The sequence below is a fragment of the Lissotriton helveticus genome, chromosome 4_1 (assembly GCF_964261635.1).
Source record: "Lissotriton helveticus chromosome 4_1, aLisHel1.1, whole genome shotgun sequence".
Lineage (NCBI taxonomy): Eukaryota > Metazoa > Chordata > Amphibia > Caudata > Salamandridae > Lissotriton > Lissotriton helveticus.
In genome coordinates this window covers 1,904,304,726-1,905,458,158 of record NC_136063.1, presented here as the reverse complement: position 1 = coordinate 1,905,458,158, position 1,153,433 = coordinate 1,904,304,726, and the positions used below count along the sequence as shown (strand labels likewise).

The 1,153,433-nt window shown below is 43.9% G+C and overlaps 1 protein-coding gene and 1 pseudogene across 5 annotated transcripts; both read left to right on the top strand.

Moving 5' to 3' along the window:
- The first annotated feature begins 150,186 nt into the window (after window positions 1–150,186).
- On the top strand, window positions 150,187–151,145 carry LOC144827743 (proliferating cell nuclear antigen pseudogene; annotated as a pseudogene).
- A 341,900-nt stretch (window positions 151,146–493,045) lies between these two features.
- On the top strand, window positions 493,046–1,052,825 carry LOC144829423 (muscleblind-like protein 3). Of its 5 annotated transcripts, none has more exons than XM_078688555.1 (9): window positions 493,046–493,252; window positions 694,538–695,443; window positions 837,155–837,319; window positions 905,856–906,056; window positions 926,361–926,591; window positions 983,070–983,220; window positions 1,010,159–1,010,253; window positions 1,012,266–1,012,339; window positions 1,050,763–1,052,825. In XM_078688555.1, exons 2-8 carry the CDS (start codon window positions 695,270–695,272, stop codon window positions 1,012,320–1,012,322), a joined length of 1,074 nt encoding a protein of 357 aa, XP_078544681.1. In that variant the 5' UTR covers window positions 493,046–493,252; window positions 694,538–695,269; the 3' UTR covers window positions 1,012,323–1,012,339; window positions 1,050,763–1,052,825. The 5 variants fall into 5 exon arrangements, 3 of the variants coding, with proteins under 3 accessions (XP_078544681.1, XP_078544683.1, XP_078544682.1); XM_078688557.1 differs by having other exon boundaries at window positions 1,050,766–1,050,900; XM_078688556.1 differs by lacking the exon at window positions 493,046–493,252 and adding an exon at window positions 587,519–587,718.
- Window positions 1,052,826–1,153,433: the final 100,608 nt, after the last annotated feature.

Here is a 1,153,433-nt window from a genome sequence, read left to right as displayed (position 1 = left end):
GCCCCGCTCTGTCCGTCGTTGCCTCCGGTGTCTGAGTCAGGGATGGAGGTGGCAACCAGCAACTATCCCAACCACAATGTCTGGCTCACAGAGGTGGAGCTATCAATAGAGACTCACCCCCAAGTGAAATGCGTCAGTCAGTCCCTCCCTGTGTACGGACAATGCTCATTGAGGCACATGATTTGTTATTCTAATCAGCACTCATCACAGTTTAACACTAGGGAAGTTGCATAGACTTTATTAGCATGTGCATGTCAAACTGGGCAAGACAAGGGGCACAACATGCAGACCAATGCTTCAGACACTAACAGGCAGCATAGGAACATGTTGAGGTGCAAGAAATGGGGAGGCAAAAATGAACAACAATCATTACGGTTGGCAACGGTCTCAGCCCACCTTGCCTTGCTGGACGAGTCATGTGATGTTTGGAGTATGCTCATTGCCCTGTGTCAGGGGACACGAGTCACAGCCCATGGGATCTGTATAGTGCTGTACCACCGGACTGCACTGACTGTCTGCTCTGTTGACAGTGGGCAGGTGAAAGGGTCCAACAAGGTCACAGGTAGTACTACATTGCCGTGTGTGTCCTCTCCCTCAAGCAGTATGTCAGATTTAGGAACGATGCCAAATGACGCTGTGCAGCTCTGCCTCACCTTGCACAGGTGTTTGTCAACACGCGTAGGTGCACACACATGCATTCTGAGTCCAGGCAAATGCAGACATGTCCACTATTGTGGTAGGATATGTGACCATTCACCAAGATGCAACAAGGTGTTGGGACCTGTGCTCTGGGTTACAATCAGTTGTGGCAGCAGGAACATAGTTACTCGTCAATGAATGCGAGCGCAGCTTCCTGGGCAATCAGTTCCAAGAGTATGTCGTACGAACACAAGGGTGAGCCAATCAATTAACTGGTCCGGAAAGATGTGCTCCGTCCACGCCGTTTCACCAATCCGCAACACAGCCCAATAGGGGAGCACCTAGATGTGGTCACTGCACACGAGGACATGTGCAATCTCCCACGTCCAACTGCCGGCACATACGCCAAGTATCAAAGCATCCCATGCACGGGTATCACTGTTACACTCGTTGGTCGTGGGCCAACAGGGGGCGCACACACAAGTCATAATCCAGTTCAGCTAATGTTGTGTTGGATAGGCAGACATCCATGGGCCACTCGGATGTGCATGATCGACAGTGGAGCCAGGGCTGGACGCATGTGATGTACGCAAGACAGAAGCTCAGCCAGTAACTGATGCGCAACACTGGCAGTGCCCCCAACAAATGTAGCATATGTGCATGGTACAGTTCCACGTGACAGGGGTTGTGCATGTGCCCGGGAGGTCCTGTCAATGCGTTGTTGGCACTCGTAGAACCGGCATTCTTCTGCCCTGCGACAGTTATATGGATGATATGCCACAGCTCACAGCAATGATTCGTATGTGTGTGAAATGTTTGAACGTATGGGTTGTTGTGTATGTAAGTGTCAAGGGCATCCCATACAGGGGTACCTCAAGAGGGACTTCTGTGTGTGTGGTGTGGATATGTTGGTCTTTCATTAGCGTTGTGCATGGTGTGGGAGTCGTCATCATCTGCTATGTTATCTCTCTCAGGGCGTGACAGGCGCATTCAAGACCAAGGTGAGAGGTGCAGATGTCCTTCCGCCTTATGTATTGAGACAAAAGAGCGTTCATCCCTAATGTTAGTATGACTACTGTTTGCACTCTGGAAATGGGATGTGGCATTCATGCTGCAGTTGAGGCCAGGCCTTAGGCTTATGGCGCACCAATAGCGATACACACATCACAGTTGGCATGCATGAGCCAAGAGCCCAAGCGGCCTTGCGCTCCTCGTACAATCTCTCTCTTTCTCTCTCTCCCTCTCTCTCCCTCTCTCTCTGTTGTGTAGTTCCTATATTCCCAATAGGCTCTGTGCATTGGAATAATATATCCGGCTCGGAGGCAAGATGGCGATCGGCTCACCGCGTCGCAAGTGAGCTCTGCTGAGCCTACCCCGTTTGTAGTGCAAAATGAGACTGGGAAATGATAATTAATCCCCAAAAGCGATCTCATTCCTCAGACTACTGAAAACACCAAAAATCCATGAGAGGCATGCAGCTGGAAACTACATCAGTGAAAATCCCACCTGTGCTCGTGATCGCTGCAATCTATCCCTCCCTCGAGGATGTGCTCCCGGCTCGGAGCTCCTGGATGAGGGATGACCTGCGCTGACCTTTCCAAGTGCATCTTCACAACGGAAAGCTGCTGAATGTGCTGCCTTCTACTCGTGTGGAACAGAGGAGGCGATTATGAAGTGCCCAATGGATCAGCTACCGAGGCAGAGGAGGCAGCAGTGCGGAAAGCAGGATTAGGTCAGTGATACACGGCTGCATTAATCGCATTCTCCGGCAGGACACACAAGTGAGAATGACTGGTAAAGGGGTGAGAGGAGGCAAGGGCAAGATCGCTCCAATACCCTTACAGCAAAGCGCACCACAGCCTTATACCTCTTTAGCACTTACACGCTTGGCTAAGAAACAGGACAGTACGAACTGTAATACAAGAGGTAGAGGAGGGGGCGAGAAAGGAGAAAGTGGGAGGAAACCCCTGCAAGAGAAAGATTTAACCAGAAATTCCACGGGGGGAGAAAAAAGGAATAATTCTTGCATACCTAAAGCAACCGACAGCTCTCAACCTCTAATTTCCGCTATCTTTGCAGCTGTGGGAGACCTTGGGAATGCTAAACTGGCTGTGTGCAGCGCACTAAAGGATGGCTCTGATAACTCCGCGATAATTGACCCAGCGGCAGAATCCACAGCAGCATCGGTAGAGGGGGCTGCTGCCTCTGTGGGTAATGTGGCAAACAATCACAGTCGCCCATCTGTACAAATGAGTATGACAACCCCGGCTAAAAATACTACCGGGAACACCACCCTCCTTCCTTCAGCACCAAACATGGCGCACTCACTCCTAGACTTGAGCCAGATGACACCAGATAATCAAGACAAGTTTTTCTCGCTAACCGAGGAGTTGGAAATAACTGAGACTAGTATCTCCCTATCGAATTGGGAAGAAGGCAAGAATTGGTACAGCAGCCCCAATACTTGCACCCAGAGATCCAGAGCTGCCACCAAGTCACTACACAAAAAACGAAACAGCAACAGGATGCAAGGAGGGAAAGTCCTTTCGGGGGAAGAGAGCCCCAGTCAGCTGAAGTGGGACTATAATAATACCCCACTCTTGATGGCCTCGGGTGGCTCCCCAATAAATACTCCATGTAGTTTCAAGCCAGCGAATGATGGCAGTGGTATCACTAGTGACAGCAGTAAGGCGGTGGAGCAGGGTGAAGCCACCTTGTCAATAGTTCTGAAGTCCATAAAAAGCTTTCAGGATGAAGTCAAGGCTGACAACCGACAATCCCGCATGGCGGCTAAGAAGTTGCATGGGGCTGTCAGAAAGGTGGGGAAGACCTGTGCCGACATAGCTGAGCGAATGACTATGTTGGAGGGGAGGACCGAGCTGCTGGAAAAAGAGGTATCTACACTCCAGACACATCATGCTGAACAAGAGGGATTAGTAAAAGACCTGATGTGAAAGATGATCCAAGGAAATATATGATCAACCTACTAAAAGGAGTGTTCCCAGAGTTGCAATCTTGGGACCTGGAAAGGGAGGTTCAAAGAGCCCATAGATTTCCCCTGTTCCCTGGGAAGCATGCATCCACATCACAACACCCTCGGGCAATGCTTCTATTCTTTAGGAACTTTATCCTCCGACAAACCTTGTTTGACCTGGCTAGGCCAACAAAGAAGCGATCATTCGAGGGAGTAACTTTTTTTACAAGACCTGACTTCGCTCATGCCACAGGGGAGCGTAGATGGAGGCTCCGACAGCTCTTCGATCCATTCCAGAAACTAGGGGCGGAAGTATATCTGCAGAATCCAGCCAGGCTGAAAATTGTATTTAAGGGGGCCACCCGCAGCTTAGTCTCTGAGATACAAGCACAGAAATTCCTTGAGGAATTATCGGGTCAAAAAAAGTAACATGCCCTAGGTACTCAAGTATATTTCTAAGTTAAGTGAGCTGTCTGCAGCAAGATAATTTCTGAGGCCCTGGACTGGAAGTATTGTCATTGCTAGTGGACTTCTTGCATGGCTTTTTCTAAGGGTGGCGGAGGGGTTATCTAATGTATCTTTTTTTGGGAGACCCCTTTGGTTGTTTTTCTTGCCAGCTTTTCTTTGTCTTTCTTGGCGAGGTAGAGGGGGGGTTCTCTCTTCTCTCTTCGTGGGGTAGTAATCGCTTTTGAGGTGGGGAAAAAACACATTTATCTTATAAGCATTATGTCTCAGGAGACTCTTGAAAAAGATAGATGTTGGGGGAGACCCAGTGGGCTCACGGGACTCTGTATGTCGATGGTCACACCCCTGGCATGGCCAGGTAACCTCCAAAAGTGGTGGGGGGAGGGTGGGGGGAACAGGGGGTCAGGGCAGGCATGAAGTGTGTAGCTAAAAAAGGGAAGGGTAGGAGGTGGAGGAGAATGAAAGCAGGGATGGTAGGTAGTGTTCATAAGCACGGAATGCATTAAAAGAATAAGATGGGTCTTTTAAATATATTATCCATGAATATTTGTGGCCTAAATTATGTTAGGAAGAGGCAAATGGTGTCGGCAGCACTCCAAACATGGGGAACAAATATCGTCTGTTTGCAAGAAATTCATATTGAAGGGCCACAAAGCCATATCCTTAACTCGGTGGGATAAAGGCTGATATGTGCCACATCACAAGGTGCCAGGGTAAGGGGGGTCGCAATTTTAGCTAGGGGTAAGGGGGTCACCTTTAATCATTGCAAAGTTGATAAATTTGGCCATTGGGCAATAACAGAATGCCAGTATGGGAGTGGGCAAAAGCTGACCTTGTGTGCCATATATGGAAGCAATCATGAAGAGGCATCAGTTATTGAAGAGATCTCAAATGAGCTAATGCACTGGCCCTTGCCTTTGAGGGTCTGCGGGGATATTAATATCAATCTGCCCAGTAATTGGTCCCTTAAGGAGGGGTGGCACTACAATGGGCGTAAACCTAAGGTTTTTACGGCTTTGAAACAACTGTGCTTGTGCCATGGTTTAGTTGATGGATGGCAGATGTCAAACCCTGATGACCCGGGATTTACATACTTCTCCAACCCACACCTCACCCATGCGAGACTCAATTACTTTTTTATCTCTAACTCAATTAAAGCAAAATGCCAGGTAACGAAATTACCCCGGATCCTATCGGATCATAATCCTCTTATCTGCTCTCTTGAAGTAGACACTAGAAATAGTGCACTTAACACATGGACCTTCGAGAATGTCTTGCTGCTAGATGAGAACTATTGTAATTATATGAGGGAGTGGATCCCAAATTTCCTGTCTGATAATGAGGCTAGTGCCTCCATTGAAATTATCTGGGACATGGTGAAAGCAGGAATACGGGGAGAGACCTTGCAATATTCGCTTAAAATTAACAAACAAGCCAGAACAACTATGCACGGGTTACAAGAAAATCTTAGAAAGCTTGAGGAAGAACTTATAAGTGGAATGAGCAACATTAACCTAATTAGGAAGGAAGAAACCGCTTAGACTGCAGAATCAAGTGGCAATCGCGAAAGCTCAAATTCTTAATATTGTTTCTGAAAAAGCAATTATAAAATCACTAGCCCAAAAAGAGAGGATGTATGAAGTCAATGAACAAATAGGACATCAGCTAGCCGTACGGATGAGGCAACAGGCCACATCAAACTTAATTCGGGAAATTCAGGGATCTCAGGGGCCCCGTATCAAGGATCCCAAACTTATTAGAGACGCTTTCCGCCGGTTCTATCAAGAATTATACTCGGAAACCGGGGGGGGGCTGATCAAGCAAGAATGGAGGACTACCTGGACAACTCCAGGCTTGTTAAATTTGATTTAGAAGATACAAATTGCTTAGAGGAAACACCCTCGGAGGGCAAAATATTAAGTGTAGTTAAAAATCTTCCTGGAGGGAAAGCTACTGGGCTAGATTGCTTTCCATCGGAATTTTATACTGTATTTTGAAGCCAGGTCAAAAAAATCTTAGTCGATCTTATCACGCATATCTTTAAGGGGGGGCGCCCGCCGAACTCTTGGTCCCGGGCAAAGATAATCATCTTTCTAAAAAAAAAAAAAACACCTGAACAGCTTGGATCATACCGCCCCATTACCCTTACTCTCCTGGCACTTCCTTTGTGCAGCAATGTCCAGGATCGGGATTCAAGGAGGCTTCATTCAGGCTGTTAAAAAATTGTATGTAAGTTCTAAGGCCGTTATAATGGTAAATGGCAGTTTAACAGAAGAAATAGTGGTATCACGGGGGACTCGACAAGGCTGCCCGTTTTCTCCATTGCTATTTGCAATTTATATTGATTCCTTTTTGAGGAATTAGTGGAGGATATCGCAATCAAACCGGTTATTTCTAATAACTTTCCTACTAAAACACTAGCCTATGCGGACGACATTGCTATCGTGACAACTGATCCAAATTTGGCTATGTCCGCAATAGAGAGTGAGGCAAGGCAATTTGGAGAAGTTTCTGGATACGCACTTAACCAGGGGAAAACCCAGATTGTTCTAAATAAAAAATGCGTGATGAGAGATGTACGGGTGGTGGATCAAGCAACCTATCTCGGGGTCTGTATAACATCTGATCTTGATAATCTGGTCAATATCAATCTGAAACAAATGACTGCTTTAATCCAGAAAGACGTTAAACGTCTAGATAATTTACATCTCTCTATCATAGGCAGAGTGAACGCGATCAAAATGGTCTTCTTCCCCAAAATCCTATATTTGTTTAAAACAATCTGTTTAGAATTTTCGGCAACCTGGCTTAAGTCAACCGACAGGCTATTCTCCAGCTCTATCTGGGCATATTCACAACCTCGGCGAGCCCAGAAGCTCCTAACTCTTCAAAAAGAACGTGGTGGGCTAGGCCTCCCAAATTTGCAGGCATACTATTGGGCAACTGTTTTGCTATATAGTAAAGAATTATTGGAGAATAACTGGGCTGAGGGAGAAGGGGTCACCTATACACCTTACACCTTCCAATTGGTGCTAGGAAGGGAGAGTAGTGGATGTTGGTGGAGACATTTGCATGATAGTCACTTCAAAAAAGTCAAATTTAAAACAGTACTTAATGGGCTTAAAGTATGAAAACATATCAGGAAAATGCTTGGGATAGGAAGATTCTCATTTTATACTCCCCTAAATAATAATCCTAATCTCCTAGCCATTTTTAATGATAACTATATGCTTAAATGGCATGAGGCAGGAATTACACAGGTAGGCTCTCTCATCTCCTCTGTAGGGATCTACTCTTTCGAAGAACTGAAAAAGAAATTTGGGCTAGACTGGCGCGACTTTTTTAAGTATCTGCAAATTAGAGATTTTTTGTCACGCAAGACAGGTGGAAGGGAGGGTTTGGTAAAGTAAATTTAGTAGGCACATTACTATCTGGTACAAGGAATAGGATTGGGGGTATTTACTTAGCCATTAATGCTATGTTTCCAGATGATATGGAAAAAACAGCGCAGAAATGGTCAGAGAAAGCAGGAATTTCAGATAATGAGTTTAACTATGCTTATGAAATGTCACAAACAATTTCAATGTCGTCCAAACTTCAGGCACAATTTTTTAAAACATGCTTTTTTCTGTACTACACTCCAGATAGAATCGCTAAATGGAGGACCGGACTGAGCACATGTTGCCCCAGGTGAAAGCTATATTGTGCAGATTGTATTCATATTTTTGCTACCTGCGAAGGACTAAAAGCTGTTAAACGAGAGATAGAGAACTTTCTCTCCACAATTTTGAATACTACAATTGTATTACCTAACGTGGTTATTTTATTGGGGGCCGCAGACCCTGGAGGCTCTAATATAGGCCATGAACTTACCTTTATTGCAATAGCAGTCCTGAGACTCTGCATCGCCTCCACTTGGCGTGATACTGACGCCCCCACGTTTCAACAATGGCTAGCTAGATTTCTCGCTTTGGCTACTTTAGAAATTGCTATTTATAAACGTAAGGGCAGGAAAAGACGGAAGAAGGGGTTAAAAATCTGGTCCCTGCTGATTGCTTGGCGCCAATCTTTAGGCTGCTGAGAGTGAGGTTGACGCTTGTAGTATGAGTTCAAGCATATAAGGGCATGACTGCTAGATTAGTGGTGCGTCCTCACTTCTTGTTTTTTTTGTTTTTGTTTTACGATAGTAAGACAATTGACTCATGTATCCCTGCAGTTCGACATGTATAAGTTACACAGTGTGTACAGCTGCTCTCTTTGTGTTAACCTACACTAACTTCTCTTATTTTTTCTTATCATGACATACCTGCCTGTTCTGGAGGGAGGAGGGTGGGGGGCGAGGGCTAAAATACAGTTGATGTAAAAACTTAATAAAGATATTTTTTTTTTAAAAGGAATAATATATCCTATAGATTTGATGTAGGACTTATGTCTACTAGATCTCTATCAAATATACTAAACTTAATTGTGAGTGCCAGCTAGCTCAGAGGTCACTAGAAACTTTCTCGAATTCACAAGAAGGGATTAGTTTCTGACAACTGCATAAACATGACAACTTTGTTTCCCCAAGAATAAACGTATCTTCAGAGTCGTGGAATCAATAGATAAATATTTTACTCAGTCAATCGTGCATGCTTCGTTTCATCAGAGATGCAGAGAAATAGAGAGACAGGCGTTTTCAATAAAGGATTTTTTGAACAGTCTTCTTTCTCATGCAAGTAAAGTGAACTGCTACAATCGTAATGCAGGCTGCAAAGTATAATGCGTACAGCGAGAATAGAATTATAAAATAATACTGTAAAAGCATTGTATGGTTTCTAGATCATATATAAATACATACATAAATAACAAAGGCTAAAAGTACTCAACTGGTGCTTCTAAAATACGCCTACCCCAATGTACCTAACCTAAGTCTAGTACACGGGAGGGAGTATGTATTGTCTAGCATAGTTTTGGTTTTCTTTGCCAAGAATCTATCCAAGATTTCTATTAGGGTCTGATCAGTTCCATACCTTAGTTTAGAATGAAGGAGGTCTGGTATCTCTGTCTCGGGACTCGATTTTCCAACACCCCGCAAGGGGAGCTTGGAAACACTGGAGCTATATTCTCAGAGACAGAAAGGACAGCTTCTCAATCAGTGCGTCAGCTGGAGGGTTGGCTTCCTTCGGCACTTGCTGTAGCGAGCTGCGTCGGGCAAGTAGATAGTTAAACTGCTCCGAAAAAGCGTGTCTTGCTAGAGCAAGTGAAAGCATATTTATACCTTGAAGGTGCCTAGTTTGACGTAAAGTCAGGAATAATAACGTCAGTAAAGAACCCCAAGGGAATGGTAGTTCTTTGTAAACTCCATGAGTTCTTGGCCAAATCAATATTCAAGCAAGGGGATGTCCCTGACTGCTTAAGCCTATTTTCCAAGAAATCGTTGTGATGTTTTTGCACGGGTGGTAGTAGCCATGCCTGTATTTGGACTGCATGGGCTATGTCTAAATATGGGTATGATTTCTATGCCTATATTAGGGAAATGTGAATTGTACCTATATAAGGGCATGAATCGGGAAATTTCGCTCGGATCCTAAAACGCCATACAACACCCACTCCACTCTATTATGTTTGACATTACTAAATTCTGAGCATATAAAGCATATCTAAAGCATGATGTGTAAAAAAAAAACACCCAAAATACATAAAATGCATTTGATAATCGCTGTACACGAAAATGAGCATTTGTGCTATAAGCATCTAAAAGCAATGTTTTCATTCAAAGCATATAGTATGACATTGGAAATACTATCCGAATGAATCATGAAATTACATTTATGAAATGGCTCTTAAATACAGAAAAAAAATCGAGACCATTCCATGACAGAATATATAAATTGTTTTGGTCGAGGACAAGGTAAAATATTGTCTCTTTGAAGTTTTCACAGAATTCTTGTTCTCTACGAATAGTTCTACTTTAAGCAGATTACTTTGTGCAAAAAAAGTTAACATTTTGAGAAAATTCAATTTGTAGAAGAATAGAGTTCTAAAGTTAGAAGCTTGTTTGGAAAAGTGAAGGTCGAATACAGAGTCCCATAGAACAATGTGTGCTAACTTCAAAAGTCGTTGTTTGGAGAAAACATCAAATCTTCTAAGCTGGTAAAGAATTTGTCTACCACAGTAGGTGAAAGTTGGACCACTTCATTAAGTAGACCGATTGCACAAAAATGCATCGTCGTCAGCGTTAGCCGCATTAGCAATGTTCGAATGAGATGGAGAAGGTACTTGTGTGCCTATCGATCCATGTATCTCACCGTCAGCAGTTTGCGTCTGTGAGACCTCAATGAATGCCGGCATCAGGATTGGTAGCCGCTGGGGACAACACAATGCATGGGCCGTTACCGAACCAAGCAAAGTATCAACATCCGTTGGCAGGACTGATGGGAGTGTCAGATAGATATCTAACACACATTCTTCTCCACATAGCAGGCTTCGTAGAACAGGTAAGATGCAATCTTGCCAGATTGGTCGGAATGATAGAAACCACGTGGTATTCAGATCTCCTAAACAAGCCAAGCCCAGAATCTGTATCATGCGCTCACGACACTTCATTGCCAGGAGAGTGTTCTCTAAGGTAATCTGGGTGTCGTGTGTGACTGGACTTGCCATATCGGAGCAGAGGGAATAAGAATAGTATTCCTGCTACGAGTCCCAAAATGAGAGGCAGGCCGCCGAACACAGAGTGCACAAAGTTTGGAAATATGCTGAGGACTGCTTCAAATGATGCTAACAGTCCAGAAAAAACTGTCTTAAATACATATACAATACCACTGGTATCAGACATGTTTAAGATATGTCCCAACATGTCTGCAAAATGCATAGGGCAGTTTGTCGATAAAAGGGCATGTATCTCCGCAGAGGACCTTGCAACTTGTAGTTCATACGTCTCTTTGGACGAGGTCAGTGGCACCGTTTTTGTAAAAGAATGGCTTTCATTCTGCTTAAAGTATCAATTCATATAGAAGAGATGTTCAGTGAAAGCCATAACGGCGACTCCCCGTCTGTCTTAGTTTTAGGAAACAATACTTGCATACAGCAAGTAACCCTGACTGACACAGTTACGAGATAGGCTATTCCTGGCAACATGCCACAGCAGCTGTGATCATTCAACATAATATAGCTTCCATTCGAAAGCTGCCTAAAATTGGATCTATCACTGCAGCTGGAGAACCTTGCAGGTGGCAGGATAAGTTGGTCGAAGAACCGTCGCAGGCTCCGTGTAACTTAATACCCGACATAAAAGTTTACCTCTTAGTGCGTTTTTGCAGTTTGTACTACTAAGAAATACTTATTTTCCCCCACTCCAACATCTGTGTGTATATAGTAAATCCGAGGTTGACTTGATGTATTCTTTACCCAACCTTTCATACACGCCAGCTGGTATATGTTTCAAACAATACTGAAAATGGAAAATTTTGACAGGCAGAGTGATTTTCCTGAGTATTATCTATTCTGTTGCAGGTTTTTCTGAAACAGTTAATAGTAATCTTTCCAGTTTCTCAATGCTCAGCACCGTATAGTCTGCTCCTCTTTGTGCCAAAGTGATTTGTTTATTTATCTGTAAGGTTAAATACAGAAAAATACAGAAATACAGAAAACAATGACGTGGTGTTGATTAGACACCATGGCACATATCCAGAACTGAGATTTTGTAACGTCCAGCCTAAAAGCATTATAGAACGCAATTGTGACTGTCCTTGCTGTAGCATGAGTGAGTCCTGTTCCATTATGTCTATGGCAGAGGATACTATGCTGTCCAAAGAATACATTTTGGATGCCAGAGTCGTTAACCCATTGTCAACGACAGAGTGTGATTTCTCTAAATTAATACGATCAATTTCTCGTATTCGTTCTGCAGTGTCTGCTTGTGTCGCTTTCCAAGCCTCATTATAAATGGCATATATACCAGCGTATAAAAAAACGTTTATGACACCATTTCGCAGGACCTTGTAGGAAGTCCCTTAAATCAACACCATCTTTAAGTAAAGATAAGTGTTGTTTTACCTCTGTTAGTGTGGATTTTTGTAGCCACTCAAGGCACAGTTTTCCTACACTTTATGTTATAACTATCCCTGGATGTTTTCTCTGAACATATCTTGGATCTGGCCTAGCGAATGTGAACCCTTGTGTCTTATTCAGGAATCTATCTTGACAGTTATTTGTGTCTGTGGGCCAGATTAACCACTTCTTCCAATCAGGATCTGTTCATTGTTTTTACCACGACCCCTCGTTCTGTAGTGTTTTTACTATCAGGTGTAGGTATAGGTATGGAAGGTTTGTTCAAATCTTTTATCTTAGCTAGGCCAAGACAGGATGTCTGTTGGACAGTGTTGTTTAAAAACATTTTTTGTTCAGGGATAATGCAGGCTCGAAATAAAGCTTCTAAACCCTCCACCTGCCAGTCTTTTGTGCCCCAGACAGTTTTTGTCTCTATGTTGTCTCTCCAAAAGTCAAAACCTATTGTGGACAGCTGAGCATAAAAGGCCACAGAATAAATTTGCTTAGTATTAGTCAACATACTTTTCGTTCCTGTCTTATTAACATTATTAAAGTAAAATGTTTCTGGATTTGAGACATTAAAACCTGAGAAGTATGGGCATTTTTCATAGAATGTTTTTGAGCTACCCTTTGGTGGCGTTGGACAATGTTCCCATTGATTAAAAGTATAAACATTTCTAGGGTTGGTTAGCTGATTTGTGCAAATAATGATGACCATAGTGATTATAACAGTACATTTGTTCATAATCTGATGAACCTTCTAAGTATTCATGTTTTGTGAATTTTTCAGGCATCTCTAATCTGATATCATATTATTAACAGTCTCAAAGTCCCGATCGTCAGAAAATGTGCTGGGTGAAACAAAGTCACTCAAGGAAACCTTGAATTGGTGTGGAATCTTCAACAGGTCTGCAGGACCAAAGATGCCATATCAGTTGTGTCCCAAGCTATACCACTAGGTATAGGAATGGCTGGGATGTTCACTGATGTCAAGTCTCTTTGTTCACGATGAGAAGATTTGTGTGGCTTGAGGAGTAAGTTGATGTTCTTACTTGCTGTGTCCATTTTACTATATCTTCCATTTATCAGCATTCCCAAACTTAATGCAAGAGTTAGCCAAAGTAGGAGAAAAAGTATGCCTGGCACAATCCAAAGTTCAACCCATGGTGAAACCAGATACGTTTTTTCAAGTTGATGAAAAAGTTCTGTTGCTTGTTCTTTAAAAGTTCTTTTTGCTGGCGTCGTTTCAGGTTTACTGGGATCCTCGGAAAACGTATCAAAGTTAATGAAATAGCCAGAGGCAGTTCTGTCAATGGTAGGTATTTCATCAGGATTACTTGAAATCGCTGGAGCTACTGAATCCCTTGTCATATTAGTATAGTAAGATGCTATATCATTGTAGACAGGTGTTTCTTGATGAACTGGTATTTGGGTCTCAAGAGGCACAAGGTCCATGGCTTTGTTGCTTAGTCCTTCTTTTCGCACTGCAGATTCTTCAAAGGTGATGAGTCTCTCAGATTGAACCTTTTGGATAGTAGCCATATTTGGTTGTCTGCTACATCTTTGGAGTCCACTTGGCCTACTACTTATGATTGGCCACATGATGTGTTTTTACCAGGTCGATGGATACAAACCTATTCTCCTTTCTTCCAGCAAGGGGTGGCAGTAACACTGTTCTTGATCCATGGATTGCTAGCACAGGTACTGGTTGTCTGTAAGAGGGCCCAAATTCCTTCTTATCCGCTATCTTTTCTCTGACTAGATCCCCAATCTTTGGAATCCAGGCAGGCCTTGCTGGGACGGGTGGTTCCCCTTCAGTGGTCATTGGCTTCTGTAATGTGTTGCTTTGACTTCTTGTTTGATTTAAACGGTCTTTGATATCAAAAGATTTTTGTTCTACCACTGAAGTGTAACGATCAAGGTCCTGGACAATCATTCTAGTACCAAAAAGGATTTCATATGGAGTGATTCCACCCAAAGAACTTCCTGGCCGATCATTTAGATTACGTTGGACACTTATTTGATGTTTGACCCACCCGTCACCCAAGCCTAATACCCTAGCTGTTATAGATTGCTTTATGTCCCGTTTTTTTCTCTCCACTACAGAATTTCCCACAGGATGGAATGGACTAGAATACCGCAATGCAACGCCCAGATTGGCCATGGCCTCCTTGTAAGCTTTGGAGCTAAACGCAGGACCCTGATCAGAATGTAGTGTGCGGACTGCGTATGTGCCGATAAATACTTGCAAATCTTTTATAACAGTTGGAGCGTCAGCCGAGCGCTGAGGACACATCCAAAAGAATCTTGAGCAGGAATCCACTGCGACCATGATATTTTTGTAGTTACCATCCCTCTGTAAGGGACCGCAGTGGTCTAGGTAAATGCATGCTAATGCTAATGGTTTATCTGAAATTAACAGGGGCGTCTGCGCAGGATGTTTCACAGTAGAGACTTTCATATTTTGGCAGATTTCACATTCCAAAACATGGTTTCTGGTTTGTTTCCTTATGCGTGGCCACCAGTATCTCTGTGTTAATAATGATACTGTGGCGGAAACACCTGCGGGTGCAGAGGCGAGTCCTTCATGTGCTGATAAGATTAGTCCTAATCTATGTTCCATGTTTGGAATTACTCTCTCCCCCACTCCAGGGATTCGAGCAAAAGGAACATTATTTGCATCAGTTATATACGAGTATTTGATTGGAAAGCCTTTCGGTAATGTGTTACCGCTGTCTTTGTTGGAAGCGGTGACAGCTTGCATTATTTCGCTGTTTATTTTCGTTTTCGAACGAGTGATTGCAGCTACGGAAGCCGTTTGCACAGCTGACTTTGCGGCTTCGTCAGCCAATGAATTCCCTGCAACGTGAACACCATCACGTTGATGACTCAGTGTATGGATCATGTGAGCCTTGTGCAGTTCTTTCTGTAATTGAACTACTTGATCCCAAAGCAACTTATGCTTGATTGTGCCACCTTTTGCATCTTTGAAACCGTTTTGTATCCAGTTCTGCAAGTATTCATTGTAAGATTGAACTCAGTAATACGAATCACACACTATGAGTGTGGGGAATTCGCGATCGGTATTTTTAAGCGCCATCTTGAATGCTTGTAGTTCAGCTCACTCAGCTGTACAATCTCCGAGAGATTGTGTTTTTGTAACCAGAGATTGGAATTTACCATCGCACAAGCGACCTTTAACAATCGCGCACGCAGCACTATAAGCTTGTTTACCCCCAATTGCGGGCTGTGCTGATCCGTCTGTGTAAATTATACATTCATTCTGTTCAAGAGGCAGAATCTCAGTAGGCAGAGGACATTCTTGTTCGTATTGTAGAAATTCTTGAGTTTTCAAGTAGGGGTAAAAAACGTATTTATCGTCTGTTGCAGCAAGAGAATTAACCCATTGTATCCGAATGTAAAGCCTTTGCATTTGGAATGCTCGCTTTTGTCACTGCTTCTAAAGCAGGTACAGGAGTAACGACCATAATGCGTTTTCCCTGTGCGAGGGCTCTCTCTTTTGCTACAGCAGTTTGAACCGCTGTCAGAATTTTCTCTGTAGAAGTGAATTTCATTTCAGCTTGTGTGTACAAGTGTGATTTATAAGCAATTGGTATTTTCTCCCCTTCATTGAAGGTTAAGTACGTGAACCCGCGTCTTCCTGGGATGATTTGGATTACAAGGTTGCGTACGTTGACACGTGTCTGTAAATGTGTTGTTGCTAACATATCTGTTTTAACTGAACACAAAATTTCAATATGTTTCTGAGTCCAATTAGTTGTTTTGAAATCAGGTTTGATTAATTCGTAGAGAGGTTTAACCCTTTCTGCATAATTTAGAATGTATGTTCTTCCAAAATTTAGGAAACCTAGATTTGACTGTAAGTTTTTCAGCGTTTTTAGAGGTTGGAGCAGCGCACACTTTTCTAAAAAGTTGGCTGCCAGGGTTTTACCTTCACTTGATAACTCGTATCCTAGAAAAAGGACGTTGAGGTGGGCAATTCTTGATTTCTTAAAGTTGAATTTATACCCTTCAGAGGCGAATCCAAGTATAATGGTATTCCCTCAGTTCAAGTGCCTCTCCAAGTCATCGTCTGTTAGATAGATGTCATCGACATAAGATAATGCCTCATCATCATACGTTTGTAGTAACTCTGTTACTCTGGCTGAAAATAACCCTGGACTATTCTTGAATTCCTGGGGGAGACGAAAGAAGTGACGTTGTGTCCCCATAATTGAGAAAGCGGTCAAATACCTGCTTTCAGGTGCAATATTTTGACAGAAGAACCTGTTAGAAATATCTAATGTGGTTTTATATTTTTTACGCACAATGTTATTCATTAGTGCTGCACTGTGTGCATTTTGTACTTCAAATGTTTTGCAACAAGAGTTTAAATGTCTGTAGTTCAAAACTACAGATTGTACATTGATGAGGTACATTGATGAGGTGCATGTTTCAATCACCCCTTGGTATTCAAGTTGATCTAATATCTCCCTAAAGACGCATCGTTTGTGTGGAGCAGTGAAGCAGCGGTGGGGGCAGGCAACTAGGCAGGACTCGCAGCCCCAGGAACCAGCGGGGCCGCGAGCGCACCAGCAGCCCCTCCCTCTGAGCACCGGGAGGCTTAATTACTTCTCGCACCTCCCGCTTCGTGGGAGATGCATCGTTTGTGTGGAGCTGTGAAGCAGCGGTGGGGGCAGGCAACTCGGCAGGACTCGCAGCCCCAGGAACCAGCAGGGCCACGAGCGCACCAGCAGCGCCTCCCCCTTTCCATCTGGACTTAATCACCTGCTGGTTCCCGCATCGCTGGATGTGCGTGGGTGGGAAGGCCGTCTGTGGCCGTCAGGGGCCGGAAGAGGCCGGGCTTGGCCACCCCCTTGACATCTCCAAAGAGGGACTTGGACAAAAAGGTACTGTTGCCAGTCAAATCTATTATCTAGTCTGAAAGACCCCAGGACCTGTTTTTTTTTTGCCACCTATAAGGGCCTATTAAGGACACATCGAACTATCTGTACATTACATTGGTGTGTTTAGTTTACTTTTTATATTATTCAGAAGCCTTAAAGATGGTCAAAAGGGCTTGTGTGGCTAAAAAACAAATCCCAGTTCCGCCCAAATCAAGCGCTAAACCTACATCCATAGATAGGATGTTGGAGAAAGCCCTGGGAGCTGTGACCTCATAAATAGAACAGACTGAGAGGCGTTTATCTATTACACCAAACCTAGAATCTGAATCGCTGATTTCTAGCTCCTCATGTGAAATCAAAGCCCTACCAATAGAGTTATCTAATGACCCTCTGGTAAATATAGATATAACGAGCATGGAGTCACAGAATTGCAGCGCTTTAATCCAGTTAGACAGAAACACCAAAGCTAAAGTAAGATCTAAAGCGAAGCAGCCAGTTAAAAGAAAAAAACCACAGGGCCCTGTAGTAGACATAGATCAGCCCTTGGTGGGTAACATAGCAGTGGACTCTACATGCCGTTCCACTGATCAGCCTGTGTGGGTGACATCGTTGGTGTTAAACCTACAGAGCCAAATGAGAGCCATTGTCAAAGAGGAGCTTAGACCTATATTAGTATGGTTGGAAGGGCTGAATGCAATTTTGAATGAAGGGCTAAAATCAAGGGAGATAGTAAAGGTCAACACCACCTTTGATACCATGACAAGTGAGCAGACCACCAATAGCCGCCCAGTAGATAAACACTGTTCTATTCCGAATGAAAGAGCGCTTTTACCAAACACATATGCAAACCCAGAATGCGTACAACAGGCAAGGAAGCATAACGAAAAAAGTGCAGCAAAGTCTTCCTCAAATCAAACAAATATCCATTAGCATCAAAAAGAATAGGGGAACTCATAATAAACAAGGCCAGGTGATGGAAGAAATGCAACTAATACGTGAGGGCAATGATCAAATATATTGTCCACCCAATGTAAATCTTCCCCCAGCGTCAACTCCCTATGTACTAATTTTGGCAGGTGTACCTGAATTAGGAAAGGGACAGACAGAATCCCAAGCACTAAAGAATAAATGTGTTCACTGGTTAACAAATCATAGCGATTTTGGATATGATAACACCAAAGAGATTTTATTTACAAGAAGGGTGGGCTGGATTGGCGGACGACACAAGGACATCCAAGGAAATTGTATAGTCATTAATTTTAGAAATCCAATGATGACAGAAAGAGTTTTAGCAACAGAGTTTGGGAGGAACATGGGTAATATTCTCTTACTTCCTTTAGGTTTTTTTTATCCTCCCAACATACCTCCGCAGTTTGATTACTGTCAGCAGTTGGGAAGGAGACCTGTCCAAAACAATCCTGCATTTTCAAACATAGGTCAAAACTGGAGAAACCAACCCATTTTTAATATCCCCACTGGGAATAGGTTCAGCCCCCTAGAAGGGATGGACTGACTAGTGGAAGTCCCTGAAATTGCCCAGGGAGAAATATCCTCCGCATCTATTGATTTTGATTTTAAGGGTTATCCTATAGGGCTACATCCCCAAAGAGAGGAAGGTCTGGTCGGAGAGAAGCAGCTCCCAAAGTAGCATCCCTAATAAGGGTGGTTTAGCCCAGAATGAAAGTCCCCATCAGTCTATAGCAGAAGGGATAGTCGAGCTGGCAGACCCAGAAATAGGAGGAGTGATAATGAACATTCAGTCCCTGGAAATTGCCTATAAGAATATATATAATTGTCACGTTGCACGGGTTTTATCTGGGAACGTTGCGGGTATCAATAACAAAATAGATGACCCCAAATGGACATCTTTTATTAGCCCACACGATATATGCATGTTCCAAGAAACCTGGGCAAGAGGAGAGGTAACCAAGTTGGGTTACGCCTCTTTTAGCATCCCGGCAATATCGGGCGGTGTAGGGAGATCATCAGGGGGCTGAATTACATGGGTAGGTGCACACTTGGGTTGCACGGCCGTGCAACTCGATACAGGTTCTAGTGATATATTGCGTGTCCTACTGCAGTTCCCTCTTAAACTACCGATTGTTTTAATCAATGTGTACTCGGGGCCTACCTCTATGGATAAGGAGTCCACTACTGTGGAGGAACTAGATATATTTCTATGTAGCATCACTTCAAAACAAATGGTAATAGTAGGAGGGGACTTCAACTGTCAGTTTGAGCCTCTCGAGCGCATGTTCCTTGACAGTTTACTTGAAGAGGACCTCCTTTTTAACATACCGGAATCGAGATGCCCAAAAGTAAATAATAGGTCCCCCTGGTAATTCAGATGAATTGCCTTGTCCTTAAATATTCTTTAAGAGCATGTAATGGAAGATCAGTGTCTGAAACATCCAATGGGTTTACGTTCTATAGTAAGTACCAAGGGTTCCTATTAGATTATATTCTTATTAATACCAACCTTTGGGATAGGATGGCTGATTTTAAAATTCTTCCACGTGCAGATAGTGACCATGATGTGCTAGTAGTAGATCTCCAAATATTGAACTCTGAGAGTGGTCATTCTGATGATACTCTCAGTAATCCCAAATTAACTGTTTCAAATTGCAGGAGGAGAGTACATTGGGTAAATTTTAATCAATCACAGGAAAACATGAGCAGTCTTTATGATGCTCTATTACCCATATTTCTAGACGTCTTTACCCTATATAACCATAATAGGGACCCTTTGGATAATGAGGCGATTGAGTTAAATCATGATAAATTGAAAGAAATGTTATTAGATGTCTTTTTTCCCAATAAACCTAGTAGACCGGGTAAGTCAGTGCCCCACCATTGGTATAATGGATCTTGCTGTAAGGCTAAAGGTGCACTAGTGGCTTCTATTAAAGCAAAGGATCGCCTCCAAATTAAAATTTTGAGAAGGGTTTATAAACTAGCTGTCCAAGAAGCCAAACATAGGTGGGAAATGGAAAATTGGGATTTACTAAAAACTGCACTATGGGATAGAGATATGAGGACATTCTGGGGAGTTGTAAATTCTGGTTCGACCATACCTAAAAAAGCGGTAGAACCAAATTTGGATGAAGAGGTCTGGCGGGAGTACTTCAAATCTCTTTATAAGGAGGAAACGGAGCCTGAGGAACTCCCAAAGGCTGGAAGTCCCCCAGTAGTGGACCACCCCCTAGATATAAGGGACGTACCCCTAGATTCATGAAACCCATTTACTGCGAATTCTAAATTGCAAGAAATACCGAATCGCAATTTAGAATTCGCATAATGGGATTCATGAAAATCTGCGAAAATAAATAGCGATTCGCATTCGGCCGCAAAAGCCGATTGCAATATTCCCTAAATCGCAGAATAATCGCTAAATCGGACGATTTCCGTGTTGAAATTGCTATCTCGCTATTAGCGAAATCGCAAATTGCGATCTCGCTAATAGCGAGATCGCAAAAAATGGGAAGTCGCATTTCGAGCATAGTGATGACATCACAACCAGGAAGCAGGCAGTTCCCTCCCTCATTCTGAATACTGAGGCTGATTTGGAACCAGCACTGCCCAGAGCTTCACTCTAAACCACCTCCAGCTTTAATTCAGAATACACCCCACTGCAGCAATGTCACAGGAAGCAGCAGGGGCCAGTTCTACTGGGAGGAAGAGAAAAATTAAATTCTCCGAACAGGAGCTTGAACATCTGATTGAGGGAGTCAATCGAGATCATGACAGACTGTTTGGGAAGGACTCCAGGAGGGTGCCAGAGGCAGACAAACGGCGAATATGGTTGCCGTCTGCGCAAAAGTCAATTCAAGAAGAGGTGGTACGACCTCCGAGGTCGTGCCAAGGAGAGGATCGCCGAAAGGCTGGGTGAGCGCATTGCTACAGGAGGGGAGAGCCAACTGTCCCTTCCAACACACCATTGGAGGACCTTGTTGAGGACACCTTGCAACCTGAGGCATGCGTGGGGGTAACCCGTCTGGACTCCTCCCGACCCACCCAAGAAAGCCAAGGTAAGTGCCATGCGACTGCGACCCTGTCCCCTAACAATGGCCATGACCCCAGAGCTACCCACTAGAAACCCCAGTCATGCAGCCCATGCACACCAGAAAATCCCTATTGCATTGTGGGACATGTAGTCTGACCACAATTTACATTCAGCCCCATACAGCCAGATATGTCCTAATAGAGTCAATCCAACAGCCAGTTAGGGAATGCTAGCCTGCATGCATGTAGCAACCTTCCATGTGCAAGATACATGTTATTAATCAACGTCCACTTTACATCACAGGTGGCGCTGAAGATACCAGCAGCGACAGTGAGGGGCTGCAAATTGCCGAGAATCAAGAGGATTCTGAGGGTGACGCACATCCATCCACACAACCTGCTCCATCAGTGCGAGCACCAGCGCCAGCAGCCATACCACCACCTGCAACGCCAGCGACAACAGGCGCATCACAAACGCCAACTGTGAGACCCATGCCAGTTGCATCGGAAACATCAGCAGCCGCCAGGCCACCAACACAACGCACACCTACTGTGCCCACCCAGTACAGCGGACAGGTCAGGGAGCGGCGCCAAACTACACCATGCGCCGGCAGGAGGGGGGTGACTGTGCGTGTGCCGGATCTCTCAATAGAGTGCCGCATGCTGCGCGTCCACCAACAACAGGCACGACACATTGCAGCAATACATCTGCAGCTGCACAAAACAGCCAGGAATGTTGGCCAGCTGTCCGACCGGATGGAGCGCATGACCACAGCAGTGGAGGCAAACACTGAGGCCACGCTGACCCAGCGGGACCTCACCCGGCACCGCTACCGCCAGCTCCTAACACGCCTCTCGGCGTACACGCGCTCCAATTATATAATTGGCAACGCAACATCCCAGATGTCCCGCAGATCATTGGCCATGCAAAGCCAGATGGTCCAATGCTGCCAGGACGTGGCACGGGCACTTGAGCAGGCAACCACTGCAGTTCAGGCTCTGCAGGCAACTGGCCACGGCCAGGCAGGAGGGGATGACGCTAGTGAGGGAACATCTAGCCACAGCAGCCTGTCTTTGCCACCGGTTAGAGTTCCCCGCCGCAGCAGCAGGCCCACTGCGGCCTCACGGGGGAATCCAGTGGAAGATGTGGAGAGGCCAATCGGAGCCTCTGGCCGGAGACGCCATTGATATTTTTGCTCATCATGCAGGGACATGCTGATGAGAAAAGCATGCCCTCTAACAAATCAGGAGATGTATGACGCAATACACCTCAAATGTATCTTGAGAAAATAATGCAATATTATTGTGAAAACAACAATAATATTTATTGAATAACAGTACATCAGACTCATGTCATTATTTCATTTTTCATGCATGAGTGAAGCGTTGGGTGAGGGGAGTGGGTGCACTAGAAACAGTTAATTGTGATTTGGTTGCGGCGTCTGTGTCCTTCAGCTGGATTTTCCCCGCCTGCATGACGCGCATGTGCTGGTGGGCGGTTGTCCCCTTCCGACTCGCTGCCAGATATATCAACAGGTATCCTGCGCTTAGTAGCAATGTTGTGTAGTATTGCACACACGGCAACAATGCGGCAGCAGATCTCAGGCTCGTATTTGAGGGCCCCACCAATCTTATGCAGTATGCGGAAGTGGCTCTTCAAAAGCCCAAATGTCCTCTCAATGCAATTCCTAGTGCGGATGTGTGCTGCATTGTAACGCCGTTGCTATGGTGTTGCAGGTTGAGGTAAGGGGTGAGGAGGTACTCACGGAGACCGTAGGCGCTGTCACCTGAATGAAACGAGCAGAGGGTGAGTGCATGTCCTGCGCAGCTACATGATCACAGTGTACTATATGGGGGCATGTGTACTTACCTAGTAGGTGTCCTTCGCCAAAGTCTCCCCTGGCCAGTCGTGTGTGAATGCCTCTGTGCCGGAAAATGAAGGAGTCATGTGTGCTCCCCGGGTATTGTGCCACTATGTCCGTGATGTAGGTCTTTGCGTTGCACACCATCTGGATATTGAGGGAGTGGTAGGACTTGCGGTTGCGGTACATGTAGTACGTTTGTGCTGGTGGGCAGATGTGGATGTGGGTACAGTCAATGCATCCGATAACATGTGGGAATTGTGCCACGTTGTAGAACTGTAGCTTGGTCTCATTCAAGTCCAGTTGGGTTGTCGGGAATGAGATGTAGTGTTGTAGCCGGGTCAGCATTGCCTCCAGGAAACTCTTTAGACAGCGGGACATGGTGCTCTGGGATATCCCCCCAGCACAGTGACTATCCCCTGGAAGCTTCCGCAGGCCAGGAGGTGCAGGCAGCACAAGACCTGGACATGGGTGGGCACGGCATTGGTCCTGCTTGTTGGGTGCTGCATCAGGGGGTCTAGGTCCCGGATCAGCTTTAAGATCATTGGCCCATTCAGGCGGTACTTGGAGTAAATTTGCTCCGCTGTTTGGCCCAGCAGGGTGACCTGCAGGCGGAATATTCGCTCCTGGATCCTGCGTCTGTTCCGTGCTGCAGCCTGGAGCCTGCGCCGCCTGACAACCATGTAGAGTCCTGGCATTGTGAGAGTCCTCATGCTACTGCTGTGTTTCCTTAAGTGTGTTTGTTTAGGACTGCACCTGTGGCTCGTTAGTAATTTTTTAGTTTTTTTTTCTTAATGGTTACCACCTGCTTTTGGTTCTCCTTAAATTGCGCCTCGCAAATAGCGATTTTAAGCTATTTCGCAAATTGTGATTTTTCATGAATAGCATTTGCGATTATTTCGCGAATTCGCTAAAGATTTTGCAGAATCCATGCATTCTCGTAAATTCAGATTCGCTATAGGGGTTCCTCCTAGATTCTGCGAATTTTTTAGCGAATTCACTAATTTTTTTGCGATTTCGCAAAATCTGTATTTTTGCAATAATGAATTGCTTTTCTGTCAATTGCGATCGCAATAGCTAATTCGCAGCTATTGTGATCGCAATTTTGGTTCATGAATCTGGCTATATGATCCTTATCCTGATGGTAGTTCGGGCCCGAGTATAATCCTACCGGAAATAAAGGGAGCAGTGGCAAAAATAGCCCCAGGTAAAGCCCCAGGTTTGGACAAGAACCCTGGGGATCTTTTTAGGAGTGAACCACTTATTTGGGCCCCGTATCTTTGGGTCCTTTTTAATGCAATAATGATGGGTATGAAGATTCCCGCTAGTTGGGCCGGTGCGGAGATAATTCCGATTTTAAAAAAGGGCTCCCCACTATTACCTAATAACTACAGACCAATTAGTTTACCGACATCCCACAAAAAATATTTGCACGATTCTTGCTCCTCAGGCTCCAATCCTGGATGGAAGATAAGGGGGTGCTTTCCCCCCTCCAGGCAGGGTTCAGGGAAAAAATGACGATCCTGGACCAAGTACTAAGATTCCAACTGTTGTACTGGAAGACGGTCTGCCTGGAGGGGGGTAGCCTCTATTTAATATTTGTAGACCTGAGGTCAGCTTTTGACCTGGTGCCAAGGGAAAAACTGTGGTCATTGTTATATGAGATGGGGGCCCCTGTGTATTTAATTCAACTCATTAGGCGCTTATATGAAAACAATTATGCGCAAATAAGATATGGTAGGGATGGAAATCTTACAGCACCCATACCTATTAAACGTGGCGTTCACCAGAGTTGCGTTGTCGCGCCAACTTTGTTTAGCCTCTATATCAATGGCCTGATAGATGCCCTGTCATCAGAAAGAGATGTAGATGCCCCAAAATTAGCTACACGTAGAATTTCAGCAATGATGTTTGCCGATGACACGCTTTTGATAGCTAAATCGCCCATGGGGATTTCAGTTATTCTGTAGGGAAAGAGGCCTAGAAATAAACCTGTAGAAAACGAAATTTATGGTGTTCAATAATCCAAAGACTACCTGTCCAAACCCTTCACTTAACGGTAAACCCCTTGAAAGAGTTTAATCTTTTATCTGTTTAGGCATCACCATCACTGAATCTATGGATTGGGGGGTGCACATTGTGAAGTTGATACTAAAACTGGCTCAGTTGACAGGGGGCATCAAGAAGGTTTTTAATAAGTCAGGCAAGAGTGCCGTTAGCCCGGCATTAGAAATCTACAGGGCCCAGGCACGAGGGGACGCACTATATGGCGCAGAGCTCTGGGGTCATCTTAGTCCCGAGCCATTATCACAGGTTGAGAACCACTATATTCGACAGCTATTTAGGCTCCCGTGCAGTACTCCTTTAATTCCATTCCCATTAGATGCAGGATTAATGGCAAAAGCAGAGGTGCTGAGTCTTAAACACCTACTGTATTGGCGCAGTCTGTGGTCGACTCCTGAACTTCTCCCCTACAAGGAAGAATTGTCTGAAGTCTTGAAGATGAGGGGTGCTGCTAAATTTCCCTGGTGTGCCCACATCAAACATTTGTTAATAGACATGGGCTTGGGGGATTGTTGGGCTGAACCGGATTTGGCCTGTTCACTAATTTCCAGGAATCAAATGAAGGCTCATTATGAGAACTATAGAATGGCTTCACTTCACACTAGCTCTAAAATAGGCAAACTAACTAAAGCCTTTCTGAAAATAAAAGACAGTGCTAACTTTGAGAAGGTGCTAGATTTTATTAAACCTGTGACTGCAAGAAAGCTTTACCTACAATTTAGATTTGGGGTCTTGCCTCTCCTATGTTTTACATCAAAGTGGGGAACCCAGAATGCAGTCAGGTGTCCCGCTTGTGATCACCTTGAGGAATCAGAGCTACATGTCTTTTTTATTTGCCCAGGCTATAACAAAGCGAGGAAAAGATGGCTGGTGCAGATTTGCAGGAACCTGGGTAGTAGACGCTGCATTGAATTGTTTAGGATACTGAAGTATGACCTCAGTATCCCAGTTGTCTACTCAGTTGCTGGATTCCTGTTTGCCATGTAGCGCACCAGAAGGGTTTTCTTGAAAGCATCTAATGATCTATTGAATAAGCAATAGCAAATGACAAGGTTATTATTGCTATTTGGTATAATCTCCCTCTGTAACATAGTCTCATACTGAAGGGTTCCCCGCTGCTTTTTATCAAAGTTTTTTACCTAAATTATTTATTTATTTATTGCACTATGCACTTTCCACGAATTTGTATGTGTATGTGTAACGACTGCACTTTTCTGCCTTGCCCCTTCTTTTTTAATATGGAATCAATGTAACTTCGAAATCAAGTCCGTAATGTTTTTAACCCTCTTGAAATGTTATGTTTTAAAACTCTTTGATGTATAACCATAAATAAATGTTTTTTACATGCTGCACTTTTTTAGGTCACATTGACCGAAATAAAAGTTTTTTTAACTGAATATCTCCCTCACCTGTTTTTTAGCTTCTTGCTTAACTTGATACTGCCTCTATGCAGTTGGTTGAGTTTTTAACTGGATTTTATGGTGAGGAGAATCCTCATCCCATCCTACATGATTTTTATATAATGCTGGAACCTGGGCTACAGCCCATTTCCTGGTATAGGTGTATTTCAAATGAATTAGAATGTGATTGGAGAAGGTTTGTCATAATGATGTCTTCGCCATGTGGGCACTCCCTGAAAAATTTTGGTGTCCAGTCTTTTTCAGCTAGAAGAATGTCATAACCCTTAGAGAGCTTCTCCCAAAAGAGTGCTCTTATTTTCCTGGTTATGTCCCCCTCCATCCGGAGCGTTACTTCATATAACTTATGGGGTACACTAAACCCTGGTATTAGCAGTTTGAACTTGGATGTACTCATTCAAGTCCACAGTCTCCAGATGATCCTTCAAGATTTTGCGAGCTATGGTGACTTCTGCTGCACTGTCCAGCATTGTCTGGGCCCAGACCCCGTTCTTGAGTTGTGTCCTCAAGATCCTCGGCATGTCTGATTTTTAGACCTGCTACCTTCTTTCTGGTGAATTAGGTGTTCTTATTTTTTGGAACGTGTTGATCGTCTTTGGACTTCACACGTTTTTCCTTGTGTTCTGACCGTCCTCTTCTTTCCGATTTATGTAAGGAAGTCTGAAAGGTACGAGAGGAACGTGTATCAGTATCTTGATATCTATCAGGTTTTTTTCAAATTATCCCTGTTCCTGAGGTTATATCTCTTTTCAGAGGGCTCCTTTTGAGGAGACCTTCCTCGGGATTGAGAACGCTTCTCTTTCGAAGTTTGTTTAGTGTTCTCCCACTACTTTTTAGGAACAGTGAGAGTGTTTTTAATGAAGACCTTTTCAGGACTTTCAGTTAGTTGTGGTTTAACTGGTTTCCTACCCAAACTATCTCTACCTAGTTCTTCATAGGATTTTTCAATTATTCTGGCCAGTTCATATGGTTGCTCAGTTACATCAAATTCTCCTAATTTTTGGCGGATCGCCACAGATGCTGCCTCACCTTTAATATTAGCTAATATTATAGCTGAGACCTGTTTGAAATCTCTCAGTAGTGTCATACCCAGATTTAAAGCAGGCTCTGCCCCGTATTCATTTTGAATCTGTTTAAGGACATCTGGTATTACCGCCATAGATGGAAAAACCATGTGTTTTTGTGTAGCTTGCAGCAAAGACTGTACCCCAAGTGTCACAGTCCTCCAGATGTGATGCAATCCCCATTGGTAAACAGATTGTTACAATCCTGTGTTTCTCATGAGGGGTAGTATCCGGAAATACTGCCTCGATTTGAGTAATTTTTTGAGCTATCTAGAGTGGAATTTGTTCCCTTTTTGCGGGCAATTTACCAATGACTGATTGTATAATCAGTGGTGTGATTTTATTTGTGTTCCCCTGGTAAGAGGTTTGTTGTGGAATCCTTATAGGAGGTTGGACTGTTAGAGTCCGCATGACATATTGGACCAATTGTCCATGGATTTTGATTAGTTGTTTTAGTTGAACTAATAGTTCTGCATCAGTCATTTCTTCAATGTCAGGATGTGATGTATAGCTGGCTAGTACCGGCCATGTTGCTCCTGGTCTACCTAGTGGACTGAGCCTGGTAATCTGATTTTGATGTTGTAGGGCGCCTTTAAACCAGAGCGCATGCTCTTGGTATGTTAGTGGAATTTCAACATCCTCAAAAGGAGTGTATTTCGTTGGATGTTCCTCTACTTTGTAGAAGTGAAACACATGTGATACTGGATTTGCATCAGGGAAGAAAATCCATGAATAGAATACCTTTGTCTGTCAATATTCATGTGCTCTATGACAAAAATTACCTCACCACCCCTTGGTGATAGGCCATTCGTTATAAGCTTTATAGTGATGATTTTCCTTAAGTTTTCCTGGATGATTATAGTGTCTGGGTCGTCTTGTTGGAAACCTGTAACGTCTAAGCCCGGTTGAGTTGCAGTTGCTGCAGTTCCACCGGTGGCATTATTGCTGCCGTTATTCGACATTGTTTAATGAAAGTTTGCAGAGCAAGTTTCAAGGAAACAAAGATAAGGTGCACAATATTTTGGAACACTGTATCCTTCAATGTTGAACAAACCAAAAACTAATTCATAGGATTTTCGTCCTACTCAGTTATGGCGGATATTTTATCCTTTTACCCTCTCCAGACGTCTATTGGAGTATTTTACAGGAAAAAGGGGTCTCTGTGAAAAGCACGACTGAGTTACTTTAGTATCTAGCGTTAAATTAGTGCCTTACCAAACGTTGGCCGCCATGTAGTGTAGTTCCTATATTCCCAATAGGCTCTGCTCATTGGAATGATATATCCTATAGATTTGGCGCAGGACTTATGTCGTCTAGGTCTCTATCAAATATACTAAACTTAATTGTGAGTGCCAACTAGCTGAAGGTCACTAGAAACTTTCTCGAATTCACAAGAAGGGATTCGTTTCTGACAACCGCATATACATGACAACTTTGTTTCCCCAAGAATAAACGTATCTTCAGAGTCATGGAAACAATAGATAAATATTTTACTCAGTCAATCGTGCATGCTTCGTTTCATCAGAGGTGCAGGGAAATAGAGAGTCGGGCGTTTTCAATAAAAGGATTTATTGAACAGTCTTCTTTCTCATGCAAGTAAAGTGAACTGCTACAATTGTAATGCAGGCTGCAAAGTATAATGCGTACAGCGAGAATAGAATTATAAAATAATACTGTAAAAGCATTGTTTGGTTTCTAGGCCATATATAAATACATGCATAAATGACAAAGGCTAAAAGTACTCAACTGGTGCTTCTAAAATACGCCTACCCCAATGTACCTAACCTAAGTCTAGTACGCGGGAGGGAGTAAGTATTGTCTAGCATTGTTTTGGTTTTCTTTGCCAAGAATCTATCGAAGATTTCTCTTAAGGTCTAATCAGCTCCATACCTTAGTTTAGAATGAAGGAGGTCTGGTATCTCTGTCGCGGGACTCGGTTTCTCAACGCCCCGCAAGGGGAGCTTGGAAACACTGGAGCTGGATTCTCAGTGAGAGAAAGAACAGCTTCTTGATCAGTGCGTCAGCTGGAGGGTCGGCTTCCTTCGGCATGTGCTGTAGCAAGCTGCGTCGGGCAAGTAGATAGTTGAACTGCTCCGAACCACCGTGTCTTGCTAGAGCAAGTGAAGGCATATTTATAACTTGAAGGTGCCTAGTTTGACCTAAAGTCGGGCATAATAACGTCAGTAAAGAACCCCAAGGGAATGGTAGTTCTTTGTAAACTCCATGAGTTCTTGGACAAATCAATATTCAAGCAAGGGGATGTCCCTGACTGCTTAAGCTGATTTTCCAAGAAATCGTTGTGACGTTTTTGTACAGGTGGAAGTAGCCATACCTGATTTGAACTGCATGGGCTATGTCTAAATATGGGTATGATTTCTATGCCTTTATTAGGGCAGTGTGAATTGTACCTATATAAGGGCATAAATCGGGAAATTTTGCTCGGATCCTAAAACGCCATACAACATCTCACTCTCTCTCTCTTTCTCTCTCTCCCTCCATCTCTTTCTCTCTCTCCCCTCTCTCTTTCTCTCTTTCCCTCTCTCTCTTTTTCTCTCTCCCTCTCTACCTCTCTCTCTCCTTCTTTCTCCTTCTCTCACCCTCCCTCCCTCTCTCTCTCCCTCTCTCTCTCTTTCCCTCTCTCTCTCCCTCCATCTCTTTCTCGCTCTCTTTCTCTTTCTCTATCTCCCTCTCTCTTTCTCTCTCTCCCTCTCTCCCTCTCTCTCCCTCTCTCTCCTTCTCTCTCCCTCTCTCTTTCTTTCTCTCCCTCTCTCTTTTTCTCTCTCTTTCTCTCTCTCCCTCTTTCTTTTTCTCTCTTTCTCTCTCCCTCTCTCTCCCTCTCTCTCTCTCTTTCTCTCTCTCGCTGCCATTTGATGAGCGCATGACACACCTTTTTCTCTTGAATTTTGTCTTACAGGCTATGACGTACAGATTGTCCAGGGAAGACCCGCCATGACTCTTCCAAATTGTTGTTTTGTGTTAAATTTGAATTAAATATTTTGTTTGGATTTCAATGATGAATGATTCTCCTTTTTCTAACCACACATGAATGTTAATTGTTGTAATTGTGCGACATCAGGCGAATTGTTTTGTTCATGATTTCGTGAAGCTGGCGTGAAATATCTTTGTCTGGGGGGTGCCCGGGGTTGGGCCCGGGGGGTCCTGGGGGTGGTGGCGGCGGATGTTCTGGCCCTCTTGGGTGTCCGAGGTGCATGATCTGTAGCTCCATGGCATCCGTTGTTCTTCAGGTGTCGCTCTGGGCTGGGCTTTCTTTTATGGTGCAGGTTGTCGTCCGACTTTACACCAGGTGAGAGCAGGTGTTAAATCCCTGCTGCTAACGTGCCCTATCGCATATTTTGTGATCTTATCGCCAATCTGGCTGGTCGTTGAGGATTTTGCGAAGTGGTGTTGTTGTGGCTTTTTGCACGGGAATGCCTACTCTGCATATCATTAGCGTTAGTTGTTGGTATCATCTGTGGCAATGTTTTTTGCGGCTGATGTCGCAGGTTAACTGGTGATATCGGCTATTAGCACATGCTTGTGAACAGGGCAATACATTTATCATCACTTTGGCTAAGATAAAGTGCACTAAGTCCTTGAGAATATGCTATTAGGCCTGCTTCATCTCTGACACCCACCACTTCCCATATTATCTTACAATGGTCATCCTTTAAAGACCTATCTCTAGCAGATATCACCAACACACTCAACTCCTTCAAAGCCACTTCTTATAAAGATCCTATCTTACACTCACATTTCATCAAAGCTCTCTTTAGGTATGCTCTCTCTCTCCCTATTATCCAAAGGTGCACACACACAATGAATATATTGTTCCATGTACAAAATGTAATTATATTTAGCAACATGAAGTGATTTTTGCTCAGATCTGTGGTCAGCAATCACATTAGCCTAAAGGTCATAGAATTATAAATACATCATGATTACATTGTCAAGATATGCTAGCAAATATCATTTCATGTCACTAAAAATAATTGCAAATATGATTGCATTTTGCTTATAAAACAATATGGTTCATTAGTAGCTAGTGTTATTCACCTTAAGCTAGTAATAATACTACAATCATTAATAGGTAAAGTCTCAAAAAATGAATCCTTGCTCAACCCTGGGTAGCTTGGCAGATGAGCAGTCAGGATTAATTTAGAAGAGGGGAATGTGTAAAGCATTTCATATCACCAAAAGAGAAAATACGTACAAGATGCAACACAGTAAAAAAATCCAACATCAATTTATAAAAATAGAGAACATTTTTATCTTTAAAACGACACCCAAACAACAAAATTCGAAAGTTGGGACCAAGAGGTATACATTTTTAAAGATTAATTGAAAAGTTGTGCATTTTAGAGTTGAAATTGCCACTTACAGCTATCTGGTCATACTCAACTGGGACAAAGTCAAAGTTTTAGGCCGACCGCAATAGAGTGCAGGTCAGATAGGATAAGTGCTAGGTCCTGGTCAAATGTTTACTGTCTTTTTCTTGGAGCTTTTTTCTCCACAATGGGCTTGATGGCGGGCCTTCTGGTTTGTCGGATCGGAAGTTTGAGTTGACGATGGCGGCGTGCTGTAGCACGAGGTCTCAGTGAAACTCTGGAAGTCTTTATCTTCAACAGCAAGGAGCTCTGAAGCTTTCAGCGGGGCAACCCAGCTTGGAAAGGCCAAGTTGCAAGTCAGCGACAATGGCTTGACTCTTGCCGTCAAGTCGTTCTCCTCCTGGGGCTTTTCAGCAATACTTTGCAGAAAGATTTCAATCTTTCATATCTTGTCCCTTGTAAGTCACTTCGGGGAGAGAAGTGTCCAGCAGCACCAGCCAATGGATCAGAGACTCTGTATTGACTCTAGGGGGCTAGGACTCAATCTCCCACAATGCACCGGCATAGTCCAGGTAAAAAATACAGTTGGACTGGTCAGCTAGGGTGATCCTCTCTTTGGTCTTGCAGGTGACTTCTTTCAATTCTTTTGTACCTGTTGCTGATCAGGGAGTCCACTCCATTTCCTTTGAGTCAGGCACATTCCTTTCTTTGTGGAAACTTGTGAGTGCAGCAGGTGGAGACGTTTTGAGTACAAACCTTCTATGGTGTAGTCCAATGGTCCAGCAAGGCAATTCTTCTTCTTTTGTGTTCCAGGCTCCCACAGATCTCCTATATTTAGCCTTCATTCTGGGCTGGAAAGAGGGGGGCCCAACCAATAGGGGTGAAGTTACTTCCCTTTGCAGTGACCACTTCCTGTAAAGTGTGGCAGATTTTTGACCTAGAGTGCACTGTTTTCCCTTAACTCAAGATGGAGAAAATGTCTCCTAGGTGTGTGTGTCCGTGTAGCCAACCCAAAGATGTAGCTAACAACTCACTACACTCCCCTTCCAGCCCCTCTCCTAATCTAATTAGGGGGACTCCCATCTGGCTGGGGATCACGGAAGTGACAGCTGGCCTGGGTCCTGTGACAACTGTTCTCCTACTTTTTAAGTCCAATTTATCTCCACAGCCACCTTCCTCTACCTGGCTTCTCCAGAAAGCAAATCTCCTCCCGCCAAATGGCTGTATTGTTTCAACCCCAGGCTTCCTCACACCTACTCAGTGAGCAGCTTGGCTCAAGCTGTCAAAGGCTGACAAATCAGAAGATGTTACAAAACAAGGGTTGTACCCAAATAAAGTCCCTGGGACCTCGGTGAATGTAGTACTGAGAAGAGGGGTCCCAGAACACAAACAATTAAAGCGAGTACATACATATAATAATTAGGAACATAAATCTTGAAATAGTGACAACATTGTTGTTTAATCACATTGTGTAAGCATGTTGCGTCACAGGATAATTTGGTAAGTAAAATTTCAACGTATCGTGTGCCCCAGAAAGGGAGGGGGGTGGGGGAGTGATGGTGTAGGAAGGAGTGTAGGGTAGTTTAGAAAAATGCAATTAATGACATATGTGGAAGGAAGCTGAAGATAGGAAGCCTTCTTATCTTCAGCTTCCTTCTACATATGTCATTGATTGCATTTTTCTTTGGAAGCATGATGTACAGATAATATTTTAGAACTGTTGGTCCATGTGTTGCGAATCAAACTATTGTACTGTATATTAAGGTCGTTTGACCGTTGTTTATGTCACTTTTCTAAACTACCCTACACTCCTTCCTACACCATCACTCCCCCTACCCCCCTCCCTTTCTGGGACACACGATACGTTGAAATTTCACTTACCAAATGATCCAGTGACGCAACGTGCTTACACATTGTGATTAAACAACAATGTTGTCACTATTTCAAGATTTATGTTCCTAATTATTATATGTATATACTCTCTTTAATTTTTTGCGTTCTGGGACAAATCAGAAGAGGCTGCTAGAGGGCTGATTTAGGTAACCTGAGTATAGTAAGTTCTAAAACTATTTACCTGTAATAGTTATGATAAATCTGATCTTGGCAAGTTGTTGGATTTATTGTAACCATTATTTTGAAACTTTGAATGACATTGATAGCTAGCTCCTAAGCAAAGATAGACTTTATTAAGTATAATAAAACCTGCCCATGTTAGCCCATGGAGCAGGCAGCATTACAAAGAGGGAAAACAATTTGGGCTGTTTTTCCCTACCAGGGTATATAAAACATATTATATTTCCCTGCTTTTTATAACAATGCAACCTACCCTTGAGGCACATAGGGCAGATTTTAGGGGTGGCTTATCTGTAATAAAAAAAAGTATTTTTGGACTTTGGAAGATCTATGAATTCCAAAGTCGAATTTATTTTAAAACCAGCCTGCAAGGCTGGCCTGGCTTTAAAATTACACCAGACAGCAAAGTTCTGCATACTTCAGTGCATTAAGTCCACTGGGGTCTCTAAACCTACATGACCTACCATATACTACGGTCTTACAGGTAGGTTGTCTTGGCCAATTAAAAATTATACAAATTACCATATACCTTTAGAGGATAGTGTACTGGCCCTGGGTCTGATTAGCAGAGCCCAGGGCACTTTCCAAATCAGTAAACACCAACAAAAAAAGATGACTTTCCTAAAATCATGAATTATGTGAGTAGGGGCCTGGTGTACAAACATTAGGAATATCGATTTCTTAATTGTGATACTTTCTTAATCACAAAATTAGGAAATGAGTATTCCTAATGTATAAAACTCTTCCAAATTTCAGCATTGATTCCTTGTGGGTCGCAGATAGGCCTTCCTCATGCATATCATGCATATGAATAAGGTAGGTTGCAATTTTCGACCACTTGTTAATCGCAGGATCACAGGGATGGTCCTGTGACGCATTGTGCTTACACATTGTGATTAAACAACAATGTTGTCACTATTTCAAGATTTATGTTCCTAATTATTATATGTATATACTCTCTTTAATTTTTTGCGTTCTGGGACAAATCAGTAGAGGCTGCTAGAGGGCTGATTTAGGTAACCTGAGTATAGTAAGTTCTAAAACTATTTACCTGTAATAGTTATGATAAATCTGATCTTGGCAAGTTGTTGGATTTATTGTAACCATTATTTTGAAACTTTGAATGACATTGATAGCTAGCTGCTAAGCAAAGATAGACTTTATTAAGTATAATAAAACCTGCCCATGTTAGCCCATGGAGCAGGCAGCATTTACAAAGAGGGAAAACAACTTGGGCTGTTTTTCCCTACCAGGGTATATAAAACATATTATATTTCCCTGCTTTTTATAACAATGCAACCTACCCTGGAGGCACATAGGGCAGATTTTAGGGGTGGCTTATCTGTAATAAAAAAAAGTATTTTTGGACTTTGGAAGATCTATGGTGGTCAGTGGGCCACCATGTCTGTGGTTGCTTTTTAATGAAGCAATCTTTTTTTTTTAAAGCAGCCCATTTTCCTTAAAGGAAAATGGGATGCAATTAAAAAGAAATAATAACACTTTGCAGTTTCGCTTTTTCAGAATAGGCAGTGGTTGCTGGACCACTGCCTGCTCTTAAAAAAATATTTTTTAACATTCTCAAAGGGAAAGCCCCCCAATGACCCCTTCCCCTTTGTGAATGAGCTACCACCAGTTTTAAACTGGTGGTAAAGTACTACTGTTTTGTGACCGTAATTCGGTAGCAAACCAGAAATACATACAGTACCCATTTGGTATTAGGAAGAGACTCCCCTTCCAAATTCTGCATTTCGGGCCATTTGCGATCTGAGAATTGCTTTGAACATCTGGCCCTATATGATTTAAATGAAAAATGAAGAAATGGAATTGAAATAAAATAAGAAGAAAAGAGACTCAGAGGGTGATTTTAAGTCTGTTAGGGGCACATGCATCAAAATCAGAATCAGCGATTCCTAAATAGCGATTATTAAGGAATCACTATTTAGAAATCGCTAACTGCACTGCATGATCCCCCTAGCAAATATTTACTAACTCAGTTAATATTGCTATCGCAAATAGCGATCTGACAATAGAGACGAGCAAATACCGATAAAGCTGTTTTTCGATCTCGCTATTTGCGAAGTTACATGCATTGGTTTGCGATCATTTGTTTGCGAATTGCTATTTGCTATTGCTATTGAGGTTCTCACAGATGAGGATTTGTTTCATTGGCTTTCGCATTTTTTGCGATTCTTTATTTTTGCGAATTCGTCTATTATTCGGTTTTTGGGTTCCTGCATTGGAAAAGGCTAAATTGTGCTCACAAACAGCAATTCACTATTTTTGCGAGCCCGTTTTAGCTTGATGCATGAGCCTGATTCTGCTGTTTTTCACTCATATTGCACTTACAATGGTAAACTTAAGGTGGCGCTCACCATCAGCAAAGTTCGGTTTTCAAGCCAAAATGCGCTGAGTTCGCATTGTCACCACTTTCTTAACAATCACCAGCAACACCACAGATTAATGTTGTGTTGTTTGTTACAGACTAGCAACTTTATACCATAGTGGTCGGGTTACCCAAGCCTGTTGACACACTCCGTCTCGCCAGAGCTTGGGGTACAAGCTTTCAAAGGATAAATATATGCGTTCACCGTTCACCCAATCAGGTTGGTTAGGGCACTTTGCCATCACTTCCATCTGTACTGGTCACAAAATAGCCGTCCAAGTGACTTCATTAGACACCGTTTTCTCAGCAAGAAGGTACACGTCTCCAGGATGACATTTTCACATAATGACGACTCAATGAAATCCGCTGACCTTAACGGAAATCTTAAAGGAAACCAAAATGTCTGCATATACCTACCACAAGAAAACAGAAGCATGCTTTCTATATTTGTTTGCTTTTTCTAAAGTGAGACAAGGGCCGTAATGACTTGGGGGGGAAATGGAGAAGTGGGCACATGTGGTGAGCAGATGGGAAGAGAGTGAGGAACGCCATGCACTTCCATGGAATGCTAAGAGACAAATGTAAAAATAGTTCCTGGAAGTTATTGGTGGAAGGCTACAATTTATTTAGTCAAAAGGATGGGGCAGAATATATGCTCAGGGACTAGGGGTCAAAAACAAGAAGAAAGTGGAAAGCCATAGAATCAGGTGTCTCGAGTTGAGAAACTTCCAATCATGAGCAAGGACTGACCAACAGCCCACTCTAAGCATCATTGTACTGTAGACAATATGTCTTCTACAACATACAGCTAAGCGAGATCTAAAAACTTCCCCATTTTTACATACTAACAATCCACACAATCCAAGACCTGTAATAACAAAATTGCGAACATAAATGCAGGTATTCACTCAAATTCAGAAAGAGATTGTCAAATGAGGCACAATCTGACATCATGAATCACGTCTGTTGGGTACAATTGAATTGAAAAATCAAACGAAAAGGACCTCATAACACCAAGGGTCTCCAGCACATATACCCAAGGAAGGCAGGAAAATCATGGGGAAGTGTCAACCAGTTGCAGCACATTATCCGGCCTGAGTGGAAATTTACAAACACCGTCTGCATTACTGCGAATACAGTGATTGTAACCGGTACCATTACCTCTGGGGGAAAGATCGTCTGTGCACAGAAGTAGGTAGGTCTGTTTCTGCATCGAGTTGTTGAGTTTACCTTTTGCTCTATATAATGAGGAATAACCCCGAAAAATGTGTTCTCTCACAATATTGCAGCTACCACACGGTTGCGTACATGCAATTTCCTCCAGGATTTTTCACGTGCCATGTTGGTGAGAAAGCAGCACATCCGCCCACCGTGTAAAGGGCCCAAATTTCAAAACTGACGACCAAAAAACGTTTGAGTCCGAGTCGGTGTGCTCCTCTCGGGAGAAAGCCGAAGGGGGACGCTTTAAACCCTGTCATTTTAAAATGTAAACTACCGCTCTCTAACTTGTATTTCACAATCATCTGCAACTTTATAGTCCCCAATTAACAGTTCCTCCAAGCGCAAGCCTCATCGCTGTGCAAAAAGAAGACAAACACTTGTGTGACTCTTCTGTTCAAGCTCTCCCCGTACAACTCCAAGCTGAGCAGCTTCGCAACGTGTTCCCATGTGGCGCCCATCCCCCTGGACAAGAACAGCAATTAGGTACTGTGGTTCAAAGTGTAAACAAGTGTTCCCAAAGGACATGACTTGGCTCATGTAAGGTTTAACCCGGATGGAACTCTCGCCATCTTCTCTTTATGTCAAAAGAATTGCTAGTGCAGTTCAACCGGTACAGCAGGTTCACAGCTGGCAAGTGAACACACGTCCATTACAAAACAAGCACTGACAAAGCCAACAGGACTCGCCTATGCAAGATCTATTGACTTTGTAAATGATTTGTAAGCATGTTGTACAGCAGCTGCTGTGCAGCATGGCTGAAAGTAAAAACATGGTTAAAACGTGATCAACACTGGCTGCGTCAGTGTTGTTGTTTCTTTACTTTCAATCATGCTACACAGTAGCCGTGCTGCTGCACAACATGACAGAAAAACATTGACAAAGCCAATTAGCTGTACCATTTGGCTTTGTCAATATTTTTAAGCATGTTGTAGAGCAGTGCCGCTGCTGTGTGGTTTAGCTGAAAGTAAAAAACAAAAAAGGATATGACGCAGGCAACTTTGACCACGTCATAGCGCCATAGTGCCTCCCCTTCTCAGTCTGACTACCTCACAACCGTGGCTCATAAGCTTTCATTCAATAAAAACAGAGGGCCTCATTTATTAGAAGTGACGTATCGCTGAGTGAAAGCAGCGGTGCATCACTTCTCAGTGCACCCTCCTTGCTACATGATGGATGCGTCATCTTTACTATATGACGCATCATGTCGCAAGGAGTTACAGATACGTCAATATTTCTGACGTATCTACAGGCGCAAAAGTGACACATTTCTGGAGTGTGTCACAAAAGTGATGCAACTCCAGCAACATGCCCTTTCACATGGGGCAAGCCCATGTGAAAGGGCTTGCGTCAGTCAGTTTTTGACGCATTTGCACCCTAGAAGTGATGCAGTGAAATCTCATAGATTTCACTGCATCACTTCTACGGGGCTTACTTACATGGGAACGCCCCCTCCTGCATACATTATACCTGACGCAGGTTTAATGTAGCGCAGGGAATTACAAAGTGATACAACTGCTTAGATGTGTCACTTTGTAAAATAAGGCGCACCAGGTGGCATGTTTTACGCTGCCAATGCCTCACATAAAGTAACGCAACGGAAATGCAAAACTGTCGCAGGCCTCATAAATAAGGCCCAGAGTTTCACACAGATTTCAGATTAAGCAGCTGCGCTACTCACTCTTTCCTTGCATTTTACCCACGCCAGACCTTTTTTGGATCAGCTCCACTGGTTAGCTACACAGAGAGGATGTCCTTTGAGACACTCTGCCTAGCCCACGAGTGTCTATATAGGAGTGTTTCAGAATTTCAAAATGACAAAATCTCGAAGTGCGGCAAGATAGACAGATAACTGGTTTTGGATTCCAACAAGTAGATGGGTATGAGGAGAAAATATCGCTTTACGCGGATGACATCCTGCTATATGTTACCTCTCCAGAGGTCTCGATATCGTGTCTGTTCTCCTACTGAACCGTTATGGGTCACGTTCTGGATATACCATTAATTGGCACAAATCGGTCCTGTACAACCATGGAGAGGGAAGCTTAGGGCCGGCATTACCGGAGGCATTACGGGTGACGACTGAAGAGTTTTTATATTTAGGAATCTACATAACGACTAATAGTCCGTCTCGTACAAAAAAAACATACGAGTTCTTCTGAATTTTAAAGAGGATGCGAGCAGATGGAAGACCCTCCCACTTACAATGTTAGGACGGGCGGCGATGTATAAAATGATCACTCTGCCGAGGTTCTTATATGCACTGCAAAACGAATACTTTCCCCTTTCACGTCAGGCTTTTACAGAGATGAATGAAGGACTTAGAGAATTGCTTTGGCTAGGGAAACAGCCAAGGATAGCAATGGAGACACTACAGAGAAACCAATACAATGGAGGGATTTCCCTCGCGAACATTGAGGCATACTATTGGGCGGAACATCTTGCTCAGATTAATGACTGGATACAAGCCCCGGCAGATCACCCCACGTATAGACTGGAAAGGGAAAAATTGGGCCGTCGTACATGCTTACATTACATATATGGAGGGAAAGGGAAAACAGCACTACTACCAGCGACTAGGGTGACCATAGAGATATGGGATAGGGCGACACGACAGATCGGCTAGCGGCACAAAACGTTGGCACAAACCCCGATTTGGCAGTGCGCATGGTTGAGAGAATTACACAAGCTGAAAGGCTTCAAACGGTGGGACGTTATAGGCATTTCCGGGTTGGGTGACCTTCAGAGACTGGGAGCCCTGAAGTCATTCCAGGACTTGAGGGTAGAATACGGTTTGCACCGCTCTCAATTTTTTTAATATGCGCAACTGCGGTATGTGTGGCAGGCGGAGGGGGCGCTTTCAGAGCTATTACCGTAATATGCTCCGCTAGAGGGCCGCCTACTACAGGAGCAGGTGCAGTCCAAGTTAGTTTCCCTGACCAATAAAACTCTTCTCAACAACATGCCGGACGGCCTAGTGAAACTGAAAACTGTGTGGGATTCGAACCTAGGGGAGATGGACACGCTTGACTAGGAGGCGACACTGATGCCTCCTAGGGAGGTGGCCATAAAATCTCGTCTCCGACTTATTCAACTCAAAAGTTTACACAGAGTCCATTATGACAGACACCATTTACACCGGATGGGGCGGACTGCTGACCCTGGTTTCCTGAGGTGTGGTCATTTCAAGGGCGACTTCTATCACACCATCTGGTAATGTGGGGTCCTCCAAAGTTACTGGGCTAGAATACTGAGAGAACTTGGAGAAATACGCGGAGAGACTATACCTCTGGAGCCTAATCTAATCTTGTTGGGGATAACGAACGAGGTAGACCCGACTCGACCTGATCTAATTTTTTTGAAATTAGCATTAGTGGTGGCCAAGAGGGATGTGGCGAAGGAATGGGGAGCCCCAAATTCACTGAGGGCTGCGGACTGGAGGAAGGGTATGGACATATATATGGCAGCTGAAAGAGTTACTTATAAAGTGAGAGGCTGCCCGAAGAAGTTCCGTAGAGTGTGGGGGAAATGGAGACGCTTCTATGGCCTGGATGGGGGGCTTTGAAGGAGTAGTGTGGGCTCCACGGGATGTTTTATTGTACACAGGAAGGACCCGGGGCAGCAACTTACCGGGATGGAGGGTGGGATTTTCAATATAGATGCATTGCTTTGTTTAGTGGTATGCGGGGGTAGGTGGGAGGAGGGTGGAGGGAGGGTAGGAGGTGATGACTATTCGGATGTGACATGCTCGTTATGTTTTTGTTTTCATTTTGGTTTAGAAATGCAAATATAAAAAAGAAATTAAAAAAAACAAATGACAAAATCTGTACATTCCTACCTATTCTTTTTGCTCTTTTACTTGTGTAACCTTCCTTCAAAAAATCACCCTTCAAAGATATAGCCTTCTCTACTCTGCTCCCTACCACTGGAACAACCTTTGATTATTAAGGAGCGTTTTTCATACCTTCCTTTTAGAAAAAAACTTAAAATACATTCTTTTCTCACAATTGTCCCTTTTGCGTTTGTCGATTTATTTTAGTGGTATCTTTTTTTTTTTGCACCAAGAGACCTTAGTGGTGTATGTTGCAAATTATAAATACCCCTGACAGAAAATAAAAAATAAATCATCCCTTGTCACCGACCTCATAATCAGGGCCTAAATGTGCACCTAGATCTATATGACGCTTAATTTTGTGTATACTGAAAGGCAAGGGAGTAGCCAGAAAATTAAAAAATCCCCCACTTTGAACTAAAGTTCTGATGTCACTAAGCAAACAAAGCAAGTGAGCCCAACACTCCCTGGCAAAGCTCCCTTGGCTCTTCCATCCAAGTATCTATCCATTCACACTTTCACTCTTCCTTCCACCTGCTGATATCCACTATCTCACCTTTATATTCTGTCATTCATTCATGCTTTCATCCAATAGTCAATCTTTCCTCAGCCCATCTATCCATCATCCATCCATCCATTTACCAACTCAGCCATCCACTCACTCTGCTACCCATCAATCCAGCCATCAATCCATCCATTCTGTCATCTATTCATCATCAACCCAGCCATCCATTTATCCACCCATCCACTATGTTATTAATCCGTCTATCATCCAGTTTTCCATCTATCCATCCATCCTGTCATCCATCCACCCTTCCTTCAATCCATCAACTCTGTTATCCATCTACCTATACATCCACTCTGCCTTCCATTCACACATCCATTCACCCTGCGATCCATTTTCATGATCCATCCACTCTGTGATCCATTCATTCATCCTTTCACCTACTCATCCTTCCATCCATTTACTCTGCCATCCTTTCACCTGTCCATCCACCTACCCATTCTCTCACTCATTCATCTATCCCTTTACTCTGCCATCCTTTCACCTATACTTCCTCCTGCCCATCCATCCACTTATTCACACACCCACACACTTATCCATCCTTCTTCCCTTCCTTTCAATATTCCTTCCTTCTTTCCATTTTCAGTGTACCCATCTTTCGTTCCTCCTTTTCCTGCTTGCTCTTCTACTGACACTGTATTCTTTTATAGCTTAATGAGCTTTGGTCTGCACAGTTGCAGACAGAGGAGCCCCACCCACCCTGTAAATGTGGCTACCATTTCCCTACAGCCAATGGGCATCTCTCACTACCTCTTCCAGTCCCCTAACATTTTCCTGGAGTGTGGGTGAATCTGGATGGATTCCTTGGATAGGGTATATTCACAAGGAGTTGCAGTTTACATTATAAGTATATAAAGTCGATATTTTGGTTATCAATAATTTGACAATGAGTTTCATTATACCACAATCTTTTATGTGTCACACAATCCTAACCCGCACATCAGGGCAGTCAAATGCTTGCCATCTTGGAACCATGTTTTCAGTTTCATGTTCATTCTTACAGACTCTATAATGCCCCAAGTTGTTCAAAAAGCTGTTGACTCTGCTTATGGCCATTTTCTGTTGAAGGGGTGTTGACGTCTTCTTGCATTTCACAGCTATTTCTCTTGTACTCACAACCACCTCCATGCAGTGGGTCTACAGTCATACATGGCCATGGTTATATTTTGAACAGCTCTTGCCCTACGGTCTGCTCACCCTACACTTAGAATTTACAAGCCCACTACTCAGAACATTCATTTGAAGAGTTTTCCTTCCTCCTTCTCAAATGTGGCAGTTGCTTACTCATCCTCACTCTTTACTCTCTGCTTGTCTCCTCTGTTTTAGTCTGGCTTTAGCTCCCTAGGAAGCCCCTAATCTGTAAGTACTGGCTCTTAACCAAATTTCAAATCTTCTCTGATGATTCTCTGGAGATTGCTTATGCTCTGCATTATTAACTGACAAAGGTGATCCTCTTTTGAGGAATGTAGCTGCATTACCATTGCTGCTGGTTGTGAGAACCAGCATAAGAGGCTGGGCCATGATATTGGTTACAGAGCCCCTTTATCACAGGGAAAAAAATTGCAGATTCTCCTGAACTGTTTGGAACTGTTGCCCATCTCCCAAGTTTCTGTTGGCAGAGAGGGCTCTCTATTGGGCCACCATTACATTTTCTCTCCCATTCCTTCCTGGGGGTCTTCTGTAAGTTCTTTGACATTTGTAGTCTTTCAGAACTGGTTCAATTGTACAATTATTGAAACAAGGCACCGGTTCCCATGGGTTAGCATGCTCATAAATGAGAAGGAAAAATAACTTTCATTGTAATGAAGATTACCAGTAAGTACTTAGGGGCTTATTTAATAACCCATGCGCCCCTTTTGCTCCACCGCTGCATCACTTTTTGTGACGCAGCGGCGGGGTGAATAATGCGCCATGTTGCTCCATATGTACGAAGTGACGCATGCGTCACTTCGTAAACCCCTGTGCTACATTATACCTGCGTCAGGTATAATGTATGCAGGGTGGGCGTTGCCCCGCAAGAAAGGGTCGTAGGAGTGGTGCAGTGGAATCTATAAGATTTCACTGCGCCACTTCTAGGACTTCAATGCGTCAAAACCTTACCCCTGCCTCATGGGCAGTGTAAGGGTGATGCAGGCCCTTTCACATGGGGCTTACCCCGTGTGAAAGGACACATTGCTGGAGTTGTGTCTGTTTTCAGACACACCACAGCAATGCGCCACTTTTACGCCGACAGATACATCAGTAATACTGACATAGCTCTCATTCCTTGCAACACAGTGCGTCACACAGTAAATATGACGCATCCATCATATCGCAAGGAGGGCGCACTGGGAAGTGTTGCATCTCTGCTTTCACGCAGCGATGCAACACTTCTCATAAATGAGGCCGTTAATACATTACTTGAGCTGTTCTAAAACAACATGGGCCCTCTCACTGGCAGCGCAGCGCTACAGACCACCTAAGGCAGGTAAGAGAGTTAGAGGCGGGAGTTACAACTCATGATTGCACTTTTTTTAGGGACCTTCCATAGCCTGCAAATTACTTCACGCAATGCATGGTAGTTCATCCCGGTTGCGTTTGTACTTTGCATTGTTGTACTCGTAGTCCTCTTTTTGGATAACTAAACAAATGTACATGTACGAGGGCAAGATAAACTACTCCTGCCTAACATTGATCAGATTGCAAGTTCCACCTCTCTTGTTTGTACCTCTCTAAAATCTTGCAAGGTTTACGTTTCTTAGTTGAACCTCTCAAAAATGCATCTGCCTATGGTCTTCTGAAGCAGGAGAGATGTATTTCCTTCCTTGTAAACATCAAGATCTACTTACTATAGTTTTACTTGTTAATGGAATATGGACACATGCAAGCATTTAAACTGCAAAGGTAGAAGGTACTAATTACATATGCTTTCTTAAAAATGCTATATCTGTGAAGCTCCCAATACATGTCTATGCCGACCTGACCTGCACTATCGGCTGTTATCCCAGTAAAGATGTATTGTTCAGTCGGGGCTGTTATTCTTGTTTAAAACAACACAACTTCATTAGCTTTTTAGATATATATCTCTTTATACAGTAAACCTGATAAAAGCAAAATAGCTCAAACAAATAAATCAGCAGAAAATCACAAAGGAAATGTAGTTGCAACACATGGTGCTTATGTTTTAGGCAATATATATTTTTGGCAATCACCAACTGCTTGATGAAATGTGGTCCTGTTAAACAGAAGATCCCGGTCCTCCCACTAAAAATATTTATTTCATACTTTGCTGTTTATGATCAGTAGAGGAACGTGATCACTGCCAAAATTACACTAAACGCATGGGCCCATATTATGTTGTGGGTAGGAGTTGCCTCCGACCGACACCATTTCTGTGTGAGAACCAACCGATTATAGATCGGCTGTTCCGCAGACCTTATTAAGATGCGACCCCACATGGTGCAGACGCAAGCTTTCATTTCTGTATGGGAGTTAATGTAGCGTGTGGAAACTGCCCGCAGCACAAGCTCCCATTGAGAAATGGGAGTTTGTGTAAATTCCTGCACCATATGGCAGCCACTTTATGGAGCCTGCCACATGGTGCAGGGATTTTCAGGTGGCACCATAGGTGCCCCCCACTGCCACAACCCTTGGCCGTGGAGGAAAGGGGGCCCTGCTAGGGACCCCTAAAGTCGCTTTCCGACAGCCTTTCCATGTCGGAAAGGCCGACATGGAAAGGCTGTTGTAGGGGAGCTGTGTCATACACTGGGGGCACTCCGGTAAGCCAATTACAATATATATATAATGATGGACACGCACACCTTGGTCACAGTGTCGAACCGGAAGCCACGAGCGACTTAGGTTCATTTATTTATAGGCTTCTGGCCACGCCTGGCCACAAGATGTTACATTGTGCGATAGTGTTTCCGGGTCTCGGCCGAGACCCGCGAAACACTAGACTGCTACATCCCTTCCCAACTTGGTATTTGTTTTTCTTGTCTTAGTTACAGTTTTCGTAAGTTCACATGCAAAGTCCGCCAGCATCCGATTGGGTCTGGGATTTGGCCGAAGGTTGTGGGTACTTCTCCCCCTGGTGAGCACTGGTTCAGGTTCTCTTCTCTGTGGAGACGAGAAGGTGTTGGTACTGACGTCATTCTCACCGGGCTCCAGACCATTGTCGGATTGGCTAACAGTTTCAGCGACGGGCCCGTCGCCTGCTTCTTGGGTCTCCCTTCTGGGTTCAATGCGTTTAAACCATGACACATTCCTGTGATTTCTTCCACATTCTTTTGCGCCGTCACGGCCGTACCTTTGGTTGTCTTGATTGTCCATGGTTCGACTTCATATGGTGTTCTGAATTTATCTCCAGGCCTGCGTGTTCTCACCAGCACTGCATCTCCCGGTACTAACACTCGGTCTTGTGCCCGTCTCTTGCAGCTTGCCTTCTCGTTCGTTTGTCTTCGTCTTTCTTGGGTGGCAGCTGGTAAATACGGTGCAGGTTTCCAATGTTCCGCCGTTGGCAGTAGGTCACGTCTGGGTCCTGCAAACATCAATGACCAGGGAGACCTCTGAGTGGTGCTGTGAGGGGTGCTCCTGTACTCTCTCAGGAAAAGTTGCAATGCTGTCTCTGGGTCTACTCCTTCTACTAGCGCAATCCTTAGGGTTTTATTGACAGTCCTCATAAATCTTTCCGCCTCCCCATTTGCTTGGGGCCATTGGGGGGTGATTCCCCGGTGTTTTATTCCTAGTCCTTGCATGAATTCCTTGAATTCGTGACCCTGGAATGGGGGCCCGTTGTCTGTTTTCTTCACCTGGGGGATACCAAACATCGCAAATATTTTGCTGAGGATCGGCTGGATATGTGCAAAACTGGTGGACGGTGCAACTTCTACTACTGGGTATTTGGTGTAGCTATCTACTAATACCACCGTTACTCTCCCGTCTGGAAAGCTCCCAAAATCCAGGCTGATCCAGGTCCAGGGTGCTGGCGGTGGCTCTTCCGTGATGATGGAGGCAGGTACCTCTGAAGTGCTGGTCAACTGACATGCTCGGCAGTTCTTTACCCACATGACCACTTTTTCATCCATGTGAGGAAACCACACCTTTTCCCTCATTCTGGCTTTCATTTGTTTCGTGCCTTGGTGTCCCTCATGAGCCAGTGAGGTTGCCCTGTCTTGGAGAGGGAGGGGAATCACCACTCTTGATCCCCTGAGTATAAGTCCATTGTTGGCTCTACTGAGTTCATGGCGTAGTTTCCAAAACTGGGACAAACGAGTCCGGTCGGCTTCATCCCAATCACTCACGTTCCGAAGGAAGTTCTCCCAGGATCCAGTATCTATAGCCATTCTCACTCTCATAATGACCGCTTCGTCCCCGTACTGGGCCACAATGTCTTCTGGTGCAAGGGCTTGGGGGCATGACAGCTGGGACACCATGTCTATAAATTCTTCAGTCCGGTTTTCCTGCTCAGGGGTTCCACTTCCCTCGACCGGGGGATGTCTTGACAGAAAATCCGCCGGGTTTTTTGCTCCTGGCCTGTAGACTAGATCCATTTGATAATGTTGGACCTGGATGGCCCATCTTTCAATCCGTGGCGGTGGGTGCGGGGCCGTACCTTTGAACAGAGGCACTAGAGGCTGATGATCCGTGACCATTATGAAAGGCTGTCCAGTAATGTACAGATGAAAATGGTTACAAGCCCATTTCACGGCCAACGCCTCTCTTTCAATCTGCGAATACCTGGCTTCCGTCGCTGTTAGCGCTTTGCTTGTGAACGCCAATGGCACCCACACTCCTGGTTCCGATTCTTGCGTCAGCAATGCCCCTAGCCCTACAGGACTGGCGTCCCCTAGTATTTCCGTACGCCCTGCCATGTCAAAGTAGGCCATCGTTGTGCTGTCTAGCAGTGCTGCTTTTATTTTGTCAAAAGCTTCCTCTTCTACCTGGGACCACTTCCATGGGTTCTCTTTTTTGGTCAGATTTCTCAGCGGTTCAGCTAACGTGGCAAGCTGCGGGATGAATCTGGCACAGTATTGGGCCATACCCATGAAACTTCGCACCTCTGATGCGGTCGTTGGGGCTGGGGCACTTTTGATGGCGGTTGATTTCCTGGGGTCTACTTTGACTCCCTCTGAGTCAAAGACGTATCCGAAAAACTCTATCGATTGTTTGAAAAACGGACACTTTTCTTTATGTAGCGTGACACCAAACTCTGCCAATCTCCTGAGTGTGGCTTTCAGCCTCCTGTGGTGTTCCTCGCTGGTTTTGGCATGGATGAGGATGTCATCGCTGACATTTAACACCCCATTCAGTCCCGACAGAATTTCTTTGATCGTGTTCTGAAATATTTCAGCCGCCGATGTGATGCCAAAGTTCAGCCGCTTATACCTCCTCAAACCTAAGTGTGTCGAAAACGTCGTGATGTACCTGCTTTCTTCCGCCAACTTGAGTTGATGATAGCCGGCGTTTAAGTCCAATTTGGAGAACCATTGTGCTCCATTCAAATCTGTTAGTATGCCATCCACCGTGGGTGTGAGATGCCTCTCTCTCTTGATTGCTTTTTTAGGGCATCCTCATGTCAATACATATTCGAATCTTGCCAGGTTGTCGAGGCTTCTCAGCAATCACCATCGGTGATACCCACGGTGTCGGTCCTGTCACTTTTTCTATAACCCCTTGCTCTTCCAACTTGAGGAGTTCCTGTTCAACCGCTGACCGCAGATGAAATGGTATCCTCTGATGCCTTAACGCAATGGGTTGTATGGCCTTGTCAATATGTAGCTTGACAGGTGGTCGCTTAATGGTGCCTAACCCTTGAAATAACGACTGGAACAGTTGAAGGATCTCCTCTGTGTGGAATGCTTTGACGGCATTTGCGAATGCAATTAGCTTGAGGTCCTCTGCCGTGTGACTGCCGACTAGCAAGTCTGCTTCTTTATCAATTACGTGGAATGTTGTCATGAGCTCCTGTTCCTCCGCTTTCACCTGCACCGTCATCTTCCCTCTCAGGGGTAAAAGAGTCTTGCTACCATAGGTGAGTATGCGAGCCTTAGACGGTACCAGTTGGGGTCTAGGCCGAAGCGCCTTATAATGCTGAATGCCCATCACATTGATCGTAGCTCCAGTGTCTATTACTCCAGTAACTGTCGACCCATCGATTTGGATCTGACATTTCGGCTGAGTTCTTCTTCGTCTTTTGAGCTCACTCACCAAGGATACGTAATAACACTCTTCTTCGTCGTCTGTCGACGAGTCCTCCAGCCGTTGTGGGTAGCGGGATGATGTTCTGTTCCCTCTTGACGAGTAGACCTCCCTTGTGTCTTCTAGGGCTAACTGTCGAACAGCTCTGGTGGGTGTTCGTCTCCCCGCTGGACCTTGTCCACGTGCGTTCCCTCTCGCACCACCTCTGCAGACGCTCGCAAAATGATTATTCCCTCCACATTTGTCACACGTCTTGCCTCGTGCTGGGCAGCTGTCTCTGTTGTGATCTTCATATCCGCATGAGCCACATTGCGCACGCAGCTGTGTTCTGGTCGGCCACCTTCCTCTGCCTCAGCGATTGCTGCTCCGCACGGCATCTACTCTCTCTGTCTTGACGGCCACTTCAGTGCTTGTTGACGGGTTGATCGCTGACTCCATCGCCGTGGCTCGCGCATCTGACAGTTTGTGTGATCTAGCCAGCATCAGTATTTCGTCCAGCGTTATGCGTGGCTGTCTCAGGATTAGCGTCCTCAGGTGTTTGCTTTTGCATCCCTGAATGAGCTGTGCAGTCACCTCTTTCTCTTGATCGTCATCCGGGCACGTGCTTATCAGCTCCCTTAGTCGTGCATGAAAAGCATCCATTGTCTCTCCCTCCCTTTGCCGGGATTGCCTGAACTTGAATCTTTCATAATGGGGGTTCAATTGAGGGTCAAAGTGGGCATTTAATGCTTGTACTGCAGCATTGTAGTCTGTTGCGGCTCCGGTGTTCGGCAGATGCAGGAACAGTTTGTAAAGTTCATCTCCCCCAAAGTGCAATAGCAGAGACCTTTTTATCTCATTGTCTTTTTCCCTGGTGGCCGTGAAATAGTTATTCAGGCGACTCAACCACACCGCCCAGCGTGGCGCTGCAGTGCCTGGGTCAGCCAGTGCGCTGAATGGAGGAATTGGATTTATTTGGGCGTGTGGCGACTGTTGGATCGCAGCGCCTACCATTTGCTGTCCTGCCTGTCCGGCCCCTGGCGCTGGAACTGCCGCCTGTGGAGCTCCTCCTGCCGATGCCGCATCTTGTACCACTGACATGTTTGCGGAGGTTTGTGCTGGCTTGTCTCCACCCTCTGACAAAATGGCGCCCGGCGTGAGAAGATTTGGATGGCGCAGCAGCTAATCCCTTCCCCGCCACTGCGCGTGTACAGGTGGCTCTGCACACTCACTTATCACCCAGGTAAGTGTCTTTCCACAGCTTGGCCTTGTCAGTGTGCCCTTGCACTAGCCTTTCACTTGATGGCTGAAAACAAGTTTTCCTTGCCAGTCACATGTAATTGAACCCTTTTCCTTTGTCCGTTATTCTCAGTTCAATTTCCTAATTATGTTCCATTTGCCGTTGCAGGTACCAATGATTGATGAGAGCAGCAGCGGCCTTCTCTGCCCACACACTTCCCCACCAGCAACTGGCCCTCAGCACCAGCGTCGTCCGGCGTCTTCCGCTGAGCGCTCCGACCACTAGCTCAGCTCACCTCCCTGTCTGAGGCTTCTTCGCGCGTCACTTGACGCTGTGCAGGCCTCGGACCAACAGTGCATGCGCGCGTCTCCCCAACCAGCGGCCGGGCTCTCACGCCGCTGATCACGACCGCTCTTCGTATCTCCGACGGCACCTCCACACGCCGGTCCCCACGCAGCTCTACACACGCTGCTTACCGGTGTCAGGTCGACGGCCCGAACTCGAGCACACGCATCACCGGTACCTCCACGCCGTACAACACATGGATCGGGGCCACGCCGACACCGTCCCGCTCCGCAGTCAGGGTCCACACCTTCGTTGGACCACCCTCGTCACCAGTGTAGGGGAGCTGTGTCATACACTGGGGGCACTCCGGTAAGCCAATTACAATATATACATAATGATGGACACGCACACCTTGGTCACAGTGTCAAACCGGAAGCCACGAGCGACTTCGGTTCATTTATTTATAGGCTTCTGGCCACACCTGGCCAGAAGATGATACATTGTGCGATAGTGTTTCCGGGTCTCGGCCGAGACCCGCGAAACACTAGACTGCTACAGCTGTCAAAATCCGACATCCTAATCCCAACTGTGGAAACGCCGTTCTGAAGGGATTATGGACGGTTACCGGCTGGCCGATGGGCTTCAGACTCCAACTGACGAATTTCAATGTTCATTGTTTACAATAAGGATTTAAAGAACAGGGAAACTGCTGCGACTCTCAGTTTAAACTTAGAGATTGCTGGTAGGTTGAGTCTTAGATATCTTGAGAACCAAAGGTGATAGAGACATATGGTCAGTAGCTATATCAAGTATTGGCCATGCCAATAGGTCTGGCTTATGAATGAAAGGGCTTTTTGTGTCATCAATAAGTCGTCATATGTCTCCCAATCAACCAGAACTGATAACAATTCACAAAAACAGGTTAAACAGAAAGTAAAACATTGCCCTTTGCTACCGACAATTAACTGCTTAAGATTGAAGGCTCTTCGAATCAAGAGAGGGAGAAATATCTAGCTTTCCTTGAGTCATTGATAACTTGTTGAACAAAATTTACACTTGACTTTGGAAACATGTTTTGACAATTCGTATCAGTTCACTTGTCTTAAATCAATGGTGTATTTCTGACTGTCCTGAAAGGGTGATGTCCTTTTTGGACAAGACATAAAGCATTACTATAAGGCATGGGTACTCACAAACTTTCTCTCGGGGGCCAAATTTACGGCGTGGTTTGTGTCCGAGGGCCGCACCGGTGGGGGCGGGGTCAGTGGGGGAGGGGGCGGGGCTAGAGCAACAAAAAAAACTGTGACCATGAGGTTGAACACAGGTCCCTGCAGCGACGCCTTCGTCCACTGAGCCACCAGACCCGGCATACAGACATCTCTCTCTCTCCCTCTCTCTCCCTCTCTCAATCTCTCTCAACCTCTCTCTCCCTCTCTCCCTCCCTCTCTCCCTCCATCTCTCCCTGTTTCTCCCTCTCTTACTCAGGCTGTCTCACACCCTCTCTCTCCCTCTCTCTCTCCCTGACTCCCTCTGTCTTACTCACTCTGACTGTCTCACTCCCCCTCTCTCTCTCTCTCTGTCTCCCTCTCTCTCTCTCTGTCTTCCTCTCTCTCTGTCTCCCTCTCTCTCTCTCTCTGTCTCCCGCTCTCTCCTTTATCTCCCTCTCTGTCTCCCTCCTCACTCTGTCTCCCTCCTCACTCTGTCTCCCTCCTCCCTCTGTCTCCCTCCTCCCTCTGTTGCCCTCCTCACTCTGTTGCCCTCCTCACTCTGTCACCCTCCTTCCTCCCTCTGTCTGTCACCCTTCTCCCTCCCTCCTCCCTACCTCTGTCGGTCATCCTCCTCCCTCCCTCCCTCCCTCTGTCTGTCACCCTCCTCCCTTCTCTCTCCCTCCTCCCTCCCTCTGTTTGTCACCCTCCTCCCTCCCTCCTCCCTCCCTCCCTCTGTCTGTCACCCTCCTCCCTCCCTCCTCCCTCTTTCTGTCACCCTCCTCCCTTCCTCTGTCTGTCACCCTCTGTCTCCCTCCCTCTCCCTTTCTCTGTCTCCCTCCCTCTTCCTTTCTCTGTCTCCCTCCCTCTCCCTTTCTCTGTCTCCCTCCCACTCCCTCTCTTTTTCTCCCTCCTTCTCCCTTTCTCTGTCTCCCTCCCTCTCCCTCTATTTGTCCCCCTCTGTCTGTCTCCCTCCCTCTCCCTCTCTTTGTCTCCCTCTGTCTGTCTCCCTCTCTTTGTTTCTCTCTTTTTCTCCCTTCCTCTATCTCCCTCTTTCCTCTGTCTCCCTCCTCCCTCTGTCTCCCTCCTCCCTCTGTCTCCCTGCTCCCTCTTCCTCCCTCCTCCCTCTGTCTGTCGCCCTCTCTCTGTCTCCATCTGTCTGTCTCCCTCCCTCTGCTTGTCTCCCTCTGTCTGTCTCCCTCCCTGTTTCCCTCTGTCACCCTCTCCCTCCCTATGTCTGTCTCCATCTGTCTGTCTCCATCTGTCTCCCTCCCTCCCTCTGTCTCCCTCCCTCTGTCTGTCTCCGTCTGTCTCCCTCGCTCTGACTCCCTCCCTCTGTCTCCCTCCCTCTCCCTTTCTCTGTCTGCCTTTCTCTGTCTCCCTCTCTCTGTCTCCCTTTCTCTGTCTTCCGTTCTCTGTCTCCCTCTCTCTGTCTCCCTCGCTCTCCCTCTGTCTGCCTCCCTTTCCCTCCCTCCTTTCCTTTCCTTCCCTCCCTTGCTCTCCCTCTGTCTGCCTCCCTTTCCCTCCCTCCCTCGCTCTCCCTCCCTCTCTCCCTGACTCCCTCTGTCTTACTCTGACTGTCTCACTCCCCCTCTCTCTCTCTGTCTCCCGCTCTCTCCTTTATCTCCCTCTCTGTCTCCCTCCTAACTCTGTCTCCCTCCTCACTCAGTCTCCCTCCTCCCTCTGTCTCCCTCCTCCCACTGTTGCCCTCCTCACTCTGTTGCCCTCCTCACTCTGTCACCCTCCTTCCTCCCTCTGTCTCCCTCCTCCCTACCTCCCTTCCACCCTTCTCCCTCCCTCCTCCCTACCTCTGTCGGTCATCCTCCTCCCTCCCTCCCTCCCTCTGTCTGTCACCCTCCTCCCTTCTCTCTCCCTCCTCCCTCCCTCTGTTTGTCACCCTCCTCCCTCCCTCCCTCTGTCTGTCACCCTCCTCCCTTCCTCTGTCTGTCACCCTCTGTCTCCCTCCCTCTCCCTTTCTCTGTCTCCCTCCCTCTTCCTTTCTCTGTCTCCCTCCCTCTCCCTTTCTCTGTCTCCCTCCCACTCCCTCTCTTTTTCTCCCTCCTTCTCCCTTTCTCTGTCTCCCTCCCTCTCCCTATCTTTCTCCCCCTCTGTCTGTCTCCCTCTGTGTCCCTCCCTCTCCCTCTCTTTGTCTCCCTCTGTCTGTCTCCCTCTCTTTGTTTCTCTCTTTTTCTCCCTTCCTCTATCTCCCTCTTTCCTCTGTCTCCCTCCTCCCTCTGTCTCCCTCCTCCCTCTGTCTCCCTGCTCCCTCTTCCTCCCTCCTCCCTCTGTCTGTCGCCCTCTCTCTGTCTCCATCTGTCTGTCTCCCTCCCTCTGCATGTCTCCCTCTGTCTGTCTCCCTCCCTGTCTCCCTCTGACACCCTCTCCCTCCCTCTGTCTGTCTCCATCTGTCTGTCTCCATCTGTCTCCCTCCCTCCCTCTGTCTCCCTCCCTCTGTCTGTCTCCGTCTATCTCCCTCGCTCTGACTCCCTCCCTCTGTCTCCCTCCCTCTCCCTTTCTCTGTCTCCCTTTCTCTGTCTCCCTCTCTCTGTCTCCCTTTCTCTGTCTTCCGTTCTCTGTCTCCCTTTCTCTGTCTCCCTCGCTCTCCCTCTGTCTGCCTCCCTTTCCCTCCCTCCTTTCCTTTCCTTCCCTCCCTTGCTCTCCCTCTGTCTGCCTCCCTTTCCCTCCCTCCCTCCCTCGCTCTCCCTCCCTCTCCCTCCCTTTCCCTCCCTCGCTCTCCCTCCCCCTCCCTTTTCCTCCCTCGCACTCCCTCACTCTCCCTCCCTTGCTCTCCCTCCATTTCCCTTTCCCTCCCTCCCTGTCTCCCTCCCTCCACCTCCCTCCCTCGCTCTACCTCTGTCTGCCTCCCTTTCCTTCCCTCCTTTCCCTCCCCTTGTCTGCCTCCCTTTCCCTCCCTTGCTCTCCCTCCCTTTCCCTCCCTTCCTCGCTCTCCCTCTGTTTGCCTCCCTTTCCCTCCCTCCCTTGCTCTCCCATCTCTCCCTCCCTTTCCCTCCCTCGCTCTCCCTCCTCCTCCCTTTCCCTCCCTCCCTGTCTCCCTCCCTCCACCTCCCTCCCTCGCTCTCCCTCTGTCTGCCTCCCTTTCCCTCCCTCCTTTCCCTCCCCTCTGTCTGCCTCCCTTTCCCTCCCTCACTCTCCCTCTGTCTGTCTGCCTCCCTTTCCCTCCCTCGCTCTCCCTCTGTCTGCCTCCCTTTCCCTCCCTCCCTCGCTCTCCCTCTGTCTGTGTCTGCCTCCCTTTCCCTCCCTCCCTCGCTTTCCCTCTGTCTGCCTCCCTTTCCCTCCCTCCCTCGCTCTCCCTCCCTTACCCTCCCTCCCTCCCTCGATCTCCCTCCCTCTCCCTCACTTTCCCTCCCTCCCTTGCTCTCCCTCTGTCTGTGTCTGTCTCCCGTTCCCTCCCTCTCTCGCTCTCCCTCTATCTGCCTCTATTTCCCTCCCTCCCTCGCTCTCCCTCCTCTCCCTCCCTTTCCCTCCCTCCATCTCTCTCCCTCTGTCTGTGTCTGCCTCCCGTTCCTTCCCTCCCTCGCTCTCCCTCTGTCTGCCTCCCTTTCCCTTGCTCTCCCTCCCTTTCCCTCCCTCGCTCTGCCCCCCTTTCACTCCCTCCCTTGCTCTCCCTCTGTCTGTCTCCCTTTCCCTCCCTCCCTCGCTCTCCCGGCTCTCCATCCCTTTCCCTCCCTCACTCTCCCTCCCTCTCCCTTTCCCTCCCTCCCTGTCTCCCTCCCTCCACCTCCCTCCCTTGCTCTCCCTCTGTCTGCCTCCCTTTCCCTCCCTCCTTTCCCTCCCCCTCTGTCTGCCTCCCTTTCCCTCCCTCACTCTCCCTCTGTCTGCCTCCCTTTCCCTCCCTCGCTCTCCCTCCGTCTGCCTACCTTTCCCTCCCTCCCTTGCTCTCCCTCTGTCTGCCTCCCTTTCCCTCCCTCCCACGCTCTCCCTCCCTCTCCCTCCCTTTCCCTCCCTCCCTCGCTCTCCCTCTGTCTGTGTCTGCCTCCCTTTCCCTCCCTCCCTCGCTTTCCCTCTGTCTGCCTCCCTTTCCCTCCCTCCCTTGCTCTCCCTCCCTTTCCCTCCCTCCCTCTCTCGATCTCCCTCCCTCTCCCTCCCTTTCCCTCCCTCCCTCGCTCTCCCTCTGTCTGCCTTTCTTTCCCTCCCTCCCTCGCTCTCCTTCTGTCTGCCTCCATTTTCCTCCCTCCCTCCCTTTCCCTCCCTTTCCCTCCCTCCCTTGCTCTCCCTCTGTCTGTGTCTGCCTCCCTTTCCCTCCCTCCCTCGCACTCCCTCTGTCTGCCTCCCTTTCCCTCCCTCTCCCTCGCTCTCCCTCCCTTTCCCTCCCTCGCTCTCCCTCCCTTTTCCTCCCTCGCTCTCCCTCCCTTTCACTCACTCCCTCGCTCTCCCTCTGTCTTCCTCCCTTTCCCTCCCTCCCTCTGTCTCCCTCCCTCTAACTCCCTCTGTCACCCTCTTCATCTCACCCTGCCTGAGTGTGCCCTGGCTGAGACAGCTTCCGGGCACACACACACACACACACACACAGCGGCACCCCAGCACTTCACAGGTCTTTAAAAGACCATTTGTTTATGAGGCTTTTGTATTTCACCTCTTAGCGCCCCTGCAGCCCCACTCTGACTATCACTGGAATGCCCGGGCACCCACAGAGCAGCAGAGTCTTGGTGTGCAGTGTTTGCAGACACTCTTTTATTTTTATTTTTTTAAACACGGGTAAATTGTCTGCAAGGTCCGCGGGCCGCCAAGGAAGGCTTGCCGGACCGCGGGCCGTACTATGAGTACCCGTGCTATAAGGCAAGTTAGATTGACGGGAGGCATCTTCACTGTAAAAGGTTTTTCCTAGTTCTGTCACTATCCCTGTGGACAGTGGTGTGTGTGCATGCGTGTTTCACAAACATAGGAGTCTCCTTCATAGAGGCCAAAGTGTTTACAGCACAAATGTGCTTACTTTCGTATGTGAGGGAGCACACAATACCTTCCATGTGACTGCCGACAGAACACCCGGTGCCGCTCACGAGATAGGAGAGGACCACCTGACCGGATTTTCACCAGCTTTTATCGGAGGGGGGAGAGCTACTCCCGACACAGGTAGGAGGGGGCGCAGGCTCGGTCACCGCCGGCGGCAGTCGGTCTGCACTTGTGCGACTGCCGACCGCGGGTAGTGCTGACTAGCGCTGGCCTCCACTGGGTTGCCGGGAGTTCTGCTTACTCCTACCAATTCACTGGGTGGGAAAAGGCTCAACTAACGCTTGCCCTCCTTTTTCCTCCCACCAATGCAGTGCACCTACTTTTGAGGCGCCTGCATGACCTGTCTGCCCCTGTTGAGGCACCTCTCACCAGCAAGGGGGTGAGTCTCAACACGATATGAGCCACATATAAGATAATGCTTAGGGCCACATTGTTTTTAAATTTTATTTATATATTTATTTATGTTATACATAGAGTTGGTTGATACCAACAACAGTGGTTATAATCTAGAATGATGTATGACTGATAGAGAGTTTTTAAAGTTTTAATTTCACTAATGATCACTTTGTTTGCATCACATGAAGGAGGAGTGGACGACTTGGGAGGCGATTGTATTTGACTTTGAGTCACATTCTAGAGAGCGTTTTTCACAGTTGACAATTGCACTTTCTCTCTACATTCCTTGTCTCCACAGGTACTTTTATAGAGACTACATGACTTCTGACGTGTAGCAACTACTGATTGGTAGCATTTCATTAGAAGCGCCATCCAGTGTAGATTTAACACATCACTTTCACTGTTTTTACACCTCACGGTCCTGTAGAATTGCCACGGTATTTTGTTAACCAATAGGGCAAGAAACATGTTGACCCAGAGAGTAGAGCAGTATAGCAACTGACTATCCCGCCCTAAGGGAACTGCCACTCTAAATTGTTCTTAACAAGGTGGATTACCAGCCGGAATAAATGTATTTACTTGGGATATCCAACCTTTTTTAATATTTTGCATTAAGTAACTGTCATGCAAAAACAACACTCAGAAACATCCTTTATATTAGTTGAATGGGTTCGATGTTTGTCATTGACACCTGTACTCACCATCACCCAGTTGCGGCTGGCACATATCTGGAGTAGGAGGGTGGAGGGGGAGAGAGGGGGTAAATAAATAAAAAATACCTCCTCGCTGCATCTTGCCACGTCTCTCAACTGTGGTCTCTCCCGGAACAGGAACAGAGCACTCAGGAAGCACCCATGCTCCCCTAAGCCAATCACAACCCTGCAATGCAGCGTTGTGATTGGTCTGTGTGCCGTGGTTCGGCACACAGATGCGGGCCTGGGCATGTTCTCCACCAGGCTGTAATTCAGTCTGGGTGGAGAACCAGCCAAACGGCCAGCCAAACATTCATGTGCACTTAAGTTCACACACCACTCCTCCCCCTGCTGGCTGTGACGACAGATGAGCCCCACCTTGCCCCTCAAAGTTGCCACAGCAGGAAAAAATGAAATGATAATGACAATGAGTTATCATTTTATTTTTCCTTTCTTTCAACTGTTGCAAAGCAGTGGGTCGACGTTCCTCCGCCTTAGTGGAGGAGCTGCCACTACCATCGCCTTCAGTGCAGACATAGATTGAAAAAGCTCTCTTTTCCACCAAACTTAGGGGCTGATTACGATGGAGGATTTTCCGCATCCTCCGGGCCGGCGGAAGCCACCGCCGGCCCGGAGGTTGCGGAAAATCCTCTGCGGACCCACCAAAGACCCACCGCCACATTAGGATGGCTGGTGGGTCCTGGTTTCAGTCCGCCACTTTTCCGCTGCGGTTGGCTTACAACCGCGGAGGAAAAGGCCTATTATGGTGGCGGTGTCTCTCAGACACCGCCAGACATATTAGGATGGCTGAGAAAACATGCTTTTCCGCAGCGGCTTCTCAGCCGAGGAAAAGCACGCGGATCTTCGGCTCGGGGGCCCGTAGCAGGCCCCCTGGGTGAAGGGGGGCTGGGGGTGCACATGGGGGGTACCTATGGTACCCCCCTGCATTTATACGCAGAAATCGGCAGGCACCGCGCAGTGCCTGCCGCTTTCTGCATACAAATCCAATGTATGCATTTGTAATATTGCGGCGGGTGTAGGTTGAAGCTGCACCCGCCGCAATGTTACAAATAGAGGATGTTATGTTATGTTATGTTATGTTATGTTATATTTATTTTTATATAGCGCACGGCTACTCAAAAAGAGTGTCCCGGCGCTTTAAGTAAGGAGAACTACAACACAATAACATAACACAGTAACAAAAAGGAGAAGAAAAGAACACAGAAAGAGCAAACAACTGGAGGCCTACTGGGTGAACAGCCAGGTCTTGAGGACTTTCCTAAAAACAAGTAGACTGGTGGCTCCCCGGAGTGTGAGCGGCAATGAGTTCCACATCTGTGGTGCCAGCAATCCGAAGGAGCGGCCTCCCAGGCGGGCTCTCTTCACTCGCGGGACAGCCGCCAGGAATAGAGATTCTGACCTCAGAGAACGAGCAGGGTGGTAAAAGGCAAGTCTCTTTTGGAGGTACTTCGCTCCCACCGCATGGAGAGCCTTATAGGCCAAAGTCAATGCCTTAAAGGCAATCCGTTTGCGGATGGGAGCCAGTGCAACGTCTGCAACAAACCCGACGCACTGGCTCGTCTGTTTAGACCAAAAATGGCCCTCGCGGCAGCGTTCTGCACGACCTGGAGCCGCTGTAGCAGATACTCTGGTAGGCCCAGGTAAAGAACGTTCGAATAATCTAGCCTAGAGCCGATCAAAGCCTGCACAGTCAGCTTCCTATGCTCCTCAGACAAAAGGGGCAAAAACCTCCACAGCATCTTTAGGAGGCCGAAGCACGTACCCGTCACACCAAGGATCTGGGCTTTCAGCGTTAGCCCCTTGTCCATCTTGACCTCCAAGTTCTTAGCAGTTTGGGAAGAACAAGACGGAGGGAACATATTAATGGGCCACCAGGCCTGCCAGTCTGGCTCCGTATCGCACCCAAAGAAGAGTACCTCGGACTTATCGGAATTGCACTTGAGGCTGTTCAGTTGGAACCATTTAAAAACAGCTCCAAGGCAATCCCGGATACTCTCCCCATCAAAGTCCTCTCCTCTCTTACAAGAGAAGAGGAGCTGGGTGTCGTCTGCGTAGGATACGATCTGGGCCCCAAATGACTCCGCCAACGCCGCCAAAGGGGTCATAAAGATGTTGAAAAGGGTCGGGCTCAATATAGAGCCCTGTGGAACCCCGACTCCCAAAGGCGGCATCACGGCGGAATCTGGGGAGGCCCAGACCGTTTGCCGGCGGCCAGCTAGAAAGGAAGAAAACCAGCTGAGCACCGTCCCCCGTAGGCCGATCTCATAGAGTCTTGCGAGAAGGCCATCATGGGGGACGGTGTCGAAAGCCGCCGACAAGTCCAACATCACCAGCGTGGCTTTGCCCCCAGTATCCAGAACCCCTTTAATGGTTTCTGAAACCTCTAGGAGCGCGGTCTCTGTGCTGAGATTTGGACGAAAGCCAGACTGAGTGGCGTGCAGAATCTCGTGTGTCTCTAAAAAATTGGAGAGCACCGTCTGAACGTGCTTCTCCAAAATTTTCGTGAGAGCCGGCAACAGAGAAATAGGCCTATAATTGACTGGGGCCTTCGGATCAAGACCAGGCTTCTTAAGCAGAGGGATGACCATTGCCTGCTTCCAGGCCAGCGGAACCACTCCCTGGCTCAACGAAAGATTCAGGAGAGGGTTCGCCAGCGGATTAATCACTTCCGCGATTTTTGCCAAAAATGTGGCCGGGCACGGGTCCAAAGGCGACCCAAATTTGAGATTGCCCATAAGCGCTAAGGAAGCAGGGGCTGAAATAGGTGGAAACACAGCCAACGTCGCGCCTAGCGCGGCCAGTGGGAACATATCAGCCTCAGGGTTAATCGGCCCCGCAGGTGCTCTCGGTGGAAAAGAGTCCTGTATAAGTTTGATCTTGCTAGTAAAAAAATTAGCAAGATCCGAAGCCCAGGATTCAGAGGGCGTCTCTTCAGATGTAACGGACCGTGGGGCCATGAATTCTCTCACTATGGTGGAAATCTCCTTACAGGAGTTGGAGGCGGCTTCTATCCTCCCTGCAAGGTAGGCTTTTTTTCCAAGGCGAATGTCCCGGTGATAGGCCTTAACCACCGTCTTATAGGTCAGCCTATCCACAGCATCGTATTGTGCCCGCCATGCTCTTTCGGCTACCTTACACTGCTGCCGCATAGCCGACAGTGCTGCGGTAAACCAGGGAGCCGACACCCGTTTTGATGTCAAGCGGGGGGCCAACACCGGGGCAAGATCGTTTAGCCTATCTAAAAGCCATGCTTGCAAGGACTCCAAGTCCTTCTCCAGGTCGCCTGAGAGGGGGCAGGGGTGATCCAGGGCGGCCTGGGCCAGCATCGCAGGGGTCACTCGATGGTAAGCCCTAGATACTCGGCCCTGCTGCTGTGGCACAGAAATAGACAATTTAGCTGTGCCTCTAATCGAGAATTTAGCAAGCCGATGGTCTGACCATAACACCGGGAGAATCTCTTTCACCTCAAGAGGGGATGTCGAGAAGACCTGGTCAAGAGTATGCCCCTTATCATGCGTGGGCCCCTGAAGGTAAGGGATAAGGCCCAGCGGGGCCATGGCCTCTAATACCTTAGTAGCGGCCGGGTCCGATGGATCATCCATCCGGAAGTTGAAATCCCCGGCTAATATACAGTGTTCTGCTTTCAGGGCCAGTCCCAGCAAAACCAAATCGAGGTCTTCAAAAAACGTTCCAGATGGGCCAGGTGGTCGGTATACTAATAATCCTTTCACTGATTGGTGAGGAGCCAGAGTGATCGAAAAAGCGAGGGTCTCGGAGCCGCGGATATCATCCACTGGCAGGATAGCACATGCCGTGCCTTTCTTCACCACCAGTGCCACTCCGCCGCCCCTTCCCTTAGCTCTATCCTTCCTGAAGATATTATAATCAGGCGGAATTGCCATAGTGACGTCCGGATTAGAAGATTCTCCCCACCACGTCTCAGTGAGCATGAGACAGAGTGGCTTCTCCGTATCGAGAAGCTCAAAAATGTCTTGTGCATGTCTGCACGCAGATCTGGTATTTAACAGCATGCAGGGGTACCCAGCACAAATGATGTTACTGTTGGGAGATGATAATGAAGCGCGGTTGGGGCGCCAACCACAGCAAGGGCAGCATGACTTACCTCTGTGGCGGCCGGGAAAGACAGTGCAGCAGCCGCTATCAAGATTGTGGAGAGAGCGAAGCTCCTCAGACGTATATCGCAGCATGGGTAGCCCAGATATACACATGCCTGGTACCAGAGCCCCACCCGCCACCCCGAGAGCCTCCGGGACGCTGACGGGCGCAGACGGGCAGGACTCTGGCTTGACTCAGGCGCGAGTCAGGCGTTACCGCTGCGCGTCTCCGCTGCGCGAAGAGATGTGAGCTTTAAGTACAGCCTCCCCTGGTCTCCAAACGGAGCACTAGAAAGACAGCACCCCCAATATGGCGGCCAGTCTCCTCGAGTAAATACTACCAGCCCGAAGAACTCCGCTCTACAAGCGGTGGGGGGCACAATTATGGTGCAAGTCTGTGGGTGCGGCGACAATATTAAAAGCAGGGGCTAAGAAAATGATTTTAACAAAGATACAAAAAACGGTAAATTTTTAAAATTCAAAAGCGCTGCGCGCCTACTGCAGCATAGGAAATGTAGCACGTTAAAAATGCAGATGTCTCCTTACGTCCTCCTTATGTCACATCCTAATTGGACCGGAGGGAACTCCGCATGCCCGTGCGGAGGTTCCCTCCTCCTCGGTGATCGTGGACGGACTCAAGCCCATCTGCGATCATAATGGGCCCCTAAGTGCCCAATTGTTAGCATTTTACAGCTGCAGCCCAGCACTGCCGTAACATTGTTTCCACTATACTTTCAATTTTTACCCTTCCCTAATGCCGTTGTTTACAAATGAGGTATTCCTTAAGAACAAGGGCCAATAAAATAAACAACATTTTATGAAACTAGTTCTAGCTTAATGTTGGGCGTGGCCCTTTCTGCAGGGTCACGCCCAGACTTTTTACCTTCACCCCTCCTGCTTTTCTGAATTTTGTTTTTGTTGGCATTAGGACTTTGTGCACTTCACTACTGCTAACCAGTGCTAAAGCGTTTGCACTCTTTTCATTAAGCATGGTAAAACTGGCTTATGCCCAATTGCCACATCTAATTTACTTATATGTCCCTAGTAAAGTGGTACTACATGCTCCCAGGACATGTAAATTAAATGCTACAAGTGTGCCAACAGCACTTATTGTGCTACCCAGTTAAGTAGCCATTTAAAATATGTCTCAGGTCTGCCATTGCAGCCTGTGTGCAGTTTTAATCAGCAAAATTCAAATTCCCTGGCCTAAACTTCCCTTTTAAAAACATGTAAGATACCACTATGGTTGACCTTAAACAGTCCACAGGGTATGGTGAATTGCATTAAAAATATTGGACATGTATTTTTAAGTTTTACATGTCATGGTAGTGAAAATCTCCAAATTCGCTTTCACGATTGTGAGGCCTACCTCTCCAGTTGGATAACATTGGAATACCTTATTCCATTTATAAGGTAACTTTTGTTTGGGAACAGGTAGAAATACCATGTTTTGTCTCAAATAAATAATGTAATTTTGCGATGCAGGGCACGGAACGAAATTTGTTTTATTAATTAAATTGTTTACTTATCTGCTATCATCCATATTCCGGTGTTTATCACCCCCCACCCTGCCCCTCCCCTGCCCCGCCTGTCTGCCCCACCACAACTCCCTTCACGGGCCGCGGCTGTCTGCCAGCCCAACTGCGGTCCCATTCAGAATTGATGCAGCACGATGGAACCCTGTGCAGCCATCACAGTTACTCCTCAAAAACGACACAGCGTTATACAACTCGACACAGCCCTTGCAAATGACCCAGTGCAATGCAACTCAATGCAGACCTCCCATCTCAGCTCCTCATCGGAACCGACGCAGGGCAATGTAACTTCACGCAGAACCCCACATTGCTCTTTGGAACCGATGCAGGATCCTGCCTCTCTCTTTGGAACCACTGCCGCGAGGCACAATCATTTACATGTTACAATTCTCAGTAGGGTAAACCTAGTATCTGTATCCAGCCCGCGCTCCATCGCGGGTGGCCTGAACTTCTGACTTTGTCCTGCACGATGTGACCAGATAACCACAGTTTGCGCTCTGTTTTTATTAAGCACTATTTTTACCTAAACCCTTAAAATTGCACATCTCCTACTACTAATTGGAATTTTGTCCTTTGGGGGTCAAATAATGCAAACATATCAGCAGATAACTGTATTTATATACCCCTTTTATGATTAGAATGAGATGTCTAAAATGTATTTAGAAAATGGCTTAGTTTATGGAAAAGATTTAAACAATGTCTTGTATATCTGGTGTCTTTGTGTAACCATGACATTGGGTTTTAATTTGTGTATTAGAGATTATAATGATTTATTAGAGAAGGAATACCTACTGTAATGTGACATTTTTTACATATATATATTTCTTATACAGGATTCCACATGAACCAGTGAGTGTGTATATATATTTCTTGTGAGAGAAAGTTATTTATGTCCTGAAGAAGGTGGTTGTTAATCCATATTTCCACTAACACTCTTTGACGCATTTAGGAACACAATAGGGAACTAATTGATTGTGATCATGTGGCCTTTTTGATTCTGTCAAGTTGGCTTAAATCAATGACATATGTGAATGTATTGTTTGTTCTTTTCTCTCTTTTGTCTATTCTGCTTTGTTACTGTGATGTATTTTTGAGATGTTTGGTAAGTTTGGAGTTGAAATACTTAATGCAACTTACAAAAAGTGTTTTTAATTTGGTTATGTTATTTTGTTTGAAGTTGAAGCTTTTTAATATGCTAACATTTCATTTTTATTTGTTATAATTTAATCTTACAACTTTTTTGTGGCTTGACCTTTTTGAAGTTGTTAGCTGTTGTTTTTTGGCTTTCTTAGTACTTTTGCTTTAGAGATGTCCTTTTTAAATAATAGATATTTATTTGTATATGTATTAAAATATTTAATTTAGTTTTGTGGATAAGTTTAAGTTGTGTTATAATTCATTGCTTATTTTGTAAATGTAACGGCTTTATTTTTAGAGAGTGTTGTAACCTTTTAGTGTGTAGCTACAGTCAGTGGTAGATTATGCTGCAGTATTTATTTGCACACTTTCATTTCTTTTTTATACTATTCTTTATTAGGAAAGTGTTTCTATTTGTAAACTGTTTTAAGTGTAATTTAATTGGTTACTGGGTTGGTGTTTTTTGTATTTATACTTTATAGGGTAAATACTAATTTCTTTTTTTTAATTTTTTATCTTTAATTTGTATATATACATATAGATAGATTATTTTGAAAACTATATATATATTTTAATCTTTGTTAGCAATGTTTTTACTTATAATATTTTTGTTTTTATGGTTTTGGTCATGTTTCTTTTATTTTATTATATTGATGATGTCTGGTATGTTTTATTTTTGTTTTTGAGATTTTGGTTCTTTAGATATTTTTACAGCAATATTTTTGTATCCAATATGTGTGTTTTTGTATTTTGTGTGTATGATAGATATATTTGTGTTCTCAAGATGATTGTAATTATATTTTTGTACATCAGTTTTATTTATCTCAATATTATGCCTTAGAAGCGGTCCACATCACTGAACACCTCAGACTAGGTTGAAGCATCCATGCAGGCATGGTCACAGCAGCATCAGAGCAACTTTTCAGCAGGGCATCAGTTTTAATGCTAGTCTTAAGTGACCAGATATCGCAAAGCTGTACTCTCAGGAATCTCCACAGCAAAGTCAACAAAAGTCTGTTTGGACATTTGTGTGAAAATCATCCTTTTTTGAAAGGGAACTCCATCCTAAAAGTTCATTCTTTTGCAGAAGGACAGCAAATCCCTGCCAATCAGTTTATGTACAATCTCACTATTGAAAACCTGAACCAGCCAGGTTGTGGAAAATGCTCCCTTCTCTTAAAGTATGTTGGGTAGAGAAGGCCTGAGTTTGCTCCCAAAATGTGTTGTGGACGGCTGTTTGACATCAGTCAGGTACAATCTCAACGGTTCGGACCCGGTAAGAAAATGTAATTATCCCTACTAGACAGTGAAGGAAAGAAGAAGTGGAGATTGGCTAACCCTGTTTCACTATTAGCAACAGACATGCTCCAACCTACATTTCAGATCCAGTTAAAAAGCATTCTATTCACAGCAACACTGAAGGGGATTACGGTCAATCTTTCATCCCCACTCATTCCAATGTTTAAGGTTAGTTATTTCAAACGCAAATTAGGTGATGTTTGCAGCATTCACATTATTACAAAAATCAATAAAAAGGAGAAAGCTGTACCTCTCATGCTGTCTACCCCCAATGTGAATAATTTCAGTAGACATCATACGTGGGTACAGATAGTGCACCTCAAAAATACAGAGATGTTGCCAACAAACACGACCTAGGTATAGGTGTTTTCATGGAGTCTTCCCACCTCAAGACTTCTGGGTGGGTAAACCAGTTGAGGGTTATATGTTTTCAGGGGTAAAAGAAGGGTGTCTCAATTGAACACTAGGGGGGTCATTAGGATTACGGGTGGACTTTGTCTGCCCGCCATCCTGTCGGGGATTGGGACCGCCCGCCATAAGGGCGGGGGTCCCATGGGGGGTATTAGGATGTGGCCGCCACAGTGGCGGGCACATCCTGTATTTTTAGCATTGTGGCGGGCGGTGCTCTCTGCACCGCCCACCACAATGCTGAAAATGCATTTCTGCATTTGCATTTACAAAGCGGCAGGCACTGCGCGGTGCCTGCCGCTTTGTAAATGCAAGTGAAGGGGGTACCACAGGTACACCCCTGTGTGCACCCCCACCTCTCCTTCACTCTGGGGGCCCAAAGGGGCCCCCAGAGTGAAAACCGCATGCCTTTCCGTGAAGGCATTGTTAAATGCCCATTGTAATATGGCTGGCGGTGTCTGATAGACACCGCCACCATATTATTCCTTTTGCACCCTGGCCGCAAGGCGACCGGGGTGGAAAAGCGGCGGACGGTCTTTCCGTCCGCCGAGGTCCCGAGTAAAGATGTCGGGCGGATTGCCCCCGCCAGGCTGGCGGTAGCGGGGGCAATCCGCCCTACATCATAATGGGCCCCAAAGTACGCCTTTTGGGAAACTCCTTGGGATTAGAGGCTTTCAAGTTCAGCAAAAATAAAAAAAAATATAACAAACCTCATTGATTTAAGAAAAAATGCCTGGGATGGGACAGCTGTCATTGACCTTCACCCTTACAGTGCACTGTACTTCATTTATCAACACATCCACCAAATTCCCATCAATCAGCAATGTTTTGACTAGCTGTCACAGTGCTCCTCTGAATTTGTTTGAGCCATGCAAGGAATTTTCTAGCAATGGCACATTCTGAGAGTTCATGTAATACATCTTTATTCTGGCCTGCATACATACCGCAATATTACTGCTAAGGCAGCCTTAGAGCTCTAACAGTACACCTCAATTCAGATATGAACAGCCATGCACTACTGGGACAGTCACAGAGCTTGCATAATATATGCCCTTTTGTGACTTGCACAGCCTAATGTTACACCATAATTGAGTACCCCACGGAACTCTCACAATGCACTTCCATCTTGACCTTCATGATACATTTTTGTGCTATTACTGAGAAATCTACAGACCATCCACTAAAGACTTGAATCCTGATTTACAGTATGCCTATATATCCCAGTACTAAACCTTCCACATATTTCTTAAAGTATATTTAAAACCTGATTTTATCTATACCCAATCACCACAGCAGGGACAAATATACATAACGTTTGCAATGCACATCTATCTGAGACTTGCATCATGAATAAATATGCTAGTGCCAAAATATATACAGATGTTTCACAATGTACCTGTTATCAGTAGAGTGCTGTGAACAACTGTCCCGAGTAGTGGCACAGGCACAGAGCTCAAGCAACAGAAACTGCATGTTTTTCAAGATTAATAGAGTTAAGTTGAAGGAAACTTTGGAGGAAAAATATTGATTAAAATATGCAGGATTGAGAGACCATCCCAGATTCCCTTCCATGAAATCACAAATGTACAATAAGGGCATAATTTACAGTTTGACAGATTGGGACAACCAACATAAATTGGTGGATCCACCAAACTCCTGGTTCCCTTGTCAAATTTAGAGCTTGAGGAACCACCGTTTTTCTAGACTAGCCCTTGATCTCTTCTGGCTCCTTCTCTTTCTTCTTTCCCCTTTTCTTCCTGCCTGTCTCTCTTCCTCGATTATTGTTTATTGGGGTTAGGTCCTTGATACTCCTATAGGCGTAATAACCTCACCTTACACTATTATATGTGATATGTTTACCTCACAGATATCTTACGCCAACCCCGGTACAGTATTATTCCCTGTTTGTTTCTTCTTGAAAAACAATAAAATACTTTGAAACAAAAAAAATCACCACACACAGAAAAAAATTCATTCATGGCAGGGCCATTGATTTGTTGATCTTCATTAAGAGCCCCCTGCTTTAAAGTTGTGTTTTGATTCTGCAGAACAAAAAATGCCAAGTGAGCCCGAAAATGGTGCACGCTCATCATCAGTTTTGACGAAAGGACTCTCTCTATGCATCAGATAGAGTATTCCATTCAAACATTTGGAGCTGCGGCGAAGTTTTAGGTCCCAATTACGACCTTGGCAGTGCAGCGTGGGGTCTGCCCTGCCGACGCACCACCAAAGCTGTGGTCGGCTAGGTCACCAGATGAGTTTTCTCCTTTCTGGTGGGCGTTTTTATTGGTGTTCCCATGGCAGTGCCTCTAAAAACGGGTACTGTAATAGGGACACCAAAACCCATGCAGGAACTGGTGTGCATGCATGCAGGTGGGTACATGTCGTGCTCCCTGTGTGCATCTACAGGGCGCAGAGGCAACAGTGGGCCCTTTCCTCTCCACCAGGGTTTTCATGGAGGAGGAACCACCATGAAAACCCTGGAGGAGAGGAAACTCCTAATATGCTTGGTGGGACCGTGCCAGTCCCCTCAAGCATATAGATACCTCTACACCACCACAACAGCACCAGGGACTCTGGTTCCTTGGCGACTGCGGTGAGGCTGTGGCTGTTCATCTGCCTGTCTCATTATAGGGCAGTTGAGAAACCACCACTGCCATGCCCCAAGCGTCTGCTGGTCCTTGGCCTGCCAGATTTATAATCGGACCTCAAGTATGTTGGGCAAGCATTTGCTGGGCAGACAGAAGTGGGTCCCCATCAGCCCACTAACTTTGTGGCCCACCTGATATTCTCAAATAGCCCCCTTTGAATATTTTTTAACTGTCTCTAAATCCACAGAAAAATTTGGGAGGTGTATTTGCATTGCCTTGCTCTACCTTTCCCATTGCAGAACAGCTGTTTTGACAATATGGGTGTGTAACCTTCCAACCAGCTGATAATGACAAATGACGAAACAACACGAATGGTTCTCTGGGTGATAATGCATAAATGGGTTTCTCAATCATGTCGTAACCAGGTATCAATAGGAAGGAAAGCCAAATTGAACACTTCAAAAGTCCATGGTGCATCTCCTAGTAAGCCACCTCTCCAATGGGTGTAGCTGTGTATTTGATATGAAGTATACATATAAGTGATAGATGGAATACTTGAATATACACAGCCATCAGTAATTACTCAGGCAGCATCCCAGTCCATCATTTTTTGTGCACCATACCACCTCAGTTTGGACCCAACCATTTGCAAATCAGTTTTAACCCTGCTTCAATCAGAACAGTCAACCCAAACTGCCAGGCCAGGTCCTTCTTGAACTGAAACACAAGCAACTTAAAGCAGGGTTTGTCCTGATTGGGGCTTTCAATCGTGTATAGCTTAGTTCCAGTGGACAATAAGCATGACAGTCGTGTCTGGGCTTACTTGTCACACACATTGCATCACAATGAAGTTTACGAAAAAATGATGGATAAAATGCTTGAATTCATCTCAGCCACTGGTAATTACTTGGGGACGCATTCCAATCTATTGTTATTTTGCACAGCATGCTACCTCAGTCTGAGACCAGCCTTATGGAAATCATTCTTTTTCCTGCACCAAGTGTAACTGTCCAGCCCAGGCTGCAAGGCAAGGTCCTCCCTGAACCAGTACAAATGCAACCTTTGAACAGTTTCACCTGATTGGGGCCCTCCAATCAGATGTAGCTTGGTTCCAATGACACAGAGAACATTTCCATTTTTCATCAAGACCAAGACACTCTGTTAGGTAACAATGCCAAATGATATGACATCATCCAGTGGGAGATCATAATCAGGGCCGGACTGGGAACCAAAACCGGCCCGGCAAAGTGCTTGGCCGGTCCCCCCTCCCCACTGTGGGTGGGGGGGAATTAGAGGGGCCAATTTATTTCGGCCAATTTTGGTAAAGGCCCGTTTTTGTAGCTATGCTGCAAAATCAGCCCTGTAACAAAAACGGCCCCATGGGGCACAAAACCGTCCCCCACCCGTGCGGCGCACCGGGGGATTGCCCGGTGCCCGCTATGGCCAGTCCGGCCCTGATCATAATAGAAAAAGGGGAGAAGAGTAGCATCTCCTTACCAAATTATGCACATGTTATTTTTTACCACACTGCTGGTATGAAATATCTGTAGGACTACACAGTGCAAATTGAAGCCAGTCCTTGCTGTATGAGGGCCTCTGCCATTAAAGTAACTGAATTCTTAGTCTGCATGCTGTGCTCAGATTGTTCTGGGCTATGATTGAGAAGGGGCATAGTAAAATAATTGTGGCAGCAGGCATGCCCCTCATTAAGGGTGGAGGTTCTCCACCACACCACCTTTTTTCAAAGCATGAAGAGTGTCTGTCAGGCTGAGCAACAGTCGGTCTGACAGACACTTTTCATGTTCAGGTCATGCAGCCAGGTGCTGTGCAGGAATCTGGCTGCCTGGCTGCCTGGGATGAAGGTTGTTGGGCCAAAAATGTCACTGCCTTGATGGCGTGACCTCCACAGCCTGGCACAGCAATGTGAAGTCCTCCCTTCATCAACAGAGGGTAGGTCCTCAATAAACATGGATTTGGGGATTCCCTTTCAGTTTAAAGTCCTGAAGTAACCACGGCCAACTGCCCATCAGTGACACCTCGTCACAGAGTAGGGTGGAGTCAGCAAATCACACTGACCCCAGCCCACTCAATGACGACTAAGGAAAGGTCTTCCTCTCATCGGATGACCCATGACAAGCCAGCCAATGAGAGGAACCAGTGGGATCTTCTGGTATTTTCTTACCCGAACTCTTCAGAAACCAACAAAGCTTCTCTTCTGCCACCTGCTGTCACTGCTGCAACCCGATACGTTTTCTCTTAATGTTGAGTCCCTTTGTGTGTGTATGCATGTATGTGTATTTGTGCACATGTGCTGTGAATGGATGTTTGTGTGTCCTTGTGAATGATGGCTGTATGTACCTATTTGTTAATAGATGGGTGTGAGTGAGTGTACAAATAGATGGGTGAGTGTGAGTATGTGTGTACACACTCGAGTGTGGTCCCCGGGGCCTCTACCAGGCTCAGGGAGGGGGATCATGTGCCCCCTACCTATTATAAAAATATCAACCCCAGGGGATGAAAGTCTCTTTCAAAGAGTGTCCTGTTGAAAAGAAGTTGAATTGAAACAATGCATTCTTCAGGAATGTGATTACAAATTTTCAAGTTAGTGAAATGCATCCACAATTGGAGCAAACTTGAGAAATTTTAAAGCAGATGGGCAAAAAAACAGGAAAAGAATATATTCAGTTAGAAGCGGCTAAAGCAATCAGTGAACCACCACCAGGTCTCCCTGCTGAAGAATAGGCTTTAACTTTCTCTATGAGGTAGATACTAGGTGGAAGGAATGTACATATATAAATGAAGTAGAGGAGATCTTGCAATACTGACAAACACATTTTCTAAGTTGAGGTAAAGTCCCATGCAGTGGTATACACAAGTTGACAGATTTGTGTAGATTTGGAAAGTATTGTGGGCTGACATATACTCTTTTTGATATTGTGATACCCGGTGATTTGTGGTCTTAGCGGAAAATAGTTGGACAATGGCTAAGTTCAGAACCTCCAAGAGGTGCGCATACTCTTGCACCATCTCCTACAGTGATGACCAAGCATGGTGAGGTGATAACTTACTTGAGGGGTAAAGTCTCTTTCAAAGATATTAATTGGTTGAAGATGAATCAAACTTCACAAGAAGCAAAATATTCAATGCATGCTTATTATGAGTGATTGGCCAGGTGTTTAACCAACACAGTGGACAGGAAAATCCTGAGAAAAGTGATATTTTTTCTTTGTGTCATAGTTTGTTCTTGGGTTAAGACCAGACATTATTATGTACATACAGCAGAATGTGATTTGCTGGCAGACAAAACCCTTAGATGAGGTCCTGAGATATGCAAAATATTGCAGTGAAGAACAAGCAATGAAGCATAAAACAATCAAGGAAAAGCTCATGCTTTCCCAGACGAGGTTGGTTCAAAAAAGTATTTAGAATTAGTTGTATGCAGAGACCAGAGTTGGATGCAAGGGATTGGTTCACAAGCTGGAGTTCAAAGTGCTCAAGGAGGAGATGGTGTTTCACAGGGTAGAGGTAAAGTGTCCCAATTGAACCGAATTATGGTGTAGACATTGCAACATTGAAGAGGTTAACCCCTTGTCATTTTTGTAACAAAACTGGGCATTGGAAGAGGGAATGTAGGCTAAATCCACAGAGAGTGAGCAGAGATAGCCACATGCAAGGAGGAAATAAAGTGCAAATGCAGAATGTACCCATTCAGCAAATGCAACTGCCATTGCAGGCACAGGTTCCATTGATGCAGTATTCACAAGCCTGATGGTCCCACAGAATATGGAAATGCCTAGACTTAATGTGATTCAGATGCTATGAGCAAATCTGGTTGCATTTTAAAATCAGAACCAGAACCTATTTAAACAGTACCCAAAGCTAGACAATGGCATTTTCAAATCCAATAATTCCCAATGATGGTGCCTGAGTTGGGGAGGAAGATTGCACACTTGGCACAGCCTTCGTGGCAGACCAGAGTGGACCATTTGTAGAAGGAGATGTTAATGGCCATCAGAGCTTCCTGATCCACTGTTAGAACAGGGGAAGTCCCGCGGCCTACCCCTCTCAGGAAATAAGATCCAAGTTGTAGGAGTTAACAATAAGCAGATAACCAACCTAGGTTCAGAAAAGGTCCCAGTAAAAATCGGTTCATTTGAGGAACACTATCATTCATTGTTTCTGATTCTGGTCTTGTATATCTGTTAGAGAGACTTGTTGTGCAAGTTAAAACGCAATATTTACTGTACACCGGAGGGTATTGAATATCAAATGCCTAATAAAGATGTTGAATCTAAAATGGCCTGACAGGAAGCAGTTGTAGGATTGTATCCAGTGAGGGCAGTAGATGATTTCTCTCTTGATTTAAAAGAGACGGTGAACTCAGAAGTATGTACCTCTAGAGTTCTAGATATCAGACTAATCAAATATGTAGAACAGGTCCAAATCACAGTCAAACCCAATGTTGTGTAGCTGAGAACACCACAATATATTTTAACTCCAGAGACAGTGGCAGGAATAATGCCTGAAACTGAAGATATGCAGGAAAGAGCACACTAAAATAAATAGTTGGAAGCCCTTGGATCTCTCTGACCAAGGGTTTCCAGACACCTAATGGTAAATGCCGGATTGTGAAAGATCTTCGAAAGTTTAACATAATTGCTATTCCATGTTGTCCTGTGATACTGTATTCAGCTACTATATTTTTTCAGATACAGTGCACCGAAGAATGGTGACCATTGTGGATCTCTGCCACAATGGCAGCCAGTTCTTGTTCTCATTTATGTTCAGAGATACAGTTTTGGCATGGTGCTGAGTTCCATCAGGGTATACAGAGAGCCCATCAATTTTCAATCAGATCTTGAAAATTAACCTCTGCAGATGCCTTATAGATCAGTTCTTGTGCAATATATCGCTGACCTGCTTGTGCCATCGGATACACAAGAAGGTTGAAGACAGGATACAATTACATTGATAAATCACCTAACAGAAAATGGACATAAGGTGTCTCTGAGCAAACTGCAATACTGTCACGAAAGGAGTTCAACACTCGGGACATATAATTGAGAAGGGAATAAGAAAGGTGTCACAAGAAAGAATGGAAACTATACTTGAGATGAATACACCAAGAACACAGAGAGCAGTCAGGATGTTTTTGGGAATGGTTGGCTACTGTGGATTACTGAGGCTGACACACACGTATGTGACCGATTCACTTCCCTAAGACGTTGATTGATTGAATGCTTTCCTGAGCTGATAGAAAGTCTCTGTTGAGCTCTGGCACAAAGAATGCTTAGTTACAGTCAGATGTTCACATTGTTTTGCAGTGAGTGGGAGTGAAACGCTCGCTCAGTGCTTACTCAGATGCATGGATATTCCAAAAACCTGTGGCATATTTTCAATTACCATTGACCCTGTAGCTGGAGGACTTCCCAGTTGCCTTGAAGTGATCGCCACAGTAGGTTTCAGCATCGAGAGACATGAAAACATAGTGATGGGACATCCTTTAACTGTTATGGTTCCTCACTTGATTGAGATATTGCTCACCAGAACGAAAACCCAATACATGACAAACAGCAGACATACAAAGGATGAGCAAATATACTTGCGGATGAGAATATCATTCTCAGGTGATGACCCATCCACATTGGTGCCCATAAATAAAAATACCAGTGACTATTAAGTTGAACATGATTGTTTAGATGTCATTGACTTAAGCACCAAGCCAAGGTCAGATATAAAAGATGAACATTTGGAAGAACCTAATTATGTTATTTTTGAGGACGGCTCATGTCTGAGAAACAATAAAGGTACCCTGAGAGCAGACTATGGTGCATGTACTACTCAATAAGCTGTGGAAGCTTAATAGAAGTGAGGTGTTAACTCAGCAGTAGTAGACATAATTGCCCTGACAAGATCTTCTAACCTATCAGCACAACAAAGAGTAACTTTATTTACATAAAGTCAATATTTCTTTGTTGTGATCCATAATTTGGGGCGGTTTTGGTCAGAAAGGAGTTTCATGACCTCATCTGCATCGCCCACAAGTAATGGCAAACATAAAAAGACTTTTTGATGACTTACAAATGCCCACAGAGGTTGAGGTAGTCAAATATGCTGCTCACAGGAGTGGTAATGATTATGTTACAGTAGGAAACATATTTTCTGATGAAATTGCACCATATTGTGCCCTTGTAGCTTGTACATTTAATGGCGCTTAAACAAATGAATCTAAAGCGGACCCATCATTTTTTAATGGTGTTGTCAGTGTATGATACCTGGGAAGAATTTCAAAGTTTGCAGTAAGAAGTTTCACAGAACAGCAAGGTGTATTAGAGTGATGACAGCTTGCTCTCGCTAGATGAATGAGCTGTCTTACCAGACAGTTTACTGTTCCCATGACACAACATTTTCATGGTCCTTCATACATTGGGAGAGATGCAATGGTGAGACTATTCAGGCAGAATTGGTTTAATCCTAGGTTTAGGATGCTTGCAAAGGAATTGTGCCATCAACGTGTGACATGTTCACAGAAACATATAGGGAAAAAAACACCAGTAACCTTAAGTCACACACCCCGCGCTGATACATTCTGATCAGTGTGGGTTCGTACCTGGTAGGAGCACAGCACTCAACATTAGACGGCTGCATCAGGTTATGTTAGGCACACACGGTAAGGGGACTACAGAAGGGTGCATATCTCTTGATCTGAGGCAGGCCTTTGATTCCCTACGATGGGATTATATGTTCTGTACTCTTACACGCTTTGGCATACCTGAGGAATACGTAGCATGGGTACATTTGCTGTATACGAACCCCACGGCACGGGCACGAACTGGACGGCACGTCTCAGGACAATATGTATTGGCCCGTGGGATGAAGCAGGGCTGCCCCTTGTCACCGTTGTTGTTTATCCTGGCGTTGGAGCCACTCCTGCACAGACTTCGTGCTTTTTCAGGCTGTCGGGGTATAGCGCATGCTCGTGCACTCCACACTGTTTCGGCATATGCGGATGATCTTATTCTTCATATCAAGGATATGGGCACTGACCCTCTTCCTATGCCTTCCATTTTTGAGTAATTCCAGGGTCTCTCTGGCCTGGCTATCAATGCTGCCAAGTCGTATGCGTATTTCTTTGATAGCGCTGAGAGGAACAGGTTTTTTCAGTTCGGTCCCTGGATCTTTCACATAGCACCTGACACCTTTAAATATCTCGGCATACAAATTTATCGCACTACATCGGACCTTCTGGATGGCAACCTTGGGCGTGCAATTGCCGCTCTTAAATCCCAGATTCAATTCCGGTATTCACTGCCCCTGTCGGTGGCGGGCAGGGTAGCCATCACAAAAATGGTGCTTTAGCCGAGGCTCCTTTATTTCTTCACCAACCTGCCGATACTTGTCCCCATGAGGTCCTTTAAGGTGCTGAACTCATTGATGACGGAGCTAATATGGGGCACAGGACGTAGACGTATTAGTATGGGAAAGCTGCAATTTCACGCGAAACAGGGAGGTATGGGGGTACCAGATATACGCACGTATTGCTATGCCAGCCAGTTGCAATGGCTGGCATATCGGCTTGCAGGTCACAATTTACACGAGCTAGACATGTCATCGCAAGACAGGGCTAAGGATTATCCATAGGCTCTTTCTTCCACAAGCCCCCCATTGACATTTCTGCCCCACTTACTGAAATTAGCTATCACTTACTGGCGGAGTGCAGTAAGATACACTGGAGGGAGGACACTGTATGCCCCCGCCATTTCGCTGTTGGGCATTCCCACACATTCAGGGGTACTCTCTAGTTGTGCGCTGAAGGCATGGACAGAGGTAGGCATCACTACACTAGGAGATTTCTTTACGGAGGGTGTATTGATGTCGCATGACACATTTGTACGTGTCCATGGTGCCCCGGATGCGTTGTTCCTATTGCACACACATATTTCCAGATACATACACATCACGTGGTCGCCTGAGGACACTGAACCACCTGCGAACACACTGCTTACCATGCAGTACCTAATGGGTAACGGAGCTTGTCTGATTAAATGGCTCACTCATGGGATTCGAGTTGAGAGAGAGACTTTGTTACTGCCCCTATGCGACAAGTGGGAGGGGGACTTGGGCCGCACATTCAGGGTCAAAGAATGGGACACTATATTGGGGTTTCCCAAGAAGGTCTCCCGCAATCCAAAGTTTAAATGTTTTCAGCTGATGTTACTACACAGGGCATATTTAACTCCAAACAGGTTGAGCGCTATGTTTCAGGGGGCGGATGGTGACTGCCCACGATGCCACGCTCCCGACGCGGGATTGACACACATGGTGTGGGCTTGCCCCAGACTGGGACTTTACTGGGTGACAGTGTGCAAGATATTGACGGCAGTGGCCCCAGTGCGCTATAATGACACCTTGGAATGCTGTATACTGGGTCTGTGACTCAGAAGGGCAACCCTGCTTCACATTTTGCAAACCTAGAGCTCCTTTTGGCCAAAAGAGCCATAACCACACGATGGAAAGCCACTAGAGCCCCGTCCTTACTGGAATGGCACACCGAAATGTTGAAGTGGGGTGGAGCAGAAGGGTCTGAATTGAAAAGGGAGGAATTTAGGGGCCTAAGGAGAACACCGATTTCATTAGGCAGGTATGCAATGCTGGAGGAGAACGCTGCAATAGATATTTTGTCCTATTAGGATATGCTGGGACCGTCGCAGAGGGGTCTGTTCTGAGAGTATGGGACACTTGGGCTCCTTGTGTTGTCTGTGTGATGTGATAGGTAACTCAACAGGACTATATAGTTCCATCCGGATGGTCTTTGAAGCCGTAAGATACACACTTCTGTTAGTCTATGATATGCAAACACTATTGTCGGCTGATAAAGGTCAAGCATGCGGGGAGGGAGGGGTGGCGGGATGATTGTTGTATTTGTTTTTGTTAAGATGGTTTTTACTCGTAGTATATCCTGTAGGCTTTAACAATGGCCATTCGCCTTGCCAAACATTCTTGTACACACTGGATTACTGAAAATAACCAGTATCCATGTGCCATTTTGAAAAAACAACCTTATTTATCGGGTATTGGATCCTTGCATGTTGCCATTGGAAGACATTTTTGGATGTTTAACATTGCTACGGAGTAGTATTCTGTGTTGTTGATACCTAGGTCATGCTATATCTCATGTTTGTATGTACTTATACATTGATGTATGATGTCTGACTAATTATTTTGAAAAACCAATAAAAACAAATAAAATAAAAAAACACCTTTAAGTCACACACTGAGATCAGGTGGTCCCTAAACAGAATGCAAATTGACTTTATTGAGATGCCTGTTGATAACGGGTTGAGATTTGCCCTAGTTAAAGTGTGTTTTTTCTCTTGATGGGTGTAAGCCTACCCAACACAGAGAAATTACAGTCTGACTGTAGCTAAATTGCTGCTGCGAGAGTTAATACCCAGGTTTGGATTACTGGTTTCTCTGGAGTCAAATCACAGGACTCATTTCAACAATGAGGTCCTTAGAATGCTTTGTGCATCTCTACAGATGGAACAGAGATTACACTGTGGTTATTGTCCAAAGGCTTCTGGAATTGTTGAACAGTTCAATGGAACCATAAAATCCTAAATGGCAAAAGTATGTGCCTCCACATCACTGAAATTACCTGATGCCTTACCTTGGAATTTATGAGCCCCCGAATTACTCTGGACAGGAAGATAGTGTTATCACCACATGAAATATCACTGGGTGTATCTGTGATTGCATGCCTGAACATCACAGATGACATGATACTCGATTACTGAAAAGGATTGGCTGATGTGGTACATTCTGTCTCTCACTAGGTTGAAGCTGCTACCTCAAATCTGCATAAGGGACATTGTCACAACCTTAGTCCCGGTGAAAGAAGCATATGTGAAAATCCTGCCTGGAACCAAGTTGGAGGGTCCGTTTCAGGTCATCTTAATCATGAACATTGCTGTTAAATACGGTGGAGTACCAAATTGGGTGCATGCGTAACATACACAGAAAGTAATCAAGAAATCATGTTCTACAAGGCTGAACAAAAGGCACCTGTGACAGCACCACTGCAAAGAGCAGAAAGAACTGAAGAATCTCAGACTGTTGCACCAGTCCAAGTTCCTGACATATCACAAACCAGAGTGGAAGCTCCTGAAGAAGAAGAAACTAGAGCTCAATACAAAGAACTAGTTGAGACATCACAGGAACAAATAGATGATCCAGCAGAAGGAACAAGTACTGAATCAAGAGGGCATACACATGATGCTGGATGACCACAGTACTATGCTCAGAAGAAATTGAGATTAAGTGTATCAGATGAGCGCATGCCACCGACTGTTGCTGAGGATACTGAGTCAAGCTGTGTAAGTCACACAGAAGATGATCAACTGACACTAAGAAGGTAAAAAAGAGTGCCTTGTTGGATGTATTCTACACCTTAATCGACCTACTACACAAATCAACTTTTGAGTATATTAGTGCAGGATTAGATTGACCTGAGATCAGCCCCCATGACATCATGCTAAATACAAATTTGGATGAAGTTGCTCGAAAAAGAGTAGTGATAATACACCTAATAGAACATGGAGTAGGGTTAGAGATACCTATACCAACATTATTGCAAATAAGGCTAAACGAACTAACTGCAAAAGAAAATCCAAGAAGAGGCTTTAAAGGAAAAATAAATCAGAAGGCGAACTGTTGATTTATTGCTGCAATATTTTTGTTTATCCATCTGACTACAGACAAACATGTGTTTCCTTACCAATAATAGATGCAAGATCTTTATGGGTGTTACATTTTTAGTAGTAGTGTTAGTAGTCATACATTGTTTATAGGGATTTATTTTACACCAGAACTAAATAAGTCTGTGACTATACCTGAAACTACAACATTTGCAAACAAAATTGATGAGACAAAGTTGAAGTTGTCATTCGTGAACTGCATGAAAGAAGCTTACATAATTAATGTTTATTCTAGGCTAGTTCAATGATACACACAGACACTAGACGCAAAAGATTGTTAAGTCAGCATCAGAGGAGGTTACATAAATCACATCCCTCTGTCATACACAATCACATGGAGTATGTTGCTTAGTTTAGTATACAAAACAACAACAAAACTTGCCTACACCAAACTTATTTTCAAAGAAGTCTTAACACAAGGATCAAACCCAAACTTCTTTAGTTTGACCCGGTATTTTTATTTATAACCATCTACTTTATAATTCTTTCAGGTCTATTTTTTCTACTTCAAGCACAAAAGGAAAAGAAACTGTACATTCAATCCAATTACATTAATATACAATGCTATTTACAAACATATATTACCTTTCCAAAAAATAAATTAAATAAACATCATACATCCCAAAAACAGTATATTATACAAACAAACATCATACATTTATGTTTTTTCTTTATATTGAATTAATCTATATCCAAAAAGTAAAGGACAAAGTGAAACAGGAGAACAATCGCCAAATAATGACTAATTTTTGGACTAGCAGATGCTAGTTTACACTATTAGTGTTATTATTTGCTCTCGCAGGTGTTCCGACGCGCTTCATATCCAGGAAGACCAGTTCCCGGACTCTCATCAGGGCTTTGCCACTTTTCTGTGTAAGATGCAAAAAAACAATAAAGTTTTATTTACAACCTGAAAGCCTCCGGTCTCTGGAGGTTTGTGGAAGATATGGGTGTGGTGGTAATAGCACCGATGAGAAGGAAAAAATGTAGATGGTTTAAATTCGATTAGATTTTTTGAATTGGACAAGTAGATGGTTTTAGAATTATTGGTCAAAACATTGTTTTATTTATACTTTTACCAATTATTTCTCACCCCCCAATGCTTGGGAAGGTTATGGATGGGTTTTCCCAGGTACATAGGCTGATGGTGAACAATATTAGATTGTTAAATAGGCAAGATGTTAATTGATTGGTTTGTAAATCTGCTTGAGAATGGTAGATAGGCAGGCTTCTTGAATTACGAAATTGTACGAAATTGGAATACATTTAAATAGCATAGATAATGATTTTTGTTTATTATGTTTTTTTCTTTTTTCTTACAGCCCTGATGATGTCTCATGAGAGACGAAACACGTAGGCTGTGAAGATTGTTTGTACATATGTGATGGTCCATATTTTGATGTATTTGATTGAAGCAATTCTTGGAAGAAATTTTGATGTATTTGATTGAAGAAATTATTTGAAGAAAAAGAGATATAATAATAAAGAGACTGAACACGGTCGATACACAAAGAAGCTTGCATTTGGACTGGAAAGCAGTTTTTTCTGAGCTCAATAATTGATTGTTTATATTATAGTTACATATGTGCTCCTCTAGCTTAGTTTTGCACTTTCAACAGTAATAGATAAAGGAGCAACCAGTACTTCTGGAGCTTTCCCAGTTGTTAAAACCAAATGCGTGGCTGTTAAATCACTGGTTTTATAAAATCGCTTAGCATTAGACATTTTGCTAGCAGAAAAAGGTAGAGTCTGCAAGATGCTGAAAGCTCAGCATTGCTGCTCAAACATGATGCAAGTAAGAAAATTCTAGAAATCCCAAAGAACTTTTCTCACTTAAAACCTGAATTACAATCATTAGAAACATCTAATGCCTAATTATGATTACGGTGGTCTGACCGTCCTATTACAAGTTATGCGGTTGGACTGCCATTGGACCGCCACAACCGCCAGGGATCCAAGATCCCTGGTGGTGTTGTGGCGGTCTTAAGGCCGCAATATGCTTGGTGGTACTGCTGCGGTACCACCAAGTATAGTACAAGTGTCCTCTCCACCATGGTTTTCATGGCGGTGAGCCCACCATAGAACCTGTAGCACAGAGGCAACAAAGGTAGCCTCAGGGCCATGGGGTGGCTAAAGGGAGGCACATGTTGGGCCCCCTTTGTGCATGCACCCCTGTACCTGCACGGCATAGATGCACCACTGTGGAAAAACTCATAATCTGGCAGGCTTTGGTGGTGTGGGAGCGGGCACTTTATATTTAGTCAAATGGCATGTTTTTTTCAATTTAAAAATAAATCAATTTTAAACAATTTTTTATTCTTATCTATGCACATAGTTTATTTTAAAATGTGTTAAAGGACTTTATTTATTGTGTTTTTTATTTTGGATTTTGCTTTGCAGATTTGCATGGTGTAGTGTCAGTTTTCTCCATTTATCCTCGCACATCTACAGATTGCGTGGCGTTGCACAGGAAAAATCACTCTGGACTATGCAAATCCCCAGTATGCATCCCAGAAATGACACAAACTGCAGGAAAGGACTTGAGCATGTTTGTGCATGCTACTTTCACTTTCACTTTAGTATGCTTAGAGCTAGTTGTGTTCTCAAGATTTTTGGGAGATTGGGATTTGTCTAGTTATCTGATCTTCTTTGTCTCTCTGTTGATTGTGCAGCTGGGGTATAGATTATAGTTTGTTTTGGGGTATTTTAGGGATGTATGTTGTATAACCTGTCCGCTTTGTTTGCGGAACAGTCATACTTTTGCTCTCAGCCAAACTTTACCTGTATGGTTGCCACCTTGTGCCTATTGGTCATACTGCTAGCACGTCATCAGAAATCCTCCCCCTTATTTAGCTTGCGTCACCGCTTGTTATCATTCCAGCCCCAGCTGTTCACTCCTGTCATCACGGCTCCCAGCTTCTTGCGTGCCTTTGTATTCGGTAATAAATCTTACGATAAATTTAATGTGTGAAGTTTCATTTATGTAACACTGACACATCAAATGGCAACGAGGATACGAAGTTGAAGAAAAGGCCCGCTGAAGCAGAATTGTGGTGGTTTATTCGCGGACTTCTTATTATTACTAAAGGCAATTTTCTATTAATTTGTCTAATCTTGGGGTAATTCAGTCGTACTAATTCTTCGTTATTTATTCTTCACGGTGCGACTTTACTGACATCGATACGACGAGAGATCAGTACTTCATTCAAGTTGTAGGAAGTCAAGCTTCAAGAAGAAGTTGTTCAGGCAAGTTACTATTTTTGACTTTTCTATGCCTGTCGGACTTCCTCTAGCTAATTTAATTCCATATTTCTTTCATGCTCGTGTGTCGTTGGAAGTTGGCAGTTGGTAAAGATCAACAACGTGTGAGGAACAGCTGAAAAGGTTGACATTTGTCAGTTACATCTGCAACTGTCAAAAGAGTACGTCACGACCAGCGTCTAGTTACGTGAGCACGTTCATCCCAGCATGACTCCATTTTGTTTTCTGATCGGCGGTACTCGCAGATAGAGTTTCCTCAGTCGAGTGTATAACGTGAGAGAAACGCTTTCTAATCTCGAAAAGAGGTAATGTTAAATTGATTTTAAATTAACAAGGATATTGAACATTAGTTGTTTTCTTTATAGAATTGCTTGATATATTCAATATATCTCTAAAGTTATAATTTTTTATGGTAATCTCATATTGTGAGTAAACTGCCCGATTCTAGTTCAAGTTGTGGGCGGAGAAAAAAGAAGGTTATCTTGTTGTACAAATATATTTACATTTCAGTCAAAATAGCTGTTAATTTTAAAAAAGAAGTGGAGGCGGAAAGTTCTGAAATGTCTACTAACTCTAACATTAATGCACCTGCTGCATTCTTAACTGACCCAGGAAAACCAGTTATGAGATGGAAAAACTGGTTTAGAGCTTTTGAGAACTATTAAGTTGCAATAGACGGAAAAAAATATGATCCGGAAAGGAAGAAAGCCATTTTATTTGGGTTGTTAGGTGCAGCTGGCCAGGTCATTTTTTACAGTTTGCCGGAGTATGAAGTACCTCCTGGTCAGTTTATTCCCATGGATAAGTACGAGGAAGCAATTAATCGTTTAGAAAGACAATTTGGAGAAGAGCCCAACATAATGATAGACAGGCATCACTTAGCAATGCGCAAACAATTAGAAAACGAAACAATCGAAGAGTACATTGCCGCTTTCCGCGTTTTGGCTACAAAGTGTGAATATAATGATATGGTCGATACATATATCAGAGACCAATTTCTTTTTTATTGCTTTGAAAAGAAAATTCAAGAAAGACTATTATCTTGCAAAAACCCTTCTTTACAAGAAACTATCGATATAGCTAAGGGCATTGAAAGGTTACTTGAAACATCAAAAGTACTGTCATCTGATAAGAATTCACGACCTGAAGTATACTATGTACATGATCATAAGAAAAGTGTATCGACCTATGACAAAAAAGGAAGAGATGGTAAAAGTACAGATTCAAATGTTTTTGTTTGTTTTAGATGTGGCTCAAAGAACCATAAAGCGGATTTTCCTGGGTGTCCAGCACAAGGGAGGAAGTGCACTAAATGCATGAAGGTAGGACACTTTGCAAGTGTGTGCAATAACTTAAAACCGCAAAGATTTCAGAACGTTAAGGTTAGTTCCATAAATGATTTTGAGGAAGACATGTGTTCAAATATTGTTTTGACAATACACAATCCATCTGATAACATAAAAGGTCCTCTTGGTATTGCATACATTGGTGAAGTCGAAGTTAAAATTATGGCAGATTCAGGGTCGCCAATAACTATCATTTCTGATGAGAAATATGAGAAGCATTGGCCTAATACAGACTTATTTGCCACAGATATCAATCCTAAAGCTTTCGGAGTATTTGATATAAATATGTTAGGGTATTTTCATGATAACGTTAACATTATAGGAAGGATAATTTCTATGAAAGTATATGTGGCTGAAAAAGGAAGAGATTAGGCATGGGCGTAACATCCGTTCCGCTCGCGGAATTTGCGGATTTTCGGTAAATTCACAATCCGCGAACTCTAGCGAATTTGCCGAAAATCCGTCAATTCGCAAGCGGGGGATTTTTTTGCTTGGTGATACAATATTGCGGCGCGCGGCGTGGCGCACGCCATTCACTTTCCGTCATTCAGCGTTTGCCGAGTTGTTTTTCTCGATATTTTGCGAGTGCTGCGCCATTTGGGATCTTGCTGCGGGATCCCGCGGGAGTTGGCGCCCGCGAATACGTAATCGCGGCTTGCCACCTTACCTTGCACAGCACGCATCGCGAGAGTTCGCAATTGCGAACACGTAGGTGCGGCGGGCAGGAACAATCTCGCACTCGCGAAATAGAGATTTTGCAATTCTGCAAAAGAAATCCACCAGCAAACAGCATAAACCTTCAGAAAATGATGATTTTTATCAGAATCACTCCTCAGGTTGACATTTGCCTGCACTTTTTTTTGCAAGGAGTCCATTTTTGGGGGGGGGGAGGAAGGAAGTGCCCCACAGTCTCCAACTTCCTGTTCCTGTCCAGCAGGCTCCTCCCAGTGCTTTCTTCATGTGCTGGTCACTTTCATTTGGACCTTGACCTGGAAGGATTACTTTTTGTGGGTGCTGGTGGATATTTGGATTTGAGGCCTTTTTGACTTTCTTTGGATCACTTTTGGATTAGAAATCAACTTTCACAAGTCAGTTTGTTTGGGGCATTACAGTTGCTGCAACTACAATTTTGGAACTTTTTCAGAACATTAAATAAAATATATTGTGGGTAGCCACAGTATCCAGTAGGACCAGGGTTGGTTATGGGTGCATGATACAACTGTTTTGATGGATTTAAACACCATTGAGGCCATGGATGGGCTGGGATTGTGCTGAATTTTGTGGTTTTTGTTGATTTTTTTGGGGCTGCTGTTGGGGCCTTTTGCCCAGGGGTAGTGAGTGGTGCATGGACTGAGTCTGCCTGTGGGGTCTCACTCTCTTTAATGTAAACATCCTGGATGGCATTGGATTGTGGTGATTTTTGTGTGTTTTTCGTTTTTTTTGGGGTGCTACTGTTGATTTGGACTGGCCATGTGGGTGGTGGTGGTGGCCATCTTGAGTGCTGGTACAGGCAACATGTGCTTGGGGTGCAAGGGGCCATTTTGAAGAGAGGCAGTGTCTGAGGCCTGCACTTATTTTGCCTAGCTTTCATCCATTATGCCCAGGGGTAGTGAGTGCTGCATGGGCCTAGTCTTTCTGTGGGGTGTCTTCTTCAATTTAAACACCATTGAGGCCATGGATGGGCTGGGATTGTGCTGAATTTTGTGTTTTTTGTCGTTTTTTTGGGGCTGCTGGTGGGGCCTTTTGCCCAAGGGTAGTGAGTGGTGCATGGGCCTAGTCTTTCTGTGGGGTGTCTTCTTGGATTTAAACACCATTGAGGCCATGGATGGGCTGGGATTGTGCTGAATTTTGTGTTTTTTGTTGATTTTTTTGGGGCTGCTGTTGGGGCCTTTTGCCCAGGGGTAGTGAGTGGTGCATGGACTGAGTCTGCCTGTGGGGTCTCACTCTCTTTAATGTAAACATCCTGGATGGCATTGGATTGTGGTGATTTTTGTGTGTTTTTCGTTTTTTTTGGGGTGCTACTGTTCATTTGGACTGGCATGTGGGTGGTGGTGGTGGCCATCTTGAGTGCTGGTACAGGCAACATGTGCTTGGGGTGCAAGGGGCCATTTTGAAGAGAGGCAGTGTCTGAGGCCTGCACTTATTTTGCCTAGCTTTCATCCATTATGCCCAGGGGTAGTGAGTGCTGCATGGGCCTAGTCTTTCTGTGGGGTGTCTTCTTGAATTTAAACACCATTGAGGCCATGGATGGGCTGGGATTGTGCTGAATTTTGTGTTTTTTGTCGGTTTTTTTGGGCTGCTGGTGGTGCCTTTTGCCCAGGGGTAGTGAGTGGTGCATGGGCCTAGTCTTTCTGTGGGTTGTCTTCTTGAATTTAAACACCATTGAGGCCATGGATGGGCTGGGATTGTGCTGATTTTTGTGTGTTTTTTCGACTTTTTGGGGTGTATAACTGATCTCCTCTGTCTTCCCTTGCTTGTAGGTGCACAAGAGAACCACCAGTGCCAGGAAGAAGTCCTGCTGCGGTGTGTGCAGCACAACGTCACATGTGGCCACAGACAACTCTGCAACTTGTACAACTGCGGCCTGCTGTTCAGAGTGACATCTGAAGAAGATGGCCCCAAAAAAAGTTGCCCGTAGCTCCTCTAGCAAGAAAGTTGCCAGTAAGGAGCAGAAGAAGCAAGTGGCACCACTTACCAAGGAGACTGGTGTGATGACGACCGCCACAGTTTTTGGAGAAAAAAAAAAGTACGCCTGCTGCAGCAGCGGGGTCTGCTGGGGACCAAGCTGGGAGCAGCACCTCCGCTCCATTGGGCTCAGTGCCACCACCACCACGCCAACTTAGGTCCAAGCCCTTGAGTGCTGCAGAGGCAGCCAGTATAGTTGTTCAATCACCATCGACCAGTGATGTTGGCTCATCGCAAGAAAGTAGCAGCAATGTCCCTCAAGAATCAACACAGGTTGTTGTAACTCATCTGACGAGTGTTGAACAACCAGAGCCGCAACAACAATCACATGTGCAAGTACAAGCCCAAGTACATGTGGAAGGAGAGGCGGCGCAAGGAGAGGAGCAAGCAGAGGTGCATGGAGGGGCACAACAAGTGGCCACAATAGTTGTTCCTCCAGAAGTAGGGGCACATCTGGAAATCGACAATCAAGCCGCGGTATCATTCGAGGAAGCCACTCCTCCTGATGATCATTCATTGTCGTCCACATCCCGAGCAAGGAAAAGATCAAGGGTGTTGGTGTCTACATCTTCTTCCAGCCCACCTCCTTCTGATGATATGGATCTTACTTGGGAACCAGCACCACTGCCATCTGAGAGTGAGGTTGAGGAGGCACACCATGATCTGACAGAGGTAGCTAAGCGTAAAAGGAAGGTCGTCGAAATTCTCAAAGTAATGGAGTGTGATGACGCTCAACAAGAAGTGGCGTATACTCCTGCTGCTGAAGACTCTCACGACGACGACGCAGTCATCATCACTAACGTCACTGAAGCCCCAGCGGGCATGCAGCAAACAGACATTTTGACCCTAGCCCGACAAGCTGCTGAGCGTGAGGATGAAGTCGACGAGGAGGCAATGGGAACACCAGAATCATTGATGTTAACTAGTACACCACAACGTACCGCTTCCATATTTCTTACTCGCCAGAAGGGACCTCCATCCACCTCGACCTCAATTAGTGGTGGTGAACGTGCACAACATAGTAAAGTTCAGCAATACACATCCTCCACTTCATCTGGCATTAGCAGCACGGCCACCACCAGTATCGCCTCCTCCGGCCCCCACAGACATTTCAAGTCCGCAGTTTGGGACTTCTTTAGTGTTTCCACAAAAAGGGAAAACATAGCCATTTGTAGCATTTGTAAGCTTGCAGTTAGTCGTGGTAAGCTTGGTACCAACTATGGGACTGGAGGCCAGAGAGGTCATCTTGAGAGACAGCACGCTGTCCAATGGTTTGCGCACCTAAAGGAGATCAAGGAAGCCCGAATTGCAAGTCGAGAAAACGTTGATGTTCCATCTGATGATGACGAGGAGGAAGAAGTGTCACACACTTCACTTACACCCAGTACCCCTGGGAGCCACACTAAGAGTGTGGGACAGAGTGAGACACCAATGCGAAAAAGTTCATCAGCGAGCGTAACTGGGTCGAAGAAGTCATCATCATCATCCCGTAAAATGGTCCAGGGCAACATTAAAACAATGTTGTTTTCAGACGCGCCATATGACCGCAACCACCCAATGGTGCGTCTGTATAACACTAAGCTGGCTAAAATGCTAGAGCTGGATCTTCTCCCTTTTTCTTTTGTAGAAGGGGTTGGTTTTCTAGAATTAGTGGCAGCGCTCTGCCCTAAATGGAAGGTTCCTAGCCGGTACTATTTTGCCCGAGTTGCGGTTCCAGCACTACATGAAGATGTGCTGGAGGTGATTGGGGCAGCTTTGCAGAAGAGTGCTGTTCACACTATACATCTCACAACAGACATGTGGACCAGTGGCGCAGGCACTGATTACATGTGCATCACTGCACACTGGGTCTCTTTTTCAGGGGTTAAAGCAAAGCTAAACGCAGGTGCTGACCTGGACCAAGTTTTTAAAGCTGCTCGGAAACATGCAACACTAGCCATGTTTGGCTTGTAGAAACGTCATACAGCACAAAACATTTTAAATGAGTTCAACACAAAGGTCTTTCACTGGCTGTCTCCAAAAAAACGCGGCATTGGTTATGTTTCCACGGATAATGGCGCCAATGTAGTTAAGGCCATGGAACTGGGTGACTATTTCAGAGCGCCGTGTTTGGCGCACTGTATAAACCTGGTTGTTAAAAAATTCTTGGAGAAAGAAAGTCCAGCATGCCAGTTAGTGGTCACCTGCCGAAAAATGTGCAACCATTTCAGCCATTCTTTTAAGGCCCGGAAGCATCTGAGGAGCCTGCTACATGAACGTCGAATGCCAGTGAAAGCACTCATCCAGGAGGTGCCAACACGTTGGAACTCAACCTTCTACATGCTTGAGCGTCTGTATGAGCAGTTTACGGTACTCGATCAGTATTTCTTAACAATGGGTACAGCTGTGAAGGAGGACCTGAGGTTAAATGCGGCGCAATGGGAGCTAGTGAAAAGCCTGACAGACATGCTTCGTCCTTTTGAGTTCTTCACGCGTGCAGTCAGCAGGGAGGACTGTAATTTGGGAAAAGCTATCCCATTGTTGTGCATGCTGGAGCACAAACTGAAGGCGGTGTCTTCAAAGTTTCAAAACGATGAAGAAAAGCAAGAAGCTTTTGTTTTGGCGGAGAAATTATTAGAGCGTCTACGTGGCGATGAACGTCTTCAAAAGATCCACTCAGAACAGCATTCCATTTGTGCTACTATTCTGCATCCACGCTACAAAAAGGCGCTGGCAGGCTCTGCATTATTTCCTTTTAGTGATGAAGATGCTACAAAGTACAAACGTTGGGTAGCCTGGTCAGCCATCAGGTTTGAAAGAGAACGGAATCAAATTGAAGGAAAAGGCAGTACATCAGCATCAGCAGGCCATCCCCAGTCAGAAGACTCCACTTCTGCACCTGTGGCTGTGGCAGAAGTGACCTCTCAGCCGTTAAAGACACCGGCAACCGCATCATCTGCACCAGACACAACAGAAATATCGGGTGATGAAGAGGATTGGCTAGCTGAGATTGGTTATGGTTCTGAAAAGGTCCGAGCGAAAATTCAGCAAAGTGGAGGAAACGTGGAGAACTTAGAGTCGATGGTGCAGGACTATCTGAATGACTCCACAGAGGTCTATGTTAATGCTGACCCATTGGCGTATTGGCATGGGAAAAAAGAATTGTGGCCAGAGATCTCCCGCCTGGCTATACATTACTTGTCTTGCCCACTCGCAAGCGTGTCTTCTGAACGTGTTTTCAGTGCTGCTGGTGGCATTGTAACTTGCAAACGGACCCGCCTCTCGCCCAAAAATGTGGAGATATTGACAATGATCAAGATGAATGAGCACCTCATACCACCAGATTTCAAAGTACCAGGTCGCACGACGGAAGAAGACGAGGAGGACAGCAACTTAGATGAGGGAATTTCTTCTGTGTTAGGTGACACTGACCTACTCCTGCCTGATGATTTCACAGAGTATGAGGACAAACTCTTCTTCCCTGACACCGAGCCCTCAAAATGAGCCAATGAATTCAGACATTTTCTTTTTCGTACTTATTGACTTTTATTCCTGTGTTTCTGTCTTTCTTTGTTTTGCACAAGTTAATATAATTAAAACTTTAATCACCTGTACTTTTGCTTTTTGGCTGTTTGGGGGTCTTCTCTACTTGTTTTTGCCTGGGTTGACGGCTCTGGGGCCATTGCTGGGAAGGTCTAATACCGGATAAAACTGGTTTAAACAACATCCATGAGGAAAAAAGGTTTTGCCTTTTCTGACTTTTCGCTTAATGTAGCGTTTTCAGGGGCCTGTTTGGGGGGCTTCCTGGTGTTTGTGGGTGGGTTTCGGGGTCTGGGAGCACTACTGGGTATGGATAGTTTAGATAGCAAGAGGTTTGAAGGAAATCCATGGAGGCAGAGGGGAGTTAGGGCCTAGCTGCAGAGCGCACGCTGAGTGATTTTGGAAATTTTCAAAAAAGTGACTAAGTCCACATTTTTGTACTTTAGCTTTTTGGCTGTTTGGGGGTCTTCTACTTGTTTTCGCCTGGGTTGACGGCTCTGGGGCCATTGCTGGGAAGGTCTAATACCGGATAAAACTGGTTTAAACAACATCCATGAGGAAAAAAGGTTTTGGCACTTTTTGTAACTTAGGGTTCGTTAGGGTTAGCCCTAGCAGCAGGATTGCCTGTGTTTGGGTGTTCTTGATTTTTGCAACGGAGTTCTGGGGTTTTAGAGCACTCGTGGGAATGTGTAATTTTTGTTGCAAGCGATTTGAAGAAAATCCATGGTGGGAAAGGGGGGATCACTTACTCGGTGAGAGGCACTTACTGTTGAAAACATTTAGCCATTTACACTTAAAGGAAGAAAATGACACAGACTTAAGTTTCAGGAAAACTAACTTACTGTTAAACCACCACCCACCAGACTCAAAACCAGTAGTATGGTGGGAAAGGGGGGATTTGGCATAGTTAAAGAAAGCCTTTGCCACTATTCTTAACTTAGGGCTCGTTAGGGTTAGCAGTATTTCTATTGCATGTGTTTGGGTGGGGGGGCTTTCGAGTCTTGGAGCGATGCTGGCTATTGATACTTTTGCTTGCTTGCAAGTGGTTTGGAAATACAATCCACAGTGGGTAAGGGGGTATTTGGGCCTACTTTTACTTTCAAAGTACGTTTTGTCACCAGTTTTCTGCTAGGCCTCTTTTTTTGAGATCTGATTGGGGGTCTTCTACATTTTTGCGACTGGCTTTAGTAAGGGTCTGGGTGGGAGGCGGGAGCACTGCTGGGAAGGTCTAATTTTGTTCTAAAACACAGTTTACAGTACACCTAGCTTGAGGGGAAAGATCCGCTAAATTAATTTGCCCATACTTATTTATCCTTCAAAAGGTGACACAGACAGAGTACGCACTTTCAAAAATATTGTACTGTCTATTTGGAAAATCAAAGTGTGACTTTTTGCACTACACAGCGTACATACCTTGTATTTATTTATCAGTGGTGTTGTAATAGCACTTCCTATTTTTCGTTCAATAATTACAGGCCGGGTTTCAGTCTGTGCAATGGGGAAAAAAGGATGGAGTCAGGCTTCACATTGGCGAGCCGCAATTCAGCATCCGCCAGGCAAGCAGTGGACAGGGTGTCTTCTGGTCACCAACATTGATGGACGAAGCGTCAGCTGGAATGGAGGAGTGCCGCTAATAAGAGGAATTGTTTGCTGCATGCAACTTACTTACCAAATTCAACAGGACAACTACAACAACATACAGATACAGTATCCATTGTTTTCTTCTATGAGTGTGACTGCATTTCTTGGATCTCTCTCTGCTTCTAAATTGATCCCTACAGCCATTCTATAGGTTTTACTTCGGCTAATTTTTAAACCTAATTTAATGTAAGAATAAGAAGTGTTTCTCTGAGTGCAGAGATAGGCAAGTGAAAACGCTGCAGCCCTGTACTGTCGCATTCTAGTACTACTTACTTTTCAGTAACAATGCATGCAGTCGGGCATGCACTTCCTTTATGTCACTTAAAAAGATTTATGGTTAGCTTTGTACCCAAAGATTTCTTTATCTTGAATTATTGTTTGTCCATGCTGGGCTTTTTTTTTTCTCTCAACAAAACCTACCCAAAAAGAAACCACCATTCCCATCCATTTTCCAAACCCTAGCCCTCTTCCCCCGGGCTGTGTGGTTTTGCTTGATGTGTGACTAAATGACATCAATAATTCCACACACTTGCTGGGGAGGATAAGGTCATAGCAACAGGCTGGTGAAGGAATCGAGGATATATTCTAGACTTACTCAGCTTCAGTACTATTTCTTGTAGTAGTAGCCAATGTCAAAGAAATTCAACGCAAGTACTAGTTATACTTTCAATACTTTACCATTTGTTAGGCTCTGTGTGGCACTGTTCTAGTGTACTGTCACCTGCTATATTCTCTATCGTACCGTTGTAATGCTACAGTAAGGACAAACCAGGTTTCATTTTCTTTTTTTCCATAGGCATGCAACTGCCACTGTGTCACACCACTAGTACCACCGCAATGAGGACATTTCATCCGCCCAGGATTGCCAACCTTAATCGCCATTTCCCGTGGAGCCAGCCCTGGGCCCAGCCCTACTTTCAAACACAAATTACAGGTAAGATAAGCGTTTGGTGGGAGGTAGTATAATGGAGTATTAGGAATAGACGAGAGATTGACGGTAGTACTACTAAAGTCCTAGGACTCTTCAGGAAAACAAACTTACTGTTAAACCCCCACCCACCAGACTCAAAAGCAGTAAAAAACAGGTATGGTCAGATAAAGTTTCAAAAAGTATATTTTTGTAGCCCTGACAAAATAATCTCCCGCAAGACCCTCCCTAACCCCAACGATTGTCCTTCAAAAGTCCCACAACCCAACTCCCAATTACCACCCCCCAAAAGTCTCTAAAAAAGGGGCAAGGGACACTACACTACGGGAGGGTGCTATTGACTTTAGCGGCCAGGGCATCATACTCCTTGCGGAGGGTGGCATGGTCGAAGCGGAGGCCCTCCACCAAGTTCTTACAGGTATGGACCTCCTGCTCCAGGTAGGACACTCTTAGGGATAAGCGGCGCAGGCGTGCCTTGCAACTTCTGTGGGGGGCAGCTGCTGTCTTTGCTGCTCGGCGGTGGCGGTTGGCTTTGGTAGTCCGGCTCCGTACCGCTGGAGCACTGCGCTAGCTGGCAGCCCGTGGGTGCACGGAGGAGGATGCAGCTGTCCCAGTGGATGTTGTTGTTGTACCGGTAGGATGCGTCTCCTCCTCCTCCAGGGCCACCAACCGCCGATATTCGGCGACAGTGGCATCCAGCCTCCGTTGCCGGGCCATTTGAGCCAGCTCCCTCCTTGATGATCTTCTGGTTGATTTGGAAGGAGCAACTATATGAAGAAAGAAAGACATAGTCTGTAACCAATGCTCCTTAAGATTAACACAAAATGATTGAGCAGAAAGTTGTGTCACAGTACAAGTAGCAAATTGAAAGCACAGTACATAACTATTGAGGACAGTATCTATCTAACCTCCCACTTCTTCATCCTTGCTCTAACATTAGTGGGAGTTTAAGGAACAAATTCTACGAGCACTATGGACTTCCATTACAGTCGACTATGATAGTACACCAGTCTTATTCTTCTTCTTCTCTCTTGTTTAGGAAAATTGGTACGTTATCTTATGCAAGCCGGCATAATGCCAGCGCAGTGAACTTGCACCCGAGAAAAACAGACGCACAACATGATGAGTGAGACAGACTTGCGTTACTGTACCGGTCCAGTACATGCAGGTGGTGAAGCTCTTACTTTTCTATTACGGGTGGCACTGAGAATACTCTGTTAAAAGGGCTACTGCTTAATTAATTTTGCTTTCACCCTACAGTGCAAATGAGTACTAGAAAAGGAAAATGAAGAAGCTAAATAATCTGATTATCTATCACTTCACATGGGATGTATTTGATGACATATGGGATGACTTTAGGTGCTTTGCTTATTATTGAGTGAACAGTGTGCCCAAACATGAATGACGTACTACTACTAAACTAAAGTTATTAAGAGAGGTAGGGAGTGTCCACCGTAATAACCGGATATATGCTGTGCTTGCAGTTGCAATACAAACTACTGCTACTATTCATGGTAGTATTTGGACAAAATTACAACTTCTTTTCCTTGCCTTTCCTACACTGGAACGGACGTGCGGGTGCGGTGTTACATGCTCTTCAAAGTAATACTTAGTTCATCCAGTGACCGTCTACTCTCTCTAGATACACATATGCTATCTAAGAGTCAGATAATACCATGATCCAGGCATCCATCCATTCAAAGTATATGCACACATACAGTTTCTGTTTCACCCACCCAGGCTGTTCTCCTTCCACCCATCCTTGCTTCATCATTCACCCAGCCATGCACCATTCCATATTCTTTCCTTCCCAGCCACCTCGGGGACCAAGCAAACACATATCATTCTCCTTTGCCAGTCATCATTAAATTTCTCGTCCTTCCACACTTACTTACACCCTTCTTTCGCTTTTAGTTCATCCCATCCATCAAGTTCATCTCAGATCTTATTGGGATTCTTCTCGCCAAAACCTTCACAGCTAAGTCGAAGTACATTTAGAGGAGGCTACTACCTGGTTGATTTATAATACACCCATGCAGAAAGCACACTATGCAGTCTTCAATCTCAATAAGTAAGGAATATATAGCTTACCTCTGCCCGCCACCACCGTGTGAACCCTCACAGGCACGTCCGGCACTTGCACCGTCTTCTCCCCAGAGTTGTCCCCCTCGTCCAATACCACCACCTCCGCGCTGGCCCCGCCACCAGATGTTCCACCTACAAAGTACATTTAAGAATGTTAGAATACACCACTCACTACTATATAATATTTGGTCTAGGAGGAATAAAGAAATGTGAAAAAAACAGAATACAATGTAATAATTTGTGTCTGTCTACTCTAAAGTAAAAATGTCCCTTTTTCCAGGGAAGGCTGTTGTCTTGCTGCACTTTTTGGCACAACTGATGAATGCTTGCTTTTTATTTTTAACACGCACCACTTTTTCTCCTAACAGACAGAAGCTTGACTTCTAAGAACACGAGCAGGATCAAGTTCAAACCAGGTGAGAGCTCGGCTCGACCACAAGAAATGTGTCCAATTAATCATCAGCACTAAGCACTTTTCCATTTTCAGTTAAACGTTTAGTTTTATGACAAAGTTGATTTTTATAAATGTGTTTACTTTTAATAAAGCTTTTAAACTTAAATAGACTCTGTGGTTTTTGGTCCTCCAGACTAGAGTGGATGAGCTAAAGGTTGTGGAATTTTTGCAAGCATGAGTCCGTGCCTCTGACACTTCTTGACTCTGACTCCGTACTCTTGTCCTGCGTTGGATAATCTAATCATCATTGGGGATCAATCATCGGTGACTTTGGGAGCTAAATGACTCTGCCACACTATCTAGTCAGTAAGGAGATTGGGGGTTCAACTACAAAGTCTGTTATCACTGAGGTATGTGGAAAGTCTAACAGCACCTATTATAATTGATAAGCTAAGCAATGCATTATTTAGTGTCCATAGTTCTGTTTGTGCAGATTTGTCCCTGCAACAGTAGTAGAATGGATTGTCCTACTAGCCAAACCAAAAGTCTACAAGAAGATCAAAGACGATTTAGAAAAAAATCGAATGAGGAACGCTAGGAAAAAATAGGTACTCTATATTAAAATTAAAACTTACTGGGGCCAGCAAAGGAGCCCTCGCCTGCCCGATCCTGGCCTGCATCCTGAACAGCACCCTCCTCCTCCTCCCGTGTCCTCTTGCCCCTGGGGGGAGCTGATGTACAACATGAAAGAAAGAAAGACCAGAAAACATGGATGATATTTGTCAACCAAATCAAACATTTCAAAAGAACAATAACAAAATATTTTGGCGAAATAGCAAATAGACAACTATTCCACGGGATATACTGACCGATCTCATGTGGTCTACTACGTTATTGATTTGCGGACCGTTGACTTGGAAAGTTCCTATGTAACTCACTAAACAAACTACTAAAAAGGTTTGCCTAGGCCTGGCAGGCAGCAGTCCGCAGCACGCGAAGTGACAGACAAAGTCCATCGTGCTTGCAGATCAGTGAATACTCAAACTATCAATCCACCGACCACCACCACTATTTCTTCTTATAGCCATGTGTCTAAAGGAAGGACTGGACTTGAGTCTGTAGGGGCTGATTTAGAAGCCCCTTGCGGCTCTTTTGCTCCATTGTTGTGTGACTTTTGTGACGCAGCGGGAGAACAAAAGAGGCGCCATGGTGCGGCGTATATTAACAAAGTGACCCATATGGGAGATGCATCACGTTGTAAAGCCCTGCGCCATCAGGGGGCGTTCCGGCGCAAGGGAGGGCGTTCCTGCGCAGGAACGAATCCTAAAAGTGGCTGAGGGAAATCTACAAGATGTCAATCAGTCACTTTTAGGACAATGATGCGTGACTCAAACCCTGCGCCTGCTTGAAGCCGACGTACGGCTTGATGCAGCATTGGGGAGATAGGGCACCCCAGAGCATTGCTGGAGCTGCGCCATCATTGGCACGCAACTCCAGCAATGGGCCGCCTTTACGGCACAGATACGTAAGGCTTCTGTGACGTTTTGGGCCCATGGTGCGCCACATTGTAAATACGGAGCACCATGGGTGGTGGTGGCATGGCGCACAATTACTGGCGCATCCCTGCTACTTTGCAGGGATGCGCCGGTAATTGAAAATCTGACCCTTAGTGTCTAGCATTACGCAGTTCTTTACACTACACTCATACATAATTTCTCAGGCCAATGAAATGAATACAAAATAGAAAACAAATAAGCATAGTAGCAAGGCTACTGAGAAGGAGAGCAGTGCACCTGAAATGCATAGAAGATTTTGAAATATAATTTACCTACAATGTAATCGGCAGCATTATTGCTCTTGGTAAAAAACTAAAATTTGCAATATAATAACACACAGAGCGGGATAAAACAGAGTAGTGATGAAATAGATATAAATAGCTACTACTACTCACCAAGCCCGGGGATCTCTACGCCGAGCACGTCCAGCAAGTCGTGTTACCGGTCCATGAGATCCGTCCAGCGGTTGGTGGCCTGGTTATAGGTGCGCCGGACCCCAGAGTGTTCAAACATGGCCCGGCACACCTTCTCCCACCGCTTCCGGCGCTCCCGGATCCCGTAGCCGGTAGCGATCCTGCTGCCTCCCATGATGGTCTTGGGGAGGCGGCGCTGGACGTGAAAGACTAGTGCGGCCACCTCCTCCGCACTAAAAATCTCCCGAGCTACAACTGTCTCCCCCCTCAAACGCCCGCACGGGAGCCGGGCACGGGGTGCAGGACCCTTCCCCTTTGCGGGCTTCTTCCCGGCTCCCTTTGCCATGGTCTGGGCAGAAAGGAAGCAAAATAAGAAAGAAGAAATAGAACAGGGAAGAAGAAAAGAAAAGCATTTAAAAAAGTAGTTTAAAATGAACAAAAAGTAGCAGAAAACACAAAAATATAGAGCTAGAAAAATAGAGGGATAGATAATGAGTAAAATAGATCAAAAAAAACTTCAAACAAGCAAAGGATGGCAGAGATTAAGAAAGGATACAGAGAGCATGCCCAGAACCATAGCAATGAATGAGAAACAAGATGGCCGCGCCCGTTCACGACCGCGTGGGTAAGTTCGCACGAGATTTTCCTCGCGAACATGTACGAGCGAGCCGCACACTTTGCGAGATTACACATAGCGCCCGGAAACGGAATTACGTCACGCAAACAAGATGGCCGCGCCCATGTACGACCGCTAGGGTAACTTCGCAAATGTTGCGCTACAAGCGGCTTGCGAACATGCAAAAAATCACGCGAACAAACACGCAGCAAAAAACAAATCGTGTATTCGCACGAATTCGCGGCTTCCGAAATCGATCTCGCACGGATTCGCGCCCCGCAAATTGCGTGAAATTGCAGAAAAACGATGTTTGCAAAACTGAAAGCAATCAGCAGGTGCAAAAGTTCAATCTTAACATTAGTAACCATTCACTCTAGTGCTTCCTGAGGGGCCCCTCCAGAGTTCAGTTGCCTATTTGCAACTATTCTATGACCCTGCTCTGACCCTCACAGCAGGCTCATAGAATAGCTACAAGTAGGCCATAAAGGTCCTGTGAAAAAAAATTGCACTGCAACAGAAAGCAAATTACAGATAAGGAAGGAAGCAGGTGCCAGCCAGACTGGAAGTTTAAAAATCAGTGACACATTAATCAACCCCAAATTAATTCATGGCAGTTGAAGCAGGGCAGGTGTGCTTGCTTTTTTTCACCCCCATAATCTACAGTGATAAACCAAACAGAGGGTGGCAGTGAGGATGTACCAGAGGGTGGCATGGGTGTACCAGAGGGTGGCAGTGGTGAAACAGAGGGTGCTGTGAACCTGTGATGATGAACCAGACGTAGAAACAACATAGCTGCGGCCGTTGCGAGCCGAAAAGTAAGTTCGCAATTACGAACTGGTAAACAAACCTCGCGAACTGGCAGAAACCCTTGCGAACACAAAAAAACACAAAAATCCGCAAATTCGCGAGAGTTCGCGGATTTTGCGGATTGCGAATCCGTAAATACGCAAGTTCGTGTACGCCAGATTCGCTAAATCCGCCCATGCTTAGAAGAGATATAGTTGGTTGGAAGGATTTGGCAAGGCTAGGCATAATTCTCAAGCCCGGTGCGGATGATTCTATTGACTTGATGAAAAGTTTGTGCAGACAGTAATTACTTCTGAATCATCACCATTTCTAAACGATGTGGATTCTATACTAAACAAATATGAAACGCTTTTTGAAGACAGAATTGGATGTGTTAGAGGATTTGAACATGCTATAAATTTGAAGAAAAACGCGATACCAGTGAAGCACAAGGTAAGATCTATTCCTTTGCCGGTAAAGGCTGATGTACAAAAACTTCTCAACAGATTAGTTGAAGAAGGTGTGATTGAGCAGACTAATTCATCAGAATGGGTTTCTGCTATTGTTTTGATTTAAAAAAAAATGGCGAGGTACGCCTATGCGCCGATTTGAGGTCGGTAAACAAAAATATCTTGGTTGATTGTTTTCCTTTGCCGAAAATTCAGGAAACTTTAGCTACAACCAAGGGTTCAAGATATTTTTCCCTTATAGATCTCAAATCTGCGTACCATCAAGTCCAACTTTCAGAAGAATCTAAAGATTTAACTACATTCATTACTCCTCTTGGTGCGTACAGATTTATAAGGCTCCCTTTTGGCTTGGCATCCTCAGCCAGTGTTTTTCAGAAATTGATGGAGTGCATTTTAAAAGATGTTGTAGGTGTTCAGAAGTTCCAAGATGACATTCTTATTCATGCCAATTCTGTTATAGAACATAATAAGATTTTAGATACGGTACTCAAAAGGTTGAACGAAAGAGGGATGACAGTTGACAAGGACAAATGTAAATTCCTTCAAACTGAAATAGAGTATTTGGGACATATTTTAAGTGGTAACGGTATAAAACCTAAACTAAATTTAGTCAAAGCCATAACAGATGCCCCTAAGCCTAAAGATAAAGATGCCCTTAGATCTTTTTTAGGGCTTAGTGAGTATTACTCACGCTTTGTTGAAAATTACTCAGAAAAGGTGGAACCATTCCGCGTTTTATTACGCAAAGGTGAAAAATTCTTATGGTCTGACGATCAAGATGTAGCATTTACTGTGATTAAGAATGCAATTTTGAAAGCGCCTACATTGAAACCGTATGACCCGGACGGGGTTAATGTCATCACAGTAGATGCACGCTCCGTGGGCATAGTTGCTGTATTCACTCAAAAGATTGCAGGTAATGTGCATACCATAGCCTTCATTTCTAGACGTTTACATGATGCAGAAGTAAACTATAGCACCATAGAAAGAGAAGCGCTCGCTTGTGTGTGTCAGACAACGGGAAACAACTTACTTCAGAAATGATGGTATCATTTTTGAAGAAAAATCAAATTCGCCAAGAGAAACCCCCTTTGTACTCTCCCAAGTCCAATGGTCAGGTGGAAAGGGTTAACCGTTTTCTTAAGGACGGTATTCAGATAGCTCTTTCAGCTAACTTTCCAGTTGTTGAATTTACTCAAGAAAGAGTTGATATGTTTAACAACACAGTCAACAGTGTCACAGGTTATTCACCGTTTTTTCTTTTGAGAGGGGGACATGGTAACACTTCCATCACTCCCAAGTTTTCCATTCACCAAGATCTGGAAAAAGGTGTCACAGTATTGGATGCCTCTCAGCTAAAAGTGAAGGACAGTATTTGTGAGCAACAATTGAATTTAAAACTGTACCACGACAAGACCAATAAAGCCATTGTCAAGGACATCTGCAAAGGTGATTGAGTCATTGTGAAGAAACCTTTTGTTAAGCAAAAGTGTGATTCCAAATACTACGCACCCAGTGAAGTCATAGAAGTCTCCACCGGGATTAGTATTTTTGCCTAATTTGGGATGGAGAAACAAAAGTGATGTCATCAAGCTCAAAAAGGGTCAGAAAGAACTGATGTCCAATGCTCTTGTTAACAATCCTAACTCACAATATGATAGTTTTTGGTTTGATGAACATAACTCTAAAAATGACAATGATGATACTTCAGGTTGCTCAGTCACTGTTGAACCCAATAATGAACGCGCCTCTCCTATTGTTACAGCAAATTTTCCTGTGTGTGAGTAATGAGAGTGAAGAGGAAAGTTGCAGTAAAAGTTTGAATTCATCTAATGTTCAAGAGTCAAGTTCACCTAGTGCTAATGTTCTAAATAGTACTCATCACCATAGTGAGGATGCTTCTTCAGTAAATGTTTTTGAAGCCACCTGCACTAGTTCCGGAACGTTATCTCATTTTCCAAACTAGTTCACAGATTTTATTATGTATTGAATTTCCTGTTTGTTAAAAAGGGGAGATGTTGTATAACCTGTCCGCTTTGTTTGCGGAAATGTCGTACTTTTGCTCTCAGCCAAACTTTACCTGTATGGTTGCCACCTTGTGCCTATTGGTCATACTGCTAGCATCAGAAATCCTCCCCCTTATTTAGCTTGCGTCACTGCTTGTAATCATTCCAGCCCCAGCTGTTCACTCCTGTCATCACGGCTCCCAGCTTCTTGCGGGCCTTTGTATTCGGTAATAAATCTTACGATAAATTTAATGTGTGAAGTTTCATTTATGTAACACTGACACATCAATGTATTTTGTTATTTAGGGTTGAATCTGTATATAGTAAGGGATAGTTTCTGGGAATGTTAGGATAGAGAGATCTGATGAGAGGAATGTAGTGGCTTTAGTTGGCTCATAATGCACTACCCCCCTCATTAGCCGGCTGGTGGTGGATGTCTGAGCTAAGGATATCCACTGCAGGAGACAAATTCATAGAGGTAAAAGATATGTCAGCTTCTCTTTTCTGTGGCAAAAGTGGATAGGACACTACATCAACTGCTACACAGATGGGTAGACTTGGTATCAAGTGAGATGGATCAACTTTCCTGCACCATCTTATACTCGGGGTTTCTGTCCCAATAGGTATATTTAATTTGATATATTGTGAATGTACTTTTTAATTTAACTATTCAATTCAATTTAATTCATCTTAATCGATTCACAAAGTGTATCATGAAAGTGCACATATAACAACAATATATTATAAAATCCAGAAACAGAAGTATAAAAATACAGTCACAAATTAGCATACAGCAGAATATGATTTCTTCTGGTTAAAATAGCAGTGAGAAACCTTGCTAGTACCACACATGTATACAAATTAGGAAGTAATTGCAAATACAAAAAATGCTGGTCTACATTGCTTAAAATTTAAAGATTCCATTATAGGTACAGTAAAAGATCTCCTCAGATCGGAGTAAAATTTGCACACAAAAAAATGTGAATCATTGATTGTTTGGACATATTATCACAGGGACAAAACATTAGTTCCTGTGACCAATTTTTGACACTTGGAAAAGACGTCAGGAGATAAAATATATCTAATCTAAAACGCATTAAACAAATCTATCTTGTGCTTTTAGAACATTAATAAGGTATGGTTGCATTGAGCATGTAGTCAAGACCGATCATCTGTGTTGAAGGAAGGTTTGACCAGTTCCACAGATAGTCTCTATTCCTCCAAGAGATTTAGACACTCTGGAGCCGATTACAATGGTGGGCGGACTTAAGTCCGCCCACCATCGTTGCGGTTACTGGGACCACCTGCCTGTAGGGCACCGGTCCCGCAACATGGATTATGATGTGACCGCCACCATAGCAGTCGCATGCAGGCTGTTTAACTTTGCTGTGGGTGCTGCTGGCTGCAGCACTCGCCGCAATGCTAAACAGCCATGTTGTGCATTTCCTTCACTATGTTGCAGGCACCACGCAGTGCCTGCAACTTGTGGGTACCCCCCCAATCACCACCACTCTTCCAACACAAGGGGGGCCCACAACAGGCCTCCGAATCCAATCCCCGCAAGCCTTTCCATGGCGGTTTTACTGCCATGGAAAGACTGGCTTCAGCCAGCATTGTAAATTGGTGGATACTGCCTGCTAGGCACCACCACCATTTTACACATGCTGACTGCTCTGCCAGGCAATCAGAACTTTACTACTACTAAATGCCTTCTGTGTATACCAAAAGTAGTAAGCTTAACCAAAAGTAGTAAGTTTAACCAAAAGTAGTAAGTGCATTCTATGAATACCAAAAGTAGTAAGTTTAGGATTTTGTCTCAGATTAGCTCTGTGAATCGGGCCCAGAGTCACAACAGTCCTTTACTAATGCATGGTTAAATTCCATGTGATCTGAAGTCCAGATCTTGTGCCAAAGAAGGACTGACTGTATCTGTATCAAATCTGTTAAATAGGTAGCATACATTTCAGAATGGCACACAATATTTGAACTAGATGAAAGCGTCAAAACATTTTTTTAAGAAGGTGTTTTTAACCGCCTGTAGTTGTTCCACAGATAGTTAACATTTCTTTTGGCTGTTTACAGCCTAGTTTCCTTGCGAAATTACACAAGGCTGCAACAGATCGAACAAATTGCAGGTTTCTTAATTTAATGGCACTGTCCCATCTCTCCTCACAGTCAAATAGAATACCCAGATACGAAAAGGTGGAAGTTAGTGGGATTATATATTTCCCTATACAAATGTTGCGTATCATAGTTCAACTTCGGCCTACTTTCATAGCTAAAGTTTTGCTAATATTAATTCTCAGCCCCAAGTTCTCCGTAAAGTGCACAAAACTATCAAGAAGATGCTGCAGGACCAGTGGAGTGCATGCCATGAGTACTGCGTCATCCAAATAAAGCAGGACGGGTATTGGGCGTTGTTTAATCTGTGGAAGATCCAGGCATGAGTTGGCAAGGGTGTCACCTAAGTTATTAATGTACAAATTGAATAAAAAACACAAATTGAATAAAAGGTTTGTGTGTATGTCTATGATTTATCACTACATGTAGACAAAAATATTCAATTAAATGTTGTAGAATTAACATTATTAATAAAAAGTGTAGGGTTTAAACATGATTAGTTAAATGTGTATTGTATTTTAAAAATCATATGATGAGCCTAATTTCTTAACAATTGTTTTATTATTATTTTCTAGAGTGAACATCATCATTTTGAAGAAGCAGAAATTGCCTCATTTATTACTCCTGGTCCTGCCGGTGAGTAATATGTTTACAATTAAATATTGTTAGTAATACTCAAATATACAATTTGATTGTATTCAAAAATCAAATCAGTACTTCATGTAATGTTAGTGTTGTGTGTAAAAGAAGTCCAAAAAATGTAGGCAAGTGGAAGGTTCCAAGAAAGTCGTTTATTGTATCCAGTTACAGTTGAGGACAGATGGTAAGTAAGATGATAGATAGCTCTAACGTAGCCCCACCAGTAGCAGCCTCCCTGCTCCTCAGACTGCATCCACCAACGGGCACTCCACACGTAACCAAGCAACCATGTATTTCGTGACATTGCCACACATTCCAACACTCATCCTGGTTGAGCAGCAGGGAAGATGTAAGTGAAAGAAAGAAGAGGCGAAAATAAAGTCACAACATATCCCCTTTCCTTACACCAACAAAAAGCAAAAGCATGAACAAAGATAAACTTATCCAAGATAAACAATAAAAGCACAGAATATTGCATGTAAAAAATGCAAAATGTAAGTTCAACAAATTGGAAATACAGAAAGATAAAAGAAAGCAACAGTTACTAATATATTAGCATCATCACATAATAGACATCACTTAAAACTGTCCTAAAAAGCAGTAAAACATCAAATGAGTTGATAAAACAATGAATTCTGAAGCATCACTAAATCATGAAAAGAATAACCTTGAACACTCACTCATCCCCTTTCCTCAAAAGAGAAGAGAAAGAAGTACGCCACACACAATATTGTACGTGTGACATGAACTAGCGTATAAAGGCAACATACGTAACAATCTGGTACACCTGACGTCTCTGGCACTAATGCAAACTGTGCAACAGGCATGACTTGGCGTCACCGGCAATGCAACATACGTAACATTCTTGTACACCTGACGACTCAGACACTCATGAAAAACTATGCAACAGGCATGACTTAATGTCACCGGCAACGCACACAGTACACCTTAGATTCTAAAGCAAACAACCCCATAGCGCAACAAAACAATGCTGTACACCTGATAGGACAGAAATGTTTCAGGTAAACCACAATACAATTCCAGGGAAGACAACCCTATAGTGCGTAAAATTCACTGTACACCTGAAAAGAAGAAGAATCTCAGGCAAAATCTCAGAACAGATAGACTACCCAGTAAACTCAATAAAGTATACCCTACATAGTACACCTGAAAGGACCAATATTCTCAGGCAAGACACTTCGGAGAACACAACCTTTCACGCAGCCTAGGAATGTTAACCGTAAAACTTAATATCAAGCACTCATAACTATGTAGTAACATGGAGTAAGACCCAACTCACAAAGACATTAAACACCCACATGCAGCAAAATACAAAAAGGCTAAAAGACCAAAAAAAGATCATTAAATTCACTGTACATAATAAGGCATAGATGCTACCAATAAAGAAGGATAAGAACTAAGACATTTTAAACTGTATCAATTGGTGAAGACATTAATAAATACACAGCAAGAGCTAGGTTCGAAACATGTGATAACTCCAATAGATTGGCATAACAAAACCATGAATCCAGTGAGTGATATCTCTCTCGAAATGGTAGAGAACAACAACTGCTCCAGTCTGATAGAGAAACAAGTACTGAGGTACAGCAAATCCAGCAAAACTGTAGGTCCAAACCAAGATGTGAAGAAGAAGACGAAGATATATTTGGTGTGACCGAGAGAATGCCAAATTGCAGCATCAGTAGGATTCAGTTTCAACACCGAGAGCAGCATGCTGTAAAAAATACAACTGAACCGTAAAGTCTCACCCGAACTCCATATGGCAGAACAAATTAAACGATTTCACAACCAAATTCCACACAGAGTATCTTGAAGAAGAGAAAAGTTCTCCATTGTCGCGATGACATGTGCTGCAATGGCTAAAGTTGGAAGAAATATGAGATACCAGCGCTTCTTTATCAAGTAATGCACATAACGCTGGGACAGGCCGGTATTGCTGTCTTTCGGTCGAAAACCAAAATGGAGACACGTAGGAATGGAGAGCACCGAGTGGTTCACAGCAGTTGCATGCTCCCTCGAAATTGCGGAACAATATCACGTCACAAGAAAGCATGGCAACGTCAAAGGGAGGCAGAGGAGCTTCACACGACACCACACAAAGACAAGGTGTGCGCGCTCTGGCCATGGTCTCGCAAAGTGAAGGCAATTCAAATGCCTCAAAGAGAAACGGCAAACGGCCCTTACCTCACTACAATGCCCAAAAAACACTCACCGCTGTAAACAGTGTGTAGTAAATGCCGCCATTAGCTTCTCCAAAGCGCTTGTCCAAACATCGATTTTGACATTGTTAGCACCACGCAACATTAGATTTGTAATGCTTATTAAGCACACTACCAATCTCAATAGCAGGAGCATGTCGAAGTACATGACCAGCATCTGAAAGCAAAGACAGTTCACAAATGTGCACTTCCCAATTACACATCTAAGTTTGTAGAAACACAAAGGAATCCAATATCACGTTCAGTTAGAAAGAAAATCAAACGCCCCAAAAAGCGCCAAACAAGCTGTCCAGTTGGAAGATAAACTTCAGTTTCCGGAGAGTTTGAGGAAATACAACTGGAAATGTAGCTGTAGTAGATGGAAAAGCTAGTCAGTATACTGATGGAAGGAAAAATAAACACCGCAGACAGGCTGTCAAGTTGGAAAAGACACTAGTGGGGTCAATCAGGGCGTTAAGTTGCCTTCAAACTTGAATTTCTTTTGGTTGCAGTATCTCAGGTAGATTCCTTGGTTCCAGTTTCTATAGAATTCCTTGTATACCTTATATAATGCAGTCCACACTTCGTAGATTCTGAGTTCAAATCGTAGCCAAAATGTCGTAGGTAAAAGAAGTCCAAAAGATTTAGCCAAGTGGTAGGTTCCAAGAAAGTAGTTTCCAGTGATAGATGAGGATAGATGTTAAGTAAGATGATAGATAGCTGAAACGCAGCTCCACCACCAACTGGCACTCCACACATAACCAAGCAACCATGCATTCCGTGACATCACCACACATTCCAACACTCATCCTGGTTGAACAGTAGGAAAGATGTAAGTGAAAGAAAGGGAAGGCGACAATAAAGTCACAACAGTTAGAAAATGTTATCCGTGTTGAAATGGACAATATCCCATACAAGGGAATTCATGGCTAAGCTGGTGTGTGAGGATACTGCAGGAAAGGTTGTTAAATTTGTCAAAAATGATCTTCTTTAATTTTGTGAACAATTTAAGTATAGATGTGGACTGTGTGATGTCAAGTGATAAGTACATCTCGATTCATTACAAATGTGTTAAAAATAATGTTCTCATGGTGTTATTGTGTGTTTGTGTGTAATGTTTACAAGTAGGATTTCTGCATAGGCAAGATGTGTGGGTGTTTGTTTGACGGACTGGCATTTATGTGTTGATCCTCTGCAATGTCTTGCTATGTGAGTTTTTTGTGATAGTTACTTTAGAAATCATGCCTCGTCATTTTTTCTAGAACTGTATTAGTGAAGTTAGGTGTTTGCCAATGCAGTTAACAACTGTCTTAGTATAGTCCAACTTGGTACATAAGACTGTGTCTGAAAGTCTGTTTTATGATGAATGAAAAGTGTTTTAATTTAAAAATTACACATCCTCAAAGTGTATAATATGGATGTCAATATGGTGTAGATTTGTGTGACCTTGTTCAAATAAATGTCACAATAGATTTGAATGTTACTGATGTGGCTGATGACTGAGGGTGTGGGCACAACTCTGCATGGCCCAAAATATTTGATCCATGATAAGGCCCTTTGCATATAATTAACTAATGTAACATCGTCAGCTATAAACCTCTTAATCACATACATATAGGAAATTCAGTCATGCACATGTTGAACTGGTTCCTTATGTTGGGTGTAATGGAGAGTATGAGTTTTGAGTTGTTGGCATCAGAAAGGATGTTGTTGCCTTGTGAGTAGATGGCACTTGGCAGAGTTATATTGTATGTTTAGATCAGGTTTGTGGTTATAATTGTATCCTAAGATACACACTTTATTTAATGTGATATGTCTGATTAATACCTTTTAGAGATGAAAGTTTCTGTGCTCTCTGTTAAGAATAGCCAAATGAAACGGATAGTATTGTAATGTATGTTAATCTTGTACATTCACAATATGACAATGGTGTGTAAATTGTGTATCTTGTTATTGAAGTTAAAGACTTGTTTAGCAGTAAAACTTGTAGTAATTATATTTCTTTTATGAATTAATCATGTCTTCTCAATGTAGTATAAATTCATGTATATTAGTGTATTGTGAAGTAGCTGAATGTCACATGGACCAAAAAGTTCATACAGCTGTCAGAACACCTTTCCAATGGCCATCGGCACAGCAGGAGCTACTGTGCCCAATCAAGGTGGGTGAGTGGTTTACTCCTGTTAGGGAACTAGCATACTATGTACTCTGAGTGAATAGAACAAGTTAACCTCAAGCACTTGATTTTCAGTAGAAGGTCTAAACTAACCATTCCAGGCATCTCTGTGAGGTTGTAGGTATACGGCCAAAACAGGCTTATAACTCAGCATTCATCCTAAAAACACACAGAAATGTTTAGTCTGAATATCAGGCATTTAGTGCAAAATATCATGATTGAAAACTAAAATAAAACTAAGAAAACACACTACTCATAATGCACACATTCCTCTAAGAGCAAGCAGGCTAGCAATACCCAAATTAACATGCAGTTCACTAGTTCGTGTTCAAGCATGATGGTTATTGAACACTGACATGTGATGGTACACAAATTATGCCCTACTACAAGGTTCAAGTATTTTAAGTTAAATAGTTGCCTCTAAAACATTTTAAAAAGTCCCCACAACAGAGCCCCAATATCCGGACAAGTTTAATTATTTCACAATGCCCCTCTACTCAGTAAAAAGCAAAATCCATGGAGTGTGTGGTCTGAGTTTACAGGCCTGCATCTGCAACCTAGCAGTGAGTACCATTCACACAATCTGGCCATAAGTTGATTTCTCTGTCTGGGGAAGGTTCATACTTGGTGACAGACTCAGCAGGTGAAGTGTTGATCATACTACAGTGGTTACAACCTGCTTTACATTTTTGGCTGCTAACTGCTGTATGAAAACGGCCCTCTTGCTTGGTCGCAGTGCCCGCCTAACATATAGGTGGAAATCACGGCCCACACCTAGCCTTATGAACAATCCTTCCCTGGTATTCGTGGAAGACCATCAGCATCAAGCAGGCAATATCAGTATTTGAATCATAGCACTACAAAGTGCAAAGAGCCCTCTCATAGTTCAGCAAATCACCATGAAAGTGCCCCTCACTGTTGGACATAACCCATCATGGTATTGGGGTTCACCTCGATAGACAACACAATTGGCACACAGAAATTGACTTAACAGAGTTTCAAACTCTGCTCACTGGGTCCTCTAGGTAGGGCATACACTGGACTAGGCAACCTCCAGACTGTATAATTCTTTCATTGGGAATGCTGGTCTTGTTTCAGCCATAAACTGCTGCTCTATGGTCCCAGGCAAGTTTACATGATTCTCTATGGTCATTTAGACTATACAACCAGGGGAGACTGACAGTACATTAGTACACAGTCCTGGTCACTACAGGCAGATCTTGTGCTGAACTTAACACACTGTTGTACATAATATTCCTGCCACTTTTTGCAAATGAAGATCCCCTTTTTAAAATTCAATAATAGAAACAATTGTAATTTAGAATGTATGTGTTTAACGATAATGGCTTGTGGGATGCCCAATTGTAAGTACTGACTCAGTTGTGGTTATCATCGTCCTGAGAGCACTATATCCCAGTAGAACAGCCTCCAATCGTCATAGACCTAAAACACAGGCCATAGGATTGTTGATAGGTTAACACTGGGATGTCAGTTTCAATAAAATATTTTTAAAAAGCTTAACAAAAGCCCAGAAACCTATGTTTTTTGATTTACTTATCAGCGCCATAATATTTCTAAGATGCGAACAGACAACTTTGACTGCTGAGCTTCAACTAAATCTAAATAGGGTATGTTGCAATACACATGAGGCTGCCTTTCCCTTTATCTAGGGTGTCCCACTTTGATCTCATGACTCAGCAAATATGTACAATGTATGTTTTTTCTCTCCCGCCACATGCTCCACCAGATGTTTTATTGTTATAAAAAAAGGTTTAACAAAGATTGAAAAAATTATTTAAAACGTTTTGCTTTGTGAAGGAAGCTCAAAATTACTGCCAGTAGTGATATTGAATGGATGTTATGAGTACCAAATTGATGAACAAATGTTACGCTATTGTGATTGTATTATTCAGCCAACATTTAAATGTATTTTCAAATTTCTATAAATATTCAGCATTGTTAACATCTTCAAATTGTATTCCTAATCTCTACGATTAGGAATAATTGAATAATGATAATAATAATAATAATAATAATAATAATAATAATAATAATAATAATAATAATAATAATAATAATAATAATAATAATGGAATAATAATAGGAATTTTAATGCAGAAGAATTGTTTTTGAAACTTACAAGGCCAGATATGAGCACGAAAGAATTTCGAAATATGAGAAGAGATCATGAGGAAAAATAAGGAAATGTTAGCAGCACAAAGAGAATCAAGCAAGGCCCCAATCTCACAGCGACAACCCCAAAAATGGGTTACAACAATACAAGGATAAACAAAAAACAAGCAGCAAAAATGGGGATTACATCAATATCAACTAATAAATCACAAACATGTGCTTTTTAACAACATGAACAGCTACTTATAAAAATAGCAAACATTTTAATGAAAAACAACAAAATATCAAGCAGAGGCCAATATTATGGATTTGGATCAGCGCAGTAGGGACGAAGGGGGTAACCAGGTCTGTCAACAATTGTACTGGCACAACAGAATTATGCCGCACTCCTACTAGATGAGTCCCACCAGGCCAGGCTGGCAACACGCAGTGGGATTTACCAGTGGGGAGATAAGTTGAGCAAGATGCTCCATCAGCTATGTCAAGGGACGTTCCACTCCCAGACTCTCCATCACTGACCCCTCTGAAGTTGCCAAACGTTTCGCTACGTATTACGCGGAGTTGTACGCCCCCAGAGAGTGTCTCCCCACTGCTGAAATTGGCCAGTTTCTCAATGACCTCCTGCCTAGGGCTCTGTCAGATTCGGCGAGTGAGGATTTGGACCTCCCCCTAACAGAGGAGGAATTAGGTGCCACCCTAGGGGACCATAATTTGGGGAAGGCCCCAGGGCCGAAAGGGTTTCCCTGTGAACTTTTTAAGAAATACTTTTTGCAGCTGGGGCCCCACTACCTCAGGGTGGTAGAAGAGGCCCGCGAGCAGGGATGCCTTCCTCGTGATTGAAGACATGCAGAGGTGGTGGTTTTCATAAACCTCGCCGATCCCCTGATCAACACGCTTCCTACCACCCTATTTCCCTTCTGAATATCGAAGGCAACATTTTGGCCAAGGCGCTTGCCAATCGCCTGCAGTCCCATATTACTACTTTAGTACACCCAGATCAGGCAGGGTTTATGCCCCAGAGAGCGACCCGACAAAATATTCTATGGGCGCATGTTGCAGTCACGACTATTCGAGGACTGCGTGAACAGGAGTTGCTATTACTGGTGGATATGGACAGGGCATTTGATTCCCCTAGTTGGGTGTATCTATTTGCATTGCTCAACTATCTGAATTTCGTACCACGTTTCTTGTCCTACCTGACTTACACAGTGCTCACCACGTCCGTGCGCGTTGCCGGCTCTATCTGCTCCACCTTTTCCATTGGACGGGGCACCCAGCAGGGCTGCCCTCTGTCTACATACTTGTTCACATTGGCCATGGAACCCCTGGCAGCTTGGGTGTGCATGGATGCGCAGGTATCTGGATTTAAATGGGCACACAGAACATCGGTTCGTATAGCATTATATGCAGACGACGTTTTGTTTTTCCTTACCAATGTGGATAAGACGGGCCAAGATTACTTCGCATCATGCAGATTTTTGGGTAATCATCAGGTCTCTACATGAATCCACAAGTCCACCTTGTGGGTTCTTGGGGATGCGCCAGGACTCGGCTCCTGGGCCTCGTTGGTTCGGGTGGTCACAGGGAGCATGAATTATTTGGGAGTGTTGTCGGACTTGCCTACCAAGTCTTGGGAAAGGAACCTTGTTTCGGTTTGGAACACGTGCGGGAGTATCTCAAGACCTGGTCCCATATGCCATGTCAATTTATGGTAGACCGGCCATATTCAAGTTGGTCTCACACCCCCATCTATAATATCAACAACAGTTGCTATGGGCGGGAGGAGCGGTGCGAGTTGCCCTACGGACGTGTTTCCTCTCTACATACTGTGGGGGGCTGGCGACTTCCGATATTTTTTCCTACTATATGGCCTCGCATCTCCTCATCCTAAATGAATAGTGGTATGGGGATAGGGACGACCCGGCCTATGCCGTTGAGAGGTGCAGCATGGAGGATCTCTCCCTGCATACAATACTGTACTCTGCACAGTTAAGAAATTCGTTGCCGTCTGCAACAAAGGTCATTTTTAAAATTTGGCATCAGGCCCTACGGGGAATGGGGGTGGTGGAATAAACTAAGGCAGGAGACCCCTCTGTGGAACAACGGGCGCCTGCCACAATTAGCCACTCTGTTGGGGTTCCAGAGCTGGGATAGCATTGGTATTTCTACCCTGGGGGATGTGATACGGAAGCCGCTCCTTAAGCTTTTTAGGATCTACAGAAGGACGTCCACATGCTAAAAATCCAATTCTATAAATACCTACAGTTTCTGCATGCCCTTTCCCCTAGCCTGGAGTGTCTGGAGTCACTGGCGGAGTTTAGCCCGTTAGAAGCGAAGGTGTTCATGGGGGATCACCAGGATCACAAGCTCTCTAAGATTCACCCTTTCCCTAGTTACTCACTGCTCTCCCACAATGCAGAAGCTTAGAGGGGTTTGGGAGGGAGACGTCGGCCCTCCTGATGAGGAAGACTGGATGGAGGTCTTAGCTTCCCCAAGGGGGGCGGCTACAGCAATACGACTGAGCCTTGTCAAGTTTAAATATCTACACCGGGTATATTTTACATGGTCTCCGTTGTGGGAACCGGACTTATAGCCTCCCGGCGTGTCCCAGGTGTGAACGGGAGGAGGGTACCCTGATGCATACAATATGGCACTGTTCTTCCTTGACACGATTCTGGAGGGGAGTGATGGCCCGCCACTCTGAGGTATTGGATTGGGACCTTCCACACTTGCCGAAGCTGGTGTTCTTACATGTTATGGACGGGATTGGGGGCAACATTGCCAAAACAAACCCATGTTGTTTGGGTTTGTTTTGGCAAAGAGAGACATCGCTAGGGCCAGGAAGGCTCCGGTGGCACCTCCATTGTCCACGTGGAAGAATGGTCTAGACTTTTGCATGGGCTTGGAGCTTCCCAATTTCACTGCAAGAGGGTGCCCGCATAAACATTTAAAAATTTGGAAGCAATGGGCGGACTATCGAGACTTGTTGCTCGAGCTGGTGTCTGCAACTGGGCCCCTCAATCCAGTTTAGGTTTCCCTTTGTTGGTGCAAAGGTGCACTATTGTGCTTTCGTGTGCTGAAATTGCTCACTTGAGGAATGCGTTATTGCTGTGCTGCTCCTGGGAGGCTGTTAGTGCAATGGGGGATGTTGGGAGGGGGGTTTTATATTATTTTTTTTCTTTTTTCATCTGTATTGCTCTTCATTTTTCCTTGATCTTCTTATGAAAATGTCAGAGTCATAATACATTCCATTTATTATACAGAAGTCTCTGGGTTACAGAGCTTTGACACAAATGTGTTATTTGATGAATAAAATATGTTTTAAAAAATATATATCTATATATATATATAACATGCATGCCAGTAGGCACTATACTAAATTGTGCAATAAATTGGATTTATTTAGATTTTGTGTTTTATGAATTTTGGTTTAAAAACTGTTGATAATATGATTTTTTGTGTTTTATCATTTATTTATATTTACATTGAAGTTTAATAATTGTAAACAGACATAAGGGCTTATTACGATTTCGGTTGGAGTTGCCTCCGACTGACACCATCTCGGTCTCAGGACTGACCGACCTCAAGTCGGCAGTTCCGCCCGCCAGATTATGATGCGACTGAACACTCTTCGGTCGCATACTCCCTTTTCTCAATGGGAGCTCATGTTTGACCGTACACCGGCCATAATACAAGCTCCTATGGAGAAATGGGGGCGTGTGGCGCCCCATGGGGCCTGCCACAAAGTTCAGGGTTTTACAGAGGGGTACCATAGACTCCCTTGACCACCAACCGTAGGCCACAGAGGCAAGGGGACACCAGCTAGGGGCCCCCAAATTCATCTTTCCGACAGCCTTTCCGTGTTGGAAAGGCCAGCACGGAAGGGCTGTGGGAAACTGACATTGTAATATCGATGGCGGAAACGCCGTCCATAGGGGATTACAGTGCATTTCTGACCTTTCCGGAAGTCTCCGAGAGCCAGGCGCAACCACATCGGAATGACTGGCCGGTTTACATTCCGACCTCTGACATTGTAATCGGGCGGTCGGACCGCAAACCGACCTTGTCAGTCTGAAAGCCTCCAACTGCGGACAGAAAGTTTCCAACGAGCGTTCAGAGGCTTTCCAACCGGCATTGTAATCTGCCGCATAGTTGTAGGACAAAGTTAGCATAGATTGTTAAGCTAGTTAGATAAGTTTTCATTTATTAGTAGTTAGATGAGTGAATGAGAGGGATAATGTGTAAGTAAATGTATTAGCATATATGTATAGTTAAATGTGTAGTAAATTTAAATGTTTAGTACAAGTGATAAGGTTAGTTAAGGGTTGTAGTTATATGGAATTTGGCTGGGAAGTTGGTTTGTGACATATTTGTTGGGGTAAAAAGTGTAGTTCTTTAGTATTAAGTGTATTTGTTTAGACCATGTTTAATTAAGAATACAGTATTATTGTTATAAGCATGATTTGGTAAATTAAATAAAACTTTGGTGTTTCAAAGTATAATAATCGATATACACAAAATAATTTAAATATTTAGGAAGAAGCTAGACAACACAATGATGTAGGCTAAGTTATTTTAACATTATCACATAACCGTTGAAATCAGATAACTTGAGAAATGTTTGTATGTTGTACTGTAGAATACATTGGCGTATTGTAGACAATAGACTGTAACAATTCAAGTATGGCAAATATTTACATGTTTGTAAAAAACACAAGGCTGTTATGTTCACCTAGTATTAGTCAATAATTGTTATTAGACACAATATGTATATGTAGTATTTGGGGAGTACAGTCTGACATGGTAGTTGAGCTTATTCTAAAGATATACATAACAACTTACTTTTTTAGAGAGTGAACAAACTTAGTCTATGCATTAAGCATTGAAAAAGTGTCTAAGTATTCATATGCTAGTTTCTAGCTTGAAATGTGAAAAGTTTGATAAAAGAAAAAACATAGTGAAACATAGTTGAAATTAAAACAAATCAAAATGTTTGACAAATCTGTCAGGTAAGATTTTGAGTGCAGGTTTGGTAGACACATATGCAAAATGTAAAATATTTACAGTACAGTATAGTCATAGATACACCTCAGACTTTGGTCCCAGGGTCACACTCTGCCTGGCAGCTCTGCTGTGATGTGTGCTGCCTGCCAGCACCTCTGTTGCAGGGTTTGAATCCACCCTGTTACTGGTCTTGTCTTTTTTGCTAATTCTGCTGCTTTGTGCCTGATTGTGTTAAATTGTCACTGTTTACCCTGTATTCTTCTTTTCTCTAACTTTTCTCTAACTGCGCTGCTCTGTGCCTGATTGTGTGTAAATTTTTCACTGTTTACCCTGTACTCTGTACTCGTCTTTTCTCCCACTGTACTGCTCTGTGTCTGATTATGTTTTACATTGCCACTGTTTACTCTGTTACTCTTTACTACCACTGTTTCCCTTTTCCCCTTCTTCCTGCCATTTTTGTCCCCGTTCCCGCTGCCAAGTCCACCCGCGACCCCTTCCCCTGACTGCCCCGCTCCCGCCTCCCAGGTATTTGTCCCTCCCCTCTCCCCCCTACCCCTCCCCATCCCCATTCTCCTAAATAATGGCGGCTGCTGCACGGTTGCGCCACTGGCGTGCCGAAGGCGTACTTAAGGCAAACCTGTCCGCACCCGTCCACGACCCGACCACGACTTGTGCCAGGAGCCCTGGTTCTCCAAGGCCTCTCCGCTACGACTCAACCACCCTCCACGCACTCAACCCCGGAAGACACGCCGACTGCACAAGATCCTCGTCAAACACCACCCAAGGGCAGTTCTCGTGCAGACCCTGCAGCAAATCCTTCACCATCGACAGAGCCCCCGCGACCGCCGAAGGAAAGCCCCATGCACACACCACCGGAACCCTGACCTGCATCCTGCTCAATGTGTGCTCCCTGTACCAACACGCCATTGAGATCTGGGACCAGCTCAGCCGCCTCTCACCCGATATCACCTTCTTCACAGGAACCTGGACCAACGGCCCCTCCGGCCCCGACCTCGCCACCGCCATCCCTGACGACTACAAGATCCAGAGAAAGGACCGTCCTCACCGCACAGGAGGAGGACTCGCCATCGCTAACAAGACCCCCCTCCGCCTCTCCACATCCAGCACGAGTGACCTCCACTCCAACACAGAACACCTCCACATTCCAAATCCAGACAAGCCCCACGACCATACTACTCGGCACCCTCATCTACAGACCTCCAGGACCTCGCACTCACCACACAACTACCATCACCGAACTCGCCGCACCTCACGCCATCACCTCCATGGACTACCTTCTACTCAGTGACCTGAACTTCCATCACGACAATGGCAACGACCCCGACTCCACTGCCCTGTTCACCAACCTCGCCAAACTAGGACTGAAGCAGCTTCAACACGCCCATCTGCAGGGCGGGTCACACCCTTGACACCATCTTCATGAACAAACTTCTGCTTCCGCCACACCACCCAGCCCCTCTGGACTGACCACCACTGCGTCCACTTCACCTTCAACATCACCACCGCTCCCAAACCCACCCAACGCCCGCCACGACAGAACTGAAGCAAGGTCACAAAGGAGCACCTCAACACCACCCTCCGCCAATACTCCCCCATCGCCGCGACTGACCCCAACACAGCAGCCAGGGAATTTCACCACTGGGTCTCCCGCTGCGCTGACAAGCTCACACCCCTCCACCCCCGCCAAACAACACCTGCCGAAAGCTGCCTGGTTCACCACAGAGCTGCAAGAAGCCAAACACTCCTGCAGATGCCTAGAGACAACCTGGCAAAACCTGAAAACCACGTAAGCACGGAACAACTACAAGAGCGCCCTGGAGGAATACCACTAGCGCATAAGAGACACCAAACGAACATTCATAAGATACAAAGTCCAGACCAACGCGACCAATGCCAAGTAACTGTTCAGAAAAGGAGGTGGTGATGAACAGAGTGCCTGAATTAAGCAGACCACTCTTACCCAGTCCAAAGATCAGGGCTTGATCCATCACCGTTTTTTAGCTCACTGCACCATCCCAGCTGAGAACTTGGCTATATGCAAATTAGTCTGTTCCTGTCCCAGTGCATGATGGGAACAGGGCAAACCAAACTACCAAGCCAATTCTTGTACTGGGAAGGAAACAAGCTTCCGGGGACCGGTTTCTGCCATTTCAGGCGTCTTCGGCCCGGCTTGCTTGAATCCTGATGGTGCAATGAGCAAGGGACTCACATCTGAGTATACCCTTCCACGCTTATGGTGGACAAAATGATTCAGAAAAGGAGGTGGTGATGAACAGAGTGCCTGAATTAAGCAGACCACTCTTACCCAGTCCAAAGATCAGGGCTTGATCCATCACCGTTTTTTAGCTCACTGCACCATCCCAGCTCAGAACTTGGCTATATGCAAATTAGTCTGTTCCTGTCCCAGTGCATGATGGGAACAGGGCAAACCAAACTACCAAGCCAATTCTTGTACTGGGAAGGAAACAAGCTTCCGGGGACCGGTTTCTGCCATTTCAGGCGTCTTCGGCCCGGCTTGCTTGAATCCTGATGGTGCAATGAGCAAGGGACTCACATCTGAGTATACCCTTCCACGCTTATGGTGGACAAAATGATTCAGAAAAGGAGGTGGTGATGAACAGAGTGCCTGAATTAAGCAGACCACTCTTACCCAGTCCAAAGATCAGGGCTTGATCCATCAGCGTTTTTTAGCTCACTGCACCATCCCAGCTCAGAACTTGGCTATATGCAAATTAGTCTGTTCCTGTCCCAGTGCATGATGGGAACAGGGCAAACCAAACTACCAAGCCAATTCTTGTACTGGGAAGGAAACAAGCTTCCGGGGACCGGTTTCTGCCATTTCAGGCGTCTTCGGCCCGGCTTGCTTGAATCCTGATGGTGCAATGAGCAAGGGACTCACATCTGAGTATACCCTTCCACGCTTATGGTGGACAAAATGATTCAGAAAAGGAGGTGGTGATGAACAGAGTGCCTGAATTAAGCAGACCACTCTTACCCAGTCCAAAGATCAGGGCTTGATCCATCACCGTTTTTTAGCTCACTGCACCATCCCAGCTCAGAACTTGGCTATATGCAAATTAGTCTGTTCCTGTCCCAGTGCATGATGGGAACAGGGCAAACCAAACTACCAAGCCAATTCTTGTACTGGGAAGGAAACAAGCTTCCGGGGACCGGTTTCTGCCATTTCAGGCGTCTTCGGCCCGGCTTGCTTGAATCCTGATGGTGCAATGAGCAAGGGACTCACATCTGAGTATACCCTTCCACGCTTATGGTGGACAAAATGATTCAGAAAAGGAGGTGGTGATGAACAGAGTGCCTGAATTAAGCAGACCACTCTTACCCAGTCCAAAGATCAGGGCTTGATCCATCACCGTTTTTTAGCTCACTGCACCATCCCAGCTCAGAACTTGGCTATATGCAAATTAGTCTGTTCCTGTCCCAGTGCATGATGGGAACAGGGCAAACCAAACTACCAAGCCAATTCTTGTACTGGGAAGGAAACGAGCTTCCGGGGACCGGTTTCTGCCATTTCAGGCGTCTTCGGCCCGGCTTGCTTGAATCCTGATGGTGCAATGAGCAAGGGACTCACATCTGAGTATACCCTTCCACGCTTATGGTGGACAAAATGATTCAGAAAAGGAGGTGGTGATGAACAGAGTGCCTGAATTAAGCAGACCACTCTTACCCAGTCCAAAGATCAGGGCTTGATCCATCACCGTTTTTTAGCTCACTGCACCATGCCAGCTCAGAACTTGGCTATATGCAAATTAGTCTGTTCCTGTCCCAGTGCATGATGGGAACAGGGCAAACCAAACTACCAAGCCAATTCTTGTACTGGGAAGGAAACAAGCTTCCGGGGACCGGTTTCTGCCATTTCAGGCGTCTTCGGCCCGGCTTGCTTGAATCCTGATGGTGCAATGAGCAAGGGACTCACATCTGAGTATACCCTTCCACGCTTATGGTGGACAAAATGATTCAGAAAAGGAGGTGGTGATGAACAGAGTGCCTGAATTAAGCAGACCACTCTTACCCAGTCCAAAGATCAGGGCTTGATCCATCACCGTTTTTTAGCTCACTGCACCATCCCAGCTCAGAACTTGGCTATATGCAAATTAGTCTTTTCCTGTCCCAGTGCATGATGGGAACAGGGCAAACCAAACTACCAAGCCAATTCTTGTACTGGGAAGGAAACAAGCTTCCGGGGACCGGTTTCTGTCATTTCAGGCGTCTTCGGCCCGGCTTGCTTGAATCCTGATGGTGCAATGAGCAAGGGACTCACATCTGAGTATACCCTTCCACGCTTATGGTGGACAAAATGATTCAGAAAAGGAGGTGGTGATGAACAGAGTGCCTGAATTAAGCAGACCACTCTTACCCAGTCCAAAGATCAGGGCTTGATCCATCACCGTTTTTTAGCTCACTGCACCATCCCAGCTCAGAACTTGGCTATATGCAAATTAGTCTGTTCCTGTCCCAGTGCATGATGGGAACAGGGCAAACCAAACTACCAAGCCAATTCTTGTACTGGGAAGGAAACAAGCTTCCGGGGACCGGTTTCTGCCATTTCAGGCGTCTTCGGCCCGGCTTGCTTGAATCCTGATGGTGCAATGAGCAAGGGACTCACATCTGAGTATACCCTTCCACGCTTATGGTGGACAAAATGATTCAGAAAAGGAGGCGGTGATGAACAGAGTGCCTGAATTAAGCAGACCACTCTTACCCAGTCCAAAGATCAGGGCTTGATCCATCACCGTTTTTTAGCTCACTGCACCATCCCAGCTCAGAACTTGGCTATATGTAAATTAGTCTGGTCCTGTCCCAGTGCATGATGGGAACAGGGCAAACCAAACTACCAAGCCAATTCTTGTACTGGGAAGGAAACAAGCTTCCGGGGACCGGTTTCTGCCATTTCAGGCGTCTTCGGCCCGGCTTGCTTGAATCCTGATGGTGCAATGAGCAAGGGACTCACATCTGAGTATACCCTTCCACGCTTATGGTGGACAAAATGATTCAGAAAAGGAGGTGGTGATGAACAGAGTGCCTGAATTAAGCAGACCACTCTTACCTAGTCCAAAGATCAGGGCTTGATCCATCACCGTTTTTTAGCTCACTGCACCATCCCAGCTCAGAACTTGGCTATATGCAAATTAGTCTGTTCCTGTCCCAGTGCATGATGGGAACAGGGCAAACCAAACTACCAAGCCAATTCTTGTACTGGGAAGGAAACAAGCTTCCGGGGACCGGTTTCTGCCATTTCAGGCGTCTTCGGCCCGGCTTGCTTGAATCCTGATGGTGCAATGAGCAAGGGACTCACATCTGAGTATACCCTTCCACGCTTATGGTGGACAAAATGATTCAGAAAAGGAGGTGGGGATGAACAGAGTGCCTGAATTAAGCAGACCACTCTTACCCAGTCCAAAGATCAGGGCTTGATCCATCACCGTTTTTTAGCTCACTGCACCATCCCAGCACAGAACTTGGCTATATGCAAATTAGTCTGTTCCTGTCCCAGTGCATGATGGGAACAGGGCAAACCAAACTACCAAGCCAATTCTTGTACTGGGAAGGAAACAAGCTTCCGGGGACCGGTTTCTGCCATTTCAGGCGTCTTCGGCCCGGCTTGCTTGAATCCTGATGGTGCAATGAGCAAGGGACTCACATCTGAGTATACCCTTCCACGCTTATGGTGGACAAAATGATTCAGAAAAGGAGGTGGTGATGAACAGAGTGCCTGAATTAAGCAGACCACTCTTACCCAGTCCAAAGATCAGGGCTTGATCCATCACCGTTTTTTAGCTCACTGCACCATCCCAGCTCAGAACTTGGCTATATGCAAATTAGTCTGTTCCTGTCCCAGTGCATGATGGGAACAGGGCAAACCAAACTACCAAGCCAATTCTTGTACTGGAAAGGAAACAAGCTTCCGGGGACCGGTTTCTGCCATTTCAGGCGTCTTCGGCCCGGCTTGCTTGAATCCTGATGGTGCAATGAGCAAGGGACTCACATCTGAGTATACCCTTCCACGCTTATGGTGGACAAAATGATTCAGAAAAGGAGGTGGTGATGAACAGAGTGCCTGAATTAAGCAGACCACTCTTACCCAGTCCAAAGATCAGGGCTTGATCCATCACCGTTTTTTAGCTCACTGCACCATCCCAGCTCAGAACTTGGCTATATGCAAATTAGTCTGTTCCTGTCGCAGTGCATGATGGGAACAGGGCAAACCAAACTACCAAGCCAATTCTTGTACTGGGAAGGAAACAAGCTTCCGGGGACCGGTTTCTGCCATTTCAGGCGTCTTCGGCCCGGCTTGCTTGAATCCTGATGGTGCAATGAGCAAGGGACTCACATCTGAGTATACCCTTCCACGCTTATGGTGGACAAAATGATTCAGAAAAGGAGGTGGTGATGAACAGAGTGCCTGAATTAAGCAGACCACTCTTACCCAGTCCAAAGATCAGGGCTTGATCCTTCACCGTTTTTTAGCTCACTGCACCATCCCAGCTCAGAACTTGGCTATATGCAAATTAGTCTGTTCCTGTCCCAGTGCATGATGGGAACAGGGCAAACCAAACTACCAAGCCAATTCTTGTACTGGGAAGGAAACAAGCTTCCGGGGACCGGTTTCTGCCATTTCAGGCGTCTTCGGCCCGGCTTGCTTGAATCCTGATGGTGCAATGAGCAAGGGACTCACATCTGAGTATACCCTTCCACGCTTATGGTGGACAAAATGATTCAGAAAAGGAGGTGGTGATGAACAGAGTGCCTGAATTAAGCAGACCACTCTTACCCAGTCCAAAGATCAGGGCTTGATCCATCAGCGTTTTTTAGCTCACTGCACCATCCCAGCTCAGAACTTGGCTATATGCAAATTAGTCTGTTCCTGTCCCAGTGCATGATGGGAACAGGGCAAACCAAACTACCAAGCCAATTCTTGTACTGGGAAGGAAACAAGCTTCCGGGGACCGGTTTCTGCCATTTCAGGCGTCTTCGGCCCGGCTTGCTTGAATCCTGATGGTGCAATGAGCAAGGGACTCACATCTGAGTATACCCTTCCACGCTTATGGTGGACAAAATGATTCAGAAAAGGAGGTGGTGATGAACAGAGTGCCTGAATTAGGCAGACCACTCTTACCCAGTCCAAAGATCAGGGCTTGATCCATCACCGTTTTTTAGCTCACTGCACCATCCCAGCTCAGAACTTGGCTATATGCAAATTAGTCTGTTCCTGTCCCAGTGCATGATGGGAACAGGGCAAACCAAACTACCAAGCCAATTCTTGTACTGGGAAGGAAACAAGCTTCCGGGGACCGGTTTCTGCCATTTCAGGCGTCTTCGGCCCGGCTTGCTTGAATCCTGATGGTGCAATGAGCAAGGGACTCACATCTGAGTATACCCTTCCACGCTTATGGTGGACAAAATGATTCAGAAAAGGAGGTGGCGATGAACAGAGTGCCTGAATTAAGCAGACCACTCTTACCCAGTCCAAAGATCAGGGCTTGATCCATCACCGTTTTTTAGCTCACTGCACCATCCCAGCTCAGAACTTGGCTATATGCAAATTAGTCTGTTCCTGTCCCAGTGCATGATGGGAACAGGGCAAACCAAACTACCAAGCCAATTCTTGTACTGGGAAGGAAACAAGCTTCCGGGGACCGGTTTCTGCCATTTCAGGCGTCTTCGGCCCGGCTTGCTTGAATCCTGATGGTGCAATGAGCAAGGGACTCACATCTGAGTATACCCTTCCACGCTTATGGTGGACAAAATGATTCAGAAAAGGAGGTGGCGATGAACAGAGTGCCTGAATTAAGCAGACCACTCTTACCCAGTCCAAAGATCAGGGCTTGATCCATCACCGTTTTTTAGCTCACTGCACCATCCCAGCTCAGAACTTGGCTATATGCAAATTAGTCTGTTCCTGTCCCAGTGCATGATGGGAACAGGGCAAACCAAACTACCAAGCCAATTCTTGTACTGGGAAGGAAACAAGCTTCCGGGGACCGGTTTCTGCCATTTCAGGCGTCTTCGGCCCGGCTTGCTTGAATCCTGATGGTGCAATGAGCAAGGGACTCACATCTGAGTATACCCTTCCACGCTTATGGTGGACAAAATGATTCAGAAAATGAGGTGGTGATGAACAGAGTGCCTGAATTAAGCAGACCACTCTTACCCAGTCCAAAGATCAGGGCTTGATCCATCACCGTTTTTTAGCTCACTGCACCATCCCAGCTCAGAACTTGGCTATATGCAAATTAGTCTGTTCCTGTCCCAGTGCATGATGGGAACAGGGCAAACCAAACTACCAAGCCAATTCTTGTACTGGGAAGGAAACAAGCTTCCGGGGACCGGTTTCTGCCATTTCAGGCGTCTTCGGCCCGGCTTGCTTGAATCCTGATGGTGCAATGAGCAAGGGACTCACATCTGAGTATACCCTTCCACGCTTATGGTGGACAAAATGATTCAGAAAAGGAGGTGGTGATGAACAGAGTGCCTGAATTAAGCAGACCACTCTTACCCAGTCCAAAGATCAGGGCTTGATCCATCACCGTTTTTTAGCTCACTGCACCATGCCAGCTCAGAACTTGGCTATATGCAAATTAGTCTGTTCCTGTCCCAGTGCATGATGGGAACAGGGCAAACCAAACTACCAAGCCAATTCTTGTACTGGGAAGGAAACAAGCTTCCGGGGACCGGTTTCTGCCATTTCAGGCGTCTTCGGCCCGGCTTGCTTGAATCCTGATGGTGCAATGAGCAAGGGACTCACATCTGAGTATACCCTTCCACGCTTATGGTGGACAAAATGATTCAGAAAAGGAGGTGGTGATGAACAGAGTGCCTGAATTAAGCAGACCACTCTTACCCAGTCCAAAGATCAGGGCTTGATCCATCACCGTTTTTTAGCTCACTGCACCATCCCAGCTCAGAACTTGGCTATATGCAAATTAGTCTTTTCCTGTCCCAGTGCATGATGGGAACAGGGCAAACCAAACTACCAAGCCAATTCTTGTACTGGGAAGGAAACAAGCTTCCGGGGACCGGTTTCTGTCATTTCAGGCGTCTTCGGCCCGGCTTGCTTGAATCCTGATGGTGCAATGAGCAAGGGACTCACATCTGAGTATACCCTTCCACGCTTATGGTGGACAAAATGATTCAGAAAAGGAGGTGGTGATGAACAGAGTGCCTGAATTAAGCAGACCACTCTTACCCAGTCCAAAGATCAGGGCTTGATCCATCACCGTTTTTTAGCTCACTGCACCATCCCAGCTCAGAACTTGGCTATATGCAAATTAGTCTGTTCCTGTCCCAGTGCATGATGGGAACAGGGCAAACCAAACTACCAAGCCAATTCTTGTACTGGGAAGGAAACAAGCTTCCGGGGACCGGTTTCTGCCATTTCAGGCGTCTTCGGCCCGGCTTGCTTGAATCCTGATGGTGCAATGAGCAAGGGACTCACATCTGAGTATACCCTTCCACGCTTATGGTGGACAAAATGATTCAGAAAAGGAGGCGGTGATGAACAGAGTGCCTGAATTAAGCAGACCACTCTTACCCAGTCCAAAGATCAGGGCTTGATCCATCACCGTTTTTTAGCTCACTGCACCATCCCAGCTCAGAACTTGGCTATATGTAAATTAGTCTGGTCCTGTCCCAGTGCATGATGGGAACAGGGCAAACCAAACTACCAAGCCAATTCTTGTACTGGGAAGGAAACAAGCTTCCGGGGACCGGTTTCTGCCATTTCAGGCGTCTTCGGCCCGGCTTGCTTGAATCCTGATGGTGCAATGAGCAAGGGACTCACATCTGAGTATACCCTTCCACGCTTATGGTGGACAAAATGATTCAGAAAAGGAGGTGGTGATGAACAGAGTGCCTGAATTAAGCAGACCACTCTTACCTAGTCCAAAGATCAGGGCTTGATCCATCACCGTTTTTTAGCTCACTGCACCATCCCAGCTCAGAACTTGGCTATATGCAAATTAGTCTGTTCCTGTCCCAGTGCATGATGGGAACAGGGCAAACCAAACTACCAAGCCAATTCTTGTACTGGGAAGGAAACAAGCTTCCGGGGACCGGTTTCTGCCATTTCAGGCGTCTTCGGCCCGGCTTGCTTGAATCCTGATGGTGCAATGAGCAAGGGACTCACATCTGAGTATACCCTTCCACGCTTATGGTGGACAAAATGATTCAGAAAAGGAGGTGGGGATGAACAGAGTGCCTGAATTAAGCAGACCACTCTTACCCAGTCCAAAGATCAGGGCTTGATCCATCACCGTTTTTTAGCTCACTGCACCATCCCAGCACAGAACTTGGCTATATGCAAATTAGTCTGTTCCTGTCCCAGTGCATGATGGGAACAGGGCAAACCAAACTACCAAGCCAATTCTTGTACTGGGAAGGAAACAAGCTTCCGGGGACCGGTTTCTGCCATTTCAGGCGTCTTCGGCCCGGCTTGCTTGAATCCTGATGGTGCAATGAGCAAGGGACTCACATCTGAGTATACCCTTCCACGCTTATGGTGGACAAAATGATTCAGAAAAGGAGGTGGTGATGAACAGAGTGCCTGAATTAAGCAGACCACTCTTACCCAGTCCAAAGATCAGGGCTTGATCCATCACCGTTTTTTAGCTCACTGCACCATCCCAGCTCAGAACTTGGCTATATGCAAATTAGTCTGTTCCTGTCCCAGTGCATGATGGGAACAGGGCAAACCAAACTACCAAGCCAATTCTTGTACTGGAAAGGAAACAAGCTTCCGGGGACCGGTTTCTGCCATTTCAGGCGTCTTCGGCCCGGCTTGCTTGAATCCTGATGGTGCAATGAGCAAGGGACTCACATCTGAGTATACCCTTCCACGCTTATGGTGGACAAAATGATTCAGAAAAGGAGGTGGTGATGAACAGAGTGCCTGAATTAAGCAGACCACTCTTACCCAGTCCAAAGATCAGGGCTTGATCCATCACCGTTTTTTAGCTCACTGCACCATCCCAGCTCAGAACTTGGCTATATGCAAATTAGTCTGTTCCTGTCGCAGTGCATGATGGGAACAGGGCAAACCAAACTACCAAGCCAATTCTTGTACTGGGAAGGAAACAAGCTTCCGGGGACCGGTTTCTGCCATTTCAGGCGTCTTCGGCCCGGCTTGCTTGAATCCTGATGGTGCAATGAGCAAGGGACTCACATCTGAGTATACCCTTCCACGCTTATGGTGGACAAAATGATTCAGAAAAGGAGGTGGTGATGAACAGAGTGCCTGAATTAAGCAGACCACTCTTACCCAGTCCAAAGATCAGGGCTTGATCCTTCACCGTTTTTTAGCTCACTGCACCATCCCAGCTCAGAACTTGGCTATATGCAAATTAGTCTGTTCCTGTCCCAGTGCATGATGGGAACAGGGCAAACCAAACTACCAAGCCAATTCTTGTACTGGGAAGGAAACAAGCTTCCGGGGACCGGTTTCTGCCATTTCAGGCGTCTTCGGCCCGGCTTGCTTGAATCCTGATGGTGCAATGAGCAAGGGACTCACATCTGAGTATACCCTTCCACGCTTATGGTGGACAAAATGATTCAGAAAAGGAGGTGGTGATGAACAGAGTGCCTGAATTAAGCAGACCACTCTTACCCAGTCCAAAGATCAGGGCTTGATCCATCAGCGTTTTTTAGCTCACTGCACCATCCCAGCTCAGAACTTGGCTATATGCAAATTAGTCTGTTCCTGTCCCAGTGCATGATGGGAACAGGGCAAACCAAACTACCAAGCCAATTCTTGTACTGGGAAGGAAACAAGCTTCCGGGGACCGGTTTCTGCCATTTCAGGCGTCTTCGGCCCGGCTTGCTTGAATCCTGATGGTGCAATGAGCAAGGGACTCACATCTGAGTATACCCTTCCACGCTTATGGTGGACAAAATGATTCAGAAAAGGAGGTGGTGATGAACAGAGTGCCTGAATTAGGCAGACCACTCTTACCCAGTCCAAAGATCAGGGCTTGATCCATCACCGTTTTTTAGCTCACTGCACCATCCCAGCTCAGAACTTGGCTATATGCAAATTAGTCTGTTCCTGTCCCAGTGCATGATGGGAACAGGGCAAACCAAACTACCAAGCCAATTCTTGTACTGGGAAGGAAACAAGCTTCCGGGGACCGGTTTCTGCCATTTCAGGCGTCTTCGGCCCGGCTTGCTTGAATCCTGATGGTGCAATGAGCAAGGGACTCACATCTGAGTATACCCTTCCACGCTTATGGTGGACAAAATGATTCAGAAAAGGAGGTGGCGATGAACAGAGTGCCTGAATTAAGCAGACCACTCTTACCCAGTCCAAAGATCAGGGCTTGATCCATCACCGTTTTTTAGCTCACTGCACCATCCCAGCTCAGAACTTGGCTATATGCAAATTAGTCTGTTCCTGTCCCAGTGCATGATGGGAACAGGGCAAACCAAACTACCAAGCCAATTCTTGTACTGGGAAGGAAACAAGCTTCCGGGGACCGGTTTCTGCCATTTCAGGCGTCTTCGGCCCGGCTTGCTTGAATCCTGATGGTGCAATGAGCAAGGGACTCACATCTGAGTATACCCTTCCACGCTTATGGTGGACAAAATGATTCAGAAAAGGAGGTGGTGATGAACAGAGTGCCTGAATTAAGCAGACCACTCTTACCCAGTCCAAAGATCAGGGCTTGATCCATCACCGTTTTTTAGCTCACTGCACCATCCCAGCTCAGAACTTGGCTATATGCAAATTAGTCTGTTCCTGTCCCAGTGCATGATGGGAACAGGGCAAACCAAACTACCAAGCCAATTCTTGTACTGGGAAGGAAACAAGCTTTCGGGGACCGGTTTCTGCCATTTCAGGCGTCTTCGGCCCGGCTTGCTTGAATCCTGATGGTGCAATGAGCAAGGGACTCACATCTGAGTATACCCTTCCACGCTTATGGTGGACAAAATGATTCAGAAAAGGAGGTGGTGATGAACAGAGTGCCTGAATTAAGCAGACCACTCTTACCCAGTCCAAAGATCAGGGCTTGATCCATCACCGTTTTTTAGCTCACTGCACCATCCCAGCTCAGAACTTGGCTATATGCAAATTAGTCTGTTCCTGTCCCAGTGCATGATGGGAACAGGGCAAACCAAACTACCTTTTCTGAATCGTTTTTGGCCACTATAGGTGTGGCAGGGTATACTCAGACATGAGTCCCTTGCTCACTGCTCCATCAGGATTCAAGCAAGCCGGGCCGACGAGGCTGAAATGCCAGAAACCGGTCCCCGGTAGCTTGTCTCCTTTCTGGTGAAGAATTGGCTTGGTAGTTTGGTCTGCCCTGTTCCCATCATGCACTGGGCCAGGGACAGACTAATTTGCATATAGCCAGGTTCTGAGCTGGGATGGGGCAGTGAGCTAAATAACGGTGATGGATCAAGCCCTGATCTTTGGACTGGGTAAGAGTGGTCTGCTTAATTCAGACACTCTGTTCATCACCACCCCTTTTCTGAATCGTTTTTGGCCACTATAGGTGTGGCAGGGTATACTCAGACATGAGTCCCTTGCTCACTGCTCCATCAGGATTCAAGCAAGCCGGGCCGACGAGGCTGAAATGCCAGAAACCGGTCCCCGGTAGCTTGTCTCCTTTCTGGTGAAGAATTGGCTTGGTAGTTTGGTCTGCCCTGTTCCCATGATGCACTGGGCCAGGGACAGACTAATTTGCATATAGCCAGGTTCTGAGCTGGGATGGGGCAGTGAGCTAAATAACGGTGATGGATCAAGCCCTGATCTTTGGACTGGGTAAGAGTGGTCTGCTTAATTCAGACACTCTGTTCATCACCACCCCTTTTCTGAATCGTTTTTGGCCACTATAGGTGTGGCAGGGTATACTCAGACATGAGTCCCTTGCTCACTGCTCCATCAGGATTCAAGCAAGCCGGGCCGACGAGGCCGAAATGCCAGAAACCGGTCCCCGGTAGCTTGTCTCCTTTCTGGTGAAGAATTGGCTTGGTAGTTTGGTCTGCCCTGTTCCCATGATGCACTGGGCCAGGGACAGACTAATTTGCATATAGCCAGGTTCTGAGCTGGGATGGGGCAGTGAGCTAAATAACGGTGATGGATCAAGCCCTGATCTTTGGACTGGGTAAGAGTGGTCTGCTTAATTCAGACACTCTGTTCATCACCACCCCTTTTCTGAATCGTTTTTGGCCACTATAGGTGTGGCAGGGTATACTCAGACATGAGTCCCTTGCTCACTGCTCCATCAGGATTCAAGCAAGCCGGGCCGACGAGGCTGAAATGCCAGAAACCGGTCCCCGGTAGCTTGTCTCCTTTCTGGTGAAGAATTGGCTTGGTAGTTTGGTCTGCCCTGTTCCCATGATGCACTGGGCCAGGGACAAACTAATTTGCATATAGCCAGGTTCTGAGCTGGGATGGGGCAGTGAGCTAAATAACGGTGATGGATCAAGCCCTGATCTTTGGACTGGGTAAGAGTGGTCTGCTTAATTCAGACACTCTGTTCATCACCACCCCTTTTCTGAAGTAACTGTTCAACGTCATACAGCAGTTCGCAAAACCCACCTGTGAAGCCACGGACGTCACACTCTCCCAGGAACTCTGCGACAATCTCAGCTCCTACTTCCTTCTGAAGATTAAGGCTCTCTACAACAATTTCAGCGAACCAATGACAAGCATCTCCCCCTTCCCACCGCCGCCGATAAGCCGACTATAACGCCCTGGGACCTCGCTACCGTCAAACTCATCACAGCTACCATGAAGAAAACCCACTCAGGAGCCCCAACGTACACCTGCCCACCGCACATCTTCCACAGGGCCTTCATTGCACCCGAACTAGAATGCACCATCAACACTTCCCTCAGATCAGGCATCTGCCCATACGACTGGAAACGGGCAGAGGTAAAACCCCTCCTCAAGAAACCATCGGCCGACGCAACGGACCTGAAGAACTGCTGGCCCATCTCTCTCCTCCCCTTTGTGGCTAAAGTCACAGAGAGACTGGTAAATGTCCAGCTAAGGCAAGCGTCCAGAGCACACAACAAGAGTAAACAGACCTGTTTGTCTGTAAGTAGTAATCGTAGGGATAGACCGGAGAAAGCGTATAGTTTTCAAAAGGTTTTATTCACCCACAGTGTTCCCAACCTGGGAATCACTGTCAAACACAAATCCAGCCGGCACGTGTTTCATCACAGCATGTGGCTGTGACTCTTCAGGGCTGATGTGCAGGATCAAAAACGGGGTCGGGGAACCGGTGATAATTCCAACCCGCTCCTAATCGGGTGGTGTAAAACTTAAATTGGCGGCACCAATCGGGTTGCCGGTGCCGCTCTGTAAATAACAGGACTTGTTGTATCTACAAGTTCCGGGGAACTGTGGCCGTGTTTGGCCAGAGAAGTTACGTCGATCAATCGGTTTCCAAAGTCTGTTTACTCTTGTTGTGTGCTCTGGACGCTTGCCTTATTTACAGAAAAGGAGGTCCCCTGTTCTTCTTTCTCTACAGAGGTTAAGGACCAACCGAATTACTCTTTTTGAGAACTCATTTACTATTACTCTACCGTAACAAGTTGAGCGCCACTGTTTCTGAATACTACAAAAACCGACTCGCAGAACTCTCAGTAAATGTCCAGCTGACTGCCTTCATGGAAGAGAACTCCATCCTGGACGCCTCTCAGTCTGGATACCGCAGCAACCACAGCACCAAGACCGCCCCCCTCGCCGCCACTGGCGACATCCGCATGCTGATCGACCGGGGACACACCGCAGCCCTTATCCTTCTAGACCTCTCCGCAGCCTTCGACAGCATTTCACATCGCACTCTCGCAGCCAGACTACATGACGCGAGAATACAAGGAGCCGCCTGTGACTGGATCCAATCCTTCCCCTCCGGCAGAACCCAGAGGATCCGACTCCCTCCCTTCATCTCTGAATCCACCGAGATCAACTGCGGAGTCCCCTGGGGTACTTCACTCAGCCTCATGCTCTTCAACATCTACATGGCCCCCCTCGCCGCCATCGTAAAACAGCATGGGCTCAGCATCGTGTCCTACGCTGATGACACCCAGCTCATCCTCACGCTCAGGAAGAATCCCAAAGACATCAGACTCTGTTTCTAGGAAGGCATGAACAACGCAGCAGCCTGGATGAAGGACAGCAGCCTGAAGCTAAACTCAGAGAAGACCGAGGTCCTCATTCCTGGTCCCTGCACATAACACCTGGTGGCCCCCTGCCCTCGGGAGCCCACCCACCCTTACAGACCACACTCGGAACCTCAGCATCATCTTTGACTTCTCCCTCTCCATAAACCGCCAGATCAACCCCGTCGCCTCCGCCAGTTTCAACTGCCTGTGCATCCTCCGTAAGACCTTCAAGTGCATTCCCCCGACTGCAGAAGGACCGTCACCCACGCACTCATCACCAGCAGATTGGACTATGGCAATGCCCTCTACGCCGGAATTAACAAAACTCTTCTGCACAGACTCCAGACCATCCAGAACGCAGCAGCCAGACTCGTCCTCAGGATACCGCACCATGATCATATGACCCAACACCTACGAGGCCTCCACTGGCTCCCCGTCGAGAAGAGGGGAGCTTCCAAACTCCTCACTCACGCCAGCAAATCCCTCCACAACATCAGACCCAAATACCTCAACCAGAGAGTATCTTTACATGTACCCAAGAGGAACCTCCGCTCCGCCTACCTCGCCCTGGCAGAGGTTTTCCGCATCCGCAGAGACAGAACCGGCGGGAGAGCTTTCCCCTACATCGCAGCCAAAACCTGGAACGAGCTCCCTGTGAACATCAGATGCTCCCCGACCCTGCACACGGTCAGGAAGGACCTCAAGACCTGGCTATTCAACTGATCCGGAGCTGCCCCCCACTCTACCCCAGTGTCTTGAGACCCTCACGGGTGAGTAGCACGCTATATAACCCCCTGATTGATTAATTGATATTCACAAAGCTATAATTCTCTTTGTAGTGAATGTACAACTTTTTCATTAACTGAAAATAAGTGTGAATTTCTATGAGATCACATTCACTATACGTATGTGTGCAAAGCTTTGTGTGTGAATACTCCACATTCGGTGTGAAACACTTGCCAGTCATAAGTATTTATAGTGGATAATCATACTAATCCTAAATCAGTTGATGTAGTGCATTAAGTGGGTTTGTTTAGTGCTGCTAAAAGTAAGATACCGTGCAGTTTCAGAATCAGGCACATAGGACTACAAGGTGTCACCAACACAGAGTTATTTTACCTCCGCCCACAAGTAGGTGAATGAGGAATTCCTCCTAAAAAAAAAACAGACGTGGCAAGGTAATTTTGAATTTGAGTGAGCCAGCATGAAAAAATATCCCAGAATTGAAGATGAGTGTATTCATGAGGGTAAAACAGAAGTACATCCAGGTGATAATTGGCTGTACTACAGTTGTCCTGTGTACAAGGATAGAAGGGACAGTATTGGACATGACTTGTGACAGAAGACAAGTCCTTAATCTGTAGCATCAACAGATACAACATTGTTCTGTAGAAGGTAATGAGAATATCACACTTGGGATCATTGTCAACCTGTGGTAATGTGAAAAGCAAGAAAAAAACATGACCAGTCTGTTAAATTTAGTAAAAGTTAATGTGAGAACTGTCATCCTTAGGGTGGTCTTTGACCCAACTTTTTGCCTTTTGCCTTCATTTTTGCTGATTCTTTTTGTTGATCTTAGGACTCTGCGCACTTTACCACAGCCAACTAGAGCTAAAGTGCTTGTGCTTTTCCCCTAAACATGATGGCATTAGTATATACCTGATTGGCATATCTGTTGTACTGGTAAGTACCCTGTAAAGTGGTATATCAGATTCCGGGGCCTGTACTTCAAATGCTACTAGTGATCTGCAGCACTGATTGTGCAACCCACAGAAGTAACCTTTCAAGTCTCTGTCACTGCAGTGTCTCTCTGTGCAGTATACTGCCACTCCGACTTGGCATTTAAAACTACAAAATGACATTGTAGGGCAAATGGATCCCCAGACTGCATCAGGCAACAGGTTTATCCTGGTTCTGGTGGATCATGTCACTAGGCACCCAGAAGCAATCCCTCTGAGGACTACTACTGCACCCACAGTGGCAAAGGCTCTGATGGGGATTTATACCTGTTGCAAAGTCATCATGTGATGTATTCTTTGGTGGTATAGGGCACATTTTTCTTTGGTGCTTCAGGTTGGGCACTCACTGTTTACGAGTTGCTGCACTTCAAGCTTTTGGGAAGGTATTTTGGTATAGAGCAATAATATTGAGCATGAAACCCAGATATTGAGGTCTGTTGTCAAGGAGTTGGGTTAGAGCATCTGGCATATGTGATGGCGTTTTAGGGAAGGGTGCTTTGGTGAGGAAGGTACATTAGTGGACATAAGGAGGGTCACCTGCAGAGTGTGTGTGTGCGTGCGTGTGTGTGTGTGTGTGTGTGTGTATATATATATATGGTTTTATTTTAGGAGTATTACTTTAGCATATTGGTTATACAATTTAGGATTGGTTCGTTTATGTTTTTTATGTATTTTTAGTTTGACATTTAGGTAAAGAGGACAGTTTTGAAGTTTATATATGATATTGACAAGGCTGGATGATACATGATTTTCATGTGTATGTTTTTCACTGTAGTTACTACTGAGGAAGGGCAAATGCACCCGAAATGCATTGGGAATACAATCTTTACTTTGAATTACATGGATCACCATCATTATGTTGAATTATATGGACTGTGAACCTTTTGTGTCTATGAGCAAAACCAAAGTTGGCACACATAGAACTTTCGAAAAACGGAATACATGAAAGTTTGCGAAAAGTTTGGATTACTTTTGAAATACAAATGGAATAAAACTGGAAAAAATTTGGAAACATCATCTGACTGAATTGGATGTTTGACGTTTTCTTTGCTATGCATCCTGGGTTGTGTGACCTTATGAGGCCCCAATCATTTTCACGTAACTTAAATGCACATGGATGGAGTGCATTCCAGGGAGGCACGCCCTACATATTGCCTTGGGCATCATGATGTTGAAATACATTATGTATTGGTGTGCATTCTACCATTTTCTTGTAACATATGATGTATTGCCATTAATTTCACATGTGCTCAGATGGCATTGGGCTAAGCTGTTGATAGTTGCAGACTTTGAGAAATCTTCTGTAGTAACTGCAAAATGGGTTCCTTGTTCAATCCCTATAACTGGATCACCCCCTCCTCACTTAGATTAATGAATCTGCACCTTCTGCAAATTATCCACTCCTTCCTCCTTCATTGTAGCTCATATTGACACCGACAACAGCTCTCTCTGATGAACCGACCTCCATGGCTGGACAGTAGCTAAAAGTTATTGGTTGCGGGTAATTACTTATACAGGAATGCCATTGTGTGACTTCTTTCACCTGCAAAGACCATGGGTAACATTCTGAAGCATTTTGAGCTTTACTATACACTTCATACAGCTGCATGATACCGCGTGTATTTGTAAATATAATTGCATAAGGCTTGTGTTACAATTTGCGTGGGTACACCCACCATGCTTACATTAAAAATTGCATTACGCAAGCCAACACAACACAGGACTTGCACCACGCAGCCGGAGCAAAACAAGGCAATTGACACAATTTGTGGCTTAGTATGACTTAAGCCCTTGCTTTGACTTGTGTTAATTTACGCAGTGCATGGCTGATGCAAGTGGTTAGTAAATCGAGGCCTTAATCAGCAAAGTCCCGTGACACGTTTCAGCTCAAAGTACTTTGATCATGGGATGGAGTTCAGTGGATGGCACTGCTATGTACAACAAAAGTGTTAACAAAGTAGATGGTCAAAGTGCTACAAAGTAGCACCATCTTGGAAAGGGTTATAAACATACATGTTAGTATTCATACAGAAACAAATTACTTGTGCCATTCACTTGCGAACATGTTAGTATGCATGAGCATAAACACATAAAATCATCTGAACAAAAAGAAAATAGATTTAATAAACCTGCCTTGAGCTAGTAGCAAGCCCCTCTTAATGTTGCGCAAGTGAGCCAATTAGATGATGGTTATCCAGTTCATAGTGGAATATCAAGTTTATCTAATGAAACATAGCCATATCATCCAGTACAACGCTGAAATGAAAGATCTAAATACACATTTAATACTGCCCATATGGGCCACTGCTTTACGTATGTGTTGTGTCTTATCTCATTATAAGTTCCTCCTTATGTATCAAAACAAAAGTTAAGGAATAAAGAAAACAAAGAAAAACATTTAACCTCATACATCAAACTGAGCATTTAGGGAGAGGGGCTTGCATTTCACATTCCTATAATGCAAATGCACTGGTCTCAAACAACATAATTCCCCTAAAAGCCCAACAAACCACTACTAAATTATAAATTACTAACAAAAGTATGAACAAATACATTAGAATTGAGAGATTAATGAAATACTATAATTATTAAACAAATGAAAAACAAATTCATTATTTAAACATTTAATTTTTTATAACAATTAACATAATAGATACATTAATTAAAACGTATTTAACCTCCCTACATGTTCCCTTATAAACCAACAACCCTCTACAAAAATTACTAAAAGAACATTTAAAAAAAATATATATGTTAATATTAACTAATTACAGTTAAAGAAAAAGATGACAATAAACCAATTTACATAATTAATAATCAATTAAATATTTAATTCACAACAATAACATTAACACACACATTGAATCATTTATAATTTAATTAACTTCCCATCATATTCCCATTCTAACTCCAACAATCTGTGACTATAAAAGAATAAATTATACATTTAAACTTGCGAACTATATTTTAATAATTCAGTAAAAATTATACTAACAAGATTAACAGCTCAAATTAATATACTGACTAATATATATTATTTTAATTAAAACATCTAAACAACAATATTTATTATAGCTATAGTAAAGTTAACAATATTAAATACAACAATAATCCTAAAAACAATATTATATGTCAAAAAAACTATATTTTTGTAGTCACAATATTTTTGACACAATATCCATGTCACACGATATTTAAGTTCTGATATTTGTACCATTCACCCAGGTCACACCCGGGGCACCTACTTGCCCTCTTCATTGGCAGATTTGGAGGGAGTCTCAATGCCCCTGTGGCCCCTACTCACTCATCAGGCACACTCCATCCCTTGTGCAACACAGTGGAGCTGACTCCATTGAGCTTTCTCCTGCCCGTGGCCTGCAAGGCCAGGGAGATGTTGGTAATGTGCTTCCCATTAGTCTGACATATGAGCAAGGGGAGCGAGGATGGCACTACCGCCAGGGGAGGGGTGCACAACAGAGCTCCACTTTGACTTCACTGTCCCAGGGAGATGGGTCACCTGGAACAGGCTTTTTCCATGCCAGGCCCTGAGTCATGGGTTCCCGGGGCCATAGATGATCTTGGTAATGGGCCCCCATGCATCCCCCCTCCCCATAAAATTGTTGGAGAGGTTGCACTGACTTCCTGAGACGTGGACTCTCCAAAGTCAAACAAAAGAATCCTGATGGAGTGCTATGCACTTGTTTTTCAGGGGGACCAGGCTTTACTGCTGGATTTCTCTTGTCCCAATGTTGGTGTTGGTCTGCTCCTGGTTGTGAGCCCTTCCCATCAAGAACATTTTCTTAAATTTTCTTCAGGCCTTCTTACCTCTAAATATTACTTTTGTTGATGAAGCTTGATTTTCTGCTTCAACTGCTGGACCTGTTTTCTGCCTTGCCTCCTGGTGCTCTCTCATCCTTGGAAACGTTTCTGATATCCCCCACACAGCCAACCAGCAGTATACCCTGGCTGGCACACTCCCCGTGCCCCATGAAGGGCAACTATGTGTCAGCAACTGAGTCAATGGCCAGTCCACAGAAGTCTCAAGGGAACCATTTATGGTCCCTCAGCAGATCCATTTCCTCTACTGTTCCTCAGAAGGGCAAAAGGGGGCCAGTGCCACTGACCATGGAGCAACCCATCCTAGTCCTGGGTCCAGCTTAAGATTTAGTGTCCCAAAGTCATTCTTGCAGAGATTCACTGGTCTTCTTCTTTTCAGCTGGACATTAATCCAGCATTGGCGTCACAGGTCTTCCCAAGGGTCTCTCTCTTACTCAGGGATTTTAAAATGGGTCTGGAATGTTCTGGAAGGTAGGCACATCATCATCACTCAAGCTCTGCCCCAACCCTCTTTTACAGCATGTTGTTACATTTAAACATGGGGACTTCAAGAGTGGTCTCTGAAAAGACCTTCCCTAGGAGCTGCAGCCCTGCCCCCAACTGACATAGATGCCTCATTTCTTCCCATGCCTAGATACCGGGCTGGGGTAGATGGTAGTCTCACACACTCAGCCCGCACACATGTGTGCATGTATGTGCGCACATGTTCACATCTAACCAGCACAGAATCTCTTACTGTAGCTGTGCTGCATCAGATCCTCGATTTAAAGATAGATATTGTCAGTTAGCCCTCTCAATGTATTGCCATAGAATTTACTGAGTGAGACTCAGTTGGTAAGACTCACTCAAAATAACTATCAAAACTATCAACTGCTTGTTGATAGTAATCAACAAGAGGAAAATCCAGGGAGAATTAACAGGTAATCAACAAGCAGAAAATCCAGGGAGAATTAATGTGTGGGACTCAATTACTGCAAGCCCCAACAGTTGAAGTCATTTAAGATTAAAACTCTGTCCACTGCCAGGTTAATGATAATAGGACAACAACTTCCTGGTTAGGATGGGTAAAGCTTTGAGTAGGTGGCAAAATAATATATCTGTGACATCAGCCATCTTATCAAGAATGGGATTTAATCCTTTAACAGGGGAGATGTATGTTTAGTTTTATGTGCCATTCCGCATTGTAAATAATGGCAACAATCTCTCTCTCCTATTAGTCTATCTGCTATGATTATAATGAGGCAGTCTAACACTGCATCTGCCCCCTCACAAAGCTATTAAGCAGTGATAAATAATTAGTCCAATTTGTTATCTGTGGTCAGGTCCTTAACATGAATTGTTTAGAGATCATGGAGCTACACTAACATAGGATCCTATCCCTTTTTACTCCTCTCAGGAGGTATTTGCATATTAGGTGAGTTCAATTGCAATGACCTGAAATTAAACTATCACATCTTGAGCACAAAAACTAGAAATTGTTACAGAAAATAACAGACAAAATAATGCTCTATTTATTTATTTATTTGTTTTTTGATTGTTTGTTTGTTTGTTTACGGTGTATAGATATAGTTCATACCTAGCCAGAGGGCTGGACTTGTCAATGGAGCTTTTCACTTAATACTGTAACAGTACAATAGGAGAAAACCTGAAAAGGAAAAAGGAAGAGAATATGTTACACATTATGAAACATTTTGAATGAATGTGTCTATTTTTGTCCAGAAAGAAAGCAAATTGATGTTGACACACAGATTATCCATAAAATGATTAAACAAGATAAACATTAGGATACATTTTGAATAGGTATGTTTTAAGTTTAATCTAACAGTTTATTTGTTTTGATGGACCGTGGCCCCAAAAAACATTTTCGAAAATTCCAAAAGAAATATACAATTATTATAAAAACATAAACAATTTGAATCAACATTTTTATATTACATAAAGGTTTTCCATTTCTTCCAAATGATACATTGCCTGAAAACACGTAAAACCACCATATTTCAGTAATGTTGAATAAAGGTATAATCATCTCAAGCTTAAAAAGTGCATGCAATCAATACTGCAACAGAGAAAATCTACAGTGCAACACGCATAAATAATTTCATACATTTGTTCTAATATGCACTATGAATCCCTCACGCTGCCGTTATGGATGCACTCCAATGCATCACGAAATCCCCTCATTTTAAGATCTATAAAGTGATCTAGGTATTTCATACAGGAGGAATTTAAATAATCTCTGATCTGAGAAAGGCAACATACGTTTTTTTCTTCTTTGTAGACATAATCTTCCTTTATGCTTCTAATGACATTTGTTGCCATAGAGAAACGTGTCAACTATAAACAGCTGCATCTTGAGAGGCTAACAAAGACATTTCTGATCCTTATGATTAAGAATTTAGAAATGTATTCTGGGAGTAACCTTAAAAAATGCTAACATTTCACAGAGAGCCTAGCCCTATTAGAATTAGTTAAGCAAAAGTTGATCAAGTCCCATGAGGAAAACCTGTGTTCTAAACAGAGGCTTAATAATGGCTGACTCTGAGAGAGCCAAATACCTTCTCAAAATGATACCTTCTTCAGAATAAATTTTATTTACCATGTCAACCAAGAGGTCACCATCAAATTAAAATATTATTTTATGTGATTACATTTTTTTGATTTATTTCAATTAAAAAATGATTAATAGTATTATTATTGGTGGGATGTTGTGTTAATTTTTAGTATTTGATTTGTAAATTTTTGTTTAAAAAATGTTATATTTAAAAAATTTAAGATTTAAGATTGGAAAATGAATGAGTACTTCATAATATTCAATTTCTAAATAGGATTATAAATACATGAATAAATATCTGTAAAATTCAAATGAAGGTAAACATTTTAAACACATTTTAATGTATATCTTAATCTTTAACGTATATCTAACATCTCCACTCTGTTTATGTCCAAAGTTGATTACTGAAATAGCCTCCTAATCAATGCACAAGAAATGGTTCTGAGGAAGCTGCAGTGGGTGCAGAATGTGGCTGCTAGGATACTGTTGGGTACTCCATAATTCAAGTCCATCTCTAACGTGGTGCGTCAGCTTCACTGGCTGCCCATAAAAAGCAGAACAAAATTTAAAACTCGCTTTATTGCCTATACGCTCATTCACAATTCAGGGTCGGAATTGTTAAAGAAGTAATTTCAGGTTTACACTCTTGTCATATCCCTTCGCTCAGCAGGTGCCAATCTTCTTGTCGTCCCTAGAACCAAGAGAACCAATTGATCAGAATTATTTTAGTTGCCACTGCTAAACTGTGGAACTCTCTTCCCTCACAGATTAAGGCTAGCCCTACTCTGCTGTCATTCAGGAAACAAATAAAAATATGGCTTTTCAAGTAATAGTCTTTCTTCCATTCTAAGCCATACCTTCTGTAGCGCATAGCGACGAGACACCTATGGGTATTTGCACGCTTTACAAGTTGTTTAAATAAATAAATAAAATGAAATAAAATATATATATATATATTATAATGTTATTATTTTATAAATTGGTTTATGTATTTAAAAAACAATGCATTTTTTCAAAAACATTACATAGCATTTTTAAGTTATTAGTTTGTATTTTTTAGAATATTCATATTGCTAATATATATAAATATATATATATATATAGCCACAGCTTTCTTCTTCCCACGTTAAGTAGAGTAAAGACCACGGCACAGCAACAGATGAGTTTCAGCGTTTATTTACACACCAGTGCAAAGAATAACGTGCATCAAATGGACGGTCTACGCGTTTCGGCTCCTGCCTTCCACTGGACCATATATATATATATATATTTATATATAGCAAAGTTCTCGCCATGCACACAATTCCATTCAAAGAAAAATGACGATGAGTGGACCCATATACTGAAGCAATTTTTCAGTGCTTTATTGTGCATCAAGTCTCGCCCAGCAGTCCGCCATGACGCGTTTCGCCTCCTCCAAGAGGCTTGATTACATGACATGTCATTGACACAAAGGAGGGTATATAAAGTGCAAAAAGTGTGCGAAAGGCTGCTCAATTCATTCCAAGCTTTCAATGGAAACTGAATAAATACTTTTGCATTTCCTGACATTCAATTAGAATAAAAGACATAGGCCCCCATTAGGAAGACAGGCGGACTTTGTCCGCCCGCCATCCCATCGGAAAAAGGGACCACCCGCCATAAGGGCGGGGGTCCCGATGGTGGCATTAGGATGCGCCCGCCACAGTGGAGGGCGCATTCTGTATTTCTACCATTGCGGCGGGTGGTGCTAAAAGCGCCACCCGCCGCAATGGTAAAAATGCACGTCGTGCATTTCAAAGCACAACATGATAGGCACCGCGAGGTGCCTGCCATGTTGCACTTTGAAAGTCGGAGGGTACCATAGGTACCCCCATGTGCAACCCCCACCCACCCGTAGTCCCTGGGGGCCTGCAACGGGCCCCCGCAGGGATTCCCCGCATGCCCTTCCATGGCGGCATTGCCGCCATGGAAAGGCATTCAAATTGGCCCATCATAATATGTCTCATAGACACTGCCACCATATTATACCTTTTCCGCCCCGGTCGCCTTGCGCCATCCTAATGTGGCGGGGGGTTTTCAGAGCAAGTATGGCGGGCGGATCGCCCCCACCAGGCTGGCGGTGGCTACCGCCAGCCTGGCGGGGGCGATCCGCCCGCCATCCTAATGGGCCCCATAGTGTTTAAAATCAATTTAAATGTAATACAAAAATATAACATCTGTAAAAACATTATATAAAAATATATAGAAGGTTACTTACATGGTAATGAATAAATATATAAATATATAAATAATCATTCAGATTTTATGTTTTTTGTTTTTGCGATGTTAAAACACATTTATATTCAAATTCATAAATTTTGTCAGCTAATTTACCACTGATCAAGAAATCTTTCATGTATCCAGGAGATATATATATATATATATATATATATATATATATATATATATATATATATATATATTCACTGAAAAAACCATAGGTTATAGACCATATATAGTTAGGAATTAGCATTTAAAAAACCTTATTTTACTCACACAAAACCATTGAAATTCCATATATAGTTAGTTGCACTAACTATATATCGCGCACCCGCAATCCACTGCTGATGATGTCACATATTACATCATTCATGACATGGTCAGTGACATCACTGATGACATCACTGATGACATCTCAAATGACATCACTGATGACATCACTGATGACATCATCCAGTGACTGTGTGTTTCTGTAAAGTTTAAATATGTTTTACATATTGAAGAATGAGTAGATGTAGAAGTGTCTGGATGAAGGATTTAGTAGGTGCGTGACTGACTGTATGAGTGAGTGATTAAATGTGTCTCACTGAGTGCATGGGTTAGTGACTAAACTGTCTTAATTTGTGCATCATTATGTCTGTTGTTCTGTAAACTGCTGCATGTGTTGATCAGTAGCTATATGAGTAACTATATGGGTTATTGATTGATTGCCCAAGTATTTGTATGGGAGACTGAGTGTGTGTGTGGCTGGCTGGGAGGTGTGTGACTCTGTGCAGATCAATGTGTACTTGTATCAATGATTGTATAAGAGAGTAATTATGTGTTAGTATATGTTTCAAAATGTAAGGTGCTCTATGTTTAACTGTATAGATTACAAAATGGAAGTGTGATTGATTCTTTACAGGACTGACTAGGTGTGTGAGTAACTCCATGGATGAGTGACAGAGTGTGAGAGTCTGTATAGGTGTATGAGTGCATATGATAGTGTTGTAAAGATGAGTGATTGTATGTATGAATGATTGTATGGGTAAATGAGTGAATGTGTGTGTAAACATAGGAATCACTGAGTGCGTATGTAGTAACTAGTATTGGTGTGTCAATGGTTTCAAAAATTATACTCTGTATTTAACACTGGGTGTAACAGAGGTTATATTAAAGTGTGAGGAGATGCATTGTATTGTCACATGAATGATATCATCAGTGATGTGGTCATTGATGTCAAATGAGATGTCATCAGTGATGTCATCAGTGATGTCATTTGAGATGTCATCAGTGATGTCATCAGTGATGTCACTGACCATGTCATGAATGATGTAATATGTGACATCATCAGCAGTGGATTGCGGGTGCGCGATATATAGTTAGTGCAACTAACTATATATGGAATTTCAATGGTTTTGTGTGAGTAAAATAAGGTTTTTTAAATGCTAATTCCTAACTATATATGGTCTATAACCTATGGTTTTTTCAGTGAATTTTCAAGGTTTTGTAAATGCTAATTCCTAACTATATATGGTCTATAACCTATGGTTTTTTCAGTGAATTTTCAAGGTTTTGTAAATGCTAATTCCTAACTATATATGGTCTATAACCTATGGTTTTTTCAGTGAATTTCAATGGTTTTTTAATAGCAAATATCATAAGCTGTCGAATGTCAAGTACGTGGTAAGTAAAAACATTTTCGTGTTTATGCACACTGATCTGCTTTGATTGCTGCCCCCCACCCCTCATTTCTATTAGGAGTACTCTCTCTTTGCAGATAGTGAAGGGTAGTTAACGCAGCCCTTTGCCCCCTTTGTAATCCGTCGTGCCTGCTTCTCTCTCCATTTGATTGATTGTTCTCTTTGGTTCATTCTCTATTTACAAACAAGCACAGAGTCGCAATACTCTGTTTAGTCTTTGCAGATAGCGAAAAATCGTGTAAAAAAACAAAAGGAATCGAGCAAAATCAGTAGGCCACTAATGGGATCTCTTTTGACCTCGCTAAAATAGAAACATTAGGAACAACCTGTTGAAAATAGCAATGCGTATGTATATAAGCGGCGTTCATTTGTGTTCACAGTACCCCTTGTTGATTGTTTCAATCGAGCATTGAATTGTTCGAAGTTAATTCTCTTAAGGATCTTCTCTACCTGCAAACGGGGAAGAATAGGAATATTCTATCTCCCTTTGCAGATAGTGAAGGGTAGGTAACGCAAGCCTTTAACACGTCGTACCTATTTCATTCCTCATTGATTGATTGATTGTCCGAACATTGACTGTTTGGGAATTAGTTCTTTTTGGAGGTATTCCCTGTTTGCAAATAAACGTAGGAAAATCTTTGCAAGTAGTGAAAGGGTACGTAATGCGGACCGTTCTCCCCCGTTGTAATCTGTCATGCCTATCTACTCCCCACTGATTGATGCACCTTTTTCACCCGGACCATTTACTAGAGATACGTCATCTGGCCCGACCAGAGAGCACCCCTAGTGAAAAGGACATATGCAATAATAACGAAGTGATCACTGTATCCTGTTAACAGAAACTTTACCATGAAACAACCTGGAAAGAAAAAAATAGGAAAACGAAAATCAGTAGGCCACTGATGAACATGAACTTTTATTAAACAACGAACAAAGAAACGATAACATAACGTAATGATAAAACCTATTAATGTCCTAGAAACAAGAAAACGTTAAAATATGCCAGTGGTGAGAGACCAGAAAAACAGTAAGAGAAACCAAATCACCCCTCGCTGTCCCACCGCCTGCCACGCCAAAAAAATCGATAGACTAGGGAAAATGCAAGTCAGTAGAACATCCACCCCCACTCTAGAAACTTCCAAGGTGGGGCAGGGTTCCGGCTACGCCCAGCCGGGAGCAGCCCATATAAGGCAGGTCCTGCTGCCACGCCTCGGCCAGGAGATCCTAACGTAGGGTGTAGCCGAAGGAGAGGCCGAGGCCAGCGGGACCCGGCCAGGGGATTGCCTTTACAACGCTGAACAGTTGCAGGGGGGGGGAATGTCTCCTCGACCCTCCCCTCTCTCTCCCAGTCCGGCCGCGGTGGCCCTTGAGAGTTGCAGGTAGTCCCGCCACATGCTCTTCCGGTCCGACCACCAACGGTCGGGGGGCCGAGGCCGACGGGATCCGGCTGCAGCCGATAAACCAAGAAACCCGTTCATGGGGCCAGAGCCAGGGGCGTCCGGCCGACATCCACCGGAAGCCCGGCCCGAAGACGGACGGGACACTTCTTTCTTTTATAATGGCTGCGACAACACTGGGGGGGGATGTCTTGCACATGCCTCCGACCCCCCCCTCGTCCTCATCGCCTGGTCCGGCCATAACAAATCTCAAGCGAGACGCCGTGGGGTGCACTGGGAGGGAGAGACGGTGCGAACAGGCCTCTCCCGCCTCCCCAGGTGGAGACTTCCCAGCTGCACCCTCAGCGCTCCAGGCGCCCGGAAAACGGTTCTTCCACTGTGGCCATGCTGCAACGTCTCGCCCGGCAGGGTGGAGCCCGTCCGCTCATGTGACCCCGCGATCGCCGGTAGCTGCCGAACTCTCAAAATGGCGGTCGACCTGGCAAGAGCGGGCCCAGCATAAAGAAATGGCCCGGTCACTGGTTGACTCCACCACCGTAGTCCTCCACGACCTTGAAGATTCTAGAGGAGCCGCGGGAGTCTCCGACCCCCGATGGGGAATGACTGCCATGATCGCCCGTGGAGTGACGAAACTGTATCCGCGGGACGTCGGCGCTCCCATGCTGGCGCCAGCCTCACTTTGAATTACTAGAATCCTGCAGACCTCACTTCCGGTGAAAGCACAGTGTGACCCGGTAGGAAAAATTATTGCACCCCCTCCCCTTTTTGACTGATAGTTCAAACCACCGATCCTTTCCTTTGCCCTTTTAACGGAACTTTGGACTGCCTCCCCCTCTTTTACATTTTCTAGAGAAAACAAAACATTAACCACTACATTAGCATAGCAGTTGACACCAGAACTGTTTTCAAATTGAAAACCAACAACATCTTCAACAGAATCCTTTTTGTTTCTGCTGTGACCCTGCTACAGCACAGGCATTGTCCCCAGCAGTAATTCTGCAATGCCGGTAAGAATAGCTGTGGTGCCTACTGGACTCACTCACCCCCGCGGCGCCCCACGCCGTTTTTTGCTGGGCGGCAACTTACTAGACATCACTTTCGTGCCATCTAGATTTCAGCGCGTTCTGCTGCCTTGGAACTATTCGCACAACAGACCGCTACTGACAAGAATATTTCATTATTGGTGCTGTCAATTTCAATAAATCTATTGGATAATTAAAAAGAAATTGCCACGGTCTCTTCGTTGTTTAAATGTTTTTACTGTTTTTGTTTTGTTGTATATATTTATATGTTATTAAAGTTTTATATTCCTACTACTTTGTTGGAGTGCTATATATTTTTAATGTGACACATAATTGTAAAAACTTTGATGTACAAAGAGTCATTCCTGGAATCTTCCGCTTCAGGCTCGGTCCCCTCCCCAATCACAATACAGGATGGTTTTCAGATAGTAGGAACACGTGTGGTGTGACGGATCTCATCGAGTGTGGGCCTTGATCTACTATAACTCCTTTGAAGAGGGGTGATTCTTTACAGCTGGGGCCATAAACTACATCTGCATGGCTAGCTGATAGCCTGGACAATCGGACACAGAGAAAGAGGAGTGTCAGAGGGTGCGGTAGTGAATAGGGCGAAAGGGAGGTGTCGGGCGGGCACAGAGTGTGATTCTCAGGGAAGAGCAGCGCAGATGGGGGGAGGTTTATTGCCCATGCATAAGACAGAGAGCGGTGGTGACCAGTGCCTAGGGAAGATGCTTGCGTGGGTGAGGAGCCATGCTACGAATCGACAGCGTGCAGAGAGTGGGTCTGGTCAAGACACCTAAAATGGCTGCCGTGCACGACAAAAGTGTGGCATTTCAAAAAAGGCAAGATGGCGCAGACAATGTTTTTCAACACTTCCTCATTTCCTTCGAATCGAACGTTAACAGACGTTGGGGCATATTACCAAAGTTAAGCGATATTTATCGCTAACGATGCTTACCAACCAATTTTTTACCACTAAGCATCGTCAGAAATTATCGAAGATAAACCTTACTATTATCAAGGTTTATCGCAAATGCGATAATAAACGGCCGCAATGCATGAATATCGCTAAAAACTCAGCGATATTCATGCATTACCGAGCTAATGCTCTTAGCCATGTTATCCACCTCCCATTGGATAACATGGCTAAGAACTGCTCAGGGCAGGTGTTACTTTTTGGAGATATTCGCGCTTAGCGCGAATATCTCCAAAAGTTGGTAATAGGAGATAGATATCTTGCATGTTGTAATGCAAGTTATTGTGGTATATGGAACTCATACCATAATCTCTCAGGAAAGCAGAAACTGATCCTTTTGGGACCGCCTAAAAAGGCCTAGGGGGTGAGGAGTACTCTACTTTGCCCCCTTTTCACGTTCCGAACTATTTTATTTTACTCTCTTCTGTAATTACACAAAATACCAGCGATAAGATGCATCGGAGACACACAGTGAGAGAAAGGAGGCCGGAGATGAAGAAGACATGTCAAATACACATTGGAGATAATATAGTGGCAGAAGGGAAGTAAATATGAGTAAACTTACCATGTAACATAAAAATGTTGCACTCTATACTATAAGTCTCATTTTATACTACAATCACTTCGCTACAACCTCATAAATTAAATTTATTCTTCAGAATTTTCTAAATTTGAAAGAACTAGTAACATGTCCTCATCAGCAATGTCCTCATGAAAAGTCTCCAATGATGATTCTTGTAACTCTATGGTCTCCAAACACTCGATAAATTCGCCATCAAGAGATTGATCAAAAAAATCATTCAAGTCATCTCCTCCTTGTGACAATATTTCATTATTGGTGCTGTCAATTTCAATCAATGTAGTGGAATCATTCAAGTCATCTCCTCGTGACAATATTTCATTATTGGTGCTCTCAATTTCAATCAATGTAGTGGAATCATTCAAGTCATCTCCTCCTTGTGACAATATTTCATTATTGGTGCTGTCCATTTCAATCAATCTAATGGAATCATACAAGCCATCTCCTCCTTGTGACAATATTTCATTATTGGTGCTCTCAATTTCAATCAATGTAGTGGAATCATTCAAGTCATCTCCTTGTGACAATATTTCATTCTTGGTGCTGTCCATTTCAATCAATCTAATGGAATCATACAAGTCATGTCCTCCTTGTGACAATATTTCATTATTGGTGCTCTCAATTTCAATCAATGTGTTGGACAATTCAAAAGAAATTGCCACGGTCTCTTCATTGTGAGCCATTTTATTTTGAAATTGCAGAAAAAAATAATCACTTTCATTTATCGTTTTTAGTAATACATAATATAAAACTAACTTTATCAAGTATTTAGTATAACAGAAGGACTGCAAATAAATAACAGAAAACATTTTTCAAATTATCTTCAAGTGTACAACATAGTTCCCCTTACAAATTAACAACTCACCTTTTTAAAAGTAGCAGAAGTGTTAGTACTGTGTAAATCAAACACCAGAAATTCACCACCAAAAATTCCTCACAAATGTACCTCAGACAGTAGTATCACAAAATGGCTGTGGTTTCCTCTCATTTGACATATATACATAACCAATTAACTTTCATCACACACAAATACAAAACCAAAGTAACATTTTAATTGGTTCTAAATTTCAACACTTTCAAATGTGTTTTCCCCATGCAATTTTCCATAGGACATTTACATACGTCTACAGCCTGAATGGCTGAACGGAATTACACCAAACTTGGCAAAATGGTACATCAAACCTAAGAGGTCAGGAAGGATCTACTATGCCCCCTTATGGTCATTTCCCCCTTCGCTTTGGCCTCCTCTTGTCTCTCAATCCTACCGAGGGACAAGATGGCGGCCGCTACGGACTGTTTGGAATGTTGACAGACGCCGGAGAACCAATCAGCTTCGCAAAGCTCCGTAACGCGAAAAGTACGCGAAGCGGAGCGCTGTTACAGATATATATCTTTTTTTGAACGTTAATTTCTCAAAATCCACTGGAGCACATATATTGAGACCTAGCAAAGGCACATCGGGCTACCAGTCCCTAATATTTTGCCAAGTTTCGTGCAAATCCATTCAGCCGTTCGATTATTATTATTTTGGGTTTTTTTTGCCCCGCGGGGCCCTTTTAAAACCTCCACATCAAACCTAGGGGGTCAGCGAGGATCTACTATGCCCCCTTATAGTTATTTCCCCCTTTGTTTTGACCTCCTCTTGTCTCTCGATCCTACCGAGAGACAAGATGGCGGCCGCTACGGACTGTTTGGAATGTTGACAGACGCCGGAGAACCAATCAGCTTCGCTTCACAAAGCTCCGTTGCGCGAAAAGTCCGCGAACCAGTGCGCTGCCCGGTCCGCTGTTACAGATATATATCTTTTTTTAAACGTTAATTTCTCAAAATCCACTGGAGCACATATATTGAGACCTACAAAAGGCACATCGGGCTACCAGTCCCTACAATTTTGCCAAGTTTCGTGCAAATCCATTCAGCCGTTCGGGCTAAAAGTGAGGCCAACCGCCCTATGGAAAACTCAATGTTAAAAACACGTTTTGGGACCCCCCTTTTTTCTCGGCCCCCCCTTGACGAACCCCCCCCAAATTTTCAAGGGCTGCTCAGAAACAAAATGTGCCATTTTCCTGAAAATTTCAGCCAATTCCGTCCACAAACGCCAAAGTTATTAGACATAGAATTTTCAAAAAACCCATAGAGAAAAAATCCTAACTATATATACCTACTGGCGACCGCCAGTAGGTAATATATATATATATATATATATATATATATATGTATAGATATATATAAACGAAGAATCACTTTTTGGCGCGAGGCAAGTGGGGACTGCTAGGCTTCTTATCCGATTTATCCGCTCTCTGTGCCTCACGCCACTCGTCCTCCTGCAGCACACTCCTTGCTTCCTTGTTTATTTTGCTGTGCGATTCTGCCACCACCATGTTTGAGTCTCGCTTGGTCCAGGGTTTGATCCTGAAGAAGGTGCTGGAGGCGCTGAAGGACCTCATCGATGAGGCGTGTTGGGACATTAGGTCTAGCGGCATCAGCCTGCAAAGTATGGACTCAGCTCATGTGTCACTGGTGCAGCTCACCATGCGCTCGGAAGGCTTCGACAAGTATCGATGCAACCAAAACCAGTCTATGGGGGTCAAGATGAGCAGTATGTCAAAAATCTTGAAGTGTGCAGCTGGTGACGACGTAATAACCCTCAGAGCTGAGGACAAAGCAGACACCCTGACACTGGTTTTCGAAGCTCCAAATTAAGAAAAAGTGTCCGATTACGAGATGAAGTTAATGGACCTGGATGTTGAACAGCTCAGAATTCCTAAACAAGAGTATAGCTGTATCATAAAGATGCCCTCTGGAGAGTTTGCGTGCATTTGCAGAGATCTCAGCCAGGTTGGTGATGCAGTTGTAATCTCCTGCGCTAAAGATGGGGTGAAGTTTTCTGCTAGCGGATCTCTAGGGACTGGGAACATTAAGCTGTCGCAGACCTCCAATGTGGACAAGGAGGAGGAAGCGGTTACTATTGAAATGAATGAACCAGTTCAGCTTACGTTTGCTTTGCGGTATCTGAACTTCTTCACTAAGGCCACAACCCTACATGGTCAGGTGATCCTCAGCATGTCTGCGGATATCCCACTTAATGTGGAGTACAAAATCGCAGACATGGGGCATGTAAAATACTACCTGGCGCCCAAGATAGAAGATGAAGGGGCAGCGTATGGTTCTGCTGACATCGGACAAGGAATCTCGCCAACAAAGCTCTTGTCAACAAGCTCTTGTGTCCGTTTGCAGTAATCTTAAAACAATTGACTATACTAATGGGCACATCTGTAGATATCTCTGTATATATTTCAAGTCTTTTTGCAATAATTCTTTCAAGTCAATAAAATATGTCTTCCTAAAAAAAAAAAATGAAGAATCACTGCCGCTGCACCTCACGTCCTGGGGCTAAACTCCAGTGGCGGTGAGCCGCTATGCACAAATCTACAGTGGCAATTCAATCCAGATCAGCCATAAACAAGAGCACTCACATAAATTGTTAGCAAAGTGCGTTTAGTGTGCAAGCCTCCTGCACTGACAGACGCGTTTCTGCACTACGCCTTTATCTATGTCAGTTTAAATTTCTTCACTGAGCCATTTTAATGAAAAAAATAGTGCATCATGTGTAAATCATATAGAAAGAAGACGCTCCGCAGGTCACAGTTAATTACCCAATTCATGGTGGCCATTTTATAATGTGTTTAAAACAGCAACATGTGTTTAAGAAATTGCAAATAAATTATAAATAATTCAAATGAAAATAAAATGGAACATTGTGTGGATAACTTATAGAACTCAATTTCCTATGAGGGTAACATAAATCGATTTTGTATTAGATGATACATAAAGAGAGTCTCCCATGTCCTTACATAATTGCGCCCTGAATGGGCAATCAGAAGCTAGTCCCGAAGTGTGAGAAATAACGCATGGGTTTATAATTCCATGCTGAACCAGATGTACAATTGTTCGAGAGAGCTTCCCCCTTGCATCTTAATCTCAACTTTGTACAGATTATAACTATAATCCAGATACCAGGTTCAGAAATGCCACCTATGGCCATTATGATGATATACGAAAGGAAACTATTACCACATGAAGTCAAGTGTATGTCACAATCAAGGGTGAATGGCCGTCCCTTGCTATTCTTGGTGTATCCACAGTTCTTCATCATTATTAAGGCCTAATGGAGCTTTAGTTTGAAGGTCTGTAATGTAACTCAACTCTAGTGTACGTAACCTCCTTACTCTATCTTCTCCTCTTTCGTCCATCGGGACTGGGTCTATGCAAAAGAATCTGAGGGGATCACGAATACTTTGATGGGTAGTCTCAAAGTGGCGGGCCACCGGATAGTTAACATTCCTTTTAGTGATGGCTCGCTTGTGTTCCAGGATACGTTTTCTAGTAGGGTGAATAGTACTTCCTATATAGCGCTTGAGACAGGGACATTCTAAACAGTATACTGTAAATTCTGAGTTACAGTTTAGCAGTCGATTGATGCTGATTCATTAGATTGCAATGGGATTTGTTACCTTATCCCTTTACCATCCAACAACTTTCCCAAAATGGTTTTGATTATAGAGGGAATAGTAAATCTTACTCCTTTCTTGCCCAACATCTTCCCCAAATTAGTGTTGAGTGGAGTGGGAATAGTGAATCTTGCCCTTTTGGTTTTCAACACCGTACCAAAAATGGTTTAGATTGGAGTGAGAATAGAAAATCTTAAAACTTCAGTGTCCAATACATTACCCAAAATGGTTCCAATTGAAGTGGGAATAAAAATCTTAAAATTTTTATTGTCCAACATCTTCCGCAAAACAATTTGTAGTTTGTTCTTGTGTATAGTGTGTGTTTTTGAAAAAAGAATAGCTAATGTGTTTACATATTTTTACTTATATATTTTAATAATTTTATTTAACGTACATGTTTATTTTTGATGCATACATGTTACAGTGGTACAACATGTTTATATACTTATTTGGTTTATTACCACATACTATATGTTTCCACATACTTTTAAGACGTATATTTCTAAACATTTATACACAAATCGTACACATTTATGTTTTGTAAATGCATTTTTGTACATAGCACATGTATTTTTATAACACATTTTTAGTATACATTAATTATTACTATTTAATATAGAGTTATGTTTTTATAGTACTATTTAATTTATACTTTACATACACATTTGTATTTGTTCAATTCCATGTTTAATTTTTTTATATATTTTAACACATTTTTACATAAATTTTTATTTCTTTTTTAATAGCTTTTTATAACATTTCTATTGATTTCAATCGGAAAATATATCTTTTTTCTATTCTTTTTCCATTTAACATGCTTTTTCTTGTTTTGACCTACCTGTATTTTGTACTCTACTAGTTTAATTTTCAGTTAGATTCTTTCTGTGTCAGTTGCAGTTGTAAGAAATTTGCTTATGGGTTGAAGAGGTGTAAATTCTATTTAAGCAACAGCCACAATCTTTGTCAGTATGAATCTCAAAACTCAATAAATTAATCTGTGCTTAACCCTCTCATATCTTGGCACAAAAGTAGTCAGATTTAACATAGAGTTACTGTGTTAAGAATTTGTGCAGCACACAAACAGTAATAAAGTGAAAACACAACATAAGAAAAATCACACACCCATTGTGAACAATAGAGAACATTTTAATAAATAAAATGCCACCAAAACGAATTAAATCCAGAACCTGAATTATGATTTTTTTAAGTTTTAATGACATCTAGCACCTAAAAGATCAAAGAACCAACTAGGGGAATCTGATCGCGCAAGCCCAGGGCAAAGTAAAAAGTTAAGGTCTACCCCGATGAAGTGCGCGTCAGATACACAAGGAGGATAGGGCCCGGTCCAAGATTACTGTTGAATTTAGAAGAAATTTCCAAGAAAAGTACAGGAGAAGGTAGAGTTCAGCGAGGCAAGGCAGCAGGCTGTTCCAAGAAGGAGTTGTTGTTGCTGGAAGCACTGGACAAAGTCTCCCACTTTTAGGGATAGGACGCATTCCAGCAGAGGCCAGGCTCAGGGTTCAAGGTCTCTGGATCTTATTATGTCCCTGTTGCTCACACCGGAGGGCAGCCCTTGGCGTCATTCTGGCAGTCTGTGGTTCTGAAAAATCTGGATTCATAAAATAGTACTGGACTCGAGAATAAAAACTTCGTCGAAATAGGACGAATTTGGTATCAAAAGACCGAGAATGACGAGTACATCAAGTACATGTATTTTCGGCGTATTCGAGTGACGATTTCACCTCGAAATCGTCATTTACATTCTAAAACCCTTAGCTGCATGTTGCCCTTTTCATAGGCCTTAATCCAGTTGAATTTGATTCCACAAGGACACATACTCCTTAATCGACTTCTCCCTGACCCCAGTACAAGTTAGAACCATTGCCCCAGGCCGAACTCGTTAGGTCGGTTCCCTCCCAGTGGCCGAGCAAGATAGCATCTAGGCTCAACCAGCCATAAAACCATTTGAGCGCGCACACTTGCCATATCTCGCTCACATCTTTCTCCACTCCTTTTCTTCACTCACTTTATGATGGGGAGGTGACCGTTTTTATTAGGGGTCTAGCGATATCTGATGAAATGTTGGGCCTTGCCGGATGATTTGTTATGGGCAGCACGACGTGAAATACGTACATGTCATCATGACTCTGCTTTTCTTCTGTAATCAGTAACTATAAATGAAATACCAAGAATCCAAGGAATGTTTTGCCCAAGGCTGAAAATTACGTATAAGAAGAGAAGCCTGACTTCGTAAAAGTGTGCAGTCTCCTGAGAATATACCCGTGTTGTAGTTCTAGGACCCTGTTACCTTGGTTGCAGCCAATAAACTAATCTTTGACTTCACCTAGAAGACTCTGAAGTTTCTGTAGGTCTGACTCAGGAGAACCCGAGGTCTCTGGGTGTTGATCCCCTGGCACCGCTGGGTTACCGGTTCTGTGCCGGTTCTTAAAAACCCAGTACCTCAATTGGCGCCCAGCGTTTGGGGCGATTCCAGTGGTACCAATCAGCCTGAAGATCGTGAGGAGCTTCGTGTGGAAATTCCGGAGGAGGGCCCACCACCTCATCGACCCCTGTATGTCGACGTGGTCCGAAGGTCTTTACTGCGAGGTTCCCCGCTTCCCGACGGCTACAAGGACTGCTGCCCTGGCTATCGCCCTGATGTTGGACCCTTGAAGTTTTCGGTAGAGTGAAACGCTGAGACGAGTCTTCTGTTGACGCCATCGATATTTTCAGTTAAGTATAAGTGGAGCGTCTCCCAGTCCTTAGTTGGACTTACTTTGTGGTATCTTGGAGATACAAAAGGTTTTTATTGGTTCTTGCAAGCACCATAACCGAAGGACTCGTGTATTCACGAGAAATATCGTAATCGATAAATCCTTTGAAGTTTGGAACTAGAATAGAGAGCGAGGATGCCTAGTCTTAGACTTGGGAATTGGTTTTGTCTTGGTAGTAATAATAGGGACTCCCGATTGGAGGACTCATGTCCGGTTCCTCCAGTTGGAACTCCGACTTACGAGCTATACGTTAAACATGGGGTAGGCCCCATCATTTACAACGAGGTATGGATTAAATACACTAGGAAAGATAGTGTTTTAAAATGGCCCCAATATGGTAGCTTTGATTCTGAAATCTTAGACAACCTTGAAGTTAAACTCTTCAAAAAGAAAGCCCGGCCGGCGATGTTTGACTCTTTCCGCTTATGGCGCAAAGAAGCCAAACAAAAAGAAATTAAATTAGCTAAGAAAAATAAGAGAGAAGGGGGACTTTCAGTTATGCAAGCTGCCGTGCAGTTTAAAGATAATGAGGAAGAGCAGATAAATGAGCAGTTGCACAGGCAACGTAAAATGGCAATAGATAAGTGTTATCCAGTTTTGCCGTCTCTTCAGCAAGGGACAGCAAAAGAGCGTGAAAAAGACCCATTAATGTCGCAATTATTAACTTCACCACCTCCCTATGCGCAGAATGCCACAGCACCCCCGCAACCTTTAGTTGCACAAGCTGCGCCTCCGGCTCTTCCACAGCACCCACCAGCTGTTCTTCAGCTGGCTCCTACTTCTTCGGTGCAGTTTCCTCCAGGCCCACCAACCACTTCTGTTTCACCTGTGTTTTCTACGATTGTGCCTACTGTACTTTCTACATCTCCTAATGCCCCCTCTATGATTTTGCCTGGTACCACATCTATTATTCCTGATACCTCTTTTGCCATCTCTACACCCGCCTTATCTCACCCCGTTTTTTCATCTGTTTGTCCTTCAGTCTCACCTTCCATTCGGCAGAAAATGGCCAGCACTGTTACTAATCTTCTTTCACCTCTTTTCGGGTCGCCTGCTACGACCCCTAACATAGGAAGAAGACAATTGCGAAGTCAACTGCCTGATTATCAAGAGAGAGATTCCCTGAATAGTTTAGCCCGGAAATGGGTCATGGACACTGCAAAATATGATGTACAGTCTGTCATGGAAGTCTTCCATCAATGGGAAGCAGCGACACAGAGATATGTGTTCGAACAGATGTGTGTCTTTCTTGGTGAGGATTTAGAAGACAACGATCAAGAATGCATCCCGCGAGAGATGTGTCGTGTACGATTTAAGTTTGGAGAGGGTATGATTGTAGGTCCCGATGTGGAAAAGGCAGTTGAAATGCTATTATCATATCGAAGTAAGGGAAGCAGTTCTGGGTCACCATCGGAATCTAGTGCATCTAGTAGGAAAAAGGCACGACAATACCCTATGAGAGAAGTTCCCCCACAGTGGAGAGAGGGTGACACGACAGCTGTCCCACCTGTCCTGCCCCACTTTCACCGCGTATGGGTACATGTCCCATGGAAGCGAGCTGAAGTTTTAGCACTCAAACAAACACTACCAGATCCGCGTAAAAATCCTGCAGGGTACTATAAAGAATTGTCGCAAACTGCTGGGTCATGTATAATGAATTTGGCCGATATCGATATGTTATTCGGGAACGTTATTCCACAGCCTTTATGGGGAAAAATTCGTCATGTAGATCATGACCAGGAATTAGGTGACACATGGGCTAATATTACTGCTGCAGATGCGCGACAAGTCGGTGGTGCCAAGCCTGAGCCTCTGATAGCGGAACTACCTGGTAGAATAGTAGATTACATGAAAACGATAATGCCTGCAATACGCGTAAATTGGGATAAGTTATCTGCATGCAAGCAAAAGAAAGAAGAAACTGTTTCAGATTTCTTCACCAGATTTGAAGAAACATTCATTGACCACAGCGGTCAAGATATGACCACAGAAGGTGGTCAGAGATTATTTGTCGATAAATTTGTGCACAATCTGCTTCCAGATTTGTGTAGGAAATTAAAAGATTCGGAAAGTTCTTGGGCAGTCTCATCTTCAGCCCAGATATTAGCTACCGCACAGTACTACGAGAATAGAGACAAAGATGAGAAAGATAAAGTAGAAAAGAAAACTAGAGAACTCAAAACGAAGGTTTTGCTACAGCAAGCCTATCCGCCACGTGGTGGTGGTAATCAAAATAATAATGGTCGGAATCACTACCAGAACACTTTTCAGCAGCCTCAACAATATCAGAGAAACTTGCAAAGATTCGATTACAATCAAAACCGCGTAGGTCCCAACCAGTGTTTATATTGCAAACAAGAGGGTCATTACAAATATAATTGTCCTGCCCTACCACAACGTGCAAATGGAATTTCTGGCGTAAGAGGTCGTGGTAGTCAGCAAGCGCCTAGAGGTAGAGGGCGTGGAAACGCCCCTCAGGACGCACGTCCCCTTCCACCACAAAACTCTATGAACAGGTTTGACCAGCAAAATAACGTATCTGACAGGACAGCTCAATACTACGTTGATGAGTATTACACAGAAAATGAGTAGTGGGAGAATAATGATTGCTAGGACAGCCTTAGACAAGGAGAGGGAGTTGTTTCAGTTCCAATAGATCAGAGTGGACCTTACGTTGAGGTGATTACATCGGGTGTGTCAGAACCTTTTCTGTTGGATACTGGTGCTAAAAAGAGTTCTATTATGCACTCCAAACTCCCTGGCGCACCTTTGTCTGGCGAAATGAACGTTTCCGTAGGTTTTTCTGGCGCCCCGGTTAGAAATCCGATTTCTGACCCTTTATCTCTTTCTGTTGGTCCTTGTGAATTCGAAGCACCCCTTATTTTGACAACAGGTTGTGGTGAAAATTTGCTAGGATTAGATTTGCTAAAAAGATTGTATGCGACTTTGTACTGTTCTCCCTCAGGAGTACAACTTACTTTAGGTAAGAAAGTGGTTTCTCCCATGTATTTGTCGAGAAATGCACTTCCAGCAGAATTGGCACTTCTCCCAGATATTCTTTGGGCTACTGGTCCGAATGATGTAGGTCTCTTAGAAATCCCACCATATGTTGTAACATTGAAGTCGAATGTCAAAATGCCACGAATTCCCCAATACAGAATATCCAATGAGGGCGAAAAAGCTTTGCTAGCGATTGTTTACGAGTTGATTGAAAAAGACGTGATTGAAGAAACACGAGGCAATGTTTGCAATAGTCCTGTTCTGCCTGTTTTTAAACGAACTGACCCTTCTCAGCCACCTGTGTATAGATTCGTGATTGATCTTAGAGAAGTAAATAAGATAGTGGTGCCACAATTCCCAGTTGTCCCCGACATTACAACATTATTGACTATGATTCCAGCCTCTGCCTCCTGGTTTTCGGTGATTGATCTGAAGAATGCTTTCTTCAGTATCCCGATTGCTGAGGAAAGCAGGGATATTTTTTCCTTTAGTTTAGGAGGTCGCAGCTTCCGCTTTAAACACGCTCCTCAAGGCTACTGTGAAAGCCCCTCAATATACAGTCAAGCTCTGAAAAGTCAGCTTGACACATTGGTTCCGCCCAAAGGTGCCACTCTCGCACAGTACGTGGACGATTTGCTCATCGCTGCAGACACTGAGAAAATCTGTAAAATGGCCACGTTGACATTACTGCGTCATCTATGTGATCTGCATCACAAGGTGTCACTTTCCAAGCTTCAGTATTGCCGACAAGAAGTGACCTACTTAGGTCATCTCTTATCGAAGGAGGGAAGGAAACTGACCCCAGAAAGAATTCAGGCAATAGCAAAATTGAATGTGCCAAGAACGCAGAGAGAAGTACGTGCTTTCTTGGGCATTACATCGTACTGTAGACAGTGGATTCCAAATTTTTCGTTATTTGCCAAACCTTTATTGGCACTAACGTGCAAAAATACACCCAATCCCATTCTTTGGTCTGATGAGTGTCAGAAAAGTTTTCTCGAATTACTCACAGCATTATGTTTGGCCCCTGTGTTAGGCAACCCCAACTACAGTAAGCCTTTCACATTATATGTCCACGAGAAGGAGGGCTGTGCATTGTCTGTGCTGACTCAGTTATACGGAGATAGACAGCGGCCATGCGCCTATTTTTCGTCAACTTTGGATCCGGTACCAAGAGCATTGCCAAGTTGTTTAAGGGCCACAGCAGCAGCAGCTGTTTCTATTCGACAGTCTGCAGGTCTAGTAATGAATAATACACTAATCGTGATGGTCCCGCATTCAGTAGAGACATTGTTAAATAGGACCAAGACACAGCACTTAACTAGTGCTCGACTGTCCAGTTATGAATTGACGCTACTAGCGAGCCACGTGCACATAAAAAGGTGCAGTACCTTGAACATAGCCACATTGTTACCAATTGCAGAGGAATCGGATGCTTCAGAACAGCACGATTGTTTCCTCAGAACAGAGGAAGAGACGAAAGGGAGAGTTAATTTGTTCGACACTCCTCTTGCTGAATGTGATGGTACATTATGGGTGGATGGTTCATGCTTTAAACTCCCAAATGGTAACGTGACTACAGCATATGCTGTCACAACTTTGCACACAATCATTGAAACTGCGCGAATACCGCATGGTTCAGCTCAAGCCGCTGAACTCGTGGCACTGACGAGAGCATGTGTGTTATCTAAAGGAATGAAAGTGACTGTCTATACCGACAGCCAGTATGCTTTTGGAGTGGCTCACAGTTTTGGACGATTGTGGAGAGAACGTGGGTTCCTGACTTCGCATGGAGCTAAGATTCAGCATGGTCAGTTGGTGAATGAGCTTCTTGAATCACTGACGTTGCCCCTGAAAGTAGCGATCGTGAAATGTAGTGCACACAAGAAAGTGATTGATGATGTTGGTCGTGGAAATGCATTTGCTGATGAAACTGCTAAGGAAACTGCAAAGAATATGATGAGCCGAATGTATGTTGCAAACCCAGAAAGATGGACTGGTGATGTTGGAATATGTGAAGACACGATAGAAATTGTGAAGTCCATCCAAGCTGAGGCAACGGAGAAAGAGTTAAGCATGTGGAGAGAAAGTACAGGGAGAATGGATGCAAATTCCTGAACTTCCTGAGGATCAATTATCTGTTAACAGATTGATTTCTTGTTTATACATTGGCCACACACATTAGTACTACCTTAAATCAAAGGGATCCGATATCTGTAACTATCAGACAATACGATATACCCTCTACCTCACTTTGTTTTATTGCCTAGGATCCCGAATACATAGCAACACTTTTTACACCTTAATGCTATTCATTCATATGATATTTGCATTGTTAGGCTATACAACCCTACCTCACTGTGGGGTATATTATCAAGGGGTTTATCTCCGCATTTTTGGCTTTAAAAGCCAAGAAAGCGGAGATAAAATTATCTCCCTATTACCAAGCTGTCGCTAACACCAGTTAGTGACAGCTAATAGGAGATAGCGACCATCTTGGGCCCCGCTTTGCATGTCAGTGATATTTATCACTAATGACATGCAAAGTGGGCGTGCCAAGATGTTAGCGACTGGAAACAGTCGCTAACATCGCTATCTCCTATTACCAACTTTTGGAGATATTCGCGCTAAGCGCGAATATCTCCAAAAGCTAACACCTGCCCTGAGCAGTTCTTCACCATGTTATCCAATGGGAGGTGGATAACATGGCTAAGAGCATTTGCTCGATAATGCATGAATATCGCTGACTTTTCAGCGATATTCATGCATTGCGGCCGTTTTTTATCGCATTTGCGATAAACCTTGCTAATAGCAAGGTTTATCTGCGATAAAAATCGCCGATGTGCGGCGATAATTTTTGTCTCTAAACAAGTTAGAGACAAAAATTATCGCTAGTTGTTGGTAATATACCCCTCACTTCCTAATGTTAATTGGATAGGCTGAAGAACCCTTACTTATAATCCCTCTTACAACATATCTCCTTATAACTTATACTCGTGTATATCTGCTGCTACAATTGCCTACATAATGTCTGTAATTTATCCTATATGTGAAGCGCTCTGATACCCACGGGTCTTGTTCGCGCTATACAAAACTCTATAAATAAATAAATAAATAAATGCAAATGGTTGTTGGATTGAATCGATAAAAGCAACAGAGATGGTTGTTACCCGATGCATATGTGCCTGCAGTGGTTACAATGGCTCATGGGATGGCCCATATCAGCGCGAAAGGGATTTGCGAGTTGTTGGCCCCAGTGTGGAAGAATTCAGGGATTCCCAAGTGTGCAGAGAATGTTGTCAAGAATTGCATGGTATGTCTGAAGCACAATCCTGGTAGGGGAACCCCAACTCCAGCTGGTCATTTTGCACCTCCTACGTATCCGTTCGAGGTTTTGCAGCTAGATTTCATACACATGCAGAGGTGCAACAACTTAAAATACGTGCTCGTGGTTGTTTGTGCTTTCTCAAGATGGGTAGAAGCCTATCCCCTAAGGGACAATACTGCCTTGTCCACAGCGAAAGCCCTTGTGAAAGAGTTCTTCCCCAGGTTCGGAATGCCTAGAATGGTCTGGTCTGACAACGGAAGTGAATTTGTGGGTTGTGTGATGAAAAGAGTGTGTGAAGGGCTAGGCATTAGGCAGAAGTTCCACGCTGCAAATCACCCCCAATCAGCTGGATTAGTGGAATGTTACAATGGCACGCTTAAACTTAAATTGGCCAAAATCCAAGCGAGCACAGGTCTTAAATAGCCTGAAGAAAATACCCTTCCCTCTGCCACATGACCAATGGGTCCGGAAAGGAGGCACTGACTCAGAGCGCACAACTGATGAACGTGTAAAAGAAGCTAATCCTGATTGTGAAAGTGGGAACATTTCTCAAGAAACTGCGCCACCACCAGAACAATTGAACTCTGTGGAACCTGAGCTACTATTTCTGGACCAGACAGTACCCGGGAAAAGACGCTACAATTTACGTCCAAGAAAAACAGACTAAAAGTAAAAGTGATTTATTTTATGATCCGAGAGAAAAACCTGTGGACTAATAAAAAATGTGTGTTTTTTCCAAAATCCTATTTTTGAAAGTGCAGATTCTCCCATCCAGGTAACTTGCTTATTTTTGGGTTTTTTTCTCGAACCGCCATCCGGGTTCCGCTGCTAGGGTCGCGGTTGATTAAAGACTTTTGGGTGCAGCTGACGACGTTAGGTCGCTGGTTCCGGTTGGTCCAAGGGAGCTGCCCTAGACTGACGGAAGCATCCTTTAGCAGAAACAACCTACCACCGCGGGCAGCACCTTAGAGAGGATGGAGTTTCCTGATGTGGAGAGGCCTGCCAAACAAATGAACTTTAAGCAGAGACTTTTTAAAACAATGACGAAGAAAAATTTTATAATAATGTGTATTTTTATGCTATTCAGCGTACTGGTCTTTTTGATAAGCTATGTTTTATTCTCTTTTCATGTGACATTTGCGCCCACTACATCACCCATACCTCCTCCTACTGTTTCCTCTCATTCTTTCCACCCTCTGCCTGACCACGAATCAAATAGGAGATTAGAGTTCTTAAATAACTCCTTCGTTCAGTTATTACACCAACACCAACTTGTAATGAACACAACTAACTGTTGGGTGTGTGGTCTCATGCCCCACACCACGGATAGAGGTATCCCCTATTTGGTCCTGCCATTTAGCCACAATGGGTCAGTATGGGCATATAGGACAATGTTCATATATGCACGAGAAATCCAACCCCTACGTTCTGTAAAAGACAACCTCAGACTAGCGCCCTAGTCAAAGGTATAGTTGATATGATCAAGGAAGTAACTTCTTACGAAGATACCCCGGATGATGAGATACTTGCATATGTAGGTTGGAATGTGACCGGATATGGCACTACATTAAGTGAGACACAGCAAGCCAAAAGATCGTCCCCTATCTGGATCGTACCCCATCAAGGTCACCTGTGTCTGCAAGGTATTGGCAAGAATCCCAGAGCTCAGCTAGGGAAGAGTGTCTGTACAGAAACGTATGTTTTTGGATCTCAGACTTCCCCTGCGTTTTTAGCCGCTAAGGGTACTTATTTCATCTGCCATGATAGAGCCTATACATGGTTGCCCCCTGACTTCTCGGGCTCATGTTTTGTTTCATTCCTGTTACCTCCCACCTACACAGCAGCGGCGGATTACCATCGGACAAGGGTAGTTAGAGGTGTTTTGAGTAAAGAAGACACTGCAGGTCAAGAATTTGGTGACTTTGCAATGGGTTTTCTGCCGTTCTGGGGAGCCATGGCTAACAGCAGGAACATAAGGCAGTTGACAAGGGTAGTTGAATCCACCGTGACTGAAACTGCTGGTGCCCTTAGTAACCTGACTGCTTAGCTCCAGTCGGATCGACTTATGACCCTTCAGAACCGGGTCGCTTTGGATGTAATACTTGCGGACCGAGGTGGAGTATGCAAATTGATCCAGTCTAGTTGTTGCATTTCTATTCCAGAGAATGCTCCAACAGTGTACAGGGCCATCTCCAAACTGCATAAGATTTCCGAATCTATTCATGTGGATAAAGGAGATTGGTCGTTAATGGGATGGTTCTGGGAACTGATATCTGCCTGGGGATGGAAAATTCTGATGGTCATTGGGATGGTCTTAGCCATTCTTTTCCTGTTCTGTCTATGCATACAGTGTGCTCCTGCAATATGTGGCCTCTGTGCTACATTATGTGTAAGGAAGCCTGTGTCAAGACATGAGCTCAGCACTAGAATGATGTTGCAGCAACATCTCAATGACTTTAGGAATATAGATCTGGACTCAGATTAACATGAGGATAGATTAATTGCCTATGTAAGGGCAAAAGGAGGGTCTGTGGTTCTGAAAAATCTGGATTCATATAATAGTACTGGACTCGAGAATAAAAACTTTGTCGAAATAGGATGAATTTGGTATCAAAAGACCGAGAATGACGAGTACATCAAGTACATGTATTTTCGGCGTATTCGAGTGACGATTTCACCTCGAAATCGTCATTTACATTCTAAAACCCTTAGCTGCATGTTGCCCTTTTCATAGGCCTTAATCCAGTTGAATTTGATTCCACAAGGACACATACTCCTTAATCGACTTCTCCCTGACCCCAGTACAAGTTAGAACCATTGCCCCAGGCCGAACTCGTTAGGTCGGTTCCCTCCCAGTGGCCGAGCAAGATAGCATCTAGGCTCAACCAGCCATAAAACCATTTGAGCGAGCACACTTGCCATATCTCGCTCACATCTTTCTCCACTCCTTTTCTTCACTCACTTTATGATGGGGAGGTGACCGTTTTTATTAGGGGTCTAGCGATATCTGATGAAATGTTGGGCCTTGCCGGATGATTTGTTATGGGCAGCACGACGTGAAATATGTACATGTCATCATGACTCTGCTTTTCTTCTGTAATCAGTAACTATAAATGAAATACCACGAATCCAAGGAATGTTTTGCCCAAGGCTGAAAATTACGTATAAGAAGAGAAGCCTGACTTCGTAAAAGTGTGCAGTCTCCTGAGAATATACCCGTGTTGTACTTCTAGGACCCTGTTACCTTGGTTGCAGCCAATAAACTAATCTTTGACTTCACCTAGAAGACTCTGAAGTTTCTGTAGGTCTGACTCAGGAGAACCCGAGGTCTCTAGGTGTTGATCCCCTGGCACCGCTGGGTTACCGGTTCTGTGCCGGTTCTTAAAAACCCAGTACCTCAAGTCTTGAGTTCAAGCAGCAAAGCAGACCTCTAGCAACAAGGCAGTCTTCTGGAGAACAATGGAAGCCTCAAGGACCAGGGCAGTCACCTTGGGGTCTAAGAAGTCATTTTGAAGTTTTCCACAGGTCTAGGAGTATACTGAAGAGCTGTTCTGAGGGTCCAATATTTACACCTGGTGCCAGCCTTTGAGATGGGGGATATCCTGACTACCCTCACATCTGGTTATTGAGAGTTCATCTTTTCCCCCGCCAAGGCTCCATGAAGTCTAAGGTGACAAAAGACTAGTGTTAGGTTCCTTTGTGTGTGTTCTGGAGGCATCCCTTTGAAATGTAAGTGGGACAGGGAATAGTTCTGCCCAAACCTCAAAGGACAACAGCTAAGCTATTCACAGTTATGTGACTCAGGACCCTGGTAGCAGGCACCAAATGGTTAGGACAAAAAAATGGCAGCTTTCTAAAAGTAGCATTTTCAGGATTAGGACTTGATATCTGACTTTGCCATTAAAGAGGATTTTAAATTACTCTTCTAGGTCAAATGTTAGCACATATCAAACATAATAACGTATTTTATTGATATCCAAAATGAGAGATACACCTTACAGTAGTGAACTGCCAGTTACAGCTCCAAATTTCGCCAAACTCAAGCTACAGGCTAACATTGACTATATTGGTGGAATAGCCCCAGGAACACCATCACAAACACAGCCTGCACATGAGGTTCCAATGTTCCAACACCCCTACTCCACATCACTATCCTGCAGCATTCTCTGTTCGCTCTCTCTGATGCTGTTCAGTGGGCTGTCACGAGTGCGATGTTATACGATGTAAAGTGATGGAGGAGGACTTGCACTGAAATAGTTTATTTTATGGTGGAGTTGGGTTTTGTTGTATTTCAGTTGTGAATATATTGATAGGTGGCTTAAAATAGTAGTTAGCCTATTATTCTTAGGTAGTCTACTCCTTTGATATTTACTGGGAGTATGACTTTAAATTGTAGCTTTTTGTACATTTCCCTGGTTTGTTTAATTATGTTAGGTTTGATTTGGTTTACTGACTGTTCTATCCTTAATTGTTAGTAGCTTTGTTGTTTTTGGAGAGCATCTATGAATTTTTTGAATGTTGGCTTGCAGTGTGACTTGCAAGGCATTGTACAATCCTTACACTGCATTGTTGCTTTTGGCTTGTTGAGCCATGGTGCAATTATAGAAATTTCTCAATGAGATTTGGAATTTGGGTTGGCGTCTTTGCTCAGAACAGTGTAGTCTGTCAACCAAAGTGTCTTCGAAGTAGTCCATTAGTGGAATAAAGGCCTGATTTAGAGGCTGGTGGACAGGTCACTCATCACAAACCTGATGGATATGCTGTGTGCCTAATTATTAGTGCCTCAAATCCTAAATCAGGCCTTTCGTTTTTTGTTAATTTCTTTGATAAAATTAGAATTCTCTCACCATGCTGTAGTGGCTAACTACATCTGTTACAGGTGCATATGCCAGGGCTATTAACTTTTAGTGCAGATTTTTGCTGATGCTTTCAAATGCTTTGGTTGAAGTGGTAATAGCAGCCTTATATGGTTGTGTGTGGGTGTAGTTAAGTATTGTTTGGATCATTGCCTGTTCAAAGTCAATTATAATAGTGTGTGTAGAGTAGTTATTGGTTTTCACTTTTATTTGGTAAAATATTCATAATAAGTTGCACTTTGTTAGGCAGCAGTGCATAAACTGGGATTAAGCTAGTGTTATGATATTCACCATGTAATGTGAATATTTGTATGAATGGTAGAGGTCAAATTTTTAAAGTTCCATCCATCCTCCACATTTAGCATTAGTTGTTTTCAGTTGCAAATATGAGTATTTTTTCTGTCATTATTGTAATTGTGGTGTAAAAAGAAGAATTGTTCCTTCTGTGTAGTGGTTAGGTGTTCTGGAATCTGTAAGTCTTGGTAATGTCTAAGAGAAGCAGGGGTTTACCTCGTGGCTGTGCTATTACTTATTTATAGTAAGAATTTCAAGTAGCTGACTTATAATATGATCAGAATATGGGCCTTATCATGACTTTCGTGGTCGTACAGTGGCGCTGCCAACATGCCATCCGGTGTAGGACCGCCAATGCCGTTGTTCACCTGCCTGCCAGATTAGGCGTTCAATCCTGGTCTGGTGGGTGGTGCTGTGACTGTCTGACAGTGGCTGCTGTTAGGCTCATAGAAGAGCATAACAAGCAGACCGCTGCCATCAAAGCACTGACTGCACCTTCTTGCACTGTGTGGCATACATGCGACATCATGCGGGAACTGGGGGTGCTAATCCAGGAGGGTAGTACATGTGTCCGCACCCGCATTCACACCCAGGCCTGGGAGCAGCAGGCGCCCTACTAGGGCCTTCTTTATTTGCCTTTCCACCATCTTGCAGCAGTCCTGTGGTGGTCAGACCGGCACACTTGTAATACTTTGAGCAGGCCCTCAGTTTGGCGGTGGTCGGACAGCCACGGTGAGTACGGCGGATTTGTGGAGCTCCATTCTTGTAATAAGTCACTATGTCTTTTAACATTTTAGTAGTGGGCTTGATGGAACTAGTGCTTGCCTCTTTTATATCTTGACACATGTGCCTTAGTTCTGTTACATTTGAGGGATGCTTGTATTCTCTGATGTTTATTACAATATCGTTTTTCATTGGCGCAAGCATTTGCATGATATTCAGTACATTTCTAATTCACATTCTTGGTGCTTGTGCTTATGCTTTCCTGGCTGTATGTGTATCCTATGTGGGAAAGCATTTGTTTGGCTTTGTGTGATGTGATATTTGAGGCTCCTTAAGGCATTTTATCTGAAACTAGCATAATTTTAAGATGAATCCTCTTGTAAACATTCTTTTTTATTATGTTTGCTAATATCATTTAAACATGCTGTCAAGCGTTTTACAAAATATAGTTACATATGTTCTGTTACACTCGATTTCGTTTTAGGGGTGTTGGGATTTTAGGTTTATGTTTAACATATAGAGGTTCTTTTATTTCTTATAACTGTTTTTTATTCTACTTATTTTCAAATTGCATTTCCAGGTTTGCAAGTGCGGAGTTGGATTTTTGTTCTTCATTTTATTAAAGTTTTCAGTACATCAAGGCCTCGTATCAATGCATAGCCATAAATGCAGAAAACTTTCATGAAAATAGTAATGCATAATCAAACAAAACAAGCACAGACATGACACTTTCCTTCAGAAACGCGTGCATCAGTGACGCACATGCATACATGTATCGTGTATGGAAGAGGAACACTCTCATATATTGTAGGCTCATATGCTTGTACCTCCACCTCCATTAGAGCTTCAGCAGGCCATATACTTGGTATTAGTATGCCTCAATATTCTGCTTACTGCTGCCAAATGCTACCATGTTTCCAGGGGCAGCCCCTTGCCTGGAAGACTGCAAACTCCATCCCATGCACCTAATCATTGCCGTCTTCCACACTCCCACTGAAGGGGGCAACTCTGCCTTCCAGTTCTGGGCTATGTCTCGCTTGGCTATAATAAGTCCCAGAAACAATAAATGCCGCTTACAGTGATTTCCCACAATTGCTTTTGTACTATGAAGGAGAATCAGTTTGGGATGTAGAGGAATTTCCCATGGCAGAACCCGGTCACCCCCTCCCGAAATGCTGCAATGCTTTGTAACTCCAGACTGTGTGGATGAAGGATTCCTCCTCCACGCCACACTGGAGGCACAGGGGGGTCGATATCACATCCATCCATCATAGGTGGTGCCTGGTATAGTCGGCCCTATGTAAATACTTGAATTGGATCACATGTTGGTGGGAGGGAGGCCGCCAAAACCTCCATTCATTAATCAGCGTCAAAGTCCTCTATGTTTCCCCTCCAAGTCATCAGGAGGGCTGTCAGAGTATTGGGGCTATGTGTGTGATAAATTTGTCTGATCCTGTGGGCGCCCATGTCACCCATCAACAGCCTGCCCTCCAGTGGGCTAAACTCAGGCAGTTCCTGTAGGTTCCGTATATGTGAGAGAAGAACATTGCAGAACTGTAGGTATTTGTTAAATTGACTGCAGAGGAGTTGGTATTCGTCTTGTAATTGTTGGAAGAATTTCAGGACAGTTCCTCCCATGTCATCTCCCAAGGAAGAAAGACCGAATATGGCCCAGCCCTGAAACCCTGGCAGTGCAGGCACCTGCCTCAGAAAAATCCCGTGCCACAACGTGGTCCCCGCGGTCAAACTCCCCCGCCAGTCCAAACGTTGAACAGTCTCCCTCCATAACCGTATCACTACTCGGGTCACTGAGGGTAGATGCTCCATCCCCCCATGACTATATAGGAAGTCGAGAAGAGACCGGTCACCCATGTCTGCACAGCATAAGCTGGATCATCCTGGTCGCTGTACCACCAATCATTTTGTGAAGGTGAGAAGCAGCATAATACAATTGTGTATTGGCCACTGCGATCCCCCCCCACAGAAAGTGGACTGAACACAAGTTCGGAGGGCCATGCAAATTGCTCTTCCCACCACACGAAGTGGTTAAGGCCAGCATTTATTTGTTGGAACCAAAATCCCATGACATCGTAGGGGTCATTTTGGAGCCAATACAGCAGTTACAGCAGAGACACCATCTTAAAAATGGCTAACCATCCCAGCAATGACAAGTGCAAAGGGCCTCATACTCTCACCTCCTCTCGATCCTGGGACAGCAAAAGGCAGATATTGTGGAGCTACGAGACAACTGGATCAGGGGATATATAGACTCCCATGTAATAAAAACCATCAATAGCATGTGACAGATCTGTTGCCTACGCTATCGTGTCCTGGGTGCCGCACACCAATGTTTTGACAATGCCCCACATAATCTGAAATATCCGTGGACCAGAAAAGGCAGGGTCTGTAAAAAACAGCAGGTTATCGTCGGCCTATAATCCTATCCAGTTGGATCTTTCTGCGGACAAGTTAAAGCCTGGCACTAGGGGGTCTCGCCTCAACCATGCAGCCAGCGTCGCCACAGAGAGAGCAAACAACAGGGGGGAACAGCAGACATCCCTGTCTGGTACCTCTATGTATAGGAAAGGGGTTGAGATTACACCCGCCACCCTAACAGATGCTGATAGGTCAGTATTTAAGAGGTGAACATACAAGAGGAATAGCGGGCCTGGTTTAAGAGCCTGCAGGAGGGTGAATAAGTAATAATTTTATAAAGGAAGGGGCCCCTGTATCTTGGTTAAATTGCCACGACAGGGAAACACAATTTTTGAAAAGAAACACTTTGGCAGAGTGAATCAAAACAAGTCACAGGCACATCTATATCAAACAATTATTTAAAGAAATTTGATAACATTAATCACTAGTTTTTTTTTTTTAAACATATTTCCTACAGACAGATATCTGTTCTGGTCAATTTTTTGGGTATATAAAACTGGTTGTCTTAGTGTACAATCATTTAATACAAATTATTACTCTCACACTTCATAACAATCTTGTAAATAAAATATCTTTCATATATTCATTTTATCCTACACAAATTCCATTGTTTTCAATACATATTCAATTTCTTCTTTTTAAAGGATGAAACTGGCGGTCTATCAAGAGACTGCGTATAGGCCACTAACACCGCAGCACTGTCTGGAGCTGTCCCAGCATCTGCAACCCCCTCCGTGGCGCTAGCCCCTGTGGTCATATAGAGATCTATGTTACTTTGCTTAGTCAGCAGAGGGGATGATTTGTCCTTGGTCATGCTGATTTATGAGGGGGCCAACAGCCAAGTAGATCCCACCAGCTGTATACAGAGTTCTACCCTGAAGGTCAAAGCAGCCTCAACTATACAGCACCCCTGGGCCAATGTCCACTTAAGAAATACTCCCCTATGTTTTCCGCACCACTGATTGGGCATCACAGACTCAACCGGTCCAGTGCTGCATTCCACACGAGGATTAGCCCGGCTGACTCTGCAACTCCAAGACCAGCCGCATCATGGACCCCCTAACTGGGTCTCACACGCCGGACCACCAACCAGGTATGCTCCCGACCACGGGCAGGAGGGTAGGGACACCCATCCACCAGCACCTCTCCATGGCCGGATCTAGGCGACCCAGAAAGTGGGCCAGCCCCAGCCCCCGGTCACACTCACTGCAGGCCCCTGGCAGGTGAGGGGTCAAGCCAGCCAACCCCCCCTCCATCAATTACTGGAGCACAGGGCTACCCACAGCATGGCCATGCACCACCACTCAACGCAATGTCCGACTGGTACCCCAGAGCTATGCAGAAATGTGCCCAGTCTCTCTGTGGCCGCACACAGCCGCCACCTCCACTACGCGGCCTCCATCTCCGAAATTCTGGCAGCCGACAGCAAAGCATCACTAGAGGCGGGGGTGGGCTCCGCACCTGACTGCGATGCGAGTCTCCCTGGGAGCAGCCTCTCCCACGACTGAGGCCCCGATCCTGCCCCCTTCCGCAGTGTCCCAGCAGCTGGCGTGCAGGCCACATGTGGCTGAGATCAGGCCCCCCAGGGCGTTCGCCGGCACCGCTGGCACCTGCCGCACCGCAACCTAGCGTTGGGACCACGGCGGTGAGTAATTAACCCATGTGGGCAGGATGATGACAGATGATTAGGCTTGACTGCACGCAGCGCGCCTAGTTAGCATCTGCCATGTTGGCTCGCGAGGCCACACCTGTGTGGTGTGCAGTACTATATTTTTGATGAAGTGTTTCTTTAGAATCTAAAAAGTAAGATACATAATAAAAGCGAGAGCTTAATGATTGTTTTCCATATTTGAACTTTAAGATCATGTTTGGTTACCTTGTTAAGTGAGTTTCTATGACTATTTCTATGAGAACTATTGCATCATTGCTGGATGCATGGTAACTCTAGCGCCATACACCCGGACTGCCCTAGTGTCTGTCATTTAGGAGACATCTCTGTGCTGTTCAGATAAATCACTGGGCCTGGCAAGTTTTCAGTTCGAGTCTCTCCTAAAAGTATAAGTGCCTTCAAGCAACACACTAAGCAATGCAAATGTTTGATATCCACAAACCATCAAAGTGTAAAAGAACTCGAGCACTGAAGCTCTTGTACGATGGTAGAGTGTTGATGGTAGAGGCACTTTAATTGAGCCACACAAACCAAAGAAGGCAGTGACAGACAATATACCGCTTTGAATCACAGTCACAGCCCTGAGTAGCACTGAGTGATAAAGTAGGCGCTCTGACACCTGTCTCGGTTCAGTCAATGATACAATGTAGAAGATTAACTCATGTAATATTATACTGCCAATCAACAGACCAGAGTGTGAAATATTTTTAAACTTAAGGTGTGCTCATTACAGTGCACAAGTTATAGTGGGACTGTGTTCCTAGATATCACACTGAAGGAACACAACACACACAAAATATTTTTATCAGAATGGACAGCCCCCAGCATCGGCGCATATGCATCCTTTGTGCTGTAGTGTCAGTAAAATCATTTATTGGCATTCTACCATTATCCAAAAACAAATCTTCTATGCCACTTTTAAACTCATTTGCAATACCAAAGTAATTGTGCTGTGTTGCATTTTCTGCAGTGACCTCAATTTAAACACTGGATTGTCTTACTTCGGTGAAATAAGTGAAATACACTAAATTCCTCTATTACATAACGTGCTTAAACACACAACATCGTGCCATGGGCGTCCGTAGAATTTTTTTCAGGGGGGCAGCATCATTTTAACATCATCCATCCTCTTTTGTCAATGTCAAAGAGCAGGGGCATAGTCATTATTACAAAAAGCACAGGCATGCAAAGGATTGAGAAACCTGATGCAAAAGCTTAATAGAAGGATCAAGCTGCCATTGTCTGATTAGCAATTTCTAATATGCTTTTATGTTAACACTTTTAAATGTATCACATTATATATGAGCAATGTATTTATTTTGAAACTGTATTAACTTAAATATGTGATAATGAATAACATTAAATATATTAGCTTGAATATATGTATATAAATATCAAGTGTTCTCGTCCAAATTGGAAAACAAAACATATAAACAACTTTAACTGACTAACTGATGCAAGTAATGAGGTACTGGGTTTTTAAGAACCGGCACAGACACCGGTAACCCAGCGGTGTCAGGGAATACACACCCAGAGACCTCGGGTTCTTCCTGATCCAGACCACAGAAACTCAGAGTCTTCTAGGTGAATTCAAAGATTAGTTTATTGGCTGCAACCAAGGTAACAAGTGTCCTAGAAGTACAACATATGGAAGTATATTCTCAGGAGACTGCTCGCCTTTACAAAGTCAGGCTTCTGTTCTTATACACAATTTTAGGCTTCAGGCAAAACATTCTTGGTTGTAAAGTAAATCGTTAACATATTTCTAGTACAAAGAAAAAGCAGAGTCATGATGACATGTCCATATTTCACTTTGTGCTGCCTACAACAAATCATTTGGCAAGGCCCAACATTTCATCAGATATCACTGGACCCCTAATAAAAACGGGCACCTCCCCACCATAAAGTAAGTGAAGCAAAAGAGTGGAGATAGATGTGAGCGAGATATAGCAGGTGTGCGCGCTGAAATGGTTTTATGGTTTGTTGAGCCTAGATGCTATCTTGCTCGGCCACTGGAAGGGGAACTGACTTAACGAGTTCGGCCTGGGGCAATGGTTCCAACTTGCACAGGTCATGGAAAAGTCGATTAAGGAGTATGTGTCCTTGTGGAGTTGAATTCAACGGGATTAAGGCCTATGTAAAGGGCAACACATAAATGGAAGCCAAGGGTTTAGAACTCAAATGACGATTTCGGGGTGAAATCGTCACTCGAATGTGCTGAAAATATATGTACATGATGTACTCGTCATTCTCGGTCTTTCGATACCAAACTCGTCATGTTTCGACGACGTTTTAATTCTCGAGTCCAGAATAATTACACAAATCCAGATTTTCAGAACCTCAATCCCTCCTTTTGCCCTTACATAGGCAATTAATCTATCCTCATGTTAGTCTGAGTCCAGGTCTATATTCCTAAAGTCATTGAGATGTTGCTGTAACATCATTCTAGTACTTAGTTCATCTTTTGACACAGGCTTTCTTACACATGTTGTAACACAGAGGCCACATATTGCAGGAGCACACTGTATGCACAGACAGAACAGGAAGAGAATGGCTAAGACCATCCCAATGACCATCAGAATTTTCCATCCCCAGGCAGATATCAGTTCCCAGAACCATCCCATTAACGACCAATCTCCTTTATCCACATGAATAGATTCGGAAATCTTATGTAGTTTGGAGATGGCCCTGTACACTGTTGGAGCATTATCTGGGATGAAAATGCAACAACTAGACTGGATCAATTTGCATACTCCACCTCGGTCTGCAAGGATAACATCCAAAGCGACCCGGTTCTGAAGGGTCATAAGTCGATCCGACTGGAGCTCAGCGGTTAAGTTACTAAGGGCACCAGCAGTTTCAGTCATGGTGGACTCAACTACTCTTGTTAATTGCCTTATGTTTCTGCTGTTAGCCATGGATCCCCAGAACGGCAGAAAACCCTTTGCAAAGTCCCCAAATTCTTGACCTGCAGTGTCTTCTTTACTCAAGACACCTCTAACTACCCTTGTCCGATGGTAATCCGCCGCTGCTGTGTAGGTGGGAGGTAACAGGAATGAAACAAAACATGAGCCTGAGAAGTCAGGGGGCAACCATGTATAGGCTCTATCATGGCAGGTGAAATAAGTACCCTTAGCGGCTAAAAACGCAGGGGAAGTCTGAGATCCAAAAACATACGTTTCTGTACAGATACTCTTCCCTAGCTGAGCTCTGGGATTCTTGCCAACACCTTGCAGACACAGGTGACCCTGATGGGGTACGATCCAGATAGGGGACGATCTTTTGGCTTGCTGTTTCAACTTAAAGTAGTGCCATATCCGGTCACGTTCCAACCTACATATGCAAGTATCTCATCATCCGGAGTATCTTCATAAGAAGTTACTTCCTTGATCATGTCAACTATACCTTTGACTAGGGCGCTAGTCTTGAGGTTGTCTTTTACAGAACGTAGGGGTTGGACTTCTCGTGCATATATGAACATTGTCCTATATGCCCATACTGAACCATTGTGACTAAATGGCAGGACCAAATAGGGGATACCTTTATCCGTTGTGTGAGGCATGAGACCGTTAGTTGTGTTCATTACAAGTTGGTGTTGGTGTAATAACTGAACAAAGGAGTTATTAACGAACTCTAATCTCCTATTTGATTCGTGGTCAGGCAGAGGGTGGAAAGAATGAGAGGAAACAGTAGGAGGAGGTATGGATGATGCAGTGGGCGCAAAGGTTACATGGAAAGAGAATAAAACATAACTTATCAAAAAGATAATTACGCTGGATAGCATAAAAATACACAATATTATAAAACTTTTCTTTGTCATCGTGTTACACAGTCTCTGCTTAAAGTTCATTTGTTTGGCAGGTCTCTCCACATCAGGAAACTCCATCCTCTCTAAAGTGCTGCCCGCGGTGGGAGGTTGCCTCTGCTAAAGGATGCTTCCGTCAGTCTAGGGCAACTCCCTTGGACCAACCAGAACTACCGACCTAACGTCGTCAGCTGCACCCAAAAGACTTTAATCAACCGCGGCCCTAGCAGCGGAACCCGGATGGCGGTTCGAAAAACAAAAATAAGCAAGTTTCCTAAATGGGAGAGCTGTACTTTCAAAAAGAGTACTTGGGAGGAAAAATATATATTTATTTGTCCATAGGTCTTGGTCTCAAATCATAAAAAGGAATCACTTGTGTTAGTTCGTTTTTCTCGGTCGCAAATTGTAGCGTCTTTTTCCTGGTACTGTCTGGTCCTGAAACAGGAGTTCAGGCTCCAAAAAGTTCAATCACTCTGATGGTGGCACAGTCGCTTTCACATTCAGGGTTAGTTTCTTTTACACGGTCATCGCTGACAGGTATGACACGTGGCACACTGAGTCAGTGACACCCTTCTGGACCCACTGGTCATGTGGCGGAGGTGAAGGGATTCTTTTGCAGTGGACCCCGTGGATCCAGTTGGCCTTCCCCTCCACTCGAACGGCTGACCTTGTGGAAAGAAGGACGAGATGTGGCCCGGTCCATCTGGGCTGATCGTTCTTTGTTCTCTGGAAGTTTTTCACGAGGACCCAGGAGCCAGGGACAATGGAATGGCCTGGAGTCTCAGAGACCGGAGGCAGGGTGTTGTGGACCTGTTGATGCAAAACACGCAATTTAGCCGTCAATTCATACAAGTAATCAAGCAAAATAGGGTGTTCTAGCTCGCTGAACTTCGTGGGCCTAGGCACTCCCCATATGTTGGCTGGCCGACCAAAGACAATTTCATAAGGGCTGAGTTTCACTCGCGAATGCACAGTCATTCTGGTGGATACGAGTGCTAAGGGTAGAGCGTCAGGCCATTTAAGACCTGTGCTCGCTTGGATTTTGGCCAATTTAAGTTTTAAAGTGCCATTGTAACATTCTAATAATCCAGCTGATTGGGGGTGATTTGCAGCGTGGAACTTCTGCCTAATGCCTAGCCCTTCACACACTCTTTTCATCACACGACCCACAAATTCACTTCCGTTGTCAGACCAGACCATTCTAGGCATTCCAAACCTGGGGAAGTACTCTTTCACAAGGGATTTTGCTGTGGACAAGGCAGTATTGTGTTTTAGGGGATAGGCTTCTACCCATCTTGAGAAAGCACAAACAACAACGAGCACGTATTTTAAGTTGTTGCACCTCTCCATGTGTATGAAATCTAGCTGCAAAACCTCGAACGGATACGTAGGAGGTGCAAAATGACCAGCTGGAGTTGGGGTTCCCCTACCAGGATTGTGCTTCAGACATACCATGCAATTCTTGACAACATTCTCTGCACACTTGGGAATCCCTGAATTCTTCCATACTGGGGCCAACAACTCGCAAATCCCTTTCACGCTGATATGAGCCATTCCATGAGCCATTGTAACTACTGCAAGCACATATGCATCGGGTAACAACCATCTCTGATGCTCTGTCAATTCAATCCAACAACCATTTGCATCCATTCTACCTGTACTCTCTCTCCACGTGCTCAACTCTTTCTCTGTGGCCTCAGCTTGGATGGACTTCACACTCTCTATCGTGTCCTCACATATTCCAACATCACCATTCCATCTTTCAGGGCCTGCAACATACATTCGGCTCACCACATTCTTTGCCGTTTCTTTAGCGATCTCATCAGCAAATGCATTCCCACGACCAACATCATCAGTCACCTTCTTGTGAGCACTACATTTCACAATCGCCATTTGCAGAGGCAAGGTCAGTGATTCAAGAAGCTCATTCACCAACTGACCATGCTGAATCTTAGCTCCCTGCGAAGTCAGGAACCCAGGTTCTCTCCACAATCGTCCAAAACTGTGAGCCACTCCAAAAGCATACTGGCTGTCGGTGTAGACATTCACTTTCATTCCTTTGGACAATACACATGCTCTCGTGAGTGCAACTAATTCTGCAGCTTGAGCTGAACCATGCGGTACTCGTGCAGTTTCAACAACTGTGTGCAAAGTTGTGACAGCATATGCTGCAGTCACGTTCCCATTTGGGAGCTTAAAGCATGAACCATCCACCCATAACGTACCATCACATTCAGCAAGAGGAGTGTCAAATAAATCCACTCTCCCTTTTGTCTCTTCCTCTGTTGTGAGGAAACAATCGTGCTGTTCTAAAGCATCTGATTCCACTGCAATTGGTAACAACGTGGCTAGATTTAAGGTACTGCACCTTTTTATGTGCACATGGCTCGCTAGCAGCGTCAATTCGTAACTGGACAGTCGAGCACTAGTTAAGTGCTGTGTCTTGGTCCTATTTAACAATGTGTCTACTGCATGCGGGACCATCACGATTAGTGTATTATTCATTACTAGACCAGCAGACTGTCGAATAGAAACAGCTGCTGCTGCTGTGGCCCTTAAACAACTTGGCAATGCTTTAGCTACTAGATCCAAAGTTGACGAAAAATAGGCGCATGGGCGCTGCTTACCTCCAAATAACTGAGTCAACACAGACAATGCACAGCCCTCCTTCTCGTGGACATACAATGTGAAAGGCTTACTGTAGTTGGGGGTACCTAACACAGAAGCCGAACATAATGATGTGCGTAATTCGAGAAAACTTTTCTGACACTCTTCAGACCAAGGAATGGGATTGGGTGTATTTTTACATGTCAATGCCACCAAGGGTTTGGCCAATAACGAAAAATTTGGAATCCACTGTCTACAGTACGATGTAATGCCCAAGAAAGCACGCATTTCTCTCTGTGTTCTTGGCACACTCAATTTCGCTATTGCCTGAATTCTTTCTGGGGTCAGTTTCCTTCCCTCCTTCGATAAGAGGTGACCTAAGTAGGTCACTTCTTGTCGGCAATATTGAAGCTTGGAAAGTGACACCTTGTGATGCAGATCACACAGATGACGCAATAATGTCAACGTGGCCTTTTTACAAATTTTCTTAGTATCTGCAGCAATGAGCAAATCATCCACATATTGTACAAGAGTAGCACCATTAGGTAAAACAATCGTGTCAAGCTGTGTTTTCAGAGCTTGACTGTATATTGATGGGCTTTCACAGTAGCCTTGAGGAGCGCGTTTAAAGCGGAAACTGCGACCTCCTAAACTGAAGGAAAAAATATCCCTGCTCTCCTCAGCAATTGGGATGCTGAAGAAAGCATTCTTTAGGTCAATCACCGAAAACCATGAAGCAGAAGCTGGAATCATAGTCAATAATGTGGTAATGTCGGGGACAACTGGGAATTGTGGCACAACTATCTTATTCACTTCTCGAAGATCAATTACGAATCTGTACACAGGTGGCTGTGAAGGGTCAGTTCGTTTTAAAACAGGCAGAACAGGACTATTGCAAACGTTGCCTCGTGTTTCTTCAATCACATCCTTTTCAATCAATTCGTAAACAATCGCTAGCAAAGCTTTTTCACCCTCATTAGATATTTTGTATTGGGGAATTCGTGGCATTTTGACATTGGACTTCAATGTTACAACATATGGTGGAATTTCTAAAAGACCTACATCATTAGGACCAGTGGCCCAAAGAATATCTGGGAGAAGTGACAATTCTGCTGGAAGTGCATCTCTCGACAAATACATGGGAGAAACTACTTTCTTACCTAAAGTAAGTTGTACTTCTGAGGGAGAACAGTACAAAGTCGCATACAATCTTTTTAACAAATCCAATCCTAGCAAATTTTCACCACAACCTGTTGTCAGAATAAGGGGTGCTTCGAATTCACAAGGACCAACAGAAAGAGATAAAGGGTCAGAAATCGGATTTCTAACTGGGGCGCCAGAAAAACCTACAGAAACGTTCATTTCGCCAGACAAAGGTGCGCCAGGGAGTTTGGAGTGCATAATAGAACTCTTTGTAGCACCAGTATCCAACAGAAAAGGCTCTGACACACCTGATGTAATCACCTCAACGTAAGGTCCACTCTGATCTACTGGAACTGAAACAACTCCCTCTCTTTGTCTATGGCTGTCCTAGAAATCATTACCTTCCCAATGCTCATCTTCTGTGTAATAATCATCAACGTAGTATTGAGCTGTCCTGTCAGATACGTTATTTTGCTGATCAAACCTGTTCATAGAGTTTTGTGGTGGAAGGGGGCGTGTGTTCTGAGGGGCATTTCCACGCCCTCTACCTCTAGGTGCTTGCTGACTGCCACGACCCTTCACACCAGAAACTCCATTTGCACGTTGTAATAGAATAGGACAATTATACTTGAAATGACCCTCTTGTTTGCAATATAAACACTGGTTGGGGCCTACAGGTACACGGGGTTGAGTATACTCGACTCTTTGCGAGTTCCTCTGATACTGTTGAGGCTGCTGAAAGGTATTTTGGTAGTGATTCTGACCATTATTATTTTGATTACCACCACCACGTGGCGGATAGGCTTGCTGTAGCAAAACCTTCGTTTTTAGTTCTCTAGTTTTCTTTTCTACTCTATCTTTCTCATCTTTGTCTCTATTCTCGTAATATTGTGCAGTAGCCAATATCTGGGCTGAAGATGAGACTGCCCAAGAACTTTCTGAATCTTTTAATTTTTTACACAATTCTGGAAGCAGATTGTGCACGAATTTATCGACAAACAATCTCTGACCACCTTCTGTGGTCATATCTTGACCGCTGTGGTCAACGAATGTTTCTTCAAATCTGGTGAAGAAGTCTGAGACTGTTTCTTCTTTCTTCTGCTTGCATGCAGACAACTTATCCCAATTTACGCGTATTGCAGGCATTATCGTTTTCATGTAATGTACTATTTTACCAGGGAGTTCTGCTATCAAAGGCTCAGGCTTGGCACCACCAACTTGTCGGGCATCTGCAGCAGTAATATTAGCCCATGTGTCACCTAATTCTTGGTCATGATCTATATGACGAATTTTACCCCATAAAGGCTGTGGAACGAAATTTCCAAATAACATATCGATGTCGGCTAAATTCATTATACATGACCCAGCAGTTTGCGACAACTCTTTATAGTACCCTGCAGGATTTTTACGTGGATCGGGTAATGTTTGTTTGAGTGCTAAAACTTCAGCTCGCTTCCATGGGACATGTACCCATACACGCTGAAAGTGTGGCAGAATAGGTGGGACAGCAGTCGTGTCACCCTCTCTCCATTGTGGGGGAACTTCTCTCATAGGGTATTGTCGCGCCTTTTTCCTACTGGATGTATAATGCTCAGATTGTGACTCTGAACTGCTCCCCTTACTCCGATATGATAACAACATTTCAACTGCTTTCTCCACATCTGGACCTACAATCATACCCTCTCCGAACTTAAACCGTACACAACACATCTCTTGTGGGATGCATTCCTGATCATTGTCTTCTAAATCCTCGCAAAGGAAAACACACATCTGTTCGAAAACATATCCCTGTGTCGCTGCTTCCCATTGATGGAAGACTTCCATGACAGACTGTACATCATATTTTACAGTGTCCCTGACCCATTTCCGTGCTAAACTATTCAGTGAAACTCTCTCTTGATAATCAGGCAGTCGACTTCGCAACTGTCTTCTTCCTATGTTAGGGGTCGTGGTAGGCGACCCGAAAAGAGGTAAAAGAAGATTAGTAACAGTGCTGGCCATTTTCTGCCGAATGGAAGGTGAAACTGAAGGAAGAACGGATGGAAAAACGGGGTGAGACAAGGCAGGGGCAGAGATAGCAGAAGAGGCATCAGGGGAAATAGAGGGGGCACTAGGCAAAATCGTAGAGGGAGCATTAGGCGACGTGAAAAATACAGTCGGCAGAATCGTAGAAAACACAGGTGAAACAGAGGTGGTCGGTGGGCCTGGAGGAGGCTGCACCGAAGAAGTAGGAGCCAGCTGAAGAACAGCTGGTGGGTGCTGTGGAGGAGCAGGAGGCGTAGTTTGCGCAACTAAAGGTTGCGGGGGTGCTGTGGCATTCTGCGCATAGGGGGGTGGTGAATTTAGTAAATGCGACATTAATGGGTCTTTTTCATGCTCTTTTGCTGCCTCTTGCTGAAGAGACGGCAACACTGGATAACACTTATCTATTGCCATTTTACGTTGCCTGTGCAACTGCTCATTCATCTGCTCTTCTTCATTATCTTTAAACTGCACAGCAGCTTGCATTACTGAAAGTCCCCCTTCTCTCTTATTTTTCTTAGCTAATTTAATTTCTTTTTGTTTGGCTTCTTTACGCCATAAGCGGAAAGAGTCAAACATCGCCGGCCGGGCTTTCTTTTTAAATAGTTTAACTTCGAGGTTGTCTAAGATTTCAGAATCAAAGCTACCATATTGGGGCCATTTTAGAACACCATCTTTCCTGGTGTATTTAATCCATACTTCGTTGTAGGTGATGGGGCCTACCCCATGTTTCACATATAGTTCGTAAGTCGGAGTTCCAACTGGAGGAACCGGACATGAGTCCTCCAACCGGGAGTCCCTATTATTACCACCAAGACAAAACAAATTTCCAAGTCTAAGACTAGGCATCTTCGCTCTCTAGTCTAGTTCCAAACTTCAAAGGATTATCGATTACGATATTTCTTGTGAATACAACAGTCCTTCAGTTTTGGTGCTTGCAAGTACCAACACAAAACTTTGTATCCCAAAGATACCAAAACTAAGACCAACTAAGGACCGGGAGACGCTCCACTTATACTTAACTGAAATATCGATGACGTCACCAGAAGACTCGTCTTAGTGTTTCGCTCTACCAAACTTCAAGGGTCCAAATCAGGGCGATAGCCAGGGCAGCAGTCCTTGTAGCCGTCGGGAAGCGGGGAACCTCACAGCAAAGACCTTCAGACCACGTCGACATGCAGGGGTTGATGAGGTGGTTGGCCGTCCTCCGGAATTTCCACACGAAGCTCCTCACGATCTTCTGGCTGACTGGTACCACTGGAATCGCCCCAAACGTTGGGCGCCAGCTGAGGTACTGGGTTTTTAAGAACCGGCACAGACACCGGTAACCCAGCGGTGTCAGGGAATACACACCCAGAGACCTCGGGTTCTTCCTGATCCAGACCACAGAAACTCAGAGTCTTCTAGGTGAAGTCAAAGATTAGTTTATTGGCTGCAACCAAGGTAACAAGTGTCCTAGAAGTACAACATATGGAAGTATATTCTCAGGAGACTGCTCGCCTTTACAAAGTCAGGCTTCTCTTCTTATACACAATTTTAGGCTTCAGGCAAAACATTCTTGGTTGTAAAGTAAATCGTTAACATATTTCTAGTACAAAGAAAAAGCAGAGTCATGATGACATGTCCATATTTCACTTTGTGCTGCCTACAACAAATCATTTGGCAAGGCCCAACATTTCATCAGATATCACTGGACCCCTAATAAAAACGGGCACCTCCCCACCATAAAGTAAGTGAAGCAAAAGAGTGGAGATAGATGTGAGCGAGATATGGCAGGTGTGCGCGCTGAAATGGTTTTATGGTTTGTTGAGCCTAGATGCTATCTTGCTCGGCCCCTGGGAGGGGAACTGACTTAACGAGTTTGGCCTGGGGCAATGGTTCCAACTTGCACAGGTCATGGAAAAGTCGATTAAGGAGTATGTGTCCTTGTGGAGTTGAATTCAACGGGATTAAGGCCTATGTAAAGGGTAACACATAAATGGAAGCCAAGGGTTTAGAACTCAAATGACGATTTCGGGGTGAAATCGTCACTCGAATGTGCTGAAAATATATGTACATGATGTACTCGTCATTCTCGGTCTTTCGATACCAAACTCGTCATGTTTCGACGAAGTTTTAATTCTCGAGTCCAGAATAATTACACGAATCCAGATTTTCAGAACCTCAGTAAGGAACTGCAAACATCTACACTCTTGCTCAAACTTAACAATCACATTTTTCAAAGAGTAGTTTTATACAGGTTTTGTTCACTTATTAGTAATCTTGAAAGATAAACTGGAAACGTCTGTGGTCTTGTGCACAGCTGTTGTCTGTTTTGATCAAATTTTGCTTGATGTATGCTCATCATGCACAAACCCGATAAGCGATCTTCTGCCACTGTTGACCTCATCCAGGTTTTCACCCTTTTCATTGTACTGAAAGACCTTTACACTGTACAAGTGGTCACTGGTAATGTGAGAGCAATAAGAATTGCTTGCTGGACTGATGGAAATAAATCTGAGTGGTTTAGCAAATCCAGAAATCCAAACTGCTCATCATTCGTTGACCAGATGTCAAACCATGTCACTACATCGGCTTCCAGGTTTTCAATGTCGTAAGTTTCTCTAATTTTTGCAAAATGCCATTTTCATTGCTCAGGTGTAATTTTTGCCATGTGTTTTTAGTAAAGTAAGAACATAGAAATTGTTCTTGCGTTCATTGCCAAACCAGGTTTCTAATGATGCAATGAGAGAGTCCATGTTTGGCACATAGATAGTCTGGCACTTGTATTCTTCCACAGAAGAGAAACCAAAATTAGAACAAAATACTTGCTGGCCACACTGTCTGGTTTGATGTTGAATTTCTCTGCCATTGTTTGAACATTTTGAAAATATTTCTTTAAATTGCTCTACTGCTTTTCTTCTGTGATCATGGAACATAGGAGGTTTTACACATGATTACACACCTTGAGGATATCAAGCTAAACAGATTCCATTCTTGATGAATATTTTGGAAATTATGGTCCAGCAAAAGAAAAAGCTCACTGTGCTTCTGGAACATTGCAATTGATATCTATCCTGACATAATGACCAGTAAGCTTAATTGCTTAAAAATCTCTTCAAAATTTGGGCTAAAAATTCAAATGCTGTTGTATTTTGCTGTCCATCGGGTGACATAAGAGATCTTCTTGTTGGACTCTCACAGAAAACTTGATGATGGCTTTCACTGTGCCAATAGAATTCAGTATATCGAGAACAGCATTCAGGTCATTAACAAACAAATTAAGTTTATGTGCAGCACAGTGTGCAAACGCAGCTTTAGGATATTTGTTCTTTATTATGGCTTGAACGCCAACCAATCAATCAATCAGGGGTTTATGTAGCACGCTACTCACCCGTGAGGGTCTCAAGGCGCAAGTGGGGGGGCTCCGGATCAGTCGAAGAGCCAGGTTTTGAGGTCCATCCAGAATGTGTGCTGGGTCGGGGAGCGTCTGATGTTCACAGGGAGCTCGTTCCAGGTTTTGGCTGCGATGTAGGAGAAAGCTCTCCCGCCGGTTCTGTTTCGGCAGAACCAAGGTTCCTCTTGGGTACGTGGAAGGATACTCTCTCATTGAGGTATTTGGGTCCAATGTTGTGGAGGGATTTGTAGGCATGGGTGAGGAGTTTGAAGGTGACCCTCTTCTCGACAGGGAACCAGTGGAGGCCTCGTAGGTGTTGGGCCAAGTGCTCATGGCGTGTTGTCCTGAGGACGAGTCTGGCTGTGGCGTTCTGGATGGTCTGCAGTCTGTGCAGAAGAGTTTTGTTGATTCCAGCATAGAGGGCATTGCCGTAGTCCAGTCTGCTAGTAAGGAGTGCGTGGGTGACGGTCTTTCTGCAGTCGGGGGGATCCCCTAGAAGGTCTTACAGAGGATGCAAAGGCAGTTGAAATTTGTGGCGGTGACGGAGTTGATCTGGTGGTTCATGGAGAGGGAGGAGTCAAGGATGATGCCGAGGTTCCGAGGGTGGTCTGTAGTTGTGGGTGGGCTCCCGAGGGCGGGGGGCCACCAGGTGTTATCCCAGGCAGAGGTGCAGGGTCCGAGGATGAGGACTACTCTGAGTTTAGCTTCAGGCAGCTGTCTTTCATCCAGACTGCCACGTTCTTCATGCCTTCCTGGATACAGAGTCTGGTGTCTTCGGGATTCTTCTTGAGCGTGAGTAAGAGATGAGTGTTGTCAGCGTAGTATATGATGCTCAGCCCATGCTGTCTGAAGATGGCGGAGAGGGGGGCCATGTAGATATTTTTGCCCACCAGGCTGTAAAAATCTACATTTTATGGCAGGACACGGAGGCTAATATTATACAAGTTTAAAGTGCTCTCAAAACATTATCACTTACATTACACATTGGTTAAAAATAACAACTTCTAAACATGTTTTCATTCGAGCAATCTGCCGCTCTCAAAATGTCTTTCAATCCGCCTCCCAAAGCAAAGGCTTTAGAGGCTGATGCACCGCTAAGTGAGTGCGCTCCAAATTTAGAAACATCCACACCAGCTTCTTTTATCACATCTTTCACCTATCTTGCGAGAGTGGGGGAAAAAACAGCTCTACGAGGTCATTTATGGGACATCAGCAGTTGTGGGACATCATTCCTCACACTTTCAGTTCTTTTTTCATATTCTTTTAGACATTTAACCATGCAAGATCACTGGTGAAACATAGCACCGAGTGTGCACTGTTTATTGAAGAATATAATTAAAAATTGGCATTTACATCGGATAAATAGGCTCCAACTCGTGCAAAATGCGGCAGCCAGATTGCTGACTGGGACACCCAAGTTTGTCTCTGTTAAAAAAGATATAAAATAATTACTTTGGCTCCCAGTCAAGCAACGGATTCAATTCAAAGCCCTCTGCACTTCTTTTTTTTTCATGCCCTCCAAGGAGTTGGCCCGACCATTTGAAACAGTGTTTTCAATGGTACGTTCCCAGAAGGGCCCCCGCTCCATGAGAGCAAAAGGAGTGATCATACCCCATGCTAAAAAAGCAAACTGGGGTGGCAGAAGCTTTATCACAGGTGCCGCAAGGGACTGGAATGAACTTCCATTCCATCTTAGGAACACCACGAGCTCATTTCTTTCAGGACTGAAAACTTGTCTTTTCACCTTATAGGTCACCACACACCTTGTCAATCGATAGGCAGTGATCAGCTCCAGGACACCCTAGGGTAACTGTTGTGCATAAGAAATTAAATTAACATAGCATAACAGTCTAGGGTTTCCCTGGAATTATGGGTAGAATATAGTTGATGATAGGTCTTCGTTCTTCTTTTAATATAGAAACAGACCCCTTCCGGTTGGAATGCTTTACTGGCAATATCTAAGGCCCTTACATCTGAGATGCGTCTAAAGGATATTACACACAGCAGAGTTATCAGTTTGTAGGAAAGTCTTTTAGGGGTAGAGAGGCATTATCACCCCAGTTCTGAAGTACTTGTAAAACCACTTTAACATCCCACAGTGAGGTGAATTTCGCTAAGGGTGGTTTTATAACTCATGCATTGAATTAATTTTCTCTCCTAGGTCTTAACGGTTGAAAATCTCCTCTGCCTTCGATCTCCTCTTGATGACCTGTTATGGGGCCTTTGTCATTGGGGGTAGAAGCCTTGATAGGATCTATAGCCAGATTGTTGGTAACATCTGCTGCCACGTCCCATAAAGGGTCTGGAGGAGGATTGGCCTCGGCCGGGGAACCAACCCCGCATTCTCCCAGCCCTAGCAAAAACTCTATCTTGAAAGACTTTTCTGATTTCTTTTTGGGATTTTTGAATGGAACTAAAAATCCCTACATATTTAGCCATCTCTTTTATTAAGTCATCCTCAAAGAGCTGTCCTTGACTCGAGGGGCCTCCTTCCTTGTTTGCTAATTCCATGAGCTTGACGTCTAGTTTGAACAGGATGCTCTTCCTCCTTTCATTGGAAAGGGCTGTGTTTGCGTTACCTAGGAGGCAAAAGGCTATTTGTGCCCGTTCTCCTAATTCTTTGGGATCAACCTGGGTTTCATTTAGGTAGGCGGTCTCTATCATGTCAAATATTTTAGTCAGGGGTCCCATAATGTCTAGTAGTCAGTCTTGACATGATCTTAGTCCTCTATCTAATCCTTTTCTAAGATCCTTGCCCCTTTTGTTGATAAATGCTAATACTTTGGGATCTAACTCTAGGGTGACAGTTATCTTATCGGGTGGAGATGGTCAAGGGCATTTAGATCTTAAGCAAGATCTTACTTCCTTAGGCATTTCCCTTCTTAACCAGAAGGTGATAAAAGCAGCAACATGTGGTCATGGTGCCTATTCAGGTAACAGGGGATGCTTAATAAGGAGGGGATCAAACATGTTGTCCCCTAGTGGATCCAGAATAGCCATCTTGGAGCCTGAGGCCTTTGATGCCTCTTGTAATGTCCCTCTTTTCTCTGTCGTAGTGCCCTCTTGATTAACCCTAGCAAAGCACTACGTTTCGCTTGCGTAGTTTGCGAAGTTTGCGCCACTACGTACTACGCAAACTGCACTTAGCACAGTGAAAACACGTCTAGCGTAGTGCAGCGGTCATTTTTGCTTGCTCACGGTCCTCAACGTCAAGTTGGCGACCGCGAGCAAGCAAAATGACATCCCGGCGAGACTTTTTCCTCGTCCGCGATCAGCAACATCAAGTTGCTGATCGTGAGCATGGAAAATAAATCTCCCTATGAGATTCTCAACGTGGGGAGGTCAGGTTTCTCATTGCAAGTGGACGCGTATGCTCGCGACCGCTCGCGATGAGAAACTACCAGTCCGCATTGAGAAAGCTGCCGCTCGAGTAAAAATCTACTCGAGCAGCAGAAAACTACAGCTCACACTGTGCAAGATGCTGTTTTCAATGATTGCACAGTGCCGGATGCTTGTCCGCACTGTGCAATCATTGAAAACAGCATCTTGCACAGTGCGAACAGGGTACTATGCAGTTTGCGTAGTGCTACGCGCAGCTCCCGTAGTGCGAAGTGCACTTCACGAAGATACGCGTAGCACTACTTCGCAAACCACGCCCAGCCCTACTCTTGAGCAGGATAGCTCAAGTTCGGGTTTGTAAATCTCGTCATCAGAATAGCTGGAAATTGGGACAATACCCATCAGTAGTGTCACATACACTGATTCTATCACCGGCTTCCTCCGGTATCCGCTCATTAGTCATTTTAGATTTTTTTTGTTCTTTTTTAGGGATGGCACCTGGTAGTCTTTTTCTCTGGGCCTTATTTGCCGATCCAGACCACTGGGGCTGTTCTGTGTCTAGGGTTCTATAATAGTAACAGATTCTAACTTAGTATTGATGGTTTCATTTAGCGATCCCATCAATTTGCCTATTACCCTATTAGCCATTTCTTCTAGATTGCCATCAATACTGGTATTCACCTGGTCCTGAGACATTCTAACTATTCACTGATTAGTGGGGTAAGTTAAAACGTTCAATTTAAGCTATTTAACTATTTTCCTGAAGTATCTAAAGTCCACTAGGGGGCAGTCTCATTTTAGGATTGATAAATCTTCCCAACCGTTGTTTTCAGGGATGTATAATGGTGCCAGACGTGTATGCAATGTTTGCATGGTGTGTGCTGAGGTATTTTCCTCTAAAGCTCTTCGGTACGGCGTTAGAATGATCGCGCCGCACCAACATTAATTGGATGTTTATTTAAGGGAAACTAATTGGATGATATGCTTGATTAGTTTTGTTTTTTTAGGCCGGTGCCTTTCACATGTGCAACCGGGCAACAGCGAGTAGATTTTAGGAGGAGGGCGAGGGAGCCCGGGTCGCAGGCCGCGCAAGTCTTCCAAGACGGGCCGTGCGGCCGTAGCTAGGAGCCTGCGGGTCGCTTAAGGACCACAGCAAGGCATTCCTAAGGAGCTTCTTTGTGTGCGGGGATGCACTGTAGTTTTCAAGAAGCTAGGAGCCTGCGAGTCGCGTAAGGACCAGCGCGAGGCCCACTGAAGGAGCTTGTTTGTGCGCAGGGACTTGCTACATTTTTCAAGAATGGGGCTAACCTACGAGCGAAGTAAGTGTCGTTTTAAGCCTCGATGGGGGAGGAAATAAAGTGCCTCACAGTAAGTGGTGTATTTAAGCAGCAATCAAGAAGTCTAAAATATACAGTAGTAGTAATGGGTCAAAAGACATGTCACATTGTCCACGGTTATTTCCATAACTGTGCATCCGTTTGACTTTAACACATCTAACTCCGTTCCAAGATGGCGCTCACACTAACGCGCCCGAGGTGTGCAGTTCTTCACCGTCTTCCTTGTCAGCTAGGCTTTCCGTCGCTAAGCAACGTGACGGACACACCCTGTCTGTGCGCGCGCTACCTCCCTCTTTTAAACCCGGAAACGTTCTGTTCAACCATGCCGGCTGTCCAGACCTTGGTTTCCTGTGGGAGGGGTAGGTGCAGAGCAGCTTGCCTGCAGCGACGCTAGAGGTAAGGTGTGGGGCGGGTTCGTTACCGGCTGGTTGTTTTGACGGTTTGCCGACCTCTCAGTATATCCGTAGCAACCTTGATCGGTGTTCATATCCTTCCCCACTGGGCACCTGCCCCGTTGTCTTCTTCCTTCGTAGGGCTCCCTCATCTCGCTGCTGGCCCCACTTGGACGGCCCGTGAGGTTTCAAGAAGGAAACATTAGGGGTAAGTGCGCCGATTGGTGCACAGAACAATTATTCCCCACAGAGTGTCAAACTACGTTCGTCTTCGGTTTTCACTGTGTGGCTCTCTCATTTAAGTATAAAGAGTCGAACCTCTCACGGTTGGCTGACCAGTGTCACCCACCACCGCATCTCCTCGAGGGGTTTGATTGCACACGCGCCTGGTCACTAGATACAGGCGGCAGTGTTCATTTGACGACATGGTTCAATGTAAAAGCAGCACGCAAACCACTGTTTAGTGCGAGCACCTTCCACGCACTGATCAGAATCAAGTGGATTCTGTTTCTCTCTCTCTCCCGCACGGTAAATACTTGATGCTTCTAATATCTAGGCAAAGCCATTCACTGGGCACGCATGTTTGGGATAGCATGCACACAAACACAGAAAATAAGTCACCAGTAACTTACAGTAAAGGAGTCATTATCTGTGTTTATACTTTTGTTTCTCTTTTCTTTTTCAGTTCCAGAAGGTCCCCTCAGTGGAACCATTATGATACGACACTACCTCAGGTCGTATACTGGTGTCCTGACAAATTTTTAAAGGAACCAAGTAATTTATGAGCACCCAGGTCCTGATGAATCGCCCTTAGGGCGTGAAACATGTTGACCACTTCTTGCACATAAAGGGTTGAATAAGGGTTGGTTCCATTACTTGCCACCCCTTAGTACCCCTTTTCTTTTTATTGAAGCAGGGAGCCTGACCAATAAAACATTCACCAACAGGACTCCCCTGACTTCTTTTAACTTCACTACCACGCTCACGATTACACTCCCTTAGGCCCCTCACACGCACACACCCGCTGGCCCAGAATTAAAGATCTCCACCAAAAGTGCAGCTTTCACCGCTGCCCGACGGGCATTGCACCGCCAGCCTGCCGAAGGAGCAGGGTACCGATGATGAGGCTGGACAACTATCGACTGGGGCTACAGCTGTGGTCCTGTCGATAGCCTGTGTGAGGTACCTTTTCATTCTGGAATATGGGTCTACACTGCACACTTGAGACCCTTTCTTCACTCCTTGTCTAGATATCACGAGAGAGAATTATAGGTTGAGCCAAATTTCTTGAGCTCTCCCGGGGGAACTCTGTACACCATTTGTTGTTCAAAAGACATGACAGCCAAGGCATATACAAAGGCAAAGAGCAGGTAATCTATTAATCTAACTAGGTTAGAAATGTCTTAATGATGTTAGATATGTAAAAGATTAAAACAAAATATGTATTTAAGGAGAAGTTAGATAGGGTACTTATCTTGTGAGCAGCAGCAACAAAAGAAGGAAGATGGTTGCTGGTTCCTGTACTAAATACTTGATTGTATGTATTACAAAGTTCTAGATTCTTTCCATTGTTGCAGCTGTGAGTAGCCAATAAAAGGAGATTGCATAATATTAGCCTCTGTGTCATGCAATAAAATTGGAAATAACTTTTTCCGATTTTCTTCAACTTGCCTTTTCACAGAGCTGTCTGTTTAGCAAATAATACTTGTTTCCCATTTCTGTCTGATCGCCAAAAAGTGAGTTGCATCCACTGATAGGTTTTTATGCCAAGATGATGAAACATGGTGGCGTGCACTTTCATGGAAGTCTTTATATTTAGTGAAAGGTGTAGTTATGAATGCTGATGATAAACTGCCTGTGGAAAAACTTTGCAATACTTGCAAATCGCATATTTCAGTTGTGGAGAGTAGCTAAGCCATGGTAAATATTGATTAATCCACAATTGACGGAAACAGCGTGCTCCACCTAAATCTTTCTTTAAGTCACACTTTTCTGGTGGTGTATATGTATTTATTGGTTCACTGATATATTAGTGACACTACTAATATCGAGCTACAAAATTATAATCACACTATTATCGGCAACAAAGATATCAACAACATATATTTAATTTAAAAACACAAATATCGATATCAAAATATCGTCATAAAACATCAAAACACCCAATATCAAAAACAAAAATATAGGAAACAAAAATATCATAAACATTAAAAAAACATAGAACATAACAAAAATATTAAAGCTGAAAATATCAACTATAGAAATATTGTACAAACACAAATATAGCCAACTTAATAACATTTTCAAAAATTAACAAATGTAATAATAATACCAGTATAAAAAGTATTCAACACACAAAAATAATTATAATCGCTATATAAACAATATTTATTCTCATATACACCACTCCACATTTAAAAAAAATCTTCATCAGAAAATAAATAACCTACAAAACACAACTTAAAAAAAGACATATTTTATACATATAATAAATTGATTTCTCAATAAAATTAAATCTTATATATTGCTAAATTAACATTTATAACTAAATACACCTTTATTTAAAAATAATTCACGTTTTCCAAATAGGGACATAACTGTCAAAAGAATTAAATCAGATGCTTTATAATCCAATGAAATAAAACTACAAACAACAGCAACCAATAAAATCTACCAACAATTAAATAAACACTATTTAAGACATAAGAATTTAGATATATTCTACCATTATAACTGCAACTACCAGAGCAGGCTGGATCTGCTACAGATTGCTACCAAAATGCCAGACCTTTCATTATACACTTTCAACAACAACTTTTCAAAGTAAGAATATTATCTACTTTATTTCAAAAGTAAACAAAATACATGTAAATGTAATTAGAAATAAATGAAACGACTTATATGTACTTTCTATGCATTATCTCTCCTCCACAGATCTTCTCAACCAAAATCAAACAAACTACAAACAAAACCAAAGCAAAACCACCACTTATCCACTGATAAAAAAAAATTGTGGTATTTTACAAACTAAATAGTATTTTTCTTCGACAAAAAAACCCACCCACAACACCAAAGAAAAACAGAATATTTTTCAAAACTCAAAAATATCAGTGCACCCAAATATGTAAGTGCATTAAGAATTATTTTTTTAGGTTTAACAATTATACATAATTCATATTTCAAATTTTCAACATGTAGATTTAATTACAGTCCAAATAAGAAAATGACAGAGGATACAAAATGTATTACTTCACAGAAAGGAACATTTCTACTATGCTTTATCGGGTATACATATAGCCAAGAAAAACAAACAACTAACCATATTAAATGGAAATGGTCCAAAAAACGATTCCAATGCATGTTATGGGAGGACATCTACAAGGGAAACTACTGTAATAAATGTTAAAGAGCATAACCATCCCCATAATGTAACATAAGTAGAAGTCAGAGATGTTTTGGAAACATTTAAGGAAGCTAGTACCAGCTCTCAAAAACCCACAATAGAAATTCTAAAATATATTCTTCCTCATGTTCCTGAGTATGTAACTTGCCAGTTACCTGTGTGTTAATAACAAGGAGTGTAGAAAGTGGATACAATTCCTAGGACAGGGAAAACATAATGTGTATATCAAACCTAGGCATTTTAGAACAACGTTGAGGGAACCAAGATTGCAATAGAAGAGAACAATTAAGGCAAAATCTATTAAAAAGCTGTATTATCCTTAATTAGGCATACATGTAATAAAAAATACAATTCATATTTGACAATTACAATAATAAACAATTAATTACATAAAATCATATACAACTTATCAGAATAATCAGTTTAAAATCAAACAGTGGCAATCATTAGTGTCGACGCGCGTTTCGGCGTTGGAAAAACGCCTTCTTCAGGAGTAACAGATATTTCTGAAAAAAACATAAATGAATATAACTATTTTTCTTTCTACAAAAAACAATTTTATAAGTTTAAAACCATTCATAAAACTCTTTTTCCAATAACATGTTCTCATCCCATAACACGGCAACCTTTTTCCATAGGTTACATTGACAATTGGTGTAACTAATGATTGCCACTGTTTGATTTTAAACTGATTATTCTGATAAGTTGTATATGATTTTATGTAATTAATTGTTTATTATTGTAATTGTCAAATATGAATTGTATTTTTTATTACATGTATGCCTAATTAAAGATAATACAGCTTTTTAATAGATTTTGCCTTAATTGTTCTCTTCTATTGCAATCTTGGTCAACGTTGTTCTAAAATGCCTAGGTTTGATATACACTTGCCAGTTACCTGCCATCCCAAAAGGATTAATTAGCAGAACAAAGAGAGCTCCACTCTGTAAAGACCGCAGTACACATAATTGGATGTAGAAAAGATATTTATTCCAATATAAAGTGAGCAGCAGAGAAACACCTCTACTCTCTTCCTTCAGCTCTACAACTGCTCCACAATCTAGAACACCGCAACAGTGGAAGCAAGGAGCGAGGAAAGGAGCGAGATACAGCACGAGAAAGAACCACTACATAACACGTCTTCCTCCTTATAAAACAAAAAAACAATAAAAATACAACCTTACAAATCTAACGCATCTCCCTCCTAATAAAACAACAACAGAAAAAAAAATAAGGATACAATTTTAACAAACATAATCAGACATCCACTTAGGTTTTTGACAAATAGGCGTATCACAGCCCTTTTGATTTACATTAACACTGCTATGTTCTACACGAATAGGCAAATTTTGAGTGTCATCAGAAAGTACAGGCAAATTTTGAGTGTCATCAGAAGGTATAATGGCATCATCACTTCTAACAACAACATCATTACTGACAACTAGAGAACTTGCAACATCAGAAACTGCCTCCGTAGGGATATCCCACTCAGAATGAGGATCAAAATGGCAAGCAGTCCCCAAAGATACTGAACTCTCAGACCACTTTGAAGAGGGATGAAATATTGCTACCCTCTTTAGATTCCAAACTTTACCATCTGACAATTTTACAGCATTTTTAAGAATTTTGGTAACTCTCAGCGGTTCAAAGAATTGACTTTCTCCCTTACAAACCTTCCAAGGTTTCTTGACTCTAACCCACGAACCAACTTTGACAACAACAGTTTTGGTATTATGTTTCAAGTTATACTTATCATGGTACTTGTTACATTTGTTAACAATTCTAGACCTGACAACTTCAGTAGGAACAGTACTGGAAGCAGCTTTCAATAGCCACTCTGGATTGCATTTAGTCCTTGCACCACGACCTCTCATTACATCAAAGGGGGAAACTTTCAAAGAATCATGAGGAGTGGTTCTATACGCCCACATGGTCTTGAAAATGTCCACCTCCCAAACTCTCTGATTCTGAACGGCCATCTGATTGGAATTTTTTAACACCCTATTGAATCTTTCGATCATACCGTTACCAGAGGGATTTTGGAGTGAGGTGGTCCTGTGCGTAATACCAACCCTTTTAAAATACTGCTGGATGAAGTTGGACAAAAACTGAACACCATTATCAGAGATAACCTGAACTGGCAACCCTTCTTCAATAAAAGTCCTATCAAGAAACTTCAATACTTCATTTGAAATAATCCTGTCAAAAACCTTGATAACTGGCCATCTCGAAAATATATCTATAAGTGCAATCACATACTTCCTTTCAGGACCAACGGGACCCATAATATCTATAGCAATAGTATGCCACTATTTACTTGGGACAAAAGATTCCCCTAATTTAGGTCTCAAAGTAACTAAAGATTTATCAGAATTGCAGCAAGCTAAACAATCCCGAACAACTCTCTCAATTAAAACATCAATTCCTGGCCACCAAAACCATTGCTTTACTCTTTGTTTAGTTTTAATAATACCACAATGTTCTTCATGGCAGAGTTTAACAACCTTCAATCTTAAAGAGCTTGGAGGTACCACTTTATCACCTCTGAAGATACAATTATTAGTGACAGAAAGTTCTTGTCTAATTTCCCAGAAGGCTTTAAGCGAATCTGGAATTCTACTCTTACAAGGCCAACCTTTGTTTATGAAACTCAACAATTGTTGCAAAGATGCATCCATATTATAACTTGTCAACCATTCATCTTCACTAAAATTGGACAACCCTTCATTGAGCAACAAAGCGACCTGCTCCACATCCAAATCAGAGGGTCACATTCAGAAATATCCCTCGATAACCTCGACAAAAAGTCTGCAATAACATTATACCTGCCAGGCACGTAATCAACCTGGTAATTATAATCCTGTAACCGTAGAGATAATCTTGCAATTCTAGCAGAAGCGTTAAGAATACCTTCCGTTGTTAACAATTTAACAAGAGGTTTGTGATCAGTGCGTAATAAGCAAAATCTATCCCACACAAAGGATCTAAAATAATCCATAGCCCAGGCACAAGCAAGGGTTTCTTTTTCAATGATAGAGAATTTCTCCTCCGAAGGAGACAAAGCACGTGCGGCATAGCCCACAATATTTTCTTTTCCATCAGATCTTATTTGGGACAACACACCACCCAAACCCCTATTGCTCGCATCAACAGTGATAACATTCTCTAAATCTGGATCAAACCCTTTAAGGGCAGGGGCTTTAACAATAGCAAATTTGATAAAATAAAACTCAGCCTGGCATTCCGAACTCCAAAAAAACTTAACTCTATTTTTAAGAAGCTGTCTGATGTTGTACATTTTAGAAGAAAAATTATCAACAAATCCAGAGTAGAACTCCGCAAGTCCTAAAAAGGACCGAACCTCTTTTGTTCTTCGGATTTGGTGCATCACGAATGACCTCTATCAAAGAAGGCCTAGGTGAGATATGCTCTTTGCAAAGAGTATGACCTAAATACGTGATGAATTTTACAGCAAATTTACATTTTGAATGTTCAACAGTTAGACCCTTGGATTCAAGAATAGAAAGTACCCCATTAAGAATTTTGTCATGTTCATTCCTATCAGCACCAAAAACAAGGATGTCATCCTGGAAACACCGTACATTTTTCATCTTACCAAACAGGTGATACATCAATCTTTGAAAGATAGCAGCCGCAGAAGCCAAACCAAAAGGAAGCCTCTTATATTGAAAACAGCCAAAAGGTGTGATGAAGGCTTTCCTCGGCTAATGATATCTGATGGTAGGCAGCAGATAAATCAAATAGATGAAAACCATTCTGCATCTTTCACAAGTGACAACATCTCAGGCATCTTGGGGAGGGGAAATGTGTCTACTACAATGTTATTATTTAAATGCCTACGGTCAATGCATAATCTCAATTTGCCATTACTGCGTCTGGCAACTACAATTGGAGACTCTATAGGCTCTATTATGTCAGCTTTAACAAGTTTATCTAACTCTTTCTCCACATCATCCCCAAGAAGAATTGGAATGTGTCTAACTTTGTGCACCTTAGGACAAACATTGGACTTTAAAACGATTCTGTGTTCAAAATCATTGAGATTACCAATGTTCCCATTAAAAACCTTAGGAAATTTCTTTAAAATCTCTTCACAAATTAAATCATTTTCATTGAGAACCATGACAGGTTCAGGACTATTAGGGTTAAGGGTTATATTCAACTTACCCTGATCCTTCCAACCTAAGACAGCTGGCCCTTTCTTAGCAACATATAATTTGCTAGAAGTCTGTCTGTTCTTAAATTTAAAAACTAAGGGCCTGTATCCAACCATATCGATTTTTTCTCCGGAAAACCCCTCAGGTTGAATATCTGAATCCAAAAGTTTGTTCCCTAATCTAGTAGCAAAAAGAGATTTCCATGTAGCTTCATCAATAATAGTATAAGGGGAACCAGAGTCCGCGTACATTTGTACAGTAATCCCTCCTATGATCAGGGAACATAAGGGTTTTTTACACAACTTACTGTTGTAATCATTTATGTTCCAAATAAAATGGTCTATAGACTCATCATAAGAATCTTTTATGGTAAGTTTCTTGATGCCCTCATCACCATCACCATCACTGGATTCGTAGTCCGGTTCATCTAAACACTTGACTCTTCTACCACCCCCTTATCTTCTACAGGCCTTGGTAAAATGACCAACAATTCCACAATTAGAGCAACGTTGTTTCAAAGCAGGGCACAACTTACTTGAAGCTAAATGTGAAGGACTATCGCATCTAAAACATCTAAAACTAGGGGCACGGCTATACGCTTTTTTTGAATATGACTCAACTTTATGTTTAATAGGAATTAAAGGGTTAGAATTAGATGCCTTTGCTTTAATCTTGTTAACAACTTCAGCCGAAGTTTCAGCAACAGCAGCATCTTGTTTAAGTAACTTAGCACTACGGCTCGACATTTCAGCTTTCCTGACAATACTAAGATTATCTTTAGGTTCACCGTTTATCCACAGCCTGTCTTATACAGTCGGACCCTTAATGTGCATAACTACCTGATCTCTAATAAACTGATCACCCAAATGATCAAACTTACAATCTTCTGCAAGTTTCCTAAGCACTGACACATATTGATCAATAGTTTCATTACTTTCTTGTTTACGCTGGAAAAAACGGAATCTTACAATACCAATGCATACTTTTGGTACAAAATAAGTATCAAAATCATCCACAATAGCATCGAAAACACTGACATCACCACCTCCCAATGCTTTTTTCATTCCTTCATATGCTTTAAGCCCACCAGGACCCAAGGAATGTAGTAAAAGTTTATTTTTCGTTTCAGGTGACATTTTTCCTTCCTCATCCCAATAGTATCAATACAATTACGAAAATAAGCCTTCCAGTCTGACCATTTCATACATGGTTCTGATCCTGCCGGCCAAAACGCTTGAGGAGGTTGTATGGAATAATTTTGACTTGTCATGTCGAAGAATGGATATAATAAAGATAAAAGTAGCAATAAATAAGCAAAATATAAAAGCGAAAATAATCAGTTGTATCTTCAAGTAGTAACGTGCTTCTCAGAGTGTGCACATCACTGATGTTACGTTAGCTATGCACATCAAATGCCCCCAAAATTATAAATTGAAATATGCATAAAGCGCAAAATAATAAAAGAGTGTTCACATCACCGTGTGCTTTGCATTAATAATAATTATGTTAATCAAATAGAAAGTGTGCACATCACCGTAACTGTATGGAGAGCATTCTGCCTGAAGATCTTTAAAACAGCTGGTGCTTCTTGAAATATTCTAGTACGTTTCTTATATTAAATTGCATGTGCGCAGAATAACCAGGTGTGCGCGTCAACGAAGCTGCAATAATGTCCATAAATCTAAGGATTAATTGCACGCAGTCTAAACAGGTGTGCGCGTCACCAAAGCGGCAATAAAATCCACTCCCAAGATGGCGGCACGTAGAGGTCAACAAACGTGACCCGAACGTAATGTGCAACACGTCAATCCTTCTGTCACGAAGAATGCAGTATTGAGGCGAACTCTGCTGAGCAACAGTGGAACTCTCCTGAGCCGAGGTAAGGCGCTCGCGCTCGAGAGTAGGCAATTAAACTTTGAAAGGCAACTTAATGAAGGAAGAGAACAGTACAATAGCAAGAATAAAGTTAACAGGTGTATACGACCTGTGAGCGATCCAAAAAACCAACGTGGGAGACGTAGTAATACATGGCACCCAACCGATGCAGGACACTCATCCAAATCTTTTAAAAAACCAAACTCCAAGTTCGAAGAAACCAGGTCCAGACAAAGTTCAATGAGCGTAGGTTCATAATCCGTAAGTCGCCAAATTGTAAAGACCGCAGTACACCTAATTGGATGTAGAAAAGATATTTATTCCAATATAAAGTGCGCAGCAGAGAAACACCTCTACTCTCTTCCCTCAGCTCTCCAACTGCTCCACAATCTAGAACACCGCAACAGTGGAAGCAAGGAGCGAGGAAAGGAGCGAGATACAGCACGAGAAAGAACCAATACATAACACAATCCATCCCCCACCTACCCCTAAATCTTTCAGTGACATCCAAATACCACCAGAACTATCAATAACTCACACATAAGAACAATTCCTTCTTTATGCCAAACATGTGCTGATTCTGATGCGGGTTGGAAATGCTTCCCGACTGAATCGGGTTGGAAATGGTTTCCAACCCACTCAGATCGGGACAGTCCGACCGACGGAGTGCAATGCATCTGGATGCTTCCCGATACGATTTGATTGGACTCTCATTGACTTCAATGGGAGCATATGTTCCTAACCGCATCATAATTGGGCCCTGGGTCGTTCCCGATCCGATTTGGAAGGAGCAAATGCCATTAGGAGGCCTTCCTAACCGCATCAGAATCAGGCCCTAGGTGGGAAAGCTTTCCAACCCGCATCAGAATCAGACCCTCAATGTCATGAAAAAAGAATTATTGTCTTTGCAACACACACAAACTTCAACAGCGTGAAAAATGGATGATGGTTGGGACATTTAAAATGTCCTAAACCATTCTACCAATTATATACAATCCATGGACAAAAACACAACAATAACAACCCCTTTATGTATGCACTTTTACCTAACAAAAAACAGCTACCTAAGTAGATGTCCTTAACAAAATTAAACAAGTAACTAACAATTACTACCACTGAAAACAATCAATGATACAAAAAAATCTACCCTTAGTATAGCGGCCATTATGAAATGAAAAAAATAATAGCACAAGTCTACGTCCCAGTAACAGAAGTTGCTAATCAGTACAACATTTTAATTGAAAGCCCCTATTATCAAGCCAATTAAAATAAACTAACTCTCCCACTTGTCTATTTTGACCATACCTGGCTGAGAAGACTGCATAGATCTGGGCACAGACGTCAACCAAAATTCTACATTCCATGGTGGATTCTGTACAAAAGTACCCTCATCCAAGAAGCAAAAATCAACAATGCAGTGGAAGGATGGCATAATGCCTTCCAATCTACAATGTGAAGAAGTCAACCGACCCTACATAGATGACTAGAATCTATTCAAAAAGATCACACAAAATGAAAAGGCTGGCAGTGCAGGAACAAAGGTCCTGTGGGGGTATAGACAGGGGACACATGGTATGCCCCCCTGAAAGTATCCCCATGGAGGGAGAGGGCATCGGGGCCTTTGTTCCTTTACTGCCAGCCTTTTCATGGAAAAGGTCCAGGAACTCCTAATTTGCTAAGTGGGACTGCGCCAGTCCCCGCTCAGCATATTGCGTTGTGGCGCTCCTGTGCCACCACCAGGGAAAGACTGTTCCCTGGTGCAGTCGACAGTCCACCACCGCATCGTCTTTAGAAGTCGTAATGCAGCCGACAGTGCACCATCACTGCTGCGCCACCGCAATCCTAGCGGTCGAAAGACCGTCAGACTCATAATCAGGCCCTAAGACTAGAACAATCCGTAACACAACTGTGCCTTAAACTAACAAATCGAACTAAAACATTGTATGAGCATTTACAATTCAGTTAGACTCTATCCAAATAATAAAAGGCCTAGAATACTATGGGCCTCATTTGAATGTCGGGCAACGTCCATGGTTTAAACTCCAATCGCCTTTTTACAAAGAAGGCGGTCGGAGTTTAAACTGGCCGGTCAATCTGACTGGCTTCTGATGGGCTCAAGGAGCCCATTGGCTAGTCGGAAAACGATCATAATCCCTAATGGACAGCGTTTGTGCTGTCAAAATTATGATCTTGGTTTCTGACAAGCTTTCTATGTCGGGCTTTCTGACATGGAAAGCTTGTCCGAAAGGGAGTTTGGGGACCCCTAGCAGGAACCCCGCCATCCACGGCATTCGCAGGGATTTACAGTAACTCCCATCTCTCTACGAAAGCTTGTGCTGCGGCTGGTTTCCGACCGCTGAACAAGCTTCCATTGGGATATGGGAAAACCACACCACATGCAGTCGCATCATAATTGCATGTTCAGACCGCTAACCCGAGGTCACTCGGTTCCGAAAACCGCAGACATGTCGGTCGGAGGCAACTCCGCCCGACATCATAATCAGGCCCTTAGAAACCATAGCAAAATCTATACCCTAAATCTAACTCTTTTCCTACAAAACATTAAATAGAACTAAAACAAAATAGCAACCTAACTCTAAAATGTTTTTTCAATATTTAAAATATCTTTATGTCAAAAAATACAGAGCTAACAAGTAATTATCATTTGCGATAAAAATATTTTTAATCTTAAAAGAAACTATAACTAATTAAATATCCTAAAAAAAATACAATATTACCAAACAAATCTACCACAATCCTCTAAACATAGAAATAAAGCAATTCAAATGAATCTCATTAAAAAACCACAATAAAAAAAAACCAAATCCCACCCCGCTTAAATAATTAAAAGTACTTACAATATCATAGATGTATAGATTCATCCAAACACTGGTTTGGAAATCCTTTTTGTATTGTAAAACATCTAAAAAAAAAAAAATTCAAGTATCCACTGATATAATCCTCCGTAGTGTACAACCATAAAAACCCAAAAAAGAGATTAAAAAAAAGAAACGCTCCAGGAATCTTGAAAAATAAAGGACTTGTAAAAAATAACGCAACCGCCGTCAAACTCCAAATCAAGAACAAATCCACCTGTTAAAAAGTAAAGACAATGCAAATCCCTACCGCACATACATATATTAATAATACTTCACAATTCACTTAAAACAACTACAATAACTCAACATATACTTATCTACACAGAACTAGTATTCTACAACACTACGGGCCCGAATCCGATCTGGGTTGAAAAGCTCTCCGACCAAGCCTGACCGAGCGAGTACGTTGCGGCTGCATGCTGCTGGACTTGGTTCGGTCGTACTCCTATAGAAGTCGATGGGAGCCGGTCGGTTCGCGTCCGGTGCCCTTCCGAGCAAGATCGGAATCGGCCCTTAATATCAACATATGACACCTAAACGGTACTACACATATTATTACCTATGCACTGCACCACATTACAACATCCACAAAAACACAATACAAACCCTATACAATACCTAACTACCTCCCCCACTCTTAAATTACCTTAAAAATATTCTAAATAAACCGATGTGGCGCAGCTTACAACTGTGAGTTTCTCTCTCAAAAAACAGGGATAGACTAAAAAATCCACTTCGACCAAAAAAATGACCACCTAATGAAAATAAAAAAAATACTAATATCCATTGAGATGCCAGCGACATAGTACAGAGATATGAAAATGTGTTTATTTTGTTCTGCGGCATGTGATGCATCCCACAGTACACGCCGCAATACAAAATGTACACATGGTCGCATCCTAATGTCGATAGCGAGACCGCAACAGCTAGTAGGGCCGTTGCGTTCCTGACAGGATGACAGTCAAATAAAAGTCTGACCTCCATCTTCATGAGGCCAAATGTTATTATAAAAATGTATGTTTTTAAGAAATGTATTTCATTGTTAATTTTTCTTTCAATGTTATACAAATGTTTTGAAAAATTATATAATGTATAGTAAGGATTATTATAATATACATAATATTCTTAACTATATATTAAATATTATTTTATTTTATTTACAAATCAATTATACACAAGTGTTTAAAAATCATATGAACATGATTAAAACTATCTCAAACATATAATTTTGTATAAAAAGTGCCTTTCATTTATTAACCCTGTCGTTTATTTTCTACCCATCTATTAAATAATAATATTTTAAAATGTAATATTATTCAATATGAAATAAATTGTTATGTAGAAAAATAAATACATAGTAATGCACTGTACTGTTTGTGAAATATACATATATTAAATAATAATATATACTATATATAAATATTTAATATATATTAAAATAGTGAAAAAAAATCATTTAAAAAATGAACAATGTAATACATTTTTTAAATGAATACTAAGGCCCTGGTTATGGTGTCTGTCGGAGTTGCCTCCGACCGACCTCATTGCGGATTCGGGACTGCAGCAATACAATGCGACCACACATGGGGGGCCGATCACGATGTTGAGTGGAAAGCCTCCTCCCAACAACTGGAGTCTCCTTGACCATGTCAGAACCCTTCCGACTGACTCAGTCGGTTTACAATCCGCCCGACCGATTACAATGTTCGTGGTGGAAGGTAAACTGCGCGGTCATTCTGAATCGGTTTTGACCGGCTCACAGAGGATTACGATGTTGGCGGTCGGAACTTAGACCGGCTGGTCATTTTGACTCTGTTCCAAAGCTCTCTGAGTATTCCTGTCAGTCGGAACCTCATAATATTCCCCTATGGATGGCGTTTCCGCTATTGAGATTATGACGTTGGTTCCCGCCGGCCTTTCCGACATGCAAAGGCTGTCGGAAAGCTACTTTGGGGGCCCCTAGCAGAGCCTCTTTGCCCTGCGGTTGGTGGTCTAGGGGGTACCTATGATACCCCCCTGTAAAACCATGCCCTGTGTGACAGGCACCATTAGGTGCCTGCCACAATGTGCAGGGTTATGTACACACCCCGATCTCCATAAAAACCTGTATTATGGACGATTTACGGCCATAACACAAGAACCATAGAGAACAATGGAATCTGACTGAACAGTGTTTGGTCACATCAAGATCAGGCGGTCAGAACCTCTGACCTCAGGTTAGTCGGTCCCGAGTCTGAGACGATGGCGGTCAGAGGCAACTCCAACCGACATCGTAATAAGCCTCTAAGTCAGGTACCGTGTTGGACACTAAACATATGGAATTTACTATTCACACTACAATCTACCTTAAGTCAGGGAAGTTACTGGGTAGTAAGCATACATAATCTACTATTCACACTCCAAAATAGCTTAAGCAAAATAAAAATACTATACACAAATCATACATAATAAACCATTTACACTCATATATATTTTAAGTCAGTAAAATTACTAAAATATGAACATACAATGAACATACAAATTTTAAACCAAATGAACATTTATTAAACACTTAGGGGGTGATTACAATGGCGGGTGGATCGCCACCGTCGGGCCGGCAGTGGCGATCCGCCTGACATCCCAATCATGGCGGGGTACCGTGGCGGACGGAAAGTCCGTCTGCCGCTCTTCTGCCGGTCGGCAATCATAACGATTGCCGGCCGTGTGGAGCTGTTGCATAATATGGTGGCAGTGCATAGAAGGCACCGCCATCCACATTATGATGCTTGGTTTAAAAGGCCGCTATGGAAAGGCTGGCAGGGATGTGATTTGGGAGCCCATTGTGGGACCCCAGCGTGGGTGGGGGGTACACTTGAGGGTACCTATGGTAACCCCTGCATTCCCATGCATGGGAATGCACTACATGCATTTTCATCATTGCGGCGGGTGCTGCTGTATGAAGCACCCACCGCGATGTTGGAAATGTGGAATGCGAACGCCAGCTTGGCGGTCACATTCTAAAAAGGACCGCCACATGTCTGGCAGCTGGTCCCAGGACTGCTAGGGTGGCTGGTGGGCGGACGAAAGTCCACCCATCATCCTAATAAGCCTCATAATCTTTTTTTTTTTTAATAATTTTCATTTTTCTAAAACCACTACGAAACTTTTTCTAATTAATAACGAAAATGATGATACTTTATTAGAACATTGGAATGTTGGGAGCTCCATTGCAGACAATGGAGTGCTCCCTGCTTCTACGGGCCGGTAAAGGCCCGCAGAGCAACATTCCAATGTTCTACAAAGGCTTCTCGAAGCTCAAGGGGATTTATATCCCCTCGAGCTTCGAGAACCCTTTGTTTAATTTGTTAGAACATTCTGCCCTCTAGTGGCAGAATGTTCTAATATCCTTATAGCCCTTCGTAGCAGGGCTTTACCGGCTATTAAAGTCCCGCTGTTTCGTTAAAGACCCTCGCCTTCGGCTCGGGCCTTTAACGATTCAGCGAGCCTTTAATAGCCGATATAGCCCGCTACGGCGGGCTATAAGGCTATAATATAAAATTTAAATAATGTTTTGTTAGTTTAAATTATCAAATACACTTAACACAACTGTATTAAACAAACACAATAATATTTCCTTTATTATGTTACATATTTTGTTTAAATTACACATTTTTAAAAATGATTTAACATATTATCAATCAATTAATTTAATTTGATTTCTTTATCATTTTTACGTTTACATATTAAAAAATTACATTATAAATAAATGTAAATACATACTAGTTTTACATTTTGTAATAAATAATTGCTTTCCCACCAATTAACTTATTCTAGATTTTATTGAAATGTATTGATCTAAAATATTTTATCTTATTTTTTTAAATATATAATATTTAAATATATACTTACAAATTACATTTAACTTAAAGAAAACATAACATTCTTTTTCTACAATTTTATTTTGTAAATAAAAGAAATTCTTCAAAGACATTCAAATCATAAACAAAATGTGAATGCAACAACAACAAATCCTAATTTTGATATTCTTTACCTGGATATTACATACCACGATGTTTTTGTTACTAGATATTTTAAACACTATATTTATGGCCCACAATATTTCTTATTCACTATGCTGTTCTAAATACTGTATTTATTAGTAGATTGTATTTAAAATCATCTGTTCATTTTTTTAATGAATTCAAATAAAATTCAAAACAATCTACAGGAGCATCAACATGGCCACAATCTGTTGAAGCTGAAACTGGACCTGCAGAATTGCTTGTGCTTGGTTACCCTGCCTCCTTTTGACCATATCAACATTCTTTTCTTGCTTCCTTATCATATTCTATTTCATTTTGAAAAACATTTGATGTGCCATTTCTAATAAGAAATGGGGATCAATAAATACTCATCACCGGGCTGTATTCAAAAAAATTTGAGTTGTGGATGAGCTGCAGGGAGTTGAAAAATCCCCTTAAATTTCTCCTGCAAGGAGAACCAAGCTTTCCTTGCAAAATGCATAGTTAAATTGGTGAGATGAGATTCGTGACCTTTAAATAACTCCCCTACAATGCACTATTTAGTCAATACAGCCCTTTGTGTATGCAGTAATAAAAACTTGAAAAAAGGAAAAGTGTATGTGTGTGATGGGTATATATACACAGACACATGATATATATATAGCCCGAAACGCGTCACTGCTGGAACTTGGCTGAATAAAGAAAAAACATCTTGCCTTATTTGAAGTGGTCCGTCTCCTTCTTCGCCAGCTTGCAAGCTTGGAGGTGGTTTGGAGTGTTATTCTTCGAATATATATATATATATGAAACATAGAGATGCATTTATATATATATATATATATATATATATATATATATATATATATATATATATATATATATATAATATGTATATGTATATATATATATACTTGAGTACCTGATTTCAATTGCTTCAGCACCAGATTGCTTGCCCAGCAGTTGCCACAGCACTAGATTGTAGCCACAGCACCAGATTGCATCCAAACCACTTGCCACAGCACCAGTTATAAACCCACAACACTTTCCTCGGCTCTGGATGGCATCACATAACCATATATAATCCCACATCACCAGGTATAACATCCATGGCACAAGATATAAACCCACTGCTTTCACTTGCTTTTGCTTTGCTTTTTACTTCTTTCTCCTTCCTCTCCCCCCATTTCGGTGGGTGCCCTCTCCCGCTTTTTTACTGCTTTCTCCTTTCTTTCACCTTTTTCTGTGTACTTTCTCCTGCTTTTTGCCTAATTTTTACTCCTTTCTTTTTCCTTTCCGACATTTTTCTGAGTGTATGTAAGTATAATTTATTAATTGTCTGATTAATAAATATACATTAAACATAAGAACACTCTAAGGCTCCCTTGTGTCGGGCAGACACCATTGCAGATTGGGACCGCCCGAGTATAGGTCGGCAGTTCCGACTTCACAATTTGGATGTGATCGCCAACATCCACTTTGCAATAGCAGCTTGCGCAGCGGGCAGAGAAGGCCTGCAGCACAAACTGCCATTGAAAATTTGATGTTTTTGAAAATACCTGCTACGCATGGCAGGCAACATGCAGTGCCTGCCACACTGTGCAGGGATATTTAAGTCCCCATAGTGGAGGGCCAGGGTGATGGGGGCCCTGATAGGGGCACCCAAAGTCACTTTCCATGTCTCAAAGGCTAGCATGGAAAAGCTGCTGGAAATGACATCATAATTAAGATTCCCAGTTTGTACTGATTTTGACAGATAAATGCAGACAGAAAACATATATATTTGTGACTGTATTTATTTTTAAATGCGGCTAAAAACGGAAATTGTGTTGCTTTTTGAGTAATTCTAAAAAATGTCTGCCATTACTAGTAAGTCCATAGCTGTGTGGATTGCTAGGTAAAAAAAGAAAGGGATTTTTTCACAAAACTCAAAATAAATATGGATACATACAGATCAAATGAGCAAAATATAAATATGGATAAATACAGATGGAAAGATCCCAAGAATAAATGCCTTAAAATCATGATCCCTAATCATAATCGGCGCGGTGGAACCGAGGCTGGCTCTGCCATCATTATGGGATTATGTGCATTTCTGATGCTCAGAGATGTTCTTTGAGCCCATTGGAGGCGCAGCGGACGTTCCCTCTTCCTGAAACCTCCCCACGCGGACCTCAATGGCATATGTTGGGCCGACCACAACCGACGGTCGATGAGTTGCGGTCCGTTTGAAATCATAATCGAGCCCTCTGTGGTGTGTTAATTATAGTTCAATTGGGGTTTCAAATCCCCCAAAAACTAAGATAATCATTTATGCAGAAAAGTGGGTATTTAAAATTACTAGGTTGATCCCAATCGATCAACAAGCTCATAGGCATTAATTGCTAACATTGGGCAAGAAGTGCAAAGTATCGCTAAAATGCAACTGTAGTAATATCCGCCTTAAAAAAAACTATCACTATTCCATTGGTACAAGGTAACATTGAAGTGCATCAATTATCACATCACAGCTAAGATCAGTAAGGGCATCGATAGTTCATAAAATACACACAGTACAAACTCTCGCTAAAAATCCTTCAGTAATACTATCCATATTAAAACAGTCACTGTTCCAATAGTGCAAAATATTTCTGAAGTGCTTCAATAATTACATTGTTACTGAACCATTGAACAGTCGAGATCCTTAAAACCATAGGTATCTGGCATTGTTTGAGCAGTACAAGCTGTCCTTATTAAACCTACCATTGTTCAGGTAGTGCCGAATTTAATTAAAGTGCGTCAATGATCACAACACAATTAAAACAGAAATATTGGGTTCGGCCATTCGAATTCTACTCTAAGGGGTTACTAAATCGTTTTCAACATATTTTCCACAAGACATAGGTACTTTGATGAGGGAAAAAGTCAGAGGGATTGATTTTCCAGACAAGCAGAGATAAAGGGCTTGTTGGCATGTTCTCACACTAAGGAAAGTAAACAATGGTTTCCGCAAGGCACGTCCTGCTTACAGTTGATGAGGACAAGCACAAACTAGGTGGTCGATTAGGATGGCGGACGAACTTGCGTCTGTCCGCCATCCCCAAGGTGGTGTGACCGACCGCAGGGGCAGCGGCGGTCCCTCCGTAGCAATTAGGATGTGACTGCCACCCTGGCAGTCACATCACGTATATTTTACATTGCGGCGGGTGCTGCTTTGAGCAGCACCCGCCGCAATGTAAAATATGCATGTTTCACTTTGGCATGCACAACTTGGCAGCCACCGCGTGGTGCTGGCCACCTTGTGCATGCCAAAGCAGGGGGGTACCATAGGTACCCCCCATGTGCACCCCCCATCCCCAACACCCTGGGGGCCCGCAATGGGCCCCCAAACACAAAAGACCACATGCTTTTCCACGGCGGAAAAGCCGCCATGGAGAAGCATGTTTCCGCCTGCAACTTAATATGGCTGGCGGTGTCTTGCAGACACTGCCACCATATTTGCGTGCATACACCGCGGATCAGCGGCGGATGGACTTGCCGTCTGCCGATGATCCCACCGGCATCCTAATGTCACGGTGGGTGTTTACAATGTCCGCGGGGGTAAATCCGCATTCTCCGGGCCGGCGGTGGCTTCCATCGGCCCAGAGGATGCTGCTTCACCGCCAACATAATCGACCCCTATGTGTATAAAAGATTCCTTTGAATAGCCGCATAGCTTGCAACAGATTGTTTGCCATTGTTGCACCCTCCTGGGCGTACCATCCTTGGTTGGGTTGAGAAATGCATCTCTCGTTCAAAATGGTATATGTGATCGTAAATAAGGCTGAAGCTCACGTTTGTCAAATGAATCAATAACAGTCCAGGCATTCCTTTTTTTGCTATTAAGGCCTCTTTGTCTTTTGTAAAAGATAAAACATTTGCTGCTCGAGTTAACATGATCTTAAAGGTGTGTTTAGTAATTGTCGTGTGCCCAAGTGAATGGCAATTAAAGGTGAAAGTTTTTGCTAACACAGATTGGATAAGGAGTCAATCAAAAAAACTGAATATGTAATCTTTTTTAAAAGGCAGACTGTCTTACTAATTTTTGGATTAGTGGGCAAAATTCCATCCGAATTTCAGCGTAATTCATCAGAATCCTGAAGGTGGATTTGTAGGCTGTGGTTTGTAGTTGGTCCAGTAATTTGGTATCAACATATCAGAACATTTCTGATCCATAGGCAAATGCTAGTACTAACTTGGTCTTTATGATTTTTAACAGATTTTTATGGTTAGGGCAGGATAGTTTGTCAAAGGTTTTAAAAGTGCAAATTAGGGAGGCAGTTTTTTGTTCTCACGGTATTAAAGTGGCCTCTGAACGATATTCTGTCATCTAACTATTTGTAGGAACTGACTGTTCTCAATTGCCATTCTGCCAACATTCCATATTCGGGATTTTGGTCTAGAACACCGTATTATTATTATTCTGTTTTTTTCAATTCTCATCTTTAGCTGGTTAGCTGTTATATATTAATAATAGGGCTCAATTAACTGTTGAAGGCCTATTGGAGAGTGGCTAAGACGGATGGTGACGTTGGCATATTGTAAATATTCTATATTATATCCTGCAAGGTTAGATGAGTGTAAATGTACTTTATGTAAATACAGAGGTATGTCAGCCGTGAGTGAAGAGATTAAAAAGATATGGTGCGAGAACGCAGCCTGCTTCAGGCGGCTGAAGGTGTTGAATCGCCGAGTTACGCAGTTGCCATCTTCCATCTTTATCTTGGCCCATGTGTTGGTATTAAAGGAGAATAATCATAACAAGGAGTTTGCGCAGCACACCCCATGCCGCCGATTTGGACTATAGCAACTTGCGAGGAACAGCATCAAAGGCAGCTTTCAGGTCAACAAAGCAAACAAATAATTTGGGTCTTTTATAAACTGTTCTCTCTGCCATTAAAGTAAGAGACAGTAGATTTGTAGATGTTGATTGGCCATTTCGAAAACCCTTTTGATAGATTGGTATTCTATTGGTCCATGCAGTCCATACTTCTAGGTCCTTGAGTAAGCATGATGCGAAAACCCTTGCCTTAACATGGGTTAGAGCAATTAGTCTGTCATTTGCAGGGTTTTCTGAGTGTGCATGCTTATTAAAGGGTTGTAAGATACTCCCTTGTCATGATTCAGGGATAAGGTTTGTAGGCAAGATTTCATCATATAATGGACTCAGTATCTTTGCCCAATGTTCTGGACTGCATTTGAAGAAGGCATTGGGGAGGCCACTGGGACCTAGAGCGCCATTTAATTTAATACTGCAAAAACAGTTGAAAATTGATTCCTCGGATATTTGATTAAGTGGTAAATGATATAGATATACTCTGCGTCCAGGAAACTTGGACCCTAAATGAAGTACACATAGATGGCTTCAAGACATTTCATGTCCCTGCAGTACCCTCCAGTCATGGTAGGCATAAAGGGGGATTGTGCGTCTACGTCTCTAATCGCCTAAATACTTCTATTAGTTCGGGTAGATCAACTTCAGCCCACTTTCAAGTGGTCACTATCCACATAAACAGTAGAGACGTGCTAATAGTGGTAAACTTTTACAATAACATCGAGAGCGCGGTCTTTAGGGACGAATTAGCGAAAATGACAAAAGAAATGAGGGGGGTAAAACCCATGCAAGGGAAGGACTTAATCTGGGTTTGGGTAGGGGATTTTAATGTGAATCCATGTACAATGGAAACATGTGGGTATCACGAAAATGGTAGGGATGAGCGAGCAAGGGGACTGCAGCCACTTCAAACATCATATGAAAGGGGAAATTTTAAACAACATCATGGCCAATTTTGACTTGGGATTTGCAAATAGGCTATGCCGCCCCAAGGTAAAGTTTACCCCCACTTTTTTGGCAAGGGGGCTACAGTCAATCATAGATTTCATTATCCTACCAAATAGATATGGCAGCCGGGTGATGAACTTCGAGACCCTTCCCTCTGGCCTGAGTGACCATTTGCCTATAAGAATTTGCCTTAGTGTAATGGGAATAAATACGCCGTCGCTAGTTGAGACATTGGCCTGGACGCAGAACTTGGCGGTCGCCCGCCAAAACGGTATAGCCTTAAAGTGGGGAATGTTAGATCCTGAAAGAACTTCACAAAAAATCGTGAAAGAGGCATTTCCATCCCTACTTGCATACAAGCATACAGGACAATCCTGGGAAATGTGAGATCCTGGAGGCATTCAGTAATATCACTAAGAGTATACAGGGAGCTCTTACCAGGGCGCGTACCAGTAAGAACATAGCCAACAAGGGATGGTTTGATAACCACTGTAGAAAGACATACAAAGCCCTGAAAAGTGCCTTAAAGGAGGAAGTAAAAGATCACGCCATGATCACAACACTCAGGAAGTCTTATAACGTAGCAAGGACCCAAAGAAAAAAGGCCATAAAGGAAAAAGCATGGATGGACCTGACGAACGCTGCTGAGAAGGGTGATTCTAAATTATTCTGGGAGGTGGTAAACTCTCCATTTGTTAATAACAAAGCGTCCGCTAAAATAGAAATTGCGATTGACGAGAACTCATGGGTTGAGTTCTTCCCAAAAGTATATTGTAATGCCTCGGAGGAGTGCCAAGCACAAAGCAAGTTTACCCCCATACCATTAGAGATTAACTTAGAGGAGGTTATGATGGCCATAAAATCCACACAGAATAACAAAGCACCGGGTCCGGATGGGATCCCAAGTGATCTTTATAAATTAAACATAGAGCTGTGGGCACCGGTATACTTACGGGTAATAGAGGCCTGCTGTGAGAAAGGCTTTGTAAAAACATGGGCAGAGTCGTTAATAATCCCCATACACAAAAAGGGTGACAGGGATAGCCCCTCTAATTATAGGCCAATATCGCTTTTAGACTCACTAGCGAAAATTGCAGGCAGAGTAGTGTTGAGTAAATTGCAGGTTTGGGCGGAGGAACAGAATATCCTTACGCCAGTCCAATATGGGTTCCGCCCAGGGATGGGCACGGTGGAGCAAGTTTTGAACTTCGTCCTCCTCCAGGGGAAATACACCAGAGCTAAAAAGGGCTGTTTTTACGCAGTCTTCGTCGACCTTTCGTCGGCGTTTGACTGTGTGATACATAGCAAACTGTGGGAAACCCTGGAGGAGATGAAGGTAGATCCATCAATTGTGCTCTTCCTGAGACAACTATATATGAAGGCTACAGCTAAAGTAAGGTATGGGCTGACCGGGGAATGTACTAGGTCTTTCCGCATACAGAGGGGAGTTAGGCAAGGATGTGTGCTGGCCCCTTTTCTTTTCTCATTATATACCAACAGTCTGGAGAGGGAATTGGGGGCCAGCGGCATCGATTCCCCGAAGGTGGGGAATAGTCAGATTTGCTCCCTTCTGTATGCGGACGACGCTGTCCTGATGGCAAGAACCAAGGTCGGTGCTCAAAAAGCTCTAAACAAATACGTTGATTATATGGGGGAGAGGGGACTTATCCTTAATGCCAAAAAGTCATTTGTGATGGGATCCGGTAAAGGTGGGACTAGATGTAAGCAACTTAGTGTGGGAGATTTTCATTTACAGGCTACAAAAACATTCCCATATTTAGGTGTCACAATTGAGGGAACGGGGGCATGGACCACTGAGGTGAAAAATAGATCCCTAGCATTTAAACGCTCGGTTGCTGCTGTAAAGCATTTTGCAAGCAAATTAGGGAAAAAACAACCAGATATAATGCTTAGGATTTATGTGGCCAAATGTAGAAGTATTGCCCTGTATGGAGCGGGAGTATGGGGATATCAGGACGTAACAACCCTCCAAATCATCGAAAATGATTTCTTTCGATACCTTTTGTCCCTTCCAAAAAGCTCCCCAGTTTACAATTCCCACGCGGAATTAGGAATGGAGCACCTAACAGATTTGATTAAAATGCAGCCAATCCTACTGTGGAGGAGAATTTGGGTGACACCTGAACTAGCACTGAACCGAGCAGTAATTAATGATGTTATGGCCCTGGACAACGCAAAAAGTATCAAATGGCTCGAGTATGTGAGGAAAGTCTTTGTGGACATTGAAAGGCCCGAATGGTTCTATAAACCTGAGCTAATCGGGAAAATTCCCAAGAAATCTATAAGAAATTTATGCATGGAGCACTTTAACAACTTGAGGTTTGCGATCGAAGTCAGCAAAAAAAGTGTGATTGGTCATCAATTGCTACTGACTTCGTATAACATACAACCATATTTGACCATCACGACTTTGGGGTTTGAACGCTTTGTCCTGTGTAGATTCAGGTTTAACATTTTTCACCACCTGGTCTCTTACCCGGAAAAAAATGATTGGAATAGACCTCTGGCTCCCTGCCCATGTGATAACGTATCTGCCCAGTCTACCTTCCATCTTGTCTTGCTATGTAAAATGTATCAGAAAGAGCGGGCTAGATGGTTGAAACATTATTTAAAAAACAGGGCATGGCGGCAATGTAGGGTAGCTTACCTGAATCTTCAACAATTAGGGAATCCTCTATGTATTAAGATCATGGTAATGTTTTTAAAAAGCGTGTTAAAACAACTGAATCTTTTATGTATCAAGGCCTAATCGATTGTTCATTTGCTCAATTATTTAATACTCTTTTAATCTTTACGTGTACTTTGTAATGTGAAATATGAAATGCTTTTATGATTTTTAATATATGAGAAAATCGAATAAAGCTTTTGAATTTGAATTTGATTAAGTGGTGAGGACATGTCTGTGTGCGGACACCCAGACCCCTCTGTGGATTGTTTTGGCCTGGCAAAGTTAGAGTTTGGGCCCAGGACGCTCGCCGTACAGATCAGCAATGAAAGTTTCCAAACCAGATTCTCAAATATTAGCACTGTTAGCCCTACAGCTGCTGTTTTCCATTTTGTTGATATTTCCTCAAAACGTCTTTATGCTGTTGGTGTTACTGGTGCAATGTACTCTGGCCCAAATCAACTTATGGTGTGCTCTTTTTGCCTTCCAAATCTCTTGTTTATATTCTGATCTCAGGGTTTCTAATGTGATTTTATCTTGTTTGAGGATTTTGGCTTGATTAGTTTGGCGATAGGCTACTCTTCTAACTTTATTTGGAGATGTCTTTAGTTGATGAAGCTTATGGGTATACCATTTATTGTACATTGATAAAAAGGCTGGACCCTTTCATATAGATCTGGCCATGAAATTCTCTATTAGTGATGAGCATATTTCGTGCCAAATCTCTACAATGGATTTTCTTTTTTGGGATTCGTTCTGAGCAGTTCTTATTTGTTCTTCAGTGAAGCTCATTATTTCCGGTTGTTTGGACGATTGGCAAATCAGTTTTTTAAAATTATATGATGTTTGCATTTGATGGAGGTTATTAGGCTTCGGTTGGCGGTGGGCATCTAGCGTCAAGGTTATTACTCATGCTTCTACGACATACCCAAGGATATTGGCTGCCAAATCCTTAAAATGATAGTGTGGTCAACTACGGAGGGGCACTTAGAATTTTTTAAGTTTGGCACGGGGTTATACTGTTCGATGAATTATCACTCAGGAATGTTAGACCTATATTCCACAGGTGGTTATCACAAGACAGAATTATTTCATTGTGTAAACTACTCTTTCCTTTTTTCTTGTTGATATCAGTATTAAAGTCACCCGAGATAAACACTCTTGCATCGCGGTGTTGATAAGAGAGAGTTTGAATATTTACTCGTAGTGTGGCAAATTGGTTTAATTTTGTTGGTCCCTTTACACTCAAGTAGTTGTTCAGTAGAATGATCGGCTTATGGGGGTGTCATTTTACACATTGTAGCCAGTATAGTTGCAGATCAATTCCTTTTACCTTAGGGGGTGATTACAATGGTGGACAGACTTAAGTCCGTCCACCATCGTTGCGGGGATTGGGACTGGTCCTGTTTAAATTGCACATCTTCCAGGGAATCAGTAACAAGATGTGAGAGCGCTGGGATTGATTCAAGCAGTTTTAATATACTGCCACGGTTAAAGATGTTGTGTGGACCTCTTGATTCGTATAATGGAAGGAAGAGGATCTGAGTAGAGTTTGGGAGACTTTTATCCTGTACTATGCTGGTGTTTTCTCTGTTGGAGAATTCTGCCCCAGGTTTTGTACCTTTGATCACAAGCCGTGTGGTGGACTTACTAGTAAAAATGGGCACCTGTATATTATCTGGTTTTTCCCCACTGTCCTTTGGTCTTTTTTATTTCATTTTGTGAAAGTATGATTAGTTGTTGGTTTAGTCTCCTTTGCTGTGTAAAGCTGAAGCACTGTATATATCTTGTGTTGCCTAAACAACTTATTACCCAAGGGGGATGCAGCCAAATTTTTCCCGACATTCATTGCTGAAATCTCCATTCTTGTGCATGAAGAATGATTGATCAAGTCGCCCTTAATAACCTTTGATGATATTTCTCCCATTTCTTGCACAGTGGAAATTATCTGTATAGGGTTGGCTCCTCCTGTATGGATTTGGTCTGTCTGTTATCCTGTGTGGAGTATTTAAAGATTAGATAGCAATCTGTTTGCTTTTTTGTATTAGCTGACTTGGCTAACCGATTAGCTTTGTGTGTGCCTTTCTTAGCCTTTGCCTGGCTCTTTTTGTGAGGCCCTTTGTTTTGGTGGCAGTTGAGGAATCAGAGGTGTTTTTTAAATGGATGATTTCAACGTCATGTCCAGTCCCTGGTGGAGTCCTTCCGTGTCTGATTACCCAGTTGCCAAAATATTGTGTCCTTTGCATGTGATGACTTGCTTACCCATGCTGTTTTTTTCCGTCGAAACTGGGTGTATTAATTGTGATGTTGGCACGACATTGGCTTGACATTTACTTTGTCTGTAGCCTGCTATTGTTGCAGTGACACCGGGCTCAGATTTTTGTTAATGTGGATATGATTTTAACTTCTGCAAAAAGAGCTCCGACTATGGGACCGATTTGGATGTCAGGCGGAAAGCCATCCGATAGTCTGTCGGAGGCTTTATGCCCAACATCCAGAGTTTCCCCCACGGGGGATTCCACTTCTCTACTGACTGGCTCACAGAGCCCGTCAGAAGAGGAGCGGAATTGTAATCCCTTAAATGACGGCAGAGCCAATTTCCAACAGCTTTTCTATGTTGGCCTTTCTGACATGGAAAGGCTGTCAGAAAGTGACTTTGGGGGCTCCTAGCAGGGCCCCCATCCTCCCTGGCCCTCTGCTTTGGACTATAGGCTAAACATCCACTTTTTCAATAGAAGCTTGTGCTGCAGGCCTTTTCCACCCACTGCACAAGCTTCCATTGAAAAATTGATCTTTTATCCGCACTCTTGATTTCACCTCTTCTTTTCACTTTTTCCTCCTAATTGGTCCCCCCCCTTGTTGCTTACTGCTTGTTGCTTTCTGCTTGTTCGCTTTTGTTACTTCTGTAACTTTTTTGTTACTGTTTATCACTGTTTTCAGTTTTTTTCTTCCACATCCTAGCCACGCTTGTGCCACCTTCTTCCCAAAGCTGTCACGGGGAGTTTGCACAAGAACAAGTGGCAGCAGGGGAGGCACGAACACACCAGTGTACCGTCTCCTTATGTATACATAGAGGGGCCAACAGGCACTAGCTGTTTTGCTTGTATGCTGCAAGTACTATGCTTGTAATTGCTTAAGTCAATGAATGCCAGTGAATTATTGTGCCGATGATGTTGTTGTTGCTGTTGGGGCGACGGGCTGTGCTAAGGGCTGGCCACCAACAGCCTCAGCAAGCTGCACCGACCTAATGCCAGCCACTTCCGCTGGAGCAGGGAACAGCCAACACTTTTAGGGACACTCAGCGCATTACCCCTGCCCCTTCTTTGCTTCTGGTCTCTTTCTGGTCTGGTCTGAGCCTCATGGACTGTGACTCCAGTAGAGCACTGATTATACACAAAGAGTTTCCCCTACTTCTGAGGGAAAGTTGAGAGCATTTGGGACCCTCAGCAACAGTTGGGCCCAGCGGTATCCCGGGCCGCACTCCGCATGCCATCCATAGACCCATAGACAGCTGTGTTCCAGAGCCCATTCCCATGCCCAAAGTCTGTGTGTGAGGTACCACAAGCTGTGCTGTTATGGCTGGGGGCAGGCACCGAGAGATCTTGTTTTTTCCTCAACAGCACACTGTATCATTTCTAAACTCCCAAAACTCCTACAAAAAGGTGAAAGTAAAAAAAACTTTCTGTTTTTAAATTGCTCATGGGAGGTAGGGCGGAAGAAAAGGGGAGGCAACCCAGAGTGCCAAGGCTACACGCGGCAAGGCTGGTCGGGGACCCAAGCAGCTCTATGAGCGACAGAGAACCTGAGACCTGTGCAGAGTTATGCTGGCTGCTGCAGCGATTGACACATGCTGCTACTTTTTCTCCTTTCTGTCTATGACTGACTGAGGCGTAAGTCTACGCACTACGATGGGGCAGACGAACTTGTGGAAGTCAAACACAGGTTGATCCGACTCAGGACACGTGAGGCTTCTGCACGGTAGGAGGAACCGGTATGTATCTACTCGCACTGTCATTGGTAGCGCTCAACTACCAATGACAGTGGTAGCTGCATGCTGCCTTCTACACTGTGGCAGGGACCCAACCGGACTGCTTTTGGTGCTGTGCTACTGCACTTTCTAAATCTTCCAGCCAATGACCCCACAGCGAGTGGTGCTATTTCCCGCAAAAATGAGAAAAATGTAGCTCATTTGTGTGGGAAATCTTCCAATCTGAATATCTTAAGTGATAAAGTCCAAGGGGGGCAAACTTGCCCCCCACAGATGCACATGCGTCGTGTCAACGCACTGTTGCCATTTCCCTGCACTACGTGACAGGCACCACGTGGTGCCTGCCACCTGGTGCAGGGAAATGTAGGGGGTACCATAGGTGCACCCCCAGTGCAATGCCAAACTCCACGAGTACAAGGGGGGCCCGCAACGGGCCCCCAAACTACATTCCGCCAGCCTGTGAATGGAGGTTGAACTGCCATACAAAGGCTGGCGGGGATGCAGCATCCTAATCTGGCAGACAGTGCCTGCTAGGCACCGCCACCATTTTGTGGATGCGGGGTGGATCCGAAAGGCAATCGTAACGATTGCCTGTATCGGACCCGTAGCGGACAGACTTCCCATCTGCCAGCAAACAGCCCGCCATCCTCATCAGGCGGGCGGTGAATGGCTGCACAATGGAGGTGAAATCCACCACCAGCAGGCTGCCGGTGGCGGATTCACTGCTATCGTAATGACCCCTTAGTGTTTAATTTAAAGGTAATATATATTGAGAGCTCGCCTTTCGCAAGGCCAAAAGTTGATGAGCGGGTAGCTAGGACTGAAAATTCTTGATACCCTGAGATTGCAGTATTGTTTTCATACCAGGTTTGCTGGAACATCATAATATCAAAAAATCTGTAGAAAGACTGTTGTCCTCCAGCAATCTAGAAAGACCATGTGCATTCCAGGCGCCTCCACTAATAGGTAATTAAGACTTGGCTGAGGCCACTTTCTAAATCTTCCTGCCAATGACCCCGCAGCGAGTGGTGCTTTTTACCCGCACAAATGTATAAAATGTAGCTAATTTGTGTGGGAAATCTTCCAATCTGAATATCCTATGTGATAAAATCCATGGGGGGACAACTTGCCCCACGCAGATGCACATGCGTCGTGTCTTGCTGGAAGCCACCAACTTGCCAGGCAGACATACATGCAGCACTTGCGGACAGCAGTATCGAACTGGCAGCCACAGCAGATCAATCGAAAGAGCTTAAAAATACAACCAGAAACAAAGAAAGAATGTGAAAAAAAAGAGGCAGACCACTTAATTGGAAAATGGGGAATATATTTACCATACAGCTGCCTCTGCCAGGCCAGTGAGGTTAGAGGATGGTGTCACTCTAAAAACAAAACTTGTTTGTTTGCCTGCCGGGGGTGTCTGACTGACCTATTTGCAGCCCCGCATGCAATGCAGTCGGAGGAAGTCTGCTCACAACGGATCAGGGAACATTTGAAAAGGAAGGGGAAATGTGTGCTGATTATGCAGCGGGTGTTCGGTGGAAAGTGGTAGTTGCTGCCAGGCACAAGGTTTTAAAACGAATACTACGGGCACCCAACTGATTCATAGGCGGGCGGTCCCAAATACGACATGATGGCGAACAGACTGAACTCCGTCCGCCATCGTAATGACACCCCTTTGTTAGGACAAAAATAACACCCACGTTTCAGTCCTCATTTATGTTTTTCTACCTTTAGACAATGGTCATCCAAAGTTAGAAACTGATTTTAGACTAACGTTATCTATGGGAGACAGAACAAGTAAAAAAAAAAAAATAATAATACTGTGGACAACCAAAGTTAAGAAACTGATTTTAGGAGGAGGAGCTACGCTAGCAACCAAGATGGCCGCGTAAGCTCCCGGCTCCGCCGACCTCCGCCAGTAGCTCGTAAATCCTGGTATTTATCCTGAATTTGCACCGGACTCCCGGGTGACTGAGGTGTTCCTGAATCTAAAGGTGCAATCCCGAGATTTCCATCTTCTCGAATGATGAAGATATGCCGTGTTTTTATTCTCGGCCTAATCCAGCGTTGAAGCCGGGGCCTCGATTTCTAACCCATCCGGGTTGTAGTTGAACAACATCGGCCACGGGACTTGGGCGGCGTCCGGTCTCCCGAAGTGGAGAATATCCTGACTGACTTGGATGGCGAGACTGTGGTCGGTTGATTCCGAAGATACAGCGGCGTGTCGCGCGGGCCGCTGTGGTCGGTGGTCCGTTGCCCGGAGGCTCTGCTAGGCTCCCGGGATCGACAGGCTTGGATCCTCGCCGGCGGCGAAGGTGTCGATATCGCGAAATTGAGAGCGCCCGCTGTTGCCATCGGCCCCTCCTGTGCCTTATAGCCCGGAGTAGTCGACCTCCGGGGCTCAAGACCTGATCTGTCGCTTTGCGAGAGGGGATGGAGCGGGTGGAATATATGCCGTCGCTGCGGAGCATAATGGCCGCTATTGGGGCGCTCCACTCGCAGGTCATCGCCATCATCCAGAAAATGGTCGTAACAGTTGACAATATCTGCCTGAGACCGGACTATGACCCCTCGATAGGTTTGAAACAAGCTGTGTTACCCGCAGAGCAGGTTAAGCCTGAGACTGAGGGCCCCGTGTGGAAGCCAGATTTGGTGTTTTCTGTCGGCTCCCAAATACCAGCTAGCGAGCCTGGGACCACCATAAGCTCATCATGCGCAAGACCGATACCGCCCAAGATGGACATAGACGATCTTATACTCCATAATAAGTTCCTCAGTGACTATCGGAGTGACTCATTATCCTTTTCCGTCCAGTTGGCTCAATTACGTTCTTGTGTCTTCTCTTTGGTGGACAGTTATCTCTGTCGGACTCGTGGACTTCGAGTACTAATATCCTGGTTTTGATCCTACCGTATTGACTTTCACTTTTTGGAACATTTGGATACTTCTATTGAAATGGCGGTTCGAGCGGAGAGGGCTCGCATGAAAAATCGGAGTGGCCAGGGTTGAATTCGACTGTCTGGGTTTGATAAAATGGCTTCATTTGCTACGGGACTTGTAACCTATAATGATGTGGGAGTCGGGTGGTTTTTACAAACTCCCCCGGTTGGCTTGTAATTGTCGCTTTAAATTGTCTTGATTATATTTAGGGGTGGGTTGCTTCTGGCGGGGGGTAAGGGAGACCGGGGGCCTGTTTGATATCTCCTCCTCCATTCTTCTCCTTCTTTTAGGTTTAGTTCTTGGGCGACAGGCACGCTGCTAGTGGGGTTAGGCCGTAGCCATTGCAGGGGTGCAGGGTGGGGGGATTCAGGGGAGGGGGGGTTATTTTGTCTTTGTTTAGTTCTATGGCCTTTGTTTTTTTCCTTTTTTTCTCCTTTTTACGAGAGGTGGGTTGTCTATCCTGAATCGAATTTTCTCTCTTATCTGGGTGTCTACTCTGGTCTTAAATATCCTGAATCGTGGGTGGGCGGGTCCTGCAGACTGATGCTTACCGAGATTGTTGATTATTCTGTCTCTCCTTTTTTCATATGCTTGTCGACGTTGACGTCTCATACTTCTGTGTATTGATTTCTCTGCATTGGCCTCTTCACCTACATACGGTTGTAATCTATTCTGTTGTATGGCACCTGATATTTGTAATGTTTCCTCTTGTTTCTCTTCAATAAAAAGATTTTTTTTTTAAATAAAAAAAAAATAGATTTTAAACAACTGGTATCTGTGGATGGCAGAACAAGTAAGAATAAAATAAATGATAATTCAAGAGATCAGTCAGATGTCCCAGCCGCCTACGTTTTTTAAACAAAATGAGTCAAACTACGAAGAAAAAGACTGACATTTTAGATGTTGCATTAGGATCAACATAGAAAATGCCCAGCTGATTGAGGTTTTTATTTTAAATAAAAGTTAACCTGTCTGAAGCTGATCTGTACCAGACTTTATCAATCCTGGGATTATAAGTGAATACGTAGAGAATCCTATGGCATACAAGGAAATATGAAAGATACAAAAAAATCTAATCGCATGCCAAGGTTTGACTAGTATGGAAATATTAGAGGTTGTGATTCATGATGTTGATATATCACTATGGGTGAGCGTTTGCTTTACAACAGATGTATTTAACATACCTTTGGAGCTTGCATATATTTTGTTTCACATGATTTGTGAATTTACAAGAATGTAATATCGACGTGGTATTTATGCCAATGTTATGACTAATGGTAGTATTTTGACATATGAAAATCCATGGATTTATATAATTGCTGCTAGCAAAAATGTTAAGAAATTACATTTTGGGATTCAATCTAATTGCTTTACCAGATTTGCACAAGTGTGCTGGGATGTATAGTGCAATTATTCTAAGACTGGTTTTAATTTATTGCATATTTGAAATGAAGTAGGGTCATCACTTTTTCTGGATTAACAAAAGGGAACCATGAGCTGCAGCAACATTGTTTTAATTCAGGCCGAAAGTCAACACAATGACATCCTTGGGAATGGCGGTCTGTACAGAAACACTTGCGTTAAAAAAAAACACACAGTCTAACTTTCCTACTATTAAACATCATTTGCTTTTCTTCATTTTCAGAGGTTTTTGTAACTCAAATCCATCAGGATATGGCCTTTCCCTGCTGTTACATATTTTGAATGGTGTTGGCCAGCATTTCTAATCATATCTTTCATAATACAACTGAGATGCTTACAAATGTTCTATTCATTTTTTCAGTAAAATTCCAGACTACACATGCCCTCTGAGCATCAATTTATTGCAGCCAGATAGATACGGGTTTTTTATTTTCTTAGGCTGAAATGTTTCAATGCAATGTCCAAGCTCCTAATGTAATTAATGTATTGTATTTATTTAACCTGGTTTGCAACATTACATCAGACTACTGAGGAAACTGTATGTTATATGCCCGGATCTTCTAGTGGTAGCTAAAAATGTTTTTACAATTTTGAAAACAAGTAACAAATATGTGTTACCTATTAGAAATGTAAAGTATTGGGAGCGTAGCCAGGGCGGACACCAGATGGGATGAGGCAGACCTGGCGGTAGACATTTGTTGCCAAATCGACAGGGGGACCAAATAAAGTATTAGCAGAGCCCCAGTGCCGAAGCAGATGCATTAGGATTCGGAGGCCTGGCCTACTCTATACTACGCCATTGAATCCATATATGAGTACTTAAGGTGGCCACTGTGGCTGATCACAAAAAAGACAGAAAGAAAGCTCCCGCTGGCGGTCAAGGATAAATACCGCACCTGGGTGCAGTGAAGTGAAGGAAAACGTCTGAGGTAGGTGAAAATCAATACGGAAAAGCCCGAATTTAAATGAAAAAGCCACGCGGAAGGGGGGTGGATGGGTTTTTGGGGGCGTGGGTCCTACTTTAGCAACGAGCATAAAGTACTCCGACCGAAAATGAATACCCCGAATAAACACCCAAAGGGATGCTAAGGTAAGGGAGCAATAAAGAAATCTACCATACCATCACTAAACACTGGTAGTTTGGGCACTGTAGAGAGGATGAGGAACAGAGCTTGGAGAACGTGAAACAGCACATTTGAGACACAAAATACAGAGAACCGTAGCATGCTCCTGCCACCATAATAGAAACAAAGAGGTACAGGGCCGGACTGGCTACCGGGCAGTTGTGTGTGTTGGCATGCTGGGGGCTAATTTCGTTGATGGGGACCTGCGTGTGCAAAACGAAATTCGTTTCGCTTTTTTTATTTCAAATAGCACGCAGGTCCCCATCAACGAAATAAGCCCCCACCACAGAGAAATGAGTCCCTAGCTCGGCAGCACACACAACTGCCCGGTAGCCAGTCCAGCCCTGAAGAGGAACAGAATAAGAAACCCCAAAGACTGATTTATAAAGCAGTGCAGTCAAAGTAAATAAACGAATCAAATGAGAAAGGTGTATGGATATTTCCGCATTAGTGCCACCAGTCATTGTAAGGGAGAAGTGAACACGGGAAGTAACCCACACCAGAGGTCCAAAACAATACTGCAAAAGTACAACAAGAGATGATATAGTTAACCCCTTCCATGCTCATGACGGAACGGTTCCGTCATGAGCTACGGTTGAGCTGTGCTCATGACGGAACCGTTCCGTCATGACCACGCCCGTTTTTATTACGGCCCAGCACCGGAGGGGGAATCGCGGTCGCGCTGAAGAGGTTAATGTGGTGCCTCAGAACAAAAGAACTGAAACAATACATGCAATACCCTTCAGCAATTTACTTAAACACCACCAAATTTGTACATAGCTTCTAATAAACATAAAGTGACCATTACTAAATTACTGACAAAATTGGACCATCATATCCATAGTTTAGAAACAAGAGTCAGCCACCAGACTCTAAAGCTACGGAATGAGCACTAGAACAAGGGGAACTGATGGGCCAGTTGATCACATTGGAACAAAAGAAACAGACACTAACTGCGAAAACTGCTCCAGGCGAAACCACTTAAATCAGAGGTATTAATGCGGATTTTCCAGAACGTGAGTTAGCAAACAAAGTCCAGAAACCTTTCACACATATATTGACACCCCCAGAAGACTTGGGAATTATCTTGGACCACACTCAGAGGGTCTGCTTGGGGTTTTCAAAACAACTACAATCTCACTCCGGACATGTTAACAAGAATTCACTTCTACCTCCCCCACAGAGGAAGTATCTAATGCAGTCAGACAAGTAGACAATCTCACATTTGAAGGCAACAGTAGAACAGTTTTCCAGGATGTTTCTGGCTTTACCCTCAAAAAGAGATCAGAATTTAAAGAAGTCATTGTTGTGTGGCATTTAGAGCTCCGAGTGAATTTTCCCTATTCATGCCCTTAAATAGGTACAATTCACATTGCCCTGATATAGGCATAGAAATCAATCCCTTATTTAGGCATAACCCATGCTCCCCAAATACAGGCATGGCTACTTCCACCCGTACCGAACGTCACAATGATTTCTTGGAAAATCAGCTTAAGAAGTTAGGGAACTTCCCCTTGCTTGAATACTGATTTGTCCAAGAACTCATGTACTTTGCAAAGAACAGCTATTCCCTGACTTTCATATGCCCAACTTTACGTCAAACTATGGCATTCCTAAACACCTTCAAGGTATAAAAATATCTTCATTTGCTCTAGCAAGACACGGTGGTTCGGAGCAGTTCGACTATCTACTTACCCGACGCAGATCACTACAGCAAGTGCCGAAGGAAGCCGACTCTCCAGCTGACGCTCTGATCAAGAGGCTGCCCTTCTCCCGGCGAGAATCCAGCTCCAGTCTTTCCAAGCTTCCCTTGTGGGGTGTTGGGAAATCGAGTCCTGAGACTGAGATACCAGACCTCCTTCATTCTAACTAAGGTATGGAGCTGATTAGAACCTAGGGAAGACTTTGGTAGATTCTTGGCAAAAACAACGAAACCTATGCTACACAATACTTACTACTTCCCGCGTACTAAACTTAGGTTAGGTACATTGGGGTAGGCGTATTTTAGAAGCCCCAGTTGAGTATTTTAGTCAATGTTATGTATGTATTTTTATATGGCTTAGAAACCATACAATGCTTTTACAGTATTATTTTATAATACTATGCTCGCTGTACACATTATACTTTGCAGTCTGCATAACGATTGTAGCAGTTCACTTCTCTTGTATGAGAAAGAAGACTGTTCAATAAACCTTTTTATTGAAAATGCCCGTCTCTCTATTTCTCTACAACTCTGTTGAAATGAAGCATGCACTTGACTGAGTGAAATACTTATCTATTGTTTCCCCGACTCTGAGAGATATATTTCTTATTCTTGGGAAACAAAGTTGTCATGTTTATGCAGTTGTCAGAAATTAATCCCTTCTTGTGAATTCGAGAAAGTTTCTAGTGACCTCTGAGCTAGCTGGCACTCACTATTAAGTTTAGTATATTCGATAGAGACCTAGCCGACCTCAGTCCTATGTCTGATCTATAGGATATACAGTAACTAGACATAATATCGAATCCAAAATATAGAATAGCCATAATATCGAAGTAAAAATATAGAATGGACAAAATATCGAATGGACACAATATAGTGGTGAAAAATATAAAATTGAAGGTAAGTAATATAATATTGATTTTTAAAACATACAAAGTAAAAATATCGAAGTATCTAATATAGGTGCTAAAATATATCGAATTTTTAATAATATCGAATTTTTTAAAGTGTTTTGTATGTTAGTATATGAGTGAAAAGTGTATATTATTTTTGTAATTTATTTTAAGTAATGAATTTTATGTTATTTAATTTTGGCATAATTAAACTCTGTAGCGGGTTGTGGTTATATAGGGGAAAAGGGTGGGAAGTAATTTAATTATATTAAATTATATAATAATTTTGAGAAATTACTAATTATTTTTAATTTGCTTTTGCGCTTTAATTCTGTAGCGGGTTGTGGGTTTATAGGGGATTAGGGTGGGAAGTAATTTAATTGTAATTAATTAAATATTTTTATTTATTTATTGGTATTTATTTTGAATTTATTGTTAATTAATTTTTAATTGGTAATTAATTTTTATGAATTAATTGATAATTATGTTAATTTTATTAATTTATTTTCCGTAGCGGGTTGTGGGTTCATAGGGGAATAGGGTGGGAAGTAATTTAATTGTAATTAATTACATATTAAAAATACTTTTTGTGTATTGATAATTAATTTACTGTTAATTAATTATTAATTGGTATTCATTTTTATTATTAATTAGTTTTTGTCATTGAAAATTAATTAGTTGTTAATTTATTATGAATAGGTAATTAATTTGAATAACTAATATTTATTTGTATTTCTAATTAATTATTTATTACATAATATTAAGTTGGTAATTAATTTTAATACATTTTTTATTGGTATTGATATTTAAATTCTTTTTAATTATATATTAAATCATTACTTTCCCTACTGTTAAACTCACTAAAGTGGGAATAGTAATTTTTACCCCCAGGCTACCCAACGCTTTTCCTACTGTTGCACTCTCTGGAGTGGGAATAGTAATTTTTACCCCTCCGCTATCCAACGCTTTCCCTACCGTTGCACTCTCTGGAGTGGGAATAGTAATTTTTACGCTCCCGCTATCCAACGCTTTCCCTACTGTTGCACTCTCTGAAGTGGGAATAGCATTTTTTACCCCTATGCTATCCAACGCTTTCCATACTGTTGCACTCTCTGGAGTGGGAATAGTAATTTTTACCCCTACGCTACCCAACCCTTTCCCTACTGTTGCACTCTCTGGAGTGGGAACAGTAATTTTTACCCTCCCGCTAATTTTTTAAGGGGTGATTGAAACCTACGCTATCCAACGCTTTCCATACTGTTGCACTCTCTGGAGAGGGAATAGTAATTTTTACCCTCCCGCTATCCAACGCTTTCCCTACTGTTGCTCTCTCTGGAGTGGGAATAGTAATTTTTACCCCTACGCTATCCAACGGTTTCCCTACTGTTGCACTCACTGGAGTGGTAATAGTACATTTTACCCTCCCACTATCGTATGGTAAAAATATTGTATATTTTTATTAATATTACATTAATATATATATATATATATATGTATTAAAAATAAAATTGTATGTTTTTTAATAACTTAAATTAATTATTTAGTCATTTTAATGTTATTTAAGTATTTTAGGTATGTTTTAGTTAATTATATTTATTATTTCATTAATTTTAAATTTCTTTTAAGCCGTTTAAAAAAATCGATATTTTGACTAACTATATTTTTTACAACGATATTTTTGATTCGATATTTTTGTACTTACCTGTTTGTAGATAAGAATTAGATATTTTAGTATTCTATATTTTGTCATCGATATTTTGGTAAGTCTATATTTTTGTATTCGATATTATGTCAGTAATCCAGGATATACTATTCCAATGCGCAGAGCCTATTGGGAATATAGGAACTACACTACATGGCACTAGATACTAAAGTAACTCAGTCATGCTTTTCTTAGAGACCCCTTTTCCCGTAAAATACTCCAATAGACATCTAGAGTGGGTAAAGGGATAAAATATCCGCCATAGCTGAGTAGGACGAAAATCCTATGTATTAGTTTTTGGTTTTTCAACGTTGAAGGATACAGTGTTCCAATATATTGTGCACCTTATCTTTGTTTCCTTGAAAACTTGCTCTGCAACTTTCATTAAACAATGTCAAATAACGGCAACAGCACCGAGGCCGGTGGAGCTACAGATGAAAACGTTGTACGAGCTCTTAATGCATCAGGGCTTAATGAAGCCGACGGCGATGATGCTATAGGCATTCCAGAAAATCTAAGGAGAGCCATCACTATGAAACTTATAGGAAATAGCCTATAAGCAAGAGGTAGTAGGGTCGTTTTTGTCATAGAGGCACATGAATATCATCAGACAGAGGTATTCTATTCATGGATAGTCTTCCCTGAAGCAAATCCAGTAACTAAATTGTTTCACTTCTACAAAGAAGATGAAGCTCCAACGGAATACATTCCTTTCGAGGATGTTGAAATTCCACTAACATACCAAGAGAATGCGCTCTGGTTTGAAGGCGCCCTAAAACATATATATCACGTTACCAGGCTCGGTCAACTAGGTAGACCAGGAGCAACATGGCCGGTATTAGCCAGCTATACACCACATCCTGCCATTGAAGAAATGATAAATGAGGAACTATTAGTTCAACTAAAGGAGCTAATTAAAATCCACAGACAACTGGTCCAATATGTCATGTGGACTCTTACAACCCAACCGGCAATTAGGATTCCGTAACACACCCCTTAAATAAAATTACGCCACAGACTATACAATCGGTCATTGGTAAATTACCCGCAAAACAGGAACAAAATCCATTCTGGATAGCTCAAAAAATTACTCAAATCGAGGCAGTATTTCCTGATACTACCCCTCATGAGAAACACAGAATTTTAACAATCTGTTTACCAATGGGGATCTCACCACATCTGGAGGACTGCAACACTTGGGGTACAGTCTTTGCTGCAATATACACCAAAAAGCATGGTGTTCCGTCAATGGCGGTAATGCCAGACGTCCTGAAACAGATTCAAAATGAATACGGGGCAGAGCCTGCTTTAAATCTAGGTATGAAATTACTGAAGGATTTCAATCAGGTCTCAACAATAATATTAGCTAATATTAAAGGTGAAGCAGCATCCGTGGCGATCCGCCAAACGTTAAGAGAATTTGATGTAACTGAGCAACCTCAGGAACTAGCCAGAATAATTGAAAAATCCTATGAAGAACTAGGTAGAAACATTTTGGGTGGTAAACCAGTGAAACCACAACTGATGGAAAGTCCTGAAAAGGTCTTTATTAAAAACACTCCTACTACTCCTAAAAAGAAGAGGGAGAACACTAAACAAACTTCTAAAGAGAAGCATTCTCAATCCTGAGGTAGGTCTCCTCAAAAGGAGCCCTCTGAAAAGAGGTATAACCTCAGGAACAGGGATAATTTGAGAAAACCTGATAGATATCAAGAAACTGATACACGTTCCTCTCGTACCTTTCAGACTTCATCACAGAAATCCGAAAGAAGAGGATGATCAGAACACAAGGAAGAACGCGTGAAGCCCAAAGACGATCAACACGTTGCAAAAAATAAGAAAACTCAGTTCACCAAAAAGAAGGTAGCAGGTCTAAAAATCAGACATGCCGAGGATCTTGAGGTCACAACTCAAGAACGGGAAAGGGGCTCAAACGATGTTGGACAGCATAGCAGAAGTCACCATAGATCGCAAGAACTTGAAGGATCATCTGGAGACAGTGGACTTGAATGAGTACATCCAAGTTGAAACTGCAGACACCAGGGTTAGTGTCCCACATAAGTTATATGAAGTAACAATCCGGATGGAGGGGGACATAACTAGAAAAATAAGAGCACTGTTTTGGGAGAAGCTCTCTCAGGGTTATGACATCCTTCTAGCTAAACAAGACTGGCCACCTGAATTTGTCAGGGAGTGCCCACATGGCGAAAACATCATTATGCCAGCTTTCTCCAACCATAATCCAATTAATTTTAAATACACTTATGCCAGGAAAGGGGCAGTAGCCCAGGCCCCAGTATTATACAAAAATCATGTAGGATGGGATGAGGATTCTACTCAACATAAAATCCAGTTAAAAAATCAACCAACAGCACAAAAGCAGTATCCAGTTAAGCAAGAAGCTAAAAAACACGTCAGGGAGATATTAGATCAACTTGAATACCAAGGGGTGATTGAAACACCTCGTCCATGAACAATCCGTTGTTTCCTGCCTCCAGACCAGACATACATATCGTCTAGTTTTGGATTACAGACATTTAAACTCTTGTTGCAAATCTTTTGCAGTACAAAATGCACACAGTGCAGCACTAATGAATAACATTGTGCGTAAAAAATATAAAACCACATTAGATATTTCTAACGGTTTCTTCTGTCAAAACATTGCACCTGAAAGTAGGTATTTGACCGCTTTCTCAATTATGGGGACACACAGTCAAATCTGTCGTCTCCCCCAGGGATTCAAGAATAGTTCAGGATTATTTTCAGCCAGAGTAACATAGTTACTACAAACCTATGATGATGAGGCATTATCATATGTCGATGACAGATGTCTAACAGACGATGACTTGGATAGGCACTTGAACAGGGTGAACACCAAAATATTCGCCTCTGAAGGGTACAAATTCAATTTTAAGAAATCAAGAATTCCCCACCTCAATGTCCTTTTCCTAGGATATGAGTTATCAAGTGAAGGCAAAAGTCTGGCAGCCAACTTTTTAGAAAACTGTACGCTGCTCCAACATCCAAAAACGCTGAAAAACTTACAGTCAATTCAAGGTTTCCTATATCTCGGAAGAACTTACATTCTAAATTACGCAGAAAGGGTTTAAACTCTCCACAAACTTATCAAACCTGATTTTAAAACAGTTAATTGGACTCAAAAACACACAGACATTTTGCGTTTAGTCCAAACAGACATGTTAGCAGCAAAACATTTGCAAACACGTGTAAAGATGCAGATTCACGTACTTAACCTTTAATGAAGGAGAAAAAGTACCAATAGCTTACAAATCACACTTGTACACACAAGCAGAAATTAAATTTACTTCAACAGAAAAACATTTGCCAGCTGTTCAAACTGCAGTAGCAAAAGAGAGAGCCCTCGCACAGGGTAGCGCATAATGGTCGTTACACCTGTACCTGCCTTAGAGGCAGTGACAAAAGCGAGCATTCCGAATGCTAAAACTTTATATCTGAGATGGATACAATGGGTTTATTCTCTTGCTGCAACAGACGTTGAATACGTTTTTGACCCATATTTGAAAACACAAGAATTTCTACAATATGAACAAGAATGTTCTCTGCCTACTGAGATTCTGCCCCTAGCAGTATGAATGTATCATTTATACTGACAGATCAGCACAGCCCGCTTTTGGGTGTTAACAAGCTTATAGTGCTGGTGCGCGATTGTTAAAGTTCGCTGGCGCAATGGTAAATTCTGACCTATGGTCACTAAAACACAATCTCTAGGAGATTTTACAGGTCAGTGAGCTGAACTACAAGCATTCAAGATGGCACTCGAAAATACTGATCGCGAATTCCCCACACTTATAGTGTGCGATTCATATTACTGCGTTCAATCTTACAATGAATACTTGTAGAACTGGATTGAAAACAGTTTCAAAGATGCAAAAGGTGGCACAATCATGCATAGGTTGCTTTGGGAACAAGTAGTTCAGTTACGACAAGAACTATAAAAGGCTCACATGATACATACACTGAGTCATCAACGTGATGCCATTCACGTTGCAGGGAATTCATTGGCTGATGAAGGCGCGAAGGCAGCTGTGCAAATGGCTTCCGTAGCTGCAATCACTCGTTCAAAAACGAAAATAGACGGCGAAATAATGCAAGTTGTCAATGCTTCAAGCGAAGACAATGGTAAAACATTACCAAAAGGCTTTCCACTCAAATACTCATTTATAACTGATGCAAATAATGTTCTATTTGCTCGAATCCCTGGAGTGGGGGATATAGTAATTCCAAACATGGAACACAGATTAGGACTCATTTTAGCAACACATGAAGGGCTCCCTTCTGCACACGCAGGTGTTTCTGCTACAGTATCGTTATTAAAACAGAGCTACCGGTGGCCGCGCACGAGGAAGCAAACCAGAAACTATGTTTTGGAATGTGAAATCTGCCAAAAGATGAAAGTGTCTACAGAGAAATGTCCTGCACAGATGCACCTATTGATTTCAGACAAACCATTAGCTTGCATTTACCTGGATCACTGCAGTCCCTTACAGAGGGATGGTAACTATAAATATCAATCAATCACTCATTTGTAAAGCGCACTATATACCCGTGAGGGTCTCAAGGTGCTTTGCGGGGGGCTACTGATCGAACAGCCAGGTCTTGAGTATCCTCCTGAAGGTCAGCAGGTCTTGGGTCTGTCGTAGGCTCAGTGGGAGCGTGTTTCATGCTTGGCGGCGAGGTGGGAGAAGGATCTCCCACCGGTGGTTGTTCTTCGGATAAGCGGGACGGTGGTGAGTGAGAGGTTGGAAGAGCGTAGCTGGCGGTTGGGGATGTAGAAGGAGAGCCATCTGTTGAGGTAGGCTGAGCCAGTCGTGTGGAGTGCCTTGTGTGCGTGGTTGAGGAACTTGAAGGATATCCTCTTGTTGACGGGGAGCCAGTGCAGGTTTCTCAGGTGGGGGTGATGTGGCCGTGGCATGGTGCATTGAGGATCAGTTGTGCCGAGGCGTTTTGGATGCGTTGTAGTCGTTTGATGAGCTTGGTCGGGACTCCCGCGTAGAGGGCGTTTCTGTAGTCGAGTCTGCTGCTGACGAGGGCCAGAGTGACTGTTTTTCTTGTATCTGTTGGGATCCATCTGTAGATCTTGCGGAGCATGCGGAGGGTGTTGAAGCAGGAGGAGGCGACGGCATTGACTTACTTGGTCATTGAGAGCGTTGAGTCGAAGATGATTGCCAGGTTGCGTCCATGGTCGGTGGGTGTCGGGGCTGCCCCAGTGCCGTCGGCCACCAGGAGTCATCCCAGGCTGAAGGGTTGGAGCCGAGGATGAGGACCTCCATCTTGTCCGAGTTCAGGTTCAGATGGCTGGTCTTCATCCAGTCGGCGACGGCCTTCATTCCTTCGTGGAGGTTGGCTTTGGTATTTATGGGGTCCTTGAAGGATCAGCTGAGTGTGGTTGGCGTAGGAGATTATATTGAGGTCGTGCTGTCGGGCTATGTGTACGAGCGGGGCCATGTAAATGTTGAACAGCGTCGGGCTGAGGGAGGATCCCTTGTGTGCGCCGCAGATGATCTCGGAGGCTTTGGAACGGAATGGGGGGAGGCGGACGCTCTGGGTTCTGCCTGAGAGGAAGGAGGTGGTCCAATCCAGAGCCTTGTCTCGGATCCCTGCGGCATGGAGGCGTGCACGTAGTGTGTGGTGGCAGATAGTGTCGAAGGCGGCAGAGAGGTCTAGGAGGATGAGTGCTGCGGTCTCGCCTTTGTTCAGCAAGGTCCTGATGTCGTCGGTGGCGGCAATGAGGGCAGTCTCGGTGCTGTGGTTGCTGTGGAACCCTGGCTGGGAAGGGTCCAGGATCCTGTTTTCTTTGAGGTATCGGGTTAGCTGTCTGTTGATGGTTTTCTCGATGACCTTGGCCGGGAAGGGGATCAGAGAGATGGGCCGGAAGTTCTTGAGGTCTCTTGGGTCTGCCTTAGGTTTTGTCGGTAGGGCGTTGATCTAGGCATGTTACCAGATCTCTGGGAAGGTCACGGTCTCGAAGGAGAAATTGATGATGTTGCACAGGTGGGGTGCGATGGAGCTGCTTGCTCTGTTGAAGACGTGGTGCGGGAAAGGGTCTGACGGAGAGCCGGAGTGGATTGAGCGCATTGTCTTGATGGTGTCATCATTGCTCACGCTGGCCCAGGCTAGCAGGGGGTCATGGTCGATGGTGTACGGAGGGTCTGTTGTGTTGCTGTCTGTTGGGGCTGTCTGGGTGTTGCAGCTGTCATGGATGTCTGCTTTCTTGCGGTGGAAGAAGGTGGCGAGGGAGTCGCACAGGGCTTGCGACGGTGGGATGTCGTTGTTGTTGGAGCTGGGGTTGGAGAGTTCCTTCACAATGTTGAAGAGCTCCTTGTTATTGTGTGCGGTGTTGTCGAGGCGGTCTTCGAAGGAGGTCCTCTTGGCCCCCCTGATGAGATGGTGGTGGTTGCGGATGGCGTCCTTGTGTGCTGCGTGGCTGTCCGGAGTTTGTTCACTGTGCCATTGCTTGGGGTGTGGAATTTTTTAAAAACTGTACTTGTCCAAGGGATAAAGAGATACAATAATCTTCTAGCCCTGTAAAGAAACCCACTTGTCCCACGTACTCTATAAAAGTAAAAGCTATACGTACTAGCAAGGACTGATTACTAGTCCACTATAAAACCTAAACTTGACCACATCCGCCTCTTTGCTCTTGCAAACTCTCTTATTATAAAGTATTACCTTCCACGCTGTTTTCTTTCTGTCAGCAGTAAAACATTTGCCTTTCAACTAACTTTCCATAGGGCCCATACCAATTCCACTTCTTCATCATAGGGTTCATCACCCGTCTGTTCTCTTTGCTCACAACAAGGGCTTCACACACTTACTGTTAAAGTACACCACTCCCTTACTACACATATACCTTCAAGCTAAATACACTGGAGTGAATATTCCTCTCACTAATCATCGTATGACCTCGCCACTCCCTCATCACGGGCTCTGTACCCCTTGAACTATTGACAACAGGTTCTCCTCCCTCCCAGAAGAGGTTTTATTCACCTTCCAGTTTCACCATAGGCTTCATCCCTTCCAACACCTCTCTTATCTACTGCTGCTACCTTGCCTTCGCTCATCACAGGCTGTTCAGCCTTCTTTACCCCCCTCTGCGATCTGTACTCATCTAAGGGCTCTGAGCAACCCCTTTACCTTATCAAGTCCACTTTGCTTCCTGCCTTCCAGCAGCCCTGACAACTGCCACCACAGTAACCCTAGTAGTAAAGACATGTAAAAAGCAGCACAGGTCGAGGCATTGACATTTAGACACGTTTTGTGACCAGTGCATTGATGGTAACGCAGTTATGGCAAAGCAAATGTATCCGTTTTCGAATTGTGCAGTAAGGACAATAGATGGGAGTGGCGAGGAGCACAATGACTGGCCATGGGGGAAGGAGTCAAAATTGGGTAGCCTGGACAGTACAGCTCTGAGTGGATATTGCAATAGCATAATACCTAAATCAATGAAGGTAATGTCATGAAACTCACAGAAGGCACTGAGGCAGACCTCAAGGGGCGAGGCTGGATTGAGGTGGATAAAACAGATACCCGAGCTGTGAATTATTGAAAGAATCACCAGGCAGTATTCAAGAGACGGGGCTGGCCAGGTATTAGGATAGGGTTACCTGGAGAGGCCTGCAGCAAGATCCAAGGATTAAATTGAGGAATAATTGAGACAGAAGGGATCTAGTACTAGGAAAAGGCACACAGGTTCTGGAGAAAACATTAGTGAATTCAAGGGCAGAAGCACCAGAGGATGTTGTAGGGGAAGGAGGCTGGTAAGAGAAATATAAAGGCAGCCAAACCATTTAGTCCAGTAAATAGAAGGTCAGATAATTTCAGGACAGAGGGATAGCAGGTGACGGGATGACAGCACAAAGAAAGCAACCAGAGTTGTTCAAACAGAATCAGCAAATTGGCTAGATAGCTCAGTGGGCTAAGATTTACTCCAGATAACTGCTGTGGTCTGCACACTATGAGTTCAGATTCTGGCAATACAACTTTTGCTTTCCTTCCATTTAAGGCTATCAAATTGAGTACTATTACGTAAATATTTATAGTTCCATCATTTATAGTTCTAAAAACAGAAAAAGTTTATAAATAAATCCAAAATATGGGGAAGGATGGCCTGCAGAAGCAGAGGAATAGGTATAGGAAAAGTCAACAGTGATACAAAATAAAGTGGAAACTTTGTTAAAAGAAGAAGAGCTTTGTCAAGATCAAAGGGAGAAGTATCAGAGGACATAGGTCAGATAAGCACTCGGAAATCACCTCTGGTGATTAACAGCGCTGTGAAAACAAACCCTAAATAAAATAATATTGGCCGGATGAAGAGCAGACATGTAGCCTGGAGGACAAAGAGAGCGACAAGAGTTTTTGCTTGTGATCCAGTGGGGAAAGGTAGTTAATAGAAGAGGCAAAGTCAGAAAAGCAAGATGTCTTTGTGAGCCAAAACTCCCTGCTCTTAACTTGTATGGTCATGAGCAGTTCTGGGATTGGAAAAACTTTACTTTGGGAACCCCTAAATTGGGGGATCAAAGTGGGCAACAAAAAGAGGATGAAGTCACACGGGGCGGAGTCCTGAAAAGGGGTCAACTTGTATGTACCTTTTTTTTTAATGTCTCAAAAAAATTGGCACCAAGGGGAAACATGACAGAAAATCTGTTCTTGCTTGATTGGGTGCAACAACTGCATTTTACAATATTTAATGGGGTCCAAGCATGCGCTGCAGCGAGCTCTGTGTGCCTAGTAAATCTCAGGGAATAATAATAAAACATTAATGAAACTCTGGTGCTTAAAGAACTTGCTGGGGAGATCTGTGTTTTGTTTAGTTACAGTTTTGACACATGAAGTAGCATAGTGTTAATGTGTATTCTGCAAAGCACATCAGGTCACATGCAGATTACAGATTATTATGTTATGTAGACAGGGAAGTGGGCCACTGTTTTATTACTTGCAGTTCATAATTTGCATTTTTTCTAATATAGCATAGTGAGCTATGAACCAGCATCAAGCACCGGCATGTAAACTGCAAGACATGGGTTTAGAATCTTGTTTGTTCTTAATCTGTTATTACAAGGCTGCTAAAGTTTTTTTTAACATAAATAATGGACTATCCCAAGCACTTTTATATTTTAAAACCCAACTTTTTATTTCTACCAGCTATACAATCTTGTCATATAATTCCTACCAGTAAATACTGTTTGTGACTCCTACACCTTAAAACCTTATTTGTCTTATGCATCATGTACATTGATTTACACTACACATTTGTATGATTAATAGTCCGTGTATAATTTGTGTGTGATGTAAAGCGCTCTGACACCCTACAGTGGGATGAGTAGCGTTTTGAAAGTATTGAAAAAAAATAGGAATTGCTATTTAAATTGTTATTCCTGTAAATACTCACACGTACTGACACATGTGACATTTTTACAGTGCATATGTGTTACATATAGAAGTTGCAGAAAATAAAATAAAAAAGACCTGCAAATCGTAGCTTCTTTTAAGTAAGTGATAACAAGCTGTGTACCTTTGTTTCCTCATTACTTTGGTATTTAGGTGTTAGGATCCAGGTGGCGTCCAGCCATGATTATACTCAAACAGAAGGAGGGCTGATGACACTTTACATGTTCTCTTAGTTTTGGGCTCAAGCTGAAAGAGAATTTTAGAAACCCTGGCAGGGCAGTCTCCGCCATCTATCCTTCTAAGGTCACTGAATAGCATCCTATTAAATAGTGGTAAAGTTTGTTTTAATATACCTTGCAAAGAGCACAAGTGAAGTGTGAAGCACAATAATATCAACAAGAAGTACTGGCTAATAGGAGAGGACTTGTGAACTGGTGGGATATAGCTCTGTAGAATGTGGTAAGGTTCAGTGAGTGATGGGAGGAAGAGAGGCTGGGCAAAGGCAACTGAATGATTCAAAGCAGATATGGGGCATTAGAGAACAGCCTGAGACGTGCATTTATGATTATGGTATGGCATTAAGTAAAGGATCTGTTAGATCTGGGGGTCTCTAGTTGGCAGAGGTAGGTACCACTGTCCAAATAGGGACCCTTGCTTCTAGTCAGGGCAAGGAGATAACCCTCTGAGATAACCTCCGCTCACCCTCTAGGTAGCTTGGCGCGAGCAGTCTAGGCTAACCAGAGGCAATGCGTAAAGTATTTGTACCAACACTCACAGTAACACAGTGAAAACACCACAAACTGATTCCACAACAGTTTAGAAAAATAAAGGTATTTATTCTAAAACTACACAAGACCAAAACGATAAAAATCCAACATACACGGTCCAAGAATATGGTTTCAAAGAGTTCTTAAGGTTGCGTTAAAGTTCTTCAAGTTGCGGTAAAAATAAACCACAGTTGCGTGAAAAGTTCACAGTTGCGTCACGTTTACTCACAGTACCCTTAGTTGCAACAAAGTTCCAAAAGCAGAAGCTGGTGCGGTGGAAAACAAGCGATGCGTTGCTCCTGAGACCCTGGGGAGGCGATGCGACAGCCCCGCTGCAGCAGCGGGCGTGTTGCGACGAATCCGGTCTGTATGGGGAGGAAGGCCACTTGTATGGATTCCGGTGCGTAGGTTCCGTAGGAAGTCTGTTCTCGCAAAGGCACAATGCGACGATCTCGTAGGTGCTGCGACGATCTCCGGGGCGACGATGCGCGGTCCAGCGGTGATCCTTTCTCTCGCAGCTCCTCGATGCGATGATTCTGCGACGACACTCGCAGCGACGTGATGCGGTCCGCAAGCAAGCGGTGCGGCGTTCTCACCCAGCGACGACAGGCTCTGCGACGATACTCGCAGCGATGTTCGATTCTCCCGCACCGGTCTGGTGCGTCCCGCAAACGGAGGATGCGACGTCTCTGGCAGCGGCGTCAGGCGCTGCGACGATCTCGACCTCCGTAGCGGCGGGAAACTTCTCGCACTGTCGGGGATGCGCTCCGCAAGCGAGCGATGCGACACTTTTCAATTTCAAAAGTCTCTCAAGCTGTAGTCTCAAGCTTCCCAGCACCGGTCCAACCTCCAGAGGCCCCACAACTGGATCAAGCACTCTAGGAGGGACAGAACTCACTCAGCAGAGTTCAGGGAAGCTGGGGGTGAAGTCCTTTTGTTCCTGGGACTTCAAAACAGGGAGCCAGCTCTTCTCAGGCCCTTGGAGATTCCTTTCAAGACAGGGGACACAGCTCACAGCAAAGTCCTTCCCCTCTCCTTGGCAGCAAAGCAACAGCAGGTCAGTCCAGCAGAGCAACAGCAAGACAATCTTCCTTCTTCAGAGTCAGCTTTCTCCTTGGCAGAGGTTCCTTCTTGATTTCCAGGATGATCTAATTTTCTGTTGTCAGGGGTCCTGTACTTATACCCCTAAAGTCTTTGTTCTCTTGGTGCATGTGGGCCCTGTGCCCGGTCTGAACCAGTTCTGGGTGGATCCTGAGCACTTTGTTTTGGTGGCTGCATCTTTCCTTTCAGAGTGAGGGGCAGGGTCCTCAGCCGCCCAGCAGGGGGGTGGAGCCAGCATTGTGGAAGGCAGGCACAGCCCTATTCAGCCCAGGTGCTAACTCCTCCCACCACTCAAGTCATTCAGCCTAGTGCTGACTCATCCATCCTGCCGGGGAGTTCCCCAGCCCCTGTCACTCACAAACCAGACAGTCAATACACAAACAGGCCCAGGCACACAGAAGGTTCAGACAAGAGAACAGCAACTTTCTAAAAGTGCTGTTCTCAAACACAGGATTTAAAAACAACCTTTCCTAAAAGATGTGTTATTAAATTCTGAGTTCAGGGATACTAGATACTTATGTCCTATCTTGTTCCTATGGGAAGAAATGCTGTTAACCACTGTAGCCAGCATCCCCCATGTTAATCTATGGAGCAAGATAGCCTTACAATAGTGAAAAATGAAAATGGCTGTAATTCACTACCAGAACATGTTACCTGCACCAGTACATGCTCTACCTTTTACATACACTGCACCCTGCCCAGGGGGGTACCTTGGGCCTTCCATAGGGGTGACTGATGTGCACAAAAAGGGAAGGGTTAGGCCTGGTCAGTGGGGACACTGACCAGGAGGACATGGCAGTTCTAAACTGCCCATAGGCACTGCAGTGGCAGGCCTGAGACACCATTTTAGAGCTACTCATGTAGGTGGCACAATCAGTGCTGCAGGCCCACTAGTAGCATTTGTCATCACCAGCCCTGGCACACCCAGTGCACCTTACTAGGGACTTCATGGTGATACAAATATGCCAAACATGTATATTCAATCAGAATAACAATTTACACAGGGAGCACTTACACTCTGGCACTGGTCAGCAGTGGCAGAGTGTCCAAAGCATCTAAACCAGCAAAAACGAAATCCAGCACAGCATCAAAAATACAGGAGGTAGAGGCAAAAAGATAGGGGAAACCACGCCAAAGATGCCAGGTCTAACAGGATCTATTTAGAGAAAAGGTGAAACACAAATTGTAGCAGCTGATCAGTTAGGTTACTTGAACGGGAACAAAATGCAGTGACGTTAGGAAACTGGGGAAGACGGGGAGAAGGAGGAATGGCCAGCTTGGGGGGAAACAATGGGTGCACCTAACAACACCAGTGTGCTCTCAGTGAAGAAAGGAAGGAATTGTACAGTGTCAGTACCACCGCCATTCGGAAATAAATGCCTTTGAGAGAATGTAGTAAAAGAAGCCTTGAGCATTTTGAAACACTCCCCGTTTCCCACACCGTTGCTTGCTGCCTGCATCTTGGTTGGGACTTGGTTCCCACTAGTTGAGTTTTTTGCGCTTTCAGTAAGTGCCTCGTGGCCTAGGAGCTCCTGACGTACAGTAGGCATGTCATGTTTATCAACCATGACATTGTTAATCGCTACCTGCCTGAGTTGGAGGCCCCCATCCTCCCACACATCACTTGGTCCCTGCTGCTCCGTATGAGCCAAGCTGGACGCAACTGGTAACTGTTGGAGCCATGGATAACAACAGACCAGATTCACAGGAGATTCCTGGTTTAAAACAGTTTTATTTTAGCAGTCTGCCACCTGAAAATGCCTCTGCTTCAATGAAGGTCTATGGACAAAATACAGTCCCACGATCTTTTTTTTAATTTGTTTTAAATCACCCTCTTTATACTTTCAGAATATGAGCATGTATGCTTACTATCGGCTCATCGTTGTGCAAGCAGGGCAGGTGAAGTGATGAGGGGTATCTTGTGCTCCTTATTCTAATCTCCTTTTTTTTCTGGCCCAGACTGCGTGCGCCAGGAGTTCTCCTAGTGTTCTCCAACTATCCCACGCAAATAAGTGTCAGTCTTATCTGCAGGTCTGTGACCTGACTGGTGCCTCATCTCTCTTATCTCCGCCATATATTGCGAACAAGCCCGTTATTTTCAGTCTTCAGAGCCTACTACCCAAATGAATAGATCTATTCCCCTGGACAGAAAAGGCTTTTCTTTTGAAAATCACAAACTAAATGTCTAGAAATGGTAGCATGTCATCTTTCTGCAAAGTAAATAGAGGAAAGTCGCAGCAGTTCATTGAATCAGGAACTTTGGAACGCTGTACAAGTGCATCAAATACTTCCTGCATTACTAGTTTTCACTTTTCAGGCTCTCTGGTGTTATTTCACTCGAAGCTGACACCAGGAACCTTTAAGCATCGAGGCATCTGTGTGTGTTTTATCATACAAGTACATCTTACATCCGTGACCTTTTATGGAATTTAGTGCGTCCAGGGTCCTCACATCCTCTTTGTTCAGCTTCCCTTCAGCTCGCAGGGATCCTCTAACATCATACTCTTTCGGTGAATTTGCATACACAGCATTCCTGTCCACACTTAAGGACTCGTAACGCACGACATTCACCTTCCCTGACCCCGTACATGCTTGCCTTTACCACTGCAGGGGTATCCGCTCTGCACCATAAGTGGCGTATCTTTATTATTTCACCAAGAGCATACAGGCAGCAACTTTTAGCACCCGGAAGCATAACTAATATGGGAGCCGGCATCGCTCACTGGCATACTTGCAGTGTGAAGTCTCTGCTTCTCGGATTGACGGTGAGCACAAGCTGTACTAGGCTTAGCTGGGTTACCGTAATTACCTATGAAGAGGCGCATTTACTAAGATTTCAGATAATAACGGTGTTGTGATTATATTAGATGCACAAGGGTTAATGAGAATGTCTACTTGTCCGGAGGACTAAGTAGACAATAAAACTTGTTGTCCGCAAGAAGAATCCTCATGTCCAGGGCGTCGGGCGATACAAATTCCCCACCCCTGTCTCTAGTTTCCAGCAGGCTTGTTTGGAGGCTAGGAGTTCTGGGGTGAACCAGCTGGCCCTCTTGCTGGTGTCTCTGTGGGGGGCTTTCTTCAGCGGGCGAGGGTGTTGGCGCAGTCCTCGATCCAGCGTCTGAGGCTGTGGGCAGCATCGTCGGTGTTGGAGAGTTTGGTGGGTGGACTGAGAGCAAGGTTTGGTGTAGTTGGTCTACGGTGATTTTGGTCCAGTAGCGGCGGGGGATCTGTTGGGTGCGGTGGTGTGTGGTGGGTTTCTGGAAGGCGAAGTGGATGCAGCGGTGGTCGGTCCAGAGGAGTTCGGTGGTGTAGCTGATGGAGACATACAGGCTTGAGGAGAAGACTGGGTCGATCGTGTGGCCGGCGGAGGGGTTGGACGTTGTGACGAGTTGCTTCAATCTGAGGTTGGCGAAGTTATCGATCAGGGTTGTGGAGTTGTTGTTGTTGATGTTCTCAAGGTGAAAGTTCAGGTCTCCAAGGAGGATGTAGTCGGTAGAGGTCAGGGCGTGCGTGCTGATCAAGTCGGCGATGGAGTCGCTGAACTGGGGGCGGGGTCCGGGGGGTCGGTAGACGAGGGTGCCTCCGAGGGTGGAAATAGTGTCTGTGTGGATCGGGAAATGCATGCTTTCGGCGGTGCTGAGCTCGCCGTCGGTGCTAGTCGAGACCCTGATGCTGTTCTTGTGGACGATGGCGATTACTCCTCCGACTCCGTTGGTGCGGTGTCTGCGGGTGATCTTGCTGCTGCCTGGGATGGCTATGGCGATGTCGGGTGCGGAGGAGTCATTAAACCAGGTCTCTGTCAGGAAGGCGACGTCCGGGCATGTTGTGTCCAGCAGGTCCCAGAGCTCGACGGCATGCTTGCATGCGGAGCGGGTGTTCAGTAGTATGCATCAGAGGTGGTTGGGGTCTTTCTTGGCGGGTGGTTCGTCGGCTCTGAGGCTGGTGTAGCTGCAGTGCCAGCAGGTGAAGGGGCCGTGTGTGCGTTTCAGGGCGGCCTTGAAGCAGGTGTGGCTCTGTCCGGAGTTGAGAACATGCAGAGTGCTGGCATCGTAGTGACGGCGGTCGTCGTGGCAGGTGCGGGGGTCAGAGGTTCTGGCGCTGGGCGCGGTCCAGGCGCAGACGGGCTCACCTTAGGCGCGCCTTCAACATCACCAGCTGTGCGGCCACTCAGCGGCTGGCTTATATGGGGAGGTGGGAGGGAGGAGCAGCTGGGAGGTGGGGACAGCGAATGGGCAGCGGGCAGTAAGGGGGCGGGGCCGCAGGGGACAAGAGGGCGGTGAGGGACAACGAAGGTAACAGAAGGAAAAGGGGCACAAAATCGAGGGTAAAATGAGTGGCACTGAAGGCAAAAGGGCACAAAAAATGAGTGGAACAGAATCCAAATGGGGCACAGAAACGAGGGAAAAACGAGTGGCACAGAGGGCAGGATGGCACAAAAAAATGAGTGGAACAGAGGGCAGAAGGGCACAAAAACGAGTAGAACAGAAGGCAAAAGGGGCACAAAAACGAGTGGCGCAGAAGGCAGAAGGGCACAAAAAACGAGTGGAACAGAAGGCAAAAGGGGCACAAAAACGAGGGAAAAATGAGTGGCACAGAGGGCAGAAGGGCACAAAAAAACGAGTGGAACGGAGGCACAAGGGCACAAAAAACGAGTGGAACAGAAGACAAAAGGGGCACAAAAATGAGGGAAAAACGAGTGGCACAGAGGGCAGGAGGGCACAAAAAATGAGTGGAACAGAGGGCAGAAGGGCACAAAAACAAGTAGAACAGAAGGCAAAAGGGGCACAAAAACGAGTGGCACAGAAGGCAGAAGGGCACAAAAAATGAGTGGAACAGAAGGCAAAAGGCGCACAAAAACGAGGGAAAAGTGAGTGGCACAGAGGGCAGAAGGGCACAAAAAAACGAGTGGAACAGAGGGCAGAAGGGCACAAAAAATGAGTGGAACAGAGGCAAAATACAGAAATACAGGGACAGCTAAGAACAGAAGGCAGAACGGGCAGCGAGGCACGAGGGCAGCGAGGGGAACAGAAGGGAAAACCAGGCAGAGACATGAGGGGCAGCGAGGGGTACAGAAGGAAAGACCAGGCAGAGAGAGTACGGGGACAGCGAGGGGAACAGTGGGAAAAAAAGGGGCACAGACCACGTACAGGCAGCGGGGGAAGACAACAGCAGTCACAGACACAACAATGAAAATACAGGCAATACAATAAAAGCAATAAAGCGGAGGATGAACAAATCTACCTACGGCCTACCACTGGCTACCAGGGATGTGGTGCAAGTGTTAACCTGCGGGTGGTGGAAGGCCTCGAACTTCCTCAGCAGCGGCAGCTGGGGCAGGGAGGCACAGGTGGTACTGTGCGGAGGGGGAGCGACCTACCTGGTGGGATCAAGGGTCGCTAACCCCACCAGGTAACTATAAATATATCATGGTCGCAGTGGATTCGTGCACAAGATTAATTTGGATGTGGCCTCAGCGCACTGTTGACGCTCGAACTGTTATAAAAGATTTGCGAGTCTCTATCGGCACATTTGCAGTCTGCATGCTACATTCTGAGCAGGGACATAAGCAATCTATAACAGCTAGTGTATTAGGCTCGGGTGATGGGTGGGTCAAACATCTAATAAGTGTCTAACGTAGTCTTAATAATCTGCCAAGAAGTTCTCTAGGTGGTATCACTCCATATGAAATCCTTTTTGGTACTAGAATGATTGTGCCGGACCTCGATAGTCAATCTTCAGTGGTAGAAGAAAAACCATCCGTCCCAGCAAGACCTGTCTGGATTCCAAAGATTGGGGATCTAGTCAGAGAAAAGATTGCGGACTAGAAGGAATTTGGCCTTCTTACAGACAACCAGTACCTGTCCCAGCCATCAACGGACCAAGAACAATATTACTGCCGCCCCTTGCTGGTAAAAAGGAGAACAGGTTTGTGTCCATCGACCTAGTAAAACCACATCATGTGGCCGATCATAAGCAGTAAGCCAAGTCGACTCAAAAGATGTAGCAGACGCCCGAATCTGGCTACTATCCAAGAGGTTTAAACTGAGACACTCATCACCTTTGAAGAATCTGCAGTGCGAAAAGAAGGACTATGCAACAAAGCCATGGAACTTGTACCTCTTGAGACCCAAATAACAGTTCGTCAAGAAACGCCTGTCTACAATGAAATAGCATTGGACTATGCAAATGTAACAAGTGATTGAGTGGTTCCAGCGATTTCAATTAATCCTGATGCAATCCCTACAATTGACAGAACTGCCGTTGGCTATTTCATGAACTTTGATACGTTTTCCGAGGATCCCAGCGAACCTGAAACAACGCCAACTGAAAAAACTTTTAAAGAACAGGCAACAGAACTTTTTATCTGGTTTCACCATGGATTGAACTTTGGATTGTGTTGGGTGTACTTTTTCTTCTACTTTGGTTGACTCTTGTATGTTCTTTGGGAATGCTGATAAATGGAAGAAATGTGATAAAGGACACAGCAAGTAAGAACATCAACTTACTCACTTACTTACTTACTTACACAAATCATCTCATCGTGAACAAAGAGACTTGTCATCAGTGAACATCACAACCGTTCCAATACCTGGTGGTATAACTTGGGACAGAACTGATTATGACATTTTCGGTCTGGCAGAGGTGTTGAAGATTCCACACCAGTTCAATATTTCCTTTAATGACTTTGTTTCATCTAGTACCTTTTCTGATGATTGAGACTTCAAGACTGTTAATAATATGATGTCAGACTTAGAAATGTCTGCAAAATGTATAAATCATGAATACTTTAAAGGTTCATCAGATTAGGAACAAATGTACTGTTATAATCACTATGTTCATCATTTCTTGCATAAATCTTTAAATACTAGAAATGTATTAACTTATAACCAATGGGAACATTGTCCTATGCCACCAAGTAGCTCAAAAAAAAATTTTTAGGCAACTTTCCATACTTTTCAGGGTATAATGTTTCAAATCCAGAATCATTTTACTTTAAAAATGTTAATAGGACAGGAATGAAAAGTATGTTGACAAATACAAGGCATGTTTATTCTGTGGCCTTTTATGCTCAGCTGTCTACATTAGGTTTTGACTTTTGGAAAGACACCATTGAGACAAAAACTGTCTGGGGCACAAAAACTGGCAGGTGCAGGGATTATAAGCTTCATTTAGAGCCTGCATCATCCCAGAGCAAATAATGTTTTGAATGACACTATCCAACAGACATCTTGTCTTGGGTTAGCCAAGATAAAAGATTTAAACAAACCGTCAATACCTACCCCTACACCTGATAGCAGTAACACTTCAGCGGGGGAGGTCGACGTACATACTATTTTGCTTCACAACAGAACAGATCCTGATTAGAAAAAATGGTTAATCTGGCCCACAGACACAAACATCTGTCAAGATAGATTCCTGAATAAGACACAAGGGTTCACATTCACTAGGCCAGATCCAAGAAATGTTCAGAGACAGCATCCAGGGATAGTAACTAAGCATGGGCGGATTTCACGGATCCACGATCCGCGGATTTTGCGGATTTGCGTATTGTTGATCCGCGAAATCCGCGGATAGGCGGATTTTTTTTGGGGGATTTTTTTTTGCGGATTGCGCTCGTGAAAGTCAAGGATGCAAAGGCCTGAATTTTTGCTTCAACTGTCCATCATAGTGGGTAAATGGCGGGAAGACGGTTCATACCGCAAGTGTGTGGGTGGGGCCAAACAGACGGGCCTTACATGCGAGCACACATGCCTCTGGTGTGTATAAAAGGTCAGAGACCGATCAGAGCAGCAGATGAAGAGAAAGAAGCTCCTGGTCACAGGAACAGCTAGGGGATTGCGCTCGTGAAAGTCAAGGATGCAAAGGCCTCTATCCAGCATCACAGCTGATTTTCGACGGTAGATTTGGGAAGAAAGCATACCTGCCCAGCCTCGACAATGCTCACGATTGTTTTTGGGCTGATGAATGCATCACTGAATTTGAGCTTCAACTGTCCATCATAGTGGGTAAATGGCGGGAAGACGGTTCACACCGCAAGTGTGTGGGCGGGGCCAAACAGACGGGCCTTACATGCGAGCACACATGCCTCTGGTGTGTATAAAAGGTCAGAGACCGTTCAGAGCAGCAGATGAGGAGAAAGAAGCTCCTGGTCACAGGAACAGCCAGGGGATTGCGCTCGTGAAAGTCAAGGATGCAAAGGCCTCTATCTAGCATCACAGCTGATTTTCGACGGTAGATTTGGGAAGAAAGCACACCTGCCCAGCCTCGACAATGCTCACGATTGTTTTTGGGCTGATGAATGCGTCACTGAATTTGAGCTTCAACTACGGCACATGCTTTATTGATATCTGTAAGTGCTTCCTGTTGAGGTTTCATTTTTGTGACAGGACCATCATGCCAGAATGAACCCTGCCCTTCATATCCCTTGAGTGAGCTGTCCATCATCCTGTAACTATTTTAGGATGGCGCCGGCAAGCTGCCAGCGGCATCCTGAAATAGTTACTAAGTTAGCTTCAACAGGAAGCACTAATAGATAAAATAAAGCACGTGCTCGAGCACCAGCTTTATTTTATCTATTTGTGCCTCCTGTTGAAGCTAACTTAGTAACTATTTTAGGATGGCGCTGGCAGTTTGCCGGCGCCATCCTAAAATAGTTACAACAACTTCAAGCTTGAAGGCTTGAACTTTTGCCCCCCGGATCCGCCGCTCGCGGATTTGCGGATTTTTGGTAAATTCGCGGGAGTTCGCGGATCGCGAATTTACCGAAAATCCGCAAAATCCGCCAGCGGAACGGATTTGACGCTCATGCTTAATAGTAACATCATACAGTGTAGGGAAACTGTGCCTTGAGTGGCTACACAAGTCTACACTGAAGGAAGTAAAACAACACTTATCTTTACTTAAAGATGGTGCTGACCTGAGGGACATCTTACAAGAACCTACTAAACCGCGTCATAAAAGTTTTATATACGCCGGTATCTATGCTCTATATAATGAAGCGTGGAAGATTACACAAGCAGAGACTGCAGAATGAATACGGGAAATTGATCGGATTAATTTAGAGAAATCTCTCTCTGTAGTTGACAATGGGTTAATGACTCTGTCAGCCAGGATATATTCTTTGGACAGCATAGTATCCTCTGCCATAGACATAATGGAACAGGACTTCGTCATGTTGCAACATGGTCAGTCGCAATTACTTTCTAGAATGCTATTACGCTGGACGTTACAAAACCTTCGTTCAGGCTATGTGCCTTGGCGTTTAATCAACACAATGTCACTGTTTTCTGAATTTAATCTCACAGATAAACAAATCAAATTGGCACAGAGGGGAGCAGACTATATGGTGCTGAGCATTGAAAAACTGGAAAGATTGCCATTTACAGTCGCTGAAAAACCAGCTATTAAATTGATAATACACAGTACAATTTTTCATTTTCAGTATTGCTTAAAACGTATACCAGCAGGCCTTTATGAAAGGGTGGGTAAAGAATACATCAAGACATCCTGGGAATTACCTTACACACTCAGATGTTGGAGTGGGGGAAAGAAGTGTTTCTTAGTGGTAATAATTGTGAAAACGCACTGAGCGGTTCTCTCCTATGTCAGGGTATAAACTTACACGGCGCTGCAATGGTTCCTCTAACTATTTATCCTGCCACCTGCAAGGTTCACCAGCTGCAGTGATTGATCCAATTTTAGGCAGCTTTCTAATGGAAGTAACATCATGTTGAATGATCGTAGCTGTTGTGGCATGTTGCCAGGTTTAGCCTACCTCGTAACTGTGTCAGCCAGGGTCACTTGCTGTATGCAAGTATTGTTTCCAAAAACCAAGACAGAACGGGAGTCCCCATTATGGCCTTCACTGAACATCTCTTCTATACGAATTGATACTTTAAGCAGAATGAAAGCCATTCTTTTACAAAAATCTGTGCCATTGACCTCAGCCAAAGAAACCTATGATCTGCAAGTCGCAATGACTTCTGCAGAGATACACACCCTATTAACTAGAAACTGCCCCGTACATTTCTCAGAAATGTTAGGTCGTATCTTAAACATGTCTGATAGAAGTGGTATTGTACATGTATTTAAGATGCTTTTTTGGGACTGTTAGCACCCTTTAAAGCAGTCCTAGGAATATTTCCAAACTTCGTGCACTCTGTGTTTGGCGGACTCCCTCTCGTTTTGGTACTTGCAGCAAGGATACTATTTTTGCTCCTTCTGCTCCGATATGGCAAGCCAAATCTCCAGTGATACCCAGTTCACCGTGGAGAACACTCTTCTGGCGATGAAGTGTCGTGAGCGCATAGTTCAAATTTTGGGATTAACTCGTTTGAGGGAATTAAATACCTCATGGTTTATGTCATTCAGACCAATCTGGCAAGATTGCATCTTACCTGTTCTACGATGCCTGCTATGTGGAGAAGAATGCATGTTAGACATCTGTCTCACACTCCCATCAGTCATGCCAACGGATGTTGATACTTTGCTGGACCTGGTAAAGGCCCATGCTCAGTATTGTCCCAAGCGGCTACCAATTCCGGTGACGGCATTCATTGAGATCTCACAGACGCAAAATGCTGATGGTGAGGTACGAGAGGAAAGCAGCACACAGGTACCATCCAAATCGAACATTGCTAATGCGACCAGCGCTGACAGCGATGCTTCACATCTATGTGCAATTAATCTTCTTAACGAGGTAACCCAACTTTCACCTACAATGGTTGACAAATTCTTTTCAGACCTAGAATACTTGATGTTTTCTCCAAACAATAACACTGACTTTTGATTTGTCACGCAGTGTTCCGAAAGACTCTGAATTCGACCTTCATTTTTTCGAAACAAGTTTCTAACTTTGGAACTCTATTTTTTTCTATGATCAATCTTTTGTTTTTCCAAATTTGTATTTTTTTCATTTTTTTGGCACATGTAATCTGCTTAAAATAGAACTATTCATAGAGAACAAGAATTATTTAAAAAAAACTTCCAGGAGACAATATTTGACCTTGTCCACATTCAACAAGTTTATATAATCGGCCATGGAATGGTCTCCACTTTTTCTTCTGTATTTAAGAGCCATTTCATAAATGTATTTTTGTGATTAATTCGGATAGTATTTTCAAATGTCATCTATATGCTTTGAATAAAACATTGCTTTAAATGTGTACAGCACATATGCTTTTTCGTGTACGACCAGTACCAATGCATTTTTATGTTTTTTTGGTGGGTTTTAACACATCATGTTTAGATATGTTTTAATGTGTTTAGAACTTAGTAATGTTGTACATAAGGAAGTGGAGTTGGTGTTGTGTGGCGTTTAGAGCTCCGAGTGAATTTTCCCAATTCATGCCCTTATATAGGTACAATTCACATTGCCCTTATATAGGCTTAGAAATCAATCCCTTATTTAGGCATAACCCATGCTACCAAAATACAGGCATGGCTACCTCCACCCGTACCAAACGTCACAACGATTTCTTGGAAAATCGGCTTAAGCAGTTAGGGACCTTCCCCTTGCTTGAATATTGACTTGTCCAAGAACTCATGGACTTTGCAAAGAACAACTATTCCCTAGGGGTTCTTTCCTGACGTTCATATGCCCGAATTGACGTCAAACTATGCCATTCCTAAACACCTTCAAGGTATAAATATACCTTCACTTGCTCTAGCAAGACACGGTGATTCGGAGCAGTTCGACTATCTACTTGCCCGACGCAGCTCGCTACAGCAAGTGCCGAAGGAAGCCGACTCTCCAGCTGACGCACTGATCAAGAGGCTGCCATTCTCCTGCCGAGAATCCAACTCCAGTGTTTTCAAGCTCCCCTTGCGGGGTATTGGGAATTCGAGTCCCGAGACTGAGATACCAGACCTCCTTCATTCTAATTAAGGTATGGAGCTGATTAGAACCTAGAGAACCCTTTGGTAGATTCTTGGCAAAAACAACTAAACCTATGCTACACAATACTTACTTCTTCCCGCGTACTTGACTTAGGTTAGGTACATTGGAGTAGGCGTATTTTAGAAGCACCAGTTGAGTATTTTAGTCAATGTTATTTATGTATGTATTTTTATATGGATTAGAACCATACAATGCCTTTACAGTATTATTTTATAATACTATTCTCGCTGTACGCATTATACTTTGCAGTCTGCATAACGATTGTAGCAGTTCACTTTTCTTGTATGAGGAAGAAGACTGTTCAATAAACCTTTTTATTGAAAACGCCAGTCTCTCTATTTCTCTATAACTCTTTTGAAATGAAGCATGCACAATTGACTGAGTGAAATACTTATCTATTGTTTCCGCGACTCTGAGAGATATATTTCTTATTCTTGGGAAACAAAGTTGTCATGTTTATGCGGTTATCAGAAACTAATCCCTTCTTGTGAATTCGAGAAAGTTTCTAGTGACCCCTGAGCTAACTGGCACTCACTATTAAGTTTAGTATATTTGATAGAGACCTAGCCGACCTCCGTCCTACGTCTAATTTATAGAATATACTATTCCAATGCGCAGAGCCTATTGGGAATTTTAGGAACTACACTATATTACTACTTATCTAAGAAACCAGAAGATCTTGTATTGCTAGGATATCCATTCCGTCACACATTTTCAAGAAATGGAAAGCAGCCCATGTCCCAATTAGAAGGGACATTTCACCACTAGTAAAAATTGAAATAATTCATAATCCATAATTTCAACAAAAAGGAAACTAATGGTATAGACAATACACCAGGAGAGAGAAAAAACAAGGCACAATGACAACAGAAGCTACTAAATAAAGAGACTCAGAAAGCAACTTCATATGAAGAACAATAGGTAGAGGAAAATAAGTGTTTGTGGTAATTTTGAATGCTCATTGCCCCTAAGGGTGGCAAAGTCTATATAATTTGATTTATAATGACTGTTGATGAGTGTATCATATATCAAATGGAAATGACTACTTGCCCAATTTAAGCCAGGGACTGGTAAAATCCTAACGTTCTCGATAATGTCCTCCTACAGGGAAAGGACGAACTCGCAAAGCACTCTGTAATGGCAATTATGCGCGTTGTGAATGTAAATCAAGTAAACACAAATCTCATCAAATTTGAACTTCAATTAGAAGATTTATTTTTCGGATCATAATCCTCGTTTATCATATGATAATTCTCATATCAAAAATTCATAGTCATTACGCTTTGAACTTGTATAACAGAATGTCAGGTAGCATATGCTCCCTGATGCATTTCGGGTCTAGCCCTTCGTCAGGGGAAATTTCCTATAGAAAACAAAATGAATGAGCTGTAATCCAAGACCTCTTGAATGCAGCACAAATTTGACTTAACCAAATATGTTACATGTATAGTAGTTGTGACCGATAAGTGAAATTGTGAACTGTCCTCATTATAACGTCATGTGCTGTGAGCAGCGGTGAAAAGAGAAAGAAGAAACCAAGGTGTGGATGAGAAGATAAAAAGAAATGTAAATAACACTGTGTACTCGAGGGACTTCGCTTGTACAGGAAGAAAGCAGCCGGTAAATAGTTAGAAGTGCTGAAGTGGAAATTGCCTATTTATTTATTTATTTATGGGCTTATATAGCGCTCTGAATAAACTCCCAAGGGAGTATCTCCGCGCTGTAACTACCGGTACAGAACTGAAAAAAAGCAGATCATTAAAATACAATGCACAGGGGACTATTAAAATGAACCAAACAGAAACGTTTTTAAGTGTTTTCTAAATTGACGGTGGTCATTACATTGCCTTAATGACAACGGCAATGAGTTCCATAGTTTGGGACCCACAACAGATAAGGCTCTACCGCCCAACCTGGTTTTAGTGATCTTGGGAACATTTAGTAACAGTTGGTCACTAGATCTAAGTGCACGGGTGGGAACATAAGGAATAAATTTGTTCGCCAAGTACTCAGGTCCCAATTGGTTGAGGCCCTTATGGATAGTACAACACGTCTTAAACTTCACTCGTTGACGTATTGGCAACCAGTGGAGCCCAAGAAGTAATGGTCTAGAGGGAGATCTAGGGGGTGCATTTAGCACCAGCCTGGCTGCCGTATTTTGCACCACCTGCAACCGGTCCAAGACCTCCTCACTTGCACCTGCCAGGAGCCCGTTACAATAGTCAAGCCGACTGATGATCAGAGCCTGCACAAGGGTTTTCCTATGAGAGTCAGGGAGGAAAGGAAAGATTTTACGAAGCAGGCCAATCACATGAAAGCAAGATCCTACAGTGATGTTAACGTTTTGCTTCATGGTTAGCTCTGGTTCCAATCTGACGCCCAAGTTCTTGACTATTGTTTTTGGCACAGGGACCGGCCCCAAATCAGAGGGCCACCAATCAGGGGACCATTGAATCCTGGCTTCACCAAAGAGCATCACCTCTGTCTTCCCAACATTGCATTGTAAAAAGTTGGAAGACATCCACCTTGCAACTGCCTTCATCCCATCGGAAAAAGATTGTAAAATTTCCGGGGTAAGAGTTTTAAAAGGGAAGAGCAGCTGCGTATCGTCTGCGTAGGACACTGGACAGAAACCAAAAGCTCTAATAACATCTGCCAAGGGGGCCACATAGGTGTTAAATAGCGTTGGGCTCAAACATGAGCCCTGTGGAACCCCCTTGGAAATGTTAACTTCCTCCGATTTAAAGTCACCCATGGTGACAGATTGGGTGCGATTGGAGAGAAAGCTTCTGATCCAGTCCAGTGCCCTTCCGCCGATTCCACTCGCAGACAGTCGTTCGATCAGGATGGTGTGGGAGATCGTATCGAACGCTGCCGATAAATCCAGTAGCACCAAGACAACAGAATAACCTCTGTCTTGGTACAACCGTAGATCGTCCGTTACCGACATTAAAGCTGTTTCAGTGCTAAATTTAGGTCGGAAACCTGACTGCGAGGGATCGAGACTACCAGAGTGTTCAAGGTAGGTAGATAGGTGCTTATTGGTGTGCTTTTCGATGATTTTCCCTAGGAAAGGTAGAAGGGAAATGGGCCTCAAGTTAGACATGTTAGACCAGGGAATAGATGTATTCTTCCTAATGGGTCTAACTAGGGCTTTTTTCCAGGCCAATGGGACCACTCCAGATGCAAGTGATAGGTTCACCAGTCTTTGCACATCGGGACCTAGTAAACTTCCCAGCGGGCCCATGAGTCTGGCTGGTAGTAGGTCTGCCGGACTTCCACTTTTAATATCTGAAAAAAGTTTCTGAACTTCCAGCAGTGTTATTTCAGGGAATTCGTTAAAAGCACAGGTGTTAATAGAAGCTGTCAAGATAGGGGTCCGAGTATCTGAACTAGTTATCTCAGGACCCAGTGCTTTTATTTTATCATAGATGGCATCAATTTTCTCTGAGAAAAAACAGGAGATACTATCACACAGGGCTTGTGAAGCCATGTCAGCACTTTCACAGGCCGTTGGTTTTATGAACGTGTTGACAATTTGATATAAAACCTTAGCATCATTACCAGCAGCATCTAACTGAGCAGTCACATGGTTTTTCCGTGCTAGCCGTAAGGCCGTAAGGCTTTATGGTAGATGTTGAGGTCGTGGTTTAGCTAAAGCGATAAAACTATTTGCAAACTGCAAAATAATTGGCGTGAACAGGCTAGTGCATTTGTGAAAGTGCCAAGACGGACATACCATTGAGCGTGTATTCATGCAGAATAAGAAATAAACTTTGCGCATGCTATTGCGCAAAAGCGAAATGGCTGCGTACTAAAAGGTAAACCCCATATGCGGGTAAGTAACATTTTAGTACCGTGTAACCAAGAGAATCAATACCATCAGATCGCATACCTGCTACGGTGAGCATCCATCATAACAAAGCGTGAAGAATCTCACGGCCCCGTTACCCCAGAAGTGAAATAACGATGAGTTAGGAAGTGGACCAGCTCAAAGCATAGCCACTGAAGAAATACTATACAACTACTTGCGTGCAACGCGTACTCAATACAATGCAAAGGTGCAAAAAAACAATAAAGCGACCGAATAATCAGAAGTGAAGAAACGCAAGATAAAGGATAAAAAAATAAAAATAAAATAAGTAATAAAAGAAGTGAAAAAATAAATAGAAGAAGTGAAACAATTAATGCAGTAACAATAGTGGCAAGTCAAAAACGACCAGTGTACTACAGTGTGGTTCTGCCTTGACATCACATACATGTAAAGCTAGACAAATGGTCACATGCTAAATGCAGTCAAACTAGTTATAAATAGCAACTAAATTCTAAGCATTCATTTAACCCCTTTGGGTGTACAGAATCAAGTTTGTAATCCAGAATAGTACACGTTGTAAAAGAAAGTTTCTATTGTCTCTCACTTCTCTTTCTGTTATTTGTTCCAGCACCATTAATCTCAATTGGCTGATATTATGATATGACTCTAAAAAATGTGCCGCCACTGTAGACTTAGTGTTCTTTGTGCGTATGTTACTTTTATGTTCTGTGAGTCGGATCTTAATTTACGTTCAGTTTTCCCAACGTATGGTAATCCACACGGACATTTCAATAGGTACACCATGTTGCTGTAATCACAAGTGGCAGTAACACGTAATTTAATTGGCGTGACTTTGGAAGGATGCATGATACTAGTGCCCTTAATGATGTTGTTGCAGCTGCCACAATTATAGCAAGGGACAGTACCTCTGTAATTCTGTTCTTGTTACGGGGTGCTCTTGTTGAGTAATTGTTGCAAGTTGTTGGTTCTTTGATAACAAAAATTAGAGGTAGATGGAAGATACCTTTAAAATCCGGTTCTGCTTGTATAAGAGGCCAATATTTCCTAATGATTTTCTTGATTTTAACACTTTGAGAAGAATATTTAGACACGAACACCATTCTTGAGTTTTTGGAGTCCGTTGGAATTTTGGGTTTGAGAAGATCAGTTCTGCTTATCAATTTTGCACAGTCAATAGCCTCTTGTAAAATGGGAACAGGGTATACTCTTTGTTTGAATTTGTTCACCAGTTTGAACCTGTTTTCATGGTACATTTCGTCAGTGGATGAAATCCGTTTAATACGTAGGAGTTGCGAATAGGGCAAATGTTTTTTGAGGGATTTTTGATGAAAACTGGAAAAATGCAGGAAGTTGTTGCGATCAGTTGGTTTGGTAAAAACAGAAGTAATCAATTGGTTGTGTTGCAGTGTAATCTCGACATCCAAAAATGAAATGCGGTTCATGCTAATGTTATGAGTAAATTGTAAATGTTCGTCAATGGTATTCAGTCGTAAAATGTTTGAAAGAAGTTCAGATTTATGCCCCTTCCAAATCAAACAAATGTAATCGATGTGCCTGCAAAAAACAACCAAACTATTTGTCCAATGTTTTTGTGATAAAATGTGATTTTACTCAAATCTGGGCATAAACAAATTAGCTTACACAGGCGCTGCACAATTGCCCATAACTGTACCGGACAGTTGAGTATAGTATTCATTGTTCCAAGAGAAATAACTGTGGTATAAAGTAAAATGCATGAGTTCGAGCAAAAAATTTTGAGGTCCTCGTCCTTGTTACTGTTTATCAAAAACAACTCCAAGGCCTGTAATCCCAAGTCATGAGGAATAGCGATATACAGCGACTTGACGTCAATGGTGCACAGTACTGGATAAATATGTTCATAAATCACTATGGTACTTATCTTAGTAAGAAAATCCAGGGTGTCTCTTAGATAAGTTGTCATGTTTTGAACGATGAATTGTAAGTGTCTGTCTATGTATTTTCCAATTGGTTCGTGTATAGAATTCCAGGTACTCACTATTTGTGCGACCGTCCCACATTCATTTTTCAAAATCCTAACTCTACCAAATCATACGCTAGGGTCTAGGCCCCAGATAATGACTGTAGGATAGGCTCAATCACCTGCCTGCTTTGTGCATGGAATTAGAATAATCATTAAAATACAGAACAAAGCACAGGGCAGGGATAGATGGTGCCTCACAAGATCTTATCCTCTAGCACGCAAGCACCGAAAACTCCCTTAAAAGAAAAACAACTCCTAAAAATGAATTATCTCTAAAGAAGTGGAGACAGCCTACATACAGGAAACACATTTGCTTCTAGAAGACACACACAGATTGAAATCCCTAATATAGCCATTGTAGTTTCACTCATCAGCTTAAACCTTAAGCACTGGAGTGTCACTGTTAATCATAAAAAGAAACGAAATCTAATGAGATGAAGAAGGGTGCATCTTAGTGGTCAAGGGAACAATTGAAGACGGGCAACTGACTTTGGCATGTATATACTCTCTCAGTGATAATAAGGAGGCGTTCTATGCTGACTTATGCCACAGCAAATTAAAATGTGCAAAATTGGAATGGGAGGGAATATTTTATCCCTATGCTTGATCCAATGATAGACTGCTCATAAATAGATGTGAGAACTAATGAATCTTCTTCCCTAATGAAAGGAATGGAATACAATGATCTCACAAAATGCCAGGACTCATCACCATGTGAGCAACATGGATTTATCAGTAAAACTGTATGTCTCTGCCAATTTAGTGGGCTTTTAATACAAAATGTGCTGTTTGTAAATGACAGTGAGCTACCACACAATGCTTTTAGTCACATACAAAAATCACCTGCCTCATGCTCATTAAAGGTAGGTGTGTCACGAATGTTTGTTGTTCTAAAAATTGGGTTGTGACTCTGAAAAGTTTGGGTACCATTGCATTAGAGAAGCCATAAACAAATACTTTCAAGAAAACACGAATAGGGAAATATCCTGGTCAGACCAGGAATGGTGATTAAATAAAGCTAAAAGCAAAATTTATACAATAATGCATCTCACACCTCAAAGCAGAGCACTGACGAACTTGCTTGAGGCATGTTTACAGAGAACTGTATTTTATTGTAAATATTCCCCAAAGTTCCCACAGTTAAAAAAGAAAAGACGCTAGATCAGCTGAAAGAGCTAATCTCCCCAGAGGAAGCTACTGTGGCAATCAAAGCCTGCCTACCCAACAATAAACGACTAGAACCAGATGACTTTAACGCTTATTTGTATGAAGAATTTAGAACTATACTTAGAGCATCCCTGATGAAAAGTTGTTTCACTTCCCGAGAGTGACAAAATTAATTATATCAGAGATAGTACTGCTCCTCCAGCGAGGCAAAGATCAGAAAAAACGTTTGTCCTATCAACCCATAGATCTCCTTAACTCCGACGATAAAATATATGCAAAAATATTAACATCACACAAGGAGAATATTTGGTAGACAATAATTAATCCAACCCATTCAGGTGTCACTAAATACAGACAGTTTGTGGACAACACAGGCATTGCCCTGCATCTAAAAAAAGTAGCAAATCATAATGAAGCCAAGCCGATCATTTTCTCACACGACACAGAGAAGGTTTTCAATAAGGTAAATTGGAGATTTTTATGTAAAATATTGGAAAAAACAAAACTGGATCCCATCATTAGAACATACAATTTTGGCAAACTTTTCCCAACAAGCTGTGAATATTGAAGTCATCAACATCAACGCTCCTACCATCATTCTGTCTAGTAACATGAGACAAACATTTCCCAATACCCAATCCATAACTTTAACAATGGAATAATTAGTTCCAAATATCAATGCCAGCAAGGAGATTAGAATAGAGGTGGACTCAAATGCATATTAAAAGGTATGTGTTATACCTGAATTCCTTGGCATGGTATTTCTCCAAGGTTTTTGCCTTCACCCACACTGAACTCATTTTTGTCAGCATTAGGACCCTACACCTTCTATCCAGAACTAAAGTGATTGTGCTCTTTTCTTAAAACATTGAAAATGTGGTCTGCACCTAATTAGCATATATAATACACTCATAGGTCCTTTGTAAATCGTACTCCAAGTGTCCATGGCCTGTAAATTAAGTGCTACTAGTGGGCAACAGAACTCACTGTGCCGCTCACTACAGCTTTTAATACAGCTTAAAACTGCTATTCGACCTGGCAAAATCAACCTTTTGCAAGGCCCAAACCTTCCTTTTTAAGACTTATAAGTCATCCCTAAGGCAGGCCCTAACCACCCCTCGAATAGGGCGTATGGTATATTAAAAGTTGAACATGTGTGCTTAATTTTACATGTACTGGCACTAAAAAATTCCTAAAGTTACTTTTCACTGTTGTAAGGCCTATCACTCCCATGGACTCACATATGGTCACCTCATTACACTTACTAAGTGCTGACTACAGTTTAGAACCAGATAGAAATATACTGCTTCTACTCAAATTTATTGTAATTCAAATTCCTCTTTAATGTTAAAGTTGGTTTTGAGTTACAATTCTGAAAATGTCATGTTTAGAAAGGTGACATTTTTCTGCTTAAACCAAATGTGAATTTCTAACAATGTCCTGGGTCACATGACTGTGAATAGCTCTGCTGTTGGGGACTGTGTTTTGCTTCCAGTGAGACAAAGAAAGTGTAAGTGTGAGGAGAGAGTGTCTTTCTGACAGGATATTTTGGAAGGAGCTGTACCCTGCCATAAATACACTTCAAATGGCCCAGCCTGCAGGACCCATGAATGGGCTGCCCTGACTTTATCAGTCTAGAGTATGGAGGTAGGACCAGGTAAGGGGGTAGAACTGACCATAACGAGTTTGGGTGGGGAAGTCAGTGAATTCCTCCCCACACAAAGGCTGGCATAGGTGCAAATGTGGCATCTTCAAAACTTCTCAACAGAGCCCTCTCATACCTGTGAAAGATTCAAAAGAAGAACTTCTCTACTGTCTGAGGAAGAGGGACAGCCCTGCTGACTAAAAAAGGATTGGACCTGCTTGCCTGGAACCCAGGCTACTCAGAGTGACTCTAAGGGTAATTTGGCTAACCTCCTGTGTGACCTACAGACACAACAAACTTCCAGAGGCTTCCCTACAACTGCTTGAGCCCAGCTGCAGGTCTCGGCTGAATTGAGTCCTGGTTGGAACCCTTGGTTGGCATCAGTTATAACTTTTCCTGAAGAAAAGATTAAGTTCTAGAAGGTTTGAATTACTCTCGACCACTAAGTGACCTCCTAACACAGAGAATTGGCCACCTGCAATGACCAACAATGGAAACTCCAGCAGGACCTACTCTTCATGCTGATAACTACCATCTGCGACAACCGGCAACTTGAGACCTGCACTTTGTGCTGATAGTGATTGTCCGTTGCGATCAACCAACACAAAGTTCCAGTAATGACCAGCTCTTAGAGCTACAGCAACTACCGTCTGCAATGCTCAACCTGCTCCTCGAACATGCTACCTCCTCCTTGCTGCCCCCTCTAACTAAAACTGAAATCTTTGCATTGACTTTGAGAAGGTAACTCTTCAGCAGGATTAATCTGGTCCCTGCATCTGGCCCGCACTCCATCACGGTCGGGCTGACCTTATGCAGGTCCCCTGGTCTGGCCTGACCATATAACTGCAGTGTTGCTTTGTGCTTCTTGGCACTATCTTCACCTGTTAGAAACTGGGGTTTTGAGTGACTGGGATGTGAGCCCTGGTCAAGCAGCAACCATAGTCCTTGTCAGGGTGAGGCACAAGCCAACCCTAAATTATTTGCACTAACCTGCTGTACTGTCACGCTTACCAGAGGGAAACACTAATACAAGCCTTGAAAAAATCCTATTGGACAAAACGCCTTGGCTACGACCAAAATAAAAAGAAGTTTTAAAAATGAGGAGAACATGAATAAAGGAATTAACTTTTAAAGAAAAAGCTCCATGGAATCAGTGCATTTTTGTGTTCTAGTTGTGATTCAATTCTTTAACCTTGAATGGATATGTAAATCATTAGATACAATAATGACTAGTGAGTGCTGATACGTCCCTCTTGATAAATGTTGATGGAGGTTCTCCTGAGCGGAAGACTAAGAGGACTGGTCTTCCAGACTCGTGCATCACTGTGCTTTGATAAATACCACTACCCACTATAGTGATCAACATGGTACCCTTTTGCCTCTGGTACAAAGTCACAAATTCACGGTGACCATGATGGAGCATGTGCCGACTGTAGGGACCCAGTTAGGACTGCTGAACAAAGTACATTAGGTCGTGGTTGCAGAGCACTGAAAGGTTCCACACCAAGGATGCGTCATGCAGCCAAGGCAATATGACAATTCCAAGGTGTGAAGCAAGGCCCTGCGTCAATATCAAGGATCCCGTTGACAAAGACTTGCGATGTGAAGTCCATCGTCGAGAGTGCGTAGCACAGTTGAGGTGATGCATCAGTTCCAAGGAGCAGTAGGTCTGCGATGCGAGAATGAGACTGCCATCGATGAGAGATGTGAAGGCCTGTGTTAGGAAAGCTCTGCACTTCCAATGCAGGCTATAAGGTCGATATGGAGTCCTATGCATCTGGACAACCCTCACAGCAGAGGTGATGTGTTGGTTCTGCTCGGGATTTGTACTGTGCAGAAGAGGAGATGACAGAGCACCTTTACTTTCACAGGTCCTGGACCAGATTGGCACCACTTGGTTGGGTAGGACTCACAGATGGCAGAGTACAGGTGCTGGTTTCAACATTGTTGGAGCCTTTTGTCCTTGAATCTCTAGTCATGAGGTCAACCAACTAACACATGGCGTCACCTTGGAGTCCTAGGTTCAACAAGTCCAGTCCTTCTCACCCAGGTAAGAGGGCAGCAGGTCAGCAGTCCTTCAAAGCAGCAGTCCAGCAGAGTGGCAGTACTATCAAGAGGACAGCAGTCCTTTTTCCTGGCAGTGTATCCACAGGTCCAGAAGTGTACTGAAGAGGTGGTGTCTGAGGTCCAATATTTATACCGGGGGTACTTCCTCTGGAAGGTGGGAGAGGTTTTTAGAAATTCTCTTTGAAGTGTCCAAGCTTTCTGCCTTGTCTGCGCTTGCCCCAGTCTAAATACAGAGGTTGTGCAGCCCTTTTGTGGAGGCAGGACACACCCTGTTTAAGTGTAAGTAGGGCTGTGCCCAGCTCCACCCTCTCATCCTGACAGTGATGGTCCAACCAGGCCCACCCATACTCTCAACTGTGTGGTTGTCTAAGACGAATACACACGCCCAACTGTCGGCTAAACCCAGTGTCATTGCCCTGACCTCCTTTTGTACTCACTCTTCCTGTACTTTGTGTGGGGGGAGGGGCTTGTGGGATTGGGCACATCGTCCCTGGCTGTTCATGGAACTCATTGCCTCGTAGGCTTGACAACTTTCTTGGCATGGTAAGTATCCCCCGAGGCCCTAGGCAAATGAGTCATGAAACTCCAAAGTACATACAGTAACATCCCCAGGACAGTCAGGCTGACTCATCATGACTATGGTGATATTTGGGCTGAGTCATAGGCACATGACTATGGGGATATTTGGGATAACTTATCAGGATTTGGGAATGGTATTCATACAACACACAAACCATGAGGTACTGCTTGTCTTACCCACTGGTTGAAGAGGACAGAGCCTCTTAGTGATCCCACTCACCTGTACGTCTCCATGACCCAGCTGAACTTCTTCTGCATTGTGGCTCTCCTGCAAATATTTGACCCAGTGGACATCATCTCCTCTGCAAACGAAGTGACACCTCAAATGCCATCCCTGCAACGCTGCACAGCTCTCCTGCGAATCTCCAACTCTGCTGCATCTTCCCCCTCCAAATCCAGCAACACAGCAAACACCATCCCTGCAAGGTTGCACCTAAAATGAGAAAACATAGTAAAGTACCATCCTTAAATACAGCTCACAGCGCATTACATTCCAAACTTATCATGACGACGCTCTCCAGGACTGAGAAGAGGCGTACGTATGACTCCAAGAAGACTGTGGCTGAGCTCGAAGGAATGCAAGTCTCTCTGTTTGTTATTTTGTCCCAACCCCCAATTACCTGCTGGTGCGGCAGTTGATTCACAGTTACAATTTGGTTCCCTGATCAGACGCCACGCTAGGAGAGAAAGGAGGTCCAGAATCATCTCTGCAGACAAGAGACAGGTAAGTGGCATGAAAGAAAGCCAAGCCTCACATGCTCTTCTCCACTTAAACTAAATGGACTCAAGCAATTAGTACAGTGCTCACAACCTAGCTCAGGCTCATATGGAGGAGGCCCCTAGTGCGTTAAAATTGGCTAAAGCATAAGCTGACTTACGCCATTACAAGAAAACCTGCTGCTTAAAAGGAATTGGTAAGGTACCACCCCAACAACCCCCTTAGCTACCTGATACAGGGGCTGTGCCTAAAGGCACACATCTGGTTTTGTAACCCACTCAGTTTGGAGAGTCTTGACACTCAATAACACTCTTTAAATTCCTCAAACCAGGAAGGAAGTCCCCTGATAGTTGTCACTGTCACTACACCAACGCTTATACTGCTAGCTTTGTCGAGCACTTTTTTGCAGATAGTGCCAAGTTCCACACATCCTGGAGTCAGTGTCAGCTGGAGGTTCTGTGCAAAACCACAGCATTTCCAACTGATACAGCTAGAATTGCCTTCATCATTTCTCATCTTGTAAGCACTGCTGCCAATTGGGCCATCCCACTTATTAAAAACGATGACCTTGTTTTGTGCGATTTTGGAAGGTCTAAGGAGGCGATGCATCGTCTCTTTGCTCGACACACCTTTGTTCAAGTGAGCTATAATGAGCTACTGAACCTGCCACAAGGAAGTAAGGATTTCCATTCATACATTATATTACATTTCTTCCTTCAGTAGGTTATTCACTGACCACAGTGGGCAGAGGAGAAGAGAACCTCGATCTTTTATGGAGGCCAAAGGAATGAGCTCAAGGACTTAGCCCACATTGTGGATCCCCCGTCAGATTGCTCTGAATTTATTCATTCAGTCATGCTTCTAGATCACAGGTGATCTGAGCAAAGAGGGGAAAGACCCCGAGGAGAGACTAAGCTATTAATAGTTTGGTCAGAATAAAAGGAATCCAATCTAAACAGTCATGACATTTCCAAGCCATGTAAATTGGGGGACTCCATGGTCCTTAGGCCACTGAGGATAAAGAGTTAACGTCCCACTGCACCTAACAATACTTGTAACCATGATTATCTCTCCAAAACAGTGTAAAATCATACCCATGCTCCTCGACTCCAAGGCAACTTGAAATTTTTTAGACCTCACCCTTGCTAGCTCCTTTAATATTCCTAGGTTTAAAAAGGCAGAGCCTGAACCTGTTTGCTCAGTGGATGGCTCCGAACTCTCTTCATGATTGAATACCAGACAGCACCAATAAGTCTGGTATGTGAGAACGGAGATGCTGAGACTCTGACCTTTGACCTGATTGACACACCTATGTTCGGGGCTATATTAGGAGTACTCTTGCTCCAACTACACAACCCTGCTATTGATTGAGCATTATGCTTGGTAACTCTGGGGGTCACACTATTGTCGAGCACATTGATATGCCACAGCACAGGAACTAGTAACATCATTAACTTGTTCTGCAATTGAGCAAGGAGCTGTAGCCTCCAAATACCAGGATTTTCAGGATGTTTTAGATGAACAAAAGGCAACACAATTTAACCCCTCATCAAGAATTTTACTGTTTTATAGACTTACTCCCAGGCCGGGTACTCTTGTGTAGTCTAGATCCTGAGACTAAGCTTCTAAAGAGTTACCTGTATGAGCTCCTTCAATTAGGATTCATCAGCCATTCCACCTCTCCTGCATCCTCACCAATCTTCTTTGCCCTTGAAAGAACCATGCGTCGCGGGCCTGCACAGGGCACTGAATAAGGTTGCAATTAAAAAAAACGGTACTCGTTGCTCTTATTCCCCGTCTTGATGGACTAGGTTCACGACTCTACAGTTTACTCTAAACTTGATTTACACAGGCATATCACCTCATTAGCGTGAAGGAGAGGGAGAAATGGAAGACAGCTTTTCAAACAAAGGTTGGTTTATTCAAATATATTGTAAATCAGTTCAGCCTGTGTAATGTCCCTGCCACATTTCAATTCTTTATAAATGATATCCTACAAGATCTGCTGGACGTATGCGCCATCGTGTACATTGAAGACATCCTGATTTAGTCCCAAAACATGACTGATCATATCACTCATAAACAAACAGTCTTACAGCATCTCCATGACCATGCACTGCTCACTAAGGCAGAGAAGTGCATTTCACACTCAAAAAGTTGAGTTTCTGGGCTACATCCTGTCACCTGAAGCCATAAGCAAGGACACAAAAAGATCCAGGTAATTCTGGATTGGCCAACTCCAACCTCCATTAAAGAGGTGCAGAGTTTCTTGGGACTTGACAATTTTTATAGGAGGTCCATCACTAACTTCTGCAACATTCTAAGTTTCTTTATGAAATTATTGTGGAAGTAAGTACCCTGATCCCACACAACCGTACTTTGTGGCGGCAGATGTCAAGTGAAAGTAGGGGGAATCTTATCATTACACGACATTTCTACAGGACCCTTGTACACCACTGCCTGTTTTTCCAAGAAGTTGCTGCCTGCTGAGCAGAATTACACAATGGCTGAATGCAAATTGCTCGCCATTAAACTCTGGTTTCCGGAATGGCAGCAGTACTAACTCAAAGCTCAACACAACGTCACCATACACATAGATCATAAAATCCTTCAGTTTTTCAGATGTTTGAAGGCCGTGACCCCACTACAAATCAGGTGGCTCCTATTCTTTAGTGAGTTCAATTTTGTGATTGTGTACAGAACTGGGACCCAAAACACTAAAGCTGATTTACTATCACAATGGAGACATGACGGCCAGGACACGAGTCAGGCACCTCCACAAAACATTGTAGCTGTGGAACACATGATTGGGCTGTGCAACTAAGACCCCTTTCTAGATAAAGTGTGCTAATGCACTAAACAAGCAGGTATAGACAATTGGGTGGACAAAGAGAACAATTACGTGCGTGATGGGTTGCTTTATCACAGCACTTCATTTTATATCCCCACTAATGATCTAAGACAGGAAGCCTTGATCTGGTGCCAAGACACTCCATTAACAGGGCACCTTGGGATACAAAAGCACCTACAAACTGCAAACAGTGATTTGGGTGGCCCACGTTGTCCAGAGACATGCACAATTATGTCCAAAGATGCCCGATATGTACACAGAATAAAGCTTCCCACTCTGCTCCTGCAGGTTTATTGCGTCCATTGCCAGCGCCCCCGCAACCAGGTCATACCATCAGCATAGCCTTCATCACTGATTTCCTGCTTCCAACGGTTATACTACCATGTAGGTAATCGTTGATCTATTTATAAAAAATGTTGCATTTTTTTGCCTTAAAAAAGAATTTCCAAGACCATTTCGCTTGTGTTCATTCAACACAAAATGCATTTGCATGGACTCCCCTCGAGAATTGTATCAGACAGAATCCCACAATTTGATACCCAATTTTAGCGCAACCTGTGCACTTTGTTGGATATTGATGCTTGACTCTCGTCTACCTACCACCCAGAAACTGATGAGCAGAATGAATCAGTAAATTAGTCCCTGGAACAAACCCTGAGGTTTTTATTTACAACTATTCCCACTGCATAGGAGACCTTACTACTGTTGGCAGAATTTGCCTACAATAATTCCAGTCACACCGCTACCAGGGCTATCTACCTTTTACTGTGCAACTGGGCCAAACCCACATATGTTACCTGAGGACTTTGCAAGCCAGACTGGGCCTGTATTCACTGTACAGGAAACAATAAAGCATTTTCCCCTACAGCAACAAGAAGTACTCAAACATCTCCAACAAGCAAAAGCAGACATGATGAAGTGGTCCAATAAACATCATATAAAAGTCCCTAATTGTAAGAAGGGGGATCAGGTGTGGCTCTCCACAAGAAATCTACAGGTCCAGGGACCATGTAACCTTGATATGTGGGTTGCTTCCCTGTGGACAATATAATCAATCCTGCAGCCATATGCCTCCTATTATCCGATGACTTACCTGTCCATCCAGTATTCCATGTGTCCCTCCTCAACACTACTGTGCCCAGACTTGACCAGCACCTCCACCCCCTCCTACAGCTAACGATGGATAGCTGAAATTCTAGGTTCAATTGATCCTTGATGCCAAAGGAGTGAAAGGGCATTTATATCACTTCATTGATTGCAAAGAGTATGGTTCGGAAGATCAGTCATGGGAACCAGCTGCCAATGGGCATGCCCCTGTCTGGTTCACCTCTTTCATGCATGCCATCCAGACAAACCCCACCCTACCCCATAAGCCCTTCTCTGCGGGGGGAACATGTCATGACCCTGACATCCTTGTGTTCTCACTCCTACGGTACCTTGTGTGTGAGTGACTTGCAGGATTGAGCGCACTTCTCAATGCCTCCCTTGTTGTTCATTGGACATTGCCCCGTAGACCTGACACAGTTCTTGGCATGGTTATTACCCTCTAGGGGCCTAGGCCACCGAGTCATGAAATACCAAATTACAAACAGTAACATTGCTCCAGGGCCTTCAGTCTGACTAATCGTGACTTTGGTGATATTTGGGATGACTTCTAGACACATGACTATGGGGATATTTGGGCTGACTCTTAGGAACATGACTATGGGGATATTTATGCTGACTCATATGTACATGACTATGGGGATATTTAGGCTGACTCATCAGGATTAGGGAATGGTATTTATATCGCACTCAAACTACGAGGCACTGCTTGGCTTACCCACTGGTTGAAGAGGATGGATCCTCTCCAGTGATCCCGCTCACCTGAACATATCCATGACTCAGCCGAGCTACTTCTGCATTGCAGCTCACCTGCGAATCTCCAACGCTGTGGACATCATCTCCCCTGCATATCCAGCAAAGCTGCAAACTCCATCCCTGATGTGCAGCATGGCTGTCCTGCGAATCTCCGATGCTGTGGACATCTTTCCCCCTGCAAATCCAGTAACACAGCAGACATCATTCCTGCAATGGTGCACCTAAAAGGAGAAAATATGGTTAAGTACTATCCTTATGTACAGCTCACCTAGCACTACATCACACACATATCATGACGATACTATACAGGTCTGAGAAGAGACATAAGAACGACTCCAAGAAGATGGGTACTTAGCTCGAAGGCACGCAAGTCTCTCTATTTGTTATGTTGGCCCAACCCCCTTCCCTTCTGGAACGGCAGTTGCTTCACGGTTACAATTCCCTGATCCAACGCCACCCTAGGAGAGATAGGAGGTCCAGCATCATCTCTGCAGACAAGAGCTACGTGACCCAGAGGCAGGCGTCAGGTACTAAATGGTTAAGGTAGGAAAAAGCTAACTTTCTAAATAAAGGATTTTTCATTACAATTGTCAAGACACCAAACATGAACTGGGCACCTACTCCTCTTTGGAAATTATCACTTATTAAATGTAATACGGTAACTCCAATGTTAGCCTTGCAGTAGTGAAAAATGAATTTAAGAATTTACTTATGCATATCCAAGACAAACTGCTAAGTTTCACCTGTGGCTATAAGCACCTTAAAAGCAGAAGAAGCTTAGGGTTTCCACATGGCAAACGGTACAGTCAAGAAATGCAGCTGAGACCTCTATTAGATTTAACAAATCCCTGATGCCTAAAATTATGGGTCAAAGTGGAACAAAATCAAGCCAGAAACTTAATCTACATGTTACCATTGTTTATTCTGTGGAAACTTCAGGAAAAAACCTTTCTACATACCACTACCATCACAATGCAACATTGGAACACCGCAGTTAGGTGAGCAATAGATTCCCTTTTGAAAGAACACTGCACTAAAAGAGGCATTTCATTCTCATACAGGCTAACAAGTAATTTGCAGCAAACAACCAAAGTGACATACTTAACTGCATGGGACACATAACTGGGAATACCATATTTTGATTAATCATGCATGACTATAATGCTCCTAGATGTAACAGCATCAATATGCAGCCCACACAAAGAACACAGTGATAAAATCTTGCTGCTTTGGTATTTGACCCTGGGCCATCTGAGCGCAATGTTTGGATCAGGTGGTGTTGCTGGTGGGGATGTGGGGAAAGAGGCATGATGGGACACATGTGGTGGTCATGCAATATTATACAGAAGTTCTGGAAAAGCAGAACACAGCATATTATAAATATACCTGGGATCAAAGTTGTAAAAATAGGGGTCTCTAGTTGGCAGAGGTTCGCAGCCAGTTGAAGTAGAGACCTTTATTCTAATCAGAGTAAAGGTGTCACACAGCTAAGATAACCCCTGATCAACCCCCTCGTAGCTTGACCCGAGCAGTCAGTTTTATCTCAGATGCAATGTGTAAAGCATATGTACCTACACACACAGTAACACAGTAACAACACTACAAAAGGACACCACACCAGTTTAGAAAAAATACCAATATTTATCTGAATAAAACAAGACCAAAATTATACAAATCTTGCATATAAGTAAAGATATAATTTTTCGAAGATTAAGCAAGTTTAGTTCATGCAAAACTATTGATGCATCACTTTTTGGACAAAATACCTGGGATGCGTCAAAATCAAAGATGAAAACAGATGCATGTTACTCCCGGGGGAGGTGATGCTTTGGGTCCTTACTGCCAGGGGAGGTGTTGCATTGCTTCCTTACTGCAGTGCAGGGGTGATATGTCGTTTGCCTTACTATCAGGGGAGGTGATGAGTCGGTTCCTTACTGTCAAGGGAGGTGATGCGTCGATCTCTGAACACTGCTGGGCCACAATAATGAAGACCGTGCAGCACATGTACAATATTTCAAAACTTCAGGCGGACTGGGTCAATACAGCAGAACAGGCGTTGCGTCGAATTCCCAACTGCAAAGCAGGTGATGCATCAATTTCTTCAGCCACAAAGCAGGGCCTGTGCCGGAGTTGGAGAGTGCGACGCGGACATTGGTGATGCAGTGTTCAGGACTCGGCTTGCAGTTGTCTTTCAGCCGCACAGCAGGCACTGCATCAATTCTTTGTCAAGAGAGCAGCGAAAGGTTGATTTGTCAACCACATGGCGGTGCTGCATCGGAAAAACAGGTATTTGAGAGGCAATGCAAGTATTTGTTCTTAGCAGCAAAACCATCTCTGATGGCAAATAACTGGAATTGGCACCACTTGGCAGGTAGGAACTCCCAGCAGAGGAGTTCAGAGGCAGGCTGCTGATGAAGTCTTTGATGTCCCTGAGACTTCTTAACAGGAGGCAAACACACAGAAGCCCTCAGGGAACCTTGGAAAGCAGGATGTAGAAAGCAAAGTCTAATCCTTTCACTCCTAGTACAGAAGCAGCAAGCAGCGGACCAGCACACAAAGCACCAGGCAGAGTGTTTGTCTCCTCCTACAGCAGCTTTTCTTCCCGCAGAATGTCCTCTTATTCCGGAAGTCCTCTGAAGTTATGGTGTCACAGCCCCAGCACACATACCCGTTTCTGCCTTTGAAGTAGGCAAACTTCAAAAGAAAGTCTCTGTAGTGCACAAGTCCCTGCCTTTCCCTGACCTGGCTCCAGATACACTACAGGGGGGCGGAGACAGCTTTGTGTGATGACAGGCAAAGCCCTATTCAGGTGTCAGTGACAACTCCTTCCACCACTCTAGCTCATGAGAGACCATCAGCCAGCCTGATGATGTGCCATCAGGATCTGCAGGGAACACCTCAGATCCCTTTTAGTGTGACTTGCACAAACAGCCTAACTGTCACCCTCCCTCAGAAGTAGATTCCACAGGCCGGCAGAGGCAAGGAATGGTAAAGCAAGAAAATGGCCACTTTCTAAATACAATTTAAAAAAACAACTTCACCAAAAGATGTACTTTTAAAGTGTGAGTTGACAGACCCTAACCTCCAAATCTCGATCAGCTCCCAATGAAAAATTACAATTAAAAGATATTTCAAGGCAATCTCCAGGTCACCCTATGGAAGAGATAGTCCTTGCAATAGTAAAAAACTAAAACAGCACATGTCCTACCTTTTAAATATAGTGCACCCTCCCTGCCCAGAAGGCTGCCTTGGTTCTACCTTAGTGGTGACTTACATGTAGTAAATGGGAAGGGTTGGGCCTGGCAAGTGGGTTCACTTGCCAGGTCAAAATGGCAGTTTACAACTGCACACATAGACACTGCAGTGGCAGGTTTGAGACATGTTTACAGGGCTACTCATGTTAGTGGAACAATCAGTGCTGCAGGCTCACTAGTAGCATTTGGCTTACAGGCCCTGGGCACACCTAGTGCACTTTACTGGGGCCTTACTAGTAAATCAAATATGCCCATCATGGATAAACCAATCCTCAATACATTTTAGACAGAGAGCGTGTGCACTTTAGCACTGGTTTTAGAGGAAGAAAGCAAAAAGGTTGGGTATAACCAGGCAAAAACTAAAACTAAAGCCAGTGTCCTTACTGTGTGGGGAAACCAGAGAAGACCTTGGGTTTCAGCTTAACAATGTGACTGTGGAATTAGTTACACACACACATCTAGCACCAAGGTTCACTTTAGCACATTTCTGGTAACTCCGTAGTGCCCCTCCATTGATTATATGGTCATCTAAGCTATGGTTGGTGTGTGTCAAGGAAAAAAGAGCAGCCAAAGTAAGAGATAGCATGAGGAATCTACATGTACATAAAAACGATATAGAGTGCCACAGAACGGGCACAGGCCATACATCTGGGATCTAGCATCTGTAGACTGAGCTCATCTTCCGAATCAGAAATTTCTATTAATAAGGACAATGTCTAAATGAAAGAGGAGTGCAAATCCTTGCTGGAGGCTGTTGTTATTAATGAGGGCATGGTGAAAGTGAAGATAGGGAAATGTGTAAATTAACAGTGAATGTAATCCTTTATATAAATGTATATATTTACAAGCTATTCGAAAGAATTATGTGCACACACTTGTTTGCCTTTCTCTGTTACAATTTATTTTCGTAGATAAAGCTTGAGAAAAAAAAGAATTTGAAAGCATCTTCACAAATTATTCGATGTATTTATAACGAGTACTATCCAGAAAATACTAGCTGATCAATGTTCAAGTAGTAAGTAACCTTTCAATGTATTGATCATTTTGTCTTTATCCTTTGATATATTTAATTTGCTATTATTATTTTTAATCTTTATAATGATATGTTGCTGGAAGGGTACACCTGTTCTGATAAATGCCCCCATACATTAGTTTTCAGGGGCCGAAACATGGCAACTCCAATCTTTGCACTGTATAGGTTTGCCTTTTGTACAAAACTTTTTTTTTTGTTTAATATGTGTAGTGAAACTTTTCGTCATAACAAACAGGTAGAACCATACACATTGCAATAGCATGTCAGATTGATTTTAGCTCTGTCCCCAGTCGGGGTTGTATAACAAACTTGAGGTTAAACAGGTGAGACTGTAAATAATATGTATCTTTGAGAAATGGCAGCCTCGTAAATCTTAGAGACCGCCATCATTTTAAGTGAAAACTGTTAGGGTTGATATAACCTTTTTGACTTTGCTTGATTTCTTTCCTTAGAAACTAATAAATAGTTGTGAATATCAAAGGAGTGTAATTGTTCTACTGCCTATTTTCCATAAGGTAGTGCCTCTGCAAAACATATTTATAATATACTGCTCCTTTGAAGGTTATGTTCCAGGTTTGTTTCCCATTAATTTGAAGTGGTCACTTGTGTTCCAGATCTTGAATTTTCTATCATCAAAAAAAGGTTCATGAACACTTTACCATAACCTGCCACCAAGATCATATTTTGAGGTAGAGGGTTCCTGATGATATTTGTAATCTATCTGCTATTCTAAAAGTATATTTGTCGCTTGACTACAGACTTACACTTTTCTGTAATAGATTGTTCATAGAAATACAAAAGTGCATGATGTGCATCGTGCTGATCACTCCTTTCCAAAAAGTATTTGTAAAACTTGGTGACGTTTAATCACTTTCGTAGGCGATTCAGGGAATGCAAAATATGAATGGATGCCCAGATTTTGAGTTTTTGATTATTATATACAGGTTGACATTGTTCAACTCAAACCAGTGCATTGCATACTATAGGTGTGTCGTAACAAAATGTGTGTATGAACGTCACATTAAGGTGCATTTTGTGCCATTTTGTGCAACAGTCCATTTAGGACGCTGAACATAATTCTTGTTATTTCTTGCCAATATCAATTTTGGACATGGCCCTATGTTCTATTTAAAAATATATATAATCTGGAATGTACAGTACATTACTGATGATCAACGCACTTAATTTGTAAATTAATGTGTGCCAGTGCCAAAGCTCCACTTGCAAGCCTACGCCTGTGCTAATAAATGTGGGTGCACCAAATACAAAGGCTGCTTCTTTAATGCACTACCAGACACTCTCTGTCCCTTTCTCTCACGCTTGCAGATTCCTGCTTTCTGCCTTTGTGGCAGTTTTTTAAATCTTTTTCTTCCTCCTTCTTTCCCCTTTGTGTGTTTTTCCCTCTCTTGCTCTAGGTAAATGTCTCACCAGGAAAAATAAGTGCATCACTACTTTAGAAGATTAGGGGCCCGATGTAGGTCGGTCGGTAACGGCCGAAAACCGGTATTTTCGGCCGTTACCGACCGGTATTACAGAAATGAGATGTAGGGGCATGTGTAACTGAATCGGTAAAATTACCGATCGGTAAATTTACCGATCGGTATGTCTACCGAATCGGTAAATTTGAGATGTAGGTGGGACTCTTCTGAGTCCCACAAGCCTTACAGAATCGGTATTTTACCATCAAATCAATTTGATGGTAAAATACCGATTCCGGTGTGCATGCACATGTGTGCATGCACACCTATGCCATATGACAGGCAGACCTGCTCTTAGGGCAGGTATGCCTGCCACATGGCACCCGAGCCTCTTTTGGGGGTGCCAGAGGGTGTCAAAGTGACACCCCCTGCACCCTTGTGTAATTCGGTATTTACCGATTCGGTAAATACCGAATCGGTAATGCCCATTCATTCCTATGGGCTTCAAAGCCCATAGGAATGAATGGGCATTACCGGTCGGTATTTACCGAATCGGTAAATACAGATTTTTACCGATTCGGTAAATGAAACATCTGGATGCTCCTAAATGTCCCCCCTTCTTATTTACCGATTCTTAATTACCGAATCGGTAAAATTCGGTAATTAAGAATCGGTAAATAAGTCCTACCTACATCTGGCCCTTGACTAATAGTTTACCCCATCATTATGTATCTACCCTGGTTTCCACAAAAAAATCAGTTTGGTAGGATTTTTAGAAAACATTATTTTGGATGTATTTGCATTTAGCTGGAGATAATTACTTTGTGCATACTGTTGAAGTTCATTGAAACTTCACTGAGGACCTATATGAGTTGAATCAGAGATGATGTCTGCATAGACCATCAGACAAATGAATTCTTCCACAGTACAGGTAGAAACATCCTTGCTAAGGATAAGGAGACAGAGAGATAATTCAAATAAACAAGGGGGCCCAATATACATTCTTGTCTCATGGCATTGTGAGTCTGAATGTTTTTGGAGTTCCCCAAACTATCAATATCTGTGTCCATGTATCCATAGGGAGATGTTAATAGTTTCAACAGGCCTGGAGGGTTCCCCAAATTATTCAATGAACGCCCTTGGTCAACCTTATTAAATGTCGATTAAAAAATCAATACATTTGGTCTACACTGGCATTCTCTTCCTTGCACAAATGCCATGATGCTATATATTTGAGAATAGTGAGACCACCCCTAGACCATGGATGCCCATCTAATGTTATGGATGCTCAATAAAAGGGGTGACCACCAAGTGTTAAGGAGGGACACCTTATGTCACAAGAACCAAAATGTGTTCACCATATAGTGGGTGTTTTGTCTTGAAGAAGGAAGCAAGACCTAATGAGTATAGCAACAGAAGCACTTAAAAAAACTCTACTTATGAGGAAACACTAGGAGCCAGATGTATGACCGGGGCATTTAGCGACTCACAAATTGCGCTCAATTGCAAGTCGCAATTTGCGAGTAGCTAAATGGCATGTACAACAGTGTCAGAGACACTATTTGTGATTTTCAATGGGGTTGAAAAGTGCATGCCTCATGAATTTTCATAAGGCACTCACAATTTGCAACCCCATAGGGAATAGATGGCCCTCCCAGCGACAGTGGTTTGCTGAGCTCAGCAGACCTCCATGTCTTGGACTGCTTTTAAAAAAACAGTTTTTTTAATGCAGCCCGTTCTCCTTAAAGGAAAATGGCATGCATTTAAAAAAAGACAAATGAAACAGTTTTTTTTGTTTTTTAAGGGCAGGCAGTGGCCCCGGAGACCACTGCCTGCTCTTGTAAAATGTTTGCATATGCATTCCCAAAGGGGAAGGGACCCCTTCCCGTTTGCCAGTGCTTTACCACCCTCTTTAAGAGGGTGATAAACTGAGAGTGTTTTGCGACTGGAATTGTGGTCGTAAAAAAATCTTAGCTGACTTGTGGGGTCTCTATTAGGAAGGGAACGCCCCTTCCTAATAGCGAGTCACAAAACACTATTTTGCTAGTCGCAAATTATTTGAGACTCGCAAAATAGTGTTAGTACATGGTCCACAGGATTTTTGCATGCGCAAACGGGTTTCAACCCCGGTTGTGCATGACGTTTTCCATCGTACATCTGGCCCTAGGTGAATAAGTGATTTATATTGCTGTCTGCTTATCTAGGAGAGTTTGTGTAGTATGCAATACCATCCCAAAAGTTGCTTAAGGTGACAACAAGAGAGGCTTTCAACTATGTCCTGAAGTCATTAAAACATTACAATAAGTTCTGAAATGACCCTAGAATACCTGAGGCTGGACAATGTTAGGCTGAAAACCTGAAGATGAGAATCAGAAATTTGTAATAAATAATTCAGGAGCAACAAGGAAACACAGCTGCTAGTCACAGGCCCAGTTCAAAAGGTCCAGTATACAACAAAACAAGTCTAAGCAAGAAGGCAATATAACACAAGATCAGCTTTCAAAATGAAATCTCACACCCCTTTAGACAGCTGCTAAAACACTAACACCTATTCAAAATTTAAGATTAGTGTGGCTATTATCATGCATTGGATTTAGCCAGAGTTAAACACATATAGCAGCCATCTTTGAACATATTGTGGAAGTTGTAAATGACTGTGAGGAACTCTGGGGAAGAGTATTGTTCATTAAGAGATAATAAGGGAGTTGAATCCAGTCTCTCTGAGAAGGTCAGTGACCCCACATGGAATCATAAAAATGAAAAGATACATCAACCAGAGTCATCGGAGTCTGCGGCCAAGCAAAGGGAGATAACATTGGTATCAACCATATGACCGAGATGTCCACCTTACATATGTGCCGATGAATTGATTTCAGGTGGGATCTTCAAATGCCCAACTGGATCTATGAGTGTCCATAAGTGCCAAGTATGTCCATCACACTTTGAAGCAGCCTGTGGGGTTCATGATCACAGCTAATACACCTTTACCATGACATATTTTCTCACAAACCCCTATCACGTGGTGAGGCTTGGAAGTTTCACCTGCCAAGAGAATGAGATGACAGACCAGTGGGCTTCTCCAAGGTTCAGTCCCTCCACATAGTCTCTTCAATCTATATCTCAATTATCTGCATGTGATCCTAAGCTAGTCAGGCATGTCATTTCATCAATATGTGGATAACACTCAACCCTACCTACAAAGTTCCACCTACGTGAACATTTTCCTACTCAAATTACGCTTGAATCTGAAGTTGAATGTCAGTGAACATGCTTGCAATCAACCCAATCAAAATTGGATTGTTACGCAAACTTAACCTAAAGTGCACCCTTCTTAAAACCCTTAAACTAGATAGCTTTGTTTCCATACTTAAACCAAGCATAAAATCTGTTGCGTTTACACTGAATTCTTCACTGACTGTTATTCTTCACACCAACGATGTAGCCAACACTACCAGATATTTCCTCCATAGCCTCAAAAAGAGACAAGGGGCCCAAACTACTAACAGGCAGGTTGCACCAACTTTTCATTGCCTGTCTGCAATTTAATTGTGCAACAAATGTAACAATAGCTCACATCACAAAATTCCTAATTGCAGAGGGTCAGAAAATGATCTGCCTACCGAATTAATTATTAGGGAGGTCTCTATTTGTTAATCCTTATGATTGACTAAAAACACAGAGATGGTGGCCTGCATTGTAATACTGATCTTTTTTTTGAAGCAGCCTGTGATCCTTAAAGGGATTGCTGAGAGTTTTAAAAAATGTTTGTCCAATTTTGTAAGACATTTGGGGGAGAAGATAATCATTTTATGGGCCACTACCTGCTCCCCTGAGACCGCCTGTCATGATTAAAAAACAGAGACGCTGTCCCACATAAATAGCTTCCCTTTTGCATCTCAGTTGCTGCTTCCTTTGAAGAGATGGTACCTTTTCAATAGGTTGTAACTGCAATGGCAACAACAATTTGTTGATACAATTGAAAATGTACATTTAGAAGGGGCACCGTTTTATGGAATGAGTTACAAAACGCCTTCTGTATTTTGGAAAATCTTTTGCAAATCATGAAAGGAGTTTAGTACATAGAAAAATGCAATTGGTTGCAAGCCCTGCAGTTTACTAATAAATCTTTCCTCTCTAATCCTTGTCTCTGACATCTTAAGAAATCTCTGCAGCAGGAATGACCTAGGAACTGAAGATTCCAAATTCAAAATGCCTTTTTACCATAACTGATTCTTCTCAGTCTAGTAATCTCAGCCTGGAACTCCCTACCAATAAGTGCCCAACCCCAGTAGCGGCTGCCCCTAAGGGTGTCGGGGCATTGACCCTCTTTCACTGCTGCTTGGCATAGTACAACAAAAGCAAAAGGTACAAATAATAGACGGAATGCTAAACAATGCAAACATTGGGAAACAACCTTTACAACGCAACTTTTACAATGCACTACCATTACAACAAAACTTTTACAACGCAACATCCATTACATCGCATGCCATTACAACGCATGTCATTACAACGCAGTCATTACAACGCATACCATTACAACGCATAACATTACCATCCAACATTTACCCTACTGTTGCACCAACTGGAGTTAGAATAGTAATTTTTACCCCTACACTATCCAACACTTACCGTACTGTTGCACCCCCTGGAGTTAGAATAGTAATTTTTACCCCTACACTATCCAATACTTACCATACATGCAATGTAATGTTATGTGTTGTAATGGTATGCGTTGTAAAGGTAGTATACGTTGTAATGGAATGCGTTGTAAAGGTAGTTTTTAAAAATTCGTTGTAATGTCATGCGTTGTAATGGAATGCGTTGTAATGGATGTTGCGTTGTAAAAAATGTGTTGTAAAGGTATGCGTTATTAAAGTATGTGTTGTAACGTCATTCATCCCAAACATTCATCCCCAGTCACAAAGATCTGAGTTTAATTCATTGTTCTTTTGATGACCACGCCACCCCAGTTGGGACCCAGCCATATGCAAACTAGTCTGGTTCCTATAACTCATGGGAACAGTCCAGCCCGAACTGCCAAGCCAGGTCTTCCCTGGACCGGAAAAAAGCATCCTGGGACCAGTTTCAGGGCATCAGCCAGGCTATCTTGAATCTAGTGGTGCAGTGAGCTCTGGACCCATGTCTGGGTATACCCTTCCACTTAGGGCGACAAAAGCTAAAGGAACAAATTATGGAGGGAATGCTGAACAATGCAATCATTCACCCCCAGTCACAATAATCTGGGTTTAATCTAATGTTCTTTTGCTCATCACGAGACCACAGTTTGGACCCAGCCATAGGCAAATTAGTATTGTCCCTGTTCCTCATGACAGTCCAGCTCGTACTATAACTATCGAAATACAGAATGAGAGCAGCAGCTGGATTGGCTGGAGCAGGCTGCCTCGATGCTCCAGCAGGCACAGGGGGTCTAAGACAGCTGGGTGGAGAGGTTCACACTGCACATGTCAAGCTAGCTGTCACAAGACAGATGGCCAAAGAGACATATGCAGTGCAAACTGGTGGAGTGAGCACCACTCCCCTGCTGCCAGTCAGCAGCAGCCTCGCCCCCAAACACTGCTCGGACTGGGAGCAGGGAAAAGTAAAATGGTAATTCATTTTAATACTATTTCATTTTTCACTTTTGGTGCACTGGCAGCAGGAGGGCGCTGCTCTTCTGCCCTAATGGGGGTGGGGGGGGCACGGTGTGTGTGTTTATGTGCTCGCTTGCATATAAGCACTCACACAATATTGCTGTGCTTGCCTCTGTCTTTCCACTTTTGTATCGCTGGTCAGTATCATCTTCACAGTCCAGGAGAGGTGCCGGCATTTTCAGGAGCATTAGCCACAGGCGTAAGATTGTAAATGGCCACTTATAGGAATGGGGGAAACTAGGAAAAGCTTGGGAGCATTGAGAAGTTGCACTATTCCCTGGCCTTATCACCCAAGCCCACACACAGGGGTCGATTAGGATGGCAGACGGAAACGGGTACTGTCCGCCATGTTCGGGGAATTTCTACTCCCGGCAGTGCCGCGGAGAATCCACGGTTGCAATTAGGATATTCATGTCAAGAAACTCCGACCGCGGCGGACGGATCACATCAAACACCGTCCGCGGTGGACGGAACACATCTAACACCGTCCGCGGCGGACAGACCCAATTGAACACCCACCGCCGCGGACGGACATGACCGCGGACACAGCCACATTTACCGCCATACCTGTGAAAACTCCGTGTCCGCAATTAGGATAACGCCGCCTGTACCACGGTACGCACAGCCAACCACGTCCGCGGCGTAAAGAATGCAAAGAGAAACAGTGCATCACTGCGGAAGGCCAACACGAACAACATCCCTATCGTCAAACCAATGTCTAAAAGTGTGCCGCCAGTAAATAGCAAACACACGAAAAAGGACAACCCCCCCACCTGAAACACCAACACCAATCACAAGCCACTATGACACCCCCCAAGTACCCAATAATGCACACTAGTCAACACACCCACCTACCACCTGACTGCCAACAACCATTGAGACACGACTATAAAATGACACCCACCCACTACCACAATCCTTTGCATCACAGCATTGCTGCTAGCAAGAGGCCCTATACGATCTACAGCATCTACAGCATACTCAAATTTAAGGCACACAACCACCACCCTACCACACCCACCACACAAACACCCACCACACCATTCTTACACACCACACACCACACACCTGCATCCCCCAACTCACTCAACCCACACACTGAGCACCACACACCATGGCACCCAAAAAAAAACCTAAATTCACGGAGACCGAGTTGAAGGTGATGGTCGATGAAATTATCCGTGTTGAGCCCCACATATTCGGGGCACAAGTCCAGCAGACCACCGTGGCGCAAAAGAATCACATGTGGGACAGATTCGTCAGTCGGGTGAATGCGTCAGGGACCGTGCCAAGGACAAAGCACGAAATACAGAGGCGTTGGCATGACCTGAAAACCAGGGTGAAAGGCATCCGCGCCAAAAACCATGCGAGAGCCAATCACACTGGCGGCGGAACAGCCCCGAAGCCCATACCCTACACCGATTGGGATGAGAAGGTGCTGGTTATACTTCACCCAGAGAGCCTAGACGGACTTGAGGAAGGAGAAGAGGCTGGTAAGTACTAACCAAGCACCACGATCAGTACGACATGGTCAGCCTCACACAACTGAGAAGACACATCTCCCAGGCCCCAACCCATTCACGTCGGACACATACTCACCAAAATGTAAATGGCTACCAACATGCCCCCATGTCCACAGGGAGGGTGGTGGAGGGTAGGGTGGGTGAGGTGTGTGAGAGGTCACAACTACAACTCCCAACAGGCCCCCATGTCCACAGGGAGGGCGGTGGTGGTGGGTGGGGTGTGTGAGAGGTCACAACTACAACTCCCAACAGGCCCCCATGTCCACAGGGAGGGCGGTGGTGGTGGGTGGGGTGTGTGAGAGGTCACAACTACAACTCCCAACAGGCCCCCATGTCCACAGGGAGGGCGGTGGTGGTGGGTGGTGTGTGTGAGAGGTCACAACTACAACTCCCAACAGGCCCCCATGTCCACAGGGAGGGCGGTGGTGGTGTGTGGGATGTGTGAGAGGTCACAACTACAACTCCCAACAGGCCCCCATGTCCACAGGGAGGGCGGTGGTGGTGGGTGGTGTGTGTGAGAGGTCACAACTACAACTCCCAACAGGCCCCCATGTCCACAGGGAGAGCGGTGGTGGTGTGTGGGGTGTGTGAGAGGTCACAACTACAACTCCCAACAGGCCCCCATGTCCACAGGGAGGGAGGTGGTGGTGTGTGGGGTGTGTGAGAGGTCACAACTACAACTCCCAACAGGCCCCCATGTCCACAGGGAGGGCGGTGTTGGTGTGTGGGGTGTGTGAGAGGTCACAACTACAACTCCCAACAGGCCCCCATGTCCACAGGGAGGGCGGTGGTGGTGTGTGGGGTGTGTGAGAGGTCACAACTACAACTCCCAACAGGCCCCCATGTCCACAGGGAGGGTGGTGGAGGGTGGTGGAGGGCGGTGGAGGGTTTGGTGGGTGCGGTGTTTGCGACAGGACACTGAAATGTATACAAATTGATATGAACATGTAATGTCCACATTACTGACCTGCACAATCTTGTCCCTCAGGTGATCATAATCTGACTGGGGAAACCAGCACCCGGCCGCCAGACTCGCCTCACATCCATACCGGACTCTCTGGGGACGATGACACAGGCAGCTCCGGTGCGGAGGATGGTGCGGGCCCAAGCAGACAGCCAGGGCCATCTGGCTCACAGGGAATCCCGGCCCCGACAACCGTCGCATGTGTAACTCCAGCGACACAGACCTCAGTGATCTGCAGAGTCACCACCACCACCACCACCAGTACCACCACTCCTGCCTGTGCCAACCTGCCTAACCCACCGCACGACGCAGGTCCATCGGCCTCCCACCCAAGCAGGGTGAGTGGGCCACAAAGGAGAGAGGTGAGGCCACAGCAGGCAATCAGGAGACCCACACTCCGCCGCACAGAGGAAGGACACCCACCCCATCCTGTGGCAGAGTCCCTTGAAGCCCTAGCCAGGTGCCAGGCTTCATACGACCGTGGCCAGGAACAGGCAGATCGTGCCCACCAGGACTCGGTGGACAACACGAACATGTTGTGTGAAATTTTGGGCTACCTTGGCCAGATAGTGGACATCATGGGCCAGCAGACAACAATGTCCGCCACCACCACCACCACCTGTGCCCCTGCCGACAGATGTGGCCCCTGAACAACCTGCCCCCAGCTGACTCTGCTCCACCTCAAAGACAGAGGGGCCGTCCGAGGCTGGAAGTGGGTGAGAGCAGTGTGGGTGCTCCATCCACACGGTCCAAGAGGGGCCGCCAATGACTTTGACACTGCCTGAGCCAGCCATTCATCCTGCCAAGTATCCTGTCCCACATAGCCAATCATTGTCACAGGTCTGCTGGACTAGCCTGACACCACCCAATGTGGTGTCAGCACGGACATTTCATCGGCCATTACCTTCAACTCCCACTCCCCCACCCCACACTTATTTGTAAATATTCACCTGCACAAATGCACAACCTGTAAATAAATGCCACTTACACACTCAATGATGTGTTGCCTCCATGTTTAATCACATGATTGCCTCAGAAACAGACATAACCAGGTGCAGGGATCCAAGTCGTACATAATCATGCCGCTGTGGGAGTGACCTAGGGAAATTCAGAGACAGCAAACACACGTCAGGAAACAGATTCACACACATCACAACACACTGCACAGCAACATTACACAAACTACACTCATCACAAAAGCATTGGATGAGAGGACACACATCATGGAGACTTGCATGTCCAAATAAATGAACACACACATATGCAACCATCACATACCAGAACACACAGCTGATGCACCCCACATCCACACAACACCAGCAAACATACATAAGGCATTGTCAACCGGCACAAGAGGTAGTTACTCACATTCAAGGGAAGTAGCGATCAATGAGCTGGCGCCTCTGGTCCACACCTTCCTCCTCACCACTATCCTCATCAGTCGACATGGGTGGGATGGGAGGCCGAGGAACTTCTTCGTCTTCAGGGTCCAAGAGCAGTTCAATGTCATTGCGCACGGCCAGGTTGTGGAGCATGCAGCAGGCAATCACGATCCTGCATACTTTGCCTGGTGAGTAAGGCAGGGCCCCTCCGGTCTTATCCAGGCACGAAACCTAGACTTTAGCAGTCCAAAGGTACGTTCAACCACTCTACGTGTCCTTCCATGTGCATCATTGTAGCGCATTTCACCCGCAGTTGTAGGATTACGTATGGGACTCAGGAGCCAGGGCCAGTTTGGGTACGCCGAGTCGCCTATGTAGGGGGATGACAGACACAAATATCACAACCATATTTGCTGGGTACCCCATGCCACACAGAGATCACAAATGTCCCCACGCCAGACTCACCAACAAGCCACGCATGACCGGGACGCAGATTTGCCATCAGTTGGAGGACAATGCTGCTCCGCATGATGTGGCGTCATGTGCGGAGCCTGGAAATCTTGCGCACACATGGGAGATGATGTTGTTGTCCAGGCACACCACCTGCACGTTCAGCGAATGGAAGTGCTTCCGATTCCTAAAAACCTGCTCACGTGCCCGTGGTGGAATGATAGCGATATGTGTGCCATCAATGGAACCCACTACGTGTGGTATCTGGCCCAGTGCATAGAAGTCTGCTTTGACTGCTGGCAACTCTTCCGGCCGTGGGAAATGGATATAGTCATCCTTGTACAGCATCATAGCTCTTAAAACATCCCGAAGTACCATGCTGAACATGGACTGTGACATCCCCCCGGCATGTCCAACTGTGTACTGAAAGGTTCCAGTAGCAAAAAAGTGTAGGGCCGCCATCACCTTTGCTGTGGGTGTAATGGAACCAGGATAAGTCCTTCGTGGCTGCAGATGAGGAGACAATTGGGCAACAAGCTCCATCAACCGACGTCGATCAAGCCGGAATTTCCTAATCACCTCCTCGTCAACCATATCCTCCAGCACAGTGTATGGCCGATGCACATTTGGAGCCCTCCTGTGTGGGAGAGAGATGTAACTTGAGTCAACTTGCAAACGACGCATAAGTGTGCAACTACATCACATGTAAGCCAAAATTAGCAAGAAGAAAAATGTTTCGGAGAATGGTCATATGTGTGACATCTCTGATAGTTACTACAATACGGAGTGGCCCTTTAACAATGTGCAGCCACTTGCAACTGGAAGTGTGTCAACACGTACAACGCTACTTAGTCACATGTCAACATTACTGACAATACGTGTGTCATGGCCCTAATGTGTAGAAGCCACATCACAGACACACATGCAAGTGCATGCACACAAACGATAATGATACACACACACCATGTCATCATGCACCAATGCCAACACCAACAATGGTGAGCATACAGTCATTACATGCATGGTGACACAACAGCCAACACACATACACTGAATGCATGTGTACCGCCACCATTGTAGTCACCTCGCCTGAAGCACACACTGACAACAGATTCTGAATGTGGCCATACAGCCGTGATGTCATGTGTAGATGTGAAGATGTAATAACGTCTGTAGGGTCACATCCGACGTCAACACGTCGACATGCACATCTGTTGCACATTGTGTGCCCACCGATGGGCATAGTATGGACACACATGGAATAGTGCATGACATATGAAGTTTCCCTATCACGCTCACAACCCTCATGATGCAACTACAGACAACACATCACGGTGCAGCGTCTGACAATATAAAATCCTTGGCGCCGCCATGGCGGTGCACTGCTTCCGCTATCCTCCAATGGCCATACGCGGCCGGCACGCCGGTTGTGGACATGGCCGGCACGCCGGTCCTAGGCCGGGCTGGTCCGGCCGGTGGACGGTGGATGATACAATGTGACTGTAAGAGGGGACATGAACTGCCATGTCCATTGCCTACATCTAAAGGGTGTGTAGGCCTGCATCTCCCCCGCAGAGTACGTGCACCGCCATGGTGGCGCCAGTGATAGAACAGTGTTGCAACTGAAGCATCCGTGCCGGAAGCTTGCACGTGCGGTTGCCGATGTGTGACCGTGACGGTCCGTGCACATGCAGCCAATGGGAAGAGGGAACGCTGGCCGCGTATGGCCAATCGGAAGTAGCGGAAGCAGTGCACCGCAACACCAGGGCCAGTCATTGGCCCTTTTACAAACACGCTTCCAGGGCTGACCAATTTCTGGCGACGTATGCCACTGACACGTGCTGAGGGCCCTATATATGTGTGATGTCCAAAAGCACACATCCTACCATGGGAACCAGTGCTGCCTGTTCACCTCGACCTGCTGCTGCTGAGCTGACCACCGACTGCTGCCTGTGACCATCACCTCGACCTGCTGCTGCTGAGCTGACCACCGACTGCTGCCTGTGACCATCACCTCGACCTGCTGCTGCTGAGCTGACCACCGGCTGCTGCCTGTGACCATCACCTCGACCTGCTGCTGCTGAGCTGACCACCGACTGCTGCCTGTGACCATCACCTCGACCTGCTGCTGCTGAGCTGACCACCGACTGCTGCCTGCGACCATCACCTCGACCTGCTGCTGCTGAGCTGACCACCGACTGCTGCCTGTGACCATCACTTCGACCTGCTGCTGCTGAGCTGACCACCGTCTGCTGCCTGTGACCATCACCTCGACCTGCTGCTGCTGAGCTGACCACCGACTGCTGCCTGTGACCATCACCTCGACCTGCTGCTGCTGAGCTGACCACCGACTGCTGCCTGTGACCATCACCTCGACCTGCTGCTGCTGAGCTGACCACCGACTACTGCTCCAGTGCCATACTCCGTGATCTTGCCATGTCGAGAGCAAAAGAGATCCGGTCTCGTCCCTTCACCGCCGCGGAACTTGATGTCCTCGTGGACGGTGTGCTCCGCAACTTTGGACGGCTCTACGGCGCACCCGGACAGGTGGTAAGTGCAGTGTGGGACATGTTGGTGTGCATGAGGTGGCCAATGACTCCTGGCTTCTGCAATCTTAGCTGTGTACTGTGGCCTCGACATATTTTTCTGATTGTGCATGGCGGATGACACATACGTGTTGCCCCTATCTGTGTGACAGGCCAACTGTCCACTGACTTGCACCCTTTTGTCTCCCTTCATGGTAGGTCAAGCTGCACCTTCGCAAGGACGTGTGGAGGAGTATTGCACGTGATGTACGGGCATTGGGGGTGTGCAACAGACGACATACACACTGCCACAAACGCTGGGACGACATTTCCAGGCTGAGCAAGAATGTAGCGGAAGTGACACTGGGGATGATTCCAAGGACGCCACGTCTGCCCCGACGCTCCATGACCCCTCTCATGCACCGTATCATTGCTGTGACGCATCCTGACCTGTCCGAACGGCTGAGTGTGGATCAACAGCAAACTAGCGGTGAGCATACTGTCTGTGTAGGATACTTGGAAGTGCAATGCATGTATTGGTGCCCAGACACAGTATTGAGTTCCGTTGTGCGTATGTATCTCTGCGATGCCATGTTGGTGCCATTGTGTGTGTGTAATTTGACATCCAGGTCCGGCTTGTTGACACGCCACTTGCTTAGTAGTTGAGTGTTTAAGCACATGCCGTAGTGGTCCGTGGACCCATGGCAACACATGTGTGCAGATGTACGAGCTCCTGCCCTGTCCGCATGCTGTACATGTGTCACGGCCACCAACGCTTATGTAATGTGAGGATGACTGTTAGAGGTGGGCCTGTGCAGGATGGGGCTAGAAGAACTTTGTCAGCTATGGAATTAGGGATTCCTTGGCCTTCTGTACGTGAGTGTGCCCATGACTTACACCTCTTTTCTGTGCATTTCAGCTTTGACAGAGGGCACTCAGCCACAGACGGCGGAGATGAGTGGAGGCAATGAATCCGGATCAGACTTTGCGCACACGCAGACTGACACAGAGGAGGGCAGCGCCGGAGAGGGGGACAAGACTGTCCCTGAGGACTCGCATGTGGAGACACCATCGTCCTCATCTTCTGAAAATCTTGGTGAGCCAGCACTGTTGTCACAGACTGGGAGTGGGCAATCCACACCTTCTGTCGGGACACAGCCCACAGGGCCCACACTTCCGCCAACTGCACCATGTACTGTTCGTGCACGCAGGAGTAGGGGGAGCAGAGTGGCGTTCGGTGCAGGCAGCGCTGCCCCTGCCACGGTGAGCCAAAATGCACTGTGTGCTGAGGCTGTTGATCTGCTGCGACAGCTGTGTGTGGGGCAGACCAATATGACAAATGCTTTCCAAGACCATGATAGGAAGTTGGGGCAGGTGGTGGCATTCATGGAAGGGATGCATGGCGATCTTGCTGGTCTACACAGGACAGTTCAGTCATTGGCAAGCAGTGTGTTGTCTGCCATAGTACAGTCGCATGGACAGGGTGCTACATCTGTTTCCCCATCTACACCACTGGATGTCTCAGGGGGTAGTGAATATTCTGACCAGGACTCTAATACAGGTCATTGCACTAGAAGCAGCGTCAGACAGCACATCAGGGCACGGAGGGCACAGACACCATCCCCTAGGTCATCAAAATCTGTTCACAAAGACAACGTCAGATACACTGGAGTACACACACAGGATCCACAAGTGGTGTTGGGGGACATGCCTTCACATGCTACACAGGCATTCAACACAAAAGGTACTCCCAAGGCAAGGGATACTCCCAAGTCCATGGACAGTCCCTTGGACAAGGACAGTCAAAAGACAAAGGCACCTCAAAAGAGCAGGGAGAGTCCCAAGGGCAGGCCCACAACAGAGGAAGGGGCCACTCCCAAGGACATGGACAGTCAAAAGACAAAGGCAGCTCCTAAGATCAGGGAGAGTCCCAAGGGCAGGCCCACAACAGAGGAAAGGGCCACTCCCAAGGACATGGACAGTCAAAAGACAAAGGCAGCTCCTAAGAGCAGGGAGGGTCCCAAGGGCAGGCCCACAACAGAGGAAGGGGCCACTCCCAAGGACAGGGACAGTCAAAAGACAAAGGCACCTCAAAAGAGCAGGGAGAGTCCCAAGGGCAGGCCCACAACAGAGGAAAGGGCCACTCCCAAGGACAAGGACAGTCAAAAGACAAAGGCAGCTCCTAAGAGCAGGGAGAGTCCCAAGGGCAGGCCCACAACAGAGGAAAGGGCCACTCCCAAGGACAAGGACAGTCATAAGACAAAGGCACCTCCTAAGAGCAGGAAGTGTCCCAAGGGCAGGCACACAACAGAGCAAGGGCCATCTCCCAAGGGCAGGGACACACACAGTGAGCAGGTGTCTTCTGGAGACAGGTACACCACAGACGACAAGTCTGTTGGCAGGAACAGGGCACCGTCCAGGGCACAGGCAAAGTCCAGAGACAACACTCCACCTACGGATAAGGCACATCCTAGGGACAATGATTCTCCCATGGACAATGGCGCAGTCAAGGACAGGCATAGGTCACCCCTGGCTGCACTGCGGCTGATGTTTTCGAATGAACGGCAAACAGATGCCTCCGCGGCGGAGTGCCCCCATACCTCCACTCCCATCCAGGCCTGTCAGAAGCACAGGAGGGAGTCCCCTGTTGTTGCATCCCCCATTACACATGATTCTGAGTCCAGGCAGCAGGCACACAGCAAACGACAAGCAGGCTCCAGCACGTCCCCAGAAAGCCGATCCCCGGCAGCAGATGCTCCACCTATGGTGGGTGATATTTGTTTTGAGTCACCACCACTTGCCAGTCCTGTCCTGTCCAGGGTGCACTCACATATCCCTAAGAAACGCAGACACACACCATTGACACCTGCCCACCCGATGTCGCTCAAGTACAGCTATCCCCAGCTCCCAGTGCCACCCTGCCTCCTGGCCCATACAGCCCTGTGGCTCATCATTTAAGTGGTCCAAGTGGCGCAGGTGCAGTTGACTCTCATGTATCAGATAGTGGCACTGTGTCTGTTGTTTGCTGTCATGCATCATGTAGTGGCACAGTCTCAGTTGTGCCCTCTCCTGTTTCAGGAGCTGGCAGTGTATCTGGGTCTATGGCTCATGTGTCAGTGAGTAGATCTGTGGCTGTGTCTCACACTCCTGTTTCTGGTGCTGGCAGTGTATCTGGGTCTATGGCTCATGTGTCAGTGAGTAGATCTGTGGCTGTGTCTCACACTCCTGTTTCTGGTGCTGGCAGTGTGTCTGGGTCTGTGGCCCATGTGTGTGTCACTCGGGCTGTGGCTGTGTCTCACACTCCTGTTTCTGGTGCTGGCAGTGTGTCTGGGTCTGTGGCCCATGTGTGTGTCACTCGGGCTGTGGCTGTGTCTCACACTCCTGTTTCTGGTGCTGGCAGTGTGTCTGGGTCTGTGGCCCATGTGTGTGTCACTCGGGCTGTGGCTGTGTCTCACATTCCTGTTTCTGGTGCTGGCAGTGTGTCTGGGTCTGTGGCCCATGTGTGTGTCACTCGGGCTGTGGCTGTGTCTCACACTCCTGTTTCTGGTGCTGGCAGTGTGTCCGAGTGTGGTAAATAAATAAATAATACCTCTCTTTTTGACTAGACATATATCATAACAGATAGCTCAATAAATAAGAGTCAAGATTCGAGGTAGTAGGAGTTTTTGCAGGTTTAATACAGCATAAGGACAGGAACAGGACAACCTGCGAAGGAATAGGATGACAGGGCCCAGCAGCTGCTGGGGCTGGATCTGGGATGAGCGCGCTGACTTTTAATAACAATACATGAGCATATATACATAACGCAAACACATAGCATTACATTGCAGTAGGCGTAGCAGTGGGTGGAGCAGAAGGCGTGACGCGTAGCAGTCGCGAAAGATAAGGGCGAAAAAGAGGTGTAACGGGGCGTATACATAGACATGTGATGCAAACGTAACAGAATATGTCATGAATGGGGCGGAAACATTGGAGGGGGCTACCTAAGGAGCCGGGACCTCTAACCTGATGGTGCGCGCAAACTAGCAATGACGTATCACTAGGAGAAGCTGGGGGCTACGAACTCTGTGCTAGGAGCAGAGACTGAAGTCTGGAGAGTCAGGGCGACATGTACCTAAACAGTATCTAGTATCTGATGTTTAGAGAACATGTTGATATAAACTAGAAGTCAGGAGGGGAAAGGCTAACTTGATTCTAAGACTGGACCATGCATTATTCTACATGTAGTGCGTGATGAAGAATATTAAATGACCATTAAATGCAGTATTTCTCTAACGTGGAGACGTGAAGGCTAGACAATGACGGAAACTATCGATGCGATTCAGTAGCTTAGGAATGCAGAGAAGGAGGACTGAACTGATAACTGGAATCATAACATATTCTTGGCAGACTCAGAGACTGAGCCGGGCACTGCGAGGCAGGAAGTAAGTGAAGGGTCGAGGATACAGGTGGGGGCTGTATCGCTCCTCAGCGAGGCTTCAGGAGACAGGAGCTGAATCTGGTGTCCAGGCCCTTTTGAGGCCTAGAAACGGAGACTTTATAATAGAATAACGTGCACACTGAGAAACGTGGCAACGTAGCTTTACATAGGCCTGATATTCGTAGTTTTCACGAGGACTGGAAACTGGCATACTAGAGGTGGACACAACTGTAATTGCGTCATTAATCGGACATGGGGAATGCATATGCATATTTAATCATGCACACATAACATATGATGGATGACACGTAGGGACACAGAACATGGCAAAATTTACTTTTCCACATTCCCTCCTTGTCACTACGTTTCCATCAGGAAACATCAATTTTCATGATACCATCTATCATTTCATACAGTATCATTTGCTCGTCTCGAATTATCCTGGAACGGGATTTAGAACGGGGCTTGGGACTAGGAATACAAGAGGTAGCACAAATGCCGCAAATCGCAGGGCCACATTGTATACAGAGGCAGCAGCTAAATATGATCGCTACTGCAATACCTAGAAAGGACAATATTTTCCATCCCCATGCGGAAATTATATTCCAGAACCAACCGGACCATGTCCAGGTGCCTGGATCTTGGTGTAACAGATGGGCAATTTTATGGAGTCTGGTTATAGCTGAATAAACAGACGGCGCGTTATTTGGAATGAAAATACAGCAACTAGATCCGATGACTCTACAGGCCCCGCCCCTATCGGCCAGTATGACGTCAAGGACGAGACGATTCTGCAAAACGACAAATCTCATAGCAGATTGCTCTTCGGTTAAGTTACCTAGAGCAGAGGCAGTCTCATTTACTACAGCTTCAAGGGTTCTGGTTAATCTACGGATTAACTTACTATTCTGGACAGGGCCTATAAAGAAGAAGAAACCTTTATTGAAATCGGTATATTGTTCTAGAGTAGTTTCAGTAGAATCGACAATTGGGGACTCCCTTCTATGTCTAACGTGTACTAGATGTGTGTTTCTATGATAATCAGGTGGGGCTAGGAAAACAGGTGGCAGTAGGAAGGCAATGTAACAGGTTCCCTCCCAATCGAGGGGCAGACGAACATATGCAGTTTGACCACAAATAAAATAAGAATGACGTGAAGCTTTGAAGATAGATTTCCCACTGTCACTATACTTGACAATAGTAGTACAATCACTATGTCCTACATGTACAGAACCATAATTACGGACACATAATTCGCCTTTGACTGGTAGTACTGAAATAACAGGTAAGTCTGGAGTAGTATCAGACTGAACATTCAAGACCATGAAATTCGAAGAATAATTACCTAAATTATACACTTCATTTTCTAGATCTAAGCCTGTTCTGTGGGGGAGACCTTGCTTGTCTGGGAAACATGTACTGTTAAGAAAAGACATATCTGTTGAGGATGACGTTAACGTGGACCATGCTCCACACGAACCATTATGTGAAAAAGGATAAGGAAAGAGTGGCAGAACTCCCTTCGGTGTCTGGAAAGGGGGGAGTCGACCACACACCCAACAATTAGTGGCATTGCTGGTCTGGTGTGAGTAATGTAACATACGGATAAATGAGTTATTTCGCATGGCGAGGCGGTAAGAGAGTTCATGAGGAGGCAGATCACTAAACGTGTGCTCTACTGTAGCATTAGCAGACTTATTTACATGAAGAACTGGGAAATACAAGAAAAATGCATAACTGGTGCAGGAAATCATAATGCTGAGAAATAATATGAAACATAGAAAAACGATACATCGGATTGAGTTTTGACTAACTCTCTCACTATGGGGGTCTATTTTATACATGTCAGAAACAGTCTAACCGTTTCACCTAGGGGAGGACTTAGACAATCAAACTGACTGACTTATTTTACTAGACCGGAGTTTGAGTTTATACTCCTGTCGTGGAGTTTTCTCTAACAGGGGAGGGGTTGTAGCAATGTCTTTTGCGGGACAGTCCTTGAGAACAATATTTTGGCAATCCTTCAAAGCCTGGGAAATGTTCTTTAAGACGGGTTTCAGTCCATTAAAAAGTTTGACATGAGAAAGGTGTACCCAGCCTTTGCGTCCTTCCAACTTCACGGCTGTACGGGTGGTGAGGAGGACCTGTCGGGGCTCTTTCCAACGAGGCTCCAGCGGACTTGATCTGTCAAAGTTGCGGACCATCACCATGGATCCTGGAACGATTTCATGCGGTGCCACCTCGGTATTGTCTGGAAATGCGGCAGCAACCTGTGAACGACATGAGTTGAGGGCAGACATCAAGGAAGCTAGGTAATCTGTCAGCATATTACTTGAAACATCGGTAATACTTCGGGGTCTAGGAGTACCCCACATGTTAGGGGGGCGGCCGAAAACGACCTCATACGGGGACAGACCTGATCTGGAATGTGCGACCATGCACATATAAAATAAAGCAACTGGCAGAGCTACTAGCCAGTCCACACCTTTTTCTTTACACACTTTGGCGATTCGGATTTTCAGGGTCTGATTATGTCTCTCTACGAGACCGGCTGCTTCAGGATGGCGTACACAATGAAACTTCCACTGGTACCCTAACAACAGGGAAACATGCTTCATGAGTTCAGATGAGAATGGCTGGCCGTTGTCAGAATATACGACTCTAGGGAGTCCATAACGGGGGAAAAACTCACGAACCAACTGCTTGGCAGTGGTCGCGGCTGTGTAATCTGGAACTGGATATGCTTCTGTCCACCTGGACAAAGCGCATACAACTACAAGGACATACTTGAAACCTCGACATCGCTCCATCTGAATATAATCCATCTGGAGGACTTCGAAAGGGTGGTCAGGGGGCTGGAATCCACCTTGTTCCACCGGGACACTTTTACCTGGATTAAACTGACAACATATCATACAGGTACGGACTTTCTGCTTGGCTGCAGCTCGTAAATGCTTGTTGAACCAAATGTTCTGGATACTGTCTAACATAGCTTTTTCTCCTAAATGTGCTGGACTATGTGCGGTATTAATGATGACTTGAACCATAGAGTCGGGGAGAAACCATGTGGCTCTACCCTTCGTTAACCATCCTTGATCTGTCTGGACCCCTCCTTGTTCGGACCATTTCTTGATTTCTTCAGGAGTAGCATGTAACTGGATATCTATGACATCTTGTGTAGGGTCCTTAACTGTCATACATGTAGTCGGATCTGGAGTATGTGTCTGTGTCGGATTAACTTGAATGTCTGGAGTCTGTGCTGTAAGCTTGGCTGTGCGATCTGCTAGATCATTACCTTGGGAAATAATGTCAGTAACTTTCGTATGTGCTTTGCACTTCATGATAGCGATAGATGTCGGCAAGTGTATGGCATCTAACAGAGCTTGAATGAGGAGACCATGCTGAATCTTGGTTCCATGAGAAGTCATGAAACCTCTCTCCTGCCAGAGCACTCCGAAGTCGTGTACAACTCCAAATGCGTAACGTGAATCTGTGTAAACATTAACTTTCAAGTTCTTGGCGTGTATGCAGGCTTGTGTCAGAGCAACTAGCTCTGCTGCTTGAGCGGACAGGGTATCAATACGGTGTGTTTCAATAACTTCGGTGTCAGTAGTCACTGCATACGCGGCGACTAGTTCTCCTGTACTTGTTCTCATACATGAACCATCCACATAAAGTGTCAGGTCGGGGTCTGGTAACGGAATATCTGTCAGATCTTGTCTTGGCTTTGTCGTAATGTTAACTACTTCCACACAGTCATGTGGGTCAGGATTCGAAGTAACTGATGGTAACAGTGTAGCAGGATTTAAAATGTTGCAGCGTCTGATTTCTATGTGTGGCTGGAACAGTGTCAATTCATAACCTGTTAAACGTGCAATTGTCAAGTGCTGAGTTTGTGTTCGGTTTAAAAGAACTTCCACGGAATGCGGAACTTGTACTGTCAAGGTATGTCCTAAGACTATGGAATCACTTTGTCTGATAGCTAGTGCTGTGGCTGCAACTGACTTGAGGCACGCAGGCAGAGCCTGGGCTACAGGATCTAATGTGCTCGAAAAATAAGCACAAGGCTTGTATTGTCCTGCTTGATCTTGTGTGAGAACAGATAATGCTGTACCTTCACGTTCAGTAACGAAAAGTGTAAAAGGCTTACTGTAGTTCGGTGTCGCTAGGACTGGAGCTTGGCATAGGGCTTTCTTTAACTCATTGAAACTAAGTGTATGTTCAGATGTCCAAGGGAGGACAGTCGATACGGCTGCCTCCTGTGTCGTTAACTGTATCAGTGGTTTGGCTAGAAATGCATACTGAGGAATCCATTGTCTACAATAAGAAGTAAGGCCGATAAAAGCACGTACCTCCTTCTGGGTCTTGGGCTGAGGAAGACTCGCTATTAACTGGATACGGTCTGGTGTCAACTGCCTACCCCTCTTGGACAGTAAGTGTCCTAAGTAGACCACTTGCTGGGCACAGAATTGAAGCTTAGAAGGGGACACCTTGTGCCCCATCTCGGCTAGGAAATACAGAACTGTCAGTGATGCTTGCTCGCAAGCACGTTCAGAACGGGCTGTGATCAGTAGATCATCGACATACTGGAGCAGGGCAGTGTCAGTTGGCATGTGAATGTTGTCAAGTTGTCTCTTAAGTGCTTGACTGTAAATACTAGGACTTTCTGTGAAACCTTGAGGAGCTCGTGTAAACATATAGCTCCTTCCATTTAAACAAAATCCGAAAAGGAACTGGCTGTCTGGATGAATAGGAACACTGAAAAATGCGTTATTGAGGTCTATGACAGTGAAGAACGTGGCTTCGGAATCAATGACTGTCAATAGGGAAGAGATGTCTGGGACAACTGGGTACTGCGGAATAATACATTTATTAAGCTCTCGTAGGTCAATCACTAATCGATATACTGGGGGTGCATTTGGATCAGTACGTTTCATGACTGGAATGATCGGAGAATTACATACATTGGAGTCAGTTTCTACAACCACTCCTTGAGCAATAAGCTCGTCAATAATTTTGGATAAGGCTGCTACAGCCTCAGGTGGCAATCTGTACTGTCTGATTCGTGGTAACACTACACCTGGCTTGAGAGTCACACGATAGGGTGTGATTTGCATGTAACCTACATCAGTTGGACCTTGCGCCCATAGAGGCTGCGGAACTTTAGACAGTCTTGAATCAAAATCTCGTAATACATAGTGACCCTTAAAGTCACGTAGGAACAATCGTATTCCCTCTGGGGAACAGCATATAACTGCACCCAACTCTTTCAGTGTCTTAATGCCTAATAGGTTTTCTGGACATGACTTAGTAAGTAACAGATCAGTAGTGCGGGACAATGGACCTACTTCTAGAGAAACTGGTTTTGAAATCTCATTTACGATAGGTTTTCCTGAAAATCCAAGGGAAACATTTCTTGAGCCTGAGAGCGGAGCCCCTGGAACTTCGGCGTGACTAATTGTGGTCCTACTTGCCCCTGTATCAATCAAAAACTTTCTGTCTTTCCCTAATACTTGACTGTGAACATAGGGACCTTCTTGATCTACAGGTATCTCGATGAGAGGCAAGCCTACCTCCCTCTCTAGGCTGTTTCATGAATACTGCTGGTACTCTGGATACTCAGACTGTGCATACTGGTACATCTGCTGTGTAACTTGCTGTGTTGCAGCAATAGGCTGCGGTGCTGTAACTGTCTGTGGTGCATTCTGTGGCTGAGGAATCTGTGAAACTTGTTCCTGTCTAGGCGGACGTGGTCTTTCTTTAGTCTTACCAGTAGCTATGTTGTGTTTCAGAACTGCACACTCATTTATAAAATGACCTGGCTGTTTACAATAATTGCAGTTCCCTTTAACGGGAGCTGCAGGATGACTGGCTTGATTCGGACCCCTCTTCTGACTGTCTTGAGGGACAGATTGTGCAACTAGTACTTTCATTTTCGTGTCTTTCATACGTTTTCTCTCGTGTTCTTGCTCTTCCCTGATTCTATTCTGGTGGTATTGAAGCATCTGCAACATCTGGGACGGGGTATTAGCTTGCCAGGTACTTTCGACTTTCAGAACTCGATTTTTAATTTGTGGGCTTGAATTCTCGACTAATTTAGTAACAAAAAGGTGAGGGTATGACTCACTACTTGTCTTGAGGCCACTGTTGATGCTGAAACATTTTTCAAATCTAGAATAAAAATCACTAATATCTTCGTCTTGTTTCTGTTTACAGGCTGAGATTGCATCCCAGTCTTCTTTTCTAGTTGTCAATAATCTGGGTAAAACTTGAATCAATAATTCTGGTAATTCTTTACATTTATCTCCAAGACCGGTACCTGGTACTCGTGCCTTGTCTTCAGCTTCTAGAACTGCCCAATCGATCTTTTTCTCTCCCACCTCCCATTCTTTTTCCTTTAGCTTCTCATACACCCCTGCGGGCAACAGGACCTTTAACATTTTAATGATATCTGGGTAAGTGTATTCTCCCATACGGAGCATGTCTTTTAATTCTCTATGGAACCCTGCTGGATCTTTATCATGACAGGGAATTAATTTCTTCATCTCGAGGAGTTCCATCTTTGTAATTGGAGTGTAAACAAACACTCGTTCTAGTTCGCCACCCGTTCCTCTGACTGGGTGGACTTCTCGTAACGGATTCTGTCTCTCCATGTAAAATGGTTTACTTTCTGGAGGTGAGACATGAACAAAATGCGGGTTCAGAAACGTTCTATATTTGTGACGCTGTTCTAGAATGACACTAATTAAATCGGTACCTAGACCTTTCCATCTATACTGGAGTAACTCGTTCAGGACATCATGTAACGGACCTGGATCAGAGTGTTGACCCTCATACAGAGTAATGAGGTGCTGAATCATATACATACCCACCAGTCGTTGTTCGGCTGGGGACATTTTCAGAAACATTTGTGCCACTATTTCGTCTGGAAAAGTGGTAGAATCAGTAATCCATCGGATTGCTGATCGGGCTAGTTCTTGTTCATGCATGGTACTTAACTCACTGTAACCGATTCGTGATTTCAGAATGTGATCGGTAGCTTGGAATACTTGTTCTAGTGAACCTTGTTCTGGTGCTGGAGAATGAAAAATAGACTTGTGTTCTAGGCGTAAATGGCGATCTGGAAATCTAGATTTTCCTACATACGCTATTCTGGCGGAATTCTCGTCCTCTATCTCTTCAGTATCAGAATTACTTTCTTTCTCGCTTACTTGTGCTGCTTTACGTTGTTCGTGTATCTTTATTATTTCTCTACGGATTTTCTTGTACATACTCTCCATAGCACCGACGGTCTTGTGCTTACCCTCGGCTATATTATCACTCCACCTTGTCAGGGTTTTCATTTCAGCCGGATCTTTAGACGGGTAATCTTGTTCTCTTATTAGACAATTGATCAGAAACTTTAATATCATGAGCTGGATCTCGGCTTTCCTTTGAGACATGGCCTCGCTAATACTTTCTGGATCATCCCCTGTACGGATGAAACGATATATTCTGTCTAGATCTTCTTTCATATTCGGTAAGGTGACTAGATACTCGGCCACCTTTCTTACGCGGAATGAATATAAAACCATATTATCCTCGCCTGGGACTGGATCATAACAGCATTCGGCAAGGGATTTTCTTATTTCTGCTACAGTCTGATGTCTGGGCGTACGCTGTGACGCTTGTGCATGTAATTCGGCTGTCGTTAAACGCTTGTGTGGCGGCGGGGTTTGAGGAGTACCTCCCCCTGCGGCCCCTAAACTAGAGTCGTCTACTGAGGCTCTTCGTCCTGGCAGAGTGGGAAATGGAAATGTAGGCTGGACTTGTATGGCGGGCTGGACCGGGGGTACCGTAACAGGTACTCCGGTGTCTGGAGGAGCGGGAAGTTATGTTATGTTATGTTAGTTGCATTTTAATGCGCACAGCTGCTCCAGCGAAGGAGCGTCCTGGCGCAGGGAAAGGTAAACACAACACAACACTAGGTCCGGTAACAAAAAGCAAACAGTAAAAGCTAGAAACAATTAAAACAGGAAGGTTTTCAGGGCCCTACGGAAAGACATTAGGTCATTCGAAAGGCGGATTTCCAAGGGGAGCGCATTCCAGAGGGTTGCGGCTTTCACGCGGAAGGAGCGACCCCCCATCCGACTAAGTCTGAAGCGGGGGACGACCACCAAGGACTGTCCAAGGGATCGTAGTGAGCGGGTAGGAACATAGGGAGAGATCAGTGTATTCAGTATTCCGGGTGCCAACTCTCTCAGAATTTTAAAAACCAGGCAGAGAGCCTTGAATTGGATACGCTTGCATATCGGGAGCCAGTGCAAGGACCGCAGGGTGTTAGAGGTGGGGCAGGTTCGAGGCAGACCAACCACCGCCCTAGCCGCCGCGTTCTGGACTCGTTGTAAACGGAGTGCCTGATTTACAGGGACTGGTGGAGCGCGAACAGGATTTGCATATTCTGGGACTGTGTCGTCCAAATAGGACGAAATAAAAATATCAGCTGCGGTCTGTTTGTGACGTAGCTTGGTCGGAACTAACGGTGGCGGGAAATTACTGGATGCCTCTGGGGTCGCTTTTGGCAAGCCCTCGGCAAGGAGAGGATACATACCCCTAATAAGGGCATGCCTCTGTCTGTCTGACTGTTCGGCTTTGACTTGTTCACCTATCTCGATTAGTTCTTTTTCTTGGGCTCGTTCCAAGGATTCTCTACTTAATTCTGACTTTCTGATTTCTTTTTCGGTTCTTTTATGAGCTTCTTTGCGCCATAACTCGATGGCATCTTTCTGTGACTGTCTGGCTTTCTTTTTCCATAATGCTTCTTCTACTCGCATGATGCACTCGGCATCCCATGTACCCGATACGGGCCATCTATACTTTTCTTCTAACTGTTTGGTATACTCTACCCATAAATCTAGATACAATATGGCGCTTATGCCATGCTTCTGATACATAAAGTGACCTGGACTGTCCCTCGGCGGAACAGGAACTGCTTCTTCTAACAAACCTTTTCTAGTTTTTAGCTGACGTAATCTCGAAAAGAGAGACATTGTAAACTTGAATCGGAACACAATACAATACACGAAGAACAATAACAACTGGGAAAACAATTCAGGCATACCACGACATTGGAAATACATTGAACAACATCATAACATAACAGTTCGGACAGAATATTACCTGGAATACTGAGAACAGAAACACAAGAATTTCTCGAGAACGGAACAGACTAGAGTTACTGGATGCACTGCTGAAACAGTACGGAACATACCGGTCCCATAAAGGGACGCATCAAGACCCGTATCCACCTAGGTGAACACTTCGTTTGTGAGTCTGTGTACCACCAACCCACGGACCAGAGTCAATTTAGATTGACCCTGTCTAGATACTACCCCAGTAATGGTACTCACCGGGCAGCAAGAACGGAAGGCCTCGGACTGGACTGGACTGCTACGACGACGGACGACGAACTTCGGACTTCAGTTACGGGTGGACCTCCGGATACCTCGGACCTTGGACTCTTGGCTTGGGCTCTGGTCGGGACTCGCCGCGTTCCTCCACCGTCTCGTTTGGATGCTGGACCCCCTCCTCCGTCTCCTCCGTGGGCCTGAGGGATACTTGAAGCAGAAATATCTGCCGGTGCACAGAAGAGTTCCGTCACGACTGCAGAGGGTCAGGGGGTCGGCGTGGCTTCACCGACGCGTGGGGAAAGGGCAAGTCCCTGTTCGGGCGCCATTATGTGGTAAATAAATAAATAATACCTCTCTTTTTGACTAGACATATATCATAACAGATAGCTCAATAAATAAGAGTCAAGATTCGAGGTAGTAGGAGTTTTTGCAGGTTTAATACAGCATAAGGACAGGAACAGGACAACCTGCGTAGGAATAGGATGACAGGGCCCAGCAGCTGCTGGGGCTGGATCTGGGATGAGCGCGCTGACTTTTAATAACAATACATGAGCATATATACATAACGCAAACACATAGCATTACATTGCAGTAGGCGTAGCAGTGGGTGGAGCAGAAGGCGTGACGCGTAGCAGTCGCGAAAGATAAGGGCGAAAAAGAGGTGTAACGGGGCGTATACATAGACATGTGATGCAAACGTAACAGAATATGTCATGAATGGGGCGGAAACATTGGAGGGGGCTACCTAAGGAGCCGGGACCTCTAACCTGATGGTGCGCGCAAACTAGCAATGACGTATCACTAGGAGAAGCTGGGGGCTACGAACTCTGTGCTAGGAGCAGAGACTGAAGTCTGGAGAGTCAGGGCGACATGTACCTAAACAGTATCTAGTATCTGATGTTTAGAGAACATGTTGATATAAACTAGAAGTCAGGAGGGGAAAGGCTAACTTGATTCTAAGACTGGACCATGCATTATTCTACATCTAGTGCGTGATGAAGAATATTAAATGACCATTAAATGCAGTATTTCTCTAACGTGGAGACGTGAAGGCTAGACAATGACGGAAACTATCGATGCGATTCAGTAGCTTAGGAATGCAGAGAAGGAGGACTGAACTGATAACTGGAATCATAACATATTCTTGGCAGACTCAGAGACTGAGCCGGGCACTGCGAGGCAGGAAGTAAGTGAAGGGTCGAGGATACAGGTGGGGGCTGTATCGCTCCTCAGCGAGGCTTCAGGAGACAGGAGCTGAATCTGGTGTCCAGGCCCTTTTGAGGCCTAGAAACGGAGACTTTATAATAGAATAACGTGCACACTGAGAAACGTGGCAACGTAGCTTTACATAGGCCTGATATTCGTAGTTTTCACGAGGACTGGAAACTGGCATACTAGAGGTGGACACAACTGTAATTGCGTCATTAATCGGACATGGGGAATGCATATGCATATTTAATCATGCACACATAACATATGATGGATGACACGTAGGGACACAGAACATGGCAAAATTTACTTTTCCACACGAGGCAGGTAGTTCACGCAGTCCACCTGATTCAGTGATGTGAGGTGGTGTTCACTTGACTCACATGTTATTTCACATGGTGTGTGCATTGTCCATTGAGAACAACATTGCACTGTTGTGGTCCCTGGGACGGGTTGGTTGGAACACGTACTTGTGCTGCCTCTGATGTACCTGCTCTGTTGGGCACAATGCCCTGTTGATGCTGTGATACTGCATTCTGCCCTCTCACGTGCTGCCTCTGATGGACATGTTCAGTGCTATGGACTGTTGATGCACTTAGCCCCTCTCACGTGCTGCCTCTGATGGACATGTTCAGTGCTATGGACTGTTGATGCACTTAGCCCCTCTCACGTGCTGCCTCTGATGGACATGTTCAGTGCTATGGACTGTTGATGCACTTTGCCCCTCTCACGTGCTGCCTCTGATGGACATGGTCAGTGCTATGGACTGTTGATGCACTTAGCCCCTCTCACGTGCTGCCTCTGATGGACATGTTCAGTGCTATGGACTGTTGATGCACTTTGCCCCTCTCACGTGCTGCCTCTGATGGACATGTTCAGTGCTATGGACTGTTGATGCACTTTGCCCCTCTCACGTGCTGCCTCTGATGTACCTGCTCTGTTGGGCACAATGCCATGTTGATGCTGTGATACTGCATTCTGCCCTCTCACGTGCTGCCTCTGATGTACCTGCTCTGTTGTCCACATTGCCCTGTTGATGCTGTGATACTGCATTCCGCCCTCTCACGTGCTGCCTCTGATGTTCATGCTCTGGTGCACACTTTGCCCATGCTCACGCATACACTGTGATTATACCCCTATTATGTGTAATAAAGGTAGTGAATCATGTCTCGTGATTTGTCGTTGTCATTCCTGCTTGCGTACTACAAATGTGTATTTCTATTTGCTTCTGATCAGTGGTTTCGGTAACATGACACTCCCCCTCCCTACGTCACGACCCTTGCACGTATTCCCCTCCAGACAGCCAATGGTTTGTGCCTTACCTGCGTCGGCGTCGATGGTGGGCCAAGACTAGGACGTGGTGGATCGCGAAGAGCATCGGGAAAGCGTGTAGCGCTGGGTCCATGGTGGCGAGCAGCTTGTGGTGGGTATCTCTGCTATGTATCTTATCTTCGCTGTGGGGAATCTGCCGTGTTCAGGCAGGTTGTTTTTCCGCTGCGGTTTTATGTGTATTTTCCGCCATCTTGATTTGGGGGACGGTCTTAGACGTCAGTATGTACGGCGGAGTCTCAGGATTCGTTCCGTCCGCCGCGTTGTCGGGTGTAGTTGGGCGGCGGTGCGTGATTTTCCGTCGCGGGCGGAATTTTTACACTATTTCCTATCCTGATATGGCGGACGGAGTGTCCGCGGCTGGCGGACACGGAAAAGGCTTTTTCCGCTTACTCCAGGGCTGCGGTCGCTCTTCCGTCCGCCATCCTAATGAGCCCCACAGTATGTAGAAACTCTGAGACTGAAGGGACAGAAACATACTCTAACAATAAACGAGAGACTCAGGTTGAAACAATTTGAAACCCTGAATAATAAACCCACCTATCACAGTGGTGTTAGAAGAGAGAACGGCCTGCCAAAATGACAGCACCATTATTTTGGAGACATAATACATCAACTGGATGAGGGTCCGTGATAATTACAGCTGGAAATAGTACAGAAAATAATGTAGATCTATTGAAATAGAAAGGAAAGTATTCCAGGTCATCCTATCGAATGAAGCCATTATCTTGAATAAGTAGCAGGCACAGGACACAGCATTATTAAGCTTAACTGATTTAATACCCCAACAAAGATACATCCAAACATGCCCCTGTCATTGCTTCAAAAGTAAAAGCTTGGAGAAGATATGGATTTCTTTTTTACAAACTTCAAGAGGGTTGCTGCCAGTGCAGCTTAAGGCTCAAAAGAGTTGGAGCCCGTATGCTGCCCCGATCCTCTCTGGAGATTTATAGGCTGCAAATTAAGCCGTTTAGCCCTCAGGTACTACAGCTTATCCAGAAGTAAGGAAAGCCATATTTGAGAAACTGGTGATTGCAGCTGAATCTTAGAGATTATGATTCAGAGAGCAAAAATGGATACCAGGAGAAGAGTGTTATATTTTTTCATTAAAGATCAAGAAGTTAAGTCGTTGACTCCAGCCAATTCAATAATGGAAACTATCAGAGACAGTATTTATCTAAAAGAATTTCGGGAAGAATTGCCAAGGATTACTCAGCTATGCATTGAAATGGATCAGGCAGCACTTTAACTTCACACTCCAAGAAGCTATTGATTTAGCTGGTGTTTTTTCACAGAGTTCCACGTTGAGCTTCAGTAAAATCTCCCAAACTGCCCCACTGTACTTAGACTAGTAAATGTTAGTTTAGATCAGCAAAAAGCTAGAAATCCACCAATCAGTAACTCCATGGCATCCTTTCCTATTTCTTTTTTTTTTTTTATGTATTTATTGTATTTTTCACACAAAAAAGACAGAACAAACATACGGAAATGAATCAAGAAAGTAAAGCAGTCACAGTATACAAACACACAGATCAAGTGGTCTAACAAATATCAGGGTACAGATCCACAGGGTTGTACATGAAAGGGAGCAACATTTACGTCGTGCAAATCCTTATACAGCCATGTCTTGGGTATCATAGCTTCCAGTTGACAGGTTATCTCACAAAAACAGTACAGAAACAATACTCCTAAAAACAGCTTGCAAACTTGTTTTGCATCATTGGAACCTGGTATAGAAGCCAAGGGGAATGTCGACAATTCCATAGCTTCGCACGCAGCATACCCCTCCAAGTGAGAAAGGAACGGGTATCCGGATACTTTTTTACTCTTTACCGGCCAGGTAACTCTGACATAGGCTCCAGAAATTTTTGGGACAACTCTGGCGGGGAAGCAAATCGCTATATAGTTCAGATTGCGTGTTGCAATATAACATGTCTTTTGACCATTGTATCATAGTAGGAGGTGGCCCTCTAGCCCAGCGCATGGCAACTCCACGTTTGCTATCAGCAGTCCCATATCTACTAGGCGTTGTATCTCTTTTGGTACCCGCTTAGTATAACCTAGCAGGGCTAGCAAGGGGTCCGGCATCAGAGGCTCTCCCGTGATGTCACCCAATTTTTGGAATATTGCTATCCAGTATTTGGCTATGTCAGAACACAGCCAGACCAAATGCATGAATCCTGCTGGTTCTGCACCACATCTCTCACATCTCGCTGTGTCACGGAGACCATATTGGTGCAATTGGTGTCTAGTATAATATATTCTATTAATAAATTTAAAATGAATGAGTCGGTGTCGGCCATTTAAGGAAACATATTGCGTGGCTTCACAACAATAGCACCATATATCATCATCTAATGTAACCCCCAGATCAGTTTGCACCTCCAGCCTAGCTTTGATTAAATAATTATTACAGTAGTCTTGCACCGTACGGTAAATATTGGAGACCAACTTTCCAACGGACTCTACACACAGCATTAGGGAGAAAGGAGCAACTTCCGGTGGTTCCAACATTTCTTCTCCAAGCATGTCGGGGAGTGCATGCCTAACCCTGTAAAACGTGGAACAACGTCAGTGGAGTGATATCTTGCCTTTCCGAGATAATCTCTTTCCATCCTCGTCCCCTTCCTTTTCTATGTCTCAAGGTCCACAATGTTACAACATTGGGGAGGATGTGCGATGTTAATATTATGCCAAAAATATAATCAATATAAATATTGTGAAAAAGAATTATGATGATAAGAATATCATAAGACATAGGGGCCCATTACGATGTCGGGCGGATTGCCTCCGCCAGGCTGGCGGTAGCCACCGCCGGCCTGGCGGAGGCAATCCACCCGACATCCATTCCCAAATTCCCCCCCGCCATATTAGCATGGCGGGGGGGGACCGCGGCGGACGGACGGAAAGACCGTCCGCCGCTTTTCGGCCCTGGTCGCCTTTCCGGCCGGGGCGGAGTATGTTTAATATGGTGGTGGTGTCTCATAGACACCGCCAGCCATATTAGTATGGGCTGTCAGTCATGCCTTTCCCGCCACGGAAATGCATGCGGTCTTCACTCTGGGGGGCCCCTGCGGGCGCCCAGAGTGAAGAAGGTGTGGGGGCTGCACACGGGGGTACCTGTGGTACCCCCCCACATTTGCATAAACAAAGCGGCAGGCACTGGCGCGGTGCCTGCCGCTTTCTTTATGCAAATGCTAAAATGCATTTCTAGCATTGTGGCGGGCGGTGCTGAGAGCACCGCGCACAATGCTAGAAATGCAGGATGTGCCCCGCACTGTGGCGGGCACATCCTAATGGACCCCATAATATTGAAGGAAAGACTATTGCGTTTTTAAGTATTTCCTATAATTGTTTACATGTAATCATATATACGGTTGATTTTTTATTTTGTAATGCTTTGTTGTTTTGTATTTTTAAGTTATTAATATATCTCTGATAGTTGTCTGTAGATTTTAGCAGTTTCTTTACTGTTTTGGTAATGCTATTAACTTTGTTGTTTTTGAGTTTATTTCAAATGTTTATTATGTCTGGTCTTTGGGTTTGTAGGGGAATAGGAATGGAAATTATATTACAATTTATTTTAATATGTCTACTCTATTACACTTTTTAAAATTCAGTTGGTTAATTATATTATTATTACTTATGTCAACAAGTTAATTGCTACATTATTTCATTATTCTTATAAATTAATATTTATTTTTTATTTCAATTGGTTAACAAGATTATTAGTTATGTAAATTATGTAATGTCATTGTCACGCTAATTAATATTTTTTTGTAAATTGTTAAATCTTTAGTATTGTGGTTGGGTAATTATATTATTAGTTATGTAAATTATTTGATTGTTTTGAATTTCTCAATCTGCTTTATGTTAATGTATCCTATGTTTGTTTTTTCAGGACTTTATTGTAATTCATATTTGTTGTGATTTATGTGTGTTTTTTATTGTATCAATTTTTATTTGCAGGTTATGGGAATTGTAGGGATTTAGGGAAGGCAGTGGTTTAACTATAAAGAATGTTAGTGTTTTGTAACATTACATGTATATTTGTAAACTGCACATTCACCCATGGGGATTTTGGTGCTGAATAACAGATGTTTATTGTTACCTAACTCAATGGTACTTTTTAATTGGTAAATAATACAGAAATTGGTAATTTTGTTTTTTAAATAAATCATTTTTTTAAATATATTGTAGCTACTTTTTCAGAATACTTAGCTGTTGTTAAACACTGGTGATCTTTTATTATTTTTTAAATGTAATTATATTTGTATTAATGTTTATGCTGCTTATCGTTTAAAAAATATTTTATATTATTTATGATATATATTTTTCAAAACTTTCCCTGCTGTTGCTTGGCGGGGATTGGGAATAGCATATCTAGCCCCTCCATGGTCCAATCATTTTCCTGTAGTTGTTTAGGGTGCTGTGGAAACAGCGTATCTGAACACTCAAAAGTCTACCACTTTCACCAATGTTGCTTAAATTGGAGTGGAAATAGTAAACTAACCCCTCCTAATACATTTTTTTCTCTAGTGTTGCTTAAGGTAATGTGGGAATGATACATTTCATAATATCACATGACAAAATGTTCCCTTTTATTACTGGGTTTGGATTTAGAATACTACATTTTATCCATTCACACTTTTTTAATGTTTTTTGGGTGAAATTGGAATGTTAATTTTGTTTTCATTATGTTTTCCTTTTTGGATATTTATTTCAGTATATTAGTTTTGATGTATAATTGTGAATATCTATATTAACAAAAGTAAGGAGTACCACCAGAAAAAATGCTCAGAGAGCGATTTCTGCGGGATGGTTCACTATCAAAAAGAGAAGAAAGTCCTTCTTTGTTTCTTAGTAACCCCTCACTCACCGACCTAGTCGGTGACATGCTTCATCATCGGGGCCACCTTGATGGCCGAGTGCCATCAAGGTGTGCTTCAACACCTGAAGTACAGTGGAGCTGGTATGTGAGTGATGAATGTGAAAAAGAAGTAAGTGAGTTAAAAATTGTCCTGGTATGACTTGTATGAAAAAACTTTATTCTTAAGACTACTGGACAATAGTAAAATATAAATGTCGATACAATTAAAGGTTTAGTTATGACCAAGTGTATCTGGAGAATATGTGGTGGGTCTACATGTTTCAAACCGTAATAGGAATTTCCGGTTTTTCTTCAGGACCAGATCAAGGAAAAGGGTGGTCAGGGTACACTAACACCCTGCCGTGCCTGCATTTCCTTGTGCCTTGACATCAAAATTCCTGGTGCCAGGCTAAAGAACAAAAAGAGGTATAACCCGGTGGTGGTTTACCTGAAAAAGACTCCTAATGAAGGGTCATAGGGCAGCACGGGATGAGGGAGGGGAGGCCTGGGTTAAAAACATATTAGTTTTGCAGGTCAAAGGAAACAGTGTACCTATGTGTTCCCTCCATGCGCCCGTCAATATCACTTCCCTTTTTGTTAAAGTTGTATCTATTTTCTTTACAATTTGTAGAATTTTTTTATATTAGTGTTTTAATTTTGATTATGTATTTTCGTTTTCGTTGTTTTGTTATTTTTTTAATATAATGTTGTCATTTTATGTTACAGTCTATTTTTATTGTGCCATTTGAATTTAATTAATGGCTTTTTAAACATTAGTTTTAATGTTAATGATTGTAAAGTATTTTTAGTTTTTGTTATTTTTAATATTGTTTTAAATAATGTTATGTATATCTTTGTTATTTTATATTTATTGTTTGTTCAAATTTTTTCAACATTGTATTTTTAAAAATATATTTTACCTTCACTTGTATATAGTCATAGTATATACAAATTTTATTTTTAAGATTCTTTTAAGTTAAATCAATTTTAAGTTATTATTATGTTAAATATGTATCTACACATATATTTACATACCTATGCAATCTAGATATTTAGCACCATTGTATTTTTTAGATAGTATTCCTTTAGTTTACATTGTAAGCAGGCACACTCAAAATTTAGGAACACAATGTTTTTGCTACAATATTTTTGCAACACAATATTTTTGGCATTCATATTATGTCATACAAGTCATCCCAGGGATAGGAGATATAATGATTGATCTATTTAATCATTGAAACCAAATATTTTCTCAAAGAAAATTCTTGCCAACCATGTAGTCATTTTTATTGCCAAATTGAAGTTACAAATCTTTCAACACTTGGGCATGAAATAAATGTAGATGTCTGTAATGCACCCCTAGACAGATGTACTTGAAGAATACCATAACCTTCTTAGGAAAGTTATACAAGTTAATGGGAATAACTGGGCTATAAAATTGCCAGTGGTACTGTATGCTTCCATGTGATATACCCATGAGTCCACAATATATTCCTTCTTTGAGGTTTCTTCAGACAGACACCCTGTACACTTTTGGACATGTCAATAGAAATGGAAAGAGCGGGTAGAGTCAGGTAGATGAAGGACAACCAGAGCTGAAGAATTCTCTTCATTTGAAGAAAGGGCTTAATGCTCTATGTTCTCTATTGAATGACCATCTTACCTTATTCCAATCACAACAACAGGGATTCTATGATTCTGACACAAAATTACAAGATTTTCAAACTGGTAGCAAGACCTTAGTTCCTTTACCTTGGTCTGGTAACAAAATTCTAACCCAGTGGAAGGGACAAAACAAGATCAGAGAAAAGATTATATTGGCCACTTGTCAAATTGATTTGTCACAAGGTAAAAAATAGAGCACATCTTCTATGTAAATTCACTAATGAAATGGGTAGAAAGCAATGTCATTTCCAGCTCTCTAGAAGTTCAGACACTTGGGGGTCTACTATAATGTCGGGTGGATTGCCACCGCCCGCATGGCAGTAGCGATCCGCCCAACATTATCTCCCACCCGCCTCTCATTTCCCCCGCCATATTATGAAGGGGGTGGGAGGTGCACAGGGGGGGTACCTATGGTACCTCCCTGCATTTGCATGCACAATGTGGCAGGCACCGCGCGGTGCCTGCCACATTGTGCATGCAAATGCACATGGTGCATCCACAGCATTGTGGCCGGGGGCCTGTGAGCACCTCTCGCCACAATGTTGTGGATGGGGGATGCCACCACCACTGTGGCAGTGGCATCCTAATTGCCAGTGCATGACCGCCACACCACTGGCGGCCGGTCCCAGCACTGATAGGCTTTTGTCTGCCCACCATCCTAATAGACCCCATGATCTTAATATGGATAAGACTACTAGGACTATAATGCAAGATTTAAATTAAAACAAAAAAAGATTTACACAAAATCTTGCATACTTTCCATAAGTCAACATCCTTTCATCAAATAACCTAGGAGACCACTTTACATTTGAACGCAACCGTGCTCAATGCCGCACGGGCACTATTGTGGGCTTCCATCTATCCGTTCCTCCCCACTGTCATCATCCTCTTCACTTGCCAATTCAGGAGGTCATCACAGTGATCTCTCCAGTCTCCCAGATCCTCCACTAACTTATCTTCACATCGGTGTAATTGTATTTGAATTTCTTCTGCTAGTGACCACTCCATTATGTCCCTGTGTCAGTGTGTTATCTCAGGTGCATGGTGACCCATCCATGTAATGACGACCCTTCGCTGCTCAATACTAATAACAATTATAAGAATTTATTTGCAGTTTTCTTTTCCTTGGTCGTTTGACATTACATAACAGACAACACTGGGGGGAAGGGACTGCAAATGGGTAGTCCTGACAATATCAGCTACGACCTGGTGCCAAAATGTCCGCACCGAGGAGCAACACCAAGCTAAATGCAAAAAGTCTGCATCGTTCGCACCAAATCTGGGACCTTCATTGGGATGTGTCAGGAATAAACAGGGCAAACCCCTGGGTGTGAGGTAAGTCCTGTGGAAGAAGTAGTAATATACCAAATGAAAATGTGCATTACCCGAAACAGTATGTGTTAGATTGTTAACCTGTATCCAATCCCTATCCCTATCAGAGAGAGGTGTATTGAGGTCCATCTCCCATGCGAGACACGCCAGGGGAAGAGCGCCTGCGGCCTCTGCCTGCATGGTTCTGTATAGTAAGGATATTAAGTGTTGTGCTGTGCCATAATTCAGTAAAATCTCAAGTGTTTGTGTGGGAATGGGGGCCATAGGATATGAGGGTCAGATAGTCCTGGCTACACCAGCCAAGCTGGCATGTTGCAAAAAGTAGCCAGGGTCGAGTGTAAAGTCTTGGTGTGCCTCTTCAAAAGTAATGAAGGTTTCTCTAATGTACAAATCTCCCAAAAGCATTCATCTGCTCTCCTGCCAAGCCTGAGATGACATATTTGCCAATAACTGCCTAATAGGTTTCAATATCCATATGTCAAGTTCCCTGTGGAATGCAGCCCACCATAGGACAGTCTGCAAAAAATGCTGACAGATTTCCACCATTGATCTTACAAGGATACTGGCAAATTCACCTGGATCCTACTATTGGAGCATAAATTGCTTTTTCTTCTCCTTTGGTCTTTTCCTCTATACAGTTTTACCTTTTGGACCACATGATGTTCCTGTATGTTTCTGGGCCTACTGGACAGTATTATAAACCAACAAAAGATATCTGCTGTAACATATCGTGATGATATAATATACAGTACAGATTAAGAATTCCACTTAGATCATCTGATAAACAGTTCTATATGCTAAACCAAATAAAAGGTTTGTTAGCTGCAAATCAAGTCCAGTATCTACTATATATCATTGATGATGGGAGAATACTACTTCAGGTCAACAGACTTAGAAATAAAATTCCCTAAACCAAAGAGGAAGTAAGGGTTTGTTTTTAGGACTCTGGTTTACTATCAGAGATACACTTCACACTTCTCTATCTTTGCTTGATCCCTTGATGACTCACTAAGAGTGAGTCATCACTCTTAGTGATGACTCACTCTAAAATCAAATGAATCCTGCATGCAAGCTTTTCATAAACTGAAAGACTGTCTATGTAACAATGTAATCTCAAAATGTGTTAATTTTCAGAAATCTTTTTCTATACACTGCTGCTTTGAGCAGACGACTGGTAGCACTATTGTTCAAACCTGGGAAAATGGAGAGGATCATCTAATTCTATACATAAGTAGAAAAGGATTTCTCAAAGAGCTCTTGGATTACCACAATATTATTTGTTGGGATAATACTGTGTATTAAATATTGATCTTACCCCCTTTTCACTTAGCTGACCTGAGCTAAAGACATGAACCCACATTTTGTTCCCGCCTTACAATCTGTCCGACCGGTGCAGGAATACACCCTTCCACAGTAATCTTCTGACTTTACATTGTTGTAGCCCTGCCTAGGCAGATGAAAGACGCATCCTTTGGTGGGCTAAGAGTGGTCAGTTCTGATTGGAGTGGAGGCAGATACACCCCTGATCAGACCTACATCGATCCTGACATTTGTACCCCCAATGCGGGTCTAAAAGGATTATGGCAGTTGTAGTTGCCATTTGAGCCTATGGGGATCATGGAAGTTGTAGAAACCATTCAGTCCTAATGTGATCACTGCAGTTGAAGCCAACAGCAATTACACAGTAGCAGGTTTCTGCACCTTGCCATGGTCAACCCAACTGCAGGAGTAATAAGGGGCAGACAACAGCATAGGCTTCACCTAGAATCTTCTTCACATCTGACAACAGAGACTGCAGTCCCACCCCTCACCCCTACCATCCACCAAATGGCATTGCTCCGGAAGACTAATCAGCATCTCCTTGCTAATAAAAGGTTTCATGGAATTTCTAAACTAGGCACTGTCTCCATCCACCTCTCTTCAGGGCCTGGATCTCCTCCCTCCTGCTACAGGAACAACCTTCTTACTTTCCTTTACACTGCATTACTCCTAGTCCTACTCATCCCAATCATTGCTAATGAGATTAACCCACCCCCACGAGACAGGAAATAATAGGAAATGCTGAAAGTGAAAGTTTGCTTACCTAACTGGGTGCTGTAAGTAGACTTAAATTTTCCGTATTACCGTGACCTTCCAATCACAGAGGAAGGCCATCATGTCAATGGATGAAGACAGACACTAACGACTGTGGCAACTATGAGAAATGCAGATTATTGTTAAGTATTTGGGTCATTACCTCTATGTCCGTCATACTCGCCTGTTATTACTAATGAGGAATACCAAATTTCAAATGACCGAAAGTAATAAAGTCTTACTAGATTTCAGTGTACACACAGTGATTTCTTGAAACGCCCCTGAATTAAAACATTACAGAGCTTAACACACTGGTCCTGAAATTTGTGTAGATCTTGAGCAATCCAGGAAGTCTATAGTGGTGGATATAGGGATGAGGAGTTTCTGGGTAGCATCCGTACAAATCTCAAAGAGAGGCGCACCACTGAATTTGCCCAAGAAGCTGCCAAACACCTAACCGACCCCTCAAAGCCCTCTGGTATAAGAATATCAGCCACTGAATAATCCAAGGCAATTATTAATCTGATCAGCCGATTAATTGTCAAAGAAAAAGCTTTCTTCCTTTCTTCAGCTTTACGTAAATTCAGAGTCTTTTCCAAGAATATAGTAAATGCTCTAACCGCATCAAGAAAATGTAGGTTTCTTTCCTTGTGAGAAGAACAATGTTCAAAAAACATTTACAGTACTACCTCCTAATTTATGTGGAAAGAGAATATACCTTCATTAAAATAAGGATCAGGACACAGAAGTGCCACATTATCTGAAAAGGAAAGAAATGGTGGCTTAGATAGAAGAGCTTCCAATTTCTCACACTTCTGGCTGAAGTAATTGGCACCAAACGTGTCCCTAGAAGGTGTTCCATTGGCCCAAAAGACTTAAAACTCACACCCCTCAAACCACGGTGATTGATGCAGGAGAATGCAACCATATTGTCTGATCTTATTATTACATGCTGACCTTTGGTGCAAGCCCTCAAAGGTTTGAGAACCCTGAAAACGGCCATCAATTGTTTCCAGTTGGAAATCTGGTGACTTTCTAGAGGCTACCAAGGACCCTGCACTAATTTGTCCTCTAATATCAATCCCAGATGAATGGCATCCATAGTTACCATATTCAGGGGGTTTTAATGAAGAGGAAACCTCGTAGTAAGGTTCTATTGTATAGGTCACCACTTCAGTGAGTCTTTGACTGTCTGAGATACTGGAATCAAAGTATTGTAGTTTTGGGTCCTAGTTTCCAATGTTAATTCATGTGGTTCATCATAAGAGGCAATAGAACTCAAGGCACCTTCAAAATGCAAGAAGTCGTGTTCCCCTCAATTTTCGACCAGAACATTGCTGGTGATTGAGATATTCAAAACAGCATCTTCAACAAGTGCTAAATCTTGACTGTTGATCTAGTAAAAAGACTAAATTCAAGTCCATTATGAACTTTGCCCTGACATTCTGTCTTGTTTAGTAGAAACCCATATATCTTTAGAACGTTGCAACCAACATTCGTGCCTACCTCCCTCTTTGATTCTGTTGGAGCATGGAGGAGCCAGTCATCAAAATATGGAAAAAGAGTCTTGTAGATGCACCTACACCACAAGGAACCTATCACTTTTGTGAAACCCTGCCTTCTTTTATCTCCTCAAGCTTCTCATCTTCCCTCATGTTTCAAGATTGAGTCCTACATCATTGATATTCTCCCTACTAAACGTCCAACAATAGAATCCAATAACACAGTGTCAGAAAGTTAAGCTTCCATTTCCTTCAGCATATACAGGCAACTGCATAAATCTGAGGAGGAAAATGGTAAAGGAGACCACCTACTCCTGTAGATCACGATTGCATAGGGATGAATAGGAAGCCTCAACTGAGGGGGCACACAAATTGCCTGAATACAGTCTCTGTGGAAGAAACAGTTTCCTCAAGAGTAGGCAACTCCATATTCTCTTTTTAACCGAAAAACAATAACACGTGACATAATTATTCCTTTAATCTTCTGGGGTACTCCCCTCTGCCACACCTTCAAAAGCAGAAGAATGAGAATAGAAAATTAGAGTAGTCATTTTACATGAGTCAATAACAGAATCTTCCTTCATCTCAATTTCAGTCATAGTTTTCATAAACAGTCTCTTTATCATGACCTTCTCTGAACCTTTAGGAGATTACCTACTTTTCTTGGCTAGAGGAGTGGCAGTTCTGGAAACAGAAAAGCCTGCTGTAGAAGGAGACATGTCTCCTCTTCCTGTCATGCTTCCCATCACTGAAACAGCAAGGGACTACTACCAATAGAAAAATGTTTCATCAAATGCTTCCAAATAGAAAATCCTACCTTTCTCTCTCTGGTGCTAATAAGGAAGCGTCCCACATTCCCTTCTTCCTGAGTGTGGAAAATGAAACCTTATGCATGCACCTTCGTTTCTCTCCACCTCACGCATGCATCACTTACTCCCGACGTCTTTTCCACAAATACTGTAGAAAGGACAGTGCAAACAAAAATAAGACACTGGTCTTCATATATCACATGGGGGTAATCGAACTGTCCAGGATTCAGTAATGACTAGTCAAACACAATAGAAACATTTAAAAAAACTAAAGATCAGAAAAACTCATCAAACCATGTTTGGCTAGAAAAAGCAAAGTTTTTCACTTTTAGTACACAAGGTCCAAGCCCAGCAGGGACCTATCTACTAGCTTCTTGAAGTGCTCAAGTGTGAGACAGGAAAAAACAGGTGGATCCCGGGAAGCAAGCCTACTTATAGCACCTAGTTGGGTAGGTAGACTTTCAATTTTAGCATTTCCTTTCGTTTCCTGGCTCAGAGATGGGATTGCCTCATTAGAGGGACTTTGAAGTAATGAAGGAATTACAAGTCCACTGTTTAGGAGCACAGTCCCCACCCTTCAGCTTGTGCTATTCCAGACCAAAGGCATTGAAAATGGACCCCGCTGGCCTTCATTACTCAGTCTCATACAAATATGTAAGTGATCATCACACATGACTTACACACACTACTTACGTACACACACTAGAACAATGTATGGGATGTCAGTGCAAAGTTATGAGCATGCAAAAAATAGCAGAACTTCCCACAAATGTCGTACTAGGCCTCACTCTCAATAACACAGATTAAAACGTCTTGTCACACTACTGATCTCTCTAGGTTTTCTCTGAAAACACAGAGGGGGGGCCGAGAAACAATGACTGCAATGTTTTATAGGTTAAGTGACTCTGGAATGCATGTAAACATGTGCTCAGTATAATCATGATGCTCCTGGAGAGCTAATTACATTACCTGTTTTCTTGTTGTTTCTCATCCCCATGTGTAAAAACAAAACATGGTGGCAAGACATTGATCTTGTGGGACATGTAATGATCCTAAGTGGGTAAAGAAGAACCAGAGAGCCAAGAATGTGGCCTCTCAAATGAACTGAACATAGTGATAAAGATTTTTCTGATTTATAAATAATGTCATCATGAATACTTTGCATTAAAAATGAAAACCAGTGCACTTAGCAAACCTGTATTTTCCTTTGCTTGTCTAGACTAGGCCCAATCTAGTTCTCACTTCATCTTGAATCTCAATGCAGCCATGTGTGTGTTGTTCTTTTCCTCTCATCAGCACATAGCAAAGTAGGCTCTATGAAATCTTCAACTTTGACACCCTGTTCTTGATTAACTCTGGAGTGGAAGTTGTCCTTTCTTTGTAACAGTTCAAGGTTCTTCCTGTCGGTGTCACTATAAGGTTGTTCCTAAAATACGGCTGTCATTGTTTTGAATGTAACTACATTTGTAGTGTCATATCCGATGACACTAAGCCAAAAGAGGTTGTATTAATATTAATTTAGAGGATGGTTTTAGAGGGTGTTTGATGAAGTTGTCTTACAATCTGCATTCTGTTTTGTCAACCTGTGTAAGAGTTTGATCACCTTTTGCCTACACTGCGATTTTCACTGTGAAATGTTTTTATTAAAATGATTCATTTGGGAAGTGAGCCAAGTCTGTTTTGCTCTGTCTTTCGAGAGCAGACCCTTATCAGTTTGTTTCTTGCTTTGGCCTCTTGCTTTGGACTTTGTATTATTTTAATTCTGAGACTTGACGTCATGCCATTCGCTTTGCTGCATTTGATTGAACCTCATGATAATTTCCTATGTTGATTTGCTATGCATTTTGACTAACCATTTTTTTTGCTTTCTATATTGCACTTTAATTATTTAATAGACCTTAGTTGTTTCTAACTTTTATTGATCTAGAGCCTAATGGAAACGTGAGCTAATCAATTGACTATGCTGCTTCACTTGCTGCTTATCTAATCTTTGTAGGCACATATTGCCTCCTATGTTCATGAGGACCACACTATCCCTAATTCTTCACAGGTTCTTTATTTAAGAATATCTGATAAGATAGCAGCAACAATAGTAAAGCTCTCACTTATAGTGGGCTTTCCTGCACATAGTCTTGGGTCCTTGAAAAGAAGTGTGGGCAAAATGATGGGTAAAACAACCTTTTATTTGAGTCCGGTAAGTACATCAAGACCTGGAGAGAGTCTCCATCAACTGCCTTAACTCTTTGCTTGAGATTCTATTCTAGGATGGAATCACAAGCAGCCTCAAGACACAACACACCACTCTTCCTTAAACAAAAAAATACGCTTTTTTGACTTACACTTAAAACTTAAGGTACATGACCATGACAATGTGTTCGTAAATGAGTCACATGTGTGGCTTAAACAAGTACTGGGTCCACATTTGTATGTCACTGGGAACTAAACACCCCATTGTAGCACTCGACTCTCACAAAGTAGCAAAGCATAGCAGTCCAAGGCCTACCCAGGGGATGTGGTGGTGTGTATTTCCAGGTACAGAATAATGACACACTCAATAAAGGATTAAAGAGTCTGCGCTTTTTCTTTTGAAAAAGGAAAAGAAAGTGCACTTATTACACACATACTACTCAATACTACGAAGTAATTTACAAATATACATAAGCTGGTGGAAATACATCTTGATGACATTGTGTAATCACGTTTGACCCTCCCAAAGGAGGTCTAGTTCTACAAATCATATGTCAAAACATTCACTTGGATTTAAATGCAATAACTGAAGATACCTTTGAATGAACTGCACTTAATACTGCCAACAAACAGAAATACTGGATGTCAGCTTCCTTCTGTCAGTAATGCATTTATAAGAAAAATGGATATGCAGGTCCGGATGATTTGTATATTCTGAATAACTTTTAGCATGAAAAACGCAATTGAAAAATGATTTGTATATTCATAATAACTTTTAGCATGTAAAACGCAATTGAAACATAGCTCCTAAAGGGCCTCACATTTAAAACTACACTGCGGTGCGATTATAGCCATTCACCCCTAGAGGGTGTTACAGTTTGCACTCCTAACAAGGTTTAGAAGGAAGTACACACTTTAAACATAGCCCCTAACGCCATTACCTTTGCAATCACAACCTTGAGTAATTACAGTCTTTCTCCCTTTAAGGGCTCAACTCAAAAGCTCACATTAGGCGTTTTAAGGCTACAGACTGCGATCATTCACATTGATCCTACGGGGATGCTGCTCTCCCAGCTGAAGAGAAACATCTCCAACCTTGGAAGTGCTTGAAATCTAAAGGAATTTCTGGGGGGTTATGCTTTTGTAGTCCCACCCAAGTTAGGGTGGAGACTCCTAAACTCCTTTTGGGGGAGGCTGCAGCTCACCCCCACACTTGTGGATCCTTTCAGTGGTGACCCCATCGTCCTGGGGCCACCACAAGCCGAAAACAGGTGACTTTCCTCCAAGAATGCGGCAAGCCCCACAGGGCATTATGGGGCACTCCGCAGCAAGCATATTGAATCAGTGACTCTCCCACTGTGGTGGAGAGAGTTGTGATGCCGTTTTCCTTGGATGCTTTTGTTTTCTCCTGCACCGCACTGTTAGCCCTGACACTGTGGGGGTCACGTCGCCTGCTTGTATACATTGTCCCGCCGGAACAGCCTTTGAGGGTCCTACTAGCTCGCTGAGGCGGAATGCCCCAAAGGATGCGGTGGAGAATGCTGCCTTAAGCAGTAGGAGCTCAAATTCGTCCTCTATCAAGCCCCTCATTGCTCTGAGCAGTAAACGAAGCCTCGTAAAGTCTATGGGGTGCCTTCCTTGGGCCCCCTTTCTGCCTCCACCCCTTCACCGCTGCCTTGATGTAGTGTGAAGCCACTGGGTCCTGCCCTGTCTCTTGTTTCGTGAAATGTGCCACTCCGTATAAGTGAGCCTGTGCCCATGACCTGGATTTTTTAGATTTGAATGCTGATTGTATGAACTGCACTCTGTGGCTCTGAGTGTAGCGCCTGCATCGCCCAGTGATGGTATCCCGCCTACCCTCATTACCGTCTCCATGTACTTTTTATATCTCTTGGCTGCTTCTGGTGCGAGTGCCTGGCGTACCAGCTCCGATAGGTCTATGCCGACAGATCCCACAGCTGACCCGGAAATAGAGTCATAGTCTGTTCCGCCCTGGGTGCCAACCTCCTGAACCTGTCTGTCTGGTCCCTGGACAGGGCGTCTGCCACCTCGTTCTCCACCCCTGGGACGTGGCGCACTTGCAGGTCTAAGTTGCCTTCCAGCTGCAATGTAACCAGTCTGCGCATTAGGCGCAGCGTGTCAGGGTATCTGGCTGATCCCCTGTTAATGGCCTGTACCACCTCCTTGTTGTCTGACCATAGTGTTAGCTTCATGTTCTGCAGTTGGTTTCCCCATATCGTTAGTGCCACTATGATGGGAAACAGCTCTAGGAAGGTGATATTGTTGGTTATGCCTTGCCTATGCCACTTGCCGGGCGACTGCCCTGTGCACCATCTATCTCCCAGGATTGCCCCGAAGCCTGTGCTCCCTGATGCGTCTGTGTACAGCTCGATCTGTTTGTTAGTCACCCAACCTTCCCTCCAGATTAATGAGCCATTGAAATCTGTCAAAAAGGAATCCCACATTGTCAAAACCTTCTTGACTTCTGGGCCTGTGAAGATTAGGTCTTCCAGGTAATGGAGCACCCCCTCCCCCCCCCCCCGCCGGGTGTCTGTCATGCAAAGCCCACTTTATGAGTGTGATAAAAACTTTGAAGTATGCACACGATGCTGAGCATCCCATCGGCATTGCCTTATCTATGTAGAGTCTCCCTTGTCACTGGAACCCTAACCGATGGAAGCTAGCTGGATGTACTGGAAGTAGGCGGAAAGCGGACTCTATGTCCGCTTTTGCCGTGAGGGTCCCCCGTCCTGTTGCCCTAACCAGATCTATGGCATCATCAATTGTGGCATAGCTTACTGAACATATTTCTGAGCTAATCCCATCGTTAACTGACGTCCCTTCCGGTAATGATAAGTGGTGGATTAGCCGGTATTGCCCCTGTTCTTTCTTGGGGACCACCCCTAGTGGCAAGATCACCAGCCCTTCGCTCATCCGAGGGGGGAGGGGGCCCTACATTCTCCCCAGTTTCCTTTCCTTCTCAATTTTCTTTGCAACCACCTGTGGGTGTTTCAGGGTGGATTTTAAGTTTGTTTACCTGTCTGGGGGGAGGGGGCCCGAGAATGGGATGGGGAAACCCTCCCTGAAACCGTGTACTAGCGTGTCTGCGTCTGTCTTGTTATGGTACCTGTTGGCCAGCCTGTTTAATGCCTGTGTATTAATAGGGGACCATGCTAGCCTGAAACCTTGGTGCCCCGTGGCGCCCCCGTTGTCCCCTTTGACTGCCCCCTCCCTTCTTCCTCTCCTTAGCCTTGTCTCCTTTGTGTTCCAAATCGCTACAAATCGCGTGGCTCCGGGAGTTCAGAGGAGTTTTCACGGGTTCGTTTGTGCGGGGGTGGCAGCGGCGTCTCGCTCCCTACCGCTGCTCAGCTCCTCCGTTTTCTTCGTTGTCCTTGGTTGCCAGGTGGACTCTGATCTGTGTGGTGTGGCGAGGCAGAGACATCGGTGGTTCCAGCTCTACCGCTGCATCGCCCCAAGGGCCGATTGTCCCTCGCTGGCGGTCGCCGTCCTCCGCTAGCAGGATCCTGCCTGGTGCTACTGGGGGTCCAGCGCTTGCCTCCCACCTTGCTTTCTTTTTGGGGAAACCGCACCATCCTCACTTCAGACAGAGCTTTGCCTTCCTTTGCCGCGATGCTTCTCCAGGTACGATAAAAAGATTCCTGCATAGGTGCTGCTCCCCTGCTCCGTCTGTGAATTAAGAGCCTACCTGGGGGAGCAGATCTTATATCCCCCCATGCCACCTTTTCTGTGTATGCCTCTGCCTATTGGGGAGTTTGTATGTCGCCTGCGCCCTATTGGCCGGGGGGTCGGCGCCTCTTTGGTGGCCCCTTTGGGGTGGGGGTGAGGCATGGTGTTCTCTTCGTGCCCGGTTCTTCTGCGTGCCAAAAACTGACCGCAAGCTGGATTGACCAGGGAGGGGTATGGTGATCGTTATGGTGCCGGCTCTCTAGCCCCCTACCTGTGCAGCCTCTGCAAGTCCCACCTGGGCACACTGCATTCATGTTCCCTCGCTGAGGGACAAGGGACAGCTCGGAGAGCCCATCCCAGACTTCTCCCGCCAGCTCACTGAGTGGTCAATAATCTGGCATTCAGCTGCGGGAGCCAGCAGCAGTTTTCTGGCTTGCTTACTCCTGCAGGCAGGTGCGTTGTTGGTGGCTAGCCTTTCCACTCCCCCAGACATGGGCATGGGGGGTGGTGTTCCGGCCACCGGGGGGGTGGTTGGCAGCACTCCCCCTTCATCTTTCCTGACACAGGGGTCCTCGGCCCCTTTCCGTGATTGTGAGGCAGCGTGACAGTGCTCCCTCGCTGAAATCTCTTCTTGGGTCCAAGGAATAGGGTCCTGGGCCCCTTCTTCCCTTAATGTGGTGGAATGCATGATGGCACTCCCTCGCGCTGTCTTCTCTCTGGGCTCTGGGCCCCTGCTGCTCCCGCGGGTTAAGTGCGATGGCATTTCCGTGCCAATTCTTCATTCATGGAAGTGGCACCCATGTTCTTGCCCATCCCAAGGGCTGAAATCGACTGAGCAGCGGAGCCCCATGCACTCCGAATTCGTGCTGTGGGTCAAAGGTCACAATCCTCCTTATGAATGTATCGCAGACCCTGTAGGCTAATTTTTCTTGCTTTTGGCCTCATTATGCTTCTGGAGGTGAGCCCTGGCCACCTGGAGCGCTTTCTTCTGGCCTCCTGGCCTTAAAAGAGATACACCTTGGAGGGAACTGCTTTCACGGGCTCTCTAGCCAGCCTTTCTCTACACTCTTCCCCTGGGCTTCTCTCTTTCCTGGAGCAGAAGTCAAGTCTTTCCCCATCAAATCCTCAGAGGGTGTCAGGGGACCAGCTTCCATGATCCTGGCGAGAGCACCCTCTGGTCCTGGCATCAAGTGAAGTCAGGGGCCTTAGTCCAGATAGCAGTCAGGGTCTTTTTCTTTCCAGTTGCCCATGGCGTCATCCTCCAGTCCCAGTGTCCAGCAGAAAAGCCCAACCAAAAGAAATCTTACCCTGTGCAGGACCTTTTAAGTGGGGGAGGGGGTTCCAGCAGGGATGCTCCTTTGGTCTTTCTTGAGGTGCCACATCACCTCTCCACCCCTCACCCAACCACCCTACACAGCTTGCTGGGATACTTCAAGATGGCGCCACCTAGGAGTGACTTGCCATCTGGACTCAGGGGTGCTCCAGTTCTCGCTGACCTCATTGCCAGGGCCTTCCCCAACAGAACTTCAAAGTAGCCCCTTCGCTGGTTTGGCTCCCGAGGTCTGGACTCCCTCCTTCATTTAGTGGTCTTGGGCAGGCCCTCTTACTGGCACAGGGTAACACCTGGCTGACTGATGCAGAACAGTCCACCCCACCTCTTCCTCCTCAGGAGCTGACTTATGCAATGTGAATTGTTCACTTTCTTGGGGGGAGGGCTTTGTACCTGCGGCTGGAGAAAAAAAGTAACTAACTCATCCTAGCAGGGTGACAAGAGGCCTGGGATTTGACCCTGTGCTGAGCCAGAGAAACATGAATTTACTGGATGACCCATAAGCCGGACAAATATGTCTTTGGGCTTTGCAGAATTGATCTTTTCATACAGGCTACACTGTAAATCGGTATGACTCTTGTGTCTGTAGACCAAGGGGAAGTGGAGCTACACTATAAGTCAGCCTTCACAATAAGTATATAATGTAGTGTCAGGGCCTATCCCTAGTCCATACCCAGCCCTGCAGAGGTCGTTCTGTGCCAGCCTACCTGCGCGCAGTTCCTGGCCTACGCACAATAGGAGTCTACCACATGAAGCCCTCACACATGTGCATAGGTGTTCACGTGTAACCAGCCAAGTGCCCCTTACCCTTGCTATGGCACAGCAGCTTTATCTTAAAAAGAGTTCACTGGTGCTAAGCATGTGTAGTCCATTTCACCATGAGTTTACTGTGGATGAGTCACAGGTTATGAGGCTCCCCCACAGTGAAAGGTCAAAAACCAGGTGATCAAAAAGCAAAAGATCCAGGTGTTTTAGATGGGCAGAACCATCTTCTCACACAATGGTATTGAGGAAATACTTGTATAATTAACAGAAAATAAAGTTTATAAACTTAAACCTATAGCATTTATCTTACGTGAGTTTAATATGACATATAATCATTACATTTTTCAGGCAATTTAATTTCCCTTTGGTCGCGAATCACTAAACGTTGCTTCTCCTCACCATGAAGATCACTTTGTACTCCATCACTCCACAACCCTTCAAACAATCAGAGATTCTCACAATTTTCCTCCTATTTCAAACATTTCCATCACTAAGCAAGGAGGTATACTTATTTACTTTCTTCACAACTAATGGCCTGGAAACTTAGACTCACACGTGTTCACTGGCCGACTTTTCAGCACCATGAACCCATTCTTCTACCTTGTTTCCACACCATCAGTACTTCCTTCCTGAACACTGATCTTCCGCTCCACTTCCTTGGACAACAAAGCCCTGGGTTTGAGACCATTAATCATCCCAAATGGAGATTTACCTGTCACCTCATGAGGGGTGGAGCGATAGGCCCACAAAATACTATGCACTGCCTTTCTACACTCTGTATCACTACCAAGGACCAGCTGTATCCCCTCTTTGAGAGTTCAAGTGCCCCCTTAGCACCTGGACAGGCGGGAAAATTAGCTAGTCAGGTAGGCGTGCCACCTCCAGGCTAGTACTACTCCTAAAGTGGGCTACTGCGAGGAGGACATTTTCAGAAGTAGCCATTTTTTTGATGGCATACTTAGGATTTCTGTGACAGGGTTATGCCCACTTCCCACAGGAAGTGGTCATATAGGGGACATGTAGACCCCAAGGGTCAGTAGCCCATTTGCTACTACCCTACACTCCCCTAACGCCCCTAAATTCAGTATTTAGGAGAGTTCCTGGCACCAGAGAAGCAGATCTTGATGACCTAAGAAGAGAGAGGACACCAAATAGGCGCAAAAGCAGAGAGGAGAGATGAAGCAGCTGACCTGATACTAACCCTCCCTTGTCGAAAACTGCACAAAAGTCAACTCATCTTGCATCTGTTGACTCCAGAAACCGGGGAGGACTGTCTGCCTTTGAAAAGGAATCTAGACCTCCTGTGAACAGTGGACCTGTTCTGAAGAAACTCCAAAAGAGAAGATTCAGAGGCCTCCGGAACTACCAAAACCCGACACCCAAATAACCATTGCACCTGTTGCCTCCGGCCTGAGTTGAAGTGGGCCACTGATATAAACAAGGTCCCCTAGCCCTTCCGGAGCTTGAATCCATTGTGGTTTCTCCCATTCTGGAATCCTCAACGTTGGCTGCAGCATCTGCACACAGGCCCCCTAAACCCCAACTGCTCAGGTAAGAAAATGACGCCTAAGGACACCCCTTCAACCGTCGCCCCTGGGCCTAGGAGAAGAGGACCAAAGGTGTCCTCCCTTCTAAGAGCATCGAAAGGCCTGAGTCCTCTTGCTGGTTCAGCCCGACTGGCCTTCTCGCCAGAGCCTGCAGCCTCTTTCCGCAGTGACCGAACTCCATTAAAATACACTGGGCTACTGGCACTGTTTTCCACCCGAATGCACCGTGCTGCTGGTGGTGTACTGCTGGTGCTGCCGTAGACTCTGCCCACAACTCACCTTAACTCCAGGAGATTGGTCTTGTAAATTGCTGTACTATACCTCTTTGCAGAACGTGTTCTTCTTTCCATAGGATAACATTGCTGAACTCAGAAATTGCACTTTATCAACTTTTTAAAGAGAAAGGAATTTCTATTTATAAACTTACTTACTTGAATGATTTTTCTCTGATGCCTAAACTTATTTGAAGACACTTGCTATGTTTATAAATTGTCTGGGTCTTTCTTGAGTAGTGCACGTCATGTATTAATCATTATGCGTATTCGCATATCTCTTGCACTCCTCTGTGTTAAGCCTAAGGCTGCTCAACCACAGTACCCCCTAATAGAGCACTTTGGGAATGCATAGCAAGCTCCTGTCTACTCATAAGGGAACCTGTGGACTCTTTACATGGTATATCACATAAAGATTAAATGTGTGGTCAGCGCACTCCTATTTCGAAAAAGATAAAAACTCTTTCTGAATTTAAAACAGAGTTGCGTGCTATCCAGTGAGAGGCAGCCAGCCTCGTGATACTAGCAAACCTGCTGGTGAATGTTCAACAGCACTGTTCACCAGTGTGCTGGATGCACAGCGTAAACAATGGAATCAACCCTTGACAATTTTATTGGACAAAAGAAAAACCAATCAATCCATGAATTATACACAAAACGATGTGTAATAACCATGAAGACTTGAAATCAGAGCAATGTAAATGTATGGTTACTAAAAGTGAAAAACACTTAAATGAAAATTCAACAATAATGTACACAAACTCAGTACATTGTTGGTTCAGTATAACATAACTGATGCATGTTTCAAACAAATTGCCCAGCCCAATGCATTTCGGGATTGTATTCATCCCTTCTATAGGGGCCACTGCGAGGAAAACAAACACGTAATCAATGTCTGAATACATACAATATTTACAATGCATAAAAGTATTAACCGGTACAAAAGGGGGTGGTTATGGACGGAGCATCTGAACCAATCAAACACTCACACCCAGTCAACAGATCTGGGTTTAATCCATCACCGTTCTTTAGCCCACACTGCCACCCCAGTTCAGACATGGCCATATGCAAATCAGTCAGATCCTGTGCCTCATGGGAACAGTCCAGCCCGAACTGCCAAGCCATGCCTTCCCTGGACCGGATTCAAGCTTCCTAGGACCGTTTCTGGCATTACAGCAGTCTTCAGCCAGGCTTGCTTGAATCCAGTGGCAAAGTGAGCAAGGGACTCACGTCTGAGCATACCCTGCCAAATTATGGCGAACAAAGCGGTACAAAAGGGGGTGGTGGGGGTCCTAGGATGCTTGATTCTGTAGTAGGGGATCTCTGTGTATAGTCATAATCTAGTGAATAGTCCCGCCCATGTGCGTGGACCCCGGAGCAATCAAAAATAATCTCTTACAGTGTCAAAAAATGCAGAAATGCATAGACACTTAAGAGAGAATTTAAAGACAGATAATGCAGCCAAAAAAGGCTACGCTGTCCAGTACTTCAACTAGAAATTCCACCACAAAATCCACAAAACAGCAAAGCCTGTACAGATTTCCCTTGCTTAACAGCAAAATCCCTCAGGAATGATAGAGAGAAGAACCTGGACAGACAAGCCCCATAGGCTGCCATTATGTGGCTTAAATAGGATACTGTGCCTTTAAGGAACCTTCCAGAACCTTCTCCCAGTATCCCAGAATGCATAGCAGGTCCAACTTAGTTTCAGTTCTTTTTTCCGGCTCCTGCAAGCAGGACCCTGGAGCATTGAGCTCTCCCTTTTCAAGGGTTTTGTTGGTGTTTTTACACTAAATTCGATTTTTGGTGCTTTTAAAGTACTTTAGTGACTTTCTTCTTGGGTTCCTGCACTTCTTTATTGTCCATAATGCCAGCATTATTTGACAAATGCCCGGAGTGCTCCAGGAAGAAGGCCAAGTCAGACCCCCATGAGGTCTGTATCCTCTGCCTTCCCTCTTCCCACATCCCTGAGGACTGTGTGATCTGTAGAGGCTTCTCTGGAAGGACCCTGAAGGACAGGAGAAAAATCAGACTTCAGGGACTTGAAGAAAGAAGATTGAAGGCACGAGGTGGGTCAGGAGGGGCTCCTTCTGCCCATGCTGAGGCCTCTGGGGGGCTCCCCAGGGGCAGGAAGTCCAGCCCGCGCCCAAGATCTCCGTCTGGGTCAGTTGCGATGACCACGACGTCGAGAGGGAGGTCCACGGCCAGTTCCCGGTCTCCCCAGGGCTCTGGGTTGAGAAAACGTCGCCCGTCGACGTCGAGGGACGTGTTCCGGCCGCCGTCGAAGCCGGTGTCGATCTCCTCGTCGTCGCCGTCGGCGTCGAGTGGTCGACATCGGAGGACCCGGCGTCGGCGCTCGCCGTCGAGGCGACACCGCCGTTCGCCGTCAAGGACATCGTCGTCGAGGGGATCCTCGTCATCGAGACCGCCGTCGAGACGGGAGAAGTCTCCGGCGCCGAAGACGTCGACGTCGAGACACTCAACGTCTAGACGTTCCAAGAGGTCGACGTCGAGACGATCCAAGAGGTCGACGCCGAGACGTACGAAGAGGTCGAGGTCGCCGTCGAGGCACCATCGCCCATCGTCGAGATTCCGTGGCTCGTCCATCTGGTCGGGGTCGACGTCGAGACGTCGACACCGTTCGACGTCGAGGAGTGAGAAACGGTCGACGCAGAAGGGCCGCTCGACGTCTAGGGACCCAGGCTCGCCGTCTGGGCACCGATCTTCGGCGTCTGGAGGTCGAAAAGACAGGCCTAGGACTGTGGGGGGCTCCCCACAATCCGGACAGGATGATGGCTCGCCGGGAACGGCGTATTCCGAGGTATATACCCCGAAGAAGCCTTCAGCGCCTCCTTCTCGGCCTCTTTTACCAAGGGGTCCGCCTCCGAAGGCTCCGACCCCCCCTCCATTGCCTGCTCGACCGGCTCCGCAGGCCCCGCTTCCAGTGACTCCCCCACCCCCGGTTCCACCACGGGCGGTGTCGATGCCCAAGTTTCCGACGCCGCCGAAGAAGACTCCTATATCGAAGCCGAAGCCTAGGACTCCGGAACCGGGGAGGCCGGCGGACCGTCCCAGGCCCAAGAGATCGAGGTCTCGCTCGGGGAAACGGGACAAGTCTAGGAGTGGACGCGGATCTTCATCGAGATCCAGGCATTGCCATAGGAGGCGTCGGTCCAGGTCTCGCTCATCTGGGACCCGTTCTTACTCGCCCACGCTGTCTGATTCCCCAGAGACTAGGGTGTCCCCGATAGACGATATCGGCACATTCCAAGAGGTTCTCCTGCGCGGAGCGGCGAAGTTGGGGATCAAAGTTGAAGCGCCTACACCTTCGACTTCTGTCATCTTTGAGACGTTACACAAGAAACATATGTCTCGCCCCCTACTGCCTTTGGTGCCGGGGCTCCTCGAGCCGGCTGAACAGCTTTTCCTGACGCCGGCGGTTGTGAAGTCTGCGCCTTCCAGGCTCCTCAAGAAATACAGAGCTCCGGACTCGGACCCAGCCTTCTTGAGAAAGGACCCGGCGCCGGATTCGGTCATTGTGACGGCGGCCCGGAAGCTTCATGCCACCTCCCCTGCATCCACGGTGCCTCCGGACAAGGAGAGCCGCTGGATCGACTCTGCTGGGCGAAAAGCATGTGGTACATCCTCCTCGTCAATGAAGGCTGCCAATGACTCGGCGTTGTTGGGACGATACGACCGTGCACTGTGGGACTCAATGGAGCAGTTTGCGGACCTCATTCCTCGAGACCGCAAAGAGGACTTCATGGAGATCGTCCAGGAGGGGATGTTGGTCTCTAACCAGGCCATTAGCGCCGCGGCGGATATCTCCTTGCTGTCTGCGCACGGATACTGCCACGGGATTAACCAGAGGCGCCATGCTTGGCTCTGGTTGACGTCTCTTAAGCCAGAAGCACAACAGCGTGTAGCAAATCTCCCGTTTTCCGGAGATACACTCTTCGGAAAACACGCGGATGACGAGATGGCCAGGATGAAGGCCGAGGCAGAGACCCTGACGGCGGTGGGCTTGGAGAAGCCCAAAGAGAAGAAACCCTACCGCCAGTTCCAACGGCGGTTCGGGTCGCAGGGTCGTGGAAGGGGGCAGTCTGCCGGACAACATCAGCAGCGGCCACAGCAGCAGCAGTACAGGAGGCCCTTCCAGAAACGCCAGGGGGGTAGAGGTAGACAGCAGTCCTCTACCGCTTCCAAGGGCCCGGCCGAGTCTTGACCCTGAGCAGTTACTTCCCCCTCGTCCGTTACCCGCTCCGGTGGGGGGAAGCGTTCAATTTTTTCTGGTAGAGTGGAGAAAAATTACTCAGGACAAGTGGGTGCTGAATATTGTTTGCAATGGATACAGTCTGCGTTTCACCAGCCCTCCCCCATCGATTCCTCCCGTCAGCTCGCAGACATTCTGCTAAGGAAAAGGGCGATAGAAGACGTACCTCTGTCTCAAAGGGGAAGAGGTCTTTACTCTCGGTTCTTTCTTGTCCGCAAAAAGGACAAGAACGAGTTCAGGCCCATTCTGGATTTGCGACAGGCAAACAAGTGGATTCGCAGAGAGAAGTTTCGCATGCTGTCGTTGCATCAGATCTACCCTCAGTTGCATCAAGGAGATTGGATGTGTGCCATAGATCTACAGGACGCATACTTCCACGTGCCAATTGCATGCAAACACAGGACGTTTCTGCGCTTTCAAGTCGGCACCAATCACTATCAGTACACGGTGCTGCCCTTCGGGCTGAAGTCTGCACCCAGGACATTCTCGAAATGTATGGCAGTGGTAGCGGCACACCTGCGGAAGAACAAGGTGTTTGTCTACCCGTACCTGGACGATTGGTTGATCAAGGCCTCCTCCTTCTCGGAAGCTCAAGCACACTTCCAGAAGACGTGCGTTCTCTTGAACAAGCTGGGGTTGCACATCAACATGTCCAAGTCGGTCCCGATTCCGGTCCAGCGCATCCAGTACTTGGGAGCCTCCATCAATACGCTGTCAGCAAGCGTGTCTCCTTCGGAAGAGCGACGTTTATCACTCCTTCGGAAGGCTCAGGCTCTCATGTCTACTCCATCCACGACAGTGAGGACGGTGTCTTCTCTGCTGGGATCGATGGCCTCGTGTATCTTCCTGACGCCACATGCGCGGCTGCACATGAGACCGCTGCAGGAGTGCTTGGAGGATCAATGGGACCAGAGGAGAGGATCTTGGGACGACAAGATACGACTGTCTCTGCATGCTCTTCAGTCTCTGAAGTGGTGGTGCTCGAAGGAGAATCTCCTCAGAGGGGTTCCCTTCCACAAGGACATTCCCACACAGACTATCGTGACGGATGCTTCTCTCCAGGGCTGGGGAGCGCACTCCGGAGACCTACAAATTCAAGGGACGTGGTCCCAGATGGAGTCCACGTACCACATCAATTTCCTGGAACTCAGGGCTGTGCACCTGGCACTGAAGGCTTTTCACCCGTCCTTTCAGACCAACTCTCTGCTTGTTCAGACAGACAACACGACAACGATGTATTACCTCAACAAGCAGGGGGGCTCGAGATCGCGTACTCTGTCGCAGGAGGCGCAGACGATCTGGCACTGACTTCTGGCTCGAGGACTGTCGATAACGGCCACCCATCTGCCAGGTGTGCAGAATGTTCAGGCAGAAGAACTGAGCAGACTCATTCAGGAAAACCACGAATGGGTCATAAACGACGAAGTACTAGGAGAAGTCTTCGCAAGGTGGGGTACTCCAGACGTGGATCTGTTCGCCACCGCCGAAAACACCAAATGCCGAGGCTTCGCCTCCAGGTACTTCCAGCCGGGGACGCTGGGGAACGCGTTATGGATCAACTGGTCGAACAGCTTTCTGTACGCTTTTCCACCAATTCCCCTGATTCCGGCGGTTCTCATCAAGCTGTCCCAATCCAGGGCGAGAATGATTCTGATTGCCCCGGAATGGCCCAGACAGTGGTGGTTCACGGACCTACTTCACCGCTCTCTCCTTCCTCACATGAAGCTGCCGTGCAGGCCGGACCTTCTCACGAAGTTCGGGGGGCGGATGGTTCACCCCAACCTCTCGTCTTTGAGTTTGGCGGCATGGCTCCTGAAATAGTGCAATATGGCCATCTGAATCTCCCAGAGGATTGTATGGACATACTGAAGGAGGCTAAGCGTCCTTCCACTAGGACTTCTTATGCTTATAAGTGGAAGAGGTTTTGCATCTGGTGCAAGTCTAAGAACTATGACCCTACGACATGCAAGGAAGATGTCATCCTTCCATATCTGCTACATCTGGCGCAGTCGGGCCTTAATGTCCATTCCATTAAGGTTCATCTGGCTGCTTTGACTGCCTACAGGAAAGGCCCTTCACAGACCTCCTTCTTCCAGATCCCTGTGATCAAGGATTTTTTGGAAGGCTTGAAGAAAGTGTTCCCTCCTGTCAGGCTTCCTTCGCCTTCGTGGGACTTGAATGTGGTGCTGTCCAGATTGATGAAGGAGCCTTTTGAACCCATTCATAAGGCTTCGTTACAGCACCTGTCCTGGAAGGCGGCGTTCCTCGTGGCCATTACATCGGCCCGCAGGGTGCGTGAGATTCAGGCGTTGTGTTGCCAAGTACCTTATACTGTATTTCATGCTGCTAAGGTTGTTATGCGTACTCACCCTAAATTTCTTCCCAAGGTTGTTTCTGATTTTCATATCAATCAGACTATCACTTTGCCTACGTTCTTTCAGAATCCGTCATCTCCAGCGGAAAGGTCTTTACATTCCCTGGATGTGAGGAGGGTGCTGAAGTTTTATCTTGATAAGACTAAAGATATTCGTAGGTCAGACCAATTGTTCGTTAATTATGGCTCAGTCAGGACAGGTCTTGCTACCTCTAAACAGTCCATCTCGAGGTGGATTGTGTCCTGCATACAATTGTGTTACTGCAAAGCTAATAAGACCTTAGGGGGTAAACCTAAGGCTCATTCCACCAGAGGCAAAGCTGCCACGACAGCTATGCTTCGTAATGTTCCCTTTGCAGAGATCTGCAAGGCGGCCACTTGGAAGTCGGTCCATACCTTTGCTAAGCATTACTGCCTGGACACTGATGCCAGGGCAGACGCTCAGGTTGGGCAGGCTTCGCTGCGGAATTTGTTCGCACAATAGTGGCGTAATTTCATATTCTCCACCGCCGCTTGATGTGGGGATGGGCTTGCCATTCTATTCACTAGATTATGACTATACACAGAGATCCCCTACTACAGAAGGAGTAGTTTCTGTCCTGTAACTCCAGTTCTGTAGTAGGGGTATCTCTGTTATAGTCATAAGCGCCCTCCCTCCTCCCCGGTGGAGATGGGTTCAGGTACATAATGCTACAGGTCTGGCGTTTTTTACGCCTTCAAAAAGAACTGAAACTAAGTTGGACCTGCTATGCATTCTGGGATACTGGGAGAAGGTTCTGGAAGGTTCCTTAAAGGCACAGTATCCTATTTAAGCCACATAATGGCAGCCTATGGGGCTTGTCTTTCCAGGTTCTTCTCTCTATCATTCCTGAGGGATTTTGCTGTTAAGCAAGGGAAATCTGTACAGGCTTTGCTGTTTTGTGGATTTTGTGGTGGAATTTCTAGTTGAAGTACTGGACAGCGTAGCCTTTTTTGGCTGCATTATCTGTCTTTAAATTCTCTCTTAAGTGTCTATGCATTTCTGCATTTTTTGACACTGTAAGAGATTATTTTTGATTGCTCCGGGGTCCACGCACATGGGCGGGACTATTCACTAGATTATGACTATAACAGAGATACCCCTACTACAGAACTGGAGTTAGAGGACAGAAACTACTCCTTCCGGTCCAGGGAAGACATGGCTTGGCAGTTCGGGCTGGACTGTTCCCATGAGGCACAGGGTCAAGGCTGATTTGCATATGGCCATGTCTGAACTGGAGTGGTGTGGAGTGCAAAAGAACGATGGATATAGGCCCAGATCTCTGTACTGGGGTGAATGTATGACATTGTTCTGCATTCTGTCCATCGACTGTTGCTTTTGCATTTGTCACCCCGAGTGGGATGGGTATGCTCAGACGTGAGTCCCGTGCTCTCCACACCACTGGAGTCAAGCTATCCTGGCTGATGACGGCTGATAGCCAGAAACCAGTCCTAGGATGCTTGATTCCGGTCCAGGGAAGACATGGCTTGACAGTTCGGGCTGGACTGTTCCCATGTGGCACAGGGTCAAGGCTGATTTGCATATGGCCATGTCTGAACTGGGGTGGTGTGGAGTGCAATAAAACGATGGATTTAGGCCCAGATCTCTGTACTGGGGTGAATATATGACATTGTTCTGCCTTCTGTCCATCGACTGTTGTTTTTGTAAAAGTATTAACCAACACATTTAGTGCCCAGTAGAGGCAATGCGAAGAAATAACCCTGAATATGGTTATGTGCGGCAATGCACAGAAGTGACAAATAGAACAGTGCTGTGCTGAAGATGTGCAAGAAAAAATTGTGATCGAAAGAAGTGAAGCTGAGCAAGAACTGATAGTGACTTTATGGTAAAATAATGATGTAGTCAGACATATAAGAAGTGAACAGTGATAAAATAAAATAACATTGTAGTCAGACATGTAAGAAGGGATGTATGACGTTACAACGCATACTTTTACAACGCCTACCTTTACAACGCATTTTTTACAACGCAAAATCTTTTACAACGCATTCCATTACAACGCATGCATTTACAACGAACTTTTAAAAACTACCTTTACAACGCATTCCCTTACATCGCATACTACATTTACAACGCATACCATTACAACGCATAATTTTACTTTGCAAGTAAGGTAAGTATTGGATAGTGTAGGGGTAAAAATTACTATTCTAACTCCAGGGGGTGCAACAGTAGGGTAAGTGTTGGATAGTGTAGGGGTAAAAATTACTATTCTAACTCCAGGGGGTGCAACAGTAGGGTAAGTGTTGGATAGTGTAGGGGTACTATGTGTTGTAATGCTATGCATTGTAATGGTATGCGTTGTAAAGACTGCGTTGTAATGACATGCGTTATAGTGGTGTGTGTTGTAGTGTTATGCGTTGTAATTGTTGAGTTGTAAATGCATGCGTTGTAATGGATGTTGCGTTGTAAAAGTTTTGTTGTAATGGTAGTGTGTTGTAAAAGTTGCGTTGTAAAGGTTGTATACCTGTAAGAAGTGAACAATAAACTAGCAGTGTCCACCGAGCCTTAAGATCAATAGTGAAAACCGTAACCCTGATTATAGCTCCACTGCTAGGTGAAAAGTGCCCATGCTGTTATTATGCTGGTGAAGAAACTGTCAATATGCTAACAAGAAACATACCCGCAACTGTGGTAACTGTATAGCCACTCTCTGCAGAACTTTAATGCTATTTGGACGATGTGAGAACTGTAAAGAACACACCAAATACCCACTATCACAAACCTGAATACGAACACGAGGGAACCAAGTGTGATTCCGTTCAAGCTGCACAGCCATTACAATCGAATGAATCCAATAAATCAAGTCCATGTAAAACTCTTCCATTAATCCAATTATTTTCCACTTTTCCACCCTTAGTATTTTTCAATTCATTTTATTAGTTCTTTTCTTTTTCATGATTTTCCTCAAGAACACAGGAGAATCACGTTTCCACATGTCACGATTTATTTAAAAAAAAGCCCCCAATGCATTTCAGGACAACCCTTTGTCAGGGGTATCAGCAACAGCTCTCTCCGAGCACTTTGATTGTGGCTCAAGTCCTCCTTCACAGCCCAGCCACCATGTCTAGAAAGCAGGACTCCTTAGCTCACTCCTGCTATTGGAAAAGGTATTTTCAATGCCGGCACAGCATGTGTAAGCTGTGTAAGACATGGAAACTTGCCATGGTTCCTACACCCACAAAAGCTCATCTTCAATACTTGCTGGCAGAAAATGACAAGGCCTTGGCAAGTAAAAATTCCCCACCGGGGAAAATGAAGACCAAGAGGTAGATGATGTTGACTTTGACTCTACCCTTGCCCCTTTAGAAAGCAATCCACTGGGAGCACTCCTAGCAGTGTCCCAGAAGAAGTAGACACTGAAGATGCAGATTGCCAGAAACTAGCCAGGACAATAGCATTACAGGCTAAACTGGTTATAAAAAATGAAAGAATTGAGATAGTCCTAGGCCCTATCTCTAGTGGCAGCAATATTATAAATAGGAAAGAATGTTTTGACCCTAAAATCCACAAAGGGATTGTCTCAAAATATTTAGAGGGTGAAAATATCACCAAATGGTTTGCAGCTGGTGAGAGGGCCTGTAAAAAGAGACAACTGAACAAGAAGTATTAGGGCTCTCTTCTTCTGAAATTCTTTGCAGGAAAGTGTAGTGATAGGTTCCTGGCAAGGAATGAGGCAGATACTGAATATTATGACCTCATGAAAGACACCCTGATTGAGGGCTTTGGACTCACCATTGACGAATAAAGGATCCGGTTCAGGGAGACTCGAAAAACCCAGTCAGACCTGGGCAGATTGTGTGGACTTTTCAGTAAAAACATTAGCTGGTAGATTGAAAGGTAGAAATATGTATGATCATCATGGACTTTACAATTTAGTGATGAAAGAGCATCTATTAAGTAATTGTTATAAAGAGAAACTACATCAATACCTTGTTGATCTAGGTTCACTTTCTTCTCAAGAACTAGGTAAGAAGGCAAGGGTAGCCAAAATTACCAGTGGTGGGGGTGACCAAAGGAAAGGGGTTGCTAAACCCTCCCATTCCCCCAGGGAAAGATGGTGATCCAGTAAAAGGTAAAAACGGAGTCTTATAAAGCCCCCAAAGACCTACTCAGGAGTGTGAGCCCAGAATCTCTACACTGTCTGAGGGTGGGTACCAGGGGAAGAATTGAGATACCAAGAAGGCTTGGTGTCAAGATTGTAATACTTTTGGACACCAAATTGGAGACCTTTCCTGTCCCAACAAAAAGAATGCCTGCAGTAAATACAGTGGTTTATCCCCAAATGTGATCATAGGTGAGTCCTTACCATGTCAGAGAGCTCACTGAGGCAACTCTAGTCGCAGAGGGTGGGGTGGATGTAGCTGACCAGCGTAGTAAGCTTTAGAGATACAGACAAAAGCCACATATTAATGGGTTTAGAGTTGAAGCACTGAGTGACACTGGTGTAGTATCACCATGTTGGCTGAACAACTGGTGTCCTCATAACAATACTTGACTGGTGAGACCTATACAGTCCTCAACTCTGATAATCAGGCTAGGGTACATCCCATGGCATTGCTATCCTTAGAAGGGGAGGGATTACTGGCCAGAAGAGGATGGAGATACTCTCCGCTATTCCTGTACAACATCTGCTAGGCAATAAAATGGAGTTCTCACCATGGGCTAAAGTCGAAAGAAAGACCCATGCACCTGTAATGTAATGTAATGTGAAACATACTTATAAAGCGCACTATCTCCCCACAGGTATCCTGGCGCTGAGATTACCTTAAGTTCCACTACGCACATGAAGAATCATACCCAACAGAATTATTCAGAGTGCTGGCTAGGCTCCATTGTGCCCTAGTGAAAAGCCAAGTTTAGAGCTTTTTTCTGAAATGCAGAAGATCCTCTGTTTGTCTGAGGTCGACCGGGAGTTCATTTCCCAGCCGTGCAGCTGCGGAGCTAAATGCTCTGCCTCCAATCCTGGTTTTTCTAAATCTAGATATGCTCACCAGCTTGGCTGTTGATGAGCAGAGATTTCTGGGTGAGTATACCAAGTAAATTTGCTCTGCAGTGGTCTAGGTCCCATTCCATGTGCTGCCTTGAAGACAATGCAGAGTGATTTAAACGGTCTTGTTCTTTGGACAATATGCAACCAATGGAGATATTTAAGGGACACATAAACAGATGACCTAAGCTGTCTCTATATTTATTTGTTAATATTTATTTATTTGTTTATATAGCGCAACATTCATCCCATCGGGATATCACGGCGCAGAGGTAGCGGGCAGTGGTGAGTAGAACTGGTACTGATTCCATAAGTGACATCAGTCTTTAGGGAATAGGTGGGTTTTGAGTTTCTTCCTGAACGCAGTATAATCCTTGATCAGCCGTAGTTCCAGTGGAAGCCCATTCCAGTGCAGTGCCGAAAGGTATGAGAAGGTACGTCCCCCTGCCCTGGTCTTTCTGATCCTTTTAGTCTTGGCTAGCGCCTGCTGGTGTGACCGTAAGCATCTGAGGGGAATGTAAAATTGGATTTTATTCTTAAAAAATCCTAGGGCCAGTATGATTGAGTGCCTTGTGTGTATCCCCTAAGAGCTTAAATCGTGCTCTTTGACGCATTGACAGCCAGTGAAGTTGACTCAGGCAATCAGTTGCTGAGCTGTATCTGCCCTTGTTGCACACCAGTTTGGCCGATGCGTTTTGTACTACCTGCAAGCGTTTGAGAAGGTAGTCTGGCATGCCAACAAAAGGAGCATTTCCATAATCCAGCCAGCTAACTAGCAAGGCCTGTGTGACTGTCCTCCTGCTTTCCAGTGTGATCCAGGGAAAGAGTATTTTTAAAAGCTTCAACATGGCAAAGCTTTTTCCACATACAGTCTTCACATGATTTTGCATAGATCGTGTGTTATCAATGAGAACACCCATATTTTTGCACACTGCTTGGGTGCTGGGGCGTTTCCCAGTGGGTGGGGCCCCCATGATGCATCCAAGATGTGATTGGCTCCACCGAAGAGCAGGATTTGGGATTTCTCGGCGTTTAGCTTTAAACAGTGGTCCGACATCCAGGTTGCCATTTCAGTGAGACAATTATTGAGTTTGGTCCTGGTGTCCTCGTGCCTGTCTCCGATGGCTATTGTCAGTTGCATGTCGTCTGCATACGAGCAAATGCCGAAGCCCCACTTCGTACCAATTTTTGCCAAGGGTGAGGCGTAGGTATTAAATAGAGTGGGGCTAAGGGGTGCTTCCTGCGGGACACGACAGCTTAGGATTTTGGGACTTGATGAGAAGGCACCCAGTTGCACAGTTTGAGCTCTGCTGCTCAAGAACGAGCTAAGCCATTGAAGGGCTTATTCGTGTATCCCTTTGTCGTACAGGTTTTCCAGTAGGAACTGGTGGGAGACTGTATCGAACGCCGCCGACAGGTCTAACAGGATCAGGGCAACTGCCTTTCCCTGGTCCAGTAATGCTCTTACATTATCCAGGACAGCCAAGAGAGTTGCTTCCATACTGTTGGTAGCCCTAAAGCCCGTTTGGGAGGGGTCCAGCAGGTCATTAGTTTGTAGATAATTAGACAACTGTCTATTGACCAACTTCCACATTACTGTGGAGCGATAGGGGAGTTGAGAAATCGGCCTGTAGTTAACCGGATTGGTCACATCTGTGCCTGACTTTTTCAGCAAGGGGGTCACTATGGCCTGTTTCCAAATCTCTGGGAAAACTGCTGTCTCCAGATATTTGTTAAATAGCTGCTTGATAAATGGGCTAAGGGTGGGTATGATCTGCGCAAAGATAAAATGTGGCCAGGGGTCAAGGGGGGATCCCGATTTGACTTCCCCCATAGCCTTGGCGACTTCCTCTTCTGTAAAAGGGGCGAAACTGCCCAGCTGTACAGGGGCATCGGAATGAGGGTCCATGCTTTCCCAATTAATGGGATCTTCTGGGACGTTGATATTAAATGAAGAGTAATTTGTGATTATTTTGTCTGTGAAGAAATTACTGATCATTTCACAGCATTCCTCTGATGAATGTAGGGTTTGGGACATGCAAGTCGGTTTGCATAATTCTCTTACTATTTTATATAGCTCTTTTACTGAGTTGTATTTTCGTTTATTCTTTGCGCAAAATATGTCCTTTTAGCTTTTTTGATAGTATAATTATAGTTCCTAAGTTTAGCTTTATATGCTAACTTGTCAGTGTCTGATCTGGACATTCTCCGGTTATGTTCCAATATTTTGCACTTCTTTTTTCAGTGCCTTAAGTTCTGATGTGTACCACTTTTCAGATATACTTCTTTTTGTGGATTTAGGCTTAAGTTTAGGTGCACATTGATCCAGTGTGTTGGTGATCTCTTTTTCGAGATTCACTGCACCCCTGTTGGTGAGAAGGGTTCCTAGAGCCTTAAGATTGTTGGGGAGAAAATGGAGCTGGAATGAGTCAGGGGTGACTAATTTCCAGGCTCTGTATTCTCCGCGCCTGAGTATAGGAGCTTTTGTTGATATCGCAGGTTGGGTAAATGAGAAGGTGATTAATGAGTGATCAGTCCATGTGACAAGTTTGATCTCCTCAACAATGATGGATTCAATATTAGTAAATAATAAGTCCAGTGTGTGTCCTGCATTATGTGTGGGCCCCTTGATCCATTGTTTGAGTTGAAGGATCTGCATATCGTTATCCAGGTGTGTAGCCACCGTGTTGTTGGATTTTTCAAAGTGCACATTTAAGTCTCCAACCACCATAAAATGTTTGGTATTTTAGGCAAGCGTGAAATAGCTGTGTGAGTAGCTTGGCGCTAAATTCTGGTTGGTATCCAGGGGGATTATAGATCACAGCCCAACCCAGTAAGATGTGGTTCCCTTTAGACACTTGAAATTGTAGTAATTCATGCTCTCCTAACTGGGCTACTATGATAGGGAGACAGTTAAGACCTGTCAGGCCCAGAGGGAACTGAGCCCCAAGAGCTTAGGCCTTACATACAGCAGAGCCCTTGGGCCCAGGGACTCTCTGGGGAATATCTGTGCTGGGGCAGAGGACCTGTTCCTCTCCTGAAAGCCTGAGAAAGCATGCTGCTGATCAAGAAAAGGGAGATGGCAATTGCTCCCACAGGGCCTACTGCGAGGAAGGACTCCTTTACTCTGGCCATAGACCCCAAACCTTGTTCCACTAAGAGAGTGGTAGTGCCTCAGCAGTTTATAGAGTTTCTTCTCACATTTGCCCATGACGTCCCCCTAGCTGGGCATCTTGGGCAGACAAATCTTAGAGTAGGTTGATGAACCACTTCTACAGGCCAGGGATGTCCCAGAAGGTGAAGGAGTTGTGTAACTCCTGTGTCACCTGTTAAGCCAATGGCAAGACAGATAGCCACCCTAAGCCCCCTTAATTCCACTTCCAGTGTTTGTGTATGGTACCAGGGGAAGAATTGGGATACAGAGAAGGCTTGTTGGCATGATTGTAAAGCTCTGGGACATCAAATTGGAGACCTTTGCTGTCCCAACAAAAGGAATGCCTCTACTGTACCTGCAGTAAATACAGCGCTAAGGGGCTCATTAGGATGGCGGACGGAAGAGCCACCGTGGCCCTGGAGTAGGCGGAAAAAGCCTTTTCCGTGTCCGCCTGCCGCGGATACTCCGTCCGCCATATCAGGATAGGAAAACGTGTCAAATTTCCGTCCGTGACGGAAAAGCACGCACCGCCGCCGAACTACACACGACCACGTGGCGGACGGAACACATCCGGAGGCCCCGCCGTACGTACTGACGTCTAAGACCGTCCCCCAAATCAAGATGGCGGAAAATACACATAAAACCGCAGCGGAAAAACAACCTGTCTGAACACGGCGGAATCCCCACAGCGAACATAGGTGACATAGCAGAGATACCCACCGCAAGCTGACCACCACCATGGACCCAGCGTTACACGCTTTCCCGATGCTCTTCGCGATCCACCACGTCCTAGTCATGGCCCACTATGGACGACGACGCAGGTAAGGCACAAACCATTGGCTGCCTGGAGGGGAATACCAGCAAGGGACGTGACGTAGGGAGGGGGAGTGTCATGTTACCGAAACCACTGATGAGAAGCAAATACGAATACACATTTGTAGTACGCAAGCAGGAATGACAACGACAGACCACGAGACTTGATAGACTACCTTTATTGTACAAAATAGGGGTATAATCACAGTGTATGCGTGAGCATGGGCAAAGTGGGCACCAGAGCAGCTACATCATTGGCAGTTAACGAGAGGGCAGAATGCAGTATCAGAGCATCAACAGGGCATTGTGGAGTACAGAGCAGGTACATCATAGGCAGTAAATGAGAGGGCAGAATGCAGTATCAGAGCATCAACAGGGCATTGTGGAGTACAGAGCAGGTACATCATTGGCAGTTAACGAAAGGCAGAATGCAGTATCAGAGCATCAACAGGGCATTGTGCAGTACAGAGCAGGTACATCATTGGCAGTAAACGAGAGGGCAGAATGCAGTATCAGAGCATCAACAGGGCATTGTGGAGTACAGAGCAGGTACATCATTGGCAGTTAACGAGAGGGCAGAATGCAGTATCAGAGCATCAACAGGGCATTGTGCAGTACAGAGCAGGTACATCATTGGCAGTAAACGAGAGGGCAGAATGCAGTATCAGAGCATCAACAGGGCATTGTGGAGTACAGAGCAGGTACATCATTGGCAGTTAAAGAGAGGGCAGAATGCAGTATCAGAGCATCAACAGGGCATTGTGGAGTACAGAGCGGGTCCATCAGAGGCAGCACGTGAGAGGGGCAAAGTGCATCAACAGTCCATTGCACAGAACATGTCCATCAGAGGCAGCACGTGAGAGGGGCAAAGTGCAACTACAGTCCATTGCACAGAACATGTCCATCAGAAGCAGCACGTGAGAGGGGCTAAGTGCATCAACAGTCCATTGCACAGAACATGTCCATCAGAGGCAGCACGTGAGAGGGGCTAAGTGCACCAACAGTCCATGGCAAGGCACAGGTCCATCATAGGCAGCACATGAGAGGGCATACAGCAGCATGTGAACAGCAACAGGGCAGTGTGGACACCAGAGCAGGTACATCAGAGGCAGTACATCACAGGGCATAGATCAGCATGAGAACAGCAACAGGGCAGTGTGGACACCAGAGCAGGTACATCAGAGGCAGTACATCACAGGGCATAGATCAGCATGAGAACAGCAACAGGGCAGTGTGGACACCAGAGCAGGTACATCAGAGGCAGTACATCACAGGGCATAGATCAGCATGAGAACAGCAACAGGGCAGTGTGGACACCAGAGCAGGTACATCAGAGGCAGTACATCACAGGGCATAGATCAGCATGAGAACAGCAACAGGGCAGTGTGGACACCAGAGCAGGTACATCAGAGGCAGTACATCACAGGGCATACAGCAGTATCTGAGGCACCACAAGTACGAATCACCAACAACCAGTAACAAGGTCCACAGCAGTGGAAGACTGTGTACAATGGACAATTCACACACCATGTCCAATTACATGTGAGTGAAGACAACAGCACCTTACATCACACTATCAGGTGGATTGTGTGAAGTTCCCGCATCGGACAGACTGCCAGCACCTGAAACAGGAGTGTGAGACACAGCCACAGCCCGAGTGACCGACACATGGGCCACAGACCCAGACAGACTACCAGCACCTGAAACAGGAGTGTGAGACACAGCCACAGCCCGAGTGACCGACACATGGGCCACAGACCCAGACAGACTGCCAGCACCTGAAACAGGAGTGTGAGACACAGCCACAGCCCGAGTGACCGACACATGGGCCACAGACCCAGACAGACTGCCAGCACCTGAAACAGGAGTGTGAGACACAGCCACAGCCCGAGTGACCGACACATGGGCCACAGACCCAGACAGACTGCCAGCACCTGAAACAGGAGTGTGAGACACAGCCACAGCCCGAGTGACCGACACATGGGCCACAGACCCAGACAGACTGCCAGCACCTAAAACAGGAGTGTGAGACACAGCCACAGCCCGAGTGACCGACACATGGGCCACAGACCCAGACAGACTGCCAGCACCTGAAACAGGATGAGGCACAACTGATACAGTGCCACTACATGATGCATGACAGCAAACAACAGACACAGTGCCACTACCTGACACATGCGAGTCAACTGCAGCGGCGCCACTGGGACCACTGAAATGATGAGCCACAGGGCTGTATGGGCCAGGAGGCAGGGTGGCTCTGGGAGCGGGGGATAGTTGCAATTGGCCGACATCGGGTTGGGCATGTGTCAATGGTGTGTGTTTCCGTTTCTTGGTGACATGTGACTGCACCCTGGACAGGACAGGACTGGCAAGTGGGCCTGACTGGGTAGAAATATCACCCACCATGGGAGGTGCATCTGCTGGCGGGGGAATGCTCTCTGGGGACGTGCTTGAGCCAGCTTGTCGTTTGCTGTGTGGCTGCCTTCTGGCCTCTGCAACATGTGGCATGGGGGATGCTACTACAGGGTCAACCTCCATCCGCTCGTGACGGGCCCTGATGGGAGTGGAGGTAAGGGGTGACTCCACTGCGGAGACATCTGTATTCCGTTTCCCAGAAAACAGCAACCGCAGTGCATCAAGGGGTGATGTATGCCTGTCCTTGACAGCACCACTGTCCATGGGAGATGCCTTTGCCCTTGGATGTCCAATTTCCGTAGGAGGAATGATGTCGGTGGATCTTCCCTGTTCCCTGGATGGTGCCCTGTCCCAGGCAGCAGACTTGTCTTTGGTGTACACATCCCCAGGACACACCTTCTCCCTGTGTGTGTCCCTGCCCCTGGGAGTGTCCGTGCTCTTCTTAGGTGCGTATGTCTTGTGACTGTCCTTGTCCAGGCCCTTGGGAGTGTCTCCTTCCTTCCTAGTCTCCCTGCCCTTGGGAGTGTCTCCTTCCTTCCTAGTCTCCCTGCCCTTGGGAGTGTCTCCTTCCTTCCTAGTCTCCCTGCCCTTGGGAGTGTCTCCTTCCTTCCTAGTCTCCCTGCCCTTGGGAGTGGCTCCTTCCTTCCTAGTCTCCCTGCCCTTGGGAGTGGCTCCTTCCTTCCTAGTCTCCCTGCCCTTGGGAGTGGCTCCTTCCTTCCTAGTCTCCCTGCCCTTGGGAGTGGCTCCTTCCTTCCTAGTCTCCCTGCCCCTGGGAGTGTCCCTGCTCTCATGAGGTGCCTTCCTCTTCTCACTGTCCATGTCCAAGGTAGTGTCAATGGAACTGGGAGTAAGGTTTGCCTTGGGAGTACCTTGTGTGTGGGATGCCTGTGCAGCATGTGTTGCCATTGAACCCAAACCCTCTATTGGATCACGTGTCTGTACTCCACTGTCTCTGACGGTGTCTCTGTGATCAGATTTAGCTGACCTAGGGGATGGTGTCTGAGCCCTCCGAGACTTGACGTGCTGGCTGACGCTGCTTCTAGTGCAATGACCTGTGTTCGAGTCCTGGTCAGACAATTGACTCCCCCCTGAGACATCCAGTGTTGTAGATGGTGGAACAGAAGTTGCTCCCAGTCCCTGCGACTGTACAATGGCAGACGACACACTGTTCCCCAATGACTTCACTGTCCTGTGTAGAGCAGCCAGATCGCCATGCATACCTTCCATGAAAGCTACCACCTGCCCCAACTTCCTATCGTGGTCTTGGAAAGCATTAATCATATTGGTCTGCCCCACACACAGCTGTCGCAGCAGATCAACAGCCTCAGCACAAAGAGCATTTTGGCTCACGGAGGCCGGGGCAGCGGTTCCGGCACCGAACGCTACTCTGCTCCCCCTACTCCTGCGTGCACGAACAGTACATGGTGCAGTTGGCGTCAGGGTGGGCCCTGTGTGCTGTGTCCCGACCAAAGGTGTTGATTGCCCACTCCCAGTCTGTGACAACAGTGCTGACTCACCAACACTGTCGGAAGATGTTGACAATGTTGTCTCCACATGCGAGTCCTCCGGGACGGTCCTGTCCCCCTCTCCGGCGCTGCCCCCTTCTGTGTCAGTCTGCGTGTGCCCGACGTCTGATCCGGATGCATTGGCTTCAAACATCTCCTCGGTCTGTGGCTGAGTGTCCACTGCCAAAGCTGAAATTCACAGAAAAGAGGTGTAAGTCACGGCCACACTCACGTACAGTACTGGTACGGAAACCCTATTGCCATTGCTGACGATGTACTTCGATCCCCCAACCTACACACGGGCCACCCCTACCAGTCATCCTCACACGAAATAAGTGGCGTTGTCCGTGCGACATGTACAGCATGCGGACAGGGCATGAGCAACTACATCTGCACACCAGTCTTGCCATGGGGTGACGGAGCACTACAGCATGTGCACCAACACTCAACTGCTTAGCGAGTGCCGTCTCAATATGCCGCACCGGAAAGTGACTTTTAACTGCGCCAATGTCACCAACATGGCATTGCAACGAGACGCACGATTCACGGAAGTCACTAATGTGTCTGGCCAACATAACATGCATTGCACTCACAAGCAACATTCACTGACAGTATGCTTACCGCCACGTTGCTGGTCATCCACACGCAACCGCTCGGACAGGGCAGGATGCGTCACAGCTATGATACGGTGCATGAGAGGGGTCATTGAGCGTCGGGCCAGTCGTGCCGTTCTTGGAATCATCCCTAGTGTCACTTCCGCTACGTTCCTGCTCAGCCTGGAAATGTCGTCCCAGCGTTTGTGGCAGTGTGTATGTCGTCTATTGGACACCCCCACTGCTCGTACATCACGTGCAATGCTCCTCCACACGTTCTTGCGAAGGTGCAGCTTGACCTACCATGATGGGAGACAAAAGGGTGCAAGTTAGTGGACAGTTGGCCAGTCACACAGATTGGGGCAACACGTTACTCTCAAGCAGCCATGCACATTGCGGTTCATGCGTTGGTCCCACATCACACCGCCAAGATCCCAGAGCCCAGGTGTCATGGTACACATCATGCACACCAACTTGTCCCCCACTGCACTTACCACCTGTCCGGGTGCGCCGTACAGGCGTCCGTAGTTGCGGAGCACACCGTCCACGAGGACATCCAGCTCCGCGGCGGTGAAGGGACGAGACCGGATCTCTTTGCCTCTCGACATGGCAAGGTCACGGAGTAGGGCACTAGAGCGGCAGTCGGTGGTCAGCTCCGCAGCAGCAGTTGGAGGTGATGGTCACAGGCAGCAGTCGGTGGTCAGCTCCGCAGCAGCAGTTGGAGGTGATGGTCACAGGCAGCAGTCGGTGGTCAGCTCCGCAGCAGCAGTTGGAGGTGATGGTCACAGGCAGCAGTAAGCGGTCAGCTCCGCAGCAGCAGTTGGAGGTGATGGTCACAGGCAGCAGTCGGTGGTGATCGTGGAATGTGTGGTATTGCACATGACACATTTATAGGGCCCTGTGGCCATGTTAGTGGCATACGGCGACAGCCATTGGGCAGCCCTAGAAGCGTGTTTGGAAATGGGCCAATGACTGGCCCTGGTGTTGCGCTGCACAGCATACGGTACATTCTATTGGGCACACGCCGCCCTTGTTCGCACCTCACATTGTCTGCACGTGCACAGACCGTCACGCTCACACACCGGCAAGTGCATGTGCAAGGTTCCGGGACGGATGGTCGATTTGCAACAATGTTGTATCACTGGCGCCAACATGGCGGGGCACGTGTTCGGCGGGGGACGTGCAGGCCAACACATCCATTAGCTGATGTCAATGCACATGGCAGGTCATGCCCCCCCTTACAGTGCCATTGCATCATCCAGCCTTCACCGGCCGGCCGGCCGGCCGGCCCTGCCCTGCCCAGGACCGCCGTGCCGGCCATGGCAACCATCGCCATTGCACGGCCCTTCCACTACCGGCGTTCCCTGGCGGTCCGTGCAACGGCGGTGGTTGCCATGGCCGGCAGGGCGGTCCTGGACAGGGCCTGGCACGGCGGGAGTGGAAGGGCCGTGCAACGGCCGTGGTTGCCATGGCCGGCACGGCGGTCCTGGGCAGGGCAGGGCCGGCCGGCCGGCCGGCCGGTGAAGGCTGGATGATGCAATGGCACTGTAAGGGGGGGCATGACCTGCCATGTGCATTGACATCAGCTAATGGATGTGTTGGCCTGCACGTCCCCTGCCGAACACGTGCCCCGCCATGTTGGCGCCAGTGATACAACATTGTTGCAAATCGACCATCCGTCCCGGAACCTTGCACATGCACTTGCCGGTGTGTGAGCGTGACGGTCTGTGCACGTGCAGACAATGTGAATGTCGAAGGCGGGCCGCGTATGCCCAGACGTAAACAGCGGATGCAGTGCACCGCCATGGCGTGGTCAATGTTTGCATCTTAGCTGATGATGCACCTTGTACCATTGTCTGCAGCTGCCTGCTCACGGTTGTGTGCGTGATTGCGTGGCTACACATGTCATGCTCCATCCCATGTGTGTCCATACCATGTCCATCGGTGAGCCACAAGTGTCCATCACGTGTGCATGTCCACATCGGGTAGTACCCTACACAAGTTTGTCATACCTCACATGTACACAGTAGATCCCGTATGTATGGGCACCTGTGAATCAGTTGTCAGTGAGTGGTATGTGTCAGATGATGACTATGGTGGGGGTTCTGTTGTGTACTGTACATGTGTGTTGCCTATTGTGTCCCCATGCATGTGATGTCCGTATGCCCACCATTACTGGTGTTGCCATTGGTGCATCATGAAATGGGGGGGTGGGGGGGTGTTTAATTTAGTATGTGTGCATGTACTTGCATGTGTGCATGTGATGTTGGGCCTACACATGTGGGTCATGTCACATGTCTGGTTGGCAGTAATGTTGAGGTGAGACACTGTGCATTGCACATGTTGCTAAACATCATGTTGCTAGTGGATGCACATTGTTGCTACGTCAATCCATGTTGTCCTGACAATCAAAGGAGTCACACATATGACATTCATACACTGGATACTACATGTTGGTAGAGGGCGTTGACATGTGATTGAGTTGCACACACATGCGTTGTATGTGAATTGACTTCCATTCCATCTACTCCCACACAGGAGGGCTCCAAATGTCCATCGCACATACACTGTGCTGGAGGATATGGTGGACGAGGAGGTGATCCGGAAATTCAGGCTGGATCGCCGTCGATTGTTGGAACTTGTGACCCTATTGTCTCCTCACCTGCAGCCGCGAAGAACCTATCCAGGTTCCATGACACCCACGCAAAAGGTGATGGCGGCACTCCATTTCTTTGCAACAGGCACATTCCAGTACACAGTTGGAGATGCCGGGGGAATGTCACAGGCCATGTTCAGCACGGTACTCCGGGATGTACTGACAGCCATGATGCTGTACAAGCATGACTATATACATTTCCCTCAGGCGGCGGAGTTGGCAGCGGTGAAAGCTGACTTCTATGCCCTGGGTCGTATACCACACGTTGTGGGTTCCATTGATGGCACGCATATCGCTATCATTGCACCACGGGCACGTGAGCAGGTGTATAGGAATCGGAAACACTTCCATTCCCTCAACGTGCAGGTGGTGTGCCAGGCCGACAACATCATCTCACATGTGTGTGCAAGATTCCCTGGCTCTGCACATGACGCCCACATCATGCGGAGCAGCATGGTCCCCCAACTGATGGCTAATCTGCGTCCGGCACAAGCGTGGCTTGTTGGTGAGTATGCTGTGGTGACAGGAGTGATATCTGTGTGGCATGGTGTGCCCCACAATGCAGGTTGTGATGTTTCTCTCTCTCTCCCACCAACACAGGCGACTCGGCTTACCCAAACAGGCCTTGGCTGCTCAGTCCCATACGCAATCCCACTACAGCTGGAGAAATGAGATACAATGATGCCCATGGTAGGACACGTCGAGTGGTAGAACGAACATTTGGCCTGCTCAAGTCTAGGTTTCGGTGCCTGGATAAGACTGGAGGGGCCCTGCCTTACTCACCAGGCAAAGTATGCAAGATCGTGATAGCGTGCTGCATGCTCCACAACCTGGCTGTGCGCTATAACATTGAACTGCTCTTGGACCCTGATGAACTGCAAGTTCCTCGCCCTCCCGACCCACCCATGTCAACTGATGAGGATAGTGGTGAGGAGGAAGGTGTGGACCAGAGGCGCCAGATCATTGATCGCTACTTCCCTTGATTGTGAGTGTGCTCCTCTTGTGCTGCTTGGGTATGCCCTGTGAATGTGTGCTGGTGTTGTGGCATTGTGGTATGCTTCATCTCTGTGTTCTGCTATGTGATGCATGCATGTGTGTGTGTGTTAATTTTTGGCCAATGCACGTCTCCATGATGTGTGTCGTCTCATCCATTACTGTTGTGATGCGTGTGGGTTGTTCAATGTTGCACTGCAGTGTGTTCTGATGAGTGTGATCATGTTTCCTGACGTGTCTTTGCGGTTTCTATTTTTCCTAGGTCACTCCCGCAGCGCCATGATTCTGTACCAGTTGGATACCTGTACCTAGTAACATCTGTTTCTGATGCATTCATGTGAATAAACATGGAGGCAACACATGATTGAGTGAGTAAGTGGCATTTATTTACAAATTGTGCATGGGTGTAGGTGCATATTTACAAATGAGTGAAGGGGTGGGGGAGTGAGAGTAGAAGGTTATGGCAGATGAAATGTCCGTGCTGACACCACATAGGGTGGTGTCTGCCTAGTACAGCAGGCCTGTGGCAGGTGAGACCGGATAGTTGGCAGGGTGAATGGCATGCTCAGGTACTGTTATAGTCATTTTCGGTTCCTCTTGGAGCGTGTGCCAGCTGCTTCCACACTGCTCTCGCCCACTTCCAGCCTCGGACGGCCCCTCCATCTTTGTGACGGTACGGAGTCAGCTGGTTGCGCTGGGGCATCAGGTACCACATCCGCCGCAGGTGGCGGTGGCGGTGGCGGTGGCGTTGTTTGTGGGGTTGTGGGGAGGGTGGTGTTGGCTGATGTACATGGCATCCGCATGTTGGTTGTCATGGTAAAAATGTCCACTAGTTGGCCAAGCCGCCTCTCAATGGCCCCCAACATAGCAGTGTTGTCAACAAAGTCCTGGTGGGCCCAGTCTGCCTGTGCCTGACCACGTTGATAGCTTACCTCCACCCTGCCCAGTGCTTCCAATGACTGTTGCACAGGATTGTGTGTGTTGGTATCCTCATGTCGTCTTTGGCGTATGCTCCTGCCTGCCAGATCTGGCCTTGCATCTCTGCCTTGCCTCACACTCTCCCTGCGTGGCTGGGATGGCGCTGGCACGGCGTTGGCCGGTGGGTTGGGCAGGGTGGCAGGGGCAGAAGTGGTGGTAGTAGTGGTGGTGGTGGAGGTGGTGCTGGTGGTGGCTGTGCAGGTCACAGTGGCCGGTGTTGTGACAATGGCAGAGGCCGTAGTCGTTGGTGCAGGTGTGACCTGGGAGCCAGATGGCCCTGGCTGCCTGCTTGTGCCGGGATCTTCCTCTGCCCCGGAGGTGGCTGCCCAATCGTCCCCTGAGACTTCTGTGAGTGGCGAGTCTGGAGGGCGGGTGTTGCTTCCAGCTGTCAGATTAGGATGACCTGCAAAACGAAAATGTGAGGATGAGTAATGTGGACTTGACAGGTTGTTTTCATTTTGTTGCCGATTCTGTCTGCACTGGTACTCACCCCACCCACCACCACCACCGCCATCCCTACGGACATGGGGGCCTGTTGGGAGTTGTAGTTCCGTCCCCTCACACCCACCACCACCCACCACCACCACCGCCATCCCTATGGACATGGGGGCCTGTTGGGAGTTGTAGTTCCGTCCCCTCACACCCACCACCACCCACCACCACCACCGCCATCCCTATGGACATGGGGGCCTGTTGGGAGTTGTAGTTCCGTCCCCTCACACCCACCACCACCCACCACCACCACCGCCATCCCTATGGACATGGGGGCCTGTTGGAGTGATTTCGACGTTGGTGAGTATGTGGACTGCATGCATGGGTTGGGGTCTGGGAGATGTGTCTTCACAGTTGTGTGAGGCACACCATGTAGTTGTGCTCGTGGTGCTTGGTTTGTACTTACCAGCCTCTTCTCCCTCAGCAAGTCCATCAAGGCTCTCAGGGTGGATGATGGTCATCACCTTGTCCTCCCACTCGGTGTAGGGTAAGGGCTCCGGGGGGGTTCCACCGCCTGTGTGATTTGCCCGGAGATAGTTCTTGGCTCGAATGGATTTCACTCGGGTCTTGAGATCATGCCACCGCCTCTGTATATCCTGCTTCGTCCTCGGGACGCTCCCGGAGGCATTCACCCTGGTGACTATCCGGTCCCACATGCTGTTTCTCCTGGCTATGCTGGTCTGCTGCACTAGGGCCCCGAATAAGTGGGGTTCGACACGGATTATCTCATCTACCATAACCTTTAACTCGGTGTCAGTGAATTGTGGTTTTTTTTTTGGTGCCATGGTGTGTGGTGCTCGGGGTGTGGGTTTGCGTGAATGGGGAGGTGCAGGTGTGTGGTGTGTAGGAATGGTGTGGTGGGTCTTTGTGTGGTGGGTGTGTTTGGGTGTGGGTTGTGTGAATGATATATGTCTTTGCTGTCAGTTCAGTAGTGTATCCTGCTAGCAGCTATGCAGTGATGCAGAGGATTTGTGGAGTGGGTGGGAGTTATTTTATGGTGTGTGTCTTGGCCGTGTCTGAATGGTTATTGGCAGTCAGGTGCTAGGTGGGAGTGTTGCCAGGTGTGCATTGTGTGGTGCTTGGTGGTGGATCATTGTGTGTTGTGATTGGTTTGGATGTTTTCGGTGGGTGGTCGTTCTTTTTCGTGTGTTTGGTGATAACTTCCGTCGCAATGTATGGCATTGGTTTGACAGTAGGAATGTTGTTTGTGTTGTCGTTCCGCTGTGGAGCATGGATTCTCAGTGCATTGGTACCGCTGCGGACATGGATGGCGGTGACTACCGGGGTACTTGCGGAGTTATCCTAATTGCGGACACGGACATTGCGCAGGTATCGCGGGGGTAGTGGATGTATTCGCGGTCATGTGCGTACGCGGCGGTTGGTGTTCTTTCTGTTCCGTCCGCCTGCCGCGGACTCAGGTGTACTCCGACCGCCGCGGACGGGGATTGGTGTGCTCCGTACGCCGCGGTCGGCGTTTTTTGCATGTTTTATCCTAATTGCTGTTGCGGATTTTACGCGGACAGGTCCGGAGTATCTTGCCACCTTCCGCGGCGGACGGTACACGTTTCCGTCCGCGATCCTAATCGACCCCTAAGTCTCCAAATGAGATCAAAGGTGAACCCTTATCATGTCAGAGAGCTCACTGAGGCAACTCTAGTCTCAACGGGGGGTGGATGTAGCTGCCCAGCCCAGTAACCTGGAGAGATACAGACAAAAGCCACATATCAATGGGATTGGAGTTGATGCACTGAGTGACACTGGTGTTAGTATCACCATGGTGGCTGAACAACTGGTGTCCTAAGTACAATACTTGACTGGTGAGACATATACAGTCTTTAACTCTGATAATCGGGCTAAGGTACAACTCATGGCATTGCTAACCTTAGAATGGGGAGGGTAATAATGTCCAAAGGAGGATGGGGGTATCCTCCACTATTCCTGTACAATGTCTTCCAGGCAATGATATGGAGTCCTCAGCATGGGCTGAGGTCGAAAAAAAGACCCATGCACCTATGCTGGGTATACCTGAATGGGTGTGCATGAAAACCATAGCATAGTGTAGAGCTCAGGGTGAAAAAGAAGAGTTGGAACCTGGGAAAAAGGCTCAACCTCCCAAGAGGCAAGGTAAGAAGACTGGGAAACCAGCTTCTGTACAGATACCAGACCAGGTCTCCTCTCCTCTGGGAGAAGACTTGTCAGTCCCAGAGGGAACTGAGCTACAGGAGCTTTGGCCTTACACAGCAGAGCTCCTGGACCTAGGGTCCCGCTAGGGAATATCTGTGCCGGACTAAGGGCCTGTCCCTCTCCTGACAGCCTGAGACAGCACGCTGCTGATCAAGAAAAGGGAGATGTCAATGGCTCCCGCAGGGCCTTTTGGGAGGAGGGACTCCTTTATTCTGCTGCCATAGACCCCAAACCTCGTGCCACTAAGAAAGTGGTAGTGCTTGCGCAGTTTATAGAGTTTCTCCTCACATTTGCCCATGATGTCCCCCTAGCTGGGCATCTTGACCAGACCAAATCTTGGAGTAGGTTGATGAACCACTTCTACTGGTCAGGGATATCACAGAAGGTGAAGGAGTTGTGTAACTCTTGTGTCACCTGTTAAGCCAGTGGCAAGACAGGTAGCCACCCAAAAACCCCCTTAATTCCACTTACAGTGTTTGGGTAGCGATTGACATTTCGGTATCCTTGCACCTTCAATAACATCAGGAAACAGATTTTTATTAGCAGTAGTCATGGAGCAATTCCCCTGAGGACTACTACTGCTCCTGCAGTAGCTAGGGCCCTCATTGGTATCTTTACCAGAGTGGGATTTCCAAAAGAGGTGGTGTCAGACAGAGGTACAAACATTGTGTTTGGTTGCCTGAAAAACTTGTAGCCAGAATGAGGAATGACTTACAAATTCACTACCCCATACCACCCACAAACAAATGGCCTTTTTCGAGAGATTCAACAAGACCATGAAAGGTATGATTGGAGGACTCCCTGAAAATCTTAGAAAGTGATGGGATGTCCTACTACCATGTCTGATTTTCGGCATAGATGGGAGTAGGGGCCACAGAAGGGAGTCCGGTTTTTCCCATTTGATCTTCTGTATGGTCATCCTCTAAGGGGATAATTGTGTCTGAAAGAGCCCAAACATTGTGAGTTATGTGCTTGGTCTTTGTTCCAGAATGGCTGAGTACTTGAAAAAAGCAACAAAAAACCTTAAGGGTAGCCCTCCTCATATGCCATTGCATTCTCTGGCACAGGGCTCCCTCCTATCTAGAAGACCTGGTTATCAGGTATGTGCCAGGTAGAGCACTGAGATCAGTAGGAACAGGACAGTTAGTAATCCCCAGGTTTCGGAAAGTCAGGATGGGCGGCCGCTCTTTCAGATTCCTAGCCGCACAAAGCTGGAATAAACTCCCAACATGCCTCAGGCTGGAAAGATCTGAGTCCAAGTTTAGGAGTCTTCTCAAAACTCATTTATTCACTATTTAGGGATGAGCAGGAACTGGGGGTGGGTCCCTGACTTCTTGCAGGTTTTCTCTCCACAGCGCGGGGACACGCCGGGAAGGCGTTACCAGGCACTCTATAAGCTCCTTTATTATTATTATAAGAGATCCAAAAGCTCTAGTATGACCAAAAGACTGCACTGGTGGAGTTCCATCCAGGGCAGGCAGTGTGGGTGTTGGAGCCTGTGGCTCCTAGGGTCCTGCAGGACAAATGGCCTGGACCCTAACCTATCCTAGAGAGAAAGAGGGAGGTTACCAATCTGTTGGACCATGTCAATTGCAGGAACCCAGAGGTTCATCATGTTAACCACCTTAAACTCTATCATGATAGTGTGGTACTGAAAATTCAGGACCCGCGTCATAGACATCGTCGTATCATGACGATTTTGGTGTCAGCAGACCGAGAATGACGAGTATACTACATACAAGCATTTTCGTCGTATTCGAGCGGCGACATCACCCTGAAATCAGGGATTCCGTCCTGAACCCCCGGGTTCCATTTTGTGCATGGCAGCCATTTTGTGGTTGCCCTCACATAGGCCGATGACTAAGGCCGAAATAAGTCTTTTGGGACACGTACACCTTTAGCTGACTTTTGCGTGACCTGGGCAAGCTGACTCCACTGCCCGAAGCCAAACCTGTTCGGCCAGTTCCCTTCCCAGTGGCCGACCAAGATTAGGATCAAGGCACAGCATACCATAAAACCTTCTTTGCACACAACTATGCCTAATCTCACACACACCTGTCTCTGTTTCTTGCTTTATGGCCTGCTTTACGATGAGGAGGTGCCCGATTTTATTAGGGGTCCGTCCGATATCTGATGGAAAGTGTTGGGCCTTGCCGGGAAATTGATTATGGGCTGGGCAAACTTAAAAATGTGCTTGTCATCATTATTCTGCCTTTCTTTGTTAGGAAAATATGTGAATGGTCAACTGTAAAATAAGGAATGTTTGCCTAAAGCATAATATTTTGTATAAAAAGAGATGGCTGGCTTTGTAAGTTGAGCAGTCTCCTGAGAATATACACTGTGTTGTACGTCTAGGATACCTGTTACTGGCTGCAGCCAATAAACAAGATCTTTGAAGTCACCAAGAAGACTCTGTGTTTCTGTAGTCTGGGACAGGAAGGACTCGAAGTCTTAGGGTGTGTTCCCTGGCACCGCTGGGTTCTTAAAAACCCAGTATTTCAATAGGGTTTTCCAAGTTCTTCCACTTAGAAGATGAGACTCTCATGACAAAAGTTATTTCATCCTCTTTCATTTGGGGAGGGGCGTTATGTAGGTAAGTCCCCCTTTTTGACATGGTCACCCCCACTTTTTGCCTGGTAAATGGTGGGATTTGAACTGAAAGTGCACTAGATTTCCTGCCAACCAGGCCCCCAAGCGCCAGAGCTGTACAATTGATCCCCCAATAGGTAAAACCTTTAGCCCCCTATGTAGGTCACTAGTAAGTGGAACACCTGGTACCAAGGGTCTGAGGTATTAAAGAGGGTCCCTAAGGGCTGCAGCGCTAATTGTGCCACCCTAAGGGACCCCTCCACAAGTACATGCAGGGCTGCGATCCCAGGCTGCATGTCATGGTACAGACAAAAGTGAAAACACAACATGTCACGTCCCTGTATGCCATTTCCCTTACCCCAGCATGTAATATTTCTATGTCCCCCCTATTGCAGGCCTAACAGCCCTAGGGCAGGGTGATGAAAATTACATGTGAGAGTATACTTGCATGAACAGATATGCCCCTCTTCTAGTCAGTTCTGTTGTTGCCAGTGCAAGTGGACAGGAAAGCCATGTTAAATCTTGTGCTGGTCACTGGTGAAAATGAGTTTCCCAGCTACACGATGGCTTAACTGAAAATAGAGATGTGTGGTATCAAACATATCATATTGATAAACCCACACAGATGCCAGTGTTGGATTTCCCAGTATATGCACTAATAGGTCACCTTAGAGATGCCCCCTGAAAACCTACCAGCCCCTCGATTCCTTGCTAACTGGTTTGTGCCAGCCTGCCACCCAAGACACTGTTCTGACCTCCTAGGGGGAGAGCCTTTTGCTCTCAGGAGATACAGAACAAAATCCTGTCCGGGAATAGGGTGTACCACCCCCTCTCACAGGATGACCTGCTGATTAGCCTTCCTTGGGTGGCAAGCCTCAAAGGGCTGTCGCCTTTGAAATACGAATCTAGCTCCCCGCTCAGGAGAAGAAGCCGAACCATTTGTCCAGGGCCCCCTTGGCACCTGGACAGGCAGGAAGATTAGCTAGTCAGGTAGGCGTACCACCTCCAGGCTTGGAGCACCCCTAAAGTGGGCTACTGTGAGATGGACACGATTTTTGAGAAGTAGTCATCTTTGTGATGGCATACTTAGGAATTCTGGGACAGGGTTATGCTCACCTCCCACAGGAAGTGGCTATATAGGGGGCGTAGTGACCCCCAGGGTCCGAAGCCCATTGGCTACTAGCCTACACTTGACTAATGCCCCTAAATTCAGTATTTAGGTGAGCCCCTGGCATCAGAGAAGGAGATCCTTATGACCTACGAAGAGAGAAGACACAAAAGAGCTGCAAAAGCGGAGAGGCGAGAAGAAGCAGCTGGCCTGGTACTAACCCTGCCGGCTTGTCTACATCCCTTATCGAAAACTACACCAAGTCGGCTCATCCTGCAGCTGTTAACGCCAGAAATCTGGGAGGAATAGCTGCCTTCAAAAAGACTCAAGACCTTCCATGAACAGCAGACCTGTTCTGAGGAAACTCCAAAAGAGAAGACTCTGAGGCCTCCGGAACCGCCAAAACCCAACACCCAAAGTCACCACTGCACCTATTACCTTCAGCCTCAGCTGAAGTGGGCTCCTGTGTCAAGAAGGTCCCCTAGTCCTCCAGAGTTTGGGTTCATTGTGGTTTCACCCCTACTGGACTTCACGATGTTGCATGCAGCCTCTGCACACAGGCCCCCTGAACCGCCACTGCTCCGGTAAGGATAAACTTGATGCCTAAGGACACTCCTGCACCTGTTACCCCAGGGCATTGGAGAAGAGGACCAAAGGTGTTAGCCTGAGCATCTGAGCATTCTTGCTGGTTGAGCCCGAATGGCCTCCTGGCCAGAGCCTGCAGCTTCTTTCCGCAGTGACCAATCTTCGTTGAAATACATTGGGCTTCTGATGCTGTTTTGCATCATGCACCCGGCTGCCCCATGCTGCTTGTGGTGTACTGCTGGTCTGCGTTGGTCCTTGTTCACCACTCACCTTAAATCCTGGAGATTGGTCTAGTAAATCGCTGTACAATACCTGTTTGCAGAACCTGTTTTTCTGTTGCAGAGATTCTGCTCTGGAACAGAACTATGCTTGGAACCATAGAACACCATTATGTAGGTACTGAGTCACCATATCAGTCTGAGTCCGACTATCTATAGTGTCTTCACTTGCCCTCCTGACCTTACCAGAGAAACAGGTGAATTGGCACCCCAGAACACAACACTCTCGACCTTCTCAGTGATCGTGGTAACAGGACACACCATCTCACTCTCTCAGTAGTACTTGACCACAGTGAAATAACCAAGAGACACAAAAGGAAGTTTAGAATGTTTCATTAAACTATTGTGCTCTGAAATGCACACCAACACCCTTCCTTTGGTCAACCCAATAGCACTTTGGAAGACACTAGATATGATCAATGTAATTTGAAAGTAAACATGCTCAAAGCCATGTTTCAGAAATGTGACTGACTAAAAATTAAAACACAGAAGAAAAAGTCAATTTAGAAAAATCATCAAATGAAGGTGCCTCAGAGGAATACATATTGTTACTCACCATTTCATAGGCCAAATACTCCATACAGGAATTCGACTCCACACATAATGATTGGTCGACAGCCCGTGTCACGAGTTCCAAAGAACAAACATGCTCTCCTGTTACAGCCGATGCTGAGGCAGTTAACAGACAACCCTCATCCGTGTTAACAGAGCCTGTATCTTGTGCTCCATGCGCTATTGCACACATTTCCTCATAGGCCAAAGGCTCAAACCTCACATTGTGTAAAAGTCACAAGCCAAAGGACAGTTCTGAAAATGGGTCACTAAGGAACTCATTAGCAGTCCTAAATCCAAGGCTGTGGGGGTCTGCAAGGCCAGGCATATGTCCAGTGCCCATTCGAAGGGACATCAGATGCAGTGAAACACAGGTTAGGCGCAGGTAAACCAGGCAGGCCGAAATGTCAAAGTCCAACCAAGAACCAGTTCTTGTAGTAGAAGCATTCCAAAGATATGATTCATACGGCCACTGTAGTGTTGGAGCGATACCTGTTCCAGAGCGCGCACAAAAGGAGCGTCCATTGTGGAGACGCAGGACCAGGATGAGAATGCTGCAAATGAGGAATAACCACTCTTGAAATTCTTCGAATACACTAGTCAAAATGGAGTGGATAAAAGCCAGAATCACTCAAAAGACGGGCTGAAAAGAACTAACGAGGCAGGAGCCTACAACCTTAAAAAAGTGGGCAAGGCAGGCCATACTAGAGGCATTTAAGAATTAAAGCACTAATTCGACCAAATGCAGGGGAAGGTTACTGTTTAACAATGACTGTATTTCACTAGAAGTTCTAGCCACATGCAATTCGGGTAAGAGCTACTTCTTGCTGAAACAATATTGCTTTGAGTCTGCTTAGTTTGTTGAAGTCTCGCTTCAACGTTGAAATGAAAGGCCATAGTCAGCTATCTACAATCCCATGTGGAGGGGAGAACAAGACGGTGTTGCAACAAGTGACTGACTAGGAAACTGACAAAATGTACTGGCCTCTACCCCGCATACCACAACAGTCTTAATCATTAAGTATGAAATAACTCCAGTTAGAGAGTACCATAATGAAAAGGAGAATTGCCGGATTGGAAATTCCTTTTACATAACAAGCCAAATTGGGTGGTGAAGTGTTGCATGGGCCGTGCATTTGAATGTGTTTACAAACAAGTGAATGTCCGAAAGTAGAATTGCATTCTTCACCAGTGATAAAAACATCCTTGCTGCTACGTTCACAGTGATAGGCAAAGGGTAATAATCATACTTCATGCATGTAACTGATACCTACAGGTCTGTATCTACCGATAGGCAAATGTTTTATGCGAGCTGTGAATTGAAATGTCCAAATAGGTAATGAAATAACTCTCAGTATTAACCACACTCCCAAAGGCCTTTCAGCTATAGTGAATGGGAGTTGTACTAATTTTTCTAAATGCAGCATTGTATAGGTCACATCTTTCATGGCCATCAATTGTTGTTTACGTGTTAAATTAAAAGGTGAAAAAAAATCAGTACAACTCAAGTAATGCCATGAAACGCCCATTTTTAACTGTTTGAAGTGTCCATCTAAACTGCATAATAGATCTAGCCTGACTTTACCCATTATAAAGGGTTGACATGTCACTCTGCAAAATTTCAATAAGAGACGCTACAATGTTGTTCAAGTTGTAAATGCAAGTTGACAGCGTATTACTACTATCATCAAGGACAGCTAGCACTTTGTCCAAATTATCTTGGTCTATTTGTCTCAAGCAGGCAGCATCTTCTATTTTGGATAATTTCCAAATTTCATTATAAGTAGAATATATAAATCTTTTGGAGTGTAGGGATTTTTGACCCAAAAGAAAATCTGATAATTTCATGTCCTCGGCCAGGAGAGGAATGTGTTGTTTTACTGCAGACAGTGTGGAATCTTTCGACCATTTTTAACATAACTTTCCTACTGATTGTTATTAATAATACCAGAGTATGGTGACTGTGAGTATCGGGGATCCGATCTACTTGATTTAAACCCAGGTGTGGAATAAGAAAAGGAGCACGACAACCATTTATGTTCACTGGCCACAATTATCACCCATCAGGACTCAAAAATGAAGAATTAAATGTACTGTTCTGCACCATGATATTTAATTGTTCTTCTGTGTGATTTGTCAAACTTTGCCAATTATCAAAGCGGGCAACTGAGGGAATGGTCGGGGCATTCATTTCTTTAATTTTTGCCAATCCCAAACAAGTAATGGCTGGATTGTTTAATTCAGGAAAATAATTTGTTTGGCATTAAACAGGCTCAAAATAAGGTTTCTGTGGCCTGAACCTGCCAGGACTATGTATCCCAAGTCAATTTCAAACTTTTAAGGGCCAACTGATTGGCAAACATAGTAGTATATATAAGCTTAGTCTGAGTCAGCATATATTTTCTTTGGTGGTGTTGAAGTTAATTTAAAATAATATGACCTAGGATCTGAAGCGTCATAGCCCACCAAATATGTATATTTAACTTTTAGCTTTTTGGAACTTTCTTGACGTGGAGTTGGACAATGCTCACATTGTGCATAATTAAGATAGGGACGCTGTCTGCCTGTTCTATGTAGAAAATTGTGTCCAAAATGATGGTTGCAAAAAATCCCAGCATAATTGGCAGAGCTAAGGTACAAATCCTCTGGTTCAAAAACAGTGTAATGTTTTAATTCAGAAAACTTAGAATTTACAATATCAACATCCCAATCATCCGAATGCAAACCCAGTACTATTCCATCGCCCTACAGACTGAAATAAAGATTTATGATATTGAGAAAAAGAAAATCACCCGTAGAAACTTTGAACACATATGCTGCTGCAGGATCTACGTTGGACTGAATGTGTCAAAAGGAACTTTATCCCAAACAATTACATCAACCACTCAATGACTGCTAACGAGAGATAGGTCTCTTTTCATTTTATGCAATGAAGAATGGGGGGCCAACAACCCATCGACCCATTCTATAGCAGAACATTGCGGGTGGTAATGGCCATTGATTAGTAGGAAATAAACTGTCACAAATCCAATACACAAGAACAAGAAAACCAAGAAGAATATGTTCCAAACATATATCCAAGGAGGCACTAATTAAGTGTGTTTTTTAACCATGAAATAAAAACATAAATCCGGGCTGGAGGCATGTACAAAACAGAAGAACTGTCAGAAGAAAAATTATCTTGATCCATATAGTGCCAGGAGGTACTCAGCTGAAAACCAGACCCAGCAATAGCACTTGAGAAAGCCAACTCGGATGGACTCGCCAACAGTGTATTATTATAAACGATATCTGTTGTAGAAGACATGATATTAGCAGCAGATATTGGTTCTGAGGACTCAGCCGCTCTTCCCTTAGCTGGAGAGGATCAACATTGGTGGTGCTCACAGGCTGCAAAGAAAAGTCATGCTGGAAAGTATTGCTATTCCATGGCATCCTATGAAGAATCCACCACTTGGTCAAGTTTGGCATGTTCAATATTGACTAATCAGTTGTCTTATTATCCAGGAAGAGGCAGCAAAATCACAGTTTGTGTATCTTGAAGGCCAAGGACCGGAACAGGAGCACAGTTAATCGGGCCAAATTCCTTTTTAATAGCCACCTTTTCTCAAACTAAATCGATGATTTTTGGAAACCAGCCGGAAACTGGAATTTGATCCACAGCATTGGAAGAGTGAGACTCAGGCAAGTGTTTGCTAGATTAACGGTCACTGAATTTTTGTAGGTCTTGTGAGACAGCACAATGGTTATCTCCGTCAAAGGTTGAGGCAGCCATCACAATGTCTGGAACATACATCTTGATTCGAAAAAGAACTTTGTACGGGGTTCTCTCACCTAGAGAACTTTTAGGAAGGTTATTTAGAGCTAGTAACGTATACTCCTGCTGCTAAACAATGTTTTAAGTCATGGTTCATTCTCTCCACAACAGAATTACTCATGGGTCTATAAGGAAGAAGAACAATGCTCTTGCCTTAGAAGCAAATGCCGGACCTTGTTCCAAGTGGAATGTGCAACAGACATATGTCCCAACAAAGACTTGCAAGTCTTTGTTAACAGTTCGAGCGTCTGCCGAGCACTGTGGCCAAATCCAAAGGAATCTAGGGCAAGAATCAACTGCATCCAACATATATTTAAGTGCAATATTTGAGAGCAGTGGACCACAGTGATCCAAGTAAATGCAGCCAGAAGGCTGGTTGGATATAAATAGAGATGCAGTGGAATTATGGATCTGCTGATATATGTCACAACACAAAACATATTTTCTAATTTGTTGTTATAAACCTTGCCACCAATATCTTTGTTGTATGAGTAAAATGGTGGCAGCCACCTCCAGCATACCCAAAAGCTGTACCTTTATGTGCGGCTACAAATAAATCATGTCTGCGGTCTGGGTTGGGAATCATACGATCACCAACACCAGGACCAGTTACATAAAGAACATTCTGGTCATTTAATTGATAAGAATATTTATAGTGAAACCTTCGGTAAAGGGGTGCCATTTTTAAAAGCACTCACGGCAGCCAAGATATCAATGTCAACATGAATTTTAGAGCAGGTTACCACTGCAATTATAGCTGTGGCTACTGCAAATTTGGCTGTGTCATCAGTCAGAGAATTCCCTATGGCATGTACTCCCACACATTGGTGACTCATGAGTTTGTGGCAATCTGTCTTTAAAGTCTGCCACTTTAACCCAAAGCAACTTGTGCTTGATTGTGCTACCTTTAGAATCTTTGAAGTCATTCTGTTTCCAAAAATGTAATTGTCATTAAAAGATTGTACGCAGTAATATGAATCACACACTATAAGTGTGTGTAATCTAGAATCTGTATCTTTAAGTGCAAGAAGTAAAGCCTTCAATTCAGCCAACTGCCCAGCGCAGTCTCCAAGAGACTGCACGCGAGTAGTCTAAGAGTGAAAGACACCATTGGAGATAGTGCCTAAAACGATGGCACATGCAGCAGAATATTGCTTCTTGGAACATATAGCCGGTTGTGCAGATCTATCAGTATAAATGACGAATTTATATTGGTCAAGATGCAGAATTGAAGAAGGCAAAGGATAGACATATTCATATTGCAAACATTCTTGTGTTTGGAAAGAAGGGTCAAAGACAAAGTCTACATCCACATCTGTTAAGGACATAGCACATTGTATCTAACAAGGGAGCAGGGCTTTTGCATTAGAAACGCTGGCTTTTGTGACAGCCACTAAGGCAGGCACAGGAGAAATGACAATAATGTATTTACCTTGAGCAAATGTGATTTATATGCAATGGGTACTGTTTCACCTTGATTTAGGTGACATAAGTAAATCCAAGCACACCCGGTAATACCTGGATGAATAACTTCGTAGTAGTGACACTTGCATGCAAATGGCGTGTTTCAAGCAAATCAGACAGTAAAGACCTGAGTGTTTCAGTATATTCTGATGTCCAGCAGGAAGCAGAAAAATCAGGGTGTATTAATGCATAAAGAAGTTTAGGGCCAGATGTAGGTAATTCTATTTTACCACTTCTTAAATACCGAATCATACCGATTCGGTATTTAAGAAGTGGTAAAATAGAGGGGGGGGATGTAGGTAATACAGACTCGGTAAATACCGAATCGTTAAGATTCGGTATTTACCGATTCTGTAAATACCGATTGGTTAATGCCCATTGATTCCTATAGGCAATGAAGCCCATAGGAATCAATAGGCATTACCGAATCAGTATTTACAGAATCGGTAAATACCTATTTCAGCAAGGGTGCAGGGGGTGTCACTTTGACACCCTCTAGCACCCCAAATACAGGCATGTGTGCCATGTGGCACACAGACAAGCCCTAAGGGCATGTCTGTCTGTCACATGGCATAGGTGTGCATGCACACATGTGCATGCACACCTGGATTCAGTATTTTACCACTCAATTGGATTGGGTGGTAAAATACCGATTCTGAAAGGCCTTTGGGACTCAGAAGAGTCCCACCTACATCTGGAAATTACCGAATCGGTAAAAATACTGAATCGGTATTTAACAGATTCGGTAAATTTACGATTCGGTAAATTTACGATTCGGTAAATTTACCGAATCTGTAAAATGATGCCCCTACATCTCAATCACCAAATACGGGTCGGTAACGGCTGAATTCGGCTGTTACCGACCGGTATTTGGGCTCCTACATCTGGCCCTTAGTACTTTGGACATAATCAGGTATGTATGTGTTGCCAAAATGCAAAAATCCCAGAAGATACAGCAATTTATTTAAGAGTAATTGGAGATTGCAAATGAGCACACTTTTCTAGAAAGGGAGGGGCAAGATTGTGTCCCTCATTGGTTAGTTCATATCCTAAGAAAAGGACACTGAGCAAGGCAATGTACGATTTTTTTAAGTTACATTCGTAACCAAGGTCCATGATCCGAGATATTACACGGTCAACTCTAGCTAAATAAGGGTTCAATTTGTCGTCCTTTAAATAAATATCATCCACGTAGGGCAGAGTGTCAGGGTCAAATTTATGAAGAATTGACATAATTCATGCCGCAAAGACTCCTGGGCTGTTCTTGTAGACCCTAGGAAGTTGGGTGTAGTGCCTCTGAAAAAAACATTGGAAATGTCCAAGGTAATTTTATATTTTTTTGCGGACCACATTATTAATGAGTGTGTATTCTGTACTGCAAAGGTGTGTGTATGACTCTTCAAATGTCTGTAATCTAAGACAATACGATAAGAATGATCTGTTTTCAAAACAGGAAAAAAAGAGAATTGTTCATTTGAGATACACAGGGTTCAATTACTTCCGGTATTCCAGCTTGTAAAGAATTTCCTTAACGGGTGCTTTAGCATTCTGTTTAATAGGATACTGTGATAATCAGTCTTTATCCTGAGCAAGTAATGAAAATAATGTACAGGAGTTCGAAAAGTATAATAGTCCAAATCCTTCTTCTTCATTTTCAAGAAGATGCCTCAGTGGAAAGAACCCAGAGATTATAAATTGTTTTCCAGGGTTAAAGAGAACCGAGTTTAAAGAAGTTGGCGGGGAAATAAAAGTTAGGGAGAGAAACATCTTTGATTCATGCCAGGAGACCCCGATATGTCAAGTTAAAAAAGCGTTTTCAGACAGATCCTTACCGAAGAGCAAAGAAGCAAGTGTGTATGGAAAAGGAAAAGGAATTCAGTTATCCCTAGTGCTTCATGAACATAGGGACACATATTTTAACTTGACTACTGTAATATTACTTGCCATTGGAGGCTGGCACTTAATTTTAAATACATTTCAAAATATTTTTATTAATTTTGGATAACACTCTACCCCTAATATGACTCTACTGTAACCTGAATACTATTTCTAGGCCTTGCCAGATACGTACTATGTTATTCTATATCACCATTATTAGATGGTGGCCATCAACCATGCCAGTTTTGATAACCCGCCGAGTTAGGACTGGCCTTTTTGCTGACTTACTGTTTAAGCAAGCTCACCTTTTGAGACACTACCGAGAAGCCGGACACCTAACATGGAGCACTCTCCTTTTGTGAAAGGTAACATGATGATATTGACGCTGACGATTGTATTTATGTGTTGTTAAACGCTATCTTATCATACCGATGCTAAGTCTTACTGGCTACACGGTTTACAGGCGTCTTTATTTAGAATACTCCCCTACCAAAATTACGAGATGTTTGTTGATCATGCTAAGCACTCAGATGTTTACGAGTATGTGCTCAATCTCTACAATCCTTTAGGTGACTAGCCTTAGATATATTTCAGATGCATGTCCAAACTAGTTAATATGACAGCACTGTTAGTCCACTGTTCAGTTGAATGGTTAACGGATGCTTTTTTGACTAAATTAGATTGCCATTGTTCCTATTGCTTTACTCACAATCATTGAATTCTGTTAAGACTTTTTATATATGTTGCCGCAAATCTTGATATTTTCGTTCTTTTGTGATTTCAGACATACTTAATCATGTACCCGACGAAGAAACAATAGTGGATGTAGATATGCCCTTACGTTTGTTTTGCCATATTAGTTCTTTTGCGTCTAAATACTCTAGATGGAATATACTTATGACATTATCTATTCCTTGATTAGGTTAGATAAATAGAACTTGGAATTACTCAATCTTGAAAGTACTAACTGATATTATAGACAATTTGGTGAGTCTATGACTTTTATGGAACCACCATGGTGCATGGAACCACTATGGTGGTGGTTTATGGTGTGTTCATTAAGCACTAAGGAAAATTGAATTCCTTTTCCTTTTTCATACACACTTACTTCTTTGCACTTCGGTGAGGGTCTTTCTGAAAACGCTTCACCTTTAACATTAGAAAGAATCATATCGGAGATGACAGGAAAATTTTCTTCAAGTTATATCCCCAAATCGAGAGCAGGACCTGCCCCATGCTCATTCTGAATCTGTTTGAGGACATTCTGTAGAATATCCATTGAGGGAATGCCATGACAAAGAGTGTCGACTGTGACACAAATTGTCCCCGAGGTATTGCAGCTGACTAGAAGGGGTACCAGGGAATTAGGTAAACACATAGTCAAAATGATGTGCTTGTCTTGTGGTCCCATCAGGGGAAACACAGCTTTGAGTCGATCTATTTTTTGGGCAATCCAGAAGGGTATTTCTTCACCATTTGTGGGCTGTTTGCCCATAACTGAGTAAACAATGATAGTGCTGATAACATGGCCTGAAAGTACCGGAGGTTGTCCCTGCAGGGCAACCCTAGCTGGTCCAGCCAGCAAAGCATGTGCAACAATTTGGTTCATGCGTCCATATAAGACAACAAGAACATTGTATAGAGCTCAAGTATGTGCTAAATTAATATTACCTAATTCCGGAAACAGGTATAGCCCACTAGTGCTGGTCAGGTGGCCACTTCAAAACTTAAGGGGCCCATTCAGACAGTGCTGAGCACATGGGGAAGGGCGCAATTAAACCAAGTCTGGTATTCCCAGACGGTAAGAGGAATTTCGGTAAGAGATTATGGGTGATATGCAGCAAGAACTGGTGGTATTGTATATTCATGGAAATATTATCATTAGCATCGACAGCCGGGAAAGTTAGCCATGATAAAGACTTCAAAGTGGAATGCTGAGTCTGGTTTTTTTTTTACAAAACTTTTACAGCAGTCCCTCATTAGGAACTTAGTGCTGCAGTAAATGTTGAGTTACTGCCAAGCGACAATTAACAGCAATAGCCGCAGGTTGAGCCATAGCTAACTGAAAAAGGATTCAAAGCGTAGCACAATCAGGGTGTATAAACATTTTAGTAGGTAACAACCGGCTTAAGATATCTCAGTCAATCATCAAGACTGAATGTCTGAGCGAGGGGATGCCAGTCCCAGATGATGAAATCTCACAATTTGTGAATGATGGGTACTGACAAGAGACTTTCTCCTCTCTAACTGAGGTGGCTGATACCTTTACCTGTTGACATATTTTCATTCTTTCCACCTCTCACGTTCCACCTAGTTGTCTAGACCCAAGGTGTTTTGTGTTACTTATATGTCTGATAGGGGATATACACCTTGCGGGTCTTTAAATAATTCCCTTAGACCTCCCATAATGCTTTGTATCTTTAAACATTTTAGTATTCAAGCTTAAAAAACCCGCAGATCTAGGTGATGCCTAATAGATGTGAAGGAGAAATCCCTAGTACTATGGACGTCTCCAGTGGAAGGTGCTGGGGTATTGTGGTCAAGCACAAGCACTATTCAGGGTTTCTGCAAATAAGTACCAGACTAAACGTAGGTGGTGCCCGTTGCATGGATTGTGCTTTGAAACAGAACTATGCTTGGAACCATATAGCATCAGTATGTAGGGACTGACTCACCATACCACCTCAGTATCTATGAGTCAGAGTCTAACTAGCTATAGTATCTCAATTGCCCTCCTAACCTTACCAGAGAAACAAGTGAATTGACACCCTAGAACACAACACTCTCGTACCTCTCAGGGATCGTAGTAACAGGACACCACATCCTTTCACTCTTTCACCTGCACTTGACCACAATAAGATAACCAAGGGACACGAAGGAAGTTTAGAATATTTATTTAAACATTGTACTCTGAAATGCAGTATACGTGCCACAATTGCATGATAAAAACACTGTTATCATGGTTAATAATCTATATACAATGAAAAGCCCTGTCATTTTAAAGGACCAAGGGCCAGATGTAGGTAGGCTTTTACCGGGTGGTAACGGCCGAATTCGGCCGTTACCACCCGGTAAAAGCAATTTGACATGTAGGTCCCTGTAATTTACAGACTCGGTAAATTTACCGAGTATGTAAAATACCGAGTCGGTATCATTACTGATTCCGGACAATTGGTATGTAGGTGGGACTCTTCTGAGTCCCACAAGCAGTACCACATCGGTATTTTACCATCAAATACTACTTGATGGTAAAATACCGTTTCTGGTGTGCATGCACATGTGTGCATGCACACCTATGCCATATGACAGGCAGACCTGCCCTTAGGGCAGGTATGCCTGCCACATGGCACCCGAGCCTCTTTTGGGGGTGCCAGAGGGTGTCAAAGTGACACCCCCTGCACCCTTGTGACAGTCGGTATTTTCCGATGTGGTAAATACCGACCGGTATATGCCCAATCAATCCTATGGGCTTCAAAGCCCATAGGAATGCATGGGCATTAACTGGTCGGTATTTACCACATCGGAAATTACCGACTGTTTCCGATTCGGTAATTGCACATCTGCAATTACCTACATCTCGGTATTTTTATTTTCCGACCTCTTAAATACCGAGTCGGTATGACTCGGTATTTAAGAGGTCGGTAAATAAAAATTACCTACATCTGGCCCCAAGTGACATAAGCTCCATCCCCTGCTACTAAAGCTAAATGATTATGTATGAAAGATCTCTGGGATTACGAGATCCCATACAGAGATGGACACCCTACATCTCAGCAGACGCAGTGCTCTTGTCTCAGAATTTTCTTTCCATGTGTGTGTTCCTGGCTCATGTGCTCATTTATATCATAGAACATGTGTGCATATGAACAACAGCTGCATTCTTGTGTTATGTGTAGGTGCTAGTGCCTGGCTGGAAAGAATAACAAGGGCCATTGTTGTTTGACCTTGTCGGTGGTGTTCAGACTATATCCGGGGTAAGGAACAGAACGCGAAAACATATCCATGTTCCATGTGAAAATACAACATGGCACTAAAGCATGCATATATATCTAGTAACATGTGCAAAGAAAAAATGAGGCCCTCAATGTGCACAGTTGTCTAATATAGGGAAAACTACCTGGGGCATACAGTTAACACACAACACTTCCTTCAGTAGGATAGCATTTCAGAACTCCGGAGGCTCCAAAAACAATCCCCTGTAGTCAGCCCACCCTTTCCAACTTTTGTAGTGTTTATGTGGGCATCCCCTTGCTTCAAAGAATGGGAGTTCCTGGCCCATACTAAGGTTTAGACCCCTTTTCCACACCCCAAACGACGGGGGAGACTCGTCTTTCCAGACTCTGGTGATATCTCGCTTTGCCAGCGTGAGACCCAGAAATAGGAGGTGGCGCTTGTATCTATTCCCCCCAATGTCCTCCGTAATATGTACCATGGCTAACCGCGGTGAGGATGCAATGCCCACCCCAGAACCTCAGACAGGCACAAGAACACCTCCTCCAAAATTTTGACAGTGTTGGACAGCACCAGACAGTATGTAGTGTGATGTATTCCTATAGGTTCTGTATCGATCCCCCTATTCCTGACCCTATTCTGGTTAACAAGTTAACTAGCAGCCATCCCATGATGCAGAAACCGTTATCTGATTACGCCAGACCACGGCACAGGAGCGCGTTATCTGATTAGGTCATAACGCTTGCCATCTAATTAGGCAAAGCAATATTCCTCCAGCCCCTGATAAGGCATACGGAGTTCTCAAAACAAATCAAACCTATGACAACCTGGGAAAAACCCTGCGGCCATTGTTTTGATTTCACCGAGAACTTCAGTAAAAGAATGTGCTAACGACCAGCTCGTATGACATCCTTATTGACGTATCTATGTCCATCCTTACGTCAATCTCGGCACCTTACAGGTATAAATATTACCGATATTGCCTTAAGCAAACACACGCGGTGGTGACGAGATCGGAGCAGCGAGACTTGCCGAAGCCTAGCAGAGAGCGAAGCCCACTGGCACTGCCCCGCCTTCCTGACGCGCTGAGAACGAGACGCTGCCTTTCTCCTGCCGAGAAATCCAGCTCCGGCGCTTCCGAGCAGCCCTCGCAGGCAGCTTGGAATATCGAGACCTCAGACAAGAGATACTATCCCTCAACCATCCTAGATCTCAGGTACGGAGCTGAATAACCCCTCGCAGAGAATTCTTGAAGTCAGTCACTTGGCAAAACAAACTTAACTTAAACTGCTACTTTCTATCCCCGCCCACGTATTAGGCTTAGGTCAGGTACACTGGGGTAGGCATAGTTAGAAGCACCAGTTGAGTACTATTAGTCAAATGTATATGTGTATGTATATATTCTGTCCATTTTAAATAACGTATGGCTTAGAAACCATATCAATGCTTTTACAGTATTATTTCATAATTCTGCTTTTATTGTATGCACTTTACTTAACCATAAGTATTGCGATAATATCGATCCATTTCTCTTGTACGAGAAAAGAGACTGATCAATAAATAACATCTTTTATTGAACACGCCGTCTCTTCCTTTTCTCTACAATCTGGTGAAACTAAGAATGCACGTACTGACTGAGTAAAATAAGTTGTCTTTTGTTTTCACACGACTCTAGAGATACACTCTTGATTAGGGGAGAGCAAAGTTGTCATGTTCTATGGTTGTCAGAAACGAAATCCCTTCTTGTCTATCCAGGGAGGTTCAACTCCTCCTTGCCTATTCGAGAAAGTTTCTAGTGAACTCTGAGCTAGCTGGCAAACCCAAAACTTTAAGTCTAATATCGACAGTAGAAGACCTAGTTAACGTCTGGTCTAGGTCTATACTATTGGAGGTATTATTCCAATGCGCAGAGCCTATTGGGATAATAGGAACTACACTACATGGCGCCCAACGTGTTTGGATAGGCGATAAAACTAACGCAAGACTTTAGAGTAACTCAGTCGTGCTCTTTCACTCAGACCCCTTTTTCCCATAATACTCCAAAGACGTCTGGAGTGGGTGAGAGGTAAAATCCGCCAAACCTCGCAGGAGGGAACTCCTATGTATGGTTCTTGGTTCAATCAACGTTGAAGGATACACTGCTCCAAAATATTGTGCATCTAATCTTTGTTTCCATACGAAACCTGATCTGCAAACAAACAGAATAACCTTCCTGACAGTAAAATGCCAGAAAGTGATGATGAAAGAGAGAGAGCTAGATTAGCAGCTGAACTAATAGAAGCTGATAATACTATGCAAGAAGCAGACCCGGATATAAAACTCATCCCGGTCAACATAAGAAGATCTATAACGTTAAAACTTATGGACAATGGACTGACACCAAGAGGTGGTACAGTCATATTCGTAATTGAGGCACACGAATATCGGCAGACAGAGGTATTCTATTCATGGATAAACTTTCCAGCAGCAAATGCTGTAACAAAGGAGTTCCACTATTATAAAATAGAGGAACCTCCTAATGAGTACACTCCTTTCGAGGAAGTAGAAGTACCACTTAAATTCCAAGAGCACCTGCTCTTGTTTAATGGCGCCCTAAAACATAATAATCACATCACCAGGCTCGGTCCACTAGGTAGACCAGGAGCAACGTGGCCGGTCCTAGCCGGATACACACCACATCCAGACATCGAAAGAATGTCTGCAGCAGATGTTTTAGTACAACTAAAACAATTAATTAAAATATATAGACAACTAGTCCAATATGTAATGCGGACTTCAACCATCCAACCTGTAGTTAAAATTCCACAGCTGACCCCACATCAGGGGAACACAAATAAAATTACACCACAGAACATACAGTCCTGCCTAGGTAAAGTACCAGCTAAACGGGAACAAATACCATTCTGGTTAGCACAAAAAATCACCCAAATAGAGGCGGTGTTTCCAGACACCACCCCTGTGGATAAACACAGGATTCTGACTATCTGTCTTCCAATGGGAATCGCACCACACGTGGAGGACTGTGACACTTGGGGTACAGTCTTTGCTTCCATTTACACAAAAACACATGGTGTACCATCCATGTCGGTAATACCAGATGTGCTAAAACAAATTCAAGACGAATACGGTCCAGAACCCGCTTTAACTCTTGGTATGAAATTACTAAAAGACTTCAAGCAGGTCTCGGCAATATTACTAGCCAACATAAAAGGAGAAGCAGCGAATGTGGCGATCCGCCAGAGGTTAAAAGAGACAGATATAGCTGACCAACCAGCTGAAATTGCCAGAATTATAGAAAAATCCTATGAAGAACTAGGTAGAGATAGTTTGGGTGGAATACCAGTAAAGCCCCAACTAATTGAAAGTCCTGAAAAAATATTTATTAAAAATAATCTAAACAGTCAAAAGAAGAACTGGGATGGAAACAAACAATCCAATCCAAAAGAAAAGAGATTCCAGTCCAGAGGAAGGTCTCCTCGGCGGAGAGAAAGATCTCCGGACCAAGGACCCAAGTCTCCCCAAAGGGAGCCCTCTGTGAAAAAATACAACCTTAGAAATAGGGATAACATAAAGAAACCGGATAGATATCAAGATTTTGATACACGTCCCTCTCAATCTTTTCAGACTTCCTCGCAGAAATCGGAAAGAAGAGGACGATCGGAACCCAGGGAAGGGCACGTCAAGTCCAAAGACAAGGAACCTGCTCATCCAAATAAAAAATTACAGTTTCCCAAGAAGAAGGTAGCCAGTATTAAAGTATTCAACAATGCCGAGAATACTGAGGACACAGCTGAAAAACGGAGAGTGGGCTCAGACAATGGTAGACAGCGCAGCAGAAGTGAGCATAGCACGCAAAGTCCTTATGAATCATCTGGAGACAGTGGACACGAATGAATACATTCAGGTGGAAACTGCAGACACCAGAGTTAGCAAACCTCACAAAATATATGAAATAACTTTACGTATAGAAGGGGATAAGACTAGGAAAATAAGGGGCCTTTTTTGGGATAATCTCTCCAAGGGCTATGACATCCTTCTAGCTGAAAAAGATTGGCCACCAGAGTTCGTCAGGGAGTGCCCACATGGCGAAGAAATAATTATGCCTGCCTTCTCAAATCATATTCCAATTCATAAAAAATATATACACTTGCAAGAAAGTGGGCAGTAGCTCAAGCTCCTGCTTTATATAAAAATCATGTAGGATGGGATGAGGACTCTCCTCCTCACAAAATCCAGTTAAAATCACAACCTACTGCACAAAGGCAGTATCCAATCAAGCAAGAAGCTAAAAAACAGGTAAAAGAAATTCTAGATCAACTAGAATACCAGAGGGTGATTGAAACTTGCACCTCACAAATGAACAACCCTTTATTTCCTGTCTCCAAACCAGACAATTCATATCGTCTAGTTTTGGATTACAGACACCTTAACTCATGTTGCAAAACTTTTGCAGTACAAAACTCGCATAGTGCTGCACTAATGAATAACATAGTGCGCAAAAAATATAAAACAACATTAGACATCTCTAATGGATTCTTTTGTCAAAATACAGCACCAGAGAGCAGATACTTATCAGCGTTCTCAATAAATGGCGCTCAAAAAGAATTCTGTCGGTTACCCCAGGGGTACAAGAACAGCCCAGGATTATTCTCAGCGAGAGTAACAGAGTTACTACAAACATATGATGACGAAGCATTATCGTATGTCGACGACATATACCTAACAGACGATGACTTGGATACTCACTTGAAGAGAGTGAACACCATAATACTTGGGTTCGCGGCAGAGGGTTACAAATTCAACTTTAAAAAATCTAGAATTGCCCATCTAACAGTCCTGTTCTTAGGATATGAATTATCAAGTGAAGGCAAAAGCCTGGCTGACAATTTCCTAGAGAAATGTGCCGCACTCCAAGCACCTAGAACACTAAAAAACCTACAGTCAATTCTAGGCTTCCTAAATTTCGGAAGAACATACATTGCAAATTACGCAGAAAGGATCAAACCCCTTTATGATCTAATAAAACCAGATTTAAAAAAAACCCAATTGGACTCAAAAACACACAGATATTCTGAGATCCTTACAAACAGATATGTTAATTAAAACAAAATTAGAAACACGTGATAACACACGCAACCTTGTGATTCGAGTCATCCCAGGAAGATGCGGATTCACATACCTGACCTCTAATGAGGGAGAAAAGGTACCAATTGCATTCAAATCACACTTGTACACGAAAGCTGAAATGAAATTTAGCCCAACGGAAAAAATTCTTACTGCAACACAGACAGCTATAGCAAAAGAACGAGCCCTTTCACAAGGTAAACGAATAATAATCGTTACACCGATACCAGCCCTAGAGGCTGCAACAAAAGCAAGCATACCGAATGCTAAAGCGCTCCATCCGAGATGGATACAATGGGCTAATTCTCTTGCTGCAACAGACGTGGCATACGAATTTGATCCTAACTTAAAAACACAAGAGTTTCTCCAATACGAATTCGAATGTCCGCCGCCGACCGAAATTCTGCCTCTAGAACGTTACGGCTGTATAATATATACAGACGGATCAGCACAACCCGCAGTAGGAGGTAAACAAGCTTACAGTGCTGCGTGTGCGATTGTAAAAGGTCGCTGGCACGATGGGAAATTCAAACCAGCGGTCACTAAAACACAATCTCTAGGAGATTGTACAGCTCAGCGAGCAGAACTACTTGCATTCAAGATGGCGCTTGAAAATACCGATCGAGAATTCCCCACACTCATAGTGTGTGATTCGTATTATTGCGTTCAGTCTTACAATGAATACTTACAGATCTGGCTTCAGAATGGTTTTAAGGATGCAAAAGGAGGCACAATCAAGCATAAAATGCTTTGGGAACAAGTAGTTCTTTTACAAAAGGAACTACCAAAGACTCACGTGATACATACACTGAGTCATCAACGTGATGGCGTTCACGTTGCAGGGAATTCATTGGCTGATGAGGCCGCGACGGCAGCTGTGCAAACGGCTTCCGTAGCTGCCATCACTCGGTCAAAAACAAAAATAGACAGCGATATATTACAAGCTGTCAGCGCTACAGTAAAAGATGCGATAGAAACACTCCCGAAAGGCTTTCCAGTAAAGTACTCATACATAACTGATGCAAATAATGTTCCATTTGCTCGAATCCCTGGAGTGGGGGATAGAGTAATTCCAAACATGGAACATAGGTCAGGACTCATCATAGCGGCACACGAAGGACTTGCTTCTGTACATGCTGGCGTCTCAGCCACAGTATCGTTATTAAAACAGAGATACTGGTGGCCACAAATGAGAAGACAAACCAGGAACTATGTTCTAGAATGTGACATATGTCAAAAAATGAAAGTATCAACAGTAAGACGACCAGCACAGACGCCCCTTCTAATCTCGGATAAACCATTAGCCTGTGTTTACCTGGACCACTGTGGTCCCTTACAAAGGAATGGTAACTATAAATATATCTTGGTCGCAGTGGATTCATGCACGAGATTCATATGGATGTGGCCCCAGCGAACGGCTGACGCCAGAACTGTTATAAAAGATTTGCGAGTCTTCATCGGCACATACGCAATTGGCGTGCTGCATTCTGACCAGGGTCCTGCTTTTAGCTCTAGAGCTTATAAGGAGGCCATGGCCAGCATGGGCATTGCATTGCGGTATTCTTGTCCATTTCATCCCGAGGGAAACGGAATTGTTGAAAGAAAAAAACGTGACATAAAGCAATCTATAACAGCAAAGGTATTAGGTTCGGGAGCTGGGTGGGTCAAACATCTAATAAGTGTCCAACGTAGTCTAAACAACTTGCCAAGAAATTCTCTGAGGGGATTCAGTCTGTACGAATTACTGTTTGGGACTAGGATGCTAGTCTTAGATCTTGACAGTCAGACTTCAGTGGTGAAAGAAAAAAGCTTTGATATCAAAGATCGTTTGGCTATTTTACAGGACTTAAGCGAAACAAGAAAAGACCTGAGCAACATAAAGTTGAAACAGCAGCCAACAACCACTGAAGAACCACCACCTGTCCCAGCAAGACCTGTCTGGATTCCAAAAATCGGGGATCTAGTCAGAGAAAAGATCGCGGTAAAGAAGGAATTTGGGCCTTCTTACAGAAAAGCAGTTCCTGTCTTGTCCATCCACGGGACAAGATCAGTTGTACTACCGCCCCTTGCTGGTAAAAAGGAGAACCGAGTTGTATCCATCGACCTGGTAAAACCACAATCATGTGGCCGATAACAAACAGTAGGCCAAGTGGACTCCCGATAAGTAGTAGAACACCGAGGTTTGCTACAAAGTCAAAGTCAAATGATCTTTATTCGGATTATCAATACATCCATAAAAGTACATACAGGTAAAAAATGCATTTAAGACAGTTTAAAAACATATATAAATAAGCTAATTTATCAAAATAGCATTTAAGCAGCATATATCATAAAGTGCGGAGAGCATAGTATACAGTACAAAAAAGATAGTAAAGGGAGAAACATTATTCTATTAGCAACTTAGACATAAGATTCAGGTTATGTACTCCCAAAATAATCATTTATATCAGAATAGATATACAACTAAATCGATGGACAATTAGGATAAAATAATTAAATACAAAAAGTGCAATAATGCCATAGTGCTGTTAGCAATTATCCAAACTCCATGCATGACCTTGATTTCACACATCTTTTTATAAAGCAGCTTACAGTATATATAACTTCATCGGTATGCAGCATTTGGAGAAATTTTAAAGCAAAACTAAAATCTCTGAGGTTATATTTACAAAGGGTCGGCCTTAGATATTGACAGGTATACAATTTATAGAAGCCACAGAAGAAGAAATAGTGCAATAGACTTTGTTTCCCGCCCTGAGAACAGGGACAGTCCAATTCTTCCAATTTTTTATTGTAGCCAAGGGGGAAGCTGAGCAAATTTACTATGCTTCCATCCCGAAACCTGAACAAAAGGCTCCGATCCCACTTTCCTATGGGTATTGACAAGTATCTATAAAAATTATTCAGATTAATCAAATTATCACAACTTAGGTCAATAATGAGCTGATATCTAATAACACCAGGTTTAATAGACTCTGATCTCAATCGATCCTCTTTATATAAGTCAAGTAAAGCCCGTTTAATACTATGCTTATGGGCGGGTACAATAGAATTCGGGGAACTAAACAAGGGACCCTGACCCACGCTCTGCAGGCTATCCTTGACTGCATTCAACCAAGGTATGTGGTGAAAACTATCACTTAACAAACAGTCAGATATTATACTGCGCGTTAAGGACGCTGCTGGATTTAACCATACCTTGATCCAAAAGAGAGCAGGCCTAGACCTAATAAAGTCAACAATATAAGACAATTTCAGTTCGTTATGACAAATGAGTGTAGAGGCGCAGGGGACTCCCCCCAGCACCCTCCTTCAGAATCTATTTTCCTCTGATTGAAGACCCGTGCTTTTGCAGTATCCCCACACTTCTGCTCCATATGTCCCAGTTGGTCGACATTGAGTGCGGTGTATGTTAAGTAGGGGTGTTACCACATCTGCCAGTTTCGGTTGTCGGAGGGATAAGATTGAATTAATTGACTTGCCAATTTTATTTCTCGCATAAGCGGCATGCGGCTGCCAAGAACCTGAGTTGGAGAAGAGTAACCCTAAATAGGGAAAAGTGCTAGTGCATTTTAAAATATTGTTACCAGATTTAATTGATGTAATATTGTACTTTTTTGGTCCGCAGTTCATGATAAAGGATTTTTTAAAATTGGTATTTAAACCAAGATCGGACATAAACGCAACAAACCCCGAAATTAAAAAGCGTAAAGCATTCGGGGTTCGCCCCATTAGTACAGCGTCATCCGCATAAAGTAGGGTAGTAATGGGGACGCCATTTATGATTGGAACGTCCTTAATAATTTTACTCAAAGTGCTGCTCAACCCATTGATATATAAAATAAAAAGCAGGGGGGCGAGTACGCAGCCCTGTCTGACTCCTCTGCTGATAAGAACATCATTGGACAGATCGCCGTCATTATTTATCCGTACTCTTGCTTTTAAGTCCCTATGTAACTCAGACAAAAAATACACCAGAGAGTCATCCAAACCTACAAGTACAGAGGTGCTAACTAAAAGGCTAATCACATTCGAAACGCATACAGAACAACAACAAGGACTATGCAACAATGCAATGCAATGGAACTCACACCTCTGAAAACCCAAATAAAAACATTTAGTAGAGACACACCAACCTACAATGAAGTAACAAATGAATATGCTGAAGCTGCAAGAAACAGTAATCCTGAAGCAATTGGAACAATAGACAGAACGGCATCCGGCTACTTCATCAACTTTGATGATTCTTCTTAAGATCTAAGTGAATGAAAGACACAGCCATCAACAAAAACTTTTAAAGATAAAGCTAAGGAACTTTTGAAACAGCTGAAAGAAACCTATCTGATTTCTCCATGGATTGAATTTTGGGTGTCCTTTGGTGTATTTATCCTGATACTTTGGCTCATCATGATACTATGTTTGGGACGCTTCATTGAGGGAAAATATGCTAAAATGGACACAGCAAGCCAGAAAATCAACTTGATCCTCAAGCCGCACACGTCTTCACACGTCAAGAAAAGAGAACTTTCTTCAGTCAATTTCACAGCCAATCCTATACCGGGTGGGGTAGCATGGGACAATACTGACTATGAAATTTATGGTCCGGTTGAAATCCTCAAATATCCACACCAAATCAAGATCTCGTTGAGTGACTTTGTAAAACCAAACTCATTTGCTGATGATTGGGACTTTGAAAGTATTAATGACATAATGTCTGACCTAGTGATGTCTGCTAAATTTACCAAACATGATTATTTGCAGGGTTCATCTAATTATGATAGTATGTACTGCTACAACCACTATGGTAACCATTTTTTACATAAATCAGCACAACCTAGAAATGTTTTACATTATAATCAATGGGAACATTGTGCAACCCCTCCAAAAGGAAGCTCAAGAACCTTTTATGACAAATATTCATACTTTTCAGGGTTCAACACAAGTAATGCTGAAACATTTTATTTCAAATTGTCAAATAAGACAGGAACAAAAACCATGCTTACAAACACGAAATTGATATATTCGGACTCATTTTTTGAACAAATGAATACATTTGGTTTTGATTATTGGGAAAAAAATGTTGAAGTAAAAAGTGTTTGGGGTACAAAAGAATGGCAAGTACAAGGTATAGAATCATTGTTTAGAGCCTGCATGATCCCAGAACAAATTATATTCTTGAATGAAACTATTCAACAAACTACCTGTCTTGGATAAGCCAAAATCAAAGACTTAAATAAACCGTCTATTCCAAAACCAACAATGAACAGCAATAACTCTGCGGATGAAGAGATAGACGTAAACTATGTATTAAACCAAAACAGAACAAATCCTGATTGGAAACAATGGTTAATCTGGCCCACAGATACTAATAACTGTCAAGACAGATTCCTGAACAAAACACAGGGGTTCACATTGACCAGGCCAGACCCTAGATATTCCCAAAGACAACACCCAGGGATAATCACCACCTACAGTGTGGGCAAACTCTGCCTTCAATGGCTAAAAACTTCCACACTGACAGAAATTAAGCAACACCTAACTTTACTTACTGATGGTGCTGACTTGCGTGATTTCATTATGGGACCACGCAAACAGCGTCAAAAACGCTTCATAGCAGCCTCTATATATGCAGCTTACAACGAGGCCTGGAAGATAACTCAAATTGAGACAGCAGAAAGTATACGGGAAATTGACCGTATTAATTTGGAAAAATCGCTTTCTGTAGTGGACAATGGGTTAATGACTCTGTCCTCCAGAATCTTTTCATTGGACAGCATTGTGTCTTCAGCAATCGACATAATATCGCAAGACTTACTGTTGTTACAACACGGTCAGTCTCAATTGCGTTCTATTGTACAGCTTGGCTGGACGTTACAAAACCTGCGTTCAGGCTATGTGCCTTGGCGTTTAATCAACACAACGTCACTATTCAATATCTTTAACCTTACTGATAAACAAATCAGTATGGCACAGAAGGGTGCTGATTATACAATCCTGAGCATTGAGAAACTCGAGAGATTACCATTGACAATGTCAGAAAGACCTGTCATTGAATGGATAATACATGGGATAATTAATATTCCGATATCTACTTTCAGGTTTCAATACTGCCAAAAATATATACAGGCTGGCATGTACGAAAAATTGGGAAAAGGGTACATTAAGACAACATGGAACTTGCCCTATTCACATGCATGTGTCAGTAATAAAGGACAGAAAGTGTTTCTTAGTGGCAATAATTGTGCGATGTCACTAAGCGGTACACTTCTGTGTAATGGAATTAGTTTGCATGGAGCCTGTGAAGGGAACTCAAATAACCTTGTATGTCACCAGCTAGGCACACCTGCAACAGAGATAGAACCATTCTTTAAAAGACTCTATAACGGGAGTTACATTCTAATTGTGGATCGCAGATGTTGTAGTCTACTGCCCGGGGTTCCTTATCTCGTTAGTACGACTGCGAAGGTCATGTGCTGTGGACGCTTATTGTTCCCCAGCTCCTTTCCCGACAGGGAGGCAAGGGCATGGCCTAACTTGAAAATTACTTCTATTCGAGTTGATACTTTAAGCAGAATGAAAACAGTGCTTCTTCAGACACCGACCAGGCTCACGTCATCAAAAGAAACGTATGATCTCCTAGTCGCAAGGACGACTGCAGAGATTCACTCATTGTTATCAACTAATTCCCCCATACATTTCGCAGAAATCCTGAATGAAATCTTAAATATTTCTGATACCAGTGGAGTCTCAAATGTATTTAAGACAGTATTTTCGATGGCATTAACACCATTCAAAGCCATACTGGGTATTTTGCCAGACTTCGTCCATTCGATTTTTGGAGGAGTTCCCCTCATTTTGGGACTAATTGCAGGAATCCTATTCTTAGTCCTTATATTTCGTTATGGCAAACCATGTCACAGACAAAACACCTGCGACAAGGGAAGAAACAATCCGAGCCATTGGATACTGGGACCGGATATCAAAAATCCTGGGACTAACCCGGCTTAGAGACCTGAACATGACTTGGTTTCTTTCATTTCGGCCGATATGGCAAAGATGTGTTTTACCTGTATTAAGGTGCATGCTGTGCGGAGAAGAATGCGTGTTGGACACCTGTCTGACGCTACAATCGGATGCGCCAATGGATGCAGAAACATTGTTGGGTCCGGTAAAGGCTCATGCATTGTGCTGCCCTCAACGGCTGCCAATCCTGATGACGGCATTCGTGGAAACTTCACCACTACGATTAAGGGGTAGTGAAGATCAAGATGAAAGCAGCATCGATCAGGTACAACCTTCTGTCAGCAATACTACTCAAAACGTCAATGGAGACAATCATGCACATGAATGCATGGTTACATCTTTTTCCGAGTTAGTGGAACTCTCACAGGAAGCTGTTGACAGCTTTTTCAGCAGTCTCAATGATATGATGTTCTCACCAGAGCAGAAATAATGACTCTTGAACAAGCTAGCACACGGCGTTCCCGACACCTTGAATTTGGCCTTCAACTTTAATAATAAAGTAGCAAGATCAACATTTCCTCCAGTCCACGGACAGCAATTTTTTTAGCAGCCCCAAAATATTTTTTATAATTTTACGGGACACTTTTCTACTGCTTAAAGTAGGAACTATTCTTAGAGAACTAATTTCTGTTTTTAGAAACTTCATAGACATTAGCTGCCCGCTGGTATGCTCATAAATATTTTTGAACTGTGATGAAGTGGTCTCGAACTTTTCTTCTGTATTAAGAGCCATTTCATGTGTAATTCTCATATTCGATTACTAATAATGTATACATGCGTGATTAATTTAGCATTAGTCTACTGCTTAAATGCATATAGTACATATGGCTATTTTATTTTTCCCGTACATTACATAATTTCGAAATGCATTATATGTATTTTGGGGTGGTAAGGTATACACGATACTCTACAGTATGTTTTGCTATGCCTAGATTCGTAAATATGGCCATAGTTAGCGTGGAGTGGGTGTGATGTATTCCTATAGGTTCTGTATCGATCCCCCTATTCCTGACCCTATTCTGGTTAACAAGTTAACTAGCAGCTATCCCATGATGCAGAAACCGTTATCTGATTACGCCAGACCACGGCACAGGAGCGCGTTATCTGATTAGGTCATAACGCTTGCCATCTAATTAGGCAAAGCAATATTCCTCCAGCCCCTGATAAGGCATACGGAGTTCTCAAAACAAATCAAACCTATGACAACCTGGGAAAAACCCTGCGGCCATTGTTTTGATTTCACCGAGAACTTCAGTAAAAGAATGTGCTAACGACTAGCTCGTATGACATCCTTATTGACGTATCTATGTCCATCCTTACGTCAATCTCGGCACCTTACAGGTATAAATATTACCGATATTGCCTTAAGCAAACACACGCGGTGGTGACGAGATCGGAGCAGCGAGACTTGCCGAAGCCTAGCAGAGAGCGAAGCCCACTGGCGCTGCCCCGCCTTTCTGACGCGCTGAGAACGAGACGCTGCCTTTTTCCTGCCGAGAAATCCAGCTCCGGCGCTTCCGAGCAGCCCTCGCAGGCAGCTTGGAATATCGAGACCTCAGACAAGAGATACTATCCCTCAACCATCCTAGATCTCAGGTACGGAGCTGAATAACCCCTTGCAGAGAATTCTTGAAGTCAGTCACTTGGCAAAACAAACTTAACTTAAACTGCTACTTTCTATCCCCGCCCACGTATTAGGCTTAGGTCAGGTACACTGGGGTAGGCGTAGTTAGAAGCACCAGTTGAGTACTATTAGTCAAATGTATATGTGTATGTATATATTCTGTCCATTTAAAATAACGTATGGCTTAGAAACCATATCAATGCTTTTACAGTATTATTTCATAATTCTGCTTTTATTGTATGCACTTTACTTAACCATAAGTATTGCGATAATATCGATCCATTTCTCTTGTACGAGAAAAGAGACTGATCAATAAATAACATCTTTTATTGAACACGCCGGTCTCTTCCTTTTCTCTACAATCTGGTGAAACTAAGAATGCACGTACTGACTGAGTAAAATAAGTTGTCTTTTGTTTTCACACGACTCTAGAGATACACTCTTGATTAGGGGAGAGCAAAGTTGTCATGTTCTATGGTTGTCAGAAACTAAATCCCTTCTTGTCTATCCAGGGAGGTTCAACTCCTCCTTGCCTATTCGAGAAAGTTTCTAGTGAACTCTGAGCTAGCTGGCAAACCCAAAACTTTAAGTCTAATATCGACAGTAGAAGACCTAGTTAACGTCTGGTCTAGGTCTATACTATTGGAGGTATTATTCCAATGCGCAGAGCCTATTGGGATAATAGGAACTACACTACAGTAGGAAGGTACCCTCCATGGATTTACAGTGTAAGCAATGTGGGGACACAATGAGCCCAGCACGCCACAACCTGTGTCTTGTAAAATAAGCTCTGTGTGAATATTTAAACTGAATAAGACGTGGACGAGTCACGATTGCTGCGCTTCGCGGGGATCCTAGAGCCTCCACCCAGTCATCTTCCTCCAATGGCACGAGGTCCTGTTTCCATGTCTCTCTAGTTTTGTGCAGGGTAGTAGGGGTATTGCTGATAAGTGTGCTATATATTTTCGTTATTTTATGGTCTCCTAAGTCACCCATAAAAACCTTAGCCTCAATGGGGTTGAATTCAGGAATCTCTGTCAGGTGAGATATGTATGGGGTAAAGGTTTGCCAAGACTGGAGATAGAGGTAGAATTCTGTGCAGGGCATGACGAATTCCATTTGTAGATCAAGAAAGGACTTGAGAGTGCATCCGAGTACAACAGCGCCAACCGTCTCTATCCCAATGGCCTCCCACCCCCGAAAGGCAGACAATTATGTCAGCTGTGGTAATTGTCCGTTGCTCCACCGTGGAGTTTCCCTAGTGAGTCTCCCCCACCATCTGACAAAGCGCTGACTTCCAAATCCTAAAGACCGTGTCTGTGGCAGGGACTGGGAGTTATTTGATGCTGAACGATCAAGGCTGCTGTGGATTGAAACCCGGATTTGCCTATCTGGCAAAGTTTTCCGCAGTTGTGGCTTGTTGCCCAAAAGTACTATTCCCACCTGTCTGCACAGTTAGAGAGGCAATACTCGATAAAGCTTTCAATGCTCTGAGCAGACTGAAAGCCTTACTGTTCCAGAAGGATGTGGCTTTAACATCTGCAAAGGAGACGTTTGATCTTTAAGTTGCAAGGTCTTCCTCTGACATACTATCGCTACTTCACACTAATTTTCTGTTACATTTTTAGGAGCTGGTGCACCACATTTTTAACATGTCCAGTGCCACGGGAATAGCACACTTTTTAAAGAAAATAGGCTCTGGCTTACAGACAGTCTTCATTCTATTATTTATACACTCCATGCTAGGAAGCGTTTTTGTAGGTATTCCGCTGGTCCGGTTCCTAATTGTTGGGACTTTGCTCTTAATTTTTCTTCTCCGCAATGGATGTCCGATTGAGAGGTCAAATGGAACTAGCTTGTCCACTTGTGACCCTGTGTCATGAACGCATGATGCAGTGCTTTGGCACACCGTTGCTTTGAGAACTAAACAAACACTGGTTCTTGTCCTTTCGGCCTGTGTGGCTAAACTGTGTGCAGTCCTTATTCCACTATGCACTTTCAAGTGTGCACTGGATTTATGCCTTGGAAAGCAACTGGTTCAATCTTTGGGCATTAGCTTATACTGTTGTCCTTTGCACTTGGCATTGCTTCTAAATTCATCCTATGACCCTTCCTGGGATGCTTTTGCTCCAAGTGATCTGGATCTACGCTCAGCTTCTGCAGCTCTCGTACTAACTACCCATCCTTGGCGGCTGCTGAAGTGAATGGATGGGAACATGTTTGCTCCATGGATCTGATTCGATGGTTGCCTCTGGGATCATTGTCTGCGGTTGGTGGGAACAGTAATTTTTCATCTACCTCTCTGGACACATATACAATCTAGCAGCTTCGAGTCCTGGGACCATTTTTTATTTGGCTCCTTATTTTTAAATGCAAAATTGCTTTTTGAAATGCTTTATGTTTGCTTTTATTATTTTAATGATTTTAATGGCTTTCAGTATACTTTTTGTTTTTATAGAAGCATGATGTTTTTAAAAATCTTAATATGGTTCCTTTAGATTGATTAACCCTTATATTTTAACATTCGTCTAGGGATAGCTTTCTCGACTTCCGTCCAAGGAGTGGGTGTCATGTGGTCAGGATAGGCATAACAGAAAAAGCACCATTTAAATGCTCATGTTTCTTAAGTTGCCTTCTCTTTTACACACGATGACCTTTGACATACATTTGCATACGTGTCAATGCAGGATAACGTTCTCTTAATCTGCATTGCTTACATTTTCAACTTCATGGGCACTCTATCACGATACCTTGAAAATTCAGTTCAAGGGATAAAATTCACTGCTGTTGGACTTGTCCCTTTTTGCAGGGTCATCCCTGAACTTTTTGCCTTCCTCCTAGCCTTTTTTCTGACATAGTGGTTCCAGGACTCTGGGCCCTTTAGCACTGCTGTCCGGTGTAAAGTATGTGTGCTCTCATGGTAAGATTGGTCTACACCTGTTTGGCATATTAAATGTACCTGTCAGTCCCTAGTAAAGTGGTATCTCATGTACCCGGGGCTGGTAAATTAAATGCTACTGGTGGGCTTGCAGCGCTGATTGTGCCACCCACCAAAGTAGCCTTTCAAACCTGTCTCAGGCCTCTGCCATTGCAGGGCCTCTGCACGCAGTGTTACTGCCACTGTGACGTGGCACCTAAAGTGTGTGCCATGTCTATGACCTCCCTTTTACTACATGTCAGTCACCCCTAAGGTAGGACCTAGCTAGCCCTATGGGCAGGGTGCATTGTAGGTAAAAGGTAGGACATGTACCTTAAGTGTGTCACATGTCCTGGTAGTGACAAACAGCCATTTTGGTTTCTCACTACTGGGAGGCTGCCCTCCCATAGGAATGCATTGGGGATACCCTGATGAGTGTTTCAGTGGTAATTCCTGATATCAGAGGAGCAGCGTGGTCAAGTTTAGTAAATTTGGAACAGTGATAATTAATGCCACACAAGGGTGTGCGCAGATTTATTATACCTATTTTAGAAATGCCACTTTTAGAAGTTGGCATTTGCAATTGGAGTAGTCCCCTGTCCCTGAATAGGTCTGTGCCTGCCTAGGTGACTGCTGGCTCCGCCCCCCTGTGGTGTGTCTGAAAACAAGCCCCCACCTGACAAAGGGGAAGAGGAGCCTTGTCAACAAAGTGCTCCAAAAAAAACAGAACCAGTTTAGGCTGGTTCCCCCAAGCCCTGTGCCAGGGCTAACAAAACAAATGTTGGTATAAATATTGGGGCTGTGACCCTATGAAATGTTGTGCTTTTGTGCTTCCCTGGGATCTGTTGCTGTTGGGAACTGCCACGAGGGACTGCCTCCCTGCTGGAGAGCCCTGTGTGCTGGCCTGCCTGGGCCCAGCTTTGTGCCTGGAACTCTGGAGCCCTAGCGCCTCGTGAATGCTATATTTTAGTTGCCAGGGGAAGGAAGGAGCCGGTGTCTGCAGTGTGAGGCTGTGAGGGAACCCCAGCGTGTGGATTCCCCCTGTGCTGCTTAATGGAGCTGGAGCCCACTCTGCATGCTGGTGCCTTTGTTGGTCTAGCTGTAGCCCACCCCGCTTGCGAGTGCCGTTAATTATGGAGCGGGTGCCCACCCCGCATTTGTGTGGTTAATAGTGGAAGCACACCCCGTATTTGTGCATCTTGAGCAGGAGCCCACCCCGCATTGGTATTATTTTATGAAGCGGGTGCTCACCCTGCATTTGTGCTTGTAAAGCGGGAACCCACCCCGCATTGGCCAGGAATCACCGCTGCTGCCCGAGACGAAGGAGAAGAGAGCCGCTGCCACCACAAGCAACCCTGAAGCCAGGCTTAGGTGTGCCTGAGTGTGGGCGGGGCCAGGAAGTGGAAGCGGTGCACTGTGGAAGAGCGAGGTTCCCGTGAGCAAGAGAGAGCCCCACGTGTGGCTGAAGTCTGGCGGCTGCCGAGGGGAGAGACCAAGGCACATTGCCGATGCCTACCCCTGCAGCGCACGAAGCCCCGGTGAGTGGGGCTGATGTTGTTTTAGTGCTGTTGGTGCTGATCGAGGGCACCAAGAGTAGTCCCAGAGTGGGAGCTCCCAAGTGGCACGGTGGTGCCAGTGCCATTTCCCTTGGGGCAATTTTGTGAGTAGAGTGCCCAAGTGGGGCTCCCCCAGGCACAGTGGTGCCCGCGCCCATTTCCAGCTGCACCCGAGAGAGAGTGGGCAGCGGCAAAGCAAGGGCATTTTCTTGTTGGCATTTAGGATTCCTGGAGTGGGGCTCCGAGGGCACAGTGGTGCCCGGGCAAATTTCATCACAGCTGCACCGAGAGAGAGAGTGGACAGCTGCAACAACGGGAGCATATCCTTTTTAGTGCCAGGTAGGGGTGAGTTGCACCCCACGCCCCCAGTGCATTTGCGCACCAGTGATTTCGCTGCATTGACATACAGAGGGCCATTGGGAAGGTCCTACATTTACGCCCTGACTTTCTGGACATAGGGCATTTTGAGCCCAGTGAAAGGCCAGTTGGCCTGGGGTCATTTCTGATGGTGAGGCCTAATATGATTGTGGCATACTGTGTTTTATGCAAAGGTTAAGCTTAGGATGTGTTCTGCATAATGAGATTTATGCCTAATGTTGTGCTATGATGTTTTAGGATGACGACTATTGCGTAATGTGTTTAGGCTTATGAGGTTTATGCATAATGTGCTTAGGCCTAAAGTGATCAGACATACTGTGTTTATGTTGCAGGTGATAGGATGCTAAGTGCAGTATTTTACCAGTAGTCACTGGTTGTGTTATATATGTGCGACTAGTGCTTTCTAAAGGTTCTGAAAGTGGCCCAATTGGCCCTGTCATGTGTATATGATCCCATGTAAATTATTACCTGGTGCCAGGAGGCACATTGTATATTGTGTGATTACGATTCTAATGTGTTTATGATAATACAAAATTGCAAAAAACACAGTTGATGGACAGAATGTAGAACAATGTCATACATTCACCCTAGTTCAGAGATCTGGGCCTAAATCCATCGTTTTTTTGCACTCCACACCACCCTGGGTTAGACACTGGCTATATGCAAATTAGCTCTGACCCTGTGCCTCATGGGAACAGTCCAGTCCGAACTACCAAGCCATGTCTTTCCCAGACCGGAATCAAGCATCCAAGGACCGGTTTCTGGCTATCAGCCTTCATCAGCCTGGATAGCTTGACTCCAGTGGTGTGGAGAGCCTGGGACTCACGTCTGAGCATACCCAGCCCACTCGGGGTGAAAATTGCAAAAAACACAGTTGATGGACAGAATGTAGAACAATGTCATATATTCACCCCAGTACAGAGATCTGGGCCTAAATCCATCGGTTTTTTGCACTCCACACCACCCTGGGTTAGACACTGGCTATATGCAAATCAGCTCTGACCCTGTGCCTCATGGGAACAGTCCAGTCCGAACTACCAAGCCATGTCTTTCCCAGACCGGAATCAAGCATCCAAGGACCGGTTTCTGGCTATCAGCCTTCATCAGCCTGGATAGCTTGACTCCAGTGGTGTGGAGAGCCTGGGACTCACGTCTGAGCATACCCAGCCCACTCGGGGTGAAAATTGCAAAAAACACAGTTGATGGACAGAATGTAGAACAATGTCATACATTCACCCCAGTACAGAGATCTGAGCCTAAATCCATCGTTTTTTTGCACTCCACACCACCCTGGGTTAGACACTGGCTATATGCAAATCAGCTCTGACCCTGTGCCTCATGGGAACAGTCCAGTCCGAACTACCAAGCCATGTCTTTCCCAGACCGGAATCAAGCATCCAAGGACCGGTTTCTGGCTATCAGCCTTCATCAGCCTGGATAGCTTGACTCCAGTGGTGTGGAGAGCCTGGGACTCACGTCTGAGCATACCCAGCCCACTCGGGGTGAAAATTGCAAAAAACACAGTTGATGGACAGAATGTAGAACAATGTCATACATTCACCCCAGTACAGAGATCTGGGCCTAAATCCATCGTTTTTTTGCACTCCACACCACTGGAGTCAAGCTATCCAGGCTGATGAAGGCTGATAGCCAGAAACCGGTCCTTGGATGCTTGATTCCGGTCTGGGAAAGACATGGCTTGGTAGTTCGGACTGGACTGTTCCCATGAGGCACAGGGTCAGAGCTGATTTGCATATAGCCAGTGTCTAACCCGGGGTGGTGTGGAGTGCAGAAAAATGATGGATTTAGGCCCAGATCCTTGTACTGGGGTGAATGTATGACATTGTTCTACATTCTGTCCATCAACTGTGTTTTTTGCAATTTTCACCCCGAGTGGGCTGGGTATGCTCAGACGTGAGTCCCAGGCTCTCCACACCACTGGAGTCAAGCTATCCAGGCTGATGAAGGCTGATAGCCAGAAACCGGTCCTTGGATGCTTGATTCCGGTCTGGGAAAGACATGGTTTGTTAGTTCGGACTGGACTGTTCCCATGAGGCACAGGGTCAGAGCTGATTTGCATATAGCCAGTGTCTAACCCGGGGTGGTGTGGAGTGCAAAAAAACGATGGATTTAGGCCCAGATCCTTGTACTGGGGTGAATGTATGACATTGTTCTACATTCTGTCCATCAACTGTGTTTTTTGCAATTTTCACCCCGAGTGGGCTGGGTATGCTCAGACGTGAGTCCCAGGCTCTCCACACCACTGGAGTCAAGCTATCCAGGCTGATGAAGGCTGATAGCCAGAAACCGGTCCTTGGATGCTTGATTCCGGTCTGGGAAAGACATGGTTTGGTAGTTCGGACTGGACTGTTCCCATGAGGCACAGGGTCAGAGCTGATTTGCATATAGCCAGTGTCTAACCCGGGGTGGTGTGGAGTGCAAAAAAACGATGGATTTAGGCCCAGATCCTTGTACTGGGGTGAATGTATGACATTGTTCTACATTCTGTCCATCAACTGTGTTTTTTGCTATGATAATACAAAGGCTATTTTTATATAACCTTGTGTGGAGCTTCTTTTGTGGTGTGCCTAGTGTGTTGCTGCTGTGTGTGTGTATGTTGCCCAAACGCTTTAAACATTTGGCCTGATTTACAGAAATTACTTAAGACAAATTATAAACTTACTACTTTTGGTATTCACAGAAGGCATTTAGTAGTAGTAAAGTTAGGATTTTGTCTTAAGTTTGACTTAAGACAGACTTAAGACAGGCTTAAGACAGACTTAAGACACACTTAAGACACACTTAAGACAGACTTAAAACAGACCTAAGTTAGGATTTTGTATTAAGCTTGTCTTAAGTCTGTCTTAAGTCAAACTTAAGTCAAACTTAAGACAAAATCCTAACTTTACTACTACTAAATGCCTTCTGTGAATACCAAAAGTAGTAAGTTTAGGATTTTGTCTTAAGTTAGTTCTGTGAATCGGCCCCATTGCCTCTGGGATAAGCCTGACTGCTCCTGCCAAGGTACCAAGGGGTGAGCAGGGGTTATCTTTAGCGTGTATACATTGCCCTACTAATTCTATACATTACTTTGTCCAAGTTAACTTATAGCAACCAGACTCCTGCTACCAAGAAGAACTGTTCCAGCGCTGCTCCAAACCAAACCTCCAAACCATCACTATATTTCCTAGGAGCTATCACACTTTACTCGTCGGTGGGGCCCATGGCACCACGAGTCATTCATACACACAAATCACCCTGCTTCCAAGATCAGTGAAGACTAGAGGAAGAGATGCTGGATTTTAACGGAATGTCTTATTTCATCCTATTTAGTCTCAAACTTTATACACTATAGACAACTGCAGTTTATCAGATTTACCATGGTTTTACCTTTAAGAAACATTAAAACACCCCACCATTTGGTCAATGGATCAGCTAGTAAAAGTTAACTAATGGACAACAAGACCAGCTTAATTCTCCATTTATTTAATCTTTATTTAGAGATTTAATCTCCTAGCATGACCTTTTTTTATTTAGCCTTAATTCAATAATCATTAGACATTTAATTAACCTGAAGAAAAGAAAGTTAAAATTCAAACATATTACATTTATCAGCAGAATAATTCAGAAAATAAGTTAAAACCATATTACCAAGATTTCAGTAAATGGACATCAGAGTTAACGCAGGAAAGTCCTCAAAAACCGCCTCTCTATTCTTTCTTGATGCTGACCTCCCATCCGGACTCCGCACCCATCAAAAGTTAAAGTCAAGAAAAATGTCAAAGTCTTTGAACCATGGAAAATTATTCAGTCTGACAACATGTCATGGTGCGAAAATAAATTCAAAAGTAAGCTCTCTCTTCACTTTCAAACGTCCACTTTTATACCCTTTTTCCGCTATCTATCTAAAATTTGAAATGTTTAGGGTCCCTCACTCAATTTCATTGGTCCATTTAAGGGGTGGATGAGCATCACCTCATCTACTCATTGTCCATATTTCCACCAAGTCATCGTTATAATCAAAATAAGGTTCCGATTGTTCTTTAATACATTTTTTCACGTGTGTCCTTTAACTTGTCACTTGGAGCAATATTCTCAGGCTCACGACACAGTCATACAAATCTTGGCACCCTTTTGCACTCCAGGCCACGCTGACCTTGACCCACGCTGCACAGGCACAGACTGCCTGCACATCTCTTGAGCATAGTTGCGCATGCGTAGATCACCACAGTTTTGGAGTTTCGCAAACCTTCCATTTTGGATTAGGCCATATGGCCCATAAAGGGAACTATTTTAGAAACAAACACAATTAAACATTAGTTTTCGAAGTATAGCCCTTCTGTTTACCTCCCCCCATTCTAAGGGAACCCTGTTAGTCATTACCTAGCATTTTAGCAACAATTAAGCATTGTTTTCTGACCATTCTCCATCATTTCTGCTACAATAACACATATAAGAAGCTTGCATGCATGGGTTTTCGTTAGATTATGACATTTGCGTACTATGTTAGTATGATGATTTCACTTAATTAGTATATTATGATTTGCAACACAAGCAAATTAGTATCCCACGTGTATTTGGTATGTGCTTTCTATTCTATGTTGGTTAATTTCAAAACCACACGATTAATACATATTACAGCTATGGGAAAGAGATTTTACGAGGGGTATACAAAAAATTTCGTTTTCACCCTTGCTCCATCAACTCCCCCTTTGGTGATTTACCACCAAATAACATCCAAGATTTCGTAAATTTTTCATAGAACATGTTTCAAATTCGTTTAATTAGTATGAGTTATACTGTAGTTTCTTCCAGCTTCTTTCTATCTTGATAAAGTTTCTCTTTAAACTCTTCCTTTTTAATGTCCTCCTATTCACGTTCTCTTTCTTGTCTTTCTTCAAATTCCTTTTTAATAGATTTTTTAAGGTTTCTTCTTTTTGTATCTAACCTATCTTAAAACTAAACATATTACTAATATTAGTGTTACTGGAATTAATGCTTTCCCTATTATGGATCTACCTTTTTCAATAAACCATTTCTTAACTGCTGAAAAACTACTACCAAGTTTCTCAAGAACACAGTCAACCTCCAGTGGTATAATTTCTTTATGCAACTCTGTAAGATTCGTAATATATCTTTCAATGTTTTGACTTTTATCAGGTATGTATGTACAACAATGTTGTACCTTCAAAATTCCACAGACTTCTCCTTCTTTTACAAAACATATATCAAGAGCAAGTCGATTTTGCATCACCATATCTCTCATAGCCACCATTTCTGTATTTACCATTAACAATTGGCTCTTCGAGTCAAGTCTGGGTCGCCGGTTGACCCGCTCAAGCCACCAATGTTCAGAGACCAGACTTTTGCTCGCCTGGTCTGCGACTTAATCAACATGTCGCTATCATCTGGCCAGGTGCCTTTGAAATGGAAGCATGCGGTAGTTATGCCCATTTTGAAAAAACCATCTCTCGACCCCTTAAAATCGGAGAACTACCGCCCGATTTCGCTTCTCCCGTGGCCAGCCAAACTCGCGGAGGTGCATGTTAACACCGCCCTCACTGATCATCTGTCGCGTGCCAACATTCTGGATGACACCCAGAATGGTTTTCGGGCCGGCCACAGTACGGAGACAGCATTGTTATTTATGGTCGAGCACCTGCGGGCAGTTCTGGATGCAGGTCAAACGGCGGCGCTTGTTTTGTTAGACCTAAGCGCCGCCTTTGACACGGTCTCCCATGAAATTCTCCTGCAGCGTCTTGAGGAGATAGGGGTGACCGGCACTGCACACCAGTGGTTTCGTTCGTTTCTCAGGGATCGTTCCTTCTGTGTGGCGTCCCCGCCCTATCAGTCCAAATGTCATCCTCTGTCTCTTGGGGTTCCGCAGGGTTCCTCGCTGAGTCCCACGTTGTTTAACATCTACGTGAGGCCGCTGGCTGAGGTGGTGAAGCTCTGTGGTATGACCATGGTGTCATACGCAGATGATACCCAGCTAGCGGTCACGATCAGCGGGGACTCTGGGGTGGATGCCCCAAGATTCAGAGAAGGACTTAGGGCGGTGGCTGGTTGGATGACGTCCAACTGTCTCCAACTTAACGCCAAAAAAACGGAGGTGATGGTCTTTGGGAAGCGGACGGACCTATGGGGAGATACCTGGTGGCCTCCTGAGCTGGGTCCCACCCCCACTCCGGTTGCGGAGATCAAAAATCTTGGTGTCTGGCTGGACCCTTCCCTCAACTTTGTTGGTCACACCAAAAGGACGGCGGCGTGCTGCTTTGGCATCTTGCGCAATCTGCGACCTGCCCTTAAATATTTTGATGCCGCAACCCGTCAACTTGTGGTACAAGCAACGGTTTTGGCTCGGCTGGACTATGCCAGCTCCCTTTTTATAGGGTTAAACCAGGCCGAGCTAACCCGACTTCAAAGAGTGCAGAACGCAGCGGCCAGAGCAATCGTAGGTCTTCCTAGGTTTTGCTCGGCCGGTCCCACCTTGCGAGCCTTGCATTGGTTACCCGTTAGGCAGCGGATCCACTTTAAAGTACTGTGCATATCTTTCAAGATTCTGAAGGGCCTACCGCCTCCCTTACTGTGCCAACTTTTGTGTCCTTACATCCCGGGCCGCACTCTGCGTTCGTTGGACCAAGAACTAGCGGCAGCCCCTCGGTTCAAACTCAGTCGGGCGGGGGGTCGCTCTTTTAGGGTGCGGGCAGCCGCGCTTTGGAACGCTCTCCCCTTAAAACTCCGGACCCTTGGCGACTTGCTTTCCTTCCGCAAGGCCGCTAAAACCCTTCTGTTCTCTGAGTTATGTTAAAATCCATACCCCCATTTTTAAATAATATTTTCTGTTTTCTGTTGTGTTGTGTTCGCCACCTTGTCGGTGCGCCGGGACGCTCCTTCGCTGGAGCAGCCGTGCGCAATACAAATAGCCCTAACATAACATAACATAACATAACAATCCCCCTGCAGTATCTGTTGAAAAACGATCTGCTATCGTTGACAATTTCCGAATTCTGTTTGCATTAAAGGATATACGCACTGCTTGCATCAATGCTCCAAAAACATCACCTATTATTTCTATTACACTTTCCCTTCTTCTACGACATAAAGTTTTACCTATCTCATGAATTCCATTAGTTCCCCTATCTACATGAACATGAAAGACCAGGCCTACATAACAGGACCCATACCAGTGATTAGGCAATCTATAATAAGCTTTATTCCCGCACAGAAAATAAATCATTCACTTGCTCCCACAGATAATTATCATACATAGTGTTATCCCTTTGAATACATAATTTCCCTAATAATGGTGTATCCATATTTATAGCCACATTAACATTATGTCCTTCTATATTATCATCCTCAAATGTCCACATTGTAGATTTAGATTGCTTTGCTTTTTCTTTCCTTTTGTATAGATTCCTCCTTTCTTCTACCATATCAAAAAGGCTTTCTCCTCAATTCTTATTTTACAAGTCAAATTATGTTTGAATGCATAGTCATGGGTCAGTTCTTGTGTTTCCCAAAAATATTCTCCAAAAACTTTTGCAGGTTTGATTTGATTCAATTCAGCTACAATTATCAATTTCACAAAACCATCATCAGAATTAGAATAATAATGCTCTAAGGGGCACATGCATCAATATAGCTTTTTGCAATTCCTTAATTGCGAAAAATAAGGAATCGCAATTAAGGAATTGCAAACTGCAATGCATCAAGAAATCGCTAAAAAAATAGCGATTTCTTAAAATTCCTTAATTAAACAATACCTCCCCATTCATTCCTATGGATAGGAATGAATGGAAAGACATTCTCAATTTGCGATTCTCCATTAGAGAATCGCAAATTGAGAATGCAATTTCAAGGGTGCAGGGGTGTCCAAAGGACAAACTGTTGCACCCCTGAAATCTGCCTATAAGTACATCTTGCACATACACATGCCTCAAGGGCATGTGTGTGTGTAAAATGGAACTTTGAAAAATGCACTTTAGTGCATTTTTCAAAGTTTTCGCAAATTACCATGAAGGTCAACTTCATGGTAATTTGCTCCCCTTATTAGCGAAATCGCTAATTTTTTAAGTTTGATGCATGGCATTTAAGGAATCTCAATTTGAGATTCCTTAAAGGCATTCGCAATTTAAGAAATCGCAATTTTGCGATTTCTTAAATTGCGAAAAGTACAAAAATGATGATGCATCCCAAAAGTTGAAATTGCATTCGCAAACGGCCGAATTTTGTGATTCGCACATTGTCTCTTAAAAGTGTCCTTACCACCAATAATTTCAACAATCTTGTCGCTTCACCTTTTCCTTTCTTTGGTTTCTCAGTTTAGATACTTCTTTAACTCTCTTTTGTGTTTCAGCTCACTCACTTTCCTTTTCTTCAATCTGACAACTCAAATTTTCTTGACTGCTATTTACTTCATTTATTGGAGGCAAAGCCATATATGACCATTCAGGTGACTTGTATTTTTGATTTGTTCTTCCTACTCTTTTTGGCCTTTGCACAATTCCTATCTTTTTACCTAACAACTCCTTTTGACTGGTTATTTCATTTACTTGATCCTCTTGGACTTTTTCTTTATTAACCAGTTTGAATCTCAGACCATCATCTTCTTTAGGCCAATTATCTCCTTTTAGTGGTTTCTTGGTTTCAGGTCTGACAGTGTTACGTTCCACTCTCCAAGCACTTTTTCTTGAGCTTCTCTTCAATTGAGTTTCATCCTCACTGTCATCAGACTCAGTTTCAGATTTCTCCTTAGTTTCATTTATGGTGAACTTTATAATGTCTATTTCCTTCACTGAATTTGTTTTCTCTTTGGTCAGTTCTTTCACTCTGTTAGAAACTTCTCCGTAGCTGGTACTTGGAAGCTCATCCTTATCGTGAGTTATCTCCTTTTCACCAGTTTCGAGATTTCGGTTCCTGCTTTCAGAGTTTTTTTACTGTCCTTCAGTAGTTATCTAACTACCAGTTTTATCTGTACTTTGTTCAGTGTTCGCACTGGTATCAGTTCTTACCAAATCTCGACTTTCAGGTCGATCTTCAGAATTTGGTACTTCAATGACTTCACTTTCTCCTTCAGACGCAGAGCTTGCATCTGATACTTCCAGATGTCGACGAACAGGTCGAGCTTCAGTATCTGGATTTGTATCTGATTCACCTTCAGAATCTGAGTCAGTTGTGCTTTCTGCTACGTACTGTGGATTTTCAGGTTCAGGCACACCAATGGCGTGGCTTGCGTGCACCCATCTCTTTACACCAGCACATTTAACTGCAGTCGTGCTAACCAGAATGACTTGTCTGGGCTTCTGCCAACGAGGAACTAAGCAGTTTCTTCTCCAGTGTACCTTTATCCAAACCCAATCTCCAGAGACTAGATCATGAGCTGGATGTTTTTCTTTTGAGTTTGCCTCAGTTCCCACCTGATGGAACACAGAAGTTACCACGTCAAACAGGTTTTTGCAGTAATCCAGTATGATATCATCATTAATAGTCAATAGTTTATCAACTGGCAATTTAGGATTATACCATGTCTGTCTGAAGATCCTAATCATGGCATCCCTCCCAATATGGGCTTGACCATGGTACATTAGGGCCATATTAGAAATCATGTTAACAGGCATTACTGGTCTTTCATCTTTGTAAACCCAAATTTCATCCTCTTCTCTTTGTCTACATCCTGATTTTACATTACTTGTAATGGGGTAACCCAGTAACCCTCAGAACCTGGGTAATCAATATTATATAAAATTTGGTTCTGTCGGATAATAAGCAATTTCTTTGTTACACAACGTATACTCCTATAACATTTCTTGCTTTGTTATACATGGAAATATTTGTATAAGAAATTCACACACCACACATTTTTTATATCAAAGAAGCAAGGTTGTTATTCATCAATCCCTTTGCAAAAGTTATTTTTTAACCATTAAAAGTTCGGTTGTCCACACAATAGAATATTGAAACAAGGTGCACAAGTGAATAAGTGTGATCAGGTGATTCAAGTGTATAATACAGTGAAACAATATGTTAAAGCTAAATTTAAAAAAAACACAGGTCCAACAATAGTTACAATTTCCTCAGACAGTGCAATTATTTCTATTTTTCTGCTGGGATATAACAAGGACCAATTAGTGAAATAACGTCGACGTTTCGACCCTGGGGTACGGTGCTGTCTTATTAGCGACCAGTTCGGGTCTTCATCAGGACGAGGGGAAGGAAGGACAACCTGAAAGTTCTTTTTTGGGGGGGCGTCCTATTTGTTGCCTCTAAGGAGGATGTTTACTTTTCCTGTGTTCTAGCGTTGATTCTTTATGTTAAGGATTTGTCACCGTCCGGTGAACAAATCGGATCTGGAAGGTTGCAGATCGAAGTCGTGGACGGTCTATTAATATCTTTACGTAGATTTACCCACGGGAGAGAAACAGACGGTTGCTGTTTTGCTCTTCAAGTGATCGCGGCTGCGGCACTTCAGATCCGAAACTTTCACCGGATGGTGACGTTTCATACAAAAGATTCAACGTTTGGACACAAATCTACGTAAAGATATTAATAGACCGTCCACGACTTCGATCTGCAACCTTCCAGATCCGATTTGTTCACCGGACGGTGACAAATCCTTAACATAAAGAATCGACGCTAGAACACAGGAAAAGTAAACATCCTCCGAGGCAACAAATAGGACGCCCCCCCAAAAAAGAACTTTCAGGTTGTCCTTCCTTCCCCTCGTCCTGATGAAGACCCGAACTGGTCGCTAATAAGACAGCACCGTACCCCAGGGTCGAAACGTCGACGTTATTTCACTAATTGGTCCTTGTTATATCCCAGCAGAAAAATAGAAATAATTGCACTGTCTGAGGAAATTGTAACTATTGTTGGACCTGTGTTTTTTTAAAATTTAGCTTTAACATATTGTTTCACTGTATTATACACTTGAATCACCTGATCACACTTATTCACTTGTGCACCTTGTTTCAATATTCTATTGTGTGGACAACCGAACTTTTAATGGTTAAAAAATAACTTTTGCAAAGGGATTGATGAATAACAACCTTGCTTCTTTGATATAAAAAATGTGTGGTGTGTGAATTTCTTATACAAATATTTCCATGTATAACAAAGCAAGAAATGTTATAGGAGTATACGTTGTGTAACAAAGAAATTGCTTATTATCCGACAGAACCAAATTTTATATAATACATCCTGATTTTAAGCAGAAGTCCTTCTCTTCCTCACTTGCTTCTTCCTGCATCTGTCTTACTTCCTGCCAAGTCTCAACTATTGTGGTTAGAATTAAAGGACTTGAAACATGTTCAGCTTTTCTGTCTCGATTTATAGATGCAAGATTTTTGGCACAGTACTTAGCAATAGAGTCAACAAAGCGGTTGCTTCTGGTGACATAATCATCTCCTTTCTTGTGAGCTGCACATTTTACAACAGCAATTTTCTCTGGTAACTGGATTGCATCAATCAGCATTCTCACAAACTCAGCATTTCCGATGAGGGATCCTGCAGGCAGAGGTTAAATAACCTCTCTGGGACCACAGTTGACCATAATCATGGACAACACCAAAACTATATTGACTGTCAGTCACTATGGTGACTCATTTCTTTTCCCAGTTCACATGCTCGAATCAAAGCAATCAATTGAGCAAAACAAATTCCTTTCAGACAAGATGCTTCCAGAACATCTGCCACTGTACATGCAGCATATGCAGCACTTAGAGCACCCTCATCCGTTCTCAAACATGAACCATCTACAAACATGCCATAATCAGATTCAGGCAATGGCTCGTCCTTAATGCAGGTCTTGGTTTGGTACAATATTCAAGAACATCCAAACACTTATGATTAACTTCATTTCTCACCTCAACATCCATGACATCAGGTAGCAACGTAGATGGATTTACATTCACACACCGGCAATTGTCACATTATCTGCACCTAAAATTACCTTTTCATATTTTGTCATACTGGTATTGGTAAGGAACTGAGTTTTTGTTCTAGTGAGGAGAATTTCAACTGAATGAGGTACATATACCTTCAAAGGATATCTCATCACTATAACTTCACTTTGTTCCAAACTCACACTTGTAGCAGCTACTGCTTTCAAGCATCCTGGCAATGCTTTAGCAACTGGATCCAAAACAGCTGAGAAATATGAGATTAGCTTTCTCAGTTTTCCATGCCTTTGAATTAGAAGTGATAATGCACCTCCTTCTCGTTCACTGCAATACAGTTCAAACTCTTTCTCATAATCAGGCATTCGTAATGCCGGTGCTTCACACAGACTGGTTTTTAGTCGTTCAAACGCCTCCATTTCTGTGTTATTCAGCCCTATGGGATCTTTTACAACTGCTCTTGTCAGCCTCTGCAATCGTTTTGCTATCAGTGAAAACCCTCTGATCCATTGTCAACTGTAGCCTACCATTCCTAGGACCATTCTCACTTGTCTCTGAGTCTTAGGAGGTTGCATTCCCTGTATCATTCTGATTCTTTCTATGGTAACTTGTCTGATTCCTTGGGCAATCTTGTGACCTAAATATTGTACTTCTTTCTGACTGAACTGTAACTTTGATGGTGTCACCTTATGTCCTCCGTCTGCCTAATGGTTCAGTAATGCAATGGTATCTGAAACACATGCATCCGTGGTTCTTGATGCCTCTAACAGGTCATCAATAAATTGAACCAATACTGAGTTTCCAGGCATGTTCAAACTCTCCAATGATTTCTTTAACAGCTGATTAAAGATAGAGGGACTCTCAGTATACCCCTGAGGAATTCGGCACCATGCCAAAATACGGTCTCCAAACCGGAAAGCAAATATTGTCTGGCTATCGGGGTGTAATGGAACTGTAAAGAACGCATTACATAGATCAATGACTGTATACCATTCTGCATCATGTGGGATTTGGTACAGGATTACTGCTGGGTTTGGTACAACTGGACAGCATGGGACAACAATTGTATTAATTCTTCGTAAATCCTGCACTATCCTTTATGTTCCATTAGGCTTCTTCAATCCCATTATAGGTGAATTACATGGACTGCTTATTATTTCTCTCAAAATTCTTTGTTCAATCATTTAGTTTATCACTGGAGTTATTCCTTTAATTATTTCTGCTGTCATTTTATATTGGGAAAACTTATATGTGTGGAACTTTCACAGGATCCACAACTATCATAAGTCCAATATCCTCTCCTGTGAAATCCCACACGTTTTCTTTGACTGTCTCTTTTAATTCACTAGGTATCTTTTCTTGGTCAAATACAGGAAACATACTATTTCGTTCTGAGTCTATCAGTGACATTGTCATTTTATACAATCTATCTTCATCTGTGTTTTGCAGCCATCTGGTGAACAGTAAATGGCACAGTTCATTTTACACAGTATGTCCTTACCAAGAAGGTTGGCGGTAGGTATGAGAGGTACACCTTAACAAGAGTCAAGGGAATTGGGGTTAGCTAACCAGTAAAACAGGATGTTCCAGTAACCACCCCAAAGCACAAAGGGACAATGTCCCCTTTGGTGAATTCCTAAGACTGAGACGAAATTGCTCTTACTTAGACGACTTCTACAGACATTCTGAGAATATGACAAGAAAACTCAAGGAGAGAGGCTACCCCCACAAATTAATCAAAAATTCTCTGAAGCGGGCAAGATTCTACGACCGAGAGAGTCTGCTCGACCAAAACAAACTCCGTAACAAACAGAACCTGGACAAAATAGTGTTTGTAACGCAGTTCTCACACCTAAGCAATCAAATCAAAAACATCGTGAACAGGAATTGGTGTATTCTTAACTATAACAATGACACCAAACTCAATAAACCACTGTTTTCATTTCGTAGAAATAAAACCCTACGCAACAGCTTGGTTCACACATACAAGCCACCTATGGAAATCCAACGAACCCTGACAGGCTCAATAGCTTCAGGTAACCACAAATGTGGTACCTGTTCGGTCTGTTCACACTGCATTACAGGCACTAGTTTGAAATTCAATGGAAACATTTTGACTCCAAAAACATTCAATAATTGCAGAAGCCAAAACATTATTTACCTTCTGATCTGCCCCTGTAACTTAGGTTACGTGGGGGAAAATAGTAGCGAACTAAGACTAGGAGTTCTGGAACATAAATCAGCCATACGCACAAACAAATGCAATGCCCCCCTAACAGAACACTTCAAACAGGAGAACCACACTTGTGACGATCTACGTTGGTTCATTTTGGAGAATGTAAGAACCACCAGACGTGGAGGTGACACCGAGAAATTGAAAAAAACCAGAGAACAATGGTACTTTTGTTTTTTCAATACCATTCTCAAAGGTCTAAACACTAGGGAGGACTGGACGAAATGCATTTAGCCCTACAGGCCACAGTCCATTATTGCAATATAGACCTCAGCAACCCAGATGATAACAACAAACCCCTTATGAGTCATACAATAACAACAGACACTTCTTCTGTAACACATATAACTGATATATCATCCCAACACTGGCAGTTTAAGGTTCAGCTGATACTCCAGATTGGCACGAGAACTCGACGCATTCTTTAATTTAAAAAACTAGACACCAGTCGCAGAATAGTTTAGTATCACCAAAAAGACATCACCTTCGGGCAGTCCCCTTATGATAGATTTAGTTAATAGTCATTTCTCTTGCCCATATTGGCATACTGGGACTATGTTAATTACTCGCTTAACATCCTCTTGAATTTTAATTACACTTGAAGATTTGAAAAAATGTCTACAAATAATAACGTGGCGACGTTGACCCAAACATTCCCCTTTTGTGAATTATACATTGCTATTCAGCACCATTGCCGATAATACAAAGACACGTTTACTTCCCTTGAGTTCTAGATACAGATAGAGCGATGCCGCTAACCCATTGGATTACCCCAACACAGAACTAGCCAATCAGGACAAAGCAAGGTAAGCCCGGATATGCAAATTTCGTGGCTCCCAATAGAATGGACCTGATTGGTTTAATTTTTGACCAACCACATGCGAGCTTAGTATTTAAACACGCCGCTTCTTTCTCTCTGGCATTTCTCGTGGAACCAGAGAAGCAGGCAGTCCTACGTGATACACCAGGTAAGCGCTACTAGACAAATAGGAATCCAGAGGGATACTTTATCAAATAAGACAAAGTTAGATCCAACCGCTGAGCTCTCCTCTTACTTTTTTACTAGGAAAAGAATCACTAAACAGGAGGACATGAAGTGTATGCCTCTGGTTCTGCTACCTTAAGGCTATATATAAACAGAGAAGCGAGCAGTCCTTTGCAAATAAATAGGTAAGCCAAGTCAACACTTGGGCAGTATGTAACACCATGAGGTTAAAAGCAATGCCCTTATCTGCCATATCTGCATCTACCCTTTTTCTTTCATCTACTGTCTAGCGAAACTAACGCTAACACTGCTAGGACAAGACTTCGGCGCCCGTGGGTTTTAAAATTAGAAAGAAAAGAAGCAAAACAACATGGAGCATAACAATTCTGGATAGCCCATACTCCATGTGCAAAAGTTTATATTAGCAGGTAGGTCCAGTTGTCACGAATCAGGCCTAGCTAACCGCCTGGCATATTACATCTTCTTAATTAAAAAAGCATTAGAGCACAGTTCTCCCCCCCCTTATGATTATCCTATATCTTTTTTCGATCCACAGGAGCACTCTATAGGCAGCTTCAACTTGTTTTGCGGTTTTAACAATTTCTACACAAATACCGAATAACATAGAATCTGAAAATATCTTCCTAACACGGACTCCCAGGTAAACTTATCTTTCACTTCATATAAACACTTTAAAATAGACTAAATTGTCCGGCTTTCTTAATCTGGTATACGGTCTCATATGGATATCTACTATAAAAAACCAGTCGCATTTCTTAAAAGCATTGTCTTTCTCCCTCATAAAATCTGGTAACCTATACCCTTAAGATAATAGTTTATCTTCAAAGAAAGAGGCAGGAAATATTTTACAGATAGTTAGACATGGTATCAACTTTGTATATTTTAAAAGCCTTTCAGCTTTTCACCCTTTTGGATGATGCACAGTATTTGTTAATTTCCACTCAAATAAGTACAGGTTTTCCTCAAAGAGAGTGATATAAAGAAACTAATAAATGGTTAACGAATTGAATTTTCTATCTCTGTGAAAGGAGGGTAAATAATTGATCCTGTATAAAGACATGTATTATAACTGTTAATTCCCTTGGTATAAATTTGTAAGAAGAACCATAATCTGTTCAACAGTGACTGTATACCTACGTGTATGATGTATTGAAAAAAACATCAGTTACAATACCACCATGATATTTTAGAGTGGGTTTATATAAATGTATTGCCATGTTGTATGTTTTACAGGCTAAAGAGATAACACCGTTAAAAATAACGATCATAAATTACTTGATATGCATCGGAATTTATTGTATGTTTATTTTTCTAGGGCAATTATATCGACCCCTGAACCCTGACAGAAATCAAAACATTGTCTTGATAAAGGTGGATAGAACTTTGAAATACCACCGAAACGCGTCGACGCTACACCAAGTATAATTCATGATCTCGACATCTTTTGCTGATAGACAAAATTATGGTGTACATAGCTTAGGTGTTTACAAACGGGTCCGAATATACAATCAGTATTGCATTATTCTATGTCTTACAGTCCTTTCTGTCTTTTGTGTTTCAATCTTGCTGGCCAATATTGAATGTAAAAACTTTTTTATGGTTTTAGTTGTGTGGAGTGGGATCCTTCTGGTCCACTCTTCGTTTAAAAAAAAAACTTTTTGTATTCTCAATAAATTGTAAGAATTCTTGACTTAATTTGTAATTTGTAATTATTTTCTCTTGACCCTTTGGCTCACTTCATCTATCCACACCCAAGGGAACATCCTGTTTTACTGGTTAGCTAACCCCAATTCCCTTGACTCTTGTTAAGGGGTACCTCTCATACCTACCGCCATACTTGCACAACCTTTTGGTTGGAGAGGATCTTGATCTTCTTGACCCTTCTTTAAGGGCACCTCAGATCAAATCTACTATATAACTACTATATAACTTGAGACCCATTATGGATAAATTAAAAACATTTGGGTTCTCGGATGATAAGTATACCAGATTAATGAATCTGGGCCCCAAAATTGGGGGTTCTAAAGGACTTCATAATACAAGTCACGAACAATTGATAAAAATTCTTAATCTGAAAAAGAAACTTATCAGGACAGAGTTACATGCCGAATTCCTGATTAATTATCTAAAGGAGGGGGTTATCCCCATAGGGTTGCAGGTTTGAAATGAACCTGGGTTATTTGTTGAACATCCTAAGTTTATAGATACTTGGACGCTGATCGCCAACCGGTGTAGCCGTGACTGGCTTATATTAATTATCGAAACAGCCCAAGAATTAATAGAACTGGAGAAAGTAGAGATAGATAAACTTGAAATAACATTTAAACAGTCTTCGGCCCTAGAAGATGCAAAAAAGAAGCTTGATGAAATTAACTTTGAGGTAGACGGATACAGGGACTACCTGTCTAACAAAAAACTTAGGAAATTCAAAAAGGATGTCGAAAAATACTCCACAGAGGGGGTTTACCCGTACACACACAAGGACTATTATTCTAACAAAAATGAACCTCGGTGGGAAAGACCAAACCCACAAAAACAACTTTATTCTAGAAATAGCAACAAAAGAATAACTTTCTCCGAGTCCTCAGGCTCTAGCGGAGAAGAAGAACCAGACAGACCTGATGAACACAGGACAGCCTCCAACTACGAACAAGAGCCTTTTTTAGACAGGCGCCCTTTTCGCGGCTACAGGAACCCCAGGGGTTACAACCGCTCACAAAACCAGAGGAGGCAACAACCTCAAAACAACTCCAGGGAATACATAGCCACCAGGAGCACTCAGTATTGGAGGTAGGTGAGTTTCCTATAATAAACCTCTCCAAAAGGACCCTAAACAGAGTAGAACAATCAGTATTACAGAAGGGCTTTAGTTTTGCTCCCACAAATGCACCTTCCCTTTCTAATCTAGAGAGTGACCTCAAATCATTCTTTAGAAAAATCCGTCTCAACCGTTCTTTGAAAACCGGGAATACAATCCCCCCCTAGCGTCACCGGGCTTAAACCCAAATCTACTTTCTTCCCAAGTAACCAACAAGTAGATAAAAATATAGAGGTGTTTGAAAGAGTAGTGGAGGTAGAAGTCAAGAACCTACTCTCTAAAAAGACTCAAGGTAACAACAATTTCTCTAAAACACAGAGAGATGCCCTTACCAACATGCAAAACAGTGAGGAATTGACAATCAAACCCGCGGACAAAGGCGGTGGGATTGTCGTGTTCGACACCGAGAAATACGACAGGAAAATGAGAGACCTCCTTAGTGTCAAAGAACACTACCAAAAATCTAAATTCCAAGAACTCAGCAATTTAAAGTGCGAAGTAGCCGCACTATTAAGTGAAGGTAAGAATAGGGGTGCCATCAGTGAAAATGAATATAAATTCCTTCTTAACCAAAACCCAATTACCCCTGCGATGTATGGACTCCCAAAGATCCACAAGAATCTCATGGATCCACCGATGAGACCCATAATCAGTAGCATAGGGTCCATTCTCGAGCCTTTGAGTAGGTATGTGGACTTTTTCTTACAACCTATTGTAAAGAAACAGAAGTCCTACCTGAAAGATACTTCTCATGCCATTTCAGTATTTGAAGGTATAGGCTTTAATAGGGTGACCCAATTTATGGTCACCCTAGATATAGAAGCCTTATATACAAACATCCCCCAAAACAACACCTTACAAGTGATAGCATCTATACTAGAAACAGAGGACCTTAAAGGTGGAGACGACACATTTATTATGTCGTGCATCTATTTAGTTCTGAAGAGAAACTTTTTCCTCTTCAAAGATGATCTATTCCTACAGACTAAGGGGACCAGCATGGGGGCCACCTGTGCCCCGAGCCTGGCCTGTTTGTATGTGAGTGATTTCGAACTCAAGCATATATTCAATGAGGCTGCCCCCTTTTTTGAGAACATCTCCTGCTGGCACCGCTACATAGACGATATCATCTTTATTTGGAGCGGTGCCAGCGAGGACCTAGCCAGTTTTTTAGAATGGCTCAACCTGGGTGATCCCAACCTTAGATTCACGGGACATCATAGTAACTCCAGGGTAGAATTTACAGACATAGTTATCAAAGAAGAGGAGGGTTTTTTGAAAGTTGAACTTTTCACCAAACCAACGGACAAAAATACACTCCTGCACTATTCCAGTAACCACCCCAAAGCACAAAGGGACAATGTGCCCTTTGGTGAATTCCTAAGACTGAGACGAAATTGCTCTAACTTAGACGACTTCTACAGACATTCTGAGAATATCACAAGAAAACTCAAGGAGAGAGGCTACCCCCACAAATTAATCAAAAATTCTCTGAAGCGGGCAAGATTCTACGACCGAGAGAGTCTGCTCGACCAAAACAAACTCCGTAACAAACAGAACCTGGACAAAATAGTGTTTGTAACGCAGTTCTCACACCTAAGCAATCAAATCAAAAACATCGTGAACAGGAATTGGTGTATTCTTAACTATAACAATGACACCAAACTCAATAAACCACTGTTTTCATTTCGTAGAAATAAAACCCTACGCAACAGCTTGGTTCACACATACAAGCTACCTATGGAAATCCAACGAACCCTGACAGGCTCAATAGCTTCAGGTAACCACAAATGTGGTACCTGTTCGGTCTGTTCACACTGCATTACAGGCACTAGTTTGAAATTCAATGGAAAAATTTTGATTCCAAAAACATTCAATAATTGCAGAAGCCAAAACATTATTTACCTTCTGATCTGCCCCTGTAACTTAGGTTACGTGGGGGAAACCAGTAGGGAACTAAGACTAAGAGTTCTCGAACATAAATCAGCCATACGCACAAACAAATGCAATGCCCCCCTAACAGAACACTTCAAAAAGGAGAACCACACTTGTGACGATCTACGTTGGTTCATTTTGGAGAAGGTAAGAACCACCAGACGTGGAGGTGACACCGACAAATTGAGAAAAACCAGAGAACAATGGTACTTTTGTTTTCTCAATACCATTCTCAAAGGTCTAAACACTAGGGAGGACTGGACGAAATGCATTTAGCCCTACAGGCCACAGTCCATTATTGCAATATAGACCTCAGCAACCCAGATGATAACAACAAACCCCTTATGAGTCATACAATAACAACAGACACTTCTTCCTTAACACATATAACTAATATATCATCCCAACACTGGCAGTTTAAGGTTCAGCTGATCCTCCAGATTGGCACGAGAACTCGACGCATTCTTTAATTTAAAAAACTAGACACCAGTCGCAGAATAGTTTAGTATCACCAAAAAGACATCACCATCGGGCAGTCCCCTTACGATAGATTTAGTTAATAGTCATTTCTCTTGCCCATATTGGCATACTGGGACTATGTTAATTACTCGCTTAACATCCTCTTGAATTTTAATTACACTTGAAGATTTGAAAAAATGTCTACAAATAATAACGTGGCGACGTTGACCCAAACATTCCCCTTTTGTGAATTATACATTGCTATTCAGCACTATTGCCGATAATACAAAGCCACGTTTACTTCCCTTGAGTTCTAGATACAGATAGAGCGATGCCGCTAACCCATTGGATTACACCAACACAGAACTAGCCAATCAGGACAAAGCAAGGTAAGCCCGGATATGCAAATTTCGTGGCTCCCAATAGAATGGATCTGATTGGTTTAATTTTTGACCAACCACATGCGAGCTTAGTATTTAAACACGCCGCTTCTTTCTCTCTGGCATTTCTCGTGGAACCAGAGAAGCAGGCAGTCCTACGTGATACACCAGGTAAGCGCTACTAGACAAATAGGAATCCAGAGGGATACTTTATCAAATAAGACAAAGTTAGATCCAACCGCTGAGCTCTCCTCTTACTTTTTTACTAGGAAAAGAATCACTAAACAGGAGGACATGAAGTGTATGCCTCTGGTTCTGCTACCTTAAGGCTATATATAAACAGAGAAGCGAGCAGTCCTTTGCAGATAAATAGGTAAGCCAAGTCAACACTTGGGCAGTATGTAACACCATGAGGTTAAAAGCAATGCCCTTATCTGCCATATCTGCATCTACCCTTTTTCTTTCATCTACTGTCTAGCGAAACTAACGCTAACACTGCTAGGACAAGACTTCGGCGCCTCTGGGTTTTAAAATTAGAAAGAAAAGAAGCAAAACAACATGGAGCATAACAATTCTGGATAGCCCATACTCCATGTGCAAAAGCTTATATTAGCAGGTAGGTCCAGTTGTCACGAATCAGGCCTAGCTAACCGCCTGGGATATTACATCTTCTTAATTAAAAAAGCGTTAGAGCACAGTTCTCCCCCCCCCTTATGATTATCCTATATCTTTTTTCGATCCACAGGAGCACTCTATAGGCAGCTTCAACTTGTTTTGCGGTTTTAACAATTTCTACACAAATACCGAATAACATAGAATCTGAAAATATCTTCCTAACACGGACTCCCAGGTAAACTTATCTTTCACTTTATATAAACACTTTAAAATAGACTAAATTGTCCGGCTTTCTTAATCTGGTATACGGTCTCATATGGATATCTACTATAAAAAACCAGTCGCATTTCTTAAAAGCATTGTCTTTCTCCCTCATAAAATCTGGTAACCTATACCCTTAAGATAATAGTTTATCTTCGAAGAAAGAGGCAGGAAATATTTTACAGATAGTTAGACATGGTATCAACTTTGTATATTTTAAAAGCCTTTCAGCTTTTCACCCTTTTGGATGATGCACAGTATTTGTTAATTTCCACTCAAATAAGAACAGGTTTTCCTCAAAGAGAGTGATATAAAGAAACTAATAAATGGTTAACAAACTGGATTTTCTATCTCTGTGAAAGGAGGGTAAATAATTGATCCTGCATAAAGACATGTATTATAACTGTTAATTCCCTTGGTATAAATTTGTAAGAAGAACCATAATCTGTTCAACAGTGACTGTATATCTACGTGTATGATGTATTGAAAAAAACATCAGTTACAATACCACCATGATATTTTAGAGTGGGTTTATATAAATGTATTGCCATGTTGTATGTTTTACAGGCTAAAGAGATAACACCGTTAAAAATAACGATCATAAATTACTTGATATGCATCGGAATTTATTGTATGTTTATTTTTCTAGGGCAATTATATCGACCCCTAAACCCTGACAGAAATCAAAACATTGTCTTGATAAAGGTGGATAGAACTTTGAAATACCACCGAAACGCGTCGACGCTACACCAAGTATAATTCATGATCTCGACATCTTTTGCTGATAGACAAAATTATGGTGTACATAGCTTAGGTGTTTACAAACGGGTCCGAATATACAATCAGTATTGCATTATTCTATGTCTTACAGTCCTTTCTGTCTTTTGTGTTTCAATCTTGCTGGCCAATATTAAATATAAAAACTTTTTTATGGTTTTAGTTGTGTGGAGTGGGATCCTTCTGGTCCACTCTTCGTTTTTAAAAACAACTTTTTGTATTCTCAATCAATTGTAAGAATTCTTGACTTAATTTGTAATTTGTAATTATTTTCTCTTGACCCTTTGGCTCACTTCATCTATCCACACCCAAGGGAACATCCTGTTTTACTGCTTACCAAGAAGGTTAACGGACTACTGTCACACACTACAAATCGATGCATATCTTTGACATTTCCAATTTCCACATCAACTGGTTCTGTCAGGGATGTTTTAATCTGTCTATTGGCTACACCTACTACTTGGATACTGTCTTTAGAGAGAGGAAGATTTTGAACTTCTACTGATCTAACAGTAGAACGGGTAGCACCTGTGTCCACTAGGAAAATCACATCTACATCATTCACCTTTCCATTCACAAAAGGACCAGATTGATCTACCTCTAGAGTTGCGCCAAGTACGCACTCTTCTCCCTCTCTTAGGCACAGTCAGAAGCTATCATCAGACTCACTACCATCTTCCTTCAGCCAATACTGTGAACTCACATTCACTCTAGGTGATCTTGTTACCTGGTCTCCTCCGAAGAATCCTGTCTCTGCACTGTATTTCTGTAGATTTACACAGTGTGGATGTGGTGGTTGTGGCACCTGACTATGTAGGGTAACGACCTACTGCTGTGGCGATGGCTGTTGAATTACTTCATTCTGCACCTGCGGATTCAATTATGTATTTTCAGGATTAACTCTTGGCGGCAACTTACACTCTTTCTTCCAATGCCCTAACCTGCCGCAATTGTGACATGGAAACATTTTCTTTGCCTCTTCCAGATTACCCATTCCTTTTCATTTATTTAAATTTCCTTTCATTCTTACCTGACCTCCTTCTGGACTTTTATTCTCCAATTGAACTTGATGTTCGGCCACTTTTATCTGTGCCCACATGGCTTTTTCTTTAAGTTTTCTTTGCTTAACCTCAATCTCATCACTGCAATATTTTGCATGTCTCAACACCTCATAAACGGAACATGATTGCCATCCCATCAAGTTGTGCTTGATCTTTTCACTTAACTCCTCATATCCAGTATATTGTTTAAACACTAGCAACAATCTTTCACAGAATGAATGTACTGATGCTTTAGGTTCTTGCAATGTCCTGTCAATCTTTACCCAATCTGTTTCTTTTGGAGGGATTTTATTCTTCAAGAATACTGTTACCTGTTCATACGTCCGCATTACCTCAGGTCCATAAGCACCTGTTCTAAGATCCCGTGGATATTCAGTTTTTAGCCAATCCACAGTTATCTTGCTCTCAGACCATCGGTCTGCTGGTAACACTATGTCAAATAATCCATCGAAAACTTCCCATAATACTTTTGAGACTTTTACAAATCGATCCACTTGTCAGTACCATTCCACTGGTTTCTCTCGCAAACTGGGGAAATCATTTGTGAATGACAATATATCCTGTCTAGTCCAAGGAACTTGCACATACCCTCCTCCCGGTATTTCTCTAATCGGAAATTCATTTGATACAGGCTCCTTTTCTCTGACTGGAAATGCTAATGATGTTTTATCATTGCTCTCTTCCCTTTTCTTTGTCCATTTATTCTTCCACCGTTCTACATTTCCCCATTTTCTCAGCAACACAATAATTCTTTTATCTGGGTTAATCTTCCAGTAGCATTCATATTTTCAATATCCTTTTCAGTAAAATCTACTCTGTAAAGCTTTTGTAATAATTTGTTCTTTGCAAAATCTATATTGAGTTCATTTGCCAACCCTTCTAGTCGATCATGCAGTGTTTTTGCTCTCCATGTAATGCTTTTACACATGAACATTAATTCATCATCTTGGTATGCTTTTAACCTATCTGTTCCAATTGTTCCAATTACCAATTCTTCCACGTCAATTTTCAATCTGACCACATCTAATACTTTAGGCTCTTGATCTTTTACTTTTAATGTTTTAAGCCAATCACCTAATTCCTGTTCTGTTGGTCCTACAGGAGTTTGTGACAAATCGATTTTCTCTATACTTCTTTCAGGTGTTGCAGAATCTGATTCCGCACCCATTAGAAACTTATATGGGAGACTTTGATTAAAAGTTAAGTTGGGCGGTGTCATCTGACTAGTACACCTAACCTCGGACAAATCTGGATAAACCTTTTCTCTTACTTTTTGTAAACTTTGGTTCAAAGGAATAGTTAACAATGGTTCTTTTATTTTCTGGTTTTCAAATACTGGAATCTCAGAACCTATTTTTACTGGGACAGTCACAGCTTCTATATTTTTAGTGAGTTCCTGTATATTTTCAGTCAATTCATTAGTAGACCACACATATTCAGACATACTCGGGTTTTCTTCAAATCTCCTGTCTGCTCTAGCCACACTACTTCTAATTGTATGATTTTGTCTGGGAGTACCAGTAAGTCTGGTTTCCATTAATGGGGCATAAGAATCATATCTCACTTAATCTCTCTCAGTACTGTCTTTAATTTCAGAAAATCGTCTTGGGGTACCAGTAAATCTGGTCTCCATTGGCGGAGCAGTTGGAGTCACTGTTACAGAACTCGGTTGATATGGAGGGGGTCTTCTATTTAATATCTCCTCCAGTACCTCACCCTCTGTCTCACAATCCCCATAACGCTTTCTTTCGGGTTCCACATTATTTCTCTTTTCCGCACACTTCCGTCCTACTATTTCTTCTACATTCTCCATCTCCGCATCCTACTCCCATAAACCTCGCAATCTGAACTCTTCAAGCCTTTTCTCTCTCCAATTCATGCATCTCATTGAGTTGGTCTAGGTCTTGGTTCAAGCTTAGTCATCTTTTCACTCAAATTCCGTAACACAGCAGTACTCAAAGAACCTATTTCTGGAAATGCTAATACACCATCATTCTTAGTATATCTAGCACAATTTTCTAACCATATACATGTGTGGTAGCCATATTTTGTCATCATGTACGATGCAGGCGTTGTAGGCGGAGGAAGCAATTTTCCCTCTCTCGTCACTATTTCCTTATCCTTTTTTAACACATTCTTTAATTTCTTAAACCATGTTGGTTTTTCTTTTTCTTTTCCATAATAAAACTCAATTTTTCTGACAGTTTCCTGACTTTCAAACAATTGCGCACTCTTCCGAAAACTGCTTCGCTGCACCAACCAGTCACAGCGCGGTTCACACTAATGCGCCAATCAGAACGAGATACGTTCCAATCTCTCTCAACCAATGCTTGCACAGCCTTTGCTAGCGCACCAATCAGCGCTCACTCCGTTCTAGTCACGCGGACCAATCCCAGCGCGACCATTCTTACGTCAGTCCTGCTCCGATTTCTGCAGCTTTGACTGACCCCTCCTTTACAAAAATTATCGGCACACTGTATTTACACCTTTACACAACTAAATTGGGTTAGTAACCACATAAAACATCTCCATTCATCTGTTTCGCTAAAACCAAAGTGATTGTTTCCTCAAACTCACAAGTATTCTGTATTTCCAGTAGACAGCGCTTACCTCTTCTCTTCCACATAATTTTAGTTTCGCCGATAAAGTAGCACATCCCTCTACCTTACCCTTCTCTCAAGCTCCGGTATCAACTCTGTTACTCTCTTAGGGCTAAGTTTTATGCAGAGTACATCTGACTCCTGTGCTTAAAGCGAAGATCTTACAGGTGTCCTTCGCTATACATTCACCGCTTTTACACATAAATGTCCCTAACTTGTAACATACGACGATGTTACCACTTTGAAACAGACTATGTGATGTGTGACTTACATGCCACAAGTTCCTCTTCCTAGACAGAGTAACCAGCTTCCTACTTCCCAGAAGCCTCAAATTTCCGGACTACACATAACATAATACAGACTCAACATAGAGTGTTAGTCATAATCCCTGTACATCCAAATTCTATATACATTGCCCTACTAATTCTATACATTACTTTGTCCAAGTTAACCTATAGCAACCAGTCTCTTTTGTTTTCTCAATACCATTCTCAAAGGTCTAAACACTAGGGAGGACTGGACGAAATGCATTTAGCCCTACAGGCCACAGTCCATTATTGCAATATAGACCTCAGCAACCCAGATGATAACAACAAACCCCTTATGAGTCATACAATAACAACAGACACTTCTTCCTTAACACATATAACTAATATATCATCCCAACACTGGCAGTTTAAGGTTCAGCTGATCCTCCAGATTGGCACGAGAACTCGACGCATTCTTTAATTTAAAAAACTAGACACCAGTCGCAGAATAGTTTAGTATCACCAAAAAGACATCACCATCGGGCAGTCCCCTTACGATAGATTTAGTTAATAGTCATTTCTCTTGCCCATATTGGCATACTGGGACTATGTTAATTACTCGCTTAACATCCTCTTGAATTTTAATTACACTTGAAGATTTGAAAAAATGTCTACAAATAATAACGTGGCGACGTTGACCCAAACATTCCCCTTTTGTGAATTATACATTGCTATTCAGCACTATTGCCGATAATACAAAGCCACGTTTACTTCCCTTGAGTTCTAGATACAGATAGAGCGATGCCGCTAACCCATTGGATTACACCAACACAGAACTAGCCAATCAGGACAAAGCAAGGTAAGCCCGGATATGCAAATTTCGTGGTGCTAACGCGGGATTACTGGTTACTAATTATCTTGCCAAATCCCTTCTTCCTGTCGACTGAATCGTTGGTACCTGTCTTGAGTAAAAGGTAATCTCGAGGTAAACAATCAATTTAAGAACTTACACCACTCTAAATGACCACTGACCAAAATTAAGTTTTAAAGATTTAATATAAAGTCAAAGATAACTGAAGATACAAACTTCTCAAAATGAGATTCAAAAGGTATATCGGAATCACTATGAACATGAACTTCTTGAATAGTCTGAGTCTGAAGAACAAAATAATAAGTACAAGTTCGAATACCATCAGGGTTGCTAAAATGGATACAAGTTGCAACCTCAAAGTCATTACAGAAAAGAAAATTAAAGTTAGTCTGTCCCTACACTATACTAAATGACATCCCTACTTAACAAGATCTTAACCCTCTAGGTGTCAGCCGTGGTGACTTCCTAAGAAGATCACGCACTTCTCTTTTCTCTTCTCTGATAATGGGTCTCTCCTGATCAGCCTATCTGCCTACCCATCCGCTTCCTTAGGCTCCCAAAATCATCTGCTCTGCTCTCCTCCCGGGTCACTTTCCCTAATACCAAATCACATTTCCAATAGAAACGCCCCTTGGGACGCCCCTCACGTGGTACATCTTTCCGCGGCAAACTCCATGATGGTACTCTTGAAGACCCTCGTTAAAGTTGACCTTGGTTCCCAGGCAGCTTCTTCAGTGCGCTGATACCCCCTGAAATTCCTGGAAACTCCTACAGGCCTGCGCAAGGCGCCACTGAACAAAGTCCCTTTCATTCGAGCTGATTAGGACCCTCGCACCTGCATACAGCTCTTCCTGCAGTGGGCCTCAAATTCCAGACTTCACCATATCTTAGGCCATAAAACACTCTCAGAGCTTCATACTGGACACCTCACGACCTCTCCTCTAACGAGCACATGACGATTGGAACTACATGACATTATCGGCTCTGGCCTACTTGATTTACATGCAGCAGGTTCCTGCACTCTTAAAACGTTAACTTGATTTAAACAGCAAACATTCTTAACTAGCATACGTTTCTAAAATAACACATCTATAAAGCATATACTTTTAACCCTAAGTTCAATAGTACATTTTGAAAGAACCATGTCAACCTTGTCTCACATTATTTTAGCAGCACGTTTAGATTTGCTTGTGAATTGCCATGAGGCCTACACAAAATACTGGGTTTTTGTTACATTCAACTCTTACATTATTCCTTTAACATGAGAACATGAGGTTTTCATATTCATCCCAAACATTTCTACATTAGTCTCACACAGTTATGATTATCGTTACTCTACTTTAAACATTCTATGCATTTCACCACTGAATATAAGACACTCGGTGTATTTCACTTCTAAATATAAACACTCTGGTGCAAAGTACATGTTAACTAACTACGTGCTTGTAAATATGGCGTACTTATACATTTTTTCCAAACTTGTGCTCTCTCAGTCCCCCCTTTGATGACCTTCAGGGGTCATCATCACCATGACACTAAAAATGTAGAACCTTTAAAGTGAAGTCAGGACAGTACCACTTCTTTTCATACTCTCTAATGCTTTCAGACTCTTATATTGAGTGTCCTGCATCGCTGTCAACTCTTCTTCCTGTTTCTTCATAGCTCTCTGTAACCTATTTGCTCTATACCATTGATACAAACGCACCAATCCCCACAAAGTGATTACACAAATCACTACTATGATGATGGGCTTCAATATGTACCAAACGATACCCTTTCCTAAGTTGGCAAACCAACTTCCAACTTTACCCATTCCATGGCCTACTTTTTCCCACACATTTACCTTTGCCAGGTCCTCAATTTCGTAGTGTATGGCAGTGATGTTTTGTATATACTTCTCTAGAGGCTTTGAATTGTCTGGAATGTAAGTACAACATTCCTGGACCTTCAAGGCCCTACAGACTCCTCCCTCTTTTGCTAACAGAACATCTAAAGCAAGTCGGTTCTGAAGAACCATTGCCCTAATCGATTGCATCTCTCCCTCTATCAGCATCAAGGATCTTGCAGTACTGGCAGACAGTCTATCTACGACTGTAGCTAACCTCCTGATCTTAATGTCATTCATTATCAATCCTAAGAAAGGGAATGCAGCACCTATTACATCTCCAACTACTTCTGCTGCACCCAGCCCTCGCTTCCATCTAGTTGATATTTCTTTCTTAGGCGTGTCTAAATTCTCAACATGATATATTTTAGGGAAGACAACAGCCAGATAGCATGATCCGTACCAATTATCTGGTAACTTCACATAGGCATATCTTCCACATACAAAATATACATTTGGTATTGCTTGCATCCCTTTCATGAAGTTCTTAGAGTAGTACTCCAATTGAAAAGCATGTTCGCAATTGACTTGTCCTACATAAACGTTTTCATAGTAGGAGTAACTCCTGTGAATGCACAGTTTCCCCCGTTTCTCCTTATCCAAAGCAATTGGACCAATACTACCTTTTCGTTGTTGTGCCCTTTCTTCCTTGGTCCAATCTGTTTCTCCTTGTCCTGATGCCTTCAATGCCTTCTGCTTTCTGTATCTAGTATCTACCTGAGCTATAAACTTTTTCTCAACTTCTGATATTTGACAAGTCAGATTGTTGTTTCGAGCATGTGAAGTATCTAACGTTCTCCATGGAATAAACCATTTGTGTAACCTGTCTTCGCTTTTGTAGTAGTCCCATTTGTTCAAATGCTTGAAATTCGGAACCTCTGGCAATGTCGAGTCGAAATTCGAGAAGTAATACTCAAATCCGTCTCGTCCATAAAACATACTTAACAATAAACTGCACGTTATTCCATATGTCAACGGGAGATGATGGTATTTGATACCCTCCTCCACCGAAATTGGTAACTGCATACATACATAGCAGTCCTTTACCTCCATGGCATCAACATATTCATAAAGCAACTTAGCATAAGCATTTGACTTGTAATTCCCCTGTGATTCATCCATGTGTAACCTTTTTACTTCTGCATCTAACAACGCTTTGTCTTTCTCATTGATGTTTCCCTTCTCCTTAACTGTGGTAGTTCTCGGTGTTGACACTCCCCTATCCTCCTTAACTGTGGTTCCATCCCCTTCGTGTCCCGCTAGGAATGAAACAGTTACCACTAAAATTATAAGAGAAACCACTACTCCTAAAAATGTAACAGCTATACATTTTGCCCTGCGGTTCGGGTTGCCAGCCTCCATGTTCTCAAACAGTGTAGTTTTCTTTCTTCTAGCATTCACTTCCTCTTCTTTTCAAACAAAGTCTTTCTCTCTTGCAATGTCTTTCTTGGAACGCTTGGAAGCTTGACAATTGGTTTCCGCAAAACAGTTCAAAGTCCAGTAGAAAATAGACAACCCTAGCCCTTCTCCATCCACTAAAATGAAACCCCTATCACTTTTCTTCTTCCACTCGGCGCTAGGTTATCTTGCAACAAGTTTACAATTTCTTTTCAAAAGTCTTATTTTCGTCTGAAGTTATGTATGACTCAAGGAGTAACACTACTTCTTCATAAATGTCCATCCGAAGTATCATTCCCTCAGGTTCTGGACAATTCGTACCACACCATGGAAAGTCAACCTTTTCTAGGATTATTCTCCTTATTTCGCTCAAGACAAGTGGACGGACGAAATTGAGAGTTAGCGTTTTTTCAATTTCTAATCCTGGTACTATCAGTTCTATATCCACAATTACAAAGGGGTCTGTTCTAATCAAGATCACTTTCTTCACTTTTCCAGATCTGCACCCCTTTGAAGACATTCGTAGTATGGTTTTAGTCCACAACAATAAGCACTCCTAACAATTCTACTACTCGTTCAAGCATTTCCAAACGAAGAAGAGTTCCCTCCAATATTGGATATCGTGAACAGCAAACTGGAAACTCAACTGTCTCTAAAAGCAATTTTCTTATTCCACTCAGGAGAGCAGGATGAACGATGTTGAGTGTCAGCAACCTTTCGGTCTCCGCTCCTGGCAGTAGAAACTTTATTTGCACTGTGATGATCGGGTCAGTTCTGATCAGTTCCACTTCCCTGATCCTCCCTGTTCTGTGTCTCCCAGACATCTGCAACAAGGTAGGTCCAGTCGGGAGTAGAGTATCTTCTGCTAGGCACTCGCACTCTACTTGATCTTCTAAGACCCTCCTCGGCTTGATCCTGAATATCTTCTTCTGGATCTGAGTCTTCGGATATAGGAGTAAGCGTTTCTTCTTGGGCCGACCTCAAACTTAGCCTTCTTCTTCTTGTTGGCCAAGTGGCAGCTCCAAGCCTTATTCTCCTATTCCTTGTCCTCCCACTTGGTTCTTGATCGCTCCGATACGGATCTGAGTCTGAGTCGTATTCACTTCTGCTCTCTCCTTCAGTTGCGTCTTCTGTCTCACTGCCGTCCTGCCTTCGCTCTTCTTCTGAATCCGATGCGTTCCCAACTTCTTCCGACACCTCCTCAGCTGCCTCAATCCCTTCTTGCGACTCTTCTTCCACTTCCGGGCTTTCGTCTGGGATGGGAGCTGTTCCTTCTAGAGGTGCTGGAACTCTGCGAGTATGGGAAGCATGGATCCAATTTGGCAGCCCCCCGCACTTCACCGCGGTGTTCGTGATCAGGATTACCTGAAAGGGCCCACGCCAGCGAACATCTAGGCAGTTCTTCCGGACGTGTTTTTTAACCAGGACCCAGTCCCCTGGGTTCAGGTCATGACACAGGTTCCTCGCTGTTGGAACTTCAGCCGCATGCACCTGAAGGGACACAGAATGGATGGCGTCAGACAGTCCTTTACAATAATCCAAGATCAGATCATCTGTAATATTCAATAGAGCAGTAGTTGGAACTGTAGGAAGTCTCATGGCCCTCCCCATCAGGATCTCGTGGGGAGAAAGACCTGTCCTCCTATCAGGCGTGCTGCGCATGCTCATGAGCACCAATGGAAGAGCATCTGGCCAACTCAAAGATGTGGATGCCACTACTTTAGCCAATCTATTCTTCAAAGTGCCATTCACTTGTTCCACAATTCCTGAAGCCTCTGGTCGATAACTACAATGCAGCTTTTGATCGATATTCAGCGTGGAGCACAACATCTTCACTATTTCGCTGTTAAAATGTTTTCCTCTGTCCGATTCCAAAGAGGCAGGCACCCCGAAGCGCGGTATCAACTCCCTGAGCAACAATTTAGCCACTGTGAGTGTATCGCACCTACGTGTAGGGTATGCCTCAACCCATCTGGAAAATACGCATACAATCACCAACACATACCGAAGGCGATTGACTCTTGGCATTTCGATGAAGTCTAGTTGCATTCTATTGAAAGGCCCCCCTGACCTCCCAATGTGACTCAGTGTGACTGGTGTTCGTTTGCCTACGTTCAGTTGTTGGCAGGTAACACATCGCTTACATACTGATTCTGCTGCTATTCTGAATTTCGGGCAATACCAAGTCTGCCTAAAAACTCTCATCATAGCATCCCTTCCTAGATGTACTGGACCATGTATTTCTCTCGCCATGGGATTAGCTAATTCTTCAGGTAACACAGCTCTCCCATCTGCTGAAACCCAAAAATCCATTTCACTTCGCACACAGCCTGCTATTTCCCATGCCTTTTTCTCTTTTTCAGGTGCGTTCTCCTGCATTATTCTTAAATCCTCCCAAGTGTCTACAGTTTCTAACATCATACTTAATTCAGTCTTTTCTTCTGCACCTTCTATTTCCACCTTTGAGAAAGAATAACTTTGTTCCGCACAATAGCGTGCGACTTCATCAGCATATCTATTACCTTGTGACACAAAATCTGTATTCTTAGTATGAGCTACACACTTCACCACTGCAATATCAACAGGACCTTGTAATGCTTCTATCAGCAATCTCACAAATTCTCCATTTCGAATGGGCGAACCAGAGGAGGTCATGTAACCCCTCTGAGACCACAACTGCCCGAAATCATGAACCACACCGAAACCATATTGGCTGTCCGTGTAGATGGTGACTCTCTTTCCATTTCCTGCTATGCAGGCACGAGTTAGGGCAATAATCTCTGCTACCTGTGCGGAATGTACTCCTTCCAGGCAAGCGGCTTCCACAACTCCAGTAATGGTACAAACAGCATAAGCTGCTCTTAACCGACCAGTATCGTCTCTTAAACATGAGCCATCGACAAAGTAAATTTCATCGGGGTCAGACAATGGCTCATCCACTATATCTGGTCTGGGTTTCGTGCATAGTTCAGTCACATCAAGGCAATCGTGGTCTTCACATCCTTCGCCTTCTATTACAGTAGGTAATGGCATCAAAGTAGCAGGATTCAAGACAGAGCATCTCCTGAGAGTCACGTTTTCTGCGGCAAGTATAACTTGCTCATAACGCGTGAGCCTACTATTGGTCAGATGCTGCGTCTTCGTCCTGGTCATTAACAATTCAACTGAATGCGGTACATACACTACTACTGGATGTCCCATTACAATACTTTCGCTCCTTTCAATGCTGACACCCGTTGCAGCAACGGATTTGAGACATCCGGGCAACGCTGCGGCTACTGGATCTAATGTAGCCGAAAAATATGCAACTGGTCTACGGGCATTACCGTGGGTCTGTGCCAAGACTGACAAAGCACATCCCTCTCTCTCACAGCAATAGAGTGAAAACGACTTTTCATAATCTGGCATTCCCAGAGCCGGAGCACGACATAAATCGTCCCTCAGCTGTAAAAACGCCACCAGACATTCTTCATCCCATGGTACCGGATCACTCACCTCCTTGTGCGTCAGTTTCTGTAAGGGCTTTGCTTTCAGTGAAAAGTTAACTATCCACTGTCGGCAGTAACCCACCATTCCTAGGAACATTCTAACCTCTCTCTGAGTTGTAGGCGCATTCATTTTCATTATCGCCTCAATCCTCTCTGGGGACACCTTACGTTTCCCTTTTTCTAACCTGTGCCCTAGATACTGTACTTCTGTCAGACAATACTGTAACTTGCTCGGAGATACCTTATGTCCATTTTCAGCTAAATGATTCAGTAAGGCAATTGAATCTACTTTACAAGCTTCCTCTGTTTCTGACGCAACAAGTAGGTCATCTATGTACTGTACCAGAACCGAGTTCTGTGGCAGTACTAGATTCTCAAGATTCTTTTTCAACAACTGATTAAAGATGGATGGACTGTCTGTGAATCCTTGTGGAATTCGACACCATGTTAAAACGCGATCTTCCATTTTAAACGCAAAAAGGTACCTGCTCTCTTCATCCAATGGGATTGAAAAGAAAGCCTGGCAAAGATCTATCACTGTGAACCATTCTGCTTGACATGGTATTTGAAACAATATCACTGATGGATTCGGTACCACGGGACAACATGAAACGACTATGTTGTTAATCTTTCGTAAATCCTGAACTATCCTAAACTTCCCACTAGGTTTCTGCAAACCCATAATCGGGGAGTTACAAGGACTGCCCACGATTTCCTTCAGTATTCCCTGCTGTATCATTGACTCGATCACAGGCTTTATTCCTGCAATCGTTTCCTGGGACAATTTGTATTGAGGCGTTCTTGGAAACTCAACATTTGGTTTTACCAGAATTTTTACCGGTTCTACCCCTTTAATCAATCCTATATCTTCTCCTGTGAAATCCCACACCTCTGACGCCACTACATCTCTTAAGTCTTGTGGAAGATCTTCTACAGTCAGAGTAGGATATAGTTCTACACAGAATTTTGAATTGGCCACCTTAAAGGTAGCATCATCGTCGGTAGTCTGTACCTCCACTCCTTGTGGGGTGCAGTATATGGTGCAATTCAATTTGCATAACAAATCCCTACCTAACAGACATACCGGACTCGAGTCACAAACCACAAACTGATGTTCGTTCATGTGGTTTCCAATTTTCACAGACACTGGTTCTGTCAAGGGACTAGTCATTCTTTTATTTGCGACTCCTACCACCTGAATTGTTTCCCCTGACATCGGCAAGTCTGGAACCACCGCTGATCTCAGAGTCGAACGAGTAGCCCCAGTGTCCACTAAGAACGTAGTGGGACACCCTGCCACTTCTGCCTCAACAAATGGCCCTCTCTGATCCACTTCTAGAACTGCCCCGAGGGTACAGTCTTCTTCACTGCTCACCCGTTGTCCTGTCAATGGATCAATGTAATAACATTTTTCTTCCTCGATAAACAGAGGCATTTGTTTAAAGACCTTTCCTCCAGCTGCTATCTTCGGTGGCTGTGGGAATTGGGCCCGTGGAGCCGAAGTCCCCCCTTTGGCCACCTTACTGCTAGGGACTGTCACTTTTTGCACTGTGTCTTCTTGGACCTGCTCTTCTACTTCTTGCTCTCCGTTTTCAGGGTTAAAGGGACACTCGCGTCGCCAATGCCCCACCTGGTGACACAGATGACACTTGGTCGTTTTCTTTAAAGTGGCAAAGTCTATCCTAGGTCTCTGCCCTTCTTCATTATCTTTGTTCTGACCATTTGGTTTTCGTCCCATCCCCTGCTTCTGCTGGCCCCCCTTCCCAGCGGACTGCATTTGCACCACCATCAATTTCTCCTTTAGATTCTTGGCTTTAGAATCTATCTCGTCACTGCAGTACCTCGCATATCGTAAAATCTCATCTAGTGGTTTGTTCTGCCAACAGATTAAATGTTGCTGTATCATCAAACAAATATCAGGTCTCAACCCCAATACAAACTTTGACACGAACTGCCCTATGTCTTTGGGATCCATTACATCTAGTCCACTGTATTGCTTGAATGTTTTCAATAATCTTTCATAAAACTCGTGAACTGTCTCCTTGGGTTCCTGCCTTGTTCGGTCTATTTTTACCCAATCTATATCCTGTGGTGGTACCTTATCTTTCAGCCATGCTATTACCCTTTCATACTTTCGCATGACTATCTCAGATGGTCCATTTGTTCGAACATCTCTCAATGGTTCAGCATTTGGCCATTCGACACTAGTCTTACAAGGGGTCCACAGATCAGATGGGACCACGATGTCAAACAACGTGTTCAAATCTATCCACAATACTTTCGAAATTTTAACAAACCTCTCTACCTGCTTATACCACTCGACTGGGTTGTCCCGCAACTTCGGGAATGAGTTGGTAAATGCGGCTAAGTCTCCTCTACTCCAGGGCACATGTACATAATTTCCATTTGATATTTCTCGCAAAGGGAATGCCTCCATCTGCATTACCCTTCCCTCAGGGGTCATCACATTTGTACTTCGCCTAACTGTGCCCTTTTTCGACCACCTTTCTTCCCATTTATCCAGTTCTCTCCACACTCTTATCCCTGTTACCAGCTCTCTTATGTGTGTTTTTAATCCAGCAGTTCTCTTCTCATCTAGATCTTGGTCTGCGTACTGTAATCTGTGGTTACTCTGTAATGCCCTTGTCCTAGACAAATCCACGGCATACTTGTCTGCCAAATCGGTCAGTTTTTCATGAACCGCTCTAGCTTTCCTAGTAATATCCTTTGCCATGAACAATAACTCATCCTGTTCATACAATTCTATCCTCTCCAAAGGCAATGTTCCATCTATTATCTCATCTACATCTGACTTTAAACTGGTAACATCAAGCCTTTTTGCCTTTATTTCAGCTTTCAAGACACTCAATTTAGCTCCTCCATCCGCATCTCTCCCATCCCAGCTCCGAGATCTACGTTTAGGTATTGGTGAATTATAGGGAGTCCTCCCCTGTTCCCATCTCTCTAAGTCCCATGCCTTTCCGTCTTCTCGGGGTGGGTGGTGAAACACTCCTTCATGCCTCCCAGCCTCTCTCTCTCCATCCTGGCTAGTTTCACGGGATTGAGGATAAGAGGTTCTCTTACTCCCTCTTTCTTCCCTACTTCCCTGTGCTTCCTGAGTATTCGAGGCGTGGCGGGACCTATCGCTGTTCTCCTTTCTCCAATGTTGAACGTCTTCCCCAAGCGTATGATGAAGGCACCTAAACCTATTCTGAAAATTCCGTACCGCCTCATCTCCTCCGTTCCCCCAAAGACGGGACATTTCCTCACATTCTACAATCCTAGTATTTTGTTCCGACTGTTCTCTCTGATTTGTAGGACCTGCATCCCCTCTATTCTCTTGACTTTGGCCTTCCCGGCCCTGACTGCTTTCGCTGGCCCCACAATGAGATACAGTCCCGTTACCCCTGCTTTCCCACTCTGGTTCCGTTCTTGTCCTGTTACTCGGAGATACTATGGACCCGTCCCATTCCCTCAAATCAGCTCTTAACTCTGAAAAAGATCTTGGCCGCGGTCCCCTTAGATCCATTGGTCCTCTCGGACCTCCCTGTTCTGAATTGGGACCGACAGTTGTGTCTAATGGGGTGTTCCACGTTACCGAACCTGGTAATTGTTTCCATGCATTCGTCACATTATTCCTCCTTTCCATCTCAATCCTTTCCCTGTCCAATTGCCTTTGTTGTTCCCCTCTATCTCTCTCAGAATTATAGATCGAAACTATGGGTCCTATGGTAACAGGCACTTGAAGAGCGTCTGGCAATCCCACAGACTCAACCCTTTCTGTGGTTGGCGTTTTCTGCACCACAAACCTTCCCACTACACTCTGTACAGTGTTGTTTGGAGGTGTTTCTCCGCCTTTGCTAGGTGTCCATTCCGATATAGGGAGTGGTGTATACCCCTCTATCTCATTCCCATCTTCCCTTGCGAGCCCTCTATCTTCTATCAATCCCACTCTCGGAGGTGGTCTATCCATTAACAATCTGTTTATCAGATTGTCCTCCGACTCGCTTTCCTCGTCTTCTTCCATGAGGTTTCCTCCTCCTGACACCTCCCTCATCGGATACATTTTCTCCACCTCAATAGCCTGTACCCTCCAACGCTTTTCCTCCTCATCCCATTTGGAATCTCGCACTGCCCTTACCGATCGCGTCAGCCTTTGTTGACGCCTGTTCAAATTTCGGTCGTGTGCAGCCTTAATCCATGCATTAAGAGCCTCAAACTGTGTTGGTCTAGGTGAAGGTTTCAATGAGGACATGGTTGCTTTTAGCCGATGTAACACCTCTAACTTAAACGTTCCGTACTTTGGGAACTGCATTTCCTCATTTCCTTCCGTAAGCTTATTCCAAGCCCCAATCCATAATATCGTATGCAGCCCCACATTCGTTGCCATATAATGAGCTGGCGTACCCTCTGGGGGAGCCTCTTCCCCGTAATAATGTTCACTTCGTTTACGTTTAAAAATCCCTTTCAAACACTTAAAACACTTCATGATTTCTCTTTTCTCCGCGTTTGTTTACTTCCTGATGATATTCCACCAATCTCGGCGCCGTTCTCACTAACTGGCCTATCCGTACGCGGCTTTCCTCCGACGTCACTCTAGCCGCCCAACCAGAGCGCGGCTCTAGCTAACGTCACACCAACCGCTCAATCACAGCGCGGCTCTAGCCGACGTCACCCGTCCCCCTTCGCAGCAGTTCCCCTCCTTTCTCAGCTCGTCTCCTCGGTCATGCACGCATCCCATTCATACACTGAAAAATGATTACTTCCGTCCAAGCGATCACCTTTCTTTGACTGTACGCCCACAGTCTTTCTGTAGTTGTCACCCTAACTTGGCGAGATGTCTTTCCGTTTACTTCCAGACAATCGCCTTCTCCGATAGGTTACTCACACGCAGTAACTTTCGACCAGCGTCCGTTACTCATACACTCACTCTTACACTCCCCCTATCTTGGATCCACGGCGGTCAATGGTACCTCGTGACCTCCGTACTATGGTCGACAACTACCCTGGATGTTCGATACACCCAAAACCACTTAAGCTCTGGCCTGAACTTAAGATTTCACCAGTACACCCGTTTACCAGGTTACCAGTTTACCAGGTTGCGCGCGCTCACAACCTTCTCTCATTCACACTACAGGCATTCAACTCCGCAAGACATTACAATACAAATACAACACAAAACACCGCAATCTGTTCACGCATGACCCTTTTTATACTCACTCTCCGATACTGCTGCTTTTCTCGCACCGTCTGCACCTTTCGGCACACGATTCTTCCGCTGCTCGTCTCTCGACGTCTCGGGCCTTGGGGTAAACTAACCTCTCTAGATTACCTTCCTCAAGAAGATAACCATCCTCACTCTGCTACCAACTGCTAACGCGGGATTACTGGTTACTAATTATCTTGCCAAATCCCTTCTTCCTGTCGACTGAATCGTTGGTACCTGTCTTGAGTAAAAGGTAATCTCGAGGTAAACAATCAATTTAAGAACTTACACCACTCTAAATGACCACTGACCAAAATTAAGTTTTAAAGATTTAATATAAAGTCAAAGATAACTGAAGATACAAACTTCTCAAAATGAGATTCAAAAGGTATATCGGAATCACTATGAACATGAACTTCTTGAATAGTCTGAGTCTGAAGAACAAAATAATAAGTACAAGTTCGAATACCATCAGGGTTGCTAAAATGGATACAAGTTGCAACCTCAAAGTCATTACAGAAAAGAAAATTAAAGTTAGTCTGTCCCTACACTATACTAAATGACATCCCTACTTAACAAGATCTTAACCCTCTAGGTGTCAGCCGTGGTGACTTCCTAAGAAGATCACGCACTTCTCTTTTCTCTTCTCTGATAATGGGTCTCTCCTGATCAGCCTATCTGCCTACCCATCCGCTTCCTTAGGCTCCCAAAATCATCTGCTCTGCTCTCCTCCCGGGTCACTTTCCCTAATACCAAATCACATTTCCAATAGAAACGCCCCTTGGGACGCCCCTCACGTGGTACATCTTTCCGCGGCAAACTCCATGATGGTACTCTTGAAGACCCTCGTTAAAGTTGACCTTGGTTCCCAGGCAGCTTCTTCAGTGCGCTGATACCCCCTGAAATTCCTGGAAACTCCTACAGGCCTGCGCAAGGCGCCACTGAACAAAGTCCCTTTCATTCGAGCTGATTAGGACCCTCGCACCTGCATACAGCTCTTCCTGCAGTGGGCCTCAAATTCCAGACTTCACCATATCTTAGGCCATAAAACACTCTCAGAGCTTCATACTGGACACCTCACGACCTCTCCTCTAACGAGCACATGACGATTGGAACTACATGACATTATCGGCTCTGGCCTACTTGATTTACATGCAGCAGGTTCCTGCACTCTTAAAACGTTAACTTGATTTAAACAGCAAACATTCTTAACTAGCATACGTTTCTAAAATAACACATCTATAAAGCATATACTTTTAACCCTAAGTTCAATAGTACATTTTGAAAGAACCATGTCAACCTTGTCTCACATTATTTTAGCAGCACGTTTAGATTTGCTTGTGAATTGCCATGAGGCCTACACAAAATACTGGGTTTTTGTTACATTCAACTCTTACATTATTCCTTTAACATGAGAACATGAGGTTTTCATATTCATCCCAAACATTTCTACATTAGTCTCACACAGTTATGATTATCGTTACTCTACTTTAAACATTCTATGCATTTCACCACTGAATATAAGACACTCGGTGTATTTCACTTCTAAATATAAACACTCTGGTGCAAAGTACATGTTAACTAACTACGTGCTTGTAAATATGGCGTACTTATACATTTTTTCCAAACTTGTGCTCTCTCAGTGGCTCCCAATAGAATGGATCTGATTGGTTTAATTTTTGACCAACCACATGCGAGCTTAGTATTTAAACACGCCGCTTCTTTCTCTCTGGCATTTCTCGTGGAACCAGAGAAGCAGGCAGTCCTACGTGATACACCAGGTAAGCGCTACTAGACAAATAGGAATCCAGAGGGATACTTTATCAAATAAGACAAAGTTAGATCCAACCGCTGAGCTCTCCTCTTACTTTTTTACTAGGAAAAGAATCACTAAACAGGAGGACATGAAGTGTATGCCTCTGGTTCTGCTACCTTAAGGCTATATATAAACAGAGAAGCGAGCAGTCCTTTGCAGATAAATAGGTAAGCCAAGTCAACACTTGGGCAGTATGTAACACCATGAGGTTAAAAGCAATGCCCTTATCTGCCATATCTGCATCTACCCTTTTTCTTTCATCTACTGTCTAGCGAAACTAACGCTAACACTGCTAGGACAAGACTTCGGCGCCTCTGGGTTTTAAAATTAGAAAGAAAAGAAGCAAAACAACATGGAGCATAACAATTCTGGATAGCCCATACTCCATGTGCAAAAGCTTATATTAGCAGGTAGGTCCAGTTGTCACGAATCAGGCCTAGCTAACCGCCTGGGATATTACATCTTCTTAATTAAAAAAGCGTTAGAGCACAGTTCTCCCCCCCCCTTATGATTATCCTATATCTTTTTTCGATCCACAGGAGCACTCTATAGGCAGCTTCAACTTGTTTTGCGGTTTTAACAATTTCTACACAAATACCGAATAACATAGAATCTGAAAATATCTTCCTAACACGGACTCCCAGGTAAACTTATCTTTCACTTTATATAAACACTTTAAAATAGACTAAATTGTCCGGCTTTCTTAATCTGGTATACGGTCTCATATGGATATCTACTAAAAAAAACAGTCGCATTTCTTAAAAGCATTGTCTTTCTCCCTCATAAAATCTGGTAACCTATACCCTTAAGATAATAGTTTATCTTCGAAGAAAGAGGCAGGAAATATTTTACAGATAGTTAGACATGGTATCAACTTTGTATATTTTAAAAGCCTTTCAGCTTTTCACCCTTTTGGATGATGCACAGTATTTGTTAATTTCCACTCAAATAAGAACAGGTTTTCCTCAAAGAGAGTGATATAAAGAAACTAATAAATGGTTAACAAACTGGATTTTCTATCTCTGTGAAAGGAGGGTAAATAATTGATCCTGCATAAAGACATGTATTATAACTGTTAATTCCCTTGGTATAAATTTGTAAGAAGAACCATAATCTGTTCAACAGTGACTGTATATCTACGTGTATGATGTATTGAAAAAAACATCAGTTACAATACCACCATGATATTTTAGAGTGGGTTTATATAAATGTATTGCCATGTTGTATGTTTTACAGGCTAAAGAGATAACACCGTTAAAAATAACGATCATAAATTACTTGATATGCATCGGAATTTATTGTATGTTTATTTTTCTAGGGCAATTATATCGACCCCTAAACCCTGACAGAAATCAAAACATTGTCTTGATAAAGGTGGATAGAACTTTGAAATACCACCGAAACGCGTCGACGCTACACCAAGTATAATTCATGATCTCGACATCTTTTGCTGATAGACAAAATTATGGTGTACATAGCTTAGGTGTTTACAAACGGGTCCGAATATACAATCAGTATTGCATTATTCTATGTCTTACAGTCCTTTCTGTCTTTTGTGTTTCAATCTTGCTGGCCAATATTAAATATAAAAACTTTTTTATGGTTTTAGTTGTGTGGAGTGGGATCCTTCTGGTCCACTCTTCGTTTTTAAAAACAACTTTTTGTATTCTCAATCAATTGTAAGAATTCTTGACTTAATTTGTAATTTGTAATTATTTTCTCTTGACCCTTTGGCTCACTTCATCTATCCACACCCAAGGGAACATCCTGTTTTACTGCTTACCAAGAAGGTTAACGGACTACTGTCACACACTACAAATCGATGCATATCTTTGACATTTCCAATTTCCACATCAACTGGTTCTGTCAGGGATGTTTTAATCTGTCTATTGGCTACACCTACTACTTGGATACTGTCTTTAGAGAGAGGAAGATTTTGAACTTCTACTGATCTAACAGTAGAACGGGTAGCACCTGTGTCCACTAGGAAAATCACATCTACATCATTCACCTTTCCATTCACAAAAGGACCAGATTGATCTACCTCTAGAGTTGCGCCAAGTACGCACTCTTCTCCCTCTCTTAGGCACAGTCAGAAGCTATCATCAGACTCACTACCATCTTCCTTCAGCCAATACTGTGAACTCACATTCACTCTAGGTGATCTTGTTACCTGGTCTCCTCCGAAGAATCCTGTCTCTGCACTGTATTTCTGTAGATTTACACAGTGTGGATGTGGTGGTTGTGGCACCTGACTATGTAGGGTAACGACCTACTGCTGTGGCGATGGCTGTTGAATTACCTCATTCTGCACCTGCGGATTCAATTATGTATTTTCAGGATTAACTCTTGGCGGCAACTTACACTCTTTCTTCCAATGCCCTAACCTGCCGCAATTGTGACATGGAAACATTTTCTTTGCCTCTTCCAGATTACCCATTCCTTTTCATTTATTTAAATTTCCTTTCATTCTTACCTGACCTCCTTCTGGACTTTTATTCTCCAATTGAACTTGATGTTCGGCCACTTTTATCTGTGCCCACATGGCTTTTTCTTTAAGTTTTCTTTGCTTAACCTCAATCTCATCACTGCAATATTTTGCATGTCTCAACACCTCATAAACGGAACATGATTGCCATCCCATCAAGTTGTGCTTGATCTTTTCACTTAACTCCTCATATCCAGTATATTGTTTAAACACTAGCAACAATCTTTCATAGAATGAATGTACTGATGCTTTAGGTTCTTGCAATGTCCTGTCAATCTTTACCCAATCTGTTTCTTTTGGAGGGATTTTATTCTTCAAGAATACTGTTACCTGTTCATACGTCCGCATTACCTCAGGTCCATAAGCACCTGTTCTAAGATCCCGTGGATATTCAGTTTTTAGCCAATCCACAGTTATCTTGCTCTCAGACCATCGGTCTGCTGGTAACACTATGTCAAATAATCCATCGAAAACTTCCCATAATACTTTTGAGACTTTTACAAATCGATCCACTTGTCAGTACCATTCCACTGGTTTCTCTCGCAAACTGGGGAAATCATTTGTGAATGACAATATATCCTGTCTAGTCCAAGGAACTTGCACATACCCTCCTCCCGGTATTTCTCTAATCGGAAATTCATTTGATACAGGCTCCTTTTCTCTGACTGGAAATGCTAATGATGTTTTATCATTGCTCTCTTCCCTTTTCTTTGTCCATTTATTCTTCCACCGTTCTACATTTCCCCATTTTCTCAGCAACACAATAATTCTTTTATCTGGGTTAATCTTCCAGTAGCATTCATATTTTCAATATCCTTTTCAGTAAAATCTACTCTGTAAAGCTTTTGTAATAATTTGTTCTTTGCAAAATCTATATTGAGTTCATTTGCCAACCCTTCTAGTCGATCATGCAGTGTTTTTGCTCTCCATGTAATGCTTTTACACATGAACATTAATTCATCATCTTGGTATGCTTTTAACCTATCTGTTCCAATTGTTCCAATTACCAATTCTTCCACGTCAATTTTCAATCTGACCACATCTAATACTTTAGGCTCTTGATCTTTTACTTTTAATGTTTTAAGCCAATCACCTAATTCCTGTTCTGTTGGTCCTACAGGAGTTTGTGACAAATCGATTTTCTCTATACTTCTTTCAGGTGTTGCAGAATCTGATTCCGCACCCATTAGAAACTTATATGGGAGACTTTGATTAAAAGTTAAGTTGGGCGGTGTCATCTGACTAGTACACCTAACCTCGGACAAATCTGGATAAACCTTTTCTCTTACTTTTTGTAAACTTTGGTTCAAAGGAATAGTTAACAATGGTTCTTTTATTTTCTGGTTTTCAAATACTGGAATCTCAGAACCTATTTTTACTGGGACAGTCACAGCTTCTATATTTTTAGTGAGTTCCTGTATATTTTCAGTCAATTCATTAGTAGACCACACATATTCAGACATACTCGGGTTTTCTTCAAATCTCCTGTCTGCTCTAGCCACACTACTTCTAATTGTATGATTTTGTCTGGGAGTACCAGTAAGTCTGGTTTCCATTAATGGGGCATAAGAATCATATCTCACTTAATCTCTCTCAGTACTGTCTTTAATTTCAGAAAATCGTCTTGGGGTACCAGTAAATCTGGTCTCCATTGGCGGAGCAGTTGGAGTCACTGTTACAGAACTCGGTTGATATGGAGGGGGTCTTCTATTTAATATCTCCTCCAGTACCTCACCCTCTGTCTCACAATCCCCATAACGCTTTCTTTCGGGTTCCACATTATTTCTCTTTTCCGCACACTTCCGTCCTACTATTTCTTCTACATTCTCCATCTCCGCATCCTACTCCCATAAACCTCGCAATCTGAACTCTTCAAGCCTTTTCTCTCTCCAATTCATGCATCTCATTGAGTTGGTCTAGGTCTTGGTTCAAGCTTAGTCATCTTTTCACTCAAATTCCGTAACACAGCAGTACTCAAAGAACCTATTTCTGGAAATGCTAATACACCATCATTCTTAGTATATCTAGCACAATTTTCTAACCATATACATGTGTGGTAGCCATATTTTGTCATCATGTACGATGCAGGCGTTGTAGGCGGAGGAAGCAATTTTCCCTCTCTCGTCACTATTTCCTTATCCTTTTTTAACACATTCTTTAATTTCTTAAACCATGTTGGTTTTTCTTTTTCTTTTCCATAATAAAACTCAATTTTTCTGACAGTTTCCTGACTTTCAAACAATTGCGCACTCTTCCGAAAACTGCTTCGCTGCACCAACCAGTCACAGCACGGTTCACACTAATGCGCCAATCAGAACGAGATACGTTCCAATCTCTCTCAACCAATGCTTGCACAGCCTTTGCTAGCGCACCAATCAGCGCTCACTCCGTTCTAGTCACGCGGACCAATCCCAGCGCGACCATTCTTACGTCAGTCCTGCTCCGATTTCTGCAGCTTTGACTGACCCCTCCTTTACAAAAATTATCGGCACACTGTATTTACACCTTTACACAACTAAATTGGGTTAGTAACCACATAAAACATCTCCATTCATCTGTTTCGCTAAAACCAAAGTGATTGTTTCCTCAAACTCACAAGTATTCTGTATTTCCAGTAGACAGCGCTTACCTCTTCTCTTCCACATAATTTTAGTTTCGCCGATAAAGTAGCACATCCCTCTACCTTACCCTTCTCTCAAGCTCCGGTATCAACTCTGTTACTCTCTTAGGGCTAAGTTTTATGCAGAGTACATCTGACTCCTGTGCTTAAAGCGAAGATCTTATAGGTGTCCTTCGCTATACATTCACCGCTTTTACACATAAATGTCCCTAACTTGTAACATACGACGATGTTACCACTTTGAAACAGACTATGTGATGTGTGACTTACATGCCACAAGTTCCTCTTCCTAGACAGAGTAACCAGCTTCCTACTTCCCAGAAGCCTCAAATTTCCGGACTACACATAACATAATACAGACTCAACATAGAGTGTTAGTCATAATCCCTGTACATCCAAATTCTATATACATTGCCCTACTAATTCTATACATTACTTTGTCCAAGTTAACCTATAGCAACCAGTCTCCTGCTACCAAGAAAAACTGTTCCAGCGCTGCTCCAAACCAAACCTCCAAACCATCACTATATTTCCTAGGAGCTATCACACTTTACTCGTCGGTGGGGCCCATGACACCACGAGTCATTCATACACATAAATCACCCTCCTCCCAGGATCAGTGAAGACTAGAGAAAGAGCTGCTGGATTTTAGAGGAGTGTCTTATTCATCCTATTTAGTCTAAAACTTTATACACTATATACATCTGCAGTTTATCAGATTTACCATGGTTTTACCTTTAAGAAACATTAAAACACCCTCGGGGGGTGCTAAAGGGCGCACACACGAAATGGCCGCCAAACTGTGTGGCTCCCGTTCCCGGGTGCACTTATCCTTGCATTATCCTACCTTTCTGGAGAATAAACTTCCTTTAAAGCAGCTTCATCGGCGCGAGGTGTGCTCGTCCACGATCGGACCAACTGGCAGTCTGCTGGAGGCAACCGGCTTCGAGAAAACGGTCCAACAAGCTGTGCCGGCAGGGCCTCTGGAGCTGGTGAAACGGAGGGTACGGCTGCCGGCGAGCACGCGAGACAGGTGCTTGCCGTGTGGAGGTAGGCCCCGAGCGCAGGCGAGAACTGCGGGAACCGTTGTGCCCCCGGATATTGATCTAGCCTACGGCTCCTCACCATTCCTGCTGGCATTTCCTTGCAGTCCTACTGTTCGGGGGTTCTTGTGTGCTGGGCTGCTTCGCCCCCTCGTTGATGTGGACGCCTGCCTGCCGTTGTAGGCAGACCGGAGCTGACCGGCAGGAGCGATATCAAACCCCGCGAGGTCGGGCGCACACAGCGGCACTGCCGCTTTGCCCACACCGAACTCTGTGAGTGCGGGAGACTCAGCGGGGAACAGCGGACCCATCCTGCAACTCGGCGGAGGAGAGCCGCATTGAGCCAAGTTCTACTGGTGACCGTGGGGGAGGACCCTATCGGACAGTGCTCCCTGGGACTGCCGTGCATTACGGACGGCGGGAAACCGCCTGCTCTCTCCCCTGCCGCGGTAGGCATTGCGTGAGACCCTCACGCCCCCCTGGAGCAGGTTGGGGACTAGTGACTTGTGGCTAGTGCGTTTGCTGTGTGGTCGGCGTGGGGGATCACTGGTCTCCGCGGCGCTTACAGTGTTGTACTGCCCCATTTACCTGCTGTTTACTCCAATAGAGCAGCCTGCTATAGTCCGGGGGGCACATAGTTTCCAGCGTTTGTTATCCTATGTGCTTCATCCACACAAACCACGCTATCGACTCTACATGACGCACCGGCTCATCTGTTAGACTGTACGAGCTCACACCTGTTACGAGTGGCTCCTGGCCGCAATCAGCGGTGACCCGTAGACGGTTCCTCCTAAACCCGATTTCCTTCTGCTTGCTATCTGGCTTGTCCGCTCGCTGTACTCCCCTCTTATCCTGTGAGGCCTCAATAGCGCAGGGGGACGCAGAGCGCAGCGATACGAGGGCACCCTGCTTGGAGGCGCATTGGTTGGCATCACGGTACCCGGCTGGTGCTAGAGACCCCCACCATTACGTCAGCGGATCCACGGATGGTGCAAAAGCACGATGGTGCGCCCCGAAAACCGCCAGGCGAAAATTAGCTTTGAGGGAGCGAAGAAAGGATCGAAGACACTTCCCGTGGAACAGGGCCCTAGTGGTGCGGACACCCCCGCTACTACCTCTCCCTCCAAAGAGTTTGACATGCACCGCCTGCTGCAGGAGATGCGGCAGGGCTTCGCCACCGTGGTGGAGAAAGTGGACAGGATGTCCTCCAGGATGGACGCCCTAGTACATAAAGTCGACCAACATGAGGAGAGGATCACGACAGCTGAGCAGCGGATCTCCGACAATGACGATGTCACCGCCTCCCACACGACTCAGCTTGCCCGTATGGATAATTTACTACGAGTTATAGCAGCCAAGAACGAGGACTCGGAAGCCCGTAGCAGACGCAACAACATCCCATTGTGGGAAGGGCGCATAGGTCACTGGCTCCGGTCCCTAAGCCTGGTCTGCCGCCCAGGCCAATCATCGCTCGCCTGTTGAATTATCGCGATCGAGATGTCGCATTGAGAGTGGCTCAAACCAAGCAGAACCTACACTACAATGGACTCACATTTTCTATCTACCCTGATTTTACTCCTCTTGTGCAGGAAGAAAGGCGCAAATTCTTGCCTGTCAAAAAGAAACTACGTGAGGCCCAGTTGGATTATGCGCTGCTCTACCCAGCAAAGCTAAGAATAACACACCGAGGGAAGCAAAGGTTTTTCACGAATCCACAAAAAGCGGAGGACTACTTGAAAGCAATCCACAGAGCACGGCGCGAGGGTCAGAACGGCGAAGCAGACCTCGAGGATGACCCACCAGTAGTAGCTGAGGATAATTGACATGCTGCGTCCTCTATGGGATGGCCTGCTCTAGTTCTGGTCTGATGGGCCTGGTCCTTCGATCGTTGTCTCGGGGGGCTCGGTCGCCCTCCTACAGTTTGGGACTACATTACTTCTCCAGTGGTAAAATATCCCAGGGACCACTATCCCTGCCCTGGCCTCCAATGAGGGCGGTACAGAACGGGAGGCTATCGGAGGGAGAAGTGGCTGTGCGCCCTTGATGTTGTTTCCCCTATGGGTATATCCCAAATCTGGGAACGAGTTGTGGGAGTTACGGGGGGAAGGGGTGAGGGGAAGGGGGGGAGTAAATGGCTGCTGGCATGATTGGGATGTAGTGGTGGGAGGGGGGCTGTTTTTTTTATGGGGGAGGTCTTAGTTAACGGGGGAAGGGCGATTGGTAGACATCTGTAGTATTTGTTCTTATCTGAGAAGTGATGATCCTATTGATTCTACTATGGCATGCTTTATTCATACGTTGTGCTTTATTTTATGGAAGGTTCGGGGTCTGATGCACAATTGAACTGTATATCGTGGAATATAAGGGGTCTTAACAATGCTAAAAAGTGCCGAAATGTGATTGCATACTTAAATCGCCATCATGTTCACATTGCAATGTTGCAAGAAACACACCTATCACCTCAGTACCTTTGCCACTAAGTGGGCTAGTGCCCGTGTTTTCTCTTCCTATTCTACCTACGCAAGAGGTGTAGCTATCCTGATAAGACTCAATGTGCCATTCCAGGCGCATGGCAAGCTACTAGATGCGGAGGGTCGCTTCACCCTGATATGGGGACGGCTGGGCCGTGACACGATCACTCTAGTAAGTTGTTATGCCCCTAACACGGACACGCCATCATTTTTTCACGCGCTCTGGGGCAAAATCCTGGACGTAGGGTCCCGACATGTTATATGGGGAGGAGACTTTAATTTGGCGTTGATCCCTCACCTGGATAGGGCAGACAGAGTGGCGCATTACAAACCAAGGTCCCGGGAGGCTTTGGAGGGCGGGCTTTTGGAGGGTGACTTGGTAGACACATGGCGCTATTTCCATCCTCTTCAGAAGGAAGGCACACACTTCACGTCACTGGCAGGTACATGGGCAAGACTGGACTATTTTTTCATGAGTAGAGAGATTTGTGCGGGTGTGACTGGGGTGGCGCACCTCTCAAGGACATATTCGGAGTCCTGCGAGACATTCAGTGCACAATCCGCGACCTCGATAGTAAACTGAAAGCCCTGGAGGCTCGGATGGCCGAGGGGGACGGTGGAGACGCCCATGCGGAGTTTAGAGATACACTTACAAGTTACGAGGCAGAGGCCAACAGGGAAGCAAAGTTTAAAGGAAAACACTGGCAGGCTAGAAAATACTGTGAGGGAGACAGACCGGGCAAGGCCTTAGCAGTAATGACGCGTGCCTCACATACCCATAACACGATTCTGGAGGTCGTAGACGACCAAGGGCACACGGTCAGAAACGCAGATGACCTACTCTCTGCTTTTGTTTCTCATTATCATGCACTTTACACCTCCGCCACGACCACTGATGTTCCATATGATGATTTCCTAAGCGACGTAGCACTCTGCTGGCTCAGTGATGGCGACAGGGCCTTCCTGGCTGCCCCATTCGAATTAGATGAAATCCGGGATGCTATCATGTCATTTCAGAATGGGAAGGCTCCCGGCCTAGACGGACTCCCGGTGGAGTTTTATAAAGCCTAATTCGCCATCATGGCCCCTGTTCTCTGGGAGGTCTTCGAGGAGTCGCTAGCGGACGGCATCCTACCTTGTTCAATGCGCGAGGTCGTCATCACCTCTATATTAAAACCTGGAAAAATCCCTAGCGCTTGTGATTCTTATCGTCCGCTTTCGCTCTTGAATTGCGATGTTAAAATACTAGCGAAGGTACTGGCTACCAGATTGTCTCTTCTCATGACCCGGATTGTCTTACCGGACCAGTCTGGGTTTGTCTCGGGTCGATCCACCTCTCATAACCTACGCACTCTATTCTCTCTGCTCCGCACAGTGCACCCCGACCTACCAGTCGCAGCGGTCTTTTTAGATGCCACTAAGGCCTTCGACTCGGTCGAGTGACCATACCTGCTCACCGTTCTAGCACGAATGGGATTCCCTAAATTATTTATCTCCTGGGTTTAGCTGCTCTATACGCAACCAACAGCGAGAGTTCTGATTAACGGCCGCCTTTCACCTTCTATCGACATTTCTAGGGACACTCGTCAGGAGTGCCCGCTTTCCCCGCTTTTGTTTGCGATAGCAGTCGAACCACTTGCTTGTAGACTCCGCCAATTACATCGCAACAGCGCGTTTCGCTGTTTCCAGCGCCAGATAGATGTGCCGTTATATGCTGACGACATGACACTTTTTGTCAAGGATCCAGTATCGACCCTAAATTCCTTACTCAGGGAATTTGAGGTATTTGGTAGAATGTCTGGTGTGCATATTAACAGGGCTAAGTCGCAATTTTACCTGCTCACTGACGCGGTTTCTGATTTCCCCCTCGACTATCCCCTAGAATGGGGTTGATCGTGCTTACGATATCTGGGGATTCAGATCTCCCGTGATAAAGATGAAACCATGCGTTCAAACTATGGAGTGGCAATTACAAAACGTACCGCATCGGTGGATCGCTGGATCACCCTTCCACTTTCCATGGCTGGAAGGGCTACACTTATCAAAATGATAGTATTACCCCGTTTTCTTTATCTCTTTCTCAACATCCCCTATTACCCGGGAGCTTTCTTCTTTCGGACATTGAAGTCGGAGCTATGTCGCTTATTTTGGGGAGGCAAGGGCCCACAGCTGAAATGGTCTATGCTGATTCAGCCATACGATAAAGGGGGTTTTGATGTACGCGACTTTGAGGCCTACTATCTATGTGCTCAAGGGCATTATGCCTATCATTGGATGAACCCCACTCCCTTCATGCCACAACTAGCGGAGGAGGACTGGATTGCACATCCTCTTCCCCTTAATGGACTCCTCCATTGTCCGGCCTCATCCATAACAACACCATTTACCTCTGTCACGTGCACCATAGATGCTTGGCGCCGCATAGCCAAAAGGATGATGTGCAGCTTGCTATACTCTCCTCGGTTGCCGCTGTCGTATCACCCTAAGCTTGCCCTCCTACAGGAATGTGGCTTCCGACTGCTTTGTGAGCGCTTACGAATCACCAGCTGGGGCGACCTCTTCACTGCCGGCCATTTTAAAACTGCGGATCTGTTTTTTACCTCTCACACCTATACTCCGCTTGAAATGTTTTACTATTTGAGGTTGCGCCAGAGAATGAGGGACATCCTCCCTGAATTTCCCAATGAACCAGAGGTCCTGCCTCCACTACACTTCATGCTGTGCTCACAGGATGGCTCACACTTAGTGTTGGGCATGTATCGACACATCAGGGCGCATACCCCGGGTCCGGACGTTGGGGCTCGAATGCACTGGTCCTCTGAGCTAGCGGCTGAGATTACTGACGACCAGTGGCTATATTGCTGTAACCTCACAGCTGTAATATCATCTAGTAGCAGGCTCAAGATAATCCATTATAAATTCTTACAACGCCTTTACTACTTAAAAAAATATAGATTCCGCCTATCCGACAACGATAGATGCGAACGTTGTCGTGCGGAACATGCAGATTTCCTACACCTTGCATGGGAATGCCCTTCTGTCTGCCACTACTGGCAGCAGGTGCATACAGCCCTCGAATCAATGACTGAACAATCCATGAATCCTGATCCGTTGCTAATGCTCCTAGGACACACACCACATATCCCTAAATCCTGTAGGAAATTCTTAGATACTGCACTGCTCCTAGCGAAACGACGGGTTGCATGTAGATGGGGACGAGGTAGGGACCCTAAATTTAAGGACTGGCTCGCAGATATAACTTACTGTCAGGAGCAATACGCACCTTTTACTGACTTACTCCCGCTTTCTAGTAGACCTACTGACATATGGGGTCCCCTGGTGAGTTACCTACTGGCCCAGGTAGATCGAGATACGGGCCCAGATGGGGAGACCCCCCAGGCCAGCGCTGATCCCCGGGTCTGACGGGCTTCGCCTTAAACCTGCAGTAACCACTAGGTGGTCTTGGATCCGACTCTATTGCCCCAGGCATACTCTCATATCCTACCGAATGTCATGATACAACATTAATTACTGTTGCTATACACAATGCCATTAGATGCCTGCCCCTTACACTCCCGTGTCATGTTTTGTTCTGGGCCCCAATCATCTGCAGATCAATGTCCCGGCGATACCCCTAACTTTTTCCCACAGTATTCACCCTGATGATTGCCAATGCTATTATTTGTAATGTTAACTTGCCATGTACCATCAATGTTTTTCTCTGCCACAAGTATTGTCTTACTGAACGTGAACCCAAACCCCTGTATTGTTTTGTGTTGGAAAATCAATAAACAGAGTTTTAAAAAAAAAGAAACATTAAAACACCCCCAATGGATCAGCTAGTAAAAGCTAACTAATGGACAACAAGACCAGCTTAATTCTCCATTTATTTAATCTTTATTTAGAGACTTAATCTCCTAGCATGACCTTATTTTATTTAGCCTTAATTCAATAATCATTAGACATTTAATTAACCTGAAGAAAAGAAAGTTAATATTCAAACAGATTACATTTATTAGCAGAATAGTTCAGAAAATAAGTCAAAACCATATTACCAAGATTTCAGTAAATGGACATCAGAGTTAGCTCAGGAAAGTTCCCAAAAACTGCCTCTCTATTCTTTTTTGATGTTGACCTCCCATCCGGACTCCGCACCCATCAAAAGTTAAAGTCAAGAAAAATGTCAAAGTCTTTGCACCATGGAAAATTATTCAGTCCGACAGCATGTCGTGGTGCGAAAATAAATTAGAAGTAAGCTCTCTCTACACTTTCAAATGTCCTCTTTTATGCCCTTTTCCCCTATCTATCGAAAATTTGATACTTTTAGGATCCTCGCTCATATTTCCGCCAAGTCATCGTTATAATCAAAATAAGGTTCTGATTGTTCTTTAATACATTTTTTCACTTGTGTCCTTTAACTTGTCACTTGGAGCAATATTCTCAGGCTCACAACACGGTCATACAAATTTTGGCACCCTTTTGCACTCCAGGCCACGCTGACCTTGACCCACGCTGCACAGGCACAGACTGCCTGCACATCTCTCGAGCATAGTTGCGCATGCGTAGATCACCACAGTTTCGGAGTCTCGCAAACCTTCCATTTTGGATTAGGCCGCATGGGCCATAAAGGGAACTATTATAGAAGCAAACACAATTAAACATTAGATTTCGAAGTATAGCCCTTCTGTTTACCTCCCCCCATTTTAAGGTAATCCTGTTAGTTATTACCTAGCATTTTAGAAACAATTAAGCATTGTTTTCTTTCCATTCTCCATCATTTCTGCTACAATAATACATATATGAAGCTTGCATGCACAGGTTTTTGTTAGATTATGACATTTGTGTACTATGGGGCCAATTATGACCGTGGTTTTCCCGCATCCTCCGGGCCGGCGGAAGCCACCGCCAGCCTGGAGGATGCGGGAAAACCGCCTCGGAGCCTCCAAAGACCCACCGCCATATTAGGATGGCTGGTGGGTCTTGAATTCCGTCCGCAGCTCTTCCGCCGCGGTCGCCTTCCGACCGCGGCGGAAAAGCTCTAACATGGCTGGCGGTGTCTATCAGACACCGCCAGCCATATTAGGATGGTGCAAAAGTCATGCTTTTCCGCGGCGGCTTCTCCGCCGTGGAAAAGCATACGGACTTTGACTTCGGGGGCCCGTTGCGGGCCCCCTGGGTGAAGGGGAGGTGGGAGGTGCACATGGGGGGTACCTATGGTACCCCCCTGCATTTGCATGCACAAAGCAGCAGGCACCGCGCGGTGCCTGCCGATTTGTGCATGCAAATGCGTTTGCATGCATTTTTAACCTTGCGGCGGGTGCAGCTTGAAGCTGCACCCGCCGCAATGTTAAAGATAGAGGATGTGACCGCCACCCTGGCGGTCACATCCTAATCTGCTCGGAGGGAACGCCGCAGCCCATGCGGACGTTCCCTCCTCCTCAGGGGTCGTGGACGGACTCAAGTCCGTCCGCGATCCTAATGGGCCCCTATGTTAGTATGACAATTTCACTTAATTAGTATATTATGATTTGCAGCACAAGCAAATTAGTATCCCACGTGTATTTGTGTATGTGCTTTCTATGTTGGTTCATTTCAAAACCACACGATTAATACATATTACAGCTATGGGAAAGAGATTTTACGAGGGGTATACAGAAATTTTTGTTTTCACCCTCGCTCCATCAGGGGTGAGCAGAGGTTATCTTCAGCGTGTAACTCCCTTGCCCTGACTAGAGTTGTGGTTTCTGCCTGGCTTTGGCAAATGCCCTAGCCAACCAGAAATCCCATTTCTAACATCTGCACAAATATCATTTTTGATATTTGTCCAGATGGTAACACCACTATCCAACTAGAATAAACAACTGCAGCCGAAACAGGGGCTGTGATATGGCCACATGGATTCTATTGTTAGGAATACACAGCGACTTCCTTGTTTAGACAGAGGAGCACTCAGCTGACACTGCAGGGTTACCACATGTCAGAATTCCAACTCCGCTGCTTCCTGTGTACAGTGCTTAATTTGTAAAATATGAAGTCCAGGTACTCAAATGTTTGTCGGAGGCCTCATCCACTTTGCCCGGCTCCATCCACTCCCTCCACTGGCTTCACCCACTTACTCAATTGGCTCCACCCACATCTTCAACTAGCACTGCTGAAAATTAGATGCAATACCCAATCTGAATTTCAGCAAGAGAGCCTTCCAAATCTGAAACAAATAAGTGTATTACAACTGCGTCTAGCCAATTCACTTCATATAGTGTTACATGACTGGTTTAAATATTAAACAATAAAACGTGATAACTTGTGTTTATAGTGCTTGCTAACTGTGGGCTTTGTCACTGCATGGTCTGAAATCTGGAGGAAGTAACTTATAACAAGAGAGATGCCGTCTGCCACACACACAGATACTTCTCACAAGATAGACAAGGAGTTAAACAACAGACTTTATTGAGACCTCTTTTCCTGGAGAGGTTCAGATGAAATATATGAAAAGCAGCCAGCTGTGTTGTGACAGCTAACAAGTGGAGGACCTATCAGTTGCATTACAATGCTGCAAAGATCACCAGTGCAAGTATGACAAATGGGCCTCTATCAGTTGCCCCTTCACCCCGTTCCAGGTGCCACTGCAGCCTGGAGTGTGTTTCTGCCACTGGCACTCTCTCAGAGTAAGTAATGATCAGGTGCATATCAAAACCCAAAATGATTCATGAACTCAATGCAGATACACCACAGATACGTACCTTTTAAATGTGTGCTTGTTGCAGGTATTGGGGCATTCCAAACCTCTAAAGTGAATGTGGCATGCACACCTTGTGAAGAGAAGAGGCAACCTTGAGCAAACTTTAAAGGCTTGTTTTAAATGTTTATTGCAAGCCTCTCTGCTTTGTATTTCACATGCTGTAGAAAATGAGCATTTGTCAGAGAGACAGACAGACAGCCAAGATAAGAATTCTAGAGATTGTGTACATATATTCATAATTTTCACAGCAAAACACACACCACTTCAATTGAATTGATTTAAAGAAAAAGCACAACATGGAATATTCAAAAGACAACCAGCATGAGTTTGCAAGCTAACGGTGCTTATCTGTTAAATATGCTCAACAGTCCCAAAGGAATTTCACAGTATTTGGAGCTCATCGGTTTAGAGGTGTTCTAACCAAATGTACCATCAATAATTTTAAAAAGGTATGCTTGGTTTGCTGCTGCAAACTTTTTATTTTACAGTTCCTATGCCGAAGAATAAAACAAAACCACTCCCCCACACTCCGATAAGCACACCATGTAAGGGAGCCTGCAACCCCTGTGACTACTGCCTGTGTAGTCTATGTAGCTAGCCTCATTATGGTACGGCTAGGTTGATGAGCTGTCCTGAAAAGTGGCCAAATGGCCCCTTAATGTATGCTACCTTTAGCCACTACACACAGAACTAGCATAGCACACTGCATTGTGGGACTTCTAGTTTCACTTTATAACATTGCAAGAATGTGTGTTGATTGCAGAAAAACAAGACTACCTGAACGTGTCACTCAATGCAAAATACATCTTTTTTAAAGATAAAAAGCAGCAGAAGTTGAGGAAAAACTGCAGCCATGGGCCCCACACTATAAAATGTTATTTAGCATAATGAGCCGTTTCAATGATTTGTAGACAAATAAAACACAGCTTGATCAGGGGTATTTGCAAAACAGAACTTTTTTAATTTCAAAAGTCTCACAAATTTACACAAATCAACTTTAGTTGAATGCCAATCACATTCTGTCACTGGGCAAAATCCCAAGCCCCTCTTAAAGACTGAAATCATATCTGTTGTTAGTACAAAATCAGACAAATTAAACACATGAATTTGTTTAGAGATCTGCATGGATCCAAAGTCTACTGTTTTTTCCATGAACGTGTCCTCATGCCCCTTCTTTCGTGTAAGTGATCAGGGTACGTAATGTACATGTTTCCTTTAATTGGATATTACTTTCTGAATTGTAGGTCATGGACTCATGATCTCCTCTTCCTCATTCTCACTTCATCCCCCAACGGGTTACCCCAATATACTACCTTATACCCCATCTGGAATCATGCTTTGTACTGCTTATTATACACTAAAGGTGAGTTTTCTTGTTGTGGAAGTGGGATATTGCACACAATTATATAGGATTAATGGTTCTCTATATAAGCTCCCATTTTAAGATTAGTTCTTTTGGTTGGTTGGTTTTCTCTTTTCCCTGATTAGAGCATTGGGAAGAATTGCATCGGTGTATTAATCTTAGGACTACCGTGAACTCAATATTTACCTGATAGGCTTGGGGGAACGAGCCGCAAGGTAAACTTAATCATATAGTTATTATTGGATGAATTTGTATGCCTTAGAATTGAGGACTAGATAATGGGTTGAATTTGCAATTACAGGATCTTGTTTTACTATTATGGCATATTACCCGGATTGAATTGTGAATTGAGCTGGCAACGGAATCAGGTGATGAACTTGTGATCACTAAGGGTTCTGAGATTTTGTGACCTATCCTACTACCCTTTTTGAATTATTGGTTTCACTTATACATTAGGTGTTGCTTTTCTATTCAATATTCATGACAACCCTAAGTGTGTGACTGTTTCCAAGACCTTATTCAACTCTTTTCTATTTTTGATAATATTGATGGTTCTGCTGGAACGGAGTGGACTCATTTTTTTATGCTTACTTTTGATGGTAACTTTGTAGGCATGACACACGGGTGTTTGGGCATATTTTGCCTATGTAAGAACAGTGATAGTAACTGTTTGTACTTTGGGTTTTACAGCCCTGAAGAAGACATAAGTGCGCCACAACACATGATGAAACATGTGTTGGCTGTAATTGTCTGACTGTACCACTACATCAAGCTGTGTTTTGTAACCACTAAACTGCTGAGTATCCGACACTGGATACCCACATAAAGAACTGGAAATAAGAAATCATAAAAGACTTTTGCATTTCTGTTGGACAAAACATTACTCATTTGGAGTGCTCATGGGTGAATCAACATATTGCTGTATTACTTTTGTTGTGGGGACCAACTGTGGTTGAATTGGTAGCCGACCACTCTCCCCTTAGAGCACCAACATATACTAGTGCTGAGATGCTACATTGCCCTATATAATTGTTGAGCGCCCAGTCCTTCTTTCCTCTGCCTGGTTACCAATTTGTCCTTATCATCTCCAGAAGGGGAAACAGGGCATCATATTCGCACCATCTTCACAGCCAACTCCTTACGACCTTCATCTGTGTTTTCAGTTCTTTTTATAAACTTCACCGCCTTGAGCAAGGATAAATCATCTGTATTTAACAATTTCTCCTGTACTCTCTTGTTTTTGACCTTTGACACAAGTTGATCCTTCAGCATTTCCTCCAAGAAGTTATTATAATTGCATGTGGCTGCCAGAGATCTTAACAGTTGCTGCCAGTGCAGGTAGGTGCTTTGTGGCGGTAGAGCGGGTGGGGGAGGGAGTCAACAGATGACGGAATAGGTTTTATTTATTTATTTAATTTGACCTATTCCGTTGTCTATCAATTTCCCCCACACCCCACCCCACTGGATAACCAAATAAAGAACTGGAAATAAGAAATCATAAAAGACTTTTGCATTTCTGTTGGACAGAACATTACTCATTTGGAGTGCTCAGGGGTGAATCAATATATTGTATTAATTCTGTTGTGGGGATCAACTGTGATTGAATTGGTAGCCGACCATTCTCCCCTTGGAGCACCAACATATACTAGTGCTGAGCTGCTACATTGCCCTATATAATTGCTGAGCGCCTGGTCCTTCTTTCCTTTGCCTGGTTACCAATTTGTCCTTATCATCTCCTGAAGGGGAAACAGGGCATCATATTCGCACCATCCTCACAGCCAACTCCTTCTGACCTTCATCTGTGTTTTCAGTTCTGATTATAATTTTTACCGCCTTGAGAAAATATACATCTTCTGTAATTAAGAATTTCTCCTGTACTCTCTTGTTGTTGACCTTTGACACAAGTTTATCCCTCAGCAATTTCTCCAAGAAGTTATTATAATTGCATGTGGCTGCCAGAGATCTTAACAGTTGCTGCCAGTGCAGGTAGGCGCGGTGTGGCGGTGGAGTGGATGGGCGGGGAGTCGACAGATGATGGAATAGGTTTTATTTATTTATTTCATTTGACCTATTCCGTTGTCTATCAACTTCCCCCACACCCCACCCCACAGTGATTATCTGCGCAGGCCGCCACTGGATCTTAAACTAGCCACATAGCTCTCCACTGACTCACCGGCCTTTTGACCCTTTTTGACAAATGTAACCCTCTTCACACTTTGTTTTTTTCGTACCAAACTTCACAATCAACTGTTTCAAAGCAACATCATTGTCATCAATTTCTTCATCACCATCTTTCTCCTCTTCAGGGATAGCTGGTAGGTATTTTAATACTCTCCTTCTTTCAATGCCCAAGCAAAGCTTCAGTAAAGCTAACTTCCTTGCAGTGATAAAAAAAGTCACACCCAATTGCTTGCACATAAACTTCGAAACCCTCCATCCAGTCTTCCATAGGTGCCACTGGTTCACCAGGTGTATGTAAAAACATGGTAGGTGCTGACAAACTCTCAATTGTGTTATTGAAATTGTTATTATTATTTTGTATTTTTTTCTTTTTTTTATAATTTGGGTCAATAAGCAATAGAAAATTCAATAACCCCTTACCGTGGAGTTGGCAACCAGCCAGGGACTGAAGAGGGTTGACTCCCCCATTGCAGCTGTTGCTGAAATGGTAATTAAGTTATACCTTTGACGCAAGGTTCATTCGGCCAACAGGAAATTTTTCTCCGATCCCTCCCACGTGCTCCTGCTGCACATGCCCTCATGCTGTAGTGCACTCGTTGTGCACGTGCCTGCTGCCTCATGAGTCTTCTCCCCCCTGCAGAACACTTGCTCTTTTGCTCAGCAGAAAATAATATCCTCAAGCACGCCCATGTGCTCCTGCTGAACATTTTCTCCCTCACGTTTCCTTGCTCTGTAGAGTTTGTCTGCTCATTGAGCACATCTTGTTTGTTGCCTCGTGCATTCTTTCACGCTCACAAGAGCCTTTTCATGCTTTCTTGAACTTGCACACCAAAAATGGAGAATAAAAAATGTATCTAAGAAATGTTAAAAGACCTCCATGTAGAAAAGTAGGATCTGCTTCTTATGGTTACCCCCCACTTTTCGCTTCATGTTACTCTGTTATTGACTAGTCTGACTGGGATCCTGCTAATAAGGACACCAGTCTATCTGCTTTCTCCCTAAACTGTAATGTTATGTACTTTGGTACACTCCAGATTGGATACTGGGGTACCCTTGTCAGTCCCTAGTATATGGTACCCATGTACCCAGGGCATAGGTACCCCAGAGGCATCCCATGCGCTGAAGCTTGTATTATGCCACCCATGAAAGCCACTCAAAATGGATCTACAGGTCTGACATTGCAGCCTGTGTAAGTTGGTGCATGAACCAATTACTTAAGAAATAGGTTTACTATATCTAAGGGTCACTACACTTAAAACCTATAAGTCACCCCTATAGCAGGCCTTGACAATCCTTAAGGCAGGGTGCTTGGTTCTAAGTGAGAGGGTGCCACTGCATAAGCAGGACACCCCTGCAGCCTACGGAGTCCATTCTCCCGGGTTGTTGTATAAAGTGGTATTATGCGACTGCGTGATGACCAACTCTAAAACGGCTGAAAGTAACCCTATTGTGTTTGGTGTCAAACATTCTGGAATTATACCTGCACACCAGTAATGGATGTGGGAGGTATGATCCCACCCCTCAAAAAAGAGCTTCCCTGGTGTTCCCGGTACCAGCCTTCTAGTTTCAGACAGCCCAAAATGGTTGCTGCCGACTAGAGACAAATTTCTGCCCTCCTGCTGATGAGCCAAGCTTGAGCAGGGGAAGGAAGAACAGGAGGCATCCTGTCACAGGGAGGTGTGACCACCTCCCAGACAGCATTTAGTGCATTAAGCCTGGGTTGGTGTGCTTGCCAGCGACCGAAAGTCTGCATGAGGGTCACATTTGGTGTCCCTGCACATAGTCAGGGTTAAACCAGTCCTGGGAGCCGTTGGCACTTGCTCTGGCGCGGAATTGGACAAAGGACATGGGAGTAACCTCCCCACTGTCCTGAGTCTACCCTGAGAGGGTCCTGAGTCTACCCTGAGAGGGTCCCCTGAATCTGTCCAACCCTCTCCCGTGGGTACAAAACTGCTTATCTGGCTGAAGGACCCTAGATTCAATGTGGACAAGATTCTGATCAAGAAACCACTGTACTTCGACCATCTGGAGACTCTGGACTTTGTTTGGGCCCGACTTTGTCTCATTCTCAGACTGAAGCATCGTCTGTGTCCGTGCACCATACAGGCTCCAAGCATAAATGACAACGACCAAAGATATCCTCTTTGGAGTGAAGGAGTCACTCCCCTGTATTCGCAGGCACCGTAATGCATCTGATCAGTCTGCTGATCCTGAGCTCCTGAGGACTCTGAAAGCTCCAGCAACAAAGGAGGTGGGTTCCACGTCCCTTGAGGTCCGAGCTGCCCTCTCACCAAGTTTGAGGTCAGAATCCCTTGTGGTAACTGCAATACATGTACCCTGTGCACCACGTCTCTTTGCAAATGCATATGCTTGTTGGTGTTTCCAAAACAAGTGCACTGGGCTCCGAGAAGCCCAACATCTGGCACCATTTCCACCAAGGAACTTTGGCCTCCTCGCACTAGGTGCTCCGTGGGCTGTTGCTTTGTGACACTGCTCGAGGTCCCCTCGCGACTCCTGAGCCTCGGGCCTGTGGGTCCTCTTGAGGGTCATCTTTGCTTTTCTTGAGCTCCCCTGGTTGTTCCAGGCTTGCCCCAACTCCCCTGTGTGTGGTGCCTCCTCTGTACCTTGCTGGTCCGAACCGTAACCTTTCTTGACCATCTTTGTGAGTTGCTGCTGCCAAGACTTGTTGGTGCTCCAGCCGGACTCCGACCCCTCACCACTAGACATATACTTTGTGGGACAGCTTGCATCCGGCTCCTGGTCATCCGCGACGACTCCTGGTCCCGGTGGCTGCAGAGTCAAGAACCCCCTATTTGTACCTGAAGCACCCAACATTGGTGGGCATTTGTCTACCGAGCCTCTGGTCACTCCTGAGTGAGCCAGACTTTGTCCCCTCTGCTTTCAGGTACTTTTCACCAAGAATCTACCTTTGGATTACAACTGACACTATACTTCTTTCCCGCAGTAGCATTTCCTTGAGATCGACGGAGGCTTCTGACACCACTTCAGCCCTATGCCCCCGGCTTCCCTGGGATAAGTAACTCGGGTACTACTGTTAAAGATTAGACTGAAAATGTCAACGTTATCGGCACCATCTTGCTCTCCTTGGGCCCATTCGTGCGCGTAAGCGGCAGCCATTTTGTGCACCATGGCCTCCCTGCCCCTCGCCGATAGCCAGCGTCTCTCTCTCATTCCCGACCTCGCTGACAACCCCCCCTCCGCTCTCACATGTCTTGGGTCATAAACCCCTCTTCAGCGCGGCTCTGCCTCGGTACCCCATCCTGTTCCCAGCGCGACACTTCCCTTCATTCCTTTCATGGTCCCAGGCCCTTTGATGCAAACCCCCTTTTCCTGTGTGCCCGTTTATCTTCCTCGTTCCCAGGCCACCACCTAAGCTCTGCGGATACTGTTTATTGCCCCCCCCGTACAGTAGGAAGCTTCCCTCATTAAAGGACCCTCGAGTTGATCAAAGCCCCCACCCTATGAGATCCGATCAAACCCCCCACATTCCGTGAATCGGCGGAATGTCCAGCTGCGCGATAATCATCACCTGTTGTGACCGGGGTGGGGACTTCTGCTGTATTTGTGTGTGGGAACGGGCTTGGAGCGGGGGTTCCGAGAATGTCTTTCCGTATATCAAAGCCTTGCCAAGAATGTGTTGTATGTAATAAAGCAATAAACCTGTGTATAAGAGGCCAGGCCTCAGAGATGCGGTTAGAGCACCTCGTGACGATACTTGCTGTCCGAACTGATGTGTTCTCCTCCGGAGAGAATAAAAACCCTTGTTTCCTGCCTTCCAGTCTCCAGCGCCTGCCTCTTCATTGGTTAATAACTTATGGGTTTAAGAGGCGACACCGCCGGGCAATACTTAAGGTTCTTTTAATTCGGTTGGTAGCCTGACCTTTAACAATTGGCGTCCCAAACGTGGGGCCCATCAGTGACTCGTGGATCCAGTGGGAGAGGTCCTGACGACAGAGTGAACGACTGCAACGATCGGGAGCGCGCCTGTCCGATAGACCCTCGTCTGACAGCCGATCATCCGAACTTCACTGGTTCCGAACAGACCTCTCTCGAGTGATCTACGGTCCTGACTGGGAACCATCAGGAGTGCCGCGAGGAATACGAGGAAAAGAGGACGATCGGGCGCTGGATTCGGAAGACGAGAAACTGTCCATGCGGTCCGGGTAAGGTCGTGTAAACACGACGAATTACGAAATGGTCATTTGAATTGTCTAGAAAATACTAGTATTACTCTTTGTTAATTTATTTGGAGATCCTCTGTCTGCAAACGGAGAAACAACAGGCTCTCCCTTTGCAAACGGTGGAGGATAGGTAATACAACTGTCGTGTCTATGTATGTGTGTAAATGTAGTTGAGCTTATATAGCGCACAGCTACCCGCAGTGGGTTTCCCGGCGCTTGCTTAGGGAACCCGTCCTGGTATTCCCCTGTGAGATATCAGGGTATCCACAAGGTGAAAGTCAGGCATCCCGCCGCGAGGGGCCGTTGTGGAGATTAAGCAAGCTATTGCCCAGAGTCGCAGAGTGTGAACCCGTGAGTCGAGGAGGCACCGGGGCGAGAATTATCTAGTCCGTGGAATTTTTAGCCCAAGACCCACCGAGCCGGGGAATTGAACCCTGGTCCAGGACCGATCTCAGCTTCCGGGTCTGCTGCCTCTAACCCCTGAGCCACACTTCTCCACTATCTTCTCCCCCACTGATTAATTACTTGAAACTGAACTATTGTTCACAGACTGTTTTTCTGGAGATTCTCTGTCTGCAAACAGGAAAGAGCCCCTCTCCCCACCCTTTTTACAGATAGTGAAAGGGTAGGTAACGCAGACCTTTGCGAGCCTACTTATTCTCCCCACTGAATTGTTTTTTTATTTTATATTGGTTCATGAGGTATTCACTGCTTGCAAACAACGAAGAATAGAAATATTCTGTCTAGTCTTTGCACACAGTGATAAGATAGGCAGTGCTGACTTTTTGTCCCTCGTTGCGAGCCGTCATGTCTGTCTTCTCCCCACTGATCGGTAGCCTGTTTAGCCCGGACCGCTTATTAGAGATTAAGCATGGGCGTAAAATCCGCTCCGCTCGCGGATTTTTCGGATTTTCGGCAAATTCGCAATCCGCGAACTCTCGCGAATTTGTCGAAAATCCGTGAATCCGCTCGCGGCGGATTTTTTGCTTGGTTGCGGCGCGCGGCGTGGTGCACGGCGTTCACTTTCCGTCATTTAGCGTTTGCCGAGTTGTTTTTCTTTGCGAGTGACGCGCCATTTTAGATCTTGCTGCGTGTTCCCGCTGGAGTTTGGCGCCCGCGAATACGTACTCGCGGCTTGCCACCTTGCACAGCACACCTCGCGAGAGTTCGCAATTGCGAACACGTAGTTGCGGCGGAAAGGAACAATCTCGCACTTGCGAAATAGAGATTTTGCAATTTCGCACAAGAAAATCACCAGCAAACAGGATAAACCTTCAGAAAATTATGATTTTTATCAGAATCACTCCTCAGGTTGACATTTGCATGGCCTTTTTTTTTGCAAGGAGTCCATTTTGGGGGGGGGGAGGAAGGAAGTGCCCCACAGTCTCCAACTTCCTGTTCCTGTCCAGCAGGCTCCTCCCAGTGCTTTGTCCATCTCCTGGTCACTTTCATTTGGATCTGGAGCTGGAAGGATTACTTTTTGTGGGTGCTGCTGGATATTTGGATTTGAGGCCTTTTTGACTGTCTTTGGATCACTTTTGGATTAGAAATCAACTTTCACAAGTAAGTTTGTTTGGGGCATTACAGTTGCTGCAAGTAAAATTTTGGAACTTTTTCAGAACATTAAATAAATTATATTGTGGGTAGCCACAGTATCCAGTAGGACCAGGGTTGGTTAGGGGTGCATGATACAACTGTTTTGTTGAATTTAAACACCATTGAGGACATGGATGGGCTGGGATTGTGCTGATTTTTGTCCTTTTTTTGGGCCTGCTGATGTGGCCCTTTGCCCAGGGGTGGTGAGTGTTGCATGGGCCTAGTCTTTCTGTGGGGTGTCTTCTTGAATTTAAACATAATTGAGGCCATGGATGGGCTGGGATTGTGCTTATTTTATTGTTTTTTGTCGTTTTTGGGGGGGTGCTGGTGTGGCCTTTTGCCCAGGGGTGGTGGTGCATGGACTGAGTGTGCCTGTGGTGTGGTCTCACTCTCTTTAATGTAAACATCATGGATGGCATTGGATTGTGGTGATTTCTGGCTGTTTTTCTGTTTTTTGGGGGTGTACTGTTGATGTGGACTGGCCATGTGGGTGGTGGTGGTGGCCATCTTGAGTGCTGGCTGGTACAGGCAACATGTGCTTGGGGTGTAAGGGGCCATTTTGAGGAGAGGCAGTGTCTGAGGCCTGCACTTATTTTGCCTACTTTTCATCCAATTATGCCCAGGGGTAGTGAGTGTTGCATGGGCCTAGTGTTTCTGAGGGGTGTCTTCTTGAATTTAAACACCATTGAGGCCATGGATGGGCTGGGATTGTGCTGATTTTATTGTTTTTTGTCGTTTTTTTGGGCCTGCTGGTGGGGCCCTTTGGCCAGGGGTGGTGAGTGTTGCATGGGCCTAGTCTTTCTGTGGGGTGTCTTCTTGAATTTAAACATAATTGAAGGCCATGGATGGGCTGGGATTGTGCTGATTTTATTGTTTTTTGTCGTTTTTGGGGGGCTGCTGGTGTGGCCTTTTGCCCAGGGGTGGTGGTGCATGGACTGAGTGTGCCTGTGGTGTGGTCTCACTCTCTTTAATGTAAACATCATGGATGGCATTGGATTGTGGTGATTTCTGGCTGTTTTTCTGTTTTTTGGGGGTGTACTGTTGATGTGGACTGGCCATGTGGGTGGTGGTGGTGGCCATCTTGAGTGCTGGCTGGTACAGGCAACATGTGCTTGGGGTGTAAGGGGCCATTTTGAGGAGAGGCAGTGTCTGAGGCCTGCACTTATTTTGCCTACTTTTCATCCATTATGCCCAGGGGTAGTGAGTGTTGCATGGGCCTAGTGTTTCTGAGGGGTGTCTTCTTGAATTTAAACACCATTGAGGCCATGGATGGGCTGGGATTGTGCTGATTTTATTGTTTTTTGTCGTTTTTTTGGGCCTGCTGGTGGGGCCCTTTGGCCAGGGGTGGGTGGTGAGTGTTGCATGGGCCTAGTCTTTCTGTGGGGTGTCTTCTTGAATTTAAACATAATTGAAGGCCATGGATGGACTGGGATTGTGCTGATTTTATTGTTTTTTGTCGTTTTTGGGGGGCTGCTGGTGTGGCCTTTTGCCCAGGGGTGGTGGTGTATATGTGTGTGGGAACGGGCTTGGAGCGGGGGTTCCGAGAATGTCTTTCCGTATATCAAAGCCTTGCCAAGAATGTGTTGTATGTAATAAAGCAATAAACCTGTGTATAAGAGGCCAGGCCTCAGAGATGCGGTTAGAGCACCTCGTGACGATACTTGCTGTCCGAACTGATGTGTTCTCCTCCGGAGAGAATAAAAACCCTTGTTTCCTGCCTTCCAGTCTCCAGCGCCTGCCTCTTCATTGGTTAATAACTTATGGGTTTAAGAGGCGACACCGCCGGGCAATACTTAAGGTTCTTTTAATTCGGTTGGTAGCCTGACCTTTAACAATTGGCGTCCCAAACGTGGGGCCCATCAGTGACTCGTGGATCCAGTGGGAGAGGTCCAGACGACAGAGTGAAGGACTGCAACGATCGGGAGCGCGCCTGTCCGATAGACCCTCGTCTGACAGCCGATCATCCGAACTTCACTGGTTCCGAACAGACCTCTCTCGAGTGATCTACGGTCCTGACTGGGAACCATCAGGAGTGCCGCGAGGAATACGAGGAAAAGAGGACGATCGGGCGCTGGATTCGGAAGACGAGAAACTGTCCATGCGGTCCGGGTAAGGTCGTGTAAACACGACGAATTACGAAATGGTCATTTGAATTGTCTAGAAAATACTAGTATTACTCTTTGTTAATTTATTTGGAGATCCTCTGTCTGCAAACGGAGAAACAACAGGCTCTCCCTTTGCAAACGGTGGAGGATAGGTAATACAACTGTCGTGTCTATGTATGTGTGTAAATGTAGTTGAGCTTATATAGTGCACAGCTACCCGCAGTGGGTTTCCCGGCGCTTGCTTAGGGAACCCGTCCTGGTATTCCCCTGTGAGATATCAGGGTATCCACAAGGTGAAAGTCAGGCATCCCGCCGCGAGGGGCCGTTGTGGAGATTAAGCAAGCTATTGCCCAGAGTCGCAGAGTGTGAACCCGTGAGTCGAGGAGGCACCGGGGCGAGAATTATCGAGTCCGTGGAATTTTTAGCCCAAGACCCACCGAGCCGGGGAATTGAACCCTGGTCCAGGACCGATCTCAGCTTCCGGGTCTGCTGCCTCTAACCCCTGAGCCACACTTCTCCACTATCTTCTCCCCCACTGATTAATTACTTGAAACTGAACTATTGTTCACAGACTGTTTTTCTGGAGATTCTCTGTCTGCAAACAGGAAAGAGCCCCTCTCCCCACCCTTTTTACAGATAGTGAAAGGGTAGGTAACGCAGACCTTTGCGAGCCTACTTATTCTCCCCACTGAATTGTTTTTTTATTTTATATTGGTTCATGAGGTATTCACTGCTTGCAAACAACGTAGAATAGAAATATTCTGTCTAGTCTTTGCACACAGTGATAAGATAGGCAGTGCTGACTTTTTGTCCCTCGTTGCGAGCCGTCATGTCTGTCTTCTCCCCACTGATCGGTAGCCTGTTTAGCCCGGACCGCTTATTAGAGATTAAGCATGGGCGTAAAATCCGCTCCGCTCGCGGATTTTTCGGATTTTCGGCAAATTCGCAATCCGCGAACTCTCGCGAATTTGTCGAAAATCCGTGAATCCGCTCGCGGCGGATTTTTTGCTTGGTTGCGGCGCGCGGCGTGGTGCACGGCGTTCACTTTCCGTCATTTAGCGTTTGCCGAGTTGTTTTTCTTTGCGAGTGACGCGCCATTTTAGATCTTGCTGCGTGTTCCCGCGGGAGTTTGGCGCCCGCGAATACGTACTCGCGGCTTGCCACCTTGCACAGCACACCTCGCGAGAGTTCGCAATTGCGAACACGTAGTTGCGGCGGAAAGGAACAATCTCGCACTTGCGAAATAGAGATTTTGCAATTTCGCACAAGAAAATCACCAGCAAACAGGATAAACCTTCAGAAAATTATGATTTTTATCAGAATCACTCCTCAGGTTGACATTTGCATGGCCTTTTTTTTTGCAAGGAGTCCATTTTGGGGGGGGGGGGGAAGGAAGTGCCCCACAGTCTCCAACTTCCTGTTCCTGTCCAGCAGGCTCCTCCCAGTGCTTTGTCCATCTCCTGGTCACTTTCATTTGGATCTGGAGCTGGAAGGATTACTTTTTGTGGGTGCTGCTGGATATTTGGATTTGAGGCCTTTTTGACTGTCTTTGGATCACTTTTGGATTAGAAATCAACTTTCACAAGTAAGTTTGTTTGGGGCATTACAGTTGCTGCAAGTAAAATTTTGGAACTTTTTCAGAACATTAAATAAATTATATTGTGGGTAGCCACAGTATCCAGTAGGACCAGGGTTGGTTAGGGGTGCATGATACAACTGTTTTGTTGAATTTAAACACCATTGAGGACATGGATGGGCTGGGATTGTGCTGATTTTTGTCCTTTTTTTGGGCCTGCTGATGTGGCCCTTTGCCCAGGGGTGGTGAGTGTTGCATGGGCCTAGTCTTTCTGTGGGGTGTCTTCTTGAATTTAAACATAATTGAGGCCATGGATGGGCTGGGATTGTGCTTATTTTATTGTTTTTTGTCGTTTTTGGGGGGGTGCTGGTGTGGCCTTTTGCCCAGGGGTGGTGGTGCATGGACTGAGTGTGCCTGTGGTGTGGTCTCACTCTCTTTAATGTAAACATCATGGATGGCATTGGATTGTGGTGATTTCTGGCTGTTTTTCTGTTTTTTGGGGGTGTACTGTTGATGTGGACTGGCCATGTGGGTGGTGGTGGTGGCCATCTTGAGTGCTGGCTGGTACAGGCAACATGTGCTTGGGGTGTAAGGGGCCATTTTGAGGAGAGGCAGTGTCTGAGGCCTGCACTTATTTTGCCTACTTTTCATCCATTATGCCCAGGGGTAGTGAGTGTTGCATGGGCCTAGTGTTTCTGAGGGGTGTCTTCTTGAATTTAAACACCATTGAGGCCATGGATGGGCTGGGATTGTGCTGATTTTATTGTTTTTTGTCGTTTTTTTGGGCCTGCTGGTGGGGCCCTTTGGCCAGGGGTGGTGAGTGTTGCATGGGCCTAGTCTTTCTGTGGGGTGTCTTCTTGAATTTAAACATAATTGAAGGCCATGGATGGGCTGGGATTGTGCTGATTTTATTGTTTTTTGTCGTTTTTGGGGGGCTGCTGGTGTGGCCTTTTGCCCAGGGGTGGTGGTGCATGGACTGAGTGTGCCTGTGGTGTGGTCTCACTCTCTTTAATGTAAACATCATGGATGGCATTGGATTGTGGTGATTTCTGGCTGTTTTTCTGTTTTTTGGGGGTGTACTGTTGATGTGGACTGGCCATGTGGGTGGTGGTGGTGGCCATCTTGAGTGCTGGCTGGTACAGGCAACATGTGCTTGGGGTGTAAGGGGCCATTTTGAGGAGAGGCAGTGTCTGAGGCCTGCACTTATTTTGCCTACTTTTCATCCATTATGCCCAGGGGTAGTGAGTGTTGCATGGGCCTAGTGTTTCTGAGGGGTGTCTTCTTGAATTTAAACACCATTGAGGCCATAAATGGGCTGGGATTGTGCTGATTTTATTGTTTTTTGTCGTTTTTTTGGGCCTGCTGGTGGGGCCCTTTGGCCAGGGGTGGGTGGTGAGTGTTGCATGGGCCTAGTCTTTCTGTGGGGTGTCTTCTTGAATTTAAACATAATTGAAGGCCATGGATGGGCTGGGATTGTGCTGATTTTATTGTTTTTTGTCGTTTTTGGGGGGCTGCTGGTGTGGCCTTTTGCCCAGGGGTGGTGGTGCATGGACTGAGTGTGCCTGTGGTGTGGTCTCACTCTCTTTAATGTAAACATCATGGATGGCATTGGATTGTGGTGATTTCTGGCTGTTTTTCTGTTTTTTGGGGGTGTACTGTTGATGTGGACTGGCCATGTGGGTGGTGGTGGTGGCCATCTTGAGTGCTGGCTGGTACAGGCAACATGTGCTTGGGGTGTAAGGGGCCATTTTGAGGAGAGGCAGTGTCTGAGGCCTGCACTTATTTTGCCTACTTTTCATCCATTATGCCCAGGGGTAGTGAGTGTTGCATGGGCCTAGTGTTTCTGAGGGGTGTCTTCTTGAATTTAAACACCATTGAGGCCATGGATGGGCTGGGATTGTGCTGATTTTATTGTTTTTTGTCGTTTTTTTGGGCCTGCTGGTGGGGCCCTTTGGCCAGGGGTGGGTGGTGAGTGTTGCATGGGCCTGGTCTTTCTGTGGGGTGTCTTCTTGAATTTAAACATAATTGAAGGCCATGGATGGGCTGGGATTGTGCAGATTTTATTGTTTTTTGTCGTTTTTGGGGGGCTGCTGGTGTGGCCTTTTGCCCAGGGGTGGTGGTGCATGGACTGAGTGTGCCTGTGGTGTGGTCTCACTCTCTTTAATGTAAACATCATGGATGGCATTGGATTGTGGTGATTTCTGGCTGTTTTTCTGTTTTTTGGGGGTGTACTGTTGATGTGGACTGGCCATGCGGGTGGTGGTGGTGGCCATCTTGAGTGCTGGCTGGTACAGGCAACATGTGCTTGGGGTGTAAGGGGCCATTTTGAGGAGAGGCAGTGTCTGAGGCCTGCACTTATTTTGCCTACTTTTTATCCATTATGCACAGGGGTAGTGACTGAGTGTTGCATACTTGCATGTCCCACTCCCTAGTCTTTCTGTGGGGTGTCTTCAATGTAAACATCATGGATGGCATGGGATTGTGCTCATTTTTCTGTGCTTTGTCGATTTTTTGGGGTGTATAACTGAACTGATGTTCCTCTGTCTTCCATTGCTTTTAGGTGCACAAAAAGACTCAAGAGAACCACCAGCGCCAGGAAGACGTCCTGCAGCGGTGTGTGTGTGTGTGCAGCATAACGTCACGCGACGTCACGTCTGGACACAGAACCCTCTGCAACTCGTGCAACTGCTGCCGTGCTGACCTGCTCTGAAGAAGATGGCCCCAAAAAAAGTAACCTGTAGCTCCTCTAGCAAGAAAGGTGCCAGTAAGGAGCAGAAGAAGCAAGTTACCAAGGACACTGGTGTGCTGCCCGCCCCTTTTTTTGGGAGTAAAAAAAAAAGTATGCCTGCAGCAGCGGGATCTGCTGGGGACCAAGCTGGCAGCAGCACCCCCGCTCCATTGGGCTCAGTGCCACCACCACCACCACGCCAACTTAAGTCCAAGCCCTTGAGTGCTGCAGAGGCAGCCAGTATAGATCTTCAATCACCATCGACCAGTGATGTTGGCTCATCGCAAGAAAGCAGCAGCAATGTCCCTCAATCAACACAGGTTGTTGTAGCTCATCTGACGAGTGTTGCACAACCACAGCCGCAACAACAATCACATGTGCAAGTACAAGCCCAAGTACATGTGGAAGGAGAGGCAGCGCAAGGAGATGCGCAAGCAGAGGTGCATGGAGGGTCACAAGTGCCCCCAATAGTTGTTCCTCCCGAAGTAGGGGCACATCAGGAAATCGACAATCAAGGCGAGGTATCATTTGAGGAAGCCACTCCTCCTGATGATCCTTCATTGTCTTCCACACCCCTAGCAAGGAAGAGATCAAGGGTGGTGTCTACATCTTCTTCAAGCACACCTCCTTCTGATGATACGGATCAAACTTGGGAACCAGCACCACAGCCGTCTGAGAGTGAGGCACACCATGATCCGACAAAGGTAGTTAAGCGTAAAAGGAAGCTCGTCCAAAGTCTCAGAGTTATGGAGTGTGATGAGTCTCAACAAGAAGTGGCGGATACTGCTGCTGATGAAGACTCTGCCAACGACGACCCAGTCATCATAAAGGTCACTGCAGCCCCAGCGGGCATGCAGCAAACAGACATTTTGACCCTAGCCCGAAGAGCTGCTGAGTGTGATGATGATGATGATGTTGTCGATGAGGAGGCAGTGGAAACACCACAATCATTGGAGTTAAGTAGTACACCAACTCGTCCCGCTTCCATATTTCTTTCTGGCAAGAAGAGACCTCCGTCAACCTCGACCTTAATTAGTGGCGGTGAAAGTGCAAAACGTACAAAAGTTGGGCAATCCAGATCCTCCACTTCATCTGGCATTAGCTTCATGACCACCACCACCAGTATCGCCGCCTCCTCCATGTCCCACAGACACTTCAAGTCCCCAGTTTGGGACTTCTTTACTGTTTGTCCAAAAAATCCAAAGTTTGCCATTTGTACCATTTGTAAGCAAGCAGTTAGTCGTGGTAAGCCAGGTACCAACTATGGTACCGGAGGCCAGAGAGGTCATCTTAGGAGACAGCACACTGTCAAATGGTTTGCGCACCTAGATGCGATCAAGAAAGGCCAAATTCAAGGAAACGTTGATGTTTTATCTGATGATGACGAGCAGGAAGAAGACGTGTCAAACACTTCCCTTACACCCAGTACCCCTGTCAGCAGCACACCCAATGTGAGGCACACTAAGAGTGTTGGAGCGAGTGAGACACCAACGCACAAAAGTTCACCAGCGAGCAAAATTGGGTCAACGAAGTCATTATCAGCCCGTAAATGCTTGGTCCAGGGCAACATTAGAACAATGCTTACTTCAGACGTGCCATATGAACGCAACCACCCACTGACGCGTCTGTATAACACTAAGCTGGCTAAAATGCTAGCTGTGGACCTTCTACCTTTTTCTTTTGTAGAAGCAGTAGGTTTTCTTGAATTAGTGGCAACGCTCTGCCCTAAATGGAAGGTTCCGAGCCGGTTCTATTTTGCCAGAGTTGCGGTTCCAGCACTACATGAAGATGTGCTGGAGGCGATTGGGGCAGGTTTGCAGAAGAGTGCTGTTCACACAATACATCTGACAACAGACATGTGGACCAGTGGCGCAGGCGCTGATTACATGTGCATCACTGCACACTGGGTCTCTTTTTCAGGTGTTAAAGCAAAGCTAAACGCAGGTGTTGACCCGGACAAAGTTTTCAAAGCTGCTCGGAAACATGCAACACTAGCCATGTTTGGCTTGGAGAAAAGTCACACAGCAGAAAACCTTTTGGAAGAGTTTGACAAAAAGGTCTTGAAAATGCTATCCCCCCTAAAACGCAAGATTGGTTATGTTTCCACGGATAATGGCGCCAATGTAGTTAAGGCCATGTTGTTGGGTGACCATGTTAGAGTGCCGTGTTTGGCGCACTGTATCAACCTGGTAGTTCAAAAATTCTTGATTGATAAACAGAGTCCAGCGTTCGAGGTAATGGCCACCTGCCGCAAAATGTGCAACCATTTCAGCCATTCTTTTAAGGCCCGGAAGCATCTGCGGAGACTGCTACTTCAACGTGGAATGCCAGTGAAAGCACTCATCCAGGAGGTGGCAACATGTAGAAGGAACTCAACCTTCTACATGCTTGAGCGTCTGTATGAGCAGTATACGGTACTCGATCACTATTTCTTCACAGAGGGTACATCTCAGAAGGAGGACCTGCGGATGAGTGCGGCGCAATGGGACATAGTTAAAAGCCTGACAGACATGCTTCGTCCTTTTGAGTTCTTCACGCGTGCAGTCATCCAGGAGGACTGTAATTTGGGAAAAGCTATCCCATTGTTGTGCATGCTGGAGCACCAACTGATGGCGGTGTCTTCTGAGTTTGAAAAAGATGTTCCAAAAAAAGACCATTTTATTTTGTCTGAGAAATTATTAGAGCGCCTACGTGGTGATGAACGTCTTCAAAAGATCAAGTCAGATCAGCATTACATTTGTGCTACTATTCTGGATCCACGCTACAAAAAGGCGCTGGCAGGCGAAGCATTCTTTCCTGATGCAGATGTTCAAAAGTACAAACATTGGTTAGCCTGGTCAGCCAAGAGGTTTGAAAAAGAACGGCAGGTTATTGAAGGAGAAGCCAGTACATCAGCATCAGCATCAGCAGGCCATCCCCAGTCACAAGAATCCACTTCTGCACCTGTGGCTGGGGCACAAGTGACCTCTCAGCCGTTAAAGACACCGGCAACTGGATCATCTGCACCACACACAACAAAAACAGTGGCTGTTGTAGAGGATTGGCTAAGTTTGCTTGGGTATGGTTCTCGAAAAAATTTCACAGCCACAGCAAAAAGTAAGCAAAGTGGAGGAACCGTTGATGACCTTGAGTCGATGGTGCAGGACTATCTGAATGACTCAACAGAGGTCTTTCTTAATGATGAGCCATTGCAGTATTGGCATGGCAAAAAACAATTGTGGCCACAGCTCTTCAACCTGGCTATAAACTATTTGTCTTGCCCACTCGCAAGTGTGTCTTCTGAACGTGTTTTCAGTGCTGCTGGTGGCATTGTAACTCCCAAACGGAGCCGCCTCTCGCCCAAAAATGTGGAGCGGCTGACAATGATCAAGATGAATCAGCACCTCATACCACCAGATTACAAAGTACGAGAAAGCACGCCGCATGAAGACGAGGAGGACGGCAACGTAGATGAGGGGATTTGTTCTCTGTTCGGTGGCACTGACCTCATCCAGCCTGAATTCGCAGAGTATGATGACGAAATCTTGTTCTTATTCCCTGACACCGAGCCCTGAAAATGAGACAATCAATCAAGAACTTTATTTTTCGTCCTTATTCACTTTTATTCCTGTGTGCTTTGTGTCTCTCTTTCTTTGTTTTGCACAGTTAATTTAATTCAAACTTTAATCACCTAATCCCAAAAACAAGACCATCATCAGAACTGTCTTCACTTGTTTGCTTATTGATTTGAAGGTGCCGCAGTCTACATTCCTCAGGTTCACAAGTTCGGAAGAACATGCTCCTCTATCCTCCTCCTCCAGACTGCGATTTCCCTCAAAGCAGAGTGCTGGATTACGCCCAATGAAGAAAGACTCAGCACTTGTGGGGGTGTTGTACTTCTTTGCGGGTGAGTTGACGGATTTGGGCCCATTGCTGTGAAGCTCTAATAATGGACAAAAGTGTTTTGGACCAAATATGAGGTGGAAATTTCTTGCCATTTTTGCTGACTTGCTTGCCTTTGAGGTGCTCTTTGGCGGGGTTCCGGGTGTTTGTGGGTAATTTTTGGTGTCTGGGAGCACTGTTGCGGCAGTCTAATCTTGATTGCATTTGCTTTTCAGGAAATCCGTGGTGGAAAACAGGAGTTATGATGATTGATGATGATGATGACCTAGCTGCACAGCGCCGCGTTTGGACCGAAGGCCGAGAGATATTGTAAGTATGAGATTTAGCTTTTTCGCTGTTTGGGGGTGTTGTCGGGTGGTTTTTTCCGGGTGGGTTGGCGGGTCTTGCCTGGGGCATTCCTGGGAAGGTCTAATACCGGATAGAAGTGTTTTGGACAAAATCCTGAAGGAACAGCCTTTTTTTTGCTATTTCTTCTGTCATCTTGCTCAATGTAGCGTTTTGGGGGGCTTCCTGCTGTTCGTGGGTGGGTTGCGGCCGGGGTCTCTGTCGAAGCACTGCTGCGACAATCTAATCTTGATTGCATTTGCTTTTCAGGAAATCCGTGGTGGAAAACAGGAGTTATGATGATTGATGATGATGATGACCTAGCTGCACAGCGCCGCGTTTGGACCGAAGGCCGAGAGATATTGTAAGTATGAGATTTAGCTTTTTCGCTGTTTGGGGGTGTTGTCGGGTGGTTTTTTCCGGGTGGGTTGGCGGGTCTTGCCTGGGGCATTCCTGGGAAGGTCCAATACCGGATAGAAGTGTTTTGGACAAAATCCTGAAGGAAACACCAGTTTTGGCACTTTTTGTAAGTTAGGGTTCGTTAGGGTTAGCCCTACCAGCACGATTGCATGTGTTTCGGGGGGTTCTATTGCAACGCAGTTCTGGTGTTGTAGAGCACTGTTGGAGCGATGCTGGCTATGGATACTTTTGCTTGCTTGCAAGTGGTTGGAATACAATCCACGGTCTGTATTTGGGCCTACTGTTACTTTCAAAGTACGTTTTGTAACCATTTTTCTGCTAGGCATCGTTTTTGGAGATCTGATTGGGGTTCTTCTACATTTTTGCGACTGGCTTTAGTAAGAGTCTTGGTGGGAGCATTGCTGGGAAGGTCAAATTTTGTTCTAAAACACAGTTTATAGTACACCTTAATTGAGGGGAAAGATCCGCTATAATATTTTGGCCATACTTATTTATCTTTAAAAAGGTGAGTCCGACAGAGCACGCAATTTCAAAAATATTGTACTGTCTATTAGGGAAATCAAAGTGTCACATTTTGAACCACACAGCGTACATACCTTTTATTTATTTATCAGTGGTATTGTAATAGCACTTCCTGTTTTCCGTTCAATAATTACAGGCCGGGTTTCAGTCAACATCCGCCAGGCAGGCAGTGGACAGGGTGTCTTCTGTCAGTGGTCACCAACATTGATGGACGAAGCGTCAGCTGGAATGGGGGAGTGCCGCCAATAAGAGGAATTGTTTGCTGCATGCAACTTACTTACCAAATTCAAGGACAACACCAAAAACATACGCAATACAGATACAGTATCCATTGTATTATTCTATGAGTGTGACTGCATGTGCTTAGCTTTACTTTGTAACCAAAGATTGTCTTTATCTTCAATTATTGTTTGTCCATGCTCTGCTTTTTTTTTCTTCTCTCAACAAAACCTACCCAAAAAGAAACCCCCATTCCCATCCATTTTACAAACCCTAACCCTCTTCCCCCGGGCTGTGTTGTTTTGCTTGATGTCTGACTAAAATGACATCAATAATTCCACACACTTGCTGGGGAGGATAAGGTCATAGCAACAGGCTGGTGAAGGAATACGAGGATATCTTCTAGACTTACTCAGCTTCAGTACTATATCTTCTAGTAGTAGTAGCCAATGTCAAATAAATTCAACGCAAGTACTAGTTATACTTGCAAGCAAATACTTTACCATTTGTTAGGCTACATTATGGCACTGTTCTGTCTGTCACCTGCTATATTCTCGATCGTACCGTAACCGTTGTAATGCTACAGTAAGGACAAACAAGGTTTCGTTTTCTTTTTTTCCATAGGCATGCAACTGCCACTGTGTCACACCACTAGTACCACCGCAATGAGGAAATGTCACCCGCCCAGGATTGACAACGTTAATCCCCATTTCACGTGGAGCCAGCCCTGGGCCTAGCCCTAATTTCTAACACAAATTACAGGTAAGATAAGCGTTTGGTGGGAGGTAGTATAATGGAGTATTATTTCGGAGTAGACAAGAGATTGACGGTTGTACTACTAAAGTCCTACGACTGTTCAGGAAAACAAAGTTACTGTTACACCCCCGCCCCCCACCCACCAGACTGAAAAGCAGTAAAAAACAGGTATGGTCAGATAAAGTTTAAAAATATATTTATGTAGCCCTAACAAAATAATCTCCCTCACCCACCCTAACCCCAACGATTGTCTTTGAAACGTCCCAAAACGATCCCAACTCCCAAATCCCACCCCCCAAAAGTCTATAAAAAAAGGGCAAGGGACACTCCACTACTGGAGGGTGCTGGTGCTGGGGCATTTTGCGGCATGGGCATCATACTCCTTGCGGAGGGTGGCAAGCTCGGAGCGGAGGCCCTTAACCAAGTTCTTATACTTCAGGACCTCCTGCTCCAGGTTGGACATTCGGACTCGTAGGCGGCGTTGGCGTTCCTTGCAGCTCCTGTGGGGGGCAGCTGGTATTTCTGTTGCTTGGCGGTGGCGGTTGTCTTTCTTAGCCCGGCTCGGTCCCGCTGGCTTAGTCACGGAGGAGGATGCAGTGGTCACAGTCGAGGATGTTGTTGTTGCCCCGCTCGACTGCGTGTCCTCCTCCTCCTCCAGGGCCACCAGCCGCCGATATTCGGCGACAGTGGCCTCCAGCCTCCGTTGCCGGGCCAGTCTAGCCTGCTCCCTCCGTGTTGTTGATTTGGAAGGAGCAACTGTATGAAGAAAGAAAGACATAGTCTGTAACCAATGCTCCTTAGCATTAATAACACAAAGTGATTGAGCCGAAAGTTGGGTCACAGTACAAGTAGCAAATTGAAAGCACAGTACATAACTATTGAGGACAGTATCTATGTAACCTCCCACTTCTGCATCCTTGCTCTAACATTAGTGGTAGTTTAATGAACAAATTCTACGACCACTATGGACTTCCATTACAGTCGACTATGACAGTACACCAGTCTTATTCTTCTTCTTCTCTCTTGCTTAGGGAAATTGGTACGTTATCTTATGCAAGCCGGCAGAATGACATGGACAGCACAGTGAACTTGCACCCGAGAAAAAAAGTTGCACACCATGATGAGTGAGACAGACTTGCGTTACTGTACCGGTCCAGTACATGCAGGTGGTGAAGCTATTACTTTTCTATTACGGGTGGCACTGAGAATACTCTGTTACAAGGGCTACTGCTTAATTAATTTACCTTTCACCCTACAGTGCAAATGAGTACTAGAAAAGGAAAATGAAGAAGCTAACTAATTTGATTATCTATCACTTCACATGGGACGTATTTGATGACATATGGGATGACTTTAGGTGCTTTGCTTAATATTGAGTGAACAGTGATACACCCACACATGAATGACGTACTACAAGTAAACTAAAGTTATTAAGAGAGGTACGGAGTGTCCACCGTAATAACCAGATATATGCTGTGATTGCAGACGCAATACAAAGTACTGCTACTATTCATGGTAGTATTGGACACATTTACAATTTCTTTTCCTTGCCTTCCCTGCACTGGAACGGACGTGCGGGTGCGGTGGTACATGCTCTTCAAGGTAACACTTACTTCATCTGGCGACCATCTACTCTCTCTAGATACACATGTGCTATCTAAGAGTCAGAGAATACCATGCTCCAGGCATCCATTCAGTCAAAGTATACGCACACATACAGTTTCTGTTTCACCCACCCAGGCTGCTGTCCTTCCACCCATCCTTGCTTCATCATTGACCCAGCCATGCACCATACCATATTCTTTCCTTCCCAGCCACCTCGGGGGCCAAGCAAACACATATCGTTCTTCTTTGGCAGCCATCATACAAGTTCGCGTCCCACTTACTTACACCCTTCTTTCGCTTTTCGTTCATCCCATCCATCACGTTCGTCTAAGAACTTATTGGGATTCTTCTCACCAAAAACTTCACAGCTAAGTCGAAGTACATTTCGAGGAGGCTACTACCTGGTTGATTTGTAATACACCCGTGCAGAAAGCACACTATGCAGTCTTCAATCTCAATAAGTAAGGAATATATAGCTTACCTGTTTCCGCCACCACCGTTTGAACCCCCACAGGACCGTCCGCCGGCTCTTGCACCGCCTCCTCCCCAGAGTCCGCCGAGTCCTCGCCCAACACAGCCACCTCCGCGCTGGCCCCGTCACCAGATGTTACACCTACAAAGTACATTTAAGAATGTTAGAACACACCACTCACTACTATATAATATTTGGTCTAGGAGAAATGTTAAAAAAACGGAATACAATGTAATAATTTGTGACTGTCTACTCCAAAGTAAAAATGTCCCATTTTCCAGGGAAGGCTGTTGTCTTGCTGCACTTTTATTCACAACTGATGAATGCTTGCTTTTGATTTTTAACACGCACCACTTTTTCTCCTAACAGACAGAAGCTTGACTCCTAAGAACACGACCAGGATCAAGTTCAAACCAGGTGAGAGCTCGGCTCGACCACAAGAAATGTGTCCAATTAATCGTCAGCACTAACCACTTTTCCGTTTTCAGTTAAATAGTTTTATGACAAAGTAAATTTTAATAAATGTGTTTAGTTTTAATAAAGCTTTTAATTTAAATAGACTCTGTGGTTTTTGTTCCTCCAGACTAGAGTGGATGAGCTAAAGGTTTTGGAATTTTTGCAAGCATGAGTGCCTCTGACACTTCTTGACTGTGCTGTGACTCCGTACTCTCTTGTCCTGCGTACGATAATCTAGAGATCATTGGGGATCAATAATCGGTGACTTCGGGAGCTGAATGACTCTGCCACACTATCTAGTCAGTAAGGAGACAGTGCATAGAGCTATTGCTGAATAGAATGGAAGTCCAATGGAATTGCCAAATGTCCAATCTTAGTGAGCTACACAGACAGACTAATAAGAATAGTCTAGTAATACCACAGGGAGTCATATTCGAGGCAGGATAAGAATTTATATCCAGTCTACAAGAAGATCAAAGACGATTTAGAAAAAATCGAATGAGGAACGCTAGGAAAAAATAGGTACTCTTTATTAAAATGTAAACTTACTGGGGCCAGCAAAGGAGCCCTCGCCTGCCCGATCCTGGCCTGCATCCTCAGCACCCTCCTCCTGTGTCCTCTTGCCCTTGGGGGGAGCTGATGTACAACATGAAAGAAAGAAAAACCAGAAAACATGGATGAGATTTTTCAACCAAATCAAACATTTCAAAAGAACAATAACAAAATATTTTGGAGAAATAGCAAATAGATAGACAACTATTCCACGGGATCTATCTCATGTGGTATACTACGTTATTCGTATTGCCTGATTTGCGGAACGTTGACTTAGAAAGTTCCTATGTAACTCAATAAACAGACTACTAAAGAGGTTTGCCTAGGCCTGGCACTGCAGGCAGCAGTCCGCAGCACGCGAAGTGACATGACAGACAAAGTCCATCCTGCTTGCAGATCAGTGAATACTCAAACTATCAATCCACCCACCACCGCCACTATTTCTTCTTATAGCCATGTGTCTAAAGGAAGGACTGGACTTCAGTCTGTTGGGGCTGATTTAGAAGTCCCTTGCGGCTCATTTTCCTCCATTGTTGCGTGCCTTTTGTGACGCAGCGGCAGAACAAAAGACTCGCCATGGTGTTGGTGCGGCGTATATATTAAAAAAAAAACACATATGGACATATGGGCGATGCATCACGTTGTAAAGCCCTGCGCCATCAGGGGGCGTTCCGGCGCAAGGGAGGGCGTACCTGCGCAGGAACGAATCCTAAAAGTGGCTGAGGGAAATCTACAAGATGTCAATCAGTCACTTTTAGGACAATGATGCATGACTCAAACCCTGCGCGCTTGAAGCCGACGTACGGCTTGATGCAGCATTGGGGAGATAGGGTACCCCAGAGCATTGCTGAAGCTGCGCCATCGTTGGCACGCAACTCCAGCAATGCGCTGCCTTTACGGCACAGATGCGTAAGGCTTCTGTGACGTTTTGGGCCAATGGGTGGTGGTGGCATGGCACACAATTACTGCCGCATCCCTGCTACTTTGCAGGGATGCGCCGGTAATTGAAAATATGACCCTTAGTGTCTAGCATTACGCAGTTCTTATCTTTACACTACACTCATACATAATTTCTCAGGCCAATGAAATGCTTCTGAACACAACATACAAAACAAAGAAGCATAGTAGCAAGCAAGGCTACTGAGAAGGAGAGCAGTGCACCTGAAATGCATAGAAGATTTTGAAATATAATTTACCTCAATGTAATCGGCAGCATTATTGCTCTTGGTAAAGAACAAAGATTTGCAAATAACAGAGCCGGATAAAACAGAGTAGTAAATGAATAGCTACTACTACTCACCAAGCCCGGGGACCTCTACGCCGAGCGCGTCCAGCAAGTCCCGCTCCCGGTCCATGACATCGGTCCAGCGGTGGGTGGCCTGGTTATATGTGCGCCGGACCCAAGAGAGCTTATACATGGCCCGGCACACCTTCTCCCACCGCTGGCGGCGCTCCCGGATGCCATAGCCAGTCGCGATCTTGCCGCCTCCCAGGATCGTCTTGGGGAGGCGGCGCTGGACGTGGAAGATGAGTGCCGCCACTTCCTCCGCGCTGAAGATCTCCCGCGGGACCACTTGCTCCCCCCTCAAACGCCCGCACGGGAGCCGGGCACGGGGTGCGGGACCCTTCCCCTTCTCAGGGTGCTTCCCGGCTCCCTTTACCATGGTCTGGGCAGAAATACAGTTAAATGATAAACAAGAAATAGAATAGTGAAGAAGAAAAGAAAAGAGTTTAAAAAAGTAGTTTAAAAGTAACTAAAAGCAGCAGAAAACACAAAAATATAGAGCTAGAAAAATAGAGGGATAGATAATAAGTAAAATTAGATCAAATAAACTTCAAACAAGCAAAGGATGGCAGAGATTGAGAGAGGATAGAGAAGCATGCCCAGAACCATAGCAATGAATGAGAAACAAGATGGCCGCGCCCGTTCACGACCGCGTGGGTAAGTTCGCGCAAGATTTTCCTTGAGAGTACGCGCGAAATTGTACTAGCGAGCAGCACACTTTGCGAGATTACACATAGCGGCCGGAAACGGAATTACGTCACGCAAACAAGATGGCCGCGCCCGTGTACGACCGATAGGGTAACTTGGCAAACGTATAGCTAGAAGCGCCTCGCGAACACGCGCAAGATCACGCGAACATACACGTCGCACAAAAAACAATTTTGTATTCGCACGTATTCGCGGCTTCCGAAATCGATCTCGCACGGATTCGAGCCCCAAAAAACGCGCGAAATTGCAGAAAAAATGATTTTAGCTAAACTGAAAGCAATGAGCAGGTGCAAAAGTTCAAACTTAACATTAGTAACATTCAAGGTAGTGCTTCCTGAGGGGCCCCTCCAGAGTTTGCAACTATTCTATGACCTTGCTATGACCCAAACAGCAGGCTCATAGAATAGATACAAGTAGACCATAAAGGTTCTGTGAAAAAAAATTTCACTGCAACAAAAAGCAAATTACAGATAAGGAAGGAAGCAGGTGCCAGCCAGACTGGAAGTTTAAAAATTACTGACACATTAATGACCCACAAATTAATTGATGGCAGTTGAAGAAGGGCAGGTGTGCTTGCTTTTTTCAACCACCATAATCTACAGTGATAAATAAACCTAATGGGTGGCAGTGAGGATGTACCAGAGGGTGGCATGGGTGTCCCAGAGGGTGGCAGTGGTGAAACAGAGGGTGCTGTGAACCTGTGATGATAAACCAGACGTAGAAACAACATAGTCGCGGCCGTTGCGAGCCGAAAAGTAAGTTCGCAATTGCGAACTTGTCCCAAAATCGGCGCGAACGCGCGCCAACACAAAAAACGGGAAAATCCGCAAATCCGCTAGAGTTCGCGTATCTTCGCGGATTGCGAATCCGTAAATCCGCAATTTTGCGTACGCGAGATCCGCTAGATCCGCCCATGCTTATTAGAGATGAACCATCCGGCTCCACCAGAAGGCACCCCTAATAAGGACATGTTCATGAAGCATGGATTGATCGCTATAGCCTATTACAAACTGTGGCATAAATATACGAAAAAGAATGGAGAAAGTCAGTGGCCACTGATAGGATCCTTCGATGATGACAAAATAAACGCGCTAGAAACAGCCTTAGGTAAAAATAAAACAACGCCCGCTATGCTTGATAGTTTCGGCATGTGGCGCAAAGAAACTGAACAACGTAAAAGGAAAATTGAGAGTAGGTTGGAAAAAGAGCTGCGAAAAGCAGCCCACCTAGCTGCTCAGAAACTAGAAGGAGAGATAAAGGAAAGAGAGAAAGCCAAACAGAAACTAGAAATGGAAACATCAAGCCAGTGCCCGGTTAGAACGCCCTCCATGCTCTACCCTGATTTATCCTCGAGACAAAAACGAGCGAGCGATGATCTGCTGTTAGGCCCTCCGACCATCTACATGCCCCCTCCATATGCCCCTTCCCAACCCTTAGCACAACACCCACCACCCCCAGGTGCAAATGAGGGTAGTGCCACAGCTTCGGCCCCCATGGTCTCTGCGTCGGCCGAACCTCTTGTACCAAATACTCCGCAAACGGCAACGTTGGGCGACCCTGAGACCCGAGGGACCGGTTCCGCAAGAATAAACAGACTAAGCAAAGATGAGCGAACAGGGATCGACAAGATAGTAAGAACACTGGTAGAAAGGAAGGAAGGTGAAGAATACATCACGGATATGTTTAAATCATATACAGGCAGTCACAGACGACACTTTACTGTACGACTGTGTTACCATGTCTTGAACGCATACGAGGACCGATATCGAGACCAAGGTCCCGAGAGCCTAGCGACTCTGTACCGGAAGGTCGATATCGGGGATGAGGGCGAGTGTGATGTGACGGACCTCCTTACGCGTACGCTTGAGGTTTTCCGCCACCTCATTGAACGAGAATCGGGAACTAAACCCACGACATCCGTGGCGACCGAACCACAAACTGAGCAACCTAGCGCCATGATGCCAATACGAGAGGCTGCCCCTTACTGGGTTCCTCCACGAGGTGCAGGGACTCACGATGATGCAAACCACCAAGATGCAAAAGGAAGAGTAGTGTACAACTGGGTCTACCAGCCATGGGACCGACAAGAGATTCTGACATTCCGGAAATCTCTACCCGACCTACGTAAAAACCCCACTGCCTTCTATACTGAATTGGGTACAGCCCTAGGTTCAACGATTATGACCCTGGCTGACATCGACTTGTTTTTCGGGTTATGTCTACCAGCTGATGTGTGGAAGCAAATCCGGAAAGTCGACCACCATGAGCTGCTCGGACATACCTGGACACAATTCGAGGAAATTGATAAACAACGAGGACCGGGACAAAAGCCTTTGAAATCCATTTTAGACCTCCCAGATAAAATCGTGCAGAAATTAAAAACCCTGATTCCAGAAAAGAAAGTGGACTGGTCAATAGTAACGGCCTGTCGCCAGAAACCCCAGGAGGATGTATCGGAATACTTCTCTCGGTTCGAAACAGTGTTCTCCGATTACAGCGGCCAGGACATGACCACTGCAACCGGACACCATCTGTTTGTCCAGAATTATGTTAAGGGTCTGTCATCCGAGGTCTCCCAGAAACTGCAGGCTAGCGAGAGTAGTTGGGCAGCCTCCAAACCTACGGCTATCCTCCAGATGGCCCAATATTATGAACATCAGAAAAATGAAAACGATAGGGCAACAGAGAGAAAGAAGAAGGACTTGAAAGAGAGGGTGATGATAGCCCAGCTGCAAGGGGTGACTATAGGACGAGACCAATACCGGGGAAACTATCAGACGAACGCCCCTAAGCCCCAGGACCGTACTTCGACTCCCCACAGTGGACGTACAGACATTAGAGAGGACCAGTGTGCTTTCTGTAAAGGGACTGGCCATTGGAAATCCCAGTGCCCAGTTCTTCTGGACATGATCAGAAACAAAGACCCCAAGGACATAGCAAATGGGCCGAGAAATAAGGGACAACAGCGAGGGCCCCCAAATGACACGACTAACGACAGATCAGGCAGACCAAATACATTTGATCGACCCAGGCAGAACCAATACCAGCAAGCTGACTATGATGACACCCACAACTTTGCATAGGACTGCCAAGGGCAAGGGAGGGATCCAGTCGAGCTCTATGTTGACCAGCAAGGCCCTTACATCACTGCTAAGGTCCTGGGTACCAAGTCTCCATTTCTGGTAGACACTGGCGCAACACGTAGTGCGTTATCTAAACGACTGATTCCGGGGGCACCCTTGTCTGGCTCACTTATAATATCGACAGGTTTAGATGGAACGCCCTCCACTAACCCTTTGTCCGCCCCGATCCTCTTTGACGTAGAAAACAACACCACTGACACCACGTTTTTGCTTTCCTCCAATAGCCCTGCCGCCATTATGGGACTTGACCTATTGAAACACTTCCGAGCGACGATCAGATGTTCTCAAGACGGAGTTCGAGTTTTTCTTTACGACAACCCTGTCCTGCTTAGACATTGCCCTCCCCGACGCATGTTTTCCATCACAGACACTGACACATCCCTGCTTGACACTCTGCCTCCATATCTATGGGCCAAGACGGATTCGGACGTAGGGCGCATGTTGATCGACCCAGTGCACATTACTGTCCGACCAGACGCAACTCTCCCAAAACTTCCACAATATCGGATATCGCCCGAGGGCGTGAAGGCATTGGTGAAGATTATTCAGTCGCTAGTCGACGCAGCAGTGGTAGAGGAAGTAGTTAGCAACGTTTGCAACAGCCCTATCTTGCCCATCATCAAGAAACAGGGAGAGGGAGATGAGAAAGCATACCGTTTTATCATTGACCTTCGAGAGATCAACAAAGTGGTGGTACCCCAGTACCCTGTGGTCTCGGACATCACCACCATCCTGACTTTGATTCCTTCTACTGCCACCACCTTCACTGTCATTGACCTCAAAAACGCATTCTTTTCCATCCCTATCCACCCAGACAGCCGATACCTCTTCGGCTTCACCCTAAAAAAACGCTCATATAGGTTCTGCCGAGCACCCCAGGGCTACACAGAAAGCCCTAGCATCTACAGCCAGGCCCTCAAGAGACAACTAGATCAAGTCCAGTTACCCGACGGAGTGGTGTTAGTGCAATATGTCGATGACATCCTCTTAGCAGCCGACACCACTCCATTAGCAGTCACAGCCACCATTCAACTCCTGCACTTCCTTGCGGAAAATGGCCACAAAGTCTCCAAGAAGAAGTTGCAATTCTGCCAACCCCAGGTCACTTACCTAGGCCACCTTTTGTCCAAAGAAGGAAGAAAACTCACTCCTGATCGAATCCAAACCATTCTAGATACTCCTGTCCCTAAGACCCAGAAGCAGGTCCGCTCCCTATTAGGCCTCACCTCCTTCTGCCGACAGTGGTTACCAAACTTTAGCCTCGTTGTGAAACCGCTGCTTTCTCTGCTAGGTAAAGACGTCCCTTTCCCACTCCCTTGGACCCCTGAGTGTCAAACCTCCTTCACGGAACTACGAGATGCCCTCTGTTCAGCCCCCGTCCTAGGTACCCCTGATTACAAAAAGCCCTTCTCCCTTTACACTCACGAAAGGGAGGGGTGCGCTTTATCTGTCCTGACTCAGGCCATTGGCCCTAAGCAACGACCGTGCGCTTACTTCTCTGCCACTCTTGACCCTGTAGCCAGAGCCCTGCCTGCCTGCCTTTGAGCCGTAGCTGCTGCTGCGATCTCTATCCGACAGAGTGAGGGGATCGTGCTTTCGAATTCCCTCACGGTACTGGTACCCCATGCGGTCGACACCCTCCTGAACCAAACCAAGACGCAACACCTGACGAGTGCACGACTGACTGGATACGAACTGACCTTGCTTGCACCCCATATCGCCCTGAAAAGATGCACCACACTGAACCCGGCAACTCTGTTACCCTTGCCAGAGAACGATCCCAACGTGCACCCTGTACATGACTGTGTGACTCTTACGGACGAACAGACTAGAAGTAGGGTTGACCTCAGAGACACGGCTTTCCATGACCCTGACGGAGAGCTGTGGGTGGACGGTTCTTGTATCAAACTCCCCGATGGCACCACTTCCGCTGCCTATGCAGTCACCACGGCCCGAACTGTAGTTGAGACAGCCCGTATCACGCAACGATCTGCCCAGGCAGCGGAACTGATTGCCCTGACCCAAGCCTGCATCCTGGCAACAGGAACTACAGCGAACATTTACACTGACAGCCAGTATGCCTTTGGGGTGGTTCACCATTTTGGGCTCCTTTGGAGGGAAAGGGGATTCTTGACCTCACACGGCACCCCCATTTTGCACGGGGATCTAGTCTCCGCCTTGATCGAGGCCGTCCTTCTCCCCAACAAGCTTGCAGTCGTCAAATGCCAGGCACACAAAAAGGTGACAGACATCATTGGGCAGGGAAATGCGCTAGCCGACATCACTGCCCGAACGACAGCTGAAAATAGGACGACAACACATATGTACGTGACCAGGTCACAAGCAGAAAAATGGACTGACGCTAGAGACACTATTAGAGACATTCAAACGGCTAGCACACAACACGAGTTGACTGAATGGACACGGGTGGGATTAAAAGACGATGAAGGCTGCTGGCGGACAAGAGACACAAACAAGTGGTTGCTACCTGATTCATACTTGATTCCCATACTGGCTATGGCACACTCCCCTGCCCACATAGGATCAGCCCCCATGATTGAACTTGTCTCCATGGTTTGGCACAATGATAAAATCACAGATTCCGCCAAACGTCTGGTCCAACAATGCTTGATATGCCTGCAACACAACCCCGGGAAAGGAACTGTAGTGCCCCGGGGAGGATTTGGGGTCCCAAACCACCCATTTGAGGTCCTGCAAATGGACTACATCCAGCTAGATAGGTGCCAAGGCCTGAAATATGTACTTGTCGTGGTGTGCGCCTTTAGCAAATGGGTGGAAGAATACCCAACCCGTGACAACACTGCTATGGCCACCGCAAAGGTACTGTTAAAGGAGTTTTTCCCCCGTTACGGCCTTTGTCGTATTTTATGGAGCGATAATGGCCCCCACTTCATAGCCGAAGTCATCCAGTTCATCTTAAAGGGGTTGGGCATCAAGCAGAAATTTCACGCAGTCTTTCACCCCCAGTCCGCTGGACTTGTTGAGCGACACAATGCCACACTAAAACTTAAACTGGCCAAGATAGTAGCTACCACGGGTCTGAAATGGCCAGACGCCCTCCCACTAGCATTGCTATCGATGCGTTCCACCCCCACCAGACATCACTTAACCCCTTATGAAGTTGTTTTCGGCCGACCCATGAGTATCTGGTCTGCACCAAAGCCAACTTCCATTCATGACGTCCCGGACGTCCTAATGTCTGATTATCTGTATAAATTGACTGAAACTCTGTCTGTCATTCATCAGCAGGTGCAGCAGGCCATCCCCGATGCTTCCAGGGGTCCGGGTCACGCCATCCAACCCGGGGATTTCGTGCTGATCCGAAACTTTCAGCGGACGAAAAGTTTGGAACCCCGGTGGACGGGCCCCTGGCAAGTGTTAATCACCACCCGGACGGCTCTTCGTGTGGAGGGGAAAAGGCATTGGCTGCACGCGCACCACTGTAAGAAGGTCTCCCCGACCCTGGCCACGACAGAAAACATCGGCGACCAAGAAGAGCTCCTGAACAAGGACCGACCGTCACTAACCTGCTATCCTGATACCGAAGCACTTGAACTTTCAAGATTCTCTGATCCCACTGTGCCATCCAGAGAAGGGTATTTCCTGCGTCGAAAGGAGGGAGCTTCGGCTAAGTAGACCACAAACTAAGTTGAATCTCAAAACGGTGACCCAAAGCAATCAAGGGCTGCCTGGAGAGAAGCTAAACTAAGTCTGTGGTTCTGCCCACTACCGAGCACCTTGAAGATGAAGATGATGGAAGCGCCAGATAAGAAGATGATGGAAGCGCCAAATAAGAAGATGATGGAGACAACAGGAAATACCCACTACAGAAACCCAAGAACAGACAGACTCCACAGCTCAAAGACAATTGCACTCTTCATCGCAATCCTTTTTTGCTTTCTCCTCATGACCACACTCTGGATTGTGGAAGAAAATGCACCTGCTCATGAAACATTCCTGACCACTGCTCAGCCTATCACCACGAAGGAACATTATCTGATTTCGCTCTCTCCCCAACTCAGAGAGAGGCGAAAGGAGTTTTGGAATAACTCTTTCGTACAGCTCCTTCACCAGCACAATCTCGCCACCAATGCCACCAACTGTTGGATCTGTGGGTTGCTACCCCACGCCACTGGACACTCGATACCATTCATCCCCTCACCCTTCTCGGTTCATGGCTCCTGCCTTGCTTGGCTGATCCTCCTGCAAGAAAGCTATAAGGACAATACCACCTCCAGCAAAACCGTAACGCCTTTCTCCCACGGGGTCCGGCGAAACAAAACAAAGACACACTTCTGCCCACAGACCTCCAACGACTCCATCCACATGGACATCCCTGCTAAAGAACGAATTGAAATGCAGGTGTTCAACAATCCAACCAGACCCACCTTCTCCTACCTGCGAAAACGAACGGCTGCCACTCTGACTGTGGTCCTATCAGTCATCAACGTCACAGGCCACATGTGCATAGAAGGACATGGGACACAGCTGGTGGGCCGCAGCGCGTGCCGGTTTACCAGAACTTTGGACACCACGGATCCACCTTCCTTTGTGTCGTCCCCAAACATGTATTTCGTCTGCGGCACAAAGGCCTACACCTGGCTCCCCAAAGGCTGGGGGGGCACTTGTTTCATCTCCTTCGTCCTTCCTCCGACTTATGTGGCCCCAGCGAATCATCATAGGCAAAAACGAGTCAAGGACATTGAGCAAGCCGACTCAACAGGAGCGCAGTTCCTCGATGCTATGAAGGGACTTGTTCCTCTTTGGGGCCCGATGGCAAACAGCCGGGCCATCCGATATTTGACTCAGGCAGTTGAGACAACAATGAACATCACAGCTGGTATCTTTGCCAACAACACCGCCGAACTCCAAGCGGTCCGCTTGGTGGCCCTACAGAACCGCCTTGTCCTAGATATGGTTCTTGCGGACCGTGGTGGAGCATGCCGCATTATTGGGTCCAGCTGCTGTACATACATACCGGACAACTCGCCCTCAGTGTACAAAGCCATCGAACATCTTCACAGACTCTCTTCAGAAGTCCACCAGGATCAGGAAGAATGGTCGCTTGGTGGTTGGTTTTGGAACATCGTTAAGAACTGGGGCTGGAGACTGTTCACCATTATCCTAATTCCTGTAGTAGTAATATGTGGCCTATGCTTAGGAATTCAATGTCTGCCACCCCTGTGTTCATTATGTGCAAACTGTATTTGCCCTAAGGCCGTGGACTTTGGAAACGAACGCATGGGAGCATTATATGATGCCGAGGTTGGGGATTTGATGAAGATTGACATTGAGTAGGCAAGTTGGCTAGATATGTTGAAAAGGGAGGACTGTTAAAGATTAGACTGAAAATGTCAACGTTATCGGCACCATCTTGCTCTCCTTGGGCCCATTCGTGCGCGTAAGCGGCAGCCATTTTGTGCACCATGGCCTCCCTGCCCCTCGCCGATAGCCAGCGTCTCTCTCTCTCTCTCCCGACCTCGCTGACAACCCCCCCTCCGCTCTCACATGTCTTGGGTCATAAACCCCTCTTCAGCGCGGCTCTGCCTCGGAACCCCATCCTGTTCCCAGCGCGACACTTCCCTTCATTCCTTTCATGGTCCCAGGCCCTTTGATGCAAACCCCCTTTTCCTGTGTGCCCGTTTATCTTCCTCATTCCCAGGCCACCACCTAAGCTCTGCGGATACTGTTTATTGCCCCCCCCGTACAGTAGGAAGCTTCCCTCATTAAAGGACCCTCGAGTTGATCAAAGCCCCCACCCTATGAGATCCGATCAAACCCCCCACATTCCGTGAATCGGCGGAATGTCCAGCTGCGCGATAATCATCACCTGTTGTGACCGGGGTGGGGACTTCTGCTGTATATGTGTGTGGGAACGGGCTTGGAGCGGGGGTTCCGAGAATGTCTTTCCGTATATCAAAGCCTTGCCAAGAATGTGTTGTATGTAATAAAGCAATAAACCTGTGTATAAGAGGCCAGGCCTCAGAGATGCGGTTAGAGCACCTTGTGACGATACTTGCTGTCCGAACTGATGTGTTCTCCTCCGGAGAGAATAAAAACCCTTGTTTCCTGCCTTCCAGTCTCCAGCGCCTGCCTCTTCATTGGTTAATAACTTATGGGTTTAAGAGGCGACACCGCCGGGCAATACTTAAGGTTCTTTTAATTCGGTTGGTAGCCTGACCTTTAACACTACAGTATCCACGGGTGGGGTGGCTTTCCAACCTCCTATGAACCAAAGGGCTTCCTCGTAATCGACTGGGAAGGGTCCGTAAAGTTTAAAACTGCAACCGTGACTCTCCCATAGAATTGTACGGCGCCTGCTGTCGAGTTCCCACACTGCACCCGTTCTCCGTGGGGTCCTTACGTACTCGACTTGGGTGGTTCCTTGGGGTCCCTTTGATTCTACATCCTCTAGAAACTGTCTTGACTCGAGTCATGGTTCTTGTACCACTATTTTAGTATGTGGTTTGGTCTCCCCTTGGAGCCCACTGTGTAAAAGTGCTACTTACGGTTGTTTCTGTGTTACAGTATTATGTGCTTTGTGTTTATTTACATGTAGCAGATACTGTGAGGTATTTAGAGTGTACTATAATAATAAATACATATTTGTATTACTACTGTGTGGGTCTCCCTTCATCTAACCAATACAATAAGGTTGTATTCTGGTAAAACAAGCTGCTTAACATTCCTTCAAGACTAAGCCTGAAGCCTGCTCTCCACATCTACCACTGGGATAGCTTTCTACGGTTATCTTTGAGCTCTTAAATAACCATAAGGCTTGTTTAGACTGGTACAGGGTGCTGTTAGATCTGGGGGTCTCTAGTTGGCAATGGTATTCACCTTTGTCCAAATAGGGACCCTTACTTCTAAGTCAGGATAAGGGGATTACACTCCTTAATAACCCCTGCTCACCCCCTTGGTAGCTTGGCACGACCGGACAGGCTTATCTCAGAGGCAGTGTGTTAAGCATTTGTGAATATACACAGTAATAGAGTGATAACACTACAGATGGACACAACACAAGTTTTATAAAAAATAAGTATTCTTTATATAGACTTAACACAAGACCACAAACAACAAAAATCCACAATACTACACTTAAGATTACTTAAAAGATGATTAAAGTCTCTAGATCAAGTTGCTGTTAAATGTGACAAAGTTCTCAACAAAGTACCTGGATGCATAACGCAAAGTGAACAAAAGGCTCGCAAAAGGGGAGATGCGTCGGTTCCGTGATCCGGGGGAACAGTTGCGTCCTGCCTCAATACTTGCGTCGTGAGCCTTACCAGCGGGGGTGATGCGTAGATTCTCGGCTTGCGGGCCCGTTGCGGTGCGCAAGATGGCGCCTTGATGCGATGCGATGATCCGTTTGCGATGCGAGAAGATGGCGCCCTTGATGCGGCGATGCGATGACGCCCTGGCAGCCTTGCGACGACTCTGTACTTTGGAGCCGTGACAGGCCCTGCGACGCGCTTCTCCGTCGATGTGATAGTGACTCTCTCGATGGCGTCACGCTTCTCCGGTGATGCGACAGCAGGCAGATTCGATAAACACATGCTTCCAGGGAGATGCGGCGAAGGCTCGCTTTCTCCAGCGTTGTGACGATTTCAGCTGCGGCAGCGACAAGCTTCTTCTCGATGCGTCCTCTTCCAGCTCCCAGCGGCACGCAAGTGACTGGAGTCAGAATTCCCAGCAAGGAAATTCAGGAGTGAGCTGGAGGTGAAGTCTTTTGTCCCTGAGACTTCAGCAGGAGGCAAGCACAGTTCAAGCCCTTGGAGAAAATTCTGTAGATGAAAGTCCTTACAAAGTTCCTTCTCCTTCCTCTTGGCAATGAAGCAACCACTGCAGGCCAACCTAGCAAACAGCACACTGGCAGAGGCGCAGTCCAAACTCCTGTAGCTTCCTTGGTTCTTCTCCTTGGCAGAAAGGTTTCTTGTTCCAGAAGTGATCTAATCTCTTGGGATCAGGGTCCCAATATTTATAACCCAAAAGCCTTTGTTCTCTGAAGGCAGAGAGGCCTCTGCCTAGTCCAAACCAGTTCCTGAGGACTTTGTGTACATGACTCTCCTCTTTCTTTCACTGTGCAGGGCAGAGACATCAGCCGCCCCACAGGGGGTGGAGCCAGCACAGGGGAGGGAAGATCCAGCTCTGGAGCACTCTGTTGACATGATTTCTCCTCTCCTTTCACAGTGCAGGGCAGAGACATCAGACAAGCCACGGGGGGTGGAGCCAGCATTGTAGAGGGAAGGCCCAGCCCTATTCAGGTCCCAGGTGCACTCTTCCCTCCCATCTGGATGTAAATCTCTCTATTCACCACTGGGCTGTCCCAGCCTGTCTCCTGGGATTCCCCAGCCCTGTCACTCACAAACCCAGACAAGGAATACACAACTCAGCAGAGGCAGGCTCAAATGGTTAGGCAAGCAAATACCTGCTTTCCAAAAGTGGTATTTGCAAACACAGAATATTAAAATAAACTTTACTAAAAGATGTATTTTATTATTCTGAGTTCAGGCATACTAAATTCGAATTTCTACCATGTTCCCTGAGACAGTTAGGATTATAAGAATGTAATAATCGAACTGCCCATTCTAACCTAAGAGAACAGGTAGCCTTCAATAGTAAAAAACGAAAATGGCTGTAATTCACTATTAGAACATGCTACACACATCAGAGCATGTCCTACCTTATACTTACAATGCACACTGCCCTTGGGCCTACCATAGGGGTGTCTAATATGAAGCAAAGGGAAGGTTTAAGGACTGTCAAGTGGGTGCTCTTGGCCAAATCGACATGGCAGTGCTAGACTGCACACAGGCCTTGCAATGGCAGGCCTGAGACACATTTTACAAGCTGCTTCTGTGGGTGGCACAAGCCCACCAGCAGCGGTTGACTTGCAAGCCCTGGGCACACATGGTGCACTGTACTATGGGCTGACAGATAAATCAAGTAACCCAATCATGGAATCCAATCAGTATATCAATTTAACATTAGCAGTGGCACAGTGCCCAAAGCATAAATCCAGAAAAAACATATCAAAACAGAGGAGGAAATCCGTCAAAAATGGAAGGGAGACTCACGCCAATGATGCCAGGTCTAACAGGTGCTCACTTTAATTAGTGGACAGGATATACCAGGCCAACTTCGCTCACTCCCCAACACAATACTCTGTTGCCCTTAGTCCTCGGTAGCCTCCAGACTCTGACTCACAGCAACTCACCTCTCATGCGATGGTGGGCTGCTCAAGTCATCGTGAGTGAAAAGAACTGTGGGCAAAACGATGTGTACATCAATCTTTTATTTCTAAGACAGTAAGTAACAGAGCATACCATCGGCCGCGGCCCATGAAGGTAGGTGCAGTGGGGCAGGGCAAGGGTGGAGGGGTGGAAGTGACAAACCATGGAATAGGGAGAATAAATAAATAAAACCACTTACCGTGCGCTCGCTGCATCATTGAGTCGGAAATGCGGCAGGTGTTTTATTTATTTATTTATTTATTTTATTTTCTCTATTCCCTTGTTTGTCACTTCCACCCCTCTTACCCCCGTCCCGCACCCACCCCACCGATTTTACCTGCACGTGCCACCAGTGCATACTTTGTCTATTTGTAAAGCGCACGTTCAGCCAGAAGGTATTTTGGCACTGAATAACTGGTGTTCATTGTTACCCAACTCAGTATCGACTTCAGAAGGAAGTACATCATGCCTGGGACGGAGTCACCAGCAACTGCCTTAATGCTTTGCTTCAGATTCTATTCCAGAATGGAATGACAAGCGGCCTCATAGTAATTTCTGCAAACATATTATTTTAGTGATTATGTGTATTTTATGGATCTGTCACTCTGACATTTTTTGTGTGTAAGTGCTATACAGTTGATGTATTACAATATAGTACAATACTACAATACAATCACCGACGCTACTTTCAAAATTTCAGTTCCAAACATCTGGCTGTAGACTGCTTTTTTTGTTGCAATTTTTTTATTACGTAAGGTTATGTTTCTCCTTTTCATATCTGGTTGAAAGTTTAGCGGTGGAAGCTCACATTAAGTTCTGGTGCCTCTCATATCTACCGCTCTCTAACCAATAACACTCCAAACACACTAGACCGGCTATGAAACTTATGGGAGCACTGAGTGGGACCTCTTGAAAACAAAGACTAGAGAGACGCTTTAATGGCACCCAAGGCAGTCACCACCTCCGCCAGGCTCTGTCTGGTCCAACTATATTATTGACATGCTACCTACCCTGTTAGACCTAGCATATCTTGGCGTGAATACCCCTGACTGGATCAGAAACAGCCGACTGAAGCTGAACACGGACAAGACGGAGGTCCTCATCCTCAGATCCACCCCCTCGGCCTGGGACGACTCCTGGTGGCCGACTGCACTAGGAGCACCCCTACACCCACCGACCATTCACGCAACCTAGGGGTCATCCTCGACTCCACCCTTTCCATGACGAAGCAGGTCAACGCAGTCTCATCCTCCTGCTTCAACACCCTCTGCATGCTTCACAGGATCTTCAAGTGGATCCCCACCAAAACAAGAAGGACAGTCACCCAGGCCCTCGTGAGCAGTAGACTGGACTACGGAAAAGCACTCTACGCAGGAGCCCCAGCCAAACTCCTGAAACTGCTCCAATGCATCCAGAACGCCTCTGCACGCCTGATCCTCGGCATCCCTCGCAGCAGCCACATCACACCCCACCTGAGAGACCTGCACTGGCTCCCTATCAACAAGAGGATAACCTTCAAACTCCTCACCCATGCACACAAGGCACTCCACAACACTGTCCCCCGCATCCGAAGAGTGACCGCCAGGGGCAGATCATTCTCCCACCTCGCCACCAAGACATGGAACACCCTCCCCATCATCCTGCGGCAGAACAGAGACCTTCTAACCTTCAGGAGACTTCTCAAGACCTGGCTCTTCGAACAGTAGCAGCTTCCCTCCCCCCCCCCCCTAGCGCCATGAGATCCTCACGGGTATGTAGTGCACTTTATAAATGCTATGATTGATTGATTTTTGCCTCTACCTCCTTTGCTTTTAGATGCTTTGGGTACTTTGCCACTGCTGATCAGTGTAAAAGTACAAGTGTTCCCTGTGTAAAGTGTAATGGTGATTCGTAGGCCAGGATTGGAATGTTTGACTTACTAGTAAAGTCCCTAGTGATGTACACTGTGTGTGCCAGGGCTAGTAATGCAAAGATGCGCGGAGAAGGGAACTCAGGCCTGCAGTGTAGGGCCTGCGTGCAGTTTGCTAAGTTAGCATGTTGTCCTGACAAGTGCAACCACTTGTCAGGCGTTACTTTCCCTTTTGCGTACACAGTGGGCACCTTTGTGGTAGGTCCCGGGTAACCCCTGGGCAGGGTGCAGTGTAAGTAAAAGGCAGGACATATACTATGGTGTGTGTTATGTCCTGACAGTGAAAAACACTCCATTTCGTTTTTCACTGTTGAAAGACCATCCTGCCCATTGGACAGAATGGGGGCGGCTGGGTGTTGTGTTTGTTAGCCTAGTTTCCTATAAGTTTAAAATGGAGAGGTGAAGTTTAGCATGCATGAACTCACAGTGTCATAACACATCTTTCTAAGAAATTGGTTTTGTCACTGTGTGTTCAGAAACCATTCTTTGAGAAAGTGGCTGAGTTTTGTGCTTTATGCATTTCTGTGTGTCTCTGCTGAATGTGGATTGACTGTCTGGAACTGAGAGGTGAGAGGAGCTGGGAGAGGTCTTGACCCAGAGAGGGGTTGAGATGGCACAAGGCTGCCCTGCATCTGGAGAGTAGGGGGAGGAGAAGACCGGAAGGTGAAAAGGCGAGCTGGCTCCCTGTTTAGAAACACAGGAACATAAAAGTTTCTGGGGGAGTTTCAAATGACGCGGTGGGCGCGTGTTGTGGCAGCTTGAGACGCTCAGAAGCGTTGCCCTGTGATATTGGACACACGGAGGAGAAGTGAGACTCGGATGTGTTAGGAGAGTGTCGTGGTGCACAGGAGACGTTGGTGAAGAGCACCTGGTTAACGTGTGCATCGAAGGTGAAGCGAGTCTCAGACGCGCTGAGAGCGTGTCGTGGTGCACCGCAGGCTTTGTTGAGGAGCTGCAGGAAGGAGGGCCTGGTGAACGTGTACTCGGAGTCGACGTGAAGTCCCATCTGCGTTGTTTGTGTGGCTTCGTGCCAAAGGAGACCCAGAGGGTGCTGTGGTGAACGTGCACCCGGAGTAACGTAATCTCAAGGGTGTGGGGTGCATGTGCCCTGCGGCTGCCTGAGACCTTCCTAACAGTCACAGCCCGGATTGGCAGCCTAGGAGGAGCTAAGCTGCCAGGCCGAGCCTCTGAGGCCCATTGAGAAAGTTCTACACGGAAGGCCCAATTCACTGAAGGAGGAGAGGAGAGTGGGGCCGCGCCCCCAGGTAACGTGGATCACTACCTGGGTGGGGTGCGGGCTCGGAGGGACACTCTCTCTGCCTCTCAGTCCTTCTGGCGACGAGAGCCTTTGCCTCGCCTCAGATTGGGGCCCGTACTGGCCAATGGAGTAGCAGTACTGGGGCCAGAGTGAGAAGCTGCACTTTATATCATCGTGGATACATGTGGGGGCAATTGTTATTAAAGAGGCTGATTGTCGTAATACACTTTGCCAATATTGCTGCTAACGAACTGCCGGACTGTCTTAGGACGCCTGACATTATTTCTGCATAACGAAGTACACGATCGATTGTAGCGCTACACATTGCATTATTTCTCCATTGCAAAGTACAGGAATTGCAGCGGCCAGCATTGCATTATTTCTTCATTGCAAAGCACATGATTGTAGCTATGCATTGCATTATTCCTTAAATTGCAAAGTACATGATTGTAGCGGTGCAAACTGCATTATTTCTTAATCGCAAAATACGTGATTGGGGTTTGACGCATTGCAATATTCCTTCATTGCGCAGTACATAATTGTAGCGGAACGCATTGGATTATTTCTCCCATTGAACGGTACCGGGTGTATCATTACGCATTGTATTATTTCTCCTTTGCCCAGCACAGGATTGTATTGTTACGCAGTGCATTATTGCTTGTCCATTGCAATGTGTGTGATTCTAGCAATGCGACCAGCATAGTATTTTGAAAGTGGTGGTTGGGATTTGAACTCACCAACCAGCCGAAACAAATATTACCCTTTCTTATATGTTGACTTCTGTATCGTGTGGTCTGATTGTATATGTTTTTATATATATACCTTTTTTTATAAAGTTTATACTCCTTTAATCAAATTTGTGTGGAGTCCATTTGTGTTGTCACCAGTGGGTTGCTGTGGGCGTGGTTGCACATACTGTACACTCGTGCCTTGGAGATAGGCCTGGCTGCTCGTGCCAAGCTACTATGGGGGTGAGCGGGGCTATCTCAAACGGTGTCCTTACTTGGCCTAACGTTGAGTGGGGAGTCCTGGGTCTCGCAGTTGGTGACAGAGGTGCGGGATGGAGACTGGGGCCTGCCCCGTCATTGCACGATATTGGGACTCCATAGAAAAAGAACTCACAGAGGTCCTAGCCTGGAAGGTCCCGCACAACCCCTTAAATATACTCCTGGGAATTACGGATGGACTAGATGGCTACCGAGCTGACAAACAATGTAGATTTTCCTAGTTGTTATGACGGAAAGTCTTAATTTTATTAAAGACACCGAGGCGAGTATTATGCCTTCTTATCTTGCATTTTTTATAACAGCAGCCAAGATAAGTGTAAAACTACAGTTCCCAGGGGCCCAGGGAAAACAACCTGGCCAATGGGAATGAAAGAAAAACGATATCACATAACCAAGGGTAACACAGTAACTAATGAAACGTCACATCTGGCTGCATAGCTTCCTCTTTTCGCTGACGAACAGCTCAGATAAAGTCATAAAGCAAAGGAACAATTGCTAAGGTGATGGAAGAAGCCAAAGTCCAGGAGCAAACTTCTTGAGCCACATCTATCCAGGAAAAACAAACAGCAGGATGCATCGAAGAAGACTCCAAGCTGGGTGACGATGAGAGCTGACGGGAAGGAGACCATATCCGAAGATGAGCAGGACCCTTACGACGATGCAGGTGGTAAGGCCGGATTCGCTGAAGGGAGGGAGAACACAGGTTAGTAGTGTAGCGGTGGGATAATACTCGCCTCAGTGTCTTTAATAAAATTAAGACTTTCCGTCATAACAACTAGGAAAATCTACATTTTATGGCAAGACCGGAGGCTCCTATTATGCTTGTTCAAAGCATGTCAATCTCTAAAGAAGCCACATTATCAACAGGTTTGCAGTAAAACATACGAAAAACACTGTCATTAGTTCAGTCTGCTGATCTCAGAATGTCCTTGAGATGGGAGACGGCCGAAAAGGCTTTAGAAGCCATGGCTCCCCTGGCGGAATGAGCTCCGAAAACGGAGACGTCAATGCCTGCAAGGGACATAACCCAACGCACCCAACGAGCAAGGGTAGCGAAAGAGACAGGGAGGTGAGGTTTACGGAAGGAAATAAGAAGCTGAGAGTCAGAAGGCGTTCTGAGATTAGCAGTCTTTTGTTAATACACTTTTAAACATTGGCCGACACATAATTTAGGGTGAGAGGGGAAATAAGGGTAAAACACTGAATTCAAATTAGTTTTAGTTCTTCTATGAATTTGAAACACAACTCCAGGTAGGGGAAAACTCACGAGATGAAATATCCAAAGCTTTCACATCGAAAACACGTTTGATGGAAACAAGGCACAAAAGCATGGTGAGTTTAGCAGATAACGTTTTCAAAGAGAGTGCAGCATTGTCTAGCCAGTCAGAAAACAGTTTAGGTACCACATAAACATCCCATAACTTGGTATACTTAGCCAACGGAGGTTCGGAACAGCGCACTCCTTTCAGAAGATGACAGATCAAAGGATGAGCACCTACAGGCTTGCCGTCGATAGGGGAATGGTTAAGGGAAATGGCAGACCTATACAAATTGCCTGTTCTGTTCTGTTCTACGCTAGCTTCGGCAGCCAGGAAATTGACCACAAAATTCAGAGGGGCTGAAAGGGGATCGATATGCCTTTCCAGACACCAACTTGCCCAAAGAGACCAGGCGGACTTGTTGACTTTTGAGGTTCCTGGGGCCCAGGCTTTGCTGATAAAGAGAGAAGCTTCTTGCGAAATGAGGATGTCAGAAGGGAGAGGCCGGAAACTTTCCAGGCAGACAGGACCAGAGAATTGTCCAGAATGAGATTGTGTTGTAACCCCAGAGGATTCAGAAGCAAGTCCTTGCGGGCCAGGAGAAGAACTAGAAAATCTAAAGTCATCTCCAACAGAGATGGAAACCAGATTTGAGATTCCCAAAACGGGACTACCGGAACCAGAGAGGTCGACTGACGACGAACCTGGGAAAGAACTCTGCTGATCATGAGGAAAGGAGGGAGAGCATAGTTGAGGTGGAGGGACCAATCCTGAAGGAACGCATCCGTAGCTAGGGCTGAAGGATCCGGACGCCAACTGAAGAAGCGGGGTAACTGAGTGTTTAGACCGGAAGCAAAGAGAGCTATGAAAAAAGGACCCCATTTTTGAGACAGGGATCGGAAGACGGATGGAAGCAGCCTCCAGTCGCTGGAATCTCGCAGATATCAAGAATGGCAATCTGCCACAGCATTGAGATCTCCTGGAAGATATTCTGCTGTCAAGGAAAGTCGATTTGAAAGGCAGTATTCCCAAAGGCTCTTTGTCAAGTCCGCTAGCGGTTTTAATTTGGTGCCAACTAGATGGTTGATGTAGCGGACCGCAGAAACATTGTCCATAAGTAGGACGATGGAACAGCGCACTCTGTTCTTTGAAAGGCTTTGTATTGCAACGGAGCCTGCAAGCATCTCTAAACAATTGATGTGCAATTTAGACTCTTCACAAGACCATGTACCACCAGTCAAAACTGGACCACAGCGGGCGCCCCAACCCGACAGGCTGGCATCTGATTCTAACACAAGATCTGGGGCCGAGGCGAAGATAGTTCGCCCGCTCCACGCATCTAAATGGTCGATCCACCAATGCAGTTCTACACAAGATTCCTGGTCCAGTTCGATAATATCGGCATAGGCCAAACCTTGATGAAGATGCCTGATTTTTAGGCGCTGAAGGGTTTGATAATGAAGAGGGCCTGGAAAGATAGCCTGAATGGACGCGGAGAGAAGGCCAACGATCCTTGCTAATGATCTCATTGAAATGAGAGACGTCCGAAGAACTTGGGAAATTTCCGCTTTTATCGTAGAGACCTTTGACTGGGGAAGAAGAAGAGAGGCAGCGACGGAATCTACTAAGAAGCCTAGGAACTCAATGTTCTGAGAAGAAAGAAGCATTGATTTTTCGACATTGAGAAGGAATCCCAGATCTAAGAGAAGGGATTGAGTGGTGCGAAGCTCTGACAGAAGGAGTTGTTTGTCTGAATTCATGATCAGAATGTCATCCAGATAAATGATAAGTCTGATTCCGAGGGATCTCAGAAAGCACCAGGGTGCTGAGGAAAGACCGAAAGGGAGTGAGGTGAAGCAGTAGGTCACGCCCGACCATTGGAACTGGAGAAACTTGGAGTGAGAAGGATGAATGGGGACAGTGAGCAGTGAGATAAGCGTCAATCAAGTCCAGCCGTACCATCCAGTCGTTTGGACGCAGGGTATCCTGCAAGTGAAGGATAGTCTCCATCTTGAAATGGCGGTAAACCACAAACTGGTTTATCCACTTCAAATTGATCACTGGCCGCAGCTTTTTGTTCTTTTTCTGAACCAGAAAGATGGAACTTAGGAAACCGGAAGGATCGAACTGACTCCCAGGGGGGTGTATTAAACAAGAAGAGTCTGCGGAGCTGAGAGAGCCAGGCGGGTCAGAGATATCAGCCGCGCCGAGACTCGAGTGGCCAGAAAGGATAAACAAATGGTGAACAAAAGTCCCTGCTCGGCGCTGTTGTGGAAAAGGAAAGGTGAGCGCGAGCGTGAGGGAACACAGCGCAGTGAAGTGAGCAACGGACAGAACCACCAGAGGCACGCTCATGGGGGCGAGGGGGGTTAGGCGGAGCGAGTCTGTGTTGAAAGCTGAGCGTTTGAGGGAGCGCAAAGCAATTTAAATAGCGCAGCAATAACAGTAGACAACAATTTTATCAATAGATAATAAAGCGCAAGCAAATACACTTAAGGAAACTAAACTGTTTTAGAGAGCAAAAGAGAAGTCACTTATCTGACTGTGAGCAGCAAGAAAAGAGGAAGCTACGCAGTCATATGTGACGTTTTATTAGTAACTGTGTTACCATTGGTTATGTGATATCGTTTTTCTTTCATTCCCATTGGCCAGGTTGTTTTACCTGGGCCCCTGGGAACTGTAGTTTTGCACTTATCTTGGCTGCTGTTATAATAAATGCAAGATAAGAAGGCATAATAGGAGCCTGCTGTCTTGCCATAAAATGTCTTTCTACTACCACAATGGTGGTCAAGCGAGACATTGCTGCTCGATGGATAAATTCGGTATCCCCTGGCATAACGAAATGGTGCAGAGGTGTGGACTGGTGTGCAGCACAAGAGAAACCGTTGTTCGAGGCTAGAGGGTGTCAAGCTAAATACCGTAAAGTCTGGGACAAATGGCTGGGGCAGATAGAATAAACCTATCCCCTTCTGAAACTATGTGCACTGTGTTGGGGTCTGTAGGACTGTGTACTGCAAACCCATCTCCCCCGTATATGTAAAGGGAAATGTCAGACAAATGCTGTGGTATACTGTATTTGACTACTGCTGGTATTTTTTGTTTAAAAATCAATACATTTGTGTATTTAAATAAAATGTTTACGTCATCGAATCATATCTCAGAAGATCAGTGCCAGACATTGAGTCACAACACGGCTAGACTCAAAATCAAGAAATGAAAAACAAAAGAAACAAGAAGCAGACCACCTCAATTTATAAGCCCAGAATCTGAAACATCATGCCCCCACATATCAACCAATCCACATCAGTCGTGCAGTTGATAAAGAAAAAAGCACCCAGTCACTGATGAAGACCTGCCTTAATACTCGAGCCTTTACACCCAATGACAAAATAGTTCTTCCTCCCGCCTTGACATCTTCCACGATCCATGACCTCTCCTGCACACAAGGGCTTTAAGTGGGCCGGGACCTGCCGGTGCTCACCACAGGCAGTTCTACAAAAACAGATGTCCAGACGGGGCCCTATCGGGCTCCCCATTTTTTTTTTACTCTGCAGCAGTACCACTCTTCACAACCTTTGATGTAAGGTCATAGAGACTCGTTATAGTTTCACCGTCTCATAATTTCACAACTGAAGCATTTTCAATATTATATAAAAGGAAGCCATAGTTGTTTCCTATTTAGCATATGAAACTAACAGTCATTGACAAAGTCAATAGTCCTGGTTTATTGGAGGTGCCTGTTGTATTATATATCTGGGTGCACTGGCAGAAGCAGCAAAATAACATTTGGGCGACACAATATGCCAAGCACAGATTTTTAGCTCAAGTATTTTTAAGCCAAGCCCTTGATTACATCAGCCACGCCCCTAAGAGAGGCCCCTCCATTTGTTCATCCCTTTTAAAGCCCTGCTGCACAACAATCAGAATATATTTCCTCCCCGCTGTCGCATACTGCATTCCATTGCCTTCTAACTTGATATGCACTCTACAGGTTAACACTATATATGACAGTCTAAAGTAGCGTTGCAAAGGGTGGCACCTATAAATCTAAAATATAGATAGCTTCTAGAGATGGTACTTTAAAAATTGGTCAATTTTACTGATTGATTGATTGATTGATTGATACAAAACAGAAATCGGATTTTCTTCTTGATTCGCATTATTATTATGCATTTCTTGTTATGTGTAGCAGAAACATTCATACTAGTGGATGCTTCAAAAATCTTGTTTGAGGCACTGTACAGACACAGGCATGCTAAAAAAAGAGTTCAGAGAACAGAAACAAGTCACATCCGTAAATATATAAATATTTATGCTGCATATATATTCAAAGTTATAAGATCCCTGCCTATTCTAAGAGCACAGTACTGATATGATTTTTTTTAAGGAAATTCTTTTAATTTATACCCTGCTTTCAGTAATCTCTTCTTTATTTTTGTTGGCATTTAAGCTTAAACGTGATATTATTTTAATAGTTATGTTTATATTTTAATATTTCATCAGCTGGCACTTGTGTGAAATATGAAAGTGAAATGAAGATTGCATGAGAATGTTCTAATAAACTTACGGTTTTGTGTATTAAAGCTCATACTAAGAAAACAAAGGTGTTTTAAGCAGGGACTAGTTTTGTCCGAGTGGACTAGCTAGTAGTTATCCCCATGCACTGGTGCATTTGTTTGTGTTAATTGCTTTGTTGACTCATCTTAGTGTATTGATAGATTCATTTAGCTAGTCTACTAAGGTTTTAGCTATGTTGCTATGGTAGCAGCCAGACTGAGCTGCAGCATACGACATAGATCTTGAAGGCCATTAGGTGTTCTCTGCGTGGAATGTACCACATGAGTCGAGCAGGGGGGAGGCGCCGGAGGAATAATGCTTAATCATGCTAAACCCAAAAGAGCAAATAGAGGGTAAATCGCGAGCACGACGCGCCCACGAGTCCGATGGAATAGAGGACACCGCTCAAAAACACACACATGTAAAAAAACAGGCACGTTTGATTTTCGCTGTGGTCTGGGAATCACTTTTCTATGACTGCTTGACATGCCATACCCCAGCGCTGCATAGTTTGAGCCTGGCTGCACGTCCCAGCAATGAAGTTATGTACACGGGGGCGTGCTTTAATTTGGTTATATCTAATCATCGCAGCAGCCTGGGCTTAAGATGGCGGCATTCATTATACACCCATGTTAAAACCGCACCAGCACTTTGTCCAGTTTGCTTAGTGCTGCTTCTGCTTCTGCAGCTAACACATGGCATGCTGCTGCAGCTGAGAGTTCGGCCCCTTAGCTGCTGCTTTCTGCTACCAGCAAGACTCTCACAAGGTAAGCTTTTTCGGGGTACTTCACATTTTCCAGCGCAGCGTCTGCTTTTATGGCGAAGGATTTTTTTTCTCTCGATTTGCTGCAGTTATTTCAGTTACAAGATACGGATTTCACACAGAGCAGTACGTCTGGCATTCAGCTTTGTCATCTCCGTGCGCTCCGCAATTAAATACATGTTTCGCAGCGCATCCCACGGGTGCCACGTTTCTCCCTATACCTTTTCTCGCCTCTTGCCGAAAGAAGTGAGCCATGTGCATTTTCCTATGAAATGCACAACCGCGGTAAATGCCCGAGTTTCCTTCAGTATCGCGCATTTTTTGAAGCTTGGTGGTGAAAAACTGTAAAGCGACGACCTTGGGGGGGAAAGAACGTTTTTCTTTTGCTGTACCTCAAAATAATAAAAAGTTTTCTATTGTATTACATGGGTGTATGCCAGCGCTCTGAAACACACGGGTGTTCTATTTTGCACAGAAAAGAGAAGACTTGCATAGAATAAGAGTGAATGAGATATTTGAATTCAATAAGTAAGGCTGTGGTTAAAAAATATAATATCAAGAGTAGGCGGCTCCCTCCCAAGCAGCATGAACTGCCAGACAGGGGAGTTGTAAAGTTGTGAGTGTGCTTCTTTTGTAATCTATTGTTGAATCGATATACTTTCAGCATTGAATTAACACGGTAATGTTTTATTTCACTTGTTAGTATTTGCAGCTTGTATTCATATAACTGTTTGCTTGTTGTGCATAACTGCCCTCGTGTTTTAATTCGCAATCAATCCATTGCTTTCAGAGGATATTGTTGAAAAAGTGCGAAAATAGTTTATCGCTTGCAAATACACACTGTACTATGTTGAATAAAACCATAGATCCCGGGAGTCCTGATATACCTTGAATGGGATAGTTTAATTTCTCTCAACTATAATTGGTTTCTATTTTAATTATTTATGTTATTTCGCCCCTAAACACTTTTGCAGCTTATTTCAAAACTACTCTACCCCTGATCTCAGTTTGCCCCATTTCTAGAGGTGTAATGCAGAATTAGAGCTTTCTGGTGCTTAGTCAGCATTTGATACTCAACTTTAAATCCCTTGAAGAGGGGCAGCGCCTAGACTCCCTAAAAGTCCAAACCTAGGCCTCTTTTGTGAAATCCAGTGGACAATATTTGAATGGTTTTGTACTCGGTAGTTTACTGCCCAGAGCATTTTAGAAAAAAAAATGCAGACAAAACTACATCGGCGGCTCTGCGAATATTACTGTAAGTCGAGTGAAGGAGAGGTTGGATTGCCCTCGCGGGTGGAGCATGCGCAGTCGGCGCGCCTCTGCCACTGCACTGTAGTCTGCCTGGAGACAAAGAACCCCAGCCCAGGAAAGGTAATGTTTACTAAGTAGCATTCTTCAAACGTTTGCTCAGGCTGCCGTGCACCGAGCGAGCGGTGTGTGTTTAATGTCTACAGCAGAGAGCACAGCTCTCCGAGCCCTGCTACACAGCACAGACACCGCCCTGGCACGAGGCAGCGTGTCTCGCGCCCCCCGCCGCCCCCGTCTTCGGCGGGGTCCCTTTCGGTTTGTTTCCAGACGCCCCTTTCATTGCTGTTATTGCACCCCCTGCTGCTCGGACCAGTTGACATAACTGACATTTATAGAAGTGCATGTCTCAGGATAATTTACGTCAATCAGAAACTAATTAGGAGCAGGAAGGAAAAGTGTAGCAAATGACCTAATTATCTCTGCGTCTAATCTCTCCAAGGATTATACATGATATTTGACAGATTACTGTTGGAATCTGAGAAGACACTAGATTTTAGTAGTACATTATTTACCGTTAATTTTATTCATGGTTACCAGGTTATGTATGGGTGCGCAACAGCCTCAAGTTTACACGCCACTCTCAGATTTCCTTTATTTGACTCACCATTTTTTTCTAAAGGTTTATTCTTAGACTAGGTGTTGACTACAGTGTTGTGGTGCTTGTGCACTTTTCAGGGTCTAGGTTGAGAGTAATAGCATCAGATGTTTATTCAAAGTGGGAAAAAACGTTTTTAAAGTTAACATTTATTTGTTTACTAAAATCACAATATAATATTTGGGATAAAATACCCCCTGCGGTAAATTACAATGAGTTCTGTGACTGAATAGAGAGGAACCAGACCAAAGGCTAAATTCTTACTCTAAGGTCACTTGCAATATCCTGTAATGTACAGCAACAGGTATTTCATTTCCTATAATAAATGGTCACACCGCCATTCTTACCACAAACATATTTCATCCTTGGGGTTCTTGCTCCTTCATATGAAAGAGATAGTATGATTGCAGACAGGACAAATAAATGAGTACAACTTAACATGCACCAAAAAGCAGTTAGTAATGTGTTGCAAAAACATATTAGAACCTGTTTCATGTAGCTTAGAATGAGGAGTAACATGCACAGAGTTTATTTCCTACATGTAATGAGCTATGTGTAAAATATAAACAACACTTATATACAAGCCCAGGGCTTGTAGAAATATGATCACATCCCTCTTATCCTTATAGAACTCAATTGGCACCCCTTGTCAGCCCGCACCTTCTTGAAATCCAGCCGCAATATTTACACAGCCATCACAACCCCACATCTCTGGTGGTTCTCAGCACCATCAGACTGCAGACAGTAAAAAGCAGAAAATGTTGCAGGCATTTCCCATATAGGCATCCAGGAAGTGAAGCAACATCTCTGTCTCTATCAGGGCAAATATTGCTCCAATTTAGGAAAGACCTCTTTAAAGAACACTACATCACAGTGCATGGCTATCCACAAACCAGCTACCGCTCCTATCACTTGTTTACTTTATGCTTGTATTTGACCCCCAATAGCATCACACTGCCTTTGGCTAGATTTACACAACATACATACATACATGTTACCATTAATGTCTAATTTGTGCTGATCGCTGTTCAATTTAGAAAAACAGGTCATAAAAATGGAATGCCAGTTTTCATTTACATTGCTTAAAATTGGGGCTGAAATGGTGCTCCATGATCTGCTATTTACCTTGGCTGCTGGCTCTGGCAGCAGGCATTATGATGCCACGATGTAACTGTATTACATTATTACGTTGAGCAGTTAGGATGTTTTTGTATTAGAGGTGACTGGAGATTTTACAACTTGACTGAATTAAGGAAGTTAGAGACAGGGTTTCGTACTGGAATTTCAAACTTACACATATTATATGTGCTATAAATAACATTAATAATGTCAACATCAGATAAAGGAATACTTTTGCTTCGAACTAAAGCCTTTGAACCACTGAAATTTACCATTTGTGGTGGTGCACTACCAGTCCCCATTATACTGCTCACAAACACACACAAGTCATCACACATGACATCACAAATGAGACCCTTCATTTTATCATCAGAGATATAGACACCGGTGAGTTCATAATTGCAAACATCAATTTTTTTCTTCAAATCTGTTGCCTAAGAAAAGAGACAGAGCATTTTGAACAACATGTATGCTACTACAGTAGATGGTCACAGTGGTACTTCAGTTTTACAAATTCATTTAATGTGTTTAATGATACTGATTGCCAGTTGTTAATTTGAGCCGCTGGAGGCTACAGCACTTCTTTATGAGGACTGACAAAAACCAAAAAAACATCAATAAGGGAGAAAGCAGGGATGTGTAAGAGTCAGGTACAGGTGCATAGAGTGTCTGGTAGTGGATTAAACAGTCTGACATTTAGTTGCACTCAGCTGCGGCCGGTAGTGGGAGTACCGGCCGGGCGGTGACGTGGGGAGGGGGAGGGGCAGGGTGGGGGTAGTAATGTATGGATTATGGACTTTAAAAGGTAAGTAAACATAAAAATAAATAAAACAAATTTCGTTGCAGTCACCCTGCCCCTCCCCCTCCCCACGTCACCGCCCGGCCGGTACTCCCACTACCGGCCGCGGCTGGTTGCATTGTCCACCAACTTCTGAGCTGGAGAATTGGGCACTGAGACTCTCATTTACAAATTAAGCATTCTGGTTGCTTGTGAGTGTAAAAGCAGCAACAATTATTAACATAATATCTGTTATGTGTGCTAACAGTGGTATTGCAGCCATATACCTGTATTTAATGTATATGAGTACACTTATTACCAGTGTGTGTAAATGAAACAGATTTTTTTCTACACATAATATCTATGAGGACAACAAGATGTTGACAGCTGTCCTACAGCTTTCTTAGTTTATTGTCTATGTGGATATCTATTACTGTAGTCTTGCCTCTCTTATCATCTGAGTAACGGCAGGCTTACATAATAACATAGCATAAGATGTGTATTTGTAAAGCAGGTGTTCACCCAGAAGGGTATCTTGGCGCTTAATAACAAATGTTTATTGTCACCCAACTCAATGGTACTCATTTTATCAACCTCAGAAGGATGAAATGCTGAGTGGACTTTTATCCTGTGGCCATGAGGTCAAACACAGGCCCCTACAATGGACGCGTTATTCCACTATGCCACCAGATCCGCCATCTGCATTTGTTGCCTGTGAGGCCATCCTTTAGTTATGGTGAGACTGCAGCAGACTATTAATTGGACAACAGAGAGATGTTCTCTTTATATAAAATTGTGCTATTATGTCTAGTTGCTGACAGTGGTACTGCGTCCTTTAATCTCAATGCAGTGTGTTGTGGAGAAATATTTTTTGGATGGTGGCCTTTCCTCTCTATTTAATTTCTTAGAGGGCATTTCATTGCTGACTTCAGCGGTTGTTATCAGTGATGTCACAGAAGGTCATCGATGTTGCTTGAGTTGGAATGTGCAAGGTCAGCTGTGAGATTATGAGCAGTGCTTTAGGGTAACAAAGTTGGATACACAATTATAACTGATGACGTATCTACCAATGTATCTATTACCTACTGGCGGTTGCTAGTAGGTAGATATAGTGTTATAGTGAGGTCCCTGTTTCCAAAGGAAAAGCACTTTTTGACATGGCTATCTGTTTGCCGCAGATTGACGAATCTTACCAAAATTGCCCCAAAAAAGTGACTTCAGTGATGTCATCAGTGATGTCACTGACCGTGTTGAAGAGCGGGAGCGTGGAAAATAAACATCCCGGCGAGATTTCTCAATGTGGGGTGGTTAGGTTTGTCATTGCGAGTGCCTGGGTCCTCACTTATGCTCGAAATCCTATGCACATGTACAGCCAACATTCTATAGCGAGAAGCACGGAATGCATACATGTGTGTGCCCTGCATTACAATTGTATTTCACCAAACTCTGGGGCCAACAGTAATATACACAGGGCAGAGCAGAGACCCATGCCTCTGCTGGGCATGATTTCAAGCCGCGCCACGGGGTACAGGGTACAGAACCTGTCTGAAAGCCATTTGCTTTCCCTGATGTCTGTTGGGCACTGGGGCAGGCTATGCTCTGGGGTGCAGGGTTCAGGTGTGATTGGTAATGCATGTTCCCTATGCCCAGTAAACACTATGGTAAGTGCCCACTGTGCATGCCAGCAAGCCATGCACAGTGGTTAATGGGGAGCCAGATACTGAGAACAGAGTGTGCCTAAAGGTTTTACCCTGTGCTCAGTACTGACTGCATGCATAGCTGCAGGGCACAAGCCAAGCGTAAAAAAGCACAGCATGATGACAATGGGTCCATAGTGTGCTTGTTCTAATGGGCATGGCCAGCCGATGTGACAGGGGGTCAAGGATTACACCTCTGTTCACTGCTCGCTTGGCACAACACAGGTCTTTTCCACATTGTATTAAAAACTGAGGTACTGCACGCATAGCTGGTGGCTGTGCCGTGTGTCCACTAGGCGTGATCACATTCTGTGCCCTTGGGGCAGTGTGGGGAGGGGGTTTCTACCCTGTATCCATTGGGCACCACCAGAAGCCATGTGCATCAAGTATGAGTCGCAAGACAGGGGCAGAAACAGGCCTGGTCCAGGGCCCCATTCTGGCCCATGCTTGCACACCACACTTGGCATGTACAGGGGATTAGGTTACTGGGCCAAAGGCATGAGCAAAGGCCACACCGTATGCTCAGTATCAAGTAGGCACACAGGTGCTGAACACAATGCATTTTTGCAGTGACATGCCCCATTACCAGTACCTTGCTTTACTTAGTACTTAGTACCACATATAGGGTTTGGCCGTCGTCCTACTCATAGGTAGACAAAGTACTGGACATGGCATAGACCTATATATATATATATATATATAAAAAACATAGGTTACAGGGACGTTAGTTAAGCTCACATTTCAGTCACATAAATCCAGTGATATTCAGCAGTTATAGTCAGCTGTGCCGACTATAACTCCCCCCCTCCCTCCCCCCCCCCCTACTGCTTGCAACCAGGGTTTAAAGTGGGGCAGGGTCCCTGAGCACCGGCAAATCTTAAAAGAAGGTGCTGAGTCAGGTCACTATCGGACTCCCCATTTTTACCCTCACCTTTATGGTGCAAAAAAAATCTTACCTCAGCAGCAGTGCCACCCATTGCTTCCTTAGATGTAACTTCAAAGAGACTGGTTATAGTTCTTTCCTAGTCTCATCGTGTCAGAAATTAAGCATTTTCAGTATGCTTTAACACGAAGCAATGGTTTTTGCTGATTTATGTTATGCAACTAACAACCATTGACAAAGCATTGGCTTGTTGTAAGTGTAATGTTACTTGTTGAATTATGTATCTGGATGCAAAGACAGAAGCAGCAAAATGCCAGTCGGGCGGCACACTATGCTGAGCACAGATTTTGAGCATAAGTGTTTTTAATCCACGCCCGTATTTACATCGGCCACGCCTTTTTGATAGGTCCCAGTTTTTTCATCCCACTTAAAGCCCTGCTGCCAAACCTATACTCGTAACCGCCCATTTTCCCCTAGAACATTACGTTTATGTCTGTGAACTCGATACATTCTGGGGGTGATACAAAATGGAGGCAGAAGAAAATGATCTCTTCACAGCTTGTCAGATTTCGAGGTCTTAGGACTTCCGGGGCTCCACTGTCTAGCTGCATATACATTGCATTACTTCTGGACATTGTTTACACTAAATGGCAAAACGCGCAAAGAAGGCGCGGGCCTCTGTCTTCACCCCAAGTGCAGCGCTGATGTGTCAAGCGGTTTCGATGCCTAATTTGTACATAAATAAGTGCCAGGCCCAAAACATTTGACCAGCAGCCACGGCCGCATCTATAGAAAGTCGGGAGTGCAGAATACAAAGCCTGCGTAGTTGTGACTTAATTTCATGCCTCTTTCACATCCCACCAGCCACTCCCTGACACTGTATTTCATTCTTTCAGGTTCTTTCTCATCCATGCGTTCTCTTATTGTTAGTATTTCCTGTGTTTCACTTGCCCTTCTTTCCCCCTTGTGTGTTTTCTCTCGCTTGCTGTGGGTCAAAGTCTGATGCGAGAGTGCCAGTGCCCTAGAAGTGAGTGCCGGTGAGCCCCACCTGTAACTCAGATGAATTACTGATCGGTTTGTTCTGTCCCGACTTTGGTATTCAAAATGGCAAGAATACATTTTGGGATCTCGCTCTATACATTTTCCTCTCACTTTGGCCAATCTGCGTGACGCGTTCCAGGATTGACCAAAAGTGAATCAGACTATCCAGGGGCAATGCATCTGATGCAGAATTACATCTGCAACATACTGGTTTACACTTCAGCGGGGCTGTTTCAGGCTTTCATCCTGCAAATGTTGATTAAATAAGTACCAAGCACTGCAATAATCGTAGCAAGTGTTTCACGACAAAAAATGTTTTCCTTATTATATAAAATATTTCATATAAAAACAAAAATCCCACTTTAGCGACTAGGATACGTCATGAGAGATCCCCCAGCGTGAAGGGCCGGTTGTGCACGCAAACAGAAGATAAACTTAGTTTAGGACCATGAAGCTGTTTTTTGAAGCAGAAGTAGTGATGCAGTGAAGGCCGGACGCCGGAAGGTGCGAGATGCGAACGCTCACATTGTAGAGTCAACTAGTCAAGCTATCCTGTTAGAAGGGTTGGGCTTTGAAAAGTGATGAAAAGTGTTAAGAAGCATTTACAATGCAACGGTTTCGCCTTTGGAAAAGTTAGAGCTATTGGCATTGTAAATGACAATATATAAATATAAAATGTCATTTACAAAACCAATAGCTCCAACTTTCCAAATGCGAAACCTATTGGCAACGCCAGTGCTTGTCTTGGTTTGGGAGGAGGGTGGCTTGGGGGCGGGGTGGGGTTCAAAAGTGCTTGTAGGTACTTCTCGGCAAGAGACCCCCGCCCGTCTTCACACGGTGAGCTAGTCTTTAAAGTTGGCAGATATGATATCGAGTGAGGTGCAGCTTTCTCCGATTACAGCCTCGAAATCTGTAACGCCATGTACAATCACCAGCCGGACGATCAAGAACAAACCTAAATAACACACAAGAATGCAAAGGGAAAGAATTCCATGGCAGACCAATCGCTGTGGCCGGATATAAGCCACGCATTCTGCATTCTTCACATGACAAGACGCAGAAAATAAGTATCAACAAAGAACAAAAGCAGGGTCACACATAGCTGCCAAGGTTTCAGATTGCTATGTGTGACATTTTCATAATTTAAGTGTAATTATGAGTGACATTTCAACAACTATGAGTGACACTTTCTTGCGAGCAAAATCAAGCAACGAAGAGGATAGAAACATATACATATCATAAATTACACCCATTTAAACAAAGTGACTGTGCCAGGAAAGGCACATTTTCACAGCATAGGAAGTTAGTGCACTGGTAGGAGATCATGACTTACACCATTACCTCCAAGTTTTCAGATTGGTTGTGTATGACATTGCCATTGTTTCAATGCACTTCTGAGTGGCAATGAAATGCAAATGAGTGAAACTGACAGTGATATTGAAAAAGCTACAATACAAGAATCTTCAAACTATTGAGAAGTGAGAAGGTTTAAAAATTACTTGAAACTAATGCAAAACTCCTGAAAACCGCTTTCTGAGTTGATTATATAAAACAGTTGAGGCACCATTGTTCATCTTAAGTAAGTAACTCTAATGTATCAGCCAGTATAAACAGAGCTGAAGGAGACGTGTTTTGCATATGTTGCACTCTCCGTCCATTTAAGCTTGCTCCCATAATTATTTTTTATCCGAACAAAAATCATGAGTTTATCCCAGCACACCCATGCACGCACGACAGGCCCACAAATAGACTAAAATAAACACACCATATATTTACTGACCTGCTGTCTCGAGACTGGCGGCGAAACAGCAACGGAAGGGAAAGCTGCAACCTGTAGCATGATCCTGTCTCAGGGGTAAAATCACCATGATCTCAGCTGTCTGTTGTACCCAGTGGGCGCTAACAATACCAAGTGACACAAGGACAGTAGTTTCGGCTTCATTGAAGCTCTGGACCGGCCCGCCCATCCAGCGCCCATTTATCCACTGACACTGACTCACTCACTGACGGACACTACCGCTACCCCCCCCTCCCCTTTCCTTCCCCCCCCCCCCCCCCCGGCTTCATCTCTACTGTGCAGTTCTGCGGTCAAAAGGGATGAGCAGCAGCCTAATATCATAAACATATGCCAAGTCAAATCACAGCTGATCATGGCGTCTACTCTAACGCCCGCGCTTTCACTCTGCTATTTATGCATGAAAAGTCTTGTTAACAGTTTAGGCCTAGGAGATCAGATTACTTTACTGAAATGAGCCCGAGCCGACAGCAATTGGGGGATGCAAGCTGTACTAAAGTGGCACCGGCGTGGACTTTCACTTACTTATAGAGTGACGACCCGACTGCTGGTCACTTACTACACTGCTGCCCAGCCACGATGTGCACTCTGCCTGTCTTCATGATCCAGGCAGCTGCTGGCCAATGAAATGAAAGGGGACCACCAGGACGGGTACAATTAATCGCGGACAGACACCCTTGTTCTGTCGGGGTCGGGTCAGGTCAGGTCGATTTGGCAGAATTAGGTGGCACTGTCGGGCAGCTAATGAGGTGGAGCATATTGTGAAGTAAAATAGTTCACGCGAAAGTTCTTCTTTTAGGGTTTATGCAGCCATCGTCGCCATTATTGTGAAGTGAAATAGTTCACTTAGGATTTATTTAAATCCTTTTATTAATAGCATAAACCCTAGTGACAGCAAGAAAGTGCGGACGCAGCCGCCTGTCGCTCTTCTCCCAGGACTCACTGGTCCCAACCTCCACAGTTCCATATAGAATGTACAAAGGAACACACAAGTACATTCAGTACCTAACACTCATCTGATAATGCCTGCACGTGTTGCGCTCGAGTCAGGCAGGGCCCGGCTCAAGACACAACAGAGCAGTCATACACTATCTGCACCGCATCTGGCCTCAGGAGGCCTGTCCTATCACCACAGACCCACAAACCGGGAGGGGGGAGGGGGGACAGGCTCACGGAGAGCGGGAGGGGGGAGGGGGGACGGGCACACGGAGAGCGGGAGGGGGGAGGGGGGACAGGCTCACGGAGAGCGGGAGGGGGGAGGGGGGACGGGCACACGAAGAGCGGGAGGGGGAGGGGGGACAGGCTCACGGAGAGCGGGAGGGAGCGGGAGCGGGAGGGGGGAGGGGGGACGGGCACACGGAGAGCGGGAGGGGGGACGGCGGGAGGGGGGACACGGAGGAAGGCAGGACCACACGGAGAACGGGAGGGGGAGAGCGGGAGGGGGGACGGCGGGAGGAGGGACACGGAGGAAGGCAGGACAGCAGCAAGCACTCACCAGAGGTCGGGGCAAATGATAAAATGAAAGGCGGCCAAAAAAAAAACCACACAACACGCCCCCAGCCGCATGACGTGTCCAAAGGGGCTGGATGAGAAAAACATCCAAGGAACGCCCACGAGTCGCCTCGCCGGATGACGGACGCCTCTGTTTGCCAATGGCTAGCATCCATTTATGGAGCTAGCCAATGGGAAACAGAGGCGGTCCGAACAGCCATACTGTTGACAAAAGTTTTCGATCTGGGATGGGCACTGCGTGCCCTCGCCAGGTGGAAACCTAAAAAGTAGAAGAAGCTTGACAGATATGCATTCTCTTGTAAGTTATCACGCCCTACGTAAAGCTTATTTAACTTATTTATTCACAGGTAACTTTCACCCGCTTATGTAAAGCACGTAATTGCTTCCGGCAATGTTCACGCTATATAAAATTGCATTAACTAAAATATATATTAAAAAGAAGCGGGATGGATAAAAGGAGAGATGCAAAGTAACCGAACTGCGGCCTCTTACATAAGAGGCCGCAGATCCGTTTTTTTTTTTTTACAAGCGACAGGATTTTTATAATTCAGGAGTAGGTTAGCCATATTTATCACTGAACAGTAGACGTTATTGGTGGTAGTATGAGCTAACTGCTGTGGCTTCTCCATAGCCCACCAGGTGACCTGTAACTAGTTAGTATAACCCACACTTGGGTGAATAGCAGTAACATTCTGACTGCCTGCTAGTGAAATGTAACACACAAAGGATTGTCATAGTGGGAGAAACAGTGGTGATAACACACCCAGCTGAATGTTTACCTTGGAGCCTCAGCTCCAAAAGTCACTCACCTCACTTAAAGGCAAAACAGATGCTTAAACCGTAGTGGTGTTTTATTTATTTGAGAGAATTCTATAGATCTCTGTCACGGGTGAGTATATGTGGGCGTTGTACATATCAAACAAAAATAACATATAACATCAGCAAAACAAGGTTTTCCAGTAGTCTCAAGACCTGGAAATTAAAAAAAGGAAAATGCAAAAAAAAATAAAAAATATGAAAAATACAAGTTCTAGTGAGAGAGTGGTGCATTGTCTAGCGCCTATATCTTCAGGTGGATGTCACCAGCCATTAGCTCACATCCATGGTCAGTGACTTGACACCATGTCTTTAAACAGTTGTGTGATCTCCTCATGCCTCCGTTCTTAGTGCACGCATGGGTAAGACGTGTGTGTGAACCCAATCAACTGAATATTTCCTGGTAAGTGGCAGTGCCTGGAGGTATAACTCGTGCAGTGTGTTTGAGATCAAAGGTAGCGCTCCACGTGTTCCTCAGGGCAGCATTTACTGTCATAGAAATGTTGCCATTCCTAGGAGTACAACTCATTACTATTGAAATGAAGGCATCAACCTTGAAGGCAGGACATTTGTCACAAATATTACTAGTTTGTGCTCGTACCTCAGAGGGAGGGTCTTTGCTACCATTCTTTGATCCCAGGCTTGAGGCTTGGTTCCCTCCGACTGGAGACAGCTACTTGGGAGATATTAACCCATGATTCTTCTGTAAGTGCAAAGAATATCCTTTTAAGAACATTTAGTCTTATGCCATTAAAAGTGTATGTTATGGTATGTTGGAGATTTGTATTGTGCTTCACACCACTGTAAGGTGTCTTTATAGTGCTGTGGGTGAGGCAAGAAATGAAAAGGAGGGGCGAGGTAAGGTGAGGAAGGGGGACACAAAGTAGGCAGCGGGGAAGCATCCTTATGTATCCGGTGCCTTCCCCTAAACGATAATATCTCAGTGTGTAAAGTGATAGTTAATTATCAGGAGCAGGCCGTAGGCAGGTATGAAAGAAGTGAGCCACATACTCTGAGGCTATGGATTTTTGCTCTGACAAGATCGGATAACAAGGTGATTTCTTTCAAAGAAAACACATGCTCAAGGGTGGACAAGAGTTGTGAGGAAACATTAGTATAGCCAACAAAGAGCTTTAACCCTTGCTTAACAGGCCCACTCAAAATGCGAACTATTATGTTACAGAAGGAGTGTCAGAAATGGGTCTGGTGTTTTAGATTCAGAGTGTATGTCGGAAATATGTGTTTGGGAAAAGAAAGAGCATGGGAGGAAGTCAAGAGCAATGGCAATGGATAGGTGGAAGAAAATCTTGACAAATTTGTGAAGCATGGAATCAAAATCCTATTAAACATGTTTGAGGAGACTGTGCTCAGAGTTTCACATAAAAAATATAAGATTGATTGTATTATGAGTACCTTGCTTACATTGACATTTATTTCAATGTTTTACGCTGTATGATTGGAAATGAATATGCCTGTTCTTCACGTGATAGATATGTGTTGAAGATTAGAAGCGATAATCCACTTCCAATATTGTGAATTAACTACCTAATCATGTTTTTACATTTCATGTGTTTGGAACTCAGATACATTGGCACATTACAATATGAATAATCCTAGATTTAGAAGAGGGTGATAAAGAAAAAAGCTTTGAAGGAAAAAAAATCCTGTTTTTACCTTCAGCAGTAGAGCATTCTTGGTCAGAGTGCCTTTCGTGGTGAAAATCTGTCCGAAAAAGCTCTATGAATCACCTACTGTGTTTGCGAAGAAGTGGAGGTACTTCAATAAAAATGTAGCGGACGCAGTCACTTCTTGTGGAGCGACTGATCCAGCACTTTGCCTTGCAGAGGTGTCTCATGAAAACCCATTAGACTGCATAGCACCATTTCACCAAAAGATGAACATAGTGTTCCCACCTTCTTGGAGACATCCCTCAGCGTTGGTATGCGTGCACATTGATGGTGCACGTCCATTTTGGGGGTACATTTCCAGCTAGCACATTTGGTGGTGGAAATGTCATCATCCGAGATGTGATTTGGCAAAATGTCAACTGGAATATTCCCCATAAAGTGACTCCATGCAGGCCAGTGGCTGCCACATCGACGGAGACACTTCCCCTGCTCTAGCACAGAATTTGTAAAGCCCTCAGTTTTCCACTGCCAATGTTTTGGACAAGAAACATCTGCTGCAGGGGCGCATGGAAAATCTGACAGCAAAACTCTAAATCAGGCTTTTAACTTGCATGACAATGCATTTTTTCAAAGCATACTTTTACTAAAATTAAATTGAAGCTCTCATTACAAAATAGCCTATACATACCAATTCACTCTAGCCATTTCATTAACACTATCACGCATTCACCTAAAAATGTTCAATGTAATGCAATACAAGTGAATGAATGAATGAATGAATGAAAGTGGATTTATAACAGCGCGATTGCTGCCCTGAGGCGTCCAAGCGCTAAAGTGCACAAGTGCATCGCAACATAGGTTATGTTTAAAAATGTAATGATCTTTAAATCTGTTGCAGTCAGTACATTCTTTTTCCAACTTCAAGTATGCATAAACATCTTCAAACATGCAATTAATGACCCCCTGCAGGAGAGAATGAATCATGTCACCTACATCTATGTATATTCCCCAGAAACCGCAAATTGCAAATTGCACCAGTGCTTTAGACTAATGTTCAGTGAGATATCACTTATTCCGAAGTCTTCATCGGGATGTACACCGGAGGGACACTCATTTGTCTTGCCTTGACTTCCCCTAGCATAACCATGCAGATTTTACACTCAAATGTCTCTGAAATCATTAGACTTTACATTCCTTTAAGTGATTGCTTTCATGTCCCTATCACTGAGTTGAAGCCGACTGACCTGGAGGTGTTAGTCTCTTCCTGCCTCATGACTGTGCAACAGAACCATATTTGCCTGTCTCAAGTCCTCTTGGACCCTTCCAGCCTCTTAGAAGTGACTGCACGGTGTATTATCAGTGGATGCACCATTTTCCTCAAACTCTTTCAGAAGCTTAGAGTCTCTCTCTTCTTCTCATCTTGTCTTATTCTCTGTAACATTTGCAAACTCCAGATATCTATCTTTTCCAAATAAACTTAACTCCTGTCTACCCAAACCTATATCGCTTACGTGCTGCCTCTTGTTGTTCCCTCCTGTGGTGAATGCTTTTTAAGATAGTGCTGTATTTATTTTATCGCAGATATTTGGTATTTGTTATTTCAGAGTGCTCTCCCAAGAGTTGCAGATGAGAGGTTAGTGAGTCCTGCTTGGGGCTGAAAGTTGGGATTCAGACCCTACACCTGCTGCAAAAGGATAATTTACAGACCTTTTGGACTTATCTACGGCTAGATTCGACACAGAGAGACATTCAAAGGTAATTTCGTAAAGAGAGGCCTTGAAATTTAGTATTCTGACCGGAACACTCTGTCAATCCTATGTCTGTCGATTCTATGCGCTGACACTGGTGCTACCTGCTATAATCTTGGACCCCTCCTGAGGCTTGAGCCGGGAGGTAGAATTTTACTGCTGTGCCCATTGTATGACTTTTGCTGTGTATTACCACACGAGCTGCATTTTTAGACGCCGATATTTTTAAAAAATCACAAATTGTGTCAATCACTTTGGATTTACTCTAGCACTTACCCCACCCCTGCTAATTACTCCCCGCGCACTTGCCGCCAGTAATAGCCGATTTTAGGGCTGTTTTACCGAGCAGAAGGGCAGTAGCGCTCCCTCACGGCAGACATCTTAGTGGGAGGCGGAGCTGGTTGAGCGCTCTAGCCTTTACTACAAAAGGAGGTCAGGGACTTCAGTCGCGAGATTCTATGCGCTGACACTGGTGCTACCTGCTATAATCTTGGACCCCTCCTGAGGCTTGAGCCGGGAGGTAGAATTTTACTGCTGTGCCCATTGTATGACTTTCGCTGTGTATTACCACACGAGCTGCATTTTTAGACGCCGATATTTTTAAAAAATCACAAATTGTGTCAATCACTTTGGATTTACTCTAGCACTTACCCCACCCCTGCTAATTACTCCCCGCGCACTTGCCGCCAGTAATAGCCGATTTTAGGGCTGTTTTACCGAGCAGAAGGGCAGTAGCGCTCCCTCACGGCAGACATCTTAGTGGGAGGCGGAGCTGGTTGAGCGCTCTAGCCTTTACTACAAAAGGAGGTCAGGGACTTCAGTCGCGAGATTCTATGCGCTGACACTGGTGCTACCTGCTATAATCTTGGACCCCTCCTGAGGCTTGAGCCGGGAGGTAGAATTTTACTGCTGTGCCCATTGTATGACTTTCGCTGTGTATTACCACACGAGCTGCATTTTTAGACGCCGATATTTTTAAAAAATCACAAATTGTGTCAATCACTTTGGATTTACTCTAGCACTTACCCCACCCCTGCTAATTACTCCCCGCGCACTTGCCGCCAGTAATAGCCGATTTTAGGGCTGTTTTACCGAGCAGAAGGGCAGTAGCGCTCCCTCACGGCAGACATCTTAGTGGGAGGCGGAGCTGGTTGAGCGCTCTAGCCTTTACTACAAAAGGATACGGATATCCTCCGCGTTAGCGGACGCGTGCAGTGGACGCGCCTCGCCAGCGCCGGAGTCGCGCCAGAGTCAGCCCGTCTGCGCCCGTCCGCGCCTCGGACGCGCCACGCACCATGGCACCTCTCCCTTCAGGTATCAAGTATTTTGTTACGTGCCCCCCTATAACTGAGGCACAAAGTGACACGACCAGCCACTTACGTCTAAATTATTCTTCGGAATGTTTATTAGCCCTTCGACCCTCTCGACATCCTGCTTGCAAGACAATAGATCCTTATCTACAGGAAACTACATGCCAATGCTGTCATTTATCCACCAACCATTTACAAATTAAAGCCTTACAGGTTAGAAACTCTATAAACAATAACAAGATGCCTTCAGAACAGTTTCTATTTCTTAGCATTAACTGTCGCTCACTACCTAAGCATAGAACTGAAGTCTTCAATTTACTCTTGGACGAGGTTCCAGATGCTGTCTTTCTAACTGAAACATGGCTTCAAGACAGCTCTGGACCTGACTTAGCTATGGCACTCCCTGAAACTTATGCAATTGTTAGACTTGATCGAGAAAAACCACCAGGAGGAGGAATAGCAATTATTTTTAAGAAACGCTATAACTGCGAATGTAATAAACTCCCATGTGAGGGCTGTGAAGGTGCAATTTATAAACTTTCACTCACACCGAACTTTACTTTCTCGGGAGCACTCATTTATAGGCCACCGGGATCTGCCTCGAAATGGATATCTCATCTTATAGAACTTCTAGGACCCCTAATTATGAAAATGGCTAACTTCACTATTCTAGGAGACATGAATCTACACTTAGAGAAAGATGATTGCCCAATAGTGAATGATTTCAAAACGGATCTTGCATCCCTCAACCTGACCTTAAAGAACTCTGGCCCTACACATAGAGCCGGTCATTTGTTGGATCCTATCCTCTCCAACCTAAACGACTTATCGAAACCCACGGCCATTCCTGTGCCTTGGTCTGACCACTTCCTGATTAAATTTTCCCTTCTTGTAAAAAATTCTAATGGGATGAGAACACCAACTCCTATACAATTAATCAGGACATGGAAAAAACTCGATCTAGAAAAACTTAACTCCTTTCTCGAGGGCCATCTCCCTTGTACAAAATCAACAGTACAAGAGTTCTCTATATCAATCCAAACTTGGCTCCTAGAAGCCATCGACTCCATTTTGCCTAAAACTATATTAAAACAAAATTCCCACCGCCCCCCTGCTCCATGGTTCACTGAGACCTTGAAACAAGAAAAAAGTATATGCAAAACTGCAGAACGTCATTGGAGGAAATCCTATTGCCCTGAATCCAAATTGGCCTATAAACATAAACTCTCAAATTATCAGAGGCTCTGTGCCAAAACCAAAGCTGAACATGCCTGCACGAAAATCACGGAAGCCCTATGTCAGTCCAAAACACTTTTTAAAACTGTAAGAGAACTAGCTGGTTCCCTTACATTACAATCTCCCCCTGATTTAAACAAATTACAATGTGATGCCCTTGCAACTTTTTTTGTAGAAAAAGTCGACAAAATCTATCAGGGTATAGAACAAACCACAAAGGAAATTGCCGAGTCCAGAGCAATCCCACCTTCTATTAATAGTGGCCCTGAAATCAACACTTCAGTCCCCATCACTCCCATGAAAACAGAGTTGTCCTCCTATATATCCCCACTTGATGTAACACCCCCAGCCATTTTAGATAAATGGCCGTTGCTTGACTTAGACTTGGTTCGAAAACTTTTGAATTCCATCAAGTCCGGTTCACCAAACGATCCATTACCGTGTTCTATCCTGAAAAAATTAAATGATAAAACCCTAGGGACAATTACCAATCTTCTCAATAAATCGCTACAGGAAGAAATCGTACCAAAGGAATGGAAACATGCAATGGTCCACCCTTTACTGAAAAAAGCTGGAACTGACCCCAATGTGCCATCCAACTTTAGGCCTATCTCTTTGCTACCTATCTTTGCAAAGATATTGGAAAAACATGTTCACAGAGTCCTCACTGATTTTATTACCACCCATGATCTATTACCTCTCCATCAGTCAGGATTTCGCACAGGTTTCTCTACCGAAACGACTCTGTTGGGCGTAACTGAGAATATCCGCCTACTGTTGGACCGCGGAGAAACGGTTGCCTTGCTGTTACTGGATCTCAGTGCAGCATTCGATACTGTGTCACATGCTGTACTTGAGCAAACCCTCCACGCCACCGGTATCAGGGGCGCCGCCTGCAACTGGATTAAATCTCTGCTAGAACAACGCACCTTCCAAGTTCTCTCCCAATCAGCATGCTCTGACACTATGATCCTTAAACATGGAGTGCCGCAGGGCTCTATATTGAGCCCACTGCTTTTCAATGTTTACATGAGTCCATTGGCCAAAATGATAGAAGAGTCTGGCCTACTCATGTTCTCGTATGCCGATGATTCCCAGCTTATTTTCTCTTTGTCATCTTCGGACCCAAATAACATCTCGTCGTTGAAAATCGGCCTCACTAACATCGCAGACTGGATGAGAAAAATTTTTCTCAAACTTAATGGCGAGAAAACAGAGTTACTTGTTTTGGGCAAAAACAAAGAACTCTGGGGACCCCAGCACTGGCCTGATGTGATGGGCACACCTCCGGTCCCAGTCAAATCAGCACGCAATCTCGGAGTCATCATTTATGAATCATTAAGTCTTAATCAGCAAGCCACTAAGACATCATCCACTTGCTTTGCGGTTCTAAAGTGGCTGAAGAAAATCTGTTGGATGTTGCCCAATAACACCCAAAAATCGGTCATCAATGCTTTGATAACCTCCAGGCTTGATTACGCCAACGTGCTTTATCTAGGGGCCAACAAGGCCATAATCCGACGACTACAGACAGTGCAAAACGCCGCCGCAAGACTGCTGTGGAAAATTCCCATCTCCACACCTACCACCAAGTATATCCGCGAATTGCACTGGCTGAAAATCGAGAATCGGGTAAAATTTAAATCCCTATGTCTTATGCACAAGATCTCAACCAACAAGGCACCCAAATATCTTCAAAACCTTATTCAGCCCTACCGTCCATCCCGCACCCTTCGATCAGCTACAGCCAACCAATTTGTGATCCCTAAAATCAGGCTGGCGAGAATGGGCGGCAAATCTTTTTCATATCGGGACCTTCCCTTTGGAATACTCTTCCATTGATTCTTAGGCAGGAAATGAATCACCTGAAATTCAGGAAAGCCCTAAAAACCTGGCTGTTTAACATCTAAAAATCCTGATTTTCTCAATGCACGGAATCATCAGCGCCGGGAAACCCTTTGTTGGGTAGCTGTAGCGCTTTAAAAATGAAATAAATAAATAAATAAAATCCCATTGGGTGGATGGCCAGTCTGTTTTGGGTAGCTGGCTGTAGTTCCAGGATAGCTTGCAAGAAACAGCAATTTGATGACGCAGTGAGTCTATGGACCAAGCAGGGCCTTTTAGAGGGGCGGCTTGGCCTCTACCCTTTGCATGAATGAACCCCAGCACAGGCCATGGACACTGAGCTCAGTAGTTTGGATCCTGATATGAAAATATTGAGATCAACGACATGAGACAATAAAAGTTACATCTAGAGTTTATTTACTTGTCAGTACTTCCTGGTGCTTAGGGTTTTAATGTTGAGAAGTTAGCTTTTTCCTGGATAATTAAGCAAAGAATTCCATCTAATCGATGGATGTAACCAACATCAGTAAAGTATTTAACCTTGTTCGACATAAAACTCTTTAAACTAACTGAGCAGATTTGGGACGCCAGTCAGGTAGGTAAGCGGTGCTAGGAATTGGCTACCTGAGGTCCAGTCAACTGGTAACGAGACGAAGATGATTTGCCATGACGGCTCGCGTCTCGTCTTGGATCTGGTACTTTCGATGACACTGGGCCAACTAATCAAGTAGTGAAAGTTAAGACCATTTTCTGAATTCTAGCAGATGTGAGAGGCAGATAATAAACGGTGTATATGCTTTCATGTAGCTTTATCATTCCAACATGGTTGCTCTTATACTTTGAGAGTTTCTTCAACACAAATGTGGATTAGTACAAAGTGAGTACAGGGTTTTTGAATCATAAGGATTTACTGGAATGACTAGCAGTTCAAAGACTTTGACACAGTTCTGTGCAAACACAGAACATCTATTTTCTTCCCTAGTTTCCCTCCATCCACTTGCTTGATGGCGAGGGAAGACAAACTTCAGGAAGTGACACCTCTTTTCATCCAATCCATCTGCACCTCCCTCTTGAATGTGTTAAACAGTCTGTCCATGCCTACCCTCTGGGAGATCGCCAACCCTTATAATGACTCTCATAAGATGATCTTATCAAAGGGAATAATTGTATAACCACTTTTTTAGTTTCACTCTCTGCACTGGAAACACCCAGTTCAGAGGAGTGGAGGACTTCATTCAGGTTTCTTCAGTCATATTTGCAAGCTGTCTGTTAATATTTATTCAAAGCAGTCGCGGCCGGTTCAGGTGAGGCGGTGGGGAAGTCGACAGACAACGGAATAGGGAAAATGAAAGAAAAACACTTACTTTGCGCTTGCTGCATCGTTGACTCGGCGATGCAGCGAGCGCATGGTAAGTGTTTTTATTTGTTTTTTTACATTTTATTTTCCCTATTCTGTTGTCGTTTGACTTCCCCCATGCCCTGCCCTGCCCACACCCCACCGCTTCATCAGTCATACCTGCACTGACTGCGCCTGATTGAAACATCTTTTCCAATGAAGCGGAAAAGTATGGCGAGAAAAGAGTATAATTCTTGGTGATAAAAATTCGAATTTTCTTACAATGTTGTCAGAAGCCTGCGGCTTACTTGACACTGCTTGTGATAACTTTGCAAATTAAAAAAACATATATATTTATAGTAGCCTTCACTGGAATATCTGTCCTGCCACACAACCACCATTGCTTTATTGGCTCTCAGTAGACCTGTCTAACTGACATATAATGCTCTCTTCCCTTTGTTGGACTGGATCTCAGGAAACTGTTTTCCTGGGTCGCACATGACTTGTTTGATTTGGATAAACAACAGTCTACCTACAGATTCTAATTTTATTCTTCATGTTTACAATCCTCCTATATCTTTCATATCAAAGAACACAAAACCGTGTGTTTAAGCATTTTCTTTAAGAATGAAGGTGTGGCCATGTAGTATATGGAATAAAGTACCTCCAGCTGTATATTATAAGGATATTGCATGTTATCTTGGAGTTCCATGACCATGTTCCTCTTTATGGTCACAGAACTCCTTGGTGGCTTGCAATATCCTTACAATGTAAAACAGGAAGGACTTTATCCCACATATAACACAGATCTTCCTTTTATTGCCAAACTGTAACTTTAAGAAGCGCATTGACCTTTCAGCTTTCGCTTGACCTCTTTCCTCAGTGCACCCCTTTCAGAGGCTATTATTCACAGTGAGCTTAACAAAGCCTGATTTGTGGTGTGGATTTTATTCACTCAAATTCTTTCAGTAATATACATTTCAAAAGCAATTATTTCCATTTTGACAGGTCCTAGTCAAGCTTCTAGGCACAATTAAGCAACCCAGTACCGCACAGCAGTGGCAAAACCACAAAAGGACCGCAGATGAACAGGAGAATGAGCCGTTTAGTCTCCCCTTCGTTGTCTCTGGTTTATCAAATCTCCTGGTCCGGCACAGCAGTCTGAAGCAGGCAATGCCAAAGTGGAATTGTTTTAAAAAATATGAGTTATAAAAGAGATTTTGAGGCAGTGAGCACATAATGTCCTTAAGAGATAGCAGTTGAAATTCTCAGTTTCCCTTACATGAAAGGCAAAACAAGCTAAAACAAATAGCTACTCACCAGATCTAATGTGAGTGCACTTTCCCCAGGACTTACTAACACTCCTCTCAAATGAAATGTAGTAGAAGGAGTAATAAACTAATAGAATTTAGCACAAACTATAATGCTCTAAAATTCTGACATGAAAATAAATATGAAATACCAGCATTTGTAAAGCGCACAGCTACCTCCGGAGAGGTGTCCCAGCGCTGGGGGCCGTCAAGACGATTAACTGAGCTATTGCCTAGAGTCAAATGGTGCTGGGCTAACCTGCTGCTGGCACCGGGGATCAAACCGTAACGCCTGTGGTCAGAGTCATCTGGCTACCTAAATGAGATTGAGTTCCCCCTAGCTCTTGCCTCACTGTCTCTGTCCCCAGAAGATGATGAAGAAGAGGTTGGGTGGTCCTGCAGACCTGTTGTGTGGATCTAGGGGTAGATGCTGTGGAACTGATCGTCTCGTTAGCCCATTCCGCCCTCAACATGTCCCGCCAAAGCACATTCTCCAACCACACTAACTTTCATTACTAGCACTGTGTTCTCATAAATATGGTTAGGCATCCACTCAGTGATATTAAATATTTCCACATCATCTTCGTGGCTCAGGGATGTCCATTGTATTGTTGTTGTTTTTTTACTTTTCCTAAAGTTATGATGTTTGTATTAACAATGTATGACCGTTTCTTTACTACTGTCATACTATTCCCCATTATACTTTTCAATCCAACTAACAGACTCACATGTCCACCGCTCAAATTAACTCAAATGCCACTATACTAATCCACCACTAATCCTTGTTGGGGTCCACAGGTCTGGAAAGTGTATGTATCTAGCACTTCTTGTTCATGTAGAATTGGAAGGAATGCGAAGACTTCAAAAATCAGTGCACCCTTCGAATTGGGTGAGATGCGCAATTGTGTGTAATTTTGGAGGCATTTCTCATACTGAATTTATGGATATTTCTTACATTCTCAGTCACAACACACACCTGGAAAGTGAGGGCAAAAATGGACCCATAGCAATGCGCTTAATTTCTTTCGCATATGTAAAATATTTGTCCGTTTTTGTCACTTGAAAAAAAGATGCAGATCTTTGGCGCAGGACCATTCAGGTCCAGAGAAAATTAGTTTGCAGGGAGGGCAGGTACTCTCGCTCTGTCATCATTGTAATCCCAGCAGCTCTTCTCAAAGTGCATCACCAGCAGAAAACCAAAACAGTAATCTCTGGTGCGCGCGCCCTCACGCGCCAACAAGCTCACGTGTCCCACGTGTTGTCTTACAGCTGTGATATCACCGGTTCAGGACACATGCGGCCGGGCTGCATTGCCAGACGACGTCTGATCTGCACCCCGGGTGTGGAATGGAAACCAGGCCTTTGATCTGCGGCGTCTCACGCGTTGAATGTGATAGGTTCGAGCCTGCTGTTCGGAACAGGAGAGTACTGCACGTGTAACTAAACATTGCCCAGTACACCCGTTCCAATGCAGCGATAAACAGTGGGATGTGAAGAAGTGTTTAGTTTTTATTAAGTAGTGACTGTCAACAAAACACTTCATTTAGAATTAAAACAATCTACTGTTTTTTTCGGAAGGAGGCTCTGGGAGTACGTTTTCGTCTTCTTGTGCTGTTGAGAGCCTGTTGTCCTTGTAAATCGCCATAGACCCCGCATTCATTGTGTAATAATGTGCATATGAATACTAACGTAATATTCAGCATGTGCTGTTTCTCAGTGCTTTAAATTACATATGCTACTATTTCTAAATGTATGGTACCTAATTTACTTACCTCAGAAGGATTTGAGGCTGTCGGCCTTGCTGGAATTGAAACTCACCAACCTGAATATCACCTCTTTTTCAAAGGCTACCATTGAACTCACTGAGCCAATCGACTATTTTATCCATTTACGTCTTTTTAAATGCTACTTTAAAAAGATTTGTGGATTGTGGGATAACGTATTTCGGGATCTGCTGGTGACATCACAAACACGTGAGTTGTATGTAGAGTAGTATAATTGTTGTCTACAGAAGGGCGCATTCTTTGGAGTCGAGGATCGTGCACTGTGTTTCCTCTTTGGCATGAACTGAATGACCCGTGAAGGTCACCCTTGAACTGAAGGCCTTGGCCAGGCCGGGAGATGGTGCACTGCTCTGCATGCGGCACAGGCTGGAGCTAACAATGGCCCCTTCACTGACTCTGCAACAGTAATCTGTTTTGAATGGTCTAATCTAGGAAATATGTTAGCTGCTAGCTGCAATGCACTTGCCCTTCTAGCAGAGCAGACTCGTAAGCTGCATCTAGATTCTGCAGTCTAGTGAGAATAGCCATGCATTTGCAGCGATGACACAGACTCTCACAGTGGTCGAAGTGGGGAAAAGAAGCAGGGGCACTGTGGGAGGAGAATCCGAGGGCGGGAATAACCTGAGGATTGGGTCAGTGGCGGAGTCAGAGGTGTGGCCAGAAAGAGCAAAACATCCCAATTTTTAATATTTGTTGGGCATTCCCCAGCCCAGTTACAGCTTATTACGTTACTAAATTCCATTGGTCTAAAAACAGGCAGCACATTTTAAAAGTGCTTGTGCATGGAGCAGAGACCGTGAGATTTGCAAACTTAGTTTAGTGTGTGTGCAAATCCTGCATTGCCGATCATTGGTGAGCTGCACTACTACTGCTGAAATAAGGCCAATGGAGGTACCAGTGGGTGAGGTGGACTGGCCTCAAGGGTCCTGTAACCTCAGCGACAGAGTCACTGTCGTTCTAGGGTGTGCTGCTTCGTAGGCCTGCCCGCAAGACTGGGGGTATACTTCACTATGGATTGTGGTGGACAGGCCTTCAAGGTTAACCCAAACTTGCCACCAGTAGGGTTCACCTGCTGATACTAAGACACCAGTGCTTCCAAGGACTAGCGGGGCCTTCTAAGGTCTAACATGGGAATGTGCTCACTTAGGCGAGTGGTCTGGTGGCGTGGTCATGAAGGTTGGACCTGGTTCCTCAGTTCCAAATTCAGCAGCTCTGGCCATAGTGCCACATCCTATCCCCCACTGAACACCATACTGCCCTACTGAGAGAATCTCCACTGCCTTCAGCTACAACCCAATTTCGCCCTCTATAAACACGGGGCTGCAACTTAATTCAAATTATGCACTAGACAGGGTAATATGCTGCCTGGAAGAAAAAAAAAGTAATAAGATCCTGCAAAAAGCAAACATTCATAGGGAATGCAAGATTAAGTAAAGCATGTGAAATGTAAGCAGCAACAACATGGTTACCTTAACGCTTTTCCACTCATTATTCAGAAATCAATCATTGCTTTTGCCCCAAAATTTAAGGACATGACTACAGGATCCGGGAGGGACATGTTTCAATGTTTATTGCTTATATTCTTACAAAACTTAAGCAATATGGTTTAAAAAGATCACGTCCCTGAACACAGGCCTGCGGTACATATTTGATAAACTAAAATAAAGAAAACAGTTGATAAGGATCACATTAAACGTTTCCACTCCACGCATCAACCAGGTATTGCAGTACCTCTATAAACAGTGGATTTCCATACCCGTGAAAACAATGTTGTTAAAAGAAAGATAAGAAAAGGAAAGTAGCGCTTCACTGGCAAACTCTGTAAATTGGCTATAATCTGTTCGAATGTGAGCAAAACCAATCCGGCCAATTTGTGACCACTCTGCCTTGCCTTATTTAGTGATTTTTCATATTTTCAGCCTTTTTTCTCTCTGTCCCTAGCCAGAAAAAAGCGACATTTCCAACAAAAGTGTTTCTTCTTTTTTGGACCAATCTCACAGGGGATCGACTGAAGGAAAGGAGAGGAATGAGAGAGTAAGAGCTGTTACTTGAAGTCAAGGTTTTCAGAAGGAGAGGGAATAAGAGCAAAAGGAAGAAAGAAAGGGAGGGTGGGGGAGCAGCCAGCGGAAGAGCAGGAGAAGTGGACACTGTTGTTGTCTTCTCTGGGCAAGAAGGAAGAGACAGAGTCATTATCCTTCTCTACTCACCTCGCCTGTCCCAGACGACTGAGCCTTATCTATAGGCCATGGCTATTTCTGCTGTCCTGGGACACATTTTTTAAATTAAAAAGTTGGGGAACGGATTCTATTAAATTGAAAAAGTAGGTGAACGCCCTGCCCTGCTGATCCCGCCCACTTCGACCACTGGAACCTTACAACTCTGGAACTTTGGTGACCCTATGGGTTCATATCCGGACAATAGCTGCAATGCAAGAGCAGGCATTTCATAGATGGTGTTGTGGCTGTTTCCTCAAACATGTTTATGAAAGCTAGAACCTGAAATGGTAAAACAGTGGAAGAACTTACAGTTTTAAGCTGTCTGAATGCTTCTGGTCCCATTGCTTTAAAAGTCGGGCAGTGGTTAGATTTCTTCAGTGCAAATGACGTGCAACTAGTTGGAGCCTGAGAGTTAGGAAGGATTGCGGGCCCTTGTGACGCAGGATGGCCATTGGCACCATATTTGGCTATTAAGAGGCCGAGTAACTGAAGTGGCATTGGTGATATCATTCCGTTGTCATTGCTGCCTGGCGGAAAGTTATCCTGCAGTTTGTAGGAATCCAAGAAGCTCTGTGTACACTTTTCAGAGAAGGTCCTGTCTTTTTTGTATTACACCTTTGCCTAAGAATAACCAGCCTTTTAAAAGACCCTCAAAGGACCAGCTACCATTGTTGAAAGAAGTTAAATATTACAAACGTTTAAATACTTTTACTTCCCTACTGTGCTTTAAGAACCCCAGTTACTTTTGAGGTGACTAATAGAATTTCAAAAGGTGCTTCTAACAAGGCCGTAGGTACTTAATGCATTGCTTTTTTGGCACCCTCGCTATAGCATGTTCTGTATATTAATAGCACACTCTACATTCTATAAATGATAAATACTGGTAACAATAACCAATGACACTATCCAACATTAAATTCAGACACTTTGTAGTATTAAGAAAGTCCAGCCATATGCTATTACCCTAGCGGAACTTCCAGTTTGTGTCTAAAGTGTATGAATTACATCATAAGTAAAATGTCATACGATTCGATTCATCCTACTATTCAAATTCCTCTTTAGTGTATTCCAGGCCGCCTCTCAGATTGCCTGCGCATTTGGTTTCAGATTTTGCAAGAAGTAAGAGTCCTTGGGTGGTTTTGTCTGCTGGGTGCTGCTGATGGATGCAGCTTCTGCTCCTAGACCTCACCTGCCTCTGTATCTTGACCCCAATGCACAGCAGTGAGCTATTATTCCAGCTAGATTCGCCCACTGTTTCTCACCCCACTTCACTCCTCTGTTTCTAAAAAGATTACCTCTCCTTTGATCTCCTTTTTAAGCAATGCTTCAGCAAACCTGTTGCATTGTCAGTGCTTGTTGAATGAAAGAACTACATTTGTAGTGCTCTGACTCATCATCCGTCATAAAACTCTCCAAATAAGTGCTGTTAATCTTCCTTACCTATACGTCCCTCGATCTTGTCTTATTCATTTATTAATGAGATGATCCACAACTCGAGACAGAAAACTCAAAACTGTGCTGAAAATACAAGCTCATCCACTGAGCACCACACCAGGGCTAGCATCCGGAGCATCACTCTTGCTCTTTCTTCACTGAAACGAGGATGAGTAGGTCTAAGAGCGTTGATCATTATTTGTAAATAATGTGGACATTAAACATGTTTTCCCCTTCTCCGTCACAATTATGAAGTTGACAAGTTAGGGAAAAGGCAACTTTGTTAGTTCATATATGTAATAATTTATTTTGTCAAATCAAAAAAAGGGGCTATAATTGTTTGCCATAGCTCTAGACCCAACACATGTCAAACATACAAACTTGGTAACATCATATTCACCAGCTTGGTGACCATGAAGAAGACTCAACCAATGCCGAATCACAGAGCAACTTCTGTCCTTCTCATGGACAAGGCCTGAAATAATGTGACATCTACTGAATACTCAGGAAAAAGTGCATCTCTTTAATCACATCACTGTCAGAAAAACCAGCACCAACTAGCTAACAGCCAGGGAACATACAAGCAGCCTAACTTCCTAAAACCATGTTCATAAAAGGGGATGTTAGAAATTGGGTTTCTGGTTGGCAAAGGTATGTGTACCTTGTCCAAGCAGAAGCCACCATTCTAGTCAGGGTAAGCTAAATACACACTAAAAGATAACCTGTGCTCACCCTCTGGTAACTTGGTATAGAATGATAAGACCTATCTAAAAAGGAAATGTGTAAACTATTTGTGCAACACGCACACACACAGTCAAACAACAAATATACCACAGAAAGACTCCACACAGGTTTATAAAAATATATTATATTCTGAACAAAACAAGTCCAAAACAAAAAATGCAATGCATAGAAGTTGAGATATTGAATTTTAAAAGAATAAATGCAGTAAAGCGCTTAGAAGCAAGTAGTGCTAAAAAGATTACTTTAGGTTGTGCTGTACCAAGGCAAAGTCAAAGTTCGGGCCGACATCATGGAAGCGCAGACCAGCTACAGAACCCAAGGAGGGTATGGTAAACTAATTACCTTTCCTGGTTGCAAATAGCGAGATCCGTTGATCTTCTCCACACAGTGAAGGTGGCACGTCAGTTCCGAAGATGAGTGCCGGAGTCAAGAAGCGTTGAGTGATGTGCCGGATTCTGCCATGGAGTTGAGGGGATGCGTTGATCTCACCAAGTTGCAGCGGCAGAGATATGCTGTCCAGTGCGTCTATCTCTGGAAGCAAAGCGCTGGTTCTGATGCCATTCTTTCTACTCGTGCAACTGGGTAAATGCACCAGTTCTGTTACAGACAGACAGGAGATGCGTTGAAATCCGTGTTGCAAGTGTCTGGGCCACGTCCAGTGAGCCATGCAGAGGAGCAAGGTTGAGACTTTGATTTCCCTGAGTCTAAAGTAACAATAAGCAAGCCAACAAGCCCTTGGAGATCACTTGGAGTGAAGGCAGAGCCTAGCTCTCCTTCAGCAGAGTCAGAGAGCAGCATGCAGCGTGGCAATACAAGAGAAAAGCAGGTCTTCTAAGTCTGCAGTCCAAAGATGAGTCCTTCAAGCGGCACGGCAGTCCTTCTGATAGAGGTTCAGTTCAAGATCCAGATGTGTCTGATTTTAGCGTGCCAGAGACACAGTACTTATATCCAGAAGTGCCTTTGATGTAGGGTGGGGGGAGGGTAGCTTCAAAGCAGCTCTCTGAAGTGCAGAAAGTATGTCTTTCAACCCAGTCCTGTCTGCCATGCTGTCTGTGGGGGATAATCAGTCCTTGGTGTGGGTACAGGACACTGCCCATTCAAGTAAAGTGTTAACCTCTTCCCTCCATCCTGCCCAGGCAAGGCCATCAGAGTGCAGATGTGCGTAGATGGGTACTCGGACACACCTATCCTTCCTGTGTTGTGGCTGTCTGGAGGAAATGCACAAAGTGTAGCTGTCACCCACCCCAGATGTGTATTGTAGACAGGCTGTCAGGCACACAGAGCAGTAAGTGCAGAAAAATTTCCACTTTCTAAAAGTGGCATTTCTAAACTAGTAATGTTAAATACAACTTCACCAGTAAGCAGAATTTATCAATACCATTCCAAACATATGACATGAAAAAGCTACTCTTCTCTGATCGGAAATAATAGCTTAAAAATGTATGAAGGAATTCCCAATGCTGACCTATGAGAGAAGTAGGTCTCACAGAAGTGAAAAATATAATAAGCTGTTGGTCACTACAAGAACATGCAAAACATACCAGTATATGTCTTACTTTTCCTTTTTACAGCACCGTGCCTTAAGAGCTACCTAGGTCCTACCTTAGGGGTGATTTAAAAGGGGAGTGTCAGGCTTGGAAAGTAGTTTCAAATGCCAAGTCGAAGTGCCAGTAAACTGCACACACGGGTCCTGCAGAGGCAGGCCTAAACCAGGTTTTAATTGCTACTTCTTTGTGCGGCATAATCAGAGCTGTTGGCCCCCTAGTAGCATTTAATTTTCAGGCCCTGAGTATATGGTATACCACTTTACAATGGACTTGCAAGTAAATCAAATATTCCAAACTTTTGTAAACAAATAATACCATGTTTAAAGGGGAGAGCACATCTACTTTAGCACTGGTCAGCAGGGGTTAAGTGCCCAGAGTCATAAAGCCAACAAAAAAGGTCAGAAAAAAGAAGAGAATGAAGACAAAAAGTTTGGAGTGACCTATCAGATAGAGCCATTTTCCAGTAGAAGAGTTGGGGGGGAGAGAGAGGAGAAGGGCACTAAAATTCTACCGTCAAGGCTTCTATAGCTGATTCTGATGCTTCACCTGTAACATCACAGACCAAGCACTTTAGATAAACACTGGTGAAAGAAACGGGATTCAGTACTCTGATGCTACACCTGTAACATCACAGGCCGACACTTATGATAAACACTTGTGAAAGAAACAATATGCAGTGTGCTCCATTTTTTACAGTCCATCAGTATAACCTGACAGTAATTAGAGTATAGTTGATATTGCATGACCTACAGGGAGCAATATATAGTTCTGCTCCATAAGGTTAAGATCTCCACAAACTGAAAAGCTACTGCAAACTAATTTATCATCGAGAGCATGTTGTAATATTCTCCTGTAGTCCTGATATTGAACCAAAAAGAAAAGAAAAGCACAAAAACAGTACTATGCTATATATCCAGAAAGTAAAGCATGAGTACTTATTTCCTAAACCCAATAACAGCAAAGTGCACAGGATTACATCTTTCTTAGCAGGCATAAATAGCTCAGCCATCCAAATAGGACATATTACTTCCAAAAGTCTTGTAGAGGCTGACAAGCAAAAGATGAGCTGTAATAATGCTACTACAGCCACAACGAGATGCCTCAAATCACTAGGGTCCTAAACGTGAAGAGAGATAAGAGAGGCCTCACAAAATGATGGACCGTTTAAGCTTTTTCATTGATTTCTTTTTATTAAAGACTAAAAAGAATGAAAACCACACTGTCTTGGATCCAAAGGACCTGAGCATCTACAATACAGGAAGTTACCATATGGTTGTCACACTGCTAAAAAGAGTCACACCAATAGTGCATATCAACCCTCATTTAGTCTGAGTGGAATGTTTGAAATGTTGAGCAGCCGAAGTCATTTTTGGGCACTATAACTCATTTGTGTCTCTAAAAACTTTTTTTAAATTACTAAACAAACTAGTCATTCCTCCTTTAAGTATAACCACACCTGCTTTATTTACATTATAGCAATAAAACATCCATCTGGCATACGAGCGCTCACGAGTAATCCTGAATAGTAAAGTTATTCAATTAACATCCTGGAGAGGGGCCTATGCACATAACGTGACATGTAACGCCATAATCATCTCTTTCAATATAATCCTGAGGACGAAAAATGGCTTAGCTGGAGTAGTAATTCTTGCAGGTCCCAAGTGACACCGAAGCCTCTTCAGGTCTGCTCAAGAACGCGGAGGGGGTTACGATTCATTGAAGGATCTGCCCTGTTTTGGAAGATAAAATCAAAACAGCATCCAAGGAAGACCATGACCTAGAGCTTATGCTAAAATCTGAAAGGTAATTGTCTCAGCAGGGCTCCGGTATAATTCTCTGAGACAGATGAGGAGAAACCTCACTGAGGGGCACAGATGACCAGGTCAATGAGAGGTAGCTTATCAGTAGTCAACAAAGCAAACTGCAGGCTTGATATATAGGATGATAAGTGTTCCAGAGAAGAGAATATCAATGCTTCCACTTGTGTCTGCGTTACGATGCTAGTACTAAGTTGTAAAAGGCTTGACCTGCTTGTCTGGGCTTTAACTACTCACAACAATAGTTTTCCACTAGTCCATGGATTAACTGTTTTTAGTTTAAGCTGCATACTCTATGCCATGGTGTATTGATGGTTCTGCCTTTTCAAGACTTGGACCATAATGTGAAGATGAATGTCATAACTGTAGTAAAGGATGATGTACAGTCCACGGTGTATGTAAGATCCTTTATTGTAAGTTCCTTCCAAGATAATAAGTATAGAAGTAAGACCCCACCAGGAGCCAGCTGTTAGCAGCTCAGCCTGAGTTAACCAACTGCCACAGTCAGGTAGAGAGAGACACTGTGAGCCAGAGAGTCACCCAGGCATTCTATGATGTCACAGATGACATAGTACAGTCTATCTAGTGAAGAATAGTAGAGAGGACATTTACTACACATCCTCTTCCCTTTTAGAATAGAAACAGAACAGAGAACACAATAGGCAAAATACCTCAAATACAACATCAGCAGAAAAGTACAAGAATGAACTAATGAGCTGTTTAGAGATAACATTAGCACGAGGTATTATTAGCAGAGATGTGAACAAAGAGAACTAAATATAATACTATATGCCTCATCCCCTTCCCTTAATGAATCAAAACAGCTAAGCAAAGTGGTCACACTCATTACCTCCCCACACACATGGGTACATCACATGGTGAACACCCTAGAACAAAAGTGAGTGTAAACGGAGACGCTAGAGAGAGACACAATAGGGGTACAAATTTACTCAAGACAAAAGAGAGCAAACCCCTTTCACAAAAGTTCACCAAACAAAACAATCTTTTCAAAGAACTAGAGCTTCCCCTGATAAAGACGTGTTGACACTAAAGATATAATAAATTTACAGCTCAAAGTCTTACCAACATGAAACCCTGGCCACGAGTTACACGAAGATAGACTTAGACCAGAACATAGTGTACAAACAATCTCCACCAAAAGCAAGGGACAGCGCAAAGTAGAAACTCTGAGATTAAAAAGAAATACAACCTCCCCTAAATAGGGTACACCACAGGATAGTAAACCTGGGAACAAAATTAAGACAAGGACTACCCACAAACACCACTACAAGAGGCATGGACTACCCGTAAACACCACTACATGGGGCATTGACTACCCGCAAACATACAACTTATCCTATGTAGAGTAAGCCACAGGACAATACCAGGGAACCAAAAATGGGGCATGAACTACCCACAAGCACACAACTTCCCCTGTGTAGGGTACACCGCAGGACAATGCCTGGGAACTAAAAATGGGGCATGGACTACCCACAAGCTCACAACCTCCCCTGTGTAGGTTACACCGCAGGACAATACCTGGAAATCAAAAATGGGGCATGGACTACCCACAAGCATACAATTTCCCCTGTGTAGGGTACACCGCAGGACAATGCCTGGGAACTAAAAATGGGGCATGGACTACCCACAAGCTCACAACCTCCCCTGTGTAGGGTGCACCACAGGACAATACCTGGAAATCAAAAATGGGGCATGGACTACCCTCAATCACCACTACCACAGAAAACTAAAAGAAATGGGTATTGACTACCCATACACACACACAACCTCCCTTATGTAGGGTACACCGCAGGACCATATTCTTGGGAACTAAATTTGGGGCATGGACTACCACTTAGTATATGATGCAAACTCAAAGAACCCAAAAGGGGCATTGACTACCCTCACACACACAACCTAGGGTACATTTCTGGAAAGCAACCTTAAGAATGTGGATGAGAATTGACTATCAAGCAACACCCAACCAGGACATGACCTGACACAGAATACAGAGCTTAAATAAGATCAGGCACCAGTTCGGAAGACTCTAACTACAACAATAATAGATAAACAACATATGCACCAGTGAGCGATCTCTCACCCAGGGTCTTCGATACTCGCGGTCACTGGTGAAATATGTCAGGAAAATAAAGTCACCAACCAGACTATTTGGAAAGTTTCTTCCTGTTGCAAAGTTTCTTCCTGTTCCACCGCACTTTCTCTAACCGATACATGTTCTCACCACAGGCTCTGCAGTCCCTTCAATAATTTTGTTTTAACGTGCTCACACCAGTGTCTCCGCTCCTTGTAGTGACCGCTGAAAACTGCAAGGACAGTAGTCGTTTCAGTAAAACCCTTCCATACCAAACACTGAAGTAAGCTGGGAGACGAATATCCTTGACTGCTTGTCTGAAGGGACATGTTCAATGACGCGATGTTTTGAGATAGCGCCAACCAGGGAGAAATACAAAATGGCGGCACGTATATTTGACGCTGTACGGGAAGGCTCGCAGAAGGAGCGTGCGCCAAAGCGTCAAGAACAGCAAACTACTTGCATAGGAGACAGACGTCACAAGGGAAGGCGTGCAGACATCGCGAAGCTGGTAAGACTGTGTGTGCCGAGTGCCTGCACGCGATGTGATGTCAAGGGCAGTTTTAAATTCAGGTCTTAAACTACCACGGAGACGGAATAACATGTCGAAGCCCAAAATCCTTGAGATTAAGTTACTCACACGGTGGTTCGGACTCAGCTTCTCCACACAAGCGTGTGAGTACCGCTACTGTGAACACTTTTGAGTCTCTTCGAAATTCGTGAAAACACACAGGATGCACCGACAGCGCAGCTTCTGTGAATACTTCTAAAACCTTTTCCAGACCCTTTTCCTATTCTCTCACAGGAAATTAATACACTCAGCAGGGCTAATTAAAAAATGTAGCTGGAGAGGGTGACAGCAGACATCCAGGTGAAGACACACGCCCGGGGTGTAGGCTGTCCAATTGGAAAAGGACACTGGTGGGGTCGGCTGGGAATTACCTTGAGTCAGAGAGTCACCCAGGCATTCTATGATGTCACAGATGACATAGTACAGTCTATCTAGTGAAGAATAGTAGAGAGGACATTTACTACAATAACCATACACAATAGATGTGAGGCAGCTGAACATGTGCATGCCCGCTTAATATGGTGATATCTGTAAACCACCTAATGCCAGCTCTTTGCATCCTAACTCCAATGTGAATATAAGTGGCATTAATATTGCTCCAGACAAGCAGCCTTCATGCAATCAGCCATTAAGCTTGAAGCCATGACCTGAGCCCATGACTTGCAGGACACACACAAAAATCAGAAGCAGGTGGTCAACCACCTGTTACAGCAAGACCGGATTTCACAGAGATCACAGAAAATAGTGCATTGAGAAAAGCACCTAACTCAGAAGAACTGCATTTATCTGTCTTAATTGGCCTCCAAGGCCAAGGAGAAGTTATCAGAGCCAGTAGTCGCACACTCTCACAGCAAGGGAGCTCACAGATCTGTATTTGGAATTGTAATATGATACAGATAAAACCTCACTTTTCTGAATTTAGAAAGCACTTTCATACTTAAGGTGAACACAGCAGTAGATGGACAAATAACACTGGACGCGACCACTCCTTGTTCTGAACTCCACACATTTTCAGAAAGCCCTTACCTAGCTAAGGGCTCTGCACACAGCGCAGAGGCTGAATCAGGCATGCCCTCGTGGCAAGGAGAAAGGACTATTTTTAGGCGTCGAAAGACTTCTTATGTCCATCCTAAAAACATACAGTGAGTTTTAGCCAGCTGTTTGGCTTTCTTGCCACCTGCATTTGCTTCTTATTTGATGGCTGCCTTTTTGCTCCTTGTGTTTGTTGCTCCCCTGCAGCTTAGCTTTGTAATCATAATTTTAATGGAAGACTTGAATGCTTTATTGCTCACATTCAGGGAATTGTTTCTTTCTTTTACTTTAAGCATTCCATGAGAGTGCGCGAGTTTGTTGTTGTCTCCCTTGTGTGCTGCTTCTCCTTCCAAATAGCTGACCCCCCTCGCACTGTCTTGTGCTGCTGGGTTCCAGAATAATTGAACAAAATAAACTAAAAATTACTGTTTTATTTACTGCTCCAAGTGGTGTCCCCCATCATGGAATGATAAATAAGAAAAATAAATAAAACTGCACCTGTGTTATTCCGCGGGCCCGCGTACTTGGCAATGTTTGCCTTCCAATACGTCACCATAAATGTGCATACATCATAAAGTCAGCGGACGCATACAGAATGAATGTCACAATTACCTAGGTTGACTTGTTCCTGTGCACATCATCTCACCTTAAGTTTACTTTCCTATCTTTCCTGGTGCTGCAGAGGATCGGCAAAAAGCATTTATATTTGTAGATGCTGCCCACTAGCTGCAAAAAGCATTGGCAAAGCCAAAGGGTAAAAAAGGGATACTTGTTGTCTTTGCCAGTGCTCGTTTAGAATCAAATTTGAAGGGCTCAATGATTTCCTGTTTACAGCACATTACAAGCCTTCGTAAAGAGGAAGGAAGATGGACAAGATGATAATGTCAGCTGGAGACTTTGTCAATAACCCCATTGGTTCTCCGGAGAGGAGATTACAATGTTTATCTAGTCACAGTATTATTCATATATTCAGACGTTCTAGCTGTTGTCCCCACACTGTCTCCTAAGCTCCCCACCTCCTTGATCGCTTTCTCTCTGAAGCAGGATATCCATCGGGCAGAGCCACCGGGAGTTGGCAGGGGCCGCGCCAGTAAATTACAGCTCTTGTTGAACATGTGATCCGATCCTGTAATTAGAGTGAGGTAATAGTGCATGCCATGCTCGCGCACTATCAGATGTCTTGTCGAGTACACACTGTACTGCACAGCGTGTCGAGGCTGCCTCTGCAGCGGCCCCACGGACCTGGGACAAGGTGCCCCGTTGCAGAGGCGGAGTTCGCCTGGGTGAGCGTCGGGCAGGCCAGGCGGTGCACACCTCCAGGAAGCGGCGATTAAAGCCACTCTGCAGTGATGCAAGCACCCTGATGCTGGCAGATCAAACAAAACCTGTTTGATGTTCACTGGCGGAAAGTGACCTTCAGCGGCGGCCTCATTTCCCAAATCAGACCTTAAAAAGACAGCAGTAGAAAGAGGGACCATAAATAGCTGCAGTTGCACGGCAGTCTCAGGCTAGATCTGTCAAATCACGATTTAAAACGACTTAGTTTGTGCAAAAAATCCATCTGAACCTTTTAAATTCTTCAGTTCTCGCTGCTCTTGTTTTATGGTGAGGTATACCAATGTACTAGACGCGCCTTCTAAACTGCCTTTCGAATGTGCGGGCCCTCGCAAAGTTTGAGGGTCAAGGAGGTCAGAGCCTACGACAATTGTACATCATATTTTAGCACTATTGAACATGCGATCGTCCACACAACGCAAAGCCTGGACTATCTCAAAAGTGCCTGCATCCAGAACCTCCACCTTTGAATATCATCAGGAACCCATTGACACAACAGCTGTGCTTCCAAATGGTGGAAATACCCATCAATGGCCAAGAAGAATAGCTTGTTTTTCATAGCACTTTGACGCCACTTCAGGGGTAGTAAGCGCTATATAAATGCAATTACAATTACAATATAACGCTTCATCCCACATTTCAGATGATTCTAAGCACTATAAATAACAGATGTAGCTGTTATCCAGTTTATGGTACTCTATTTACTGACCGCTGAAGGATGGGACGGTGTGATTCTGCTTGGCTTGGGTTTGAAATCATGACTTCCAGACCACAGCATTTTGACAGTGGTGAGCTTTGTACCCACTGAGCCTTTCTGCCAGACATTAGTGTGTACCAAATAATTTAGGATACATGTACACTTGAAATGTGCACAGAGAGACGATAGTCATGTTTTAGCAATATCGATTGACTAAAACACACGGAGAATTGTTTGGCATCACAGAAAATTGATGTTCGTAAAGATGCATTGGCAAGTGCAGTTCGCACATGGCAAACAGTTTCTCCATTGGCCTAGTCCATATCGGTCCACAATCTATGTACAGCTACCAAAGGCACACCCCTCAATAATTTTGTCACTTCCATACTTTGAGCATTTACACTAACTGAACACAAGACTCTACACAGGTCACACACTGGAACTGATGATACAACCATCCAACATTTCATTAGTGGTATTACTGAAAAATGAATCCACCAGTAATTAAACACGTGACATCCAAACAGACTGTAAAACCACACACCACGTAAAAACCACAGAACAAAATAAAACATAACCACAAAAAGAGTAGGAATGCATTGTCACCATAAAATAGCCACACACAAACAAAGGAAAGTTTTTCCTCATCCGTTGATTTCTCTCTTGGAGACCAGTGATAATGCCAGCCTCTTTTTGGGGTCCACAATCCATACGGAACTGTGTCGCTAAGAATCACCTGTGTAGGTATGATATTTGAAACAGTGGCTCTATCGCAGTAGTACGAGGGCAAAATAAGCACATACATTGCAGTCTGGATAAAGAAACGAGACTCTTCAGATTAAAGCGGTGTCAGGTAAAAAACAGGACAAAGGAAACCACCAGGCAATATACTCATAATGCATACATTTTCGTTTTTGTTTGAAGGATGCTATAGAGCAGACATTGACGCTCTTGACGGTAGAATGCGTTAGATACATGTAGAACATACATGCAAGGTCTCACATTTCAACTAGGAACTACCTAGTGAATACGTAAATGATATGGGTCATGGAATTAAAAACGGTGCAAAAAAGCAACCTCCCTCTCTTGAACCAAACAGCGGTTTGGTTCGACTGGAGGAGGTTGCTTCTTTACGCCGTTTTTATTGCCACTACTCATATCATCTCGTATTCACCAGGTAACACAATTATGCCATTACAAAATATTAAGGTTGAGAGTTGCATCTAGCCCCATACGTGTTACTCACTGTGCATTTAGTGTCAGTTACAAGTAGAACCCTAAAGCCTAACCAGATTTGTGTTCTAATGAGCAATTTGAGTATTGTCATTTAATTGATAATATGAAGAGTGAGGTCCCACTGTGTGGTTTTATTTTAGTTGTATAGCTTTGTGTGGAGGGTGTTGTCAATTCCCTGATGTCATGTGAGTTTGGCAGGGGAAAGCTTCTACTTGGTGTTGTGTGGTATTTAAAAAATAGAATTTTTAAAACAAACTTGGTTATGCTAATCACTTTTGTATTAAACTCGAGACCTGTCCTTCGTGGCATCCCCATGCAATTATATTAACATGTCCTTGGATTGAGCATATTCCTCTCCCCGTTGATAACTCTATTTTTCATATTGCAACATTTTGCTCTTAATTCCTACCCATTATTTTTCATCTTTCACTCAGTGCGCAACATCCCGATCCCTGGGTGCTTTCCGCGTCAATGAAGTGTGTCTCCTGGCCAGAAACAAAGCTAATTCAACCAATTTGCTTCTATATTTCCATTACTTTGATCTCAGCATTAGGCCCAGCAACCTCAACTCTGGTTTTATCTCACTGCCTTATCTATACCCTTTGATGCCATTTTGGTTACTTTACTCCAGTACCCTACTATGCCTTGGCACTCCTGTATGAAATCTGTATCTGGTTCTTGACATCTTGTACATTTGGACGTTGCTGTGGGATACAATTTCTGTAGTTGTTTCTGGGAGAGGTTTCAGTTATTTAAATAATTACATTTGCAATCACTTGGACCTCGCATTTGGGAATACTTTAGGCGTATAGCTTAGTATGCTCTCACAGTAGTCTGCGATCGATTCTTGATATGGACCAGTATACCATGATATGATCTATCCCTTGATTGTTTACAAGACTTTGTAATGTTTTGCCCACGGAGGGCAGTGCAGTTAATGGAGGGACATTATTGTGTTGTTTTGTATCTGCAGAGGGTTTCTTTAGCTGAGGTTTCACCTGACCGCTTTTCAGACAGTCTGAGAAAATTCTTGTCTTGAGGGAGCTGATAATGATGTGTTGCCATTGTGGTTAGGTGTACGTTGCTATGGATTTAATTATAGAGGCGGGTATAGCGTCTTCATCCTGTCAGGAAGGTCTTAGATTTCTCAATGTTTTTCTTTAGGGTGCACATAGATATGAGGGTAAAGGGATCCTATTTGTTTGAGTTTGTCCCTTTTACCTCTTTCGTACTTGGGCCACCCTGTTTAGATTGAATGTCTTCCCTAATTTTGTATTTTGACATAAAAGAATGTAGGAAATATTTCATATTTCTTATTAGAAACCTTTGTAAGTGTGGGGTAATAGATTCAGCTGTATTATCTATATTTTTTAAAACTTTATTTGGCCCATTTATCGCTTTGCTATGCTCGTTTTAAAAGAAGGGAGCTTTCACCTTTAGGGTATTTCTTGTCTAATGTTCTAGCTCTTTTTAGAATGTAAATATTTAAGAGCCATTGTGTTTTTGGCAATTCCTTTTGTAGACCACTAACCGATTTAATGTAATTATTGAAGTCTTTGGATAACCAGAGTGTTGATTTATTTTCTCCGTTATCTTTACTATCGAAGCTACTTCATTTAAGGCAGAAGCTGCAGCTATATAGTAATTAGATGTTAGTTTATTTACCTCACTGTTGGAGAGGCTGACAGGGAGTTCAGTTTACCTGTTAGGTGTTTCTCTAGAGACTTCTCATCAATATTGTTGTTCGCTAATTATCTTCTACTCATGTTTGCATCTGGAAAGTTAATTAGGCCTAGTGTACTTACTACCGTTAGCTTGATCATAACCTTCAAGCACTCAAAAACTACCACAGCCAACACAGATGAAAGACGACATGAATATTCCTGAGATACAAATGTACATTTGCTTCAGTCACACAATCTTTTACTGAAGCTGTTGTTTCTAGGGGATGATTTTATAATGAAGCAGTGGCTAACACAAATGTAAGAGTACCTCAAATCCATTCCCTAGTGGGTCCCAGTCCCAAAGTTGTGTTGCACTGACAGGACTTCTATTATTTGAGAGTATCGACAATCAACCATGTAAGATGTTAAACAGTGCATTTACCAATAATGGCTTATACCCTTGAGCGCATGTTCAACACTACTTTTGAGGGTATGGATTGGTAAATCATAACAGCAGGTTACAAATACACGCTCAGTGATTGTTTAAATACAGCAAACGAAGAACAAAGTTTAAAATGTAAAATTACGTAACGCTTTACTGTTGTCTGGGGAAAACAGGACTAAATGTTATATAATGGTAAGAATATGACAGTGGCCCGAATATGGGGACCATAGAACACCTTCCGTGGCAATATATGTGAACCCCCCCAAGAGGACACCCTATCTGATGTTAGTGACTAGCGGAGATTATAATGGAAAGAGTGCGTATTGGGAGGCAACCCCACATAACTGTATATTTTATAGATAACTTAACAAGTAGCACAATAATGTATAAGAAGAATTCAAAATGTATACCTATGTTGAATGATTATAAATGCTATGAATACTGTCAATTATTGGTGAAAGTGTACCGATTGTAATTTGTTGTAAAATAAAAAAATAAAAATATGACAGTCAAATAGGTGGTTGCAGCCTGACTGTCAGTAAGATTTGCTCACAAAGGAGCTGCAGTCAGTGGGGCTGATTATAAAAGGATTTAAGAGTGTGGGAAGTTATAGTACTAGAATGAATTGGCCACAAGATGTCCAAATGCCTATTATAAAAATTGCAAAGAGGGCATAGTGTTGTCTGTTCGTACTAAAGGGGTTTTGAGGCCAATTCACAAAGACATGTAAGAGTACATAAAAGAGAGTTTACGAAGTTGTGTCTCATATTAGCTAAAGACACATCACTGTTGACTGGTTGAGCCCACGGCCACCATTGCAACAGGATTGGAGGAGGGATCTACTGTAGCGGGCAGGTGCGGAGGAGGCACACATAGAGATGAGAGGGTGGCGGATGACTTGCTGTATTAGGGAGTGATGATAGATGCCTTCACAGAACCCCTGACAAGGGATCCCCATGACGAAGCACTAGACCCAGCCAGCAGACACCAATGTTAGGACGCTGTAAGGTCTATGAGAAGGGAGGTCCGGGAGCCCAGGAGAAATAGGAGACGCTAGCTATATATAACCTGTAGCTGGGCCCTGACAGTATTCTGAAGTAGGTATGACCCAGATGGTTGATTAGAAGCACGGGAAATGGAACAGGCAGGGGGAGTTTAAGTTTAGTTACTTGCTTTTGCAATTGTTTACTCATATATTGCTGGTATGCACTGTGTGCTATTATGCCAAGTAGTTTGTTGTATTTGCAGTACTGCATTTGATATGTTTGGAACGAAAAGATGCCGGACGCGCGCGTCGGTATGGTATGCTCCAGTATACTCTACATGCTAAAATGTTTGACGAAATGCCAATAAAAATGCTTTGTAAAAAAAAGAGCGCTGCAGTTGTACTACCTCACATACTCCAAAATGCATTTGTGAATAGGCCTCTAACCCCCAGATTCATCATTGTCCCGTTTTGCGAGTCCTTAATAGCGATTATTAAGGAATCGCTATTAAAGACTCGCAAAACGGAATTCATGTAGAAATCGCAATTTTATTTGCAATTCCTACAGCTTCCTTATTTGCGATTAGCAAATTGCTAAATTTGCTAATCGCAAATAAGGATGCGATTTCAAGGGTGCCAGGGGTGTGTGTCCAAAGGACACCCTGTAGCACCCCTGAAATGTAAATGTAGACTGATGTTGCGCACACACATGTCCAAAGGACATGTGTGTGTGTAACACACAACTTAGAAAAATGCACTAAATTGCATTTTTCTAAGTTTTTGCTATTTACCACGAAGTCAGACTTCGCGATAAATAGCGGCCAAAAATAGTGATTTCGCAATTTTTAAAAGGTTCATGAATAGCATTTAAGGAATCTCAAATTGAGATTCCTTAAATGCGATCGCAATTTGATAAATCGCAATTATTTGCGATTTTTCAAATTGCGAGTTCATGAACCATTGATGAATCTCAATTGCTATTTTTGCGGGCGCAAACGGCCGAATTTTGCGATTCGCACCGTTTGCGCTCGCAAAAATGCTTGATAAATCTACCTGTATGTGCTGCATTTTAAATAGCGAATCTCAAAAATGTGGCTCCCCAAATGACCTCCTGTAATATATTCAGACGGCACACATAAAATAGATAGAAGTGAGGTATTTCTAGTCTAATTTAGCAGTCAGAATTAAAATCAAGGAACTTGGTACACATGAGCTGGAAGAAACCAATTTTGATTAGTTAATGCTGTGAGTACTGCGTCAATCTGTCTTTCCCTGGATTACTGACAACAATCCACGGGCATACCACTCCCACACCTAAGAGTTAATAGAATCGAAAGAAAAAAACAGAAATGAAAATTTCACTGAGGACAATGATGAAAAAATGGAGAGAGGACTAGTGTTCTCAACAGTGTCAGAGTGCAGCTGCTGGTTAGACCCATTCAGCCTTGCGCTCAAAGTGCGCTTTTTAAATCCTTACCCATCCGACCAGGCCCTGTCAGTTTAGCAGAGGGAGGGCTGCCGTTTCTTCCTTCTGCTTGTTTTGAGGCCTGATATGGAATGATTCTACGCAGGGGTTCTATTGTGTGCAGCATTTCTGCTCTGCACCAGAGCCCATTGTATGTGGTAGAGAGAATGAGAGTTCCCCTTATGTTCCCTGTATCGGCTATTTATGTGTTTGATTACCCCTCTTGGGTCTCACTACAGGCAGCTTTGGCTGTCTGGCAGACCCATTGTTTCCAATATATATAGTGTGGGCTTTGGGTAAGCCCACTCTGTTGTTTTTAAAAAAAATATTGCCTCCCAACCCTCCTTTGCTGCCCTGCCTCTCTCCACTTGTCAGCCCCCTCTTCCCACCCCTTTCCCACTTCCTTTTTTGTGTGGCTTTTTGGCACTTGCTGGCGTATTGGATACTAAAACTATGAAAGTTCACATTTTAAAACCCTACCTCTGACATTCCCGTTTTGTAAAATGAGCATGCTTTTCTCAAAGTGACTTTAACCGGAGCTGTCAACTTTAATACATTTTATTTTTGATTATCTGTTTTCAAAGTATGCATAACTATCTACCTCTCTTATTCTTAACACTTTTGAATATATTATATACTAGTGAGTCATACGATGTTTAGTTAAGAACTTGTGAATAAACACTCATATACATTTTAATTTCTTATGATAATATCTGATTGTTTTGTAGCATGTATTTTTATTTGTATTTTCACATGAGGTAGAGTTGCTCTCTGTCACTCAGAATATATTAATTCTGACTGTGCCTTGTAGTTGCTGTCTGTTTACGTGATCTGGGTTCATACACACTGGTCATTTTAATGAAAAAAAAGGTTTACGGCTTTAAGGGACACCATGCAGAACCCGGGACCCTGAATAGTTCACGCTCGTCTACAGATCTTCTTAAGTGGACATATGACAAGGAAGCAATGGAAATTTACCAGTTGTTTCACATGGATTTGACTTAATCGCACAGCTCTGTCATGTGGCATTTCCCTAAAAATTTAACTGAAAAGGACAAGCCTTTTCATATGGGGTATGTGCTACAAGATGAAATAGGGACCTAGTGTTTCGATTAAGATAGGAACAAAATTATTATAAATCTAGTCTCACTATTACTTCTTTCGCTAACTACCTACCTATACTTTTATGCCAAATTTGACAGCATTTTTAACCTGAGTTCTCATGAGACCAAGTCATCCACAGTGAATGCACCGGCAAGAAGCTATCAGTACTCAGAATCAAGGCTCTGGAATTATTTCCACCCATCCCAGTGCAACGTGTGGCTTTCACTCACGTGTGTGTCACTTTGTGACATGAAACACATATTCCAAAATAACAGTGTACATCTTTGTAATATAATTTTTAAAATGGCATGTCTTGATTGGATGTGCAGCAAATGAATACAGACATTCAGTAGATTTCTTCTAAATGACATGCCATTGGACAAGTTTTGGCATTTTCTCCAAGGTTGCTTGGGTTGTCTTAAAATTGCTCTTTTGGTGAGAAGTATTTGGAGAGAAGTTTGCTCATGTTCAGTCCCACACCATGAGTACAAATCTCTTAAAAGCTATTTGACTTTCTTTGGCAATTGTACAGTGAAAGGTGCCACCTCTGTTATTGGTGGGAAAGGTGTTTCTGCCCTGCAGGAATGCTGCTAGTCTTTACTGCAGTGTTGGCATTGTCTTCCCAGCGGGTGTTGAATTCTCCAAAAACAAAACTGTATTCTAGATACTGATGGAGCGAGATAGAAAACAAAATTTTGTTTAAACTCGTGAAGTCACATTTCCATAACATGAATAATAATATTAATGATTTGTGATATGTCGTGCTAATACAACTTAGATTAAACTTTACACATGGGGGGACTAACATGTGTGCTCATAAACGTGCATAATTGTTGCATCTTTTTGTTCGTGCAAAATAATAAAATAATTTATTGTTTTCGTTTTTGTCATTACTAACTGCTGCAAACTTAAAAGAAGCATGTGCTTGTTTTGCTTTTCCTTGTCTGTGTGATGTTATTTCTACTATTCTAGGTGCACATAAGTCTCATGGATTAATGAAGACCGGTAGATATAAATGCTGCTTTATTTGTTTGCATTTGCTAGGTAACATTTGATTAATCGGGTGGGTTAATTAATTAGTAAATCCTGGGGTGGATACAGAATCTACATTATTTCTTACATTAATACTTTTCTTGTGTTTGTTTTATACTAGAAAGCATAAGTTGCCTGCTTTTGGGCCTAGTTTACTCGAGCTACAAAAAGCTGAATTCTACTTCTGCAAAAGTCATGAGACGCCCATTCTGAAATAAAATGTTCGTCAAAAGCTGCGTTCACAAAGCAAAAACTGACGTGCTATCATCATTCTGTCGGACACGGCCAAGGTCGAAAAAGAACATTTTGTCAGTCTTTAACTTGGCATCCGCGGAAGTCAATGGTTGCTAAGAGTAACCAAGGTAATATGTTGGTTGCTAAGGGTTACTAAAGTGTTATGGTATGGAAATAGGATAGATGTTTTAACACATGTCGAGTTCGTTTTTCGTGCTATCTGTAAGCTATACCGGTATAGATTGTGTGGCGAGAAATTAGTCACGCAAGCCATCTGTTCTGTTTGTAGTGATATCGCCGAGTATCACAAGAGGTATCGCCGTGTACCATAGTGTTGTCGCCGAGCAGCACAGTTTTAGGGCTAGGTGTGAATCTTGAATAGTGAGGGTTTTCTAAGAAATTAAAGCAGCATGAGAATAGGGACAAAGCGCCTTCCATAAAACTCACTGTGATAAGAGTATTAGTTATATCCGAGCTTGAGTGAAGGGTAAAGTAGCGTCGGTGCATGATTATCTATAAACAGGTTAGAGTCCTGTACGGGTACATGTTTCATATCTATAAACAGGTGAGAGCCCTGTACGGATAACGTCGTTATTTTGCTAACGATGCATGATCTCTATAAACAGGTGAGAGTCCTGTATGGATTTCATGTGTGTTTGAAATTAGGGAATTTTCAGTGTGAAAGTGCGAGTTTGATTTGTATTTTATGTTCAAGTGGAACTCTTAGAACTGTCACTTCGCGGTGCGTTCAGAGCAAAGCGAGTTCATAATTATACGTGTTAGAAGGGTGGAGTAAGGGTTACTCTACTGACAATTGGATATTATCCTTAGTGTGAATAGCGCCGTCTATTCCGAAGTGTGGATACTTGAACGTATGTAAACTATCCTAAATAGTGAAACGAACAGATGATGTCCTTATAGTCATTGTTAAGAATTAATTTACACTGAAAAGTGTTCTTAAAATGGCGCTGTGAAAAGATTTTGTGAAGGAGGGGTAAGCACCAGGAGTGAGAAACGAGAAACCGCAGCTGCTGTGTACGTCACAGAGCCGCGCTGGGATTGGGTGACCTACGTCACAAACTATATTCTGATTGGCTCTTGAGTCTCTGACGACCTGTAAGCTGATTGGTCCTTCAGAAAAACTCCATTTTTATTGGTTGAGCAGAAAAGTGACGTAGCTCAACTGTCATTGGCTTGTTAGTGTGTTTCGCGCACGGATTGGTTATTTTGCGGAACATCCCGGAAATATTTTACGAACGATTTTGTGAATTAGATTTAACTCTTAAAAATGAGTTATCATTTTAAACATGTTGAGAAAAAGCCAACATTATTTCAGAAGTTTAAGAATTTATTTTCGCCTGACAAGAAAATCGAAACGCGAGGTGGTAAATTACTTCATAAGTATAAAACACCTGCAGCGTACATGGAAGGTGAATATGGATATCATACTGTCTTATGGTTTGATAGTTGGAAACGATATACTAAGAACGACGGTGTTTTAACTTGGCCTGATGATGGTTCATTTAATGTAAAAGTCTTGAGAAATTTACGAGAGAAAATGAATGCTCTTGTTCCAAAACCGAGACCAACTCAATTTGAAGCTTTAGTTGAGTGGGAAGACGAGATGTATCAGATACAAAGAGAAGCTAGTGGAATTAAAAGACCTTCTAAAAATCCACCTTGGAGAAGAGAAACTCATGAAGATAGATTGCGAATGTGGAGACAGGGAAACATGAGTGAAGGATTGTATTTAATACAAGAAATGGTAATGGGTACTCCTACAGGGAAATCTATGGAGAGTGAATCTGAGGATGCAGTTATGGAAGAAATATATACAACAGCTAGAAAGAATCAGCCTTTGAGACCTCCTAGATCATGGTCTACTCCGGTGGTTTCTACTGAAACTTCACCGAGTGCACCTCCAATTAATGAAGCTCCTAAACTTTATCCAAATAATTGTGAAATCATTGAAACTCCTAGAAGACCAGAATTTGATAATGTTCGAAATGAAGGTAGACATTTTACAATGGCTCCAAGGGCAAGAGAAGCTCCAAAAGATTATGCAAGAGAGGCAAGAAATGTTGAAGATGTTGATTATAATGAATATTTAAGATCTAAAGAAGAATTAATAAAAAGAATGACAAAAGGCATGGAAGCTGTGACAGTTCCAGTAACGATTGGTCCCGTTCAGCCTGTATTTGACCAAAAGGAAACAAACAAAACAGGATTAACTATTCCTTTAAATACAGAAATTCAAAAAGTTACTGAAAAATTTTATTCAGACTTATCTGAAATAAACTCTTCTAAATCGAGAATGCCTGATTTAACCTTTAATGAGGATTTATCTCCAAAAACACCAATGGGTGCTATATCAGATATAGGGAGTCCTGAAGTCAGGGTAACCACACCAAAACTTGATGTGGCCAAATTAAAAGCGAATATCGAAGAATTAATAATCGGAACAATCGGTCCAGATAGTTTAAATTACTATCGAGATGATGAACTACTGTTCATTTGCAAAAGCATTCAATGGAAAACAAAAAATAAATATGATCAACTAGAGGATCTAGCAGCAGAACTTGAAATCGATGTGAGTAAACAAAAGAATTTTGCGAAACATTACAGATTAGACTTTTCAGAAAGTGACATTGAGAGTTTGAACTCAATGGGAAGAATAGTACATATAAAAGATTTGATTGTTTATATCAAAAAGCTAGGAGAACTGAATAGGTGGAGAGTAAAATGGACGAAAAAGAAGGAAGATGAAAGATTGGAAAAATTGTCAAAACAATTTCCAATGAGAGAAATTGCAGGAGGAGGATATGTTCATGTCCCTTGGTCGAGACAGGACATTCTGTTGTTTACAAATGACTTTCCAAAATTGAGGGGAAAACCAGTTGAGTGGTACAGACAAGTAGATAGATTTATCAAAGTGTCAAAAGTTCTGTGGATTGATTTAGATGGATTTTTTGACATTGTCGTTCCATCAGATCTTTGGACAGAATGTAAAATATCGATTAGTTGGCCAAAAACAGAACCTGAGCGAATCAAAGAAACAGGTGCTCCAAATCCACTTGTAATGGATTTTTATGAAAAAGTGATTGTTTGGATGAAAAACAAAATTCCACCCAAAGAAGTCGATTGGGTTAAAATAGAAAGAACAGGAAACAAAAGAATCAGTTCATTCTTTTTATGAAAGACTACTGCTAATCTTTAAACAATACAGTGGTTATGAAAAACTAGATGAAAAGGACATGAGCCATTTTGTCTATAGATTTGTTTATGGACTAAAACCTGAAATTGGAGAAATGATCAGAAATAGCATTGTAGGATGGCAATCACTATCTGTAGATGATATTCTAAGAAAGGCTAAGTATTGTAGTGATGAAATAGAAGTAAAACAGAAGAAGCTCAAGGAGAAAGCCATGTGGGCTCAGGTAAAAGTGGCTGAGCAACAAATTGCCAGCATGGGTAATAAGAACACTAATTTTGTTCAAACTGGAAATACAAACCAGATACAAGGAAAGTTTAAAAGTAATAATTTCCCAAAGAAATTTAGCCCAAAGATTGAGGAGTTGAAACAAAGATTACCTTGTTTTAATTGTGGCGAAATTGGACATTGGAGAGACGAGTGTCCTCATCCTCCTAAAAACTTAAAGAATCCCTTATTGAATCCACAGATGCAGAATGGTGTTGACCTGCAGCGACAGCTACAGATGCAACAGGGGTTAAACGAATTAAATATTCAGCGACAGTTGCAGCAACAGCAACAGCAACAGGTGAATAATCGTCAAGACCAATTGCCACAACCACCTTTTCCGAATTGTGGGGGAATTCAAAAATATAATCCAAACGTGGGATTTCAGGGAAGTGAACAGGTAATAAAACCACAAAAACAGCAAAAGCAGCAAAGAGTTCAAATGCAAAATGCTTCACAACAGTTTTTATTAACAGAAAGTCAAGACAGCGATTCTGATGATTATTATTGACGGTGCCCGAGAGAGGAGGAAGAGTGTGTTGTTGGAGCCACTCTTGAGGTTGACCAGTCTGGTCCTTTTGTAAACGGGAAAGTTAATGATGTAGACATCACTTTTCTAGTGGACACTGGTGCTACCCGTTCTACTGTTAGATCAGTGGAAATTGAAAACCTACCTCTCTCTGGGGATACCATCCAAGTTGTCGGAGTAAGTAATCAGCAAATTAAAACTGACTTAACTGATCCAGTACCAGTTGAAATTGGAAATTATAGAGACAAACACAGATTTGTGGTTTGTAATAGTAGTCCAGTGAATCTATTGGGCAGAGACATCCTATGTAAAATGAATTGCAGAATATATTGTTCTCCTGATGGAGTTGAGTTACAAACAATGGAGGAAGATGGTTTATACAGAATGACAATGATGATGATGGAAGCAGAAGAAACAAAATTGTTTCCTGCATTTGAAGAAAAGGATTTACCTGAAGAGCTCAAGGAAACAGTGAAATCTGATATATGGGATTTTACTGGAAATGAGATGGGTCTGATGAAAAACGTAGATCCAGTAAAAATTACATTAAAACAGGGAATAGAATTTCCAAACATTCCACAGTATAAAATGAAAACAGAAACAATTGAAGGTATTACACCAATAATTGAAAAATTAATCAAGCAAGGTGTATTAAAAGAAATGGAGAGTAGTCCTTGTAATTCACCAATTATGGGAGTTAAAAAGTCAAATGGAACGTTTAGAATCGTACAAGATTTGAGAAAGGTTAATCAAATTGTCGTTCCATGTTGTCCTGTGGTTCCAAATCCAGCAGTAATTCTATTCCAGATTCCACATGATGCCGAATGGTATACAGTCATTGATCTTTGCAATGCATTCTTTACTGTTCCCTTACATCCAGACAGTTATGAAATCTTTGCTTTCAGATTCCAAGGTAAGACCCTCGGATGGTCAAGAATCCCTCAGGGCTATACAGAAAGTCCTTCAATCTTTAATGAACTATTAAAAAGATCATTGGAAGACCTAGACTTACCTGGTAGGTCAACGTTAGTGCAGTATATTGATGATCTGTTAATAGCTGCAAAGACAAGAGAAAATTGTGTGACAGACACAATAATTCTGTTAAATCGCCTTGCAGAAGAAGGACATAAAGTGTCCCCAGCAAAACTACAGTTTTGCAAACAAGAAGTAAAATATCTTGGTCACAGAATTGCAAAGGGAAAAAGACAAGTAACAATAGAGAGAATAAAAATGATTCAAGCAATGTTACCACCAAGAACACAAAGACAGGTCAGAATGTTCTTGGGAATGGTTGGTTACTGTCGACAATGGATAAGTGGATTTTCAGTAATTGCAAAACCACTACAAAGATTGACAAAGTCAGATGTAAAAGATCCAATTATTCTCAATGATGCTGAGATGGATTCTTTTGAGAACCTGAAAAAGAGCTTATGCCAAGCTCCTGCTTTAGGTATGCCAAATTATGAGAAAGATTTTGAACTGTATTGCAGTGAGAGAGAAGGATATGCATTATCTGTGTTGATTCAGAGACACGGAAATTTAAAGAAACCTATTGCATACTTCTCTGCAGTTCTTGATCCAATTGCAAAAGCATTACCAGGTTGCTTAAAAGCAGTTGCAGCTACAAGTATTAGTCTCGAACAAAGTGAGGGGATCATTATGGGATTTCCTGTGAAAGTTTTTGTGCCTCATTCAGTGGAAATATTACTGACAAGAGGTAAGACTCAGCATTTAACAAGTAGCAGATTGACAAAGTATGAGAAAATCATACTAGGAGCAGATAACGTTTCGATTTCAAGATGTTTAAATCTGAATCCTTCTACATTACTGCCTGATTCTGAAATCGTTGATGACATTGAAACAGAACATGAATGTTTAGATGTCATGGAATTCTGCACTAAACCAAGAAAAGACATCAAAGACAGACCTTTGTCTGAATCGGATTTTGTCTACTTTGTAGATGGCTCATGCTTAAGATCCGAAGGAGGTGTCTTAAAAGCTTCATATTCAGTTTGTACAGTCAAAGATGTCGAAGAAGCATCATGTCTTGAAGGAGTTCGTTCAGCACAAGTGGCTGAATTAATTGCTTTGATTCGTGCATGTGAAATATCAAAGGATATAAGAGTTACCATCATTACTGATAGTCAGTATGGGTATGGAGTTGTGCATGATTATGGACAACTCTGGTCACAGAGAGGATACATGACATCAGCAGGATCACCAATTAAAAATGCAGTTTTCATTAGGAGATTAATTGAAGCAATACAATTGCCAAAAGAAATCGCCATTGTTAAGTGTGCAGCGCACACTAGAGGAATTGATTATATCTCCAAGGGCAATGCCTTTGCAGATGAAACGGCTAAATTCTGTGCAAGAAAAGGTTATGCATACAATCGGGAAAGGAGTAAAGAAACTGATTCAAATTCATTAATGCTAACAACAGTTGTAGAAACATGGCATGAGATTAGAGATTTACAAAATGAAGCAGATGATGAAGAAAAAGACTTGTGGTTAAGATCAGATTGTAGACCACGTGAAGAAGATGGAGTGTGGGTTTACAAAGATGGTAGAGTAGTCTTACCAAATTGCTTGATTGCTGACATGGCCAGATTATATCATGGTCCAGCACATCTAGGAAGAGATTCTATGGTTAGACTTTTCAGAGAAACATGGTTCAATACTAAATTTAGGACTATTGCAGAATCTTTTTGTCAAAGGTGTTTGTCATGCCAACAAATGAATCCAAACAGAAAATCAGTGGTGGGGACAGGAATAATTGGTCGAGAGGGTGGTCCCTTTACCAGATTACAAATGGATTTCATTGAAATGCCCTTACACAATTGTTTGAAATATGTGCTTGTAATTGTTTGCTTGTTTTCAAGATGGGTAGAGGCTTTCCCTACACGACATTGTGATTCAATTACAGTAGCAAAACTAATGCTCAGAGAAATCATCCCAAGGTACGGTTTTCCAGTCACTATTGAGAGTGATGGAGGAAGCCATTTTGATAACAAACTGATGAAGTTAATTTGCGAAGCTTTGAGCATTGAGCAGAAAATACACTGTGCATACAGACCAGAGGCATCAGGAGTGGTTGAACAAATTAATGGAACAATTAAAAACAGAATTGGAAAAATGTGTCTTGAAACAGGTGTAAAGTGGACTGATGCTCTTCCACTTGTTTTGATGTCATTAAGAAGTACACCAGATAAAAAGACAAGTTTGAGTCCTCATGAAATTTTAATGGGAAGAGTTATGAGGCAAGCTTTTGTACCTGTAGGTAAACTGTTGAGCATAAATGACAGTGCTATTTTGGATTACTGTAAAAGGTTATCTGATATGGTAACTTCTGTGTCTAATCAGGTGGGAACTGAAGCACAATCAAATGAAAAGGTTTTGACACATGATCTGAGACCCGGCGATTGGGTCAGAACGAAAGTACATCGGAGAAGGAATTGTCTAGCTCCTAGATGGCAGAAGCCTAGGCAGATAATTTTGATCACTACTAATGCTGTAAAGTGCAGAGGATTGAAACGCTGGATTCATCCTAGTCATACTATTCCAGTACCAACTCCTGAGAGTTCTGATATTGAAAGTGATACCACAGATGATTCTGATTCTGAAGCAGAAGGTGAAACAGAAGGTGAAATAAATCCAGATTCTGAAGATCGACAAGAAAGTCGACATCTGGAAACTGTGCCAGTGAATGGAAATTTGACAAGAAAAGACTTGGAAATAATTGAAATAGATTCTGAAGGTGAAGAGAATCTGTTAAAAGGAAAGATAACTGAGGATTCGGTTGTCTCTATCGAAGACAAAGAAGCAGAACAAAAAGAAGTTACAGACCAGGAGAGTATCGAAAGGCAGAGAGCAAACTCTGAAGTAAGGAACAGAAATCCGAAATCTGGGAAGTTGAAGGTAATTGAAGAAGAGGAGGAAGACGAATTACCAAGTACCAGTGATGGAAAACAAAGTGAAGTTCCTGAAGGAGTGAAATTGCCGAATAGAGAAGTTCCTGAGTCAATTGAAATTTCAGACTACGAAACTGAAGAAAGTGACGTGGATGGTGAAAGTGAAAACAGAAAGAAAAGGACTTGGAAGTCAGAATCAAATAATTCTGAACCAAAAAAGAAGTACGTGAGAAAAGCAGACTACTGGCCTGGTGGAAGATTGAGAGTCAGATTGATCAAGAAACCAAAAGAACAAGTTGAAGAAATCACTAGTCAAAAGAGTCCTGGAAAAGAAGTTGGAGTTGGAAGGAAAATTGAAGTGATATCGAGAAAAGGAAAAAGAATAGTAAGACCAAACCAAAAATACAAGTCTCCTGAGTGGACTTACTTAGTAATTCCACCTGTTATTGACATATATGATAGTAGTGAAGAAGAAAACGAAATCCAAGAAATTAGTGACAATGATTGAAATACAGAAATATTAAATTGGCAAAAGGCTGAAGAAAATTTGTTAGTTGACACAAGGTCGAAGAAAAACTGTTTAGTTGAAGAAAACTTATGTATGACATAAGGTCGAAGAAATCTTGTTTAGGGTTTTAAAAAAAAAAAATAATATTTTAAAAGGGGGGTGTAAATATAAATTTAGAATTTTAAAATTTATTTTTATTATTTTTAGGCTAAACTAACCAAAAATGCCTTATGTTAAGGAGAGCACTTCAAAGTGTTCTGTTTTTAAGAGATGCTGTAAGATGACTCTGGTGTGTCTGCTCATTTTAATTCTGCTCTGGTTGGTTTTAGCTGTGATTATCCCTTTGGAGATGAATAGAGAATTACACAAAGTTAACATAACAAACAAAGCTCTGGTTAGCCAAACTAAACATAGTGCGTCTGCAAAAGTTATTGATCATCAGCCTAACATTCATCAAGATAAATCAATTAGTGATTTTTCAAGTAATACATTCACAAAGCTATTGAGTGAATATGTTAAGGTAATGGATGCAAAAGACTGCTATGTCTGCGTTAAGTTACCTGCTTCTGTTTCTGAGGGAGTAACATATAATATGCTTCCTCTCACTTATGCTGTAACATGTAGTGTGTTAACTAGTTTATTTTATCAAACAGGACGTTTAGAATATTACTATTCAAATTATGATGAAATTTTTGCAAATATTAAAATTGAAAATGCTTTAAATAAGCATAAGAAAGCAAAGCAAATGAGAGAATTTTTCCTTGTTACTAACGAACTTACTTATGAGTATGCTTATAAAAATAATCTAACTTGCAAATTAAGTGCTGAAGGAAAGAAATTTTTGAATATGGTTGAGGAGAGAAGAGCAATTTATAAGAGGAATGAATTAGTCAAGCAGACTAAGTCAAGTTTCTGGCAGAAAGAGGATGAGAAGTTAAATGGCAAAATGCTTGAAAATATTGCAATTCACATAGACAAACCAGTTAGTGGAAAGCTTTGCATTAGAAGAGATAACACACTTTTTGATAATTACTTTGTAGGTGCAAGTAACTGTGAAGGGAGGTTGGGGATTCAAAGGTGGAAAGGATCCAATTTTTCCTGGGATTTATTTTGTTTGTGGTGACAAAGCCTACTACAACCTTCCAGACCACTGGTATGGAACTTGTTATGTGGGAATTGTTTTTCCTAAAGTGTTTCATGTTGACAGAGATTCAGAAGGATTGTTTAAAATTCATAATTATGTAAATAGAGTTAAAAGAGAAACTTTTACTGAAGTTCTAGGAGATATTTTTCAAGCAGTAATACCTTTTGTTGGTATAACCTTAAATGCAGGGAGAATTAGAAAATTGTCCACAATAGTTGATAGATTATCAACTGACACAGCTGATGGGTTTCAATTAGTAAATGTTGAAGTTATTGCAATTAGATCCATGGTAATTCAAGATCGCCTTGCTTTAGACATACTCCTAGCAAAAGAGGGAGGAGTCTGTGGCATTTTACATGTACAACATTGTTGCACATATATACCTGACGAAAGTAAGAATATTGAAATGTATATCAAGAATATTACACAAATGCATTCAGAGATAATTCCTTTAGAAGAAGAAGATTTTACAGGGAAACTTTCAAAGAGGTTTCAAGCAATTAAAAACTGGTTTCATGATATCGGAAGTTCAATTCTTGGCAAGATTTTGGCACCTTTGATTGTAATAGTATTCATTTTTATTTTAACCAAAATAGGTTGTTTGTTACATAAAAGAAAGAAACAGTTGAAAGAGAAGAAAAGAATCTATAAACTTAGAAAAGAAGAAGAAAGAGAAATCGAATTACAGGAGTTACATAGAGAGCGTTATGCTAATTCCAAAGATTATGCAGAAACAGACTTTTAGGATTACTGATACAAATGAATTTGAATCGATTTCTCAGAAATTTAAATTACCAAAATTTTGAGTGCTGGTGTGGTGATTTGTTAATCACCAGATGAGGGAGTTGATGGAGCGAGATAGAAAACAAAATTTTGTTTAAACTCGTGAAGTCACATTTCCATAACATGAATAATAATATTAATGATTTGTGATATGTCGTGCTAATACAACTTAGATTAAACTTTACACATGGGGGGACTAACATGTGTGCTCATAAACGTGCATAATTGTTGCATCTTTTTGTTCGTGCAAAATAATAAAATAATTTATTGTTTTCGTTTTTGTCATTACTAACTGCTGCAAACTTAAAAGAAGCATGTGCTTGTTTTGCTTTTCCTTGTCTGTGTGATGTTATTTCTACTATTCTAGGTGCACATAAGTCTCATGGATTAATGAAGACCGGTAGATATAAATGCTGCTTTATTTGTTTGCATTTGCTAGGTAACATTTGATTAATCGGGTGGGTTAATTAATTAGTAAATCCTGGGGTGGATACAGAATCTACATTATTTCTTACATTAATACTTTTCTTGTGTTTGTTTTATACTAGAAAGCATAAGTTGCCTGCTTTTGGGCCTAGTTTACTCGAGCTACAAAAAGCAGAATTCTACTTCTGCAAAAGTCATGAGACGCCCATTCTGAAATAAAATGTTTGTCAAAAGCTGCGTTCACAAAGCAAAAACTGACGTGCTATCATCATTCTGTCGGACATGGCCAAGGTCGAAAAAGAACATTTTGTCAGTCTTTAACTTGGCATCCGCGGAAGTCAATTGGAAGCTATGAGAATATTAATATACATTTGTTGCAAACCTAGGAAGCTCCTGGTTGCATTCAGAAAAGACAATGGTCCTTAAGAAAAGTGACCTAATGGAACTTTTGAAATGTGGGTGACATGTCACTTGTCACTCTCAGCCAATGGGACGTCGAAGATTTCTGAAAACTTTCCTTTGCGTAGTTTAGTTAGCGTAGAAAGGTATAAAAAGTCATGCCCCTAGGGATGGGCTGGCTGCTGCTTTCTGACTTTCCGATGAGGGTGAAGTGCTGTCGGACATTGCGTGGAGCACGTAAGAATCCTCAAAGAACTTTTCTTTAATTTCTATCTATTTAGCTCAGTTAGGGACTTAGGTTTTAGAAATGCTAAACTTTAAATATTCACTTTGATTTTGATTCACTTGCTTAAATTGTATTTTTCTCATATTTCTTTACAATCATGTTTGCTTCAATGCTAATAAATAACTTTTATAAAATTATCAATTAAAATACCATAATTTAGTAAATAAAATCTTACTTTTGACAAACAAGCTGGTCTTGGTTATTCAGAAGTGTAGGTTACTATTAGCTAGATCACGTCGCCAATGGTGGTCGTTTAAATGGTTAGAATTTATTCTAATGACAATATTCTTTCCGCAGATGTATAAAATTGTATATAGTTTGTAGATAATGTGTATATAGATTTAATCTGACCACCTGATTCAGTAGGCCCAAAATATGTCAGGTTTATAAATGGGTCCATAATTTAGTATATAATTTTGTTTATAGGTTATGAAATTGGGTAGCGTTGTTTATGATATATTTTCTATAGGCCGCTGGATCAATACGATCAATGCCATGTAGGAAATGGCAATCCAAACTAGGACTGCGGTAAATCACATTACAGATGAAGAAGGGAATCTTGGTGTATGGACTCAGCGGTGACTCCTACGCAATGGCGGAGGAGTGTTGCCCCACTGGCTCAGAGCCAGCAGCTGAAAAATAAATCAATATTTTGCTATTGTTTTATTTTTTGGCTGCTGGCTGAGCCAGCGTGTGCAGGAAGGGACGGGGCAAGGGAGGAGGAGTCGTCGGTGCACTTTAATGTGCGCATGTCAGTTTGGCTGGCCATCTCAGGCCAGCCAAACTGACATGCGCACTTAGGTTTCTCGAATCGAACTGTATTCCACAGTCAGGTTGGAAAAACAGCACAGACTCCCTGTGCCTGAGCAAGCGTTAATCCAGCCTGCTCAGGCCAATCCCCACGCTGCTTTCATGCTTGAGAGCATTGCAGGGATTGGATGGGTAGTACGTGATGCTGTCCCAGGGACTGCTGGGACCAGAAACCGAGGTGCATGAGGGAGCTGGCAGCACCAGGTAAGTCTTGTCCTTTAAAAAAAAAGTAATTTTAAACCCTCCTTCACCCACCCCACCACTGCTTATCTGCGTTGGTCGCCACTGTGTGGACTGTTGTCCGTGATCAGGCATTTAGGTGAGTCTCTGTGAATAACTTATACACCCCGTCTGTTCTTTTCTCTCTGTCCTTCCAAAGGACTGGTGGAAGCATAGATCAATTGAAGATTGAGAATGGCTGTTAAGCTAGGTCAGGTGCATGCGGCAAACAAGGTTTTAGTGGTGGGAGGTGTGGCAGGCGTTTGAGGGGCTGGATCATAGGGAAGAAGAAGGTTGGGTAAGAGTAGCAGAAAACGTCTTAAACCATCTGTAAACAAAAAAGTAGAAGGGTTTTTCTTTGTTTAATTGTTTGGCAAGTGCTTTAGATTTCAATGACAATTTGTCTGCATTGCGTTCACCATCGAATGCGTAATAAATTCTGGGAGCAACTGATCTGGACAAAGTTACATTACTTTGGTGGTGAGACATAATTTTAGGTTATCTTCTAATAGTTCTCAGTGTTTTACAAATATTTACTACAATACACTTTGAGATTAGCATATTGTTTTAATTAGGTCGTGCGGAATGGACTGTTTGTGTTGAAGTGAAGGCCTTATTATAGACCTGGATAAGCCCTAGAAAGGGGTTGCTGACGCGCCTCCACGCTATATGGTTAGATCATGACTCTGAGTTTGTGTCTCATTAACCGCATGCGCGCTAGCGGGTTTTCCCGCTGCGCGCTGAGATTTTGAAAATCGCGCGTTACGTGACAAAGCCAGCTCGTCATGCGCGTAGCGTAGGTAACGCCCATGACGAGCTGGCTTTGTCATGCGCGTCGAAGGGGTTAAGGCAGCCTTCTTCAGGTTTACTCTGTACAATGCTGATACATAGTAAAGATAAATAGCAATGACTTCCTATTTATGCCGCTTCATCACATGTACTGACTTCTTCAAACTCTTTGTAAATATGTTGTCTCAAGTGTGGTATAATGGTAACATTTTTAGAGCAGATGTTTAAACAGCCTTGGGATCCTTTCAGGTATCAGGTGCTTACACTAAGCAACTATACATTGAAACGGGTCCGGCTAGTGCCTCTTGTATTAATTGTATTAGCTTGTGGTTGTTAATAGGTATTACTGTTTCTTGAGTAACGTTCTGTAGGACAGACCAGGAATCACTAGAGGGAATGTATTGAAATTATATCATAGTAATGAAATATCTGTGGAAAAAAATTCAGTGAAGTTTCTAGGATGTTTTCCAAAACCATGCAAAAGCGAGGGATGAAGGTAGGGGTACTGAGGGGGTTTTGCACACTGGGAATATTCCCCTCATGCACTGGTGGCAGCCAACTCCAGAGAAAACCAGGAACCGCAACTAACAGGTCAGGAGTGACAGCACTTTCCAGTGGACTTTGAAGAGAGAGAGCAAGGGAGAGAGAGAGAGCACAGTACACCGGAAGGAACAAGCAGTGCATTGAGATGAATGGTAGTAGCACCAAGTAGCTATTGTGATGGATAAACGAAGGGCTCTTAAGATCTGGAATGACTTGCCAAGCTTCCATGTATTGAGTCTGTTTGGTGGTTTTGTGCTAAGCAAATAAGTTAAAGTCTACATGCCCCCCCAGTAGCTTGTGCAGGATCAATGTAAAATTTCTGATACTCCGTTCCCCCGATTTGTTGGAATTAGGATCTGATTCACCATCCATCAGATCTGTTGGAATGCAGGACACTAAAACATTCAGAAAGTGTAGCCCTGCTACACACCACCCAAGGCATTCAGTTCAGCGAACTCACTCTAGCTCCTTAGGCTAAAACTCAAGGAATTAAGAAAGTGGCGAGCATCTGGACGGATCTTTACTAGTTTATGGTGTGAACCTCAGGAACAGTGTCCTCTGCATAGTCCAGCAAGACGTTTTCCAATCGCCTCAAAAATAAAATCACAGAAGCGTTCAGCATAGCCTGTATTGAGAAGGCAATTCCATTCCAGGCCTTATTGCATAGATTGAACCCCCCAACACAACTGCATGTGAAACACCAGCTGCTCTAGCAGTCTTCAGAACCAGGAGCCATAGTTCAAATAAAAGCAATGGAAATATCAATCACTCCAATACCAGGTTTGCTTAGACAATTAACAAACCATAAGTCAATCACACAGTATACAGCATCTGACAAAGACCAGTCTGAGACTTCTACTGAGATATGGTTCAGATTCCAAATGCTTGTGACCATATTGGTGACCAACTATACCTTGCATTCCACGCGGCACTTACCTACTCCTAAACATTTCTGGTGCTTTGTCTGTAATGCAGTACTGGGAATGTGCCTATATCTAGGAAGTTCTGGTACCAAAACTTGAGCTGTCAGAATGAGTAACTCTGATCCACTCATTGTATAACTGTTAGGACACACAACGGCAAGTCCTCGACACATAGAGGAGCGATCCGGTCACGGAACTACAACTCCCGGAACCGACACGCCGAGGACTACAATTCCCAGGGGGGCACCGCGCGGAGCATGCACAGGACGCGCCATCATAAAACAAACCCCAGTAGCAGGACACGGCGTCGGATATTGCGTGTTTGTATCGGCAGAACACTTAGCCTGGACTTCGCTGAAGGTGAGACCCTTCCTGTACTTTGCCTCAGTCCCCGCTCGAGGGTTGTCGAGCGCGAGGGACGTTGAGACCCTTCCTGTACTTTGCCTCAGTGCCCGCTCGAGGGTTATCGAGCGCGAGGGACGTTGAGATACTTCCTGTACTTTGCCTCAGTCCCCGTTCGAGGGTTATCGAGCGCGAGGGACGCTGAGACCCTTCCTGTACTTTGCCTCAGTCCCCGCTCAAGGGTTATCGAGCGCATTCGGACGCCTCACCCAAATACATGGGTTCCTAAAGCTGCAGCCCAAAGGTTACCCCAAACAGCCGTACACCGCGTGCATTGCCCTCCGTTGGAGTGTGTCGGGACCGACACAAATGCGGAGGATGAACTGAGGAATACCACCACACCCAGTCCGTTGATCGAGTGGCATTGTTGGCCACTGCTTAGCACGGTGCCCTCTGTTGGTAAATGCCCGGACCGGCATTCGTGCAGAGGACGGTTTGACCTGAATCGTTGATACTCCACGGGGTGGTTGTTTCGCTATACACCTCATTGTGCTTATATTCCATCTGGCAATACAGTGTGAAATAAAACCGGTTAAAGTAACCCTACAAGTCTGTTCTCTGTTGTGGTACGATTGATAGCGTCGGGGTGGTGTACGTAGGTACCTGATCCTGAGGGACTAGGCGATTACAATAACATGTGGAGATTTACAACTCCTAATGAAAGCCAGAAGTTATTGAAAGCTGATATGTTAGTGCAGAAAAAGATTCCTCTACAATAAAATGAGAATAAACTAATTTTTGCACCCTATCATACTTTGTGTGATTTAAGATACATCATTTCTGGCCCTCTGTGCCTACAAGGAAGTCACTATCTTCTAAAGATACTCAGAGTCTCAGACATTGCATATTTCCTTGCTGCATTTCCTGTAGAAGTACGTTTTGTGTAGTTAAAGTGTGGCTGAGGAGCCACAATGCCACTGGACTGGTGAAGGTCCTGCCTCTGCCTGACCTATGTCATCCCACCTGCTGTACTTATAGGTTTCTGCTGCTGTGGTGGGGATTTTCCTTACTTGAGCACTCCTGCCAAATTGCCAATAGTACCTTTGTCATAAAGATCATGCGGGGCAGGCAACTATGTAATTACAGCCTGCTCTGCATTTTGCAATGCAGAAACAAACATCTAAAATGAACGCTTCTCTCTGCATATTGAGATTCAGTTGCCTTGATGTGCTTGGAGTTTCCTCCTTGAATATGGGTGCCACTGATGATTTTACCAACTCAAAATGGGTCCACCAAACTCTGAATGACGCCTTTTATCTTTTAGGCCAGTCTTCAGTGTCAAACTTTAGAGAATGCAGAGTGATAACACAGACACACAGATATGTAGAATCACAAGGAATATATTCATCTTGATATTGCAACCTTGAATCCATCCACATTCTTTTTTTGTCAGTAGTCTGAGAGCAATGACGTTGATCACTAGGATGAACAAACTGAGCTCTCCAAGTTCTTACTTGTTTCTGCTGAGGTTGAGTAGGTTGAGTTGTTGATCCTTACCTGAGTGTGTGTTTTTGTTGTAAATAGTTTAGGTAGGTAGCAAGACACGTCTTCAGGTTATTCAGATATATTTATTAAGATAGTATAAGATAAGACAGCAGAGCAGTAAACCTCACAGCTGACCAGACCATCAACTGCCAAGGCTGGAATCTTCACATCACAGATAGAACACTCTTAGGTAGCATAGGAGACTGGTAAGATAAGAATACTAAGAAAGGACTACAGACACCAAGTAGCCACATTGAAGAAAGTATAAATATACAACAGTTTTCTTTTCTTGCGATGACATTTTTAGTACAGAAGTGAAAGTAATATTTGTACTGAAGCTGATCCACTAGAGTTTATTTGAGGAACTGAGAGTGAGAAGGCAGCTAGCTGTATGCAAAACAGTAACATAAAAACCTATGTAAATGTTCAAGCTGTTTTGTCCTGGAGAAGTACTTATAAAGGGCTAATTTACATAACCTCGTGGACAAATATAACTCTAGTTGATTTAAAAATATGTGTAGGATATAAAAAAAAATTAAAATGTGAAATTTCCCGTTTGATTGACAGCTCATTCTAGGCAAAGTAAGGATACATTGTGCTGCAGTGAATGTCACACGTAAGTCTAATTTTTCTTCGGGTTGATAGAACCGGCACACTTTGTGTAGCTGCCATTTATGTTCCACCTTCAATTGTCAAATCATGCACACACTTGCCTACTTGTGAAATTTTCAACATTCAGTTATCACCTATCTGACTTATTCATGCAACATAAGAGCGTTTATGCAGAAAATACTCCTGGTGTTTTAGGTTGTTGGAAATCTCTTCACGGTGTAGTGCACGATGGACACAAGATTGGTAAGTCCCAAAGAGCTCTGATTCTTGTGCCAAATTCCCTAATATTGTCCTCTGACTTATTCTGTAGTACTTGTGTCTTACTCCTGGAATTCAGGAGTTAGGGAGTAGTACTATAAGTGTAAGTCACACCTACTCCTAGCAGAATCAATGTGTCGGGTCTGTCGAGTTCAATGTTTTGTTCAGAAGTTGGATTTCGCAAGATAAAAGAAAACGCAGCATTAGAACAGCATTTAATACTGACAGCAGTATAATTTTGTTCTGAAAACATGGAGCACTCCAGTGTACCCAAAATCTTTTTAAAAAAAAAAAGACTGGGGGCTTGATTCACGAAGATTTTGCTGTGACATATTCTTGTAGTACCACCGATTTAGGTTTAGGCGTGCTCCTGGACTACACCTGGATGTCAGTAAGTCCAGTGTGCTACAACAGCAGTCAACCTACGTAGAGCACAGTCTTTGGGACTAGGGTCCACAGGTTAAAGAATTGCATAAACTGGTTGCCCTTGCCTAAGACTTCCCCTTTGGATAGGCCTGTGTTTGTTTGCACTGTGGGCCTGGATCACAAAGAGTAACCAAAAGCAGGTCGCACCTACTGATAGAGCAATCTTAGTGAATTGAGGTTTGTGTAGACCGTGGTGCTAAATGGCAGTTTCACCGTTTTACTTCCTCTAACTTCCATGTTAAGGTGTGTGGTAAAGTACAGGAATGTGTTGCCTTCAGGCTAAATAGTTTCTGAAATTTGAATCTCAGTGTGAAAAATAAGAACTATTTTCCTGGACCCAGGTGCTTTGAGTTGCTGCCTGGTTTTGCATAAGGGCACACTTCTGTTACTTTAGCTTCCGCCACTCAATCTAAGTGTTTCATTCAGAATCGCACTTGTGGTATTTTCGTGCACTTTGTGTTGTCTAGTTTCGTGAGTGGACAGGAGTGATGACCGCGAGCGCAGCGGTGTCTGTACCCTTCGTGGCCATCCTTTGAAAAGAGAAGAGCCTTGAATACGTTTACAGAACTGTGGGCCTATGTTCATAAACTATCTCTTGGTTTTTATTGAGTAATCAATAATGTGAATATTATCCATTAAAACTTAGATTAGAAAAATGCTAGCAGGGTGCTATTGCCTGGTCTTCTCACCCCCACGTTGTGGGCCTTCAAACAAGTCTTTTGCTTTTTTGTATGGTTGTTAAAAGTTTAAATCACGTGCTTGGTATCTTTTAAGAAACTATTATTAAAAAGTAAGTGATAAAATCATATATTTTTCGGCCTAACAAAATAACCAACTAAAAAATGTACATTTCGTCATCAAATTGTCAAATTTGACACTACATGTAAGAATAGTAAACAATTACTTGATTTGGCAGAAAACTTCTCAACGTGTGAAACTAACATGTCAGTGTCTGCCTTTCCAGCCTGACTCCCTGGAAAGTGCGCTCTTTCTATTATGTGTAGTGCAGTGCAGTATTTCCTGGCAATATTTTACATTTTCCGCGGTCTCTGGTCATGGATTTACCAGGTCTGTAAATCTGTGATCCGCTAATTCTGGGTTCTGGGGGCTGCGAGCATCTGCTGCACCCACCCTCGTCCACCTGCCCGCTTACTGTAGCATGGAGGAGCAGCAGGCACTCTAGACAGATATAACATAACCTACCATATTCTATCTCTCCCCTCACGCCCCTTCTCCAAGACCCTAAAATTAGCTTCTGCACACATTTTGCACCTTTTTTTCTCCAAATTTGGGCTTGTAGTCTCCCCTTGAAAGTGGAAAAACACACAGATTTGGAACCGATTTTCACAGGTTCAGTGCCTGGATAACCTTGGGGTGAAAAGTGTGCTAAACAAATCCTCATAACATAACAGGTTCACGTTTTATTACCCTTTATGGGGGAAATTACTTGTAATCCCCACATTTCGCTGCAGGAGGAGTAATCCCAGAATCTCCATTATCCTTGCACCTAAATCTGGGGACTTCATAACGAAGCCCTTTGTCAGCATTGTGAACGTATTTATTTTTTATTTGTTTCTTTGTATAGCAAGGATTACACCGAGTTGGTTATAAGAACACAGTACATAGGTGGTTGTGAAAACGCCAGGCAGAAGTCAACCATGTGTTAAGTGGAGCCAAATATTTTGTACAATCCAGCAAGTGTTAAACGTATACATAACATAGGAATTTCATTGGGTAATGGGTCACGAGGTTAGTGAAATGCGGTGTGTATGCAATAACGTATGCCTAGCGATAGATTCTGGCTCTGACCAGGCAGTCATGTCAGGGATGCTGTGGGCACCCATCCATTAGCCGCAGTCTCTATCAGTCATCAATGCTAGACTGTCTGGTTGGGCCTCGATGCATAAGTAGCTCTTAGTGTCAGCCGGAAGTTAATGCTAAATCAGTATTTTTTTCCTAGTAGTGTATAAGGGTGACTTGACTAGCCTTTCCTAGGACTGCTGCCAAGTAGTACATACAAATTACCCTAAAAAAAGGGAAACTCTTTGCATTAGCTGAGGTGTTTCAGTCTGAGTGTTGGAAAGGCAGACATGTTTGAGCAGAGAACATTGAATTTTTATGGCCTCTCTCTACCTGTACACTACTGAATCCAAGGGATTAACAAACAATAGGAGACGTAGAACCAAGCTTAGTCTTTCAAATTGACTATAAACGAAGGTGAGCAAGTATTGTGTCCAACTACCATAAAACCAGCAATTCACTCCCTCCAACGATGACAAAAAGCCAGTCTAAACCAACAGAAAGTTCGAACTTGACGAAATATCAATTTGATAGCTACCTCAAACCTTCTGCTTGGATCTCCTCCAGAACTAAAACAAAAACACTTTTAGTAGTCGCTTAGTCTTAAATCCCGGCCCCCTTCAAAGAGAACTTGATGAAGTGCATAAAGTGGTTACATTGGTTCACCACTGAAAATAATAGTGGAGGGATAGGACCACTGCCAAAATAATTATCATTAAAGATGTGTAAAATGTAGTCAGAGGAGGAAGCAAGAGAATGTAAGCTTCATTTCCTCTATGTCTAAACTTTACTTGCAAGATCCCGATAACATAGCGAAGCAGATATGGGTTAAATATAATGTACCTGTGTGGGAACAACCCCATAATTGGTCACACCTGTTCAAGTGTGGAATTTTCTATTTCATATCCAAAAGGTATTTCATTAGTATGTCCATGATGGCCCCTAGGGGCAAAAAACCTCCTTCAACTGTTACCTTGGGGCTGTACTGCCTTCTAGCTCTCTGCCCTCTTTTGTTTCAGCTCTTGGATGTTCAGGTTGAGTTTGGTAAATTGGTGATAGATTTGATTTGTAGAAATGTGTCAAGTTTTCCTATTTACTAATGGCTGGTGCTGGGTAATGTGAAAGTAAAATGAATTTGATCTGGCTAAAAAAACATTATGTAGTGTGTTATGTGTGTGAGTAGGATTAGGGAAGGGCTTTGCTGTTGTTTGTCGACGGTTGTGCTTTGCCTTGCCGCTGCAGATTGTTTTCTAGACCGCATCGTTAACTAGGTCTAATACACAATGTACAATAGTATGCAGCCTCAAAGCAAGCTTTGCTGAAGGCTGCCTTATCCCCAGTCAGTAAGAGCGCACAGCTGAAAGGCCTGTGTAATCATAATGTTACTGTTTCTGACTCGTGAATTTTGTCCGACAGAGCTGCATGAGTGGATACAGTGTGACCAGAGCTTCGCCTGCCCGCACTGCACAGTCCATGAAGATAGCGCTTAATGTCATTTTCTTCTACGGCAATGAAACAGGCCTGTACACCCCTCTCCCCCGCAGCTCTCACAATACAATGATGAATGTAAACCTTGTAACTGAACTTTGTGTGTCAAAGCCATTCAGCTGTGCAGAGTGCCGCATTCACCCGGAAGGGCATTGTGGAATAGGAGGCCAATGGCCTTTGGAGGAGGGAAGGAACATTTATTTTACATGCTGCGAGTATCAGTCATATGTCCCTTTACTAACTGCAGTATTTGAAAACCGGCGAGTTCATAATAATAACAAAATAACACCTTTATGAAAGTACAAATGAACAATGAAAATACAGTTCTAGCTCTCCTTCTGCCACAGCCTTGACTATGGGCTTTGTGTACATTCCTGCCCACTAGTCTGTGGTTTCTTGCCTGGGGTGTGTTGTAAAATGCTTGATGAACGCAGGTCAGCTTGCTTGGGGAAGGGTTAAACCGCAGACAAGCCAAACATTGTATTTTAGATGTTAAAAATGACAAAAATGTCCTCACATAAATATTGATGCATTACTGTGCTGTAAGTAAAAACCATTTGCTCTGAAAAAACACAAATTGGAAAGGCAGTGGCAAAAGGGAAGTGGAGTCAGGAAGGTTCAAGCCAGGGGGGCACAAATCTGACATTCTGCGTATAGTCTGCCAGTAGATATGTGTTATTTATAAAGACTATGTTCTCCAGTAAATATTTAAGGACAAATGTGATAATACTGACAATAGTGCTCTCTGCCACTCTTCTGATGTTTCTAAGTGCTTGAAAGAACAGAATTACTTTTACACATCCTAATGACACCCAACAGCAGCACATTGTATTGAATTGTAACTTTTATATAGCACCTCATACCACTAATATGGGGCACTAAAGTGCATTTTCAGACAAGTAGCACACCACACCGTTGGCAGATGGTTGTATTCTCTGTGATTCTATGTGGGAATCATTTCGGTGTCATGCATGAGTGACCAGAGTGGTGGTCTCAGCAGCGGCTGCTACCAGACAGGGTTGTGGGGCCAGGAGGTGGGCGGGTGTTAAGACAAAAAAAACCACTTACCCTGCGTCCTCTTCCTTCTTCCTTTCTGCAGTCCGGCTGGCCGCAGGAAGCACCCGGCACACAGGCTTCCCTAAGCAGCGTTGTGATTGGTCTGAGCACCATGGATCGGCGCTCAGACTGTTGTACGGCGTTTTAGAATCCGAGTACAATTTCCTAATTCATGCCCATATATAGATACAATTCCCATTGCCCTAATATGGGCATAGAAATCATTCCCTTATTTAGACATAGCCCATGCAGACCATATACAGGCATGGCTACTTCCACCCGTATCAAAATGTCACAACGGTTTCTTGGAAAATTGGCTTAAGCAGTCAGGGACCTTCCCTTGCCTGAATATTGATTTGTCCAAGAACTGATATACTTTATAAAGAACTACTATTCCCTTGGGGTTCTTTCCTGGCGTTATTATGTCTGACTTTACGTCAAACTAGACACTTTCAAGGTATAAATATGCCTTCACTTGCTCTAGCAAGACACGGTGTTTCGGAGCAGTTTGACTATCTACTTGCCCGACGCAACTCGCTACAGCAAGTGCCTAAGGAAGTCGACCCTCCAGCTGATGCACTGGTCGAGAGGATGCATTTCTCTCGGCGAGAATCCAGCACAGTGTTTCCAAGCTCTCCTTGCGGGGTGTTGGGAAATTGAGTCCCAAGAATGAGATACCAGACCTTCTTCATTCTAAGCTAAAGGTATGGAGTTGATTAGAACCTAGAGAAACCTTGGATAGATTCTTGGCAAAGAAAACTAAACCTAGGCTACACCACACTGACTCCTTGCCGCGTACTAGGCTTAGGTTAGGTACATTTGTGTAGGCGTATTTTAGAAGCATGTGAAAGTGAGAGGTACCCCTTAAGGAACTCAAGGGAAATTAGGTTTATCTAACCAGTCAAAACGAAGGGATTCCCTTGGACAAATAACAAGATAAAGCTAAAACATAGCCTAAATATTCACAATGAAATTAATTGTATTACAACCACAAAAATATAAAGTACAAATCATTTATTATACATCAAGAGTTAAAAACAATTTGTTACGCTACTGAACATGTATGCATTCCTATATAAATGGTTAAAAAAGCAAAACACTTTCACGATCAATTATGACCTGCACAATTGAAGAGACAGACATGAAATGTAAAACATAAAAATTGTAAAATACAATGTGTACATTCGTAGCTCACAAGTACTATCACCTATGTTTTATCATTACACATTTTTATATATAAACATTGGTGTTGGAGACATAAATTGTACTGAAGAGTGGGCGTCGACGCGTTTCGGTGGTTTGAGCAGATTAATTCCACCTTTTTCAAGACCTTTCTTTTCGTCTGTCGTAACTGGGGGTCTGATAAATTACCCTACGATAAACATACATAAGAATTACAAATTAACACAACAACTTTCTCTTACATCATATATACATAAGCCTGTCCCCTATTATCTGGGTGTAATTAAAGGTACTGGGCATTTGGCATTCAAGGTTTAAAAGCTCTAGACTACACATTGAGATATCTAATATACATGCATTGAGCGTTATGAAACAACATCATAGTTAGAAGGATATTTCAATGATCTTCTCAGTCCTATGTAACAGACACTTCATTATTACTTGAGTAGTTTTAGTGATTACCATACAGTCTACGGACATATGGAGATATTGTGCCTATTCTCTAATGTGCCTGTTAGGCCTGCACTATGTGTCTTACCCTGATTATGATCTGACGGTTAAGAGTTCTCACTGTTCCTTAATCCTATTCTGTGTTAGTCCCGGAAATTTAATATGTATGTTGGTTGGATAATCTTGGGACTGAAAGAGAGAATATATATATGTGGAATCAGCTTATTGCTATACCATCATAAACAACAGCACTCATAGGTTTTCTTAAAACCATCAGAAAGATGTACATTTACCTGTTTATGCTAGGTAGTGCAAAAGGGGATGCAGTGCTGTGTTGCACGTCCAGTCATAAATTACGTGCTACACACAGGTTTCGACATAAAGGAATTTTTACCCTAATTAAGGAAAAGGTGAGCACATTATAGTTGGAAAATTTACTAGTGTGCAGGTTGAGCTTCTCAATTTATCTATCTAATCGGCATACCTGCAGTGACAGAAGCTTGAGGAATTTGTCCAAACTGCACTGTTAATAGGCCGAGATGAAGCAATCCTATCAGTGGACTAGTGGCCTGATAGAAGGAAATAATAAGTTGACAAAGTATTAGTAGTATTGGGGCTCCAAAAACCAGGGCATGTTATATGGTAAGTGAGTCCCTATGTCGCGTACAGCAAGCATTCCTGGAGTACGAGAGGCTCCAATGTATTATTCCAATTGGCGCTGTCTATATGCAGCTGAAGTGCCGTACTCGCTTCCAACTCCCTATGTCTAATAGATCAAAAAAGATGAAATACCATGGCGTGGTATTAGTATGGGAGACAGAGGGATCGGCGTACTTCTTATGTCTCTGCTCCTATCTAATTCTTACCTCCTGGTCGAGTGCTATCCCGCCTCTGCTGGGGTTCTGTTACGAATGTGCGGCTCACCTGTTCGTGCCGCGTTTTAAGAACCAGCCTATCACACGTGATTGGATGGGGGAAGACTCTCCCAGCCAATCGCGTGGTGTAGGTATTGTGAAAAATAATTAGCATAATGCTCTTACTAGGGAGTGGGCGCTATTGGTCTACAAGTATTTGCGCTATGCTCCTCCTCCTGTATGTGGTTCCCACTCTGGTACACCACAGAATTCCCTGGTGCTACCGATTCTTTGTGATGTTTAGAATAGGGAAGTACTTCCTATTGGTAGATGAATATGTGACGGGAAAGACACACGGAAGTGTTGTCTACAGAACTATTGGCGAGAATGACAGGTTGTTTAAACATAACTTTCTGTGTGTGTGTATCTAACGTGTTTAAAGATACGGGCTGCTGTCAGGTTCTCTATCCGTACGACGAATTGCTGAAAGAGGGAGACTTCCTCTTATATTGCCTGGCTTAACACCTAAATGAAGAGAGTGACAAAAGTCCGTCAGAATTCAACTATCTTAAATGCCATCGGAGATCTATATTATACATAAAAATAAAGAAGAATTTGTTACGGCTTAACTGTAGTTTTGTTGTTACTATTTATGCTGGGTTCTGATCTTAACGTCTACCCTACGTGATACTATAGGGAGATACATGTAGCTTCTTCACAGTACGTGATACTTCAGGAAAAAATGGGCAAATGATGTAATTCATAGGCATCTGGCCCAATCTTCCCTTGTATTAAGGCCTTGCAGAACGGTATTCAGGTGACAGAAGTACCATTGTTCCCTCCCTTTTCTCATTTTATCAGTATCTCCACCTCTTCTGTTAATCCTAACTTTTTCTAATATAAACCATCTGATGTCCTCACAGGAGTGGTTCAATGTACTAAAATGTTCTGTCAAAGGCGCGTTGCATTTGTTAGTGCGGATGGCCGATTTATGTTCAAGTACCCGTATTCATAGCTCTCTACTGGTCTCTCCCACGTAGCCCAAGTTACAGGGGCACAGGAGTAAATAAACTACATTTTGGCTGCGGCAATTGTTGAGAGTTGAGGGAGTTATTTTATTGCCATTGTATTCAATACTTTTACTCACTATGCAATGGGGACATACTGACCATGTTCCACATTTGTAATTCCCTGAAGCCAGACTTCCCGTCGGGGTCCGTTGGCTTTCGGTCGAGGGCTTGTAGGTATGGACCAAGCTGTTTCTGATTGTTTTGTTCCTACAGAAGGAAAACAGTGGTTTGTTCAATTGGGTTTCGCTGTTGTAATTCAGGATTTTCCAGTGTCTATTAACAATATTTTTAATTTGGTTACTCACGTGTGAGTACTGTGTCACAAACACAATTCTATCCAGAGGCCTATTCTTCTTATTACTATTCCTACTTTGGTGTAGTAAACTGTCTCTTATCGTAGAAACGTGCACGCTTAAGTGCATGTTTAATCAGTTTGTTTGGGTAACCCCTGTTTTTCAGTTTGATTTTTGTGTTCTCCGCATGTCTGTAAAAGTCTTCTAGATTGGTGCAATTCCTTCTCAATCTGAGAAATTCACCGAATGGCATGTTATCTTTTTGAGCTTTAGGGTGATTACTCGAATAAAGAAGTAAGGAATTCTTATCTGTCGGTTTTGTAAATAATTCAACTTTGAGGGTACCCTCATCGTCCTTAATTAATATGTCGAGGAATTCCACTTTTTGATTACTGTGGTGTCCCGTGAATTTTAAATTGGGATCACCAAGATTGAGCCACTTTAGAAAATTCTCTAATTCCTCGCTGGCACCGCTCCAGATAAAGATGATGTCATCTATATAGCGGTGCCAGCAGGAAATATTCTCAAAGAAAGGGGCAACCTCGTTGAAGATATGTTTATCCTCGAAGCTGCTGACATACAAGCAGGCCAGACTATTTTAGAAGCACCAGTTGAGTACTTTTAGCCCTTGTTATTTATGTATGTATTCATATATGGTTTAGAAACCATACAATGCTCTGACAGTATTATTTTATAATATTGTTCTTGCTGTACGCATTATACTGTGCAGTCTGCATTACGATTGTAGCAGTTCACTTTACTTGCATGACAAAGAAGACTGTTCAATACAACCTTTTATTGAAAACGCCTGTCTCTCTATTTCTCTGCACCTCTGTAGAAACGAAGCATGCACGAGTGACTGAGTGAAATACTTATCTATTGTTTCTGCGACTCTAGAGATACTTTTCTTATTCTTGAGAAACAAAGTTGTCATGTTTATGCGGTTGTCAGAAACTAATCTCTTCTTGTGAATTTGAGAAAGTTTCTAGTGACCTCTGAGCTAGCTGGCATTCACTATTAAGTTTAATATACTCGAGAGAGACCTAGTTGACCTCAGACCTACGTCTAATCTATAGGATATATTATTCCAATGCGCAGAGCCTATTGGGAATATAGGAACTACACTACAGGACTGGAACAGGGAGCATGTGCATGTCCTTCACAAGGCTGTGTAATGTTAGTGGGGAACATGCAAAGTGCACATGAACTGTTTAGTGGGCTCAAGAGTGCATGCCAAACAGTTCATGCTCACTTTGGGAGTGCAAACCACTCCTCCCCTGCTCTGGCCAGCGCCACCCCACCCCGCCCCACACAGCCCACAGGCCACTGACCTCATGAAATAAGAAAAATAAAATGATAATAACAATACGGTATTGTCAAGACAAAGCTCCTCTGCCATAGCAGAGGAGCACCCATATATTTTTTGGTCGACGTGGGTTTGATTCTGTTAAGGCTCACAGTGGAGGGATCAACATTCTAAAAACAGAAAAGAAAGACACCCCAATTCCCATAAGTCAATCTTTAATTAATATAACACAGAAGGAATCAAAACATTGTGCATACATATGTTACTTTGTGTTATTTGTAAACATGAATAAACATAAATGCATAACATACATTTATAAGACACAAAATTAATTACACAAAAATCAAAGTCAGTGCAAACACATGATCGTGGTGCCCCATTAGTTTGCATAGAGAGCTATTCACTCCCTATTAGTGTTTTCTTCTTTTCAATAGATTAAGTTCCAGGCGTGGAGTGTTTGCACGCTGATGGACGCCAAGAAAGTTCATGTAAATTATGTGCCTTCACTTTAAATATTGAGGAAATTGATCATACTGTCCTCTAATCTCCATATATGCTGCTGTTGCGTTTTAACCTCCTTCGCATTGGACATGATCATTTTAATGAGGTCATCCTCAGGGTGTTACCCTTTGCAAATGTGGGCACCAGCATAGTCAAATGAGTTGAGGACACATCAGCTAATTGCTTTAATTAAATCGTGTGACACTGCATGGTTCTCCGTGTGCCACCATGTAACATTTAAATAGGTTTCTCCTTACAGCAGCAGCAATGAACATTTTGGCATAAGTCTAAGCAAGCTTTCCTTCTGTTCTTTAAAGTGCGTCGTGGTGCAGTCTGGGCATTTCACAAACTCTCTATGCTAACTAATGGCACACTGTGATCTTATGTTTGTACTGACTTTGATGTTTGTCTGATTCATTTTATGTCTTATTTTTGGATGTCATATATTTATTGCAAGACATTGGGTTATTGATTGAGGGGGTGAAGACCCTTCTAAAGCAACAACCACAGTCCTTTGTTACGGTGAACCACAAAAGTCACTAAATTAACCTCTGCTTTAAACTCTGGGAGCTTCTAACTAAAGTTGTCAGGCTTAACTTAGAGACACTGTGTAAATATTTTTACAGCACACAAAAAGTAATAACGTGAACACAACACATGAAAAATCTAATAAATAACATGAGACCAAAATGACAAATATCAAATGAGTAGAACAAGAGCTTTTCAATTTTAAAAGTTTAAGAAAAAACAGTGCCACGAAGCAGAGAGCGCTAACTGGGTGTTTCTGGTCATGCCAGACTGGGAAAAAGTCAGGAGTTCAGGCCGACTGCTATGAGTGCAAGCCGGATACATGGACCAGGTTAGTCCCGCTGAAAAAGTTCCCTCTAAAATTCCAGTGCGTAGAGTTAAAAACTTTGGGATTTCACAGGAGGAACTCAACTGATGCCAGCCAAGAGTCCTGGACCTGGGGAGACACCTCTTGGGGATTAGGAACTCACTCAGGCAGAGGCCAGCAGGGCTTAGGTAGGTCCAATTACAGGTCCAATTGCAGATCTAGGCAGGGCCAGTTGAAGCAGGTCAGATGGGCAGTTGCCTGGAGGCGTCCGGAGCATGTTGTGTCCCTGTAGGTCAAACAGGATGTCAACCAACTGACCCTTAGAGTTACTCTGGTAGCCCTGAGGTCAAGCAGTAATGAAGGCCTCAAGCAGCAGGGCAGTCCTTTGAGGTTACAAGGCAAGCTTCAAGAAGCATGGCAATGCTATGATATCAGCAGGACAGTCCTCTGAAATAGAAGGCAGACCTTCTAGGGGTTCTTATAATATTGTAATCCTCAGGCAACTATATTCTTTGCTATCCACACATTATATTTCAAAGTACAAAGAGCTTATGCACACAAAATTATGGAACAATGTGAAAACATTTTTATTCTCAATGATAGAATCCACAATACAAAGTATATGTATACTCAAAAATAGAAAATGTTTTTAAAATGTGCTATCATCTCATTCATACCACTCATAACCCATACTCATCCACAGTTTACTCCTAATTGAGACAGTATAACAGTTGCGTTTTAAATCTTGTTCCTGCTCCGTATCTTGCTGATACACAGTTTCTTCCAGACATAGAACATGATTTGTGAAGATACAGAATATTTTATCAATAATAATTTATGGTTAATCTAAAGGCACAATATTAAACAGATTAAGTGATCCAATAACATGTAAGTATACTTTAGCTCGAATGTATGCTACACTACAATACGCTCTACACACGTTTCGGCACTAGGCCTTCCTCAGGAGAGTCATATTTATTTAGGGTGGAAGATGCCTATATATATAAAATATCAAATGATATGAGAGCTGTGTAATTCAAACATGATAAATGATACAACGCGTGTAGCCAAACACCACAAACCTAATTTCTACCCAATAAAAGAAATGAAAGACAGAGCCATGTTAGCCTCTCATCTCACTTGGCATGCATCATTCAAGTGTGTCATCTGTTCCCAGGAACTAATACAGCAATCCTTCTATGATTTCCCTGATCAGTGACAGGACAGTTCCCAAAGAAAAGTATTTGTGAAAATAATTGGAAATTGTGCATAACCCCAAAAAATATATACACCAAGCATGCCTTTGCGATAAACCTCTTTGTGAGCCAACACCACCAGAGATCTTACTCACATGGCATTTAATACCGGATGATCGATGCAGCCTGTCCGGTGGCAATGTACAAACTGTTTATCCTAGAAAATGAATATATAGATATGTGTAGTATACTTGTAAATGTAGTATACTTGTAAAGCGCACAGCTGCCCCAGCAACGGGGCGTCCCGGCGCTGTATAACACTGGGGAACCCGTCCTGGCTTTCCCTGTGGGATGGTCCCTTGCTGGGAGTCCCCAAGGTGGAGCCAGGCATCCCCGGAATTGGTGGGGCCGTTGTGGAGATTAGGCAAGCTAATGCCCAGAGTTGCCGAGTGGAACCCCTGATTAGAGTAAGCACCAAAGCGAGAATTATCGAGTCCGCTGACCAAGGTCCACGACCCTGCCGCATCAGGAATTGAACCCTGGTCCCAGGCTGACTTCTGCTCTCGGGTCTGCCGCCTCTAACCAGTGAGCCACACTACTCCACTACTATATCTTATGTGAAGTGTAAAGAGCATGAAACTCTGAACTCAAACCAGCGGTTGGCCACAGAGGAATACTGCACACATACCTCAATATATATTAATTTGGTGTATTTTCGACTCATGTCAACCATGCTCAGTTTGTAACAGAGAGTTGACGTATTATCGTACCACATTAGGGGTTCTCTACAGGTCCAGGAGTACACTGATGAGTGGCTCATGTGATCTAATATATACACTTAGTGCCACCCTTTAAAGTGGGGAAAACTTCAAGTCCACCTTCACATCTGGTTCTGTATAGATCCTTTCTTCCCCTGCCCAAGCACCAAGACATCTAGGGTGACAAAAGGCTGGTGTCAAGTTCCTTTGTGAGTGTGCTGAAGGTAGCCCTTTGAATTATATGTGGTACAGGGAACAGCTCCGCCCCTCCCATCCCAGCAGAATAGCCCTCTCCCCACTATAGCCAGGTCCTATTGTTTTCTGCCTGTGCCCAATACACATTCCTGATGTGGGAGCATTTAACATACAGCTGGACTCTCCTAGAAAGCCTCAGAAAGTTTAGGGTATGAAAATGCCTACTTTCTAAAAGTGGCATTTTCAAAATTGTAATCTAATATCCGACTTTACCACTAAAGAACATTTTATATTACAATTAATTTGAGTCCAAATATAACATTTCTACCTTTTCCCAATCAATGGTTAGCACATATTGAATGTAATATGGTAACCCAGTGTTATCCTTTGGGAGAGTTAGGCCTCACGGAAGTGAAAAACAAATTCAGGAGTTTTTCATTAATCAGGACGTGTAAAACCTAAAACCATGTATCCTACCCTTTAAATACAAAGCACCTATGGACTTTTAAGAACCTACCATAGGGGTGATGTATATGTATATTAAGGCCTGGCAAACAATTTATTATACCATTTCAAACTGGAAGTTTAAAACTGCACACAGGCTGTAATGGCAGGCATTAAATGTTTTAAAGGCCTACTTAAGTGGGTGTCACAATACTTACTGCAAGCCCACCAGTAGCATTCAATATACAGGCCCTGGTTAAATACAGTACGACTTTTCTAGGAACTTCTAAGTAAGTTTAATGTGCCATATGGGTGTAAGCCATTTTAACTATGCCCAATCTTCTCACTGCCTCTCTAAGCTCAGGTCACGTTCCTCTAAACTGGAAACACGCTCTTGAGCTTCCTTTACTGAAGAAGACCGGTCTTGGCCCGCTTTGTTGGTCAAACTATCGCCCTATATCCCTCCTTTCTGTTTTCTCTAAGGTTTTGGAGAGACATATCAACTCCCATCTCTCCCCCCACGTGGCAATTCACAACCTATTTCATCCGTCTCAGTCTGGCTGGTTACAGCACCGAATCAGCTCTGCTTGGTGTCACTGAATATCTCAGGCAGCAGCTTGATTGTAGTGGCACAGCAGTTCTCATCTTACTAGTCTTGAGTGCGGCATTCGACATAGTCGCACACTCTATCTTAGCTGATCGTCTGGAAGCCACAGGAATTGAGGGCTTTGAGGTGGTTGAACTCTTTCTTAAATGATCGCTCGTTTCAAGTCTTTTCCCATACCACTAAATCAAATCCAGTATCTTTATCATCAGGAGTGCTCGATTTTAAGCCCTCTACTTTTTAACCTCTATGCTCCCCACTGGCGGACATTGCGGGGAAGTCAGGACTGACTATTTTTTTCCTATGCAGATGATACACAGATCATCTTTTCTCTCTCTGCCGCTCAGCATCAGGACCCTTGCCTGCTCCAGTTTGGACTGAGTAATATCTCTTTGTGGATGTCCAGAAATGCCTTGAAGCTGAACGGTAATAAAACAGAGGTTCTAATTCTTTGGAACAATCCCGAACTCTAGGGTAATAACCATTGGCCTGATACTTTTGGACCTCCACCTGCTCCAGTCCCTAAAGTCAAGAAATTGGGTTTTACTACTGACAACAAACTTTCCCTCAATGCCCAAGTGTTTGGGGTCACTGAGACCTGCATTGCGGTCCTTAAATGGCAAAAAAGAATCCTCTGGCTAATTCCACCTGCTGCCCAAAGAACGGTTATGCAGCCATTGGTGACCTCCAGACTTGACTACGGCAATGCGTTGTACCTGGGCGCTGATAAAGCCTCTGTATACCGTTCACAGCTCATACAAAATGCGGCTGCACGCCTCCTCTTCCGATTGCCTCGACATGCCTCAGTCTCCTCTATACTTCAACTCCATTGGCTCAGGGTGAATAAATGCATTGAGTTTTAGGCCTTATGTTATATGTTTCGCGCCAAACATGGCTTAGCGCCTCCCTACATACAAAGTCTGGTCAAAACTTACGTGCCCACTCAATGGTTGAGAGCAGCTAGCCTTTTTCTGTTTTTGGTGCCCAGATTCCATCTTGCTTTCATGAGTGGCCGTTCTTTCTCTTGCCCAGGCCCCAAACTGTGGGACTACCTTCCTCTGGAACTCAGGATGTGTCAATCGCTCTTGACCTTCCGTAAGAAACTAAAGACCTTCCTGTACAACCAAGCATAATCTTCCATGCTATCATTTGCATTGTGTGGCTTCTGTATTGCCCTGCTTTCAGCGCCAGCAAACCCTGTTGGGTAGCTGCACGCTCTATACATCTATAAATAAATAAATATGTTTAAAAGAGAGAGCGGAAGTACTTTAGCAATGGGTAGCAGTGGTACAGCGCACAGAGGCCTGAAAGCCAACAAAATCAGATTCATCAAAATAAGGGAGTAAAGGCAAAATGTTTGGGGGTGACCCTGCCGAGAGGGCCAAGTGTAACATTTATGTATATTCGTATTTACCGTTTTTGGAGTGATTAATAACTATTTTTTTAATAACACAAAGTAACTTATGAATCACATTATTTCGATTCTTTGTGTATTATATGAATTAATGTTTGATTAATGACAATTGGGGTGTCTTTCTCTTATGTCTTATCTTTTCTTGGAGCGCAGTACCTAGCAGTGTGATAGAAGTGTGAGAGATAGGTGCACAATTTATAACTATAGGTAGAACTTCCACATGTAGCCATCCATACAGCACCATCATACCCAGAGGAACAGTGGAGTACTTTTTGCATGTACACCAAAAAAAGAAGGTTAATCAGTGAGTAATCAATATAGCAAGCTGCGCATGGAAGAGATGCTGCTGAAGGAGTACAATTATGCAAAATGAACTGAAATGGAAATTTGTGACATGAACAGTAGCCATGCCCCCTTTTAAAGGCAGTGATACTGCTTTGCTGAGTGGTACTCAATTTACCACACTCGGAATGGTGGAAAGCATCCTCTGGCATGATGAGATGGAGAATCATGACCTCTGATCAAAACATTTGTCAGCAGCAAGCACCCAAACCTTTCTGCATGGGAAAACCTTTATGATTTACTAGATTGGTCACAAACAGACCACATGTTTTTAATCTACTGTTAGCATAGAAACAGCTTACAGTGTTAGTTTGCCTGCTGAAAAGCACTACATGTGACATGCAGTTTATAGGTGTTACTGTTATACTCATGTGTGGTCCACAACTGTAATACCTTACCGAAAGGGCAGCAGGTACACTTCTGACCCTGTGACCTGACAACAAGCAATAGGAGCAAAAAGAACAATTGATGGACAGAATACAGAACAATGTCTTCCATTCACCCCAGTACAGAGATCTGGGCCTAAATCCATCGTTTGTTTGCTCACCATGCCATTCCAGTTTGGATCCAGCCATATGCAAATCAGTCTTGGCCCTGCGCCCAATGGGAACTGTCCAGCCCGAACTGCCAGGCCAGGTCCTCCCTGGACTGGAAACAAACATCCTAGGACCAGTTTTGGGCGTTAGGCACTTATAAGCCAGGATAGCTTGACTCCAGTGGCATGGAGAGCACGAGACCCACGTCTGAGCATAACCGTCCCACTCGGGGTGACAAATGCAAAAAGAACAATTGATTGACAGAATGCAGAACAATGTCATACATTCACCCCAGTACAGAGATCTGGGCCTAAACCATCGTTTTTTTGCTCACCATACCATTCCAGTTTGGACCCAGCCATATACAAATCAATCTTGGCCCTGCGCCCAATGGGAACAGTCCAGCCCGAACTGCCAGGCCAGGTCCTCCCTGGACTGGAAATAAGCATCCTACGACCGGTTTAACAAGCAATAGGAACCAGGAGAAACCCCAGGGTGCTGTTTGCCACTGAGTGAAACACCTAATAGCAGCCTATGTAAATAAGAAAACTATTTCTAAAAATAAATATGTAATTCTGTGAAATATTGGAATTGATTGGAAAGAGGTAGACATTCTACTGCCCATGTAAACAGGAAGGCCGAATTTACATGTAAGCAATTAATTTATTGAAAAGCTGGAATTGGTTCAAAGACTGTAAACTTCAATAAATACAACTGCGAAGCCTAACGAAAATTATTGTTTTCTACCAGTGCTACTGAATACAGTATGGGAAATTAAGCCATAAAATAATCTCTGTGCCATCAGCTACCTATATATATATACCAGTGATTTACTGGATATGCAGGGTTAAATCCGCAGAAGAAGAACACCAGAAACTATAACTTAAGAATAATTCTAGAGTATTTCAGTAACACTTCCACCACTATCTTCACGCATTACTTACTCATGAAAAATCTTGAAGGAGATACTCTTTAGATATCAAGAAGTGGGTATAAATGGAACAGGCCTCGTATTAGAATATCAGAGTACTTCACCCTGCCTAAGAGTTTTAGTCAGATAACTGAATCACCAGCCATGTAGGCCGGTTAGGCCCAAAAAATTGTAGAAATGCAAGGGAGATTGAGAATTGAACTTCTAAACAGTTGTGGTTGATGGCAGCTCATGACACTTACATACCGCTCAATTAGATAGCCACTTCATTTGGAAATCATCAGTCCACCTGGCTTATAGGAGCAATATAGAAAGAATCAACTTATCCTTTATAATTAATTGGCTTAAATTAGAACAATGACTTATAAGGAGGCAGATGGAACTAGGAAAAAGAACACAATAATTACTTGTTTTTAGGGCTCGTGCCCTGCGTTGCAGTGCGCAGCAGTGCGCAGCAGTGCGCAGCACTGCTCGCGCAGGATAGAGTCCTTTTGTTGGGGATTAGAAATGGACCCTGGAATCGCACACACTCGTGCGTGAGCTTTTCCTTTTGGCATCTGCGATTGGCCTTTGAGTGCGTGTTTTTTTTAAACAGAGCACGCAATAAACCAAAGGCGGACGCACGCATTGCTCCGCCCATGACCTATTGATGTCTGTTACGCGCACCAAAGCCCATGTGGTTTCAATTATCGTGCCCAGACACAGGCGCGATAATTGAAAACATATCGGTCGCTGTGAACCACTCGCAGGCGTGTATTTCTCATTTTTTTTAGACATTAGACAACGGACGGCACCATCCTTAGGAGGGGGCGATGTACCCCAGACACACATGACCACTGAAACCACTGCAAAAGGTTGGTACTCACCGGTGGCACAGCCGCAGTGTTTAAGGTCCATATTTTGCAGCAGAGCAGGCGTCAGGCACGGATTATCAGCCCAGGACACAATGAGGTAAAGTGATGTGAATACGATCTAATTGGCGTCCTGCGCTCCTTCTATTTAACCTTGATGGTATGAGGCCGTGTGTAAAGTCAAGTGCTTCTTATGAGCTCCACCTCTTCCACGTCCATAGCTGCGGACGTCACGGCCCCTAGCCGCTTTCAGAGAACCTTGCACACGCTTGTGCTCACCAGCTGCACTCTGTCTACAAAGCGCTGCTGTCTCGAGGGGGCGGTGAGAAATACATTTCTATGGCCATTTCAGAAGGAACAGGTTTCCTCGCAATGGGCTCTGTGTTCCACAATAATGTAATATTCTCCTTATGACTTATTACATCTCAATATTGTTTTTGCAAAATATTTTATTTTCCTAACATTTTAAGTTTCCTTGCAGCATGTATTGCTTGTGATAGTGTTATTCCTTAGATACGATAGCCGGTGTGCAAAAAAGAAACAGAGGAAGGACTACATCTCTGACACAATGTTAATGAAGCTCAAAAATGTCCTTCTAATGCAGCGCATCAAAGGTAAACGGCGACTACTCTACATAAATATTTTTATGCCTTTTGAGTAGTGTAGATTTCACATTTTAAAAAAAATGCCGAATAAAACAGGTACGTGTTGTTAACGGCACACGTGTACTGGTTATCGTGTATCACATATTCAGCACCTAATTACAAATGGAAATTAATTTAGTACGTTCAAGGTTCCTAACACGCAGCCCACATGTTCAACCATAAAGAAAAGACCCGTTTGGCAGAGCTCCCACTCTGACGAACTCCAGTTTCCTCCACCCAGTTTAGGGGGACACCTGAGTACCCATCACTGGAGCCTCAGCAGCAAAAATCCATGACCCAGCAGCCCATTCACCACAAGGCCACAGTGACAGTAGCTGCCACATTTAGGCCCGCATTCTGATGTCGGTCGGACCAAAACCCTCAGCTTGATTAATGGGTACACGGTGCAGGATTTAATACAATCGTAGGACGTGTTGGGAGATATGTCTCAGTCACCCTTCTGACCAACATGTTTCATGTTACTGCTGAATGCCCATTTTGTCTTCAATATTTTACATTTTACTCTTATGTCATATGAGGTGGATTCAACCAAATAATCTTTCTCAATAGGGGATTTATGAACTAGAAGTTCACTGAAAGAAATGGGGCTATGCAGAGAACCACATTCCCACTCCGCGGCACATCCTGGGCACTCCAGCACATCTCTCATTTGCAACAGTCACACGGCTTGTAGCTAGCTTGGGAAAAAGTAGCAGGCAACACACGACTAGAAGGGATTTGCCTACTGAATGTATAAACATGCCCACATTCAATGAAGTACTTCACACTAACCGATTAGGCTGCTTCTAAGCACTCCAACTATAAGCAGATAAAGGAAAAGGGGCATAGCCTATATCCAGCTGACCAGACGATAAACCACCAAACCTACTGCCCTTGAGGGACTGTAAACCACCAACTAAAGAACACTAAGCCTCCTGAGAAGTCACACCTGCAGCTCATCAGTCGCCTGATAGACTAGCACACTGAAGTGGCCAGAAAGCAATATTGATCGAGGCGCTCTACAACTACTAGGCATTGTTATTTACAAGGCCAATAGCTTTTTTTTGGTAGGCACGGAGAAGGAGATTAAGATGTGCTCTCCCTTGTGTGCTTCCTCCCCACTTCCCTCCGTCATGTGCTCACCCTGTGTGCTTCTTCTCAATTCCCTGTCATGTGCTCACCCTGTGTGCTTCCTCCCCACTTCCCTTCGTGATGTGCTCACCCATGTGTGCTTCCTCCCCACTTCTCTCGGTGATGTGCTCACCCATGTGTGCTTCCTCCCACTTCACTCCATGATGTGCTCACCCTGTGTGCCTTCTCCCCACTTCCCTCCGTGATGTGCTCACCCATGTGTGCTTCCTCCCCAATTCCCTCTGTGATGTGCTCACCCTTGTGTGCTTCCTCCCACTTCCCTCTGCGATGTGCTCACCCATGTGCTTCCTCCCCACTTCTCTCCGTGATGTGCTCACCCTTGTGAGCTTCCTCCCCACTGTCCCTCCTCGCCCTTCATCCTGCACCTCCAAGTCCAACCCCCCTCTCTAGCTTCTCCTCTCCTGTACCAGGGCACAGTTGTACACCTCACATCCTCACCTCTCTTCCCATTAGCTTCATTTCCCACAAAAATTGATTTGCTTCAATTAAATAAAAGGCATTGTCATTTACAATGCCAATTCCTCAAACTCTAGTAAATGCGAAACCTATTCCATTGCAAATGCTTGTTCTTATTGTGCTTAGTGCCAGAGTTTTGCCATTGCAGTACACTATTGATATCACAGTTATACAACTCTTATATTATTGCCCTCATCAACCGTAGATGGATATAAAGCTAAGTCAGCCCTGGCAGGATACTAACTCGTAACTTTAAGGTCAGACCATGTATATACCTTTAGCAAGCGTAGCCAAGTGAGCCATTTTGCAGGCATAGTAAACCCAGGACACATTGAGCCTTATAATTAAAAATACCTCCTTCTGAAATAGGCTGCTATGCCACTGTCAACTCCAAGCAAGTGAATTGTGTAAAAAATATATTATCTATATATTCTATGGTAAATTTCCTGCTAATGAAAGGGGAGCCTAAGAATATACAAGTACAAAACTATGACATACCATGTTGTTGTGTGCAACTCCAACAGTCGTTTGACTTATTGAACAAACTGTATCTTTTCCCAAATCCTCTGTGGAACATGTAAGTTAATATAATGACCCTTCTTTCATCTTCACTTCTTTTAATTAATAGTGTGCGCTGGCTAAAATATGTGGATCTTTTCTGATAGGTCTACAATAGAATTATGTTCTTTTAAATGTGTCCTAAAAAATGATGCTCCTATGAATGTGTGTCCTCTAACTGTATGTGCAGAGGTTTATACTGCTCTTGATTTCCTAAATGTTAAAAATATTCCATTATTTTCCAACAGCGTGATGTGGTTTCATGGTTTGCTTATATCGTTGCTGCCACTGTGTTTTTTATTTTGAACTTCCTATTTTAAAATAATCAAATAAACAACCGAACTGTGTAGGTCTGTCAAAAGTATTCTGTAATCTTGCTTTTTGTGCATACACTAAAGGTAAACCTCATCTGTACGAAACACATCCTGCTGGCTCTATGACCTGGGTTAGAATATATTCAATTTAAACACTGCTCCTGGGTCTGGGGTACGTTATATTCACAGAGGATACGCCTCTCGAGCTATAGTTACACATCTTGTAGACTCCACAACCTGGTTTGGAATGTATGCTTTAAGGATACAACCCCTGGTTGTTCATCCCGGGTTATATTATACACATAGATGCTATACCTAATGATCGAGGGTTCACCTAGCTTGAGGATTCCATGGCCTGGCGTTTAATGTATGTATTGAAACTGAAACTCCTTATCCATTAAGACACAGCTTGGAGTTCTCTCCTCTGACGATGAACCTCCTGACAGGTTCAATGGTCTGGAAGATGTGGAAGAGCATTTTTAGCACTGGCTGCAAAGCCTGAAAGACTCCTCCTCATGTTTACCTGCTGATCATCTCGGATTAAGAAATACTTAGAAAACACAGCTCTTCTCAACAAGTCAGTCTTGTTAAGTTGTCACAACTGCGCCCTAGTAAAATTTTTGCCTGATGCTAAGAAAACTTTAGGGGCGATTGAGCTCTCTATAAAACATACGTACGATACCATTACTCCTGATTTACCTTGCATGCATCCTGCAGGTGCGTGCCAGGAGTTATGTTGCACAGTGAGATTAAATCTTCTGATTCTTTGCCATATGTGGTTAGTTCTGTGGTGTAGATTATGAAAGGTGTACACTGACCAGAATTCCTTGATCTGTTTTAGCCCACATCCTGCAGGCGCTGTGAGATAATTAATAATGTATAGTTTGAGGATACAACCTGCCTACTTATCATGTGCACCGCTCGCAGAGTTTATGGTCGAGATTATGTGTATAAAATCATTCTGCGGACCTTTGGACAGGGGCCTTTTAGGCAAAATAATTTTCCTCACTCATCAACTCTGTCCAAATCCTGGGCTTAGGAATTGATGCTGCCAGGAACCTAAGCTTCCAATCCAAGTCAGCAACACTGGTTTGCGCTGTCCAGGTAGGATCACATGCAGAATCATCTCTGTCCTACCAAGAGAAGGTAGTATACCATTTTCGCTTTGGCGTGATCTTACTTAAATCATCATTTACATGGGCCACCCAGTGCATTCCATGTGTGGTTTGCAGCTTGTGTAGATTGCAGGGACTAGGGCAATAGAGGGAGTTCAAAAACATGATTTCATATCCCACTGGATACTAGTTTTAGAGAACGTGGCTTTTCAGTTCCCCAGCATGGCCCATGAGTTTCTAAAGGTCAGTCTGTGAAGGTGCAGTCCCCCATGAACCTGCTCTCTAATCAAAACTGCACAATCATTGTATCTAAAGGCAGTGAAAGGGGATATTATTTTAATCCATGATTTACTTTATGTGGAACTCACTGTGATCATTGTGTCTTCAGGCAAATTATGTTCATTTAGGAAGATACTCTAAAACTTTAATTTTCTGAAATAGTTCTCAGGGTCAACTTTGCCTTGTGACTTTTCATTGGGTCTTTTAAATTCATCTGTAAACAAATCCAACCATGTTTGTGTGTTCATCAGGAGAGTAGATTTACTAATATTTGCATTGAGGTTGCATCTATTTTGTGGCGTAGTCAAGACGCAAAATAATCTTTTGTTATTTTCAAAGCCAAGCGAAGCCACTTTGTGTGGTTTAGTAAATACAATGTAACGCAAAGCAACACAAACAGCAGCGGCTGCTCCATTAGGGCGGAGGAGCGCCACCCACCCTGCCACCACCAGTACATAAAACGATAATAAAACAGATTTTAAACCCTATTTTATTATAGTTTTATTTTAATCCCCTGAACCTGCCCCCAGGACTCTGATGTCTCTTGGGGGCGGATCCAGGGCATGACACTGCTGGTGGGGGAGTGGTGGGCACTCCAATCATTACACGTGAGGTATTTGGCCGGCAGTCTCAGGCCGGTCAAACCCCTCATGTGCTGTGAAGCACTCTCCATTCTCAGCTATGTTGCTGGGGCTGGAGAGAGCAGGTACAGGCTCCCAGTCTGCCTGGGAGCGCAAGTTGCCAATGCTCAGGCCAATCCTGAAGCTGCCTCTGTTGACGTTTGCTGCATTCTGCCTTCCTGCACAAAAACAATCCTGCCTGTAACACAGGCACGCTTTCACCCCAGTTCAAGGATGACTGCCTTGGCGTTAGGCAGCACACAGTGCGCCAAACCTAGCAGGCAGTAGACATGCTCTATATCTTAGTTATCTTGCTCAGTTGCTTTGCGTGAAATGAAAGTAAATCTGCCCCCATATAACTAGGTAGGTAGGTGTACAGATAGCTAAATATACAAACAGATATATACATGTAAAGATAGATTTATTGATGGATAGATGCACAGAAAGATAGATGTATATACGGATAGATAGAAATACTTATAGATTTACAGGAAGATAGATGTACAGATAGACAAAAGTACATACAGATAATGTACAGAGATGCATGTACGTACAGATACATGCACAGATAGATAGCTGTTTAGGTGGACAGATACATGTACAGATAGACAAACAGCTGGATCAATAGATTTACTGATGGACAGATATACAGTTAAACAGATGTGCAGATAGGCAGATACATACAGCTATAGACAGATGTATAGCTAGATAGACATCCATTTAGATAGATGTGCTGGTACATGTATGTACAGCTAGGCATGCCAATAGACAGATGTACAGGTTGTTGAATAGGTGTACAAACAGATGTACAGAGATAGGTATACAGGTGGCTGGATAGATGTACTGATGGATTTAGAGATGGATATACACAAGCCGTCAGGTAGACGTACTGATGGACAGAGATAAAGATAGATAGCTGTACATGTAAGTAGATTCTTTCTCTGACCTTGAGTTTATTGACGCCCTTACAACTCTTTAGAAGAGGGCTATTTGGTTCCATACTTTGTTGTTATTGTACCGTCCGGGCTATCATTAACTGTTGCGCTTTTCCATGACACAAACAAGGGAACCCCTTAGTAAGTACCACAGCCACACCTCTCCCTAGCTGAAAAAAAAGGATGGGCTGTTGGTCTGATCAACAATTTTGTGGGGCTAGCTGAGTCCATAGAGAAGTCCTGGGTGCCCACTAAAATAACTTCAAATTACATATGAAGCCAAAAATGTGCAAGGGAAATGGTTTTATCGCGTACAGTATCACATAATACAAAGACAGCTCTGTAACCAATGCCAGAAAAAACATGAAATAAGCAGAACTCAACTCACCAAGCATCGTTGTTCCCTTCTGTTTGCAAAAATCTTTATTTGTGTATGTTCAGGCAAAATTAAATGTACAAAAAAGCGCGTGCTCATTTCCCAGCTCATACATGTGCCTCTGAAATGCACAGGCACAAGTGTGTGACTGTTGTATATGTGCTCATGTACTCATGGGGTGTACCTCTTAATTGTACAGCCATGAGTGTGCGACTGTGGCAACATGCACATTGCTTGGAAAGGGGTGTTTCCTTCGGAGGTGGATAGTTTCTCATACTTGATTCCTCATGGGAGGCTCTGCCTTTGTACACCACTATGGGCATACCAAGGGGGCACCTAAAGATGTGCAGTGATCACAGCCTCCTGGCTGCTGTTCTCCATTCACCCTTCGTCTCTAGAGGCTGTAGAAGTAGCACTGAAAACGCCTGCTGCCATCTTACTATAATGACTAAAGCCTTTACATCCTGCTCTATGGATGTTCCACCTCTATACCTCTGTACCTTCATGTAACTGTGACGCCTCCTTCTCTAGCTCTCATTTGAAGTGCTGCCAATGCATAAGGCTGCGTCTGGTATCCCCTTGGCAGCAGCAGGTGTGACTGTGTATGTAGCTATGTGGGGAAACAGCCTTTACCACACAGCCGGAACCATGTAGTGCCTTTACAACGTGGGCAATGCAACAAACTTGTCATTACCATGCGTTCCTTTACCATGCAAGTCTTTACAGCGACTTGCTCTAGGGAACGCTTTACTGGACAGGCTTTAGATTTTAAGTCCAGCACTTTCCCTACTGTTGCGCAGACTGGAGTTAGAACAGTAAATTATACTGTTCCACAGTCCAGCACCTCCCTAAGCCTAGTCGTTTTAACCACTTTGTGGTGAAGGAATGCCTGGTAATGATGCGTCCGTTGTGTTGGCTGCTTTGTAAAAGCATGAATAGTAAGCGCTTGCGTGGTTCCGTCATACAACAATCTATGTGGTATTTCCCTAGATGAAAGGCAGTCTGCCTCCTGGCCCTGCTTTGTCTCATTGCAAACTGCCCTACTCATCTTTGGGATTAGGTGACATGAAGGAGCACGCTGTTGGTTAAAGGAGTGACTTGGTACATTTTACACAATGACTGACCGCTAATTAAAGGTTTCCGCTACCAGAACAGAAGACTAGGAAGAGTGACACAAATACTACAGTATATGCACCTTGGGATACCACAGAGGTCCAGCACTCTCTGAAACATCATCCAGCACAACGAGAAGTAAAAGGCCAAAAAGCAAAGAAAAACACAAAACCAAGAATATAACTCAGCGGCGGTGAGGAGCAAAGGGTGAAATAGGAGGCACAGTAAGATGAAGAGGATCACGGATATTCCCCCATTAAAATACCAGTAAAATAGCAAATTTACACTCGCAGGCGTTTATCATAGATGATTTCCTCACTATGAAATTGCCAGATGCAAATTGTCAAAAAGAGATTGTCATCGCCGCATTGGTCGTTCTAGGGTGCCGACCACTTTATTTCTGTGGGACATGGTTGTGAGTGCTGGATTCTTGTCCTTTGCTTCTTGAAGCTCCACTGCTAGCTCTGTTCTGATCTGATGGTCGATGACTCAGAACAACCTCCTGTTCTGATAATTTTTCAGCCATGTGAGAACACAAGAGACATTTAACTGGAATGTTCCTTTAGAGGGCTTGGGATATCTGCTACAGTTGTATCTAGCTGCGAGAGCGTTGACCCTGCCTGTCCGTTGTGAAAAATAATCAAATTGCGCACCTCTTCAGGGAGGGCACAGCTGTATACATATGGTTGGAGGAATATGTGACAGAGGTATTTAGAACCAGAAAAAGAGGAATAGAATTATTAGTATTACTTGATGGAAAGGGCTCTACAAAATGCTGTGGTTGGTGGAGGCCAAAGATATACTGTAGTCTGATTTGTGCAAGAACAGAATATCTGAATAGAATACTAAAATCCAGTAGTGGGGTGACAATGAATGGAGGGATCCTAAGTGATTAAGATATGAAATAAGTTTACATTTGAGGGAGACTTGATACCCTGAAATATTTTCAACTGCTTCCTTCTCTGAATTATCAAAGAAGCCTGTGATATAGTGCAATTTGTTTTGGGTTTGGTTACCTGTGGAATAGTCAGTGTCTGTGAGATTTAGAGATTTCACCCTGCCCTTTGTCAGACCCCAACCTGTATCATGTGTTCTCTCACACACACACACACACACACACTGTTCAAGCCACTTTTCAGAGTGAGAGACTGGGTGTAGTAAATATAACCAGTGGCCGCTAGCACAGGTAACGCTGTGGGGCGGGCGGGGGCAGGGCTGGGTGGGGGGTAGTGCAGTGTGACAGAAGAGGAAATAAATAAAAGAGCGCAAAGTAAGTGCTTTTATTTATATATTTCCTTACTCTCAACGTTCCCGTCGTATGTCACACTCCACTACCCCCCCACTCAGCACCGCCCGCCTCACCGCGTTACCTGTGCGAGACGCCACTGAATATAACAAAAGAGGATCCAGATGGGGACCTCTAGAGCGCATGTCCTTAAAGTCTGTAGCCCTCATTCTTTACTAATACATGCTGTGCATGTCTGCTTCAAAGCCCTCTTATTTGCCTAGAATGTGTTAGATTCTGCGAGGTACAGCACTGATGCTAAATGCTGGATCAGCATTAGGTGCCACTTATTTGGTAGTCCCGAGAATCAAGCACTCCATCCAGGGTTGTGCCATCCTATCTATTGGCCTGATGTGGTGGAATTATCACTGAGTTGAGTGCTCTCTGTATGGAAAATGGGACAGTGCTTCTCTTCCACCCTTCTCTTATACAGTATAGCTCCTTCGTTTCCCCGTCTGTGCCCCACATGCCTCCTGTCCAGCTCACTCGTGCACTGTGCAGTGGACCATGGTCTTCCTCTTCTTGCCTGCCAGACAGCAGTGGTCCACCCACAAGTATGACGCAGACAATCTTCTCTTGCACAGGAGCACTTCATGCAAGTGTTGGCATCTGTAGTGTTGTCTAAAGTGAGACTCGAGGTACCCTGTGCCTGAACACAAACCCAGTCTAGAAGACGGATACTTCACTGTTCTAATCCTTAAAGAGGGAATAGGTCAGAGGCTGAGGCCACACCCCTGACCCTTCCCCCCACTCCCACCGTCACAGGTTGGTGCTGGGTCAGTAAAGCACACTGCCTCCACACCAAGAGCTGGCAAGGTGGAAAAGGTTGGTGTCAGAGCAGGTCACGTATCCGCCATGGACATCTGCACGTTAGTTCAGCAGATTGGATGGAGGGGCCTGTTCCTGTGGCCAGCCGCCATGTTCTGTATGTGGTAGATTGAAGCTGATGTCCTCCCAGCCTGAATCACACACACGCAGAACGGCGCACAACTGCTGGTCTGATGGTGTCCCAGGTCTGCCACGAAGGGAATGCTCTCTCGCCAGGAGCAGGCATGAGTATCTTAGCATCCGCTCCTTCTTGCTAGCTCGTGGATGTATCTCCATCACCGCAATGGAGAACCAACCACGACTTGATACCCCTTAAAAGGTTTTAAAAGTAGGCCGATTCATATACCTCGGGACCAGTGTAGGGTCAGAGGAGAAGAATTATATTAAATGATACCAAATGGGAGCGGGAGAGCTTGGATTAAACCCATCTGTCATGGGAAGATAAAAAGGACTAATGGAGGTTCAAAAGAAGAGGTATTGCAAAAATGGTAATTGCATTGCAGACACTGATGTGTAATTAATGCTGAGGCCAGGTCTGGAGTAGTGTGTCCAGTTCTAGAGGGTTCATTTTCTTAACTTTAGACATGGGTGGGTCAGCAGCATTGCATGTTTGTTTTTATACGACAGCTGCTGTTACCGACAGCTGCTGTTACCGAAAGCTCAAGACTTTCAAAATGGACACTCAAGGAAGAGAGAAATTAGAAGGTATAGCCATGTGGTCTGTAGGTGAACGTGTGCGCTAATTAAATGAAGAACATAGCATGCTTGAATGTGTGAGGCCGACATTCATTAGAAGCCTGCCGCTTGAACGCAGGGATTGGCCTCTTACAAAAAGATGCAAGGAAGGAGCTGCGAGAATCCTCCAAGTAACAGGGGTGCCGACAAACCCAGAACGTGCTTTCGAAAGAGCATTAATGACCACTGAGAGAGCAAACTTTATCAGGATGCGGCGGGGGGGGTCTGTGTGTCCAGATATGCCAGGCAAGTGAGCAGGCGGGAAGGGCTTGGCTGTCATTATCTACTTACAAAGGCGGTCTCTATTGTGGACCAATACCCTCCTTCCTCCATGCCTCTAGTGCTCTGTGAACGGGGTATAAAACACCAGAGAACTTACACATGCAAAGAAATAGACAGCCACACACAACGTTTGCATTCTACATTTTTCTAAAACATTTGAGCTAGAATAGTAGTATTTTACAAGAAAGACTTTTTACAACACATTGAACCTGAAATGTTTCTATTGCACAGCTTTGTAAATTAAAATGTAGATGCACTGCATTTCTACCGTGAGATATTATGGGCAACATTTTATCCTGGGTTGATTGTTAAGCATTTCGGCTTCACAGTGAAACACTGTAATTTTTACTGCATTTCTGCTTTACAGCGATACACTGTAATATTTACTGCATTTCGGCTTCACAGTGATACACTGTAATATTTACTGCATTTCTGCTTTATAGCGATACACTGTAATATTTACTGCATTTCTGCTTTATAGCGATACACTGTAATATTTACTGCATTTCGGTTTCACAGTGAAACACTGTAATATGTTCTGCATTTCTATTTCACATTGATACACAAATATTTACTGTCTTTCTGCTTCTCAGTGATACACCGAAATATTTACTGCGTTTCTGCTTCACATTGATACACTGATATTTACTGCATTTCTACTTCACATTGATACACAAATATTTACTGCATTTCTGCTTCATATTAATACACATATTTTCTGCATGTCTGCTTCACATTGCATCCTGATATTCACTTTCTTCTTGAGATAATTTCAGACTCTCCATTCTTAGGCAAGAGTTCTGAAAGCTCATGGAAGTCTGATTGGATGAGATTATTTTCCTACAGTCATGAACACGTTAATAGCGAAAAATAGTGCATGCTCTTGGGCACATAGTTAAGGGGGGTAAGGTGAAATGTGTACTTCTAGAACATTTTTCAGGTTTAAAAAGGTAATGACCTATTAAGAAAGTCATTTTTTCGGCACCCCGCTGACACCTCCCTTGATCCTGCTCAAGCGACTTCAAAACTGAACGGTATACAATTTAGAAAACTGTACAGTTGCATGCCTTGTGTATCACAAAGCAAATGCTTCCTGTGTGTTGCATTAGGTTCTTTCAAGTGCTTGATTGAAACATCGTTTAACGGATGTTTTCAATCTAAATGAGACAAACACAGCAAGCATAATAGAAAGAAATGTATTAAGTAGCCCAAGTGTTTAAACATATTTCAGGTGGACTGTAAGGAGCCCAAGCACACACTCAAACAAGGAGCTGTACCTAATGTATTTGGCTGCAACTACCCACCTCCACAGGTTTTCATTGTGGTCGCACGGGAAGTACTTATCTGTTCGGTGAAAAGTTTCTGTCTAGTCATGTAGATTTGTTGGTGACAGTGAACCTGGCTGAATTTTTAGTTTAAGAATTTGCAGCGGAATAGGAGTTAACAGGCTGCTTGAGCCTACCCACTGGAGTGATCCCGAGTAATCATTTGGCCTCAGAAGCATTGTGAATGTGAACCAACTATAGAGAATCTGGAGCTATTGCAAAACAGGCCTACGTGATCCCGCAAGATCAGGACTATTTTTTCTAATCGCTAATTTTGGAGAGTGGTGAACTCCGGATGATTACTTCTCAATGTGTTAAACTTATGCAATTTATCTGATTGTTAGCTAATTATTTGGAGTCAGGCTGAGTGTTAGCCAATCACATGAGCCCCTCTTGGATCAGAAATAGTTGCTTGCCCAAGTCGCAGTCTCTGGCCTGTCCAGATGGATTGCCAGTCTTAGCAGAGACCACTCTTGCTTTCCAATCCTAATAGTGCTCTGTGAATGCAACACAGGAGCCATTACCTGGGGGAGCCACACAAGTTCCCTATTTTATAGCCTTTTGAAATAGATCTGGGGGTGCAGACGTTGATTGGGGAGGGACATTTCAATTGCCACATAAATGCTGTTTATTTTTGTCTGCAAACGCCCGGCTGCACAATTTCAGCGAGAGTGACCCTGCGTAATCTGATCTGTGCCTCGGAGTCGTGCAGAGAGAGAGAGCGGCATGCTGCAGACATGAGCTGAGTCAATAAAGGAACTGTATTCAGCCCGAGGAAGCGGCCTCGTGATGCGGGTTTGATTGGTAGACCCGCAAGGGTGAGACTTTCGCAAAAAACCGCTCAGCTTCTGGCGGCACTCGGCATTGGCAGCAAGCTTTATGTCTCTTTCGCAATGAACCCAGTTCCTTCTGGAATGTTGTGCACGCTGGATTGGTGCACAGCGCGGCGGAAGTGGAGTGTGCAAGGGGGCCATGCGTTGTGAGTACTTCTGCTACGAGAAGGCGCCTCGAAACAGAGCTGTGAGGTAGGATTCCTGTGTGAACAGCTGGTGTCATTGAAAACTGCCCTCCTCGGTGCCTCCGGGGCAAGGACGCGGGATTGCATAGGAGCGCTCTGCTTTTGGGCGCTCCCTACCCAGGGCGTGTTTGTTGGGATGCGCCGTGCGCGCAGGGGCGAAGGCTGTGCGTCTCCAGTCAGACAGGACGCCAGGCTGCGCGTCATGTGCCCGGAAGCGCCGGCGCTTCTGCTTTCATGTAACCGCACCGAGGCTGCATCTGGAGCGCGCGCTTCCTCGCTTCCTGTTCCAGGGCTGCTCCGAAGCAGCAGCATTTTTCCACATGAAAAATGTGCGCCTTTGATGCTGGCAGGACGGTACAAGTTCACTGCTATTTCGTGCATAAACCAGTCATAAGAGATTGTTTGGGTGTTTGTGACAGATTATTTTTGTTGTTTTTTTGTCTTTAACACGATGGCTAGAATACATTTTTTTCCAGATGCTTGTGACTGCCATTTTTCATTGTTCACAAAAGCCATTTTGTAATGTGAGGTGCATACCCCTGTGTCATCTTGGAGCTGGACACCAGGAGCAGTTGGGTGTGAATGCTAGTACTGTGCGCTTGTGGCTTAAGGGTGTTAAAGCTAGTGCTGTGTGCTGAACACAGGTGGGGAGGTTAGGTGGTGTGAATTGTAAGCAGTGGAGGACATACTGTGAGAGCTGGCAGATATAGACCATCAGTCAAGGAGTGAATGCCAGCATTGTACAAGATCACAGGCTGTGGTACGGCGAGCAATCTGTGTGTGATTTAGTGAGGCGCACATAGGATACTGGCGTGTGGTGTGTAAATGGCGTTACAATGTGAGCTAGAACACTTAAACTTGTAACTAAGGGTTGTAAACTAGTGCTGTACTAGCCAACTCCCACAAAGCAGTAGGAAAAAAATGTGAATCTTAGTAGTGAACATACTGGTACACTTTTGCAACAGCTGAGAGCTGTGCATGCTTGTACAGTGAAAAATAATTGGTGTGGCGTGCAAAAAAAAAAAACAGATGGATTTAACCCAGATCTGTCACTAGGGGTGAATGTTTGCAAATGTTTTGAGAATATCTACAAACTCGTGAGATGCCTGTTAAAAAGCATTTTAAAGTATTGTCCACCCTAGAAAACCCGAAACTTATGCTAGAAATGATAATTTGTTTTTGTGTAGCACTTGCTCTTGGTATCTTCAAGTGTTGTAAGTAGCAAAACTTCTAGCGAGAGTCCTTTACTATATGTGCCCTTGCTTCCACATTAGGCCTTGTATTTTTCCAATATTTCACAATTTGTACAAGCATTTATGTTGTAATTTTCATAGCAGTTCAAACCTGTCTGTAGTAAAGCAAATACATTAGTCACAGAAAGTGTGATTTTCCAGAGTACATGTGCAAACAACTCTCAAAGTATATTCAGCAGGAATACAAGCCCTTCGTAGCTCTTGGTTGTAATACCATTATTTGAGGCAGAACTTTGGGCATTTTAGGACTACTCAAGACCTACAAAAAACAATGCTCTTGTGAGAGACAAACTTTTATTTTCACCATTCTGTTGTGCATAAAGAGGAAGTAATTCCTTTAAGGTTCAAACAATTATTTACAAAGCGAATTTAGGGTAATTTCAAATGAGTTGGAAATAACTGTCCTCTTTATACCAAGCACATATAGAAACTATTTGAAAGATCGTAGTTGCACCACTTCTAAAAACTGTTCTGGCTAGGGAACTTCCTGTAGCCCAGCTGGGTGCTTGGACTCACCCACAACATGCAGCTGTTTGCACGCTTGTCGATAATGTCCTATACATATGTGCAGCTAGGGTATCAGTGACCTCCAAGCCCTTCTGAACCCAGGCTACAGTCACCAGGACTGAAGTGACAGTTCTGACTGACATCACATCAGTGTTGCTGGCACATCCACAAAGCATGCATGAGTGCTAGAAACTTCTTCCATAAAAGTGGTAGTCAAGTGCCTGACATAATTTTCCCATCTACGCGATCTATTGAAGGACATCACAGATCCCACCAAAACATGTATAAAAATGCCTGGGCCAGCCATAATTAGGTATGTGCTAATTGTGACATAATTTTAATAACCAATGATCATATGTCTATGTCTGCTCAGTGTGAATAACTCAGTGTTGAGTTTCCTAATGCATAAATTCAATGACTGGTCCAGTGACCCGATAAAAAAATTTCCAGGCCACCATTTTCTTCTATTTCTTCTGAAGAATTGTTCATCATGTAAGAAGAGTGATTTGGGGCAGATCTCATTGCCACTGATTCTGTTTACTGCAAAAAGGAGTAAAAACGTACTGAGCTTCACTCATGGCTGAATTTGTCAGATAGTGGGAGGGAGACTGTTGCTATGGAGAGATTTAGTATTTGAAAACAACATGACATGGCTGAATGTTTTTCTGTTCCATAATTTAATAAAATTACTATTAAGGGTTGTGGTAATTCCCATCCATACACCACCAAACATGCCTTTTCAGCCTAGATGTCACCCCTGAACTCAGGCATAAGTAGAACCCATGGGTAGCATCTACATCGTATCATGAAGATTTATATTGTGTATCTTAGCGAAGGTATATTCATTTATTGAACATAGCAGTAAATGTTTTTTGCTTTCTTTACTTGTATATTGGGGATACAGGTGGCTAAATCCATGTTGTGGAAATCAAGCAACTCCTTTATGAATTTTACCACTAACAATTCCACGCCTGCCAATATCCCTAGAGTCACTTTCTGCATTGGCTTGCCTTTTGAACCCTTCTTTATTTGTTGTGATTTGTACTTTACATCACTGGCAGACTATTTATTTTATTTTATTTAGAAGTTTTCTATAGCGCTAACAAGACCCGAAGGTATCAGAGCGCTTCACAGTAGTGGGCATGAAAAAGAGAACAACATGAAACAAACCCAATAAAAGCAATCGGCGACAGACAATTTGGAAAGAAGAAAAGTTCGGACAGCAGGGCTTCTCAGTACTGGATTCAACAATAACGCATGGATTCTGGGACGTTTGCAGCTCCAAGTTATCCATAACCAAGGGAGCGGATCAGGTACAAGGATTTAAGTTGGCTCTTGAATTCTGCATAGGACGGTAGAGTTCTGATGTGCGGGGGGATGGCGTTCCATATTTTGGGGGCATTTCCTGAGAAAGAGCAATCCGCAGTTCTTTTCCTTCTGGTTTTTGGTAGGATGAGCAGCAGGGAATTAGAGCTTCTCAAGTTTCTGGCTTGGCCTGCTTTTTTTGAGCTTGTTAGCCAGGTATTCCGGTTTGCCGGTGTGGAGGGCCTTGTGGGTTAGGCAGGCCGTTCTGAAGGTACTTCGCATTTCCACAGGGAGCCATTCGAGTTCTTTGAGAGCCGGGGAGATGTGATCATATTTTTTGCAGCCTGTGATCATTCTTGCTGCCGCGTGAAGTGTTGTTTTTAGTGGAGCCAGGTGGGATTTGGGGATGCCTGTTAGGATTGAGTTCCCATAGTCCAGTCTTGATAGAACTAGAGATTGCGTGGCTAGTTTGAGGTCCTTGTTGGGAATGTAAGGTTTAATTTTGTTCAAAAGTCTGAGGTTGAAGAAAGCGCTTTTCGCCGAGTTCTTAATGTGATTTGACAGGGTTAGTTTAGGGTCTAAGGTGAAGCCCAGGGATTTAACGGAGTCGGCTAGCGTGAGGTTACCCTTGAGAGCATCGATCGACTTTAGCCACTCGATGATTTGAGGGTTATCTTCTTTGTTTGAGATGAGGAGTGTTTCTGTCTTATCGGGGTTGAGTTTCAGGTGATTCTTTGTCAGCCAGTCTTGAACTTCATTTAGGACATCGTTGAGTCTCTGGATGTCTTTAAGAGAGGAAATTTCCAGGTAAATCTGCGTGTCGTCCGCGTAGAGGTGGAAGTTGATGTTGGCGTTCCTGAGTAACTTAGCGAGTGGTTCCATGTAGATGTTAAAGAGCTGGGGGGAGAGCACCGATCCTTGAGGGACACCCTTGTTGACTTGCTGGGTATCGGAGGTGAAGTTCTTGATTTTTATTAGTTGCGAGCGGTTGTGTAAAAAAGAGGAAAACCACTTGAGAACTACCTCGCCAAGGCCGGCTCTTTCTTGAAGAGTCATGATGAGGAGCTTGTGGTCCACCGTGTCGAACGCTGCTGAGAGATCAAGGAGTATGAGGAGGCAGCACTTGTCAGCGTCAAGAGATCCGTGAATGTCGTCTATGATGTTCAACATCGCAGTTTCAGTGCTGCGGCCTTGTCTGAAGCCAGATTGGAGGGGGTCCAGGAGATTGATGTTGTCCAGGTGTTGCGTCAGTTGCAGGAGTACACAGCGTTCAAGTGTTTTCGAGAGTAAAGGGAGGTTAGATATTGGTCTGAAATTGTTCAAGTCAGTTGAGTCGAGACCGGGTTTTTTCAGGAGAGGAGTGACTTGTCCCATTTTTAGACAATCGGGGACCACACCGCTTTGTAAGGAGCTGTTTATGATTCTTCCCCAGATGGGCGCTAAGGTTAGCTTCATTTGTTTGATTAAAGATGGGGGGATGGGGTCTGAGAAGTGTGCTGAAGGTTTGGCGGTCGAGATCAGCGCGATTATCTCAGTTTCCTGGACGGGGCGAAAGCTTAGCCAGGGGGAGGGAAAGGAGTCGGATGGGAGTGCCACTGGGGAGGTCGAGTAGCTCTTCTGGAGGTGTGGGTTGTTGATGTCTAGAGATAGTTCGATTTTTTGGACTTTATCGATGAAAAAGTTGGCAAAGTTGTCACAGAGTTCTTTGGAAGCCAGTAGGGTTGAGGGCAGGGGCTTTGTTGTTTGTTGTCTGATTATGTTGTAGAGTTCTTTGGGTCTGTTTTTGGATTTGACCAATGCCTCGCGGAAGAAGCTGGATTTCTTGTTTTTGATATGGTTGTTGTACTTCCTACGGGCTGATTTTAGTTGAAGGCGGAGAATCGCGGTTGGGTTGTTTCTCCACTTTCTTTCTTTGGTTCTTAGGTTTCTTCTTTCTGCGTTGAGGTCCGCAGTGAACCAGGTTCTGGATGGAGTGGTTCGGTTTCTTTTGAGCTTTAGAGGAGCTAGATTGTCAAGTATGGCGACTACCCCCGAGTTGTAGTGGTCGACGAGGTCGTTGGTCGAGAGGTGCATAGTGTTATTTGAAAGAAGAGCGCTTAGTTGACCTTCCAAGATGTCTTGGGGTACTTGGGAGAGGTTTCTCGACCATTTAGGCGGGACTTGCGGAGGTTTAAGCGAGATGATGGGGTGATTGATGTGGAATAAGATCATGTGATGATCTGACCAGTCAACTGGTAGTATGTGGTTGACCGTGATAGAGTTCTTTTGGGCAATGATGGCGTCCAGTGTGGCTCCTTTGTAATGAGTCTCCTCAGTACAATGTTGGGTGAGGTTGTTCTCGTCAAGGAGGCTAGATAGCGATTTGATTAGAGGGTTGTGGGTCTCATTCCACCGGATGTTCAGGTCGCCAAGAATTAAGTTTTTGGAGTCGCCCAGTGAGTCTTGTGCAATCAGGTTTGATAGTTGGTGTCCGAACTCGTTATTTCTGCCCGGGGGGTGATAGAGTAGGTGGCACAGTATAGAGTCATTGTCTTTTGTCTTGATGACAGTGGATAGGCATTCAAAGGAGTCATATTCGAAGGAGGCGGTTTCTGTGATGCTCCAGCTGTCCTTGTGGATGATAGCGACCCCACCTCCTCGTTGTTCAATCCTATCTTTGGAGATGAGGGAGAAGCCAGGAGGAACCAGCATGTCTAGGCAGGGAGGGGATGTCTTATTAAGCCAAGTCTCCGTGAGGAACGCAACGTCAATGTCATGTGTGAGGATGGCTTCGGCTAGGTCCGTTGCGTGTAGAGAAGCCGATCTGCAGTTGATTAGGAGGCAATTGGTGAATTTCTCCTGATTACTGGTGGTTCCCTCTTTGGTCTCTCTAGGTATAGCGGTGAGGACTGGTAATCTCTGTGTATTGACGATGGGTCGGTCTTTCCGGTGACCTGTGATGTCTTGAATTTTAGATTTGGGTGACTCCGCAGGGGAGGAGTCATAAGTGGCGGCAAGTAAGGCTGCTTCCCTGTCTGACATAGGAGTTTTTGATCTAAGGGGCCTGGCGGTCGGGTGATTTGAGCCCACTGGAGTGGGAGAGGAAATGGAGGACGTTTTGACGTGGGGGGAGGTCCGGGGGGAGAGTTTGTGGGGATTACAGACTATTCCAAGGTTAGAGATGATTTCTGAAAGACCATGGGTGATAGTGTTGACCTGGTTTTCCAGGGCTGCGAGCCGTTTTGATATGGCCTCAAGGAAGGGGATGTAGGCATCCGCGGTGGGTCCGAGAGTGCTAGGGTTCGAGAGGGTCGGTTGGGGGATAGGGGTCAGGGTGAAGGACGGGGGGGTGTTCTGAGTGGGTTGGGAGATAGGGGTCAGGGTGAAGGAGGGGGGGGTGTTCAGGGTGGGTTGGGAGATAGGGTGAAGGACGGGGGAGGTGTTCAGGGGAGGGTCCGGCGGGGGTTTAGACAGGGGGGAGGAAGGGAGGAGGACAGGGGGGTGCTTGGACAGGGGTGGATTGAGGGATGTAGGGAGACTTGAGGGGAAGTGGCTCGTTGTCTGAAGGCTGCCTGCTGGCGTGGGGGTGATTGCTGTAGGAGGCTGTCGTAGCTTGGTGTTAAGGAAGGTGAGGAGGTTGGAGGAGGGGGAGGAGGAGGGGGATTGAGTGTCCTGCGGATGTTGGGTGGCTGAGCATGGAGGGTGAGGTATTACTGGGGGAGGGGGAGCCTGACGGACTGGGTAGGGGTTGCGGAAGGGAGTATCGCGGACTTCACTGTGAGTTGTGGTCGTGGTCGGAGGCGGCGTAGAGGCGGGGATGGGGAGGGTGGAAGGGGCTGACCTAAGTGTGGGAAATATGGAGTCGAAGGCTTCCAGGTTCTCATTGTTAGCTTGGATGAGGACCGTGCCATTGGTAAAGATGGTCACGGTTATGTAGCCTCTGCCAGCTGATCTGAACGGAAGAGTCGTGGTTAGTTTGCAGCTGTGGAGAGTGGAAGTTGTTTTGGCGATGAACATCCGCGATCTAATCGTGGAGACCCAGTATTCTGGTCGTTCAGTGACTATCATATTTCAGTGTCTTGTATTGTACTTTCTTTCTGCACACTTTAACACTTCCTCATGTCTCTCCCTCCAACCTGTACCTGAGGCCTACAGGTGGAGGGCAGGAATACATTCCTCTACTTTACGTCAAACATTGATTATTTATTGATTTTCTATAGTGATAGTATATGACAACTTGCAACCCAGTAGCACTAAAGATAACAGAAGACATTTTTTTGTAGTGCATCCCTTTCTGGCAAGTATTGGCTAAAAGACAATCTGGAGATGTGGTATACCAGACATTTAGTCTCTGGGTTGTTATGACTTTAGAGTGGGATCCTGTCCATCATCATGGGAGGGGGCTCATGCTGTTAACCTGGAATGGATCAGAATATGTCCATGCAGGAACTCGCTTTCAGGGTTTTTGGAGGCTGTTAAGTTTGCTGGGTTCCTCTGAACTGGGCAAACTGAATCCCAGATTTGCATGCCCTTGACGTTCATGATTCTTACTCATTGAGGCTCCCATTTAGACCTGGTAGTGCAGTTTCACTTTCCATGCTCAAATGAAGGTTCCAGATGGAGATGTAATGTGATATTTCTTTTCGTAGGTAATTTGGGCTGATGCCATGGTGCATTCTGACTACTGAGCACAAGAGTGTGCCCTCAAGTCTGGATTGATGTGTGATGATTTATTCCTCTTCAGTCAAGTCTTATAGTTTAATTCTGCAATCCTTGCAACTTTTCAGTTTCTAATTTGGGTACTCCTGTGTAGGTCATATTGCAGTAGTCAAGTTTGACAACACCGAAGCTCCAGTAGGTTTACTAAGTACTTTCACTGGAGCTGTGTAACATCCTTCTCAGCATCATGAATTCATGGTTGGAGTTTTGAACCGTACACAGCATTTTTACAGAGGTATTTGGGGATCTAGCTTCTTCATGCCTTAGTAATGACATGTTGTCACCTAGGGTGCTCCAGGTCTAAATATTAATATGTTATCAGTTGTTCAGGTTGAGGTAATTTTATTTCAACCAGCAGTAGATGTGCTTAGGCATCTTGTGGTGTTCTTAGTTTGTTTGAGTTCTTGTCAGTTTGGATGTGGAGCTGTATGACATTTGTATGTTTTTAGAATTGAGTGTTGTAGGGGGAGATACCCTGGGCCAGGCGTCTCATTTATATGATAAATAGTAGAGGGGATAGGGTGAGCTCTGTGTTGAGTCCCACCGTTGATGGGTACACATACACACACACACACAATCATGCCAATATTAATTTTTTGGCTTTGGTTACGGAGGAACGATGAACACCATTGTAGAGCTGTTCCTTTAACACCAGCCTAATTTTACAGACATTTCGACTGTATCATAGGCTGCCAATAAACAAAGTCGAATACGGATTTCTATATGACCGAATTTCAGGAAGTAAGTGATCCCTCAATAATATTAGGGTAATGGCTTCAGTTCCTCTCACTGGTTTGAACACAGATTTTCTGTTATGGAGAATGTTGTTCTTCTCCACAAAGTCATGCATTGGCCATGACTTCTCATTCCATGATATTGCTAGTAAAGTGTTGCCTTAAAATAACATAACTGTTTACAACGCTTGCAATGCCTGCGCTGAGTGAATTTTAATGATCTGTGAGGCCACAAGACACAGCTCAGGTGGTAGATTTGAAGTTTTTTGTTTTTCCAAATCTTGATGCTGACATTGAGTTTCTATAGATGTTAAAAATGTATTTTGTTCGGAGCTTTAGTTCACACAAAGTTTATAGTAATTTCTTGGCCTTTTGCACTACCTTGTGGTAAGTTCTCATTTGGGATCTGCATAGTACCCATTCCATGGATAGGTATTGACTGTATCTTTTAGGATGTCTAGATTCATATCAAACAACTTGTGAGATACTATTTCTGCTGGTTTTAGTTTTTATCTGCCAGAATAGGGCTACCAAGTGTAGGGTTTCGGTCATCTTGATGTGTGGAAATTCATGGAGGCCATTTGGGTCTGTGGAAGAGACCAAAAGTTGGTTGGGGCTTTATGGAGCATCTTTTAACAGATCTTTCTTGGGATATGGAATATTAAAAAGATGGGGTTACAGTGGTGTTTAAGACATTGCTGCTGGAGGTGAAGACCAAGACCAGTGTATGACATATTAGAGTTTTTTGTGTTGCAGAGTGCTGGACAGTACATTGAAAAAACGGTGTCTTTAATTGAGGATGGAAGGAGAATATTACTGCACCTATTAGTAAGCAGCTGTAATACATTTAGAATGAAATTAATAATGAGCAAATATGGGTTTCTAGGTATTAGCCGTTTACTAGTCTGTCTGTATATAGGGAGTGGCTTTGAAAGAGTTCAAACACCTTTAAAAACTGATGTTATAAAAATTTTATCTTTATTTAGTGCAAGATTTTCCATAGCAGATATTTTTTTTAAATATACATAGTGACCGTATTTGGTGTCCGAGATCAAGCAGATTTTAAGTAGGACTGCATACAATTTCAGTGAACACCTTGACTGCGACCGCAGTAACTACACCAGTGTGTGGGTCACAGTTGGACTTCAGCAAAATAATGGCTTTTTACCTAAGGGTTAAAATATGTTTCTACGTCTTTACAAAACGTCATTTTTGGAGGGGGCAGGGTTGATGACCATACTACATTACTTACTGACATGTATTGGACAGAGCTGCAAACAGGAAGAAATAGGTTTGTCCAATCCATGCTGGGCTTTGGCAGTGCTTTTGCTTGTGAGTGGTGGTGTGTCACTGAAGTTGGTGGCATGTGCTGGTCGTATTAACTGTCCTAAGAAAAGGGGGGGACAGCACATGACCCAGTAACCAACCAGTGTGGGTTTACATAGGTTACTACAGCACACCCCAGTCAAAACTCATAACTCACAACTCATGAACAAGTTTAATTATAACTAGATCAGATCTTTTAGCCTCCACAAGAGTTGTGTTGGATGGAACACAAGTGACACCAACAAAGGGTTAACGGCCTCTCACACATTTGGAAGCTTGACTGATGTTTATATTGCCCAATATTATGGTCATATTTTTAAAAGGAATAGCACATGATTGATCTGCATATGCAAGTAAAAAATTGATTTATGCTAGACCAATAAAGCCTGCATTCCAATTCAATGTAGAACAAAACATAAACCAAAGTATTTCTTGGGGCTTACATAATGGATGATATTAAGACCAACTCAAGGGCATTTGTTTGTCAACCTCAAAAGAAGAAGCTGAGTCGGTTCTGTAGAAATTCAATCAGTGACCTGCAGGTTCCAAATACATCTCAGCAAAAGACAGCTGACTGCTCGGAGCATTTTTTTTGTTTGCCTTGCCTTTTTCAAAAACTGACTGGCAGGCATTTAAAAGCGGATGCATCACAGTCGGCTCTCTCTTAAAGTCTTCAAGATCTAGGTAATAATACTAGTATTGGGGGACCTTTCTTTCTTTCCAAGTGGTCTTTTTTCATTTGCCTAACATCTGTTTAAAACATTTGCAAAACCGATGGTGTTCCTGATCCCAAAATGTAAATCCTTCCACAGGATAACAATGCAAAAGAAACACATTCTGCTATCTATACTATGACGCTGCATTACACAATGCATCAGCAGTCTTCTTCAGTCAATGCTCCGAGATTGGGGGTGGGGTGGAGAATAACCCCTTCATAGAGGTAATGATACTTTGTAGTGATAATTGTAGATGGGAGATGTAAGGATCGTTTTAAAAAGGATCTTATTTAATGATTGAAATGGTTTAGCTAATAATAATTTTAAACCTACCTCGCTTACAAAGTTTTCTTCATTCATTAAAAAATACAAGACTTATGTGTAGAATTCTATAAACCCTATTTTCAGTGGCCTCCATCCCTCAGCGTGGCAGAAATATTCAATAAATTCGATGCATTAAATGCAGTAAGGTAAGTAAAATTAAGACTGGGCTGAAATCATTGGCTACTTGCGTCCTTACCTGAGTCATACTTTTTTACAGCAACTATTTAGACTGTTTTAAAAAAAAAGGGTGTGTGGAACTGTGTAGGACATCAACAGATGAATAAATACTTATTCTTATGTTTCGAATGCCATCACCTATCAATCTTTGGAGACATGGTTAACGTGATGGTCTAACTAAAGACATTCTGTAAAAAGAACATTCAGAAAACGTTTCCTGGAATCCAAAGACTTAGTTTGTCATATGTATTTTTCAGAGTCAATTCATACGTTTTACAGTGCAAACCTTGCTCTCTCTGGAATGGAGACATTTCAATGTAATACGAAGCTGTGCATAGAGATATATGAATTGTTCTTGCCAGTGCAGAACCAAATACACTTCGACTGGATTTTGTGTGGTTAATATTTGACAATTTGTGGCTTGATTCAATTAAATACACTTTCGTAGGAGATCATTAGCATGCCTGAATAAACCATCATCAGTTACCACAGCTGCAGTAATATCCCACAGATCGGTGCCAGTGTATACCACCTTGGTGCCAGAGCACACCCTCTCCCTTGCTCTCACGGAATATTTAGAAAAATTGCTGAGGGACATTCAATCATTGGCACATGGATGTAAAGCAAAAGGAGACAATTAGCGCACACATGTACTGTTAAAAAATAACTGAGACAGCCTTCAGATTGTGTGTCGTGCCCAGAGGACAAATGGCCCATGTCAATTCTTTGAGTATGTTCCAAGTCCAAGCAAGTGGCAATGCTTTTATAAATGATTTGGTTCTAAGGGAGAGGTCTGTGCTATAGTATGATGTTCTTTCAAGAGGGAACACCTTGGTTTTCATTAGACTGCCCAAAGTGTGATTTTATTTTATTTTTCCAGTAATTACATTTATTTCACTTCTTTCAGTTAATCCTTGATGCTATACTTTTTTGTATATTTTACGCTTGCTTTAATGTGTCTTTTCCTACCCTCTCATATCCATGCATTTTTTGAGATCCCTTTGTATAAACGTCTTTACAACAAGCTTTTTTGATTTTTTACATTTCCTATTTTCATGCTTCTCTTCGATTGGTCCTAGCTTCCATTTTCTGCTAAATTTCAGTATAACGTTTCAAGATTTATTCAAGCTAATTTGCAATGGATTCCACAGCAGGTTGCGAACATGCTGACCCACCTTACCAATACCACGCACTCCAAATATTCATATATCTTCTGATCCACGAGGAAATAAAAATGTATTTGCTTGCCCTCAATTGCATTCCAACTTTTATTTCAACAATAATAACAACATTAATAATAATATTTGGGGAGAGGATTTGACCTTATGGCTAGGGCGGTCGACCTCGAATCTGGGGAACTGGGTTTGAGTCTCGGCAATGACACTGAACATGCTGTGATTCTGGGCAAATCACTTAATCTCCCCGTGCCTAACAAAAATTAATGTGTCCTCATGTAATGCAACTGGTGCTATGAAAAGCGCTCTGACACTCGATTCGGGTCAAGTTTGCGCTATATAAAAACTCTGTAAAAAAAGTATTGATATTAATATTAATAAAAAATGAAGTATGTCAATCTATCTCCACTGGTCATCATTTAGTAGCTGATAGGGGCACCTCAGTGAGGATGGGCATGGAGGCTGCAGCTAGAACCACACTGTGTTTCGAGGAGGAAAGAGACAGACAAGTTCATGCAGTGTGTTGATGTGTTCTCCCATCTGTTCTCTCCAGCGGTGATGGTGGACCCTGCAGGTATATATGGATGTGGAAGTGTGGCACACATAGTCACAGCATGCATATGTAAATCTGTGCTGCCATGAAAAACAGCCATAAGAGGAGGAGGCAACATTGAACAGGAGCATCCCATCTACAAAACTAGACAGCTGACTTGGAGAACATGCACACCTCACCTTATAAGATCTTGCAGGAGCTCATAATGCAAAATGATACTCGACGGCACCTGAGACCATGTATAGGAAGCCGAAATGATTTCATTCAGGTGATGGTTAGCTCAGCATGATAGCATTGCTGACTATGGACTCAATATTGCTTTAAAATATCTGTACATCCGCATTGGATGTTGAGACAGGTATACACATATTTATGTAGAATGGTGATTTCTCAAGCAAGTTGTGCTCTGCTAAAAAAAACTTTTATTATCAGAAGCAATGACGGCCCCAGAATGGGATCAGACGTTGTGCTTCACAGTGGTCCCTTCACTAGACACCCGCTTGTACACATGCAGGCAGACATACACAGACTCACAGATAAACATAAGTCTGAGTGGTGCACTTCAAATACATGCCTACACTAGGGGCCCTTCTGTGTACAAGCAGACAGGCATCGAAAGTCTCTCCGGATAAACGTCTGCGGGTCAGGCTTTATTTACACAGATCCCTGCAGTAGTACGCTCCAGTGCACGTCTGAGGGTCCTGCTTTACACAGATCCCTGCAGTAGTACACTCCTGTGCACGTCTGAGGGTCCTGCTTTACACAGATCCTTCCAGTAGTACGCTCCTGTGCACGTCTGAGGGTCCTGCTTTACACAGATCCTTCCAGTAGTACGCTCCTGTGCACGTCTGAGGGTCGTGCTTTACACAGATCCTTGCAGTAGTACACTCCTGTGCACCTACACCCAGCCTTTGACAGACCTGTGGATCAAAACCTGAGGAGCACCCATAGCACAGATCCCTGCGCTAAGGGCTCCTATGCACACCTTTGACAGACTTGTGGATATACATCTGAGGGGAGTGATTCTCATGTATTCCTGGAGTAGGCACCCTCCTTTACACATGTAAGCTGACATTGACAGAATAACCAACAAAGTGTGAGGGGTGCGCTTCACAGCAGTGCCTGCATGCAGGAACAGTGAAATGTGGGTAACAGTCTGAGGAGTGTGCCTCACAGGGAACCCTGCTCTAGAACCCTCCCTAAACTGGAATGGCATGGGGAGCAACACAAACAGTGGATTTAGGCCCAGATAGCTGTACTGGGGTGAATGCATGACAATGTTAAGCATTCTGTCCATCAATTGTTCTTTTTGCATTTGTCCCCCGAGTGGTAAGGGTTGCCCAGACGTGGGTCCCGCCCTCTCCGTGTGACTGGAGTCAAACTATCCTGGCTGATGAGGGGTGATGCCCAGGAACTGGTCCTAGAATGCTTGTTTCTAGACCAGGGAGAACCTGACCTGGCAGTTCGGGCTGGACTGTTCCCTTTGGGCGCAGGGTCAAGACTGATTTGTATGTGGCTGGGTCTAAACTGGAATGGCATGGGGAGAAAAAAACCACAATGGATTTAGGCCCAGATCTCTGAACTGGGGTGAATGTATGACATTGTTCTACATTCTGTCCATCAGTCGTTCTTTTTGCATTTGCCACCCGAGTGGGACGGGTATGCCCAGACGTGGGTCTCGTGCTCCCTCCATGCCATACAAAGGCCTGCACTAAGAGCCCTCTTGCGCACACGCAGGCAGAGGGATCGAGAGACTCACGGATGATGTGTGAGCGTGTGTGATTCATACACAGGACTGTTCTAGGCACTGTCTTGCGCACAAGCAGGCAGAGATCGAGAGACTCCCGGATGAAGTGTGAGGGTGTGCGCTTCACACACAGGACTGTTGTAGGCACTGTCTTGCGCACAAGCAGGCAGAGATCGAGCGACTCGTAGATAAAAGCCTGAGGGGTGACTGAGCTTCACGCGGATCCGTGAAATAGGAAACCCTACTGTCCCTCTGAGGTGCACGTGTTTACATCGCCTCGGTTTGCAAGCTATTGTTAACAGGTCCCTGCACGTGGCCCAGACAATGAGTGATGGCAGTGATGCTCCTCGTGCGCGAGAGAGGAATGCGCAGAATGCCACGCCTCATTAACCGCGCGCCTGCCCGCGGGTCCTCCTCACGCCCCTGTCTGAGCCCCAGACCGCCAGCTCGTGCCACAGCAGACCTTAAGGGAAAACGTGCTTTGTATAGATACAGCATATCACAGGTGCCAATGTACGGGTGCTTTCGTTTTTTACAGGTACTGTACATTTATGTTGGTAAAACAAGCCACCCTTCTAACCAACTTCAATAAGCCCCCATTGTCAAAAGGAAACATCAGTGCTTGTCGCTCCAGGCAAAAGGGCGCAGGCAAGCCTGAGCCGGGAATCCCCGCGTACCGGCCGTGCCCTTGGGGCACAGGATTAGGTGTGCAGTCAAAGAAGAGGGTCAGGGTCAGGCCCAGTCCAAGAGGCAGATTATTGGGCGCGCGCCGGACTTGTGAGGGAGAGCTTTTGTACCAGCATCCGGGGCCTGACCGGTCTGTCGAGTCAGCTGGAAGTGGGCTGACATCTCTAGGTCAGGCCTGATTACCCGTCCTCCTCTCTGTGCCTGCCGAGTGAAGGGAAAGCGGCTTTAAAGCTCACCACGCTGCTGAGAGCGCTACTACTCCTCGGTGCGGGAGGGGGGTGCAGGCCAGGCACCCACCATGGGGGAGCACTGAATGAGTGCTAGATCCGTCTAGCTCCTTGATGCAGGGCGTTGACTTCAGAATGAGTGCTGGATCCGTCTAGCTCCTTGATGCAGGGCGTTGGCTTCATTTCAAACCTTTAACACGTGTTTTGCGCTGTTTTTTCAATATCATATTTAACAGGCACGTCTTTTATGTTGGCGAAAAGCGTATAGTAGTGTACAACGTGATGCCCCACGCAGCACAGTAGGCACAGCCTTTGATTAATTCTCCAGAGGCCTGCTGAGTCATCTCAGTGCTGCGCCGTCACCTTGAATTCTGCACTACAGCTTCTGATGACATTTGATTTTACACAGAGTTTGGACTAAATGTGAAAAACGTGGTGGCATATTTTACAAGTATCTATAGAGAAACACAAATACAAATACGTGTGTTAAAATGCCATTGAGTACTTCTTCCACGCCACTGCTTTTCGGGGTGACAACCGTCCACCTTGTTTATGTTCAGATGTTTCAGACTCACAAGAATGCAACTTTTTGATCTATAGGTGCAATTTAAGTATAGTAGAAAGCAGAAAGACAATGAATGCACTTTGTTGTGGTTTGTCAACCTAACTTTGCTTTAATACATGCGCCACACATGCAGATCTCACCTTGCTTGGGGCCCCTGTGCCGTAGGTGTCCTTCAGCCATGACATCATCAGGCGAGCCAGCCGCAGCATACTTTTCTCCAAGAAAAAGATACATATTGACAATTGTCCCTATCCTTTAATTTAGGGGTTGCATTTTTGCAGCATATTTTGAGCTAGAGCTCTTGGAGTGTCTGATCCAAATAAATGTACTCATCAAGAGAAGCCAACATTGAGGTACCATAGCATTATTTTTTTCTGTCTCTTTCTAGCTCATCAACAAAGCAAAAACATCAAGGAGCATATTGTTTTTATTAGTAATCGCTGTTGTTTTTTGTATTTTAAATATATGATACGTAAACAGGATTTAATGTAGGAAGAAATCCCCTTTCAGTCATTAGCCAGGAGTACATTTTCACCTTCATCAGATTTTGCATAAATTATAAGTGGCTTCCTCTGCAGCTCCCTCACTTTCAACACAAATATTTTAGATATTTAACACTACACAGAGGCCACATTGTTTCCAATCCGAACACAGCGAATATATTTTTAATAATAAAAATGCATCGTCAACTGTTTGCGAAAATGTGGAATGTAACATAAAAACATATACACATTTTCTTGAAGTGCATTTATATTCACTGCCATATACAGATAGGCTGTTCTTGACACCATATGATCAGTTGACAAAAAAAATATGTCTAACTAAGCTGGTTTACAGCCACATTTACATTAGATTTATATTTTTTAATCAATCAATCAATATAAGATTTATTTTGACAGCTCCTGTCATAAAAGCTAGAAAAACACGCAACTTAAGATACAGTTTAAAGACATAAAAATAAACGGTTCATACAGCACATGACACAGTGAGCGTGCAGATTCTTTCTTGCACTAAAACATGCTGACTGTAAGGTGATACGATAATCAAGTCCAGCGTGCTCTAACTACTTGAGGTGCCCAGTACTACTACCGACGTCAGCTGGGAATGAATACAGTCCAATATTTGAACCATAAAAAAACTACCATGCCCATCCCGCGTGAAGCAATTAAAAACAATTCATCATACAAGCTCATTCTTACAATAAAAATTAAATTTATTACGTTTAAAATAACACCAATAAAAAAGTGGGATAATTCAAAGGGGAATAATAAAAAGGACCATCAAGATATTTCGGTGATTAAAATATACTAAAGCAATCTGCGTACCCCACAATCATGTTCTTAGCATTTTAAACTTTCTCATTTTAAAACTGGTGGGATAATTTTTTTCAATAAAATGCTTGTGGCGTACATTTTGGGAATTAGAGATTTTCATAAATGGGGATGCTAGAAACCCTAGAACAACTGGGTCTAATGGCCAGCCTACTGCTTACTGTAAACTTCTCGCTGGAGCCTTCCTCCTAATTCCCCACATGTGGCTTAAAAACTTGGCCACTGCACAAGCAACAAGCATTAGAAATGCAATAGGTCTCGGATTTATTTGAGTTGGAGGAAATGGCATTGTAAATGGCAATGGCTGTTGGTGTGCACTAATGGTTGGTGGTGTGTGTGTGCGCCTGGTGAAAGCGTGCAGTGACGGCTGGTGGTGTGTGTGAGCTTGGTGAAAAGCTGATTACCCTGCACACCCACGCACTGCTCAGCCTGCACACCCACGCACGACCAGTGTTTCTACACTCACTCTGCACTCACTCTGCGCCACTTTCTGTAATCCTACCCCAGGTATTTTATACATAATATGGCAGTGCTAGAGTGCGGGCTAAAATCAGCCCTGGGAAATGTTTAGCGTCAGTCCCTTACTACAGCACGTGAGCCCAACACAAGAGTAAAACCCTCTACAGGATGTCTGGAGCAAATCTGGAGCTGAATTACTTGACAGCACAGTTTGCCAAAAATATTCACTGGATGCAAACCCATGTGTCGAATTAAAAAAGAAGAACATGTCAGAAAGCCGCGCTCACAGGTTTCCGGCCTCTCTTGGGTGCTGTACCCCTTGGTCAGCTCACCCTGCCGCCCAGTGCTGTGTTAGTTGGAAATGTGAGCAGATCATGGGGACAGAGTTATTGGTTCTGTGGAGCATATCATTGGGACAGAGTGGTTGGATCTGTGGCGCATGTTACTTGGACAGTGATTTGATTGGTTGTGTGTAGCATGTCATTGGGACAGAGTGATTGGTTGTTTGGAGCATGTCATTGGGACAGAGTGATTGGTTGTTTGGAGCATGTCATTGGGACAGAGTGATTAGTTCTGCGGAGCATGTCTTTGGGACAGAGTGATTGGGTCTGTAGGGCAGTTCCGGGAGACAGCGTGGGACTGTGCAGCAGATTCCCTCTTCATACGCTGTGATGGTAGGTGTATAGTCGTGGTGTAATGTGCTTTAATATTACATACATTACTCGTGTAATAAATAATCGTGGTCCGCCCGCACCTCTGTAATATAAATAAACGTGAGCTGTCTTGCAGCCTGAAATGATCGGGCTGTGGAGGTGTGAGGGTTAATGTGCCCTGCGAATGAGCGCCCGCCCTCCCGCGGGCACTTCTGGAGCTGCAGCAGTAAATCAGTCGCCTGTCCCATGAAATAATTCAGAAGGCACGGGCTTTGCCTAACCTAATTGAGGATGTACATTAAGGCTTCATTAAGAACCAGCCCATCGACCATTACTCAAGCAGTCACTGCGTCAAGGGGTGCCCAGGCGCTGCTCCCAGAGGAGGAGAAATTCTATCTTTCCACAGACCGGATACAAGTGATCCCTGAGCATGGCGAGCAGGGAGAACAATGGGAGTCACTGGAAAAGAACTGGGCTCGCTCCTTGACTGGCTACCGAACACACCAACATTTAACATAATATGTGCACTTTCCCCCAGGGTTTTCTGCAGGAGGTCGTGCTCGGCCTGCAGCTTGGTGATCAGTCTCCGCCCTTCCACGAATGTAGCATGTTTAGAGATTCTAACGTCTGCCTCAGAATAATAACAAGCTTTGGCAGGGAGCCAGCATGCGCGCACACACAGCTGAAAAAAAAAGTAACTGGAAAGTGGTGAATGCGCGCCGAGCATCTGGTTTCAATTACCGCGGCCCCTGACAGCTGGTAATTGATGAATTATGGCCTTCTGCTGCTCGTGTCCGCACGGAATATGCAGGAAGCGGAGCAACTCTATAGCCTATGGCCTATTGCGTGCTGCCTTTTAAAAACACAGACATGCGAGGCCCAATTGCCATGCAGCTGCCATAAATAACTACCAAAAATCACGCGCTTTTCTGGAATTCGTAGGTTAGATTTCCGAAGTCCTCAGAAAAGGACTCTTAAGCCACACCCACTTTGTGGGATGTAGGCCGAGCCCTAAAAATGGGTCTAGTATCCGATTTAAGGTCTTCCCGATGGCTCAGTATGCCCAATTGCTGGCAAATCGGTTTTAACCATCTGGACTTGGGCTGCGCATAGGCAGGACAAGCGTACAGCGCATGGGCAACTGACTCCACTGGTGCCTTGCATCCTGGGCAATTACTTGGGCTTGGGTCATTGGTATGCCACTTAGCTGTTACCTCACCAACCGAGAGGCTGCCAAACCTGATTTGAATGTATAACATTAGATCTAGGTAGGGTTCCAATAATCTAACTTGTTTATGCAAATTAAATTCTGTTGTGAGTTTTCCCTAGTCAGGCTTAGTGGACTCTTGTTGCACAACCCAGTCCCAGTAATGTTGCTTTACTACATCTTTTTGGACTGAGGCGTAGTCTGATTTTTCACATGGGATTGGAGCCCTACATCAAACACCAGCTTTCTGACGTTTCTAATCCATCGCACCTTGTTGCACTAGATTTATATTTTTTAACATTCACAAAGGTTTTCAAGTGTTCTCCTGTGGAGCTGTGACTGTGTTACTACTAAAACAGAGTCTTTCTGGTCTTTTGGGTGTACTGTTAACAACCACTCCTTATTTTCCTGGTTGGTAACACATAGAAACATAAATAAAACTAGCAAAATCCCATATTCCTTAAGGCCTTCAAAGTGCCACTCTGAGTAAATCGCTGATCCATCTGGTCCATCTACAGTTTAATCAACATTGTTCATTGCCCCCCTGAAGGAAGGATTCCTCACTTCTAGTACATTCACGTAAAATGTCAGGCCTTTATTCTGAGTGGTGTCTGGGAACCGCAGACTTCTAATCTTTCCAGCATATTTCAGACTAATTCTCTGTCCCGCAAGCTCTAACATTTCTTGTGTTTTGTCCTGCTTGCAGAAGACCACGCTGACATTTCAGGCAACAAACTACAAACAAGGAGTCCCACGGTGCTCAGTTCCTTAAAGGTATTTCCCCAGTACCACGCAGTCAATCTCATCATACCCCTTCAATAAAATTGTTACAGTGATGAAAGATCAAGCGTGGCCATTTTTGCATCTGTTGTAATATACTCTGTTTGTCAGTCTCACCAAAAATGATCTTAGGCTTTGTTAAGTACAACTACAGCGATCCCATCACCAAAGACATTTTGTCTGTTTTTTTCAATCTTGGTAAAGTAAGTAGTATGAAGAACAATTCTGTCAGAGGGTTTTCTAACTCAAATCAAGCAGGGGTTGATTTTCACTACTCCTAGTACATCTTAGTACTCAATCTGGCGTGACACCTTGTTGTCTGAATATTCACAAATTCTCTAGACTTCGACCAAAAGAAGTTCTCGGTCAGGCAGCATGCTTTCAGAAGTATAAGAGTTGAATGAAGATTAAAAAGCAGTGCGTATAGGGTAAAAATGCAACGGCAAAGGGAGATTATTTTAATCTTTTGTCTTAAACTGGAGCTACTGGCAACATTACCTTTTTCTTACGGTATTACTTTTACATCAAGGAAAATAACCACATAATTACTTATCTCTATGATGCACTTAATGTGATGATGCTAAACTGTAAAAAAACATTTTAAAAAACCAACATATTGTAGCCCGACTTTAATAGAAGGGTACGAACTTGCACTATTTTTCAATAGAGTTAATAAAACTTTAACATAGGATGCAGCAATTATGTTCAACAGCATGACTGTATCCCCTGACTGGAGAAATGAGTGGTCTTCAAGTTGAAAATACACTTGAAGAAAGTGCTACCTGTAACAACATAATCACTTAACCAATTTACTTCCGGGTTCAATAGCATCCATTCCATAGCATCTGTACCGCCATGTCTCTAAAGCCCTTATTACAAGTTGCACGGCAGTACTGGTGGGGTGCAAACTTTGTGTGGTAACACCCCAGCAGTACCACGCGGTTATTAGTTAATCCACATGGAATTGGGAACGACTGTGCACATCTGGTTTTACCAGATGGGGTAGGTTAAGGGGAAATTATGCACGTTTTTCCCTGTTCTGGAGGGAGATTACTGTTATTGACCTAATTTACCTCCTCCTAGTAGGTGGGAAATGTGGGTTTTTGGGCCAGGTGCTTGACAGGGATGGGGGAGTTGGGTGGGGAAGGTATCAGAGGCAAGGGGTAAAAGGTTCCCTGGTAAGAAAGAACACTTTATGCTGGGCAGTGTTGAAGAGGCGGTGTGAAGGTAGGGGGAAAATATGCCATGACAGATCACTTTATGCTCACCCTTCCCCAAAAACATATGCGTCAACAAGGACATGGACAAAAGCTTGGCTGCTATTTTCTGTCTGGCCCTGTCTGGTATCAGATCCAGTGATCTATTTCAAAGACAGTAATTTGAAATGGAAAGCCACTGGTGAAACGTGGCATTCTCAAATCGAAATTTCTGTAATGTTCAGTTTGTCTGATCAGTTTCCCACTGTTATGGCTGATTCTCCCTGAATTGAGCAATGTAGGGGAGGAGAAATTCCTTTTGATCACGCTCCCACCGGTGAATGTCAATTAAAAATGCACAATAGAGCTGTTTGTGCTGATACAGTCAGACACCAGGCATTTCTTCGTGCTGGCTTAATGATGGCCCCTGCATTCCTGTCAGCAACGCGCTTATGCATTGTTCGGCTCTGAGAATATATTCATTGAGTTTGTGCATTAGGAGGGGCCAATAGGAGGGTGAAGGCCCTTGAATTAGAATTGCTTATGCCTACTTTTGTGTTTGTGCCCGTAACCATGTTCTATTTCTAATTTACTGACTTCTAGAAGAGAGGCACACATATGGCTGGAAATGTTTTTTTTTATTATACTCAATATAAAATACAATATCTAAATTGAAATATGCACACTATATAGCCCTGCTGAAGCACAGGGGATTTTACTCTATTTTCACTGCATTGGCAGATGCAGAAGGTCTCCTGATGTTTGTGGGGTAAACCCACATTTATGCTTCATGTAAAGGAAGAGGTGTGGCGCAGCGGCCAGGGCGGCTGACTCCGTAACACAGAGGCTCACGGTTCGATTTCATGACAAATGGGTAAGCTAGTCCATTAGCGCATTTGATAACACTTGAATAAATAGATATAGCCCCAATTTACTCACACACGCACTACGGTGAGTCAGATTTCATCAGGGTGGGCTATTTTTAGGGGCTACTCACCTGCTTTGGCGAGCTGACAAATAACAGCTGTTCCGTTCTCTAACAAAGTAAATGAGCAATAAAGATGCCCTTAAATCTTGTTTTTATCTTGTCACATTTGATCTGCATTCAGAGACAGAAGTCAAAAGGCAGTTTGTCTTCCTATATTTACTTTTCTTCCTCTGACTGTGACGTTAGAGGATTTTGTAAAATGAACTGTGACAATGGCATGTGAATTGAAAGACTGTTAAACATCAGACTTTTTTTCTAACACAACATTGAAATAGCTAAATAGTGAACTGTTACCAACATTTCAAAATATAATTCAGTAGTTCTGAAGGTAAATTTTAGTATTTCTGTGTGGTGAAAAAAATGATTTTTATAGGATGAAAACAAATCGAAAAACTTTACTTTCTGATGTGCAAATGATAACTATTTTTGCTGAAACCCAATTTCCAAACTTTGTAAGTTATATAGTTTTATCAGTAAAAGTGCAAGGTAGTGGGAACGTTTGTGTCCATTTAAATGGAAAATATGCTCTCTGTAAAAGACAATGCCCTACTACATCATGCGTTAGTAATATATATTTATTAAAATTGAGTTTTTAAACATGAACTGAGAAATATTCCTGCTCCCGCCCTAATGACAATGCTATTTGTGAATTAAGAGACAATTCAGGGGCCATGTGTATCCTATATGTGGGCCAGCTTAGTATTATACATGGAGGAAACGTTTGGTCCAATAAATAAAAAAGATTTTTTTTTGTACAACAGAAATAGTGAACTCTTATATTTTGAAGGTGCTCTTATATCTGATAATGAAGACAAGTGCAGCTCCATAAAATAAAATATTTGCTTAGGATATCACATTTTGAGGCCATTTTACAGCTCAAGTACATTACTGTTCTGTCGAGTAGATTATTCAAGTCACTAGACCTGCATGTCTAGTAATATTTTTATGATTTTGCGAAGCCTGGAGTTAGTATTGCAGACATAATATAACATTTTTCTTCTTTCCCCCATCTGAAAAATACGTTTGCCGTTTGAAAAACACCTTTCCATGTAAAGGAAATAAATATGGAATTTATAAAATTATTTTCCTGCTTTTAAGAGTACACACTTGTGCTTTTCCACAGGGAGAAAGGCTAAGCAAAATATTTCCGAATGCCAGCAAGGTTCTATCTTTGTAGGTTTTAGAAGCATTTGGCATGCCTCACACCACAACTCTCTGATCTTCCTTTTCTGCATCTTTGTTTGCGTCCCTTTTCTCAAAATTTAAAAAAGTGGAAAATCTATTATATATGTGGATCTTCTATATTTCTAAGTTGAACTTGAAAGTCGAAAGATCTACAACTCGTGAGTTAGGCCTTGAAATTTTGCCTTTTGAAATTTACATTTTCATGTGTACAAATGTAACGCAAACCTGGCTATAGGTCATTACTCAAATATGAATAAATGATAATATTTATTAGGTGCACACTTACCTTTTGTAAATGTAAATGTGCATTTTAGAGCGCATTAAAGTGGCATGAAAGTGCTGCAAACAGTGAGAGAGTACAGGGGAGAGCCAAGAACTGCTGTAATTGGGAAAAAGCCATGTTTTCACGGTCTTGCGAAATACAGCGTATGAGGCAATAACAGCATTATGTACCGGGAGAGTATTCCATTACCCTACAGCGGCCACAGAGCATGCCCGCTCACCCCATCTCGCTTTCCTTATGTGGGGGATGGTAACTTTGGTGATTGTAACTCTCTACTAGGACAATACCAATTGAACATGGTTCTCAAATTGTCAGTGTCCTGATGATTCAGGGCCATAAAGACCAAACATAGGGCTTTGAACAACAGTCTCTTCCTCATGGGAGTCAATGAAGAGGTCTCAGCCCCGCCCTCACTGATTGATGTTTGGGAACTCCCAAAACCAGTTGCACCGCCGCATTCTGAATAACCTGAAGTTTATTCAGAGAATACTGGTTGGTGTTCAAATACAGACCATTACAGTAGTCAAGGAGAGATGTTAAAAGCGCAATTACCACTGATACTCTTGGCTCCTCGGGAGGAAGGGCAAAATCTTTTTCACGTACTTAATAATCTAAAAGCAAGAGCTCACCATCCTCTTGACCTGGTATTCAAATGTCAATGTGTTGTCAAACAGCACCCCCAGGTATTTAGCATGGTTTAGGAGTAGGTAGTGAGCTACAGGTCTCCGGCCACCAGCGATCAGACCAGACTGAGTTCTCTACCCTGAAAATCACCATCTCGGTCTTCTTGGCATTTAGCTTTTAGCTTGATCCAATTTTCTTGCATCCAGGTGCTGACTCGCTCCATGCACAATCTGAACGTATCGGTTATACCTTCCCAGTCACTTGATATCGAGACAGTAATCTGTGTACTGACCGCGTAGGACAATAACTGAAAGCCGAAAGAACGGGCCAATCTACCAGAGGGGGAACATAAAGGTTAAACAGTGTGGGGCTGAGGGGTGACCCCCTGCAGGAACCCGTGTGAAGGCTGAAACTCCATGGCTCTAAAGTCACTGCAGCTCAATGTTTGGGTCCTATTTGTCATAAAGGATTCTAGTAGTTTAAGAGGTGAACCCTTTAGTCCACCCTGGTGCAGGCTTTGCAACAGTCGCATAGGAGAGATGGTATCAAAGGCTGAGGATACATTTAGCATAACTAGGATCGCAGCGCTTTTCTGATCTACTTATGGGCTATAGAGTCTGCAGCTGCAATAAGCGCAGATTCTGCATTGTGGTTCCTCCTAAAGCCATTCTATGAGGAATCTCAGCAGCTCAGCGTCTATAAAAAAAACTGTGCTAGTTCCTGATTAATATGCCTCTCCAGAATTTTGGCATTTACTGGTAATAAGGAGATCGGACGCAAATGTTTCAGTTCTCCTGTATCCCCAATTTATTTTTTATTTTTTTCTAGAGATATTACAATTGCTTCTTTCCACCATAGGAGATACACTCCAGAGTCCAACACCTGGGCATACACCTTCTCCAGAAAAGTGGCTATTGGATTCTGTGTGAGTTGCATCACCATAGGTGGACAAGTCATCAGGAGAGCCTAATGTAATTTTTCCTAAGATGGTTTTAATTTTAGCTGCTGACAGACAAGAGAAGGAAGATACATTGCCCATGATAGTGGACCGTCCTAACAGGTCTTCATCTAATAACAAGGGCAATGGTCCAACCTCCACCACCTGAAATTCTAACAGAAGTTTCAAGACCTTGTCCTCAAAAAACGAGGGTCTCTTTTCCGTGATTAACTAGGCAAGTAATCGAGTTGGTGATTCATTATCTCAGTAAGTGAGTAAGTAATAAGTTACTGAGTCAATACGGAAGTGAGTAGAGTGGTATGAGGTTGGATAATAAAACGTTTTGTGGACAAAATTAAACGTACTTTCATCAAAAGTTGCATCCGCTCCTGCATTTTACAGACCCGAGTCAAGGAATCTAAATCTGTGGACTTTGGTTGACGCATGAGGCATTTATTTAGTCGATAAAGTTGACATTTTTTCACTCCTGAGTCTGAGTTGACCTTTACTTAAACAGGAGTAATAACAGTAGCATTTTAACTAACAAGCAGGCAAAGTTTGTTTCATTGCAGAGAAGTTGCGTGTGTTGGATTCATGACCTTACCCTACATACTGCAAGCCAGTCCAGGAGTGAATCAAACGACAGGAAATAGAAAGCAGACGGTTCATCTCTGATAAGTCACATACAGTCAGTGTTGGCTTCTACAAGTCTGGCATGCAACAACTTCTCAGAATGCATCATTGTTTAAGTCACCAGAAACTTGTCATTCCATTGTTTTCAGTGGGATTAGTCATGTTGTTAGTAACAACATTTGCTACGCTACCACAGCATACTTCTACTGTAAGTTGAATGAGCTCAGAATTAAAAAAACATTTTGAATGATTAACAGTGTGCCACATTTCACGATAAGCCCGCTTCTTGAGTTTTGCAGCCATACAGGGACAGAACCAATGTTCCCCAGAAATCAGGTTGTATTTATACAGTTTTTTAAATTGTTTTGTTACAAATGGTGCGCTTTCATAAACCATTGTTACATGGCGTTGATTTAGACACAAAAACAAGCATTGATAAAGGTGTGAGTATTTCTTTGTGCAGTTAACATTTGTCTATTGAAGAGCATGGTAATGAGAATTTGACAAGAAGTGCCTTGACGTTAAAGGATAAACAGCTGGAACCCTGTTGACACAGACACTGAATAATGCGTCTACTCTGTCCATTTAGCTATTAATACAGACCGGAGTGAATGGAACTCAGATTGTGTTTATGAGTTTCCTGTAGGGAAGACCCATCATCATAAGCACACTCCCATTATTATAACTCAGATGATCATGCTGATTTGTGCTTGATGGGTTTAACTCTTCATTGTGCTACAAGTTCAAAAACTACAAAATTGTTTTAGTGGGTATATTTTCCACTCGGCTGCAGAAGACCAAGGTATCTCCAAGAATAAGTTTAACCATGTCCAAAAATAAGTAAATTGTGCCAAAAACAATGTCCAAATGTGCCAAAGAGGTCAATGTTTGTAGAAGAGAATATTCACCAACATGTCAATCAATAATCTGATTTACCTTTACACTAGACAAAACATCCACGATTGTGCTGTACATCATAGTTGTTGGATCTGGAAATATAGTAGTTCCTGCTGAGGATTATGCACATCACATTATGTAAAGTGGCCACTGTGTCATACACCTTTACCATCATTCTGAAAAAAAACTCTGTGTGCATTGTAAATTCTTTCTGTAGGTGGCATGGGTCAGAGGTTTAACGCTGTAAAAAAGAAAGTGGTATCTAACCACATTGTTGTATTACAGACTACTCAAATAAGGTCAAAGGTATACCAGTAATTTTATTAAAACCAGCCGCCATCTTGGCCTTTCAGCACTCAAAGTCCTTCTTATAGATACATAACTCCAATACACACCCTCTTAGCTTAAATATCTTGAGTCAATTCTATGCAGAAGACTCAGAATGGAATAAGTTTAATAATTCTGCTAAAAGAAAATTTACAAACAAGTATAACTATTTACCATAAAGTAGTCCTTTCAGCTAATTGTGCTTCCTAATTGACATACCTTTCTGCCAATTATAACTTATACATGTATTTTTCCACAGTCCAGTCTTACAAAACATGATATAGCTTTAGGGGGAATTGCCCCTACTCAACCTCTCTGTTGCTTTCTTTCTAAACTGCTGAAAAAACAACACACAATTTCAACAACTTTTGTGACCCTGACCGCTCTGATTTCTACCCCCCTTGCTCTCCTTTACTTTCACATAAACAATGAAATAAATATACTTCTCAAATAGGTAGATTTAAATTATCACATATTTGATTTTTGAAATATAAAGAAAATTCAGTCTGCATGCTGTATGAAGTTTTGGGGCCTTTTGGCTAAGGATTCTTGAAAAAACTATGCATCTACTCTGATGCTGCACAAACTGTATGATAAGGCCCATTTGGTGTAAATAAGTGTGCATGGTAGTATTTGAGTAGAATACTTAGATCCTTGTTATGTGCTTTGAAAAACCTTGCCTTGTCAGGATGCCAGACCATAGTATAGAGTAAACAGACTCATAATATAGATGGATACTTGAACAGAAGTACCAATTAACTACACAAGGTTTGATGATTGTTTAGGGTTGGATATTTCTTAATCATTCATCTTAACATTCCCAGAGTTATGTGTGTGCGTGTGTGTGTGTGTGTGTGTGTGTAAACCCAACTCATCACATCAGAAGTGAAGTCGATGCTTGCCTGTATTCGGACCCCTACAGCTGCCATCAAGAATTCTGTATTACACCTATCTTATCCTAAAAAAATAGCTTCTTACATACTTATAGAATGCCATCATCTGTCCCTACAGAGAACTTCTACTTGTGACTGAACTGCTCAAGGACAGCTTCCTCTATGTGGCCAGTGTTCTTCCACTGGCTGCAAGCTCCTGCTGAAACTTTTGTGTTACTTTTTAACTTGCACTGTAATTGAGAGCATATCTCTGCAGTCCCTCTCCTTTGCTCCCCCCTCGATTGCCCTTCCCCCACACCCTCCCCCATCTATTGTTTTTTAACTTTTCACCACCCTCCTCCTGCTTGCCTTTGTTTGTCACCCGCCTCCCACCAGTGCTTAATTTGTAAAATATTAAGTCCAGGTGCTCACATTTTTGCAGGAGGCCACACCCACTGCCCCCGGCTCCACACACTTCCTCCACTGACTCCACCCACTTCCTCCATTGGCATTGCTGAGAGCCAGAAGTAATACCAATCTGAATTTCAGCAAGGGAGCCTTCCTCAAGTAAGGTTGTGATATGAGGTTTCCCCCCACCCCGTGAACCTTTTTGAAAAAGATTAAATCAACAGTGCATTTAAAGCACAATTTAGGAATTACAGCGCATACAATGGAGGTCTGCAAATTTCACATACCCGAGTCAGAAACGTCCACCTATGAAGACTTCTGTTTGGTTAACTTACTACATATGTCATGCTGTGAAAGCATCTGGCATATGCACATCATAGGGCATCTGATATTTGCCCTGTGTTAAACCTTTGGCAAATGCATCATTTTGTTGACAATGAGTGTCCACTAGTGCAGGCTTCAGGCAAATGCACATCATGCGACCAAGGCACACTTATCCAGATTCTAAATGTGTTTACTAATCTAATATTTAGAAATAGTGACCTGTGTTTTCAATACTGTAACACAGCAGCATGCACTAATATTGCTGCAAATAGTCTTTGTGACACCCTCCCATTTCTTATTTGCACTGTGCTGTTTTGATCTAAAAGAAACTTTATCGGTGTTACATAAATCATAAATGCGCAACATGTCTCTGCAAAATGTCCATAATAGACTCTCAGATATCACCCACATTAAAAAGGAAAACACTAATTAAAAAAACTGTTTAAGAATTAGTTAAGGTAATCAGGGCTAGACTCTTTGAAGAACATAGCTGCCTTTATAAGGACCCCCTGAAAGGCTTGAGACGTGGGCCAGAGGCTGAGCACACTTTCCCCATGCCTTAAATCGTCTGTGCTGCTGGGTAGGCCAGTGGTTTCTGTAGGTGTAGTGCTGCTGAAAGATTATCAACAGCATGGGTACCAGAAATGGTATCTGAAAGTACAACTAATGTAAGAGGATACACAGATGTGTGCTGCAAACACAGAGCAAAACGTGAACCCAAATGGAGGGAGGGAAATTGAATTAAAGGGAGTCAGAAAGGATGGAATGAAAAAAAGTAGACCGAATGAGTAGAAGCGAATGAGGTGAAAGCATACAATGCGAATAGAGATGGAGAACCAGAGGTAAGACAGCCTGAAAGAGAGACACAGACATGAAGAAAGAGAAAGAAATCGAGGTAATGAAATGGATGAAGAGAAAGCGAGTGCTATGAAGGGTGCAAGCAAAAGAGAGGGATAGAGACACATGGGAGAAAGAGGAGGAGAATCTAAAAAGAGGGAAATGGATTACATCAGTTGAACAAAAAAATGGAAGCTGGGAAAAGTTGAGTAGGCAAAGAAAGACATTAAATAAGAGTGCATCGACAGGCAAAGTAAAGAAGATGCTGATACACAGGAATGGAGGCCGAAAAATATTTATTGTTTTGCCAATGAAAACATATTTGTGAAGAATGTTGATGGCCTCTTTGCTCCGGTAGAATGCTGGTTAAAAGTAAACAATGATGCTTTTGACATAGTGCACTCTGGTTTTGCATGGAGTAAAAGTTGATTGCTAGTGATCAATTGATGGTTTGCCTTAATCACAGGGGACAAAAAAACACCCCCACGTCACCCATGGAAACCAAAGTACTTTACTGGTGTTGCTAAAAATCCATCTGAAGGAATGCACTTGTGTATTTACTTGATGGCTCTACATCAGTAGGGAAAGGCTAATCCAGTCATGTGCTTTCGTTTTAGTAAACTGCAATCTCAGTTTACTGCAAAGGGTACAATTAAAGGCAACCAAGACTACAGATCCCAGAATGCACTGGAACGGTTTTTTTTTTAAACCTTTATTTCAATTGCAGTATTACATTTGCGAGCCTACAACCACAGGGGCCGGCTGTCGCTAAAACAAAAAAGAGCAGTTGGTAGTGCCGATTTACACAGCTTTCAGCTGACAGCCCGGAGGCCTAGCAGCAACTCAACGTGTCGTTTCGATCGGGGGAAGGATAGTGGTCTAGGAAGTAGCGAAGGTCTTACTATTTTAATCGTTTATGAAGACAAGAAGAAACAACAATAACACACGAAACAAGAGGCAATGCGGCAAAATGCTTCTCATGGGGGAGAGACATATCAAACAAACATGTAAAAATAAGGATGAAGTGAAAAGTGGGAGGGGGGCCTCCGGGCAATCGGGCATGTAATACGAAAATCTAAATGTCGGTAGGAATGTCAGGTCACGGGGACTGTGGCAGTGCCGGGGCCTCCGCGAACGGGGGGGGGGGGGGACAAATCTCCCCACGATACGAATTCCACTGGTTCCAGACCCTACCCCACTTCTTGGGTCTACCACGTGCGACATATACCGTTTTTTCCCTGAACATGCACCAGTCCCTATTTTCTTCCCACGAAGAAGTCGTAGGTGCCCTCTGGGACCCCCATAGCTGTGCTATGTCTCTTTTAGCCACCATGTTGCCAAGCGTAGCCCATTGCGTTTGTGCCACAGTGTAGTCATTCGGCTCCCATATATTCAGCAAACAACGGCGGGCCTCAGGCAGCAGAGAAACTCCCGTGACCTCTTCCATAATCACATGCACACGGTTCCAGAACAGAGCCACAGCTGGGCATTCTCATATAATATGTAGAAAGATACCCAGCGCACCACAGCCACGCCTACACACTCCATCCACAGCGAGACCCATACGAACCAGACGGGGACCAGTTACATAGATACGGTGTAAGATCTTTAGTTGCACCAGCCGGAGCCGAGCCGGGATCGTGACTTCTTTCGGGGAGGATATCGCCGCCTGCCAATCTTCATCGTCCAACTCCAGTCCATCACCGGTCCATGCCTCTGGGAGCTGCAGTAGCAGATCCGTTCGGTCGTTAATCAGTTTTTTATATATGAGAGATATGGTGCTATCGGGAATATAGCCATCAAGCACCCTATCCTCAAGGGGGGAGGATTCCGGAATGACAGCTCCGGTCGGGAAGACCGAATGTAGCGCATGTCGGATCTGTATATAGCGAAAATGCTCCCTATCGCTAAGAGCATAATCCGACTGCAGCTCCTCAAAGGTCTTGATCCTATCCTTGACCCACAGATCCCCAATCGTACTGATACCGATAAGATCCCACTTCTCGAAGCCCTTCGTCTTCCACAGGCTACCCAGTCTCTCCGCCGCATAAAGTGGGGTCGCCCTGGTCAATTTGTCAGACCATCCCATGGCTGCGTTCGCACTTCTCCACACCCTCACGGCCACTGCGGTGGGCCCTGACAGTACTTTGCAATTCGATTTAGAATATAGTTCCCTGTTATAATTCCCTCCCGGCAACTGCCATTTGTCCATTTCAAACGCAGGGTTCGGCGTTGGGCCGTACATGGCATGGTTAATTGCACTCAATTGAGATGCCCAATAGTAGCGCCTGATGTCCGGCAGTGCAATGCCCCCGTCGTACCAAGGCAGTGTCAATTTTGCAAGAGCGATACGAGAACGCCCGCCCCAAACTAATTGCCTCTGCAGACCCTCTACCTCGCGGAAGTATCGTGCTGGTACGAGATCAAGTGTATTCTGAAGGGCATATAAAAACCGGGGCAGGGACATCATCTTAAAAAGGGCAGCCCGTCCGAGCGGGGACAACGGCAGGCTACTCCAGGCCGCTACATCAGATTTAAGCCGGAGCAGTGGGGAGAGCAGGTTGCGCTCATAACGGATCGCGGGGTCTAATGATATAAAGATCCCTAAATATTTGAATCCAATCTGCGTTATCTGTATCGGGCATTTGCACGGTAGCGGGGGCACATCACCAGTGAGTGCATAGACGCAGGATTTAGCCCAATTAATCACCAGGCCGGAATTCTTGCAGAATGAGCTGAGGACATCAAACAGTACTCCCAGTGATTTCCGTGGGGAGGTGAGGTATAGCAGGATATCATCCGCGTATGACGATAGGCGGTCCTCAAAGTCAGGGGTCCATCTGATTCCCTTAAGTGACGGTTCCCATCGCAGCCAAGCAGCTAGGGGTTCCATGGCGAGCACAAACAGCAAAGGAGATAGCGGGCATCCCTGTCGTGTACCCCTCCCAAGCGCAAAGGACTTCGAGACCCTACCATTCACCACAACCGGGGCAAGCGGCTCTGCATACAGGAGTTTAACCCAACTGATAAACCCAGGGCCGAACCCAAACTTCGCGAGGGCAGCCCACAAATACGGCCATGCTACGGTATCAAAGGCCATTGTGGCATCCAAGGACACCAAGATGGCCGGCTCACGTAAGGACCCCGCCCTCGCCAGGACGCCATGAAGACGACGCAAGTTGAGCGCTGTGTTGCGGTGCGGGATGAATCCGGACTGATCCGGGTGTATCAAGTCGCCAATCACCTTTATGTGGCGATTAGCCAACAGTTTCGCCAAGACTTTGGGTTCGGCATTTAAAAGTGATATCGGTCTATATGAGGCACATAAATCCCGGGGTTTACCCTCTTTGTGAATCACAACGATGGATGCAAGTCGCTGGTCCCGTGGGAGTGACCCAATCTCACGCGACTCCAGGAACATCTCGCGGAGATAAGGCGCCATTTTATCCGGACGTAACTTATACAGCTCGATGGGGATACCTTTCGGGCCCAAGGCCTTCCCCGAGCGGATGGAGCGGATAGCGAGCGCCACTTCATCATTGGAGAATTCCGACTCCATGAGCTCCTTGTCCGAATCAGACAGACAGGGCAAGGCGATATCCCTAAGCAACAGATGCGAGTCGTCATCCGGTCTGTCTGAGACTGGTGCATACACCTTCTGGAAATAACACGCAAAACTCTCCACTATATCAACTGGGTCAACCACTCGCACTCCATCAGCACGTTCTACCACAGGCACAACACGACTCGCCCTCTCTTTCTTATCCAACCAGGCAATCAACTTTCCCGCTTTATCCCCCACATCATACAATCGTCCCCGCTGCTCCCGGCTCATAGCCTTGGCAGCGTCTGTCACTAGGGCACGATAATCCAACTGTTTGAGGTGGAGCGCATGCCGTTTTTCTTGTGTCACACCAGACTCCAACTCTCTCTCCAAGCTACAGAGGTCAGCCTCCAATCTTTCTACCTCCTCATTCTTCCTTTTCTTAGCATCGGCGATCAGAGAGAGGGCTTGACCACGGATCACAGTCTTAAAAGCCTCCCACAAGGAAACAGAAGAGGACACCAACCCCACATTCTTAGCAAAGTATTGATCGATGGACTTGACCATACCCGCCCTGGTTTTGGGATTACGAAAGTGCCAGGGATTGATCGGGGCCACTCTACCCTCCGCCCCAAACTGAGCATCAATGGAGAGCCACACAGGGGAGTGATCGGATATACCCCGGGCCAGGTGTCTGACCTCCCTAATCGAGACGGCCTGCGCCGCCGGCACAAGTATGTAATCAAGTCGGGAGAGGCTCCCGTGCGCTCCAGAGTGAAAGGTGTACTGTGCCTGTCCAGGGTGCATCAACCTCCAGCAATCCACTAGACCCAGCGTCTCCAAGAAGTTACTCAACCAAGACTGCGATTTCGTACGGTCTCTTGTGGGGCTACGATCCTCTGTGCCACAGACCACCGAGTTAAAGTCTCCGCCCACAATTAAAATACCCTCTGGGAGTCCCAGTATTACTTCCCCCAAGTCTGCAAAGGTCGTAGCTTGTAAGCCAGGCGGGACATAAACAGAAAGTATGGAAATCGCCCTCCCCTCCCATCTGCCGGAAACAACACCGTATCTACCTCTATCATCTAGAGTGGTCACATCAATTGCAAGGGGGAGGGAGCTTCTGACTAGAATCCCCGCCCCTCTCGACCCAGTGGTGAATCCGGAGTGGGCGGCCAGACGATACCCTCGGCGGTTCATTGCACGACATGTGTTCCCAATCAAATGCGTTTCTTGTAACAAAACCACATCGGGGAGAAACGTTTCAGGAATTGCGACACTATACCCCGTTTGATGCCATCTCCCAGGCCATTGACGTTCCAACCGATGACCCTCAGCCCCCTACCCCCCATCCCAACAGTAAGGATCGACTCCCCCTCCCAGTGAAGCAGACATCAAAATCAAAATAAATCGTGAAACATTGCCTCTAAACCAAACAAAGCCTAACAAAGATCCCCAGCCCACCCCCAAGAAAACTCCTAGAACATATCCCCCCACCCTGCACCCCTGCGCTAGTCCAAAGAACCACCCCAACTTGCAGTGTGCCTGTCGCCCTTCCCAGAAACTAGTCTACAAAAAGAAAGAAACCCCAGGAGGAGGAAGAGTTCCGTACCCCCTCGCCACCCCCGGGCTCAGCAAACAAGTGTGTTCACATAAGAAGTCATCAAACCACTGCTGCAAAGTCCATTCACTTGGCGTGCCGTAGTCACCCCTCACTCCTGTTCCTGCAGGCCACCTTCTGCGCCCTCAGAGAGATCTCGACACGCCGGTAAAGTGTCTAGCCAGTCACTGACGACCTCAGGCCGATCAAAGAGAAGCGTTCGCTCGTTGTGTTCAACTCGAAGCCGGGCAGGAAAGAGCATAGAGTACTTCACTCCCATGTCCCGCATCCTCCGCTTGACCCCCATAAATTCCATTCTCTTCTTCTGAACTGCTTGGGTAAAGTCCGGGTAAAAGCTGATGGCTGCACTTTCGAATTTCGTGGGACCTCCGGTTCGCGATGCCTGTAGAATAGCGTCCCTGTCCCTGAAGTTGAAAATTCTAGCTATTATGGGTCGCGGCGGAGCGCCTGGCTTATGAGCTCCACCCGGAACACGGTGGGCGCGCTCAACTGCGAAAAAGTTACTGAGGCCTTTGGGGGCCAGATGATTCAGGATCAGGACCTCAACGAGGAGATCTGTAGTCATCTCAGAGGACTTCTCCGGAACCCCAATAATGCGGACATTGTTGCGCCTTGCACGACTCTCGGAGTCTTCCAACCGGCGGGCGAACAAGTCGTTAACGGAGCGTAGGTTTCGGACCTCAGTTTGAAGATCAGACACGTCGGTTGTAAGACTGGTGGTCTTGATGTCCAGAGACTTGACCTTTTCATTGGTTTTCGCCAGATCTGTCCTGATCAAGTTAATGTCGATCGCCACCGTGTCTAACTTCAAGGCCAGCGTCTCATACTGCTGGCCCACGGAAGTCTTAATCTCCGCAATGGCACCCATGACGTCCCGCAAGGTCAGCTCCGCCGTCGACGCAGAACCATCTCTGCTCTCGTCCGGTGTGTTGCACGCACCACTGGGGGAACCTTTAGGACGGGAGTAGCGATCCATGTTGTTCGATTGAGAGGCACCCCCTCAGTGCGTGTTCTTGGTCGTCCACTTATCGCCTTCAGGCTCGCCCGCCATAGTGTGCAACGTGCCCCGGAGGGCCCTCTGAGACCTGGTATGAATGGCTCCTCTTCAGGTCAATCTCCGAAAAGTCTAAAGCACGGAGAGTGGCGGGCCAGCGCACAAGCCAAGCGCGGACCTCGGGAGACTGGAGTAAGATGGAAGCTGGGTTCAGCCCAGAGAGTCTGAAAACGAAACCGAAAGTACCACGGGGGCACAAGACAACCTCCACTGGCCGTTGTTGTTCAATTATCACCCGGGTACTTCGGGGACCCGAGTCCCAGGCTGCTCCCCGTTGTAGGCCGCCAACTTGCAAACGGAGTAAGTCCGGTTCCCGGCATCCAAATCAAATTCGGAAAAGAGCATTCAGATCAGCAGGGTTAAATCTTCAATAACCCGTCATCTGTGGCAGGATTAGTGGCAGGATATATGCGGGAGGCGGCGAGGGTCTCGGGAGCCCTGTGCTCACGCGACCATCTTGGATGCGCGCCAAGCTCCTCCTCCATGCACTGGAATGTGAAAGAAAATCCAATGTGAGAGTCCTGTCTCAAGTTACATCCCCTAAACATGGACCACGTATGGAACTGTGTGAATGCCTCAGCCGTCTGAGCACCGTGGGAGGTAGGCATCGTGTAAGAAGTCACCCGTCCTCAGGGTCGGGGTGAACTTCACACCTGCTTCAAATGAGAAGTTTGCTGTCGATTCTTGTAAGTTTATCGAATACAGTGGAAGCACACGGTGTGAAAAGCAAGGCGAAAAAGCAGCTGTGCAGGGACACTGTGTCTAGTTATTGGTTGATGAAAAAGTCGATATAAACAGGGATCCTGGTGAAGAAAATTAGGCTTGTCCTCTTTCTTCATGAATCATGTATTCTGCCTTCTCCTTGGTTCTATATTTGTTTCTAGGGTGCCTCAGGATGTGGCTGCTGTCACCCCAGAGACCTTTTGCTGTCTCACACGCGTCCATGTAGCTCCACAGCAGCGCCTCGAGGCAGATGGTGAAATGGAAGGGTAGTCGGGGCACAATGCCTTGGAGTTGAGTTGGCCAGCATGTGCCCAGCGCCTCTGAGCTCCTCTAGTCTGGGGAGAGTTGACGGTGGTGGGTGCTCTGGCGCAAGTTGGGCTGAATGAAATTATCGCAGGGCCATTTCTTGAAGCTCTCTGCATCTGGGCGAGGATTGGAATATGCACCGACCAGCAGGAGACAAGAATGCAGGCTCATTCAATCAGATTTTTGTGATCAACCCAGCTGCCCACCTTTCCAAAATTCAGAACTGGGGAATGAGCTACGAGAATAGTTAGGGGAACATTTTAATGTGGTTACCTCAGCTGGGGAAACCACTTCTTTGGTAACTACAATACGCTACTTTTGAGGTTGCAATTTTCAGGTATGTGACATACCGCCAACATTAAACAGTAAGCATACTTGCTTCAAACTAGCGCATGCATTACTACCAAAATGAAATCATTTACTTACGGCCTCAGTGCCTTTCGGTTTTTTACAGGCCTGCTGCTGCGCTGCATGCTGCTTGATCGAGAGTTGATTGGCTAGCACAGCACTGCACTGCAGCTGCGCAGAATGCCGGGGCGGGCAAAAGTGGGGACACTCATGCATTGGTCCGACTCACTTGGAAGGAAAGGAAACACTTGACGATACAACGCCAAGGAGGGAGGGGGCGGGCTATTTTCAAGCAGTTATTCATATTGCTACTCTGATCCCTGTTAGTCATGTGGCAGGAACCTCACCCAGGCCATTACTGGCGGTGTGTGCGTGCAGTCTGTGTGCCTCATGATAAGGCAGGCTGTTGCAGGGTACAACTTTAAATATTTCACGCACAATCCAGCCCAATCGGGCAAAACTGAACCCAGGGAGGCATGGCTTTACCGTGCAATATCAGCTTTTTACCTGGGAGACCATGTGAACTTAGTGAGCTGATATTGCATCTGTAGACCCCGCCCTGAAGAATAACTGCCAGTGCTAAGCACCGGAAAGCACCGGCACAAATTAAGCACTGCCTCCCACCCTATTCCCACTCGCAGTTCTTTCTCAGCCACCCCCAACCTCCTCCTGGTTGCCATTATTTCTCAGCCACTCCATCCTCCCACTCACTGCAGTTTTAAATCCACTTTTCCACCCTCCCCTCTACTGTTGTTTTAGCTGCTGTGCAACATGTAGAGAAACATTTACAAAGCCAATAGATTCTACCTAGTTGAAACCTATTGGCTTTACCAATGCTTGTTATTATTATCTTCCTTTGGCCTTTATTTTCCTGAAACTACCATTTTTTTTTTCAGAACAAATATTTTACTGAAACTACCATTTTGACAGTAATTATCATCCATGCCAGAGCAGCTCAAGCTTCCTCAGGAGTTTATTCAAGCCTGCCAGTGGCACCAAAATAAAATGTAGTAGCTTCTGCAGGAGGCACAGAAGCAGCTGTGCTTATTCTTTGTCTAACCATGTTTTATGCAGTCACAATGCCTCACCAGAACTCAAGTATAAATGATGATCCTGCGCTCAGGTTAGGCTGGCAGCTAACACTATCTACTTCCAGATCATCTGCTGAATGCCGTTCTAGTTTTCATTTGTACCAGACTATTTTCCTGTTAGTCATAGGTGATGTATTAAAACGTAAATCTTGTCTACGTGAAATATAGGTACCTATCTCACAAAGACATCCAGCAGAATGTGTGACTTGACTTGCTTTGAGTTACAGGGAAAGTAGGTCAACCTTGCTAATGGGCAATTCGTTCAATAATCACATGCCATAATGTAGGGCAAAAGGCCATTTTATCAGTACTGGTAATTTATCCGTTACACAAAATTTAACATAACGTCAAAAACATCTTTAATACATTATTCCATCCTTCACCAAACACATCACTTCTCACCAAACTTTCACCCCAATGCCCTATACCTTGTTTCATTCTTTCCCCTTTCACTCACCGACCTCCTTCCATTCCCCAATCTCTCTTTCACTTCCCTTACCTAACATCCTCAGATGAAAGCTCTTTGTCCCACAGTCTCCCATTGCCTGTGCTCCCTCCTTCCCCACCGAAGGGTGGATATGCCCACATGTGATTCTCCACTCACCAAAATACCGCATACACCTCAGCAACCTGTCCTATTCTGGCATTTGCTGTGTAAAGTAATACACTCACCACTCTCAAACTTGTGTAGAGGGGATGGGTGGTCCTGTCTTAAATTCCCCTACCCTCTAGTCGTGCTTAGGAGTCAGGAAGAGGCTGGATCCACCTCTCCGGACTTCTCTATACTTAACCGAACACTGCCCCTTCCCCTAAAAACAACCTATGCCATGTCTAGCATCGTTCCTGCACAAATGTCCTGGGCAGAAGACTAGTCTGCGACTGTCATTTCCCCCGGGTCCCTTCATTACAGACATTAGGAGACCACTAGAATAAACTTTTAAAATCAAGGCCTAATTAACAAAAGTAAACATAGACTTTGTGTAAGTTTACTATTTTTTTAGTATTCACAAACTACAAGTTTAATTTTACTAATAGTAATTTTATGACTGCGGAAACTCCACACAAATCACAGAAAGGCCCCTCCTATCTTTTTGTGCCGAGTTCTCCACCCGAACTGTGGAGTCTCTGGAGTCGTAAAATTACTATTAGCAAAAGGAAACTCTTAGTTTATGAATACACAAAATATTTGTAAACTTATGCAAAACTGTAAGTTTCCCTTTGTGACTACTTCACAAAACACTGCATCAAAGAGTGCCCGAGGTCATGCCTCAGTGCTCTCAAAATCGTTTTGGGATAAATTGCTTCTCGTTCCGCCGATCTGAAATAAAACTCTGGTTAAGAGGTTCTTTTTGTGGATGTCACATTCTCTTCCAGAACATGACCGCAAGTACCATTATGAACTAACCTGTACTTTTCATCATTTGCTTGAAGGTCATTTGCTACCTAGTCACAAACAATGGCTAGATCCATGGTGCGTTCTGTAGACAATAGTTAACCCCTTCACTCACTCAGTCTGTGCCAGTAGAACCAGAGCATCTAAAATAATGATTTCTTCAGCTATGGTTAGGATGCATTGTTTGACTGCAACATATGTAGGAAATCAAACGATTATGCAACACGTAGTAGTACTTTATCATAACAGAAATTGCTGTTTGAGTTCCATACGCTCAAGTCATAAACATATCCATGAGGGATAAGAGAGAACTAGCGGTTTTTCATCCCCATTTAAGTATGGAAACTGCATGCAAAAATAATAGGGGGAATGTTAATATATGGTATGCAAAATGTATTATAGCCTATACCGGCTATTAAAGGCCAATTGCAGCGTTAAAGGCCCAAGCCGAAGGCGAGGGACTTTAACAAGGCAGCGGGACTTTAAAAGCCGGTATAGCCCTGCTACGAATGGCTATAAGGCTATTAGAACATTCTGCCACTAGAGGGCAGAAAGTTCTAAGAAATAAAATAAAGCCTTCAGGGAGTGCGAGGGGATTGAAATCCCCTCAGGCTCCCTGAAGCCTTTGTTCACAGCCAGGGCATATAAACACACAGGGGTCTATTAGGATGGCGGGAGGATGGCCGCCGCCAGTTCGGCGGTGGCCACTGCCAGACCGGCGGTGGCCATCCGCCCATGATTGCAGCCTGGAAAACCGCCGGTCCGATTAGCATCGCGGTTGTGGCGGTGTGACTTTCCGCCCACCACTTTTCTGCCGGTTGCACTCCGCCCACTTGCCTGGCGGTCGGAGCCGGACCGCTACATTTGTGGCGGATCAGGGCCAAGCGCTGCCGGCAGGATTATGATGCCAGCGGTATCTAGCCTTTCCGTTGCGATGGAACCGCCATGGAAAGGCATGCAAAGAATGTCTCAGGGGGCCCATTGCGGGCCCCCAATGTGTTGGGGGGGTGTGGGTGCACTGGGACCCCCTTACATGTCCCTGTACCAGGTGGCAGGAACTGTGCCGTGCCTGTTACGCAGTGCAGGGAGATGCAGGACATGCTCCTTTTAACATTGCGGCTGTGCTGCTGGCCGCAGCAACCGCCGCAAAGTTAATCGGCAGAATCCGACCGCCGCGGTCGGATTTCAACTGTGGAGCATCCTAATTGGACTGGCAGCTATGCTGCGGTCCTTGTGGGCGTCTTTTTTCGCTACCATGGCGGTGGGGTAGGTTTTCCGACCGCCATCCTAATAGACCCCATAGACTCTAACATGATGTACGGTGTAAATCAGATTTAGAGAACTAGTTTTTCTATGTTGCTAGATTTTTTTTCTGCACTATTTGTTTATTGGCGGTGAGTCTGAACGGGTTTTTTAAGGCTAATTTACAAAGATATGGAACCTAGTAATGCGTTTAATTGTAAATAGTCAGGTTCCTTTATTTCACAATTGGGTTTGCATGTGAGGTATAGCCTTAATATTCTGCATTTATGAAGGTGCCAGTGATAAAAGATTAATTAAGTTTTAGTTTTTACATGCAGTTTCTATAATTTTAATTTTTAGTGATTAAATAAAGATATGCATCAAGTTAAGCTGCCATTTTCACTTCTATATGTTTACACTCAGTGGAAGAGCTACATGTGTGGGTTTGAAAATAGCATGAAGTAACTGGCAAAACCATATCTCCTCTTTCTTTTTAGGGCTGACCTTAGCCAAGATATTTTGATTTTACTATAATTACATCTATAATGTACTGATGGGTGCTTTCAGCCAGCCCTTTTCATCCAATGGTCTGTTATTGTGTCATTCACACTTTTCTTCCATCCACTACAGCATATACCATGTGGCAGTGGGTCAGCCTACTTCAGACATATGCTGATTTCATTCTGAGTGACCTCTTTCTTCCCTTTTACAAGGATCAGAAGTATTTACCTTAAGTGTCAGGAAAAACAATAGCAATGTGTGCTTTCTGAAGCTTACAGCTTCCACAACATTAAACCTTTGTCAATGCTTGCTTTGTTTGTTGAGGTTTTTGCAAAGCCAAAATGCTGGTGACCAACATCAGGCCTCCTGGTTTTCCCAATGCTTGTTTACAACATTCCTACATACTATCGATGTTTTCGAAATGTAAGTGGATGAATAAGGAGCAAGTAAAGTTGTTGCAATAGATGGGTATGCCTTTAGGAATAAAATAATGGCACTAGCTAAATATCAAGGGTATTTTGAGATTGTGTGAGTTATTTTATTTACATTCTCACCATGCTTCATATCTAAGGATAGATGCAGTATGCGACTGGTATTGAAAACATACAGATTATATGAAGTAGTTTTCTTCTCCCACATGCCCACACCCACATCGTGTTGCAGTTAAAAAAATTACTTTTCAAGGATCTAATATAATAGGCTGTCCAACGTGGAGAATGGCTTTTTTACTCATGGGTCCAGCACTTCTTAGTGAATACACCCATGACATTTATAGTAACAGGGGTGAGATTAACAATCTGGAGATGATGAGACCAAAACCACCCTTTACATTTTTGTTCTGCTCTTCTTTCTTACTAAGAGGAGGTAACACGTCAGTCAGGAACAGAGAGTCTCTTCAAATTATGAGAAGAGCCCAGACTCCACTCATGCATCAAAACAAGATTTCTGACCTATGCTTCACTTGCGGATTTTTTCTTGGCTACTAGCGGCAGGTTTTCTGTTTCTAGTTGGAGAACATTTTGCCACTCTGCCACACATGCCATTTTTTAAGCGAAGCAAAATAAGGGTGTAAAGTGCTGCCCAAGATCAGTGTTGAAAAGCATTAGAGGACATACTTGCTTCTCCTTAGCTGTTTTTGATATTCTTCTTCCCTGGGACATCCATTGGCCAAACCCCCATGCCCTGTGCCAACTCAAGACCTGATGGTTCCTCACCACAATTCTTTACATGGAAGATCATCACTACTTTTGATCCCGTTAACAGGTGAAAAAGTGTGCCTTTTATCCCACTGTTGCCTGCACACAGAGTATTATACTAAGAGTGAACCTTGATTGGTGGAGAGATACACTTATGACAGCAATGTGGTATTGTGAGTTAAATAGTTAATTTCTAGCTGCTAGCCTTTTTGTGAAATCTGCAGGTTGCAGGTTCCAATCATGAAATGAAATGAAATGAAAATGCGTTTTATAAAGCGCGAATAGCTGCCTGGAGGCGTCCAAGCGCTATGACTGAAAAGTGTTCATAACAGCAAGGTGGGTGACACATAGGGGGGAGAGAACCTATTTATTCAATAAAAAAGTTTTCAAATGCTTCCTGAAGGAAGTCCGATCTGAATTGGACCTTAAGTTGAGGGGTAGGCTGTTCCACAGCCTAGCAGCATTCAAGGCAAAAGAGCAGCCTCCCGATCTAGTCCGTTTGACCTTAGGCACGACAGCAAGAAACGCGTTGGCGGAACGTAGCTGTCTGCTAGGGAGGTAAGGGGTGATTAAGGGACGATTGATCGCTGGACCCGTTTGCCAAAATGACTGATGGGCTATACAGAGGGACTTGAAACTAATCCTGTCCCTAACAGGGAGCCAGTGCAATCTTGTTAATCCAGGTTTAGCAGAGAGCCTACGGGGAATTTGAAGTAGGGTCCGGGCCGCACAATTTTGAATCACCTGCAATTTCCGTAATGTGAAATCAGGGGCTCCTAGATAAAGTGCGTTTCCGAAGTCCAGCCTAGAATGGATCAATCCCTGTACAACAATTTGTTTAGCTGTGAATGGTAGCAGGGGAAGAATCTTCCTCAACATTCTAATAATGCCAAAACACGTGGCAGATAGCTTGACTGCCTGGTGGTCTAACGTTAGGGATCTATCCAGCCAGATGCCCAAGCTCTTAATGGCATCCTTGGGGACTGGGGGGGGACCCAGGCAGGCTGGCCAAATCGAGCCCACCGAGGACGGAGCCGAGCGTCCCAGTAGCATAACCTCTGTCTTGTCCCCATTAAGTTTGAGACAAGACAGGGTCATCCAGCTGTTCACTTCACTTAGGCAGCCCGCCAGATCCACCATAACCGCAGGGCCCTCAGCCCGCGTCAGAGAGACCACCAGTTGGGTATCGTCCGCATAGGTAACGATCTTAATACCATATGGACGGACAATCTCAGCCAGCGGCCTCATATAGATGTTAAACAACGTCGGGCTAAGCGAGGAGCCCTGCGGAACTCCGCAGCCCAAAGGTCTACTAGTGGAGATGGTATTTCCCTCAAAAACCTGAAAAGTTCTATCAGTCAGGAATGACCTGAGCCATTTCAACGCGCCTCCTTGAATCCCGATGTCGCGGAGACGCTGCAATAAGATTTTATTATTCACGGTGTCAAAAGAGGCACTCAGATCGAGGAGGATGACTGCCACCGATCCTCCTCGATCCAAGATACCTCTTGTTTCCTCCAGTACTGCCAGCAAGGCAGATTCTGTCCCATGTTTGGGGCGGAAACCAGTTTGTGAAGGGTCAAGCAGTTGATTATTTTCTAGAAAGTTAGTCAGAAGACTGTTGATATATTTTTCCAGTATCTTGCTGACCCAAGGGAGCAGGGAAATGGGACGGTAGTTACTGAAGTTGTTAACGTCCATGTTAGATTTCTTCACAAGTGCCCTCACCCTAGCCTCTTTCCATGCTGGTGGAACCGTGTTAGTGGAGATTGAGGCATTAAGTACCTCCAACATAACAGGAAGGATGGTGTGGCTAACAGCCTTTAAGGAGCTCGGGGGGGCAGGGTCGCTGGGAGAGCCAGACTTAACCTGCACCATTAAAGTGGCCAGTAGGTTCGGGTGTAGCAGAGGAAACTCCTCCAACACAGGTGACAAATTGTCTGTTATATCCTGCTTGGAGTGCTCCAGGATGTCTGCCGAAGTGTTTGAAAGGATGGTAGAGAAGGATGAGCAAATAAGATCTACTTTATTATAAAAGAAGTCAGCTAAATCATTACATCGGGTTTGTAGGTCATCACTATTTACAGGGGGCTGGGGGAGTTTAGTGAGGCTTTTTACAATCCGATAAATCTCCTTGGAATTGGAGCTGGCTTCAGAGATTTTTTGTGTATAGTACCGGGCTTGTACTTTCTTTATTTCCATCTTATAATCCCTGATGGATTTTCTATACAAAATTTTATCTGGGTCAGTATAGCCCAGACGCCATTTCCTCTCTAGCCTTTTGCACTTGCGTTTAATATCCCTGAGCTCCTCAGAATACCAGGGGGCCGAGGTCCTAGACCTCTTTGCCCGGGTTGTCTTAACTGGGAGTATGATGTTCAGTGCTCTGGTTACCCAGTTGTTAAATTCATCATTAGCTACCAAGGGATCTGCGTTGATAGATGGTATTGTGGCTTGAAGCTCATCAGCCCACTTGTCCAATGAAAGTTTGGACCAGTTTCGTGCGTCCCGTAATCCTGGCATCAGAACAGGGGGTTTCTGAGTGTGCCAAGTTAAAGGGACTAACCAGTGGTCCGTCCACGGGAGCGCAATAGGGTGCTCTACCTCCAGATCGTGTCAGTTACTAAATACAGGATCCAGCAAATGCCCTTTCATATGTGTCGGTGATAGGACAAGCTGAGATAGCTGTAATGCCGACAAATCGGCGATAAGCTCCTGGGCCGTATAGTCCCCAATATCCTCAAAGTGCAAGTTTAAATCGCCCAACAGTGTATAATTAGCAGAGGTGGAAGCAAGGTCTGCGACTACTGAGGGCAAAGAATATACGAACTGTCCAACCAAGCCTGGGGGGCGGTAAATGACGGCATTGTCGTTGACTTTTATTGCTCGATCAATTGAGGACAATTAAATTATGGATTTTATACACCTTCCAGTTCCATTTACTAATTCACAAAAACTATGGTAGAAAGTGCCTTTAAAATGCATTGTTAGTGTGCCCCCAAAGGAAGTGCATAACTAAGTTTTAACAAAGACATACCATTATACGAAAGAGATCAAAATGTGTGTCAGCTCTAAGCTAAGTGGGACCCATTAAAAATATGTTGAGCAGTCTCTTCATACTTAAACATAACAAGACATGAGATGCATTTGCAGAGCACAGGCTCACCTGAAGGTGTGTCTTGGTTCTGTGGCGACATTAGTAGATGATAATACCATGGACCTCGTGAGGATGAAAGGATGAGAAGACCCCTCTGACCATGGGGGTCTAACCCAGATCGCTTCAGAGAATGTCCACAAAACCATCAGACCCAGCTAATCATCAAATTCAAGTTGATGATTTTAAGGATAACATTATTGACAACATTCTTTTTAGTTACACTTCTCGAGAAGGCAAGTTTTCAAATTTGAGACCAAGAATTTGCTTGGTCTTTGTTATATATCCTCAGTCAGGTCCAGCAGTGCAAGTTCTGGGGTGGGCTCCGTATTAACTTCCAGCATATCAGTCAATGTTTCAAATACCCCTTTCCAAACGCACTTATCAAGTGTGCTAAGTGTTATGGCATAACGGAAAGCTCTGCCGATTCTTGACACTGAAAAGCATGTTTAAAATACAATAAACTTAGAAAGTTCTAAATACTCTAGAAACAGGCCCTGATGACACCAGACGTGCTAATGCTCATGATCCGGAAATCCATTTATAGTTTGATACTGACGAATTTAACCTGCTGGCAAAGACGGAAGCATGGCTTTTCCGACTTTGCACTCCAGGCTGTCAAGGGAGATCAACACATGATATCTACTATATATGTTTAATCAAGGAGGTCAAAATTGAAAGACTTAAAAAGTCAAGACCCTTTACTCTTCATGCTCCTAAATAATGTAAGGCCTTATGATTAAATAATGAGCCACAGGGTACAGCAGATTTTATCGTATTGGTTAATTTACAGGATATGGTAGGAATTATAATTTATCACTGAGTTGTGTGGACTTTGCACAGCTTCACCAACAGGCAGAGTCCGTGCCAAAACACTTTAGCTGGGGAAAGGTCCTTCTGCTGTTTTACTCTTAAGTGTTCTTTCTCTAAAAAGTAGGGTTTCTCTGGTTTTCTTATATGAAATTTCACTTTTTTGGATCTTCAGTGCTTTTAGAGCTTTTTCAACTTTAGAAACTTCATTAGTTTGGCAAAATTTGAAACTTAAGTTGGTTAACATAAGGCCCTCCTAGTTACTCCCAATCTTCCCAAGTCCAAGACTGCTCTTGAAAATTAATTTACTAAGATGTTTTCCATACTTAATAAAGACTGTCTTACTCCAGGGGAGAGGGCATGATTTACGAAGGGTTTAGAAAGAGTACTGTCTTTTCTGCTTCAAGACACGTTTGTGGGTTTTCTTTTCTTTTAATATTTCTTTTGATACATCCCTGGTGATATTTTAATGTCCAGGATATGTAGATACACAATTGTGGTGTATATGTTTAGTATTACAATGGAAGAACACACAAAGAGAATCTTATACAATCCTGCCCCTGAGGGTAACCTGGAGTTGCAAGGTAGCTAGTTACAAACTTATCAACACTAGATTCCTAACATATAATAACAAAAGGGTCCTGCAAGGTCTAAATGGTTGCTGAATGTAGTCTGATATGGAAGAGATACAAAACACAATTTCTGCAAAACTGGTATCACTCCCTTTTGTGAGAAGGCTTGATTGTTTGTGGTCTTCAGTGTAGGAATGTCCCCAGATCTTGTTGAATAATTGCCTTTGATCATTTAGTCCACGGATCAACTGTTCATGCGCCGCCATTTGTAGTCTTGGCATCCATCCAGTCTTTGAGAGTCCTCCAACGTTTTAGAAGAGTTTTGCTACTGCTAGAGCGGTGTCCATCCATCTCTTTTTGTGGCTATTCAGCCCTGACACTTTTCATGCGTCATGTAGGATGGCTAATGCCACCGAGGGAGGGAAAGTAAAATCACTAGTTTCGCTAATAATTCGCCAACTTTGAGTCCAATAAGATTGGGCCTTAGGGAAGGAAGGACCAAAGGATATCTAAGATATTCCCTCCAGGTTGTTTACATGGGCAACAGTCAGAGGATGCCAATTCACCACCTTTTCAAGACATCCCTAGCACAGAACACCTACACCATGCTCCATTAGGAGATTTGCTAACAAGCCACATTACAACATACTGGTGTCATTTTACTTGAGAGCAAATTAGTTTCTGAGTGTAAATTCACATTTCGTGAACACCAAATGTGAACTCGTGCTGGAAGATCAAGCAATTTGTGCTTTCAACTTGCCTGTGCAGAAAGTCTAAAGGGGGATGCGATAAAGGTGTTTTAAACCTAGTGCTCCACATCACTAGTTAGCATACATGGTCGACAACAGTTTGTGAACTTTTTATTTCTGTCCCTCTTGTGAAGTGATACTGATAATCTTTTTTGTGTGTAATATCTACAGTAGCTGGAGAAACAACATGATGCACATACGCAGACACATTTCAAGGAACTCTGCTTGTAAAGCTTGTACCATCCCATGTGTGCGAACAGACATGGAAACCACGATGGGAGTTCACATCGGGCCAGCCTAATACACTGTGAATACGCGCAACACTGTAATATCTTAATAAATGTGTTCACATGTCTTCCTCTACTCCACCAGTGGAACTCTGTAAATATGATGTCATTTAGAATGTTATGACCTGATTCATCACAGTTGGTCTTGGGCTGAGCATCTAGCCAGACGCTCCTGGTGGGGTTTTTGTATATGTATAACTTGTCCTAATAAATCTACTTAAAAGCTACCTTCAGTCTGGATCCAAGTTACTACATTTATTTGGCGACGATTTCAAGAAAGAACCTACAATTTCCACCTCAAAAAGGAAAAGAAGATGTGTCTGGGAACCTCAAGTTATCTACACTGCTGTAACCAACTACCAAGAAATCAACCCCACCAGTGACCTCTACACCGGTCGCCCTCATCAGCCTTCAAGTTGGTTCCCGTGCTGTGCTCCCAGTGAGAGCAAGCAAGACACTCCACAACCCATGTCTTCAGCGATGATTTCATGAGGGTATGAAGCCACTCCTCAACTATATTTGCGTGCTAAATCTACAAAACAGGGTGAGCAGACAATTACTTTTATTTGATCTACACTACTTCCAGACACACTCTGCCCTGCTTTGGTCTTCCTTCAATATTGAGACCCTTGGCTGCTGTACTTTGCATGTTGTAAACTGAGTTTGACATTTTGTTTATAACTGGACTTCAACAAAGTCCTACAAGCTGTTCCAACAGCGCATCAAGAACTCAGTCCCTACTGCCCTTACAGCAATTCATTTTAACCACAGCTAAAGAGTACTGTTCAATGTCCAAACAAATTAATATTACATGCGTGTAAGAAACTGCACAGAGACACTCTCAGTACAAATAGCCAGTTCGTTTGTTTAACTCGCATTTCCCAAAGTAATTGACTTTTGACCATCTGGCTTCAAACGGACATACATAAAGAATCTGCTTGATTTATGTCTATTTCCCTAATCTCATCTGTTGTGATACTAGGAAGAACAAAACCAGGTCACGAGATGGATTTGGGGTCACGCAACTACGACAGAACAAACCTTACTGTCTTAAATTGGTCGTCTTAAACTGTCGTTAATTTTTATGCCAAGTTTTGAATACAATTGTGATGATTCTATTATTTTCAATATTTAATAAGCTTGAAGAAATATCGTGCAACTTAATCCAACGTCATATCAACTGCTCAACTGCCTTTCCACGTTTAAAACAACAAAAAAAAAAAATGCAGCGCGCGCCATTTGCTTTGCGCACTCACCTGCTTTCTGTTACGGAGCTCCTATGACGCACTGCCTTCCCTGCCAGATTCTCCAATGCTTTAATGTGGAGAAACACCGTGAGCCATCCGACTTTACGCCACTGTACGTGCCGCCATCTTTTATTTTGTTACACTAGTATGTCCTGTCACCACCGGAATTAATTCCCGTCGTTCTACATTTCACAAACCACTGCGATGGGAGTTTTGGAAGTGAACTTCTACAGTTTGATCTTGAAGGACATCCTACGAGAAGGTATTATGGATCTACTATTTCTTTTAATGACAGTTTGTTCCTCATTTCAATGAGGATACATTCACGGAGGCTAAGATCGAGCTATGGCATGCAAAAATTATTGTCAAAACACATATGAAAACTTGAGCCCCAATGCTGGACTGCTTCATATTAACAATCCATAAGAGTGTTCTGCATTCGTCAAATTTATCTGTAAGATTCCTATATTTCCACAGAATTCATTTTACTATACCATACTGCCATCTTCTGAGTCGAGTTAGTATTACATAATTCATTTTATGTTCAAGTTGACAAATCTATTTCTGCAGAGCTCAAAAATACCTCGTTTTTTTTAGGCACACTATTGTCATGCTTTCAACTTTATTTTACGCATTATTAGCGTACAGTAATGCCGTTATTATTTCAAGCACAGTACAGTTTATAAAATTATAATAATACAGCAGTTATTTGTGCACAATTAAGTTTAGTCTTATACAGTGTATATTCGTTTTGTCTCACAGTGCACAAATTTTAAGCTTCAGTCGGTTCAAGGTTTGTAGTTGTATAGCTGTTTCTCTTTCTTAAGAGTTGGCAAAAAAATGATTCTCATTTTCTTTTGGATTCTTACCCAAATAATACGTACCTCATGTTATTTCAGTATACAATGTCTACAGGAAATTTGTTTTTTTTTGCAGTGCACGATTTTCTGTACTTCTTTTTTACGATGCACAATCGGTACCACGAGTCGTGGTGTCTCACAGGGTTATGGTCCTGTCTGTTAATACACATTGTTTTGTTTACTCCGCAAAGGGTATCACGAAAACATATTTAGTCCTGTCATTCCAGTGCACAAAGTAGACCTCTTCAAGGGGTGTTCTGTTTACTATGCATACATTTTAACCTTTCCTAAGGTTTGTTTGTTGGGTCTTCCCATTATTATATGCATTTTAGTTTACTTGTATAAACCCTCACTATTGTGCACATCTTATATTCCTTCTAATGTTTAGTGTGGGTTTAGTTTAGTTTGCTACTGTGCAAATTATTTTCCTCCATTCGAGGATACCCATGCTTAAGTAAATATTACCCTTTATGGGTGCTTGGTCTCTGTCACCTTGACACATGGGTTAAGTTACTCTGGGCGTTTTTGTTCATCATACTTGTTTTGTGTTTTCCACTTTTGCCCAGTTTGAATTTTTCTTATAATTAATTTTCTTCTTATATGATAGTGAGGGTTAAGAGATGTTATTCTTTTCCTTCACTGTTTATTCGTTTTCTCCTGATCTGTGTTGTCCTTTTCTAACTTACCTGGCCAGTAGGTGTGAATTGAACTGCCATTGATGGTTTTCCTACCTCTTCTTTATCTTTTCTTCCTTTTCTGTGTTTAGAGAAGAGGATGAGTATTATATCTTTTATGGAATTCAATAACGAATCTCTATTTGTATTTAATTTACTTCCTCATCTCTCTTATATTGTCTTTACTTTTATTGCTGGATCTTCAATTCTCTTTACTTCTCTTTTTAACGTCTTTTATTCATTCTGCTCACTCTTATGCTTTTCTGTGATGTATTATTTTCTTATCTAAGTTTCTTTCTTTGTGTTCTTTTGAGAAAGGAGGATATGTAATATCTTAATAAATGTGTTCACATGTCTTCCTCTACTCCACCAGTGGAACTCTGTAAATATGATGTCATTTAGAATGTTATGACCTGATTCATCACAGTTGGTCTTGGGCTGAGCATCTAGCCAGACGCTCCTGGTGGGGTTTTTGTATATGTATAACTTGTCCTAATAAATCTACTTAAAAGCTACCTTCAGTCTGGATCCAAGTTACTACATACACCCATTGGGCTCACCGAGCTTCAGCCCGACCCTCACCCCCCCCATCTCCCCGAAGTGTGTTTCAGCCCGGCCTGAGACAGCTTCGCGGGCTGGCGACCATCTAATTGTAGCTGCACCTGAGTATTTCACAGGTCTTTAAAAGACTATTTACTTGTTAATGAGGCTTCTTAGAGCTACTCTGCCTATGGCTGGAAGAATTAGCCCCCCAGAAATCTTTTTCAGACCCCCCCCCACCCCCCGCCCCCCTACCCCCCTGTCCCACCATTCCCCCCCGAGAATTTGGCTCTAGTTGCCCGCCTGGCTGTGGCACTTATTTTCTGTATGGCACAGCAGAAAAGCAGTCAACAGTTAACATCTAGCATATCTAACTCCATAACGAATAAATACATCATGACTACTACATTAAAACAGGTTAATGCCATATATGTGCAATAAACTAATAAATGCTCACATTGGCTGCTTGAAAACCAAAGGTGCCATTCGTTCTGACAAAGCATGGAAGCTTTAAAACCGTATGTAAGCGAGCCCATGCTGCTACACAAAGACCAGCCGTCTTTATCTTTCGTTCAGAGAGATGGTAATGCTTCCCTGTGACAGGCCTGTTTCTTCCTGAACCCAATCCTAATGGTTTATCAGCTGCTCTTATGACACGATCAATATTCGCCTTCCCATAGATTTCTCTTTGTGCTGCAGTTTCTGTCCTCCGCAATGCACACTTTTTAGCTTATTTTTGATAAAACTTAAGTGTCCGTGTGTTTGTGTGTGTTCCTTGGTCCAGGCACATAGCATCTGTTTCTTTTAGCATTATTTCAGTGAGCCGCGCATCCTTGCCTGCGGAATACACCACTGCAGGGGAGATGCTCTTCCTATCGAGATGACCTCTCGGCCCTGCCTCGTTTGTCATGCCGGTTATTTGTTATCTGACTGGTGATGCTGTCGTGTGCATGTGTCAGCAAGTGCTGCTACATGCTCCAGCTGCCTTGTGAGGCAGGAGCCGCAGGCCAAGCGCCCTCTGCACCTAAGAAAATGGGTATTTTTTGAGCTCACGATTGTCGTTTATCAGCAGGCTTACAAAGTGGTTTACAAGGGTGAAGGAAAACGAGGAGAGAGCGACACATAGGAAAAATGGCACCAAAAACTATTATCCTAAAAAAGTACAATTGCACAAATACGGCACTATTGTTTTGCAGCTCGTTTTTGTGCAAACCTGGAGTTTGGACATTAGAGCTCTTTACAACAGTCAGACTACGTTACAATTTTTTTTTTAGTCACAGAGAGATTAAGTGATTTACTCGTAATCATAGGATGCTGAGGGAGGGCTGGGATGCAAACCTGGGGGCAAATTTACTAACTGTTTTATACAGCAACAAGCATTGGCAATGCCATTAGGTCTAGCTTCATAAGAGTGCTGTTTGGTAATGTGAAGCATTATAAGTAAATGGCATAGGAAAAAATATATATTTGTGTAGAAGCACTGAACTGTAGAATAAAATTGGTGTAGATCAAAACATCAGGTGACAGTTGCACTATCAAGCCAGATCTATAAATCCATGTAGGTAAATGACTGCCCTCCTCCCATCTGAGCTGCTGCCAGAGAAAAACCACTTACGTTATCCAGTTATCTAAGACACTTTAATAGCATTACAATGTGTGGGCCCCTGAGAGTTGAATCTCATGCAATGTATAAATAAACCAAATGATCACAGCTGTGTGGAGGGCAATAATTTTTTTGCGGAAGCACCCAACTTCAGCCGAATCAAAAGATGTACTTCTGGCTCCTAACATTACCTCCTCATCCGTCTTCCTTTCACTGTTGTCAAGGCGGAGTTTACTCCGTTCATGCAGTATCTAACCACCAAACTTGACTTCCAGTTCCATTCCAAGATGGCCCCCATACTTCCTGAGTACAAGTGCCTCACATCCTGGGAAGGCCTTACTGTTTTTTTCCAATCTGTGACCAGTTGCCATTCCTTTTTTCTTCTTTTTAGGTTTCGCCTGCGATGGCTGCGCATGCGCAGTTTCGCTGGCGAGATCTTATGATCTTGAGGATGTTTGACTAGCGGGCTTTAAACCCCACCCCTCTTTCCCATTGGCCGGCATCACCGTTTAGGCTAAATGGTGGCCGGCCATTGGGAAAGAGCTCTGTGTGACTTAATCTTTTCTCTTTTTCTGCCGTCCCACTTGGACGGACTGCCCTGACTTACTGCTGGCGTAAAAGGTTTGTTATCTTTATGGTGGCAAAACACATGGCCCCATAAAGATAACAAACCTGGCCAGGCCGTCCAAGTGGGCCGACTCAAAACGATAAAAGACTGTGTCATGGCGAGCGCTTGTTTTCCTCCTTGGTTCTGGGTGAGTCTGATGATGAAAAGTAAAAGCAGGCCCCCAATCGTTTCCGTTGCCCACCACATGCACACATAAAGCATTGGCTAATGCAGCCGCTCTTCAGACCCCCACCATATGAGGGGGGGGGGGGGCTTTGTTTCTGATAAAGCTTAGAGATCCCAGTCAGCAGCTAAAGGGTTGGCTCTGAACTCAACTGTCACTGCGGACACTCCCCTGTCCCTGACGCACGATACACAAGCAAGGATGAGAGGAAGGGGGCGTGCAGGTACGTGCACACACAACCATTACACATCCACAGAGAGGCGCCTGGAGGCCGTGTGAAATGGCAATCGTTCCACTAAATAGAAAGATATATTTTATTGTAGCTTGCATGCCATATTTACCGTAAGCGGGTACATGGATTATATGAGTTCGCTGTTCAATGATCTTGTAGTTAAATAAAATAAATATGTGATAACTGAATTGAATTGGAAAATGAAATCTAAAATACATTTGGTTATTTGAAAGACCTTATACTATCTGCCTAAAATGAACCACAGTCCAGTGCATCTCACAAGCTGGCAAAGCCAATCACGTGCCGGGCCGAATGCGCCCGAAAGGTCAGTTGGACTGGGTCCTGACAGCGCCAGTAGACTTCTTCCTGGCAGTGCTTCTCGAAAGTGTATTATGCGACGTAACCGAATAATGTGAAATGCATGCAACGCTGCCCCCTGCCGTTTTGTATCGGGTGACGTCGGCACAGAGGCAAGCCAGCAAAATCCGAAGCTGTGGCGATGCAGTCTGAGTCTGCGTGAAACCCCATCTTTACCTTCAAAGCAGAAGCTCCTAAATGTATACTGATCTGACCTACTGTCAGTGCTTGAAATGGAAAAAGAAGTGCAGGTACTTTGTACCAGAGACCCTGCTTGCTTCTGAGAAGTGCCAGTACTCTCCAATTAAAAGTATTGCATTTCTCTTGGGAAGTAAGTGCTGGTACTCTCCCTCTCAAAATAGTAAACTGCAGGTACTCAGTACCGCCCCATTTAAAGCACAGCTACAGCCATCTTAAATATATGTTTGTCAGTCTAAGATGGACATCTCTCAAGGAGGTCTAACAATAATAGGCGTTGTATTCACATTGCAGTGTGACCGGATGAAATGCTCGGAGACAAACCAAACTCAACAAATGGTGAATGTCAAACTGCCCAGTGACAGTGAGTGACAACCTTTGTGCAAAAGAAAAACATTTCACACGAACTTCCACACTCTGCACCGAGACTCCAACTTGGTCCCCCAGCTCCGAAGTCGGTATTATGCCACATCCTCCCCATAACCCTCATGGTAGTAGTTGGTTCTGTTTTAGGTGGTGCTAACAGGAGAAACAGGCTGGTGCAAGCTGGCTCCTGAGGAGAGCCCCCGCCCGCAATTATTTTTATTTACAAATTAACCACTAGTAGTAAGCGCTATTTAAATACAATTTACAAGTTCAATTACAATGCACTGAGAAACTCAGAGGTTTCTACGGTCTGTGCTCGAGTGGGAGAAGGGAGTAAGGGGTTGGGGTGGTACTTGCTCTAGCCTTGTATCCTAATTGTTACTCTGCCAACAGACTGAAAGGGGACCGGAGAAGAGAGGCGCCTCTGTCATATGAATTTTCTTGTTGGTGATGGGGTGGGGATCAGCGTGGATTTGATGGTTGATTTTGTTTTCGTTGCAAGCTGCAGTCTCTTCTGTTAATAACAAACACGCGGCTGGGTGTGGACACGACATACTGGCCCCACCCCTCGCGCACAGCGGTGTGTAATCCCAGATTCAGCCAGTATGTCTTTTCTCTGCTCATGTACGGCGAGAAGATGTGGCCTCGAGCCTAACTGTGTCACTTCTGATCCAGGATGCCCAGGACCCAATCCGGATTCACTTGGACACTTGACAGCAAATCGCGGGATTCTGTGCAAATCAGTCCATGTCAAGCCTGACTTTGTCCTACATCGTAAACACTCATAGTGTACAGAGGTTTGCCCAGTATATTATCTGCTGCTTGGATTTGGAATTAATCAGCTACAAGGGGGTGTTGGTGTCTGAAGATGCTTTGCCTCCGGTTCTGTTGGGCTGAAAAGTGGAAGGGGCGGTGAAGCAAGCCTATGCGGCTTCGAACTTTGCCAGTAGAACCAATGCTTACTCTACTTACACCATTCAGTCCCTCCTTAAGGACTTCCATTCTTTGGCCAAAAATGTAAAGGAGAGTGCACATTTTCCTGCATTTTGGGCTGTGAGGGAGCAGCAGGTGGCTTTTACGGGTTCTAAGGTGTTTGGCAGTGACTTAGAGGACATGATAAAGAAATCTGTGGAGAATGGGAAGTTGGTCCTTCCGGTTCATCCTGTTTGCAGAGGTATTGGGTTCCAGAGGGCATTTTACGCTGGGGGTAAGGCCTCGTAATTCCAGCCCTTTTGAGGTCAGGGTCGCAGCCAGGGCACCCCTCATGCCGACAAGTCCCAGTACTCCACTGCCACCTCCTCTCCCGCCCCTCTCAAGGCATGACCGTTCCAGGTTCCATCCGGGTGGGGCGGGGGGATTGGCGTCTGCAGTATTTTCAGGAGGATTCCGAGGCCTGGGCCATCCAAGTGATCACCAACAGTTGCAAAAGAAATTTCAGCTATGCTCCTCCTCCTTATTTCTTCTAGACTACTGCTCCTCATTTCCCAGTGAGGTTGTCTGCTCTCCTTCAGCGGATTCTGTTGCTACTTCAGAAGGTGGCCATTGTTTCTGTACCTCCTGGGGTGCAGTTCCCGGGGAAGTATACCCTGCTTTTCCTTGTCCAGAAGGTTTCTGGATACCTGCGCTTGCTCTCAAAGGAGTTATTCACTATATTCCCCATGTCTCTTTCAAGATGGTTTGCCTGCAGTATATTCTGCCACTGTTGCACCAGGGTGAGTTCCTGACCTCCATCGATCTCCTGGATGTTTATTTGTATGTTCCTGTGCATCCCTCCCAGCAACAGTATGTCCAATTTGGGGTCCAGGGCAACCACTTCCAGTTCCAGGTCCTGTCATTCGGGCTGGCCTCTACCCCAAGGGTGTTCACCAAGCTGGTTCTTCTGGTGGGTATTTTGCATTATGAGGGTATCCGATGTTTTATTATCTGGATGACTGTATGATTGCTTCTTGGTTTTTTTCCTAGGCCCAGTTAGAGGTTCGCAGAGTGAACACATTGCTGTAGTACTTCAGCTTCCTTATCAACTGGAAGAATTCCCAAGTCGAACCTTCCAGAATCTCCTATTCATAGGGCCACACTAGCTGACCGACCTGGGAAAGGTAGTGTTATCCGACGAACACTGTGTTCATCTCTAATCCCATCTTTCCTCTCTCCTTCTTTGTGTCTTGGCCTTGGCCCTGACTTGGCTTTGCAGTCAGGGAGAGATGTTCTCTGCTTTGGCTCTGGTTTCTTGGTTGAGATTGCAACTATATCCCTTTGTTCACCATCTGCTGGTGCATTGAGATCCACTGTCCCAGTTGTACGAGGCTTTGATTCCTGTGACCCCTCGGATATGTCTGATTTCCTGTGGTGGGGGACCATACTCATCTGGGCAGCCGATTCCTTCTTCTGCCTATCCTGGGTCTCACAACCGATGCCAGTGGGAAGGGTTGGGGTGCCACTCTGGGGGAGAGCTCGGTTCGTGGCCTGTGGGATCTGTTGGAGGCGCATCAGTCTTCCTGTTGGAGGGAATTGTAGGCTGTCCTGCAAGTTTTTTTTTCTCCCTTGCTGATGGGTACTTGATGGGTACTTGAACCACCAGGGGGGCATGTGTCCTCTCTTTCTATTGGCTCAGCAGATTTTCCTTTGGGCGGAGTCCCATCTCCTGTCTCTGTCCTCAGTGTATCTTCTGGGGTGGAAGAATGGCCCTTCTAATGCTTTGTGTTGGAGGTTTCTCTCTATGGTGATGATGTGTCTGACTCTGGAGGATTTTCGCTCTATATAGTCCCGGTTCGGTCACCCATGGCTGGATCTGCTCAGAAGGGGCATTTGCATTCGCTTGATGACCTTTGGGCTTTTTCGATGTACTTGCATTGCTCTACAGACTTCCGCAAGTCGGATACCTTGTTTGTCTCCCATAGCCTGCTCAGTGGGGTTGTAAGCCCTGCCTTTCCACCTTGTCCTGTCGGATTAAGTTGACCATTTCGCTTGTCTATTCTCTGGGTGGTGAGCCTCTCCCTGAGTCTTTCCCGGGTAGGTCTACAAGGGGTATTTCAGCCTCCTGGGTGTCCTTAAAGGATGCCTCTATTCGGGACATTTGTTTTGCTGCCACTTAGGAACATGCCCACAACTTCATGACCCACTACCATTTGCACATGGGTGGGGAAGTCTTTCTTGATTTCGTTATTGCTGTTTTGAATTCTGCTGTTTCTTCTGCAGTATGATTTGTGTAATTAAATCTTCCTCTCTTTTGCACTTTGTTGTGTGTGGTTTTATTCTGCAATCATTAGTTGGCTTGGATACATACTCCGATGTGAGAACTGTGAGAGGAAGACGGACACGGAGGTAATGCCCTGTTACTTATATTCATCACTCCGAGTCCTTGTTTTCCTCGTCGCAGTCCTGAGTTCCCCGTCTGCTTCTTCCCTGTCCACTGACTGTGGTCTTGCTTGGTTATTTTAGGAAGTCCTTCCCAGGTTGTGAGGTACTTGTACTCAGGGAGTATGGGGGCCATCTTAGAATGGGGAGAGAAGTCAAGTTGGGTGGTTAGGTTCTGCAAGAATGAAGTAAACTCTGACGTGAAGACTGTGACGAGGAAGACAAAGACTCAGAATAATGAATATTACTGGTAAGTAACCGGGCAACCACTAGCCATATAGCTCGTGAAAAAAGGACGTATAGGGAGCAGGTACGAGAGAATGCACTATATTTCGGTGCGCTAAGAAAGACGCAGCATGAGCAAGGAATAACATAGTGGCACAAAATACATACAGTTTTCTTGTATTTTCAAGGCTAGTAGTCATGAAGATACAGTGATTGGGCGTAGATATTCCAGTAGGGCTGAGACTTTAGGTTAAAGGACGTTGGAAAAGCAATGCCTTAAGACCCCACCCCCTCTTAAAAGCTACGATAGATGAGGGTTGACTGAGTCCTGCAAGAAAGTGTGAGGGGAAACTGCTGCATCCCAAAGATGACTGTAGACCTATTTTCAACGCTAGGAGTAAGTCTGCTGCGATTTTTTATATTTATTTCTGACATGAATTTTGAGTCAGGTTGAAATCCACTTTATAAGTTAGAATTGAGAGGGAAAAGGGAGGGCCAGCCAAGAAAGGGAGGCAAGTTTAGCTGCACATGGAAAAGACAAGGAGAGATAAATGCAGAAATAAAACGCAGACAACAGTAACTATGAGGCAACCATTACGGGGTGAGGTGATAGGAACAAGGCACAATGTTGCCCTTGCTAAGATCTGCAAACAATTCAGCGCATGATCTGCAAGTTGCTAACCACACATTTGCATCAGACGGTAAAGGAGGACAGCTGAATCCTACACCGTGTATTGGCTGGGAAGACTTATATGGAGCAAATCCAGAGCTGTTTTAGAGGTTGTACATGAAGAGAGTGTACTGTGTGATCTGGCAGGTGAAATACTGTAATACAAAGTGAAAAAATCAACGAACGTGAATATAAGTGAACACACTGTAATTTATCCATGTACTGTGCATAGGCATATATTTTCAAGAAGCAAAAATACCCTCCCTCCTTGCAATGTCCTGCACACTTCTTACAAGCAAAACCTAATTAGGTTTTTCAGGGCTTTAAGTTGCCTCCCGGTCTCTGATAGTAATTAAGATTGAGCAGGGTCCCTATTGGGCCCTGTATTCGTGTCCCTTTACTGTAATACAAAAGGGGGTGGTGATGGACGGGTCAGACTGATTTGCATATGGCCATGTCTGAACTGGGGTGGCAGAGTGGGCTAAAGAACGGTGATGGATTAAACCCAGATCAGTTGACTGGGGGTGAGTGCTTGTATTGTCAACGCTCCGTCCATCACCACCTTTGGTTTTCCTTTACTGTAATGGCAAAAAACTCTGATTGATTTTTTGAACAATGAATGTAAAATGTTTAGGTAATCCATGTCAGCGATTTGGTTTCTAATTATATGTCATGTTTTACTTAATATTGCATTCACTGATAGTATTAACTATTTCTTGGATACTGTGTTTCTGGTTTTTAGGTCAAGCCTGGGCAGCGCATGCGCTGCTCTGAGAGGCATGCTGTGTTCAGGTATGAACTTGAAGCTCTGCCCACTCTACGCTGATATTTTCCATTAGCTTGTGTCATTGTCCTTTGTAAACTGTGGCTTTTAATTGGACAATAGGCTTAGTAGTCCCTCCTTAGTACCGGCTTGTCTCATTTTGTAACCTACTATGAGGACACCTCCTTTTACATGTGTTGGTACTCTGTAGGCTTTAATTACACCCTCCAAGCAGTATAGCGAGCTGTTGCAGGCAGTACACGCTCTCCCACAACACTGTTTATTATTATTTTTGCATCACACAGCACGCCACGCTGATACAATGGCGGCTGCGCCTTTGTTTATTTTCTATTTCTTCACTTTTATTTTTGTTTCCAAGAGCCCCAAGCCGTGCTTTTTCATTAATGGCAGTCGCTCCCATTTCTTTAGACGAGCCACGTCTAAAGAAAGGTGCGTTGCCACTAATAAAGTGAAACCACTGCATGGGGTGCTGTTACAAAAATAAGCATTTGTTTGTAACCTTGGCAAACAGATGCTTTTTCTGTAAATGCGCCCTATGCCGCGATTTCACTTTAATGGCAGCCACGCCCCTTTCTTTAGAAGAGGCGCTTCTAAAGAAAGAGGCATGGCCGCCATTAAAGAGAATGCTGCCTTTTACAAAAAAAAAATTGCAATGCAATCGGTCTTGCATTTGCTAGAGTTTAAGCTATTGGCATTGTAAATGACATTGCCTTTTATTTATTTGTTTTAAAAACAACACATAAATAAAAGGCATTGTCAGTTACAATGGCCAATAGCTCAAACAGTCCTAAATGTTAGACAGTTGCATTGGAAATGCTTGTTTTTTTTCACTTTTGCATATTATGCTTGGATAATGCATACTTTCACCTGAGTCGCCTCCATCTGTTTTGTAGCAAGTCGCAACTGAGTGCTCTGGATTGAGGCTAAAGGCAGCACAATTTTCTCACAGTGCCTGTCAGTGGGTCAAAAAGGTGTTCAGAATACATGGTCATCCAATTCTTGGCCTTTCTGCAGAGCACACAGAGCAATGGTCACGTATTTCAGATGCAATTGTGATTCTGTGCAAATATGTATGAAGGAATTATAAAGTTGTCAAAATATTATCAAGCCAAAAGAAAAAGAAAATGCTGGGCTTATATTTGAGTAGGTGTGTTGTGTGTTTGGGGTGGTGAAGTGATGGAGATGCATGGAAGTGCATTCAGGAGACAATCAAAAGAGGGTGATGAAGAGGAAAGAGTTACTGTATGATATGCAGATGGATGAGACGTGGAGAAAAAAAGTATGTATATGTGTATATGTCAAACATAGAGTGAGCACAACAGGAGTGGTTGAAACACATTGTAGACCACTACCACTTGCACAGGCCTCATTAATGCTTCATTCATAGTCTCACAATTTCCGAATTGAAACACTTTCAATATTAATTATTTACAACAAAATCATTGTTATCAGTCAATTATCTTCAACAGCTCAATAACAAAGCCAATAGTCCTGGCTGAATTTAGGTGCATGTCAGTTGTTGCAATATATATCTGGATGGAATAACTGAAGGCACAGCGAGGAACTAAAATACTGGTTGGATGGCAAACTCTGGAAATCACAGAAATGTAGTTTACGTGTTTAAGCCACGCCCTTAATGATACAGGCAATGCCCCTTTTCGAGCCCCCACCTTTTTCACCCCATTTAATGTCCTTATGTTTACGCATTTAAAATTTCTTAAAGCTATTAAATATTACAGTAAATATATGGAATGCAAATCCCCCTACCGTATACCTTCTGCCTACCGGCTGCTCTTAGTGTGCCATAGGGCACAGTCAGATATTTGCTCAATTCAGTGGCACAACACAGGCACCTGCAACCCCCTCGGTGCGGGAGGGCTCACAAGCTCCAGGGGTGGCCTTCAGCACAGTACTCTGGCCAAGAGCTCCCTATTGAGTCAGGAGGGTGCCCCTCCACGTACCTTGCAGGGGGGCCCCTCAATGTTGGTTACACTAGTGTCCCTGCAAACGGGGGGTGCACTCATATATCTATACACCTCTAACTGCTTCAGCATTCCCCATTCTGCTCCCAAACACCTTGAAGATCACAAAACATGGTTGATTTCATCTGTACTTCTCAACATTGAATGGAAAGAAGAACTCTTAAGCATTACAGCTCCATTACAAAGTTACTTTAGTTTTTAGGTCCGGCTTGACAGCATAGGTGTTGCAGTCCTGATTTGCCCAACCTAAACAAGAGCTTTCAGGAGGACTACAGAGAGGTGCTTTGGCTCCGGGCATATGTTGGTGGACAGGAGTACATGTTTTGATTGGACGGTAGTTGTGTGCTTCAACAGAAACAAGTGTTTCCCCTACATGCTGCTTTGATTATTTTGTTTGTACATGCAGCTGCCTGAGCCAGCAGCAGCATGGCTGCCTAGAGAAGTCTCACTAGCATGCATAAAGTGTCAAGCTTACAGTGGGATAGAACTCAATCTTTCTGGGATACACACATGGCACTGTAATGCGGTGAAAGTATCTTAAATAAGTAGATAACTTACAGTGTGTTTCTCTCATCATAGGTGGAAGAGGGCAGTCATGAGGAATGTACTGCTTTGTTCTAGTCCCAGCACACTCCACTTCTATCATTAACTTTAGACTTCAGAATGCAGTTGTGTGTTTGAGAGCTTCATCAATCTTTATGGAATTTTTGGTTTGACTAGACAAGCGTGGCTCTCACCTGACCGTATATGATAAATAAAGAAGAGCTTTCAAAGTATTACTCAGAGAAGAGCTTAGACTCCATTCTCATGTCAGTTCCCATGAATACAGGATTTGATCATGCTGAATTTGTAAGCTTCCACTAAAAAACTGCTATAATTGCACTGTTTTGCTTGTGGTAAAGATTATATTCACTACAGCAGGACTCAGTTGGTTATGATGGCAAGCCAGTGATCATGACTATAGGACTGATCTGTCTGTCATTAATACAATATTATTATAAAAGCACTATGTCTGACGTACTTATTGTGAAAAGGGTATGGTAAAGTCTATTGGTAAGAGTGGGCTGTTATTTACCTATATAAAAGCATACACATGGGCATCTGGTTACATGGATTCTCACAGATTACTACAGTAGACAAGAGTTTTTGTGTTGGTCACCCCTTGTGACAAATCATAGATGTATAAGATTTGATCTATGAGAATCCTTGTTGGCCTTCTTAAGAGAGATAGTATTTTTTTTAGTGAGGTGTAATTTTTCACACCTTTCTAATTTTATGATGGCATGCCTGATGGAAGCCTTCTGGAAATGCTTACCAATTTAGGCCCAAGTTTGTTATAGTGACAAGCTGTAGGCTTGATTGGTGCACTCTGAAACGTTTTGTTCAGGCCTGCAGGTCGGGTCTTATTATGAAATGTTACGACAAAGGCAGTTGATCTAGAAGCATATTTATTGTGAAAAGCATTTGTTAAAGCCAGCCAGCCTTTAACAATGGTTGTTTTCACATTGTGCTACAGGCTAGTGGCATGTATTTTGTTACATGCAATCTCACAGATTACCATAGTATGCAAGGGTTTTGACATTGGTCACCCACTTCGACAAACCCTGGGCATTTTGGCTGTGGTGATTCTTTTTAGGCCTTAGTGAGACGGGTAGTATATTCTTTTGCAAACTGTATTTTTCTGCATATTTGTAATTTTATAGCTGTATACATGATGAGTGCCAGTTTATGTGCATATGATGGCTCAGCGTGTTGTTGGCTCTAATCCTTCCTAGAAGGGAGAACACAGGAAATCGTGTTAGCCTTCCACTCTTTGATGCAGTAGAGGCTTGCTTTTGAAATCCCACAGGGCCCTACCATGTTTAATATCTACATGGCCCCACTAACTACTTCCATTGAATCCTTTGGAGTAGCAACAATATCATATGCTGATGATACCCAACTGCTTCTCACCTTTGATCATTTGTCTTCCCATAAAATGTCTTCTTTTGTTGCCTGCTTGAATGATGTCCTGCATTGGATGCAGAAGAGCTATCTCCAAGGCAATGTTGACAAAACCGAGAGCTTCTTTCTCAGCAAAGCTAGAGATCTTTGAACCACAGGACATTTCTTCTCTCCCTTCACTGAAAGTTACGGCTCTGTATCTGGGAGTAAAAAAAGATGAAAAGCTATCCATAGACAACAAGATTATGACAATGGCTGGGACTTCTTTTGTTTTGCTGTGCTCAATCAAGAAATTCTTGGACTTCTTATCAGTTGAGGCATGCAGGACAGTAGTGCATGCTTTGATTTCATCGAGGCTGAACTACTCAGATGTCCTCTATAGCGGTGTGCTCTATTTTAAGATCAGGAAACTGCAGATAAACCAAAAGGCAGCAGCCCAGCTTAATTTGGGTTTATCTAGGAGAGATTCAGTTTCCTCCCATTTGAAGGAACTCACTTGGCTACCCATTAAGAAAGGATTCTATTTAAAGCTTTAACCACTATTCACCATGGCATCTACAATCGGGCCCCTGCTTCCTGATCTGGAGAATCCGCCACTAAATTCCCTCGAAAACTCTTCGCTCTGCCACTGCTTTGCTTGTTAAAATCCATAAGTTTCATATGGTCAAATCTGGAGATCATTCTTTCTCTGTGTTGGCAGGCAAGACATGAAACAAGGTTCTGTCCTGTTTGCTTTTAATCCAGAGTGAGCACCCTTTCAGGAGAGAAATGTATCTATTCTTGTTGAACTGACTTTGAGTGGCTCTTTCTGATCAAGGTAGGCTAGTGGTGGGACACTCCATTGGAGTAGCTTCACTCCAATATGTGGGTTAAAGTGTAAAGCCGAATAAATAGCAAAGGGTATAGGACTTATAGATTCATTGGTAAAAGTCATACCAGATGCCATATCTTTGGTCTGTTTATTATGAAATATCATGACAAAGCCAGTAGGCCTGCCCAAGTATTGGTTAAAGTGTGTTAAAGGCTAAAGGCTATTAAGAATTGATTGTTATTACACTGCTAACGCCTGCAGGCAGGTAGTTTGTTACACGGAATCTCACAGATTACAGTAGTAGGCAAGGAGTTTGGTGTTGGTGACTCAACCAAACAAACCATGCGGATAGAAAATATGAATTACAATAATCCTTATTAGGCTTTCTTGGAAGAGACAATATTTTTCTTCCCCAACTTTAGTTTTATGTACATTTGTAATTTAAGAATGGATGCCTGATGGTTGCCTTGTTTGAAAGCTTGCACTCAGTACAGTAGGCCTGAGTAAGTTATTGGTAAGTGGATTACAACTATTGACCAGATCGGGTCATTAGGAAAAGCTATTTCAGTTGTCATAGGACAGAGCTCTTTAATATGAAAAGTTACAGTAAAGGCAGTAGGCCTGACATACTGATTTTGAGAAGCATATATTAAAGTCAATAGACATTTTTCTGTGAATTGTTATTTCTCTATTTTAAAGCCTACTGATAGTTATGTTGTTACATGAATTGGCACAGATGACCTTTGCAGGGAAGGATTTTGGTGTTGGTTACTGTCTCTGGAAAACTTTAGGGGTAGAAGATTTGTACTATAATAATTCTTGCTGGAGTACTCTTTTGTTGTGTGCCACAATCTTGTTATAAAAAAATATTAAATAATACAGTCATCCATATATTTGTGTCAGCTCTGTTCAGTTATTGGTCTGTCTGAGTGTCATTTGCACTCTGCTTCCACCCATGACCGCCTTCTGCATGGAGTAATGGTTCCCTCAGCATCCAGCCATTTGAAAATTACCACGGTTCCATGCTGGTCGGCCTATATTTAGGCCTTAAACTCTTTAGTTTTTAATTTTCTCCCTTTATAGTTTCTCGACCATTTCTTTGCTTCTCCTCTTTTTATTAAAACATTTCTTAAGAGGAGACAACAGCTTTTCAGGCAGTGAGAATGGGTCACTTGCTTGCCACTCATTTCATCTGCAGTGTGCTGCATATCATATAGCCACTTCCTCTCACCATTATAGAATGTGATTGCCAATGGTGTATCATTCTTTAACCATTTTCAGGATGGCAAACACATTAGTTCTAAATGTGGCAGGCATGTTGGAACTAGACAACAATAATAAACTATGTACAGTAAGACTGTAAAATGTATACCCACTGCAATGTTTAGCTTTGTTATTTCAAGCATTTTCCCACTATGTTTAGATTGCAGCATGTTTTTTCTACTTGTATTCTTCTAATTTATCTTGCATATGTTGTGGAGTCTGTGTGTCTTTTATTGCAGCTGTGTCAAAGGAGGACTATAAAGAGGGAGTCAGTGGATGGATTAATAGATTCAGTGAGTGACTGGATGATGTATGATGAGCTTTTTTGTGCTTAAATCCATCAAGGAAACAAAAGGGGCACTTTAATTCATTGGCCGGACCTATTGGCATAACTAGTGCTTGTTATTTTCTTATTTGCGGGGGTGGCTATTAGGCATTGTATAACGTTTTAATGCAGAATGTAGTTAAAATATACCTTACACAACACAACAAAAAAAGTCAGTGGTGCAAAGCTTTGAGAAAGGCAGTATAGGACAACAAACAAATTTAGGAGGGGCACACAAGCATGTTCCCATGCACTATTATCCACTGTTACCACACCTAGTATTTAGGTATGAAGATTTCCACATATTTTACCAGGGACAAATCTACATGGTCCTACCTATAGGACTTTGTCCAATTTAAACTGCTGAGAATTAAGGAATCCTCCCTCAGCCCGACGTTGTTCAACATTTACATGGCCCGCTCGCACACGTAGCCCGACAGCACGACCTCAACATAATCTCCTATGCCGACGACACTCAGCGGATCCTCTCCCTCACCAAGGACCCAATCACAGCCAAAGCCAACCTCCACGAAGGAATGAAGGCCGTTGCTGACTGGATGAAGATCAGTTGTCTGAAACTGAACTTGGACAAGACGGAGGTCCTCATCCTCGGCTCCAACCCTTCAGCCTGGGACGACTCCTGGTGGACGACGGCACTGGAGGCAGCCCCGACACCCACCGACCACGCACGAAACCTGGGAATCATCCTTGACGCTCTCAATGACCAAGCAAGTCACCGCCGTCTCCTCCTCCCGCTTCAACACCCTCCGCATGCTCCGCAAGATCTACAGATGGATCCCGACAGATACAAGAAAGTCAGTCACCCAGGCCCTCGTCAGCAGCAGACTCGACTACCGAAACGCCCTCTACGCGGGAGCCCTGACCAAGCTCTGACTGCACTGACTCCCCGTCAACAAGAGGATATCCTTCAAGCTCCTCACCCACGCACACAAGGCACTCCACAAGACTAGCCCAGCCTACCTCAACAGACGGCTCTCCTTCTACATCCCCAACCTCCTGCTACGCTCCGCTGACCTCTCACTCGCCACCGTCCCGCGCATCCGAAGAACAACCACCGGTGGGAAATCCTTCTCCCACCTCGCCACCTCGCCACCAAGACATGGAACACCCTCCCACTGAGCCTACGACAGACCCAAGACCTGCTGACCTTTGATCCAGCGCTCTCACCAAAATATTGCACAAATGACACTATCTACTACCACTAAACTTACACTACAACACTAGGCCCATATCAACAATTGAGCGCCTGAATCATGAGGCGATAAGATCTAAATATAGTTGTTTAAACCATCTGCAATAATCAAGACCAGCTTGTCATTTTAGAAAGTTTATTTTAACACATCTAGAAAAACTTAGGTTTTGGTATTTTATTAAACAAGCATTAGAAAATGTCATAAAGAAAGATTTATTCAGTATTAATAAAAAGAGCATAAATCAAGAATTATTATTCATTAGCAGGAATAAGTAAAATTAAGCATTTTCCAAAATCCTAACTATATCTCTGTCTCTACCCTCATCACCTAGTAATAAAGTAATTAATAAAAACTCCTGTCCTCACGTGTAAAGTCCATCAGCATAACATCGTCCTCCAGAATTTCTCGAGCGTAAGCCAACTATGTGTTCTCTGAACCTATTCTTATACCCTAAATTAAGCTGAGCTAACTATTTTTCACATTCCAGCAGATGATTCTAGTTCTCCATTGGCTGAGCCACCTCGTACCACAGTAAACTGTGACACCTCCTTCTTACATGCCCGGGCAAATTCACTAGTTCATTGTTCATGTAGAAGTCTTGGCAGTTCTTCCTTAGGTTGCTACATTTTGTAGCGAAAGCTTCCTTTTAACCTTGAGCCAGTCAGCTCTGAACTCCCGTGGCACGTTAGCAAACGTTAGCAAATTTCTCCAAAGAGTCATCTTTTTAGCAGTTCATTCCAAAACCTTTCAAAATAAAAGCTCAGAGGCTTTTTCCATCCTTCTCAGAATTATTTTCACTTGAGCCATTTTCATCATTAGGCCTCTTTTCAAAGAGCGTCAATTTTCTGCGCCACCTCTCCTGCGCCACTTTTAAAAGTGTACTATTTTTCTGCAGCCATCTCTAAACTTCACTTGTAAAACTATTATATAAACAAACACAAAGAATAATTAATGAAAGAAATACAGTTTGTTCTGTTGCCTCCCATCATTGCTAATAATTAACCCATTAGTCTAAATTACCTAGCAGTAAAGCACAAATAAAGCAGCATTTTATATCTACCAGTCTTCATGAATCCATAAAACCTTATGTGCACCTAGAATAGTAGAAATGACATCACATAGACAAGGAAAGCAAAATAAGCACATGCCATTATATAAAAACAGCTGCTATTAGTTATGACATGACAATAGACAAAATTAATTTATTATTTTCTACATACATGAGAATGCAACATAATGCACATTTATGAGCACACATGTTAGTTTCCCACGTGTCTTTTGTGAAAATGCAACTTTAAACTAGGTTGAATTAGCATACACATTGCACAAATTGTTAGCATTATTAATTTATTTATGGAAGTGTGACTTCACGGGTTTAAACAGATTTCTGTTTTCTATCCCGCTCCATCAACTCCCTCATCTGGTGATTAACAAATCACCAAACCACCACCCAAAAATTTAGCAAAAATTTTATCTAAGATGAACATGATTCAATTTCACCTGTGTTAGTAGTTCAAAAGACTTATCTCATCAGTTTATCTACAATTCTCATATTGAGTTTTAAGAAACCCCTCTAGTTCTATTTCTTTCTCTTGTGTAACATACAACTAAACTTCAATAAAAGTGTTGCAAAAACTATAACTAATAAAATGTCAGTATTATACTATGTTTGTCTTGACTAGCTGAAACTTTGCTTGTCCTATTGACTTTAAACTTCTCTGTTGTTAATTTCTAAAGGAAAAGTAACCACCTAAATCAACCAAAGCTGAATTATTAGGAGCATATATATCAGAGACATCTTGCAACATCCCTTAAAGATTGAGCATCTTGAACTTGTTGAATGTATTTTCATTAAGCTTGCAAAGAAAAAATAAAACAAAAATTTTAAAAATGTTACCTAAATTTTCTAAAAATTTCTAACACCCCCCTTTTTCAAAATTTTTTTTTTTTTTTTTTTTTTTTTTATATACTCTTTAAACCTTCTAACAGTTTTTCTTCGACCTAATGTCACAAATTAATTTTTCAGCTGACATAATTTCTTCGACCTTGTGTCATCTAACAAGATTTCTTCAGCCTTATGCCAAAAACAGAAACCTAAAATTTAACAGGTATGTACTTCAATCATTGTCACTATTCTTTTCAATCACTTTTTGACTCTCATCATTTACCTCCACTACAGGTATCACTTCTATTTTCTTTCCTGCCTCACTTTTCTTTACAGAATCTTTTTGACTTAATTTTTCATCAATCTGTTTCTTTGATCTGTATCTCAATTTGAATTTTAGGCCTTCATTTTCTTCTGACCAGTTATCACTTTTTCTTAGTAATTTCTTCTTTTGCTTGGTCACATTACATTCTGTTCTCCAAGCTCCTTTTCTGAATTTTCTTATTTGAGAATCTTCATCATTCTCATCAGTTTCAGTGTCAGAAATTTTCATTCTGGACTCAGGTACTTCTTTACTCGGCAGCTTTACTCCGTTAGGAACATCATCTTTGTAGCTGGTACTTGGCAATTCATTTTCTTCTTCAATTACCTTCAACTTCTCAGTTTCAGAATTCCTGTTCCTGCTTTCAGAGCTACTCTTCTGCTTTTCAATACTCTCCTGGTCTTGAATCACAATCTGATCACATTCTTCTTCTGCTTCTTTTTCTGGCAGATTTCCATCATTTTCTGAGTCTTCAGTCACAACTTTCAAGTCTTCTTCAATCAAGGCTTGTTCTTTTTCAGTCAAACTCTCCAGATGTCGACCAACCTGTCTATCTTCAAGATCTGGATTCTCTTCAGGCTCTTCTTCAGAATCTGAATCAGCAGTTGTGACACTATCCTCATCAGGATTTTCAGGTGTAGTTACACGAAAAGTATGGCCAGTGTCAATCCACCTCTTCAGTCTTTTGCACTTCTCTGCATTTGTCGTGACAAGACTGACTGGCCTCCTTTTCTGCCACCTTGGCACTAGAGAATTTCTTTTTAGACGAACCTTTTTCCTCATTCTTTTTCCTGGTAACAAATTAAGTGCTTGCTCTTTTTCTCTTGTTTGCACTTCAGTTTCATCTTCATCAAACACAGAAATCATTTCATCTGATAAATTCCTGCAGTTCTCCAAATTGATGCTATCATTGATAATCATCATTCTCTTCTCTGGTATGAATGTCTGTCTCATGACCTTGTCCATAATAATATCACGTGGACTTAAATCTGTCTTTTTATCAGTAGTACTTCTCAGAAACATCAAAACAAGTGGAAGGATATCTGTCCACTTTGTACCTGCAGCTAGGCACATTTTTGCATCTCTGACTTTTATAGTAACATTCTCATGCTCCTCAACACCTGAAATTTCTATTCTATTTGTACAATGGAGCAATCTATTTTCAATATGTTTTCTGTTATCTGATAACTTTGCAACAGTAATTTCATCATCATGTCGCATCTGAAATGTTTCAAACCATTTTGTAATCAAACAGTAAATCACAAAAATGTAGCACAGTTTGTCATGCAGTGACATCTCACAAAAATCCATTTGTAATCCAGTGAATAAATCACTCTCCTGTAATTCTGTTTCCATTCTCACAATTGTTCTCTTAATTGTGTTCACTTGCTGATATGTCAGACACCTCTGGTAAAGAAATTCTGCAATTTTATGGCACATTCTGTTCATGTCAGTAATCATGCTATTTAGCAAAACTACTCTGTCATCTCTGTGTATCCAAATCTCATCCTCATCTCGCTGTCTAAAATCTGCACTCAACCATGTGTTTTTCTCCTCATGAGTTGCTTCATCTTGTAAGTCTTTGACTACCTGCCATGTTTCAACTGCTGTTAGTATTAGTGAACTCAAAGCATGTTCATCATTCATTTTGTATGCTGCACATATCACGACAGCAAACCTTTCTGCCAATTGAATGTTATCAATCAATCTTTTAATTAAATTTGCATTTCTGAAAAGTGAACCTGCAGAAGTCAATGTTTCAATCTGCTGATCAATTGTATCCTTTACTTTGATGTCTTCACTCAAAAGAACATTATTTTTATTCCAACATTCTGGAAGTGCATCTATTCTTTTTGGACTGTTTTCTTGTTCTTTAATTAATCCTGTATCTGTTTTCTCTGTCTGTTCATTAACAAAAATTTGCAATGGCAATGAAGCCATGTCATTCTGCTGAACCATTACCTGTCGCTGTATTTGTAGCTGTTCATTCAACTCATTTATCTCAATCTCCTTTTTCTTTGACCATAATGTTGACTCATCAGGCTGTGTTAATTCAATTAGGTCAATGTCAGACTTCTCACTTACCAGAACTGAAGTCATCTCTGTTTCTTGCTGAGTTGCAATCCCTACTAATTCAATTTCAAGTACAATAGAATAAACTTTTTCAGTAAAAGGGACCTTTAAAACTGCGGAGCTAATTTCATCCTTTCCCAGCACAGGGACTATCTCTGTTTCCATAATTTTCATGGACCGTATCAAATCATTTGATGAATTTACATAATCAGGAATATTAATTCCAGAAGTACTAGGCATTTCATCATGTTTTTCAATTGCATTAATTTTATAAGAAGTTTGAGCTGGCACTTTATCAATCTGATCTGACACTTTTGGCGTTGCATTAATTTGCTCTAGGGGTCTTCGTGAATTTCTGTTCTGATCCATATTTACAACATCAATTGTACACTGATCAACATTTTCTACTCTGACACCTTTATTATTTATTTTCGCTAATTTTGGAATCTTTAATTTGCTCTCACATTTAGCAACAACCTTTTTCATTTTCTTATACAAGGAAGACATTTTCTTTAAATATTTTGGTAAAAGAACTCTCTAAATTTGCCTTGCAGCGTTTGCTGATCAATTAATTAATTAATTTAACACTATCAGGTGTAGAATAATCTTATAATTTGGTCAATCTAATATATCTCCTAATTTACCTGTATCACTAATTATAATTAACCTAGGAAAAAATATTAATTTACAAAAAAACAATAGCAACGCAAAATATTTATTTATATCAATAATACCAACATATAATCACATGTGTTTTAAATGTACTTATTTTTCACTTACACACCTTCTGCAACGTATACCTGTGGAAAAAGAAAACCTGACTTGTTTTGCCTTAAATTTACATATAATGTCTTGCTTGTAAATAACCTTTTACCCCTTAAACATTAATTATATATTATTATCACATTTCGTTTTGTGACACAATGTTTTACTGTTTCTGCTATAACCTGTATTTAATTTTAATAAACTTAAAAAATATGTATTTGCAAAACAACAATATAAAATATTTATTCAACACTTTAAATGTGACTGGGCATAATTTTAATAAACACTTGGTATTAATTAAACAATGTGCATCAGCACAACGAGTGTTTCAGCCAATCAACATGCATTTACCACATTACTCAGCCAACCACAATGTTCATCAAGCCTCGACCAATTATAGCACAGCGCTCCAGCCAATTAGAACGCTGCTTTCACAAACTCAGCCAATCACAGTACAGCTGCAGCTACAACGTTATTGCTACTGTTGCAGTCTCTCTCCTCTCGCGCTCAGCCCCTCCTCTAACAAATACAATCTCAACACAGCGCGCAATCTTTCGCCCAGCCCATATCAGCTGTAACTCTAAAACAATAGCGTGACCAGGAAGGAAATCTAAGCAGGAATATTTACTTTTTATAATATACTTGGCATTTATATTTGAAGCAACAGCGCGCCTCAGCCAATTAAAAGCGCTGTTTTCTATACTTTTAAACAATCAAAGCGCTTCTTTGTTCTCAGCGAATCAGAGCGCCACTTTACTGTGACATCACGAGTGTCTTAGTCAATCAGATCGCAGCTCTCACGACACTCAACCAATCAGGATGCCTCTATTAATATTTCAGTCAATTACAGCGAAGTTATAATAATATTGTGCACTGTTGTATACTTTTCTCTCACCTCATGTCACAATTAGCTTTTCCTTACAAATATTGTGACTAATATAAAAACAGAACGGGGACACTTAAATATATGTCTGGTGACTATGTCCTAATTAATCACAGCGCTGCCTCGCTGTCATTCGCCAGGCCTCTCAGCAAATCAGAGCCTGTCCTTGCTCAAATGCTTTAAACTTTTTAGTAAATTTCAGCGCGGCTCTACAATGACGCGCGCTAGACATTGGAATCAATTAGAGCGCGGCCGCCCACACAGCCATTACGGCTCTTAGCTCCTCGCGCCTTGCCTCCCCCTTCACATAGCCCTTCGTTAAAAAAAAATGAAATTTTTCATCTAGCGCAGATACTTTTATTTTTGTGTGCACTCACTCGTCTGTATCAGCTATTGTATGTTTTTCCCTTTAAACATTAAGGGGCTAAAGCGGTGATCTAATTCTAAATTCAACTATAAAATACTTTCTCGGTAGGCAGCAGTCACAAAGCCCACACTCGAGCCTCAACCAATCAGGTCGCGGCTCCCTTATGACGCTGCGCGTCACCAGCCAATGGGTGTACAACTCCTCAAAGACGCGCTGAAACAAGGGTCATCTCTCTCTCTATGAAGCGCACTCTTCACAGCCACAGACAGTTTCCCTCCACACGCGCTACTATATAGAATACCCAGGGCCAATATACATTCAAACCACCCGCCAGAAGCAATAACAAATATTTATTACTCGTACATCCATCCACGAAGCCTCATCCAATTAGAGCACAGCTCACGGAGCCTCGCCCAATCACAGCGCGGGTCTGCCTATGACGCGACGGCGTTCTAGCCAATGGCAGCGCGGCGGCTGACGTAGTCAGCCGCTGCAGCTGGCAGCTCTCCCCAGGCAGCAGCCCCTCCTTCACAATATGCTCGGGACACACATTAACTTAGTTTAAAGCATTAGCGCGCATCTACCAATACGGGGATTTTCACAATTACAATTGAATGAGCCCACAACACTACCCTTCGCTTCTAAAAAGTGCAACGCTCGCCAGTATACATCAGCTGTGATGTGACATGAAATAAAGCCAGTATTTTTCTTAAATTAGCGCGATCTGCAAAAGGAGGACAGAAATCAGAACAGGAATACTTATAAAGCAAAATATTACTTCGAGCATTAATCGCGCCTCAGCCAATAAAATGCTATATTGCTCTGACACTCCGGGAAACCTGAACCAATCAGAGCACTACTCAATGATGACGCTCCAGACAGTTCTACCAACCAGAGCGCGGCAGGGCGATGACGTATGCAGCAGCTGCAGCTGCAGTCTCTCCCCACACGCTCTCACTCACAAAACCAGCCCCTCCCTTACAATTTTCGATCGGGGCACATTTTAATCGTTTTAAACTACGGAGAACAATTTATTATTATAATTAAAGTGTGGAATGTTTATAAAATGAATACTAATCGCTTTTTACTTACTTAAAATTGTTTAACAACGTGGAATACCTTAATTATAGCCTAATTAACACCGAACATTCTAAAATGCTCCTGAATGTTTTAAAATAGCACAGTTCACCTTTTTATACTTTTCAACTATGCTGAACACTTTTGAATTGAATTTTATTAGCGTGCAGAGCTTTTAAATGTATTTAAACACTGCACATCATCATAAAAGTCTTAGAATGGTACAGACTTTACCTAGAACATTCCTAAGTACCTTAGAATTACTTTAGGTACATTTTAGTGAATACATAAAACGAACTCATCTGTTTGTTTCACTATTTAGGATAGTTTTACATGCATTCAAGTATTCTCATTCTCGGAATATAAGGCGCTATTCCCATAGAATATTTTTCATTTGCCAGTAGAGTAACTCTTACCCTACCCTTCTAACACGTAAAATATGAACTCATTTTCCTCTGAACGCACCGCGAAGTGACAGTTCTAAGAGTTCCACTTGAACATACCTTACAAAACAATCACGCACTTTCACACTGAAAATTCCCTAACTTCAGTCACACATGAAATCCGTACAGGACTCTCACCTGTTTATAGAAATCATGCACCGTTAGCAAAATAACACCGTTATCCGTACAGGGCTCTCACCTGTTTATAGATATAAAACATGTACCCGTACAGGACTCTAACCTGTTTATAGATAATCATGCACCGACATTACCCTGCCCTTCACTCAAGCTCGAATATAACTAATACTCTTATCACAGTGAGTTTTATGGAAGGCGCTTTGTCCCTATTCTCATGCTGCTCTAATTTCTTAGAAAACCCTCACTATACAAGATTCACACCTAGCCCTAAAACTGTGTTGCACGGAGACAACACTGTGGTACACGGCGATACCACTTGTGATACACGGCGATATCACTGCAAACAGAACAGATGTCTTGTGTGACTGCCTTCTCATCACACAAACAGTACCGGTACAACTCACATATACCACAAAACAAACAAACTCAACATGTGTTAAAATTTAATCCTATGAATTTACCTACATATATGTATCATGCATGTAACATGTATGTCAAAAACAACATATATAAACCGTCCGATGGCTACCAGAAATTGATCCAGCGCTCTCACCAAAATATTGCACAAATGACACTATCTACTACCACAAAACTTACACTACAACACTAGGCCCATATCAACAATTGAGCGCCTGAATCATGAGGCGATAAGATCTAAATATAGTTGTTTAAACCATCTGCAATAATCAAGACCAGCTTGTCATTTTAGAAAGTTTATTTTAACACATCTAGAAAAACTTAGGTTTTGGTATTTTATTAAACAAGCATTAGAAAATGTCATAAAGAAAGATTTATTCAGTATTAATAAAAAGAGCATAAATCAAGAATTATTATTCATTAGCAGGAATAAGTAAAATTAAGCATTTTCCAAAATCCTAACTATATCTCTGTCTCTACCCTCATCACCTAGTAATAAAGTAATTAATAAAAACTCCTGTCCTCACGTGTAAAGTCCATCAGCATAACATCGTCCTCCAGAATTTCTCGAGCGTAAGCCAACTATGTGTTCTCTGAACCTATTCTTATACCCTAAATTAAGCTGAGCTAACTATTTTTCACATTCCAGCAGATGATTCTAGTTCTCCATTGGCTGAGCCACCTCGTACCACAGTAAACTGTGACACCTCCTTCTTACATGCCCGGGCAAATTCACTAGTTCATTGTTCATGTAGAAGTCTTGGCAGTTCTTCCTTAGGTTGCTACATTTTGTAGCGAAAGTTTCCTTTTAACCTTGAGCCAGTCAGCTCTGAACTCCCGTGGCACGTTAGCAAACGTTAGCAAATTTCTCCAAAGAGTCATCTTTTTAGCAGTTCATTCCAAAACCTTTCAAAATAAAAGCTCAGAGGCTTTTTCCATCCTTCTCAGAATTATTTTCACTTGAGCCATTTTCATCATTAGGCCTCTTTTCAAAGAGCGTCAATTTTCTGCGCCACCTCTCCTGCGCCACTTTTAAAAGTGTACTATTTTTCTGCAGCCATCTCTAAACTTCACTTGTAAAACTATTATATAAACAAACACAAAGAATAATTAATGAAAGAAATACAGTTTGTTCTGTTGCCTCCCATCATTGCTAATAATTAACCCATTAGTCTAAATTACCTAGCAGTAAAGCACAAATAAAGCAGCATTTTATATCTACCAGTCTTCATGAATCCATAAAACCTTATGTGCACCTAGAATAGTAGAAATGACATCACATAGACAAGGAAAGCAAAATAAGCACATGCCATTATATAAAAACAGCTGCTATTAGTTATGACATGACAATAGACAAAATTAATTTATTATTTTCTACATACATGAGAATGCAACATAATGCACATTTATGAGCACACATGTTAGTTTCCCACGTGTCTTTTGTGAAAATGCAACTTTAAACTAGGTTGAATTAGCATACACATAGCACAAATTGTTAGCATTATTAATTTATTTATGGAAGTGTGACTTCACGGGTTTAAACAGATTTCTGTTTTCTATCCCGCTCCATCACCTTCAGGAGGATACTCAAGACCTGACTGTTCGATCAATAGTGGCCTTCCCCCCAGCGCCTTGAGACCCTCGCGGGTATGTAGTGCGCTTTACAAATGATTGATTGATTGATTGAAGGGTTCGCAAATGTGGATTGGGTGTGAAAACACCAATTCTTGCATGTTAGTCCGCATTCAATGCTGGACAATAGGGAAGCAACTTGTGATCCCACAGTAATGCAGAAGCCCTCGCACAACCCTTCTACTTTTTTTAGATGAAATATTGTGGTTGGCGGATCATGAATCAAGAAAGCCATATCCTATCTAGAATGTTTTTTAAACATCTTATACCAATCTGCTTTTGGCATTTTGGCATCACACGTAGAAGAGGATGTCTGTAAAGCAGCCTCCAGATTATGCACGAATTTTGGCTCAGCAGGTATTGTGTCCAAGAAGATGGATGTCCTCCTCAGATCTAATTCAGATGATCACTCATAATTGTCATTCTTTACCTATGTGAACAGATTCTACTCCTTGAGAGGTTGCTAAAAAGTGGATTATAAGTACCTGCATTTTTGCCTATTGGTCGTCCCATCCCATACATAATCATTATCTTCTCTTTATCTTTGCAATCTCTGACAAATTAGTGCATTGAGTAAACTGTCTGCCGTCTTTACCTTATTATTGTGTTATGTGGGCAGTGCTAGATACAAGCAGAAGTGCAGTTTCTTCTACATGTACCCAACTGATGGTTTATGGTTGAGTCACTGGGCATGGTTCACCAGCAGAAAGCCCCCATGTATTAGTACCAGTAAACAGAAAAAGGTCTGAAGTGAAGCAATGAAACAGAATAGGATGAAGGTTTGTTCAGGAAAGCCATCCTGAAAATAGACAAGAAGAACTGCCTGTAATTTTGAATCAGGTCAACCTATCCTCACTCTGCCTCACTAGCTCTTTCTTGAACTGAGGGTCTCTTTTTATGGACAGATGCGGTTGTGTTATTCATAGCAAGTGGTCTATTAACTTGAATGTAGATTGCACCTCAAAACTTTCTGAAATAAGGAACTTGCAAGTAAAGGACTGTGATATCCACTTTTCTGGCCTGGTTCCCCAAACGTTAATAGGGATGGATGAAGAAATGCATGGATGAACTTGATTTCTGCATTGGTTTCCAGAATTTGTATCAGCAACCCTTAGATTAGAACCATAGTTCCCTGTATGGAGGAGGGAATGTGTTCTCTTTACTCCAGATCCGGAGAAAGATCATGGAGTTCCTTTGGGGTCTATCTGTTATTAGACAACATTGTAGGCTCCCACTCCTGCCTTCTCCTCCATGGTTTTCTCACCCTCTCTCTTAGGCCCGAGGCAGCAGGGTGTTGCCATATTTACGCATGATAATAAAATCTAAAGTGACATTATAGTTAGGTATAGTAATAATATCTTACTTCACAAAATAAAAAAATAACCTTAGAAATGGACTGAAAAAAACAAAGTGGTGTTATAGTCAGGTGAAAATGTAATTTAAAACCGAACATTTTAAACTAAAAAAAACACTGAAATTAACAATTTCTAGTTAACTGAAGAAACTATAACTCACATCCTCTGCGTGCACTGTTTATGACCTGAAATTTTACATCACTGAGGAAATGTTCTATGACATCATTGATAACATCACTGGTGACATCTGAAAGACACCATTGATGACAGCTTTGTGTATGTTGGGAGTGCGAGTTATAGTTTCTTCAGTTAATTATCTCTGTTGAATTTCAGGTGTTTTTAAAGTTTTAACTGACATTGTCACCTGACTTTAACGCCACTTTAACCCTTATGTTTTTTCAGTGAATAACCTTATAAATGCCCATGCTGCTAGTCCTAGTGTTGTTTTGGTTTTTGTGGATGCGCCACAATGAAACCTTTCGTACTGGTCTCAGGTTTCCCTTCAAACGTGTAGAGCTAAATGAAAATCCTCTCCACTACTTGTCTTATTATCATGTTCTGTTACTGTACGTTCCATCATAAACATGAAATGCAACTGAAAATTCCAAGTTACCGTTTGTAATTAAAGAGGAGTTAAATGTGGATTAGAATGAAACATCTTTTATGATTATTTAATCCTCAACAATAAGACATAGGTTTTATGAGCTTTCTTTATCATAATATCTTTCAAAATGTAAAAACAAACCTATAGTCTGAAGGTATTTTAAAATCTGGTTACATCAGCTGGCAGGTTTGCGGTAACAGGTTCAGCTTGTACTAATTCGTGCGAAATTCACTGTATGAATCTCACTCTGTTGTTTAATAGTTTATAAAATATGCATAACTGTAAGTGTAATTTTTCACATCTACAAATGAAATGTTTGCCGTTTTGCAAACAGTACTATACCGTTGATCTGATAGAGACATCTAGCCACAGATTCCTTAACTTAGAAGATCCCCAGGCGTCAGACCGGATCCGGAAAACCTTTTTCCCCAGCAGTACCTCTGCACGATGGGGGGCAGCGTCGCCTGGCTCTGTCCTGACGTAGTCCACAGATGTGACGTCAATGGAGCCATATAAGACCCCCTCGGCGTGCTGAAGTCAGTTTTCTTCTTTTCCGCTTTCCAAAGAGGATCCAGAGTTAAGCGGTTCCTCTGGTCTGTTTTCAGGCCTTCGAGGTGCCTTTTGCGTCGGGAACAGTGTGCCGATGCCTGCGGGCTTCAAATCGTGTGCGTCCTGTTCACGGCAGGTGTTTGCGACGGCTCCACATGAGATCTGTATGTGGGCGAGCACCACGATTCCGGCGAATGCGATGCCTGTCTGCAGCTGAAGCCAAAGTTCCTCATGGAATGACAGATGAAACTGTTGTCTTCCCGAATGTCCCGGTCAGAGTCCTTGCGTCGCTGGCTTCCGTTCCCAGTGGAGGGCTCAAAGAGGCTCAGTTCTTCCTCCCATACCAAGGTCTCTGCTCGGGACAGATACCGGTGTCGTTCCCTTGGACATCGGTCACCTGCCTCAGGTAAGCACCGGAAGAAGTCACGGAGGTCGTCGACCTTACACAAGCATGACGCGGGAGGCTGCCATTCCCGGTCTTCACCAGACCCGAGCCCTCAGGAGTCGACCCTGGCCTATCCACCATTTCCTGGTGCTGGGGCGACTCGGACCCAGATGGAAGCCTACTCCATGGCTCTGCAGACCATCTTTGGGTCACCACCTCTCCCTGGTGCGCTTTCGGGCCCCCCACGGGGGTAGGGACTCAGGTCAGGGGTTCGCTGCGGGTTCGCCCTCCGCGCCGACTGAGTGCCTCGACTCTGATCCTGGAGTCGCTGAGATGTCGACATCAGGACACAGCCCGGATGGGCATCCCACTCTGACATCTAGCCCTCCTGACGCATCTTCGCACAGTCCTGCGGGGCTTTCTGCGTCGTCGCTGGATGTGGCAGCAACGTGGAGTTCGACGAGTCGGCTTCGTTCCTCCCCGCAGGCTTTGGCCTTGGTGGAGGTTGAACCGATGCTGGCCCGACACCGGGTGGACAAGACTTCTATGGAGGCCATCGGCGCCTATCCGACGCTGTCTCAACGGTGGTCGGCATCGGTTCAGTCCCCGGTTGTTCCTCTGTTGGAGGACGTGACCCCAGTGGGCTCCCCGCCCACACCGGTGTTCCAATGCGCCATGGAGCAAAATCCAATGGGGCATTGGCGGCTCATTCGCTGCAGGGCCTCTGTCGTTGGGGGGACGGATTAGCCTGCAACCCTCCCCAAAGGATGACTTGCTGTCTCCCCCTCGGATGGCCACGGAGGCTAGCGTTGACTTTGCGAGGGCAGTTAGTAGGGCTGCACATGTCTTACAAATGCAGCCGCCCTCTGTCTCCCTGCCTTTGGTTCCTTTGCTGGATCTTCTTCATCGGGGCTTGGTGGATGTGGAGCCTCTTTTGCCCTTTGGCATGTCATTATATGATGTCCTTCTGGGGACTTGGGCCACACTCTTGTCTGGTGACCCCATGGCTCGTGCTGTGGCACACCGCCACCGACCGGCTCCAAATGACCCTGCCTGTTTGTACCTTCATCCTAGGGCTCATGAACTGGTAGTCCAGTCTGCACTTCTATCCTCTCCTCCACCGTTGCTTCCACCCACTGGGGAGTCTAGGTGGTTGGAGTTGTGTGGTCGCAATGTTTTTGTGTACACCAGTTCCGCCTACGATCCATTAACACGATCTGCGTGTTTGCTCGGGCTACTTCTTCAATTTGGGTCTCCGTTAAGCTACTCCTTCCTTCTTTGCCGGAAGGCCCTCGTGCTGACCTGCTCCAGCCTGTTCAGGATAGCCGCGACTTGGCGCAGTTTACCATCTGGTCAGCCATGGACACCACTGACTCCGTGGGTCGAGCTATGGCCATCTCGGTTGCCCTGTGTCGCCATGCTTGGGCACGCGATGGCAGTTTCCCCGAAAATCTTCAGGAGCGACTCAGAGATTTGCCCTTTGATGGGGCGCATTTGTTTGACGACCATGCCGAATCTGCAGTTCAGCGTCTCTTTTCAGGATGTCATTTTAGTCCCCTATGGTGGATCTGTGTTTTCGTATGACGGTGTTGTCACTGTTTTTCTGTTTATGTCACTGGGTCCAAGAGGTTCGTCCCAGAAAAATTATATGGCTGTTTAGCCAGAGGTTTTTTCCCTTACTTAACTGCAGCTGGGCCAGCTGTTTCTGTGTTTCTTTTGACCTCTGCCTATGAGCTTGTCTCAAGAGGTGTCCCTTGCTTTTATAGGGATGTGACGTACCTTATGTGGGGTATTCGTTTGCTATTGTGTAGCTGCTCTCCCTTGCCAGGAAGGTTTGGAGGCTCGTGTGGAGCTCTCTTGCTATTTTCAACCACCCTGGGAATTTTCCCAAGGGTTCTGCTGCACCTCTTCCTGTTCCATGCTTCCTGTTGTGGTGGTACATACTCTCAGTAGGGTCCCACGGACTGACATGGCCCTCTCCTGCTGTTTCTGTATCGCTGCCATCGGTTGTTCCGTGCCACTCTCAAGCTTCTGTGGACGCAGTTGATTTTGGTGTATTGTTGGGGCTCTGCCATTCCCGACTCGCCCGGAGGGGGTTTTACGTCCCCCCTGCCATGCTTAGGCTCCTCTTTTTGCCTTCCTTCTGCCCTAAGTGCCGTTAGCGATCTGGGACGTGGGCACTTGTCCCTGGGGGCCCCCGGTCCACTCCGGATCGGTTCTTTCTGTCGCCACTTGTGCTCTGTACCTCCGTACTGTGTTTATGTGTTATCGTAGGGGACCCATTGGGTTCCTTTGAGCTAGTGTCTTGTATGTGCACTTTTGCTGAGGCCTTCTTTCCTGGTGTTAAGACAGGCTTGGGGCCTATGAGTGGTGCACTTTTTACCAGAGCGATCCTCTGATCCGTTTTGCGTTGTGTCCTTGGCCTCTCTCGTAGGGGCCCTGGCCTGGGTTCAGATTACTATGGTCCTTGTCGCATACCGCCCAGGTGTTCGTCTCCTGGATCCGCGACCGATTTCACCGCATTCTCCTGATGATCTCTGGATTCATCCTATATACATATGTCGCTTTTTGAGACTTTTTATCTCTGCATGTGACTGACTTCTTCTTCTGTGATAGTCAGTATTACCGCCTGTGTCACGGGGATTGGTTTTTCTTCCTGATTGGAAGGTTGGGCCGCCCTCTTTGTGGCTGGACTTTTGTTCCACTCCGGTTCACAGCCGGCGATTCCGTTTGTACCTTTCGGACGCCTGTCTATTCTCTAAGGGCGATCTTCTGGTTTACCTCTGGTTGTAATTTCCTGACTTTTGCAGCATTTCTGTGTGCTATGTTTGCACACGAAGGGATAGATGTGCAGGCTCTCTGCCCTGGATCCTGGGTATTGTTCCAGGTTCCCCATTTGTTTCTTTTCTCCACTCTCTCCCTCAGTGGAGCTAGTCTTGGGCATGCTTGGCTTGTCGGTGGCCTTTGGTCCTTGTTCCCAGGGGTATGATTGCCTTGTTGGGTACCTGGTGCTGTGCGGTCTTCTCGGTTGGTCCGCACATGTTGTTGCTACTCCGCTTCCTTGAGTTCCCCTTGTGTGGTTTAGTTCTCAAGGTACACACTACTTGTTTCCATGTAATCTTGCCCTTCACATCTACGAGCCTCTTAGTAGTCAGGGTTGTGTGTTTCGGCATGATGCCTCTGCCCGGCCATGCCATTGGTTGGCATCCCTTCGCTGGACCTTTGTCTCTTTCAGACCCTGGGGTCCTCTCCTCAGTTTCCATCTTTTCGTGGGACTCTGTGGTATTCTGTCGTTGTGCACTGATTTTCGTTTCATCCCTGTCTGGCCGACAGTGGATTTGTGTTGTCCTCTGATGACTTGTGGTACCTTGCTTCCCTTGCTCATACTTCGCCCAGACCTTCAGGGTTTGTGTCAGTTGCTCCGCCCTCACCTTCAGGGTTTGGTGTCAGTTATTCTGGCAATACTGAGCCTTATGGGTCTGGTGTCAGCTGCACTGGCATTGTGGACCCACCTTGTTTCTGTCAACGTTCTTGATGGTCTGCTCCCTTCAGGGACATGGTGGGGTTTGGTCACAGACCCTTCTCCCGTGGGGTATGGCTATGGTATTTATTCTAAGTTAAGGAATCTGCAGCTAGATGTCTCTATCAGATGAATGAGTTACTTAGCTTCGGTAACAATGTATCTGGGAGAGACACAGTGTAGCCGCAGATTCCTTAACGCCCACCCATCCTCCCCATTCTACGACGACTTTTCCGGATAGGGTTCTACCACCTTGCCTCCTTTCAGGTGGCCATGGTCTTCCTAAAGGGTGTTCTAGTTCACCCACCTCAAGGGCCGGGTGTGCTATTCTACTTTAGGCATGTTCGTTTTCCGCCCATTCTTGTTTTGGGTGCCTGGGTTATGTGCTTTTCGCTACTACTCCATCCGGCATGGAGTTTATCAAATCTTCTCCTCTCTCTCCACCCTCGTCTGTCTCCCATGTCTTTGGGGTCTCCTTGTCTCTGCTGCAGGCGCTTGGGTTGCATTTCTATTGGACTATGCTCTGTGCATAGGTCATTGTGGGGCTGTGGTACCACTTCTATGCGGTTGTTTTCTTCTGGTCACAGGCCATAAGTCATGGCTTTCAGCCCTGTTTCCCCTCCCCATTTCGGTTGCATACTTGCTCACAGACTGTTGTATAACATTTTAGGACCCTACTGTAATTTTCCTGATTCATGCCCTTATATAGGTATAAATCACCATATCCTTATATAGGCATAGAAATCATAACCATATTTAGACATAGCTCAAGCAGTCCAAATACGGCAGGGCTACTTCCACTAGTTCCGAAAATCCACAACGATTTCTTGGAAAACTCGGCTTCAGCAGTTAGGGACTTGCTTGAATACTGACTTGTCCAAGAACTCATGGAGTTTTCAAAGAACTGAGACTCTTTGATGACGTTATTATGTCCACCTTTACGTCAAACTCTGCACCTTCAAGGTATAAATATTCCCACTCTTGCCTTAGCAAACACACGGTGGTTTGGAGCAGTTCGACTATCTACTTGCCTGACGCATCCTGCTGCAGCAAGTGCCGAAGGAAGCCGACCCTCCAGCAGACAAACTGACAGAGACGCTGGCTTTTCTCTTGCAGAGAAATCCAGCTCCAGTGTTTCCAAGCTACCCTTGCGGGTTGTTGGGAAATCAAGTCCTTAGCTTGACCTTCTTCATTCTAAACCAAGGTACGGAACTGATTAGACCCTTAGAGAAATCTTGGATAGATTCTTGGGAAAGAATTCTACATTTATGCTACACCTCACTTACTCCTTCCCTCGTACTAAGCTTAGGTTAGGTACATCGGGGTAAGCGTATTTTAGACGCACCAGTTGAGTACTTTTTTAGCCTCTGTTATTTATGTATGTATTTATCTATGGTCTAGGAACCATACAATGCTCTTATAGTATTATTTTATCCTACTCTTTTTACTGTACGCATTATACTTTGCAACCAGTATTACGATTGTAGCAGTTCATTTCTTCTGCATGAGAAAGAAGACTGTCCAATAAATACTTTTATTGAAAATGCCTGTCTCTCTATTTCTCTGCGCCTCTGGTGAAACGAAGCATGCACGATTGACTGAGTAAAATATCTATCTATTGTTTCCACGACTCTGAAGATACGTTTTATCTTGGGGAAACAAAGTTGTCATGTTTATGCGATTGTCAGAAACTAAATCCCTTCTTGTAAACTCGAGAAAGTTTCTAGTGGCCTCTGAGCTAGCTGGCACTCACAATTAAGTCTAATATATTTCGATAGAGACCTAGTAGACATAAGTCCTACGTCACATCTATAGGATAAATTATTCCAATGCGCAGAGCCTATTTGGAATATAGGAACTACACTACAAGACTGTCTGTCGTACAGTTCCATCCTGTGGTTGCGTTCTGTCTTTTGATTGTTATGTAATTCATTTTCTATGCTGTTGCCTCTTTAGGGGGGCATGGTTCTTCACTTGGTGGAATTTTATTGGGGCGGCTGCTTGTTCGCTTCCTTCGGTCCCTCCAAGTGTTGAGTACTTTTCAACATAGGATGGTTTCTTACAATTGTTTTTACAAAGGTATTTTTTTTTAAATTTTTTTTTTGCACACTGTTCCTATACTCTCACAGCTTTTGTAGTGGCTCCGCATTGTGGCGCGTAAACGTTTAACTGCAGAAAACTTACGTCAGCACGCCTAGGGGGTCTTATATGGCTCCATTGACGTCACTTCCGTGGACGACGGCAGGACGCAGCCAGGCGATGCCGCACCCCGGCGTGCAGAGGTAATGCTAGGGAAAAAGGTTTTCCGGATCCAGTCTGACGCCTGGGGATATTCTAAGTTAAGGAATTTGCGGCTAGACTGTGTCTCTACCAGATTATTCGTTACCGAAGATAAGTAACTCATTCATTCTGCACAGTGCTTAGAATACTTAAAATAGATGCCAAACAAAGCTCAGGGTGAAAGTGGCAGATAGGTGATTGTGTAAATGTAATCGAGGGCGGGGGTGGCAGCAGTAATCATGTGCCATAGTGAGTGGGATAGGTGATAGTAGAGTTCACTGTGTGTGATTTCTATTCAGTCCAATGACAGATAGTGGGCAGCGATGTATCCAGGTCACAAATAGCACAAGGTGTACTGTTTAGACGATAACAGACAAATAGACATGCTAACCGCTACTAGTAGTAAAAGGTTCTAGGATTTCAATGGGTGAAGTTCGTAATTCATGGCAATTATTACACAATGTGAGCCGAAGCCCACGTGGTGTATTAATGTCACACAACATTACAATATAGTATTATATGGTTGTACTTGACATAAATCTAATATATTTCTTTACGTTATTTAGTTTACTAGCAAAATGGCCATTAAAAACAGGAGCATCGATATTTTATTATACAGATTTGTTATTTGCAGAAAATAGAATACAGAAGAAATAGTGTAATTATGTTAGTAGTTGTGATTTTAGTGAGGACTGCGTTTCATTTTTAAACTGCTATTTCAGTTTTATGTTTTGTCATCGGGAGTTGTGTTTGGATGAGTGTTCTTTGCAATGCTCACATAAAAATGTTGTGCCTACTTTGCACCTCATTAATCGAATCCTGAGTAAACAGAGGAATTATTGAATTCTGATTAGGCAAAAAGAGTTCCATGTTTAGCTAGTAATGACTTATTGATTGGTGAGACGAAAGTAATATAGATAACTCAATCTATGTCCTGTCCAGGATTGAAATCCTTAATTCATGTGAAAAATGTAACTCCCACAAAATATTAAAATCATTCACAGGCCCAGTATCATTTCCTTGATGTAGAAAATTTGAAACAAATTCTGGTTGAGGAAATATAGTGGCCATGCGAGCAATATGTTGCCATACTGCCTGTCGTGCTGAAAGGGATAAATCGGACACATACCTTTCATTGGTTGTTTGCCTTCGGATAACTGGTTGGCTTGAACTGGCATGGGGAAAGAAAAACTGCTGTCTCTGGTCCCCAGAACGGCAATTAAGAAGCTGTACTCTAGTCAATGTAGTACTCACAATGTGGTTAACCATTATTCGAATAAGTGGAGTCCTTGCAGGGTAGAACTTGTTGCCCGCGGTTGGGTTCAAGAATATTTGCTAGTGAGAATTTGTTTTCCTAGCTCTGGGCAAGGAGAAAAGTAACATCTCAAACTCGTATATGCTAATCTTTGGCGCGTCTGCAAAACTGGATCTGGGGAAAAAACGAACTTGACCATTGATCAAGATGTAAACTAGGATGATGCAGCTGAAGTTGTATTTTACCACCAAAATGAATAGGGCCATGTCTGGTAATGGGAGTGCGGGAACAGCCAACACGAGTTCTTGGGCATAGGGATTTACAATTCAATGGTGCCACGGGCAGAGATGGGCCTTGCGGAAGAATCTGAACCTTAGATGTGGTACAATGTTGGCTCTAATAGGCAACTTGAAGCTCTATTTAATGAAAGTGTGGCTGTCCCAGACAAACGTTGCCCCCTTCTTGTTGAGTTCCACAACTCTCCAATGAATGTGCTGTGCTTAGTGACATATTGCAGGATGCTTTTCAACAGGGAAAGTGACAGTTTGCTAGAGGTAGTCTTTAATTTGATGTCATCTTTGATAGCCCTTCAAAATTAAATTCATTCCTTGATAGAGGCTCTAGGATTCAAAGGATTAAGAGCTATACCAAATTCCCCTGGGTAAAAGTACTTTCCAAAAATGTTAAGGATTATTCAGGGTGTTCCAGCAAAAGAGGGCACCCTTTTAAAAGATGGATACAAATTAGGCATTACCACCTACACCAGTAAAGCACTTTTTTACAAGTTCCCCGCATTTTGCTGCAGAGATAGCAAAGGGCTGGAATCTCAGATTCAAGACAGTATCCCACGCCTAAATCCAGGGATTACAAGTTTTTTCCACCAGAATGGGGAATAATACATATGCCCTCCGAATAGTGCATCCACATCTGCATGTTTTAGCCATTCTACGGGAAAAATATCAGTAAAGATTTGCCAGCTGCTTGGAGCTGGTCGTAAATGTGAGTGGGAACTATTTTTAGGGCCGTGGTGCAGGGATTGCTGGAAGTGGGAGGCCGTGGGTGAGATGAGTGTGATAAGTTACTGCTGGTGGGAGCATTTGCTGCTGCCTCCATGCTGCACATAAGGCTTTGGGTCTGGTATTCCTGAGCCCGGGGTATTAAGTTTCTTTTTTTAATATGTCTGGTAATCCTGGCCAGGAAGCAAAGGGCTTCTCAGAATAATCTGAGCACTATCCCCCCTCAATACAATTTAAGGCTACTCATAGCGAAGGCACAATAAGGCACTACATCAAGAAGACGGCACCTTTGTGAATAAACTAAATGTAGGACATGCTGGGTCTTTCGTGTGTGAATTATCCTGGAAGCTGCATAGTAAAAACCTGGTGCTGCAGAAATATGGCATCTGTGAATAACAATGTCAAGGACTGGACTGGCTAAAGGGCATTCAACACTGTCACTCGGTAATCCTGAATAGGTAGTGAAAGAGTTATCAGGTTTTGCTACCTGGAGATCTAAAGAGTGATTTGTTGGCAAACAGACTAGTTACTCCTGGTTCAGGTCTCTTCCTACATATGGTACACCTTCTCCGATACAGTAGTTTTACCTCGTGAATCTTTTCTGGATTGACATGCTGTGCAACATGCTACCGTTTAGTGGTTGGGTCAGGAAATCACAGGAATCCCCTGTGCATGGTCCCCATCTTCCGGTTCTTTTTTCCGCCACTGGGTGTGGAAACAAGGTGGAGGCGCTCTAATAATCAAGAAAGTGCCCCAACGATTGTCAAGAAAATACATGGGAAAAGAAGAAAATGGTATTGAACACCTAAGAATACTGAAGACACAGGGGGAACATAAAGTTGGAGTTACCATCCACAGTGCCGGAGCAGGTCAAAGTATTCCTGGGCACAAAACGTAATTCAGAGCAAGCTAAAGCATTCCCACAACGCAGAAGAGCCCAGGCACTGAAAGAAACACTAATCTTTATTAGAGGGAGCTGTCTTTAGCAGTAAGAACTGTAATGAAGCTAAGGGGCATCATAGAGTCCTGTAAACCACTCGTCCTAAATACTAGGTTACACATGCACCTCGCCCAAGAGTGGATACTGGGCAAATGATCACAGGCCTTATAGAGTTGGGAAAACCTAGTGGCTGTCACACAGACAGTTCAGAAGGAGTTACGGGGTGAAACATGAAAAACTTTACTGAAGGAAAACTATTCAAGCTTGCAACTCCCACAGTGACCATTACTACCGATGCATCTTAAACAAGGTTGTGGGCACACAAGGGAAACATGAGCATCAGAGGGACGTGGAACCCTACAGGATCAGTAAGGCACATAAAAGTGTTGGAACTCAAAACAGTGATCCTAGTGCTAAAGGCCTTTCACGCTCCGATAAAGGGGAAACCAGTTCAAATTCAGACAGACAACCTAACTACCATGTTTTACCTCAACAAGCCGGGAGGGAACAAGATCATTTATACTTTTCAAACTGTTGCGGGACTTCTAGAAATGAGACATTCAAAGGCAAATAGGCCTGTGGCAGTACACCTGCCAGGAATAAAAGGCATATAGTTAAACAGACTAAGCAGACAAGGAAGTGCCTCACTCAAATGGGTACTGAAAGGCCAGGTACTGCAAGAAGTGTAACAAAGATGGGGCAGATGGCACATTGACCTATTCGCAACAAATGAAGAAATGCCAAAGCAATGTATCCAGGTACCCACACCTCCTGTCGAGGGGGAATGCCTTCTCAGTAGAATGGACTGAGAAATGTGCATATGATTTTCCCCCAATACCCTTGATTCCATTGGTGAAAAACACATTCGGTCACCCATGACATTAATCTTGAAGGCACCACGATTGGCGAGTCAGACGGGGTACTCCGTTCTTATGGAGATTTCACAGGGTGGGGGCAGTAATAAAACTAACACTTACTCATGTCCTGCTGAAAATGGAGTAAAAGGAGTCTGCCATTTGGAGCCAGGCAGCCTCAGACAAGCAGCATGTCTCCTGAGGACTTAGAATTCATGCACTTGGGTCGTCCACAAAGAAGCATGGAAATCCTAAGGGAGGTCAGAAGGTCAACAACACGAAAGTGATACTCAGTAAAGTGGAACAGATATGGTGACTGGTGCAGCAGGGAATGGCAGTACTGCAGTTAGGTGCCTTGCTTACCTTCTAGATGAGAACCTCACATATGCGATACAGAATGTCCACTTGGCAGCCATAGTGGCATACACTAGGGAACATATAGGGAGAAGCCTCTACTACACCAGTTACCTTGAGATTTCTAGAGAGAGCAAAGAGAGTAGCCCCACCACAGGCTGCATCTTCGCTCATGTTAAATTTGCACTTAGTGCTCACACAGCTAACAAACATTTGGAATGCAATAGGTCTTGCATTTTCAAGAGTTTAAGCTAATAGCATTGTAAATGAAAATGGCTTCTATTTATGTTTTAAAAATCCAAAACATAAATAAAAGTAATTGTCATTTACAATAGCTCAAACTCGCGCAAATACAAGTCCAGCGGTTCAATTATACAGCAAACTAATACACCAATAATTAAATAGTTTAATCAATTCACAAATATAGAAAACCCACACATTTAATTTTAACGAGGCAGTTGGAGCTTATCAAAATCTGGTTTTCAATTCTAAAAGACAAATAGCTATGGTAGCACAACACTGTCTTTTTACTGCTAATGCATGCTACCTTTTTCTCAATGTTTCGGTTGAGGCCACCCATCTGTTTGCTGTGTGTATTTTGAATTGCATCTATATAGTGCTTACTACCCTTACGAGGAGTTGAAACGCTTTACTGAGAGTATCACGTTACCCAGGAGCCCAGATTTAGTGGTCAATCTTTAGTCATTGGGTTTAGTTTTGCATGCCCTTTTCATGCATTCTGTCCAGTTTCTTTGTGGTACGTTATTGACAAAAATGCGATCAGTAGACGGGGCTATGTGAGAATCAATTGCTTGCTGGAGTTAATAGATATTGTTATGATTTCCAAAAGAGCTTAAGACGGATAGGCATGAGCTTTAGAGTAGTTTATGTACAGAAGAGACAGGCAGAAGGTGCAGAAGGGAATCAGAGGTGCAGTGAACAAATACGGGATGGAAGTAAGTAAAAGTTTAATTGAAGAATTTTAAGTAATAGCATACATTTTGTGGATGTCAACGTATTGAAAGTAATTGTTTTAAATTCTGATCCTAAGGTATATAGCTTACTCAATCTTTCCAGAGGCACTTGAGAGGTGACAGAGATACTCCCCACGGTGTAAAAGGAAGCCCAGTGCTGGACTGTCAAGCAGTGTGACAAATGAGCACATTCCGGTACCCACAATTACAATTTGATACCACCCCAGATAGCCCCTTTTTATATGCCTACTAAAGCAGTATTTTCAATACTATAAAGTATTGTTACAGTGTATGCACATATGTAAACACCTACCAATTTTCAAAACATACCAAAGAAATTGTTATATTGATAAACGGATTGCAGCAATCATTAGTATAGTCAGAGCATGTTTGTGACCAATGTAATACCTGCTTCGTAAGGTGCAGTCTCCTGCCTCCACCTTCAGAGAGCTTTCACCTAACAGTCCGCGGTCACCTTTACCTTTTAGCATCCACCTTACCTTGTAGTCGAGTACCCCAGCTACTTGCGGTGCGCCCATGAATCAAGATAAAGCTAAGAACTTCATTTTTAGCTAGCGATATCAAATTCCCGGGACCAATTTCGGCCGTAAGAATAGGGCAGAAACATGTTGGCAAGCTGAGGGTCACAGGACCATTGGACTCCTACTTTGCCCCTCCCCATATAAGTATAATTATTTTTATAGTGCCCATCCACCCTGTGAATAGATGGATACCTGTGTGTGGATGAGTCATTTTGACTTGTAATATTAACCCCCGGTCACAAAAAAAGAATATATATATATATATATATATATTTTTATATATATATATTTATATATATGAAACAAAGCAATAGGGTTATTCTCTGGGATCCATTTCCCATGGTCAGGTGGCGTGTACTCTCGGCAAACCCCTCCGCCGAGTTTTTTAATGATTTCCAAAGTTCAGCTAGTGAGCTAGTGAGCGTTTATTTCCCAAGTAACGCGTTACTTGGGAAATAAACGCTCACTAGCTGTACCTCTCCGAGTGCGTGTGTTGCTTATCGCGGCAGAACTTTGGAAATCATATATATATATATATATATATATATATATATATATATATACATACATACACACAAAGAGCTCCCTGGAATACAGTCCAGCCCATCATGGATTTTAGCAGCCAGGATGAACCTCGATAATGAAGCATGTCACTACTAGACTGAGTGAGGATTGTATATAAAAAGGAAAACCTTTTCCTTCCCTGTATTTCAAGACACCCCACTACATTACTTCTGCTCTGGGGGATTCCTTGCGCATGGTCAGACAGGTACTTTCATCAATAACTTTATTCGCTTATTATACAAAAAAAAACCCATAAAAGTACAATTAATAAATCACATTTAAAACATATACAAGACAATCATAGCACAATAAAATGAGCTTATTACATTTCATACATAAATTGATTTTAGAGATCTAAAAACATTTTTAAAAAACACAGAGACAGTTGCAACAGTTAATATGTTATCCAATTTTTGAATAGCTAAAAAAGCAGGGCGACAATGATTTACTTCCATGATCTTCAATATGGGCACAATCCATCTTTTCCTAGGAATTGTATAAAACTTGCAAAATAGCAGGATATAAATGTCTGATTGTTCAGACAAATCTTCACATGGGCATTTACTAAGTTGCTTTGACCAGTTGTTCATATCGGGGAAACTAAAAAATCTAAATAAAAGGTCTAACCTAAAACGCGTTAATAGGAACCTTTCAAAATCACTCATCTGTAGCTTAACATATGGTTGCATATTACTAGTGGTCATTATGAGTTGATGCACAGCCACAGTCTTTTTTTGTCATTTCATCATCAGTTCTGCGGTCTCCCAAATGCATCATACATACATTTCTAAGTTCCTTTCTAGATACATGACACATCAATAAAGGATCATCATAATAATCATGGTGGCCTATATTTGTAAGAAACATCTTTACATAGCATAACCATCCCATCTTGCTGACGGTATCAAGCCCCATCACATCCCTCAAAATAGAACGGTTACAAACACACTCCTCGGTAGTCCATACCCTATGCCATAGAAGAACCGGTGCTACCTTAATGATGTCTTCTATATATGGTTGACCAAGTTCAGCATGACAAACGTACGTGGAGACACTATCTGGGACTGCTAAAAGTTATCTCATAAAAATGTTTTCCACCACCTGCAATGATTTCACATTTGCGAATCCCCATATTCCTGCACCATATATGGCTATTGCTACACAAGTCGCTCTATAAATGGTTAAGAGTTCCCCAATAGGTGTTTTGCCCATCTTCTTGCTAAAAATGTTCAAGGCCATTATAGATTTACAAAACAGCAGCCTCCTTGTCTTTATTGCACTATTCCATAGGCCAGATTGATCGAACAATACACCTAGATATGGGAAAGTCGGGGTAAAAGCCAATGGTTTCGAATTAATGTACATTACTTTTTTATTTTTATCTGCCCCAAATCCACAATTCATGCAGAATGTTTTAGTACAATTAATTCTCAAATCCAAGTTAGTCATAAATTGGGAGAAAGATGTAACCATCCTTTGCATAGCCAAGGGCGTTCGGGCCATCAGGACCGCGTCATCAGCATATAAGAGTGCAGGGACAGATATATCAGCTATCATAGGCATGTCCCTGCACTCCCGCAACAATGTCCTTTACAGATCATTGATATAGATTGTAAATAAAAAGGGGGCAAGTACACAACCTTGCCGCACTCCTCTTGCGATGCTGAATGACTTTGTACATTCTCCGTTCTTACCAAATCTGACTGTGGCTGAAGCCCCCGAATAAAGCTCCTTAAGAAAAAGGATTATGTTTTTCTCTACCCCAAGTTTCTCCAAGATCAACCAAAGCTTACTATGAGTGACGCAATCAAAAGCTGACGTTAAGTCAACAAAGGTTAAAAATATGCAACCTCCCTTGGCTTTGGTATATTTTTCTAAAAGAATGTGCAAATTAAGGCCCTGGTCAATAGTGCTAAGGCCCTTCCTAAATCCATATTGTAGATCACTAATTATGGAGTGTTCCTCAGCCCATGTTTGTAGTCTATTTAAAATCACACGGCCAAAAATCATGATGGGTGAGTCTAATAATGATATAGGGCGATAGCACGAGCAACTTGTTCTACCTCCCTTTTTAAATATCGGTACAATAATAGACTCAAACCATGATGGTAGCAAGCCATTAGAACAGGATGAATTAAACAGTTGCGTAAGAAGTGGACCCCATATATCCATGTTATTTTTATACAGGTCAACCGGCATCTCATCGGGGCCCGGGGCCTTTCCTCCCAGACTGGCTTTTATACTTGAGATTACTTCGTTCAGGGTAATACCCAGATCCAGTTTCGTGTTAATATGTGGGGTCTCCTCAACCAGTATATTATCAGTTGGTATTTGCTCCAGTGTAATCGGGGCACTATATAAATCTGCATAATGCGTTAAACATTTGCTCTCAGAGATGGCTATTTCTACCCTTGCCATTGTTTTACCATTTAAAAAGGGGGCATTAACTGCTTTCCAAAAAGTTGCGGTGTCTCTGTCCGAAGATGCCTCACACAAAGAATCCCAGGCTTCCTTTATCAAGACATCCTTTCTCTTTTTCAGAGTCTTCTTGTAAGCCTTGCGCAATTCCCTAATTAAAATCTGATCTTTAACGGGGGCTTTTAAGGCGTGCTTGAGATTAGAATAAGCCTTAGTGCAAGCTGTATCAAACCAACTCGCAGATTTTTCCTTAGGGTTTTTCGTTGCTACCCAAAGGCTATTTTTAATGTGTGAAGCAATATTTAAATTTTTTTTAATAACTACAGAATTATCTGAATTTTCATCCAGGCAAGCATCTATACTTGGTTCGCATTTCTTAATTAAATTATAAAGAAAATCCTCAGGAACCACTTTAGTCCACTTTAGGGAGTAACCATGTTGTCTATGTTGTCTATTCAAAGCAATGTTGCCTATCGGCTGCCTTGGCGTGCTGTCTCCAACACAGTCATTGTGTGGATTTAAAATGTCCACGCTTAAAGGGAAGTGGTCGCTTAATGCGACGTCTAAAGTATTAAATGTTTGACCTGTCCTCCATATCTAACAGATATCAATATAAAGTCAATTGTTGAGAAGGCACCTCTGCCATTAAAGGTGGGGCGAAACGGGACCTCCATTTGACAAATTCTATTTGCAAAACCCATATCACAGGAAAAGATAATTTCATTCAAGAGGTCCCCACATGTGGTATGTTCAAAATGTGTTTAACTGATCTCATTATTCAGCATTATACCACATGTCCCTTGTTCTCCTCTTTTACATAGAGAACAATTAAAATCCCCTCCCCAATTAACACAAACTTCTTTAGATCTCCCTCTTAATAAGCGATTGATATCTGTGCCCAATGCTTTCAGCATTCCTTCCATTGCCTCCGCGGGGACATTATTGTAAAAATTAACAATAAACAAACAAAACACTTTATTAATATGTATCCTAACCATATGATAATATCTATTATTAAGGACCATCTCGATGTTCTCACATTTGAACAGGTTCGATACATAAGTACATAACCCCCCCTTGGCACTACCATGTACTGAGCTTATTGCCGGTGAAAATAAAGTTTAAAAACCGCACAAATGGTGTGCCTCTGTAGCCCAGGTTTCTTGTAAACTCACTATATCATAATCATTCACAAGATAAACCCAGTTTTGGTTGGACATTTTTGTTTTTAAACCTGCTACATTCCAGTACATTATCGACCACCTACCCGTATTAACTAACATATCCAGTGGACCAATAGAGCCAGAAGTGTCATTATTATTTTCTAACGGTATATTCACAGCTATAGCACTTTCCTTCAATACGCCAGTCTCTTCAATGTTTGTTATCCCACATCTTAACCTAAGGTCCATCCGTGGGCAGTTTACCCCTTCATGGGTATCCCCAGTCAAAGGTACATTTACAAAATTTGACACCGGTTTAACAATAGAGTTCCCGGGCCCAAGTCAGTCTACACCCTCAAGCCCAGAGAGCATCTCAAAACGGTTAAATGTAGGAATATTGAATTTATTTTTATGTGCAGCCATAAATCCTCCACGCTGTATCCCAGAGGCATGCATATTTAATGGAGCAAAAAAGGAGGGGGGGTAAAAATAGCTTGACAGGCACTTTATTGTTTTGAAGGATAGTGTTTCATTACATGTTTGAGGCAGGTGACAACCGATATTTAACATATTTTGAGAAAGTGAGATGGTTTTAGATTTTACAATTACATATTAGAAAGAGTTCCATTGTTTTGTAGTTTGTGTAAAGAAAGAAGAACCTGACAGGTGTGATCTGTAGAATTAAGAGAACTCAGGCACATGCTGGGCTTTTGAGCAAAGACAAGGACAAAGCCCAAAGAAACATAACTTGTAGGAAAATTGCTTGATGTGCAATGCAAAGGGCCTTCCCAGGGCAGATTAATGCAATGCAGCACTTTTTGTTAGATGGACATTGAGTAACAGCAGAGGAACAAACGAAAACTCTCTTGCGGAGAATACTTAGGACATGCAATAGATCAACTAGGCTCTGAGATGCATGGGCCAGTAACATGGAAACAGCAGCATTTTGTTGAGTAACCAACTCTTCAACCTAATGTTTGTCTAATGTAATTAATCAAAATCACTTCACACAGAGATGGCATGTTTGGACAGTAATTAACTCATATAAAAGCTTGAGACCCCATGAGTACATGTCACCCCATTCTCCACCGGCCATAAAACATCAGTTCATGCTTTAACGCTTCGAGCATTTAGACACCAAAGATCTTATTCCAACTTGGAAGGGTCTGCCTTTAAACCCATGTTGTCACCTATGCTGATAGAAACAAGAGAAAATATTACACATCCTTTGCTTATGCCCAGCGGTCAAGGCTTATGGAAAAAGTTACTGAAGCCAACATTTCTTAAACTTCCCATTCTCACCTACAGACAAGCCGTAACCACTTGTTTGAGTGGAGCCTCCATCCTCTTTGCATGCCAGGAAACACATTTTTAAAAATGGTATTATAGAAACTGTTGCATCAGGACAGAGAATGGACATGGTTAGCATGTACTGTAAAAAGCTCCCTGCATAAAGTGCATGCACTTCATAATTAAAAAACATCCAGCAGGAGATGAACAGTGGCATCGGGATAGATAACGGACATGGTCAGCAGGCACTTTAAGAGCTCCTTGGACATGCACTTAATAACCGAAAAGAAAGGGATAAAATGAACTACCCTGCTCAATTAGGCACCCCTCGTTCCAAGTCATAGGCATACAGGAGCAGATTTCCCATGTACAAACACAAAAAATGCATTTATCTCTTCCAGAAACCGTGACAGAAACACTCCTTCGTACAACACGAGGATAGGCCCAAAACATGCACGACAAGAAACGAGCCACATACGGCCATAAACGGATTTGATTATAAGTTGTTCAATGGTATAGTTTCTTTAATATTGATCATCCTATTTATAAATGTAAACAGTATGTTTTATGTGTTTTATTTGTGTGTTAGCTGCTATCTTTGTAAGATTTGCAATCGCTATTAGTTGTCAGCCGGGGCCGGTGCAGGTAACAACGGCAGGGCCGGATGGGGGGGAATTACGCCAGACGAAGACGAGGGAAAATTAATTATTTATTTAAATTTCCCTCAGCATTGTCCCTCAGAATAACCCCCCGCCCCAACAGCGGTAACAGAGCCCCACCGCTGTTACCTGGACAGACAACGGCTGTTAGTTGTATTCAATGGTTTTTATTAACTATACAAAATAAAACTTACTTACACACTAGCTTCCTAGGGCCAACTCTATTGGCTTTGTCAGTGCTTGTTAGGTTGGATTTTCTAAAAACTGAGTGTGGCACTCAAATGCCTAATCCTTGGGTGTTCCAGGTGAAGCTGTTGACTTTGATAATGGATGAGCGAGATGCAGTTTGAAAGTGGCAGGCCATAGAATGGAGTCGCACTACTTTACTATGCTAATATTGCTTTTGGTGTGTCATTGATGAATGTTAGAAAAAAATGCATTCTTCACGTAATTCATATGTGTCAGGGAGTGCATTCCCGGATGGTTACAAGGCCCACTACACCTCTTCTCTTTTGCACTTCCCATTGGAATGATTTACTGCAGAGGGATTTTCAATCTTTTAATGAAATGTAAATACTAAATACAACATTTTAGGAAGAGCTCTCACACATTTAGTTCAGACTGTGTGGTGTAAAATAAAACTGAATTTAAAATACCATCCCCAAAACACATCACACTTTCAAAATCATAACAATCTTATGTATTGCTCCATACATGGGCAGGGCTATCCAAGTGCCCCATGACTCACGTGACATAATCAGTTTGTTATGGTGTTGGAGCCAACAAAACTTTGACTTTTGGAACGTGCAGTTTTGCACTTTAAAATCCTAATTAGCAAAATGTGGATGACCAACAATGCTCAGATTATTAGATATATGAGATGGGTCGCTTACAGCTAAAAAGTGCAGGTGTTTCCCTGTACGTTGTTTGCCTCTATGACTTCTGTTTGTCACATATGTGCATAAGTGTCAGAACGAACCAACCCTTTAAAATATGATAGCTGCCTGCAAATAACTGCCTAAGCGTCCAGTGCAAAATACTGCAGTACATTAGAAAGTAAGTTTCAAGTGGACATCTTTTTGTCTTACAAAATCTATTTTTTTTTGCGGTTGATATGTGTCTGTGAATTGATCTATAGATGGATGGATGGATAGATATTTACATCTTGTTCTTGTAGTTGAACATATATAATGTGGTAAATACTTCAAGACAGAGTACAAAAAAAAACAAGCAATAGGTCTCGCATTTATGAGAGTTTAAGCTATTGGCATTGTAAATGATAATGCTTTTTATTTATCTGTTTTGATAATTAACACAAAAAGGCATTGATTCATTAGCTCAAATTCTTGTAGATGCAAGACCTATTTCACTTCAAAGAAGCAGGGCCGTTGTCCTGGGCTGCTTGGAAAGTGAAAGTGCACAAGGCGCGATGTATGTCGCAGGAAAGCATGTCATGCCTTCCAGGGTTGGATTGGGATTGTAATTCAGCCCGTGCACGCAAAAAAATAAAATCGCCCCACATTTGCATAATCACTCCTCAGTCAAATCACTGCTTTGGCGTAATCTTATAAAACAACTTTAGGAGGGGAGGGGGTAAAAAAATGCACACATTAGTTTACAATGGTGAAACAAGTGAGGCCACTTCTACTCAGGCCCCCTGCCCCCGCTCAGTATGTGCACACATTAATTGGCCGGTCAGCGCGACAAAGGGAGTGATACATCTGCCTGTTGCAAAATGGAGGTAATGAACGCCCATCTGCCCCTAGAAAGGCCACTCAGACACCCACTGGGCCACTGGCTGTGTTCGAACAATAGAGACAACGCCCAAATGGTCCCCCAGACTGCTCAAAAAAGCAGCCCACAGCAGAACTCGGACACAGGCCCCTCGGACATTGCCCGAATGCCCGCATTACCAATCCGACGCTGATGCCTTCAGTAGGAGCAACTCATTAAAGAAAATAGTGCTTACAGATTAAATAAGACATACCGTGTAACAACAGAAGTAAAAGAGCTAGTCCTCATAGGAGGTTACAAATGAAGACTTGGCGGTACTAAGGAGGGACTGACAACCCTATTCACTAATAAGAAGCCAGCGTTTGCAAACCTTGTTCCCTCTTCTATCCCTCTGCTATCCTTCTCAATCCAAATAACTGACTAACCTATCCACCACTCAAACTACTTTCATATTTCACTATACTAATTCAACAGTAATCCTTTATGGGTTCCGGAGTAGCGTGCTAATCATTGAAAAAGCGCGTTGACGCCTCGTCAGGGGTAGTAAGCGCTATATAAATGCAATTACAATACAATACGAAAGACAATGACACACGCCAATGAAAAATATGAGAGGAGAGTGGGAGGGGCTTCAAGTCCATACCCTAATACAGCATGTCTCGCAGAGCAGTACATGCGCTGCCCAGGCTCGACCTAAAAAAAATAGGACAAGTTGAATTTGAGCCCTCTATGATAACACCCTGTGTGCCTGACTACAGCACATCGAAGTGTGTGCTATATTGCACATTTGTTCATACAACTTCTGACTTCACCCTGTCCCTCACTGCAAATCACAGAGCCGCTAATGTCTACAACCCATGGCCCTGAACAACATCATCTAGTGCCTTGATGTACAGCACCAGGCGCTGTCATGAGGCCCACCACTCAGTGTTCCTCAGAGGCGCATCATCAAGTTCTCCCCTGAGGTACATTCAGAGGTTAATTTGTACCAGTGTGTGGCGGCGGGGCTTGTCAGCATGGGGACTAGGATTCCTTTCACAATCCTCCCCCTGACAAACACACACGCCGCTGCTTTTCGACAGCCCGTTAGTTTTGTGTAAACAGTGCAAGACTGGCTCTGTTTACACAACACTAATTGTCTGTCTCTTATGGCAGCGTGAGAAGTGAGAATGAGGAGTAACGAGAAAGAGAACAAATGTGAGTGTGACTGTGTGTGAGTCAGGGGTTTATATGCGGCGGGTAGTTAGTATCGGCTGTATTTTAAAACAGACTTTGAAACTGACCCTGTCTTTCAATTGCTTACGCAGAGGCAATATTTCTTTGTTGACAATGTATGCGAGAATTATTTAGGTAATTGGAGTCAGCGATGCGTTCTCTGTTACATTTCGCACTTTAACTTCATGGTGTGTGGCATATGTTGCCTTTCTCGTAACAGTGTCTTTTTCCAGGCGTTTTGTTTCTGCGGTTATGCTTTTCATGCGAGCGCATACGGTGAGTGAGTTTCTTTAAGTATGGGTCTGTACTCAGGAGTGGATTGGTGTTCATGACAGCAGCACTGCGCGCTCTGGGGACGGGGCTGGAGGCAGCGCGAGATTCTGACTGTGCCACTGTCAGTCACTGTCATAATTGTGCTCTTACTACGGGTTCATCCTATCCTTGGCCTCTGCAGAACGGTAGCCAGGCATGCGCCAGTTGAAGTTACAATTCTATGGGGAAATCTGTTGAGGAATTACCTAACTTTTAAAATATGGAAAGGGCCAATGGAAACATTTTCTAGGCTGTATGGACCACACTTTGTTGGAAACTGGCTCTCTCGCTTTGGTTGTTCACAGCCTGGTTTGGTATTCTCAGTGCAGTTAGTGGCAGTAGTGAACGTGGGCAGTGCCACTAGAGGGGAGGTGGGGAGATAAGAAAAAGTCTAGGTACATTACACTGTGCTTCCACGTGTCTCATCTTCCAGCAGACCAGTACCCTCCTGGTACACATCTCCCTGTGCTCTCTCTCTGTGAGTAAATTGCCTTGCCACGCATGATTATAAACGAATTCCCCCCGCTGCGCGAACTCCTGGGCTCCAATGTGTGCACATTTTCCTGTGCTCCGGTATTATAAACATCAACCTGGGCCTCCTGCTGGTGTGTGGTGTTTTGTTATGTTTTAGTATCTACTCTCCTATGGTTTGTACCACTGTGGGTCCATGTGCATGAAGTGCTGCATGTTTCTTGTTCTGTGTACATGGGTGCATGCGTATATGTCTGCTGAAGGCCGATAAAACGGCTGTAGGCATATAGGTGATTTGCTTGTGTGCCCATGAGCCCGCCCTTCATTGTGTTTTGTGCCTCTGTGTGCGTACACTGTCGCAAAAAGGCCGAACTACTGGCCTAGTTAGTACTTGCTCTTTATTATTTTCAGAGTTTCACATTTGAAAATCTCAAAATTGTGGTCCTGCTTCAAATCTTGGTTCAAAAACAGCCCTAATTGTTTCTAGACTCCACTGCATTAGGAATGGTATGAATTCACAGAGAGCTGTGGATAAAACACACACAGAAGCTTTGCTTTCTTCGCAGCGCTTTGCTCACTCCTGTGTCCAATTTCCCAAAAAGCTGCACCGCGCCCACTATTAACCTGTGCCATCTTGTTGCGGTCGCACCCATGGAGAGGGTAGTGTAGCACCAGAGGATGGGGTGTGGCACAGCTGCACCCGGGGTGCAGTAAATACGAATTAAACACTGACTCACCGTCGATTTGGGACAGGCTTTTCCGCTCGCTGCCTCTTTGCTTGGCTGCACGTGTGCTGCCATGGCCAACCCCCTTGTCCCCATTTTGCACCGGAAGTGGCACATGCAGCCCATTCTTAACCAATGAGATGATGAGATTGGTGGAGGGGCACATGTGAAACGCGTCCCGCTGGCTCTTGCCTGAATCCAGCCTGTCCTTCTGAGACACACCGAAAGGTTCAGGGCGTACAAGTTTATTTTTAAAATGATTAAGAACAGATCTAATTTTAGATAATGATTACTGCCTCCTCGGTTCCAAGTTATGATCCTGTGCAAAGTCAGTGCGACACTGGTGCTTTGTCGTATTACTGCCTATGAACGCGCCTTGCAGCTGTCTCACAGGTGACACCTGGTATTTGTAAAAACCCTATTCAAAGACTATACAAAGACAAAGTGAGCTCCATGTAGTAATAGAGCATTGCACTGGGTGCTGTCGTGTTACGGCATACAGATGCACTGAGCTGCTGTCACAGAGCTGGTGCTTGGGATATATAAAGTTGTGGTCTATGTTTATAGAGTGACTGCAGTGAATGCATAGGGCGCACCCATGTGTCTTATGAATGTAATACATTGCTCCTCGCAGCTCAGTTTATGTAACAATGTCCAGTTTTTTAATTCTATCTGATTTATGCTGGCATCCTATAGAGTGCCTTTGGGGATGCTAATTGTTTCAAGGAAGAAAGCAAATGTCTTGGGGCTCTGGTGCAGATCAGCATATGTGGCCTTATTTATTTGTTATGTTTATCAACAACGTCCTGGTGTATTGCAATACCAAAAAATTCCAACCATAATCTTAAATTGCTGTCCAGCAGTGGCTACTAATGATGGCTGCCAATTAGATTTCTTCAACCTTAGTTCTAAACATCAAACTGCAGGATTTCTAATGGATAGCAGGCTGCATGGAGGTGTATGTACAAAGGGACCAACACTGTCTACTTTTCCTGAAGAATTGCATCTATAACATGCACATCTGCAATTTAGTGCCCACTTTGATGTTGGCTGATATCAATGACTTCAAAGCCCGGCACATAGGTGGACACACCCACTCTTGAAGTTTACAACAGGTTGAATCCTGGGTGAAGTTGTGCATGCATTGACCTGCTCACCCCAGCCTATGGTTGTTGTACTGGTTTACTTGTGAAGCCATGTGCTTATTCAAGTGGATCCACTTCACTGTAAGAAACGTGCCTGCCACCAATTACATCTTTGACAAGCTTAGTGTCTCCGGACACATCTGTGACTTGCACAGCTGGGCAAGACATCCTCTTAAAAGCCTTGTACTTCCTTAATGGGCAACTCATGTCAACATCTTTATCAGATATTTCTTTAAGCATCTGGAATACTACAACTCCTCATATTACGTGTCCTGGTTATGCCAGCTTCCCCCATCCTTTTATGTATCTTAAAATACAATATTTTACAAGTGAAGCTCGTACCCTTGTTACAGTATAAAAGCACACCCAAGAGACCTCATGTGAAGTGCTCTACATACACGACACCAGGTGTTAGTACTGTTTACCATTTCACCCCAACAAACACCAGTGCCTGAAAAAGGCTATATAAAACTGCAAATAAACAATCATGTTGTGAACCAATTCTGGGGTAGTTTTTAAGAGTGAAACTTGAGGCCCAATGTGGTAAAATGTTGTTGCAAAAAACAGGTTAAAATCTGCATCCATTATGTTTGGAACAAGTAAATAATTTTACGAACTGACCAACATACTAATAGGTCGGTTAACATTTTGAATAGGTGTGAGTTGCAGTTTGTGACTCATCTCATTTATATTCAGGAAGTAGGTCGTAAATTGCAACTCAGCCTGATTGGTGGCCACCACGAGGATGGTGGTCTGCTAGAGTCAGCAGACCACCATGTCCACGATCCCATTAAAAATAAGTCAACCTTTTAAATGCTCCTATTCTCCTTATGTATAACAGTTCTGCACTTAAAAATACAAAAAATCATTTTTAAAAAAGCGTTTATTGGAGAGTATGCAGTGATCCTCTACTCCCCAACAACCTTTATATTTTATATGTAAAAAGGGTAAAGGGGTGCAAGTGGCCCCTAAACCTTTGTTAAAGCATTACAATCCTAACTCAGAAATTGGCAATTTCTCAATGTTTTATGACTTTCTTTGGTTGCCACACATAGTGCATCATCTCATACCAAATTGCTATTTGGAAGAGGCGTCTACAACAAGCCCCTTTCAAATATCCCTTCTATATAGAGTTGCAAAGCCATGTTAGGAGTTGGTAAGAATTTACAGACTTCTAAAATGCTTTTAGTACATTCTAGAAATCGTTTTTGCAAGTGAAAAGTTTGCCATCGTAAAAACGTTTAGTAGTACATCATGCCCATGATTGGAAGAAAGCTGTGGAGTTCGAGCTATCTATCAGGTATCCTGAAAGATACAGTAATTGCATTGTGCGTCTTTGCCAAGGTATGGTTAGTTATTCCATTTCAGTTGACATTCCCAGTCAGTGACCTCACTTTGCATTGAGCTCCTATTGGCGCTGTGCAGAGAGGTCATTGGGAGTCATAGCAGTGAAGCAGAGTATTGACCCCTCACCATCACGCTGTGTGTGCAGTTTAGTATTCAAGCTCTTATTTCATTTTACACGTTGTTTCTTTTTAATGTGTACATTAGAAGATAAACATGAATCATACAATCGAGGATTTCTAAACATGTGTAGGTTATATTGCATGAAGGGCATTCTTTTTGCTTTCCACAGCACTTTAGAAGTCAGCAGCAGGCGTGGTCTGTGCCTTTTTGTTTGGTTGCCCGTTGCTGACGTCGTTGCTTGGTAGCAATGGGTTAAGACATGTACTTTAATGATCAGTTGTGATTAATATGTGAGCGGGGCGCCTGCAGGTTTCCGTTGCCTTGCATCTGCATCGACTTAATTAAACGAGTGCCCCCCCACCCCCGACTGTCTCTTTAGGACTTGTAATGTAGTGCTGAAAAAAATAGGAGGCATGTTTTTTTTTTCTTTGTCTGGAAATCAGCCATAGTCAGTGAACTCCACCCTGGGCCACTTGTGCTGTTCTTCTACCTGGTTAGATTTGGGTTGCAGTGGCACAGACCGGTTTACTAACATAAATAAGGCATAGACGCGCGTATTTGTTGGGCAATTAGGATGTATTCGCAGCAGCCAGTGGCATACCTTTCAGCCTGTGTTTTATAAATGTACTAGGTATATGCACAGTTAGAATGAAATATATCACTGTTAGCAGCCTGCAGCGCGTGCCCCTGTGGCCTGTCCCATCTACGAAACGCACAAACAGACATTACACGCCCCGGCCGGTCCTGTCAGGCTCATAAGTAGCGTTATCTGTTCAGCGGGCTCAGACGAGAGCGTCTGCCAGGTGGCTGGCTGCCTGTGAAACAAACACTTCTATTGGGTGGCCGCCCCGCGCTCTGATGCAACGATTAGTTTAACTGGCTGCTCCCCTTAACACGCGCAGCTTCGCGTGGGGAATGCCCTCTTTCTGCAATGGCTGACTGCACTTGCTGCACTGTCAGTTCCCCGAGGCTTCCTGTCCGAAATGAATACAGTATCTTCATAAATTGAGTGTATGGCTGGGACCATGGCCATCTCATGGCTGATGTTCTTTTTCTTTCTCTTGCAGGTTGCTGAAAAGTGCCTTTCCTGAAGCCACATCTGCTTGGAAGTCTGTCTAATCCTTCGTTTCATTTTAAATATACATATTTAATTTGGCGCTGCTTGCAGTTCACAACCAGACGGCATTTCATCCATCCTTTTTTTTTTTACTTCAGCAGTCAGTGTACCCAGCCACTTTGCTAAAATATTTATTGCAAACTCATTTTGTTGGCAGTGATCACATATTTTTTGCTTATGTGAACGGTGTGATTAGAATTATTCGGAAATACAAAGAAAAAAAAAGTTTCTTACTGCGCAAAACGTCCATTGGAAAAACTGAAGCTCTCCCTGCCAACGACTTCTGCTTTTTTTCGCAAGAATAATTGAAACCATTATCTGGAGAGCACAGAATCTTTTTGAAAGCCTGCCAGCTAATTTTCCAGTAACTTCTTCGGCGGTGGTACGCAAACAACTCTTCGATCTGAAGTTCAGCAATTGCACTTTTAAGAGCTGGCCTCTAATTTGATTTGCAGTTATAAGATTTATATTTTGTGATTGGCTCAACGTTTAATTATTGTTTTAATTAATACAATCTTATTATATGAAAACCTAAGTGCTTACCCATTGAAATTTTACCAAAGCAACACTTTCGTTGTTTCCCTTACTTTTAACTCGGATTCACGCTGTAGCCCCTCATTAAAAGCAGTAACACTGGCCTTTGAAAGGGTGTGATTGCCTGCTTTCTAAATTCATTTTTAATATGGCTGTTAACGTCTCCCTGGTCCGTGATACAAAATGGCTGACACTGGAGGTCTGTCGAGAATTTCAGAGAGGTACTTGTTCTCGATCCGATGCAGAATGCAAGTTTGCCCATCCGTCACGGAGTTGCCATGTGGACAATGGTCGAGTTATTGCCTGCTTTGATTCTCTGAAGGTAAGAGCAGTTTAATTTATGTCTTCCATTATTTGCGTCTTCTCTTCTGCCTTGTGGCACAAATCAACCTTGTGAACATCGAACAATGAATGATAACATGCAATTATTAATGGTAGGTTCTTCCGAAAGAAGATTGTTTCGTGGAACTGAATGTAGAGACTTCAGATTCAGCATCAATGAACTTCCAAATATTGGCGATTTCCTAAGCTTGTCCCAGTTTACGTACTAATGGCATAAGCAACTTCGTGCATTATGCACTATGGTTTAGTTTTTAGACAGATCTTGGTTGACTGATCACACAGTGTGATAATAGCATAGACTGAGCCAGAAATAATGAATGTATTTATAGAAATCTTGCACACTTCTTCACTCTACTCTAGGCATATCACCACAAAGTTCAGTCAAAATTAAGGCATTGGTTTGATGAATATCTCATGCTACTTGATTTTATTTGCATATTTTTACAATAGGAGCAATACAAATCTTGAAGCACAAATCCATATTTTAAATATATAGACAACTACATCTCTTTGAAGTTCAGTATTTCCATTATGTTCAATATCATGGGAAGATCGCTAAAAGAGGGTAGGCCCACCTAGTCTAGCAGTAGAAACGGTCATAACGATATTGAAGAGGCACAAATAAATACAATATTGCATGCCTACAGAGTCAAGGAAACGAATCCCACGCTGTCCAGTTCGCCTGCTTGAAAATGTTCTTGAATACGACCTCTTACTTCTTTTTCCTAAACACTTCAGAGACTATTACTTGTATTTGAAGCTCGACAAGAAACATGGTCTAGAAATACAGTAAATGTAATACCTTAACTGCAGTTTCCTATGCTTTCATCTGAAAGTCATTGATTGTTATTTTCACATAATGGTCATAATATTCATCGAGGCAGGCTAAAGCTGTATATTACATTGTCTCAGTATTGAGTAATTCTAGAAAAACTACCCAGCAAGCCAGAACAACACTTAGAAAAGCTTAGCACCACCTATTGGCATTTTTGGAGGAGTATTGCCTCTTGAGGTTGTACATATTCATGTGAACCTGTACCTGGATATAATATGCTGATCTGGGTATAAAAATAATTGTAGATGAGCATTTAAGAGTAAACCTGGGCATGTGTGGTGGTACTTGGTTATATAATATTTGGTCTTGGATATATGGCACAAGTCTCTGCTGGGGTATACGAGGTTAAGCTTCCGCATATGCAGCTGTCCGTGGTTTAAAATGATGGTACATATTCATATGAGTCCATATACAAGCAGGTGACACTTAATCTAAACACATGACGCTGTTCCTAGAATATGATGGTTGTAGGTATTGAACTAGATAGAATATTGTGCTTTAATTACCGTCCTGCAAAATTATAGTAGCCAGAATATCAGCTACCTTATTATTCTGAAGGTAAATATTTACAGGTAAGCTATATTTATTATTCTTACCTCCGAAGGTGTACGTTGATAAGTGTTTCTTCAAGGTATGTTGATATGGAGATATCAATAGTAACTATGCTTATCTGTGTATATATAGTGTACCCCCCACAATATGCTTATCTGTGTATATATATAGTGTACCCTCCCACAATATTGTGGACTCGATATTCAGCTAGTATATTAAAATCAGATTATATTTTTGGATTCAATATTGTGATATACAATCATAGTTGTATATAAGCAAATTAAGAAATACCTGATTGTATATAATGATTGAAACCAGGCATGTTATCTTTCTTTATGCCTGATCGAGCAAAGCCATAATCACTAAGAAATGCAAAGAAAGAATAGACAGGAAAGCAAATAACACATTGTGCGAACAGAGGGGGCTGTACCAAACACATTCTACAAGTGCCCGTATAGGAGGCTATGTTCATTGATGAAAAATTGCATTACATGACCACCCTCACCAGGTAAAGCAGCAAAGCAAATGAACCCCCCCACCCCCAAATGCTAAATACAATATTAACAACTACTTGCATTATCATACTTACGCTACCTCAGCTGGAAAATGTGAATTGCAGGAAAAATGTTATTATTAAAAAGCATCACACACCGTTGTATTTACTACAACCCCAGATTTTAAACTACTGTCAATATATAGTTAATAATCAACACAGACCTACCCTTTGTTCCTGCCATGATGCAGCAATATCTGATGCCAGTAGTCTTGCATGAATGTAGGCTCGTAAAGAAACCTTGTTCTACTAGGTGAGTTGTGCTTATGAACACTCAACTCTGCACCGCTAAATGCTATTCCAGCCAGTAATGTTTCTTGAGTTCCACAACAGGTGAGAGTGACTACTGCGTAAAGAGAAGGGATGCCACCATACAGCAACAGCAACAGAAGAAATGCAAAGGGCCCACATCTGGACTTGATGCTGAAACAATGATTCATGTATCTGCATCAATTAATATGCCAGAGCATGTCCTGCCACTATTGGGAAGAGACCTGATCAAGGTCTGTATCATGATCCGCAGCGCAGTCATCATCAGATGTCAGTCAATACTTGATGGCCACTGACGATGAATGCCAGTGCTAACAAACAGTGCTGTCAGACTGCCACCTCTATAGCTGCATCATCGGTGGTCTAATGTGCCCTGATAGTCACACAATGCTGTTTACTCTTGATGCAGAAGGCTCCTTGTCTCCTTGCATAGATCATGTAGGACATATTGCTGTCATGTAATAGCATTCAGCAACCTCCCTATATGTACATCACAGTAAATTTTTCTATGCTTTTGCACCTGTGCCACACTCTCTCTGTGTCCTCATGCATACCATGTTCTGTCTTGACTCTGCTACGGCATCCAACTGTATACCTTGTCCCCCAAGGAGAAATTCCATAAAGATAATTCAGTAATATCTGTGTCCTGCCCACCTATAGCTGGTGCCAGGAACTAGGTGAATTGATAATGTCCATAATCTCCATCCCCTCGTTGTTAGGGTCCACTTCGAACCTGATATATTGACTCTTGCCTAACTACAGCCAGCACCCATCCTCAGAACTGTCCCGTGACAATGTCAGACTTAGATCAGTTCTATGTATAACCACACACTGAAGTAAAGGGCTCACTCATATGTCCAGTGTTTTGGGATATGGCAACTTCCAGAGAATTACCTATTTTTTTCTTGAAACATGGTCTGAGATAAAGGTAAACATCGTTTACATCGCATGTGATACATTGCATGCCATTACAACGCGGTTGTTACAACGACAGCGTTGTTACATTGCAACTCATTACAACGACTTGCTGTAGGGGGCAAAAGGTTGGATAGCGTAGGGATAAAAATTACTATTCCCACTCCAGAGAGTGCAACAGTAGGGAAAGCGGGAAGGTAAAAATTACTATTCCCACTCCAGAGAGTGCAACAGTAGGGAAAGCGTTGGATAGCGCATGGGTAAAAATTACTATTCCCACTCCAGAGAGTGCAACAGTAGTGAAAGCGTTGGATAGCGGGTGGGTAAAAAATTACTATTCCCACTCCAGTGAGTGCAACAGTAGGGAAAGCGTTGGATAGCGTAGGGGTAAAAATTACTATTCCCACTCCAGTGAGTGTAATAGTAGGGAAAGCATTGGATAAAAAAAAAAAAAAAAATAGCGGGTGGGTAAAAATTACTATTCCAACTTCAGAGAGTAAAACAGTAGGGAAAACGTTGAATAGCGTAGGGGTAAAAATTACTATTCCCACTCCAGAGAGTGCAACAGTAGGGAACGTGTTGGATAGCATAGAAATTAAATATAACATACTTATAAATAATGTTTGTATTTAAAATAATTAATAATTTAAATTTGAAACCAACATCATTTACAAATACCCATTAATAATTATTAAAAACATAATTACAATTGAATAATTTATTAACAATAAATTAACAATAAATACCAATACAAATTAATTAATCAATATTAGTTTCCAAATAATAAATATTGAACAATGAAATATTTTTCAAAACAAAACACATATTTATTATTAAAATTTGATTAGCAATTAAAAAACTTTAAACAATAAAATTATTTTTTATACAAAAAAATACTTTTTATAATTCATGAATTACCAATTATTAAAAAAATAGTTTCCAATAAAAATAAATGACCAATTAAAAAAAGTAATTACCAATTACAAACATTAATTACCAATTACAAACATTAATGGTCAATTAAATTTTTTTTATTACCAATTAAAAAAATTATTTACCAACTACAAACATTAATTACAATTAAAAAATCAATTACCAATTACAATCATTAATTACCAATTAAAAAAATTATTTACCAATTACATACATTAATCACAAATTAAAATATTAATTACCAATTACAAATATTATTTACCAATTTAAAAAATAAATTATCAATTACAAAAATGAATTACCAATTACCAACAATTACCAATTTAAAAAATAAATTAACAATTAAAATAATTAATTGCCAATAAATAATTAATTCAAAATTAATTTATCAATACCAATAAATTAAAATAAATAATTATTTAATTACAATTAAAATACTTCCCACCCAATTCCCCTATAAACCCACTACCCGCTACAAAACTTAAATGAAAAATTAATAAAAACTAATTTGTAATTGCTAAAAAATAATAATTAATTTAATATATTTAAATTACTTCCCACCCTATTCCCCTATAAACCCACAACCCGCTCCAGTACTAAAACATTAAATTAACTTTAAAATATCATTATTAATATATCAAAATAGTTCACATGTAATTTAAAACAAGTAAAATACTTAACAAAAAACATAACACATACATATTAAATACATAATAAAATACATAATAGTAATACAAATATCGATATTAGTAACATCGAAATTAGTAACATTGATATATTTGATATCGAAATTACTCACTTCGATATTACTTACATCGATATAAATAAATTCGATATTACTTACCTTAGGGTCGATATTCTGTCCAACGATATTCTTGACCTCGATATTCTTTACCTTCGATATTTCAGACTCGATATTTCGGTAGGTCGATATTACAAACTCGATATTTAGACTGTGTACCGCTCGGGGCATAACCAGTCTCCAGCAATACATAAACGAGCCGTAGTCATTGCAACAAACAATAGAAATCGATGCTTATAAAAAACACTCCCTCTTGTGACAAGTCGCCCCATCCCTAAAAGCATTAAGGCTGGAGTAATATTAAGCGTAGACCCAAGAATAATAGATAAAGAAAATTCAATATCTTGTAGGAACTTATTCAATTTGAAACAGCTAAAAAATAAATGCACAATATCAACGTTGTCACCCCCACAACGAAAACATTTACCATCAAAACGGTCACCCCACTTATGCATGCGTGCTGGGGTGTAGTATAATCTGAATAAAGTTTTTAAAAAATTTACTTTTAAGTTTGCAGATAGAAAAACTTCCTTTGATCTTGCAAGTGCATCTTCTATTGATACATCAGTTTCAATTTCTCCCAATGTCGATGACCATTGTAAAGTATGTTTCTCCAAATCATCCTTTTTAAATGAGATCAATATTTTGTACAACACACCCATTTTGCTCTGAGATTTAATAGCCTCAATCAGGGTATTTGAGATCAATTTCAGTTTTCTATGTAACAAAAAATCCTGTATTTGTAGAAACTTGAAAAACTGTGACTGCGGTAAATTATATAACTTAGCCAGGTCTACATTCTGTTTGATAAGACCCCCGTCATCATATAAATCTCCTACCTGGAATACACCCGTATCTCGCCAACCAGCAGCCACCCTATCACAAAATATTGTTGGGAGCAAATTTGTCGCATTCATGGGAGTATAATAGAAAGGGCCGCTAAATCAAATAATTTGAGTACTTTCCTCCATGTTGTTATGGCTACATCCATAACCTTAAACCTAGTCCTTTTATAGTAACTCCCTTCAATTTCCCGAAATAAGCTACGGTTAGCTTCTGTTCCTAATACTAAATAGAAAATAGAACTAGTTGTTGCTGTACTGCCTGCATCCTCTCCAAACAATAATACACCCATTTTCTGTAAAAAACGAACATAATAATACAAGACGAAATCAGGTACTGATAATCCGCCCCTTGCAGTTGGAAGTGACAAAAATCTCATGGCTCGACGAGCTTTTCCTGGGGCCCATAAGAATTTAGAGCAAAGTGCCTGTAGCTTCTGCAATTGAGTTGATGATATTTCTAGAGGTATAGCTCTGAATAAGTATAATACCCGCGGAAGAATATTCATTTTTAGGATGTTCGCTCGACCAATCAGAGTAAAATGTAACCTGCCCCATCTCTCCAAAGAATCTGCAAGGTTACTGCATAATGATCCCCAGTTTGCATCTACTAATGCAGTTATTGAGGCCCTAATCTTTACATCCAAATATGTTGCTTCAGCAACAACTCTTGGATCATTTAATACCACAGTATCAGTACATACGAGTTGCGTTTTAGTAACGTTCAACTTATAGCCCGAAATCTGGCCAAATTTCCGAGCCAACCGTTCAATCTTCAAGAGTGCGTTAGCTGGGTCCTCAGATGTGACCGCAATATCATCCGCATATGCAAATATTGTATAGGGGATGTCACGTACAAAAAAAGGCTTAATTAACTGACTTCTAGTGAGAATTTCTATAAAGGTGTCACACATTAATAATGTAATTACCTTGTTCGATTTTGCTAAGGTAGAGAAGCGAAATTTAGGGCTGATTTTGCTAGACGCAGAAAAAGCGTTTGACCGTGTAGAATGGCAGTATCTATGGAGATTAATGGAAAGTGTGAGTTTTCGGAAAAGTTTTATGACCGCATTGCAAGTCCTATACGCTTCACCGGTAGCTAGGATAGCGGTAATGGGATCAACTTCAGAAATAGTGAGGATTACTAGAGGTACGAGACAGGGATGTCCTTGTTCCCCTTTACTTTTTGCTTTATATATGAATCCCTTTATAGAAATTCTGCCCCACCTTTCAGCTGCATTCAGTATCTCATTCAGCTGCCCAGTGGTTCACAAAAGATTTGTGGACATATCACCACAGGGCAAACACCAACACACTCTCAACGCCGGGATTAACCTGCGGCAATTGCCTTTTTTTATGGGTGGTGCTCACCACGGAATCCTGGCAGCCTTGTCCACCATATCTACAGACATTGTACCACCTACAGCCACTGTGCTGTTTAATTAAGCGCTGCCGTGCAGGCAGCAAATTGTCCATCAGCATAATGAACACGTCACAAAGTCTGCATACCATTGCAAAATGGCTTGAGGTATTGGAATATATTATTGTTGAAGCTTGATGAGCAAAGCAATTTCAGGATTTTTAACAGGAAGTGCAAGAGTAAGCTCTGGCATGTCATGGAATTCTTGTTACCCACCTACTCCGTGTATGGTTTTTACATGTAGAAATTTGCACAAGGCATCGGAAGAAGGTCTTCTCACGCATAAACTTCACTGAACACACAATTCTCACTGGTCAAAAAGATGGCAGGGGACATTGTACGTAAAGTGCCCAGAGTGCACATGCTGGTTATAAGCCCGCTTTCTTGGCCTCTAATGAATTTTGGTATTACAAAAGGTGCCCCAGTTGGTTGCGTGTCCCCTGCTGTAGTACAGATAGGACTTGCATGCATGTAGCACCAGCGCTATCCTAAGAGGGTGTCACCTTTTTTGCACGGGTTGTACCCCATGCAAATGAGGGAAACACTTTGCCTCTGTACCCACGCTGTATTATGGTCTTTGACTCAGAGGCAATGTGGCCGTTGGAGGTGTATGACCTGTGTGCCACAAAGAGGTGGCGCAGTCAGTGCTCTGCCGGAGGGCGCCCCTTTGGAGTGGGAAAAGGGAGTCCCATGAAACCCCCAGATGTCCTCCTTTGGGCCTGGTCGGTGCAGTCTATCACTGTACCCACCTGCAGGGGTGATCTCTGTCCCCCACGAAAGTACTGGCTAGGTGCCTACTGCACTGTGAAAAGTGAACCAGCTGCTTCAATCAGCTGACCCGCCTTTCTCTAATGGACTGCCCTCGGGCCAGTGTGTGCATTATCAGTAATTGGGTGCACTATCCCTGTTTGCACCTGGTGCACCTAATTTAAGGTGTACCCAGCGGACCTAGTTAAATGTGTCCCATGGTGTAATAGGCACAGTGCGTCCTTTCTGTAACGCTGTCCCAGGTGGTAATTGATTTCAATCACTTAAATGTTTATTCTTTCCAAAGTTACACATGCCATTCGTTAGTGCTTGAAACCTTCCTCCCTCATGTCCTCTTAATCTCCATCTGAGGCTTCTAAACTCTCCCTCTTGTTGCCTGTTCTTATGAATAAATGCATAAATGAATGAGGACATTTGAAAAGTTAACTATTGCTTTGCATTTTCCGAAGTTACTGGTCATTGAGAGGTTCCTGCACAATGTGGGTGGAATGTAGAGACAAAACTTGAGATTTGCTCTTAAAATGACAGAGGGCTGGCATCACACCACAAGTATAGTGTAAAATAATATGATGGTTGTTTTATTATCCCACTTACCCTAGGTGCAAGGTCTATATCATAAAACTACATACATGAATACATATAATCCCTCACTACCTGGCCCCACCGCCACACTGCTCTTACCTGCACGGGCCGCGGCTGATTAAAGATTAACAATATATTCACATATTAATTCTCGGTCAGTAATATTTTAATAGCAAAAGAACTCGATATTACTCAGACTTTGCCAATGGTGAAAACTACAAATAACTAGACTTAATTTTTCAATGAATATAAATCGCATTACAGTGTATTAAACTACATTTTCGACTGACAATGACGAAGGAAAATTAATTAGTTATTTAATTTTACCTCGTCGTCGTATGTTGAACCCCCCACCACAACCATCCCGCCTCACCGTTCTTACCTGCACGGGCCGCAGCTAGATTTATAGCAGCCCCATGTACAATTGTTGTTTAATTACTTCAGGCAACTCTAGACAGCTGAGATGTATGAGCCAGTAACAGACAAACCGGCATGGTTATATCACAGCTCATTACCTCAGACCGGGATTACAGTATCATTGTAGATTTGATTACAGTGGGTGCTAGTGTAATGTACACCTGTGTTTTACTAGAAGTAATTAGACATTCTGATTGCAGTAGTGTTCATTGATATTATGAGACTGCAGAACCCCTATTTGGACTGTCTAGCCCTGGGATCATGGATGTGTTTTACCAACATAATTCGGAAGTGGGCAGTGAGAGAATATGAAATGGAATCCTGAAATTCACCCGTCACTTAAAGAGCTGATAGCCTGTTCAAAGGTAAGACGTTTCTGTGAGCGTCTTCCTAGGTCAAATTAATTTCTGAGGTTAATGGAGACGACATGTTTGATTTATCATGAAAGTTTAGACAACAGTCGCTGGTTGCATTTCTCCTAATTTCTTCTGTCACCAGCCACCTCTATAGCCACCTTTTGTGCTTTCTTTTCTGAACAATAGGATTACTTGAAAATAGGAAAATATTGTTAGAAAAAGTAATGAATAATTGCAAGGAAACCTAGAATCTGTAAAAGGAAGCATTATAAAAAATGACAGTAAACACAGCATTGGATATAAATAGTCAAAGACCACTGCAAACCCGGCAAATATTCAACTGTTGTGGGTGTTTTAATATCGATATTTAAACTTCTACAATATTTTTTAGGTGGTGTTGATGGTTTATGATCAAAATCAGACATTCTGTTTATTTAAGAAAATAGTATTTGGAATACTTAACCACGACAAGTTAAATTGTATCCTCGAATAGATTTAGTGAGATAATGTCAGCAAACTACATTGCAGGTAATATTCTGCGCCCCCCTGGGATTTTATCACATTGAATAATTATTAAATTATATCATTTTAAATGAAATTTGTTTTCATAGATAATGGCATTAGCATAGTAAAATTATTGCAAATTAGTCAATTTCCAGTCTGGTGCAAAACATTTTGTAACATGGACACAAATAATAGAAGTGCCACAAAACTATTTTTTTGTCCAATTGCAAAACAGTGTCTTAGGGCTCAATATTGCGGACAAAGACAAAGGAGTATTAGAACTATGTCTCTGTAGTGTATAGTTTATCTGTGCACTGAGTAGTTGTGACAAGTAAAAAACGTAGTTCCCGGTGTGGGATTTATTACCACCAAAAAATCCATAACAACTCATTGGGAACATGGCTGAGAGTGTAAACAATCAGACGCTAATGATATTTTCTCCAGTTTTTGCGATGTATGGGTACTGCAAATTGAGTACAAATGATTTTAGCCTACATGGTTGTTCACACTGGAATTTGGCATAAGCTGTTAATGGCAGTGAAGCAGTGCAAGAAAACAACTGCATGTAGTACTTTTTGGTCATGTATTTTGAATTTTTTAGAATCAAATATTAAATTAGGTAAGGTTTCATGCGATTGGTTACCTCTTTTTGTAAAATTGAGTGATAAAAGCAACCATAAATGCCTGATGCGTGTTTGCTTTCAGGATTTAAATTACATCATGAAGAATAAGATGGTTGTAGTTAATGAGAAAGTCAAATGTGAGTTCGGGTAGCAGGAATTAAACTACTTACTCAGAAAATATGAGAAAACTCAAAAATAGCTCAGAGAATTGACTACTCACACCTCAGATCTGCAGGTCTCGAGTTAGGGTATTCTCTTCATCTTTCTAATGCAGACATAAGATAGGATAAATTAAAACAAGATATTTGCACGAGTCATTTGGCCTAGTACTAGAAGAAAGGCTAAATGAACAGCTTTTGAGTGGCTCTAGCTAACAATTAGATGTGCATAGTGAATATAAGAAAATCTTAAGTTCATACAGTTAGTTTTCTCAAAGCGTGGTTTACGGGACAGTTCTGGGAAAGTGGTCCTGATTTGTGATAACCTGTAATTTAAATAATTAGACTACAGTGAAGACTTTTCGCTACCAGGATTTCAGTCAAATTGATGACATATGTATTTATCAACAGGGAAGTGAAATGGAAATGGTCCTGCCTTTCAAGGCATGGCCATAGGAGTAATTCCATCTCCCCTTTCATAATATCAAATGATAAAAGTTTGCAACCATTGTAAAATTAAATCGTTTATTTTAGGTGTAATTCCAGTCACACAGTCTTATAAAATGTTTCAGAAAAATAAAAAAATGAAATGAGAAACACTTTTAAGTGTTCTTCTGGCTAATTTGTTTATTCACAACTCGTTCCTCAGGCTCTGCTCTTATATTTCCATGTCTTGAAGGCGGGTTAAAAAAAACGGTCTCAATAATTTAATTCCAAATGTACTCAAATGCCAGTAGTAAGCAAGCTACTCCATAGGTACTAAATTCTACTGTATAATACAAAAATTGCACATGTATTGTTGTATCCCAGCCTAATACCTTTGTATGTTTCAAACCCAACTTCCCTAAAAGGTAAACATCCTTAATTCCCTGTCACAGAAAAAGCAAACTTGCAAGTTGGCTACTTGTAATGGTGCACAAGATATGTCTCTTAATGGCCCATTGGGTTTTTCGAAGATCTGTTACCAGACATAAAACATTGGCACCTTTTGGCTCATGCACAATTAACTGGTTGCCATCTTGAGGCAAGTATGAACATGTGAACTCATTTGAGACCAAATTGTGCCTGAAAATTTCTTTCAATCTTACTTGAACTGAGGAAGTGTTCGAATCTGCAAAGAGCTATTCTGTAGATATCACCCATTTATTGGATTCTTAATTCAGAGTTATTCTTGCTTGTGCCTATGTCAACAAAACGGTTATTCTCCAATTGCATAGTAACAATTTCATAGATAGTTAACTCGGCCCTCACTCACATAGAGGTATCAACAGGAAGTGTTGATTCCCCTTACTCCCAATGGGAGGGTGCAATGTGAGCCTCCCTATATGTATTGTCATCCATCCAGTTAGCTTAATGTAATAATAGACAGATTATTTTGATATTGACATGCAAATGTTGCATAGTAAGAGAAGAATGTCTGTGCAGTACGCTTAACCGTCCTACTAAACCGCTGTGAAATCACACGAGTGGTGTCTTCTAGCCAGGTCTTGTCTACCGCCTTTTAACTCTTGTCTTGATGCTACACTGTTTCTCACTGTCTAATAGCCTCCTGCACCAGCATTTGTCTGCTTGAACTCCGTTTTTGGTCCAAAACCTTGAAAATTGAAAAGTACAGTAGCGTGTTCTCTAGACGTTTTTGGCCCAGTGCAGTTATGTGACAGTTTTGATGCTAAAGGTGAGAAAGCTGGTAGCAGTAGGTGGAAGGAGGGGTATTTCGTGGCGGGAGATTGGAGCTGGGGGATACTTATCGCCCATAAGAGGAGGATGGCTCAAGATGATTGGCTAAAATCAGATTCTATTTCCAATGAGCTGTGGAAGAATTTGATTCCTTGTGCTAAATCATCTACTTCCTTGCTAATTGTCTTGTTTCTCCTGAGGGTCCTGCTATGATTGATGGCCTGGGATGCGTGTCCCACCTCGTGCTGTGCAATTGCCCGTCGGGACATGCTTGTTTGCCCAAGTCCTAAGCATAGATACATGTCGGCATGCTATTGAGAAATTGAAAAGATACCTATTTATTTTCTTAATTACGAAGTAGATTTCAGTTTGTAAATGGTGCGAAGTTACTGTAGGCTAGAACTAACTTCCACTGCTATTCTGCATTGAAATATGAAAGCATATGGCGGCTGGCCCTCTGCAAGCGTTCATGGCAGGGCCGGACTGGCCATAGCGGGCACCGGGCAATCTCCCGGTGCACCGCACGGGTGGAGGCCGGTTTTGGGCCCCTGGGTGGCCGTTTTTGTTACAGGGCCGGTTTTGCAACAGGCCCTGTAACAAAATCGGCTGAAAACCGGCCCTGGCAAAGAGATCGGCCGCACCTCCAACCCCCACCGGGGGCGGGGGGGGGGGGAGGGGGGGGAGTTGGGTAGAGGAAGGGGGCCGCCCGAGCACTTTGTCAGGGTCCGTTATTGGTTCCCAGTCTGGCCCTGGTTCACGGTGGCATTGTTTGCCAGATATGTTTTTGGCATAAGAAGGAAAAACACGAACAATTGCTGCATGCATGCATACAAGAAGCAGCAGTCATGCCTGACAAACTATGATGTTACAGCGAATTAAACACATTTCAGTATGATTCATGACATGAACTCAGTAGGTCAAATGCTGCCCTTCTAGTTTGAAATATTTAGACATTCAGACAACACACTCATCCTTCCACCATGTGTGTGATAGTATCTGTTCCTGCCATGCGGTGCAGTTCCATCATTTGTAACTTTCTGCTCTGGAACAACAGCAGGGGGCATAAGCACTGTTGTGCCCACAATGATCTAAATTCAGAGACATTTTTATAATTGTAGGTTCTTAACCTCAAGTAAAAACTGACATTTCAGCTTCTAAATTGGAAATCGTATCTCAAGAACTAAGTATTTACAGACGAAATTTCCAGGCCGGATTACACTTATTCACGTTGAAAATTCAGATACTAAACAGGCTGTGCGTTCTGGTGAGTGTTTGAAAGACGAGGGCAAAGACGAGCAAACAGGCAGGTCTCGGATGTGGCCAGGAAAAAGTTATGTGTAGTCTCACAAAGTTGTACTTTGCGGGTATTGATCACGCCTTTGCCGATAATGCAATACGTAAAGGCTTTTAGAACTACAAAAATGTGTTTGAAATTACATTTTGTCTGAGATACATTCACTCCTTGTTTCATGTGGGTGTAGGTAAAGACATTTCTGCGCAGGCTGCGTTCGACAAAACACAGTTTCAGTGTTATTGTTAGTGTTCTGTAGGATACTCCTGGAAAACCACATTTCAAGTACCAAAACCCAGAAAAAAAGGTCTTGTGAAAACCAAAAAGGGCTGAAGTATGAAACTTTGTTGAATATGATGCAAAGTGTCAAGGAGTGCAACAATTGTATTTTTATTTATTTATTTTACTGTAGCCCGTTTAGTGGCGCATTAAAAAACTGTACAATAATTAATTAGATGATGCAACAATATTTAGAAAAAATAACAAAGTATAGAGCATAGAGAAGACAAATTTAGTTAAAGTAAAAAAAACAAGGCAACAAGGAAGAAAGGAAAAATAATAATGCGAGCCTTAGAGATGATAAATAATAGAAGCAAAATCATGACTTTGATACCGCCTGTCAAAAAGATAAATGTAGGCTAGTTGCAAGCGGTGCCGATTTCATTGTCCACATATCATTATGTTCTCCACAGCTTACGACGTAAAATGCCAAACAAAGTCCTTTAAAGACCACATCCCATGGGCGAGAAGCCAATGTATTCATTTTGCGACTAATGCTTGCAAAATGCGTGCAGTAACGATCCTGACTTGAATATCACATTCTCACCTCCAAAGTATTAGCATTCTTCTATGGGAAAGAGATAGGGGTATATTTATCCTTCCTTAACCATGAGATGATCAATAAGCTATTTGTTCATGTTTTTGCCGTCCACTATATTGTTGGCTAAAGTTTTGAGGCTATCCTCTTTCAAGAAAATTGCACCTGCAGATACTCTACCTAAACAGGTGATGTACAGAAGTATTGGACTTCGTTGACCTCACTCTCAAACTGTGTAAACGTTATTTGAATTAGTCTTGATGCTCATAGATAAAGACCTACCCTTTCTTTCACACTTGCTCGCCCTTTCTTCTGCCTTCTGTGTGTCATTTCCATGAGCAACTTTAATTTTGCTCTTGAACTTTTAACAGCAGTCAGAAGCACAGCTCATATTTCTGTGTGTGTCTTGCGCTGCAATATATCAACTATCTGACAATTGGAATATTTGGCACACCCAGTTTCAGCCACTTCATACCAACACCTTTTTAATTTTGCTCTGAAGATTTGGGGATTGGTTGCACATTTAAGTACTTAATAAGTAATCACATAATGCTGTTAAAGTTGAAAAGGTAGTTAAGTTGATAGGTTTGAATCACACAACCAGTCATGCCAATTTTTCCAGATGGTTTGAAAATTTTTGTGAGTGCAGTACTGCATACTGGGCAAATCATGTGCGGAAAAACAGCAATGTGCAGTAGACAGTTTTTGTCCACTGCGCAAAAAGTGTCTTAACGGCATCCCTATTAGGCGGGTAGAACAATAAGCCATACATATATGGTTCTGGGTCCTGAGAGCTAAACATATGGGAAATTTGTAATAAGTAGCAACCCCTGGAATCACTGTCCTGCTTTTCTGGGACAGGCATGACTCTACTTCGGTAGTAAATATTTTATTTATATTTCGCTGTCCTGTAATGTAATAGTTTGAATGTGTGTTGGGGGTAGATCTGCGCTGTTTATGGTGAATGCTTATGATAAAGCAGTGTTGCTGTGCAAAGCAGGTCTTACGTCCCTTCCACTCTTTCCTGCCTGCTGCCAATCAACAGTCAAAAGACTTGTATACTCAGCTGCATCAGAGTCGTAGCAAAGATGCTACCACTCTTAAGACAACCCTTGGAATTTACCCCCAGATTCATCAAGAACACATTTTGCTATTCCTTAATAGTGAAAAATACCGATTCGCTATTAAGGAATAGCAAAATGCTATGCATCAAGAAATCACTACAAAAATAGCGATTTCTAATAATTCCTTAATTGCGACTCGCAAATTGTGAGTCGCAATTAAGGAATATCTCCCCATTCATTCAATTAAGGAATATCTCCCCATTCCTTCCTATGGGCCTAGAGGCCCATAGGAATGAATGGGAAGACAATCTCAATTTGCTAATCGCAATTAGCGATTCGCAAATTGAGATTGCGATTTCAAGGGTGCAGGGGTGTCCAAAGGACACCCTGTTGCACCCCTGAATTGATGTGTGCACATATGTTGTGCACACACATGCCCTTAGGGCATGTGTGTGCGCAACATGAAACTTTGAAAAATGCCCTTTAGTGCATTTTTCAAAGTTTTTGCAAATTACCACGAAGATGTACTTCATGGTAATTTGCGTGCCCTAATAGCGAATTCGCTATTTTTTTCACTTTCATGCATTGCATTTAAGGAATCTCAATTTGAGATTCCTTAAATGCTAAGAATCGCAATTTAGCGAATTCTTAATTAGCGATTTTTGCATTTGGGATGATGCATCCCAAATGCAAAAATACCGCTCGCAAAGGGCCAGATTCTCAGAATCTGGCCCTTTGCGAGCGGATTTAAGCTTGATGAATCTGGCCCTGAATCTTTAGGGCTTGATTGAAAAGGCGGTAAATTGTATGCTATGTGACTGGAAATGTTTCGATTTCCTCATGCAACATATTCAATAAAGGAAACGTAGCAGATGTAAATCCATTTGCTTTTCCCTAATTGTAATCTAAAACTGTGCACAATTATGCAGTAGTAACTGCATGCAAGAGGCGTGTAGTGGGCGTAGTAAGGCAAGATTTGCCTTGTGAGCTGTAAATACCCATAAGCACATCACTTTTTGGCTATTCACAAACTCCCTCTGACCAGAAATGGTCAGAGACTTGCTCCCATAAAGGACTGTTGTAAATCCAATTGCAAGGTGGAAGTGGAATGGGACATTCAAATTTATTTTATGGGAAGGGCTGAAAATATTTGGACTTTCTCTAATGCAGAGTTGTACGCTGTACACAATTCCAAAACGGGTGAATGGCGACATCTAAGTAGCACACTATAGTCCACATAGCTTGTTTAGATGTACTACTTGGATGCTTTGTGAATATGAGAAAACAGAAATCTGTAGCTGTGTAATGGATTACATTTACAAGTGTCGATTTATGATTCTCTTAATAAATTGGGCCTCTTGTGTTTACAGGATCTGGGCACCTTACCTGATGCTTGCAAAATGTTTGCAACACAGATCTAGGTAGCCCAATTGCGATCGCAAATGCTGAAAATCTCAGAATTTCAGCGTTTGCGATCGCAATTTGGCAGTGTGCTATGTAGCACACAAAAAGCGACACGCAAAATAAGGAAGCGCAAGATTTGCGATTTCTTATTTTGCGATTGCATTTAAGGAATTGCAAATTGCGATTCCTTAAATGAAATGTAGGAAGCACCCAAGTTGTGCGAATTGTGGCTTAAGGAATCGCAAAATACCACCAACTTCAGGTTGGTGGTAAAGTGCGAGTTCTTTGATAAATGCACTTTTTTGCATTTTTCAAAGTGCCATGTGGGTCACATACATGCCCGTAGGGCATGCATGTGGGCCACATGTGCACACATGTTAATTTCAGGGGTGCAACAGGGTGTCCTATTGACACCCTTGCAACCCTGAAATTGCATTCTCAATTTGCAATTCTCTAATTGAGAATCGCAAATTGAGAATGTCTTCCAATTCATTCCTATGGGCCTTCTATTCGCGATTCGCAAATAAGGAATAATTGGAATTCGCAAAAAAATGTGCTAATCCTACCTACATTTCGTTTTGCGATTCTCTAATTACGATTCCCCAAAAAATCGCAATTTGAGAATCGTAAAACAAAAATTACCTACATATGGCCCTAAATCATTAAATATGTATATGGTATTTCTAATTAGTGAGTGATTGCCAATGAAATAAAAGATAACTTGTTTCTTGACGAATTAAAAAATCAGTTTTTCAAAGTGCCAAGCAAGTTTAGACAGGTGGATTGAGGTTACTTGATAACGAGGACACTCAGAGGGAAGGCGAGAATGAAGGTACAGATATTCTAGAATCAAAACCCATTGTTTAACCTCTGTCTCTCTTTATATGAAATGAACAGAGACTGCCTTTTCAGCCCAGGCCTGCCTGTTTTCAGCACGCTTGAGGAACAGTGTGTGTTTTACTTATAAATGTATTTTAGCTGTGCATTTCAACCACCAGGCTGTAAAAGACACATGGCCCTTATATGTTGAGGAGCCCAAGACTTATAAGCCAAACTTAATCATCTTAAAATGAGGATTCCAGTGTTCGTTAGGCATGTGCTGTTGTATGTAATGTTGTCGTTAGAATTGTCTCGGTTGTTTGGGTAGGAGATGCGGCAAGTGGGCATAGGAGATGCAGGAGGTGATGACATTACATTTTTGAAAGCTGTGGCATGAAAAGTTGTTGCACTGGGAGATGTTTAAGGTGACCCATGCCTGATGGTAGATGGTGATCCACGTTTTAGAGGTGGGAGCTTTTGCTTTTGGTGGTCAGAGTTGTGACAGGTAATGAGTATCTGGTGGTAGGAGGCGAAACAGGTGAACAGGAGTTTGAAGTGGTAGCTGTAGCTTCTGATGAGTCGTGACAGGTTATGGAGGTCTAGTTGGAGGAGCTTTAACAAATACGTGAGTTCTGGTGGTGGTGCATGAGGTGATGGGATTTTAGTGAGCGGAGCTGTGGCAGGAGATAGCAGTCTGGGAAATGGAAAGATAGCTCATGTGTTGAATGTGCATAGGTAATGTATTGGGGTGGGATGTAGCTGCTGTTGAGCCAGTAGTGGAAGCTGTGAAATGTAATATTGTGGTGTGACGTGTCTCAGGTGATGAAGATCTGATAGTGGGAGATGTCTCATATTATGAGGTTTCACGGCTTTGAGTTTGCCAGTGATTAGTGAATCACTCCCAAGTATGTCTGAGAAAACAAAGAATTCAACAGGCTGTCTTTCTGATAAATATATTTCAACAATAGGAGAGGTAGGGTTAGGAGTCACTCTTCTTCCCACCGTAAACACAATTCAACAACAAAAGAGTGACTAGCAGGGCAAATCAAAGGGACATGTAGAAAGGCTAGTGATTGCGACCTTCCTTTGGTCGCAATCACTAGCCTTTCTACTTGTCCCTTTGATTTGCGCCGCTAGTCACTCTTTTGTTGTTGAATTGTGTCTTTCTGATAATACAGGCTGGGAGTTTTGGCTTAGGATGGGGGTCCTAAGAGGTTTATTCATGAAGTCCTTATATGCAGGATGACTCCAGTGTAGTCATTTTGATTTTGGTGTCGCCCAGCGTTCATTCTCCACAGATTCCAACACAGCATTGTTGCTTTGTAAATAGAGATTGTAATGTACTGGTCGATAGACTCAATCTTTGGGTGACTATTTAAAAGATCCTGAGGTAGATTTTCTACTGCATTAGCTGCCATTGGAGTTGCAGAGTTTTTATGCCAACACACATTTACACACAAATACAGTCAGTAAATGCCTATTAGTTACATATTACACAATCACAACCATATTTCTTCCAGTATTATTTTACTTGCAGATCTCTATCGTCCATTTCGTCCAGTGGCACATGTGTGAGCTTTTAATGCTCAAGCTGTACAGATGTACTTCCCTCTATCGGTCACTATAGTACAGCCGAAAGCTGCATGCTAATCATTGATGCGATCCCAAGGAGTAAGCAGTAGTACATTATTGATAGAATTATGTGTAGCCACTTGGTGCATCAAAGATGGTTTTGGTTTGGTTGATCAGAATTGTGGCAATGGACATCACGTGGACTCATTGAAAATGATGTACTTAAATGTTAAAATTCATGACAAGTCTCATAGACATGTTAATCAGATGGTACTATGGCTTACAGGACCTATGGCACCCAAAAGAAGAAAGATTGCGTTAAATGTTATTGTGCTCAACTTTGCACAAAACCAAAACTGGAGCCGCTTAGTATAGTCATGCTGTGTGGTTGTATTTTCTCTGAAACATTTATGGAGCTCGTTAATTCCACTTTTTGCTAAATTTAAAAATGGGAAAATCCGTTTTTATCTGACCCACAGTTCATATTTGTCCATGACAAATTTGCTGGGTTGAACAACAGTGATGAACGATCATTATTAAGATTGCATTCACACTACAATGCAGGCAGAAGCCATGGCCACACAAGCAGCACAGTGCTTTCTAATAGTCTGCTGGATCATTATACAATCATATATTGCAAGCCTCCTAGATTGAGAGGTTTTGTGTGTTGGCAAAAACTCTCGTGGTTGAAAATTAGATTTATAACTATTCAATGCCAGTTTCTTCCTAGAGTTCATTCCTTAAAAAGCTGCAAAACCTTAGTGATATGAAGCAGGCAGAAATTGCTGAAATCTCAGACAGTGTTGAGGTAAATTTCTATCAATGATAGGATTTATTTATTACAGTCATAGGAAGTAGATATGTTCTTGTGGCTAGAGCTGCTGATTTCAGAATTGGGTGAACCAGGTTTGAATCTTGACTTTGGCTCAACATCCCCTGATGCTGACCAAATCACTTAAGAAATAACCGCAATTCTGCTACCCAACCTCCCTTGTGAACTCCTCACTGACACAAATTGTTTTCCTCAACAGTTTGAAAATTGGTCAGGACTTCCACTTCCTGAAAAAATCAGGTGCTTACACTAGTGACATGAGAAACTTTTTACACTCCCCTTCTTAGGGAAGGTATTAGAAAGCTACATAACATCACAGCAACCACTCCACATCCAGTCCAAAAGCCTCTCCTGTAACCTCCTTGATGTTGTCTAAACTGGCTTCAGGGAGCGATGGAGCACAGAAACTGACCTTCTGCAAATTGTGGATGACTCTCCACCTCCTTGACTCACTGAACTCTTATCTATTTGTGCTTCTGGAACATTTGACTGCCTTTTGATAAGTCAACCACCACGCTCTAATTAGCAACCTGAAAGACTGGATGGGCATCAATGGGACAGTTCTAAACTAGCGTGTATCCCTATTTGTCTATCTGTGCACACATAATTGTATGCTCTGTCTAGGTCAAAACCAAGCTAAACAAGAGACTCTATCCTCTCCCCAACCCTGTTTCATGTATATCTCCATGCAAGATTTTGAAAAAATCTGGACTTTTTTATCACCAATATGCTGATGATACTCGGACCTACATGAAGATTTCATACCCTAAAGACATCTATCTTTTCTTTTCCTTACTGAGCAAAGTTCAAAATGGATGTCCAACTACCACTTAAAACTCAACGCACCTAAAACGTAATTTCTGCTAATAACTCCAAAAAATCCAACCTCCACTGAACTGCAATCTCACCTTTGGCAAATATTTGGGCTTTATCCTTGTCAGCAGTCTAGACATCCAGAAGCAAATCTCAGCCGTGGCCAAAAGCGCACACCACCAGCTAAGACTGCTCTAAGGTCTCAGGCAGTTCATTCTTGAGCAGGACCTGAAACCTGAGGTCCAGGCACTGGTTCTTCACAGACTAGATTATGGCAACTCACTCCTCTCTTTTCTCTCATCTAGCTCCTTTGGGAGCAGTGGTCAACGCTGATGACCTCTACGTGACAGGCCACTGGAAATTCAACCACAACTCTCCTATTCTGTGCACCCCACGGTTGCTCCCCTTCAAAGCAAGAGCACAATTTGAGACTGCATGCATTACTTATGAAGTCCTCCACAGCTTCACTCCCTCCTACCTAGTTAGAAACCTGAAAGTCTCTGGAGCTCAATAAGGGTCAAGAAATGCTTAGTACCCCTTGCTTGAACATCTGACTTTCAGACAAGAATGCTGCGTGAGACAGGCCTTTTGAACTGCCTCCCACCTTCATAGAACTTCTTGCCTGTTCAAATTCAAAAGGGGACTCAAAATCCTACTATTTGAGAGACATTTTGGTAAATGTGGTGATAGTTGCTCCCTTCTCCAGGGTTGACTTGACCTGTCTTTCTCTTACGAAATATTTGTTCACTCTAAGTTCTTGATTACTTACTGCCGATTTACAATGGTGTTTGGCACACTACTTCTTATACTGTAACGCCCCTCCTGGTATGAATTGTTTGTTCCATGTTTACCTGATGCTAAGAGGTTATTTTTTGATGATTACTAACCAGTACTTCTTCTCTCTTGTAAAAGCGCCCTAATGCATATGTTCCAAGTTCACGCTGTATAAAAACCACAATAAATAAAAATCCCCAAATCTCCCTTTTCCTATGCAAAATGCAGAATGGCTGGCTCTTTTATAAAGCTCTCTAATGCCCTTGGAGCACGTTCGGGAAATAAAAAAACCTGCAAATAAATCATGACAATTATTACTTGTCCACTGAACCTCATCATTAATCTGTGTATTTATAATCTATCGCTTGACACAGCTACCACTCATGAATTTTGTGGCTGAATTGAAGAGTAGATTATCTGGACTACAACCTGAAAATACGCAGCATATTTTGTTGGACTCTAATGTCACACAAAGGGAAAGATTGAGATAGAATTAAATGACATTTCAAACGATCTCAAAATTACAGAAAGTGTAAACGTATGTCGTGAAATTGCAGAATATTTTTAAATGGCTTTGTCAAAATTCTAACCATACACCTTTGTCTTAATTTATAAATAACGCATCAAGATGTGTAAGAGGTTTTAAACCAAAGTAAGAAAAAGAATAATCATCTGCGCAGCAGGTCTTAATATGGTTGTGACAAATAACTTGTTATTACCTAAGACTAATTGTGTGCCTTTGACATGCATCAAAGAAAAGCAAGGGATTATGGAAATGAGTGGAGATGTGATGTTGGTACAACCATTGGCTGCTGACACCGATCAGAGGTGGCGGGGTGGATGGCGGAAGGTGTAAGAGCTAAAGAAAAATAAAATAACTTATCTCCTTGTTGCGTCTCTCCTCGTTGCCCCTTGTCCTCGTCCCTCTGATCTGAACAGGAAGCACCCAGGCTCCCCAAAACCAATCACAACCCTGCATTGCAGAGTTGTGATTGGTCTGAGCACCATGGTTCGGCACTCGTACAGAAAGAGGAGCCTAGGCATGTTCTCCACCCAGGCTGTAATGCAGCCTGCGTGGAGAACATGCAAAGTGCACATAGCTGTTTGGCCAGCCTGAGACGGCCGGCCATACATTCATGCGCACTTTAAAGAGTGCCCACCAGTCTTCCCGCTGCTGTGCGAGCACAGCAGCCCCGCCCTGCAAAGCTGCCACAGCAACGAGTTATTATTTTATTTTTCCTTTATTTACACTGCTGAAAGCAGTGGGGTGACACTCCTCCGCCTTAGTGGAGGAACCGCTATTGGGTACAACGTGTTCTCTTGCAAGGAAGCTCTCGACCATGTATGCCCCTTGACTCGCTCGGCACAGCTTTTAAGCACGTGGACGTTGAATTAATGGGCTTTTGACTGTGCACTGTTCGTACGTTTTCTCAAAGGAGCCTCATGTAAGGACACTCATACTTCGATAAAATACATTTTTCCCAAAGCAAGTTGACATGCTTATGTTCTATTTGTATGACTAGCACGGTGGTGAGAAATACCAGCTTTACAAATCTGGAAAGGGCAGTCTAAATGCATCTGTGTACCAGACATACATCGATGGTGTTTGATGACACAGCTAGAGCGTGCTGGCAGGTTTATTCCAAGACAGGCTACGCGCAGCTGAGCATGTGGGCGTGCCTCTAATTGACTAAATCTAGCCTGACTGATATGATTAGATCCCAGAACTCAATGGCACCAAATTACAGCATTTTTACCATTTTAATAAAACAAACACCTGATCACAAGGGAAATAGGATGCTTGACAAGCATCTGATGCAAATACTCACCATTTCTGACTGTGGTGTCCCTAGAAACAGTTTTCAAAATTTTCTGTATCCCATTTGAATCTTGGGGTGGACTTGTTTTGTTTTTCAGGTTTGCTTATCCATAATTGCCATGTAAAATACTTTTAAAGTATACATTTTCGGTACCTTTATAAAGACACATTTTTATGCTGAATACCAGCATCCTTGAAAAATTGTTCTCTGTGTTTTTCATACTTTATAACCTGCTGATTTAATTTAACTGAGTTTAATTTAATTTAATTGGATATTATTATTATTAGTGCATTTTGTAGAGCGCGCGGCTACCTCCAACGGAGGTGTCCCGGCACTGGCAGCAGAAGCACTGGCATGACGAGAAGACTAAGAGGGCTTTAGGTCAAGTCAAACAGCCATGTCTTCAGTGCTTTCCTGAACATGCGTTCCGACTTGGCCTTCCGTAAGTGTTCAGGCATAGATTTCCATAGCAAGGATGTTCTCACAGAAAAACCCCGGCCACCAATCCTAGCTTTCCTGGAGCGTGGAGTCACCAATAACTCCTCGTTTGATGGCATTTCCGGAGTCTTTGCTTGAGGTATTGTGGACCAGAACCTCTAGTTGTTCTGTACGCCACGTTCAACGCCTTAAACTCTATTCATTTCTTGACCGGCAACCAGTATATACTGTCCATTTTGTAAACACCTAAATAACTAAACAAATGTGGTACAAAATAAATGTAATTTAATAATCAAGTGAAATCATAAGACTTATATTTGAGAGAAAAAAGGATAGAAAATATTCCTTTAAAATTGAACAAAAGGAACAAAGAGTGTAAGCAGAGGACAAAGGTTACGGCTATCATTTTAAATTGTAACAAGTGAGGACAACTGGGGAGGAATGAGTCTGAACAAATTTAAATAGTATCCACATGAGTCACGAAAGAAGGTAAAATTTGAGAAGAGGCACCACGGAAAAAAAGCACTAAAGGGAAATATGTGCCCTGGGAAGAATTAAGATAGAATAATGCATAGAAGAGCTAAACCACACCAAATTCAAGTTTATGAAATGGTAAAGAGACCTACAAAAACGGAGTACAAATAATTGAGTTGAGAGAGTTTAGGCAACAGAGTAAAAAGCTCAGGAGCTGGGGCCAAGAGATAGTGAAACATATGAATGATTTAGAGCTAAAATATCCATGTGCAAGTTACACAGGAGATGTGATTGGAAAAAGAGAGAGGAGAGTCAAAGATTACTCTTAAAAACCAGGTGGCAGTTAAAATTAGAAGTGAAGATGTGGGATTGGAGTAGGCACCATTAGTAGACAGGAATGTGGAGGTAAAGCAGGTAAGAGGATGGTTTCAGAATTGAATTGTTGAAGATGGAGAAATTCAGACAACATCAATGCCTGAACTGAAGGGAAGTAGAAATGGTGTTTGTAAAAATGAAATCACAGGTAAGCGTGAGCGGTAAATCCGTTACGCCCACGGATTTTTCGGATTTTTGGGAAATCCGCAATACGCGTATTTTACGGTTTTCCCACAAAATCCGAAAAAAAAATCCGCGCGGACGTAACGGGTTCAAAAGTTGAACCCCCACTCATGTAACTAATTTACAATGGCGCCAGCAAGCTGCCAGCGCCGTTGTAAAATAGTTACAAAGTTAGCTTGCACAGGAACCACTAGATAAAACGAAGCAGGTGCTGCTTTATTTTATCTAAGTGCTTCCTGTGCAAGCTAACTTTGTAACTATTTTACAACGGCGCTGGCAGCTTGCTGGCGCCATTGTAAATTACAACAGCAGCTCCAGTTGAGTAGAGGTATGGCACAAAACGGTGGAGTCTTCTTGAATAAATATGAAGGGCAGGGTTCATTCTGGCACGATGGTCCTGGCACAAAAATAAAACCTCAACAGGAAGCACTTACAGATATCAATAAAGATATCAATAAAGCATGTGCCCTAGTTGAAGCTTAAATTCAGTGACTCATTCATCAGCCCAAAAACAATCGTAAGCGTTGTCAAGGCTGGGCAGATGTGCCTTCTTCCCAAATCTACCGTCGAAAATCAGCTGTGATGCTGGATAGACTTTGCATCCTTGACTTTCACAAACGCAATACCCAGGCACATTGTGTTCGCACGGGTTTCTGCACGTTCGCGAGCGTTTTGTACAATAAAACCCTCGCAAACTTGCAGAAACCCGTGCGAACACAAAAACAAAAAAAATACGCTAGGATCCGCGGATTTTGCGGATTTTTGAAATCCGCAAATCCGCAAATCCGCGGATTGCCAATACGCAAAATCCGCTCATGCTTAATCACAGGCCGAAAGGAGACAAAGTTCTGTGAATCGTGTGCATAAAAGTGCCAAGATAGGTTTGCTAAAGAGATAATAGAGGTTGCACTGAGCTGTCTGCAAAAAAGTAGATGATAAAGGAAATAGCAGACTGCTCGGACTAGGAGGCAGAATAGGAACATTAAGAAAGAATGGGGACAAGGCAATAAACTGCTGTTCCAAAGATTTCAAACACAAGAGGAGAAAAGACTACCCAGCATTCAAGTAGGTTGAATTCCACAGAAATATCCAGATGAGAAGGAGCGTTGGTTATATTAACATTCAGACACTGCAGAATGTCTACATAAAGAAGAGTGGTTCCATAGAATAGGTAGAATAAAGTCAAGACTGGAAAGAACCAGAAGACAATTTGCATCAAGTTAAGATGATAGTTGGATATAAATAACAAGTTTGAGTTACCTGGCGGCAGAAGGAAGTAGATAATTAGGGTAGAAGTTAGATTGAGATGATGAGTTAAGCAAAGTATTCTTACAATTGGGTAAAATCGTAGCATGTTTGAACAGACAGGGAAAAACGCCACAAGTAAGAAAGATACTAAGGGGCATATTCACAAGCCCCTACCTCCACCACAACGTCACTTGGAGGAGAAGTGTGGCTCACTGGTTAGAGGAGGCAGACCTGGAAACAGACATCAGCCCGGGACCAGGGTTCAATTCCTGGCTCGGCGGGGTCTTGAGTCCTAAAATGTCCATGGACTCAACAATTCTCGCTCCGGTGCCTACTCGATTCATGGGTTCACACTCTGCGACTCTGGGCAATAGCTTGCTTAATCTCCACAACGGCCCCTCGCGGCGGGATGCCTGGCTTTCACCTTGCGGATACCCTGCCGGGGTTATCTCACAGGGGAATACCAGGACGGGTTCCCTAAGCAAGCGCTTAGAACCCGCTCGGTGATTTGCGCTATATAAATTCCTGTACATTTACATTTACATTTACTTTCACTTTAAGCCTAGAAGGCTAACCCCTCTCTCCGCCACTTCCTTGTGAATATCCCCCTAAGCACGGTGCAAATTGGAGAGAAGCACAAGGACTCAAGAGAGAGCTAAGGTGGCAGAAGAGACAGCAATAGGATTAATGCAGTGAGGTATTTCTAAGTAGGTGGGAAAGAAGAGAGCAAGGTCAGTCTGAGAAAGAAGGGAGCAAAGTCAACATATCAGTTTTGTGTAGACAGCTTTAAAAATGTGGCTGTTTCCAACAAAAAATCTTGAGATTTCCAAAATCATTGTAGTTGTTACCAGCCGTTTTAGCATGAAGATGCTGTTCTTTCATCTTAGGAATGTTTATTTTTCTGATACTATCTTGTGGTAAGGTTAATACAGCGCTCAGATACACAAATTGTGAATGTTACCCTTAACAAAACATACATAAAATAATATACCAAGGAGGGTGGAGAAGATGGTGAAGATGGATTGGAAAAAAATGGGTAAGCCATATGTGTTGAGGCTGGGAGAAAGATGAGTTCAATTTATCAATTTTCAGAGTAAAGGAGGTAGAAAGTCAGAGATAGGTAGTACGTAGAGGGTAGAAGGAGCATGAGTAAAGAGTGTGTTGGATTAAGAAGAGAATCAGTGGTGAGGGTGAGGAGAGAGGAATAATCAAGTGTTTATAGAATTGTTGTTTGGCAAATTGATGTACAGGAGGATAGTAGGGAATAGTAGTAGGGGTAGCAAGTCGTAGTATCTAATAGGTTTCATTCCTCTATTTTCAGTTACATGGAGAGTATTTGAATTAGAAAGTAGGCTTATGCTGGTGGAACTATTAGAGGGAACATTTGGTAAGACGATACGTTGTTCTTGATTATCTCTGGTTTATTACAGTTGTTTAATTATTAAATTGCAAACCCTGCAAACTTTTGTTAGTACCCAGAAAGCTATGACTAAGCAGGCGTGCACCTCACTTGCATGGATTACTCCCCTGTTGCTCTTGCGGGAACACCTGTTGGATGTCCTTTACAGTGGAAAAAATATGTAGAGTATGCCCAGACATGGGTCCATTGCTCACTTTGCCACTGGATTCAAGCTAGCCTTGATGATGAGGGCTGTTAGCCCGTAACCGGTCCCAGAAGGCTTGTTTCCGGTCCAGGGAAGACATGGCTTGGCAGTTCGGGCTGGACTGTTCCCATGAGGCACAGGGTCAAGACTGATTTGCATGAAGCTATGTCTGAGCTGGAGTGGCAAAGTGAGCTAAAGAATGATGATGGATTCAACCCAGATCTGTGAATGGGGTTGAGTGTCTGAAAAGTTTCAGCACTCCGTCCATCATCTCCTTGTGTTTGCTTTGTTCGCCATAAGTTGGCAGGATATGCCCAGACGTGGGTCCCTTGCTCACTTTACCACAGGATTCAAGCTAGCCTGGCTTATGAGGGCTGTTAGCCTGAAACTGGCTCCAGGATGCCTGTTTCTGGTCCAGAGAAGACATGACTTTGCAGTTTGGGCTAGACTGTTTCCATGAGGCACAGGGTCAAAACTGATTTGCATATAGCTATGTCTGAGCTGGAGTGGCGAAGTGAGCAAATGACTGATGATGGATTCAACCCAGATCTGTGACTGGGGGTGAGTGTCTGAAAAGTTTCAGCACTCTGTCCATCATCTCCTTGTGTTTGCTATGTCTCACAATTTAACATTTGAGTTTTAAAAACTTTTACTGTTTTGAAGTTTTAACTTTAAAGTCACTTTATCTACAGGTTATTCTGTCTGTGTCTTTTTATTTTTGTCAGGACATCATACAATTCAGAAAAAGATAGAATGGAAGACGCTACTTCATTGACACTCCTCATTGCAGTACAGTCGACACACAGTAGCGTCCAGCATGGCTAGCTGGTGGGTGCGTGGGGTCACGCGGGAAGGGGGTGCCGCACGGGGAGGGTCATAATTTAATGAAAGAAACTACCTTACCGCTGGGCCCCGCGTCTTTACTGCTCCTGCTATCCTGCTTCTAACAGGAACAGGAAGCAGGCAGCCAGGCTCCCTCCCATAAGGCTATCCCAATGCTGCAATCAGCGTTGTGATTAGTCGGGACAGCGCCAAGCCATGGGCTAATGGGTGGCCATGTTCTCCATGCAGGCTGCTTTTCAGCCTGCATGGAGAAGTGCAGAGTGCACATGACTGGCCTGGGTGGCCTGAGAGTCTTTGCACACTCAGGATGGGCAAACCACTCCTCCCTTGCCCTGCTCAAAGAGTTATTACTATTTTAGGTTTTGGCTTTCTGGCACTGCGAGAATGCAGTGGGGTGATGCTCCTACACACTAATGGAAGAGCGTCCCTGTTGACACACCTTCCCCTAAACCTCAAAGATCAAAACAGAGTATTTTAACTTGCTATTTACATCGAACTGCCAGAATTCTCTTTTATAAATTTGTCAATCTGCAACATCAGAATTGTTTTTTTAAATGTATTACTTTTAAAGTGAACAAGCTTCCTTGAGGTACTGAATAGCTACCATCAGTTAAATAACTTCAGTAAGAACAACAAAATACATCTTTCTTTAGTTACTATCATACTGCTTAAGTACAAAAGATATTTCACTCGCATGAAAATTGATATTTGGTAAGATGGAAACAGCAAAATGGAAATATAATTAATAAAAATAGGAAATATAATGTAGGATGCAAAAGGAAGTAAGGGCGGATAGTCCTTTGCGTAGTTTTTTAAATCACAAAATAAGAAAACTTATGAGGTACAAGAACCTCTTTGAATTCATTATTGCACCTTTATGACTGTCTGAAAGTACCTGCATATATATATTTAGACTGCATATTAACAGCAGGATTCTAAATTATATATCCTTGCATCCATTAGGTCTCAGTGCCTGCCTTATGTTTGATTTTACCAGCCGCCTGAAAATGCAGACTTTCGCAGGCATTTGTCTAGGTTTCTTTTTTAATTCTGCGAAAATGCAAAATGGTTTGTAGAAAAAGAACACACCATACTTTAATTTTGCGAATGTATTTAAAATTTGTTGAAGAATTGTATTTTATTTTACTGCAAAAAGTGCAATTTGCATTAGTATGGCCGTTTAACCTTTTGCGTATCCTTAATGGGTTACTTAAAGTGACTTAAATAATGTAATGTTGTTTTAAAGTTGTCTGGATCATGATATAAAGCACTCCCCCCCCTTCACTGGTTCAATTCCCCCTCATCACCCGTTCCAATTTCTGAATTACCTGTAAGAACAATAACAAAGATTGCTATGTAACAGGAGGTTCACATTTATCCTGGCTGATTTGATTCACTATTTTGTTTTATATTTAGAGAATGGAAACCAATATAGTCCAGACCGATAGGGAAAAATGTAGGACTGAGGAGCTAAGAGAAGAGCAAACAAATGCATGCATTGTGTGTAGATTGAAATGAGTCAATTAAATATTTTGGTAGCCAGTATATAGTGAAGAACAGCACATCTTGATAGAGCCATAGTTGGCAGACATAAGTTGTGTGCAGAAAAAGAAAGACATGTTTTGATTTTGCAGATATCGAATGGAAGAAAATATTGAAACATGGCACAGAGGAAACCCTTTAACATCAATTGAAAACATAGCGGAGGCGAGGAGAAAGAGAATAAAGTTCAGAGTTCACCTGGGGTTACAATCAGATAAACGGTTAAGGACATATTTTTTGTGTGAAAGGAAAAACAAAGTATGAAGAAAAAATTAATATTGAAAGTCCTATCTAAGATATTGGGTCGGGATGAAACAAAACGTTACAAGACAAATTATTCAATAGGTGATCTGCCAGAAAATTGAACATTTAAGTTAGGAAGTATAAACAGAGAACTGTCAGAAGCTTTAGTAATACTGGAATGACGATCAACCAGGTTATAAAACAAAATTAAGTTATAGGGCCAGGAGGTCAATAGATAACCAGAAAAGGGAGTGGGAGTGGTTTGAGATGCAATAGGACCTTGAGCTCAAAAGATGTGATAGTAGAATGTTCATCTGTATGTTTTATATATTGCAAAATATATTACTGTACTGTAATTGATCGGCATGGGATAGCATTGTTATCCTTGGGTACATATGTTGACAGTGATACAAAGCGATTGTCTCCTGCTGTAAAAAGTGACAAAATGCAATAACGTTTGTGTTCAAAAAGAAAAAAAAAGATGTAATAGTAGAAAATGAAATAATAATGCCCATGGAAGTCAGTCAGGCTGAAAAAGGCCTGCTCTGCCCCCTGACCAGGAGAAGCATGGAAAGTGTAGGAAAAAATAGGCTGAATTGTTGAGAACGACAACTACAGTAGTGTCAAGAGGTTTCCATAAGGTATAAAAAGGTAAGTTATGAAATAAAAAGTTATTGGACCTTATTCACAAAAGGAAATTTACACATGAAACTTTACTCACATGTACATAAAGTACTGCACCTAGAAGTAATTTTGCACTGTTTTACTATTTGCCATTTCCTAGTGTAAACTTACCCTTACGTGCTGACTTACATGCCTCCAACCCATGATGGAGGCTTCTCCTCCGGGATTTATGAGTGAAAAGGTACTACTTGGAACCTTTCACACATAAGCGGAGATCTCTGTCTTCATTTACCATTCTCGGTCAGCGTGCAGCCATCTCTGCCTTGGAAACGGAACTTTAACACACTCCAAGATGGCTGCACGCTGACCAAGAACCATAAACGAAGACAGGACATCGGGTCGCCATGGGAACTAAATTGTGACCCAATGAGAGTGAAAGCAAGTGTATTTTAAAATCAATCATGTGACCTCACATACAAAGCCAGTATTGAAAAGGCAGTTTGCTGAAACACGTCTACTGGAAAGTTGATATTAAAAGTGCGTTTTTTTAATTTACTTAACATGATACTATAAGATGTTATTTGAAGTCCCAGCCTCCATTATTTTCTGTAGGAGTGTGTCGCTGTACCTGTGACCGGGCATGTGTGGTTCTGGACTTACACCAAGTCTGAGCTGAAGCACATTTACTACTGTTTTGGGACCTTTTGGGCTGCAGTAACCTTAGAATTCAGGCTTACTTTTTTGTTGGTGGGAGTTTGTATTTGCATGTCCTTCCTTACCCACCTTCCGGAAACCCTCCCATATAGGTATAAGTACTTCCCATTCCCAATCACTCCCCCGTCCCTCCCACCTTTACTACTAAAATGTAGAACTGCGTTTGGAGACGTCTGCACACAAAAGATAGGAGTGGCGGAAGCATAGGTCTTTGCCTATAGGAAAGTGAATAGCATTTTCTAGTAAGTAAGTAGGGCAACTTATGTACTACAAAATATAGTTTGTGAATAGGTTCAATTAAGTATAGTAACATACTTGTTAACTATTGACCTTAAATTCATTAATCCAATCGAGCAGGAGAGCTTTAGAATTCTGAGCATACTGGATATGTACAGTTGTAATGGTTAGCATAGTATGAATTGAAACGCAGAGCATGATGAGTAGCACAAATACGACTGTTCATGGTAAAACAGGCAGAAGGCAAAATACACCTAATCAAGAAATTACACAGAGCTGTATGGAAGCTATGATAAAAATTACACAAACTGATGAATGGCAGTGTACCATGCCTTGAACAAATGTTCTAAGAGCTAACAGGAGCAGGCAGGAAATTGTCCTTGTCTTGTCCACTCTTATCGAGGACGTCTGGGCAAGTATGCGCTAGAAGGATGATCGAAATAGGCTTACACCAGATCCCTGCTGTTCATGCGTAGAGCAACACTAGGCTGCTAAAACCTGGGGGAGCATGTGTGTAGAACATGTGCCTGCAGGCCGCTTCCCAGTTTCAGGATGGAGAGAGAGCTTACAAGTCTTCAGCTGTTAATGGAGTCAATCAAATGAGTCTTTATCTTTTCGTGTTCCTAAATCCAATTTGTCCCTAATTCAATAATAAATTACCTATTTCTTAAATTATAACAAGGTCACGGTCTATGATTCTCATATGGTTCCCTTGTACCCAAATGGTTCTTATAATTAATTCTCAAGAGACTAATGAGATTGGTAAGCCAATCCCAAATGACTACTTAAACTCAAAATTAAATTATCAAGTGCTTCCTAATGTAAATTAACACATTCTCAAAAGAGGCCAAGGTGAATTACCAGCTTTTCAGAACTAGTTATCAAAGTCAAATAATGAAAAACGTATTGCTTTAAATGTCTCTGAAGAGAGTGAAATTACTTTCCAATTGAGAACTGCAATCTAAACTTAGAATTTATTTTAGTTGAGCAGAAGGTAGATTGGTATCAGTTACTTCTGCGGGATGCAGACTCACTAGACAGCGTTACAATCCGAAATATGACAGCGCCAATTAGCATTTGTCATGGCCTAATGACCAGATGGTGATATCTTTGTCCAAATACACAAAATGTTGGTCATAATTTCAGTATCTGGTATATACAAATAGAGCGCCACACTCAGACATCGAGGTTAATAAAGTCGATAGAACTGACATTTCCGTCAACATTTATTTTTTATGATTCAGCATTACAAAGAAGATGCAATAATTGAAGGTGTTTCTGTACACACTTCACAAGTTATGTTGTATTTCTTTTCAGAACCTCTCTTTCAGCACAGTGGGCGTTGCGCGCCTGTCTGTGCGGTACAAACCCGCTTGTGATTTTGTGTGTGCGTATTCTGGATTAGTTGCTATACTGGAGAAACAAACATTGCTAAGGAGCACACAGAAATATATATTTTAAATACTTCTGATTGAACAACCTTAAATGGATTAAGCTCACATTTGTCACACGTGCACACTTTGGAGTAGTGTAACTGTGTCAAACTGTTCATTAACTATTACCAGATTTGAACAAAGGTAAAGCAAACACAACTTGTGGTTTTAGCCTACAATAAACACCATAGGCTTAAATAGCCATTGCCATCAATAACTCTGTGGCTAATTTCCTTTGAAAGATGTTTTTCTTAAAGTGGCATAGAGGTTTTAGGTCAAGTGCACATACTTTGTGAGTCTAGAACTTTAAGAAGCAATCAGCCCAACCAATAATCTTTTGCTGATAACATCAAACAAACGGTCAGCCTCAGCGCCACAAATGTTTGATTTGAGCTCAGAAATGATGTGGTGCACCTCATGTACGCTACCTCCTGAAGTGTACAAAAGAAAAACCAAGACAACAGGCTTTCAAGGCCACCCCGTGGCTGCTCAATTGTAGAAGAGAGTTGAGGGTGCACCTCTTTAAAGAACACAACATCCCAGTGCATTAACTGCCCACAAACCATCGACCTCTATTACCACGTGTTGTCTTGATTGATGCTGGTCTTTGACCCTGTACAGCGCTCCACTGCTTCGGGCAAGGGTTGCGTTATACAAGTACTCCATACATACATACTCCATAATAGTTCTGTCCATTTATTTACTACCTATGTGACCCTTCCTGACTTGAAGTCTCTCTCGCTCTTACTTTAGTTGAGTGTCTTGTCACAGCCACTCTGCCACCCTATACCTTCTCCCCATGCAGAGCATTGAAGCAGAAGCACGGCACGGCTCACTGGCCATACTGGTCTTCCGTATGATAATGTATGTAGTACTGTTCCTCTGTGAAATGCTCTGATCCCCCAGATATTTAAATAAATATCACTTTCTACTCCCAAAGATGATATAATAAGTGAATGGTACAATAATGCACCGATTCTCAACCATGCATATGGCCTCGCTCAGCTAAATGGGTCCAACAGGCTGTAAGATGCCTTGACAGAGCAAAGATTCCTGAAAGCTTCTCCCGCCACTCCGATATTGACAATTTGGCTTGCGATTATGGTCTCTACATTGTGCCAAATGTAACTCAAGGTGGTTGGCGCTTTCTATGGAACGAGAGTTCGGCAAATGAGGACAAAAAAAACAAACAATGCACAGATCACAAATTGTACACAATGCACGTTTATGCAATTCATTTTACAGCTAAGGCCAATTATACTTTCTGCAATATACACAGGTTTATTGTTATGTTATAGACCAACTTCTCCATTGTTTTATGATGATTTCACCAATCAATGTATGTGATCGTTTACAGTGTGTTTTTTAAACCTTGGGACTATTTTAAAAATCTCACGGAGGGAAATGTAACTGTTCTGCACGCTAGCAGTGCATATATATTAAAAGATGACACTCAAATCCCATTACTGATTTCACTTGTAGTCTTAGCTGACTGCATAAGATGCGTTATTGGTTGAAAGATTATTAGACTCTGCCGTAATTCAGATGCGGCCGACATGGCTCGTGGGGGGAGGGGGTGCAGGCTTGAGGACGGGGGCTTGGTGGGGGGATCACTTGAGGGGGTCATAATAAAAAAAACTTACCGTGAGGCCGGGTCCTGCGTCTGTCCTGCTGATAGCCAGGCTCCCGTCCCTAAGCAAATCATAATGCTGCAATGCAGCGTTATGACTGATCTGAACGCTGTAACACTGCGCTCAGCCAGGGGCTGGAGGGGTGGGCTTATTTATAAAGTTTCATATAACGCGAACTAGACCCAAGAGGGTATCAGAGCGCTTTACATTTAGGATTGTTGCGTTAAGAGTTACATCAGATACAAGAGCATAGTAAGATACAGTACACATAAACAATGATTCACAAATTCGTAGGAGGGAGGGGAGGAAGGAATAATAGCGGGGAGACTACGAGGAACTGAGCCCAATGTCCGGCTGGGTAGGTGATGGTCAAGGGGGAAACCAGGGCCCATCTCCTCATTAGCTGTCTAGCAGCTCCACCGGGCATCAGCCATGTTGCTCAGGTCTCAGCATTCAGAAAAAACTGATTTTAGTTTATTTGATTTGAGATGGTTTTATAGCGCTGGCTAGACCCGGAGGTATCAGAGCGCAAAATGGATTGTTGTATTACATTACAAGGTATATCTAAAAATAATTATATAGCGCTGGCTAAACCCAGAGGTATCAGAGCACTATACAAGAGGAACATTGCGTTACAAATTACATCAGTTACAGTAGCGTAGTAAGGTACAGTCAACAAACAACGATGATGAGAGAATATGTAGGAAAGGAGGAGAGGAAGGAGCCATAACAAGGAGACGATGAAGAACTGTGTCCGATGTCCGGCTGGGTAGGTGCCCGTCAAGGGGGAAACCCGGGCCAATCTCCTCATTAGCTGTCAGGCAGCTCCACCGGGCATCAGCCATATTGCTCAGGTCTCAGCATTCAGGAAAACTAGATTTTAGTTTATTTGATTTGAGAAAGATTATATAGCGCTGGCTAAACCCGCTAGCCTGCATGGAGAAGGGGAAAGTGCACGACTGGTTTGGGCGGACCAAGAGGGCCGACCAAACAGTCATTGCACACTCGAGTGGGCAAACCACTCCTCCCCTGCCGTGTTTCATTAGCAGAGCAAACCTGCCCACCCGCAAAGGAAATATAAAATGGTAATAACTTAAAGTAAGGTCAATGCGGAGGAGAAGGAGGATTTGGAAAGTTCACACGGCTGAGGACCAGATACCAGCAAAAGTATGGTTTTTCACAGTGTTACATAGAGATGCAGGCAATAATTTCGAGGAGAATTAGCTTTCTGTGTGTTCATGGGCGTGGTTTAGTTTATATGTGTGTGCCAGGTTGGAGCCATGTCCTTCTATGTGCCAATGTGGGTATAGAATGTGGTGCAAGATTAGGTGGGAACCACACCAAGGGAGTTGAGAGAGGTTGAGCAAGCCATTCATTGGGAGTTCATCAGTACTCTGACGTTGGATTATTAAAGTGCCTCCAAATGCTTCTTCTGATATTTTTATCTGACCACAGGATTTAAAAACGGTATTGTTTGTCATGATCAGCCCCACTCTACTGTTGCCTTGTGTTTGTGTCCTAACCCACGGAACCCCATGACTCAGAGCTGGAATGAACAAACTTCACACTATTTACCCCCTCACTTGACGGCCAAACTCCTCCTCAAAGACACTATAGATGCATGATGTGTATTCCTACTCTGGAAAAAACCATTGCCCTGTTCATCCTACCTAGCTGGCAGATTCCGTCTTCAAGGAGCTGACATATAAGCGGGGTGTGGAAATCCATAGCTGTTGATTTTGGTGAAGTTCACAATAAACCAGTCATGAGCCTGGATGTGGCTCTGAAACCTTCTGGTACATGCCCAATGCTCTAATCTGAGAAGCAGCATTGGTAAAGCAAAGCCCTCAGGCTCCCCAGCAGGCATTCACAGATTCTGTGCCTTCTTTTTAGCCACCACAGGGAATGGGTGCCTTGTGGGACAAATTCACTCGCAGGCAGCTGGAAATAAAAATCATCACCTGTTAATGTGTAGGTTTCCAGTTGGCATCGTGAACAGACTGAGGGATTGTAAATGAAAGATAGGAAAGAATGTAGGACATTGAGACTTAATTAACATAGGAGGCAAATCACAGAAGTATTTATGAGCATGGGAAATAACACTGCAGGAACATTCTTGCCTAATTTTGTGAATCAGCCCAGTAACGTCCATCTCTCTATTAGTAAAACTGCAAAGAGGCAATAGTCATTTCTGTTGGTACTAATTGTATAAAAATATTCCCTGAATATTCCCATTTCCCATATCAGACGTTTTTGGGCCAATTTTCAAAGGCCTGGAATAGCACTACGGAAGTACTACTTTATATTCTCAAAAATGACTTTATGCCTAGGCCCCACATTGTTGAAGATAATGAAGAGATGTAGGAGTCTCAACTTTTTTTTCATGGCTGATGAAGCTTTGGAGATCTTCATTTTCTGGTGCTGCAATTGATAACCTGGCTTAATTTTTCATTAACTTAATTAGGTGAGAAACTTTCAACCTCCATTTTGTCCTTTTGTAGGTGGTGTGCGGACTTGACCTAGACAATGGTTTTGTGAAGTTGCTGAAAGTTTACTCACAAATACCCTGATTATGGATATTAATTGATAAATACTTGCTCAATTGACAAATGCACGACCCTTACGTTTCAAGACCTACCGGTCCTACCACACAGAGCCATATTGAAAAACTGCTCCATGTGTATTTTGTGATTTTTCTTAGAAACAGTTATATTGCCAGCAAGCAAAACTCCTCTGTCTACAGTGGCATTAAGGGCCAAAAACGATGGACTGGAATGCGGGTCGAGTGATCACCAGTGGCAGAGATTAATTCACACGTTCCATCTCTCACCTTGTTTGTTACAATCAAAACTCCCCAGGGGCTCACGGAGCCATTTCTGCATGTCGAGGTGTCGTCTATGAATGATGAAGTTACACAAAGTTGGAAAAACATCTTCTGTCATAAGCTGTTTCAGGGATGTATTAATGGAAAAGTCAAACAGGAGGCGTGCACTCGCACAGTCACAACTTTATGGATTTTCCCAAACATTTAAGTATTTCTCACACTGATTTATACTTCCAATAGGTTACTGACTTTTCTAATCTCCTCACAGGCATGTTTGGCCATTTCTGGTGCAAGTGTCGTCATTGCACATAAATGTGGAAAGTACACCAATAATCTCCATTTTCACTGGCAGCATGGGCAAAGGAAAGACTGATGACAGAAAATAACTTACCATGACAAAGGGAATCATTATAATCTGAATTAACTAGGCACATTGCATGCATGAGAAGAGAGAAGAGTCTTGCCGGTGGCAGTGGCAGGCTCTATCCGCTCGCGCTCTGTGCTCTGATGTGCCACACTGTTCAGCGCTGATCTATAGCGTCATATTTTATGTTTAGCGACTAAGGCTAATTTTAAAAGAACTGTGTGCTGAATTTCATTCTTGGTCTTACCTGTTTGCCGACTCCCGCCCCGGTCCGCCGCGTCCATTTCTGGGCGTTTGCTGCGGAGGGCGAGGAGGAGCCTACCACTTCCGGGCTCGGGCGGACAGGTCAGCGCTCTAGTTGCGCTGTAGGAGGCGTGGGTATTTAGTCTGCAGCCTCGCACAGTCGCGCTGTGGAGAAGAGTCTTGCCGGTGGCAGTGGCAGGCTCTATCCGCTCGCGCTCTGTGCTCTGATGTGCCACACTGTTCAGCGCTGATCTATAGCGTCATATTTTATGTTTAGCGACTAAGGCTAATTTTAAAAGAACTGTGTGCTGAATTTCATTCTTGTGTCTTACCTGTTTGCCGACTCCCGCCCCGGTCCGCCGCGTCCATTTCTGGGCGTTTGCTGCGGAGGGCGAGGAGGAGCCTACCACTTCCGGGCTCGGGCGGACAGGTCAGCGCTCTAGTTGCGCTGTAGGAGGCGTGGGTATTTAGTCTGCAGCCTCGCACAGTCGCGCTGTGGAGAAGAGTCTTGCCGGTGGCAGTGGCAGGCTCTATCCGCTCGCGCTCTGTGCTCTGATGTGCCACACTGTTCAGCGCTGATCTATAGTGTCATATTTTATGTTTAGCGACTAAGGCTAATTTTAAAAGAACTGTGTGCTGAATTTCATTCTTGTGTCTTACCTGTTTGCCGACTCCCGCCCCGGTCCGCCGCGTCCATTTCTGGGCGTTTGCTGCGGAGGGCGAGGAGGAGCCTACCACTTCCGGGCTCGGGCGGACAGGTCAGCGCTCTAGTTGCGCTGTAGGAGGCGTGGGTATTTAGTCTGCAGCCTCGCACAGTCGCGCTGTGGAGAAGAGTCTTGCCGGTGGCAGTGGCAGGCTCTATCCGCTCGCGCTCTGTGCGCCACACTGTTCAGCGCTGATCTATAGTGTCATATTTTATGTTTAGCGACTAAGGCTAATTTTAAAAGAACTGTGTGCTGAATTTCATTCTTGTGTCTTACCTGTTTGCCGACTCCCGCCCCGGTCCGCCGCGTCCATTTCTGGGCGTTTGCTGCGGAGGGCGAGGAGGAGCCTACCACTTCCGGGCTCGGGCGGACAGGTCAGCGCTCTAGTTGCCCCTACTGCCTATAAATGTGTGTTGGCCAGCGACCGCGCAGCGGACGCGTGCAGCGGGCGCACCGGAAGCGCGCCAAAGTCAAGCCCGTCTGCGCCCGTCCACGACAGGACGGGGCGCGGGGCCAGACTCCCTGGCCATTTACAATCTAAATCTATATCCCCTCCAATACGGTATGATAAACATACTCTACTGAATCTTCAACCTGCTACATCAGTACCATGTTTACATACCATGGATGCTCTAACACTGCACAATTGTTCCTTGTGCCCTTTCAAACCGGTAGTGGAATCTTCTAAAGCCCCCCCTAGAAGCCTTATAAAAGCAGCTTTGTTGAATTGCAGATCCCTAAGGAAACACTGCATTCAAATTTACCATCTTCTCGAGGATGAGGCGCTCGACATGTTACTACTAACTGAAACATGGTTGGGCGAACACTCCGACCCAGACATCATAGAGGCGATGCCTCCAGGCTACTCACTCGCCAGGCTTGACAGGCATAACGGCCGAGGAGGAGGAATAGCTATTGCTGTTAAAGCCCCCTTACAATGCTCCTTATCTCCCCTGACAATCGATCACTGCGAAGCAGCTTCATTTACTATCATACTGGGGCCCCAACACTCTCTATCAGGTATTCGGATATACAGACCCCCAGGCACGCTATTTGACTTTATAGCTAGTCTAGTAGAGGCTACTGCTCACCTCGCCTTAAGGAAATCTAGACTTATGGTGCTTGGCGATATGAACATCCATTTTGATGATGTTCTAGACAATAATGCTTCCTGCATAAAAGCAGAACTACTCTCCCTGCAACTTACTCTTAAAAATCTGGACCCCACTCATAGACAAGGCCACCTACTCGATCCCATATTCTGTAACTGGAACGGAGCGGAAGTGCTTCCTCCTATCCCCGTTCCCTGGTCTGACCATTTTGTCATCCCCATACACATATGGATATCTGAGACTGAATTAAGAAATGATAATACGCAGGTCTATATAAATCGAAAGTGGAAAAACTTTAATTTACCCACTTTCGTGGATGAACTCGCAGCAGCTGGACCCCCCGGAGGGCTTGATTGTGAGACTGCTTATACGTGCCTGAAGAATTGTGTCCAAACTGCCCTTGATAAGACTGCCCCGATTCGTAGGTCACGTGTCAACATAAAAATGAGAAAATCCTCCCCCTGGTTCACTGCAGAACTTCAGAATATTAAGACAGTCTGCAAAAAATTGGAACGCGAATGGCGCACCAAATTCTGCCCCATAGCCAAAAATCACTATAAAGAAGCCCAAGCGCGTTACTATAAACTCATTCGCTCCGCTAAAGCCCTCCACTATAAAACTCGCATTGGAGAAGCGGAGAATTCTTCAAAGGAGCTCTTTAAAATTTTTAAGGAAATCTCAGTGGTATCCAACGAGAGTATTGCTCTGAATGACTCAGTTGATACGTGTAATAACATCGCCAAATACTTTGCCAGTAAAATAACCAACATCTACGCCAACTTCCCAACCGATCCACCCTCTGGCTCTGACTTCATGGAGGACGTAGAGATTACCCATACTAGAACTTGCCTCAACCGCTTCTCGGCCCCCCGACCCCTAACTTAATCAGTATTTGTAAAAGCATTAATTCTGGCTCTCCCAGGGACCCTGCCCCCCCGAAGATTCTGGCAGCCAGCCTTGAAGTCCTAGAACCTCATTTTAGGCATATCCTCCAATTATCCTTTGCTTCGGCCACTCTCCCTGTGGAATGGAAGAAAGCTATTGTTCTTCCAATAAAGAAAAAACCTAATGTCAGTCAAGATACCCTTGAGAACCTACGGCCCATCTCGCTGCTACCTTATTTGGCGAAAGTAGCCGAGAAGATAGCGAATAAACAACTTATGGCTCACCTAGAGTCTAATAATGCCTTCCACATCTCTCAATCTGGTTTTAGGGCTGGATACTTCACAGAAACTGCCTTGCTGAGAGCAACGGAAACCCTACGGGCTGGCGCTGATCAGGGCCAGACTATGGCACTAATTATGCTGGACCTTAGTGCCGCGTTCGACACTGTGGCACACTCCATCTTGCTGCAGTGTCTGAACAAAGCCGGGGTCACCCAGGAAGCACTGGGCTGGCTGAAAGCATTCCTCAACGGCCGCTGCTTCCAGGTCCAGAGAGGCGTGCACCTCTCTGATAGCATACCTCTGGAACAGGGAGTTCCTCAGGGCTCCGCCCTGAGCCCTACCCTGTTCAATCTCTACTTGGCCCCCTTGGCTGATGTGGTCCAATCGTTCGGCATTGAACTAGTTTCATATGCCGACGATACCCAACTTCTCATCTCCCTGACCCAATCACCCTGCAGTGCGGCCGACAACTTTAAAACTTGCATGCAGGCATTGGCAGGCTGGATGAACCAGCACTGCCTGAAACTTAATGGCTCCAAAACGGAGGTTCTGGTGATTGGTGGCAGGGACACGAGTTGGACCAAGGAGTGGTGGCCATCTTGTCTAGGGCCATTACCCACCCCCTGCCAATCAGCCAAGAATCTGGGGGTCTGGATTGATCCCAGACTTTCCTTCGACAGCCATGTGCACAAAATGGTAGGGAAGTGCTTTGGTGTTATGAAGACCTTAAATCGCACCCTTGACCTCCTTCCTCTCGAAGCAAGGCGCACTATGACCCAAGCTCTTGTGACCTCGAGGATGGACTATGGCAATGTGCTTCTGCTCGGAACAACGCAGAAAAACATCAGGAGACTTCAAGTGCTCCAAAATACTGCTGCACGCCTAGTCCTTAGACTTCCTAAAAGAGCCGCATCTAAACCTGCCCTTGCCACCTTGCACTGGCTGTCTATAAAGAAGAGAGTCCTATTTAAAGCCCTCCTCATGTGCTATAGGATCCTCGCACACTCTGCCCCTCCCTACATGACTGACCTAGCTATCCCCTATGAACCTACTAGAACTCTCCGGTCTGGGGGAACAGGTCTGCTGGAAATACCCCGTGTGAAAAAAGCCAGAATGGGAGGCCGCTCCTTCCGTGTAATGGCAGCCAAAGAGTGGAACCTGCTTCCAATGAGCATCAGACTAGCGGACTCTGAAGCCTCCTTTAGAAAACTTTTGAAAACTCACTTGTTTTCTCTGTAATCTCCTTCTACCGGTTCTTGACTCTTTTCCACAGCGCGGGGACATGCCGGGATGGCGTCACCAGGCGCTTTACAAGCCCCTTTATTATTATTATTATTATTATTATTATGAGGATATTTAAGACTGATTTTGTGGATTGGTCCTCAATTAACTGCAATTATAAGAAAACTATTTTCATTATAATGTAAACTTAAAGGTGGCCTTTTTGAATAATCACCTTCGCTACGTCGACAGTGTGCCCCAAAACATGCACGTATAAATTGTGAGGCCAATCCACTATTCTTTTGCAAAGACCAAATGAAAAACTTACAAAATTAAATAAATCAATATAAAAAGGACGTAAGGTCGACTCAAATGAAAGTATAAAAGTCGCAAGGAATATATTCTTTGGATATCACTAAATGGTGATGCATGAAAACAGGAGGAATAGGTGTAAAAATTAGGCCAGCTGTCCTTTATGGTCTAGGGTCATGAGACATAGGAAATAAAGTCATTAGCATCTATGTTCAGAACTATTGTAAGTGGCTTCATGGGCCCAGGCTTAAGGGGCTGACTGGTTCAAAAAGACCAGGCCAGGATTTGGCAGAGCTTGATCTTCCTGAAAAATGTTTTACCTTCATGCTTAGAAACGTCTTTGCAGCAGAATTCTTGTATAGGTAAAGGGAATGTCTGATGCAGATTACACAGGCTTTGATAGTGTATCAGCAGATCAAGGTAAGCAAAGCTTAGAGTGACTAACAAAGCTGCAGGCCGGAGAATGCTCTGCATTGTCTGAAGCAGTGTGTGATGTTTGGAATATGTGACGTTACCATGCTACATATTACATCGCGGTAGGTAACAACGCGGATGTTACATCGTCTGCGTTTTACCACGCATGGCATTACAAAGCAAGTCGTTTCTACGCCTTGCAATAGATGGCGCGCTGTACTTAGGAATAGTATAAATTACTATTCCTACTCCAGTTAGCGCAACAGCAGGGAATGTGTTGGACTAAAAATCCAACACATTCCCTGGTGTTGCACGCCATCTAGCACAAGTCGTTGAAATGACTTAAGATGTAATGCCATGCGTGTTAAGTGTTACCAACGCGCTTGGTACAGACTCCCGTCTGTGTAGTTCTATGATTACTTGTTTCATCATGGTACTCCAGATGATGGTCAATTTGAGTCACTGCACTTTCAGATGGTGGCTTGATACTGGAGATGGTGAAAGAGTGTTAGATTGGCTAGATGGAAGCACTCGGTACTCCACTTTTTGCAAGCACGAATCCATTCTGACACAGATAAAGACATCAAGGTCAGCTGTATGTAGGCTTTTACATTGATGTGTATTTAGAAGAGAGGTTTGGAACAATCCTTCATATGACATGCCCCCCCAGTGATTGTAACACCTTTATAGCTGTTTTCAATTTGGTCCTTCCACGATGTTTGGGTGCAGTGTCTTGAGTGCATGTCTTCTTGGTGTTATTCGGATTGCCCCCCTCTGAGCCTATGCATTGTATCTCCTTCACATCCAGAAGGTCTGGGAATAGCACAACTACTAAGCACTCATTCTTAGTGCATTCAAACACTTGATCTCTGACATGTAAGGGAGTCCTCAGCAAGGTAGGAGGAGGATTAGGCTGCTTCTAGTGGTCAATCAATGAGTAGCCAGGTACAATATCGGAAACACCTTGGGTGCTCTTCCTAGCCCTGAAAATGTATTTTTGCACAAGGCAGGAATCTGCCCCAAAGAGGGCTTAATATCATCCTTAAGAAAGTCATATAGACAACTGTCTCTGGTTGGTCTGGCCTTCTTTTGACCCAAAGACCCAAGTAGGACTCTTCCGTGCTTTGATCAGCCTCTTTTGCTAGCGGCTAAGTAAATTCACTTCATACAACACATTAGAGAATTATAACAACTGAAAAAGGAGCGCCAACAATCACAATTAGTATACCTAAATTTAGAGCAATGAAATTTCAGAGTGTGCAATTCTCTCATCGAAAGCAATCTCATATTAGATCAATTATATCAAATTCATTCCATCCGGAGTCGTGTGTTTTGATGTTAAGATCCAACTTTATTAATTCCTTAATTCAACAGTTAAACAGCCCAGCCAACATGTTTCGTCCATATGGATTTTATCAGGGTTGGTATAACCATGTTTTGAGTGTCTCACATGGTGCGTGTGGATTTTCTCTAGAATCCAGAGTCAAAAGATCAAGTGTCTTAATTTCAGGTGGCATAGTACCCCCAAAGGAATCATCTTCTGATCCTTTGTTCACTGGGATGTTGGGCACAGACAGCTTCTCTGTTACATCCAACACTCCCAAAGCATGTGTCCTTTTTCTAAATAATGCTTTTGCACAAAAAATATTACACTTTTTATGTACCAATCCAAGTGATGTTTGCCTTCTTGGATTTGTAAATTAAAAAATGAAAGCATATGGTTTCCATATCAATCCTCTGGTGCGCACACATTTTCTTACGTTTGCCCCTGTCACTGGAATGATTTGACTACATCACACCTGTTTTAACTGTATCTTTATGCTGCTGCCAGTGTCTTGGAAAACAGAACAAAATGGCTAGCCTTGAAATTTCAAATCTGAATTGGAGCCCACACAGCTCTTAAATACTGCGTGGCCAAGCTGTTTGTTTAGCAAAACATTTATTTATAATTCATGAACCGTTTCAGAGTTCTCAAAAACATGGCATCAGAAGAAAACCACTGTCACAAGCAGGACTCTTTGATCGCCTCCGGCCACAGTCTGGATTCAATCCCTGTGCCAAACCGGCGCCATTCGGCAGAATTATTCTCCGCCCTACGCGAGGAAGAATCCTAGACCTTGTCTTCACACAGCCGGCCCCCTTAACATAGGACGCGCAGCTTCGCCAAAGAATGTGAACGCTGGAGTTCTCCAACAGCGCACCGCCTGGCGGGCGTCTTGCGTGATTGATACCTCCACAATTCCAGAGTAACCTGTTCTGTACTACAGCCTACCTCCACTCCTGCAATTCCTTTTTGCTCGTGATGCAGTTAAGACTCTACCCGGTCCCTGTCCTGGGGAGAACCCTCAATTCTTTGGGTTCGAAACGCGTTGACCCCCAGCCTGTGACAACAAAGGAGCGTGCAGCTAGGGACTAATCTACTCCATTTGTTTGAGCCCTAGCGTGCAACCAGACTGAACATTTAGTCACAGGTCTTGTGAGACAGGCAGGCATTTCTTTTCCTTCTGTTATTCCGCCTGTCCACTGGTATTTCAGTTAAAGGACTGGTTTTTTTCCCCTTCAGTGTTATATGTTATTTGATTATAATTGATTTGGACTGTATGTAGTGTATTCAAAATGTTTCTTTGGTGTCTCGAATTATGTGATTGTTTGATTATTTAATATTCACGTTTGCATTGTTTGTATTGATTATGTGCACAATTGTCAGTTTTTGTTTTTGATTTGACTGCTTGTGACAGTGGTTTTCTTCTGATGCCATGTTTTTGAGAACTCTGAAACGGTTCATGAATTATAAATAAATGTTTTGCTAAACAAACAGCTTGGCCACGCAGTATTTAAGAGCTGTGTGGGCTCCAATTCAGATTTGAAATTTCAAGGCTAGCCATTTTGTTCTGTTTTCCAAGTGTTGAGGTCCAGGCTGGTCTGTGTGTCGGACCCAAAACCTTCTTGCGTACATGCCAGTGTCTTGGCACTGCACAGCAGCGTCAAAAGCAATTGGCAAAGCTACTAGGTCCCAAAGGCGATAACTGTTTGCTTTGCCAATGCTTCTATGTTTTTTAGCATTTATCTTCTCAATGTGGCGCCGTATCGGAGATGCCAGTAGTGGACTTAATGTGGCACCGTCCCTTGGTGAGTAGTTATTCAAATAGACCTCTAGGTCTCTGTTTATACAATATGTCAGAATGGCTGGTTCACTTGCCTTCTACTTTGGAAAATAAAATATACTTTTTAGCTTGGAACAAGAAAATTTCATACTGGTCTTACATGGACACAGTAAGGGTGATGGATGTATGGAACTAAAATGGCTACTACTACTGCTGGAAGAATGTTCCTTTACCACCCATCCTATGAGGCAGAACTCTCTCATGTTACTGCTTAGACTTTACGTGATAAATCCTATAACACCACCAGGGGTTCCAATGATACATCCTCTTTGGAATCTAAATGTTACGTTCTGTTATTTCTGTATATTCGGTATGATCCATATGTATACTTTTTCAGATTTGTATTGCATAGCTCAGTTACAGTGCTTTCAATGAGTCTTTATAAATGCTGGTTACTTGTTTATATAGGCACCTAACTTCCCCTGGCTGTTTCCTCTCCTATGTCAATGTAAGTTTGGGAATTAGTGGGCTACATTTCAAGCATCACCTATTCTTTGTGCAATCATGGGTTCAAAACACTGGCACCAGTTATGTTTGTTTAATATTTTTATTGAATTGAAATAAACATGTACATCACATTTCAGTTAGTTGCAAGAATGTTACAACATTTACCACATTCTCATAGCCAAAGGAATCAACAATGAATCAGCCCTTAGCTCCTGTCTCATCTCTTTTACGTTCCTTAATTTCCATATGCATAGTGGGCGATGTACACAGCTCTCCACGATACATGTTCCATATACCCCATTTTTTATCCCACGTCATAGGACAACCGCTGGATCGGAACACCTCATTTTCCGCTGTCATACATTTGTCTAAATCCTGCGTCCAGCTTTTCGATGATGGCTTCTCCCCCACTCCCCACTTCATTGCAATTGCCCGTTTTACTAAGGTGTTTCCTAGTGTAGTCATTTGTTTTTCCACCTCTGTTAAGTCTGTGGCCTCCCATATATTGAGAAGCCCTACTTTTGGCGTAAGGCTAATCTATTTACCTAGTGCCTTCTGCATGTGTCTTGTAGCTTTTTCCCATAGAGGTTGTATGTGAGGTCATTCCCAAATAGTATGGTAAAAGGTAGCCTCTTGACCGCTGTGGCAGAAACATCCTGCGTCTGGCCTGTTCCCTATTTTTGCTAGTGTGGCCCCTGTTAGGTATGTTCTGTGTAGGATTTTCAATTGAATCAGGCGGAGCCCAAGAGGAATTGCTGCTTCTCTCAGGGACATTAGTGCAGTTTGCCAGTCATCTGCTTCGTTTTGCCCAACATCTACTTGCCACCTCTCTCGAAGAGTGTGAAAAGGATCCGGCAAGTTATTGAATAATTTCTTATATGTCAGCGACCAGCCTTTTCTGACATAGGTTCCGAAAGCAATCGATCCTCGAGAGGGGAGGCCTCCGGTATATTCGCTAGGTCTGAAATCGCTGCTTTAAGAGCATGGCGAATCTGTAAATATCGGAAGATTTCCCCTGAGCTAATTTATACTGTGCCTGCAGTTCTGTGAATGTTAATATTTTCCCTTTTTTCACAAGGTGACCTATTGTCGAGATGCCTATGGTGTCCCACTTATCAAATCCTGGTTGGTGACATAGTGATCCCAGCTGTTGGGTGGACCATAATGGAGTTGCTTGAGTCAGTCGGTCCGACCAGCCAAGCCTTCTATTAGCTTGACGCCTTATCTCTACTGTATGGGCTATTGGGCCCAGATATCGGTATTTCCGGACTTTTGAGTAGAGGGCTCCTAGGTATCCCTCCCTGCCCATTTGGTATTGATCCAACAGATATGCTGGGTCCATCGGTGAGCGGTATATCCAATGATTCACCACAATTAATTGCGAGGCCCAATAGTATATCGGGGAGCGCGATACCTCCATCATACCAACCCATGGTCAGTTTATGTAATGCTATATGGGGCGCTATCCCGTCCCAAAGCAGAGTTCTTACCTCACTTCCTATGCTCCTAAAATAGGAGTCGGGGACCTTATGTAGACAATTTTGGAGGAGATATAAAAAACGGGGAAGCGCCAGCATCTTGAAAAGGGCAGCTCGACTCAGTAAGGAGAGGGGAATGACCTCCAATGTTGACATCATTACTAAGCCTCTCCAACGGGACGGCAAGATTGTTGTCGTAAAAGGTCTGAGGATCTGGAGTTATATATACACCCAGGTATCTGAATCCTACGGTCGCTATTTCAACCTCACACCCTGTAGGGAGTTTTGATATTGAACCTTGAATCGTAAAAATCATCGATTTAGTCCAGTTTATCGAATAGCCGGAGTATTTTCCAAAGTTTGTGAAAATATTTAGGATTCTGTGCACCTATCTATAAGCGGACGCTATATACAGCAGGAACCAGTTACATTTGTGCCATGTACTTTTCATGTATTTGCTCCCGATTTCCATTAAAAAATAGTCTTGAAAGCTGTAGAGGCCTAGACAACTAGAATATGTTCCTTGTACTTTGGTATACAAAACTTACAGCGTGCACATTCACCATAAAGTCTCTTGGCGCTAAGGTATCAAAAGACAGCAATAGTAACCAGGTTAGACATAAACGTGTAGGAGCAACCAGGTTTTTAAAGTGTTTGAAAACTCGCTTAGTTAGAAGAAGATCACATGTCAGGAGGGAGAGAGATTTCCAGGAGTGGGGAGCAAGAGTTCTTTCAGTTGTATGATTAATCATATGGAATTTGGTTTGATTCAAGTCCTCAGTTTCTATTTTCACTGACAGACATTTTACAGTGAAGCACGGCTCACACTTCAAACACTTGTAGTGCATTGAGTTTCTGTGGATAACTGCCAGTGCGGTTCCTATTTTACTTTTTTCAGTCATGACAGAGAATCAAGTCACCTGGGGAAGAGTAGATCCTTTACAAGCTGGGAGGAGTATTTAAGACAGGTTTCAGTTAAGAATAATAGGTCAAGCTTGTTAGAAAATATTACATAAGCAGTCTTTTGAGACTGTTTAAATGCTGATCAGTGACTGCAAGTAGCGGTTGCAAGTGGAGAGGACAATGTTTAAAGCAGATGAGAAAGCGGTTTATAGTTCATTTTAAATAGAGGCTCTATCTGTGGATGAGAGAAACTGAAATTCAGTTCTTCTCGGACTCAGAATGATTGTCATGAAAAAATATACCCCAAGGGATTTTTGTGAATTTGGGCCTGGTAAACAACCAACAGTTTTCCTGCATTTATGTACAAAAGAATGAATATAAGAGGTTTTGTTGGTCCAGGGGCCACTTTTGTTGCATGATGTGTTTCAGAATAAAAACTTGGGTGATAGGGGAGATGTGATTTCATAGTGTTGTAAGCTGAGGCTAGGGAAGTTTGGATTTTTAGAGGTTGAGAAGGAGTGTCTTGTTTTCAGAAAGGAGGGTGTTCAGGTTACAGGAGATAGAGCAGAGGATAATTTACTATTCTAACACCAGTCCCCGTGGACACTAGGGAAGGTGTTGGAATAGTAAATATACTATTCTTAAACCTCTAGCGCCCTCCAGCGCAAGTCGTGGTTACGACTTGCGTTGAAATGGACGCGTTGTTAAAGCCTTGCGGAGTAAAATCCGCGTGGTAAAGGATGTTTCCCGGAGTGAATGACTATTGTAAGTGTTGAGAGGTTGAAGAGAAATATGAGGGGAAATAGCAAGATTGTAATTGGGTTATTTGCCAAATTAGGCCAGAATCCCTCATTTGAATGGGTAATAGGAAATAGGCAGTAATAATGAGCTGAAGTGGGCTAGAGTAGAAGGCAGAAAAAAACTCTCATAGGTTGTAGCTCAGGAGATTCATTACGATGACTATTGGTTGAGAAGAGTAGCAGTAGAGGTTGAATGTGGGTGTTCAATAATTCATTAAGGCGGGTATACTGGAAGGAGGATTTCTATTAGAGTTTGATAACTTAAAGTGTTACTAGAGAACAAGTGGGACAATTACCAATTATTACGTTTGTCCTCATTTTCAGCAGCATTTGAAGATGGGATACAAAAGGATTCAAGATAGGTTCAGATGCTTGGTTAGTACTTAGCCATTTTTGTAGATAAGAGATGCATATTTCAGCCTGGGTAGAGGATGAAGCCAAGATGGTAAGCTTTGTGTAACAGAACAGGACATTTTGTAGTTCTGGGAAACCTTTAGGGAATTTGTAGAAGTAAATCCGGAGAGAGGTGTCACTGGTACAAAGTAAAAGGATAGTTGAGTACTTGCCTTTCTACGCACAGTGATAGTAGTCAGGAGTGATTGTCCCTGGGTGCTCCTTGAGATTTCTGTGTTTGAAGCTTGTAGTAACATTGCGCTAGAGGATTTATAAGATTTCGAATAATTTAGCTCATATTTTTGTAATGAATTAAGATTCAGGTTTAAGGGGCATGTTGTCAGTAACAAGGGATCTTCTACCTATGGGATTATACTATATGTGTAAGTGCAGGTGAAGTATCCTATCTATCTATCTATCTATCTATCTATCTATCTATCTATCTATCTATCTATCTATCTATCTATCTATCTATCTATCTATCTATCTATCTATCTCTGTCTGTCTGTCTGTCTGTCTGTCTGTCTGTCTGTCTATCTATCTATCTATCTATCTGTCCATCTATCTATGTAAGAAGGTATCCATCCTTCTAACTATCTATCTATCTATCTATCTACCTCTCTATCTAACTATGTGTCCTTAAGAAGACAAAAAATATCTCTTACTTTTTAACGTTTTACACCTCAAAAGATGCAATCATAAAAATACCCACATAAAAGCCTTGTAGTTTATGGGATACGCTGTATCACAAAAACTGCAATTATACAACCAGCCCCTAGGTGGTACTGCAATCCCAGCTGTAGAACAAAAGATCCAACATGGATGGACATGATTTTGAATAATGAGGTAAGTTCTCCTGGGGTCATTGTTTCAATGACCCAGGAGACCGTTTTTTTCTGGTGTTGCTTGGGGGCTGCAAACCTCCCTACAGCCCCCCACAATATAAAAAAATAAAAATAATTGGGGATGACCCTGCCCCTCTTAGAGACTTCTTCAGGGCATTGTGGGAGGCTCCTTAAAGGTGAATAGTAAATGAGCCACTCATTTATTATTCACTTTTTAAAAAAAAAAGAAATCTTTGTGGGTTTCCTTATCCCACCGGGGACACCCACGTTTTTTTTTAATAAGGGGCCACGGGGGAGCCTCAGGGCCCCTGCGGCTCACAGGCTCCCTGCTCCTGCAGTAGCCAGCATGTTCTTCTTTAAAGTGGCTTGCCCCAGTGCCCACCCGGGGCACACTACAACTAGTCACGTTTAATTGTTTTTAAACAGGGGAGCCCCAGTGCCCTCCCAGTGCACCCCATGGCTAGTCACTCATTGGGGGCAGCATGGGAAGACCTAAGGGCCCCCAAACCCGCTGGCTCCCCTGGTTACACCCATTGCTGGTGCAGCTAGAGCTGGCATTGCTTCCACCCCACAGGAGCAGTTTTGATTTGCTTCTGTAGGGTGGAAGCAATTCAAAGCATTTCCCTGCCTGAGATTATGGGCAGGGAAATGCGGTTTTCTCCCACCGGTGGGAGTAGCTTTTTGCTCCGGCCCAGTGGATCAACTTTCTCTCCAAATGAAACAGAATGCAGAGATAGAGTAGTTAAGTACCCTAAAGATTTCATAAACAATCAGATTTGATGGAGTTGAGAAATGTAATCAGATTTCAGGGTTCTAAGTTTATGAGATTTCATAATTTGGTGAAGTGGACATTTCAAACAAGGTATGGACTATGGAATCTTAAGTTATAAGGCAGACACAGACAAGAGACTGTAGGGCTGCAGTGACAAGGAGAATAATAAAGAAGTCAGCTTTGAGAGTGCACTCTAAATGGGCATACATACTATTTATATATGAAAAGCTTACTGCAAATGCAGTTATCAATAGTGAAGATACGTACTCTGATACAAGTAGTGCTAATATATATAACCATAATATGGCATATTTCATCATGTGTAGCGAGGTTGGCAGAGCATTGTCTTTGTTATGATATGGCCAGGCCTTCTGCATGCAGGCCTTCTACTGTTTCATCCTGATCATATGGGACAAGTAGGATGAATTTTCTTTCTGTTGTAGTTAGGTCCGTTTTCCAGATAAACAGGTATGTGTTCTTTCACTGGAATCAGATCAGATAGGGAAATAGCCTTAATAGCCAAACACTTGACTACCGGATCAAATACGGCTTGTAGTCAATAAAAAAAAACTAAAAAGGCAATGAATGGTTTCAACTTGCAGAGTCAGTGTTGTATTAGTTTACAAAAAAGCGTGTTTCTGTGGAAGGTTTGCATGTGGATTAATACTGATGTATTTAAAAAGGTCCCTATTGAAAATATAGCGTATACACAAAGACTTTACGACTGGCAACCCTGCATATCTGGAGAAGTTCACCATTTTTGATGGCTCTGCAGCAGGCCTTCCCCGTCTACTCACACAGGATGTGAACGACATCCATAGCAAGTCCACCTTTTCTCCCAGCATTCTCACTTAGAGTCACTCTCTGATTTTTGCTCTTCCTTTGACAGCAAACAGTTCTTCCGGTCTTCTGGTAGGTTCATATACAAATACCACATATGTACCTAAATCTTGTAGCTAAGATATCTAATTTTACATGTGGCTCCATTTTTTTTCAACATTTTGGACACATAAAATGTTATCTCTGTTGTTCATTTCATTATGTTTTTGTGCTCTATTTGAGTCATTTTAAGCACCCTTCAGTTCGGTTTTATATTTCCTTTAACAGAGAGATACCACCCACACACATATCCTCATCACAGGACTCGTTTACTTCCCTTCTACTTCCCTCTCCCACCATACTCTTCTCTCTTGGGCTATTGGACTGTTTTTCATGGAGGGACAATCTTTCCCATTCCCTAATTACATCTTCTTCAGTACTTCTTCTTTTTCTACCAACCCCTCCCCTACACATGCTCTAGTTCTCTGCCCTGGTAGTTTCTCCAACAAATATGTTCTACTCACCCCCATATACTCTCCACCAACCACTGTAGTTCCTGTTGTTGATGATGATTGTCAAAGTGTTTTGTTTCACCCTTAAGCATGCAAGAATACTAGGTAAACTTCTGTCAAAAACTATAGATTTAGTTTGGCTTGCATTTCGTGTTTTTGTGTAGAAGCCTGGTTGCCTTTTCTTTAAACAAATTGTAGGCATTGTTTGCTATGAACACTGTGCCTCAGCTAAACATTTTTTAATGAAATATGTGCACTGTTAACCTCCTTCGAATCCCAGGAAGACAGTTATGTAATTACTATGTCAAGGGCAAGTCTTTCCCTGAAATGGAGCACAGCACTATTTACAGACACAAAAAAACACACTGAGCGCTCAGTTTAAAATTTTGTGGTGAATCGCGACATGGAATAACATGGCAACATTTCAGGAATTTTTTCCTAATACGTGTAAAATAAAATTCCCAAAATAACTTGAATTATGACCACATAATATACATTTCGTCCAGGCCTATTCAAAACAAGTATAATGAGAATAAAAAAAGGAATATTCGTGAACAGTTAATATAAACAAAAAGGACTACTAATAACGAATTGGATGTTTCAGGTCTGATTCAGAATATTTTACAGTATGTAAAAGAGTACAACTGTTAAACTAGTACCTGTATTCATACATGCTTTTGTGAATTAGCACCTATATGTAACATTAAATAAATGGTAAAGATGCAATTCTGGAATTTAGTGATCTTCATAGAAAGTAGGCATTGAGCATCAGTCCCTTAAATGGTTGGTTAAAGCAAACTTGGCATGGGACGGAGTAGGGTATTTCTTGAAGATGTCCATTAGAATGTTTAATGTAGTCCCTACCAGGTAGTGAAATACAAACTGCGTGCTGTACAAGGTCCAATTAACAAGAGCAAAAGTATCCTTGAAGAGAGTGGTTTTCAAATCTTTTTTACACTTGAAATATTTTAAGTGGCATATTAACCCCTTCGCTGCGGGGTGTTTTCCCTCCGCTGTGCGGGGGGGATGGGGCCGCGCGCAGCGCCACCGTGCTGTTGACGAGCTCAGCTCGTCACGGCGACACCCGTTTTTAGAACGTTCAGCACAGCGGGGAAATTAGCCCCGCGTGCGAACGTTCCAGCTCGTCATGAGGGCAGCTCCGCTGCGCCTCATGACGAGCTGAGCTAGTCAGCAGCACCCATGAGGTTAACAAGAGTTCAGGTTCATTCCAAAGTGGAAAACCAAAGTTGTACTCTTTTTCTAGTACAATCCTGTCTATATCAGTTCAATTCTTGTGTTCGAGGATGATTTCATACAAAATATACTTGCGGTTTGGGTCTAAAAAGTAAAAATCGTCTTTCTGGTTTTTGTTAACCAAGTAATCATGTTTACAGTACACTCAGCCGCACCTCTACTGTGGAATCTAGTATTGCTACAAAGATGACCTGAACAGATACATCATGATTTTTATGTTGTAAACATAACACTGCAGTGGGATCTGGCCTGCGTTTGTTTCATATGTAAGATTTAAAACATTCTGCTTGGTGCATGGTTTGGCGTTCAGCCAAAGCTGTCAGTGCTCAAACAGGCAGTGGCTGCACCAGCATTTTGTAATTCACAGCCCAGCGGCTGCCATTGTATACACAGTATCTTTTAAGTTGACAGGGAATTCTTCAAAGATTTATTTTTTAAATCTGTTCTATTACTTCTGCTTATATGTTCAGTCAGGCACATCACAAAGCTGCTGCCAAACAGTGAAAAATCCACTTTCCTAATGGGTGGTAATATTCTGCTCAAGAAATAAGATTGGGTTTACTGTTGTGGAGATTTAATGCTCACTGCTCAATCTAAAAAAAGAAATTTCACTTTATTATAGACGCATACATCATGGTCACACTGTGTCAAAACGAGTTTTACACCATAAAGAAAAGCAGTTTTACAATCAGCAGTACTCAGTATAGGGCATATTGACATTCTCATGAAGTTAATTAGCTGGAGGCATCTTTTAAAACGCCCAGGGTTTGTTTAATACCTTGGTACCATATGGAGCAGATGTCACGTAAAATGTTATATTGTACAACACTAAAACATTCTTCATTAATAGCTTTTGTGGGGCTGTTAGGACTGAAGCAAAGAGAAGCATCTACTTGAATATATAATGATGCCATTTCTCCGAACCGAGGCCAATTTCTCAGTCTTTGTTCAGGGGGTAAGTGTCCACATTGGAGAAGTGTGGCTCACCGGTTAGAAGCGGCAGACCCTGAAGCAGAGGTCAGCCCGGGACCAGGGTTCAATTCCCGACGCGGTAGGGTCTTGGGTCAATGGCCGCGGACTCGATAATTCTCGCTTAGGTGCCTGCGCTAACCATGGGTCCCACTCTGCAACTCTGGGCAATAGCTTGCTTAATCTCCACAACGGCCCCAGCAACGCCGGGGGTGCCTGGCTTCACCTTGGAGTGCCCTCTCACAGGGAAACCCAGGACGGGTTCCCCAGCGGTATACAGCGCCAGGACGCCACGTAACGAGGTAACAGTGCGCTTTACAAGTATACATACATTACATTACATTCTTCCTCACATCAGACCCGCCACAGTTCTATTGTAAATCAGAATGGGGCTCAAACAAACTTTTCAATGAGATATTCCATCGTTGCTAAAATGTGAAATTCTTACCAGACCCTGACTTCTGATCTAATCCACTGACAATCTTTCTGACGTATTGCCCGTCTCTCAGATACCAGATTTGGAAACGATGTGCAAATTATTGGCTAAAACCTTACCACCTTGTAACCCACCTCGCAGACCATCCACAGGGAATATCACTCTGTTGGCCCATCCACTGATGCAATATGCAGGGTCGGATTTACTGATGGTACATTCCAGACAATCCTACATTGTGATGTAAAGGCTTTTTAACCTATCACATTGTGGAATTTTCATGAATATTGAGACATTTTAGTCAGTGGGTGTTAAGCTATTTTAAAAAAGGTGGCATTATGTGAAAACATTAATTTAAAAAACTCATGCATGCTCACTAGCTACTGGGAGGCCACTTCACAAAGACATGTATGAGCATGTGAAGAATTATTACACAAGTACTACTTCATTTACTCAGAAATTTAATTATTCATTGTATTTGTGGGATTTATAAACCACACACAACTTGAGAGGATGTGTTAAATGGCTGTACACAAGTTGTTCACCCATAAATTGGTTGTTTCCTATACTGTGAAGTTACCTATAGTATACATACATGTTACATATTTCAATATATAGATGATGGCACCAATAGGTTGGTGATTACATAGTAACTGATGAATAGTTACTGATTACCTAATGACTACAGAAGGTTCACTATTGCAGACGGTATGGTGTAAAGTTCTGCAGCCAATCCAACTCTCTACTATTAATTGTGCAAAGAGGACGCAATCCTTTCTATTTGGACTAATTGTGTATGAACCTTTAACCTTGAGAATGCGATTCGTAAGACCTTACCCACTATGCCACAAATGACTTTCAAGTAATTATATATGAATATTTCCTATAGATTCCCATTTTAAATGTTTTGGGGCCCACTGACAAAGACAGTTAAGATTAGGTGAATTAATGCTACCAGAATACTTCATGTACCTATGGATGCCTTGTTACATTGGCTTTTCTATTTTTATTTTTTTGCTGAAAGAGCTGAACAGAAATACAGTTAAAACAAGCATTGGGAATGCAATAGGTCTCGCATTAGAAAAGTTGGAGTTATTGGTCTTGTAAATGACATATTTTATTTATTTGTTGGTTTTTAAAATTGCTAAATTGATGGCTTTGTCATTTACAATGCCAATAGTTATAACTTTCGCGAATGTGACACCTATAGCATTTGGAATGCAACATGTTTTGTATTTACGTGACTTAGATGGCAGCTTTGGTCGTTAGGCCACATCTCTAGAGAGCAGGGGAGTGCAGCAGGGGAGAGAAGCACAGCAATGCAATAGGTCTCGCATTAGGAAAGTTTGAGCTATTGGTATTGTAAAGGACACATTTTTTATTTATGTGCTTGTTTTGAAAATAGCGAAATTAATAGCTTTGTTATTTACAATGCCAATAGTTTTATCTTTCGCAAATGTGACACCTATTGTAACACAATATGTGTTGTGAGGGTGAGTGAGGGTGAGGGTGAGGGGTTGAGGGTGAGTGAGGGGTTGAGGGTGAGTGAGGGGTTGAGGGTGAGTGAGGGTGAGGGTGAGTGAGGGTGAGGGGTTGAGGGTGGGTGAGGGGGTGAGTGAGGGTGAGGGTGAGTGAGGGTGAGGGGTTGAGGGTGAGTGAGGGTGTGGGGTTGAGGGTGAGTGAGGGTGAGGGTGAGTGAGGGTGAGGGTGAGTGAGGGTGAGGGTGAGGGGTTGAGGGTGAGGGTGAGTGAGGGGTTGAGGGTGAGTGAGGGTGAGGGGTTGAGGGTGAGTGAGGGTGAGGGGTAGAGGGTGAGTGAGGGTGAGGGTGAGTGAGGGTGAGGGGTTGAGGGTGAGTGAGGGTGAGGGTGAGGGGTTGAGGGTGAGGGGTTGAGGGTGAGTGAGGGTGAGGGTGAGTGAGGGTGAGGGGTTGAGGGTGAGTGAGGGTGAGGGGTTGAGGGTGAGTGAGGGTGAGGGTGAGTGAGGGTGAGGGTGAGTGAGGGTGAGGGGTTGAGGGTGAGTGAGAGTGAGGGTGAGTGAGGGGTTGAGGGTGAGGGGTTGAGGGTGAGTGAGGGTGAGGGGTTGAGGGTGAGTGATGGTGAGGGGTTGAGGGTGAGTGAGGGTGAGGGTGAGGGGTTGAGGGTGAGTGAGGGTGAGGGGTTGAGGGTGAGGGTGAGGGTGAGTGAGGGTGAGGGTGAGGGGGTGAGTGAGGGTGAGGGGTTGAGGGTGAGTGAGGGTGAGGGTGAGGGGTTGAGGGTGAGTGAGGGTGAGGGTGAGGGGTTGAGGGTGAGGGGTTGAGGGTGAGTGAGGGTGAGGGTGAGGGTGAGAGAGGGTGAGGGTGGGTGAGGGGTTGAGGGTGAGTGAGGGTGAGGGTGGGTGAGGGGTTGAGGGTGAGTGAGGGTGAGTGAGGGTGAGGGGTTGAGGGTGAGTGAGGGTGAGGGGTTGAGGGTGAGTGAGGGTGAGGGGTTGAGGGTGAGTGAGGGTGAGGGGTTGAGGGTGAGTGAGGGTGAGGGTGAGTGAGGGTGAGGGTGAATGAGGGTGAGTGAGGGTGAGGGTGAGGGGTTGAGGGTGAGTGAGGGTGAGGGTGAGTGAGGGTGAGGGTGAGTGAGGGTGAGTGAGAGTGAGGGTGAGTGAGGGGTTGAGGGTGAGGGGTTGAGGGTGAGTGAGGGTGAGGGGTTGAGGGTGAGTGAGGGTGAGGGGTTGAGATTGAGTGAGGGTGAGTGAGGGTGAGGGGTTGAGGGTGAGTGAGGGTGAGGGTGAGTGAGGGTGAGTGATGGTGAGTGAGGGTGAGTGAGGTTGAGGGTGAGTGAGGGTGAGTGAGGGTGAGGGGTTGAGGGTGAGTGAGGGTGAGGGGTTGAGGGTGAGTGAGGGTGAGGGTGAGGGTGAGTGAGGGTGAGGGGTTGAGGGTGAGGGGTTGAGGGTGAGGGGTTGAGGGTGAGTGAGGGTGAGTGAGGGTGAGTGAGGGTGAGGGGTTGAGGGTGAGTGAGGGTGAGGGTGAGTGAGGGTGAGGGGTTGAGGGAGGGTGAGTGAGGGTGAGGGGTTGAGGGTGAGTGAGGGTGAGGGGTTGAGGGTGAGGGGTTGAGGGTGAGTGAGGGTGAGGGTGAGTGAGGGTGAGTGAGGGTGAGGGTGAGGGGTTGAGGGTGAGGGTGAGTGAGGGTGAGGGGTTGAGGGTGAGTGAGGGTGAGCGAGGGTGAGGGTGAGCGAGGGTGAGGGTGAGTGAGGGTGAGTGTGATGGGAGATGTATATGGGCATATAACGAGAAAGCGAAAGTGAAAGAACAGGTGATGTGGAGGACTCAGAGGTAATCAGAACGGGGCCGAACGCAGAGGAGATGGCTTCGAGCTCCAGTACACCACCCTGGCAGCAGGTGTAAGGTGGCTGAAGCAGACAATGCGCATCTTGACGACGGAGAAATCCCATTTCAAAAAGCATCCAGGGCCCTGCATTATAGCTTTGGGCTTTGCTGACAATCACTGATCAGGAAGTCCTTTGCTAACTGGTAACGACCTCTGCTACTGGACGCAGCCTGTGGTGGGCACATTGCTTGTACTGCAGAAAAAGACAGAGTTTAAGCAGCACGTGAGAAGATACCTCGGGCTGCAGGTGGGAACAAAGTACAGGCCCTGCACCCTCCTCAGTCTGCATGCATGCACAGAGCTTGAATTGCCGTGGCTCTTAGATTTTGGTGGCTTACTACAAAGTTGCCAGGTTTTGCATGTATGTGCACTGAACACCAGGTTTGTAGAACTGAGCTTTGATTTAACAAACGAGTGTCTTCTGGGAGTTGTAGTTTTCGTGTGCCAATATGTAAAAAAAAATAGGCTAATCTCCATGCCCGATAACTATCTGTAGTAGAAAATATCAGGAGTAAGAGAGATGGTGATCGGCACAAATGAACGGCTGGTAACCTTATTTGTGGCACAGAACCGTTTGCAACCAAAAAGATTGGCTTTCTGGATAAGAAAGTAAGGTTAGCAATAGGCTAAGAAAAGAGACTGCTAGAGGCACACACAAAAGCCAGCTGCTGCTGTGTGTAGGACCACCGGTGAGCCCAGCCTGCCTTGAGCATGTAAACACACTCCATTCAGCGTCATCGGAGTGCAAAGTTCCCAGAGAAACAAGAAAGGAAACAAGACGGAGGGCATTGCTGTGGGGAAGGGGGGAGGAGAAATGCACACGGCGGGCAGGGGAGGGGGCGGAGCGGGGAGAGCGGCATGAGGGTGTGAAGCAGCCGGGGCCTTTGAAGTGAAGCTAAGCTTCACTTCAAAAGGTGTGGAAGGAATGCGGCTGAGGGAACAGACGGCGATTTGGTGATGTGCACGCGCATTTTAGGTCAATGCGCTTGCGCATTGACCTAAAAGCCACGGGCACAGCAGCAAATCGCCACAGTTAGGTAAGCTTTGTTTAAAGCCCTATAGTCTCGCTTCTCTCAATGCGCATGCGCATTGATAGGTCACGAGACCTAAAAATAAAACGCAGCAAATTGAATAATTTAATTAAACTTTTCACTCCTTTGACCAGTTTGTACCAAATGAAGCTTTTCAGAGCCTGAATTGCAAAGTGCATTTGTTTTCAAGTTGGTTACAAATTGGTCAAAGGTTGGCACAATTATAAAGGTTGCCAAGGTGGGTTTTCCTATAGTTTTCTTGTTCGACCCTCACTACAGATGCTCAAATTCAGCATCTGTAAAGGTGGAAAATGCCTTGAAAGGCTGCTGGGGAACCAAGAAAAGATAAGCTCGATAAACTGTATTTTGAATGATGCTAAATGTTGTATATAGTTAGCACGGTGAATGATGGTTGTGTTACTGTTGCATGGCATACTGTGAAAACATCACATATATGATTACGTTTTTAATTCTTTTAATTAAAGCTTCAGAACTATGGGCACCAAGTTTTTTCACGCAAGACAGCCACGGTGTACAGGAGTTTACAGCAATATAAAAGTATCTTGGCAATATATACATAACATTTGATGAATGTAATGCACAGGAATCGTATGCAACTTTTTGGGATGAATAAAGATGTAATAGTCAGATTTGTAATACAGTATCAGATGGTACAAAAAAAACAAGTAAAAAACAAAATTTCACGCGTATTTGGCAACCTCTTCTAAAATATTTTTCCCGTTTGGAATACTCTTCCCTTATGCCACCTAGATTTAAAGGACTCCAGCGCTTTCACTGAGCTTTCAGTCCTTTTAAATCCTGGCCACCTCCCCTACCCCCTCTTCCCCCACTCCTTGGTCCCTCCAGGGAAGTAGGATTGCAATGGATGGTTGTTTCCAGACTAGAATGACACGCTTCTCCTTCGAACAAATTTTTTTTTCTTCTCTATCCATGTTACTTTTTTGGTTTTTTTTTTTATAAATACGCTGCACTGGTTATTCCCTCGATGTCCCTTTACTTCCTGGCCGCCTTCCTACTATAGGTGAAGTATGCAACTGTTTTCACTGTCCAGGGTCAGCTTTAGTTAGCGAAATGTACTGGAATACTGTGGCCTTGATCCGTACAAGGTACTATGGCTTTATTTGCTGTTTCAAAATCAGCAATAAATAGATATTTAGTAAAAAGAAATGTCAAAACAAATGGAAACATGTACTTGAGGAAGACTGGCTAACGCTGAAATAGCAAAACGCACAGAACAGGACAAACTCGTATCCCGTTTCTATCAATTCTGAATTTTAGAAAGGAATTCAGTTTTATGCGAAAAGCAACCAAAATACCATTATTAGTGAAAAGAGAGGTTTGGTCTTGAAAGAAGAGAAGACTAAAGGAAAGGCAGGATTAAAATATAGAAGCTACACTATTAACCTCCATTGTCCCGATTGTTAAAGGCAACAGAATCTGCCCTCTAGCTGTGGTGTTGAAGACAAAAGACTGAAGTGCCCTGACTGGATGAAATATGAATCTTCACTGAAAACAGAAAATATACATTGTTCTGGTTAGTAGTGGCTTGAGTAATTTGAGACTTTACGCTAATTGTAGTTACACATGAATAAAGCATCTTATAAGTTCAGTATTTTACAACTGAATGCACGGAGAGGATCCAATGCAGGCTGATGCTGTTGTATGGCAAGGGAGTGCATGTTGCAAGTTATTGCATCAGTGAAGAATGATGAAGTACTAGGCCTCAAGTGCCAGTGAGCAGAGCTCTGCAGTGTACCAACGCTCGTGAACTGGAAAGCATCCCATTAAGAACAAATGTAGGCTCTTTGAAAAACAAAGATTTGTTTTGCTTAACCGTTCATTTACAAGTAAAATATTCTTCACCTAGATATTTAATTGTTTGTATTTAATCCTTCATTAGTTTCTAACTGATCATGAACACATCCAAAACATTCCAATGTGAAAGCTGTTGCAGGTGACACCCTTCACGTACTGATGCATTTACTTTCATAGTATGTGCAGTGATTGCATCCAAGTTCATGTCAATCAAAGTCACTTCATGTCCCATGGAATGCAATTATAATGTTTAATAAACATTCCAAATGCACACACACGCTATCCCTGAATCGAGCAATACAGTGACACTTGATCTAAATAACAGATATACTAAAAAAAAGTCATATACTTACTAATCTAAGACAGAACTGTATCAATCACAGTGACAGCCATGAAACTTTCATCTTAAACTGCACAGATGAGACTTACAAGTTAATGACAGAGCATGTTGTGGCTAAGAAATTACAAGTCACCAAAAACTTTTTTTAAGCTTGGAACAATAATGCATACATGGCTGTTGGCAGTAGTGACACACACCTGCATAGATACAGATGAACCTAAAAGCTAACAGTGCACATGTAGCTGGCCAAGCACAGACATACAAGATCGTTGTTCAAGAAGAGTCAGGCACATACACCTTCTGTTGGAGATGCCGTAAATTAACAGAGGCTTGAAAGTTGTGAATTGGGGTCTACAAGCAGCCCAGGAAATTGTGTTTGTTGCAGCCCCTTAGTGTACCAAGTGGGTGTGTGTGTGTTGTGAGTGAGTCCAACTGTCTCCAGGAGGATTGTGGGATTAGAAATTGATATATGTCTACAAAGAAATCGAGTGTATTCCCTCAGGGATGTTTGCAAGCTGGATAGCTGATGATCCCGCTCACCGTCGACATCTAAAAGCATCCCCCTGGTGGTCAGCTTGCTGGGGGCTTCCCTGTGTTGGATATGCCCAATCGATCCCCGAGCTGTGCTTCTAAAGCTAATGGATGAGGGTGAGGTGGGAGCTATTTGAGAGGAGGTGAGATGATTGGTTTACAATGTGAAAAGAATGAGTGGGTGAAATAATTGTTCTGATAATAGTTACTTGCACATGAGAGTGACTCATGGAGTGGTGGGGAAGCAGAAGAAGGAGTGGCCTACAGTTACTGCATGTTCTCATACAGTGGTGGGGAATCCCCTCTAACATCATAAGTGAATAGGTCAGTGTATTGCAGTGGCTAGATTGAGTGTCTGAAAATTACCACTGAGGCAGAGCTATAAATACAGTGGCCTGCATCTGATTAATAGTGTACGTTAAAATGCATGTTTGGTGGTCATTGCTCACGTACCTGTAAAGCTTCAAATAGTTTAAAAGATGGCTCAGTATAAGAGGTTAGTCGCAATTATTACCCCAAGGTCCCTGTTGTCCTTGTACCCATCATCACAAGTAAGATATAACCATCTCGTCGTACAGAAAAAAGAACAGAGGAATGTTTGTACTTACTGCCCCTCCCCTTAATTCTGGGACCTACATAAGCAGTATTTATCCAGCATTCCTCCTGTTTTTTTCTGTCTGGCTGATGGCGTGAAGAGAACAAAGAAAAGGGTTGCTCCTGCTGGGCTTGAACAACCCAGTGCTGTTGATTCCAGATCCTGGCCGGCATTCCAGTGGGGCGGGGAAGTCAGCCTGAACGAGTTTACGTCTCCCTGCCTGCTGGGCTAGTAGGGAGACTCGAAGACGGCATCTCTGGTACTTCCGGATATTTCCAGGGTATGCACAGCTGTTGGAGCCGCTCCTGCCCTGGAAGCCGGATTCTTGCCCCTGAGTAATGCTGAAGTAAAGGAAGTAGAAAAGGCTGGCGATTGGGTAAGTCCGCATAGTGCTTGTGCTTCTTTTGTGTTTCTGGAAACAGCAAGCAGTTTCTGAACTAGGATTTCTGAGTGCCTATATTGGGTAAGCATTCTAGGAAGAGGCCGCATTTCTTCCTCCTCAGGGTCATCCTCTCTTCCCCTATTCCGGCGCAGGGAGAGTGATGAGACAAGACTAAAGCAACTTATCAAACAGACTTCATTAGAGTTGGCTCCTGACAAAGTAAAATGCCGGTTTATAAGCTGCGAGTGGGGTCTTCTCATTCTTCTGATTCAGTGGAGGAGACTCCTAATGCAGAGGAGCATAAAGGGAAATAGATAGCGAAGGGTATGTTGCCTGATTTAATTATGCATATAATAATAATAATAATAATAAAACATTTATTGAGCGCATGGCTGCACAACTGTGTATCCCCGCGCTAATTGCTGAAGACTCTCATCCGAGAATCGAGTCGGGGGGAAAGAGAGGGCCAGAGTTATTGAGGGAAAAGGTATGTTTTCAGGTTCGCTCTGAAAAGAGTTTCAGAGGGTTCCATTCTTAAATGTACAATATACAATCAAACATGGGGTTTCCAGAGGAAGAGCTTCTGGAGACGACTTCTACTTCCCTTCTCTGTCAGTTTCAAAGTGCTGCTCCTCTCGATGTCCCACTGCATCCCTACATTACTGAGGTCCAAAAAAGGGAATAGAAGAACCCAAACAAAATAATTATACCACGGTTTATGGAAAAGTTATATCCTCTGCTGGATATGCAACAAAATCTTCCAGTTCACATCTAGCCCAGAGGGCAGGGATATATGGAACATAAGTGGCCCAGTAATTGATCTCTCAGATTAAGGCTCTCTTTAGATCAATTGATGATGATTGTGACTTATTGGAGCAAATAGAGCGACAAGTGGATTATATGTCAGACATATCCTTGATGTGTTGCGGGCCACAGTGCTCTCTGAGGTCACTTGTGTGGCTGCTAGGTGTAACCTGTTGTTAAAGGACTGGCGCACTGACTCGGCTCAGAAGCCATCTGCTCTCAGACTTCCTTTTCAGGATAACCAGTTGTTTGGAGCAGAGCTCGAGGAGAAGCTCCACAAATTGTTTAAGGAGGAGAATCAGTCTTCAGGCAGGCTGGCTTTAAAACCTAAGTCCCCTTTTTGTCAACCCTCACAGAGACAACCAGAGCAATCCCAGGGGATGTTTCAGCCAAGGAAAGGAAGAGACAAGAAATCGAAGTCTCCCCCGACACCTTGCTCCTGACTATATGATGGATGGTCAGGCCATGCGTTAGGAGTCAGCATCCAACACTTTCTCCCAGAGTGGGAGACATCTACTTCCGACGCATGGGTGCTTGGAATACTCTGGGAAGGGTACAAGATAGAGTTTTCAACTTTCCCAAAGAAATCTGGCATCAGACCAACTCCTTAGCCCTCAAAGTAAGTGAAAAGGCTGGACCTTCCTCAAGGCATCCTTTCTCCTCTTCAAAAGGCAGCGATCCCGGAAGTTTTTCAGGTTTAGTGGGGCAGGGGATTTTACTCCATAGTATTTCTAACGGAGAAGCACACAGGGGTTTTTCGCATTGTGTTGGATTTCAAAACCCACAACAAATTTGTACAAACCCTTCCCTTCAAAATGAAAACACTGGCAAGGATAATTCTCTATTTTTTTATTAATTTTATGGATGTTATAAATGTCTTTTATGGTGATTTTTTTTTTACCGAAATAAAGATTTATGAAATGAAAATTCCCTTGGTCAAGGGACACCTGATGTGTATTTTGAATCTGCAGGATGACGATTATCATGTTCCGATTCTTCCTCCAGCAGGTTTTGCACCTCAGGTTTGCATCAAGAAGAGGCACTACCAGTTCTGGATACTGTCTTTCGGCTGAAGTCAGCACCCCAGGGGTTCACAAAAGTGGTTGCTCCATAGGTTGCTTCTTTTCATCTGCAAGGAATTCATCTCCATCCGTACTTGGAAGATTGGCTTCTTTCTGCTCCCACTGTGACACATTTGCTTTGAGATCTGGTCTTGGTCTGCTCTCAGGTTCAGGCCCATGGGTTTCCGCTCTACCAGGGGAAGTACCAATTGACACCTACAATGGGTCTGACTTTCATAGGGGCCAGGTTTCATACGCATCTCAACAAAGTTTTCCTTCCAGCACCCGAGGCGGCCGTCTTGAGGTCTTAGTCCTTGCGAGTGATGGGGTGCCACCCCCTCCCATGTGTCAATGATTGATATTGCTGGGTCACATGCCGTCTTCACAGTACTTGGGCTTGTTTTCATCTTTGTCTTCTGTGGTACCATCTACATTTGTATTAGGATCCAAATGGGGGACTTCGAATGTGTGGTTCCAGTGAGTACAGAGGTGATCAAGGAGCTGAGGGGGGGGGGGCTTTGCCAGGCTGTCTTCCCAAGCGCATAGCACTTCATCAAGATCCTCTGATGTTTCTCACAACGGATGCCAGCTCCTTTTGTTGGGAAGCCACTCCGGCTTCCCAGGTCACTGCAAGCAAGATGGTCTCCGCAGGAGCGCAGACGCTCCTCCAACTGGAGGGAACTCATGGCTGTGTACAAAGCGGTAATGGGAGTCCAGAAGCTTCTTGTATGTTACAGTCTGGAGGTCAGGTCGGACAGTCTGGTAACGGTGGCCTGCCTAAACATTCAACTTGGGATCCGGTCCAGTTCCCTGAATGCTGTTGCTGCCCTACTTTTTTATTGGGGGCAAGTTCACTTACAGTCTATGGTGGCAGTGCATATTAGAGGGGTGGACAATGGGGTGGTGGATTCCCTCAGCCTGGTCTTTCCTCCTTCCCAAAAAATGTCTCTAACCAGGGCAGTCTTTCCTTGACTGAGGGTGCTTGGGGGGGAGGGGGGGCTAGACGTTTTGACTATTCCCTGGCCAGATCAGCTGTTGTATGCATTTTCACCTGTTCCTCTGATTCCCAGGTTGCTGACCAGGCTTTTGGGGGAAGCCAGATTGATGGTGGTTGTGGTCCCATTTTGGCAAAGACTCTTCTGGTTTCCCAGGATCAAACTCTTGGTGATCCAGGGTATGTGGCTTATTCCCCTCTCAGGTCCTCCTCCTTCCTATCTCTAGAAAGTTTACACTTTTTGGTTTGGAAACTAAGAGGAGGGGGCTGTTTTCATCCTGGGTCTCCTTGTTTAAATAGTAGTTGCTGGGTTTTATTCATACACAAAAAGCTACAAGTGGTACCGTTGGGAAAGCACCATGGGGTACTTTTTCCAGAACCAAAACATTTCTTCAAAATCACTATTATATTGTATTGATCAATCATGAATGTACCACACCTAAAACTATTTATGAAAAATAGATTAATTTATTAAAAGTTCATTGTTACAGTGAGCCTGGAGATGGTTGTACGTCGACGTTTCGACCCTGTACGTATATGTGTTTGTGGATACATCAAATATCTTCTTCAGGTCAAGAAAGGACTAGCGGCAGCTTATCGAGAAAGAGATAACATCCTTTTAGTGTGGTGTGGGGAAAACTAATTACAGGTGTGTGAGTAGCCATGCTGTTAGGAGTACTCACCCTAGGTGGCTCGGTTTTCAAAAGAATAAATCTACACCTCCGAGCCTGGATGGAGCTTGTCAAAACAACAATTCTTTTACAAGGGGTCATCATCTGAAAAGTGGTGAAATTGCTCATTACTATCCACATACCCGACATGTGCATAGTGGTTACTATAACCTTACAGGTAACACAAATGCACTTACCAATGTGTCTTCCTTCGCAAATCATTCAATATATTCAACTGTGTGCTTACTTCCAGCAGTATACCTGTCTTAAACTTGTTGTGCACCTATGTTGAACATGATTGTTACGAAATGTATCTGAGTTTTTTATCTACACATGTATACAGAACTATTGCAGTTTACGTTCATAGAACAGAACCAGAAATTGAAGTGATCAAAGTGAAATTAAATCTTACATATTTGATTTCTTTCAACATATTTTTATTTTCTTTGTGTCCATGGCTTCTCTTTATGGGCTAATAAGGCTGGTGGTCAAACAATAGTTTCTCTTTATACTAATAAAATAACTCAATTTCTCTTAGATGGCATTATGATCACGTAATATTTAAGCGATTTTCACACCAACACATAAATATTTTATTTGACACATAATTCCATCCTCAGAACTATGTTATTAACACTACAGGCAGGATTATGTAGCCTGCATTAGCATACGTTTGGGCACAATGTTTCGTTTTTACATTAATTACAATGGTGCAGCTGTTCACTATGTTCACCACCTGGTAAGCACTACAACAGACGTATTACTGATTTGACAATTTTGTACTGATTGATTTGTGCAACTGCAGCTGCACCAGTGCACTATATGTAATCCAGAATCATCAATGCTAAATTTTACCAGTACTAATGCAGTCTGACAGTGGCTCTTAACCTGTGATCCGGCCAGCCATTTGGGTCCACCACACCTACTCAGAGGGTCTGTGACCGCTTAGAAAATAATGTAATATTAACAGATTATTACAGCCTAAGTAAAGAAGCAAAATGGAATACTTTAAAAAGTTCTATAAATGTGAACGAATTTGAAATTGGAGAATAAAATTAAGTTGGTACCCTCCGACTGAATTGTGTAAGTGCATCAGAGATACTGTAATGGAATTAACAAAAAGTGCAAACATTCCCATTAAAATTAATATTTAGTTTTTTTTCAATTGTTAGTGAATCAAAATATTTCACCATTTGTGTATTTGTTTGATGAATGCAAGTTTCTGTAATTTTGTGTTTTGTTTTCTAGTTCAAATCATCAAAATTACTTATTTGGGGGGGGGGATGGGGGAGGGGGTGGTTCCGGATTCCAATAATGATTTAGTGGTGCTCCCCAGGTTCTAGTAATTTTTAAGTGAGGGTCAACAGATATCTAAAGGTTAAGAACAGGGCCACTGGAATAATGTGATTGTGCGGCTGCAGATTTTTTAGCATAGGTATGGATTTGCTGCATTTGCCAAGCAATGCATCCCTAGATGCAGATTTTAACAAAAAAATGTTGTGTCTAGCTCAAACGGTTCAATAGTTACTAAAAATACAGTGACACGTGTTGGTGCGCTGTAGAAGGCCTTTTGCAAAGGTTGCCTCGTCCCATTTCTGTTGCTATATTTAGATGTTAAACTGGTACAATTGAAGTGCAACCTAAGCCCAGAAAGTGTTAAGGAGTGTAAAAAAATTAAACAATAATGAAATAATACAATTGCACAGTGTGCTGCATTATGCTACATAATTTGCCATGTCTTGCCACATAATTTAGTCAACTCTTTCGCATAATGTGGCTCTCTTCTGCCGCATAATTCCAGTGGCCCTGGTTAAGAACCACAGATCTATTGTACGTGGTCTCAATTGAGCGCGACCACTGCCACCAGCCAATTCGTTTGTTGTAATTATCGATTCTGAACAAAAAAAGACAGCATACGGCCATGTATGTTCATACCAATTGATTAATCTTCTTCCTGGCCATAAAGTAATTTGTCATCAGTGAAGTGAAACCCAGTCTCTTCCAACCTGGACACATCAGTCAGTTTCTCTGGAGATGTAGACATTCACAGACTCCCGAACCCGTGCTTGCGCATGCAGCTCGCGCCAGGCCTGCTGTGTCTAATAGAGATGTGAGGGTCGTGATTGCAGTGCGTTAGTTCATCAGAGGCCCCGGCCCTGTAATTAGCTGATGAACAGCGCTCGTGGCAGCCACTGAATCCCTTGCACAGAGCAGCGGCTCGGATCAGTGTTTACTATGAAGATAATGATCCAGCGATCAATTATGCTAAATCAAGACAAGTACGTGTGTGTGCTCGGCTTTCAAGAAGGCCAGGCAGCATTGAAAGATATGCAAATGCATAAGCACAGAGCCCAGCATCAATTCATTGATTCTGATAAATGATAAATCGTCTTGAGATTCAGCAACCGACTTTGCTTCCTGACTCTATATTTATTTTGTAAATATGAACGCCAGGACTTATTGATAGAATACCTTTTATATGTGAAAAACATTTAAAAACAGGACCCCGCAAGAAGTAGCCAGCAATGAAAAATGAAAACTTCCTAGCAAATTGAACAAAAGACGTGTAAAAAACAACTTGGTTGTCTCACACTGCAGAGAGCAATCGCCTTTTGTGGCTAATAACTTGCATTTGTAAAGGAATCTGTTCAAAAATTTCTAAAAAGTTTTAATTTCATTCAGTTTTAAAGTTTCATGTAGAATGGTAAATTAGGTGGGTGGCATTAAAGTGTTGATCCCAAAATTGTAATTGTAATTGTATTTATATAGCACTTACTACCTCTGAAGAGGCATTGAAATGCTTTTTGGTAAGTGGAGGTAAAGGGCACATTGAGAAGGTTATAGGATGCGACTAGTGAATTTTCTACAGATTGAGTAAAGTAATTACTGTACAGCTATATAACTCCATAGAAAGGTATATATGTATAAGGAAAACAATAACGAGATATAAAGTTGTATTATATAAAGTCCCATATGTGGGTGTATAGATAAATAATAAGAAAATCTGACTTTCAAGTGCTGCTGTACATAAAGCTAATTTATTTGTGTATTTTTATCACATTGTTTTGGACATTTTATGTAGTTTTTTATTTTTATTTTATATGTTCTGAAATATTTCAATAATGAAGCACTTATAAATACAATTGTTATGATTATATGTACACATTGTGATAGATAAAATAAAATGAAACAGAGACCCATAAGCATATAATCAAGTAATGTATGTAAACTATGCAGTGACCTATATTCATGTTAAGCATAAAATAGATATATATTTTAACATAAGTAATCTATGCATTTTTTTAAATAGACTTATAAGAAATATATATTTAAACCATGAATAGTATAGAGGATGTGGTCTAGGGATTATAGTAGCCGACTTTGTAGCTGGGTAACCGGGTTTGAGTCTTGGCTCAACATCCTGTGATTCTGGGCAAATCACTTAATCTCTCCGTGGCTAAAAATAAATATGTACGCCTGTAATACAACTGGTGCTCATGCAAAGAATCTGATACCTTCAGGTCGAGTTCGCACTATATAAAACTGCCATTTTGTATTTATTAGTACAAGGAAGTGCACATATCTAAATACATCCATATAATCAAATTATACTTGTGTTCATACACAGGCATATGCTGTACCTTTGTGTTTTTGAATATGATGGCCATGTAGGAAAGAGACAACTCTTGAGTAGTCTTCTGAAGATAAGCCAGCTATCCTTGGATCTAATGTTTGGGGGTAATGAATTCCATAGTTAGGCTGCTTGAACAGAGACAGACATACCACCCATGTTTTTTTTCTTGTATGTTGGGGATTTTAGGCAAGGTGCCAATGTGGAACTAAGTTTCATTTGTTGTATGTACTAGATTTTATTCCTGATGCAAAGTGGCCCTGTTCCATGTATTGCTTAGAGGGTGATGCAAAGCAGTTTGAAGGTGGATCTTCTGGCAACCGATAAACAATGTAGCACCTTCAAGGCAGGGGAAATGTGGGCTTGTGGCTTTATATGTAGAAGTAGTCTGGCAGAAGAGTTCTGAATTTGTTTTAGTCTTTTCATAGTTGATGAAGATGATCCATAGTAGAGGCCATTGGCATAATCAAGTTTAGACAGTCCAAGAGAGATAGTAGCTCGGAACTTGTGTGGAAATCCTAGGTGGGGGAAGATGCGTCGCAGAGATTTCATAGTAATGATGTTTGATTTTGCTAACCTATCTACTTAGGCATTCATTGATAGCTTGGAGTACATGGTAACTTCAAAGTTTCTTACTTCCTTTGATACTTTAGGAAGTGGTCCCAGATTGTCAGGCCAGGTGTGTCAGGCCAGGTGGAGAGTGGGTAATCATTTCTTCAATTGCTTGTTTTCTCAATTTCAACCCCCTCAGTAAAATGACTGTCGTAGTTACAGAAACAAGCATTGACACGTCAATAACTATGGCTTGTTTCAGCAGTATATTTTCTTCGTTGTAATGCCTGTACGGGCTTGTGTGTCATGTTGTAAAGGACTAACAGAAAACACACTCAACATTCACAAATACTAATCACGTGGCATGATGTGTCAAGCACAGGATTCCAGTAAACATGTTTAGACCACACCCTTATTTTAAATTTACAGGTTCCTAGACAGTAATCTTTGACCATGCTCCTTTCAGAGACCTCCCAACTTTTTTATCCCACTTAAAGCACAGACAGCGGCTGTAATTTACCAAGTCTATATGAGCTGTGTCGCGTTCTTGTGGCAGAACCTGCAACCTCACCCCTGTATGTTGTCTGCCATTTACACTTACGCCTTCAGATGTCTGCTTCAACAGAACCTAACAATTTTTCAAGAATGTTTTCCAGGAGCACAGTGTACTCTTATGATGAGACACTTCTAGCATCAGGAGACGTAATCGTATTAGCCATTCTCAGACATAGTCAGTCCAAGCAACATTCATTCGTGTTTTCCTATAAAACGTACTCGCAGCCAATGAAATACCATTGGATTTGGTCCAGCTTAAAGGACTTTATTAGTAACAAATAACCGTACTCTGAGACCAGTCACGTGTTTGTGCACCCAAGTTACTCTATGTATCTATGTAGTTACTGATCATACCAATACATTATTTCTGTATATTGCTAAGTTCTATGAAAGGTGGTTAGAATTTGAGATGTACACGTGTTTGTGCTTGGCAGGAGACTGGACTTTAGCTCATCTTTCTGTGAAAAAAGACTAAACTTTTTTATCTCATTTTAAGTAGCATATTACTACATACAAAATGACAGCTTCATCGTAAAAATACATTATATTGTCAGTGCTATCGGGTGGGGCCTTTAGTCAAGTTATGACTTCTAAAGCTTTTGTTAAACTGTAAATATTGGAATGTAAAGTAACAAGTTAAATCTGAGTTTCTGTTCAAGCCTCCCAGGAATCGAACCCAGAACCTTCCTCATATAGTAAGAGTTGCTAGTGTGTGAGAGTTTTATAAGGGTGGGCTGTAGACTGTCAAATGCCATAGGTATCATGGGAGATAGAGTATTGGAGGAATTGTGAGTGCCACTTCTGGCTTTATTCATGAGCAACAGAAGCAAAGCCCTAGCAGACAAGTGACAGTGAATCTCATAGAAACTGTCAGCAGTGAGGGCTGGCTGCTCCTAGTGGAGCTTTAGCGTGCTTCTTACTCTGATGTAGTTCAGCAATAACTGCATTCTGTGGGTAGACTGCTTCTTGTCTCAGCATCTGCCAGTTGTTGAAATACTACAGGACTTGAACATCATGTGCTTGCTTTCACCTTGTGTTCTAAAAAACTGAAGTGCATATCAGCCTTTAACCCCTTCCCTGCTGCCGTCAGCCATTGGCCATCGCGAGCACTACCTGGCTGGTGCTGCGAACGTCCAACGGCTGACGCGGCCCCGCCCACTCTTTCAAACCGCCGCACTGCCGCGAAAAAACGGCCGTGGCTAATGAGTTAATATGCTTTAAAATGTTCAAATACCTTTGTCAAAGCACACTATGATGAAATAAATTTTGATTGAAATTTCTTATGGGACATTCTTTCCCTCATTTTTTGAAATAGCATTAAATAAATGTTGTAGAGACAAAAAAAACCTCACTGGCAAAGCCACTAGGCCTTTCATTGGCTGCCAGCCTTTAGGCTTTGTCAGTGCTTGTTTTGTCTTATCATGGTTTTGCAAACGTTATTATTGGGGAAGCTGACACACTATCGCCAATATAAAAAAAATGGCTAAAAGGCAAAATTATTTTTCTCTTTCAAAAAGCAAAAATTGGCATAGCAGCCCATGCGATGCAGGAAACTATTATGTGTGCAAATGAGCCTTCTTGTGAAAGAGCATACAGCCAGGCTCACTCATAGTAAGCCAATATCTGAAGCGTGCTCATCTACTACCCCATTCTGTTTGCTGCAGTTGGCAAAATAAAAATGTGAATGACTCAGCAAAAGACACATGGATTAAAAGGACTTTCGTAGATTGCCTTTATAAGGGATAAGTTACCCCCTGCTGTATATTATAAAGATTCGCAAGTCACCAAGGAGATTCATAACCATGTAGAACAACTAGGCCGAAGACCGAGTTCCTTTATAAGGTTATGGAACTCCGCGGTGACTTGCAATAGCCTTATCATATATTCCAGGAGGTACTTTATCCCATATAATACTTGGTCACACCATCACCTTTCTCAAAAACCCCTTAAAACCTTGTTGCATAACTCTTTCATATGAAAAAGCGAGTATTTACAAACATGAAGAATAAAAATAAAACCTTTATGAAAAATTAAGCACATCAAAAGCCTGCGAGTTATTCGTAGCAAACATATTTCAGAAACAGTTAAATAAAAGTAAGTGTAAAATAAAAAAGCTGCGTAGCTCAGAATGTATAGAAACATGCATAAAGATTCTAGCTTTTCTCTAACTATCTAAGGAGTGCAAAAAATAAACATGTTTGCTCTGCTTGTCATTGTAAGGTACAAAACAGAAGAAAGAAAAGCAATGTTTCGGTTTAGTTGCTTTAAACAACTGTTCCAATTATTCTCACCTTACCTGCCTTTCTCCTAGGCTACTGGGTCTGGCAGAAGGCATTGTGATGTCAGAACTTATTACAATAACGTATTACAGTTGAGTTCTGATTTCTTTTCTTTATAATCTGTAACAGGGGGCATTGCAAGTCTCTGATTATAAACAAATAAATTCTGGTGTGTGTATACCCAAATTACAGAATCCCATGCATTTTAAGTTTATTATATATATAATGTTTGTAAAATCAGAAGGTCTTGGCTAACGCTAATCCTAAGAAGGATTTCTTCCTTTATACAACACATGCATCACACAGATTTACTCTATAATGCCCCTACTCCATTGTAGTACAAGCGCCCTCAGGGTGGTAGAACGGGTGCATCAATTAACGAAGAGCGGGATGAGAGAGAAATAAATAGTCCTCTGGGTGGAGATGAAGCTTGACTATGTGTGGTTTAATGAATTAGTAACTATAGCTCCAGCAGACAGATGCACTCTCAAGCCAGACCTGAAAAAAGGTGCAAGAAATGTGTCACCCAGAAATGCTATGGAGGTCTGTGTGCTTTATGGTAATTGGTGTAATTCCTTTCACCGGTTGCTGAGATAATGGACGCCAGACATTTTATAGACACTTAGGCCGGACGTCTGTGCAGTTTCTTTCCTTGAATATAATCTTGAATCTGTTTGGAATTTCAAAGACAATATTCATAATGCAGCATGACCATCTTAGCATTGATTGCGATAGGCAAATATGCAAACATCTAATCACTTTTAAACTCAGGGTGCAAAGATTGTGTCCCAGTTGTTTGCAGGCTTAAAAAATTAAAACGAGAAATTGACACAGCGAGACAGGGTATCCACAGCTGGCACAATCTGAGGTGTAGGGGATTGTGAAAGACAGGGCACAGCATGACTGAAACCGCAGCCTCCACCTGCTGGCCATGGTCGTAGGCCCAGATTGTGAGCACTGGTGAAGAGTAGTTGGCACAGGATGTTGCTATACCCCATGCCTGACACGGCCGCCGGCCTTCCCCAGTAAGTATTGTGGGCAGGGGTGGAAAAGCTGTCAATTACAATTAATTTCTATGAGCACTTACTTGCCTAGTAAATGTAAAAGTGCCTTCATTCTATGTATAGGCATCGCTGATTTCTGAATTGACAACAACAATCACAGGGGACATCCCGTGTTAGAATATAATTGAGATCTGTAGTGAAGCTATCAGTATTTTAACACTGCTGTTACAGCAACAATTACTGTCTATAAGGTGTGCAGGTACATTGTGTATACAGTGTAGCTGTAACAGATGAGGAGCATCTTGTTGCTAATTGTTGCTAATTGTGTAGAACGTTTCAATAATCTTTATTGAGGGTTAAAAACAGCAGTAATAACATTGAAGTACTCGGCACTCCCCAAGTATACGACCACATGCAATCAACCACAGCATTTTAGTTTAAGAAGATTACGCAATACAGCGCGTGAATTTCAATTTTCATAAGCCAATGAAGAGCTCACAGCGGGAAGTCAGTGGATAGCGAGAGAAAAAGAAGAAGAAATGAACTGGAGCTGAACACTTGCTGAGTTAAACCCTCGCACAGCCCCCCCCCCCCCCCCCCATACGTTTCTTCCCAATGTAGGACACCTAGAAATGGGTTGTAAATACCACAGATGCCTCAGTGCCTTTACTCATTAGCTGCTGGCCTGAATCTATTATATTTTGATCACTCAGTGTCAGCGCACTGACCATGAAACGGGAGCAGATGGTGCCAATATATCACTATAAGCATCACCATGCATTCTGCCCTACTCGCCTCTTCTCTTTTTTTCTTTGCAGGACACTTGTGCCGTCAGCGTACCCTCCTGAGTGTATCACCATTTTCACACCCTGCAGTATCTCCTCTCCCAAACCAGTGACTTCGCATTTGCAACTAGGAGTGTTCGGGGGCTCCTAATCATATTGACCAACATTTCACACTATTGTTCCAACATTACCAGGCATCTGACAACATTATCTTTTTTTCATAACATTTTTATTACGTTTTTCAATAAATACAAAACATTCTAAGAATATCAATACATGCTATGAATTCGCAATACCGTTTTAAAGAACAGTAAAATATTGAATTATAGGTTTGGGAGTCATTTAATTTTCGCTACGTGACTAGAATTAAGCATTACTAAACGGGGAGAAGAGTTGGCCTAACGGCTAGGGCGGTCGACCTCGAATCTGGGGAACTGGGTTCAAGTCTCGGCAATAACGCTGAACATCCTGTGATTGGGCAAATCACTTTATCTCCCGTGCCTAACAAAAATGAATGTGTGTTTTCATGTAACTTTACTGGTGCTATGTAAAGCGCTCACAGTCAGAACGTGAGACCGAATTTGTGGCTTGAGTTAATTTTTTAACCAAAATTACACCGCTCTCAGGATTCTTCGTATTGACAAGTCTGTCACACCGACGCGTTTAAGCCACACATGGACTTCTTGCTCACGGTTGGAGGACATTACCCATAATTCAGTATGTATCCCACACCCAGCACAGCCCGCAATGCAGTCTTCTGGGATATGTAGTTTTTAAATTTTTTACAGTCCTTGCTATAGAAAACAGACAGATTTACCATTGTTCATTTTGGGGTATTTTCATACAAAACAACTGATATGATTGCAGTTTAGTGATCTTATTAATTGTCAGTGATGTCATATATTGGTTCCCAAGATAGTTTTAAGTACAAAATATTTCATGATACAATTTAGTGATGCCTATTACATGACGCTTCACCCATGGTAATGTCTAAGTGACGACCATTAGTGTACTCTGTCAGTCATCCTATGTGTAACACAGTTTCATCAACAATATATTTTGAAGCTATTGGTACTTCATACAATTGTACTTAATCATGAAATTTATATATATACTTCATACTAAATAGTAAATCAAAATCTATGGAACCAACTTGATAAGAAAATGATAAGAAAAAAAGCGCAATGTCATTGTAGAGTAATTCTGCTAGTTTCTCTAGTAGACCTTTTCAGTCCAAAGTACTTATAAATGCACATGTAGTTCTTAATCGTTGTTAAGACCTCTGGGGGTCTTGATGCGTAGTCTGATAATATATCGCGATAACAATTGCCTCAAAAAAATCCCTGCATCTCCAGTCGTTATTCTGACATATCGCTATGTGCGATATGTCAGAATAACGAAATATATATATATATATATATATATTCAAAGCTCCGAAAATAAAGACCAGCACTCATGGGGGGTTAAATCCCTGTAGGATTTATTCGGCACAGAAAATCAGGTACCAACGTGTTTCGGCGGTACGCCTTCGTCAGTGTAAGGCGGCCGCCATGACGCAACTCGTTTAAATACAAAAACAAAACAGATGTAATGCGATCACGTGGGAGATGTCACCACTAAGCGCCATGTATATATAGGTTTAGAGTGGGCGTTTTTTGGGTTTAGGGTGGGTGTGGGTTTTTGGGTAGCTTGGGTAAATTTAGGGTTTAGGGTGGGTAAGGGTTTTTGCGTGACAAGTGAGTTTTTAGTGTGTATGGTGGGTGTGGGTTTTTGGGTGGCAATGGCGATTTTAGGGTTTATAATGATTATGGGGTTTTGGGTGGAAAAAGTCATTTTAGGGTTTAGGTTGGGCATGGGTTTTTTGATGGGCAGAGCCATTTTAGGGTGGGCGTGGGTTTTTGGGTGGCAAGGTAATTTTAGAGTTTAAGGTGGGTAAGGGTTTTTGGGTGGCAAGGATAATTTTAGGGTTTATGGTAGGTAAGATTTTTTGGGTGGCGAGTGAGTTTTACAGTGACTTTATAGTTAGGATCACATTTCACCTGCACAACACCAGAGAAATTCAGCAATGCACTGATTAGGACCTCACATATTATATCACTGATGACATGTTCAGTGACATCACTTATGACATCTCATGCAAAACAGTTAGGGGGGCAATTTCGGGCACAGGTACCCCATCCCCCGGGGCTTAAACTTGTAATGCTGGATGGCCTGGAGCCTACCCATGGCACCCAGTCACCAGCGTTAGTGACTGCGGAGGGAACCTGAATGACCCTGCAGTCCTTGCCAGCTCCCCGCCTCCCTGCCAGCTCGCTGCTGAAAAGGCACCTACCTCCGTGCAGGAGCAATTGTTTAATCTCTTTCAGGAAAGAGATGAAACCTCTGCTTCCAGTATGTGGGAGCACTTTCTCAGCTCCCGCCCGCCAGAACCGGAGTGTTTGCTTTTGTTTAGTGGGAGCTGTCAAAGCTCCAACCAAGCAAAAGCAAGCAGCTATGTCCCGGGGTGGGCACCTCGGGACATAGTAGGAGCTGGCCCTGGGGGATGTTTTTTTGCGTTACTATGCTTAAGCCAAATCCCAAAATGGCTGCCAACAATGGTCGAAGTGTTGGCAGCCAATCAGAGCTCTGCATTTCCCAGCAAGAGCTTCTTATTATTCACAAATTAGCTGCGATCGCAGATATACAAATTTGGATTGCCTTATATTTCTCAAAAGCTACTGAACGGTTTTACCCCAAATAACAGAGTATGATCTGTGTAACCAAATCTACCTTTCTGCCAAATTTGGTGTAATTCCGTTCAGTGGTTCAACCTGTAGTCGTGTCTAAAGCTCCTATGAGAATTAACATGGTAAACACCGTTTTTTTAGCCCCGCTTCCTATCGGCTCCCGCATAATGGGTCGCACCGAAACTTTCCATGCGCAACAAGAATTACTGGTGCACTTCTTTCGGAAAATGTTGTGAAGATTCGTCAACTGGCGCAAAGATATAGGCAAGTCCAAATATGCTTTTTCTATGGAAACATGGTCCTAACTATAACTACCTATTGGCAACTCATTAAAGGAGAGTGCATCTCTGTTCTCTGTGACAAAGTTGAAAGTTTGAAGATTAAACAGTCGCTAGCTGGGAGACAGCACCACCGCAGAATGTAGCGGGTATGTGAAGCATGGAATGGAGCCTCTGGGTGTAACCTTCGGGGATTTTATTAGTGCAGAGATAATCTGCATAACATGCATATTGTTTGAGCACTATACTTACCTATTTGAGGATGATGAAATGATTTTCATGCCGCAAACTCATGGTCCCAGAATGCATTATGTAGTATGTCACGATGACGCTTACAAGACCACAATTGATATTATGCTAATGAGAGACTATAAAGCGCAGCGTGCTATCAGTGTCTCAAAATGGCCTGTGATCACGGACTGTGATAGTTTGAAACGTGTTGGGCCTGCATTGAGGATTTGTACCTGGATTGCTGTTAAATTGGAATAGAAGACGCTTTGAAGGAGAGTGTGTCTCTCTTCTCTGTGGCAGAGTCGGAAGTTTGAAGATTAAACAGTCGCTAGCCGGGAGCCAGCACTACTGCAGAATGTAGAGGGTATGTGAGGCATGTAATGGAGCCGCTCTGCGTAACCTTCAGCAATTTCATTAGTGCAGAAACAATCTGGTAAACATGCATATTGTTTGAGCACTATATTTACATATTTGAGGATGATGAAATGATTTTCATGCCGCAAATTCATGGTCTCAGAATGCATTATATAGTAAGTCATGATGACGCTCACAAGAGTGATATTATGCAGATGAGGGACTATAAAGCCCAGCATGCTATCAGTGTCTCAAAATGGCCCGTGATCAAGGATTGTGATAGTTTCAAACGCGATGTGCCTGCAATGATGATTTGTACCTGGATTGCTGTTAAATTTGAATAAAAGAAGCTTTGAAGAAGAGTGCATCTCTGTTCTCTGTGGCAATGTTGGAAGTTTGAATATATTATTTATATATATATATATATATATGTGTGTGTGTGTCTGTATATATATATGCATCCGTTTTTTGCTCACACGCAAATTAATCCAGCGTAACCCCGGTTCCTTTTTCACCACAAACGACCATTACTTCAAGTTGTTACTTTTGTTTATTTTAATCCATAGCAGCACTCCCAGCATCACTGCTCTACGCGTTTCGCGGCACACGCCACTTTATCACGAGACTGGATTAATTTGCGTGTGAGCAAAAAAAGGATGCATTTTTGAGCAGTAAGGCTCTGCTGCACCTGATACGCACCGCCACAAGAGCGCTTGGGAGCCCGGACGGGGGCCACTTTGTTTGGCTGTATATATATATATATATTCACTGAAAAAACCATAGGTTATAGACCATATATAGTTAGGAATTAGCATTTAAAAAACCTTATTTTACTCACACAAAACCATTGAAATTCCATATATAGTTAGTTGTACTAACTATATATCGCGCACCCGCAATCCACTGCTGATCATGTCACATATTACATCATTCATGACATGGTCAGTGACATCACTGATGACATCACTGATGACATCTCAAATGACATCACTGATGACATCACTGATGACAACATCCAGTGACTGTATGTTTCTGTAAAGTTAAAATATGTCTTACATATTGAAGAATGAGTGGATGTATAAGTGTCTGGATGAAGGATTTAGTAGGTGCATGACTGACTGTATAAGTGAGTGATTAAATGTGTCTCACTGAGTGCATGGGTTAGTGACTAAACTGTTTTAAATTGTGCATTATTGTGTCTGTTGTTCTGTAATCTGATGCATGTGTTGATCAGTAGCTAAATGAGTAACTATATGGGTTATTGATTGGTTGCCCAAGCATTTGTATGGGAGACTGAGTGTGTGTGTTGGTGGCTGGGAGGTGTATGACTCTGTGCATAGATGTGTGAGCAGTTGATTCACTAGATGTATGGGTTCAAAAGTGCATGTGGAAACAGCTGTATGGGCGGTTGACTGTGTGCATGAGTGTATTGGTGAGTGAATGGATATCTCAGTGCTACATGTCAAAGTAAGTACATATGTAAAATACAGTACATGTGAGAGTTGACATATATAAATAACTGTGCATAGGAGCCAGTGAATGTGTGAGTGGCTGTATGCATCATTGTGAACTTGTATCCAGGATTGTATAAGAGAGTAAATATGTTTTAGTATATGTTTGAATAAGTAAGGTGTGTATAACTGTATAGTTGAGAAAATGGAGGTGTGATTGATTCTTTGCATGACTGACTAGGTGTCTGAGTAACTCCATGGATGAGTGACAGTCTGTGAGTGTATGTTTACACTGAGTGTATCTAAGGTTATATTAGAGTCTGAAGAGGTTCATTGTATTATCACATGAATGATGTCATCAGTGATGTGATCAGTAATGTCAAATGAGATGTCATCAGTGATGTTATCAGTGATGTCATTTGAGATGTCATCAGTGATATCATCAGTGATGTCATTTGAGATGTCATCAGTGATGTCATCAGTGATGTCACTGACCATGTCATGAATGATGTAATATGTGACATGATCAGCAGTGGATTGCGGGTGCGCGATATATAGTTAGTACAACTAACTATATATGGAATTTCAATGGTTTTGTGTGAGTAAAATAAGGTTTTTTAAATGCTAATTCCTAACTATATATGGTCTATAACCTATGGTTTTTTCAGTGAATTTTCAAGGTTTTGTAAATGCTAATTCCTAACTATATATGGTCTATAACCTATGGTTTTTTCAGTGAATTTCATTGGTTTTTTAAAAGCTAATATCTATAGCTGTAAAATGTATTCTTCTTTAAATCCCAAAATATATTTTATATGTTTATTAATAAATTTTTTTTAAATATTTTTTTTGTTTCGCTCCCGGTTCGCGAACCGGGAAGCTTTCCGTTAGCTCAATTTGATGCCGCGACCCGGTCCGCGAACCGGTAAACGTTCCGTTAGCGCAACTGCCGCGTTAGAAATCAACATCGTGACGCGTCGCGGAAGCGCGACGTATCACGTTGTCGCGTAATGCGTCTTATGACGCGCTGCGTTAGCGCACCCGGAAGTGCTCCGGTACGCGAACCGGGCGCTACCCACGCAAAAAAACAAAAAAAAAATTTATTTTTTTTTGCCCCGCGGGGCCCTTTTAAAGCCTCCACATTAAACCTAGGGGGTCAGGGAGGATCTACTATGCCCCCTTATGGTCATTTCCCCCTTTGTTTTGGCCTCCTCTTGTCTCTCAATCCTACCGAGAGACAAGATGGCGGCCGCTCCGGACTGTTTAGAATGTTGACAGACACCGGAGAGCCAATCAGCTTCGCTACGCGAAGTTCCGTTACGCGTAAAGTCCGCGAACCGGAGCGCTGCCCGGTCCGCTGTTACAGATATATATCTTTTTTTGAACGTTAATTTCTCAAAATCCACTGAAGCACATATATTGAGACCTACAAAAGGCACATCGGGCTACCAGTCCCTACAATTTTGCCAAGTTTCGTGCAAATCCATTCAGCCGTTCGGGCTAAAAGTGAGGCCAACCGCCCTAAGGAAAACTCAATGTTAAAAACACGTTTTGGGACCCCCCTTTTTTCTCGGCCCCCCCTTGACGAACCCCCCCCCCCAAATTTCCAGGGGCTGCTCAGAAACAAAATGTTCCATTTTCCAGAAAATTTCAGCCAATTCCGTCCACAAACGCCAAAGTTATTAGACATAGAATTTTCAAAAATCCCATAGGGAAAAAATCCTAACTATATATACCTACTGGCGACCGCCAGTAGGTAATATATATATAATTTGTGCACATTTATATGCATTAATGCATGTGCATATATACACACATATATAGACTTATATGTGTGTATACACATGCATAAATACATATAAATGTGCGCATGCATATATATATATTTATATATACTACCCAATATATATATATATATATATATTTATTTATATATATATGTTTGTGTGTAGAAAGATAGAGTGTGTTTGTACCTACCTGTACATTTCTTTTAACAACAATATGCTTTTAGCATGCATTCCTTTACCACAGAAATGTAAGTAACATACAGGAAAATATAATCCATTTATATATACATACAAAGAGTTTATACTTACCTGTAAAATACTTACATTTACTTGTAAAACCTTTCCCACACATATGTCTTTACCAATCATGCCTTTACAATGAAATTTGTTGTAAAGGCATGCGTAGTAAAGGCATATGCATGGCAAAATCCTGCGTGGTAAAGTTAATGCGTGGTAACCATACCTGCGTTGTAATGGCCACGTTGTAAAAGCAAACGTCTGCAGCTGTGGTTTAGCCACAGGCATCACTGCTTCTGTAGGCCTCCCATACATGTCAGATCACCATCCACCAAGAACCTGCATGCTATTAAAGTTGCTAGGCAGCTGACTTACAAGTTCTGCTGTTCATCATGGATCTCCTGTGGCAACAAGCAATCGAGTGTTGCTCGGGCTGGCAGAGGGCAGGAGAACCAAGGGAACTTCACCATTTTGTGCTCTGACTGGTCCCTTTAATTGCAGTTGTATTTAAAGAACTGATATTACTTCTGTTGGCAATTGCGATGTCATATATGATGTCATTACTGGTGTAAAACAAACCATATGAATACAAATAGAAACTCTAGATTAAAATATTAATTCCTGAATGAGGTATGTTTGTGTGCGTATGGTATTTGTAAAGCGACAGTCTAGGCAGAAGGCAGTAAAGTGTTGGGTCAAAGTCGATCATACAATCAGTGAGTGATAGGAGAGGTATCTGGATTTTGTCAGTAGAGGTGTACTATTACTTTGTGATATAGTATTCTTAAGAGTCTTCAACTCTTTCCTAAATTAGAATACCGTTGACTCGCTCCTTATGGATACCAGGATGTTGACGGTGAGAAGAAAAGGTCATAAGCAGTACATCCACAAATATAGTTGTCTAGCTTACTTAAACTAACATATCATCTTCAACCGTAAAAGCAATAAGTCTGGCGTTGGCTGCGAAGCTGTTGGGTTTGTGAGTGCTTGTTTTTGTTGAATGGTTTTGCATCAAAGTAAAAGAAAAGCCATTCAGTTCAGGTATAGATGCCACTACTCGTACATGCGTGTAGATGCACAGGAGGTCAATTTTGATTTTTGAGTTTTACTTTGCTAGAAATATTCAAAGATGACCGCCCGTGAGTGTAAAAAGTAACACAGAACTAGAGGAAGTAATCCTGACGTGCATGGGACAACCGGGAATCACTACAGATTCCTTGCAGCTCTACAAACAACTGAGGCACACCATTTAACAAAGAGCCTGGTCTGCTTACAGATTTGAAACATTTACACCACAGAAAACCCGATGCAGAACATATGCACAAATACCGTTCAGTTAACTGTGCCCTGCACCTCGGTAACATTTGTGCTGCAGCGCCCAGTCATGTTAGACAAAAACTCACAAAAGTGCCCCCACAAATGTACCCGAATGAGCACAGCCCCGGTGACCGGTCTTTCAGAATGTTTCCTTTTCTGACATTCAGCTCTTGGCTCACAAGGTTAAAGGAACCCGCTGCATGCCAGCAGAGAAGATGAAAGAAAGCTACAGCGCTGAAAGGTATAGCCTGATATAATCTCAAACCTCGAAGACGTTTGCAAGCTCATCAAACATATTGGGCCTGATTCACAAAAATGAACGTACACTTTTGTGTAAGTTTACGATTAACAAGGTATTTTGCTAGGAGTATCTTTACGACTGCGGAGTCTCCGCACATAAACAGATAAAGCAGGTTTATCTTTTTATGTACGTAGACGCCTCAGTTGTAAATATACCTTTGTGAATAGCAAGGAATCTTAAACTCACACAAAAGTGTAAGTTTACTTTTGTGAATCAGGCCCTCACTCTAACCAATTGTGGTGATTCGAGTGTGGTTCGTTTCACTTTACCATGGACTACATCTGCCACAAGAGCCGCATCTTCTAATCAGATGACAACCTTTTTTTGCTCCCTCTTTTTTGGGGCTGGCAGAAGGCGGCTTGTTTTCTCGGTTACACTTCTGTTTCTAACCACGGTGCGACGCTGGATGCAGCGCAGGGCCGCAGTGACAAGGATGGAAGGCAAAACGCACCACTCAGCTGGGGAGGGAGTTTCTTGACCTCTGTACTGCTCAGTGGTAAGCTTTGCCTCCGTAATATAGGCTTCCATTATTTAGGTTCGTGAGAAGAGAGACGTATTTGGGGCAAAAAGAGTACATATTTAATCAAACCGGCAGCGTGAATTCTACAAAAGAAGGCAGAGCGGATCCTTCCTTTTGTGATCTTTATCCGTGCATGGGGTCGTGTTATTACCCCTTTGGAGCCCGTACAATTATAACATTCTTCAATAACGTTGATAGTAGTAATGCGCTGTCGAATATTGTGGCAAGCTTACTGTAATCAGTATTGTTTTATGAAAATTGGGAAGTTGTTAGCACTTATGGCAGGTTTTGCACCTAAAATAATGTAAACAGAATTGTAATCAGCATTTCTCTTGTATGATTTATTCCCAAAATGTTGTGTGTATCTTTTTTTTTTATCATGTGAGTCTTCCACTAGTATTGCAACTAGGAGGCTTTAGACCGGAGGCGGAGCTGATTTAAAGATGGCTTACTATTAGTCTTGTTAGTCCAAGGGTAATGCACAAAGAGTGATTTTGCCTTAAAACTGGGTTTAATTAAAACTACAGAAGGTTCATAACGAATCCCAGACAGTGTTTAGTGTGATGTTACCCAAACTGAGGGTAAGAAAGTTTTCTATTGAAAAAAAAGTGGAATAAATGAGGCTGTCTGTTGCTACACACACAATATATATAGTATACATGTAACGTAATGAAGCATCTTTTGCAAGAATAAACTAAAGCTTTGCCAAATTGAATGTCTACTAATTTGGATGTCAGGCTGAGCCTTGATCAAGAATTTCTTTCATAAGCCCTTCTTATCTAATCCATTTAAAGATGTTAAGTGTCTGCCAACATCTGAAAATTGACGTATTTCATGTTTAGTGATATGTAATCGGGTGCTGCCAGGTGGCGTTTGCGGGGGGCATTTGGTGAACATCACTCCAAGAGGCAGAGGCATTCGGTAGATTTGAGATGCATCTTAAAGGGCTTGAAGCTTTGTTGGTAGATTGTGGGTTAACTGGTTTTTACTCCTGTGTGCTATTTCTCAAAGGTTGTGCCCCGCAGAAGACAAGGTTAAACAGAGGTGGGGATTAGAATCCCTGGCAGGAAGCATGTGACCCTTTTAGCCACAATTACAGTGGCTACCACTGTCAAATCAATGTGGTGTCAACTTGAAATTATGACCTTGATTGATGTCATTGTATAATTGACGTAATGACAGATACTGTAATGCGGCACAGGGAAATCAGGGTGCCTCACTTGTGGTCGCACAGGTTTCTTTAAACAGGGCTCTCAGATTATGATCTGGGTACTAGGTTTATGTTGTCCACCAGTTACTACAAATTGTTATTATGGAAAGTCTAGGATTGGGAATTTATGTTTGCCATACAATAATGATCTTTTAGTTCATAATTTATATTCTTGACACCCTCTTATCTCTTGACCAAAATAAACAGTGCAAGAAATTCTTATTCACTTTGTTGTCACATAACATTTATGTGACGTTTTAGAGTTTGGGGGACAGGTTACTCTATCACAAACATGGCGGAGTTCCCTGTCTGCCAAACTGAGTATATGCCTATCCTACTTAGTATTGGGTGGACCATCATCTTTCTAACTGTGGGGTCGCACCAGCACCACTGTCGCAAATCATACTCTGGTGGGCTGACTGAGTAGGGCCCGTTGAAGTAAGGCATCAGACTTCCTGCCCTATTTAGACCAAATGGCTTGATATGTTTTTTCGTGTCTGTCGCCATCAGGAAAAACTCAGCGGTACTGGACAGAAAAAATAAATAAATAAATAACTCCCATGTGGGGGTCAATATTTGACTTTGTTTTTCAGAAACAAACTCCTGCTTTGGGAGTTTATTTCTGAAAATAAAAATGCTTGGTATGTGGCCTCCTGATTGATGGCGGCTGTGCACCTAACATGCTGTGACAACTGTTCCTCTGAAGACACAGAGACCACCACTGGTCGGTGGAGGTCTGTAAATATGGCAGGCAGTAGTCCATTAGTGTGACAGGTGAAATGTCCTCCATCACTCTGGTGGAGGGTGGACCACCCGCCAGTCTTTAAATCAGGGGATTAGTGTGCAGTTGATGTCGTTCCATACTAAATAGGGTGACAGGCCCGGACTGGCCGTTGCGGGCACCGGGCAATCCCCCGGTCGGCCGCATGGGTGGGGGCCGGTTTTGGGCCCCAGGGGGCCGTTTTTGTTACAGGGCCGTTTTTTGCAGCATAGCTGCAAAAACGGCCCTGTAACAAAATCGGCCGAAAACCGGCCCTCGCAAAGAGTGTGGTCGCACCCCCAGGGGAGAGGGGGGGCCCGGCTGAGCACTTTGCCAGGGCCGATTTCGGTCCCCAGTCCGGCCCTGTAGGGTGACCATATGTGACATGAATGAGTTGTTTGGAAACAACTTAACATGCAGTGCAGATTACTAGCGAAATGGCAGAAAGAAACCGGACTTGACATGATGTCCCCACAGAACAGCCAGTGGATGACCAGTCCCCGAAACCCCAATAAGGACTTATTTTATTGGACGGTCTGTGGTGAACATGAAGATTAGGTATGTATGTGAGATTCGTAATGTCTGTGTCATGCTGAATGCCATTATCATCTGATGCTGTGGTCTCAGTATGTTTCATACCTTCACAGCACAGCGTAAAGTGTGTTGACTCTTAGTTATAAAGGTGTGAAAATCTGGGTTACGCTGAATGAGTCCATATCCCATTTCATTACAATTTACAAAATCTCCCTCCATTTTACTCATGCATGTTTATGTTTTTCAGTAGTCTGTAATTGACAACATACAAATAAGTGCAGTGAGGGTTAACGAGAAGAGTCGTAGATCCTACAAGTCGCCTTGTCAGACTATTTTTTATAAGAGCCATGCAGCTATCAACGGGACTAGCACACGTTACAGATATTTCGTGAGACCGAGTGTTTCTGTTATTATTGTAAATTAGCAGACCGAATGGTAGGAAGCAGTATTTCCTCGTGTGCTCGAATTATCCCAAGACCCGTGCATGTATGTGATGAGTTCAATTTCCTAAAAGCAAATACAGCACATTGTGTCTCTCTGAAAGGGGTCTTTGATCTAATAAAAATAGCAGGCTTCGTCCTTTTGCAAAGAGTTGGCTGTTACCTTGGTCAATAAGCAAGCGTGTGCATTAAAATAGATTGCCAACCCCCTACATACAAAGGCTGGCTTCCAATACAAACAGCAAAAAATAGCAAGTCCTGCCAAAAGTATGCTCCTTCCCTGTGCAGCTGGGGGAGTCAAATTCAGAATGCCGTCAGACCTGGTCTGCATTACTGCTAACAGTACAACACTAAAAGGTAAACCTTAGGCACAAGTGTAATGGGCCAAAAATCCTATTCCCTGTTTTGCACATTTATTCCCCCAGTAATAGATAACCTTGTTTCTTTTGGTTTTCGTTCAGTCTGCTTACAATAGTTGCTCCACTTTCTAGACCATTTCTGAAAACTAATATATTACCACAAACAACTGCGCTTATAAATTGAAAGGTTTTATGTTTTCAAATACATCGCAATGGCTATGTTGTAAGTAAAGAAAAAGCATGAACGTGAGTTTTGCTTATTGAAACTGAATACAGAACATAGTTGTAAGACTTTATGTGAAATAATCATTATGTATTTTACAAGTAAGTTCTCTATACCTTGCACCCTATACCCATCACCTCTTGGCACTATCACTCTCAATTGGAGGTCGATTTCTCAAGTTTTACGTGCTTAAAAGGCACTTGAGTGAATGTGAGTAAAATGTATTTGACAAACAGATTTTCCCACAAAAATCTTTCAATTTTTTAACTAACAAGAACCTTGTTCCCTCTCAGAGTTTCCCCTTCTCTGTTTGATCTCAGACCATACAATCCTCATTGCATCTTGGCAGCCTACAATTATTGGCACACTAGCTTCTGTTCTGCTATCAGCTACAGATGATGGTCAAAGCCAGTGCCGCACCTCCACTTTCTGCAACAGCGGCCTCTGCTGGTCAGCATTCCCACCGGCACATGTGACCATGGAATATTTCTCTTCTGCAAGCCTGGCGCCTGCATTGGCATCAGGCTAGAGCGTGACAGACATTGTACTGCATGCTGCCCTCTCATCTTCATTGGCTCTCCTTTTGATCCTGCTCGAGGGTCCTTCTTCTCCCATAGTACACCCACAGTCCTGCTCCATGCACCTGCTTGGTTCTGCAGATAAGGTAAAGCAGCCTTTATCTGTCCATGTTGCTTTTAGAAATATGACAGGTTGTCATCACTAAGAGAAGGATACCATAATGTGTCTGGAGCGAAGGGAAAACCTTTTCAGAACTTATTTTTTTTTCAGACTGTTTCCTATTTCATGACTTTTCCTACTCTGTTGAAGTTTTACTACCTAACTTCCACAGATACTGATAAGTGAAGAAGGAGTAGCAGGATCACTGGTTAGGGCGGATGCACTGTTCTTTTCGTGTACTGCTTTTATGACAGTATGAATGTTGTTGTCTGAGGCAAAAGAAGGCATGAATTATCAGGCCACAGTAAAAAAAAAAGCAACATTATTATTAAATTAACTTCTAAGATTTAACGAACGTTTGTCTTTTTATATCTATACTAGCTATTGCAAAATTGGGATACAAAACAGTGAATCACTTTAAGGCAACTAACTGAAAATAAGAGAAATTATCAATATCGAAACAGGCAACGTATTTTCTGTGTGGATAATTAAACGTCATGCATGCAAACTGCAGTGCAACTAGATGTGCAAGATTGCTCCTGTTGTGATTCTCAACAGGTTTTTCATACTGGGTGTTTATTTAAGAAGCACTGCATTCTAGGAGTTGCAGTTTTTATTTGCTTCAATTTAACCTGTTTTACTAATACATATATTGATAATTTGTAAAAGATAATTCTCCTGGATAAATGTTGTTACACATGGAGCAATCGGATGACCCTAACTGCATCATAAGTGAGCACTAGACAGATGATGCTACTGATTGCAGAACTACAATTATAAGATTATACTATGGAGGCCAAGGTTGAAATAGGCTTGCAGAATGCACTGTATTAATAGCTACTGATGACAATTCAAGCTGTATGTGTTTACATCTGTATGTTTGTTGTCTGAGATGTATATGTTTGTACTACCTTGATGCGTGCTTCTTGTGTGCACAGGAGACTGTAAGTCACCGTACAGACTTAGGGCCTTATTATGATTTTGGCGATGCAGTAGCGGGCAGCCACTCCAGTGCCCAGCTTACTCACCCCCAAAGCCATAATTAGACCACCTGCTGAATTCCGGATGGAATCCAGGTTGGGTGGTCCTGCGGCAGCTGGTCCATGGCGGTCACGTTTTAAAGGTTCATATGAGAGCCGTAACAGGCACTGCAATGGGAACACCATGGACTGTCTAGTCCATGCCCTGCAGAAACTGGGCCCCCTGCATGCATCCCCCGGTACAGAGCCAACAGGGTGCTCCGTAGGGCCCACTTTATTTCCTCTCTGCCACACTATTAATGACCGGCTCACCTGATTGATTGGGGCCACTGCTGCCCTGACAAACCTATTTTGACCTCAAGATTGCTCCCTGGTCTGATCCCTGGCGGTTGGTTGCGGTGATGACAATGTGGTCTGACCGCCCAAGTCATAATGGGTGGGTCAGACTGCCGGTTCGGCAGTGCCTGCCCCGCCATCGTGGCTGCTGTAGTCATAATAAGGCTGTGTCATCTCACTAGAAACTCACATTGAACCTTTGGTACCTGCAGTTTTAGATGATTGTACGCATGTATGGTGGCCGGTGCGTCTGAAGGCCTGTGCACATGTGTGCTTAAAGCTCCTACTGGTCTTGTTGCATAGGTGCCTGTGTGTCTTTTGTTCTGTTTGCATAGATGTCTCTTATGGTCTTATTCTGGATGCACTGTTGTATTGATGTATAAATGAGATGGCTATCTGTACAATATGACAGTGCAAAACATGATTTTGGGGTTTAAAATGCATATTGTGCAAGGTATTTTCAAGTATCTGCAGTGTTAATAATCAAATATTTTAACAGTAACTATTGTCTCCTTTCTCGGCAGGCAAATGTCTCTGGAAGCATAGATCCATGGACGAGTCCCTATTTTTTCTTTGCTTGCTTCTGCATTAATTATAATTGCTATGGGTTTTTCCTTAAATCAGTCAAATCCCTGTTTTTTGTTCCTTCACTAATATATTTGTTATTTAACTTGCTCTCTTGTGAATTCCGTTTGCAGCACATTTATTTTCCTGGTGCAGCTTGTGTCCACGTCTCAATCTGTTTCGAATGGGCAGGGACTTGACAACTAAAAAACCTTTGTAGAAACAAATACGCTTCTCACTAGTGCCAAAAGTAAAACAGCCAGAGAAGCCAAGTTAGTGCTGGTATTTCTATTGTCAGTGGCCTTGGGTGTAAGTTGCTGCAATCAGTGCCAGTGCTCTCATTTTATTAAATCTTTCATCAGCGTTACAAGGTGAATCACCAGATTCTTTTGGACTTCCCCTCACAAGCCTAGTCAGGCATACGGATGGATGCAGTCATTCTTGAGGAATCATAATCAACTGATCTCCACCCAGTCCACGCTTCTTCATTGCATGTGGTGTTCCACAAATCTCCTCCTTGTCATCCTGTTTGTAATGTGTTCAAAAGAACTTTAGCCTCTCTTAACCCCTTCGACGCTCATGACGAGCTCAGCTCGTCATGGAGTTTCCATTGATTTCAACGGAAATTAAATGGGAGAATATCAGGTACCTTAGCATCCAAGTGGTTTTAATCAGTCTTAATCAGTCTTTTAGTTACATTTTCTACATGTGTGGGGACGGCATGCAGATCGTGTTGTGGCTTTAACGAAAATCACCCATGTGAACCTCCACCTCATTTTTTGCCTGCAGGCGGTAGACCCATGGATGAGCCTAAAATGGCTCCAGTTAAGTGGTGATTAAATCAGAGGGAACACGTTTGATAAGCTCATTGATTCCAGGTCTACATTATTGTGGCCTACTTATATGAGTGATTTCCTTTACACTTTTAGTAAGCTCCGTAAAAACGTGGTGATGGAAATTGTTTCCTCCCTTCCCCAAAGCCAAAGCAAACTATATTTTTCTTATTTGTGAAGCTTAGCATCTTTATATGTGTGACGCTCATTGATAGAATACAGGCTGTCCTTCTTGGCCCCCCGTTAGATTATGTCAAGAGTTTGTACTTGGGTTTGCTAGCATGTCTTTTCAGGAGACTGCATAGAGTGGAAAACTTGGCAACAATGAAACTACTTAAGCGTCATGACTCTCTAGATTCTGTTTACTTTGATTACATTCGGTTAACATTTAGTGGCTAAATGGGTGAGCTTCTAGTCTGGCTGTAGTGTTATCTAAGCCTACCATAAATTCAACAATCGATCCATCTAAGCAAGTTAATATACTGTGATCCAGCACTGTGTTATTAGCTTGTTGTACATCGTTGGCAAGACATAAAAGGAATATTGCATTTTTTTAAAGGAAAGAGTACTGAGAGTCTCTTCCCTTCCATGTTTTGTATTGTAATTGCATTTATATAGCACTTATTACCCCTGACGAGGCGTCAAGATCTGTGACTGGGGGTGAATGTTTTGCTATTGTGGAACATTCCTTCCATCAATTGTTGTTTTTGCATTTGTCACCCCGAGTGGGACGGGTATGCTCAGACGTGAGTCCCGTGCTCACCATGCCACTGGAATCAAGCTATCCTGGCTGATGACGGCTGATAGCCAGAAACCGGTCCTAGGATGCTTGATTCCGGTCCAGGGAAGACATGGCTTGGCAGTTCGGGCTGGACTGTTCCCATGAGGCACAGGGTTCAGACTGATTTGCATATGGCCATGTCTGAACTGGGGTGGTGTGGCGAGCAAAATAACAATGGATTAAACCCAGATCTGTGACTGGGGGGAATGTTTTGCCATTGTGCAACATTCCATCCGTCAATTGTTGTTTTTGTAGTGTTATCTAAGCCTACCATAAATTCAACAATCGATCCATCTAAGCAAGTTAACATACTGTGATCCAGCACTGTGTTATTAGCTCGTTGTACATCGTTGGCAAGACATAAAAGGAATATTGCATTTTTTAGAGGAAAAAAAGAGTACTGAGAGTCTCTTCCCTTTCATGTATTGTATAGTAATTGCATTTATATAGCACCTACTACCCCTGACGAGGCGTCAAAGTGCTTTTTCGGCGAGTAGCACGCTACTCCGGAACTAATAAAGGATTAGTGGTGAACTAGTATAGTGAAACTATGAAAGTAATTTGAGTGTTGGATTTGTTAGTCAGTTATTTGGATTGAGAAGGATAGTGGAGAGATAGAAGAGGGAAAAAGGTCTTGCATGTATATAGTGCTAGCTACCCTTGATGGGATGTTGACGCGCTTTTTCGGCGAGTAGCAAGCTTCTTCGGAACCCAGAAAGGATTAGTGGTGAATGAGTCTAGTGAAAATAGGAAAGTAATTTGAGTGGTGGATATGTTAGTCAGTTATTTGGATTCAAGAAGGATAGTGGAGGGATATAGAAGGGAAAGGGGTTTGGATTTATAAAGCACTTGCTACCCCTGATAAGGGGTTGAAGTGCTTTTTTTCAGCGAGTAGCACGCTACCCTGGAACCCGTACAGTGTTAGTGGTGAATTAGTATAGTGAAATATTAAAGTAATTTGATTGGTGGATATGTTAGTCAGTTATTTGGTTTGAGAAGGATAGCGAAAGGGTAGAAGAGGTAAAAAGGTTTGCATTTGTATAGTGCTTGCTAACCCTGAAGAGGTGTTGAAGTGCTTTTTTGGCGAATAGCACGCTACTCCGGAACCCATAAAGGATTAGTGATGAATTAGTATAGTGAAATAGGAAATTAATTTGAGTGGTGGACATGTTAGTCTGTTATTTGGATTGAAAAGGATAGCAGACGGATAGAAGAGAAGGATTTAGATTTTTTTGTTTTTGTTTTGGAGCTCATAGCAGTAGGAGGATGCTTGGGATGAGTAAAAGGGAGGTGGAGGGGATGAGTAAAAGTGTTTCTAAAGATTACAAAGTATCCACTAGAAAGGTTTCAGTATACCATTTACAGCATTCAAAATAAGCAGAAGTGAAGTGATGCACTGAGACAAAGTTGTACACATGACAAACCAAATATAACACAAATTAAACCAGTCCATACATGATCCACTAAACCTATCTTGGCAGGAACACTTTTTATCATATGGGATCTTAACTAGGTGCTTAATTTTCATACACCGGTACACATTCAGCAGTGCCATCTGCTCATTGTCTGCTTTCCTTCCAAGCAGCAACATGCAAGCTGTGGGTGGTCTGTTATTTTAAATTCCAGCTGGGCCCCAAACAAAGGTCGAATTTAAGTGCCAATCAAGCCTCCTTTTGTCTGAGTATTTTGGCTGGGAGCTATCTGAAGCCTCATCCCTTGATGCAAATGCAGTGATGAGGAAACAATGGTACACAGCTTGTCATTACTTGATAAGTACTTAAGAGAGGCATGGAACATACTTTGCTCAGTCCCTTTATATAATACTTGTGCATGCTCTGTAAGAATGTTAGATGTGTTGAGCTGTCCCAGTATATATACAAATAGCTATTTAAGTGCCACCATTTTATTTTAATTCTTGTAGAGAACTACTGACCCCAATGCAGGGTGTCAGAGTGCTTTACTAAACACGTACACTTTATACATTGATAATAAGTCATAGAAGTGTTTAAATCAATGTATACGATGTGTTACACAAGACAGTGAGTGCAGGTTAGAATGTGCAGGAGTGACATGTCTTTCATAGCTCGCTGTGCTATATTAGGAGGATTACAATTTATGAACTACAAATAACACAAGCATTTACAATGCAATAGGTCTCACATTTGCGAGAGTTTGAGCATTGTAAATGATAATGCCTTTTATTTATGTGTTTTCAAAACCTCCAAGCCGTGCATCAACACTGCTTGTAGGTTTTGTAAACACATAAATAAAAGGCATTGCCATTTACAATGCCAGTAGCTCAAACTCTCGCGAATGCAAGACCTTTGTGGCACCCGTGCTTTAGCTTTCAACATCGTAAGCTAAAGCACGGGTGTCGCAATAGTTTTGAAAGTAAACAAGCAGAAAAAAAATCACTATTTTTTCAATTTGTTTACTTTTAAAGCAATCGCGGTCACTCGCGCTGTAGCTTAAGACATTTAAAGCTAAAGCGCAAGAGCCGCCATTGTAAAAAAAACCATAAATAAACATAAAAAGAAAGGTATGCGGTGTGTTCAGTCATCAAATACCAAAAGAAAAGTACAGCCACCATTATTCTTGCCGAGGTGTGCTGCGCTGAATAAATGGGAAAAAAATAGGCATTGAGGGAGTGCTATTTAAGAAAATAGTGCTCGGAGGCTGTAATTAAAGCCTACTGAGTAACAACACATGTAACAGGGGTATCCTCATGGTAGGTTACAAGAAGGGAAAAGGTGGTACTAAGGAGGGACTACTAAGCCTATTGACCAATGATAAGCCACCATTTACAAAGGATAGGGAATCGAGCCAAATAAAAAGATGGGTGAAAAGTCGGCGGAGCTTTATGCCCTATCCTGAATATAGCATTTCTCAAAGGGTCAGCGCAAGCACTGCCTAGGTGAGACCTAAAAACGATCTCTGTGTTAAAAGCAGTAACCCACTTACCTATCTACATAAGATACAAATCTGTAATCTGTATGTTACTTGGTGTGCTTTGCAGGGGACACATTACCCTCTATGCTACTTTGAGTTGAAACTGTGAGTAGACCAACACAGATCTCCGCAGCAAATGTATTAACCTCCAGTTATCTCACCATTATTATTATTATTCCTAGATTTACAGGGCACATAAAGAACTCTGCAGCAGGGGACTTAACCACATAAGATATTTTAAAATGCAGACTTTGCAACCAATTAAGCAGAAAGGATTTACTACCACATTTCTCTTTGTCACCAAATTATTTGTGGCAGAGTTCAAAGAAAATAAATGTATAAGTTGAGGCCCAGATTTTGTGTTTGGGTTGTGTCACTTTTTTCACACAACCCTGATGCAAAATCTCATTTGTTAAATCTCATAATGCTCTTAAATCTACTCATGATAGACATGCTAAACATGTGTGAGGTCTAAAATCTGATGTCACTTCTTGCGATGTCACTTCCGATGAGTTCATGGGTTTTGATATCACTTCCTCTGATGCCACGTGCAATGTCACATGCTGTGATGTCACGCTGTCTGATGTCACACGCCGTGATGTCACTGGCATACTGTCTAGATTGGTTAGTCCCCCACTTCTTTTTTTTGGGACTTGTGCTCTGGCTGTGAAAAGGAAGGAACCTGTATCTCTGTGCACGTGATCAGGAAAGGCATTAGTCAAAGCATAATGTTTAGGCACATCTATGATTCGGTCCCAAAAACGGTTGGCAAACTCTGTTTATAATTAACATGGTTTACAATAGAAGCAAATACTGAGCCGCTGCCCTCCTTTGTATTGCAGCTGATAATATACAGTCCTTATCTTGACCTACCAATTCAAAATAGAACTGCCTGCATCAATATTTGATTATTTGTGTATTTAACAGAGTGATACAGGGAGAAGTTCACTAGCAAATAAAGGTGTAAATGAAGGAAGGAATGCCTTTGCTGCAACTGGTGACACACATGTTTATAGGCCCACACAGGTTGGCTTATAGACTCTTATGTGATTCTGGGAAATAGAGAACTTGAGGGAGCGTCACAATTGTTCTAAACAGCTCTAGTGAAGCTGCTTCTTGTTTGCCTCTATATGACAGTGAGGGCTTTCTTCTTTTGATGCTATTGCCCTAATGCAACGTACGAGCACCCTGCCAGCTGGAAGAATTTGCATTTCCGATTTCTGCTTCAAAATAAACAAATCATTGCTAATAGTTTTATTTTTAATCCTATGATGTTTTATAATAATGTATGCACAAGAAAAATTGAAGTACATCAGTCTGGTGTTCTGAAAAAAAAAGTAATTATACCAATCATATTGCCTATCAATTACATTCGCATTTTCATATTGCAGAATCTATGATGAATATGGAGAAGACTATACCTTCAATTGTTTTATAATATATTGTTTTGTACAAGATAACTTTGTCCTGAAGAATGTCTGAGTAGAAAAAGTTAAGAAAACCTAAGAATTGTCAACTTGCTGGACATTATTCTTTTGGTGGTCATATTATGAATAATTAACATGTCTCATAAGTAAATGCTTTTATACTGTAGCCACAGGCTCTATTTTAGAACCTCTTGAAGCGTGCATAGGACACACATGGTTATAGAGCACTTACGTTCACAGCATAATGACAAATGGGAAATACTTTGGCTTACAGTAGATTGGTGGTGTTTCACTCGTAACATCTGTGGTAGGTTGCACATTATCTAGGAAACATCCTTTACTACACAGGCAGAAATACGCACTACCATTACAACATGGGTAATACAACGAAGACGTTGTTAGCACGCGTTCCATTACCACACAAGTCGTAACGACGACTTACATTAAGGAATGTGTTGTTGGATTTTAAATCCACCACCTTCCCTACTATTGCACAGACTGGAGTTGGAATAGTAATTTATACTATCCCAAAATCCAGCGCTTCCCTAAGGCAAGCCGTTATAATGACTTGCATGGTAATGGAACACGTGGTAACAACGCATTCATTGTGTTGCCCTTGTTGTTATGGCATGCATTGTAAAAACATGCGTGATTGTGTCATACATCTACTTTATCTATTATGGCAGATTGCTTTACCTACACATAGGTGTATGAAGGCCGAAGGGCCAATTCTACTTGACAAATAAGCATAGATTTTCAGTTTCAGATGGAAAATTAGAAGCATATTTTTTCTGAATGTGAAGAAATTTCACGTACAAGATCATCGTTTTTGATGTCACTTCTAGGAGAGGTATATGATTAATTCCTTGTCGAAGTAATTTAATCAGTAGGGTTATTAGTACTGCACTTTGTGTTTTTATGCTCTAACCCAGGTTACATGATTGTGGTTTTGCAACAGTAGTCACATAAAAATGCAAAGACATCATAGTCGTAGAACTTCAGAAGTCACTCAACATAGAAAGGATACCGGGAAAGTTTTTTTTCATGCTTTTGGTGTATGGTGAAATAAATGTGTGCATGTTATTGGAATAACTGGGCATCAAACTGCTTTACTGTTAGTCTGTTTTAAACGTGATTGGTGGCCTTGTAATAGTAGCCTCTTAGGAACTTCCAAATCCACCATGATCAGAGAACTACAAACTTCACTGAATGTATAAAAGATAAAAGGAACTAGTTTTACGTTGTTTGCAGTACACAAAGGTACTGCAAACAACTGTGCTAGATTTTAGATTAAGAACCCTCTCACTTCGCCGCCTGAACCACGTATTGCACGAGGTCCGGGGACGGGACACTCCCCATGTGCTGGTCTCCGTTGACCTGGCTAAAGCCTTCGATACAGTGCATTGGGGTTACCTGATGCATGTACTCTTCAAGATGGGATTTGGTCCCGGCTTTCGAGAGTGGATACGGATCTTATATAGAACGCCCCGGGCCAGGGTGCGTCTGGGTTCAGCCCGCTCTGATGAGTGGACGTCGGGGAGGGGTACCCGACAGGGCTGCCCATTATCCCCCCTTCTCTTTGCCCTCGCAATTGAGCCCCTGGCCATATCAGCCCGTAAGGAGTTACATGAATGGGGTATTGTAGTGGGAGACACTACTAATGTCATCTCCCTTTACGCCGACGACGCGCTTTTCTACCTGACCTCTCCGGTGGAGGCCCTCCCCGCTCTGTTGCGCCTCTTGGACCGCTTTGGTGCGGCCTCGGGACTGCGCATGAATGTTAATAAATCCCTGGTGTTCCCGCTGACTCCTGATGATCTCGCCCCGGCGGCGGATTCTTACTGTGCGGGCCTCCGGTGTGAACATCTGGCGTTCCGGTACCTGGGTATTCAGGTGGCTGCTTCGGATGAGGCTCTCTTAACCCATAACATGGACAGGATTCTTGTGGCCCTCCGCAAGTCCGTTGTATTCTGGAATACGCTCCCTCTCTCCCTTATGGGCCGTCTAGCAATTGCCAAGATGGTGATGCTCCCTAGAGTCCTGTACGTGCTGCAGAATACTCTATGCCCGTTGCCCCCCCGGGTGTTCCGTACACTGAATTCGCTCCTTACATCCCTGCTCTGGGCGGGTGGTCGCAGCAGAGTTGCGTTGCGCACAGTGACGCAGTGTTGAGATGCGGGAGGCCTCGAGGCCCCGAGATTAGAGTTATACTACTATGCTGCACAGCTTCTCCCGGCGGCCAGATGGTTTGCTGACACCGAGAACTGGGAGTTGGCATTGTTGGCGGGAGTGGCCTCGGACAGGGTGCTACAGGAAGCTCTAATGCAGGGTCGGGGCGCCGACGACGCATTGCCCTATGTCGTTAGGCATACGGCTCACATTTGGCAGCAGTTCGTTGAGCGCGTTTTGCGGCGTGCGCCATTCCATAGGGAGCTCTCCCTTTGGATCCTGGCCCCAATACTCACGATGGAGGCGAGTATGTCTTTCCGGGAGTGGCGCCTGGGCGGTTGCGAGACTCTTGCGGATCTCTATCCGGACGACTCGTTTGTGTCCTTTGAGAGAGCAGCGGACTCCTTTGGACTGCGTGAGGGCCAGTACCTGCATTATGGATGTCTCCGGGATGTGGCCAGGACGACATGGCCCCAATTCCCAGAGGCGCCCGAGCTCACTAACACCCTGGACATCATCTTGTCCTGTGGCAGAGGTAGGAGACTAATTTCCCTTCTTTACTCAGCGATGCGCAGGGACTCGACTCCCCCATTGATGCCTGCTTGGAGGGCTTGGGAGGCGGACCTGGGGGTTGAATTGGATCCAGCCCAGAGGAAGCGAATAGGGCTGTTGACTCGTAAAGTGTCTTGTAATGCGCGTTTCAAATTGATACATTTTAATTGTCTCCATCGCACATATATGACGCCTGCCTCCCTCCACCGTATCTCCTCGGACAGAAGCCATAATTGCCCGAGGTGTAGTGCAGAATGGGCGGGATTCCTTCACCTGGCCTGGGAATGCCCTTTGGTACATGACTTTTGGGTGGCGGTGGTAGCACACATTACCCGGATTACACACCTTGCGCTCCGATTGGAACCGCTTCACTGTCTACTAGCGCTAGTGCCCAAACCCAGGAAGAGGGGTCTGTCCTACAAATTACTGCAACTCCTGTTGGTTCTGGCGAGGAGGCGGGTGGCCATTACTTGGATGGGACGGAGGGCGCCTGAAATCTCTAGTTGGTTACGGGACGCCAGGGAATGGGCCTTAGCGGAGGAGACACATATGCAGAGCGCGCGCAGGGATGGGAAACTCCAGGATGACTTACTCGCTTGGAGGACCATGTGTATCGAGGGGATGGAGGGGGATGACTCTGACGCTACCAGCGCGGAGCTGTTTTCTTCCGCTTCCTCGGAGCCTGCTGATGGAGGGGAGGGATCCGAGACGGAATGTCATGAGATAGTGTAGCAGTCCCCTGAGCCAGGCCGATATTCCTTGTTGCGTACACTTGTCTGTCATTGTGATTACAATCGACCACATTATACTATGAGGACTGCTCTGTAGTGGGCCCTTGCCTACATCTCCTTATGTGATTGCATCAGTACCACGAATGCCATTCATGGGGTTCTTTGTTGCTGTTATGTTTTGTTTAGGTTGGTACTGCTTCATAAATGAAAATTGGCGAAGGTATTGATATTGACCAAGGGATTCTGGGAGCACAAGAGCAAATTCCTTTCATTGTTTCACAGGCTTACCGTGATGCCGCCCTGCCTCCGGGATGTGGGCCGCACCTGGCTGTGTACCTCCTTTTTGGATCTGGCCTACCTGGTCCGTATGTGTCAACTGCTTTGTTAACTGTATAATTTGTGCCTCTTTATTATCCTCGCCAACAAAAATAAAATTTAAAAAAAAAAAAAAAGAACCCTCTCACTTCTTGAAGTATAAATTATCAAACACTTCAAATAAGTTCCAGATATCTTCAGCGGCGGTTCCTCCACGATGGCAGAGGAGCGACGCCCCCCCTTCCAGCAAACACAACAATGATGGACAGAATGTGGATCAATGTCACACATTCACCCCAGTCCAAAGATCTGGGCCCAAATCCATCGTTTTTCCACTCAACACCACCCTGGGTTAGACAATGGCGATATGCAAATCAGCGCTGACCCTGTGCCCCATGGGAACAGTCCAGTCCGAACTACAAAAGCCATGTCCTTCCCAGAACGGAAACAAGCATCCGAGGACCGGCCCGGTTTCGAGGTAACACCTCTCATCAGCCCGGCTAGCTTGATTCCAGTGGTGTGGAGTGCCTGGGACTCACGTCTGAGCATCCCCAGTACACTTAGAGCGGTACCTGCAAACACAACAATGATGGACAGAATGTGGATCAATGTCACACATTCACCCCAGTCCAAAGATCTGGGCCCAAATCCATCGTTTTTCCACTCCACACCACCCTGGGTTAGACAATGGCGATATGCAAATCAGCGCTGACCCTGTGCCCCATGGGAACAGTCCAGTCCGAACTACAAAAGCCATGTCCTTCCCTTCCAGCAGCATAAAGAAAATAAAAATAAAACAATAATAAACCGTGGTTAATTATCGTTTTATTTTGTGTCTTGGGGGCTGGGCCAGGGTATAATAGGCACCTACGGGGAGTGGTATGCACTGTTATCAGTGTGAATGACAGCTTGGCCGGCCATCTGGGGCCAGCCAAACAGTCATGCGCACTTTGCCTGTTCTCCACCCAAGGTGCATTACAGCCTGGGTGCGAACATGCCCAGGCTCCCAGGCTGAGTACTGAACCACTGCGCTCAGACCAATCACAACGCCGCACTGCAGCGTTGTGATTGGTTCCGGCCGGAGCAGAGCAACCACGAGGAGGGACGACGGGAAGAGGCATGGCAGGAAGGAGGTAAGTTTAATTTTTTTTCCTTTTTTACTACCCCCTGTCCATCCGATCCGTGCCAGCCATCACTGGATATCTTACTTGACCTTTTCATCAGTCGTGTTGAAATTTCATAGTTTTCTTATGTTTAGTTAGAATTGAAAACATTATTATTTACGATATGGCTTCTAATCTGTGGTGATTAATGAAAAATGGTTCTGTCGGGTAGAGCTGACATTGATTAAGGTTACAATAAATGTAAAAGGAAATGGTATGCTCTCTTAACACACACAAATATTCAAAAACAGTACTCAATGAATCAGTTCTGCGTTCAACGAGATTTGATCAAGTGTTTACCTGAATTCCTTCATTCCATGATAAGCAATACAATTTCTGCAATAAAAAGACTGTGAAATATAGTTGTGTACAGGGAATTCTTAAAGTGTCTATGGGTGACAGTTGTGCATAGTGATAAAATAGTGAACAATATATACAGTGTTAACAAATTCCTATATACAGTTTAGGGAAAGCCAGAGCTTGATTCTGATCCAGGAGTTTCTTTCTTAGTACAGAAACCCAGTCAATCTGGACCTAAATAGTGAGTTCAGAGCCTATGGCGTAGAGGCACAATGGCCCAATGATCTGTGTAGGTAGGCTGTAATGACTTAAAGCCGGATGCAGATCAGCTCATTTGTTAATGATCTGCCAATTACACGATTGAATCTGGACGATTTAGGCGGGGGCAGACGGAAGGAGCGAGGTCTCATCCATCGGCAGCAACAAATGCGTGCCTCTACGCCATAGGCTCTGAACCCTCAAGCCTTGTAGGACTGTGTACATATAATCCCTGTATCCTTGTCTTGAGGAAGATCCGCCGTGACCACCAACAGGGGCACATAAGAGTCGAAACGTCGAAGCACTATTTAGGTCCAGATTGACCGGGTTTCTGTACTAAGAAAGAAACTCCTAGATCAGAATCAAGCTCTGGCTTTCCCTAAACTGTATATAGGAATTTGTTAACACTGTATATATATTGTTCACTATTTTATCACTATGCACAACTGTCACCCATAGACACTTTAAGAATTCCCTGTACACAACTATATTTCACAGTCTTTTTATTGCAGAAATTGTATTGCTTATCATGGAATGAAGGAATTCAGGTAAACACTTGATCAAATCTCGTTGAACGCAGAACTGATTCATTGAGTACTGTTTTTGAATATTTGTGTGTGTTAAGAGAGCATACCATTTCCTTTTACATTTATTGTAACCTTAATCAATGTCAGCTCTACCCGACAGAACCATTTTTCTTTAATCATCTAATTACCCAGGTTCTGAGGGACATAGGGTCACCCCATTTTTTGAACTTCTAATCTGTGGTGTCCGTCCAGTTTCAGTTAATGTTTTGGTACAGTAGTTCTTTAGTGTCAACAGAAAAAAATATTGTTGTGTTATATTATTAGGAAAGTACTATTAAGCTGGATGCATAACATATATTGGCTTTTCCAAACTAGTGCTTCCATTGCTCTCTTCATGGGCAGAGAAATGTTTATTTGGGTGTTTAGTGATCTATTAATTCTCTGTATAAATGATGCTCTACCACTGAGCCAATGCCAGACATACTACTTCTGTTGTCTTTATCGTCCATCTTTTGGGTTGAGTACTATGGCTGGAAATTGATGCTGCTTGTGACACCACTAATGGAAAACCGATAAAGTGCAGACATTGATGAAGCTTGATTGTGCTTTGTCCCCTCTCTTGCACCTCCACATGCACTGGTCACTCACCCCTTCTCCCTCTCGCAGGTGCTTTTCTGCCAAATTGGCCCACTCTAATCCTTTGTTGCTTAAAACTCCCGTTGGTTCATCTGGATGGCAAAACTATTGCCATCACACAGTCTCCCAGTCACTTCTGCTGATCCAGGCTACCGGAGCGGCTGTAGCCTTGGTGAGCTGCTGAGTGGAGGAGCTCAGTTTCCCATGTGCCACTACCAAAATAAGTTTGGCATGTAGGACTGAGGAATCAGGAACATTGGAGGGACTCATAGTGGCTTTTGAGCCAGTGGCAATATGGAATACAGTCGGGCAGTGAATGCAGAGACATGCACTGTATATTACCCAAGGACTAATGAGCTAGCAGGAGTAGCACATGCAGCCAGTTAATGACAGTGTAGTGATTTCCCTTCTGTACCCACATTGGTTCTCCCTTAGATTTGCATTTTAGGCTGCCTCTGCTCGCTCTGCGTTGCCACCTGTAAAACATTTGTTTGGTAACAGTATTTTTGAGCATGCACTACTCTACACGCTGTACATGTTGTTTGTTTTTCAGGGACTCTTCTTGGGATTTAGTCTACGCCTTTGTACAATGTTGCTGGGAATACATAACATGGTATACTGCTTTTCAGCAACCTTTCCCAATGTCTAGACATAACAGTCACACAGCTGCATCTCTAGCATAGCACAACAGTATTATCATATAAACCGTGTCCGTGTCCACTTGGGGGCCAGAGAAGAGAATTCATGCAGAGAGGACTGTTCTGGAGCTAGGGCAGTACTTGACATACAGCCCTGCCTAAACTAAGTTTAAAGTAATGACCACCTAACGCCAGAAACCAGGTATGAGGTCCTAGGCCAATCCCAGAGATCACAAATACATCCTTGTGCTTACATAGTATTGTTAAACCTAGACAGATATATAATTTGCCATGGTTGGGATGTTTGTCCTGTACATTCTGTTAGTAAAGCTAATAGGTTTGTTTGGTTGCATCTGCCTAAAGATTGCAGCACATTTGCTTTATAATAGACTACAGTTGTTTCAATGAATGTATTGTAAACCGTCCTCGTGTCTTTCTTCTGTTTAGTACTGGCATGCATGAGTGAGTAAGTAAATGAGTTACAAAAGGGAAGAATCTGTTTTCACGGTTCCCCTTGGGGACTAGAGGGTCATGTTTGAAGCTGTCAAAATCACTTGTAGCTCTGGGAAGGTTAGGAGTTCAGGTGAGGTACTGTGAGCTAGCCAGGTTTGGGCAGGATGGCACCAGCGTAGTATTGAGACTCAGTCCCTACATTCTGATGTCCTGTCGTCCTAACACACAGTTCTGCGTTACCAGCAGAATCAGTGCAGCATGGTGCTACCAACTTTGGTCAGGTACTTATTTAACAGACCTCCTGAGTAGTACTTGTGTCGGCCCTTAGTACCCTGCACACCTCTGTCAGAGACGTTCAGAGTATTAGGGATTTATCCTCCACAGCACATTTAGGAAGTACCTACATTTTGTTTACTTGGCTGTTCAAACGTGAACCTTTAAAAGAGGGGTGTCCAACCTTTTCTCTTATGAGAGCTATTTATGATCAATAAGAATCATCCCGAGCTACTACAATCATTAGTGTTGTATGCCTTTACATGGGCAATGCATAACAGCTAGCTACTTGTTGAAGAAGCCTGCTCTAAAAGGATAACCATTTAAGTGTTTCCGCTCGGTTTCCTTTCCCTTCTTAGTAATGGCTGCGCCACAGCCTATACATATAGCTGGCATGGATTTGCAGTGTCGGTGGTGATGCAACCTTCGTGGTTGAAGCCCATGATGCCTAGCGATTAGAAGTCTTTTATTCTCTGGCCAATTTTCTACTTGTGGATGCTAACACACAAACATTTCATACGTACACTAATGTTGCACCCCCCACTCAATACATTGCATATCAGCAGTTAGAAATACCACTTTCTGTTTTGGAACATCAAAGTTTATTCCAAAGCACCCTAGTACATGTGAGGGTTCATGTCCGCACAGGACCGCTTAGTAGAGAGGGGGCCACATGGCCCGCGTTAGCTGGCTATACACCATACCCTAACGTACAAAATTTCAGTGCTAATGAGCTACTGCCACTATACAGTGCTGTAGTAAGACTAGATAAACACTGAACTTAATATGTTTGATGCACCTTGATGGCTGTCTCACCGCGGGCAGCTCGAGCAGAATAACCACCATTGCCTGGTGAACCACAAATTAGCCCAGTCATTATTAATGCAATTATGGGAAAATTCCTGCTAAACGTGATGTAATTCCATTTTGGACAGCTCAGCAAATAAATCAGATTGAAGCCCTGTTTTCCCTTATGGGACCACATGATAAACCTAGGATATTAACTATGTGCCTACCCATTTGGATGGTTCCTGAAATAAATGACTGCGCCACTTTGGGCACCTGTTAGATTGCCTACAGAGTTGCTCCTTACAAAACCCAAAAGATCCTCCAATCATCTTCATCCTCGGGAGGAAGACAATCAGCAGTCAACTCACCACCATCCTCAACGCATGGATCCCCACAGCCACTTTCCCCGATGAATGGAAGCACACAGAGGTCAAGCCCCTACTCAAGAAACAATCCGCCAACCCCAGCAATCTCAAGTACTACCGACCATCTCTTTGCTCACCTTCCCAGCCATAGTACTTGAAAAGGTCATCAACTGCCAACTTACAGAACACCTGGAGAACCACAATCTTCTGGACACCTCCGGCTCCGTATTCCGCACCAAACACAGCACCGAAACCGCCCTGATTGCAGCCACAGATGACATCAGAGCCATCCTCGAACAAAGGAAACCAGCATCCCTGATCCTCCTCTACCTCTCAGCAGTGTTTGAAACAGTATCTTATTACACCCTGATCAGAATGCTTCACAGCATCGGAATCTAAGCAGATACAATCAAGTGGATTGCCTCCTTCCTCACAGGTAGGACACAGAGAATCCAACTCCCGCCCTTCATCTTGTAACCTAAGAGCAACATCTGCAGCGTCCCTCAAGGTTCGTGCCTCAAGGTACGTCCATCAAGCCGACCCTGTTCAACACCTACAAGACTCTCTTGGCCAATGCCGTAAGGTTGCAAGGAGTCAACAGTATATCCTATGCCGAAGATACCCATCTCATCAACTCCTTTTCAAAAGACTTCTCCGCAATGCTGGCATACTTCCTTAGTTGCATGAGGAACATCGCCGAATGGATGAGGAACAACTGCCTACAACTCAACACAGACAAGACAAAGTGCTGATCTTTGGAAACAGCTCCCCATGGTATGACGCCCTGTGGCCTCCCGAACTATGACCAGCACATACCCAGACTGACCAAGCCTCAACCTCAGCATCTTTCTGGACAGCAACCTCACCATGAAAATACAAATCAACTCAGTCTCATCCGCCTGTTTCCTCAGCCCCCGCATGCTTCACAAGATTTTTAGATGACACCAGATGCACTGTCACACAGGCTGTGTTCACGTGCTGACTGGACTATGGCAACACACTTCATGTAGGAATCACTTCACATATCCTTAAGAGACTTCAGACGATATAGAACGCAGCAGCCAGACTAGTCCTAGACCTTCCCTAACGGTTCCACATCACCCTGTAGCTCTGGAAGCTCTACTGGCTCCTCATTCCGAATAAATATCAGTTCAAGATGCTGACTCATGCCTTCAAAACCCGGGACCAGCGTACATCAACCACATGCTGAACTACCACCACCCTTCCAGACACCTCCCTCTGCCTCACCCACACCCCGACATCCGCCGCAGCAACAGCAGAGGACACTCCTCCTACATCGCGGCTGAGTCCTGATACGACCTCCGTCTTCACCTACGACCCTCACCCTCTCTACTGGAATTCAGGAAAGAACTGAAGACCTGGATGTTCAACTAAGTGTCGGGAAGGTTAGGTTTTCAGTTGAGGTTCTGCGAACTTGCCAGGATTGGGCCGACAGGCACCAACATAGTGGAGAGACTCAGTCCTTACATTCTGTCGTCCTAACACACAGTTCTGCGTTACCAGCAGAATCTGTGCAACAACAGCAGAGACATAGGTGTATATGTGGCCAGGACTCATTAGTCAAAACGAGCTGGGAATTAAGCTAGTGTGCAGGAGAGGGACCATGAACATTTTAGTTGTTTGTTTTGCTTTTCAGCACTATAGTGTGTGTTTCACAGCATGAGTTTCCATTTTTAATGCTTCAGCAGTTGTTGATGAAACAGTGTTCCCAAGGCGGGAAATGTAAACACTCCATAATTTAACCCCTTAGGGGAGAGGGGGGGGGGGGGCGCCCTGCGCTACCATGCTCGTGACGGAACCACTCCGTCATGAGCCGCGGTGGAGCTGTGCTTGTGATGGAATGGTTCCGTCACGACCCCGCCCGCACAATAGAGCGTGCCGCGCAGGCGCGGCGGCCGGGCCGTGACTGAACCATTCCGTCACCAGCACAGCCCCACCGTGGCTCGTGACGGAATGGTTCCGTCACGAGCGTGCAAGGGGTTAAGCAAATTGTTGAAATCTTCACCTGCTAACTCAATTTTGAGTGGTATGTCTTCTAATGGGGCAGTTGATTGTTTTGTTCTGTTTAACTGCGGGAAGCTTGCATTGCTGTTGGACACACTCTACAAGAGTGTCAGGAAGTGTGCAGTTCTGCTGGGTATTCCACTGCTGTTCTGTTTATGTGTAGGAGTATGCAGTGCTAGAGCACATGCTGCTTGACTCCTGTCCTATACCTTTTCTCTGTGTGTCAACGAACCTTGCATTGTTGTCGCTGCCACTTACCATGCTTTTTTGTTCTGTCTTTTAGGGAATTTTTCATGCTGTCTATTTGGGACTTACCTTATGATATTATGCAAAAGATGTTCATGTTTGCGCTTAATTAAATGCATAAAGAAATATAAAACAAACTAAGGTAGTGTTTCCCAAATTGTGGGTGGGTGCCGAGCCGATTTTATGAGGGTCGTGAAAGTCCAAGCAATAAATAAAGATGCCTTTAAACTCTGTATTTAACATGCCACATTTGCTGCGCTTCATGATAGAAGTTAAATGCCCGGCTATGTATTCTGACAAATAGATGCTTATTTTTTTAATATAGAGATTAATGTTTACAAACCCCTCTCACCTTGTAGTCAGAGAAAGATAAGTAAAGTGAATTATGTGATAATCCTGCTGGGGTACAGAGAGTGATTGGAAAGGGTGCAGGGTGTCATTTTTTCTAACACACACAAAACTGTAAATACCGATATATGAACTGTGCACATTCAATAGTTAGGAAAGCAAAAATGAATGATTTTTTTTTTATTCTGAGTTGTGATGGAAGCAATGATTTTAATATGATCAAAACAAATCAAGACACTTTACTTGGTGATGGACCAATGATGAATATTCACTGAAATCTGATTTCCACATATCATTTGCGTTCAGTATAGTTTTAGCAGTAAAACAGCAGATCTGTGCACATTTAGTGGCCATTTCAATAGAAAATGTGCTGTCAGTAAATGAGTGTGCTGCAACACAATGCTTTTGTTACGTTAAAACGTTGCCCGCCTCATGCCCGTTTGCCCGTTAAAGCTAGGTGGGTTGCGAACGTTTGTCGGTATAAAAAGTAGGTCTGGCCCAAAAGTCAGGGAAGTACTGAAATTGGGTTTTCCTAGAATGTAGGACTCGGGGCATCATCAGTCAGCATGGACCCTGTGGTAAATCACCCCTCTTCAACTTTCTTCCATTCTGGGCAGGGAAGGATGTTTGCCTTGCTACACCTGCATGTTTCTTTGCTTTTGAACTCCCTCCTTACTCTTACTCTTGCAGGGACCGTGATATGGGCACAGTTGTCTCCCTCAAGGTCCCACCACCACCCCTCTAATTGGCCACGAGAGCGTTGCCTAAGTCAGCCATGAGGTTCACTTCTTCCATTGCATGTATGCAAAACCTACCCGGAAGCACTTGCACTGACAGAAAGAGCGATTCTTTCACTTGAAAAAAACAAAATGCAGACATTACAGGCCGCTAACCTCAAACCTAGATGAACACAACATACTGAAAACGTTCAGTTTTAAACACGTTGTTCCTGAAACAAATATAAACACTGCTTTTGCAGTTTTACACAAAAGAAGCCAATACATTCTTCATTCTATGAATCGCCGCACTGTTGCACATTTACATTCTTATGTCTTAAAAGCACATTGCTGTGACATTCGACATATGCTTGATGTATTCAGCGCGTTTCTGAAAGAGTTAAAGGCTGTTTCCAAAGTTTCCAAAAACAGAGCTGGCATTGTGGCCCCGAGTGCTGCAATCGCAGTTGCAGCCAGCCAGCGTTTAGTGCCAGCCAATTAAGGGCCGCCACATTCAATTGCAAAACAAACAGAGCCTGGAAGCTGGCAGCGTGAGAGGGAGTGGCAGCGGGGGAGGGGGGAAGAGTGGGCTGATTCATAACCAGAGGTTGCTCGCGAAGCCCTCCCCCACCCCCTCTTTCCGGCACAAACAAGATCATTGAGCAAGGCAACCCCCACGTGCTGCTCACTTATTGCTGCCTAGAGCTTTAGTGGTTTGTTGAAAACATGTACAAGACGGGGTTTAAAATCCTGTCTCTTTTCACAAGGGCCTGGCAGATCGGATGCTTGCTTTAGCCATGATGGGGCATATGCATCACGCATTTTTGCCTTCGCAAACCGTTTGTGAACGCAACAAAGGCTTTTCAGATGCATCAAAGCCAAATTCCAATTCGGTACCGAATAGCAAATGGGTTTGCAATTCGGTATTTGGAAGGGGCGTGTTTAGGGCATCGTTCTGCATTTACTGTACATTACTGTAATCACTGTTTTGTTTCTTCTTCCTCCACTGTAGTGCTGTTCTCATTCTCTTATTTACCCGTTCTCCTTCGTCCGTCCCTCTCCCGCCGCCCCCCCCTGCGGCCCCGCCCGCTTGCCTTCCGTTCCCTTCCTGGGTTCCCGCCGCTGCGTCACCTCCCCCATACCCCATTGGCTGACTCCCACTCTCCTCCCTGCTGCTCCTCCCTCCCTCCTCCCTACTTATGGTGGGCGCGCGCTGAGCGACCACGCCAGAGGCAAGCCCGTCTGCGCCCGTCTGCGCCCGTCCACGCCTGGACCGCGCCCAGCGCCAGAACCCCTGGACCCCGCGCACGCCAAGACGCCAGACTTCAATACGATGCCAACACCCTCTTCGCTCTCAACACCAGCCAAGACCACCGCTGCTTCCAGGCTGCCCCGAAACACACCCACGGACCCTTCTCCTGTCAGACCTGCAACTCCACATGCGACAGAACCACCAAACCTCCAAGGACCGGACCCAACCACCTCCGCTGCATACTCCTCAACACACGCTTCGCAAGCAAACACGCTGTCGAGCTCTGGGACCTGCTCGACACCTCCACCTCCTACGTTGCCTTCCTGACCGAGACTTGGTGGAACGATTCCGCGGCACCCAACATCGCCATAGCCATTCCGGACGGCTACAAGATGTCCCGCAGAGACCACACGCACCAGTCCATGCCAGAGGATCCCTGTTTGTGACTGTATACTGCGGGGCTGGAATAGTTTATATATATATATATATATATATATATATAGATATAGATATATATATATATATATTACCTACTGGCGGTCGCCAGTAGGTATATATAGTTAGAATTTCTTCTCTATGGGATTTTTGAAAATTCTATGTCTAATAACTTTGGCGTTTGTGGACGGAATTGGCTGAAATTGTCAGAAAAATGGAACATTTTGTTTCTGAGCAGCCACTGAAAATTTGGGGGGGGTTCGTCAAGGGGGGGCTGAGAAAAAAGGGGGTCCCAAAACGTGTTTTTCCCATGTTAATTTCCATAGGGCGGTTGGCCTCACTTTTAGCCCGAACGGCTGAATGGATTTGCACGAAACTTGGCAAAATTGTAGGGACTGTTAGCCCGATGTGCCTTTGCTAGGTCTCAAGATATGTGCTCAAGTGGATTTTGAGAAATTAACGTTCAAAAAAAGATATATATCTGTAAGCGCGCTCCGGGCAGCGCTCCGGTTCGCGTACCTGACGCGTAACGGAACTTCGCGAAGCGAAGCTGATTGGCTCTCCGGTGTCTGTCAACATTCTAAACAGTCCGGAGCGGCCGCCATCTTGTCTCTCGGTAGGATCGAGAGACAAGATGTGGTGAAAAACGAAGGGGAGAATGAAGGAAAGGGGGCAAGGTAGACCCCTCCTGACCCCCTAGGATTGATGAGGGGGATATTAAAGTGCCCCGCGGGGGAAAAAATAAAAAAATAAAAAATTTCACAGTAGAGGCGCGTCCCGGTACGCGAACCGGGCAGCTCACCGGGCAGCTAACCGGGAAGCTAACCGGCAGTGTAGCTGTCAACATTGTAAACAGTCCGGAGCGGCCGCCATCTTGTTTCTCGGTAGGTTCGAGAGACAAGATGTGGTGAAAAACGAAGGGGGAAATGAAGGAAAGGGGGCAAGGTAAACCCCTCCTGACCCCCGCGGGGCAAAAAAAACCAAAAAAATTGCGATTTTTCGCGGTAGAGGCGCTTCCCGGTACGCGAACCGGGCAGCTAACCGGCAGCGTAACGGGAGTCCGCCATCTTGTGTTTTTGGAGCGTCCGGTTCACGTACCGGGTAGCGTCCCGGTAAGCGTAACATGAGAAACAGTAAAAAAAAAAATAATGGAATAGATTATCAAGAAAACTTTGAAAAATTGTAGGGACTGTTTGTTTGATGTGCCTTTGCAAGGCCTCAAGATATGTGCACGTGTGGATTTTGGCTAATTAAGGTTAAAAAAGATATATATATCTGTAAGCGTGCTCCGGCGCGCTTACGTTACGGGTTTTGTTTGCGCTGCAGAGCTGATACGTCACGGTTATGCGACGTGTCATGAGGCGTCTCACGTGGCTACGTGATACGTCACGTAATAAAGAATATATTTTACAGATATAGATATTAGCTTTTAAAAAACCAATGAAATTCACTGAAAAAACCATAGGTTATAGACCATATATAGTTAGGAATTAGCATTTACAAAACCTTGAAAATTCACTGAAAAAACCATAGGTTATAGACCATATATAGTTAGGAATTAGCATTTAAAAAACCTTTTTTTACTCACACAAAACCATTGAAATTCCATATATAGTTAGTTAGTTGCACTAACTATATATCGCGCACCCGCAATCCACTGCTGATCATGTCACATATTACATCATTCATGACATGGTCAGTGACATCACTGATGACATCTCAAATGACATCACTGATGACATCACTGATGACATCTCATTTGACATCAATGACCACATTACTGATGATATCATTCATGTGACAATACAATGCATCTCCTCACATTTTAATATAACCTCTGTTACACCCAGTGTTAAATACAGAGTATAATTTTTGAAACCATTGACACACCAATACTAGTTACTACATACGCACTCACTGATTCCTACGTCTACACACACATTCACTCATTCACCCATACAATCATTCATACATACCATCACTCATCTTTACAACACTATCATATGCACTCATACACCTATACAGACACTCACACTCTGCCACTCATCCATGGAGTTACTCACACACCTAGTCAGTCCTGTAAAGAATCAATCACACTTCCATTTTCTTGTCTATACAGTTAAACATAGAGCACCTTACATTTTCAAACATATACTAACACATACTTACTCTCTTATACAATCATTGATACAAGTACACATTGATCTGCACAGAGTCACACACCTCCCAGCCAGCCACACACACACTCAGTCTCCCATACAAATACTTGGACAATCAATCAATAACCCATATAGTTAATCATATAGCTACTGATCAACACATGCAGCAGTTTACAGAACAACAGACATAATGATGCACAAATTAAGACAGTTTAGTCACTAACCCATGCACTCAGTGAGACACATTTAATCACTCACTCATACATTCAGTCATGCACCTACTAAATCCTTCGTCCAGACACGTATACTTCCACTGTCATTTGAGATGTCATCAGTGATGTCATCAGTGATGTCACTGACCATGTCATGAATGATGTAATATGTGACATGATCAGCAGTGGATTGCGGGTGCGCGATATATAGTTAGTGCAACTAACTAACTATATATGGAATTTCAATGGTTTTGTGTGAGTAAAAAAAGGTTTTTTAAATGCGAATTCCTAACTATATATGGTCTATAACCTATGGTTTTTTCAGTGGATATATATATATATATATATATATATATATATCTATATATATATATATATATAACCATTCCTAACTTCAATTTCTCTTGAAGATATACGGACACCACTCGAGTGGTGTCCGTATATCTTCAAGAGAAATTGAAGTTAGGAATGGTAACGTTACAGGGTTGCCGGCACCCTGTTGACGGACCGCCCTGCTGTCAGCGTCGTCATGACCGGAATCTTCTTGGAATATATATATATATATATATATATATATATATATATATATATATATATATATATATATACATGCACTTATTTCCAATGTCCCCTTCGCAGAAACATATATACATACACATATACATATATATATATATATATTACCTACTGGCGATAGCCAGTAGGTATATATAGTTAGGATTTTTTTCCTATGGGATTTTTGAAAATTCTATGTCGAATAACTTTGGCGTTTGAGGACAGAATTGGCTGACATTTTCCGGAAAATGGAACATTTTGTTTCTGAGCAGCCCCTGAAAATTTGGGGGGGTTTCGTCAAGGGGGGGCCGAGAAAAAAGGGGGGTCCCAAAACGTGTTTTTCCCATGCAATTTTCCATAGGGCGGTTGGCCTCACTTTTAGCCCGAACGGCTGAATGGATTTACACCAAACTTGGCAAAATTGTAGGGACTGGTAGCCCGATGTGCCTTTGCTATGTCTCAAGATATAGGCTCCAGTGGTTTTTACGAAAATTAACTTTGAAAAATATATATTGGGCTACATTGGGCTATATATATGTTGGAGCCCAAATGTAGCCCAATGTAGCCCAATGTAGCCCAAAGATGGCCACCAGAGACAAAAAAAAACAAATGTAGCCCAAATATCAGCCAGATGTAGCCCAACTATAGCCCAATGACAGAATGTCCCAGAGTGTTCTAAAGAACAACTAGAGTGCTAACAGTCCTACTTATTACAAAGGTATGGCACACCTGAAGCCATCTTGATTGGAATGAAGCGGTAACTCTTAAAACATTTAATTTAAAAAGGAACAAAATGAGGGGGTTCATTTTGCCATAGAAAGTATGATTAGCGAATATATGACGAAATCCCGCATACCATCAGTCCGCAAAAAAAATCCTGCATGTACTATTAGGCCGCAAATTAAAATAACGAAAACTTTTAGAACGAATATGCCTTTAGCATACACTAAACAACTAAACTACCCTAAACCCTAAAACACTACCCCCAGCATGACCCTACACTACACAAACACTACAACACTACCCTAAACCCTAAAACACTACCCCCAGCATGACCCTACACTACGCAAACACTACAACACTACCCTAAACCCTAAAACACTACCCCCAGCATGACCCTACACTACGCAAACACTACAACACTACCCAAAACCCTAAAACACTACACCCCAGCATGACCCTACACTACGCAAACACTACAACACTACCCTAAACCCTAAAACACTACCCCCAGCATGACCCTACACTACGCAAACATTACAACACTACCCTAAACCCTAAAACACTACCCCCAGCATGACCCTACACTACGCAAACACTACAACACTACCCAAAACCCTAAAACACTACACCCCAGCATGACCCTACACTACGCAAACACTACAACACTACCCTAAACCCTAAAACACTACCCCCAGCATGACCCTACACTACGCAAACACTACAACACTACCCTAAACCCTAAAACACTACCCCCAGCATGACCCTACACTACGCAAACACTACAACACTACCCTAAACCCTAAAACACTACCCCTAGCATGACCCTACACTACGCAAACACTACAACACTACCCAAAACCCTAAAACACTACACCCCAGCATGACCCTACACTACGCAAACACTACAACACTACCCTAAACCCTAAAACACTACCCCCAGCATGACCCTACACTACGCAAACACTACAACACTACCCTAAACCCTAAAACACTACCCCCAGCATGACCCTACACTACGCAAACACTACAACACTACCCTAAACCCTAAAACACAACCCCCAGCATGACCCTACACTACGCAAACACTACAACACTACCCTAAACCCTAAAACACTACCCCCAGCATGACCCTACACTACGCAAACACTACAATACTACCCTAAACCCTAAAACACTACCCCCAGCATGACCCTACACTACGCAAACACTACAACACTACCCTAAACCCTAAAACACTACACCCCAGCATGACCCTACACTACACAAACACTACAACACTACCCTAAAACCTAAAACACTACCCCCAGCATGACCCTACACTACGCAAACACTACAACACTACCCTAAACCCTAAAACACTACACCCAGCATGACCCTACACTACGCAAACACTACAACACTACCCTAAACCCTAAAACACTACCCCCCAGCATGACCCTACACTACACAAACACTACAACACAACCCTAAACCCTAAAACACTACCCCCAGCATGACCCTACACTAAACAACCACTACAACTCTACACTACACTAACACAACACTACACTACACAACACTACACTACACAATCACTAACCCACGAAAAAATTAACACAAACCCACTTACCTCTCTCGTCATCGTGGTTTTCACAACGCAAATGCATTTACCATACATGACTTTAAAACGTAATTCTTTGTAAAGGCATGCGCGATAAATGCACATGCGTTTTGAAAAAATGCGGGATAATGGTATGCGAGGTCAATGACCTTGCGGGATAATGGTATGCGGACTGAAAGTCTGCGGGATAAAAAATGCGGGAAAATGGCTGCAAACCATGATTAGCAGCAGACTTCCCTGGTGAGCACTAGCTTTACTACAGTGATCTAATGAGCAACTAGAGTGCTAACATTCATAATTTATGGCAAATGTGTGACACATCTGAATGCCTTCTTGATAGAACCAAAGTAAACAAGCATTGAAAATGCAATAGATCTCGCCCTCGTTTAAGTTAAAGCCATTCTGTTTGTAATGAGGTGGCTTTTTAGCTTTGCTTTTATTAGTGTTTTTAAAACTTTCATGTAAATAACATGCATATGTATGCATATATGTATATGTATGCATGCATTTATATTTATATAGATATGCAGATTATATATGTTTATATATGTATATTACCTACTGGCGATAGCCAGTGGGTATATATAGTTAAGATTTTTTCTCTATGGGATTTCTGAAAATTCTATGTCTAATAACTTTGGCGTTTGTGGACGGAATTGGCTGACATTTTCAGGAAAATGGCACATTTTGTTTCTGAGCAGCCCCTGAAAATTTGGGGGGGTTTCGTCAAGGGGGGGCCGAGAAAAAAGGGGGGTCCCAAAACACGTTTTTCACATTCATTTTTCCATAGGGCGGTTGGACTCACTTTTAGCTCGAACGGCTGAATAGATTTACATGAAACTTGGCAAAATTGTAGATATGGTTTGCCCGACGTGCCTTTGCTATGTCTCAATATATTTGCTCCAGTGGATTTTGAGAAATTAACGTTTAAAAAAATATATATATCTGTGACAGCGCTCCGGTTAGCGCCCCGGTTCGCGTACCTGACGCGTAACGGAACTTCGCGAAGCGAAGCTGATTGGCTCTCCGGTGTCTGTCAACATTCTAAACAGTCCGGAGCGGCCACCATCTTGTCTCTCGGTAGGATCGAGAGACAAGATGTGGTGAAAAACGAAGGGGGAAATGAAGGAAAGGGGGCAAGGTAGACCCCTCCTGACCCCCTAGGATTGATGAGGGGGATATTAAAGTGCCCCGCGGAGCAAAAAATATTTTACGCCGTAGAGGCGCGTCCCGGTACGCAAACCGGGCAGCTCACCGGGCAGCTAACCGAGCAGCTAACCGGCAGCGTAGCTGTCAACATTGTAAACAGTCCGGAGCGGCCACCATCTTGTCTCTCGGTAGGTTCGAGAGACAAGATGTGGTGAAAAAAGAAGGGGGAAATGAAGGAAAGGGGGCAAGGTAAACCCCTCCTGACCCCCTAGGATTGATGAGGGGGATATTAAAGTCCCCGCGATTTTTCGCGGTAGAGGCGCTTCCCGGTACGCGAACCGGGCAGCTAACCGGCAGCGTAACGGGAGTCCGCCATCTTGTGTTTTTGGAGCGTCCGGTTCGCGTACCGGGTAGCGTCCCGGTAAGCGTAACAAGGGGAAAACCAAGAGAAACAGTAAAAAAAAATGAAGGGAATAGATTTCCAGCAAACTTGGCAAAATTGTAGGGACTGTTTGTTTGATGTGCCTTTGCAAGGCCTCAAGATATGTGCACGTGTGGATTTTGTCTAATTAAGGTTAAAAAAAATATATCTATCTGTAAGCGTGCTCCGGCACGCTTACGTTACGGGTTTTGCTTGCGCTGCAGAGCCGATACGTCACGGTTATGCGACGCGTCATGAGGCGTCTCACGTGGCTACGTGATACGTCACGTAGTAAAGAATATATTTTACAGCTATAGATATTAGCTTTTAAAAAACCAATGAAATTCACTGAAAAAACCATAGGTTATAGACCATATATAGTTAGGAATTTGCATTTACAAAACCTTGAAAATTCACTGAAAAAACCATAGGTTAGAGACCAAATATAGTTAGCTGGACATTTTATTGACATAAAACCAATGAAATTCCATATATAGTTAGTTGCACTAACTATATATCGCGCACCCGCAATCCACTGCTGATGATGTCACATATTACATCATTCATGACATGGTCAGTGACATCACTGATGACATCACTGATGACATCTCAAATGACATCACTGATGACATCACTGATGACATCTCAAATGACATCACTGATGACATCATGACACACCAATACCAGTTACTACATACGCACTCACTGATTCCTACGTCTACACACACATTCACTCATTAACCCATACAATCACTCATACATACAGTCACTCATTAATACAACACTATGATATGCACTCATACACCTATGCAGACACTCACACACTGCCACTCATCCATGGAGTTACTCACACACCTAGTCAGTCCTGTAAAGAATCAATCACACTTCCATTTCCTCATCTATACAGTTAAACACAGAACACCATACTTCAGTGACATCACTGATGACATCACTGATGACATCTCAAATGACATCACTGATGACATCTCAAATGACATCACTGATGACATCATGACACACCAATACCAGTTACTACATACGCACTCACTGATTCCTACGTCTACACACACATTCACTCATTCACCCATACAATCACTCATACATACAGTCACTCATTATTACAACACTATCATATGCACTCATACACCTAGTCAGTCCTGTGAAGAATCAATCACACTTCGATTTCCTCATCTATACAGTTAAACACAGAACACCATACTTTTTCACACATATACTAACACATACTAACACATACTTACTCTCTTATACAATCACTGATACAAGTACACATTGATATGCACAGAGTCACACACCTCCCAGCCAGCCACACACACACTCAGTCTTCCATACATCCACTCATTCTTCAATATGTAAAACATATTTAAACTTTACAAAAACACACAGACACTAGATGATGTCATCAGTGATGTCATTTGAGATGTCATCAGTGATGTCATTTGAGATGTCATCAGTGATGTCATCAGTGATGTCACTGACCATGTCATGAATGATGTAATATGTGACATCATCAGCAGTGGATTGCGGGTGCGCGATATATAGTTAGTGCAACTAACTATATATGGAATTTCATTGGTTTTATGTCAATAAAATGTCCAGCTAACTATATATGGTCTCTAACCTATGGTTTTCTCAGTGAATTTTCAAGGTTTTGTAAATGCAAATTCCTAACTATATATGGTCTATAACCTATGGTTTTTTCAGTGAATATACATATGCATATATATACATACACAACATATACATATATATATATATTAATATATACATATAGAGAGAAATACATACATACATATGTGTATTTATATATATATATATATATGCAAATAAGATATAAATATATAAAAATATAATACATATATGTATATGTAAGTAAATAAATACAAGTGCATATAGAGAATATTAGTTTTACTATGCTTAACTCCAATTCTAAAAAACTAATGTATATATCATCAAGGTACATATAAGTGGAGTTAGGTATGGAAAATCCGTACTAACTTGCTTGTCAATATTTTTGTTCTCAATATTATGGCTATGAATTTCAGATATAATGATGTTCCCCACTTGATATTCAGGACTCACATCTCTATTTTTCTTTGTAAAACAGGTGAGCGTTCGCATCTGCGGAATGAAATGTAAAACCCTACCGTTAAAGAAACATCTTCTCATATGTCTAACAATCAAATCGGGAAGACAACATTCACTATGTGAATATTATAATATATATGGGATAAACTACCTCCTGCCATTTCTCATAAGGATATTGCAAGTCACTGAGGAGTTCCATAGCCCTCTAGAGGAAAGAGGCCAAAGGCCGAGTTCCTTTATAAGATTATGGAACTCCGAGGTTTTTACAATATCCTTATCATGTATAACAGGGAGTACTTTATTCCTTATAATATATTGTCACACCATTACCTTTCCCACAAACCACTTAAATTCTTTGTGCGTAGTTCTTTCATATGATCGAGAGAATGTTTGTAAACAGGAAGAGTAATAATAGAATCTCTAGTCTAAAATGAAGGAGATCAAAAAAGCTTTTAAATATTTGTTTGAAAAATATTTAAAAATCAGTTTAAAACAAGTCTGTTTTTTTTTATAAAGACGCAGTTGCTGGAATGTGTAACTTTTCTAAAATTACCTAAGGAGTGCAAAAGATTTGTATGTTGCAATAATTATCTCCTTTTTTGCTTGCGTCTGTAAAGCTAGAAAACAGAGCGAAAGCAAGAAAAGTAATATTTGTTCTTTAAACAGCTGCTTTAATTATGCTCCATGACCAGGCCTGCTTTTCCCGTCTGGCAGCAGGCCTTGGGATCTCGGAAGCTTGTCTGAAGTTGACTCGCTCGGACGCTTTGAATATATACTCCCGCCCGGGATTACTCTCTTATGTGGCTTTAAAAATATATTGGTGCTGTTAATTAGAAAGTAGTGCGCAGCACAATGTACGCTACTGTTCACAAATCTGCGACTATTTTTGGGGAGGACGCTTCTGTGCAAATCATACCAAGACTGTGGTGCCATTCGGAAGATACCCTCTCTTGGCATCAGTGCCCATAACAGACACAGTGAAGTTAATTTCTACAGTTTGGATGATTACACCGGAATTGAGGACTGACTGTAGAGGATTTCTGAATCTGATAGCCTTGATGAAGTCATAGGCACACTTCCCCCAAGCGACGAAACACGTGTTGGCTAAAGTGCTAAGGAGATCACACAAGAAAAAGCCATACGCACCAAGAAATACATCCACAAGCCAAGAAAATAAGTCTTCTCTGTTTCTTACATTGTACACTGTACTGAATGTGTTTGATACTTATTGTGTGTGCCTCTTGAGGCTAATTATTGTTGCTCAATCCTTGGATTGAAAATGGGGGAGTTGTGTGTTTCTTCCCTTCATTAGAAAGCACCGCGGGTGAGAACACTCTTGATAAACATTAAATGGGATGGTTTTATGAGCACATCAAGCTAGCAAACGCCCATCCGTACAAATGTATTTCTTTGTAATAGGAGACTGGGTGTGTCATAAATTGCGTATTATAGAGGGATTATAGGATACCATCATTATAGCACAATATTATGAAACTGCAGGTTTCCAAGGCTGTGCAAAGCAGTCATCGCTGTGACTGCTTAGGACACAGTTTTACTGGGCCTGTTAAAATAGTGAGGAAATTATACCAACGCTATCTAACATTATGTCTCTAAATAACAGTTCCAGAAATTCACATGCATTTGAAATAGGGAAAATTAGACAAAGCTACAAGAACAAGCATTGGCATAGCCAATAGGTCTTGTCTTTGTGACCTTATAAGTATTTAGTTATGCAGCACAATATCCTTGGTGCAACAACATCAACTGTTGCATGGCTAAACACTTATACCGTTCCACAGGCTGAGCCTATTGGCTATGCCAATGCTTTTTTTCTCACTGCAGACGCCTTTTAAACAATACTTTAGTCTGGACTCAAAATGCAAGTCAGACCTGTTGGCTTTGCCAGTGTTTGGTGCTGAACTCACCCTATTGCACCTAAAGCCCCACCACATACCAAGTGGCCACCGCCTGCACCCATAACAAAAACAGATAAAGGACACTTTACTTTGTTATCTTTCTTCGCTGGAGGTTTTGGGGTTTGATATGTTGCTGGGGCTAATGGAGCAGTAAACAATAAAACCAACAGAGCCTAAGACCTTACTTCCTGGCCGCCATTCCATCAGCAGATGTCTATATCAGCCCCTGCAAGGCGTGCTTTGCAAACTAAATATTTGTCGGCCAATACATCTGGTCAGGTTGCAGCTTCTCTCTTGCCTTACTTTCATTATACTGGGTACCATGAACAAACCGCTTAGTTTCTGACTGAAGCAGGTGGTGGGCACCACCACTCATTTTTGGTGACGTGGAATTGTTTGTCATCATCAGACTTTGACTCAGATCAAGATCTGGGAAGACAGAAAAGTGATAGAGAAGGAGGGAGAGAAAGAAAAACAGTCACATAGGGAGAATGCATTGATGAAAAAGAACCATCAAACTGAAGGCAAACATGTTTTTGGGTCTCTAAAAAGCACATTTTACCATAGTAAACTTGCCACTGAAGGTAACTACTTTGTGTGTGGATTTCCTTATTACGAAAGAACAGTGGCTGAAATGAGCTATGCATTACCTCTTTATGTGTGTTTGCGTGGGTTGGAGAAAAATGTAAATAACAAAACCACAGACAAATGCATGAAGTGTGGATGAAAACCTTTACAAGTAACACACACAATTTTTGTAAAACCAAAAGGACTTGGCTAAAACAGACTTAAAAAAAAACATTCTGCATTTTGGTCAAGCCTCTCGCCCTTCGGAAAGAACGAATGAAAGTAAGAAAGACAAATAGAAAAAAAATAGACAAAAGTAGGAAGGTATGTAGAAAGTAAGACTGAATAAAAACAGAAAATAATGAAAAGAAGAATAGAAAGAAGGAAAGAAGAAGAGAAAGAGGAAAGGAAAGGAGAAGAAAGAAGGAATCGAGGCACACAAAATAAGATAGAAAGATAGAAAGAAAGAAGGCAGAAAAGAAAAAAGAATGGAATGAAAGCAAGACAGGTTGAGTGCCAGTAAGCCGGAAAGAAGGAAGAAAGTAAAGAAAAAGAGAAGGATAGATAAAAAAGAAAGGCAAGGAAAGAAAGAAAAAGAAAGTAAGAATGATAGGAAAAAGGATAACAAGAAGGAAAGGCAGAAAAAAAGGAATGAAAAAGATTGACATTAAAAAAGGAGTACACAAAGAAGAAAGTAAGGCAAGAAAGAAGGAATAAAAAGAAAGCAAAAAAAAGAAAACACAAAAGAAGGAAAGAGAAGAATACAAGACAAAAAATTAACAAAGAGAGGTAGAAACAAAGAAACAAGGAAGAAGGAAATACAGGAAGAAGGAAATAAATCAAAAATGTGTTAGAAGTAAACACAATTCAGGCAGTCTTTTTTCTTGGGGAACGTATTTTACAGAACCATTGGCAAAATTGATCTAGAATAAACATCTTACTTATGTCGATTTTTCTGCTTATAAACTTAGATGTAAAATATTGAAGCTTTCGGTTTGTTTACTACGGTTTCAAATGGACACAATTGGTTATGCTGTGAAATATTAAAGTGTGGAATGTGGCCTGTACTCACATCTGGTATAAGCATCCTTCTTTTACCTCATGCTTTAAACAGAAAGGCAACACTGAATTAATTATAAAGTAAAAAACAAAAACACTGGCACAGAAGGGAACTACCTTGTGTGCAGATGTGCTCACTGAGAAGGATAAAATGCTGCCACTCACAGTAAAGTTAACTAGTGGCTGAAGTAGGCAGACCCATTCACCATGGTGTATGCTCTAGTGGAGAGAAGCAAAATGTGAATGACACAAGAGACCAATGGATGAAGAAAGGTGTCTGTAAGCCCCTAATATATATTAAATATATTTATAATAAAGATCTTGGCAAACGCCAGACCTAAAAATGAAACGTTTTAAAGATTTCTGAATTGTAGTGTGCAACGAATTTCACAGTCTGAATCCCAGAAGAGAAAATGAGACCAGTTTTGATGGTTAACTTGGATTTTGAGTAATCTATCTGAAATTTACCTTCGACCTGTGCTAAATTTGAATTCTTCCAGTAAAATCTGCCTCATTTCAAAATTGGTTGTCATGCAAAATTTAAAGTTTCCACTCTGTCCAGCTTCCTGCTAGTATCTCGTTAACTTTTTTTTTACATGAACTGCTTGCTCACCTGAAAAAAGTCACACAACATTCCTGCATACCACATTTCTCTCTAAATGCGTCATGAAATTCCTGTGGAACTTTTTGAAATTTCACACAACCCTTCTGGATAGAGGATTATTTGTGGTAAAACAGGACATCATTATCGTTTTCATTAGTTGAATATAAAATGACTGAACAATAAAGTACTACCTAAGCCTGTTTCAACTTGGCTTGCCCTGCAGTATCCAAGGACCACGTTTAGAAACATAGTGAAGTTTGATGAGACCTCCAGGAAGAAAGAGATTATGTAAATTTAGATACAAACGACCACTAAAGAATTAAAGTAGGAGCCGAAGCACATATATCACAAGGAGGTATTTACAACTATAATATCTTAATATGTGAAGATGTAGTGGGTTAATCGCAAAGAAGAGGTGGATGTCCCATTCAACCCATTTAGAGCTTGCATACAGATATAAAATCTAAGGAGGGTGAAACAGGACACCCACTTTTTGATTGTATGGCCCATATTTGCCAAACCTTAAATAACTCCCTTAGACATGAAAGTATTTCCAATGTTCCCAAGCAGTGCTTAATTTGTAAAAGAATAAATGCTGAGGTCCAAAGTTTTTCTCAGAAGGCCCACAGCTGACACTATTGAATGTTAGTGAAGATAAATGCCAAGGCTGAATAGACTTGATTCTTCCACATGCCTCTTCCATCCACCAATAGAAACTCCCTACCCCTTTATCACACTCTTTTAGATTCTTTTTCATCCATGCTTTCACCCTTTTACACCGTATCTATATTTCTTTTCTTCCTTCTTCCCCTTTTTATCAGCAGGTGCCGGTAAGTGCGATGGGGCAGAGGGGGATGTCGACAGACAAAGGAATAGGATTTATTTAATTAATTAATTTGCCCCATTCTGTCGTCTGTCGACATGCACCCCGTCCCACCCACCGCGCTTACTTGCACCGGCCGCTGCTGCCTTTTGTGTTTTTATCTCTCTTGCTTTGGGTCACAGATTGATGAGGAAAAATAAGTGCTGGTGCCCAAAAGTGAGTTCCGGGGGGCCCCAACTGCAACCACCGGCTCAAATTAGGCACTGCTCACAAGTGGGTCTGCAGATTTGTAGATGTGTTAGCTGGTCATAAAATAATAGGTCCCTACTCGTAGATGTACATGTTCACTTGCAGGTTTACTCACTTGTAAGTTTACTCTTGTAGGAGTGACTATGCTTTTTTGCTATTTGCGATTTCAGTGTGCATGTGTACACCTAAATGTAGATTTACATGTCTTCACCCCCTGAAAGCAGGGGGTGTAGATATCTAAGATTGGATTTACAAATAAAAGTTACTTCTAATGGCTTTTCAATCTCATCAGAGATCTCCCGATGATAAAGTATAGGGAAAAATAATAAACGAACATAGTATTAATCAAATAACGTATTACAGCTCATTTTCATCAAATACTATTGTCATGAAATAATTTAATAATGAAAGTATATTCATTTAGTGTATAAATATTATGTTAAACAGTTTAAAAATAAAAAACGTCCTACGTTACTGGCATTGCAATAGTACATTATTTTTTAATACATTTAAGTAAAAGTTGTTTTTAATTAATTTATAATAATATATGTTTAATTAAACATAAGCAAGTAGTATAGTACTGCTGGAGTACAAAATTCAGTTTATTAATCGGGCCCAAAGCGCTACTTACAAATCCCCATTAGATTGCTTCACTTTTCTCTCCTGATAACATGCTATTAGATTTATTGAATTTTTGTTCACAAAGTAAAGATGTGCTGAGATATGCTTCCTTAAAGATTCATTAAACGTACTTGCAAAATAACATGCTAAGCAATATTTTTTTGATAATGCTGTTTAAATACAATTCTCGAATTTAAAGTTAATCATCGGATTTTCGTAACACTCTTGTTGATGATACAGCTTAAATTGGCTAGTGCACTCTTTGCAGCAAAATGGTCCTCCCAGCTTCCATATTATAGTAGTCTAAAGTGTTGCTTCGTTATGGGATTTTCGTTCAAAACTGTAATATACATTTTCCTTACAGTATCGCTGTTATCTCTAATTTGGTTTTAGTATGTCCACAGCGTAGCTGGTAAATTACTTTTGGATTCTCCCAGCTATAAACTGTTTTGATTCTTATGGGGTCCTTGACTCAAAATTGTTACAAAAGTTGCCCCTTTTTGGTGGCCGAAATTAACATAATGTATTCACCTAATATCTCTCAATGCTCAATCATTAGAACATAACCAGTGACTAATTTGGCAACAAACTGACATTTAGCTTCCAAAGCAGATCTGCATATCTTTTCCCAAGTTACAATAGGTGACAGGTAAAATCTGCATAGCCTACATTTTATATCGACATCAGTGTTGCACAGACCAGTACATAAAACAAGCACTAATTATATATTATTATGGGATCTCAGAAGACGAAAGTGGTTCAGCTTGACTACGTTATGTCTTTACAGGTGTCCAAGGTAATACTCAACAGTGGCAGGCTTAATTTTTGGAAGGGAGTACTTTCCAAGTTAAGGAAAACAACTTCCTCTCCAGTACGATGCCTCTGTCCTGCGGTGTGCCTCAGGGCTTCTCGCCGAGTCCCACCCCACACTGTTTACTGTCTATATGGAACCACTAGCAGGGTAGCGCAAGAGTTTGATGTTTCCATGACATCCTACGCTGATGACACCCAGCTGGTGATTTCCTTAAATCCCAGCTCCAACTGGGTCTCCGATAGTTTAGCTCCCTGTAGGATGGTGGGCTGGATGACAAACAGCTGCCTAATATTGAACGGGGATAAAACGGAGCTGATGGTCCTCGGGAACAAGGCAGTCACCAGGCCTTTAATCAGCTGGCTCAACTGGTAACCCACCCATTCCGAAGGAATCTATTAAAAATCTTAGTTTCTGGCTCGACAAGTATCTAACAATGGTGACCCAAGCCAAGAAACTAGTAAGCATATGTTTCGGACTACTTAGAATGCTTCTCAAAATTCTGGAGCGTATTCCCATAGACCTCAGAAAGACAGTAGTCCATTCCCTGGTCATGTGATATCTGGACTACGGAAAGTCACTTTTCCTAGGGGCACCAAGATACCTGCTTAACCTTCTCCAAGTGGTCCAGAGTGCAGCAGCAAGGCTGCTGGGTAAGGTCCCAATCCAGGGATCAGCCAGGCTGTATCTCAAAGCACTACACTGGCCCCCGTTGGAGGCCAGAATCAAATTCAAGGCACTCTGCATGGCTCACAGAGCTCTACGCAACATGGGCCCAAGTAAAGTCAGAAACCTATTGACCTTCTATGTCCCAAACAGTAGCCTGAGATCTGGCTCCGAACAACTGATAAAAACTACGAGAATCAGGAGAGCCAGGTGGGGAGGCAGATCCTTCACCCACCTGGCACCCAAGTTGTGGCACTCATTGCCACGCGAATCGCGACTCAGGACTCCTGACAAAGGAAGCAGCATTCCGGAGGTTGATTAAAAGGTTGGTGTTCAATCAGTATCACTACCCTACATCTAGCCTTCTCTCAGTATCAGTCTCTTAGTGCTGGGAAGCTCTCGGTTAGCTATGCGCTCTACAAATCACTTAAATAAAATAAATACAGGCTATCTCACTCCACGCAGATTTGTACCATTCATTGGGCATTGATTTTCCCAAGGTTTCAATAAAATGTGTTTCATGTTCTCAGCCTGGTTTCTGCAGAGCATGTTATGCCTTCCTTGAATGTTAGTGGGTGCCTTCCTACTCACTAAATGCACTAAGGGGTTTATTTATGAGAGCTCTGTGTCACTTTTGCACCACGTAAAGTGGTACATGTGTGACACAGGGCTCTCATAAAGATGTATGAAGCTTGGCAAAGCCATCCTGGCTGGCTTTGGCAGCATAAATCATGAGTAAGGCAACACAGCGCGAATTACTGCGTCACCTTACTCTGCACTCGGGAGGCGTTCCATGGGCGTTGACATGTGTTTTCCCACGCAACACCCATGGAATTTGACGCTGCCCCATATTTACAAGACGAATCCGTAAACATTCCGAGGTGGGGCGTAACGAGGAAAAATGGTTATTTCTGCTAGTTTTTTCCTCTTTCCATGTGTGCTGCATACAGCACACATAGAAAGAGGAAACAACTTGTAGGATTATTTTTGTGCTGGAAGGAGCCCCTTCCTGCAGAAAAGCATTCCTTCCTGCAACGAAGGCACCCTTGCACATGGGGCAAGGCTGCCAAAACGTGCCAGCACAGGCAGAAAGGACGGGAATGCACCGTATTGCTTAAATACGGTGCATTCCTGCCCTTTCACTTTGGGGTAGGGCAGTATAGCAAGGTACCCTGCTGAGCCTGAGCTGCCCTATGCCAAAATGCCTAAATGAGGCCCTAAGGTTGAAGATTTAACTGGCTTTACCTCAATTGAGAGGCTATGAAATACTGGGGATGGTTGTGCTGATGCCTTCCTCTCTCTGGCATACAATGTCATCGCTCCCAGCTTGTGCTGTGTTCAGAAAGTCTTTCGTATGTTTATAGTTTTACTAAGAATGTGTTGGCTTATGTAGACTTTGGCAGACAGTCCTCTGGTGCATACCGTCTTTTGAGATCTGAAAGCTATTGCTTGCCAATTTAACATTTTCCTTGCATGTTTCTGCCATCCCCACCACCAGAAAATCAGTGATGGTAGTCACATCCGAAAGAGAGCAGAATGACTGTCACTGTAGGTCAGTGGTACTGATGCAGATGGACTGCTGGGCTAGGGTTCCCATCCGTAGAGCCAAGGGAGGCACTGCTGATGGTAATCCAGCAGTTGCCCGGACTACACAGAACAAGGGAACCACTGATTTGGCTTTGCTTGGGGATGGCTGGTTTTCAGCATTCCTCCCACTCTGCCAAACACGAAATGAGGACCTTTATTTCGGTGACATTATTAGGTTATTTGGACCATAGAAAATCAAGGAGTCCAATCTTCAATACCGCATACTCACCTGTAAAACATCTTCTTCCATGTATGGACAAACATCATGTATCAACAGCAACATTGATCATTGCTATTAGAAAATACATTATAAGTTCATGAAGGCAAGAACAGAGGCTGGAACATATTTACTATTGTTCAGAGTTTAATGCATAGTAAACAAATGCAGCAAAAAGAAATAAGAAAAACTTCTTGGAAATGGATGTATTGAAAATAATTCATTGCCTACTACTTAATTTGTGTGTTTATGAAGATAAAAGATCACCTATCTGCAGCCTTTGATTTCCATATGGAAAAGACAGATTGATTATTTCACAATTCTATAATGGTCGGGGCTGTGGTCCCACACTGTTCCTACGTAAGTGCCGCCTGACATTTCTAACATGACTGGCAGACTCATTTTGAAACCTTGAATTCGGAGTTTCAAATAATATCTTTGACGTGGCTGCTTATTCTGAAAAGATCCTTTTTTATTTTTTGATGTGCAGTTATTGATGCTCTCCATTGAAAGGTTAAATTATTTTCTTGTTTGCACTTCAGTTGGATGTTATGTAATGTTATGTATGGAGCAGCATCCATCCTTTCCATTTATTGGTGAAGGTTTAGCTCAAATGGGAGGAAGTTTACATGGCGTGCAGTCCTTAGTCTCAACCTGTATCTCTGTGTTTGCCCCTCAAACAAAAACGACCTGGTGGTGAGAGTTAAGGTCACTTTTGATCTAGCGTGTATTTCTTTGACCGATAGTTGTCATGTTGTGTAGGCAGAAATGGAAGGACTTACTTAGTTTATCCAGTGGAGAGGTGAAATAGCAAACACTACTTGAAGCTCTGCTACTTCTTTAAATAATTTGAGGTATACCCCACAACAGTTTATATCTCTAAGCCACGGTGATGAAGTGCAGTGAGAAGAGTGACTGTGAATTATGCTAGGACGAAATCTGAAAACTGAAGAAAAGGGCATATCTGTGAATGGCAGGGCAACGGTTAGTGAGGTACAGGAAACAAGGAGGCCAGAATAACCAGCATACAGACTGAAAGTGGGACATAACTAGGAATGTGGACAGAATTCAGTTGGAAGGTCAGCTTTATAGTACTTAGCAGAAGTACAATTGTGAAGCAACGACTTGTTCAACCCACATCTACTTTTATATTTGTGAGGCAGAAATGGAAAGACAGAGCCTAGAGTAGCGTGGTGTTGATAGCAGGGAATAAGAGCAGCTCTCTTGGTGACCGGAATCTGACCTCTTGTAGATGTGCGTTTCATGTAGCGTGCTCTGCCATCTCGAATGCTCTTGCCACTATCTTCTTCATGGTGATAGAGGCTGCTCTTAGCACCAAGGTTGCTCCTTTACCCGATGATGTTCAGCTCTATTTTCCACTCACCCATCTCTACGGGTAAGCCCTACATGCAGAATTGATGCAATGACTGTCATGCCAAGGGACAGGAACACAGGTGACTGCACTACGTGATCCTGGGGATCAGCACCAAGCACAGCGATGACTGGACCTAACTGATGTGAAGTTTTGACTGATGACTATGCAAGTGAATGGTCTTGTGCTCTTCAAAGGACCTTTGTGGGTCTTTGTGGGATTTCTTACAGTTTGCAGTTTGCGACTACTCCAATTCTTGTTTGGCGGTTCCCTGCGCTCTGCCCTGATAGGGCCCGAAATATCCAATTTCTTCTCTGTCTCTTTGTAATTGCTCTACCTGCTTCCCAGCATCTATCAAAGTCTCAAGAGTAAACTTGCAAATGCAGGCATGAATTAAATCACCTCTATCCATTTAATGCAGTATTCACTTGAATTACATCTGAGTTTATTACGTAAATAAGGATGCATCTTCAAAAGAGGAATAGGTGAGAACTATGTCTCTATGCAGAGGATGTTTATCTCCCTCGCCAAAATGCACTTGACCTCCAATAACTTTCATATGTGTGATCCAATTTGGCTGGAACACCTGCTACTGATAAACGTAGGGAGAAGCAATGAGAGTCTAAGGCTCACCCTTAATTTCAATTGATGTAATGCAGTTGACGTAAATGTTTATGATGTCTCTTCCTACAGCCAACCTAATCAATGAATCAGATTATCTCCAAATTTGATTCACCTTCGTGCCTTATTGTTAATCTCAGTCATATTGCAGCAATTGATAAACTGACCTACGATGGACAACATCACACATATTTCCCATCAACCATACAAGAATTTCTTACAGAATAATTATGACACATTCATTCATAATAAAGGCGCAATTTATACATTCTTTAACATCTATGTTATGCGGGAGTATATTGTAAATGCCGAAGATATATGTAAATGCTTTTTTTGAGTGGGGGTATGTTACTTTGAAGTAACATAAGAATGTCAAATGTCATAACCTTGAAATAAGGAGAGATCAATGAATTGGTCCAGCACACAACGCAAACTTTTTTGTGAATACTCCCATAGTAAGAGACTTTTGGAAAATTTACAAAAGTTTCGAAATGCACCTGTGAGTATTTTGGTAACTTAAACCATCAACATTAAAATGAAATCATAATGTTAGGTGAAATTTACAGCATTAGTATATTGATGGTTAGCATAAATGGAATAAGTGTGGCTCTATGGTTAGAGCGGCAGACCCTGATGCAGAGGTCTAGCCCGGGACCAGGGTTCAAATCCTGCCTCGGTGGGTCTTGGGCTCAATTTCCTTGCACCTGATAATTCTCACCTCGGTCCCTATTCTAATCATGGGTCCCACTCTGTAACTCTGGGCAATAGCTTGCTTAATCTCCACAACGGCCCCAACAACGCTAGGATGCCAGGCTTCACCTTGGGGGTGCCCAGGAGTGGGCACTTCAAAGGGAAAAGCCAGAAAGGGTTCCACAGCGCTATGCGTACAAGCGCCTGAGATACCCCTTCGGGGGTCGATTTGGGCGCTATACAAGTACTTCTATATTTACATTTCTACATTGTTTTGTTGAAGAAAAGAAAAATGAAGAAGTAGTAGAAATTATGTGTTATGCTAATTCTGCTCATAAGTAGGTTCTGCATACGTAAATTAATTATAACATAACATACAGGTTTGATAATCATGTGTTCAACCAGTAGGAGTCTCCAGACACTGTTGACAGATAATGGATGTCTTTGTTACCTAGTTTGCAAATTTGTCATTGCTATAGGAGGGTAACAGTGCTAAACATAAGTATGTGGTATGTGTTATGAATACCTGCGGATAGTATATTAGTGCCTATGTCAGACATTTTACGATTAGGCTCCATTGTACGTGTTTTTGAATTGCCAAAATGTCAAATGTTACTTTAATGAGTAAACAAAACATAGAAATCGAGTAAATTATAATTAGTTGGTAATACCTTTGTAACTGGACCAAAATGTCTTTCCTCTTTTAAGACAGTTAATCATGCAGTTTCAGGTAGCCAGAAAGCACTAACCTTATACTTGGGATTCATCAAGACCGATGCACTCCTCCATTCCTCACCACCTCCACCAGTGACCACATGCAACAGGAGTATTAGAACTAGTAATAGAAACAGGGAAATGAGAGTGAAATAAGAGAGAAAATAGAGACACCAGACCCCAGCACTTTGACTTGTCCCGTGTGCTGGACATTGATGTCTGCAGGTTAAAGGTTTATAAAGGAAATTAGAGATATCGGAGTAGCCTTCCATGGAAGTCTTGCATCTTTCCGTAATAGTGAAAAGATATATCTTAGCAGTATTTCTGTGTAACCAATACTCTGTGTACTTGATATGAAACTGGCTATTCATGACACTACACTAAAAAATACAAGTGGAGTATCTTATATGTTCATGAAAACTTCTCCCTGGTTAGCAAGCTAATTACTACAAGTTTCATTACTATGCACACTCTGCTGAAGATACGTTCAGGTACACCTTGACTCTTTATGCCATTCAAAAAGTATTTAACAGGCATTATTAATATGTGATTTGTATGATTGGTGATTCATATATCACTTACTATGAACTCCTAGTAATAATGTATAATAATTGAAACATAATTATAAACATATTGTGTATAACATTATCTTGACATAACAATTCTTCCTGTTCTGTCACAAGATCAAACCCCCAAGCTTAAATGAAACAAGCTACACAGTTGTTAGCAATGCTCAAAGTTAAATATTAAACAATAGTTCAAAGTTTGTAGTCTCAACATGCCTTGATTTTCAGAATTATTCTCTGTATTACCAAATTGCTCCGACAAACTTCAAAGGAAGCACCTGTTTTTGCAAAAGCAAATACTAAATCCATAAAAAAAGGTCCTGGCTGCATTAACAATGTATCACAATAGCCTAGCAAGGAGGTCATCAAACACAAGGAAAGATATACTGGATTACCTAAGATTGCTATCTCTGACTCCAAACAACTGCTGGGAAATCTAGTTCACCATCAGGGTGCTGCTGCATAATACATTTTCCACACTTTGTGAAGCCTTACACCAGACAATGCCAACACCCACAAACCTTTCCTTCTGTAAAATGGACTTGGCCTGAACATGTTTGGATTATTGTTCCTCGTGCCTGCTGAGATATAAGGGGCAAGCCATACCTCCTGTCATGCCTCCTGATGGTAAATCCCTAAATCTATTTCAGCTCAGCAAGACAAACATCACAGCATTAGCCAGTCTTCAACATATTTTTGAAACCTTATTTCATGACTCCTGAAAGTTAGTAATGTCAGAAACATCTTTTCATAATATACCTTCTAGTCGGTCACCCTATTTGATTGTCTGGGGAAATACATCTATAAAAGTAATAGATTTGAATCTACCTTTGATGCAGATTTCAGACTTTCTTGAGATTATTGAAAGTCAGAACAGGGACATTTAAGAAAGTTATGGATTTTACTGAGCATAGCAACTACATCAGATGCTCATGCAGACTGACGAGTAAGCAGTCAATTCCCTTGAGTAAGTCCAGATGAAATATTCCCTTGATCATTTAACTTTCTTTTATTTTTTTCTACTTGAAAGAAAGTATTTTTTTCCTTATTAAAATTCTTTTTCGCCTACTCTTAAATGAAATACATGGTCGTCTTTATTCACTCCTATTGTGTAATATTTCCCTTTTACAGTAGTAGCTTTTCCTGTGCTTCCAGGGTTGTGTATGCCATGTACAATGTACAATGTTTGCTAATAAGCCTAACTTCTCACTCTGTGAGTGGTCACACAAGTTTGTGTTTCTTCCCTCTCAGCTGTGACATCACTTCCTTCCCTTTTTGTGGCCACTCTCGGGGAGACTTACTCATCCATAAACTTTCACTAAGTAGGTGCACATGAAAGAATGCGATTACAGTCACAATCACAACAGCGTATGAATCTTGATCGTGTGTATACTTTTTTCATTTTGTCAAAGCAAATCCAACTTTTTCCCCATGTAAATCAGGACGTTTAGTGAATATGGCCTAATATGCCCAGCTTAAGCACAGACACAAACTGAAATCATTAACAGTTTTTAGTCCCCTTGTTTATAAGAATCGATGTGTAGACAGTGGCGGCTGGTGACATTTGAAATTGGTGAGGCGTAAAACAATAGCCCAGTATGTCCAAGTAAGAGCTCTGTTTACTCCAGCTTGCTGCTGCGCATGGGGATTGTTCAGGGATTGTTAGAGGATTTCAGTGAGAGACATCAGGGTAGTTAGGGCCCCGGAATGGGTAGAGCACGTCCTTGATCCTGGAACGCTAACAGCCCGCCCACAAATGACACTCGGAATGGGATGCAGGAGCCCGTCACTTACCAGAGTGCTGTGACACTGCAGCCTTTGTTAGGTGTTACAAAAGTCAAGCCTCGTCTCCCGAGCTGCTTCCTCACCGCCCGCAGCAGTGCGCTTCCCGCTGTCTCAGCTCTGTGGACTCCAGTGCGGGTAACTCTCCTGCAGCCGGTCCCGCCAGCATGGTCCTCTGCTGAGTCCTGTCCTGGTCAGAATCCCACTCTTCTCTCGAGCTCTCCGGGCCCGGCTCGCAGTCTGCCTCTGTCTCTCCCCCAGCCTCGGCCTCCAGTGCATGCATCACTGATCTACAGGGCACCCACAGGGCAGGGGGTAACCAGCCTGAAGCACACCACCGCCAGAGGGCACACAAATGCATCATCGGACTCTACATCTTCAATACCCAGGACCTAGCACTCTCAGGCTTCAGTTCCAGTCCGAAGGCAATCCCGGCTCTTGCGCTCCATCACCATGCGCCCTTGTGCAAATCGCAGTTCTAGCACTCAGCCTATCAGTCGACCAAAGGACGAGCACTCTATCCTTGCACATCAGAAAGCTAGCACCCTTTTCTCTAATTCACGGCAGGTTCTAACAGCCTGCCCCTTGGTGTGTCCTGGGCTTGTATCCCCATCCTGGGTGCGCATCTCTAGAGCATTCCACCTCAGGCGCACCTTTGGCCCTCGCACTGCCGCTCCTCCCCAAGGGTACACTGTGTCCTAAAGCACGTCTCCAAGAGTACCACCGGCTCTCGTACCTTAGCCCTCTCTGTACCCATGGATCTACCACCTGCCCCTTAGTGCACCAGTGCCTATCACTCTGAGCTGCTCTCTGTACGCTCGGATCTAGCACCATGTCTCTAGGCGCCCCCAAATCTGTAACACCCATCTTGACCCCAAAAGCTAGTACATTAGCCTTTTGTGCACCTCAGGCTTCTTCTCTTATGCCGATGAACCGCAAGGTCTTGAAACCTACTTGTAGGCACCCTGCTCCACAGCGCGGAGCCCACAACAGTATGGAGTTATTCTAGCCTAATCTGAGTACACTACCCACGTACCACCCCCCCCACCCAGAGCACTGCATGCTACTGCCCCAGCCCCACAGTCCACAATTAACTCTATGCACTCTATGCCCCTGAAATCTGCCCTTTCTGTCCAACTTAGGCTTTGCCCCCCTGCCTTCTTTACCCACCCTAGACCCTGACATCGTGACACACATGTGCACCACATTCACCTGCCCACACCAGCTCTGTTCCGCCTCTGCACTTAAAGTTTCCCTGGACTCCGCGCGCCCCCAGCATGTCCCTATTCACCAGAGGTGCTCCAGTGCAACCTCACCTGTTGAAACTGGCCCAGCCCCACGACGGCTCCGGAGCCCGGGAGAAGCGGAGCTTCGCACGCGCACCAGCGGCTGCAGCAGCAGCAGCACAGCCCGCGCGCCGCTCCTTTTTTTCACTGCGCCGAGCTCAATCAGTGCCAGCCGAGCTAGGCCTCCTCTCCCAGCCACCAGCATCCCTGAGCCAATGGCAGCCCATGGCCCAATCCCTCGTTGGCAGACTGCGAGAGGCCGCTGGTGCGAGTATGGGAGCCCCTCTCAGCCAATACAGACGCTGGTCCAGCAGCGCCAGGATTGGCTTAGCAGGGATACTCGCCGCCCATTAGGATACCGAGGACTGCGGCATTGATCAACCCTCATTCTCCTAATATGCGCAGCCGCCATCCACAGCAAACACTAGTGTGCATGACTGGAATGGTCGGAAAAATTCTTCGACCCAAACCCAACATGCTCAGTGCTGCCTGCTGTGCGCTACGCACCATCCCCTGGCCTGCTGAGTCTGACAATGACATGTCAGTCAGCATGACGCCGGGAGTCAACCTGCTGGCTGCCCCGCCCATCCCCTTCAGACAGAGCTGCAGAGGGAGCTGAGCCTGTCTGCTAAATGACTGCTTCGGGAGTCGGGGGGTACGGCTTGTGGGTCAACGCCCCAGTGCCCTAATGGACGTACTACCACTGTTTGTAGATAGTGAATAATTTTCACCCTGTCTTTATACGTGATCTGTTATGCTTTCTTTCAACAATTATGGTCCACAATGTGGATTGACAACAGAGATCCCCATCCATCACTGAGTTTCGAGACTAGACTACCTTTTAAACCAATATTCTGTTTTCATACTTAAATGCAAACCATTAAAATTTAATGTTCAAGGGGCAGCTCCACCCAAAATTGTTCAGTGCTAATGGACAATATCAATATTTTATTGTGACCTTTGTTACAGTAAAAACAAACTGCAAAGCTACTAACTGTACTGAAGTCAATATGGACAAAATAGCATTACCAGGTCCAAAGAGCTTATGTGCATGGTCTTCGACCTACGACCTTGAACAGTGAGGTTGAGTGTGGGCCTGTATGGTGGCTAGGCTCTGTGCTGACTCCCAAGTCCTCTGGTTTGGTCGCAGGGCCTGCGCCAAGCACCGTTTGTACTCAGGCCTCATTCACAAAGAGAAGAATAGGTCAGTTTTCCCTTCGCTGCAGGTTGAAAGGCAGATTTTGCATCCATAGGCCATTCAGTACAACAGTAACTATTATAGATGTGTTGTAGAGCCTACTCCAATTATCATTGTCATGCCGAAAGATGCTTTATTTTATTAAGGATTTATATTGTTGCCACAAAGTTACCCTTTCTTCTCCATGGATAATAATGTTATCAGTGATGGCGTCAGAGAATACATCATCCGTGACATTTTCAACCATGTAAACTGTGACATTGTGTGTGAGGTCATGAGAAAATGCATTGGGGGCATCTGCTGGCTCTGGGTGCTTTTATGTAGATCCATCAAATGGCACCAACATTATTAGCAAATCAAAGGTTTTTTAATCTCCTTTCACTTTGCCCTGATTTATGAATCTACATGAAACTTGGGATGTTAACACTACGGGTACCATGATAAATGTATGTCTAATTTCAAATGTGACAAAACAATTACTAAATGAGATTTTTCTGGGCCTCTCTTTAACTTGCCCTATACCTATGCACAGCGATATATCTGAATGAAACTGGACATGTGGAAAGTAATCTAAATAGAAGTATCAGATATTTCTGAATTCCAAGCACTGCTAAAGGTGGAAGTAAATTAGAAAAGGCACCAGGGCCCACTCATGACGCTTATTGGCTTTACCAATGATCTTTAGCCATGCTTAAGAACAAAAAAAAATCAATTTTGTAGGCACAAATAGGTGGGCATTTTTTTCTTTTTATTTACCAATCCTAGATGAATTGGTAAATAAAAAGTTTAAAAAAGAACTAAGATGCAACACAGCATCATTTTACAGGTAGGCGACAACACATGACCATGCTTACAAATCAGGTGAGCAGGTTTAAATAAAAAGAAATTACCCATTCAAAATGAATTCGTAAAAAAAAGGTAGTCAAAAGTTTTTTTGTTTTTTTTAAATTGTGCAAAAGCACTTTTTAAAACAACATGTGGAATCGGGTTGAGAGCAGTGACCGTCTAGGGGATGAAGCGAACCAGAGGGAGGGCAAGGGCAAGAGAGGAGAGCATGGAGTTCTAGATGGGATAGAGAAGGGCATGACAGAGATTAATGTGAGCGCTGGGTGGTTAGAGAGAACACACCAAGCGAGGACAATGTGGAGCTCTGATGATGGGTGTAGAAGCACACGAGGAAGGCAGCTGAAAAACATATGCATTCTTCTGAAGTGCTTCAAGAAAAAGATAACGAGTTCTAATTATCTATCAATTTAATGTATATTCACAAACACACATACACACATATATATATATATATATATATATATATATATATATAATGTGTGTGTGTGGATGTATATTATATATTCATATAGGTGCATGTACATTATATATTTATATATATGTGTGTATGTATATATATATATATTCAAATTTCAAAGCTTTATTCGACAACAGTCATAAAAGCAATTTTACATCCCTACTTACACAATACATTAAATACTAAGACAAAGTTAAAAATACATCATTTAAGAAATTGATTAAACACAATGCTGTTGTTTACGAAATTAGCTACATTAAAACATAATGATCAACCATGTCTACACTATCTTTAAGCAGAACCTTGCTACTGTAAAGTGCGAGTACGTATGATCCATGACCAGCCAAGGAATTTTGCAATAGCAATCGCCAGATGAGTTGTACAGTCGGATTCCAATATTCTTAATGCCTCTGTGCACCTGCGTGTACCTAAATTCAGGCACACTGGTTTAATCCATTTACGTCGTGGGTTAACATATAAAGGGCAGACAAACAGTACATGAGCTATATCCTCTTTCAGATCTTTACAAAAAGGACATTTATCGTCTATGTTAGTCGACCATTTGCAAGTAAACGCCTTTATAGGAAGCGTCCCAATCCTAAATTGGAAATACAGTTTTCTGTCAAGTGGGTTTTCAATAATGTCCCAATAAAGTTCACAGAAGGGTACAAGTTTAATATTCAGATAACGTGCAGTTAAGTTTGTATTAGAACCTATACATTGGGTAGACAACCATACCATTTCCCAATACATATGCTTTAGCAAGGCCTTTGATGGAAAATTTTCAGTATTAGGAGAGTTCCATAGGTGATCAAGTTTCAGCTTACTAAGCAATCCTCTTATTTCCTTTAGCCACACGATCAAATGAAAACAATCAGCCCTTATGATATCTTTTAGGGCATTTGCAAAGTGCACAAGTTCTGGCGTAGTCATTAACCGTCTCCAGTATAGCAACGGACGAAGCCGGGCCAGATCCTTAATGCTTTTCCTGCCCAATTCATAGGCCAGTGCTATGGTAGGAGTACTTTGGGGAACCCCAACCAAGCGGCGAAAAAAGATATTTTCCGCCGATGTTAATTGCTTTAGGTTGGAGAAACCCCATAGTTCCGCACCGTATAAAGAAGCACTAACTGCCTTCATACTATAGATTTCTAGTGCAGGAGTAATAGGCTTGGTCAATGATGTTTTATGTTTGTGAGCCACTATGCCTGCCTTTTGATGAAACTTTAACACAGCCATAGCAATATGTTTTTTCCAACTTAGATTATTTTGGAGGTTTATTCCCAGATATGTGAAAGCTTCGACCTGTTCCAATGGAATGCCATTAAAGTTTATAGAACCCTTAAAGGTTTTCCGCTGGTTTAAGCACATGAACTTAGTGTTAGAGGTGTTTATCTCAAGTCCGTGAGCTTTACAGAACTCTCGGAAGGCATTGACCGCCTTCTGGAGCCCACTTGGTGTACGGGAAACTATGAGCGTATCATCCGCAAACATGAGAACAGGTACACGAGCCCCAGCCAATAACGGTGCATCAGTGGGGGAACGGCTTAGGTGATCTACTATCCCATTGATGTTATTAGAGAATAGTGTCGGTGCCAAGACACACCCCGTATTATATTATATAATTTATATATATAGTGTGTGGCACGTTAAACAAATCAAAATGCATACATTTGTGATTGAGTTCCCTCGAAACGCTTGCTCCCAGTTCAAAATATTTTGCTCTGACTTATTCTGGTAGTACTTTTGGCATACTCACGGAATTCAGTAGTTAGCCAGGAGTACTTACTCTTGTTGTACTTTAGGCCTACGTTTGGAATTCAATAGTTAGTCTGAAGTGCTGAAAGAGTACTTCACATGTACTCAAGCAAAACTTTATGAATCCATTCCTTTGTGTTAGCTTTGTACTGGATTTGTCATTCTGTTGTTTCAAGTTACCATCGTAGCTTAAAGAAATTGATCGAATATGAATTTTAGATAAAAACAGACTGCATGGTTCTACAATCTAAACATAAAATGAATTGATTCATGTATTCTCTTTGTACCAGAGCAGGATATTGTATTTGATACTGTGAATGTGCTCTCTTTATAGGGCAGATGCACTAGAGAGAACTGCAAATATCTTCATCCTCCACCACATTTAAAAACACAGCTAGAAATTAATGGACGCAACAATTTAATTCAACAAAAGACAGCAGCAGCCATGCTTGCACAGCAAATGCAGTTTATGCTACCCGGCGCTCAACTGCAACCAATTGTAAGTAAAATTGTTTCATAGCATGTTGATGAAAGCTAGCACTTCTGTTTTATATCGAAGATTTTTGCAATTTGTGCTGTCTTTTCTGTAACAAATTACACAACTGAAAAACACTCACAGTAAACCTATTGTCAGTTGCTTTCATTTTTTAAATGTGTACTGTTATTGTTCTTTTTTTGCAGCATTTGTACTGATATATTTACAACATTCCAATACACTCACCATCTCAACTTCCATGTCATTTTATCATCTATTCTCAATATATGTATTGATTGTAAGACATTTCCAATTGTTGATAGATACAGTAATTACATTGATTAAAAAAAACCAAAGAGATTTTTAAAACATTTTTTAAGAGACATATAAACTAAATATTCAGTAAAACAGCAATATAATTAGTACATCATTTGTAAGCAATTTCATGGGCAATTCAAGAGTGCATAATTTAAACATACTACATATAAAGAGAACCAAAAACCATTTTATTAAACATCATATTACAATAGGTTTTTAAAAAAAATCCCCCTCATACTCGAGCCACATACAGCTGTTCTCTGTATTAACTGTTTGGACAGTCATTGGTGACATGCCATAATTAATTTTGTCTTCCACTTAACGATCAGCCTATGTGCATAGAAATATATAACATTGCAGGGTCACACAATAATGTAATATTTCATTTGTTGTCACAGTATTCAAAAACTATTTAGCAATAAAGGTCTAGTCTGAAGCAACACAATATAGTATGGGACCAATTTCCCTTTTCATCTGAATCACATCTAAAGCAATTAGCTGAAAGCTCGGGGTTAATCACATTTAAAAACAAAGAAGTACGATAAATGAACCGTTGTGCATGGAACTCAATTTATACAGTAGGTGGCACCTTTTAGAGCTGAAAACGTCATTCAATTAACTTTATTCCACATATCCAATGTTATTATAATTTTTTATTTACTCACCCATTTACCACAAACTCCAGTAAAATGTCTTTCTTTTAGACTGGCCAAGTAGATTTTCCAGAACTCAACAGATCTCAAATTTGAGTTTTGAAATCCAAGATCAAATCCTTATTGAAACTTCTATTGCTTGGGTCAATACCTAGGACAAAAGTATATAGAGCTTTGTAACATCAAATCATCCATCATTAAAATGTGTTTTTTCTGTGGCCCTATACTTGAAAGAGATCTCCTTAAACCATTTGTTAAAAAGTCTGAGTTTAAAAACAAATTTAATTTGCCATCTAGATAATGTTTATTTATATAAGAATAGATCATACTTTGTGTTATATTCCCTAAAACACATAGCTGTATTTATATGTGGAACAATAAATTCTTTTGAATCTGCTCTTTTCTTATTCTTATCAAAATATGTACATGCAAAATGCATTTGTTTTGAAGATGCATGTATAAAAGTCGCAAAATAATAGGTTTTGATATTCGAAAACATTGAGCCTTCATGTGCAAGGGATCTATTTAAAGTGCTAAGTTACCATTCAGGAGTTTTAGTTCCTCATATGAATGAGGGAAAAAACTCTACTTCTTAAAAAAGAAAAATTAAGATTAAAAAACACATAGGACTGCAGTGAAAGCAAAACTGAATAATGGAAAAATTGAAATTTTAATTAGGGTCACTCTACCAACAATTGTGAGAGGGAATGAAATCCATGTAGATAGCAAAGGTTGTATTTCATAAATGAATGGTGTATACTTTAAATCATATAACCCTCTAAATGTGCTGTAAGATACATGTCAAATAGTGCTTAGCTTTGTTATCACATGACCCTCAAATCTAGGTTGCTAAATCAGCTGGAATATAGTCACATAATAAAATATTTGTTTCTCATTTATTAATTTTGTATCCCACCTAGTTCTTGAATCTGAAAACTTTTGAAAATCCTTTACTCTGTTTTGTTATCTGTTTTAAAAAATAACAATATATTGACTCCTTTTAATTAATTTGGGTAATTATTTTTAATACGAGTTTTTATTGGTATAGCACACCAAATAACTATAGTGAGAAGCTCTATAAACAAGCATTTGCAATGCAATAGGTCTCGCATTACTGATAGTTTGAGGTGTTGGCATTGCAAATAATAATGCAACACCAATAGCTCATTCTTTCAGTAATGCGAGACCTACTGCATTACAAATGCTTGCGTAGTGAGCCAGGAACCAGCATAGCATGTCTCAGTGCAGTATTACAAGCTGCTCCTAGAGGTCCCTAGTGAGCAAGGCACCTGCATTGTAAGTCTCGGTGTAGTACCACAAGCTGCTCCTAGAGATCCCTAGTGAGCTAGGCATCAGCACTGCATGTCTCGGTACAGTACCAGAAACTGCTCCTAGAGGTCCCTACTGAGCAAGGCACCAACACTGCATGTCTCAGTGCAGTACCGCAAGTTGCTCCTAGAGGTCCCTAGTGACCAAGGTACCAGCACTGCATGTCTCAGTGCAGTACCGCAAGCTGCTCCTAGAGGTCCCTAGTGAGCATGGCACCAGCAGTGCAGGTCTAGGAGCAGTACCGCAAACTGCTCCTAGAGGTCCCTAGTGAGCAAGGCACCAGCATTGTGGACCTCTTTTGGTCACATATGATACTGCACCCTGCAGAAGAAATCGTAAATCCACCTACCCATAATGCATTGCATGCAAGACAGTACTTTGAGTACATTCAAATAGCTATGTCCATATATACAATTAGTAGCTTTAAAACGTGACAAAAGAATTATTACATTAATTTCAGATTAGGTTGTACTCTGTGTGGAGCTAATGAAGGGAAATTTATAGAAGGTCTCATATAAATGTGAGATGTTCTAGTGAGTGAAGTAACCACTGCCAGCCTAGCGTAGAAGCAAGTGTGTGTCTTGCCCGAAGCCTTTTAAGAAAATAGAGCCTTGAGGCTGTAATTAAAACCTAGGGAGTAACACATGTAACAGGGGGTGTCCTAATAGGAGGTTACAAGAAGAGACAAGGCGGTACTAAGGAGGGACTAATTAGCATATTGACCAATGAAAAGCCACCATTTACAAAGGACAGGGACAGGAGCCAATTAAAAAGATGGGCAGAAAGTGGGTGCAGCTTTACGCCCATATCCTGACTAAAGCATAGAAAGCAATGCACTTCAATGGAGTGCAAGTAATTTAAAGGAGCATTGGCATTCCCAACAGCTCTCGCCTATATGAGAGCTACTAGCTTTGCTGCCATCTTTTAGCTATGCTGTTGAGCAAGCATGGGTAAAAGCAAAAAAAATAATAACAAAAATATAGCGCTATGATGCAGGGTGTTTAAATTTTTTTTTTTTAAAGCACTACGGACGCAGCCAGTGCTTTTCTTATGGAGAGTGGTGGGCAGCACAGACAACGGAGGCTGGGTGTGAGAGGGAAGAAGCAACATGGAAAATGGGGGGTGAGGGGAAATCGGTGGGAAGAAGCAGTAAGGAAAACAGTAGAAGATAATAAAAATAGTACCTCAATCAAAAGGCCATCAGCGGAAAGACCCTAATCTAGATGAAACAATCAATACTTGGTCCATGCTCCAGACAGAAGAAGTAGTGAAGCTGGCACGCCCTGCCCAATTACGAGTCAGCACATGAGAGGGACAATGAAGCCCACAAATGGGAAGCAATGGGCAGGCTCCAAGCCCTTCATAGTAAATAATATCTTTGGCAAGCAAGACTGCAATTGCTATCACAGACCTAAAAAGTAGTCCACCTATTCACAGGTGGAAGGATACAGGTCAGCCAACCCAAATGGTGGTAAATAAGTTATGGCTGAGACAAACGTAAGCATAGTGATGAAAGTCATGGAATAAAGAGCAGGGAACTGAGACAGAAAAGAAAGGCAGTCAATCTTGAACAAGGGGCTGAACTAAAGTCCATTCTTTATATGTTGTATGAAAGAGGTATGCAGGTCCTAAGCTTAAAAAAATGCAAACCTGTCTGTGGCAATGTGCCGAAGCCCATCTTAAATTTAAATGCTGCGCCCAAGATGGTGTGCCTTGTTAAAGAGCGCTGTACATTCAATCAAATCTGCAGCATTCTGAAGTAAAGCTTTTAAACGCAGGAAGAAACAAAGCGTCTGTAAATATTATACAAACTTTTGATGATTTTGCAAAATTTGTGCTAGAGGTTACCAGTGGAACCAGAATATCCCAGGCTTGAACAAATTACCAAACCTTGGAGGTCCAGGGTAATCAAATTAACCTCTACCTGCCTCAGATCAACACCTTCAAAAATGGAGTAGCTATCCACCCTATTTTATTTTAGTACAAAACGGAAACTAGTCACTTACACCTCAATTTTTTAATGTAGATTTTGATTTGCAAAACTGTATTTTTCAATTTTTGGTGCAGGATAGTGTCTGCAAAGAATATGTTCAGAACGGCCATTGTATCCAAGTCTATTGCATGGCGATTTATGGAAATGTTGACATTGCGGCCCTCACTGAAAGTCTGCCACAGTCACTAGCAAGACCTGGTTGTGCTCTGCTTTATACACTGACAAGAACTGCTGCTGCATGCCCGTACCCGCCATGTTGTCAAAATAATATACTAAATGCAGCATTCACCCAAGGACAGTTTGGTACTTGGTGCAAAGATTTACAGAGGAGCTACAGAGCATGCAACATTCGACAGGCACACTGCCAACCTGCTTGTTCTTTCTGCATGTAAATAGTTGACTGTTTACCATGCAACACAACACACCCAAACCAGGCCTAAACCTAACACGTGATAGACGAGGCCATAAAGACGTTTTAAGGCATGGGCAAATTGAGCAGATAGCCAAGACCCCACCATCCAAAGGCCCCATGGGCAAAGAAACGTGTTTTTTTTCTTTTTGCATGTTTCACTATACTAATTCAACACTAATCCTCTATGGGTCCCGGAGTTGCGAGCTACTCGCCGAAAAAGCGCTTCGACACCTCGTCAGGAGTAGTAAGCGCTATATAAATGCAATTACAATTTTTGTATTTTTATCTATCTCCGCCTTTAAAGTAGAATTCAAAAATGTTGTTCGGCCCATGGGGCTTGAATTAGCAGAAAATGCGTAATAAAATTCAATGTTGTTCTGAACAAAGACCCCCCCCCCCCCAAAAAAAAAAATGTTTCTTGCCCCGGTTCTCACAAATCCTGGATGCGATCTGCCATCAACGCAGGAGTGTTGCCACCGGCTGAAAGCCCAACAGAGCCAACTAAGCCTTTTATCTTCAAGGGAGATAAAATGCGTGCACTGGGGTGAGCAATGCAAGGTCATCAATTTGAAGTATGAAGAATCAGTCGGGTTTTGGGGCATGATATGTGGAGAATAAAAAAACGAACCAACTGCCTGTCGGCGCAGGAAAAGTATGACCCCGCCCCACCCCGACAGGCTGCCTGGGCTGCACACAATAGACAACAGCCCGGCTGGACCCTACACAATAGACAGAGCGCAGCTGGAGGCGTGAGGGAAGAATAGGGCAGGCCTGCCATGCTTATGCAGCGCGTGCATTTTCCGCATACTTTGGAAAGGGCAGCCCTTCCGGACAGGGAGTGGGGACATGGCTGTCCCATGCTACTCCCTGAACCTCTCCCGCAACCAAGACTCGCCGAATAATAAAAAAAGAAAAAACAAAAAGACACGGTTTTGTGCATTTCTCAGATAGGCAAACAGAAAAGCGAGATAAGAATGTCTAAATTGGACAATAAAACGTGACCAAATTGTAAATTGAAAAGTGAGCCTTTTTTTGCACTTTTAAACTAATTATCATGAGAACAAGTGTTTGCAGAAAAAAAACAAGCTAGCAAAAAAACAAAACAAGCAAACAAATCCCCCCGGCCCTCACTTACCTACCTCCGGCCACAGAAACGCTGGAACACGCTGTGACGCACACCGCAAGTCGGCCTGGAGCGCGCCTCGGCAGAGACGCGGGAGGACAGGAGCGTGACGCGCGTGCACGTTGACGTTCCCGCGCGTTCACGGACCTGAGTCGGCTCGTGCACAGGTCTGGAGCTGCTCGCTCACTGCTCTGACTCCCTTGGCAGGGAGCAAGGCGGCTATAAGTCTCGTTGGCGGCAGGGCTTCGCCCTGCAACGCCAGCGAGACCTAAAAAGGGCAATAGAATCTGAGAGAGCGGACAGCCCTGTGTGGTTTCATGGTTCACCTTCAAAGTTCCAATATCTAATTAATTCGAATTTAGTCTAGCCTTTGTGCCTCCAAAGAAGGTTCTAAATATGCTAGTGAGCTGAAAAAAAGACCCAATGTTTGTAGAATAAAAAATTGGTTTCCCAGTGCATAAGTGCGAAAGGCTTTTCAGCGTCTAATAAAGGCACCATTGCAGGAATCTTCATAGTATTAAAACTTTTAATGCTTCCAGTAAATAGTTTGTATTGGCATATAATTGATGCTCAACAATAAAACCATTTTGATCTTTATGGATCAGCTTACCAGCAATTCTATGCAGTCTGTGTTGAGTATGCTCATTATAAATCCATGTCTTCTAGGTTGTTACTTTTTTTTAAAAGCTCACCGCTATCTTGTATCAAGGGATGGAGGGCTAGCACTACCTTTTAGAACATAATTTTCCAGTGTGAGCAAGTAGGAGTTTAGGACTTCTCCAGTTGTGTTAAAAAATTCATTTTGAAAATCGTCCTCTCCACTTGCTGTCCCATTTTAGTAACATTAAAATTACAGAATCAAGCTCTTGGTGTGTAAAGGATTCTACTGGGCTGATTGCAGATTGTCATACAATGAAAGAACCAGCAGTGTGTGTGTAGAAAATTCTCCAGATTTATTAGATTATGCAGCTTATCATAAAATTGTCTATACTTACTGGACAAAAACAATGTTGTTATGTCATGGTATGGTATGTTATGCTATCAGTTTTTTATAGCATGCTAATCACCCATGAGGGTATCCAGATGCTCTGTAGCAGGTGTTAGAGGCCAGTCCGGGGGCTTACTCGAAAAGTGAGGTCTTTAGCTTCTTGTGAAAGCCCAGAGGAGAGTAGGAAGATCTGATGTGTTGTGGGAGGTATCTCCAGGCTTTAAGGGCCAGGTACAACAAGATGTGAACCCCTGCTCTGCTTTTGTGTATGCGTGGGGGGTGTGTCAGAGGGAGACCGGTAGAGCGGAAGTATCGTGATGGTTGGTGGATTTGAATGCGGCTGTTCAGGTAGGCAGGGCCAGTGTTGTGAAGAGCTGGTAGGTGTGGGTGAGCAATCAAAAACGTGCATGCTTGGGTATCAGGAGCAAGCAGAGTTCCTTAAGGTGTGGTGTGATATGGGCTGGGCGTGTGAGGTTGATTACTAGTCTGGCTGCTGCGTTTTGGACACTATGCAGTCTTCTTGTGAGCGGTTGCTAATCCTTATGTATGGGGTGTTTTCATAGTATAGTCTGCTGACGGTGAGGGTTTGAGTGCTTTTTTTCCTGGTATTGTCTGGTTGGAGATTTTCTTCAGCATCCTTAGAGTGTTGAAGCAGGATGAGACAACTGTGTTGACATGGGCGGTCATGTCCAGTTCGTTGTCTATGATGATTCTCACTTGTGAGCAGTCTGTGCGTCCAAGGTCTACTGGCCACCACATGGAGTCCTATGATAAAGGGTTCTTCCTAAAGACTACTGCCTCTACCTTGCCCGAGTTCAATTTGAGGCAATTGGATTTCATTCAGGTGTCCACTTCTGTTGTGCATGCAGTGTTCCTGGTGTTGTTTGTTTTTTGGGGGGGTCAATATCAGTTTCATTTCATCGATATAAGTGATGATGTTTATGTTGTGAGCTCAATTGACATAGAGCAGTGGGGTCAAGTAGATGTTGAAAAATGTTGGGCTGAGCGAGGAACCCTGCGGTACTCTGCAAATAAGATCTCCTGCTTCAGGCAGTTGGGGGGAGTTGACAGTTTGAATTCTTCTGGTGAGGAAGGAGCAGATCCAAGTCCCTGGATGCCTGCTTCATGAATTTATTGGATTAGGTTAGAGTGAGAGATGGTGTTGAAGGCTAGGGTGAGAGATAGGTCTAAAAGGATGTGGGCGCTAGTCCCCCCTTGTCAATTATCATCCAGATGTCATCCATTGCTGCTGTAACGGCAGTTTCCATGCTGTGGTTGGGTCTGAAACCAGATTGTGCGGTGTGGAGAAGCTGGTGTTTGGCAAGGTGGTTTGAGAGGCGCCTGTTGATGGCTTTTTCCTGGAATTTGTCTGGGTAGGGAAGAAGTGATATCAGTTGGTAATTGGTGAGTTTGATCTCTTTGGGAGGGCTTTGATGACTGCATGTTTGTACTGATAGAGGTGTTGAGGAGCGGGATCAGGGCCTTGCTGATATGTATTGCATCTTTGACGAAGGAGGTGCATGAGGCCTGGAGTGAGTGGTCTTCATGATTGTTGCGATTTCCTAACAGTGTCCCCTGTGGTAATTGTGTTTACTTCCTTTATTACTGGAAGACTTCTAGAAAGAGTCAAGAGAGTCCTGTTGCTGGTGAAAGTTGCTGTATATGATTGTGATCTTGCTGCAAAAGAAGTTTGAGAGGTCATTACACAGATCTTGTAATGGGCATAGTTTCCAGTGATGGCTGCGGTGAGGTCTTTGATGATTATGAAAAATAGTTTGCTGCTGTTGAAGCTGTCATTTATTTGTTCGATTAGGGCCTTTCTTTTGATTTCTTGGATGAGCTGACGATACCTCCTCCGGGCAGATTTGAAAGCATCTTTTTCCACTCTCCCTTTTCCGTTCCAGTTGTTTACAGGGTCAATTGGTCATTTTGAAGTCTTCTGTGTACCAGCTGGCTTGTGTTCTGAGTCAAACTGTATTGTTTCGCTTTATGGGGGCCAGAGTGTTCGCGCAGTTGTTGATCCACTTGCTGAAGTTCTCAATGTCACATGCCAGGATGCCTGTGGGTTTCTGTTTGTTCTCATGCAGGGCAGTCCACCTCTGTTAGGTTGTTCTAGTGTCGGCATGCTGGGCCTACTGTGGGGGCTGTTCTGGGGTGATGGATCTCATTGTAAAACTGACTATGTCATGTTCTGTCCAGGTGATGGGTCTTGGTGTATTGATCGTAATATTTCAAAATATGTTCCTTATTTAATTTCTGTCTGTAAATCTAATTTTGTTTTTGGACAGTTATAGTGTTTTAATACTTCGTTGTAGGGATTTCTCCTAAATCAGCCATGCAAGGAATATCCCTCAGAACTAAATGTCTTTATAGGTTTTTTAAAAATATGTCACATTACTTAAATAGACCTCCATATTGTAGTGGTCACAAAGGTCTTGTTTCGTCTTCTGTAAGCCAATTCTGTTCAAATCAATTTTGTACTTTAGATATTTATCATATGGTTTTTAACTAGTTTTTGCAAATTGTTTTGATGAAGATTTTCTTCCTCCCTTCTGCTATGTCCCATGCTTTCAGAGTTTCCGAAAAGGCGTCCCAGACTATAGTACCACAAGCTGCCCTTTTGATCTGGGAAAATAATTCCAATATAGTTGATCTGACTTCTGAGACCCATAGTTTATGGTCTAGATACAGTTTTATTAAAATTAATCTCTTGGCAGAACGGAATACCTGCTATAGACAATTGTAATGCTGAGTGATCTGAAAAGCCATTTAGAAAATTCAAAATTGCCTCTATGGGGGCATTTTCATTGATAACAGTCATTCATTTATGACCAGTTGTGCATTTGATCCTGGCCCATTGTCCTCTTCTATCAGTGTATCAACTATGTATTTCAGCCTGCAGACCCTTAGCCACAAATATGGATACTTCTCTATGGGCGGCACCCATTGAGGAATAACATTCAATTCATTTATTAAACATAACAAAATTTGAAAGTCAATATATCAGGCTATAGTTCTCCTGTTAAAGAATAATAGCCAGGCTATGCGTTAGGTCCCATGTTTCAATAGCCCGTAATTTGCGTCTGTTAATGAGTCCATTTATGTTAAATGAGATGGTGAATGGAAGGTTTAATTGTTCTTCTTCTTTATGTTATAACTGGAGTAAGGGCGCATATAGAATGTCAATACAAATGTGTAGTGCCTAAAATGAGGCAGACAACCTCTGATTGAAGGGGCTCTGCATTATATGTGCTAATTGATGCAATAAAATATTTTTACAAAAACAAAGTGAGAATGGAAGTGATGTAACCCGTCATGTGTCTCCCATTGTCATGTGTTTCCCATAGTTCCAGCCTTGTCCACTATGAGCACAATCATGGCATAGCATCCTGTGTCCTGTGTGCAGTGCTGTTGACTTGCTCTTGGTTTTTAAAGTGTGGGATGAATGCTGCTTGGATTTTGATGTTCTGCCGAGACGCTTTGATGCCCATCCTTTTTGGTCTCGTCACACCCACTTCTTCTCTACTCGACCTTGACATATAGCAACTGCATGCCTCGATCTGCTAGATGTGTACCTCCTGCTATGTTCCTACAATGACACAGTGAGATGTCTTTTGAGTACAGCTTGGGGTTTGTTATGTTTTCTGAGGAAGGGCTCACTAAGGTCATTTCAAAATCCATTTCTCATTAACAGCAGCCCGAGGCTGGAGAAGGGGATTTTTCACACAAGCTGAGTGAGACCTGGACTTGATAGATAGCCTGGAGACCTCTATTGTGCTAAAAAGAGGTTTTTGGCATTTCCTCTTCGATGAAAGGTCCTTAGTCACCAATTAGCACTTCTGCTTCATATTTAAGAGTTTTTCAAATTGTGTTGTCTTTTCCAGAAGCAATTATTAACCTGAAAGAACTCACACTGGATCTGTTTACAGTTGAGTTATTTATAACTGTAAATATTTAATATAAGAGAACTGCTGTTCATCTTTTTTTACAACATTTGTAGAGAATAGATTTCTTGCATTCAGTCCTATCACCATCTTGACTTGCACAACATAGTATCGTCTTGTCTCAATATCCGTATAGATTTCAAGTCATTTCCAATTGTCCATATATACAGTCATTTCATTGTTCCAGGCAAAAAGATCATCACTATATGCTGGCAGTGTGGTTTGCTCAAGGGCATGGTAGCCTAGTGGTCTTCCTCAAAGCAGTGCTCAGTGTTCACTTAAAGACCTCCAACAATATACCATTACACTGCAAAACTGTTAATACTTTATCTTAACGTATTCACAATGCAGTCTGACCTGGAAAGGCCTGATAGGCCGTTCTGACTTGGAGCATTGTATGCCTGTTCCATATGTACTTGAGTAGTAATAATTATCAGGCGACTGCTTGTGCCTGGGTCATACCTGACATCTGTGTTCTGTTCTACCACAATATCACATTTATAATATCAACCTTCAGTTATAATAACTCCACAAAATTGACTCCCAACATATTGTCACGTAAGAAGAAGTGGAGTAATGAATAGTAAATCTATATGATATCCTTGACCATATGTTTGTAGTCAATATTATGGAGTCTTATGTACGAGTCAATATTGTTCACCTCGATATTGTGTCATGGAACCATCTGTGCCCTGTATGGCACTCTCTATCTTCACCAACATGCAGAACTCTGACCATGGATATCCAGGATTCCTTTCCAAGATTGCAAACCTAACTTGTCTGAAATTATAATTCTGTACCCAAACTTTCATCTGTATGCGCAGTTTAAGCACCATCGTCGGCTGTATATACATATTTTTGTGGGCACTTTTAATTTAGATCTATGTCCAGGAAGAGCAGATTATTAATGGTGAACTGGAAATTCCAAGTACATATATTTCATTAGCAATGTGAGAGATGTTTTCTTTTTTAAATTCATCTGGTGAATATTCTTTAAAAACTCTTAAAACTTAAATACAGATGAGATGTCACTGTGCTTTTTTCAGATGCAAATACGCTTTAATCTTCTTCCAAAAGCTAATCTGAAAAACAAAACAGTGAACTATTTTCCATAGCCAATGAGTATTTTATTATGTGTCATTCTTGGTCAGATATTAGTTTTCAGAGACAATGCTTTTTGGCTGAGCTTCAGTTACTATTGCAATAGGACGTGTAAGTGGACGTTTTTGTAACAGCCTTAAAGAGAAGCGAGCTAAGAAGGAGGAGATGTGGACTAAGCGCCAGTGATGCCAACTCTGGAACTGGGAAACCGTGTTTGGGTCCCAAAATTGGCTCATTATCCTGAGATTCTTTGAAAATGAATTTTTGGCCTACTGACATAGGTCACTTTCCGGCTTGTGTGTAATTTACTTTTACACTTTTGAGTGAATGTACTCATTTTAGCTATTCACAAAATACAAGTGTAAAATTACTCATACGTATAGACGTACATCTCTTCACTCCCTGAAAAAGGCCAGTACAAATGTAAGTTACCACTTCCAAAAAAGAAAGTTGTAAGTCTGGCAGCACAAATGGCCAAACAGTAATGCTGCAACATCCTCCCATAAGAAATAGTTGCAGGAGGGACTTAAAATAATAAAACCTGGAGTAAATATTGTTACATTATTTAAACTAGTTAAACTAGTTAAACTACAACTAAATATAATTGTATGTTACAAATATCTAAAAAAAAGTACCTATTTAATTAATTATAACATATTTAAAAAATGTTTTTAATTTAAAAATGTATGTAATATTTGGACGTGTTAACACATCATTAAATTACTTTTACTTAATTCCATACTTCACTTTCAATAATGATTAATGCATAATAATACAATAAATGATTTTACCATAGGTGAGAATACATTTTTTATTTTAGCATCAGAAAAGTAATTTTAACTTAACTTTATATATTTAGATTAATTAAACATTTAATTTAGAATTAACTTAATAGTGATGTATGATTTTTGTTCTACATTAAAAATAAATATTATATATATTAATTTACATTGCTGTTTAACTTAAAATGTATTATGAAGTTCTGTAAAGCCTTTAATCTTCCAAAGTCTTTCCCATGGGAGCGATTCCACCCTGACTGTAGAGTTTTCCTATGATAAAGTATAAAGGAAAGTAAAGCAGTTCATTTAATAGTACAACTATTTTTCTATTAAATGTTAATGTGAATTAAGTTTATATATTAAACACAATAGCTAAACTTCCAACTTCACTTTTAACTTAAATTTTGAATTACATCTTTAATTCATTTAAATATATTAAATAAAACAGTTTTTGTGAAGTTTACATTAAAGAAAAATCCCCACCTAAAGTAGAAAGAATATGGTGTTATGTATTAATAATTAATAACAGTGCTGTATATAATTAACTACAAGTAATTTACTTATATTTTAATAAAAGATATATTAAACATGGTTATTACAATCTTTTATAGTTAAATAATATGTAATGTTTTTAGATTGTTATAAGTATTTTAATTCAACACAATTTAATTGTATGGTCCTACTATCATTATTGTATATGGATGAGTGTTGTGGTGCCAGTGGTCCGTGATTTGTAATGTTGGGCTTACTTCAACTCTGACCCGGAGTACTCTGTGTTTTGTCCCTTTTTGGCTGTAGTAGTTTTAGAAGTACAGTTTGTAAGTAGCAGTGAGCCTACCTTTTTGTTGGTTGGTGCATACCCCTCCCTAAATCTCTCTCTTACCCTCCCCAAATCCCTCCTTGCGCCTCCCTAAACGACTCTTATTTGTTAGTAAATATGCCTCTTTCTCCAGCCACTCCCACCGATTTTTCCCACATTCACTACTAAGTACTAAATGTACATGTGTGAGGATCTCCCCATAGAAAGATAGGCAAGGTGGAGATGTGTGAATAGCATTTTGTCGTTCTTTAGTTGTAAAATTGTAATAGAACTATATATACTATGCAATGCAGTTGTGGACTAGGTCTCTTAATCTCACGGTGCCCCTAAAACATTTACCTTCTGTAATGTAATGCGGGGCTCATGTAAAGCTCTATAAAGCCCTTGGGCTATGCACTGTGTATTAAACACACGAAAGATACCAGAAGTCTGAATTAAATGGATTCAATGGTGTCCCACATTCATACTGAGACCACAAAGTTAGTCCAGAGAAGTGACATTGTTATACCAAGAAAAGAGAGGGAGAGAAGATACAAAGTATGAAAACTAGAAAAAGTACCCATCAGCCCACTCAAAAGTGGAATTTCGTCATCTGGGTTATTCACATTGGAAAATGGTGTCCAGTAGGCTCCTCCTCAGGAGAGGTCTGAGGCTACCTAATATTGGACCCACTGGTTGAGCATTCAACCAAAGAAGATGACAGTGTGTAAGCTGAAGGGGCAAAAAGTTGCAGTGCTCAAAATTGAAAGAAAAGAAAAGGAAGATAATCCAAGTGGTTTAAAAATACCTACTTTGATGTCATAAGAAAAACTTTATTAGGTCTGTCCATCAAGGTGGTATAATTAAAAGCAGTGTAATAATAGCATGCAAGTAATTGCTATTCACCATGTGTGTTATTTGGTCAACATGTTTCAGCCTTTACCGGCTTTCGTCAGGACCTATGATGTACTACTGCAACACTTACTTAATGTGATGTGATAGGAAATCTACAACCACTTTCCAATTTTCAAAGAAAATTGGTGTATCTTCTCCTGTATATACAATGTGGGAAACAAAAACAAGACAGGGTTAAAGATATAAACAACTATCCCAAGTTTCTCATGTTTCTATATAAGTTTTGTGTTTATTCGATAATTACTCACCCTAGTTGAAGGGAGGAAGAACCTCACCTCACCTGGCGACCGCTCAGGGTAAAGGAGGCCACGCACTGAAAATAAGCGCATAGATCTGAATATAACTTCAGATTCAGACTAAACAGCCGAAAAAGAACGTTTCATCAGTGATACATAGAAGGCAATATGGCAGGCCACGATTGTTTGCACAAAAAAGGGGGGATTTTAAAAGAAAAATATGTCTCTCACAACTCCCTGGTTTAAATCAACTCAGCTGCCTCACAGGGTGGTTGGAGCAGCAACATAGCAAAACAGCCGGAGCCATGAATGATACATCGTAAAATGAAAAGTAATTTCTTTACAAATATCAGGTCGACCCATATATACATACGCCTATCTGCAAGTCCGCCTGTTTGTATGGTTTCGAACACACAGCGCTCACTCACCTTTCCGTCGTTGCCTCGGGTTAGAAACTGAGCCGAGGGGGAGGTGGTGACGCAGTGTAGTGCACGAGATTTTGTACATGTTTGGCGGACCTTGGAGAGAGCTATCAAGAGCGGTGCTGTGATTGGTTCAGTGAGTTCTTATAATCTGAACCAATAATAGTCCTCACTACATGTTAGACGAACCTCAGGGAGAGCTGTCAAAAGCGGTTCTATGATTGGTTCAGTGAGTTCTTTTAGTTTGGACCAATAGACGCCCTTTCTTCATGTGACGTTCGTCTGGTCACCACGAAGAATATTAAAGCCCTCGTCTTCAAAAAGCTTACGAGAGGCGGGGGTTGTTGTTGTAGCTCCTACGCATGCGTGAGCATGCGGACTCTTCTGATTGGTTAGCTCCTTACGGAAGCGGAAATAAACAAGCCCTCTTGTAAACAAACATAAAAAAACACATAAGCGATTGGCAGCTATTGCGCATTACTCTTGAGACATACATATGTGGCCGTTGCGAATTTAATTGGTTGGCTCGCATAGGAACCGGAAAGGAAAATAAAATAAAATGAAATAAAATGGAACGAAGTACACAAACTGCGTTCACCTCGCAGAGTTGGGAAAATGGAAAGCAGGCAAGTAAGGAGTAGTTTCTGTCCTGTAACTCCAGTTCTGTAGTAGGGGTATCTCTGTTATAGTCATAATCTAGTGAATAGTCCCGCCCATGTGCGTTGACCCCGGAGCAATCAAAAATAATCTCTTACAGTGTCAAAAAATGCAGAAATGCATAGACACTTAAGAGAGAATTTAAAGACAGATAATGCAGCCAAAAAAGGCTACACTGTCCAGTACTTCAACTAGAAATTCCACCACAAAATCCACAAAACAGCAAAGCCTGTACAGATTTCCCTTGCTTAACAGCAAAATCCCTCAGGAATGATAGAGAGAAGAACCTGGACAGACAAGCCCCATAGGCTGCCATTATGTGGCTTAAATAGGATACTGTGCCTTTAAGGAACCTTCCAGAACCTTCTCCCAGTATCCCAGAATGCATAGCAGGTCCAACTTAGTTTCAGTTCTTTTTTCCGGCTCCTGCAGCAGGACCCTGGAGCATTGAGCTCTCCCTTTTCAAGGGTTTTGTTGGTGTTTTTACACTAAATTCGATTTTTGGTGCTTTTAAAGTACTTTGGTGGTTTTCCTCTTGGGTTTCTGCACTCTTTTATTGTCCATAATGCCAGCATTATTTGACAAATGCCCGGAGTGCTCCAGGAAGAAGGCCAAGTCAGACCCCCATGAGGTCTGTATCCTCTGCCTTCCCTCTTCCCACATCCCTGAGGACTGTGTGATCTGTAGAGGCTTCTCTGGAAGGACCCTGAAGGACAGGAGAAAAATCAGACTTCAGGGACTTGAAGAAAGAAGATTGAAGGCACGAGGTGGGTCAGGAGGGGCTCCTTCTGCCCATGCTGAGGCCTCTGGGGGGCTCCCCAGGGGCAGGAAGTCCAGCCCGCGCCCAAGATCTCCGTCTGGGTCAGTTGCGATGACCACGACGTCGAGAGGAAGGTCCACGGCCAGTTCCCGGTCTCCCCAGGGCTCTGGGTTGAGAAAACGTCGCCCGTCGACGTCGAGGGACGTGTTCCGGCCGCCGTCGAAGCCGGTGTCGATCTCCTCGTCGTCGCCGTCGAGTGGTCGACGTCGGAGGACCCGGCGTCGGCGCTCGCCGTCGAGGCGACACCGCCGTTCGCCGTCAAGGACATCGTCGTCGAGGGGATCCTCGTCGTCGAGACCGCCGTCGAGACGGGAGAAGTCTCCGGCGCCGAAGACGTCGACGTCGAAACATTCCAAGAGATCGACGTCGAGACGGTCAAAGAGATCGACGTCGAGGCGATCCAGGAGGTCGACGTCGAGACGATCGAAGAGGTCGAGGTCGCCGTCGAGGCACCATCGCCCGTCGTCGAGGTTTCGTGGTTCGTCCATCTGGTCGGGGTCGACGTCGAGACGTAGACACAGTTCGACGTCGAAGAGTGAGAAACGGTCTACGCTGAAGGGCCGCTCGAAGTCTAAGGATCCCCGGTCGTCGTCAGGGCACCGATCTTCGGCGTCTGGAGGCCGTAAGGACAGGCCCAGGACTGTGGGGGGCTCCCCACGGTCCGACCAGGATGATGGCTCGCCGGGAACGGCGTATTCCGAGGTTTATACCCCGAAGAAGCCGTCTGCACCTTCGCTGCCTCCTGTACCGAAGGGTCCGCCTCCGAAGGCTCCGACCCCTCCGCCAGTGCATCCTCCGCAGGCCCCGTGTCCGGTGACGCCCCCACCCCCGGTTCCGCCGAGGGCGGTGTCGATGCCCAAATTTCCGACGCCACCGAAGAAGACTCCTAGGAAGCCTAGGGCGTCTGAACCGGGGAGGCCGACGGACCGTCCGAGACCCAAGAGATCGAGGTCTCGCTCGGGGAGAAGGGACAGATCCAGGAGTGGACGTGGTTCTTCATCAAGATCCAGGCATCGCCATAGGAGGCGTAGGTCCAGGTCACGGTCTGCATCTGGGACCCGTTCTTACTCTCCCACGCTGTCTGATTCGCCGGAGACTAGGGTGTCCCCTATAGACGATATCAGCACATTCCAGGAGGTACTCCTGCGTGGAGCGGCGAAGTTGGGGATCAAGGTTGAAACGCCTACAACTTCGACTTCGGTGATCTTTGAGACATTACATAAAAAACACATGTCTCGCCCGCTACTACCTCTGGTGCCGGGGCTCCTCGAACCGGCTGAACAGCTCTTCCTGACACCGGCAGTGGTGAAGTCTGCGCCTTCCAGGCTCCTCAAAAAGTACAGAGCTCCGGACTCGGACCCAGCCTTCTTGAGAAAGGACCCGGTGCCGGACTCGGTTATTGTGACGGCGGCCCGGAAGCTTCATGCCACCTCCCCTGCATCCACGGTGCCTCCAGACAAGGAGTGCCGCTGGATCGACTCTGCTGGTCGGAAGGCGTGTGGTACGTCCTCCTCTTCGATGAAAGCTGCCAGTGACTCGGCGTTGTTGGGTCGTTACGACCGTGCACTGTGGGACTCGATGGAGCAGTTTGCAGACCTCGTTCCTCGAGACCGCAAAGAAGACTTCATGGAGATCGTCCAGGAGGGAATGCTGGTCTCTAACCAGGCCATCAGCGCCGCGGCGGATATCTCCTTGCTGTCTGCGCACGGATACTGCCACGGGATTAACCAGAGACGCCATGCTTGGCTCAGGTTGACGTCGCTTAAACCGGAAGCCCAACAACGTGTGGCGAATCTGCCGTTTTCCGGAGATACCCTCTTCGGAAAACACGCGGATGATGAGATGGCCAGGATGAAGGCCGAGGCGGAGACCCTGACGGCGGTGGGCTTGGAGAAGCCCAAGGAGAAGAAACCCTACCGCCAGTTCCAGCGGCGGTTCGGGTCGCAGGGTCGTGGAAGGGGGCAGTCCACCGGCCAACATGAGCAGCAGCAACAGCAGCAGCAGTACAGAAGGCCCTTCCAGAAACGCCAGGGGGGTAGAGGTAGACAGCAGTCCTCTACCGCTTCCAAGGGCCCGGCCGGGTCTCGACCCTGAGCTGTTACTTCCCCCTCGTCCGTTACCCGCTCCGGTGGGGGGAAGCGTTCAATTTTTTCTGGCAGAGTGGAGAAAAATTACTCAGGACAAGTGGGTGCTGAATATTGTTTGCAATGGATACAGTCTGCGTTTCACCAGCCCTCCTCCATCGATTCCTCCCGTCAGCTCGCAGTATAAACTGCGCGAGCTTCAGGCGGAGGCAGACGTTCTGCTAAGGAAAAGGGCGATAGAAGACGTACCTCTGTCTCAAAGAGGAAGAGGTCTTTACTCTCGGTTCTTTCTTGTCCGCAAGAAGGACAAAAACGAGTTCAGGCCCATTCTGGATTTGCGACAGGCAAACAAGTGGATTCGCAGAGAAAAGTTTCGCTTGCTGTCGTTGCATCAGATCTACCCTCAGCTGCAACGAGGAGATTGGATGTGTGCCATAGATCTCCAGGACGCATATTTCCACGTGCCCATTGCATGCAAACACAGGAAGTTTCTGCGCTTTCAAGTCGGCACCAATCACTATCAGTACACGGTGCTGCCCTTCGGGCTGAAGTCTGCACCCAGGACATTCCCGAAATGTATGGCAGTGGTAGCAGCACACCTGCGGAAGAACAAGGTGTTTGTCTACCCGTACCTGGACGATTGGTTGATCAAGGCCTCCTCCTTCTCGGAAGCTCAAGCACACTTCCAGAAGATGTGCGTTCTCTTGAACAAGCTGGGGTTGCACATCAACATGTCCAAGTCGATCCCGATTCCGGTCCAGAGCATCCAGTACTTGGGAGCCTCCATCAATACACTGTCGGCAAGCGTGTCTCCTTCGGAAGAGCGACGTTTATCACTCCTTCGGAAGGCTCAGGCTCTCATGTCTACTCCATTCACGACAGTGAGGACGGTGTCTTCTCTGCTGGGATCGATGGCCTCGTGTATCTTCCTGACGCCACATGCACGGCTGCACATGAGACCGCTGCAGGAGTGCTTGGAGGATCAATGGGACCAGAGGAGAGGATCTTGGGACGACAAGATACGACTGTCTCTGCATGCTCTTCAGTCTCTGAAGTGGTGGTGCTCGAAGGAGAATCTCCTCAGAGGGGTTCCCTTCCACAAGGACATTCCCACACAGACTATCGTGACGGATGCTTCTCTCCAGGGCTGGGGAGCGCACTCCGGAGACCTACAAATTCAAGGGACGTGGTCCCAGATGGAGTCCACGTACCACATCAATTTCCTGGAACTCAGGGCTGTGCACTTGGCACTGAAGGCGTTTCACCCGTCCTTTCAGACCAACTCTCTGCTTGTTCAGACAGACAACACGACAACGATGTATTACCTCAACAAGCAGGGGGGCTCGAGATCGCGCACTCTGTCGCAGGAGGCGCAAGCGATCTGGCACTGGCTTCTGGCTCGAGGACTGTCTATAACGGCCACCCATCTGCCAGGTGTGCAGAATGTTCAGGCAGACGAACTGAGCAGACTCATTCAGGAAAACCATGAATGGGTCTTAAACGACGAAGTACTAGGAGAAGTCTTCGCAAGGTGGGGAACTCCAGACGTGGATCTGTTCGCCACCGCCGAAAACAGCAAATGCCGAGGCTTCGCCTCCAGATACTACCAGCCAGGGACGCTGGGGAACGCGTTATGGATCAACTGGTCGAACAGCTTTCTGTACGCTTTTCCACCAATTCCCCTGATTCCGGTGGTTCTCATCAAGCTGTCCCAGTCCAGGGCGCGGATGATCCTGATTGCCCCGGAATGGCCCAGACAGTGGTGGTTCACGGACCTGCTTCACCGGTCTCTCCTTCCTCACATGAAGCTGCCGTGCAGGCCGGACCTTCTCACGAAGTTCGGGGGGCGGATGGTGCACCCCAACCTCTCGTCTTTGAGTTTGGCGGCATGGCTCCTGAAACAGTGCAATATGGCCATCTGAATCTCCCAGAGGATTGTATGGACATACTGAAGGAGGCTAAACGCCCTTCCACTAGGACTTCTTATGCTTACAAGTGGAAGAGGTTTTGCATCTGGTGCAAGTCTAAGAACTTTAACCCTACGACATGCAAGGAAGATGTCATCCTTCCATATCTGCTACATCTGGCGCAGTCGGGCCTTAATGTCCATTCCATTAAGGTTCATCTGGCTGCTTTGACTGCCTACAGGAAAGGCCCTTCACAGACTTCCCTCTTCCAGATCCCTGTGATCAAAGATTTTTTGGAAGGCTTGAAGAAAGTGTTCCCTCCTGTCAGGCTTCCTTCGCCTTCGTGGGACTTGAATGTGGTGCTGTCCAGATTGATGAAGGAGCCTTTTGAACCCATTCATAAGGCTTCGTTGCAGCACCTGTCCTGGAAGGCGGCGTTCCTCGTGGCCATTACATCGGCCCGCAGGGTGAGTGACATTCAGGCGTTGTGTTGCCAAGAACCTTATACTGTGTTTCATGCTGCTAAGGTTGTTATGCGTACTCACCCTAAATTTCTTCCCAAGGTTGTTTCTGATTTTCATATCAATCAGACTATCACTTTGCCTACGTTCTTTCAGAATCCGTCATCTCCAGCGGAAAGGTCTTTACATTCCCTGGATGTGAGGAGGGTGCTGAAGTTTTATCTTGATAAGACTAAAGATATTCGTAGGTCTGACCAATTGTTCATTAATTATGGCTCAGTCAGGACAGGTCTTGCTACCTCTAAACAGTCCATTTCTAGGTGGATTGTGTCCTGTATACAATTGTGTTACTGCAAAGCTAATAAGACCTTAGGGGGTAAACCTAAGGCTCATTCCACCAGAGGCAAAGCTGCCACGACAGCTATGCTTCGCAATGTTCCCTTTGCAGAGATCTGCAAGGCGGCCACTTGGAAGTCGGTCCATACCTTTGCTAAGCATTACTGCCTGGACACTGATGCCAGGGCAGACGCTCAGGTTGGGCAGGCTTCGCTGCGGAATTTGTTCGCACAATAGTGGCGTAATTTTCATATTCTCCACCGCCGCTTGATGTGGGGATGGGCTTGCCATTCTATTCACTAGATTATGACTATACACAGAGATCCCCTACTACAGAAGGAGTAGTTTCTGTCCTGTAACTCCAGTTCTGTAGTAGGGGTATCTCTGTTATAGTCATAAGCGCCCGCCCTCCTCCCCGGTGGAGATTTGTTCAGGTACATAATGCTACAGGTCTGGCGTTTTTACGCCTTCAAAAAGAACTGAAACTAAGTTGGACCTGCTATGCATTCTGGGATACTGGGAGAAGGTTCTGGAAGGTTCCTTAAAGGCACAGTATCCTATTTAAGCCACATAATGGCAGCCTATGTGGCTTGTCTGTCCAGGTTCTTCTCTCTATCATTCCTGAGGGATTTTGCTGTTAACCCCTTCCACGCTCATGACGAGCTGGGCTCGTCATGAGGTAGCCTCCTGCTACGCTGATGACGAGCCCAGCTCGTCATGGAACATGTGTTTTTGCTTTTTCCAGCACACAACGGGAAAATGCATAGCATCGATGTGGTTAAGCAAGGGAAATCTGTACAGGCTTTGCTGTTTTGTGGATTTTGTGGTGGAATTTCTAGTTGAAGTACTGGACAGTGTAGCCTTTTTTGGCTGCATTATCTGTCTTTAAATTCTCTCTTAAGTGTCTATGCATTTCTGCATTTTTTGACACTGTAAGAGATTATTTTTGATTGCACATGGGCGGGACTATTCACTAGATTATGACTTTAACAGAGATACCCCTACTACAGAACTGGAGTTACAGGACAGAAACTACTCCTTACTTGCCTGCTTTCCATTTTCCCAACTCTGCGAGGTGAACGCAGTTTGTGTACTTCGTTCCATTTTATTCCATTTTTTTTTTTTTTTTCCTTTCCGGTCCTATGCGAGCCAACCAATTAAATTCGCAACGGCCACATATGTATGTCTCAAGAGTAATGCGCAATAGCTGCCAATCGCTTATGTGTTTTTTTATGTTTGTTTACAAGAGGGCTTGTTTATTTCCGCTTCCGTAAGGAGCTAACCAATCAGAAGAGTCCGCATGCTCACGCATGCGTAGGAGCTACAACAACAACCCCCACCTCTCGTAAGCTTTTTGAAGACGAGGGCTTTAATATTCTTCGTGGTGACCAGACGAACGTCACTTGAAGAAAGGGCGTCTATTGGTCCAAACTAAAAGAACTCACTGAACCAATCATAGAACCGCTTTTGACAGCTCTCCCTGAGGTTCGTCTAACATGTAGTGAGGACTATTATTGGTTCAGATTATAAGAACTCACTGAACCAATCACAGCACCGCTCTTGATAGCTCTCTCCAAGGTCCGCCAAACATGTACAAAATCTCGTGCACTACACTGCGTCACCACCTCCCCCTTGGCTCAGTTTCTAACCCGAGGCAACGACGGAAAGGTGAGTGAGCGCTGTGTGTTCGAAACCATACAAACAGGCGGACTTGCAGATAGGCGTATGTATATATGGGTCGACCTGATATTTGTAAAGAAATTACTTTTCATTTTACGATGTATCATTCATGGCTCCGGCTGTTTTGCTATGTTGCTGCTCCAACCACCCTGTGAGGCAGCTGAGTTGATTTAAACCAGGGAGTTGTGAGAGACATATTTTTCTTTTAAAATCCCCCCTTTTTTGTGCAAACAATCGTGGCCTGCCATATTGCCTTCTATGTATCACTGATGAAACGTTCTTTTTCGACTGTTTAGTCTGAATCTGAAGTTATATTCAGATCTATGCGCTTATTTTCAGTGCGTGGCCTCCTTTACCCTGAGCGGTCGCCAGGTGAGGTGAGGTTCTTCCTCCCTTCAACTAGGGTGAGTAATTATCGAATAAACACAAAACTTATATAGAAACATGAGAAACTTGGGATAGTTGTTTATATCTTTAACCCTGTCTTGTTTTTGTTTCCCACATTGTATACACAGGAGAAGATACACCAATTTTCTTTGAAAATTGGATAGTGGTTGTAGATTTCCTATCACATCACATTAAGTAAGTGTTGCAGTAGTACATCATAGGTCCTGACGAAAGCCGGTAAAGGCTGAAACATGTTGACCAAATAACACACATGGTGAATAGCAATTCCTTGCATGCTATTATTACACTGCTTTTAATTATACCACCTTGATGGACAGACCTAATAAAGTTTTTCTTATGACATCAAAGTAGGTATTTTTAAACCACTTGGATTATTTTCCTTTTCTTTTCTTTCAATTTTGAGCACTGCAACTTTTTGCCCCTTCAGCTTACACACTGTCATCTTCTTTGGTTGAATGCTCAACCAGTGGGTCCAATATTAGGTAGCCTCAGACCTCTCCTGAGGAGGAGCCTACTGGACACCATTTTCCAATGTGAATAACCCAGATGACGAAATTCCACTTTTGAGTGGGCTGATGGGTACTTTTTCTAGTTTTCATACTTTGTATCTTCTCTCCCTCTCTTTTCTTGGTATAACAATGTCACTTCTCTGGACTAACTTTGTGGTCTCAGTATGAATGTGGGACACTATTAGGTTCCATTGAATCCATTTAATTCAGACTTCTGGTATCTTTTGTGTGTTTAATTGTCTAGTTGGGGGACAAGGTACCATTCGGTCTATAAAAACATTTTCCCCTTGGACCCCTCACCACTCTTTTGTCTCTTTGTATGCACTGTGTATAACAAAAAAAGGAACTCTGGTGTTGCATGTCATTCATAATGACACAACACCATGTGTATGAACCTTAATGAAATAGATTTCTGAATTATCCTATCCAAAAAGATGGATATTGTATGGTGAATGGACCTCTTGAGCTTAAACAGCAAGGAGAAAAGTTAGTATTACCCTGTAAAGGCATTTTGGAGAAACATTCCTTAGGTGTTCTGCTGAAGGAAATGGATTAGGCAGTTGAAGTAGCGAATGGCCTCCTTGATCAGTGAGGTATTCAGGATCAAGACACTTGATCCCGAATGTTGTTGAATTTGTATAGATTTAGTAATTATACTGTTTCATGCACAACATTGTCCAGTATTCAAGGGATAGTTTTTCTATGCTCTGCTTTTCCCACATTTATACTGACAAGGTCTTGTTTGTTTTCGTTAACAAACAGCATACCTTATACTGGGATGGCAGCTTCAATGTAACTCTATACTGTCTATTAAAGGAGGGTGAGAGAAGCTAGATGGCACTTATACTGACAAGGTCTTGTTTTCGTTGGCAAACATAGCATACCATATACTGGGATGGCAGCTTCAATGTAAATCTATCCTGTCTATTAAATGAGGGTGAGAGAAGCTAGAGGGCACAGAGCATAATCTAGCAGGATGCACGCACTTCCTTTAGGACAGTGGAAAATTATGCACAGCATGATGTATTCTGATGCAGCTGTCATTACTATATTTCTATGTTGCAACAAGACCACGATCTCCTCAAATCTACCTGACCTCACATTTCCATCTAGCAATAAATTTGGACTCTCCACCACAGCTTGAAAGTTTTAGCTCCACACCCATACACTTCGACCTAAAAAAGATAAATATTTACATAAAACGTTTTTCTACCATACATTTTGTTATAAAAATAATAATCCTTAATTTGTTATACAGATATCTTTTATTCAATATGACTTTTATAATAGCCTCCTAAGTAAATTATTGTTTTCTTTCATTATGTGACGCAAAATCGAAATAAGTTCAAATAAGTATATTAACACTTCCCTAAAGTGTCTGTCTGACTTATCGTCTTCTGTCTTTTGCGCATGGATCTAACACAAGGTTATGGTGTACTTAAAGACAGAGAAAAATACAAATATCCTCCTATTAGTGACAAATATACACTCACAGTACCATGCTCTGATAATATAGCACAGTTTTTAAAATGCCTTAGTGATAAAACTTACAAACTCAGATTTCTCTAGGGAAAGGGGTCAGTCAGCACTCTCAACTTAAGTCTAATTGAATGTTTCTTCCTTAAATGTGTCGTGCACAACAGGGCTTAAATCATGGTTTGACTCAGATCTAAATTACCCTGGAAGGATCCAAATTATGTCATATTATTTTATTGAATGTCCCTGAACTACTTATAAAGTCCTTCTGCAGTCATCCTTTCCTACCTTTCTCCATTTTTTTCTTCAAATCCACTACAGAGTTCGAAATTGCTTCTAACCGGGTACAAATATGTTCCTATAAAGAACAGTGGCATTCCACGCCAAGGGTTATTAGTTATTTCCTCATCCTGAATCCGAATCTTCTTCTCAAGACTCAAGTCTACAGCAGAATTCTTTAGCCCTCATAAATACCCCAAATATACGTTCCCCATGAAGCATCTTCAAGATGGTACCTCAAACTCTGTCACCATTCTCTGAATCTCTTGTAAGTTTGGTACTTTTTTACGCTTAGGAGCCTTTCTCCTGTTCCAAGGTAAATGGGGTGCATTTAGGATGCTACCAGGCAGAACCTGTGGACCTGAAAGTAACCCTTTAGAACAGATGCTTTTGAGTACTATTATGTTCAAGGTGTGCAAAATAGAGTAAGAGAGTGCACTGTATTATCTTTAGTTGTAGAGGGAGAGTTTACTGTAATGTCTTTTGTCCGGTGTTAGTCCATATTGCAGATTCATCACTGCTCTGATGATTTCTAGCTGTTCATGTATCCATGTGATGCTCAGCAAAGTTAATTTCCTGCTCCACCAGGTACAGAAGGCAAGGCTGCCAAAGTGAGGCAGAAGATGTTGGCTTCCTGGAGCCATCCACTCGCTACGTGCTCAGCCACCACCCCCACACCCCAATAATGCTACACTCACTAATAGTGCTGGTTCAGCAATAGGGCTCTGCTGCTGTCCGCTTACTACATTCCTCTTCAGGGTCATACACTTTCATGGACTCAGGCTGAAAACTTCATCTCACTTAACGATGTTCACCTTTATCTTGTCTTCATTGCAAAGTTAGCCATGTCCTGCTCCCCCCACCCTGCCAATCCCCTCGTAATGCTTATTTGAGCCCAAAAGTGTGTTTATTTTCTTATTTCTTACCTTTCAGAAACCACTACTGTCAAATTTCAACACAACATTCCAAAATGGTAAGCTGCAACCCCTGGTTATCATTTAATGGTCCAGCACCCTGCCCAGCATTTTTGTCTTATGTTTTTTCTACCCCATTGTTGTGTCCCCAGATTTCTCTTATTCACTCCCATGGTGTGTGAACTACCTCACATTATGTGATAGTGGATGGCAGCCGATCAGACTGCAGCAGCTCACAAACTTATTTTTCTTGTTGTCTCCACAAGGAAAATATTTTCCTGTTAGTGGAATTCCTTCCTTTACGCCTTCATAAAATACGTGGATATTGGATAATATTAATCACTGGCTTTCTTAGTTGCACCCACTTTCCACTCACTGAAAAAGTAAGAATTTGGTGTGAAAAACCACTGGGAAGATGTGTGAATATCCACAAAGTTATGACTTCATTGTTCATTCCATTATGCCCCTTCCCCTTGGGAATACTGATGTTGCTGCTCGTGTCCCTAAATTTAGTATTGCGGAAAATGCTCCTGATTGGTGCATTTTTTATGGTGGTATGATTCATCTGTGGATGTCGATATATCTGCATTTCTTATTCTGTGTGTCTGCCATTTGTGCTTGCACATGTATGTACTTTGTTCATCTAAAATGGATTTAGCAGTTCAGTTCGCCTTACGCAATGGACTGTATATGATTTGTAATGGATATTTGTATGCAGGCAAGGATAGGCTAAACATTTGCGTCTGGATATAGCTGTTATTCTGCTAAAATGTGTGTATTAGTTTTCCTCAAAAGATGACACCAATATTTGTCTTGAATGCCAATGCATACCTATTTTTGGATTGCCTCAAATAGTCTCAAATATTTAACCATGGTTTTCTATTCTTTTTCTTTCCTACTCGTGTAATATTTCTCTGTCTCCCACCATAACTCAGACAAACCTGCTCAGATAGATTTGCGTCTTATAAGTGCTGAAACAAACGGAACACCATACCATAAGGTCAAGAGTACCCCACAATAAAGGCCTTTTGACATGCTCTTAGTACAGAGTACATGAACAAAAAAAGTCTTCCTTCACAATAAGAGTAATGTACATCATGTTCAGCTATGCCATGCAATGTGTTTGAGGGTAACAAGTAGGAAAGACAATCAACAGGGTATCTGAATCATGTAGAATTATAGATGGTTAACTGTGAAACACATGGATTTGTATCTCCAACTAACTTCAGTCAAGTAAAATAGGAGAAATAATTCTAAAGCAAATTGACAGTAATTTGGTACCGATGGGGGACTTTGGTTGTTTTGTATATTCTTTACTGAACAAGCCAAATCCTACACAACTAAGAATGGTCTCTAAAACGTTCATTAGAATTATGAGGGAATATGAATTGAAAGAGGTCTGGAGACTGCCATCTTGAAGAGAACAACTGGCACTCAACAGGACCACCTACCTGTGCTCATCCTACCCCTCCCCAACATTGTCACTGCGCGTTGCTTAACACCAGGTCCCTTCCTCGTCACACCTTAGATATTTGGGATCATCTCACGCAGTCCAAGATCTCCTGCTTATTTTTAACTGAGACTTGGTTGGGAGTGGGTTCGGAACCTGACATTGCCTGTGCCGTTCCGCCCAACTATACCATTTTAAGGAGGGATAGAACGGAGGGAAGAGGTGGCGGGGTGGCCCTGATAGTGGACAAGGCTTTCGTCTGTTCCTCCTTTGCGGTCGACAACATTGCCGGCTGTGAAGCCTTAGGTTTTACGCTCCACGTATCGGCGTCCCAGACCTGTACTGGCATTCTCCTCTACAGACCTCCTGGTCCTATTGGGTCCTTTTTTGAGGATTTGCAGTCGGCCCTTTCTGTACCATGCATGCGCTCGGCGCATTGCATGCTACTAGGCGATCTAAACTTTCATATGGATTGTCTTACTGACGCTGATGCCGACAAACTTCGTGATATCACGGCGATGTTAGGGCTAGCCCCTTTTGTTCACAGCCCCACTCATGTGAAAGGCCACACGTTGGATGTCATATTCTCCTCTAGGCCTATTGAGGCGTCCCCTCCACTCCCGGTCTTGTGGTCAGATCATTATCTGCTAAACTTTGCCTTAATTCTTGATTCTAAAGCTAGCCAAAGGGCTTTTAAGGTAGGGTCCCGGCAGTCCAGAGCCTTCCATCTTGTGACAGCTGAAATGCTCTCTGATGCTCTTGGCCAATACCCGTGCCAACTGACCGGGGATCTGGAAGCCGATTTAATCCTGGTCCAGAATTGGATGCAGGCAAGATTCGAGGAGCTGGCCCCTTTGAGGGCTGCTAAAACCGCCCCTGATTTGAACTCAGCCCCTTGGTTTTCCTCCACTCTTCGCATAATGCGTCAAGAATGTAAGAAGCTGGAAAGGCGCTGGCGGCGCAATTATGAGTCGGTGGAGAAAACGAAATACAGAGACGCGACAAAAGCGTATTATAAACAGATTGCCTCAGAAAAAAAGAGTTATCTTGAACAGAGAATCGACAAGGCTGATAATGTCAGCCGAGAACTCTTTAGAGTTGTGAAGGAGTTTGTGAACCCAGTGGTAGCCACTCCTGTTCACTCACATACGGAGGAATGGATTAAACAGTTGGCCGACTTTTTTGTGACCAAAATCCTAAAGATTCAGGCCACCTTTCCATCGGTGGACTCCCGTATGGCTGACGCCTTTTTAGACCCCTGTAGGGATGACTCTGGGCCCACATTATCTGTTTTTCCTCAGCTGCCCTGCGAAACGTCGCTGGAGTTGCTATCCCGACTGAAATCTGGCTCGCCACTGGACGCCTGTCCGGCGCAATGCCTGGGCAGGGTGGCCCCAGCATTGAACAGCTTGCTGAACCCCCTGCTGAATCTTTCATTGAGCTCGGGGGTTGTCCCACGACAGTGGAAACATGCACTTATCCTGCCGTTGATCAAGAAGCCTCTGTTAGACCCCCTGCAATGGGCTAACTATCGTCCGATCTCCCTCCTCCCTGCTCTGGCAAAGGTGTTGGAAAAACATGTTCAGCTCACTCTTTCCACCTTTATTGAAAACAACAATTTGTTGCATGACTCCCAGTCCGGCTTTCGTGCAAATTATAGCACGGAGACCGCTCTGGTAGAGGTCACGGACACCATCAGGGAGATACTCGATCAGGGGGGACGGGCGATGTTGGTCATGTTGGACCTTTCGGCGGCGTTCGACACCGTCCTACACGCAGGCCTTCTCTCAAGACTCAGGGAGATTGGTCTGCGAGGGACGGTGTTGGACTGGTTTCAATCCTTTCTTGCCGACCGCCGACAGGTGATCTGGGCTCCGCCGTTCTCGGCGGAAATGCCTGCGCTGGAGGTGGGGGTGCCTCAAGGATCTATCTTGAGCCCCACCATTTTCAACATTTACATGGCCCCTCTAGCGGAGGTAGCGGAGGCGTTCGGGGCCCGGGTCATCTCATACGCTGATGACACCCAGCTTTTGTTCACTTGCAGGAAGGGTGAGGTCTTCAACGGCGGCAGAATTAAGGACTGTCTGAGCGCAGTCTTTGCGTGGTTCCAGCGGCACAGCCTGAAATGCAACTCAGACAAGTCTGAGCTGCTCTTCTTTGGCTGTGCCCCAGACTCGGACTGGAAGTCGTGGTGGCCCCAGGACATGTTCCCCCCTGAGGCTCCATCAGCTCAGGTAAAAAATCTCGGAGTGGTGTTCGACGTTGATCTGTCTTTCCGTCCCCACATCCTGGGACTTGCAGGGAAATGCTTCAGCATCCTCAAGATGCTTAGAAAATTTCTGCCCCTGCTCTCTTTGCAGTACCGCAGGAATATAGTTCAGGCGTTGGTGGGATCACGCCTGGACTATGCAAATGCGCTCTTCGCGGGCCTACCTAAATATTTGTTATCTAGGTTGCAGGTCATACAGAATTCGGCGGCCAGAGCCATCTATGGCCTGCCGAGGAGAGCAAGAGCCTCAGTGCTCCTAGCCAGGCTTCACTGGCTACCAATTGCGGAGAGAATTAAATTTAAACTCCTCACATTGGCGTTTAAAGCTCTCCATGCGACCGGCCCTTTCTACCTGAGGAAGCGCACTGCTTTCTATGTGCCACGGAGGTCTCTGCGGTCGGCGGACCTGGCCAAAACGGAGGTGCCTGTGGTCAAACGTGTGCGGATGGGAGGTCGCTCCTTCCAACACGTAACAGCTTGCCTGTGGAATGCACTCCCTCTTTCCCTCCGGAAAGCAAATAATCTCTTGGCCTTCAGGAAGGAGCTGAAGACTCTGTTCTTCACCTAGTAACCCGCGTTTCTGCAGTTTGTTTACCTTTTGGTTTTTCTGTTTTTAGGGGCATCTTTGCTAAAGCGCCGGGACACCCTCTGGGGTAGCCGTGCGCTCTAAAAGTGTGCCTAACATTAACATTAACTAAGGTTTCTTCTTCCAATTTAGTGGCATTTCTTGCTTTTCAGAATTCAGATCCTGATTATCAGAAAAAGTGCAGTGTCATCTTTTGGTGATGTAGAAGTCATAAGACTTTTAACTGTAGATCTCTAATGTTTTGCATACTACCCCCAGGTGTCACACTGGGTCTGGAAAATCTTCAGCAGTACCCCGCACATCAGAAGATGGCACTGGTGGCTCTGCATTGATGTTGTTCTGCAAGGGATGTGTAATGTATGTGGCCCTATAAAGGTGCCACCCGTGCGTGCTGCATCATTTCATTTCTACCTATGTCAACAGACGTGGATCCGGAGCTACCCCTCGTCTCACGGAGACACATCTACTAATAAACTGGGTGCAAGGGAAATATATCACCTCCAAATTAAAAGGGTGTATAGCCTGTGGGGAATGTATAGGGAGGGTTTTTAGTGACTCAGGAGGAAAAAAGGCTCTCTGCTCTGTCTACGGTAGTGTTGGAAGATGCTATGTCTACGGTGACACCAGGCAAGGGGATAATTCCCTAAAACCCCTCAGTGTGTGTAAGAAAAACCCTACACCGAGTAAATAACAAGAAAGTCCCGTGCACACATGAGCAAGGTATTAATCAAATGAAGGTTCATATACGTTCCAAAACACAAAAGTCTCAAAGTTCAATCTTCAGTATATTCATTGTTGTTTATTCAAAGCAACACAAGAAAACCAGCCGACACGTGTTTCGTCGCCAATGGGAGCTATCCCGCGACTTCCTCAGGGTTAGAGAAAATGCTGTTGGTATAGTAGAAATGCTCTGCCGGTGATAATTCCAACCCGGCTGGTCAATGGCGATCCCGAAATGTAGAAGATCAGTAACTCAATCAATCAATCAATCAGGAGTTTGTTAAAGCGCGACTACTCACCCGTAAGGGTCTCAAGGCGCTAGGGGTGGGGGGGGTTCGGGGGGTGCAGGTTCCATTCCATCAAGGAGGGGGTCTGTCGAAGAGCCAGGTTTTGAGGTTTCTTGCGAAGATGGGGAGCGATGTTGTCTATCTGAGGTGGAGCGGAAGGGCGTTCCATGCTTTGGCCGCGAGGAAGGAGAAGGAGCGGCCTCCCAATCTGGTCTTTCTGGTGTGGGGGACCACAGCGTAGGAAAGCTGGGCTGATCGTAGGGTCCTTTGGGGTGCGTGGAATTTGAGTCGGCTGTTCAGGTATGCTGGTCCGGTGCCGTGGAGGGCCTTGTGTGCGTGGGTGAGCATCTTAAAGGTGATTCTCGCCTCGACGGGGAGCCAGTGGAGTGTGCGCAGGTGCTGGGAGATGTGGCAGTGTTTTGGCAGGTTGAGGACCAGTCTTGCGGCGGCGTTCTGGATGTTCTGTAGCTTGCGGATGAGGTTTTTGTTTATTCCGGCATAGAGTGCGTTGCCGTAGTCGAGTCTGCTGGTGACCAGGGCGTGAGTGACTGTCTTTCGGTGTTCGAGGGGGATCCATTTGAAGGTCTTACAAAGGAGGCGGAGGGTGTGGAAGCAGGAAGATGAGACAGAGTTGATCTGGCGGTCCATTTTGAGCTCGGAGTCCAGGATGATTCCCAGGTTGCGTGCTTGGTCTGTGGGGGTTGGTGGTTTTCCGAGGGCGGTGGGCCACCAGGTGTCACTCCAGGCGTCGGGGTTTGGGCCCATGATGAGTACTTCTGTTTTGTTGGTGTTTAGTTGTAGGCAGCTGTTTTTCATCCATTTGGCGACGGCTTCCATGCCTTCTCGAAAGTTGCGTCTGGCGGTGTTGGGCTCGTTGGATAGGGAGAGGATGAGCTGGGTGTCGTCTGCATATGACACGATGTTGAGTCCGTAGGTTCTGACGATGGGGGCAAGTGGAGCCATGTAGACGTTGAAGAGCGTCGGGCTGAGGGAGGAGCCCTGGGGGACTCCGCAGGTGATAGGTGTGGGGTCCGAGAGGAAAGGGGGGAGTCTGACCCGCTGCGTCCTGCTGGAGAGGAAGGAGCAGATCCAGTCGAGGGCCTTGTCCTGGATTCCTGCATCGTATAGTCTGCGTATTAGGGTGCGGTGGGAGACTGTGTCGAACGCCGCTGATAGGTCGAGGAGGATGAGGGCTACTGTTTCTCCTTTGTCCAGTAAGGTGCGGATGTCGTCTGTTGCGGCGAGGAGGGCGGTTTCCGTACTGTGGTTTTTTCTGAAGCCGGATTGAGAGGAGTCGAGGATGTTGTGTTCTTCAATGAATGTGGCGAGTTGGCTGTTGATGGCTTTCTCGATGACTTTCGCTGGGAACGGGAGCAGGGAGATGGGTCTGTAGTTTTTGAGGTCGGTGGGGTCCGCTGAGGGTTTCTTTAGGAGGGGGTTGACCTCGGCGTGTTTCCAGTCGTCGGGGAATGAGGCGGTCGCCAGGGAGCGGTTGATGGTTTGGCGGAGCATGGGTGCGATGGTGTTGGCGGCTCTGTTGAAGATGTGGTGGGGGCAGGGGTCCGAGGGGGCCCCTGAGTGGATTGACTTCATTGTCTTCAGTGTGTCTTCGGTGGTGAGGGCTGTCCAGTCATCAATCGCTGGTTTCCGGGTGTCGGGGGTGGTTGGTGAGGGTTCAGTGTGTTGGTTGTCTTCGTCGAAGTTGTCGTAGATGCTCTTGATTTTGTGGTGGAAAAAGATGCTGAGTTTGTCGCAGAGGTCTTGTGAGGGAGGGATGTCGGTAGACTCGCTGGTGGGTTGGGCGAACTCCTTGATGATGCTGAAGAGTTCCTTGCTGTTGTGTGCGTGGGTGGAGATTCTGTCTTCAATCGCTTTTTTCCTCGTTTCTCTGATGAGTTGATGGTGGGCGTTGGTGGCGGCTCTGAAGTTGTTGTGGGCTTCTGTGGATTTGGTGTTTCTCCAGGCCTTTTCGAGGCGGCGGCATGTGCGCCTGGACTCTCGAAGTTCGGTGGTAAACCATCTGGCTTTCTTGGCACGGGTATTGTTGTTTTTCTTGAGGGGGGCTATGGTGTTGGTGCTGTCCGAGATCCATCTATGCAGGGTTCGGGCTGCGGTGTTGGGGTCGTCGTTTTCCGCGAAGGTTGGGGTGGAGTTGTTGAGTGAGGAGGTGAGCTGGTCATCGGTGATTTTGGTCCAGTTTCTTTGTGGAAGCAGGTGCTGGTGTCTGTGGATGGTGGGTGTTCTGAAGGTGAAGTGGACGCAACGATGGTCGGTCCATGGGAGTTCGGTGGTGTGGCTGAAGGTGATGGAGTTTCCTGTAGTGAAGAGGGGGTCGAGGGTGTGTCCTGCTGAGTGCGTGGGCTCGGTCACGATCTGGCGGAGTCCAATGTTGTGGAGGTTGTCTAGGAGGGATGTGGTGTTGGGGTCCAGTTGATTGTCGAGGTGGAAGTTGAGGTCTCCCAGCAGGGTGTAGTTGGTGGATGCGATGGCCTGCGGGGAGATAATGTCCGTAATGGAGTTGGCGAAGGGTCCGCGGGGTCCAGGGGTTCGGTAGATGAGGGTTCCTCGGAGGGCGGCAGTGGGGCTGGCCAGTATCTTGAAGTGAAGGTGTTCCATCAGTTCTGTGGACTCGTCAGGGAGTGTGCTCAGGTGGAGGCTGGATTTGTGGACGATGGCGATTCCTCCTCCTGGGTGGATGGGGCGGTCCTTCCTGGAGATCTTGTATCCTTGGGGGATGGCGATGGCGATGTCCGGTCCTGAGGTGGTGTTGGTCCAGGTTTCGGTCAAGAATGCTACGTCTGGGGTTGTGCTGTCGAGGAGGTCCCAGATTTCTGTGGCGTGTTTGTGGAGGGATCGGACGTTGAGGAGGATGCATTGCAGGGTCTTCGGTTCGGTTGTGTTCTTGTGGGCGGGTTGTGCTGGATCCGTGTTCTTGGCAGTGCTGCAGGTGTGCCGGCAGCGGTGACAGCTGAAGGGTCCATGGGTGTCGGCTGGTGATGCTAGCTTGCAGTTGTTGTTGCAGCCTGGGTTGAGTGCGTGGAGTGCTGCTGGGTCGTAGCGTTGACGGGGCGGAGGTCCAGGGTTCCTGGTGCTGGTCGCGGACGGGTCGCAGACGTGCTTGCCTTTGACGCGCCTTCGGTGAACCAGCGGCGCGCCCGCAGCCCGTGGCCGCGCAGCGGCCGCGCAGTGGCCACCATTAAGTAGGGGTCGGGGAGGGCTGGACAGCTGGGAGGCGGGAGCGGGGAGGGGAGCTGGATTGGGCCGGTCGTGCTGGGGGGGGGGGCGCGGGGGCAGCAGCGGCGGGGAAAGGTAAAGGGAGGAAAGAAGGGATAAAGAAAAAAGGGAAAATAAGCAGAAATAAGGCACAAAAGAGCAGAGATGCAGAAAAGAGCAGAAAGGAGAAAGATAGAAAGGGTAAAAAAACGAGTGAAAACGGGTGAAGGAGCAGAGGGAGAGAAAGGGAAAATGGGCAAAAATAAGGCACAAAAGAGCAGAGGTGCAGGAAGGTGAAAGATAGAAAGGGAAAAAATCGAGTGAAAACGAGTGAAGGAGCAGAGGGAGAGAAAGGGAAATGGGCAGAAATAAGGCGCAAAAGAGCAGAGGTGCAGAAAGGTGAAAGATAGAAAGGGGAGAAAAAGGAGTGAAGGAGCAGAAAGAAAGAAAGGAGACAGAGGTCCACTGGACCACCAGGGATGAGGCGCAGGGAAACCTGCGGGTGGAGGAGGGCCTCGATCACCAACACTCAAGAGTGCAGGGGCAGGGGCACCTCACCTAATGGTGGAGCTGCGAGGGTGGGAGAGCAATTTTACTGACAATGATTCAGTGGTCTTGCTCGCCTGTCCCCGCAGTGGCCGCCATTAAGTAGGGGTCGGGGAGGGCTGGACAGCTGGGAGGCGGGAGCGGGGAGGGGAGCTGGATTGGGCCGGTCGTGCTGGGGGGGAGGGGCCGCGGGGGCAGCAGCGGCGGGGAAAGGTAAAGGGAGGAAAGAAGGGATAAAGAAGAAAGGGAAAATAAGCAGAAATAAGGCACAAAAGAGCAGAGATGCAGAAAAGAGCAGAAAGGAGAAAGATTGAAAGGGTAAAAAAACGAGTGAAAACGGGTGAAGGAGCAGAGGGAGAGAAAGGGAAAATGGGCAAAAATAAGGCACAAAAGAGCAGAGGTGCAGGAAGGTGAAAGATAGAAAGGGAAAAAAACGAGTGAAAACGAGTGAAGGAGCAGAGGGAGAGAAAGGGAAATGGGCAGAAATAAGGCGCAAAAGAGCAGAGGTGCAGAAAGGTGAAAGATAGAAAGGGGAGAAAAAGGAGTGAAGGAGCAGAAAGAAAGAAAGGAGACAGAGGTCCACTGGACCACCAGGGATGAGGCGCAGGGAAACCTGCGGGTGGAGGAGGGCCTCGATCACCAACACTCAAGAGTGCAGGGGCAGAGGCACCTCACTTAATGGTGGAGCTGCGAGGGTGGGAGAGCAATTTCACTGACAATGAGTCAGTGGTCTTGCTCGCCTGTCCCCGCAGTGGCCGCCATTAAGTAGGGGTCGGGGAGGGCTGGACAGCTGGGAGGCGGGAGCGGGGAGGGGAGCTGGATTGGGCCGGTCGTGCTGGGGGGGGGGAGGGGCCGCGGGAGCAGCAGCGGCGGGGAAAGGTACAGGGAGGAAAGAAGGGATAAAGAAAAAAGGGAAAATAAGCAGAAATAAGGCACAAAAGGGCAGAGATGCAGAAAAGAGCAGAAAGGCGAAAGATAGAAAGGGTAAAAAAACGAGTGAAAACGGGTGAAGGAGCAGAGGGAGAGAAAGGGAAAATGGGCAAAAATAAGGCACAAAAGAGCAGAGGTGCAGGAAGGTGAAAGATAGAAAGGGAAAAAAACGAGTGAAAACGAGTGAAGGAGCAGAGGGAGAGAAAGGGAAATGGGCAGAAATAAGGCGCAAAAGAGCAGAGGTGCAGAAAGGTGAAAGATAGAAAGGGGAGAAAAAGGAGTGAAGGAGCAGAAAGAAAGAAAGGAGACAGAGGTCCACTGGACCACCAGGGATGAGGCGCAGGGAAACCTGCGGGTGGAGGAGGGCCTCGATCACCAACACTCAAGAGTGCAGGGGCAGGGGCACCTCACTTAATGGTGGAGCTGCGAGGGTGGGAGAGCAATTTTACTGACAATGAGTCAGTGGTCTTGCTCGCCTGTCCCCGCAGTGGCCGCCATTAAGTAGGGGTCGGGGAGGGCTGGACAGCTGGGAGGCGGGAGCGGGGAGGGGAGCTGGATTGGGCCGGTCGTGCTGGGGGGGGGGCCGCGGGGGCAGCAGCGGCGGAGAAAGGTAAAGGGAGGAAAGAAGGGATAAAGAAGAAAGGGAAAATAAGCAGAAATAAGGCACAAAAGAGCAGAGATGCAGAAAAGAGCAGAAAGGAGAAAGATAGAAAGGGTAAAAAAACGAGTGAAAACGGCTGAAGGAGCAGAGGGAGAGAAAGGGAAAATGGGCAAAAATAAGGCACAAAAGAGCAGAGGTGCAGGAAGGTGAAAGATAGAAAGGGAAAAAAACGAGTGAAAACGAGTGAAGGAGCAGAGGGAGAGAAAGGGAAATGGGCAGAAATAAGGCGCAAAAGAGCAGAGGTGCAGAAAGGTGAAAGATAGAAAGGGGAGAAAAAGGAGTGAAGGAGCAGAAAGAAAGAAAGGAGACAGAGGTCCACTGGACCACCAGGGATGAGGCGCAGGGAAACCTGCGGGTGGATGAGGGCTTCGATCACCAACACTCAAGAGTGCAGGGGCAGAGGCACCTCACTTAATGGTGGAGCTGCGAGGGTGGGAGAGCAATTTCACTGACAATGAGTCAGTGGTCTTGCTCGCCTGTCCCCGCAGTGGCCGCCATTAAGTAGGGGTCGGGGAGGGCTGGACAGCTGGGAGGCGGGAGCGGGGAGGGGAGCTGGATTGGGCCGGTCGTGCTGGGGGGGAGGGGCCGCGGGGGCAGCAGCGGCGGGGAAAGGTAAAGGGAGGAAAGAAGGGATAAAGAAGAAAGGGAAAATAAGCAGAAATAAGGCACAAAAGAGCAGAGATGCAGAAAAGAGCAGAAAGGAGAAAGATAAAAAGGGTAAAAAAACGAGTGAAAACGGGTGAAGGAGCAGAGGGAGAGAAAGGGAAAATGGGCAAAAATAAGGCACAAAAGAGCAGAGGTGCAGGAAGGTGAAAGATAGAAAGGGAAAAAATCGAGTGAAAACAAGTGAAGGAGCAGAGGGAGAGAAAGGGAAATGGGCAGAAATAAGGCGCAAAAGAGCAGAGGTGCAGAAAGGTGAAAGATAGAAAGGGGAGAAAAAGGAGTGAAGGAGCAGAAAGAAAGAAAGGAGACAGAGGTCCACTGGACCACCAGGGATGAGGCGCAGGGAAACCTGCGGGTGGAGGAGGGCCTCGATCACCAACACTCAAGAGTGCAGGGGCAGGGGCACCTCACTTAATGGTGGAGCTGCGAGGGTGGGAGAGCAATTTTACTGACAATGAGTCAGTGGTCTTGCTCGCCTGTCCCCGCAGTGGCCGCCATTAAGTAGGGGTCGGGGAGGGCTGGACAGCTGGGAGGCGGGGAGGGGAGCTGGATTGGGCCGGTCGTGCTGGGGGGGAGGGGCCGCGGGGGCAGCAGCGGCGGGGAAAGGTAAAGGGAGGAAAGAAGGGATAAAGAAGAAAGGGAAAATAAGCAGAAATAAGGCACAAAAGAGCAGAGATGCAGAAAAGAGCAGAAAGGAGAAAGATAGAAAGGGTAAAAAAACGAGTGAAAACGGGTGAAGGAGCAGAGGGAGAGAAAGGGAAAATGGGCAAAAATAAGGCACAAAAGAGCAGAGGTGCAGGAAGGTGAAAGATAGAAAGGGAAAAAAACGAGTGAAAACGAGTGAAGGAGCAGAGGGAGAGAAAGGGAAATGGGCAGAAATAAGGCGCAAAAGAGCAGAGGTGCAGAAAGGTGAAAGATAGAAAGGGGAGAAAAAGGAGTGAAGGAGCAGAAAGAAAGAAAGGAGACAGAGGTCCACTGGACCACCAGGGATGAGGCGCAGGGAAACCTACGGGTGGAGGAGGGCCTCAATCACCAACACTCAAGAGTGCAGGGGCAGAGGCACCTCACTTAATGGTGGAGCTGCGAGGGTGGGAGAGCAATTTCACTGACAATGAGTCAGTGGTCTTGCTCGCCTGTCCCCGCAGTGGCCGCCATTAAGTAGGGGTCGGGGAGGGCGCGACAGCTGGGAGGCGAAAGCGGGGAGGGGAGCTGGATTGGGCCGGTCGTGCTGGGGGGGGGGGGCCGCGGGAGCAGCAGCGGCGGGGAAAGGTACAGGGAGGAAAGAAGGGATAAAAAAAAAAGGGAAAATAAGCAGAAATAAGGCACAAAAGGGCAGAGATGCAGAAAAGAGCAGAAAGGAGAAAGATAGAAAGGGTAAAAAAACGAGTGAAAACGGGTGAAGGAGCAGAGGGAGAATAAGGGAAAATGGGCAAAAATAAGGCACAAAAGAGCAGAGGTGCAGGAAGGTGAAAGATAGAAAGGGAAAAAAACGAGTGAAAATGAGTGAAGGAGCAGAGGGAGAGAAAGGGAAATGGGCAGAAATAAGGCGCAAAAGAGCAGAGGTGCAGAAAGGTGAAAGATAGAAAGGGGAGAAAAAGGAGTGAAGGAGCAGAAAGAAAGAAAGGAGACAGAGGTCCACTGGACCACCAGGGATGAGGCGCAGGGAAACCTGCGGGTGGAGGAGGGCCTCGATCACCAACACTCAAGAGTGCAGGGGCAAGGGCACCTCACTTAATGGTGGAGCTGCGAGGGTGGGAGAACAATTTCACTGACAATGAGTCAGTGGTCTTGCTCACCTGTCCCCGCAGTGGCCGCCATTAAGTAGGGGTCGGGGAGGGCTGGACAGCTGGGAGGCGGGAGCGGGGAGGGGAGCTGGATTGGGCCGGTCGTGCTGGGGGGGGGGAGGGGCCGCGGGAGCAGCAGCGGCGGGGAAAGGTAAAGGGAGGAAAGAAGGGATAAAGAAAAAAGGGAACATAAGCAGAAATAAGGCACAAAAGGGCAGAGATGCAGAAAAGAGCAGAAAGGAGAAAGATAGAAAGGGTAAAAAAACGAGTGAAAACGGGTGAAGGAGCAGAGGGAGAGAAAGGGAAAATGGGCAAAAATAAGGCACAAAAGAGCAGAGGTGCAGGAAGGTGAAAGATAGGGAAAAAAACGAGTGAAGGAGCAGAGGGAGAGAAAGGGAAATGGGCAGAAATAAGGCGCAAAAGAGCAGAGGTGCAGAAAGGTGAAAGATAGAAAGGGGAGAAAAAGGAGTGAAGGAGCAGAAAGAAAGAAAGGAGACAGAGGTCCACTGGACCACCAGGGATGAGGCGCAGGGAAACCTGCGGGTGGAGGAGGGCCTCGATCACCAACACTCAGGGGCAGGGGCACCTCACTTAATGGTGGAGCTGCGAGGGTGGGAGAGCAATTTCACTGACAATGAGTCAGTGGTCTTGCTCTAGTAACTGTGTTCTTGACAAAAGAACCTGCAAGCAAGCAATGCCGTTCTCGTATGAACTAACTGTCGGTGTATTGATCCACCAATCTTAATTTACCAGGGCCAAGGCTTTTACCACTGTGTTGACATGCAGGGTGCCAGTTCTCAATATTTGTCAAACTGCTACGTGGGTGACCCTACATACCCCCCACTATTTCCTAGACAATCATGTACGCCAGGAAGGAAACTTTGCCCACTCGGTTACTTACCTTTGGTAACACTCTTTTTGGTAGAGACTCTAAGTCACCGCAGATTCCTCACGACCCTCCCACCACCCGTTCCTTGAACAAGACTATCATCATAAATCCCAATTTAGGAATCTGCACACCAGTCACTACCAATCTGATCAGACAGAATGACTTTGCTTACTCAATGGGATGCAAAATTACCTTTAAGAAATCTAAAATTGCATAGTTAAAAGTTATTTTTCCTGGATGTGAACTAGAGGGTAAAGATAGAGTTATTCCCAGTACATCAGGCTACCCATACAGAGTTCACAATGAGTGGCAACCAACTACCAGATCGCATCTGTACTTTTCTGCTGCGAAGAGCTTCACTCTCACATTGACAGCCAAATTGAAGAGTATTCTTTGGCGGAGGGGGAACACATCATTATTGTCTCTTCTATACCTACATTAGAAGCTGCAGCAAAAGCAAGTATTCCTAATCCTTGGTCCCTACAGCTCTAGGGGTGCTAGGGGCCTCTCTTCTTCAAATGCTACTGATGTAAAATTTGAATATGACCCTACACTCAGCACACAAGAATTTTTGCAATACACACAAAATATACCACAACCTCCGAATGTTTTATCTTACATAAGTATAAGAGTGTGTACTACACATACTGCTCTGTACAGCCTGCAGTTGGTAGTAAACACATACTGAATAGCTTGTGCTGCCGTGCAGGGGATTTTTGAGGGTGGCAAATTCAAACAGCTACGCACACATTGAAGTCAGGTGAAACCACCGCACAACTTGCAGAAATAAATGTCCTGTTACTTGCCCTACAGGAAGGAGATCTGTCCATTCCTATATTTAATGTGTTGCATTAAGCATTTTGTGTCCAAAGATAGAATGTGGATTTACCACATTGGCACTTAAAAAGGATTCAAAGCTACAAAGAGGAAGTCAATGAAGTGTAAGCTACTCTAGGGAAAGGAAGATATCCTAAAGGATAACCTTCCCGTGGTCCATAAAAAAGTGAAGGAATTTAGGCTAAAGAAACTATGTAACAGACATGGCTGTGAAAACAGCAGTGCAAACCCTTAAAGTAACTGCTGTAACCCACTCTCAAACCAAGACCAATTTAGACATTTTGGTAGTAATAAAGGTAGTGCTGTAAAGAATAAAAGTCCCCTGAGGTCTTTCCTACCAAATACTTGTATACTCTTACTAAAGATAATGTTTTCTATGACTTGTGTACCTGGAGTTGGGGATAGACATATTCCTATTGAGTAAGCTAGTTTAGATTTAAACACAACAGCTCACAAGAGAATATCCTCTGCGCATGCTGGTACAAGGGCTACTGTATCATTGCTGCAGCAACTGAACTAGTGGCCATATTTATCAAAGCTTACAAAGAATATGTGCAGCAATGCGTTATTTGTCAACAGCTAAAAAACAATTGTTGCACGACCAATGAAGACTCCCCTTGCTATATCTGACAACCCTTCGGGTTTCATCAACTAAATTGAGCCACTCTCGACTGTAAACCGATATAGATACATATTGGTCACTGTTAACTTACGTTCTAGATTTCTCAGGGTTTGGCCACAAAAGACTGCCGCTGTTCAATCGGTAATACCTTTTATTCAGAAAATGGTCCTGCATTCGACACTAAAGCGTACATCCATGCTATGTCTGCTCTGGGTGCATAGGTGCTATAGTTGCTCCTTCCACACGGAATCATGGAATTCATCAACGATATGCGAGTTCAGAGAGCCTAAATACTTTGCCAACCGGAGGTGGTTACACCTCACATGAAATACTTTTTGGTGTACCAATGTGTGTTCCTGATCTTGAGTTTCCTGGAAAAATGGCCGAGTCAAAAGCTTCTGACCTATTGATGAACTTAACTCTATTGCAAAAGGTTCAAGAAGCAAGAACCAAACTGTCTAATGTGAAGAACTCTGATTCTGTCACCGGTGAAGATAAGATTGTTAAAGCTGTGTATGGGTTACTTCCCAAAGTGTTCGAGCTAGTTCACAAAAAATGCCTGTCAGACAAGTTATCGGGCCAGCCAACAAACCACCCATTCCAGTTTTTAGGTTGAAGTCACTTGAACAGTAGTCTTGTCGCCATTGTGTAGTTAAAGAAACACCTAGGAAGGTGACAATCGATAGCATTAAAAGGCATTATATGGAGAATTTTGCTCAACAGACCTCCACTAATGCCAAGGTGCTTCCAGAATAAATCAACACATCCCCTTCCTACTCTGCAGATGCTATTTCAAGAAGAGTGCAGATAAGAAATCCTACATCCAATTCTGGAGTCTGTAGAGCCTGCTGTGTCTCCAGATTTAATCCAAGTATCAGCATCCATGTATTAACCTGATGCTACGATTTTAACAATACCAACTATTGAAACTACTACTGTAGTTTACAGTGAGTCACTGATAGAGGAAGAGGTGACATCAGATGAAGTGATTATGTTACAATTATTTTTAACTTTATGCGAAGGATTCTCATACTGATTTTGGAAAAGAATAATTAATAAATCTTCCTTCAGTGAACCAATTATATAGATGCGTTCTTGCTTGCTGTTGGTTTCTCAACAGATACTTTCTTCCCTCGTAGTCATATGTCTAGATTGGCGCTTTAGTCTTTTTCCTTATAATGTGGATCATAATGCTGATTGCTTTTCTGTTTTTTATACACGGGAACTGTATTCTTGAAAAGGCAGTGCTGTTTTCTGTGGTTCAAGAATTGTAGCCACATCTCAGAGAGCACATCTGGATTATCATGCTGTAAACATCAGTGTATGTCCTGTACTGGGTGATGTACTGGGTGGTATTGGATAAAAGGATCCTTATTAGATCAGGGGTCACACAGAAAGGATCCAATTTTCTCATGTTTTAAAGGTTTCCCTAGATTATGCTATAATTCCTGACCCCTTTAGTTTATAGATGATGTTATGTTCTTATGCAAATCTAGACAATAAAGATCCCTATTTAAATGCTCAAAATCACCTCATATTCACCATTATGATCATTATTATAGTCATAGAATGAGTAATTCCTAAGAAATATATAACTATACACATTGAGAACATTATGCAGCTTGGCCCATAAATATTTCCAAACATGTGCAGAAAAGATTCCTTTATTTTATAAGTGGTTTCAGGTCAGACCCATCTGCTTTTTAGGTCTCGTGACCTACAATGCGCGCAAGCGCATTGAGGGATCGACAATTCAAGTGCTCAAAATCCTCATGAAACCACCAGCTTTTTGCTGGCGTTTTCATGAAGTTCACGTGGCCACAGGCACTCGCTTTTGGGCCATAAACTTGCATAGCCAGCTTCCCCCAGGCCGTAGCAACACTCCTCCCACACCAGCACCTCCCCTCGCAAACACAGCCTTTACTTCTCCTCCCCTAACTTTGCCGTCAGAACTCTGCTCTCCCCTCAGGCGCCGTGACATACTTCAAAGGCTTATCACTTCACACGGCCGCAGGCCGTGCAACCAGAGCACTTCAGTTGGTGCGCAGCCCCCCTCCCAGCACTGCCTTGTTTTCCCTTTCTTTTCTTTTTCTTTACATTTCCTTTTAACCGTTTTACTTGGTCGTTAGTCGTTTATTAGAAGATTCTTAAACTATCAACAACAATTACAATACAGGAGCTGAAACAACAGCACTTTGAAATCGAGCGTTTTGTGCTTTTTACAATATATTTAGTATTGTTAAGTTGTACTGTTTTCTTCTCCTTCCTGCTACCCAGGCTCCCATTTTACCCATTGAAATAACTTTAGAGCAGCATAAAAGGGTATACAAACAAAGTAATGTAACTAAACAGAACATATATTCTTAACTAAATGTGACATATACATGGATAATATATGGAACGTATGTAAGCATAACATACCATATGTAGAGTGCAGAGTGCAGATTCAGAGTGCAGTGTGCAGAGTGCAGTGTGCAGAGTGCAGATTGTGAGTGCAGATTGTGAGTGCAGATTGTGGGTGCAGATTGTGGGTGCAGATTGTGGGTGCAGAGTGCAGATTCAGAGTGCAGATTGTGGGTGCAGATTGTGGGTGCAGATTCAGAGTGCAGATTCAGAGTGCAGATTGTGGGTGCAGATTGTGGGTGCATATTCAGAGTGCATATTCAGAGTGCATATTCAGAGTGCATATTCAGAGTGCAGATTCAGAGTGCAGATTCAGAGTGCAGATTGTGGGTGCAGATTCAGAGTGCAGATTCAGAGTGCAGATTCAGAGTGCAGATTCAGAGTGCAGATTCAGAGTGCAGATTCAGAGTGCAGATTGTGGGTGCAGATTGTGGGTGCAGATTGTGGGTGCAGATTGTGGGTGCAGATTCAGAGTGCAGATTCAGAGTGCAGATTCTGAGTGCAGATTGTGGGTGCAGATTGTGGGTGCAGATTGTGGGTGCAGATTCAGAGTGCAGATTCAGAGTGCAGATTCAGAGTGCAGATTGTGGGTGCAGATTCAGAGTGCAGATTCAGAGTGCAGATTCAGAGTGCAGATTGTGGGTGCAGATTGTGGGTGCAGATTCAGAGTGCAGATTCAGAGTGCAGATTCAGAGAAAACTCAGCAGCACCACCACCACAGCATCAATCTGTGCAACCATTCAACAACAACTGGTTCAATTATGTTCTATCAACGTTTCAAGCTTTATTACAAATGTCACAAAAAGATGTTATTTCACTTCTGTTCTTGGATTTTCATCACAATAAAATACACTGAACATAATCTTCACAAACGTTATTTACAAAAGTTTAAGCTATTGCCAATATAAATTACAATCACTTTTATTTAAGTATTAATTATTTAAAAAAATTAAAAGCCGTTGCTATTTGTAATACCAATACATCTAAGTCACGTAAATACAAAACATGTTGCATTACAAATGCTATAGTCGTCACATGTGCGAAAGTTATAACTATTGGCATTGAAAATGACAAAGCTATTAATTTATCTATTTTCAAAATCAACACATAAATAAAAAAATTGTCATTTACAAGACCAATAGCTCAAACTTTCATAATGCGAGACCTATTGCATTGCAAATGCTTGTTATTATTTGCAGAAAATAGAAAACTTCTGAAATATCTGATTACCAATCACAGGTCCGTGTAATCCACACATTTTATTGAAACACTTGCAATGAACCATGGAAAAAAGTATTTTGGGTACCAATTTTTGGCAAATCGAAGGTGAAGTGGCTTTATTTATAGCATGCATGATGCCAAGGGAAATTACATATTTTAAACAAGACTATTTAGTAGGCAACATACATGAGATTAGCATCTACTAGAGATCTAAAAACACCGTCCATGGCAAAAGTTAATTTGACACAATTCCCAGATGGGCACTGGTAAAAAACATGATCAATGGTGAATCGACTACTGTGATTTAAAAAAAAAAAGGAACGCATAATTAGTCTGCATTTAATCCAGATGGATTTGCCCTTTTGTCAGTAGATACTGATGTGTGTATGAGCAGGTTTTTTTCTGAAGCTATTGGTCCCCTAGAAAATTGACCAAATCCACGATATAGTATATACTCTTTCAAAACAGTTACCACTTACAGCCTGGGCATATTGTGGCACTTTTGGTTAGCACTTTTCAGTCATAATTCTGTGAAAGAGCAGCTGACCTAGATTAGTGAGGATATGGATTTCAGTAACTTTCTTTTGGTTCCACATGCTGTAAAATAGCCACAAAGGGGAGCTTCAGATTAAGGAAATTGACAAACAGAAATAATGCGGACCACATTTAAAGTCATTGATAATAGCTTTCAGACTCTCGCAGAATGGATATACACAATTTTCCACCATAATCTCATCAGCCTGATGTAAGTATTTTACAGCAAGGGAAGAAAACAATTAAATTGGGCATTACAAACTTTAAAAGCTGGTAAAGTTTAATGGCAAGTTATAAAGCAAAGTATTGTGTTCAACCCTTACATGTTGACTTTAACACAGAGAACGATGGGTAAGAAAGAGTCATCTTTCACCCTGTTTAAGTATTGAATAGAAAGCACCTATTTTTCTGTAGCAGCACAACCACATTTTCTGTGGCTCGTAACAGTTAATTTCACTGATCGCCAAAAACACATAATTGGGATGGTATGAAAAAATATACAATGTTGTCCTTTATCATGAATAGAAAGTTTCTGTCTAAATTCCATTGTTGGACAAAGGACAAGCCAGCGTTCAAAATACGTCTGCATACACTAATCCTCTAGGACGTTCACTCTTCTGTGAGTCCATCACTCTGCACAGGACGTGTAACACTTTGATGTCCAGTTTCACCTGTGTCATGTAGTTCCTAGGATCCCCCAGGACCTGCGGGTTTTGGATGACCTAAACGGAGGGCTTGGTGTGCAGACAGACTCTGGACACCACCACAGGATGAGTCAGCCGTTATATTGCTAACTCTATAGTGCCACTACCACCTCCTGTAGTATTTAGTGTGGTATGTAGTTTCTGGCAACCACTGAACATGACAACCCTGATTCCTCAGGTATCGTGGAAACAATACGGTACCTTCCCTCAGTCACTCTGGTTTGCTTTTCTCAGAATACATAGAATGACGATTGGAACGGTTTCAATAATTATTTATTGGTCAAGCATCAGTCTAGTATGAAACAATTTAGCTGCGACAATCAAAATATAGGAGCAGACAAATGTGTTAGCTAGCAACAATATCGTAAAAAGTAGATACATTTCTACCATAGTGCTAATAAGATTAATAAAAACATATTACATAAAACAATAGCATTTACGTACTCCTAACATGCGTAGCCTACCTAGCTTTGTATGTGTAAGAGCTAGGATATGTCCTAATGGAACCTAATGGAGCCAAGAATTCCTCGGGGAATTGCTAAGCCCTCACATGATGGTTCTGAATGAAGGACCCCGTCTCTTTGTCGAGGATGGCAACCCACAAGGGATGTCAGATCTCTGTGTGTCGAAGGATCAGCCTGCAGTGCCTTGGTCCAGCCTGGAAGGAATTCTCTTCCGTGTCTGTAAGGGGGAGTGAGGGTCTTTTATACTATAGTGGTCACTCCATGGTTTTTCTAGAATCGATATGTTTTGAAAACATTTGCTAATCCTCTGCTAATCCTTTTCTAAACAAACATGATCATGGACAGCTGACGGTTGGCCATGGATGAAAAAAAGTGGTGACCCTTACACAGAATAAATCTGCTGTGCCTGGGGACTTGTTTATGTATGTCAGGTACAGGGATTGCGATATGGTACCAAGAGCCTGATGCCGTAGAGACAGAAGTAAGCTACAAGGTGAAAGGTCACCTGTGTAAGACTGTTATGTCCTGTGGATGGGACACAATGTATGTAATCGGTATATACATGATGGGACTAATCTAAAGGACGACACTTGCAACTTGCTGGCAATAGCTGCCCCATTGATTCCGTCTTATCACACATTCCTATGGAATAGCTTGTATTTAATAAGAACATGAAAGCTATTGTAGAATGACCTAAGGGTTCACCTTTTTAGTAAATGTATGAAATGTGGTATTATCCAGTATTTGGGTGTCTTTCATAGATTCACATGCCTGAATCATTCCCCGTCGTCGAGACGGGAGCCTCCGGTAAATAAAAAAGTAATGTCCTATAGACATACATAGAGAAAATAGGCCCAAGGGTCTCCCCTTAGTGGCCTTTCCTTGTCCTTATGTAAAAAGGACCAAACTCTTACAGTCAGCCAATCAGCTCCGACCTCCCTCTAGGACCTCCCTGGGAGGAGCCCCAGTCCCTCAGATTTTCTACCGCACGTTGTGCTAGGGAGTCTCCATCTTGAGCTCTGCTCAAGATTACTTATAATCATCTAACTTTCTTCAAAAGTGATTCCTCGCTCTCAACCCTTCAAGGATTCTTCACTACACTGTTTTGCAGTAAGTGGCTTCTTTCCACAAACTTCTTCCATGTCGGAGTCACAGAAGAAAGCCCTGTTCAGGGCCTGCTCTTCCTGTGGGAAGAAGAGGATCCATGTGGATGATAAGCATGAGCTATGCTTGTACTGCCTTTACCCAGATCATGTCTCGGACAAGTGCAGGATCTGTAGGTCTTTCCCTAAAAAGACTGTGAGAGACAGGGAAGGACGCCTTCTCATCTGGCTGGACAGGCTGAAGGACAGAGACAATCTAGAATCTTCTGAGAGCAGTGTTTCCAAAAGCTCAGAAGTCTCTAAAAAGAGGCCTAGGGTATCTTCCCCGGGCCCCTCAGACACTCCTCCTACGAAGACAAAAAAGTCTTCAGAGGCAAGATCTACGTCATCTTCAGTGTCTGTTCAGGCTGATCACACCTTCAAAAGGCCTGCTCCATCGTCTACCAGACAGACCCACAAAACAACCTCTGTCACAACCACTGTGTCGACGACATCAGCTTCATCGCCTTCAGCGTCGACGACGACGACTACTTCCTCAACATCATCAGGTAGACCTGTTTCCTCTATTATATTACTGCAATCGTCGTCGACGACGAAGACCCTGTCGACGACGAGAACCACACCATCGACGACGGCATCGTCATTAACGAGCCCACCGTCGTCGAAGAACTCACAGACGTCGACGAAGACGTCGACGACGAAGACACCGTCGACGGCGGGCTCGCCGTCGACGAAGGTACCGACGACGACAACATCGTCATCGAAGTCGTCGACGACCAAGGTACAGTCGTCCACGCAGTCGACGACGACACCGTCGACGAAGGCACCGTCGACGAAGGAACCGTCGACGAAGGAACCGTCGACGAAGGAACCGTCGACGAAGGGACCGTCGACGAAGGGACCGTCGACGAAGGGACCGTCGTCGTCGACGACGCCGACGACGAAGGAAGACTCGTCGTCGGAGATGGCATCGGAACCATGGAAAAAATCCGAACTGGTAGAGATGCCGACCCTCATGCTACCGCCGTCGACGACGCCCTCGACGTCGACAGGAACACATGCTGCGTCTAGCAAGTCTAGAAAAACGCAAATTACCCCGGAAACCACGTCTCCGAGCAAAGTGGAGATGCAACCACCTCACGACATCTTCCAAAGTGAGGAATCCGAAGAGGATGACCGCATGGGTCCAGCTACCTCCATCTCGGACCTCATCGTCAAGTGCCAAAGCACCGATGAGGAGCAGGAGGAGCTAACTTTTCAGGAACACTCCATCCACACTAGTGTCCGCACGGAGGTCACCCCCATGATATGCCTACCGGCGACTCTGGTCAATGACCTGCGGTTCCTTGTACAGGACTACAAGCAAAGATTCCCGGATGCGGACAGTGGTCATCAGACACCGGTAGACCATACACCAGCGTCTGCCCCAAAACGATCTCAAACTCTCCCTCAAACCCACCGTGAGACCCAGCCTCAGGTGATGGACTCCTCGGACGACGACGAGGAGGAGGAAGAATTGGAGGAAGGAGAGGTCCAGGAAGTCCACTCGGTCCACTCGGACCAGGATGGAGATAACGAGTATGGAGATAACGAGTATGTAGCGCCATCCCCGGCTTCACCTGAACCGCGACAGGCGGATTCGCCGCCTGTGGACATAGCAGGCTTCCACAAAATTGTGGAACGGGCAGCGAAGAGATTCCATATGGTAGTGGAATCAACGGAAACGGACTGTTTCCTGCATGACTTCAAAGAGCAGACACAAAAGGCAACCAAATCTATTCCATTCATAGAGTTCTTGTGGGAACAGGGCAAGAAATTGATGCTGACACCCGCTTCCGTGCCTGCGGTTGTTCCGCGCCTGGACAAGAAATATAAAGCCCCACTTAAGGCGGCGGCTTGCCTCAACGGGCACCCGAAACCTGACTCGGTGGTCACGCAGGCGGCCCAGAAACACTCCCGCAACCCTTCCTCCCCACTGTCCGCTCCTCCGGACAAGGAAGGCAGGAAGCTGGACACGATAGGGAAGAGATTCACGTCCACGTCGGCCATGACCATCAAGATCGCCAACTCCATTGCCTTGTTGGGGCGCTACAATCGCCAACTCTGGGAGGACATAGCCCCATACCTGAAGGAACTGCCTGATGCCGTAAGGGGGGAGGTCAAGGCTCTCCTGTCGGAAGGTCAATCTTCGGCGGCGGAAATAATTGACTGCGCTATAGATGCAGCCATGACTGGCTTCCGTCAACTAGCCGGAGCTGCTGTGCTACGCCGTCAAGGATGGCTGAAGGCGACGTCGTTCCGCCAGGAAGTACAATTGAAGGTGCTGGACATGCCCTTCGACGGCCAGCATCTCTTTGGGGACAAGATCGACGAGGCACTGCAAACTATCAAGAAGGACACCGACACTGCAAGGGCACTAGGCACGGTACAGTCCCGGAACCAGTCCTTTCGAGGAAACCGATCCAGAGGTCAGTCCTCTTATCGCGGTTCCTACCAGAACCGGTCCTCGTATTCCTCTACCAACAAAAATCAATACCAGCATAAACAACAACAAGCCCGTCAATCTTCATACGGACGATCTACCTTCAGGGGCAGGAATTCCAAAAAGGGCGCTGGCGGACGCCAGTGACCGATTACTCCAGCCAGTCCCACCACCCTCTGCATCCTTTCAAATTGGAGGAAAACTGACCCATTTCCTCGACAATTGGCAACACATCACCACGGACCGATGGGTTCTCCAAATTATAAGATTCGGACACTCTCTCGAGTTCACATCCCTGCCTCCCAACACACCTCCCAAAAGACGGACGCACAAACATCTACGGCTCCTTACCCTAGAACTCGCTATAATGCTACAAAAAAGAGCAATCGAACGAGTTCCAGCATCCCAGAAGGGGAAGGGGTTTTATTCACACTTCTTTCTTGTAAGACAGAAAGAGGACAAGTGGAGGCCCATTCTAGACCTTCGGGCACTCAATGCCTTCCTACGGAGCCAATCGTTCAGGATGGTGACGATTCAAGAAATCCTGGGCACTCTCGAACAAGGAAATTTCATGACATCCTTAGATCTCCAGGATGCCTACTACCACATCCCCATCCTCAAGCGTCACAGAAAGTTCCTGCGGTTCGAGGTGGCGGGACGACATTATCAGTTCAGAGTCCTACCATTTGGCCTCAAGTCCGCGCCGTGGATTTTCACGAAGTGCCTAGCACCGGTGGCGGCATTTCTGCGTCAGTTGGGTCACCAAGTCTTCCCTTACCTAGACGACTGGCTGGTGAAAGCACCCTCAGCCGAGGACGCGGCAGCATCCTCCTGCGCCTGCACCAATCTTTTTCAGAGGCTAGGATTAACCATCAATCTCAAAAAATCCTGCATCACCCCTACGACAAGGATCACCTTCCTAGGGGCTATCCTGGACACGGAGTGCGTGAAGGCCTTTCCCTCGAAGGAGAGGGCGGACAAGATGCTATCTCTGGCCACGGCTGTGGCGACAAAAACATACATCAAAGTGCGCACTTACACATCCCTCATGGGAATGATGTCTTCGTGCATACTCCTTATCCCTCACTGCCGACTCAGGATGCGCCCATTGCAGGAAGCTCTCGCAACCCAATGGACCCAAAGCACTGGCTCTTTCGAGGACATTGTGCAAATCACACCAAAAATGTCCACAAGCCTAGCTTGGTGGAGGAATCGAAAAAATCTGAATGTAGGATTACCGTTTCTCCTTCCGGCGACACCTCTGGTGATCACCACGGACGCCTCCTTGGAAGGATGGGGCGCCGTTCTACAAGATCTTCGAATCAGCGGCAAGTGGGACTCTCAGGAAAAACTGCTCCATATAAATCTCTTGGAGCTGAGGGCGGTATATCTTGCTCTACAGGCATTCCTGCCACGCATCCAGAACTCCCCAGTGCTCGTCAAAACGGACAACACCACGACGATGCACTACCTCAACAAACAGGGGGGAACGCGTTCGCTCTCTCTATCACGCGAATCGCAGAAAATCTGGAACTGGCTGGTGTTACACGGGATCCAACTCAAGGCGGACTATGTCCCCGGAAAAGACAATACTATCGCGGATGCCCTGAGCAGGCAACGATCCCTCTCCCACGAGTGAGAGCTGAGCGACAACGCCCTGGAACACGTCTTCTCTCAATGGGGAGTCCCGAACATCGACCTGTTTGCCACCAAAGAAAACACCAAATGTCCGCACTACGCAAGCTGGCATCCCCAACAAGGGTCTCTGGGGAATGCATTCTCCATCGGATGGTCCAGCGCGTTTCCGTACGCCTTTCCTCCGTTTCCAATGATCCCGAGGCTCCTCAGGAAGATGAAGGCGGAGCCATGTACCCTAATCCTGATTGCCCCGTTCTGGCCGAGACAACACTGGTTCTCGGATCTACTTCGACTTTCCATCAGGTCACCGATCCGTCTGAGGCAGCACCCGAACCTCTTAACAATGTCCAACGGTCAGGTGCAACACCCGAACCTCCAATCACTCAAGTTGTCGGCCTGGCTCCTGAGCACAGGGAGTTCAGTGGACTAAATATCCCGCAGGACTGCAGGGATATCCTGTCGAAAGCGAGAGCGGATAGTACAAACAAAACCTACACTCTCAAGTGGAAACGGTTCTGCATGTGGTGTGTGGATCGGGATCTACGACCACTCTCAGTCACCCCTGAACAAATACTACCATACCTGCTGCATTTAGCACAGTCAGGCCTGGCACATGCATCCATAAAGGTTCACCTCGCAGCTATCTCTAGATTCACTAGGACTTTCACAGGACCTTCTCTGTGGTCCAGTAGACTAGTCAAACAATTCCTGAAGGGGCTCTACAGATCCTTTCCGAGGCCTCGGAAAGTCCCTCCAACATGGCAACTGAATCTGGTACTCAACCAACTCATGAGAAGTCCGTTTGAACCCATCCATCGAGCATCCATCAAACACATCTCCTGGAAAACAGCACTCTTGCTCGCTCTAACATCAGCCAGGAGAGTTAGCGAGCTGCAAGCTTTGTCCATTCAGGAACCATATATGCAATTCAGACAAGACAGGGTAGTGCTGAGACCAAACCCTAAATTCATACCTAAAGTCCCTTCGGACTTTCATCTCAACGAGCCAATTGTCCTCAGGTCCTTCTTTGCAAATCCGTCCACAGCAGCGGAAAGAGCGCTGCATTCTCTGGACCTTCAGAGGTACCTAAAATTCTACCTGGACAAAACTAAGGCTCTCAGGAAATCTTCACAGCTGTTTGTGGCATACAGCAGACCAAGAGTGGGCCTGCCTCTCACGAAGCAAAGCATCTCCAGGTGGATATCCTCAGCGATTGCATTCTGCCACGACAAGGCCGGACGGCCTTTAACTGAGCATGTTACTGCTCACTCCACCAGGGCGATGTCCACGTCCGCAGCACTGTTCGCTGGGGTACCAATCTTGGACATTTGCAGAGCGGCGACTTGGAAGTCACCGCACACTTTCTCCAGACATTACTGCCTGGATATCGAACTTCAGAAGGATGCGGCAGTGGGCCAGGCAGTGCTTCGCCATCTCTTTCAGTGATGTGAGCCTTCCTACATCCCGCCATCCAGGTATGCACGTTCCTTGCTATTGTGATGTTACTGTTATGCTGTCCACATGTTGTATGACGACACATGCATTGTCTACTGTGACTACAGAGCATTTCCATCACGCAGGTGCATATCTGATTGCTAGCTATTCTGATTCAGGCATGTGAATCTATGAAAGACACCCAAATACTGGATAAGAAATGCGTTACTTACCTGTAACAGCAGTTATCCAGTATTGGTGTCTTTCATAGATTCACATGCAACCCTCCCGCCTCCCCTGGAAGGTCTCACATCCCTCTCTAACAATGTTACGCCAACCTAGTTGGGTGCGTACGAAAATCTGAGGGACTGGGGCTCCTCCCAGGGAGGTCCTAGAGGGAGGTCGGAGCTGATTGGCTGACTGTAAGAGTTTGGTCCTTTTTACATAAGGACAAGGAAAGGCCACTAAGGGGAGACCCTTGGGCCTATTTTCTCTATGTATGTCTATAGGACATTACTTTTTTATTTACCGGAGGCTCCCGTCTCGACGACGGGGAATGATTCAGGCATGTGAATCTATGAAAGACACCAATACTGGATAACTGCTGTTACAGGTAAGTAACGCATTTCTTACACTGTATCTTCCGCCAAAACAATTCTTTGAAAGTGTTACAGGACTGTTAAAAATTGGGTTACTGGTTGGCTGGGGTGTGAGCCCTAGTTAAGCAGCAAAACAATCCTAGTCAGGGTAAGAAACCAGCAAACCACATAATAACCTGTGCTCAACCCTGGTAGCTTGTCATTCTGAAAAGTATTTGTGCAACATTTCAAACAGTAAAGCAGTGAAAATATTGCACAAACAAATCCCACTCCAGGTTAGAAAAAAAAAGAAAACTTTAATTAATAAAACAAGCTCAAAACGATAAAATTCCAGTGAGTAGAGCCGGAATTAGGAATTTTTAAACAATACACTGCAATACAGCACCTAACAGCAGAAAGCGCCAACTGCGGCTATCTGGCAGCACTGGACCGAGTCAAAGTCAAAAGTTCAGCCTGATTGCAATGTAACTCGGGTTAGACACAGGCCAAGATTAGTCTAAATGGACTTTTGCCTTCTCACGTTTTGTGCCAAATGTCCCGTTCACGTTGGAGAGGGTCTCGTGGAGCAATGAGAGTGGCATGGACAATAGTGGCTGTCATTCGAAGAGAAGGCTGGGTGTCGTGAACGGGCAGACTGGAGCTTCGTACTGGCTGTCCCCTGCTGGCTGAAATTCTGCTGCTGCATGAAAAGATGGGTTGGTGGCACATCACGCTGGATTTCGGTGTAGGCAGTAGTGTCTGTTTGTGGTCACGAAGAGCCCAAAAGATTGAATTAAGAGCCCGCTGAGCCATACGAAGGGTCCAGGACTGGAGGTGCACCAGTTTGGAATCATGTACTCGCTGCAACTGGGTCCAGGAGCTGGATGGGTAGCCTTTTATGTCCCTGAGCTCACATCAGCAGGACAACAGGTTAGCCTTTTGAGTCACTCTGAGGTCCGCCCAGTTCTTCTTCTAGCGGGCCTAGATCATCAGGCCACCAAGCATTAGACCAGATGTTAATGTGCTTGCCTTAGACTACTACTTCCTTCTTCCCTGCAGTTAGTTTAAGACAGTTAGAGTAGCCACGGTGTCCCCCTCATCCATAATCCGACGCACTGATTCAGATGCCAGTAGTAGGATGGACTCGGGGCTTTGTAGAGGATTAAAACCCGATTGGGTCCCATAGATTAGATTGTTGGCCTCCAGATAACTAGACATCTTTCTGTCCACATGCTTTTTGGCAATTTTTGCATATAGAGGTAACAGAGATTTATGCTGTTATTTATTGGCTTTCGATGGATCAAGTACGATTTTATTAAACAGAGGTACCACCACAGCATAATTCCATTGCCAAGGAACATGTTCGGAGGCCAAGGATACATTGATTAATTCGCATAAAACCGAGTAAATGGTTTCACTTTCCTGTGCCAGAATGGCAGGAGACATGAAGTAATGTGGAAGTGGCAGATTCGGGGTGTAGTTGCTATAAATGTATAACTACAATCAGGATGTTCACACATTTAGTAACCGCTTCTGCTGGCATTTTATTTGACTTCATTGTGGTAACAATTCATATCATGTGCACTAGACTATGTATTTGATTTTAAAATACATCTTTGAAATGGATTTCTCACTTCCTAGTGTTTGTGAGTGTGATGGTACTTAAAGAAAGGTGGTTGGGGTTTCACTAACTGTCCCTCTAATGTCACATGGCATTGATAGTTACCTGAAACACATCTCACACAAATAGGGCTCAGTGCGTTGTAGGATATAATCAGAGGCGTAATTCTCTCGCTTTGTGTGTCAACAAATACCCACCAAGCTGTATCACTCCATTCATGTCCTTATTTCAAATCATGCATGCCCAAGGCTATAACCAATCCCTTATGACTGAATGTATTGCACACTAGTCAGAGAAAATACAATCACCCTAACTATAAGGGAATTTAACTGGTTTGTCTATTGAGCCGTCTTCACATCCAGTGAATACAACTTCATTACCAAGTCAATGGTCTCCAAGATGCTGGTTAACCTCCAGATAAACCAGGCATCTCTAGAAACTGCAAAATGTAAAGAAAATGTGTTACTTTAGTGAATGTTTATGTTTGCAGGATATTTTAGAAGAGAAAATGTGGTAGTATCTACATAAGCCACACCACAGTGGACCCCCCACCCAGACGTGTCTAGTTTGCGAAATTGTCTGGGGTTGGTGTGTTTCTCTGAGTGCCAGCCAACACTGGGCCAAGACACACTGCTGCACATACCCTAAGAAATACTGAAACTCTAAGGTAAAATCTTGAAGTCTCTATATCGCAATTTGTGAATTTTACTGTTGCTTTTGATAAACTGGCACACACACGGTATGTTAATTTTTAATTAAAGAGGTGTGGAATTATAGAGTAGTAAAATATGTTATATTTAGTGATTTTCTTCAAATTTGTTTGCTTCACAGTTTGAGTCAGCTTTAAAGACAGAATACGTTTTGGAAAACACCCCCTGAATAAGATGATATTATGGATAACCCGTAATTCGGAGTCGCATGAATAAGGAATATTCCTAGCTTGAGTCTTCGGCCCATTTAAAGGATGCATAGCTTTCCTTCGTACATATTTTTAATTCATTAGATTTTACCTAGTTAATTGCTGCATGATTGGTACACAATGAAAAACCAAACATCAGTTGTTAGAACACGTACGTTTCTATATATGCTTTTACAATGTGTTGGCCTTTGCAACAGGTTGTATTGCGTCATGGTTACAAATTGTGAATATATTAATTCTCTTTCAATACTGAGAGTACCTGAGGGCCAACTAGCCCAACAGGTATCTCCAGTATGCGCCAGGGAGCTGTGTTGCAGACAGGTGTTCAGATGCTACGCCCCTTTTTACAACTCTGCAACGCAGCTCTGTGGCACTTACTGAAGGTACCTAGTGGGCTAGTTTGACCTAGGGACGCTTAGGATTCAAGGGGACTTAATCTCTCAACTTAGAACGACCACAGGGTGTGTTTACACAGTGGTGAAGGGAGGGGACGGGGCCTGAGGTGAAGTGTGCAAACACGCCCTGTGGCGCGTTTTAAGTTGGGGAAATAATTCCCCTTCAATCCTGAGGGACCCAGGTGGCCAACTAGCCCACCAGGTGCTTCCAGTAAGCGCCACTGCGCCGCGTTGCAGAGAGGTGGTTCCGGCCATGCACCTTTTTACACCTCTCTGCAATGGTGCTTACTGGACTTACCTAGTGGGCTAATTTGCCCCTAGGGGCCCTCATACAAAACCATTGAAATTCCCCTGTTATAGTTAGTTCAGCTAACTATAACTCGCGCGCCTGCAATGCACTGCTGATGATGTCACATATTACATCACTCATGACATGGTCAGTGACATCACTCATGACACCACTGATGACTTCTCAAATGACATCACTGATGACATCATCCAGTGAATGTGTGTTTTTCCGAAAATAAATGTTTTATATATGTACATCTCAAGGTCGATGGAAGAATAAATGGGTATATAAGTGTCTAAATGTATGATTTTCTGATGTAATATGTGACATCATCATTAGTGCATTGCGGGCACGCGAGTTATAGTTAGCTGAACTAACTATAACGGGGGAATTTCAATCGTTTTGTATGAGTGAAATGTCCAGCTAACTATAACGCCCCTGAAACCTATGGTTTTTTCAGCGAAAACAAAAATTATATATATATATATATAGATGAGGATTTCTGGCTATTTGCCTGGCGCTCTTCTCCTTTGATAAAGGTCAGGGTATGACCGAAATGCATCAGGAAATGCTATATCTGCAAGCAGCAAATAAATGCTTTTAAATCACGGAAGGTGAGCGACTCAAACTTTCTCCTGGAGAGGAACTTGGTTTATGTTATGAGGCTTGGTCCCGCCTCGAGTTACGCTCCCCCATCAAGAGCGCCGAATACTGCCCGAACCTGGACCAACCGCAGATGTCTGCGAAAGCTTTAAGGGCAGTCGAGCAGCCTCCAAGGACTGGACCTTGGAACGGTCCCCAGCAGCCTGAAAAGCGGCGTGCGGGGATTTCGTGACACTTTACTTGCAGCATAACAAACACGGCATTAACAACTTTGCAAAGGTAACAGCGGACTACAAATACCAGCACACTTTGAGGGAGAGCCAGCCTTGCGAGGCCACCACCAGAGGGCAGAAACCCTCATTAGTAACAAAAGTGCTGGGACAGCTGTTTCACCTCAAACTGCCGTGGCGTCCTTCTCCCTTGATAAAGGTCAGGGTATGACCGAAATGCATCAGGAAATGCTATATCTGCAAGCAGCAAATAAATGCTTTTAAATCATGATGTTCGAGTCTGAGAACGCCAGAAGGAAGCAGTTTGCAGGCTGCAATTCAGGACTGGAGCCTGCAAAAGTCCGCATTTGAAAACTGTAAAGCAGGGCAGTCCTGGCATTGAACACTGCGCTTCTACCCACTGGGGCTGAACAATTTTTTTGTATTTGGGTGAGTGAGCCACACATCCACTGGGAAAAAACTACGAACACCATGAGGCATTGCGAATGCCACTCCTACATGAGCAGGTGTTCTTAATTGAAACAGCAACGTGAGGCTCACTTCACAGTTCGTGCCACTGATGAAAGGAAGGTATTTCCAGAAACGCGTCTGGCAGAGCACTTTATTTTAGAAGCCGGGTGTACTGAGTGGGACTGCTTGCAAGATTTCGAATGGACAATAAAAGGACTGTTACTTAAGCTACCTGTGGCCTTTCTCAATTGTGCTTCCTGACCGTGATGAATATATATATATATATATATATATATATATATATATATATTCCAACCATACCAGGGTCCTTGTTTGGTAATAACGTCTCACAAAGGTTAGTTTTCAAAGCCCGCTTTAATGGAATACAGCCCACCAGCAGGCGCAGTTTCATAGTTCTCAATGTCCGTGTAACAAACGCCAGACGCGTTTCAGGTGAAGTACCTTTCTTCAGTGGCGTAGATAGGCAAATGCTGGCTAAGGGCGCTCACTGGGAAGCACTTCGTATTCATCCCCTGCTCAGGTAGGTGTGGCCTCATGCGAGGCATGCTGGGTGATGTAGTCCTTCCCTAGTATTACCACCGTGGGCGCGACCCCCACGCCAGCGCAGTAAGCCTTAATAAACGGGAGTCTTCTTGCCCGCACCTGCCTTGCTTTGTTGGCTGCAAACCGGAGCAACGGAGCTGGAATCCCCTGTTGATTTCAGTCTCCCCACCTTCGCTCCCAAACGACAGCACCCACTGGACACCATCAGGGATCCGCTGTTGCGACAGGTGTATTACCGCGACCAGGAAGCCGCTATAAATCCAACCATACCAGGGTCCTTGTTTGGTAATAACGCCTCACAAAGGTTAGTTTTCAAAGCCCGCTTTAATGGAATACAGCCCGCCAGCAGGCGCAGTTTCAGAGTTCTCAATGTCCGTGTAACAAACGCCAGACGCGTTTCAGGTGAAGTACCTTTCTTCAGTGGCGTAGATAGGCAAATGCTGGCTAAGGGCGCTCACTGGGAAGCACTTCGTATTCATCCCCTGCTCAGGTAGGTGTGGCCTCATGCGAGGCATGCTGGGTGATGTAGTCCTTCCCTAGTATTACCACCGTGGGCGCGACCCCCACGCCAGCGCAGTAAGCCTTAATAAACGGGAGTCTTCTTGCCCGCACCTGCCTTGCTTTGTTGGCTGCAAACCGGAGCAACGGAGCTGGAATCCCCTGTTGATTTCAGTCTCCCCACCTTCGCTCCCAAACGACAGCACCCACTGGACACCATCAGGGATCCGCTGTTGCGACAGGCGTATTACCGCGACCAGGAAGCCGCTATAAATCCAACCATACCAGGGTCCTTGTTTGGTAATAACGCCTCACAAAGGTTAGTTTTCAAAGCCCGCTTTAATGGAATACAGCCCGCCAGCAGGCGCAGTTTCAGAGTTCTCAATGTCCGTGTAACAAACGCCAGACGCGTTTCAGGTGAAGTACCTTTCTTCAGTGGCGTAGATAGGCAAATGCTGGCTAAGGGCGCTCACTGGGAAGCACTTCGTATTCATCCCCTGCTCAGGTAGGTGTGGCCTCATGCGAGGCATGCTGGGTGATGTAGTCCTTCCCTAGTATTACCACCGTGGGCGCGACCCCCACGCCAGCGCAGTAAGCCTTAATAAACGGGAGTCTTCTTGCCCGCACCTGCCTTGCTTTGTTGGCTGCAAACCGGAGCAACGGAGCTGGAATCCCCTGTTGATTTCAGTCTCCCCACCTTCGCTCCCAAACGACAGCACCCACTGGACACCATCAGGGATCCGCTGTTGCGACAGGTGTATTACCGCGACCAGGAAGCCGCTATAAATCCAACCATACCAGGGTCCTTGTTTGGTAATAACGCCTCACAAAGGTTAGTTTTCAAAGCCCGCTTTAATGGAATACAGCCCGCCAGCAGGCGCAGTTTCAGAGTTCTCAATGTCCGTGTAACAAACGCCAGACGCGTTTCAGGTGAAGTACCTTTCTTCAGTGGCGTAGATAGGCAAATGCTGGCTAAGGGCGCTCACTGGGAAGCACTTCGTATTCATCCCCTGCTCAGGTAGGTGTGGCCTCATGCGAGGCATGCTGGGTGATGTAGTCCTTCCCTAGTATTACCACCGTGGGCGCGACCCCCACGCCAGCGCAGTAAGCCTTAATAAACGGGAGTCTTCTTGCCCGCACCTGCCTTGCTTTGTTGGCTGCAAACCGGAGCAACGGAGCTGGAATCCCCTGTTGATTTCAGTCTCCCCACCTTCGCTCCCAAACGACAGCACCCACTGGACACCATCAGGGATCCGCTGTTGCGACAGGTGTATTACCGCGACCAGGAAGCCGCTATAAATCCAACCATACCAGGGTCCTTGTTTGGTAATAACGCCTCACAAAGGTTAGTTTTCAAAGCCCGCTTTAATGGAATACAGCCCGCCAGCAGGCGCAGTTTCAGAGTTCTCAATGTCCGTGTAACAAACGCCAGACGCGTTTCAGGTGAAGTACCTTTCTTCAGTGGCGTAGATAGGCAAATGCTGGCTAAGGGCGCTCACTGGGAAGCACTTCGTATTCATCCCCTGCTCAGGTAGGTGTGGCCTCATGCGAGGCATGCTGGGTGATGTAGTCCTTCCCTAGTATTACCACCGTGGGCGCGACCCCCACGCCAGCGCAGTAAGCCTTAATAAACGGGAGTCTTCTTGCCCGCACCTGCCTTGCTTTGTTGGCTGCAAACCGGAGCAACGGAGCTGGAATCCCCTGTTGATTTCAGTCTCCCCACCTTCGCTCCCAAACGACAGCACCCACTGGACACCATCAGGGATCCGCTGTTGCGACAGGCGTATTACCGCGACCAGGAAGCCGCTATAAATCCAACCATACCAGGGTCCTTGTTTGGTAATAACGCCTCACAAAGGTTAGTTTTCAAAGCCCGCTTTAATGGAATACAGCCCGCCAGCAGGCGCAGTTTCAGAGTTCTCAATGTCCGTGTAACAAACGCCAGACGCGTTTCAGGTGAAGTACCTTTCTTCAGTGGCGTAGATAGGCAAATGCTGGCTAAGGGCGCTCACTGGGAAGCACTTCGTATTCATCCCCTGCTCAGGTAGGTGTGGCCTCATGCGAGGCATGCTGGGTGATGTAGTCCTTCCCTAGTATTACCACCGTGGGCGCGACCCCCACGCCAGCGCAGTAAGCCTTAATAAACGGGAGTCTTCTTGCCCGCACCTGCCTTGCTTTGTTGGCTGCAAACCGGAGCAACGGAGCTGGAATCCCCTGTTGATTTCAGTCTCCCCACCTTCGCTCCCAAACGACAGCACCCACTGGACACCATCAGGGATCCGCTGTTGCGACAGGCGTATTACCGCGACCAGGAAGCCGCTATAAATCCAACCATACCAGGGTCCTTGTTTGGTAATAACGCCTCACAAAGGTTAGTTTTCAAAGCCCGCTTTAATGGAATACAGCCCGCCAGCAGGCGCAGTTTCAGAGTTCTCAATGTCCGTGTAACAAACGCCAGACGCGTTTCAGGTGAAGTACCTTTCTTCAGTGGCGTAGATAGGCAAATGCTGGCTAAGGGCGCTCACTGGGAAGCACTTCGTATTCATCCCCTGCTCAGGTAGGTGTGGCCTCATGCGAGGCATGCTGGGTGATGTAGTCCTTCCCTAGTATTACCACCGTGGGCGCGACCCCCACGCCAGCGCAGTAAGCCTTAATAAACGGGAGTCTTCTTGCCCGCACCTGCCTTGCTTTGTTGGCTGCAAACCGGAGCAACGGAGCTGGAATCCCCTGTTGATTTCAGTCTCCCCACCTTCGCTCCCAAACGACAGCACCCACTGGACACCATCAGGGATCCGCTGTTGCGACAGGCGTATTACCGCGACCAGGAAGCCGCTATAAATCCAACCATACCAGGGTCCTTGTTTGGTAATAACGCCTCACAAAGGTTAGTTTTCAAAGCCCGCTTTAATGGAATACAGCCCGCCAGCAGGCGCAGTTTCAGAGTTCTCAATGTCCGTGTAACAAACGCCAGACGCGTTTCAGGTGAAGTACCTTTCTTCAGTGGCGTAGATAGGCAAATGCTGGCTAAGGGCGCTCACTGGGAAGCACTTCGTATTCATCCCCTGCTCAGGTAGGTGTGGCCTCATGCGAGGCATGCTGGGTGATGTAGTCCTTCCCTAGTATTACCACCGTGGGCGCGACCCCCACGCCAGCGCAGTAAGCCTTAATAAACGGGAGTCTTCTTGCCCGCACTTGCCTTGCTTTGTTGGCTGCAAACCGGAGCAACGGAGCTGGAATCCCCTGTTGATTTCAGTCTCCCCACCTTCGCTCCCAAACGACAGCACCCACTGGACACCATCAGGGATCCGCTGTTGCGACAGGCGTATTACCGCGACCAGGAAGCCGCTATAAATCCAACCATACCAGGGTCCTCGTTTGGTAATAACGCCTCACAAAGGTTAGTTTTCAAAGCCCGCTTTAATGGAATACAGCCCGCCAGCAGGCGCAGTTTCAGAGTTCTCAAAGTCCGTGTAACAAACGCCAGACGCGTTTCAGGTGAAGTACCTTTCTTCAGTGGCGTAGATAGGCAAATGCCAGGCCAGCATTTGCCTATCCTGGTCGCGGTAATACGCCTGTCGCAACAGCGGATCCCTGATGGTGTCCAGTGGGTGCTGTCGTTTGGGAGCGAAGGTGGGGAGACTGAAATCAACAGGGGATTCCAGCTCCGTTGCTCCGGTTTGCAGCCAACAAAGCAAGGCAGGTGCGGGCAAGAAGACTCCCGTTTATTAAGGCTTACTGCGCTGGCGTGGGGGTCGTGCCCACGGTGGTAATACTAGGGAAGGACTACATCACCCAGCATGCCTCGCATGAGGCCACACCTACCTGAGCAGGGGATGAATACGAAGTGCTTCCCAGTGAGCGCCCTTAGCCAGCATTTGCCTATCTACGCCACTGAAGAAAGGTACTTCACCTGAAACGCGTCTGGCGTTTGTTACACGGACATTGAGAACTCTGAAACTGCGCCTGCTGGCGGGCTGTATTCCATTAAAGCGGGCTTTGAAAACTAACCTTTGTGAGGCGTTATTACCAAACAAGGACCCTGGTATGGTTGGATATATATATATTTACATACATTTATCCATCTATATACCTATTCACCAGGCAAATAGCCAGAAATCCTCATCTCTTTACGCATGCTTTGTGAACTATTAATCAGCATTCGACTTGGTGGACAGAGGTAGTTTATGGAGCAAATTCTAGGTGTGGGGTTTTCCAAGTGGCTTGCTTAATGCCATTATGTCACTATATTCATCAACTTGGGTGAGGGTCAAGTTGTCAGATACTGTGTTAACCAGGAAGATCAATACCAATCAAGGGCTAAAGCAAGGGTGTGTCTTCGATCCAATTTTGTTTAATCTTCACATGGCGGACATGTACCGGGCACTTAACAGCGCCAATCTAATCCCCCAAATATAGGCAAAACTAAGATCACAATACTGCAGTACACGGATTATACTGTTCTGCTCGACAACTCATAAATAGGAATCCAGAGAGCATGAAACTCCCTTGACACATACAACATAGCAAATAAGATGATAGTAAACGCCTCCAAAACAAAGGTGTTAACTTTTGGAAGGACGCAAAAACATACAAGCTGCAACTGGTCTCTGGGTCCCTTAAAAATCTCAGGAGCCAAATCCTATAACTACCTGGGCTCATGGTTCTCAGCAAATTGCTCACCTACAACACACATGCGCCCTTTAAAGGATAAGGCAGCATTAATTACTACTAGACTCTGCCAATTACACATAGCCCTTGAAACCCCCACCTCAGCCCCAATCAGAAAAGTGCTCAGGGCCATATCACCACCTGCAATCACTTACGGCAGCGAGGCCTTTCCGGGCCAACTCATTAAAATTATTGAAAAACTACATTTAAAAGTCTACAAAAGAGTATTCAAATTGCCTTATTACACCAGGGGACCCCTGTTGAGACTTGAATTTGGCCTGGAGGGCATTGAATGGTCTAGCATGGGATCTTTTCTTTTAAAGTATTACTATAGATGCACCATGGCGACGCCAGGCACCTTGAAATTTATCCTGCAAAATATATTCAAATATAAAAATAACCCTTGGTTCACTTATCTAACGGCGGCAGCAGCTACTCTTCAAATTGACTTGACCATCCTAATAACTTCATTACTCACGCACACTGCAGTAAAAAGTATATTGAAAAAACAGATAAAATTCCTCATGACGACCACGGACATGGTCAAAATTAAGTCCACACCGTCGCTAAGGGCCTTGGCAGCATCACACAACGACAGCCATGTTGGCCTCCAGGTACAATATTATCTCAGTTGCACAATCGGAGAGCTTGCCTAAGTCAAATTTTGGCAGTAAGGATGTTGGCATTACAAATTAAAGACTTCAACCCAAACTGGCCACTGCTCTCCAAGATTGTTAAGTGCAGACTACGCGGCTACAAATCTGAAACTTTTATGCACTTACTTTGCTACTGTCCAACGTTCCTCGACTCCCGGCGAACACTATTAAAGCCACTGCTTTTAATACATGGCATAAGAACATGTAACAGTGCAATGAACTGGATTTTTGGCACCATGGTTCCTCTAGAACTGGCAAAAATAGGCTAATTTCTTTAAGTAGTGCAGGACCTTCCTAAAAACACGCAACAAAGTATAGAGATGACCGTGGATTAATAACTCGTAGTTATTTCACCAGGGACATTAGGCATAGTAAAGTCTGACCTCTTTGTGATTGAGTTTCAACAATTGTTATGTATTTAACACAATTTGAAGTGGATTAAACTATTTTAACTTTTTTTCCATATAAATTTTACATCAGTTTATCTATAATCGATTTTAAATAGCCAAATTGCCCTAAACTTAACCAAAGCCGACTGTACACCGTAAGTTTTATCTTTAGGCACTATGTGCCAGTCACACGAGTGGGTATTGTAAGGACCCACAGATGTTTTCTGTCCTCTGTATAACATGTCTTTTACAAGTCTTATATTGTCATGGTTTTAAGTAACTACACAATAAACTGTGTGTAGAGAGAGAGAGAGAGAGAGAGAGAAAGAGAGAGATGTGTGTGTTTATTTTTTGCATGGAAAACCACCAAAAACTTTTTTTTATTGCATATATATCCATCCCAATTCCTTTAACCTTCAAACTTCTCCATACTCTTACCTTTCCCGAACCTTAAAAACCTCTTACTACCCCTCTCATTACCTATCCCCTAACCCTAGTAAACCCCTACAGTGCCTTACTTGCACCTATCCTCACCCATCCCTCAACTCTAAAATTCTCTTACATCCCTGCACCCTTACCCATCTGTGAACCCTATAACCCCTTAGTAGCCCACCTTTTCCCATCCCTGAACCCTAAAACCCCCTTCAACCTTTTACTCCTACCTTTACCCAATCCTGAACCCTAGAAGCCCTTACATCCCGCCAACCTTGCCCAATCCTGGACCAAACCCATTCTCAACCCTGAAACCCTTAAACCCCCTTGCACCCTGAATTGCCTTATTTAAATATATTTTTACAATGTTCACCTGGGAGGTAAAGTCCCACGTTATAAAGTGCCTGAAAATGGTTTGAGTTCAAAAATTAGTTTATTGCAGAAACCCATGAGTGCTCCATACTGATGATCCCTTGCTGAATACAGAATGTTGTCTACTTTTAAGAAATGTACCGATTTCCAGGTTCACCCATGGGTCTCAGGCTGCCCTGCATATTGCAACTTGGTAGAAGCCACAAACTAATAGGAAAAGATGCAAAAACTGCCCTGATCTAAATTTCCATTTTTTTTACAACTCTGCCTGCTTCTGAAAGCTGGAAGAGAGGTAAATCATACCACAGCAAATCTTTTGTTTGAGCCATTTTTATGGAAAAGAGTACACACTTTTTCAGGCAGCATTTTTTCGCCTTTTTCAATAAAAGAAACAAAACTCCTGCATCATTATATCTCTTTCCACCATTTCCGGTAAGGGAAACAAAAACAATTGGATACTTCAAAATGTGGGGATAAAAGGACACACATTTGGCCTGGATATCTTTTATGGAACACAAAAATGAAGACCTAAAGATGAACTTCTCCAAATTAAAAAAAAAGCACTGAGGTGCATCAACAATTAAGGGAATAACTTCTGAAATTTCTCCTTCAGTAAGCATTGTGCGTGGGTTTCTGTTTTTATCTACAAATACCAGTGAATTTCAGGCAACTAAACATCCTTTCTGTGCTGCTTTGATTTAGAAAAAGTAGAGATATTGACTACGGTATACTTTATAACATCATTGTTATTTTCCATGTCAACCAGCCACGACCATTCCGGCCTTCATTATGTCTCTATTTTATTTTCATTAAATTATGTTTTGTGCAATATTCGTTATGTGCTATAATTGTTATATATGAATTAGCACTTAATACTAAAAGAATTCAGTCACATAGAAACCATCTTGAAATGGATTATCAGCTTGATTGTTATTTCTTGAGCTTGCTGAGCAACCATTCTGTAAATTGCTTTTGATTCATTCATGACAACATACACTGGCTTCATTAAAAATACTTGGGTATTAGAAATACAGAGTGGAAAATTTGTGATAATTAAGTTGAGCTGTTCGAATTAAGATGCTGTGATTATACTGGATGACTTTGCATTGCCTTTAGGAGTCGTGTAGAGTATCTCGGTCTAATTTCTCCCCTGCATGCCTATTCACCACTTTTTAGAATTACGACAATGCATATGAAAAATTAACATTGAATTACATATGTCCAGAAGAGGAAAAAACAAGAGACGTTCCTTACATTAAAAATTACTTACTAAAACCTTCAGATACCATAAAACACAAAGAACCAACAGTAAGATGCAGCCAAAATTATTTGGGCTTTTCTTCATAATAGTTTAATATATGTCCTTAAATTCATACAACCAACGGAATCTGTTTGTAACTAGTTAATTCAATTCCCTCTAGAGGTGGCTCTAGCATCTGTGATTAGTTTACATCTCTGATGCTTAAACTTGAAACTGCTGATACTTGGGAGGATTGGCGACCTTGGTGATAGGCCTCAGCCGTTTTGACTTTCTGGATGATGCCAGGTGAGAAGAAGATATTGATGGTAATGGGTGTGTTTGAAGAACAGTTTAAAGAGTGGTGAACCATCACAAGGAGGTGTTATTTTGTCTTGTGTTTTGTTCAGCATTCCCACAACTTACCTGAAGCTGCAGTGCATTTGGTTTTGCTTTATCTGTGTCATAGGATTTGTAAAACATGTGGTTTTGCCCAGATACTGTTCTAAATGATTATATGTAGGATATGCAAACATTTCAGTTTCATAGTTTAAGCTTAATAAACAGTACTTTAAAACTCTTAAGTGATAATGTTAGTGCTAATTAAATACTTAGTGAAATGATGTGCCCAGGGTGCCTAATAATGGATTTGTGTCTCTTTTATTCTGACATACAGACTACGTTTCCTATGGCCCAATCGCTTGCAACAAGTCCGTCCATGGCTTTTAGCCCCTATTTGAGCCATGTTTCTCCTGGAATGGGCTTGGTTCCTGCAGAACTATTACCAAATACACCTATGCTGGTTTCTGGAAATCCCAATGTTACAGTACCAGGAGGCTCTGCTGGTCAGAAACTAATGCGTACAGATAAACTTGAGGTACTGTATTGTGGTATACGATTTCATGTAAAAATCAACTTTTGTTCATTAAAACACACTGTTCTCAATACTACACTCAAAAAAGCCCAAACTGACTACAAAATGCATCGTGTTAAATCTGCTGTATCTGTATTTTTGTAAATACCCCATAGTTTTCTTTTCAGGGCCTAATTTAACTTATTGCTAATTTCTTTGCATTGCTGGTAAACTAAATATGTAATAAATGTCTTTTTTAGGAAAATATTTCATCTGAAAAAACTAAAAAAAGTTTAGCAGATTTAAGGTTGAAAATTTGTTCTGTGACTCCACAAACCAACTTGCAAAGTTAACTTGGATGAGGAGGGGGTCAGGCTTTAAGATGACAACACAATAAACTGAATAAGCATTGGTAAAAACAATGGGTCTTGCATTGACTACCAGCCTTTTAGCTTTGTCAGTGCTTCTTTTATCATAGTTCTTGCAAAGTTTTATTGTTGGGGAGCTGTCGGGCCTTCACCATTTTATATATGTTGCACTCGAGGAGATCCAAATTATTTTTTTATTCAGGGTACAAATACAGCCAACAAACCAACACTCTTTGACCTTCCCAGTCTTTGTCATGGTTGACGAGTCAGTTATTTGTTTAACCTTAAATACTTCCCAATCGTCATTCTCGTTATAGAGCATTCGGACCATTGTATTTCGAGTTAATAATTCTCACCATGTTCTCCCATATCATCCCATAATGTGTCATGTTCACTACAAGTTCATGCCCACAGCAAATGAATTTGTGTGCAGCATATTCACTTTTGTGGCCTTTATTCCACTGTTAGATGGATACATTGTTGTCCTAACACATTGGCAGGGTTTGGCAACAGGTTTTGATGTTTGATGCACTCTACTAAATTTCAATGAGGTGCATGTTTAATACCTTAGTGACCAATTATTGATGTATCTTCAGAATAAGCTTATTCCTACTTCATTGAATTCTTCACTGTGTTGCTGACAGTGTGATTTTTGGTTGTCTTTTGTATTCTTCTTTTGTTCCTAAATTGCTAGATAATCTTCCGTTTGCTGTGGTTGTCATATTCTTCAAAGCATCTTTATTGTCTTGTTCTTTAGGATATAATATGTCGTTTTGAAGTGTCTGTGATTTCCTGTTTGATACATTTTACAGATGTAAACGCATTTCTTCATTATTGTTCAGGCCAAACGGTATTCTGGTTTTGAGTCTGCTGATGGTTTTTGACTTCAGTTAGCAGAGTTTATGTATTCTATCACCACTTCTTTCAGTTTTAATAATCATTGCTATGCCTTAATATGACATTGTCTACCAGTCATCTGCATTTCATTCTTGTTACGCGAAATGCCTCAGATTATGCCAGTGCTCCACATAGTGTAATTAATAGTTTGTTTTGTTAAAATCTCATTGCAAAGCACAAGATTATTGCACATAAACAGAATGCGGGTGGCTGTGGGTTCCTTTCATGTGTGATTCTGCCCTGTTTTTAATACAAAATGTTTCTGGTGAATTTTGACTAAAAACTAGCACAAAATGCAGGACCAGCCTAAAGTTAGGCCCAATATTAGGATTTACAATCATGTTGCAGTTGCTGTAGTTTATTTTGTTTTTCCATACTGTTAGCTTTTACCTGAAAGCAGGCTACATGCCATGGAACAGTGACTAGATTATTAGGAAAGGCTTGTAGTTAAGAAATTGAACATTAGTAAAATAGCAAAGATGATATCATATAGAAAGACATAAAAAATGAATGGAAAATTAGTTATTTAGCATTTGCCATGCGGTGTTTCAAGTGTATTTTGCAGCAGCCAAAGACCCTGTTGATGATAGTTAGGTTAGCTCAGTTGCTGCAAAGCATTCACTCACCTAACAAAATAGTCCCCGGATCACCCTTCGAATAAGCAACCGCCTACTTATCCAGATTCACACCACCCATGCTGAGCATGGAGTACAGGGGATGGGAAGCTATTGCGCATGAGCACATAAGTGTTATTATTTGAAAGGAGTCGGGAGCGGGCCCATATATACTGATATGTTTTAAAACAGTTTTCTGAAGGATAATTTGAAAAAACATTACAGTATGTTAAGGCTATGAACTGTACCTGTGTGCATACCAGGCATTGGCAAAGGCAGTAGGTCTGGGTTGTTGTAGGCAAATGTTTTCTCTTTAATGGCTATATGTAGTGCTGAATGGAGTTTTGTGGCTGTCGTAGTGTGTGCATTTGTAAGATTTGTTTGTTGCAGTTGTGTGTAAGGCAATTGTAGTGTGTCTGGAACAAGTGACATTTCAAAGGTGTCATGGTTTCTAATGTACTCAATGATAATGAACCATCTCCATCCACTGATTTGGTAGTAAAAACAATGATATTTGAGTTGCCTCGGGCCTCTCACAACCCTAGGCCAAATGCTATAGCACCTGCCACGCTATTGATACGCAATCCTGGTACGGAAGTTGTAGTTCGAAACTGATGACATGTTTGTGACAGTGTCATGATATTTGTAGCAATGGTGCTATGTTTGGCAATGGTGTGTGTGGTGGGGGTTAAGGACTTGGAAAGTGGAATTTTAGGATTTTATCTGGGCTGAACTGATGAATGTTCACTTTCCAGTTTGTACAAGAAAAGGGCAGAGAAAGGTTTGAGAAAATAGTGGAGCAGGCAGCCTCCTCAAGAAATGGGATTCCTTAATGCCATGGCAGTGTTGTAGCAAGAGGGGTGGCCCAAATTTCTGAATGAACGAAGTGATACATCCAAACAGACTTTAGCCGGGGAGGCAAGATGGCGCCTGCACGTCAGGCGTGTTTGTGAGAGCTCCGTTTGGGCGCTTTAACCAGAAGCTGCACTTGAGCTTCGGCTGTGATTTTGCTACTGCTAGACCGTGTTTCTAGTCCACTGGTGCTCCGCTGAGGTTTTGGCCGAGGTATGGCTGAAGTTTGCGGTGTTTTCGGCGCTGCACAGCTTTCTTGAGGAGCTCCGGTTCGTGTGTCACGGTCTCCGTGCTAGAGGGGAGAGGCGCCCGCTGTGTCGAGCAGACGCGGACGTGAATGCTGGGTTAGGCAGCAGCGGCATCCTGAGATTTGGCTTCGGTCCGTGTTTCACGGTCTCCGTGCTGGTGGGGAGAGGCGCCTGCTGTGTCGAGCACGGACGTGAAAGCAGGGTGAAGCATCAGCGGCATCCTGGATATCCGAACTCCGCTCCAGTCCGTGTGTTACGATCCTGTGCCGGTGCCTGTGTGGGAGACGCCCGCTCTTAGTTCGCTGGCGTTTCAGGTGCCTCGCTGGGGGTTTGGAGGTGTTCGGCGCTGTATTCTGAATGCCGGCTCAGGCATAGAAGGACGGCTTAACAGATCGAGTTGCATCATTGTTTCTATTTCCTTATCCCAGCGCGGACCCAGCTGAAAACGGCAAGGAACAGCGTTATCCATTTGACATCAACATTCAAGGAGCTGAGGAGAAAATACTGGACTGGGCAAAAACAGCATTAAAAGCCAAGTAAGACTGATTCTAACTTTTGAAAATTGTCAAAACTAGGGGAAAAAAAAAAGAGGGGATTTTTCGAAGGGTCTAAAAGGATGTAAGTGACTTTCAAGCTATAAAGAGACTATAAAGAGACTAGTTTTTTCTAGCTGAGAGTCAAATCTATATAAACTTGCACAATATAAGGAACTGTTGGCACCATGGCCCCTAAAACTGCACGCGGTGGCAAAACCAGACCTAGCGGCGAAAATCAGATTGGGACTCGTGCTGCTCTAGCGGCAAAGTCAAAGCAGGATATTACCAATAACGACCCTGATATAAGCCAAATGGGCACTCCAAAAATCCTACAAATGTTTAATTCTAAAGGAAAAGTAACAGCAATAAGTTCTAAAACTCAGAGCGACAGAGTTTTGAGTGAAAAGAATATGGCTATCGACGACTTGGGAGGGTCATATCTGGATAATGATCAAGATAAGACTTTGGTAGAGGCACTTGAACAGTTAGTAGCATCTCCGGTAGCTACCTCAACTATGCCAACTATTCCACCCACACTTGACTCTCCTCTCGCACTGCCCAAAACACAGAACACTGTTGTCTTTAATATTAATGACGATGAGAGGGAGGTTGAAGGTGATGTGGAATTGGACCCATCTCGAGTTGAGGGGGCAGAATGTGATGGTGACCCCATTAGCAGTAAAGATAGTGAATTTTATTCACTTTCAGAGCATTCCGAGGGGTCCGATCTAGAAGAAGAGGATCTAGAGGAGGATCTTGAAAACACAAGCAAGGAAACACCCGTCATCTCTACAGCCGATGTGCAGGCAGCTAGAACCTGGAGTGAGGAAACCTCTGATGGAGACCCAACTATAATAGACCAAGATCTAGATCAGGATCTAGCAGACTCTACTCAATTAACTAGCCCTAGTCCTGGCTGTTCTAATCAAACACCAATAGATATTATATTGAAAGCCATCTCAGAACAACGACTGGAGGCAAAATCCGAGCACTTAAAAACTCATAATGCTTGTAAAAAACTCCAGAACACGGTGCGACGCTTAGTAAAATCATGTAATGACTTTACAGATAGAATGGTGGAAGCGGAAGGACGCATATCCTCATTAGAGGATCAAGTAACACACATTAAAACTAGCCTAGACTAGTTCAAGGGGCAGAAAGAAGATGTGAATTCTAAACTGACTGATTTGGAAAATAGAATTCGTCGTAATAATTTGCGAATTCTGGGTGTTCCAGAAGGAAGCGAGGGACAAGATGTACGACAGTTTGTGGTGGAACTTTTTGAAGAAGCCTTCCCCGATGTTAAAGACTGGCAATGGTCTCAGGAGATTCAGAGGGCACATCGCTTTCCTTTCCGAAAACAAACAACACGGAACACCCAAACTCGGCAATACCCTCGAGCTATTCTGATATCCTTGAATAACTTCCTGGCAAGACAAAAATTATATGATCTTGCAAGGCCGGACAAGAAACGTTCTGGGAAGGGTATAGAGTTTTTTGTGCGTCCTGATTCTTGCCATACTACTGTAGAGAACCGTTGGAGAATGCGTCAACTGATCGATCCTTTTCAAAAAAAGGGCGCTCAAGCTTTCCTGCTGCAACCATGTACATTAAAGATTGTGTATAAGGGACAAAATAGATTTTTCACAGCTGAAGCTCTAGCAAAAGCGTATCTGAATACACTAGCATGAGGAGTATGATTTGAGTTCTAGATATTAGTTGTCTTGTGTAGTAAAACTCATGCTTTTCTATTGTTTTAGAGCTATGGTTACGCCCAAACATCTGTGGTGTTCTCACATACATCACCGGGGCAATAGGCCCCTTTGCCTTAATGTTGGGGGAGGGTCACTGGGGGGGGGGTGCGATGTGGTTTGGGTGGGATGGACACGAGGGGTGTGCTGGGGGAAAAAAAGGGAAAAATTCAGTCAAGGTCATAGAATATTGTGTTGAATTTTCGCTGATGTAATGGTACAATGTTACAATGTAATTTTTGCAATGAATATAAGTAGCTGTCATGGCGAGCTGTAATTTTCGAATGTGCTCATTTAATGTATGTGGCCTTAATAACGTGCATAAACGCAAGCGTGTGATGCATGAAATTCGCCTAATACAACCTGATATAATATGCATTCAAGGGATTGGTGTCACTACAACGCATGCTTTTACCACGCATGCCTTTACAACGCGGTTTTTACCACGCAGTCCATTACAACGAATAATGCTTTTAGGCGCTGGATAGTGAATTATTTAATTTACTATTCCAACTCCAGTCCCCGTGGATAGCAGGGAAGGTGTTGGATAGTATATTAAATACATTCCCTATCCTAGAGCGCCCCCCAGCGCATTGCGTTGTAATGGTTTGCGTGGTAAAAGTTGCGATGTAATGGTAGTGCGTTGTAAAAAATTCGTTGTAACCGTGCTACACCGCATTCAAGAGACGCATATACCGTGGGCAAAAAGACAAGTTCTGAATGAGCTTGGGTTTATTGTGTTGGCTTCCTCTCAACAATCTACCATGAATAGAGGCGTGGCAATATTGGGACGACGATCTGTAATTGCAACTGGGAAAACTAAAGTAGATAGCCTAGGACGCTGGGCAATCGCGGAATGTGTTATAAGTAATGTTGCTACTACAATTTGTACAGTATATGGCTCCAATATTGATGACGCTGCAGTGATAGAATATCTAAATGTAGAATTAGCTCTTTGGAGTACCCCATTATTTTTACTGGGGGACTTCAATATTCATGGGGAGCCGAATATCTGAAATCCAAAATTCACTAGATATAAAGGCAGGAAACCCAAGGTATTTAAGGCACTACGTCAACTCCTATATCAACATGGTTTGATTGATGGGTGGCCTGTTGCGAACCCGATGGATCCTGGTTTTACTTTCTTTTCTTCGCCGCACAAGAAATTTGTGCGAATAGATTATATTTTTATACCTAGACATATGGCACAAGGATCTTGTACGTTAGTTAAACCACGCATCACATCAGATCATGCTCCAATCGTTATAGATATACCTATATTTAACACCCACCGCGCCTCTGGCCTGGTTGCCCCCTCGCTCCTCCGCGCTCCTGCTCCAGAGACCCCTGCTGTGCCAGACCTTCATCAACGCCGAGAGCAGCGCCCCAGCCGCCGCAGGGCCGCCCGCTCAAACCGATCCCGTTTTCCCGCCGCTTCCTGCCTGCGGCCTCGCCCCCTCGCCACACGATTGGTGGACGCGACCCCGCCTCCCAGCTGACCCGCCCTCCCGGCTCCCCTCTTATGTCGCCCCCTCAGCGACCGCGCAGCGGACGCGCGCAGCGGGAGCACCGATTGAGCGCCGAAGGTGCGCCAAAGGTAAGCCCGTCTGCGCCCGTCCGCGCCCAGCGCCAGGACCCCTGGCCCCCACCCACAGAAGCCGACCCGACGGAGCTAAGACGCCACCGAACTCATCGCTCTCAACACCGGCCGAACCCCGGGTTGCTACCGAGCCACACCGAGACGCACCCACGGACCCTTCATCTGCAATGCCTGCAAGTTCACCTGCAACCGGACCGGCACCACTCCGGCAGTGCTCAAGACCTCGACGAGCAGCAACAGCAACCACCTGAAGTGCATCCTGCTCAACACCCGCTCCGTCCACAGACACGCCGTCGAGCTCTGGAACCTGCTCGACACCACAGACCCAGACGTTGCCTTCCTCACGGAAACCTGGATGAACGCCTCCTCAGCGCCCGACATCGCCATCGCCATCCCGGACGGCTACAAGATCATCCGGAGGGACCGCGCCAACCAGACCGGAGGAGGCATCGCCATCATCCACAGGAACACCATCCGCATCACGACCAACACCGACGACACCCTCGCACCCGCCGAACACCTGCACTTCCAGATCCACGTCAACCCCAAGACCACCCTCAGAGGCACCCTCATCTACAGACCCCCGGGGCCACGCACACAATTCAGCGAAGACATCGCCGACTTCATCAGCCCGCACGCCCTCCCCTCCGCCGACTACATCCTCCTCGGGGACCTCAACTTCCATCTGGAGAACAACAACGACCGCAACACCACCACCCTGCTGGACAACCTCGCCAACCTCGGACTCAAGCAACTGGTGACCACCCCCACCCACTACGCCGGACACACACTCGACCCGATCTTCTCTTCCAGCAAGGACATCGCCTTCAGCCACACCACGGAACTCAACTGGACGGACCACAGCTGCGTCCACTTCAGCTACAGAAAAACCACGCTCCACCATCACCAGCAACAGGCTCCCCGCAGAAGCTGGAACAAGATCACTGCAGACCAGCTCGCTACTTCCCTGAGCAAGAACCCTCCCACCAGCACAACGAACCCCAGCCAAGCACCAACCAACCTCACGAAATGGATCAGCGACTGCGCAGACGACCTCGCCCCGCTGAAGACCCCGCCGAGCAGACCCGGAAGCAAGAAAGCCCCATGGTTTAACGACGAACTCAAGAGCTCCAAGAAGAACTGCAGAGCACTCGAGAAAACCTGGCGCAGAGACCCAACACCGGACAACATGACTGCCCTCAAGCTCCCCACCCGAAAACACCACCAGCTGATCCACGCCACCAAGAAAACCGCATTCAAGGAACGACTGGACAACAACGCACACAACAGCAAGGAACTCTTCAACATCGTGAAAGAGCTCTCCAACCCCAACGCCGGAAACAACGACATCACCCCCTCGCAAGACCTCTGCAACTCCCTCGCCTCCTACTTCCACAACAAGATCGCGGACATACACTACAGCTTCAGCACTCAACCGACTCACGCCACGACCGAACCACCGCCCCCCACCACCACCCTCCGCGCCTGGACCCCGATCAGCACCGAAGACACCATCCGCACGATGAACTCCATCCACTCTGGATCCCCGACAGACCCCTGCCCTCACCACGTCTTCAACAAGGCCGACGCTGTCATCGCACCCCACCTGCGGGACATCATCAACACCTCCTTCGACACCGCTACCTTCCCGGAGAGCTGGAAGCATGCCGAACTCAGCGCTCTACTCAAGAAACCTTCAGCCGACCCCACCGACCACAAGAACTACCGCCCCATCTCGCTGCTCCCGTTCCCGGCTAAAGTCATCGAGAAGACCGTCAACAAGCAACTGGCCGCCTTCCTCGAGACGAACGGCTCCCTCGACCTCTCGCAGTCTGGCTTCCGGGCCAACCACAGCACCGAGACCGCCTTGATCGCAGCTACAGATGACATCCGAGCCCTGCTTGACAACGGAGAAACAGCGGCCCTCATCCTCCTGGACCTCTCCGCGGCCTTCGACACTGTCTGCCACCGTACCCTAGTACAGCGCCTCAGCAACGTCGGAATCCAGGAGAAGGCACTGGAGTGGATCACCTCCTTCCTCGCCGGAAGGACACAGAGAGTCCGCCTCCCTCCGTTCAGATCGGAAGCCACCGAAGTCATCTGCGGCGTCCCTCAAGGCTCCTCGCTCAGTCCAACACTCTTCAACGTCTACATGAGCCCCCTCGCAGCCATCGCACGCCAGCACAACCTGAACATCATCTCCTACGCCGACGACACCCAGCTGATCCTCTCCCTCACTAACGACCCCGCCACCGCCAGAGCCAACCTGCACGAAGGGATGACAGACGTAGCCAAATGGATGTCGAACAGTCGCCTGAAACTGAACTCGGACAAGACGGAAGTCCTCATCCTGGGATCCTCACCCTCCGCCTGGGACGACTCCTGGTGGCCCCCCGCCCTGGGCAGCGCACCCAAACCAACTGACCACGCACGCAACCTGGGCTTCATCCTGGACTCCTCCCTCTCCATGACCAGACAAGTCAACGCCTTCTCCTCGTCGTGCTTCAACATCCTGCGCATGCTACGCAAGATCTTCCGATGGATCCCCACCGAGACCAGGAAGACGGTCACCCAGGCCCTCGTCACCAGCCGTCTGGACTACGGCAACTCCCTCTACGCCGGAACCACCGCCAAACTCCAGAAACGACTCCAGCGGATCCAGAACACCTCAGCACGACTCATCCTGGACATCCCCCGCCGCAGCCACATCTCCGGACACCTGAGAGACCTGCACTGGCTCCTGGTCAACAAGAGAATCACCTTCCGGCTCCTCACCCACGCACACAAAGCCCTACACAACCAAGGACCAGGATACCTCAACAGCCGCCTCAACTTCTACGCTCCCAAACGCCAGCTTCGATCGACCAGCCACGCCCTCGCCGCCGTCCCCCGCATCCGAAGAGCCACCACAGGAGGAAGGTCCTTCTCCTACCTGGCCGCCAAGACTTGGAACTCCCTTCCGACCCACCTCCGCCTGACCCAGGACCACCTCGCCTTCAGGAAGCAGCTCAAGACCTGGCTGTTCGAGCAGTAGCGGACCCCCTCCCCCCCAGCGCCTTGAGACCCTCCGGGTGAGTAGTGCGCTATACAAATGCTCTGATTGATTGATTGATTGAACGAATTCAAAGATGTTTCACTTTTAATAAGAAACTCTTATTAGATGAAATATATGTGAAACAAGTAATAGATTGGGCTCAGCAATATTTTGATCTTAACAGAGGCTCTACATCTTATGCAATGGTATGGGACTGCTTCAAGGCAGGATTACGTGGTGAAACATGTAGCTATGGCTGGAGCTTACATCAGAAAAAGAAAAATATAATGACACAACTAATACAAGAATTAATAAATGCAGAACATGCTTTAATGCATGATATTAGATTACATCGAGATAGCGAAACTTCTCAAGATGAAGCTGCGAAGCACGAAGCCAAGATAAACGGGGTTTGGAGCCAGGATATAGCACAGCAATATAAGACCTTTTGTGCAGAAAGATATGAATATGGGGAAAATGTGGGCAGATGTCTAGCTCAAAGAATGCGTGGGAGACAGTCAATACAGCGTATAACCTCTATAGAAAATAATCAGGGCACCCTAATCGAGTCATCCGAAGGGATTCTACAGGTCTTTTATGAGTATTATACAAATCTTTATACCCAAGAAAATTTCTCATCTGATCAATTTGATCAGTATATAGATAAACTTGAACTGTCACAATTAGATTCAGCACAGCAGGAACAACTAGAGCTCCCAATCACAATTGAAGAACTAGAGACTTCTTTGAAAGAACTGGCCCTGGGGAAAGCTTGTGGTCCCGATAAACTCCCGTTAGAAATTTATCAAATACTATTCCCCATAATCAAGAATGATATGCTCGCAACGTTTTTAGAAGCCCAAAATGGTTATCCGCTGCCATCATGGGAAAATGCAAGCATAGTTATATTTCGCAAAAAAGATAAACCTTTGCACTTACCTGGGTCATACCGTCCTATTTCACTCATAAATGCTGATGCGAAATTATATTCTAAAATCTTTGCCAATCGACTAAGCCAAATTGTCCCAACTTTAGTCTCTGACCAACAACATGGCTTTCTCCCAGACCGCGGTACGATTAATCATATACACCGGGATATTGCAACTTTAGATTATGCTACTGCAAATCATTTGGACGTTGGATTGGTGTTTTTAGACGCAGAGAAAGCGTTCGATCGCGTTTCTTGGGTATTTTTATGGGCGATTTTGGAGAAAATGGGATTTGGACGACGATTTATATTTGCTTTACAAATTATGTACAGACATCCGAGGGCTAAGATATGTATCTCGGGGCAAGAGTCAATGGCAGTTAAAATCACGCGGGGTACACGGCAGGGGTGTCCCTGCTCACCTCTTCTATTTGCTATGTATATAGAACCACTGCTAAAGGCATTAATGTCATCCCAACATATACAATCCATGGTCTTGCCTGGAGGTAATATACGTGTGTTAGCTTACGCTGACGATATTGCAGTAATAACATCTGACCCGGAATCCGCATTAATTGAAATAGAAAATTTGACTTGCGAATTTGGCAACGTGTCAGGGTACAAACTTAATATCCAGAAAACACAGGTTGTACGCTCAGCAGGATTATGTACCAATGATAGTAGAGTCACTCTTGAGGCCAAATATTTAGGCATTAAAATTAGATTGCTACCTCAACAGTTAGTCATGGTAAATTGGTCAGATATACTACTATCAGTTAAAAGTCAATTAGAGAAAATTGAATGCTTACATTTATCATTGGTTGGGAGACGTAATGTCTTAAAAATGACTATTTTACCGAAAGTTCTATATTATTTTCGAGCAATACCATTGGAGATATCCAAATTACAATTGAGCAAATTGCAGTCTATAACTGATCGTTTTCTATGGGGCTGGAAGTCCCCGCGGAGAGCATCTAAATATATGACATTACCAATCTTAAGTGGGGGTTGGGGAGTTCCGAATTTTGCATTATATTATTTGGCATGTCTAATGCAAAATATTAAATACTTTTCAATAGGTGGAACTCCACCCACATTTGAAAGCCCAGATATCTTTTCTCTTTTACTTGGCCCACAATCTCGACAAATGTTGCTTCGTTTTTTAGAACCAAGCTACTATAAAAGAACTAGATTTAAACTTATAATGTCCGCCTTTAAAGGATGGCGATCTATACGGAAGCTTATTTCATTAAGACGTATATTAATTTTTATACTCCATGTAACTCTATAGAATTGCTTCCATTGATATTCAGGGATCGTATTATGGGTATATGGCGGGAAAAAGGTATAACAACCATTGGTGACATGGTTAAAAATGGTACATTTGCCTCATTTCAGGAGCTAAAAGATGAATATAGTATTTTTCAATATGATTTCTTTAAGTATCTGCAAATACGGAATTTTATCTTTACACATCCAAATATTGTACCACTTTTCCATAATGAATTTATGGAAATACTTAAAAAACCAACACGTATAGGGATTATATATAATTATCTGTTAAATTTACAGCAGGACGATATGGAACAGCAGGAATTAAAATGGTGTACGAGACTAGGCACATCTGTAGTACCTTTTCATGAATCAATATGCATGGCCGATAAAATTATTTTACCTGCCAATTTATATCCACAACATTATAAAACTTTATTTAATCTTTATCATACACCACTTAAAATGTCAAAATGGAGTAGTCGCAATAACGGGAAATGCTATAGATGTCAATGTGATCAAGGAGATATTATGCATATCTTTTCAGACTGCCCTATATTAAAACCGTTTTTTGTATCCATAGAAATTTTACTAGCACATGTCACAAAATGCGATGTAAAAATCTCAAGGGAGATGATTATTTTTGGTTTATCAAATGATAATGAAGTGTTTTCAGGTTATCAAGAAAATAGATATATTATATTCATGGCTATTGCTGTAGCTCGCCTTTGTATATCATCAATGTGGCTAAAGCCTGAAGCACCTACATATGAAATGTGGCGAGCAAAGTTTTATAATATTTTTTATTTAGAATTCAATCTATATCGCATTAAATCAATTGTGAAAAAGCGTAGAGGGTACAAAATTTGGAAGACTTTGATAGATTATTTGGATCACCAGTGACTATTATTCCTGCTATCAAATGAGATAATCTGTTTAGCCGTTATTTATTTTATGTTAAAATTACTTTTGCCGCTTATATGTTTATTTATTTATGCTGAAAATGTAAATCACAACATGTCGTTTGGGATATGATATAATCTCTTTGTATGTTTATTCTCTGGTATATATGGCTTTGAACTGAATCAATTAAAAAAAAAAAAAAAAAAAAAACAGACTTTAGCCTTTATGCCTCTTCTCTGTCTCCCTGGAGCACCCCTTTGTACTCAGAAGCAGCACATAGCAGATGGACTGCATCATAAATTCACTACATTTCTAAAAGCTCAGATTCTGTTTGAAACGCTCTGAAAGTGTCCATAGTCAATGACTTCACCAATGATTGTGCACGCCTGTGCATTAAATCCGCTTTCACTGGCAGGGATGCAGCATGCTGTGCTTTACAGTTACCCCCAAAAAAGAACTCCTTGCAGAAGAGTCGATGTCTTATAAAAGGGAGACAGGCAGCACAAGGCACCCCTCATTATGGAGAACTGCCCCCAACAAAGATCAGCAAGTGCTAGGTCCACACCTAGAAAAGTGCACCCCTTGAAACATTAAAGCATAAGAATATTTGGCTAGCATAGAATAGATCACTCCATCTAATATTAAGGAGCCTCTGCAACACCACTCCTGCCTTCCCTTTACCTCTGCATCTGTCGGATTTCCTTTTTTGCTCGTGAAATTTAAGAAACAGCAAGGAAACATGCCACGTGTATTCACACCAGTAGTATCTTGCTGATATATTGGGCTTTCAGCTTTGACTATCTTACAGTTTTAAAGGTTGTGTGACATATATAATAAAGGTGAAAATCCATTCATTAAACAAGTCAAGGACCCATATTTGTGATTCGTTTTAAGGGTTTATGGTCTCTTAAGATAACTGCTGCTTTGAGAACAGTGTTTGTGATGTAAACAGTAATTTTTGACAAAATGGAAACGAAATTAGTCTTGATGTAAAAGTAATCATTATTTCCACCCTATTTGAATTGCATTTGAGGAAATTATGGTTTTGCTTATGGTTACAGGCAAAAGCCCTCCTTCCTCGAGTAAGACTGTTCCACTGTCTGAGTAAAATGACCCTGTTGAAATGTTTGAATGCAGCATTCACTAGCTCAAATGTGGCCTGTTAACTTTTGCAAATGAACCTAGTGTGCAGCAGTTTTCACTGTTCAGCGAAGAACATTTATTTTAGTAAAAATATGCTAAATAAATAGTAGATCATGAGGCAAAAAAGGCAAAATCAGCTGTCACTTCATCAACCCTTTCAGTTTGGCATCAGAGAAACATTGAAATGTGCACAACGTCCTCATCTCAAGTTTACAGATACATCCAGCACCTCTGATATTGTCTGTCTTCGACAATGCTGCAATGACTTCAGTCGACTTGTTTTTGAGGTGACATGTTGATCTCATTGAAGCACACTTCTATACTTTACACGATAAATGTTGCCCAGAGATCACATCAGGTTTGTTCGCAGTTCAAGTATATTTAGTTTGGAAGAGATGCCAAAAGTCAAGAAACACTTCCTTACAAATACTGTCCAATGTTAACAACCATCATACATGTATCTCAAACAGGTAGGACACGTTGCATGTGCGATTTAGCACCTAGTAAAGGGTGCACGAGAAAGTGTTTGCACCATCCATCATCTGATGTATGGTACACTTTAGCAGTGGGGGAGGGGGGCTCTCTGGTCTGCCCCTGGGTACCTAAGCACTGTCGAAAATCCCATTAAGTTAGCTTGTCCTCAACATCCGTCCGGTTACATACATCTATAAATCTGTACATCTGAGAAAATCGTTGTTTTTGTCTACTACACATAATGCAAATCCTACATAGAAAAATAAACACCGAATTTTGTAGTTGAAACAGAAGCTTCTTTTTTAACATTGTTTCAAAAATGCAAAGTTCCAAATACTAAAAGAATACAACATTTTCGTACTCAATGTGCCTAAAATGTCACATCTGTAAGTTTGGATTACAAGTATGGGGGTGGCGTTTTGAGTCTTTTTGACATCTCGATGTAGTGAACACTTTCTACAGACAGAAAAGTGAGAGGTCGAAGAATATTAAATGAGCAGAGAGCGGGCGCACCATATATGAAACGTCATGTTACATTTATGTGGTTTATATTGTTTTATCTACAATGTACAGGGACCAGGTTGCTTCCATATCCAGCGACACATGCACAACCATCTCCCGAGCCCCCTTCCCTCCACACCCCCAACACCCTTTGCAATATATTGAGGGAGCTGGCCATTGGGAGAGGGTCAAACTGCTATATGTGCTCACTCACCCTGCTAGTGTTTTACATCTCCATCTTTCTGATTGGATCAACCAAGCTCAGGCTTCTCCAACAAGCAGCTCATGAGCTGCTACTGGTAGCCACTACCAGCCGCGGTCCTTGCAGGTAAGGGCGGTGGGGCCGGGTGGCAGTGGGATTCTGACAGACGATGACGAGGGAAAATTGAATAATCTTCCTTCGTCGTCTGTTAAAATCCCCCCCACTCCCCAACCAGGCCCCACCATTCTTATCTTAACGGGCCGCAGCTGCTGGTAGCGCTCCAGCTACCCATAATTAGCTCTTCTGAATTCAGCCCAGCCTACTAAATTCTTGGTGTGATTAATAAATGGATGCCAAAATTGAAAAGTGCGTATTTGAGACGAAAATGTGTGTATTTTCAGAACTCATGAGCCGACGTTTGGAAGGATTTGTTACTAATATGAAGTTTGTGCCAGGGGCATTGCTGCTGTGGCTGTTATGTATTACCTATGTATATAGGCATTACACATTGACAAAGCTTTTTTGTGCAGGAAACCATGCATGATGCAGTCACACTATGCGTTATCTTGCATAGGGATGGTCACTAAAGGAAACGTCTCTGATGTGGGCAGTAATACAATTCTAATAATATTAGTAGTGCTGGCTGGTTGTCATTGAGCATATCTCTTACTACAGAAAAAGTTGGAAACCCCAAGCTATTTCCATTCTGCTCATAAAATAAACAAACACCAAAGACACGCAATTAGTGACATCTTGCCAACATATTCTGCTGTAAACAAGAATGCCTCTTCTCAAATGCTACTACATATATAATAATGGTGTAACGATCCTATTTAAAAAAATCAAAGAAACTGAATTATGATCAAAAATTGCAGACATAACTCCAAACACCTTGGTGGACAGCCAACAGGATGGCTCAGCAAACTGAATGCACACCTGTAGAGCCTGCCACATTGAAGCTGGTAGCCCGATAAAGCTTTACAAAGGTCTGAATAATAGTAATACCTATTATTGCTTTTAAACAGACTGGGAAGTTAAAAAGTATTGTTTATTAGGAAATCAATGAGGGAATAAAAAGCACTGAGGAGGCAACTCACACGTGAACAATACCCCGTCATGCTCACGAAGACAGTGTACAGCTTGGGTGGTGCTCAGAATTACAATGCACCAAATGCTGCTGGTCGAGGAGGCCTTGGGTTGTACTTTGAGGGTGATGAGATCTGTTGATTCCTGCCTGTATGATCGCAATAATAGTCTTTGGTGGCCTCACTCTGCATGTGATCTCACTGCAGGCACCGAGGCTGTAGAGGGACTCTTTGCTTGTATGTTTGTACAGTCTCTTCCCAAGGGTGGAAGCATATGTGATCCAGCAAAATGCTGCCATTCAGCTGATGTTCTGTTCATCCATTGGCTGTCTAGTGGGCTGAGTTAAATTGTGAATGACTGTGGGAATAAAGGCAATGGGTGAACAGAGCTGGCCCACAGCTCCACTCTATGAAGGTAAATATATGCGGATCCAGAATGTAAATGACACATGAAGCAACCAATGGTTGAAGCAGCCCCCTCTCTGTAGATATGTGTGTTTATATGTATGTACTACTTTAAGTACAACAGCTCTGGTGAGACAGCTAAAATTGTCTCCAACCAAGATTTCAAAAGCACCATCAGATAACCTAAATATTTAATCAACATCACAGTAGTTGGCTCTTCTGCTGCAAACATATTTGTATTGTTTAGACAGTTAAGGAGATGCTTTGATCCTGGCATATTGCCAGAGGGAGTCGTAAACAAGGCAAAAGATGGGAGAGGTGCCCAAGTGAAAGAGGCTGGTATTGGGGAGATAGCATCTTGGATATCGGCAGTGACCCCTAAGGAGAATGGCATCCACTGCCATTCCATTCCTCCTGTTAACACTTCACCCAAATGTTAGTCTTTCCACGTTTTAACAAGCATTGGCAAAGCTGGGGTATGTTTTTTATTTTGAACCCTGACAAAACACATTTAAGAACACTGTATGAAATGCCTATAAGAGATCATTTATTGTGTGATGAGTCAGAATACTTTTGAGATGGGCAGTAGTCTCTCAGGCATAGCAAAGCAGGCATTTTGAATAGGAGGAATGATGCGCTAACCAGCCAACTGCATGATGCCGCCGAGACATACTCTTCTGGGTTGAGTCAGGCCTGAAAAGTGAATGATGTGAAAACTGAAATAAGCATACTGAACCTTAGGCTGGAGCTGCGTTTCAGTTCCACCCATTTGCATCAGATGTTTGAACAGAAGACTTTAGGGCTTTCAAGTGAGCTTATTTTCCCTGGAATTTAATACCAAAGTGGGCTCAGTGGTAAGCTTATATTCCTATGATTTATTTATACTTTTGCTGCCTTATTTTTTAATCTGATTTACACCGGTGTTTAGCATGCATGTTTAATAGGCGTGGCTTGACTATAAAAATTTCGTCTGCCTGGGTATATATACCTAGGTAGAAATGTACACTCTATAAACATTTTTAGATTGGTCTGCAAGAGTGACTATAAGCAACATTCTGCAGGAATGCCTCTCCTGATGCTGTGAACACTGCTTAGTAACCTGTTTCTGTCCATATAACGTTCAATGCACTGTGCATTATTCATAATCATGTGTAAGAAAAAAACCTCGTGATGACTCCTATTTATATTGGGATGGAAAGCCTAATATTGAGGGAGTTCGGGAGGGTGGATTGTACCATTTCCCAGGGCATATCCTAGTCTGGAAAAGTAAGTATCAGTGATTGTTCCATGAATCGCGAATATTATCCAGCATAAGCTGAACGGTCCCCTTGCTTCGTCACTTTGGGCCAGAGGTCTCCAACCTTTTTTGTAATAAGGGCTACTTGTGCTAAATGAAAATCCTCTTGAGCTTCATATTATTAGACCGGTAGTAGTAACCACATCAGGCAAGATTACATTAGTGGTCACCATATGCATGATTTCTAGCAGTGTCCACCTCCGTGCATCAACCACGGTTGCCAGGAGTAATGTAAAATATGCTGTCAATGTGGAATGCCTCTTCATGCATAATACATAACACACAGGCAGATTGCAGTGCCCTCTCACACCAAGTTAATAATATTAGCAATAGTCTCTCCAAAACTATTTGATTTTTATCTCTCGAATATCAGTTTTAAATATATTTTGGAAATTCAACTATTTTTTTTCTCCAAACCTCAGCTTATGAATTTTAATAAATGCACACTTTTCGTTTTGTTACATACTTTTCAATCTTGGTGTTCATATACTAGTTCAAGGAAACAAAAGCTTCTAATGTAGTATATTGGGCTGCACACAGGAGAGGTACTTACAGATAGTGAGCTGCTCCCTGGAGAGGAGAAACCTACTTTAGACAGAAATTCAGGTCTTTACTGAAAACACAGCCAAGAATCCCAAATGAGTTGGAACGCTGTGTTAAAATAAGCCTACAAAAATGTTTTGGCGTGGATAGCCCTAGTCACAAAACTTAGGATGTAAACTGTATTCATGCACTAAATGTCGAATGGTGGAAGTTGAAGTAAACTCCATACAGCTAATAAAGCGATCATTCTGTGTAGGAGGATAGCAATCACCCCTGATGTAAACTTGCTTGGGGGATGAAGGTTATAAATGACAGGACGATTCTAGATGGAATAAAGGCTCAGGTGTACAGAGATCGACACCATGTGGAGACTGGCTTTTCTGTTGTGTCTCTGACGATGATATTCCCACAGGTAAGGTTTGTTTCCGTTTTTCTTGTGATTTCCTACTCCGCAGAGAGTCTTGGAGTTCTTCAAAGGTCTAGGTTCTCTTGAGGGTAATCTGCTCTCAGCACCTACCTGTTGGTTCACAGCTTTTTTTAAACATTGCCAACGTTTCAGAAAATAATGGTAGTTTACAAAGACATTGATTACATTTCTTCTATGGTGGGACTCACTATTATTGGTAATACAATTAAGTAGTAAAGGTAAATGCCCTTTGTCTATGCCTGATGTACATGAATTACCCAGTTATTTTAGGGGCTGCTGGTCCAAGGGTGATTGCTGAAAACTGCAAATACAAACATTATGGGCCAATTTCTTTTATGCATTCAGAACTATTCATCTGCAGGTTTCTACCCTCACATGAGAGTAGGTTTCGATCTGTTTCAAATTTGTTAAACTATTAACGCCTACATTTGGCAATCAATGACAGTCAAAGATTTCCAGAAGTAATCATTTGCTAACCTTTCTTTTTCCCCGCAGGACGAGTATCCTTCTCTGTTGCAAAATCACTTCTCCTACAGCATGTCACTTTTAAGGTGTTCCAATCCCCTTCTAATTCTCTAAAAGGATTTACTCTTGCTCTTGGCAAAAGTAAATCTTCAACCACATCCTAGCCGGAAAGGAGGCAGAGAGTATTTTTGAATACCCAGAAATGTCCATGTTTGTGGGCATTTCTACCTGGAATGTCCCCGAAGAGAAGAGTTACTCACACGTAAATGTCTGTGTGAGGAAACCCTTTACAGATGATAAAATGACTCCTGTGAATAACAAATGACATTTTACACTCTTATAAAGGTTACACGCTGTTATATCCTTTTGTCCACAACTAGAGTGAATAGCTAAATACGGTCCATTAGTGAATAGCATAGATGGGAATTATTTGGCACTGCAATAAAAATGGTCAAGCAAACATGTATAAGAATTATGAATACCCAAAACTAATCAAATATCCCAAAAATAGCAATTTGCCAGTAGAGAAGCGTTTTAACTATATGCCCTTGGCCACTGGAAGTAGTTGTTATAGATTAGATAAAATGCTTCCATTATTGGTTAATATTTACCAGACGAGCTGTTGTACATAGGGTACTTTTGTTGAAAAGAAGAACTTAAGGTAGGAGAAGTCGTCATCCTGCATTTTTAATTTTGATATATTTGCTATGCAAGGTGCCACCATTGTCAGTATAACTTAATCCTCACATTTCAGATACCATTTTTCGTTTGCTTTATTTTAAGGTTTGCAGAGAATTTCAGCGCGGAAATTGCACACGTGGTGAGAACGACTGCCGTTACGCCCACCCTGTAGATATCGCAATGATTGACACAAATGAGAACACTGTTACAGTCTGCATGGATTATATCAAAGGCCGATGCTCAAGGGAGAAGTGCAAGTACTTCCACCCTCCAGCGCACCTGCAAGCCAAAATCAAGGCGGCCCAACACCAGGTGAACCAGACCGCTGCGATGGTAAGTGCATGGCCTTCTTGTGTAGACTTAATAACAAGTGAACAGTAAAGCTGTGGACGGGAGTGCGAGTGGCCATTTCAACCAGTATCATCATAGATACTATTTTCAGTAGATCCCCAACAAATACTTGCTATCATCTGTGGTAGTGTATTTAGGTTGATAGAATTATACCAAGATTACAGTAACCAGAATGCATTATGTTGTCATGGGTAGACCTAGGGCTGGAAAGAATGTTTGTGATTACATGGAATCAGACGGTTACCCTAAAGTCAGGGCTTATGCAGAAATAGAATTCCCAATGTGATGACACATTACTTCACCTCCTGTGGCACTGCCCAAAACTACCAAGTACAGGAACCAGATAATGGATAATATTGATCGAGCCTTCAACACTACCATTCCCAGACTTCCCGCATATACGCTCTTAGGACTCCCCAACGCACTTACATTCCCGCTCCGCTCCATTAAAGGTAGGCAGATGGCCCTGGCACTCAATGCCGCACACCGAGTATTGTTTTCCAGCTGGAGCACAGACAGAATTCCGGATCACAAACAACGGCTTCAACAGCTTTGGTCTCTGCTTGGTATGGCAACCCATACATATAAGTCAGAATGTACTAAAGTCTGGACCCCTTTCATCTCTTTCCTTACTTCTGAGTTTCGGGAGCTGACTTGCCCTAAATACTTTCCCATTTTGAGGCTGATTCAGGATGGCCAAGTAGTGGAAGGAGATCTGGATGGCTCCTAGACTACTCTTGCGCAATCATATCCGGTGATTAACTCGCTCGGACAGGGTTGTGGTGGGGTGATAGAGATTTGTGGTTTATGCCTCTGATTTTAGGGGAAATATTCTTATGTTTTGGGTTTGAAATTCTTAATTTGGCTGTGTTTGCAGTTATGCATGTCAGAGAGCATCTCCAGGGTGTTAACCCGATACAACACTTGGTTGTACCTATTATTTGGCATGTATAATGTCACCAAATCAGATCTTGGCATCATTTTGAGACCCATCTTGGGTTGTAGGCGACATGCTGTGTAACTCCTTTCTAATTGTATGCCCCAATAGAATGCCTAGTGTGCTTGGCACACCAGATTTGCTTTTGCTGCCGGCCCAACAGGGTTGTAGGTGGCATGCTGTGTATTGCTCTCACTATTTGTTTTGACAATAAAAATTAGATTTAATTCTAAAGTCATGGCTTTAAGTGGGCCGGGTCCTGTCGGTGCTGAGCACGGGTGGTTCTACAAATCAGGTGCTGAGACGGGTCCCTATTGGGCACTTCATTTTTTGCCCACACCCTGAGGGTAAAAAAAAAAATCTTATCTTCGCAGCAGTGTCACCCTTCACTACTGCCTTTGTTGTAACTGTAAGGAGACTCAGCGTTGAAGAAAGCGTGCAACAGCATTCACAGTCCTGTGCGGCAGGTCGTTGCCCCAGGAAAAGAAAGAGAGCCTCATTGGCCCTGCCACTAGGAGCCAAGCTGAGGAACTGTCTGATGAGGCACCCGTCCATAAGCAAGCCAACCGGCATTAGCAAGGAGCCACAACATCCGCCGACAGTCAGCCAGCACCACATGTCCCTGCCTGCTGGTGAGTGGGTTTTCATCTGCTCATGCTGACAGCCCGGTGGCCACCTACACTCCCGACAGAGGCCATGTTAATCATACCCACTCTCTAGGCCTCACCGACATTGCATCAACATTTCCTAATCTCCTCCATCAGGAAAACTGCCAGGGTCTGGTAAGAGAGGTGGCTGCAGCGCCACCTAGCAGCAATCCATTGCACCACACCCCGGCCAGAGAAACAAATGAGGGACACCCGACCTTTGCATTATCTACACTTGTGGTTGTACAAGTGACTCAGCCATAGCCTTCTCGGCGGTCCTGCAGCGGCCCCCGCGTGCCCACACGGTCCGTTGTCAACCCAGAGAAACGGGCCGCAAGGGAGTTTCTGTGCGATGGAATCCCAGCACGAGAGATAAATCGAAGCTGTTTCACCGACAGGTACTAGGACTCACCAGGCCTCAGAGGAAGACGTCCAAACACTGTCAGTGTTGTCCCAGCCTTTGCAGGTTTGCCTTTTACGGAGTCAGAGCACCTCAAAAGACGCCTCTGCAGCTGACTCCACCAACGCTCCTGATGCACCCCCCAATTTGAACTGTTAACGTAACATCAACCCCAACCTCATGAGAGCAGGCGGGACCGAACAACATCGCACAGGAGGAAGGTAACCCCATGGACATGTTGTTGAGAGATCCAGACTCCATCCACACCGCATTCGTACCACAGACATCTGGTGAAACTATGGATGCATGCCCTGATGCCAGGAGCTCCCAGCTGCACCTGTCCACTTATCCTGCACTGCACTGTGAACACTCTAAGAGACTCAGTGTTTTTTTTGTTTTGTTGTTAATCCATTCCCACAGGTTGCATTCTTTTCTTTTTTTTGTAAAGTTTGGGAGGGATGTAGAGTCCTGCTGGACTAGTGTGTGCCAGGTGCGAGTGTACCAGCCACTCCCTGAGGGCTGACTGTCACACTCATCCCACACCCATCCAGCACTGGCATCACACATGACGTGCCGCCTCCCAACAAAGAGGGCCAGGCGCACGTGCACTGAGCCAGGTGTATGTACCCCAACTATGTGTATGTGTCGTCCCTATCACAGCATGCGGGCCTGGGTCCCACAATCCTACAAAAGTGACTTTGAGATAAAGACTGGCTGACACCCTTCCAAGGGCGGATATCTGTGACCACTTTTAGTTAGGCCCATTTGTTCTGGTGAAACATATTAGAACCAGTGTGTTGGGCCACACAGATCTTTACGCAATGGCATCACGTGGGATTGCTCCACCCCCTAGTTTGAGAAGCCCTGCACAAAATGCAACAGGTTTCAGCAAGACATTGCGGTACATTGGTGTATGTTGGATACTCGTGTCTGAGCGCTGTTGGCTGACTTCCTATGGTGTCTAATATGGGATTGTGTATGGACCTTCGTGGCTTTCGTTTTGGATGCTGTTTTCAGTATAAGCCGCAGGCCGCCCTTCTCTGCTTTTTTCACCATCCACCTCTTTCTACTAATTCCTACTCACACCACTCTTCTGGTGACAGCCTCCCACACACGATAACATGCTGGCACTATAATAATAGTAAGTGTGTACCAAATTAACTCATCGCTGATGGGCAAACTTCCCACTTGACAACACAAGCTACGCGGATCTCTCCTATAGATCCCTACCAAACACTTATTATTTAACGTTGAAACCTTCCAATGATAACCTCCCACACAAGATAAAGAACTGGCACTAGACTATTTCGTTCCTGTTTATTTTCATATTACAGATCAGACGAGCTTCACGCTTGAATACACAAGCTATGTATCTGTCTTGTGTTGTTACATAACACATTAAACACAATATTTAACACTGGGCAGATTCTTAATTTCCAAGACCGCCAGGTTTCTGTGACATTGAAGAATTACTAGGGTTTTATACACTGCAATTTAAAGATATCAATGTTAGCGCGTTAAACCGTAACCACCACCTCGTGTTGTGCATCTTTAAGCTTAAATATTTTGTGTATTGTATGAATTATTCCGTCCACCTGCTTGCTCTTGTGCTGCCTTGCTTTATCCCCCTAACCCCGCCCCTTTCCCGTCTCCTGCTTGCTGCCAGCTAATGGAGATTACTGGGTCAGTGAATCGACCCCTCGGGTCAGTCTTTGACCCCGGACTTGGACCGTTCCCGCTTCCGTATTCCATCTTAGATGTGCTCGTCCATGCCAGTTTGGCCCTGTGGAACGTCTCAATTACAACTAAGTAGTACACTATAGCTCCTTTCAGAATAGATCCTTTCCGTCAGGGGTTGTATGTCCATAAGCTAATATTTTTCATCTCGAACAATAGCGCCTCACCAAATTGAATGTCACAGTCGGGTTATGTGTTATCGAAGACGGACAGTGCAGCAGAAGGGTCCCCAAAACAAACCAGCGAATAAATAGCACCTCTAGCGTTTAAAATTAGTTTGAAATGATGCTACGTGGTAATAGTATAAGCCAGGGCCATGCAAGAAGATGCTGTGGCGCCTAGAGGCTTGTTCAGCGGCACTGGCTAGGTTGGAACCTTCTAGAAATCGGGGACTTGCCTAGGGAATCGGCTGCTGTGATCTAGAGTCCCTCAGTAATCCCCCGGTTCTAAGGGGACAATTGGAGTCCGATTTGCAATAGATCGGTAACTTTGTAACCAAATTTACCAATGCGTGTGGTGCATTACGGAATTATTGATTCCCGTGGAAAAATGATTGATGTGAGGTTACCGAAGCGCCACATTTTTCCCCCTGAACTGCGGCTCACCTCTTCCGCCACAGTTGTGGTGCGCTTGTGCTGGCTGGCATTGCGCAGTGCGCCCTGCTCAATGGGCCTAGTCATTTGGGTCCTGTGGCCTGCCTTTATAAGAAGTGAGGAGGTTAAAGAACACGCTTCAACCTTTAACGGTGACTCAACATCTGTAGCTGAATGCTTTTGATTAGCTGCTATGCTGGCTGTGTGGAGTTACAGTTAAAAGAACACTTTTTGAAAAGACTATGTAATCATTAAAAAGTATTGTTGAAAAGCAGAAATTCCAGTGAATATGAATCAGGTGTGAAAGCATACAAGTGCGCCAACTTCTAAATCCTTGAGAGCAAGGCCGTCTCTAAATGCAACACGCATGGGCAACTTTAAATGTGGCACGTCTGTGTTGTTGTTGTTTTAAGTGATTGTCATTCTGCGGTGAGAACATTTGAATAGAGTTGGGTCATTCGTATGGCAGACAGTTTCCGTGGAGCATATTCAAAAACCACACAACTCAGTTTAAAGAAAGATATTTGATCCAACTTCTGTGTTAGTATTTGTAGAAATCATTTGTTCTTTATTCCCGCCCAGTGGTGTGTGTGCCAAGGATGCTATGGGTCTTCATACAAGGAAGAATGTGAGCCAGCCTCGTTACAATATGGTAGGGGAATAGGGCGAAGTGTTCATAGGGTCCCTCACATCTCTTTGCCCTGGTGCAGCGCCACCTGCTGCACTATGGATAGCTACACCCCTTATTCGTGATCGTGTTTTATGTTCAAAACCTTTAGATAATGCACTTAACAGACATTACCACACATAAATACCATAATGTATCCCACTCAATGGTTCAGTTTCTCTTAATAGTGCAAAAAAAGTGCTGACCAATTTAATTGTTCATCAGCACTTAAGCAGCTGCATCTGCAGTTTTTCTATGGCTTAGCAATGGCAGAGTCAAGAATTGCAACTGCACGCACCTTGTCTAATCTGTTTCCAATGTTCTGAGTCTATTCTTTCAGGCTAAATTGAATTTGAAACGAAGGTCAGATTAGATAATTACATTTTATCCTACAAAATCTATTATTTAGAAGACCTGTTATCACAGTATAAAGCACAACATCTGGGTGCATCTGTGTGCTTTAAAACGACCAATGGTAACTATACTTGCCAAAGAGAATTCTTTCAAAAACGTGACAAAAATCTTGCAAAGTGGAGTAGAGTACATAGATCTTAGCTTGGCAAGGGTGCAGTGTTTTGTTCCGGTATTTTTTGTGCAAATGCTACAAATTTAAACATAAGCGTCTCCCCAGCCCAGACACACCAGCCATGGCACAAAAGTGACTCTTTTTCTGGCAGCTGTCTACATGTGACCAGGAAAAATGCTGTCCCTCTCAGTACAAGACAGCCAATTGCTAAAGTGTTCTGACCCATTGCCACTAATTGCAGACCAATAGATGAAGACGGTTGACTGAAAGACCCTGTTTGTTTATGCGCGCACACACATAATAGCTGTCTTTCTTTCTATATATATTTATATTTGAAGAGGCAGTGAACGACCAAAAGAGTACACAACTGATTGGAGACATAGCATGTAAGAACATTAAATAATTTTCCAAGATCCCTCTTCTACAATTGGAATGGTTCCTATGGCGCTGAAAAGTGTGGATGATTTAAGCCTGACTGTAAAAAGATTTACTGAAAGAAGATCCCTTTCTAAGGTACCTAACGAAAATAGTCTTAAAAATTTGTGTTTGAATTAAAACAGATTCAAAAAAGTATCTGACATAAAACAAATTTTTAAGTTGCCAATATAGTCTTAGAGCGTGCCATAGTGGGCTCTACCGGCCATTAAAGCCATCTTGCGGGAGTGGTTTGCCCCAAGTTCAGGAGGCCACCATTCAGGGGACCAAAGATCCTGGGCTTTGCCAAACAGCAATATTTCTGTCTTATCACTATTCAGTTGCAGACAGTTTGCCATCATCCAGGCCGCAATCTTTTTCATACAGTCCATAAAACGGAGCTTAACTCCATCATAATCTTGTCCAAACAAGATAACCAGCTGGGTGTAATTTATTTATTTATAGAGCGCAACATTCATCCTGTTGGATATCACGGTGCTGGGTTGCAAGAAACGCTTGGTTGAGGTAATACTGGGTGCATATAGACTGTCAACACTTAAACCTTGTGGAACAGCTTAGTTTTAAGTCTTTTCCTAATGTTAGATAGTCCACAGTAAGACGCAGTGCTTGAGATAGTGCGTTCCAATGCTTAGCTGCCAGATATGAAGACGATCGGCCTCCTGCTCTCACTTTCTTTATGCGTTTATGCCTGGGCCATGCTTGATGGCGTGACCTTAGACATCTTGTGGGGACGTAGAATTTGATTTTATTCTGAAGAATTCTAGGGCCGTCGCGGTACAGGGCCTTGTGTGCATGACTAAGCAGCTTAAATCTTGCTCTTTGGCATATCCCCATGATTTTTTCAAATACAAGTTTTTTTCATATATAATTAGTTTGCTGTGTGCTCTTTCCATTTCTCCTCTCTTTGTGTTTCATTGAATGCATTATTTGAACAACGTTAGAATGTATTAGTTATCCTGTGGATACAATCGGGTCTAATTGGTTTATGAACCCCAGAAGGAATATTTACTAAATCACATGTACTTAGTTTAAAAACAAAGTCCCTTGTAGACACTCTTTACTTCAATCATCCATTTTGCCCTAGCCTACAAGGGTTTATTGGGTTTCCCCGAATCTACGAACAGGGTGCAATTAAAGGCATGAGATAAGCAGTAACTCTGGGTGGGCACAAATCAGCTGGGGAACAGGATTTTGCTTTAGCCCAAAGCCCAATCAATTGATCTAATGTGCAAGGTTCAAACTTGACTTAGGAGGGGCAAGGATTCAGATGGAGATAGTGCCAAGACTATTGGTTTAATGTGAGTTTCGCTGGTGGAAAACGTTTTATAGATCGCTTCGATCTTTTCCTCAAAGAAGTCAGCCAAATAGTTTCTGAGAGGCTGGAATAATCATGGAGCAGGCACGAGAGTTGGTAAAATCTTGAGAACTCTGTAGAGCTCTTTAGATGAATTACCAGCTTTCCTGTTGTAACTTCGCCCTTTGGTTCACCCTTTACTCTTCCACCCCTCTCCCTCCTTCCTAAGTGGTTCACCCCATGCCCTCTGTTGAAGGCTGACTTAGAACGTTGCAGAGCGTTCCCTGATATGAGACACTCGACAAGCTGGGGACACCTTGCCTGATTAATACCCAATAAAAGAAGTTGTATTCTACTTTGTCTGGACTTCTAATTACTACATTTTGTGGCGACGAGGTACGGAAGCTGTGCCAGAAACAGCTTGGTGTCCCCCCCCCCCCTCCCCCCCTGGAGTTTGATGAGAAGCTTGTTCGGGACAGAAGCGTGACTTGGACTTACCGTTTCAAGGTTTTCACCCTCTCGTCAGTGCTGTGATCACCGATCGTTGCGTGGAAGGCAAGTTAACTCGTTGCATCAGCTTTGCGGTGTGGGACAGCTGCAGCGTCTTCTATGTGAACTTCGCAGAACAGGAGTGACTAATTAAATTAATTCTGCGGGCGAGACATTCGGGGAACTCTTGACATTCTTGTTGGTGTGTGGGGCTGCGAAGAAGTCACAGAGCTGCGTGGCATTTCATCTCAAGACAGAACGCTGCGAGGAAATATACTTTAGTCTTGGATTGCTTGAAGAAAAGCGGGTCGCTATTCATTCGGCTGTGACTGAAAATCCTCCACACAGGAAGTTCCCGCCTACAGACGCTGAGTGCCGCTCATTGGACTATTGAGGAAAGTTCACTGGAAAAAGAAAGAGGACTCCTATCCTTTCTCTTCGCATTTGAGTAAAATATGAAGCGGAATATTTTCAATGATGTATGTGTAAAATGTATTGATGTCTTCCTGCAGCAGTAGGTGGTTTAGATTAACCGGGTCGGGTAATTAAACTCCTACTTTCTCCCCCTCCTGAAGTAATTTTTAGTGGGCTCATTTCTCTATCAGGGCTCTGTATTTTGTGGAATAGAGAAGAAGTTTATACTCACTTAGGGGAATAACATTTCATGGCCATGGCAGGAGCAGCCATGAGTCAGCCGCCACCTTTTCTGAATGAGCTTGGCGAGCCTGACATCCCTTGGAAGAGGTGGGAAGGAATTTTCAAATCCTATCTCATAGCAATAGGGGGTGGAAATTATAACAATGTGAGGAAACATTACATTTTACTGCACAACTTAGGTATTCATGGCAGGAAAGTTTTTGAAGACATAACATGCAGACAGGTGGATGATGAACAGGAGGAGGTTGAAGGGACTAATGTGTATGAATATACTCTGAGGAAATTGGAGGAACATTTTAAAGTAAAACTTAATGTTGTACTGGAAAGGCACACATTTTATAAAAGGGTGCAAAAGAAGGATGAGAAAGTCACAAATTATGTTGCAGTCTTGAGGGGTTTATCTGCAACTTGTGAATTTGGTACATTGACGGATTCCATGATTAGAGATCACATTGTGAGGTGTACCAATGATCCAAGAATCCAAGAGGAACTGCTCACTAGAAATCCAGATCTAGATGAAGCACTAAGCATAGCAAAGAGGTTGGAGCATACGGCTTTGTGCATGAGGGAAATGAATATTCAGGATGGAGTTAACAGAGAAAAGAGTGAGAGCAAAGTTGCACATGAGGGGGAGACTGTATGTAAGGTGGGAGAAAAAGTGAAGAGCAATCAACGCAGTAATGCTGAAGGTTTATTTTGCTACAAATGTGGTAGTCCTAATCATTTGGCGAACAATTGGAAGTGCCCCGCGAGGGATGTTTTGTGTAGGAAATGCAACAGGAGGGGGCATTTTTCTAAAGTTTGTAAAAATATTAATCAAAAAGTACATGCCATAGAAAATGTTGAGAGAGCAGAGGGAGGTGAGAAAAGTTTTATTTTCCAAGTGGAGGATGATATAGCCAATGATGATAACAATTACCCCAAGTGTGAAATCACCCTTGATGGGGAGAAATTTGAAGTATATGCAGATTCGTGCTCCCCTTTCACTTTGATTGACAAAAATGTATTTGATGAGAAATTTGCTAAACACAATGTTGATTTGGAGAAAGCTGACATAAGTCCAGTGGGGTCCTACAGGGAACGTATCCCACTAGAGGGTATGGCTAGGATGAGGATCACTTTTAAGGACAGGCATACTGTAGGAAAGGTTTATGTTACCAAGAGGGGTTCTAGGCCCCTGGGGTGGAAACATCAGAAAGAGTTAGGGATTAAACTAGACCCCAACAACTGAGAGCAGGTACTTTTAGTGGAACCTCCTAATATTGCAGAAAACCTAACCACTGAATTTAAGGAGGTGTTTAGTGAAAACCTGGGTGTGTTAAAAAAACTACATGCATAGAATCACATTTAAAGAGGGGTCTGAACCTGTAGCACATAAAACCCGATCTATTCCACTTTGCATGAGGGAGCCATTGAAAAAAGAGTTGGAAAAGCTGGTCAGCCAAGGGGTCATCATGGAGATTGAAAGCTCGGCATGGTTGGCTCCAGTCGTCATCACGACCAAGGATGGAGGAAAGAACATTAGGCTCTGTGTGGACTTGCGAGACCTAAATGCCAACATCCTAGTGGACAGATATCCCCTCCCGAGAATCGGGGACATGTTGAGCACTATTCAGGGGGCGAAATATTTCAGTGTCTTGGACCTGTCTTTGGCCTATTATCAGATAAAGTTGCCTCCGGAGTCTCAATCTCTGACGGCCTTCACAACCCCCTTTGGAAATTTTTAATTTCTGCGGATGCCATTTGGTTTGGCATCCGCAGCTGCAGCCTTCCAATGAGTAATGCAGCACATCCCCAAAGACTGCACAAAAACGATGTGCTTCCAGGATAATATCCTGATTTATGGAGCTGATGGAAAAGAGCACAATGATAACATCAAAGGAGTTTTGGAAAGACTGAAGGATGTTGGTTTCACCACAAGAGTGAGCAAATGTAAATTGGGTGTGAGCTCAGTGGACTATTTGGGTCACACCATTTCTGGAGAGGGCATTAAACCGAAGTGCGATCTTGTTAATGCAGTGAGAGATGCCCCCACTCCCAGCAACAAAGAAGAGGTTGTGTCATTTCTTGGACTGGCGGAATACATGGCGAAATTCATCAAGGATTTTGCCACTATGTCACACCCTTTGAGACAGTTGGTAAAAAAGATAGCATCTTAAACTGGGGAAAGGACCAAGAGATGGCTTTCAAAAAAATAAAAGAAGCGATCACACAGGCACCTTTCATTGGAAAATTTAATCCGGAAAGAGACATTATAATTTCTACTGATGCCAGCAACAAAGGAATTGGTGCCACTTTACAACAGAGGGTGCAGAAAGAAATAAAAGTGGTAGCTTTTGCGTCCAGAACTCTCACCGTTCCTGAAGCAAACTATTCAACTGTGGGAAAAAGAGGCCTTAGCCGTCTACTGGGCAATCAAGCATTTCAAATATTATGTGTGGGGTGTACGATTCGAAGTGCATACAGACCACAAGCCATTGGTGCCTTTGTTTACTAGAAAAAACATGGAGGACATGACCCCACGAATAGCAAAATGGGTCTTAGGCCTACAAGGCTACAATTTCAGAGCAGTGTACATTCCGGGACAACAAAACAAAGTTGCTGATTTCCTTTCGAGGTCTCCCATCTGCTGTGAAGCTGAGGAGGAGAAGACAGAAGATACAATTTTGGAAGTGAGCTTGGTGACAGTGGCGAAAGAAAATTGGGAGACACATATGGAACAAGATGAAATCTTGAAGAGGGTGAAGACATATATTGTGTCAGGATGGCCAAACAAATGTAAGGAGCTGGAAAGGGAAATTCAAGGATGTATGACGTTACAACGCATACTTTTACAACGCAAATACTATTACAACGCATGTATTTACAACGCATGTTTTTACAACGCAGGTACCTTTACAACGCATACCATTACAACGTAAGTATTGGTAAGTATATATTAATTTTTTAATTGTAAATTAATTTAAATTAATATAATTTAATGTAATGTAATGTAATTTAATTTAATTTCATTTAACTAATTTAATTTAAACTTAATTTTACTTTATTTTTACCCTGTACTCCTGTACCCCAAAAACCCAAAACTGACCCTGAACCCTAAAAATACCCCTTTACCCAAAAACCCAAAACTGACCCTGAACCCTAAAAATACCCCTTTACCCAAAAACCCAAAACTGACCCTGATCCCTAAAAATACCCTTTACCCCAAAACCCAAAACTGACCCTGAACCCTAAAAATACCCCTTTACCCAAAAACCCAAAACTGACCCTGAACCCTAAAAATACCCCTTTACCCAAAAACCCAAAACTGACCCTGAACCCTAAAAATACCCTTTACCCCAAAACCCAAAACTGACCCTGAACCCTAAAAATACCCCTTTACCCAAAAACCTAAAACTGACCCTGAACCCTAAAAATACCCCTTTACCCAAAAATCCAAAACTGACCCTGAACCCTAAAAATACCCCTTTAAAAAAAACCAAACACATAACATTTTAAATATAATTATATACTTACCAATACTTACGTTGTAATGGTATGCGTTGTAAGGTACCTGCGTTGTAAATACATGCGTTGTAATAGTATTTGCGTTGTAAAAGTTTTGTTGTAATGGTACTGCGTTGTAAAAGTTGCGTTCTAAAGGTTGTATACCGAAATTCAACCATATTGGAATGTTAGGGATGACCTTTCGATGGAGGGGAAGTTTATCTTAAAGTCAGGAAAACTAGTTCCCCTGGAGGGGATGAGGAATCAAGTGATCGAGCTGGCCCATGAGGGTCACTTGGGCCGCAGTCTATGCAAAGCAAGATTACGTGCAGATTACTGGTTCCCAGAAACGGATCGGGAAATGGAGGAAAAAGTATGTGATTGTTATGCTTGCAGTTTAAGCGACAATTCCAAAGTAACTAAACATACACCTCTGATCCCGGTTGAAGTCCCGATGGTACCCTGGGAAAAGCTTGGGTTTGACATCACGGGTCCCATTCATGGGAGAGGTCCCCAGGACTGGTACTTGTTGGTGTTGATTGATTATTACTCCAACTGGATAACTCACAAGGTGGTATACAATATCAATACAAAGTCATTGATTCACTTCTTAAAGGAGGTGTTTTCGAGAGAAGGCATTCCTACTACGATGGTAACGGACAATGGCGTACAACTAGTCTCGGAAGAGATGAAAGAGTTTCTAAAAGACTTCTCGATTACTCACGTCCGTACACCATTATATTGTCCAAAGGCAAATGGAAAAGTGGAAAGGGCAAACCGCATGTTGAAAGAATGCATACATCTAGCCGGCAAGTCAGGAAAAAACGTGGATGATGCTATCATGGAAATGTTATGGGCATATCATACCACTCCAAATTCAACGACAGGGTACTCACCTTTTGAGCTATTGAGAAGAAGAAAGGCGGGTTCAAAGCTTTCACCAAATTGGATGGGCAAGAACATAAATGTGGAGATCGATCAAGAGGAAACAAGAAGGAAGATTGAAAACAAACAAAGTAAATACAAAGATTGGTATGACAAGGAATGGGGTGTCAAGGAGAGGAACCTCAAGGAAGGACAGAGTGTGTACATCAGGAAACCCGATAAACTTGGGAAAAGCGGAGACAAATTCTATGCCCCTTGTAAAATATAAGAAGTGAAGAGGAACATTGTTGTCATGGAAGATGGGAAAATGTGGAGTCAGGACCAGGTAGTACCGGTCACAGTCAGAGACAACAGAATAGGTGATGTCATATCAGAGGCAGGGGATAGGAGACAGGTTATCGGGCAGAGGAGGGAAAGCATTAGACAAAAAACCTCTCCGCACTGGCCCAGACAGTACAGCATGAGTTGATAGTTCACCATAGTGTGTTTCAGAGGTTTCAAAAAGATAAATATTGCACCTGTTAATTTTGTATCCTTGCTAATTGTATGGTCTTCTGCGCAAGACCTCACTTTTTATTTTATTTTCATTCCACCAGGGGACATCTTGTTTCTGGCCATGTTGTTCTACCGCTCCCCTTCCCCTGTTCTCTTTTCTTCCCTTTCATCTCGCACCCTCTCCCTTTTACTTGCTTCTCCTTCTCTTTGTTCTCCCTAGGGAGGATGGTGTGTTGTAACTTCGCCCTTTGGTTCACTCTTTACTCTTCCACCCCTCTCCCTCCTTCCTAAGTGGTTCACCCATGCCCTCTGTTGAAGGCTGACTTAGAACGTTGCAGAGCGTTTGCTGATATGAGACACTCGACAAGCTGGGGACACCTTGTCTAATTAATACCCAATAAAAGAAGTTGTATTCTACTTTGCCTGGACTTCTAATTACTACACCAACCTTCTCAATTTCGTTTGAGATGAAAGGTCTCCTGGTATTCCCAATATGAGCGTAGTAGCTCACAAGAGCGAACTTATAGATTGACTTGTCTTCAGGTGATTTCGATTGTCACCAAAATCTTTCCTGCTTTTTACACACTGCTTTTGTAATGCACAGTTCTGAGGGAACCCTGGAGCCTGCGGGCTGGAGAATACAGGCTTGGCCTGTTTAATTGGTGCTGTTCTATGTAATGCTACTGTGAAACCCTGATGATAGATAGTCAAGGCAGAATTAACATCTGATCCCTGATCTCCGACTGCCAAGGCAAATGATTTTGAACATGTCTCTGATGAGATATAGTTCTAGGCTACGCAGGTATTTCTCGTTACTTTGATAGAATGGCTCAGCATGTCCATCTTGGCAATCTGCCATTTGATTAAATAGTGATCCGTGCAGGTCAAAGGGCCTTTCCCTTCTAGATGTGAAGAGTTAGTGAAGATTAAGTCCAGAGTATGGCCAACAACGTGTTTGGGTTCAACCACACATTGTCGGAGGCCAAGCATCTCCATATCACTGAGAAGTTGGATAACCTCAGAATTCACAATGCCTTCCCCATGGAAGTTTAAAACCCTCAGCAAGAGAAAGTTGTTACAGTACACAACGAAAGGAGCAATGCATTCAGTGAGAAGACTGCTAAAGTTTTTCTTGACACCTGGCGGGCGAGAGTTAAGTGTGCCCTTTCAGTGATTCCCGGCAGACAGCTCACATTTAAAAAGGCAGATTTCCACCCAGTCCACTAATAGGGTTTCTATAAGTTGGACCTTGACATTATCTCGAATTGCAATAGCTATACTGCCTCCAGGTCTAGATTGTCTGTCCAACCTAACTAGCTGATATTTGTTAGGTAGAGCGAGGGGAATAGTTGGTGGGGCCATGCTATTATGCCAGGTTTCGGTGAGGAAACAGAAGTTTAGGAAAGATGAAGATAAAAGGTCCCAGATTTCAGGGGCATGATTAGGTAAATATCTGACATTGCAATAAATGCCTCGAAGAGGTGAAACAGAATGGGTTGTGGTTCGCACAGTTTTACCTAAGGAGAGAGGCTCTTGGACGGAAGGCGGGGACCCTGTCATAGAACCAGTGCTTGCCCGCTAGTTATTAAAGGAGTAGGAGTGGGCTTTTGAGGGCTCCGGTAATCAAGGATAAAGGGAGGCTAGAAAACCTACAAGATATGCATGAAACCTGCCCTTCTAACTTCTGGTAAGGAAACCCAGATCTGCAAAAAAATCAAAGTTTAGCAAGGGCTGCAGGAGAGTAACTAATACTGTTTGTGGGACTCAAATCTATGGCCTGAGAGGCAGGGGTCCAGGCCTTGCTCGGGGGCTAATGGGCTTGCCTTTGGCATGCTGGTTGCATGCCCGCTGAGCACGTTCACTGTAGCATGAGCCTAATATTGGCTTCAGGTGACGAAAGCCAGAACCACTAGACGGCCACCTACCAAAAATGGCAGTGCGATAGGTGCCCCAAAAAGAATGGGGGCAGCAAGGTCTGTGCACAATCAGCCAAAGTGGACCGGAGCAGATCTGTAAAGCAGGTCCATGCCAGCAAAGGTTGGGCAGGCCCATCTCATTACCTCTGTTAATCTGCCAGGACTGCCTACCTTTGCTTTGCCTAAGCGAAGTGGAGCTCAAATCTTCTTCCCGCCAGTCATCCACATTTGGAATGCACATCTCACATCCACTGATAGTGGCCCTCATTTACGTTTCACCCCTCATTCTTCCTTTCCAACATCCTTTTGAAGTAGTGAGGTGCTGGCTTGTGTCACTTCCAATTCCACAGCCCCCGTAGCATGCTTTAGATGCATCATCCCCTGATTTTCCAAATTTCGCCAACATACCTGGACTGCTCTTGTTACTCATTCTTGTGCATTTGTATTTAAAAGTACTGGCGCTGGCTCACAGTTCCAGCTATGGACCGAAACATGCTAGCAAACTAATGTGAGTAGCATTGTTAGGCACAAATACAACCTCGGGAGTAATGAGGAACACAAAAAATGGTGGAGTAGGAAAGGGAGGTGGATAGAGCAAGTTATATATCTCAATTGGATACGCCCAAGTTTGCACTACACTCACAGTAGATATATTTTTCAAGCACAAGGCTCAAATAGCACATGTCTAGAGCTAAACAAAAAATGTTATTTCCTGTATGTGGTTCATTGTATTTTGAGTACCTATTCAAATGTGTTGAAGATCTACAGTGGAGACCATCGACCAGGTCAAATCTGCAGAACTTGGAGGACTTCGATATACAGAGGAGTCTTTCAGACAAAACTCTGGAGACCCGAGGGCCTGGTACTACTGCACAAGTCACTGAAATGCCAAGTACCTACTTTCTGGGATTTGACTTGTAGTGGAAACGTGGCTGAACAAGTAGGCGGGTGGTGTAAGTTTAGAAACTCAGACACAGTTATTACGCACACAGAATGCTATAATTCTAAAGTTCAGTCTGTGGTATTACTGTATGAAAAGAAATAGGGTTTTTATTAATAACATAATTATTAATATTAGTATTATTAAAACATTGCAGTGTTGAGAGCGCTACTGAAGACAAAAGAGTGTCTCCGAGCCAATGATGGCAGTTGCAGTCCTCCTGTTCCAACATCCCAATGTTTGTCTTTCTGGTTTAATTTAGGGCGTTCTACACCTGGCGGCAGGCATGTTCTAACAGCAGTTCTAACAGCATTGTTGCTTTTCAGCTTGTGGCTCTGATCTATAACTCCTGTTCAGGGCCTTTAGCAACCATTATTGCCCTCAGCAATACTTAATTATTACTTGTTTTATTAATTTATGGAGTGCAACTTTAAACCTGAGCATTTTGGTGCCAAGAACAGGGACAAAAGAAAAAGAGAAAAGAATAGGGAAGCAACAGGTACTGCAGGTTCACAAGTGCAATAAAAGAACGACGGCTCACAGTCGGGGCCGGACTGGGAACAGCAACCAGCCCTGGCAGATTGCCTGGCGATATTGCAGCAGTGCTGCAAAACCTGCCCCCAGTGACAAAACAGGCCCCCACGGGCACAAAAGCAGTTCCACCCTGTTAGAAAGGCATCCCCGGAGGCGGCAGAAGATGTCTGACTGACCACCCCTAGGTCCACCTCTCCGTCGAGAAGTAGCCGAGCGGTTACTGAGAGGCCTCCTGAATGAGGGTCCTCTCTTAGGATCGTACAGCAGAGTAATCACAACACTACAGATGGACACCACACACGAAGTTAAGTTCTCAAGCTTTTATAGGTAATTAACGGTTGCGAGTTCTTTGGCAGTATGTACAAGCAGATCGAGGGATCTGGAAAGTCTCGTAAAGGGGGGTTAGGTAGCGGGACAGTCTTACTCTGGGCGGAGGAAGGGATACCCTGCGCACAGCTCTCAATCCTTGAGCTGGGGGGTTCCGAGGTGTTCGAGCCGCGGCGGCGCCAGCAGGCTTGCAAGGTGGTTCATCGAAGTAGGCCGCGGCAACGCCAGCAGGCTCTCAGATGTCTCAGCAAGGTAGGCCGCGGCAGCGCCAGCAGGCTCTCAGATGGTTCAGCAAGATAGGCCGCGGCAGCGCCAGCAGGCTCTCGGAAGGTTCAGCAAGGTAGGCCGCGGCAGCGCCAGCAGGCTCTCGGAAGGTTCAGCAAGGTAGGCCGCGGCAGCGCCAGCAGGCTCTCGGAAGGTTCAGCAAGGTAGGCCGCGGCAGCGCCAGCAGGCTCTCGGAAGGTTCAGCAGGGTAGGCCGCGGCAGCGCCAGCAGGCTCTCAGATGGTCGTCGGGTTACGGATGAGTTCGTCTGGTGTCGGCCGTGACAGCGTCAGCAGGGCTTCCAGTCCAGGATACAACTGAAGTCTTAATCCGGAGCTGGCCCAGATATAGGTCTGGAGGTCTTTGAAGTCCGGACCCTCGCGCCTGGGGGTCAGAGGGGCCGGGATGATGGTGTCCAGACACCCAGCAGGGGGGTGGAGCCAGCGCCCAGTGTAGAAAAGTACAAACTGGGGGGCACTACCAACCAGAATATAAGATCCTTAATTATTGCCCGGCGATGTCGCCTCTTGAACCCACAAAGAAGTTAAACTATTGAAGAGGCAGGCGCTGGAGACTGGAAGGCAGGAAACAAGGTTTTTATTCTCTCCGGAGGAGAACACAACGAAAACGGACAGAAGGTATCGTTCTGAGGTGCTCTAACTGCATCCCTGAGGCCTGGCCTCTTATACACAAGTTGATCTCTTTATTACATGTAACACATTCTCGTTGATACTTTGATGTACGGAAAGACATCCTCAGAATCCCCCCCTTCCCAGCCCGTTCCCATGCAAGGCTACAGTGGAAGTCCCCGCCCCGTTCACAACAGGTGATGGTCATCGCGCAGCTGGGTATTCCGCCGGTTCACGGGGTGTGCGGGTTTCGATCGGATCTCGTGGGATGGGGGGGGGCTTTGATCATCTCGGGGGTCCTTTGAGGAGGGAAGCTTCCTATTGTATGGGGAGGGGCAAGAGATTGGTATCGGCAGAGCTAGGTGTCGGTCTGGGAACGGGGAAGACAAACGGGCACACGGGGAAAAGGGGTTTGCATCAAAAGGGCCGGAGGTCATGACGGGGAAGCAGGGAGGTGTCGCGCTGGGAACAGGATGAGGGCCTGGGGCAGAGCAGCGCCGAAGAGGGGTTTATGACTCAAGGCAGGTGCAAGCAGGGGGGTTGCTAGCGAAGTTAGGAGAGAGAGAGAGACGCGCTGGCTCTCGGCGAGAGCAGGAAAGCCATGGTGTCCAAAATGGCGGCTGTTTTACGCGCACAAAAGGTTTAAGGAGAGCAAGAGGGCGCCGATAATGTTGACGGTTTTCAGCCTAACTTTTAACAGTCTTCCCTTTTCAACATATCTAGCCAACTTGCTTACTCAATGTCAATTTTCATCAAATTCCTAACTTCGGTATCATACAATGCCCTCATATGTTCGCTTCCAATGTCCACAGTTTTGGGAAAAATACAACTCGCACATAAAGAACACATAGGTGGCAAACATTGAATTCCTAAGCATAGGCCACATATTACAACTACGGGAATCAGGACAATGGCGAGCAGTCTCCAGCCCCAGCTTTTGACGGTGTCCCAGAACCAACCACCAAGCGACCATTCTTCTTGCTCTTGGTGAACTTCCGAAGAGAGTCTGTGAAGATGTTCGATGGCTTTGTACACTGAGGGTGAGTTGTCCGGTATGTATGTACAACAGCTGGCCCCAATAATGCGGCATGCTCCTCCACGGTCCGCCAGAACCACATCTAGAACGAGGCGGTTCTGAAGAGCCACCAAACGGACCGCTTGGAGCTCGGCAGTGTTGTTGGCAAAGATGCCCGCTGTGATGTTCATGGTTGTCTCGACTGCCTGAGTCAAATGTCGGATGGCACGGCTGTTGGCCATCGGGCCCCAGAGGGGGACGAGTCCTTTCATAGCATCGAGGAACTGTGCTCCTGTTGAGTCGGCTTGCTCAACGTCTTTGGCTCGTTTTTGTCTGTGGTGATTCGCTGGGGCCACATAAGTTGGAGGAAGGACGAAGGAGATGTAGCAAGTGCCCCCCCAGCCTTTGGGGAGCCAGGTGTAGGCCTTCGTGCCACAGATGAAATACATGTTTGGGGATGACACAAAGGAAGGTGGATCCGTGGAGTCCAAAGTTCTGGTAAAGCGGCAAGCGCTGTGACCCACCAGCTGTGTCCCAAGTCCTTCTACACACATGTGGCCTGTGACGTTGATGACCGTCAGGGCTACAGTCAGAGTGGCAGCCGTTCGTTTCCGCAGATAGGAGAAGGTGGGTCTGGTTGGATTGTTGAACACCTGCATTTCGATTCGTTCTTTGGCCGGAATGTCCATTTGGATTGAGTCGCTGGGGGTCAGCGGGCAGAAGTGTGTCTTTGTCTTGTTTCGCCCGGCCCCATGAGAAGAATGTGCTGCAGCTCTGCTGGAGGTGACATTTCCCGTATAGCTCTCTTGCAGGAGGATCAGCCAGGCAAGGCAGGAGCCGTGGACGGAGAAGGGTGAAGGGATGAATGGTATTGAATGTCCAGTGGCATGGGGTAGCAACCCACAGATCCAGCAGTTGGTGGCGTTGGTGGCAAGATTGTGCTGGTGAAGTAGCTGCACGAAAGAGTTGTTCCAAAACTCCTTTCGCCTCTCTCTTAGTTGAGGAGAGAGCGAAATTAGATAATGTTCCTTCATGGTGGTAGGCTGAGCAGTGGTTAGGAATGTTTCGTGAGCAGGTGCGTGTTCTTCCATAATCCAGAGCGTAGTCATGAGGAGAAAACAGAGGAGGATTACGATGAAGAGTGCAATTGTCTTTGAGCTATGGAGCCTGTCTGTTCTCGGATTTCTGTAGTGGGTATTTCCTGTTGTCTCAGTTGGCTTCTTGTTTGGCGCTTCCATCATCTTCTTATCTGGCGCTTCCATCATCTTCGTCTTCAAGGTGCTCGGTAGTGGGCAGGACCACAGACTTAGTTTTAGCTTCTCTCCAGGTAACCCTTGGTAGTTTGGGTCACCGTTCTGAGATTCTTTAACCTAGTCCGTGGCCTACTTAGCCGAAGCTCCCTCCTTTCGACGCAGGAAATACCCTTCTCGAGATGGCACAGTGGGGTCAGGATGTTTTGAAAGTTCAAGTGTCTCTGTATCAGGGTAGCAGTTCAACGATGGTCGGTCCTGGTTCAGGAGCTCTTCTTGGGTGTTGACGGTGTCTGTCGTGGCCAGGGCTGGAGAGACCTTTTTGCAGTGATGAGCGTGCAGCCAGTGTTTCTTCCCCTCCACTCGAAGTGCGGTCCGAGTGGTGATCAGCACTTGCCAGGGGCCCGTCCACCGGGGTTCCAAACTCTTTGATCGCTGAAAGTTTCGGATCAGCACGAAGTCCCCCGGCTGGATGGCGTGACCCGGACCCCTGGAAGCATCGGGGATGGCCTGCTGCACCTGCTGATGAAGGACAGACAAAGTTTCAGTCAATTTGTACAGGTAATCAGACATTAGGACATCCGGAACGTCATGAATGGACGTTGGTTTCGGGGCAGACCAGACGCTCATGGGTCGACCGAAGACAACTTCATAAGGGGTTAAGTGATGTCGGGTGGGGGTAGAGCGCATCGATAGCAATGCCAATGGGAGGGCGTCTGGCCATTTCAGGCCCGTCGTAGCCACTATTTTGGCCAGTTTAAGCTTTAGTGTGGCGTTGTGTCGTTCGACAAGCCCAGCAGATTGAGGGTGGAAGACTGCGTGGAATTTCTGTTTGATACCCAGCCCATTTAGGATGAGCTGGATAACGTTGGCTACAAAGTGGGGGCCATTATCACTCCATAAAACACGACAGAGGCCATAACGGGGGAAAAACTCCTTTAACAGGACCTTTGCAGTGGCCATAGCGGTGTTGTCACGGGTTGGATATGCTTCCACCCATTTGCTAAATGCGCACACCACGACAAGTACATATTTCAGGCCTTGGCATCTGTCTAGCTGGATGTAGTCCATCTGCAGGACTTCAAATGGGTGGTTTGGGACCCCAAATCCCCCCCGGGGTACTACAGTTCCCTTCCCGGGGTTGTGTTGCAGGCATATTAAGCATTGTTGGACCAGGCGTTTGGCGGAATCTGGGATCTTGTCATTGTGCCAAACCCTGGAGACAAGTTCGATCATGGGGGCTGATCCTATGTGGGCTGGGGAGTGTGCCATGGTTAATATGGGAATCAAGTATGAATCAGGTAGCAACCATCTGTTCGTGTCTTTTGTCCGCCAGCAGCCTTCATCGTCTTTCAATCCCACCCGTGCCCATTCAGTCAATTCGTGTTGTGTGCTAGCCGTTTGTATGTCTCTAATTGTGTCCTTGGCGTCAGTCCAGTTTTCTGCTTGTGACCTGGTCACGTACATACGTGTTGTCGTTCTATTTTCAGCTGTCGTTCGGGCGGTGATGTCGGCTAGTGCATTTCCCTGTCCAATAATGTCTGTCACCTTCTTGTGTGCCTGGCATTTGATAACGGCAAGTTTGTTGGGGAGGAGGACAGCTTCGATTAAGGCGGAGACTAAATCCCCGTGCAGAATGGGTGTGCCGTGTGAGGTCAAGTATCCTCTCTCCCTCCAGAGGAGCCCAAAATGGTGAACCACCCCGAAGGCATACTGGCTGTCGGTGTAAATGTTCGCCGTGGTTCCTGTTGCCAGGATGCAGGCTCTCGTCAAAGCAATCAGTTCCGCTGCCTGGGCAGATCGCTGGGTGATGCGGGCTGTTTCTACTACAGTTCGAGCCGTGGTGACTGCATAGGCAGCGGAAGTGGTACCATCGGAGAGTTTGATGCAAGAACCGTCCACCCACAACTCCCCGTCGGGGTCAGGGAAAGCTGTGTCTCTGAGATCGACCCTACTCCTGGTCTGTTCGTCCGTAAGAGTCACGCAGTCATGTACGGGGTGCACATTGGGGTCGTTCTCTGGCAAGGGTAACAGAGTTGCTGGGTTCAGTGTGGTGCATCTTTTCAGGGTGATATGGGGGGCAAGCAAGGTTAGTTCGTATCCAGTCAGTCGTGCACTCGTCAGATGTTGCGTCTTGGTTTGGTTCAGGAGGGTGTCGACTGCATGGGGTACCAGTACCGTGAGGGAATTCGAGAGTACAATCCCCTCACTCTGTCGGATAGAGACTGCAGCAGCAGCTACAGCTCGAAGGCAGGCAGGCAAGGCTCTGGCGACAGGGTCAAGAGTGGCAGAGAAGTAAGCGCACGGTCGTTGCTTAGGACCGATGGCCTGGGTCAGGACAGATAAAGCGCACCCCTCCCTTTCGTGAGTGTAAAGGGAGAAGGGCTTTCTGTAATCAGGGGTACCCAGGACAGGGGCTGAGCAAAGAGCATCTCGTAGTTCTGTGAAGGAGGTTTGACACTCAGGAGTCCAAGGGAGTGGGAAAGGGACGTCTTTGTTTAGGAGAGAGAGCAGTGGTTTTACAACGAGGCTGAAGTTTGGCAACCATTGTCGGCAGAAGGAGGTGAGGCCTAATAGGGAGCGAACCTGCTTCTGGGTTTTAGGGACAGGGGTGTCTAGAATGGTCTGGATTCGATCAGGGGTGAGTTTCCTTCCATCTTTGGACAGAAGGTGGCCTAGGTAAGTGACCTGGGGTAGGCAGAATTGCAACTTCTTCTTGGAGACCTTGTGGCCATTTTCCGCAAGGAAGTGCAAGAGTTGAATGGTGGCGGTAACCGCTAGAGGGGTGGTGTCGGCTGCCAAAAGGATGTCATCGACATATTGTACCAACACCACCCCGTCGGGTAACCGGACTTGGTCTAGTTGCCTTTTGAGGGCCTGGCTGTAGATGCTAGGGCTCTCCGTGTAGCCTTGAGGGGCTCGGCAAAACCTATATGAGCGGGATTTTAGGGTAAAGCCGAAGAGATATCGGCTGTCTGGGTGGATGGGGATGGAGAAGAATGCGTTCTTGAGGTCGATGACGGAAAAGGTGGTGGCAGTGGATGGAATCAAGGTCAGGATGGTGGTGATGTCTGAGACCACAGGGTACTGGGGTACCACCACTTTGTTGATCTCTCGGAGGTCGATGATGAAACGGTATGCTTTCTCATCTCCCTCTCCCTGCTTCTTGATAATGGGCAAGATAGGGCTGTTGCAAACGTTGCTAACCACTTCCTCTACCACTCCTGCGTCTATCAGTGACTGGATAATCATTACCAATGCCTTCTCGCCCTCTGGCGATATCCGATATTGTGGGAGTTTTGGGAGTGTTGCGTCTGGTCGGACAGTAATGTGCACTGGGTCAATTAACATACGCCCTACGTCCGAATCCGCTTTGGCCCACAGATACGGAGGTAGGGTGTCAAGCAGGGACGCGTCGACGTCGGTGATGGAAAACATGTGTCGGGGGGAACAATGTTTAAGCAGAACGGGGTTGTCGTAAAGAAACACTCGAACTCCATCTTGAGAACACCTAATCGTCGCTCGGAAGTGTTTCAGTAAGTCAAGTCCCATAATGGCGTCAGGGCTATTGGAGGAAAGCAAGAACGTGGTGTCGGTGGTGTTGTTTTCTACGTCAAAGAGAATCGGGGCAGACAAAGGGTTGGTGGAGGGCGTTCCATCGAAACCTGTCGATGTTATGAGTGAGCCAGACAAGGGTGCCCTTGGAATCAGTCGTTTAGATAACGCACTACGTGTTGCGCCAGTGTCTACCAGAAATGGAGACTTGGTCCCCAGGACCTTAGCAGTGACATAAGGGCCCTGCTGGTCAACATAGAGCTCGACTGGATCCCTCCCTCGCCCTTGGCTGTCCTATGCAAAGGTGTGAGTGTCGTCATAGTCAGATTGTTGATATTGGTTCTGTCTGGGTCGATCGAACGTATTCGGTCTGCTTGATCTGTCATTAGTCGCGTCATTCGGGGGCCCTCGTTGTGGTCCCTTAGGTCTCGGTCCGTTTGCTACATCCCTGGGGTCTCTGTTCCTGATCATTTCCAGGAGAACTGGGCACTGGGATTTCCAATGGCCAGTCCCTTTGCAGAAAGCGCACTGGTCATCTCTAAGGTCTGTGCGTCCACTGTAGGGAGTCAGAGTGCGGTCCTGGGGAAATGCAGTCTTAGGGACGTTTGTCTGGTAGTTTCCCCGGTATTGGTCTCGTCCTATAGTCACCCCTTGCAGTTTGGCAATCATCACCCTCTCTTTTAAGTCTTTCTTCTTTTTCTCTGTCGCCCTATCGTTTTCATTTTTCTGATGCTCATAATATTGGGCCATTTGGAGAATCGCTGTAGGTTTGGAGGCTGCCCAACTACTCTCGCTGGCCTGTAGTTTCTGGGAGATGTCCAATGATAGGCCCTTAACATAATTCTGGACAAACAGATGGTGTCCGGTTGCAGTGGTCATGTCCTGGCCGCTGTAATCGGAGAACACCGTTTCAAACCGGGAGAAGTATTCCGATACATCCTCCTGGGGTTTTTGGCGACAGGCTGTTACTATCGACCAGTCCACTTTCTTTTCTGGGATTAGGGTTTTTAATTTCTCTACAATTTTATCTGGGAGGTCTAGAATGGATTTCAACGGCTTTTGTCCTGGTCCCCGTTGTTTGTCCAAGTCATCGAGTTGTGGCCAGGTATGTCCGAACAGCTCAAGGTGGTCGACTTTCCGGATTTGCTTCCACACATCAGCTGGTAGACATAACCCGAAGAACAAGTCGATGTCAGCCAGGGTCATGATAGTTGAACCCAGGGCTGTACCCAATTCAGTATAGAAGGCAGTGGGGTTTTTACGTAGGTCGGGTAGAGATTTCCGGAATGTCAGTATCTCTTGCCGGTCCCATGGCTGGTAGACCCAGTTGTATACTACCCTTCCCTTTGCATCTTGGTGGTTTGCATCATCGTGAGTCCCTGTACCTCGAGGGGGAACCCAGTAAGGGGCAGCCTCACGTATCGGCATCATGGTGTTAGATTGCTCGGTTGGTGGTTCGGTCACTACGGGGGTCGCGGATTTAGCTCCCGGCTTTCGTTCAGTGAGGTGGCGGAAAATCTCAAGCGTACGCGTAAGGAGGTCCGACACATCACACTCGCCCTCATCCCCGATATCGACCTTCCGGTACAGAGTCCTTAGGCTCTCGGGACCTTTGTCTCGATATCGGTCCTCGTATGCATTCAAGACATGATAACACAGTCGTACGGTAAAATGTCGCCTGTGACTCCCTGTGTACGAGCTGAACATATCCGTGATGTACTCTTCATCATCCTTCCTTTCTACCAGTGTCCTTGCTATTTTGTCGATCCCCGCTCGCTCATCTTTGTCTAGCCTGTTTGTTCTTGCAAGGCCAGCCCCTCGAGTCTCATGCTCGTCTAACGTTGTCGTTGGTGCGGGTTTTAATACAAGGGGTTCGGCTGGCACAGAGGCCATTGGGGCCGACGCTGTGGCGGTACCTTCGTTTGTACCTGGGGGTGGCGCGTGCTGTGCCAAGGGTTGAGAAGGGGCATATGGAGGGGGCATGTAGATGATAGGGGGACCTAACAGCAGGTCCTCATTGGCTTGTCGTTTCGAGGGTAAATCAGGGTAGAGCATGGAGGGGGTTCTAACCGGACACTGGCTTGGCGTTTCCCTTTCTAGTTTCTGTTTAGCTTTCTCTCTTTCCTCTATCTCCCTTTTTAGTTTCTGAGCAGCTAGGTGGGCTGCTTTTTGCAGCTCTTTTTCCAACCTACTCTCAGTTTTCTTTTTACGCTGTTCAGTTTCTTTTCGCCACATGCCGAAGCTATCAAGCATAGTAGGTGTTGTCTTGTTTTTACCTAGGGCAGTTTCTAGTGTTTTTATTTTATCATCATCGAAAGATCAGGGGCCATTGACTTTCTTGACCCTGTTTTGTATATTTATGCCATAGTTTACTATAGGCAATAGCGGTCAATCCATGCTTCATGAACATGTCCTTATTAGGGGTGCCTTCCAGTGGGGCTGGATGGTCCATCTCTAATAAGCGGTCCGGGCTAAACAGGCTACCAATCAGTGGGGAGAAGACAGACATGACGGCTCGTAACGAGGGACTAAAAAGTCAGCACTGCCTATCTTATCACTAGGTGCAAAGACTAGACAGAATATTTCTATTCTACGTTGTTTGCAGGCAGTGAATACCTCATGGATCACAATAACCAAAGACCAACAAATAACAATGGGGAGAATGAGTAGGTCCGCAAAGATCTGCGTTACCTACCTTTTTCACTATCTGCAAAAAGGGTGGTCTCTTCCCTGTTTGCAGACAGGGAATCTCCAGGAAACAATAATTTTGCGAACAACAGTTCAGTTTCAAGCAATTATAGGGTGAGGGAGAAAAAAATAAGCACGGCTGCTACCCTACCTATCCTCCACTGCTTGCAAAGAGAGAGACCTTTGTTTCTCCGTTTGCAGACAGTGAATCCCTCATAGATCAAGATAACAAAAGACCGATAAATAACAATGGGGAGAATGAGTAGGTCCGCAAAGATCTGCGTTACCTACCCTTTTCACTATCTGCAAAAAGGGTGGTCTCTTCCCTGTTTGCAGACAGGGAATCTCCAGGAAACAATAGTTTGTGAACAACAGCTCAGTTTCAGGTGACTAATGAGTGGGGGAGAAAAATAAGCACGGTTGTCTGCCCTACCTATCCTCCACTGCTTGCAAAGAGAGAGCCTGTTGTTTCTCCGTTTGCAGACAGTGAATCTCCAAATAAACAAAAAGAGCAATACTAGTATTTAACAATCAAGCAATTTTTTTTTCGCAATTTGTCGTGGTAACACGACCTTACCCGGACCGCATGGACAGTTTCCTGACTTCCGAATCCAGCGCCCGATCGTCCTCTCTTCTTCGTTATCCTCGCGGCACTCCTGATGGTTCCCAGTCAGGACCGTAGATCACTCGAGAGAGGTCTGTTCGGAACCAGTGAAGTTCGGATGATCGGCTGTCAGACGAGGGTCTATCGGACAGACGCGTTCCCGATCGTTGCAGTCGTTCACTTTGTCGTCAGGACCTCTCCCACTGGATCCATGGGTCGCTGATGGGCCCCACGCTTGGGACGCCAATTGTAGAAAAGTACAAACTGGGGGGCACTACCAACCAGAATATAAGATCCTTAATTATTGCCCGGCGATGTCGCCTCTTGAACCCACAAAGAAGTTAAACTATTGAAGAGGCAGGCGCTGGAGACTGGAAGGCAGGAAACAAGGTTTTTATTCTCTCCGGAGGAGAACACAACGAAAACGGACAGAAGGTATCGTTCTGAGGTGCTCTAACTGCATCCCTGAGGCCTGGCCTCTTATACACAAGTTGATCTCTTTATTACATGTAACATTCTCGTTGATACTTTGATGTACGGAAAGACATCCTCAGAATCCCCCCCTTCCCAGCCCGTTCCCATGCAAGGCTACAGTGGAAGTCCCCGCCCCGTTCACAACAGGTGATGGTCATCGCGCAGCTGGGTATTCCGCCGGTTCACGGGGTGTGCGGGTTTCGATCGGATCTCGTGGGATGGGGGGGGGCTTTGATCATCTCGGGGGTCCTTTGAGGAGGGAAGCTTCCTATTGTATGGGGAGGGGCAAGAGATTGGTATCGGCAGAGCTAGGTGTCGGTCTGGGAACGGGGAAGACAAACGGGCACACGGGGAAAAGGGGTTTGCATCAAAAGGGCCGGAGGTCATGACGGGGAAGCAGGGAGGTGTCGCGCTGGGAACAGGATGAGGGCCTGGGGCAGAGCAGCGCCGAAGAGGGGTTTATGACTCAAGGCAGGTGCAAGCAGGGGGGTTGCTAGCGAAGTTAGGAGAGAGAGAGAGACGCGCTGGCTCTCGGCGAGAGCAGGGAAGCCATGGTGTCCAAAATGGCGGCTGTTTTACGCGCACAAAAGGTTTAAGGAGAGCAAGAGGGCGCCGATAATGTTGACGGTTTTCAGCCTAACTTTTAACACCAGGGAGGCCGGAGGGCGATCGATACCAGGCGTCCGGGGACGGCTGGAGGCCCATCGAAACTCCCCTTCCTCCGGGATCTGTCGAGTGGCCACTCGACCACCTGGGTGGATCTTGGTGCCTCGATGTCGGCCGGGGCTGGAGCCGAGGCCACGTGGTTGTGACGTGGTGGGTCCAAGATGGAGTCGGGCACGGCCTCGTGCTAAGGTCGTGATGGGCCTACGCTGGGGTCAGGCCTGCGCTGGTGGACCGGGATGGTAGCCGGCCCTGTGGGGTTGGGGCGTGCAGGATCGGGCCGAAGGGGCCGCCCGAGGTCTGGTGGAGGGCGGATATCGTCCTGGGCCCGCCATGCGGGAGGGGTAGGACCACACCATGAGGCCGGGTCCAACACGCGTCCCCCCCAGCTGAAGGCAGGGGAGAGTCACCCATCTTCTTGGGGATTCTCCTCGCCAAGGCTGAAGAATCTGGACAGGCCGTCAGCATTGGCGTGGTCGTTGCCGGGACGGTGCTCCACGGTGAAATCCATTCCCTGCAGCGAGATGGACCAGCGCAGCAGCTTCGGGTTTTCTCCCCGCATCTGCATCAACCAACGCAGGGGCTGGTGGTCGGTCTGGACCCGGAAGTGGGTGCCGAAGAGGTAGGGCCGGAGCTTCTTGAGGGCCCACACCACGGCGAAGGCTTCCCTCTCGATGGTGCTCCAGCGTTGCTCTCTCGCCAGCAGGCGTCGGCTGATGAAGGCCACAGGCTGGTCGATTCCTTCGGGGTTGTCTTGGGACAGGACCGCCCCGATGCCGTGCTCCGAGGTGTCGGTCTGGACTACAAACTCTCTGCTGTAGTCGGGGGCCTGGAGCACAGGGGCGGTGCACATGGCAGTCTTTAGAGTCTCAAAGGCCGTTTGGCACGCAGGGGTCCAGTGCACCCTCTTTGGTAGCTTCTTGGAGGTCAGTTCGGTCAGGGGCCCCACAATGCTCCCGTAGTCTTTTATAAACCGCCGATAATATCCCGTGAGCCCCAGGAAGGCTCGGACAGCGGTCTGGGTGACTGGGGGCTCCCAGTCCCGGATGGCGTCTATCTTTGGTTGGAGGGGAGCTACGTGGCCGCTCCCCACTTGGTGTCCCAGATAGGTCACGGTCCCTTGGCCTATCTGGCACTTACTGGCTTTGATGGTGAGTCCGGCCCGCCGAAGGGCCGTCAGGACCGTCCAGAGGTGGGTCAGGTGCTCACCCCAGTGAAGGCTGTACACAGCAATGTCATCGAGATAGGCAGCGCTGTACTCCTCTAGTCCGGCCAGCACCTGGTTCACGAGTCTCTGGAAGGTTGCTGGTGCGTTCTTCATGCCGAAGGGCATCACCTTGAAGTGATAGTGGCCATCGGGGGTCGAGAAGGCTGACCGTTCTTGTGCACCCGGGGTGAGGCCGATCTGCCAATACCCCGCCGTGAGATCGAAGGTGCTGAGGAATTTGGCAGCCCCTAAGCGATCGATTAGTTCATCTGCCCTGGGGATAGGATGGGCGTCGGTTTTGGTGACTGCATTCAGTCCCCGGTAATCAACACAAAACCGGAGCTCCGGAGCTGTCCCGGGGGCGGCGGCTTTAGGGACCAGGACAACGGGACTGGCCCAGGGACTGTTGGAAGGTTCGACTACCCCCAGAGCTAACATCTTGGCCACTTCTGATTGGATGCAGGCCCGAACCCGGTCGGGTACTCGAAAAGCTCGGTGTTTCACAGGCGGGCTGTCTCCGGTGTCCACATCGTGGACACACCACCGGGTGACCCCCGGAGTGAGGGAAAACAGATCCGCAAACTGCCCCAGCAGCTTCCGGCAGTCTTGTTGCTGCTCTGGGGTCAGGGTAGAGGAGAGCCGGACCCCTTCGAAGGAGCCGTCTTTCTCGGAGGTGCTGAGGAGGTCTGGTAGTGGGTCGGAGTCGTCTTCCGCTCCGTCATCGGTCGCCAGCAGCAGACTTAGTTCAGTGCGTGCAAAGTGCGGCTTGAGTCGGTTAGCGTGGAGAACCCGGAGGGGGTTCCTGGGGGATTCCATGTCCACTAAGTAGGTGACGGGGCTCTTGCGCTCCACCACCTTGAAGGGCCCCGTCCACTTGTCCTGGAGGGCACAAGGTTCGACCGGGGACATGATCCAGACCTGCTGGCCCGGCTCGAATTCGATGGACGAGGCGTTCGGGTCATACCAGCGTTTCATCTCCTCCTGACTAGCTTCCAGGTTGGCCTCGGCAAGTTCCCGGAACTTCCGAGTCTGATTGCGTAGGGTCAGGAGGTACCGGTAGACATCAGGTGGGGCATCTCGAACTGCCGTCTCCCAGCCTTCCTTGACCAGGCTGAGGGGGCCTCGGACCGGGTGCCCGTACAAGAGTTCGAAAGGGCTGAACCCCAGGGACTTCTGGGGTACCTCTCGGTAGGCGAACAGGAGGCAAGGCAGTAGGACATCCCATTTGCGCCGGAGGGGCTCCTCTAGGCCCTTGATCATCCCCTTCAGTGTCCTGTTGAATCGTTCGACTGGTCCATTTCCTTGGGGATGATACGGAGTGGTGAACTTATAGGCGACCCCGCACTGCTGCCAGAGGGACCGCATATGCTTCGAGATAAAGTTGGAGCCCCGATCACTCACGACTTCCCGGGGGAAGCCGACTCGGGAGAAGATGCTCATGAGGGCTCGGCCCACCACGGGGGCCGTGATGGTTCGGAGGGGGATGGCCTCGGGATAGCGGGTAGCATGATCCACCAGGACGAGGATGAAGCGGTGCCCCTGCGAGGTGCGAGGATCCAGGGGCCCCACGATGTCGATCCCCACTCGCTCGAAGGGGGTGGTGACCACGGGAAAAGGTTGGAGCGGGGCCTTCACCTTCCCCCCGCTCTTTCCGCTGGCTTGACAGGTCGGGCAGGTCCTGCAGTGGTTATGCACATCGTTCCGCATTTTCGGCCAGTAGAAATGGGTCACCAGGCGGCTGTAAGTTTTGTCCTGCCCCAGGTGCCCGGCGAGGGGCACATCATGTGCTAAGTTCAGGAGGAAGTCTCTGAATCGGAGGGGCACGACCAGCACCCGGCTGGCCCCTAGTTCGACAATCTTCTGCTCACTGTGGAGAAGGTCGTTGTCCCAATAGACCCAGTGGGACCCCGCGGGATCCCCCGCGGCTTGAGTAGCGGCTTGCTGTTGGACCCCCTCAAGGGAGGGGCAGGTTTTCTGCTCCTGCCGGAACTGGTCGCGAGTGGGGCCCCCTTCTTGGCGCCATTGAGCGAGTTCGGGGAGGTGTTGGAGCTCGGGGAGATTTTCTTGGTCATGCTCTTGGGAGCCGTGTTCCAGGCCAGGGTCCTCGGGGATGACGGGTGGCGGCGGTGCGGGCCACTCCGGCTCTTCAGTCAAAGCTTCCCCCGCTGGGGTGGAGGCTCGGGCGGACATGGACCGGGTGGTCGCGCAGACCCACTCGGGAAGGCCTAGCATCCCCAGGTGCTCTCTTCTTTCGACGCCTGCCCAGGGGGAACTTTCTAGGTCGTTCCCAAGGAGGCAGTCCACGGGGGCATCGTCGCAGACAGTCACTTTTAGCATGCCCGACACTCCCCCCCACTCGAAGGGGATGCGGGCCATCTGGCACAAAGTCTCTGAGTTATCGGCGGACCGGACTGGGCACAGGACGTTAGGAAGGATCTGTCCGGGGGTCACCAAATGGCAGCGGACTGCTGTTACGCTGGCTCCAGTGTCACGGAGGGCTTCGGTTCGGCGACCATTAATGGTGACCCACTGGCGGTACTTCTGGGTGTTGCCGGGGATCGGGCCTCGGGGGATTAGGTCGTGAGTCCCCAGGCAGGCTAAGGTCATGGCGGCGGGCTCCCACTCGGCCTGCTCGGGGCCGTTGTCCTCTTCCTCACTACCTTCTTCACCCAGGGCCGCGGCCATTATCTGGCGGGCCGGGGGACCGGTGGTGCCGGGTCGCTGGTTCATCGGGCAGAGGGGGTCATTCGCGTAATGACCCTGTCGCTGGCATCTGTGGCACGTAACATTCGGGCGGGGCCCTGGTCTGGCTGGGGGGGCCCCCCTCTGGCCCAAGGGTGGCGACGTGGAGGCCGGGGACGACCCCTGGGGGGCGTCCCGTCCCCGGTTCTGGCCTACTCTTCCACCTCGGGGTCGGTGGTTTCCCGGGGATCCCCGGCCGGAGTCTTCCGTCGGGCCCCGGGCGACTCGGGTGCTCGCCCATCTATCCGCCTCGACAGCGAGTTTTCGTGGCTCAGTCAGTTTGCTGTCGAGGAGGTGTTGCCGGAGTTCGATGAAGCAGTTATTGGATAGATGTTCCCACAGAATGAGGTCGACCAACTGCTGGTAGGTGGCGACCTGACAGCCCCGAGTCCACCCCTCGAAGGCTCTGCTGTAATAGTTCACGTACTCCACCCACGTGGTACCGAGGATTTTTTTGCAGTCTCGGAATCGCTGCCGGTACATCTCGGGGGTGAGTCCGTAGCGAGTGAGGAGGGTGGTCTTCATGTGCTCGTACGAGGTCATCTCGGTATCAGGGAGCTCCAGCAGGGCGTCTCTCCCTTCGTTGATAAACTTCCCCCACAGGCCGGCGCCCCAGTCCTTGAGGGGTACTCGATGGGCGGTCATGGCGACCTCGTAGGCTTTGAACCACTGTTGGATGTCGTCGTTCTTATAGTACTCTTTGACGACGTCCTTGGGTATGTGCACCTTTGTGTCCCCCGGGGGAGGTGAGGCGTTCCCCCCGGAGCGGTCAGTCTCGTTTGCCTTGGCTTTCAATTACATTTCTTTGAGGACGCGCTCGTGCTCGAGCAGGAGTTTCTTCTCCTCGAGGTCTCTTTGTCTTCGCCTTTCTTCTAGGTCTCCTTCTAGCCGTAGCTGCTCGAGGACTAACTTCCTTTCTGCCAGTTGGATCTCTCCTTCTTGTCTGAGTCGAACGAGCTCCAATTCGTGGAGCCGGTTCTTCTCTCGTTCTCTGGCATCTTCGTGGGAGAGGCCCGTGTCTGGGTTCGCGGGTCTCTCTCCCGCTGGGTTCGTCGCAGTCTCCGGGCCTCCGTTCGGGCCTGGGTTATCTTCCCTCGGGGGTGGCGCCTCACCGGCGTCCACCCAGGCCTGCAGGGCCGATTTAAAGTCTTCTTTAGTACTTAAGCCAGTGGTAGCGATGCCTAAGTCCTTGCAAAATTGCTTTAGCTCCTTGTGACTGTAGTCTTCCATTTTCTCTTTCTGGAATTCTGTGCTCATGGTTGCAGTGGTTTTTTTTCTTGGTAGTGAGCGAAGTACTCTCTGTACGATCTGCGTGGGCTCGGATCCCAGCGCTTGCCACCAATGTTAGAAAGGCGTCCCCGGAGGCGGCAGAAGATATCTGACTGACCACCCCTAGGTCCACCTCTCCGTCGAGAAGTAGCCGAGCGGTTACTGAGAGGCCTCCTGAATGAGGGTCCTCTCTTAGGATCGTACAGCAGAGTAATCACAACACTACAGATGGACACCACACACGAAGTTAAGTTCTCAAGCTTTTATAGGTAATTAACGGTTGCGAGTTCTTTGGCAGTATGTACAAGCAGATCGAGGGATCTGGAAAGTCTCGTAAAGGGGGGTAAGGTAGCGGGACAGTCTTACTCTGGGCGGAGGAAGGGATACCCTGCGCACAGCTCTCAATCCTTGAGCTGGGGGTTCCGAGGTGTTCGAGCCGCGGCGGCGCCAGCAGGCTTGCAAGGTGATTCAGCGAAGTAGGCTGCGGCAACGCCAGCAGGCTCTCAGATGTCTCAGCAAGGTAGGCCGCGGCAGCGCCAGCAGGCTCTCAGATGGTTCAGCAAGATAGGCCGCGGCAGCGCCAGCAGGCTCTCGGAAGGTTCAGCAAGGTAGGCCGCGGCAGCGCCAGCAGGCTCTCGGAAGGTTCAGCAAGGTAGGCCGCGGCAGCGCCAGCAGGCTCTCGGAAGGTTCAGCAAGGTAGGCCGCGGCAGCGCCAGCAGGCTCTCGGAAGGTTCAGCAGGGTAGGCCGCGGCAGTGCCAGCAGGCTCTCAGATGGTCGTCGGGTTACGGATGAGTTCGTCTGGTGTCGGCCGTGACAGCGTCAGCAGGGCTTCCAGTCCAGGATACAACTGAAGTCTTAATCCGGAGCTGGCCCAGATATAGGTCTGGAGGTCTTTGAAGTCCGGACCCTCGCGCCTGGGGGTCAGAGGGGCCGGGATGATGGTGTCCAGACACCCATCAGGGGGGTGGAGCCAGCGCCCAGGGAGGCCGGAGGGCGATCGATACCAGGCGTCCGGGGACGGCTGGAGGCCCATCGAAACTCCCCTTCCTCCGGGATCTGTCGAGTGGCCACTCGACCACCTGGGTGGATCTTGGTGCCTCGATGTCGGGGCTTCGCTGGGGCCGGGGCTGGAGCCGAGGCCACGTGGTTGTGACGTGGCGGGTCCAAGATGGAGTCGGGCACGGCCTCGTGCTAAGGTCGTGATGGGCCTACGCTGGGGTCAGGCCTGCGCTGGTGGACCGGGATGGTAGCCGGCCCTGTGGGGTTGGGGCGTGCAGGATCGGGCCGAAGGGGCCGCCCGAGGTCTGGTGGAGGGCGGATATCGTCCTGGGCCCGCCATGCGGGAGGGGTAGGACCACGCCATGAGGCCGGGTCCAACACACCCCTCCGGCCCACCGGGGAAATGCCCGGTGCCCACTACAGCCAGTCCAGCCCTGCTCACAGTGAACTGATTTCAACACAGAACGGAGAGCTGAATCTTACTGATACAGTTCTGTTATAAGTGCACAGGATCACTAAGGTCACAGGGGCACACCACTATCGCCATCATTTCTTCTAAGTTTAGAGGAAGTCAACCAAATGCAAGCGCACTCTTCTTTTATTCATTATCATAATGCACGAAACATCTCCTAATGCATGCTGTGCCTCCATAGAAATGGGACACACATGCCATATTGCTCGCACTGGCTCTGGATACGGCCTCAGCCGGTTGGATCCTTTTGCAGTGACTAAAGGTGCAAAGGCACAAAGCGCATACTTTTGTCTCAGCCTTTGGTGCACGTTTTTCTGCCTTCATGTCACATACTAACCTGATAGATCTAACTTTAACCACTCGAGGAAACGTGAAGCGCTCTTCTGCAGCATTTTAGCACAAGTTGGTCCAAACCAGATACACCAAACCTGAGCTACATTTGCATGAAGGATGGGATGTACGGAAATCTACTCCTATGTAGATTAAAAGTAAAGTGCATTTATTTCCATGTGGGAAACAGGAGAGATGAGTAGATAACCATTCTTGTGGAGGAGTAAAATTGTAGGAAGTTAAATGTGCCAATGCACATCTGTATTCAGTTTGTACATGATGCATGAAACACTTGGTTACAATTGTGCTTTGGTAAATTGTAAGCATGAGTACTTATCAGTCTATGACTGACATAGATTTCCTAGGCTATTTCTGCAATTTCTTGATAATTTAAGAAAGAAAACTTGGAAAGTTTCCCCAAATGTAGACGTAATCTGGTGGCTTGTGTACATGGAAGCCACAGTATCACCGTTAATGTTCTACAAGACTATACCCTCCATAAACATCAGTCGCTCATTTAATCCTACGTACAAGAATACATACCTATCATAGGCTCACAACATAGTAGAGAGTTCGGTCAGCAACTCTACCACTCACTAATACTACAAAACATAGTGATTTTTACCAAAATCACTGAGTATTCCCTCCCTTACAAAAAAACAAACCAATTAATAGCTGGCCATCCAGCTTTTTCCATCAGAAACAAACTTGACAAAGTAAAATTCACCATATGACAACTACAGACTACTAGTTGAAGATTATATTGCCTTAATTAAGGTGGGTTATCTCACTTAAAGAAACTCACACATTTATACCAGCTGGTAAGGGAAGGACCAGAACATATAGAATTATATGTGGGTAACAGTGAATAACGGGGATGTCTGAGCATTACATTGCCAAGATGCGATACCCGTATTGTTGTAGATGCAATGATGATTTATAAGGATTTCATACGAATGTGAGGGGTCTGTAAATATGAAATATTGCATCTACATCACTGTATTCTCAAAGGGGAAGTGTTAAGCTCTGTGCACTCTCTGAAATAGTAGCAGAGCTGGTCCTGAGCAAACCCAGAGCATCTCTGCAGCAGCTTTCACTTGCGCTGACTAAGGTATGATTCATGTGTCTTCTCTTCAGACACCCACACACAGTTTTGTGTTGCTCATAAGTCAGCAAAATAGTCAGCAGTTTCACGTGAAATTATACCTTTACTATTGAATTGCTAGGTTCAAGTGGTTTACAAGTTAGAGGGAAATCAATGAAGCTCTCTTTCAATGATAGAAGACAAAGACATTCTTTGAAAATGTGTCAAATTAAAATGTTTTGTTTCTATACAAGAAAAGCCAAATTATGTAGCATAAAGTGCCATATTTTGTGGCAGTATTACTTCATCAGTTTTTAACTTACAATGTTGACACCGTCTGTGCAAAGGTTGTATGTACCACATTGGTATCAGGTAGGCACCTTAATACAGTAATCAGCAAAAAAGGTGACCTGCCACTGCACAGCAACATATATGGCAGTGTTTGTAGTAAAGTTGGATCCATTTGAGCTAGAAACCCATTTTGTTTGGTTAAAATCTGCACATCATGCAGAAGATGATGAAGTTTGTGGCAAATCGATAACTTTGGAAAACGTTGAGGTTTCAGAAGTGCATAATTCCAGTGGCCCTGAGTAGGGTGCCATAACTACTGAGTGCACGTGCCCACAAAGCACACCGGGGAGATGTTAAGTATAGTGATGTAGTTACAGGGCACACACAACCACACGGCAGGTCAGAGAGCTGATATGGTATGGTAATATAGTTTCGTATTGTACGTGTCCACAGAACACATGTTTTGTCTTTGTGGGAAAAGGCTTAAGGGTGTTCAGATGACTTACCAGAAGAAACTTCATTCTGTTTGCCTCCAAAATACTTTAAATCAATAAATCTGAAACTCAGGGTTCTGGCGACCACAGCCCAGGAGCACACACATGTCTGTATATGCTCTAGGAAATGGAGACATGTCTGAGCGGCCCTCTAGGTGACAGGTGAAAGAAGCATATACGTAACTATGTTAAAATTGAATACAAATTTCACAGTAATCCCGTCAAAACTAACACCTTTGATTCTCTGACATAGTGTAAAGCCACATTTTACGTTTCAAGACCTTCTCCCCCGAAATGTATGCCCTTCATGTTGAAACCTCCCCTATGAAGCAGATTGAGCCAGTCCTAAATAGTACAGTGCATCTGCAATGCCTCAGCTCTCAAACCACACACCTTCAACGTACCTTTTCCCAATGGTAAAGAAGGAACCCTTTTTGTTCAAGAGTTTGGGAAGTTAAGAGTGTTCGGATTGCAACCCCATAAATGTTTTACAGGCTGAATCACTGAGACTCTTAAGTTTTTCAAATTTACATAATATCCCCCTAAGGCCATCAAAGCACCGACCTAGAAAGATATTAAACAAAATCATTAACAAACTAATTAAAATCAGTTTTACATAAAATGGCCAAAGCTACACTTACTACTTAAAGGCTCAGGGGAAAGAGATTAAACATGTTTTTATTTTCCAAACAACAAATGCAAATGAACACTGCAAGGACAGAAAGCTCTGTAGCATTGCTGCACATTCAGAAAATTACTGGAGACGAGCTTTATTTTTAATCTAAGTACCTCCGGTCTCAAGGTGGCGGCCATCATCGATTAATGATTGCTTCAAGAATACTTAGGTTGTGCCAGTCATATATTGTGAACTTTAGAACAGTGCAGTAGTATAACATTTGTAGGCACTTCATTCCTTGTTTCGGGTTTTGTCAAAGTCACATAAATGTATTAGGCCATTGTGTAGCATGGTCGCAGCAGGTGGCTTCAGATCGTTCTTGGCCTATTGATGCAGCATTTGCGCGCCTATAATAGGCCACCTTACTTTACTGAGCCTTCTGGTGCTGATGTGGGTATCCTTTCCAAGAATGTTTCACAGAGAAAGTCCTTAACATTAAATTGAGAGTGTTTGGGCTGATACGTCACATACATTGGTACAGTCAGGCCTTTTTACCATTAAAAGGGCCGATGAGACAGAAAGGGGCCGTGTAAGTCCCTAAGGACAAGGGCTCTAAGCATTGAATTACCAGAAATCACAGAGAAACCATGTAGCAAAATTCACACAGGAAAATCCATGCAAGACCAGTACAACCCATGAATGTTTATTTAAGATTTTTAATCTGGAGCTAGTAAAGTGTTACAGTGAAAAATAAACATAGCCACAGAACAGATTGCATTTTGTCTATTCATGAAGAAAGGGAAAACAATGTATGAACGAAAACATAAACACAGGGTATCTTTTTTTAAAAGCTACATTTCTTTTAACTATCGGTGCAGCCAGGTGATGGCCCTTGTAATGTTTTTTTTGCGGGCTAAATATGCTAACTTAAAGCTTTATTCTGTTAGATACAGTTCACTTACACTATTATGGTTCGTCCATGTTTATTAAACACACAAAATCTGTTAACTATTGATTCTTCCACATACTTCACCCTGAGCTAAAGTCAAATCAGACAGGATTTTTATTTGGTGACTTTCCACACAAAGGGAATGTGTAGGGAGTTTCTGGCTCTGAGGCTTATATATTCATATGATAATATTATAATCTGCTACATGAAGCCTCTAGGTTACTTCAGAGTGCACAAAGTGGTAGGAACATTATCCACACAAAATGATGTATGGTACTAGCAGGAAGGCTGGGGATGTAAAACGTTGTCAATGACAAGGGTGGGGCCCATAGTTAAATTTCTGAGATGTTCTAATATTGGGGCCGGAGAGGCCGGAGGGTACATTTATAAAGTGAGTATGAATTGGTCAGGATTTTAAACTTTCCTGAATCTGATTTAATTAAATTCTGCTCTCAGGATAGGGCTGAGGGTTGTCCGCAATCTTGGGCCTTGAAATGAACTCACAATGATCTGCCTCTGTGTTTAACCCACTTAAGGAATTGTTGCTGACGCTCCTAAGATCCCTTCAAGCTCTTCCAGTTATATAAATACCATTTTAAGTTCAGTCTCAGTTAAAAATAACACATACTGACAAAGGGGTGTGAGCTTTCTTACACACATCACACCATATACAAGGGTCTCCTAGTACACTTTATCTCACAGTGTGGAAGTTACCAGATAATGGCAGTGTGATTAATATGGGTGTGCTGATGATACCATATGGGGTTAACTCTCAGGTATGTTCCTTTAAAGATACAGCCTTGGTTATTTTCTCATAAGAAAACTCCTATAGACATTTCATGGCCCAGTAGGTGGTAAAACATTAATCTTCAAAGTTTTCAAACTGTTCCCATCTCTTAGACTCCATGGAAAGTACGGTAGCCGCCTTGGAAGCTGCAGAGTTCAGAGGCCCTTCAGAGTTGAAGTCCAGGGGTCTGGATTTATCAAAATGTCATGCAACGCAACGCAACACGACAACTTGCTGCACTACGGGACGGGGAGAGAGTAGGATTGAGCCACATCTACTAAGATATGATGCATTCCTGTCCTCTCCCTGCCCTGCACACTGAGTGCTGCCTAGCACCAACGCAGGCACCATTGCACCAAAACAATCCTCTGAGGCATTTTACTCTTTCTCCGTGATCTGCAGATTAAAAAAACATTTTGAATACACGCATACGTGGAAGTACCTACTAAGATAAACAGATGTGTATTATACTTCCCTTTACGTTTCTTCTCTTCTAACAGCAGTAAATGTTAGGTAAACAAATCTATATTTCTAGCTAATTTTATGGAAATAAATGGAGGCCTGAACGAGAAACATGTTGCTGTCCCTAGCTAGGTCTACCAACAACCACCGTTTCCTGTCAGGATCCTTCTCTTGTTTGAATCGTCTTTGGTAATTATTCCCTCATCTGGAACATAACTGTGACAATCCAAGATTGTGAAGACAAAAAGTGTTGCATAATTCTCAAGACATCATACCATTGAGCAGCCTGTTTAAATATATCTTGATTCAGCACATGGGATAAATAAAGAGTATAATCCCTAATAAAGACATGAGAGGGCTCCTTGAAAAAAACCATGAGATCTGGACCACTATCACCAAATTAACAGATCCGTATAGGTCAACTTGTGAGACATTTAAAAGGTCTTATTCGATTACAGTAAAATTAAAACCTTGTATAATGTTTTTTATTCTCTAATGGGCAAGATCATTTTTGCCCTTTTAACTTTAAGAGAATTGAGAGTTTCATTTACTGTAGTATAGAAAATCATGATTCTGTATCAAGTTCACTGGCTCATAAAATGCTTGTGTAGAGCTCAGCAAGCACTGCCAAGGCCACCTGCTCTGTTTTAAATGCAATTTCCTTGGAATCAAAAATTAGTGGCTTTCAAAATACCGTCCTGGTGAACTCCTACAAGAAATGATTGATGCCAGAGGATTACTTTTGTGTGGGCCCAAAAGGCAAATATTGTTATCCCTGCCTCTTGTATTGCCCAGGTACCTAGCTTGACAAAGTTTGAGCATGTGGTTTCCTCTTTAACATTAGTAGTTGGGCCAAGTTCTTTAGGGGTAGGTCCTGCATCTTGGCCTTGTACTCCTTAAAGCCATTGACTACACAGCTTTAGTCCTAGAGGAAACCCACTGCACAAAATAACTCTAATCTCTGATTTAGTTCAAGAGTGAATTCCTTCAAGCCACTAGACTCATTAGGTTGGCTTCAACCAATGGGATTGAGATTGCACAGTAGCTTCCAGGAGATCCATCTTCATGGAAAGCTCCATCATTAATTCCGGAAGTGCTCCCAAGTAGGATGAACAAGAGAAGTAATCGGAAAATAGTAAAAGACTTCTATCTGGATTAGTTTTAATCTCTTTTGACTTTTTAGTCTCATGTAGATATTTGCGGCATTGCGTTACGATTGGATTTGTACATGTCTTTATTGGGTAAATATATGAACCCAAACCTGTATCTTGTAATCATTGCAGCCTGGAAAAAGTAATATGAAACACGTTTCAGCTGTGAGATGTATATGGATTTGTGGATAATCTTGATTGAGAAACCATAATACTTGAAGTGTTGAAATTAAAGGGAGAAGAAGAACACATGGACAGGTTCTTGGTAACAGTATCAGAAAGGGACGATATTTAAAGAAGAGTTTGAGCTCCAGTATCACATAGAGCTTACTTGTTTGATTGTAGCTCTCGTTAGGTTACATTCAGTTATACACCTTATTTGTAGCATGGTGTTAGGACACTGTCATGGAGCCCCTTAAAAATGTTTGTACATTGGACTTCTTTAATGGTGTTAGTTTACAGAACCATTACTATATATTTCCAATGGGATGTGCAATTATTCTATACTACTGCTACCAAAGTTTGTACCCTTCCCTGACCCTCTCTAAACCGCTCTTTCTCCTCCCTAATCCCATCCCCTTAAGTAGTAAGACTGCCCCTTTTCCCATCCAGTCCCTCCAATACTAAAACATATACTTGCATGTGTGGAAACTCCGCAGTTGGGGCGCAGAACTCCGCCCATAAAAGTGTAGACAAGTCAGTTGAAACTCCGCACATAGTTTATGAATAGCAATTTGTAGTATGTTTTTATCACTAGAAAAGAATCATAAAGCGCAGTTTGTGAATAAGGCAACCCCCATTTGAAAATATTTAGGTATCGGACTCCTCAGTTGCACCTGCTGGCATCCAACTCTGTCAATTTCAGGCATATATGAGATTGGGGGAGAAAGTGGCCTAACGGCTAGGGCGGTCGACTTCGGAGCTGGGTAACCAGGTTCGAGTCTCGGCAGTGGACGCTCAACATTCTGTAATTCTGGGCACATCACTTAATCTCCCTGTGCCTAACAAAAATGAATGTATCCGCCTGTAATGTAACTGGTGCTCATGTAATGCGCTCCGATACCTCCGGGTCTAGTTTGCGCTATATAAAACCCCCCTCTCAAAAAAAAAATCTAGCTGAGATTTAAGTTTCACCTGAGCCTCCACCGAAAGAGAGGTGTATGCTCTATATTACATGCTCCATTATAGGTTGCAAATCGTAAATCTATGTAGTTCTGTGAAAAAACGAGGCCTGAGAACTCAGGAAAATGGCTTGGAGGAATAAAGCCAGAAGCCTTACTATTCTAAACAATTCTTCAATGGACATTAGGAAGTCTCGGGCCCGACCCATCTCCTTCTAGAAGAATGTACATGCTGTCCTAATATACTCAGCATCTGGGTCTACTGAGAAGAATAGAAAATCCAAAATGTGAGCGATTCTTTACCAATAAATACATCTCCAAATCTGCCACCCCCGTTTCCTGAGGTTGTCCTTTAGATTGTGAGCATTTCAAACTGTTATTTTATGTGGCAACGTAGGTCTCTTGGAAGAATCCCACATGATTCAGGCTGCACACTCCTTTCCAAGTTGACAGTGATATAAATTATGTCATTGGATCATTCAGATGCCTCATTAGCATGTTTGTCAACAACATGTTGTTCTTTCCTCGAGGGATATGTGTATGGTGTCCTCCTTTCAATAGAGATTCTCTTAGATTGTAGAAGATATTCTTTGGAATATGCCTGTGGAAGGATTCACTCGTTTCCAGTCTCTGGAGGTTATAGATGATGACCTTTTATGAATTGATAGTCTTTCCCCTGATGGTGATCTCTGTGCTTCTGTTAACTTATTAGGTAACTTAGGGGCTACTTGATTAAAGACTGCCCCTTGATAATTGAGTGCATAGACACGTATCTGTATCAATAGAGGAAGTGAAATCCTTTGAGGGAGAGATGCTAGTTGAGAGTGTGAGGAATGAGACACATGAAATAAAAATTCAAAAATTGTCAAATGGAATCTTTAAAAAACACTAAATCTCTCGTGACCAGAGTCCCCAATTAACATCCTCGTTGAAATATTCTGAGTACACTGAAGGTGACGGTCTAAATATAACTTTTATATGTAAATATGAGTTTATGGGGAGGGGAAACCTGGGTTGGAAGTGGTCACTAAAGATCAATGTAGCCAGGGATTAAGCACTGCAGCCAGTTCAGAACTGCACTTTTGCCTAAGCTTTTTTGAAATGCAATTTATCTACAATATGTGACAGCTATGCTCAGAGAAGGAAAAAGAAGCATAATGAGAAACTCACATTCCATTGACATAAAGACGCAAGTCCCCGACTGTCTGTGCAGCTGGTGTCCCTGCATTTTTGTGCTTTATTTCTCTTGAATTTACCTTGGACGTTTTGCTTATGGCAAAGTTTTAAGGAGCCCAAAGTCCCTAGCATCTCCCAAACAGCTGACTTGTCCCTTACTGTTCATCTGCCAATCAAGCCTTCAATTGACGTCCCAACCTTTCCCTCCTTAGAAGTTAGCCCATTCGATCACACTCAACCCAGCCCTGGCTGATTGTAGCTAATGTGTAGTTGAATGCTGTCCACATAAGGAAACCGAATCCCCCACTATTTCTCCATGCTCTTTCTGTGTTGTGCATAGTCTTGAGGGAATCCAGACAGCTTCCTCTCTCAGGTGCCTCTGGGAGATAGACCAGCAAGTACCCCTTGTTGCACATTTATATACAGACTGTGGCGGCACTGTGCTGCCCACTTGTTGGATACAGCAAACACAAGGCCCCGCCAAAGCTTAGCTTGCATTTTCTTCTGCATTTGCCCATCGTGGACATCCCCAGCCAAAACTAGAATCCCACACTTAGAGAAAGCCTACACATCTACTAAGACCAGGGCACGCATCACCATGCAGTGCATTCAGCTTCAGTGTGAGCAGGTGGTCAGTAACATCCAATGAGGCGCTCAAACATCCCATCATGGACGTGAAGGATACACATTACAAGTGTAGTAGAGTTCAGATGGCTCATCCTGGCAAGCAGGCACTTCTTTGCACCACCTTTATTATTTTGTCTTCATTGCTCCCTTGACCTAGTTAGGGTGTTTGCAGTCCACTGATATACATCTGTGCTTTTGGGCAGTTGCTGATGTGTGCCAGTCACATCTGCAACAATACCTCAACAATACCCTCATGTATGTATAGGAAATTCGACACACTGCCCCCTTGTCTTAATCTCGTTGAAGTTGTGATTGCTGCCTCAATGCTGTGTTTGCGAACAATGATGATAGTGATACCTTTAAACGAATTTAGGTATTTTTGCCGCATTGGTTTGCAATCCAACATCTGTGTCAACTGTATCTGTATTTGTAAAGCTTTGTGATCAGTAGCCGTTTTCACTCTCCAGATACCATATCCATACTGCACTTCATTGCTGTTTGGTATTTCCTGCCTGGAGGTTAGTCTGCGTACTTTCCGACATTTACGACTACTAGAATTTTGTGAATATTAAAACCGATCACAAACATTGTGTAGTATTTAGACAGGGAATGGATGTAGTTTGATTACTTATTATGCATGAGCAACTGATTGTGTCTTGGGAGCTCATCTGAGACTGCCTCCTTCCTAGTGAGGGTCCAAGCTCATTGTACCATTATTGTGTGCATTGTGTTTGGCATTGTATGTTTCCTGTAGTTTACATTTCATTGGACTGTTAAGGCTATACGTATAAATTGTGTTAGTTGTTATTAAAATTATTGTGTGTGCACAACCTTTGGCCGGACCTTTATACCATTTGGTTGCTTGGATTAAGTCACCCTCATTGGAAAAGCTCTGTGGCCCTTGGGGTGACCCACTCCAACATTGGGTTACCAGGGGAATGCTGAGTGCAGAGAGGAAGTGGGCAGACTTGCTCTTTTTGGTTTAAAGTCCTGGGTGAACACACTGCTGATTGGCGGGATTGCTAACGGTTCTGAGAGAGTTGGATCACATGAAGAAGATCTAATTGATATCTCGGTTAAAGTGTGGGTGTCAAAATGGTTTCCAGAACTGTGGGAATTCATGCAAGTTTATGGTGGGTTGCACTTTTTAACACTCCCAAAATAAAGTGTTTGTGATTTTACTTTAGTTGGTTGTATGTATTACTCAGTTGGGCACCGTTTGGGGCTTAAAGTATGGTAGTATAATAGTAGAGCCTGACTATAAGTAAGAGTATATATCCTTTTGGAGTGTGTAATTTGCATAAATTAATTTTTTGTAACTATGTGAAATTTTATAACAAATTCGCAAAATTGGACAAAATGCAAATATGGCATTTAGCACTTTATTGTAGAATGAAATAGTGCAATAGGACAGTTGCACATGTTCTATTGATTCCTGTGCGCCCCTGTTTTTACCCGAACAGACTTTAAATTACTAGTCGTGGTGTAATTTCTGGAAGTTCATGTAACAAGTGTAATGCCAGAATTTATGTGAGATGATTCGGCAAACTGAAAATGTGCCCAGGCCTAATATCTTTAACCCCTTGACCGCGGTGGTAATTCCGCCACGGTGCTAGGGGGTAGGGGGGACGCGCAGCACCGCCATGCTCGTGACGGAACCACTCTGTCACGAGCCACGGGCGCCCTGTGCTTGTGACGGAGTGGTTCCGTCACGGCCCGCCCGCTCAATACAACGCTCAGCGCAGGCGCGGAATTGATGCCGCGCAGGCGCGGCGGCCGTGACGGAACCACTCCGTTATTAGTACAGCGCGTCCGTGGCTGGTGACAGAGTGGTTCTGTCACCAGCACGGAACGGGTTAAGTAGTATGTGGAAGGGGGTGTGTGTGTGAGAGAGAGATGGGTGGACTCATAATAGGTTCTATTCCTCTATGCCTTTACTGCATTTAGTAAACATATTTGTGAATTATAGGTAGGTTTATTTTAATGGACTAGTAATACGGTTTATACATACATGTATTCTTCTCCCTAAATATGATGTCGGTCTTCACTCGGTGTTTTAAGCAGTGAGACTTGATGTGAATGTGCACTAGTTGTTGGCTGTAAAGACGAAGGGAGGTTTTACATACAATGCATACCCTTGCTTTTTATGCGCGCGTTATTCACAAGAAAACGTTTCCCTGCTGCTCCTGTCATTTTATTAACATTTTCTCCTTTATGTGTAACTAGTTTGTTCTTAGTGGGGGTGTTAAAAATTATGGAAAACTTTAGGTGTTTTTAATAATAAAAAGTAAAAAAAAATACAAAGGCTGAAAATGTCAATGCACTTTGGAGTTTCCTTTGAAAATCAGGACTCGCGCTAGTGTTTTGTACGGGGGAGTTATATGTGTTGATTCAACATCTGAAAATCTAAGCAAGGTGTGCCCTCACATACAAATCGCTTGTGAGTTACTGGCACAACATGGTTTCAGAGTACTTGTGAGAAAAAGCCTAGGAAGGTGCGCACTTACACATAAAAAATGCTCACAAGATACCGGTGTGACATCCTTGCAGACTACTCAGGAGGAAAATCTATGGAGGATATGCATTTGCATGCACAATACTTGCAAGTTACTGCTGTCACCTAACACCCATGAGACAAAACCGCATGAATACCCATTTTACATGAAAAGCGTCAAATGTTGTATGCTGATTGATCCATAGTTGAAAACTCTGCAAGAGTATTCCTGCATATGATGAACTTTGCACACCCTTATGTATTAGGAAGTTTGATTAAGAGTGTGATCTGTGGAATACTCTGACAAACACACAGCTGTATTATAAGTGCATTACAGCCTGCTGGACTTGTAATACTGGAAACGGGTATCCGCCCTATTTTGATAGATTATTTCATCTGTGAGACTCTAAATAAGACCCTTAGAGGAGGAGCGGAGGTAGCGCTGGAAAGTGGAGCACGCTGGCGGCTTGCATGCGTGTGCTTTTTTAAAAAAATAATAACAATCAGTTTTATTCTGTCTTCTTGTATTTTATTTTTTGAATTTGCTGGAAATTGTTTGAGCTCTATAAATAGCTGGTTTTAAACTCTGTAAGGGCACTTCTTATTTACCGTACCTGAACTGTTGGGGGCATTAATCATCTGCCGCTTGCCGATCACTTCTCCCCAGTCCACCCACCCACCCATCATCCACCCAACCATCCACCCACACACCATCCACCCACCCATACACTCATCCATCCTTTCACCCACCCACCATCCACCCACCCATCCACTCATCCATCCTTTCACCCACCCACCATCCACCCACCCATCCACTCATCCATCCATCCATCCTTTCACCCACCCACCCACTCATCATCAATCCATGCATCCTTTCACCCACCCACTCCTCATCCATCCATCCTTTCACCCACCCACTCTCCATCCATCCATCCTTTCACCCACCCACTCATCATCTATCCATCCATCCATCCTTCCCCTCATCATCCATCCATCCTTCCCCTCATCATCCATCCATCCTTCCCCTCATCATCCATCCATCCTTCCACCCACCCACTCATCAGCCATCTATCCATCCTTCCTTCCCCTCATCCATCCTTCCCCTCATCCATCCATCCTTCCCCTCATCCATCCTTCCTTTCATCCATCATCCATCCTTCCCCTCATCCATCCATTCTTCCCATCTATTTATCCTTCCCCTCATCCATCCATCCTTCCACTCATCCATCCATCCATCCTTTCACCCACCCACTCTCCATCCATCCATCCTTTCACCCACCCACTCATCATCCATCCATCCTTCCCCTCATCATCCATCCTTCCCCTCATCATCCATCCATCCATCCTTCCTTCCCCTCATCCATTCATCCTTTCCCCTCATCCATCCATTCTTCCCCTCATCCATCCATCCTTCCCCTCCATCCATCCATCCATCCTTCCCCTCCATCCATCCCCCATCCATCCTTCCTTCCCCTCCATCCATCCATCCTTCCCCTCATCATCCATCCATCCTTTCACCCACTCATCCATCCATCCATCCTTTCACCCACTCATCCATCCATCCATCCTTCCCCTCCATCCATCCCCTCATCCATCCATCCTTCCCCTCATCCATCCATCCTTCCTTCCCCTCATGCATCCATCCTTCCCCTCATCCATCCTTTCACCCACCCACTCTCCATCCATCCATCCTCATTCACTCATACGTCCATTCATTCACCCTTGCACTTATCAATCCCTCAATCCATCCATCATTTCACTCATCCACCCACCCACCCACCCATCATCCACCCAACCATCCACCCACCCACCATCCACCCACCCATCCACTCATCCATCCTTTCACCCACCCACCATCCACCCACCCATCCACTCATCCATCCATCCTTTCACCCACCCACTCATCATCCATCCATCCATCCTTTCACCCACCCACTCCTCATCCATCCATCCTTTCACCCACCCACTCTCCATCCATCCATCCTTTCACCCACCCACTCTCCATCCATCCATCCTTTCACCCACCCACTCATCATCCATCCATCCTTCTCCTCATCATCCATCCATCATTCCCCTCATCATCCATCCATCCATCCTTCCACCCACCCACTCATCATCCATCCATCCTTCCCCTCATCCATCCATCCTTCCCCTCATCCATCCATCCTTCCTTTCATCCATCATCCATCTTCCCCTCATCCATCCATCCTTCCCCACATCCATCCATCCTTCCCCTCCATCCATCCATCCATCCATCCATCCTTCCCCTCATCATCCATCCATCCTTTCGCCCACTCATCCATCCATCCACCCACCCTTCCCCTCCATCCATCCCCTCATCCATCCATCCTCCTCCTCCATCCATCCATCCTTCCCCTCCATCCATCCATCCTTCCCCTCCATCCATCCATCCTTCCCCTCCATCCATCCATCTATCTATCCTTTCACCCACTCATCCATCCATCCATCCATCCATCCTTCCCCTCCATCCATCCCCTCATCCGTCCATCCTTCTCCTCATCCATCCATCCTTCCTTCCCCTCATCCATCCATCCTTCCCCTCATCCATCCTTCCTTTCATCCATCATCCATCCTTCCCCTCATCCATCCATTCTTCCCATCCATTTATCCTTCCGCTCATCCATCCATCCTTCCCCTCAATTCATCCATCCATCCTTCCCCTCATCCATCTTTCCCCTCATCCATCATCCAGCTACCCTTCCACCCATACATCCAGCTATTTACATTTTCTCTCATCCATCCTTCCCCTCATTCATCAATCCATCCATCCTCTCTCATTATCCATTTATTCACTCTTTCATTCATCCATTTACCCTTTCACTAATTCATCCAGCCACCCACCCATCCCTTCACTTACTTACTCGCCCACCTTTCCATATTAATTTTGAGCTGAGCCCTTTTGAGAAGAGGCCCATCAAGAACTTCACGACTGGGACAGAAGCCACCCAGGGCAGAGACATGACCCACCACAGGGAGGACAAGAGCCATCGCAGGAGGGGGAACGGGATCCACCAGGGCGGGCACAGGGGTGGGCATGCAGTATTCTAGTATCATCTTGGGCTTCTCGCCCCCTCCTGGACAAGAGGCTCTCTGTCCAAAATGCCATCCCCCACTGTGATGTACAGTACTTACAGGAGATACTCTAAGAGAACTGATTGTCCTCCATACTTTATTAATCAGTGTGGGTGCGATTGTGCCTTTTCTTTATTGTATTACATTATAGACTGCATGTTCAAAGAACGAAGGTTTGCTTACAATTTAGTGACAGTAATTAAGCTCTGTGAAGAGAACCACGTGCTGCCTCGGTGTAATCTGGCTGAGCGGAGTCTAGGATGTTTGGGGCCCTGGGTAGAAATGGAATGTGTAAGGCCCCCTCTAAATTGCAGAGTCATGAGTCATTGAGGGCTGTTTGCATCTGAATAGATGCCCCTGCTCCTGAAGTTGCAGCCCCTCCTCTCAGTCACCTTCGATCACCTCTTAACAGCTCATCAAGGGCTGGAGGTGTCAGGGCTGCCATCCCGCTGTGCCTCTCCAATGCTGCTGGGTATCTGAGCTTTGCTACTGCATGGGAGTCAAGAAGGGAGGTGGGGGCAAGCTGTGCCGGCTTTAGGGTAGGGCGACCAGGGCCCGGCTAAAATGACGGACAAATGGCGTCCATTAAAGAATCCTTCACGGACAACGGACAGACGGCCAAAATCACGGACTGTCCGTGAAATTTACGGACGGTTGGTCACCCTATGTGGAGGGAGCCTAGGGTGACGGCTGCGATTGTTTCTCTCTCACATCCGGCTGCACAGTTTACGCCGCCATTTTGGGTCGCGGACTAGTCCACTGCGGCGGCTTTAAAACCAGCTGGTGGGGCCGATGCGCAGCAGAGAGGAGCGCAAGTAGCGCTATAAAGCGGAGCACACTGACGGCTTGCATGCGTGTGCTGTTTTAAAAAAATAACAATCAGTTTTATTCTGTCTTCTTCTGTTTTATTTTTTGAATTTGCTGGAAATTGTTTGAGCTCCATAAATAGCTGTTTTTAAATTCTGTAAGGGCACTTCTTATTTGCCGTACCTGAACTGTTGGGGGCATTAATCATCTGCCGCTTGCTGATCACTTCTCCCTGGTCCACCGCAGCTCTAGAGTGATGATTGTGTGGAGGGAGCCTAGGGTGACGGCTGTGGTTGCTTCTCACTCACTTCCGGCTGCACAGTTTACGCCGCCATTTTGGGTTGTGGTCTAGTCCACCGCGACGGCTTTAAAAACAGCTGATGGGGCCGACGCGCAGCAGAGGGTAGCGCTGGAAAGCGGAGCACGCTGACGGCTTGCATGCGTGTGCTTTTTAAAAAAAATAACAATCAGTTTTATTCTGTCTTTTTGTATTTTATTTTTTTAATTTGCTGGAAATTGTTTGAGCTCTATAAATAGCTGGTTTTAAATTCTGTAAGGGCACTTCTTATTAGCCGTACCTGAACTGTTGAGGGCATTAATCATCTGCCGCTTGCGGATCACTTCTCCCCGGTCCACCGCAGCTCTAGAGTGCTGATTGCGTGGAGGGAGCCTAGGGTGACGGCTGCGGTTGTTTCTCACTCACTTCCGGCTGCACAGTTTACGCCGCCATTTTGGGTCGCGGTCTAGTCCACCGCGGCGGCTTTAAAAACAGCTGATGAGGCCGACGTGCAGTGGACGTGCGCAGCGGGCGCGCCAAAGGCAAGCCCGTCTGCGCCCGGCCGGGACCAGGGGCCAGAACCCCTGCCACTCCGCTGATTTATGCGGCAGAAACACTATGGACCCTCAATTTGGGTAATTATTTGCTAGAGGAGAGTGTGCAGGCAAGGCTGCTGGGCGAAAATGTATTGAAGGCTAACAACATTGAGGCTGAGGGGTCTTTGAGGACCCAGGCTCAGATCCGAGCCCCCAGTGCATGTGGGCTGAAGGTAGCGGTACTTAATACTCGCTCCTTACAGAAGCACTATCAGGAAAGTCTTTTCCTTACTGCAGGAGGGAGATATAGATAGTTTGGCACTTACGGAAACTTGGTTGGGGGATACATCCCCTAATATCGTGGCCGCACTGCCAATGGAATTTGATGCTCTGTGGCATAATAGATCAGGGGACTCTAGGGGCTGGTGTTCCTTTTTAATAAGAGCCTCATGGTTACAGAAATAATGGGGGAAAGCTGTGATAATGCGGATGTTTTGGGGATACAAATTTCCTTGAAGTCATCTTGCATTGTTCTTATGGTAGTGTATGGGCCCCCTAGATCCACCCCGGGTTTCAACTATTTTTTTCTGGAGCTTACTACCGACTTATGATCCAGATATAAACGTCTCCTAGTAGTGGGGGATTTCAATTATCATTGGGACAAGACGCAGAGAGAGCCTGCAGCGGGTCTATTTGAGACTAATATGCTTTAGATGGACTTGCAGCAAATGGCTAATAGTCCCACCCACGTAAAAGGCCACACTTTGGACCTCATTTGGTCTTCACAACTGCGGGCGCAGATAACTGATATCAGTCCCTGTGCCTGGTCGGATCACTCACTGCTAAGATGTTGGGTCCCAAGTGATAGTCCACTCTCGCAGCCCCCACCTTTGTGGAGGAAGGTCAGAATTTGGAAGAATGTGGAGGCAGATCATCTAATAGCTACGTTACACTCAATTCCTTCCTCTGAGGTGGGAGAGGATAATCTGGATTACAAAAGTGAAGCCTTATTTACTCGTTTACAGGAGGCCATTGATATAGTGACACCAGATCAGAAAGAAAAGGTTAGAGATAAAGGAAAAAGGGCCCCATGGTTTGATGACACATTAAGGGAAAAGAAACAACTCCTTCACCAAGCCGAGAGGCGGTGGAGATACAGCTATGAGCCAGCAGAGTTAAAAATGTATAAAGCCCTTATAAAGCCCTTTTCGCTACGTATAAATCAGTATAAATCAGCTATCCTAGTTAGGAAAGCAGCATTTTGTGAAGAAAGGATTGCTTGGGCAGGAAATAAACAGAAAGAGACCTTTGCCATCTTGAAGGAGTTAAGTCAAAAATGGGAAAAGAAGTCCACAATTGTATCCCCAAATTGTGATACCTTCCAGGAGTTTTTCCTCCAGAAAGTTACGGACATTATCTTGGAAATCACCACAACTCCCATTGACCTTAGCTCCCTTGACCGGACCAGCCCCCCCTGTCCTAGCAGTCAGTTGTCTAAATTCCCAAGCATCAATTCAGCTACTCTGGTAGCACTAGCAAAGCATATTAAATCAGGTTCTGGACCCTTTCAAATGGCTCTGCCTGGGTTGGAAAAGCAGGTTTTGGGATTACTTAATGATTTTTTAGATTTGGGTTATTTACCAACTAATCTGAAGAAAGCAAGGGTTACCCCCCTGCTGAAAAAACCTGGGGCGGATACTTCAGCCGTAAAAAACTATAGGTCTATCTCGCAGCTCCCCTTCCTAGCAATACGTTTTTAGCAGCATGTTTTGAAAACTCTTGCAAGGTATCTAGACGATCATCAACTGCTCCATACTAGAAAGGCAGGCTTTAGAGCCCATCATAGCACAGAGCTAGTGATGGTGTCCGTTTTGGACGAGCTCAGAGTTAGGGCCGATAGTAAACAGCCGAGTGCCCTAATTTTATTAGATCTGTCAGCAGTATTCGACATGGTCAGCCATAACATACTGCTGAAATGTCTTACGAATCTGGGTATAAAGGGGCAAGTACATCAATGGCTAAGATCTTTTCTGTCGGATCGCACTCAGAGAGTTCAGTTGTATGAGCAGTTGTCGGATCAGGGCTCTGCATTATCTCAGCTTCTTTTAAACATCAATTTACAACCCTTGGTGGAGGCTTTGACCCTTATGGACTGCCAGGCCTTTAATTATGCCAACGACACTCAACTTCTTGTCCGGCTTAATAACTCCTTTCAGGCTCAGGAGTCATTAAAAAATCTGCTCGGGGGGAGGAGCTACGTCAGCAAACGAGATGGTCGCTTAGGCTCCCGGCTCCGCCGACCTCCGTATCCCGCCGCAATATTCTGTACATTATCCTGATTTTTCGCCTAGCCTCTGTGTACATGAACCGCACTCCGATGGTGAAATCCGGGAACTTTTATCGGCTGGTTTGACGAAGTTACATCGAGTTGAAGATTGTGGCCTACTCCAGCAGTGAAGCTGGGGCCTCGAGTACTTTCACAGCCGGGCTGCAGTGCAACAACATCGGCCGGGAAACCCAGGCTGGGTCCGGTCAATCGGAGTGGAGGCTTTGTTTAAGCCCGAATTTGGCGGCAATCGTTTCTATTGCTCAGCATCGATGGAGGAGTGACTCTGCTCGCTGTTGGCTGCAGGTGGGGGTCCCCGTCCCGCGGACCCGGTATTGGGCCCGCCGGGGGTTCGGTGGTCGGGGTCTCTGGCCTGCGGCCTTAACCGGGTTGACCGTGGCTGCGAATAAAGATTGGTCACCCTCCGCATCTGCACGTTCGTGACCCTGTTTGTCCCCCCTGAGGATACCAGATTCACCCGGGGAGGTGATTGTGATTGGTGTCCGATGTGAGATTATGGATCGAACGGTGCTTGAGCCATCGCTGAGGTCAATATTGGCAGAAATTAGGGCGTTTCATTCAAATGTGGATGTCTTATTGTGCAAATTGGACACGCGCCTATCTGAGATGCTCCTGGCAAAACCGGACCCAGCCTTACTGTTGGAACAGCAATCTGCAGCTATTCAAACCGCGGCCATTTTGCCTCTGTGCGAGAACCCCGTGAGGAAGCAAGTATTGCAACCATCGGATGGTGCCCTGGAGGAAGGTGTCCCCGAGGTCGTCAGTGTATTGCCGAACCTTCCACCACTATCGACTTTGGATGTATCGAAAGGCGTTCCCCTCCCGGAGACGTTTGTTCTTGACTTTCCATTAATTTTGTGGTCGTCTTCTTCTTTTTTGGTGACTTTACGACTCCTGGGCAAGATACATTGGGACTGTCCATCTTAGAGGGAGAGCTCTTCTGCGTCTGAAGTTCTTGTGGACTCACTGCATACGAGTTGCCATAGCTTGATTCTTGATGACTCCCTTCTCCTCTATTACTCCTTTGTGTGCCTTTGGGTCTCGCTGGGGGGGGGGGTTCGTGTGCTGACTCGGAAGGGCCGAGGTTAAGATCAACTAGGTCGGGACGGGTTAGAGTGGCTTTGACGGGTGTTCGACCTGCAACTGATTGATCTAAACTGCTGGGCGGTGTATTACGGTGCCCCCTAATTTCTTCTATAAGTGTTGTCATAAGTTGGTCTTTTAGTGATAGGGGGTGTCTGTTTTTTGGCGGGGGGACTAAAGGGGCTGGGAGCCCAAATGGATAAGCCCTCCTCCATTCTTTTTCCTACTTTTATGGTTTTTAGTTATTAGGTGCGACAGGCACGCTGCTAGTGGGGTTAGGCTGTAGCCATTTGCAGGGGTGCAGGGTGGGGGGTTGGAACGTTTTTTTTTTATTTTGCCTTTTTTTATTTCTATGGCCTTTTTCTTTCCTTCCCTTTTTCTTCCTTAAAGGATCAGTATAGCTTGTGAAACATTCGGATTCTTATCGTGTACTTGTATTTAGTGCTTATGCTTTTATGATATCCTGATTCCCGGGTGGGCAGGCCCTGAGAACTGGCACTCAACATTGAATGTATATTGTATTGTCGTTTGCATCGATCCCTATGCTTTGGCGCCAATGTTCCATTATAGCGGTTCTTACGTGCATATCCTGTCTCTTGCCCTGTCCCCCGTACTCTTCTGTTTGATTGTATGGCACCTGATCCTTTCTTAAATAATATAAAATGGAACCTCTGTCTCATCCTGGGACTCAGTTGTGCATTCTAATACAAGTTCTATCCTGAATCGCTGCCGGACCTCAGGGCTGTCGGCTGATGAGCTGTCGTATTGTGATATAGGGGGTCTTAAATTTTGTTTAGCGGCCGGCCCCTGCGGTTGTAGGCCCATGCTTGTATTTTTATTGAATGCTACAATAAAGGTTTTTCAAAAAAAAAAAAAATCTGCTCAGGTTCACTGTAAATTGGATGGCAGCCAATTCCTTGCAAATAAACCCAGATAAAACCGAGGTGCTTATTATTCCAACAAATAATAGCCCTTGGTGTGACCTTTTCTGGCCCCCAGAACTGGGAGTGGTCCCAGGGCCAGTCCCAGTGGTAAAAAGCCTGGGGCTGAAAATTGACTCGGATTTGTCCATGTCTTGTCAGGTCTCCTCTGTTGTGGGAATCTTTACGGGTGTACTTAGGCAGTTACGGAGACTTGTTCCCCTCCTTTCCACATCTGCGTGGCAGTCAATTGTTTCTGCCACTGTCATCTCTCGGTTTGACTATGGGAATGCCCTCTACCTTGGCCTTCCCCAGAAGCTCCTCAGGAGACTGCAAGTTGTACAAAATGATGCGGCTAGGCTCATTTTTAGACTTCCTAGGAGGACACAAGCCACCCCTCTGTTACATAAATTGCACTGGTTGCCCATTAAACAGCGAGTGCAGTTCAAGGGTCTTTGCATAGCCCATAAGGCAATTTATGGTGAAGCACTTAAATATATAAATATCGCATGATCAAGTACGTTCCCGGCCGGGTTCTATGATCATCTGAGGCTTGTAGGCTAGCCTCGCCTAGGTATAGCCTTAAATCCAAAGGGGGTAGAGCGTTCTCTGTCCTCCTCCCTCAGGTCTGGAATGATCTGCCGGAGTACTTACGAAAGGAACCGGTTTTGCTTATCTTTAGGAAGCTCTTAAAGACTCACCTTTTTAGAGAGGCACTAATATCTGCTTAATCTCTGCATCTGCTGCTGCCAGTTATTTCTGCTCTAGTGACCTGCTCACTTTCTCTAGAAGTGCTTAGAGACCGGTTGGTGATTTGCGCTATATAAAAATAATATAACATAACATTAGTTTCTGCACACATTATGTTAGTTTAGCCACACTTCTCTATTCTCTCTTGGTAAACGTATACGGTTGCAGGTGATTTGTGGTCCTGACTTGATGTTATTTTATGCTTGAATGATGAATTTGTGGTTTGGTTGTTGGATACTATTTGTCTTTAATGAATCCTTTATCCACAGGCCCTGCCGCCTGGTGCACTTCAACCTTTACCAAAGAGGCCAGCACTTGAAAAAAACAATGGTGCCACCACAGTCTTTAACCCAAGTGTTTTCCACTACCAACAGGCTCTAGCTAACATGCAGCTGCAACATCATACATTTATCCCAACAGGTATGTAGTTACCTTCAATTCAGTCATGTTTTACCATTAAAATGGCAGCTAGTTAAGCCCTACTTCGAACAGCCTTTTAAAATAAGTTTAATATGGTGATCTGCAGTGATAGGTAAACTTACTTGAAGGAAATAAAACTTGTTTTGTCCGCTGTTCTTAAATAATCTGATGTTTTCGAGTTTCCCAGTATAAGTCTTTATAAACATATGAATTTAAAAATGCTGTAATTCCTGTGTATCACAGTTGGCCAGTACTATGGTTACCAGATGACCCCATTCAACAGGCACAATTTTACATTCTGGACTTTTCATTTACAGATTGTTGCCTTCATGTGTATTATATCTATTGATTTAATAGCATTTGCAAATTTTTGTCTTCATATGTGTTAAACCTATTGATTCAATTGAGTTGAACCATGAATATAGCTACGACAATGCAGTGTTTTTACAAGGCACAACTCGCACAACTTTCCTGCCATGATGTTCCTTTCACAAAACATTGTTTTCATGTTTGTAAGTCTTAGTGTTTTAGTTGAATTAAACCGTGATCACAACCACATGAATTCACTATTTTATCGGAAAAGGGTATAAAACTGGAGACATCAAGCCCTGACGACACAGTCACCTGGTAACCCTAGTAAAACCCCAATCTAATTCTTTGATTCTTGGGTGCAATAATGGAGTGTGCAGTATTTTTGCTAAATTGTGAAATATTTACCACGCTCCACATTTACCAGCCAGCCTAAACCTTCAGTTCTCTTTCAGACGTATCATTACCAAGGAGGACCGTCGATATGCATCCGTCAAAATAGGAGAATCAAATATTTCCCAATCTAAGTGGTTTGTTGTCAGTGACTTCCATTGGCATCATTCTGGTTCTGTTGCAGTGCTTACCCCTGACATTAAAAAGGTTTATTAAAACCATTGCAATTTGAAAACTGTATGCATCTTCGAGGTCCTTCCATGGAAAGTACCATTTAGACATTAGTAGCTGCATGGGTCAGATTCCAGCTTACCTGAGGCCAAGAATCTATTTTTTGTTTGAGCGAAGGTTATCACCAATATCAAAGAATCAACTTACTTATTTGTATGATGATATATTTCCACTGAGTTAGGTCTCAACCAAATTTTTTCAGCAAACATGTATCCTGCTTTTACTCTACCACAGAGACTTGACACAACTATTGATTGCTCCGTAAAACTGGATTTCTTTGCAATATGACAGACCAGTTTACCTATTTTCTTATGTTTTCACGAGTTTCAAATTATACCTAATTGGTATATATTTTCTAGACATTTTGTTTCATGCACTTACTTGAGTGAACACGAAAAGACACATCTGCATTTGTAATAAAGCAGCATGAACGGTGAGTACTGTAGACAGACATGGGTTAATAGCGTGACTAATACTGTAATTCAGCTATGTTTAATCCCCATAGGCGGCGTTAGTATATAGACTTCCAAAACTAAGCCTTACTAATCAAGATATTGGATTTTAAATAGAATATCCTCAGTGACTAACACTGGTTCTTGGATTATCAAACAGAGTATACATTATTTGTTCTAATAATACGTAGATGAACGCTCAGCATAAATGGTACACGTTCTTCCATCCTGTACGGAGACAAAAAAATCTATTTATCTGACATAAATAAATGTGCATTTTTTGAAGGATCCAATATAAGGTGTTTGAAAAAATGTTTGACACGTCAGCCTAGCTCTAAAAAACAAAATGAAAGTCTGTTTCTGCCCAAGAATCTAAGAATTATTTTGGATACTGGAGGCCTACGCTATATGTACTCTTAGCAAATGCAGTTTATAACAGCCATTGTGCATGTGCTGAAACTCTGAATGCTGCAAAAAAATGACATGCTTATAGTTACAGATCTTTCTAACCCTAACGCTTCACTAATGGACTGTCCCTCTGTTCATCTTTCCACGCTTCACTGCATGATGTACAGGGTCAGTACTGTGCATGACTCCCTCTGCAAGCGTTGGTAGGTTTTTCTATACAATCTCCTACACTGAAACGTGGCCTTGCTTCCTTGTTTTTTAGTGTGTTTTCTCTTTAAATGCTAACAGTGCTAACTTGTTTTTCTGGCATTTGATTCTGGGGACCCTAGTTATAACAAAAAGTATGATTTGCGTTATTTTTCCTTCTCTTGTCACTCACATTGTGTAGCGTATTGCATTGTTTGTTGGTGCAGCTTGTGTAATATGATACACGCTCAAGCTGTACCTGTTCTCCTCTCAACCTTTTGGTTGTTTGAAAACGTTGTTCTTGTTTGTAATACCCGGTTATTCACCGGTAATGTTCATTACTCCGAATCTTGGTCTTCCCGTCCCATTCCTTAACAGTGGGCAGCTAGTCTGCTCCCCAGAAACCTAAAACCTAGCAGTGCTTTTCAGCACTTCCCCCGATATGGCGCCACCAATTCTGTGGTCCTGAGAATACCAAAGAAACCCAGAAACCAAAATCCAATCACCACAAACAAAACCCCAGGGAGGGAGAGAAGTGCACAGGAATGGGACGGGAAGACCAGAACTCGGAGTAATGAATATTCCCAGTGAGTAACTGGGCATTACCTCCTTGTCCTGTCTTCCCGTCCCATTCCTTAACAGTGAGCCCATACCCAAGCACACAGTGATTGTAAGAAATAAGACCAGACAAAGTGTCAAACAGGCCAATCCAACAAACGAAAGCAGTACAAACAGAAACCAAGTGTCGCAGTCAAAACATGAGCGCCAAAGGCAGCCGAGACCGCCATCCTCAACTGAAGGCTACAATGGAAAACAAAGAAATGGGTAGAAGCCCACGTGGCAGCACCAGAAAGCCACGCAAGGAGGCACCCCCGAACAGGGCCCAGGAGGAGGAGACACCCCGGGCATACCAGCCCCAGACCGAAGAAGGGACAGGACAGTGCGCCGACCCGTAGGCCGAAACAACAGCGCCATCAACCCAACGCGCAAAGGCGGACAAGGAAGGACGAAGACCCTTCCCAGAGAGGTCGTAGGTGACAAACAAGGAAACAACCGTCCGAAAACCACAGGTCCCATCCAAAGGGATGCAGAGAGCCCTCAGCACACCCACAGAACCGAGAACCACCTGGAAAAAAGACAGGGAGGACAATATCCTCCTGACAGTAGGCAGAATAAACTGACCAGGACGGAGAATGACTGTGCCAGAGCAGAAACGCATAAAATAGGGGGGTGGGGGAAGGGGGGGGACGGGGTATCCATGAAAGTACCAAGCTCACCAACCCGCCGCCCCGAAGGAAAGGCCACCAGAAAAAGAACCTCAGCAAAAAGGAAGTGAAGGACCACCGAGAGCAGACACTCAAAAAAAGGGGGCCCGACAAGGCCTGGAGAACCAGAGGAAGAACCCAGGCCAGTCACAAAAGAGTGAGAGGCAGGCTGCCGAACCCAAAAAACCCCGAACCCCGACAAGCCAGAATGGCAGCCCATTGTGCCCGGAGCGCGGAGACAGCGATCCCCATGACAAAACCATCCTGCAAGAAGCCCAGTACCAGCACAGCCCCACAGGAAGAGGAAGACAGACCCTTCCCAAGGCACCACGAAGAGAAGGTCGTCCAAAGACAGCCGCATGACTCCAAGGCGGCAGGGTACCTAGTAAACTGGATGCAGTGGGTAACCACAACAGAACAACCCTGACCCAACAAACTCACCTTACCAAGTGCCAGACCCCCATGGAGGGCACCCGGAGAAGAGGAACCCGCAGAGGGGAGGGACACAGGGGAAACTGCCAATGGAGGTACACAGTCAAAGGCAGAAGAAGGGGAAACCAAGGCTGGCGGGAAAACTCCGGAACCACTAGAAGAACCACCACTCGGACCAACCGAATCTCCTGGATGACCCGGGGAACAAAGCAAAAGGTGGGAAGGCAACTAGGAGGCGCAGAGACCACTGAATGGAGAAAGCGTTGATCGCCCAGGCCAGCCAAGAGGGTACGAGACCGCAAAACTGAGGAAGAAGGGTCGACACCTTCGAGGCAAACAGAACCAGCCAGGGAAGGCGGAACCAGAGGACAACCTAATCGAACAGAAGAATGAATGAAGGGAATCTTGGATCACGCAACTTAGCCCAAGGGCATCAAGGCGCCTAAGCAGGTCCAATAATATGTAGTTACCGAAGAAGTTCTCTACAGATACGCTTCAGAAAAAAGAGAGGGTTTTAAATGCTTTGCGAAACTGAGCAATTAACGGTTGCCCCAGGAGTTCGGGAGGAAAAGAGTTCCATAGCCTGGGTACAACCAAGGAAAATGCTCTGCCTCCCCATTTGGCTCTTACAACCCTGGGAACCTCAAGAAGATTTTTATTAGAGGACCGAAGGGGTCGATTAGGAAAGTAGAGATGAATAAGTGACTTAAGACCCACAACACCCGTGCCGTGGAGGGTTCCATAGGCAGGACAAAGAATCTTAAAAGAGATCCTGGACTGAATGGGAAGCCAATGTAGACTTCTCCGGGCTGCCGTGGCCGAGGCAAGTCTAGGAAGGTTTAAAAACATCTTTGCCGCCGCGTTCTGGACTATCTGGAGACGATGGATAAGGCTCTTATTTATGCCCACATAAAGGGCATTACAGTAGTCCAGTCTTGAGGAGACTAATGCCACAGTGGCCAGCTTGCGGGCATCAGGAGAGAGATTATGGGTAATCTTTCTGAGGACCCTGATGATACCACAACAGGTGGAGACAGTCCTACTGACCTGGCGGTCTAAGGAGAGAGCAGTGTCCACCAGAACGCCTACGTTTTTAGCAAACTGACGGGGACAAGGGCAGTCCCCGAGAGAGGCAGGCCACCAATCTTTAGACCAGATATCCTGGCTGCCCCCGAAGATCAGCACCTCCGCTTTCTCTCCGTTTAGTTTCAGGAAGTTCTGTACCATCCACTGAGACACGGCCTCCATACAGTTCCTGAAGTTCAAGGCAGAATCCTTCAAGGGCTGTGTAAGGGAGACCATTATTTGGGTGTCATCAGCGTACGACAGTACTTCCAGCCCAAAAGATCTAACTACCCTGGCAAGTGGGGCCACATAGATGTTAAATAATGTAGGGCTCAATGAAGAGCCCTGGGGGACCCCACAATGCACAGGTTTAGGGGCAGAAAGAAACTGGCCCTGCTTCACTCTTTGTTCCCTTTCATTTACAAAGGAAGCCAGGAGGCTCAGTGCTAGTACTCCGACCCCTAGGTCCCTGAGGCGGGTGACCAGAATGGATGGAGACAAAGTGTCAAACGCCGCCGTCAGATCCAACAGGACCAGGAGGGTGGTATGGCCCTTATCAACCTGGCAGCGAATGTTATTAACAACAGCCGTAAGGGCAGTCTCAGTACTATGAGATCTCCTAAAGCCATGCTGGGAAAAGTCCAGAAGAGCTGAGTACCCTAAGAAGGAGCTAAGATGCCGATTAAGATGAGATTCCAGCATCTTTGCAGGGGCAGGAAGAAGTGAAACGGGGCGGAAGTTTTTCAAAACCCCTGGATCTAAAGTAGATTTCTTAATAAGGGGTTTAACAACCGCTATCTTCCATGAAGAGGGGAACACTCCCTCCGAGATCGCACGATTCATGACATTCATGAGGTGGGGGATAAGCACATCCCGACAGGCCTTCAGGACTTTAAGCGGGCAAGGATCTAAGGGGGAGCCCGATTTGGTGTTATCCAGGAGCTGTGTCATCAGTTCAGGAGTAAGAAGGGGAAAGGACAGGAGACTCTGGGGGGTGTCAGAGAGAGGACACACACACGTTCACAGAGGACGGGAACATCCGACCCAGAGAGCCTGAAGGCTCATCCACCAACCCCGGAAGACAGACAGCCTTCAGAGAGAGGAGAATCCGTTAGGCCTAAAGTCCGAACACCCTGGAAAGGAGAAGCAGAGATCAGCACATGCCCCCCAGATGATACACATAAGCCCGAACAACCAGGATGCCAGGCTGAACAGAGACAGCGCGGACCAGAAGGAGATGAGCAAACCACAGCAGAGCCAACCAACCTGCCCTTAAGCTCCCTCCAGACCGAAGACTGGAGAGACACGAATCAGGACCACCGACCCTGGACTGCACCCCAACCCCCGGCACTGGCATCGGACACCCACCAATGGAGAGCAACCCAAAGACCCGGCGGGACAGAAAGAAGAGCGCTGGAGCCCGAGAGGCAGGAGCCCTGCGGGCCAGGGCGCAACGCAGTAGGGAAACAAATGCAGACAGGCCCAAAGGAGGAGATGCAGAGCGGAAGACTGGGACAGAAGCCACGAAAGGGCACAAACAAAGCCAACAGTCCCACCTGGGAGAGAAACATCATCCCTAGACCCATACGAAAGAGAGCCTCGAGGAACTCCAGAGTCCGGGAGGGCAGCAGGGAGGACTGCCAGAGAACGAAGTGAAAACCCCTGGCGCTGAAGAGAGGCCGAAAAGAGGCACCTGGAACCGAAAGATCCAGAGGTTCACAGAAAAACGGAGGCACTGCTGATCTGCAGGACGTGCAGAGAGGCCCCAGCGGGGCCAGGGAAGCAAGGAAACACCCAGGCAACACCAGATGCAGGATAGACAGCAACGTCACCAGTTGGAAAGCACGTCTGGGAACGAAGAGAGAGTGATTCCCTGCCAAACCAAAACAGGGTGCAGGACCGCCGAAGCCTCCCTGTAGACAAGGAAGAGGACGGAACAACAACCCTGGCCCCGCACCAGAGGAGGGACTTCCACGACAGCCGGGCATCCCAACAGAAGGTGCACGACCGCCGGGAAAACCAGCCGCCGCAGAGGGTGATGAGGCAGAGGAGTCTCCCGGAGGACCGGAAAGAAAAACCCAACCCAAGAACCGGCCGACACAGTCAGCACTGCCCAGGTATCTGGAAGAGGCAACCATTGATGCATAAAAAAGTGAAGGAGACCCACAACCGGAAAAGGCAGACAGTCATCGCACCGGAGAAAGAGCAGAGGCAGAACCACCGGCCCGGGTCTGGGACCAGGCAAGAAGCAGCCGCAGTGTCACACAAAGTCCCAAAAGAAACATCCAACAAAAAGCCCCAAGAGGGCCAAGAGAGAGGAGGCACCCTCCCCGCTCTGCAAAAGAAGAGCCAGGGCCTGGAAATCCAGCAGCAGGGACAGGACCAAGCAGCAGGAGTAGGACGTTGCCCTGGCAGCAACGTCTAGAAGTAGGGTAGGAACACCCCACCACCCCCACCATCCGCCGAAGAATGGCGGCAGAAGGAAGGGCATCACCAGACAGATGCATGAACCCCAATCCTGTGAAAGCCGTTGCCACCAAAGGCACAAAACTTGCCAGTGAGCGACAGCACAGTGGACCTAAAAAGCGAGGGAAGATGGATTACTCCACACCCTACCATGCATGAGGAAGCACCATGCATACAGCCCCATGCCATTGGAAGGACCTAGGAGCCTGCTGGGGACAGTGAGCAAAAAAGGCATCCTCCAGGTAATCCGGCACAGGAGGAGCGAAATCCAACACGACACGCACATGGTCAAGCAAAGCAGAGAGCTCAGCACCCCGAACAAAACGACCATGCAGACAACCTCCACAGCGACAGTTGAAGGGACATGCAGAACAAGAGACCCACGAGGCACTCAGGCAGGAGGGCCAGCCGCCTCCCGAGCCCAGAAAGCAGAAGCAACCGCCCCAACATAAAGAGCACAACCAAACTAGGAGCGCAGAGCCATAAGCTACCAAGAAAGAGCCTACATCACCTGGTATTTCCAGGAGGTCTCCCTTCCAGCTACTAACTAGGCCTGACGTTGCTTAATGTCTGAAAGCATACAAAATCAGGCGCTCACAAGCTGGTTGGGCCGTAGGGCCCTCGCAACCAGGAAAAAGGCATAAGCACAAAAAGCGCCCGGCCTCATGAAAACCCTCCAAGGGAGGCAGGAAACCCATCAGGACGCTCCACACCCCAGGGGAACAACAGATGACCCGCGCCCGCTACAGCAGGGCGAGACAGGACCGTCCGCAGAGAAGTGGCCGCTAAAGCAGGCCGCGTACATGCATAGCAAAGAAAAGCAAGGGTCAGCTACTCGCTGAGTCCGAACTGTATGTGCAACGAAATGGAGTATGAAAAAACCACACAGCTGCGCCAGGTGAGGCAAAAACCCACAACCCCGGCATGACTCAGTGCAAGTACCGCTGTATAAGCACAGCGAGCTATTCAGAATGGAACACTTAACCTTGAGAGTACGGTCCCAGACCACAGTAAGCCGCAGTAACTACCACCAAAAGCGCCACAGGTGCAAGGGACGGGAAACGTCCATTGAAAGACCAGGGATTGAACACCCAAACTGCAGCGTAAGAGTCAAAGACCCTAACCAGCAGCCCAGAGTGACCCATTACAGCACACGGCAACCCCGAAAGGGAAACCGAAACTCCGCCAAGGCAAGAGGAACCAGCACAAGCGGCCGCTAGACCAGGCCGCGCAAACCAGCAGTGCAGAGAAAGGGACATTTCCTACACATGTAACTGAGCACACAACGCCATGAACATGCAAAGTAAAAAGAAAAGCGGCCGCTACAGCAGGCCGCCAACGAAAAGCACAAAACACGGAGAAACAGTACTCTCCCGACCAACAGCTCCGCTAGGCAAAAGGAAATTGACAAAGTCAGAAAAAAAGGAACCGGAGGTGATGTTCTGCACTTCCCCCTTTATCCTCACCGGATTGGTGGCGCCATATTGGGGGAAGTGCTGAAAAGTTCTGCTAGGTTTTAGGTTTCTGGGGAGCAGACTAGCTGCTCACTGTTAAGGAATGGGACGGGAAGACATGACGAGGAGGTAATGGGCCCATGCTGGCAACCTGAGCGGCGGCGAGGATTCCAGTGAACCAAGTCAGTTCATCTGGGATCCGAGCCAGCTAGTCACTACACGTCGTGGGACAATACTTTGGAAATAAACTCTTGAATTTACCTACAGCTTCTGGATTTATTCTCTACTTCAATTTGACGATTGCTTGTTCTCGCCCACCAATACTGAGCAGGACCTCATTTTCGGCATTTTGCTCATTTCCGCACTTGGATTCCTTATAGCAGTTCAAGCTTTCCCTGGCAGTTGAAGCGTCTTCACCAATCAGCGCTTCAAAGTGTGATTGAGCGGGACTCCATCCAGGTGCTTCGGAGCACTTTTCAGGCATTTTTAGGCCTGTTGTTTAACCTCTCTAACGCGAGCATGTCCCAGTGCCATCACTCTGCCCCAGTGGTGTGTTGCCTTGCAACGACCCTGCTACAAGGTTCTTCTTGTCAGCTCGAGCACTGTCACGCTTCCCTGGTCCTATGTTTCAGGGTAATGGCCCTGCTCTGCTGCAATGGGCCAACTCTTCACACTGCTGTACGCCGTTGCTTGTGATGTTACACACAGCAGCCATATGGGATTAGGCTTTCTATGAGTAAATATATACAAATCAGCAGCAATGTGCTTATTGTATTTCCTCCCTGCTTGGGTTAGAATGTTCTCCTGAGCTTCCCCTCTTCAGCCGCACAGATTTGTACGTTAGGCCACTCTTCCATGGTACCTTTTAGCAATTCATGGTATTTTATTTTTTTAAATATAAGAAAAAAAACAACAAGGAGGTTTTAAGGAGATTCCACTTTAGCTGTCTGTTTGTGCATTTCAACAGCTCCAATTACCCTGTGCTTTCTCCTGCTTATTTACTTGTTTTGAATTTTTCTCTTGTTCCATTTTGCACTTTAGTCATTATGGCCACCCTTCAACGAATTACTCCGCCACCTCTCTTCATGGCTCACATGGGGAAAAACACCATCATATGGTCTCAGTGGTTTCGCCTTTTCGAGAATCATCTTATTTCTGTGGATGCTGGTGGTTACAGCCCACAGAGGAAATTTGCACTTCTATTTGGGGCTTACTGCATAGCAAATATATTTGACAATTTACCACCAATTGCTGCACCTCAAGCTCCGGCTGGTGATATTTGTAATGTATATGTGGAGGCAATTGAAAGATTGGAGAAACAATTTGCAGGGGAACCCATCGTCATTCTGGTCTTTGGAGAAACCTTGGGCCAACACAATTCTTTTTTAAACAAAGTCATATTCATACTCACCAAGAGAGGTATGACTGTCAGAAAGGACAAATGCAAGTTTGGCACCAAGGAATTGGATTACATGGGTCACATCATCCCCGATAATGATTATAAGCCCTAGGCCCATATTTTCACAGGCGGGATTCATAATAATGTACCTGCAAGACTTACACGTTTGGGCACATAGCAACATGAATACACGTTTAACATAAGCAATGTGGCAGTAGGGAAAGATTTTCGGGCAGATTGCCTTTCTCGTATGCTTTTGCCAGAACTAGATAGAGAAATCGAAATGAATGATGATGATGTGAGTTGCTTACGTTGATGCAGTTCAAGCCTGTCTGGATGGTGAGTCCACTTTCAGGAAGGAGGATTGGATGAATGCATTTCAAGAGGATAAGACTGAATGAAACAAGTCAGTGTCTACCTAATCCAGGGTTGGCCAGAATGCAGATGTTTGCAGGGTGATTTGAAGACCTATGGTCCAGTGGCAGTGGAACTGTCTTTGGTCAGGAATTTGGTTTTAAGAGGGGATTTACACATACCTCCTTTCAGGTTACATGAGTCCATCATTTCCAAAGTATATAAAAGGCATTTGGGGACTACCAAGACTTGTATACATATCTAACAACATTACTGGTGGCCTGCTTTAGATAGCTAGGTTAAACAAATGGCTGGCCAATGCCCGAGTGCCATTTCACTTTGATGTCCTGTTCTAGTTAGTTTATTTGCGCTTTTGCTTCTCTATCTCTCCTGGCCTTGATTTCTATCAGCGTCCCCCTGATGGTTGCTTTAAGGGCATTCCATAGGCACTTTGGATCTGTATCAGGAATATCGTTTTCTGCAATGTAGTCCTCTATAACTTTCTGTATTCTGTCTTTGTCCTCTTTTTTTGCCATGGTTATGTTGTTAAATCTCCATCTGCGCGTGATGTGCTCGTTGTGTCTGCCCGTGAGTTGTAGACTGTTACATGAGTGATCTGACATCGTTCTACCCGCGATGTCTGTGTGTTCAATCAGGTGTGTGTGTGTGTGAGGCTGAGATCAGGATGTAGTCTATTCTGCTGTATGAGTTGTGTCCGTTAGAGTAAAAGGTGTAGTCTCTGGTATCGGGGTGTTGGAGTCGCCATGGGTCTTCTATGTTGAACCTGATGCATACGTTTTTTAGAGTGTTGAGGGACGTCGGGGGTCGGGTTTGGGATCTTGATTGTCTGTCTAGGGTGTGGTCCAGGGCAAGGTTGAAGTCGCCTGCCAGCACTTTCATGTTGCACAGCTGGTAAGCTTCTATTTGGCCCGCTACCTCTTCCCAGTAGCTAGTGTCGTCTGTGTTAGGAGCGTAGGTGTTGGTTATCAGTATAGTTTCATCTCCTCTTTTCAATTGGGTGATCAGTAGTCTCCCCTGGTCGTCACATTGTTCTTTTTCAATAGTTATCTTGGATCTACTGTTTATCAGGGTGATGACCCTTTTTTTTCCCCTATCACTGGGGAGCAAGCTACCTGACCTATCCATCTCGCTCTGAGCTTGCTTGCGTCTTCTCTGGCTAGTTTCGTCACTTGTAAGAGGATGATGTCACTTTGGTCTTAGCTAGGTAGTCTAGAACTTTCTTCCTCTTGACTGGGTGATTTAGACCCTTGACGTTGAGGGAGACTATCTTCAGGTCTGTTTGCAGAGCGTTGTTGTTATTTGTCATCATGTTTTGCGAGGCCCTGGCGCATGTTGGTGTGTGTAGTAGTGGTTTGGTGAGGTGTTTTTTTTAGTGCGTGTGGTCTAACTGAGCAATTGTAGGTCAATGACATGGAAAAACCTGAACAAAAAGACGATACAGACGGGACAGACACTATGTACATAGAAACCCCCCTCCCCCCTCCCTTCTCCCCTCGCTACTCCCCCCTCCCTCACCCTGCAGCTTTGCCGTACAGTAGACGTGCGACAGCAAGGTCCCTCCCGCACCGCTACTTTCCCCAGGTTAGTCAGAGATCGCTGTACGACATTCGGGGGTGGGTCTGACTGTTGTAGCTGACTATCCGTATAAAAGTGAAAGGATATAGTCATTCTTATGCTCAGTCACGCTTGTGCTTCGGTGTGTAGGTTTGCGCTCTTCTGTGCCTAATACTGGCATTCCATGAGGTAGATTTGCTTGTGCAAAGGATTTTTTGGTGTCTTCATGAGGTAGATATCTGTTAAGGTCAAGGAGTCTTATCTCGCGTCTGTGAGGTAGATTCTGCTGTGCATGGGAGTTTTGGTGCACTCTTGAGGTAAATTTCTGGTAAAGTCAAGTGTTCTTATCGTGTGCTTCTTTATTCTTTGCGAAATTGGCGAGTTGCCTCTTGTGCGTCTGCTTAGTCAGTGGAGTGGTCTGGAGAGGCACTTCTCTTGCTGGATGGTGTTAGCGTCTCCATAGCCTGAGTCTTTGGGCCTTCTAGGTAGCGGGCTAGTTCCGTGATAAACATCGGAAGACAAACAAGATGCCCTTCCACCCCGTTCGTACCCTGAAGCAGCTTGGGACAAATTAGGCCTGGATTTTGCTGGGCAATTTATTGCCAACAAGCTAGAGTATAATTAACCGCAGGAAAGGTTCTAGGTCTGTTTCAGATTGAACACATTGGGTAGAGTATGGTAAGGACACCAAGGAACCTATACCTGGTCACCAGGTATAGGTTGAAAGCAGAAACAATGTTCTCAAGGGTCCATTTGTTCAACACAATGCAAGTTGCACAACTTCCTGTGTTGTTAGGAGATCTACTATATTAAAAGATTACATAATGTAATGTGTTACGTGCCTTGTTCTTGCTTTCAGGATTTTTATTGCTTTCATAGTTTTGTTTTTTTCCTTTTTCTTATTTTCTTTTTTGGGGGGAGGTGATGTAGTGTATTTGATTGTTATGTTGGTGTAGCTTGTGCCATATGTTTCACGCTCAAGCTGCTCTTCTACTGCTTGCAGCCTTGTGGTTGCTTGAAAACATTGTTATTGTTTGTAATGGGCTGTACTGGCAAGCAGAGCGGCGGGCGATTATTCCAGTGAACCAAGTCAGTTCATCCTGGGATTCAAGCCATCCGGTCACTGCCTGTCGTGGGCGAGTACTTTAGAAATAAACTCTTGAATTTACCTAAAGCTTCTGGAGTCATTCTCCACCACAGCCTGTAACTGCTAACATCTGTTAATTCATGCTTTTGTTATCAGGAACTGGTAGGCTTCTAAGACGATGTCCTTTGTTGGTTTTTATGCCACTGTAATACATTGCTGCTTTAGTGTGCAGCTCTTGAACGCTGAACAAAGGATTCACTTTGTGAAACGAGCAGCTCTCATGAAGACGTAATGCTGTCACTGGGCAACAAACTGCATAAAGAAGCCATACACTAGCTTAAAAAGAGAGTTAACTATTCACATTCCAAATCCAAACACGTCTGTTGGGAAGAACATGCCCTGCGGCAATTACATGCGACTGGTCAAGGTATAGAAGCCAACAGAACTGGGCTTTCAGGTCAGACGTCTGTGTTTGTTATATGATTAAGGACACATGTTAAATTGTGGACACTCAGCTACCCTGTGGAGGATGTGACAAGACTTGTTTTTACTGGGTTTACTGTGATAGGAATGTACAGTTCAGAATATGTGTAAGCAAAGAAAAGAAACGGATGAAAATTAGAAAGATAACACCAAAAGGGTTAAAAAAATGAGCAAAAAGTCAATGACTTTAGTCTCCCATTTCGGTTCTGATGTGGCAGTGTGGTAAATGGGCTGCTTGGGGTGGCACCAGCAGCTTGCACAGGATACTCCAGCAGTCCAGGTTCTGAACTCATTAAGAGCATCACGGTGTCCGGATCTGTTTTTGTTGAATTTTGTATACGTATGATTGCAGTTGAAGTAATGCAGCAGTAGGTGTTGGGCACACCTCCTGTTTAGCAGCACTTTGCTTTTAGTCATGTTAATTAAGCATTAGGTGGTTGTATTGGCTCTGCAGAGGGAGACAGTGGTTTGTGTGTTTGAATGGAGGGAGAGTGGGTGCAGCCAGAAACCATCTGATAAGCACACCTAGAGACTTTGAAGCTACTAGCCTTCTGTTCCTGTTCCCAGGTGTTTTCTTGAAGAGGTTAATGACCATTCCACTATAAGATAATATAAAGAACACTCAGGCTCAGTCAGGCTCTAGACGCCGTGGGCACAGTTTCAGCTGCAGATCAGTATGATCCATGGGAATTAAGGGCATAGGGCATAGATGATCGGTGATAATGAACCGATTCTTTTTGAGAGATGCTTAAAATGAGGCAGAAGATGAATGTGGGAATCTGTTAAAACAGGACTGATATTACCATTGCCTACACAAGTGATAGAAGGACATGTGAAGGAAAGTCTTTGGATGATGACAGGAAGGCTGCTTCCCAAAATCAGATTTGTGCATGCTGGAATGGCCGCATTAGCTATCATGTTGTCTCAGCTGCTCCTCGGATTGAGGGTTTTCAAGTGACAGTTCAGTGCCTGAGATTTACCAATCGAGATAAATCTGGTGACTGGTGAAAATACCAGTCACTCTGAGAAGATAGGCAGAGTCTACAAGTGTTAATTCAGTCTTGCCTTTAGAGACAGGAATGCTAGACATTTGCCACTAATGATAAACCACAACAGCTTGTCAAACTCACTTTACCCTAGATATTTCCAACATACTTTTTGTTACATCCATAGGCTAAATTTCAGTAGAGCGGGTAGAATTAGTTTGAAGATGAAATATGCAAGATAGTAACCATCGAATGTGAACAAACTTCCATATGAGGTACTTAGAAAATCTGAGGAAATAGAGAAAGGACACTTTAGAATGGCTCCGAATGTAAAGAAAGGTAATGGAGGTAAATAACTCATATGCCCACTGGCAACTGAAAAAATTGTTTGTCGAAATAGGATTGAAGTTACAGAATTACATGTCTAAAGGAGATCAGCCAAACCTTAAGGTTTTGTTGGTTTCCCTTTGTTCTTCATTTCTGCCTGCTTAGCTAGTTAGTTCCCTTCTAATTGGCATAATCTCACACCACAGAGGAGGAAGAGCGAAAAGAAACATTTCTTCTGCTCTCTCTACTTACAGTTCTAAACCTGTTTTAAAGTTCCTGCAGTGATTTAAGTGATATGGATGAATAGGTGGAAATGTCCATGTGGGAAGTGCAGAATAGTTCCCAGCACCAGAGGACATCCCTTTCAACAAAAGCCTAGCTCTGTTTACCTAAAAATATGATGTACTCAAAAGACCAGTGGGGTACATATGCCTATCAAAATAATTTTAAAATGTACAGGCAATTAATTATGCATATTGGGAGGAGATCAGGGACAAAGGCATACAGTCCACAATGTCCTTTACATATGTTAGCCTCATTGCAAACATTGTGGAAGGGAGAGTGTCCATAGGTGTTGTCTTTTTTATAGTTATGAATTTCATGTGCTTTCAAGAAAAATATTTGAGCAGCTTTTTTCTCATTCCCCTCTGTGTGGGTGGAGGCATAATGTATTTATGTCAAATGAAGCATCAAGGAATTAATTCACTCCTCGAAAGTCCAAAAGGATCATACCTATGGAGCATTAATATATGAATAATTGTGTCTACTCAGCGTCCCCATAGGGTCCCATCTAATGGACAAAAAATTGTTGTGCGAGTGCTGAATCAAATCATCATCAGAATTCAGAATTATTCTCTATATACAAATGGGGTCATCTCTTAAAGGTGAAAGGCCTAAAATCCTAATACTCTAGTCTTACCTAACCGTTTGTTATATTATTAAAAATAAAAAGGACATAATATAGTACATGAGTGTAATAAAATACAAAGATATGGATAAAGGGTTTTTAGGAGAAAATATGTCAAATTCTAAAGGAATGACCCATCAGATGAGATTAAAGTACAAAGAAGAAATAGGGAGAAGATCTATACTGGAGTCACCTGAGCTAAACAGTATATATAGCAAACTGGAATCCTGAGTTCCTGTACCCCAACTCCCCTTCACTGTTTAAACCATTCGGTGTTTTGGTGTCCATTTCAATGATGTAGCTTGATTCCAAAATTTGTAATTGTCTTTCTTGATCACCCCGTCTGATGAGTTTTGTGATCCTATCAACACCAAAGAAACGTAACAGTTCATTAATACCATTATGTTTATAGTAAAAATATCTTGCCACTGTTTAGTTATTATGATTGATATTTTTGATTGCAAGTAACTGCTCCTGAATTCTCTTTTTGAATGGTAGCTTAGTGCTGCCAACGTACTTCAATCCACACCGACACTCTGGGACATAAACTGCAAAATCAGAGGTATACACAATGAATTTTGCAATTTGTTTTCACTTTTCTAGTAGGAAGGTTGCACTATTTGCAATTTGTACTATCTTTACATGCCTTGCAGGAGCCACACTTAAAGAAGACCCCTCCTTCATTGAGCCATGTGGATGAATTAGTCGGCTCAAGATGGCTGTGCACAAACATATCTTTGATGGCCCTTGGTTTTCTATAGGTCATTGATGGGAAATATTCTATGTCTCTGCCTATCTCTGGGTCAGGTGTCACTAAAACCCAATGCTTTTTCAAAATATTCCTTAATCTGTAAGGTTTTTTACTATATGTAGTAATGAGTCTAGGTGGTTCCTCTTCTTTGGGTTTGTGTAAGTTTCATTAAACACGAGATCCTCTGGCTTTATACCCTGTATCTTTTGCTTGCCATCGGCTAGGATTTTGTGAGGGTAGCCCCATTTTGCGAATTTTTGCAACCAGTTACTTTATTCCTCTAAAAAAAATCCTATCAGTACTGCAATTGTGGTGTGTCCATAGGGAATGCTCCATTTAAGTTAGTTTGGTTGATGACTGCGAGCATGTAGAACATTATTACCATCATTGTTGTACCTGATCCAGATGGGAATTTCCTTGGTATACATTTCATGGGTATCTGTCCATACTACCTGCTTCTCCCACTAACCTAGGAAAAGGTTTGCAAAGCTGGGAGCCAAGCACGTGTCCCAAGCTGGTTCAGAGCTCTGGCAATACAGGGTATCCTCAAATAGAAAGATGTTTTGTTCCAAGCAATATAACATCATTTTTGGTAACATATTAGTGTGATCTAATGAACCAATTGGTCTACTAGGAAAGTAATACATACATGCAGACACACACATTTCTTGTTCAAGATATAAAGTTGAGCAGTACTTTTCTCATTTCCCTCAATGTGGGTGGAGGCATGATATGTTTATGTTAATTGGCACATCAAGGATGTTTGTCAGTAAGCTGCACAGTTAATCTCAAAATGTGCCCACTAGGCACCCCAGGACAATGGTGCAAACTTCTGTTGAGACGTGTCACTACAAATATATACATGTGTTTGGTGTGTGTGCATATATCTCCCTCTCTCTCCATATACACACATCATGCCTCCAACCACATTGATGGAAATGCGAAAGGTGCTGCTTAGATATACATTTGCCACGAGAAAATTGTTGCAGGCAGCCATTAGGGAACTTGGGGACATATTCCCTTGTCCTGAGTTTAATTTAAAGAAATATATGGAGGCAGTAAGGCTCCTGTGGGAGTGAGCACTCTGTTTGGTGCCTGCAACATGATGCAGGCAGCCATTACCGGACTGATTCCCCTGTCCTGAGTTTAATTTAAAAGAAATGTATAGGGGCAGAGTAGGGATACCCTCCTCCACTAGGCATTGTGCTGATTTTCTCCAGAAATGTAACTTGAAGTTCAATTACACTCTAAACTGTACGAAAAATCACCAAAGGCGGCCAAGCAGCATTTTCAGTGTGCACTCAATTTTGGTCAAGAAGTGGCACTCTGTACACTTGCTTTATTAGGTTTAGCCAAGCATCAGTTTAACTGGAAAGATTAGTGGTTTAAGTGACCCCTGCCCAGGTATGGGTGCACTCTGCAGTGCATCATGCCTGACTTCTTTAAAATGGAAATAGCTTGAAGAATGTGATGCTGTATCCAGTTTCTTCTATCAGTTGCTTTTGACAAACTTCAGCACTATACCATCCTGATGTGTTTCCATTGCAGAGCAGAGGATGTCATATCCCATTCTGCTTGACCATGCCAAAGCTGCTGAAGGCAGCGGCGTATCAAACACATGGACCCATAACGACCTATTCATTGTCTTTTAGTTTTGAAATCGGCCTTTTTTCATTTGAAACCCTCAAAATTCAACAAAGAGAGGAGATGGAAGAAGTTTTCCTTAGAGAGGATTGCATTTGAGGTTCACCATGCTGCAGAAGACCCAGTAGCTAGTTGAGCAGCATGTCACCTCCTGCTACCAGTGAACCGTATGGGAAAGGCAAGTGGACACCATTGCTCACCTCCTGGGCTCCTACACCTTGCACAAATATATGTACAGAGAAGAAATAACAAAAGTGATTCAGAGCTTACCAAAAAATGTGGCACTGCCAACAGAGATGCACCTATCCCTAATAGTTAACAATGTGAATGTTTGCACCCCAGAAAACTTTGACAAAGGGCATGCAAGGAAAAGCTAAAGGTATTTGCGAACATCCCTGATATCATGCTGAGCACTTGACACTCAACATCATAGGAATCTTAGCACTATTTATACACCAAGATTGTGTTTCAAGGATCTACTATAGTGAAATATGAGTCACACTTGTTGCAGATTGATGTGAAAGTCTGTGACTGGACAGAAATTCCTTTACAATGTTCATATAGTTGAGAAAATCTGCTTTTTAGAATTAAATGACATCATTAAAGCACTTTATGTCTATGTTCAATTAGATTACATTTTTCTTTATTTGTCCTTACAAGTGGTTGTCGATCTAATAGGCAAATGCAATGCAACTGCAGTATTGACTGTACAATCCTCATTGTGAAGAGAAGGCACCCGCCAGTCTCTGGCTGCCAAAAGAAAATGGGGCTTTAAAATCAATTACATTTGTTTTATTCACCTTGAGCAATTATTTCATGAGCACACCTTCTGTACTTTCCTGTTTAGTAATTATATTTCCAAGGGGAAAGAAGGCAAGGCCTCTGTGCTGTTTCCTATCAACATATGCAATAGTGCAGAAACACATTAACAGCAGTAAGATAGTGTCCATGTATTTATAACGTTTTGTTACACTACTAAACAATATTAATAAGCCTCACTTTGCTAAGGCAGACACTCCTATCATGTTAAGCTAAATTCACATGCATTCCTTTAAGTAAATGGGAATATATCTAATATTCTCCCATTTAAATTAACCTTCAGGAGTGTGATAGTTTATTGGTGTAGAAGTAATCCATCCAGGTAGGATCAAGCTTCGTTTTACGTTTCATTAACAAAGGTTGATTGCAGCATTAATGTGCCCTTCTTAATTTCATAACCAGTATTATTAGCTAGGAAGACTTAGAGTGGTAATGTCTGAGCATAGAGGCCAAAGATTATTTTGTCCTGTTAAATCCCCCGAATCCTTGATTAAGAAGACAATTTAGGTTTCGCTTTGATTAACTGCATTCTACCAAAACTACACTTTGTGTGCACAGTCTCGCTGGAGAATCCTAGTCTTGTAGGGTGGAAGACGTTTGTTCCGTATTGCCAACTATAACATGCACACCCGATGCTCTAAAATATTATCCCACTCTGATATCATAGCCCCAACTGAAAAATGTCAATTAGTAATCATTTGATGGATGATTGATTCTTGAGCCTTGGGTTATTAAGTTGGTAAATGTTAACTAGTGAATCTGGACCCTACAAGATTAAGAGAAGTAGCTTTGCATAGCTCCGTCAATTAATATATTGTCACCTAAAAATTGCTACCGCCATCCTATGATAGATTTCATATACCACTGACAAAACAATAAAAGTATCATTACTTCCCACTTAAAAAATTTCTCTTATGAGTATTGATGAAGCATTTTAACAATTAGTGTGGGTTAATATGGTCTACGTACAATGCTCTATAGCAGGTTTGGTTCGTTCACAAAATGTAACCATATGATTATGGTTTTGACCCAGTTTGTAATGCAGGTTTTAGTACTTCAGCTTCGTTGATGGGTATTGCTTGGTTCTAGAGTTCTACATTTTCTCTCCTCTGAATCTCTCCCAGCTCCTAAAAATAGATCAAATTACACATTTCTCATGCGATTCCTAACACCTTTTTCAGAAACCTATTTTGCATGGCATTATGGGAACTTCCTACCTTGTAGGCCCATATATTCTGCTTCATATTAGCCGTTTGCTAAAAATGTCCTTGTTAAACTTTCGGTTCAATTTTCGCCAAACAACCCCCTCGCCTTCTGTTGGAGAACAAAGATTTGAAGATCACTTTCTTGGACTTGAAAGTTATTTTAAGAGTGTAAAACAAACATTAAATTCTAGTGTAGACACCAGATGACAATAGAACAGTAATAGCAATACATCGCCACCCATTGTTAAGAACTTGACCCATTTGATGGTGGTTCCAACCACTTCCGCCCAGCACCCTCCCCCTGTCCGAGCCATACAACATCTAGGCAGGCCACATTTTCAAGATCAGGTAGAGTTAATAGAGAGTGAGGGTCACATACAGTTAATAGAGAGTGAGGGCCACATATCTCAGGTAGACAGTGAACTGAAACACTCATTATTGTCCTGGAATGTAGCAGGACTGGGCAACAAGATCAAGCACATACCCTGGTTGGAGACGGTCCACAAGCATGGCATACTTTGCCTGCAAGAAACCTGGCTGGTAGAAGAAAGGCACATCATGGGGTATCGAACGTTCCATACACCCGCTGCTCCCGCCATTCAGGGCCGCAATAAAGGGGGTCTCTGTATATACGTTTCGAATGTGGGGGATATAAAAGTGCATAATTTTCACTCTGACCAATATTTTCAAATCCTTTCTTTTAAATGGGGCACCACACAAAAGGTCATACTGGTGAATTTCTATAACAATATGCCACCAAATGAGATGGAATCCATCTTAAATAAAATGTTAAACCGTATCCATAAAGTGAGGGACCAAAACGCGGGAGACCATACAGTTATTTGGGTGGGAGATTTTAACTGTGCTATCTGCCCACTTTCAGAGTTAGGTTTGTGCGGCCTTGCAGATCGTGAGGAGGACGGCCCTTTTCACTTCTCACACACCAAACTGGGGTCTCTCCTTAACAGTATTATGTTTGCTTTTGACCTCACCTTCGTTAATCAGGCATGCTCTCCCCCAGTTCCCTTTGCCCCAACATATAATGGAAGAGGTTGTGAATCCATAATTGACTTTGCACTGATATCCCCCACCTCGCCCAACTTTATAACCTTTTGGGAGATAGGGGAAGATCCAATGAGTGACCATTACCCTATTACCTTTGGGGTTAGGCTCCAAGTAGAGAAACTAAAGGAACCTAGCGGCTCACTGTACCCATTGGAGGTCACCTTAGCAAAGATAAACGGCTATGTGTTAAAGTGGGAGAAATTGAACCCCACCATCTTCTTCCACAAATTAATATTATCCTGCCCTGAAGACATATTTGTCTGCTTAGAAGAAGATGCGGAACCTAAGGCGATTATGGCAGCTTTTACCAATATACAGGAGTACATAAAAGGCGTTTTAACTAAGAGTCACAAAAAGAAGGGGAGATGTGCATCCAGGTGGTTTGATTCTAGGTGCACAGCCGCCTTAAAGAACTTGAAGAAAGTTTTAAACGCAATCCCGAAAAATAGGGCCCAAATCTCTGAGGCTAGACGAGAGTACAAGAGAGAAATTAACCTCCGAAAAGCAACCATGAAAAAGGAGGCCTGGGAGGCACTGGGAGAAGCTGCCAGGAATAAGGACACCAACCTTTTCTGGAAAGTGATAAGATCAGTATACAACCCAATACATACTGATAATTGCATAGATGTAGCAATTACAGCAGAGCTCTGGGTTGAACATTACGGGAAACTCTACACCAACAGACAGGGGAACAGCATGAACCAACAAAAGGTACTTGCATCCTCGAACAACTTCACGCGAGATTATCAACAAAGCGATCCCCTAGTTTCGCCGTATCCAATTAATCTGGTCTTTACCACCCTAGAAGTCGAAAATGCAATTAGGGAAAGTCCTTCAGGGAAAGCTCCGGGTCCGGATCACACACCAGTGGATGCCTATAAAACAAACTTGGAATTCTGGGCTCCTCTCTTAACCAACGTTCTGAATATGGGAAACAAATGCGGTTTAATCAAGACCTGGTCAGATGCCATTGTAGTCCCCATTTTTAAAAAGGGAAACAGGGACGACCCGGCTTGCTACCGTCCCATATCCTTACTAGACGGCCTTATGAAAATTGCAGGAAGGATAGTCCTAAAGAGGATCCAGCACTGGGAGACAGAAAATAAGGTTATTTCGGAATTCCAATATGGATTCCGAAAGGGATTGGGCACCCAGGAGCAATGCCTAAATCTGTCGTTATTAATGTCCAAATATACTGAGGCTAAAAAAGGGGATCTGTTTGTTACATTCGTTGACCTTAGCTCAGCATTTGATTGTGTGGATCATCTGCAGCTCTGGTCAACATTGGAGCTCATTGGGGTGGATCCCACCATAGTGGTTTTTATCAAAGAGCTTTATAGAGATGCTGGGGCCAGGGTGAGGTTCGGGACCCAGGGGCAATGTACCCAGAAATTCCCCATAAATAGAGGGGTTAGGCAAGGTTGTATACTCGCGCCCCTTCTATTTAGTTTTTATATTAATTCTGTTGTAGAACATCTAACAAATCTCCAGAATGACTACCCAGCGGTCAATGGTAGGCCTGTACCCATCCTATTATACGCCGATGATGCGGCTATTATGTCCAGGACTAGGGTAGGGTTGCAGAGAGCGGTAAGAGAATTCTCGTCCTACATGGGGAATAGAAATTTGAAAGTGAACATCTCAAAAACTTTCTCCATGCCGTGCACCCAAAAGAGTAAAAGGCCACAATGTTCGATATACCTTGACGAGCAAAGAATTGAGACCACAGACACTTTTTGTTATCTAGGCGTTGTCTTTGAGAGAAAAGGAGCCTGGAAACATGCAGTATCGGCTAGGAGGCTTGCCTTTACCCGTGCTATTGGTGCCCTGAGAACTTTTGCAGCGAAAATTGGGGGCAAGCCGATTGCTGAGATGATACAGATTTACCAAGCCAAGTGTTTAGCGACAGTCACTTATGGAGCAGGTTTATGGGGCTTTGAAGACGTGTCCTCACTCCAAATTTGCGAGAATCTTTTTATTCGTTACTTATTGGGGGTGAGCAAATCTACTTCAACTTTTATTACTCATATTGAGACTGGCCTCAAATACCTTAGTGACTTCATAAAGCTGTCACCATGTTTGCTTTGGCACAAAATTTGGACTACCAGGGAATGCCAATTTAACAGAGATCTAATCAGGGATTGCATGAGCTTGGATGTCGCACCCAAAATTAAATGGTTGCGACATGTCCGGTTGATGTTTGCCAAGATTGGTCGTCCCGAATACTATGATGACCCAGAGTCCCTTGAAAATTTGTCTAGGTCGTCTCTCAAAAAACTTTTAATTATCCACCTGGAAGGTGTTAGATGGGATGCAGAGAAACTCAAAAATACCACCTTGAGCTACCAAAGAATTACTCCCACCGAAGGTTTGCAATTGTACCTTAGGACCGAAACTGCACCTTATCCTCGTATGCTTCTCACCAGGCTGCGCCTTGGCACCTTTTTCCGTATGGTCACTTTCCCTAAACAAAATGACTGGACTGCTTCGATTCTAATTTGCCCATGCGATGATCACTCATCACAAAGTAATATTCATATTATGTTCTTTTGCAATCTGTATTCTGCCCCAAGGAAATTGTATCTATTACCTCTTCTAAAACACTGGGGCATAAGAACATGCAAAGACGCTTACTACAAATTACTTTTGTTAGATGAGGTGTATGTCATCTTTGTCGTTTCACGTTTTTTAATGTCAGTGATGAAATATAGAAATTCCATGATGTAACCCTTAGATGTTTTAACTTTTGCATATGTTTTTACATGAGGTCAACGGCTGTAACTTCATCATTGACTCTTATCATCTGGAAAACTGTTTTATAGAGTCTCATAAAAACTTCGTTGGGGACAAGTTTTTAGACTTGCTGTATAAAATGTACTTGTATGCTTTTATGATTTTATCAAACAAATCGAATAAAGCTAAATTTGAAAATTTGAAATTTGAAATAGAACAGTATTGGTTGGGTGTAGGCTCTTGGTTTTTTAAGTACTCCTTGTCAACGTCAGGTTCTGCAGTTTAAGGCACTTGTCAAATGTGCATAATTCTTCTGAATTGGGTAATGCATAAAGTTGTACCTTCGTTGGTTAGAATGCCATTGCACTCTTAAAGTTTGCATTGATTTAAATTCATGAGTTTACAAGCTTTTGTTCCTCACTGTTGGTTACACTGTTGTGGTGAGAAACTAATGCCTCTGCAAGAAAATATGCTTCAAGTTAAAGATGACTCTTTATAAAAATATCAGTTATTACAGGAGTGCTGCAATGTACTTGTCAGGCCAATGAGGCTCCTACACAAAATAATTTATCAAACAATTCTTAAATTGGAATGTGTGCAGTGTGTCCAGTAAACATGTTATTTGAGCAGCCGAATTATCTCTAGTCATCTAACACCATGAGAAGTAATACTATTGAAAGATCCAATCTAATATATTACCATTTTCATGATCATCTCCACCCCTTTGCACTGGCATTGGTGATACTACCCATTCTTGTACGGTTATTCCACATCTGGTTCTCCCTTCACCATTCAGTACTTGCTTATTCAGCTCATCCCTCTTGTACCTGACACCTACACATCATTTAAAATGTGTCAAAAAGTTATGGATGTTGGGAGGGAGGGACATGAATAAAGGGGTTAGTGGTATATAGCTAAAAGATTGGCGACATCTCGGGCAACCCCACCACCTACTCAAATTCCTTAACGTCTCCCAGACTTTGCCGATGATTTATAGAGCATTTTAATACCTAAATTCAGCTTTGTTACACAAAAGGCCTCACGAGAGAATACATTTCAAAACATAGCACACAGAATTAGTATCAGGAGACTTTTCTCTCACAATTTGTACTTACCACTGAGTGGGCAAGCTAATAGAAAGGCCCAATGAATGAGAAGGTTGAGGCATTTTAAATTATCTACTCGAGCAAAGAGGTAACACACTTTGCTAATTGCAAGAAGAAGCAAACCATAATCATGTGCAAGTTCATTTCCCAGTTCTTGTGGAAGAACATGTGGACAAAATGTTTTCCAGTAGAAACACAGATGTGAATCACATCTATTTTTGTTAGGCTTTTACATTATGTGACATGCAAAGCTCAATAGCTCACTGTGATGGGTGTTCCTTTCCAAGTGTAATTGCATGTTGTGTCTTAGTAACATAATTAATGCATTTAGTGCATTACTCAAATTTCCCTTAAACTTAGTGTGTTTCCCCCTCCATGTTTTTCTCTATGAAGATTTAAGAATGCAATCACACCGTTATGCCATCACCAAAGGGCACCATGTCAGGTCAACATGACCATTCCCCACATTCCCTCTATGCTCTGCATCACTGTAGATGTCACACTGTGGAACACCAAACAATACTTTACCAACTGTCAATATCCGAATCTGCCTGAGCACTAACTGGATCTACGAGAGAGAGAGAGAGAGAGAGAGAGAGAGAGAGAGAGAGAGTTGAAAACTTAACAGGCATTATCACCGCAATGGGGTTATATTAAAGAGCTCATCCTGTATTACCACTGGTGACTCTAAGTGCAAAGTAGGATCAATTTCAAACTTTAGTCCATTCGATACAAATGCATGTTCTCGTTGAGTTTTTCCTATTAACTGACACCAAAACTATGGTCTGCTTTTCCAGGAAAAGCATTTCATCCTCCATCAACCTATAGATAACAAACTTGTCCCTGGGCTCATTGAGATGAGGCACATGGTTTTAATGCCCGAGTAAACTTTTGATTGGATTCCCCTCTGTATAAAACCAAAAACTATGTAATACCATCCTCCTATTTGCGAAATTTCTGGAAGTGTATCTTTATACAAATTCAACCGCTGAATAGGAATATATGTTATTGTCATATTTGGCATGACTCAGAAATCCTTTATTTTTATTTATTAGGTTTGACTTATTTCTAGAAAGAAAGGAGGAAGTTAGGAGTAAGCCACACCTATTCATTCACAGAAAACCATGACTCTGGCCTATTGTGTTTGATTTGTAGTGTGTGTAATATAAGCTATATGATTTATCACATCTTTAGTTGGAAGTGGGTTTAATTTCCAACATAGTTCTTCATGTTGTGTGTAAGAGAAGCAAACTTAATCAGGGCTCCAAGAGCCTTGGTTCACAAATCACAACCTTGTGGAAGAAGAGAACAAGAATATGAACTGCCACGGGACTTGAATATTTGTGCCCAAACCGGTTATTTGAGGCCAAACCGACTCCTTCTGGTCTTTTACTGTAATGGTTCAAATGTATCTTATGAAATAGAAACTACTGCATGATAGCACACAGGACATTCATCACTTAGCCTAATTCAGGAGACTGGTAAAGTGATTTATCATGCCTTCAGTGAGAACTGTCATCCGAGTGTCTACACCATGGTGCTGAACAATTAGGATCAGAGAGAAAGGCATCATTTTGTGCTTATAAATGTACTAAGTGTTTAAGAATGTTTTTTAATTTCTTTAATTATAATTGGCTTTTCCCCTTTTCTCTTTTTTTCTTTTAATGCTGTCTTGCTTTGCACTGTGATTGCATGCTGCGCCTGGTGTATCCTTCATGGTGATGTCACATGGCTTGTTGCTGTGATACCTACCACGCCCTAAATCTACCATATGTTGCCATGGTTCCATTATGTTCCACCCTCCTGTATGTCGCTTCCATGGTACCCTTCTGAAAGTGCCCATGATGCATAGTGCTACGCCCACCACTGTGTCTGCAGCAACAACACCTGCCACCAGCGTCCCCTTCGCTGCAACAGCTACAGCCAATCAGGTTTGGCACTTTCAATAGATTTATTTCACATGTACAAGTCTAGATTATTATATAAATTATAAAAAGATAAAGCTATATATATATATATATATATATACAAATATATATATTCATTGGATTGTGTTGAGCATAGAAACATCAACTTTCGTGTCCCTATATAATCTGCTTAGCAGCATCCAGTATGGAGGAGTTTGCTTATGTACACTTGGCAGAACTCCATTGGAAATGTAGCTAACTACATATTCCTTTACATTTAAAATATATTTACCTTTATTATTCTGATTCATTAGACTATGCAAATACTATACTTCTTCAGAGACAATTCAAATTTTCTTTATTTTCTAACGTACTCAGACATCTTTTAAACTGGAAGGAAAAAGAAGTGAATGTTGCTTCATGGGCCGCTTGGTATTGTCCGCCGGCTTGATAATAATGCAACACATACCTTTTGGAGCAGAGTGTAGACGACCATTATGTCTTATTCCATGAGTAGTAGTGGAGATATTGAAAGGCATCTTACCGAACCCCCTCAAAGAAGCACCATATTTTGCAGAGCAATTTACAGTCATGGTCCTAGATGGTCTTTAACCCTATTCAGGAGCACCCAGGGTTTAGAGCCAAAGAAATCAGAATGAAATCAAAATAGCACTGTGTAAGATTTATAGCGTAGGAATATATGAGAGGCCTGTTTGTTCCTCAGCCACTGCCTGGATGCTATTCTAATGTCTCTAACATATCTGAAATATATATATAAGCCAACCTTTAACATCAGAAACATTCCAAATAATGATTTTTCTTCATATGAGGTGAAATGGGTATGTTTGTATTGTCCCATTCATTAAAATCTTCATAAGTCCAACCTATTCCAACACCAGGAGAAAAAGATTGACACTTAGGCCACTATTGCATTGTATTGCAAAGTCGATCTGCATACATTTAACTCCTGAGTGGTATTTTACAAATAATGCATAGGACCACCAAATATTACTTTTACAATAAAAAAAGGCCATTTAATAAAGTTACTAGAGATTGCTGCTCTGGCACTTTGCATTGCATTTGTATGTACCCGCTCATGCCTTTAGTGAGAGTGGTTGTTGCAAAATTGCTTAATGAATGTGCACATTCGCCTTAGCCATTGAGTAATATGAATGAGATACGTGCTAAGACCTTTGAGGGCAGTTTGCCTCCTGCTAGCTGCTTTTTCTAAGCAAATGTTCCTGAAATGTGCCATGCAAATGTACACTTCTGAAATATTCCAATATTAATATTAACACTAATATTAATAGTAATATTTCTTGTTTATATTGTAATCACTATCCCATCCCAGAATGTTACCTTCCTTTTTCAGGCATGGTTACCCATACCCCTTGTGGTTGGTCATCGTGCTGGTTTTATAGCTTACAGGGCAGATATACCTTTTAACGTCCTCAACAAACTTAGCCATTTACCCCATGAACAACATAAACATTTCTTAGAAATTGTAGGGTTATCAGATGACTCCTTGTTATTATGTTATCAGGACACCCATGCTACAGCCGTGGACATTCATGTAATAGTTGTATTAAGAACCCAGTGCATTCTAGCTGTTATATTATCAATTTAAAAAAAAAATAGACTTAAAGGATGTAATTGGAAAATATGATTGGTTTTAAAAGTAGATGTAGCTAGAAAATATGGTGTCCCTAATGACTGAATTTTTCTTGTAACAGTTAGAAGTACATTTATTTGTAATAGTTCCTCTGTATGTTACCTGCAAGCAATCTATTTTTACCAATATTATGACTGTATACGAGGATAGATATGCATATTGATTAAACCCTCAAGTACCACTTGTATTACCATTATTGTTGACAATACTGTGAAAGAATGTTTTGTGAACTGAAACTTAATAAGCACACCACATGTTTTTGTATTTCTGATGACACTGTTTGTGTAACAATTCTGATGCAATGAAAAGAAAGCAAACAATAACCTGATGAAAATATTTTAATGTTAAATCTTTTTTACTGTAGATATCCCAATTATCAGTAGATGAACTGAGTAGCAGCATGTTTGTTTCACAGATGTAGATGTTTCCAATAGAACAGTAAGTTTCATTTTTATGATAACCTAAATGCAAGTCATAATCACATTTGAAATTTCTATATGAAGTATAACTAAATGTTCAAATATAAGTTTCCACATAAAAATGGTGTCCCCGTCATAGAATTAGATTGTCTTCTATCTAATATAGGTTTTATACAGTCTAAGATTGCTAAATCAAAAATTCCACAAAATCAGTAAAAAAACAATTGTTTAGTTTTATAGTCACATTGTAATTAATTTTTAAAACAATATTTTGTTAAATGTTATATTTACATTGAATCTAAAGAAAATATTGTACATATGTGTACTTTTCTTCATTGTTCAAGTTTTTATAACCAATATCCACATTCATAAACAAGACAAGAATATGCGTTGGTGGGCATTTACATTTTTTTACATTTTAACTAGTGTGTTGATTATATTTTAAAGGTGTACTTTAATTAGAAATGACAGCTGATAGCATCCAGATTTTTAGCTGTAGCAAGCAGGATAATCAATACCTTAATTCTAGCAGATAAGCCTGCCCTCAGCACTAGTCAGACACAAAATAAACTTGCCAGAAGTAAAAAACAAAAATGAACTTGGATGAATAATAAAAGGCAAGATGAAACATTTGCAGATGGAAGACCCGATAGTCTAAAGTATCAAGGCTCGTAATGAATACATTTAGCTAGACATAGACTTTCTTTTGTACCTCAACAAATCCCGTTTGGTTAAGCCCCTTGGCATAAGTGTTAATTCTTCGCAGATTTATAGCTTTTTGATCATCTACTGCTTTATTTAGGTGTGGTTATTCATGTAAGATGTGAAGGTATAGGTTTGTCTAAGATATTTACATAGTCTAAATGTCCTGTAACTGATTGCAGGTGATTCAAGGTACTGCCTAGATATTATCCACAGTTCTCCATAGTGAAAATTGTAGTTGTATGCAAAGTTTGACCTGGAAGGAGTTCCCTGTCCATAGTAGTAGCTTATTAGGCCAAAATAGGCAGGGCCAAGTAAGGAGGTACTTCAAGGACTACCGAGTCATAGCTTGGATCCAATGTTTAATACTCAGTCAAACCTTGGGGGTCAATGTTGTTTCCCTTGACTACTGTGCAATATGCAAGCTTATCAAATATGCACTTATATCCAGTGCTTTACCACACATGTTCATCAGTTGTACGACAGAGGCACTCATGATTGAACCACGCGTGCCTCTACAACGCTGCTTGAACAACAAATTCATCTGAACAATGCATGCTTTTACCAAGCATGCCATTACCACGCAAATTCATGGTAAAGGGTTATGTGTGGTAAAGATCACATCCAGATGCCCCCCGAGCCCTACAAACTACCTTGCCCGGGCTGTAAAAAGTACCACAACCCCCCAAAGCCCTAAAAACTACCCTGATCCCTCTTGAGTCATAAAAATTACCCTGAGTCCCCTTGAACCCTAAAAACTACAGCAACCCCCCACCCGAGCCCTAAAAACCACAGTTGTAAATGCTGTTTCCCATGCTCATCTGCTTGAGGCCTTATTCTGAGGACTCCTGGCGCTCCTGATTTAGGATAGACACTGCTGCGACTACTTTAGAATCCCAAGATGCGTGGAGGTTCCCTGAACATATTTTGTTTGGTAATGCCTAAAAACCTATGGGCCAAATGTATTAATATTAGGAATAGCGATAACCTAAGAAATCGCTATTCCTAATATATGACACTCATAGAGTTTCATTTAGCCATTCCTAGTGAGTTACAAATAATCCGCAATTTGCGACCCATTAGGAATCACAGGGATGGTGACCTACTGGGGTCAGCAGACCATCATGTCTGTGATTGCTCCTACGTAAGGCAATACATTTTGTTTAACCCCTTGCATGCTGGTGACGAACCCCAGCCGTCACGCTCCGCGGTGCTCGTGTGCTGATGACGGCTGGGGTTCGTCACGGCCCCGCCCTGTTTGTTTGTTTACCGCACAGTGGCGGAAACGAGCCAGCAGCGAAGGGGTTAAATGCAGCCCGTTTTCCTTAAAGGAAAACAGGATGCGAGTAGGCAGTGGTCTATGGGACCATTACTTGCTCTTTAAAAAACATTTTCGCAACCGTTCACAATTGGGAAAAGGTCCCTTAGGGACCCCTTCTGTTTGCGAATGAGTTACCTCCTACTAGAACTAAATGGTAAAATGTGACTGTTTAGCAACTGCATTACAGACGCTAAACATTCTTACATACCACTCCAATTTTGGTATTAGGAAGGGATGCCCTAAACACATCCCTTCCCAATACCGAATCAGTATATATTCGCAATTACAAATTGCGATTTAGTAACATGTTACCAAATCGCAGTTTGTGAATGATACATACCAAAATGCATTTTTCCAGTCACAAACGACTTTGATTCTGTGAATCGGGCCGTTTTCAACCCAAAAAAATGATTGATAAGTCTGGCCCTATGTGCTGGGAAGGAATTCAGGGCACTGACCCCTGGAACGTAGTGAGGTGGTAAGAGAGAATACAGAGCATACCTCGCCGTTCGGTAACATAGGGGTTTCATGCAGAATTACGGTGCCAAGGAGGGAGCAGGCATCACATGTAGCATCGACCTCATTAAATCATGCAGTTTCTCTGTCATGCTGGTCAGTAAAATAAAACACTGGCACACGTTTATTTTCGAATTCCAAAACGTTGTTTCCCATTTTAGCATACACAGATGCAGAAAATACTGCATTTTGGCAGGAGTTTAAAAAAAGCTCATAAATATACATTTGTAGTTTACCTGCACGTTTGAGAGAAGATTTGTTAATTTTATGGTTTCTAAAACCTTCCATAGGGTACTCTGCTTTGCTTTTCAGGGTACCTTACAGCGGTCTCGCCTTGCACTATTGAATTGCAGGTCATTGCCGAAACATGCGATCGAGCTCCACATGCTCCTGGAGGAACGAGACCTTGACGTACTCTTCCTGTCGGAGACATGGATGGATGATAGCTCAGAGCCTGACATTATACGGGCTCTTCCTTCCAACTTCGCTATATCAAGGCAAGACCGCTTACAGGGCCGGGGGGAGGCATTGCCATTATCTATAGGAAAACGCTGATCTGTAGAATAGAAGAAATCGTAATCTCAGGGGCTGAATGCCTAAAATTTGCAATCTCCCTTTCCCCTACCTGCACCTTTTCTGGATTTTTGCTTTATAGACCTCCTGGCCCCTATGGCCAATTCTGTGAGGACCTTTCGATTAAGGCAATAAACTGTGCAAGCGCTGCTCCCAATTTCACCATTTTAGGTGATTTTAACATCTATTTCGATGAGCCGGATTCTCCAGCTTGTCGCAACTTGACCTCCAATATGGAAGTGCTCCAATTGAAGCAAATAGTTACAGGTCCAACGCATAAAGCAGGACATACTCTAGATCATTGCCATACCAATATGGACACTCTTAGTTTCGATAATTCCATTAGGATTCCCTGGTCCGATCATTCATTATTACTTTTCTCCCTGGCCTTGAAGGAACAGCAGGAACCGGCTAGGGTTTCCAAACGGACAACTCGAGTCTGGTCTAAACTTCCACTCGACAGATGGAATAAAAATTTGATAGAAACACTACCCGCTCTAACAAATGATCCGTTGGAGGCCGATGCTCGGTTTAAGCAATGGGTGGAGGCTTCTTTGGATCTTGCCCTGCCTAAGAGCAATCTATCCCACAGAAGTGGTGGAAACAAAAAACCTTGGTACACCCCTGAGCTGAAAGCTCTTAAGTTGATATGCAAACAACAAGAGAGAAGTTGGAGGAAAGGATACACTGCAGCCAGTAAGGAGAGCTATAGACTAGCTCTAAGGAAGTACAAACAGGAAATAAAAAATACACAATCTAATTACTTCCAGTTAAAAATCAGCGCTGCAGCCAATGCGCCCAGAGAAATTTGTAAAATATTCAATTCTCTTGTTGCCTCCCCTGTTCCTACAGCGGACCCCGGCCAAGCAATCACACGCTGTAATGAACTTGCTAAATTTTTTTCCACAAAGGTGGCTAATATATTTTCCTCCTTTCAACACCCCCCCACTGAATCTATCACACCCCCTTGTGCGGGTGTAACTGAACTTAAGCAATTTGGTCTATTAGACTGCTTGACCACCAAGATGCTTTTAAAGAACCTAAAATCTGGTTCTCCTCTAGACCCCGCACCTCCAACAATATTGAACCTGGTGTCCCCAGTGATCCAGGAGTTGATTAACTCCTCCCTTACAGCAGGCGTAGTGCCCCCCTCCTGGAAGCAGGCAAGAGTGAGGGCCCTGCTAAAAAAGCCTAATCTCAATCCGGATGACTGGGCAAATTATCGTCCAATATCCCTTCTGCCAACAGTTAGCAAACTTGCGGAGATACACGTAAACTCCGTGCTTTCCTCTTTTCTGGAGAATAGTAACTCCCTGCACCCCACACAGACAGGCTTTAGAAGCAATCTGGGTACAGAAATAGCTTTGATTACAGTGGTGGAGGAAACAAGGAAGATCATGGACAGTGGAAGTTGTGCGGCCATATTACTTTTAGATCTGAGCGCGGCCTTTGACACCGTGAATCATTCCATTCTGATTCATAGGTTAAGAGAAGTAGGTGTCACGGGCCAGGCGCTCAATTGGCTGTGCTCCTTCCTGTCCGATAGATCGTTCGCGGTGGTTGAGGACAACGTTTCCTCCCCCCAAATGCGTCTACAGTGCGGTGTTCCCCAGGGCTCCTCCCTCAGCCCTACCTTATTCAATATATACATGAGGCCACTGGCTGAGGTAGTGTTGCCCTGGGGGGTACAACTGGTGACGTATGCAGACGATACCCAGCTCATCATCTCCCTGACTACCCAAGCCGCCCCGTATGCAAACCTTTCCACCTGTCTTGATAAGATCCATGACTGGATGGATAAATCCTTCTTGAAGTTAAATGGCGCAAAAACGGAGGTGATGATGCTGGGATATAACCCACCTGCTACTGTGGAAAGTTGGTGGCCTACTAGCCTTGGCCAGCCACCTCCACCAAAGGAGAAAATTAAAAGCTTGGGGGTCTGGCTGGATCCTGCCCTGAATTTTGCGGTTCAGGCCCGGAAGGTGGCAGGTACCTGTTTTGCTTATATCAGGCTACTGAGGAAAATTGTTAGGCTTCTTCCTTTTGAAGCGAGGAAGATCATGGTGCAAGCGCTGATCCTAACACGTTTGGATTATGCTAACGCACTATACCTCGGTACTCCCCTAGGGACAGTTAGAACTTTACAGACAGTACAGAACTGTGCAGCACGAATGCTGTTGAACGTCCCGCGAAGGTCATCCGCTAAACCTGGATTACGCCAGCTTCACTGGCTACCAGTGCAACAGAGAGTGGAGTTTAAGGCTCTGTCTATGGTACATAAGGCAGTCAACAAAACCGGACCTGTCCTTATCCAGGCCATGCTCTGCCCATATACCCCCAAGCGGACCCTGAGATCCAATAATAAAAATCTGTTGGCGGTCCCCAAAACAAGGAGAGTGCGTACTGGAGGGAGACGCTTTTCCTTACAAGCCACAAATCTCTGCAACAACCTTCCCGAATCAATCAGAATGGAAGCAAATCACCTAAGATTTAGAAAATTGTTAAAGACCTTTCTGTTTGCTTAAAAATCTTGGAGTGTGAATGAGTTTGAAGCGCTGGGATGCCCTCGGGTAGCCATGCGCTATACAAGTGCGTAATTCATTCATTCATTCATTCATTCTGAGAAAGCATTTGACAGTAGTATCCTTCCAGGACTATGCCTTCAAAACCTTTATGAATTCTCCTTTATGTTCCTGCAGAGCCAGTTCGGTTATTGTACATAATACAATTGTGTATGTAAAACTGTTTCCTCGTAAATGTAATTGCCCATGGGGAAAATATTTTCTGTTTTATATTGGTGTTTTCTGACTGATTGCAAGTCGAGAATCGATTGTGGAAAAACGTTTCTGAATATCATCAGACATGTTCATTTATTGGTGTCCTCAACATTTCCAGAACAACCCCACACTTCATCACTCACTACCACCCAATAGTAGCAGAGTTTAGCCGTTCTTACAATAATATTTTGTGTGGGTAAATTAATTTACAAGTGCAGAACTAATGCTAAAGTGAATTTGCACTCATAAGTAAAGCCGTTCGTATGTATAAGTGACCTTGCACATGTAAATGTTTTGTGAATTGAGTTGTTTATTTGTGAGTAAATTTACAAAACAAATTTGCACACCTGAAAATGTGTTAAATTATCATTTGGAGATGTGTGTTTGATGCAGGTCTTCTGGCACTACTGAAGTCCTGACCTTAATTGACTTAATGTAGACATCCCGAAGGAGATGGCGCGGTGAAGGCTTTTGTACACCAACATGGATGTTCACATATAGAATTTTATATCTACCCTCTATCTTGAGATAGAAATAAAATCATTTACATTTTCCTGTGCAATCTTTACAAGGTTCAATGCAGAAAATGTAATTTCATGATTCATATGGGTAAAAATAGAACAATGTTTCTTCAGGATTATTTATTTATTATTTTCACTCAGCTCTTGATAAAACTGTTACGTTCACCCCTGGCACCCTTGAAATCGCATCCTTATTTGCGATTAGCAATTTGCTAATCGCAAATAAGGAAGATGTAGGAATCGCAATCTTTTTTGCTATTCCTACATGAATCCCGTTTTGCAAGTCCTTAATAGCGATTCCTTAATAATCGCTATTAACCCCTTCACGCTCATGACGAGCTTAGCTCGTCATGAGGTACGCCTGTCGTACGCTCATGACGAGCTGAGCTCGTCATGTAACGCGTTTTTTTTAAAAACTCAGCGTACGGCGGTAAAATGCGCCGCACGCATGAGGTTAAGGACTCGCAAAACGGGACAATGATGAATCTAGCTGTAATTCTCAGAAGAAATTCGCAATTACTGATGGATGATATAAGTGGTGACATACAGGAATGAGTAAACAAATAAGCACAAAAAACAACGCTTTTCCTTTTATGTCCCAGTATGTACAAAGGATGCGAATTGTACTTCAGTAGGCCAGCCCACAATATCTTTGTAGTTAAAAGAATGTGCAACTCAAGGTTTATAAATCAGGTTTAATGTTTATCTTATGATACTCAAATTGTTTAAAATGCTTGTGAAATTATTTGTCGCAGTAATATGATGTACTATTAATACATTAACCACACCAACACCGCAGACATAAATGTGTGATTACGTATTAATAGGAAGCCCCCATGGAGTGAATAAAGATCATTACTGACGATCCAATTCACAAAGAATTTGGGCACGCAGGCGTTTGTTATATGTCCAAATTTGTCATTTGAAATTTCACATCCTGATTCACAGAATAAGTATTAGAGGACATTTCGTAGAATAAAGTGAAGTTAATGCATTTAAAAATGTGCCAGTTGGTGAATTCTCTGCTATTGTATGTTTACGGCATGAAGAGAAAGGATTGTTGTGGGAGCCCATAATCGCATACATTGGTGAGATGTCAAAAACATTTTGCAGGTAGTTTACTGCTCTCGAAGAAACTGATAGCATGGACCAGGCCCAAATTTAAATAATGTGGTTCAACATTTCTATTACCATCACTTACAGGGTTATGCCCCATTCCCGCACTGGTTTCTTCTCACCTCAGCTGATGGATCTTTCTCACCATATTTTGATTCAAAGAGCTATTTTGGCATCACAAGCATTTTCAAATACAATTCCAAATTTAGGGAATGATGAGAGTTTAGATACATTTTATAAGCTTTATTCTCATAAAGAGATTAGTAAGTTTCTTTTTATTCTTTTATTCAAATTAGTCATCAAATCTTCAGAAGGTTCATAGAAATCTCATAAGAAGTTATGGTTAGAACAGGTATTCAAATCATGCATTTAGCGCATTTCATAAAGAACCAAAATCCCTATTCTAAAGATTAGAATTTCTAATTAGTGGAACTCATGAAGAGTTCAAGTTGAAAGGAAAAGAGTGAGATCAAGAGAGCATAAAGCTCAAAGCCAAATTAAAGCACCTGAACTTCCCATATAAATAGTAGCTCATGAAAAACATGAGCAAATGATCACACAGTTGCAGTACCAATCTGTAAAAATAATGCATCAGAATAAATTAAGGATGGACAGGAGCAGCAGTAGCCACAACCGTCAGCAAGGGACATAGGAATGGATCTGGATAAAAGTATTCAGAGAAGCATTGAAACTAACTAGGAACATGCACTAATATAAAAGACATGAAAACATGTTGCAGACATTGTAGCAGGCTTCTTTTTCTCTGGACCAATTGACTGGCAGCACTCATCGGTGAGCAGGTTCAGCTCTTCCTTTCCCACGAAAACACATGGGACTGTAGTAAGTTCGGCTGGCGAACTTTGATAATTTTTTAACTTGTTGTGCTTTTATTTCCCGCACATTTATGTTTTTAATACTGTTAGCACTTTATACTGGACATTAGGTCTAATTTGCTACCATGACTCGCGCGCTCGTATTTGCTCCAACCCCAGGCCACCAAAGCTGTTGGTGTTTGAGTGGAGGGCGGAGCGACATAACGCGCCTCCAAACACGTCATATGCTGGGCGGTAGGCGGCAGGGAAAACACATTTAACCAGTTTACAGAGGCAGAATTGCAGGCATTCTATTGTGCGGGCGGGGCAGCGTCAGCCAACGGACGTGCGCAGCACTACCGAGGTAGTGCTCGCGACGGCCGTTGGCCGACGGCCGCACACAAAGGGTTAACAGCTGATGCCGCGGACTGTAGTAAGTTCTGCTGGAGCCTCTGCTGGACTTTGCTAATTTTTTAACTTGTTGTGCTTTTAATTCCCCCACATTTATGCAGACATTCACCAACTACGATGCGAAAAGCCAGGTCTTTAATATCTTCTTAAGGAAACAAGTGAGTTTGCCATGGTGATAAAAAGAGGCAGAGTGTTCCAAAGATTGGCAGCCGCCACCGAATAAGAACGACCCCCCCCCCACCTGGAGCGACGACATCTGGGCGAGACAAGCCTTTTCTGGATGGAGGACCTCAAGGTTCTGGCTGGGGTGTACCAGTGGAATAAGGTTGCAAGGCGAGATGATTCAGTACCATTCATGGCCTTGTACACCAAATACAGAGCCTTAAAGGTGATGAGCTTCCTAATCGGAAGCCAATGTAAGTTACGGATTCCTTCACTAATGGTGTGATGTTTGGAAATGTTCAGTATGAGTCTTGCTGCAGCGTTGTGAACAACCTTCAGCTTGTTCAGTGATCCTTTACTGACGTTGAGGTAAAAAGCATTGCAATAGTAAAGCCGTGAGGTGACTAGGGCAATGATAGAGGGCTGATGAAGATCTCAGGGAATGTGAGGCCGCACTTTCTTAAGCATTTCAAGAATATGAAACAGGTGCTAACCGTACGGTTGACCTGGGCATCGAAAGACAGCCCCTTGTCAAAGATGACTCCTAAGTTTTTGGCAGTTGTCACCGGGACAGGAAGAGTGCGACAGGTTTCAGGCCACCAGGCGGCAGACCGGATTAGGGGCTGAGTGACGAAAACCAAAACTTCCGTTTTCTCCATATTAATTTTAAGAGAATTGTCCTGCATCCAGCGTATTATGCTGGTCATGCAGGTATTGAACCTTTGAGCAACCAGCTGCAAATAATCAGAGATTGATATAATGATTTGCATGTTGTCCGCATAGGAGAGGACTTGGAAGCCAAAAGATCTCACCAATGACGCCAAGGGGGTCACATAAAGATTGAAAAGAGTAGGGCTAAGCAAGGAGCCTTGGGGGACCCCACAAGGAAGACTGAAGGATTTTGCTTTAAACCTGCCGTAGCTGACTACATTAGTCCTGTCGTGCATAAAAGATTGGAGGAGCTGTAAGGCCTTCCCCGTGACACCAACATCCCGCAGCCGCTGAAACATGCAAAATGAGGAAATGGTGTCAAACGCTGCCGAGAGGTCGAGCAGGATCAGCACCGCTGATCCACCCTGATCGACCTGCATGCGGATACAGTCTGAGGCTGCAACCTAGGTGGAGTCGGTGCTATGTCCTGCCCGAAACCCATTCTGGGAGCTATCCAGAATGTCGTGTGTTTCAATGAATTTCATGAGTTCAGTATTAATAAATGTTTCCAATATTTTGGCAAGGGCGGGGAGAAAAGAAATAAGCCTATAATTCTTCAGTTCTGAGGGGTCGGCATTAGATTTCTTAAGGAGGGGTGAGACCGTAGCTTCCTTCCAGATGTTTGGGTAGCCTCCAGATAGAAGAATGTTATTACATTTTTTGCACTAAGACTCCGCTATAAGATCGGGCACCAGCTAAAGTGTGGAAACTCTACAAGGATCAATAGGGGACCCAGATTTAAGGCCAGGTAGGAGTTCCATAGTGCGAGAGACTGTAATAGCTGGGAACAGTGCCAGGTTAGGCATAGCAGGTAGGGCTGCCAGAGTGCAATCTGTGGCAGGCTTGCTTTCCTTGGAAGAGGAGAATTCGTGAACATTTTACAGGACTTTCTGCTGAAAATAAAGAGCTATGTCATCACAAAAGTCTTGGGTAGGATTCAGGAGTGGAACTCCTGGGGGTTCAGGAATTTCTCTAATGACTTTAAAAAGCATTCTAGATGAGTTATCGGCAGACCTAATTTTGTCAGTAAAATATTGGGATTTCGCCTGGAGAATGGCAAGGATCAGCAAGGATCTCTGTATCACTTTTTCCTGAAGGCGGGGGCTACCCGCCCCTTCCGACTTTCTTACCACAGAGCTGCCTAAGAGTTTTAAGTTCATTAGAGAACCATGGGGCTGAGGGTTTGGCTCTCCTAGTAGTACAGCTTTTGACAGGAGCGACAGTGTCCAATGCGTTGGTAATCCAGTCAGGGAAACCCTTGCTTTGAAGCGCTTCACTTTTCTATTGAAATACCTTCTAAGATAATGTTCAAAGGCATGCTGCTTTATCATCCTCCTAGTGCCAGGAGCACTAGGAGGATGATAAAGAACTGTAGAACCTAGATGGGCTCCCACAATGGCTGTGCTTCTGTGAGGGTCTCGACGGACCGGACAGTAATTAATTCATCATCCTCATCTTGATGACCATAGCGGCCCGCAACTGGCAGCTCTGGACAGTGGACACTGAGCTGGTTCCGGCCATCTGAATCTGTGGAAGAGGGGCTGCCGCAGTGCTGAGAAACGGGCGGCAGTAATTGGGAGCGGAGCAGAGAATGAGAGACCTGCGGGAGATGGGCGGCTGGGCGAGACGGCGGTGTGTAGGCTCCGCCGCGCTTACATCCCCGAGCCTGGTCTGCTGTTGGAAGTGGCGGATCGTGGCGGGGACACGGACACACTACGTGAGCACCGGGGGAGCCCTGCGGCGCCCGAGTGCAGCTGCTGAGCGGCGGCCGCGCTGAACCTCCGAACATCAGGACGGGGCCTGGCCGCATCGGATGGAGCGGTACGGGGAGGTCCGGGGCCTGGAGCGTTAAGGAGCGGTAGCGCCTGAGAGAGACGTGGGCGCCCCCACTGACATTGTGGCCCGGAGGATGCGCCGCACACGGGTGTGGGAATACAGAGGCACACATATTGACCGCACCTGAGCGCGGAGCGACTCGGGCTGAGCAGCGAGCCGCCATTTTGTGTGCACTGCGGCAGGATATCGGCCCCAGCTCAGACTCTGACCAGCTACTACCAAACGAGTGGAGGCATTGATGGCCTGAGATTCTTGTTAGCTTCCCGTTGTTGGGCTGCGAGCGCCGCGGTGTGTGCAATTTTCTCAGACTCCCCCCGGAGCACATTGGCATCCATTTTGTGGCAGTGAATTCTGACTGGTTCCACCATATCGTGCTGTGTACCTGGCTGGGGGTGAGGGACGTGAACAGGGACAGCGGAGGAGAGAGTGGCGCTGACATTGGGGCCCGGAGTCTGCGCTTGCACACGCGTGCGGGGACACGGAGGCACACATGCTAAACACACCTGAGTGCGGTGAGGACTGTGGCTAGGACTGAGCAACGAGCCGCCATTTTGTGTCAACCCTGCCCCCAATTCTGACCAGCTGCTACTAAACTGCTTGATTTTATTCCTGATTTGAGGGCTTGAAGTCCATCCTAACTTCCTCTTATTGGATTGCGAGCGCCGTGGTGTTTGCACTTATCGCGGAAACCCCCTTGAGCACATTGGCATCCATTTTGTGGCAGTGCACTCTGGTTGACTATGCCGTATTGCGCCGCGTGCCTGGCAGGGGGTGAGGGACGTGAACATGGACAGCAGCATAAAGAGGGGCCCCTTGGTGTTACCTGCGGAGTGGTGTGTCCTGTGGCCCCGCGTGCGGTGCGCCTGTACTAAGTGGCCGACAAACATGGGGAGAGTAGAGGCTAGGCAGGCCAAGCTATCCTTTGACACGTGGAGGACGCCCGGCACGAGCTCCAAAGAGCGGTCAGAACCCGACCAGCCGGATTGTGGAGATGGCGATTGGAAAGCAATATTGGTGGGCATGCAACAGAGCCTTAACTCTATAGACTCTAAGATGGACGCTATGAACAATAGGCTCAAAGCGGTGGTGGCTAAACTTGATCAACATGACGAGCGACTCAAGGAGGCGGAACAGAGGATATCGGGGCTGAAGGACGGGGCCGCGACCAACAAGCATCATATGCTCCAGATGGACAAACTCCTTAAAGTCATTGTAGACAAAAATGAAGACTTAGAGGCCCGTTCCCGAAGAAACAACGTGCGGATATTGGGTCTGGCGGAATCAACAAATATAGGGAGGCTGGAAGACTTCATGGAGCGTATGATGGTGGAACTTTTTGGCAAAGACTCCTTCTCTGCGCACATGACCATTGAGCGCGCCCATAGATCGCTGGCAGCGGGGCCACCACCGGGCGCTCCACCGTGTCCGGTGATAGTGCGCTTCTTGAACTACCGGGACAGGGACACTGTCTTGCGCTTGGCTCGAGAGAAGGGCGAAATACGCTACGAGAACACTACTTTGGCCTTCTATCCTGACTTCACTTAGAATGTACAGGAGGCCCAACGCAAGTTTACCGCTGTGAAGAAAAAGCTGCGAGCACAGGAAATAACGTATGCTATGCTCTATCCTGCCAGGCTAAAGATCCATCACCGGGGGAAACAGCACTTCTTCACTTCTCTTTAACAGGTGGAGTAGTATCTCAAGCGGGACCGTAGGGCTATATCCCAGGAAATTGCATCGCGCCTGCGTTCCCGGTACCAGTCGCCGCTGTCGGATCCGGACTGATGTCTTGTCCCTGCGACGTGCGATCCGAAGCAGTGTTGAGGCAAAGAGACTCCTGTGAACTGTCCAGAGTTGGTGATGTATGACTGATGTGTATTGGTTGTTAAAATGCTTATGCTGTCTGGGCTCTCGCCTCCGTCCCGTTAAGGCTGCCCGTTTAGTATAGTGGGTGGGCGGACGGGTGAAACAAGGAGGTGGAGTAGGCACTGCAGGAGACCTAGTGGCCCCACTTGAGGGTATTACGCCTATTGCGGGATTTAGTTGTTATTTAGGGGAGTGAATGAATGTTTTTGTGAGGGCAGTTGGGAGGTGGAGGGGGACCTTACCCGGCCTGTTAGGGAAGCTGGTGCGGGCAGGGATCCGGAAGGGGCTGAAGTGAGTTCCAGGAGTAATTTTGGATTGAGTGTTTATGGTTTTGGGGCAGGGGAGGGTGGTTGAACTCGACAAGTTGGGGATGCCGGAGTGGGAGGGAGAGGAGGCTTTGGGGGAGGAAGGTCACACTTTAAAGTACTACGAGTTAAGCCAGACGACAGCAAGAGCCAGATTAGAATTGATAGATCTCATGACTAAAGCCGGAGGTGCTAGGAATGATCTACACATCATTTCCTGGAATGTGAGAGAACTGAATGATCCGAGGGAACGGCGGCAAGTGCTGGGGTACCTCGACAGCCACCATGTCCATGTCGCTCTCCTGCAGGAGACCCACTTCCCGCCGGGGAGCACACCCCAATTTGCGACAAAATGGGCTTCTCACAGATGCTTTGCATCACACTCGGGTTTCTCTAGAGGGGTGGCTATTCTTATAAAACGAGGGGTTAGATTTGTGTTAGGGGGGATGGAGGGGGACCCTGATGGTAGGTTTTGCCTCCTTTGGGGGAAACTGAATTCATATGTTGTCACCATTGCGAATCACTATGGCCCAAAAATAGATGAGGTAAACCCGCTACTCCTGCTGAGAGGCAAACTTACTACATTAGAATTCAACTAAGTTATCTGGGGGGGGGACTTTAACACTGTGGTAGACCCCACACATGATCTCTCGAATGCTCTGGCGGCACACTACAGTACTGCCCAGCGCACCCTTTATGATATTCTTGACTCAGATTATTTCTTGGACGCCTGGCGACACCTACACCCGGAAGGAAGGAACACATTACTCGGCTGTACATAACACTTGGGCTAGATTGGACGATGTTTTAATGGCGAGGGGCATGGCGCACTGGATTGGTAAGGCGACACATCTGGTCCATACACTGTCCGATCATTCCCCGGTCCTGGTGACGATCCAGGCCCCAATAGATCAATCCTCTTATCTAAGTTGGCGGCTGAACCCCCTACATTTGCAGGACGCTGTGTTTAGAACGGAGTTGGAGCAATATATTAGGGAGTTTTTCACTAGGAATGTTAATTCGGTGTCAAGCCTGACGACAGTGTGGGAGGCGTTTAAAGTGCCGGTGCGGGGCTGGTGTATCTCCAAGGGAGGAGGGATTCTTAGGGACCTTCGCAATGAATTACATAAGTTGGAAAGTGAGTTGAAATCATTGTAACAGAAAATAGCCGGAGCTAGAGAGACAGGTGAACTACCGGCTAGCCTGCGGGGGAACATGACGGAGTATGTAGAAGCTGCTGATCGGGAGTGTAAGTTCCGGGGGAAGCACTGGGTGGCAAGAGTATATGGGGAGGGAGACAGACCGGGGAGGGCGCTGGCCAGTGCGGTACGACCGCCCACGTTCCAGAACTATGTGGCTGAGCTGCAGGATGAGGGGGGGCGAACGCACAGGAATCTCTCTGAGCAGATGTCCACTTTCGTAGCGTATTATACCAAACTTTACACTTCGCAGAGGGGCTCTCCATTAGGTCTTCGGGGATCTTTGAAGACACCGCACTGGCTTGGCTGGGTGATATGCAGCTTAAATTATTGACTCTGGACTTGGAGGTTGACGAGATAACGGAAGCAATTATGTCTATGTCATCGGGGAAGGGTCAGGGGTCCGATGGCCTTCCAATAGACTTTTATAAAACGTATGTGTCCATGTTAGCTCCTATATTGAAAGCAGTATATTATGAGTCGTTGGAAGAAGGTAAACTGCCCACAACAATGCGGGAGGCTCAGATAATGTCCCTATTGAACCCGGCAAGTCCTCAGTCCATTGCGAATCCTATCGGCCTCTGTCGCTCCTCAATAGTGACACGAAAATTTTGGCGAACGTTCTGGCGACGAGGCTTAATCTACTCCTAGAACGGTTGGTTCGACCCGATCAGTCGGGCTTTGTGCCGACTCGAGCCACCGCCCATAACTTGCGGACCCTTCTGGCTGTCCTACAGGATATAGATCCTAATAGCGCTGCGGTGGTGGTCTTTTTTGATGCCACCAAAGCGTTTGACTCCGTAGAATGGGACGTGATGGGAACTCTGAGCTATATGGGTATGCCGGACTCCTTTGTAAATTGGATTAAACTACTATATGCACAACCGTGTGCCAGGGTTCCACTTAATGGCGCGCGCTCTGAGGCCTTTCCGGTTACCAGAGGAACGAGGCACAGGTGCCCGCTCTCCCTGGTCCTCTTTGCCTTGGCTGTAGAACCCCTCACTGCGAACCTGAGACAGCACCATAACCACAGGGCTCTTATATACCCTTCTAGGCAGTTATTAGTGTCTCTCTATGCGGACGACATCACGCTATACATCCATAGACCGCAGGCTAACCTCAACACAGTCTTACGGGAGATCACAAGGTTTAGGGCCATAGCAGGGGTGCAAATAAATTGGAGTAAATCCACAGTTTTCCCCTTAACGGACAACACATTCCCACACCAGCTGGACTATCCCTTAACGTGGGAAAGAGGGGATTTTAAATATCTGGGCATTCATATTTCCAAGGATAGAGACGTGTTAATGCGCACTAATTATAGGCTGGCCATGGACAGGGTGACAGATAATGTTTCCAAATGGATTAAATTGCCCCTCTCGATGGCAGTACGAATATCTTTGATCAAGATGAATATTCTGCCAAAATTCCAATATTTATTCATAAATATCCCTTACCACCCAGGCAAATTTGTCTTTAAAACGCTCAAAACGCAGCTGGTGCGACTTACATGGGGGGGCAAGCAAGCATCTTTGTCGTTGGCCACACTCATGTTACCGTATCAATTTGGAGGATTCGACGTCCCTAATTTCGAACAGTATTAATATAGCGCACAAGCACACTTTGCGGTGTACTGGTTTCATCCACCCCGGTTCATGCCCCATCTAGCAGTTGAGGATGGGCACATGGCCCCTGTTCCTCCAATGGGATATGTGTTCACACCATTCAAAGAGAGGGAAAAGGATCCATCCACTGTGGACTGTACAGTGAAAGCGTGGAACTGGTTGGCGCGTGCTGAGGGGGTACAGCTGATGTATTCCCCTAGGGTGTCATTGCGGCATTGCCCTTTGCTGCCAGTTACGACTGAAAAGTTATGCCAAAATTTGCTCGATAAACTGCAGTTTAGGACCTGGGGAGATTTGTACATTGAGGGAATTTTTCGCACTAAGGAACAGTTCTTCGGGGAGCGCGACTACTCGTTTATGGATGTGTTCCTTTATACCAGGCTTCGACAGAGTGTTAGGGCTAAGACCCCAGATTTCCCGAAAGAGCCGGAGACGTTCACGTCGCTTCATTTACTGTTACAAACGGATGCTCCCACGCATGTTATTTCACTGTGATATAAGAGGGTTTGCAGTGCACCTCCCCCTCACTCAGTACCGGCCAGACGGGAGTGGGATGAGGATCTTGATAGCCCTGCGATCAGTGGGAGGCGGCCTGCCTCCAGACAGATGTTGTTTCTAGCAGCAATAGGCTGCGCTTACTGCACTATAAGTTCTTACATCGGCTTTATCATACCCCGGCGAGTTTGTATAGGCTCCACCTGCGGGAAGATGACAAATGCCTGCGCTGTGGTCAGAGAGAAGCTGATTTCATGCATCTGGAGTGGAGGTGTTCCCGGGTGGCTATTTATTGGGAAGAGATGTTCAAGGGCCTGAATTGCATGATTGGTACTCGGATCGAGACCACTCCTCTTAGAGCACTATTGGGGCTAGTTGGAGACATTAAAACACCTTACCGGAAATTCCTAGCGCTGGGTTTGCTTTTGGGAAGAAGGCAGGTAGTCTGTAGGTGGGGTAGGGGCAGGGCGCATAAGTTTAAGGCTTGGATCCATGATTTAACCACATGGCAGGAATACCTCCATGCATATGCGGAGCAACTGCCGATGAAGTCTCGCCCCAGAGACATCTGGGGGCCCCTGACGTCGTATCTCCTGAGTCAGCAAACGGAGGATGGGGATTCTGGGATGGTTGTGGTGGACTAGAAGGGAATGTGATGTGTGCAAGGGATGGTGCAAGAAATGTGCATATCTGACAGGATATGGGAGGCATGGGCTACACATAGGTTGCGGCTGATCTGGCGAATTAACAACGGACAATGAACATCTGTGATTTTGTACGGGACATTGATTCACCTGGCGAGAGGACTTCTATGGTTATTTTAAAAACTCTATATATGGCTTTCTCGTTCGAACTTGGAGGCTTTGGTTGCAGTAGATGGGGGGATGTTCGAAGTGTGGTAAATAAATAAAAAATACCTCTATTTTTGACTAGATATACAATAACAGATAGCTCAATAAATAAGAGTCAAGATTCGAGGTAGCTGGAGTTTTCAGGTTTAATACAGCGACATGTACCTAAACACTATCTAGTATCTGATGTTTAGAGAACATGTTGATAGAATCCAAAAGTTATCAGGGCAAAGGCTAACAGACTCTAAGACTGGTGCATGCATTATTCTACATGTAGTGTGTGTTGAGGAATATTAAATGACCATTAATACAGTATTTCTCTTACATGGAGACGTAAAGGCTAGACGATGACTGAAACTATTGATGCGATTCAGTAGCTTAGGAATGCAGAGAAGGAGAGCTGGACTGATAACTAGAATCATAACATACTCTTGGCAGACTGGCAGGCAGAGCCAGTCCGAGCCGGGCACTGTGAGGCAGGAAGTAAGTGAAGGGTCAGGGATACAGGTGGGGGCTGTATCGCTCCTCGGAGAGGGTTCAGGAGACAGGAGCTGAATCTGAGTCCGGGCCCTTTTGAGGCCTAGAAACGGGGACTTTACAATGAAATAACGTGCACACTGTAAAACGTGGCAACGTAACTTTACATAGGCCTGATACTCGTAGCTTTCACGAGAACTGGAAATTGGCATACTAGAGTTGGACACAACTAGAATTGCGTCTTTAATCGATCATAAGGGAATACATATGCATATTAATCATGCACATATAACATAAGATGGGGAACACGTAGGGACACAGAACATGGCAAAATTTACTTTTCCACATTCCCTCCTTGTCACTACGTTTCCATCAGGAAACATCTATATTCATGATACCATCTATCATTTCATACAGTATCATTTGCTCGTCTCGAGTTGTCTTGGAACGGGACTTAGGACTAGGACTAAGACTAGGAATACAGGATGTAGCACAAATGCCGCATATCGCAGGGCCACATTGTAAACAGAGGCAGCAACTGAAAATGATCATTACTGCGATACCTAGGAATGACAATACCTTCCATCCCCAGGCAGAAATTATACTCCAGAGCCAACCGGACCATGTCCAGGTGCCTGGATTCTGGTGTAACTGATGGGCAATTTTATGAAGTCTGGTTATAGCTGAATAAACAGACGGCGCGTTATTAGGAATGAAAATGCAGCAACTAGATCCGATGACTCTACATGCTCCTCCTCTATCGGCCAGTATGACGTCAAGAACGAGACGATTTTGGAGCACGACAAATCTCATAGCGGATTGCTCTTCGGTTAAATTACCTAGAGCAGAAGTAGTCTCATTCACTACTGCTTCAAGGGTTCTGGTTAACCTACGTATTAACTTACTATTCTGGACAGGACCTATAAAGAAGAAGAATCCTTTATTGAAATCTGTATACTGTTCTAGAGCAGTTTCAGTTTGATCGACAATCGGGGACTCGATCTCCCTTCTATGTCTAACGTGTACTAGATGTGTGTTTCTGTGATAATCAGATGGGGCTAGGAAAACTGGTGGCAGTAGGAAGGCAATATAACATGTTCCATCCCAATCGAGGGGCAGACGAACATATGCGGTCTGACCACAAACAAAATAAGAATGACGTGAGGCTTTGAAAATAGATTTCCCACTGTCACTATACTTGACAATAGTAGTACAATCACTATGTCCTACATGTGCGGAACCATTCTTTCTGACACATAATTCGCCTTTGACTGGTAGTACTGAAATAGCAGGTAAATCTGGAGTAGTATCAGACTGAACATTCAGGACCATAAAATTCGAAGAATAATTACCTAAATTATAAACTTCATTTTCTAGATCTAACCCGGTTCTATGGGTGAGACCTTGCTTGTCTGGAAAACATGTACTGTTCAGAAGGGACATATCAGTTGAGGATGACGTTAACGTGGACCATGCTCCACACGAACCATTGTGTGAAAACGGATAAGGAAAGAGTGGCAGAACTCCCTTCGGTGTCTGGAAAGGGGGGAGTCGACCACACACCCAACAATTAGTGGCATTGCTGGTCTGGTGTGAATAATGTAACATACGGATAAATGTATTGTTGCGCATAGCAAGACGATAGGATAGTTCGTGAGGAGGCAGATCACTAAACGTGTGCTCTACTGTAGCATTAGAAAACTTATTTACATGAGAAATTGGAAAACATAAATGAAATGCATAACTCGTGCAGGTAACCATCAAGCTTAAAAACAATATAAAACTTAGAAAAACGATACATCGGATAGAGCTTTGACTAACTCTCTCACTATGGGGGTCTATCTCATACATGTCAGATACCTGTCTAACCGTTTCACCCAGGGGGACTTAGACAATTAAACTGGCTGACTTATTTTACTAGACCGTAGCTTCTGTTTATACTCCTGCTGCGGAGTTTTCTCTAACAGGGGAGGATCTGAATCAAAGTCATTAGCGGGACAGTCCTTAAGAATAGTATCTTGGCAGTCTTTAAAATCTTGACAATCCTTGGAAATGTTCTTGGAAACAGTTTTTAGTCGGAGTCCGTGAAATTTCTTGACATGTGACAGGTGCACCCACCCCTTCCTGCCTTCCAACTTGACGGCAGTACGGGTGGTCAGAAGGACTAACTTCGGCTCCTTCCAGCGAGGCTCCAGCGGACTTGAACGATCAAAATTCCGGACAAGAACCAGACATCCTGGAACGATTTCATGCGGTTTCACCTCGGTATTGTCTGGAAATGCGGCGGCAACCTGTGAACGACAAGAGTGTAGGGCAGACATCAAGGAAGCTAGGTAATCTGTCAGCATATTACTGGAAACATCTGTAATACTTCGGGGTCTAAGTGTACCCCACATGTTCGGGGGGCGGCCGAATACGACCTCGTACGGGGACAGACCTGATCTGGAATGTGCGACCATGCGCATATAAAATAGAGCGACTGGTAGGGCTACTAGCCAGTCTACACCTTTCTCTTTACAGACTTTGGCAAGACGGATTTTCAGGGTCTGATTATGTCTCTCTACGAGACCTGCTGCTTCAGGATGGCGTACACAATGAAACTTCCACTGGTACCCTAACAGAAGGGAAACGTGCTTCATGAGTTCAGATGAGAATGGCTGGCCGTTGTCTGAATACACGACCCTAGGGAGTCCATAACGGGGGAAAAATTCACGAACCAACTGCTTGGCAGTGGTCGCGGCTGTGTAATCTGGGACTGGATATGCCTCTGTCCACCTGGACAAAGCGCATACAACTACAAGGACATACTTGAAACCTCGACATCGCTCCATCTGAATATAATCCATCTGGAGGACCTCAAAAGGGTGGTCGGGAGGCTGGAATCCCCCTTGTTCCACCGGGACACTTTTACCTGGATTGAACTGGCAACATATCATACAGGTACGGACTTTCTGCTTGGCTGCAGCTCGTAAATGCTTGTTGAACCAAATGTTCTGGATACTGTCTAACGTGGCTTTTTCTCCTAAATGTGCTGGACTATGTGCGGTATTGATAATGACTTGAACCATTGAGTCGGGGAGAAACCATGTGGCTTTTCCCTTCGTCAACCATCCCTGATCTGTCTGGACCCCTCCTTGTTCGGACCATTTCTTGATTTCATCGGGGGTAGCATGTGACTGGATATCTATGACATCTTGAGTGGGGTCCTTAACTGTCATACATGTAGTCGGATCTGGAGTGGATGTCTGTGTCTTGTTAACTGGAATGTCTGGTGTCTGAGCTGTAAGCTTGGCTGTTCGATCTGCTAGATCATTACCTTGGGAAATAATGTCAGTAACCTTTGTGTGTGCTTTGCACTTCATGATAGCGATAGCTGACGGTAAATGTATTGCTTCTAACAGAGCTTGAATGAGGAGACCATGCTGAATCTTGGTTCCATGAGAAGTCATAAAACCTCTCTCCTGCCAGAGCACTCCAAAGTCGTGTACGACTCCGAATGCGTAACGTGAATCTGTGTAAATATTAACTTTCAGGTTCTTGGCACGCATGCAGGCTTGGGTCAGAGCGACTAGCTCTGCTGCTTGGGCAGACAGGGTGTCAATACGGTGTGTTTCAATAACTTCAGTGTCAGTAGTCACTGCATACGCGGCTACTAGTTCTCCTGTACTTGTTCTCATACATGAACCATCCACATAAAGTGTCAGGTCGGGATCTGGTAATGGAATATCTGTCAGATCTTGTCTTGGCTTTGTCATAGTGTTAACAACTTCCACACAATCATGTGTGGCAGGATCTGAAGTAACTGACGGTAACAGTGTAGCAGGATTTAGAACGTTGCAGCGTCTGATTTCTATGTGTGGCTGGAACAGTGTCAGTTCATAACCTGTTAAACGTGCAATGGTCAAGTGCTGAGTCTGTGTTCGGTTTAAAAGAACTTCCACGGAGTGTGGAACTTGTACTGTCAGGGAGTGTCCTAATACTATGGAATCACTTTGTCTGATAGCTAGAGCTGTGGCTGCAACTGACTTGAGGCACGCAGGCAGAGCCTGGGCTACTGGATCTAGTGTGCTCGAAAAATAAGCACAGGGCTTGTATTGTCCTGCTTGATCTTGTGTGAGAACAGATAATGCAGTACCATTACGTTCTGTGACAAAAAGTGTAAAAGGCTTACTATAGTTCCGTGTTGCTAGAACAGGTGCTTGGCATAAAGCTTTCTTTAATTCATTAAAAGCAAGTGTATGTTCAGATGTCCAAGGGAGGACAGTCGATACGGCTGCCTCCTGTGTCGTTAACTGTATCAGTGGCTTGGCTAGAAATGCATACTGAGGAATCCATTGTCTGCAATAGGAAGTGAGGCCGATAAAAGCTCGTACCTCCTTCTGGGTCTTGGGCTGAGGAAGACTCGCTATTAACTGGATACGGTCAGGTGTCAACTGCCTACCCCTCTTGGACAGTAAGTGGCCTAAATAGAGCACTTGCTGGACACAGAATTGAAGCTTCGAAGAGGACACCTTATGCCCCATCTCGGCTAGGAAATACAGAACTGTAAGTGACGCACGCTCGCAGTCACGTTCAGAACGGGCTGTGATCAGTAGATCATCGACATACTGGAGCAGGGCAGTGTCAGTTGGCATGTGAATATTGTCTAGTTGTCTCTTAAGTGCTTGACTGTAAATACTAGGACTTTCTGTAAAACCTTGAGGAGCTCGTGTGAATTTATAGCTCCTTCCATTTAAACAGAATCCGAAAAGGAACTGGCTGTCTGGATGAATCGGGACACTGAAAAATGCATTTTTAAGGTCGATGACTGTGAAAAACGTAGCTTCAGAATCTATGGCTGTCAATAGGGAAGAAATATCGGGAACAACTGGGTACTGGGGAATGATACATTTATTAAGTTCTCGAAGGTCAATCACTAATCGATATACTGGAGGTGCATTTGGATCAGTACGTTTCATGACTGGAATGATAGGAGAATTACATACATTGGAGTCAGTTTCTACAACTACTCCTTGAGCAATGAGCTCGTCAATAATTTTGGATAAGGCTGCTACAGCCTCAGGTGGCAATCTGTACTGTCTGATTCGTGGTAACACTACACCTGGTTTGAGAGTCACACGATGGGGTGTGATTTGCATAAAACCAACATCAGTTGGACCTTGTGCCCATAGATGCTGCGGAACATTAGACAATCTCGGATCAAAATCTCGTAAAACATAGTGACCCTTGAAGTCACGTAAAAACAAACGTATTCCTTCTGGGGAGCAGCAAATAACTGCACCTAATTCTTTCAATGTCTTAATACCTAACAAATTTTCTGGACATGACTTCGTAAGCAATAGATCAGTAGTTCGGGACAATGGACCAACTTCTAGAGTAACTGGTTTTGATATCTCGTTAACTATTGGTTTTCCTGAAAATCCAAGGGAAACATTTCTAGAGCCTGAGAGCGGAGCCCCTGGAACCTCGTCATGACTTATAGTAGTCCTACTTGCCCCTGTATCAATCAGAAACTTTCTGTCGTTCCCTAATACTTGACTGTGAACATAGGGACCCTCTTGATCTACAGGTATCTCGATGAGAGGCAAGCCTACCTCCCTCTCTAGGCTGTTTCATGAATACTGCTGGTACTCTGGATACTCGGACTGTGCATACTGGTACATCTGCTGTGTAACATGCTGTGTTGCAGCGATAGGCTGCGGTACTGTAACTGTCTGTGGTGCTTTCTGTGGTAACTGGGGAGTCTGTGAAACTTGCTCTTGTCTAGGCGGACGTGGTCTTTCTTTAGTCTTACCAGTAGCTATATTGTGTTTCAGAACTGCACACTCGTTTATAAAATGACCTGGTTGTTTACAATAATTGCAGGTCCCTTTAACAGGAACTGCAGGATGACTGGCTTGATTCGGACCCCTCTTCTGACTGTCTTGAGGAACAGATTGTGCAACTAATACTTTCATTTTCGTGTCTTTCATACGTTTCCTTTCATGATCTTGCTCTTCTCTGATTCTATTCTGGTGATACTGAAGCATCTGAAGCATTTGGGACGGAGTATTAGCTTGCCAGGTACTTTCGACTTTCAAAACTCGGTTTTTAACTTGTGGACTTGAATTCTCGACTAGTTTAGTAACAAAAAGATGAGGGTATGACTCACTACTCGTCTTGAGACCACTGTTAATGCTAAAGCATTTCTCAAATCTAGAATAAAAATCACTAGTATCTTCGTCTGGTTTCTGTTTACAGGCTGAGATTGCATCCCAGTCTTCCTTTTTCGTGGCTAGTAATCTTGGCAAAACTTGTATTAACAGTTCAGGTAATTCTTTACATTTATCTCCTAGACCGGTACCTGGTACACGTGTATTTTCTTCAGCTTCTAGAGCTGCCCAATCTATCTTTTTCTCTCCCACCTCCCATTCTTTTTCCTTGAGTTTTTCATATATGCCCGCAGGCAACAGGACCTTTAACATTTTAATGAGATCTGGATACGTGTATTCTCCCATACGGAGCATGTCTTTTAATTCACGGTGGAACCCTGCTGGATCTTTATCGTGACAGGGAATTAATTTCTTCATCTCTAAGAGTTCCATCTTAGTAATCGGGGTGTAAACAAATACTCGTTGCATTTCACCAGCTGGTGTCCTGACTGGGTGTACTTCTCGTAACGGATGCTGTCTATCTATGTAGAACGGTTTACTTTCTGGGGGTGAGACATGAACAAAATGCGGGTTCAGAAACGTTCGGTATTTATGGCGCTGTTCTAGAATGACACTAATTAAATCGGTACCTAGACCTTTCCATCTATACCGGAGTAGCTCGTTCAGAACATCATGTAACGGACCTGGATCAGAATGTTGACCCTCATACAGTGTAATGAGGTGCTGGATCATATACATACCCACCAGTCGCTGCTCGGCTGGGGGCAGTTTCAGAAACATTTGTGCCACTATTTCGTCTGGAAAAGTGGTAGAATCGGTAGCCCATCGGACTGCTGATCGGGCTAGTTCTTGTTCATGCATGGTACTAAGTTCACTATAACCGATTCGTGATTTCAGAATGTGATCGGTAGCTTGAAATACTTGTTCTAGAGAACCTTGTTCTGGTGCTGGAGGAGAGATAACTTTCTTGTGTTCTAGACGTGAATGTCGGTCGGAAAGTCTAGTTCTACCTACATACGCTATTCTGGTGGGATTCTCGTCTTCTACCTCTTCAGTAGAAGAGTCATTTTCTTTCTCGCTTACTTATGCTGCTTTGCGTTTCTCGTGTAACCTTATTATTTCTTTACGTATTTTCTTGTACATACTCTCTATACTACTGAGTGTCTTGTGTTTACCCTCGGCTATATTATCACTCCACCTTGTCAGAACTTTCATTTCGGTCTGATCTTTAGTCGGGGAATCTTGTTCCGTTATTAAACAATTAATTAGAAACTTTAATAGTATGAGCTGGGTCTCAGCTTTCCTTAGAGAAATAACTTCGCCAACACTTTCTGGGTCTGTTCCTGTACGAATGAAACGATATATTCTGTCTAGATCTTCTTTCATATTTGGTAGGGTGTCCAAATACTCGGTCACCCGTCTTACACGCAATGAATATATAACCATACTATCATCACCTGGGACTGGATCATAACGGCATTCGGTAAGAGCTCGCCTGATATCTGCAACGGACTGATATTTGGGCGTACGCTGTAACGCACGTTCATGTAACTCGACTGATGTTACCCGTTTGTGTGGCGGCGGGGTTCCCGGGGGACCTCCTCCCGCGGCCCCTAAACTGGAATCGTCGACTGATACTCTTCGTGTTGGCAGAGTGACCGATGTAGCGGGAACTTGTAATGTAGGCTGGACCGGGGGTACCGTAACAGGTACTGCAACAGGTGCCCCGGTGGCTGGAGGAGCAAGAATTACATTATTTACAGGAGCTGGCGGAGCAGGATTTGCATATTCTGGGACTGTGTCGTCCAAATAGGACGAGAGAAAAATATCAGCTGCGGTCGGTTTGTGACGTAGCTTGGTCGGAACTAATGGCGGCGGAAAATTACTGGATGCCTCCGGGGTTGCTTTTGGCAAGCCCTCGGCAAGAAGAGGGTACATACCCTTAATAAGGGCATTCCTCTGTCTGTCTGACTGTTCGGTTTTAACTCGTTCACCTATTTCGATTAATTCCCTTTCTTGGGCTCTTTCTGAGGATTCTCTACTTAATTCTGACTTTCTGATTTCTTTTTCGGTTCTTTTATGAGATTCTTTGCGCCATAACTCGATGGCATCTTTCTGGGACTGTCTGGCTTTTTTTTCCATAATACTTCTTCTACTCGCATGATGCACTCGGCATCCCACGTACCTGATACGGGCCATCTATACTTTTCTTCTAATTCCTTGGTGTACTCGACCCATAAATCTAGATATAATATGGCACTTATGCCATGCTTTTGATACATAAAATGACCTGGACTGTCCCTAGGCGGGACAGGAACTGCTTCCTCGAGCAGACCTTTTCTAGTTTTTAACTGACGTAATTTTGAAAACAAAGGCATGACTATACTGAGATCTGGACACAATACAATACACAATGAACACAATAATGACTTAAGACTGATCACTCATACCACGACATTAAAACACATTGAAATGACATTTAAAATAACAGTTCGAACAGAAACATTACCTGGAATACTTGAAAATAGAAACACATGAATTTCTCGAGAACAGAACTTACTAGAATAACTAGATGCACTGCTGAAACAGTACGACACTTACCGGTCCCATAAAGAGACACGTCAGGACCCGCATCCACCTAAGTGGACACTTCGTGTTGGATTTGCGTACCCAAACCCACGGACCAGAGACAATTAGATTGACCCTGTCTAGATACTACCCCAGCAACGGTACTCACCGGGCAGCAAGAACGGAAGGCCTCGGACTGGACTGGACTGCTACGACGACGGACTACGAACTTCTCTTCAGTTACGGGTGGGCCTCCGGATACCTCGGACCTTGGACTCTCGGCTTGGGCTCTGGTCGGGACTCGCCGCGTTCCTCCACCGCCTCGTCTGGATGCTGGACTGCAACCTCCGTCTCCTCCGTGGGCCTGAGGGATACTTGAAGCAGAAATATCTGCACGTGCACGGTATGGTTCCGTCACGGCTGCAGAGGATCAGGGGGCTGGCGTGGCTTCTCCGGCGCGTGGGGAAAGGGCAAGTCCCTCTTCGGGCGCCATTATGTGGTAAATAAATAAATAATACCTCTATTTTTGACTAGATATACAATAACAGATAGCTCAATAAATAAGAGTCAAGATTCGAGGTAGCTGGAGTTTGCAGGTTTAATACAGCATAAAGGACAGGAACAGGACAACCTGCACGGGAATAGGATGGCAGGGCCTGGCAGGGGGGCCCCGACAGCTGTCGGGCAGGATCTGGAATGAGCGCGCTAACTTTAATAACAGTACACAAGTATATATACTAAAACAATTGCATTACAGTACATACAGTAGGCGTAGCAGTGGGTGGGGTTTGTAGCAGTCGCGAAAGATAAGGCAGAAAGTAGGTGTAACAAGAGGCGTGTACATAGACATGTAATGTAAACGTAACAGAATATGTCATAAATGGGGCGGAAACATGGAGGGGGCTACCTAAGGAGCCGGGACCTCTGACCTAGTGGTGCGCGCAAACTGGCAATGACGTGTTACTAGGAGAAGCTGGGGGCTATGACTTCTGCGCTAGAAGAGGAGACGAAAGTCTGGAGAGTCAGAGCGACATGTACCTAAACACTATCTAGTATCTGATGTTTAGAGAACATGTTGATAGAATCCAAAAGTTATCAGGGCAAAGGCTAACAGACTCTAAGACTGGTGCATGCATTATTCTACATGTAGTGTGTGTTGAGGAATATTAAATGACCATTAATACAGTATTTCTCTTACATGGAGACGTAAAGGCTAGACGATGACTGAAACTATTGATGCGATTCAGTAGCTTAGGAATGCAGAGAAGGAGAGCTGGACTGATAACTAGAATCATAACATACTCTTGGCAGACTGGCAGGCAGAGCCAGTCCGAGCCGGGCACTGTGAGGCAGGAAGTAAGTGAAGGGTCAGGGATACAGGTGGGGGCTGTATCGCTCCTCGGAGAGGGTTCAGGAGACAGGAGCTGAATCTGAGTCCGGGCCCTTTTGAGGCCTAGAAACGGGGACTTTACAATGAAATAACGTGCACACTGTAAAACGTGGCAACGTAACTTTACATAGGCCTGATACTCGTAGCTTTCACGAGAACTGGAAATTGGCATACTAGAGTTGGACACAACTAGAATTGCGTCTTTAATCGATCATAAGGGAATACATATGCATATTAATCATGCACATATAACATAAGATGGGGAACACGTAGGGACACAGAACATGGCAAAATTTACTTTTCCACAGAAGGGTAGTTGAGGGGGCGAGGAGGGGTTTAGGATGGGAAGAATTGGGAAATGCAACATTGTTATTATATGTATGGCGATAATTCGACTGACAGATTGACGATATGAGCTGTATTGTATCACATGGTATTATGTACAATAAAGGTTTATGAAAACTTTTAAAAAAAATAGTCTTCTAAATGTGTATTTAGAAGACTTGGAATATAAGGAGACTGCTACTTCATTAGAGGGACTAGGGACGTTGGGCCTTTCTCAGTTGGTCCCCTCTGCCACCCATAAGGCAGGACATACGCTTGATGGAATTTTCTTTTCCATGGCAGGACAGTCACTGAAAGATGTCCTTCCTGTAACCTGGACAGACCATTTTTAAATTTGGTTCGATCTTGTAAATCGTACAGCTCAGTCAGTAAAGATGACAAAAAATCCCTCATCGACCTGTACTGCTTGGAGTAAAATAGATTTGGCTTAATTTCAGTCGTTTTTAGACTAAATACGTCCTCACTTTAATCTGTGTGCAGACTCAACGTCAGTTAAATACATTGTATGGCTAAATGAAGCTATAAAAACCGCAGTACCTATTAGAAAAACCCCATAAAACCGGGGTATGCCTTCAGCCCCTTAGTTCTCAGATGCTTTACTTAAGGAAAAACAATTGTGCCGTAGAACGGAAAGGTGCTGGAGAATTAACTATGACACAGCAGAAAACTGGTTATATAAAACTGTCCTAAGCAACTATAAAAACTCATTAAAAAATGCTAAGAAGGACTACTTTACTCAACAAATTGATATAGCCAAACACACCTCCAAAGAGCTGTTCAAAGTAGTTAACAATTTAGTTACACCACCAAAGACTGACGCAACAAAAGGGGACCACATTTTTTGCAATTCTATTGCATCAGCTTTTAACTCTAAAGTTATGAATATTTATAATGTCTTTTTAATTACGCCTGATCATGATCCTATAGAGCTTACCTTATGTGATGAAACTCAGCGAAATCTCCTATGTTCGTTTGCCCTAATTACTTCTGAGGTGGTAGCTAAGCATATAACAGAAGCCAAATCTGGTTCACCAACGGACCCCTGTCCTCCTGCAGTCCTTAACAAAATAGTGGAGGTGGTTAGCCCTATACTTACTCAGGTTTTTAATACCATGTTTAACTTAGGCAATTTCCCTTCCATATGGAAAGATTGCTCCATTCTTCCCTCGTTGAAGAAACTTAACCTGGACGCGACTAACCCAGCTAATTACCGACCCATTGCCCGTTTACCACTCCTGGGCAAGAGAGTTGAAAAAATTATGAATAAGCAACTATCTCAGTTCATTCTGGATAATGATCTGCTCAATCACTCTCAGTATGGATTACGCAGGGAACTCAGTGTTGAAACTGCACTGATTAATGCCACAGAGGAATTCAGAACGTGATGGATGGAGGAGTGTCAGCGGCCTGATTCTCCTGGATCTATTAGCCACTTTTGATAAGGTGGGTCATATTTTGCTGCAACAACGGATGAAATCGATGGGGGTCCAGGGAATGGCACTGACCTTATTGGCATCCTTCCTGAAGGAAAGGAGATTAACAGTCACTACGGACAGTTTCCATTCAGAACCCTATGTTTTGCCTTGTGGAGTCCACCAGGGATCATCCTTAAGTCCAACTCCCTTTAATATATATGTTGCAGAACTCGCCCCGTTGATTAGGAAGTTTGGGTTTTATTTGATGTCCTACGCGGACGATACCCAGATAGTCGCAAGCAATTTCTTAAAAAACTCCAGACTATTCAAAATACAGCTACTCTGATGCTAGGTAACATCCCCAAATATGGTTCAATCTCTAAGGAAATTCGCCGACTCCACTGGCTTCCAGTGGCCAAACAAATTGAGTTTAAAGCATTCAAGGCTTTGAATAATACAGTACCTGTATTGCTTAAAAAACTATTTGTCTGGTACTAACCGGCCAGAAAGTTGCGGTTTTCAGGCACAAGACTGATGAAAGTACCCAGAATACGCACCACAGGTTGGGGCGGTCGGAGTCTCTCTTATGGTACTGCAAGCTGTGGAACACGCTACCAGCCGAGCTCAGAGGAGCGGCCTCCCTTACCATCTTTAGCAAAAAGTCAAAAACTTGGCTTTTCCAGAACTGGTTCCCTGGGAGGAAATACTGCAGTCTATAGCGCCAAGACACCCCCGGGTTTTTGTGCGCTTAATACGTCCCATTAACATTAACCTTAACATGCAGCTTGCAAAGTTTTATCACAAGTTAGCTACATTCATTATTTCGTAGTTAAGTTCAGGAAACATAAGCCTCGAACGCAGGTTGGCCTTCTGAATATTAAACGTTTCACTACATGAACAATTAAATATAATAAAGATGAGAAACATTAACTTGCAAAGTCATTGTTAACGAATGCATTCCATCTACACAAACATTAATTATAGTTTAAAATGTACAACTATTCTTTTCAAGCATTATGTGAGACATGAGAAAATAGGATGTGTGTTTGTCATTGCAAATAAAGCTTTGATTATGAAAAGTGATACATTTGTCTAACCATTACATTCTGCAGTCAAGATGAATATTTTTAAGCATGTCACTGTAAGGTCAGACTTCCAAATTACATTGTGCACATTTCCGCAATATTAGGTTCACTTCTAGGTAAAGAAAACTTGCTACTTAACATTTCTATTTGCACATATTAAATGCATGTCATATCAGCTTTGAATTGTACATTAATCATAGCAGATTGAGCTGCTAATCTGAATAATGTTGTACTTTAATTTGTGGGCCTTATCAAAATCATAAAGCTACTGCTATGAAAGGTACGAGCGAATGACTTTTCAGAGTAGGAAAGAAAATGGTACACCTCCATGTTTTTGGAGGTATAATTAAAAAGTTTTCTTTCATGACTATTGCAGTTTGCACATTTTAAATAGGTGTCATTTAAGCTCTAAATTTTACATTAACCATCGCGCATTTAGCTGCTAATATGAATAGTTTAGCATTTTAGTTTGTGGATCTTATCAAAATCATAAAAATACTGCTGGGAAAGGTACGAGCAAATGGCTTTTCATAGAAGGAAAGAAAATGGTACACCACCATGTTTAATGGAGGTATAATAAAATGGTTTATTCATGGGGTAAATGCTTACCAGGTGCAAAAATAAAATCCAGAGAAATAGATGTGCCAGCACTATTCATTGAAGTCTGCAATATTTCGGTCGAGCCTACCAGACACAAAAGCTGTCTGGTTGCGAAAGACATATTGTGGACTTATAAAGAACATACAGGGCCTTGCAGCCGGCTCACTATTTATCATTGGTTGAGCTTTATTGACTCTCCTATTTGCTTGCTTGTTATTTAATGGATTTCTTTGTTTCAACCATCTATCTTGTGTTTGTGCCTCTCATGGCTCATATCCTTTTTACCATCTGTTTGACTGGCTGGCTTCTTTGCTTCATCTGATCGCTTTTAGGGAACTACTTTTTTCCCATAAGAGTGCATGTGTTTTCCAGCTGTGTTCTTCATATGCTTTTCTCCTTCCCTCCATGCTTCTGTCTCTCACCCCTGCACTCATGTTGCTCTCTCTTGCCTATGTTGGTTCTCCCTGTGCCTTCAATGCTGCTTTCTCTCATCCATGTGCTTCTCTTTCCCATCCACTTTTCTTTCTCTGATCTGTAGGCCCGATTCACAGAACTAACTACAGTTAAAATCCTAAACTTACTACTTTTGGTATTCACAGAAGGCATTTAATGGTAGTAAAGTTAGGATTTTGTCTTAAGTTTGACTTAAGGCAAATTTAAGACAAACTTAAGACAGACTTAAGAAAGACTTAAGACAAACTTAAGACACACTTAAGTTAGGATTCTGTCTTAAGTCTGTCTTAAGTTTGTCTTAAGTTTGTCTTAAAGTCAAACTTAAGACAAAATCCTAACTTTACTACTACTAAATGACTTCTGTGAATACCAAAAGTAGTAAATTTAAGGATTTTGTATTAAGTTAGTTCTGAGAATCGGCCCCTGTGTGTCTCTCCCTTTATCCCCCACCTAGTGTGCCCCTAAACTATGTGTTGCTTCTTCCCCATACCCTCCATGTTGCTTCCCTGACCTCCTCCTATATTGAAAGAGCTAAAACAAAAAAATGCTTTTGCAATACTTTTTTTGAACTTACCAATTAATTTTTTTGAATCAGTAAATAAAAGAACAAGGGGCCTTATTCGTTTGTTCCTCTTTTCTTTAGCCTCTGCTGTGTGATAGTGGTGAGTGGTTTGAGTACAGTGATATGCTTCTGAGTGAATGAAGTGGAGTCTGCACAGAGGTTTTTAATTGCATTAGGAGAGGGGTGCTCAGTTGCCCTCAGCAGCCAGGAGGTCCCAAATGGTTGGTTCTTCTATATGTGCAGGAAGGCAGGCTAATGTCACTCTCTCACTTTGGTCCTCCCTCTGCCTCGCGGACTTGGAATTGGGCTGGGTGCATCGGTCACTGTAATGTGGGCTATTTTGTGATCTTAATCGCCCCTTATGCTCTTAACTTTGTTTAAGAGTTTAAAATCCTAATTTGGCAGCAGTAATGGCACAGGTTGTTTGCCTTCCCATTATAGTCTCACGCCATCAGTAGTAGTGGCTGTTCTTGCTTGTGTGCCAGGGAATGTCTCTCATTTGAGCACAAATACTGCTTTTGTGCTGTGCATCTACAGAACTGTACTCAATGTGCTCCTCCTCACTAAAGGCATAATGTGAGCTGCATTTAGTGGTGATATTTATATTATCAATAAGGTATGCAGTTCCTTTTGGATTCAGAGAGAGACTTTACAGGTTGGTCAGTGTATATTTCCAAAGGGTAGAACAGAGGTCTACTCCTTTTGGAACTTAGGGCCCTCACACACACAAGAGGGTGTCTTACTTCATTATAGGGCTTGCTCCAGGCTAGATCTGCAATGCCTGAGGGCACCCTAAAAGGTGCTCTTTAATGGAGATCTTTTTGTTCCCAAGCCGTAATGTGAAGGGCAAGTGTAAGGCTGTGAGGTTTAGATGGATGTGTTTGGTGTTTAAAGTGCATAACAATGATTAAAAATAGACTAGGTAGTACTCTGAAACAATTTTAACCAGTGAGTCAACTTGTCTAGTTAAAAACAGAGTTAGCTAACCACCAACATAATGTTCCGTGGTTGCTTATACTAAGAGGTCAACATGTTTCTTGCTTGGTTTTTCACAAAAGTGATCAGTTAGCAATTTATCAAGACCATAAATCAAGTTTACATCTACACAGTGGTGGGGATCCTAGTCAGTGTACGGGGTATACCAAGCACTATAAGAACCTAAATACTGAGTACCTGATAACCTTACCGACCTGTAAAGAAATAATAATATACATAAGTTAAATTCTCAATACATTGCAGCTTGCAGCATTTATTACCATGCTGTTAGTTAAAAGAGTGTTTAGAGGCGCAGTGAAAAGGCAGAAGAGAGTGGCAGGCAAGTGGCACATCTAAGGGCATAGGCAGGCTGAGAGACTGTCAACCACTGTGGCTGAGAGTATGCATAGACTCACTCATCTGGGGTGGGTAACGAACTTCATCATGTTATAGCAGTGTCAACAAGCAGTAACAGAATATCACATAATTCAGTACAGCAAGCGTATTTTGCAGCAGTTCCTCACGGTGTGGATGCTGCTCAATAGCCAGACAGCCTAACCTCGCTCTACCAGCTTGGAAGAGTGATTGAGGGTAGGAGACGCAAGGTTAAATACTTGCACATGCTATACAGGTGCCGGCAATGACCCGGTACATGCATAGCGGCAGAAACGGCAACCTCGGAGAGTCATATTGGAAGTGCTTCTGATAATGAATAGAAGGCTTCCTAAATCCAATTGGAAGGGCTCCTGGGGGCCGACAGTGAAAATGTCGCTGGTGGAGTATCTAGCACTGTGAGCACAGAATTAAATTAAAGTAAAAAGGGCCGAGTTATTGTGGGTCCAAGTCAACGCATGGAGTGAGGGCGGTGTTACACTATACTACAGAATTCTCAGGTGTTCATGCGAACTGTAGTCTAAAAGCTCAACGGTGTCAGGGCTACGCTAGACTTCAGAATTCCCAGGTGTTCATGGGAACTTTGGTCAAATGGCTCATTGGTGTCAGGTGGAAAAGGATGCCTCGGAATACTTGTTCTCTGATGGTGCTAGACTACTGAATTCCCAGGTAATTATGGGAACTGTAGTGAATTGGCTCAACAATGGCGCTGGAAAAGGATACCTTGGAATACTAGTTCGCTGGTGGTGTAGTGAATGGTGGGACTGGACCCGTCAGTGGAAAGAGGGTCAGAGCTATACAGAGATCTGCTAATGAATATGCATGGGGTATGCCCGGGAGAACATGAAGTGTAAAAAGCACTGTACAGACTTCCCAAATTGGTAAAAGTGAAGTATTGGAATGGATGCGATCGCCTCCCGTATAGATGGTATGTGGGGGTTTATTTAGTCAGCTCACTCCAAGGAATGTCCTCATTCAATCCCAATTTGTGTGTGGAAAAGGCGGAAAATCCAGTTTTGCTGTCTCCTGGAGAGGGCATTTTTGTTAATATGTGGACGTGCCTCAATAATGGTCCACCGTAAGTCATCAGGTGAGTGCCCCTTATTTTGTAAGCAAATGCACTTCTTCGTTTTGAGTCTGTGGCACTGGATGTCACTACGGTGTTCATTGATGCGTATTTGACTGCTCTAGAGGTCATTCCAATATACCTAGAATTACAAGGGCATGTTAGGGTATAGATACAGTTGCTTGTGTTGCAGTTAGTGTGTTTCTTCTGTATCCAATTGAACGTATTGTTCAATTTGATTTCCTTTTTTTCATCTCAGTGAAAGCACATACCGTGCAGGACCCACATGGATAATGACCTGTTACTGTGGGTAGGTACCAAAGGGATCTCTGGTCGTGCTTAGTAGGAGGTGGAGGTCTAGTGTGTCTGAGAATGTCTTTCATGTTCCTGGTGTGTTTAAAGGCGAACCGGGGTGGGAGTTATATCAGTTCGCCAGTTTGTAAAATGCCCCAATGTTTTTGGATGATCTTCGAAATACTGTTGGAGGCTGGTATGTAAGTGATCATGCATGCCAAAGCGCCTGTCTCTTGTTTCCAGTTGTGTTCTAAAAGTGCCCCCCTTTTGTTATTTTCTTGACATCTGCACCCATTCTTATTTCAGGGGTGCAACAGAGTGTCCTTTTGACACCCTTGCATCCTCGAAATTGCAATCGCAATTTGCGAGTACCTAATAGGTACTCGCAAATTGCGAATGTCTCCCCATTCATTCCTATAGGCCTATAGGACCATAGGAGTGAATGGGGAGGTATTTCTTAATTGAGAATAGCAATTTGAGATTCGCAATTAAGGAATATGTAGGATTCTCAAAAGTTTTTGCAAATCCTACATACATCGCGTTTTGTGATTCTCAAATAGCGATTCGCAAAAAAACGCTATTTGAGAATCGCAAAACAACATTTTGATTCATATGGCCCAAAGTTGTTTGTTAAATTGAAAGAAGTTCTTTGTGAGGGCTAACGTAGCACACTCCATAATGAAGCTGACTGATACAGGTAACGTCCAGTCTTCGGCTAGTAGAGCACTCTCCACTACATCGAATGTGGCTGTCTGGGATATGTTAGTGTAAAGTGCATCTGTGTCCAAAGTGATCAGTAAATCGATCTCATTTGTGTTGTTAGTGTCCTCAATTAGCTGAAGGACATCCCTAGTGGCCTGTAAGAATGAGGGAGTTTTATGTACAACTGGTTGTAGGAATTGGTCAAGAAGTGGGACAGGGGTTCCAACAGGGTGTTAATCCCTGAAACAATGGGTCCTCCTGGTCTTGGATGTAGACCCTTATGAATGTTTGGCAGGATATAGAAATAGGGGATCCTTGGTTCTCTGTTGATAAGAAAGTCAGCCTCATCCTTACTAATCCAGCACTAGGTTTCTGCCGTGGATACCATGGCGGTGAACAGCGTAGTGAATCTCCCTGTGGGAATTGGGGTATAATAGTATGGATTGGCCAACTGGCAATTGCATTCATTGTTGTAGTCCGTTGTGGACATAATCTCAGTGGTTCCTCCCTTGTCTGCTTGTTTAATGGTGATCTTGTGGTTGTTGGCCAAAGAATTCACCTCTGCAAGTTCTGTGGCTGCGAGTAACTTCTTTCAGGACTGCTTGTTCGAATGTCAGAATTTCATTTGGTATCATACTAGCATTGGGGGTGAACCTGGATGGAGTACAAAGCCCTGTGTCCATGTGTCCTTGAATAGGTGTTTCCTGAAAGAACCCCCGTAGGTGTATCTTTATGAAGAAGTTTTGTAGTTCACAGTTACATCAGGAAACATGTCTACTTTGGGTACAAACCCTAGGCCCTTCTTAAGGACTTTGGTTTCAATCTCAGTAAGAGTCCTATGTGATAGATTGAATATCAATTGTTCTTCCCCGATTGACTCCGGATCTGCATTGTTTGTTGCTTTGGCCTCTGCCATTGTACCCATGTTTGATTTCTTCACCTACGGCCTCTTCCCCTGCCCCAGCCTCTGTCTAAAAAAGCGGCTTTAGGAGTATGAGTATACCATTGTTGTGGACCCTGTGGGAACATTGTGTATTGCCATTTAAGATAGAGCCATTTGAGATCCTGTTTCCAGCTCTAGTTTGCTTTCTGCATATTTCTGCCATGACCACCAGCAGCAATGGGCCCTCGTGCCTTCTTTTCTATTTTTTGGCCAAGTATAAGCGCTTTGTCAAAAAGAGTTGGCAAACTAAGTAGACCTCAAAGGCAATACCTATTGGCTTTGCCAATGTCTTTTATAACTGTGTGCTTACTCTCTTAGGGCCTTGTAAATCAGAAAAATCTAAAGCCCTGCAGAAATTATATCTTTAATCTACAGTTGTTTGATGTATGTATGTCTCACTGAAGCATGGTGAACCAACATGCCCATGCTTACGGAGATAGAAAATGTAAATCATTTGTTAATACGAATCAGGATGGCGTTTCTTAGGGAGCTATCCCACAAATATGGCTCCATTTATGGTGATTATGTAAATAACAGTAGTCGTAGGTATTATTTCTAAAGTGCAACTGTCACTCCGCTGGAGTATCTTGGCGCTGCGCAGAAACAGACAGGAAACTCAGGACAGTGTGTCCTTGTCATTGTTTTATGATATGGCGTACAATTATTGCATGCATTAATGGCAACACATTGCAGCTAGCGTTTTGGTAATATAAATAATATTATGCAAATACTTGAATTTATAGATAAATAATGCCTGCTATATAGCACAGGAGAAACAATATGGCTTTTTGTGTCTAAAGGCAATACCATTATTCCACAGGCATATCTGTGACATTTGACGTAACACTATTTTCAAATGGCACAATAAAGTGGTTTCTTGATGCTCATATCAGATATCATATCACACAGTGGTGCTCATTTACTGAACTACAGAAGAGGAAATGCTTAGTAAGCTATCTGGAATTCGAACATAGGGTCTTTCAGTGGATACATTATCCCACTGACCACTAGACAGGCTTAATTATGCATATTGTGAGAGAGGCATTAAGTAGTACAATGCATTGAGTAATATGAATGTAGAGGTAAACTAATTTAATAGAAACATTGTTTGACACAGCAGCATATCTGATATGAAATATTAAGGATTGAATGTATGATTAATAATTAGGAGATTGCTATAAATCAATTTTAGTCACAATCACACTTCTTTTTTTTCTTTCCAGTAGATCATGTTGAAATTGTGAACAGAAAAAATGTGGAATATCATGAGGTTCCAGTGGGACGCTATACACAGCCTTTCTGTAAATATTCGCCTTTGTCCAACACCACCTCTAAAGGAAGACCCTCACAGCAAACATGTTAACCAAAATGAAACCATTGGATGTGTTATAAAAGCACTAGAAAAACAAATGACCAACAGTGCTCCATCAAGACAAGAAACCACATCAGAAAAATTATATACTTTTATAATGCATTACTTTAACACACTTAATCATTTTAAGATGGCCATCATCAAATGTGCACTTGCACACTGAATTGCTGGTTTACTATATACTCTCAATGGATAAATGTTTGTCTGTTTTCAAAGTGTTATCTTAGTCTGTTGTTTACATTATAGTCATCTGATTCATGTATGTATCATTGTCAGATATCCCCATGACAGGTTTTTTCAGTTACGATGTCTTAAGCTTTCATACACTTTTTGTTATATGTTGTATTATGGAAAACAGAAACAAAGAGTCTGAAATTGATTCAAGACAGTTTTATTTATCCTGTACATGTTATAAGTACATGTATAATTTACCTGTTATAAACAGGATACTATAGGTGTTAGGATCCACATGATTCTCTCATGATTATTCAGCCATTTAAATTATCACTTTTACCTGCATTGTCCTTTTTCATAACTGAAATGTGTGGCTTATGGTTTAATATAAAAATAGTGTTAAAGTTATGATAACATATTTTGCTCCTTTGAAAATTAGTTTGAATTTGCCTACATTTTTGTTTTTCTGCTGGTAATGATATGCAGAACAGTAGGTTGTCTGCATATGTTTTGGAGTAAACTCTGCATTCAAAAGCTTCACTAGAAAACATTTCAAGTTATTCACAAAGCACACATGGTGAAATTCTGTAAGCCTTGGAAATTGTTAGCATGAGTCTGTTAATGTACTTTACGGGATTTAATGATAAAAGATTTTAGATCAGCTTTGGCAGAATTCATAAATGTTATGTATTTAAGTTCATTTTTGGAGAACACAAACTATATTGGGCTTGAGCAAACCTAAATATGGATTTGTAATTTTGGGAATGGCTGGATTTTAATCTCACAAATGGCAGTATGGTGGAACTTCCAAGACAATATTTCAGGATTTTGGATAAACCTGGGCAGATTCACACGTAAGGGCTAACAAACCTATAAAAATGCATAGGTTTGTGGGTGTTTACCAACATTTTACTTATAGCTGCCCATGTTATTTGAAACAGGAAGCGAACACTCCCAGCAGTTGATGAGAACTTGCAAGAACGTAACCCCAAAAATAGGAGCTACTCTTCATGAGCAACGGTCGGACTTTTTTTCGGAAAAGTTTGACCATTGGTTTCACGAAGCTAGTGTAAGGTGTATGTTGGATCCCAAATGATTTATCGCCACCTGAGAAGCACAGGTGACCATAATCCACCCTAAAGTTTCATATTTCAGAATCACCCAGTCCAAACCCATGCAGAGGAATTGCTGACTGACTATAAAATTGGCTACTAATATATATATGGCTGTTACTGTGAAGATGTGACGTTTGACACCTTTTACATCTTTATCACAGGGTGGGCCTGGTCAATTTGTTGCTGAAGATTTTAGGGTGTGTACTATTTTCACATTTGCTTTACTCGTATTGCTGAGCCTGTGAAATAGGCTGCGAGCACACCTAGCAGTCTAATAAATAAGAGGCTGTAAATTTAAAAACCCTTAACCCAATTCACCTATATACATCTTGATCCATAGAAAGCTTTAGCTGTCTGTTGGTGAAGAACTATTGTCTACAACACAGTATACAGAGTGGTCTTTGGGTCAGTTTCTCACTCATGATTGGGTGTTTTCAACCTATCTTAGTATGTTCAATTCCTTATTAAATGGCTTTCCTCTTAGTTCCCTCTGGAGCATCAATTCTTTTCATCATTTCAAACTGGAAGCTTTCTATACTTCCACTTCTGATGTGAGGAGGCTGTGCCAGCACTCCATGGGAGTGTTATCACTTTCCTTTCTCTTTACAATTATCTCACAAAAAAATACTCCTTATCTGATCCATTAGTCCTCCAAACACAACTCACTGCACTGTTTTTTAATATATTCATTTTTGCATTTTTCAAATTGTTCTTGTCTGAGGGACCGGCAACTGCACTCTACTTCCGGGCTGTTTGCTTCCCTGTTAGCCGATCCACACCCCTCTTTTTCTATGCCTACCTATTTAATTATATATTTTTTTTATTTCTGAGAAGGCCTGGTAGTTGCACACCCCTGCCAGCCCACTTGCTTTCAGGGCCCTGTGTTTCTATCTCCCACACCCCTCCGCTCCCTGCTTTTTAAATGTATCAGTGTATTTTAGTACCTTTTTCACGGGCCCAGCATCTGCACACTGCTAATCGGCTGCTCACCCTTGCCTTAATTCTTGGGATGTCATGTTTTACAATTTAGCATTCCGAGATGGCTGTTTGACATCTTGGAATGGTAAATGAAAAATAAAGTAAAAGTTGGCATTCATGCATTTTGTAAATGCAAAATATGGAACATTAAAAGATTTTGGCAATGCATGTGCGCATATACGCATCAGTCATATTTTAATGATTTTTCTTTCTCTTTAAGAAAATTAATTACATGCAAGTGCCACGGCCACCAACGGAAAAATATCTGCAAAGTCACTAGTTTTCACAGGAGAGACATATTGACTTTGTCAATGCTTGTGTTTCTTTGAGGTGTTAGATATAGACTTGCCAAGTCGCTAGTCAAGAGTAATCATCCCCCAATGTTGACATCCACTATTGGTATAGTCGCAAACACACATTTAGGGGCCCATTAGGATGGCGGGCGGATCGCCATTTCCAGTCGCCCGCCTACCATTCCCCCCCACCATATTACGATGGCGGTGGGAACCCAGGCGGACGGAAAGACCTTCTGCCAGTTTTCCGCTGGTGGGCAATCCACGGAAAAGGCCTGCAATATGGTGGCATCCATATTCAATAAAGGCAGTCTCCTGCCTTTCCATGGCGGAGACTCTGCCATGGAAAGGCATGCAGAGAATGCCTTTGGGGGCCCGTTGCAGGCCCCAGGGGGTTGGTGGCTGCACTTGGGGGTACCCACCAACATTTGCATACACAAGGTGGCAGGCACCACGCAGTGCCTGTCACATTGTGCATGCAAATGCACAACATGCCTTTTTAACATTGTGGCGAGTGCTGAATACAGCACCGTCCGCCACAATGTTAAATATACAGGATGCGACCTAGGCACAGCGGGACCCCGCACCTCTTGCGGTCATTCCCGTTTACCGTTGCGATGGGGGGCAGACATTGGCCGCCCGCCATCGTAATGGGGCCCTTAGATTCTTCAACATTAATTTTCACTAAACCAAACAAAGGTTAAAGTGTGACTAGACACAACCACATAATTAAGTAAACTTCTTCATGTATTTGTATTCCATAAATCAATATTTTTCCTCATCTATTTCAGTACCACAGTTTATATTTACAAATCCTGGGTCGGTTTGTATCAGTTACGCAAGAAAGTATCCACTGTCAGTTGAAATTAAGAGACAAAATTGTCAAACGCATAGCTTTCTTAGGGACAGATGTCTGTTGCTTTGGAATTTCTTGAATCTTAGTGGAACAGTTGTGACTCATCCTTGCATGCCATAAATACTGCCTGTTGTTCTTCGCATCTTCGTGGCTGATAAATAGTCGCCTGTAGTTACAAATTTAGAACAGCCCATTGTTTGTAAGTCATGGTGTTTATCCTGTTATATGTTTTATCACTTAGTACTATACCAGTGTGATTTAAAATAATATTACTAGCTCAAACTACATGAAACATGAGCAACAAGAAGGTACTCCTTTGAAAAAAAAAGTGTACAGACCTTTGAAACACCGCCAGCTCAGCTGTCATCTCATAATATGGCATGTGAAGGTGTAGTCAAGGCGACAGAATGAATTACTCCATTGCCCTGACTGCCAAATCTCTGTATGCCAAATTATAGATTGGGCGCTAAGATTAGAACATTGTTAGTCACACAGTCTATTGGTGTAATGTGCACCTAAATTCCCTGCAACGAGGAAAATGGCAATTACGGCAGTGAAGTAAATTTTTGCAACACATACTCTAAGGTATGTCTTTGTTTTAGTTGCAGTATTAACTTGTGGAAATGTTATTTCTGTGCAAGTTAGAAAGCAGCTTGGTTTCCCTAATGGTAATTTGTTGTTGTCACCAAATTTTGGCACTATTCTTGTATTGTATTTAATGATATACTGTGTGAAGTGCTTTCTTGGCATCAGAGTCCTAGCACTATGAACATTAACATGAAGATTTCCTGAAAGATCTCAGACTGGCAGCTCTAAGCTCCCATCCTTGCAGTTGCCTATCAATGTAGCCCTTCCTCCTGTGAAAGCTATGCTATAACTGCCCATCAGGCCTTTGTGTGTTGACTACCCACATATTATTGGAGAGGTTGCATTAAGAGGTTGGAGGCAAGTAACTGCATATGGCTAATACATCCAGAGGAAAGCTCTTTCACTCAGTACCTGAGAAATGAAAAAAAGTTGCACATTTCAAGGGAGAGTTTGTTATGGGAGTTCCACACTGACTCATGCTAACATTTTCTAGAGGCCCATTTCTGCAGGACCGTTTACAGAGTACATTCTTGTGGAAATGGATATAAATCATCATATAGTCTCCGGCTTTGAAATAATTTTAAGGAAATATATTCTTGTTCTGCATTTACTTAAAGACATCTTAAAATAGTTAGAGGTAATTGCCTTGTATTTCTCTGCACTTATCTAAACTTGTATATGGTAAAATTATAAGAACTCTTATCAGAAAGTGTTTCCTATTTTGTTTTACATCATGTTGGCCCCCTCCAAACAACCTTCAGTACAATTTGGATGAAACCAAAAAAGCAGAAAAAGGACATATTTTAGAGTAGGCTGGCCGGTCATACTAGATGTGAACTTGGTGGGCCCGTTTCCTCCAAGCTCTGACTTTCTGTTTTCCAGAATACTTGCAACATTAATGGAAAATGCAGATTTGAGTATTTCCTGTTATGTGTCTCCAAATAGGGTTTGCACAACCTGTGCCAGTGCCTCAAGAACAGATCTGTTCACATTAGGTAAATATAGTAAAGCTCAATAGAGTTTTCCGTGTTGAAGTAGATGAAAACGTTTGAGTGCTGAATGAATCTTTGTGTAACATGACATTTTGATGCAATTTGTTTTATTATCAAACATTTATACATCTCACTTAGATCCGCATAGAATGTACTTTTACATTACTTCTATTTTACATTATATTAAGGCACAACAATAGTTTATCTGATAGGATGGTCCAATGAGGGAAATACAGGGTAGTTGTATTAGGTGCCACCTATGTTTTTTTCCATCTTAGTCGGCAAAATAAGTGTTCCTTTATAACTTATTTTTTGTTGATGTGAAAGCTTGAAGCACTAAAATCATCATCTATTTTAAAACAATGAGGGCAAAAGATGCCTTTTGAGGTAGCACTATTTAAACATGGTGTGCGAGAACTTATGTTGCAATGTCTTTGTTCAAGAATGAAAATCAGTCATTAGACTTTAAACATAAAGTAATGTGTTCTCCTAAAGTCACAGATCGAAATGGTGACTCTAAACAAAATACACAAATAATTTAATCTGTCATTTGATCAGTGTATGTAATATGTGTTTAATGGTCATTGTGTTTGGGGACATTGTATAAGCTTCCCATTTTTCCTGAACCTATATTTTTTTATTTGTCCAAAGTTAATTATCTTTCTCCATTTCTCTCAGCCTTATGCAAATAATATGCAAGAATGCTGACACTTGGATAAAACAGGTCATGGAGAAGGAAAATGACAAATTAGATTTTTATTGTCACAGGACTGCTATAAGTAATTTTAAATGTATCGATATTGGCTGTAAGCTACACATGAAAATAAAGAGCGGAAATACATGAACACACAAGAAACAGATAGTTTAACCTTTTGTTTTAGTTATTGAAACGAAAATTGAGCAGTAGCCATGAAATATTTAGTATGTAATCTCAAAATTAACATCTGGCCTTGATTTAAAATTTCAACAAATGGATTGGCTTAAATAAATCTAAAAAACTTATTGTAAGAAAAATATATATTTAATTTTCCACTTGCATGTGACTTTAAAGAAAGTGAAAAAGAAGCAGACCTATGAGGGAAATCTAATATTTCATTCCTGTTGAATGAGTATATTTTAAGTTGACCTGATTTAATCATGTGCCTCTTGAAGGCTTTAGACTACATTGTACGTTAAGACTGAAATGAATATATAGTAGATGTAGTTGGTAGCCAAATCCAAATGTAAATATAGTTAAAACACACAATGTTACAAGGCATAACCAGAACTTCACAAAACATATTGCATACTGGTAGTTTTAAAGGTTTTAAAAAAAAACATATTACATCTTGATATCTTTATTAACTAACAAACTTAATTTTGAAGGAGAGTTAGGGAATGTTTAAGATTGTAAAACATGTATTGAATCCATTTAGTTACATAATAAATCAACACTGTAGCATGATATGGTATAGATACAATGCATATCTAGTCTGTATATTTTACAGTTTAAGAACAAAAATAACTTTGTATGTAACTCTTACAATGATAGATTCATTGTTAACTAGTTTTATTAAGTTGTTGTTGCTATGGCAACAAAACTACAACATGGCTACCTTTGTATACATTATTTGTGAAATTTTCACATGTAAATTAAGTGATGTGTAACAGTATGAGCTTGTCTATGGTATAGTTCAATACTGTCAGAAAAGATATGATTGAATATTTTTTAAAAACCCAAAGTCCCATGTGAAGACTGAATTTGTGTCTTTATCTCACTTCTTCAGTTAAGAAGTTTACAACACATGGATTTAGAGTCAGGTTTTATAGCATGTAGAAATTGTTGTGTGTATAGGGTTGTTCCACAGTGTTTTGGATTTTACAAGACAACACTTTAAATCTACAAGAACATTTAAATTGCCTTATTTTGATTTTTATGTATATTAGCATTTTGTAAGTTTTGAATCATTTAGTTTCAGGTAGTTTTGCCTTTAAAACAGTTTTTCGCTGGACTATTTTAATACTAATTTATATTTGCAAAATATGTACATAAAAATATTGTGGAATGACCCCCTTAACAGTGTTGAAGATACCAATATGCTGCAGTTAACTGATCCAGTTGGTGTACGAATGTGTGAGGCACACCTTTTTTGCACTTATGTACATAGTCACAAAAGAAATCCTTCGAACTTATTTTGAATATAAAAAGTCCATAAAATACAGGAAAAGTTTGTTATTGAGATAGGTGTTACTAAGGCTTTGATGCAGATGCGTTTTTGCTATAAAACTTATCTGCAAGCATGATGTTGCTTTGCTGTTGTAAAAGCTTTGTAGTCTGCCTTAGCTTACTATACAGCAGATTAATAACAGGCCAACTTCGAACTGCAGCACAGGAAGTGGGAACCAGTACATATCCAGATCACTGGCAAAGATTTTAGCAACTTTTTGTTTACTCCTGGGATACTTGTTGAAACATGTCACAGAATGCAAGGCAATGATTTTTTTGATGTGTAACTAAATTACAACTATGCACAAACACTTCCAACATATTCATGAATGTGTTAACGGGCACATTTTTAAAAATATATCAGGCACCACCAACATTTGTAGGTAATTGCTCTTTAAAATATTTCAAACATTAAGGACACTATTACCTATAATTTATTAAATTTAAATTAAACACATAATATGTTTATGAAACAGGTTTAATATGGTAGATTTCTTTAGGGAAATGACTATTTCCATAAAAGTGGTAAATTGATTGAATTAACATGTCTGTGACACCAGTGGGCAAACCAAATTATTTTAAGAATGCTATGAAAAGTGTTGCAAAAAGATATGCTTAAAACTGCTTTTTAATCACCTGCAGCAACTGCCCATAGATGAGGAGGTTTGTTAACAAGTCACTTCTCATTCAGCACTTGATAATAAATTATATATAGTTCAGCTGCTCCCAATAATAGTCAAACGCACTTATGACAAAAAATACCCCAAGTTTCCAGGCACAAAACAATTGAAATTGGGGACAAGTATTTGTATCCCATTTCCACTTTCTTAACTAGTTTGTATGAATAAAATAAAAGCTTAATTTTTTTAAGCTTAAAGGGACTTTTGTTAAAGATACATATGGAAGTACTCAACAGCAAACAGTCCAGTAAATAAGAAAGCTCACTTCCCTTTATAAATTGGGTTTATAAACAGGTGCACATAATTGAGACCGTAAATGTATCACCTGCATCTGTACCCCCTAATAATTACAGCTCATCCACCTTGCACAGTATAGTTTGCATTCCAATTATCACCTTCACTTTATCCTTGAGGACAAGCAGTGTGTACTGACAAACGCTTTAAAGAAATGAGACCTGTCCTTTATTACAGCCTCTTGATGGCTATATTGCAAGTTTCTAAACTAAGCTGCTAAGCCTTTATCTTTGTTTATCTGAACCTCTTAGTAAGGGGGTATGCCCATGACTTATAAAGAAGGCTTCAATCACCATCTGCTAAAAATCTAATTTACATCCATCTGACCCCAAAAGTTATAGAACAATTGCAGGTTTGCCCATCATTAGCCAATCCTCAAGAAGATTGTTACCTCCCAAATCATTCTTAAAATGCCCATATTTTGGATCACAAACAAATCTGGGTTAACAGGATGTAATGGACACATTATAGAGATGATGGATGTGTTTCTAGTCTTGCTTGATCTCCTGATGGCCTTGGATTATGGTGGAATAGAATCTGTTGATTCACTTTTCAGATGAGGTGGTCTTTATTAAGTCAGCAAGACCTTTAGGTAAAAATACATTCCGTTCTCTATCAAACCATTATCACTTTGTGCAAATCTAAAGGGTTCATGCTTATCCCCTTATATTTTTAACATTTACATGAGACCTTTAAAAGGCATCTGTTGTCATTAGTTACTGATTCATTCATAAGTGAATGATATTTACATGTTGAGAATGTTGTTTCTGATGAGCTTTAGATTTCTGATGGTTTGTCTACAACCCTTGAGACCTTAATGAGAGACAGTTGTCTCCAGGTAGATGCAAGAAGGACTTAAGTTATTTATTTGATTCTTATTCTAGACAGCACATTGACATACATAGAGCTTACATAAAGAACGTTTGTACTTATCTGAATTACTTTTTTCAGGTCATTTTCAACTTTAGATACGTTTGGCTTAATTTCCAAACAATAACAAAGGCTTCATCTAAGGAAGGCATGCCTCGACTACTCTGAAGACTGTCTAATCCTGCTCAATACCATAGAAATCATGTATTCACACATTTCCATGACAAGAACAGGCCCACAGTATGTTGTAGTCCTTAGTAGAATATTTTAACTTGAGTTCAATGCACCCAACGTTCTTGCATTTTTAGTAAAAGTAAAATGACATACGAAAAAAGGATTAACATTTTCACACTAATTTGTGCACTATATTACTTGGACCATAACTTTGCAAAAAATGTTAACATAGGAAAAAATGCTAAGCCATTGCAAAAGTATTTTTATCTTTTATGAGTTCTAAAACTGATGATGACGAAATTGTCAGGAGTTTTTCTATTTGCTAGTCACAAAATAAGTTAAGTGATCATTCCATAACGTGGTGGGGTCTAACTATTCAGGCAGGGCTGTAACTGCTACAAAATGGCCTCATATGGACCATTTTAAAGTAAACACACTGCCAGAACTACTTCTAAAATATTTGCCAGTGATCTACATTGACATGCTCTCTCTAATCAAAACAATATGTTCACTTCAAATATATGTCAAACTTTAAATATACCACAACAATAAAAATAAATGTTTTTTTCAAACACACAACAGAGAGAAAATACCTGACACAGAATTACAAGGTTCTTGTTCTTTATTACTGTACACAGAAGCTATTTGATAGTGGTGGAAGCCAAATGATTTTGTTGCCATGGCTCGTGTATTCTAGCAGGTGAGGGGATGGTGTGACCATCCGTAGGAGAGATTACAACATTTTCTTTGTTGTCTAGTATAAAAATAGTAGGTATGTAAAAAAGATGGTGTAATCAAAATAATTACATGCCACAGTGATTCAACTGAACACAACATGTTATATTTGCATTTCGGATGTTACAAATAGTAGCGTTGAAGAAGATTTGTCGAATTCAGTATAAAAAAGACTATCAATTTCCTCTTCACTTGGCACTATGACTGTAATGTAACACAACTTCATTTTATCTGGAAAACGATGTGACGACTATAAACATGCAAAGTTAGCATTCCAACCTCAAGTTGCAACAAAGTCTATATGTGTTGAAAAACCTACGATATCCAGTGGTCGCCCGGTTGTGCTTTCGAATGTAATTTTGCATTCCCTCACCTGCTACAGACGGGATGTACTCTATGCTTTCAATTTACTTTTCTTTTTTGCCAAATTATATTGCTGTAGTGCTTGTATGTGCTTTAGAGATGTGCATAATGCTATTCATTTTAGTAAGTTCCTTCAATATTGTTACTGTTTATTATTTGAAACTTTTAATAAAGAGTTTAAAATGAATGGTCATGTTTATTTATTAACTCATACCCTGAGAAAATCAGAAATGAGTTTCATAACTTTTAGTTTTTTGTACCTGCAAATTATGAAATAAGGCTACAAATTCAGACTTCTAAACCCATTCTTTGTGAAATACATAAGCAATGCATATGTGGCTACCTAATTATGCATAGGATATGCATGTCATTTAAACAACAACTATATTACACTTGTTTCATTTATTGTTTCCATTTATTGGATTCATAAGTCATAACACAAAGACACTACAGTAGAATAAAGGAGTATATATATATATATATATATATATATATATATATATATATATATATATATCCAGCAAGTGCAACCTCCCAGGCTCCAACCGTAGCGACCCAGGAAAATCACGCAGATCCAATGCAGCTTTTTTACAGGCACAGATTTATTTACAAGCTGAACCAAACAATCTGACGCGTTTCGGGCATCCGCCCTTGCTCACAGATAGTCAGTGTTGGAAATGGCCACATTTAAATACTCTGTGTCTCACAGTGAAAGTACATATATATATGGTAGAATGATAAAGCAAGAAATTCCAGACAATGGTTATTTATCTTAATTACACAAGGCACTTTCTGCCAATTATTTGATAGTGCATATGTAGTGGACAGAAATAAATATTAAGGGACTGATTCATGAAACCATTCCCGCTCGTAAAATAGCTTTCACAAATGGATAGGTTTACAAGTGCAAGGTATTCCCAAAATGTGACCTTGTACTCATAAATAATTTTACTTCTGCAGTTTATTGCCCTAAATATGCTCAAGTTTAAGCCACAACCAAGGACTGGAAAGGGGACATTTCAAGGTGAGCTGTATGATACTGTCCGCTGTAGCATACCTGTGTAAGTAGTGTTAGTGTGCGTTGATTCTATACAGGGAGTGGGAAACTAACTACTCATCTCTATGTCTGCAGAGTCGAATGTAGTGTTTTAGGAAGCAGGAATAAAAAAATAATTGTGAAGAATATAATGCAGAATGTTGCAATGCCAGAGAAGGAAAATGGTAAAAAGAGTTGTGTCTAAGAAAGTGGTTGTGTGTAATAAAGGGATGGAGTTTAAAAATTATACAGAAAGTGCCTTTATTTAAGTGCCATAATTGGACCCACTGGTGCAAGAGCTAGGGCATCCAGCTGATGCAAAGTTGAACCACTTTTGCTGTATTCAAACGTAAGCTCCTGCATCGGTGAATTACATGTTACAGTTGCATGTGAAATAAACAATAGCTATTACACTTGAATGACTACATTCTATAAGGAAAATACAGGTAGGATACGATTACCACATGTATCCTTTAAGAAAATAAATAAATAAAAAAGAAATTGCAAAATGTAATCATCAAACGTTTCAGGTGATAAAGATCAATTCAAAATGGTCAGGCGATTTCAGTAGATGTTTCCTAAGTTAAATTTGCCCGGCGTAAAACGCCTCTAATACCATACGAAGTTATTCAATGAAGAGGCAGGCGCTGGAGACAGGAAGACAGGAAACAAGTTTTATTCCGACGGAGGAGAACACATCAGATCGGACAACAAGGTATCGTCTCGAGGTGCTCTCCCAACCTCTCTGAGACCTGGTCTTTTATACACTGGTTTAAGACATGTGAACGTCCTTTATTACAACAGGGACATTGTGAAGTATGAGAACGACATCACCGGCACCCCCCCAGTTCCGGCCCCTTCCAACACATGACAACAGTAGGGGCCCTTTCCCCTCATATGATTGGGAGGGGGCTATCACGCAGCTGAGTGTTCTGCCGATTCCTTTGGAATGTGTGCGCCTGATCGAATCTCAGGGGATGGGGAGGTCGTGATCAATAGTGGCTCCTTTCAGGAAAGGCGAATGCATACAGTAATGGGCAATAAACTGTATCCTCGGGCTAAAGGATGACCAGCGGTTCGTACAGGCAGTCAGGCTCAGAGGAAGGGGTCATCAAAAGGAGGGGTATTCATGGACGGAAAGGAGGTGTTGGTCAGGCGCGGGGTGTGATTCCCTAAGACAGAGTCATGGGAGGGGAGGGTTCATGACTTGGGCATGTGAGTGCGGGGGCAGCCAGGGTGCGCGGGGAAGGCTTGCAAGGTCAGGGAAGTGTGCTGACGGGGCGATCGTGAACAGGGAGACCATGGTACCTAAAATGGCTGTCGTGTATGTTCGTACGTGAATCTGCAAGATGGCGTAGATGATGTTCAGTACACGCACTAAAATTCCACAGTCCTCCCTTTAACATGTCTCGCCAGCTTGTCAGTTCGGATCAATCCCCATGAGACCACGCACCTCTATTTCGTATAGGGGACTCAAAAAGTTCAAAGTCTTTGGGCACATACAGTTGGAAATAAGTGCACATAAAGGTGGTAAACATTGAATACCTAAGCAACACCCACACAGTATCATGATTGGTATCAATATAAACGTAAACAGTCTCCATCCCCAGTTCTTTAAAGTGTCCCAGAACCAGCCTCCAAGCGACCATCCTTCCTGCTCCTGGTGAACCTCTGAAGACAGTCTGTGGAGGTGTTCGATTGCTTTGTAGACTGAAGGTGAGTTATCTGGCACGTAGGTGCAACAGCTGGAGCCGATGATGCGGCATGCACCTCCACGGTCGGCCAGAACCACATCTAGAACAAGACGGTTTTGAAGAGCCACCAGGCGGACTGCCTGAAGCTCAGCCGTGTTGTTGGCAAGGATGCCAGCGGTGATGTTAATGGTTGTTTCTAATGCCTGAGTCAGGTGTCGGATAGCGCGGCTATTTGCCATTGGTCCCCACAGAGGAACAAGTCCCTTTTCTGCATCCAGGAACTGTGCTCCGGTGGAGTCGGCTTGTTCAACATCTCCGGCGCGCTTTTGCCGGTGGTGGTTGGCTGGAGCCACGTACGTGGGAGGAAGAATGAAGGCGATGTAGCACGTACCCCTCCAGCCTTTTGGGAGCCACGTGTAAGCTTTGGTGCCACAAACAAAGTACATATTCGGGGAAGCAACAAAGGAGGGGGGGTCGGCTGAGACCAATGTTTTGGTGATGCGGCAAGAACTGTGACCCACCAGCTGCGTTCCTTGTCCTTCGAGGCATACGAGTCTGTGGCATTGATGACAGACAGGGCCACGGTCAGGGTGGCAGCCGTTTGTTTCCGCAGGTGGGAGAAGGTGGGTCTGGCTGGATTGTGGAGCACTTGCATTTCGACCCTTTCTTTGGCAGGGATGTTCGTAAGGAAGGTTGAACCTGAAATTGCAGGACAAAAGGGTTTTCCTGTTTTGTTCAGCCAGAACCCATAGTAGAAGTGTGACACTGTCTGACCAGAAGTGGCGTTGTCTTTGTGGCTTTCCTGCATGAGGATCAACCAGGCGAGGCAGGAGCCATGAACTGAGAAAGGGGAAGGGATTAAGGGGATGGAGTGTCCGGTAGCATGTGGGAGCAACCCACAGATCCAGCAGTTCGTGGCATTTGCAGCAAGGTTGTGCTGGTGCAACAGTTGTACGAAGGAATTGTTCCAGAACTCCCTACGCCTTTCTCGGAGCTGAGGTGAAAGGGTGATCAGGTGGTGCTCTTTCATGGTGGTTGGCTGGACAGTGGTTGGCAACATCTGGTGAGCGGGTGTACTTTCCTCCAAGATCCAGAAGGAAGTCATGAGGAGGAGGCAAAAGAGGAAGACAATGAAGAAAGCGATTGTCTTTGATTTGTGCAAATTGTCAGTCTTTGGATTCCTGTAGTGGGTATTTCCTGTTGCTTCCGACGTCTTCTTATCTGGCGCTTCCATCATCTTCTTGTCTGGCGCTTCCATCATCTTCATCTTCAAGGTGCTCGGTAGTGGGCAGAACCACAGACTTTGTTTAGCTTCTCTCCGGGTAACCCTTGGTTGCTTTGGGTCACCGTTCTGAGATTTTTAACTTAGTCAGTGGCCTACTTAGCCGAAGCTCCCTCCTTTCGACGCAGGAAATACCCTTCTCGAGATGGCACAGTGGGATCAGAGTGTTTTGCAAGTTCAAGTGCCTCGGTATCAGGATAGCAGTTCAGTGATGGTCGGTCTTTGTTCAGGAGCTCTTCTTGGGTGCTGACGTTGTCTGTCGTGGCCAGGGTCGAGGAAACCTTCTTGCAGTGGTGCGCATGTAGCCAGTTCTTTTTCCCCTCCACTCGAAGAGCCGTCCGAGTGGTGATCAGTACTTGCCAGGGGCCCGTCCACCGGGGTTCCAGACTCTTCGCTCGTTGAAAGTTCCGGATCAGGATATAGTCCCCCGGTTGGATATCGTGACCGGGACCCCTGGAAGCATCGGGGATGGCCTGCTGCACCTGTTGATGAATGACAGACAATGTTTTAGTTAACTTGTATAAATAGTCTGACAGCAGGACGTCGGGGACGTCGTGAATGGAGGTCGGTTTAGGGGCAGTCCAGAGGTTCATAGGCCGCCCAAACACAACTTCGTAGGGGGTCAAGTGGTGCTTAGTGGGAGTGGAGCGCATCGATAGTAATGCCAGTGGAAGGGCATCTGGCCACTTAAGTCCTGTGGTGGCCACTATTTTTGACAGTTTCAGTTTCAGTGTAGCGTTGTGTCGTTCAACCAGGCCAGCGGATTGGGGGTGGAAGACTGCGTGGAATCTTTGTTTTACCCCCAACCCCTTCAGGATTAGTTGGATAACTTCAGCTATGAAGTGAGGGCCATTGTCGCTCCATAGAATTCGACAAAGGCCGTAGCGAGGGAAAAACTCTTTCAGTAATACTTTGGCAGTAGTCATGGCAGTGTTATCACGGGTCGGATAGGCTTCCACCCATTTGCTGAAGGCACATACAATGACCAATACGTACTTCAAGCCTTGGCACCTCTCTAATTGGATATAATCCATCTGGAGGACCTCAAAGGGGTGGTCGGGGATCCCAAACCCTCCCCGGGGTACCACAGTTCCTTTCCCGGGGTTGTGTTGTAAGCAGATAAGGCACTGCTGGACTAGGCGTTTGGCCGAATCGGGGATCTTGCTGTTGTGCCAGACTTTGGAAATGAGTTCAATCATGGGGGCAGAACCTATGTGTGCAGGGGAGTGTGCCATTGTCAATATGGGGATCAAGTATGCATCAGGCAGCAACCATTTGTTCGTGTCTTTTGTCCGCCAGCAGCCTTCATCATCCCTTAGACCCACCCGTGCCCACTCAGTCAATTCGTGTGGTGTGCTGGCCGATTGGATGTCCCTGATCGTTTCCCTAGCGTCAGTCCATTTTTCTGCTTGCGACCTGGTCACATACATGCGTGTCGTTGTCCTATTCTCAACTGTGGTTCGGGCAGTGATGTCGGCTAGTGCGTTTCCCTGTCCAACTAAATCTGTCACCTTCTTGTGTGCCTGGCATTTGATCACTGCTAATCGTGTGGGGAGAAGAAATGCTTCAATCAGGGCGGAGACTAAATCTCCGTGAAGGATGGGCGTACCGTGGGACGTCAGGAATCCCCTTTCCCTCCACCGGAGCCCAAAATGATGAACTACCCCGAAGGCGTACTGGCTGTCCGTGTAAATGTTTGCCGTGGTTCCTGCTGCTATGATACATTCTCGTGTGAGGGCAATTAGTTCTGCTGCCTGTGCGGATCGTTGTGTGATGCAAGCTGTTTCAACTACTGTTCGAGCTGTCGTCACCGCATAGGCAGCAGAAGTGGTGCCGTCTGGGAGTTTGATACAAGAGCCATCTACCCATAGTTCTCCATCAGGATCTGTAAAAGCAATGTCTCGGAGGTCAATTCTACTCCTAGTCTGTTCGTCCGTGAGGGTCACACAGTCGTGTATAGGGGGCACATCGGGGTCATTTTCGGGCAAAGGTAACAGTGTAGCAGGATTCAATGTCGTGCATCTCTTCAGGGTGATGTGGGGTGCAAGTAGAGTCAATTCGTACCCTGTCAGTCGTGCACTAGTCAGGTGTTGAGTCTTGGTCTGGTTTAAAAGGGTGTCAACTGCATGGGGCACTAATACCGTGAGAGAGTTCGAAAGCACAATTCCCTCACTCTGGCGGATAGAGACAGCAGCAGCGGCTACTGCTCGAAGGCAGGCAGGTAGAGCTCTTGCGACTGGATCAAGGGTGGCAGAGAAGTAGGCACAAGGGCGTTGTTTGGCGCCGATGGGCTGAGTTAGAACAGACAATGCGCATCCCTCCCTTTCGTGAGTGAAGAGGGAGAAGGGCTTGGAGTAATCTGGTGTTCCTAGAACGGGTGCCGAGCAAAGGGCATCCCGCAACTCCTTAAAGGATGCTTGGCATTCGGGAGTCCACGGGAGTGGGAACGGAACATCTTTGGCCAACAGGGAAAGTAGGGGTTTTATAATGAGACTGAAATTTGGCAACCATTGTCGACAGAAAGAAGTAAGGCCCACTAATGAACGGACTTGCTTCTGCGTTTTTGGAATGGGCGTGTCTAGGATGGTTTGGATTCGGTCGGGCGTAAGTTTCCTCCCTTCTTTGGACAGGAGGTGTCCTAGGTATGTTACTTGGGGCTGACAGAACTGCAGTTTCTTTTTGGAGACTTTGTGGCCATTCTCCGCAAGAAAGTGCAAGAGTTGGATAGTGGCTGTGATTGCAAGTGGAGTGGTGTCGGCCGCCAAAAGGATATCGTCAACATATTGGATCAACACCACTCCATCTGGTAGCTGGACGGCGTCCAGCTGTCTTTTGAGGGCCTGGCTGTAAATGCTGGGACTTTCAGTGTAGCCCTGGGGAGCTCTACAAAATCGGTATGATCGGTTTTTTAAAGTCAAGCCGAAGAGATAACGGCTGTCTGGATGGATGGGGATAGAGAAAAATGCGTTTTTAAGATCAATAACGGTGAAGGTGGTGGCAGTGGACGGGATGAGAGTCAGAATGGTGGCGATGTCTGAGACTACGGGGTACTGTGGCACCACCACTTTGTTGACTTCTAGCAGGTCGATGATGAAGCGGTACGCTTTCTCATCTCCCTCACCTTGCTTCTTAACAATGGGTAGGATAGGGCTATTGCAGACATTACTAACCACTTCCTCTACCACTCCTGCATCCACCAAGGACTGAATAATCGCTACCAATGCCTTCTCGCCTTCGGGCGATATCCGGTACTGTGGGAGTTTCGGGAGTATTGCATCTGGTTGAACAGTTATGTGTACAGGATCGATCATCATTCGTCCTACATCCGAGTCGTTTCTGGCCCATAGGTACAGGGGTAGGGTATCGAGCAAGGAAAGGTCAGCATCTGTTATGGCGTACATATGTCGTGCGGGGTAGGGTCTGGACATGCTCGGGTTGTCGTACAGGATGACTCGGACTCCATCCGGGGAACACCTAATAGTAGCTCGGAAATGTTTCAGTAAATCAATACCCATAATGGCGTCAGGGGAGTTGGAGGAGAGCAGAAATGTTGTGTCAGTGGGATTGTTTCCTAGGTCAAAGGAGATAGGTACAGACAGGGGATTAGTGGAGGGCGTTCCATCGAAACCTATCGAGGTAATGTGTGAGCCAGACAAGGATGCCCTTGGAATCAGTCGTTTCGATAATACACTACGTGTCGCTCCAGTGTCTACCAAAAAGGGAGACTTTGTACCCAGGACCTTAGCAGTGACGTAAGGACCTTGCTGGTCAACACGACTGGATCCCTCCCTTGCCCCTGGCAGTCCTATGCAGAGTCGTGAGCATTGTCGCAGTCGGATTGTTGGCACTGGTTCTGTCGGGGGCGGTCAAATGTGTTTGGTCTGCCAGATCGGTCATTGGTAGTGTCGCGGGTCTGCCCTCGTCCCTGCCCTCCAGTTTTGGAGCCATTTGTCATGTCCCTTGTCTCTTTATTTTTAATCATTTCCCGAAGGGCCAGGCATTGAGACTTCCAATGCCCAAATTCTTTGCAAAATGCACACTGGTTCTCATCGAGGTCGGTTCGTGGAGCACCAGGTGTGGAGTTGCGGTCTCTAGGGGCCGAATTCCTAGGGGCATTCGACTGGTAGTTTCCCCTATATCGTTCCCTTCCTGTAGTTACTTCATGCAATTGGGCAATCATCACTCGTTCCTTTAAGTCCTTTTTCTTTTTCTCATTCGCCCTCTCGTTCTCGTTCTTTTGGTGTTCATAATACTGAGCCATCTGAAGGATAGCTGCAGGTTTGGAGGCTCCCCAACTACTCTCACTCGTCTGTAACTTTTGGGAGACTTCTTGCGATAGCCCTTTTACATAGTTTTGCACGAATAGGTGTTGTCCGGTTGCGGTGGTCATGTCTTGATCACTGTAGTCGGAGAACACTGTTTCAAATCGGGAGAAATATTCTGATACATCTTCCTGAGGTTTCTGACGACAAGCCGTGACTACCGACCAGTCTACCTTCTTTTCTGGGATCAACGTCTTTAGCTTCTGTACTATTTTGTCGGGGAGTTCCAGTATGTCTTTTACAGGTTTCTTTCCGGGCTCTCGCTGCCTATCTAGTTCATCGAGTTTTGTCCAGGTGTGTCCGAACAGATCCGTGTGGTCGACTCTCCGGATTTGCTTCCACACATCAGCCGGCAGACACAACCCGAAAAACAAATCCATGTCCGCTAGAGTCATTATGGTTGAGCCCAAGGCGGTGCCTAGTTCAGTATAAAATGCTGTAGGGTTCTTTCGTAAATCGGGCAGGGTTTGTCTAAAAGTTAAAATATCTTGCCGATCCCATGGTTGGTAAACCCAGTTGTACACAACCCTCCCTTTTGCATCTGCGTGGTTGATATCATCGTTTGTTCCCTGACCTCTTGGGGGAACCCAGTAGGGGGCGGCTTCTCTGATAGGCATCATAGTGTTGGCTGCTTCTAATGAGGGCTCAATCGTCTCAGGGACTTTGATCTTTACCTCTGGTTTCTGTTCCGTGAGGTGGCGGAAGACCTCAAGCGTTTGCATGAAGAGGTCCGTCACATCGCTCTCAGTCCCATCTCCAACATCGACCCTTCTATATAGAGTCGTCAGTTTTGCAGGACCCTTATTCTGGTACCTATCCTCATATGCGTTCAGGGTGTGGTAGCTGAACCGTAAAATAAAATGCCGTCTGTGACTACCGGCATGTGAATTGTGCATGTTCATCGTATATTCTTCGCTCTCCTTCCGTTCTACCAATGTTTTTGCTATCTTGTCGATTCCATCCCGCTCATCTTTGCTCAACCTATTTGGTCTGGCTGTTAGGTGCCTGCTAGTCTCATGTTCATCTGCTGTTGTTACCACTGCGGCTGGTGCGAAGGCCGTAAGAGCCGGGGCACTAGCGCTAGGGTCACCCACACCTGCACTTTGAACTGGTGAGTGTTGTGCTAGAGGCTGGCTGGGAGCATAAGGAGGAGGCATGTAGATAATTGGAGGACCGAGCAGTAACTCGTCATTTGCCCGCTGTTTGGAGGGAATCTCCGGGTAGAGCGCAGAGGTGGTCCTGACAGGGCATTGGCCTGCCAGTCCTGATTCTTGTGTTTGTTTAACTTCCTCTCTTCTTCTTATTTCTTCATCTAGTTCTTTTGCGGCCAGATGGGCTGCTTTTCGTAATTCTTTCACTGTTTTCGCTTCCTCTCTTTTCCTGCGATGTTCTGCTTCTTTGCGCCACATGCCAATACTATCAAGCATAGTGGGCGTTACCTTATTTATTTTTACAGCTGCTTCTAGTGTTTTTATTTTATTTTCGTCAAAAGAACCTATCAGTGGCCACTGGCTTTTAGGATCCCTTTTTGTATATTTATGCCATAACTTACTATAAGCTATAGCGACTAGTCCTTGCTTAGTAAACATGTCCTTATTAGGGGTGCCTTCCAGTGGAGCTGGATGGTTCATCTCTAATAAGCGGTCCGGGTTGACCCAACTATGAACCAATGGGGAGAAGATAGGCATGACGGATTACAATGGGGGGCAAAAGCCTGCACTACCTATCTTTTCACTATTTGCAAAGACTGGACAGAATATTCTATTCTACGATATTTGCAAACAGAGAATACCTCCAAAAAGAACCAATTCCAAACAGTCAATGTTCGGACAATCAATCAATCAATGAGGAATGAAATAGGTACGACGTGTTAAAGGCTTGCGTTACCTACCCTTCACTACCGGCAAAGGGAGGGAGAATATTCCTATTCTTCCCCGTTTGCGGGCAGAGAAGATCCTTAAGAGAACCAACTTCGAACAATTCAATGCTCGATTCAATCAATCAATCAATGAGGAGAAAAGTAGGCACGACGTGTTAAAGGTTTGCGTTGCCTACCCTTCACTATCTGCAAAGACTAAACAGAGTATGGCGATTCTGTGCTTGTTTGCAAATAGAGAATTTCTCAGAAACTGTCAATAAGTAATACTAGTATTTTCAAACAATCAATCAATCAATTTAGCAATTTTGGCGTGTGTCACGACCTTACCCGGACCGTATGGACAGTTTCTCGTCTTCCGCTTCCAGCGCCCGATCGTCCTCTACTCTCTGTTGCTATCGCGGCACTCCTGGTGGTTCCCAGTCAGGACCGTAGATCACTCGGGAGAGGTCTGCTCGGAATCAGTGAAGTTCAGATGATCGGCTGTCAGACGAGGGTCTATCGGACAGGAGCTCTTCCGATCGTTGCAGTCGTTCACTCTGTCGTCGGGACCTCTCCCACTGGATCCACGTGTCGCTGATGGGCCCCGCGTTTGGGACGCCAATTGATAAAGATCAATTCAAAATGGTCAGGCGATTTCAGTAGATGTTTCCTAAGTTAAATTTGCCCGGCGTAAAACGCCTCTAATACCATACGAAGTTATTCAATGAAGAGGCAGGCGCTGGAGACAGGAAGACAGGAAACAAGTTTTATTCCGACGGAGGAGAACACATCAGATCGGACAACAAGGTATCGTCTCGAGGTGCTCTCCCAACCTCTCTGAGACCTGGTCTTTTATACACTGGTTTAAGACATGTGAACGTCCTTTATTACAACAGGGACATTGTGAAGTATGAGAACGACATCACCGGCACCCCCCCAGTTCCGGCCCCTTCCAACACATGACAACAGTAGGGGCCCTTTCCCCTCATATGATTGGGAGGGGGCTATCACGCAGCTGAGTGTTCTGCCGATTCCTTTGGAATGTGTGCGCCTGATCGAATCTCAGGGAATGGGGAGGTCGTGATCAATAGTGGCTCCTTTCAGGAAAGGCGAATGCATACAGTAATGGGCAATAAACTGTATCCTCGGGCTAAAGGATGACCAGCGGTTCGTACAGGCAGTCAGGCTCAGAGGAAGGGGTCATCAAAAGGAGGGGTATTCATGGACGGAAAGGAGGTGTTGGTCAGGCGCGGGGTGTGATTCCCTAAGACAGAGTCATGGGAGGGGAGGGTTCATGACTTGGGCATGTGAGTGCGGGGGCAGCCAGGGTGCGCGGGGAAGGCTTGCAAGGTCAGGGAAGTGTGCTGACGGGGCGATCGTGAACAGGGAGACCATGGTACCTAAAATGGCTGTCGTGTATGTTCGTACGTGAATCTGCAAGATGGCGTAGATGATGTTCAGTACACAAACTAAAATTCCACACAGGTACCTTAGCAGTGCTTTTTAGTAACAGAAAATTATCAACAGTAGAATAGAGTTAGCAATCTGTTGTACAGTAGATTCAATGTGGTGCGTGTCAGAATTGGTACTAGTTCTACCCACATTGGAACTTTGAGGATGAATAAAAACATTCCAGTTCTGAGAAGCACATTCGTACCTTTGTAGTCAAACCGTACATTATTGTCTTCAGCTGTTCCACAATACATTCTTGTGTAGAGAGCTAAGGCATCGAGCTGAGACAAACTCCAACCGCTTCTGCTGTAGTCAAATCGAAGCTCCTGCATCAGTGAATTGCACATTATATGTTACAGTTCTATGTGACCTACACAATAGCTATTAGACATAAATAAATACATTGTATAATGAAAATAAAGGTAGTTTACGATTACCACACTGTGCCAACCAGTTCCTAAACAAAGTCGTCGTTTTACATTTTTATCGTGAGGTTCTGAGCAGAAGCTGACTTTGAGTAAAATTGTGTGAAAGGGCTTTGTGAATAACAGGCAGGCAGAGAGGCGTGTGCACAAAGAATAGATGTGGTTTCTAAATGGGTGTCGGGTTTAGGTTAATTTAGGAAGTAAATAGCGTATTTGCATAGGCCATATATCACCGATTCCTGGTTAGAGTGGAGACGTAAGGGGCAATAATGAAGATAGAGTTCAAATGCCTGAGTATACTTAGAAAGTTATTATATCAAAGTAGTAGAATTGAAGTGTATTATAAAAAATTTAAAGGAAAAAGTAAAAAAAGATGGAAAAAAATCCATTCAAGTATAACGTGAGTTTCTTACAAGTCATGGAGATTCCAGTCCAGAAGTCCTTCAGTGGCTTGAGATGCGTAATGTTCCAAGAGGCTATTGTTGCCATCGTGTGAGAAAAGCGAAGAGATCCAATTTATATCCTCGAAGGGAAAGTAATGTTCCTCGAATGTTGGAGCAGCAATTTGTGTGAAAGGTCGCACGATGCAGGAGATCTTTTGCGGCTGCGCAGGAATCCCATTCCGCTGCGATTCCTTTTTGCATTGCATTCGCCATTTCTCCACTGCCAGAACAATTACGTTCATGGTTTTCAAGATACTGCATTACCTGCTGGATATTGGGAGCGATTGTTGGGATGTTGGCAAGGCATACATCCATTCGCCAGTCAAATGGGCAAGTTCTGCAATCGAACGATGGTTGCACGCATATTGCGTAGATAAATGTTGTACCTAGCTCCGATAATAGATAGAGGCAGGTAGACGAAAAGTTTTTCCGTGTTTTTTACAGTATTGATGAAGCTTGGTGTAGAGGCATATTCTGTCGGACACAGTTGTTACCATAGAGAGCGTAGCCATTTCTAGAAGTAGAATTAGTAGTAGGACGGCCGCAAAGAGGGCGTTCCTGTTATTCCAGAGATGATCGAATGAATGTCAGAATGTAGTCTGGTATTAAAAGAAGAACAGTTTGAGAGCGTGGTAGAAGGCTGTAGGAGAATGTGTTAAAGAAGTGTGCCAGACCTTGAGTGTGATATGTGTTGAAAATTGTGTAACAATTCACAAAGTGTAATTGGCGGTTCGTATTTAAAAGGGAGTGTATTTTATTTAAAGTTCGTGGTATCTGCAGTCAATAAATTTCTTTTGCAGAAGTGAGGGAGACTTCTGTTCTGAACAAAGGTGCTTTTAGTTTGGTTTGTTTCTTGAAATGTGTTTTCAAACTAGGAATTGAAGGGCAAGTTGAAGTTTGGGAGTTAGTTTGTGTGGGTGGGAATAGATATTGCCACAGGAAGTTACTGTGTTTGAAACAGTGAGGACATGTGGTATGCCAGCTCACATTCCGTAGGAGTGCATGTTATTGAGAAGCAGATAACTGTCGTTAGAAAGCTGTGTGAATGTTGGTGTGATTGTGGGAGTTGGCGTCCTTTTAAGAAAGGACGCAAGATTGGGGGCTGTAAGCTTAGAAGCGCCATGTAGTTGGACATTCTTGATAGTAATGAATAACTGCCATTGTGAACGCACTATTCACCTGTGAGAAAAACTTCTGTATGCTCTTGAAGACAGCGATATGTAAATGGTAATAAACACGCTACCTTATATGATCACATTCAACATGGCAACATGTGCAAGTTGCAGACACACCGACACTACATACTGTGGGAACCGTGGCTAGCCATGTACACAAACTAAACATGGCATGGCACCTCTGCCTCACAATGCAGGGGAGAGTTGGTGGGAGCAAAGTATGTGCGAAGGTGGCAAGTAATTATTGATTATAAAAGTATATAATGCAAAGTTTTGAGGGGATGTGGACATTGGACGCAACCATAAATGTACAATCAGTAGGGAAGAATACGGAAAGTTAGTGTGTACGTGCCTCCCCCCCCCAAATGTTTAGGGAAGTGGGCTGGCTCGGTGTACGCAAGGGTAGCGTAGGGGTTTGGTGAAGAGGCACGTTTCTCTGGATGTGGTTCTCTTCCAGATTGGCGAATGTGTCTGCCAGGTCTGCGCAGCTTACACCGCCATGAGGCTGACGCCGTGATTGAAGGTGGCTGCGTGAATGATGCTTTCAGCATGCTGGTATCCATATATACCACACAGTTCACCTTTCGACACTGCCGTATGTGAAAGAGGACCCACCACGCTCCTGGGCCGAGGTCTGCAAGCTTGGAAGGCACCTCAGATTAACGCTGGCTATTGCGACACAGGCACACTGCGGCCCAGCACCGTGGAGTGCTCTGTATACTATTTACACAGTAGTCCGACAGGTACCAACAGTGGAACGGTGTTTTTGATACCATAGTGGGCGATGCTAGAACTGTATCTAAGAGTGGAGATGAAGGTACTCCCTTCGACCAGGTGCAACCAACTCTATGTTCCAATAGTGGGACGGTGTCTTGATCCCACAATGGACGATGTTAGAATGGCATCTGAGAGTGGAGATGAAGGTACTCCCTTCGACCAGGTGCAACCAACTCTAGGTTCCAATAGTGGAACGGTGTCTTGATCCCACAATGGATGATGTCCGCTATTATCTGCAGCTTGGTTTTGATAGGAATCACTCCGTTGAGAAGCATCTCAGTCTGCTTGCGTAGCTAACTGCTGTACAGGATTATTGGGCTTTGTTGACTGTAGTTGCTGCACTACAACGCGGTACGGCAGGTCCGAACAATGAAACGGGGTCTTGATTCTATGATTGAGGAAGTCAGAAGTTAAAGTCTGTGATGATTTCGGTGTACCCCCTCCGATCAGGTGCAACCAACTCTAGGTCCCAACAGTAGAACGGTGTGTTGATCCCACAGTGGACTATGTTAGAACTGCATCTGAGAGTGGAGTTGGAGGTACTCCCTTCAACCAGCTGCAACCAACTCTAGGTTCCAACAGTGGAACAGTGCCTTGATTCCACAATGGAAAATGTCCAGTATTGCATTCTGCTTGATTTTTACAGAATTCCGTCCGTTGAGGTGGATTAGACTCTGTGCTTCTGTAGTTAACTGCTGCACATGATTATTAGGCATGGTTTACTGCATTTGCTGGAGTACACAGCGGTACAGCAGGTCCGAACAGTGAAACGAGGTCTTAATTCTGTGATGCAGGATGTCAGAAGTTAAAGTATGTGATGATTTTTGTGTATACCTTCTGCTGAGGTGCAACCAACTCTAGGTACCAACAGTGGAACGGTGTCTTGATCCCTCAATGAACGATGTTAGAACTGGATCTGATAGTGGAGATAAAGGTACTCCCTTCGAGTAGGTGTAAGAAACTCTAGGTCCCAACAGTGGAACCGTACCAACAGTGGAATTGTGTCTTGATCCCTCAATGGACTGGATCTGAGAGTGGAGATGAAGTACTCCCTTCGAGTAGGTGTAAGAAACTCTAGGTCCCAACAGTGGAACAGTGTCTTGATCACACAATGGACGATGTCCGATATTACCTGTTGCTGGTTTTTCACAGAACTCCCTCTGTTGAGGTGCATCAGATTCCGTGCTTCTGTAGTTAAGTGCTGCACATAGTTATTGGGCTGAGTTGAATGCTATCGCTGGAATACACCACAGTACAGCAGGTCCAAACAGTGAAATGGGGTCTTAATTATAGGACTGAGGATGTTAGAAGTTAAAGTTTGTGATGATTTCTGTGTACCCCCTCCGATGAGGTGCAAGCAACTCTAGGTCCCAACAGTGGAATGCTGTCTTGATCCCACAATGGACGATGTTAGAACTGTATCTGAGAGTGGAGATGGAGGTATTCCCTTTGACCAGCTGCAACCAACTCTAGGTTCCAATAGTAGAACGGTGTGTTGATCCCACAATGGATAATGTTAGAACTGCATTTGAGAGTGGAGATGAAGGTACTCTCTACTATCAGGTGCAACCAACTCTAGGTCCCAACAGTGGAACAGTGTCTTGATCCCACAATGGGTGATGTCCGATATTACCTGCTGCTTGCTTTTCTCAGAAGTTCGTGGTGAGGTGCATCACACTCTGTGCTTCCATAGCTAACTGCTGCACATGATTATTGGGCTTGGTTGATACTAGTCGGTGGAGTATACTGGGGTACAGTAGGTGCGAACGGTGAAATGGGTCTTGATTCTATGATTGAGGATGTCATAAGTTAAAGTCTGTGATGATTTCTGTGTACCCCCTCTGATCAGGTGCAACCAACTCCGTGCTTTCGAATCCAAAGGTAGGTGGCTGTGAGGTGTTAATGATCACTGCATCTGGTCTAAACTGCGGTTCGCAGGGTTCACAATTCAGATTGAGTGGTGATTGTTTAATTACAGAATCCATTAGTTAAGTAATTAGAACGTCTATTGATACATACACAATATTGTTTTTGTATACTTGCTTGAAGAAGTTTTTTAATACGAGTTATAGGTTTAGTAAAATGACCAAATTCATCTTGCAAGTCCAAAGAAACAGTGAACAGTGAAGACTGTGGACAGATGAAATCCCAATTCGAATTGTTTTGATTTATTCATTGTAGTTTTTTGTAATTTATGTTTTATTTTGTAAAGAGGGAGGGAGAAAAAGTATGGTTGTGTGTGTGAGTACGGCCTTCAATTAACAGTGCAGACAGTAGTGTTCACAATTCAGATCCAGTTGCTATTGTAGATGATGCAGTACTGTAAAGAAGAGATTGCTGTAGTGTGCTCTGCCTGCACCACTGATACGCATCATTGCAGGCTCAGCACACGTTTTCTTTACTTCGCGTATTGAAAACTGTTGAGCTCAAGTCAATGCCACGTGACTTGGGCCCTTGCTGAACGCTCTCTCTGGCCTATACTGCAGACTTCAGTTTTCACATTTGACACTGAGTCGGTATTGTAGATGATGCAGTGCTGTAGGAAAAGACATTGCTCCAGTGTGCTCTGTCTGCACCACTCATACGCATCATTGCAGGCTCTGCACACGTTTTTTTGGGTTAGTGTATTGCAAACCGTAGAGCTCAAGTAAATGCCACGTGGCTGTGGGCCCTTGCTGAATGCTCTCTCTGGGCTATACTGCTGTCTTCAGTGTCCACATTTGACATTGAGGCGGTATTGTAGATGATGCAGTCCTGTAGGAAAAGACATTGCTCCAGTGCGCTCTGTCTGCACCATTCATATGCATCATTGCAGGCTCTGCACACTTTTTTTTGCTTTGTGTATTGCAAACTGTAGAGCTCAAGTGCATGCCAGGTGGCTGTGGGCTCTTGCTGACCGCTCTCTCTGGCCTACACTGCAGACAGCAGTGCTCAATTCCCCCACACTGCCCCGGGACCGCCACCCCCTCCTGAAGCCTCATGGCCCTGGGGACCGCAACACCCTCAGGGACGGCTCCTGCAGTGTCCCAGGGTGCCCACCCCGGGACACTGTAGTTTGCAATGTCAGGACGGGAGCCTTGCGGCTCCCACCCTGTCATTTCAAACTGCTTTGCTTCATTGAAGCAAGAGCAGGGAAACATGCCCGGCTGGGACTGTGGGGGTATTGGGGAACCCCCACGGTCCCCAACGGAGAGGGCCAGCCCCGGGGGACGAGGTCCCCGGGGCCATAAGTTGCCCGGGAAGGAGGCCACGCGGCCCCCCTCCCCAACAGTTTACAAAAGGAAAAGGCCATGCCCCAGGGGATGGGGTCCCTGGGGCCAATTAGGGCCTCGGGAGGGGGCCACACAGCCCCCTTCCACATTTTTTAAATTAAAAAATAGAAATTAGGGGGCAGGCCCTGGGGGATGGGGTCCCCAGGGACAAAAAAATAGAAAAAAAGGGGGCTACACAGCCCCCTTCTTAAAAAAACAAGACTGGCATTGTGCCGGAGGCCACGCCCCCTCCTTTCATCACTCTGCAAATGCACCCCCTGGCGCGTTTGTAGAGGGAGAACGAATTCCCCTTGAATACTGGGGGTACCAGGGGGCAAAGTAGCCCACCAGGAACCTCCAGGATGCGCCAGGGTGCTGCGTTGCAGAGAGGTGTTCTGAGGCCACGCCCCTTTTTACACCTCTCTGCAACGCAGCTCTGTGGAGCTTACTGGAGGTAGCTGGTGGGCTCGTTGCACCCCAGGTACATCAGTATTCAAGGGGAGTTAATCCCCCAACTTAAAATGCGCCATGGGTCGCTTTTGCACAGTGGTGAAGGGAGGGGGCGGGGCCGGAGTTCACATGTGTGCAAACACACCCTGTGGTGCGGTTTAAGTTGGGGAATTAATTCCTTGTCAATCCTGAGGGTCATTGGGGGCCAACTAGCCCACCAGGTACCTTCAGTAAGCACCACGGAGCAGCGTTGCAGACTATTGTAAAAAGGGGAATGTCCTCTGAACACTTCTCTGCAACACAGACCCCTGGCGTATACTGGAGGTACCTGGTGGGCTAGTTGGCCCCCAGGGACCCACAGGATTGAGGAGGATTTATTTCTCTAACTTAAAACGGGCCACAGGGCGTGTTTACAGACATGTCACCTCAGACTACACCCCCTTCATTCACAACTGTTCAAACTCGCCCCTGGCACCTTTTAAGTTGGGGAATTAATTCTCTTTCAATACTGAGGGTCCCTGAGGGCCAAATAGCCCAACAGGCATCTCCAGTATGCACCAGTGTGCTTTGCTGCAGACAGGTGTTCAGAGGCCACGCCCCTTTTCACACCTATCTGCAACGCAGCTCTGTGGCGCTTATTGGAGGTACCTAGTGGGTAGTTTGACCCTGAGGACCCTTAGGATTCAAGGGGACTTAATCTCTCAACTTAGAACGGCCACAGGGCGCGTTTACACAGTGGTGAAGGAAGGGGATGGGGCCTGAGGTGATGTGTGCACACTCGCTCTGTGGCGCGTTTTAATTTGGAGAGAAAATTCCCCTTCAAGTCTGAGGGACCATGGGGGCCAAGTAGCCCACCAGGTGCTTCCAGGAAGGGCCACTGCGCTGCGTTGCAGAGAGGTGGTGCAGGCCGTGCCACTTTTTACATCTCTCTGCTACGCAGCTCTGTTGCGCTTACTGGATATACCTAGTGAGCTAGTTGGACTCTTGGGACCCTAAGGATTGAAGGGGAATTACTTCCCCAACTTAAAACGCGCCACAGGGCATGTTTGCACAGTGGTGAAGAGAGGGGATGGTTTAGGATAGTGGCTCTATTTACTAGACCGAAGTAAAATCACCAGAACTACGAATTCCGATTTACTCCCCTGTTATCAGGAGAAACCTCAGTGTTGCATCTTTGAGCCCAGTACTGATCCTGAAAAGTTATTCTAACCGTACTTACCAGTAACTTGAATTTCCTTTCATAGGATATCATTGCCTGCTATATAAAATATATATAAATATATTTTTAAAAAAACTAAAATAAAAAATAAGATTAGAATGTCAATATTTGTAAAAAAAATATTTTTCAATTTATATTAAAAATATGTAATGTAATTTAAAAAATAAAATAGCTAAAAATAAATAGTTTAAAAAAATGTAGTAAATCAGTATCAAAAAATAAATATAACAATTAAGACATTTAAAAGTTGTCATTTACAAAACCTCTGAAATTCACTGAAAAAAAACATAGGTTTCAGACATGTTATAGTTAGGAATTAGCATTTGAAAAACCTTTGAAATTCACTGAAAAAAACATAGGTTTCAGACATGTTATAGTTAGGAATTAGCATTTAAAAAACCTTTGACATTCACTGAAAAAACTATAGGTTTCAGACATGTTATAGTTAGGAATTAGCATTTAAAAAACCTTAGAAATTCACGGAAAAAACCATAGGTTTTAGGGGAGTTATAGTTAGCTGGACATTTCGCTCATACAAAACCATTGAAATTCCTCTGTTATAGTTAGTTGTACTACCTATAACTCGCGCGCCTGCAATCCACTGCTGATGATGTCACATATTACATCATTCATGACATGGTCAGTGACATCACTAATGACATCACTGATGACATCATCCACGTGACAATCTGATACAACTCATCATACACTAGTATAGCCTTTCAACACTCATTATAAAATATGGAGTACAATATTTGAAACCATTGAAACACAAATATAAGTTTCTAAAAACCCACTCAGTGATTCCTACATCTACACACACATCTAAACACTTACCTATAGATTCACTCATACATGCTAACAAAGATCAATAGAACACTATTAAATATACTTATACACCTACGTTGACATTACACACCAGCACACATCCTATTCACTTATGCAGTCATCCTACTCACTCATGCAAACAATTGATCGTACTTACATTTAGTAAGCGACACACTTATACAAACACCACTTTTATTTATTCATATAGATAGTAACTCATACTTAATGTGTTATAAAATCACTATTACAAGTATACAGTTTTCGATAAAGTCATTCATACAATCACTGAGTCTTATCTATACTTATTTATATACAACTGTCACATACACTGCCTTTTATATTTCTACTTTGTTGGACATGTATCATTGAGAAATATATTTACTCATCACCACACCCATAAAGAGATTCACTCATTCAAACAACTGTTTCCACATACTTTCCCGATATATTATCGATCTACAGACCAAGAGTCCCCTAGGGTTGAATATCGGGGAAGAACTGACAGTCCATCTAGGAAAATGAATTTCAGACTGTCTTATGTTATCTTGTTGTTATGATATCCTAGAAATTTGAGGAATATGAAATATGAGCAAGATGAAAACTACTAAGTGATTCATGATTTTAGATACTGTCATGAGTTGTCTGAGACTTTCTAGGATGTACCAGTTTATTCTATTTTATCTTACTTCAATTCAATGTTTAGGAGTCTAGGGGCTCTCTCTCGAGATGTTTCCTTGTTTCCATTTCGATTTTAATTTTGAAATTTCTATTGCACAATTTGTAATATTTTAATCTTTGTCTACTTTCCAGTTTGTAGCCATAGCGAATACACTGTATGATCGTGTCCCATCCCCGGTTGGGAAGATAATCTTGAAAGTTACACTGGGGGGTATGCCGATACACGGCTATATTGTACATGACACCTCATAAATGTATACTGTGAACTTTGGATTTGTCAGGCGCTTCTGAGCGCAGATTTGGTAATTATGCCAGAGACAACCGATACACGGCGAGATTATAGTTCTGACTGGCAGTGGTTATTAGCCTATAGTGATGATTGCTTATTGTAATAGGGATCTATCCTAAATACAAACATCACTCTTTTGCATCCATGCTGTATTATATAATAGCTGCCATGTTTTACCAGCGCTCTGATATGTATGAACTTACATTGGAGTCCGTTTTCACTTTTGTGAGAGCGTTTACAAAAAAGAGCCGCGCGCAGCGCATTATTGACACTGAGGAAGGACTTTGTCTGAAACGCGTTTGTCGATTCACTGCTGCTGTTGGCGTAAATAAACCTTGCCACCTTACCCGGAGTGCTTAAATCGTTTTTCAAAGAAGTGGAAAGTGATTACTGAGCCTTTATGTGTTACGCGGTTACCAGCACGTTATAGCACCCGCCGACGAGTGCCCCGAGATTCCTGGTAGCACGGAGCTTCTATATATATATATATATATATATATATATATATATATATATATATATATATATTAAATCCACATCCTTTGTAACGCCGGGACACCGTGACAGCGGTGCATTTAGGGGCAAAGGTCCCCCTTCGTTGTATGCAGGTCCACAAAACGTAGCAAAACTACGTAAATGCACTCCCCTTGAAAGATCAGGAATCAAGATATCCTCAGCAAAGTGCGCTTTTCCAAAAGTTCATGTTTATTTAAAGTGCAGCATCGTGACAAGTCATGGAATCACAAAACCCAACGCGTTTCAGCGAGGAAACTCGCCTTGATCACGGGTAGTTTTCAAATCCAATGAACAACATTTAAATTAAGTTTCACCTGGTAAGTGCAACATAAACAAAGGACTCAAAGCTTGTAAATATGGTGGCCATCTTTGAATGGAGTACACCCATTAGTCACACAGTTCAAAGCAATACATATCTGATTCAAAGGCACCCAATAAACAAATTATATGGCCTAAATGAGCCCAAATTGTCACATATGTGTCATTATAAAGAAAAATAGATGCGAAACATTATCTGCACTTTTCTTAATTCAGTCGACATCTTAACTGTAAATAAACCAGTTCTTATAATTCAAATCCACATTATAAGTAAGATTGATCTGAAGCAATTGTAATTGTAAAGTTCTCGATCACGTATAAACCCCCAGTGAGGTTTTGCAATTACCCTAATAGGTATTACAAGTTGACCAACATGCATACTCGGTCTCTATTTGACTATCAGTGGCTTCAGTGAATAGTTACGCTGTCCAATTTCACAGTTGACTTAGCAGAAAGGTGCCCAATATATACAGTGCCTTGCATGCTACATATGGAATCCCAAGTGAGGTAATACGTTTAAGGCAGTCATTCGTGTCAATCCAAGTCCATAGAGGCTTAGATGGATGTCTCTCAATGTGCATCATACCCAGTCAGTACCTATAAAAGAGACACAAAGGAAAAGAGAAGGTGCAAGTCAGAATCTATACCATGCAATTGCAGGGACTAATAGTTTAAGCTAAGAGTTTTAAACTAAGTGAGTGACGGTGATGAAACAAAATTAAATTAAATTAAATTTACACAGTATGATTAAAAACAGCAGAAGGCACTAACAAAACTAAGGGCTAAAACTCAATTACATTTATAGTCACATCCAAGGCAAAGAGATAGGTAATCAAATCCAGATAACACTTATCATCAGTCTCCTAGATGCCATTTCATTTCCTCCTCCGAATTTAAACCTCTAGGCATCAGGGTGTCGAGCTCAATGATATATCTGTTCTCCATTTGCCTTAATCTGCGGATCTTGTCTCCACCTCTCTTCATGGCAGGGAGCTTGTCAATAACGAAGAACTTGAGCAGATTTCTGTTGCTCTTGTGTTGTTCCTCGAAATGACGTGCGATGGGCGAAGTTTGATCCTTGTTCTCAATGGATCTCATGTGTTCAAGAACACGTTTCTTTGCAGGGAACATTGTGCTCCCTACATATTTTCTCGCACATGGGCATGTCAGAACATACACACAGTATTCAGATAGGCATGTTAGGTGTTTATTAATCGGTTTTTCAACCGCTTCTACAGGAAAAAAGACTTTTTTGATGTTTTGGCTGTACCTGCAAGCCTTACATTTCATGCAGGTATAGAAGCCCTTAATATCACTGGGTTTATTTGTAATCATGCTTACCTCATTTTTGCTCAGTTTGTCCTTAAGGGAATATGCTTTCCTGTATGTCATGCTGGGATTCTCACCTAGGACTTCAATCAGAGTGGGTTCAGTTCTCAATACATTCCAATGGCGTTTGAAGGTCTTAAATACTTGCCATGACTTGGAATGGTAGGTGGAAATATGCCTAACTACTTCTATTGTTTTAGTAGTTTCAGGACATGTATTGGACGTGAGCAGGGATTGGTGGCTGATTTCACTGGCCTTCTTGAGAGCAGCATCTATGATTGAGGATTGATATCCCCTTTCAACAAAGCGCTTTCTCATGTTAATGCTTTCAATCCTGAAATCCTCATCCGTACTACAATTCCTCCGAGCCCGGAGGAATTCCCCAAATGGAATGCTCTTAATCAAGGTTTTTGGATGGCCACTGTCTGCGTGTAACAACGTGTTACCAGCAGTTTCCTTCCGGTATAGGGAGGTCTTAAATTTACCATTCAGAACCTTTACCTGTAGATCCAGAAAGACCATTTTCTGGGTGTCCATGTGACCCTCTAGTCTGACATTGAGATCATTTCCATTCAGGTCAGCTACAAACGTCTCAGCTTCACTCTGTGTACCATCCCAAATGATGAAAAGATCATCAATGTAACGTAGCCACATTTTCACATGGCCACGGTACATTGGATGAGTCCTCTCTACTTGCTGCTCCCAGTCTGCCATAAAGAGATTAGCAAAACTGGGAGCAAAACAAGTTCCCATCGCCGTCCCCTGCCGTTGTCTAAAATAGACATCGTTGAAGACGAAAAAATTGTGTTCCAGACAAAATCTGATCATTTGGATTATCATCTCAGAATGATTCAGATAAGAGATAGACCTGGTGCACAAGAATTTCCAGCATGCTCCAATACCATCTTCATGTCTAATGGACGTATACAAACTGCATACGTCCAATGAGATAAGAAGATAGCCTTCCTGCCAATCAAAGTTGGTGATTTTATTAATAAAATCCCTGCTGTCTTTTAAGTACGAAGGTACATTCTCAACAAAAGGTCTCAGAAAGTAGTCAATGTATCTTGACGTGTTCTCCAATAGGGAACCAATCAAAGATACTATCGGCCTGCCAGGGGGATTTTTTGGGTCTTTATGTAACTTAGGCAGTAAGTATAAAACTGCCACTTTCGGATGTCTGTTTAACAAAAATGAGTACTCATCCCATTCGATGATACCATTTGTCCGCCAGTTTGTTAACATTCCAAAATATTTGTTATTGCTTTCTTCAATCTGTTGTAAAGACGAGATTTCATAACACTCTTTTACACTTAGTTGTCGGTTGCCCTCATTAATGTAGTCATTAACATTCATCACAACCACATTCCCCCCTTTGTCAGATTGACGAATGACAATGGAGGGGTCCTCTTCCAAAGATTTTATAGCTACTCTTTCTGCTTTACTCAGATTATCTTTGAACCAGCATTTGTTTTTGGCCAAGTGTTTAAGGTCACTAATGACAAGGGTTTCAAAGGTGTCAATACTACAGGCAGGTATGGTTGGATTAAAGGTCGATTTAGATTTGAAATGATTTGGACAATTCAGATCTGTTCTATAGCCCAAAGAGGTAGCGTTATTCGGGGTGTTTACAGGTGTACCAAACTCCAAATCCTTCATAGCAATAAGTGACTCTATTTCACCAATAGTTTCACTAGCTGGTTCAATGTTTGAAGCAGTCATTGATGTGTTTTTCACTTTGAGTTTGTTCCATTTGTGTAAACGTAGCTTTCTAGTGAATTTAAACAAATCTATTCGTTCCTGCGAATAGTTGAAGTTAGCCGAGGGGCAAAAGGATAAGCCAAATTGTAAAACATCATATTCTACTTTAGATAGGATATGGGATGAAAGGTTTACCACATTGCGTTGATTCATTTTCCTCGTGTTTTCTTTTGACCCCGTGTTTCCACTCCCACTGGGGTTGTTGTCGATCCACTTGTTCCAGCCGCCCCTCCTGACTGGCCGTTGTTTTTTGTTGTACTTTCTCCAGGTTTGCCTCTTCCTCTGCCTTTTCCTCTGAATCCTCTTCCTTGTCCCCGGCCCCTGTCTATTTGCCAGTTTTGTTGCTGCGTGGTTTGGTTCATCATCTTGAATTCCACCCGAAAATGTGAAGCCTTGTTAAGGTTTTTTGATGCATCTTTGGGTGCCTGTAGTTGACCGTCCTCTGAGACGTCACTCTCCACCACTTCCTCCTCCGAGACTGGTGCCCCAGCACCAACAGCATCGATGTTGGCTTGTACCCCCTTTCTTTGTAAGTTATCATATTTACGACTGAAGGTAAATATGCGGCCTACTTGGTAATCAATTTTATCACGTAAGAATTTCCTTTCTTTTCTTGCCACGATTTCATCCTCGTGTTTAGCCATCTTTTTGTCAATTTCTTCCATTTTCTTTGTGAAGCCTTCCGTTGTATCTTCCTTCGTTAATTCATCCTTGAGATCCGCAATCAGTTTCAACAATGACATTCTGTCCTTCCATGCATGTTTAATCAAGATGGATAACATGCGATTAGAACAGTCCATTAGGTTTTCAGCCCATTCTTCTGCTAGTTCCACGTCTGGCTCTTCATGTGATGGAGATATTAGGATGCGCAATCCTCTTGGAATTCTCTTCTCTTCCTGATACTTTTCCAGAGTAATTGCCTCCCACCAACGAGAAATTTCCTTACGTCTCAGCTTCTCAAGTTTCTGGTATTTATTTCCCAGTCCTTGTCCAGATGGTGCCGGCTCCCTGCTAGCAGAGCTATTAGCTGTTTGTACAAACATGGACTGTGCCCTTAATCTTCTCCGTGCCTCCGCTTCTTCTTCCATGATTTGAGTTCACGTGGGGATCCCCCCTCTTGCATGCATATGTTATTATCCGTTTGTATGGAAATGCGCACTGATATTAAATGCGTTAGTTATGATTCCCTTCCAAGGTCCCTCGCCAATGACCCCCAGATTGTAGCTCTACTGACGGTCCGGCGTGGGGAAGTCGCGTTTTGTTTAAAGTTGCCAAATCGGAACGTTCCGAAGGTACGTCGGAGCAGTACACACCGCCTTCCGCAATAGTACACAGGCGTGTGATTCAAATAATCCACATAGATAGTTTTTGTGCTTATGACGATAACGCGAGCGGGAAATGACAAAGAAACTGACTCACCCGTCACGGAGCTGCCGGAGAAGTCAGGCACATCCACCTCGCGGTTCCCAGGCTCCCGGTGAGTCGTTTCAGCAGATCCCGATTTCGTATCCCGTCTTGTTCCAAGCAAAGATAAACAGCTCCTCCGTTATGGCATCAGTTGAAACGCGGTCAACCGGCGATTTCACAATATTAAATCCACATCCTTTGTAACGCCGGGACACCGTGACAGCGGTGCATTTAGGGGCAAAGGTCCCCCTTCGTTGTATGCAGGTCCACAAAACGTAGCAAAACTACGTAAATGCACTCCCCTTGAAAGATCAGGAATCAAGATATCCTCAGCAAAGTGCGCTTTTCCAAAAGTTCATGTTTATTTAAAGTGCAGCATCGTGACAAGTCATGGAATCACAAAACCCAACGCGTTTCAGCGAGGAAACTCGCCTTGATCACGGGTAGTTTTCAAATCCAATGAACAACATTTAAATAAAGTTTCACCTGGTAAGTGCAACATAAACAAAGGACTCAAAGCTTGTAAATATGGTGGCCATCTTTGAATGGAGTACACCCATTAGTCACACAGTTCAAAGCAATACATATCTGATTCAAAGGCACCCAATAAACAAATTATATGGCCTAAATGAGCCCAAATTGTCACATATGTGTCATTATAAAGAAAAATAGATGCGAAACATTATCTGCACTTTTCTTAATTCAGTCGACATCTTAACTGTAAATAAACCAGTTCTTATAATTCAAATCCACATTATAAGTAAGATTGATCTGAAGCAATTGTAATTGTAAAGTTCTCGATCACGTATAAACCCCCAGTGAGGTTTTGCAATTACCCTAATAGGTATTACAAGTTGACCAACATGCATACTCGGTCTCTATTTGACTATCAGTGGCTTCAGTGATACGTGATCGAGAACTTTACAATTACAATTGCTTCAGATCAATCTTACTTATAATGTGGATTTGAATTATAAGAACTGGTTTATTTACAGTTAAGATGTCGACTGAATTAAGAAAAGTGCAGATAATGTTTCGCCTCTATTTTTCTTTATAATGACACATATGTGACAATTTGGGCTCATTTAGGCCATATAATTTGTTTATTGGGTGCCTTTGAATCAGATATGTATTGCTTTGAACTGTGTGACTAATGGGTGTACTCCATTCAAAGATGGCCACCATATTTACAAGCTTTGAGTCCTTTGTTTATGTTGCACTTACCAGGTGAAACTTTATTTAAATGTTGTTCATTGGATTTGAAAACTACCCGTGATCAAGGCGAGTTTCCTCGCTGAAACGCGTTGGGTTTTGTGATTCCATGACTTGTCACGATGCTGCACTTTAAATAAACATGAACTTTTGGAAAAGCGCACTTTGCTGAGGATATCTTGATTCCTGATCTTTCAAGGGGAGTGCATTTACGTAGTTTTGCTACGTTTTGTGGACCTGCATACAACGAAGGGGGACCTTTGCCCCTAAATGCACCGCTGTCACGGTGTCCCGGCGTTACAAAGGATGTGGATTTAATATTGTGAAATCGCCGGTTGACCGCGTTTCAACTGATGCCATAACGGAGGAGCTGTTTATCTTTGCTTGGAACAAGACGGGATACGAAATCGGGATCTGCTGAAATGACTCACCGGGAGCCTGGGAACCGCGAGGTGGATGTGCCTGACTTCTCCGGCAGCTCCGTGACGGGTGAGTCAGTTTCTTTGTCATTTCCCGCTCGCGTTATCGTCATAAGCACAAAAACTATCTATGTGGATTATTTGAATCACACGCCTGTGTACTATTGCGGAAGGCGGTGTGTACTGCTCCGACGTACCTTCGGAACGTTCCGATTTGGCAACTTTAAACAAAACGCGACTTCCCCACGCCGGACCGTCAGTAGAGCTACAATCTGGGGGTCATTGGCGAGGGACCTTGGAAGGGAATCATAACTAACGCATTTAATATCAGTGCGCATTTCCATACAAACGGATAATAACATATGCATGCAAGAGGGGGGATCCCCACGTGAACTCAAATCATGGAAGAAGAAGCGGAGGCACGGAGAAGATTAAGGGCACAGTCCATGTTTGTACAAACAGCTAATAGCTCTGCTAGCAGGGAGCCGGCACCATCTGGACAAGGACTGGGAAATAAATACCAGAAACTTGAGAAGCTGAGACGTAAGGAAATTTCTCGTTGGTGGGAGGCAATTACTCTGGAAAAGTATCAGGAAGAGAAGAGAATTCCAAGAGGATTGCGCATCCTAATAGCTCCATCACATGAAGAGCCAGACGTGGAACTAGCAGAAGAATGGGCTGAAAACCTAATGGACTGTTCTAATCGCATGTTATCCATCTTGATTAAACATGCATGGAAGGACAGAATGTCATTGTTGAAACTGATTGCGGATCTCAAGGATGAATTAACGAAGGAAGATACAACGGAAGGCTTCACAAAGAAAATGGAAGAAATTGACAAAAAGATGGCTAAACACGAGGATGAAATCGTGGCAAGAAAAGAAAGGAAATTCTTACGTGATAAAATTGATTACCAAGTAGGCCGCATATTTACCTTCAGTCGTAAATATGATAACTTACAAAGAAAGGGGGTACAAGCCAACATCGATGCTGTTGGTGCTGGGGCACCAGTCTCGGAGGAGGAAGTGGTGGAGAGTGACGTCTCAGAGGACGGTCAACTACAGGCACCCAAAGATGCATCAAAAAACCTTAACAAGGCTTCACATTTTCGGGTGGAATTCAAGATGATGAACCAAACCACGCAGCAACAAAACTGGCAAATAGACAGGGGCCGGGGACAAGGAAGAGGATTCAGAGGAAAAGGCAGAGGAAGAGGCAAACCTGGAGAAAGTACAACAAAAAACAACGGCCAGTCAGGAGGGGCGGCTGGAACAAGTGGATCGACAACAACCCCAGTGGGAGTGGAAACACGGGGTCAAAAGAAAACACGAGGAAAATGAATCAACGCAATGTGGTAAACCTTTCATCCCATATCCTATCTAAAGTAGAATATGATGTTTTACAATTTGGCTTATCCTTTTGCCCCTCGGCTAACTTCAACTATTCGCAGGAACGAATAGATTTGTTTAAATTCACTAGAAAGCTACGTTTACACAAATGGAACAAACTCAAAGTGAAAAACACATCAATGACTGCTTCAAACATTGAACCAGCTAGTGAAACTATTGGTGAAATAGAGTCACTTATTGCTATGAAGGATTTGGAGTTTGGTACACCTGTAAACACCCCGAATAACGCTACCTCTTTGGGCTATAGAACAGATCTGAATTGTCCAAATCATTTCAAATCTAAATCGACCTTTAATCCAACCATACCTGCCTGTAGTATTGACACCTTTGAAACCCTTGTCATTAGTGACCTTAAAAACTTGGCCAAAAACAAATGCTGGTTCAAAGATAATCTGAGTAAAGCAGAAAGAGTAGCTATAAAATCTTTGGAAGAGGACCCCTCCATTGTCATTCGTCAATCTGACAAAGGGGGGAATGTGGTTGTGATGAATGTTAATGACTACATTAATGAGGGCAACCGACAACTAAGTGTAAAAGAGTGTTATGAAATCTCGTCTTTACAACAGATTGAAGAAAGCAATAACAAATATTTTGGAATGTTAACAAACTGGCGGACAAATGGTATCATCGAATGGGATGAGTACTCATTTTTGTTAAACAGACATCCGAAAGTGGCAGTTTTATACTTACTGCCTAAGTTACATAAAGACCCAAAAAATCCCCCTGGCAGGCCGATAGTATCTTTGATTGGTTCCCTATTGGAGAACACGTCAAGATACATTGACTACTTTCTGAGACCTTTTGTTGAGAATGTACCTTCGTACTTAAAAGACAGCAGGGATTTTATTAATAAAATCACCAACTTTGATTGGCAGGAAGGCTATCTTCTTATCTCATTGGACGTATGCAGTTTGTATACGTCCATTAGACATGAAGATGGTATTGGAGCATGCTGGAAATTCTTGTGCACCAGGTCTATCTCTTATCTGAATCATTCTGAGATGATAATCCAAATGATCAGATTTTGTCTGGAACACAATTTTTTCGTCTTCAACGATGTCTATTTTAGACAACGGCAGGGGACGGCGATGGGAACTTGTTTTGCTCCCAGTTTTGCTAATCTCTTTATGGCAGACTGGGAGCAGCAAGTAGAGAGGACTCATCCAATGTACCGTGGCCATGTGAAAATGTGGCTACGTTACATTGATGATCTTTTCATCATTTGGGATGGTACACAGAGTGAAGCTGAGACGTTTGTAGCTGACCTGAATGGAAATGATCTCAATGTCAGACTAGAGGGTCACATGGACACCCAGAAAATGGTCTTTCTGGATCTACAGGTAAAGGTTCTGAATGGTAAATTTAAGACCTCCCTATACCGGAAGGAAACTGCTGGTAACACGTTGTTACACGCAGACAGTGGCCATCCAAAAACCTTGATTAAGAGCATTCCATTTGGGGAATTCCTCCGGGCTCGGAGGAATTGTAGTACGGATGAGGATTTCAGGATTGAAAGCATTAACATGAGAAAGCGCTTTGTTGAAAGGGGATATCAATCCTCAATCATAGATGCTGCTCTCAAGAAGGCCAGTGAAATCAGCCACCAATCCCTGCTCACGTCCAATACATGTCCTGAAACTACTAAAACAATAGAAGTAGTTAGGCATATTTCCACCTACCATTCCAAGTCATGGCAAGTATTTAAGACCTTCAAACGCCATTGGAATGTATTGAGAACTGAACCCACTCTGATTGAAGTCCTAGGTGAGAATCCCAGCATGACATACAGGAAAGCATATTCCCTTAAGGACAAACTGAGCAAAAATGAGGTAAGCATGATTACAAATAAACCCAGTGATATTAAGGGCTTCTATACCTGCATGAAATGTAAGGCTTGCAGGTACAGCCAAAACATCAAAAAAGTCTTTTTTCCTGTAGAAGCGGTTGAAAAACCGATTAATAAACACCTAACATGCCTATCTGAATACTGTGTGTATGTTCTGACATGCCCATGTGCGAGAAAATATGTAGGGAGCACAATGTTCCCTGCAAAGAAACGTGTTCTTGAACACATGAGATCCATTGAGAACAAGGATCAAACTTCGCCCATCGCACGTCATTTCGAGGAACAACACAAGAGCAACAGAAATCTGCTCAAGTTCTTCGTTATTGACAAGCTCCCTGCCATGAAGAGAGGTGGAGACAAGATCCGCAGATTAAGGCAAATGGAGAACAGATATATCATTGAGCTCGACACCCTGATGCCTAGAGGTTTAAATTCGGAGGAGGAAATGAAATGGCATCTAGGAGACTGATGATAAGTGTTATCTGGATTTGATTACCTATCTCTTTGCCTTGGATGTGACTATAAATGTAATTGAGTTTTAGCCCTTAGTTTTGTTAGTGCCTTCTGCTGTTTTTAATCATACTGTGTAAATTTAATTTAATTTAATTTTGTTTCATCACCGTCACTCACTTAGTTTAAAACTCTTAGCTTAAACTATTAGTCCCTGCAATTGCATGGTATAGATTCTGACTTGCACCTTCTCTTTTCCTTTGTGTCTCTTTTATAGGTACTGACTGGGTATGATGCACATTGAGAGACATCCATCTAAGCCTCTATGGACTTGGATTGACACGAATGACTGCCTTAAACGTATTACCTCACTTGGGATTCCATATGTAGCATGCAAGGCACTGTATATATTGGGCACCTTTCTGCTAAGTCAACTGTGAAATTGGACAGCGTAACTATTCACTGAAGCCACTGATAGTCAAATAGAGACCGAGTATGCATGTTGGTCAACTTGTAATACCTATTAGGGTAATTGCAAAACCTCACTGGGGGTTTATACGTGATCGAGAACTTTACAATTACAATTGCTTCAGATCAATCTTACTTATAATGTGGATTTGAATTATAAGAACTGGTTTATTTACAGTTAAGATGTCGACTGAATTAAGAAAAGTGCAGATAATGTTTCGCATCTATTTTTCTTTATAATGACACATATGTGACAATTTGGGCTCATTTAGGCCATATAATTTGTTTATTGGGTGCCTTTGAATCAGATATGTATTGCTTTGAACTGTGTGACTAATGGGTGTACTCCATTCAAAGATGGCCACCATATTTACAAGCTTTGAGTCCTTTGTTTATGTTGCACTTACCAGGTGAAACTTTATTTAAATGTTGTTCATTGGATTTGAAAACTACCCGTGATCAAGGCGAGTTTCCTCGCTGAAACGCGTTGGGTTTTGTGATTCCATGACTTGTCACGATGCTGCACTTTAAATAAACATGAACTTTTGGAAAAGCGCACTTTGCTGAGGATATCTTGATTCCTGATCTTTCAAGGGGAGTGCATTTACGTAGTTTTGCTACGTTTTGTGGACCTGCATATATATATATATATATATATATATATCCTGTACACCGTTTGTCTCCAAACTCGCGCGTTCGTGCAACACAGCAAGCAGACTCCGGACACGGACCTCGAGGTGTATAAAAAGGTTTTATTTAGCAGAAAGAGTCACCGACGTTTCGGCTCAGCGGAGCCTTGATCACATATATATATATATATAATACATATTTAAATATCGAACCAAACCACATTCACTGGATGATGTCATCAGTGATGTCATCAGTGATGTCACTGACCATGTCATGAATGATGTAATATGTGACATCTTCATCATAAGTGGATTGCAGGCGCGCAAGTTATAGTTAGTATAACTAACTATAACAGAGGAATTTCAATGGTTTTGTACAAGTGAAATGTCCAGCTAACTATAACACCCCTAAAACCTATGTTTTTTTTCAGTAAATGTATATATATGAATATTACCTTATCGTCTCTAACCCCTAAACTCAACCACCCCTAACCCTAAATATGCCCTTACCATCCAATGCCATTACCCACCCTAAATCCTAAAACTACCCTTATCACTCAATACCACTACCCACGTAGACCCTAAAAGCACCCTTACCCCAATACCCTTACCCACCCTAAACCCTAAAAATACACTTACCTAGTTAACCCTTTTCCACCCCATACCCTAAAAATACCCTTACCACCCAATAGTTATAGATAGACTCAGATTTCACATGTACAAAACCATGGAAATTCAGCAGTTATGGTTACCTGAGCTAACTATACAATATGCCCCTGCAATGCTTTGCTTATGACCGCACATGGGGCAATGCCACCCCTTTTGTGTGTTGCCTAGTGCAGGCCCAGTTGAGGTACTGTTCAGTGTTATTTGTCATTCATTTCCCACATTACAGTAATAGTTGATATTTAACAAACGGCCTAAAGTTTATCAAAGGTCAACTGTGCAGATCTTATTATAATCCATACTATTAAGTAGTGTTAGGGAAAAGAAAGACTATGGAAGGGGAGGGAGGAGGGGGGGTAGCGGCAAAATCAATAAAAAGGCAGCAAGTAACTGTGTTTTAGATCGCAATGACATACTCATAGAGGAATGTGAGGATTTACTGGTGATAGAGCCAAAATTGCATGTAAGGGGCAAGCCCCTGATAAGTTTGGATCACTCTACTAGGATTAGCCCAGACAATTGTCCTATGATTCCTAATATGTTTCTTATGCCCAATAAGCGTTCTAAGGAGAGTAAGGGCAAGAGCCAAACAAATCCTGCCAGGGAGCTAACTCCTGTTATTATCGCAAATCCTCTGGAAAATGATGGTACTCAGGCGATAACAATTGACCCCATAGTTATTTGTACAAATAGATTCTGTCAGATTCCCAGGAGGAGCAAAGTGCGCTGAATATTGACACGTCAAAGGCCACAAATACAGATCAGGCTGGAAATCAGGTAGTGACTCACATTCCCGATACCCAAGAGGTTATTCAGGCAGTCCACTCGCTACAGACTGAAGTGGGCTATGATGGTGAATCTAACATCGATGGTCAAACTTTTGACGCAGGGAAAGTCTCCCATATCAACTGCCCAACTTGCAGTACAAACACTACTTGCAACTTGCCACCTGCCCAGGTAAAGTCATCTATTCCGCGAGCAACTAAGATATTGAGCAAAGTAGCCCCCCCCCCCCACGTAGTGAAGTGGCCAAGCAGAGTATCTCCTCCATAATGTTCCCTGCTAGAAGTATTGCAGAGACTACTACTAGAATTACAACTGGCTCCCAGCTTAATAGTGTAACTAGTAAGGAGGGACAGCCACAGCTGGGTAGGAACTCTAATGCTAGCACACCATCAACCAGGTTGAGTGCAAACCATGAAGAGAGGGGGGTTTGCACAACTATTAAGTCTTACAAAACTCGGAAAATCTTAATTGTGGATGTCCCGAAACTGGGACAAAATAAAATAGAAAGTGTAGATTCACTGACCAATAAGGTCATACACTGGATACGGTTTGTAAGGGGTTGTTGCTCCGTAATAAAGGAGGACATTGTGAAAGCGGATAGGCTCACTTCTCCAACCAATCCTCTTGATTGCATCGAGCTAACTTTGCAGAGCAAAACCTTAGATGAAATCTATTGACACTTGAATTCAGAACCTGCTCCCCTGACCATTCGTCCATTCAGTTTAGGCCGTTTCCCCCTGCTGGTAACATTAATAACCATCCTGTAAGACAGGTAAAAAGAATAGGCAGTTCCACTCTCGAATGTAATGACTGACTGACTGAGGTGCATGCAACATGCACTGACAGTGGAGAAGACCAGCTATTAACTAGGGATAGTGACCCAGTAATGACCTGGCCTTGTAGAGCTCAAAGTGGGTAGATTGAGGTTGTCCAAAATCTAACGCTAAATGCATTCAATCCTGTGGCTCAAAAAGGTTCTAGCAACCCTCATACAGAGAACTGCTTGGACCCAATAACTAGCCCTAAAGATTTTAAAAGGGATACTTTGTTATCATGGAATATTGCAGGAATCGGCCCCAAAATACTCTCTCCAGATTGGGTTGCCTTTATTGACCTCTTCGATATTTGCTGCTTTCAGAAAACATGTCTGTTATCAAGAAGGCTTTATAAATTATCATGTGCCAGCAGTAAAAGGGGCAAAAGGGCACCCCTCGGGTGGCTTGACCATATGGGTCCGGCAATCACTAGGCATTAGTATTAAGGAACTCTCTACCAATAGCAATGATATTCAAGCATCAAGATTAAATCTGGGATCTTTAGGTAAAGTTGATATTTTTAACATCTATGCAAGGGCAACAAGAGGAGGCAGGTCTCAAGTTTTAGCAGCTTTAGATGACCTCCTTGATTCCCACTCCCAAGATAGCAAAATACAGTTGTTATAGTAGGTGATCTTAATACAACATTTGAGCCACTTACTAGGGAGGATTGGCCTTTCACTGAAGAGGAAGATGCTCAGTGGGGAATTCCTAAGCTAGAGCTCGCTCCCATAAAAAAATGGACAGAGTTGGTAATACAAATAAATTCCGTCTGCTTAGAGAAGGGGCTTAGGGCACTAAACGGGAGGACTTCCCAAGATAAGCTAGGGCATAATACATTCAATAACGGGTTTAGTAAAAGTAGGATTAACTATATACTTGTTAGCCTGAACCTCTGACATGCCGTTGAAGACATGGAGGGGAGGGATCGACTGAAAAGCGACCACAATCCTTTATGTGTCTCTTTCAAAGGTGGCTGGGCGAACAAGTGTCCGCCAGTGAGGTTGAATTACATTCTCATGATGTGTTCCCTACGAATAACATGAGATGACTTAAGTGGTCGAGCGTAGTTGAAGATTTACAGGCCTTGGATAAAATAGCTAAAGAGCTTGATCAAGCCCTAATAATGCTGCATAGCATATATCTCAATAACACTAGTATGGAGAACGTCACCCAGCATCACGATAGCCTCTTTTCACATTTGAGAATGTATTTTCTAAAAGCCCACAAAACAAAGAAGGCAACATATCAGAATTCCTGTCGATGGTACAATAGTGACTGCCGGCAGACAATAGCTCTCTTAGGGAAGGTCATTAAAGGTGGCGATTTAGCCGCAGTATGTGCTGCTGGCAGGCATATAAAAACTCCATGGCCAAGGCAAAACGCTCTTGGGACGAAAAGAGATGGCAAGACCTGAAAGAGGCCAGTAACAAGAAGGATAGTAAGCACTTCTGGACCATTATTAATTTGGACCGAGACTGTACTCCTGAATCTCCAACTAACCATGTTCCGCAGGAAGATTGGACAAAATATTTTGGACTACAATATGCACGTAGCCCGCTAGAGTTGACTGTGGGTGGGTCAAATTATGTATTTTTTGTAGATGAGGCTTTCAATATCAATGATGTGGAGTCAGTCTTAGTGCTGTCATTGGAGGGAGAGCTCCCGGCCTAGATGGCACCCCCGCCGATGTGTTCCTGGCGAAACCTATCAGACCAGTGCTCCAAGTTTATGACGCTAAAGTGGTTAGCTCTGCAATGTATGGCGTAGAACTTTGGAGGTTACAGAACTGGTCAAAACTAAGTGTATCTGAAAACAAATTCTTGAGAGGCATTACCAATCTCCCACAAAGCACACCACTCTGCCCGCTGTTCTACAATCTTGGAAGGATACCCCTCCATGATATTGCACAGCTACGCACTATGTTGTATTGGCGTAGATTGTGGACAACACCGGAATTGTCACCATATGCCGAGGGCTTCATGGACATTATAAAAGCTGATACCTTTCATAAAATTAGTTGGCTCCGTGACATAAAAGATATCTTAGCTAAAATTGGAAGGAACCGACTTCAGCTTGTTTTCCAACAAAGAAGGCCCTAAAAGAAATTTATTGGCAGATGGTCACATTAAATGGCCTTAGTGCCAGCGATGCATCCTCTTTCACAGGAAAATTCCTGGAGTTCAACTAGTTTCGAGTTATGAGCCATATTGGGATACTGTTACCAAACCTCTAGATAGGAAGCTCTACTTGGGGAAATGTCACCCTTAGAATTATCTAAACAATGAACCAATTCAAAAGTAGATTTCATTCTTGCACACAACATCATCTGTAATTATATATGTTGTTAAATCGAAATTGATGAGTGGCATGTGGTGACATTTATCCCCAAAGAACAACTTTAAAATGGCACCTGTTTGTGACTATGAAATTTACGTTTCAACAACAGTCCTATTTTTGTTTTGTTTACCGAAGAACATGTCAATATAATGAGGATGTAATAAAGTTTTCGCCAAAACCGTGAACAAGCTTTTAGCGAAACGCGTTGGTGAGGTGCTACCTCGCCTTGAATTAACTTTGAACAAGTACCCTTGTGAGTCCTGGATTCCTTTCTGTGCAAGTGCGGAAGGTTGTTTAAATGATTGATGGGACAGCCGAAGCCCGTCCAGGACCGCCGTATTAGAAGCTCCGTACTTCCGGGCTGTGGATGAGCAAAACTGTGTTCAAGATCGGAGCAAACCGTGGAGACGCCCGGCGGCGGATTGACAAAAACCGCCGTTATCTGGATTAACCCTGGGCGTAGTAGGCGTAGTGGGGCTACGCGAAGCTACGCGAAGTGGACCAGAAACTACGTCCACCTACGCACTTCGCGTAGCCCCACTACGCGCCACCCGCCTCCCTCCCGCCCTCGCTAAATACCACCCGCCTCCCTCCCGCCCTCCCTAAATACTGAAATAATTATTTTAAAAACAATAAAACACCACTTACCTTGTCGGCTGCGTCTCCAGGGCTCCCTCTGGTAACCGCGCCGCCATCATGGTTAGTAATTCGTGAGAAATGCGCATGCGTGGGCGGCCGCGCATGCGCATTACTATCCATGATGGCGGCGCGGTTACCAGAAGGAGCCCCGGAGACGCAGCCGACAAGGTAAGTGGTGTTTTATTGTTTTTAAAATAATTATTTCAGTATTTAGGGAGGGAGGCGGGTGGCGGGCAACTTCACTACGCCCACGGAGTGGGCGTAGTGTTGCCTGCTACGCCTACTTCGCAAATGGCGAAGTAGGCAACACTACACTCACTCCGTGGGCGTAGCGAAGTGCTACGCCCAGGCTTAATCTGGATATTAACATCAGTTCTGCAATATTTGCATTGTGTAATTTAGGCTTACATCGAGGAACAGATTGTGGAACTACAACCCGGGAATGCGAACCAGTGGGCGAAGCCACGGAGGTGTACTTGGCCCGAACGTGAAGACTCGAGACAATCCGAGCAGCGTGGGAGACGGGGAACGGAGCCTGAGGGCTGGCAAGTATCAAAAACCAGTCAGCTGGCACAGGGGTGTCAACAGAACGTTTATTTTGTGGTCAAGGAGTGAATTGTGAAATGTCCTCCTTAATTGCAGCTAAAAGAAAGAAAACTTCGAATAGTCTGTTTTTCACTCATGTGACCAATGGAGTGTGAGGAGCAGTTACACCCAGTAACGAGCTGGTACAGATCAATCAGGAAGTACAAATATTAGCCTTTTATGACAAACTTGAAAAGCTATATAAAAGAGAACTGGCAAAATTGTGGGAAGCTGAATGCCTCCAAAAATACATCGATGTGGGTCGTGTGCCCAGGGGACTTCATATTTATACAGTCCCAGCTCATGAAAACCCGGACCCAGAAATGCTGGAGGAATGGGCGGGTAATTCAAAAGAGTGCTCTATAATTATGAGGCGGATCCTCATAAAGTACGCCCTCAAGGATCGTGCTAAGATCTTTGAAGAAATTGACAAAACCTGTGAGGAACTACAGAAGTTGATTTCAAAAGAAGCGTGTGAGGAGTTTAATATCAAAATCCAATTGAAACTGGATAAACTAGAAGAAGAAATCACATGTCAAAAACAGAGCAAATTCATTAGAGACTTCAAAGACTATCAGGCGGGACGGATTCTGACATTCGACAGAAAGTATGATCACCTATTTACTGAGAATACAACACCCAAAATAGGTGAGTCATCTAATGTAACATCAAGAGGGGAAATTACTGAAGAAAGTGATGTTTCTGATAGTAAAGCATCGGATGTATCTGTGGATACGCTGGCTCAAAATGCCCCGACCAGCAATGTGGGGAAGAGTAATTTTCTCAAACAATTTCAAATGATTACAAGAGCCAAACAGAATTAACCACAAGCAGAACAGGTTTTTCATCGGGGCATGGCACAAGAGGAAAAATGAGAGGGCGAGGATGTACCACAGAAACAAAGAAGCAAGGACAAAGAGAAGAAAAAAGGAGAGACCGGTAAATCAGTGGCCTGGTGAACCAGGGCCAAGAGAGGTGCAAGATGACTGTAGTCAATCTGTCGGACCATAAGTTATCCTCCTTGGACATTGAATTGCTTTCTTTAAGACTTTCTTTTTGCCCATCTAGACACTTAGATTATGTACAGACTAACATTGATGTATTTTGTTTTCTACGGAAACTTACATTTAAAAAATGGTTTCATACTAAGGCTGTAACCGGTAGGGCAGGGATGCCTGAACAAAGAGGCAGAGACACTTTGTATTTTAGACATTGACATGTTGCATACTATAGCTGAACTTAATGAGAATATAGCTCACCATGAGGATCCTCTCATGAACTTAGATGTACTACAATTGCAAGTTGATTCATCAGAACCCAATAAGTTTAAGCCTAAATCTACGTTTACACCAAATATTCACTGTGATGCAATAGAAGTGTTCGAAAAGAGTGTAACTCAAGATCTTAAAAAAATGAGGCATGAAATGACAGGCAGAGCAAAGAAAAACTTAAATGATGCACAGTTTAAAGCAATCCAAGATCTAAAGAATGATCAATCTATTGTTATCAGATGTTCTGATAAAGGTGGAAAGGTTGTAGTTTGGAGTAAGAAGGAGTATTTAGAAGAAGGTGTTGTGTGTCGATTTAGATATCGTCTAAAGATTTCCCGATTCATGCCTTTATATAGTTACAATCCACATTGCCCTTATTTAGGAATAGAAATCCAGCCGTTATGTAGGCATTGCTCATGCTAACCAAATACAGGCATGGTCAACTACATCCGATCCTCTTCGTCACAACAAGTTCTTGGAAAACCAGACTCTTAAGGCTTTAGGAGTTCCCCTTGCCTGGATATTGATTTCTCCAAGAACTCATTTATTATGCATGAACATCTATTCCTTAGGGGTTCATTCATGACGTTCATATGCCCGACTTGTACGTCAATACTGACATTCCTAAACACCTTCAAGGTATAAATATACCTTCACTTGCTATGTCAAGGCACGGTGCGGCTCGGCTACCTACTTGCACGACGTGGCTCACCACAGAAAGTCCCGAAGGAAGTCAACTTCCCAACTGACACACTGACCAGATGCTGTCATCCTCCTCGCCGAGAATCCAGCTCCAGTGTTTCTGATTCCCCTTGCGGGGTGTTAGAGATCGAGTCCCGGGAAAGTGATACCAACCTCTCTCATTCTAATGTATGGAGCTGATTAGAACCTAGAGAAACTTTTGGCAACTCTTAGCAAAACTAAACTAAACTATAGCTAAAACAGCACCTACTTCTTCCCTCGTACTAGACTTAGGTTAGGTACACTAGGGTAGGATTATTTTAGAAGCACCAGTTGAGTATTTTAGCCTGTGTTATTTATGTATGTATTTTTATATATGTCATAGCTACAAACCATGCTATTGCAGTATTATTTTATATTACTGCTAATGCTGGACGCATTATACTTCGCATTCTGTCTTACGATTGTAGCAGTTCATATCTCTTGCATGAGAAATAAGACTGTTCAATAAACCCTTTTATTGAAACACCTGTCTCTCTATTTCTGCGCAACTCTGTAGAAACGAAGCATGCATGATTGACTAAGTGAAACTGTAATCTATTGTTTCCACGACTCTGAAGATATTGTTCCAACTCTAAGGGAAACAAAGTTGTCATGTTTATGCCGTTGTCAGAAACTATTCCCTTTTTGTTCATTCGAGAAATTTCTAGTGACCTCTGAGTTAGCTGGCACACACAAGTAATTAAGTTTAATGTACTCAATAGAGACATACTGACCTCAGTCCTATGTCAAATCTATAGTGTATATTATTCAAATGCGCAGGGCCTATCAGGGATATAGGAACTACACTACAAAGGTACACGCCAACTTAGTGATCCTCTGTGTTATACATTGAGTAGTAATACAGAGGTTCTGGCATCATACTCAAAGTACAATGAAATGCTAGTTGACTGGAAAGATCAGGGTCTACTAGAGTGGGAGGAATTAAAGAGTTTATATTGCAAACATCCAAAATTGCCCACAATGTATCTACTCCCTAAGCTGCACAAAAATAAGGATAAACCACCAGGGAGACCCATTGTGTCTTCAATGGACTCATAACTAGAAATAACTTCGAAATGTATTGATCATTATTTAAGACCTTTCGTTTGTGCCTTCCCAGCATATTTGAAGGATACAACTCATTTTTTAAACTTATTGATGGTGTAGTCTGGGAGGAAGATTTTTTGCTTGTGAAGTTTAACGCAACCAGCCTCTAAACCAGTATCGCTCATGACCCGGGGCCCCAGGCCGTGAGACCTTATTTGAGGGCTAGACCTATCTCACTACTTTTGCACACAAACATGCTGTTGGAGATGATTAGATATTGCTTGACTAATAACTACTTTCTTTTCAATAATAGCATCTTTAAACAGATACAAGGAACAGCAATGGGCACCTGCTTCTCCCTCAGCTATGCTGATTTCTTCATGGGCTGGTGGGAGGAACAGGTGTCCCAAAGTTGTGAGATGCAAAGTGACAAAATCATGACATGGGCAAGGTTTATAGATGACATCTTCCTAATTTGGAGAGGGGACGAGTCATCAGTTAATCTATTTATAGATAGGCTTAACATCAATGATAAGAATCTGCACTTTACCTTGCACAAGAGTAAAACAAAGATAGTGTTGCTGGACGTTGAAGTACAAGTAAAAGACTGAGCACTGGTCACCAAACTACATAGAAAGAAAACGGCTGTCAATAGTCTCCTGAATGCATACAGCGCATATCCATCAAGCTTAATACAAAGCATTCCATATGGAGAGCTATTAAGAGCCAAGCGTAATTGTAGTACTCAGGATGAATATGAAAATGAAAAGTCAATAATTAGTGATCGATTTAAGGAACGAGGTTATAGTTATAAAAACATCAAACAAGCAATATCAAAAGTGGATGCACTTCAAAGATCTGATTTATTTCAACCTCGACCTATAGCTGATGAACAGAATGATAATGTAAAATGTATTACTACCTTTTCCAATAGTGCTTTTAAGATAAGGAAATTGTTTGATCGCAATTGGCATAATCTCCGTAGTGATGCTATTCTACAAAAGTATTTGAATGTTACACCGCAAATAACATTTCGTAGAAACATATCATTAAAACATGAATTATGCAACAATGCCATATCGTTTATAGATAGAGGCGGGGTAAAAAACTACGCTGGTTTCTGAACATGTAAACACTGCAAAGCGAGAAAACTACGAGATGCATAAATAAATTGCTGAATTGTAACTCTGATTTTACAGTATACTGTTTGGAATGTCCTTGCAGAAAGAAATATATCGGTAGCACCATTAATGCCACCAAGAAACGAGTGCTAGAACACATGTGGGCGATAACGAAGAAAGATAGAACTTACCCGGTGGCATGCCATTTCGAGGAATGTCATTGAAGTAATCGAGATCTTTTGACATTCTACTGCCTGGACCAAATACCCAAAAGTGAGAGAGGGAGAGACAGGGTTAGAAAATTGGGTGCCCTAGAGTCGAGATACATTATTAAACTAGGCACCAAGTCACCCCAGGGTCTCAATAATGATGAAGAGCTATGGTCCCACTTAGAGTGATACCTAGGCAGTATGAAATGTACTGGGTATTAAACACCACGGTCAATACTGTTAGATATTTATGGAAGTGCGTTTCTTCCCTCCACTTATATCTTTGGAACTGAATTTGATGTCCTTTGAAACTGAAACTGCACTGTTGTCATCATATCTGTATATATGTCAAAAATAATAACTTTTATTATTCCGTTTGAAAGTAGGGTAATGCTATAGACAGATGTATTGACTTATGAATGGTCTTTCACAAGCCCCATCTTTCATTAATTTATATCACATTGCACTAATTGAAGTAATATGCCTCCTTTTGCTACACATTTGAATTCAGCCCATTCAGGGCATGATAACTCTAGCACTTACACCCGTCTTCCCTCATTTTATTTAAAATGAAATGATAAGTCTTTTTATTGATATCAATTTATATCAGTGACTTTATCAGTTCTGTCATTATATTCATCATGACAGCACAAGGGTAATAGGCACAGAGAAGAAGCACGGTATATTGTTATCTTAGCTTTACTAATTGTTCGCAATTTTTGAATACATTATTATTGTTATAACTTTATGCTTTCTCTCTAAAAAATGTGGCTTGTTGTGGATGTTAAGTGCATCTAACATGGTATATTCAATGAAATTGTACTACATGCTAAGATGGCCGACTTAGCAACATTATATTCAGCATTTATTAGCCTTCTTTCATGTTTACCATTGTTTTAAACGTGCACTTTTTCCCTTCAAAATTGTGTAACTTTATCAAAGTCATTGACATTGACAAAGCCAGAGCGGTGAAACGCGTCTGTCAACGCAGGAGGGGGATTTTCTATTCATGATATAAGCACATTTATGTACGAACTTGCGGTGTGCTCCTGTTTGTGTCGGCTGAGACAATTTCAGTGGACTGTGTTGGGGATATATATATATATATATATATCTATATCTATCTATATATATAGATAGATATAGATATATATATATATATATATATATCATCCAGCCCTTTGCCAGTACGATAGTAGAAAAGGCGCTGACACCGTGGGCTTCACAAAAGGGAGATTTATTACCCTATGCAAATGGCTTAACGCGTTTCGACGGATAAAACCGCCTTGGTCACAACAACTTCCTATTTACAAAAGACAGTTTATATACATATGCACAACTCGTTGGTTGGTGCAATCTGATGACGTCCAATGTTTACCTTGGCTGAACTAGTAAACATAAAAGAAAGAAACAAACATTCCTGCACATGATTAAATAGCATGGGATACTGTGTGATATTTGGGCATTGATTGCAAAATGACTTTTTCTGCCAGTGCAGTTTGTGTTTGTTATTCATAATTATTAATTAGTGCACATTGCATAAATATAACGCAAATCACATATTTTAAATAAGCCATGCCCTGACAAAAGATATTAAACTTTCTCTCTCCAATACATGTGCTTCTGTATATACCAGCATTTGCGCGACCTACAGCCAAAAACAATTTAATGCGGAGTGCTGAAAATGAAATCAAAACACCAACTGTGACTATTATATACATGCGGAATATTCTACCCACAAATCTGAATATATCTTTGTACTTACACCATATTTACACATTGCTATTATGTCAGTTGCATTCATTCCTGGTAATTTATTCAAGATACCAATGGATTTTTTTGGGAAAGCAATTTGGCCCAAGTGGGCAGAGTTGTTGATTGGCGTATTGTATGCTTTCATGAATGCAACATAGTTTGAAACAATTCCAGACAGTGCAGTACCACAATATGTAAATTCATTATAATTGATTTATCCTATTCCGCCTACATTATGTGCTCCTATAAAATACCAGTGCAAAATAATTATTGAATTAAGTGTGTCGATACTCCAAAATTAAGTTAGTATCCTCACTATGAAGTTCAGAAGAGTGGGATACGTGAAATTGCATGGAGCTAAATGAGTACTTTTTCACTTATGGGCTAACAGTAACAGGCTATTCTTCCTATAAGATGTAATACTACAGGTGAACACTCAAAGCTTCGTCAGAATTTAACCCGTTGGGTGCTTTGGAGTCGAGAAGAAGGATGTACCTCGACTCCAACCTCCTTAGTGCTAGGAGTCTATTCCCTCCTCTGATGTTTTTGCTAATACTGTCAATTACAAAGTATTGCAGATCTTCTGTTCTTCCTTTGTGAAAAGCGTTAATGTGGCGAGCCACCGGATAGCTCTGGTCATCATTGGTCACTGCTATCAAATGCTGTAATATTCTTACATGGACCGGATGTAATGTGCTCCCCACATAACGCTTCCCACAAGTGCACTGGAGAACATAAATTGCGTAATCTGTTTTGCAATTGTATGCTCCTTTCACTTCCAACGGTGTTTTTCGTAAAGGAAGGTGTACCTTTTTGACATTAACACCATACTGACAAGCTTTGCACTTTGTGCACTTAACAAATCCTTTTTTACTATTGGCTAGCCAATTAGGATTTTTTAGTTGGCTCGGGATATTAGATATCAATTCCTGTTTCATCGATTTTGCCCTTCTGTATGTAATCTGCGGCAGCTTAGTACATACTGTTCCTAATGCGGGATCACTTCGCACTATAGGCCAATGTCTGTACAGAATTTTACGTACATGAGTGTGGTAAGCATTATATCCTGTAATGATTCTTGGTGTCTCTTTTTTCTCTAAAGATGGTACAATAGATTTGTTCTGAAACAGCAGAGTCTCTCTGCTCCTAGTTGAGCTTTTATCCTCTGCTGTTTTTAACACTTTCTCTGAGTAGCCTCTGGTACGTAGTCTCTTGAATAACTGATTTTTTCTCTGAGTAGCCTCTGGTACGTAGTCTCTTGAATAACTGATTTTTAGATGTTTCAAACCCTTCTTGAGTGCTACAGTTACGTTTCATTCTGAGACACTCAGCATAGGGGATACTTGCAATCAGGCTGTGTGGGTGAAAACTTCCGGCATGCAAGATGGTATTGCCGGAAGTTGGCTTTCTATAAGTTCTGGTCTGAATTTTGTTCTCAGAAACGAATATTTCCAAATCTAAGAAAACAATAGAAGATCTGCTGGTATTACACGGGAACTTTAGATTCAAGGAATTCACATTCAGTTTCTCAGCAAATAATTTTGCATTTTCCTCACTGCCCTTCCACAGCAACAAAATGTCATCTATATAACGACTATATTTCAACACGCTATGAGTCATTTCTGTGCTGTGTTCTGCCATGAGTACTTGCTCCTCCCACCAGCCCATATGCAAATTAGCATAGCTGGGGGCGAAGCCTTATCGTCTCTAACCCCTAAACTCAACCACCCCTAAACCTAAAAATGCCCTTACCATCCAATGCCATTACCCGCCCCTAAATCCTAAAACCACCCTTATCACCCAATACCTCTACCCACCGTAAACCCTAAAAACACCCTTACCCAAATACCCTTACCCACCCTAAACCCTAAAAATACCCTTACCGCCCAAACCCTTGCCCACCCCATACCCTAAAAATACCCTTACCACCCAATAGTTATAGATAGACTCAGATTTCACATGTACAAAACCATGGAAATTCAGCAGCTATGGTTACCTGAGCAAACTATACATTATGCCCCTGCAATGCTTTGCTTTTGACCTCACATATTACATCATTCATGACATGATTAGCATGCATGCCTTTGCCACGCCATCATTACAATGCATGCATCTTCACCATGCATGCCTCTACCCGCATGTTTTTACAATGGAACTTTAAATTGTGAATGCATATGTGTGGTAAAAATGTATACACACAACATTACACCCTTACCAACCAAATACCCATACCCACCCAAACCCTTAAACTACCCTTGCCTCTCAAAAACCCATGCCCACCCTAAACCTAAAATTACCCGTGCCACCCAAAAACCCATAACTACACAGAGTCCTAAAAATTCCCTTGCCACACAAAAACCCACACTAAACCCTAAAAATTATTTACCACACAAAAACTCATACCCACCCTATACCCTAAAATGACCCTTCCCACCCAAAAGCCCACATCCACCCTAAACCCTAAGATTACCCTTCCCACCCTGGGCGCGGAACAGGCGCAAACGGGCGCAGAAGGGCTTGCCTTAGGTTTGTATTCAGCGCGCCAGCGACGTGGCCGCGCAACGGCCGTCATATATGGGGAGGTGGGAGGGAAGAGCAGCTGGGAGGTGGGAGGCGGGGGCAGCGAATGGGCAGTGGGCCGTCAGGGGGGCGGCGGGGGCGCAGGGGACACAGCGGCGAGGGCGGTGAGGGACAACGAAGTTCACAGGGGAAAAGGGGCACAAAATCGAGGGAAAAATGAGTGGCACAGAGGGCAGAAGGGCACAAAAAACAAGTGGCACAGAGGGCAGAAGGGCACAAAAAACGAGTGGAACAAAAGGCAAAATGGGCCCAAAAACAAGGGAAAAATGAGTGGCACAGAGGGCAGAATGGCTCAAAAAATGAGTGGAACTGAGGGCAAAAGGGGCACAGAAACGAGGGGAAAATGAGTGGCACAGAGGGCAGAAGGGCACAAAAAACAAGTGGCACAGAGGGCAGAAGGGCACAAAAAACGAGTGGAACAAAAGGCAAAATGGGCCCAAAAACAAGGGAAAAATGAGTGGCACAGAGGGCAGAATGGCTCAAAAAATGAGTGGAACTGAGGGCAAAAGGGCACAAAAAACGAGTGATACCGAAGGCAAAACAGGCACAATAACAAGGGAAAAACGAGTGGCGCAGAAGGGCACAAAAAACGAGTGGAACAGATGGCAAAAGGGGCACAAAAACAAGGCAAAAACGAGTGGCACAGAAGGCAGAGGGGCACAAAAAACGAGTGGAACAGAACGCAAAAGGGGCACAAAACCAAGGAAAAAACGAGTGGCACAGAAGGCAAACACAGAAATGCTGGGGCAGCTAAGAACAGAAGGCAGAACGGGCAGAGAGGCACGGGGGCGGCAAGGGGAACAGAAGGGAAAACCGGGCAGAGACACGAGGGCAGGGAGGGGAACAGAAGGGAAAACCGGGCAGAGACACGGGGGCAGCGAGGGGTACAGAAGGAAAGACCGGGCAGAGAGAGCACGGAGACAGCGTGGGGAACAGAGGTAAGAAAAAGGGGCACAGACCACATACAGGCAGTGTGGGAAGACAGACAACAGCAGTCACAAACACAATAATTAAAATACAGGCAATACAATAAAAGCAATAAAGCAGAGGATGAACAAACCTACCTACGGCCTACCACTGGCCACTAGGGATGAGGCGCAGGTGGTAGCCTGCGGGTGGTAGAGGGCCTCAAACTTCCTCAGCAGAGGCAGCTGGGGCAGGAGGGGGAGTGACCTACCTGGTGGGGTCAAGGGTGGCTCCGTAGAATTGGGTGGGTTGTAAATGTTCTTTATTTCATCATTACCAATTTTTAGAATTTGTAAAATATTTAAGGTGCAATTAGGGCAAGTGAATGGACGGTCTACACGTTTTGGCACACAGCCTACTACTGTCCCTTGTCCCCTCTTCAGTTCTCTCTGCTATCCATTCCATCCCTTGTAAATGCCTCTCACTTTTGTGCTCCTCTGTCTAACACACTGTCCCCCCAACAAATTGCATCATCTAGATCGCCTATTAGAGTGCTCTGGTGCTATTCAGGTGATAAGCAAAAAACAACAACTAGACTGTTAATCATACTTCCTCTTATCTACAATTCATGTTCATGTGAAGTACACATATTCTATACAAGCTGGCTCTCCCCTTGATAAATGGAGTATATTACAATGAATTTTCAGGATGTTATTTGAAACAGGCAAAGCTTAACCCCTTGGCTGCGAGGCCGATTCCCCCGCTGTGCTGGGGGGAGAGGGGGCGCGCACAGCGCCCCGGTGCTCATGACGAGCTGAGCTCGTCATGAGCCACGTTTCATCGTGTGCTTGTCATGACCACGCCCGTTCCTTAGAACGCCCAGCACAGCAGGGGAATTAGCCCCGCACCTGAGCATTCTAACGGTCATGACAAACTCAGCTCATCATGAGCACATGAGAACCGTGGCTCATGACAAGCTGAGCTCGTCATGAGCATCGGAGGGGTTAAATAGACAGAATATGAAAGATTATTTTCTAACAATCAATCTGAAAGAGTTACTGTGATTGTAAGAAACTGCGTGTGCTGAGCTGTCATAAGAATGTATATAACTATCTCGATCCAAAATATCTTTAAAAGGTTTTCCTATAAAAGCTTGTTGTAAATCATGGCAGATGCACATCAAATGTTTAACAATTGGATACCCTTCATGCTGACGTTCGATATTCGATCTTCATTGTATAACATTACTAACAAAGAATCGGGTACATATATATATATGTATAGATAGATAGATAGATAGATAGATAGATAGATAGATAGATAGATAGATATTGTGGTTGAATGATAGAACCACGCATGCCATTACCATGCATGCTTTTACCACGGGAAACATCCTTTACAACACAACTTTTACAACGCAGTGCCTTTACGACGCAACTTTTACAACGCAAACCATTACAACACATTGCGCTGGGGGGCGCTCTAGGATAGGGAATAGGTTTCATTTACTATCCGACACCTTCCCTACTATCCACGAGGACTGGAGTTGCAATAGTAAATTAAACTATTCACTATCCAGCGCCCCAAAGCACTATGCGTTGTAAAGGCATGCGTTGTAAAACCAGTGTTGTAAAGGCATGCGATGTAAAAGCATGCGTTGTAATGTCATACATCCCTTTACCATGCAATCATTACAATGCATGAGTCTTTACCACACATGCCTATATAGCGCATGTCTTTACAATGGACATTTTTGTTGTAAAGGCACATGTGTGGTAAAAATGCACTCATGCATACACTCTCACTACCCAAAAACCTACACCCACACTAAACCCTAAAAAAATCTCTTGCCACACATCCTAAACTTTAAAATTACACTACCCACCCAAAAACCCACACCCACCCAAAATATATATATAGATACGTGATTTCTTTTTTTTTATTTACTGAAAAAAGCAAAGATTACAGGGACGTTATAGGCTCAGGTTTCACTCGTGCAAAACCATTGAAATTCAGCACCTGAGCTAACTATAACTTACGCCTGCTGCAATGCACTGCTTATGACCTCAGATATTACCTCACTCATTACATGGTCAGTGACATCCCGTCTTTGTCGGGACTTTTGCCTGTGGCACCTACCACCTGACTAAGGTCCAGCGTTCGCCTCTAAGGCGTACAAGAATGCGATGAAGGCTTTGGGGTTGCTGGTACAGTTTTCGTCTACATATAGGCCTTAGGGCAATTCTATAGTGGAGCAAATGAACCGTGACTTAAAGCAATCTTTGACAGCTACATTCTTAGGTACTGGCAGGAACTGTCTTGCCCATTTGTATAGGGTTCAACGTGCACTCATAATCTCCCTAGAAGATCCCTGGGTAGGCGGACCCCATATTAAATGCTCTTTGGCATTAAAATGTTTGTGTCAGATCTTGATGGTCTAGACGTTGTGGGGCTGACGCAATCTTTGACGTAGATAATCATTCTACTTTGTTACAGGACCTACAAAAGACAGCTACGCAACGGAACATTTGCCATCTACCAATGATACTGCACTGCTGATTCCAGTCACCGGCTGGCTTCCTAAGATTGGAGACCTGGTACGAGAAAACCTGGAGAACAAAAAATAATTTGGTTCTTCTTATCGAGCACCGGTTCCAGTGCTTGGATTAAAGGGTACTCGTATAGTAATTCTACCACCTTTGCCTGGTCGCAAAGAGAACAAATACATTTCCGTGGACAATGTCAAGTCACACCGTCTGGCTAATTCTGAATAGTGTGACTCCTGCAGATTCATGCAATGCTAATTCTTTGAATCTGGTGAACTCATCCTTTTCAACTAATACACGTATCCCTGAGGGTGAAATGGGCACTGCTATTGACATTTTGTTAGTCCGGCCACCATCCTCGTCCAACAACGAAGTCAAGTATACATACCCTACGGATGATTCCCAAAGTTAGGTGCTGTCCAGTCCTCAACAACGCCAAGCTGATACTGCTATACCACCTTTGATGAACATGGGTGCAAGCGGTTATTTTGGGGACCGTGCAAGCTTCTCTTATGACTGTTCATCCTCTACTTTCACTTTAGCACTTCCACCTACGAAAATAAGCATTTTTTATATCTTGGTTCAAAAAGATTTACCTGGTTCCACCCTGGACCTACATCTGGTTGGTACTTATACTGATTTTTCTCTTCATGTCAATTGGATTTGTGACAGTATTTTTATTGATCAGTAGTCATTATTTGCCAGAACGCTTTTCTGTGAACTTGGTCGATGGAATTCCGGCTCCTCATACATCATCACAGATCATGAAACGTGATCAAACTCTTGTGAACATTTTGGCTTTCCCAGTCTCAGATGGCATCGTTTGGGATGAAGTATCTTTCGAAATCCACAGCCCGACGGAGTCCGCAAGATACTGTGCATGTTTCGCGTCTCTTTAGGAGATGTGGTAACACCAGACATACATTCCGATGATTGGGATGTACAAGCAGTACATTCATTGTTTTTTCATTTAAAGTATTATGCTGCCTTTGATGCTGAGGATTTGTATTTAAATTCTGCTAAATCTGCTGATTTATTCTGTTATCAACACTATGTGCATTATTATTATTATTATATTTAGGTTTGTATAGCGCACAGATACCCAGGGGTTTCCCGGCGCTGATAGAGGAACAAGAAGCAGGGAGACACAAGATGGAAGAAGATCAAACAGAGAAAAGCCAAGTTTTTAGGCCTTTCCTGAATTTCAGGTGGCATGTTTCAAAACGCAAAGAGATGGGGAGTGTGTTCCAGAGTGATGGCGCCAGATAGGAGAAGGAGCGACCACCAACTCTGGTGCGTTTGAAACGGGGCACGGAGAAGGTGCCGAGAGAGGAGGATCTGAGGGTGCGCACTGGACAGTACGGTTGAACCAGAGTGGAAAGATAGGAGGGGGAATTGCCTGTTTTAATCCGATGCATATAACAAAGGGCTTTGAATTTTGCTCTTGATTCAATGCGCAGCCAATGAAGGCTGCGCAGGGAAGCGCTGACAGAGGCAGTTCTGGGCAGATTACAGAGCAGCCGAGCTGCCATATTTTGCACCACCTGTAATTTACGTGTTACCTCCTTGCTAGCCCCAAGGAGGAGCACGTTACCGTAGTCCAACCTGGAGGTTATTAAAGCCTGGACCACAGTTTTTTGGGTGTCTGGCGGAAGCATCCATGCAATTTTTCTCAGCCACCGCAAGATATTGATGCAGGTGGCTGAGACTTTCACAACATGCTGTTTCATGGACAGTTGGTTATCAAATGTAACTCCCAGGTTGCGAGCCTTGGTGGATGGAACTGGCAGGGGACCCATTTGCTGAGGCCAGTTCTTAGGGCCCCAGAGAGAGGTGTCAGAACCGAATAGAAGAAGTTCGGTTTTATCGCCGTTTAATTTTAATTTATTGGTCTGCATCCAATTGGCGATATTAGTGAGTCCAGATTGGAGAGATGAGTTGGGGTCGTGTTTATTGGAGGAGAGAGAAAAAATGATTTGGGTGTCGTCCGCATATGAAAATATAGAAAGACCAGATTGTTCTGCCAGAGAGGCGAGAGGGCTAACATAGATATTAAAGAAAAGGGGACTTAGGATAGAACCTTGGGGTACACCGTGTAGGGACGGAAGGGCAGTGGAGGCAGAAGTGGAAGAAAAAACCTGAAAAGTGCGTGCGGACAGAAAGCTAGCGATCCAGGCTAGAGCAGTGCCATGGATACCAGCGGCCTTTAGGGTGGAGAGAAGGATGTCATGGGAGACGGTATCGAACGCGGCGCTTAAGTCCAGCAGGATAAGCGCCACCGTCTCCCCTCTGTCCACCTGCTGTCTGATAGCCTCTGTGACACCTAAAAGGGTCGATTCTGTAGAGAATCCAGCCCTGAAACCAGATTGGGATGGGTGTAGGAATTTCGTGTCCTCAATATGTGAGGAGAGGCAGAGGTTGATGTGTTTTTCTAATACCTTGGACAGGCCAGGGAGAAGAGATATGGGTCGGAAATTAGAGGGATTGTTGGGATCGGCGTTAGTTTTTTTTAAAAGAGGAACCACCATGGCGTGTTTCCAAGCTGCAGGAACGATGGCTTCCGACAAAGATGCATTCAGAAGGGCTAGGATAGGTGAAAGAACGGAAGTGTCAAGGGTGTTTAGAATTTGAGGGGGCATGGCATCAAGTGGGGAGCCAGATTTGATTTGAGCCATGAGTTTACAAAAGAGTTCTAAAGAGATCGGATCCCATTTGTCAATGGAAGTGTGAGGGACAAGGGAGGCAGTAGTATCCAGAGGAAAAGTAGTGTCAGGGTCTGTACTGTGAGGGTTGTCCAGTGCTCGAGGGGAGGCATTAAAACCGGCATAAATGCGGTCTATTTTCTCCGTGAAAAAATCGGCCAGTGTATTACATTGGGCAGTGTCCAAACAAGGGGCTTTTGGCGAGTTTGATTGACCAGAAAGTTCTTGGACTGCTTTGAAAAGAGCTTTTGGACGGTTTTGGGCTGATAGAATAGAGATATTTACATAGTTTGCCCTGGCAGATTAGCACAGGGAGTGGTAGTGTCGAAGTTCCATTTTGTAAATTTCTTTATCATTAGAGGAGTACTCAGATCTCCATATGCGTTCAAGTTTCTTGCACTTGGATTTGGCGCATTTGAGTTGGACCTTAAACCAGGGGGCAGGGGGATGGGTAAAGTTTTGTTTTCCATTTCGGACTGGAAGACAGATGTCAATGGCTGAGGAAAGCCATGTGTTAATTAAACTTTCATCTTCGGTGGTAATATTATTAGGTAAAGAAGGTAGGGTTGAGACAAGATGGCCATTCAGTTGTGGCAGATTGAGTTTTTTCCAATTCCTATTAGGTCTAAGGGTCTGGATGTGAACTGGTGGACCAACAGTAGCACTGATCGAGATGTTAAATTCGACAATGAAGTGGTCAGACCAAATAATAGGTTTGGGAGGGGGGCAGGTGATGATATCGAGGTTCGAAAAGATGGGGTCAAGTAGATTACCTGCCTTGTGTGTCGGACCAGAATTGTGAAGGTATAGATTAAGAGCGGCTAAATCTTGAAGAAGATGTGTACAGATAGGGCAGAGAGTGTTGTTGAAATGAATGTTGAGATCGCCAAGGAGGAGAAAGTTCGAGGTTTGCATCAGTAGAGGCGCTATGTTTTCCGATAAAGAAGAGGCCCATGTGCCAGCAGCACCCGGAGGACGATAGAGTAAGACGCCCGACAGGGTGTAGTTAGGATTCAATAATAGTTTAAAATAACCAGCTTCGCAGTTAGGTATGGCTAAATCCTCCCACTTACATGAGTATGTCCGTTTGTATATGATGGCAATGCCACCACCTTCCTTACCTAATCTGTTGCGGCTTACATAGGTGTAGTTGTTAGGGAGGGCAGTGGCAATCTCCGGTCCCGTACAGTCGGTCAGCCAGGTTTCTGTCAAGAACAGGGCCGCCGGACTGTCGGAAACCAAGAGATCAAAAACGTCCCTCTTATGCTTAGGCAAGGACCTACAACTCAGACTCAGAAATGAAAATACGGTGGAACCATGTGCAGGGGAGGGGAGTACTTGACACGGGGATGGCTTCCAAAACAAAGAACTGGGGATGTGAATCATTGAAGGTACAGAAATTAATGTCAGGGAGCAAACCTGGCAAGATGTAGGGGCGTCCATAGCCCGTAGACAGTGGCAGATGTTGTTTATAGGGGGACGTAGACATCGCAAGGCATGGCTAGAATAGTGAAGCCTGGGATTGGTGAGGCGCGGAGCAGGGGGGATGGCCCCTGGTCCCGTCTGGTCGCGGACGGGCGCAGACGGGCTTAACTTAGGCGCAACTTCGGCGCGAAGTCGGCGCGCCCGCTGTGCATCATTACTTACACAACATGAACACGTTAAGACCTGTTTTTAATTACACACAAAGGGAACATTGTCCAACTCCCATACAGGGGAGTTCTAAAACACTTCAGGAAAAGGATACCTATTTTACCGATTATAACATGTCCAAACCGGTATTCTATTTTTTGAAATTGCATTGCATCACAGCCTACATGTATTCTTACCCACACTAAATTATTCTATTCCAATTCCTTTAGAACTAAATTGGCCACTGAGGGTTATGATCACTGGACAAATACCATTGACTTGAAATTGGTTTGGGGCACTAAGGCATGGCAGGTTCAGGGAACTGAAGCATTGCATTGTGCCTGCTTAATACCGACTCAAATTTTGTTTTTAAATACTACAGTGCATCAAACTACCTGTTTTGGTTTAGCAACTGCCAAAAATGTGAACATCCCATTTATTCCATCTTTAGAGGAATATGGGCCAGATGTAGGTAGGCTTTTACCGGTCGGTAACGGCCGAATTCGGCCGTTACCGACCGGTAAAAGGCATTTGAGATGTAGGGGGCAGAATCGGTAAATTTACCGTTCTGTAAATTTACCGATAGGTAATTTTACAGAATCTGTAAATATACCGGTCGGTAAATTTACTGACCGGTATATTTACAGAATCTGTAAAATCGATATGTAGGTGGGACTCTTATGAGTCCCACAAGGCCTTAGAAATCGGTATTTTACCATCAAATTCAATTTGATGGTGAAATACCGATTCAGGTGTGCATGCAAATGTGCGCATGCACACCTGTGCCATATGACAGGCAGACCTGCCCTTAGGGCAGGTCTGCCTGCCATATGGCCCCCGAACCTTTTTTGGGGGTGCTAGAGGGTGTCAAAGTGACACCCCCTGCACCCTTGCCAAAAATCTGTATTTACCGATCGGTAAATACCGACCTGTAATGCCCCATTCATTCCTATGGGCTTCAAAGCCCATAGGAATGAATGGAGCATTACAGGTCGGTATTTACCGAATCGGTAAATACCGACTTTTACCGATTCGGTAAATAAACATCTGGATTTCCCTACATCTCCCCCCTTCATATTTACCGACTTTTAAATACCGAATCGGTAAAAATCGGTATTTAAGGGTCGGTAAATATGCTTTACCTACATCTAGCCCTATGAAAATTGGCATACACTGACGAATTATACAATAGATGTATTGCAAGCTTTATTTCAAAATAACACTTTCAATGTCTCTGATGTTGACCGGTCCTGCTGGTTAGCGTGGCAAGCCAATTCAAATGCATGTCAACTGTGTTTTTCTAATGTAACACCTGGTTTCACACAGGCTAGACCGGATCCTCGTTTTCCACATACACATTCTGTCACCACATACTCAGTGGGTAAATCGTGCCAAAAATGGTTAAAACACTCCAATTTGTCGTAAGTAAAACAACACTTGTCACTCTTGTCGAGCAACATCAATTTGGCTGATTTTATCTTAGGTCCTAGGATACCTAGAACAAAGCGACTTATCTATGCAGCTTACAATGAAATATGGAAAGTTTTGCAGATTGAAGCAACGCTTCATCTGCGCCAAATTGACCAAGCAAATTTAGAAAAAGTCCTTGCAGTGGTCGACAATAGTATCGATACACTGTCTTCACACATCTATACCTTGGATAATATTGTTTCCTTTGTTATTGATATTGTTCAGAATGATGTATCTGTGTTACATCATGGTCAAAATCGGGGAACATCACTTACAACGAATTTTTTACAACGCACTACCATTACATCGCAACCATTACAACGCAAACCATTACAACGCAATGCGCTGGGGGGCGCTCTAGGATAGGGAATGTATTTAATATACTATCCAACACCTTCCCTGCTATCCACGGGGACTGGAGTTGGAATAGTAAATTAAATAATTCACTATCCAGCGCCTAAAAGCATTATGCGTTGTAATGGTATGCGATGTAAAAACCGCGTTGTAAAGGCATGCGATGTAAAAGCATGCGTTGTAGTGACACCAATCCGTCAAAATCAATTACGATCAGTGATGCAATATGCATGGATGTTACAGACTCTCAAAATGGGAAAAGTTCCTTGGTATTATTTGAACGCTTCTGCATTGCTTTTGCCATTTAATCTAACTGATAAACAGAGATATATGTCCATGAAAGATGCTACATACACGCTATTACACATTGAACGATTAGAACACTTGCCGTTCTCCGTGGCAAAGATGGACTTAGCGGTATGGTTAATTCATGGGGTTATCTCTCTCCCATTTTCGCTGTATCATTTGAAATCTTGCACAAAACATTTCCCAATTGGCCGCTTTGAACCCCTGGGTAGTGCCTATCTCCGCGAATTATGGTCCCTACCTTTCTCTTACAGATGTCACCGGGAGGATAAGGAGGTTTTCCTAACAGGGGAGGGCTGTGATTCCACAGTAGGACATTCCCTAGTTTGTAAACACGTTAAGTTGCACTGCGCTTGTAATGTATCCACTCCTAATCTTGCTTGTTTTTTAAAAGGATCTCCAGTCCCAGCAATAATTCCAGCTTTTACATGGCTTACTAACGGCAGTTATCTTATTTTGAATAACCATGACTGCTGTGGTTTACAGGCAAGAATAACGTATTTAGTAAGAGTGTAAAAACAAGTTACTTGTTTTAGCAAGGTGCTTTTTCCGCCCCGCCTGAAACCATAGATAGTTCCATTTGACCTTCCATTCCAACTTTGAAAACAGATTTCACTTCGGCTTGAGAGACCTTCGAATTGCAGGTGGCTAGAAGATCTTGCGAGATTCAGTCACTCTTCACTTTGGAGATCTTATTCATCAAATATTTAATGTGTCTGATACCAAAGGCCTTGCTCATTTTTTTTTAACATGTAGGATCTGGCCTTGTGACTTCTTTTTAGACGATATTTGGTGTAATACCAGCTTTTATTCATTCTATCCTTTCTAGTGTCTTCTGAAGGTACCCTTTATTACTGGAGCTTGCTGGTTGAATCCTGATCGGTCTGCGCATGCTACACAATGGCTGCTCAACTTGTGGAAATGCAGACGCCAGGCCAATTGGAATTGTACCCTGACCAAATGCAACAACGTTTTGGATGCTTGCCATTATCAACGCTTAGCGTGAGTTATGGACTAACTTTTCGCTTTGCCTACTTCACTTGCGTGCAACGTGTGTGCTACTATCAGCAATGCCCCTTTTATTGGGCTTTGGATTTATACCTCTCTAATATGTTATGTTCAGACCTGGATTATGTACAGTTAATGGGTCCCTTAGTGTCCCATGAGCAGCCCTGTTCTGAGAATGACCGTATGACGTGTGCAGCTGCACTTGGAGTCTTGGCTAGGTGGAATATCTGTGCGGCTACACAGAACCTATTGCGACGGAGTTTCATCGAATATTATGGAAGTTGCCTGGAAATGCTCTTGGAAGCATCGAATTACGAGGAACATGTCTGTTCCTTTCGGCATAAAGGGGTGTATGGCATCCCTTTTTTCTACTAATGATAGGGATGGCCTTGGAACAAATTGCTTTCTTAAATTCACGGACTTTGATGGATTTTCCACCTCCTTATTAATCACGTTTTCCTTGTAACTACCACATTTAACAACATACAAATGTTTTTGGTTTAAAAAAAAAATCCAATTTGTTTTTTTCAAACGCTTTTGAACTCTGCTTCAATTTGAACTCTGTCTTGGTCTTTTGTCTATATATTACGACCTTACCAAGGGGAGGCTGTCATATGGCCGTTAGGATCATTGTCGACATTGCTAAGTTAGCATGAGCTCTGCTCCCATAATGCTGCTTTTGTGCATGTTACTACATGACTTTATTTTACAAGACTCTGTTTGTGTCTTTCACATGAGAACTGTCTGCTTTCTACATTATCTGCCTGTTCCTGGAGTTCAGTCTGAACACGATGAGCAAGGTCGGTAAACAATGCCCCTTATTATGCTGTTCTGGTCAGTCCCTAGCACCTAGACAAAACATGCTAACACAGCTGTACTGCTGAAGACTCATGCTTTTACATCACGGGGATGCATGCTGTTCAAACACACTTGGAGAGAGACCTTTCCTTGAAGAAGAGCTATGCTGTTCCTATGATTTAAAACTTCCATGTAGGCTCTAAGGTATGGGGTCTGCTGACAAAGCCCAGAGATCTTCCATCAACAGGTCAAGACATCGTGGTAAAGATTGTTTCCCTTTTGAAGTGCATAGTTGAATGAAATATTAAAAGTTGTTTGGCCTAACTGTTGAGTTAGGTATGTCAGATTTTTAGACGTGCTTCAAACATGATAAAAAATACGTTGCTGAGCGTAAGCAGGAGGTGATGCCGAGAATGTGAGTTATTCCAAGCGATGACTAGCCTAAAGTACAAAGGCCACAATAATGCAGCTAGAAATCATGTAGCATTACGTAATATGGTAGTGGGTGGGGTGAGAATTTAAATCAAAAGCATGCAAAACACAAATACAAATCAAAAAGAATATTGTAAGAATATCGGCAACAAAATGATCCATGCTAACTATAAATCTTAGAAATGCTGAGATTGTGGTAGCATTGTCATAACCATAAACTGGGAGAATATCTCCACTAGATGTAATGAACACACTTAAAAAGTAAAGGGATGAAAACAAAATTCTTCAACACTGATTGGCCTGTGGTTAGTAAAGGGTTAAACATATATTAAGTACACTACAGTTGCCAGTTAGATGCAGTGCAATTACATATTTCTTCAAATGCCCACGTTTATGATCACATTTAATCTAAATATTCATTAGTGAGATGATGTTGTATAAAGGTGGCACATTCTTTTTCATGAAACCACATGTTGCTTTGTAATGCTTACAAGGAAATTCAATGATAAGAAAAAGCATGCAACAACAAATGAAAAAAATGGTTTTCATTGCTTCAAAACTAGAATGATTGTCCAGGTAAGCCCACGGAGGTAGGTCGGGCTTCATCTGCACAAGCACTTGCAGACACTCCTGTGGTCGTCCTTATACAAATCTCCCACATTCACAAGTGTGTCGTTGCCGTTGTATCCAAGACGTTATGCAGAATTGCACTGTTAAAGAGAGCGCTGTGCATAGTGAGGCCTAAAGCGCTATGCACAGCAGTATGGCTCAAAGCTGTATTTTTGACCAGCAGTTTTTGTTAAGCCTCCTACCTCGCTAAAGACATATATTGTTTAAATTCACAAATAAAGCAACAGCAGCCTCTTCCATTGCCTTTGGTTAAGGAGAAAAAAAACACAGAGTGCTCATTTTCAACCTGAGCCTTCTAAAACATAAATGTAACGTGAAATTAAACACTTTCCATTTAGTGTATAGCTTTCAGCAGAAGGGCTGACTGAATACAGGACACGAAGGAACCACTTTTCCTTGCTGCCATTTATGACGTCTTTACTGCGGTGCTAGCTGTGCTCCAAAGAGAGTTAGAGTCCAGTTTTCAAATTGGTCCCGGGCTTTGAAGGCATGTAACAGTGTGCCAGCTGCCACTGACTTTCTGTGCACAGGAAGATAGAGGGCTGCGCGCAGGTGCACAGCTTACAGGAAACCAGTGGCTGTATGGGTGAGTGAGTGGCTGTGTGAGTAGCTGTATGGGTGAGGGAGTGGCTGTCTGAGTGGCTGTATGGGTGAATGTGTGGCTACATAATTGGCTCTATAGATGAGTGAGTGGGCATGTGAGTGGTTGTATGGGTCTGTGAATGAGTATGTCTGTAGTTGTGTGGGTGTGTGAGAGGTTGTATGGGGGTGTGAGTGGGTATGTGAGTGGTTCTGTGAATGATGTCATCAGTGATGTCATTTGGGATGTTGTTAGTGATGTCATAAGTGATGTCACTGACCATGTCATGAGTGATGAAATATGTTCCTAAGCAGTGCATTGTGTGAGTGTAAGTTATAGTTAGCTTGGGTAACTATAATTCCTGATTTTCTATGGTTTTGTACGTGTGAAATCTGAGCCTAACTATAATGTCCCCGCTACCTTCAGTACATTTCTATGTCTTTTAAAAATTCTAGTTCCTAACTATAACATACCTGTAACCTTTGGCTTTTTTAGTAAATTTTAAAAGTTTTTTAAATTCTGGTTCATAAATATAACATCCCTGTATTCTCAGTTTTTTTCAGTGAATTTCAAAGGTTTTCAAATACTATTTCTTAAGTATTATGTCCCGCTAATGTTTAGTTTTGTGAGTTAATTTCTAGCATTCTTTTTTATAAATATACTTTATGTTTTAAAAGGTAAAAATCACATACATACTTAATGTAAACTATATAATGATTTTGTAAATGTAATTTTACAAGTGTTTTATATGTCTTAATTATTTTTTGGTTCTGCTGTACCTCTCCAGGTCTGAAAAAATAGACGGTACCACTAGTACTCTATGGTTTTAAATTCCGATTACATGATCAGAATGAATCGGCGAAGTCGGATCCATGGAGTCACCGAAAAGAATATTTCACATATGTACCTCTGTAAAGTTTCATAAATGACATCGGTGTGAACATATTTACAAGTATGTATACGGCCCCCTATATCTGTTTTTGAAGAAAGTTAGTAATGGTTACGTGTTTTGCAAATCTGCAAGTCTATGGACCGGATTCGCGAACTGGCTCGATGACCCACCCAAACCTTGCCTTTTGAATGGGTACATTAGGACCCCACCCATGTACATGTAAAACCACACCCAAAAACAGTTACTTCTCCAGTAGATTCTGTAGAAAGAGGATTGAGAACCAGTGGTTCTCTGCTGTCATAGAATGGCTGAAACATAATCTTATGTCCTGGATGAAAATCCACAACCTGTTGAGGATGAGGCGCAAGATACACCACCTCTAGGAAAAGGGGAAAAGAAGATTACAGCTAAATATGTGAAGCAAGCAGTTATCCAGGGGCACTGCCAAGAAGTATTCACATGAGACAAGTTCCATGTGGAAGTACTTAAAAACCACTCATGAAAGGGTCTACAACCGGAGGATGCGGGAGAAAGTAGGTTCAGCATAACAATCCACCTCCACAGCACCCTTGGGAGAGCCATCATCAGCTGCAGTAATTATAATACTAGCTGCCTACAAAAATTGAGTGTGATGGTTGCTCACTGTGCTAAATACCACATGTTTGTTGCTGTTAAAATGTCTTCTGTGGGTGCAATCTTGGATACAGAGAAGAAGAATCACTGTTAGTTTTTTTTTGTTGCTTCCAGTTATCACATAATATTTTTTGAAAACTGAAGCCAGTTGCTTCTTTGCATTTCCCTATCCAGGCCCTTTTACTACTATTTACTTTTTGTTAAACAAAAATCCAAGAAAAAACTTTATAAACCCCTTCTACAAAAAAATGGTTTGTTTTAGAACAACCATCTGGTCAAAAAAGAGGTAACTCATGTTTTTAATGTGTCAGTGACTGTATCAGTGCGAGACTGGGTGTGTCAGTGGCTGTATCGGTGTGTGCCTGGGTGTGTCAGTGGTTGTATCAGTGTGTGCATCAATGAGTGCATGAATATATCAGTCTTTGTATCGTAGTGTGGCTGGGTGTGTCAGAGCCTGTATTCGTGTTTGCCTGGATATGTAAATTTCTCTATCGATGTATGAGTGGGTGTGTTATAGGGTGTATGAGTGTTCACCTGGGTGTGTCAGTGGCTGTATGGGTGTGTGCCTGGGTGTGTCAGTGACTATATCAGTGTGTGCCAGGGTGTGTCAGTGTATGTAATAATGTGTGCCTGTGTGTGTTAGCATCTGTATTAGTGTTTAGCTGGGTATGTCAGTGGCTGTATCAGTATGTGTATGGGTGTTTGAGAGGATTCATCAGTGTTTGGCTGAATGTTTAAGTGGCTTTATCGACATGTGACCTGGTGTGTCACTGGCTGTATGAGTATGTGCCAAGGTGTGTCAGTTTCTATATCGGAGTGTGGCTGGGTATGTCAGTGGCTCTATCATTGTATCCCTGGGAGTGTCAGTGATTGTATCTGTGTGAGCCTGGTTCTGTCAGTGGCTTTATCCGTGAGTGCCTGGGTGTGTCAGTGACTGTATTAGTCTGTACATGGATGTGCCGGTTCAAATATTTTTGTGGCTTTAACAGTGTTCATATGAGTGGGTGTGTGAGTAGCTGTATTGGTGTGTGGGTCTGTGAGTGGGTGTTTCAGTGTATGACTGGATATATGAGTGTCTATATCGGTGTGTGTCTTGGTGTGAGTGGATGTGTGAATGACTGCATGGGTGGATGAGTCTAGCTAGGTAAGTAGGTGTTTGTATGTATAAATGGGTGTGTGACTGACTATGGGATTTTGAGTGGGTATGTGAGTGTATGTGTGAGTACCTGTGTGAATGTAATGTAATGTAAAAATGGATTGTTTAGTTAATTAAAATGGTAACAATTTTCCTTACTGTTTAAAGCAGCTATGATAAAAGAATCAAGCAGGTTTTAAAATCATTCGGCTCTCAGATACACCAAGAATTATATCACAGATATAAAATCAACTGTTAACCATAAATACACTCTAAGATTCAATGAAATAGTGCCTGTACTCTACTTTTTTCTACATGGATTGCAGAAGTGACCCGGTAATCGGTTCGGTACAGGCAGCAAGTCATTATGATTGAGAATAGTAGTCTCAACGTTTGGGGGGTCCAGTCCACTTGCTCCTCCTTTCGGTATCACCCTCAGGATGGCTGTTCAAAAAGGATCAATTATTGCTGGTGTTAGTCCTTTTGTAGGTGGACCCTCTCGTTGCTGTGTTGACTTTGTTGCCTGTTCATGTATGCGCAGGAACTTAACCAGTTTACAGTTCATCTGAGGGTCAGATGGATCAAGCCCTTAATAATAGCCGCCCAGCATGTTCATATTCCTCTGTCGCAAAAAAGCTTTTCTTAGTAAAGTAACTCTTACTGGGTGAAGCTTCTTACAGAAGCATATTAGGTGGATAAGAACTTCTTTTGGACTTCCACATAGACAACACCTTTTTACTTCCGTATTTTTACACTTTGGGGCGTCTGACAGTGAAGGATATTTACAAAACGCAAAGCCACTAGCTGTTTTCACAAGTGAACCGGAAATGTTAGATTTAAGTACTCTGCTGGTTTAAGAACCTTCTAGTTGTTGAGAAGTGTCCAGGCGTGGGATCTCTGGCTCAAAATACTTTTGTCAAGCAAGAGCGAGTGAAGTTTTGCAACTTTATTAAGTGTGGACTTAAATGTTTCATAAGACAGATTTTTGTTCCAGAGATCTAAGATGTAAGTAGATTTAAGTGCATTGTGCAAGTAACGCATATGTGATACGTTAGGACCTTTCTCTAGCTCTAACCATAGAGCCTCATTTTGTTTAGAGTCCACCGAATTTTGCTTTATATGGTGCCACACTTTGTTGAGTATAGCCTACCAACTGTCTCATTCGTTAAACCAAATTCCAATCGCAATTGGGCAGGGGACACTATTTGAGGGAGTTGAAAAACCCTTTTAAAGATGCCAGTTGTTAGGTTATTGAGTAGAGTTTCATCTTTTCCTTGGAAGGCAACGCTGGCATAGGTTAAAGTTGGTAGTGTTTTCGCCGTTATCACCGTGATCAGTGGTTTGAGAGAGGGCCCCCCAATTTTACTGCCAGTGTCTTGTAGGCAAAAGTTAATGCGCTTGCCTGTTGGGCCATGTAGGTTTGCTGTTCTCGTTGGTTGAATTTATTATGAAGGTAGAATCCCAAGTATTTGTAGCTCGACACATTCTTCAATGCTTTGCCTTCAAGACAGATGCTATACGGACGGACTGGCCGGTTGCTAATAAGCATTGTTTTTGATTTTGCTATAATAATTTCTAACTTGTTTACTGTTAGAAATTCTACAAGACCAGTTATTAGCCTTATGAGACCAGTCTTTGTCAAACTGAATAGGACTATGTCGTTGACGTAGGCGAGGTGCGAAAGGGGTAATAATCCCAAACACGTGGAATGGGAGTTGATTGTGCTAAGTTTATTTGATAGATCAGCTAAAAACAAGTTAAACAAATGGGGAGCAAGCACACAACCATGCTTCAAGCCCTTATTTGTGATCCATTTACTTGAGACTCTTGATCCATCTCCAAGTTTTACTCTAACCCATGCATCCCTGTAAAATAGGAATAATGCTTTTAAATCAATAAGGCAGAGATGCAAGCTTGGTTTGTTTATTTTGATTTCGCTGCTATTAGAGTGATAGAATGTTGGAGATTGTACCAATCCCTTTTCTAAAGCCTGACTGGTTTATGGGTATCATATTTAGGTCTTTGGACCAGTCAACCAAGTCATCAAGGAGGCTAGGTATTTGGCTTCGACGTCTAGCAATGCAATCTGTCTATAATGCAATGGATTTGATCTGTCACCCCCTTTATAATTAGGTGTCAACATTGAGCCTTGCCAACTGTCGGGGATTTGATTTAACAGTTCAACTTCAGCAAAAAGAGTCTCTAGCTGGGTGCTCCAAAAGGCTGGGCAGTGTTTAAAAATGGCTTGGGGGACACCGTTTGGTGTAGGAGCATCATGCCTTTTGCTTTTGTTTATTAAGTTTTTTATGTGCTGTATAGAGAGAATTGTTTGGGTTGGCAGCTTTTAGGTGTTCAAGGTTGTCGAACGTAACATTTACAATGGTGTCTAGGGCCTTGGCGCCTTGTTTTTGAGGAAGGCTTGAAAGGACCTGGATGGTCTGTACCTGTTCATAAGTGTGGTCCTGTGTCTAACATTTCAGAGCTATATAGTCGGCCCAGTCCTGTTCCTGAACGTTTGATGATAGGATGTTCTTATGCCGATTCAGCTGATTTATTGTTAGCCAAAATGTATTCGAGTTATGTTATCTCACATTGTATATTAACTTTGCCCAGAAGGTGTCCGCACTTGCTCTTTTTCTCTCCCATAGCATTGTGTGAATGACTTTATAGGTGTGTGAGTACCTTTATGAGTACCTGAATGTGTGTGTTTGTGACCCAGAAGCTTTACAAATACATTTTATTAACACATTTCAATACAATTTAAACCAAATAATTACAAATAAACATAGCATAACTTATTTAACTGTTTAGAAATACAGGAACACACCTGATACTTAACTTCACATTAGGATCCCACCATGTACTTGCAGTACTGCTGTCTGTTTACTTTACATCTCCTAATTTGATAAATATAATGGTATGCTAACATTGGATCAATGTGTACTGGTATCGTATGGTGAGCTCAAGTGTATGTTGCAAAATTTAGGAACTTGGGGGCATATTACTAACAACTAGCGATATTTATTGCTAAATGGGCTTAGCGAGTTTTGTTTTATCTCCAAGCATCGCCGGATATTATCTCAGAAATAACATGCTATTAGCAACGTTTATCTTTGAAGCGATAAAATATCCGGCGAAATGCGTGAATATCGCTGAGAATACAGCGATATTCACGCATTAATGCCAATAGGGTCTTAGCCATAATATCCACCTCCCATTGGATATAATGGCTAAGAACTGGTCTAAGCAGGCGTTAGCTTTTGGAGATATTCGCGCTTAGCGCGAATATTTCCATCGCTACGCCTGCGTTGATAATAGGCGATAGCGATGTTAGCAACTGTTTTTAGTCGCTACAGGTTGGGTACGCCCACTTTGCATGTCATTAGCGATAAATATCGCTGACAAGCAAAGCGGGCCCCAAACCGCTCGCTATCGCCTAAAAGCTGTCGCTAACTGCTGTTAGCGACAGCTTGCTAATAGGGCGATAGAATTATCGCCGCTTAGCGGCCGAAAACGGCCGCTAAAGCGGCGATATTCTTTTATCGCCCTCTTTGATAATATGCCCCATGGTTTCTAACCCTCAGTTGTGCAGAATATCCATGGGATACCTTGCATTACTTCTTGAGAGAAGCAAACTGTAACACTAAAGGCATCCAATTAAAGTTCCAGGAGAACTTAAAGATAGAGTTGTGTAGTTGCTAAGTGTGTGCAATTTAACATTTGCAGCAAAGACTTATCAAGAGAGATTGGTGAAAAGTATTCTTATGGGACAAGCTCCTTATGAAAGCATGTTAAAACAATCCACAAAAGGACATACAATCACTTGGTGCAGGAGAAGGCAAGTAGAGGAGAAGAACACGCACCATCTGTAGTAGTCTTGGGGGAACATTCAAATGTTCAACAAATAACAGTACCAGCTTACTGCAATAAGTTATCTGAGATAGTAGCACTATACAATTTAAACTAAACAATAAACAAATAAATATATCTGTTTACAAATACACTTTTGTGCATAAGTACTCCAGATAGATGCAGGTATGTGTTTAGACCAGCAAGGACAATCTGACCCTGTTCTAGATGGGAGGTGTGTGTTTAGACCAGCAAAGACAATCTGACCCTATTCTGGATGGGGAGGAAGAGATACCACCTGCAAAAAAGGATTTGTGTGTGGAAATAATTTAGTATTCCTTCCTGTGGGAAAAAGGTTAGTGCAACGTTTATCCAGTGTAATATCTGAAGCAAGCAATTATCGAGACACAACGTGAAGAAATATTCCCTTGAGACAAGTTCCATGTGAAAGCAGATCAAAACTATCAATAAATGCATGTACCACGATGCGGGAGAAGGCAGGTGCAATAGGACAACAAACATCTGTCCAGCTGTCTGCGATAATTTATCTGAGATGGTCACTCACTGTGGCAAATGCCAGATGCATATGGCTGAAAATGTTATGTGTGGATGCAGTGAGGAATCACAGTTGTTACGAAACAAGTCAAGTCAAGTCAAGTCAGAATTTATATAGCGCACTACATACCCATGGGGTCTCAAGGCGCTTGAGGAAGGGGGGGGAGGTTTACTTATCGAATATCCATGTTTTAAGTTGTTTTCTGAAGGCTAGGTGATCCTGAGTAAGGCGGAGGTGGATGGGAAGGGAATTCCAGGTCTTGGCTGCTAAGTAGGAGAAGGATCTTCCTCCCATGGTGGCTTTGTGGATGCGCGGAACAGCGGCGAGGGCTTGGTTGGACGAACGCAGCTCGCGGGTGGGGGTGTAAAAGGAAAGGCACGTGTTGAGACAATCAGGTCCAAGTTTGTATAGGGCTTTGTGTGCGTGGGTGAGGAGACGGAACGTTATTCTCTTGTTGACGGGGAGCAAGTGAAGGTCTTTCAGGTGAGCGGAGATGTGGTCTGTGCGGGGGATGTCTAGTATGAGTCTGGCTGAAGCATTTTGGATGCGTTGGAGTTTTTTTGTAGTTTCTCGGTGGTACCGGCGTAAAGGGTGTTTCCGTAGTCCAGGCGGCTTGTAACCAGTGCGTGGGTGACCGTTTTTCTTGTTTCGGTGGGGATCCAGTGAAATGTTTTTTTGAGCATGCGTAGGATGTTGAAGCATGAAGATGAGACGGCGTTGGCTTGTCTAGTCATCGAGAGTGAGGAGTCCAGGATGATGCCCAGGTTCTGTGCATGGTCCGTCGGTATGGGGGCTTTTCCTAGGGCCGTTGGCCACCAAGAGTCGTCCCAGGCGGAAGGGGATGAGCCTAAGATGAGGACTTCCGTTTTGTCCGAGTTCAGTTTCAGACGGCTGTGCTTCATCCACTCGGCTACTTCTTTCATCCCTTCTTGTAGGTTGGTTTTGGCGGTTGTTGGGTATTTGGTGAGTGAGAGGATCAGCTGAGTGTCATCAGCGTAGAAGATGATATTGAGGTTGTGTTGACGTGCAATCGCTGCGAGGGGGCTCATGTAGACGTTGAAGAGGGTGGGGCTGAGAGATGATCCTTGCGGGACGCCGCAGATGACATCGGTGGCCTCTGACTTAAAAGGGGGGAGGCGGACTCTCTGAGTTCTTCCAGCGAGGAACGAAATGATCCAGTCCAATGCTTTTCCTTGAATTCCTATGTTTCTGAGGCGTTGTATCAGGGTGCTATGGCAGACTGTGTCGAAGGCTGCAGAGAGGTCAAGGAGGATAAGGGCGACTCTGTCTCCGTTGTCCAGTAGTGTTCGAATGTCGTCTGTTGCTGCGATGAGGGCGGTCTCGGTGCTGTGTTTGGCTCGGAAGCCAGACTGTGAGGAGTCGAGTGATTTGTTCGTTTCGAGGAAGGCGGCGAGCTGATTGTTAATGGCTTTCTCAATGACTTTGGCAGGGAATGGGAGGAGCGAGATGGGATGGTAGTTTTTGAGTTCGGTGGGGTCAGCTGTGGGTTTCTTCAGAAGGGCGCTGAGTTCGGCGTGTTTCCAGCTTTCTGGGAATGTGGCGGAGTTAAGGGAGCAGTTGATGACATCTCGGAGATGGGGTGCGATAATGGTGTCTGCTTTGTTGAAGATGTGATGGGGACATGGGTCTGTAGGGGATCCTGAGTGGATGGAGTTCATCAGGCGAATGGTCTCTTCTGTGGTCATTGGGTTCCATTCGAAAAGGATATTCGGAGGAGGTAACGGTTCGGAGGTGAGTGGGGTGGGCTGGTTTACAGGTTGGTTGTCGAAGCTGTTATGGATGTCGGCGATTTTGTCATGAAAGAATGAGGCAAGGGAGTCGCAGAGTACTTGAGAGGGGGTGATGTCGTTAGAGCTGGCGGTGGGGTTGGTGAATTCTTTGATGATGTTGAAAAGTTCCTTGCTGTTGTGGGCATTGTTGTCTAGTCGGTCTTTGAGTGCTGATTTCTTGGCTGTCCGGATTAGTTGGTGGTGTTTGCGGGTGGCGTTTTTGAAGGCGGCTTGGGTGATAGTGTTTGGGTCTGCTTTCCAAGTTTTCTCGAGGGAACGACAGAGCTTCTTGGATATCTTAAGTTCATCGTTGAACCAGGGGGCGTTCTTGCTTCCTTGCTTGATTTCATGTTTTTTCAAGGGTGCTAATTTGTCGGCGGTTTGTGTTAACCATTGTGTGAAGTTGATGGCGGCTATGTTGGGGTTCGTTGAGTAGGCAGGGGGTTTTTGAATAAGCGATGTTGAGATCTGGTCGATGGTGATTTTGTTCCAATTTCTTCGCAGAGTTGGTTGAGGGTGGTTGTGGATCGTGGTCTTATTGTAGATAAAGTGGATGCAGCTGTGGTCCGTCCAGTGGAGGGGTGTGGTATGAGTGAAGGAGATATGCTTGCTGGAAGTGAAGATCGGGTCGAGTGTGTGTCCTGCATAGTGTGTGGGGGTGTTGACAAGTTGTTTGAGTCCGATATTGGCGAGGTTGTCCAGAAGGGTGGTGGTGTTACTGTCGTTGCTCTTTTCCAGATGGAAATTGAGGTCTCCAAGTAGAATGTATTCTTCCGAAGGGAGGGCGTGTGGGGTGATAAAGTCAGTGATGTCTTCGCTGAATTTTGTACGGGGTCCTGGTGGTCTGTAAAGGAGGGTGCCCCTAATTGTTGTCTTGGGGTCGGTGTGGATCTGGAAGTGAAGGTGTTCGGCGATAGCGAGGTTGTCATCTGAGCTGGTTGAGACGCGGATGGTGTTCTTGTGGACGATGGCGATGCCTCCTTCTGTTTGGATGGGGCGGTCCTTACGGATGATCTTGTAGCCGTCCGGGATGGCTATGGTGATGTCTGGAGCTGAAGAGGCATTCATCCAGGTTTCTGTTAGGAAGGCGATGTCCGGAGAAATGGTGTCGAGTAGATTCCAAAGGTCGATGGCGTGTTTGTGAACCGAGCGGGTGTTGAGAAGGATGCATTTGAGGTGATTGGTGTTGGCTCTCTGTTTGGTGTTTGTGGATTTGGTTTGGGACTTGACGCAGGTGAATTTGCAAGAGTTGCAGGTGAAGGGTCCATGGGTGTGTCCTGGTGCTGCTTGGGCGCAGTTAGTGAGTCGGCCGGGGTTGAGTGCAAAGAGGGAGGAGGCGTCGTATGTAATGCGGGGAGGATGGGTGAAGCGGGGACATGGGGGTCTGGCGCTGGGCGCGGTCCAGGCGCGGATGGGCGTAGACGGGCTTACCTTTGGCGCACCTTCGGCGCGACCGCTGCGCGTGACCGCTGCGCGCGAAGGCATCTGTCATATGTGGATGGTAGAGGGGGGAGGGGGGAGGGGCGAGGGCGGGTCAGCTGGGAGGCGGGACCGGGGGTGGAGACTCGGGTAGGGAGCCACAACAAAAACAGTGCAGTAAACAAAATGGACGCAGGCCAAAAGCCAAATAGGATTGGGGCGCAATCGGTAACAACGCGGTGCAAGTGGCAGTGAAGCCGGCACAACCAGGCAGCAATCAGCAGTACACTTGGCTCAGCGCTGCTCAAGATTCTATCAGGCGTTTTGCAATTAAAGAGCTACGATCTCAAAAGCGCTTCTAAATTAATTAATTATTTGTGAATCAAGCGCTACGATGTACTTGCGGTACTTCGTGCAGGCAGGCGAAGGCAGCAGACAGCAGTGTAGGAGTCTGGCAGCTCGGGGAGCAGCGTGAGGGAGCGACCGCCTCTACAGAGTGCAGGATGGTCACAGCGCTACAGCGGGGGGAGCGGGGCTAACGCTATCAGTGGGAGGGCGGGTCAGCTGGGAGGCGGGAGCGGGGGTGGAGACTCGGGTAGGGAGCCACAACAACAACAGTGCAGTAAACAAAATGGACGCAGGCCAAAAGCCAAATAGGATTGGGGCGCAATCGGTAACAACGCGGTGCAAGTGGCAGTGAAGCCGGCACAACCAGGCAGCAATCAGCAGTACACTTGGCTCAGCGCTGCTCAAGATTCTATCAGGCGTTTTGCAATTAAAGAGCTACGGTCTCAAAAGCGCTTCTAAATTAATTAATTATTTGTGAATCAAGCGCTACGATGTACTTGCGGTACTTCGTGCAGGCAGGCGAAGGCAGCAGACAGCAGTGTAGGAGTCTGGCAGCTCGGGGAGCAGCGTGAGGGAGCGACCGCCTCTACAGAGTGCAGGATGGTCACAGCGCTACAGCGGGGGGAGCGGGGCTAACGCTATCAGTGGGAGGGCGGGTCAGCTGGGAGGCGGGAAAGGGGGTGGAGACTCGGGTAGGGAGCCACAACAACAACAGTGCAGTAAACAAAATGGACGCAGGCCAAAAGCCAAATAGGATTGGGGCGCAATCGGTAACAACGCGGTGCAAGTGGCAGTGAAGCCGGCACAACCAGGCAGCAATCAGCAGTACACTTGGCTCAGCGCTGCTCAAGATTCTATCAGGCGTTTTGCAATTAAAGAGCTACGATCTCAAAAGCGCTTCTAAATTAATTAATTATTTGTGAATCAAGCGCTACGATGTACTTGCGGTACTTCGTGCAGGCAGGCGAAGGCAGCAGACAGCAGTGTAGGAGTCTGGCAGCTCGGGGAGCAGCGTGAGGGAGCGACCGCCTCTACAGAGTGCAGGATGGTCACCAACAAGGTTGGTGCCTCTTGTATTTCCTTGTAGGCACTTACGTACGTTTTTTCAGAGTTGCATGACTCTCTTACTCCTGGCGCGATCTTGGAAAAGCATGTCCTGTTTTAAAAGCTTTCAATCAGTTTATGAGTTTGTTCTCCCTTTTTTGTTGCCTTATTTTTAAAATCACTGGTAGTCTGTAGGCACTGGAAAGGCTGTGTTTGCTCCTAGAGGTTGCTGGGCCTCAGTTAAAAAATGTATTTTCCCCTCACCTGTTTTCTTCTCGATCGCTTGCGCTGCTAGTGTGGTGCTTGCCACACACCGTCTTGTGATGGGCGCAACCTAAGACAAGCCTGTCTGTGCCCAGCACCCGTCCCCATGGCTGGTTTAACCCAGAACAGTGCCGGTTTCTTAGCTATTCAAGAGAGACATTGCTAGCTCTCAGGCCTATCGGTGAGTCTGACGACTGCCCTCTAAGAACCATCTTTGTACTTCTTGTCTGACCTGTAATCGCAGAATTATCAATTTTAGCCCTTTAACTAAGAAAAAATTCAGGAGAACCCATTCTCTAATAAGAGTAGCGAACTAGCATCTGATAACTCAGGTATCAAGTGTGCGCTTATAAACGCTATGTCCCTGGTTAAGCACCATTTTGAATTTACTGAGTTTCTGACAGGACAACCAAATTGGTTTGGTATTCATCACAGAAACTTGTGCTGATGATAACTTGAGCCCTGAACTTAATGTGGCGGTCCCTAGTGGATACGCCATCTTTCGTTTAGACAGACCTAATAAAAGGGGATGGCTGGCAGTGATCAATCGAAATAACACCACAGCTGTTTTTAATTCTGCCTTGGTAGAGTGGCTTGAAGTGCTGTTTAACATTGAATTAACCAAAGGTCAGGCATTTAATGCAATGCTCGTCTATCGTCCCCAGAACCCAGACAGAGCAGTTTTTGATGAGATGATCAGCTTGCTCATCGAATCCTCCATTCTGAAGTCTGATTTCATAGTCTTTGGTGATTTTAACTTCCACTTTGAAAATAACCTAGATCCCTCAGAACGGACATTAGATACTTTTTTTTGGTTTGGTCTTTTCCACATAGTGAATGGACCCATGCATAGGGAAGGACATTTGGTGGATGGGATATTTACTAATAATCCCAACATTGTAAACCCTCGCTCCCTTCCTTTGACCTGGTCGGATCATGATGTGGTGAACTGGCAGATAAAACTTCAAGAAAGACTTCCCCCAGTATTATGGAATAAGAAACATGTAGGTCGATCTTGGCACAAGATACAAGCTACTGCATTAAATTGCCCACTTATAAATTGGCTGCCTAAATTTGGGGATAACTTAGATCAGGTAGCTGAGGACAATTCTGATTGGATTAGCTCCGCCCCTAACGACATTGCTCCAACTTGCAAAGGTCATTCCCTGTATTAAATCTAGATCTCCTCAGGATCCCTGTCCCCCTAGGATAGTGCACTGAGCACCCGAGGCAGGAGCATTATATCTTATAAAAATGTATACCACTGTGTTCGAGACAGGAGTCTTACCTACCCCTTGGAAGCTAGCATCAGTTCTCCCATTACTAAAAATTCAATCTTAATGTTATGGATTTGAATAATTGCCATCCTATATCGCAGCTTCCCTATCTAGCCAAACTGGCAGAGAATGTAATGAATATGCAACTTGCCTCCTTCAAAGATACAAACTATCTCCCCTAGATGACACTCAGTTCGACTATAGACAGGGCTACAATACAGAGTCTGCACTGATAGCGGCCACTGAGGACATTAGCACGACCATGGATGGGGTGGAAGTGCAGCCCACATCCTGCTGGATCTGTCAGCAGCCTTTGACACGGTCAATAATGAGCGTTTCTTTGACTGCATGCGAAAACTCGGGACAGAGGTTCCTGCGTTGGCACTAATACAGTCATTCCATTCTGCATGGCGTCAAGCAGTGTCCCTGGGGAAGTTGACCTCAGAATCTTATTCTCTGCCTTGTGGTGTTCTGCAGGGATCATCGCTGAGCCCCACAATGTTCAATCTTTAGGTAACACCTCTGACCATGCTCATAAAATCATTCGGTCTGTCATTAGCATCATATGCTGATGACACCAAAATAGTAGTTTCCCTTGCAAAAAATGATGTTCATTGCAGCGATGTATTTAGGAACTGAATGAGTGCTGTAAGCAAATGGATGGACTGTAATTGCCTAAAGTTAAATTCATCAAAGACAGAGGTTATTCTGTTTGGGAACAGCCTGTCTTTTTGGTCCCAAGCCTGGTGGCTGTCTGAGTTAGGATCACTCCCTACACCTGTCTTGAAAGTTAAAAATCTAGTGGGTGCTACTGGATAGGGAATAAAAATACAACTGTGAAGTAAATAAGGCCACCTCATCCTCCTTTCATGCTCTCAGAGAGTGATTAAGAAAACTGAAAAATTCTTACCCTTTGATCTGCTAAAACCAGTAGTCATTGTACTTGTGTTAGCAATGCATGACTACTGTGATAGTCTCTGCCTAGACCTGCCCATGGGTTCGTTAAAAAGATTACGAACTCTCTAGAATGCTCCTGCTCAGGTCCTCCTAAAAATTCAAAAATTTCAATCAGCGAAAACAGCCATAAGCACCCTTCACTGGCTCTAAGTCAGGGAGCACATTATTTTCAAGGACTTGTGTATGGCCTATCACACCCTTGAAGGCTGGGCCCATCCCACTCTAAGAACAATCTTAGATTGTATACCCCCAGTAGGACCTTGCGCTCTAGCTCTGTGAGGCACTTGGGGGTGCCAGATTTCTAACGGTCCTCCTGGGCGGCAGAAGCTTTTTCAGGTCTATGTCCCTACATTGGAAACATCTTCCCTTTGAATTGAAAACAGCAACATCACTCTCTGTCTTTAGAAAATCCCTGAAATCATGGCTTTTTAACCAGTAATTAAAAAAATAATATATGAGCTCCACCTTATTTTGCATTGTGCCAAGTCACCTCAGGGCAATCATTGTGCTCAATAAGACCACTCACCCATTCATTCATTAATTACCTTTTTTGCTCCCCGTTGGACCTTCATGTTTTTCTCAATCTGAAGCAAATTCCTTCTCCCCAGTTGTCTTCTAAAAAAAAAGAATACATGTATTTTACAAGTTTTTACAACCATTTTCTCTGGACAAAGAAAGAGCTAACTAATGGGGATATGTATAAAGAATGGGCGGAGCGTGTCGTTAGACTCTTGGGCTTAACGACACGCTCCGCCACTTCGGAAACAATATTTACAAGAATGTGCTGCAGCCTTGCGATTCCCCCTGCGATTGCGCTAAGTTGAACAACTTAGCGCCAAAGCAGGCACCCTTGCACCAGAGTGCAGGGAAGGAGTGGTTATGTGTAGGAAGGTGTCCCTTCCTGCACTTAAACAATCCTAAAATGCCATTTTGTAACTTTCATGTGTGCTGCTTCATGCAGCACAAATGAAAGTCACAAAATGGCATTTTTTTTAAAAGGTTTGTTTATGTACAGGAAGGAGCACTTTCCTGTACATAAACAAACCAAGGTATTTTGCTTTTTCCATGTGTGCTGCATAAGAGAGCACCCATGGAAAAAGCAACAAGGATTTTCCTGGTTTTCATTTTGGCGCTGCCTCCTATGTACGCCACCCTTGTACATAGGGGGAAGAGTCAATTACAATTGGTGTTGCGGTGGAACGCCCACCACAACACCCACAGCATGCCCCTTTCATGCTAAACATAGCGTGAAAGGGTACCTTATGTACATACAAGGCAGCGTTAAGCCACGTTAAGTGGCTTAACGCTGCCTTGTACATAAGGCAAGACCCTATTGCCACAGGAACACCACAAAAAGTGATGTGCAGTCAATATGCCCCTAAGTGTTTTATGTTTATGTTCAATTCTCTGTTTAAGTGTTTATGAGTTTTGTATGTTTGTATGCCACACACCCACATAAGTAAAATAAAATAGTACACATGTGTACTTTAATATTCTCGAAAGGGAATAAACCAATGAATTGTTAAAGAACATACTGGTGTTTTCCAATCTCATCTATGAGTGTGTGGGTGTGTAAGTGAATATGTTAGTTGGTGCTTCAGTGTATAGGTCAGTGTGTATATTGGCTTCACAGTTTTCTAAATCGGAATGTGAGTAGCTGTACAGGTGGTTGACTAGGTATATCACTGGTTATATGACTCTGTATCTGCATCTGTAAGTGATTGAATCTTAAAAGTACATGTGTTAATTAAACAGCACCTTGCCCTTTCGGTATGACCTACATTACTGGTGACGCATGTGTAATGAAAGGATAGTTTAAGGCTTGGCAAAGGGTTTGTATGCCAAATCGACTTAGTAGTAAAACTGCACATACAGTCTCACCAGTGGTATGATTCAGGCAGGTTTAAAGGGCTACTTGTATGCATGGCATAATTAATGCTGCAGGCCCACTACTACTATAACTTCTAATGCATGTGTGAATGTATGTGTAAGATCTTCTATCTCTCTCTCAATGGTTGTGTGAGGGGCTGTATGGTTTTTGTAAACAGGTATGTGAGTAGCTGTTAGGTGGGTGTCTGGCTATATAACTGGGTGTATAGGTGTGCGAGTGCATGTGTAACTGATTGTCTGATTGAGAGGTATATGATTGGCGGTACAGGTGTGTGAGTAGGTGTGCCACTGCCTGTATGAGTATGCAAATAATTGGGTAAGTGTATATATAGGTGAGTATATGGGAATATGAATGGTTTTATGTGTGTGTAACTGAGTATAGTAGTCACTGTCTTGCTATATGAGTCTTAGGTACAATAGTGCAATAGTTTAACTGGTTTTGTAAGTACCTGCCTGACTGTGTGAGTGAGTGGAAATTACATACTATTAGATTACATACTATAAGCAAACACCCACATCTAATTTCTAGCAAATTCATTCATACTGGCTTAATACAATTACTATATTTTCAATATACCATTTCCTCTTTCTCCTTTCCTGCTCACTCTATTTTTAATATTCTCATCTGAGCTCCCTTATATTTTGCCTTCTAGTATTGTGTTTAGAAGGTACACATTTTCGTTCATCTTATCTACACTCACATTTTTTTATATTTTCAAAATATAGTTTCCTACACTACAATCTAACTAACATACCTGTAAAAGCTATTTGCTGTTCTCCAGCTTTAATTTCTATTTCTGTTATCTGTTTTCATTGGAAATCTCAAATCGGAACTATGGCATTTCTCCTCAACTCTCAGTACAAAAGCAACAAAAATGGCTACCCTTCTGTGCACTTGCGTATACTCCTGTAGTTAACAAATCACAGGCTCCCTTTCATCTTTTATTTTTGTCATACCACTTCTCAATAGTCAGTCATTTTTTAAACCTTTCCATGTTTCTTGTGATGAAGCACAATTTGGTTGTTTTTTCCCGCAAATTCGCAGATCCACTGTGACGCTCAGTGCAGCCACTCTGTAACTTTGCAGTGGATCCATGGATCCATACGGAAGCCCGTAGAAGCATTTAACAATCTACTAATAATAGTTTGCATCTATGTTTTACTTTGTAAAAACTGCTCAATTAAAATCAAAACAATTCCGAATTACCAATGTTTCCACACCACTCTTTTTGAGTTTCACAGTGCAGTCTTTTTTGCTCTCTTCCCCCATTATCTTTTAGCTCCATGTCCATGTCAACCATGTTACCAGAACTTACTACCTATCACTAGTTCAAAATAACACATTACTTTCTTTAAGCAGCATACTAACTTCAAATTAAACTATAGCAGGTGTGGTTGACAACATAATTTTTTTTATTTTTTCAAAACAATCACAGATGTAGTTACTTTTTTCTCCAAGTTATTACCTAATTTTACTTACATGCACATCCCCACCATCCAATCAAATACGTTATTTTATATTGTACTTGCGTCAGGTTTTCTTCAACCAAAACCATTGATGTAAAACCACAACACATATAATACAGCAGGCATGTAACTGGCTACATGGGTATCTAAGAGAGTGTGGGAGTGCCTGTGTAGGTCTGTGAGTAGGTGTTTCATTGGTTTTGATGTTGTGTGAGTGGGTGTATAAGAGGCTGTATGGGTCTCCAACTGGCTGTGTGAGTGGTGGTGTGGGTCGCTAAATATGTTTATGAGTGTGTGATTGGGCGAGTATGTAGAAGTTTTACTGGCTGTGTGAGTAGGTGTTTCACAGACTAGATAGGTGTGTGTGTGAGTGTGTGAATGGGAGTGTCAATTGCTGCATGAGTGGTAATGTGGGTATATGAGTCACTGTTTGAGTGGTTTTATGGGTAAGTGAGTGGGTGTGTAGTGGTTGTATGGGGGTGTCAGTGCTTGTATGCATGTGTGAGTGAGTGTGTGAGTAGCTCTGTGGGTAAATGAGTGGGGTGTGACTGGTTGTATGGGTGTGGTAGTATGTGTGTGAGTGACTGTGTGGGTGTATGAGAGAGTGTGTGAGTATTTCTCTCTGTGAGTGGGTGGGTGACTGTGGGGCTGTGAGTGGGTTCTGAGTGGGTCTATGCATATGTGTGTGAATGTCTGTGTGGGTCTGAGAGTCGATATAAGAGTGCCTGTGTGGGTCTGTGAGTGGGTATAAAAGTGCCTCTGGGGTACTCTGAGTAGTTATGTGAGGACCTGCATAGCTCTCTCAATAGGTGTGTGAATGTCCACATGGGTGTGTGAGTGGCTGTGTGGGTCTGTGAGTAGGTGTAATAGTACCTGTGTTAGTCGGTGAGTGGGGGTGAAAGTGCCTCTGTGGGACTCTGAGTGGTTCTGTGAGTACCTGCATAGGTCTGTGAGTGGGCGTGTGAGTGCCTGCATGGGCCTGTGAGTAGTTGTGTGAGTGGATGCATGGGTCTGTGAGTGTGTTGGTGAGTGCCTGTGTGGGTCTGTCAGTGGGTATGTGAGCATCTGCATAGGTCTGTGAGTGGGTGTGTGAGTGCCTGCACGGATATATAAATGGATTGTCAGTGGCTGTGTGGGTCTGTGAGTAGATCTTTGAATACTTGTGTAGGCCTCTCGGTGGGTGTGTGAGCGGCTGTGTGGGTCTGAAAGTGGGTATGTAACAACCTGTGTGGGCCTACAAAGGGGTGCAAAAGTGCCCTGGTGGGTGTCTGAGTGGGTCCTTTTTAGACATGACCCTTCTTAGGGAATTTTCCTAAACCTTTTTCGCTTTTTCTCCTCCTGGGTTTTGCTGATTCTCTCTCCGTGGCCTTAGGACTCTGGGTGCTTTCGGACTTTAATGCAATGTGAAGGCGCACACACCCTTCCTACACATCCTATCAAGTGGTGCTTACTTGATTGGTGTAGATGTTGTACCTATGAGTGCCCTGTAAAAAGGTACATCACATACCCAGGGCAGGTACTGCACTGGCTGATGGTAGGACGCAGCACTGATTGTGTCACCCACAAGAATAGCCTTTCAAACATGTATCAAGCCTGCCATTGCAGGCCTCTGTGTGCACAGTCATGCCTATGCTCAGTTTGGCATTTTTAACTTATTAGCCACTCCTGAGTGGGCCTTCCACTACCCCTAGAGCACCTCTAGGGTAAGCCCTGAGGGGTGGAGCAAGGGGTAGGTGAAAAGCAGGGCAGGAACACTTGGGTGTTCCCTGCTCAGGTAGCGAAGAATCCCAATGTGGGTTTTTCCTACCTAGGTTTTTGGCTCTTCACATGGGACAATGCATGGGTTTTGCTGATCCTCTTTTATTGGCATTAGGGGCCCTGGTCACTTTCCCACTTTAAATGCAGTGTGAAAGTGTGTGCACCCTTTCTACACATGTTAGGCAGTGGTGCTTACCTGATGTTTTTCAACATGTGTGAAGCCTTCCATTGAAGGCCTGGGGGATGTGCACTGCAGCCTGTCTGCAACCTGAAATTGCAGGACTGTGTATGCGCAATTGTACTTTTGGTGTGTTTAAACCTGTGTCAAAGCCTGCCACTGCAGGTCTATATGTGTGCAGTTGCACTTATGCTCAGGTTGGCATTTCTAAACCACTGACGAATCCTGATGGGGCCTTTCACTACCACTAGGGCACCCATGCGGTAAGTCTTAAGGGGTGAAGCAAGTGGTAGGTGAAAGGCAGGCCAGGAACAAATGTGTGTTCCCTGCCCTGGTAGTAAAGAATACCCATGTATGTTTTCACTACCTATGATGTTTGCTCTTTCCATAGGGTAACATGGGGGGATGGTTGAAATTACTTCACGTTGCATTAGTGGCTTACAGTGGAACAGCCTCTTAATGTTTCCTATCATTAAATTCACAATGACAAACCCTATCCTGTATTTAAAGAGGGATTTGTCATTAATAGCTTAGAAATGCCACTTCTGGAAAGGGGGCATTTCTTTGCTCTAAAACTCGCTGTGTGCCTTTTAAATTGACTCCAGTCCACATTGGAGGATGGGGGGGCACATCTGTGCATTCCCCAGAGACAGATTTAAACATTGGGCATGCAACGGGAACAACAGATCTCTGCCATTTGATGGCCTGGCTGTGCACCCTTCCTGAATAGTGGCTGGCCTGGGCTGACTACCTGCTGCTGTGTGGCACCCTGAAGTGTGCTCTCCAAGTGCTTGTTGGTTTGCCCCCTGTTCTCTGGTGGAGGTCTCAGGGACTTCAAAGATCTTCCGTGAGGGACCCACACCATATACCTGTGACACCTGGAGAACAGTGCCCTCTTTGTCTGCTGGATCCTAACTGGTAGTGCGGTGTGAGCTTGGAACTAGCAATTGTACGTGGAGACCAGATTGCCTTGTGTGGAGCCCCAAAAAATACTTCCTGCATAAGCGTCCTGTTGGTAGTGAGCGGATTCACTCGTTGCAGAACCCAGCGTGGCCTGCTTCGATCATGCCACATCTCTTTCGCGCAACAGGCAGACTGCATGCTCATTATGTGCAGTGTCTGATTCACAGATTGGGACACTCTGAGGTAGGGCGTACCCGTAGTAAGGCTTCATTTTACCTCATGTTGTACTACTGAACTTGTGCCTGTGTGTGTAAGTGGAATTGTCTGGTGCAACTCAGAACAACAGGTACCAGACATCGTGCCTCATTTCCAGGGAGGAACAGAATTTGCAACTCTTCATTGTATGTGACAGCAGTTCTCTGATGCAACTCAGAACAATGCACACCAGACAATTTCCAGGAAGGTATGGAATCTGCATGTTACCAGAAGTGTCAGGTGTGACTCATACTAATACGCACCAGGTGGTGTGCCTTATTTCCTGGGAGGTGCAGAGGAGTGGATTAATCTTCCGTGGTGCCCAGATTGCCCGAATGCTACTTTGATCGACGTGTGCCCAACAGGCTGTCTCTTTCTTCCGAGAGGCTCCCCCACTTCATCCCCCCATTCATTGATTGTTCCTTTCATGCTCTTGGTGCAGTGGAATAACTGCCCTCTCCTCACTCACCCCTGATGACTTTGTGTTAACAGGTAGTACTGCCAGAACCGGGCCAGGGTGATGAGAGTTACTGACTGGGCTATGGAACGCTTCTGAGAGCGATCGGAAGCAGGTCAGAAGACTGTCTGACTCCCACCTGTGCTTAGTAGAACTAGACTGGTGCTGGAAGGCACAGTGTGGAATCCCTTGAGTGAACAATTATCACATTCACCCTTTCATGGGAGACCTTCCTGAGTAGTGGCCAAACCCCCATTTGTCAACTGCCGGCTACTATTTACCCCCACCTTCTTCCCTGGGATCCTGATTAAGTGGGACTCTGGCCGTGATGGGCCTAGGATCTGGGGATAGGTTTTCCTTATCTCGAGCACGAGCCTGCTAGCATGCAGCTCCATGTGTGTAAAAGCAATTCTGCTCTGCTTCTAATAAGTAAGAGCATTTTCTGTTCTCACTTACTGGAAGCATGCGGCCATCCTGCATTTTTAAAATTAAAGCCCAGGGGAGGTGGTGGAACCCGGGGCAGCAGGGGAGGCCATACAGTCTTCCCCCAAGTTAATATTTTTATAAGCCCCGGGGAGGTGGTGGTTTCTTGGGGGGGAGGGCCTGTGAGCCACCTTCGTTTTACCAGGATGTCCCCAGAACCTTGCCCACCTGGGGACCAATAATTAAAGAAGTACGGGAGCCTGTGCTTAATTTTTTGTTTGGGGACCAGATCTGCCGATCTCATAGAATTCTTTTTTTTAATGCTTTTTTTGGCCAAGAGGCCTAGGAGGTCAGGGTGTTTCTACCCTATTCCATTTTCTTTTTATTTTGCATTGCTTGTGGGATTTCAGTAGGATTTTGGGCTCCCAGATATCTATATTTTTTTAACTTAAATATCACTGAAACTACTGAACAGATTTACACCAAATCACAAAAAGCACTCTTTCTGGACCTACATCTAGCTTTCTGCCAAATTTAATTTAATTCCATTTAGTGGTCCTGGCTGTAGTCATGTCCAAATTATGAAAAATCCTCATTGACATAACATGGGAAAAACAGGTTTTGGGACCCCCCCTTTTTTCTCGGCCCCAGCATAATGGATCACCCCGAAACCTTCAACACAGTAGCTGAGCCAAAAAGGGGATGTTTTTTATAAATTTCGTGAGCAGCAAGCGGCACCAAAAGTTGTTGGCATCGCAAAAAATAAATGCTTTTCCTATGGAAACGTTGGTCCTAACTATAGCTACCTACTGGTGACCACCATATATCATCATCAAAGTCTTTATTTCGTTTTTGCAATACCATAAAAGAGACAAGCACATGAATCTCGAGTGACAATGTTCAGAATAAAAAAGAACTATATATATATATATATATATATATCAGCTCCAAAGACCCTTCCCCGTAATCAACCGGGAATTAGGAAGCAGCACTCTCAGGGTAAATTCACAGTAGGTTTATTTCTCTCAAAACGCGCTTTCGGCACTCGGCCTTCGTCAGTAATGAAACGGAGGGCTCAGCAGCCACATTACATTTAAACCATCACGTGATAACTTGACTCAACATAGAGATAGGACACAGTAATCAAAACGTAAGGCGTGCAAAGGGAGCAAACGCACAACACAATACAATGTGCCAGGGGTGAAACAGCCTAGAAAAATACTAAAGTTCCTTACATGCACTACGCCTTATGTGGTGTACTGCTTAACATGTCCTTGTGGCAGAAGGTATGTTGGCAGCACCACGAATCCAGTGAAATTAAGAATCTTAGAACATCAAAGAGCGATTCAAAATGCAGATGTGAGCTATCCAGTGGCTAGACACTTTGATAAAGAGCATGCACGTAACAGAAATTTGCTAACGTACTTCTGTCTAGACTCTGTCCCCTCCAGTGTGAGAGGGGGAGATAGATTACACAAACTCAGGCGACTTGAGTCGCGATATATTATTGACCTGCAGAGTAAAATGCCGATGGGACTTAATATGCACAAAGACTTGGCTGTCCATCTTCTATAATGATACTGTAAGATATATACATTGTGAATGATTAATCATAATTTTCTTCATTTTTCTTCCTTTTTCTTCTTACTCTTTATTATTTTTGGTCTATTACATGATGAATTATTATATGACGCATTTTGATTCTTCTTAACATCATAGCATTTGGACTGTAATATGTATTAGCCCATATAGGGCAAGATAACAGCATCGAGGGGGTTGATTGGGTTAGAACACTCCATAAAAGCCCATTTGTGGGCGTGATATTAAATGTTTACATTTTGTAACAAATATATGATCCGATTGATATACAGACAATTATGTATTGTCTGGGTTTTGTTGTATTCATCAAATGTGACAGACCATTTATCGTATACAGCCCCACTCCAAGATGGAGATTACGTTTTGATTACTGTGTCCTATCTCTATGTTGAGTCAAGTTATCACGTGATGGTTTAAATGTAATTTGGCTGCTGAGCCCTCTGTTTCATTACTGACGAAGGCCGAGTGGCGAAAGCGCGTTTTGAGAGAAATAAACCTACTGTGAATTTACCCTGAGAGTGCTGCTTCCTAATTCCCGGTTGATTACGGGGAAGGGTCTTTGGAGCTGATATTGTTGTCGGGTGCACCCCCGACTAGCAGGCACCAGCCTAGGAGTGTGACAGGCAGGTGCAAGTGGAGCGTGAATATATATATATATATATATAAATATATATATATATATATCTCCAACCTCGACTTCTCCTTATGCAGTTTATTTTCAAAAGGCTTCGAAGTCGAGGTTGGATTTGAGGGACTCGCTATCCCATCCGAGGCCCGCCATTGCAAGTGGCAGGGGTCCTAAGCGATTGTTGTTTGCTGGATATATATATATATATATATATATATATATATATATATATATATATATATATATATATATATATATATATATATATATATATATATATATTCACTGAAAAAACCATAGGTTTCACCCCAGTTATAGTTAGGAATTAGCATTTAAAAAAACCTATTAAATTCACTGAAAAAACCATAGGTTTCACACCAGTTATAGTTAGCTGGAAATTTTACTCGCATAAAACCATTGAAATTCCCACGTTATAGTTAGTTGGACTCACTATAACTTGCGCGTGCAATGCACTGCTGATGACGTCACATATTACATCACTCATGACATGGTCAGTGACATCACTCATGACATCACTGATGACACCATCCAGTCAATGTGTGTCTTTCTGAAAAATAAATATGTGTTATATATGTATATGTAAAAGTTGATGGAAGAATAAATGTTTAAATAAGTGTTTACATGGATGTTTTAAAAAAAAAAAAATTATTGGTTAACTGGTTTATTAAGTGTATCTTAGTGAATACATATATTAGAGAGTAATGTTTAAATATTCAAATATATGTATTAGTGTTTCACTTTGTGTATAAGTGGCTGCATGGGTTGGTGAGTAGCTACATGTGTGTGTATATGGGTTATTGGATGTTTTTCTTAGTATCAGTATGAGTGTTTGTATGGTTTGGTGGGGGTACTACTTAGCACATACATGCATGAATGACGGACTCTCTCTTTGTATGTGTTTTGAAGACAGCATATGTGCAGGACTGTATGGGTGGATGAGTGTGTATATGTGTGTGTTAGTGAGTGAATGACTGTCTCACTAGTGTCTTTATCAGTAACTACATATGTTTTAATCTAGTATATGTGAATATTGATGTATATAAGTGAGTATATGTGAGAGTGAGGGATTGTAAGAGTTCCTGTTTAAATTAGTATGTGTTTCTATAAGTGATTGTTTAAGAGAGTAAGTATGTGTAAGTTTCCTTAGAAGTAAAGTGGTAGTGTGTGTATAGCTGTATATGCAAATAAATGGATGTTCAATAGTTTATTTACATGTGTGAGTATGTGTGAGAGTATCTATTGGATGACTGTCGGTGTGTAAGAGGATGTATAGGTGTATCACTACATATGATGAGTGAGTATATGTATGAGTGACTATATAGAACTGTTGGTGAATGAGTGGATGTGTATATAGATGTTGGAATTATTGAATTGGTTGTTGTAACTGGTATGGGTATCTCCATTTTTTTGAAAATTTTAGTTTCTATTTTTGAATATGTGTTTCAAGGGTTACATCACAGTGAAAGGAGGTCTGTCACTCTGTCACAAGGATGGTGTCATCAGTGATGTCATGAGTGATGTCACTGACCATGTCATGAGTGATGTAATATGTGACGTCATCAGCAGTGCATTGCACGCGCAAGTTATAGTGAGTCCAACTAACTATAACGTGGGAATTTCAATGGTTTTATGCAAGTAAAATTTCCAGCTAACTATAACTGGTGTGAAACCTATGGTTTTTTCAGTGAATTTAATAGGTTTTTTAAATGCTAATTCCTAACTATAACTGGGGTGAAACCTATGTTTTTTTCAGTGAATTTCGTATGTTTTTTAATAGCAAATATCTATAGGTATGAAAGTAATAATTTTTATAACAAATTTTAAATTGTGTAAATATATATATTTTTTTAATTGTTTGCCCTGGTACGCGCCCCGGGGCGCTCCCGGGGCGCGTACCGGTGAACGTACGGGTGAGCGTAATGCTACGGAGCGCCCCGGGGCGCGTACCGGGAAGCGTCCCGAGAACGCTATTCCCGCGAACGAAAACAACATCATGATGTTTCGCGTAGTCGCGTGATGCGTCATATGACGCACTGCGTAAGCGCACCCGGAAGCACGCGATCGCATACGATCGAGTAACGTCTCGACTCGCTTACGCGACGCGCCCGGCGGCCCGTACGGGGCGCGTAGCGTAAGCGCGTCGGGTCATGTGATCTGAAAATAACACTTTTCATTGGTGCAGATCAGTTTTGGTTTCCAAATAATGAAAGCTTGGATCATGTGACTTGAAAATAACACTTTTCATTGGTGCAGAACACTTTTGTTTTCCAAATGATGAAAGCCCCCTCCTTTTTTCCTTATTCTGACTTTGACCTTTGACTGAGGAAGACCTGTTTCGAGTTCTATCTCAGAAAATGGCTACAGTAGTATCAGCAGCTGGAGCATCTGGCCCACCACCACCACCACCACCACCATCTAAAAGACCACCAGAAGATTATATTGGTGGTGAACAGGAAGAGGAGGAGGATGAGGAAGAGGAGGCACAGACAAGAGAGTTCCTGCCAGAAGATAAACAGCCCTACAAACCCAAAGAGCACTTTGTATGGCAGTTCTACAAACTCCCAAGGGGTTTTAAAAAAGTAAACGCAGCAAAGGTGACTTGCTTAATTTGTGGTGCTGAGCTATCCAGGGGGCACCCTAACAAAAAGTATTCCTTCGGGAATCATACGATGATTTGCCACATGATGCATTGGCATCCAAACAACTACTCTAATGCAGAGTTAAGGGACCTCTGCAGTAAACTACCCCATCAACGTCTCGACGCTCAACATCAAAACAACCCACTCCATCGGGTTCAGGGGCAAGAGACACATTGGCTGCTATCCAACCAAAGTTTAATGATTACAAAATTTTATGCAAATATTGTAACAAGTTACTTGCTTATGGTGAGCAAAGCATTGAACTTATCATGGTTTCTGGTGATAACCATAAGTGTCCAAAAAAACCCTAATTTTTCCTGATTTTTTTCATGCTCCAGTTGAGTCATTTACAATTCCCTGTTTTTTGTTTCTCCCCATAAAAAATACAAAAAAAATATAAAAGTGTTCAGAAAAGCCAAAAAAAGTACAAAATGTTCAAAAACATTAAAAAAAATAAAACAACAAAAAGAAGAAAAAAAACAGTTCTTTTTAGAACTACCTTTACTTTATAAAAATAAACCTATATTTTTAAAGAATCTGTGTCAATCTTTTTTCTGCAGGGTACGCATACCGGTACGTGCACCGGGGCGCGCACCGGGGAGCGCACCAAAAAAAAAAAGAAAAAAAATTAATGAAGGAGTTAGCATGAGGGAAGAACACAAAGAGAGTAATGTTAAGAGAAAGAGAGCTAGAGGGATAAACACCGAGGGATTGTTTACTACATAGTTAAAAACAGACAAAGTGTAATAGGGTGAAAATGAGAAAAGTAAAATCACTAAAGGAGCGAAAGAAGGGAAGAGAGAGGAAGAACACTAAACTAGAGATAGTGGGAGAATGTGAGTGGGTGTTGAAAGAAAAAGATAGGACAGAAACCAATTGAGAATGAACGGTAGTGGCGTAACTGGGATAAATGAAGAATGGTGAGGGAGGGTAAGAAAAGACCAGTTAGTATAAGTAAAGAGGGGTGAAAGAGAGTGAAAAATTGAATTAGGATAAGAGATGAGGAGTGACAAACACAAAGGACAGAGAAAATAAAGGTAACAGTACCTGAATGGGTTTGAGTGAAATAGCAAACAAAGATAAGTAATGCAGTTTGTGTGAGTTATAGGGAGTCAGTGGGCTTAGGTCGGGGTGTCGGTGTGTAAGGTGTTTCTGTGATTGTGGCTGTGTGGGGTGTTTCGGTGTGGGTGGAGGTGAGGGTGTGTGAGATATGTGTGAGGGGTGTGTGGGTGTGGGGGGTATATGTGTGAGATGTATGTGTGTGTATGGAATGTGTGTGTGTATGTGAAGTGTGTGTGTGGGGGGATTTGTTTCCGTGTATAAGGTGTGTGTGTGGTGTGTGTGTGGGGTGTATGTCAGAAGTGTGTGTATGTGTTGGGAGGGGGTGAGGTGTGTGTGTGTAGGAGTAAGGTAAATAATTAAGAAAAACAGAATGAGTGAAGAAGCAAAGGAAGGGAACAGAGGGTAAGTGAAGTAAAGAATAGGGACTGAAAGAAGTGGAATATGAGAGGGGAAATAGGGAAATTGGAGTAAACATGGAGAAGAAGAATAAGTGAGGGAAGCAGAGTAAAGAAACAGGAGTGCGGTTGTTTGAGGAAATATTAGTGAGCTTAAAGCAAAGGGTGATGACAAACTACATTTTTTTAGTCACACTTACCATATAATAAATGTAACTTTAATTACATTTTTTTACTACACTTTGTATCTGTGAAAGAGAGAAGAAAAAATAAGTTATAATTAGTAAAATATGTATTTTAAATTAAAAGATACAAATGAAGAGGTTAAAAATCATAACAGTGTATCTAGAAATAAAGTAAGAGTGAAGGACACAGAAAGGGAAATAAAGTAAGGTAGAAGGATAAAAAGAGAAAAAAAGAAATAGAATGAGAGCAAATTACTAAGAGTAAGGCATATAGATTCACTGACACAGAGGAAGAGAAGAACAGAGACTGAAGGTAAGAAAGATACTAAAACAATGTGAGTTAGCAAAACTAAATCAGGAAACAGTAGTAAGTAAAAAGATAATGACTGAGACAGAAAACAGTCTAATTAGGGATTGTTAGAACTGGGGTCTCTAGTTGGCAGAGGTAGGTACCACTGTCCAAGTAGGGACCCTTGCTTCTAGTCAGGGCAAGGAGATAACCGTCTGAGATAACCCCTGCTCACCCTCTAGGTAGCTTGACACGAGCAGTCTAGGCTAATCAGAGGCAATGCGTAAAGTATTTGTACCAACACTCACAGTAATACAGTGAAAACACCACAAACTGACTCCACAACAGTTTAGAAAAATAAAGGTATTTTTAATCTAAACTACACAAGACCAAAACGACAAAAATCCAACATACACAGTTCAAGAATATGGTTTCAAAAAGAGTTCTTAAGGTTGCGTTAAAATTCTTCAAGTTGCGGTAAAATAAACCACAGATGCGTGAAAAGTTCACAGTTGCGTCACGTTTACTCACAATACCTTTTAGTTGCAACAAAGTTCCAAAAGCAGAAGCTGGTGCGGTGGAAAACAGGCTCCTGAGACCCTGGGGAGGCGTTTGCGACAGCCCCGCTGCAGCAGCGGGCGTGTTGCGACGAATCCGGTCTGTATGGGGAGGAAGGCCACTTGTATGGATTCCGGTGCGTAGGTTCCGTAGGAAGTCTGTTCTCGCAAAGGCACGATGCGACGATCTCGAAGGGGGGCGACGATCTCCGGGGCGACGATGCGCGGTCCAGCGGTGATCCTCTCTCTCGCAGCTCCTCGATGCGATGGTTTCTGCGACGACACTCGCAGCGACGTGATGCGGTCCGCAAGCAAACGGTGCGGCGATCTCACCCAGCGACGACAGGCTCTGCGACGACACTCTGTTCGATTCTCCCGCACCGGTCTGGTGCGTCCCGCAAACGAAGGATGCGACGGCTCTGGCAGCGGCGTCAGGCGCTGCGACGATCTCGGCCTTCGTAGTGGCGGGAATCTTCTCGCACTGTCGGGGATGCGCTCCGCAAGCGAGCGATGCAACACTTTTCAGTTTCAAAAGTCTCTCAAGCTTAGTTTCAAGCTTCCCAGCACAGGTACAACCTCCAGAGGCCCCACAACTGGATCAAGCACTCTAGGAGGGACAGAACTCTCTCAGCAGAGTTCAGGGAAGCTGGGGGTGAAGTCCTTTTGTTCCTGGGACTTCAAAACAGGGAGCCAGCTCTTCTCAGGCCCTTGGAGATTCCTTCAAGACAGGGGACACAGCACACAGCAAAGTCCTTCCCCTCTCCTTGGCAGCAAAGCAACAGCAGGTCAGTCCAGCAGAGCAACAGCAGGACAATCTTCCTTCTTCAGTTTCAGCTTTCTCCTTGGCAGAGGTTCCTTCTTGATTCCAGGATGATCTAATTTTCTGTTGTCAGGGGTCCTGTACTTATACCCCTAAAGTCTTTGTTCTCTTGGTGCATGTGGGCCCTGAGCCCGGTCTGAACCAGTTCTGGGTGTTTCCTGAGTACTTTGTTTTGCTGGCTGCTTCTTTCCTTTCAGAGTGAGGGGCAGGGTCCTCACCCGCCCAGCAGGAGGTGGAGCCAGCATTGTGGGGGGAAAGCCCAGCCCTGGAGCACTTTGTTGACATGATTCCTTCTCTCCTTTCACAGTGCAGGGCAGAGACATCAGACGCACCACAGGGGGTGGAGCCAGCACTGTGGGGGGCGGGCACAGTCCTATTCAGGCCCAGGTGCTAACTCCTCCCACCACTCAAGTTGCAAATGCAGTCATTCAGCCTAGGGCTGACTCAGCCAGCCTCCTGGGGAATTCCCCAGCCCCTGTCACTCTCAAACCAGACAGTCAATACATAAACAGGCCCAGGCACACAGAAGGGTCAGACAAGAGAACAGCAACTTTCTAAAAGTGCTGTTCTCAAACACAGGATTTAAAAACAACCTTTCCTAAAAGGTGTGTTATTAAATTCTGAGTTCAGGGATACTAGATACTTATGTCCTATCTTGTTCCTATGGGAAGAAATGCTGTTAACCACTATAGCCAGCATCCCCCATGTTAATCTATGGAGCAAGATAGCCTTACAATAGTGAAAAACTAAAATGGCTGTAATTCACTACCAGAACATGTTACCTGCACCAGTACATGCTCTACCTTTCACATACACTGCACCCTGCCCAGGGGGGTACCTTGGGCCTTCCTTAGGGGTGACTGATGTGCACAAAAAGGGAAGGGTTAGGCCTGGTCAGAGGGGACACTGACCAGGAGGACATGGCAGTTCTAAACTGCACACAGGCACTGCAGTTTCAGGCCTGAGACATCATTTTAGGGCTACTCCTGTGGGTGGCACAATCAGTGCTGCAGGCCCACTAGTAGCATTTGTCATCACCAGCCCTGGCACACCCAGTGCACTTTACTAGGGACTTCATGGTGATACAAATATGCCAAACATGTATATCCAATTAGAATAACACTTTACATAGAGAGCATATGCACTTTAGCACTGATCAGCAGTGGAAAAGTGCGCAGAGTCCTATTGCCAACAGCCACGGGTCAGGAAAAATAAGGGAGGAAGAAGCAAAAAGTTTGGGGATGACCCTGCAAGAAGGGCCAGTTCCAACACAACCCCCTTCCAGCCTAAAGCCAGGGTAGACCAAACGATACCTCGATGGGATTCCCTGCTTAAGGCGATAAAACACAGAAACTGGCCCACACAGCAGGGCAGTCCTGTTCTACGCCGTCCTAAACCCAGTTGGATCACTCTATCCATACTCTCAGGGTCCACCATGCCAATCCATGTGGAACCCTTCTCCTTACCTGTGGACACCACCTGTGCAGCACCTAACCTTAATTTCCTCACAGGTGTGTCCCAACAGACCGACAACAAGCCACAGTGACCACCAACAGTGATCAGGGATGAGACCCAGGCCTCATGCCTCTCAGGGCGCTCAAACCTCTGTGGCGTCAGAGTGTGGGGGGCAGTAGCCCCAGGTGCTTTGCACCTTTTGTCCACTCCCTCTC

What these genes read in the sequence shown, in the direction of transcription:
- LOC144829423 (XM_078688555.1), top strand. Translation starts at nt 695,270, where the DNA reads ATGGCTGTTAACGTCTCCCTGGTCCGTGATACAAAATGGCTGACACTG. An exon ending in CCTGCTTTGATTCTCTGAAG is followed by an intron (nt 695,444 to 837,154) that starts GTAAGAGCAGTT and finishes CTCTCTTTATAG; the next exon opens with GGCAGATGCACTAGAGAGAA. An exon ending in TCATACATTTATCCCAACAG is followed by an intron (nt 983,221 to 1,010,158) that starts GTATGTAGTTAC and finishes CCCTTCTGAAAG; the next exon opens with TGCCCATGATGCATAGTGCT.